The 1153433-nt window shown below is 40.0% G+C and overlaps 14 protein-coding genes across 45 annotated transcripts; 6 read left to right on the forward strand and 8 right to left on the reverse strand.

Moving 5' to 3' along the window:
* Positions 1-1271: 1271 nt before the first annotated feature.
* LOC109637928 (cAMP-dependent protein kinase inhibitor alpha) lies at positions 1272-3580 on the reverse strand. Its single transcript, XM_020100603.2, has 3 exons — positions 3308-3580; positions 2661-2851; positions 1272-1487 (listed from the first exon to the last, which is right to left on the reverse strand). The coding sequence occupies exons 2-3, from the start codon at positions 2821-2823 to the stop codon at positions 1417-1419; spliced, it is 234 nt and encodes a 77-aa protein (XP_019956162.2). The 5' UTR covers positions 2824-2851; positions 3308-3580; the 3' UTR covers positions 1272-1416.
* A 12413-nt stretch (positions 3581-15993) lies between these two features.
* On the forward strand, positions 15994-170782 carry ctnnd2b (catenin (cadherin-associated protein), delta 2b). 12 transcript variants are annotated; one of them, XM_069511174.1, is made up of 26 exons: positions 15994-16289; positions 45619-45755; positions 63596-63708; positions 87785-87819; positions 90573-90689; positions 96683-96834; positions 97184-97357; positions 99662-99807; positions 101560-101804; positions 102407-102538; positions 105314-105626; positions 108265-108321; positions 120120-120252; positions 122313-122526; positions 138476-138662; positions 141845-141874; positions 146907-147024; positions 147716-147898; positions 153684-153857; positions 154560-154710; positions 157187-157445; positions 159547-159631; positions 159769-159895; positions 164349-164477; positions 165668-165744; positions 167958-170782. In XM_069511174.1, the coding sequence occupies exons 2-26, from the start codon at positions 45624-45626 to the stop codon at positions 168219-168221; spliced, it is 3747 nt and encodes a 1248-aa protein (XP_069367275.1). In that variant the 5' UTR covers positions 15994-16289; positions 45619-45623; the 3' UTR covers positions 168222-170782. The 12 variants fall into 12 exon arrangements, with proteins under 12 accessions (XP_069367275.1, XP_069367274.1, XP_019966227.1 ...); XM_069511173.1 differs by having other exon boundaries at positions 15996-16305; positions 101560-101810; XM_020110668.2 differs by having other exon boundaries at positions 15997-16289; positions 101560-101810.
* A 5594-nt stretch (positions 170783-176376) lies between these two features.
* On the reverse strand, positions 176377-186076 carry ankrd33bb (ankyrin repeat domain 33Bb). The gene is made up of 5 exons (XM_020105830.2): positions 184886-186076; positions 182617-182746; positions 178755-178895; positions 178013-178176; positions 176377-177923 (listed from the first exon to the last, which is right to left on the reverse strand). Exons 1-5 carry the CDS (start codon positions 185369-185371, stop codon positions 177267-177269), a joined length of 1578 nt encoding a protein of 525 aa, XP_019961389.2. The 5' UTR covers positions 185372-186076; the 3' UTR covers positions 176377-177266.
* Positions 186077-190546: 4470 nt separating this feature from the next.
* LOC109644717 (E3 ubiquitin-protein ligase MARCHF6-like) lies at positions 190547-206196 on the reverse strand. Its single transcript, XM_020110163.2, has 26 exons — positions 205966-206196; positions 204234-204333; positions 203466-203539; positions 203237-203380; positions 202262-202334; positions 201866-202040; positions 201147-201381; positions 200713-200774; positions 200095-200127; positions 199491-199542; positions 199266-199324; positions 199072-199152; positions 198764-198832; positions 198561-198635; positions 198248-198382; positions 198030-198149; positions 197177-197277; positions 196943-197080; positions 196526-196721; positions 196341-196410; positions 195163-195344; positions 194935-195069; positions 194389-194478; positions 194090-194222; positions 193535-193670; positions 190547-192883 (listed from the first exon to the last, which is right to left on the reverse strand). Exons 1-26 carry the CDS (start codon positions 205982-205984, stop codon positions 192799-192801), a joined length of 2772 nt encoding a protein of 923 aa, XP_019965722.2. The 5' UTR covers positions 205985-206196; the 3' UTR covers positions 190547-192798.
* Positions 206197-207725: 1529 nt separating this feature from the next.
* atpsckmt (fATP synthase c subunit lysine N-methyltransferase) lies at positions 207726-209982 on the reverse strand. Its single transcript, XM_020105422.2, has 4 exons — positions 209460-209982; positions 208531-208668; positions 208326-208376; positions 207726-208089 (listed from the first exon to the last, which is right to left on the reverse strand). Exons 1-4 carry the CDS (start codon positions 209760-209762, stop codon positions 207880-207882), a joined length of 702 nt encoding a protein of 233 aa, XP_019960981.2. The 5' UTR covers positions 209763-209982; the 3' UTR covers positions 207726-207879.
* Positions 209983-211049: 1067 nt separating this feature from the next.
* LOC109641690 (neuropilin and tolloid-like protein 1) lies at positions 211050-219572 on the reverse strand. The gene is made up of 10 exons (XM_069511014.1): positions 219412-219572; positions 218931-218996; positions 217864-217998; positions 217536-217784; positions 214250-214291; positions 213905-214032; positions 213092-213320; positions 212486-212599; positions 212229-212373; positions 211050-211718 (listed from the first exon to the last, which is right to left on the reverse strand). The coding sequence occupies exons 1-10, from the start codon at positions 219437-219439 to the stop codon at positions 211193-211195; spliced, it is 1662 nt and encodes a 553-aa protein (XP_069367115.1). The 5' UTR covers positions 219440-219572; the 3' UTR covers positions 211050-211192.
* Positions 219573-223643: 4071 nt separating this feature from the next.
* LOC109641642 (cysteine-rich secretory protein LCCL domain-containing 1-like) lies at positions 223644-236947 on the forward strand. 2 transcript variants are annotated; one of them, XM_020106164.2, is made up of 15 exons: positions 223644-223897; positions 224863-225168; positions 229374-229492; positions 230599-230731; positions 231311-231426; positions 231912-232012; positions 232174-232338; positions 232450-232510; positions 232689-232755; positions 232970-233100; positions 233239-233282; positions 233385-233457; positions 233876-233945; positions 234325-234458; positions 235135-236947. In XM_020106164.2, exons 2-15 carry the CDS (start codon positions 224902-224904, stop codon positions 235184-235186), a joined length of 1533 nt encoding a protein of 510 aa, XP_019961723.1. In that variant the 5' UTR covers positions 223644-223897; positions 224863-224901; the 3' UTR covers positions 235187-236947. The 2 variants fall into 2 exon arrangements, with proteins under 2 accessions (XP_019961723.1, XP_069367867.1); XM_069511766.1 differs by having other exon boundaries at positions 224866-225168.
* An 11115-nt stretch (positions 236948-248062) lies between these two features.
* On the forward strand, positions 248063-279953 carry LOC109646762 (solute carrier family 12 member 7-like). 3 transcript variants are annotated; one of them, XM_069511330.1, is made up of 27 exons: positions 248063-248825; positions 256535-256626; positions 257026-257157; positions 262714-262860; positions 265652-265706; positions 266377-266507; positions 266602-266726; positions 266810-266914; positions 268265-268446; positions 268605-268772; positions 268883-268981; positions 269752-269809; positions 269996-270170; positions 270533-270651; positions 270825-270923; positions 271026-271145; positions 271511-271615; positions 271946-272114; positions 272390-272585; positions 272923-273092; positions 273220-273351; positions 273505-273612; positions 274188-274289; positions 275302-275471; positions 275916-275930; positions 276521-276654; positions 277346-279953. In XM_069511330.1, the coding sequence occupies exons 1-27, from the start codon at positions 248705-248707 to the stop codon at positions 277435-277437; spliced, it is 3321 nt and encodes a 1106-aa protein (XP_069367431.1). In that variant the 5' UTR covers positions 248063-248704; the 3' UTR covers positions 277438-279953. The 3 variants fall into 3 exon arrangements, with proteins under 3 accessions (XP_069367431.1, XP_069367432.1, XP_069367433.1); XM_069511331.1 differs by lacking the exon at positions 274188-274289; XM_069511332.1 differs by lacking the exons at positions 248063-248825; positions 256535-256626; positions 257026-257157 and adding an exon at positions 260787-260925.
* A 3956-nt stretch (positions 279954-283909) lies between these two features.
* Positions 283910-340944, forward strand: col15a1b (collagen, type XV, alpha 1b). 7 transcript variants are annotated; one of them, XM_069511739.1, is made up of 45 exons: positions 283910-284094; positions 284369-284433; positions 308212-308399; positions 308806-309015; positions 310555-310707; positions 313572-313646; positions 314566-314664; positions 315633-315744; positions 316347-316414; positions 316513-316686; positions 316785-316811; positions 316907-316969; positions 317085-317162; positions 317276-317338; positions 317438-317587; positions 319016-319189; positions 321396-321449; positions 321589-321624; positions 321765-321902; positions 322017-322076; positions 322189-322224; positions 322825-322866; positions 323431-323493; positions 323770-323805; positions 323913-323996; positions 324523-324588; positions 325045-325080; positions 325350-325412; positions 325591-325680; positions 326172-326207; positions 326400-326453; positions 326731-326787; positions 327560-327619; positions 327892-327936; positions 330659-330740; positions 331301-331326; positions 331700-331798; positions 331886-332030; positions 332163-332227; positions 332350-332481; positions 332687-332782; positions 333321-333395; positions 333534-333731; positions 335498-335613; positions 336929-340944. In XM_069511739.1, exons 1-45 carry the CDS (start codon positions 284084-284086, stop codon positions 337149-337151), a joined length of 4023 nt encoding a protein of 1340 aa, XP_069367840.1. In that variant the 5' UTR covers positions 283910-284083; the 3' UTR covers positions 337152-340944. The 7 variants fall into 7 exon arrangements, with proteins under 7 accessions (XP_069367840.1, XP_019967439.2, XP_069367836.1 ...); XM_020111880.2 differs by lacking the exons at positions 283910-284094; positions 284369-284433 and adding an exon at positions 304293-304987; XM_069511735.1 differs by lacking the exons at positions 283910-284094; positions 284369-284433 and adding an exon at positions 304293-304987 and having other exon boundaries at positions 316347-316387.
* Positions 340197-360794, reverse strand: xrn1 (5'-3' exoribonuclease 1). The gene is made up of 41 exons (XM_020108244.2): positions 360571-360794; positions 358812-359044; positions 358144-358241; positions 355825-355934; positions 355611-355721; positions 355414-355499; positions 355211-355298; positions 354912-355080; positions 354583-354650; positions 354191-354328; positions 353913-354082; positions 353436-353525; positions 353035-353191; positions 352636-352755; positions 352359-352528; positions 351998-352115; positions 351663-351758; positions 351104-351207; positions 350479-350613; positions 350079-350241; positions 349567-349680; positions 349135-349233; positions 348907-349022; positions 348596-348742; positions 348351-348440; positions 347920-348055; positions 347754-347810; positions 347459-347591; positions 347278-347347; positions 346980-347175; positions 346742-346831; positions 346524-346607; positions 346116-346166; positions 345766-345846; positions 345209-345346; positions 344770-344902; positions 344501-344664; positions 343839-343952; positions 343179-343284; positions 342764-342945; positions 340197-342675 (listed from the first exon to the last, which is right to left on the reverse strand). The coding sequence occupies exons 1-41, from the start codon at positions 360643-360645 to the stop codon at positions 342322-342324; spliced, it is 5154 nt and encodes a 1717-aa protein (XP_019963803.1). The 5' UTR covers positions 360646-360794; the 3' UTR covers positions 340197-342321.
* A 1566-nt stretch (positions 360795-362360) lies between these two features.
* cop1 (COP1 E3 ubiquitin ligase) lies at positions 362361-377227 on the reverse strand. The gene is made up of 20 exons (XM_020112357.2): positions 376486-377227; positions 376321-376380; positions 375732-375829; positions 374556-374620; positions 374335-374454; positions 372359-372427; positions 372046-372105; positions 371606-371685; positions 371267-371330; positions 370780-370894; positions 370075-370210; positions 369690-369833; positions 367048-367156; positions 366614-366695; positions 366392-366508; positions 364868-364985; positions 364443-364567; positions 364135-364295; positions 363819-363863; positions 362361-363453 (listed from the first exon to the last, which is right to left on the reverse strand). The coding sequence occupies exons 1-20, from the start codon at positions 376836-376838 to the stop codon at positions 363436-363438; spliced, it is 2139 nt and encodes a 712-aa protein (XP_019967916.2). The 5' UTR covers positions 376839-377227; the 3' UTR covers positions 362361-363435.
* Positions 377228-382084: 4857 nt separating this feature from the next.
* Positions 382085-451226, forward strand: pappa2 (pappalysin 2). The gene is made up of 27 exons (XM_020100026.2): positions 382085-384012; positions 388107-388339; positions 388939-389166; positions 389285-389883; positions 396732-396880; positions 399893-400032; positions 400216-400369; positions 401173-401365; positions 401643-401776; positions 410287-410469; positions 411338-411641; positions 416005-416133; positions 416225-416310; positions 420623-420819; positions 422847-422960; positions 425329-425464; positions 425547-425721; positions 426032-426097; positions 426187-426283; positions 426705-426882; positions 428766-428979; positions 430662-430830; positions 431494-431626; positions 432763-432884; positions 436294-436365; positions 445534-445632; positions 449411-451226. Exons 1-27 carry the CDS (start codon positions 383085-383087, stop codon positions 449537-449539), a joined length of 5361 nt encoding a protein of 1786 aa, XP_019955585.2. The 5' UTR covers positions 382085-383084; the 3' UTR covers positions 449540-451226.
* An 864-nt stretch (positions 451227-452090) lies between these two features.
* astn1 (astrotactin 1) lies at positions 452091-841318 on the reverse strand. Of its 12 annotated transcripts, none has more exons than XM_069511745.1 (24): positions 840519-841318; positions 764100-764281; positions 749161-749417; positions 748595-748737; positions 743784-743933; positions 728562-728681; positions 726806-726958; positions 721479-721646; positions 707655-707739; positions 704496-704570; positions 700185-700322; positions 688401-688551; positions 665092-665258; positions 655167-655361; positions 640521-640648; positions 609481-609585; positions 603390-603578; positions 501774-502051; positions 498155-498288; positions 497297-497448; positions 471721-471856; positions 469669-469769; positions 468686-468869; positions 452091-455142 (listed from the first exon to the last, which is right to left on the reverse strand). In XM_069511745.1, exons 1-24 carry the CDS (start codon positions 840829-840831, stop codon positions 454905-454907), a joined length of 3942 nt encoding a protein of 1313 aa, XP_069367846.1. In that variant the 5' UTR covers positions 840832-841318; the 3' UTR covers positions 452091-454904. The 12 variants fall into 12 exon arrangements, with proteins under 12 accessions (XP_069367846.1, XP_069367842.1, XP_069367849.1 ...); XM_069511741.1 differs by having other exon boundaries at positions 728532-728681; XM_069511748.1 differs by having other exon boundaries at positions 726806-726955; positions 728574-728681; positions 840519-841317.
* Positions 841319-878370: 37052 nt separating this feature from the next.
* Positions 878371-1082045, forward strand: brinp2 (bone morphogenetic protein/retinoic acid inducible neural-specific 2). The gene is made up of 9 exons (XM_020099489.2): positions 878371-879194; positions 963953-964417; positions 1000206-1000396; positions 1003568-1003749; positions 1016352-1016457; positions 1031380-1031616; positions 1073092-1073314; positions 1078676-1078982; positions 1079655-1082045. The coding sequence occupies exons 2-9, from the start codon at positions 964020-964022 to the stop codon at positions 1080474-1080476; spliced, it is 2466 nt and encodes an 821-aa protein (XP_019955048.2). The 5' UTR covers positions 878371-879194; positions 963953-964019; the 3' UTR covers positions 1080477-1082045.
* Positions 1082046-1153433: the final 71388 nt, after the last annotated feature.

Raw genomic sequence — 1153433 nt, forward strand, 5'->3', positions numbered from 1 at the left:
ACATGTGTATTCTATTCGTATAGCAGGAGCAGACAGCTGATTGGCTAAGTTTGGCTAACTAGCTTGCCGGCTCATGTGCCATTTCGTCATGAATCAGGACCTGTTTTCTGAAACAAGAAAAACAACAGTAGTGATCCTGTATAATAAGGCTGAATTTCATTAATGGTAAATGGTAAACAAACTTAGCTAATCTGTGGGCTAATTACTGTTCCTTAAAAACACCAGAAAGCCTTCGTTATCCATTCATTACAATTGGAAATCAAATATAAAAAGTCATTAGATAAATTAAGATATGAGTGATTCAAAGACCCAGACCTTTACAGCTTTTATCATAGTTTAGCATAAAGACTGCTGGGGGAAACGACTAGCGTGGCCCCATTCAAATATAACAAATGTGGCTTAGCAGTACCTCTTATTATATCTTATTTGTGTAATTCATTCAAAAGATTTGAATAAACCTGGCTAAACTAAAAATGTGTATGAATTAAACAATCATTTAAATTCTTACAAACTGACACTACATGCTAATTATTTAATTTCAAAGGTACAGATGGATTTCGCTGTCTTGTTGCCCTGTGCTGACTCCAGCTCCATATTTAATTTACTGACATGAGAGTGGTGTCAATCTTCACATCTAAATCTCCACTTTAAGGTTATGATTACAATAGTGTTATTAGACGAGTACAAAAGGATTTTAAAAGATACAGTAATACACCATCATCCATATGTCTCCTTTTCTAACTGTATATGTTTGGTGTCACACCACCTTCCTTCCTACTGATACAGTCTGCTGCTTTCTACAGTATAGGCCAGTGTCACATGCAGTACACATCTGAAAATTGTTCATCAAAAACTTTCAACAAAACCAGCAAACACAGCTACGCCTTTCAGTAACTAGACCTCAGTGTTTTTGTTCGTGGTGTTTTCCAACTCTTACAGCGGAGAAGTTCCATTCCCTCTACAGTTTTGTCAATTTAAAAGAAGCACAAGCCATTAACTGGCAATATAATCTCTATCAGCCTCACAAGCTCTACAAACATGCTACTCCCACTGTGACCCATTACATCAGCACGTCTCAGTGGTCTCACAAATTGCTTACACTATTACAAAACTCACACAGGATCTCTTTCTATTTTCTTTCATTCCAGTCATCCGACCCGTGTGTTTAGTAACTAAGACTGAAGTTCAGCTTTACAGGAGCTACAAAATGTGTCTTTCTTCTTACACCGACTCTGAAAAAACACCCTGAAATCAGTCTGTTATTCTACTGCACAGCAGAGCCACAGGGACATGAGAGTTTGTCAGTGCCCTGCTTATAGGCACCTCAGCAGGGGCTGTGCTAGCCTGTGGCTACCGGCCCACTTTAGACAAACGGATTCATCACACATACGTAGCCACACGCATCACACATGTGGGTTAGCTGTTCCTCTGCTCAGCCTCCCGATGTGCTGAGGAGGAGCTCTGGCTGTCCTCCAGGTCGTCTCCTTCTGCAGGGAAATTAGGAAAAGGAGAACATTTTAACTGACATTAAAGAGACCATATCAGTTTTATTGTTGGCCTTTATATACAAACTTTATTTGTAACTCTATTCATTAGCTTCTTGGACTGATGATTGGACTTTTCAACCAAAAAGTCAAATCATTTCACAATTTGATGGAAATCTGACAATCAGGTCACTGCCATTGAGAATTGAATAGCTCAGCCAGATTTGTAATTTTTAACCCAAACAATATAGTGACCTTACAGCTAAGTAATGACTGAATGATTGTTAGTTCAAAATTTCCATTAGCATTATACATACATAACAATACACAAAACTTCTTACATATTTTATTATCAATTCAGTGTCAGATCTATTTAAACTTGTAAATGATGATAATCTCATTTTGATTTTGATTTGCTTTTTCAACATAGCTCGTTTCAAAAACCAGCAAGGCTGTCTCTCTTTGTGTAGAATGGCATAGAATATATACAATAGAGCCTAACATACAGCAGCCCCACAGTACACCTTTACTCATGCCTGCACACCATCCATAATAAAAACCCAGTAAAATGGCTGTCAATTCCTGTCAATTTGGGAAATCCATCTATTATGAGAATGAAGAAAGTGGGAGTAAATAACAAGCAGCATTGAATGGTATCTTTAAAGAACTTAATCTGCACCTGTAGTTCACAACATAAATACTTTTATTCATTGATGTTGAACTTTCTCAAAGGAAACTTCAAATTTGGCACAATGCAACAGGACAACTCTTACAAAAGTGTGGCTCCTTTTGTTGGACAGTAAAGAACTTGACTCTTGAGTACACATTTTGAGAATTGCAATGAGAGTTCACTAGATGACTTTCATCTCAACTAGGTCCAATCATGAGCCCAAATTTGTTCATCATGACACTTTCAGAATCAGCTGAAATATCTTGTAATCCTTGTAAAGGATCATCATCATAATTCTCATGGACTGGCTTGTATTTGGTGTATAAATGGGGCAGAGTCATGGTAAAATGTATGGTGATGAAACATTGTGTATTAAACAGCCTAGAAAAATAGAAATGCAAACATGAAGAAGATTGTGAAGGATACTAAATTGTTTAAGGTATTGTAGCTGTTCTACTGCCATGTGTGAATACAGTAGTATCTTAGAGTAGAAGACAGTAGTTCACCTCCCCCTCCTGCGTTGATGTGCAGCTGGGACAGAGACAGGGTGAGCGGCAGCTCTCGTCCCTCTGGGTCGGTGGGACTCTGTAGGATGTCATGCATGGCGTTCCTTCGTCCTGTCCTGCCAGAGGCAATGAAATCTGCATACGTGGCCTCAACATCAGACATCGCTCGGGCATCGTTCACACAGCAACACCTGTGAAAAAAACGAAAACAAAACCCACACCTCATGTGGTTGTTTGCCATATGTTTCTAACATGTAAGTGTATTTGCAAATTATTGTCCAAACATAGTGAAGCCAGTGATTTCACAGTAAAATTGGATGAAGCTGCATATCCTGTGACTTTACACACATGTAGATATTTATCATGAGAGTACTAAGACTACATTTTAAACCCTGATTTGATGATTTCTGTCATTTTAAACCTGCAGTGCTTTACACTGCACCAGAACCATCAGCTCTGATTTTCACAATTCTTTTTTGACATCTTTACCACATGAAGTATGTCATGCTAACCCAGGCTGCCATCCCATAATTAGGCCCACAGGTCAGGTATCATGTAAAGCTGGGCCATGACGTCTAAACGCATTGTTACTGTATAATAATGGGATTTGCATTGCATGTAGGGGTCTGGTTTCAGCATCTACTCACCCTCAGTGACAGCTCCACCAGTGCAATAGCCCCGAGCTACATTACCAGGGAGTGACTTCACCGACAATTCAGAGCGACGGGCCCGACATCACATCAGCCGACCTACCGGATATATCCGCACAGTACAACACACGCGCATAGAAGAGCAAACACCGAGAGCGAGCAGCGAGCACAAATCCAACCGCCTCACATGACACAGCGAGTCAGCGCGTCAAACACCGAGAGGCGACATGAATCCCATCAGCAGCTTCGACGAGTCCTCGATCCGCTCTCATGGCCGCCACATCTTCCTCCTCCGCGACCAATCAGCGGCCCGCAAACCGCATCCGAGCGCTGATTGGACAGGAGGCACAAAAGGATGAGAGGAGAGCAGCAGCATCATGATGCCTTCACCGTCATCTCGTAAAATCTGCTTTTCCCTGTGATGGTGGCTGTCTTTTTCCTTAAACTTTATTAATATCAACGTTAAGAACAAGGCAGGTATGTGTCCAAATATGTCTACATACATGTGCAGATGAATAGTAAACAAAACAAAATTAACAATAGGATATAAATAGTGTTTAAGAGAAAGAGGGGAAGAGTATTTTATTTCCACTGTTGTATTCATTGAATAGATTTGTTAATTTTACATTACCTATGAGTTGTGATGTCCTTTATTTACTTCCAATTCAAATAAGAAAGTCGACGATGTGGTGTATTATTTCCCCTGTGTGTAAGTGGAATTGGCCTTAGGATCAGCAAATGTACAATCATCATGTCCAAATGTGTTATGACAGTCATCACTCTGAGTCAATGTCAAGATTAATTCTACATGACATATGATGTTGTCGTTAGCTGCCGGGCTGTCTTCCCACCAGCTAAAACAGACAAAGCTTCAGCAAAGTGTCACCTAATGAATTAAAAGGCAAAAGTCTACACTGTAGTTTTAATGGAACCCGTAGGGTAACATTTGCCTACTGATTCATTTTTGTGTAAAGTTGTGAATATCTGTTGATTAAATGATTAGTCAGTTGATGGAGAATTTATCAGGGACATTTTTTACTGTCAAATAATTGTTTCAGTCAGATTTTGTTCCCAGCTTCTCAAATGTAAGCACTTACTGCTTTTTCCGGTCTAATATTATAGTACATTTAATATGGTTAGAAAAAATTTAATCTGTTGCGTTCACATATGAAACAATTAATCAAGTGATTTATAGAATATTTGACAAAGCTTTTTTAAAGATTTTGGTGTAAAAGTGGAAAGACTTGAAGGGAACATCAAAGTAGACTAACTGCAGTCGTATAATCAATGATCACAGTTTTATGAGTTTATATATTTATATACTTTTTATTGCTACCACAGCTGTTGAATTCACAACCCACTGCACCGTGTGTTGGTGTGGAGGGCAGACCATCTAAGGTACAGCTAAAATATTATTCAGAAAAAGAATGATTTTTATCTAATATGGTGTTTATAAATATGTATTAGTGCGACTCTATATTATACAGTGAGCTTTCAGTATCCAGAGGGAGATAAAATCAAGTTGCTAACCTCTGGATCCTTTAATTAGAAGGAAAAACATATTCTCATTCAACTTCGATGTATACATTTCTCTATAAAGATGTTTCTGGATCGGATGAGATGCTGTGCACTCGGGACACACTGTGCATTAGTGCTAAGGACATTCTCTGCCATGACGTAAAGTTAGACTGGAAACAATCATGTGTGCATTATTCCTTCAGACCACATGGTGGGGCTCTTGTCAGCATGAATGAATGCATCGTTTTGTGACTACTTGTCTTAAAGCCAAACCTAGAGGCTTCACTGCTGTTGTTAGACAATGAGGATATTGTGAGTGTTGTGTGTCGTATGTGTTGTGTTGATTACGAAATCATTTTATAATGTAATACAATAATGTGAGAGTTAGTTCCGTCACATCCAGCAACAACAACAGAGTCGCAATGTGTTTCCTCTTGCAACAGAGGATATGGATCAACTACTCTGACTAAATGTCTGAGTTTAACACCAAATTTCATGTTGTTATAAAAAGTTATTTAACAGCGCTATGCAGGGATGATATGTTTTTATGTATAATTCATCATTGTACTGAAATACCCTTGTATTTTAAAGAGTAAATGAACACCCACTAAAAATCTTTTCTTCTCACTTTGCTGCAATGACGTACACTTGTCCTCCATGACCCAGTGACATCACTGCTGGGTGAGGTTCTAGGCACAAAAGAGACTCGCAAACATTTCAGCCACCAACTTAAAAAAAACAACCTGTGACCGCCTGAAAACGGTATCATACAAAAGATATTGATTTTAGCTAGTTTGAATCACCTATGTGCACATGTTTCAATGTTTTCTGTGATTCTGTAAATTGACTTTCTCCAGTAATGATCTCAGGGGTCATGTGGAACAAAGAAAATTGGAAGGCTGATGACATTTGTATATTTTCATAGTTTTCTTTAAAACCTAACTTTTGATTCTCTGTCAATGTAGATAAAGTATGGTACTTATTATTGTTTTTTTAATTTGATTGGCTCCCAACTCCTAATTCAGGACCAATTCAGCAGAGCCTTCAGATCACGCCCATCAAAACACTGCTTTTCAGCGTTGTGTTAAATTGCACAGTACAACTGCACAACAGCATTTGTGTTTTACACAATGAAAAAGTATGTTGTCAGTCAGTGAGTCAGCATTAGTAGGATCCTTTCAGAGTTATGATTACTAACTTATACTAATGCTAAACTAATAACGAATCATAAAAACAGCAGGTAAAGCTAACAAAAAAACAATGTTATCAATGTTGTAACAGCCACGAGTGCAGCTAGGCACCAGTGTGAGTCTCAGGCTGTGTTGCTGTGGAAACATGTTCTTAACTTTAATACTCGTGGCGCAGGGATTCAGCACAACACATCTGGGCAGTTGTGAAAAGGATTGTGAAAAGGAGCAAATAGTTGAGATCAGATATCTCCCACCGCTTCAGAAGCTGTGTGGAGCCTCTTCACTGTTAGCTGTGTGCTGGTGGCAGGATCCACAGAGGCACAGCTCACTTCACTGGTTCTTTACACTGCTGTGCAGTTCCTCTCTGTAATCCTTTCCAGTTGTTTGCTGTAACTGGCTCCTCCACAAAAAACCTGCAGACCATCCATGATTACTGCATTGAAGTTGCAGCATTTAACAATTTAATTGATATACATATTGTGATTCAAGTCATATCTAGCTGTTTGAGAGCAGTATAAAGTTGCGCCCCCCCTTTCTTCTCTTAGTGGCTGAACTGCGTATGTTCAGTAGGATTCACAGCCTTTCTCTAACCAGTTCTGACAAACCCATTGGCCGAGGACACTCAAAAATACTTTTTTTATGATATAGAGCAGAAATAAAAAATACCTTTTATATAGAGGGGTTTCATGCTCAAGTTTCATCTTTTAGAGGGAAGAACAGTGGTTTCCCATTGAAGGTACAGTAGAATCTAGTGACATCTGAAGTTGAAGTTGCATGTTGCAGCTGAACACCCCTCACCTCACCCTCTCCTTCCAAACAAGTTAAAAAAAACCTGTGGTAGCTTCAGTTTTCATATAAACTCAAAAGGTGTTTAGTTTGTCCAGTCTGGACTAAATTAAAAAGCATGGCAGCCTCTGTAGAGAGGACTTGTCCTGATGTAAATATAAAGTATTTAAATATAAAGGGACCATTCTAGGGTAAGGAAAAATGTGTACAATTTAGATGGAACACACTTGTGAAAACATCTCTACAATTATTTTATATTGAATTTCTGCCAATTCACCTAAAACCTTTTTTTCCTCATTGTATTTGTAGTGAGGCTATTATTTGAAAAGCTTTATTTTTTTAAACATTTTCAGATAAGTAATAGTGCAAGTCAAATTTGTTGGTTGAGAAGACCAACCCTCATTAACCCACAGAATACTTAGAAATGATCACCTGCAAATAGGCACAGTCCACTGTGATACACATAATTAAGAGACTTTAATGTGGAGGGAGATTCATGCACATACTGTATATCAGCATAATCAAGTGCAGACATGAGATTCAGAAGAAAAAACATGTCATGTTTTCCTTAATGGTCACTTAAAAGTGCATCTGTTCCTTGTGAGACAACATTAATATTCTGACCTATCCCATTCAAACTCATTTGTATCTGCAAATACTATGTTTTTGTTTTATAGGAGCATAATGTGCTGTTGTGATTGTTGTGATTGACGCACAAATACCAATCACATCAGTTAACTGCTCTCTGACGTCATCCTTTTTTGTTTTCCATCAGGATTTTTGAGTTTGAAATAATAATGTATCTGTTTCTATCAGGCAGCAACAAGATTGTGGTCTGGTTTAAAACAAAGAAAAAAAATAGACTCACTGTTATGACCCGTCTGATGGTGTAGTGTCTAGGGCCTAACACTGGCAGAGCAGGGTGTGTGGTGTGGCAACACAAGTAAACAAACTAAGGTTTGGGTAAAAGGAATAATAATTTATTATACAAAAGGAAACGCCACAGGGAACAAGGGAACTATGAGCGGTGCCCAAGCAAAGAAATCATAAATCAAAACGTGCAGTCCTAATCTAGTGCAGCAACACTCTGAGCTATCACAGAAACCGAATCCTAAACTACTCTACACATAATAAATACATGGTGTGGCACCTACTCCTTACATAGTGAATTGTAACAGGTGTAAGGCTACTTGGTGGGAATGTAGACCCATGGGTGTCTTCCCTGTTCACCTTTCCCCTGTGCATGAGGCAAAACTGAACAAAAACACTGCACCGAGTACAGACCACCAAACACAGAAACAACACAACTCTGCACTCACACACACCATCCTCCAGCAAACAACACAGAAAACACAGAAAACAAACAACAGCACCTCTCTCCCTCCCTCTCTCCCTCCCTCTCTGCCCCTCAAAAGAGCCTCACACACAAACACAGCACACATATATGGGTGGCGGTGGCGCCCTCTGATTGGCAGACAGGGCCAGTGGGATGATTGGACACAGGTTGGCTTGATTGACTGATCACCTGGGGAGAAAACAGAGGAACAGAACAGAACACACATACACCACACTGACACAAGAGGGGGACGTAACTCACTACGATTATTAGCATTTAACCAAAACCACAATCTTTCACTGAATAGAACCAACATACTTTTATTGCCAAACCACAGAAGGACTCTGGACCCATCATCCAACCCAAGTATGAGCTCAGTGCAGTTTGTTGATACAGCCTTTCACATCGTTTCTGAACATAATACAGACATGATACATTTATCTCAAATGTGGGTAAACTGTATATGAACTGAATTTCTAGGAGACAGTGTTCTGATATCTGATGATGTCAACATTTTTAACTTATCAGTTATGAGTGGTGTGGATTTGGGCTGTATGTTTTCTTTGATCCACTTTTGTCATGTATCTGAATTTTTTAAAGAAGGTTTAGGTTGAAACAAAAGCAAAGAAAGAAAAAAAGTGTAAAAAAAATGCAGAGTGGCATAGATTGTATTATTCCAGCATATATAGTAAAAAAAAGTGAACTTGACACTCTGACATAATGGAAGCTACTATGTAGGGTATTCATAAACCATTTAATGGGCTGTTACCTTTACAGTAAAATCCTGTGATTTTCAATATTAATATTGTTTCATTGCATTTTTTTTATGGATGGATGGCCTGGTTTGGGGTTGATCTCTAATTCCTTTGCTTACGTTTCTGTACATGTCATTAGATGGATGCATGCGTCTTCTCGCAGTATCTTCAGTAAACATTACAGTTTTCACTCTCCCGCTGACAAAGACACGGTGCCCTGAGCTCCTTCCTGTCTCTTTGATTTTTAGATGAAGGTTAACCTTCAGAGGGAGGAATTTCATTACAAGCTGCTCCAACAGAAAAGGACGTGATTCAGTGAACCTCAGTGAAGGCAGTGTCATGTTTTATTCACTACTGAAGATGTGGTTAGCAGTAACCTGAGTGGACCTAAGTCTACAGGAGAATGTGTGGTGGAGCTGCTCCATTGATAGGAAGATATCTGAGCATTCATCTGAATGGTTTTGTCATTCAAGTTTTAATTTAGACCAAGATCTGTATGTTTTTTTATAGAATGTACGTTTACTGGGGATTTTATGAAAGATAAATGTTTTATTAAAGGTAAATCTGACTTAATATAGATAAGAAAATAGCTTTCGCAAAAGTCCACACATTGATATTATATATGCCCCACCCTGTATAATAAAGAGTGCATCCTCCTGTTAGCTTATACTGACAGGATATGCTATCTTTTTTATGGTGTGATGTAGTGGAGTTATAAGGCTTCTTCTGTTCAAAATAGCAGCCAGGAGGAAATTAAAGGTGACTGATGCAAATCAGTCTGCCAAAGTTCAGTTCTTAAAATACCTCTGAAAATCTGATGAAGGCAATAAGTTCTCCTGATATGACTTGTACCATGATGCTGAACAGATTTAGAAAGAATACAAAAAGGATAGATAAAAAAGATAGATGGATAAAACATGCTGATTACATTTTTCTACATATTTTTCTGTCGCAGCCAACAAATGAGAATAACATTTTATTTGATTAGGGTATATTTTCTATGTCTTCACACAGCTTAGCTTCAATGGGTGTGTATTTTACATGTGGAACAAACGTAGATGTTATTATTTTTATAACTTTAGACATATTTGTATAGCTCATAACAAAGCAACAGATTTTTGAATGGCAATAACAATCACAATTGATGTTGGCCCACTGTAATCCCATCACAGCCGGGGTGTAGATGTTCATGCTGGTCAGCCAACTCTTGCTCAGGAAGTGTAGAATGAGCAGCGCACTGACGGAGCAGCAGCAGCTTCAGTCCTCAGTTTATACAGAATGTGTTTAGACACTGCACTGGGTGTTTTGGCAGCACTCATGACCCAACACACAGTCACTGTAGTTACACAAAGATAGAAGATAACAATAACCAAAACATGCAGCTTGGGTTGAGTAGTTGCCTGTGTAGATACCTGGATTGTTAAAAATAGGAGCTATTTTTTTTCCCTCAGACAAATGAGGTGTACGCAGAGAAGCGCTGATGTTAACTATCACTAGTTTTGTGTGTTAGCATGCTAAGATTTGTTGTTAATGTTGGCTGAAAGGTCAGGGGGTAACAAATGTAGCAACGCTAGAAAAAGGAAAGATAAGTAGGCTACCATATGGGCCCATATGGTAGCAGAGAATTGTATCACGGAACAAGGGACTTGCCTTGATTGCTAATAAGTTCAATAAGTCCTCTAACCAAATTTGCAATTTAAGATCCAATCACAGTGCGGGCAAAATTGAGAAAATGAGGATACTTATTAATAACAGGCAATGGCCCAGATATTTTATCCAGATATGGATCACATATTGCTACTAGACTAAATTGGAGTCTATCAATCAAAGTTTAAAATGATGTGTGCCTCTCTCTCTCTCTCTCTCTCTCTCTCTCTCTCTCTCTGTGTGTGTGTGTGTGTGTGTGAGTCCCTTTAAAGTCTATCTCACTCTTTCTGTCTCTCTCTCTCACTCACATAATATCACTAATAAGCACCACTGTAGGTGCTATGTTAGTTTTTGTTGGCAGTTTCAAAAGTCACGGGTTGAAGAAACTACACAGATAACTACAGCATAATCACCACATTGTCTCATGACCACCCTTCTTTTTTCAAACCAACCTTGTGTTAGCATAGATTTAAATGAGCATGTGTTCTTCCCTGTAGCGTTGTGTCTCACGCTCTCACACACACACACACACACACACACCTACGAGCAGCTTCTCATGCAATACAACCACATTTCTTCCTGCCGATGGACACCGAGCAGCTCCACTGGAGCAGACAAGTGCCTGGCTTAAGGGGACTTCAATTTTTAGATTAGGTCAGATGAAACTTTAATGATCCCCGCGGAGATGTCAGGTCATTAGAGCAGCGGAGGAGAGGCGATGGATAAGAATAGCTGAAATGGAGTATAGTGCACGAAACAGCAAAAAGACAGCGTACTGTGGAGTATACAGCAAGTCAAGGAGTTGACACTAAGATTAATAGCAGTTAACATTGTTGCAACACAAATACATATGCTACCATGTGGTGACATTTAAATATTTGGTGTGTATTAAAGTGCTGCCTCTCCTGCTGTATGACATTTTGACTGTGGTGTGTGCAGATAATCAGAACATTCAAAGTAATTTTGTGCGCAGTGAAGCACACAGTGCATGCAAGAACAATGCGTGCAAGATTTTGTTTGCCATTGATGCCATTGACGGTGGCATTTGGAAATAGCTTACAGTTGACTGCACAAAGAAATGTGAGACAAAGAGGGACTGAGAGAAAGAGAGGGAGACAAATATAGATAGATCCACAGATAGAAAGGAGGATGTACAGAGCTCAGATCAACTGGGTTACAAACTCTTTTCTAGTGTCCTCTTGTGATCTGACTCCCTCTTGTAAAGGCTTTGTCCTGGTTTGGCGTGTGCATGTATTATATTCTTGCTTGCCAGTTTTCCTAAAGGGCTATGTCTCGTTTCAGTTGGTAAGGACCCAGAGCAGTGTGGGTGGTGTTGTGAAGGCGGAAATATTGGTTCATTCTGGACACAGAGTGAAACAATGTGCTTGGTTCGAATGGACTTTGAAGGTGATACAAAACAATCTTTAAAGTGTAGCTTAACCCCGAAGTTTTGGCTGAAGGGCCCTTCCCTGGAAAATAAAAAAAATGACTTTAGAATGCACACACAAACAAAGACAATGTGGTTGGTTTCGTTTTGGTATAGATTTGAAAAGGAGCGTGGCTTTCCAAATTCCGGCCACCTTTCTTTTTTCATTTATATCTAAATGTCATGGCGTAGAAACATCCAAATCCGTAAGCCTTAGCCCTGCAATGGTTTGAAACATCAGGTGGCGTTATGAGCAATGTCCAACACATACATTTATATATTTTTTTACAATTATGGTAGTAATTGTGACATTAAAAGTAGTAATGTCTTTCATTAAAACACAAAAAAACCTATTTTAATGTGCAGCAACTCTTTACATTTGCTATCTGCCACAAAGCAGTTAACTTTTCCTCCTGTCTTCAGAGTGCAGGAACACCCAGGGATGAAACCCCCCAAATGTGTGGGCCTTGTTTGGGGTTGCCATATGCAATATGAAGGGTACGCCGCACTCCATGCAACTGTTTAAGTGAGGACTTTTACACTTTTCACAAATGATTCCTGAATTGCAGGCAGCACCTGAACTTACAGCAGTTATGCTGCAACTGGGATTTAAACCCTGGTCAGGCCGGTCCACCCAACTGTGGTGGTTTTATCCCTACTCTGTCCAGAAGCTTCACAACTCAGTGATCATCCCTTCAGTGTAGAAAGCCTGAACTGACACATCCTGTTCAGCTTCTCCTGCTGAGGCTTTCACTTGAAAAGTACAAGATGTACTTTTTCTAATGATTATTGTCTTTCCATTTCTTTCACTTCAACGTTCCTCCTTCACAAGACTCAGACACGCTTTCACAGGGAAACTGTTGTTGGCTGTGAGGAACTGACTGCACTGGCACACACTGTAGTTCGCAGGTAAAAACCAGCTGTCTGCCAACCAAGAGGTTTGGAGTTTAAACTTAAACCAGTATTTATAAAGCACTCTTCACCACCCTTCAGTTTGCAGATGGCTTGACAAGGCTTTCTGAGTGTTACAGTGACCCGTATCCTTCAGAAGCTGGGTGTGAAGTTGAGTCTTCCATTCAGGTTCATATGATCTTACACCACATCTCTCCTTTTACCAGAACTCTTTTATGTTCCTGTAATAACTAATAATTGGTGCACAGCGACAGTGATTGAATCTGACTGAGAATATGTGATTGGACAGAACTAACATCCACAGCAAAAAAGATTTCTGCAGAACATCTCTGGTTTTTACATTATTATCTGGTTTTCCGTGATATAACGGTGGATGACAGACTCCAACATGTAAGGATGGATTTGAGGAGTTTCCATTCAGAATCAGTTATTCTGTGATTTACTCTTAGCTACTAGTCACCTATACTGTTTTCAGTCATGACCTGGGTAAAATCGAATCGGCTATGGCTAAGTTTACCCGCAGTTTGTCTTTCACACATGTACAACACAGCGGGAGGTTTTCTGCACAGACGTGTTCACAACCCCATCACATCCTCACATCATTTAGGCGAGAGGTGGAGCAGCTGAGTGCAGCAGACAGAGGCAGGAAGTGACGTATTAACTCTGCTGCGGAGATCACGTGATCTACTTTCTACTGACTATACTCAGAGGTTAGGCAGAGAAAGTCTGCAGAATCCACAGAGCATCTCCCTCGGACATTTGCTTTCGCACATGCTGGAGTGCTGGTATGTATGAAAGCAGCTTTAGTGTCACAGTTTTGGTTTCAGGACTTTCACACCAGAAAGAAGAGGAGGTTATGTCCACAAATACTGCTCCCCCATAGCAGGCGTCTAGATGTTCGTCCAATCAGAGGCCCCCTAATGAGGCCTTATTAGCATGTATTGACACTTTCAGCCAGAGGTTCACCTGATGATCTAACAGGCATTTTAAGATAAATAGAGACTTTTTGACGGCAGCACTTTTAAGTCACAGTGTACTAAAAGTCATGTGACCTATTTTCAAGTGTAACAGAATATGTGGATGGTGTGTAAGTATGAAATCAAATCCTTAGCATGTGATTGGATCACAAGAAGTGGGTGTGGCTTAGTGAGAGACATAAAGCTGTAATGTTCTGCTATTGCCTCCACACACTTGCGTCACCCATATTGTTTAAACTGGGAAAAAAATGGATACATGAGAAAATAAACCAGACCTCAGCAACATGCACGGAATTGTAACGACAGATGAATGAACATTCAGAGGGACACAGAATTACAACTTAGAAGTTTTCCTTTCACTGTGTGCAGCGAGTCAGAATGCCACTGATTCTCTGTCTGTGTACGCATGACTCATTTGCATATTGCTAATGAAATCATTTTATGTTAAGCTGTATTTGACTAAAGTAGAATTTTTTTACCGCTCCATCTACCACACTGTGGGTGTGATATTGACTTACAGCCAGACACAAGTCTGCCATACAGCACAAAGAAAGCCTCAAAATCTGAACAATATTCCATTAACTTCCAAGCTAATGTTTTCTTGAGGGCACATTTTGTCTGTGCATCTTGATTTGCTGAATGAGAGACCAAAGAAACAACCATAAGGAAGAAGGCAACTACTCAGGTAAAAGATGAGCTGGCCCATTGAACAGCTTAAATGGGACCTATTATTCTTTTCCTTATTTTCTGTCATGTAAGCAAAGGTAACAAAGGTGGAGAGCCATGGGGGCAGAGTAACTTGTGTACCATCCGGACACAGGTTTGGTTCTGATCAGCCCAAGCTGGGTCATCTGGAGAAGGGTGTATGATGTTGAAAGACGCGAAACACCCAATGATGCAGGAACATCACTAAAGATGTGTCCAGAAGTATTAGGAAGATGTATTTATGACTGCTTGAGTAGTATTATTGGCATTTCATGGACTCCAAATAACTGATGGTGCTAGTTTACTATACAGTTGAATAGCATTTCAGTCGCAATATTAGCTTTTGTATTTTCAGACAGCAGATGTTTTCCACTTCACATTTTAGCACATTTCCCTCACATACAAATATTGATGGGGCATACATAGTGAAAAATATTGAAATGCATTGTTGCTGAAAGACTAAATCCTCTTTGTTGCTGCAGATTCAATCCCACACGTGTACAGATGGATTTGAAAAGTTAACAATGAATTATGTTGGTTAAGATACTAGTTACAAAGTTTTACAGTTTGCTTTCAGAACCTCTACAACATTAAGAGGAATACCACCTGGCAGGCTTCTAGATGTTTGGCCAATCGGAAGAAAGTACACTTTTAAGGAGACCTCTTGTGAGGCCTGAGCTAATATCAGACAGAACAGAGATGAATAAGGACTTTTTGGACTGAGTCATGCAAAGCTCCTCTAGTGGAGTCCTTGGATAAACATGTTATGACAGTTGTTGTGGTAGATCTCCACATAAAGAAAATGAAAATGTATGGATTGCTTTCACAGAGTTGGGGACACAACTTGACAATGAGCAGAGGAGCTAAGTGACCTACTTGGGCTGTGAGGGTGGAGCAGGTCAGTGATGTAAGGAGGCGGCTTTTTTGTGCAAGGCCATAAAATGTTGCATGATAGCCATCTCAATCACATTGAAGGCTAAAGAATCATTATATCCCAAAAGTCATGCTTTCTTCTTTCCAATAATAACACAACTCTTGCAACAGAATATGAAAATCACCTCGAGATCATTATTAATCGTCTGGACTTTCATATTTAGGCTACCTGTGATGCCCTGAGGTACCTGATTGACGATGACAGCATGTTTCCCTCTCCAGCTGCTGCTGCCTCTGTGGCATTAATCACATCCCACACCGCACTGCCTCTCATCACCGGTGGGTGTCGCTGCTGCCGATGGTACCCAAGGCCGTGTGTGTTAGAGTCTCTCTGGCGGGGAGGAGGGGGTGGGGGTGTGATGTTGCATCGTAAAATAGAGAGAGAGAGAGAGAGAGAGAGAGAGAGAGAGAGAGAGAGAGAGAGTGAGAGTGTTATCTCTGCCTCTCTCTCCCTCGCCCAGCCTCCTCTCTCTCTCCCGTGCGCAGTGCTCCGGCTCGGCCGCTCCTCTTCCCTCCTCACTTCCTCCTCCTCCTCCTCCTCCTCCACCACAGCTGGCTGGTAGTCTCCTCTCTCCGATGCAGGCTCGCCTCTCTCCCGTCTCACACACACACACACCACCGGACCGATCACATCGGAGGGAGGCATGGAATGACTGACTGCCAGTTTTTTTTTTTTTTTTTTTGCATGGTCTGAATTTCGGGGGGAATTCGCACGTCGGACAGGAGGGGAGTCCAGAGCGAAGACAAAAAGGAGGCTCTCCGTCTCCCCCCACCCCGAGGGAATTTATTTTACAGTAAGCAGGCAGCAATGTCAGTTTCCTCATTCCGCTCGCCTCACAGCCTCCCCCCCCCCCTTCCCCATCCTCATCTGTGCAAAATGCTTGAGAGAGAAAAGATGCTAGAATATGACAGCCTGCAGGGAATGTGGCTGCATGTTGTTTTGTGTGCCAGGTGTGTTTTCTTCTTTTCGCTGTCAGTTTATTCCGAGGCGTGGTGATGGGATGCGTTTATTTATTGTGATGCGCTAAAGGGCTGTGGTGCGCTTGCATTGATCGTGGACTGAAACCAGCATCCATCCTTGGCCGGGGATGTGTGTGGGGGTCGGAGGAGAAAGAGAGGATGGTGTGTGGGGTGGGTGGGGGGTTGGCTGATGCGAAAACGGTATTACTTTCAGATTGACCTAAATATGAGTGATATTCGCAAGATTACCGCGGGTGACAGCGGCTCATCGTGAACGGCCGCGCCGCCTTTGTGCGCGGATTGTTTGCTTCCCGCGCACATCAGCGGGCGTGTGAGCGGATGAAGAGCACCTTGCTGCCCCTGCATGTGCTCCAGCTCCGGCCTGCCCTCCCGCATGTCTGCCTGCTGGAGCAGTCGCACCATGTTGATCACTACCAACCATCACAGTTCGGTTTCTGATCAGCTCTTCCTCCTCCTCCCCATTGTACAGCAATTCATTTCATTCATCACCATGTTGCCTGGACAACTGTGTTCCAAAGGTGATGTTTGCTCGTGTTTGTCTGAGGATTTCTGTCCTGTGACCTGGCAGAAATCATGGCCTGCTGTGCCCTGTAGTGAATTAGTCCTCAAACAGCTTTAACAGCATGGAGGGGCTTACTGACGCCTCCTCTCAACTTCACCCCTGTCTTCCGTCCTGACCTGCAGTGGTATATAGAGCTCAGCTCGCTCCCAAGATGGAGGAGCTCTCTAATAAGAACTTTAATGTGATGGACATTAGGGGGGTTGGGGGAGGCCGAGGAGGGGCTCGTGATTAGGCCGGCAGCACAGATGATGCTTGACAGTGATATATCTTATTAAGTTGTTATCAACAGGCAGCTTTTCTGTGTTGACCTTTTTATTGTGCATGTGCAGTATGTGGGAGCAGATGTTTTCCATTAGGCTTGAGTGGAAAAACTTGACAAGGATCAGTGGATATTGCAGCATTAAAGGTGCCGGTGGTGAGTTCAGATTCATTGCGGCGGCAGTAGGAGAACTGACGCTATAGTGATTCTTTGACCTCTTCTCCTGCCAGTGGACCAATGAGAGGTCCTACATTCTTTATCAGACATTCGAACCAATCACAGCACAATGATGCAGCTGTCTAATTCGAGTAAGATACTTTTCATACGGTTTAGCTGTTATGTTTTCACCATTAGCCCACTGACTTTTCACTGTCTAAATGTGTAGTTTGACATTTCCAGAAATACACTTATTTGTTGTCTTGTCGAGAGTTAGATAAGGAGATCGATACCACTCTCTGGTCTGTACGGTGAATATGAAGCTGCAGATGGCAGCCTGTTGGCGAAGAGACTGCACTAATTAACATGTTAAAACTGGTTTGTTTGATTTGAACTAAAAATGCATTGTATATACATCAATTTGTGGTTTTACTGGGGTTATGAGAAGGACTCCTTCTTGGCTCAATGCACTGACTTTCTGACAAGGTTGGGCAATAAATGAGTAACAATATTTATTGTGATATAGTTTCCAGCAATAGTAATATTAGAAATGTTCAACATATATCTATACAAGTTTAAAATCACTATTCACTTTCTGGTTCCTTAAACTTTCACTCAGTAGCAAAAATCAGTCTTTAATCTTAAAAGAAATAGTTAGATTTTTATGTCATATTAATCGATATATCGACTGACATGAAAATGTTTACTTTGATAACACTATTGGCCTCATTGCCCAGCCCTAGTTTGTGGAATCAAAGCTGTTTGCACCATGAAATGAATGAGACGGCAGCTTCTTCTAACAGATATGAAGTGGTATCATGTTCTCATCCATCCCTCTGCAAGAAAGCAAATATATGTTTTACAAAATATATATACTTGTGACTATTTGAGCTGCATTTATCTGAGCTGTGAGCTATAACCTTCTAAGGTTATTTTAATTTTATAGTTTAACTAGTAAAACTTCAAACATCTCGAGATACTTGAGATGGGTTGTATGTTTGGAACAACTGAACAACCACTCTTGCCCCAAAATAGACATTATCATTGTTTTTATACAAACATTTATTTCATGTAGTGCCTGTCTGTGATATGAACATGGTCACAGTTTGACCTCCTTGTTTCCAGGATTCATTTGGTCTGTGAAAGTGCAAACAGCATGTGTTTACTGACCGCTACAAGCCAGACATGTAACATCTCAGAGCGGAGCTATAAACCCTTAAAAATCACACACAGGTGAAACTGTGAGCCAGAGAGCTTGTCTCAAAACCTTTAACTGATCAGAAAGCTTCTTTCCCCAGCATGTTTTCCCCCATAACATCCTGCACAGCATCACAGGAAGCCATGAGTGTTGAAATTATACACTAAAGACTTACGACGTCCTCTAATTCACCTGCTACTCTGGGGTATAACACAATATCCCACATGTATCATCTTCACCACCACCTCTCACCTAATTGCAGGAAATTCATTGTGGATAGTGGAGTGACCCCATAGCTTCATCCCTGGTGTAAAGTCTGAAAAGTGCTGCTCATGGTTCAGTGAAGTGTTAAGAGCGTGCCATCATCCTTCTCCAAAGACTCGCCTCGGCTGCTGCAGCCTCAACAAGCTACATTAAGTTTTTATATTAAGAAGATGATACATGCGATGTGGCCCAACTCTTAATAACCTCTGAGTTGGACCTATCTGAGATATGATTCACTGCATTCTGCCCAAAACCCAAAATCAAGTTTTATTTGTCTTTCGACTTATAAATATAATGTGGATGCTTCATTTAATTTTCTTCACATGACTACAACATAAAGGACCACAGACAAATTGATATAGACAGCTCATAGAAATATGAAATAATACTTACTGTTTATTACAATGGGTCTTAAATTTGCAGAGCGGGCAATAATTTCAAATAGTTATGATACATTTGTTTCAATGATGTTTCCTGGATCTGGGAACGTAAGAGTTGTGGCAATCAGCATTTTATTGGCTTTTTTATTGGCAGCTAACTCAACATTTCAAGCAGCTAGACAATCTGTGTTTAAACTGCAGGCACGTCTGTCAAAAAACTGCTAAATTAATCAATACCTCAAGGAGCACGGAGCGAGAAAATCAAGGACTAACTCCAGTGAGAGAGAGGAGAACAGCATCCACTATTTTTGAAACTAGCCGCCAGGGATACTACAGATACTGTATATAAAGTATATAGGGGGCTGATAAATACTTAATTAGTATGAAACATCATATGACCCACTTTTGTAGCAGCATTAGCAGGCTTTAGTATTTTCAAAGTTAAAGTTGTTTTTCACAAGTGCTTGTCTTGTGTAACCCCTGTAGACGCTGTGTGAGATTACATGGAGGAAGCAGCAGCTGTATTTAACTTGATGGTGATGGTTTTATTAGTAGCACCGCTAATAATTCTATTATGCAAATACTTAACAGATGTGTGAATGTGTTATAATATGGAATATGTTCATAAATCGCTCTGCTGCTGCTACTGCAGAGTTCAAAAAGTGCTAGTGCTACAATTAGAATTAGTTATCACTAGTCTGTCACTATTAGTAATTGTTTATCTATTTTCTTTTTTTCCCCCCACAAAACAACAATTGTCCTACATGAGATAAAATGACAATCACGGACTGGGTTGGTTTTGCTCCCGCTATAAACACTTGCTACATATGTGATCTAGCCATTCATTGTCCTAACCTGATAATCTCTGCTGATAACCTTGTTCAGAGAGAGAGAGAGAGAGAGAGAGGGAGAGAGAGAGACCATGTGTTGCTGGGTCACTGTATTCCAATCATGGCAGTGTCTGATTCATATCACAGCTGGCGACCCCCCTCCTCCAGTTGAGTAGATGGAGAAGATATGTTGCCCGGTCAACAACAGCTTTACTCCTTGTACCATTCAGAGCAGAAACTCAGTAGGAGATGCAAAAAGTGGTAAAATGATGAAAATGATGATGAAATGAACCAATGTGTTGTGGCCTTTATCAGGGTTACATACTAATGCTAAAGTAATTTAATTCTATTAAAAGAAAATTCTATAAAAGTAATAACAACACAAGAATAGACCAGCTCTTACCAACCAATATAAAACCAGTGAATGTGTAATTATAGTAGGTTTTCCACTCTTATAATTAAATAAGCATATAGTTAAATTATTTCAATCCATACTAGTGCTAGTGCTACATTTTAGAGCTAGGTCGATGCACATTTACTATTATCACCATAGGGATGACTGATGCTGTATAAATGCATTAGCTTTGTTTAACCTTGCTTCTTGACCTCTTCAATGTTATATATATATATGACGCTCGCACCATCGTATTTTATAAACTCTACTGTTGTATGTGGCTGTTTAGCATTGCAGTGTGTGGATACTAGTTATACACTTTCAGATTTTGGATACAATTCTAGATCTGCTCATGTTTTAAATGTCATTTAATCACATTAGCACATCATCATATTTGCAGATGATACTGTGCTCTTTCGTCACTAAGTGAATGGCCTCCCTAACAGAGACATGTAATGACTGTGCTTCAAAACTGTTAATACAGGAAGTAAAATCAGCAGAAAGGTGCAAAGAGTTAACTACATATTGTTCTAAATGTATAATAAATACATGTTTAACTCTCTATACATCGGTCCTTTCCAATGTGCTCCCTCTGAATAAGTCAATTTCTTTTTTAATTGATCGGCTCGTTAATTGGTTTACACACTAAAGGAGATGGCACTTGTGTTCCTATAAAGACAAAAGTTAATTTATAGTTTCAAGGTCTCAAGACTGGTTTGTTGACACTACTTTCAATGTTAGAGCACATTTTATACTCATCCATACTCACCTGACACTTGTTTTTTTAAGTTTCATTGATCACTCATAGCTAACATTTTTAAATAGAAGCAGAAGCAAAAAACAGACTTATGTTCAGAGATTATTAGTTTATTATTATTAGTTGATTAAATATTTATTTATTTAGTTTTTTCTGTACAAACTGCATTTCAAAAGCCATAATTCCTCCCTTTAAACCACCATGTTAACCTTCTACCAATGTAGCCTCAAGCGGCTAGCCTTGCTGAGATGAGGGATGTGAACGTCAGCCATCTTTTTTCCTTCCCCACACCCAGTTTTTATTCATCAAACTGGTCGTCTTCAGAACAAAACAACTCTAAGTTAAGGCAGTTTACTCGAGCAGCTCCCTCTGGAGCATTAGACATCAGCAGATACTTTGTGTCTTCCTTGGAGGAGCTCACTGTGTCACCTTGGGCTCCTGTATGATGTTTGACTCCTGCCTTTAGTCTGCTCTTCAGGAAGTGGAGAGCAGCTCAGTCAGATTGAGACTGGGTTACTGACTCAGCCAGTTGAGGATATTCCACCTCTTCACAGTGAAAAGCTCTTTTGCTGCTTTGGCAGTATGTTTAGGATCGTTGCCCTGCTGAATGATGAAATGTCGTCCAATGAGTTTTGATGCATTTGACTGAATGTGAGTTCACAGAATGCTCCTGTGTACCCCTGCATTCACCCTCTTGCATCTGTCAGTGAAATCATCAATAAATGCCAGTGTGTGCCAGTTCATTTGGCAGCCATCCATGCCCGAGCCACAACCACCACCGCGTTTGACAGATGAGGTGGTGGCTTTGGGGCGTGAGCTTTCCCTTTTTTTTCTCCACATTTTCCACTTTTCATCATTTTGATAGAGGTTGATTGTTGTTTCTTCAGTCCATAGAGCTTGGTTCCAGTGTTTTAGTGTGTTTTTGTGAACTGCAGCCATGGCTTTCCTCTGAGGTTATTGTCATGAGGTTTTCGGATTTCGGATTTTAGACCAGCCAACATCCTGGACAGCACTCTTGACTCTTCACCATGCAAATTAATGTCTGGTTATCCACAAGACTTGTGCTTATCAGTCTCTCAGGTCATTTGCCAGGTTAAAGTCTTCCTGGGTGCAATCAGTTTGTTTTTGCTTGTTTTGGCAAATCAAACCTCCTTTGATATCTATCTAATAGAATTTTGCTTTTCTTTGTAGGTCTCATTATCATCTCCTCCACTTGCACAGGAATCTCTTTACTCCTCATTTAATCGACCCTTCCACCTCAATCTAATTGGCAGCTCTCTGGTCTCAGTCAGCACTGAGCCACGTAGGAGCTCTTTTGTGCATTAACTAACCTTGAAATGACACAAAGCTGTCCAGGAAACATCTAGCAGCCAAGTGTCCAATTACTTTTGAACCCTTGCAATTTGGGCATTGTGTGCTAAAAGGGCTACAGCTCAGACACACTTCTTACTATATTCACATTGAACTTCTCAAAATAAAGTTTAGGCCCATATTTAATTTGAAATTGAATGTGCGGATGCATAGAACCGAATGTGTAAACGTCAATCATGTAAAATTAGACCCGTAAAGTGAAATGATACCTTAAATTATGAAATTATATTTTATTATGATATATTTTGGCAAAGTTACTAGTTTAATACTGATGCTTAGATTTACTTAAAACCACGTTATTTGAGTAACAAGGCACAGATGTAATTACAGAGTCCATGTAAATGGAGCCACTGACAGTGCCGGTGTTGACCTTTGCTGTTTGCACAGTATATTAATACCTGCAGCACCGATCAGGTGCACAACTCAGGTGACCTAACAACCACCAACCATTTCCTGTCTCTGCAACTTCCACTCGTTGGCCTGGCCTGTTCGCTAATGGATGATGGCAAATAACAGCTGCACTTTGCTTCCCTGTCTCAGACACTGAGTGGTTTTCCCTCTTCTCTGTTGCCCTAAGAGGAGAGAGGAGCAAAGCGGGTGCTATGGAGAGGGTAATGGTTGTTTGTCGGACACATCATTTTGTCACTTGAGTTTTGTTCATTTCACTTGATGTTTGAGTGGACAGTTTGCAGCTGGAAAACTCTCCCTGCCAAATCGCTTTGCACCTATATTTAGGATGGCACCCATTTGGTTGAGCTTTATACAGACACTTGAGGGAAAATGTGACCATATTTGTCTCAGCTGAATAGTGTCATTAGTTCATTTGAGTGAAAAAATAGTACATGGAATAAACCTGAACCTGCCCAGCCAAAAGAACTCCACACTGTCTCTTATCACTGCGGTAGCACATTAGTAAATGTATGGGTAATTGATAGATGAGAGGCATGTTTTATCGTTGTGTTAAGCCGAGGTCAGGCCAGGGTTGCCCTCATTGTTGAGTCCACCATCCTCTTAGTGTCTGGCACGTCTCTGGCCCTGCATGTCCCTCTGCATCGAGGGAGACAATAATACTCTGCCTAATCCACCTCTTACTGCATTGCTCACCCAATCAATCCCCCGTGGAGTGGGACGTTGCCAAGTTGTGGTTGCCAAGTTGTGGTTGCCCTGGCAACAGGGACTTGGTTTTGCCGTGATGTCAGCCAGGTGCGGCCTCGCGGTTTGGGCTGTAACAAGGCCGACCCTTGTTGGGAATAATGAGGAAGATTCTACTGTCATGGCGATGACTTTTTTTGGTGTGCGAGGGGAGGTCAGCAAAGGGCGACTCCCAATTAGCTTGGAGTGCGTGAGGGGGAGAGAGTGATTGGGTGGGTGTGAGTGGGAAGATTGTTGCTGTATGTCTGTGTGTGTGCAAATGCTTGTTTCTGTAATATGTGCAGAATACAGTACATTTTCATAAAATGATGGAATGGTGATTGAAGAGGGCTTTCTTTAACAAAAAGGACATTTTCTGTACAGTTTCGCTCAACAGCTGATACTCAATACAGTGTCTTAATGCCGATAGCAAAATTATATTGTTATTGAAACTGTACTTTCTATGTTATATGTAAACCCCCGTTTTAATTCAACAAAATAAACCAATCATCTTAAATTGTAAAAGTTGTCAATTTTTAGAACTTTGATCTAAAATATAAATTTAATTCAAGTTTATTTATATAGAGCCAAAATCCAGCATTCATTATCTCAAGACCTTATGTTATAGAGGGAAACCATACGGCAATTACTTTTTTCTTTTAATTGCATGATGCTAATACACAGAGCAGTATGTAAACTGAATTTTAAGAGATAGATTTGGTGAAGCACCACAAACAATATGTTTTTGCAAACATAAGATTGTGCATTTTACATGAAGCATGTAACTCAGTAATTACACAGAATGTTGACAGCATATTATCATAACCAGAATGGGATAAATGACAAATTTGCCAAAATGGTTTGTAGTAAATAAAGAGTTTGAGAAAAAACATGGTGCAATTATTTAAAGACGTGATTTGGGATGATTTGCAGTTTTTTAACTGTTTACACTTTTGACGCCTCATCCAACCTTGTGTATATTTTAAAGTAGGACTTACTTTTTTTTCCAATCAGTATTTTAAGGGTTAAGAAATCGTTGTATGCTAATTTATCCAATGTGTGACTACATGCCCTTGTTCCTTTGCATGTGTTTGCTGTGTGTGTTTGACTGGGTGGGCGTTGAAGGACTGGCTGCAGCCTGACAGCTGCTCTTTGTTCTTGCGTGCCTTTGGCGTTTATGAACTCTTATGTGCAAGTGGGACTTACATAATTTCAAATGAGTTTCTTTTCCATAGGAGCTGTCGAGAGAAATCCATTCTGTCCAGTGACAGACAGATAGTAGCGGTCAAACATCCATTCATCACTTATCACTGAGATAAGAACGATTCGGACTCTGGTCAATTTCCCTGCCTGTGTTCTTTGGAACTGGCAGAAGATGCATTGATGGTTTTGCAGTGGGTCATTTTTTGCCCTGTTGTTGTGATTTCTTTCAAGCTTTGTTCCTTTTTTGTTTTAACCTCAATAAAACAATACATTTGCACCCCTGAGGTTTGTTCCAACTTATTCCCCAGTGATGAAAATTTGTAAAAGTGTTGTTTTATTTTCTTTGTCCCCAACCACCTCACCTTCCACGATTCCATTGTTTAGTTTTTTACCCTGTCGGTTCTTTCGTGTTTTGTTGACTCAGTGGTTTGCGTGTGGGTCTTTTGGAGGCCACATTGTGTCTATTCCTTTGCTTCAGGCTGTGTCCTTGATTTTTTTCTGACCAAAAACTAAAATTTTTCTAACGCCAACTGCAGCAGGAAAAATGTGTGAAAATGACCACTCAACCAATTTAATATGAAGAGTGTGACAAGCAATAAAAAGCAAAGGGAGGGGGTGCTCTCTGTTTTTTTACTCGAAAGTTTTTATTTCATAAGCATTTTTTAAACTTTAAAGGGCATTTTAGTGCCCCAAACCCTCATTAATTTCTCACCACGTGTACATATTTGCTTGCTTTGCAAGTTTTTCATGAGTGGACTTGTGTGTGCGTGTGTGTACGAACGCATGCAGTAAAGGAAGTGGCGTCTGGCCAGTGTGGGCCAGCTTTGTCTGGCTCTAATGCCTCTTCATTCACTGTAGTCACATCCAGCCAGCAACCTGACAGCAACTAATCTCCTCTTTATCTTAAAGGTTTGCTCAGCACTTTGGTGTCCCATTCAGGCGGGTGCAGACCAAAGATTTCAGGCAGCAACGCTGCACTCCTAGTTGGCCACTTCACTTTGTCCATTAGTTGTCATTGTACTTTGGAGCAGTGAGTGTGGAGCATAATTTAATATCATATTAAAGCAATGGAAGACATGCAAAGATTTTGAAAAGTGATTTTTCTTTATGTTCCATTGGCATACAGGTCTAGAGGAACATATGTCTTTGCATTTGTTATAGCATGTGAACAAGCAAAATTGATTCTGCTGAGCCTGAGATTATGTCCAGTTTGAATGCTTTCAGCCATGCCAGGATTGCAGGTCAGTAGGTCCATCACTTTGGTCCAAACAGAAATGTCTCAAAATCCACTTGATGGATTGCCATGTAATTTTGTAAACAACACATGCTCCCTGGAGGATGCATCCTTGTGACTTTGGTTATTTCATATCTTTTCATCTACGGTCAACATGAGATTGATGAAGTTCTTTTTGATAGATTACTGTGAAACTTGCTAAAGATGGAGTGCAGAAGATGAATCCCCTGTTGTTGACCTCAGTTTAATCTCCAATCTCAGTGGGTGATTTTATTCCAGTATCTGGATCTTCTCTACTTCAGTTTGACATCCCACATTAACGGCCTTAATCTATTTTGAGATGCATATTGATGAGGTGATCACGGAAGAAATAATACTGTGATTTACCCCTATTCACATTTTCTCACCACAGTAGTGAGGATGGGATCATGAGTTTGCAAACATTAGGACCTTTGGTGCTTGGGTAAGATATGAGTCATTACGTTTGTTGATCTACTAGCAGCCACAGCAATTAATGACCTTGCTAATGGCTTTCCGCGCTCACGCTAAACTACCTTTTTTTTTATCCCGGAAAAAGAAAAAAAAGGACATGTTGATTACGTTGCTTTTTCCTGGAAATGTGTCATATTATATGGGGAAACAGTGACAGAAATAATTAGCTGCAAAGGTCTTGTTATGAGATATTTAGACACACGATAAGCAGTGTGCAAATAATGAGTTTCCAGTTACCTTCTGTTAAATTACCCCAGGCTGACAGGGTCCAAGCCTATGCTGTTTGTGCAATGTTTGTGAATTTGGGATTAGCTGTGAAGGAGCACTGGAGTTTGGATTGGGGTTAGACATACAGATGCAATTAATAAAACTCAACGTAACCCATATTTTAATGAATGAGTCCTAATTCAACATTTTATAGCAGTGGTGTTCTTTCATTGTAACATTTACCACTCGATTATATTTAACCCTGATGCCTTGCACAGTTGGAAACCCATTTCCCAATTGCTTCATCTGGAAAATAGAGAAGATTGAGGTATTTTAATCAGCTTTGATGTCAAAAAGAAAACAGGATATTTCACTTGGGAAATAGAACGAGATGGGAGTGAAATGAAATCAAAGATTCTTGGGCTTTTTATATCTGGACTGAATCAGACATCGGACACTGTCTGTCACTTTTGCTGGTGTTTTTTTTTCTCATACCCAGAAATGGCTCCAGCTTTTAGCAGCCGCTAATTAAAATTGTCACACAGCCCCCTCCTTGACTATAGGCCTGGAACACAGAAGGAGCAATCTGAACATAGCTTAAAAGAAACATTTTTTCTCAGACCTTTTGACTTTGACTCACGAGGATTTGTCAGGTTGAGCTGAGCATCTAGCTGATGACTAAGCATTGTGTCTGACTGCGAGATGAGGAGACTTTGCAGTTTGTTGGCTAAGGGTCAAATCCCTCGGAGATTTTCACTCAGCTGTCTAACATGCTGCACTCCATGTGCTTCAGTATCAGAGTTGGGTCTGGGAATTCCTTATATGCACTGCTCTCAGCTGCTCGAGTAAAATAACAGTGTATCCTTACTTATCTTAGCCTTCAGGCCAAATTGATGAATCTCATTGATTTGTTGCAGTAAAATAAAATGGTGTCCTCAGTTAACTTGGTTTTCACCTAATTTATGGTTAATGGGGAACATTGATCAGACAATGATAATTGGATCTATCTGTATCCAGTGTTAGATGAAAGTAGGTGACCCAGGCCTATAGCAGAAAGATCTGATTGCCTTTTACATCAGTTTTCATCACATTTAACGGCCAAACAACTTTTCATGTTTCATCTGTCACTTTCCTTTGTCCTATGATAACATAAATCAATGTATAAACACTGGGGCTGTTCAAACACATTTGACATGACATGCAATTTGTTCATATATTCATATAAATCTGATGCGCTTCTAGACTGTACATGTTGATCAGGTAATTACAGTTCCGTTCTGCTTGCTTTAGCAGAGAAGGTGCGCAGCAGAAGTACTCGGTTCATTGTTGCATTTTGTTCGGAGAGCACAATGTTCCAGAAGCAATATAGTTAATTTAAGAGGTGAAACACTCCTTGTTATACCCTTAGCTTTGAGTTAGCATGTTGGTGTTGCAGCACATTTAATTAGAATTTGGCTATATTTTATTTTTCATATATCAAATGTATTGGACAATATAAGGTCTCCATTCCATTAGATATTTCTGAGACTATGAGAATTATTGATGTGACATGAACTTGATGTGACTTTTCTACTGAAATTGCATTACCAACTAGGTCATAGAGCCTTTGATGCTTGAAATGTGGTTTAGGCTCTTTCTCTCGGGCTGAATTGTAGAGAGGCAAGAAGAGAGGAACACAGAATGCTAGACAGCAGAAAGGAGAGTGAGGAAGTGTAAACGCATACGAAAGGAGGCAAGAAGAGGCTTTATATACGGGGTAAACATTCTTCACCACTGAGCCAGTGACACATGAAATATGAGAGACAGCAGCACTCTTCACTATTTATAGCACTGCAAGAGAGAAAGAGTCAAAGACATAGAAAGTGGCCACACCAAATACACTCCAGGGCAGATAAGGTTTTATTCGCTGAAGAGGAATTGCACCCAGTTTTCAGAATGCACATATGTCGTGTGGAATGACACTGGACAGGCCAGTCAGATTTGTGAACATGTACAAGTGCTTTCCATAGTGTCTGCATCCACGGGCCATCCCTTTCCTTAATTTCCACAGAGCTAAACAGATGCTTGGGGAAAGCGGTGCTACTGGCTTTATGTTATCTCTTTGTGACGACTCAAGCCCATCTGTAGCTCAGTGCAAACTGCTTAAAATGTAGCAGTGCTGTGGGGAAAGCAACAGCATGTCCTGTTCTTCTGGAGATTTTAATGAAAAGACAGCAAGATAAGCCACGGCAAAGATGGTGTACAGCATTAAGAACCTTTTTTTTCTGTTATGTTTAGCTGTGACCTGTGAGAACAAATGTACAAATCTAAAGACTAGAAGTCATAATCTGGTCCTCCTGTAGTGGCCTACCAAGCACCAGAATTCACTAATCACTGCTAAGCTAAATTAATGGGAGTCACAAGGGAAAGTGTGACTATAAGTGGATGGACATTTGGGGACCACTGTGTTGCCTTTGATGGACGATAATTTAGAGTGATGTGACCCAGAATTTCATGACATACCAGCAGTGAGGCCAGAGAAGGATCAAGGAACTTGGATAAAAGATAAAAAGTTACCTGAACTGGAATAAGGACTATTTTATACCTGATGCTAGATAAATGAACAGCCTATTCTGCCTTTGACACTGTGGCACCCATGAGGAAACCAGAGAAAACTATCTCTAAATATTATCTCTAATAAATTGTCCTGACCAGTCAGACACAGAAGAGAAATGTGGGGGAACACAAACACCTTCTTTCTACTCCAGTTTGAATAATACTTAAGAAGCTTGGCTAATATAAGTGTGTGTTGTTGAATTGTGTTTGCTTCTTTATATTTCACAGATTCTTTCTGAACTTGCATCATGTCATCCACCTTTTTATTTGGTTTGCTGCTGCTCTCATACCTGGAGTCAAGCTGTAGCCATGGTCCGAGGCTGAAGCCGAGGGTGGTTGTGCCTCTTTGATGTATTCTTTCTAGAAGCAATCTCCTCAGTGATGTCATTTCTTTTGAGAAAAGCCCCTTCAGAGTCCAGCTGATGTATTATGCATAGATCTACAGTAGCTAGCTACTGTGCTGCTAGTGCGCTGAGGTTTTAACAGTGATGCTCATGGTGCTTAGAATAGTAATGGGATGCCTCTGTGCTGCAGGCTGGCTTCAGTCAATGTATGTTCCGTTTAAGTTATGTATGAGTGCAATGCTATCTTTGTGCAAGAACTGTATAGAGATATAATTGGACTCTTCATACTGATATTTTTTTTATACTCTGCCACACACAACAATTTAGATCTTTATTTTTTAACTTTTATTTAAGATTTCAATATGAATTGTATGTTTCAAGGTATCATAGAAGGATGGAAGAGCCACTTGTACAATGATTTTTTAAAACCCCATAAATGCTTATTTCACCAAGTTAGTTGTGAAACAAATTTGACATAAAGATGCAGCATACTGACTTTATCAATGGGCTAAAGATACAATCTTCTAAATCACCAATTTTTTCATTTTTTTTTCAGATTATTTTCTTCTGTTATATTCTGTGAGTGTGCATGCAAAATTGTTTAAATATTACAGTCCTAGTGTTCAGTTGAAAGTTGATCAAAACATGAGACAGTAAATGAAAAAGCTAAAGAGTTTACTGAATTTGCCATGAGCAAGATCAGGTTGACAGCTAATTATATTGGCAACTGGAAACATTAGTTTAATTGTTAATTGAATTGTTTACAAAGAAAAATCTAATCTGCATTGGCCAAAGTATCAAAAACCGAGGCCATCTGTTTTTGGAAATTGTTAACAACTCTAAAATGTCTTTTTAGCTACGCTACTAGCACAAAACAGACTATTTGATGGATTTACACAAAATGTTGACATTTATTGTGCCCAGAGGCAATAATGACAATGACTATAACTCTTCATCATGAAGTTTGACATTTTCAATTATCATCCCTGATTTTTATTCATGTTTAGATCTACAGTGAAATGTCTCAGTAATGGCTGGATGAGTTGCCATGAACTTTGGTACAGACATCCATGTTCCCCACAGAATGAATTATAATAATTGTATGGTCCATTAGTGTTTCATGAGGGCAAAGATTTTAGTACATTATTACCCCAACTGTACTCATTGTTTAGAGCTTTGACCCAATGTTACCATGCTAACACCATAAACTAAGAGAGTTGATGAACATTACTAGCTAAACATTACCATGTTAACATACTTTGTTAGGCTTTACACCAACAAAGAATTAATTGTACAGCTGTAGACTATATTAGAGGAGCAGTGGACTTATTGGAGCTGACAATTCCAATTCTGAGAAGGTTTTGCTCTACTAATGGCTTTTGAAGAAGCTCACATCAAGGTCATTAGCGGCAATAAAATACAGCTTCTTAAACCATTATTATTTAAGAAATTCTAATAATGGTTTTCTAAGTAAGGGGGAGTAAGGAGCATGAGGTCGTTTTTTGTTTTGCAATACAAATTGACGAGCACAATTTAATTTTGTGAGCCTGATGAAACAAAACAGTTACAGTGAGGAACATTAAAGTGGAGAAAAGAAAAAAATACATTTATTTATTTGTTTGGGGTTAAGTTAATTAGGTTTGAATGGTTGGTTGCCACTGTATATTGGTCCTATGATACAGGAGTGACCTTAACAGTGGGTAACCCGCCTCTAGCTCCCCTTGCAAACCCTCAAAGTGATATACTAGATGTTGGATGGATGGATTTTATTGCTTGTAGGGGAATGTGGGTATAGGTCATCAAAATCAACATGGAGAATTGTGTCATCGAGGGTCACATGGTCGTGCATTGGTCAGCACTGTTGCCACAATCATTCTTGAATTGGATATTTCTATGTCGATGTTCTCCTTTTACCTATGCGGGTTTCCTCTCAGTCGAGACATTCAGCTAATTGGCTAATTGCCCAGAGTTGCAAATGTGAGCATGGATGTTGTTTATCTCTATATGTCAGTCATGTGATAGGCTGACAAGCTTTCGAGTGCTTGCTCGTCCAATGTCGGCTGGGACAGGTTCCAGGCCAAACACCCGCACCCCCACCATCACCTCCCCTCGTCCTTCTGTGACCCTTAAGGATAAGCGGTATAGCTAATGGATTATGGACTTTCATCATACATTTAATAGATTGTGCCATTGTAAAGACTGTTTCTATAGCACTGTAGAATGACGCTGTGTGTCTAAAGCTGACACACATTCAATAGCCTCAGGCTATATTGGTGAGTTCAGAGTCAGTTTGTGTTTCATTGCTGGGATGTTCAGTATCTTGGGGATATGTTCATTGAGACTCAGGAATTGAACCTATGGTTTTACAATAAAAAAAAAACCCTGCCAATATAACCCTGGCCCCTGTGTTTACTTCACTCATGCACATGTAAACCCTCAGGAGTTTAGTTTTAAAAATGCTCTGGCACATTTTTCCCCCAGCTAAACACTGCAGTTTGATAAGCGCACTTAATTGAAGTGTCTCTGCCTTTTACTTTCTTTCCCTAATACTCCTCAGTCACCAACAGCTTTGTCATGATGCATCTATCATCACAGAGATTCCTTTGTGGGTGGAGAAGGATAGTGCAAGTTTTAATTTGTCTTTGCCCTATGTTTATCACCACTGTTGTAACCTCTGTAATTATACCATGCGGTGAAGCCGCTCGCGAACGTAGCTCACCCAAAGGATCTGCGGAAAATGTATAATTCATGGTGTTGATTGTATTTTTAGCCGCTCCAGCTTGTTGTTTGAAGACAGAGATGTTGCGCTAAACAAGGGTTACTTTGTAATGAAGATGAGGATCTACAACTTTTTTCCACCTCTTTTAATTTTCATTCATGTCCATTGGGAGGTTGTGCTAAAAGATGTTTTCTTTTTATTCTCTTTCTCAGGTACCCCGCTCTGTATTTTCAAAGAAAAAGAATCCACGTCAGTGCCTGAGTTAATGTCATTCTTTATTCTTGTTTAATTGATATGTCTCTTTCAAGCTAAAGCAGAGCTTTGAGAACTCTCTGCCATTCTAGTGAGTGCCATTACACGACATAAAACATTTATTACTTTAAGTTCTGACTCGCCCACATTTCCCTGTTCGTTACAGTGACCTAATTTTAATGTTGAGAGCCTTCTTTCATTTTAAATTGAAGAGCACGAGAACATGATATTTGAGCCATGAAACGCTTAAGCACTAACAAGCAGTCTGCTCTCAAACTATTCAGTTTGCTGTGGTAAACTGTACTTGTGAGTAAAAACTGGGCTGGTGTGTGTGTGTGTGAGAGATTCTGATAACGAGTCCAGCATTCTATTGAACTCAGTGAGAAACATGGTCCTGGTGAACTCTCTCCTCCACTCTTAGTGTGTGTGTGTGTGAGTTCATCAATATCAGCACATTGGTGGTGACCTGCAGTATGTGGAGGTCAGCTGTGTTTGAAGGTCTCTCTCTCTCTCTCTGTTTATCTTCCATTAGCTAGCCAGCAAGGGTCTCCCATGGAGATGCTCAGCCAATCACAGTGTGGCTCTATGACTTATTTATGAAACAACAGGGGTTAGGGTTCAAAATTGATGAATGGTATCACACAGCAGGACCACTTATACAGACCATTTATGCAAACTCTCATTCAGTTGACACTGGGGGTTGGTGGTGTTGTGGCTTACATTTCACTCCAGAGTCCAGAGACATAAGAGAGAGACAGAAACCACTTAAAAAGATGGTGGTTGAATGACACATATTCCACCCCCTCCCCCAAATAAGCCAAGTGTCTGGTTTATAAAAGGCAAACCAGAAAACTAGTTGTGTTGCTGCACTGGTGCAAGTGCACATTTAAGGACAGTTTCAAGTAATAACGGCATCACGTATAAAATGGAGCGACACTTGCAGGAAAGTTCAGGCACTCAACTCGAGCTGTGCTGCTTTAATCATGTGACATGCCTCACACTTGACAACCCTCTGTAATACACACCCTCCCAAATTGGGTGTCGATTTAAGCTGCAAAGCTTTCCCATCTCACCCTTTGCTTGTCAATGCCTCTGCTGCCCTGGGACAGTATCGCTCCCTCCTCCACCACCCCAGCACCCATCCGTAGGCTCAGACAGCGGGTTTTTTGGAAGATATTGGGGTGGTAGATCTCGGCTTAGCTTTGGAATTGAAAAGTGATGTTGGGCTTGAAAACGTTATTGACCACTGCTATAACACATACCGTAGGAGCCTACCAGGATCAGGCATGCACATTTGTAGTCATAGTAACAATAACACTACTTGTAGGAATGCTGCATATGTAGCCCAACCCTCGTCATCGTGGTAACAAACATAAATATGGTGGTAAAAGTTGTGGAAGGATCATGGATGTAAGAAACATTATTGCAAAATATGGAGTCTGTGCCATGTGAATGTTATAGGCTCAATATTCCAGGTAACAGATCAGATAACATTATGTACCTCTGTTAGCTTGGCACACTTTTTATTTTTTCAACTCTTTCTCTCCATAGATTTCTTCCAACAATTTTCTGGCAATTTCCACACAATAGAAACTACAGTTTTAAGGCAACTAGAGAACGTTGATTTACTCGAAATATTTATTAACAAACAATTCCCATAATTGTAAAATAAAATTAACTGTGAACTGTCATTGTGGTAATGCAACATGAACCTTCATCTTGTTCCATTACTGGGATGGAAGCAGTAGTTACATGTTGAGAATAAATTATAACTACAGTACATAATGTAACCATCACCCAGGAGAAAGGCTTTAATATGTGCACCATTAAAACAGTTCACACTCGGATCACTGGTTAACGCTAATGTTGTGACGTTGAAGATGTTTTTGACTCACTTCCCGAGAGACTGAGTGAGCTGAGGTGACGCTTTGTTGGCTGCAGTACCACAGTCACTACTACAGAGCGGCGTGTGTGTAAACTGGTATTTAGTATATAACTATTACTATATATTTAGTATAATACTTTAGTGAGAACTTGAAAAGTGATATCTGTATTTACTGTGGTCATAAGCGTGTATCCTGTGCCTGCTTGTAGGCTACATGTTAATAATTACTATATTGTATTACATTAAGAGGGGTTTCAGAATAGTGTGAAATACAGAATGCGATGAAACACAAAGTAAAGGGCTTGATCGGAACCAAACCCACGATTGCTGCGGGGCAAGCATCCATAGTTATGTGTAGGTGTGTGAGGGTCCGAAAATGCTAATGGCGGTAGAGTTTCTATGCTTGTGTTGGATGCATGGAAGTATGTGGGCAGTGAGGGTTACATAGTTTGTTACAGAAATCTCTTTTTGTATGTTAAGGCAGAATAAGTGAGCATTAACACAACATTTGTGGTTGTACTGTAAACGATGGGACTCTCAAAACCTGTGCTGACCAATGATGGACTGATATGCAGACATATTGTCTTGTTACCTCCAAAAGATGATGTTGTGTAGTTGAGTTAGCATTATTACCATTAGGCTAGCAATACCCTGCTATAGCTCAGAAGAAAAAATGTCTATCAAACAAAACAGATTTGGGAAATGTTAGGATGAGTTTTACCATTGACAAATGTACTGGTTTCCATCAAGCTGCTTCATTTCCAAATACTGAAAATGCCCAATAGGCTATAATGATATGAATCCCCTCCACACACACACAATTATTTGTAAATGATGCAAGTAACCCACGTGTGTCTGAGTGATGAGTGATCTGTGAGAGAGAGGGCAGGTAGAAGCGTAGATATCAGGTGTTTGCCAGCCTCTGGAGAGGTGTACACCCTAGCGCCTTCACGAGCAACACTAATTAAAACAGCAGACTTGGATCACTGGATCACAGAGAAGCACTGCTAATTGAATTCCACTGTTGGATGTTTACTGAAGCCCTTGTGTGAAGTTTAAATTTAGCAAAAGTAACCCAGAGCCTTCAACAGCATAACTGTGATGTCATAAAACAAGGTGCAATGTCCATATGGGTTGTACAGTCCAGCCAAATCATTTAAGTGTGGGTGTATTAAATACACAGCTTTTATGGCTTTGTATCAGTTTCAGCCAAAATTGTTTTTTGCTTGGGATTATAAATCTATTTTTACACACTGTTTTAGGATTTGAAGATGTAGCTGAAAAAATAACTTAAAAGGGTATCTTGCTATAAAAAACATGTTACTGATTGAATGTTTCAACAAGTGAGTTGAAAGCCTCCAAAATCACAGCTGATGTGATTCTACATTTCCTGCTTTGATGCTGCCTGACTAGTTCTTATTTCTGAGAGCAATAAAAGCTATGCTGTTGTCTCTGCTCACAGTTTGAAGCTTTTTCCTTCAGATTCTCACTATGGAATGTTTATCTTTTCTCCCTTTGACTTTGGGCTTTTTCAGACGCAGTCAGTAGGGTATTATTTTTACCCCTGTCTGTGTGTGCATGCATACGCTCAAAGTAATTCAAATTTGACCCAAACTTCACCAAACTTAGTTGGGAGAATGTATCCATATGCTTTTGGAGCTGAGAAGTGTGAGGAAAAATATAGCTGAAGTAGAGAACTGTATACTTGTGTGAATCCCGCCTGTTTGCTGAAGACGGTAAAATCTTTATGGATGGCCACTGACATGGGTAGGATTTGTCCTAGTGCTGCTGATGGTCACTATATTGTGACAGATTTACAAGGCAAAAAGCACTGTCCTTTTATTTTTAATGCCATTTGGTTTAAATATTTAATACGTATTTGTACTTTGTTACGTTCCACCTCTGCATTTTATACAGAGTTAAAACCCTTGTCTGGATGAAGATTGTTTTAAAATGTAAAACATATAAGTATGGATGTAGTCCCAGTCACCTGCCGTGGCTGCTACAGGTGTTAATACCTACAACTAGGAAATGGGATGAGAAGCCGCATGACGAAGCCCCCTAATGCAGATACATTGTTTTCTCCTGTTCTCTTGTATTTGCAATTCTCTCTGGTGTTCCTCTTGACTGAGCGTCTCTTCTTTGCACAGCAGTATAGATTAAATGTAGTTCACTTCTGTACTGTTTTGTGCTAATGTGGTTGTCACCAGGTCCAGTCAACCATATTTACTTGTCTTAATGTTGTCAAGAGCCTGAAGGTTTGTTGAACCTTAAAAACCATCACGAAGCCTCATCATTCCTCAGCAGCTGAATTCTTCAATAACACCTCCTGTCACACAACAGTTTACAGCTTCTTTTGTTAGTCACACTGTTTTTCCAAACCCTCCCACCATATTTACACTATATCGTGTGACCATTGCACTTTTATCCCTCTGGGTAATTAGCTGCATGCATGTAAAGCTTGACTGTGCAGAGAACAGAAATGAGAGAAAAAAAATCAAAGCCCAGTGGGCTGTAGTTGAAATTCATCATCACGCCATGGTTATGTTGATTGTGTAACCAGCAGTACATTCTATCACTCACCAACAAACATCAATGAGCATCAGTTAGCCTTTATGCCCGAAATAGATATAGATGTGTGAAATAAAAAAAAAACCCTACTGTCATTCAAACTCAATTGAATTGTGATCCATATTCAGTTAACAGGGCACAGTAGCAGCAGCAGCTCTCTGAAGTGGTTGGCACGCGTTCCCCTTGTACTGCAGCTAGATCAGTGCTGTGATGCTTTTAATAATACATTTTCATTAAATAATATATTTTTATTAGGCCTATTGCCTCTTAATGATTCGTCCTTAGAGCTGCTATCCTTAAGTGACATTCAGAGGAATGCATGCTATATCACAACACTACAGTTGGATTCTGTGTGTGTGAGTGTGCGCTTATCATAAATGCCCAATAGCATCTGGACTTTTACGATGCATAGATTTAGTTGATGGGCGATTAACCCTTAATGATGCTTGTAAAGCCATCTGCCACTGTCTTCCAGCGACAGTTCTCTAGTGAAAAGTCAGCTAATTTTCAATAAGGTATTCCATTTAGTGTTCATATTGAAGGTCTTGTTTTTTGACTAGTCCTTTCAAATAACCAGTTATACTAACCAACGAACAGGGGCTTAATTTGATCGAAGAATCTCAGCAAGTCACCATTATTATTACTTCCACCATGGTGGTTATGTTTTCATCTGCATTTGTTTGTTAGATAGCAGGATTATGCAAAAACTACACAACTGATTTCAATTAAACTTTGTTGAGTGTTTGAGCTTTAAACAAGTGTTTAAATAACAGCTTTATATTTCCTATGTGTGAAACACTTTGCTTCCACTCAATGCAGGCGTGCTTGTAGTGCCTTCCTTTAGATAAGTATTTATTTTGCTAACATTTGTCACCATCTGAGCTAACTTGAGTGTGGCTAACATGTAAACGGTTTTTGGTTGTAAATATAAAGTTTAAATAACTATCAAAGAAATCACAAACTCAAGTAGGCTACAGGGGGCATACGATTACTGTGTAGTAACACGTTATCAATACAAGTTAACAAGTTCTGACCTTGATCTTTAAAATAATCCAAATTATATATAGCCTAAGCTATACAATGAATGCTACTTATCCATTGTCAAAAACTCACCTACATGCATTAAAACAAACAAACAAGAAAACAATAAACTACAATTTTATTGAGCATTAAAATAATGAACGTAAGAAAAGTATTCAAAAAGTATCGGTATCAAAATTCAGGACTTGGTGTTGGTATTGAAACAAAGATGTTAGTATCATGACAACACTAAGATCCAACTAAAAAAATGGATCCAGTGAATTAAAATGTTGTTTCATGAGGGGAGTGTTGGGCCTTGGCGGAAGTACTGTACTTTACTGAATGCCTTTCTAGTTTAAACCTGTGCTTCTCCTACTCTGACATGTTAAAATGTCCTTTGGGAAAAGGCCCTATATCTTAAAATGTGCTCTTGTTAACGCAATTGTATGGTTATTTTAAGGTAAGACAAAGTGCTTGGTTAAAGGAAAGAATATTAAAGCTGAGTTAAAGCATAAGATGGAAATGTGTTGATATTTTCAAGATCTACCATCATTGGTTGGGTTTGGAGAATACAAGAAATGACTTTTTTGGGGGATAGATGTAAAAAAGAAGTGAGCTTTAGCAGATCTCTCTATCTAAGTGTTGATGGCTACACCAGCGGCTTGCGACACAAATCACCACGCTTATTATTTCTGTGTTCTTGCATGTGACATTCTAACAAGCATCATCTTGCATTGATGCTTGCATATCAGCTTTTTACATCTGAATGGAACTGCATATTCCAGCATCATGAGGAGCGACCCCTTTCTCATCACATCTCACCATTTGTTTCATTATCAAACCATTTAAAATTATTTATTAGTGTCGCTGTGAGGATGTTACACTCACTGGAATGAAACAAACACTGCCAGTGAACCTGTGTATTTTTGGTTTCAGAAAAATGACAGAACATATGCCTATTTCTCACTGACTTGGCTAAAAAGCTTAATGAATGCCTTTATTTTCCTAAAAAACATACAAAGCTGATTTTTTATGAATGTTCTAAATCCTTTACTAATTACTAAGTAGCAGTTGTCTTTTCTGGCATATTGTTGTATATCTTGGTGCAAAAATACTCAGTGAGTAATAGTGTGAATCATTGGTACTGTGGACATCTTGTGGCAGACTCACACATGTTTGTATGTGTGTTGTTGTCCCTGTGCAGGAGACAAACAAAACAGACCGTCTCGTAAAAAAAATGCTCCTTAGTACTACAAAAGGTCAGAGGCTCCACAGGATGTTTTTTTAAAAGATTTGCCCCAAAATTGGCACAACACAGTATGTGTTCCTGGCCTTCGTTGTTCTGCAGCATAAACTCTGCTTAACTTAATTCAACTAACATCTCAAAAGGTTTCGTTATACACTTGGAAGAGTTTGTTGTACAGTGAGTTGTTTTCTGTTGTGTTCAGGTGTCAATACCAAACGCAGATCAAAGGATTTTGTAATGTCCATCCCCAAAACCCCATGTTTAATTTAGTAGCTTAATTCACTGTGCTGTTTCAGAAACAAGGCGAATGAAAACCATGCACAGATCACAGAGCTCCTAAAGTAAATCAAAAATTAGAGCCATTTCCCTGCTTTTGATGTTGGGACACAATCAGACACAGACACTCCTAATTGAATTGTTATTGTAAGTGTTAAAGTGTTGTTATCATTAAAATGGTTTGTATTTATATAGCGCAAGTGCAGGGTCTAGACAAAAAGGACACATGACTGGTGAAGCCAAAACCAAACAGTGCAGCAAGTTTTAATGAGACGACAGGGGACTGCCGTCAAACACATACCAAACACTCCCATCCCAGAAGGGCTACACTCACAAATACACACACACACACACACACACAAACATGCTCTAGTGCTCTATGTACACAAACAGGTATACAGCTAAGCAAGTGCACAACACACATGCACTTGCACTACAGGAAAAAAGTATTTCCACGCGGACATTTAGCTGATTTGCTGCTGATCTGTGTTGAATTCTGTCTCCACCAAAACATGCCTGTCTCAGACCTGACTGATGAGCTTAAAGGGTCAAAAGATTAAGCTCCATATTCCCAACGTCAGCCATGTCAATCATAGCACAGCGATCTGCATTTACAACGTTGCAGCAACATCAGAGATTACCGCTTTTGAAATGCAGGGCTAAATACCCCTGCATTACGGCGCTGAAATATAGACCTAAAAATCCAAGATTATACTTCAGTAAAATAAAGCCTTAGGCCTAATCCATATTCAAAGTCTTGTCTCTAGCTGGCTGTGGGCCTCTATAACCTAGTTCTGATGGCTGTTATTGGGGAAAAGCTGCTTTGTACTGGTCAGTTGTGTGATGAGGGCTTGGACACGGTCTGTTAAGTTGACCTATATTTGGCTGTCCGCCCTGTTTGTACAGTCAATACCATAGCTCCCCAAATTGGGAAGTCTTCTTCGTTCCCTGATCTAGTTCTCTGATCAAGTTCAAACCTGAGTTTACTATCATATGAAATATGTCATGCATATGGATGTTTCCAGACAAACTAAAGCGAGACACTGCATACACATTTGACACTAAAGTCGGTCTCTGTGGCCCTCACAGTACTGTAACAAACACAACCAATAATTTAATTTGGACTGATTGAAGTGATTCGTCATCATTCAATGGAAGGCGATAGTCAGAAGTTAGTCAGCAGGTCATGGAAAAGTCGGCATCTGGCAGTTATCAGGGAGTGCAAGTTCAAAATGTGTTTTGGGGGCTTAGCTTTGACGAGAGGGGTTTGATGTAGCGGTTGCATTTTTTTAGTGTAGCCTGTTTAGCTTTTGTAGGATTACCAACCCCAGCTTTAACACAACTCTCAGCCTCTCAGCCAACAATGACAACGCCAACATGCCAATGTTTAGAAGGTATAGTGTCTACCATGTTCATACATTTACTTTTAAGAAAGGTAAAGCCTTCAATCCATCCTTGACATAAATGTCTTTAATAGATTACATGGGAATTTATTATATTTAACACAATGGTGGTATGGTGGCCCTAAATGAAATGTCAGAGGGTCACCATAGGATTCAGCCTCCCAGACCATGGATGTCTTTTCAAGATGTTGTGTCAATCCGTCAAACATTAGTTGAGTTATATCAGTTCACCCCAAGGGTCACGCCAACAGTCAGACAAACCAACACATTGGCAGGGTAATTTTCTAACTGAAGTAGTGACTTCCATCCTCAATAAGCTGACATTCTTCAAATTCAAACATATTGCTCAAAAACAGGCAGTGGATGAATTTGAAATGCCTCTGCTGTCGAAAAAAAGCTTTTCCAAACATATTGCTTTTCGTATTGGGCTTTAATCTAATGCTTCCCACCCACAGTTTCTTTGACCCACTCTACTGAAGTTTAATCTCAGTCTGCGGATTGTGTTACTGCTCCAGAACGCTGACATATAGAAAGTTTTGTTTGGAAAAAAAACAACAATCTACTGACTAGGACTGAAATGCACAAAACAAAAAGTGGTGCTGCTTGTGCAAACATGATTAATACGGCTCTGCAATCAACATTGTAAAGGAATTAAATGAATAAATGGACTTCACGGTAACAATAATGGAATATGTGTTAGTCATCTATATTGTTCAAAGAATGTTTTGTGATCATGTCGTCATTGTGCATGCACCTTAAAATAATAATGCCCCCAGTTCTCAAAGAGGCTTTCCTGAGGGAGATATTGCTGTTTCTCTATTGTCCCTGCTTTTTATATTTTCACAGAACAGTGATGTGGCTGGTGTTAGCAAGGCCTAACATCTCCTCTGCATTAGCACAGTATGCATGAGTGTATGACTCATGCCCAATTGCATGACTCAGTATGGATTACAAAGTCAAGCAGTTTTTTTTTACATGTGTTGGCCTCAGCAGTTAAATTCCCTTTTACTCACATATAATGTCCTTGAAGTTGTGCTGACATTAAGATGATATTAAAGGACAATGTTGCAAATTTGAAAAATACAATTACACAGTCTTCTTCTTATATTTAAGTTAAATTCAAGAGAAATAAATCACACCCTTGCCTTGCAAGTTAAAATTTTTACCAAACACTGATATGACTGTCTTTAGTGGGTTTTGTCTGCCCAGCCTATTGTGCTTATTAGCTTATGTATAATGTAGACATGTTGACCATAGACTCTATTTTAAAGTTGTGTGACATGACTGCCCCTAAAAAGCCAAAATCTCGATTGCCACCTGGTGGCTTGCTGCAGTATAGGTCATACAATTCACCTTCTCCATTTTAGTGGATGTGACTTGGACCAAACTTATTAAGTCAAAGATGGTTTCTGTCAGTTTAGGTATAGTTGTCATCTCACTGATGTAGTTTCAATTGTTCATTTTCCAGTAAGTTTGGATTCAAGTCAGATATCTGATGCTATTAAAATGGGGAGAAATGTCATGATTGACAGTTGAGGCTAACTCACGATTGGTCGAGTGAGTGGATTAGTGGGGCCTCTGCACCGTCCCTTAATTGCGATTGCATAGACCCTGGCTCAGAATGTGCAAGATGGCTGTGTATCCAAGATATTTTGCTTCATTTCCGGATAGTACCAAGACGTGTATGATCCATCTTTATCATTAGCAGTCTCGGATAGTGACAGATATTAGCCCACTGACACAGTGGACTGTTATTAATTTGTGTTGCACTATGATTTATCATGTCACAGATTAAAGTGGTGGTTTCACTGATTTAAAGAAACAACATCTCTCCACACGTGACATTTCTTGCTACCTACTTGTTGGTCCAGTCGTCTCATTTTCACAAACTAATCATAATGTATTCAAGTTTTAGGTTTTAGTTTTAAGAGAAATTGAGAGAGTTTCTAATCTGCAGTTATAAGCAATGGATACAGCTGTACAAAGAGCAACAAATTGAATCACTGGGATTCCCAGGAAAAGGCAAAAATAAAAGTGTATTAGAGGGATTTAGGTGTGTATTCTCTGGAAAGAGAGGGATAAAGATGGATTAGGATGAGTAGAGGTGATAATAAGAGTGATGTGTGTGTGTGATACAGGAAGAGTGAAGAGGGACAGAAGAGAAGATATTTATTTTAGAAGAAGGAGGGAGGTAGATGAAAGAGGAACGTGTAGAGGAAATAAAAGACATGACATCACATTACAATGTTACGCTGTTGTGACCTGGGCAGTAAAAAGAGGAGAGAAAATCGAGATAGCATGATGACTGTGAAGCATGCAGTGGTGTCACGAGGTCAGATAAGCAGCTGAGGTACAGTGCATGCTCGGGGGAGACGAAGTCATGAGGGCTGAGGTGTGCTGTAGTGTCACAGGTTCAAATCCAACCAGTAACCTTCCGCGTCATCTTACTTGTGTCACGCTCCACTGCCTGCTGCCTAATGAAGCAGAAATTTGCAGAAAAGATGAGGAGACACTGAAATAGGTCAAGTGAACAGAAGTGGGCAGGGAGAGAGGGAAGGACAGAGAGGAAGTTTAGAGGCAGAAAGGCAACAAGAGGAAGGAGGGAAAGGAGGATGCAACGGGGAGAGAAGGAATGGGGAGAAACATGGAGAGCGGGAGATAGTGTGAAAAGAATGGTGGGTGGTAATGAGGAATTGTGAGTTCTGAAAATGTGACGAGGGGTTGGTAGGTAAGGAGGAAGAGCCTACACTCCAAAATGGAAGACAAGCAGAACCAGGTCAGCCTAGCATTCGGTGACCAGAGATTGTTGCCTAGCAGCAAGCAGGACTCTTCTCTTCTCTTCTCTTTTAGCCCTCTTTACTCCTAACCCTCACCTCTTCCTCTCCTTTGCCATCTGCATGTTGTCATTTTCCATGCCTCTTTTCATTTCACCTTCTCATCTCTTCCCGCCTTTCCACTCTTATTCCTCCGCTCTGCTCAGAGGCTTCACTTTTACTTTCACCTTGGCTAGGCCGACAGCCAGCCTTTTTTGCGATCTGCACGTCTGTGTGATGATGACAAGTCTTTCATCAGGGTGTAAAAGCTGGCTGATGCAGCTGTTAGACCAGATCTGTGCAGCATAGGATTACATAGCACATGTGAAGCCTGTGTCCTCCCACGCGTGGTCAAATACAGGATGACACATGTCATCAAGCGTGTGTGTGTGTTTGTGTGTGTGTGTGCCAATGGCTTGGACTCTGATACTTCCAGGAAGTAGTTTTTTCCTCTCTTGTTCATAGGATGAGTTTTGCATAATGTATTTGTCTCCATTTTTGTCCCCTGTGCCACAGATCTCCATTGTTATTAAAAACATATTGAAAACATATGATTGAACCACAGTGTTACCCTGTGTGACATGTCTTTTCATTACTAATGAACACTCTGCAGTTTATTTATATAGAGTTAATCCCAAATGCACCATCTTGCTTCTAGAAATACTCAATGCAACATCAAATGCGGATTAATCCACTTCTATAAAGAGTTCCTAACCAATGTACTATAAACTCTTATTAAAGTAACATCTGCTAAACACTTAAGCTGCCAGCTGTTTAGGAACTTGTTAAGCCTTTTTACAAAAGGTATCCTTCTGACTCATTTTAAATAAATAAATCAAATCTTCAGTGGGTGCTAATGGGTTTGGAGCCGAGAGGTGAGATATGGATTAACACGTTGGTCTACAATAAGATGTTGTTACTGGACTGTTTTTTTTATTGCTACACAGCCTCACGTACAAATTACTGTTGCATCGTTTGTTACAAATGTGTCAGAATGTCTTCTCTGTTTTCACCAGGACTGGATATACCTTTGTTGGAAGGAGTATATAATATACTCCTGTTGTCACAAATCTAATGGGTGACACCACTGCCACTTTATATGGTACTATGCTTGTCCTATAATACTGATATTGCTGTGATCAAATAACTACTTCAATAGTCTCTGCTGTCAGTACTACTGCTATCACTTTTATTACTAAACTTCCACCAGTTATTTTCCTCTCAGCGCTGTGAGGTTTGCACTCTTGCATCTCACTGGCCTAGATTTTATGTTACAGAAATGTACCAGTTCACCTGTCGAGGACGTGTCACTGCTCTTTGCCAAATGTGTAATGTGATATGCTCCAGCTCCCCAGGACCCTGAACATGAATAAGTCTATATAAATTATAACAGAAAACCCACTACATTGATGCTATACGTGTGTTTGCAAGAGTGTGCCTCTCTTTACCTCTTCCTTCATCCATATCTGTGCATATGGTTATCCATAAGTACAAGAGTGTAGGTGTGACAGCCACTCAACCTGAACGCTGGCATGTCAGCATGTCTTTAATAATAGTAAAATAGTTCCCTTGTTTTCCAGGAGGTATGCCAGTGCCTGAGGTGGCGTCTGACACTGCCAGCGCTGCCACCATGTTGAGCCCGGTCCTCAATGCCTCCAACGGAGACGGCTCTGAGTCTGAAACCACCTCCGCAATCCTCGCCTCCGTCAAGGAACAGGTTAGAGCTGTGTGTGTGTGTGTGTGTGTGTGTGTGTGTGTGTGTGTGTGTGTTTGTGTGTTTGTGTGTGGTATGACAATTAATGACATTGAATAATGTGTGCATACCCAAAATTGTCCATTACAAGTCTTCCAGTTCTTACAGGCTGACATAAGGCGACGGTAAACACAAATGACAGAATGTCCATCCCAGTTAATGTGGCACAAATTGCACATTGTATCACACCCACCTTTTAAAGACACTGCATAGGATTTCTTATCCAAAGAAAAATGTATTTATGAAATGTATACTTTTAGTTATCTTGGTGCATTACAACCCATTTCCAACGCAAATACTTGATTTAGATCATGATTTAGAACAGTGGTTAAAATTTAACATGCACCAGGCTGTCTGACACTGACACAGTTTCATGCTGCTACAGCACCAACATCAAGATTAACTTAATGCTGATCTGAAAAGCAGCAGTGTTTAACTGGACCCTGTGGTTGAACAGTCTGGTTGGTGGCGGTTGGGACTCTGCCCTGTTGCACCTTTAACGACAGTGTGCACACTCTAGTCCCTCGAATAACAAGATTATCAGCTAGTGTTCACTTGTACTTCAAACACTTTTCGGTGGACTGTTAAATTGTGCATTTGGTAACCATGGTAACACATATGTATGTCCCCACTCCTGATCATGGACAAAGAACAGAGCTGTTTGTCCTGCTCTCTGTATCTTGGTAGTCCATGAAAAAAGAATGAATGAACAGAAGGAACCATAACTCTCCAATGACTGAGTTCATCCTTATGACCCATTCTTAGTCTGGACCATGACTGTATATAAAGATGGACACCTCATGATTGCTCCCTGAAGCCAAAACGTCTCAACAACCCCCTAGAGGCTGGCTGCAGAATAGTTGCTAAATCCCTCTTCCTCCATGTCAGTGGATGGGACATGTCCGTACTAAAAATCAATAATTTTTTTCTCAAAGATGTTTTTTGTAATTTTAGGTTTTAAGTGTTCATTCAATTACCGTAGTTATTTGATGCTATAAAGATGGGGTGAAGCATCGTGATTGATAGCTGAGACTGACTCCTGATTGGTCAAGTGTCTGTTTCGCGGGACCTCAATACTGCGGCTCCATTCCCTAATTGCTACTGCACAGACTTTGGCTCCAAATGTAGAAGAAGGCAACGTTCGTAGATGGTATATTTAGGCTTGATTACTGGATAGTGGGAGGAAGTAGAGACACGTCATCCATCTTTATATACAATTTATGGTCTGGTCCAAATGAAATGAATTACAAGTCTAAAAGTGTACAAAGAATAATTCACTGCTGCACTCTTGTCTAGTAATAGTTGCAGATAGTTTTGCAGATGATTAAATCTTGTACCTTGAAATCGAAGATTTAGTACAATTAAAAGTCTACATCAATGCTAAGAGCCCCTGAGGAGGAATGTTGGCAGGACCGCTTTGTTGAAAACAATCTGTACATTTGTTTGATAGGCTGAGTCAAACTGGTGGGGATCACCTAAGCCATAAGTGTTTAACCACAGAAAACAATTTAAGCCTCTGCCAAATTTAACATTAATCCATCCAAAAGTTGTTTACATATCTTAATCTGGATCAAATTGTTGAACAGATGGATTCTTGCACGGCCATTGCCAACCCCCAGAGCTACACTACTAGTGTAGTTTGAAACTACTTTTACTTAGCTTACGCTCTCACAGAACCAATCACCATTGAGCAAATATATACAATTTTAAATGTGATGTGGGTGAGATCTCATTACCGAAAGGGGAACTTTACACATCAAAGTCTGTTTACATATCTTGGGGGAGGAAGCTACTATGGTGTATGTGCTGAAAAGTTGTCAAAACCCTTGTGTGGCTCCAGAGGGAGCTGTTTGAAATCTGATCAATGTCCTTGAGTCACTTGAGCCAGTGTCAGTTTGGGCTGAAGGCTACAAGTTTGGAAATGAAAAAAAGTGTGTGTGTACTAGTATAAATACAAATAAAATGAGTGTCCTCACTAAGATAGAAGTGCAAGGTTGTGGTTTCTATGTAGAAAGAAGTGATCTCTCACACATCTCTGCTTGAAGCTAGAGGCTACAGACTACATTAGTCCTTACTAACATAACTAATATAACAGTGGCTAAGTTGCATTATGAGTAATGCATGCTTTAGGTTTTGGAGTGTATCTAATGCATGGAGTCATCTACAGCTTCTCAGGTTCTTCTGGATTGATTTTGATTTGGTTTACTTCTATAACAGTGGATAGCACAGTTGGCTCTGTCTGGTGATGTGTAGTTGCATGCAGTTTGTGTGTGTGTTGAGGGGGAGTTGATATGGTGGATACAGCGTGTCCTTGAGTACAATGGGATGTGAAGAAAAGTACTCAGAAGCTAAAGATAGACAGTGAAAATGCTGAGAGTAGAAAAAAAATAATGCATGTTTTAGACTGAAGCCTCACTTTTGAGTAAGTAGAATGTTCGGGAAGACCATTCCTGGTCTAAGTAGGTCATGTAGACATGGACACACACACACACACACACACACACACACAGGTCGTGTGCACATGCTCACTTACAGATGATCTAGGACATGGTAATGGCCTTCTGCAGAGAAGAGAATAAAAGCTGAAGAGGCGAAGACAGGAGTGGAGGGAGTGTCGGCTATGAACAAAGTGTAGGCGAACAGATAGTTGCTCACTCACTCCTCCACCTCCCTCCTTCTTCGTCTATGAGCTGGAGTCGTTCTATTTCATGCTCCTGTGCCACTGTGAAGTTATTATTTCCTAAGTTAGTCGTTTGTCACTTTGTTTCATACTTTTTCAGTGTGTTCTTTTCCAATATGTTCGGGCTGTTGCCAGTGTTTGTTACCAGTCTGCAAAAAAGAGGTAGGGAAGTGTGTTTCTGGACACACACACACACACACACAAACACACACACACAACCTTCCTGTTCATTTTGGTTCACAAAGACAAGGTCAGGCATGAGAGACCAAGAAAAGGCTCCACACACAATTGGATACACAGAAGTACACACACGCAGGCACTCTGCACACAAACACACACACACACACACACACACACACACACACACACACACACACGTACGTGCTGCCACTCAGACGTTTACCTCTGCTGACTCACACCAGGAGATTCCTGCTGCTGCTTATCGTCCATTTCCTTCAACCCACATGAGATTGATTAGCCATTTGACGTTGTATTCATCACATCTGTCAGCTTTTGTCCTCGCATCGTTCATCGTCTCTGCTGTCAACACATCTGCTATTGAAGAGGCACGATCAGGGGAACCGCCATGGATTTTGGGCCCCATGATATCACATTGGTCCCCACCCACCCTAACACCACCACCACCACCACCATGGGCTATGCCAACTCTAAAGTAAAAACACTGTGCAGACATGAATGCAACATTCTGCATGTAGTGGAATCAATCCAAGATATCTCCTATAATAAAAGAGCAGGAGAGACAATCTAAAGCTTATATTTATGATATTATATTCTATTATATATGATAGTTTATGCCAACTGACATGATAAGGAAGTCACAAGGATCATGCAAAGTTTAAAAATATATTTGTCTTGGTATATCTTTGCATCCTATAGGACTATAGACACAACCTTCATCTTATATAGATTTGAAAATAATTTATGATCATATAGTAGGATAATGATGTCATCATGGCTCATAGGGCTTAACATGGTGCAACATCCCATCTAGCCTTAACCCTCAACAAGAGTAAGTAAAAAATCAAATATTTAAACAGGGGAAAAAATTTGGGAAACACCAGAGAGAGCCAGATGTGAGGGAACTCTCTCCCAGGACGGACAGAAGTGCAATAGATGCCACGTGTAACTGAAAACATCAGCACAATGACAGTATTTACAACACTGATTAGAAGAAACAGTCTCCTAATCTACTTTAGAGACTTTCGGGATGACAAGTAAGCTTGAATTCTGGGAGTGCAGTGCTCCTGCTGTATTCTGACATCGGCTCCTTCAGACATTCTGTAGACTTTTTACAAGGCAGCTGGACTCTGCAGAAATTCCAGAGGCATAGATTTATTTCAATGAAGCTGAAAGATGATGCTCCACCCGTGTTTCCAGTGACTCTTTTAAATAGCTCTTTTGCTCTTTCAGTGCCATTTGCACTGTGATTGTTGCAGGGTTGCTGTGCACTTTTAGTGACTCAGTAATAGATTGACGGTGTCTCTTGTATATGTTTCTTTTTGCTAAAACAAGAAAAGAATCTCTTATTGTATTAATACATTGTGCAAATAAAAAATTCTATCAATGATGACATGTCAATAATTGAATGTTCCAGCAACTGAACAGAGCAAAGTGACAGCTCTGACGGAGGTTCCATGTGGCCTATTTGACAAAAATCTGACAAACTGTCTTGTTGAGTGACGGATAAAACAGGTGAAAGTGGCCCAGGGTATTGATGAACTGTCTTTTGCTTTGCAGCCTGGCAACAGTCCCGACAATCCAGTCGGCTGTGAAATATCAAGACGTGAATGTGTATTTAAAGAAAATCCAATAAGCACAAACAAGCACTTCTTGAAAAAGTAATTTAGAAAATCCACGTTTTATCCAAGTAATTTAGAAAATACATGTTTCGTGGGACGGGTGAGAGCCTCCGGAGTTTCTCAGGCTGGCCCCCTGGTATAAAGTCTGCAGAAAATCCAAAGGAGCCGATGTGAGAGCACAGCATGGAGAGAGTGGTGGGGTCGATGACATTTCCAACACATGCAAAAATTTAAATATCAAGAATAAAACAAATATCTCTGGATGGAAAAGCAGAGCCACACACACATAGAAGACGAAGAATAAGATGTCAAGAGGAAAAGGCTACTGGTGATAACAGCAGACACTTGTGTTGATGTGCTGTTAACCAATTCACATGATCTCTGCCGCTGAATTAATACATTACATCCAGCCTCTGCCTGCTGCACCTCCCCCGCACCTGGCTGAGAATTTGTTGCTGTTGTGAACTCATCTAAGCAGAGAATCTACTGCTGCGTTGTGCATGTTTAAAGGAAACCTCAGGAAAAGAGTCTGGACCCAATTCTCTAGAGTTCCTGTCAGAGTTTCATGTCTGAAAACGGCTATAGTCCTGTAGCAAATATTTGTGACCCATTCCAAGTACATATTTTACCATCCCACTGGCATTGAACATCAGACCTGACCTTTAAAATGGGCAGGAACAGATAGATAGGTTGACAATTAACTACGTAATTTAGCCTGATTGAAATTGAGGACAGAGTATTCCTAAGCTACAGCAGCTCTCAGATGCGGTACCTTCATGTGTTTGTCCCACACGAAGTGGCTCACACCAGGTTCCTTCTATACCTGTAATTCAAACTATCAGAGATGAAATGGGAGTTCAGTGATTATCGGTCTCCTGAGATGTGATTGAAGCAGCAGCCAACTCAGTACTTAATTAAGTGGGAGTGACTGAGTTTTAAAATCAGTATCTAGTCAGATGATTATACAATATTGCCGTTTGTCACAGTAAACATTTTGACATGTCGTCTTGTGATCCAGGGCTGGCAAACAGGAGCGGACCGCCCAATTGCCATTATTCCATGCGGTATGTGGGCCAGATGTAGGATATGGGGGATGTGGACCAAATCTAGGCCAAAACTATATTGCTATGATGGTGTGGCATGTTAAAATGCTTGTTGGCATTTAGGCTATAAAATATAAGCTTCAGGATTTCCATATACCCACTTAATAGTTCAATGATCCATAAGAATTTAAGTTAGGGGATGGGGCCAAAGAGAGAAGTCAACCAACTGAAAAAAAAGCACAAAGAAGTAATTTAATTTAAATAAAAAAAAAAGGATTTCCACTGGTTATCACGAGTGAGATTTTAGGCAGGATGTGGTGTATGTGCTGCCTCTCAGCCACCACGGGATAATTAATGTGAATCATGGTCTTCTGTGGAAGTGTTCACTCTAATTGGCACTGCAGCAGAAAGCAGCTTCTCTCTAGTGCAGACTGACCTACAACTCATATGAATCCAAATCAAAAGCAGTTTAGGCTGAGGTAATTGGAGTTCTCTTTCTCTGTACCTCTAATTAAACGAAATTAAACTAAAGTTCTTCTCTTTGTTTGAATTATCATTAAGATTGAACTATTACAAGTGTTGTTTCTTTTAATTTATCACATTTACTTTGTTTTAAAGCACAGGTACTGTAAAATACATACTTTCCATTATTGGTGTCATGACATTGTAAGATGATAAGAAACTCAGGGCTAATAGCTTGTTTAAAAACAATCAACCTTCTGTTAATTGTAGTCACTTGTTGATGTTCTTTTATTGGTGTTTCTTTAAAGCAGCCCTGTGATATTAATGGGTGCTATCAGGCTCAAAGATGCTTGCTTCATTTGTTTCTTAAGGATTAATTAAAATTTCAGTACTGCATTGGATAATGTGTGTAAATGATGAAATATAGTTTTCTGCTAAGTTCACAACTGTGTTATATGTTCATAAGAAGTGTTTTTTAAGTAGTACAGAAAAGTTTAAGGACTCAGGATTGAGAGAGGGATCGTTGGTCGAATTGAACTCATGCATTCGATCTCTTCGGTCCACACAGACTCCGACCAACGTTCAGCCTCAGAACCAACTGTCTTTCCTCCATCAGGTGCCACTGGAGCTGAGAACAGCGGCCAGATAAATTGTCTACACCTGGCTGACTGACAGCAGATTACTGGATATAACTAGTTTTAAAATAGGCTGCACCAGGTTTTATAGGAAGCTAGACAGCACACAGTGACACCAGGAGCCTTAATCAGTGATTATAGATACAGATAATTCAGAGCTGGAGATTTATGTTATTTAATTACTGTATGTGCAATTCAAACCTCACTGAGTGAGACCAGAGGGAAAAATATAGACTCTGGTGACGCACATCTCAGATTCAAGGAGAATTAACACATACGATGAATTGGAAATGCGTGTGTGTGTGTGTGTGTGTGTGTGTGTATTTGTCTTGAGTTCTGGTCTTGCGCTCCTGACCAAAGAGTTCAGCTCTCTCAGTTATATTATGTAGAGACCCGAACAGATGATTAACACTGCAAAGGAAAAGGTATTGCAGTTTATACTTGATGAGCATAACTCTGTTGATTATTTTATTTCTGGCACTGAGGTTATAAAACAGATGCAGCAACGTAGCCAGAGCCAAAGTTTCAGTTGATGCATTAGTGAGCACTGACTTTTTTCCACTCCTTTACCACCTTTTCCAACTTGTCCTTCAACAGATACATTTTTTTTAAACCTTTGATAACTTGACCTTTCAAACAAGCACAGTGCAGTTCCTGCAGATGGCCTTCATCTGTATTTGCTGTAATTAGTTTGATAAAATGAATCATTGTCTTTTATATTCATGTGCCTCGTTATACCTTTATCATGCCCCTTTTTATCCCTTTTTATACCAAGGGTAAATAAAGTGAAGGCCATTGACGAGCAGGTTCTGCTTTTAATTCTATTTTTTTAATCATTTAACATTTACAGTCCAAAAGCCATCTGTCATTTTAATGAATAAGAACAATAATTGATGGTGCTGAACTGTAGTTACTCTCAAGTTATTTCAAATACAGTAATTATAATGGAAAAAAATGGACCAGAAGTCTGACAAATATGCAGATTAAAAAAACATTTCCATTCACAATGCTGCAGTGAACATGCAGGCCACTGAAACCCGCAGCTTAATTTGAATTGGAACATGGTACCAAACAACCAGTCGCAGCAACAGAGCAGAGAGTGTCGGAGCTAAGTGTCGTCCACAAAAGGCATTAAACTCTCTTTAGAACAAGAAGTCAGAATTCCTGCAGAACCAAATCAGTAAGCCTTCCTCTCCCTCACAGCCCCTGCAGTAAAAGTTTATCTCATATATTTTCAAAATGTGCATATTAATAGATGTTCTTGATCAAAGCTGAGCTTCTGTGGTAAACTGACTTCTTTGACATCACTGAAGAAAATGTGCGCACAGAAGGCTCAAGGATGAATCATCTTCCATAGATACACAAACAACACAAACTTACAATGAAAGGACATACGTTGGACTCTCTACCAGTGACAAGCAGTAACAGATTACCTGATGAGATTTTACAGCTTAAATATAAGTAAGTGTATATTGAAACATTAAAGGTGTAGATGGTTAATAACTCCCTTGGAGACATCTTAAAGTTTTTTAAAGGTCCAGTGTGTAAGATTTAGGTGAAAGGGATCTATTGGCAGAAATTTAATGTAGAATAATATTCATGATGTTTTCACTAGTGTGTTTCATCTAATATGAACTGTTGATTGCTTTACCCCAGAAAAGGCCCTTTATATTTAAATACTTTATATGTACATCAAGGGGACCCTCTCTACGGAGGCCGACATGTTTTTTACATTAGTCCAGACTGGACAAACTAAACACCTTTTGAGTTTCTATGAAAACTGAAGCTACCACAGTTTCTTTTTCATGTTTGGGAGGAGAGGGTGAGGTGAGGGGTGTTCAGCTGCAACTTCAACACTAGATAACACACAATTCTACACACTGTACCTTTAAAACCGATGAGAAGAAGAAAGAAGGATAAAAATGTCATAAGTCTGGCTCATATCTTCCACAATCACCTCAGGCTGCTTTTAAGTATAGTCAGGTCATGTTAATTATTGATTAAACTAGTGCAGTTTCTGTTTTAAACCTGCCTGTTTGGAATGAGATGTTTGTTTAATCTGTGGTGAAGCTGTTTTTAGTTTTCTCTCTGAAAATGTAAAAGTGAGCTGCAGTAATTGAGCTGCAGCAGGTAAAGACCAGCTGCTGGAGTCCACAGACCCCTGAAGCTGCACCTATTCAGTGAACCACGACTCTTGAGTTGCAGCTACAGCTGCTGCAAAGAGCTGGTTGCCTTTTTATTCAAAGTTTATGAATATAGAGCACATCCAAACAATACAATACACATGCCAAGTGTGTATTCATAAGATGAACGGTTCTTGATAAATGCGAGCCACATACATACAGACAGAAAGACAGAAAGACAGCCAGAGATTGATTACTTTTGAAGGAGGGACCCCGTTCATTTAAGTACAGCCAAGTGTGCATTTTAAGACAAGACTGTTGAGACCTTGTCCATGTCTTTGGAGTTCTAGTCTAATTTTTTCTTGAATTCATCTAGTGAAACTCTTCATACTCTGGTCAGAGCTGCTCATTTTCTGTCTTTTTTAAACAGCACCAGCAGATACAAAGTGTTTTTGGGCAGGTGGAGTATTTGACAGACTTCCCATCAACTGGCAATAAGACCATAAGGTGTTTCAATGTTATTAACGCAAAACAATCCCTGCAGAACTAGAAGTTTACCTCCTTTTTCCCGGCCTTGAGCATTAAACATCCTTGAGGTTTTCCTGCAGTTTGAATGAGCAACTTTACCTCGATGCTGGCTGAACATTTCCCCAATTCTGCGGCACAATGAGTTTGTTTTACAGTTGCTCATAACTTGCTGTATCTAATCCTGTGCTTAAAACCAGTTTCAGCACTGTTTCAGGTGGTGGTGGAAACGCAAGATTGTAGGAATGAAACCTTGACAAATAAATAAAACAAGTCAAATCGGTCAGGTTCAGGATGAATATTTTGGTTTCGCTATCTGCAGACCGCTAAATCTCCTTGAATCTGTCTTCCCTGGTGCTGCAGTTTTCCTTTAACTCATTTCACCTCTCTCTCTCTATGCTTCACTGATCTCTGTCTTTCTATCGCACCCCACCTTCCAACGTAGGCTTGTTTTCCTCTGCCTCCAGGACGATTTTGTTAGCGACTTGATGTTCTTGATAATTTTCCAGTCGAAAACAACAGCTCCAGACAGCAGTGGTCTTAGTTGTACAGCCACCTTGACATTTTCTCATTGGACAGCTCCCCCTCTTCTAAACCCACCAAATGCCAAGCGAACACTACAGGGCACAATTAGACTGCTTTGCACTGGAGGGGGTGCACACACACACACACACACACACACATGCACACCAACTCTGCTCCGCATGCAGCCCACCACTGTCCTACAGCCATTTATTTTACTTTACTAATTGCTTTAATGGGGTTTTCAAGGGCCAGCCTGTTCCTGTAAGCTAGTGGCGGCACACTAACTCTCTATCTGTCTTCTCCCTGTCTCCATTAATAGGCTCAACAATGGAGCTGAATCTTTACTAATACAATCAGTTGACAAGCTCTTGATGCTCATTAAGACATAGTTAATTGCTGTCCCTTTACTTAATTGCTTATCAAGCTATGATTACTCACACACACAAACACTCACACACACAAACACACATACACACACACATTAAACTTGTCACTGGAGCAGTTAATGCCTACATTTAAAATGTAGATTTACTTGAATGAATGAATTGTCTTTGTTTTGGTTTATTTATTTAAATCTTCCACAATCAAAATTACAAAAACATATTTACTGTGCTAAAATTGTGTTTTTTAAACTTTGCCCTTTGGACAAAGAGAACGAGATTTTCAGTTAATTGTGCTACAAGACAAAAAAAAAGACTTCAATCTGCAGTGGCAGCCCCATGTACGGAGGCTGTATTTCTCCTGCAGTGACGGTAGGTTTGGTTACCACCTGGCCCTTTGCAACATGTCTTCCCCTCTCTCTCTCCTTCCTTCACACTTAACTCTATCTTATTATTCAGTTTGTTACATTCAAGAATTCCTTAAAAAAAAGAAAAGAAAATGACATGAAAACTCCTGACACACACAAGAGTAAATATCAGGATAAAACAAGCTCTGCTGTGATCCACATGTAAACGGATCCGGTCCGAAATTTGAATAAAGAAATGAAGAGAGGGTTTTGCATGCCGTCTGTATTTGCTGTGAGTTGTGAATTGGTTTTATTGGTGGCATTCATAGAGATGGGAAGAGGACAAGTCAGGAGAAAGGAAAGCACAAACAAGTTTTTAGATCTTGTGGAGAATGGCTGAAGGGTGTGATACTTGCTATGAAGTCATGGGTTCGAATTTCGAGTCTGGGTAAGCGATGGTTGTGCATGGCTGTTTTTTCGCTTTGCTTCTCCTTGTTCTCTTTTTTTTAGACATGCATGTGTAGCCTAGAGCACAGTAGCAAATTAAACACAATTACAATATTTAAATGGAAATTCACATTCAATGTAAGTGTAAGATAAAGACTTTCAGGCATGTGGTAAAGTGCTTTAATTAAATATAGTTTTTATTGCCGTCTTTGGGGCTTGTTAGTGAACTACTGGAGCTGTTTCATGATGGCTACCTGGGGACATATCAAGTGAAGTCAATTATATTCATGTAGCCAAAAATTACACATTTCCCACAAAGGCTTTATAGTATGTGCATAGGATCCTCTTTATTTCTATATACTAAGTTTATATAAAAAACATTTTTGGTCAATATAACACAGCAAGCTAGCTGGCTGGCAAGTTTTCTCGTAAGAGCCCTTATTGGTCGCTCAACAGTCTCTCGAGTCTGTTCCTCTTTTGTGGAGCAGATTGTCCAAATGGATTGTAACAATGGATGATGCAAAACATTCAATACACTATTGTCCTGTATTTCATACTCTCCAGGACCTATTGAATTGAACTGACTTTGCTCTTCTTGTTGTTGTAAATCTTTGTAAAGTTTACAACTTTTCAACGTTTGCATTTGTTTTGATTCTACTGTAAGTTAGGCTTTTAGGTAGATAGCACAGTGCTATCAGCTTTTGTACCTTCTTGGTGAAAATTACTGCAGCTGGTCAGTTTTTATTCAGAGGTAGTTTGGGGTTAAATTTGAAGATGTAACACAGATAATATGACAGATTTCTTTTATTCCACTTTGGACTCTGGCTCTTCTTTCTCAGAAGGTAGTGTCAGGACAGCTCAGGTCAGTGGCTCAATTCCTCATGTGAAAGGTCATGAAAGTTGAGCTGCAGCTTTTTGCTTCCATGAGCAAACCAACATTACAGTGCAGATTTAATGAAAAAATGACCAGGCTGAACTGAAAGCTATTTCATATGCTTTCAGATATTCAGTCAGTTCACATAAGAGAGGCTCTGATCTGTCTAAGATGCCACTGCTCTGTGTAGGTTAGGTGTGTATGTGTTTTGGTGTGGAGGTGTAGGTTTGCTTTTAATATTTTATAATGGACTCCAAGGAAGAGCTAAAGTCACAGAGGCTGACAAAGGTTTAAGGTGTAACTTCACACCCAGCTCAGATCCCCACTCCACCCACTGCATCATTTTGAAAAAGTGCTTGAAGCTGAACTGGTGGCTGAGGAGGCAGATGGGGGGCTGTGGGGTGCAAGGAAGGTGGGGCTGCACGTCAGAGTGACTGTCAGTGATGTCCTCAAAATGGAGAGCAACCAGAGTGAAACATGAGCCACCTTTGCCACAGAGGGCTATTTAGAAGTCCAGAACCCCCTGGAGGACGGTGGAGGACGGTGGTGGTCCGGAGCCGCATCACTTCGAGACTTTGGCTTACAGTAATGCACGAAGCTGGAGCTCTCAAGCGGGTGGGGTCTCTGAGTGGTATTGTTAGTCAGAAGGCTAGTTTAATGTGCTGTAAATAAGCTGTAAATGTTTGTAATTCCCATGAATATCTTGACACAAAATGTCCAACAAATTAAGGACATCACACTGCCATCCCTACCATTGATGTCCTTTACTAAGGTGTGGGTGCAGGCACTGCAGTCGCCTGTCTCCCTGAAAGAATATTTGTTGTAGGGAGGTGAATGAACCCACCCATATTTTATTAGATGGTGTTAACTTCAATGTAAATGTCATGATGTGTCAAGGTCCCAAATGGTTGGCTCTATTTCAGCATTAGCCTTGCAAGGTCCAAGATGGTTTGAAATACTGGGTGGCATTTTCATTGTACATTGTGACGCCTGTTTTCACTGTGCACAGGACTACAAAGAATTCATGAGCCATGATCAACCCATGAAATGCCACTTTTAATAAATTGGTTAGAAATGTGCTATTAAAACCAGTAGGATGTGTTAGTCCGAGTAAAGTCATATTTAGTTTACAGCTCAAAAAACATTTAATTGTGCAATACCTCATTTAAAGGTTTATTATAGTCTGACGAACTAGTTTAGAGAGTCTGGTTCTTGATGAAGGACCCAAAAGTCCAATCAGTGCGTGGACGGACAGGGCTGATTTCCAGGGTTCCGGTGTAGATCGGTTGGACAGCAGGACAGGCAGGTTTTGTTTGGATTGAGGCTTCGGGCTGAGCAGACAGACGAGACAAAGCTGGATACAGTGACAAGCAGGAAAGTGATCCTGGAGCTCTGCAGGAAAAGGGGAATTACAGAGGAGCAAGGCAAGCTAACAGGCATTCTGACAGGAGCAAGGATTAACTGGGCAGGCGCTGGCTCTAACAATAAGTCACATAATGTGACTGATCGATCTGGAGAGGACTGGGTGAACAAGCAGGTGCTTACATAGTTGAGCCAGGTGAGTGGTTGATGAAATGATGTAGCACATGGTTCGTAGAGCGGGAGCCAAACTTGAAACCACGAAAATACGCTCAACACATACACACACTGAAAAGACAAAAAACTCAGAGGGAACAGACAGGAGGGGAAACACAGGAGTGCAACAGGAGGGCAATGTCCATCAACCCTTAAACAGTCGACATGAAAGTGAAAGTGTCTGTAGGCATGTGTGTGTGTTTGTACGGAGACATGAGTCTACTGTTTTTAAAGCGTGTGTGAGTCTGCTCCGCATCCATCTTCTGTCTCTTCTGTTCCCGCCCCCTATTCTCCGAAAACCCCTTGTTGCTTTTCAATGATGGTCGGTGGGGGAATGAAGGGGGGGGGGGGGGGGGGGGGTTGCAGATGGTCTGGCCACAGAGAAAGAGAGAGAGGTGGAGAAAGAGAGGCAAAGAGTGACTGGTGAGCAGCGGGCTTTTTTGGCAAGGTCGGCCGGTGGGAGGGCCCATTGTGATGCAACGTTGCATAAATAATGCCATGGGGCTTCTAAATGCTCCGTTGCCATGGGGACCTTTGTGCCTCAGTGAACACAGTGTGTGTGTGTGTGTGTGTGTGTTTCAAGGCCCCTGAGGAGGGACGGAGAAAAAGACATAGACAGGGACACAGAGAGAGAGAGGGGGGCTGAATTGCAGTCAGCTCAAGTGACACTTGTAGTGTGTGTGTCTCTCTCTCTCTCTCTCCCTCTCTCTCTCTGTTGCTCACTGTGTCCTGACCCAGGACAGATGAGTGTTTGGAGGAGGGAGAGAGAGAAGGAGTGCTGAGGCTTTTTGACCAGAGGGGAGTAAAGAAAGGCGGGATACCTTGTGATTTTGTGTCTGTCTGTGAAGATATGGTCCATGTTAAGGTATGTGTGCTCCCTTTTTTTCCTTTCCTAATTTGATTTTATAACTTTTTCCCATGAGAATCCTGCACCAGCACACATTCCACCATGGTCTGTGGCTTCTTCTCTACAGTAACAGGTGTCTGCCTGTCAGCCCTGAATTGGAGGGAGCAGAGATGGAGGGGGGGGGGGGGGGGGTTCGCTTTTGTTTGGCTGTTTTTCGAGGAGCCTTCCAACCATCCAGACTCACAATCCAGCCAGTTAGTCAGCCTGCTTACCCTCTCAGACATGCTCTCAGTTTTAGGAATACATAAAAAAGAGCTTTTCATCTTTTCCTTCATGTGCTGTGGTGATGTTGCCTCAAAGTAGGTTGTTTTTCCTCGGTTTTGCTCTTTTTCTTCAGCTGATGGGGGTGTATTGATTGCAAAAAGTCGGATCACACGGGGGAAAGCATGCGGTTTTCTTGCATGCAGCGCTGTTTGAGATGTAAATAGAGATGTGGCTTCTTAGCAAAGTGGCTGATTTATGTTCGCATCAAAAGACTTTTTGTTTTCTCTTCAAATCAGACTAAACGTGATGAGATCAGAGACTCTGAAATCATCCATGTGCCTTTGATAACTGACTCCATGCTATAGGTTTAGAGAAAGGATTTCGTTTTAACATGGGTATTATTTTTTCTTCATTTTGAAAATTATATAACACTAGCGCAGTAAACAAAGCCAACTCAGCACAGGTGATTTTTTTTCCGTGGAGCAGTGAATATTTTTATCTGAGGCGCATTGTAAACAAGTCCACATACCATCATTATGAAGTTGTGTGAACAGGAAAGAGTGCATGTTTCTCTCACTGTTTAATACTACTCACACTTCACAGCAATGTGTCAGTGTGTGTGTCAGTATTAAAGCATTTTATTAACATCAACAGACTGCCCTGCATTTGAAACATTTTCTACCCCAAAACTGCAAAATTAAGTGTGATTTATAGTTTTACAGCAGAACTGGCAACAGCACAATGCAATTAACTGTGTCATGAAGTCAATTGGAAACTTTACATGAGGCTGTGTACACAGTTAAAACAATGGCTGGTGTATGCCTCTGTGTATGTGTGTGTGTATGTGTAAATAGTTACCACTAAAGTTACCACTAAAGAGAAGATTGTGCCTAATTACAGTGAAATTTGCAATTTGATTTCTTCACTTATTACATTAATGAGTCATTATAATCAAATTGTATCATTATGGTGGAAAGCCTGGATTGGCTTGAAGCATCATCAGCGTCTAAGCTCCCACAGACCAGCACTCTGCTCTCCGTCAGTGCTCATAGGCAGATAATTGTGTGGTTACTATAAATAGCACTCATGTTTGTTTTAAGTGGTACATTTTATGACGTGTTAAGGGAATTTCAAATCTTCAAACCGTTTTAAAATTTCACTATTTTTCTCTGACTGTGTTCGAGCGAACAAAGCAGTCTGACTTTTAATTCACTCTTAATGACATGCATGTGATGTAGCTCTGTCTGGCTGAAAACTGCACGAGGCTGGAGTGTCGGTCTGGCAACAGGCCATTTGTCTTGCACAGCTATTGTTTGAGCAAAATATGCATCACTGGCGCTGGGTTTATCAAAGTGCTGTATTTCTCTCATTAGAAAGACAGATGAAGAAGTTCAAACGATCAGTTTTATTGTCTGAAATCCGAAAACTGTCAGAAGCCAGTTTAAGATACAATCGAACTGCTTCAGTGTGTAAGCACTTTATCTTCTTCACTAATTTGAAACAATCTACAATCCAATTGGAGTAAATTGTCTTTTGCACAAATTGGTGAAATCAGTTACGTTTAATCAGCTTTAATCATTTCAGCAGCAGACACAAATACTATTGTCAGCTGTTGGTTTGTTTGTGTATTGGGTAATGACATAATGAACAACATAAATTAATCATAAAAACAATGCATACTACAAATATGTTTTCATGTATTTATGGAATCACAAGAAATTCAAATATGAACTATTTAAAATGTAAGCATCACAACAAATGTGGAAAAGTCTATGTGTTGAACAAATTCAAATAACAACGACAAAACTACAAGTTTAGAAATGACTCAGAAATCAGTGGGCCTTTCTTACACTAGCAGCACTAATGCAAGTGTCTTGATGTAATTGTAATTGTTTTCTCGTCTTACGTTGTTTAAATAGCAGATATACTTGTGCCCATCTGAGCCCCCACTGGTGTTTTGGTCTTTTCCTTTATGTCTGCAGAGAAGCATTCTCTCTAACTACCTATAGCAATCCTGCAAGGTTTAAAGACAGCTGGCTTCAAAAGAGAATAGGGTGTGGCTAAAACACATTCATTACTTATTAATAACCTTGCATCTTCTTCTCTTGTTTAACTTGTAAAAGTGAATTTAGACAGAACCTAAAGGCACCTGGACCATGCCATCAAGTTGTTCAAATAGAGCTTCAGAACTGCAGCAATCATGAAACCTTCCTCAAATTATCACAAAATAAACATAACTGCCATAGATTCATCATGTTTGAGGTTTGATTGGAGCTCTGTCATCTCATGCCCTCTGCTGCAGTGACTTAAAGGCACTAGACTAGAAAATGAGCACCTGCAGCTGTTTATCTCCATGAACACATTTTCAATAACACGTAACGATAGTGGATGGAAGTGCACATTCATTTGTGAAAACAAAGCTTGTGAGGCCCAGTATTCAGAAGAATTTCATTTATAAATGTACTCAACCACAAAGAATGTAGATTCCATCAAGAGCGATACAACTGGCTCTTGATACAACAACTGGCAGCCTTCAAGGGTTTATTGTTCCTATTCTGAACACTTCCACAATAAAGCACTGTATTGTCCAGAGACCATATTTCATATATTAAGCAGTTCTCAATCAGCTAATCTACATTTTGGAGCTGCGTTATTGCATTTAAATATTCAATACAGCATAGGTAATCAGATTCGTCCAGTAGTGTGGTGACAGCGTTTCTGTAGGAGGCGCTCTACTGCAGCTTCAGATCGGGTCTTTAACTTGGGTGATGAGGCTGACAACCTACTCTCCTCTCATTTATATCTACCGCCACATGTTACCAGAAGGATTCAAATCCATAATGTTTGAGTGTATAGATGATTTGTCAGGCAAGCATTAGACTAATACTTTCATGTGAAGCTGACACTTGGTGTCACAAAAATAACAACATTTCTTCTCCCAAACTTCATCTTCTCCTCCAGTTGTCTCGTCGCAGGATATCAAATGTCACATTGGTGATGACTTTGGTTTGGTGTCGCAGTTCCAGCTCCTCGCAGTGAATATCTGTCAGTGTGTGACTGTGTGTTTTCCCACCACAGACTGCAGAGTCCATTTAACAGCAATTAAAAATGTGTTAGTGACTCCGGAGCCAAAATAATGATGAGGATGGCTGTAAATGTGACAGTAAACAAATAGTCAGATTGTTTTGACACATTATCTCACCCTCTCTGTTCTGCTCTCTGCCCCCCCCCCTCTCTCTTTTACTCTTTCTCTCCAGGAGTTGCAGTTTGAACGTCTGACCAGGGAGCTGGAAGCTGAACGACAGATTGTTGCCAGTCAGCTGGAGAGATGCAAGCTTGGCTCTGAGACTGGAAGCATGACAAGCATCAGGTGTGTGTGTGTGTGTGAGTGTGTGTGTGTGTGTGTGTCTCACACCCGTCCGATCCTCCTCTGTACACTCTGCTTGTGTCTGTGTATGTGTCAGCTGTTCTCATGCAGGGGACTGGCTGTACAGCGGATACACTTCTTGACTTCAGATTTCACCTCCGTGGATCAAACCACAGTTCATGAACACCGGTGTTTTGCTTTTTGAAGTCAGTGGGCACAGTGCTGCTGAATTCTTCTGGTGCACTGGATCGTGTTCCCTCCCCTGTAACTACATACTTACAACAGTAGTTACTCTGCAGTGCTGCCTATACATATATTTATAATGTTGTTTTCTTATTCATTTACACAATGAACAAAGTGGAAGCGATAGATTCACCTGGGAGCTCTTGCTTTTCGTCTGCCTGCGTGGGCAGAGTTGTAGCGTGATCCTTTGTAATCATTTTATGTCTCATTGCTTAGAGTTGAGTTTCAAGTCCATGAGTTTTTTTGAGGATACTCAGGTGCTGTGATGCACTGCGTGTTTAAATGTATCACTGCAATAATCACTGCACCTTTGAGTCATAAATAACAACAAATCAGCAATTAATTAAGTAATTATCAAAAGACCTACCTAATTATAATGAAGTCGTTTTAGAATTAAAGACGTTTCTCTTTGAGCTACCTAGATAGTTGGCCTATCTCACCATTCATTTTAAAGCAGCACAAGTTGTTAACTGCCTAAAACACAAACCATACATACTATTCCTGTTTTTTTTTTTTTAAGTTGCATTACACACAGTCACCTGATTCGTTGGTATTAAAAATAGTTTATACTATATATTTTATTCATGCTTTTAATTCATAAGAAATATTCAGTCTACTTGAAAGTTTTTATAACTTTATAACATAATACATTAGTTGTAAAAGTACAATAAAGACTCGATGAAGATAAGTTGAAACCTTTAAAAAGTTTTTTGTATGTGCAAAGTGTTCCTCAAGAAAAGATATAGATCTGTCCAAAACTCCATCCTGAAGCTATTAACTGCATATTAAGCACCCACACATTTTTAAACACAGAGGAGCATGAGGACTGGATCCTTTTTAAATAGAAGGATTTAATCTTTGAAGTCACTTATTAATCTAGATGTGATGTGAGTATGTGACTGGACTAACAATCAAATTATGTTTCATATAAATCATGGATCCACCAATATAATATAACCTGTATTAGACTGTAAGAGAAGTAGATACATATTTTTATTGCATTTTCCAGACACAAACAGACTTTGACCCTCTGTCATGCTAACATGCATGTTTTACTCTTCGGGTTGACTATTTAAAGTGGCTTCTTTTTTTGTAGTTAAAATGAATTTTGTCTGAGGTCTGATGGGGCAGATGACAAATCCTCATCTTAACTAACATACTATGCTTTACATCATCCATTGAAAGCAGTAATTGCTTCTCACAAAGAATCCAACAATGTGCAGCTGTTCCAGGAGTCCATTATCCTCCTCAGGGCCTTCATCTTTTTGTAAAGAGAGGAAGTAAACTGTACACAATGTGAAGAGACTGTCACATTATCTGCTGTTGATTGAGTTTGGACCTGAGTCTCGTCTCTGCTCTGAGCCCAAAGAGCACATTCTACACATTCAATGCCAGAGCCTGTGTGAAAACAGCACTCCTGACACATTCGTGGTAATGCACTTAGCCTGTCTCTCAGGACAATATAATGCGATTAAATCCTCTGTCTCCCTCTCACACACACACATAAACAGACACACACGCACAATTCATCACCTTTTGAGCAAGTGGGGATTCCATCCATCTCAAACTAATTACTCATGTGCCTGCATTGTAATTCTCACTTCAGCTGGGTTGACCAACAAAGAGAGGGAAGATGGTCTAAAACCGATTCATTCACAAGTCTAATTAACCGCTGTATGCAGTTAGCTCTTCAGCGCTGTCGCAGGCTGCATTTAAAGGGCTCACATTTAAAGCAGCGGCATCATGGGAGATAGAAGAGGTGTAGAGTCCAAAAAAACACATCTTCCACTCCGTCGCCCATCTGCACACAGATGGAATAAAAGCTGCCATCTTGCTAACTCGATGAGATGGGTTTATTATTAAGTGAGGAGCAGAGCGTCTTGTGGATTATACTGCCTTCTTTCGCTTTTTATAGGCCATCCACTATGTTGGACTTAGGGTAATTACTAAACAGACAATTGACAGAACATAAATAAGTCCACAAAGGCAATATGCTTGAGGTTTGTGGTTGTATTCAACGCTGCTTTTCATTGTGAACAAAAGGACAAAACATTTGTATGCAGCTGCAATACACATACAAGATTTCCCGCATGATAGCATTCATGGTGAGGCAATAATGAACACAGTATTTAAGCTAGGAGGTTGAAATATAGTGAAAGTAAAATTGAACTCAGACTTGTATGTTTATATCATGCACTTCTTTTAAAACCATTTATTTTAAAGCATGTTAGCATGGCCTATATACATTTTGACTGCTACAGTATTTTGGTCATGTTACTCTTAGTATTATTTGTTGGCTGGGTTTAATGTTAATGCTGCTAGCTACCAATTCCCACCCGAACATTGAGAAGAAGCTATTTGTACATTTGCTTATCTTTTGTAAGCCAAATTAGCCAAATCATGATGATCAAAGTTAATTAGAAAACACATCGAAAGTATATATTGTGAAGGATGATTCAGATTAAATACAGTTAAAAGTTGCAGCTGTAATATCATAAAGAGGTAAAATCTGGATCTGCTACACGCTCGGAAGCTTCATTAGTTTTTCTTCTTCATAGACAGGCTTATTGTCTGTCCCTAAGGAGCAGCTCTAGTTTCTATGCCCAGACAAACCACAGGTTCATAGACTGAGGTTCAGTAGATATAATATGACCAACGGTTTTATGACCGTGGACAATACAATAGCCGTGTGCTGTTTTCAGACACCCTGGCAGATGATTGTGCTAGATATATACAATAGAGACTGTGTGTCTGTGCTCAGGGTGACTTTTCATGAGCTTGTCCTGTGTTCATTTCAAGGTTGGAAAGTTGAAACATCACGTGAAATCTGTTTTGTATCTTAAAAAGATGAATCTGTGAATGAGCAGTCCATTTTGTGGTTTTGAGTCAAGTCCTTCACTGCTTGTCAAGGTAACTGAAAAAATGGTATTGTGTTTCTAGATAACCAGTTTATAGCACTGAAAGTTGAACTCTGAATGAGTGTTGATTGCAGCTGTGTGGCCTCGGGGTGCTGGAAGTTCAGAAACCTGCTCCTGTTGTTTTATGGAGGATAAAGACTTTCAGAGGTGCTAATGAGTTCTTCAGCTTGGCCTTTGTGTCCAGTCTAAATCAGTCGCCACAGGTCACAGTGTCTGCCGTGACACATGCTGCTGCTTTGTTGCCTTAAAAAGCTTTGCTCGTCAAACTGAAACAATAATGTGTTTGAGGAAAAAAGTGTATTACCTCTTACATGGAACGCACAGATAGAGATACCGTTTTTAGCTCTGGTGGAACTTTGGTTCCTGTTCCACCCCTCTGGCCGAGGGAGAGCCTCCTCCCTGTGGTGGGCTATTTGTCTGCCTCTTTTGGCTTTGCATATTCACATTTGTCCGGTTATCAAATGCACGGTTGTGTGTATGTCTGGCTGCTGAGTGGTGCGTGTGTATCTGTATGTGTACATAAGAATTGGCTGTATACACAGCACCCGGCGAGACCCACCGCAACACGTCTGGCAGGAAAATGCGACCCGCCTTGCGAGCCCAGCAAGCGCCCATTACCCTGAAGCTGTCAGGGCGCTCGGCTGCCAGCTCTTAGCCCGTGTTCCCTCAGCACACATAACAGAGACATCTGCAGAGAGGGGGCAGCTTCACTAGTCGCCTGTTTTCCTTTGTTTTAAATTGAATAACTCTTTTCAAAAATTGAGTGATGTAAAATCTTCTTGAGTTCAATCAACCCAATTAAATGAAGATTTGACCACACAGTGTATTTTGTATAAGTGGTAAAACAATCCCTTCCCATTTATAACAATTAATAGTTTTTTTTTCATTATTTCAATACAAATTCTATAACACCAACATAAATATCAAAATAGCACTAGCATGAATAATTCTCTGCTACTGCATACTCATTACACATGAAAAATTACAGTATATGTGTGGGCTTAACACAGCTATTGCTCATGAGGAAACATACAGTGCAATTTTTCCATAATATGTCCACATTGTCATAGTTGCTTTTGAAAGTAGGTCAATTACTTAGCGGAGAAATTCATTTTGCACCCTTTATGTTTAGCCACTGGTGTTTTCAGATGACATCCCAGAGAAAGAATCTACAGTCAGGATCTGTAGGCTGCACTTTGGTGAGTGTGCACAGAATGCTGAGCTGGATCTTTTAAGGCTTCAATGAAAACAGAGGGAGGGAAAGAGGAAGATTGCCAGAGAGAAGTGGGAGGGAAAGAGAGAAGTTAGAAGAAAGAAGTAAAGAGCTTTGCCATGAATGAGAATCGTAGTTTTATGTCACTATGTGCAGTAATTATGCCGAGGTCATTTTTTTAAAGAGAGCCTGACGTTTAATGGATTATTGCGGAATGTTGGGAAATTAAAAACTACTTACAGATAGTGGAATAATGTCTCGGTTTATTGAGTACAATTAGTAAGTTCCCTATGAATAATAACAGCTGTTAATTGTTTTCTTAACATGGTCTCTTTATTTATTAGTATATTTAATCTTGGAGACCACAGGCCCTCATAAACATCTATGGCATTGTTTTAGCAGCTCAATACCTCAATACCTGACATCCCTTCATTTTATGAGAACTGCTTCTAAACATGACTTTGAGCACATTACTTTTTAATGAGGCTGTTTAAGGGGTCTCAGTGATAATAAACATGATATACTGTATGAACATGATATATTTGATAGGTAACCTATACTTGTACTTGTAATGTACTACCCCAAAGAACACAAACTTTTGGGGGTTCTGAAGTTTTTGTTTGTTTCTGGATCTTATTGACCCTAAACATGAGTTAGAAATGACACATTGGGTTATACAATTATAAATATAACAGCAAGAAGGTTTGGCTTGGGTCTATCTGTATGGAGTTTGCCTGCTCCCTCCGTGTCTGTGTTGGTTTTCTCTGATTTCTTCCAAAGTCCAAAACAAACAGGTTTTCTCTGATTTCTTCCAAAGTCCAAAAACAAACAGAATAGGATTAGGTTCATTAGAGACTCTTAATTGACTGTAGGTGTGAACGTGAGAGCGAATGGTTGCTTGTGTCTGTATTTTTGCTCTGTGATCGACCTGAGACCTGTCCAGTATGTACCCCACCTCTCCACTCACCACTCCAACTACCCCTACTACCCTCAAAAAGATTAGCAGCATAGATAATGGATGGATGTAGAATTAAACTTGTCAAATCAATTTGATTCATATCAAATTTGACATTTATATGGGTTCTACAATGTATAGGCCTACATTGTGAATAGTAACATGATGATGATAGCTGTATATATTTGCTTTCATGGGTCCTGACATTCTCTAATGTAAACTTGATGTGCTGCAGTTAGTGACAGTGTTTTGGACATGGAAAACCAGGTAGCTAGCAGTGCCTGGCTTTGGCTGTTGATCTGCGCTCTCAGTTTGTTTTTGATAATGGTGGTTGCAGTATTAGTTAGAAAACACAAAACACTTCCCACGTGGCTCATAGTCAGACTGAGGTGGAGTTGTCTGTCAATATTTGAAGTTTCTGTGCATAGGCAAACAAACTGTTAGATCGAGTAGTATTGTGGATGAGCAGAAAATAATTTTCATCATGATGAAAAAACATTTTATTATTGCACATTAAGTCGAGACGGCTGTGAGGGTGTAGGCGGACATTCATTGATGAAGACTTGAGACTTCATGACCACAACATTCAAACCTCTGGTGAGGTGCTTGAATATGCAGGTAGATGAAGTAGATAGAGACAGGAACTAAAAACATTTTACAACTTAAACATTTGACCGCCATAGTAAATCATTGTGTTTTCATCCAGCTGTAAAGGGAGCATGCAAACATTGCACCCAATCTCAAAGGTATACACTTATTAGCATTAGTTGTATCAAGTATAAATGGGTTAACTGAATTGGGCCCTGGTCGGGTTTGGTCACAAAATAACACAATGCCTGATGGGTTCAGGTCTGGCTCAGTTAGTCTGCTGTTTAGCTCGGACAGAAAAACGTGGCTGGGGCTGCACTCTAACAGTGACTCACACAATAATGCTTGTAAATTCCTGTCAATGTCAGTGCAGTGTGCTGCAGTGAACCAATTATTGTTACTTTACTGTGTATTTATTCATTTATTTGTGGGTTTATGTTTTTCCTTTGGATGGACATTTTAAACTTGTCTCTATATCTGTGGCCATGAACTGCATCATCTGGAATCCCATTATATGCTCCTTTCTAAATGCCAGTGCTCTGGGTGGGTATGTCACTGTTTCTTTCCTAGATGAAATGCAGACAGACTTTTAGGTAAAGGCCACTACCTATCAGCCAATGTCCCCAAATGTCTTAGACAGTTTGGGTGACCTGTCTGGTATTTTGAAACGTTGTAAAGGCTCAAAAGTTTTTATTAAGCAAAAGGAAAATAATATATATCTTTGCATTTACAAAGGTGTTACACTGGAGCAGTGTGCTTATGTGTGTTAATTACCTGTGAGCTTTAGGGCTCTTTATATCCCTCTAATATCAAAGGGCTGTCATAGTGAATATCATTATTCTTATTTATCCCCTTTTTACTTCACCATTTGGATTTTAATTCCATGTCTTCATTAACAAATACATTTGGAAAAACAGTGAGCTTGATGATAATGAGAAGAAGTTTTGAAAATTCACTGATCAGAGGAGCGACCGGTTGACGCTGACAGTGGCAGATTCGTCTCTGTGCTCTTGCTACTGATCTACGAGAGAGAGGATAAACAGGGAAGAGGCTGCAACTTACATTTTAAACACTACCATTCTGTCTGATCCATACTGCACTCTACGTATTGATCTGATGGAGTGACTGTGGAGAAGGAAGGAGGAGGGCAGAGTCAGTGTGTTGTGACGGGGAAAAAGAAATGCAGTTGAAATGAATCCGTTTCTACTTTTCTATGTTTTCAAAAGGCATTGGCAGCATTATGCAGAAATGCGAGCAGAAGTCTTGCTGTTTGAAAGAAGCTGCTGTTGTATTACTGTACATGAGTCTGGAACAAACAATAGGCTCAGTGCAATTTCACACACTGTGATTTCAGTGGCAATAGTGGAAGTAAATTATTTTTACTGGTTTTTCAATAATGGAGTAGAACTTTTAATGTCATTGGCAATTAAGGGTAGTAGGAGAGTATTGTCACTTCACTTCATGACTGACTAGGCTGGAGTAGCAGCTAGGCATGGTAGTCAAATGTCCACATCCATCGGGATGGTTGTACTAATGTCATAATTCAATTTATAACATATCTATTTGGGAATATGTTGGGAATACTTAACAATATATTATTACCTGTATGGTTTAACTTTCTTTTAAAGCAGCCCTTTCAAAATATAATTTCCTTAACCAAATTACCCCCAACGACAATTGTCACGTCATATTACTCCATTCATGAAAACAATAAATAAAATTAATTATAATTTTTTGTATTCATTTCATCAAGCCAGTGCTATTATAATAATAATAATAGTAACTTTATTCAAAAAAGGTTCTAAATTCATGGGAATATATAAACAACAAAATATAGCATAAAAGAAAACATTAAAAACAAACAACATGAAAAATAAATAGAATAAGAAAAATAAGAAGACATGTGCCCATGTCACAGAGGTTTCATGGGTGAAACTAGGTTTGGGGGCTCTTAAGGGACCTTTACACTTTAACCAGCAAAGTAAAGCTTAACCTAGGATAGTGGACTCCATTTGCAGGCTAAAACATAATTATTGCATTGCAAACTCCATCTACAAAAACCTAGCCTCTTCAATTGCTTCTCCATTTATACATTAGTTTTATTATCAGGTATCATATCTTTATGTGGGGCACCAGATCTGTTCATCATTCTGAATAGATCAGATAATGAGGAGGAAACAACTCAGTGTCCTTGTAGTGAAGACGAGTGGCATTTTCAACCTCAGTCAGTGTGGTCTTATATAATAATATATATAATAGTGTAATAATGCTTACACAGCCCGCAATAATCATGGCAACAGACGAGCTCACTGTAGGTGCATTGCTTCGCATTCTATGCAAAACTAACAGTAGCGGTACTGCAGCAGGCTATTGTATACACTCTATTCCTTTTACCACTTAGAGTTAGGCATCATTTGCTGCTATATTGTGGTGTCCTCTCATTGGCATCCTTATTTCCCAGTCTGTTTGAACACAACAAAAATCATTCCAAAGCTGTCACATATGCGGAGCTGAGGAAGAATCCTGGGGGAGGAAAGCGGAGGAAAAAAGAGGACAGAGGGTTGAAAAGAGGACAGAGAAGAAAACGGGGAGTCAACATGGATGCACAGTGGGGGCGGGTGGAGCGAGGGAATGACAAGATGAGCCAGAAGGCAAGAAGGGATGCAGGCATTCTCATGTTAAGCCCTTTTAACCTTCCGCCCTGCAAACACACACAAACACACAGTGAGTGACCATGAGTCACTCACAGAGCCAGACACTCTTAATAAACCTAATATCTTCCACTGTCGCAGAAAGACCCAGTCTGTAATACACGGCTGTGTGTGTGTGTGTGTGTGTGTGTGTGTGTGTGTGTGTGTGTGCGTGTGTGTGTGGGGCTCTCAGTGTTAGTATAGTCATCTGCGACAATATTATTGATCTGCAAGCTCCACAGACACAGGACTGTCACAGTTTAGCTCCTTCTTAATGGACACACACACACACACACACACACACACACACACACACACACACACACAGAAGTTTTGCACAGACAGACAATCTTGCAATTAACTCAGAGATACATATTTATGCTGACTTGAAAGAAGCCTGTTCTGAAGCACAAAAATGAAGATATAATGTTTTTGGACATGTAGATACTAGTTGCTTTTGCCTTTAATTGTTGCTATAGATACTATTTGCCTTTGGTCAATATTCTACATAAAACAGATATAAAAAGCTTATAAAGATAAAATGCATCATTAAAGTTTACATTTTTGGCCTGCCAGTTCTTAAAAATAGTATTTATTGGTCAGGACTTGGTCAAATATCAGATGAGCTGTTAACAGTCACATCAACAGACTGTTATTTCAAAAGATTTTCAAGGCCAAAAACAGTTAAAAAAAATATGAATCAAAAAGACTGAAAACAGAATTATGTAACTACTTCTACTCTACATTTATTAAAAACACACTTTAAGTTGTAGGTTTTTTTTTTAATGGTGCTATTGGTATTTAATAGAGGAAAAAAAATCTCTTTATATCTTGAATTAATGAACACCAGCTTCTCAGTTAGATGTTAAGACTGCTTGTAATGCAAATTACTGCAGCTTTGTCCTTTCAGTATCCACTAAATCCAAAACCTGTACAATTTGAAATAACTTTGATTTTACTGGACCTCATTAAATCAATTTCCTATCACACACTCCCTCATACAGCCTAAATATTTAGAATTAAACCTGGCAACATGGTTTTACAATACAAAACAGGCCACCTGCCAATTCAATTTGCTTCATTCACACATGGGCAAAAAAATGAAAATTAGACACCGCTCTATGAGATGAACTGCTGATAGCAAAACATGATTAACGTAATTCCTTAAATACAGTTTGACAGTTTGAAAGTGAAGTGCGAAGCACACCTGGGAGTCAGCTGCAGCAGCACAGTGGGACCTAAGATAGATCGTCGGCCATTTTGGCTACAAAGTGATGTTTCCCTTAATTTAACTCTGGGTGTCTGCCATCCAGTAAAGTGGCTTGGCTGGAGCCGATCGATGCTGATAAGGAGACCTGGCACAGGAGACCTGATGGCGTGTGTGTACAGTAGACGTGTGTGTATGTGTTTGTGTCTGTCAGGCTAGTTCAAATTGATTTGACATCTAGCTAGAGAGTGTATGGCCATAGCTTTGGCTTGTCAATCGGAAGTTTGAATAAAAAAAAACAAACGCGGTACACTGCTGCTGTGGCCTTGAAACACTGTGTTTTGGCAGCAGGGCTATGTCACGTATCAGTTCTCGAGGAGAACTTGTCCAGGCAGCATCATTGCGGACACAAAATCCCTGTAGAAAGATTGAAGTAAAGTGTGCAGAGGCCTGGGAAACATTTGCCTCCCTTGAAGTATTGCTTTTTGCTCCTAAAACCAGCAGATGAGAGAGTGTGTCAGCATGTGTTATATGACTGATTTGTCACAAGTTGAAGTAGCCCGTCCATTACAAGACAAAACCGTAACTTCTGCAGGAAAGAAAATACTTCTGTCTTGATGATAAATGTCCTCTGAGCTGCTATCCCAAAGGAAAGTTTTGTCTATTGACAATCACGCTTATTTATAGCTCTTGACAGGCTCAGTATTTCGGCCCTTGATAAGTGGAAAGGAAGGGTGGAGATGTGGAGCGAGCGTTGGCTTACTGAAGTCAGCACACATCAGTTTTTGTTTGTACGGTCCTCGGCTGAAAAAGACGACTGATCGTGCCACTCTGTGAAGTCCTGAAGCTCTGCTCTTGGAGACTCTTTGTAGTCATGCAAAAAGGCTCATTTTTGATTCCGTTCGAAGGAAGGCTTCAACACTCATACAGCACCATAAAAGAGATGTATCACAGCCAATCATTTTTGACATCATGTTTGTCAAAAGATATTTCTATCCACATCTCTTTCGGAGAAATCCTGACATATTGGCTGTGCCCAAGAGTTTTGGCACATGGATTATTCATCTGCCAAGAGAAATACACACGTGGATACCTTCAAGGGATATGATCTGTCTCAAGGCAATTCACAGAGCAGATCTGGAAAGATTGGCTGGTGTCACACAGAGAACCAACATGTCCTCCTCACTTCTCATTTAACTTCTGGCCCAGAGTCAAAATGGCCGCCTCCCACACTGGCAGTCTAGGAAGTCAATCTGACCAATTTACTGGGTCACAGGAGACTTCTGCTTCTCTCTCTTTCTCTCTCTCTACCTAAAAGCATTTGTATGGAGCATGTGGACGGGCTAACAGAAATGGCGAGCTGCGTCTCATCCTGCTGCGCTTTAATCACTCGCTTCAAAGGGCCTAGTGTTTTTCTCTCTCTCTAGATGGCAAGAGGAGGAAAATGAAGCTCTACTCCACCTCGCCTGAATTCCTGTACATCAGACCCAGACGAGACTGATATCTCCCTTCACCTTCGCTGTCCCTGCTCCAATCTGGCAGCTCATGCTGAGCTTTTTTATTAAAAAAGGAGCGGAATTTCACCCAAAAATATTATCAGCTGCAGCCAGACACAGAGCTCTGCATTCAGACAGTGATATTCTCTTTGGAGATTGCAATCTGCTGCAGAACTGCCGGCAATCGGAATTATTTATTTGCATTTGCAACTGCACAAAGTTGAATTTGTATTGCTTCCTCCTGCTTCTCTCTTACCTTAGTGGAGATGTACGGTATGTCCTCAAATAGAAGCTAATCAATCAACAAGAAATCTGACGTGATGGCAGTGGTGCTAACACACACACACACACATGCAGCGCTGACATTTCACCCCATATGTTCCCCTTTGAATAGTAAGTTTCTCCACAACTCTTCTGTTGTACATCGTCTCAGAACAGTGCCAAGTTTTTTCCACTTGTGTCATTTTTGAAATAGATGAGTAAATAGGAAAATAGACATTAATCAGAGATTTAAATTTAAATGTTGCCTCTTTTCACAGTAATTAAAACCACTTGTTAAACCTTTATTGACCAGTGACTTGGCTGTAAAAGGGAGACTGTCGCTGCAAAACGATCCCCACTGCTGCAATGTCATGAATTCAAAATTATCCATTGAAATGATTGAGCACGTTTTGGCAACTGCAGCCTCATTTCTATCCAAGAGGGATGGAGAGAGGGGACAACAATAACAATAAATAGAAGGGAGAGAAAGGTAGATTTTGCTAACATTAACATTAAACATTATATATATTTTTGTCACCTATTGATGATAATTCTGACCTCTGGCATTCTTCGTGACGTGCCTGCACTGGCTGGCGACAGTGACAGCACTGCATAAAGTCTGAAGGTGAATGGATGCCTCATGTTTAGCTTGGACTGCAGCAGTGGGGCCACCTACAAACTTGAATGCCCTTGGCACCATTGGCTGAGCAATTGTGACACTTTTCTCATTGGCCGTTGTTTTTTCAAAATGATTTGGTATGAAGAGTTTTTATTACGTTATGAGGGAATGTGACCAATTGCTGGTGTGATGCTAGATTTTGCGTATGTGCAGAGAACTGCATGCTTGACTCCAGCTTACACAGAGGCTAAAACTTGCATTGAAGAATTTTCTACCATCTCATTGCATTCTGCTCTGTGTGGCCCTTCTCTGAGTCATAATGTTCAACAGTCTCCAGAGGCTGTTGACATTTTCAACCCAATGAGTTCTCTCCTCTCTTGAGATATGAGATACTGCCGAGCTAGATAGTACCTGGACAAAGCAGCAACAGTTTGCTATTGTTCCAGTACAATGTGTAATTAGGTAAAAGTCAGGTGACTGGGCAAGATAAAGCACGTAGTCACTGGGATTCTATGTCTTCCAACTCAGACTGTAATTAAGGATCCACAATAGCCTTTCTGTGATGTGCCTGGGCCATGTCCCCTGACTGGATGATGGGCTGTCTGACTGCCACCTACAGTACAGCAGCAGGATATTCACACTGGAGTTCCATTTTATTAACAGCAGCATCTGTAGACATAGTGTGCATCTTTACTCTTTATTATTGTAGCATGGTGGCCTGTGTTTCTTTCTATTCTCTCAGCATTTACTATGTTAAAAGTCTTAATGCTCTCACTCATCAACCTTCCAAGTGCTGTTCAAGGTCCCCCCTCTCATCTCACATGCTCTGTATGGACTCATTTGTGTCTCCAAGCTGGTAAATCAGCATTCTCATATACTCTATAAGTCTCATGTAACTACTGGCTTTCTCTCCTACGTGTTTCATCATTGAAGTTGCTGCTGTCCACCTACTCTTATTTCATCATGTAGAGTGGGTTGAAGCTTTAAGTGGCTGTAATAATTATTTTTATAAAATGAATGTTTCATTATAAGAATGTATAATAAGTGAAGTCAGACCCACTTAAATGTTCTTTACTGTTACTGTTCCCTTTCACTGCCCTCATAGCCTTGTTTTCCTCTGCAGCCAGCAGCTGCAGAAAAGCTCAGAGAGACAAGTGTAGACTCCCTGTTTAGCAACCAACAATTGATACAGTTGACATTGACGACTTGACAAACATATTAGCATTTAGCAGCTTAAGAGCCAGACATGTACAATACATCAGGAGTTAGAGGAGACTAAAAGTTTAAAGTCTGTGAATGTTATACTTACATTTACATGGTGTCTGTAACACAAGTCTAATAGTTTTACCTGCTGGAAATATAAAGAACCAACTGTTTGCTAACATATTGACTATATAAAGGGTGAACATACATCACTGTTGTGTTGACAACTCAGTTGTTGCAGGTTTTAATCTGTATCACGACCCGATTGCCCCATTATGACCCAACAGTTGCTACCAAGAGCTCACTTGAAGTGAAAGATCTCTGTCTAAGAGTCTTTAATAGTAACAGACAGTGCACCAGCAGCTAATGTTAGTAACGCTTCAAAATAAACTGTACACTTCAAGTATAATACCGGAGGTAGAGCAGGTTGTACATAAACCAGAATGGTGGTGGTTTGATCCCTGGCTCCTCCTGTCTGTATGCCAAAGTGTCCCTGGGCAAGAGACTCATGGCAGAGTAGTGTGTGGTAGGAAAGGCTCTGTTTATAGTGCAATGTGTGTGTGAATAGGTTACTATACTGAAATATTGTTGATAAGACTAGAAACATGCTAACACAGTTAATTTACTGTCATTAATGCTGGTTGTACACACTTGATCTCTTTACAATTTATTATTTCCACATTGTTTACAGTTGATTTCTGGTTTTATGTAACACGAGCGGGAGCACTGTCCAGAGATGTGATGTGAACGCAATCCTGATTGTGAACTATGTGCGCATATATGTTTTTTCTTTTTGATCTAGAGTGCAGCTACTCACATTTCTTTTGGAGGAGGCAAAATGCAATGAACACCAGAGAATGGTAATAGATTGAAGTATATAGCCTGATATCATAAACTGCAAACCTTAAGGCTCAGATGGATATTCAGACTATTATTTTAACTATTTGTTCAATGATAACAAAGAGCTGAAAAATGAATGGACACCTGTCTGTGAACTGTTACAAAGTAAAAGAGTGGTACTGAATGGCTAATTAGTTCAACCCAACTGAGAAAGAATGGGACACAACAACCACTAAACACCCAGGATCACACATGGACGATTTAAGGAGGATATTTGTTGGATGAAGGCCTGGAGAAAAGTTTAGTATCACTTCACACACATCACACTTAATATCCACTGTATGACTTATTTTTTACTGCAGTTTACAGCCAAGCCATGCCGTGTTGTTCCCGCTCCCTCTGGGATCAGCCAGTGAATTATGGGGCTCTTTGAAGTCATGTCAGCTTGCGATACTGCCAGTCTTGTGTTGCATTATATGACAGGCACACACTATCATTCCCATAGTAGAAAACACATTTTGACATTTAGGCCCTGCTCCGTAGCAAACTGGCATCTTACTTTTTCACAGTACTGAGAGTGTATTTTTGGAGAGTACTTCTTAACACAGGGGTTGGGAACGTCCGACCCCCGGGCTGTATGCATTAATCGAATCGAGACCTTGTGAATTAATGGCGATACCCAGCCCTGGTCATGAAAAGATATTATAGGTTTATATTTGCAGTGCTAAAAGGTGCAATGAAAAGTTAGGCACACCAGTGCAACCAATGTAAAATGTTAGTCTGGAGCCTTTCACATCTCTCCTCTTATTCACAGAGTTTTCCTTTAATTTCTCACCCTGTGTCGATCTTCAGTGTGCAGCATTACAATAGCCCAACTGTCTGTCTCACTTAGTGTTACAAAGTAGTATTAGTGTGCTTTTTGGCTGCAGCGGGAGACAGCGCTGCCAAAATGCATGATTATGTGCAAAACAAAGTCAAGCAGCGGTGATTGATGGTCAAAGAAATGAAGGGAATGAATATCGATGAGGCTTTCAGGAACAACAAAGCAACTCCACACTTTCCTTTTTTAATGTCAAAGGGAAAACTTTGAGCAAATGACGCATTTTTATGCAAATTCAGACCTCATTTCGATGACTATAAGCTTTTGAAAAGTGCCGTGTCAGTGGCTGTGGAAAGAGAGTGAGAATCAAATTGCATGAGACACGTATAAAGCAGCTAAAGGTAACTGTGAATATTGTGCAGCTGACAAACAGTGATTGATGTCAAAATGAAATTTATGCATGAAAATAATCTTTGCAAAAGTCATCCGCCTTGTTTTTATTATACAAGCCTTTGGGTTGATGATTTTTTTAAGTCTGCACAATGGTGCTGAGCAAATTAACAACTGCGCTGCTTTCGCTTTTGAATCTAAATTAATGTGGACACAAGCAATGGCTGGCAGTTTTGTTTGATGGTTTCCAAGAGCTTAAAAGGCCTTTGGTTTCCTTTTTTTTTTCTTTTGTTTGTCAGATTCTTTTTTTATTTTCCTTCATGGGTGGCTCTATTATCTAAAAACTCTGTCTACAAGAGGGACAGCCATTGTGGACAGAACTGATAACAGATAATATGCGGGGCACGGAAATAGATGGATTATATGGACTGGGTTCAGACTGTGTTTATTGGCTGGATAAAATGACAGGATTTTCACTGCTATCTCTGGCATTCACACTTTTAAACCTACCTCATTGGATTTAGCAGAGCTCTCTCCTCTCTCTCTCCCCTACTCTTTCTCTCTATCATGTGTTTCCCCTTCCCTCTCTCTGTATTATATTCCTACTTTCATTGTATTCCTCTCCTTAATTCTTTCTCCTGCTGCTTGTGCATCATATTCTTTTTCTCCATCTCTCACTACCTCTTCCTCTCTCCGTCCTTTTCTATTCTTTCCATTTTCCCGGTCCCTTAATGCAGTGCACCAGCCAGTTAGAGAGATGAGGTGTTCAGACAGCAGCGGTCTGATTTGTAACATTACCTGCTTTTCCCTCGGAATACAACAATACCCAAAGAGGCACACGTTAAAGCAGCTGAAAATATCAGGTCAGGGTGTACAAGGCACTTGGTCATTATTTGAAATTATATAACATTATGCTACCCATCTACTTTTTTATCTGACTGAAAATAACAGCTTATTATCAAGTGGTGCTTTAACCTAAAATTGTCATAACTGGGCTCAAGTACTGCAATTTAGAGCTTTTACAGAGCTTGCAATTTACTTTATTTGAATTATAGCTTCTGTTATCTCATTATCTTGACATTTATATTTTGCACAAGATCTGTATCATCGTCCAGAAATGGCTTTGGCCAGTGACAGGTGATAAAACATACCCACTTTTATTAAGTAGCATCAGGGTTTTATTTTATACACCTTTCCGGGGTGGAGATCCAGGAACCTTTGGCTGTGTTTCTGTTCAAACAATGATTAAAAGCTTCTAATGATCTGCTGAGCAATTAAAGGTCAGTGAAGTTTTGTATTACACTTCAGTGTATTTTTCCCCTGTTCCACAGGACTTGTTATCTTGACAATGTGAACCATTACCATGACAGAATCAATCATTCTCAAGTTGTTTCCATGAAGCCCTCCTTCCACACTAGATCATCTTTTAGACATCCACTGAACTCCAGTCAATCTCCTGAAACTTTCCACCGGGGAAGTACTATGTGAGTCCAAGTTAGCTGCGGCAGACATTCTCCTGCCAGCCCCCCAGTAATATCTCTAATCAGAATGAGCCAATGTGAGAACAGACTATCCAGAGGATTCACCATGAGAAAACTGATGACGTTTTCAATACACAATGCAAAAATGAAAATGAAACAAAACAATGTCAAAGAGAATAAGACTTGGTTCAAGGGTTATATTGTTATTCAGTTCTCAAACCGTGATGTTGAAAACATATTCAGAGCTTCTACCAGTTTGATTTTCACAACTGAAGGGAGGTTCCTCTACTGTTTCAATCCAAATTTAGCAAGGTCAGTCTTTGTAGCTTGTAGAACTGGCTTCAGGCATTTTGAGCTAATCCAGTATTGTTGCCAAGCAGTCATGCAGTTACCATCATTTAGCTTCACTTGTGTTTATGTTATTTAGGATTATGTAAAAGCTTTGTGTTTTGTGCATAGCAAAAGCAGCAGAGAAGGAGCACAGTAAAATATGAGATAGTGTTTTTCCATTAATTACTTTTAAAGCCCTTTTATTGCCTCCAGCTTGAACTGTAATGTTCTAGCTTTGTACACTCAAATACAAAAATCAGTATCTCTCGTATGGACACAAACTTAACTACACTCACCCCCTGCCTACATACACTGCATTAAATCATTAGCGGTGATGAAGTGCTGTGCCGTGGCATGACCTGCAGCAGGCGAGTTGATCACGCTGTCAATTAGTTCTCTCTCTGCCCACTAATTATACTGTCACATCCCATTGATGTGCCATAGAGATTCAGTGGGAAAAACACACCAGCTCTCTGTGTTTCCTGAGCCAACAGGTCAATGAGCTGTTTCAGACAGTAAGGTCTGATTAGATGTATCTGGTGGCCAAGAGGAGGAGGACTGGGCCAGAGAGGAGCGGGGGAGAGAGAAGAGAGGAAGAGGAAGTCAGTTGCTTAGGTGGAAGTATAGGTTGGCTGATGAGAACATGGTGGATGGGTCGATCCAATTAATCATTAAAATGCTGTCAAATCAGTGTTTCCAAGAGCCCAAAAGAACATTTCCAAAAAGCTTATTTTGTTCGAATCTGATATTCCAAAATGTCAGTATTCTGTATATCGGTTTTACAAAGGAGCAAATCCTCATCATTGTCAGTGAACAGGAAGAGCAGAAGAACTCATTTTTGAAAAGATTGAAGCAGAAAAAAAGTTTTATCCACACTTGCTATGGCTTCAGGGCAGGGTCAGTAGGTTATCCACTTTCTTTCAGACTGAAATAGCTCAACAACTGTGGGATGTATTTCTCAAGTGCCGCTATGGAGTTGATATTTTTAATTTTGAGTGCAATACCTCAACAAATATTTTTCTCCTGTTAACCTTACTTTGTAAAGTGTTGTGAGATAATGTATGTTAGAATTAGGTGCTATACAAATGAAATTGTATTAAAAAAAAAAGCTTTTTCCAGACAACCTTTGTTGAACAAAACATCTTTCAGACAAGAACACTCAAACGAGAATGCCAGACCAGTGGGTGGCTTTAAAATCGACATCAAAGATCCGTCAAATACCAGACAAGAACACTGTGAGCGTGTCTACTTGCATATAGCAACCAGCTGTTATTGTTTATGGTGCATGCTCATGACACAAAGCAACAGTGGGCTTTGGATGGTTTGTAAAAATCAGTTTAAGTGACTTGAAATGCTGTTGGGTGAGAGAGAGAGAGAGTTTTTTATTAATCCCAAATTGGGAAATTATTGCGTTACAGCAGCATTTCAAGGGCATTGCACACAGCGAACTAGCAATAAAACAGATACGGATAATTAAAATCTCTAAAAATAGAATGTACTAAAAACTGTACATACTCCCTATGTAAATGATACACAATAAAGTACTAGAATACACAGTAAAGTACTGAATACGAGAGATGACAAACTATGAACAAGACTTTGTAACGACCTCAGACACGAAATACTGGTGGACTCAATTGCACGACTCAGGCAGGTAGTGAGTATAACATAAATGTTTATTTTATAGCAAAAAAGGTGCATAACAAAAGGCGCTTTCAATGAGGATCACAAAAGTAAGAAAACAAAACACTAGCAAAAACTATGAATCAAACAAAAGATCGAAAACATGAATACACAAACTTGGTTTGGAAGTAACTCTCGTAACACTTAAGGACAGAACAAGACGAACTGGCACAGGACAAAGGGAGGCGAGGACTATTTATACATGAGGAAGTAGGAAACAGGTGAAACCAATCAGGGGCGGGGAAGACGATCACCAAGGCGGGAAAATCAAACAAAGGGAGGAAGTCAGGGTCTGAAATGAGAGGGAAAAGGTGAGTACCAAAATAAAACAGGAAGTGCGCGACGAGAGTATTAAGTTAAACTTCACTCATGTCTACTAAGTGCTCAAAACACACAAGACTAACATGAACTAAATACACGCATGACATAACTTAAAACATGAATATGAATCAATGCAACATAATTGACGAGACATAACAGACTTGTGCACAAAGTTGCAGTAGTTGTTTGCATTTAAGGACAATGTAATAAAAATATGAATATAAGTGTGCAAATTCAAAGTTATTGCAGGAGTAAGCAACAAGTTTTGGTGTGGACAGAAACTTTACGGCTCAGGGTTGTGAGAGTTCACCTTTTGACAGAGTTGAGGAGTTTCCTGTATCTGTCCTTGTGGCAGCGGAGTTGAACCGGTCTGTTGGAGAAAGTGCTCCGCTGTCTGTCCACTAGGTGGAGAGGGTGCACGTGATTGTCCAAGATGGATAACAGTTTGTTCACAGCCCAAGCACAGAGCTAAAAGCTGTTTTTGTAAAATATCCACATTAGTGTTTAGGATACCTCATTACATCCTGATCAAACTCCTTCCACTCCTTCTCTCCTGAAATCTAAAACCCTGCTGCGCTGTTTGATATTCCAGCTCCTGCCCCTGTCAGTGTTACCACTTGATGATAACGCCACACAGCCTCTTCCCTCACACTGTTCAGCAGGGTTTCTATGTGAGGACTCAGCCTGCATTTAGTTTTACGTACATCACATCCTGGCCACTGGTAAATAACCTACATTTGCCTCCGCTATGGCAATTTCAGGAGCAGAGTGGCAACATTTTCACTCAAGCAAAAGCAGGGAAAGAAATTGAGGAGCAGGGTGTCCTGCCCTTTAAGAAAACATAGACCCAGACTGTGTCTTCAGTACTGGCTGTCTGGACCCAGACTAGTGATAATAATCCTCATCATCCCACTCTGACCAAGATATTCCTCCTGATATAAACACTCCATCCTCCATGACATGGGTGAATGCCTCTGTGTGATTCATTTCTGTTCTTTGTGTAGCAGTGTGTGTGTATGTGTGTTTGGTATACACCTGATGAATGAGGAGTCTGCTTTGCTGACAGAGGGTCCCATTAACATGTGGCGCTTTGCTCTCCCTCACTATCCGTCACACGCACACACACACACACACACACACACACAAAGAGAGAGAAATGGAAGATTTAATAGCACCAACCCTGTGTCTGCAGGGAGTGAATGGCATTCATTGGTAGGTTTAATTATGAAGGCTTTAGCTTTCAGATATGGAGGATTTCACACCAAAATGCCTTTTATTTTGAATCATGCAGCAGTTGGGACAAGAGAATACTGTTACCTAACAATCTATCAGTATTGGAAATGACTGATGATGTAAGCTGTAGCTGTTCTTTTTAGCAAGGTCTTTCAGAGACGGATGTGAAGTGTTTTCTGTAAAATCGATATGTTATAAAATACCAAAAGTAAACTTGCCAAGGGTTGGATGATACCACTTTCTTTTCAGGATGATAATTCTGAGACCAGCAGAAAAGTAGCTTAGCAGTAAGCCTGGAGGAGAGGGTCTAGGTTGTTTGCAAAGTTTAAAAAAAGAATCGACTCTGTGAAATCACAACTTGGGCTTTTTGAGCTTCTGATATATTATAGTAATTAGTGTGTTTCAGAGGAGAGTTTAAACAAACTGTTTCTCTTTGCTATTTAAACTGAGCTCATATGAGTAATCACATTACATGGGTTTTATGCATGTATGTGTGTTTTCCAAAATGTCTCTATCCCTCGATTGCTTCTTTATTTGCTTTCTTTGAGAAAGAAAAATGTCTTTAGCCACAGGTCACACACCATGTTTATTTCATATCATTTATTTTCTATGGCTCACAGATGTAAGATGTTTCCAACTTATGAGTACGGGCATTGCTGATGAAAGATCTTCTTCACAGGTGTCTGATGAAGATGGCTGAATTTCTAATCGGTGTTCTCAGTGGTGAATAAAAGAATCACCCCGATGAGCCTCGGTTGTCCTTACTTGAATATAATAGATTCTTGGTCTAATGTACTAGCTCACAGTCAAACCAAAAAGCTTGAAGTACAACAGAAACATTTCAGTGTTATACCAAAGGGAGGGAGCAAATCACAGTCTTTGTCACGATAAGTCATGACAACATCTGTTATTCTCATGAGATACAGACTCTCAAAGTTTATTTTATCACATCAGCAGAGACAGGATGGCAGCTCCAAACACAAAACATAAACCATCTGATCTAAAGTATTCCTGCAGAGGCTGTGAGACATCATTCAGATCATGCATAATATGAGTCATACACGATTTTAAAGGTATTAGAGTGTGTGTAAGTAACATATTCCTTCACAGGCATCTTATTAAAAAAGTGGTCTATGACACACTGGTTGAGGAGAACGTGGCAGTTAGATGTGTTTAAATGCAGCACTGAGTCCACTTGAGGCTGTTTCATTCAACGAGCCTCAGAAGTGAATGCATCGCTTCCCTGGAAATCAGAAAAATCAATTACCCAACGCTCATTAGAGGAGCTGAAAGCAGCTTAGCGCTGATTGTTTTATCCTGATGCCTCAAATGATTAAGAGCTTATGGTACAGTCACTATACTGGTACTGATCGGTTGTACCAGTTGACAGGTAGTTAGATGTACTACATTGTGCCTATATGTGGTCAGCTGAAATCCTTACTGCTTGGCTGTAACATTAAGGTGAGATTACATGACTTTTCATTAAGTTAATGAAACAATGTTCCTGATAAGTAGCGAATAAGAATTTGAAATCATGTGCGATTAAAAACACCCTTACTAAGTTCAATACACTTCAACACACTAATCATTGCTAATTTTGTGAGCATGTTGCTGTAAATGCTGTTAAGCTAAAGTTAAATCGCTTTTAAGATGTTAACACAAGAAAAACTGAGCCAGCTTTAGACTTGACAACGGCAGGGCTGTTAGCATATTGAGCAGTTCAATAAAACAATTTTTCATATTTGTATATAACTAAGTGTGATTTGCTGTGTGAAAACAAACCCAGAGAGAATCTTAGCAGGTGGGAGAAATGGTTTATTAACTGCCAAGATAAAGTACAAGTCTGATTAAGGTTTGTCTACAAATACAGCCAGGAAAAAGCTATCAGGGATATTTCAGTGATGTTACAGCACACACAAAAATATCTTTTCAGGGATAAAGTCACAAAAATCTGGCAATGTAGTTTAATTTCAATTTGCTAAAGTTTCTACAACTCATTCCCGTATTTTCGCTAGTAGGAATGAACAACCTTTCTTCTGTGTATGTAACTCAATATCATCTTGAATTCTTCCATATACCACAGTTTTCTGCTTGTGCTTTGATAAACTGTTTAGTGAGATATTAAAACGGTCGATAATAAAGTAGAGATAACAAAAAAAAACATCCGACCTGTAATTACCAGTCGGAAGCTGACATGAAGACCTCCTTTGAGGCGGCGCCTTCAGGAAAAGAAAGTCAGGACTGAAAACTGTGTCCACATTTTTCACATCTGCACTGTGAAATCAAAAAGCACACAGCCAATTTTTATTTATTTAAAAGCAATTGATACCCGTCCAGCCGGTCCACACAATGTTTATTGTTGGGGAGATGTTAGAGCTGCTGCCTGCCATAGATCCACTCCTAATTTGATTCTTCTGCCTCAGGCCTTGCAGCTAAAAGTCGTCTTTCATCTGTGTTTTGTCTGTCGACTTCGACTATATCACATTAGCTACAAGGATTTACTCATTTCCTTGATTGACTGACCGCACAGAAACTGGCAGAGTTATCTCCTGTTTATCTCCCAAGCTTACTATTTACAGTCTTATTGGTTTATGTGTGTGTATGGATTTTTCTTTCCTTTTCGCTCCCTGCATTGTTTTGGTATGTGTAACATATTAATGTTGTTGTGAGCAGAATAGAGACTCTGTTCCGAGCTGGTTTGCACTGATGTTTTATCTTTCATAGCAGATCTCACTGCTCTTTAGAAACATGGTTTCTTTATCTTGAACCCTCTTGTGGTCCCTGAAATATTTTCTATGACAGGATAACACTGTTTTAGAGTCTTGATAAGATAAGTCTCTATAATATTTAGGGGGAAAACAGCCTTGTTTTCAGCTTGACAACAATGTGTTTTGGAGGGAATCTAATTGATTCTGAAAAGGGTCTCCAGATCTTGAGGAATTTTCACAACACAGGTCATCTTTTAGCTGAATGTGAAAAACAATTCAACAACTTATGAAACAAATAGATCACAAAAAGCAAAAACAGACAAACAAACAAGGTAATTTGTTCATTAGGGTTAAACCCAACCCCCTGACCCCTAACCCTTGGTTTTTAGGGCTAACTGCATAACAAAAATAAAAAATTGCATCACATTGTAGTTAAATCTATTTAGGATGGATCAACTTCCAAAATCTCTTTGTTGTTGTGCCGTTGCATCTGATTTCTCCGTCTTGATGTTCTGCATCAGTGATGCAGGGGTTACCACCTTTCACTTAAACACAATTGTGCGTCTAGCTAATAAATATGAATAAGTAATGACCTTCTGCAAATGAGAATGAGATTGGAAACAATTGGAAACTGAAAATTCACCAGAATATTAGGAGAGGTTATCATATTACAACCATAAGCCTTGGAAATTGTATCTAAAAGGATAATTTTTGATGAGAAAATAGACAGGTAGTTGCATATGAGGCAGATGGCAATGATGTTACAGTTTCAAATTAGGCTGCTAGTGCACCGACAAACAAGAGTAAAAGCTTGTGTACAGTACTATGTATTTTTTCTCATATTTCTAACACTGTTTTCTCTCTTGTTTGTCTCTTACAGTTCAGCAGATGAAAAATTCCGCTGGAACAACCAAGGTAATATTTCCTCACGCACACTCTCATACATTTTGTCTGGCCGTCCATTGTTTGCATTGTTGACTGTGCTTATCACATTGGCAGCCACTGTAGAAATCCCCCGACACATATTTCCAATTGGTTGATGTAATGCTTTAGATGATCCACGGTGGCTGCTGCAGTTAAAATGCTGATTCCAATTCCCCTCTCTGCTCCAAAACACAAACAGAAAAGGCTTGTTGGAATAAAAAAAACTGTCTCTCAAGCTCCTCGACCAATCCTCAGCCCTTCTGACAGCTGAGTCAAGGTCAAACTGAATTTACAAATACTTCTGAGCATTTAATTTCACCTGTTTGTGGTGCCAGATGGGAAGTGTTTTACAAAAAGGACAACAAGAATCAATGAGTTTGAGGCCTTCGGACAACTAGAAAGTCAGATTGAGACACCTCTCTGGACTTGACAACTTCTTTGACAGCATTTCAGCTGAAAGTACAACGCACAGTCATGTCAATCAGGTCTGTCTGACTCTTTTTCAGTCATGTCGAGATGTATAGGGAGCTGAGAGTAGATTGATCATGTGAGTGCAGGGTTGGCGACCTCTGCCAACAAAGAGGCGTCCAAACACAAGGAAGTTCAGAGGTCTGTGGTCAAAACGCTTCACACTCACAGCTCCCAGAGTCCGCCGTGGTTTTTCAGCCATCTGCTGTGCTCGACCTCGACCGCTCAGCCTCAGAGAGACTAAATTTACTGTCATGAAAAAGGAAAACGTTTGCTTGCTCCAATCAAACCATTTGATCTCGCCATAACTCTGGAATTATTAAAAACCTATCACTTCTGGATCAAACAGGATTAAAAATGAGTTTTGGCTTTTTTCTGTGTGAGGGTGAGAGTAAATCCACCATAATGCCGCAGACTGCACTGGAAATCTTTCACCAGCAGCATCAATATCAGTCTGAAATTGCATCAGTCGAAGTCAATAAAATCAGCCTCCTAAATCCACACACTAAAGCCTCTGCTATTACCATTTCTCTCGGTGAGAGATTAATGCTGCTCCCTAGGCTCTTTTTTTAAGGTTTTACCCTTTGGAAAAACTCCCTCACACTCACTTAAAGGCTCTGGGCATGTTATCGGCCTCTCACTGACACAAATGCCCTGGTAACGAAGAAAATGGCTGCAACCTATAAATCTCACTCCCACAAGATTTGTCGCTGGATTATCACTATTTACAATTATCTCAAGGTTTACCAACACGGAGTAATATTTGCAAACCAAGTGTCAAGGATAAAAACAACCATGAATGAATATGGCCACTTTTTTGCTGCAAATTAGCAGGTGGATGATATTGAATGAACGGACATGTATGAGATAATCAGAAAAAAAATGTGGTGTCTCCTGGGAAACGTCAAAGCACATGTATGAAAAGTTTAACCATTTGAAAGTGGCTGGTCTTGCTTACATAACTCACCCGTTATTTATAACTCTCCCTCTATTCACAGGCTTTCAACATCATGACTAGAAATCATAGGCACTCAGAAAGGCCATGTCAGTGGTACTGATTTTAAACAGAGAAAACATTTCAAGCAATATGAAATTGTTTTTGTGCTTAGATTTTCATCACATAGTAAATAGCTGTATCTGAATAAATAGAAAGACTGCAACAACATTTTAACCCTATTAATGGAACATTTTGAACCCTAGTGCTGTCCAAGTCTGTATCGACCAGGTCAAACAAAAAAGTGGATTTTATTGCTGTTTTTATTTTAGTATTATTTGTTTTTCATACTGTGATGTCTTGAGAGGTCGGGATCTTTCCCTCTTGTAGCTTTTGAGGTGTGGGCGCAGGAAATGAAGACAGACACCTTTGCTTTCCAACTCAAATCCACTGTATTCAGTCTTCTTTTAACAGGTTTAACTTCAACAGTCAGCAGATAAACAACAAAAAAAACCACACACACAAACACTCAAACTCTCGTTCACAGTCTTCCTTGTCAGCCAACAAAAGAACTCCCTTCCCCTCCACCTCAGACAGAGTCTCTTCTTTATCTGCTCTGTTCACTCTCTCAGCCAACCTCCCTGGGGCAATCAGCTAAATATCCTTCAGCTGGGCGACACTCCTGCTGACTCTGGGGTTTGTAGTTCTTTACTGGAGGCCATGATGGGTTGTAGTCCTTGCTGCAGCCACCGGGAGGGAATGTATCTCCCCTCTATGACACCCCCTCTCATGACATCACAATATTTCAAAATTCCACCTTCAGTGGTCAGTGACCAGAGTTAACTTGATTTTTATTCCAAATGGATTGTGGGTGTTTATTTTTGGTGATGCATCGAACAGTTGAAGAAATTGGTGTTACCTCAAATTGATTTAATATACTGGCATTTAGTGATAGATCGTACATGAAGTGTGAAAGGGGGAAAGACAGAGGGGAAGACATTCCGCTAAGGGCCGGGTCAGAACCGGACTGCTGCTGAGGACTCAAGCCTCAGCACACTAATTTAACATACTGTAAACCTGTGGCAGGATAGCCTTATATATATATATATATATATATATATATAGTATGTCTGGTGTGAAATGTACATGATGAGTACTTGAAGGTTAATCTGTAAATTCACAATTGATGTGGAGCAGGAGTCAGTGGGGGCTCATCCAGCCATGAGGCTTAACTCCCATCTCACAGTGCAGGGACATGAAGGAACAGTGTGGAAGAGGCAGAAGAAGCTGTGTCTTTCTTTCCATTCAGGTTTGTTTTCATCTTTTGTCTCTGCACATGCAGATGGACAGAAGGACATAGAGGAAGAGCTGACAACAGGCCTGGAGCTGGTGGACTCGTGCATCCGGTCGCTCCAGGAATCGGGCATCTTGGACTCACAGGACACCTCTACAGGAGACAGTAAGAGCAATTATTGTTATAATGCTTTCTTTTTAAGGATGCGGAAATTATTTCCCATGGCAATTTGATTTCCAGAGACAGCCAAGAAAAATAGCTTTGGAGAGAATAGGTATAAGGCAATTGTAGACCAGTGGGGATAGTTCACAGAACAGCAGTCTCCATGTTTTGGCTAATTAACTTGTTGAATGTTTATGAAATCACCAAGCAAATGTGATTCACAAAGCCAGCCTCCATTAAAATATGAGTGAGTCATATAACCTTTAAAGTAAAAATAAAAACTGAAATAGATACTAAAAGATTTCCTTTTGTTAATTTAATGAGGCCAAACAGATCCATTTCACTCACTTGCTCTTATTAGCACATTCTACAAAAGGGATGAACATTTAGAACAGTATGTCATTTTAAACACTAGAACAAGATACATAGGAGATGGACATTAGATATATACGATTCAACGTTTGTAAGAGTTTCAAAGTGACAGGTGGATTTTTAACATCGATGCAGTGCAATGATGGGGTCCCGGGCTTTATTAATGAGGCCAGTTGGAGTTGGGTCTGGTCTTCTGATGGAAATACTTTGCTATTGAACAGCTAAATTATCAATGTTCATTAACTAGTCACCAACTCTGTCTACCATTTGATGCCGGCTTTGCAGCAGACAGTGGTTTTTTTCAGAGGTTTTCCACAGAAGCTCTTTTCTATAGTCCACCCCATGGGAAAGAAGTAGGTGTCAGGAGACATGCAGAGCCGTGCCAGTAGTTTGATATGCTAATCCATCCTTGCTGAGGTGTCAGCTGGCCTGCTGTTCTCAGTGCAGAGAGGGGAGGCACACACACACACACATACACACATTTATCTTTGTGAGCACACTCGCTGATTTAATGCATCTTAACCTCATCACAATTAAATCTTTAACTTTAGCTTTATTCTTATTCTACGTATCTTAATGAAACCTTAAAATCAATTCTTAACTTTGGAACAGATCTTTAAAGTCTTGAAAAAGGAGGACCAGTCGAGGTCTTCACTTTCCAAAAATGTCCTGATTCCCAAGGAATAAATTTAAACATGTACATGCACAAATAGACATTAATACATATTCTGTGCAACACCACAGACTGGAGTGGAACCACAACATCAAGGTGCCGCTGATACATGCCAATCACAAGTCAGTCTCAGCCATCAATCATTATGTTTCACCCTGTTTTATAGCATCAAATAACAATTTAAAAACAAACTCATAAGAGAACATTTCTCACACTGATAAGAACTACCGAAACAATATTGATGAAAAAATTATTTTACGTCCACTTTGAATTTTTGGTTTGGCTCATGCCACAGAGAAGCTGTTTCCATGGAACTAAAGTCAGCTTGATTAGGATGGAATTGACAGCCATCAATTATGAGCCTGTTTACCGTTGTCTGAAATCTTGGACCTATTGTTTCAAAAAGTTACACATTATTTCATGTGGTAAATCTGCCACCACCTGCCAGCAAATGTGTGATGGGGTTAACAAAAAAACGAATAGGTTAGTCAGTTAAAAATGTTCATCTGGTACACAAGCCCATGTCTGTGATTTAACACTCAGGAAAATGCATACAGACGAGTAAAGAAGCATCACACACGCACACACACACACACACACACACACACACACACACACACATACACCTGCACCCTCTCACTCAAGCTGCAGAGCAGATTAGTGCGACACAGCAGCAGAGTACGCTGAGTGTCTTCATGCTTCATGCCGGGGTTGCTTGCCAGAGAGCATGTTAATCTCTGCATGTGTGGCTGTGCTGGGTGCAGATATTTGCATGGAGCTTTTTCTGCGTGTGTGTGTGTGTATACCAGACTGCACAAGCCTCCAATGGGTTTCTAAAAATAGACAGCTGATGAAATATTAAAATGTGTCAATAGAGAACACTGGTAGCGAAGAAAAGCCACTCTGTCAGTGAAAGAAAGAAATTAATGAGTTTGCGAGGGTCTCTCGGGGTAAGACTCTACACTCATGCAGTCAAGCAGGTCCATACAGCTGTGGAATGTTTTCATGCATGTTACCACTGAGCAGGAGCGCGTGAGTCATGTGTAGGTGTGCACAAAGGAATACCTTCTGTGGCATCCCAATACAAAGAATAATAAGAATAAAAACTCCTTTTTTAGTCCTGCAATGGGGAACTTTGCAATATTATAGCAGCAAAAAGACATCAGCAGTAATAAAGAGAAATATAAAAGAAATATATAGAAACATAGAAAAATATGAATAGAATTAAATGTATATATATATATATATATATTTATATATATAAAGCAAATATGTACATTGAATGGATTGCACATGAATCATTTAAAGAAAATGATTCATGTCTCCTGATCAGATACAGTCTGCTGTCATACACTTAAACACCTTGACCTATACACACCCACGCACATGTACACTTTCCCTCACTATCTCCTCTCAGATGGATTCAATGAAGTCTTCAGTGTTTGCCATCTGAGTGATAATGTGATAAGGCCTTTCACTTCCCTAAAGGCTTTACTACCCATATGAAGAAAACCTAAAGTGGCAAACAAAAAGCGTGGAAAACATCCCCTGGCCTTGCACACACATTGCGCTTGTGTTTGCAATGTGTGTGAATCCATCTGGAGTACAATTTCTCCTGTTGCATTTGTGATTTGAACATTTTGTGAAAATGTGTGTGTGTGTGTGTGTGTCTGTACTCACTCAAGATAAGTCTATATTGGGCATTGAGGACTTGACCTAGTAAACTCACTCTGTACCTTCAGCTTAATATCACATTTTAAATAATGTGCAGTCACCAGCTACACAGCCTACAGGAGCCATTTGTTGCACTCCAAGTGAATTTTCACTTTGCTCCAGCTTTATTCTCTAACTTGCTGATGCAGAGTGACTCTGTTTCCATTAGGTGCTGACTTTCTCTGTGCAGCGGATATTAACCGCTGGCAGTGTATGATCTTCCTGTCTCTTGATTTTAATAATCACAAAAAATCACAACAAGCCGTTCTTGGTTTGATTCTTAAGTCAGTGATGACTTTATGCATTCGCAAATATGTAAATGTCATCATCAGAGGGTGTACGAGAGGCTCAGTGTAGGCAGCTATGTACCCACCAATTGGTTGTGGTTCCAACTGCACGAGATAAAAAAAAAAAACCTGGATGCTTAATTTGAGGCTGTGTGAGGATGTCTGTCACTACCCTCATCTCTACAAATGTGTCCCATTAATTATCTGTGTGCTGTGTGCAGCACTTTTTGCCACGCTCACACTATCCTCTGTAAAGTTTTTACCTTCCACTCAGACAGTCAGACCTATAGTGTTAGCTGCAGTTGTGAATGAATGGAATCTATTGCACGTGAGACTGATGTATGTGCATGTGTATCCCTGATACCAAATGCTGAGAAAAAGCAGCTCTTCCTCTGGCTTGGATGTCGCCATTTTGATTCAAATTGAAGTGCACATGCTCAGACTATAGAGACGCTGATCTACTGTGCTGACATGGAACATGTCCTCAAGGCGGAGTATAATACAAACGTGTGTGTGTGTCTGTGGCGTCTGCAGCTGCCCGTGTACACATCCTCAGTGGAGTATAACTGTGGCGGCAGTAGAGATTAAAGCGACAGCCACTGTTGATGGAGCACAGCTCAAGAACTCCTCTAAGAGCATAAATACTGAGCACCAGCATGCATGCATCTATTCAGAACTGATATAATGCACTTTAGTTATTTTCCAGTGCAGTAGGTGTTTGCCAAAAAAAGGCAAACCGATTTAAAAGTAGCTACTGTTCTGTATGTGCAGAGTTTAGAAGCATGTTTTTGCAAAATATTAGTTTTATTTCTGCAATTAAAGATGTTGATGAAGTACATCATTGCTATCATTAACGAAAGTGAATAAATCAGGAGTGCATCAAAAATTTAACAGGCCTTTAATAAGAGTGATGAGAGAGTATGGGCTCCCCCCCTCCTGTCCCCCTCAAGTCATTCAATTAAATCCACATCAAACTTTAACTAAGCGAGTACACAGTTTACAGTCCACAAAACATTCTGTCAATTTTCCTGTCGTTTTTTTTCCATAATTTTTTCATGACTGCAATCCCAACATTTACAAACTGTTTGAGTCGTGTGCCACAGTCCATGCGTGTTTACGTGTTTACACTAGAATTTAAATGATCCGTTTGCAAATCAAATGACAGCAAATGTTTGGCCAGTGTGACAGAAGCTGTGTGCGTGAAATGAGTGTATCCATGTGTCATCGAGAGTGCAGTCAATCTCCTCTGTGATCACGCTGTTAATGAGCTACAGTGTCAAAGGGAGGGACAAACTGGTAGAATTTACCCAGTAATATATTTCATCAATGTTCACAAACTGATGCTACCGCAAGTCTGACTCACAAACTGGACAGTTACCATCGGCTCATTGACTAATTAGATGGCTGACTAGCTGCTTGCTCGAAAGAAGCTCGGTGTGTGACTGGCCAGCTGGAGTCAGGCCCAGTGATCTTTGGTGGATTTTGGCCTGAAGTTTAAATTTAACTACAGTTAAGCAAGTGGATTAAGTGTAATAAGTCAGGTGGGGGGTCCTATGTCCTTGTATAAACTACAGCAGCGCTCAGTAACTGGGTCAAACCACAGGTCAAAAATCGATGCCAGATCATTTAAATAATTTAGTTTTTTTAAACTTCCTCTTCAGTCCTCAGTTTTCGTAGTAAAAGCACAATATTATTTTTGGTACTGCAATGCTTTATATCCAGCTGAAGTGCAGAGCTTTTATTTTGAAAGGTTGTGAACTTAGGTGTGAAGATTGCGTTGCTTGCTTAGAAGATCTCAGAAATAGTTGACATGCAATGTATGAAGAAAAAATAACAGCAGTTCAACTTATATATCAGCCACACAGATGAACAGTAAAACAGCAAATTCAGTTTCATTTAATTAGAAACACTGACTATAAAATCTTCACTGCAGATAAACCAGGTAGGATGAACCTGCAATGTTTTCTAACTTCACTCTGCACCATAGATTGTTTATCAAACAAAACACCAAAAAGCGACAGTATATTGAAGAACAGTTTGAGAAGGACTCTCTAATGACAAGGAATAACTCTGAAGTAGCTCCAGAGCATTAAAACAGGCGAAGAGAAGAGCTCATTCCAAACAGGAAGGTTTATAACAGGCACTGCTCTAGTTTATCACGGAATAAGAAAACGTAGCATCAAAGGAGTAGTTGAGTTTTTCGTGGCCTTTCCTTTGTTGTAAGACAAACTCACTTGTTTCAAAAAGCTGCTGTAAGTACTGAAGAATAAGTTCATGTATTACTGGCCTAATTCAACCACTCCCTGCACTCCTGCTGAATTATACAGAGAAATATGGAATAGAGAAGGAGAGCGACGGGCAGTAGAAAGCAGTAAAGCAAGTGACGGAGAGAGAGTGAGAAAGGAAGACAGAGGGGGAGTGTGTTTTAAATGGAGGTCAGGCACGGAGTGAGATTTAAGGGTCACAGAGCATTGGAGGAAAAGAGTGGAGAGAGCCTGGAATAACATAGTGGGCAAAAAGCAAATGGGTGTCTGAAAAAAGGAGGACAAGGACTTTGTATTTCCTTATGTTTCTGCTTTTAGTCTTCTCTCTTTATTCTCTTTTCTGCTATTTTCTTCTCTATGTTTCAAGGTTTGTGACTAAGTCAGACCTGTGAGAGATTTTTTCTGTATACACATTCATTCAAACCGGGTTGTAAAAGGCCTTCAAGGCCACTGAGTCTTTACACAAAGACACAAGTGTTACAGAAGCAAAGTTACATCACCCCGACAAGAGTGATACCAAGTCTCACAGCAGCTTTTGAAGATGGTCAAAAGTTTGACTTGTACATTGGTGTAACCTGACTTGACCCCTCTCCAAATTTCACATAGTCAAGACCAGGATTTATGAATTTAAATTCATTGTCTTGTACACTTTGTTGATTCTTCTCTTCTTTTTCTTTGACACATCAGGACAAGGACTCCTGTCCCAAAGCGCTCTGCAGCTCAATAACCAAGATGTCTATGCAGGAGCTGGTTACCATAGTAACCAAGGCCTGGCACTTGGGGAAACAGTCACAGGTCGCGGCGGGCAGGTTGGCGGGGCAGTTCACAGCTATAACCAGGTACACACACAGCCTCGCATATGAATGAATGGGAGGTTTTCTCTGTCTTTGTTTCTTTTTTCTCTTTCTTGTAATTCTCCTTCTTTCTCTCCTTCCCTCCACTCATTTGCTTCTTCATCCATCCTCTCTTTCACACGCGCTCCTCCCCTTTATGCCTCCGTCTCTTGTTTCACCCTGTCTATTCCTTTGTACTATGTTTGTCCCTTCTCTTGTTTCTCATCCCTCTCTTCCCTCTCTCCATTTCCCCCATCCTCTCTCTCATCTACATCCCTTTCTTCTCCTCCCTCGCTGCGTGACCTCTTCCTCACCTCGCCTTTCTCATCTCCTTCCACACTCTGCTTCTCTCCAGGTGACATCCAGCCGTGCAGCTGCCCAGTTCGTGGGGACAGACTCTCCCTCCCAGTCCCAGAGAGACTCATTTGCCCAACAGGCCCATGGCAGCGCCTTTCACATGCCCACCGAGGGAGGACCTGCACCTGCTGGACCGTCCATGTATTACTCTTGTGCCACTTTACCTGCACAGGTACAAATCCCTGAAGAGACTACAGCCAAGCCTCAGCTGTCATTCGATGGAGGCTTTCTCCGTTCCTCTCAGTGGTCCACTATTGGTGGAAGACAAGTGACAAATTAAAGGAAAAACCTGAAAAATGAGTGACAGGGTGATAATGCCCCAATCCACAGAGGTCACTGGATGGTTTGATGAGTATCTGTGAATCACATGCCATATCCCTCTCAGTCACCAGATCTCGAGCTCACTGTACACCCGTGGGAGATTTTAAACCATTGTGTAAGACAGCTCTCTCTATCACCATCATCAAAACACCAATAGAGGGAAAATCTTTTCGTTCTACAGACTTCAATCCATCCTTGAAGTCTGGTGGCTTGTGGTCACTCAACACTGTGATAAGACACATCATGTTGGTTTTTCCTTTAATTTCTCACCTGTCTTCATAATCCTGCCGTCACCGGGTGGAACTGAACAGTGTTTCAGTCACTATTGGCCTTTCCTCTCTCTCCTGTCCATTCTGTTTCATGAACAAAATACTGTGTTCACCCTCTGTGAGCTCACAGTGAGGTTTTAAAAACATTGTAGATTGCTCCTTTGTGGAGGACAACAACTGCAGAATACTTGAATTCATGGCAGTTTCAACAGGTTCCTTTAGCTTCAAAGAAGCAATAAGAGATTTCCACATATTGCTTAGGTGATGTCCAGGAATATTTAGAAGATTAAATTACTTAAATTATTAGATTTTATACCCAGACAATGTCTCTGAATGATTTTGGTGTGGTGAGCTATTATTGCATTGCTTCTTTTAGATTTACTAGCTGTAGTTTTCTGAGTTTTTGCACAAAATTTGCAATTTACTACTAGTTCTAACTTCTTCAAATGAACAGAACTTAATTCTTTATCACAATGCCCTTAATTATCACAGCATCTGATGTTTGTCTAGAAGAGCACTGTGAGTTAGTGGAAATCTTTCGTTTGGTGAATCTGAGAGGAATTGTTATGATGGATCTGTCGTGCGACATTATTCAAAGAATAAACAAAAGAAGGAATATTTATGGATGGCTTGCTTTTAGTCTATTATGTTATTGTTTCCTTCTATTATGATTTTTAGATTTCTTTGCATTAGTTAAAAAATAATCGTATTGGTAAGTTACTAGGGGTGAAAACTGCAACACGGCTTGTTTAACTGTGCTCTTTCAAGTGCTGCAGAGTTCTATTTACCCTTTCGTCATGTCTATCTTCACTTACCCTCTTACCATACAAGTAACAAGCATGGCTGAAAACCAGCCTAGTAACAGCCTTAGGTGTCACTTGACTCTTGTCAACATATTACCCACCTAAGATTGTAGAATTTCCTGCTACCCTGTGAATGCAGCAGGGCATTTATGAAAAAATAAAAAACAGATCAAGAGAGGATTTTTGATCCACCATTCAACCAACTGAGTTTTGGGCCAAAGACTAGGAGTCCACCAGAACTCAGCCAAATTACTTTGTGTAGGTTTGACACATCCTCCTGACAAATATGATATGTTTTTATGCCCTGAAGAAAGAATCTAGGAAGCACTAAACAACAGCTACAATAAAAAGAATGATGTTAATTAAATACTAACTAACATTGTAAAAGAGTTTAACACTTGCATTGGGGTTAGGTGCTGAGTGCCCACTCTTCATCCAACTTTCTCTACTCCAATAGTGGTAGCAACTGATGAAAAAGCTTATTCAACATCTTTCTTATAATTAGTACAAAGGTTTCTGAGCACTTCCTTGTACAAGGTTTGTCAAGAGTGCAGCCACAATGCAGCGAACTTGTATTCAGTCCCGGCCTCTTAAGAGATGATTTACTCTGCTTCTTTTGCTGTGCTGTGATGAATATTATTCATTTCATGTATTGGAAGCATCCTGACTTCAGCACATCTTGACCACGTTCGTCATAATTAATGGAGCTTTAAAATCGGTATCTTTGACTCTGCAACTGCAAGACCCTGCAAATACTTTAACAACTTATTTCCCCATTTTGCACAAAATGTGAGTCTGTGTTTGGAACTCTGAGGGAACTTCATTTGGCGGCCCATTGCTCGCAGTCACATTTCACGTTTATTTGGTTGTAAAAGTTCGGCTTCATCCCCTTTATGTTTGGTCTGATGACTCAAAGCTCTTCATCACAGATGTTATCATGGATTAGACTCTCTGCTCCCTGGCTTTCCAGCTCCAGGGGTACTTGTTCATCTCTCTGAAAATAATGATATGAATAAGAGGAGTGGATGAATATTTAAAGCGAGTGACATTCCCTTTTAATGAAGTACATCTCCTCTCTTACAGCGTGTCAGCTCCCCTCTACAGGTGGTAGGGTCCCCTACCAAGCTGCAGCGCCTGGGATCAGCCTCCTCTGACATGCCCAGCTACGCCACGCTACAGAGGGTGTCCTCGCCCAAACAGTCACCCAGCCGACTCGCCAAGTCCTACAGGTTGGTTCCATTTTGGTCGCTCCAATTGATTTAATAAGGGCTCATTGTTCAGAGCACGTTATTTAAGAATTTTACTGGTGCCAAAGCACAGAAGAATTTATTTGCAGGGGGTTGATTTGGTTATTGATCAATAGCAGTGAGCCAACAATTCCTTCATCTGGTGCTGAGATTACTGGCTTTGAAGATCACTTTCCAGCCTGACCTCTGTTGCTGAACAAAAGCTTTGTGCTTGTATTGGTGATGTTAGATTCCTGGGCTGATGTTTTTATAGGTAGTTTCACAATACACTGCAATACACCTCAGCCTGCTGCATTATGAAGAAGAAGCTGGAAACAACTGCACTTAGTTATGTTGTAACAAGCATTACAGCACATGTACTACTCTTTGCTTGAGTTTATCATGGTTCAATTATTAAAGTCAAGACTTAGAGTTCCAGAGGGTTTCTGAGTAGATTTCTGTCCCATTATTATTTGACTTACACTCTTGTTTTTGTCTATGAATGTTTCAACAATAACTGACTGCTCTACAGGTAGTTACAGGCACTGCATTGTTCTGTGCTTTGACTGGAGGTTGCTACCACAAACTAAAGTTCACCTCTCATGACGAGTATTGCTTAAGCCCCTGGTCCAAAACCCCTACTAACACCTGGCTTTTGTCTGCAATGGGAATAAATACAACCCTTCACTCCCAAATATCGCTGCAGTATAGCCACAGGTTTTTATTGGCTCTGGATCCGGCAGTGATGGAAATGTGACACCCAGGTTAATGAGCTAATTTGGCAAGACAGAAGGTGAGAGAGGAAATTTCAGCAAGTTCATGACGTCAAACAAGATGCACCGGGGAAAAACAGAAAGGCAATAAGAGAGGAGTCAAATACCTTCTCTAAGCAGATTCAACTGCATTTAAGAAACCGCTGTATACCTGCTAATTTTAGTGTAAAAGATTTATTTGATGAAACTCCTGAAGCACCATTTTAACACAAAAAATCCATATCAAACAAATAACAGACTGCAGGTGGGTTGGTCATTAAAAGCTCATGCTGTGTAGCCAAATGTTTTTCAAACCCACATAAGTTTATTTTGAGTTCTTCCAAAGGTCCAAAGTTTAGGAACATTTGTCAGGCTGTATTTTGGGAAAATGTGTATGAAGGGATGCAAATTGAACCAAGCATACATATTTATGATGAATTAATGCAGCCGTTGGATCTTTGGCCACCTGACAGTGCACACACACCCAGACCAGTGGCTCCACTAATCATGATTTAAAAGGTCTGAGGTTGCTTCATGTCTGCTTTTTACACCCGATCAGCCTCTAATATTATGAACAACCTTAAACCTAAGGGGAAACTGCAGCAGAGAATTATTGAAAGAGGTGAAAAGGATTTTTTTACCACAGCTATTTGTAGGGACCTGTAAAAAAGAGTGAAGACTTTTCAAAATAGAAGCAGCAGAGCCAGACATATATTGGCTTTCAGTCCCTAGTACGCTGTGGCCTGCAATTCCCATAATGCATCTTGATATAACCTTTTTGTTTCAACTTTCCCTCGTAAATGCCAATGTCTTTCAAACTCCACTTTCTTGGTTTGACAAGGGGTTGTTTTGTTGAAGTAGTTCAGTTGTACTACTCCAGATGTGTAGTACAAATATGTACGTGTAAACTGGATTTTCAATGCCTAAATGAGTATGATGGTAGAATGGAACTGTTACTTGGAATAGGGAATGATTATTCATTATTCATTTCGTCCCTTCGCAGCACCTCATCGCCCATCAACATGGTAGCATCAGGCGCTGCTGGCTCTTCCTCACCCCTCCCCATGGCTGCCTCCCCAGGAGGCAACCACACCTCGTCGCCCATCCACCAGCTCAGCTCAGTAGTGGGAAGCTACGCCACGCTGTCGCCCACCAAGCGCATGCTGCATCACATCGGACCGGACGGCTACAAGATTTCCCACGAGCTGTACGCCAACGCAACCCTGCAAAGGCCTGGTAGCCTGGCAGGTAGAGGTCAAGACAATTTTATTATTACCTCTTTAAGTGTTAGTGTGTTTGAAATACCATCATGTCATACATTCAGTTTTTGAAAATAACCACTTTAAATTCTTTGAGGTAATTGCTGAAAGTTTAAACTTCTAGGGGGACAGGCCAGAAAAAGTGTGAAAACCACTGGTTTTACCTGTCATCAAAACTCATTGTTGTGTGTTCATGACCAAACACTGAACTGGCTGCTGTACGTCCAAGATAACGTCTAATTTAGAGGTGAACTACTCCTGTAAAATACTGTTTAAATTGCTTATTTTATGCTTATGGTTTATGTAGCTACAGCAAAAGCAATCCGAATTCACTTTGAAGATGCGGATAAATGGCGTCTCATTGCGTTTTAAAGTTTAAAGAGAGCAAAACATGAAAGCATTTCTATAAATGTTTTATGAAGTTAGTCAAAAGACAGCACTCTATCCAGTGGCCTGAAATTATTTGCTTTCATATTTATCTCACTTATTGATCACATTGAAATCCCCAGAGAATACCCCTATTCATACACTCCTTTATAAATCTATCTATGTGTCAATTTATCTAACCTCTGTGTACCTCGTGTTTTCCAGGCTCCAGAGGTTCCTACAGCAGCCAGCACAGTCACCTGGGAGCTGAGCTTCGACCTCTGCAGTCCCCTGAACACCACATTGACCCAATCTATGAAGACAGAGTCTACACCAAACCCAGCCTTAGAGGACAAGGTAAGCAGACATGGGGCTATGGAGGCTAAGGAGAAAAAAAGACATGAGATAGAAGGTTATATGTTTAGGGAGTTAAACCAATATCAACAAGTCCAAAGTCTAAAAAAATGAATCCTGGAGGGATATACAGAGAAGAATATAAAGTAGGTTTTACAGAAAGACAATGAGCAAAAACCAAACACTTAGATCAGCAGTGCCATGCAAGGGGAACATGCAATTTTTTAGATGTGCAACACGGGTGTTAAGGTGAGAAAGGACAATTGAAAAGAAGGTTGCGTGGGAAGAGAAGACTGGGATTGACACAATGAGTGTTACTGGATGATTCCAGTGAGGGCACATCACAGAATTTAGATTAAAGACTTTGACTCAGACTGATCTGCCACTTCCGTCTTTGCATATGGTGAATATAAAGAAAGATGGCAACACTCAAGGACATCAACATTTGGCTAAGGTTAAGACTGAGACAGAAAAAGCTACGATTGGGCATTCATTGTGCAGTGGCACTGACACATCGTACAAATGTGGGTAACTCTGGACCTGGTTACACTGCTTGTCTTCAAACCTCCCATCTCTGTTACTGATCACTTAACCTCTCAAAGACTTGCTACTGCCCCAACCTATTATATGAGTATTGAATCTTGCGTAGGTGTGTTCATTTTTGAGGAGGTTTTCCTGCATCTAGATGGCTAACTAGACAATTTGAATACAAAAAAGCAACTAAGAATTACAAAAACAATGTCATTACAGCCATTCTTTTTTTACTGGAATTAAAGAAAATAATTTCTCTTTCAGTGTAACATTAGGAATAGATCACATTTTGAATAGATCAGAGTGAGACTCTGATGATTCCTAGAATATTCTTCAAACAGTCCAACACCAAGAATAGCTGCAGCATGCCATAAATCACCCAGTGAACCATCTAAATTTAAAAATCAGACTACAGAAAGACATCACATGATGCGCTGAATAAAGTGATGGATCAAAGACACACTTTACATACAGAGAGGCAGCCCAGACACAGCTGGGTCCCACTTTAAAAACTAGGTGTTTGTTAATGGTGTGGTGTTGTATTAAAGGCTGCTACACATAAGAGACTTCCTCCTTCCATCTGATCATGTAGCACTATTTGTGAGATCAGGTAGGCAAATCCAATTGGGGTCTCAATGGCAATTTGTCTCTCAGTCACAGTCTGTTAACTAATTAGTTTCATGCCTGAAAATTAATCTCAATTAATCCCACGGGCGTTAGTTTGGGTGCTTTGAAATCAAAGCAAATCAACCGTGTCCTAAAATGTTTGTGACGTTGTGCCGCAGGTTTGGTCGCCTGAATGTTGAATGTTACTGAAGAAAGAAATACAAAGAGAGAGACACATAAAAGAAAATCTTTTTCCGACAAGGTTTTGTTCAACAGAAGAGACATTCACCTAAATAATTAAAAGGTTTAAGGTCAGTTTTGTCAGACTGCCGCCTAATACACACCGATAGGTCACTTTGAGGCATCAGCTCAGTGTCTGCGCATGTAAATCACGACCCCTCCATTGTCTGTCAAAAATAATACATAGGTTCAGATCTGCTTTTCATATTTCTGTTCCCCTGTGCAACACAAAGCAGCCGCTGAAGCCTGGCAATGTTTCAGGGTCAATTCAAATAGTTTCAGGATGTACAGAGTTGGAAACAAGCAGACAACAGTTCACAGCCTACTTCACATCACAGGTGAATGTCCTCAGGCCTAGTCGAGATCCCTGCAGTGATCTAGTTACACACACAGTGACCCAGGTTGCCTCCCTCAGAGAGAGCTGGTGAATCGTCCCAAATGCTTCCTACGCTGAATTCCTCTCTCTGTTTGAGACTGACATAGGAGGTGTTCTGTGGTTGTTACAGTAAACAACAAACACTCCGGGGAGCGCTGTGTGCCAATTAAAAATGCATGTATCAGCAAAACTGCAAATTTGTTTTAGTAATATACACAATTAAAGAGAATATTTACTGTACACAAACAGAAAGGCTGCTGGCCCTAAAGACATAGTTAGATATTTTAAGGAAATAAAAAATAAATTAGCTCTCTTTTCAAGCACAACAAGATTGATACCTAGCACCCTAACAGAAGATGATCAGTTTAGTTGAGCATCAATACAAGGAGAGGGGGGTTTCAGGAAGGCTGGATAATTCCCTCAATTATTATTTCATACCAATGAATAATCCCCTGATAAACTGATCACTATTAGTAAGTCATACTTTTCAGATGATACCAACTAGATTTCAGCCAAAGCGGCTCCATGAGAAGCCAACAGGCAGAATAGCATTTCAGATGAGACCAAAATATGAAACTCCTGTATGATGTGCACTTGTAGACGTTTGTGTTTATATGGGATATGGGGGCCAACAGTTCATTTTTTTCTTTTCACAAAACTGCCCTGCTCAATGGGAAGTTGTACAATGTTGTATATGTGGCTGGAAGTTTAATGTTTGATCAGTGAAGTGTATTTTTCTTTTAAGTGCATGCATGTTTGATTTGACTGCTTCTGTCTGTTTGTGGTTTTTCATCCAAATGAACAACTCATTTGGAAAGCTCACCTGAAGTCGATGCTGCAGTTTGTCACGTTTATTCACTTTTATTTTTTGCTTCTTCTCTTTCTGCTTTTTGCTTGTGCTGGTGTTGTTGCTTTTTACTCATTGTGTGTTTGTGTGTATGTGCATCCTTGTGTTGGCACTTGTGTTTGGTTATGATTTCTCTGTGCCCCGCTCCCCGCCCTTTCCTCGGTCACATCAAACCCAGTGGTGAACCAGTTGTACCAAGAGGTCCTCAACTATCTGCTCTGTCCCTACGCTCCTCTTCCTGCTTTAGCCCCGCCCTCTCCTGGTGTCGACCCAATCCCCTTGCAGCGAACGGGAAGCCAGAGTGCTACCGGCACCTTTCAGCGAGGCAGCTTCGCCACAGGAGGCGGGGCAGCTGACTACGCCAACCCGTATCGCACACTGCAGTTCTGCCCGTCCACTGAGTCGCCTTACAGCAAGTCAGGCCCTGCCCTCCCCCCTGAGGCTGCCCTGGGCCGCTCTCCATCTGTAGACAGCATCCAGAAGGATCCAAGGTGAGGAAGAACAAAAACTTTTTACCTCAGTTCAGCTTTGGCTTGTAGATGAAGCCCTGTGTTCCGCTCCCTTTCCACTCTCACGACTTACTGAGGGCCAGATTCACCAAACTAAACATATATCATTACCAAAAACCTGGAGAACACTGAGCTTCAACAGTGACAAAGAGAGAGTTCATTCACAATGCACAAAAAAAGAGTCAAACTTGAACGTGTGACATGGTGACACCTAACAGTCCGTTATCTGCTGAGGTGCAACACTTCTGTCAGGATGTGACAGTCAAGTGCAGTTAAAGGATGGCTGAATCTGGGCTTTAGTATGAAGCACACATCACTCCACATCTCTCACTGTCCTCTCTAGTTTCCCTGGTGTTGGGGTTTGTTCACGCTGCCATACGAATGCCTGCACACACCTCTAGGTCCAATTTAAAAAGAAGGCTGTTGCTGTTAGGAGTGAGGTGCCCCTCTGTCAGTGACTATGAGTAAGTAGACACAGTTAATGTGGGAAGACTCGATGAAGTCAAATTGAGAGAGCTCTGTGTATGACTGTGTGAATGTGAGTAGTACTGTGTGTGTGTGAGAGAGAAAGTGACAGACGAAAACCGAGAAGAGACACACACAGAGACAGCGTAATAGCTGTTTTTATCATCTTTTGTCCTAATTAAAATCGGGTTTGAAATATTATTCCAATTGTGTCTTGGATTTCTCTTTCTTCGCCTCTTGTTTCTGACTAATGACTGCACAGTCGAGCTGTCAGAGACAGAAGCAGCAGAAGTAAAGTTGAAGTGTCTCTCTTTGTGGCACTTCAGCTCAGGTGTAAGCAGGACACACATATATTTGGACATTCATAATATTGCTAATGAGGAAGTCGCTTTCTGCTGAATCCCTTTATAATGACTGTGGTTGTTCGCAGCCATTGCTCCTTCCTCCACCCATTGTCCAAGTGTTTCTTTCTCTGTGCACGCTGCACTTACATTGTCTGTTTGTTCACTTTTTTGCTCTGGCATCATTGATGTGTAGCCTCCAGCCTCCACACATATGCACCGCTACGTTTGAAGGACTGACTTGTGATGCATGGCATTGTGCTTTACATTCACGTCACGCACAGTCAGTGCTATCTGAGAAGCTTGTTGTCCGCACAGCGTTAAAGGGAGGGTCCCCCAGGATTTATAAAGATACAGGGATATTCTCGGACTGCTGTTGTCTGGTTTTGCTGGTTACTGCACAGCTGCTGTTCTACAGCTCAAAGAGGGAATTATACCATTATATATATTATACAATATTTTCTATATCAACAAATCCAATAAAAAGAACAAAACCATTTGTTATAGTCAATCTCTTAATACGTCTTAGCTTTCTGAATGCATCTGGGGTACTCAACCCCACACCCATTCGTTTTTTATAAGTTTGCCATTGTAGTTTTTTAGCAAATCTAACTGAACCATGAGGAAATAGCATATATGTTTGGAACATTTTTGAGCTGTGTATAAAACATACATAAACCTAACATGAAATGTTCATTTAAAGTGAGAACAGCATCAGGGAAGTATACGTGGACTACTGTGGCTGTGTTAATTATAATGAAGGCTCAGTGATGGGATTTTAATCGTTTCTAGACAACACTTGATGAATAAGCCAAGCCTAGTTGTTACTACAGAAAATACTTGTTATCAGGTTTAATAATCTGTTCAATATGTTCGGTTTTTGTTTTTGTTGAATTTGCTGACAATAGGGAAACAGTACATAGACGTTTCGTTATTCAAACAAACATACTCAGTGTTTGGGAGACTGGCCAATTGGTCAACATCACTGTTAAGTGCTAACGCCACATTTATTTATACATGCCTCATTAGGCATAATCCATATGTAATCTACCTGTGCAATGTGGGAAAGTAGCAACACATTAAGAAAAATGAACCGTAACTTCAGTTTCTATCTAAATCATTTCAGGTGAGGAACCATTTATTCATCATTTGCCACCACCTCAGTTAAAAATGTAGCTGCTATATTATTCAATTATTATCTTCAAACTAGCCCACATATAACAAGTTTAGCAGCTTAGCAGGTAGCTGGTACTTGTCCTGTATTTTACCTTCAACCACGCAAAAACATTAATTACACATGTATGATGTTGTCATCTATATATATATTATATATACAGTAGGTTATAAACTATACAAAGGTTCTGAATCTTGAAATTCACTGGTAAACACTTGTTTGCAACCTAAAGTAAATCAACTCTTTGTAAGTCCTGGTGAAAGCATATCCAGCCAGATCCTTACTTTGGATGTAGATGATTAGAAATTGCTCCACTCTGCAGCAACTATCAGCTTAATGTCTCGTTTGCTGTAGGAAATGAACAAAACAAACTCCAGTTTGTTTTGTTCATTTGAGACCCTCTCTTTACCTGACATACCCACCATCTTCCCTCCACCTGCTCAGCGTGCATGTTCGTCACCCTGCCCACCTCCTCCACCACTGCCTGATAACCAGATGTTGAGAGAGAAAGACGAGTCTAGTGGCTATATATTGATTTCTATTTACTAATCATCACTCTTATTGGTTATTGAATAATTTGTTGCCAGACAGCCAACATATACCTCTCTCTTGTTTCTCTCTGCCTGTCCCCCCTCGATAGGTACGACCCCGAATTCCTTGTGTGGAATCAAAATCAAGCCGAGCAAAGAATGACAAAGTAATCCAACTATTTATTTTTACATATATACATTCTGTGTATCAATCTTACCTTTGTCTCATTCACTGAATCGCTCCATCTTCTCAATATGACACCAATTGACGCAGATGTTAATGGCAGCATGACAACATTTCACATTTGTATTGTCACCCATGTACACACAGTGCAGCAGTGAACCGGGATCTCCTTTTAGCTATATTTGGATTCTGAATTAGACAATAGCTGTGAATATGGGCTTTCATAATATTAGTATGACATCATTGTCATGTGACCTGAAACCTCTCAGAAGTTCCTAAAATTGTCTAATAATTTCAAAGACAGATGAAACTTAAAGTAATTAATTACTAGTTGATTTATAAAAAGTTACAGTTATATGATGGAAGGAACTGTTTTTTTTAGATTGTAAGTATTCCTCATTCTCTCCTTGGGCTTTCCATCTCTCCATCCATCCCTCACTCCATTTATCTACCTGTTGATTTACTCAGTCACTGTTTGTTTCCGTTGTCCGTCCTGGTGATTTCTGAACGTGCTTTGTGACCGTTGTATTAGTGTGGCTTGCTCCGTGTTGAGTTTAGCCCTCACTCCGGCCAAGTAAAAGTGACTCTATCATTACACCACCATATCCTACTGCAGTTAATGTGATATTTTGGCTTCCCTTTCCATTAATGTCACAATGCTAGTCTGTATAGTAACAGTTTATTTCAGCTCTTTGCTATGTTTTCTGATTTTAACTGGGATTGTGGATACATCAAGTCCTTGGGTCATTCCAATTCTCCTTCCCAAAGGTAACATTACTGCCAGACAGTTAACAATACTTTCCAGAGAACATCACAGACTAAATAAAGATGGACGATTTGTCACCTCCTCCTCCAACTGTCCAGAAATCTTGCCAAAATATCCTTGCTATAGTGATTGTGGTGGAGCCGCAGGTCCAAGGTCCTGCTGATACACATTTTCGACCAATCGCACGTCGGTCTCCCCATTTTTTTAGCATCAAATATTTAGTAAAAACCAAACCACAACCATGATTTAATGCTCTCTGTGATTTATGCCTATGTCAATCACAATGCTTCAGCTTCACTTATGAAGATAGTTTAAGGTAGTTTGAGTCTTGTTTATGTCTTAGGGAACCAAAGGTTGTCTCGTCCACCATACGTTGACCTAAAGAAACCCTCCAAAGTCCCTTATGAAATGAAGGAGGGGATTAGACTATGTAGAGGAATAAAAAGAAAACTAATAAAATCACTAATCTCACTGATGCTCTCTATATCAGCACAGTGATTACATGATAAATCAAAAGGTGTAAGGTCACTAGCACTGTCTGCCCCAGGCTCCCTAATGGTATCTTTATCCTGTCAAAGCTTCAAAGTAATAACACTTAGCTGATTTGTTAAGCCACACACTGGCACCGTCTGGCAAATCTAGGTAGGTTACTGTGGAAACAGCTTCTTATGTTCTCCAACACTTTTCCTCCTTCAGGCTGTCAGTAATTTATGGAAACGTTCCAGCGAACACAAAGACAGGATCTGACCCGATCATAAAAGTGCCTCATTTTATTTCATGCTCGTAAGCACAGTGAGAACCTCTGATCCATATTCAGTCATGGGGTTGAGACGGACCATGTGTGTGTGTGTGTGTGTGTGTGTTTCTCTGCTCTGCATGACATCTCCTGACCTTTCGTTCATCTCTTCCAGCCTCAGTGGGCCAGTCAGTCATCCATACCATCACACACTCAAATTGACACACACACACACACTCTCTCACACGCACACACACACACACATCTGAATGACACAAGTAAACAGACAACGCTCGTTTAGTTTTCATCAGTATTTCTTATAGTTTCTATCCTTTTTTCTCGCCCACTCTGAACTCCTTTCCATGATAGGGTCTATCACCATTATACACACACACACACACACAAACAAACACATAGACACACACACGAATACAGTTCATTGAATACATAATAAATTCCTGTCATATTTCAATCAGATGGCATATTGGAGCAGTGATCTATCGAACCTTAGTCCTTGTTAATAAAAACACCTATGTTGCCCCTCCTATACAATTAAAGCATATTCAGACTAGTATAAAACATTTAAATTCACTGCTTCAAATTGCACACATTCACATACACCACAAAGCTCATAATGTTAAAGTGGAAAATATTTTCCACGATCCCCCCCCGATCCAGATAGGCACCAACATTTAATAGGCTCTTTTCTGGCCTGCACAAAAATCCTCCCACCAAGTTTAATGGTGATCCATCCAGTCGTTTTGCGTAATTCTGCTAAAAACAGAAGAAAACACAACCTCCTTGGCAGAGGTAATAATGTGCAAAATTGCCATCCTTACAGGGAGATATGACTATCTTTGTTCTTATCTAGTATATTAGGAAATATTTTTTTCAAAATATAATGACTGTCTACTCAAATTAGTTTTTTTCTAAAAGAGTTTTCATTTATAATTTTAGTTTTACTTTTTTAGGGTTGCTCTTATACGTCTTCATATATGAGCTAGCCTCTCTTTGTTCAGGCTGTTGTATAAGAGGTTGTAGACAAATATACTCCACTAGACAACAAACCTATATATACCAGTTACTACAGCAATTGTCAGTATACCACCTTAATTACACACTCACTCACTGTTTGGTAAAGAATAGATGACACTTGTGGGTCTGTAGAGAAGGGGTGAGACAGATAGATGAGACCTGATAAAGAAACATTGAAGGTTCATGCTACAACATTATTTGAAGGACATTTACATGAACAACTGAGTCTAACCTGTGTTGTCCATCGTTAATCAGCTACTGTGTTAATTAGTCAGGACACATCCCTGGTGGTCTGAGATCAGTTTCTGCTCAAGTGTATTGTAATGTATTCTAGTTTGCTATAAATACACTGTAATGTGTTTGCTGTTATTCAGCCACCTGAAGGTTTGGTCGATGTCCTGCTGCAAAATGAGTCAGCACCCTTGACTCTTCGTTTTTTAACTTGCATCGCTCTCCCCTCCTTTCTTCTCACGTCACTTTTCTCTGCTGGTTTACCCAACCTGACTGCCTCCGTGTCTGTCTGTATTTCTGTCTCGCCTTTTGGGGGAATGAGTCATCAAGCACATCTCAACCCACTCCCCCCAACACACACACCCACGCACACACACGCACACACACACACACACACACAAACATATCTGACACAAATCACATAGTTCGCTCCCCGGTTTCAAATCGCTCTATTCCACTAAAAAACCCTGACTCGCAGGAAATCCTTTCAGCCAGATATAGCAGAAAGCATTATCTGCCTGCAGCCCTCACATTACAGCACCTCGCCCTGCTTTGTGAATACATAATTCATAGATAGTTTATTTATTTACCAGCTTTAATTGTTGGTTCGCCCGCAGCCTGGCACCTCTTATTGTGCCCTAAATGTTTTGTCTGTAGGAACAGACCCACACACACACACACACACACTCACGCACACACTCACACACCTAGACAAGTGGTAATGTGAGATAGCCCACCTGGTTGGCCAGGAACAAAGAGTAGATTGACAGTTTGTCATTACTTTGCACCAGTCCAATGACTAACCTAATGACTCAGCTCTCGGGGGATTTCAAAGTCCTACACACTTGTACAATAGCCCACATGCACACACACATGCATGTATGCCTATTTTCTGCGAGTAATAAAGCGTCGCTTAAGGACATTTTTCCTCATAACCTTTTTTATAATTATATTCCTTTTTTTAAGAATTGATTTTTGTCCTGGGATTTCTCCATTTAATATGCAAAGGGACAAGTTTATAAAATGAGCGTATTCATAGAAAGCGCAGACAGAGAAAATAAAGGAAGAACTTGAGAAACAAAAGAGGGGACAGGTCAGCAGTTCACAAGTGCCTCAAGTGAAAACATCTGTTTCTGGGTTGAGGTTAAACTTTCTGTCAAAATCAGTTTGAAGAAGTCATGTAGGTGCCATGCTATGCTATTATCGCTTTGTTTTTACAGCCCATTGGGACAAATTCCAGTTTTTAACATTGACTCCAAAGCAGTTTAATTCCTTGTTTAGACTGATATATAACAACAGGCGATAATGATGTTCTGAGGAGGAGGATTCTGGAGGAGAATAATTAGCCTGGCGTAACTCAGAACTGAAGTTTTACTGAATTACTGCACGACACCATGCTGTTCCATGGGTGTAAGTTCCACCGCCGATGGGAGAAACATTTCGAAATCTTGTTGTTGTTCCACCAGCAGCTAAAATCAAAACTAAATTGATTTAAAAACCAATCATATTGTCAACTTAGTTTGCTACAGTAATTACTGTTTGCTTACTGCAGTGTTAAACTTAGTGGTGTGTGCTTTTTGAAAACTTGGATGGAAGGATGCGGTATGGGTTAGGGAAGTTGGATCCAGATGAGCTGAGATTAGTTTTTTCTCCACTCTATTTAACATTTTGAGATGGGCAATTTCTCAAGTAATAATGCAATGAACTTTATGAAAAAAAAATTAAGTGGTAGTATCTATGAATAGATAATGATGTGCACAATCATCCATATTTTGTAAATAAATCAAAATAAAGATATTTAGGGGGGTTGATTTTTATGCAGCTACTATATGTTAACTGTGTACATGGTGATGAAGTGGCCAATCAGCCTTGGATCCAAGGCCTTCTGGTTGTTTTTTATTTACAACTGACAAAATATAATTGTATTATTCTAAAGATAAGATGACACAGTTGAACTCCAATCAAAGGTAAGAAAGCAAAGCACAGTGATGCTTATTATCTCAGTCTCAGTAAATGTAATGTTGTTTGCAGTCTACATAAATAATAATACAGCCATTTAATTGATTTTTTCTTCTTACACTAATGGAACAGCATTTTATTAAATGATAATAAGCTTTTTGTCCTGAAGGTTATGGAACATGGTGGGAGATAAATTCAACTGTTGTCTGGCTCAACGTCTGCATAGGTTAATTGAAAAGCACTTACAATAGCCTTCTTTTTAATTTACTCAAAGTGCAAGAAATTCACAAAGTACAGACTTCAATTCACTATGTATACCGCCTATCCTCTGAGGGTCATGAGGGGAGCTGGAGCCAATCCCAGCCAACATTGGGTGAGAGGCGTGGCACAGCCTAGACAGGTCATAAGTGTATCCAACATTCAGAGACAAACAATCGTTCACACTCACATTTCCACCCACAGTCAATTGAGAATCTAATACCAATCTGCATGTATTTGGACTGTGGGAGGAAGTCTGGAGCAGACACTGGGAGAATATGCAAACTCCACACTTTCACCTCAAGCAGGATTTGTTTGTGCTGTTATGTTCTGTGTCACGGCAGCAGTGCTATCCAAACATCCTGCATATTATTTCCTTAACCCCAACACTAAACCAGTGCAAACAGTCTCTCACTGAACCTTTTTTTTGCCCAAAGTTCACAGATGGCTCAGTAGTATTTGCTCATCCTGCTGTGATGTTGTCACACATTGTTTGGGACTGGGAGCATAATTTCCTCCTGTGTTCCCTATGCTCTGGAACGACACACACACACAAACAGGGATAGAAAGAGCGAGTGAAAGAGAGAATCACTGAGTGAAAAGTAGTACAGCTGCAGGCTAGAGTTAGGGAATGAATGAACCATTACAGCACAGCTTTCTGGGGCAGAATACACACACACACACACACACACACACACACACACACACACACACACACTCTGTCTAGATTCTGACTGTAGGTATATTACTCTAATGTGTACTCTCTGCTCCGGGATGATACATTTTATAGATGTAGCCTGTAGTCTGTGCAGATGTGGTGTTGCTCATCACTTTTACAATATGTTGAAGATGTGCATTTATTTTTGAGTTTGTGTGTGTTTTTGTTTGTATGTGCAGGCATGTGTGTGTGTGTGTGTGTGTGTGTATTTGTGTGTAAGCATGTGTGTGTGCGTGCCTGCAGAGCATCACAGCCTGAGGCCCAGGGTTGAGTTGGATCTGCTGTGATGTGCCACTGTGGGGCTGCAACTATTATAGGCGCTGCTTCTGTCTTGGTACATGTGTGTGTGTACAAGTGCGTGTGAGCATGTACACATTTGTATGTTTGTGTTTGTTTCTCGCATTTTCAACTTTCCTTTCGAATGTGTGACAGTAGCATTTTCCTCATTGTGTTGTTGTCCTGCCCACTTGTACAATTCTTTTTCAGTGTGTGTGGGGGTGCCACATATTCTACCAACAATTAGTCTGTGCCCCTTTATTTATTCCATTCACATTCATTTTGAGTTCACGATCCACTCTCTATTGAATAGAAGTGTGTGTGTGCGTGCGTGTGTGTGCGTTAGCTGGCACACGTGTATGGCCCCTCTCTGACCTCACACTTCAAATAGGAGGGGAATGTGAGAGAGATTTTATAAATGAGAAGACAGAGGGAGTGATTTTATCTAAAATATTTCAGATTCCTGCGTCACTTTCTCCTTCAAGCAGTGTTCAGTCTTCGGTTGCTGATGTGCAGGTAACATCACTGGGTGCTGTTTTGATGAGAGAAATCCCTGAAAAACACAATTCTAACCTCAAATACCCATTTCAGCAGTGACACCTATCTAGAAAAAAGATTGGAGAAACAATGACTGTTGACGGACGTCTCATATGAAAGTTTCCTCTTAAGAGTAAAATGACAAAAGGTCTGAGGTGAGTGAATTACTCTGCATCTCAGATATTTTACTGTCGGCTACCCTGACGTGGTGGGTAATTAAATTTAAAATATCTCAATTGTTCATCCTTAAAGCTCAGATAGAACTTCCGCTGTAGTCATTCATTGTTTTAAGGAATTATTTTCTCGTCTTTTCTTTAATTGCCACAGATGTAAAGGACAGGTTTTGTTAGGGCGTTGTCACGGAAACAGATCTTCGTAACTCCACCTGCAGGGTGGGCCGTGTCTATGAACAGGTACAATCTCCACCGGTGCATCATAAATACAAGAAATGCCCCATAACTCCAGTGACTTCCCTTAATGTGGCGTGATATACAGCATGTACCGGCCGTAAGCATAGAACTCAATGCATGCTGAGAAATGAGTTATTGCTGATTTATCCTGCTGATCAGCGTTGTCTGCAGTTGGAGCAGCAGCCATGGCTGTGACACAGTTTATGAAGGCAATTTAAATTATCTTAAAGCTTCAGCATCCAATAGTCTGACAAACCGTCACAATGGTTGTGAAATCTGAGCACAGATTGAATTTGTAGGTGACAGTGAACGTGTTCTCATGTATTGTCTTTTGCTACTTCTAATGCATTGTCTTTTCTGTCTAATATCTGAGGAGGTGTTCAGATATACTGGCCCATATTTAACTTGGGGACGGTAATCTTGGAAAAGCAAGCAGAAGCAGGGCACGCTACATAAAAATGCATTTTGATACATCCCACCCCCTCCCATCGGCCCTCTCATCAAAGATACACCCCTCAAAACACATGAACGTGCACTGACTGACAACTGCTCGAAGCCGGCTGCTCCGTGACTCTTCGCTTGCTTCTGTGGTGAGAGCACAAAGGCGTTTCAGAAACAAATCACCAACCCTCCTTTCAAGGATAGCTTCACATTGTTCTAATGTCCGTCTGACTTCAATACTCACTGGTCCACATGCACATTGAAGAGGTTGCTGTTGCAGTTGGTCCTCCGCTCCGTACTGGCCACAAGGAGATCGTTTCCTAATTTGATTCCAGTGAAAGAGATATGTTCTGTGTAGAAATGGCGATGAGGCTTTGTCTGGGGATGTGAAATCATTTATATTTACAGTTATTTGATGGCAGATTTCCCTCTTCCTGTTTTTTCCCACACAGTGTTTCCATTCTGAGCCGCAGTGGGAGTGAATTTCACACTGAAAATGACTTTGGAAGATGCCCACTTGATTTGACTTTACTGACTTTGTTATATAAGCTTTGATACAACTTTAAAATGTTTGGGGGTTTTTTCTCCACACAGAACATACACAATTGATTTTGTCTCCTGTCTCTTACATTAGGATTAAGATGGGGTGTCTGCACAGCCAGGAAGGACAGAAAAAAATCATTACAGCTGAAAAAAACGGTTTCAGTTTTCATATGAGAATGTGCTTCAAAAGAAAATAAAATAAAATATGGACCTGTTCTTTAGGATTAAAAGTAGCAGCTGTGGTTGTAAAGTGGCATCAAATGGAAACATGTTATCAAAGTGCAAATATTTTTGCATGAATAACTCCATTGGTGTGCTTCTCTAACACCATTAACCTTTATACAAATGGTTCATATTTATTTTGTTTGTATCAGCTGAGTTAAACCCTTTAAATTAACCAGATGATTACATAAGTAGCCGAATCTTTCAGATTGAGTGTCGCCATCAGGTTAACTGGTTATTAAAGAAGCTTCATGTCAACACATGCCATCGCTTGTGTCCTACGTTCTTTTTATAATGTGAAAAACATCAATAATAACACAAACACATATAGTTAAACACACATCAGAGAGCTTGCTCAGCCATAACTTTAGATGTCTTATCTGTCAATTAACCCAGAAGGTGACCTACACGAGCTTATGTCATCTCTGATCATATTTATGAGGCGCATGCTGCTTATTTGTGCATAACATCATGATTATGTTAATGCTGTGGATATATGTGTGTGTGTTTGTGTAGGGCTGTGCCTGGAGGGGGTCAGGAAAAGAAACACAGAGAGACAACGAGATGTGAGGGTGAAAAAACAAGAATACTGTTAAAGAGAGAGAGATAGAAATAAATAACATTTGAAATTATTCTCTCTCTTTGCTCTGTTTCCCATTTCCCCATTTTTCAAACACTGGTTTTATCCCATTGGCCCATAATGAAACTAACAGATACAAGCTTTCTAATCCTGGCTCCTCTGCACTGCCTGATGGCTGGTGTGTACACAAGTCTCTTCAAACACACACACACACATACACACAAACTCTTTGACTACTATACTAGTGTGCTGGATTGTGTGTGTGCTTTACCGTTATCCAATGCTGCTCTAAGCTGTGTTGTGCTACAGCATTCGGTTGTGTGCGTGCGTGTGCATGTGTGAGATCTAACTGAACTGAAATTATCTCCACGGGGACGTTGGGCTGTCGCTGCATCAAGAATAAGATACATCAAAGGGAAATGGCTGCCACATAAGAAGGGCTTCTAAATGCAGCTCGAACTTCTCTCAACTGTCAAATTACGTCAAAATGGGCAAAAGGATTTTTAAAAGCAGGAGAATGTTTCAAATGAGTTGAACATGCTCGAGCAAAACTGTAGCAAAATTGACACCAAGAACCGTCCCTGCACCTCAGGTGTATAAGTGACAAATAAAACAGAGGGAACAAAGCTCATCTCAGTGGGTCCCTAGAAACCATCGCTGTCAAGGAAATGTGCCACTTATCTTGCCATTGGCTACAGATAATTTACATCAATAAGCCCCGCCCTCTCTACCTTCACCTCTTCCGTCTGATTCCTCTCGACTTCATTTTCTCATGTCACATCTTTCTCACATGAATCCCCCGTGTGTCCTCCTTCACACACATTTTTGGGGTTAGTTGGATTTTTTTTCTGCATGTGGGTGCAGAAAGCACTGGTGGACCCAGGCTACACACTAAAACCAAAGCTGCTGGGGGAAGAAGGGATTCTCCGCTGCAGCAGGGGGAAGCTCTTACAGGGCATCCAAGATGGCTCCTGTAGTTATTCACCTTCCAGTGCCAAAGCAAAGTGAAGCGGCTTCACTCATAAAAAGGTTTTTTTTTACGTTCAGCCCCAAGTGCATATGCCATGTGCCATATGAGCTGAGTAGAAATTGGTGGAGAGCAGCTGACATTTTTCTGTCTGTATTTTATTACTAAATTTACTTTTTATGATGCTGCACATGATCATAGCCAAGAGAAAGCACCTGAATTATTGAAGGGGCATTTTAATGTAAGTGATAGTAGAATTAAATAGGTTGTTTTTCCCATATGTTTTATTTGTGTGCTGTCACTTTACTTTGCTGATGAAACTGCTCGACTGGAGTTCATTTGATAAAACATATATGGTCTTAACATGAGCTGTCTTAGCTCTTTTGGCAGCATGGAAATCTATTATTAATCGCTGGAGATCTTCTATGTACAGAGTACTTCATAGTGGTGAAATACAAACAAACCATCAAACCCTAAACATCAAACCCCAATAGATTGACGTAATTTGGTATTATCCTGTGAATTATTTTTAAGAAAATGTTTACAGGAAACGACCTGAATCTGATTATTAGACCTTATAAACATTTATATACATGTATTTCAATCCATGCTGTATGTTTTTGTTTGAAAGTGATTTCTTCATTGATGGGTTAGCATTGGGTGTGTGATCATTTAAAGGATATGTCTATTATACAGAAAAGTAACATCATGGCAGGTGAAGGTTCTGACAAAACTGCTCACTGCTCACTTTAAAGACAACAACTTTCAGCTTTAATCACCATCTGTAAGTGTCAGTTCAGCCTGCACACCAGATTGAGGATGTCAGGGCTTGACATGAGACATGTTTAGCTGTTGTTACACTGCATGGCCAGAGGTCTATAGATATGATAGAATAAATGATGAGCATTACGTCCATCTCCTTCAAGAGCTACACAGAACTTGACATTGATATTTGGCTACTGCTGTCATGACGTCACATCTCAACTGTCCGGAACTGTTGTAACTCAGTGCAATCTCTCATTTACTTAAAAATAAGACACTTCTTTGAGTTGACCTTTTATTTTCTAAAACACATTTCCATCCTCTACAGCTGCTGTTATAATAAACTGAATCCTTCATTATTTTAAACAAGTTAAACAACAATTATGATGTTGGTGGAAATAAAACACAGAGCCTATGAAAATGTTATAAGCAGAGCAGTTAGGGTATTAACTATGTCATCATAATTTGATCTTATTCATGGCATACAGCTCTCTCTCTAGCACTGGCATCTAAACTTCATATTTCAACTTTCCTGATTTAATCTAAAGCAGCATTCAGTCCTCTGTTCTTCTGTTAACACCAACATGTGCCATAGCACTAACATTTACATTGTTTGGATCTAAAGCATCTATAGCCAAAATCTTAAAAAACTGCCCTAGAATGAAAATACAATACAATTTAGATTTCTATTATATAATGTTCATACAATAATGTCAAATTAAGATTGCTCAATGTTTGTCCTCTGCCACAATCAGGACATGGCATAACGGCATGTTTGACATTGCATTTGCATCATGCTTTGTTTACATTGTGTATCTACATGATGAGCATCGTTACAATGTAATCAGTCACATATGAATATGTGTGGGAACAAATTTAACATACAGAGAAAAATCTGCACATGGAGGTGAAACGTCTTTGATGCATTCTCACTAGTACACCTTCCCCAACTGACAGCAAATTACCATTCAGATTTTGATGTGAGTCCTGAACGCTGTTGTGATCCCAAATGAACAGCTTCTTTAGTTGAAAATATTTAAAACTGAACAGAGAGCAGTGCGAGTACAAATTTGTGTATTTAATCTTTTTTATTATCATTCATCTCCAACCTGCATTTCTGCCTTTCGCTCTCTTTTCCTCTGGTGAGCATTTTAAATCAGGGTCACAGTAGGGAGGCAAGCTGCCTACACACACACACACACACACACACACACACACACACACACACACACACTCACACATACATACACACACACACACACACACACACACACACACACACACCTTTATCTCTGCACACATCAAAACATGCTGTATCCTTTCTCTTTGTGTCTCTGTAGGGAGTTTGGCTGGAGGGATCCAGAGCTGCCAGAGGTAATCCAGATGTTGCAGCATCAGTTCCCATCAGTCCAATCCAACGCTGCTGCCTACCTCCAGCACCTCTGCTTCGGAGACAACAAGATCAAATCTGAGGTACTATTCTCTGCAGAGAAACCACACCAAGAAATTCCATTCTAACAAGTGGACACATTAACATGCAATATTTGGCCCTTATTCAGATTAAATATTAAATAGTGGGTTTAATGAAAACATACACAACATCCTCTCACCCATAAACCCATTTTACTTGTATGCAGATATGATCTGAGCTACGTGCTGAGGTTTTGAGATATCTATTGAACGTGGTTTTTAGCATAGGTTTTATTGCTGTGGAGTTTTTCAAGTGGGATTAAAGATTTCAGGCAATCAAGATACTTAAAGTAAAGTGGGAGAGTGTGAGTGCGTGTGTAACAATATGTTTGTGTTTGCTACCTGTTGCTCCAGCAGGATAATGTCACAATAAGATAGTTTTTGGCAAATTGTTCTTGCGGTACAATGTCTCTGTTACCTTATCAGTGACCTTCCTATAAGATCAACAACTAATTACACATATGTGCTTTATTTTCAAGGGTTGGGCTACAAGCCTGATGTTTATGTATCAGATGTACAGAAAAAATCAAGGCAACAGCTATACAAAATGGCAGTTTGGGTGATTTCACAGTGGGTTGCCACTATGATGAAACACTTTCAGAATTCAAGACGATTAGTATTACCATGTGAAATTGAAATTATTATTAAAACTGGAGGTGATTACCACAGTGTTAATAAATACATTAAATAACATGAAGAACTACAACAAAAACCGTACTGCAATACAGTATATGAAGGTGTTATTGAGTATATATTATCTGTGTGTAACAGCGGATGTTCCAACACACATCTTAATTCAGGCATTAACTCTTCAATATACACACCCAACTCTGAATATCACCTTGCTCCTGTGCTCTATATCCCCCCCGTCCTTTGAGAGCCATCACCACTCTGTGTCTCGGGTAAAAAACGTCTCCGTCTCTCTCCTCAATGTCAACTCAATTCAGCTCGATGCAACTTTATTAATCCCCATGGAGACGATGGATTTAACAGCAAACAAGGTTCTTCAAACAAAGATCCGCCAACGGGCATTTAAAGTAGAGAAGAAAGGTGACTGATGTAGAGAGCGTATAGAGGAATGAAGTATGGTTGTGTTTAGACTATAACAAGGCTGCCAACACTACAGTAGACCTCACTTTTTTGCCCTTGAGAGAGATGTCTGGATGTCGGAGTAATAGAAGAGGTGCGAAGGGCCTGTTCAGTCTCTTAGCTCTGAATACACTGCAACAACTTGTCTGGTGTGTTCAATCCATTGTGTTACTTCTTAATACATCCCCTCTGACAGGATTTGGACACAGTAAGTGGACAATAATTATAATCAATCAATTTAAGCTTTCAATGAATTTATTTGTATTTAAATTATTATCAATCACTTAAAGATGGGAAAGTGTTAGGACTGTAGCCTGTCCAAAAAACATTTTTCTTATTATTGAGTGAATATTTTAGATTTTTAGACAAATGAGCAATACATAATCCTTTTGTTCATGTGTTACAGGTAAACAAAAACATAACTAATCCAAAACATAAGTAAATTATTGGCTAGATATAAGAAAATATATATTTCCAATCCTTGCTAAGACAAATTAAATGTGTTGCATTGTCAAAAGTTAAAGCGAGTTGTAATGTTACAATTTATAATAGTTTTTAGCACAACACATTCATTTCTTTATTACATTATTACGTGAGCAACTAACATCTACATTAGCATCTAGAAAATAATCAAAGCAGTTAGAGTTTTTTATCCACAGTGCTTCAGCTGATAATGTCTTTGCTTTTACTGGGGGCATCAAGGGGATGACATACCAAGCATTTTGTCTCCTTCACTAAAATGTGTCTTTCGATTTTATAAAGGGGAGAAAGTGTGTACGATGTGACAACATAAAATCTGATACAACAACATCAGGGTGTAAAATATTTTTTCCTCAGTGAGGTAAACAAGCCCAAATATCTCCAGCTACTGCATTAATACCAGCAGGCATGGCGGGCAACATATGGAATTACTGCTATAACTTTCCTCTTCTGTTGCAGTATAATAATTCCTTCCTCCGCCCTCTTCTCCTTAGATCCGGCGGCAGGGTGGCATCCAGCTGCTGGTGGACCTGTTGGACCACCGGATGACTGATGTTCACCGCAGCGCCTGCGGAGCCCTGAGGAACCTGGTTTACGGCAAAGCCAATGACGACAACAAGATCGCCCTGAAGAACTGTGGAGGCATACCCGCTCTGGTCCGACTGCTCCGGAAGACCACAGATGTGGAGATACGAGAACTTCTCACAGGTAAAAAAAAAGCACTATTTTCACACATTTTAATTTAACCGAATGAACAAGGGGGGAGGAATTCTCTCGAATATATTGTTCCTTTTCCTCTGAAGAAACACCTAAGATAATGTGCACATGTTTCCTTGTGTGTTTTTGTGCACTTGTGTGCGTTTACTGAATATTTTTATAGAATAGAAGAACTGAAAAAATACATCTTTCTATAGCTAAATAGTTACATTCCAACCATGTAACATTCCATTTCCATTATGTACAACTGGAATTTTAAAGTGCAACGATTTGTCTCGAGCTAACTTACATGCCAACACAGCTACAATGTCTGCAAATAAAACTGTAGTCTGACATAACCATAACTCCTATATAACCAGCATCATGTGCACCAGTTTGGTCAGTGCTATCTGCTACACCAGGACTACTGAAAACCTTTATTTTAAAAACCTTTATTTTACAGAATAAACAATGAATATTCAGTTATTTGAATAAAAGTTATGCTTAAACTGTAAAATATCAAGCCTCAATTACATTCCTTCCTCATAAGGGTTTGATAATGACATCGTAAGGCACAATGATAAGGAATGATAGACAATTATTTATCTGATTAATTTCAAAACGTTTACCCCTGCATATCAGTACCGGCCCTCAGAAATCAGTGACCCATCTTAAACATACCGCAGTATTTTCACTGCAACGTTTGAACTAACACATGCCTTGGACTCCTGCTTGCATGGCTGTAGCTGTCATTGTGGGGATGCTGCTGGATGTGCTGCCTTATTCAGTCAGTTATGAAGCTGATGTCGTTTCCATGGTGCTCAGAAAACATCCCAGTCTGTGGCCTCACTACATCCCTGCTGAGGCCCATTAGCTACCTGTGTCAACCTCCTTATGCTTCTTGTGGTCAGAGGCGGCTGTAGGATGATGGGTGAAGTGGGAGTAGGAAGCACGAGGCTATGGTCTGATCTGTCGAGGAGGGTCTCTTACCGCTCTGCCCACAGCCCCAGTCCACTCTGTCTTGTCACTGCACATATATCAGAGTTTAGAAATTGCATACAATATTAAAGTTCTTGTCTGGTGATAAGTGGTTTGCAAAATCCAAAGTATAATTATGATTTGTCTGATTTTTTTTCTGAAAGCTCTGATGTATTTGTCTTGGCACTTAGTAATATGCTACAGCATTAAAAACCAAACGTATCTGGATGGCTTGTACATGCGAATTTAAAGTCATTTCAATCTCTTTACATGAACAACCCTGCAATCATTCAGCTGTCTCGGGTGTTGGACACTTACAAGTTGTGAACATGTGAATCTTTCCCATCATTGCCTTCCATCTCACCCATCTGTCTTTCAAATCAAATGTCATTTAGGGTGAGAAATCTAAGTTTGGAAAAATGGTCAGTTAAGTGCAGGAAAAAAACTTGATCCCTAATGTGCACATAGTCATTCCTGCATACTAATGTGTAACTGCAAAGATGCAATCCATTCATATTTATATACACACACAGACACGTTGGTTCCACTCATGCACAGCCACACACACACAAAGAACATTTATCATTGACCAATGCACATTTGAGCACAAGCACACATTTACACACACACACACACACACACACACACACACACACACACACACACACACACACACACACACACACACAGACAGGAGAGAATTGTTTACCACTTGCATGTTTCCCAGCCCTCATCAACTGCTGTTGACTTGTCAAACTGAGCTTCTGTGCAAAGGGCTACACTACAGGTTCACCGCCAAAAGAATTAAAGGATTACCAGTGCAGCCACACACTTCTGTTTTTCACAGCTTCAGCTATATACATCTTGGGAGTTCCTTTCTAATCTGTATTCACACAGACAGTCACGGTAAAAGAACTTTCACCTCTGGAGTAAGATGGAGACACGACATGGCTAAAAGAGGAATACTGCTCACGCTCAAACTGATCTACATCCAGCATCCCTGGGGGATTTATTCCATTCCAGGAGCCAGATGAGAAAAATTGATTTTTCTTACCCACGCTCATGAAAACATCTCCACTGTAGGCCTATGAGGAGCATGATTATTCCAATGCTTGACATGTTAGAAAACGAGATTTTGCTTATTACTGCTTTTCAGAACACGTTATTAAGTCTCTCAAATCAAGAAAACAGAAGCAGTGTCTTCGTATGAGAAGCCTGGAGCTACTAGATGACAGGTTTTGACAGCTTTAAGGACTCCTGGCACTTTTGTTCATATTATGCGAGAGTGCCCACCGGTAGCTCAGTTCTGGCAAGCTGTTGTTTTCAAATTGTCAGTGGTCATTTCTGAGAAGGTACACACAAATCTTCATTTTTAAATTATTCAATACTTTGCTCAAGGTACCGAAATACCAGAAGCACATTGTACTTTCAGGTTTAACGGCTGCTAAGAAAGTGATTTCAGTGCAGTGGAAACCCTTAAATTATTTAACAATAACACAATGGGTGTTGACCATCTTGACTTCGACTACATTGAGTGTTCCACAGCTTGAATAAATGGGTCTAAGGAGGCTAACCTCCTGGATAAATGGATTATAGTGGCTGAGAAAGGTTTTAATCTTCGCAATCAAAGAGTTATGTTGTGTTCACTCCAAACACATAGCAATGTTTTGTGTTGCCTTACTCACACGAGTCTGGCCAAAGGATTTTTATTATTTGTTTAACTCGCAAGTAAACACAACCTGCCTGTTCTCTTTTGGAAAAGAGGAGTGGAGGACTACTGGCTTAATTAAATATCAGTTACTGAGTTGTACCTGTTGTGGAAATGGCAGAGCTGTCATGTTTTGGTCCAAAAGATCATCCAGAGGCGCACACAACTCTGGGAATTCCACGATCTTCTCCAGGAGCTGCATCCAGATGACTGCCATTCCCAGTGCTAACTGAGGCTTACCTGTGATCAGTTAGTTGACCTGCTAGTTAAGGTTGGCTGCAGAATCTGAGTTTTATTTTCAACACTGATTGCTGTACATCGCTGTACGCCCTGTGCCAAGGTTCACCGCCAAAGCAGTCTCGTGCCCTTTGTGTAGTGAGGCAGTCAACAATGGCATAGAGGTCAGGGTGATGTGTGGGAGGTTAGCATATCTAACCCTAACCATCCTTCCACACCCACAATCTTAACCTTAAGCATGTGAAGATAAAATGCTCAGACCCGTACAAAGTCATCCTTCCATCAATTCATTATTTATACCTCTTATCCTTCAGGTTGATCCAGGGCGTGTTGTTGGGTAAACACTTTGGGGATGGTTTATGTGCTTTGTTATGCTGCCTGTCCTCGCCATGGGGCTCACACAGGACATCCCAGTCTGTGGCCTCACAACATCCCTGCTGAGGCTCATTAGCTTCCTGTTGTCCACCTCCTTACTGTTCTTGTGGTCAGAGGCTGCTGCAGGATGATGGGTAAAGTGGGATTAGGAAGCACAAGGCTGTGGTCTGATCTGTCGAGGAGGGGCTCTGCCTCTATCTGACTCCGCACATGGTTATATGCAATCGCTTGAAAAAGCAAGTAAATATCCTGATGCCTTCTTGACACCAAAGTCAAAGTAGCTAAGCCCAAATTGAATGACCACAGTGATCCACTCTGCAATCAAACAGCTGTCTCTGGGCATCCAACAATGTGAATATCCACCGGTTACACCATTTCCTTCCATCCTACGTGGTCGTAGGCTTAACCTAGTGTGCCCAACTGAGCTGTTGCCCCCAAATTATTATTCGTCCTTGCAAACTCTCTGAAACCAAACTGTACCTGTGTCCCGCGAAAGCTGCCCTTGAGCTTTTATCCACTCCTAAACGCTCCTAATTATTAGCGGCAACGTTTTCACATCAGGGTGACAGGAGATTACGGGGAGGGACAAACATTGCCAGGGTTATTCGCGGTAAAGGAGACAGCAATAAAATTTAAAAAACAGCTGAACTGTTTCCCTGCACGGGAAAGCCTTATCAGGAAAAGTAAAATAGAGGCGTCTTCGCATTTTCCCACATACAGAGAATGACCAACATGTGCTCTGTGCATTTATGTATATTTATATGTGTGTAGTGAATATTGGAAAGGCTTTAGCTTAGCAGGGATGGAAATAAAAGGTTTTTTGTATGCTGCTGGAGTCTTAAAGAAGATTACCATATAAATTAGAGCAGCAATTCAAGGCACGGAGCACAGAAATCCCCCCTGTCACAAATTAATCAGCTGAACGACCGACCGGACGCAGACAGACTGTGCTCCCCTCTCTCCTCTCTCTCTCTCTCAGGGACCCAGAGGAAATAGCTCTCCCTCTTTCTTTTTCCCAACCTCTCTCACTCCCTCTCTTATCCCTCCGTGGTTTGGTTTTCGTAATTGGTCTCCCCCTTTCTTCCTGTCTCTCTCTCTTTCGCCTGTCCTCTTTGCCTTTCTCTGTCTTCCTTTTCCCCCCTCTTTCTCTTTAACACCTGCCCTCTCCATCTCTCTCTCTCTGGTGAGCATTTTGAATCAGGATCACTGTGGGGTGTCAAGCTGCCTGCCTCGCTAGCCGCAGATTCAGACACACACACACACACACACACACACACACACAATCTCTCATGTGTACTGTTTGCTTAATGGCAAAAGAGTCAAAAACAAGGTTGTTTCCCTCCACTATTAAGTCCCTCTCCCTCTTTATGTTAAACTCATGCAGTGCTTGTTCCAAGCCGCCACTGCCACAGAGCGCTGGTCACCTGTTTATTCAGAGGTTATAAATACTTAATATATATCACGTATATCACATCCAAATTGCACCAAATTCCACACTGCGCCTACTTGGGCCCTTAACAACACTTCTATTTCATCCTTCCCGGATGATAAGATGATTATTTGTAATTCTCCAGCCCAGTTACAGCGTACAACAGGAAAAACACATTCTAAATCATCTTTGAATGTAGCAACATTACATTGGAGATTATTTTGACCTGCTGGTGATGCAGAAGGAGAGTTCATGAGATCACCGCACTCAGTAAGCCTCAGCCGTCAGGGTCAGAACAATATTTAAAGGCAATTCATTAATGTGTTTTTTTTTTTTATTGTGTGAAATATAAATATTTTCATTTTCCATCATCCAAAGTTGTAGTTATTGTACGTAATAATCCTGTGTCGATGGCGTAATTACAGAGAGAGAAAAAGAAAATGTCCTGATTAGTGTCTGAAAGCTGATGAGCTCAGTATACAGTCCTCTGCATATAAGTCCCAATACAGTGAAGTAGGGGTTGGGGAGTGAATGGGACACAGCCTTTAAAACTCTGCTGGAGTCTGATGTTTTGGTGATGGTTCTGGTACTGGAAACACAAGGACCTGCAAAATCCCCTTTCCCTGGCAATCACATAATTTTTTATATATCATTTAGTTTCCTGTCATTATATTCCTGTACATATGTGTGTTTTTATCTCACAGATTCTCTGTGAACTTTCTCTTTAACCGAGGTGAAGAATCTGTCCTCATTGACTCACAGAGCTCTGCATGGGCTTCATTCAGATTCTTCATTCCCCTTTAAAATCCACACGCTGTCGGTAACTGTGGGTCCACTTATCATTATCATGCATTTCTTTCCCTACCCAGTCACAGCAGCACACATCAGCGTCTGTGACAGACCCAGGCTGCTCACTTTTAGTTTCAGCTCATCAGGAGCAAATATGGAAGCTGTCAGACTCATGCTGTGATAGGAACTCTCAGCAGTCACAATTCTAGTCCAGTTCAGGAGAAGCAAATAGATAACAGGGTAAAGTAGAGCTCATATTAAAACAGAAACTCACGTTAAAAGGTTTTGTAAAACAAAATGAAATTAGAAAATTAAAACAGTTCAGGATTTGAGGCAGAAGGTTATCCAGCTTTTATTTCACCATCCTTGTAGAAATATTGCTTTGATTAAAATTAACATACAATACTTTCAAACATTTAGAGAGCATAGGTATCACCGTAAAAAACATACATGTGAAGGGCGATGGTAGTCTATTTCATAAAATCATGTCTGAAGCAAATGAATAAAAAGCAACTCAAGTTGCAAAAAAAGTAGAGTAGACAAAGCTAATAAGCCATGTAAACAAAGTGATTCCACAAACATACAAACAGCTGTGTGCCCTTGAGTTACTCTGCGCTCATTAACTCATTTTTCTGTTCATTTAAACTGAAGTGTTAATGTGTCCCGAGGAAAAAAGGTTTCGAGGCTCAGTCTTCCAAAATGCAGGTGAATAATGTTTCCATCCAATAACACCAGACCTTATGTGCTGTACTTTCTCTCTGTTTTTCTTTGCTGGGTTTTTATTTTCTTTGCAAACTAACTGGTTGATCTCAGAATAATTCTACAGTGTTGGTATTTAGATGGCGGCTTTCGAGAACCTGAAGGATCCTAGTAAACATGACTATACACATTATGACAGAAGCTATAACTGCAATAAAGGGTTACCTAATTTATCAATTGATTGCCAAATAATATTTTAATGAGAAAATAATCAATACAGGACTTGATTAGTAAAAAATGCTGTCACTCGCTTCGCAAAAGTCAGCGTGTCTGCATTTATACATGGTAATCAAATGAACATATTTGGCTCTTGACTGTTGGTCGGAACCAAGACGTTATCTTTGCAGTTGTTCTTGGCATTGTATAGGCTAAACCATTGATTGATTATTTTAAATACTGGCAGATTCCTCACTAATGACAATTTCATTAATATGTAGCTAGAGGCCTGTTAGGACCAAGTAATTACCAGTGATCAATGCTCACCTCATTATGAAAGCAAAGAGCAAAGCTGACACAAAATTTTCTGTAAACTAGGGGAGATTTAATTTGCAACAAGTGCGTTTCTCTCATGTGCTAACAGACTCATCATAGTGCTGAATCCAAGAAAAAGTATGTTAGCCTATGTTTAATTGTGCTTTGTTTCTTTATTTATTATTTAGAACACATCTTCTCCTTTGCTCTGAAAACCTTAAGAATGGTCACATGGACTTAAATGGTAAAATGAATAAATAAATATTATTCAATATTACACACATCTTAAAATAATAGCTTTGGATATTATACAAATCAATCAAAAAATGAACTGACATAAAGATCCTCTAACATTTAAACTAAAATACATATTTATGTAGTCAATAAAAACATAAGCTTGGTATTATGCATTTATACAGCTAGTTTTTAAGCCCCCATCCATCGGGAATTAAAAACAACAACATTAACATATTAAACGATAGATTCAAACTGCCAGGGTTTGTGATGTCACAAACTTAAAAAAAACAATCCTGTCAACTTGTGGGTGGGGCTTAGTAGCTGGACAAGGCTCCTCAGCGGCATGGGGCACTGTGAGGGTGAGGAGACAAGAGCAGGTTTTTAGTAGCGTATTCATAGATCTCAGCCACAAACGTGGGAAAGAAAGAAGGTGTACAGTTTAAGACATTTTATGCCACGAGGGGAATTTTTTTCATGACAAACCTTTTAAATATGTAATTTTGAGTTCAGGGCTGTAATAAGCTGCTGGAGTGGTAATTTAATGACCAATTAAAGACCTTTATACTGTAAGTCACATTCAGTGATTCACACAGTGCTTCTATATTTAGCGCTTCTATATATTCCATTCACACACTGGCATTCACACAAGGGTTTTGGGGGGTTTACCATTTTACCAATGACACTTAAACGTGCAGACTGGAGAAGTGGGGGGTCGACCCATAGACCTTCTGGTGTTTGCCTTTGATTCTGATCTTGTAAGACATGTCCGCATGTTAACAACACAACATGCTGCTTTATGTAACCGTTCACTGTAAACACTGTTCGAAAGTGTCATATCTGTGAGAGAGTGGGGACATTTTCAGCTGCCATGCAGCTGGTTCAGTGTGACACAACTGATATTCAGCTCTGCCCCTACTGAACTCTCATGTCTCTTTTTCCTGCTGAAAATGAGAGCAATTAAAAAGTGAGTGACAGGGTGTCAAGGTCAAACCATCAGTGCAGTCCCCTAGTAAATGCTATGTAAGATGCTTACACTGACTATTGCTAGCTGAGCCTTACAGTAATTACTGTTGTTATAGTTTTTCTGGTAGACGTGATAATTTAGGCTCAAATCATTCATTCTGAGACCTGCCCAACAATTATCTTTTTTTTCTTGAATTGATTCTAATATTATGTAAACTTGTTTTTTTTCATATTCACCTTTTAGCAGGAGTTGGATTGCTTGATGCTCAGGCTCCCACAAAGTATTGCTGAGGTTGTGCTATGAATATCAACGATATAATGTTCTGTATAGACCAGCAGAGATGTTTTTATTTTCATTTTTATAGAATGGAACATAATTCTAGCTTTACTCATTTCTGTTGTGTTATAGTTGTCAAAACTCTCCTTCTGGTGACTACATACCAACCAGTACACAGCTAGTTGCAAGTCCCCCCCCCAACACACACACACAGACACACACAGATACCCACTTACTTTCTCACTTTGTCAATCTGACTGTCCTCGAAAAAGTCTCAAATTCACACAGAGTCCAAACTAATCAAAAACATGCCAGAAGAATTAAAGGCCCAGACAATAAATAAAACAAAAATATGTGCTGCAGTGTTGCAGAGGACAGAAACACGATGGGGGAATGGCAGTACAGTGCAAATGAGAAATGGGAAATGGCTTCAGAGACAAAGAGAGATAGCCAACATATTCATTTCCCCTCCCTCCATATAACAGTGCATTCATAACCTCCTGCTGCCACTCATGATGTAAGGCGGAGGCAATTAACCTCCTTCATCTGTCATACACCCGTCTGTGTGTGTGTATTTGCAAGCCTGTGTGCTCATATTAGCAGGAATTAATGTGAGCGTACCAGTTTGTGTGTATGCGAGTGCGTCTCAGATCAAAGATAAAATCCCACTGCCTTTCACCTCGGGGAGATGATGTCATACTCTGCAGAGCAGGAAAGGGATTCAGGCAAACAGCTGACTTTACTCAAGATAATAATAAAAAATAAAAAAATCATGGTTTTCTTGCAGCTGCAGCATGACATCATGTGTCTGTAATAATCAATGCAACTCGCACATACACTCCTCCACGTTCCCCTTCAAGGTTTCTCTAGCAAACATTAGCTAAATGCAACAAAAGTGTTTGAGATGCCATTTCTCTTTCTAATTGAATGTTTGGTCAATAAGTTAGAGAAGTCTGAGAAACAATAGCATGCATGCTCAGCAGTAGCTATTGTGTGTTCCAGTGATAACAATAAGACGTTAATGCTGTGCTCCGACAATTTAGCCACAAGGCGTCAAATATATGAGTTGTCTTTATTTCGTTTTTTGCAGATTGAGGTTCATTATTTTCATCACAGTAAACTGCTCTTGTGTTTGTGACTAGCATCCAACCAAAATGTTTTTGTAATAACATACATAGCATGAATGGCAACACAATATACTGTGCATTACCATGGTGATTGTTAGCCTATGAATTAAGTCTTTGAGGGATGTTCCTATAGGCTCATGCCATTATTACTGTTGCCTAGCAACAGAGCCCAAGTTGGACACGATGATAAAGTTGTACTGCCCCTTGGTTTTGTAACATGTGGACTGGTAGCTGTTAGTTAAGTTGAAGCGTGATACTTAAGCTTTGGACGTCTCATTGCTTGCTGGCACCATTTACTTCTTTGAAAAACAGTTGGTCACCCAAGCACAATAAATCCTGGGAAAGGTTGGGCCAGGAAGGATCCACCCATTAGAGCGTTCTCAGGAATGGAACAAGGCATTTGTTGGCTATATTTGAAGGAGCCTTCAAAATGGGACAGCCTAGTCGTAATCAGTCTTCATATGCAGCTCTAGAAGGATGTGGCCCCTGAATGGAGACATTATATAAAATAGTTGGTTCATCCAACTTGCAGAACAATGCATTTTCTTATGTTGTCAGTGAAAATGCAATTCTAGTTATAGAATTAACAGTCATGTGACTAAAAACATATTAAAACTACTCTGGATAATCTACAAAACACATGTGTACATAGGAACTACTTTCTGTTAATTGTTCTGTGGATTAGCTGGCATGATTATTTCTTACATTATTTCTGGAGATGGAATTTGTCAAATGAAAATTTTCATTGCAAAAAAATGTATTTCTCTTCCATTCAGAGGGGTTTTTAACAGTTGACAAGGTCTGGGACTAAGTCCAGACCGTCTGGGGCTGAGGTCAGGGTGTGCGTGCATCCAGAGCATGCGCTGGATGTTTTTTTAATGAGCCCTCAGTGTTCCTGTGTAACAAATGAAAATGTGCAGCCTTGAAAACCTCTGTTCAGCTTAACTTGACGGAGGATTCACTGCTTGTGTGCCGGCTGCTTGCCTTTGTCTCATTGGTCTGTAAATAGTGTGTAGGCTTTTGGCAACTTGTGTGTCGATTGTAAAATCAACTGATGGAAGTTTTATGCAGCTGTTACCTTTTCATAATTATCCATATGGTGAATTCAGAACTGTTGTTATCATTATCTCTGGTGCAGATCCAAATAAAAATCCAGATCTAGTGAATTAAAATGTGGTTTCATAAGGGGACTGTTACAGCCTTAGCCGAGGTTTGTGTTGTCTGTACACAAAGTTCTAAATGTATCCTTGTATGGACAAAGGACAAAACTTTTTATTTCCGTTTAATTTGAGTCAAATGTCTCTGAATTACAGTTTCTCTGCTGTGACATTTAAATTAAGAGTTCAAGGGGGCCAAAAGGTGCTAAAGCTGAGAGACGAAGGCCTTTATTATTCCGTCAGCTTTGTTCAAGAATTTGGTCCATCTCATTACGCACAGTATGAATATGACAGCCGTGTGGCACACTCTCCAGCTGAGGAGGAAAACATTGTCTGCTGCTTTGTTCCTTTTGCCTGTATGAGAGAGGAAGCAGCTGCTAACATGTCCCCTGATCACCAGACAGCTGCTTTTTCTGTGTGTGGGTGGTGAAGACTCTTAATGACCAAATAACTTCACAACTTCTGGACTGGCAGCAGTACTTCAACTGCATGCTGTTTTAATCCGTGTTTGAAACTACCGAGGTTTATTTAACATTTAACTTGTAAAACAGACAGTGGTGAAAGAGCACATTTTGATTTGGCTTTTTACATGTGTGGAGTTTGCATGTGTCTTCGTGGGTTTACTCCAGGTACTCTGGTTTCTTCCCACAGACCAAAGACGTACAGATTGGGGTGAGGTTAAACAGGAGGTTCTAAATTGCCCGTAGATGAGAATCTAAGGGCTAATGGTTGATTCTCTCTACATGTCACCCCTGCTATACTTTGGCAACCTGACCTTGGTTCCAGCTCCCTCTGTGACCCTCAAAATATAAGCCGTGTAGATAATGGATGGATGTGTAAAGCTTATAAGCTAATAGATATAAGATGTGTCTGAATTCACTCACTTTTCCACTCATTCATTGCTCCCTATAAAAAAAACAATCAGTAGTTTAAATGAGGGCTAAATTGTGATCTCAGACACTTGTCTTTAATTTGTGCAATCACAGACAATTATACTTTTACTTGTCTGTAAATCTACTAAACATCTGGGAATCTTTAAAATGCCATTAATCCATTGGGCTGTTACCAGAAACTCCAAGCAACTGATAATACTTTTCATCCAACAGACTTTTTCCACAACAGACGTTTCAACTTGTCATAGTAGGAAGGACACAGAGGTTACTGATAACATTAAGGAGTCCTAATGCTGCCAGAGATGATGTTTTCCAGCAAAAATGTCAGAATACTCCAGCAGCAGATATCACAGTAGGACTGGCAAAGCTAGCATAATTCAATAAGTGGTTGTCAGAGGACACAGTTGAGGACATTTGTTTGTATCTTACCTTTTGGGGTACGATGTAGTTCTGAGTATTGAGACTTAGGCAAAAGGTACCTGGGGGCCCGACATTGAACCAAATCAATGCCCTCCCCCCACCCCAAGGAACACTTGATGCCAAACTACATCATTCCATTCTTCAAATTATTCTTTTACGATTCAACCTTATAAATAAAGTCCATACTGTGCATACCCATAAATAATAAAGTCATTTTGTTAGATTACTAACCCCCACCACTACCATAAACACACATTTAGACATTCTAGTCATCAACCCCCCCAAAAAAGAAGATTGTCAAGTCTTTCCGGGGGTTTACAGCTATGGTATCACTGCAGTCTGTACGTCTGCTTTCTCACAAAAAAATCATCATTGCTGTGGACTCGTGTAATCAGTTCCCGAGGGCCCCCTCTCAGCTCGGGGCCCCAGGCAATCTCCTGTTTTGTCTCCCCTGTTGCACAGCCCCTTATGCATTTATTCAATGGCATTATATCTGTTACATATTTTACCTACAGCATGCCTTTAGCTTAAAGTCCGGGCACAGGGGGGAACAGCGAGACAAGCTCCATGACAGCGATCTCCTCCAAAATTAAATCATTAAAATGCTGTATCTTGTGTATGTAGTATTTCTAGAAATAGAAAACAAGTAATTTCCAAGGAGTTGTGGTTATTTATTAGACCTATTTACAGACAACAGTCCTCATGAAGTTTTAAGCTTCACTCACTCATGAATACACAAAACTCAAATGGCTCTCTTTAGAGTTTATGTTTTCCCTTATGGACCTAAACAAAATTTATACTAAATGTCTACGCTTTCAGACATGTCCTGTGGAGGAATTGGGTTTAGACTTTCTCCGCAGTTTATCTTTCACACATGCACAACACAGCTGGAGATCTTCTGTTCAGCAGCGTTCACAACAGCAACAAATTCTCCACAGGATTCAGGTTAGGGGCGGTGCAGCAGGCAGACTCAGGAGGCTCTGACTCAGACATTTGCATTCACAAATACTCGTACTCCGGAGAAACTGTGTGTCTAATTGCAGCTATACATAGATAAAATTAACCTTATATCCTATAGTTAGAAGAAAACAAGCTTTTATGGTAAAATGCGTTCCTTTGAAAAGAAATGACACTTTATATTTTTGCAGCAACTCACTTCTATTACTGGGGGTGGGCTCAGCAGCATTAGCTGACTCACAAATGTGAAAATCAAGGTCAGTTAGAATTATTACGTGACACACTGAATGTTAAGGTTATCGAAAACCCAGCACGCCCTCTCTGAACTCATGAGCAGGAGAAAAGATGAGACGGAGAAAAGACACTTTCGCTGACATGACGGTTCCGGCTAATTATGAAGCCAGAAGCTTGTCATTTAGAAACTCCTCCTGACCGCCATCAGACACTGCTGCCTTTACAGTCCACATAAACACAGTCCAAAGGGCTGACAGGAGTTAGGGCTGATTTGTCGATGGGGCTTGAATGCACACACGCGCGCAGACGCGTGCACAAACACATGTACACACACAAGAACAAATTCATACAAACCCGCAAAGACAGATAACAGAAGCTGTAATTACACAGTCGCTGTTCAGCCAAGGGTGAACAACACTGCACTAAAGAGAGGACGCCTTATTCCAAACACACACACATATGAGGATGGGATGGGATGTTATACCACTACTACAGCTGGAATTACAACAAAGGCGGGGGTAGATAAGTGCAGATATGACTTGGGGTGGACACCCAACACATAATTATATGAGAACATAGATCAGGACATAGACACTCTTCAAGATGAAGGTCAACAAGAATTATGAGATGTTTTGACGATCCTCAAGGTTATTAGCACAGTGTGTTTGTGTGTGTGTGTGTGTGTGTGTGTGTGTGAAACCACTCAAGAAATCAGTGATTTCCAGCAAACTGCAGCGATTTGCCTCTTACCTCCTCCGTCCTTCTCTTGAAAGACGCTCTGAGACGGCCAGTGTGTGTGTTTGTTTGATGAATAGCAAAACCAGTGAACAACATTAGGCAAGAGACGAGTCACTCCATTTTCTGGTTTGGCTGGATTCAGGTGAGGGTTATAAGATCAGGAAAGAGTTGTGGTGGAATTTTGTGTTTTGGGTGCGTCTCCTAATTTGTTGTACCTTGTTATTTATTAGCTGCAGCAGCACAGCTTCGACGTGGAGTGATAAATAAAAGGTTATGTTGGGAAATTTGATAACATTTGACATTTGCGTCGCTCCTGTGTAAGATGCAATGTTCTAATTAGCAGTTGTGTGTATATTCGTGTACTCTGTGTGTAGTGTCTGCCCTTTCGTCTGATTATTTTATCATCATGACTTTGCCCAGATCTGAATTGCTGAGAGTTATTCCACCACCATATCTGGTCCCATGAAAGAGCGACAGCAGATGCCAGTTCAGCCCTCTGTATTATAATTTGGGATGAACACAGTGCTCAGTGTGCTGGAACTTCTTGACTCTGGAGGTTTTAAAAATTAACATGAGACTTATTCAATGTCTGTTTGACTCTGTACTAATGTCATAGCAAGATAATTGAACTAGTTATAACACAGAGTGGAGGCAAGTTAGCGTGAATTGCTTGCTGCTGCTTTCCAACTTATACAAATAAAGCTTTGTTTCCAATTCAGAAACTTTCCACAGGAATTAGAGGCCTTTGCTGGAAGTCTCTGTGTATTCACCACAGGGAGCAGGGTCTAAATTAAGTCCCTTTTTTAAAATCCAAAAAGTCCCTGCTTGGGGAAGTACAAAAAAACTTTGGGGTGGGGCCTGCAGCTTTGAACTTGCCTGATGGGTTGAGTAATCCAGCATTGCATTTATAAATAGCTCTTAATTCTATGTTAAGTCTTTGGTGAATTTGGTGAATTATTTCTGATGCTTGTCTCTTTTCGTTGTCTCAATAATCCCGCTTTCAAAACAGTAAATCACCGTCAACAGCAGCACAATTTGAATCTTCTCCATGTTTACTGTTGTTGTAGTATTGCTTGATTTATATAGTGTCATCATTATTGTATCATCTTCTCCATTACTGCCTCCTAGTGGTCTGGCATGTAACAGCTTACTGTGGCAATAGGCCGTTCTTTTGCCTCATCTGCCCTGGTCTTTGGGTCGTGGTGAAAACATAGGTGAACTACAGTCTGCAGGAACCTTTTAGTTACTTGAAAAACCTTCATGGGACTAACAACTTTAGATACTTTTGATCAAAACTGAGCTTAAAATAGAAACTAACTGTGTGATGGGTCCTGCAAAATGGTAAATGCTGTAAAAGGACATGTTTCTTAAATTATAAATAATAGTCTATAAAGGGGATATATTTATGTTAGTATCCAGTATCAGGATTTCACTTTGTATACTGGTGGGTTCATCAGGGACGCTGCAGAGGCTAATGTGCTTGTTGTCATCCAGCTGTTGCATCCTCTGAATGTACAAGTTGTAGAATTTAGTTTAAGATCAATTGTACAGTGTTGGATAATTACAAAGCATCTATTGACAAAAGCTCCTATATTCAATAGCATGCACATCAGTCCATAAATGTTTCCTGTCGATGTTATTATTATATTTTTCCTTTCCTTAAGCTCAGCTGTATTTTTGTCTCACCACTACCTCAGTGTCAACAAAATGAACCAGGGGTCTTTGGGGTCCCTGTGGCTCCAGGGCCTTGTGTGATTTGCTTGGTTGGTAATCCAGTCTTGGTGTTACTAATCACATTATTGATTGCTGTGTTCTCTTCAAGTTTTCCACTGAGCCAGTGAATCAGCATGCACATTATCAGCAGCCTGAAACTGAAGCAGCTAAATTGAACTCAGCCATCATTAATTACATTATTTACCCCTGTGCTTTTCCTACCGTGACATGTCAAAATGTCCTCCACAGAATAAAGGCCTTTTGTCTCAGTTTGAGAACATGTGTCTGGCTTTGCAGAAAGCTGTGAAGCATCACGATATTGCAGAAAACAACAATCTATCTTGCTGCTCACGAAAACCTACTAAATATTTCAGTGGTTTTTGGCCTGGAGTTGTCTTTGAGCCTGTCTCTCCCCCTGCCTCCAGTCTGCCTTGCACCTCTATTGGTCCTTTTCCTTTGCATTGGTTTTCACCGCCTGTCTCCCTGCTGTCCTCTGCAGGTGTTCTGTGGAACCTGTCATCATGCGATGCCCTGAAGATGCCCATCATCCAGGATGCCCTAGCCGTGCTGACCAACGCTGTGATCATCCCTCACTCGGGCTGGGACACCTCCCCGCATACACAGGAGGACCGCAAACTACACCTACACTCCTCCCAGGTCCTCCGCAATGCCACGGGCTGTCTCCGGTCAGTGTCACTGCCTTTTTCTACCATGTGTCTTCCCATTTTAATGTTAATGTTATTATGCTTCCACGCCGGCGACAACTGTGACCAGAGGCATTGTGTTTTCAGATTGTCCATATTTATGGAACTGAAAACATAATGCCTCCTGCCACAGCTGTATGTTCTACTCTTGTGAACATGATGTCTCAGAAACCCCTTCAGGGAATTTCTTCAAAATTGGCACAAATGTTCACATGAACACAAGGGGGAACTGATTAGTATTTGGTGGTTAAAGGGCAAAGTTAAAGATCACTGTGACGTCACAATTTTTGGCCATAACTCAACTGTAACATGTATCACATGACTCTGGACAGAGATGGACATAAACTACAACTTGGGTGGTTGGTGGAGGCATACAACCACATACAACAGGAATTTTAAGTCACACATTTGCAAAGTCACGTACTATTATCTTGATATTCATTGTGCATCAACTGATGGGTTATTCTACTTCAGCAGAGACACATATTCACTTACTTTGCAGAGGTGTTATGCTGTTCACACATTTTGCAATTAGCAACCACATTCAAACAGATTTAACAGTCTGTATTCAGTGTTATTCTTCCTGTGTACACACAGACAAGTGACAGACTTAGCTGCATCTAAGATGACTCACAGTTTGGCAGCAGAGCTGCAGTGTCTCTGCATTTTGTCACTTGAGACATGATGCTAGTCATACAGTGACTCCACAGTCACATAGTAGACTATGACACTTTTTTTTTGTGATTTGGGTCTGTGCTCCAGCACGATGGATATGGGAAAACAAAACTAGTGGCTTCACAATTTAGGGCTGACTCTGATGTTTTCAATTGGTTTAGATATTATGAATCAAATTAATGCATTGCTTTTATATTTTAATGTAAACCAGGTTTGGGGTCAGGGCCATGAACCTGTTGTGTATATCGATATTTTATAGAGTGTATTGTTTGTTTTTATTTCTTTACATAAACTTAAATCCCATACCCTCACACATTCATCAATGTAACAACATATTTTCAATAATCAGAGTCATTGTATATCACTCTGCTGCCAACAGCTTTGACCAGTAGCATTATGTTTCTCAGGTTGTCCATCCGTACAGCTCAATCTCATAAATGTGAAATTTCTGACAATGTTCCCCACACAACCCCTTTAAATCAGAGATGATCTGATTAGATGTTGGTGGTCAAAGGAAAACATCTCTGCTATGTTCCAGAACAGGTCTTTGAGAAGAACTGAAAGTGATAATAATGACAAACATCTAATTGGATGACCACTTATCAGCCCCATCAATCAGGAACTGATTGTTGGGGGCACCACAAAAAGCTATTAACCCAACAATGACATATTATACCAAACTTATTATGGTGGACATTTTATTTAGCTCCAAATCTAATGTTTTTTTCCTGAGGGAATTGTGTTTATTCTTCTAAATTCCCTACGATGTTCACTACCTTATCACTAACCTGATCTGTGAGGCCAAATCAAAACAGTAAAGTTGTGGATCCTCGAACCACATTAATAAGTTGAGAAATGTAAATACAAGAACTGAAGGGAACAGCAGAGTTGGATGATAATTGTCTGAATATGTCACCACAAATGACCCCCTCATATCGACTACTCGTATTCATTTAATCTATTGTTAATACAGAAATATTTATGATGGCAGCTTTAAATGTAACTTTATCATACTCTCAATTTAACTCATCAGTAGAAACTGAGCTGCATATTGTTTGTGGGCAGAGATTAATTGCATTAATATACAGTGCAGTGTACCCAGTCATTTATTTCCCTTTGCACCAGGATCCCTTGTCCCTTCCTAGCTGAGACATTTAAATATGACTGTTATTAGCTTATTTGTGTTTGTTGATGGATTTAATTGACTTTACTGATTCCTTCAAATTATGGCTATAAGTATAAGACGATAAGAAATAGGGAAAGTGGAGGCATGTTTGATTGTGGCCGTGTCAGACTAACCTCACAAACTAATACATCATCTGCCGTGTGTGTGTGTGTGTGTGTGTGTGTGTGTGTGTGTGTGTGTGTCCCTCATAGCTCTCAATTCTGTAAAATTGAATAAAATCGCTCTGCAGCTCTGATAGCAGTGTATAGAACCATTAGCTTTTGTAATTTTATTTTCAAATTGCTTTCTAGTATTTCATCTGCAGGAATCCATCATAATTCTGTTTTGTTTTCTTGGCTTCTGCCTTAAAGGTGTACCAACACAATTTGTTCTTTTCAGATCCCCTGAACTCTCCACTCTGAAATATCTCTATACAATTCAATGGAAGTTACTCTGGCAGCAATGTATGAAAGTTTCAAATCCTGTTATCAATACACATGTTCTAGTATGTCCAGAAACACAGTGTAAACGTGCTTAGTTTACCTTAAAGGAATAGAGACACAGTGAAAATAATAAGTACTATAATTCTGGCCCCGCTAACACAATTTTGCATTTTAGACCAGTATCAGAATCTCTGTTCATACTACTATCACATGACACTTCACGCACACTAGTCATTCCCATGCTGATGTAAACAGGAAACACATTATTGAACGAGGAACAGCAATAGTGAAAAGTGAGAGCAGGGATTTCTTTGCTTAGACGGATGACGAGGAGGAACTGTCACTGAAAATAAAGGTTATCAATACTTGGAATTCCTTATCCATGTTGCATATCCTTCTGGTAAATGAGTCATGGCAGAGACGATAAATCAGGAAGCAAAACATGGGTGCCATGGTTTCCAAATGTCAAAATTGGACATGTAAAGAATTGTATTCCAAGTGCTGCTGACCAAATGTATAAGCAACTACAATCATAAATGAATCCATCAGTATGATTTAAAGTTCATGTTCACATGTTCATGTAGGACCTCACTGGCTACGTCTACGTCTGCACGAAGGACATGTCATGAAAGTTTACAGTTGCTACTGACTGGTTACATTAAAGAAAAGCCAAAAGTAACAATAACTCATAATAAGAAGCTACTTATAGCTTTCCAGAGCCTTTAAAATAAGATATAACTCATCGTTAGATATTTCTAAACAGGAAATTTGTATTGCTGCAATAGTTTTCAGATGATAAAAATGCTGTGGTCTAGTCTGAGCTCATAAATATTTCTAACAGAGATGTGCTAAATATTTTTTTATTCATTCTTTTTTTATAGATGTGCTATTGGTTCCAATCCATCAAACATGTGAGTGTCAAATAAACAAACATCTGGTAGACAGAACAAAGACAACTTAGCTTGAAACATAACAGCCTGCATGTGGCGCTCACTTGTTATAGTTGTCTTGCATTTACCTTATTATTCCCTCGGACCTACTTGTTGTACATCAGAACAATGTTCAGGATTTGCTTTGATGATGAGGCATCATTGATTTTTTTTCATATGGCATTTGGAATGAGAACAATGCTTGACATTTCCAAATATTTAATATTGCAGACATGGCAAACTTGTAGCACAAGTTGAGTGGAAATAGAATAGGACTGAATCTCTGTCTGCAAGCTCATGTGTGTATGTATGTGTTGGAATACATTTGTTGGCCATTAATCTCAGACACAATATGAATGCTCTCCTGCTCTCAGTGAAAATAACTTACTCATGTTGGCAGCTAACAAAAGATTTAGTTGTTTCTAATCTCTGCCTGTGTGAAAATGCACGGGTCTGGTGCTGCGATGTGTGTCTGTTTTTTGTGTTGTGTTGCAGGTGATAGCTTTGTGTGGATCAGCTCCCTAAACTCGAAGGGCTAATTCATCTTTCTCACGCCTCGTTAGGGAATGCTGGGAGTCTGATTAAAGATTGAATATTTCATGGCGGGTTTGGTACACCGCCGGCCACCTGCTCTTCCTCACTCTCTCTCACTATCTCCCCTTATCCCCCTTACTTTCTCATTTTCCATCTTTTCGCTTTCTTCACTCTCTCCTACCTCGCTCCGTCTCCTTACTACACCTCTTCTCTCTCTCTCAATCATATTATCCCTCCTATGTCATTTTTCTTCATCTGTCTTGCCTTGTCCCTGCCTCACTGTCTCTGACACATTCACATTGTCTCCCTCTGTTTATTCACTGCTTGCTTCCAATGCATGCATGTGTGTACATTGTGATGTCTTGAGAGGTCGGGATCTTTCCCTCTTGTAGCTTTTGAGGTGTGGGCGCAGGAAATGAAGACAGACAGCTTTGCTTTCCAACTCAAATCCACTGCATTCAGTCTTCTTTTAACAGGTTTAACTTCAACAGTCAGCAGATAAACAACAAAAAAAACCACACACACAAACACTCAAACTCTCGTTCACAGTCGTCCTTGTCAACCAACAAAAGAACTCCCTTCCCCTCCACCTCCACCTCAGACAGAGTCTCTTCTTTATCTGCTCTGTTCACTCTCTCAGCCAACCTCCCTGGGGCAATCAGCTAAATATCCTTCAGCTGGGCGACACTCCTGCTGACTATGGGGTTTGTAGTTCTTTAATGGAGGCCATGATGGGTTGTAGTCCCTGCTGCAGCCACCGGGAGGGAATGTATCTCCCCTCTATGACACCCCCTCTCATGACATCGCAACATATACTGTCATCCCAACTAACAGGAAGCCCTGGAGCTGGTGCTGCTAGTCTGCTGAACATTGATTATCGGTATTGAAATGGCAGAATTTACATATTTTGTCTAGTGAAGAGCAGGTTAACCCGGCTGGTTATTTACTGTACTTTACTGCACCATTACCAGCAGGATACACAATTTAAATGGTCCATCTCGCCAAGACTCATATCATTTCCAGTTTCACTAAAACCACAAGAAGAAAGCAGCACCCACACAATCAGCTCTTTATTCAGTAACACAATATAGATGTAGTAGCCTTTATCTGATCCTTCATCAGCTCATCTACTCTGAAGAGTGAGTGGGAGAACATTTGAAAAATGTTTGAGAGTAAGCAGAACTGAAATCTCAATTGACCTGAGGTGGGCTGCGGGTCCATCTTCATTGACTGATCTGTTGATAGATTGATAGAAAACCCTTTATTGATTCCCATGGGGGAAGTTTGGATGTCACAGCAGCCCAGGTACAGAACTAGAAGGGCACTAAGAAACCACATATACCCCCACAAAGCTAATGCCCTATCTTGCCATGTTGAAAAATAAAAGAATCTGGTACCGCTCCAACATTTGATTGGGTTCCTCCAAGTGTCATTGCCCACCCCTCCACAAACTTTAATGGATATCAGATTGGTAGTTTTTGTGTTATCCTGGTAACAAACAAATAAAACAAACGCAGATGAAACCACAACTTCCTTGTCAGGTAATGAATATAGGTTAAAAAGAAAAGGAAACAATTGAACAAAATAGAACTGCATAAGAACAATTACAGAACACAAAATGTACAGTATCATTTTCATAATTACCATTTCGTTCTTACATGCCATATAATAATAAATGTTTCATTCTGAGACATACAGAGAGGACCTGTTTCTGTGTATGCTCAAATATTTTATTCCCAGATACCCCCTTTTCTCTTTGGGAAGCAGGTTTACACTTGATTACATTAGCTTGAGTATCTGCAAAAGATCTTAGAAAATAATAAGATGTTTTAGATTTCATTTTCAAAGCAACTAGCACCTAACAACTGAGCTTCACACCATAGTCTGAGGGCACTTTAACTAGTTAGCCATGAGATCTAGTACAAAATGGCTCGCCTACTGAAAGAAAGAAGAGGTGGATGAATGACGAATGATGCTGGGTGGTAGAAGACAGAAGACTTGTACAGAGACTGGAGGAGGGTGGCAGAGAATAACCAGCCCCAGGGTCATGGAGCCATGGTGACAATTGTTGTCAGAGAGTAAATTGATAGTGTTTTTGTCGTTCTTTCTCTACAGCTCTTGTGTATTTTGTCTAATAAGTGCTACAGCAATTCAACATCAGCTGCCACTCGTCCTCCTCATTATCCATTATGTTCTCCTCAGACCAGGTTTTCTGGCTGGACTGATTCTTTGAATATAACAAAGACAATTCTCAGAATTCAGCCTAACAACACCATACAAGCACTCGTGTGTAGGCATTTAGCAGAAACCTGCAGTTGATTAAAATAAATAGGAGCCTCTTTACTGAGGTTAACTGAATCAAATCCATTGATAGGTAGTAGCCAAAATAAAGGAAACATTAAAGACAGAAAGTGTGTGTGTGTGTGTGTGTGTGTGTACCTTTGGATGTTTATGTGGATTTGTCTATGGTTTAGTTATTACTCATGTTGTGGAGACATAAATCTGTTTACACGGTCATTATGGGGACCTGTCTTCCTAATGAGGATAAAAAGCCCTTATAAGCTTCACTTGCTTTTTATATTTAGGGTAAGGACAATTTCTATAGTATATTTATTGTTTATTTATTTTTTATTTATGCTGTTTTTCAAGGTCAGGTTAAGGGTAGGGTAAGCCTGAAGGTTGGGCAAAGCAGTCGTTATGGTTAAGGTTAGAGAAGGTCACCAAAAAATGCATGTTAGTCAATATAATGTCCTCTGAATTTATGGAGACTTGACTCTGTGTGTGTGCGCGCGCACGTACATGCATGCTTTAATTTGTACTCAGGTGACCTTGCACCAACACTCACATTAAACAGTAAAAGCCAGGAGAGATGCAGACGTGAACACAACAGCCTCTCAGCAACCTGACTGTATAATTAATATATGATGCTCATGTTATTTAATAGATCATGAATCGTCCACTGAGGTTCAGAATGAAACAAGCAGTCTCTTATCTAAAACACGTCACTCCACTCTTAAATACATGTTTTATGCAGTTATGTTAAGGTCAGACACAGGCTGTTACAATACAACACATGACCATTACATTTCTAACTGTCAAACTGGTATAATTTGTACTTGCACTTAGGAAGTAAAGAGTGCACATTATAGTGACAGCAGCACATAGCGAATAGAAGATGCACACTTAACATATGCTGGCCTTATAAATTCAATAAGTTGCCCATTACAGCTACATTAAGACAAAGGGCTTGAGATGTGATGAATTCAAATCACTGTCTTCTGACTTTTAAGCTGCGAAATAAAACACTGTTTCCTCATTTTAAGCCAGTTCCTTGTAAAATGCTGGTTTTACCATCTTCCATTGTCCTTTGAAAGGAATTGTGAAAATCCAGCTTTACTGCTCAAACAACACTGAATTACTATTCATTCAGTCTGACACGTTTCAATTTCTACTCTGAGGTTCGATGATTTGGCATTTGTTTTCTTTGTTATCTAGAAGGATTACTCCAAAAATATAATGGATTTACACATTTTGTGGAGGGGTGGAGTATGACTCAATTAAGAATTAATCTTTGAAGCAGATCTGAGTAAATGGGCAGATCCATGATTTATTACTTTAATTTCTTTAACATGGGAGATAGGGGCTTTGCCTTGGCTGAGGTATGTGTTCTTCAAGTGTCATTGACTAGTTGTTAATGTTATTTTTGTGACGTACAACCAACTTTAAAGCTGCGTCGCTTGTATGTAGCTAGCTATGGATCTATCCCCTAGCTAGGAAAAGGTCACCATTCATAAACCCTTCTTAGAAAGCTGCTATTGATCAGTTCTGTCTTCATTTGAGCAGGACCAGTCTAGACATGCTATCATCACAGACAGTGATTCAGAGGTCTTTTACTACATTAGTACTACACAGCTTATCAGCTTTTCTATTATTTCACAGTCACACAATGTAAATTATAATGTACAGCTGAGCACAGACCATCAGTCATCTTGCTAATGGTTTGGTTTGATTACACTTCTTCCACGCTCTCAAAACTAATGTGGCCATTATATAATGAAGTTGTTGTTGTTTATTTTTGTGATAAAATGTGTTGAAATGTGTCGACTTGAACAAATTTGTCTGAGCAATTTTATTAAGGACCTGGGAAAACAAATGCCACTAATGGGGTTTTGGCAGGTCAGTGCCATTTCTTACCGAGGGTACACGTATCCTCTGTTCATCTTTAATAGTCTGACATTTAAAGGGCATTACACTGGTCTTCTCTCTCCTCTCTGTCACACAGACAAGGAGCGCCTATAGTATCCATATGCTTTAACATTCAAACATACAAACTTCCACTCACTTAAAACTCCTAAGAAACTACTGGATGATTTAAGTTCTGTGAATTACAATGTGAAAACTAATGTAGCAGATCTTTGTTTTTAGTGGGACTGTTCATTGATGTGGTGTATGTGAACCTCTGTGTTTATGTGTTTGACAGGAATGTGAGTTCGGCTGGTGAGGAGGCCCGCAGGAGAATGAGGGAGTGTGAGGGGCTGACAGACGCTCTGCTCTATGTCATCCAGACCGCTCTGGGGAGCAGTGAGATTGACAGCAAGGTAACTCACTCACATACAACACATACAATCTACTGCCATGTACAGTACACACACTCCTAAGGCCTCCAGCCTATGCACAACTAAGTATATTTATAAAATATTGCGTGTTTGTGTGCAAGCCTGCGTGCAAATGTATGCGTTATCATTGTCCAGCATCATACTGTATATTTTTACTTTGTAAACATGCTTCATGATTGTTACAGTGTAAGGATTGGTTGTAATATAATTTTGACATATGGATAGATAACTAATGCAAATATATGTATATGTGCATTCTAATTCACATAACTTGCAGTGGCGGCTAGTACTGAAATTTATAAGAGAGTTTTTTTTTTGCTTGTGCATGTGCTTCCAGTATAAATATTGGTGTATTGAGTGGAGGCTCTTGCAGACGTCAAGATTTTAATCCGCAGAAATCCTTCCCGAGATCAAAGTGTGTGACTGTTGCCTGCATGGCGTCTCGTAACAATAGTATTAGTGTGCGTACATGTGTGTTTGTCTGACTACACTAAGCACACAGCATGTGTATGTATATGTCTATGAATACAGTCTGTACAGTACAGTGTATTTCTATAGTACGTGTGCATGTGTTTACTGTATCTTTTCTGTTCACTTGATTACCATCAGTCCCTCAACATTTTCTCCACACTTCTATCATCTCTCTGTTCTGTCTTTTTCTACCTTCCCTCAGACTGTAGAGAACTGTGTGTGCATCCTGAGGAACTTGTCGTACCGTCTGGCGGCAGAGACATCTCACAGCCAGCAGGGGGGATCGGAGGAGCTGGATGGTCTGTTGTGTGACACCGGCGGGAAGGACGCTGAGAGTTCTGGATGCTGGGGCAAGAAGAAGAAGAAAAAGAAGGGACACGACCAGGTGAGAATTGTGACACTTGGACATACATATACTATGTTCTTCTCCGTGTTTGTGCGCACAGATTAGGCTTGTGTTGTTAGCTTTTTACAACTAGCATATGTCTGTATATCAACCCCGAAAAAAATACTGCAAAATACTCCGACAGAAAGATTTCAGTGTGTTCAGTCTGAATGCAGCCAAATCCACCTGGTATACATAAAATTAGCACGTCACGTTTACATCACTGCTGATCTCAACTGGAGCTGAGAAATATCTGTGACTACAGCAAACATTCATACTGAAGAGAAAAGTCAAATATTAGTGGGTTGTAGTAAGTCTTTTGTCAAGTGAGAAAGTGGTTATACAGACTAAAATGGGATACAATGAGAGTTTAATTCACAGCAGTTCAGGCTTCTCAGTTCTTATGATACATCATACCACCACTGATTGAACTAGAATGACACCCAATAGAGCACATACCTCTGCCAAGAGCCAATAGTCCCTTAAATTCAATCAAATTCCAAAATTTCACACATTCATAGATATCAGTCCCCTAAGTGTGTTTGATTTTTCATCAAGATCCATTAATTATTCCCTGGGAAATCGGTGAAATCTCTAGCTATTTCAAAATGGTAAAAAATGTGATACAAATTCCTGGATCTGATCCACATCCACTTAAATTCAATGGAATCTTTCCTGACTCATACTGCACCCGTCCACCAAGTTTCATTGTAAATGGTTTCAGTATTGCTCACAAGCAAACAAACAAACACAGCGACAGCGGTAGTAAGTAAAGTTGTTGCACATTAAGATATCTGCCCAATCAAAGCTGAGCATGGAAATTACTGTCTCAGTATGTAACAAGCTTGTAAGAGACAAGAAGCATCACAGACTTAGAGTTTGTCGGAACAGTTTCCTCCACCACCCAAAAGAGTGAATTGAGTCATCTAACCTGCTGTAGTACTGTTAGAAGCATTGTGCTCAGTAACATAACTGTCAAGTTGCCAATTCTCTGAAAAAAAATGATTTATGGGCTGAATTTATTGTCAGTCAGATATATTTTACTGGCTCAAGAGACATAAAAGGACTTTTAAATGCAAACTACGTAAACCACTGTTTCAACATCACTCAACAGAAGGAATCTGATGATTTCAAGACAAGGAAAATGAATTATAATTGTCACTTCCCATATGTTGTGTAGCCCCCAACTTACCCATGTGAATCATTTTACAGGAGACACGCTAACAGTTTGAAAGATTGACTGGCAGAACACAAATATGACAAAATAAAATAGATTACCCTACAGCACGCCTCTTGCATATCTATCATAATGCAACAAAAGCCTTTGGAAAGTGGAAGGTATTGAGTCTATGGAGCAGTTTATCAGTGGGGGTGACTGTTTAAATAACTGACTTAAGAGAGAGACCTATTGGATTTTAAATTAAATGCTTTGCTGTATCCGAGTCTTAATGAGAAAATAGATTTCACACCTCAGTTGTTAAGCAGTTTTCTCCTGTCAGCTGCCAGTGTTTGTGTAGAATAAGCATAATTCTGTGAATATTTGTATTATTGGTTTTATTGTTATGATTATAATCAAACACAATCAACTTATTTTCCATGTGGCCACTCACTGTATATTTAATGTATGATGTGCTGGTTCAGCCTTCATGACCACAAGGTCTCTATATAAGATTAACATTTCAGAATCTCCACAATTCACGACCTAGTGTTGGTCGAAATTTAGTGTTTTCCTTTTTTGTAAAATGTTTTTTACTTTGATATAATTAACTACATCTCTTCAGTTGACCAACTTCTCCTCTAGACCAGCTTCCATTCATGCAGATTACTACTTTTAACCCTGAATTCTCAGTAATTCGGTTTTTTGGTTGTTGTTTTTTTGCCTTTGGCTATATTTTATATTGCTTTTGAAAGAAATGAGTGAGTACCAGGGTTGCTCCCCTAGATATTCATTGATGAAATATCGCTTTGTTATCTGACAGTTTGGCTTCCTCTGTAAGGGTAAACTTTGACAGAGAAACAGTGTTTCCGAGAACAATTGAGCCGATCTGCATGAATGGCTTCTCTGCAATGGAGAACACGGGTGGCTGTGGCAGCTGTAGGTGGGCAGGAACAACCGAGTATGAAAATGCAAATTCCTAAACCAAGAAATGTAAATCTACTGTAATACTGTAGAGCAGAAAGAAGTGACAACTGGATGGAAAATGGATGGGAAAACATTAGCAAAACATTCCCTGATGAAAACTAGACTAAAATGTCTTTGACAAATCTAATGAGGAATGTTTGAGAAAAAACAATATATGAAAACAACTAAATCAAAATTAGATGCCAAAATAAACACTGATTTTCTGGTAACAACTAAATAACAAAATATAAATATAGATATTTTCAACCATTTGTATAACTGTGTATGATTCATCATACAGTTTAAAATCTTCCCATCTTTGCTGTATGTTTTAGGTCCTAAGACAATATACCTGTATGATATAAACAAAAACACATATAGCGATATGTGGTTTTTCTTTTATACAAGTGAAAATGAATGTTTATGAATGCACAACATCTTTCTTTAATATTTATGATGTTTGAACCAGAGTTTATTTTCAGCTCCAGACATTCTACCTCCTGGATTATTTGGGGTCACATCCATGATTTACATCAAGAAATGCTTGATGATGTGTCTTGAATAAGATGTTAATCTTTATGACATCATAAATACAGTACATGCTGCAGAGTTATTATATAGCAGCATGGAGAGATTATGGCTTTACCTTTAGATTACACCCATTTTTGATGTTTGTACAGCCACGACCTGTGCGCAGACTCAGATGTACCAGGCTGATTTTCCCTTTCGGGATTTTCGGGGTGTGTCCATCTGTTGCCAACAGGCAGAGTTTCATCCTGTCGTTAGTAAAGAAAATGAGCTCTCTTTTAGTTGAAGAATTGGCAGAAACTAAACAGCTTCCTTGGAGTAGGCCTCTTGTCATGCTAATAAGCAATCAGCATCACATTCTAGTTGAGTGGAAGAGGTCTTTTACAACTTCTAGTGAAGCTGTGGGAATTAAAAACCCAACCCTTCCGGTGGATCAGGGTGAATTACTCATTAGCCCTGCAACCTATTTTTCTCCTTCCTTTCATTTCCAACTAAGACAGAGAATGGATGTTTTAACAAAAATAGTAGCGATGAACCAGGCCTTTAACTTCCATTTGTCACGTAAAGCCTCAACAAACTTCTTGTGTATCCAGGCAGAACCAGAGGGATGAGAGATCTTAACTCTGGGATCAGAAAATAAAGAGACGAATCATAACCTCTCTGTAACGATAATACGTAACCCCACCAACCCTCTCCCCCCTCTATCTGTCTCCACTCCAGTGCAGCTGTGGGTGATTACCATGAAGTAGCGATTGGGGAGCTTTTTGAGCAGAGCAAAACTCTGTCAACCATGGGGTAATTAGAGGAGAGGAGAGGATATATAAAGGGAGAGTAAGGGAAATTGTGTTTAAGTGCAGGATAGAAATTACAAAAGGATGATAGAGGGGAAAGAAGTAGAATAAAGGAAGTTAGTCAAAGGAAGAGGTGTGTTGCAACCTAGAGGCTGCAGCATTCAGAGGCACATTTGAAGACTGATTGTGTCACAGCGGCACAGCTAGTGTCCAATTACAATGGCTCCATCAAATGCATCCTTCTGTTTGGGAATCCAGTGGGTGTGTTCTGGGATTTATTGTGCCAGTTACGAAGCTAGCGATACAAGCAGCCAAACAGTGATGCAGATAGGAACTCCTCTGCAGACCAGTCTACCCAGTTGGACCAAGTCTTATGAAGGATATGAGACAAAGTTAATAAATAGTGCCACCAACAATGTAGTGTGTTTGCATCATTAAAGAACCGTAACAGATGAATTCCTATACTGAAGAAGTGTTGAATAAAAAGTGACAAAAAAAGGGAAGGACATCAAACAACCAATACAAAGGGTTCAGAATAAAGTGTACTGAAATATAGATATATAGCTTAACAAAGACAATAATATGTAAAAAGAAAAGCATGACATAACAGAAACATATAGCTAGTATCTACAGTAAAGCTGGACTCTTGTTTGGAGTTGATCTTTATTAACATTTCTCATTTGTTTTGAAATCCAGGCTTCTAGCCATCAGACTGCCAATTGTTCACTTGAGCTAATGTTATCTTCATCAGGTGGTTGGAAATGTCCTTTCTGGTAAACCTCTCTGGTAGAATCCTGTAGAAGGGTCCGAAATATACTGTACACTTGGCTGCATACTGAGGCCAAGGAAGGAAATGTTTTGTTATAATTTGATATCTGACTGTACATCAGTCTAACATAGCATGTTTCTTAGTTGACTTTTAAGCAAGACAAGGACTAGCTTAATGTTTACCTATTGCTATATTTAGTATGTAAGTATGTTTTTACTTTCATCATTTCCAAAGGTACAAAAAAGGTGCAATGACCTCAGACACGAATACTGGTGGACTCAAATGCACAACTCAGGCAGTTAGTGAGTTTAACAAAAAGGTTTATTTTAAAGTCAAAAAAAGGTGCATGAACAAAAGCCACTCTCACAGAGGAAAACAAAACACGAGCAAAACTATGAATCAAACAAAAGATCGAAAACATGAATAGGCACACAAAGTCGGTTTGGAAGTAACTCTCTTAACGCTTAAGGACAGAACAAGACAAAGTGGCACAGGACAAAGGGAGACGAGGACTATTTATACATGAGGAAGGAGAAAGCAGGTGAAACCAATCAGGGGCGGGGAAGACGATCACGAAGGCGGGAAAATCAAACAAAGGGAGGAAGTCAGGGTCTGAAATGAGAGGGAAAAGGTGAGTACCAAAATAAAACAGGAAGTGCTCGTTGAGACTAGACATGAGTGAAGTTTAACTTAACACCGAGTGCTCCAAACACACATGACTAACATGAACTAAACACAGGCATGACATAACTTAAAACATGAACATGAATAAACTTAGCATAGTTGACGAGACATAACAAAAGGTTATGAGGACAAAGTGTGTCTGACAAGTATTTTTGCTATCAATTTGTAACACATTGTGGAAAATGTATCCTGAATTTTGTATAAAGGTCTAATTAATAATCAGTGATCTACCATCATGCAACTGTTAATAGACACATCATAATAACTTCAGCTTCGACCGAATGAATAATTTCAACCACAGAAATGTGTAAAGTAACATGTTTTCATTAAATGTGATTCCTGTGAAAGTTAATGACAATAATATTGAGTCATTGGCCAGCCAACATAAGTCACTGACCTTATGTTGCTTATGTTGCATTTGAAAGTGCAGAATTGTGGAAGCAAAAACAAGGGGAATGTATTCAAACAAAAAATAATCAATAGTCGTGTGCAAGGAAATAAATAATTATATGTTTCATAATGTATTTACTCATCCACACACTATCATCAGTGATCTGTGTGAATGATATTGCAGGTTCACTGAGAGATCACTTCTATTCAACAGCCAACACAGTTGTTGTTAATGTACAATAGGTGTGTGTGTGTGTGTGTTCCAAATACATCATCAATGCAGGGGAAAATGTCAGATTTAAATTACAGAGGAGATAGAAAAACAACATGCACAAACAGATGAATGCCAGCTTATTTATACACTGTTTATGAATAGTAAATCTTCTCTCCCCTTTCCTGCTCTTGCCTGAGGGGACTGCTGGCATCTCACCACTATCAAACCTCGCCTCACACAGAATTCAAAGTGCTTCTCTGTCTTGAATTATGTCCCATCTTCCGCAGTGGGACGGTGTCGGCCCATTTCCAGACTTGGCGGAGCCCCCGAAAGGCATCCAGATGTTATGGCACCCCACTATTGTCAAGCCCTACCTCACACTGCTGTCTGAGTGCTCCAACCCAGACACCCTGGAGGGAGCAGCTGGGGCCCTGCAGAACCTGGCTGCTGGCAGCTGGAAGGTAAGAGCTCAGGTCTGTGGCTGGATCATTGTGATACTAAAGGGCATGTTTACAAGTGCATTGAAATACCAGTAGGTGCCAGAAGGTGTTTTGAAAAGAGAGATTTCAGTGCACAGCAAAAAGTTGTGTGCTATGTGATAGCAAACCTCACTCACAGGGGCTGCCTCAGCAAACGTAGGTTACATGAGAAAACACTAAACCATAAAAATATCAGCAACAACTAAACCATCTCAACGACAACTGAACAAGTCCATTTGCTGTAAAAGACCACGAGACGTAGCAGTAAACTTCAGAAATACCAAGTAATGTGACCTTATGCTGAGGGTTCTTTTTAATCTGCAGACTGCTGAATCAACCATCAAGTTCATCATGTGTAGTAGGCTATGCAGGGTGTCCAGTGGTTCTTAAAAAGTCCCAAAATAATAATGAAAATAATGAAATTGAATAATCAGACTTATTTAGATATGTTAAAATATTACATAGTAGGTCTAATATTCATTTAGGTCAGTCTTAATCATGTTTACGTTTTTCAAGAAAGCTTTTTAAGAGAAATGTTTTGCATCCATAGGTCTCCATGTGTTGTTCTTTCTCAATGATACAGATATCAGATGATATTTACAATTATTTTTTGTGACACTTTTTCACAATAAGGAAAACAGGAAGGTGCCTGAATAACAGTGCATCTGTGGTCTCCCTCTATAGTGGTCGGTGTATATCCGAGCTGCGGTGCGTAAGGAGAAGGGCCTACCCATCTTAGTGGAGCTGCTGAGGATAGACAATGACCGGGTGGTGTGTGCTGTGGCCACTGCGCTGAGGAACATGGCTCTGGACATCAGGAACAAGGAGCTCATTGGTGAGTAGTTAATTCATAGAAAACAAAAAATCATACAAGGGGTACAGTTGTACAAAGTCTTGATGGAAAGGTAACACAAGAAATAGTCTGCAGGGGAGTTATTGCATAATTTTCAGGAGCAAATTATCTTTATTGGGGCACATTTATAAAGTGTTATTTGTTTGATACTACTGGAGTAATGTGCTTAATTCTGCCTCAATCGAAGGTAATGCCACTGAAAACAAGAGCAATTATCTTGACCCACTTGCAGAATTATTCATATACAAATGGCGCACTAGCAGTGGGTTGGTGGATGTGTCTGTAAAAAAAGAAATGGGACAAATGGCAATTTGATAGGTCGTCTGTATGCAGATAGTTTCTTTCTTTTAGCAGATAGCACTGCTTTTCTGTTGGTCCCCATAGCAACAACCACATGCCTTCCTCCACTGTCTCTGTCTGATGCTTGGGGCTCTGAGCTAAGCTAGGCGTGTGTGTGTGTGTGCGTGTGTGCATGTGTGCGACTGTGTTTGTGCATGCGGTCTGTAAATTAATGCAACCATTCATGTGTGTAGTCTATGTAAGGTTGTAATGTCAGTTATAACAGTATTGCACTGCCACAAGACATGCATGTGCAGTGTAGTTTGACTGGACATGTTGTCTTGGCTTCACTTTTGTTTTGTTAACATGATCAAATTGCATTAGAGACACAGCTTATTATGTAGTTACGTCCTTAGAGCTTTCATCAGATACTAACACTGTCTGCACAGACGGGTCCACTGTGAGGCAGCTGATGTTTATTACAGCAATGTTACAAACTCACTTTCAGAGTTGGTATGTGAATATTGCCAATACTGTGACTCCATCGCCATCGTTAATATAGCTGTTTACGTGGTTCAATTAAGTTTGATAACTTACTGTAATAAGCTAGTTTGAAACACTTTTTTTTATCTGGTGAGAATTGTTTTTATTGCTGAAAAAGAGAAAGTCATTAGAGCTGCTTTCAGACATGTACTGAACTCTCCTGATAATAGCCAGAGGGTTGGTGGTTTGATCCAAGTCTTCCATTCCACATGGAGAAGTGTTCTCTCTCTTCTCAATATCAATGTGTGTGATTGGGTGAATGGCAAAAACTGTACTGGTATTTAAGACTAGAAAAGTGCGACGGATGCAAAAGTTAAACAACTGCAAGAAAACAAATATTCTATGATGAAAAAGAGAAGAAGATTTCAACGTAGAAAGAAAACGAGGATCAAAAGCTTCTGGTGATGCAGGGTGACGCTGGTGTCAATGTGCACAGCAGAATTTATACGTTATGTCCTGCTTCCTGCCCGCTACGACACACCTCACCTCAACACTCCAGGGCTTTTTTCCTCAGATGTTTTGCAACACATCTGCTGTCGTTTTGATGCCGTTAGACCATTTAATTTAGCTCCAACACTCAGAGAAGTAGCTAGTTGTCAACAAATACTGTACATCACTACAACTGCATAGCTACAGCAGAGCGATATCATAGGTTGCTCTTATATAATTACTCTGCAGTAGATGTTTCATACACCAGTGGGATTTTTACAGCAGGGAAACATATGTAGTGTTGATGTGAGGTGTCAGTGTGTCACAGTGTGGCCCAACCCCCACAACCCTAGGGTGATGACCCAATCAGAATGAGGGGCACAGAGCAGAGTAGACAAGATTGCCTGACAGCAGATTTGGGGTGTCATGGGAAATGTGGTCAGTCGGTGCTGGATCACGTGGCCATGTCTCCATCATTTGTCTGACCAGCACTCAGCCAGGCTGTAATTTTACTTCTACAGCAGCATGTGGGTCAGCTTTTTGTTTTATATGAAGGGAGGTATGTCTGTGTTGGAGGTGGGAGCAGGGATAGGTTACTTAACATTTTATTTATATTCTGCATGTTATGTCATACATAAAATCAACCAGTTAGTAGAATCAGTCTGTGAGTTTTTAAACAAGATTTACATGCATTCATTTACCAGCCCACAGTCCCAAACTTCCAAACCTACACTGTATCTGTGTCTGAATTTAGGGGCTGCATCCCTTGGAGGATGCGGTCTACCTGCTCCGTGATGCCAATCATGTCAAGCTCATGATTGGCATCACCAGCTCATCCGACCCTTATTGCTGTTGCCAAGCAACAGAACTGAAGTTGGACATGACAGACTTTTAATGCCCCTTGTTTTTTTAACATCTGTACCGTTGTGTGCGATTAAGATTTAGTAGAAAATAGAACAAACTGTCTTTTCATTTGCCAGAAAAGTAATTGTTAAGTCAATCAGCTTCATGGGCAGACATGTTAGATTAAGTTACTGATAAGACAACACATACCTCAGGTATCAAAATGAGCATAACAAAAGCTACATTTTCTTTCCACATCTTATTTCTGAACCTTCTCCTCCTTTCTTTTTAAAAAACCTTTTAACCTACATTACTCCACCGCCCCACCCCCCTCGCTGACTCTGTCACCCCCGCTTGCCCACAGGTAAATACGCCATGAGGGACCTGGTGCACCGTTTGCCTGGAGGCAGCAACAACAACAACAGCAGCGGCACTGGAGGAGGAGGTGGAGGGGGCGCCAACAACAGCGGCCTGATGGGGAAGACCATGTCGGACGACACCATCACAGCTATCTGCTGCGCGCTGCATGAGGTCATCACCAAGAACATGGAGAACACCAAGGCTCTGAGGGACGCCGGCGGCATCGAGAAGCTCATCGGCATCGCCCGCAGCAAAGGAGACAAGTAAGCTGAGTGGGAAGTTTTTGACAGATGGAAGAACAGAGTGTGTAGAAGGAGGGTGAGAAAATCAGATTGTAGGTAGAGTTATTATGGGATAGCATTTGTCTTTCATTTTGATAATTGAACAAGTTTTAAACTGATATCAGAGTTAACTTGACTCATTTTACCACGTTTGTAAGATGTGACTAAAGACTATATAACCAGTCAACCTCAAAAGACATTGACCAAGAAACGATAGGAGCCGCAGGTTTAACTTACAAAATGCTGCATAAGAGTTGCTGAATTTAGTCAAAACAGAATCAGGATTTAAAATAAAAGTGATTCAGAATGCAACCATCAGAAGTTAAAAGGTCTGTAATTAGATGTAATCATATTTCTAGTTGCACAGATAATACAAAATAAACCTCACACGCCACAGACATTAAATCAAACATAAAAGGTACAAATCAACATCTTCATCCTGTTTTAAACAAACAAAACCCTGAACATCATCTCAAAATCTAGAACTAGACTGAAGATCATGTGCATTTGAATGTCTTCATGCAGAATATTGATAGCAGGATGCACTCCTTTGCATATTAACACGACTCAGGCAGCATGGTGTTCTATAAAGGATACATTAGGTTATAAACACTTAAAAAGCTGGTGGAAGAGGATGTTGCATTGTGTATCATCAGCATTTTTAAGCATGAATACAATGAAGGTCATTCGAGGAATCGGCCAAGGGGAGGATTTAAAGGTTCAGTGTGCAAGATTTAGGTGAAAAGGATTTTTGGCAGAAAATGAATATAAAATAATCCTAGTGATGTTTACACTGGTGTGTTTCATCTAAATTGTATGCATTGTTATTTTCTTTACCATAGACTGGGCCCTTTATATTTAAAAACTTTATATTAACAGGGAGGGGGGGGGGGGGTCCTCTCTGCGTTGGTGATAGAGTGGAGACATCGTGCAGCAGGAGGGTGGAGATAGATGTTGAGAGTAGTGTAGAGAGGCTGAGTGCTTGTTTTAGAGCTGAGTCACCAGTCAAACAGTCAGCAGAAAGTTTGACCGGTTAGTTCCTCTGTGGTTATTTTCACTCTCTGTTTCAGCAAATCTATTCTTTTTAACTTTTGTTTTAACAGTTGAGTGAAGAGTTAGACAGGAGACATAGGGACCGAGCTGGAGTGTTGACTATAACAAGAGATGTGCAGCAAGTTTTAAAGTAGGGACATTGCAGTTCCATAGCATGGAACCATTTTAGCTTGCCTGTTTAAAACCCAATTTTGATTGTTTACAGTCAATAGGAATGAAATGTTTATTTTGTCTGTCTATTGTCTGTACTAATAAAGTTTGAAACCAATGTAATGAATAAATTAGAATTTAATACATTGTAATTTGCGGTTGATATATGAATCCCCATAGTCAAAAAAACGGAAAGATAATAATGATAATAATGCAAAAAGCAATTTTCTTAAAAAGTTATACATTTCAATGGCATAAGGTTTTATATAAGGAAATGCAGGTTTTAACTACATATCTAGAGAAATATATTTTCTACTTCCATCCAGAAGTTGCATCAAATAAGAATTAAATAAATCTCTGTTCTTGTTTAGAGTTGTTTTTAGAGTTGTTTTCAGAGAGCCAAGAAAACATAGATCCATAGATAAACATGTCATTTCTTTTTTTTTTAAATGTTCCAGTTCTTCAAACAACATTTTTAAGTTCCCTGCTTTGCGTCACTGCAAAGGCAGGATTTGCAATCACAGATTGGTAATAATAAAAATAACATTCACCGAAATGACTTGAAGAAATAAAGTTTCATTTCCAAGGTGCTGATAAGGCCATATGAGACAATTAGACCTGTGGCCATTAGTCAGCTGAGTCAAACCTTCAAGCAGGCAGAATGAAATATTGGCAAATCAATCAATCAGCCAAGCAATTATGCAATTTGGTCTGAGAACAATTTGAGTGCCATATCTTCATTTGTCTTTCCACTATGGTGGTTGCAATTATGAATGTTTTATATTCAGGTTTAGAGTTTTGTCTTCATTATTATGCATTGTGATGGACGGTCAAGCTTTATACTGTATGTGTTCTTTCTTTCTCTCTGCTGAATTCCTAGACATAGTCCTAAAGTGGTGAAAGCAGCATCTCAAGTCCTGAACAGCATGTGGCAATACAGAGACCTCCGCAGCCTCTACAAGAAGGTACACATGGCTGAGTGGGATCTGGCTGAATAAACACTGAAAATCTCTTTTTAGTCCATGTTTCAATAGATATTATTGAGTAATTACTACAATTGTGAGGCATGTAAGTACGTCTAACACAGGCTATTCTCTCTCAGGATGGCTACTCTCAGTACCACTTTGTCGGCTCCTCCTCCACGATAGAAAGAGACAGACAGCGACCTTACTCTTCCTCCCGTACTCCGTCCATCTCTCCCGTACGGACCTCACCCAACAATCGATCAGGTGAGTCCGCCTCTCCCTTTGTCCTCCATAATTCTTTCCATCAGTACAAACTACGCCAAGGCAGCTTAAGTCTTCTCTAACCTTCACACTGTGGTAGCTACTGATAAATGATTCAAGTAAAATCCTTGCACCTAAAACAGCTTCATGTCCTTCAGTTGTTGAAATCAAGGTTTGACTAATACAAGTCTTACAAGGCCCCAGTATTTGTGAAGTGATGACAACATCTTTTGTTGTTTGCAGTTGATGTTGTTTTGAACCAGTCTGGGTTTACTGATGTGTTCGATGTCCCTGTGCTTGTGTCCGTGTGTGTCGCTGTAAGCGAGCAAGTGAGAATAAGAGAGGAAACAGGAGGGGGTGAATGAACTTGTGCAACTGTGGTGTAAAAAAAGTATAATTCATAATGTGGTGATCAGTGTTGATATGGTGGCGGTGGCTACAAACAAATCAACGTGTGGACAATGTGTTAAAACTGTAGATGGTCAGAGAGGAGGAATCACTTCAAATGTGGACCAGGACACATTTTACATTAACAATGTGGTCACATGGGTCCGAGAACACATGTGATTGTGATTTCAGTGATCGGATCTCAGGACGCATTCGGGTCCATTCACACCTGTAACTGGCACTGAACACGTGATTGGATCACTTAGACAGATGTGATACCAGCTGAGTGTTTTCTTCAATTCAAATTATTCACTGTCAATAATACAGAATATGAAAACCTTATTTCGCACATGACATCTCACTTAATAACCATCCTGGGTTTGAGAGTTGCTCCCTGGTGCTTCTCACAGTGAATTCTCGAATAAATCAGTTTCATAACTTAATCATTTCTTCTGCTTATTTCATAAAGTCCAGCAGTGCTCAGGCTTTGAATGACAAGATGCTTTGAAAAGTACAGAGCTGGATATTCAACATTTCATCCATGTATTTGGCATGAATGAACATTTAGTGTAGAGAGGGAGTTTTTCAGTGGATGATAATGTAATACATTAGTGACAGTGATCTTAATAACAAGGTTGACCTGATGTGCATATAACTTCTCTCTGCATGTTTTACTTTGTGATGCAGAAGTCTTTACATTAATCAGGCCTAATACAACTATGACAGGTCCACGTTTAACATTTAAAAGCAGAAAAGGAGAATTAAGTTTTCAGGTTTGCTTTGACGCAAAAGTCAGGAACAGGTTGTTGTGTCAGGAAACAAGTGTTTATTCGTACCTGGTGGGTCTACAGCGCTACTATTTGATTTTATGTTATAGGCTTTAAAGAGCTTCTGAGATAATAACATTAACTCATGTCAACACTGTATTCTCTCAGCATCATGGTGACATCTTCAGTCCTGAAGAACACAGCTATAGTGCATACCATCACTATAGAGGTCCCCTAATGAAACCACATTTAAAAACACTAGATCCAGATATCTATCTATCTCCACAAAATTACACACGTAAATACCTGTCCCTTAACTAGAACTGATTTTTATCATCAAGATCCTTGAATTTATTCTCTAAGAAACCAGGAAAATATTGAACAAAACGCCGTGTTCTGGCGATGTTAAAAAAAAGTCTATTAGTGTGTACCCCTCAACCGGTTGTTCAAGCAAAAGCAATGAGGTTTTTCTCACCTCTGTCAGTCATTGTGTTACTGTAAATGTATCTCAGCCCACTCTGCTACCTAATAGTCCTCATTCTATGCACCGTCTTCTATTTCTCACATCATTTGAAATGGAACACACTTATACATATTTCAATAGCTGACTCCATCTCACCAGAGCCACAGTAATATATTGCATAATTAATTCCCAATATTTTGTAGATAGCAGTCAAACCAAATCTTCTTTTCCACCTTGGTTTAATGTTCAGTAACAAAGTGACATGTGTCATATTGATTCTATATTTAAGAGTTGACCTAAAAGAAAGAAAACATTATAATGCCTAGAAAGAGAGGTTTTAGGGTAATCGTATGATCACTTTCTTATTTTTCTCCCAGTTGAAAATATCCCCTGCACTGAGGATACACAAAACATGTAGTCAACCTTCCTATTACTATTTCAGGTGAAATTGGAAAAGCAATCCACAAGAAATGAACAATGAGTGGATTGGTGTTGCCCTCAAGCTCTGTGAACACATTGCTTACTCACTCCTGCGTGAAAGACACTTCAATTAATTATGTGAGGCTCTTTCACCGTTCACTGAGCTGAACCTGACTTTAAGCTTGATAATACACGTTTTCTTGCATGTTTGCATGCAGGTTTAAGATGTGCAGTAAATCTATGTACATTTCTGCTTCTGGGCAGGATGCAGTGACAACAATGATTGCTGTTGTGATGTCCAAGTAAAAGTTCCTCCTCATTAATGTCACAAGATGCATGTCTGAAAGGGGGTTCAGTACCAGTTCTGCAATAAATATATCATCAGACAAGACACTAAATGATCTTTTATGTAAGAGACTACAGCCGTGTTAGTGGCTCAGTGAGAGCTTTGACCTCAATGCTAACCCAGGCATGTCATATGACCACGCTAACATGTGTAATGTTTACCATGTTCACAGTCCTACATTTGCATGTTAACCTTTGTTAATTGTAACACTTGACACAAAGTACAGCTGAATCACATGTTCAGATATTTCAACGTACACTGACAATTGCTGGAAGCCGAGTTTTCAGTGACTAACTTCATCGTGTCTGCTTCAGCGGTGTATGTCTCTCCAGCTTGTGATGCACACTGGGAGCAAGGTCAGGGTGTGCACAGGTAGGCAGGTTGGTTAGTGGCAGAATGGTGCACCAGCCAATCATTTCATTAAGTGCGAATGAAATGATTGTTTATTATGTTATATGTATGTGAGTGCCACAGACACACACATTTTTCCTTTGTTTTCCAGATGAGTTTTTGCTATAGCGACATAAAGATTGTTCCAGAAAACAATCACTCAACCAAAGTTTTGACGTGATGAGTCAGCAGTCATTAAGATTCATCAACTTGAATCCATGAATGATCAAACCCAACTATTTATTGTATCCACGCAGTATTGGCTTTTTGAGAATTTTCTCAAAAAGCCAAAAGTATCGTCCGCCTGGTGACATTAGAAGAAAAATAACTGGATCACTAAATCGATTTGGTTCATCCTCTGCTGACAACGAATGTGAATTAATTCAGTAGTTAGAATATTTCAGTCTGATGGAGAGTGTGGGCTGACCGCAGAGCCAACATTTCCTCCCTCAGAGCCATAAAGCTAGCGTGGCTAAAAGCCCACACTGGAGAGAAGTGGATTTATGATGCTGTCAGCTGACAGTGGCAAAATGATAAATGCTGTAGTTTGGAGGCTAATTTCACTTTTTTTATTTTGTTTCTCAGTTTACAAGTTGGAAAACAGTCACAGATGGTCCACCGAGCCATTTGTTGAATTTCACTGCTGTAGACATTTTTTTGCTCATGGAAAAAAAAAGGGTTCCTTTGTGTGAAAAGTCCTCAGTGTACATATCTACAGCTGTTTTCTGCAGCGGCTGGCAAAGGATAATTGGCCGTGTAGGTGCACATATTACAATAGATGATATTAGCAGAGCAATAATGAGCGTATGGATCCATGCTGACTGTGCTATAATGTACAGGGAACCCGAGACGAAACAAAGAGACAGATGCAGCCTCACAAACAGGCTGGCGGGCTGCTTCGTGGCCAGCAGCTCGGATGTGAAGAGCTGTTGATAATGAGGAAATATTAGAGGAAATGTCACAGAACCATATGGCACTGATACAATAGTCTGGTTTTCCTCCAACATGGCTAACCAGATCTAACTCATTAGCCGTACCACTGATCCCACCACCCTCATATATCATTAAATTCACCCCCAACTGAGGGCGTGCTGTATATTTTACCTATATTTGTCCACGTTTGGTACCAGAGGATTTTTGCATGTATAATAACAACACAGGCAGGCCTTAATAATCCAGTGGGAGTTTAAAATTGAGAAAATACGTAGTAAATACAGGTGGTGGGAAACCTGTGTGCAGTCATGTGAGAAAGAGAAGACAGAGGCAAGATTAAAGCAGATGCGGGGAGGGGTGATGACTCAGTGTTTACCTCTTTCAAATCATACCCCAGTGAAAAAGATAAGGCTTTGTAAAGAATGGCACACACACCCACAGAGTCACAATACTGATGGTTAGAGGAAATAATACACGCAGCAAAGATTCAGGATGCTGTGCCTTTGTTGAGAGTGAAGCAGGTGAATACTCAGAAAGGTGCAATTTTCAAATCAGTCTTGCCGCCTGCTGTTAAAGGACTGAATACTTGTCCTACCTGTTTTCTAGTGTGTGTGTGTGTGTGTGTGTGTGTGTGTGTGTTTGTGCAGTCTAGGTATTACTCATTGTAAGGACCTAAATCTGTTTACAGTTTACAGTGACTCGTCTGCCTTATGTCTCCCTTACTACGTGTGCGTGTTTGTGTGTGTGCAGCAAGCGCGCCCGCTTCCCCAAGGGAGATGATGGTCATGAAGGAGAGGAAGGCAGACTATGAGACGACTGGCAATGCCAGTTACCATGGCAACAAGGGCGAGCACACATCCCGGAAGGATGCCATGACGAGTAGGAATTCCACGCTGCATGTCTGACACCGAATGACACGCTCACATGAATCTGATATTTTCTGCTGACTCGATCGCTTTGGAATAAATTTCAACAAAACACTGGTTTTACAAACATTAAATAATACGAAGAGGTTTGGGGAAATAGGCTAATTTGTTTTCTTGGATTGTCACTGTTTAACACTCACCGCCCCACATGCAAATCTTCTGGTCTGCAGGGGCACCGTCACTGTATCCAAGAAATACAGACAAGCCAGAGAGTGAATAGTAAAATGATGACGGGAGCAGCCACTCTTCTTCCAATCTGACACAGCAGTGTGAGGACAGCTCTGGCTACGTGAGCCTGTATCAGTACAGCAACACTGGTTCTGATGCTGGAGGCAGAGACAGTTAGCTTAGGTGGAATCAGGTGATAACAGTCTGGCTCTGTGCAAATAAAATAGGGTTAATACAGTCAACCTACTAACACATCTTCTACTGAGTTCCAAACATAAAGGAAGCAATAGATTGAATTTTGTAATGTTTGCACAGACCCAGACTAGATATTTCCTCTTGTTTCTGCTCAACTAGCTGCTGGTGGTAGAATGAAAGAAGTGTCAGGTTTGTTTCTGTCAGAACATGGATGTGTTTCCAAAACTCTTTCTTCAAAGTTCACCTTTATCAGTGAAATGAATCAGCAGTACTCTCTAGAGGAAGTTTGTACAATCAATGTTTAAAGTAGAACAAACAAACTAACGGGTTTGAAACCGGTTATCACCTGATCATGTTATTGACTACGCCGTCACACATGTAGGTCAGTGTTCGCCTCATGGTTTCAGTTAAACATTCACTGGGAATTAAATGTGTGTGATCAGAGGTCCCTCACTAATGAAGGAAGGATAGTTGCTGCTGGCAATATAAATAAAGTCCATTATAATGTGACATTCGGATCAATATGCTGCTTTAATGCTGCTTCTGTGGAGGTTTCAGTGTTTCATTGTGTTAATCCTTGTAGACACTTTTATACACTCAACTCACCATGCTGGAAACAATGAATCCAAAGCTCGCCTTAATTATCATTAATCATTATTTCTTCTGTTTTTCTTGTTCTGAAAAATGTGTAGCCGCAGGTACAACACTGAGAGTCTAACCACTCGTGCTTTTACATCTGAATAAGTTGTTCATCTAAAGTCGTCCTCACTGTCTCTGCAGGTCAAATCTCTGGTGGCTCTTCAACACTACACAGAGGAGCGTACGTGTCGCCTACTGATGACCTGAAGTATAATCAGGTATTAATCAAATTTCATGTTTATTTATGTCATTCCAAGCATATCTGTAAAACACAGTGGAACACAAAATGTGTTTCTTAGAGCTTGATGTTCACAAACAAACTTTGAAAAGATGAAGTGTGCCCTCGTCGACAGGTCACAGGCTCAGATCAGATTTCCATCCTGCTTGAAATCTAGACTGAGATGCGGTGATGCGCCCCCTGATTTTTTACTCGGCATATGTGTGTAATCAGGGAAACTCGAGCAGTAACCATTCATGTGGGGGACAGGGTAACAAAAACTCAGTGCAGCTTTTATTAACTGCATCAGAATGTCTGTCGGGTTCGGCTCAGGCTTGGAAAGATTTCTCCCGAGCCGATCTTCATTCTTTCATTCTACCACTGTGATGTCCACTGATGTTTCACCTGCTCCAGCGTGATTTTATGAGCAGGATGACGCAGAAGAGCAGGAGAATCAGTCAAACTCACTGTTTAAGTTCTTGTGTTTGTTCATGATTAAATGTAGTTTGGGGAGCAGTTGGAGGTTTGTCCTTGTGAAAGTTCTTGAAGTGTGTTACCCCCAGTTATATATAGTCCGATGCAAGACTCCCGTTCACGAGAAAAAAGGTTGTGTGGTGTAAACTTTGCTTTGGTGATAACGTAACAAGTTAGAAATGTGTGAGGTGTGCCAGGTTCTCTGAGGGAGAGACACCTGGACACCCACAGCACTGACAGACTAGAAGAAGCTTCTTTCACTCTCTTGCTCTTCTTTGCATTTATCTCTTGATGAAGCTCTTTTCACCTCTTTACGACTCATATAAACGATAAGAGAAGGAACTGCTGTACAGGAACCTCACAGCAGGTGCAGTAGAGATAAAATACCACAGTGAGACTTAAAAGGTCTGATTTGTATTGTATGGTTTTTAATAGTGATGCCATAAAGATACTATTAAGTCTGCAAAGGTCACTATAAACTATAAACTTATATATAGAGCCCCATTTAAACATTATTGGAAGACAGTGGATTTTTCTCAGTGTCTAGCATTGGGTTCTATTTTCTTGCTTGTAAAGGTTTTGGAGGTGGTGTCAGAGATAAGACGACACTTTCATAGCAGTTTAACTGACACTCCACATGACATGAGCGTCAGTCTTGTTGTAAAGCAAAATGCATTGTTGCAAAGACTGTTACGACCTTAGACACGAATACCGGTGGACTCAAATGCACGACTCAGAGCAGGTGATGAATGTAACAAAAAGGTTTATTTCAGGACTAAAAGTGCACAAACAAAAAGCTCTCGTGGAGAATCAAAAAAGTAACAAAACACACAGTCAAACAAAAGAGCAAAAACTTGAAAAGGCAAACAAACTTGATTTAGAAGCGAAACTCTCATAACGCACATGGAATGACCAAGACAAACTGGCACAGGACAAAGGGAGACGAGGACTATTTATACATGAGGGAGGGGAAAACAGGTGAAACCAATCAGGGGCGGGAGAGACGATCACCAAGGCGGGAAAATCACACAAAGGGAGGAAGTCAGGGTCTGAAAAGAGAGGGAAAAGGTGAGTACAAAATAAAACAGGAAGTGCACGACGAGAGTAGACATAAGTGAAGTTTAACTTAACACAAGGTGCTCAAAACACACAAGACTAGACATGAACTAAACTAATCAGGTTTTTTATTATTAATAATCAGTTAGGCACTTTGTCAACAAATTATTAAAAGTAGGGGCACAGTGTCCCGGAGATTAAGATGATGTCCATGACCCTGCAGGTATTTAGTTTCCAATCACAGAAGACTGAGAAAAGTGGTTTAAGATATATGGCTCCTGGTAACTTGTTGTAAAGTGTTCTTAGCTGGCTTGCTTGTGTTAGCCACTCACACGCTTACATTCAGATTTATACAGATATTGTATAGGTGTAGCCACACAGCTGAAGTTGGGACTTTATAGAGAGCTGTGTGCTATGCTAACGTTAGTCTTTAAATCTCTCTAAACTAAGTTTTAGTTTGAGTAAACAGTGTAATAAAGTTTTTATTCCTCATGTGTGAAGAGTCAATTATTCTAGAGTTCAAGTCAGTTTCTCACTGATTTTTCATCACATCTTAAATCGATTGTAATATTGTCTAAATGAAAATGTCTTTAACTTTTTCAGCATGTTGAGCAAACCAGATGTACCTGACTTCATGAGGGCTTAGTGCTTTATTCTCAGTTAAGATTTTTGCTGTGTTTGCAGGTCTCTTGTCAAGGCTTGCCATCAGAGCCCTACCCTCCTTTCCAAAACCCTCCGCCGCCCGACAGCGGCAACTACGAGGACCAGGCCTTCTACGAGAACCAGGTCCACGTAGGAGGGCGCCCCCCGCAGGGTGAACTCAACATGCACCTGCAGGGCCTCAAGTCCACCGGCAACTATGTAGACTTCTACTCAGCCTCGCGGCCCTACAGTGAGCTCAACTACGAGACCAGCCACTATCCAGCCTCACCAGACTCCTGGGTGTGAGGGGGGAGGTGGAGGAGGAGGGGGAGAGAATGGACGAAGGGAAAAAGGACAGTGAATGAGTTTAAAAAGATGGAGGAAACAAGATAAGAGGACAGTCCCTTCTTCCCCATCCTCCTCCATAGTTCCTGAGTAGCATCATACAGTAGGCAGCAGGGCGACAGAGGAGGATGGAGCACAACAAAGGAGATGTGAGGAGAAAATATGGGACATACTCTTTTCAGAAGGAGGGAGAGAGGGACAAAGGAGGACCAGAGGCAAACGGAGGAGCGGCCATGCATGTGCATGCACACCACCAACAAAAACCGACGGACACATTTTCTCTCTGTGTTTAGTTTGTGATCAACAACTGCTGGAGAAGGTTGAGCGGACAGAAAGACCTCATGCACCTGAAGGCCTCTGGATACAGCACGTAAAAGAGATGGACGCGGTGAGAGAGAAAATGAAGGAAAAGCGTAAAAGAAGAAGTGGGAACTACTGTAATATTGAGATGAAGAAGGACGATGGATGATAGAAACGGATGAGTGGACTCAGGGACGGACGGTTTTGGATCGCGAGTGGAATGTGGGAGAAAGCTGTAAATATGTGGTATAGCAACATGGCTTTTAGTAATGTGAAGCACAAGAGGCAGAGCTGTAGGACATGTAGAACGTCTGTCACACAAACCTTTCTTTCTTTCTATGGCTTCAGTGTGATGTTTCCTCCTCTGGGCAAAGAACGCTTCTGGACTTTGTCATTTGAACAGGTTTTTTTTTTTTTGTTGTGTTTCTACTTTTTTAATTCTGGATTCTGGTTGTATAGTATTTGATGTACATTGTACATTTACCAAGATGCATTGTGTTCTGTACATTGCACTATTTTCTGTGTCATGTCAGGCCTTTCGCCACTGGGTCAACCTCACTTCCCTCACCTACTACCCACACACATACACAGTGCACTCATACTGTCTGAACTCATATCACAGACTGATGTCAACACATAAAACGCTGAATATGAATTAGGCAATGAATCATTTCTGGTAGGAAGGATCCAGTATTCCTCTTACTGCCCTGCAGGTAGCGTTCACAGAGTAAAACAGCTGCCAAACACCTGAAGAGTAGCTCAAATTGTTTCCTCGACAAACTCGTGTTTTGTAAGGCTATCTTTGGGGATTTGGCAGCCATCTTCCCACATTAACGCCTCAAATCCCCCATTTTTTGTTCCCATGAGCCGTTCCTTCGAGCAAACTGTGCTCCTCGTGTATATAACCGTGCCAAACATGGGTTATTCCCCCCTCAGCCAAGGGGGAGGAGGTAATGGGTCGAGTTAAAAGGGTCCAAGTTCTGCTGAAGCTTTTAGCGGAACATCCTCATGGTTCTAACAATGCCAGTTTGTAAATGCTTTGGTTTTTCTAAACTGTGTTTTACTGGGATGAAATTGTCTCACCGATGCACCAGGAACGGGGAGAAAAATTCAAATGAAAACTAAAAAACAAAAAAAACCGAAGGAAGAAAAAAAGAAAGAAGATAACTGTAGAGGGACTGTGACTGGACAGAACCTCGCTTCCTCCAAAGTTGTACAAATTAGTTGATTTCTGTGTTGTAAAATAATCAATGTTTGAAGTACAAAAAAAACTTTTCTGAGAGATGGGTGGCCATTCTAACTTCATGGTAGACAAAACTGTTAATAGAGTCTGGATATATATTATATAAATATAAATATATACTTTTTATGTGCAGACGTGGATGTCACTTATAGCAGCAACATTATGGTAAAATACTTGTAAAAAAAAAAAATTACAGCAACATGTAGGAATTTCGTTCACATTTTATTTCCTGGTCAAAACACTAAATTGTCGACTTTGTGTAGTAATGTTGTTGCTATGTGGAGTAGAGTAGACCAGGGCCCAGGGATCCACGTTGTCACTGAAGCAGTCCAACAAGGTGCTATGTCCGCCAGAAGTATTTACAACAAGTAAATACATGTCACATCAAAACTATTGAGGTTTTTTTTTTTTAACACCTCACAGGTGACCGTTTGAAATCACGTCACAGAAGACATTCACGGTTGTTTCCTCTTTAAAGTGTGTTTCCCGTGCATGAAACTCCCTATTCTGAACAATTGGTATCATTATGCTTAAGAGTGAAAAACTGCATCCATGAACGCATGAGTGTTTGTTGTCAGTAAATCTGAAGGTTAATGGTTTCTGTATTTTTTTTGTAAGCGAGAAAGGCTAAATTGCAAAAACAGTGACAACAGACCCTGGTTTTCTTTACCCACTGCTGTTTAGAAGTCTTCTTCTGATGCTTGAAAAACCACTCATGATGCAACTGTCCCCACTGAAACACTGGATGACGAGCAGACGTACTGTATTTGTTAGTGAGCATCTGGAAACTGACAACGTTATGTATGTCCTTGTGATCCTTAGGCAGAAAAACCTGACTGTAAGACCTGTATGAAGATATAACATTGGTAAACTTTTTTGTTGCTAGACCAAACGTGTTTTAAAAAGAGAATTGTGAATCTTTCTATTGCCTCAAACAGATTGCAACTGCTCCAAAAAATATAAACGGGCCATCAAAGAACCTCTGACTGTGAGAGTCGTTTGTTCTCTTGTCGAGATTATTTTTGTTGTTGTTTTCCAGGATTGTGTTGCTCTTAATTAATTTATTTATTTATTGGTTTGTGTGTTAGCAGGATTATGCAAAAACTACTGCATGGATTTCCATGAAACTGGTGGAAGGATATGGTACATGTTTGGAAAGAGACCTTTCAATTTTGGTGCAGATCCTGAAATTTCTTTTCACTTTGTTTTATGTTGTCATTTCTGACATTGTCACTGATTTCCCAGGGAATAATTCATGGATATTTAAGGGAAAGAACAGATTGAATATAAGGGGACCATTGGGTCTTAGCACTCTTCTGAGTTTTGTATGTTTGACCATTAACTTAGCTCAGGCAGGTCGTGTTCCTCTCCTTCAGTACAATATATAAATTCACACACTTGACACAGTTCATCCATCACAGTGAACCATCAGTTCTTCAGTCAAACTCAGGCGGCTGTGGTCCCAAGGAGTGACCATTTTTCAAAGTGGTGCATTCAGGGACACAATTTGATAGATAGTGGTCATCAGTCGTCAAAGAACTGATGAGCTATATGTATGAAATTCTAATCAAAGCGAAAACTTTCTTTTTTATTAATTCGTTCTTCAGAAACCAACTCTCAAAACTCAGATGCAATCAGCAGCACTTAAATTGGCAATGTGGTGTTTTTACTGTGAATAAATACGTTTTGATTCTTCATTACTTGCAAAAACACATGGTGTATGTGCCCTTCAGGTCTGACAGACGTTGTGTGGATTTCATTCCTCAGTCAACATTTGCAAAGCTGATTTTTAAAAAGTATTTTAGATCCAGCATCGTTTCTCTCTAGTTTCTTGGCTTGACTTCTTCTTCCCCACCTTTGTAGGAGCATGGCAGCATACCTGTAGCATTGTAGCTCTTTGGATTTCGAGACGTTTAAAATGTTTGGGGTTTTTTCAGGAAGCAATGTTAACTAAAAGTACATTCCATCCTACAACATTGTGCAGTGGATTTTCTTGAATCTTAAGGGTGGGGCCCTTAAGATTCAAGAAAATCCGTTCAGTAGTTTCTGAGTAATCCTGTTGACTGATAGACGAACAGACAGGGATGAAGACGTAACTTTCTTGTGATATTATTTCCAGAATGTGAGAAAAATGACGATTGTTCTAAAAAGGAAACTATAAAAGCAGCATGTCTTTAAATACTTCACATTTAAGCATAAAGCAACACGTCTAACATGAGATACGTTACCACTGACACACGATGGAAAACAAGCATCACCTAAATACATCTGTAAAGAATTTTGGAAACAGACCATCAGGAACTGCTGCAGGGGCCCAGATCTCTGGGGGCCCTGGAGACCTGTGTGTTTGTTGCCTTTAGGGCGTTTGTTTTCTGACAAATCTGTGTGGGAATTTACACCAGTACAGCATTAACTGATTCCTCCATTATCATATGATCATGAAGCTCCGTGCCCTACAGTTACCTTGTGTCAAAATCTAGTTCTAATACTGTCATTGTTTCAGTTTATGTAGTGCTCAGCAGGTACTTTTTTATGAAGTAAATTACAAATAGCTAAAAAGTAAATGGGGCCTGGTAGTGCTCCAGTTTGGAAGCACTGGTAGATTTGCTCTCAGTGTGGAGTATAATGCAGCGGACCTCTGCAGTGTAGCATGTGCACTGCACCCACCTCGAACATGGAGGCAACACAGGCCTAAATGGCGACTCCTGGAGACCCCGTGGGACCCCAGACCCTCCAGCCGGATGTGAGATCAGCCAGTGATGCTGTGTACAGAGGGCAAAAAGAAAAAGTCACTGGACTCACCGTCAAGACCAAACGCTGATAGACAAGACCAGAAGGAGACTGAGACAAGTCTGAGTCGAAAAAACTCTGAGACCTACTCAGTCTATAGATGAGACACAGGTAGACCAGTCCTGCTTATTCTCTTTCCTTAAATACACATTCAGCTTTAATACCTGGTTGTTAGGGGTTTGTAACAGTGACAACTTGTGAGAAATGATTTGTTCTTATGTTTAAACAATCTCCAGCTGATTTGACACCACAGACAACAGGACACAAATCAAACCATCCGTCTTCAGAAGTTTAAAGCCGGTTTGATCACAGAAGTTATGTTGCTTGTATAATGCATCAGTGTGAAACATCCAATAGTGGGGGAGAGGTGGCCCAGTTTTTAAATCATGAGATGTTAAGATGTTTCTCATGAAGAAGAAATCTTTCCAGCAGCTTCACAAAAGAAGAGACGAGAGGAAGAAGAAAAGAGGATCAGTCCATTTTATATGTAACCATGTCTGAATGTGTGTCTGCACATGCTTATGAACATGTGTGTAGTTCATCTACATGTATTGTCAAGGGACATGAGTGCCCTCTGGTGGTCATTAGAGCAGCTGCAGCACAGGTCAGGGTGGCAGCCATTTTAGTCTCTGAGGCCTGTTCAGCTGAGCTGCTCGCTGCAGATTCATCACCACACCACAGGCACCGATTTTTATCAGAGAGAGCCGGGGTCGGGCCGCTGTGGTTTTCATTTCACGTGCACAGTCGGAGCGCGGAACAAAGCACGGCCGAGGTGTCAGTCACAGCTCCTGTGATGAGAGGCGGGTTAAAGTGCATCTTTCTTCCTTATCTCGGCCACAAATACTTCAGCAGGATGTTTATACAGTTAAAATCACACTCCTGCAGAGTCTAAAGGCCGGACTGATAAATTCCACCTGGAGCTGCCTTCACACAAGCTCTGCTGATAAATAATAAATAAAGTTTGGGACATCTTCCACATCATCATATCTTAGTCCACCAGCCACACTTGAGAAAACAAGTTCCTTGTTATGATTAGTTCAGATTTTCACAGATTCCTCATGGTTGACAGATTTTTCTTTATGTTTCTGTCTGTGCCCAGAGAATCCAGTGGTGACTCTGAGGTTTAACAGTGAGTCTGAACACAACTACACTAGACCTCCTATAGACATGTGCTCCTTGTAAACAATTATAAAGCAGATCACTTATAATCAAAGATCTATCTATCAAGGGGTACACAGGGTTGTTCACCAAAGTTGGTAGTTCGACCCCCAGCTCCTCCAGACTGTTTGCCGATGTGTCATTTTCTGTGACTAATTATTTTTAGGGTAATGATATGTACAATTAAAAAAGTACAGTTGACATTTTAGAATGTGACACATGTGAAGCAGTGGTGGGATCATGTGCTCAGCCCTGAATAGTGTCTGCAGTTAGTCTCCTACTGGACGTTAGGACAGGTGGACACAAGACGAGTGGATCATCTCCTCTCTTGTCTTTTGTTGATTGTGTCAGGATGTGGCAGAACGTCTCTCTCCTAGCTGCTGTTTAGTTGTTTTCCTGTATCTCCTTTGAGTTCAGTTTCCGTGGCTGTCAGGCCACACTCCTCCACATTATCAAGCACACCTGAGATCAATCTGGTTCATCAGCAAACCTGATTCCTGCCGCCCCCGTACTTCACTCGGGTCTCCGTCAATGTCCCCTCCACCCTCAGTTTGGTTGCACATTTTTACAATAAACTGTGCCATGTCACGTTTTACTCTGTGTCTGAGTCCGAGTTGTGCATCTTGGCTCCTGAAATCCAATTAATTCTAACAGATGGTCTCAGCTGTGAGAGGAGGCTGGTTACAGAGACGTCAGTGAGAAAATTCACCTGCAGCTGTATCAGTGAGGGGAACAGAAAAGAGAGAGGGGGGGGGGTGTATCCACTCTCCTCCCTATAGACACCAGCAGTCTGTCTGGTCCAGACCAGCTCAGTCTGAGACAAACAGGTCAGAGCCCATACATCCCTGTGGTTTTCTCTAATTTGTGACTTATCAAAGCAGGTTTTATCAAGAAATATAGAATATTGAGGGGGTATTAAGTATTTTGGGGTTTTCTGCCTCACAGCACCAAATGAACATCAGCTCAATGAAGGGCTCATATCCTCATATCCAAGTTTGCAAACAATTTCCTGTATGTTGCCACCATAGAAGACAAAAACCTCATCACTTTTCATATTTTTCTCACTTATCTTTACTTATTACAGAGCATCTGAATCTTCTAACAGCTCTTCTAACATGCTGGTCCTGTGTTCACAGAGCAGGACATGGATGCAGGACAGGACAGCAGCACCAAAAGTGCACTATCTTATGTGATTATTTAGGAAGTCAGCAAGTCTCCGCTAAGCTGTTTATTTTTGGCTCTGCTTTTGAAATTCTCCACAAAGCCTTTACAAAGCCTGTGTGATCTGACTCCTCAGCTCAGCTCAGCTGGAGCAGAAGCACTGCTCTCCCTCGCAAATACCTGTTGTACTACGTATCAGTGTTAAACAGCTTCCTGGCTTTCTGCTGCATGCTCAGCGATCCTTTCCTGTGGCCCTCTGCCGCTGCAGCCTCTCACAAATCTTCATTTGGACACGCTGTCGCAGCTCCTTTCTCCGTCCTCAGACTGGCTGTCACCCTGCTGCCTGTCTGAGCCCCGATTCTGTCCTTTTAATGCTCATCTACCGTTTGAGTCCACTTTGTTCCACCTTATAAACCTCATTCAGTACAGGTACTTTTTTTACTTAGTTTGGCCTCTTGTCTTGTTGCAGTTTTTTGTTTCCCCTCAGTATTTAACTCTTTCTTTTCAACTTTCTTAAAGATGTAGGATTTCTATACAAATAATATATAAATAAAAACAATAAAAACAAAGACAAATTACATTTTCCGTAGATGTTGCTGATTTAAGTATACAGCTAGTTAAAAATATGTTGATACCAAAAATATTTGAAGAAATATTTGCAGACAACATATTTGTTTTGTACCAGAAATATGTGATCCTGTAGTACAATATCCATTGTGGATGCAGACTACATCCTTATTAAACGTGTTTTAAACTTGTTTTATGGTTCTGTTTATCAATCAAACAAACATTTTGTTTGTATTGCCCATATTCATAAATCACTATTTGTCTCATATAGGCCTTAATAAAGTCGGACATCCTCTGACCCTAATCCTCAACATCCTCAAAAATGTAGAAACCTCTGACAGTCACGTGTGACAAAATAACAATATTTACAACATTCATGAGAAAAGACAGTGTCTGACATAGATGGAGCGGTGAAATCAATGTTAAAAGTATTTGTACATAAGAAAATGTCTGACAGGGATGAAGGGAGCAGCCAGGACAGTTGTAATGTCAGAGGTATGTTATGAAGGCAGGCGTATAGTAAATCTATGTAATCTAGTTGTAACCATCATCTACGATCAGCTGCCACCACCATCACAATCCACTATCTGCTGTGTGGCTGCAGGGGAAGGATTTAAAGGTTCAGTGTGTAGGATTTAATGACATCTAGTGGTGAAGCTGGCAGCCTCTGTGGAGAGGACCCCTTCAATGTAAATATAAAGTATTTAAATACAAAAGGCCCATTCTAGGGTAAAGAAAACAACAATTAGTAGCCTCCCGAACTGAACCTGGGAGATGAATCCACACGAGAGGACCTGGGGACACTGGCTCCTTCTCTACAGACACTCACAGAACCAATGGTTCTGTTTGAACAAAGAAAAAGTTACATTTATTCACATTAAATAAAAACTACTATCCCCAATTTTAACCAAAGCACTTTTATTATAGTTTTACAGCCCAAACTTAAACCTCCACTCTGCTGCTGATGTTGATAAATCAAGCGCTTCTTCATCCAAAACACCCATTTCATCCAGCTCTAGATGTGTATGTGTTAGTTGTATAGAAACCATTCAGAAATGTTGCAGTATTCTCTATCTGTTCTGTTCTTCCCTCCCAATGAAACATCTTTATATTCATTTCATCTTTTTCTCAGTCACTCCGATTTCTCTTAAGGGGGTGACATTTTGTGAGGTTCCAGCTTAGTATCAATACATTTCAAAATACTTCAGCTGCATACATTCCAGCAGAAATGCTACATCAGGCCATTTTTTACCAAAGGTTCCCATAGGTTTTATTTATATGAGGGAAAATGCAGCATGTACTTTTCCAGTTTCAAGGTCATTAGAATAAAACTTCCCTTCACCAGTCTGTAACGTTCTATAATGAGTATGTTTGCAGCTCGGTAGAAAATGTTCTGAGGCTTCACCAGACCACAGGATGGAGACCATCAGCTGAGCTCTTCATTTCTGAAACCCTCACACTTCATTGTCTTTGGTACCTTTTGCCACAGGCCAATGATTTTACCATATATTTGAGCTGCCTGTGCCACTGAGGAACTCATACATACCTACACCGTGGATGTTTTTCCTGAGCACCTGTATCGCTCACATACTGCATCACAAATTGTGCTTTTACAAATATGTATGAACTCAAGTAGAAACAAGGCAACAAATCCAACAATGTCGGCAATCTCAGAAAACAGGCGTGGAAATGATCCGTTATATTCATTACTTTTGCGTACACTGCATCATGTGATCCATTGGATTGCTGTAGTCACTCATCGTGCTCTGTCCTCGTCCCTTCTGTCCTCAACTCCTCCTGGTCAGAGTTAACAGTGTCTGCCTCTCCTGTTCTTGCCTCCTCTCTATTCTCTTCATCTTGTAATCCCACTTGGGAATCTGCAGCTGGTTGTGGTTATTGCTCCGTCTGCATTTCTCCGGTTTAAAGTTCGGAGCCGGGGCCTTGCAGAGCCTCACTTTGGGCACCGTGATGCCCGGCCGCACACTGCTCCTTCTCAGCATATTGAGTGGCAGGAGACTGGCTCGTCTAAAGGCCACCGAGGACGCCATGGCCACTTCACTGAGCAGCTGATTCTGCAGGCTGGCCCTCCGATCCCTCGCCTTGGGAATGAGGAGGACCCGTGAGTTCTGGAATAATCTCTTATAGTTGTTCAGTCTCTCCGGGCCCAAGTGCTTCAGCTGAGCCACACGATGCCTCCTCAGAATCTCCTGCACAGCGTGACGACGCTTCCCGACGCACGGCGGGCTGCCCGGGCACACTGTTCTGCAGGCTGTGGCAATGAGCGGGCAGGAGATACTGGTGGTGATCTGGACCATGTGGTCGAGAACACCCTCATCCAGAGGTTTTACCTTGTTGTTGATGTAAAACCTATAAGGGCAGCAGGAGAGAAAGTTGATCAAACGCCTCCAGCAGGACTTTGGTGCTCGGGCCTGGTCCACCAGCTCCTGCACAAGAGCATCAAACATTGTGGTTTAAAAGAAACGACTTGAAAAAGAACACAATTTAAATTTGAGGTCATAAAGAATGTATTAACCTCCAAAATGGGCCACTCCAGAGAGAAGGAGTCACAGAACTGCTCGGCACAGGGCTTCAACATCAAACGGTCCATCAGGTTGGCTGTCTCATAGCGACCCGTGTACAGAGCCCACTCCCTGGGAGTCAGACTGCGGCTGTTGTCCTGAGCCTGAATATCACTTCCTGGAAACGTGAAGATTTATGGAGATGATCAAGGGAAAGTCTGTGACTGCAGCTGTTCAGTAATCTGTTGAACATGTGCAAAGATTTGGATGTGGCTCAGGAGATTGAGTGGGTCATCCACTAACTGGAAGGTCGATGGTTTGATTCCTGGCTCCTTCAGTGTGCTTTCAGAAGTGTCCTTGGGCAAGATACTGAACCCTTTAATGCCCCTGAAGACTATACCCACAGTGTATGAAAGTATGTAATAAAAAAGTGTTGCATGTAGAGTGAATGGGTGCAGGCAACTTGTGTTGTAAAAACGCTGAGTGGTTAATAAGAAATTCTATAAATACAATATAACTATATATGACATGAATATATAAATACAGTCAATTTACAATTGATTTCAAACATTAAATGTGATTAACTTTATGCATACATTTTCCCTTACATATAAGATTTTATGTAGCCCAATATCACAGACTCACACACTTTCTCCTCATGGGTCAAAACAAATCAGAATATGTAGTTTCTAGAATTTGATGCTCATTTACTCTGCTTGTGTTCTTCTGCATAAGCAGAAATTAAGTTACACTCACCAGCCAGCATGAGAGCCCGGGTACACTCAGCTCGACCCTGCATGGCCGCCTTCATCAGAGCTGTGAAACCGTGACAGTTCCTCCTCTCAATGTCCAACCCAGGGAAGTAGTTCAGCAGATAGTTGCAGATGAACACATGACCTGCAGGACAGAGAGAGACATGGAACGGTCATTTAGACCTGGACATGTCTCTACGTAGCGTCTTCTGACATTGGATTTGCTTTTCTTTCATTCACACAACACAATCGATATTACAAACTCTCGAATCTCACTTTGAACATTTTGAGAGAAACAGTGTGAAAAGTTTGTTTTCTTAATACACAACTCTTATGTATATATATATATATACATGGATGTGGGCCACCTCAGGCAATGATGCAACACTTCTGGCCTTCTTGTGGCTGAACAAAATGGACGTGAGCCACTTGTAAAATAGTGTGCCCAAATATCCCAAAAACAAATATTGGCCAATTAAGCAAGGTGTAATCTGGATGTGAACCTAAAGTGGCCCACATGGTTAAAGATGAATTTGGCCCAAATAGCAAAAAACAACTCAAGTGACCTTTGGCACCTCTGGTTGACATGTGGTATTGCTTACTTGTGGCCTAGATCTGGCAAACAGAAGCGCACCATCCAAGTACCATCATCCCCTGCAGTACGCTGGGCCAAATCTGTGCCAAGACAATTTTGCTATGAGGCCAACAGTGAAAATTGGACCCATACCAGTGGATGTGGCTTAATATTGGTCAGTCAGTCAGTCCACCACTTGTCTAAACTGTCTAAACTGAAATATCTCACACTTGAGCACAATTAATACACACAACAAAGAACATAAAACTCAAGAGCATTAACTAGTGATTTAAAAGCAGTAATTCGTTTTATATTTTCCCAGCAACACTACTACAAAGTGCATTGATTTATTTTTTATTACTTGTCTTATCGTAATGTCTCATCCCCATCAAACTTTCTCTTTGCGTTGTTTTATCAGTATCCTCCCTGTGACTAATGGAACTTGAAGTCAAACTGCAGCTTTTTACCATCCACCACACTTTCTTAAACATTCACTTCATGACTCCCTCGTTGACCTGACAGAATAAAACAGTCTGAACTGCTTCACCGTACCAGACATGAGGGATTTCACACATCCCAGCTACTCAGCCTGTTCACCCTGCTGCTCTTTGCCGTGTACGATAAGTGTCCACTGCCTGATCACCAGACTCTTTCCTCACGCTGCAAGATCACTGATCCACAAAAAACTAAGACTGGATCATTTATTCATTAATTTATACAACTTTGTTGAAAGCAGCATAAAGGGACTACAGCTGTAACTTTCATTACATTGAGTTGCACAGTAATAATTCTTTCAAATCTTGAATGTTAACTCCAGATGTCTCGATATTTTCCTCCTTTAGTAAAGAGCGAGTAAAAGTTTTTCTCCTCTCTCTGATGACCACTTTGCTGCAGGAATCCCAGTCTTGGTCACTGTTCCCCCGAGGTGTTGCAGAGTACTCTGTCATGAAAGGGGATCAATACTTTTTTTAATGGAGCAGAAAATGAAGAGTAGTCTGCAGCTATTCATCACAGGCCACAGTGAGCCATTCATCATCGTTAGCAGATGAGAGGCTGCGTCGCTGTGTCTGATACATGTGGCTGCATCACTATGAAATTACCTTAGCGACGATAATGCTGGCAAATAACAGGGATTCTTGCAGGCACCAGACCTCATAATACGATTGGAGCTTTAGTTTAGACCAATTTTCAAAGTTAATTCTCTGCACTGAAGTTTCTACCACTGTCAATTATGCATTAAAGTTAAAGTAGTGGGGGAGAGAAATGTTTAAAAGGTCAAATGTCTCTTTAGGAGGGATATTGGATATTAGATGTTAGATTACAAGGATGATTACCTGATGTAAAGAAAGGCTTCACTAATGATGGGTTTATAAATGCACACATGTGACACAGATGTGATATGTCAAACATATGTGTGCATCCTAAGTGATCACAGTTGTGTGGGGACGTTAATGTAGAAAGGACCACACTGTGGTAAATGGAGGAGAAAGAATCTCAGTGAGTGCTCTATCTTCTCTGAATAATCTTTGTATGGATCCCTGTCGGTGTGAACATGTCAGCATGACTGTCTCACTCAAATACACTTACTCAAGATGACTCCATTAGTCTCACTGCTGGCAAGAGAGAGGAGATATAAAAACTTCACTTGTGTGCATGAAAAGTACTGTTACAGCTTGGCTCAAAAAAAAAAAAAAAAAAAGTTTAGGTTCTCCCCACAATATGCAGTACTAGGCTACTTACCCCACAACGGGAACCATTAACCACTGAAGAACACTAACCAGAAAAGGGATCGTGTGATTCCCGGACGAGCCCCCACTTGTTACAGCTTGGCTCAAGGTTGTAACAACAGGGAAATCACGCACACACCGATAAGGCCGAAACAACGTGATTTATTCAAATAACCAAAGAAATAAATCCAAACGATGAAGTATGCAAGTATGGTGAGTATCAGCAGTGTAAGGCGTGTGTGCGTGAGGGAAAGTGTAGGTGAGAGTGTTGAAACAAATGTAGAAACAAACCAAACTAAACCAATACAGAGGCCATGATGTCAGGTGGCAGCTGCCCAGGGAGAAAGAGAACAGACTGGGGAAGCAACCCCTTTATGCTTTTTGCTCCTCCCACCTCTCAGATGCAATCAGTTACTCTGACGACCCACCCAGACTCCTTCAAGGAGTAACATGAACAGGAAGTCACTTTGTGGGCCATCACAGTACATTTCAGTTTTCTCTTTTCTTTTTATGTAAGTTTAAGTTTTTCTGTTACAAGTCTATCACATCTTTCCATGTCAGAAAAGAGGGAATCACCAGCTAAAGTGACATTATACTTCTGTTCGAACAGCAGCCACAAATTACAGAAAAAAACTGTTACAGGATCATAGAAATAGTTTGTAGTTTTATTTTTGTTGCATAGATCGTTGCTTGTCTCACCAAGGAAAAGCATTAGAATGGGTGACACAAGTAGAGGGAGATATATGGGGACGCTTTGGGAGACATCTCCAGACTTGGGGGTGACAATTGCTCATGTTACTCTTTAAGTGTTTGTATATTGTTGCACCTTCTGGTCTCCTTGATGCATCAAGTCTACATTTAAATCTTCTGCATAAGACATCAGCTGCTGCCTGAGTTCTCCTCTAACCAGCTTCCAGAAAACTTCCATTACAACATGCTTGATGGCTCAACCTTGGCCTCAGCCTACATGTGTCATCTAATCTGGTTGCTGCTCATGCTTGTTGCTCTGTTGCACAGTTTTTGCAGCATTAGTGATACAACTGATGGCTGCACATACAAGAAGATGAAAGAAAAAGGGAAAACACAATAAACTGCAGATTTTACATTGAGTTGATTTTAAGCTCTTTTTGGAGACCTGACCTGAGATACAACTTTAAATGTGAAGTAACCATGTAGCACAAGGACAGAGTCACTGAGTCAGCATATTGACTCACTGTAATGTCACTAATGCTAACATAGGCTAATATTAGCCACATAAGCCACTGGTCCTAAGCATAAAAAAGTCAACCATTTTAATATACAGGCCAAGATCAAGACAGGGGGGTGAGTCTCAACCAGGCACAGTGTGTACATGCTCCCACAGTCTGAGTGGGAACTGATGAGGCTAATAAGTGATATTTTCCATGCTGGTAGGGGCATCATTAAGAATACTAACACTAACAATGCTGCTGATATTAAGAGATTTGCTTTGATTGTTTCTTGGATTTGTTTTCATCAAATAGAAGTTTAGAAAATGAGACAATCTACATATAGGTGGTCAATTCAAAGGCCCAAAGTGTGTTTACCTGCTTGCGCTGCCGTGATGAGAGCAGTGTTGCCCTCATTATCCTGCCAGTTGACATCCAGATACGGGCACTGAGAGAGGGCGATGACCACATCCACGTAGCCATGGTAACACGCCACAATTAGGCCAGACTGAAACACAAAAACAACAGTGCCTGAGTTTCTTCTTCCTCTTCTCTTTGACTGTGATTGATTTTGGCTTTTAAAAACACCCAATTTTGTTCCTCCCGGCCACAGTGAAACTTTTTTTTACGGTTGCACCACCATATTTCCCCTCAGGAGAAAATCATTGCAGGGACTCTTATAAAAAGAAATAATTCTTGTTGGTCATCCTGCTTGCAAGTAAAGTAAAGGCTGCAAGTTACAGTGTTGGCCAAAACAGATAGTGACACGGTAATAGAATGTTCAGGCACACCACTGGTCTCCAGATGGAGTTGTCATTGACCAAGCATTAAACTGTCCGAATTACTACTGGTTGATTTGCACTTAAAGTAACTGTTATATCATTGTTGATGTTGGGAATTGGGGTAATTCATGATATTTTAATATTTTTTTCCAGAGCAAAAGGGATTGAGTTACATATGGTAAATGGTCTGTTTTTAAACAGCCCTTTTCTAGTCTTGATGACCAGTCAAAGCTCTTTACAGTCCAGTTTAAGATTCACCTATCCATACAGTGTATCTACGTGCAGCACTTTCCTCTATGAGAAGGGACACTTCGGGGTTCGGTATCTACTAATCGACTAATTATGAATAATGCCTTAACCCAATGTAAATATACCATTCCACCTTTGGATAGAGACGAAGTTGATACATACAATTTGAGCATGATTTAAAGGTACAGTGTGTAGAATTGTGTGATATCTAGTGTTGAAATTGCATATTGCAGCTGAACACCCCTCACCTCACCCTCTCCTTCCAAACATGAAAAAGAACCTGTGGTAGCCTTTAGCTGGACTCATGTAAAAAACATGGCAGCCTCCATAGAGAGGGTCCCCTCGATGTAAATATAAAGTATTTAAATATAAAGGACCTTTTCTGGGGTAAATAAAACAACAATTCATACAACTTAGATGAAACGAACTAGTGAAAACATCATGAAGATTATTCTACATTAAATTTCTGCCAATAGTTCCCTTTCACCTCAATCTTACACACTGGACCTTTAAATGCATGAATTCACTTTTCCAAACTTCCCCTGTAGACTGACAAATATGAGATTATCTGCATTGTAAATTAACACAATGATAATTGCAACACACTGGTTCAATGTAGGAGTTGCAATTACACTACAGGTGAACAATTGGAGCACAACAGATAATAGTGCACTCATATAGGCCAGTATAAATATGAGTGCCTTGGTCAATCCCTCTATGTGTTCCAGCTCTATATGCACACATTGTATCTCTCACTCAGGGCTCAGGTCAATGTCTTTGAGAGCCTGTTAAAAGCTGAGCCCTGATGACAAGCTTCTTCTTGACACTGCGACTGTGCACTTTACACTCCCCATCTGTCACTGGAGGCTTAACCAACTGCTCTGAACCCTCCTTCAAGATGTGACCTTTAGTGGCTCCTGGAGCTGCTCCAGGATCTGCTGGCCCGAGGAAAACTGTTCACCCAGGGTCAATGTGTGTCCTATGCTTCATTATACAGTCATGAAACATATTAGAACACCAGATATGTGATTGTATGTATGTACGTATGTATGTATATATATATATATGTATATACATACATATATATATATATATATATATATATATATATATATATGCCTGCAGTGATGAAGGACTAATGCTCCTAGTACACATCAGTTCCTCAGCTGTACATGAACTCCATGAATATTGGACGTCAGCAATCAAAATATATTGGCTTAATCCAACATTTGAAGGATTTGACAAGTGAATGTGTTTCAGCCGTACTTCACTTTACACTTCTGCTGACTATTTTGCAACCAACACTATGTTGGTACAAATTTACATTGGTTGACCTGATCTTTTCCAGATGAATTATTCACGTTGTTACTAAAGTGATCAACATTACATTTAAGAATGAAAAGAAAACAATGCCTGCTTGTTAAAAAGTGAAATATATATGGAACCTGAAGCCCTTCATAATTCATTGGGAAAATAAATATAATTCTTCTAGGACACTATGTAACGCCATGTGGTTTCCAGTGGAGAACATTGAAGTTTCTTTGGTTTCCACTATGATGGTATAGTTTCAAGTGAGTAGAGAAAAACAAACCCTCAGCATGCATTAAACCACCTACTCTTCTGTTCCTATCTGTCTCCCTCACTTCCTCCTCGATCACTCCTTGTCTGATCATGATCTTGGCGATGATGGCGTTGTTGTTGCAGCATGCCTTGAAGAAGGAGATGGACTCAGGGCTTGGTGAGCGGTACATGTCCGACATGACTGAATTGTCTGGGGGATAGAAGGAGTCGTCCGAAGCGATGCTCCGCGTGTCCAAGAGATCTGGCAGAGCCTCGAAGTCCAGCTCCTCAAACTCCTGGTAGATATCGTCCTCATCTTCCCAGTAGTTGCGTGTGTAATCAACCTCACTCTCCTCATGATCGTCCTCTCCTGATACCTCGCTGCCATCCCCATCTTCATCAACCTTAGTGATGGACATGACAGGTGTCTCCATGTCCATTTTATTGTTCCTAAACTCAATCTCGCCAAATCCAGCTGCTCCAGTCGCGCCATTCTCTCGAACCTTTGAACCTTCAATTTGCTCCTGCGTTATTAACACCATTTAAAACCTCCCCCACACACTTTTTAAAATTATTGTGGAGTGCCAGGACACAGGACATCTCTAGGAGGACCTAGAGCTTATGTCCACTGGCCCGCCGTAATACAGCGTCTCATCCCAGACGTCAATTAATCTTGCTAGGATCCTGACCTTAACCCCTTTTCATCTCTAAAAGGTCACAGCTGAGGCATTGGATCATAGCACCGGTTGCTAGTCCTCCATCATCGTCAAATAAATCTTCAGCTTTCCACAGATGTGACAAATCCTCCACGCCACAATGTCACCAACAAATATTTGATCACGTGCATGATCTGAAGTCATCAGTCTATACTAATGAAGTGACCAAACACAGTCAATAGAAATAAAATGTCACACATATTCTTCTTGGATGGGTTCTTCAGCGTCACATTTCCAATTAAATCGAGTTTGACAGGCCCAAGAGCATCCATGGTTTCCAAAGTGCAGCTAAACCTACAAGTCAGCACACAGGCACCACAAGCTATGACCGTCCCATTGTGTAATCATGACGTCGGCACCCAGACAGGCAGTTTGAATCGATTATTTGAAGAGTTGAGTCGACGTTAACGTTGAAGTTGTCCTGTGGAAAGCAGAGGAACAGGTCGTCGTCTTGGTTGGAAACTAATCCTGTGTTTCCCTGTGGAGGAACGCTGGGCTTCTGTGACGATCACCAGCAATGGGATGAGAGACATTTGCTTCAACTGATACATGTTAATCCCTTTAGTCTCTCTCTCTCTCTCTCTCTCTCTCCATCCATCTCCAATTCCCCTGTTGCATTCTTCTAGCCAGCAACAAGAGAGTTTACATGTTTGCTGTTGGTAACAAACTGTAAATATAAATGGCACAAAGAGACTGTCTTAAACTGAACCTCTCTGATATCTATTTACGCAGAGACAACAGAAGAAAACAAGCAAGTTAAAATTATATCTCCACATAAAAACTTAACAGAGAGAATAACGTGTAAAATAAAGAAATCTAGAGATAGAGATATTCCTATTGGATAATTAATGTCAGTGTTAGGGTCAAGCCGACCCTGCCCCCCTCTGCTTTTACTTGTGTTGCTCTTAACGCAGCCAGCTTAAATTGGATTTCTCACCCATGTGGCCTACTTTGTACACAGGGCACAGTTGAAGGACTAGGATCACCTTAAGCCAAGTTTCAAGTCTTGTGTGTCCAAGTCCACGTCATACAGGAAGAGTCAGAGTCGAATCTGAGACGAGTTCAAGTCTGATCTATTAGAGATCTGTTCTGCTGCCTCACATCGTCAAGTTCACAGCAGAGCTCACAAGCATGTGGAGGACATGGGTTTATTTCGCCACGCACTGCACGGTTTTGATATTTCTAAGTTATGGTTCCAGAGAAGATCTCCATCTTCTTTGTGAGTGTGGCTTTAGCCAGACGATAGTGAATGGGTCCAGTCTCTTATTTTGTCGCCTGTCACTTGCCTCTCTCTTGTCCTTGGTCCGAGGACCATTGCTCCCACCATTCACACAGGTCAGACTGAGCCAGTTTCCTCTGTGTCCTTCAGCATGAGGAACCCTGACGTCTTCCCTCACACTCTAATGCCATCAAAGTAATGACCTGCTTTGCTGTGAAGAATCTTGAGGTGCTCACACTACAGAGACTCCTCATCTCAGCTCAACTCATCACTGTAATAAGTCAAAGTCAGGAAATACCAAAAAACAAATGAAGTGATAGAATAAAAGAATAAAATTAGCACCCAGTCATAAATGTATCTTTAAGAGACCAATGCAAGTGTTGACACAGACGACTTTGGTCTCAGCACAGGCCCCATCCTCTCCTTGTTTTCCACTGTCAGCTCCTCCAGTTGTGTTATTGAATCCTGAACTAGTCACTGTGGTGAATGTGCCTTTAACAGCAGATTCACTCTGTTCTTCAGAGGGAGCTTTACCTTTACAATATAATAAAATGATCGAGGCTTAAAGCTCAGAGATAACAGAGAAGGCTAAATACAGCTTTGAATGAAGTGTCTGAATGAATAAAACAGAAGGATTTGAAAATCCTCAAAGGTCACACCACTCACAGAGAACAACACAAACACAGTCAACTCGTTCTGCTGCGATTTCTTATCTAAAGTACAGATAACTCTAATCTTACCATGATACAATCTCCATTTTTTAACCTTTCAAAATAAAAGCAGTGTTGAATGATTTCTGCAGGCATCCACATTTGTAATATTAAAAGCTGTAAGAATAATATATTATCTGTCAGTTTGTAGATGTGACCAGGAATAGTTGGATGGATTTACTGTTTTGTTTTTAGCCTGAAGTCTGGTTTGACAATAGAGAAGCAGAAGAAAGGAAGGTCTTTGTGACGCAGCACTAATCCCCTCAGAGCTCCTTAAGGAGGGACACTTACTCTCTGATTTAATTGCTGTGAAAAGGTTGATCGGAATGTGAAAAATGAAGTGCAGGCTGGAAAAATCTGATTTATCTTGACAGCAGAAATCTTGTCTCAGCTACATATGCTGCTAATCTGTCCTTGGCTTCCAAAACTGTTAAGACTGTGCATTAGCTGACGCGTAATTGGATTCAGCAGAAATAACCCCTGCTTCCTGTTTCCTAAAGCAACGTTTTCTTTCAGTAAGAGACATGATTTCAAATCAGAGCCAGGTTGGTTTAAAACACTCTATGAAGGTTTTTTTCAAAATTATGTCATTTTAATTTAGATTTTCTGTCACATTGTGGTCATCAACTTACTTGCAATAACTAAAAAGTGATCAGTTTACAGATCTACAAATACAAACTTGATGCATATCCTCAACAAGGACTAACAGTTCTCTAAAACACAATCATAAATACCAGTCCTCTTAATAGCATCTAAGTTCCATGTCTGATTCTCTGGGAAATCACAATATATATATAAAAAAAAAAACCTTGAGATGTCAAACAAAGTGGGGAAACAATCCTGGATCCACTCCTAAAGTTAATGGGTTCTTCTTTGGCCTATATCTCACCCCTTCTTCAAGTTTTAAGAAAAGTAGTTCAATAGTGTTTGCGTAACCCTACAAACTGACAAATAGCCCCGAAAACCTCCTTGGCAGAGGTTAGGAGAAAACTAAATTACAGGATAAGTGTCTACACCGAATCTGGTCAGTCACTGAACTCTGTGTCGAGAGCAATTGACAGTGTTTTACAATCTCATACACTGTTACGTACCTGCAAGTTTACTGCTGTCAGAAGAAAACAGAACTGAGGCCTTAAAAGACCAGACACATTCACAGCCACGATTTATGAGACAGCAACTGCTGTTACAATGTGTTGTCTATAAAGTGTAAAGACGTGGTTACACCTCGCTGAAACAACACAGTGCATCCATTTAAATCTCTTTGGTCTTTACTCATTTGAAAGTGTTGAACAGAGCTGAATTCTTGCTATAAAGATTTATTACATTTGTGCTGACAAAATTATCGGAAACCATTTGAGGTGGTGCGGTTTGCTATGAGTTGTCGCGATATTTAAGGCAGATTGTCCTCAGTAAATATGTCAGGTTTCTTGCATACTTTATTCAGCCATTATAAAATGGAGGTTCTTATCCTGTTGTTGGGTATTATTGTGTTCACCACACCCAACAGTGAAAAGAACGTTTTCTGAGGAGTTAAGGATGAAAATATTTCCCAAGCATGGTGAAGGTAAAGGATAGAAGAGCAAATAATATTGATGTAATATTATCAAGATCCTCCCTGCAAAAGGAAAATGATCACCAGAGTGAACTGAGGGACATTTCACGTGGTGGACAAAGAACGTAGGAAAACACCAGCAAAGTACCACAATGCATCATATGTTACTATCTGAGTGAAAGTGTCTTCCCATTTTTACAGATCCACTTTTACAGATTGTTTTCTCAAACGCATTTGGAGACATTACAATGCTGCTGGGAAATGTCCTTTAGACAGATTAGATAAAATGAGCTCCGTTCCCAGAGGAAAAATACAAGGTCTACGAGAGAAGATCCTCCCCACAGTGAAAAGTGGAGGAGGCTCAGTCATGTGAATCAGTGCAGGACACAGTGTACTCAGGAGATTATCGAGGCATCAGACAGTTTTGTCTCCTCCGAACAGGATAATTACCCAAAACATACGTCTGGAAACCATCAACACTGAAAGAAATGGAGCAGCAACTAAAAAAAAAACAAAGAAAAAAAATTAAAATAAGGAATCCCACAGGTTTTTTTTTTTTTTAAACATTCGCAAACGCAAAAATGTTCTCTTAACTTAAACGCAGGTACGTTTTCACACTGATTAGCTTATTCCAGAAGAATAAGCTTGTTGATACTTGGTATGATTGCCTCAAACATGGGCTAAAGGTCCCAATATTTTTTCCAATTCAAGTTTTATTACTTATTACTTCATTACTACTATTATGTATTTAGTCTTTGAAGAAAGTATTACCTCTGATGGGTTAAATATGGTATAGAGAATAGTGGATGCCAATTACTCAGAGAAAATAATAATAAAACAATAAATCTGTTTTGTCTCATGTAGAAACAAAAAGAACTGAGCTGCAGTCATTTTACTTTACAGAGAAACTGATACCAACTCAGACTCATGGGATCCCCCACAAAAGGCAACATGAGCAGGTAAAATACCTCTGCTAAAACGACAGTCACCACAGAACAGGGTGTCTGAACATCTCATTCAAAGTAAATCACTTCATTTAAATGTGCTGAAGTCTCATTATCCAGTTGTTTATAAGGAACTAATGCAAATATTTAAGAAAAGTCTGTTAAAAGATTTGTTTCTGGACTATTCAGTGTCTCCATTACACTTTAAGCAGCTAGGGGGCGCCACAATAGCAATGTAGGGAAGAGTGAGACTTTTTTTAAGGATGGAAGACATGACCACTCCCCTTTAATGAAGCCAAAGCAAATCATTTGCACCCTGGTGCCTGGCTGCAGTGTCGGTCGTAAATGGGACATGGACAAAAGTCTCTGTCAAATAATTTTTTTCTCATGTATTAGCAGGACCTCAGCAAACACTCTGACTCCAAAGGGGCAGCATTCATATCTGAGAGTGGAGACATGTTATCCAACTTTATTTACAGTCTATGGTGGGGAACACCAGTTAAAAAAACAAAAACACGAAGAACATGTTTGAAGAGCATAAAGTCCACAATGTAAATATGAAACTGCACTCAAAAACTCAGTAAAGTGATTTATTATTGTTTCATGTTACTGAACCAACAATGACCTTTAAGTTTATACCTTTGTGTTACAGTACATGCCACTGCTGTTTTGCACATATAAAAATAGAAATCATTTGATTCTAAAAATTGAAATTCAAGACCAAAATGGAAAGTGTCCAGCTCAGTTCAACAAGATACTAAAAGGTCACTTTATAGTGTCATATATAATGTGAGCATTCCACACAGCTATACTATAGCCGTCAGCACTAAAGTTAAAGTCATTCACAATCCCTACCAATAGAAAAGCAGTTTATAGATTTACCAAACTCCAAGTGAAAACACTAACACAGATACAGTGTCAACAACAGACGCTAAACTGAAATCCGTCTCAGATGAGAATCCTGCTGTGCAGAGTCACCACAGTGAAATATTGACACCTCAGTGAAGAAGACACAGACCCTGCAGGGTTGACGCAGTTACACACAGACGGAGAATATTTCTAACAGTGTAATAAAGTGCAGCACATTAACACATTTGCATGAAAACAAAAACATCTTAACCTCTGCTTAAATGTTATTGTCAAAGATAAAAACAAAATTAAAATAATTAAAACGTAAAATCTCCCCATAAAGAATTGCAGGAGCTTGTTTCAGATATTATGATTGATCTAACACATCATCTTTTTTGAAAATTCTTCAACTCAATTGTCATAGTTTTGTCATAGATTTTATAATATACCAAACACTGTACATAATTATATACAGTGTATGTTTATTCTCTTTCTTAATGAGATCACTTGATGAACAGCAGACTCCCTTACATAACACTCGTCGAACGCCAAAGTGACGTTCTTTTACAATTTGTCTTTTTGTGTTTCCAGTTTTTATGCCAAGCTATGCTATGGTGAGCTAACAATCTCCTGGTCCTAAGATGTGGAGAGAGAAGATTAGTGTGGGGAATTTGTGTTGAGACCGATTTCAATTTAATGATGATCAAGTGGGTCAAGTTTGAACTTTAAGAGAGCAGACCAAGCTTCCTCCAGAAAGAGTATCACACAACAAAGGCCAAACATTTAGAAAACTGCTGTCACAACCTGACTGATTAAGCTCAACAGTGGAAATTAAATTTAAAAGAGGAAAAAAAAAAGAAAACCTGAGATTTTTGAAGGTATGAAATGTCAAAGGTAAACAGTGGCCACATCCACCGACTGATCTCCTGATGGGCGAACCTGCATTTGAATCACTTGACTCAGTGTTGTCATTTAGAGTTGCTTTCAGCTGTTGTCTCATAACAGGACACGGGCAAGTCAGAGTCTGAACAGCATTACTTTTCAATTCATTGAAAATAAATATTTACATAAAGCAATCAGTGTCGATCTAAGGGTGTTACTTAAGAACGTAATGCAATTCTGAAAGGCCGCTTTTACTGTTTAAATGTTCTTTGAAGCCTTTTATGTGCTGCACTCCCACATTTTTTTCAGATTCATAAACTCCTCTCCTGTCGCTGGACTTCACTTGTTTTGTAACAAAAGCTCAGGAGGGTCGTACACAACCAGGACTGCTTAACAATTCAAGAGAGTATATAAGGGAACATAAATGTCCTGGGCAGTGTCCAGACTGTGCCTTCAGTTAAAAATGAATCCTTTCTAACAGTTCAATCCAGCAACTAAACACTAAAAATCAATGAAAACACGTCTAATAAAAAAATCTACAAAAAAAATACAATCACATTGCTACATGATGTATTTCCCTCCTTATCACTGACTACCTCATTCTGGTGAAGGGTGTCATCTGAGACAAACTGGAACAGATCCACAAGGGTGTCTCCATTGCCTCCCCCACAACCCTGAAAACATCCTGTTCAGAGACACAGTGTGACCTTAACAATATTTCATAAAAAAAAAAAAAAAAATACTAAGGGATCCACAATCTGAGGTAACAACTCAGCTCAACTGACCCGACTTCATCTAAAACCTTTACCACTTAGAAGGACAGCTGCGTTGAACATGAAAACAGACACATTAGACAGGATTAACATGGTCGTGGTTCTGCTGAGTTTCACTCATGCTGACAGTCTTCACAAAAAATTGCGTTGAAACTGTTGAAGGTCTTTGTCTCCAAACCTGCTGTTGCAGTACTGAGAGTTAGTACTAGAGCTCAGTCATACGTTCAGAGGTCGTGTCTGAAGTACACAGCCAAGTCTCACCACAGAGCTCCCAGTGCTGGACAGAGCGAGGCAGCTCCATTGATCCCACAGCAAGAGTCAGCTCTACGAAGAGCTGCTGTAGGCGGAGCTGGATGTGCTCCTGCCTGTCTTACGTTCATAGTTTACAAGTCTCTGTCCGACCAGGTATCTGTAAGAGACGGGAAAGATAGCTGTTCAGAAATAATTTAAGGATTCACACTCAAACACCTACATTTTACTTTCCAGTAGGGTTGGCTTTACTTTTTCTCATTCTCTGTCACAAAACAGAATGTTTGACGATCTTTCTCGCTTGATCTTCATGTGTCATTCGAACAGCCTTTTTGTGTTGTGTATATTATTTTGTGTTATTAAAAAGTCAATCACATATAACACAGATGCAACACCCAAACAATATATATATAAAATATAAACCATCTGTAATTCTCAGGCCAATCCTGAAGAGTATTTAACCGTGTTTACTACAGATAATAATTGGTACAATATTCTGTTTTCAGCCACAACATAATAAATGATAGGTTACATGACAATTTACATATTGAAAATGCAAAATAAAAAAAACATAAGGGATTTTATCTGTTTCCAACTCCTAGCTGCTTTCTTTACAATGTGTCCGTAGCACCCCCTTACCAACTACAGCACGTATTGGGACGCTGACTGTCAATAGACTGTGTTTTTCTTAAGTAGTGGAATATCTGACCACTGACAGACATTTCTCAAGATGAACCGAAGTAGAATAGAAATATAGCTTGTTTGCCCCCAGGTCTAAGTTCATGCTGAAGACATTTAGTGGTGTACTGACTTGTCATTTTTGATGTGTTCGTATAAGCGTTTGAACTGTCGTATCTGGAAGGATAGAATGGCCAACAGTATGACCACCATCAGCAGGAACGGATAGATCCTCCTCTCCACCAGCGTCTGCATCACTGGTTGTACACCTGCAGCAGCAGGGAGGGAAAGAGAAAACAGTGCATGTCTGTGATTCCATGTCTGTGGGAACTGACACACTGGGGTGGAAAGGAGGGAGCAGGTGGGCTACAGAGAGATGACCACAGCATCGTGTTGAGCTGTTGATTCACACTATGACTAAAATCCTCGTTTCCATAAAGGGCTGGGGACAAGTGTTCTTCCTGCTGCTTTCAGACATGCACTTGACTCTGCGGAGGAGGAGCATGTATGAACGCAAATGTCAGAGTTAGACACTAAGTATCTGCGGTCTTTACACTAGGAGGTCAGGCAGATAAGAGAAACTGGACAAGTGAGGGAAAACGGAGGAGATGAATCTGCTCTTCTCATCCACTACCTTCAAATTTGATACTTGTTATGTTCTGACAAATAACCATTCATAGAGACTTACCAAGCATTGGTGTGATGCCTTTAGAGATGGTGTAAGGCACACAGAGAGACAGCAGCAGGACACAGATGACTGGAGCAGCCAGTCGTCGCAGGATGAAGTAGAGGTCGATGTTTCTGATACCGTTAGCATACACCTACAGCAGCAAGATACTTTTACTTCACTACTCCAACACTATTCCATTTTTAACGGGTGAAATTTACAACAAAATGGGCAATATGTTCCACTGTACTTACATAAAGTGTTATTCCTCTTGATTATGTTTTAATGATCATATGAAGCTGGACAGACGAGTGACTAACCTGTTCGATGACAGTTTTCAGCCACCACTGAGGGCCCATCAGTGTGATGGCAGCGATGATTTTGGCATGAAGCACGCCAAGCGCCCAGTCCTGCCACACAATGGTCAACCAATTAACAACTGCAACACAATGAGCTTTGTCCCAACATTTCTGCATCTGTTCAGCGTCACAAAAACCTGTTTGTGCGACTTTGTGAATGAGACTAAATGTCGGCTGAATTTGTGAAACGAGTGACAGGTGTGCCAAAAATCCCATGTACTTCTCTGAGTAGAAATCAAGAGGACTAGAAAGTCGTTTGATATGAACTTCAACACATCGTTGGAGTCTGCAGCTGTCCATGTCAGCAAGGGAGCATAACTGAGGCCTTACACCCAGGCCACACTGGATGCATGAGTGGCTTGTGTGCAAAGACTTGCTCCCTTTGTGAACAACATACTCGTGCGAGACACAGCGGATCAGCGACCAGTGTGACCCAGGCGTTACAGGGAAACAATTAAGTGCTGTGGATGATGTTATTAGTCCCACATACAAACTCCATGGTCTTACCTGCCAGGGATAGAAGAGTGGCGTCTGGTCCAGTGGGACTCTGAGAGGAGCCACAATGACCAGCTCGAACAGCAGACCCAACAGCAGAGGTATCACTCCAGCTAACAGCACAGCCACCACGACGGTCTTTAGAATCTGTATAAACAAGATAGCACAATGAAACACAAAGGTTCGCCTCAGTAGGAGTTTCATTTTGGTCATTTACTGGGAAGACTACAGACACATTACCATGAGCGTCCACTCGTGGACTTTGAGCATGATGATGCTTCGTCCCTGTGGCATCCAGGACAGCAGCACTGTGGCAGCTCGAATGGACAGCCAGCAGACGTAGAGACCACTGGCTGCTGTGTACAGCTCATGAACCATGGCACTGCCCATCCAGAAAGACATCAGCCAGCGACCCACACACACTGGGGGAAGAGGAGGAGGACAGGTAAGAACTAGAAAATCTCTCCTGCCGAGACATTTTGAATGGGTGCCTTGTGCTCGTCGCCGATGCTCACGCACAGAGAGACATTTCCTTTAAGACGAAGGACAGAGACCCTGAGAGTTGACCAATTTCAGAGAGAGAGAGAGAGAGAGAGTTAGAGACTGTAACAGTTCGAGAGGAAGGAGAGAGACCCTGGGAGAGAGAGTGAGACAGTGAGAGAGAAAGACATGTATAAAAGCTGCATTTTGATCACATGATCCAGAGTGGTGACTGATTGGCTTGACCAATTTCAGAGACAGAGAGAAACCATGTTATAAGGTATAATCACCATCCATGGGATTTCATTTTAAAAATTCAGCCTCCTTCAGGCTTCCTGGGAACATCCTGTAACTATTGTGGGGTTTTATTTTGAAAATCCAGCATCTTTCAGGCTTCCTGGGAACATTCTGTAACTATTTGTGGATTTTATTTTGAAAATCCACTCTTTTTCAGACTCCCTGGGAACATCCTGTAACCATCCGGGGGTTTTATTTTGAAAAACCAGCATCTTTTAGGCTTCCTTGAAACATTCTGTAACGCCCGTTTTCAGCCATTTTTTCCCCACTCGCTCTAATTGGGCGAGAGACCTTGACTGCTCGCTCTAAATGGGCGAGAGACCTTGACTCCCATGCATTTGGTTTTCGGTATTTTTGCAATTTACGAACCGTTTGACGAATGTCTTAGAAAAGTCATAGCACACCGATCGAGAAAAATGCACATGGTTTGATGTACTTTGTGTGAATGTGCGTCAAACTTTGTGGGAGGAGTAGCGGGACGAAAATTTACGGAAGCGGAAGAATAATAAGCCCGAGCAATAATAATATAAGTGCCAATGTATTGCATGGGGCTTCGCACCCATAATTAGAGGTGTGAAGAATGACAGGGCAGAGGAGTAACAGTTAAATGCAGAGAATGACTGCATGTGGCTACAACTTACCTGGTAGTGTCAGGCAGAGCAGACTAGCCAGTAACAGCGTCACACACATGAAGACGACCAATAGAATGATCTGAACAGACAAACAAACAGAAAAAGATAAACATTATTTGCATAGGAAATGTTAAGAGTGGCACAAGGTTCATCAGTGACAATATGACATGAAGAACTGTCATGGCATCAGTCACCTTGAGGGGAAACTGGACAGGCCGGTGGTACGGCTGGAAACCGATGGGACCGCCCTGCTGCAGTATAGCCTGATGGGCAGCGTGAAGCCCCTCCCCCAGGCCTGGGATTCGGTTGTTGTTATGGCGACCGGGAGGATTGTTGAGTGGTTGGTTGTCCTCATCTTCGTGATCTCCGAGCAGGTAGGAGTGGAGGTCACTGTGGGGAGAAACTTGAGGAATTACTTTGTTGTAAAGTCACTTCACGTTTACTTTAAGACAAAGCACGTAAAGAGAAAACTATGACTTGGGGCTTATTTGTAGTCCCAAACACTGTGATCCTTTATTTTACCAAAAAAAGAAAAAGACCATCAACAAATTATATTTCAGCTTTTCTGCCATTTAACAGCGTGTGAGTTTGTTTGTGTGTCTCGCGCTTACAGCATGTATCCAGCTGTGAACGTCCAGGCGTGAACAAGCCGCTTAAGCCACTGGCGAGTGTGACCCTGCTCCAACAGTGCCGGTAGAACAACCTGAAGCAAAAGCAGCTCTAACGATAGCTCGCTCACTGGGGCGTCGCTGCAGTGACAAACCAAACCACAGCTTATAAACATTCATTTTATAAGATAGAACCTTTAACTTGCAGAATGTTAATCTGTGTGTTGTCATGTGTACCTGTAAAGCATGACGTTGTAAGGAAGGAAGGTTGGGAAGAATAGTTTAATGATTCTAATGGGGAGCCAAAGCATCAACAAAACTATGGAACCAAACACCACCTGGAAACACACAGATGTTTTGGTTAGACACAGAGTATCCCTATTCTTTCACAGTGCAACACAAACAGTTACAATGAGCATTTTGGTGCTGAAAACAATGTGTAGTAGATTTAACTTTAACAATTTTTTATTCAGTTCAAACTAATTTCAACTCTAACACCCACTTTTGATTGAACCATGTCTTTTCACAGTTGTTTTTTCCATTACTGCGTAAACCACATCCACACCATCAGATGTTTCAATGGAAAGTAGCTCCCCTGAAAACTTTTTTTCCGTTTTATATTTTCATCTGGGTAAATGAAAACAAAACTTCTTTATAACTTGGTTCGAGAGACTGTTTAAAGCACAAACATTGCTTCTGGAGTTTATATGTACTTTATATTTTGATAAACCTCTTAATTTATGTTAGAGACTGTCCTTTCTCATTAATGTTTAAATATTATTAATTTATTGATGTGCTCTGCTACTTGTGGCATCTAATACACTGTCTGTCCTGGAAGGGGGATCCCTTACATGTGGCTCTCTGAGGTTTCTCTGTTTTTCCCCGTTAATAGGTGTTTTTGGGTAGTTTTTCCTTACTCCTGATGAGGGTCAAGGGCAACGAATGTCACACCTTGTTAAGCCCTATGAGACGAACTGTGATTTGTGAATACGGGCTATACAAATACATTTGATTGATTGATTGAGAAATCTCATGCTGTTATGCCACTGAAGGTTAGTTTTTGTGGAAAAGAGGGGGATGCGCAACTTACCACAGAGAGAATAAACCTCCGCAGATGTCTGTAGATGGGCAGGTGGATCATCTCTTGGACTGGGTTAAAGTCTGGATCGTTCAGGTTCCTCAGGAACCACAGCACACCTGGCCGAAGAACCTGTTCAAACACAAGTGCAGGTCAGATATTTTGGATATTATGAATAGTTTGTGAATTCACAGTATGTTATTGTGACTTGCTGAATTTCTCCACGTTACCTCTCGAAGCAAAAGGATGAAAGAGGCAAAGTAAAAGACGTAGACCATGCCGACCAGCCAGTGGAGGAACATCGTCGTACCAGGAGCCGAGTCAAAACTCTGCTCCCTGTCTTTCAAGGTGGCATCAAACATTTCCTGCAATCGACAAAGGGACAGGGTGTATGGTCAGTGTTTTCCATATAATTTGGGAATATTGTTTTTCAAATAAAACGTTGACCAATTTTCTTCATCAATTGCATTCAGTCTGTTTTGTTTGTCATTAAAGGGTCAGTATGTGAATGTCAGGGTCAGTGGACATGTATAATTGTCTTACCAGTGAGCAAATGTCGAGCCACCAACCACAAATCAGTGGGAACAAGCCTATTTCCATGACAACCAGCAGGGACACCTGTGACAATACAAATCCAATTTAGTGTCTGTTTTCATACTTACTTTCTGTAATCATAATTTCCTACTTGTGGTTTGAATGTTTCTGGATGGTTTTTGGAAATATTCTCATCTTGCATCCTTAATTACCTTGACAACAATGTAGCAGACACCCAGGAGTCGTCTGGACCGCTGGAATTTTACTAATGAAGCTAGTACCTAAAAGGGGCACAGTTAAGGACTGACACACAATGTAAGAAACAATTTGACCACTGGCTTGACCTGTTATGTTACTGCATGACTAGACAACATTTCTTTTAAGACTCAAGTGGTGGCTAAAAAATTAGAGAAATTTGAATTGAAATCAAAAACATAAATTACTGATACAATGTCAGGCAGTGGAAACACAACTGCAATACCTCATACCCATGAGGTGATTTGATCAATAAAGAGGATACATGGCAAACCATGAGAGCTCCTGCTAGGAGGATGTAACCCAGTATGGTGGTGACAAGGCCGTCAAAGTGTGAAGCTTTAATCTGTAACCAAATATATCGAATAAATTCATTCAGTGAATGAGAAAACCCAAATATAGAGCGGGTAGGTAATTTAAACTTTTCAAGTTTCTCATCAGATATCGCTGTGCACTTACATAGTCTTCAAAGCCCAGTCCAACCACAGAGAAATGGCCGATGTGATATGGACAGAAAGCTAAGAGGGGGAAAAAAGAGGTTAAGGTAGAACTTTAGATTATACTGATATACTGTCTTTCCATCACTGAGCTACAATGAAAACAACATGCTTGAATAAAAAAATGCACTGATCACACATCAAAAAAAGACAGTGTGTACATCACTACACTATGGGTTCAACTTACCAAAGACTAGGATGAAGAGTGTATTGAGGGACACCACCCAGAAGACATGCTCCTAGAGAAAACACACAAAAAACACTGCTCTGTCAATGTTCCATAATTTCTAGCTACAGCTACAATGAAGATTATATTTGTATTAACATTGAGGTTGCTTTAGACAAATTCCAGTTAATATCAGACTGGCATATTTCCAATATATGTTGCAGTTGTGACTATGGGTTGTCCATTCAGGGAAACAAGGACTTGTGCACAAAAACACACTTTTACTGTCCTAGACATTTTTCTCCATTTATGCTTTGTACGGCCGTCAAATAATTGGTTGCTTGGATAATTGAATGAATAAGGTGTACAGCATAGATGCCTATATACTTAGTTAACAAAAATGACCATTCCCAGCAACTACTTTCTGTCTTCAATTTGTCAGAGACAAGTGTTTAAAAGTATTCATGTAACAAAACATGTTTACTTGGAAACCTGTAAGAGGCTTACACAACCCTGATGAAAGTTGTTTGCAGAAGCCCAAAGTCAGCATGACCCATAACAGTCACCATGACCACATTAATGTCGAAATATTACAGAATACAAATTAAAAGGTGTTTGCACTTACCAGGAAAACCAGGGAGCCATCCAGTCCCAGCATCTGGGACATAAAGACACCAGTGTCAATTATCACTTACCATTACACATAATTGAACATAATGGGAGGCTGTGGCTGATTGCGTAAAGCAGAACGCCTTACTCGGCGGTTCAATCCCAGTCTTCTGCCTCTGCTTGCCTGGGCAAGAAACTGATCCCCAAATTGCCCCTCATAGAAAAAGTGCTGCTCATAGATGCACTGTATGAACGTGTGTGTGAATGGGTGAATAATAAACTTTACTGTAAAGTGCTTTGAGTGGTCATCAAGACGAGAAAAACTCTATATAAATACAAATCATTTACCATTTAATACTACTGGTCTTAGTAAAACAGCTGCTCCAATTAATAATGAAGAAGAGATGTACTGATCCTACTCCAAGTCAGCAACAAAAAACCTCACTGAAATATCCAAGAATAAGTGTTGCTTAACCAATCTACAGTAAGATGGATGCTTCCTGTCGAGCCCTTTATCTCAAATTCATCTGCAAACAGCCTGACAGCCTCCATTGACTTTGCTGTATTAGCATTATGACATAGCGACATCAAAGCCCTTATTTGAACCAGATATTCATAAAAAAGAGATTCCCACCCTCTCCCAGGTCAGCTCCTCTGCTGCACGGTCCCACTCCAGAGCGTTCCAGTTTAAATCTTCTGCAAAGGAGAATAAGAAACAACAGTAACAGTTATGAACAATATACTGTATAGCATGTATCAAATATTCCCCTGTAGCTCCATTACTATGGTTAGGTTGTGTTTCCTTACTCAGGTTTAGGTTAACACATTTCATTATAGAGAAATTAAAACAGCTCGCAAAAAACAGGTGTTCAATCTTTTGTTTTTACTGCTTTTATGTTGATGTTGTTCAAACAGGGGTACAACAGTTCTAAGGGTAAACCTGCAGCCATAGTTTTATTAGGTTGACAACATACATACACTACTGAAGACGAAGATTAAAAACAAATTGACAAATCAATCACTATTCCAAAGTATATCCCAGTTCTGTGCTTTTATTCTCACACTGACCTTGTCCTCCATTATTGGCATCAGCAGCATCTTCTTCTCTTCCTTCCTCTTCCTCCTCCTCATCTTCGTCTTCCTCCCCATCATCGTCTTCGTCTAGTTCAGCATCATTTCCCTGGTTACCGGCTTCATGTGGGTTGCCAGGAGCCAAACCGCCTTCGGCAGGGTCTGCAGGGTGCTGAGCTGCTGCGGCGTCAGCTGCGGCCTGGGCGTTGAGTGCCGCGTTACCACCTGGCACCTGTATCATAATGAGACGTTTCAGATACCTGAACTCCTACAACGGAGGCTGCACCAGTGACATAAAGTCATTTGAACTCCTATTTGCTCATCAACCTTACAAATATTTTTTGATTTGGTAATTAGCAATGATAAAGTTATGGCATGAGCCAAAAAACCATAGCAACAGCTTTTTCATTTGTTGCTACTGTTACCAATATATTTCTGTCCTAAGGCTTGTTGCTTCAATCAAAGCAAGTGTGTTTCAATCAAACTGTGTGCTTGTGTCATTAAAATAATTCAATTTAAGAAAAAAATACAAAAAGAAGATACACAGATAAAAATGAATGCCTTTAGTCAAAATTAACTCAATTCGTTTTTAGATACAACCTTGTCAGTGTGATATCTTAGTGCACCAGTGGTAAAATTAACTGTGAAACATAATTGATCCTTGGTCAGCTAGAAAAAAGAAACCTTGTACAGTCTTCAGCATAAACTGAGCTCACCTCAGGTGCAGGGCCGTTGGGCTGGTTGGGAACCAGAGGCGGTTGATTCTGCTCCAACCACTGAGGGGGGCCACCATGGACAATCTGCTCTCTGAGCCAAACCAGGCTGATGAAGGCGCACAGTGTGCAAGTGACCACAAAACAACCCTGGAGACAGTCTGCAAGCAGGTTTTGTCTGAGAGAGGAGATGGTGCATCATGGATTAATTCAACTTTACTAAATCTTCAAAGATAACTTTGATACAGTGAACGGAATGGCAGAAAAGAAAAGATGACCTATGAATGGATTCTTCATGGAGTTATTTATATGACTCCAGTGAGAGGGAACATATAGGAGCAAGACAGTGTAAGACAGGAGCAGCAAAACCCAAAGTAAAAGGGAGTGATTCAAACTTACGTTGAAAGCATATCTAACGGGAGGGTGAGGAGTGAGCTCACAGAGCCAGTAAATAAACACTTGTATATGCGACCTGTAAGGAAAGGAAACATATAAAAGGGTTATTACAATAAAAATAACTATATATATATATATATATACTGTATATATAGCTGACATCCTCTGATATACTACAGTTTCACAATGAATTGTGAAAATTAATAATATTTTTTTATACTTCTCAGTGCTCATGTTACTCTCATACCTTGGCCACCACGGAAATCAACACTTATTAGCACGTAAAGATGAAAATGTTTCTTAAATTGATCAAATATTTCTTCACAACACATTTGCACGAGATTCATTCACCCCCTTCCGACTCCTCTTGCTCTTTCGTTGAAACACACAAACACAGGTACATCGGACATGACTCTAAACTAAGACTAGGTGAAAACAACATCATTTGGTCTTTAACGACAGAAATTATGACAAAAATGTATTTATTTGCATATAGAGCTGGCAAGTGAGATATGATCACAAGTGGTCACAGGAGACTTTTTACTGGAATTCAAGTTAACAAGTCAGTTAAAAAGTTATATTCAGACTGTTCTGCAGTTGAGCTACTGACTGTCCTCGCCTCTTGAATGTTTCTCATTACAGCATGCCTTAACTTTCAAAAAGCTTAACGAGCAATATTCTTTGCCAATAAGAACAATGAAAGCTTAGTTCCACTTGAGTAAAAGTGATAATTTGTGGGTTAAAACATCTGAATTAAATTGCTGCTGTAGGCTGGGTTGAATGATTATTTAAGTTTGTTCTTTAAAAGAAGCTCAACCTTTCAGTTCTTTTAAAAATTGACTACTGAAACTTTATTTTCTTCAGTTTTTTTTTGAAACTGTCAGGGGAAGTTGGGGAGTGCATCCAATATGTGGTAACAATAAACTGCTGGTGAAATCTCCTTTTGTTTTGTTTTTACAATGGGATGATGGGACTTACATGCTGTGAGAGGCACAACGCCTAGCCAGGCAAAGGCCACCAGCGTGTAGTGGAACCAGTATCTGATGGCTGTTCCAATACTGGTGACCAGACCTGAAAAGATATCCTGGACAGGCAAGCGAGATGGCATGTCTGGAGAGTAGACTGAAGAAAAGACAGAATTAGTAACTTTAAAGGAGCTTGTGATTAATACATGCTTCATTGATATATTGAAAAACAAACAACTTACTTGGTGTAAATGCAAACCTGTGTTTACATAATTCACAGTATTCTTTTCTGCTGTGTTTTAACCACTGCAGTAGGCTGTGAAAACAAAAAGACAACAAGTGAGTTTTCCATTTTTATCTGATAGAAACTTTAAATCACCTGCACTCTTTTTCTGAAAATCTCAATCTGGGGCCCTGTAGTTAAATCATGCAGTGTTTCCATGACTGTTCATGACGAGAATGTGAGTTCTTCCTTGTCAGAAAATATTACGTTTCAATTGATGTCTCACTGTTAATATTGTGTCTTAATTTGCTAAACTATAACTAGGACTATCTCTTTTCTTTAATCCCTGCTGTTTTCTTCCCCCAAATATTTTTTTTTAACAAATGTAAATTTCAACAATCGATTCTAACCATATCAACATGTGTAAGAGCAAAATATTTTAAAGGGAAGACAGGGACCATCCTCACTTTAACCCTTAAAGATTAAGATTCCTCTTTATGGTCCCACACACAGCATGCAACATGCAAACATGGGGAAATTTGACCTCTGTATTTAACCCATCCGTGGGAACGGAACACAATCCACACAGTGACCACACGGAACAGTGGGCAGCCATGAAGGAGCCCGGGGAGCAATTGGGGGGTTCGGTGCCTTGCTCAAGGGCACCTCGGCAGTGCCCAGGAGGTGAACTGGCACCTCTCTAACTTCTGTCCATGCTGGACATGCATGGAGAGGCAGATAAGTTCATGAAAACATGCATGTTCTAAGATTTGGCCACTGAACCTACCATTCCTGATGGATGAACTTGATGCTGCCAGTGCAGACACAGGGGTGGTAGAGTGGCTTCTCCTGGCTCCCCTCTGACCGACAGACCCGGCAGATGTCAGCTTTACAGAAGGCACAAAGTAGCATAACTTTAAAAAACACATTTTTATGATAAACAGTGGCTTCAGAAAATATTCAGAACCACTACTATTTCCACAATTTACTGTGCAGACAACTGAATTTTGAATTAACATTTTGCCTTAAAAATAAATGTAAATAACATATAAAAACAGACATTTCCCAGTTATGAAAGTACTTCATAGAACCCTCTTTGGCAGCAAGTTATAGCTCCATGTCTTCATGGGTTTGTATCTACAGCACGAGGCCTCCACCACCATGCTGATCTCTGATGGAGCGCTGCTGAGAGTCATCCTTCAGGCAGGTTCTACCATCTCTGAAAGACTTCTAAAGCTCTGTTAACAGCGCCCATGTGGTTCGGGTCACCATCCTGACTAAACAACCACCAACTCTATAGGAGAACCCCAGCTGGTACCTCTGGAAGGACTAACATCTTTTCCCTGTCATTCGCAAATTCAAAATCACTGAACTTCCCAGAGATCTCCTTGGAAGTCATGGTTTGGTTTACATCTTGAGATGCAGTGTGAATCGTGGAGCCTCATATGAGCAGGTGTGTGCCTTTCTAAACTATGACCTGTCAATTCAGACCTCAATCAAACCTGAGACACACTCAATGATCAATAATTGAAGCACAGAGGATGGACTTGACCACAATTAGCAGTGCAAGCAGCACAGGGTCTGATTACTTTTGTTGATTGGAGATTTTAGTTTTTAGTAAAATTATCTTGAAATACTTGATTAAAATGTCCACACCAGGAATATCATGCTAACTGTGGTGTTTTAGGTGAAACATGTGTCTTCATTGAGTAGACGAGGACAGGTCATACACTGACTGGAGGACGAACTGTAATCCTTGGATTACCTATGTCACTGGAGGACCAAAATAAAGTGACTATAATTAGCCCAGGATGCAACAACATGATGCCAGTGAGGATCCACACAGCACTCAGAGCCGGCTGACATAATAAGGGCTGCAAACAACACGTGAATAACAACAATAAACCATTTTGAGACACCTGAACACGACATGACGGTGGAGATTCCTTCCCCCTCAGTGTGAACAGCACTCTGCGTTCAGATGCTGTCAGCTAACGTCACAGCCCGAGAGGAATGATTATTTCATGAGCATATTTCATTGATCCCTAAGTCTTTGTTGAACTCCTGTGTCAGCTTAGCGCTAGCTGGTTAGCGGTGTGTACGTAACGTTATGATAACGGGCTGCTTTCCGTGTATGCAACGCTAACTTTTAACTATGTTATACATCGTGTTGATTCATGGCTTCAATTTGACACGAGCGTCTGCGTCTACCGCCTCACTGGTGTAACGTCAGTGTTAACAAAGTCAAAACAGGAACCTCGCGTTGCTAATTTTATTTACAAAAGCACACGAGCTAATGCTAGTTAGCGAGCAAGCTAATGCTAGTTAGCAAACAAAATATCGCTTATTAGCTAACGGGTTCTCCAATTCCGGCTAAGCTTCGTCAGTTTAATCAGATATTGAATCAGTCATTGTACTTGACAACAGTTAGTTATTAGTTCACATAGTACCGTGTTAGCATGAGCTGTTATTCCGGCTAACGCTAACAATTAGGGCAATCAGGTTTCAACATTAGCTACCTTCCTCTGCGGTGTCCATCTTGACTGGATGCTAAAGCAGCCCTGCTCCACTGCTCAGGCTAGTCAGCCAGCGTGGAAGCGATTACTACATGTAGCACTAGTGTTTATACAGCAGATGCCAGTGTCCAGTTATCTGTGACCATCAGTGTAAAGTATGTTTCAACAGCGACGCTCGCACACATCGTCAGCGAGCAGTCAGCACTTCTTCAATGCAACATGTGACCGTGCAGTAGTTTCACCACACGATGGCGACAGAGAGCAACAGCCCGTTTGTCAATCTGGAGGAGGTGACGTCATAAGAGAAAGTAATGCTCAGAGCTCCATGAAGATCATCACCGCAACTAAACCCAGAAATAAAAGTGATTCTCAGATTGCAGAATACACACAGAAGGATTCCTTCCACTTAAATAGGCTCTACTTTATTTATTTACTCTGATCGTTTGTGGAAGGAAGGACGGTCAATGGAAATAATAGTAATTATTATTATTATTTATAAACTTGAACTGATAAGTTGACCAGTGAGAATACAGCAAGAAGGAATGAGGTGACAGACCTTTTAATCCACTGATCTGGCAACACCTGACATGCAGACAGTTGGGGTCATAATGAACAAGAGTGAGGTGAAATATCTGTCACCTCTAAAGGATTGTTTTTTAGACCCTATTTAATATGAGCAGGTTATGAGTGACATAATAAAAAATATATACATTTAATGCAATTATATTGGATTTGGTTGCAACATTGTTTGCCGATGGAGGGGTAGGTGATGTGTTTGAGTAGATAATAAGTGAATTTTCATTTTTGGGCGACTTTTACCCTTTTTTACGACCTTTTATAAACCTCCTGGAACAGAATGCCTACCATGAATTCTGGTTCCACACACACAGAATCCTGGGTAAAACAGTTTAAATAGGCCCAAAGGCCTCTCTGGTGTGCCTGGTTTCTGAGTTAGATAATACATCATTCACTTTGTAGTTCAATTCTCTAGAATTTAAATTCACTAGATTAAGATTACACATTGCACAAACTCATATATATTTGTCCTCAACGTGCCTGATTCTTTCATCAAGATCCAAGAATTATTGTCTGAGAACAAATAATACCCTATCTGGCAGTGTGAACCGGAAATCCTACATCTAATCCGGATCCACACCAAAATATATTGGTTTCTTTACTGATTCATTACTTGTCCTTCCACTAAGTTTCAGGGTGATTCATCGAGTAGTTTTTCTGGAATTCTGCTAAATGAGAAACTAACCTGACACATTAAAAGGTCCAAAAATGTAATGGGTTCATTGGGTCATGCCTCACCCCTCTACACAATTTCATGGGAATTATTTTAGCAGTTTTTGTGTGATCCTGCTAACAGGCAGACGCACAAACACAGATGAAAACATAACCTTCTTGGCAGAGGTAATAACACAAGCCTAAAAACAGGATGCAGGGCAAGAATTTTCTGTGTGGTACCATTCAAAAATAACGTGGTGAGCAATTTTCCATGAGACCAGCTTGTTACATCATTCAGAATATAAACAGTGCAATTTGCAATACACCGTCTATGACATAATAAAGTTATGTAATGCAATCATTAATCGTCACTGCCACTTTGTCCAACCAGGAAGTTTCTCAAGTCATCACCATTGGATCCCTGGTTTGGTGTTGAGCATCCTGTGTCAAATAATAAATGCATATATACATCTTAACAAGTTTTAGGCAGGCAACTTTCCTACTTTTTATTTTACTAATAAATCTGGTCAAAATTAGTTATTTAAGTGCTTTAATCTTTTCCAGCCATTGCAGCTGTATCCAAGAACAGAAACCTCCTTTGCAAACATGAAAACAGTTCATATGATTACAATTCCCAATGACAGCTTCACAACCAAGTCTAATGGTTTGCACTTGTGTGTGTGCATCTCATGTGTCCTCTTGGGCTGTTGTCATTGTCTCTCCTGTCATTCCTTGTTGCAGTTGTGATTTAAATGTCTTGGCATTGTACACCCATACAGTGTCTATGCCTTCCCCTGCTGTATGTTCAGGGACCCAGGTAGGGAAGGGGAAGCGGCAGGCCACCACCTTGGCTGAGCTCGGCAACTCGCTTGCCAGCTTCAGCTCCAGCTGGTCCATCTGCGAATACAGACAGAAACAAAAGGCATATCACATAAGTAATATTATGACATTCTTTAAACTTACATGGTGTGATTAAACATAATGCTGTCTCACAAGAACTACAAGGTAACTTGGAGCACTTCATAGTAAAATAGTTCAAATGAGCTATATACAAATATTTCCTATTTTCATGAAATAGATTGGCACACATGTCATAAATTATATTATAACAAAATACAATAAGAAAAACTCACCATTTGAGGGACTCCAAAAATAACAACATTGGAGTACTGAGCAAAACTGACCTGGCAAAGTAATCAGAAATAATGGGAATGATAAAGATGTTAAATGTTTTCATTTAAATAAATGTATATTAAATATAAATACATGAAAAACTGAGAGGCATGTGAACTCCAGAATACTTTACTACATCATATACTATTCTCTACTACTACTGACCTTCCACAAATCAGAGATATGGAAGGAGGTGGAGGAGTGAACTCCTTCCCTCCAGGCCTTGTAGCGGGAATACCACACCAGCCAGGGGTTCAGCTCAAAGCCTGATGCCTGAAAGCCATGCTTGGCTGCTGCTATCACCTGCGAGGATAAAGGGAAATGCAATTTATCAGCAACAATGTGTTTACAGCAACTGGAGCCACATTTGGATGCCAAGCATGCTTGTTCAGATTTGGTCTGAAGTAAGAGTTTATTATTCCTGAAGTTTGAATTTGTGTAACTTTCTTTAATCATACATGGATTATGTGAAAACAGTCAAACACAAGTAAAAAGAAATGGGACGTTTTCAAACTAGCATCCATTTGCATTTTCAAAACCTCAAAGAAACTCAGTTTTAGTGGCTAAAAACTGAAACTTAAAAACTTACAAACTTAAGTGCATTGCTCTAATCCCACTCTAATGAATTTGTACTCATTCTATCCTCATTCTGCAGGTATCTCTGACCCAATAGCTGCAGGACTCAGATGTGATGACTATTGTTGTTATTACTGGTGTTGCTATCATTGTTATACATTATTTACCTTCTAACAACCAGTCTAAGGGAGATTAAATATTAATAATAATGTTACACAACTGTTGCTGGGCTATCTCTCTCCCCTGTTTTCCACCCTCCTCTCCTCTCTCTAACCCTCTCCCCATATCTCTCCTAGTTCTCATTATGTTAAGTGTCTTGAGATCCTGTTTGTTGTGATACACAATTAATATGTAAAAATAAAGTCACTCATCACCAGTAAGACCCTGAGAGAACTGATCCTGTCCTCTATGCTAACACGTGCAACTAAAATCAGTATATTTGAAATACCTATGACAGACAAACACTGCACAGTGCACCACACTGTACTTCTTTAACGCTGCTTCTCCTGATCACTTACTATCCTTCCATCTCCGCTCCCTATGTCCACCAGAGAGCCCGATCCGACCCGCAGCACCCGCAGGACATTCTCCACCTGGGCTGTGGTCGCTGGGACGAACGGGAGGCAGATTCTTCTCAGGGCTGGGGCGACAAACGGAGCGACCACAGCGTACAGGGCGACCAGCGAGCCTCCCAGCACCCCCGTGACGATGAGACCCAGGCGGCTTCTGCTCCTGCTCCCTCCCCCGGCTTCACTCGCACCAGGACCCGCCGGCGGTGATTCCAGGAAGAGCTCCTGCTGTGGCATGACGTTGTCGTTCATGATTAAAATGACACGCTATTCACATAAAGCTGAGCCGCTCATCGTGCTCAGATACAGTTTGCTGAAGGACAGTTCACACATCATAACAAATAACACCGAGCGCCCCGATGTCCTTCCATATGTTTACCGATGGAGGACGTGTGCAACGCTGTTAGAAGCCCGAGTGGATGAGGGATTAGCCAACAACAGTTCCGCTCTTCCCTCTTGTCCAAGTCGGAAAGGAAGCAAAAAGGAAAGTTAGTCTAACTTTAATCATACTTCCCTAACCCTCACCTAAACTTAACCTTACCTTAAACCCAATCTTAAAACATTGTCACCTTAAACAGTTATGATGAACATAATGGGGACTCGCTTTTTGACCCCATAATAACAATTGAAACAGATTGAGGTCCCCACAACTTCAGTTAAACCTGGATCACACACACACACGCGCACACACATGCATTGAATAACATGCAGAATAAAGGGGAAAAGAAAAAGAATGTTTAATGACACAAATAAATAGAGAATCCACATAAATAAAGATGGGACGGGACAATGAGTGAGAAACTGACACACATAAATACACATCGGAATACTCCAAAACAAACACAAAATGTACAAATACATAATGCAACCATTCACACAGCAACAGAAAATATGAGCTCCAAGTTTCCCCATCATTTAATAAAATTCAGCCTGATTCCTTCTAAGCTCTCTGGATAAACATGAACAAATATCTGTGTGCTGACTGATATGTTTCCACTATATGCCGTCCTTAAATTAGATCTAGATGCATTTTGATGAAGTTATTTATAAACGTATACAGTGGATTATACCTAACATTTGTGAAGTTACATCCAGGCTGATAGGAAACTGCAATGCATCATTCATCCACAAAATAGTTTTAAATATGATTTACCCAGAGATGAAACTTCAAACTAACAGAAAAAGGAAAACATGTGATGCAATAAAATGGATGAGAGATTTCTTAGTGCGTGCACATATAAATGCTTTGATTCTTGCCTGTGAAATACATCAGTCAACTTCAGGGTCACTACCGAACACAGAGTCTCATCGTCACAGTAATTTTCAACATGTGCAACGGTTGCTCCTACATTCTTTGGCTGAAGGGTATTTTCATTAAAGAAGGTGTGTTTCACACTCTACTCTATTCCTGTTTCATACGATTTAATAATTACATAAACTTAACATCTGTAAACATCTGTTATCTGTAAAGGTCAACTTCATTTGAACAAATAAACTGAAATTGAACATTTTAAAGGGAGATTAAGTGTCAGGGTTTTTTAACCACAAAAAAATTGAAGGTCTCTAATAATCTCTTAAGTTCATCATTACCCCTGTTATTTATCCCTTTCATCAATCTAAGTGCAGTTTCATATGTATTGTGATTATTCTTTTCAATTTCTTCATTTCCATGTTGCCTTTCATTAAAAGTCATTAGACAGTGTACGGTGGACAGTGTGATCCAGCCCTGACATGCCATGGTGGATCTGATGATGGTGCATGTGGTGCTGGCTGGTGGTGGGACCATCATCCATCATCAAATCATCCTCCTCCTCCGGTCGGTACCTATCTGCCCCGTCCTGAGAGTAGCTATGCTTCATCACTAGGATGCTCCGTTGACCTGCAGGGGTGGTGTGGTGGGAGAGGCGCGGTGACTGTTGGCTCGGCATCACCGGCGGCAATGGCGGCACGAGGGCCCCCCCGTCACCGGCAATGTTGGCATCCCTCATGCTTAGGTTGCTGCGGCTTCCGTGTACACTGCCCTGCTGGGAGCCACAGTGGTGGTCACGAATACATTTGCTTGATGAGCGACGGAGCTTGTGGAACTTCTCGAAGTCCTCGGCCAGGGCAGCGTCGGTCAGGTCGCCGGATGGGTCACGGCGCAGAGTACAGAGCTCGTAGTGAGGAGGCTCGAAACCAGGATGGAGGAGGGCAGGGTCAAAGTCATCTCTGAGGATAAGTAGAGGAATGAAGCATATACACAAATGTAAGCATAGAATATAGATTCAGGAAATGCTCAGTAAAGCACAACATAAGGTTGACAATATTAGTGTTCCTCCAAAGGCCTTTTAACCCAAGACTCAATGTACAGTATTTAACCATACAATGACACATACAGGGGATTTATTGAATCGATCAAACTGTTCATTGAATCAAAATCCTCTCTGATCCCTTAGAAATCATTTCGTCACTCCTTTGTGAGGGAGAGATGTATTCTTCAATATTTAGATTAACTGACCTCTTGCATTTACTCACACAACAGACTAGATACACTGGCAGCGCAAGGTTGAGCTCATGCCCCTATCAAATAAGACTTTTACACTGGAAATATCTGGATCTGCTTTGCTGATTTTCTGCCAGCAGGTGATTGATATGTTGGGTATTTTACAATCCGTGGGTATTTCATTCAGAAGAAATGCTGGAAACATGAAATTTCAAAGTGACGTTTAAAGATCTCACCTGCGGATAATGTATTTCTTGCGAGGCTGTTTGACCTGGATGATGACAGAGATGACGAGCAAGATGACAACCAGACCACAGGTTACTGCAATAATGGTGATGTTAGTGTTATCCAGCGTGTCCAGGATGCTGGCTTTCCTCTTCTCTGGTTAGAGAGATACATGTAGAAACAAACGATTTTAGGCTCATCCACAGGAACAGTAGCAAATATATGATAAAGCTGGAGGCGTGTTTCTCAGCCTGTCTGGCCAAGGTACCTTTACAGTGATTTTCATCCCAGGGGTAAACACAGTTCTGGATGCCATTGCAAACCAGTGTGTGGTTGATGCACATGTTGCTATGGCAAAAGAAAGTGTCTCCTTCACACGGAGCTGTAAAACATTTGGTAAGTAATTTAGATTAGATGTATGAACACAGAAAAAAAAAATTCAAACAACCACATTTGAAAAATGTAACTTTGATATATTTGATTTGTGGTCGGTCTTAAGAATGTATTTTGGCGACTTGGGCACTTGACTGCTTCGTTCAAACCAGTCATTGTACTCCTGTGGTCTTTGCTGTTCATTCATTACATCCATTCACACCTTATAAAGTTGTTTTGGGTAAATTTACATTAGCATTAATGTGAAGTAGTTTTTCTGGCCACCTGACAAATGGAACTCCAGTGTTCTCTCTCCTTTTAGTTTTATTATGTCAGCTCCGAGGGTAAATATAACAAACAAGAGAAGCAAACAAAATGTCCTCCTCCCTCTGGAGGGGCTATCTGGTAGTTGTTGTTGTGACTTCCACCAGTCCTCGATAGATGAACCACATTTGCTACAGAGAGCCAGAGAGACAAAACAAACTGTACTGGATGGACTCACGCTCGTGGAAAGTTGTGAAGAGGATCCTGAATTTGCTCTTTCTGCTCCCCTCGTCTGCCCACAGCCTCACCACGCCCACAGAGGACACCAGCATGACATCGTTGGCCACCGTGGAGCAGAACTTATTCTTCAGGTGCTCGACCGAACTGCTGCCGTCGTAGATGGCAACAAAGTTACGCTTGCATTCATTTGAGTTGTGCATCTCGTACTCCAGAAAGCGCATGTAGATCTGTGGGGGAGAAGAATAAGCAGGGTGAGCTGCAGTGAATGAGGAAGGTTTTGAAAGAGTTTCCAATTTTCAACTCGGCTCATCCTTCATGCTAAGAATTATTTTTCTTCTAATGTTCATTAAATTAATTTACCACCTATTTATGCAAACAATTAACTGCTGAATTCCCAGTGATGTTAACAGACACCACAACTTTCCTAGTTAAAACATGAGCATGTTAAGGTTTAGGATTAGAACTTTTTTTTCTGTTCAAATAACAGAAAATAGATACAAAACAATGGCATTCTTGGCACATTTAGATATGGTTGATAAATGAAAATTCACAGTTAAATACTAAATTAAACAAATTACAACAAAACATTAATTTAGTTGTCAAATTGCTGTAAATTGGTAGCAGCTGCAAATCTTAAATGTTATAAAAAATCAATTCAATTTGATTGAAAAAACAACTTTTTGATAAAAGAGTGAATGTAAGATTAATTTGTAAAACAAAACCATATGTTTTTACACTCTTTTGTGTCAAAGGTTGTTGTAGTATTCTGAGAGCACATAATTGTGTTTGGATAACTGATTCAGATCCAGACCTTAGCTCTGGGTGGAGCCTTGATGTGCCACCTGCAGTCCACAGCTTCCGTCTGCTGCACCTGGGCATCCCTCGATATCTGGGCCGACTCTATGAAGCCCTCTGGACCGCTCAGCTCAAAATCACAGTCTGTGGAAGATAATGTGTTAAACTTTGTGTCAAACTATGACATTTCACTGCTTGTAGGAAATAGTGCTCAGAGTTTGGGTAATATTGTCCCTTCAGCAACGACAGAAAAAATTAAGAAAACATGCAATAAATGTAGATAATCAGTAGACCAGTTCTGAAAACTATGAAATTAGTCCGATACATGACAATAACATAAAAATACACTTTCAATACTCACATGGCAGAGCTGGCAGTGCTCCAAGCCCTTTGAACTCGGGATCTAAAAGTACAAAACAGTATTTATTAGAGACAAATCAACATAAGAAACATGTACTCAAGTCTTTCCACATTAAAACTATTATACATTTAGTCTCTATATATGTTTGGACAAAATGCATATCACAATGCTCAAAGAGAAGTGCTAAAATGTGTAACTGTAAATATATCATCTGTCCATCACTATTTTTGCCAGTTACCGTACGTTCAAGTAATATGAACATACTTAATTAATTAAATTAATCATTATTATTAACATTATTATTCATTATCATTGTATGTTTCTAAATCTGTTCTTCGGTTCTTCTCCGCAACTAATTTTATCGCAGAAAGGGGTAGAGATAAAAAAAGAATCTCTGACCTCGGTTTTCTGGGTTAAATACACATAAAAAAATAAAACCAAGCAAAAAAAATAACAATACGTAAAGACATATTGCAAAGCAAAATAAAAACACAGCTGGTCATGGTTTACATAATCTACATCCCTTCTGCCCTCATTCAAACTCTCCCGAAACCCGGCTGCTCTTCATCAAAAAGGAAAATCACACGTGCACACGCACACACACACAAATGCATGCGCACACATCCACGTACATACAGCCTCAGAAAGGGAAAAGAAATTTGTCCTAAACCTTTGTGCTGATGAATTTACTTGCTAGGTGGATTATAAATCCTGATATATCAGCTTAGTTCAGGACAGATTAGGCTCCAGCAGCGAAGACAATCTAGTGATAAAATTGTCACTTCTCTTTTGTTTTCAAAATTCTCCTGCAAGAGCCCAGTTTGACATTTTGTAAAATGAAATTCTGCACATACTAAACATACAAATTACAGTATCATAACGTGTGAAAACAACAGTTTTAGAATTTTGTTTTAAAAGAGGAAATGTGAAATGGAGCTTTAGGGCTTTTTTAAATAAAATCTAATCTAAAAACTATAGAATCTGACATCTTAAAAACATTTTAATGAAGGGTATAATACGGCACACGTGGTCAGGTATGATGTAAGACGAACAGGTGCAGGACTCAACTGAGGCTTAAATCAACAAGGATTCTTATTAATCCTCTCATTTCTTACCAGTTTCTGCTTCGGGCTCGGACAGATTATTCACATTCATCTTCTCTCTGTGGGTGTGTGTGTGTGCTTGTTTTTGTTGCCTATTTAGGACCTTTTCATGCATTACCACTGACCTTGTCGGGAACAGTACGCTTAAGGGAGTAACATTTCTGAGGTTCTGATTATAGTTAGGGATAAAATCTGAATTGTGGGTAGGTTTAGGTAAGGGTTAAGTATGAAGTGGTTAGGGATACGGTTTGAGTTGTACAAAATGAACAGAAGACAATACAAAGTCCAAAAGCGGAAAGCTGAGCGAACTCTGCGTGTGTGTGTGTTGCAACAATGCATTCTCAGACATTAATATTAGTGCTTAAGTATGATCAGTAGGTTGTTAACACTCTGTGGTAAGTTGAGTTGAGTTGTGTTTCCAAAAGAGGGTGGGAAGGACTCACAAGAGTGCTGAGTCTAAAGAATCCATTGAAGAATTAAAATATAATGTAGAGAAGCTCAATCATGAAGGAAAGAAAGAAAGATGGATGATGGATGGACGGATGGACCGATGGATGGCTAGACAGAGGGATGTACTTTAATCTTTGCCTCTCGTCAGTGTAGGTGGCCTATAAAATCTGCTGTTAATAAAGCCTCTGCCTCGGACTCCCTTAAGCTGCTGCTGCGGCTCAGCGCTGACAAGCTGAATTCCCCTGAAAACAAGCTTTCATTAACTCTTGTGACTGAGGAAACGAGCGTGTGTGTGTGTGTGTGTGTGTGTGTGTGTGTGTGTGTGTGTGTGTGTGCACGTGCATGTGTGCATACGTTGGAAGAAATGCTCCCCTCCTCTTCCCTTATCAGTTGCAGCTGGTGTCCCTGCACTACAAATGAAAATGAGAGAACATTCCCAGCAGCGAGCAGCCAGATCATTACTAAAGTTTTGAAATGCAACTTGTGCAAACTAGATGAAATGCATCACATGTTGTACACTGTCCGACATCCTTGTCGCAAAAGGGGTACTACAGGGGTCCTCTGGGGTGCTCATAGTTTACTATAGTGTGTCACTGCAAATGCAAGCGTCCAGTGTGGGGTGCAAAGCTGTGTTAGTGAGCGTTATGTGTAAATGGGGCCAAAGACAGAAAGGGACACACTGTGTAAAAGATGTAGCCGGTTTCCCAATGTGGGAGCCAACAATGTCAAACTCACAACAGGATAGTGGATTAGGAGAGAGTGCCAAGGAAAGAAGTACAAGGCTTAGAGACGTAGTAATACTCTAAACATCCGCAGCCCCAGCCAGACAGAGCAGCAGCTGGTACAAGAATATATGTAGTGGAGCTGGGATGTAAAAATATGAGGGAAAAACTGCAACTGAAAAACTGTTTTTCCTTTCACCAAAACAAACGGACGAGAGAGACTATCCTCTTTAGGATGTTGTTGTGGACCAACAAAGTCTGTGCAGGGATGATGTTTAACTCCACTGTCTATCATCCTCATAACCCAACTGAAATAAACCACAATTAGTTAATTCTATGTAAAGACCGTTTTAAAGTATGCCTCCAGTTTCATTGCTTTATGATCATAATATTCAGGTTTTTCATGAAAATGTTTGAGAGAAATGTTGATTCAACGACATGGTCAGATAATGGACGATGTAGTTAATGGTGGTGTTGTAAAGACGTTGTCTATATGTGTGTATTTTATTCACTCTGTTTGCATGTTATGCATCCTTTGATTCTTCCATCTATCCACACAAAGTACATGTATTTATCCTCCCTGCTCGCAATTTATGCAAACATATGTACGTAATTTGTTCTATACTACGAGGGTCTTTCCATCAGCCAGGGCACGACCACTTTATCTGCACTGTGCCGAGCCAAGCTGTGATGAAATGCATTTCCACTACATCCACACAACAGCAGATTGCCTTGTGTGCTGCTGTCCCTGCTAAGGTAGCAAGACTGACCACATCCAACCTGTGACATCTGCTCTTAATCTGTGCTGGAAATGCACGAGATGCACGTAAAGTCTCTCTGTGGTCAGCTCTCAGTAGTTTTGTAGCTTTGTAGAAAATGTAGCCTCTTTATTCTCCTAACAGCTCAAGTCTCCTTTTTACCTTTTCTTTATAACTGATAGAAAACTGATATTACTAAAGTTCAGAAAGTCAATCAGCTCTAGATTCTTTGACCTTAACTTCCATCACTCACCTTGTGTGAAGTTATACCGGGCAGAGAAACCAGTGGACTCCAGTTCACCATCCGCCACAAACTTGATGTACAGGTACCTTCCACTGGACCGGACATACGCAGGACTTTCCTGCCCACAGTAGCGACCAATGATGGGCGAGAAACCAAAGGGCCCATCTCGTACCTCGATGTGGTCAAACTTACACTCCCAGGAAGGTTCGATGGAATACTTGTCATCGAAGAATAAGTCGATGCACTGTCGAGGAGAGGCTGAGGGAGGAGGAGAGATTGAAAACAGATGAAGAGAGGATTGGAAAGTGAGTAGGGGCTAAAAAAATGGTTATCTCACCTTCTATTATGTAGACACATTCTCTCTCAGGTGGGTATTTCTCAGGGTAGTTGGGTGAGGTGAAATACCCTCCATCAGGCTCCTTTAACCAGGTGCCACACTTCCCAGCTGGGGTCACACCTGAGTTGTTTTTCACTGGAAACAGATGAAAAGTCTCAAATGAAAGGTGTTAAGAAGGTTTTCATCAGTTTCAGTCCGCCAAGCCTCATTTTGTGTACATGTGACATTTGACCTACTGGTGCAGTGCCTGTTGTAAACATTTGGGCTGTTTGTAGTAATCCTGGCTGCAGTTTCCGTTCTGAAACTGTAAAAGTGAGCTGCAGTAATAGAGCTGCGGCAAGTAAAGACCTGCTGCTGGACTCAGTCCACAGAACCCTGAGGCCGGGGAGGCTCGACTCAATACACAGAACCCCAAACTGGGAAATAGGTTGTCATAGCTGTCATGAAGTGATGTTGTTGATCAATGCACCTGAACGTCACTTCATGGGTTCCAGCTCTGCTGCTACAGAGTTAATTCAAAACGTCCACCTTGCACCAAATTAGACACTGCACTTCCTGGGGCCATAACAATACACATGGCAGGTGTGAAGCTAGTAAGATTTGCAAGAACGATTATGGAATTAGTTATGTTAGGATACACTCACACACATATATATGCAAATTACAGAGGTATAATACATAGCTAGAACTAGGACTGCAGTGTATTATGACTGGACAATACTGGGTTATCTCAAGATAAAAAAAAATATTCATATCAGTTGATATCAATAATTATCACAATGCATGTCACAATATCATTCCTCTTACATTTATAGATATTTGCTCCTGACTGAAAGTTGTTGTTTTAATCTCGTCTTTATGAACAGAGAATGATTAAATATCAATATATATTGAACTCGTTATATCGGAATTGATGAACATTGAATTGTCATAGTTATTGATATTTATTTACTCCCCAGTACTACAACTAATAATAAGTGTCTAATCATTAGTTGCACAAGTTGTCTTTAACCTTAAATGACCGGAGATGAGGGATGAACAGTCGAACTGGGAATGTGATGTGATACCTTGAGCTTTTGTTTTGGTAGCTGTGGCACCAGACAGCTGAGGTGAGAACAGGCTTGCTGCTAAAGCTGAGGGAAAAGAAGAGTGTGATCTCTGTCAGATGTGCCTGCACATTGAAAACATTAAATAACAATGATTTATTTAATAGCATCGCCGGTACTCTATCTCCAACACAGCCACTCCGGACAATGTCAGGAGATTATCCGGAGTTCAGTGCATGTTTGAAAACAGCTATAATAACACTATTAACGATAAATATGACAATTAAGTTTCTAAGCTTTTCAAAAGTGCACAGTGTGCATCAACAGCTGACAGTAAACAAGGAAACACTCAAATGTGTACCATACTATCACCCCAACCCCCCCACCCCCGATTTGGAAAAATAACATAAATCCTTAACACAACATGAGCTATGGTTGAGAGATGATTTCAACACAGATGCTATAAGTAGGTTTGGAAACATGCTTCCAGTTGTGAACTCACCGATGTGCAGCAGAAGTTTTCGCACCATTTCTGATTCCTGAGGATGAGCTGCTCCGTCTCAGATATTTCCATGAAACCGTTTTCTTTTCACTTGAACGGTTCAGTCAGTTCGCGCGTCCCACGTTTACATGTGTCGTTCAGTCCATCAGTCCCTCATCCAGTCAAATCCGACAGCGACGAGTTGGACATGTTCATCCCAATGTGTGTGTCTGTCTCCCCGGGAGGTCGGAGGATTACAGTCCGGTCCTCAGACCTCCACAGTCCCTGCTCCACCTTCAGGCTCCACATTAATCCTCTCTCAAGATACAGACCAGACCTCATTGATAAAGCTGCTGTGCATGCGTGTGTGTGTGCGTGTGCGTGTGTGTGCTTCGTGCTCCAGTTTGTGAAAACGCTCCTCAGCTGCAGTTTATTTTGGAAAGTGATTTACATTTATTTAATCGGTATTATTTTTAAGTTTACACTTAATAATATGATAATAATAATCAAATAAATAAATGAGAATGCAGTCTTATTCAGAGCTCCAAACATAGCAAGTAAAAGATCTAAAAAAATACAGCATATCAAAGTGGAAAAGGAAAATATATGAAAAATATCATTACACTAGGACCACACACATCAAAACACATTTAAGAACAGACCTGTGGTGAATTGGCTTTACTCTTACATATTCTGCTCATACGTATTTTATTTTACAACAAGTGATGTTTGACCATCAGTCTTGAAATATTTCTTAATATCTGCAAATATCTGATTCACCTTATATTTATTTGATAGGGACAGTGCTCATTAATCAACACATACAATATTGTAAATGAACCAAAGTTCCCTGTATGAACTAATTTTCATCTGTTTCCCCATAACCAGTTCTGACAAGGCAACCTGGAATAGGATACAATTACCCATTGATGTCCTTACAAATATCTTGCTATGGACAATACATGTGCAATATACACATCATACAAAATAACTGTACAAGAGACCCAAGATTAAAACACTGCTCTCAATGAAAACAGGCAAATACAAACAATGCAACACTGTAATACAACATATGTGAAGTAAATCACAAATAATAATAACTACACACTCAACAAACAGAGTTAATTCATAACAGAGCATTTAATTATAAAAAAAAGAATAAAATGCACAATTAGTGGAATTGGCCATTTGCTATGAGGTAAGTCTCTGTAACAACTACAGACATGACTATGATCCTACATGTCAGGAATACAAAAGAAAATGAAAAACTGAAATTAACTTCTTGAAGAACTATTGTGGGCATGGGTACATTGATTAACCTCTATTTTTATAACAGGTTTATAAAGCAATTTATATTCTTTTGAAAACAGAATATCAGACTCATGCCTCATTCAGACTGGATTTATTTCTCTGGAGGACATGGGAGGATTTTAATAACCCTTGTAGCGGTCAATGATTTTAATCTCATCTGCAAAGTGTATGAGGGTCAATTTTCTCCCACACTCCAGCAATAATTACCTGTTGTTCAGTAATCTCACTGAATGGTGCTCCTGTGATTTAAATCCCCCCCTCTGGGATGTCCTTTTTTGAAGTGGATCTCTCAAGTTTTAACAGTAAGAAGTGCAACTTGTGCTTTTAACTTTTTTCTGTAATGGCTGCAGAAATGGGCACAGACATTTCCAGGGGTGTTTGCTCAAACCGGAAAACAACCTACTCCCATCCACTTGTATGGGAATACACTGCTCTAAGAAATTAAGGAACACGAATGGTCACAGTATAACAATTCAGTTAAACTGATCATAACGTCATTTTGTTCTCAAAAAATTATACAATGTATATCAATAAAGACTTTCTGATGTGTGATTTAAGCATTCCCTTTGTTTGAGCAGTGGTATACTATTAGATTTAACTTTGAGTGGTGGTAACGATATACAAGAACAGTTTTCTGTTGTTTCTATTTGTAACCTCACTGCTAATGGCAAGGCACTGTAACTCTCATATGCACATGTCTGCTGTGGGTGTGTGTGTGTGTGCGTGTGTGTGTGTGTGTGTGTGTGTGTGTGTGTGTGTGTGTGCGTGTGTGTGTGTGTGTGTGTGTGCGTTTCTCTGGTTGTTCTGGTGATATGAACTATTCTCAGTAAAAAGACAAACAGCTCACAAAGATCTAGCCAGCCTCCATTTTAACTGGAACTCCTCTAGTTCTGATTATTTTTTTAGATTGTTTTTTAACTTATAGTATTGGTACCAAAGTGCTAATGTCTGTGTAAATTGTCTTTAAATGAAATGTAGAAAAGTTATGTTTGACACATAATCGATAAGCACTCATCCCAAACACCTCACAGTCTACAGCCTGCACACCACTGATGAATGGGTGGACTGTTGCAGGCTGAAGGTGTTTTTGGCTCTGTCCAAGAGAGGGCAGCACATGCTTAGGAAGAGAGAAAATACGGTTTGCATTGAAAATGTCTGACATTTAAACTAAGTAGAATTCAGTTATTATAACTAAAATTAATATTAACTCTATTTCCATCATTGGCAATTGTATAAATAACAACTACACTGTATACAATAGGATAATGGTCAAATGGACCACCCCCTGTGCAGCTTGTCTGATGCAGGGACACTGTAAATGACCTTTTATGCCCCCATGGTGTCTACATTTATTACACCACTGCTGAAATAAAACTGTTCATTTGTGTGTGTCAACTATACATTTGTATATATGTAGAGAATGTGAGCTGAAACAATTAGTTTGGTAAATGAATTAGCTGATCAACAGAAAAAAGTATTATCCTCATAATTCACTGATCTGTTGTCTTCGTGTCCTTTGTTTTTCAACCAACAATGCAAAACATTCCTACCGTGCTCTCAATTTGCGACATATTTCTTTTTATCTTAGGCTAGTCGACTGTCAAACACAATGAGAAGTCACTGCGAAAAGAGTTGAAAGACTCATTGTAAATAGTAACTTATGTTAACCATCGATTCAAATTAGTGACTGAATCTACACACACAACAGCTGTCAGGTTGCAAGGCTTTGGTCAGTCATATCTTAAATATGCTCTGTTTGATGTGATGCTGTAGCAGCGTCTTGCTGCAGGGATTTATTTTCTGTGTCTGTATTAATATGTTGTCAGACTTAATTTAACTTTGGCTGAGTTTCCATGAGAGCAGTTTATATACTTTAAATACAGAGGTCCACAGAGTTACTGCTCATTTTTGGTAATTAAGTGCTCTCGTGGGATTTTTGGGTGAAATCTGTACTGTGCTCTAACACTTCAACATGATGCCACAGATACAAAATCCAATTCATTACTTCAGCATGGACAGTCTGTGGATTCAACTTATGCTTGTTGTGCTGTATATGCATTTCAGTCATTTTTTCATTAGTATTGTTTTCATATATTTTGTCTCATTTTGCTTATTTATTTTCCACAGTGAACATTTTTAGGAAACTATCTTCTTAGTTCTGATGGACAGTCAGAAAAAAAGCAAGAGAGAGAGAGAGAGAGAGAGGGAGAGAGAGAGAGAGAGAGAGAGAGAGAGAGAAGGGGGTGAGCATTCACACACACACACACACACACACACAGCAGTAGCAGCCAACCCACAAACTCTCACAACTCTTCTAGTGTATGCAAAGGCAGATGAATCAGTGCTTTGTGGTCGTGTCTCTGGGGAATACTGACCACCCTGATGGCTGCTGCCATTCTCACACACACAGTGATGAAAACAGCCTGATATTAGGGAGTTCAGCCCTCAGGAGGAAGGGGAAACACCACTCACAGTTTCTAATGAATGGGATGCTTGATGCATTAGTGCCAATGGCGGATGTATACAATATAGTATGTAGTAAAATAAGTAAATAACCAAGGATACTGAACAAATATGACCCCATATAGAGATATACCACCCTGCACTGCAGAGACAATGAAACAAAGGGAAATGTCATTATAACGGAAACATTATTTTAGTCTTTTCTAACAGTTTTTCCTTTGGGAGCCAACTTTAGTCTCATGTTCATTAAATATCATACTGTAAACAGCCAAATCCTGACATCCTGACATCCACAAGTTTACCCTCACGTCACTTCTTCCTGTGATCTGGTGCTTCCTTTGAATGGATCGACCCCAGGAGATGCAACAAATCCCTCTCCCTGACCTGAGTCTGCAGGGCTGGGGGGGTGGGGGGGTGCAGTGCGAGGGGGCGCGGGGAGGCGTGGTCCCGCTGGTGCGTTGCTAAGCGCAAATTTGGCATATAAGCGCAAAAATGAGCAGCAGCAGTCCCACGCAGCCAGCGGCAGCGCACCGTGGGACCTGAGGAATTCAGCAGGTACCTTCAGACTCCTGTGAGCCCCTCCGTCCTCCAGCCTGGATGTACACAGTCCTCATGTGTGATAGATGGAAGTCACTGCGCCGGAGAACTGTCGCTCTGCAATAAACTCCTCTGGTTCTGGCGTCTGGGAAATTGCACCTGGGAGATATTCTGATCGGTTTGGCGGAAATTAGAGGTAAACCTGGAATACTCTCTTTATGCCTGTCCAATAAAGATCACTATAATGTTTAGACTGTTATAAGTTTTTCATTTATATTTCTCATTCCTTAAATGTGTTATTCTTGTTTTGTGACTTATTCGTATAGTTAAGTGTAAAAGTAATATCAAGATGATTTTATGTCTTGAAGGCAATGTAGAAATAAAACCTCTTTCTTTGTTTAAAAATATACCAAGTGTATTTGTTGTAGGAAAATATTCATTCATTCATTTTGACTCATACTTTAATATTGTTTTTTCCTTGATACCACTACAATATTGTTTGTTTTGTGACTTTTTTAATGTTAGTATAAAACATATCACAAGTATTTATTTCTTGAACGGAATATTGACACAAAAATATTGGTTTTGACTTTAGCAGCTTTATTCTTTATTATTCCTTCAAAGTAAAATTATTTTTTGTCATTTTTAACACTGCAAAAATATCACTTGACTATTTTATTTCATGTGGAAATTGATATTGATATAAATCAAACTGCTTCAAGCCTCCCTGCACATACAGTACAATAACTCAGGCATGCGCACGAAATCCCCTGCTCTGCAACATAACGTGTGAAAAGTCAGTTGACACTAGTCCTACTGTGTGTGGTGATGCAGTGACCTGCAGATGCACTCAGGCTGCTGAAAGCTGTATTAGACTTTCTGTTTGAAGTGAAGGCCACTATAATTATGGCTTTATTAAAAAGAGAGGATAGATTAAATGTGCCTTTGGGCTCTTGTTTTCTAAGGATGCTCTAACAGGGCTAAGCTAAGTGCAATATGATGTAACTACTAATACCCAGAGTTTAAGTTATTTTTCTTTTAAATGGACAAAAGGCCAAAGGAGATGCATGCAAGCTTTGCTCTCACATGCTCCAAGCGAGCAATCGGAAGTAATTCAAGATGGTCAAACTCAACATGCTTTCTCTCCTGTTGTGGAGACAGCAGGACGTATTCTTTATTCTGCAGCATATTTTCCCCATCATGAAGAGTCCCCTTCCATTCCTGTGCTGGGTTAGAGCGGCAAGCTTGTTCTTGTGCTTGACGCAGACCGTCCTAGCCAAGGTTCTCACTAACTCCACACGTCTCGAGTCCGTCCTGGAGAAGTATAGGGACAAAGATGAGGAGTGGTGGGGGGCAAGGCCGAGAGGGAAGAGGGCAATCAGCGAGGGAGACATGCACCTCATTCTGGACCTGCACAACAAGCTGCGTGGTCAGGTCCACCCTCCCGCCTCCAACATGGAGTACATGGTGAGTGCTGCAGACTCAGCTGACTGTTGTACAGCATACTCAAGGTAAATCTTCAATGAAACACAACCTGTCTTTCTGTCCAATTAGCAAATATAACCATGCATGGCAGGCGTGTTGAGCTTTGGAATGCTAAACATGCTCGAGCACTGTGCGTTGGGCTCTAGGAAAAGCGATACTCCACATTCAAAGATTTGAGAGTGCTTTTCTTTTGGTTCCGAAAACCAAAAAGAAAAACATAAGAGGTGGAGTGAACAGTGTGTTTTCTTCTCTCCAACTTTTCTACGACCAACCAGCTTCACAGTAGTAATCCAACGATACATCCACAGACAAAGAACATATCATTAATGCTTTAACATTATCTTCTTGGATCAAACAGGGAAAATAAATCTTGTTAACTACTGGCTCTTCCATTGTGTTGTATAGTCTCATTGAGTGGAAACACATTTGCCAGACACATTGGTTATCCCACATCCTAGAGGCCTTGATGAACAGCTATCCTCTCATCCACACTGGCATAGAACAGCATTAACAGCCACATTTTACTTTTCCCCTTACTTACCAGCTGTAACTACTATATAAGAACAATGCTGTTTCTGTGTTCCCATGTTTTCTTCATAGATAATCTACTAGTGAGGATGCTGACTTTTGCCTGGGACATGCAACTTGCCTAGCCTTATAGCATAATTTTTAGCTTAATCAGCTAGCCATCTGATACATTTTGCCAGTAGCCGTCATCATTTTTGATGGTGACCAGCTAAAAATCTATTTCTTTATGCAGCCCAAAATCTGGGACCACACTGACTCTACACTCTGACTGTGTGGGGCTCAGGTTCAACCACTCCACCTACCCGAATGGAATGTGGGATCAGATACACATGCGTGCAATGCCAGACCCTCATTTTCATACGTATGGAACCATGGTCATGTATCTGTGACTGCAACAAGTATGCACCTCTCAGCAGGCAAAGGACATGGAAAGTATGGTCAACCCTCAGAATAGATTCAACACACAGGAAAGTGACCCTGGCCAAATTTGGTTAGACTGTAAAGTCTCCAGTCTTTTTGAGAGGAAAGCATTTATGTTACTCTGTCAGTGTCTAAAGTCAACTAAAGACAGCAGAGTAGGGAAGGAAAGTCAGCGAGAACAAAATCTGCAAACAAAAGCCATCATCTGGCAAGATCCTGCCTCCTGCTTTCCCAGCCTCGCTGACTCTGGCCCAGATCCAGATTTCACCCCCACAGTGTTGTCCTGCCCTCTACCTCAACCATCCTGCCCTCCCTCCCTTCCTGCCCTTTGCAATTTCTCTCCCCACTGACTCTGTTTTTTCCCTGCCCAGTTCTTTTTGCCTTCCTCATCTTCAGCCTCACAAGCTTTCCCTCAGGCTTTTCTTTGCCCTCCTCCTTTTTCACTCTCTCTCCTCACCTCCTCTCTCCCCATCCATCGCTGCTCCCTCCAACCCTAGCTGAGGCCAATGTTATCTTTTATTTGATCCTCCACGCATCTCATTTTGGGTGCCATAGTGGTGAATCTATTTCAGACATGTCAAGCCCTGTTGTTTGAAGTTCAGGGCATAGTAGTGTAAATGTATGTTATGTACACTAATCCAGTGTTTCTTTAGCAAGGGATACTATTACTGATGATAATGATGTGGTAAGGCAGAGGACTGATGAGGGCCAACTATTTGGTTTTCAGATTGCAAGATCCGGAGGCCAAAAGTCCTACACTTCAATAGTTTTCATACAAATTTCATGCAAAATCAATGGCTACCAGTTTTCTTAATATTTTTCTTTGTAAGGCATCTACTGCTGTAAGAATGCACATCTTGCACTACACACTGTAGCAGACATGGTCCTGGCAGATGGATAGAAACAGGTCTGTACTTTGGGAACTTAATGCTCTTTGGAATGCAAAAGGAGATTGGTAGCTGGGTAGGGCAGCTGGTGGGCAGTCCATCTTCCCCTCTGCTGGGTAATTGAGGGTGAAGAATAACAAGAACATGCAACACGCAATAATGAGCTGACATTCATCATTAGTATCCACTGTGGACTTAGTAGAGGTGCACGTGGAATTGTCAGTTTTGGAAAGTTACAGGGGAATTTCAGAGGTTTGATAAGGAAACACATTTTACTGAGTTCTTGATGAAATTTGATTTGGTTTGCTTAATAATTTGCAGCAAATATTTGAGTGTTTTCAGTCACAAATGGAAACACTTGGTTGGATTATCTCTGGTAAGATCATCCACATAGTTAAAAGAAATCAACATTGACTTTTGGGTCAAGCAAAATATTGAACTTCTTTAAGAAATGCAACGCCCTGATCCTGGCAAAAAAGTGAGATGTAGGTGCTGATATTATCTAATGGAATCTGGCAAATGGGATCCGGCAATACGTTCTGTTTGCCTGGAGAATATGCTCAAGCACACATTCCTGAGATATGACTTTGTGATGTGAATGTGATAGTTTAGCCATTCAATGTCAGATTGTGGAGTACTACAAGCTTTTTCTCCATATCAATTTTAATCCCAGTCCACAAATGTATAATACGTGAGCACTCATGTGCTGGTACGCTGGGCATGCACATGCCAGTGTAAGCAAAAAGACAGCACAACAGCTCTTAGCAAAGAGAACAGTCAACACTCGTAATTGATTGTTAATGTTGCATTCTGAACCAGCGTTCACTGGTAGCCAAGCGTATGCTGGTTGTTTTCATCTAGAAGGGGGCCATGTGATAGGAATCAGCGATGGCTACGGCATTGCCATTGAGTTTAAATACTTTTGAAGCTAAAATGGGGCCAGCAGCGTTTCCAAATTCTCCGTGTTAGCAGCTCCAAAACTGTTATAGTGTGAACGCCAAATGCATCTGCAGTGGAGCTGACACGTTTTCAAACGAAAACACAGTGATGTGAAAGGAGCTTTAGAGAATCCTGCCATCCTCTATTGAAGAAAAACAGACGAGTCAAATTATGAATTATGAGGAACAACTACTACATAATGATATGACCGTGGCTAAAAGCAGTATAGCGTGGCCTCAGTCACAGCTGGAGTGTGGCGTGTCAAAATATCACCTCTCCACCCAAGCCTAAACAGTAAGCACCACCACAGTGAATTGGAGACAGCTAACACTGACGCAGTGTGTTAGCCTCACCAAACATATGGGACGCATTATGGTGGTCAGTCAGGGCAGTTACAACCCCACACTTTAGCATTATCCTATTTGTTTTGACGTGTGATAGCCGTAATGCAACTTAACAGCATGCCAACAGCAGAGCACACTGCACGTATTCTTCTAGCTCCCCAACAGTAAATTAACTTTGCTGTCGTATATGAATTCCTAAGGTCTGCCTTTCTTCCTTTGTTCAAAACAAGAGGTGTGTGAGTAGTTTTCAGGTATTTTCACTTTAATTGAGTTCAGTTTGGTTGAGTTTCTACAGTAAAGATGGCATCAAGCTCCCAAAACAGAGCCTCTCTGTTTCAGTAGCTTTTTTATGCAATGTTTTTTTCTTCACGCTTGTTTCATGAAACCAAAACTTACTGGAAACAAGTTATCAAACAACCACATAGAACAGTAGCACAAAGCTGTAAGTCGATGTGGTAGTGGTGATACCTCTGTTTCCCTTCTCTCTCAGATACGTGTTTGTGTGCTGGAGAGTGAATGTGTGTTTAGGGAGAGGCCTAGTTTTGACTACAGTGTGTTAAATTTGCAGAAGGTGTGCATACAACCACAGCGCTTTAAAGTGAAGAGCAGGTTCATCTGTCAGGTTCAATTTGCCTCCAGTATTTATGGTTACTTTCAGATTACGGGCAATGGAATTTATGGTAGTTTGGTTTATTCAAAGAGAGCGATGACATATCAGAAAATAAAACGTAATGAGTGGCAAACAAAGCCACAACTATAGTAAGGGGCCACTTTGCTCTCTTAAATCAGAAATGTGATGCAGCTTGTAGAGGGCTGCAAACATCTGTCACAGGCAAAGCTGCTCTGACTCAATTTCCAATAGAGCTCTAGAGAAAACCAAACTTCTGCTTCAGCTGCCAGATGAAAGAAAAGCAATTTACCCTCACTGACCGTCAGGGTTGACCCTCCAGAGCCAAACTACTTTTTAACCAAGAAGCTCTCTCTCTCTGTCTCTCTCCCTCTCTTGCTCCGTGTGTGTGTGTGTGTGTGTGTGTGTGTGTGTGTGTGTGTGTGTGTGTGTTCTCCCCAGGTATGGGATTATGAGTTAGAGAGGAGCGCAGAGCACTGGGCACATACCTGCCGCTGGGAGCATGGGCCAAGTCACATGTTGACTCAAATAGGCCAAAACCTTGGAGCACACTGGGGCAGGTGCGTATGAGGCCAATATTATAGCAATAATATGTGTGTGTGTGTGTGTGTGTGTGTGTGTGTGTGGAGGGTTGTGTAAATGTACATGTATCTCAATCTGTGCATAATCAGACTTGTAAATGTGTAAAGGAATCCACAAATGTGTGCTAGGTTTTGTAAATGCCTACATAAATATGTAAATGTATATATAAAGTCTGTGTGTGCATAATCAGATGTGTAAATGTGTCCAAGATTTGCAACTGTATTGAAATTGGTACATGTGTAGACATGTCATCTATAGGCATTTGCAGATTTGTCAACAGATTTGCAAATGTCAGTACACGTTCTTTGATTATTTAGTTTACAAATTTAATTGTGCAGAAACAGAATTTGAATACACATTTGGAGATTCCTGCATGCATGTGCAGATGCATATCTACAAATCAGATTTTGCACACAAGGGTTGATATACAACAAATAAAATTGCTACAATACTGGCCGCATTAGTGTCAGTTTTCCAGCATTTTTCTTGGAAATATGTTTTCATCTGTGGAACCATTTTTCAAACGTCATCATCGACACATCAAACTGCATTTTAATCTGTATTTATTAGTGCTTTATCTATGCTCATTATTTTGGCTGCAGTATTGGTGGAATGCAGTGTTGTACGGGGTCAGCAGTCAGGTTTTATTTGCATGTGATATAAAGTAGGAGGCAGCCATGTGTGATGCCACAGCATTTTTTTAAGTCAGGGGCTGCAGATTTATCAAGGTGTGAATGGCTGCAGGGATTTAATGAATTTAAGGGTTAGGGTTAGGGCTTTTCACATGCAGCTGTGGGATAAAGCAGACACTCAACAAACTGATTTGACAGTTCACCTTCTGGAGCTGCCAATTTAACTGTGTTCAAGTTCAGTGGGATCTATTTAAACACAGTAAACCTGCTCATGGAAACCTCAACAAGAAAGTTTAACCCTCATACAAAGAAATCTAAGGATTATCTAAGGATATATATATGGGTCAGCATTTCTGTCATGACATGTAGTCCATATATGTATTGTATCTTTTAGACATAATTTAAAAATATTTAGATATAGACAGAGGTATAACACTTTTTCTTTGACTTAGGGACCGCCCCCCTACCTACCACGTCCAGGCCTGGTATGATGAGGTGAGACACTACAGCTATCCCTATTCTCAGGAGTGTAACCCACACTGCCCATTCAGATGTTCAGGACCTGTCTGCACTCACTACACTCAGGTAAAAGGACTTTTATATTTATGCTTTTTAAGTGTATTCATCATTCATGATTTGGAGAGGAAATTCTCTACTTTTAAATGTATTATGTATTTTACTGTTCATTTTTAAAACTCTGAATGCTTCCAAATACGTAGCAGACATGTTAGTCCAATATAACAATGCAAGACCTGTTTGATCACTGGGGAGTGGTCTGCAAGTGCATGGTACCAAGGGTAAAATATTAACATGGAGAAGCAGCTTTTAGTCACTATGCCGCACAGCACTGGAACCAACTGCCTGATGATCTCAGGAAAGCTCCATCCATTGCAATTTTTAAAAACAGGTTGAAAATAATCTTATTCACACGTGCTTTTAAGCTGAGTTATTTTATACTGTCACGCCATCATTGTATTTCATTCTATTTTTACTGTATTATTTCACACAGTGGTTTCTGTTTGTATTACTTTCCCCTTTCAACCTATTCTTAGTTTTTAATACAGGTTTATAGATCTTTCTTCTTTTACCCCTCGCCATACAAGTTCCACCACACATGACAGAACCACTGGACTGCTTCAATTTGTCTGTGTATTTCACTTTCAGTTGGTGTGGGCGACTAGTAATCGCATTGGCTGTGCCATCAATGTATGTTACAACATGAATGTGTGGGGAATGATCTGGGCTAAAGCTGTTTATCTGGTCTGCAACTACTCTCCCCCGTAAGTTTACACTTTTGCTCCAATAAGATGCATTTAGCACTTCCTTCAGACAACACATCTCTTCACTAAAACATTGAACATTGCTCTCTATGAATGCTTGATTCTTTTTACATCAATGAAGAACTGATTAAAATCAGCAATTTAATTGTTTACCACAAATTATTTTCAACTTATCAGTTCTTTGTAAGATTTCTGAAGAGACCAGTTGAACCGAAGAATCAATGTTCAGCCTCCACAAGAGATTTTCATGATCACAAACAAATAATGAAACATGGTTCATCAACAGCAAAAGTAACACAGGCTGTGAAGGATATGATGTCGGTTTCACTGATGGAGTTCTTACAATTTCTTACTTACTTTCTTACTTTCGTACTCCTACATACATCAGGATTTCTGCTAAATGTAGTGTCAACTTATAAAAACAGTCACTTCAAAGTTCTGCCCTGTGCACTGTGACAAACTCCATGTTGTGATTGATTTTTCAGGGGTAACTGGTGGGGTCACGCTCCATATAAATATGGAACTCCCTGCTCTGCCTGTCCCGCCAGCTATGCTGGAGGCTGCAGGGACAACCTCTGCTACAAAGGTAAATTAAGGTCAGATTGTTGTTTTTCTGCCATGACATCAACTCCATAACATAATTTGCACTTTAGCAAATTTTTCAGAGACACTGGCAGTTTAAAGGAAAGAGAATGGGCTGCTACATAAAGACAAGATTTCTCGCTAACATTGCATCCACGTTTTCAGACGGAGGTGTGGACAGACGACCGCCTCCTGAGATCGAGGAGAACTACATTGAACCCGAACCCGAACCAGTGAGGGATAGAGAGCCGGAACCCAGGGCCCAGTCACCTGACCCCACACCCGCCGATAACCGAGAGAGAAACCAGGTTGTCAGCACAGAGCAGATGTGTAAGCAGTGCTCCCATGATACTGCATCTCTGAATGAGACAGTCACAGGAAGGTGTTTAATTATCAGAGACATAGGATGAGATTGTGAAATGCTCCTGTTTGTTATTTTAGCCCAACAGGTTGAGTGTGAGACCAAGCTGAGAGATCAGTGCAAGGGAACAACCTGTAACAGGTAAATGCTTATGAACAGACTGACACTACGACTCATCATTGTTCACTGATCATTGTCCAGGATATGCCAGCATTATCTTTGCATTCTAGAAAAATGCATGGAAAAGTCATCTCAATATTATTTGTGTAAAGCTCCTTTCTCAAAATATTGTTGACTTTCCTATCGTTCCTGTTTGTAGGTACGAGTGTCCGCCTGGCTGCTTTCACAGGCCTGGAAAAGTAGTTGGGACTGGATATTTTGACATGGTAAATGATCACTAGCAGCATTCTGTATCTAATATACCAGTACAGTGTCCGATGTAAACCTGGATGTTTGGAATGAGCTGTTTACTTGGCCTGTGTTAATGCTGCAGAGCTCCTTCAGAATTGTTCCCTGTCATTGGTGAAGGTGGTGATGGGGATGTGTTTGATGTTTCCTACACGTTGTACATTCACACTCCTGTCCTTGCCTTTACTGCAGCAGTCCAGCGTGTGTGGAGCTGCGTTACACTCTGGTGTCATTGATGATGATGGAGGATGGCTGGATGTGACCCGACTGGGCAGAAAACAACAGTTCACCAAATCATACAAGAATGGTATTCAATCAATTGGGTAGGAATCAGTCTCTGTATTTAGTTCTTTTTCTTAAAAAGGTGTTTCGTTAATACGGTGTAGATATATACGGGTCCGTTTCCTCCCTGGCTTTTCAGCACAGGGCACCGCTTCATGTTGTTTTCTTTCGTTTCACAGGAAAAACAGAAGTGCAAATTCCTTCAAAGTGGAGACAGTGCCTGGTAAGGTGCATACAATCACTTCTCACTGTAAAGGCACAGATGTGTTGTTATCCATACACAGAAATATAGTAGAATCATTATGCTGTGTCTTTCTTCTCCCAGTCAAGGCGGTAACATGTGACACCACTGTGGCTCTTTTCTGTCCTTTCAAGAAACCTACACGACATTGTCCCAGGTAACTAACACACACATGTACATGTAGAACAGCTGGAGCATATATTATATTTATAATATACTGAAAACTCACTGCTTAGGTACATCAGCTAGATTTTTACATTTGCCATATTTGAAGTTATTTGTGTATGTGACGATTTGCTTTGTCATTCGATATTTTTTGTTTTATTTTAAATCCAAAAACTTGTTGGTTCTTTAACCTCAACTCAACTTGAACCTTTACTCAGATAATTTTAGCAGTGTACGTTTATTCTGCTTTTAAGCAAAGCAGGATGAAGTTATAATATCTACACATCCAAGGAAAATGCTCTGTAATTCTGATTTTAAGATTAAGATTAAGATTTATGAATAACCTTCAGATCCAACATTATACTGGAAATATCTTATGCCCTAACCTCGCCTCTGTTTTTTGTCTTCAGGTTGTATTGTCCCAGGAACTGTTTGCGTGACAATAGAGGACGAGTCGTTGGGACAAAGTATTACTCAGATGTGAGTCATACTCATTCACCATTATAAACAAAGCACAGGGGTCTTTAACATGACAAAGTGCTTGTATACCATCATCATCGGCTTGATAGTATACAAGCTACATGTCAAATCAGTTTTCAATATCAGAGATTTTGAATTTAAAAACCTGAATTAAATGCAGCTTGAATTAGTTTATTTTAATGTAGACTTTCCTATTGTGAAAAAATGATCTGCCATGTATTTTCCATTGCAGACATTTTGACTTGTCATTAATAAAATCAACTATGGAGTCCTGAAACATGGATTTAAGTTTTTATCAAAATCATTTACACTGTGTTTCAAAATCTCTGTAGTGAAAATGTATTTATTTTATTGACTCTTGAAACATGTTTTCATCCAGAAATCAAGCATCTGCAGAGCAGCCATTCATGCTGGAGTGATCCAGAACGAGTCTGGAGGTTACCTTGATGTGATGCCAGTGGACAAAAGGAAGCAGTACAGTGGCAGCTACACGAATGGCATCACTTCAGAGAGGTATGAATGAAACTATGACATACATTTACACGATACGTTCACTATATGGAGAATAATCATGTGTATTTTATAGTATATATTTTGCGAGATGGACAATGACTAAAAATTAAAATTCCTGTCTTGTTAATACAGTATATTGCTCAGTGGAGTATTGGGGGGCAGGAACTTTCCACAGGAACTATAGGAACCTTTGCAGGAACAAAACACAAACTTTCGGGGTGGTGCTTGCAGAAATGAACATGGCTTATTGCTCAGGAATTTCATTTCAGCTGGTCGATCTCCACAAAAACTTGTAAAATGTGTTTCCTTACTATAAGTCCTGAGTTTGGACTTGGAATATGCTTTGTTACCTGCTTGTGTCTCTTTGCCAGTAGTAACTCATTTTAAAAGCAGTTATTCATGATTAACAGCTCCATTTGAATCTACTTCATTTGTACTGTTGAAATATTGCTCAGTCTACATAGCATCATCATCGTGGATTGTTCTCGAAGAAAAGTCTGCAGGAACCTTTTAGTTCCTTGATTTGGTTCCTGGGTCTAAAAGTTTCAGTTTGAAATGTGGCTTTACATTGTAAATCATATTATTCAATATTCAAATACTTAAATCAAGATATATGACTCCTGTGAGAAATAAGTCCTGCGTACATTATGCCGCTCTCTCTCCTCTCTTCTTCCAGCCTTGTGAACCCAACAGGAGGAAAAGCCTTCAGAGTGTTTGCAGTCATCTGAAAAACCGCTCTCACAGGGCAGAGCACCGTCGAACATGGTCACTTCACACGCAACAAACCCACTCATTACTGTCGTACAACCAGTAATTACATTCAGCCCTGCAGTCAATAAGTCAGCGTTTTTATCCCCGGACACTAAAAGTGTAACATGACGTTTATCAAGGCTTCCCTCATAAGTTTGGTCATGATTCCAAATATAGCATAAGATAGAATTCTTGGTGAGTGACGATCTCGGATGACTTTCATCTTACGTCTTCTTAGAGACGGCCATAATGATCACATCAGGCTCCCATGCATCATTACTGACATGATATCATAACATCATGTTTTATAACACTTTAATATTATGATATTATATATTTAGCATCACTCCAGCTGCCTCCCATCATTTCATATAGTGAAGGATGAGCAGGGCCGAACCAGATGTTCAGTAAAATCACAGATAAGTTGATATCTGAGAAACAAATGGTCAGAAATAAATAGATACATAAATCTGTTGTTATGAATTAATTTTAAATAGTTACTGTATGTTTTACTACCAACTCAGCAAATCTTTTTACCCTGTCTGCAAGCATGATTTTTTTTCCCATACTGTTGATTACTTTGCTCTAGTAGGATTGTTTTCTCTTTCTAGCTCCTGCACGGAAAATATTTTTTTAGTGCACAAACTTAGGTATCAAACTCTCCCATATTCATGATTGGCCATGTATTTTATCTCTTCACGAATCAATGCACATCCTGTGTGGGGCTGTTTTAAAATTAGATTGTTCATATAATTAATTATGCCACGCTTTTGTTTAATAATTTAATAATTTTTCAATCTTTCAAGTTCTGCAGGAGTGAGTCCTAAAGCCTGGAAATAAATTAGCCTTTTTTGCAGCAGTTTCATCAACAGCAGACCTTTTTTATTTCTTTGGGTTTTTGTTTAGATCCCTAAAATAAGTTATCTGGGTAACATAAGCTCATGACATTTTTACATTTTCACAAATTACATATTAGTGTCTTATTGTCATTAACAGTGGCTTCTTCACCTTTTTAGCAATGTAGTGTTTGCATCAAACTATTAGTAATATTCTAGAACAAAAGGCTTTTGTAGAAGAGCTACACACAAATTATAGATAAGCTGTCGGTCGGAAGCTTAGTGTTGTTGATTTGAGTCATGTGTGGTGTTGTTTGTTTACAGCCATCAGAGGTTAGTTCATTTGTGATGATTATCCTGCTGAACAAAACATGTCCACATCATAAACCTTCCTTTGTCGTAGAGCTAATTTTCTGCATTAATCCAAAAGAAAAGTAAAATCCCAGTGGCTTTTTGTGGAGGGAATCAAGGTCATGCTAACTTATTGTTTGACCTATAAAAATATATCATCACTGCAGCACTTTTCCTCTTGGTGGTAATATAGCAACAGCAGGCAGTGAAATACAGATTGTATATTTCTGTACATAATAATGTTGTAAATATTGCTGGACACTATATGAAATGCTTTGCTACTGTTGCCTTTTTCATTTATGTTTCTAACACATTATCAGCCATACAAATCAAACAAGCAAAAATATAGCTTCTGCATGATAACTCAAGCTTTGTATTTTATAAAGGCAATTTCCAGTGTCATTCCATTTTATTGATGTCCTTGTAAATATTGTGTATGTAACATTTCCCAGCTTTTGTTAATAGATTCATATAAATGGACCCTGGCTGGCCAGGATTGTGCATGGCAGAATCATCATTAAAATACTTTGGGATAAAACCAAATGTTTTGTGTAATTATTTTTTGAATCTTGTATTAAAGAGTCTATGTCAAACAATCAAAAAACTATCCTGTAAAGTATTTGTGTCTCAGAATATACTAACCTTAAATTCTGCAAACCTCAGCTTACAGGCTTGACTCTGCTCCTCTGTTTACATTGTCTTACATTACACTTGTTTTCATTTTTCGCAGACATATGGTTGCGGACATATGGTTCAGCTGCAGATCAAACTTTCGTGTGAAATGTCTTTTTAGAAAGTTGTGGGTGTTTCCAGGAACTGTGGGGAAGAAAGAGGAAGAGAAATCTGCTTGTTTCAGATCCAGGCAGTAGATTCTATCCACCAGTTGGCTTGAAGCAATGGGCCAAAACATTTGGCAGTCAGAGCAGCAGAAGTCCTTACAGTTTACCAACTGAATTTAACACATACACTATTCATGTCCTTTCAATCCAACTTGAAATTTAATTTTGCTAACCCTAGACCCAAGTGCCCAAAATACCACCACAACTGCTGATTTTGGATTTGAGAAACCCAACATTTTGCTTTCTAAGAAACAAGAAGTCTCAGCAACAACACGTTTTACCTCACACTGTACGAATCAACATGATTCTTCAAGGTATTATAACATTTGTACTGCATCTACTCCTGTAGCTTTTTATATGATGTATAACTCATTTATTTAGAGCAAATAAGGTGTAATCTTAGTTGTGTGAGTAAAATGATTTTAAAGTGCTCAGAGCCGCTCGCTGTGCCAGTGGCTGCATAAACAAAGACCAACTTTGTGTTGTGTTTATCTCATCTCTCGGCTTCCCAGGATGCATTTCCTCTCCTTCCTCTGGACGGCGCACAGATGTGTTGAGGCGCCAGCTGAAAAGTCCTCGTCAGTCACACACAGAGAGCCAACATGCACACACACACACAGTGACATATTAATATCAAGCAGACACACTCGCTGTCCACTTTTGCTTTGCAATTTCTAGACAGAATCATACACTATTATATACATATTTTAAGGTCCTTGACTCTTGACATCTTCAAGAAGCAGCGTTTAACAAAATCATGAAATATAAGCGACAAAGTCAATGGAAAAAGCTGCAATTGGTTAATGTATTAAAAAAACGGTTTTGTTGAATGGTAACATGAAAGGTGGACATTACCCTCTTTTCCTAATTGTAAATCGCATAAAGCAGCTATATTATACCGTATATGTTAACTGGATTTGGGCCAGATCTCCTTGAGAAAAGAGTCAAGCAACGCAGCACTGTCAAAACTCACAGGACCCTGTTGCAACCCTGTCCCATTGGCACGGGACACGTGAGCTCCTAAGTCAGAAACTGTCTGTCAGACACCATGCCAGTCAAACAGCAGTGTATGCAAACTTTAAGAGCAGGCGTGCACAAACTCCATCAGCATGAAAGTCAGCTTGAGTGAGTCATAACACCATCAGCCCGAGAGGCAACTAACTGGTCAGACAGACAGCCACCCACTTAGCTGAGCAGGTCACTGCTACAGGAAAGCAGGTTTCGCAGTCTCTCCACTGAGCTGTCAATCAAACAAAGGCCTGGCTCTCAGGAATCTAGTTTCTCACCCAAAGGAACAGGTCAGCGTTTTAAGATACATGTTTATTCACTGTCTTGCTGAGAGTTAGATGAGAAATCGATACCACTCTCATATATGTCTATAAAATAAGTTGGAGCGGAGGTGTTGTGGTGTCTGGAGAAATGAGGAAACTCTTAAAGGTTCAGTGTGTAGAATTTAGTGGCATCTAGTGGTGAAGTTGCATGTTGCAGCTGCATGCCCCTCACCTCACCCTCCCCTTCCAAACATGAAAGCAACCCTGTGGTAGCCTTCAGTTGTCATAAAAACTCAAAATGACATGTTTGTCCAGTCTGGGCTACTGTAAAAACACGGCAGCCTCCGTAGAGGGGACTTGATCCCAATGTAAATATAAAGTATTTAAATATAAAGGTCCCATTCTAGAGTAAAGAAAACAACAGTTCATACAATTTAGATAAATACACATTAGTGAAAACATCACTACTATTAATTAGTAAGTTCTCCCAACAGACCCCTTTCACCTAAATCTAATACTGGACCTTTAATTTTAAAAAGCATTTAAGCAGCCACCGGTCCAGCAAAGGATAAATGTCATATGTAATAAACAGTGACATGTAATACTACTCTTGCATATTTCATTTTGCATTTTTATTTGTTATTTTCAAGTTTCTGATGCAGATGCAGATTTTGCATCAATTGTCATGGGGCAGTTTGGAAATATTACTGTATGAATATTACAGTTGCAAAAAGGCTTAAATAAATAACTACACTGAATGTTATTAACATAATTTACAAAGTTTTGCTATTAAATAGTGCTCACCGTGGTTGATGTCATCACTTTAAATTGTAATAAAAGAAGTATTACATTACATTACATATTATCTAGCTGACGGTTTTATCCAAAGCAACTACCACTGTGCACTCAACCATGAGGGTACAAACCCAGAACAGCAAGAATCGTTTAAGTACATTAGCTTCAAAAAGGCCAAACTGCAAAGTAGTAAATGCATAAATGCAACTTAACTTATATTTATTTATAGGGCCCTTTAGCAGTCCTATACCTGTGCATAGTGTATTCCCCTCTGTCCAAGAAAAACTAAAACAAAATTGAAGCTCACTGATTTCCAGGTTGTGTCACATTTGTTTAAAACATTCAAGAATCAAAGAGGCAATAAAGACGAGTTGAGGCTTAAGAAATGGTTATGTGCTGAACAGATACTTGGATGGATTCATTGATTGGAGTATTTTGTTTCGTGCTGCTCACATAGCAAAAAAAAAAAAAAAAATGCAACAGCAGTATTCTTCTGATGGACTGGTTACGTGTCCAGGGTGTAACCTGCCTCTCAATCATTGTCAGCTAGGATTGGCTGCTGCGACTGATAAGCAGTACAGATGATGGATGGATGGCTGGGTGGGTGTATTGTGTTGAATGAATGGATGGATGGATATTTCTTGATACAATGTCAGACTTATAATACCAGCTACTTTATACTTTAGAAAAGGTCCCTATAAAATGTCTTCGTATTGAGGCATTTTAATTATCCAGACTTAATATAAAATAATGTTGCTGCAAAATTGTATTCATATAAATATGTAATGTTTTGAACATGACAAACAAAGTTCTTAACTTTCATTGTCAGGGAGTGAAGCCTCATACATTTTTTACAGGAGTCAGGTTTCCATCTAAATTGTGGCATAAACATTTTAAACACATTTTTGAAAACCAGTAGAGAAAATAAAAAGGATGTATTTCCATTAACTACTGAGGTGTGCACATAACAGCTATACAGCAGCACTTGAAGGAGGATTATGAGAATTTCATCCCAATTTAAGAACAAGACGGACACAGCTAACCCTGCTAACTCATGGTGCTAAAAGAAGTAGCCCAACGAGTCTCCTTTACGTGGCTATAGGCTCAGAAAGCAGCCCGGTGCTGTAAACAATGCATAACACTTCTTAAATATTTCGCTGTGCTCAGTTAAACATGGCAGAGTATGCAGTATTTAAAGTGACCCAGGTGCGCTGCAAGGAATTCCAGGCCCCCTGACAAGACAGGAAACTGGCCCCTTGACCTCGGTGTGCTGAACTTAGCACAGTTTGACCTGGCATCTTCGAGAGGGCCCCCGCTGAGTTCAAGGACGTACTCTTCCCTCTGTGAGCCACACTTCTCAGCAAGCCACTGCATACATTGGATGCCTCAGTAAATTTACATCAGGGTCAAAGCCTTCAAAATGTTCACTCACAAACCAAACTAAACTGAGTCACCCTACTTTGCGTCTATATTTTGCACTTATAGTCATAACTGTCATCTCACGATTCTTTAAATACTACTAGTTACAGGCCTGGAACACTTAATCCTTAACATTTAACCGTAAGGGAAAGTATGAGTCTTTTCATAGCCAATGAATAAATAGTCATGGCTGGTATTTGTGTAAGTCTAACAACACACTGCCGTGTTGCCAGTTTTAGCGATAAAACCTTTTTGATTGTGTGTGTTGGTCAGTGAAATACAGAAACGTCAAAGACACGTAGCAATTATGAGGGTTTTTGAGATATGTTTGAAATTTGGACACAGCTGGCCATGCCTGAAACACACAGGTGTGCGTGCATATGCACTGTGTGTGTTTGTGTATGAATACACCTCCACAGCTGGATGTGTCATGCTTTGCATGTATAGAAGTGAGGAACCCTCTAAATATAACTCATGCAATCACTCTCATGCTTTATAGCCGGCTCCTCAGGCGGTTAACTCCTGGGCGGACACACACCGTGCATGTGGGCCAACAATCACTGCAGACGGGACAAGAAGTCATGTGTGTATGTGTGTGTGCTGGTGTTTTAGTGTGTGGTTGGACTTCCTCCATTCAGCCCTCCGCAACTCATAGATTTAGACGTTATTCTTATTTTCACATCGTTAGCAGCTGTGTTTTGGTGGCCAAACATTGTAATCATCTCCCCATTGCTGGGTTTTCTGATGGTTAAGAAGTATTTATAACCGAGGACTGTTTCACTTTACTTTCTCATGACACAATGCAGCGGCCTCTCAAAGTCACAGAATCAGGTTAATCGTAGTTTCACCTGCCCTAATAGAATTATGTGGAATGAGTCATTCTGTTTATTCAAGGACATAAAGACAATAAAAAGTAAAACAAACAAGCCACTTTTTGTTATTGAGATACCAAAGCAATTTGTTGTACTTTTCAATTTCCCAATAAAAATTGTCATGCAGAGAAACCTTGGACACTAAGTCAAATTTATTGTTCTACTTTATTAGTATTCTACTAAATTCAGAGGAGGGTATAAAATGGAGTCGAGCCGTGAGTATGATTTTGTGGTCATCTCACTTTTTGAAAAAATGAAAAGAAATATGGTCCATCCAATCCTGAAAATCCATCAGACACACACTAACATGCACACAAGGACAAAAACTCTCCGGAGCACCTTTGACACATGCATCTGTTCCGAAAATTTACTGATGGACGAGAGCTTCAGAGTCAGTGTGAAAACGGGATTGACACAATGTGTTTGGATGAAAAATACAGACTTGGTGTGAAAAGACTTTAACTGCCAATTGGCAAAACTTTAAGCTCGCTAACATTTACAGTCAAACAAAATGTCAAGCTTCCTGTAATGTAGATAAAATAAATTAGGTGTGTCACCAAGCAGAAAGGTAGTTAAGTTATGCAGAAATGATTCCAGGGGTATGACATCTCAAGAAAGTATACCCTTGCCCGACTTACTATTGAGGTGGGCTGCAGGAGATTTGCCGATAGTCTCTACATAATGCTTTCAGTCTCCTACAGGCATTAGAGGGTTGCAGGATAGAAGAGCCACCAAGTACAACACTGAAGCTGCAGAAAAGACGTTTGGTTGGCTGTGGATGAAGAAGTGTGGACACAAGCTATGATTGCCCGGAAGACCTGTAACAACTTTGGGTAACTAGTCTCATCACCAAACAGTGTTTCAGGAAACTACGCAGCGTAATTTTACCTGTGATTGAGTGTTAAGCAGCTGATTTCACTGGGCAACAACATTCAGACTGTAAAGACAGCTCCTGGCTGAAAACATGAAGGAAGGGGTTGATGTGGCTGACGGACACTGGAACTGAATGGGTTATTTACCAAGCCATCTGCTGTATATTGTCTTTTTCATTTGCTACGGTGTCTGTGTCTATATAAAAGTAGTCTGAGGCACTGATCATGCACTAAGAAAAACTTACTTGCTTTAGTTAAATTAGTATCCAAAACACCAGAAGTGTTTTCATTTTTGCACCTACGGGTGGTACTGACAGGAAACAAGGTTACTGCCAATGCTCTGCCCACTCTGCCAGAGAGAGAGTGGGTGACGACAGGTGACAGAGATATACAGTATCTGAGACAGATATCTCACTCAGCTGCACTGTTTCAACAAACACCCCTGTTGGACTGTGACCATGAGGGATGACAGTTCAAAACAAGATATCGGTAAATCTTACACCACGCCAACTGAGTGGTACAATTTTCCTCCTCCTGTATGTCCTGTCTGAAACCACAACTACCTGGATCCTGTGTTTGGCCTCTATCCTACCATCCTGCACTAAAGACCCTACATTCACTCACTAGGCTGTGATTCCAGATTCAAACGACGACAAACTTCCTCTGCCTCCATCGTTCATTGACTCAGCCAGTGCCCTCTGTCTTTTGTCCTGTATCTCTTCTGCACTTTTTAAGGACATTTTAATTGAATTTAGACAAGGACTTTGGAGAATGTCTGCAAATTTGGGTGTGCAAATTTCTCCAGGTTTACCTTCCACACATGAGGAACACAGCAGGAGATTCTGCAGTCAGACATGTTCACAACAACACAGAACGTTCAGAGTGGCACCGTGGGCAGAGGCAGGACGTAATGTAAGCTGCTCTCTCTCTGGCCAATCTCCTGAGGGGCTGTATGTGAGTCAGTGACCGATTCTGGACTTTCTCTCTAATAACTCTTGCTAGCCCCTTAGTAACAACTCCTAAGTTGGATGTAGAATGTCATAATAAGGTGACAAGAGAATTTTTGGTGATAAGGTCTGACGCCAGTGTTGATGTGCTCATCATGATCAAAAGTGCTTTTGACATCTTGACGTGTGGGGCAACACTTTCTCATCCTGTGATATTTGTATTCTTTTTAAAATGTTTGCGTCTGTTGCGTGTTAGAAACGTCATCAGTTCGCCCACTCAGAGGATTTCCTGCTGAGTTCTCACATCACATCATTTCGACATTCTCTGTAGTTCTCACCAGGAGGCTAATCGAAGACTCTCTGGATAAATTCCAGATCGGTCTTAAGGCAGCTTATGATATTAGTGGATTGGTTTGGATTGTCTTTTTTGCCCAAGAAGCTTTCAGAAAATAAGCTTTTTGCAGTTTGAAAGCATTTTGAGGATGGTGAATTTTGGTCCCACTGGACCTCTACACCTCCCACCCACCAAACACAGTACACACACAAATAGTACTGATCCCAGACTCAAATTATGGCCTTGGCATCTGTCCCTCTCCTCCTGTTTTATTGGTAACCCACATGCAGAGCTCCAGTGCCAGCAGAGTGTGGCAGAGGGTCGCGTTTCGCCACAGTCCCACACGATTCACAGACTTTCTTCTTACCCCCTGATCCTCCACTGTTGGTCCCCCCGTCATAGAAACCCCGTCAAAATTTTCCGCTTGCACCGAAAATAGTTTGTCTGACTGCTGCCCACGCTCGCCTGGTGCCCACCAGTCGCCCATGGCAGGCTGAGTACACATGATGACGATGAGACTGTTTTCATCGTAATAATTATAAAATTCAATACTTTTTCCTCTCCCCAATATAATGAAACAATATCCAGTTTTCATGAGAGGTAGTTTGAGAGAGATTGACGACAACACGGTTGGGGGTTGTGGACATAACTGCATGTAAAGTGGGCATGTTCCTAAAAAAGAAATAGACTAAGGATAGGGATAATACAGGCCCTGTAAGTGTTCTTCAACAGTTTACTTCTTAAAGGATTATGATATATACCCCCACTGACTAATATTGCGGTGAAGTTGCTGTGTTTTATTTTGTATATGTGATGTTTCATACAGTTATTAAAACAAGGTGTATTCGGCAAAAAATAAATACGACTAATAACCTGTAAATGTTGCATGAACACAGAACTTTGCCTGGGTGTTTTTCTCTGGATTAGTTTAGGTCTTCAACTTTTAAAAGTGTCTGTAAAGCAAGATCACCACAGGAATACTTTGCTTAAAACTGAAAAGAATTCACTTAATAAGAATAATCTTTGTGAAAAATTGAATTATTCATATAGACATAATTATTTAATCAAAATGTCTCTCTTTTATAACGGAGCAAAAACTAATAAAGAACCTTATACGGTTCTCGTAAAACCTACAGATGTTCAATATGAAGCGACTTGTTTTTAAGTAAGGCAACCTAACAAAACACTATAGATTTATTTAACAGAATATTGCATTTAATTTCAGAAATTAAGAAATGAGGCCAATTCACTGACTGAATAAAAAACATGAGTGCTTTTGCCCTGATATTGCGTTTTTTGGTCTTACAGCACAGTGAAGGCAGTCAAAATGTATCCCTCATGTGATGACACGAGAGGTCGGCCAAACCCTCCAGTATGTTTGTGCAGCTACCTGGTTTTGAGAGGGGGGGTCAGTAAACAGGTAAAAATGCTACAAATAGACTCTAGCCACTTAAGAATATAGTCTTGAGGGAGGGCAGCCTGTTCCCGGGCCTGCGTCAGCACTGACCTTTTTGCTGTTTGCTAAAGGGATTGGGTTTCACCTCCACCTCTCTCGCTTTCACTTTTTTTCAACACTCACACTTAAGCCATCTGAGGAGGATAAAATGGCAGTTTTGTCCAGGAAGGAGAAGCTATGGTGTTTCAGTCTAGGGCCAAGTGATATGACACCAATGATAAGCTGAGTGCAGCAAGGAAATGTTTTTGTCCAACATGGTTGGACGTTTTGCATCAAGGACCTATATAAGCAAGCCTACCCGCTTGTAATTATACAGAGCATGCGATCACACACTTCATGGTGAAGTCAGGGGTCAAAGCCAGAGCAATGGATTGAGTGCCTTTACGAAGGAAAGAAAAAGTTACCACAAGTCTTTAAACCTCTAAAATGTGTACTTCTGCTCATCACTAACCCTTCTCGTGAACCATTGCTAAAAGCCATTTGCACTCATCCACCATTGGTTCCATACAAACTATAAATATCTTTCCCTGTGAGTTGAACATTGACCTAACACCCCTTCAGGTTTTACTAAAACATAAATGGTTAGCCTACAGCTCCCTCTGCTGGCAATACATGGCCAAATCACACTCATTGCTTTGGAATACCATTAATAATATATATTTTTTAAAGCCTAAAGATCTGGATTACACAAAGGTCTATAACCGTATGAGCCACTTTCACAAAAAATGATTAAAAAAAAGGAGTAAAGCACAAAACGTCAACAAGAGTGAAAACCTCAACTCTTTTCCTGTCTGTAGAGTAAGACTGGTGAGAAACAGAGAAGCAGAAATAATATGCACCTACATGTTCATTATTCACCACTTCCTAAACAAAGCTGAGCAAACAGCAGTTTTCTTTGTGCGCTATCCAGTGTGGTTTTTGTGGCTCGGAGATTATCTGATATCAGGCCAGCTGTAGAACGGGTGTATGCAAGTTAAACATAAGTGGTATGTTCTTACACCACTGTTCCAGTTGGCTCTCCTGTTTATCAATTTGTAGTTTTAATGGCATATTATATTCCATATGAAACTATTACAAGACTCAGCAGTTTTAAAATACAGGTCTGAGAACGAATAACATTCTTAGTCCTCAGAGACAGCATCTGGCCGACAACATCTGGCCGACAACATATAGGCAGCCAGCCGTTTCTGTGTTTGTAAGATCGCCATATTTAAATGGGTTTGGTTTAGGTTATGATACTAAAACTATATAACTATTAACTCTTTCTCACATCTTGAGAAAATAACATAGAAACACAAAAGAACCTGGTGTAGTAAGTAAGAACACACTGAACACTGAGCAAGCACATGCACTTTCACAAGTAGAGACTGGACAAGGCATTGATCACAGTAAATATGTTGCAGTGTAATGTGGTGAAACTAGTTTAGAAATACAAGGCTGAGATGACAAAGAACCAACTGTGTGCATAAATGGGCTCATGTGGACAAACCATTATCTTGTTATTCCTTCTGCAAAAATAAATTGTGGTAATGTCTTGAACAATTTTCATCATTCATAGATATTTGTGATTATACTCAAAAATGTTTGATGGTGCAGTTGAAGTAAAAGAAAAAGTACCACATAACTTTTCTACTTGGGTAAACGTATATAAGTACTTGATTTTAAATCTACTTAAAGCACTGAAATTATAATAACTTTGTTTACTGGTGCTACTGTACTTTTGTTTGATAGAAAAGACTTTGATAGTATAAGACTGTCATTTGATATCTCCATGGATGTTGTTTATATCTAATGGTTGATTTGCAGTGGTGGCCTCTTCAATCCAATTTTTGGTACACTGAAGAAGGCAGGGTCTAATGTTACCTCCCTGATTATTGATTACTTATATTATATTATAATTGCTGATGCTATATGTCAGGACCTAAAAATAAATTTTCTTCGGTAAAAAATGTAATAAAGTCCAGTAACAAAGTAAATATAATTTGTTACATCCCACCACTTGTGATAATCATGTCACCAGTTACTGCTCCACAAAAGACACTATATTAATAACTAAGTTATTCTGTAGCATTTCGGGAATAGTTTAGTTAATCTAGTTTAAAAGAATCTCAGCCAATGAAATAAGCTAAACTAAGCTCTAAAAACAAAACTAATGGCTTAGATAGCCTCAAAGTCTCACTATACAAATATCAAAGCCAAACGTTAAGATAAGGTAATGCAGAACAAGTTAAGTTAAACAAAGATAACAAAATCCAGTTAATGTATCTACCTGGCATTAGGCTAAGGTTCACCACTTAGAAGAAAGGTTGCAGGAGAGAAGCTATTTTTTGATGATACATTAGATACAAGGTAAAACAAAGTGACTATTTCATTCTTTAAGGATCACTGGATCATTTATGCAACAACAACAAATGCATGCTCAAATGGAGTCCAGTCATATTTAATGTAACTGCATTTTAGGTACTCAACTTATAACAGCGATATTATACATTCATACTGCATAGTATGCACACTTCTACTAGGCTACTGAATATGATTTTAAAGACAGAAAGATAAATGTCCTAGCTGTTGCACAGAGGCGACAATAGACTGACCCCTCCCACAAACTAAAAACAATTCTTGTTTACTTGTGTCCATAGTTATTTAAAGCTCACTCTTTACCCCCAGTGACTGTCGATTGTAATCTTCACTGGTGCTCAGAACACAGAGGAAAGTCGTTTTCAAGGTGTTTCCCTTGCTGGAACAATGCGTGTACACATGAGGGTGTGAAGTGCCACTCTGTGCTGAACATCAGCACTTCACTGCTACCCACAATGCACTGTGGGAAAGGTAACACCCTGTAGCAAACCAGACACGGAAACTAGTCCTGAAGGGAGCTCAGAGAATATAACACCAGCCACATAAACTGACGAGAAAAGACTTGAACCTGGATAAATATGAGGCAGCTGATTATTATTTCAGTCCAAGTGGATTTTATTGATCATTTGGATTCTTTCCCACATACTTTGGAGGTTGTTTTTCTACCTTTTGGCACTGCAAAGGTGTGAGTTAGTGAAGTGGGACGGCCAGGGCAGAGGGAGGAGCTGCAGGGCTCTTCATGTGGAATACAGCTCTGTTCATATGGTAAATAGACGGTCACATGGGGCAATAGTCTTGAGGCAGTGTGGGGAAAAGAGAGGGAAAATAACAAGGAGAGAGAGACAGAGACACAGGAGGACTTTGGCCTGCCCCATGTGCAGGAGGCGGCACTTTCACCCTGAGGGTACTGGATCACATTACAGAAAGAAAAGGAAACAACGGACTTGTGCCATGTTGTGGTCAAGCTGAATCTTAAACTATTTCAGCAGGACCCTGATAGGGCTCTATCCTCTACTTCTTCCATTTGACTCAATTATTTCCCCCCCTCTCTGTGGGAGTAAATGTTCAACAGCTTTCAACAGCCACCCCGGGCAGTTGCCCCTTGAGACCTTGTCTTACTATCTGACGGGAAAGTAAACAGCCAAGATGCCCACTAATTTCACTGTAGTGCCAGTGGAGGATGCAAAGGACAGCAGCAACAACGCAGGAGCAGCTGTCAGTCTGGACAAAATCTTTCACGAGGAAGACAATGAGGACAACTTACAAGGTAGGACAAAATACATTCTTAAGCTTATATAAAAGTCTATATCCTCAGGGAGCTAGGTTTAGAACACCTTCTTCTTCCTGTTTGGTGTCGTATGTGAGCTTGATCCTGTCCCAGCATGCAATGGGATAAAGTCAAGGGTTAAAATGTGCAGGTATGATGTGTCATTGTGTAATAACACAAGCACGCTGACACAAATAGTCAGATGCATGTTAGGACAGGCACATACTTCACACAACACAGGAACAAACACACAGTGAGTTTGTAAGTGTGACACGGGTCAACCAGCTGAACTTGCAGTGGTGTCAGGGAGGAGGAACTGCGAGCTGTTGAAATTAGGTCAGTGTAACTCTGATTGATAGTGTAGATCACTGCATCATCAGTGTTGGCTGCCTATTGTAAAAGTATAAAACCCACAATGTGAAACTCAAGATATGTTGTAAAGCCAGCTGCTGAACTGAAAATGTTGATTCTGCACGTTACCTTTAGAAAATTAACAAACTTAACATAATCTGTCATCTGCTTTCCGCTCCATTTACTTGTTTGCCTAAGATACGTATGTTAATTATTTACAGGCCATCTTTATCTTTATCTATGCATATCTCTGTTTTGCTAGTTGTCTGTCTAAATGTAATATTCATAATGAAATCAAGACAATGAATGCATTCAGTGGGTTAAAGTTAATTATTGTTTAGGTTTAGCACCAGTAAAAAGTTGAGACCATAGGTTGCCACTTGGTTGAGACAGAATTTGCTGAGCTAGTTACTCCTGGGAAGAGCCTATCTTGCGGGAAGTCTGCTTTATGAATGGATTTAGCCAGTGCCTCATTTAGTTAAGTAGAATAACGAACTATATGACCAAGATATGCGTTAATGGGTACTTTCTATTTACAGATAAAAACTGAGAACAAATCAAAAAGTAAGTTTATCTTTAGCTGAAACAGGCTGGGGGCAGCTCAGACACTGTAAATGGGGTTGCCAGATTATGACAGAGGCACGTTATATACTTAGATGCTGCCTAGTGTGTGATTTTGGCCATTGATGGCACCTGTTTTACATCATGAGTAATAGAACAGAACAGTAAAGTAGAAATAAAGGGACAACATTTCCGTCATGAACAAGCTGTGTAAAAGGGGCAACCTATTCAAGAAAGACAGGATACCTTTATAAAATGAGTAAAAATGTGTAAATCCTAGGATATAATAATAATAATACAAATAACCAAGTGCAATAAATGCATTTCAGTCAGACAACTCGTGTTCAAATGTTTATTGCAACAGCGATAGTCTCTAGGCTCCGACTTAATCACTCCTGATATAATTACATTGATATGATGGGAGTGAAGAGCAAGTACCCCCCGTCGGAGGATGGAGGGGCTGAAGCAACTGGCAACGAGACTGATGCAGCAGCAGTGGCAAGCAAAGGGAGTGATGGGACATTTTCTCAGCTTAAACAGTCTGCCTATGAGGGTGGGTTTGTGTTATAGATGATTGTGGAGAGTGAGGTATGTCATGTGATGTATGTCACATGATTGAAGCAGCAAAGCTCAAGTTGGCTGCCTGAAATACAAGACAGCGGATGATGGTTAAGGCTGATGAGCTACTGAGATGTAGGAGTCTCAGATGGACGTGGACTCCTTCCTATACCTTTCCTAGTTCTCCTTCCTCAAATGAGGAAGAGGCAAATTAGTTTAGTTTTCTCTGAAGTCTTCTCTTTCACAAGTTTGGTAACCTGTTCTTCTGCCTTTTCCCTCATGGGCAATTTTTCTCTCGAGGGCCTGACTGACCTTCTCCACCACCTTGAGGCAGCTGGTGATTAGTTTCTCCAATCTTGTTTGAAAACCAAGACTTCTCTACTTCAGGTTGATTCAGATGGGTGTCTTTTTGCTGCAACTCACTCAGCTCTCGTCTCCAGGTGTCTTTGGAGCTCACTGGTCAGATATAATAACTTTTTCCAGAGACTTTCTCTCTTTTGTCTCTATCTAGAGCCAGAACATATGTTGCTCTGCAGCCTGGAGGTGAGCATGCAACACCCAGGTGCCTACAGTCTAATGACACGAAAAAGGTCAAACTCCATTGACAACATTTCACACTAAAGCAATATAAAGGTTCAAATTGATTTGTACCAGCTCATTCTTCAGAAAGAATGTTCAATGGCACAGCAGAAACGCCAATAGCACACCTGGAACTCTCCAGACGATGACCTGCTCTTTTTATACTTTGGCTCAGTGAAACGTTACACAGACTTTGTTCTCAGGCTTATGAAGATAAAAGTCTTTATAATGTGCGGTTCAACTGATTCAGACATTTGCGTTCACACATACGGCTCCTCTGGGTAATGTCTAGATAAGTTCACATTTACAGCGCATTAAGCAATCTCTCATAAGATTGTATCTGTTTTACATATAATATGTATTTGAAAAAATAATGAGGCTTCTTCGATATGAATTAGTCAAGCTTTAAGGTTTAAATGTACCTTTTCCAGAGAATAGATTAACTCACCACTGTAGTCTACTTTAGAAAATAGGTAAACAAGGACAAATCTCACCATTCAAGTTATTAACAAGCAGTAAATCAGTGTGCTTGTGTTCAGGCTGTTTACAACCTGCTAGAATGTTGCAGTTCAGGTCAGATGTTGAACTCCAGTGATGAGACGTCTCTTCTCATGGGTTAGATATATGTATTTTCCTTTAGAAGGAAATGATGATGATGTGTTGTAAGATTTATTCTGAATGTGCATACACTTGAAAATGATTAATCTGATGATGTAATGTCTGGTCTTATACCACATCTGTACACCTGTCTGAACACAAGTGAGTTATTGGGGTTTTCACTAAAGTGGACCATTCTCTCTGCCAAAGTTCCTCAAAACAGCACGTGACTGTGGAATACTGTGATCTCAGTGTGTTGGTATCTGGGATTGATCTTCAGTGCTAACTTGAGGAAATTAAAGTGAAAATAAAAGTCAGTCATTTCCAGAATATTTCATACAAGTTTTAAAAGAAAATCATGTAAAATACTCTCAGAAGAGCAAGATTTTGTGAATGTAAAACTTATTTTTTTCTACACTTTCAAAGAGCTGTCTCAGAAGAAGTCATTCTAAAAGCTATTCCTGTTAAGTATAGTAGCATTTAGAATTGCGGTGAGATGTAAAATGGGTACTTTGGTTAAGTAACACTTATTCATGGAGTAGGAGAATTTACAATATAGACCATACAATTCCCATAATGCAACTCAATGGGGTGCTTTTGTTAAAGCTCCTCCATAGTCACAGAACAATTACACAACTGACAGGCTGAGTAGTATTTATATGTTTCATTTAATGTAAAACCAAATAATTCTTGCAGAGAGCTTAATTATTTCCACCACAGTGGTACCTTCCACTCTTTGTCTTTTTTGGTAAAAGCAGAACTCACAGAACATACCGTGCTCAAAAAGGACACATTGAGGACACTTACTGTGCTTAGTAGACAAGATGCCATCAGTATAAACAATAATATCTCAGTACCATCATTTTCTAATTCAATGACCTGTAACGCCTATCATGTTTCATGCTGTCCCACTTTCCGCTTGTACAGTATTATTACTTATCAGGGTTGTTTTTTAGGTTGAGCTAGTCTTGAAAAAAGCTCAGTTTTTTAATTTAATAATAATGATAATAATCAACATCTTGGATTGTGACAGCAGCAACATAATCACAACAATACCTACAACCTCTACCACCACATGGATAGTTTTAGAGAAGAAAAAGTGGGAACATTTTGATTATGATGATTATAATGACCAAAATATTCACAATTATTAATTAATTAATGAATTACTGATACCGTTAGCAATTTTATCAAGTTTTAGACTGACATAATATTTATTATCAATAAAAATGATGTATTTCATTATTTATCGAACAACTTGTTATGTTAAGTGCAGATTTCAGACAAATCTGTCGTGAAAAAATAGCATCAGCATTTAACAGACACGATTTGTTAGCTATGGCCAGAGATAAGTTCTTCCCTGACGCTCCATCTGCCATTTGTGTCAACACTCAAGAAATGCAGTGCTTGCTGCATCTTGAAAACCTGCTGACTTTGGTTGATGCTGGACTGTATCAACCAAATCAACACGGTAATTACAGTAATTAAAGATTAAAGGGTACAATATAATTATCTGGAATTTCACCACTGTATACAGTGAAACCGGTAATAATTTCATCCCTAGATAGTTAGTCCCCCTGAGCGTCTCTGCAGTTAGCACCCTATAGCAGTATAAAGACGTCACTGTGGAAAAATAAGTAACTAATCCTTGAATGGTGTGACAATTGTATTCTGGTGTGTCTGTTAGCATACACACATGTAAAGTCTAGCACAGCTCTCTAATCATAATGTGATCATAATGTGAGACAAACTGCAAATGTCTTGATTGTGTTTGTTCTCAGTGTCGTCGTGTCCTTTGCCCTTGGCTTTCCACTCTGAACACTTCCAGGCATGTCTCACTACTGTAAAGAGGAAAAGGATGTTAATCATTATATATAGCATTGTTTCCATCTTTTTGCCTGCCAGTAGCAGCACTTCTCCTGTGTTCAAAAGGAAGTTTATTTTTAGTTCAATAAAGATCTGTTTACCCAGTTAGTCAATCATGCAAATGCCTCAACAGTCCAGTTTTACACAAGCATTTGTTTCCTTTTAGTTTGCATGGTTAGGGTAATAGCTACAAGTACATTGACTCTGTGGCCTTTGACTTACTTACTTACTTATTATATCTATTAAACCCACTACATGACGTAGGTCTTTTTAAATCTACTGAGTAATTGCCGCAACATAGTCTTGACATTTCACGTCCTACTGTTACCTCTAAATGGCAGCAGTCATTTTTTTACTTCACTACCCCCAAAAAAGCATGAGGCATCCTTGATCAATACAGTGATGTTTACCAACTCAACTGGTCCTACATGTTTTAAGTTATACAAAAGGCACGGAAGATACAAAAGAATCAATAATGACTCATCTCTCTTGAGAAGGAACACACCTACAGGGCTGTTACAATAAATTAAATTCATCATGGCGTTCACTCACATATGTTAATCATTTTTGCTGCGTGCTAAACGTTTTTTTACAGAGTTGTACTTGATGAACCGAGCCTCTGAGACACTGTGCTGTAATACATGATGATATATGGACATCTGCTGGTTATTGTGATTACTGCACAAGAAGCTTTTTGGAATCTTTGCAAGCAAACTGTCTGCGAGATACACTGTAGTCGTCTATCCTACGAGTGTTCCTGTCTCATATTTGAGCTGTGTTCATTTTTTCTATATTTCATACTTTTTCCAAGCAAGAACAAACTTTTGTTGTCCTCATCTGGCAGCTTGGTGTCTTTTCTTATTGCACAGCAATCCTTATTAGGACAACTGCAGACTTAGACCAACTGCAGAAAAGAAGAGAACTAGAACCCTCACAGTACAGATTGATCACAGAGTCATTATAATGTACATGTTAGTGATGCTTTTTCTTGTCATCATTAATGTAGCCCACAAATTTCAGGAATTAATTTTTTTACAGAAATAACATGAGCATAACCTCTTCTGCTGCAATGTGTTAGAGGCTCCTGAATTTGCCTATTCTGATATAAAATGTCTTATTTCAGATCCTCTTGATTACCATGTTTATTTGTGCTGCTTCACCAGAGTGCTCTTTAGGTATAGTTCAGGAAACAGTCAGATGTATTGGTTCAGAACTGAAAAAAATAATTTCAGAGGCAATTGTGACACACTGCAGCGGGACAGGTAGGACAAAAAGGAAAAAAGAAAACAGAGGATTATGTACACTTCAGGGATCACGACTTAAGCTGCCATTTTCCTGACCCTGATCAAACTGAACTTGTTTTTTAAGACTAAATGTACTTGCATCACGCTGTGTCACAAGCTATCTGTGAGATGATGTGTTGAGACAATATGAGTAAATAGTCATCTATGAAAGGAAGGGTTAGGGTATTTCCAGTGTTCTGCCTCTTACGTCATTCATGAGCCCAGAACAATTGAATCAGCAGCTTAGGATGGATGCATAGTGACTGCAGTATGTCGCCAATTACACACTGATTACAGATCTAACACTGACCTTAACCTCGGCACACCAGGTGTCAGAGTTTCCACAAAGATCCGTTGCGCTTGTTTTAAAGTAAAGGCAATCTGCCTTGAATAATCTTTCCTGCTCATCACTGCATGCCACATTTTGTTACTATCTTCTCCATGTCATGTGCATCCACAGTACACTGTTTTTTTATTAAATGCTCTCCACTGATCGCTGAACCACTGTTAGGCCTTGCGTTCTTCAAGGCAATAAAGATGGGCCGACAACAGTGTGATCTAGTGTGATAATATACCATATCTAATAGGCTGAGACCACTGCATGACAACCGGGGGCAAGACAAACCAAACTGAGCAGCGGTTTGAAAGGCGCGTCTTCATGTTACTCTATGATGCTTGTCTTTGTAAGTGCGCACAAGAGCTGGTTTTAGTGAAAGGCTGAACTGTGGGCAGAACCTTGCTTTGTCTGCCAAAAACTGAAACACTTGTCCCTTAGTCTGTGGAGACAGTGTTGGACCCTCTAATGCAAAATTGTTAGAAGAAGTAGCTAAATGAAGTGTCATTTAGATTCCATGCTGATTCTCTTCTGTCAGGTGTGGTCAGGTGTTGGATGAAGGTATGAGTCACATCTCATTTGACAGTACCCATAGTCTGGTGTCTGACATAATTGCAATATAACATAATTCCTATAAACACCTTTGGGAAATCCAATATAGTTTAGGTATTGAACTATGCTGTTAAATGTTTATCTTAATCATTATGAACTACTGTTTACATTTAAATTTACAAAAAACAATCATAAACTCAATTTGTATTTGGCGCAACATTTCTTTCTTAATTATCCGCAAATTTAAATTTATGTCTCACCGAAGCTAACAAGTGTTAGTGATAACAATGTTGATGTTAGCTCATCAGGATAGTGCCAAGCTAACTCTTACCTAGCATTGCTGATAATTACTTATTTAGTCATAACATAACTGAAAATGATCCAACATGATCTACCACTGTTTATAAAGATGGACGATGCATCTTCACTTTGATTTTGGAATTGAGGCGAGGTGTCAAGGTCCTGCCTATATGCCTCCTTGACCAATTGCAAGACGTTTTACCCAGGTTATTAAGTATCATTGTACACTTGAACAATCTGTGTGATAAGAACCCAAAATGACCAAAAAAAACATATTTGAGAAGAATTTACATGGCATGTACTATTTATTTAGCTCCATTTGCTATATACTAACACGGAGGAGACAAGGTTCATGACTTACACTGCAGGAAGCTACCAGGGGGCAATCAAGACCCTTTGGGGACTGTCATGACTGTCATGTCGTCCATCTGCAGTCTATATATGATCAACCATAGCTAAAGTGTGTCATTGACTCAACCCACTTTTTTTCTCACACTTCACTTTCTCACTTTTTGTCAACCACCAGTTAGATAAAAGTACAGTATTGGAGTTTTAAAGGTCTATTGTCTCTAGGGCTAGTACTAAAGCAACAATACAGTACAACTAGTGCTGCTACAGATATGACACAGGAACAGAACTTAATGATCGTGCTGCATGTTCTCTTCATGTTACTCTCATCAGTAATAGATGTCTTATAGTGTGGACGTTTGTTTTGTGTATTTCACTAGGAGATGACAATCAGAGAGAATCCAGTCCATTCATCAGTTCAGACAACGATGGAGAAACCTATTATGAAGGCAAGAACATGGCCCTGTTTGAGGTAAGAAAAAAAACATATTTCACAGAATGTAAATTATAAACAAACATTCAACATTTGATGCATGAATTTTCCACTAGACTGATTTTATAGTAAATTCATGTTGAATATAATGCATTTATTATTGTGTTTTTACTTTAACTATGTGAAGTGGCTTACTCCAAAGTTAGAGTAACAGATGATTATGAAAATATATAGATAATATTAGTACAAGCACAAGTATAATAATTATTATTTTTATGGGGCACTTTTCAATACCCAGGCTATAAAATATTTTGTTCTAGGGAGCATATGTAAATCAACAAACAGTAAAATATTTTTTTAGTAGAAAACCAAACCTACTAATTTAAGGAAGTTTTTACACTTTTAACTTTTCTATGTTTATTCATTGCTTCTTTGCAGGAGGAAATGGACAGTAACCCGATGGTGTCATCTCTGCTCAGCAAGCTGGCCAACTACACCAACCTGACCCAGGGTGTCCGGGAGCACGAGGAGGCAGAGAACGAGGATGGGGTCAGGAGGGTCACTGTCGTGGTACAGATGAATTCTTTTGTATACCAGTGGAAAGTTTGAAGATGTATATGATTTTAAGGGTTAATGATCTTTTTTTAGGGTTTGTTAGCTTTGACTTTTAAGAGCTTGGTGTGACTGCAGGTTTTACACGTCTTTCTCCAGAAATCAAATTTTGCAAATATTAATTTGGTAGACAGACGATAGCTGGGCCCCTCACACTCACACAAAAAAATGTAAGTAAATTAGGCCTGGTTTCCTTTACATACTAATAGCTAGGGGTGGATAACCTCTGGCCAGTTTGAGCCAACCTGTGAGTCCATTCATAAATACAAAATGCAACTCAGAAATGCTAATAAATTATCATTACAGCTTTTTTCGATAAAGGAATAAACCTCAGAAAAGAACAGCTGGCGATTGTCTCAAATGAAGTAGATGCAGAATGGCACACGTTCCAAGAGATATGGACAAATTATTATGTTTTTTGTGGAAGTAAAAGACAAGTCAGTGTGGCTAGTTTGTGTAGATGAGGTTGCAGTGATGAAAGAAGCAAATTTCAAGCGTCAAGCAGCCTGAACAAGACTACATTCTGACTGAAACAACGCTGCACAAGCAAGTTTTGTGGCGAGCGAGCTGATAACTCAGAAGCTGAGACGTCATTCAGAGGCACAATCTGTGAAGAAGCCTTGTTGTTGCTGTGGACCAGCTAGAACCAGACAAAGTAAAATTGTGCATTTTGTGCAAACACTGTGCATTTCCCTACTCTCCAAGAAGAAAAGCCTGCTATGATAAATGAGTATGCTGGTGAGCTTGCAAAACAGTCCTTCAGGCATTTGGCGAGAAGTTTCAGGACATGAAAAGTAAACAAAAGGAACTGTGTTAAGCCGTTTAATGTGGAACCAGCTGATGTGCCTGACAACCTACAACACACAATCATTTAGCTGAGAAATATCATCTAGATCAAACCTTGGGTACAACAACCACCTTCTGCTCGAGTTCTATAAACTGTAGGCACGTCGTAAGGATTTTTCCGTTAGAAGGAGATGTGCACTTACCAATTCGGATTTTTGCAAAGACTCAGTTCCACTCAATTCTGAATGACCTAAACCTGGAGAGCCAGATGCAAGTAGCATCATCACCACTACCATCTGACAACTCACCACAGATAAGCAGTTCCATCCAGCCAACCCTGAGAGAGGTTAGTTTGTATGTGTTCAGTAATGAACATTTTGGTGGCACTTGAAAAAGGCACCGCACCCCTCCATTAAGCCTCTTTTGTCCAACTGCTTCTTTGTTTAAATATTAACTCTTGATTCTTTTATCATCATTCATTATTTGTATAGAAATGAAATAGTTAAACCACTGCAATGTTCCACTGAGTGTTTTACTGCTGTTTTGCTCCGAAGAGTAAAGAAAAAGAGAAAGAACAGAGATAATTTGAGACACAAAGTGAGAGACAAGACATTATGACCTTTAAAAATCTATCCATATTGTATCACTTGAGCTTCATGTGACACAACTGAGAAAGCAGTGTGGGCAGCCCGTTAAAACAAATCCGACTCACCGAAAACAAATGCAGAACACATTAGCAGCTAAACCAAACATACATCAACTGATTACTGACACGCTGTTCTCTGTGGCACCCATAAAACAGCAGTATTGATGTAACTTTACACAAACAAAGTCACAAGCTCAGCTATTGTTTGTTGTGCAAATAGATGGCCTGGCAAAAAAACAGACCTGAAATCTCAACTATTGACTTGTTATATTCTTGTAAGCTCACACTTCCTTTGCTCAAATTCAAAGTGCAGCTGTGAACCAGAAAGATGTATGTAGCAGATACGCTCCCCTTTACCAGTTTGCCTTCACACGCACAGTGGTTGGCCAGATTGAAAAAACAAGGATTTAGTTTGGCCAGCGAACGTCCCCTCAGACTCGGAGATCCAGACACTGAGACGTGTGTGAGATACTGGAGGAGGAGAGTGTTTGAGCGCCAGCTGGAGGCGGAGGGTGGAGGTGGTTCCTGGCGCACCAGATCTCCGGCAGGTTGACAGGGTCAGAAAGTGTGACACTGACGCACAGTGAGAAAGAGTGTATGTGTGTTAATATGTATGAAAGACATTTCAGTTTCTTCGTAACAGTCTGGAATCATATGTGTTACATAGCCACAAATGAATGGCCAAAAACACGTCCATCTTCATCCTTGCAACTTTTTGATAACACAATCCAACTGTTCAATACAATTAAGTTTTGTTTCAGCAAACACATACAGTCTATACAGTGTTTCTCTGTTTCTAAAGGGTAAATACCCCCCCACCCCTTTACAATGAGCAGGCATGCAGATTAGTAACATTTTTAACCTTTTAAAATAATAAAATGTTTCTTTAAACACTTAAAGTAAATGATTTTAACTGAACACACCGATTTGATCAAATAAGCAGGGAATAGGAAGATAACTTTCAGTGCACTGCATTTGCAGAGTATATAATTTTAACGTAATTACCAGAGAGCTTTTATATATCAGTTGTGTCAATTTCACCATTGAAGTCTTTATGTTAAGCTAAGCTAACCTGGTCTTTGTATCTTATGTAGTATTTATCATTCCCCCTGCTCACTATTTTGAGACTTCTATATAGTGAACTCTCATAATGAGCTCCTCTGCAAAATAAAAACCCACTAATGAACTCTTAGTTACATCATTGTTACAAGATTATGAAGTTCAACAACGTTGGCCAGTGCAAAATCCCAAAATACAATTCAAATTTTTTTTTTTTACACTACATAAATATTTTGAATGACCATGTTTAAATGTAGACATGAACTTGTTTGTGCGGCTCTGCTCTTATTACATATTTAACTCGCAGGTTTGTCTCAAGCCTTTCATAAAAATAAAATAAAAACCATGCCATTGGAAAGCGGTGTACACTAAACAAGACTGTTTAAAAACCGGCCTGTGAATATGAACATGTCTTTAAATATTTTTGAAAAGAATAAGGAGTAGAATCTCCAGAGTGAGAAGGCTAAGACATGCTGCCCTCTCTCCTCCTGTCTCTTCGCCATTTTACTCACCATCAACGCCACAAGCACAATGCTGGCAAATGCAAGGCAAATTCACAATCTACTGGTCTATATAGTGATCAGTGAATGATTTCAGACTCAGCTATAGAGTCATTAATTGTATTATTTCCAGACGCTATATTGCAAATCTCAAGCAGTTTGTTGCTTCCTTTTCAAATATTGCAATAGTGTCGTTCATGGTGAAGCCCTATTATATAATGCAGAATATAATGGAATCCATCTGGAGGCCTTTTCATCCTCTCAGAGTGGTGGACACTGAAATCCAACCACCCCCAGAACATTTTAAGTACTCTAATGTAACCGTCCTGGTGGTAGAAACTAAACGTGTGCAACAGTGAGGCAGGCTTTAAATGTCATTGAGAACATGCTTCTGGTAGAACAAACACTTCCCTTCTCTGTCGTTTGTTTGGAAGTGAACAACCAGAGTCTTTGGGTAAAAGACAGTGGGGAGCTTGGACTCTGTGTAGAAGCATTGATGATGTTTCACTAACACCGCCCCCCGGAATGATAGCCGTTTTTTTTTCTGTCTTTAAGAGTGCACAGAGGGATATCTTGAGACTGAAAAGAGCAAAGACAGACAGTGCAGGGAGAGCGAGGGGGAGTAACGCTGAGGCAAGTGGAGAGAGAAGAGAGTAGCAAAAAGGGAGAAGATGTGGGAGATTTGGACATCCACATCAGTGGAGTGCAGCGGAGGTTTTTGTTTATAGAAAAATGGTACGTACACTCTGGTTTTACTATAGGGATGTATTTGTTGTGTGATGCATATTGGTACTATTGCAGAGGGCAACGATAATACTGTTACTTTGGTTACATTTGTGAATATTTGACCTGAGCGATGTCAGGATGGCATTGTTGGTGTATTTTTGGTGTCTTTTTTCTCTCTCTCTCGCTTGCGGAAATTGTTCAAATTGATTTTACAAAAGAGACAGTGGATAGTAACATATTCTGATAAAATGTTAGTACATGACATAATTTAATATCAAAAAAGGTAAAATTATTGTTTCACACTTTATTTACACTAGGAGTGAAATTAAAAGTTGCAGAGAGTCAGGACAGGAAACTCCTGCTGTACAGTTTGTCTGTAAATTAAAATTTCAGTGTAAATTAGCTTTTTTTTCCTTTTCCTTAATTTCAATTTTAAAAGTGAAAATACTAAAATAATTCAAATTGAAAATAATAAACAATTGTTTCCACTCTGAATTAGTTAAAGAACTTTTTGATCTTAACGCCTACAAATCAAATACAAAAAGCGAATCCACAGACTTGTATTTCAGTCTGTACAGTAACAGGAAGTTCAGACTGAGCAGGTTATGCATACGTGACATTTAATTACATAAGTCAAGCCAACATGCAAAATAAGAGCCCTCCACTATTAAATACAAGCTTGTAAAAATTACTTGATAGGAAATAAAAGCTTCTTTGTGGTGTTATTATTACACTTTTAAACTGCTGCGTGTGTCGACCCCCACGTTTTAGATAGTAATAAATATATTAAATATAAAATAGGCCTTTATATAATAATTGCATGAATACATGATTAGAAAAATATATAATCACACCACATAACTCGATCAATACACTGTAAAATGTTCTACATTTAAAGTTTCCCATTTTCATCCTGTATATTCAAAGCGTTATTGCAATTGTTCCTTTTCCCTACACTTTCTGCAGAAAGGTTTGCTCTTTGAAAATTCAGTTTAAGTGACGTGAAACAAAGTGTAGAGCCTCGTTTGTGTTTAAAAACACCCATTCTCATTAAGTCGATGAGGCTCTAACTGTCCAAGTTAAGTGGGTATGTTTTCCTCACTGAGCTTCAGCAGAGGCACAGCAACAAAAAGAGAGAATTTACTAAAAGGATTGTCAATCAATACAAAATTTATATGTAGAATCACAAATCACAATTTGACAGATAGGACTTAACAAGGTGCGACATCCTCTGCCCTCAGCAAGGATCTCTTTCAATTTGATCAGCTGCAATGCTGAAGCCTCATGTAACCTTTGGGTTCCACCTTTGCGCTAAACAAGTTGGCAATCTCCTCATGACCAGTATTTACAAGGGTGTGTACGTTTTAAAAGTTGAAATAATATAAACATATTCTTTCACATGATGATTGTGTGTTTGTTGTCCTGCCCGTCTATACAGTGTGGTTCAATGCACACTGTAACTGTACCATGCTGGTTTTGGATCTAACATTAATATTAGATTAATAAGATCTAATATTCGTGCATGTCCTCTTCCCTCAGCCCATATTCATTCATCCACGCTTTGCTCTGACCTATTCAGTTTTGGCCCATAGTTAAAATGTCACACTGCAGGTCGACACTTATCAAAATCCTCTAAAATCGTTTGTGATGGGATAAGTAAGGACACAGAGGATAGTGTAATTGATGATATTTTGGGCTGTCATTGGAAACCTATCTTCCTCCCACTAACCCATGTCATCCTTTCCTCTTTTCATTTATCCCATTTATGTGCATGTGTGTGTGTTTGTCCACCCTCAGGTCTCCCAAATGGGAACCTTCATTGGAGTTTACCTGCCCTGCATGCAGAACATCCTGGGGGTCATTCTCTTCCTGCGTCTCACCTGGATCGTTGGGACAGCGGGAATCCTGGGCTCCTTCGCCATCGTCTTCATGTGCTGCATCTGTGTGAGTCATTTAAAAAAAATCCAACAACTTAAGACACTGACTTCCTGATGATTAGAAATAAATGTGGTCTAAAAAAAGCTGTTGAAATGAATCGTAATGCGAAAGAACAATGTTTGTTGAAAGACAACAAACAGAGTCCCTCTTGGCTATTCTGTGAATCACCCTATAACTGCTTGAACGGAACAATGACATGTCTGAGGATGAGTCTGCGATTTACGACAGAAAAAAAAAAAAAAAAACTGGAGGCCAGGCCGCGCTCCCTCCTCTGAAGCTGTGGTGTGTTGATAATGACAACATTAATCTCCATTCCTGAGCTCAGGGGAGAGTCCCCAAAACAAGCAAAAAAATAAGTGACTTATTTACAACCCCAATTCATACGTCAGTAGCTCCAGATGGCTAAACAGAGAGCTGACTGTTTGAAAAGTTTGAACTTAAATGCTCAGCACTCATGTGATGCGATGTGCACACAACACCCTTTCACAATATACAGATGGGTGACAAATTAAAGGAAAAACCAACATAAAGTGTCTCAGTAAGGTGTGGAACCATTATCAGCCGTCAAACCAGCTATAATGCACCTTGACATTGATTCTAAAAGACTCTGAACTGAACTGAAGATCGCAGCTCATCTGAAAGATAATCATCATTTGGTGATGATAGTGGTGGAGAGCGCATCACTATAACATCACATCAGTGGAAAATCCCCCACAGGTGTACAGCTGGGTTGAGATCGGGGAACTGTGAAGGTCACAGCAGATAAGAAAATCATTCAAATAATTCAGTGACCCCTTGTTCGTCTTGCACCCTGAGAGGGACCACTCCCATCAGGATACCCCTCCATCAAATGGTCAGTCATTCAAGCCTGTACCATTCTCTCCCTCTTGTTGAGAATATGATGAGGAATGGCCATGTCTCTGCAGACCAGTGCATCTGGTCTGAATGCTCTAAAGTGCATTCATCTTGGTATTGAGAGATTCATGCTTTGCAGCTCCACTGTAACATGCCTCTCTATCTGTCGACAGATTGATCACGTCACATGAGTTTCTGTTCTGGTTTTCCTCACATATCACACTAATGCATAAGCATCAAGATCCTCAACGACCACGTCAACCAGGATTCTCTACCCTGTGAAACCTCAGACCTGAATGCAGAGTTTACACAAATTATGTTTACATGGACAGCAATAATCTTATATTAACCAGATTAAGACAACAGTCTGAATGAGATCAGACATGGCATAAGCAATAATCTTACTAAGCCATGTGGAGTATTATGATTGACATTTTAAGTGTATCATAAAGCCTATGGGAGTTTTCACAGCATTCCGCGGCATCAAAATTTACAGCAGCTACCAACTGCTTGTAGTCATAATCAGATAAGCAACTCATGTAAACATCATGAGCGACAAAAATGTCTTATTCAGGATAAAGTCAAGAATCAGAATATTGTTGGCCATGAATCTTTGTCGTTGTTGCTGTTGAAACACTGCCCAATTGAGCAGCCTTTGTAACTGATGCTCCTGCCGCCTGTGCCTCAACAATAACCTTCTTTCAAAGTTCTAAATACGTTTTCCTCTTGCCCACCTTATACAAAATCTAAATTAACAAGGCCTGTTCAGCATTTGTATATACAAGTCACAGAGCATGATGTGATCTTAATTATATTTTTGTAGGATGTACTGCCTCAGTGTAGAATCATCTGCCTTATCAATTCTTAAAAAATATGGACGCCTTCTCTTTTGTGTTTGTTAGGCATCGAGGTCCAGACTCTAAAACAGGGGTGGTGACATTTTTTTAATATTTACTTTATAATATCCACAAAAGACCCTAATAAATATTTTAACCCCTCTTTAATGCAATGACAACAAATGCTTATCTTTGGTGATATGTCGGATGTCAGATGGTAGTGATGATTATGCTACAGTAGGTCAGTTATTTCTATCAGTGCGTTATTCCTCCCTTGTATCAAACTTAGCAGCAGTCCCTTGCACAAACATGGCAAACATTCCGCACCTACTTTTCCTGCTATGATGCCCGTCAGTGACGACACATAACAGCTACATGTGTTTCGTTACCCTGACGGTGACCCAGCAGATATACAGCCAGAAGGGACCACTCTGAAGGACGGTGGTCTATTTTATGTTGTTTTCTTTTATCACAGAAAAAAATCTCTGCTGTCCCGAGATTTATTTTTTATATTTGAGTTGCTTTTTTGTACTTAAAATTGCCTCGCGGGCTGGACAAAATTGTCTCCACCCCTGGTTTAAAAGGAGGACTTTGTGCACTTGGGAATAAGAATGACTGAGCGGATTGCCATGGGTTGATAATTTGTGACTTTACTTGTATTTCTTTCACCATAGCGTGACCAGCATTAGTCATTTCTCTATATAAAATAATTTGTTTTAAGTTGTTTATTGTTTAACAATACAAATAGTTGGGCCTCTTTTGTGAAATGATAATAGGTGTTTGTAAAAAATAACCAAAACTCTAGTATCTTGTATTAAAAAGATTAATGATTGATTCATTGATTTAATAATTTGATAAAAATGTAATATACCCAGCCCTATACAGTAATGGGTGATACAATTACCCTTGATTAGCGGAATTCCATGTGTTTGATGTTTTAAGCAAGCTTGAATACAGCAGTGAAAGCTTGAAAATACAGTTTATCATCTGAAACACAGGTTTTTATATATATTGTATTAATATTGCATTAATAATCCGACACATCCATCTCTTTTCAGCTGTTTTGGTTCCTGTATGTGACATATATCCTCCATCTCTCTTTGCAGACATTGCTCACAGCCATATCAATGAGTGCCATAGCAACCAATGGAGTTGTCCCAGGTACATGAAATGAAATGTTGCATTTATTATTCAACTTTTAATTTCTCTTTTTAAATAAATGCATTGATTTGGAACTGCTTCTGCAGTTTGGACGGAGACAATCACATCTTAATGTGATTAACAACCTCATCAGCATTTGCATTGGTGGATTATGGTGACTACAATATGACACAACAAAGATACTACACAAATCAAGGCCAGCAGAATTAAATTAAGAACTATAGTTAACCTGTACTATTATTTTTGTTCACAATCAGCCCTTCTGTGGTGAACAAAAATTTAAAAAAAATTGAAATGCTTTGTTTTACGTTTCTGTGATTTCCTAGAATATTTTTTTAAATGATTCAGCAAAAATCTTTAATTCTGCCATAATGAATCAAAAAATGTGGGTAATCTTCTAATGCAATATTATATTATATTTTATAAGAACCCAGAAATTGTAGGTAGTTACAGTGTTGTGTAGAACAGTGGCTCTCCACTCAATTCATAAATCTTAGGGGGTAAAGATGAACAGAGCTTGTGCATGGGCCCTGAGAACTGAGTTCCTTTTCTTTGGACATTTTCAGAAAACTATTTAAAGAAGGTTAAATCAAATAAAGATATAAGTTTAAGTTTAAAATTGAAGAAATCTCTTTGGTAATAATCTAATTGGGAATTAATTTCTCTAAAGCCGGTGGCTCGTACTACATGATCTCCAGATCTTTGGGTCCTGAGTTTGGAGGAGCAGTGGGACTCTGTTTCTATCTGGGCACCACCTTCGCTGGATCCATGTACATACTGGGCACCATAGAGATTCTACTGGTATGTTTCCACCGCCTGAGAGACAATAGGACATTAGTCGTTACCTCTGCTGCACGTCATATTTACTCTCTCACTGTTGTGTCCCCACTGCCAGACGTACATCGTTCCAACAGCAACAGTATTTAAAGAAGGGGAAGACGCAGCAAGGCTCAATAATATGCGAGTGTACGGCACATGCTGCTTGGTCCTAATGGCGCTGGTTGTGTTTGTGGGAGTGAAGTAAGTTTATACACACACACACACACACACACACACACACAAACACGCACACAAACTTATATCTGTTCCCCTCCTCTCTGCAGGTATGTGAACAAACTGGCTCTGGTGTTTTTGTCTTGTGTGATTCTCTCCATCATGGCCACTTATGCAGGAGTCATCAAGACGCTCATCGAACCACCTGAGTTTAGGTGAGTTACTCACAGCAAAATAATACATTTTCATGAAACACGTTTTTCCCCCTCAAGAATGAACTATTCTTATCAACAAAATGCAAAATCAAAGCCATCGCCCAATGTTAGAGTACATTTAGTCCTACTTGCTGCTCAGAGATCAAAGATACAAACACTAGGGCAGTGTTGTTCGGCCTTTATCCAGCAGAATCAATGTCTGGTTTTAAAGAGAGAGCCAGACATGGCGGGACAGATGCTGTTGTGTTACTTGTTGCACTTCTGATTTCTACACGTGGCGTTCTATTACAGTCCCGCACTTGGGCGCCACTCTGCCGGCCTTGTTGGCTGCATTCTAAACAAACAAAGGTGGCATAATGAGGAGTCTTCTTAACGGCAACATTGTGGCAACTGATGCAAAAGGACACATGAGAAGAAATCATTGCTGCTGCCCTTCAATGCGACGTTACCTCACACTTACATAGTTTGTAATTTCAATAACAAGGACTCTACATCCATAATGCTGATACAAAGAACACCCTAATGCATAAAGATACAATTAACTACAAGTCAGGGTCTCGCCTATTTTCTCCTCTCACTGCGCAAAGTTCAGCGAAATAGAAAATGAAAATGATTTCAATGTCTGTTCAATATGTCAGATAAGCTGCTTTCATTCATGGACTGAATGCACTGGAGATCCTCCACAGTTTCACTGGAGGACGTGTAGAGAATTTGATGCGTCTGAGCAGAGAACCTCCCGCTGCGTTGTGCATGTGTTTAGGAAAATTGCTGAGAAAGTCCGGAGCCAATTCTCTATGTCTGAATACAGCTAAATATAAATATTTACAACACTTCCTGTACTTGTTTCAAAGTAAAAGCCCTCCAGAACTCCTGTTGACTGAATCCATGTATTCTTTTTAACAAGGTTTTATTCTTATTGCAGCTTCATACCTGCTGTTTAGGGAGTACATAGGTTACTTTAATTCGAGGAAATACAGTAGTCATACCAGAAACCTAGCAGCTCTGCAGCAGCCTTGCAGCACACTCCCTGTGTGAACAGACCGTACGACATGCAGCGGATCAGCGACTCAGCTACAGACCGCTTCAAACAGTGTGGCCCCGGCATAAAAGCTCGCACAGTTGCTTGAAACAAATTGAATCGAATCTAATGTTAACAGTTCTGACTTGACCTTCTGTCAATATTCATTCAGTTTATGTAAAACACTGCACACGAGGAGTTAAAAGCAGCACTTTAATCTTTAAAGTTGTCTGGTTAATAAAAAAAACCTTCAAAAGAAGCCACAGCATAGACAAAAGCTCCCATTTTATTACACTACACATCTCGGTCTCTCTCTGTCTCTGTCTCCACAGTGTGTGTTTGCTGGGGAACCGCTCACTGAAGAATGAAAAGTTCGAAACATGCACAAAGACGGAGCTCTGGCCGCTCTTCTGTGACAGTGAATACCCCAATGCCACCTGCGACGAATACTTCATCTTGAATAACCTGACAGAATTACAGGCCATACCCGGGCTTCTGAGTGGAGTCATCAAAGGTGAGGAGGGAGACGTGGACAGAGTCTGAGCCCGAGTCCAGTGGTATTTCCTATAGTATAAGAAAGTGCATAAGAAACTGAAAAGTAGTTGCCAGATTCGCCTCAGCTTTGAATCCTAAATGTTCCTCCATCTCTTTCTGCCCGCATCTCTCTGTCAGACAACGTGTGGGGGAACTATGGTCCAACTGGAATGTTGATAGAGAAGCAAACCCAGCCTTCAGTACCGGTCCAGGAAACATCTAACGACATCTCCAAGCATTACGTCTTCAATGACATCACCACTTACTTCACTCTGCTGGTGGGGATATACTTCCCCTCTGTCACAGGTAGATCATTCTACACTGCACTCCTGTCCAAGAGCAAAACATATGATCTGCAATGACCTGTAATGTCTGTAATTTTTACTCTGTGTGTGTGCGTGTGTGTTTGACTTTAGGTATAATGGCTGGCTCTAATAGGTCTGGTGATCTCAGAGATGCCCAGAAGTCGATCCCAATAGGAACAATAATGGCGATTCTCACCACCTCTTTCATCTGTATCCTCTTGTCTAGTATATTCTGTGTGTGTGTGTGTGTGTGTGTGTGTGTGTGTGTGTGTGTGTGTGTGTGTGTGTGTGTTTTAGAGATCAACCCATTTTTAAGCAGTATACACCAATTGCTTGAGTTTCAGTTTGTAACTGAAGTAAGTTGTGCAGTACGAACTATATAATCTTTGAAGTTCGTGTAGTTGGAACTTGGCATAACCGGGATTTCTTCCACAAACCCCAAGTCATCTCTCTCTCTGCTCAACCTCAGCCTGAACGAGCTTTCTAACATGGCGCTTGATATCCTCATTTATATAAAAGCACATGAATCCTGATTGGACATTTTACACATTTGAAAACTGTTCCTCTGAGCCATTAATGATACACATGCTGTGTGAAGTTGAGAAGAACGGTTTGTGAGGTCGACAGAAATTTGTGATATTAGTAGGTCCACGTATTTGTGTTAACCTATCAACTTTTTCCAAATCGTCGACTGGTTAAAACGGAGGCTCTGTACTTTAATTCCCCGTTGCCATGGTGAATTGCGGAATCAGAGCTCTATTGATGATGGCTTTTTTTGTACTCATTCACGAGGCACACGCTTAATTCAGAATAATAATGTCTAAGATGAACAAACCCAGCAAAGTCAGCTGTTTTGGAACCCACATCCACACCAGGGCTCATTTGACTCAGCGCAGGGTGAGGATCTGAATTTGTGACACAGGCCTCAGGCTGTTATTGGAAAGCAAATACAAGTATTTCCATCTTAAAGTCATGCTCAGACATCTCCTGTGTGGTCTTGTTTGGAGCCTGTATTGAAGGAGTGGTACTGAGAGACAAGTAAGTGAGTTTTTAATTGACTGTAACCCAGCAGAAAAACAAGTGGTTCAGATTATTGTAGTTGGTTGTACTGAGATAATCAATGGAACCAGGTATACATTTCGTTATTTAATTTATTAAGTTCTTAATAAGGGGTTACTATAATTAACTAAATGACATAACAGTGTGCATGTTTGTGGGTTTTAGGTTTGGTTACTCTGTAAAGAAGAATCCAGTGATTGGTATTCTGGCCTGGCCGTCACCCTGGGTGATTGTGATAGGCTCCTTTTTCTCCTGCTGTGGGGCAGGACTTCAGAGCCTCACAGGCGCCCCCCGGCTGTTGCAGGCCATCGCTCGGGACGGCATCATCCCATTCTTACAGGTCAGTGCTGCAGAGATTCTTCATATGCTTATATTAGTGGACACTGACAGTCATGACACTGCACATTTCTTTGCTGATTTTCAGACAGCAGGACTTAAAGCCTTATGATGTTAAACTCTTCCTCAGAAAAAATGTAAGAGGAGCAGTCAATGAAGAAGATTTATGATTGGGTTTAATGGGCAGTGATTTATTCTTATAAAGAAATCTCTCCTCACCTCCTCACAAACAGATGCTTTCATCAGGTTCTAAGTCTTACTAATCTTAATAAGACGTATATTCAAAACGTATTTGTGCTTTTAATATTCTGCCATTTCATTTCGCTCTGTACAGACCATCTGCCTCTGTATCTCTGTCCTCCTCAGGTCTTTGGTCATGGGAAGGCCAACGGTGAGCCGACCTGGGCTCTGTTGCTGACAGTGGGGATCTGTGAGATAGGAATCCTCATCGCTTCTCTGGACGCTGTGGCCCCCATCCTCTCCATGTATATAACTCAACACTTAATGAAAAGATGCTACACTTTCTACATTACATGCAAATAGTCTGTTGTTAATTTGTATGTACTTTGTGGTATTTTTTCTGGCCGGTTTCCACCTATAAATATTATGCATGTGGTAATTTTTAAAATCTAATTAATGTGTGCACTCATCCACTCAGGTTCTTCCTCATGTGTTATCTGTTTGTCAACCTGGCCTGTGCGGTACAGACGTTGCTCCGTACACCCAACTGGAGACCTCGGTTCAAGTTCTATCACTGGTGAGAACAACAAACTGTGACTGTGTCCTTCTATGCTCATATGTTTTGGTCACTCAACCAGCAAAAGTGTCTGATTTCTGTACACGTGTGTTTATCTTGTAGGACGCTGTCCTTCTTAGGGATGAGCCTGTGTCTCTCACTAATGTTCATCTCCTCCTGGTACTATGCCCTGGTTGCCATGGTGATAGCGGGATGTATCTACAAGTACATTGAGTACAGAGGGTGAGTCTGAACATTTCAGGTTAAGGGACCAATTCAAAAGTGCTGCTAACTCTCCATTAATGGAGATGACCACAGCCTTGATTTATATATATGGTACATAAGATTTACAGAACTGACACAAAACAAGTGGGGTTTTTATTCGATGTCACAGATGCAGCCACTTTTTGTTGTTAAATATATGCTTTGAAGGATGATCATTGAAGACAAGTTTTTTGTTTTTCATTCCTAAATACTCAAGAGATGAGATTCTCTCTTAATGCTACAAGAAAGTTCAGCAATTCCTGCACCATAACTTCTGTTTAGGAAAATATCCATGTAAAGTTCTGCTGCAGATGGATTTAATGTCAAAAATATTTTTCTTGTAGGGCAGTGAAGGAGTGGGGAGATGGTATTCGAGGCCTGTCCTTAAACGCAGCACGCTACGCTCTTATCAGACTGGAGGAGGCACCACTACACACCAAAAACTGGAGGTGAGCGTGTGTTTGTATAAAACATTCATTTGACACAGATTTTTCATTGTACTTGTTAAAATACCACTTGTACTGATTAGTATGTGTGTGTTGTGACTTTTTGTTAATGTGAATAGTAGCAGCATCAGTTAATCTCTTCATTATTTACCTAGTTAATCAATAGCCTCCACAGTTTAAAGTATAAAATATGAATAAATTCCCAAACAGTTCTAAAACAGTTGATATACGAAAATATGGATCAAATTCACATTCTATTTTCCAAAATGTTCAGCTGTACAATCTACTTCACTTGGTTTAAATGCAATTGGTTCATTTTGTTCTTGTCTTCAGGCCTCAGCTGCTGGTGTTGTGTAAGCTGGACACAGACATGATGGTCAAACACCCTCGTCTCCTGTCCTTCACCACGCAGCTCAAAGCTGGGAAGGGACTGACCATTGTCTGCTCGGTCCTGGAGGGAACTTACATGACGCGGGGCAACCAGGCTAAGTTGGGAGAACGGGTGTGTTCTTTTTTTTCAGTCATCTTAGCTGCCTTTGTCCTCTGGTGTGAAGCGGATGGAAATACTAGAAGAAGCTGAATGTTGAAATTAAGTTGAAGGCAGTGACTTTGTTAAAAAAAAGCTTTTCCATACAGAAGATAAGATTTCAGTTCTTAAGCTTGGAGACACCGGTTGACTCTCCTATAAATATAACACAATTTATCAACTAAACTTTCACTTCTCTTCCACTTTCTCAAACTCTTCCTCCTCCTGCTTGTTTCACTCACTTCCTGTAGAACCTGAAAGCCGCCATGGCTGCAGAGCGAACCAAGGGTTTTTCCCATGTGGTGGTTACGTCCAACCTGCGAGATGGTTTCTCCCTCCTCATCCAGTCAGCAGGACTGGGAGGAATGAAACACAATGCCGTCCTGATGGCCTGGCCAGTGGGCTGGAAACAGGCCCGGGACTCCTCTGCGAGGAGGAATTTTATAGGTAAAAAACAGAGGAGTGCTTCAAAGGAAATTAATAAGAAGATGAGATAATTTGATATTCATTTCTTTAATTCTGTCTCATTTCTGGAATTCAGTTTTTTTCAATGCAGCTCTGTGGCACAAGGCCAAATAAATCACATAACTCCATTACCAATAAAAAGCATTTAAATAAGTCAGAATAATAGTTCTAATAACTTATTCATTCCAAATATTTTTCCCACATTTATCTTAATGTTTTAAGACAATTTGTCCCATATTTAAACAAAAATTACTCTGATTAATGCATTTACTAAAAGTAACAAAAACTAATTAGCCCATTGAACATATCTCTCCCTCAGAAACTGTAAAAGAGACGACGGCAGCACATCAAGCTCTGCTGGTTGCTAAGAACATCGACCACTTCCCTAGTAACCAGGAGCGTCTGAAGCAGGGAACCATTGACGTGTGGTGGATCGTACATGATGGTGGACTGCTCATGCTGCTGCCATTTTTACTGAGTCAACACAAGGTAAATTCTGAACAAATAAAAAAAAACAAGCATAAAATAAAGTATTTATGGCACAAACATAGATTATATAGATGATCCAATAGGTTTAGACAGACTGTAATGATTTACTATCGATAATAATCTGCAGGTATGGAGGAAGTGCAAAATGAGAATCTTCACAGTAGCACAGATGGACGACAACTCCATCCAGATGAAGAAAGATCTCCAGATGTTTCTCTATCATCTTCGACTGGACGCAGTGGTGGAGGTGGTGGAAATGGTCAGTGAGTCTGCAGTTACACCCTCATCCACTCAGTCATGCAGGCTAATTGATGACTTTTAAGTGCTCTAGATAAGATTAACTGTCACAGCAAATCATATTTTTATCTAACTCTGGATAATGAATTTGCAAACATTCTCTCTGTCCCTGCAGCATGAAAGTGATATCTCCGCCTTCACCTACGAGAAGACGCTGGTGATGGAGCAGAGATCTCAGATGCTCAAACAGATGCAGCTGTCTCGCACTGAGAGGGAGAGAGAGGTAGAGCGATGCACATTTCACTCTGTAACCAAGACAAACAGCACACAGGAAAGAAAAAATCTGCAGGGTTCACAATACTGCTCATTTAAAAGAGAATGATGTGATGCATATGATGAGTAATGTTGAAACAGACATTCTACATAAAGGGCTACAAAGAACAATTTAAGCATATTGTCCAAACACTAAAAATATCAGACCAAGGTATAAAAGGCGCTGGCACATTGTAAAGTGTTTAAAGCTATGCCACACTGGAACAGCTGTAATCCACTGTAAAATAATCCAATTAAATTCCACTGTGTAAAATAGAATGATTTGATTTTACCAAAAAAAGTATGGAAACTAATTTCTTGTGAAGAATTTAAAATACAATTGTGTCTGGTTGTTCTGAGGCAGTGAGTTTTCTATTTTTAGTAAATCAAATGTGTTATATTTTACTGTGAACATCCCACTGCAAACAGCACAATGGTAATAAAGATAGAGAAGAAGGTGTAGCATAAACCCCCATGACCTGTTCTGCTCTTGTTGAACTTGAACTCTTCCCCAAACCTGGCGTTGTGATTGGACGACGGGCTCAGATTCAGAGCATCACAGATGTGTCACGCGGCTCCATAAAGAGGAAGACGCCGTCTGGTGTTGGCGCCCCACCCCTCAACACCCTGTGTATACCAGAGGATGAGGTAGCCATGGCAACCGAGCAGCGCCATCGGTCCATCCATTAATCATGACATCCCTCCTCCCCTTCACCATCCTTTCATGACACCTGCAACTCTCCTCCATCCATTGTACTGTACATTCTGCCTTTGAAGAGCCACCGAGACATAAAGCTGCGATTAGAGGAAGATTCTTCACTGAAGAATGCTGCTGCAGGACCACAACCATGTTCACCTCCTCAGAGTTAATCTACCCACTCCTGTCCACAACAATGTGTTAAAAATACGATCTGCCCCATCATATAGGGAAACTGATCATGAACTGATGGAGCATGTTTATAGTTTATAGCAGCGGAGCTTTTTCAGGATCCTGCAGAATCTCCACAAGCCAGCAGATTCTGCTGTACTGTTAAGAAAGAACAATTTGGACTTTCCCTCATGTCAATTTTTTGACTGCAATGTTGCCTGTGTTTTTTGCACCAGAGAACTGGATTGATAACCTTTAAATGGTATGTAAAAGAAGAAATATGCAGGTGACTGGATAGCGCTCATTTGTTTTTGCTGTCATTGGTCGTCTCTAGCTCAGGTTTAACTGTAGCAAAAGCTCCTCACCACAGCCCCCACACCAAGCAGAGGGAAACTTATTTTACAGGACACTCTGTCTGAACTCCAGGTCTAATATTAGATAAGTTGATGTCCTGTGTTCAGCAACATGCATACTTAGTTATGATGGAAATGCTTTTGGTATTAAAACCAAAAGTCTGATCCCTCCGAGTGTTGTCGTGACAGTTGGGGCAGATGTGTTCAGTCCTTTCACACCTTTATTTACATTCATCACCATTAAACTGCCTCTCACCTGACTGCCCTGATAACATCCATCATTCTTTTGTTTTCATGTAAAGCAATGATTTGCACTATCTCCTGCCCAATGTTTGAACCTGAGCTTCAGCTCAAGAAGCTAAGTGTTGCTTTGATTAAAACATGTTCAGGATGATGAGACTAACATGCTGAAAACATCATCTGACCTGTCCTTTAATAGGCCCAGCTGATCCACGACCGCAACACGGCCTCTCACACTACAATGACCGACAAAGCTGCAGGCGCCACACCAGATCGTGTTCACATGACCTGGACCAAAGACAAACTGGTCAACGAGAGGAACAGACAGAGAGAAAGCATGGCGGTTAAAGACTTGTTCAATATGAAACCGTAAGTAGATCCAGCTTAGTTAAAGACACACTCCTGACCTGACTTGTCTGATATGATGAGTTAACTCAAAGGTAGATATTTGTATTTATGTACAACTGTTTGTACAACAATTATAACAGCATTATATATTTCAAATCATGATAATTGAAAAGCTCTTGGCAGCTATAACATTTTTAGAATTCTGAGTACTGCACCTAGTGTAAATGGTCATATCCTATTGTGTTATGGAACTGCTTTTCCCTTAAATGTGTGTTGTAATGTTACTATTTGCCTACATTTGTAATGTAATTTATTGATACTGGTTGATGTCAGATTGTCCCAACAATCTCAACAAAAGTCACTGAAGATCTTGAGATGATATAATTATAAATGTTGCTGACAATCTGAGAGAGGAAGAGCATTTATCTCCTCATTAATGCTTTTGTTGTTCTTGTTCTCTTCTAGTGAGTGGGAGCACCTGTAAGTAACTTTATTTTTCACCTTTTGATTGCCTGTGCATGAACTCACTGTGTGCATGTGCCCATTTAGGTTTGTGAGAATCATTTCTGCTGGTGTGCTTGTGCTCACGAGGAGCCAAAGTCTGTCTCAGCTGTTGATCCTGACAATTCAGCTTTTTTATAGCATCTACTTATTAGAAAATCAACACTTGAACATATATCAGTGTGATGAGAACTACTTAAAATACATTTATTTGACATGTCCTTTGACTTTTAAATGTGTCAAGTCCCATCTGCTAACATGGAGGAGGTGGGGTGTATGACCTATTCTGCAGCCATCCACCAGGGGGCAATCCAGATGTTGCTGGCTTGGAGCTGTCATGTCAATAATTTTTTTAAACAGACAATATGTGAAAGTTGCTCACAGGGTCCATGTCAGTGCTGCATGTGTTTACTCATGTATTTACCCACAGGATCATCAGATTGCTCATACTGTGCACCCCCGGCAGATTTGGGATTTAGAACATTTAACCAAAAACTGACTTTGCTTGATCTGGTGGGATATTTTTCACTTCAGTCAGTGCTGTTACTAATGTCTCTGGTTTAATGCAGCAACCAGTCCAACGTGCGGAGGATGCACACTGCGGTGAAGCTCAATGAGGCGGTTGTCAAGAAATCCCAAAATTCACAGCTGGTTTTGCTCAACATGCCAGGCCCACCGAAGAACATGAAGGGGGACGAGAACTGTATCCTTTGTCCGAAAATTGTTAAAGAACGTGTGGCTACATTTGTGTATCAGTGCAACAGAGAGATGGGAGGATGGGCACTCATGTCTGTCCAATAAATATTAAACTAGAGCCAACTTTAGCTCAAATTGGATTGGCTTTGTAAATAAATAATAACATTTTTCCAGCTCAGTTGGTAAAGAATTTATCAAAGAATTTAATGAGTCAGTGGTTGGAAGTTTTTTTTTTTCTTTATTACATTTGGATGGAGTCAACCAAGGTATTTGTCCAAGCTTGTGGCTTTAGATGTATTCTACTATTTAGACAATTACATTGCTTGACAATGACATTACTTTTTGACCAATAAATTAATAATTATTGTGTAGAAGACATTAATGTTAGTACCGTACAATGTGGCTCCACTGTTAACTTACTTAATAAATAAGAGATTCCAAATGATTAGACTGTATATGCTTGGACCCATGACTTCAGTATTTCTAAAATGATGGCAACAGCCTCAACGTTTTTACCTTGTATAATTGTAATATTTCTACTACTGCAATGATATGTGAGTACAATTTTACAGTGGTAGTTGACCAAGGTAGAGCTAGATTGAACTATTTTTATGTAAAAGCTAAAATTGAGAAGTATTGTTGTGGAGTAAAGAGTACAGTATTGTGCAGGATATCCTTAACCATAACGTGTCTCTCAGATATGGAGTTTCTGGAGGTTCTGATGGAAGGCTTAGATCGCGTCCTGTTGGTTCGTGGAGGAGGTCGGGAGGTCATTACCATCTACTCGTAGCACCAATAATTCCGACCTGTTTAAAAGGACACTGGAGAAAACATGGTTGGACAGTGGGAACGCAGAGGGCAGGGGACCTTTAACAAAGGAGGGCCCGGCTTCAAGCTGGGACATGGACAAAGATGTGTGGCAGAGGACAAACAGTACAAACCCCCTCACTCTGTCAGGAGAGAAGAAGCTTGAGCGCTGCTTGACATTCTGGAGGACTGTGGGAAAGACTGGGGAGTCTTCCTACGACACAGCCTGGGCTCAGTGTGTCGTCTCAGGGCACAGAGGACGCTCCACAACCCTGTCGTCCTGGGGCTGCGTAACGCCTCCACATCTCCGCACTGTGAGGTCATCCTGCTTAGAAGCTCTTTCCTCTGAAAGAGACGCCTTTACAGTTCAGCATGTCATATTTCTTCACCAGACACCTCTCTGGAAGAAAGGACTCCTGACTACAACTTGTTTTGTAGTGTTTTGTGGCTACCAGATTATCCCATTGGTTTCAATGAGGAATGCTGACATTGTTGAGAATGTCTTCATTTCAGTGCCATTGAGGAAAACATTCACCGATGACCGACATTGGAATGAAAAAAATGAGTTGAACATGTTTTTAAGTCATAATATTTTGTAGAAGATCACGTGTGCCCATGTCACTGCACAGGACATTGAAACAAAACTGTCAACTGTGAGGACAGTTTCAGGGTAAATGTGGAGATTGAAAGATTGTTTTAAACACTGCTCACTTGTTTTAATTTGAGCAAAACATTCATGTATATTGTGTTGCTTCATACATTTTTATGTCCCCGTAAATGGGCTAATCATAAAATGTAAAGGGATCAGATGCCAGAACAGAACAATGATTTACAGGCACCTACACGTTTAATGTCTGACAGTAATCATGTGGGAGGTTGCTGACACAGTGATTTGTGGCGGTGAATCCCAAGCCAAATTCTTCCAGAGAGATTGAAATTAACGTTCAGGTTGATCCCTCACTCCATGTAACTGTGACAGCAAATTAACTAGAGCATAATTTTGTGAGGTCAAGGAAAGGAAGACTACTCGTGATTGTTGATTGTCTTCTTGTTGCGCACATCTCACCACAAACTCTCTATCTTCGTCAGTGGATGTGTATGGCTCCGCTTTTTCATCCTGAGAAATTTGTTTTCTTCCAATCCGGATATCCTGCTGTGTTCTCACATTGGATTCTGCTGTGTTAATGCTAGAGGGTGTCAGCAGAAACTCAGAGGCTCTCACTCGGACATACATGTGGGAGAAAGGAGAAACTGTGGAGGATCTCCGGGGTTCAGTGCATGTCTGAAAGCAGCTTTATTGATTTAGTACAAATACTGCTGTTCTCTCCATCGAGTAAATACACGTCTGATGCTCACTCTTTCTACCTTGGTGTCACAATCGGTATTTATCACTATATCATTTCCATTATACTTGGGGAAATCTACTGATAGCTACAAAGGAAAAAAAATAAATTAGATTTACTACATCACATTTACATGTAATTATTATTCAGATGCTGTTATCTAAATTCACTTACACCTTTCAATAAAACAAGAATTACCTGAATGATAAGTATATATAATATATACAAGTTACATCAAAACACTACCTTGGAAAAACACAGACTAATCTCCATGTCTATATTGTTTTGTCCACATATTTCCAGCTTTAGCAAGAGTTCAGAACGAGAGAGGATTCTACACAATGTCCAGCTACAGTATATCAGAGCTGTGGGATCATTTGCCTTTCATATGGATACATTATGACCAAGATCTTCAGATCATCCAAAGGAAAGTGTTGATTCAGACATGAGAAAACGTTTAGAGATAGGAAATGTCAAATCAGGACATACAAAGGAAATGAAGCTGAATGCAGTGTACATTTCTGAATTCCCTCTTCTTATCAACTCTAATTTTCCTTCCTGTTCCTCTGACCCACTTTCAAATGAGAGCCCAGCCCAATTCTAAAAGCTGAATTGATGAGATATCTTTGGGCCTTCCTTGGCTTTTTAGTCTCATAAAGATGTGATAAACAGCCAGTGACTCTGTGACCTGTTGCTTTAAATCTTGAAGGCTGTAGCAGTATGATGTAGTGTCTGTATTTAAACATTTACACTTATGATATGGTTTTATCAAGATAACATGTTTTATTGACTCAAAGATATGACATATAAATTAATATTACACTGAGCCCGGCCACATTTTGATCACATATACATCTGTTGAGTATCCTACGGCAGTGCAACTGTGTACATCTACACTGTTGAAAGTTCAGTATATGATTTTGATGTCGCTCAACATATCACTGTTTTATTAAAAACCCAACTTTATTTGTCCCCGGAGGGCACAGAGCATGTCAAGACAACAAGTAAAAATCAGTGCAATATTATAGAACACGCTCTGCATGGCTGGTGGTTAAGTTAACAAGTCTACATGGAAATCATTTCTGTGAGACCAGGTCCCTGTTCTTTATGTAAGGATAACTGTGTTCAACCAGATTAAACTTTTTTTTTAAACTGCCTTGATTTTTTGATCTTTCAAAGTAATTTAAAAGTGATCAGGACTGAATACAACATTCACTGGTTATATAATTGTTTTTAATAAACAGTGGGGAACTAAATAACCAATGTAGGAACCGGCAGAAAATAAGATGCAACTCCATTAATCTATTTCCCCAGTGAATGCTGGGAGGGCACGGAACACAAGTGCAATTACAAACTTCAGTCAGCACTCACCTTCTTACATTTATTCACTCCACTGTAATTCAAGATCTTTAAACTTTTTTGTTTTTAAAAATAATCCTCCATCTGATATCACAACCTTTAATAATATTTAAAGTAATTTTTTTTAATGTAGCAGAATCCCTGTCTGACACAGATGAAAGGTGAGCTGGTATGTTGTCACTTCTTACATAATAGTCTGAGGCTCAGTTTCCCAAATTCAATTTAATCCTAAAATCATCATTGTCTCCTGGCTCACAAAAGAACAATCTGCAGTAAGAAGCTGTCAGGAAACTTGGCCCAGGATAAATGGCCTCCTGTTTGTCCTGCAGAGCGGCTAGCTGGGTCATCACGCACAGGACAACAACAACAACAACAACCTACCGAGTCTGATGTCTGATCACTGTCTGAGCTACAACTATCTGCTACACTGTGTGATGTCTGTCTGCAGGCCTCACTCTTTGTTACACACAGACTGAGGTTCAGACCCCTATTTGCCAATTTATTGTTTTCTAAATGACAAGCTTGTCTTCTTCCAGGATCCACATAAAAACACAATGGCTAAGTGTCAGTGTATTAAAAAAAACAGAGCTCATGAAAGAGGGGTTTTCATTTAAGTTTAACTGAGGTTGCAGAGACATGCTCTGAAGTTCTGCATGGGAAAAACACTTTATGGTATATGGGATATTTGCGTTTGGTTCTTGTGGAGACAGGTCTCAGTAAGTTTATTCTAAAGCTGTTTTACTAAAAGGGAGACTAAACATAAGACCTGTCATGATCTGTCCTTGGGGTCGTCTTGATATTACATCATCAACATGAGATGAACCTCATGACCAAGCTCTGCACGGAAGCTCATTTCCAAGTGCAGATCTCCTAAAATGTTACCAATGCACAAAAGATTTACTCAATATGTGTAATTTCCGAGATCATATTGACTCTTGTCCATAGTAGCACAATGTATGTTTTGTCACAGGTTAAGTTTCCTACTGGGGGCGCCCACAGGCAATAATTCAACAGCTTCAATGAATAAAAACAGTGCATCCTTGTCTAGAAAAACATTTTTGGTCTAGACTGAACTTAGTCAGCAACTGTTGGAAGGATTGCCATGAAATTGATTCAGAGTTTTATAGTGCAGAGAAAATGAATTATACTGACTTTAATAATAGCTTCTTTTTCTATAACTGCTTATATCCATGGTGACCCGGGAGTAAGAATCACTGTGTACCTCACACCGTCAACCAAGTTTGCACTTATCCTGTGAGTAAGTAAAATCATGTACTGGACAGATTGCCAATAGACCCTGTTTATATCTATGGTCCCCAACCTATCCTTTTCTTTTTACGTTAGCATGACACTCAAGCTGGCATTTGGAGGACTGTGTTTATATGTGCAATAGTATCCAGGTTATGAGGCTTATTCAGGTTTTGATCATATTCAGGAACAGAGTATCCGGTTATTAATTTCCCTCTGTGCATGTTTAAGTATCCCTGTTATTTATACCTGTGTTGTTGGTGAAGGTGCCTGTGATGTTTAATGTTATCATGGTTGCAACAACACTATATGGTGGCTGTTGAAAATAATGTCACTTTGACTTACAGAGGGCTCAGCTCTATTATAAGTACCAGCACTGGGTTGGATTTGGCTTATTGACAGCAATGGGAGACATGAGCGACAGACAATATCAAACATGTCCTCCACTTTGGATTGTGTGGTGATACTTTCAAGCAGCACAGGCCACAAACTCACAAGTTGTTTTTATATAAATAGCCTATTCAAGCACAACACAATACACAGTACTAATGAATTCACGTGAATGCAAAACAGGTTCTGGATGAGCCTGGAGAGATGATGCCGAGGCTGTGAACCTGGTGTGTGTTCATCCGGTCATGAGTTTACTTCCCTTATGTCCTCTGAGCAGGAAACTGTGCTGGTTGCTGTTGCTATGACAACTTTAAAAGCAATTTGTGTTTTTATTTTACAAATTAAATATGCCATCATTCCAAATAAAAAGCACATCAGACATTTTTCTTTTTTTTTTTTTTTACTTAATTTAAATATCACCACAATGTCTTGACCAAATCCAGATTCCTGTCTTCCAAATGTCCAGTATGAAAATTGAGTGGAAAACACCAGATCACAACTAGTTACATAGATTTGTATTCATATTGTTTCCATTTTATATTCATACATTTACACACATTCTGTTTGGTCCATGTATTGTTGGCCCTCGGTTTTCAGCAATCACAGATTCCCATAACAAATAGTATTGTTTGTCGCTGAGGCTGGCCACAGCCATCATCTTCCCACAGCTTCCCCTGACCCTCCAGTTACATCTGAGGCTTTGACTAATTGGCATTTATAGAGAAACGATCTGAGGGCTGAATACGGGAGGAGAGCTGACGAGGGAAAACACAAGTGGATTAGGGAGAGAATGTAGAATGTTGACAGAGAAAGACAGAGGCTGAGGGGGGGGAGAGGAGGAGGAGGAAAGGGAGGGTACCTTTCTTTCTCTTCATCCCATTATCATTCCAGCATCTGCTAATAGTGGGGTGTTAACATCACAACATGGGTAATTTCACTGAGACTCCTTGAGACCTTGTTAAGCCCAGCAGCTTTGTCTCTGTTGGCTTGGGAATGAAAGTCCAGCGCTAAGTGGACAGGGCATTCATCTGATCTTAAATGTAAAAACTAAGATCACTATGGATTTAAAATACTTTTTGTTATTTTGGTGTAAAACACAATATACTTGAGGTAAATTCGATCTGTGTCCCAACAGTTTCTCAGGGTTTGACAATAATTGTTATTCTGTGGAGTTTTTAGTAAGACGTGGGTGAGGAAGGCTAAACATGTAAAACATATAAAAGAGGGAATGTAATGATGGATGGATGGTTGCAGAGCTAGACTGTTAGCTCACTAATGATTCATGTGCTTTTGAGAATGCAGTTAGAGCAGTGGTGTTCCATTGTGTGATGTACATTAATCGTGAATGAAACGTCGTGTGGGTGGGGTTATTTAAATCAACCCTCCAGGTTTTATTGGCTCATGGAGAAGTGGGTGTGGCCTAGTGAATATAGAATTTGTATATAGAGAGTAATATGAAGCTAGATAATTATTAACCAGAATCTAGTTGCATATTAATAGGGGATTTGTGAAGGAGTGCTGTATCAAAATGCATTTAAAGCAAACATCTTTTAAATCTTTAAACTGTTGCCTAAGTTGCACAGTGAAAAAAAACTAAAGGGTGTTGCTGCAACTACAGCAGTTGGCCTGTTATGACAAATAACTCAATGGTGGCTCACAAATGTTATCAAACTCTACAATAATAAATTGTACCAAATACGTTGTATATGGTACTGTTACACTATACTCACCACCATGTAGTACAATGGTGAGTAGTTACTGAGAAGGATAATGCTCCCATATATATATACACATTTATATACATATATATATATATATATATATATATCTTCCCATCTCTCATTAGCCTGATAATAATTGGAAAGACATTTTAGATAGATTCAGAGATTTATTTTAAATGATCGTAATAAATTGATAACTACGTCATAATAGATCATGATTTCATTAATGAAAGGACAGTGACTCAAGGAGCTGCAGGTCAGGAGAGAGGGTCCACTGAGTGAGTGAGGGTAGGGGGGTCTTTTTTTTTTTCTTCCTTTAAGGGAGTCAAATTTCCCAACTCCATGGGCCTAGAGTCACTTCGCTCAGAACTGAGAGAGTCTTTGTACTGAGAGAGAGGGAGAGAGAGAGAGAGAGAGAGAGAGTGAGAGAGAGAGAGAGTGAGGGAGAGAGCAGTGTGATTCAGGTCTGTACAGTCTGGCAGCAGGACCACAGAGTTTGCCCGAATTTCATCACACAGCACTTGGAGTTCACTTCCAAACCTGGATTTTTTTTCACTCACCTGCTGAAATGTTTCAACGGTAAGACCATTTAAATACTGCCTCCTCATTTATTTGTGCTTTGACAGAAAACAGTCTTAAATTGAATTGACTTAACTAAACATTCAGACCATCATAAATCATTCCACCTCAGAGTAAACCTGTGATGTAGCAGCACCGAATTCTCCAAGAAACTTTTGAAACAATAGTTAATTCAAATGAATGTTGTCTACATGCACCAATACACTTTTACAAAAGCTTTTGTCAAAAGTCAGAACTTTTAAGTGCAGCTTCAGTGACGGACATGTCTCCTCAGGTGGTCTCTTGCCCTGCATCTCATCCTGCTGTGCTGGTTGACCGCTGCCCTGCAGGTTATAGAAGGTAACATTCATGCTTCTGCATTTCTTTCAGGACACTGTAAAAAACAAAACAAATACAGTGGAGATGGATCTTTAAGAGGAGAAAGGGAGCACACACTGTTGGGAGAGAGAGTAAAATGTAGTCCTTTCTCATTTTGGTGGAGTTTTGCATTTGAATTATCACAATGTTTAAAAGTGATTTATCTCATTATCTCAGATGAGGCTGATTATTCCCCATGTATCACACTGTGGCCAGTGAAGTTCTTATGTTATGTTAAAGGCTAAATTATTGATCATCATGACAACGAGGAGATCGTCCAGATATTCTTATATTTCAGGGGAATTCGGTGGTTTGCAGATTAAACTTTCTTCAAAGTTCTTTGCATACAAGACACGTTTTTTTCCATGCAATTAATCTGCATGTTATTCATGTTTTTGTCCAGTCAATGCAAGCTTTCACACCAGCCTTTCTGATATTGTGGCTTTTATCTTTGAAGTAAATGTTTTCAGAATGCATGTTGTTGAGGATTTTGTATTAAAATGAGCACAGCTAGGACTCTTTGGGACCTTCCTCAAATTAATTACAAATATAATCTTACCTCAGGCATATGGCTAACCACTGCTGTGGTTCATATTGGCTCTGTGAAATTACTCAGCTGTCACAGCGGTTCTTCAAACTGTCCGATGGACATCCTGAAATACGTCCTGAAGTGGCTGTGGTGCAGCTAAAGCTCCTGACGTAGTGAGACTCACCGAGTTCTTCTCTCTTATTAATATTGGGTGTATCCAGGTATTTCATCTCTTTTTCTTTTAATTCAGCAAAATGACCAAATCATCATCGCTGGGTGTCGATCACACCAATCTTTTCCCGAGGCGCAAATGTTTTTTCCAATTCTTAATCTATTAGCTTTATCGTCTCACGCTTAATGTGAATAGTCAGGCTCGCCAACATTTTCCTCCGAATTAATCGCAATTTCGTGCTGCTTATTCACGTAGCCGTTGACGGGCACAGGCCTTGAGGCTGTCAACACAAAATGTTTCACTCTGTGAGAAACCTTGGCGAAACTCTCGTCTGAACAGTGACTAGCACTGCAACCATATCTCGACATACAGGTCGGCAAGGTGTTGGTGTGAACATTGCTTTAATAATAAGGATACTGAGATTATTGAGTTTGGATGTAATATCCTCCACAAAACCAAATGTAGAAGAGGAGAGGAAACATTTTTGGAGCTTTAAATAGGGTCTACAGCATTTAATTAAGATGTTCTAAATCTTTAGAAGGTTCTTCAGTCAACCAACTCATGGAGATAATGTATAGTAAAATAAAATAATGACTAAAATCATCACCCATCATCTTCATTTGCCACTTTTAAATCCAAATTAATTGCGACTTACAACTCAACCAACAATGCATGTGCACTTCCATCCACCATTGCTATACATCTATTAGGAGGAAGTTCATTCTCCATTTCTATGTCTGATTCTCCATGTGGGTGCCATTAAACCACTGCAAAAAATGGAAATATGGCATCTGTGTTTGTTTTATATGTAATTTTATTGAAGAAGGTGAAGGTCGTTAAAGCCAAACCTTGCCACTCTGCAGCCATTTTGTAACACCCTAACTGCACTTTCAATGGTCTCCAGCTACTCAACTATCTACTTTAACATCACCTGTCAAATATGATTAAAAACACATAAATGTTAAATGACCTTGCTCCAAATTGAGGTTTAAACTCTCCCTTACACAGGTTATACCTCCACTACGAATGCGCAGGGTTGTGTTTACATCAGTGCAACAACACAAGTGGTTTGGGATGTTTCTCGTACGTTTCCTGTTATAAAGCCAATGATTGGCTTATTGGAGTGGTGGGATTGAATATGTATCATACGACCACCAACTTTCTGATCGGGGATTATTTAAGCGATTTCTCTCTCTCTCTGTCTCGCTCTATTACTATATTTCCTGTTGTCACTGCAACATGCACATCTATAGCTTTCATCAATCAGCAATTTTGCAGCTCTCCAGTGGAACAGATGAATTTTACGCTTCAACCAAGTGTACAAAGTATTTTATGATTGTATTGAGAGTTGTTTTATTAAATATGCAGTGAAATAGCATGTGTGAATGGAAGGCTTGACAGAACTGCCAAAGGGGGATGGGACCTTATGAACAATCAGGTGCTGTATTATAGCGATGTTGCTTCTTTTCGCATTATTTTCCATTTCTTAGTTGTTTTCAGAGCTTCTACATCATCGCAGTCTTTAAAGCAAACAGACAGACTCAGTAAAAATCTTTCCCACACCAATAAAGCTCTGCTGACATATTGGATACCTGCACATTTTATTTATGGAGGTGGACCCAACTGAAGTCTCCAGTCACTTTGACTTGACATTAAAGGAGTAGTGAAGTAATTTCATGCTGTACAACAATGTAAAACAAGGCCATAGTGTTTTTGTAAACTAAATACCCACTGCGTTCTTACCCCAAATCTTGTTCGTCAATGATTAGCCTTCAATGACAACAAAATGAGAGGACTTAAATTTCTTTACTTAGCCTTTCTCTGCTCTCCCACACATAATATGGGACAATCCCCCCTTTCAGTGTCCACTTTCACACCTCTGTCTGCTGTTGTGGTTTTCAGTCAGTGACTCCCTGCTGTGAGTCACTTGTCTTCTTATACAGCTCTGTAGGAGATAGATTGTTTGTTTGTTTGGCAGTAGACTGTGCTTCCTCTGCCCTCTTTATCCTCTGTGTGTGTGGGTGGGTGTGGGTGTGTGTGTGCACAATCAAGTTGCTGGAAGTGGCAGACAAGTCAAAGGCTGCACTAGGGTGAGAGATTAAGCGTTGAGTTTGTATGAGGGGGTCACACTGAGCTTTGAAGAGAGATCTGTAGAACACAATTGATTCTGTAACAGCTTCATGCCAGTAGAGCAGCTCTCTAACCTGCACTGGACTCCGGATAATCATCTGAAATTATCAGGAGGGGCTGTATCTGAGAACGGAAATGTCCAAGTCGGTCACTGTGGACATTTTACAGAAGTTCTCCTGCCAGCCCCCAAGTCAAACCTCTAGATAATGTCTGAATAAGCACAAGTGAAAACACAGCACGAGATTATCCAGAGGAATTCATCACGATCCAGTGAGCACGTTGATTAAGTTTCTAACAAGGCAGATACAAAATTGGAAAAAAAATTGAAATATCTAAAAATGAAAAAGACATGTAGACGAAACTAGCAAAGATGTTAACTTGGCAGTGTTAATGTGCTGATAAAAAAAATCTCTGCAACGGAATTTATACATTACGTATTGCTTCCTGCTCCCTGTGTCAGCCCTCACCTGAATACTCCAGAGATCCTTGTGTTGTATTGAACCTGATTCTCCTGCTGTGTTGTTCATGTGTGAAAATCAAACACCTTAGAATGTCCAGAACCCACTGTGCGGAGCATTCTCCAGAGTTTATGTCTGAAAACGGTATGTTTGAGAGGCACTTGACGACCAGAGTGAACCCCACACCATTATATAATCAGGGATTCATGGGTTCTGCGGGATGCTGCACATGCAGACTACCAGAGGCCTGATGGTTAGAGAGAATCACATGTTCTCAAACCAGTTTTGACATGTCTATTATTATCTGTTAACTCTTGAGCAAAACATCAGAGCTTCAGAGTGCTAAAGCGAAGCTGCATCAACATTTTTTTCTTTGTGACATAGTATACAGGGTGACAAAGTCTGTGTCTGGAGGCAGCAGAGCTGGACCGGGTGGGTTGACCCAACACAGGACTTTGACACAGTTGATCGCTTTTCATTTCCCATGTGAAAACATAAGTCATTGTGGTTTCATTTACCCATGAACTTTCTACAACCTGTACCTGAACCCGGTGTTTATTATTGTAGCCACTACGAAGATGGTCCTCTAACCTTTAACCTCAAACATGATCTTCATCCAAACCCTAACCATGTAGTTTGTGGGCCTGTATTTTTATTATTGTTACATTTTTTACTGTTAATCTGATGACACTATAACTTTGCTGCTGAAAACTCTCCAGAGTTACGAAATCTGAAAGCTTCAGCCTTATCTTAAATCTTTTTTTGCAATCATTATGTCATACAAGCTGGGTGCAAGAATCCAGGGCTCTGAGACCCCATGATTGACACTTGAGACCCCCTGAGATCCTCAATAGCAAAATTCCGGGGGGTCTCTATAGAAAATGTAAAAACTACTTTCTACTTACTTAAAAAGTCATTAAAATGTGTTTTTTAAAGTATACCATGTCCAGTATTATGTAGGCAGGTTTTCTGCTACATTTATTTTGAAGCAGTGGCCCGTCACTGCTTCAGGATTGGGACAGACACACATTGGCGTCCTTGTACTGTGCTGAATTACTGTATTACCCTGCTGCATGACCTCCCTCCTCACTCCCCCACTGACCTGCGCTCACTTTACACAGTAAAAAAAAAGACCAACACTAATCAGAAGTTATTAAAATGCGTACAGTACTTAAGGTTTACTTTGTGTTTGTTTGATTTGCTGTAGAGTTTATGAGACATGCACTTAAACACACTTGGTAATGGAGGACCGCCCGATACAAAATTATAGAGAAACTTAGAAGTTACCACAATGAGCAAACACTGTAATGCTTGTGATTCTGGAACGCTAGCATGCTATCTGAAGTCACACATGGACAAGGCAAATTGCGGGATGCATTTGGTTCTCTGTAAACAAGCTAAGCAGACGTAATCAAGGCTCCTCTTAATTTCTTAACTGCAGTGTAGCAGAATCTGTGATTCACATTCAGCACAAATTTAGACCTTTCATGAAGAGCAAATTTCATCATTAATCCTTCATCCTTATACTGAACATTGAGTTCTGTCTTACTGTTTTCTACACTTCAAACTTCTTCCTGTTCCCCCAAAAACACTCCTGCCGCCGGGAACCTTCACTTTTCATTTACTGCTGGTTGAGTAGCTCTGAAAGGGTTCTATGTTTAGCCAATATAAGTGATTGTGAGGTGAGCCCAGTAGGAGTCTGCTTTGGTCGAGGCGCTCGTCTGTACAGTGAAACCTGGTCACGTTATTCTGCAGTTGACCATCTCAGTCCTGTCAGGTTTAAAATCCTCAATAACAGCCATACATTTGTTCTGTCAGTGTCTGAGTCACAGTTTTTTCTGCACTCAAAAACTTTCTCCATTTTATTTACATGCTATCGTCTGTGATGTTTAACTATGTGAAGCTTTACCTCTGAGCCTTTGGATCGTCTCCACTCTTGACCTTATTTGGTTTCTGTTACTGGAATAAAACTCCCACCATGTTCCATTTAGGGTTTTTGAGACTGAAAACCTGGCACGTCATAGAAGTGTATGAAAGGTCTTTACCTAAATCTGACTGCCCTCACTGCAGCGGCATCCTGTCTGAAATGTGCTCATTTGACGCAGCTTGACACAATGGCCTGACTGTAAGAGGTGTCATTGCCATATGTTTAACGGTCGGCTCTGTAGGATTTTAATGGGAAAATGGAAATTTTAAATTAAGAATGGCCGTTGCTTTTAGGGTTTTTCCCACTTTTCTGTTGTGAATGATGTAATGTTTTCCATGATGTTAGTTGATGTAGTTTTCACAGTGTGCAGTTGGGCTCAAAATGAGGAGAGCAAAAGCTGTTGTGTTGTTGCAGAGGATATTAGACCGATATCAGAAGCATTAATAGTCAGACATTATGAGATAAAAACTCAAGATTTACAGCTCTTACGGTCATGGTTTTTTAGAAAGGAAATATTGAACTGTTACTAGGTGGCTGCACTGGCTGGTGTTGTTATTTGGGTACACCGTTTCCATGGTGAATGTTAAAAAAGTAGACTATGAATCATTATCATTGTGTATCTGTTCCATTCTGTCTATGCTTTGGGGCAAGAAACATACAAAGAAAGTCTTTTTACTTGAGGAGAGCATTCAGCGTTGTTTATGTGCAAACGTTACACTTGTTACTTGAGACATTAACAGGGATTTTTATGGCCAGCTCTACATGTGGACATACCGAATATTGATACAAAGTAAAACTTACGCCAAATACTTATGTAATAATCTAGTAACAACTTTAGTATTGAGTGATGATGCTGCACTGAAACGTGGGGATGAACCTGTTGGCCCATTTTCGGGTTATTTATTGGGAGTTGGGTAGTTTTTGTGGAACCCAGCTGCTGACTTAGCAGGTGGTTCAGCCTAGTTACGAATGACACATCACACAGAGGTCCGTGTCTCCTACACATTCATGTGTCTACCCAGCCGCTGTGTCAACTCTGTGGCGTTCTCTTCTGCATCATTCTAAGAAAACTGTTCAAAACTTCCAACATTGTTGAAAAGTGGGTTGTGGTTTGCATTGCTAAATCGTGGGTGTATTTTAGATTAATCAGTACATCTAGGCAATTTAACTGTTCTCAACAGTGTCACAAAAATATAGTCGACTGTGGTTCAGGAGGTAAAGTGGGTCATCCAGTAACCAGAGGTTTGTGGTTCAATCCCTGCTTACATCATCATGCCCAACTGATTTTAGCAAGACATCAAACTGTGCCATGTGTGATAAAATGAGTGAAGGAGAATTGTAGAGTAAATAATTTACTATGACAAAACATGTAACTATTTATGAGATATAATGAACCCAACATTCCAGTTAATATAGTTAATTTAACAATCTAAAGACAGAATAAGGGCTCTAAGTGTTAGCTTACACACACAGAGTGGTGGATGGCGACCTGCCTCTGTGTCTCCCCATGTGAAAACACAGCAGTGGTTTTTCAGTCCACATTCCTCCACAGCATCTAGACCTTCTGCTGATAATGAAAGTAGATAATTGGCCACTGACTGTTTGAAGAGCTAATGAGGTGACGTCATGAAATCCTAGTCATAACCTGTGAGGAACAGGAATTCTCCTGCAGTGTGTCTCAGGACATCAAAGACTGATATTTCACCTCCATGGCTTTTCCCACTTCGATTTGACTTTTTCTGCCTTAATTAGGCATTAATCTCAAATTAAACATGTTTGTGTGAGGTTTAGTTAATAATAATAATAATAATATGGACTTCTGTTCTGTGCGGGTGCACTGCTATGATGTTGATGTTATGTTTGTATTATCAGAACCATAACATGTATTGTGTTTCTGTACATCTCTAAATCAGGTACATGCAGTATCTGCATTCTTAATTTTACAGCAAATGATGTGACATTTAGTTATGGTAAATGTATGACATTAGAGGATTTAAATGTTACATAATATTCATATTATATGTTTAAAAAAGCTCAGATATATTTGTCAAGAATTGACATTGAGGAAAAATAGGATTCTGTTGTTTCATGAAACTTTACCGCTAAAATCTACATCAGAGACCAATATCAAAAATTAACTTCGTAATCCTGCTTCACTCATTACTTCCCTAAACATCAAATACCCTTCAAGACCCTAAGGTGCCAAAATCCTCCTCTCCTCCCTTGTCCCGTCTGTTTGATTTTACGTAACTGCTCCAGCTCCAGCGTGTACAACATCCTGCTCACTTGAAGGTAAAATCTAATAACTGCGTGAGTTTAAAGGGGAAGTTCGAGCACACTGTCTTTCTGTGTGAATGTGTTTATGCGTTTGCATATTTGGGTCTGTGGCTTCTGAAATTCTGAAGCTTGTGCTGTTTGCAGACGGAGAGCTCCTTCACATTCACGGCACGCACTTGATCCCTTTAAGGACAAAACTGTGTAAATTACTAACAACAAACAGCACAAACCCTCACGTGATAACCTTTGACCTCTTTATGTCCTTCTCACAATCTGGCAGCACTATCCATGTAGTATCACCAGTTCATATTCTTTAACACCAAAATGAAAATGTGAAGCTTGTGTTTGTTTAATTTCTGGAAAAGTAATTGAATTTGAAATATGCACTCAACACGCGTGTTCCTGTTTCAAAGTCCTGTGCCACAGCTGCCCCACCATTATTTACCTTTGCATTCGCAGCCTGAATTCTTCCCCTCCACTTCTCCCCTGTCGCTCCCTGAGGCGACATGAATGTTCTGCTGAGTGCCTGCTCCTAATTCTCTGTTTTGGTTGGTAGTGCTCCCAATGAGTAAATCCCAGTAAATCCCAATCACCAAGCTGCATACCTCAGAGAATACTGACAAGATTGTAACACAGAACCATCTTTTATCTGCTTTTGTTAGCACTTTGACAGCACAGACATAGGCAGGTATTGTTATTGGACAATGACATAAATAAACAGTTACCCCACTTTTAATTGCTACTAAATTGGAGGCAACACTGAAAGAAAGATCTATACCACTCCTTTGATTAGCACTCATCAGCACAACACTGGTAACACACCGAAAGTTTGAGTCACGCTGAGCCTGAATATTAAAACTAAACAACCGGTTGTTGTCTTTTTACAGTTTTGTATTTTAGTATAATTTCCCCATTGATTTAACAAATTGGGAATAATCACCAGAAGCAAGGTTTTATACAAATATATCAACAATTGTATGATTAGAATACACAAACAATCCATCTCCCTTTTCAAATTTGACCAAATGAGTTTGATTCACTGTACATTTCAGTATATTATATTAAATTGTGTTTTTTTATATTTTGATATAGTGGTATTGCTGTCGGCCCCATACCTTAATAGAAATACTCAGTGTGCCCACATCTGTTGCAAGGCGTGGGAATGGTTTAACTTTGTGTGCAGAAAAGTGCCATTTGAGCAGTAATATTACTATACTGCATTGATGACTGCACCTGCGCACATGGCGTGCACTGTATTATGAGTATCTCATCAGACAGACTTGCTGAAGAAGGGTGTAGAGAAGAGAAATACCACCACCCTGCAAAACTTTGACTTCTGCAGTTCTGAACAATAGTGAATTTTGTTGTGAGGGTTCAGTGGGTGGACGTCAATGGATGGTATTCTGCCAGAGGGACTGTGGAGGGAACATGAGATAATATTTTCCTGTCGACATTTCACTGAAGGTTGTCTTTCATTCCATGAGGCTCACATGAGATGTCCGTCACAGTACCCAGAGTGGAGCACTTCCAAAATACATCACATCACAGACCTGCAGGACTTCACTGATGCTTATTGTCCAAAACTTCCTACAGTACCATGAATGCGTCCGTTTGTCACATCAGCGGTGCCCAGTGGGTTTCACGCCTCACACCATGATTGTGATGCTGACACTTTGCATGAGCAAAAGAATTCCCCCATCACTGTGCCTCCCTTGTTTTTCATTACCATTCGTATTAGAGGAGGAGATGAGTCGATGTGAGAAGCTCTGCAGGGTTGTTTGCTCTGAGAACAACACTCGCAGCTGAGCAAACACACACACACACACACACACACAGCTTCTCACATTCAGAGCTCTGAAACTTATACATGCATAAGCAGGATGTCAGCGGATGTAAATAGCGTAACAACTCATATCTATGATACCAGATGTTTTTATTGACTGCCGTGGTCGGTCCAATGTAGATGACGTTATCGCAAGTCAAGAATTAAGCTGAGATGAACACAATAACAAATATCTACATTATTTCTTAATCTCTAGAGAAGATGCCTTAAATTGTGAGAATGCATTCACCACACATATGTAATACAAGACAAATATCCTAATTATCTTGATAAGTGCAATATGGTGCTATACATTAAATGTGCACATTAGCAAAGAATGGTTGGTCTTTGTGGGAAATATTATATGCAAATTCTTGATTTGGGATTTCCTCAAACAGGGATTTTGGGACAGTTTTACAAATGAGATGACTATAAAGAGGGAATGGATTTACAGGCACTGAGCATCAAATCAGTCAGCCTGCTGGCCTATCTGTCTGATCTTGTCTTTCTGAATCCAGCTGTCCCAGCTTTCTCAGCAGACACCAACACATGGAAAGTAATAATAATATAAACTGTCAGGGTTTGTGTGGAGAGCAGGTGGACCCTAAGTGCAGGAGTGAGGCAGGAGGCAAGTCCAATTCAAACAACAGAATTCATTAAAAAAAAAAAACACACACACAACAGGGAGCAGGCCTAGCAGGAAACAAAAAGCAAAACTCAAACTGTCCAAGCAAAAACAAAGCAGAATAAAACAACCAGACAACACAACTGACAGAGACAAAGACCAGAACTGAACAGAGGACTCGACCAAGAGAGAACTGAGGACTTAAATACAAACTGAACTGATTACAAACTAGAGACAGGTGGCACAGGACAAACAGGTGAAACACATCAAGACAACACAACTGGAGGGAAACACACAAAGGCAGGAAGTAAATAGACCCGAAACAAGGGAGATCAGAATTTCAAAATAAACAGGAAACAGAGTTAAACACAAATGTAAAGGCAGAATATAACACAAGATGAACACAAATCTTTAAACAAGGAAACACAGGTCAAAGTCAAATAACCAAAAGAGTCCATAATCAAAAACCTCTTTATCCAAGAGTTTAAAAGTCATGACACTAAACATCACTGCTCATTTGATGACGCTGTTGTCCCTCTCTGCTGTGTCCTTCCTCTGCCTTTGTCAGAGTATTTCAGAGGGTGAGGTGAGGGTGAAAGGATAGCAGGGGTTGGACGGACTTGATGTAATGGAAACTGTCCTTCCACAGATGTCCACCTCTGACCTCCCTACGGGTCCTGACAATGCATTCTTTCTTCTGAAACAGGCTGCAGATTTTGCTGTGTAGCATTGAGAGGACTTGTGTGTTTCTCTGTGTAATGTGTGTGTGTGTGTGTCCCAAGTCAGAAGTTCATCAGTAGCTTAGTCAATTGGTTATTGTCTTAATAATCTGTGGATGGACAGGCAGCCTGGAAACCATTAAACCAATCAGTGCAGAGCTTGAGTTCCAATCACATGCCACCAAATCATAACTGATTAACACGACTTCAGTTTACTTTGATGGGATATACCTTTACCCTGGAGCTGCACTAATGTAGTCTAATCATTTTACTGTGTTAATGATAGCTGAAAATTACTTACTGACAAACCACCAGAAAAGTATCAACCAACTTAGCTGTAAGTGTTGTATGTTTGTTTTGCTTTCATGTGAGGGCCCCTTCATGTTTCCAGCAGCAGCAGGAGGCTGCAGACCAGCTTTAGATTGACAGTCTGTTCAGCACAAAGCAGCAAAGTTAGCAACCACAGAGTTTAGCAGCTAGTCAGATATCGTTGGTGTTGGTGGAGACCAAATCAGAGCTAACTGGACTATTGGACTAAGAAAAACACCAAATAGATGCTATTGCTTGATGTATAAATGAGTGGTTGCACATTCATCACAACAAATGTAAAACATAATAGAAATGTCTTTTTTGCCAGGATTATGTAAGTTTTGATAGAGGTTAATAACATCTTCACTTTGTTAAATCCAGGACACTGTTGCTTAATTCAAAACAATCATGTCAAAACTGATTGTCTTTTTTTAATTACAACCCACTGTTGGCTAATGTAAGCAAACTTAAGACCTAGTGATGCCTTGTCATTTGTTCCAAGAGCTGGAAATTCTGGCCGCATGGCAAATGGTTTCTATTTATATAGTGCTTTTCTAGTCTTGATGACCACTCAAGTTTTCCATTCACACAGTACAATCTATTAGCAGCATGTTTTTGTTCTATGAGGGGCAATTTGGGGTTCAGCATCTTGCCCAAGGACACATTGGCATGCAGATGGGGAGGACTGGGGATTGAGCTGTTGACCTTCTGGTTGGAGGACATTCGCTCTACCCCTCAGCCATAGCCGCCCTGCATATTCTAACCGGCAGAAGTTACTTTGTCATAGTTCAAAGCAATGGTATTACTTTTAAGGATTAAGGATTAAGATTCCTTTTTATTGTCCCACACAATCATGCACACACAGCACTACATGCAACATGGGGAAATTTCACGTCTGCATTTAACCCATCCGTGTGAACACAGCACACACGGAACACAATACACACATGAAGGCTCCCGGGGAGCAATTGGGGGGTTCGTTGCCTTGCTCAAGGGCACCTCGGCAGTGCCCAGGAGGTGATGAACCAGCCACCCTCCGGTTCCCAACCTTGTGGAAGGAGGTCAGAGGTCACATTACAGGACGAAACCTTGTGCTTGCTGGGACTCTTGCTAAAAGATTCAGTAGTGGATTCAGTAGTTGACAACACGAGGCCTTTTGAATTCTCGGGTGTTAAGTTAAACCACAGTTTGTCCATGTAGTAAAATTTCGACCACTTAAAATGGAGCTAATCTTTTTATGATACTCAAAGTTAGATAAACTAAATTTACCTTCGCCCACATGCCTGTTTCTGGTTAGTCAAGTGTGTTTCTGTCTTAGGTTGTGTTAGGCCGGCCCCATGACTCCTCTCAGGCAATTGGCTGGATGCCCACCCCGGTCATTATCCAGAACTATCTTGATGTTAGTGATGCTGGCTTTCGTCAAAAGCACACAGGTTTTAAATGGATTTAAGAGTTTAGATGAACAGGGGAGTTGTTAGAGTGTCTTTTCTCTCTCATACCTGTTAGATTAATTTGAATAAGATAGGCCTGCTATGATGTTTGCTACAAGCAGATGAAGTAATACCTCCATTCTTGGACAACGAAAATCTATCTGTCCATGATCTCTCTCTGCCTCATATCCACACACTAAAGGTTTATTGTAATCTGCCATCAGTTATCCCATGACTTGTTGCTTTGAATCAGTTGTGTGTGTTATCATGTTACCCAACATGATTTGTCATTCACCGCGACGCAATCTAGATTATATACTTTCACATGCTCTATTGGCTCAGAAAGTGATCTCTGACTCATAATGGCACACACACATTCTCAGATGATGAACCTCTCCGAAACAAGAGAACACCCTGTCTGGAGAGAAGTCAGGTATACTTTAAGTTTAGGCTCATGTGTTTAGATGTGTAGGTGGGTCAGTTGTTTGGGTTAATCCTACCCTAGGGACAACATCTCTGACTCCCTATTTTTATCCTGTTTTCTTTTCACTATTTTTTTCTTGTCCGTTCTTAAGAGACCCCTTCTTCTATCCCTCCCTTAACGTTCCCATTTGCCCCCTCTTTTCCCTTGCAAAGGATGGGCGTAGGTGTCCTATATAAATTGCTAGCTAGTATTACTACTACCACTGATAATAATAATAATATAATGGTTCTTAAATGGTTCTTCAAAGTCACCTGAACCTTTTTATTTCAATGTTTTAGTTTTTTAACCATATCCATATTAATTTGAATTAAATGCCTAAATGACCATTTAATTTAATTCTATTGAACCAGTTGAGGCTACTAAGAACTTTAAAACTGTATTTTACCTCGAATGTAAAGAAGTGATGGTACCCCACCCACACACACACACACACACACACACACACACACACACACACACACACAAACACAGACACACACACACACACATCATCTTGCCTGCAAGTAGTCCATTTGTCATCACTGAGGATGGAGGTTGAAGCCAGAGGTTCAAAGAGTGCGTGTGCACGTCATTGTGCAGCCTATGTCTCTGTGCGTGCACGTCGGACATCATCTCCAACATTCCGGGCATTCTTTGTGTCCCACCTGCCGTCTCCGGACACAAAAGAGATTCGATCAGACACAGGGATCTTGTCCCGCCGACACAATCACCACTGAACCGCAACCGTGTTCAGAGCCTCAGCCAGAAAGTGTTGCTGCCCCTCTGTGATGTGAAAGTAAATTACAACTTGGATTAACAATTTGTGTCAAAGAAAAAAATGATGCAAAGTGTTTTAGAACATACTTTCATGCAGCAATCAATTAAATGTTCTCAATTCAGCATTTCTGATTCAGGAAAAATATAATGCACTTTTTAGCATCAGTTATAGTTCACAGCCAGTTTATCCTGAAGTTCTGTTCTGTATTTGACCAGTGTGCTTGCTTCATTTTATTGAAGCATATCAGTGACTCTATTGGCTGCATATTTTTAAATAGACTGGATAATGACTCACTCCTCCACTTAATGATTCTTAGTAGCTTAACAACCTTTCTTTCTTTCTTTGACCGGCCTTTCCAACAAGACCTTATAAATGCAGTCCAAACGTTTCCTGAACATGGCCTTGAAATATGAAATGAAAACACACTGTCGGAGTGGAAGAGGGAGGAAGGGAAGGTTAGCAGGGGGAGGTGCATGAGAAAAACAGCTTAGCAACACAGGCTTCATTGACTGCTCGGCTACTGGCTACAACGTGCATGTGTGTGAGAGCATCAGAAAATGTGTTTGTGTGGTATACTGTTACCTGAGAACAGGTCCTCTCTGTTGACGTTAGCAGCCTGCCCACCTGGACCTCTGGTTTTAGGGTTGGTTTAGAGGATGTGTCATTCAAACATATACTGGCACTAGAATAAAATATAGTCACACAAAAGAAACACAAGACAAAAAGCAACTTTGAATTCCACAGATGACTTTGTGCCTGTTTGACCTAACCAGTTTAAATAAAGCTTGAATGGTACAGTTCATCTTTTGAGCTGAATGAATCAGTTTGGCGTTTAGAGCATTAGTCTGTGAAGGATTATTTTATTTAAAAACAGATGGTTCACAACTGTTCTGCCCTGTAAATGAGTACTGTGTTGTTCTGGCACAAAAACACTGACCAGAGAGCCAAAACTTCTTTCGCTCTATTTGGCAGAGTGGACCATCCTGTACACTCACACACAAAATAAGTACACACCCACATGACACTTATTACGTACACACAGAAACAGGACTCAGACCATCATCTTAGAATTGGACAGTGAAGTCTGTTAAAGAAATATTTTCTGTGTTATTGTACTAATCTTTATATTAGTATTTCCCTGCAGGACTATTTTAAACCAGCAAAATACTTGTATTTATGTGTGGTGTATCCTGAGGTCATGGACAGTTGCTCCCAAGCATTTTTTGGGCTCATGTATCACTACAGTTATATTAGCATCTCTTCATATCCATCACATTTTGTGTGGATATCATGTAACTGTATTAACAAAACCTGGGTTCTGTGTAACATTTTTTTTTTTCATGTAAAACTTCCTTAGCTGGTACTTTATTAATTGTTTTGACAGTAAATATACAAAGGATTCGCCTCAGAAACTAATTAGGTATTTCTCATTAATCACAGAAATGAATGACTGATGGTCTGGTATGTAAACTGACATATTCACTTCATGGACCTTCAGACGGACTTCATAATATATATGTGTGTCACTTATTTTGATTGGACAATTTCTGCTGTGTAAATAATATGAATAATAATAAACTTCATTTATACAGCACCTCTCAAAAAGGAAAATAAGATCAAGGAATAAAATAAAACACAGATACAACATTCAAACCATGATAATAAAATCATAAAACAACACGTGTAGCAAATAAAATAGTGTGGTTTGAACAACTCTCACATGTATTTCTGTTTATGGCCACTAGATGGGGGCCACCATTGCACCAACAGGTACTTAGATGTTGTTATTGAAAGAGGCAAATATACAACAAACACTATTTCTTCTTGTAGGGCCTAGCAAGTAAGTAAGTAAGTAAGTAGTAAGTTTACTCTACACAAATAAATATCATTCAATGCAAATACTTTCTGACCTGATTTGATTCGGACATAATTCAGTTTTTAAATGCAACATATATTAATCTCAAAAACATCAAGCAGATGATTGGCTCTTCTTCAGAGTTATACAAGTAGTTCTAGTAGCTGTGTCTTGAAATTATGTGTCAAACGTTTTCAAAGTCTCCCGATCTCATGATTTCTCCTCCTGCAGCCACTTAACTGTTCATTTCTGCGAATAAATCCATGGCATCCCCGTGCGATCGGCTGTGACAGTAAACCAATTAGAGTTTATTGTTGGGGCGGTTGCTAGGTAAGAGCGGGAAGTGAGAGAGAGGTTAGGGGTGAAAGGGTTATTCTTCCTGGAATCCAGAGGCCCTAAACGGGGTCACCCCGAATGGAAAAAAAGGGGTCTGAGAATACTCATAAGAATGTTGCAGCTTTTCACTGCACATGAAAGTGGCTGCTTTCTTTTTATGTGACGGCAAATGCCTGGAAAAAGGGCCATGGCAATGATCCCTTACATCCTTTCATTTGATTTATCCTCAAATATGATGACCACTTGTCCGAGTTTATAGGTGACAGCTTAATGACCTCCTGTTATTGTTCTGTCTCTGACTGGCTGCTGCTGCTGCAGCTTAGAAACAACAGTTTAATATCTGTAAGATTCCTGAAGTTGCTCAAACAGTGATTTAGTTGGAAAACTATGAGATGACAATGTTTCTCCTTAATGAGTTATATAATAAAAAGTAATCTCAGAAAACTCTTGTTTACATTTGTTACTAGTCTTATGGTTTATGTGCAAACATGTAAAACTCTACATTATTATTGTGTATCTTTTCAAACTTAACGAGGATTTCTAAAGCAAAGTGTTACTGTCATGTGGTTGAATTTATTTGCTTCAAGAGACTAATAGAGAGTGTGCTCATATAGTTACATATGTACCCGAGGCAAAATGATGAGGACTAGTCAACCTCGAGGTTGGACAACGCCACCTACAGGTCAGGGTCCCCAGGATGGTTTATAAAGATAAAGTTCTCCACAAATACTTTAGGTAGCCAAGTAGACTAAGAGCATTTTATATTGTGCAACATGTTGATTTTCAATACAGAAAATAATTAACTTTACTATGGAAAGTGAATATTGAATATTGTAGAGTTGTATGGAGGACATTAAAGTCCCTCTCTTTGTCTCACACACACAGACACAGACACATCTGTGTACTCTGGCTAAAAAACACAGAAATTGGTCTTTGTAATCAAATACGTGAAATCTGATCACTCGATACACATTCTAAATACTTGGTTTGCACAGGGCCAATGTAGTGTCGGACCCACAAAGAATAAATAACTAAGTCCACAGTTCAGCTCATTGTCTTGGTTTTATGGCCCTCAACGTTTACTGTTGTGGTTCAGTGTCACTGTCATGATCAACTCAACATATTGCGACCCAGGAGGCAGCATGTTTCAGTTCTGATAAACACACTGTGTATAATGTTAGTTGACACTACTTTCAATGCATATCCTGTTGTAATGATGTCTACAACATCAATTGCTAACCGTTAGTCAGAAACAACCCCCTCTGACCCAGAGAACAGTCAGTAGAATTAGAAGGAAGTAGAAGTGTGTGTGTGTGTGTGTGTGTGTGTGTGTGTGTGTGTGTGTGTGTGTGTGTGTGTGTGTGTGTGTGTGTGTGTGTGTGTGTGTGTGTTACTTTTCCGTGTTTGCAGAAACAATAACACTGACAATTAACAAAGAAATAACTCAGGGTGGACGTGAGGCAGTCAAAGAAAAAAGGTTTATTTCCAATTTAACTGATGGTAGATAACAAAGGTAGGTTTGAAATATGCGGGGGAAGGAGGAACTGTGGGGGTTGTGCCAAACAAAATAAACAAAGGACAACAAAATAGGGCCTAGCTCAACTCTATCTGTAAGAAAGTAAAATAACACAAAAGGCCTGACTATCTTATCTAAAAACGTGTCTGAAACTAATAAAAGTACATCAGTGGCAACAACCCATAACCTAGAGTACATAACAATTTCTTCCTATGTGTGAAAATGTATATGGTACCCCAGCCTTACCTCAGTTCAACCTCCCCACCACAAACCTTGCTTGATAGAAAGCAACAGAGGGAGAACAAAGCAAAAGATCGGCCACTTGGCTGAAGTTTGAGCCATCCACAGATCTTCTGGAGCTGGCAGCCAATCTTCCACTTCTCACCTGCAGGACAAAGGGAGGAGAGAGCAAGGGAGAGAGAGAGAGAGAGAGAGAGACCCCTGCACACACCAACACACTCAATACACGTAACAGTGTGTGTGTGTGTGTTGGTATGACATGCCAGGTCTCCCTGTGGTGAAGCGTCAGGGCTGCCCCCCATGTGTATCTTCCTGACCCCCTCTATCCCCTCCTCACCACCCCCCCATCCGTGGCTAATCCATGACAAATCAAGCGTCTTCCCCTGGGGGGTTTCTCTCTCTCACCTACTCTTTAAATCTTAAGCCCATCATCTGCTCCATTAGAGACCCCCCCCCCTCCATCCTTATTTTCCCACAACTGCTGTGTGGCGTTCTGACCAGCATGGGGCCAGAATATGAGAAAAAAAAAAAAAAAAGGACAAACAGCAGACTACAACTAACAACCCTTCTCCACACAAGTCAGTCAGGGGAAGGAAATGTAGAGTAGAGCAGGAAACATGGCTGAGAACTGTGAGTGCAATGTATGGATGAAAAGGGAATCGATCATTGATTTCAGATGAATTAGCAGATTCAGATTATTATTATTCGATTTTATTTAACGATGATTGAGGTCCCATCAGCATACACGCTCGACTGGAGTCAAAGTTTCACCCCATTTAATAGCATCAAATAACCAATCAAACCAAACATATCCGAAATGTGAACATTTGAAAAAACATCAGTCTGATAAAAACATGTATATATTATACACATGTATATTGTTTTACTCCCATTGCAGATTTATAAGATTTGAACATGTCACTTTGGTTTTTGGGTGCTGGTATTGTGCTCGCTGTCTCTCTAACACACCAGAACCTCATCCATTTGTTCATGTGCTTTTCCTGCTGTTACAAGTCAAAATGGCTGCCCTTTCTTTGCTTGAAACTTTGATATTGATGAAATTGCAAAAACAACGTGCTCCGAAACATACATCGTTTTGACCACACACTGAAAGTATCAGCCTGAACAAACAACTCCACCCACCGCACCATCCTCAGCAACACAGCAGCTCCAGCTCATCCTCTCCAAACATTTAGAGAAGCACAATACAAAAGGACAGACTTCCCTTTGTCATCATCGACATGGGGCCTCGCACCCTCTGCCCCTGATCACTGAGCTGCAACACGTTGTATGTTTCCATGTTTCCATTTAAGCTTTGGTTATTTTGAAACGTCTAAAAATGACCAAAGTCCTCACTAGTTTAGTCAGGTGAATTATGAATTAACACCAACATGATGCCTTATCTGGCATTAATTAAAACTAGGTAAATTAAGGACAAAGTTTCAGTAGCTATGGGTGAAGGTTTTATCATGGGGCTAATGTTGAGGTACAGAGATAAAACTGATAACCAAAATCAAATCAGAAATATAGAATGTTACTTTAGTCCGTAAAACAGTTTTCTTCTGATCCTGCTTATAAATAAATCAGAGATAATTGGGATATTAATTTGGATGGAGGGCAGTACTTTTTTTTCACCAATTATAATTTCTCCCCTCGGTTCAATTATGACAGAAGCGTATTGTATTCACACGACAAAATAAATTCTGCTCTGAACAAGCGAATTTTCTGTTTTCACGATAAATAATATCTGCTCTGTTCTCTGAATCAACAAGAAGCTCTCATCTATTACGACTTTATATTTCCCAAACCAGAATATAACTGGACCAACCGACACAGGTGACAACAAGATATCTATACTTAAAGAGACCTTTATGATCATTTAGATGCATCAGTGTTTGATCTGCTCAACAGTTTGCATCGCTCTGACATTTCAATAAGTTGTGTATTAACACTGTGTTAGGAAAAAGGACGGAGGATGCAGCATTGTGAATGATGCTCTTTGCTCTAAACCAGTGCCTCTGGATGCATCGGAGAGTTTGACAGGCTGCTCATATGTTGCGGAAAGATCTCACACAGAGGGAGAGAGGAAAGGAGGCTGAGGAGTAGGAGGAGGAGGAGGAGTATTAGTGAACTAACTAACTCTCTAATCTGTCTGTCTGAGGGAAGAGGGGAGAGAAAACCAAGTCAACTGTGTGGTGGAGTGCCAAAGGAGGGGGAGTGAGTAATTACACAGGGGGGAGAGGGGGGGAGGCAAAAAGAGAGAGATGTCAGGGAGTTGGAAACAGAGCAAGAGACAGAGACGGACGGAGAGAGCAAGGACTTCTAACGAGAGGGCAGAAGAAGAGAAGAGAAATGTGAAGAAGCAGCGGAGAGGACAGGAAGAGCAGACACTGGATCTCCTGAAGTGCTGAGATTTACTTTTACACATTCTGTAGGCCTGTGCGTGTGCCTCCTCTCACAGCACCTGTCCTGCACATGTGTAGTGTTCTGTGGCCACAGTGGACAGGATCAGCGTGCATCAGTGTGTGTGTGTGTGGGTGTGTGTGACACAGAAAGAGGATGGGAGCCCTTCGCCTCTCTCTTGCTCTCCTCTTCCTCTTCTGCTCTCCTGCACGAGCCCAGTGGTGGAGTTTCATCTGGGCAAACCCCAAAACCAGCTCAGGCTCCTCTCCTCCCTCCGTTCCTCCCTCTTCCACCTCTCCATCCATCACCTCCCCGGGCCTTTCTGACACCCTGTGGACAACAGGGCAAGTGGGAGTGCAGGTGACGAAGGAAAGAGTGGAGGATGGCACTCAGACAGAGGGGTCTGTTCTGGCGCCTACACCCGAGCCTGGAGAGTTCATCTCTGGCCGTATCACTGCAGAACGTGGGGTGCTATCTCCAGAGGAGAATGCAGGTGCAGACAGCAAAACCAGGCCCCAAAACAAACCACTGAAACACTGGAAGAGTGGTGAGTGTTGATGGGGTGTTTTTCAAATGTATTTCCTAAAATCTGTCTCCAGCATAAAAACATAATTACTCTGGGTTGGTTTGCTTCATATTCAGTATTAAAAACTAGAAAGGTTACATTTGTAAAACAGCAAATTGATCATTTTAAACCCTGAAAGACATGAATTGTCACAGGTCCCTAATCACAGGTTGCCAACGAGCAAAGAGGAATGTTTTTTGAATGCTCTATATATGTTATGTTAATATAACTATTATTTACTATCCAGTATTCCACAATAAAAAGCAGAGATTAATGACATGTCAGGAAAATTGACATTATATTTGTACAAGAAATATTTATGTTATGTTAATATTATGTCTTCCTTTTTCTATGTTGTTCATTGTTGAGACCATTCTCTTATATTGGATATAATATACCGTCAAACTTAAAGTGCACTGTTGTTCTTTTTGGCCACTTGGAGGCAGCAGAAACAAGTTGTAAACACAACATTGACATATTTTGTTAATATGGGCAAACAGTTAAACTATGCGACATAAAACCAAAACTGCTGAAAGATGCTACAGTTGTGGAGGTGAATGGTTAATTTCTGTATTAAGCAACCTTAATAAAGAACCCAAGGTATTAAAATATTAATAAGTGCAGCTTTGAGTATGACACTTAACTCAGTATGTAAACTGGAAACAGAGCAAATGCTGCTGGTGAATATCAGTGAAGAAGGTGGAGTCAAGCTGATATATTTTGTGTTAACATGTGATTAAGGTAAAACTGTGTGAGAAGACAAACTGTTTCTCTTTGAATCCAACTTGGGTCAGTAGTCTCTTCACTACACAATCTAATCTTCAAAATATATAGTTTCTGCAACTTAGTACAAAATCATGTCCCTGTGTGTGATGCAGAACAGAAGCTGTGCCTTTTGTTTCTGTGATACGTTGGTATGTGACTCAGAAATATCTGCCTGCGTAAGAAGCTGAGATCAACAAAGGAACAGAAAGCTTTTGTGTGGCTCGTCAGGGTTGAGGTGGATTTAAAAGGTTATATATGGCAGCGTCAAGGGGGTTGTTTAAGTTGGGTTCATAAATCTACACAAGGTGATCAGGCGTCCACGTGGCCACGAGCATGATGGGGATTAGGTTCAGGAGCAGGGAGTCAGAATGGGGAATAAAGGACACAAAATGAAGACGACTGGTTTGAAAACTATGAATGACACTGAAAGAATGATGTGATTTACTGACTGATCTGACGTCTAACTGACACTGGAGTATCTCATCTGTCTGACCATGAATGTATGAATGAACAACTTATAAGGTGAAGATTTAGATCTGGTCATGGCCGTGTTGAATCAGTGGGGAAGGTCTGGAACATGCATTGTGTGAGATATGTGTTTAAAATCTCATCTGATGCCAGCATGAATTATTCTGAAGAATCAGCGATTAAATCCATTTCACATGATGTTCAGTGGAGAGGGATTTGTCTGCAGGCAGGGCTTTGTTAACACGTTACTGTGTGTGTGTGTGTGTGTGTGTGTGTGTGTGTGTGTGTGTGTGTGTGTGTGTGTGTGTGTGTGTGTGTGTGTGTGTGTGTCTAGCCCCTTTTATATAGAGATCCCACCACAACTTACAACGTGAGGACATTTTGGCCAGTCATCACATTGTGACCCACTTTCGGTTTCAGGGTTAAGACTTGGGTTTCAGATTAGGTTTCAGTTTAGGTTAGTGTTAGGCATTTAGTTGTGATTGTTAAAGGGATAGTTCACCGAAAAATGTAAATTATAGGATTATCTACTCTACGTTTTTCGGTGAACTATCCCTTTAGGTTAGGGTAATGGGCTAGGGAATGCATTATGCCTATGAGTGTCCTCACTAAGAGAGTGTGTGTGTTTATGTGTGTGTGTGTGTTTTGTGAGTGCACTTCTGTTGCGAAAATAAATGCGTAAATTAAATGTAAAGAGGACCACAGATGTCGGCCACACACACACACACACACACACACACACACACACTAAACCCTCTAATCAACTGTTTCCAGTTGGTCAGGCTGATGAATTAGAGAGCCCCAAATTTTGCGCTGTCTGGTCTGGAGTTCTTGTGTGTTCATGTGGGTGAGATATGTGTTTGACATGTAAGCAAATGCATTTCTGTGTGTGTGTGAGTGTGTGCGTTTGCGCATGTGTATGTGTGTGTGCGCATAACAGAGATATACGTAGGTATCAGGGGTGAGCCTGGCTGGAATGCGGAGATGAGAGTTTGTCGCTACGGGAGACAGGCTCCAAAGTGGAAGGAATCAAGGGAATGTGAAACCGTCTCATCACGTACAAACTAAATACTCTAATTGGCCACACTTGTGTGCTTGCGTGCATTTCTCTTTGGGAGGATTAAGTGCATGAGAGGCAGGACAACGAGGCGCAGAGAGACTCTGGATCAAATTCAGTCAAATCACAGTCATGTCAGGATGATTCACATGTACCGCTCTTCCTTTCTGTAATGTTGTGAACGACAGTATCTTACAAGTAAAAGACAAAGGGGAAGGAGTTTCAAGAATCAGCCAGAACCACCACTGTACCTTTAACACACACCAGTAGTGGACATTTCAAGTGGATTCAGTTCAGGTATTATACATACAGAAAAAAACAACTGTTCCAACTACAAACAAACACTGTAGAGAGAAAAACTCCCTTTCAACAGGAAGAAAACTCCAACAGAAGCAGACTGGGCAACCGTCTGCCTCAACTGGTTGGGGGAGAAATGGGGAAGAGAGGAGATGTGGGTAGAAAAGAGGGGAGCGAAGAGAGAGGAGAGAGAGACAAGGAACAGTTGTGTAACTGACATATTTAAGCTCTGCCTGACTGGCTGTCACAGTGAAAATAAATATAGTCGTTTGCATGGATATATGATTAATGATAGCAGCACCAGTTAAAAGTAGTAGTTATAATAATGATAATAGCTGAGCAGTGTCAGATCTGGATCCTGCAGCTCTGGAGCCAGAGATACCTGCAGTCAGTCAAGTAATCCTTCTGTCAAGAAAAGAAAAGGAGTGGTGGTAATGTAGTGTAACAGGAAGTGAAAGTATTGGTTGAAACACTGATCTTGGGTGAGATCATATGCTCTTTTTCACTGATACCAACTTTGAGAGTTCTGGATCAAAGTACTATGATTTCTCCCCACCTGTCACTCATTCTTTATTTCCATTTACACATGTTCACGTTGTCTTCTCTCTGTCTCTCTCAGAGCGAGGCTCGGGGGGTCACCTGGACCTGACTGAGTTAATTGGCGTGCCGCTCCCTCCCTCGGTCTCTTTCACTCCTGGATATGAAGGGTTTCCAGCTTACAACTTTGGGCCCGAAGCCAACATCGGCCGGCTCACCAAGACCTTCGTGCCGGGGGCGTTCTACAAAGATTTTGCCATCATCGTCACGGTAACACTACTGAGAGTTGAACTCTCTAACCTTTTAAACCTCATGCAGTGATTAAGGCGTCACCATGGCTTTGAATACAGTGGTCTGGAAACACAAACATGGTGCTTAGCTATTATCAGGTCACAGGAATTTATTTTGATGTAAAACACCTAATGGTTAGCTCGACCCTCTTTGTGCTTCCACCTGGTGGAATTCTGATGATATGGCAACGCTAAAATTCAGGTCCTAATTCGTTCTCCTTGAAATTCCTTAAAACAGTATTATTGCCTTGTTACAATTAATACAGAATGAGTGTATGATTTATATAGGAATGATTTCCATCCTTGTATTTGAGGAACTGCAATATTCATATGATTCATTAAGTTTTATGTGACCTCTGCTGTTTTCTTCCTCATGCTTGCTGCAGGTGCGACCGGCCAGCCAAAGAGGAGGGATGCTCTTTGCCATCACAGACGCCCGGCAACAGGTGGTGGAGCTGGGTTTGGCCCTCACTCCGGTCCGTGGGGGCCTCCAGAGCATCTTATTGTACTACACTGACAGAGAGCAGGTGTCCCACAGCCACAAAGCTGCAGCCTTCAGTGTCCCCGACATGACTGACCAGTGGACACGGTTCACGGTGAGCATCACATCTGGAACAGTTAATGTAATAAATACAAATTATAGGTATTGAACTGATACTGGGTATTAATTAATTACTAAAATGAAGCTGCAAGACTTTAACCAAATGACAAAAATCTCCCTTATCTTTCCCAGCTGCCTGTGTTTTTGAATTGATTTTGAAATGCTGCTCTTGACTTTCAAGAGAATTTAGCACTGAGCTATGTGGTTCAGCAGTCCATAGACAGAGATCTATCAAAACATTCCTGTTAGCTGTCCTTCAGTCAAGGCTGAAGACTATGGGTGATAGGGTATAATTTACCTGTTTCCCATCACTCACTTTTACAGAATACTTTGATTAACTGGCTGATACGCTTCTTTTATTCTTTCCTGTTACCATTACCATTCAAATCGAATCAAATTTATGTCTTTAGCACATTTAAAAACAAGCAGAGTTGACAAAAGTGCTGTCCAATGAAATCACAGTAGAATAAAAGAAGATAAAAACAAAATCCAAGAATAGTAAGAGCCACCCAATAAGCTTAACATTAGTCCACAAATCAACCGTTTGGCACACAAGGCTTAAAACAACTTAGTTCGAGGCAGTCAAAGGAGAGAACACGTGGGTCTTCAGTATAGCTTTAAAAGACAGAGTGGGAACACTTAATTGAAAGAGGTAAACAGTTCCATAGCCTTGGGGCGGCTACAGTGATGGCACAGTCACCCTAACCCCTTAACCTCGACTGAGAGACAGCCAGGAGCTGTTGGTCTGAGGATCGAAGAGATCTGGGGATGGGAAAAGGAGCAGCGGAGCTCTGAGATGGGGTGCTAGGCCATATAAAGCTTTAAAAACTATTAGAAGAACCTTGATCCTGAACGTAACCAGTAGTTAATGCAGAGATGAAAGAACAGGTGAGATACTGTCCCTCTTCTGAGAACCAGTTAGCAGTCTAGCACCAGCATTCTGCACCAGTTGCAAGCAGGACAGAGATGACTGACTAATACCCAAAAGGAAGCATTTCATCATGTTATATTATTTATTCCGATTGATTTGCATAGTTTGTTTCTGCGATTGCCAAAATCTTTGATTGTATGTTTGAAAAAAATTTAAGAGCTGTAACTTATTCTTCTCACTCTCACTTTATTTACTTTGTTTTCTATTAAAAAACTTTGGGAACATTAACTGACATGTTAAACATAAAAAAATAATTTGTACATTCGGTAGGATTTAAGAGTTAAGATGATTTATTTTTAAAATATTCTAAATGTAGAGATAAAGCCTGGTAAATACACTCTTATCATTTACACATTGTCTATAAAACATGTAAAATGTCCATGTGTTGATTTAATTGGCAGCTTTTTCAATTTAAATATCAGCTGACCCCAACCTCCCTGGAAGAGTAGGATTAAAAAGACAATTTCGCTCTCGGAAAGATACGATATGATAATAGATTCAAAGGCCTCATGTCAACTGAAAACCCTGGAGTTGTAAGTACATTTGTAAGTGATACAGGGAAAAAGGGATATTTTTAAAGGGTTTATTTGCTCTGTCTGTCAGGTGGTGGTGGAGCAAGAGGAGGTGCGTCTCTACATGGACTGTGGAGAGGCAGAGAGGGCAACTTTCCATCGCAGGCCGGATAGACTCACGTTTTCTCACAACTCAGGCATCTTTGTCGCTAACGCAGGAAGCACTGGGCTTGACAAGTTTGTGGTAAGTAAATAAACTTTACCTGTGAAAGCATGTCTGAATCCAGAGGAAGAAGTCAAGGAGTTTTTCTGTTCTGAAAGAATATGTCTGGCTGCCTGTGTCTAGTCTGCGCTGTTGGCCTCAGGCTTACATTTGTTTATACGTGTGAGTAGGTGTGTGCATGTGCGTTCCTCTGATTATAATGTCGAAGAGCTGAAATTATTCCGCCCCCAGTCTGTCTCCTCTGGAAACGTCCTAGCATTCAGTTACTCAGTCTGCAGATAGATGGTCAAGCACTTAGCAATTATGACAATTAGAATAAGTTCATATGAAAACCTACTATTAAGAGCTGATTGTAAAATGATGTTAATTGGATTAAAAGTGATTACGTCAGAAATTTGGTAACTCCTGTACCAAATCAGATATAACATGGGTCAAAGTTTACAAAACATGAATTCCACGCAAAGCCATGTTGCAATTTGCCTCGCCGCAGGAAGTCAAAGTTTTATCGTCCTCCTCGCTCGCACGGATTGGAAGTAAACAGGGGGTGAAGGTTCGCCCTTGAAACATTTGTTTATGTGTAACCAGGCACTCAAAACTTTGACAGTGGCATCATTGATGTTGCCAGACAGGCTGGTTTCAGAATGTGTGAAGTTGTCTGGTATTTCCATATACAGCTGTCTGTAGGTTTTACTCAGACTGGTGCAAAAAACTAAAAACTAAAACAGTGAGCAGCAGTTCTGTCGACTGATGGGACTTGTTGCTGAGAGAGTGAGCACAGTGAGCAGAGTCACATTTGATGGCTGGACTCTACAACACTAATCCATCTTTATAACACCACTCTTGGACCTCTCACAGCCAAGTCTAAACAGGGTCAAGATGTCATGGTGGCCTCCCCCTCTAGTCTGCATCCTGTGCTGGCTCTGACATGAAGGGAGGAGAGAACAAAGAGCACGAAGTAGGAAGAGAGAAGGCTGATATGTGGAAGGGAGGAGAGGATGGAGGAGTAAAGCAGTAGCAGATGAGGAAGTCGGAGATATCAACAAGACTGTCAAGGCTTAGTTGTGGTCACATCAAGGCCTTTGCAGCAAGGTCTGTCAAATGTGATAACGTAGTAGGATTTCTGCAATACTCTGATTTGTATGCATGTCATTTAAATAAATACGTGTGAAATGACCAGAGTCTCCTAGGGTGAAAAAAAGATTTGCATATACAACCCAAAAAGTTAACAACTAAAACTTCCTGCACACTCACTGTCAGCCCAACGCTAACAGTCCTCACAAAACATATAAGCTGCTGGTCTGGTCTTGTTGCCACGGTGACTGGATGTGGTCACTCCCACTTCATTCTTCTTTGTTTGGTGTAGCTTGACTTTCTGAGCGGGTTATCTGAAGCGTAGCCACTCAATATGTGCATGCTTAGCAGCAGTCATGTCCAGCCTGAAATATCTGGGTCACTCTGTGTGTGTGTGTGTGTGTGTGTGTGTGTGTGTGTGTGTGTGTGTGTGTGTGTTGTCTTGGGCCTCAAAGGAGAGCAGTCGTGGTATGGGGCCCTTTGGGTTTGTATGTGAATGTTGACCACAGGAGTTAACCTCTTTCTCTGTGTTCTCATAGGAGCCTTATAAACCAGTATTTACGACCATGCAGTGAGTTTGAGTGTGTTTAACATGTTACTGTAGTAATCTGGTCTCCATGGTGACGGTACTGCATTGTGTGTGGTGCTCCTCTACAGGGGAGAGGGAGCAATGTTTGAAGATTATATTCCTTTTTTTGTTTTAGCTAAACTATCTCAGGTAATTACTAAACTCATATTGCAATTTTAATTGTAACGTGTAAGAAATTAGACTGAATATAAAAATGTTGTAGTGAAATTATTTTGAAACATGACGACAATGAATTAATCAAAATATTGTTTTTTCACATCTTGTAAAAATCCACCTTAAAGAATTTTTATTTTGGTCTGTTATAATACATTTTCCATTAACCACAAACATATGCACATAAAAAATTACCACTTTCCCCAGAGCAAAAGAAAATTAAAATTAAAATCTCTTCAGTGTCTGAAGCTTTTCTTCATAACTGAGCTTCATTTAAGATCAACATGAGATTTAGACTATTTCTTTCTACTTCTTACATTTAGCTCCTCAGAAATATCCTTCCCCTACGCTTGCCCTCCACTAATCTTTATATATATGAGATTCTTGAGATAACATTAAGATTAAGAAAACATGTTTGGCTTACACATGAGCCTACACAATATCAGAAATGTGTCTCAGCGATCCAATTCAAATCCAGAGAAGCCAGTGACCACAGCAGAACATCCATGAAAATGTGTCTTGGATGTGTCGAGTCTCTTGCTCCTTATTTCTCCTATAAGGAGGGTTTAGGAGAAGTAGATCAGAATTTAAATTCAAATAAGAACATGATTTATTTCTCATCAGTCAAACGGAATGCGAGCAGCATAATCTTCCTCACAACAATAAGACATGTGGGCCACTGACTGTGGCAAAATCTGTTTATTAAAAAGTGCAAAATAACCCTGGATGTCCTGATTGTCAGAGTTAGAAGATATTTACAAATGTTGTAAATGTCTGTGCAGTTTGTGGAGGTACTTTGTGATCATCTCCATGGTCCCAGCTAATTAATCTAAAGTGAGTCATAGTGACTCATACTTTATATCACAGTGTCTCCATTGATGGTGCTGAGGAACTCCGATATGATGTCACTCATCCTCTCTCTCCACAGGCACAGTGCTAACTTATTTACTGTGAACACCAAGAATCACATCCCAGGAGTCATTTGAAACATTGAAGACAAGCACAGCTCTGTTTCCTGAGTCAGTATATATGGGTTGTTATAAGTTTTAACACTGTTACTGTGTCTCTCCAGGGCTCCATTCAGCAGCTGGTGATAAAAGATGATCCAAGGGCGGCTGAGGAGCAGTGTGAAGATGATGATCCTTATGTGAGACACACACACACAGACACACACACACACACACACACACACACACACACACACACTAGCAGCTTTTTCAGGAGGTTTTTCAAACTGTTTCCCAGTTTATTTAAGATAAGACACAAACCACATATACAAACAATTGGATTAAGAAAATATATGGAGGGAAGACACACATTTAGAGCTAATTGCTGTATTAAAAGATCAGCAGAGAAAAATAAAAACTTACACCGCTGCAATTAAAAAAAACATCCTGGAAGGAAGGAAGGATGAAAGGATGTCATTATGTGTGTAACACACACGCACACACACACACACACACACACACACACCTACTCACACTAACTAGGGGAGCATCTGCCAAGGAGTTGTTCATAAAATTGGGTAAATGCACCAAAAGCAGCCCCTAGTGGTCAGACTACTTGATAGGAAAAGAAAGTTTATAGGTTTTCCACCGGGTGCTAAGAGCAAAGATGTCACAGTCGTACTCTTATGGCTTGAAGAAAAAACTACGAAAAGTTCCTAAAATTAATATAGTTGTTGCGTCTTTGTGGAAAATTTGACATTGTACTCTTTTAATGACCCCAGTGCTTTTTTAAATAGTAGAATAGTAGAATTGTCTTTCACAGTAATGGAGAAAATAGAAAATGTCCACATCCACATGCCACTGCTTAAAAACCACAGGCCTAGATGTCTAGCATGAGATCATCTGTAGATCTACTACACTGACAGGCTGACTGTATCTTACCAGTGAATAAAGTCATTCTTATATAACTTTATACATGATTCATTCAAGGTAATTAAAAATCTAATCAGGTAATTCTGTGTTTGGTTAAATTGGAGCACTACGTCATCTGTGTTTGATGACATCTGTCATCGTGAGTCTGTTTTCTGAATCAAGTGCATGATGTGATCTTTGACAAAGGCCTCGGGATACGCCAGCGGAGATGATGCTCTGGATGACAGAGAGACGGAGGAGGAAATGACCAAGAACAAACAGGAGAGAAAACACGGCATGGCACAAGTAGGCTGGGTTGATGGCATCACTTCATATACATACAGTATCTTTGTGCAGTGTGTGTGTGTGTGTGTGTGTGTGTGTGTGTGTGTGTGTGTGTGTGTGTGTGTGTGTGTGTGTGTGTGTGTGTGTGTGTGTGTGAGTGTGTGTGTTTGTTAGCCTGTTGTATCTGCTGTTGTGTTTGCACCCCCCTTCTTATCACCAGAACCCTAAAACAGCATTCCTTCTGTATATGTGTGTGTATGAGTTTGTATTTCTCTTCCCTGTACTGATGCAAACCTTCATCCTCCCACAAGCAGGAAGTCACTCTGACCCCAAACATCCCATAATCACCACTGACTTTGAAGCTTCAAACAAAACTGTCCTTCAAAAGCTGAATAACTGTTGCCAGCCATTAAAGTCACAGTGAAAGCTTTAGTTTTTCCTTTAGAAAACAGTGATGACAATCGTATGTTGTTTGATATTATCCTGCAGGATAAAGTTTGGTAAATGAAGGCTTTTCATTTTTCTCTAAATGAACCTTTACTGCTGGGTTTTATACATTTCCAACTATTCTATTTTTCTTCTATTGTCTTACAGTTCATTTGTATGGACTGAGTAACCATATATTGATTACTTTTCTTGCTTGTATAAACACTTTCTAGTTTTTAGTTACATTCTTTTAGTGGTTCATCAAACATGAATGAATCCTACAACATATCTATGACTAAGTACTAAAGTACTAATAATTAGTAGCATACCAAAGAATAATCACAATAATTCTGTTCAACCTCTGACTTTCCTCTTGCACCACATCAGATTAAAAAATTAAAAAACATTTGCCAGCCACAGTCACTGTTCCCAGAGGATGCATCCTGACAGACTGTCATGTTTTTATGTTTGAAAGCATTTCAATATTTTAACCTTTGAATTAGAGTTTGGAATTAAAGTTTTCTGTGACCTACTGACCACGTGATCTTCTCCATCGCTCGTAGGAAGAGGACAGCGTTCCAGTCAGAGCTCCTCCCACTGAGGCCCCAGAGGTGGAGCTAGAAGAGTTTTCTGGTCACATGACACCAACAGAGGGCAAAGAAGAAATGACAAGAGGTCAGAATAACATGCTTTGTTCATTTACTTTTTGCTATTTGATTTATTGAAACTTTGTCTTCAATATTTTTTTTTTCTCTTTGTAAATATGACTTCTCTAGAAGTAGCTACAAACTATACTGTGCATCAGTGTCGGCATCACTGCAAAGATCTGAAGTTAATATGTGAAGTCAGTTGAACAGAAATCGAAATATAAGAGAAGCCCACCTGTGAAATGGTGCATCTTAGCATTCCTTTGTTTCCACTGGCGGGGTATCCTTAAGCAAGGCATGTCAGCTCCCAGCCACTTTAGTCTAAACACAGATTAAGAAGCAGTTACTGTTAAAGTATATCCAAAATCAATTGAGACTTGAGATTTGTTTGTAATAGCAGCAACATGAGAATAAAACAAAAATGCCTTTGGATCAATAGATATAGATGTTACAGATGAAGAACTATAATGAAGCCAACATTTAAGCACCAAATGTCAGTAGTTTCATTCAGCAGCACTGACTAACTGTGGCACTAATAGTTCTTTGTGAGAATCTGGTCACTTGAGATGTTTTACTAAAGTTACATCACAGGAGTTGTTCAGTAAAACATGATGGTGTCTTTGTTGACAGAGCCACACCAGACAGAGGAGGCAGGAGAGAGATCCGGAGACGTAAGTTCAGATGTGGACCCAGTCACCGTCAGTCAAAACATTACAACATACATCAATATGTTTTATTACACGTCGTCTACGCCACATTTATAAATAATATGAGAGGATATTATTTTCATTTCCAGGGTCATGTCAGGCCTGGGTTAAAAGGAGAGCGTGGAGATGTCGGACCACCCGGACCACCTGGTCCCCCGGGACCGACCCCACGACCTGGGCAAGTTCAACCTGGACCAAGGGGGCCCCAAGGGCCAGCAGGGACCCCCGGATCCCCTGGACTGCCAGGGAGAGATGGACAGCAGGTGAGTGTTTCCATCCTTTTTTAAACCATTGAGGTCATAAGCTCTATCACTCCTGAATCCTACACTGTTCTTTTTGTGCCCCTTTCTTTACTTCACAGGGAAACAAGGGTGATAAAGGAGACGCAGTGAGTTGTTTTATCTCCTTAGTTCTTCAGTCTTCATCAGTATGTTTTGGTGTTAATGATGATAAATAGACTTTAATAACAATTGTCACCTCCAGGGTCAGAAAGGATCTCCGGGATTTCCAGGTTTGAATGGAGAAGCTGGACCAAGAGGAGACAAGGTGCGACTGAAGCCTCCATGTTGCAACTAAAATCTTAATAATAAATGTGTTTTTATATAAAGTACAGTTTAATTGTATGTGTGACACCAAATGCACTTGGCTTCCCGCTCTACAGGGAGACCCAGGAATTGGTTTACCAGGTCCTCCGGGCCTCCCTGGGCCACCTGGACCCCCAAGATCACGCAGTGTACCTGTGAGTTACACCACTACAACTTGTGATATAATCCAGCACAATGAGTGATGGAGTCAGAGTAAAGGACCAGGTGTCTGAAGCATAACTGAGCTCTCAATGTGTGTGTGTTGTAGTATGGAGCAGATGCTCTGGGTTCTGGCTTTGAAGACTTGGACAGTGACACTGAACTAATCAGGGTAAGATAAAAACAGATAATAAAGTGAGGTGGACGACATAGTCTGATACTTGAATCTACACCGTTGAAAAAAATAATCATATCATTCTCTCTCTCCCAGGGTCCTCCTGGACCACCAGGGCCTCCAGGGCCTCCTGGTCCCTCTGGATCTACCATGTTACCTGACACAGCTGAAGGCCTCCCCTCTGGTCACGGTGGCCCCCTTGGTGTCCCCGGGAGAGACGGGGCCACAGGCAAACCTGGAATACCAGTAAGTCACCTATATGAGAGGATATACAGTGTTAAACTTATAGTGTATTCTGTTTCAAATATGTGGAAGAGGACAAAGTTAAACCTGGAGACAGAAAGTTTATTCTCATTGTGTGCCTCTTTATATAGAGGCACACAGAGGCTGCACACACATTCACACGTCTTCAGTCTGGACTTGCTTTCAACATCTCTGAACTGTGCATACATTGATAAGACAAAAGATTTCTCTGACTGGTTAAGAGTTTTTATTCTTTACTGAACATTGTGACCACAAACTCTGAACTGATTTCACTGGAATACACTCAAAATGTAGTAACACCACAAACTTGACGTCTTATCAAGCAGAGGAGGATTTACTGACACAGACTGAAGACATAGAAATACCAATGCAGAACAAATACACGCTTTTTGAGTTTTCCTGTAAAATGTGTGCTTTCTGTCTTACAATTACATTATGTGTGAAAACCTTTTCTTCCCCCTCATGTTATACTTGTGTCAGTCTATCTTTTGTCTTTGTTATCATAATATTATGTGTCTTTATGCAAGCATATAATTGTATATGCTTTTTTAAAATCTAGATCTAGTGAAATTATTTTAGTTTTCCAGTTAAAATTCACCTTAAAGGGATAGTTCACTGAAAACATACTCATTATCTACACACCACTGTGCTGATAGAGGGGTGGGTGAAGTGTTTCAGTCCACAAAACACTTTTTTTCTTGTTGTTTATTAAATTTGAAAGATTGTTCACCAGCACTGTTTACCCCTGAGACTCTAAAAGTGTTTTGTGAACTCAAACACTTCACCCACCCCTCTATCAGCACAGTGGTGAGTAGATAATGAGGGAAATTTCATTTTTCTGTGAACTTTCCCTTTAAGTTTGCAGGGATGCTGGAGGTAGTAATGTTGAGGGGGGCTGCAGCACCGTCTACTGTATAAATGCTGAAACTGCAATACAAAAACTAAACAGATGAATTAAAATAAAACTTTTATAGAGTAACATAACAGCAGGCCTTACACATTTTCTAATTAAACATTTTTGAAATAATATTTGATTTCATTATAGAACATTGATTTTATTTTCAGTGTAATCAAATCACAAATGTGTAATATGACAAGTCAGGTTTGCTGTATGTTTCAAATTGGTATAACATGTGAAAAATAATATAAACAAAAATTGCCTATCAAATTAGTTTCTTTGACTGTCTCTCAGTATCACCCCCCCCCAACTGTGACTGACATCCAGCGTCCCTGTTTGTCTTTTCTTAAATCACACTTGATAAGTGTTTGTGTGTTTCATGGTCTTTTATTCTCTCTCCACCTCTGTTCCCACTCCTTAATATCCTCACCAATCTTTATCCTGCCCACATCTTGTCCCTTTTTCCATCATCGACTCCCCTCCCACCACCTCGTCCTCCGCTCTCATTTCAGATGATAGAGGATTGGTTTAGTGGTTCTGGGCCCGATGAGTCAGGTTTGAGCTCAGAGTGGTCCTCTGACCTCGGCTCAGACTTCGGCTCCGGTTTCAGTTCTGGGTTCAGCCCTGAATCCAGTTTCGCCTCTGGGTCTGGGCTTGTCTTCGGGTCTGCTTGGGGTTCAGGCGAGGTATACGGTCATGGGTGTAAAACCAGCGAACACTAAAAGGCAGAAATACAGTCAAGAGTCAGTGCATTGAGGCAAAGTGTTAGAAATAAACAATCACGTGTATCAATTACTTTTATCTGATTAAAACAGTGACACCAGTGATTAAGACCACATGCCCCAATGCTCTGCCCATTGACTGTAGATTATCATTCACCATGTTGTCCTAACCGCTGGATGGCAGCTGCTAAACTGAAATTATATTTACCCAGGTGACTGAAGTGTGTGTGTGTGTGTGTGTGTGTGTGTGTGTGTGTGTGTGTGTGTGTGTGTGTGTGTGTGTGTGCGTGCCAGAGATAATTGCTTTCCTTGCTGCTTGATGATCCATCTGGAATCCACAGTTACTGTTTATATATGATCCCACTGGATCTCAGTTAGTTTTGGGTTCATTCACTTCCAGTTCAGATGTTGTCATCACCAAATGAAACATTTCAGCATAAAGTTTCACTTACATGACAAAGTGACTGAACAGTGAGGAACTGACCTGAGACTTTCTGAGCTTATAACCTCAGCATCAGCTGCCTTATGCTCCTTTTCTTCAACATGGTGAAGAAACAAATCTGCCTTTTGCTCTGGTCTGTCATGTTTTGTCTTTTTTACATATTGTTGTATACTGGCTGCTCTCTACCAAGGTACACTGATGTGCTTAGATATTACAACAGTTCCTTACTATGTGTTTTAGTTTTATGAAATGATGAGAATACTTTTGTTATTTAAAAGAAAATATTGGACTACACCAAAGAGTGGCTTCAGAGGGAAACCCATGAAACAGATTATTCCCAGCAGAGCATGAATATGCAGATGCCCTGAGAGACAATACATTTTTTTGACCAGTATAATTCTATTCTATTTTTTTAATCAATTAATTTCATTATTTTATTTAGTTTTTTAATACAAACCATATAATTGCACAATGTCAATATAAAGCCTACACATTACACACATCATAAGATTGCATTTGCTGAGAATAAAATAAATTTGGCATAAAAGTAAAAAATAACAGTAGATCTTAGAAAAACATATAAATGAAATGAAAACATTTGTCAAAAGAATACAAATAAGTAATTTTTAATTTGCCAAAGCTCGAGAGTGCATTACTTTTTTGTTGTAATACACATTTTGGCCACATGAGGCTGCCATTCACCACTCATTAAATCTTAACAGGACTTGAAGCAGTTAAGTTTTCTCAAAGTTGATTTTGAATTTCCTTTAAACACTAGTTATGTGTCAGCAAATTCTGTGTCATTACTGTCCTCTCTTTGTTCTGGCTAGAATTGTGTCGTTCTTGTCATGCATAAAAAAGCTGTTAAAAAAACACTTCTCAGGGCTTCTGCATAAATATCCCCTGCAAATGTTGTAATGTGTAATCTGCACTTTAAAACGAAATGTGGCACTTTTGGCCTAAGACAGGGCGGTAATAAAAAATCTAATTGAAGATCTTCAGTCCTTTTTTTTTTACAAGATCAGGTAGAGATTTGAAGTCACCAAGATGATTGAGATTCACCCTAAAGATTCTCACACACACGCAGACTTATTTAAAATAATCTGTGCATAAATTCATCAGTGTTCCTAAGAATTGAGAGTGAAACTGAAGAAATCTGAGGCATCTGGTACACTGAAGAAACAGAAGCATTGCTGTGCTTTGGTCTGCTACTGCTTGGTTAAAGGAATACACTGATCTTTTCACCTTTCACATTAAGTGATGAGACAATATCATCCTTCCCTCTTCCATTCCTGACGCCACTGCTTCATGCTGCATATCAGCTGAACCAAAATAAGTTCAGTATGGTGTTGATTGCAAAATAAATTCTAATTTAATGGCAATTGAAAAAATGAAATGAGATATATTTACATGCAGCCACTTCTGGTGTTTGTTTTCTGTCAGTTGGTAAAATTGAAAGTTCATAAATGATACAACACTTAAGTCTTAACAGTTGGAGTGTAAGCCTGTTGTACTGTGTTGAGGTGATGCAGAATAGTGTTGGAACGGATGATCTCATCACTTAAAGAAGCTGACTGTATTGCTTTACACTGACATGCTGTCATCTTTGAGTTCAGTGATGGCCAATGAGCAGCTCACTACTATATTGTGCTTTTTTCTGTACTAGCCTATTGTCTGTGAACCGTCACTGGTTTATTAACTTGTGTCTGTCTGTATTTGTGTGTCCAGGGTCCAGCAGGAAAGGATGGGACTCCAGGTCTACAAGGAGCTATGGGAGAGAAGGTATTTTTATCCAGATAGATGGTGTTCTGGCCCGCTTGATGAGCCAATGAGTTGTTGCATCTTTGCTTAATAAAAGTCAGAGGTCTCCAGAAATAATCTGGATCTAATCTAAGTTGTTCTTCCTTCCTTGAATCTTCAGGGTAACCCAGGGTTAACTGGTCCACCTGGGCCAAAGGTAATGTACAAACTCAAAGTAAATAAAAACACCATGTGTATATTATCACAGAGTTTTTCAGCTTAGAACAAATCAAAGGACAATGTTAACTGGGCAGATTTTGCTAATAGTAGTTTGCCCATTTCCCTTTCTCTCTGCAGGGTGAATGTGGCTCTCTGGGCACAGCAGGAGTCCCGGGGCCCCAAGGGCCCAGTGGCCCACAGGGGGAGAGAGGCCCAATAGGTCCCCCAGGACTGCCCGGACCCCCAGGACCTCCAGCAACCAAATTCTTTGTAGAGGTGACACTATTTTTATATCTACCACCTACACATACACATCCCTGCTGCTACACAGACTTTCCCCAATAGAAGAATAGCATCAAAATGTTATATTGATATTCATTTTGTTGTCAGGATATGGAGGGATCAGGGAAGAGTGACATGCTCATTGGAGCTGGAGTCAGAGGGCCACAGGTGAGTGTGTGTGTGTGTGTGTGTGTGTGTGTGTGTGTGTGTGTGTGTGTGTGTGTGTACATGCTATCTGTATTGTATCATTTACAGTAAATGTTTTCTGTTTTTCTCCCAGGGTCCTCCTGGCCTACCTGGCCCACAAGGACCTAAGGTAATCTATTGATGAAGGTTAATTAGAAGTACTCATTAAGCTGTGAGACAGTAGCTAGTATTGTAGTATATTTTAAACAGGTGATAATGCTCTGTGTCTATCTTTCATTCAACATTTTTTGAACAAAGTTGAAGTGTCAAGAAAAAATTCAACTCCTTTTGTCCATTAAACCCAGTTAGAGGTTTGATTGACAGCTGTGTGAGCTGCCAGAGTGGGAGTGCTGGTGTAACCATCAATATCTTTGCATTTGTCCATTAGCAGCTAATTCAGTTCAGCCTCCTTTTCCAAGCTTGTGTGGTTCAATCTTCTAAACAGACGTTGTGCTATACTGATATTACAGAATGTCCTTGTTACTAAAACTGATGCAAAATACAATTTTGCATCAGGCAGGCGTGTTTACTAATGTTAGTTAGTTCTCAACATTTTAACCTTATGCTTGAAAAGGAAAAATAAATACTGTTTATATGTTCCTCTTCTAATTTAGTTTGACTTGTTTTGACATTTGACATTTGAGCTGAATTCGCCAAATGCAAAATTAAATGTCATACACATTTTATTGCTCCTTCTTGTTCGCTGGTTTACTCCTCATGTCTTCTGCAGGGTGAGGACGGAACCCCTGGATCTCCAGGGATCTCTGTCAAGGTCAGTTCACTCTCAACTTGATTTTTTTGTCTCATACAGCATATGATTTCCTCTCATTTCTGTCTTAACTCTTTATGTTTGATCGTCAAGTTTTTTTTATCGTTCGTTATTGTAGGTTTTTTTTAAGTCATTATGATTTTAAGGGTGCACTGATACAAAGGCTGAGGGATTAATACGCATTTGTGAAGGATGCAATAATATTTATATATATATAAATTAACAGATTACATTGCTAAGAAATATCTTTTCACTGCAAACTTTGTGTTACTTCAGTCTCAACTTGTGCTTTTCTTTTATTAACATTAATTTGGGTCACAGAGGAAACCACTAGTTTCTCCATGAGATAATCCACCAATAAAAGTCCAGAAGGTCATTTTAAAAACACTTCAGTCTGGCTGAAAAAAACATTCCATCCACTGCACACAGTGAGGTGCATTTTAACATTTAAAAATAATCATAATTCCATTTGGAGAAACTGAAAATGACCTCTGTGAACCAAATGTTTGCTGATGCCCATGAAGCAAAGACTGAGGTTGCCACTCCTCATGCTGTGTGTGATTTCAGGGTGAACCAGGAGACCCAGGAGCAGACGGTCTTCAGGGTCCTGCTGGACTACCAGGGGCTCGGGTAAGGGAAATTACCAGTCAGTCAATGGTCAACAGCTACAGCCCCGATATGTTACAGTTAAATGTTTGGCAAAGACTTATAGAAATGAGTAAGCTATATTACTGTCTGTGAATAATTAGTACAGTAATGTGAATTTCATTAGATATATTCATCACCAAGACAGAGGAACGACCAATGTTAATGTCCAAAACAGCTTGAATGTGGCAAGGATGTATAAAAATATTAAATAGATTCTCTATTGCATTTAGTTTTTATTTGTCTTTACTTCACAAACAGGGGGTGAAAGGTGAAAGGGGAAATCCAGGACCAAAGGTTTGTTGAACGTATCACACTTTGTTCAACCTTCAGATGCTCAACCCTTTATTTACCGTTTATTTTGATAGACTAAGACTAATGAGTGCCTGTTCTGCCTCCTGAAGGGTGATCGAGGTGCTGACGGACTCAGTATCGCAGGACCACCCGGGCCTCCTGGACTGCCTGGACCTATTTTCAATTTGCAGGATGTATGTGCACACACATGCACACACGGTTAACTTACCAAAAATATGTTTTGTTTGGCACTGGGGTTTGAATTGCCCCTGGGCATCAAAGAGAACAGGTTTTAAGTTTAAATGTTGGTAAATTTGTCTTTAGTTCAACCAACATCTATTTGAATGTAATCTAATGGAAACATTTTTACAATGCAAAATGATCAGTACCTTGATCTTTTCCAAAAAAAATGAGGATGAACCTCAAAGTCCGTTGAGAGGTTGAGTATTATAGGCCAAATTCAAATATATCAGAGGGGGTGTTTTTTTATAGCAATACAGGATAACTGCCCCAGTCTGTGATTGGTGAAGAGTGCAGTCTGGACTCAAGCACCACAGCACATACTGTATTTGGAGTAATGGTCTGCAGTTGCTAATGGATTGTAATCTGATAGATTACAGTAAAATACATCCAAACAAAGTGTAGTGATTTTAAAAATATGGAACTATGTGAAACATGTTCACAGCGCTCCAACTTACTCAGTGTACTTTTTGTCTGCAGCTGCTCATCAACATTACAGATGGAATTTTCAACTTCACAGAGCTCAGAGGACCACCGGGGCCTATGGTGCGTAGAAATAAACTGTTAACTCAAAGTGACAATGTATTTTCAGATGTTTCCCGCTGCCTCGTCCTACAATTTCAGAAGCAAACAGGTAAAAAAAGATAGGAGGAGCATGATGAAAAGATTGTGTCGACCCACATTTGTGAAACTACAGATACATACATGTGCATTTATTAGATTATAATAGAATATACATTCATATAGAGTCATTTCCACTACAGCAGAGCTTGGGGTGAGCTGCTGAATCTTCTCCTTCATTAACTTACTTCACTGTAACATTATCATGTTTGATGCTGGAGCTGCAGTTTTGTTTGATGCTGTTCATTTGAGAATGTGATGTATTTTGGCTGTTGCAAAAATTAATCCAGTTGTGCTGCTTTTGCTTGTATGTTGTGACTGCATGTCTTAACGCATATGAATGTGTGTGTCTGTGTGTTGCATGTGTGTCCGTGATTGCAGGGCCCTGAAGGCTTGGCAGGCAGAGCTGGATTTCCTGTAAGAGCGGCTTGCTACATTACGACTTAAACAGAGCATGTGTATCACCAGTTGAACACTTTTGTACACTATTATTTGCAATGTAATATTGTTTTTTTATTTTATTTTACCTTTGCTCTCAATGGGCTAAACTGGGTAGGTAGCAGAACTACTGTAATGTGTTTTTTTGCCATGGAAAGGAATAATAAAGTTATAATATTGGGCATTCTTTGAAATATTATCACGCTGGTTAAAAGTTTCAACTCTGCCTCACTGTCCTTCCTTTCCAGGGCCCCAGAGGACCAAAGGGAGACATAGGTTATCAGGGTATCCAGGGGCCTTCAGGACTCAAGGTGAGTGATCACTGAGCTGCAAATCAAAATGTGGACCTGGATAAACGTCATGCCATCACGCTGTCTAATAACATTTAGTCTACATAAGAAGAAATACTGAAACCCCTCCATGTAACAAGAAACAATGAGCGTCAGTATATGCAGAAAAATATTGGACAATATTTCTTTGCTCCAACAGGGAGAAAAAGGAGAGCCGGGAGTCACCATTGCTGCTGATGGATCTCTCTTATCTGCACCCAGAAGCCCCCAAGGGCCCAAAGGCATTAAGGTAAACCCATAAACGACTCAACCACTTTACCCCCTTACTGATGATTTTACCCTCACTACAATGGTCAGATTGCTGCACAGTCATTAATTCATTTTATATTCTGGTCCCTCTATCCGTGGTCCCTTTTTCTGAATCCGAACACCACACACATTTTGGAACAATAGGAAAGACTCGAGGTCTGCCTGCACTAACCCTTTACTAACACACAGTTGCAATGCTACAGTAAAAATAATTTCCTTTACTGTTCTTCAACTCACTGTAAATCTTACTATTGAAATATGATGGTAACAGAAACACAAAGATTAGACCACCTCATATCTAAACTCAATGTTGGTCTTAAGTTTCAATAAATACATTGAAGCTCAATCTTCATATACTGAAATGGAGAGCAAATCCATAGTAAAAAAGTATTACGTTAGTTAATCATTGTTGTAAACTTCATACCACATGATCATTCTCATCTCACATCTGTACTGTGTTGTATTTTGTAGGGTGACCGTGGGTTCCCAGGACCAGCTGGAGTTATGGTGAGACATTCATATCTACAAATGATACAACTTAACTAAATAATATAATGATATAATAATATAATATAATAATAGTATAACTAAAATCATTTTATGAACTCTTTAATCCATTGATTCATTTGTCATAAATACTTATATGAGAGAGTGTATTAATGTGTACAGTACACTAATGTGTTATTGTGTTGATTTCAGGGCCCAATAGGACCTACAGGACTAAAAGGAGAATATGGCTTCCCTGGTCGCCCAGTGAGTGGCTACTGTTTATTTGGATGTGTATTGTCAGAGAATAAACAATCCCTCTGCAGTTTATGAGTCTGCTGATGAGCTGTTCCAAAGCCAATGAGAAAAATGAATAGACCCAGTGTGAGGAACAAACAGTGATCTTTCTATTAATTTACTTGTGTGTTTAAAGCGACTTTTAAATTGGGAAACTTTTCTCATTAATGATTTGACTGGTTTTTCAAACGAAGCACTGCATTAATACAGAGAACCAAATCTGATGTCATTCTTTCTCTTCCTGTAGGGGCGAGCTGGTTTGCCTGGGAGGAAAGGGGACAGAGGAGAATCTGTTGGCCTGCAGGTAAGACAAAGCACCGTCAGCCCCACAGACTCTGTGTCCACTACCTGCTCAGCACCTAACAGCACACAGAGTCGGTCAGAGAACAGCCTGAGGAGCTGGAGGAGTTCAGAACAACCAAAAGAGAGGGAAAATTGGATTAAGACTCATCAGATGAACACAAATTTCAAATGAAAAGCATCAAAGGGGACACGCATTGTCCTTGAACATTAACAATATCGTTAGTGATGAATGATTGGTTCATCTCGATAAGCTGTAGATCATGTCTCCAATCCTATTGGTTGCATAAGTTAATGCATGACTACTACCGTCATGGTGACATCATTCCTACCATATGATGACAGATGATTGTATGATCTATATAAGCTTTAGGTCATGTCTCTTGTTCTACTGGATGCAGAGATACCTCGAAAAATGCGTTTTGGAAAATTTGCATGATGTAATTGACTAACTTTATTGTGACTTCTTCTTGATAAACTTATTTTAATATGATATGATGTGGAACAATAGTATGATCAGGTTTAGTAAGCTTTAGATTGTCTCCTTAGTTCAGTTACTGGCAGAGATATCTAAAAAACGGGGTATTGGGCAATATTTTTATTGATTTTGACTGTTGTCCCAAAGCCTTGTTCTTCTTTTTCTCTTCTCTTTTGTTTTGTTTTCTCCATTCTGCCTTTGGTTATGTCTAACTGTATTTGCCTCCCTGTTCGTTAATGCTCGTAAACACAACTTTATAGACCGATAATATATCAGTGTTTTGTTCTCTGTGTCTCAGGGACCACCAGGTCCTCCAGGCCCACCTGGAGTTCCAGGAAGGATTCTTGGCCTCAATGGAGTAAGTATTAACCTTTGTTTGTGGACATTAAAGCCTCTATCTGTACATATACACACTATAACAGTTTGATAGATCCAAAGTAACTTCAGCTATTGGAATCATTTAAAGATGCTGTAATCTTATAACTGGTAAAAAATGTTAGTGATGATAGCACCACTGTCGTTAGATGTTTTTATTTTATCACTGATGTACATCCTGACACTTGACAGGTTCATTCACTATTATTGAAGTTATTTAGTCTGACTGCGCTGCTCTTCTTTGAATCCTTAAAGACAGTTTTCCCGGTGCGCCCCAGACCGCACTGCAAAAAGGGACGAGTAAGTCTAAGTCGGACCACCTGATTGGTCTGCTTCTGTCTGACACTGACCATCAGTGGTTCTGCTGGTGTGGGGGTGTAGCAGCATGGCAGCTCTCTGGTCTGGGCTACAAACAGCACCCCATTCCTCCCCTCCTCTTGTACCTCTGTTCGTTTTCTCCTCCCCTCCCTCTTTGCTCTCCCTGCGTCCTAATGATCATTGGTAAAGTCTCCGTGTTTGTGGGTCTGGTCTCATTTCACCAGGCATTAACATTCGTCCTGTAAGCAGCTTATTCTTCATAATTTGATTTGACCTGCCTGATCTACATGTAAGGTGGATTGTAAGTAGTTGCCAGATATGAGATTAAAGATGCATTAGCTACCTGTTATTGTAATTTGGCGGGTCATCCAGCGCATCTAATGTTTCTCATGAATCCAATAAGATCACTCAGGACAAATGTTAATGCCTCATCCGTCCTTACTCTCCTCATCATCTCCAGGAGGAGGAAGCTGGATGAAACTCTGACAGGGAGGAGAAAAAGAAATTGTTGAATCTAATCCCTGTTGGTGCCAAATCTCTTTCAGTTCAACTGGTTTAAACAGGAAACTTGAGCATGTATTCATAAAAAAATGTTGGCTACAATAAGTTTTAAATTGTTATTTGTTCTTAAGAAAAGCTGGCTTCTAAATCAGTTGTACTGAAAGTGTGAGAAGTCGAACTCCCTTTGCTCGTGGTGTTGGGTTTTCTGGGTTCAGCTGTACAACCTTGTGTCTGACAGTCTTTCCAAATTGCTAAAACACATTTCCTGAAACTTCCTCTCCTTCTCTCAAAACAGTAAACAAAATTCGAGCAACACTCACAAAACCTTTCCAAACAATCCGCGCAAAGCTATTTTATCTTTACCCAAAACCAAACACTGCCATCAAATAAAACACAAAGCCAGATAATGCCACTCATCAATCATCACACACTACATCAAGGCAAAACACTGCAATCTGAGCATGGCAGGGAAAAAAGGCCAGAAAAATTACTGGATATATTTTTGTAGGATATTTGCACATTCCTGCACTGATGAAAACTTTTTAAGGCAGCAAAAGTAAAAAAAAACAAAAAAACACCTGTAACATATGATTTTACAGTAAACATTGTCAATCATTCATTCTGCCTCAGCATCATGTCTGTGGGCCGGGTCAGGCCACAGGACTTCATCTACATCACAGACAATCCTCTCCTTTGCTAAACAAAGGGAAAAGAATCTTTGGCGTGGTGAATCCAGCCTTGAATAGAACCAAATAGAATAGATCCAATAGACCTTATATCATCACACGCTGCACCCACTGATGGAGGAGATTTTCTTGGGTATAGTGGTTTTGGTCAAACACCATGGAGAGAAAGATATTCTATTGGGGTTTAGGAAGGGAGAGTATCGTGGAAGGCAAACACTGAGAAAACGCGATTCTTTGACCACAGTGAAAGCTCATGTTGTCCCATATAACATAAACACGATGCTCTGCATGTTCATGACCTCTGCTCAGGTCTGAACAACTCCTCCCGTAGACATTCGTTTGGCAAAATGGGTGATTCAGATCTGCAAAGTGTGTCTAACCAGAAGAACAGGGTTTTAAGTTTGGCCAACTATGTGATTGATTCAATAAAGTTGTTTTGCCCGCTAACAGTTTTGTTTAGAGAATGGGGTTTAGTGTCTCCTGTGTTTCCCCGGTGATGCTGTTGCGTTTCTGGCTAAATTCAAATCATCTGGACTATTGAGCAGCTGGGAATATGCGCTTGGAACTTGGCTCCAGTTTGGATGTGGTGATTTACAAACCAAAATCATTCATGCATCTTTTGGAGACGTTTTTTCAGATCTCCAGATATGCCTTGTTTTTTTATCGCATAAATAATAGACTTAGAGAAGATTAATCACATAAGAGTGGTTAGCACTGTCACCTCACTACAAGAAGGGGCCTGGTTTGAATCCTGACTTGGATGGGGTCTTTTTCTGTGTGGAATTTGCATGTTGTTCTCTGGGTACTCCAGCTTCCAGAGACATGTAGTTGTGGTTAATTGGAGACAGTAAATTGACCATACGTGTGAGGGAATGGGCGTTTGAGTCTTTATGTGGGATTCGCTGGCGACATGTCCAGGGTGAACCCCGCCTCTCACCCAATATCAGCTGGGATTGGCTCCAGCTAAGCGGATAAACATCATATAACATGAATAGATGGATGGATTGATAGAGATTAGATTTCCTCTACATCAATCTGCCAGGGACATGCAGATGATTTTAGTGTCTGATATAAAAGTGACTATACTGTAGTGGTTGGTCCTTGGGCTGAGTGTTGGCAGCTACTTGGAGTCTCCAGTGTGTGGTTCATCAGGATGTCCAGGATGGTGACTGTATAAACCTTTTACATCCACCATGTGGCTAATAACCCAGCCCTGCTTTAACCTTAATCCCTAACTTTTTACAGACGGGTGGAGGTTGTATACGAGCAGCTGACTATAGCATGCATCCCTTGTATATAATAGGTGTTTTGCAGTGCTGACAACAATGTTTTAATCTTTGAAATTGTTTGCTTTTTATTAAAACCCAAGTTTTACTATTGTATAACACATTCATACAGATGTTTTACTTACAAAATTAATTCAATTTATGTTTTCAGCAGTCTGCAGATTTTTGTACATGTGCACATGTAAAAAGCTGGTATCCATCTGATGTTAGTGACCATGTATGTGTGTGTAGGAGTCAGTGACAAGGGGAGATTCAGTTGGAGCTAAAGGTGACAAAGGAGATGAGGGGATGCCCGGAGAGCCAGGCACAACTGGTAAGAGCTCTGCACCATTAATGTTCCAGTTTGCTCACTCACATGTGTCCTTATGTGATTAACACAAGGATGGTCAACATCCAGTAACTTTACATGAAATAGTAAAGTCAAGTCAAGTCAAGTCAACTTTATTATCAATAATGACATATGTGCAGGACATACAGAGAATTGAAATTGCATTTCCCTCTTATCCCCGGTGCAAACAGCATTAAACATAAAATATAAAAAAAATAAGTAATATATAAACAGGGAGTGGCAAATCTAGATGATTTAAAGAGTAGAAATATGGCAGATATGGCAGTATTAACAGAATTACAGTATAAATATAAATATAAATATGGCAGATAAAAACAGGATTTAGAGTATAGGCAGTGAGGTCTATCAAAAAATAATATGTATACAGTGCAAACAGTGTTGTAAACAGTTGGTGTACAGCAATTGACTGTACACAAGCATATGGGAATTCAAACTATGTGTTTAATTGCATTTGTAATAAACATTTTTTGTAATCATAAATAATTCCACGCATGTATTTTGTGTCATGTTATGTTTCGTCTCAGAGCGTGTATTTCTGGATGGAATTGTGGTGAGTACTAATTTACTCTATAAACATCCAAAAGAGTTTAACCTTGTTCTTTGTGTCAACAATTTATCCAAGAAGCTACACTCATAAATTAGTTTATATAAAAAGGATAATTATGTGAAACAATTGTATATTTAATGTCATGTGAAAGGGGTCATTTGTAGCAATTAATCATAGACTGCTACCCAAAAAAGAAGCCAGGGCCTTGATCGCCAACTGGTGGCTGACTGCAGTAAAGGCTGTATAGTTCATGAATGTATTTTATTTGCTAATATGGGTCATCGATACAGTTGGAGAGAATATAAAGTCATTACTGACCCTTCCATGCCTCTGCTCAGTGGTGCTTTGGTTTGATCTCTGTTGCCTCTGCTGTCAGGGTGCGAGGGGAGATCAGGGGAACAAAGGTGAAAAGGGAGAAAAGGGGGACGCCGGTGTGGCTGGTCCTCCAGGAATGCCTGGCAGGTCAGGATTGGTGGTGAGTTCTGATATTTATAAACTCCGTCCTGACGATAATCTCAGTTGTGAGTTAGAGTTTTTCTGAAGTTAGTATTTTATTTTGTAGGGTCCAAAAGGTGAGTCCATCGTGGGTCCTCAGGGTCCTGTAGGTTCTCCTGGCGTGTCTGGAGCCCCTGGGTTCGGACGACCTGGCCCCCGAGGCCCCCCTGGCCCCGCCGGCCCTCCAGGACCTGCACCTTCATATGGATCTGGTATGTATAAGGAGGAAGATTGAAAGATATTTAATCTCTATAAGGAAAAGTTCTAGATCAAAATCAGTACATATACTGTGTATGAGTAAAAGCTGACTAAGTTGTTATGTAACTCTTATGTGTTGTCATCAGATGTCAACATACCTGGCCCTCCGGGTCCTCCCGGTCCACCAGGATCTTCAGGATCCAACAACCTGGTACAAAAACATGCAACAAGATAATCCTCCTCAAATTTCACCCTGCTGAAATTACCAGTGATTGACAACTTCAGAATGTCATGAAGTTACAGCTCTGATGCTGCAGTGTTGTGTGTGTACAGGTGACCATCTATAAATCAATCCATGCTCTGGTCAGAGAGAGTCAACGGGCTCCAGAGGGAACCCTGGCTTATGTGTCTGAGAGGGGAGGGGAGCTGTACATCAAACGACGGAACAGCTGGCGCAAGATCCAGGTGGGAATATGGTGGGCGGACATGTTCCTGCTTGGTCGGATGTGGGACTCTCCCATTCAGTTTATCAATAGTTTATCATCCACTGACACACATATGTACATAGGTATTTTTATAGAAAATAAAATCAGCAAAATGTATGTTAAGAACCATTCAACTCATTTAAAGTGTATTTGACCAAGAGTCTGTGTGTGCGTCCGTCCTACAGCTCGGAGAGTTGCTCCATTACGGACCTTCCTCCTCAACAGAGACTCAGCTCGGCGTACCTGGAGAATATAGCAGACCACACAGGAGCCACAGCCAGGTTCATGCACACGCACTGGCACGCACACGCACACAATCTTTCTGTCTGTATGTGGAATGTTTATCTCGTGAACCTGTATTGTTAGTGGCCCAGAGAAGTGCAGTGCCAAGTTGGTGTCATGCGTTCAATACTGATAAACTTTGAATAAACTGGCGACCGGCACTTTGTAGCATTAACATCAGTAAATGATTATAAATTATAAAATAAAGCCACACACGTGAACAGAAAAAAAGCTAATTCAGTTATAAATTCATCACTGCAGATTAATCAGGTAGGATGAACACAAAGTTTTCTAACTTCACTCTGCACCATACTATTTGTTAAAAGCGTCCAGCACACAAACACTAAAAAGTGACAGCATATTGTAGAACACAGGACAAGAGAACAGCTCATTCCAAACAGACAGGTTTAGAACGAGCACTTGTCTCTTTTATTCAGCCCTCTAGGCTGAAAGACTGAAATAAACACACACGTTCATCATATAATTCATGTTTACAACTGTGTCTAAAATAATAGATGAATAAATATGTTTGAACAGGAGCTGCAGGAGGGCGGTAGAGGATACCAGCCGAGCTTTAACGTACTACCCCAGACCTTTAATGCTGTTCCTGGGGTGAGTAAACACATGTTCTCCCTTACACACACCTACATGCACGCGCACCGACTTGGCCGAACACCAGCCTCGCTGATGTCAGATTCGTGAAGAATAACGTGTCAGATTTGAACCAAGTGCATTTCTTCTCCATCCCAGCTCCATCTGGTAGCACTGAACACCCCTCTGAAAGGGGATATGCGCGGTATCCGCGGGGCAGACCTCCAGTGCTACCAGCAGGCGCGCTCCGTGGGACTGACGGCCACATACAGGGCCTTCCTGTCCTCACACCTGCAGGACCTGGCGACCATCGTGAGGAAGGCGGACCGCAATGACATGCCAGTGGTTAATCTCAGGGTAAGGACAAACTAAAACAGAACAACTGAATAATTGTCACTGAAGCTTTATATTGAGGCCTGACTTGTTCTTTTAAAATCGAAGTGACTGATGACATCCAAAGCTTCATTTCAGTTGTGCTGTGTTACAAGTTTGAGTTTGTCAACTGCCACAATACAGTTTCACCCTGATGTGTCCACAAGCTTTACCATCATACTGTCTCTGGATTTGTAAAAGCACTGCCACTCCCTAATGCAATATAATATAACCATGCATTGTTCCCAGTTTGAAACACATTCAGCTCACAACACAGCACATAAAGCCTCCACACACACACAAAATAACAATGCCTAAAACATTGACTTGAAGACAAATAAAACTAGGAGGGAGAACACAACAATAGCTGAACAAAAAATGACAAACAAAACCCAGGAGCACATGTGAGAGCTGACGGAGGAAGAGACTGAGCCAGTCGGTTAAATAGGCTGAAGACCAGAGACCCAGGTGAACCTCATCTTCCTGACGACCTCCACTCTGCTGCCACTTCCTGAAAGGGACAGAGCACAACCAAGGGGGGGGGGGGGGGGCGTCTCAATGTAAAGGGGCCTATGTGTGATTTGATTAAATAAATTGAGGGTTTGATATATATATATATTTGCATAAGTATAAACTTCAATAAGTTGATTTCATGAAATCACCCTCAAGTTATTTGATTCATTCAAACTAACTCAACCTGATAGAAAACGATTCATTACTTGTGACTCTTTACATTGAGCTTATGTAGGAAAGCTACATAGACATTTCACATGTCACTGAAATATATAAAAGCCATAATTATTTTTTGAGTGTAAGATTTCTCTTTCTGGCCTACAGCACACTGTTGGTCTGTACAGATTCACTATAATCACATGCAATCGTGAGTGCATACGTGCATGAATTTATGTCTTTGTTTAGTTCTACTTTTTTTCAATAATTTATTCATTTAACTGGTCATTTATTTGAGTTTTAAGGGGTTTTCTCGTTCAGTGGTTTTCTTAACTTTGACCAGCAGAATGCTCCATTGAGCTGTTATTTTAAAAGCTTTATCCTATGAAGCAGTTTTTTTTCTGATTCAACTGGTTTGAAGGTTTATAAAGCTTCACCTCGTCATCACTCGGCCACAGGTTTTCAAAGTGGAAGGGGGCCTTCAATTGTAGGGGGGGGCAGGAACGTGACATTTTTTTACTAAAGGGATATCAAGTTGAATAGTCTCAGTGAGTGGGATGTGATTAAATAAGTTTGGTTCCACGAAATCTTACTGTTTCTTTACCTTTCAAAAACTTAAAATGCCTTAGGACTGACTTTTATGATGCAGTTTGAAGTTTATGTCAAACAGCAACATTAGGCTGCAAGCTATAAACTAATTTATGAGTGTAGCTCAGTTGCTGAATGCTCAAAAAAATCAGTAAATAGGCTTCTGTACATGAAATGAGCAAAACTATGCAAGTAAACTGAATAGGTTGAGGGGGGGGGGGTTGTCTTTTTCCAGACTTTACCTGAGAAGAGGCTCACTGTCTAAGGCTGCACCAGAAAATACATCAACAATATAACAATATAACATGAAACATTTCACTGTGGCGTATCACTGTTTTTTCAGTCATGGTCGTGGGTTCATTATTTTGGGGTGAATACATGTGTTTCTGTGTTTTCCTACAGATTTCAAGTTATAATCATGATAAATGATGTATTTACTGTTGACATCATCTTTTGAGTATTTTCACTTTATTTTCCTCCTCTCCTCTCCTCAGGGTGAAGTGTTGTTCAGTAGTTGGATGTCCATTTTCTCTGGGAATGGAGGAACATTTAATCCATCCACTCCCATTTACTCCTTTGATGGACGCAACGTTATGACTGATTCAGCATGGTAAGTCTGTGTGTGTGTGTGCGCGCATGTATGTGTGTGTGTGTGTGTGTGTGTGTGTGTGTGTGTGTGTGTGCGTGCGTGCGTACATGTGAGCAAAGTATTTGTGTGCATGGAAAAGAAAGATGATCATCCAAACCAATCGTCTTTTCTATCAGACAGGTCATAAATCTCATGTTCACATGAGCAGCAGCTCTCACTGAAAAGAACATTTGTGCAATCAGCAGGAGCTGAAGTATCTTTGAGCATCTCCCAGCATGCATTTGGTCATAGATGATGGGGTAGATGAAGCACTTTAAAGACACATTATTAAATAATTCTGCTTTCATTTCAATTCTGCTCTCACCTGCAAACGTGTGTCATGTGTTGATTGGACATACATGTCTAACTCATAGACTGTATAGACTTTATATAAAGTTGACATCTTGACAGCTCCTAAAAGTGTCTCGATCGCCCCGGGTGACGGGCTGCAGTATGGTTCATAAACCCCACCTCCTCCATGTTGATGGATGGTCAGTGTACCAAAATACACATTGAATAAATTTAAATTAAAGACAATTTCTGTCATTTTAGATAGTTCTCATCACACTGATGTTTGTTCAAGTGTGTGTTTAAAATGTGGTGTTGATTACTTATTTGATAGTATATATATTAATTTAAATTGATATATAAAACTTTGCTAAATCGCTACTTTGAATGACATCTTCAGCCAAGATGGCAGCATTTGTACTCTGAACATTTAGTCTTCATATCTAGATAATGGGATGTTGTCCATCTTTATGCACAGTCTACGGTGTTGCCTTGATAGATGAGCATAAAGCAAAAATAAAGCTTTTAGACTTTTGGGCTTTAGATTGTGTTCTCATTCTGCCTGCGTGGGTTTGCTCCAGGTACTCCGCCCCTCGCTCAATGTCAGCTGGATTTGGGTTTATGGTCTCAGCTTTAGGCCTCATTTAAGAAACAAATTATTTTCCATTCAGCTGACGTGCATGTCTCTGGGCTGGAAGGAAACTGGAGCACTCGGCGAAAGCACATGCAGACACAGGGTGTGAAACTCGAGGTGACCGTGGCCCTGTCACACATCGATGAATGTATCAATGGCCAACCTCGCCTCCTGGTTCACTTCCAATCAGTTCGTGCGAGGAGCAGAATAAAACATTTGCCTCTTAAGCACATCCGCGTAGACTTCAACTTCGGCCCTGTGACATTCGTCTGCATTTATCTGTGTGACTATTAAGTAACTGTTGACCTTTCTTTCTTTGGCACATGTATCCTCCACTCTCTCACCCTCCTCCTCCTCCTCCTCCTCCTCGTCCAGGCCAGAGAAGCTGGTGTGGCATGGCTCCAGCACCGTTGGCATCCGTCTGACCCACAACTACTGCGAGGCGTGGAGGACAGGCGACATGGCGGTGACGGGCCAGGCCGCGCTGCTGCAGACGGGACGACTGCTGGGACAACACACCCGCTCCTGCTCCAACCCCTACATCGTGCTGTGCATAGAGAACACATATGTGGGCAACACACATCTGAGGAGGACCTGAGGAGACACAGGACACACACACACACATTAACACATGAAGAAACACACATGCAGGCATGCTGAAAGTAGAAAATGTGAACACTGTGCACATGAATGGGAAACACACGCAGGCACATACACACATGATGTTATAGGCATGACTCTCGAGTACGGACAAATCTTTTTTTCTAAAAACATTTTGCGACAAAATTATTTTCTCTAATTGTTGAATCACGTTCATATTGAGGAGATTAAAAAAATGAAAATGAACTAAGGCACATTCACCAAGACGCTTAGCTCGCTTTACAAATAGATACAGCACACAGATAATACTGACGGCTTTGACTCATAATCCCAGAGTGGCGCCCCCTGCAGACTCACCACCAGCTTTGTTTACACTGACTCATTTATCTATGATTGTTGATATTTCAAATGTTTTTTCTCCAGTTTTCTGCTGCTTGTAACTTGAACTAGTCTCAACATTAACATCTGTGCTTTAGCGTTAGCATTAGAAGTGAAATCAATGTGTGAATTTCATTAATTTATACTGTAGCGGGACATAGTGTGGAAAAACTAGCAAAGTTCAGATTTTGAAGATGTAACATGTATATATAAATATATATATATATATATATTTGTGTTGTTGTTGACAAATGTTTTAGTTTCATACTCTGTTTAGGTAGGTGCAGAAGGTTTTTCTCTCACTGTGTCGACTGAGACGTAGATCCAGTGTCGTGCCTGTAAAGATGATGTAGGCCTGGTTTTTATTGAAGTGTTCGTTTTTCTGATCTGTGACTATGAAGTTTCTGTTCAAACAAAACTTGAGAGAACATTTGTACTGACTGACTGGTGCTCACGGAAAATAAAATGTCTTATTTTGTGTTTTTTAAGCAGCGCCTCCATTTGCTTCTATGCACACAGGACATTAGCTGGAGGGTGCGTCCTTTAGAGGCTGCATTCGAAAACTGATGATGTCACAGCGACGTGGCTAAACTGTCCCATTTTAAAGGCTCATTCAAATGTGGCCGACACGTACGTCCTTTCATCCCCGAGAAACAAAGGCTCTAATGGGACGATCTATCCCAGGATTCACTGCGCTTCGTTTTTTTGAAGAGGTAATGGCGTCGGCAAGCAACGAGATTTCCAATGCTTGAGTATCACACTTCAACTCAACTGAACAGCTAACAGCAAACATGTTTAAAAAAAAAACCAAGGGGCAAAACTTTCTTGTCGTGTCCAACTTCATCTCTGTTACTAGGCAACAGCCTCTGTAAAAGAAAGCACCTCCTTCAAGTCCTAAATGACCCAAGGAGACGATCTTTGTGGGCCTTGAGACCACGACCTCTGAAGGATGCAGCCTCTGAATCGAGACACAACTATAGACTGTACACAGCTGACCACTCCCGATTAGTGAAGCCAAATCATCTGGATCACCACTTGGCGGCTGGCGGCAGCACAGGTCGTGAGCCCTGCTGCCTCCATGTCAGTTCAAGAGACAAGGACCAAACCAAAAAAAAGCAAAGAACCAGTCAGATAGTCACAACATGATTTGCAGGAATCAGATACCATGTAAAACAATCAGAAAGCACATATTTATCCATAATTGTTGCAAAGGATAAGAACATAATGCTTACATTAACAATAAAATCATCATCCCCGGGGATCACAAGTCTCTGGCACTGTTCTTTTGGGGGTCAGGGATTGAAAGGTAAAAAAAAAACAAATCAAGGACAAATGAATCAATTGAACCAAACTGGAGTTTGAATTTAGAAAACATGAACAAAGGTTAACATGTCATTGTGGTCTTTTAGTTTGTGGGAGGTAAAGGTGTGTATTATATACAACAAGACACTTGTCTTGTTTTGGTGGATTTAACTTTAATGTTTAACAAGGTTATACAACTTTAATATTACAGCACTTTCGCAAATACAGAAGAGTCATCAAGCACATACACAGAATATTTAAATGTTGCTAAAATTAGCTACTGGTCGAACCAGGCCAGTGAAGCTGTGGCAGTAAAACCTGAGTGCAGTGAAGAGAGTAAGGATATGTTTTATTGCTCATGGATTCAATGCTTGATTTGAAGAAGGCAGATTTTGTTGTTACACTTAAATTGTGCAATACTTAAAATGTCACACATCAGAATGTCCCCATAGACGTAATGCATGAGTCTTTTTTCCATGGCGCTGCAGCCAAGTTTACTTTGCTTTTCGTCGGCCCCCCTGGGCCACCAGGACGCCCTCTCACACTCACCTCAAAAAGAATAAAGCACATTTTAACAAGATTCACTTTATTAAATGGATATGTACAGCACATTCCTGGATCAAAACATAAGGTCATTTTCTTCTAAAACTGAGAAATCTTCGATTAGTTTCCAAAAAAAGGAAGAATACAGATATACAACAGGTGTGCTTCAATCTGCAAAACATTTTAAAATATCCTCTTATTGCACCAGAGCCTTTTAGACTTGAGTCCCAGGGTTGGCATTAAGATAGACATCAGCCTGAACAGAAAAATTATGCACAAAATGTCCTACACATCTGCAACCCTCAAAACGAGGACAAAGTAAATATTAGTGATGGTTTCAGCTGCCTCCATCACCGTGGCTGCACCACAAACACTGAAAGAAGAATTTCTCAGATCGCTTAGAAAAGACCCGACGATGTCTATAAAAAAAAAAGTGTATCCATAAAATCAATAGCTTGCAAAAGAAAAAAAAAGGTAATTAAAAGAGAAATTTTATGTTGAACATAAACTGAAAATGTAATTCAGATTAGCATCTCAGAGATTTTAGAATTTAGTGAGAACAAACCCATCAGTACCTGTTATGGACAGGAGTTACAATGCTGTTTGGCTTCATTTACACAAATATAAAAGAACCTATTTTCAAACTTTTAGTATTAAATGCTTTCTCTTAATGTCAATTGTGACTTTTTCTGCCAGTTGAAGATTTACTCAGAGAACCACAACGACAAAAGTATCAGATTGAAACGAAAATGTTTGACACAAACGATTTTTCATAATGCAACATCTGTCACACGTCAGGAATCTTGACACAATCAAAAGATTTTGGCTCAAGTGTTTGTATTTTTATTTAAAATGTCAAGAGTATTGAAAAACATTTTTGTGAACAGTCACATTTACTCTGTTACCTTTTCTGAGTGGAAGCAAGAAAATGGACAAAACAATTCCACCTGTGTAAAATCAGCCACAATCTCTGGACACTTCAGTTAAAAAGAGAAAGATTGGTTTTGTATGAAGTAGCTTTTTTTCAGGTTAAAATGATTTTATAGACTGCAACGATAAAACTCAAGGACTTCGCAGGGTCCACCTCATAGAAATAAAATGGAAATAAAAATTCCTCTGGAGATTTTATGTCTCGCTAAGGAAGGTGAGTCAGACTCTGCTATTGTTAAACAGCTCTGCAGTGACTCTGCACTGTCTGTCAGAATTAAACGGGTAACATTGGAAAAACATAATCAATGTCGCCTGTTTTTATACAAATGGCTTTAATGGTTCATTAAGTGTGAGCGCTATGTACAAGTGTAGCCGTGACAGACGGATGATTTCTCTGCTCAACACTCCCTAAACAAAACAAGGCCCAAACACAGTTCTCTAAACATACAAACATGCAAATATCCACCGGTACTCAGAGAGAGATCGCTGCAGTGCAAATCTGAGGCTGGAGTACGAAGAGAGCGTCTGTCACGACTACAGGTCCCTGAGAACCAAGATCTAAATTTGATCCAAGAGCGTTTCCAAAGCATCACGGACACAGTGTGACCCGGAGCATGATGGATCCCAACAAATCAGCATTCAGATGCGTGTTCTCAGTGTGTGTTGACACATGCCCTGTTCAGACCTGGTATTAAAATGTGTCTCCTGTGGCCACGTGTGATCTGCCTTCACATCCTGCTCTATGTGTAAATAAACCAGAGAGGAGTCCGGAGGGGCTGAATGAATGAATTTGCGCAGCTAAGAGCAAAGATTTAACAATCAATTTAACAAAAGTCATTATGTGGTGGTCAGTAGTGATATTGTGGCACTGGCTACAAACAAAAAAATTCATTTCAACTGTAGCGGGTCAGAAGACGTCAGCTGAGTGGGCGGTCCTTTAAATGAGGCCCGGGACGCGCTTGTGTTCACACAAAAGAAATGTGGCCACATCAGATCACCACCTCATTAGTTTTTTGGAACTGCATCTCAGGACAGATCAGGGTGAGTTCAGACCTGAACTTAGAGCTGACCACTTGTGATCGGATCACACAGGATGGATGTCAATACCAGGTCTGAACGGGGTCATAAGGTCCTTAAATCAACTGCACATCGCAACAATTTGAAGATGGAGAGTGAAATGTGGGGAGGCTGTACAGGATAAGCCACATTCAGTCAAAATGTAGTTATGTCAAAACAGAAATATTGAATATAGGTCTAAGATTATACATCTTCTAATTGCTCAATTCTGATGTTGAGTTTTGGGATTCAACAGTTTTTCCCCCTAAAATGCATATTTAATAAAAATGAGGCACCTTTAAGGCAGTGTTCACTAGATCTTCATTACTGCTGAAAGGTTTAACCAGGCTGAGCTCAATGAGCCAGTGAACATTAGGAGTCTGAAGAATCCACAATGGTAACACTGCACTCATCAAACCTGCTGACACTGTCAAACAAGGCAAGATAATTAATGGGTTTCTGAAACCTTGATGTATTTGGGGGAGAAAACGAATGGTGACGCTATTAATTCCCACATCAGCAGCTTTGGATGTTAACATTGTTTATGTAATGGTACTGGTCGCCTGTTGTTTACAACCAGTGCTTGTATTTGCTTTTCATTGTAGCTGCCATTTTGTCGTGATCCTAAAAGTTTCCTAAATAGGAGCTACAAAAATAGAAGCTGTAATAAATCATTTTTCCTTTAAATATACTGAGAAGAGAACTCGTGTTCTGATTCAGATCCACAAAATTATTTTTATGAAAGACTAAAGGAAAGAAAAGAAGAAAAAAAAAGACGGCAGTAAAAGTGGGAGTAATATGGCTCAACAAATGTCAGTCAAAGTTGGATCTGTCCCTCCGTTTAAACTGAAGCTGCTTTTACGTTAAAATGTTGAGTGAAAAGAAACGTTCTTACTGAGATGCTGAGTCAGGCTTTGAACCAGCAACTTAAAAACACTACACATACACACCCCCGCTCATCACTCTGACACTTTAGCCGCCTCGAAGTTGACAGCCAGCTTCCTGTGCTTCCTCTTGGAGGCGGAGCCAGGGGTGTGACCTGTTGCTGGCGTGTTTTGCCTTGGGGGTGTGTGCGGGGTTGTCGTGGAAACACCATCTGCTAGACTGGTAGTGGACAAAGTGGGGTTGCTGTTGGCAGCATGTTGGTGCGTCTGGTTGACCTGACCGCTCTGTGGTTCACTTTGAAATTGCAACTGGCCGGAGGGCTGGTTATGGACCTTCTGTGATTGGTTCCTGGCCACGGTATGTGCGGCGCTGTAAAACTCTCGAGTTTCCTGGTTCTTCTTGTTGGCTGAGACCCGCTTCTTGGTCACCTGTCAGGGTCAGAGGACAATAAGAACGACAATAAGACAATAAGAACTCCCACAATTATTCTACCTCCCATCGTGTGTATGTGTTTACTTGTAGCGGGATGAACTGGTTGTGTGAGCCGATGGGCAGGGTTGTTGGTGCATGCTGGGGGCGGGCGGCACCAGGGAAGGTTCCTGGGGGTCCATAAAACTGTTGATTCTGGTGGTGCGGAGGCAGCGCCATTCCCCACATAGGGCCAGGACCATAACCCTGCGGGGGCAACAGTATACCCCCTGAAGAAAAAAAAAAAAACATTAGAGAACAACATGTAAAAGTTTCAAATTCATCTAGATGGATAGATCTCAGAAAGTCTCAAGCTACTTCTGAGACAGGAAAACTAAAAAATGTGGAAATAAAGTTCCAAAGGCACAGATGGGTGGTCAACATGATATGGGTTTACCACTCCCTACTCACATGAGATTATGTAACTGTTACTACTGTCTGTAGAGAGATGACGTAGACTGACCTTGCTGGTTAAAGACCCGGGTCATGGGTCCCATGGGTGGAGGTCGTATCTGACCCACTCCTGGATACAGAGCAGGTGGGAGTGGGAAGCCCGATCCCACTGAGTTCTACAGACACACAAGACAGACAGAGAAGCTTTGAATCTCTGTATCTGAAGAATAATATTACCTGTGTTATGATGCATAATTAGTTTGCCTTGTCAAATCATCAGATTATGAGTTGCCCCATGAATCTTTAAATGGCATGCAGAATGATAACTACTAATTGCCAACTTGTTTAACGCCTCATATTTTTGTCTTATTGGAAAATAAACTGCTGCGTCTTTTAAGTTCTGTCACTTCTACAATACGGAGGAAACAAAGTTGCATTTCTTCTCGGTTCTTAATAAAAAGTTACTAATGTGATAAATTAAATTGCTCTAAACAATTTATGAACAACTATCAAGAAAGACCCAAATGCTGCAAGTTATATCCACAGTGGTTCTTGTTTCAGGGTTAAGACCTCAATGAGCTGATCAATGAAATTGAAAAACATATTTTTAGGCAATCATAAGATTTCTGATTGATTTATTTATCCACTGATTATTACATGCACACATTCTCTCATTCACATAAACACAAGTGTGTGTGTGTGTGTGTGTGTGTGTGTGTGTGTGTTGTACCAGTCTTTGGAGGGCAAAAAAGGCAGCTTTCTCCTTGGCATCATTTTCAGACTGGCACTGTGGACCGTGAACCATCAGTCCATTGGATAGTTTCACCTGACACACGACCAGACCCTGTAAAGACAGAGGATAGTTTTATTAAAAATGACCAGGAATTTTTGTCTAAAGATAAAATATAAATGTAGAGGGGCTTCAGAAAATATTCTGACCCTTTGCACATTTTGTGTTATACATTCTGGAAATGCAAACAAACATTGTGTAGTTTATGTCAAGCCTTCCCACCATAACGCTGGATACTTAGTTTGGGCAAATCAAGAATCCTGACGTGTCCAAACTTCTCTTTCACAATTATTCAGTTATTCCACAGTGCTCAATGTAAAGCGCTGCTGGAAACACTCCAAGCTTTCAAAATTGAGGTTCAGTGATTTAGAGAAATCCTTGTATTCCATGATTTGTTTTTTGTACTGACATGAAGTATGAATGCTGGAACCTTACACACACAGCTGAGTGCCTTTCAAACTATGCCAATTCAGTTTGCTACAGAAGGACTCCAGACAATCTATCCATCAATGATACACAAATGTGGTGGTTGAAGGGGTTGGAATACTTACTGAAGCCATTGTGTATATTGTGAAAGACAAAAATAAAATGTGCTGTGTTACCTGTCTGTTGCATATAAAGCTGAAATCGGGTGGTGCCATGCCTAACCCCACACAGACACATGCCAGCTCTGACACCTTACTGTTCAGCACAGTGTTGGAGAGGTTGGTGGAGGCAGCCGATGCAGGAGAAGCTGTGTCACCATGGGGGGAATTCATCTTTGCAGCTTGAGGAAGAGAAACAGAGATGAAATGGAATAAAATGCCTATAAAAACATGGAATACAAGCCTTGGTTTGTAAACATGTAAACTGGTCATGGTGTAGGAGATACCTAGTTTCTTGGATGATCGTCTTCTGTTCTGCTGCTGGCCTCCAGAGGGGGCTGTGTGAGCAGAGTCCTGGAAAGGGGGGCTTCCTGTGCCGGAATCAATCTTCAGCATCTCCTTCAGGACCAGTGTTCCTTTCTAAAAACCACAGCACAAATTACAGTCAATTATCCTGTTGTAGTGACCAGAGATAGAAACACTGAACACAGTGAAAATGACACCAAACCAAGGCGTCAGAACATCACAATTTCCATAAAATCCAAAATCCGTAAAAGGTCAAGGTCACAGCATGGGATAAAAAATATTCTGCCGAATGCAAACATTAAAATGAATTAAACCTGTTGGATTTTGACTTAAGTTGTTATGCAGCCTTCAAGGACTCAGATACACATTTCTATTATAAATGATCAGGATCGGGTGATCAGGAGTGCCTCCAATACTCACCATGGCGAAAGACTGTGGAGACAGTGGGCCATCTGACTGGGTGGTGGGTGCTTGTGGAAGAGCAGGAGGAGGTGGGGTCTGCTGATTACCAGCAGAGATCTTTAGACTCGCGATGAGATCCTCAAACTCAGTCGAAGTCTGAGAGAGAAATAAGAAAACATAGTTGAATTAAAGGTACAGTGTGTAGAATTTTGGAAAATTGCATGTTGCAGCTGAACACCCCTCACCTCACCCTCTCCTTCCAAACATGAAAAATAAACTGTGGTAGCTTTAGTTGTCATAAAAACTTGAAAGGTGTTTAGTTTGTCCAGTCTGGACTAAAGTAAAAAACATGGCGGCCTCTGTAGAGAGGGTCCCCTTGATGTAAATATAAATTATTTAAATATAAAGGGACTTTTCTGAGGTAAAGAAAACTACAATTCATACAATTTAGATGAAATGAACTAGTGAAAACATCATGAGGATTATTCTACATTAAATTTCTGCCAATAGTTCCCTTTCACCTAAATCTTAATAAGGCACACATGGTTGGAGATGTACAGTGTGTGTGTATGTACCTTATTGCCTGTGTTCTGGGCAGGGAGAAGGAAGTCAGGGTCTTCATTTTTCTTCAACAGTCTTATGCCACCAACTGGGGCCTGTAGAGAACAGACACAGACTAACATTATTTTGTATCCCCCACACACACCCACTCACACACCCACACAAACACAATGTTTGTTTGCATTTCCAGAATCCAGAAAGTGCTTAAAGTCAAGGCAAACATTTCTACAGAATGAAGAATCTGATAACAGTATTTTGTAACATGAAAATGTAATTTTAAGAGTTGAAGTGTGTGTGTGTGTGTGTGTGTGTGTGTGTGTGTGTGTGTGTGTGTGTGTGCGTGTGTGTCTGTGTGTCCACTCACAGCTTTGTTGGGGGTTGTGTGCAGGTTCTTCCCCTGTTGGGTGTGTCCTTCCTAGAGTTGACAAAGACACAGTTCTCATTTTAAAATTGTTACTGAAACACACATAAAACATCTTGATGAATGTGTTTGCTCCTCAGTCCTGACCATGCTGCTTTATGTCAAAACTACAGACTGTTGTCTTTTGCTAAGGCCTCCTACATGTCCTGTCACAGAGATAGGCTGGCTCCATTCCTGAGGAAGTTAACGTTCTGTATTGATGTCAACTCTCCTCGTGGTCTTGTTTGTTATCTGTATTTTAGGCAATGCCCAGTGATGTCTTCCACTGTTTTATACTGTTAGTACATTTTAAAAAATAAAAATCACTTTACATTAGCTTTATATTTAGTTCAAACATCCACACACACTTACATGATTCTGCCAGTGAGCAGGAGGTTTATTCGGAGGGCCCATGCTCTGCATTGACTGCCACACATTTCCGTACTCCTCTTTATTCTGGTTGGAGATAAGATGAGAGGATAGTAAAATTCACAATATGTGAGCGTATTTCAACAAACGCCATGTACATGGTGGTCAAATGGTTGCTGAGGTGGAAACAGCTTATAAAAGTGAGACGGTCTTGTACTTACTCTGCCCTGTTGTTTCTGGATGGGACCTCTAGAGGGGGAGTTTCTGTTGCCCTGGGAGGCTGCCTTCCCCACACTGTGTTTGTTGTTATGCTACAGATGAACATTTGAGAGGTGGAACAGAGAGAGGAGAAAGGAAAATGGAATAATTTATAAGGATGGATCAGTTACCTACGACAAATAATTTCCAATTGCGTCATCATTTCAAACTAAACTGTGTGGCTGCATTGTCCCCACGTACCTGTGTGGGCATAAAGGGTGACCTTGGCGAATGGTTGAGGCCGGTCATCTGCCTGTGTGAGTGGAAGTTACCGCCAGATGCGGGCTGAGGTTTGACGATGGCGGTGAGTTTGTGGGAGGTGTGATCCACTCGGGCACCGTGGGAAAGATTGATGAGAGCGCAGGGAGGGAGGCGGTAACCGCGAGGTGATGTACACCTGAGTAAACGGACCGATGCAAAGAAATCTGTCAGAAATCAGTTCGCTAGTGCCGGTGGGGGGGTTTGTTTAATCATGCAGACGTGTAAAAAGTGTGATCACCTGATGTTTAGACCACCAACAAACTCTTCATCAAACAGCACTTCATAGAGAACCTCTGCCTCACGGTCCGCTGGAAATATGAACAGACACAAAACAAACTGTTAGAATTATATGTTCTTTTCTATGAAACGGTTTAAAGACATCACTGGATTAAAGAAATGATGAATGTGTGTGTCCTAACCTCCTTGAATACCGATGACAGTTCCTCTGAGCCCCAGTGGGACAGTGAAGCTCTCCCGGATGTTGACGACTCTGTCAAACAGGCGATATTCTGCGTCTGGGTCTGGAACCACACCTTGCTGCTGCTCCAAAGGCTACACGCAAATATTGGCATTCATCAGTGTTTAATAACATGTAAATACACAGTATGTAACTAAATATGACGCAGCTTGCATTGAATGTATGTGTCATTTCAAATTTTTACTAATGCTCTTAAATCCACACTCCTAATGCTTATTGTGGAATTTCAGACTCACCCTGAAGAGTAGATGAGGTTTAACAGTCACACGGACTTTCCTAGTGCTCTTCTTCACCTGAGAGAACAAGAGGAGAGAGGCTTGTGAATGGAGAACAAATAACAGTACAAACACTATAAAACTGAAAGACTGAAATAGTCAGGTGTCGTGTGTGAGTGAGAGTCACCTTAGTTTTCTCAACTGCATCCTCGATCCTTTCCACGATTGCTGAGTCGAGCACCTGTAGATCACATGACGCCCTGCTGATGGAGCTGACTGGGTGACTTTTCAACCACGAAGTGATTTCAGCCACTCTCTCGGCCCTGTGGAAAAGTCCATCAACATCAGGGATCATTGATAAATACACCACAAGTTCAATTAATTTACAAGATAGAATCCCTTCTGTATGTGCCCTGAAAAAAAGTTCAATAAAATACCAACAAGACAAAGTGTTTATTTTTTTAAACTTTCTACAGACATTGTGATATCGTCAATATTGTGATCGCAATGTCATTTGACTTTTTGACTTTTGACTTTCGAATCTATGCTACAATCAACTGTAAGGGTTGCTCTAGATCAGAAGAGATTAAATACAGGACGTCTCTCTGTGTGTCTTACCCATTCTGGTCTGCTCCAGGCCAGACGTCGTCTTCATAGAAAACATCATCATGACTGTTTCTGGACACTGTGTTGAAAACCTCAGAAAATCTATCAAAATATTAAAAAACATATCGTGTATGTTAAAATGGTGCAACATTTTACTGTATGTATTTTCGACAAATACTTTACTTTTTGTATTAAACAAAAAAAACAACAATTCAACACATTCCAGTGCCTTTTTCTTTTGACGTTTTTTTTTTTACCTGTCCAAGTATTCAGCTAGCAGTTCCTCCACAGCAACAGAGTAGAGCCACTCCTTTTCGGTTCTCTTGGTGTATCCAGGAACCTCCTCGTTCTTCTTGTTGAATTTCAGGTTCAAGCCAACGTTGGCTTTTTGCTCCCCACAAGGACTGGACCAAGAGAAGAGGACAAGATTGGAGCACAGAAGAGAAAGCAGAAACCTTAAGTATTTGTATAAACCAGCAGAACATACAAAAATTATAGATTGAAAGCATTAAATATACAGCCAAATTAACAACTGATGTTTTCAGGATATCTCTATATCTACACTCACTTCTTCTTAGAGCCTCTACCAATAAAGATGCTTCCTGAGAAGCGGGACACGAGGTAGCTGGTGATGCCGAGATGAGATGCCAGAACATATCCAGGACTGTATTTCACACAGTATTTCTAAAAAACAAACAAACAGACAGACTCGGATTGGTACACATATATAGACAAGGCACAAAAATCAACAATTTCTCAGTTAAATGCCCTGACAAATGTGCACATCATCTCTTACATGCTGATTCTGGATCAAAGGCTCAAGCTGTGGCTCATGTGGCACGTTGAAGACAACACGGACTCGACCGTCTTTAATGACGTCACTGGAATCTTGAACCTGTTCAGCCACAAACAAAAAGAGATGGAGATTCAGGAGGACACATTTGAAAAAAACAAAGCTAACACTAACATTTTCAGATGGTAAATGATATATAAAATATTGTTTATCAGAGCTAATATAATTTTTTTATTCTACCAGTTTAAATTCAGTATATATATATATATATATATAATATTTACACAATATGTACCCGGTAAGAGAAGTGTAGGTCAAATAAAATGTTTAAATGGAGGATTTCCCTCCACTTTGCAACTAATTGTCATTAAAATGTCAATCATCCATAATTTCTACAATGATGTGGTTGCTATAGAATTACAGCAGATCACTCACCTCCCCTGTGTTACCGTAGTACGGGTTCCCCACCATGAAGACAGTCGTTGCTTGAGGGAAGAGCTCATCCAAGCTCTTAAAACAAGTCAGAGACGAGTAAAAGGCTTTGATGTCCTGAGAAGACGGAGGGAGAAGCAGAATATGGACGAGTGAGTGACAAGGTGACATCGGTGAGGAAAGAGTGCAAACACGAGTCAAGATGATCAGTTGGTAACATTAGGTTTGTTTAAATGTGTATCTGTATCAGCGGTGTTACAATACTTTCTATAATATCCTTAATTCCACAATGTGTCTATGATAAATGTGTAATGATGTGGGCCAGATTCAGCTGAGTATAAAATCCATTCTTTGGCTTTAAAAAACTGCAACTGTGTGTTTCTGTCAGAGAGATTATGAGCATGCAGTTACCAGCTTCAGACTCACTCCCTAAATATAGCTTAGCAGGTTAGACTATTTGTTTCCATAGGTTTTGTTTATGCATTCCTTCATGTGCTATATATTTAGATGTGTACCTTAACCACGGTCTGGTAGGCGAAAGGGAGAACTTGTTTGGCCCACTGCTTCTCTAGTTCCACAACTCCGTTGGCTTTGGGGACATACTTCCTTCCTGTCAGCAACTGGCCGTACAAAACCACCGATGTGTCGTTCACCATGATGCCTTTTCTTCTCAAGAAACTGAATGAAAAATATCGAATGAAAAGGACTTGTGAATAAAAGCAATAGGCTCGAACTGGTGCTTTACTGGGATTTTAGGTAAGAACAGGGCAGTAGAACCTGGATACAGTGGCTTTAAGGGTCTCATCCACAAATGAGAAGGGTGACAATGCGATTTCAAACCAATACATTATTAAGGAAACAGTGGTATTTTCTCTACTAATTGACAAAAAAAATTTGCTGTTCCATGTGTCTTACTATTCAGTGATTCCCTGAACATCTTTCACCCAATCCTTCTGCTCCTTGTCTGACAGACAGATGACTTTGGTGGGAGGGGGAGTGGAGGAGCGGTCGTACACTCTCTGCACACTTGGAGGTTCCTCCAGACAAAACCTGCAAAACAGGTAAATGATTTGCCTCAAATACTGGGATTCACACAAATACAGAGACAAACTCCCAGCTTCTAAACGAATAGTCCAACTGAGATACTTGTTTACATTTGGTGCATGTTGGTGAGGTCGTTACATCGTCTGAAACTGTGGAGAACTTGTAACTTTGGGGCCACCCAGTGGTTCACAAAAGACACCATAGCAGCCCACATTACATTGTAATGCAGCATTAACATGGTCCCAATTCAAGCGTTTACTCTCAGCAACATAACGATTTGATTTCAGTTGTTTAAGCTCATCACAAAAAGCAGCAAGTTAAAGTCTAATAAAAGGTGAAACAACAAAAAGACTTTCTCTGTGTATGTAGATTCCAAAACAAACACAACCAGCAGGATGACAGAGAGACACTACAGCTACAAATAATGTCACAAATCAATTGTCAGACGCATTTAACTTCACTGTTGGTGAAGACAGTTTCTTGTACTAATTCTTACTTTGTGTCTCCATCTGACACTGCAATGATGCGAGCTTCTTCTAGATGGGGCCAGTTCACGAACACAGACTTCCCCAGTACTTGCACAGAAGCATCATCACATATCTAGAGTCGCAGAGGAAAAATCAAAGAGAGCAGAAGAGGGAAACGAGTTAGTGTGAGTAAAAGGCAGAGATAGAAACCAAATAGGTTCAAAACTAAATAGCAGAAAAAAAGACAAATATGCAGAGAGTAAGACCAGTGCAAACCAGATAACCTTTGTTAATGTCAGTAGTGGTGTTCAAACTCAAAGCTGCTAAAATTGAGTTGGTTCACCAATCAGCAAAAGGAAAAATTTAAAAAAGGGTTTGGTCTGATAAGGAGTCTGAACTTTTAACTCTATCGTCTTGCATAATACAATACTTAGAAAAAGAAAACCCAAAGCTATTTAGACTTAATTTGTAATAAGGAATATAAAAAAAAAACCTGTATTACTATATCCTGTACTATATCCTGCAATAGTTATTTTTAGCAATGATTTTAAGAGCAAAATGAATAAAGTAAAAAAAAAAAAACTTCACCGTTTCTCCTTCCTCACTGGGAAGAATCTGGAGCATCATGTTCTCCCCTCTGCTGCTCTGCTGGAACACGACCACACCGCTCTTCTTCTTAAAGAACTGAAGACGGTTAGAGAGCCGACGAATGAGAGAGAGGGGCAAACAAGACGAAAGAGAGAAAAGAGGGAGCGTTCATTTTTCATACTTCCAATCTCCACAATAGTGACAGGCATGAAAGCAGATCTGAGACTCAAATATGTAGTTTTAGTATTGATATTGTATTTCTCAAAATGTTTAGGGCCATTCAATGCAAGTATATTGCACACGCACACATGCTTGCACGTGGGCACACACCTTACCTTGTGTTTGATGTGTTGCAGAGTTGGGAAGCCACAGAAGTACAGAGACGAGCGATCCAGTCGCCTGCTGACATGGTCCAAAGGCACTTGCCAGGCGTCCATGGGGATGTGTTCTACCCTGTATCAGACAAATACAACACAAGAAAACTGCATTGAAAACCAGCCTGTGGTATCTGACAGCAGACATATAAAAGTATTTTCTGACCAGCAGTAATTAACAGATATTGTAAATATATTGTGCAAATTCATTCTTATCTTATAATTGATAATACAGTGAAGAGGCAGGAAAAGATTTACTATGTGTCACACTCACAAATTAGGATTGTGTAGGGTGAGTGTGGGTCAGTGAGGGTTTTTCTACCTGGAGTGGCAGTGGATGATATCGGGGAACAGCTGAGGAAGGGGGGAGGTGTACGTGCAGTCTATCTCTTTGTCATATGAGTAGACTGCGCACTCTGTGTGGCAGTTCCTGGCTTTCTCCTCTTTAGTCAGCCTGTGATTGCAGGGTTCCATGGCTGCTAGTAAACACCTCTGTTCAATAAACACACAGAAACATGTGGTTATACTGTTAACAAAGCTTTTTCTTTCTGATAACTGCAGCATTCTTTTTCCTCCAGTGTGTGCTTGGATGTGCTTACCTCATCTATGAAAGGGATGAGCACCACAGCCTCCCACTCTTGCTGCTTGCCGTTGAGGTCCGTTTTAAAGTCAAGTGGGTAGTACTCAATAATGGGCGAACTTTCACTGGTCATCAGTTGCTGAAATAATGAAATTAACAGATTATCTTTTGTATTTTTTCACTTTTATATTCTTCAAAATAATATTTTACAATCTGTTATGTTCTGTAATATTCAAACTAGTTTCCCATATGTAGAAAAACAGGTATTGTTGGTGACATGTACCACCATCCACACACTAATATATATATATATATATATATAAGAACATGCAAATAAGTGTGTGTGTGCGCGTGCATGTTTGTGTGTGAGTGCGTGCACGTGTGTGTGTGTTTGTGTGTGTGTGTGCGTGTGTGTTACCCTGTAACACGCAGGCAGCAGCTCCATACTGGCAGCAGGCAGGACGGCCAAAAGCTGCTGGAAGGGCATGAAGGGTTTCCCAATGTCGAAGGTCAGTTTTAACCCAGATATATTCCTGATGTCAGACAGGAAGGGGGCATAGTGGTAGGGGTAGTACCTAGAGAGACACATACACATTATTACAGTGATTTTTAAATGGAACACACTAGACTTTCACTTTAACTGGGGATTAGTGTTTATTGATATGCAAAATCTTCCTCTGTGAACCTACATATGATACATTATTCTGTACTCCGTTATATGTAAAGAGACTTTATTAAATGATCTGACTTTCCCAGGCCACTGGAACTAAAAGAAACAAAGTGTAGAGAGTAAGTGATTCATAATAGAGAAGTCCTTACCAGCTCCAGGACTGAACCCCGTGGTAATAGTAGTGTAGAATCCACTGGATGCCTTCTACATAACACTTGGCCTGATTGGCAAGAAACTCACTGCAAATGGAGGATGAGGAGATATTTAAGAAAAACAAGTAAATTACAAATCATCATCATCAACTTCTGAAAATCAGTTCACAGATTATTTTCAAGTGTGGGTTGGAACTAATTTGCATATTAATGTCATTTATCACACTGACGAATAGATACAATATTGTTTTTACATTAAATTACTTTAGTCAGTTTTAGAAAACTCTGTCTTTACAGGAGACCACCACAAGTGGAGCGATGCTCCTAAGTTTTACTTTAAGTTTGGATACATTAGCAGACATTCACTACAATTTCTTATGCTTACTTACTTGTCCACAAGACCCAGATACAATCAACTTTTATGTGTTAGTGAGATAGTGTTGGTGGATTGTGTGTTTGCTTATAGTTACTCACTCAGACACCACATCCACTCCCATCTTAGTCATGTAGTAGGTGCGTTTGTATTGTCTGAATTCAGTTTCAAACATATCGTCCTCCTCATCGTCATCTTCTGCCGTCTTTACCTTTCGTTCTCTAGCCGCTCCGTCTGATGAGGTCAGAGTTGCCAGACTGACAGAAGATTCCTACTCACACACACACACACACAAACATGATAGGACGTATTAATCAAAGGGAACACAAGAACAGTGAATGAATACTGGCTTTATTTTTAAATCCCTGCATGTCTCTACCTCTGTCTTTTTTGTGTTTTTGCAAGCAGCTTCCTTCTCTGCTGCAAGTCCAGCAGCCTCGTTCAAATACTTGTTACCAACTTTACTCTCAAACCACTTCAAGTCCACAAACACATCGCTAAAATGTTCCCGGTCAAACTGAGGGGGAGGGGGCAGGAGAGAGGAAGAAGAAAGAAAACGTTTACTATTTGCAATAGTGTTTTGTAAAACAGAAGAAATCCTGAAATATGTACAAAAATCTGTAGACAATAAATGAAATGAAATAAAAAAGACCAAATACACAATAAATTACAGCAATTATGACTTCAGAGAAATAATGTTCCAAACTTCCACTCATGTCAATATCACTGGCATTAATAAGACGTTCCACTCAGCTTGGAGAGTGGTCTTACCTCAGCCAACTTTTCCAGGTATTTCTCAAAGGTTCTGAGGTTTAGATGACCGTTCTCATTCAGATAACCTGGGTCAGAAAACAAGTTATTTTTATGGATACAACATACCTGATAGCGGAAATTGTTTCTGTTAATTGACATGTGCAGACTATTTTAGACGCTCATCCACTACAAAGACTACTTGAAACCAAAAACACACGTTTTGAACAAACAAAACAAGACTTCAAGAAAATCAGCCTCTTACACATGCTTCATATTTCCGTGCAACGTTTTAACTTTAATTTAAAAAAGGTATTCTATCATAACAATTGTGGGTGTGCGTGTCTCACCTCCTAAGCTGGGTAGTACACTGATGTAGGTCTTGTACAACAAAGGCAAAGCATCATGATTAATGTGGAGATGAGGGAGGTGAGGGATGAAATCATTTCCCACAAGGAAGCCCATTAGAATCCAGTCGTCTATTATTCGCTCCAAGTCATAATCAGAACCAATCTGATTCTGAAAAAATATATATATAATCAGAATACAGCCAACATACACATAATAAAGTGGAACATATTAAAACAATAAAATACGTGCCTGTTTGTGTGTGTGTGCATGCATGCATGCGTGTGTGTGTGTACCTCACCCTGAGCCCAGAGAACTCATAGTCGATGTACTCCCTCATCAGAGACAAATGAAGTAAGTGAAAAGTTGTCTCCTCTGGAGCCGTTATCCTGGTTGAGATGGAAATAGAAAGCAGGGTGAACAAATGGTAGAGCAGAGTGTGACAGAAACAAGCATGCTAATAATGGGGGGAAACAAGAGAAAAAAGAGAAAAGCATATCGCACCTTTTCTGGGATTTCTTTCCTCCGAAGCGGACCTCTTCTCTTAGCAGGGAGAAGTTTGGCTCGTGGCTGGTTAAACCCAACATTATCTACAACATGGAGTGTAGAGACAGTGTGAGCATCTCTTTTACATCCACACAAGATTTGAGCAGTAACAAACGTATTCATTTGAGTATAAACCACAGGCACACAAACAGTACCAGGTCAGCATCCAGGCCGTATAGGCAGTGTCGGGTGTTGGGGTCGTGACCCGGCCTTGTGTTCTCAGAGCGAATGAACTCCATGATCTTGTGTTCTCCTTCCCCTGGTGTCTGTTAGAGAAACACACTTAGTACAAGTACTACTGACTGCAGCATTAACAAAATCCCAGTAACTTAGAGGAGGCAAGAAGAGCATGGTGCCATGTTCACTCACCTCATGGCCAGACAGGTACACTCTGACTTTCTGCCACAACTTGTCAGTGGAGATTTTGTTGTGTACAAAATATTTCAGCTGCTCCTGAAGTCTTGCCATGAAGTCAGTGCCTGGAGAAAGGATGTGATTAAGAGCGCATTGTTATCTTTCTTAGAACAGACAAATGTACATATGATCTTAGTTCTCATTCTATAAAATGTGACATTAATGGTTGCACACAAACACCTCATAACTTCTTTAAGTATCCGTGGATACATACAAAAAACATTTATGTGAAGTTTTTGTTCTAACGTGGAATAAGCAGAGGCCCATGCCACAGCACTGACAGTGAAAATGACCTCAAACAAGCAGTTAACCATAACCACACACACACTGAAACTGATGTGGTTGCCTGCACATCTAAAATGTGTGTTTCAGTTCATTAAACTCTGATGTGTTTGGTTTAGTTCATTTCAACTACTGGTGTCGACTAAACAGACCAATACTATCAGAAAAGGAAGTCTCTGTTCAGAATGACCAACGACTTCAGTCAGCATGAGTGTGGGTTTTGAGAAATAGTCTGGTTGTTAAGTTCTCTTTTTTAACTTGTGGCCTGAAACTCATTGGAAAAGGTTTAGTGTGGAGTAACAAAGTGGCGTGGATTGCTACTGCGTTAAAATGAGGAACTACAAAAACACAAGGAGCTGGACAGAAGCATAACAGAACTCCAATTTTTCTGCAGCGTAAATCAGGAGCAACACTACTGTGTTATTTTACACCCTAAATGGGTGACAACAACCACGCATTGCAGTGCCAAGTTAATGCACTGCTCAAAAAACATTAAGGACACTTAATCGTCACAGTAGAACAGCAAGTCAGCTAAACTTCAGAGACATCAATCTGTCCATTTAGGAGGCACAGATGATTCTGAATCAATTTCACCTGCTTTGGTGCAAATAAAGTGACAACTGATTGATTCTTCTTAAGTTTTGTGCTCTGCTAGTGTCCTTGTCACTACTGGTAGCATGACGCGATATCTGCAGCACAATCAGGTTGCACAGGTAGTCCAGCTCCTCCAGGAAGGCACATACATACATATGTGCGTACGCAAGAAGGTTTGCTGTGTCTCCCAGCACAATCTCAAGGGCATGGAGGAGATACCAGGAGTCCGGCAGTTACAGAAGGAGAGCTGGACAGGGCTGTAGAAGTGCATCAATGCAGCAGCAGGACTTGTATCTGCTCCTTTGAGTGAGGAGGAACAGGAGGAGCACTGCCAGAGCTCTACAAAATGACCTCCAGCAGAATAGGTGTGCATGTTTCTGACCAAACTGTCAGAAACAGACTCCATGAGGCTGACATGAGGGCCTGACGTCCTCTAGTGGGACCTGTGCTCACAGCCCAGCACTGTGCAGCTCGACTGGCATTTGCCAGAGGACACCAGAATTGGCAGGTCTGCCACTTCTCTCTCTTCACAGAAGAGATCAGGTTCACACTGAGCACATCTGACAGAGTCTGGAGAAGCTGTGGTGAATGTTATGCTGCTGTAACATCATCCAGCACGACCAGTTTGGTGGTGGGTCAGTGATGGTCTGGGGAGGCATATCCGTGGAGGGTCACACAGACTTCCATGTCATAGACAACGGTTCCGTGACTGCTGTTAACTACAAAGGCATTCATGCCATTGACTGGCCCTCACATTCACCTAAATCCAATTGAACACCTATGGGACATTATGTATCAGTGTATCTGACACTGCCAAGTACCTCCACAGACTGTGCAGGAGCTCACTGATGCCCTGATCCAGGTCTGGGAGGAGAACCCCCAGGACACCATCCACCAACTCATCAGGAGCATGTCCAGATTTTGTTTTGAGCATACAGGCAGGCGAAGGCCAAACACAGTACTGAGTCACATTTTGAGTTGCTGTGTATTGACAGTTTTTACATCATTTTGTTCTCAACAAATTATACAATTATACAACCGGTAAAGATTTTCAACTTGAATAATTCATTCATCAAGATCTGATGTGTGATTTAAGTGTTCCCTCATTTTTTTTTTTGGCATTGTATGTTTGTGGCAACCTGGTAATGGCTGTCCAAGTGAAAAGATGGAGAATAAACCTTTTCTAAATCTTAAAAACGCTAGTGATTTTGACTTGATTTATTCGGGGAGTCACATTTATAGTTGTTTAGATTTAGAAAAGTATTGATATAAATAGAATGTTATTATAAACAGATGAACTGAATTTAACAAATATACGTACATAATATGCAGTTAGCTCTCCAGATCCTTCTACTAGTTTAATGTGTAATGTCATTTAAAGCTTGAGTGCATGCTGACCTGGAGTGATACAGTTGGAATCGAAGCGAGCTTCTGTGGGAAGGACCTCTCCTTTATCCAGGGCTTTTTTTATCTTGTCCTCTGCTTCTTTGGCGGACCTTAACAAACACACAGAGGCCCCCCCCCCCAAAAGGTCAAACTCACAGGCTTACGCTGGGTTCCTGCCATCAGCCCAGTTTCCTCCATCTGAGCACTGAACAGTTTGTCTGTTTTGGGGCTCAGTCATACAGACACAGATTTACTGTAGTTCAACAGATCATTATTTGCAAAGCAAAACATTTTCCTGACGGCTTATAAAAATATATTTGTAATCAGAGTTGTCATCCTGATAAGATAAGAAAATAAGAAAGCAGCATTATCTTCAGTGAGGATTCAACATCACAGAGAAACATGCTCATAAAACCTGCTTCTTTATTTTATCACTTCATAAAAGGCTACTCCAACAACCTTACATCTAACAAAAAAATCATTATCAAGTTTCTTTGAGATTAAAAGGAGCACGAGAGTTAAAAACTTAAAACTATTCCATAATAACAATAATATATTATTATTTAAGTAATCTATAACAGGAACTTCTCAGTTATAAGTTGCTTTGGATGAAAGCATCTGCTAAATTAGTATATTCCAGTCTCTCCATTCCGTCTCTTTCAACCCACATCCATGTCTACCTGAATCTCCGTCCCCTCTGCTGGTTCATCTTTGCTCTCGGCGCCACACCATCCACAGCCATGAAGAAGACCTTGCAGGGCTTAATGATCCTGAAGAGGACCTCCAGGTAATGGAAGATGTCGGCAAAAATCTTTTCCTCCGAGATGCGAAAGTGGACATCCTCGTCGTTGGGGTGTGAACACTGGTGGATGATCCCATTCATGTCCAGATAGAGATTGTCAAACTCTGGGATCTGAGGAGAGTAAGAACCAAAAAAATAAAATACAATGACTATGATTAATAAATTGCAGAATACATTCAGCAATATTGACCAACTTGAAAAATCTATATGTGAGATTGTTTTTTGTTTGTTTCTCTGCACTGCACGGCTGGATTTACTGCAGATCACAAACATTGGGTGCCCTAAGTGAAAAGGACACAGGCGGCTGTGGCTCAGGGGATGCTTGTCTTCTAACCAGGTCAGAAGTTCTGTCCCCGTCTTCCATATTTTTCCAATTCTAGCAGAATCCTTCTGCCTAACACAGACGAAGAACCCCAAAACTTTCTCCAGTAACACTGACGACAACGATGAGGTTGAGCAGGAGTAAGGTTTATTATCAGTGTGTTAGCTGGAAAATGTCACAGAGGAGCTTAAAGGTACAGTGTGTAGAATTTTGTAATATCTAGTGTTGAAGTTGCATGTTGCAGCTGAACACCCCTCACCTCATCCTCTCCTTCCAAACATGAAAAATAACCCGTGGTAGCCTTTAATTGTCATTAAAACTCAAAAGGTGTTTGGTTTGTTCAGTCTGGACTAATGTAAAAAACATGGCGGCCTCCGTAGAGAGGACTTCCTCAATGTAAATATAAAGTATTTAAATATAAAGGGGCTTTTTCTAGGGGAAAGAAAACTACAATTCATACAATTAAGATGAAATAAAAAAAAAAAAAGTGGAAAAATCATGAGGATTATTCTACATTGAATTTCTGCCAATAGATCCCTTTCACCTAAATCTTACACACTGGACCTTTAAGTGTCAATAAAGAGGTGAGCTGAACACATTTGCGATACCTAGTTTCGTTTCCTATGAAGTCACAGATCGTCTGCTGACGAGTGTGACACTGAGCCACGTCCAGCTGATGAAACTGCTGCTCCAGCACTGAAACACTATCTCCCTCACTACACAGGGAAACCGGTCAATGAAGTTCATTCCGACCGAAACTGAAAAATCCCCATAAATCGGAGTAATGTGTGGTCAAGTAGAAATGTCTGTTGACTACTGGCTAAATACCAACAGCTATGGAAGCACTTAATTTTGAAATTCGCAGACATCGCAGGTCCCGGTGGCTGTAAATTAGCTGGCATCGACTAGCAGCTGCAGCCTGTATTCACCTGGGTTAAGGTTAAGCTAGCTGACTGTGTGAAGTTTATTGTTGGTCAGAATGTTCTCGCCCAACAAAGACCTTCAAGTTAGATTCAGTCTGACATGTTTACGCTCCAAGTGTTTACACGTAGGACACCGAACAGCAACATGGCGAGCGTCTGTTGTTTTAACGCTGTTTTTCCTTTTATTATTGTGAATGAGTAATGGAGCCGAAAGTATGTTTTCCACAGTGGAGCCGAGCTGTGCGGGGCGAGAACACCGGGACACTACGGGACAGAAAACTTCCCCGGCCCTCTATGCTTAGGTCGGTGGTAGCCAGCAGCTAGCTCAAGCTAACGTTGCGGCTAGCAGTAACAGTGAGTTGAGGAGCTAACGTTAAGAGCTGCTTTCCTACCTGATGTTCCTTCACGACTTCACTGAGACATGGATAGCGCTCTGAAATCCATCGGTAAAATTTCGGGACTCCCATCTTCGCCTCTTCAAAGCTGGTCTACAGACGTTCAGCTACGTAGGTGAATACAGCCGGGGTTTGCTACTTGCTCTCACTAGAGTCTGGTTTTGTTTCCAACGGCGGCTAACTAGCTAGTTGTCCGTGGTCCGTCTGCTAAAACATTCCGCCGCCAGTCGTAAAACAGACGTTCCGTTTTTTTTTTCTGACCATCACGATCAGTTGGTTAAAAATATAATCACAAAAAGAATCATAAAGAAAACATTCTAGAGTTTTAACAATTTAATATTCACGAGATATCAAGTCAACTATGTTACATAGTTCATTACAATGATTCCACTGTTGGTTTTGACATTTATAGTCAAATCATTTTGATTTGATAAATCTTGATTATTAATAAATTAGGACACAACCTCACTCTTATTTTGATTTCCTGCATCAGAAATAAAATGTATATATTTAACTAGATTAAAACTTATGAGGTGGCTTTCTTATCCCATCATTTTGGACTAAATAAATGTATTCTGTTATTTGAATTATGGAAATATAATGTATATGTTCAAAGATTGGGTTGATAGCTAGATTATCACCCAACCTCCATCTTGAGTGTGTTATCCTGACCGTGTAACTTCCCAGAACTGTGCATGTGTGTAAACACTGATTGCCTGTCATATAATCTTATAATGGCTGAGTTCCATTTAGCTGTTTTGATCATTGGGTGAATGTGAATGAATCATCTTTCAGAGTCCCAACTCAATGTCACTCATGTTTTCCTACTATTGTAGAACAGGTCAGATATCTGCTGTGAATAAAGCCTACTTACCTTACAATGAAAAGTTCATCTTTGAAGAGTTTGGTGATCTTACGTAATGACAATTATAGCACCACACATTTCAAACCTGAACAGAGGTCTAATTAGACAATTGAATGTCTAATTATTTTTTAAAAGGCCTGCAGTGATTGATTGATTAATTTAAATACAAGCAATAAGTTGCTTTAACCTAATATATATATATATATAGCACATATCATGAATTAATTGCATATGAGATTCTTGAGATTACATTCTTAAATTTTGAATGTTATTAGACACAATACAAATTCAGCTAATTAATAATTTCAAGGTCTTTATTAATGAGCAAATTGAATACTTAATGAATGTATACAGGCTGCGATCACTGTAAACACATGCACATAAAAAGTCAGTTGTGCGCACACCCGCCTCCCTGTCACTGTAGAGCTGTGATTGTGTGATACCTTACAATTAGCATAGGGCATTTTAAATACGATGGCCTTTTCAAAATTTTGTACTAACTCCCTTAAAAATGTTTCTCTATTAGTAATTTACTTTGCAGAAAGTCGGGGGTCTCAGTCTTTGTGTTGAGACAGTGTTGAGATTGAAGTAGCAAACTGCTTCCCCTTTGTTTAGCCTGTTTTTCATGTCATTACAGAACATGTCATTTCTTGAGTTTACATGGCCACAGTGGACGTTTCCTGCAGATATAGGTTTCACACGACGCAGCCCTGGTGTAAAGACATTTAGTGGCTCTCTGGCGATTTAGCTAATACAGATGTGTTCTGGGAGACCGCAGATTGAACAGATTTACAAGGTTTAAACTCCCCATACGAGACCCATTAGCAGCAGTAAACACATAACTCAGTCATACAAGCACACTCAGGAGAAACTTTAAAATGCCACGAGAATGCAGAGAAAATATGAGCAAACATTACTGAAATTGTTTCGAAATAATTTATTCAGTTATACAAATACAAAACACCTCTCACTCATTTATCATAAAATAGGTAGGTGTTGGCGGTGTTTACTAAATCCCCTCCATGTGTCGACACGGATCACCACTCCACAGAAACCGACGGCAGTTTGCCTGAAGTTACAATGCAGCTCAGCTCAGATGTTTTTTAGCCAACAGTATGTGAAGAGAAATTCCATTGCTACTTAACAAAATATGATTCTGTGAGGTTTTCATTTTTTACAAGCAACAAACAGCTCACATATGAGAAACAAAAAAAAAAATCCATTTTGATGTTGCATTGCAAAACAATGCCTGCAGTTTACATGAGAATCATTGTGATTAAAGGTCAAATTTCATGTTGTTCCGATAGAAACAGAAATATCAGCAGTTTCTCAACATGTCCATAATTCATTGGTCTTCCATACGCTACCTCACATTCTACACTCTTCAGCAAGATGATAAACTGACGATACGCTTGACAGAATGAAATTCAAGTCATATTTATTAAAACGGGTTTCTCCCAATCTGAAAAACAAGAGTACACAGAGGGAAAAACTGGAGATCGACAAACAATAGGGGTTTAAAAGCTCCACATGAAAAAATCATTTTTGCATGTCATTTTGTCTTGTGCTTTGGCCTTTAAAAGGGAAAATGCATCACACGAGTAGAGTTTGGCTGGATGTACCTTCAAAACTGAATTAAAAAAGGTACATGTTTTCATTTGACCTAAAACCATTAAGGTGTTTTATTGTAGCCGGAAAAATGCTTTCTGAAGGCTTCTTGTTCCATTTTGTGCCCAAGCTCCATCCTTGTTTTGTCGCCGTAAAATGACTGCACATCTTCTCCTGCTATAATGATGCACTGGTCCAAAGTCTTTTACTGCTGTCCAAACAAAGCGTAGCTTGTTAAAATAAGAAGGGTACAGTTCATTTCAGCCAGGTTGTGGCAGGGCATCCTAATTCAGCAGGCAGTTTGAGCTCTCCCTGCGTCAGACTGATCCTTTACCGATCAGAGAGAGGCTGATGGTATTTATATCGTCCACAGAAGACACGGTGGATGTTCAGACGAGCTCAAGTACCTGTGTGGAGAGAAAGGACAGACGTGTTGTGTTATCTGTGGTTTAGAATGAGTGCAGTCATTGCTGTGACAGGTAAGGCTGCATCTACTGTATGTTGATAAGGTATCAAGACAGTTCAAAGGGTCACTTTCAACAGGTTAATTTGGAAACAAGTTCTTATTGTATGAGATCAAAAAAAATAAATAAAAAAGATTAAGCCATTGACAGGAAAATAAAACGCTGCTAGTTTATGCCAAACGACAAAATGGTTAAGTCTTAAAAAGGCCTTATGCATTAACTGTAATCTATGACACGGTCTGACATTTCATGCAGGAGGCCTGTGGTTGTTAGTATGATTTATGTACATGTTTGTACAAAATGCAAACCTTGATTGTTCCTTGACTGTTTGCAGCAATCAGCACATTTGATTCCTGAAAAACAAGATATTAAGAAAACACAACATAGTTTAAGTTACTGTTTGAATAGTTAATTACTTGTAGAACAATTAGTATAATTAATGTAATTAATGCAACTGTAAAATTTGCTTTGTGAAACCTAATTGGTCTTTTTTATTGTTCACACACCTTTCAATCTTAATAAAAGCATCAAGATGAAAATGTTTTCTGAGAGTACAGATTTGTTGGTTTAATATTCCATTAATATATCAAAGTCAATAACAGCGTCATAATGAGGAGAACTCACTCCGTCAGGCAGGGCCCTCCAACAGACGGCACTGACGAACTCGTTTGTGTCGTCTTCCTTCTTATCCTTGTCCAGGACACTCTTCACCGTGTCAAACTTGAATGTTAACAAAGTCTTGGAAAGTCCTTTGTAGTAAAGGTAAAGGGAGTTGTTCTCGCTTCCTGTATACACACACACACAAACGCAAAATTAAATTTTTTATTTGCAATTATTTACATATTGATATTTCTTGGTATTTGCTCCTGTAGATAGGGAATGAGTATAAAATCTGGGGGTAGCAAAAATCGGATTCTAAGTAAAATGCTTACCGCAGGCAACATAGTCTCCATTTGAAGCGAGGCCTACAAAGTTTTTCTCATTGATGTGACCCTTGAAGGAGCGCAGACAGTGGGTTTTGTTGACGTTCCACAGCTTCAGCTGACTGTCTGTCGAACTACACATTAAAAGGGCACAAACAAAGTTTAGAGCTAGAGGGCATTTTGTGATGGGAAATGTTGAAACTGCATGTGAGGACTATGAAGTATAACTATCTCTATTGTTTTCCCATCGATACAAGCATTTTTCATGAAATGTGGTTATTTCAAATCAGCAAAGAAAACAATGAGCTTTAAAAAAAATGAACATCTAAATATTAAATAAACTGGAGAAAAACATTTCTGGTCTTATAAATTATGTATATAAAGAAAATTAAACCCCACTGCTTAAAATAACAAATGACGCTTAAATGACTTACGCAGAAACAATTTCCTCTCCGTTGACAAACTTGGCGTAGGACACGGCTTTCCTATGACCTTTGAACACCATGATTGGTTGCTTAGTGTTGCGGAGATCATAGTAGTGGACACAGTGATCTTTGAAGGGGGGGACAAAACCAAAAAAACACTTAGTGTCAGCTATATACAGTATCCATCGAGGCAGGTAGTCATTGCACACATCATCTACTCACCACTATGCCTATGGAGGGGTGGGCAAAGTGTTTGAGTCCACAAAACACTTCTGGAGTCTCAGAAGTAAACTTTGCAGCAGCCGAATTGATGAAGTCAATGGTGAGTCCTTCTTCAGACTCCTCAGACGTAATAAAACAGAAGAAATATAACATGCCTCCATACTGCGGTGGACACATGTGGTGTCATCCAAGTGTCCACAAGCCCCGACATTCATATTCGACAAACAAGGTCATTTACACTGTGTTTTAACCCTAAATGTCCACTGGAAGTGGCTAAACTACCGGATGTAGTGTGTCCGAGGGTCCATGAATGCACCTCGTAGGAATATATCAGCAGACATTTAGGCTTTAAATCAGTTTAAATGACCTTGTTTCCATTCAAATATGAATGTTGGAGCTTGTGGACACTTGGATGACACCAAACGAGCAGTATGGAGGTATGTTTAGTTTTTTTCTGTTGTTTTATTACATCTGAAGTCTCAGTCACCATTGACTTCAATTGTATCGGATTCGGCTGCTACAATGTTCACTTCTGAGACTCCAGAAGTGTTTTATGGACTCAAACACTTCCCCCACCCCTCCATCGGCATAGTGGTTAGCAGATGATGAGTGCATTTTCATTTATCAGCGAACTATCCCTTTAGGTAAAATGACAGAGCCAATGCTTTGTTCACGTCTACTAAAATGTGCGTGTCTAACAAGTTGCGTTCTCCATCTGTTTTGTTGCCTGGTGGCCTTTACTCAAGACAGTAAACCAGCTATTCAAAGTTCAAGTAGGGCCATCCTTTTTCAGACTTTGTGGACTTGGACCACGGAGATGCAGAGAATCTGGTAAATAATCTGGGGCAGTTCACATCTGCTGGGTTCATCCAATATTAAGTTTCTTGAAGAATTGATTCTAGGCACAACAGCATATTTCTAATTCTTATTTCTCCTGTGGGACAGTAATAAATACTTTTTAGAAGTTTGTCTGGACCGCCAGTCTGTGTGACCACAAAAAAATGTTATGGTCTAGAAGGAAATATTACAGTGGTGTGATGTGTGTGGACCAGTGTCAGAATGTAACAATAATGATAGAGAGAAAAATGAGATTTTTTTCCAACTCAGCATCTTTCAACATCTTAATTACACTGTGCTATTGTTAGGCCTGAGTCTGTCCTTGTGCCATAACATGTAAACTTGCTTATACACCATGTTCAAGATTTTTAAATGAATTCCTATATAATGTGTTGTTGATTTGTAGAAAAGAATTTTGTGAAAATACAAAGATGAAAGTAAACCAGACACTAAACCTTAACATACTAATCTTACCTGCACAGCCAAAGGCCAGATGATATCGGGAAGTTGGACTGAATTTAACGCAGCAGACGTTGGCCTTGGCCTCGATGCTGGCCACTGAGTTATCAAGATTGGTTGACCATAGCTTCACTAAAGAAAAAGAATGAAGACAGAAATGAGAAGATAAAAAATCAGACACAATAAAGAGGCTAGAAAGCTGGAAGATGATCGTGTATTCTCATATTCCTCAGTCACCTTTAGCATCATCAGAACCAGAGGCTAAGAGCTTGGGGTCCATCAGATTGAAGTCAACACTCCAACACCTCTTTTCATGTTCCTGAAAGGAAACGGGGGAAACTATGAGAGGGTGTCGCCCCATGAGGCTGCACTGCGTTATCCGTACATGTTATCTTTCTACACAAAAGCATTTTAAACCCTTTTATTTTTTGTAATAAATCTTTTTAAACTTTATAGTTTTTAATCTTCAGAATGTTATTTTTGTGTCTCACTTTCACATATAATTCTCAATCTTTTATAAAAACAGAAACTGAGTGTCCCTAATGCTCTGAGCATATGAGGTCAATAAAAAAAGACAGTGAAGTCTTTCAACCCTTAATTTTTTAACAATAAATTCATTAAAGACAACTCTAATCACCAAAAGGTTATGCTCTTAGAGCTCAGTATAATACCTGATAGACTTTGGACCTCTGGCCGGTGAATCCATCCCACAGGATGACAGTCCCCTCATAGTCACTGCTGGCCAGAAGGTTCTTGTGATAGCTGCTCCAGCTGATACAGCTGCAATAAACAAACAAACAAGCAAAGGCTGCAATCAATTTCACTTCACAGTGACTCACATTCTTCAAAAAAACACTCCATCTGACTCAGGCCTTAGTTTTTAGATTTTAAAGAAGAATGTTTTTACAGATCTTTGCCACAGGAAGAGCGTTTTATGAAATGTGCATTGGAACTATACTGACCTGCACAGCACTACAGCTTAAGCCCAAGTAAAACAGTAATATGGACACATTCCTTTTACTTCTCAGTACTGCTTTGGGCTGTAAAATCATGCACGTGTCGTACAGCTTTTATCACACCATGAATTAATCAAAAGAATTTTATAAGGGGAAATGTGGAAAGCAGTGGGGGAACTTTAGAGAGAACTTTTAGTGAAAACTAAGAGTTTGTTAATCCTGGCATGAGGGTACTCTAGATTTCCTGTAAATGAGATTACTTTAACCAGTTAACTCTTTCTGTGTGAACCCAACCTGATGGCTGACAGGATTTCTTCATCAAACCCTGACTTCTCTGCCTCCTGCCAAGCCTGCAGCAGCTTTTGACATGGTGATTCATTTTTGGATCTATATACACTGCTCAAGAAAATTAAGGGAACACTTATCGTCACAGTATAACAGCAAGTCAGTTAAATTTCAGGGATATCAATCTATCCATTTAGGAAGCACAAGTGACTGTGAATCAGTTTCACCTGCTTTGGTGCAAATTAAAGTGACAACAGGTGCAATGAAGAAGCAAAATCAAGACAACGCCAAAAAGGGAATGGTTTTATATGTGCTGGCCGCAAACAGCTGCTCTCTCTCTTTATCCCTCCTGACTAATTCTTCTCTAGTTTTGTGTTCCGTTAGTGTCCTTGTCACTACTGGTAGCATGAGGCAGTATCTGCAGCACGGTCAGGTTGCACAGGTAGTCCAGCTCTTCCAGGAAGGCACATCCATACGTGCAGAGGCAAGAAGGCTTGTTGTGACTACCAGCACGATCTCAAGAGCATGGAGGAGATACCAGGAGACCGGCAGTTACAGAAGGAGAGCTAGACAGGGCTGTAGAAGCGCATCAACGCAGCAGGACTTGTATCTGCTCCTTTGTGTGAGGAGGAACAGGAGGAGCACTGCCAGAGCTCTACAAAATGACCTCCAGCAGAATACTGGTGTGCATGTTTCTGACCAAACGGTCAGAAACAGACTCCATGAGAGTGACATGAGGGCCCGACGTCCTCTAGTGGGACCTGTGCTCACAGCCCAGCAGCGTGCAGCTCGACTGGCATTTGCCAGAGGACACCAGAATTGGCAGGTCCACCAATAGCGCCCCGTTTCTTCACAGATGAGATCAGGTTTACACTGAACACATGTGACAAAGAGTCTGGAGAAGCTGTGGTGAAGGTGATGCTGCTGTAACATCATCCAGCACGACCAGTTTGTTGGTGGGTCAGTGATGGTCTGGGGAGGCATATATGGGATGAAATCCTCAGAGAGATTGTCAGACCTTGTGCTGGTGCAATGGCCCCGGGTTCCTCCTGGTGCAGGACAATGCCCGGCTTCATGTGGCCAGAGTGTTTATACAGTTCCTGGATGACAAAGGCATTGATGCCATTGACTGGCCCTCACATTCACCTAAATCTAATTGAACACCTATGGGACATTATGTATGGATACATCCAGCGCCGCCAAGTATGGCCACAGACTGTCCAGGAGCTCACTGATGCCCTGACCCAGGTCTGAGAGGAGACCCGCAGGACACCATCTGCAGACTTATCAGGAGCATGTCCAGACATTGTCGGGTGTGCATACAGGCACGTGGGAGCCATACACATTACTGAGTCTGATTTTTTTTTGAGCAGTGTGTATACTCAATATCAAAGCACATTTAACTGTAAAAATTTATGCCAGGAGAGGAGAAGAAGAACCAAAGTCCTGGGTGGGTGTTCATTTGTTACCCAATACCTGTCTCTTCTAACTTTTCCCCTTTAAGTCATCAATGTAAAAAACTACAGGTCATGGCTTCATCCTAAGCCAAGAGTATAATAGTGACATTTACTGTATACTACAGTATGTAATAAAACAAACTGTGCAAAGCCTTAGACAGATACGACTCTGGAAAATAAATAACTGTTAGTTGTATTGTGATTGGTCACACTGATGGAACATGATGATGGATTGTTCTGCGTCTATTATAAAACAATCCCAAAAGACATGTTTTAAAGTTTTAAGACATAATCGATTTTCCACAATCTCCTTCCTTGCTGAAAAATCCAGACTAAAGGTTGAATGTGACTACGAATGGTGTGTCATATTATCAGAGCTCGATTGATGGTGGGTTTTTTTCATTCAGCACTCACACACTTAAATCAGCGTGATCTGCTGTTCTGGGACTGAAAGCTCTGAGTTATATAATCACCTCAGGGTAGACTTTGTTAAACCTGCTTTCTGGAAACCTTCCCACAGGATACAAGATCAGCATACTACAAACACTGCGTAGTGTAGGATCCGAAAGAGGCCTGTACAGGCTCCCTCTTATGGGAAGAGATAATTTCCCTTACCTGATTTTGGAATTGCAGGTCATTTCGTTGACAGGGTAGTGGATGTCGACTGCATCCTGGATCACAGTGCCGTACTCAAATACCTTGATCTTCTTGGTCACACCAGCAATGGCAAAGTAGTCACAGTCACGGTCAAACTCAATACTGAAACAAAATGATAATACAGTCAGAGTTGGTAGGATCACAATAAAAGAACATATACATAAACATATATATATACTGTCAACTACAATGACAAAACTGACACTGCTCCTTTTTTAAGAAGCATTCTGTGACACGGTGATTTGTTATAATTATATAGAACAATACGAATTGTCTTTGGTCTGATCAGTTGTCAGTTTAAAAGTAACATTAACCCGACACTTCAGTCTTTTTCTTTTCATACCTGGAGACAATACTGGAGCCATTATAAAGGTCACTGGCGTAGGAGAGGGTGGCCAGCGGCCGCACAGAGTTGTAACGAGTGAACTTGGACAAACACTCCATGAAATCATCAAGCTGGTTCAGATTCCTGCCCTCATCTGAAAACACCAGAGACACCCTTTATAAATATATGACACTGTCAGCAGTAGCTTCTACATATTTATCTGTGATCACAGACAACTTGTTTTTGCTATTTCTGAGCCTTTTGGATCGGCACAGTTCTTTCGTTTGACACATGATCTAACTGCAGTGGGGTCCAAACATCTGAGATCCCTTTCCCATTCAAGTGCTCTCAAATGTTTGCATCCCACTATATATGCTGTGAAAAAAAAAAGAAAATATACTCATACTAAAAGTTGAATGAACTTCATGCCATGTTTTAACATAAGCAAATACATTCATAAAACAAACAAAACAAAGAGGTTGATTATGAAACAGAAGCCGCACTGTCTGAGTTCTTCCAAACCTAAGAGCTGAGACATCTCACCAGAGAAGCAAGACGTTTTGGTAAAGTGGCCTTCATTTAAAGAAATATGGAAATATACAGTTTTAAGAGCAAAAGTCTTTCTACATGATCTTTACAGGTCATCTCATCATCTGACCAAACTGCATTCTTAGTGTGACCAACTGCTGCAAAGAATGACACCATCCTCTGCAGGATTCATACCTGTGATGCGAGACATTTTGTTGGAGAAGTAGCACTGTTCTAGATCCTCGAAGTGAGCTGTGAGCCTCTTTCTTCTTGACGCCAGGGTGCTGTTATACCAGGTCTGTCGTTTTCCCTGGGGAAAACAAAATCAAGGGGATTATTTCAACAGTCAAATCATGCAAACACGTATTGAATGATAACCCATTTATTCGATTCATAGAGAATATTTGTGATGTTTATTTTCACACAATAATGTTGTTATCTAAAGTTTACAGGCCCTTTGTTTAGTATCCAAAATTGGTGTAAAAAGATTTGTTAAAAATCACAGAGGAACTTTTTCTCATACTCCTTTCAGGTAAAACTAATGGCCTGCATCCAATTAAAAAAAGACACCTTCACAATAAGTGATAAAGACATAAAAAGTTACACAATTTAAAATAAATTTAACAAGATTCTGACTTTTAAATTGTGGTAGAAAATACACTAAAAACAGTAACTGACTTACCTGGGTTGTTCCACCAAATCCTGGAGGTTGGCTGTAATCTGGTGGCTCAATAATACTACTGCAGCTACACAATAAAAAAAAACAAATACACATTTATAAAACGGTACACCATACAATAATACCAAACAACTATACAGTATGTATGTGAATATATTAAGTTATAAAAAAGAGTAGTTATTATAGAACAAAAGGCAAAACATTGTCATCTGTAATTTCACATCTGTGCTTGGAGTTTGTGTTTTAGTTAACAACAGAGGTGAATGTGGTTATTACTACTGTGATGATGATGGATTTACGTCCTTTAAAGATATAATTTGTAAGAACACAGGTCTGCTGTACCTGGGTGCTGGTGAGGGAGCCTCCACATTAGGCACCGTGCACTCTGCCTCCATCATTGGAGAGTACAGGCCACTCATTTCCTGGAAAATGACACAGAAATAACGTTCATCTTTCTCCAGCTGGTATGATGAGTGGCTATTAAATATTTGCATATCCTCACACATTACTGTATATGCCACTATAAACTGTATTATGTATATATAGTGTGTATATATAGTGTATATATCAGACCCACTGTCTGGACATTTTCTGTAATTCATGTCTGAAAACAGCTTGAGTGGGCCAAATCAACAACTAACTTCCCATTGTTTTAAAACACCCACATGTTCCTTTCACATAATGCTTCCGGTATCTTTGACTCACTGTTCTAGTTCCACCTCACAGTTTCAAGGAATTGGGTTTATAATATGCAGATGGGGATGAGTTCTGTGTTTCATTACCTCAACACGCTTTATGTCCTCTTCAAGAAAGTTGAGCTCTTTCTGTAGCTGCTCCAGTTGCTGTTGACAGACCCAGACACACAGATAAGTACACCTGCCTGTTGCACAATTGTTTTTGTTAAATAATGAAATTGTTATTTTACAAGTGATTAAATCCCTGAGGAGGTGGACTTTTCTCCAATGCATTCATACTTATATTTTCACACATTCTTGAAAACTACATCACAATCCCAACAGGCCATACATTGTAGGGTAGCATAAAATCTCCATATGGCTAAGTTTTAATATTATCTATTTAAAAAAACAATGGCACCTCTCTCTTGTTTCTTCTGGCTTCTTTGAGGAACTCCCTAAGGATCTGTCTCTGAGCTGCTTGAGATTCCTATTGGAAGGACAGACAAAGTACATAATCACATGCGACCACAAGCAAAGCCACTGAATACATTTGATTAACCGCCAATGGGATAATAAGATAGGAGAAAATGTTTGGTTCTTAGAGGAAAACCTTTGTGTTCCTTATATTTTTAACATCTTTTTTGCTACAAATAGTAAAATAAAAAGTAAATCAAGAGATGATGATTTCTCAATTCAAATACACACAAACAATCAGTTACTCTGCTTTGTACTTCCACTGCAAAGTAAACTGATATGTAGAAATGGGCAGTAGCATGTTTTACTATATTATATACTATCTTTTACTAGAAATGTGATAAATTGGTAGAAATGAGGACATTCCATCGAGAACCAAACAGCATCACCATGAAATCTGAAAGTTTTTGATAATAGAACAACATGTCACAACTGTGCCTACCTGTAAAAGGAAGAGGAGTCATATTTTGGGCTGATTTTTTAAAACATTGTTTAAATAGAAAAACCAGAAAAGACCAGCTAAAAACAGCTACTGCTGATAGTTCCATGAACGTTGATCATTTTAAGAGTAAGACACAACCTTTCAAGAAAACAAAAGAACTGCTGCACCTAAAAAACAGTAAAAGGGAGGATTGATTGACAGGTTATACCTGCTATTTCATTTTATATACACTTTCTAAAAATACAGCATTATTTTAGAAAGTGTGAATTTGATGCAGCCATTAACTAACATATCAACGTGGGCTCTAAAATTCCTTTTTCCCCATAGTTGTCCATTATATTATACCTGCCTGCTACTATGTAGCATGGGTGTAAATAACCAGGGAGGTCGAAGGTAGTACCAGTAAGAAGTAGTGATACTGGCAATTTAGTGTACAACATAGTCAATGAGAAATTTGACCTTGACCCTTGCTCTAACAAAACAATTATAAAAGCATTTGGAAGTAACTATGAGACAGCTGATAGAAGATCAATTGGCAGTTTAGAAAATGTTGTTTTCCAGATTCTAGACACCAAGGTGAGAAGAAAATTGCCTGACAGCACATTTCTTTTACAACCAATACTGTCTGATAACATAATAGGGATGGGCGATATGACTCCAAATCAATATCACAATTATTTTAAACTTTTACCTAGATTACGATTAATGAGTGATTATTTTATCCCCCCCCACCGGATCGGGTTCTGAGTACAGATTTTAGTTGACTTGTCGCTAAAAACACTCACATGGTATATTTCAGTGGTAGAATGAAGACTGTTGCTGCTGCTAAGAAAACTGACAAGTGAAATAAACACGTTGGTCACCTTTGAATTACAAATGATATAATGGTGACACTTTCTAAATTATCTCAAACTGTTTTTTTGATATTTCACCATATGTAGTGCAACTAAATTTCAAAACTGGAAAGGTTGTGACTACTTCTCTTTTCCTGAGACTTGTTTTCTTATCGTTGCATGAACTGTCAACCACAAGTAAGAAAAGAGGATGTGCCAGGCTGAGTGAGAGCGTGACATGTACTGTGTGCAGCTGTACAGATGTGTGTACTTACTGCATTTATACAGTAAGTGTGTCAGTGTAAACCAGTACCACATTGAGTGGTAATCAAGAGTAGAAAAGAGTTAAATACAGAAAATGTAACATTTATTCTTATGGACATTTTCTGTCACCAAATATGTTATTACTAATGTTATTAATGGTTACGGTACATTTCATAGTTTACCCAAATTAATTTATTTCAATCTTGCATTTGTTGATTGTGTCTATATCTTCTTCCTTCTTCATGGAGTAACAGGTTATGCAATATCTGTGGCTCCAATACTGAATATATTTCTACCTTTGTATAATGGAATTTTGCACAGTAATGGTTAGGACCAATCTACATTAAATACATATGTGATCATCCTCAGCTGTTTACTTACCGCCTCTAGCTGCTTCTTCTTCTGAACCAGCAGTTCCAGCATCAGGTTGACATTCGCCAAGTCCAAGTTCTCTTGGTCAGGACTCAACACATCCTGAAAGACCTGCCACCTAGACCCATTCTGGAAGACAGAGACACTGATCAGTAACCAATTACAGAGTCAAAATCCAGTGTGTGAGTTTGAGGGATTCACAGAAACTGACACTTATGCATTGTACTTACAGGATGATCTAATTTTAGTCTCTTTTCTTCTGACCTTTGCTTCTGTTTGAGGATCAGTTCATTTACTACAGGGGAAGGGGGTAAAAGAGAGAGGTGAAGAAAGCTATGTAAGTACTTGACAGGAACACAATCAGGGTGAAACCATGGAGCGATGACACTCTGGGTGAGACGGTTAAGTTGTTTCACTTGATTTACTTTTGCAAACAGACAGGAATGACACAACTAAAGGTTATTAAACAGACATACGGTACTTCCTTCAAAGTTTATACAATTCACTGGAGTAAGTTCTGAGAACTTAACATTTCACTCTATGATCTTATAGATTCCCATCAGATTCTAGTACAGCCTTTTGTTAAGCTTTTGGTGGATGAAAAATAGAAATGTTTGCAGGGGCAACTTTAATAGGAGATCTGAGCAGCCTAACATGTGTATTTGGTTAAATATTTTTCACAGACATGTTGGCGTCCTCATGACACAAGTGGTGAAGTTTTCCTACTCTTGCAGACCCTTATCTTCATCCTAACTTAATTTAAGTTAACAATTTAATTGTAGTATTAAGTCTTAATGTCAAAAAATGTATTCAAATAATCCCATTATAGGTTTCTTAAATAGAACAATATAATGGATGTGAACCATGAGACTAAACAATGATGTGTTACAGAACTACAATTGGAGCAGTAACTGTTTCCACTGCAGATGTTCTTATATGGTGAACTGAAAGCAGGACAGAGCAAAGTTGAGCCGTTTTTAGACATGAACTCTGGAGTGTGTCCGCAGAATTGGGTCCGGACTTTTAAGTGTGAACAACACTGCAGGAGAATCTCCGCTCAGATATCTTCACTAAAACACAGAAATCTCCGGAGGGATCAGGTGAGGGGTGGTGCTGCTGGCAGGGGCAGGATGTAACATATTAATTCTATTGCAGAGATCATGTGGCTTTGTTTATAGCATCAACGCCAGTGAAGGCCTTTACCACCAAAAACCCTCTTTACATATTTGTCTACATCTTCTACATGTAAGGCTCATATTTTTCATCATTTTCAACACACCCACTAGTGAACCCTCCGCATGATCTCCTACTGTGTTCTCACATGTGCTCATATTTCTAGTTCTTACTATAGTTCTTACTGAAAGCAGCTTTGGTAACTTTTTAATCTTTAGAATTGTAATACCTACCAAGAAAGTTTGGGTAAAGCTGATCTACATTATCCACAATATAGTTACACTTGGGACATCTGTTGCTATCCTCGAGGCTCTGGCGGATACACTTGAAACTGCAGGGAGGAGAAAGAATTAAAAGAATCAAAGCCATTTCTGAGCAACTGCTGACCAGCATTCATGTGAACTTAAACAAAACTGTGCTGAAAAAGCTGACAAGCAAGAGTAAAACCACACAGAGACATGTTGGACTTCTCTATTCTCACACTAAACTGCTTTACACTTTTGTTGGACATTTTCGATACATAGACAGATCAGTCAGTCCCTCCACCTTTTTACACATGCAGTCTCAAATTCACACACCCACATTTTCACTCTACATCATCTGAAAACATCAATTTGCAAAGAGTAGTTTTGAGGGAAACCTATGAAACCTCCTTTTAACAACAGACACTACTTTTAGGAGTTTGCTGGTGGAGGAGAAGAAAGTTGGACTCTCCATCTCTGCCTGCGAGCATCACTGACACACACGATTGAACAGCTCATCCTTGTTCTCACACGAACTTCATGTCATCTAATGGACGGACACAGATCCCTCAACACTCACCAGAAGCTGTGCCCACACTTTGTCATGTGCGCCTCCTCTATCATTTCGAAGCAAATGGGACTGGAACAGCAAAACATAAAAGAAGTTGTGTTAAGTGCAAGTTCAAATCTCAAAACTTTTCCAACAGCAGCTCCTGTGATTTCAACCTCAGGCAGAAAAACTAACCAGACAAAGTCGTTGCTTTTATCCTCGTATGAATTCAGAAGGCCGTTGTATAAAGGTGCTTGGTGGAGGGTTTTCTTTCTGCTGCCCGAGGACGCAGAGGGTCTGGTCAGAGAGGCAAACGCGCCCCGGGACGAAGGCACGGCGGGCAAAGTTGGCACCGACAAGCCGCCCTCACCGGCTGCTGCCAGGGTCCGGGTGGGCACAACATTCCCAGAGTTGTTGCCATTACTTGTGACGGCGTTGTTGCTGCCGCCGCCACCGTTCGTGTTCCCGCTGCCCCCTGTGCTACTGCTGCTGGTGCTGGGCACGGAGCTCGCACCGCCAGCGCTTTGCTGTGGCCGGCCGCTTGACATCACGCAAAGGCCCGACGAGAAACTCCCCGAAATCCGCTGCGTCGCTGCTCAAAGCATCCGGACGTGCGGCTATTTCGCCGCTTTAGCAGGGCTTGACTAGCTAGCTCGCTCGCTGGCTCGCCTGGGTGCTAGCATCCTGGGAGGAAGCAACAGTGCCCGGACATCCAGCGTGTTCCGCGCGTCCCTCTTCTGTCGCTCCTGTCACTGACGGAGTGTTAGAAAGTGTCCGCGGCACTAAAAGCGAACAGACCGGAACAGCCACACGGACAAGCGCAAGCACAACTGCGTTGCTCGGGAGATTAGCCGGTTAGCTTCTGTTAGCCATGGGCAGGAATCGCTTTGACTCTCCTCGATTACCCAGTGTGCGCCCGGCTTTCAATCACTGCCCCCTAGCGAGGAGGAGTTTAACTGTGCCGGTGGAACTACGCAGCAAACTGTTGTCTCCCTCCATTTGTACAAGTCAACTGAATACAATCATGAGCATATGAGTTTATGTTCTTATACCTTTATTTTATTATCCTACAGGAACAAGTGACAAAACATCCTCGAAGGAACTTCCCTTCAGCTTTCAACAACAACCAGATGTTATTAAAAGCTCGGAAAAGACAAAATAATGGACCCTCACAATAACCTTGATTATTCTGTCACAGGAAAATAATAACAAACTACAGCCATACATTCCCACTCCACAACCAACTGAGCAAAATATTGCTGGACAAAAATCATTTAATGTAGCGAGAAGTAAAGGACCATTTAATGTAGAGATGTTGTTTTGTATTTTTCATATTTTTACTGTCTTGGTCACCAAGTGGATAAACTGACAGATCTCGAGTTCCAGGTTCACCATGTGCTTTTTAAACATTTTCCTGAAAATCATGAAAATCCAAAGATGCCTCATATCAGTGATGTTGTGTATAATAAATATCCAATAAATATAAATTTACAAATGTGTCATGAAGCGGATAGAATCATGAGAAGACTAAAGGATAATGTTCAACTGTTACATTTAAATGACAAGTTCCTTTTCATAAATGAACACTATAATTATATCTCAGATTATCATACTGTAAAGTCCACTGAGAGACACACATGTTCTTTTTCGGGATTTCAGTCTGTCAGAGTGTTCCCTCATGTTTGTCCTTTTCATTTCCCTGATGATATTGCCTTCACGTCAAGAAAACAAGCAGCCAGGTCACATCCACAAAGTGCAGTCAGTGACCGTGCCAAGAGAAACAGTGTCGTGTCATTCAAGCATCCACCTGCAGCTCTGCAAATAAAACATACGGAGCACTAACATATTCATGCTCCCAGTTTATGCAGCCTGCTACTTGCTTTTCCATTTTTACCTCCACGTGGGCAAATAAGGGGTTCCTCCATGTCAGCACGCACAACATGGATTTTCCCATGTTTTTGTTTGCGGAAGAAGTTTATATGTATCATTATGGAGCTCCGTTAGGATGTGAAGTAAGGTTTTCAGCTAGAGGAAAACTACTGGATACGTAGAGGACCACCATGTAAAATATGTCTCTCTCTCCATGTGCAGCGAGCATCAGTCATGTCGGGTTAAATTGAAATTGACTTGAAATGAAGTAAAAGTGCGAATACTCAATAATGATACAAAATTTAAATTTGTATTACAATGAAATATATATAAATATGGATCGAAAGATACATTTAAAAGCTAGCAATTGTGATTTTTGTCACATATCTCATCTCCACTTATTTAAACATGACTTCTTTGTTCTATGAAGATAGCATATAAAATAAAGATCTTTGAAAATATAAATGGTAGGTAGGTGCGTGACTTCTTAAAAAACAAATACCCCTCTCTGAATAGGACCCTTTGAGCTAAACACCTGCTGGACTATATACACTGTGTTGCATTCGTCCCCCTCTGCCCCTCCCCATCCCACCCTTCCTCTATTTTATACCAGCAGCACAGAAAAGCTTGCCTTCTTTCTTTTCTCCTTTCTTCCCCTCCTCATTTGTCCTGCACATCAGCCTGGGCACCCCCACTTTTTTTTTTATGATGAACCAGGTTGTGTGTGCTTGTGGAGCCACAGGGGTCAGCAGTGTTATTGCACTGGAGGTTAGCGAGCGGCCAAGAGGTAAAAAGAGAAAGAATGAGTGACACGGTGAAAATAATGAGGGTGTGTGGAGAACCGAATGAGTGAGTGAGTGAGGAAAACGTGTGTGTGAAAGAGAGGGAGCTCCGCAGAGAAGGGAGGACAGAGAGTGGGCCTCAGGGTCGGTGAGGTCAAGACCGACAAGCTCAGATGAAGGATAATCTGTGGAGGTCCCTTACAGTGGGGGGTGAGGCCCCGGTGGAGCACACCCATTCAGACTCCCTCTCTCTGTCCCTCACACACACACACACACACACACACACACACACACACACACACACACACACACACACACACACACCCAAAATTGCTCTCTTCTTCTCTTTCTCTTCTCCTTCATCCTCCTCCCTCCCATTTTTGTTGCTTTCTCTTAAAACCCACCCCTCCTATTTCTTGTTTCCTTTTTTTCCAACACAGTTGCAGCTGGATTTCAAAGGGCACTTTGCCAGCAAAAAAACTGAATGTTTAGCAGGCAGATCCCTCAGTCAGGCAGGCTGGGATTGTGGAATTCCTGCCTCCCACTCTTTAGGAACAGTTTTTTGCCCCTTCGGGGGCCCCTGCCATAACTGCCAGCGGCCTCCTCCTCCATCTCCATCTCCAGCCTCGAGCAAGGGCCCTGTTTGCAAATTGAGCCTGACGAAAACAGTGTGGGAGCAACATTAAAGAAGGTGTGGAACAGCAACAACTGTATATGCCTCCGTTTTTTAAATTATCAGGTGAATAATGACAGATGATGCATCGGGGTAAAATATATATAGGGATTTTTTGGAAAATAATGAGTAAAGCTTAAAAAAATCCACAATTGGTAAAATACAAGTCTTGAAACAGGTGTAGCTCTGAGGTTTGTTTTAGAATTTCCAAAAGCATTACAGAATTTGTTAGGAGTGTCTGGAAACATGTCAGTGAGTGCACCTGTGATTTGAGATCAGACAGTGTGCACAACATTTATTCTTCCTTTTATATATTTCAAGTGTCAAATGACATCAGTCCATGATAAACTGCAAAACCACACGGTTTGCATGTTTTATTATTACTGACAATTCTGCATTGAGTGCAATAGCCAGTGAAATTGCATCCAAACTCTTGAAGTAGCCTACGTCTCCACTGTTTAATAGAAATCTGTTCAGGGTGACAGAGAGTGACTAGAGAGGCTGTTGTCTAATTGTAAGGTGTGAATATTTTCCTATAATGTTTGAAAAAATTCTCACAATTCCTTATTTGATAAAAGAACAATGTTAGTCAGACCTTAGAAAAGTTAGCGTGAGAAAATATGTATTTTTTGTTTGGGAATTTAAAACCACAATTATGCAGTCTAGATGCAAAATCTCTGATATGGCTGAAAGCAGGAAGTGTGTAAGTGGACCTTGAGTTGAGCTTTTCTTTGTTAAACATAACTATTGCTCACTATCCTGCAGAGATCTGTAATGTGCTATTTAAAAATCTTATTGATGGTGTTTGGGGTTTCTGCAGATGTGTATGTGTGTATGCAGGTACATATGTTTTTATATACAGGCAGACATTTACTGTGTGTTGTTTTTGTATTGATTGCCGATATAGGACAATTTTCGCGCTTGTTTATATAGTTACATCAATAAAATAGACTAATAAAACCTCCCGGTTTACAAACATGACATAACATTCCCCCATATGTTTCTCCTGATGCCTCTCCTGCTTCCATTCCTCCCTCTCACCTGATACTTCCTCTCCCTGTTCTCTCAGCCCTGACTCGGCCCACATGGACACAAGAGTTAGCTTCAAAAAAGCAGGTAGCATATTTGGATAAAAAACTCTTTTCATGTGCAAGACAGATGTTGTGGCTGTCCGTGCTGCACTGCTGAGGAGAGCCAGAGCATGAGTGAGTGAGATAGATAGATCAAGAGAAGGGGGAAGAGGGGGGAAAGGGAAGAGGGGGAAAGCAAGAGAGGGAGGGAGAGGGTTTTCAAACCTCACCTCCTTCACTTTGGATTGTGTGTGTGTGTGTGTGTGTGTGATAACATGACAGCTTGTGGAAAAGTAACTTACTATGTTTACTTAAGTAAACTACTATTATAATCTGGATTTCAGCATTTCTATTTTATACCACCGCTATTACTTGAGAAGCCAACATAAGAGGAATATCAAATCTATTTGACCCCTTTGGAAGACATGCTGCTGTGCAAATGTACACACAAAATCAATTATGATCTCATGCAAGACAGATTGAGTACCACAATATATGCAAAATACTTTAAAGTACCTATACCCATTTTCAGGTGCTGATTACACAAAAATGCATCAATGAAAATAATCCCCCCCAAAAAAAGATTATTGCTTTTGATACTTACAACAGTCTGTTCCATGCTAATTTTACACTGTTTACTAAGGTGACATTACTGATGCATTATGCTGAGGAGCTAATTGTATATATTTAATATACTTAATCCGGTACAGTGGGTATTTTGGTTCATGATCTTCAGTAGTGCAACACATTCTACAGGCTTACCACATGTCTTGATTCTGATTAACCTATAACACCTATAACCCTGAAACAGGTTCCTTCTCAGGAAATGTAAAAATTCCCTTCCAAACATGAATGTTTTTCATGTAGCTTGAAACGGAAAAACACGTAACCTCTCTACTTTCTACACTGATGGTAAAGTTTGAACGACTGTAACACGTGTGCAGTCGTTTGTCACTTAACTGTATCTTCTTATCATAATGATGGATGGATCAATGAGGTATAAGGACAGAATTAATAAATAGAAATAGGCTACATGATTAAGTTTTACGCACACACACACACACATCAACACACACACACATACTTTCTCTCTCTCACTCACACACACACACACACACACACACACACACACATACTTTCTCTCTCTCACTCACACACACACACACACACACACACACACACACACACACACCGGATCTCCTTCACCATCACCACCACACTTCCCCTACCGGTGATGTCAGGGCGGGCAGGGGCTCTCTGATGAAAAAAAAAACCTTTGGACTCAGGAGAATAAAGAGAGAGAGAGAGAGAGAGAGAGAGAGAGAGAGAGAGAGAGAGAGAGAGAGAGAGAGAGATGGAGGAGTGAATGGAGGAGGATATTACTACCAGTGCATGGACCGGTGCACAGAGAAGCAGCAAGTCACTCTCTGAAGCGCTCACAGACGCACAACTATTCCAGGAGGAGCCGACACGCGGATTCAGGATATTAATGGACTGATATATATTTTTTATATATATAATTACAATTATCACTCTTTCTGAAGACAAACAAATAGGACATCTTCTGCTCAACAAGTAGGGGGGCTATTTTAGAGCTGGCACTTTGAACTGCACTTCATTTTGCATCTGGAGTTGACTTTTTAATTTTTGATTATTATTACTCTGATTCACCTTGCAGCCATATTTTGGAACAGGACGCGTAAATGATGCCGCAATGGTCAGGTAAAAATAAGAATTAAGAGGCTTTGAGCAAGAGTCAGTGGAATCTAATTTCCACGATTTATTAATTTGCAAACAAGGGAAACGCCATCCACATCTTCAGTGATAAAATAAGTCTGTTTGCTGTGACAAATAAATCAGTGCTGACGTTTAACATCTCCTTTACCTCGTGGGCTTACTTATATGAGGTTTCTTTTCAGCATTATTGTGATTGTTTCTAACTGCAGCAGAGTCGGAGTGCAGGAGGCTGCAGACATTGTGCAGACAGTAAACATGAATGGGAAAGAGGCAAAGCTTTGCTCCTAAAGGTCCGCGCAAAGTGTGGAGATCTGCAGCTGCACCAACAAAATATTTCTGCTCACTTACACAGCCGAAGGTCTGATTGTTCTCTGTGACTCTTCATCCGCATCCTTTCGAACACCAATACACCAAATATATACGGACAACCTTAATGCGCAATAAGTCCATGTGAGATCCAGACATTGAATGTGACGCCCTCTTTTTTTAGTTTGATCCCTTTGGAATGCACTGATAGTTTATATTAGATTATTCTCCTAATTTGTTTACTTTGGAAGGTGGATTGTCAATTCCCAAACAGGCAACCTAAACAGCAGTTTCTTTATTTCTTTCCTTTAATACAATAAAACCTGTAGTAGGCTACCTTCCCTAATCTATTGGACAATGTTGTTGATCAGACTACTGCCTGTCTTCCTCACCCTCATCACGAACACGTGGCTGCTCAGCCCGGTTCGCTCCGACGCACTTAATCGGTACAAACGCTCCATGGCCCGCCGGGCGGACCGCGAGCTCTCCTCGCTAGCAGGTGAACCCTGCACCGCCGCGGGCGCGTGGACGTCCCGGCGGCAGCCTCGCTCCCTCCTCCCGTCCCAACACCGCCCTCCAGCGGCCCGTCCGAGGACGCACACGAGCACACGAGAGCTGTACACTGTCAGGAGCGCGCCTGCGGTTTGTGCAGGAGGGTGTAGGGGTGACACCGGGGTGCACCACCGGGTCGAGGAGAAGGCAGGCTGGGGCGACGCAGAGGGTGTGACAGTGGGAGCGAGGGACGGATATGTTGCGTTGCGCTCCATCGGTGACAGCAGAGAGCCACGTTATGTCAGCGAAGACGCCGCGCAACGGGCCGGGAAGTCTGCGCGTAACGACGGCGGCCAGTCTCCACACGGCTCCATCTCCAGAGTCACTCGCAGCCTCGCCGGGACGGTTCCATACGACGAGGAAGGCAACTCCAGCTGGGACAAAGTTTTCCCAACAGACTCCAGGGGACTCCAGGTGCTCCACGGACTGCAGCAGCGGGGAGATGGAGAGCTGCACTCCGCGACGGGGACTGTGGAGGACAGCACCGAGGACTACTCCGGAGAGGTGGAAGAGGCGGATCCGCCGGCGAGCCTGCCCGTCAGCGGCTCCTCTCCGTGGGGGAGCCCCGTGCCCAGGGTGCCCCCCTCGTGGATGACTGCCCTGCACTTCAGCGGGCGGCGGGAGCAGCTGAAGGTGAAGCCGACAGCGAGGGTGGAGCTGCCGAGGGCCAAGTTCAGCCTAGAGCTGTGGGTGAAGCCTGAGGGAGGGCAGAGCAACCCCGCAGTCATAGCAGGTGGGTGATCACATGCATGTTCATGTCTGTGTATGAAGATGTCCCAAAAAGTTCCTCTTGTCCCATGACCCATACTGTCCTCATGACTTTTTAATACAATCACACTGATCAGTCTGGATTTGAACTCCTGGCCCTCTATCTGTGTGTTCTGCTTCTGTTTCAGGATGTTTCATATCACTCTCTTATTGGTTGACATACTGTATCTGCCTATACAGTCTCAATTAGACTCTTAGATTGCTTTGTGGCTTCTGAGTCTTCAACCTATTTACTGCTTATCCACTATTTCCTCGTTCTCTCTAACTTTAGCCTGTTCAAGTAATTTTCAATCTGATAAAGGTTGGCTAAATTCCTTTTTATGTGTCCGATGTGATTGATTTGAATATCAATTTATATTTCAAAATAAAAGCTGTGTCACCATAGGACAGAATCTGAAATTTAAAATGTTATAGTTGAAATTCCCTTTAAATGTATCAGCTGATGGGTGATTTGTATCTACGTTGTTTTTGATAACATTTCACTTCTCTGGTCAGTTAAAAATATTTTTCAGCTTACCAGCCAGAGGCAGTTGGCCCAAAATGCTGATTTCCTCCTTCTCCACAAACTGTTGCCAGGCAAACATCAGTTACCTTTGACTTATGTCTCCGACTCAAGGGCTTTGCTACATGACTAAAAGCTGTTATCGCAATATCCAATATTCAAATCACAACACACACTGTTACTCAAAAGTTTTCTCGGAAACACAAACATCTATCTTTATCAGGACTTTGCATTGACTTCCATTCATTGTGGACAGCCGAACCAAAACCTTATCCTGAACCTTAACCATGACCAGTTCATGCCTAACCATACCCTTCACCAGGACCTCAGAAATAATATTTTGTCTCATTATGGTGCTTCCTCATGACGTCTACTGGTCCTGAGAATGTCAGTGTTTATGCTCCCCAAGTGTCTCCCACCAACAAGCTCCAGTCTGCCTCCAAACTACAACTAAAAATGCTTTTCATTTCCCACAAGAGCAGCAACACAGTCTTGCACATGGCTCCATTTAAAAGAGGTGCTAAGCCAGGAAGTCAGAAGTGTCACCTGTTCTCAATCTGAGTGATTATGAGGTGGGGCAAAGCTAATGGGAGACGGAGTTCCACTTCCATTTCCACCCATTAAAATTTCCATTTCTGTTTTCCATTTTCCACACATGAATGGCAGTGAGCGGAGCCCAATGAAGGGTCATACATACATAGTTTACAATCCAAAAGAAAATTCTAATTGCATTACCAAATAAAAGACAGAGGAAATATCAAGAGTGCACATTGGCTTACATGCACAGCCCCACCCCAGCTAAACCTGTCAATCTTGGCATTTTTCTTAAGTGAGGCTTTACTCTTCGAACAACAGCAATAATTATAATGACTATTATGGTAATTGTTGATATCTGTTTTTTATTTAATCGTTTACAAAGCATTATTCTGTTCAAGACCCAATGCCTTGAGAAGTGTTCCAAATGTCAATTGAACCAAACACAGGTGATGCATTAAGGTGACTGAGCCTATTACGTCTACAATGGTATTTAGTGAGTTATTTAATTAATAATAATATTGTTTACTTTTTCCCCACAACAAATTAAATGGTATTTTCATCCAAGACACAGACCCTTTATCAATATGTGGTTACATAACGGAGAAAAATCCCAGGATGTGTTTCATTCATTCCCACACATCTGTCTTATGAAACCGTCATTTAACCGAACTCTTCACATCAGGATGAACCTCTCTGCTTTTCCAATAAGCCTGCAACAAGAATGTTATGCTTGAAATGCTGCACATTTGACAGAACAACAGATACATCAGACAAATTGAAGAGGATAAAAGTGCTTTGGTGGAGTACCAGGGCAGCCCAGATAGTGAGCGAGACCACAAACTGTTATGTCTGCTCACATTTACTCTGATCAAAGATCCGACTCCATCACTTACTTACATTACTTTCTTCCACTCATTGCTTCCTTATGCGAGGGCTGCATTTTGTGGCATAGGCCTTTGTCTTTGTAGTGTCCTGAAAGAATCTGAGAATATAGTGAAAAACAAACTCCCATTTTTCAGCCAAACAGGACATTGACATTTGTTTGACTTATAATTATAATGTGAATGTTTGAGAGAGTTTTTAACAGTATGCTAGAGCAGGCTACTGGACAATGTAATGCTTTTCTACATTTCATGCAGTGTTGCATTAATATGATATGTTTTAAATATTGTAACTGTTTTATTGTGTTTTTCAATACATTTGTAGTGATACAAATATGATAGTTTATTCTGAAAATAATAAGCATTAGGTCTGCAAGCAGCATTAAAGGGCCTTTGTACCTTTGTGCACGTTGGGGGGAGGTGTAGATGCAGAAGTGCTGTTATTGTGGAAACACAAATCAGAACATGTTGGTGGTGGACATAGATTCTACTTCAGTAATGATTCTGCCACAACCAAATGCCAAACAAGCTCATCGAATTTCACATTTAATGCCTTTTTATAATTGTTTGCCATATTTGGTGAGTTTTCAAGCATTCAAGGCCCCTCAAAAAACAGCTTCCTGTTTGAAGGTAAATAATGCATTGCCATGGCAATGGCGGCTCTTGAAAAATCAAAAGATTCTCTCCAGTGCATCATCAAGATCTTTGGACATTTCTAACCAGCTTTGAGACACAAATGTTCGTTTCCTGTTACCTGTAAGTGGCGCTATGATGAAGACTGAAATTTGGCATGAACTCTTATCATGCATGTCAAATTTCAGAAAGATCTGATGATGTTTATCTTCATTAAAATTTAATTTAAATAACTACACTGTACTGCACACTGGACAACAAATACAGAGCAGACTTTGGTGTGATCTGTTCAATATTGATAAAAATGAATAAACATGCGACCAGTGTTTTGTAGTAGCTCTGGGCAGCGTTCATTAACGGTCATTCCATAGACCCAGTTCAATCTTCTTCTATGTCCTTGGACTACAGTAGTGTTTGAAAACTGGGTCAAATAGCTGGTCAAAAGTTTCCTGCAAGATCATTTTCATCATTTGATTATTTTTGTTTCACCATATTGGACTGAGACACAGATGGAATACATGGTTCCACTTCCTGTTTGGTCAAATACTAGTCAGCGTTTGTTTAGTTGCTGCAATGCTTTATACTGAGTGGAGTCACAGAGCATTCTGTAAATTGTTCAAGCTTATATATAAGCCAGATGCATGAATATAACATTTATGCAAAAAACTGAATCCAGATGATCATACGTCACTATTACAGTTTCAGAAAGAAAGCTGCAACCAGCATTACACAGGCCAAGCAAACTACCCATTCCAAACAGGCAGGTTTGGAACAGGCACTGCACTAGTTTGTTACCAATACAGAGAGTGATACCATGCATGTGCAATCACATGTGTTACAGTAGCACTAGGCACCATTTACAACATAATCTAATTAACTTTATTATACTGTTAAATAATAACAATATAACTATATATATATATAACTATATATCACTTTATTTTACCATTAGTAACTGAAGCTATAACCTCTTAATCTTTATTATCTTTAACAGAATGAAATGCTGAACCTAAGGTAAAATATCATTGGGGTCTATTTTGCTACCGGTGCCCGCTTTACATACATGTACACAAATGCAGCACTGAGGAGGGTGAAGGGGTTCCCTGACCCCTCGCTGTCCCAGTGTTAGACATCTGGGGTGCAGATGTGGATCTGTGTGTGTCTGTTGCAACAGCAGATGGAAACATCATGGCCTTGCCTTGGCTGAGTGAAATCCCTCCGTCCTCCTTCACCTCTGTGTTCTCTCCTGCTGTTTCTGGCTCTGTCTGTTCTCTCTGTCCCTTACACTCTATCTGTGTGTCAGCCTCTCTGTTCCTCTCTCTCAGTCTCCCTTTGTCCTCAGGACAGCAATCACTTGGATTGATTCTGTGTTTATTTGTTCATTTTCCTTAGGGCAACAACCATTTGTAAATTTCGAGTTGTTTAACGCATACAACAAGGGATTATTCCACCAGTATTCTTTCAAAATAATTTACTTAACTTTTCCCCATCTTCCCTGTGCTATAGGTGTGTTTGACAACTGTTCGCATTCACTGAGTGAGAAGGGCTGGTCAGTAGGTATACGCACTGTGGAACCTGCCGGCACCAAAGACGCAAGGTTCTACTTCACACTGCGGACAGACAGAGCTGTAAAATCTACCACCATCTTTAGTCACCAGCGATACCGTGCCAGTGCCTGGACTCATCTAATGGCCTCTTACAATGGCCACAACATGACCCTGTATGTTGATGGAGCTAAGGTGTGTGGTTACGTGCATGATCAAACTTTCATTGGGTTGGGTTGTGTCCCTCTGCATCACCTCACTACTGTGATAGAATGCGTGACGTCCATACATGGACATAACCTTGTTAACCAACATAGACAAGATTTTAATGTTTTGTGAATAAAATCATTACACCTACGGATCATGACAACTTAAGCCACAGGATGTGACTGAAAGCCTCGCAAACATTTGAGTAAAACTACTACTTCCAAGGTCAAAAATGAACTTTGATAGCTTATCGCTTCATGTTCAAATGTATTAATGCCAGTGTGGAGACAATGGTTGTAGAACAGTGCGAGTGTTTCTCATTGCTCCACTCCTGGCTCTATCAACGATTTAATTTTGGGGTGAAAGATTTTGTGTTTGATCTCAAGGACTTGGTACAGAGGGCCTGATAAGGTGTAGCAGAGTTGACAGCTTTAAAACCTGTGAAACCACACTGACAGCTGTAAAATGGTTACGACTGTTTAAGAGCATAAATCATCAGTTATTTTCACGACATAATGAAAAGAAGATAGATTAGTTTCTGCTCTTCATCTCATCTTGGCTGTTCCCTCTCTGCTTTTCCTCTGTAGGTGGGAGAAAGCAACCTCCAGTCTGGTAATCTATACAGCCCCTTTATGAAAACCTGCAGAACCCTTTTCCTTGGCAGTAACCAATCAGATCAGGGTCACAGCTTCAGGGGCCATATTGGGGGAGTGGCTTTGTGGGGCTACGCTCGCTCTCACAAGGACCTACTGAAGCGGCCACTTGAGACTGACAAGAGCGAGCCGGTCCTGGTGATGTGGGGTGACTTCACTAATGTAACTGCCTATATACTTTTTCTACCATGTTTGCTCTCTCCAGCTGTCATCATATCATAAATTAGAATCAGATTTGAAGATACTGAATACTGCTATTAAATGTTTACTACTATTTTAGGTGGAACAGTTATGGAGTCCATATAAAGCTGGCCTCCATCCGATTGTTATCACCACTCCAGTCCCTGAGCAAGAACTTGTCTCCTCGTTCCTGCCACCCCCCTGCGGTCTGACACCCTGCGACAACATCGACATAATTTTTGGCTACAACAACCACTGGCAGCTCCGTGCCCCCAAGCGAGTTCGCTACAGGATCGTCAACCTGTCCAATGATGATGGTGGAAACCCTACTGTGACAGAAGCCCAGATCCAGCTCCAGCACCAGGCTCTGATTGAGGCCTTTCGCCCCTACAACATCACTCTAGATCTGAGTGTACACACCGTCAGAAACTCCAGCCTCAAAGAGAAGTTCATCCTCAGCAACTGTCGCATTGGAAAGATTGGTAATCGCCAATGTGACCCTGAGTGCGACCATCCAAGAACAGGCCATGATGGAGGGGACTGCCTCCGACTGGGGCCATGCTACAACTGGAAGAGGCAGGATGGGGTTTGCAACATGGAGTGCAACAGTATACACTATGACTACGATGATGGAGACTGCTGTGACCCAGAGATCACAGACGTCCTCAAGACCTGCTTCGATCCCGAGTCCCCTGACAGGTGAAGTGTACTGTTAAATCACTCTCATCTCTCTGCTGTTCTGACTTTGTCTTTTTTAAAAGAAATACTGACTTCAGTCACTAATTATTCCCAAGTGCTACCAAATTGTAGTTTCCTTACGGATTACTGTTAGGCTACAGTCGATTAAACTTAGAACGTTCTGTACAATATTCACTTTAAAAGCCTATCTGGAAAATGGAGAGAATATGCCTTATATCAATTGTGGCTACATATTTTTGTTTGAACAAAACAGGGAGATATAATTGGCTACAATGGATAGACATAAGAGAGAAAGTACCAGGGGGATTGCGTTAACCCAGTGAAGACATCATGGTCATAATTAAGACTACTCAAGCCCAGGGCTGTACAAATGAACAGCACAACATGTTACATGTACAAATTGGCACTCTCACATTCCCCAGTGGTTTTAGAGGGCCCTCTGTGAAGCGGGGATGGTGGGTTAAGAGGCCAAAGAACACACTTATTTTTACTAAACAACTCAAGCGGCAGCCCACTGCTTTCCATTTAGTCTGACAGACAGGCTCATGCAGAGCTCCAAATAGCTTGCATGAAGTCTTGCCATGAGGTCGTCGGCCCAGGTTTTCAAAGACTCTATTCTTAATCCAAATTGTAACCACAGGCTTTAAACTGGGCCACTAAACAGAACATGTGATTTGGACCTTTTTTTAAAAAAATGACATATTTTAGCACTCTTTGGAGTTGACAGACTGTGACAGTTTAACACAAGGAAAGTTAATGTTTTTTTTAAGCGTAGGATAGACATTTGTTTCTCATTTATACTTTTGTCAAATAAATCTCTCCATACCAATATAGAGGATTTGTTACTACAACTCCTTGTGTTACAATGAAAGACTCATAATGATGGAATGCATCTCTGTCTTAATTAACAGTGATCTGAATAATACTGATTCCAAATCTACAAAGGTCGACGTTTTAAATATTTCTACACTGCAAGGAATTGACTTTTGTTGATAAATGACATCCTCGTGTCTTGTATGTGTATGGCACTGCTTTTTAATCCTGAGATATTTGTATTCTTTTGTTTATATATATTATTATTTAACTACATTGTTAGCAGGATTTGGGTAGTGAGCTACTGTCAAAGTTGGCTAGGTAGTAGCAGCAGCAAAAAAGTTAGTGTCAAATTATGCTTTACACCACCTGGATTGTCAAATCTGGCTATGGAAAGCAAAGGACTAACCTGGAGTTGATTGCTTCTTTAAATTCCTTACCTTAAAAACAAGAGCAATACACTCAACATTCAACATTTTCAGTGTTTAAGAAGACAAGCTTTACTTGACAGCTCCCAATGGCCAACAGAAAGAGTCTGTTGTTGAGCTGTGCAGCTCCAAGCTTTGAATTTGTGCAGCTGTTTGAATGTGACACACACTGCTGCTGGAAAGGAACACAGGGATTTGTTGATTTTCCCTGGAAGACACAGGTTAAAGTTAGGTAAAAGTTGAAAAAAAAGTTGGCTTGCATGTGTGTGGTCTCATTGCTTGGCCGCATGCAAGGGCTTCTTTGACTGTGTCATGAGTAAATGTTAATTTATGTTGTCCTGTCACGAGCTTGGTGGGAAATACACAGGAGGACCGACAGGGAAAACTAAATTTGGTGTGGTAGTAGTTACAGTCAGATGTTCCCTGTCTCAGCCTGAGCATACCCTGCAGTGAGCAGATGGGCAGCAGCAATCTACTCCATTGCTTACACAAACTAAATAACAGTTATTAAAGGGTCAATCTTGTAAAATGCTCAGTGATTTAATGTAGATTTAATCAGATTGTTGCTGCAAAAGAATATCCCAAAGAAAATACAGAAACCTTACCTTTGGTTAATAATCCAAATTGGTTTGATTTGGAGATGTGTTGTGTTGATTTTTATATCCCTGGTCTTTAATTTAGTATTGTATTGTATTTTATTTTATTTATGAGAGACTTTCACAAATATTCTGCTGTTCAGGATTTCAAAGCTAAACTCCAGCCTCTCTATGTGTCTGCTTATATGTGATGTAAACCCTGCAGAGCCTCCTTTAAAAACAACATGAATGGCCAACACACAGGAGACCATGGTGTCATAAAAACTGGGCCCAACTGACTAACAGTAGCACAGGTCCTCTGGGAAGGTCCTGACCCCAGCTTATTTACAATGCTTATGTGTGTGAGTGCTGCAACATGCCTGCATGCCTGTTCATTTCCCTACATCCCGATGTGCAACGTGCTGAAGCAGGGGATGTGAGGATGACATTTTGCTGGCATTTGTGGAGCACTGAACCATTTTTATGTTTGTGATCTGGGTTTTTGATCCCTCCCTCCCCCTTCTGTCTAAGTTCTTGGCCAGGTATTCTGATTGTGGGACCACATATGTGTGCAGCTGCTGCTGGACAGTGCAGGGCCAGAGGTTTTTGAAGCCAGCTGCTGTCACGACACAGATTTGTTGTTGAGAGCCAGTTCGAGAGAGATGGGCAGGTACACTATACATTCTGGACGCACAATAAAGAAACCGGAGAGAGGAGGGGAAAAATAGAGAAAGAGAGAGAGAGAGAGACGCAAAGGCTAGAGAGGGGGTGATGGTGTGGCGTGGGACACCACGTCAACTTATGCTGAGACACATGTCCAGGGTCTGCTAACATTTTTTGGTTAGCAAATCCTGGAAGGTGCACTTCCGTGGAAAGGCCTCCAGGCAACTCCTGGAATAGATTAATCCTGTTCCAACCTTGTTTGATGCTTTACATGCAAGTGAATCTCATGCATGATATTGTTATTTCAGATCCAGGTTTATTCTGGTGAGGTTGCTGCATTGTTTCCCTGAATGGTGAATGCAGGTCCACATCTGTCTGCAATTCAGTCCTTCCTCATTACTGATTCTTTGATGTTGCCAGCCTTATGCTTTCTATGACAGTGAGTGTGCAGCACAGCGTACTAGGTCATAGGGACATAATATTTTGATTGATTAGGATTCACATTCATTTCATTTCTCAGATTTCTTTTCTTGCACTTTGGGGTGAAAATGGTGGCAGATATACTGTACCACTCAAGTTAATTTGCTGTAGCTCGCCAAGTATAAAGCTAGCAGCTAGAACTCTACAAGTTGGTTGAAAATATTGTCTCCAACCAACCTTTTTAATGTTTTAGAAGACTTTTTTATAGAAAATAAAATAGAAAAAACAAAAGCTGAAAAGGGTATTTAATTTTTATTTTAAAAATGTGATATCGGCCTGAAAGATTGAGACGAAGTAAGCATCCTTGCTGGTTCATGTGATCTATGTAGACAACACAGAGATAAATCTTGTATTGGAATGTAGTTATTCCTAGTATTTTAAAAGTCCATCCCCCTGCAGTTTAACAACCCCAAAGATCACAGCAACGAACCAATGCCAAGTCAAGATGAACATTAGTGGAGATAGGAATTATGAGAGAAACTAAGGAGGAAGTCAGCGAACCTAAGCATGACTGTTCCATAATATGTTTATGTTTATCATTGTGAGCCCTCCTTACAGTTCTACAATACACTGTCACTTATTATTGTTTGCGTGTGGGACGTTGTGTGCAGTTTATGGTGCAGACACAAAAACTTTGGGTTCATCCTACCTAGTTTATCTACAATGAAAATGTCATAGTCAATGTTTATCATACACTTAAACTGAATTTACTTTATTACTGTTCACATGAGTGGCTGGTATGTATGTTTGAATAATTTACTGAGCTATGTTTTTTTTCCAAACTGCACTTTTTGGGGCAAAATACAATACATATGCCGAATGTAAAGTAAATTAGATGAGCAGTTTGTGAGTTCCACAAACAGACAGACTTTTGTAGAGTTAGCGGTAGATGGCAGTAAAGTCTCGGTTTGCATGCCACGTGGGTTGCAATTTTGGGAGACCCTCCCATAGGTTGTGTTACTTGGGTATCTCCACAAATGACCCATGTTTATTCAGCTACGAGGAAACAAGGTAAGGACAATTGATTCTAGCGTAACCTGATATGTCTGCTTCATACATTCATACAATCATAAAAGTTTGTTTTTACTTTTTCTGTCACAAGAGAAACTTGTGGGTTGTGAGTTGATGGTGAAGCTATCTCAGATGTTGGCTGGGTTTACTGGTGTATAAACTTCCCCAAATCCAATAAAGAGCGAGACATTGCTGATACAGTATCATACTGGGCTGTCTTCCACATATTGAGGATGCAGATGTTCTATTGTGAACAAGTGTTTCCTTTTTTTTGTAACGTCATCTGTCATTTGTTGCATGATACGCTCCTCAGCCTTGGAAGGAATGGATTTACTCACTGTTTGCTGAACACATTGATGATTGCATTGTATAGCAGAGCAGGCCAACACACTGTTTAATCAATTCCATACAGTTTGCTTGCAGTAATAAGTAATAAAAGTGACATTTAACATTATGTGAGTGATGGTATCCTCTGCTAGCACTGTATTCATTAATACCTGAGAAGCAACAGCTTGGATTACATTAAATTCATGTCAACAAATAAGGCAAGACACGGTATGTCATAATATTTGACTGCTGCTTGTGTGATATATTTAGTCTGTCTGCGCTTACTTGAGGGTGGAGAGTAACCTGTCAACAATAATGTTTAAAATGGAAACACATCTTCAGTTGAACATAGTGACAGTGTTAGTGCTGACTCTGCTGTTGATACACACGGCGTTTGACTTGCCCGCAAGTGGTAATTTTGTCAACTCATAACCAGAGGTTTTCATTTCAATCATGTTGAGCCATTTATGTCTCTGCCAGGTTGGCTGTGAACCACCGAGGCATCCTCTAAGTCTCAGAAGTTTCAGAGTCAATCCTCAGTGGTCAACAGTCTGTCAATTGTAATTGCACAGCCTGGGCTGATGGATACTGCACGTAGCCTCAGCTGAACTCTGCTTCAGTCATGTAGGGAGAGCAGGGTTTTCCTGAAGCATCCTAAATCTTAAACCTTATTTAGTCAGGCAACATGCCTGATAAAACACACTCTTATTTACAGTTCTACACATCAGGAAGGGATTGCATCAGGGGGGAGTTACATGCAAAGCTTTTGGCTCATGAGCAACACATTTGCACAAATTTAGAGGTGAAGTGCCTCACTTATTTCTACAATGACAGAAGTGTATGGGTGGACGGGGATTACTTTTTTCATTTTTTTCATCCATAGACTTTTCCCAGCTGAAGCTAAGATCTTACAGTCACATACTCACTTGTCTATTCTTCAAGCTATTGGAACAATCTAAGCAGCACAAAGCCAATGAAACATTTTATGAGTAATCATATAATTTATATCTCTGAAACCAGCACAAGCCTTATTAAGATTCAAGCATGGTTAAGTTCTATTCATACATTTGGACCTACAGCTGTGCTCGATCAAAAGCATAAACTTTTATGTCTTTTTGAAGAAACCAACATAAAACAAATTGTCCAAATACATCAACTAACTGAGGTAAAGATTTAAGTATGGCATAGTAATTTTTATACAGTTAGCTCTACATCTGAAATTGTTCAATCACATAAAACCTTGATTCCATGCTTGAGAAATACACCATGAAACAATAATCCATTACGTTATAATCGTAAACCCAGTTTTTCCTGTGTGGGAGGAAAGAGCAACACTTCACAAACAAAATGATTCATACATTTGAAAAAATACATTTGAACTGAAGGTATGATGGTGCCCCAGTGGAAGACTTGAAGACTTGGCAGTATATATTTATTACCATGTTCTGTTGATAAGGCATAAAATGCATATTCTCATTGACCCATACACACTGGAAGGCAGATATTTCTTTTATAAACCAGCTGTGATGTTCCAGAAAGGAGGCTCAGTTACAATCCTAAACTGTCTGCCATGTGAACTTCATGCAGTCTTTGGGGACCCACTGCAATTCTCTCAGATGCAGCAGGCAATGGAGATGGGTACAACAGTGTTCTAGCTTTGAAAGGAGAAAAATGACCCACGGCATCACTGCAGCTTAGGCAAAACAAAATCGTCTGTGGTTTGAACCCTGACCGATTCAAACAGATTTGAAGTTACAGAGCAGAGACGACAAACTGTGATTCCCCAAATGGAGACTCTCCTGAGTGCATTCCTAATATCACCTTGAAGAGAAATGAGGTTCTTATGCTAAAAAAGACTTGTGCAATCATTTTGCAATATGCACTTTTCGTTTCAAGCGTGCACCGGAGCAGCGTGAGCACGAGGAGAAGAGCTGAACCTGTGTTACAGGAAATGCAGTTAGCCAGGCTAATGCAAGTCCACCTCCCAAGCTGTAATAGTTACACAATGCTTACTCTATTGTTCTTTTACAGCTAACTTGTTAGAAATGTATTTTAAGTTAAACCAGGTTTAAATCAAACAACGTGAACAGCACTTGTAACAGGTGCATTAAAACAAACCGAAGATATTGATCAGTGTAACAGGACTAGAGAAGAGCTTGAATCAGTCACACAAGTGAAAACACCAGGGCAAGTCTTGTTATTGAGTTATAGCTTTGCACAATTTGTGAAAATATTGTTGTAAATACAGAGGAACTGAAATTGATACTTGGCACATTACCGATAAGTTATATAAGTTAAGAGGTGGTACAAAGTTATACATTTGTAACTTAACAATAACATTTGCTGTTTTCCCACGATCAGGTAACATTTAGTATAGTCAGGTGTGCAGCATGGGTGCACGTGTTATGCATCATTTATTATTAGTATTAGTATTTATTATTAGTATTACATTCTTAATCAGTATCAGCCGTTAAGTCTGTGTTTATAGATTAAACTTGGCTTGAATCAAAATGATGAATGCATTGTTTTCTCTTTCTTTTTGTGTCTGCAGGGCCTATATGAGCGTGAAAGAACTGAAGGAGGAGCTTGTCCTGAGCGGAACCGACACACTCAATGTTTTCTTTGCCAGCAACTCAGTGCGTGAAGAACTGGCAGGAGCTGCAACCTGGCCGTGGGCAAAGGAGGCTCTAACCCACCAAGGTGAGTAGATTTACATCACATTATGTGTCAGAATATTCATTCAGGTTTCTTGCTTCTCTCTCTTTTGTTTGTTTAAAGTTTTCTAATTTCCCCCTTCTTCCCCTTTCTTATTTCCTCCATTTTCAAGTTATACCATTCTACTATTCCAATTAATCCGTCTTATTTCCTTATTTAACCATGTGCCTTTTTCTACTTATTTATTTTCTCCTTGCCTTCTTCCCTGTCTTTACCCTCCACCCATTTGTTGTTGGTATCCAAATAAGATGGGGAGAGGTAATTAAGCTGGGAGAGATTTTCCCGGCACATTGCCTCTTTCCATTTCCAACCATTAGGCCCCTTTTCACTGGAGAAGTCTAATCAGCACAACAACAACCAAACAAACAAATGGCAGTGTGGGCTCTGTACCACTGTTGCCACCCATGCCCACTTACCAGCTGTTCTTTATTTATGTGGGCCAATCCACTTTTTCTTCTTGTGCCAATACAAAGAAGTGAATGGACCTCCAGAGGAAGCATTTAGATTTTAAAGAAAATGCTCTGGTGAAAGAATTCCCTGTCCTTTCAAGAAACAAAATAAGTTGATGTAGAGGAACGTGATAATAATGTAACAACAATTTAAAAATAAGGTTAAATACAGTACTGTAGTACAATAGTGGTGTACGTGAGGTACATACAACCCCCCACAACCCTCAACAGAAAAATTGAATTGAAAGATTTGTTAATTGATTTTAAAACTGACAGAGTAAAACATAGTAGCTAGTCAATAATACTTAGCTATTTACATTTCAATAGGATTATTCTGCTTATTTTTAGTTCATATTTCTATATGTGGAATGGAATACAGCTACATGGCTGTTTGATTCAATGAAAATAAATGTTAGCTGTAGCCAAAACAGCAAAACCCAGGTGAAGCTATATGTTAACAATATACCCACCAAATAAGCTTTCACGGATTTATTCCAGGTTTCTTCCAATTACATCTAGTTTCCTAAAAAAAGACTTTGTTTCATTAAGAATAACAATTTTTTAAAACTACAATTGCTGTTTGATTTTATTTTCTGTGCAGATGTTTCCTTAAAAATGAAGCAAACACGTTTTAATGTTTATATATTTGCTCAAGCCACCACTGGAGGAAGTGGACGTCTCAGAAAAGGGTCTTTGTTTATTGTGTCCAGCAGAGGGAGGTACCCTAAGGCCACCAGAGCTTTTTACTCTACAATACAAACATCTGTTGTTGTTGTTCCCTCAGACTGAAAGAAACCTAATAACTTTTTTATTTATTATATTCTGTAGATTTATGGGATAGAGGTAGCTATTAATTCATTCAAACAGTGTTTCACTTTGTTGCTACCAGTTATTTGTCTGAGTAGATGTTTTAAATGACACTCCTGAACTCATTTCTCCACTGAATGTCTCCCACATGACATTTGAGTTTCTTAGCATCTGTGCCTGTTTTAAAACAAGTTAGTGGATGATAGATCATCTCTGGAAGCCCTGTTTAGTGTCTACATATTTAATCTCATCATTTTTCAATGTCCTCACCACTGAAAAACTGTTTCATATTAGAAAACCAATGTGTCGTATCTGTTCTTCATCCTGTGATTATCAACATGGTGCAGAAAACGTATATATCACCACCCAAAGGCCTTATTGTAAGCATTCACCATAATCTACAAACCTTAACTATTTTTAAACTTTAATTATACTTGAATTGTTTAATCAAATTTGTAATTGCTTTTAAAGTACAACATGTTTTTAATCTTAATGAAAACACACTTCAATAATAGAAATATGTCAAAATATATAAGCTTTCCTTGATAAGAAATTATAAATAAAAAAATCACGTCAAAATCCTCAATAAGAAAAGCTGATGAGCTGTTCCATGGTGCATGGACAAACCTTGTGAGATCTTTCTGTAACTGAGACAAATGGACAGAACAACAAACAGGACTGAAAACATAACATCTTTGGCCCGAGCAAAAGGCCTAGAATGCAAACACAATTATGGTGCAGACGAGCTTTTGAGGGCATATGAGTGCACAGACGTATAAATGCACTTCAGAATCATTATCATCATTATTACAAAAGCAATTCTTATGGAAACATAAAAACTGGATTTTTCCAAAGTATTCTTCCATCCAATCTGCCAGTCTGCCAGTTAAATCAATGTTTTCCATGTTGTTGTCAACCAGTCATGATCAGGTAGGAAGTCTGATTCTCCCTCTGATCACTCATTATAATCTGTTCGTATGAATGAGTCATCCACACTGCGCCAATCTCCTAGAATTCATTAATGAGCTTTAACAATATAAAAAGTAAAAGTGGTATTTCTTATAACACAATGCAATTCATGGCCGTGGCTAAGTTACCAGTTATTAGGTATATGACATAAAATAGTAGATACAAGTGAGTTCCACAGAGCACTCATATATTCAAAGCACAAATGTTCCATATCCAAACGTAACCGCCAGACTGGATCCTTTCCTGCTTTTACTTTAAAGTTCTCAAGTTTGTTTCATTGCTCATTAAATTCAATATCACAGTGTTTCGTCTTTTTTATTTGGTCTGTTTCTCTTTTGAAAAATCCCAGCTGTAGTAGACGATGTGGCGGAGTAGTTCACCCCAACTCCAAGTCAGTGTAAGAATGTGGACTTTTACAACAATGCCCCATTTTTCTTGACAATTAGTTTTGTCCAAGAACAAATCTATTCAAAAACAACATGGGTGATAGATCGGAATGTGGTGTGTGGCTGAACCTGGTCTGAATTTACTGTTATTTATTGCATAACCAAAGTGAACTAAATATTTACCTACAAGTCTTCACAAATGGTGAAATCAAATGAGAAGACACTGCAATAAATAATGAAATCTTGATAATACAAGTTGACCGTTGCCTGTTACGTCACAAAGACTCACAGACATTCCTCTTCCGTATTAACTGATTGATTCCTCGAAACAAATACAAAATCTGGATGTAAACAGTAAAATGACCTGGTTTATTTGTTGTTGCCAGGTGGGATGGTGCTGAACCCGGCTTACTTCGGCACTATGGGCCACCACAACACCATGATCCATGAGATGGGACACATCTTCGGCCTGTATCACGTCTTCAAAGGGGTGAGCGAGCGGGACTCCTGTGATGACCCATGTCAGGTAAAATTGTTAAAGTGAACTAGTATCTGCTATTAAGTTTTTAGCTGTTAATTGCCAGTATACAAGAGTGGAATATGCTTTACAATGACCGGAATCTATTTATTTAAGATGACAAGTGGAAATCGCCGGTGTGCTTCTTCATCAGTGTTTATTTGCTAAAATCAGAATCATATGTACTTTCAGGAGACCACCCCGTCCATGGAGACTGGAGATCTATGTGCGGACACTGCCCCGACGCCCAAATCCAAAGCCTGCCACGATCCTGGAGCTGTTAACGATACCTGTGGAGTCACAACGTACCAGGACACACCTTACAGCAACTACATGAGCTACACAGGTACAGAGGATGAACATTCCCAACCTTGCTTACTTGCCTACTTGAAGCGTAGCAACATGTGGAGATGAATTACTGAGCCACAGAAGACGATGCCAATAACATGGCACTGTAGAATGCGAGAACAGTGATGCAACATGTAAGAGACTCGACTTTATTGTGTCTTCTATATAATAAGAAACAGTTTTTTGTTAAAGAGGAAATTCAAACCACATGGTTTTTGATTACAGTAGCAGTTTGTCTTTAATCTCTGCCATTTGTCTTTTAAAATGGGACAGATGTGCACTTACCGAAAAAGTAACAGTTACCTCTCGACATTTCCAATAAACTGCCACACAAATCCTGAGCATGCACAAGATGTAGCTTATACAAATGGACAAATAAATTAGGATCAATGGATTTAAAACACAACAACATCCATTGAAACCTAAAAATAACTTGAACTATAATGCACTTTCCATAATAATAACCATAACATTATAATAGTAATTAACCCAAATAACATTACAACGTATTATATTATTTATCAGTGTTATGTTTCTGTCTTCAACCTTTTCAATTTGGAGCAACATATATTCATAATTGAATAGACCTGCACTGACATTAAATTAAGATTGTTTTAATAATCTCTCTTTAAAAGAACTCTTGAACAGTTGGACCTGACTATCTCCTGGCATAAGGTTTATTTATCATTGCTTCTCAATTCCTCAGTATTTCTAACCATGGGATTAGCTCTGCATTTACTGCTGGAACCTGAACAATGATGATTAAAAGGGATTTCTCTTTCTGTCATTGCATCACATCAGATGACAACTGCACAAACCATTTCACTCCCAACCAAGTGGCGAGGATGCACTGTTATCTTGACCTGGTTTACCAGAAGTGGCTGATGGATCGTCAGCCTGCCCCCATCCCTCTGGCCCCCATAGTGGCTGACCAGAGCCCAGATTCTGTCTCGCTGTATTGGCTGCCACCTATAAGGGGACCGCTTTATCAAAGGTACAATTGCTCGGCTTAATGATGTATGACCATATTTCCAGATATTACAAATTAACAAAGGTTAACTGTCATGGGAATAGCTCCCCAGTGTACAATGCTGTGGCTGAAGGATAATCCATTGATAGAGATGACAAAGGCCTTGTTGGCCTATTGTAACATCATCAGATGAAGTTGTGGCTGCAGCCTTTTCTGGGTTTCCTCTGATTACAAAGCATGTAGGTCCAACACAAATGTAGTTCTCATGCTAAGGGACATATTTGTGTTTTTTTTTTCCTAGCTCCTCATTCCACATGTCTGTTGTCAACTGCGGAGACTGTGAGAAAGACGGCGATTTCCACCAGTACGCCTACGAGGCCACCTCACCTCGTATCTGTGACACATCAGGCTACTGGACACCTGAGGAGGCAGTTGGTCAGTCACAAATTAGTCTTTGTGTGTGTATGTCTGTTTGTGTGTCTTGCTGAACCACTAATACAGATTTTTACTTTACTGATACTGAATGTACCCCTACTCCAAATCTGTGTGAACATAAACCAAACTGAAAAACTGAAAGATTGTTGGAGCTGCACGTAAATCCGCAAGTAAATTATCAACACTTTGAGTTGGATTTTCACTACTGGAATTCATTCAAATAAACCATGGCCAGGTTTAACCTAAAATTGATACTGTACTGGTGAGGAGGGAAATTCTTGTTTTCATTTATCTTTCCTCCTAAAATCTACATTTGACGCAGTTGATTCCCTCCCCTGATACGGTCGGAAATTATTGACAGGGAGGAATGTGGAGGTGTCAGGTTTGAGTGTGTGTCCTTGATTTCAGAGCAGATCGAAACCCCCACCCACCCACCCGCTCTCTCACACACACACACACACGCACGCACGCAAAAACACACACACTCTTCCCTGTAAATTTCAGGTGCGTGCAAGGCTAATGGCTCCTGGAAGAGGAAAAAAGCAGAAAATCATTAAACCATAATTGCCCTCAGCTACAGACCTCTTTCTGTCTCTGTCTTGTTTTAGCCAAGGCGAGAACAAGGATTATTAGGCAAAGTGTCTACTCTGGGTAATGTTTGGGTGCTGTTCAAACACTGAACCTCCGTCATAAACAAAAATGCCAGAAAAAAAGTGTATCCTGTAGTATTGTACTTTGAAGCATTACACTACCATCATTACGCACATGGTCCTTGTTATTCCAATCACATTTCTGGAGAGTTTCCTTTGACGTGACATGTAGGGTGAGGGGAAAAGAACATGAAAGAAAAGAGGAACACAAACATAAAGAAAATACAGGAAGAATGGATAAGTGAATGTACAAACACAACGACACTTTCTTTTTCATCAATGGAAACTCTACCCAAATATGTGGAAATCCTCTGCTGGAATTTATGCTTTGAAAACAAGCAGCGGGAGGAACAGGGGGATTACGGCTCCCTCTCTTTCGCTGCGGGATCATAATGATGATAAAGAGTCAATTACAGTCTTACTCTAAACAGTGGTATGCACATAGCTGAGGAGACAGCCAGTCTGCTGGCTTCCCTGGCTCCTTTTTCACTCTTTCCCACTTCTAAAGACGACGATACACGGGGGTCATTTTATCAGCCAACAGAGATGGGCAATATCGCCTTCAGCAGGGAAAGGAAGAGGGGAATTTAGACAAATTCAATGTGGATATCATAGCTGGCAACAAAAGACAAGGGGTTAATGACAAAACCCTGTTGGCTAAAACCAAAAAATGTCTGTTTACATCTCCTCGAAATGTTGCTTGTGCCAACCATGACTGGTTTGAGTCAGTTTCCAGGCTGAGGGAAAACACCAAACTGTTTCAGGAGTCAGAGCTCCTGTTGAGAGGAATTAAATTGGTTTATGTGCTACACGCAGCCTAAATGCAGGTTATAATTTCAAATGAGAACAGTGAAGGAAGGCTTTTAATTGTGCATCGTGCTGTTCATTGTTCTGCAGAGTGCAGAGAAGGAGAGGATGAAAGGCAGTCAAGTCCATACCTGTATGCATGAAAATCTAATATCATATTTATAAGCTGATTGGTGGATGAAGATGGAAATAATACCTGTGGAAGGGAAGTGGTGGGAATGAGTCGTGGCTGCAGTAAATATAATTATCTATGTAAAGCAAGTAATATAGAGGAAGAAAGTACAAACAAGAGAAATATGAGAATTAAAGCTCATAGAGTTTGTAAAAAAAAAACACCTACTGAGACATTATTTATTTATCATTTTGTTGCAGACAGAGCTGGGTTCATAAATATGCCAGAGTTAATAACTGACACCCATGAATGTCTGTGTTAGTCTGATATGATGAAATAAGAATACTCAAATAAAGATCTGGCTGTGACCTGCGGCTGCTGTAGTTTATCAAAGGGACATAGAAGAGGGCGTGTTCACCTTGGTCTGCAAACTGAAGGCTTGCCTCCACTGACTGCTACAGAGTGCTGGTCATCTTTTTAATCCATTAATATTGAATGTATCACATGTCCAAATCGCACAAAACCCGACACTGCACTGTCTCAGACTATTTACAAAACACATGTCAAGTGTTAAGTCCATTAGATGAATGGTTTCGAGAGATATGCTTTCCGCATACAGACAGACAGACGCTAGTGAAATAGTAAATCGTTTTAACACAGAGAGAGATTTGACACCTGGAAGTTCGGACCAAGGTTCATGTCTTTGTAACATTGTGTACATTTGAGCTGGTAAATTTTGTTTTCACGTTACTTGTAAAATTACCAATAACACAAGACAAGATAATGCTTCTTGCCATGTTACAGCAGCAAAGAAGACAGTCAAAAATGGACACCAGTAAAGTAATTATAAGTAAACATGCAATACTTATAATTATATGGAAATATTTAAAATATAAATAAATATAATGGATAAAAAATAAATGGATTGCAATAAAATGGATTGCACATAAGCTTTTGCATTGCACAGATAAGCATTTATATTGCACAGTTAGTAAAGTTAACCAGAGTTAAAGTGCAGTCCATAATGGTGAATGTAGTTCTACTGGGAGCAGAGCTGGTTGTACAGTCTTACTGCTGCAGGAAGGAAGGACCTGTGATACCTCTCCTTCAGACACCTTGGGTGGATCAGTCTGTTTTCAAAGATCTATTCACAATATTTGATCACTCTATGGAAATGAAGCCATGTGAGGGCAGTGGTACAAGAAAAAAAATACACAGTTATAACCTTCTAAACTGGTTATAGCAAACATGTTAGCAAACAATTCCATTTATACACATGCTGTTACAAAGAGAGCAACATCATCATTCCATTAAAATCACGTTTGTACTTCCAAATTAGACTGATGAGAGCAGGCTGAGGGGCAGGAAAACAAAATTATAATAAAAACTAAATTCCAAAACAGATTAAAGTTTTCTGTGAATTGAAAATACCAATTAGTGTAGCTGTATTTAGAAAACGTGTGACTTTCATGGACAATTTTATGTTTTAACTGCACATTCGCTCAGTAAGAGGTAAATTGATGAGGATGGGCTTTGTACCGGCTACACAAGCCCATATTACAGTGCAGCAATAAGACGTAGCAGGAACTGCCGATCTGTGCCAGTACTTTTATGAACATGTTTTACCAGCCTTCCTTTACAGTTTCACTCCAGTGGTGCCAAATCCCACCTCTGATTTTACTGTATGCCCATGAGCTGTTACAAGCATATTGAATCTGCTCCATGAAGCCAGTACTTTCAGTTCTCTTTCAATATTGGACTTTAAACTGAAGTTTTAATTTGAAAATGATGTCTTATATTTTAATAATGTAAAAAAAAAATTTAAGCAGTTAGAAAATTTAAAGCATATAGTTATGGGTTATTTAAACACCTAGCATTAAGAGGCTAATCACGGCATCATTCGCATGGCATTCTTTTCAGTTATAAAGTTTTCACACGTGCAACACACAATTGTCTGATTGTCTTTGTGACATGCATTCTACCGCACTGGAAATGCATGTTTGGTTTATGCAAGGGGTGGCGCCTGAGCTGCAGGAGAAATGACAAGGACGTCATCAACGCGGACAACAGCACTGTTCACACATCGGCTCAATCGGACATTACACGGCCTTTGTGCAAGGGTGCCGGGCAGTTAAAACTGTTTAATGTCCCGTACAACCGATTCAGACATTAGCGTCCACACATACAGCCTCTCTGGGTGATGTCGAAAAAAGCGTCAGGGTTGCAGTGCATACGTGAGAGAGGCTTTATAGTTTGGCGATCCTCCACAAAGGGCTGTGGGTGTAAAATATGTAACACTTCATCAATATGCTGATTTTATTTAACTTCACCTGGGACACATAAAAACCCAGTGGTGAAAACACTACCTTAATGTGATTCCATTGTGCTAGTCGCCACCACTCTAACAATTAACAACTAATTTTGCCTGGCATAATGGTGTTACAACAGCGTTTTTGAGTGTGGGCCATGCTTTAAGTCAGGGGCAATGACTCGTAACATTTTCAACTGGAACATTCTGCTCTTTGTTTTGCTAATGAGAATGGGTTTTCTAAGGGTTGTTATATGTAATACTGGGAAATGCGGTAATTTAGTCTCTACTGAATGGGAGTTGACAAGACATGTGGCGGACAATGTGGAAAAAATATTTAATTTCAGGCTCAAGGCCTAATTGATTAAGTCAAAAACCAAGCTAAACTGCTCTGTATCCCGCAGCTTCAGTCATCTCAAATTTTGATACATTTTAGCAGGTGCACAAAAATAGTTCCATAGTTCGAGCTGAGCCTAATTCAAACCAGCGAGGACGTCACAGACAAAACCTCAAAAGAAAAAAACAAAAATCCGTCAATTGAAGTGAATGAACTGTCTTAATTTTGGTGGAACTTTGTGAACATTGTGTCTTCATGGACAATCCAATCCCATCATTTATAGAAAGGTGATAAGGTATGTGATGAATATGTTAACAAATGTATCTAGTTTTATGACATACACACAGTGGCGGATTTAGAAATTTGGGGGCCCAAGGCGAACACAGGCATGGGGCCCATATGTTGTTCTCCACCTTTTTTAATCCTTATTTATGTAACTTCTTCCCAACAAAACATATTGACAGTTAAACAAATGCACTCACAGTAAAATCTTATTTTCATAAACAATATGATCTCTACAATAAGAATGAAGCGTATTGTCCATTCACATGGAAGATCGGTCATCTGTAACCTTGGTTTTCAGCGGATTAAGTTGATGATAGGCCTCTGTCTTATATCTTGTTTTAATTAAGTGAGAAGATAACACACAAGGAAAAACTCAGCCAATTATGGAGTTACAGAAATACATATACTTTTAAAAATGATTACCATTTCTCTTTGTCTCTGTCCCTTTCTTCCTCTCCCTTGAATGTTTTTATTTTCATGTCTTTCTCTCAAAAAAATGCTCACTTTTTTAAATAATCACCATAAAGGCCATCATGTGAAAGACAAGGAGTGAGTAAAAATGTGTTTATGTGAGTGTGCGTGCACACAAACAGAGGCTCCGGGGCCCCGCCCCTGCTCACTCGCTCAGAGCGACACACACCGTCAGATCAGAGCTCGTTCACGTGAAGCAGCCAGGTCAGAGACTTTGCTGAAGAACAGTGGAAACATTGAAAACACAGAGATTCTCTGGTCACATCTGCTCGGTGATCAGAGCTGAAGCTGCAGTTGGTTTGTATCGAGCTGCAGTTTCTGTTTCCTCCTCCACTCTGACCTGCTGTCCCTTTAACTAATAAACACTCATCACTAGTTATCAGGACCTGATCAGTACATGAAGTAACTCAGTGTCTGTTTGATTGAGTTTATGAGACTGCGTTTAAACATCGTGAAAATGAGTCATCCACATGTGTGAGCTCAGTACAACATGAGGAGCGACACAGATTCATGATCCGACACCATGGATTAATAACTAACAATTGATCATCATCTAAATATTCCCCAATAAAAAACGGAACGAATGAACGTGAACTTCATTTTCATCTGTATGAACTGAATGACTTAATTTTAAGTGTGAACTGGCTCAACACTCTGTCTACACCCTGAATCACTTCCGTGGACGTGCTCATGGAATATTCCATTCTAGAGGGGGGTTGCAGGGACACGATGCTGTTTTAGGGTATGGGTTTTTAGAAAGAAATGATTAATTAAATCTTAACCATAAGTTTATTAGGTTCTTTATGGGGCCCCCTGATAGTTCGGGGCCCAAGGCAATTGCCGACCTCTGCCTTATGGTTAAGTCCGCCTCTGCATATACAATATTTAGATAGTACGTCTGACTTCTCCTTTAGTCATTGTCAACATCTGAAGATTAATGACAGACTGCCTCACACATTCACACAGCTTCCATCTTTCATCTTCTCAGTTTAACAGCCTGGCTTGGCATGCCTCTGTTTACCTTGCACAAATTCCCACATGCGGAAGAAACACGCAAAAACACACAAGGTGAAAATGACAGACGGTGCTTCAAACCAAGCCAATAGCCCATGAACTCTAGGTGTGTGTCCAACTGAAATTAAATTTCCTTTTTTTGGCTGCTATAGCAGAGATATCTGCTCTACGTAAATCACTTGTCTTGTGTTCTCTTTAGAGACACAAAATTTCTTGAACCAAAGGGGAGAAATATATTTCATGATGACCCCCCCTAGTTTTTTGATGGAGACACAGACTGCATTTGGTTACAGCCAATGACATCTTGCATAAAGCAGTAACGCCAGCATTCAATGATAAGCTGAGTGGCCACAGTGAGCCAGACAGCAGGCTGCCACACAACAAGAGCCACAGACTGTGAATAACAGCCAACATTAGCCCTCCTGCCAAAGTCTCCCTCTTATCTAACTTCCAAAAATGAGCACATCTTGTCCTGCACCTAAGTTTTTTGGAAAGGGCAATTCATTCACCAGTGAAAAATGCACCGCTAACCTCAGTTTGCAGGATACATAGCCAATTAGCTGCGCAGCTGCAGCACATTAAAAAGCATATAAACATACCTGTAAATGTCACTTCAGTAAATACTGTTGGGTCCTACTCTTCAACACCACAAACAACATGTGAGCAATCTACCATTGGAATATAGCGTTAACACCAGCCATAACTCAATGTTAACCTTTAATTATCTAGACGGTGGTGGCCGGCCTTATTCAAATCCTCTGAAACATTTGACCCTTCTCGTAATAACATAACTAAGTTTGAGATCTCTAACTTTGCCCCATTCCTGCATTTTATGTGCTATAATTGCAGGTCTATTTACAGCATGCTCCCTCGAGCGCTCGTGCTATTGTCCATAAAGTTGTTACCGTTCATGCAGGCAGTCATATTCTCAGCTGCAGTTGTGAACATACCCGCAGCTTGCATGCAAAGGCCCTATAACACTGGCACAATCAGCTCCTTTCAACCAGGCACCCCCTCTTAGGAAAAAAGAGCATTTCTGATATTTCCCCCAGGACTCTTTTTCTTCTTGTTAATAATACAAAAGGATTAACAGTGTTCACAGGGCTCTATCTTCCTACAGGAGCAAAAGCAGCACTAAATGGTTTTTCTCTGGTGGAAGTCTAGTGTGTGCTCCTGTTTGGTCATTTCCTCGTTTGCTACCAAATGAATGTGTTTGCCTTTATATGGGACAGAGGTGCGGTTTGGCCTGTGTTTATGGTTATTTGGCAGCTCAGTGTGATTTTATTGCTCATTTTTGCACAAAATTGTGTGTTTGACGCAGGCATGTTATGTCACAGCACACACACACACACACACACACACACACACACACACACACACACATTGTTCTATGTCTTTCTAAACCTCACTGAGAGGCTTTGACAGATACAGTAAAATAATCTGGAGTATAGTGGTCAACCTCAGCTCCATTAGGTCTGTCTGGATATTCTAATTAAAAGGGAAAGTCAAAAATCACATGTGAAAATAATTATTAGCCACTGTTTTCCATTTTGCTTCTTGCAGTCATGTACAAATCTTGTGGCCGTTCTGGCTCATACTCAGAAGCAGAACCATGTAATAAGTAACACCACAAAAACGATTCATCCTGTTTGCCGCACACAAATATCGACACATTTTGTTGACTTTATTAATCCCAACAGACCACAGCAGAATCTGGTACAGGTCTAGTTTACAAACTGTACGTGTCCAGACCATGCAAACATGACATAATGTGAAATAACCTGCAATATCATGGATTTTATTTTCACAGCAGAAACAGCTGCTGCAGCTTTGATGCTTTTATTTTCCATTTAAATTTCTAAAACTGCTTTTGATATGTGTTTGTTTAAATGGCCTAATAAGAGTTGCCTCATTTTTTCCCCTCAAACATGTATAAAGAGTTATACCACAGAATTGAAATTAATTTGCCTGTAATCTGTTACACCACCATAACTGTAATAGTAGTGTAGCAGGTAGGCATACAGGCCTTCTGCAGCTGCCTGTTAATTCTACTGAATATTTTGGAAGATTTTGATCCGTTTTTGTGGTTTTATGTGTTTATGTTGGAACATTTTGTTCTCTCCTTTAGAAACCTCCCTACCTCCAATGCTTCTTTTAAAGGGATAAGAAGAGCTCATGGGGTCCGTCCCTATTGAAGTTGGCCGTGACTCCCCCTGAATCAGTTTCCCTTCAACTAATATTGTATTGAGCTTCTCCAAAAGGGGACAATTGAATATGATAACAGTTTTCCTTTACGGCTGAGCAAGTATCAAATCTATTGGACCAATAGGGATTGAAGGCCTTGCTCAACAGAACAACAGTAGTTGATAAATAAAGAGAGAATCTAAACTGAACTTATCTCATCATTCCAGCTGAATCATGGGAGTGATGGTAGTGAATGTCTGTGTTCCCTGTTGCTTTAGGTCAGAGGCCTCACCACCATTAATGCAAACATTTGTCTGTTTATGTGATGTCACTTAACCCCAGGTCCACCTGATGTGGAGCAGCCCTGTGATCCCAGTCTCCAGGCGTGGAGTCCTGTGCTCAGCCTCTATGACACTAATGTGACGTCACCTTGCCCTGACACGGAGGGTTGCACCCTCACACTGCGATTCCTCCACCCTGTTGTTCCACACACACTCACCCTCTGGGTCACCTACGTCTCCTCCAGTAAGTCTAACACACAATAACCGAACATTATTCCAACAAGATTCCTATCCATATTTTCTCGGAGAAATAAAAGCACAATAAATACATTTTCCAGTGATTATGATAAACTGGACTATAACAAAACCATTTCAATAAGTGGCCTTTTTAACCAACTCAAATTTAGTCTGAATAAAATACTCAATGTGCGCAAACATAACCCAACAAAAAAAGATTGCGGTAAAAGCAACGAAGCGATGCGCGCACTGCAGTGACGGAATTCTCTGCACCCAAGAGGCTCCCCTTTAAAAACAGCTGAGGAAAGCTGAGTTGGCAACTGTTGAGCCCACAACAGTTGTCTGAGGATCCCACTGCATGATAGCGATGCCTCCTGTCAGATCCACAAAATCAGCTTCTCAGCTCTTTCAGCCAAATATTGACAGATTACATATTATTCATATGTAAACGGTGATAGATATATTTGCTCAAACACAAAAACAGATTGTTACACTAATCCCAAGGTCATCATGGAAGCAATCTTCACCCATCCATTATAAGTCAAGAAGGGTCCCCAGGTTTTGAGATAAATATTTTTTATAGTAATAAGTACATCAAATTTTGAATGGAGGTGTGTGAGTACAATCCAATGCCCTTTAGTTCATTGTCTGTCATCCAGTTTAATAAAATGCATTTACTCACAAAGATCTGATACACCAAGTGATACGGAAAATCAACACAGAGCTGTGATCAACTTTAACTTTGAAACACTGAGCACTTGTACAAATCTTCACAATAATTATTTGAGGAATTTAGCAAAAATATGAAGTTAAAATTCACAGAATTATGCTAACATCAAGTATTTATGTAATCCTTCTTTAATTGTATTTTCTAGAGAACCCAGTCATAGCCAACATTGAGCTGATAACAGATATGGGGAAAAGCATTAACCTTGGACAGCAGCATGTCTTCTGCGATATGCCCCTCACCTTGCGCCTAAACACCCACAATGCTGCCATCGGCGCCATAAAACTCTGCACCTTTGACGAGAAGATGGAGATCGATGCAGCCATGTTGTCGTCAGGCCCCGGCAGCCCCCTGTGCTCTGGCTGCCTGCCTCTGTTGTACTGGATTCAGCGGCAGCCGCCCTTCAACGGCAAATCCCCACCACCTCAGACTCAGCAGACATTCACTGACAGGTAAATGGCCAGGTGTTGGTAAGGACAAAAAAACAAACAGAAGTACTTACTTCATTAAGTTAAGATTACTTTGGAGTCATGCTTTCAGTGCTACTTTGCAGCGAAAGCACATTTCATAGACCAATGTTGTATCAACCCAAAATGTGGTTATATCCATAAATCAGGCAAGGGTTTGCTCTGCAGGAGGCGACCACAATGCATAACGGGAATTGACAGGCGTTTTTTTCTGCCCTAACCACTCAGACATACTCAGGACTCTATGACCGGCAAGTTCCAGAGTCTGGTTTTACTCTCAGGTGTAGATGAATATTTACATCACGGTTACGATGCCAACTACTAATGCTGGATACCGACACACGCACGCGCGCACACACACACACACACACACACACAGCAGGTCAGAAGAAATTAAATCCAGGGTCTGTGTGTGTGTGTGTGTGTGAACTCAGATCTGCTAATTAACAGATATCTTTCTCAAGTGTTAGGGGATGGAACACAAATATTTCCAGCATGATGATGCTGAGCAGTGGCTACTGATCCAAATCTGTTAAAAAAGCATATTACACTCAGTATGCAGATGTTTTTGAAAGTTGAACCAGTCTGTATCCTGTCCCGTGTTGTGGGGTGTCCAAATGATTACCAGTTTCCAAATGTAAAGCCACAAGCCAGTTTATCTCACCAAATATCAGCCCTCACCACAATCCCTTCAATCGCTCTACTCTAACCCCTCTTATACAACTTCTGCACAAAAGCTGATAAGAACCTGCCAGGATATGTCAGCTTCGTCACATGATTGCAGATCATTCAAGGCTGATTTCAAACGCTGTGGCACTCTGAATTTCTGAGAAGCTGTTGCTGTTTTACAGAGCGGGGCAGATGTTAGTGGACACAGCTTCAAAAAACAGTTTATTTTTCAGGGAACACGTCTCCTATGTTACACAAGCTCAAAGTGTCTAAGTGCAAAAAGATGTAAGAGCCGAAGGGAATTAAGTTATGTGGGACTGAGGAGGGCAGAGAGGGGTTGATGTAAGGAGAAGCGAGTGTTGGAGAGCAATGAGTTTAAAGGAGGTGGGAGAGAGAGCAAGGGAGGGTGAGATAATGGAGGGAAGAGAAGCACAAAACAGAGGTGTGGGAGGAAAAGAGGTTTAAAGAAAGAAAATGAAACTTAAAGTGGAGGATAAATAGGTGAGGGAAGGAGATGTGAGGGCTAAGGAAAGGTGCGGGGAAGAGGAGACGGCAACACAGCAGAGGTGAGGCAAAATAAGCAGAAGCAAAAGAGTTTTTTTCCCTATGTTGTGAAAAGGAACCAAATGTGAGCAGCAGAGGCCATAAACACCAGTAACTGCTTGGATCAGGTCCTCAGTCATTTCCTCCTGCTGAACCTGCACCATGGTCAGTGCAGGCTGAGGGGAATACAGACAGGGAAAGATGAGTAAAGACAACAAGTAGGAACCATCAATCAATCAGGAGTCTTTACAACCTAATGTCATGTTAAAGACTACAGTTATTAATACACTTTTCATATATTTTTATCATTCAGGTAATCTCTTTTTTGATCTACAGGATTAAAGGAAATCCTTAAAATGTTCAAACTAATTATAAACCAATTGTTCTCCATACTGAGGTGGAGGGAGACATCATTGACAGAGTTTGTTTTCTCACTGATTCCCTTACCCCAAATCAAAAGTTACTTTACCAATAACCCAATCCAGTTGGGTTCTGCAGTTTTTGACCAGAACCCCAAACAGCAGCCATCTTAGATCATTTGATATTTAGAAAACAGCGCACATTTTCAGTCAGTCCCTCCTGGAAGACATTCATGGTGTTGCATAAATAGGTAAAAAAAAGGATCAAGTGAACAGACTTCAAACCTCTGCACAGCACAGTTTGCCAATTACTGAGAGAAGAGGGTGTGAATGTCAGATTGACACTCTTTAGTTTACAAAGTTACGTAAGCTTGAAGCCATTTGACCTTCTGACAAACACTTCAAATTATCTCTGTAATCTAAAGGGGTTGGTTCAAATAAAATGAGTGTCAGATGGCTAAACTGCACATGAAACCATCTCGGCCACCTTTCTGCCACTGACTAGCATTAGTACTTGATTCAGCATTAAAGGGGAATATCTGTATTTTTCAACCTGGGCCCAATGTTTTTAAAATCTGAGTGTGTAAAGGAATACCTTTACACACTCAGATTTTAGAAAAACCTTAGGATTATAACATTTCGGCCAATAGATCCATTTCGTCTAAATCTTACAAACTTAACCTTTCATTCACATATTCCACATTAGAAAGAAATTCTGTCACAATAGTCTCTCAGTAAAATCCAACTCTCACTCATGTTTCCACTGTCCCGGAATAACAAGTCTCAAACAAGTCCTTGTGGCAGTAGACCACGCCTCGGGGCTCTCACCACGACAGCCAGCGACGAACCAGTCACACCATTTGTGGCTCAGCAACATCTTTTTATTAATGCAAACAGAAACTCACAAAAACACTCAACTTAAGTGGCTAGCACTTTCTGCTGTCCGTCTAGCTTCGCAGCCCAGTCTCTTCTGCAGTGTGTGTCGAGGCAGCTCAGCTTTTCAAGCATGAGGATCACTCAGCTGACAGCTCTCACCTGCGCTGACTGATCCTCTGTGGTGCAGGTGAAGGTGCTCTCCCAGCCCCTTCACCTCCACAGTCCTTTATTGATGAAAAAACCTTTGGTAGACATTTCACGAACTGTTGCAGTTGCCCCACAAGATTACATTGTAGCCACCGCTAACATATTGCAGCTAACTGCGGAGATACTAGACCAACTTCAAAAGGTTTTTCTAAGTACCATTCATTTATACAACCACATGCACAAACATGGAGAGGAGACAGTATACTTCTGTTGAACTTCTAACTGAAGCTCTCTTTTTCATGCAGTCTTATAATAATAATAATTTACTCTATCACACACTCTTTTGGTTTGTGTGTGTGTGAGTTCAACACTATGAATGTGTTTGAAGAAAGGCATGTCTCAAAGTGTGTGCCATTATACCCATTTTTAGATTTGTAGATGTCCATCTTGTTCATTTCTTTGACAGCCCCCCTTAAGCTCTGGCATTTTGGAACAGCTATAAAAACCCTTCAGATGTGGTTGCACAAGATTTTGTATGAACTTGCTTGTTACCTGGCCTTGAGATATTATTTGTGTTGCCTTGTTGCCAAAGCATATTTTTTTTCTTTGGATGCACGCCACATAAACTGGTTCTTAACTATTTATTCTTTACAGATTATGAAGATAAAATGAAAAGTTAATTGCATTTATGCGGCTCTTCTGGAAACAATTCAAATTTTGTTTATAGTTGAAGAGGAAATTAGACATGGAATTAAGAAGCGCAAGTATAAGGTACAGTCTGGGAGAGCCGAGAGGGAGAGAGAAAAGGAACTAAAGAAAACAGCCTAATATAGATACAGTATCCATATCTGTGGATACTGAGTGATTTATACTTCTCACGATTAAAGTTGTCACCAGGTGGATACAAGAAGCAGTAGCTCTGTGCTGAGAAAACAGAGAGGGTATTCTTTTTTTTAGACACAACCCACCAAAACAGATCAATAGTCCTGACACAGGAGCAAAGGTATCCTTACACACACTTCCTGTGGTGGGGCTTTAAGGTCACTGGATGCTGCAAGGTTACAGATAGAAGACACTGTGAGTAAAAGTGCCACTTTATTTGCTCGATCCAAAGAGCTGTTATTTGTAGAAACCAGTAGGATTACTGTTAATCCTGTTATTAAATGCAATGCTTCAACAGTCAATGGACTAAGAAAGTGATGTTGCTTTCAAATTAGTTTAAATTAGTTAAGGGTCCAGTGTGTAAGACTTAGGTGAAAAGGATCTATTAACAGAAATTGAATGTAAAATAATCCTAGTGATGATTTCACTAGTGTGTTTCATCTAAATTAATTCTTTACCCTAGACTGGGCCCTTTATATTTAAATACTTTACATTTACATCTGGAGCGGGTCCTCTCTATGGAGACTGCCTTTTTTTTTTTTTTTTACAGTAGCCCAGACTGAACAAACTAAACACCTTTTGAGATTTTCTGACAACTGAAGCTACCACAGTTTCTCTTTCAGGTTTGGAAGGAGAGGGTGAGGTGAGAGGTGTTCAGCTGCAACATGCACCTTCACCACTAGATGCCACTAAATTATACACACTGAACCTTTAACACACTTAACCACAATAATTCTTAGTTTGTCATGTTTTGAATGAGTGACTTGTATTGCTCAATAAGCTTCTAAAGATTGTATGATATGTTTGTACTACAGAGCAGTTTACTACTCTTTTTAAGACCATAATGAACTTTGGACTCCTCTCCTCTCCAGCACTGTACGGCCAGGAGTCAAGTACCAGTACACAATCCAGGTGGAAGCAGAAGGTCTTCTCAGCGATACCTCCCCACCTCTCCTCTACACCCATGGGCAGTCCTACTGTGGAGACGGTCTCATACAGGGGTCTGTGGATATATTAACATGACGAATGACCAACAATTATACCTTTAAAACAGACTATTGGATATCGGTGTTGATGATGTTCTTCTTCTAGGACAGAAGAGTGTGATGACCGTAATCTCCTGGATGGGGATGGCTGCTCTAAGAAATGTCACAAGGAGATGGGCTTCAAATGTAATGGTAAATGAATTTCATTAACTGCAAGGGGAAAAGTCTTCTAGCTTGTTGGCTTTTCTTTCTACACAATGGTGACAATGGTTTTGTTTTGTCATACATCAAATCCACCAAATCACTTTCTTACATGTAAACTATGAACACCATTTAAACTTTTAGTGTAAAAGCGAAGTTACTAAATGGCCATGATGCACACGAAGCAGCATTAGAAAAAAAATCGAACAAATCAAATTTAATTTACAAGACATAAAAGCTTCTGGCTTGAACTGATTCCACAAACCAGTAATGTAACATCACAGCAGCATAAGAGAAAACAGATGATGAGAATGGTAAAAAGTGAGTTTTTGGTGAGCTATGTCTTGTTCAGAAATGTGAAGTATTTTGACATTAAGCTGGCAGAGAAACACCAGAGAAAAAAATATTTTCAACTATAAAGTACACAACTGAGTCTCAAAACATATGCCAGACATGTTTCTTTAATTGAATAAGCTTCGGAAGGAATCGATAGTGATCTTGGGAATATTGATAAGTGAAGTTGATTGATTTTTTATCGAAGATCATGTTGTGGTTTGAGATTGGATGCTGTGAGCTCACAATAACGGTTGTATTTTAGACGCTGTTGCCATTTTTCATTTTGTTGATATCTAAAGTAAATAATATTTTTCATTATAATCAAATCAAATCTGCAACAACTGGCCAGGTCTCCCCAGCGAGAAAGATTATATCCAACTGTAAAAGCCTCTGCTTTAAAATACTATCCTACAGTGACCCCCACAGTTATACAGACAACATGTGAACCAGGGAGTGTGAACTTTCTCCTTTTTAAATTGCCAATAATGGTAAACAACACCACTGAGCATGGATAGACTATGAGTAAAAAACTGGCAAGCTATCTTACACTGACATAAGAAATACAGCCCTTTTTCCTTTGTTCAGTGCTGCGAGCGTATGTTTGCTAACTAACCATAAAAAGTATAGTCTCACATATCCAGACCTTTCTGCACACTTTGTTTTAGTGCTTTATCCTTCTAGCATCCAATACCAGTTTAGTCTCAGATACAGTTTATAGTAAAATAATAATAACAATGTAATTTCAGTGAACTATCATCTATCACCTTGATGCCAGTCAATCAAACAAAGTCTCTGTTTTGGTTGAGGGTGAGAATGTTCGCTAGCACCTTCTTTCATTGGCAATACATTAATAGGAAGGGTTTTCTCTTGTTACTTCAAGTTCTTTAAAGTGATTGGAGGTTGTCTTTTATTTCTGATGAGTCCGATCATTCAAGCGAAATGGGGTTGGTAAAGAGCTGGCCTAAGTTAACCTTGGTGAGGTTTAGTCACAAATGTATGATTTGTTGTTGGAATTATATAAAGATAAGTAAGATGAAGAATCATTTCATTTGTTTTTCAGTGAGTTTCAGGTTATATTTTATGTGAGGTTTTTGCTTCTAGATAAACAAGAGGCGTATGCAGGGGACCTGTCCCTGGATCAAAGCTGACAGATACAGTTTGGGGGTTTTCAAACTTATTAACTGTCCATTTTCTTTGCTCGCTTTCCTACGAGTATACAAAACAAGTAACTCCTATGTAAGGCAGTTAACATTTAAAATCATCAAAATGATCATGTTGCTTTTTATATTATTCAGATATATATACTTCTCACCCGTAAGACAAGGGTTGAATGTTGTTCTGCTGACCCTCCAGCAAAATCACGCAACATAACATGGCAGATGACAAACACAGACGCCACAGAGAGTGCACGAATCGTTGTGATTCCACCACAGGACAACAATTTATTGTGTCTGCATCCTTCCTCAGTCTCAAGCATTCAGGCAGGCCACAACAGAAGACTCACAACACAACATGGAAGGGAATTTACCCAAAGTACAGCACTGTAAGCAGAAGGCAGAAGACTCTGCCTCTGTCAACATGTGTTTTTGGATCTTAATATGAGGTAGACACGTTTAAATATGCAATGTGGTGGAGCAAAGCCAGACAGAGAGCATTGAGAGCATAAAGCTCATGCATTATTTCACAATATCACATATCGCTGTTTACTCATGAATGCTTGCTCACGATTTTTACTGTCAGTGACATACATTGGAGATTGCATTTTATTGTGATGGTGGCTAGGCTGATACTGGCACTTCCATCCAAGTCCTCAAATGTCTCTGTTTCTCATTGAGAGATTTGGACCAGATGAGAGCCGGCAGTAGCCACATTGACACAAGGAATCCGCTCTGCTGTTGTCGTACGTGGTGTTCTTCCACAGCCTTAAAATCCATCCCCCATTTAAAGGAATGTTTGCCCAAAAAGCTCCTCAGTTGCTAGAAGCTAAGTCGAAGTTTGGCTTCGATAATATCCAACTTTTTAATGATTTTATTAAAAAGTCCATAATATTGCTAAAAGATTTGCCAAGTCCGTTGATATAAAGTGGTACATTACTTTGATTTGCCTCCCTTTTCTGTGACTTTTAGGCCAACGGCAGCTGGGTGGTAGTCATTCATGTTTGGTGTAAAAGTTTGTGTTACGAGAGTTTGTGGCAAGAAAATGTCAATTTATTTGTCAGGGCGAGCCATGCTGAAGCTATTACATCTCTTTTTTTACAATGAAAAACATCATGACTAGGAGATAAACAATTTAGCACAGAATAATTTTTTACAAATTGGGACTCTTAAAACCAATTATTCAGTTGTAGTTGTAGCTCTTCTTGCCATGTTTGCTTAACCCCTTTAGCTAACTAACTCACTGAACTGCCTTGCTCTTGATTTTGTTGGGCGTATAGTAGTTTATAATTGTTTACTATTGTTCTGCAGTAACAGAACAGATATATTTTTACAGTCATCTTGCCATGGCACAGCCATCAACAAGCTGCATTGGTTGTTAAGAAATCCAGCTTTCACCTTGTTTTTTTAAAGATTATACAGATTTCCAAGTAAAACTATTTTACTGCCTGATTAAATGAAGGTTAAATTGCACAACATGATTAAAGCATGCAGACCTTTTATAAAAAACAGATGGCCCTGATATTTAAGTCAAAGTTAATCAGTGGGACCACTTCTGTAAAAAAAAGCTTAAACAAAAAATGGAATTAAAAGGACTTAATTATTTTCACAGGTGTTGTCAAAGCAGGGGTGGGGTATTTGGAGAGTTCACTTCATCTAGTATTGCCAAATGAACTTAGTATGACAATATGGCGTCTCTGCTTCATTTGCTTTTTACCAGAAACACGTTGCCGTTAACTAATTGAAGCCAATCGTGCAGCATTTACTCTGTGACACAGCTCGGTTTCTGACTAACTTCTGCAGCTGTTCACATTTTCATGAGGCCAAACTGAAGTGTTTTCCACCCTTTTCATGAAGAGCTGCTGCTTTACAAGATGTTGATCAAGCTTATGATGCCCACTCCACTCTAACACATTATGTCAAATACCTGTTTGAGCATCGATTTAATCTATTGCACATATACAGCTCAGGTACGACTGTGTTGGAGGAAGAATAATCTGATTTACATTAATTACAACCTGAATATAGCTTGTGAAATTCAACATATTTTGGTTTTGAAATACAAATGAGCACATCTTTGGGGCATGCGTTTACGTATCGGTATGAAACTCACTGCATATACTCATCATTTGTCATTCTCTATTGTTTACTCTATTACAAAAAGTCAAAGTGTATGGTGCTGCTATGTTGTTGTTATTCTGGTCCTGATCTCAGCTCTCCTAGGTGATGACTTTGTTTTGTTTTACCCCTTGCTTCATCTTGAGAGTTGATAAATTCTAGATTTATTAGCAGACACAATAATATTTAAACCAATATTCTTCTGTCTGTAGTTATGTTTTCTATCAGACATGAAATTAGTTTGGAGCATTGCTTTGACAGTTCTTAATTAATACAAAGTGCTGCTGTTGTCACCTGGTGACATATAGTGTAGACATACATGGCCCATCAAGGAGCTTTTGGGATCAAACTAGTTGCCAAGACACATTTGAGGTTCTCTTTGGTTCTCTCTCTGCCTATTGAGATTACAAAATTGCTGTGATCTTAAATAATTAATCAAGTCAGAGTTCATTTCTTTCTATTATTTACAGCGTGTTGACAGCCCAGAGAGACAGATACGGTTGAGTTGATGTGGCTAACATTAAAAGTGGCCAATGAAAATACAGAATAGACTTGCTCTGGTTTGGTTCACTGACAAATATATTTGGATGGGAGTCTAACAGTGGGGGATGAGTGTGTATGCTGCCAGATTAAGAAACCAGGCTTTATATTCTTTCATAAATCCTCCTCTCTCGTTCTCCTCTCCATCTGCCAAGGTGAACCCAGTCAGTGTTATGTGTTTGATGGTGACGGGGTATGTGAGGAGTTTGAGCGGGGCTCCAGTGTTCAGGACTGCGGTTACTTCACACCCCTGGGCTACACGGACCAATGGGCCTCCACTGCTACTGCCTCTCACCAGGACCCCAACCACTGTCCTGCCCATGCTGCCACCGGGGAGCCATCACTTAACAAGGTATTACAAAGGTCTCAAGTATAACCCAAAGGGAACATTAAAGACCAAGATGATGATGAACTCCTTTTGGAGACAAAGGTGCAAATCATCAACTCAAAGTTTACAGCTGGATTCATTTCTACAGAGCTTTGACTTAATCCCTGTAAATTCTCCAATTCTTGACCAACTGGCTAAATCCTCACAGAAGGCAATTCACAGAACACACACTGCACAGAATTGATTCAGTCGATGGCCAGTGGTGCATGTGCATGGGCACGAAGGTCATGCTCACAGGCAACCGATTCCTAGTGACATTTGCACAGACTGAAGAGTAAAAGATAAGTGCTTGCATGAAAAATAGAGAGGCAATAAAGCTATGAGGTCTGACTGTCCATTTGGACGGTACCAATAATGCAGTAGCTTCTGACAGTATGATTCTGACTGGCTATTCATGTGAAGCATCCTTATTAATATGCATCAGTTCACATTATCGTCAGGTGTGTATGTAATAAAAAGAGATATGTTAACATCAATTCAACCCAGAACAAATATGCCTAATTTCCTCATCACTACTCACTGGAGATTTTCGTATTATTTTCTGTGCCTCCACTTGTGGCTGGAAGCAGTATCATACCAGTCAAATCAATTCTGTTCAGCCTGTAATTACATAAACACTTCCTTGAAATATATACGAGTATGTCTTCATCGATTGGTCGTTCACTGTGGTTAGTCTGAGATTTCATGTCCAATTTCAGATGGACTGGACTCAAACCAGATCTTTTCACAACAGTAACTTGAAGATCTCTGCTCATTTAGTGGCAAGTTTGTACTGAACTAGTTTGACTAATCTTTTACATGATGCAAAACCTTTCTATTAGAGAGGTGCAATCCATCAGATCCCATTGACATATATAAAAGACCTGAAGCAGAGGATTGTAATGAGCTGGATAATTATTAACTGTAAAAGCATTTCTGTTTTGCAAGAACCACAGTTGAGCAGTGACTGGTAAAGACAAGCCCCAAGAAGAAGGGCTCTGCACATAACTTTGGAGGAGATTTTGGCAGAACTTACCATGACAGCAAAGCAACTTTGAACATGGCATCGCTCCCATCTCTCTTTTTACAACTTTAGCACAAAATACACCAATAATTTTCCAGCTCTGACATCTCCCATAAAATTTCTGCAATCATATGAGGCCTCTCAGGCCCGTCATTGCTGATGTTCCAAATTATGTCACAGTTCTAGAAACGGCCTCAAGTCAACCTTGCTCCTCTAGAGGATAGGTCACATGCAAGTGATGCAGGGTGAAGTAAGTTCTGCTCAGTCGGGCAAAGAACATGATTCACTTCCATGGGAGGACTGCTGGTGTCAAACACACTCAGAACTGGCACATCTCCTGGGATTTTTCATGCTACAGTGTCTGTATGAGGAAAAGTGCAGTAAACAAAACAAATCAAAGTGTCGTGAATAAATTCAGCATGGCCAATTAAATGCCTCACTAGCAGAGAATTTGGGCTCTTCCCAAGGCACTAAATAGTCTAATAGAATTTATTAAATTAGCACAGGATTCTGAAAAACTTTTATTGCTTCACAATAAACTAAACATTGTGATGACACAGCAGATTAGATCATTAAGATTTTAGTCACATTTAAAGGTCAGGGAAAGTTTTGAAATGTAACGTCTGCATTGCGATTGTGTTAAAATGAAAACTGGAAGGGATATACCCTGCTCATATGCTGTATATACCCTCATAATGGAAAAAATACCTTAACCCTAAGTAAGAGCTAACACACACACACACACACACTATGCCGTTGGGCATTGGTGAAATGTTCTGGTAAGGATTTACACGGAAAACATGTTGGTAGGAAAATAGAACATCGATCATCTGAGCTGAATGGAAATGTTCATGTTGTTCACTTTTTAGAGACAAACCATACTACCTTATACTGGATGGACGTGTCTAAAGAAGTAATTCACGACTACATGAATTATTACTAATTGTTGCACAATAAGCATCAAGAATCCATTTGTTTCTGTGTGAAGCTCTGCAGGTATCACCACCTAGAGATGCGTGAGACACTGTCCACAGATGCCTGGTTCCCTTGCACAGCCCAGTCTGACACAAATAATGACCTGGAACATTCATTTTGGCTGAAGGTCAGTGTGTGTGTGTGTGTGTGTGTGTGTGTGTGTGTTCTGTATCTGTTCTCCCCTTCACTGAATGAGTGTGGGTGGCTACTTTTCAACAGCTTCCAGTACTTTCCAAAACTTTTTTTAAATGGGGTTGAAGGGCTGCTCGCAGATGGCTGGCTCCAACCTACACACACACAACTTTTTTAAGAATTACATTATTCATTCAATGCATTGGTTGTATGTGTGTATAATTATTCATTTTCCAGGTCAACTGTGAACTATGAGTTCTAATGATGTGAAGATAATTACGATCATGACTAACACTGCATATTCTGTATCTGCAGTTTTATTTTTGACTGCGAGGGAACAAATCTCGAAAATCCTTCAATAATGATCATTACGAGTTTATTAATAGTGGTGTGTTGTATTATTAGGTCATGATTCATATTTCAACAAGTTATTCATATTCTGGCATCTGAAGAAAAAATTCAAATTTTCTAAACATAAATAGATCTTTTAGTTGTCATGGATGCATGATTTATAATTATAACTGAGTATGGCTCCAAAGAAAAAATGGGAACAACATCTCGATCATTTGAAAATGATTCTTGAACAATTCAAATCATTAACTAATTGTTTATTATAAGATTAAAAATCTGTTTTAAAATTGATGACACTTGTATTTGTTGTCGAATCCTGTGTTGACAGAGAATTACAATAGTGACTGCATTAAAAGTGGTTTATTTGAATAGTTTCCCTGCTTATCTTTGCAGCTGCAACATACTCTAGTCAACCGTGCTTCACGTAGATGTCCTGGTTTGTGTACCGCACTGTATTTGGACGTGGCTTTCCATTCCAGACCTGTGTCTGGTTCTCATATTTAGTAGTTTTGTATTATTTAATCTTTCCACAGCCCCAGTTCCCACAGTTGACTCTGCGGGTTAGACTGAACGTAGGCTAGCTGTTGATTTGACTGATAGTTTCGTACTCTTGTCTGTCATTCTCCGGATTATAAAGCCCTTTGCAGTCAGGAGCTTGCCTCTTTCCCTCCGTGCACATACTCATTCATTTTACTTCTTCTCCTCTCATCATTTCCACTTCTTTGTTGAATGACTCATCTTTCCATCCCCTGCTTCTTTTCTGAATGCCCTTTTTATCAAACACTTCTCTGCAGCCTCTCTGTAAGGCCGCCTTCGCCCTCGACTCTTTCACTGACTCTTTCAAAGCCTTCATTATAACACCCATATCTGTCAGCTCTCCCCGAAACACCTAATTTTTCCTTGACGTGTTTTTTCTGTCTCCGAAAGTGCCTCCCTCGCTTAAATAGCTTGTCTTGCTCGATCTGAAAAGCGTTTCTCAAACCTTTCTATCATACCCATCTCTGCCAGCTCACAAAAAGCATCTCAAAAAGCATCTCATTCAACAGTTGCACATTTTCATTTGGAAGAACCTTTTCATTCTTTAAAAGGATGTCTAAACATTTATTTTACCCCAAAAATGGATCTGTTGATTATGAAACGCTCACAGTCTGTAGGTTTGGCGGGTGCTGTGACAAGTTCTGTAACAGAGAACAGAGAGCGTAAACTTGGAATCATCGCAGTTACATGGGGTTCCAGTCACAACATGGTTACAGTACTTCTGAAGTACACAAGCAAGTGCTTTGGTGAGGACACAATCTTCTGTTCCAATGGTCAGAGGCATTCAGTGGGCCCTCATACACTTGGCGTCTTTGTGTTGTTCTTGTATTTCTTTGTGTTACGTTGGAGAGGGCAGTAGACATGCAGCTTGCAGTTTTTGCAGTTTCACCGTCACTGTGTCTGCAACTGAGAGCAGCCAGAAGTTTCTTTGCTATCAAACCGTAAAAGACAAGCAACAACAACCCTTAGGTGACATCCAAGTGTACTGGTAAATGGTCTTTATATAGTCTTGATGACCACTCAAAGCACTTGGCGGTATAGTTTTGCCATTCACCCATTCACACACATTCATTCAGTGCATCTATGTGCAGCACTCTGTCATATGTCACCCATACAGTGCTGGAATAGATGTCAGGGGCAATTTGAGGTTTGGTGCCCAGCAGAATGGGGGAGACTTGGACTGAACCACTGATTCTCTCGGCCTGTTCCACCTTTTTGAAATGCACGACCAAGTTGGACCAGGAATCCAATATTTAAAGCCTGAATGCTGATGAAAACACCTTGTGTACAAAGATGTTATATAACAATTCCTATATTTGAACATACAGCAATCACACATTAATGGCATTGTATGCATTTATCAAATGTTTTCACAGTTATAAAGTATGTTTCTTGCTAGCAAAAATTTAAATGTTCTCAATTTCGCCTCAATTTTTTCTTTTTTTAAACTGTCATCACTTTCACCATTGATCCAGGTGGGATTTGTCCATCCTGGAGTGGCAGCCTCTGTCATGGTGTACATAGCATCAGACGGGTCATTGTCTGGGGATCACTGCCGGAGGACCGCCACTATCATCCTGTCTGATACTACTGGCAAAAACCACTCACTAGGTACTTTTGTAGTCATTTCTATGTTTTTGATAATCTATAAAGCAAAATAAAATAATTTAAATACTAATACGTATCTGCACAGGGACACATAACCTCTCGTGCCATCGGAACCCGTTAGTGGTGAATGTGACCCACGACCTCTCGCGTCCCTTCTTCCTCACGGCCTCCGTTATCCTCCTCTTTTCCTCCCCCTCGGTGGCAGTGGGAGGCGTGGCTTTGAGGACCTCCTGTCACTTCAGCACCTTCGCCCTGACCGGGTGCGCATCAGAGGGTGGGCTCTCCCACAGCTACCTACTTAACACACACATGCCTTCACACGTAGCATGCCAGTTACACACTGAGCTTAAAAAGTAGGGGAACGGCAACTGTAAAACTGCAGACAGTGGGCATACGTCTCATGATATTGAATTCAGATCATTGGAATAAATGTTTACTGTGTACGTTTAGAGTATTGGAAAGAGTACTTGTACAAAAGATTGTAGAGTACTCCACCAATTGCACACCCCTCTTATTCCTCTCCTTCTTCTTCTCCCTCCTCGTCTCCCCCCACCTCCATCCCTGCAATAGCTGTTTGCGGCAGCCGTGTCAGTTGGACAGCTGCAACCCGCCTCAGTTAGAGCACGCCTCTGTCAGGTAAGCCCTCTACAACGAAACACTGAACAATCAGAGAGATGAAACCACAGACAAAAGAACTTTGTATATATATCAGTGTGTCTGTGTAGGTGTACAGGAGGAGGAGAGACCTCTCACTGCTCTGTTCAGTGTCACCGTGGTTTCAGTATCACCGTCCTCAACGGCAGGGGAATCCCACGCCATCAGGTAAACCTGGATGTTATAGTATGTGTTACACCACTAAAATAAGTTATCTTATATTTTCTATGCATGCATATTTACAATTTATGGTAGAAACATTGACTGTGATGGGGATTTGAGTATTTCCTACTTCTAGAGTGGTACAACAGGAACTTTTTAGATGATATGGAACATCTTTTTTTTCTATTTTCCGCTCTCAACATCTGTGGTTGCCTCCTCTTTTACCTCAAAAATCTGACATCTCCTGCGAATGATGAGGAACCCAAACAGATTGTATGCCTTGCGTGTTCCATTTAATAAACTGCACGTCAAAGTCCAAGAAAGTGTCTGCAGAATTCAAAGACAGAATCTCAGGAATGTTACAGGTAAAGGTGTAAACTCAGCTCTGTCTCTCATCTTTTGTCTTCTTCCCCTTGCTCGTCTTCAGAGAAAGGCAGAGCTGGAGTGTTTTCATGGTTCATGGGATCGTATAGTTAGCTGTCAGCCAGTAGACTGTGGCCTTCCCGATGAGTCTCACATCTACCACGCCATATTCAGCTGCACCTGGGGAACCACCTTTGGCAAACAATGCTCCTTCACCTGCGGATCACCGTCCATACTACAAGGTTAGAGCTGGCTTTGTCTGCTCTGTGGTGGCAGAGCTGGCTGAGTCTGGTTGCACTTACAAATAAATAAAGGTACAAGTCTCATCTGCAAACCATTTGGCTGTAAATTAATCTAACAAGAAAATAGACGGTTGTTTCAGTCTCATAAAGAAACTCAGGTAAGTTAAGGGGCACAATCTTGATAAAACTTACAAAAGTCATTTTAAATTCCACAATTATCAATAAAGATACTTCTCTAGGTTCACCAAAGCTTCACATATTGTAAGTGTGTTAGACCCTCTGTCTGAACATTACAGCCCCATTTAGTGAACAGACAAACCGCAGCAAGATGCTTCTACAAGCTACAGCTCATAAAATGAATTGGACATTACATTTATAGCTGATAACCAGATGCCTGTTTTTTACAGGGTGCATTCCACTGTTGTTAAAGACAGTGTTTATTTAAACAAATTAGTTTGAAAAGACAAGGGGAACTAATAGACAGGATTGTAGTAAAATCACAGTGGAAAGGCCATTTACATAAAAAACAACTATGTATTCTCTTAATTGTACTTCTCTATGCTAAATGCCCTTAAGATGTTAATATGTACACACACGCACAAATACAAGAGCTTTACTCCCCTTTTGGTCAGTTACGCAATGCACTCCATGCTTCTTGAAGTGATTAGATGGAACAAGCGTGATGTCCACACAACTTGTGTTTGTGGTCAGAAAACCACAGCAAGTATGAATCATGTATCCATGATCAAAATACAGATTGTTCAGAAATAATTCTATTTGTCGCTTTTGGTTCTGTGAAATATGTTTGAGGTCCATTGTGTATCACTCAGCAGGAATATATTGAGCGGACACCAGTACAGCTGTCATGGATAAAGACAACACCAGCGCAATGTTTAAAAAGCTTTAAAAAATTGTGGAAGGGTTTGGGTGTTATGATTCTTCACCAAATGCCAACACTCCTGCTTCATGTGGGGCCGTACAAACATAGAAAATATTAGCTTTGGGCAAAGTAGAAGCCATAGTCTCCTTTTCCTCATAACTCAACCAGACAGAGCCATGCAACAAAACCAGAATGTTCAGTGCAACAGAAATGGATTCATGATGTCGACCTACTTGTACTTCTCGCACATACTTTGTCTTTTATTTGTGACGTGCAGACTATTTTACTCGTGTTTATGTGTGTTTTAAAGCACACCCATGCATGAAGAAACTAAATCTTCAATTTCTAATTGGGGACTATTAGGCAAAGGTATGAGCTCGACTGAGTGCCATAGTTTCAAATGAAAAACTCAGAATGGTGAATTCAAGCAATTTGGAGGTTTTGCTGCTCCAGCCTCATTTTATTTCTTATGACCAGTTGCTCAGAGGATAATAAACGTATTACTTTGTCACTGGCATCAATTTTTTGAGCGTATGACTTTTCTCTACCTCTGCTGTGGCTACACTCTCACAGGTAAACATGGCAAGGGTTTAAATGTCAAAGAAAACAGGAAGTTAACACATCTCTGATGTTGTTTCCTGCTAGTACTCTCACTTTCACATCAGTGTCTTAGGAATTAAGTCATTAAAAAACATCTCAAGAAACAGGGACACTGTTTTGCAAAAATGTCATAGTGTCTAATTCAATATGCAGTAACAAAATGCTCTAGAAACACATATTGTGAAAAAAATAACTAGTCAAGTTTCTTTTTCTATTTTCTAATGATCGTTAACCTCATCATTCACCAATGGGTTTGGTTCAAATGTTTATACGGGTTTAGAAAAAGTTGGATGCAAAGAGGAAAAAGAGAGAACATTGTTTGTCCTATGTCTTTAGTCATAACTAGTCATAACACTTCCCTGTCTCTGTCCGACTGTACTCCCCCATCTACCTCCCTCCCCAGGTGACAGTGACAGGTTGGTGTGTTTGGATGATGGACTGTGGTCTTTCCCAGAGGCCTATTGCAAGATAGAGTGTCCAGAGGTCCCAAAAATACCCAATTCCAAGCTGCTCACAGCAGACTGTCAGGCCTCAGGTCATGACGTTGGCTCTGTCTGCCGTTACAAATGTAACCCAGGCTTCTATGTAACAGGGAGCCTCCAAAAGAAGACACCGAGGTGAGCTGCCAACTGCTGCTGCCAGGGTTTGGTGAGGCAGCCACACTAGCATCACTATATATGGAGTTTCTTTTCAGTGCGCTCTGTGTTCTGACTGACACCTTTAATTATCAATCATATCAATTATTCCAGGCATATTATTCTCGTCTTCTTCTACCTTCTTGGATAAACTACAACAGCGATCGGAAACTAGATCAAACTGTGGGTCAACTTTGATAATTTGATTGATTTGATTTCACCATGTCAAACTAAGACACAGATGGACTGACCCTCGATCGGTGCTGATCTCCTTCATGGCAACAAACATTCACAGAATCACTTCTTATTTGGCAATTTCTCTTCAAAGTAAAAGCACGTTTGTTTTGTCGCTCCCTTGCTTTATATACCAAGCTGAATTATATAGCTTTTATTTTGAAAAAGTGTGAACTTGGGTCTGAAGATTGTTGCTGAAGAGACCTCAGAAATAGCCAGCATGACATGTAAAAAAACAACAGCACTCTAGTAAATCATTGAATCATAATTGGGAAAATATTGACTATAACATTTTTATAGCAGATAAATATATAGGATGAACACAAAGTTTCTATACATAATCCTGCACCATAGATTGTGCATAAACAAACTAGTAATACTGAGTCTTAGTACAGCAGAGCAAAGACAATGCAGTGTATTATAACACATGCCTCCCTGCGTAATTCAGGAAATTCCAACTTTTCCTTAATTTTACAAGATTCTCAGTACGCACTGCTATTAAATTAGGACCTTCGATTCAGATATTTTATGCAACAGTATAAAAGTGAATCACATGGACACCCAGAGCCCAGGTGCAAAGTTTTAAATATCAATGGCTGCAGTCGAAAGTTCATCGTCGGTAAAACAACATTCTGCCTCGGAACAAGCTGACATTAGGGTCCAATAAAACTTACACTGCTGCTAACTGGGCCTCGTCATTACTTCGCCTGTTGTAATTCATTGGGTAACAGCTCGTTACTGAACTAAGCTGTTGTTAATGAGATGAGGGTGGAGAGACAACCTCTGGTGAGGATCTTATCCTGCTTCAGACAGAGTCATCTTTCTATCTTCACACTTTTCAGTCTGTATTACTAGTGATCGAGTTGTTGAGTTATGCTCCATGTATATTTTTTCCTAGCTTCTTCACTTGCCAATTTATGAAATGTCTTAACAGGCTTGGTTTTACTATCATATAAGGCCAGGAAGAATATACATTTTATAGTTTTGCATTACATTATATTTCCATGTAAAATGGCGTAAAAATATTTTTATGTAAAATCCACTTGCAGCTGGGAAACTTTACTAGTAATGATGTCGCTAATGTGTGTAAACATGTTAATAACCATTGTTGCTTTATTAGTCCAACATGTCAAAGTGAAGGACAGCAGCTTTTGGAGAGCTTTAAATTAGCTTTTTTCTTTTTACCTTTGACACGGGTACCCATATACATTTATATATGAACACATATGGCTGCATTTACACACCATTTGCATCACAGTGGAGATCATTGTTACTGTAGAACGGGCGGGGGCAGAGTAGCTAAGGAGAAAAGCGCACGTGGTTCTGGAGAAAAAGAAAAAAAATCAAGCAATTATACTGTGAAAAACATTGTATTACCATGAATAAAGATAATTTATTGTTATGTTTGTATTTGTTCATGTTTTCTTTAGGAAGTACTTTAAGTTGGAGTGCCATAAGAGGGGTCAGTGGGAGGAAACAAGTTGTGAGCCAATATCCTGCCCAGCCCTGCCTGACGTTTTTCAGGGCATGTTCACCTGCACCAACAGCCTGTTCTATGACACCCGCTGCACCCTGCAGTGCCCGGACGCAACAGAAAATGTGAGATGTTCAGCTGTTGTCTATTCTCCAGGGCAAATAGAAGTTTTACAGGCTGAGAGCACTTTCACACTTTGTTCAGTCCAGACTCTCCAGTTTAGTCTGAATCATAATATCAGGTGTGAATGGTGCCTCAGACCAACTGACTAAATTTTCATGCGACCAAAAGAGGCGTTCTAAATTCAGATCAAACTGACCTATGGTTTGGTTCATTTGCAGTGTAAAAACACTTTCTGGTAGTTTTAACTTTTGGACCAAGTACAGGAAATTGAGGCAGCATTGAACAATTGATATAATTGATATAACGTTCATTCTACTGGTAGTATATGATATTACAAAGGCAACGAAACTAACAAAGGGAACCATTTGAACCATTCAAATGGAAAGACTACTTTTGTGTATATATGTACTTTATTTGAAAAGTTGTCAATAACTGAATTGACAACACGCCAACATTAGAGGCACCACTCAAGGTCAAGCATAGGTGGACGCAGCCCTCGTAGGTGATGCAACAGGAAGAACGTTTGTCATACAAAAGTCTTCATCCAAATTGATTAAATTATTTTTGTGGAGTTGTGGAAAGACAGTGCAGCAGTAGTGAGTGTAAACTGCACGTAGTCCCTTGATGACCAAAACAAAAAATTCAGAATTCGTATTTGCTTCCAGAGTGAGATTCGCTGCAAAAAGGATGGTGAGTGGACAGCTGAGTTCACCATGTGCTCCAGGCTCCAGGGATCCTGCACCCCCCCTCCTAATCTCAACTCTGTGGAGCACAGCTGTGACCAGGGGATGAATGTTGGTGAGCATAAACTTCTTTCTGGGATAATAGTTTTAATCCATCAAATAAACAGCCCTGATTATATTTGCTTCCCTCTGTCAAACAAAGTAAAGCCATACACAGTAGCCTGCTGGTCTCTGGCTTGTCTCGTTACTCACGACTCGGCTGAACAGACAAAACAGTCATGGCAGTAGAGCATATTTTGTCAACATTTACATGTTATTCTCCTTTTCTCACACCCAATACACATACTTGACAGCATTCTTTGATCAAGTATAAATGCCCAATCACAGCACACCGCTGTTTCCTCCAGTAGACATATCCCATGACTGTCTATCTTGTATGTTTTGATGCAGATCCAAAACCAGATGCAAATAAATCCGTCTCCCACTCTGAGTGTGCTGCACTGTATAAATAAAGGGAGACATTTTTCTGCCTCTTACAGTACTGACCCAAAGCAAATATACAGAGAAAAACAACCTCCGCTCACTTATAGTGCTGCAGGAGGTCTAGAGCCATTGTCTCTATTTGAATTCCAGGTTTGATCATGAATCACTTCTCACTTATGAATAATATTTGTTGAGCATTACATGGTATAGTGGTTTGGCGACTTAAAATGGAATAAATACTGACATCACACACTGGCTAAAAGACAACATATATATTTAACAGATGAGTTTGTCAGGTAATTGTTAGAATATGGTAGAAATACATGTTATTGAATAGAATACCAGGAGGAAACTCGTAAGAAATTGAACCTACACACACACATATACATTCTTGTACTTCTATCTTAGTGAGGATACCAATTAGCATAATGCTTTCCCCAGCCCCTAACCTTAAAATCAAGTCTTAACCCTCACCTCAGGTAAAGTGAGCACAGGCCAAAATGTCCCCACTTTCTAAAAATGTCCTCACTCTGTTAGGTTTATGCTCAAAATGGTCCTCACAAATATATAAGTATGCACAAACACGCACGCACACTCCCTTCTTGGTTGCGAAGAGTGCAGACCACAGATGACAGATGACCATATCGCCTGCAGCAATGTGGTCTGTTTTTTTCCTCAGTGTTTGCACATGAATACATTTAACAGATGCTAATCGGGGTTAGAGGTAAGTGTTATTTGATTCGTATGTTTTCTTCCTTTTCCTCACAGGTGCTCTGTGCTACCCAACATGCATTATGGCTCTGGACATGGATCTGCGTGACCCAGTGGTTTTGCCCAATGGCACCTCAGCTGACTCACTAAAGCACTGGATGCTGCCCAGCAAAGTCCAGGTGAGGTGGGGTGGGGTGGGGTGTCACAGGGTGTCAGGTCACTTTGTCTTCTTTCGTACTCTCTGATGATATATCTCAAAATTAACAAAATCCACCATTGGCAGTGTAAGTGCAATTCTAAATGCAGTCTTAGCGTTGAAAAAAAAAAAAGGTTCAAAAAACCTTTTTACTAAATATATGAAGTTACAGTTATAGACTGCAAATGAATGTCCATCGGACCCAGTTCAGTCAAATTCAGAGCTCGGATAAGAGATGTTACTTATCAGCCTGCAAAACAGTTTGCACCTGTTTCCAAACTGTTTCATGCTGCATGATGAAGCATCGTGTGGTGAAAAATGAGATGGCTCGATTGGTTTAAATAACCACAACTGAGACAGCGATTGTGGTCCTGCTACCATTTGCAAATTCTTGGCAGGTTTTATGAAACAGTTATTGTTTTGCTTGCTCGCTGCCATGCGACCAGTTCAGAGCGCAGTGAAAGTCGATCCGTTCACAAACAGTGGTGAGATTTTTACACAAAAACACCCATTGGATTGAATAATGCATCCAAACATCTGGAGGTCTGAACAACAACATGGAGTGAACTGAGCTACTGCTCCAGCCTGACTCACACAAAGTCATGTAAACACAGAGTGAAGTTCACTCACAGTTGAAGACATGAACAACTCATTTAACATAAAACAAACATAGCAGATTTGTTACCATACATATTGGACCTCAAATCTCCTCAATATGATATCTGATATTTCATTAATGCCAAAATAAATCATCTTTTTCTGGTGCTTGATTGTGAATCTTTTAAAGTGCTTTGATACTTAGAGCCTGGATCGGAAAGATCCAATACGATTCCCCTTTCAGACGAAACCAAATAATGTCATACGTCTGTTAATGGCTTTTGATAATATTAATGGTTTAAGTTATTTTCCTGTGGGTTATAACCAGAGCACCACTTTAAAAGGCTAGTTTTAAATTGTGATATTTTATATCAAGTTAATAAATGCATGGATGTAAAACAGCTGTTACTATGGAAAAACTGGTTTAGAGCTAATGGTGGGCGATCAGATAGATAGGGGATGAGATACATTTTTTTTAGCTTATGTTGAAATAAACTACACTTTTGCAACACAAGTCATCCCAATAGATTCACGCCCCTCTCATGCCTCTTTATAATAGAGTTGCATTGTTATAACACTCACATTTTCAACGAGTCATTTAACCATGAGTCTTAAATAAATGTAAAAACTGTCAAGAGACTATTTCCAACTATTCTTTAATAAACCAGAATTGTGTCACCACAATTAAAGAATAAAAATGATAAACTCTTCATATCAGAGATTTGACTAAGTTACTAGCAAGTTTAGAGTTTACTAGGAAAACATCTTCAATTCTGGAGATAATCCAGAGCCCCAGATAATCACACACTATCATACAACAAAATCCACCTTGTGTGTATGTGAGTTCATTTGTTATCACTGAAGTGTTGTTGTATTACTGGAAATCTCAAGCAGATACCAAGAGTAAAGGTCCCAGTTGACGTCAAGCCTTTTAGGAAACACACAAAAATCTTTCACACACAGCGTACCCAGGTCACCATGGACAAACTTGTAGGGATGCCAGATTTTAGGTCTACGCAAGAGTGCTGCTTTAAAGGTCGGCCATGTTACCCAATATCATATCTCAGGAATTGCTTCTACGTTAATGTTGTCGCCCACGCTGCTCCAGTTTCGTCTTTCTTTTGGGTGGTCAGTTGGCCAGCCAGCCAGCCAGTTAAGCCACCCCTGCCAAGTTCAAATAGTTGGACGCAGGTCTGGTTACTTGCGCCATATTGAGGCATTGTCTTATCTCAAATACTTCAGAATCAGGTCTCCCTCGCTGGGTCAGGCTGCACAGGAAATCACAGGGGAGGATCCACTTTCTCTGTCCATATTTATTAGTCAATCAGCTATCTGCTCACCCCCTTTATTTTTTATCAATTTCAGTTGTATAAAACTATTATTTTTCTTCCACAATAAACAACAGAACGCCAGCACAAGCTTGTAATTGCACTGGATAGGTCTTTGAAAGCAACAGGATATCTGCACAGAACAAATTCTTTTTAAAAAGCAGTTTATTGTAAGGTAGTCTAGATGCTACTGCATTATTGGAAAAAAATGTGCCTGCCACTGTAGACACTCGACAGAGTTAGGAACTTAATATATTGTTTTGTCATCAAGATACTAAATGGTAAGCATATGAGGGGCACAGTTGACATAAGTGGTAAACATGCTGCTTACAATAGTGGTAATGTTGTTTGTAGCTATTGTTAAATCTTAATCTTGAGATTAAGATCAAATTTCCATGTCAGCCAAATTGTTTTAGTCAGCTATAGTCTTTTATTTTAAGTCTGTCTTCGGTCAAATAAAATAAAGAAAAGATAAAGAATTTTGCTAAATTGCCTTCAAATAAGTTTTTCTCAAACTGATTAGCGGTTAAAAGAAAAGAGAGAACATCTGGTCTGATGTTAATAATTGAATCAATACATTTAGACATGTAAAACCATTAAAGAATGCATTATAAAGGTGGAGCAACAATCTTACAATCTAAGTTTTGCTATAGGAGTCAGCCATTGTTATGATCTTGACTTAAGTCGTATAACAGCCTTAAATCGCCGCAAAAAATCCCACCCCTATAAGGCTTAACTCTTTTTGGACTGTGTCAAAAAGGAAAGCTGATTATATTCTGAAATATTGTAGGGCTAAGTGGTAGTGGTAGGTTATAAATAACCATTTAAAGAAATTATTTGGAACCTCTCAAAATATAAGTATTAGGTGGCTAACTGCTGCCCACTGGGTATTTTATCAACTTTTAGATGCTCTTATCTAGATGCATGGATACATTCACAATCACAATCAACCCCACGCCAAAACCGCATGTGAGCTTTCTAAATTTACTGATGTTTAATCAAGGCTATCCTCACTTCTGCAAACAATGTAATGTCATGTCTACATTCTGGTAAATCTCATGAGCTTAGCCCTAGTTGTTTTGTGTTGTTCATGCTGCCAAAAATTGCCTCTTTAGATTTAAGCCACACTCACTCTTTTCACTGATTCTGAACTAAACAATAAACATTGAGAAGAAGTGGTAAAACAATCTCCCCACTAGATCCAATAGTTCTTCTTAGACCACGAAAAACAACAATTGGCAAAAAAGTCTCATCACCCATAAGGTTCACAAGGTTTACAAAAAAAACATAACTTCACAAATCTTGAATCAGAATGCTATGATTTACTTCTAGAGCATCCATTCAAAATATAATCTATGGTCTGCCTCCACTGGTCCCACTTTAATATTGTTTTCCATGGCAAACACAGTGATCACCCTTTTTCTACGACTGCATGAATCAACCATTGTTATGTCCTTTGTTTTCCAGAGCATTGTCTGTACAGGGATCATGACGTGGTACCCCGACCCTCAGCACATCCATTGCATCCAGTCATGTGAGGTAGGAGTCAAAACAGCCAAGCAGCCCGGCATCAAACACAGGAGTATATTTTTCTCCAGTGTGCTTTCTTGGATGAAGGATATTGTGAACGCCAACAAAGCATACTCTTCCATCCACATCCAGGGTTATCAGTGTTTGACTGCAGTGGGGGGTCCGGGGGTCATTTGGTCTGTAGGGGTTGCAGGTTTGGGAAGGGGTATTGCATCATTCACGGTGAATAGAATGAGTAAAGTTTATGACACCTTTTCTATGCTGGATATTTTCACTTATTTCACGAAGCAGCCATCCTGTTGGGGGTGGTGAGGTTCCACTGACCTTCCCAGTCAAAATTCTGACCGATTCCAGTGGCAACTTTTGACTCTGTGGTCGGTAATTCCAAGCTCAGAGGTATAATGGAACGTGGCAAATGTTGACCTTTGGTATTCATTCAACTGAGCACCAAGATACTTTCTGAAAACACAGCTTGCCGAACCAACTGGTGACTTCTCTGTCACATACATTAGGTGTAAGTATAATCTCTTCTCACATAACATGTCTCGTATGCACTTGAGTTCAAGAGGATCTCAGTTTGGCTCGTCAGATATTATCAAAGCTGTTTTATTAACACTGAGATAGAAAATACTTAATCCTTAAAACAATTACACAATTTCTGGGCATAACCACATTAAATTCACTGCCCTTGCCAGACGTCTCCAACAATATTAAACATGATGTTGTATCCCTGTTGTCATCACTACTCAAGATACCAGAGCCAGTGTGCAATGTGCTTCACATATCATAATGACAAATCTCGAGCAGAAATTGATATCCCACGTTTTTAACTTCAAAAGAATCCTTTTCAAATAGGTCCAAAGAAGATTTTTTTCAGGGATCCAAGCGTTGCCAAACATTGTTATGCCTGCCAACAGTAATGGATTATCTGATAAAGGGAAATGAATTAATCACTGGATTATGTTAGATTTAGATTAATCATTCAGGCTGACACAAGGCTTTTAAATCATTCTGCCTAGTTTGAAAACAGTCTACCGAGCGAGAGCTCCTGAGAGAGCACGATACCCTTTTCAGTTTATTCAAAAGTTGACAATGTCGGGAATTAATGATTTAATTTTTATTGGAAACAACAGCAGGATACTTTCAGGAGTCCCTCAGTCGTTAACCGAGAGTTCAGTGATTCGATCCTCCTGACTGCATGCCCTTGGGCAAGAAGATGACTGACATGGAATGTGTGAATGTTATGAATGAATTATGGAGAAGCTATTCATATATAAAAGTACACAAGAAAAGCCAAAAAAAAACTGTTGCTCTCTGCTCTGGTCTTAATCATGAAACCTAGATCTTTATCAATCACACTTCTATAGTTTCATAATTGTGTCTCTTATTCCCTCACTATATGAAAAGTTGGATAATTGTGTTCTTGGAAAATGCCCGATCAGTTAAATCCAACAAGTGAATAACACCCTAAGAGAATGCATTTCTACTTTAGTTAGATTACATTTAATTTTTAAACCACTGGTATGATGGTCAAAGGATGATGCCGGCATACCCATAGGTCCTTCACAAAATATCTACAAATTTATAAGCCAGTTGCTTTACTATTTGGGTTACATCCCCACTGCTACGTTTTAGTTTTAAACACCTCACTATGTCCACACTTACTTTTCAAGCACCTAAAATTAAGAACTTTGGAAATCTGCTAGTTTGAAAACTCCAGCCTGAGGCATTTGAAAAAATGACAGTCAGCTTTGTATTCTTCTCAATCACAACTCGACAATCACCACTAACTTCCTTTTACAAAAACGTTGTTTCTGCTCATCCAACACTTGGGTAAAGAGCAAAATATTATCTGCTAGTTCTTGCAGTTTGGTAAGAATATACACAAAACACCCCTCCAAGGTCAAAATGTCCCTCTTACTAGTACTATAATAAGACTGATGTTTATAACAAAAGATTGAAACTTACTTAAAATTCCATGAAATAGTCTGATGTTGAGAGTCCATGCAAGGTCAACTTAGTTTTCCGTTATGTCCCAGACTTCATTAGCAACAAGACTTTTGATCACTTGCTCCAGAATCCTGAGCAGTTGACCTGTGATGGTCGTGTATTATGAGGAGATCATCACTCCCTCAAAAACACTCTTTGGACAAGTCTCTGCATCTCTGCAACAACTGAGCAAACTCCATCCACTGATGGAGGCTTCAAGATGTTGATGTTACGGACAGTTAGAAAAGTTGTAATTAGTCTGTTAAACAACAACCAAGATAAAAGAAAAAAGAATATTGTCATGTGTGTTTAGACGAACCTGTGATCAGTGAGATTCTCAAGATATACTCCCCATTATTCTGATCACCATTTCTGAAACAGTAAAAATAATAGTAGTAAAAATGGTCAAGACCTTTGTATTGAGAATTATACTAAATATTGCAGGCTTTAGGGGCCGCTGTAGCTCGCGTTCAATTGCGTAGGATTTTGTGTGCTCTGCACTTTGCATCATAAATGAAGGTTAGTTTAATCAGCAATTTAACGTCCATCTCGGCTCAGTAATAGTTTAGCAGTGACAGTCAATCCTCTAACATCATAAACCTAGACCATTTTTATTTGGCATTCATTTGTTGGGTTCAGCAAAGGCTGGAACTACTGATGGAACACATAAACTGTTGATGTCTCATGGTATTAAAATATTCTTCCTACCTGCCAGCACTACATTTTCCCCTTCCACCTTCCCGTGAATGTTGCTAGGCAAAACAGTTGCTTATAACTCGCTCCTCCATGACAACACTGTAAATTATACCGGACCACATGTGCTGCATGTGCGCTTTGCCAGATCTCATCCAGATGCCATTGCTACCTCTGTTTCTCTTTCCTTCTTTTCTCTCACTTACTCTACCTCTGTTTTCTTTCTTTCTTTAAAACCAATTTGACAAAAAGTGTACAATACGCAACAAATCATCCCTGGTACAATTGTCAGGCTGAAACTATTCTGTATTTTTTTTTTATCGAACTTTAGAGTTGTAAAAAATAGCATCACCCCTGCTGTGTCTTTCTAAAACTGATATATTGTTTTCACAGCATTATTAAAATGTTTGCTGGAGCAGTAAGAACAAAAATATGATAAGGGTGTGACACCAAGCCAATTACACTCATTGACTCATGCATAACTTCATATGAGGCATTTCGAGAAAAAAAGAACTATTTTAACTATTTGAATGGTGCATGGAAGCATATCTGATTCTAACCTGTCACACACATCTCAAACTGGCTGAATGTCTGTCATCACCTGCTGTTATTAAATTTGCAAAACAACCTAAAGACTTTAGCCAAAAAATATTGTTTGGGATATGCAGCAAGTTCTTCTAGTTTACTCTGAAACACATGCTGGAGTTGTTCAATTGAAGACAAAAAGAAATATAGCAAATTAATCAAATGATTCTCTGCAGACGAAAGGCAGTCTGAAGATGATAGATACTTAGCTCAGATGACATTTGACTTTAAGCTTTGAACAACATAATTACATTTTTTATAAATGTATCATTTAGTCATTCGGCGTTCTCTGTTCTTTGTCCTAGCTTGAATGGAGACAAGACATTTGCATGACGGACACACAAACAAATTTAGAGGGTAATTCCAAACAGAAGAAGCACTCTGAATAACCAAGACAATAGCAAAAGACGATATCTTGCACTGAAAAGAGGGGTTACTTCTTTTGCATTTTGTTTTGGAATGAAAATATGACAATGACCAGAAAATGGTACTTCCCAACTGTCAAACAATCCACTCAACAGACTCAAACACCAATAACCTCTTTTAACGCCTACACAAGAAACATATCAAATAGTATGGAACAAAAATCGAGGTTGATAGCCACTTACATCTGCAAAGACATGGCCTCAATTTACAGAGAAAATGTAACAAGTTATGAAATGTATCATTATGTGGATTAAAATGACCTCTATCGCCACAAGAGGTTTTTTTTCACATCTTCATATCAAACAGCTCTAATTGTAAGCATACAATCTGATTTTGCCATTAATGAGATGACTGATATATGGCTATGGCAATAGTTAGATTAGTTTTTTGACTTCTTGTGGCTGTGGTGAGTATGAGAAGAAAAGGAGAAGGTTAGATGAGGTGTTAAGTAGAATATCCATTGTAGGGTGGACGGATGGGTTAAAAATTCATTGGAGACTGATGTTTATTAATTGTTCCTTACATGCTTGACTTTTTACAACCGAATTGTAATCACAGGGTAGGGACAGGTTGGAGGACATTTTTGACCATTTCCTTTATTTAAGCCTTTATATGTAGCCTGACTTATTTTACTTCTCCCTGTATTGTGAGCATGTGAGTACAGTTTCCTGTTGTTTCCTGACTAATTTGTTGTGACAGACCAGACAACACCCATGGCCAAAGGCAAAATGTTTTTGGGTTGTCTGTCCCATTCTCTTGAACTCACTATCTGAGGAACACCTTGAGGCAATTTCTTCAACATTGGCACAGACCTCTTTACTTGGGCTGAAGGACAAGCTGATTAGATTTTGGTGGTCAAAACGCTGTCCCATTTCTGTCTATGAGATATATCACTAACATCTGGACAGAATTTTATGACATCTGGCACAAATGTTGATTTTGGCTCAAGGATGAAATGATCAATCGTTGGTGGTCACAGGTCAAGGTCACTGTGACCTCATAGATCACATAACTCAAGAAATCATAATGATGTTTCATCCCTTTAATAAATTAATTCAGTCTTCACCACATATACTTTATGAGTCTGGATGGATATGGAAGAACCGCAACTTGACCGGTTGCAGAGACATACAACCTCAAGATGGTAAATTTCGTTGAATGATTTGGATGAATTCATTTCCACCCATCCAACCATCCATTCTAATAATTTATCAAGGTCCACTTTGTGGTAGCAACAGACTAAACAGAGTAGGCCAAACTTATGTTGCCCAAACCACATCTTCCAGTTGTTCCAGGGAATCCCACCCTGTTTGTACGATACTCTGGAGATATTATCTCACATGTGGACCAGCATGCTCTAGGTCTTCCCTCAAGTCTTTCTCGAATCTTCAAGTTGAAATTTCCTGGAATACATCTAGAGGGAGTTAGTCAAGAGGTACACACTGGGACTATTCGCAGTTTCACTCTGAACTTCATCTGCCCTCCCTTCCATGGAAGATGGGGCTCACTGGCTTACAAAGTCCAGAACCTTCAACTCTGATTCCTGCTCTCTGGAGGATGAACTGTATTTCCTGCAACTGTTTTGCCTTTTCCAGGTGTTTGCACAAACAATTGTTTTGAGGGATTATATTGTGAGCCATAAACTTAACTGACTGGTTCCGTGAATTTTGCAGGAAGTCCTTAGTCACATTTAGTGTAATTTTCATTGTGACGACATTTTCTCACAACAAAATGGATCAATTAACTTTGTGTTTACAGATTTGATTTGTTTTGGGAGTTTAAGGATCATCTTTACCGCAATAGTCAATGATCTTACAGCACAGAACAAGGAGTTAGCTGTTGGAAGTCTGTAACCACGGTGTCATCACTTCTCAATGAAAATTTTTTTTATATTATATTTTAAAAACTCCACCTGAGCTGTAGATAAATGTGAGGTGTGCACACTCGACTGAGAGACTGACAGAGAAAGGAGATTACACAGGTGACCTTGTTGCATAAAACGTTAACACAACCAGTAAAAGTTGTCAGGCAGCTGGCAGTGAGAGACATCTTAAAGTGCAGGCACTGTGAACTTAAATCATCTGTTTATTGACAGATTTTGGCAAAAACATGCTTTCTAAAAACTTGATTTCTTTTAAAAAAGTTCAGTGGATTCTGAAAATACAGTAAACACTGCACGGTTTGTGAAACCTGCTTGTTTGCTTGCCCAGGTGTACGGACAATCTGGCTTTTCATGCATATGCATCACGTCTGATCAAAACAAGAAGCTAACGACACTGGAAACCACAACCATTTTGTAAACTGGTTTCCACAGAAAGTAGTAAACTCAAACACAGCAAAAACTTTGCTCCCAGTGCTCGTCCTCTTACTGTCTTCAGGCTCTCAAGCAATAAATATATACATACTCTAAAAGAAGTTTTTACTTCTCATAAAACTTCTATTACACACACACACACACACACACACACACACACACACACAAACACACACATACATGCACATGCACACACACACACACACACACACACACATATATATATATATATACACACATGTAGTATATGTACAGATTTCCCTTGAACTTGCTGAACTGTCTCCTGTCAAGAGGAAAAACACATTAAGTCACAAGGAGTTAAGAGACAGGCTAACCTCACACTCCCCTAGCTGTTTCAGAAGGATGAACTCGGTAAAGAAGGGGGAGATGATAAAATGAGTGCTATTAAAAGAATGATACAGATACTTGGTAGGAAATAAAAAATAAATATATTGCTGCTTGACAGAAGAGCGCTCACTTGAATTCATACCTATATTTAATAATGTTCCGATGAAGAGCTTGGCAGGTGCTGATGACAGCACATGCTGCCCTAAAAAAGCCGATGGTAAGAGGTGGAATATTTATGTCAGCAAGGTGTGGGGTTCACTCTGCTGTTTTCTGTGTTTCAGAATAAAGGTAATACACAAACCAGCTGACCTTTTTATCACCCACAGGGGACAAAGGTGCACAGCCAACTCTTTCTAATTCAATACTCGTCATGGGAATGTGCATTTCTGTTGAGGGTAAGGTTTATGCTGCTTAGAAGGAAAAATGTTGATACTAATTAACCTCAGTATGAGCTCTGATCGTGAAATTAACCTCATATTGGCAAAGTGTGGGGTCTGCATTTCCCAGCCAGGAAAGATGTGCACGTAGAGTCTAGATCAAACTATCGATAAAGCTCAGCTATATTTTAGAATTCCCAAAAAACTTGACATCAGATTCAGCAAGTCAGTATTATGCATGGCTGTCTTAGACTATAGGTATTTCAAAGATTCACACACTATAGTCACTTGGGTGAGGCATCTGGTACAATTGCTGCTAAAGTATTTACTCCGAAACAGAACGATTAAATAGATTTATTTATGCCACGGCAGTTTAGTTGGGAAAGGCAAAGGGATTCGTCAAGTAGGGAGTTCTTTGAAGTGAAGAGAAAACTGCAGAAATCTTCTCAGCAGCTGTTCTCTCCCCCTGCGCAGGTTAGGTGGAGGCCTAAGTCTTTGAAATGACTCCATCAGCCTACCATAGAAAGCCAAAAGTATCTTTGGCATTCAGCACTTATTTTCATTTTGTTGGCACTTCAGAAAAGCCCTCAAGGTTTAGTGGAAAACTTTAAAAAAGTATTTCATTGTGACTTGTTTGAGATTTTATTTAACTTAAATTCCACTAATTTGCCACTCCAGTCTTCACCATGAGGACTCCCACACTGGCCAGAACACTAACACAAACAAGTTGAAGAATTGTCATGAACAGGTGCTCTAAAGTGAAGCATCTATTTACTACAGTATATTAGTAAGTTAAATGAGGTTGAATCTCAGTTTAGTTTCATTGTTTATCATGGAATTCCAAAAGATATATTTTAACTCTAATCCTCGCAAAGGCCATTTCTACTGGTGCAGCTGGTCTCATGTATAAGGTTTCTTATCAGTTCACTCTAAGGATTGTAGCATTCACCTCTGCAATGAACCAATTCACACAGCATGTTCACCACGTTCTTAACTACTTTGGCGTTCAAGGTGAACGACTGAGGATTAGGGGTTTATCAGATGGGGTTATTCTTCCTGTGACGTTTTGCTGAGTTTGGCCAACACCTGGACAAGGTTCAGTAAAGTGATCCCATCACTGTCCCCAAAGGCCTGGGTACCTTGTAGCGTGCCATGTTACCCTGTCACATGTCCTCCACTGCTGACCTGAGCTGACTTTACACGTTAACAATAAGAACCATCACTCATCAGAAGTGAGGAGCTTACTTTATGCTTCTTTAATTCGCTCTATAGTTTATGAGACAAGTATTTAAACACATTGAAAAAAAGTCCAACATTTAGTGTGCAAACAGTTCACCAGCACACACAACAAGAGACGTAACGTGACGCGCACAGCCAGGACATCATCAGGGTTATGACCAGAATGTTCTGGATTCATGATCCGACACCATTGATAAATAACTAAATAAAGAGCGAGAGAAGAGACACACACATGCAGGCCTGCCCTAGCGTATGCTATCAATAAAATAGCCGAACACATCATAATATGTATACAACACATGACCTGTTTAATGCGGGCCTAAGCTAATGAGATATTTGGTAGATCTTTGGATACCTTGGATAGTTTTACACCTCTACCTCGTCTAGAACCAATCACATGGTTATAATGGCAGACTCAATGCATCTCATCGGGAGAGTGGTGCTAAGTAAGGCACATATTTCTACCATGGCCCAACAGTCCCTTCATATTCAATCAAGCCTTATAGCTAAACCAACAAAACAATGCAGATTATCTCCATTGTAGAAAATGATAGATTATTTGATCAAGATCTGGGATCTGCCCTATTGTCCAGACTCTTACCAAAGTGGAATGGATTCTTTCTTATCCCGATTTCTGTGGAAATCTGAGTTTCCGCATAATCCTACAGACAAACAAACAAACTGACCAACAAACTAATGGACAGGGCTGAAAACACAACCAGAAGTCACAAGCACTTCTGTCCCAGGCTTGACATCCACAACAGAGACTGAGCGTAGTGATGGATCACAAATCTGTCACTGACAATTCAAAAAAACAACAGCTTTTATGCATCAGTAAAGATTACATGGGGTGAATTTCTTTATGTTTTGCAACAGGCAATCATTGTGGTCCGGTCGCAATCATTGCAGCTTAATGAAGCAAGCAGTGTCAAGTGTTCACTCCTGTTTGGGGAAGTTTTGCTGTGAACCACATGAAATTAGTGTCAACCATGTGCTTAATAAATCCCTAAGGTTTGCTTGCAAGTATGTAACCGACTCTGCACAATCGATATTGGACTTGCAGAACTTTTTTTCTGCTTTGAAACAATATAACTGAATAAAAAATTATTGGAAATCTGTTTTCTTTTGGCCTTTCATGCTGTGTGAGTGTGTAATTTCTCGGTTCCTAACACCACTGACAGTTTCTTGTTTGTAACTTGTGCGCAGCCTTTTGGAGGGGACGGCTGGTGCGACACCACCAACAACCGGGCCTACTGCCAGTACGATGGAGGAGACTGCTGCCCGTCCACCCTCTCAACTAGAAAGGTACACAAACAGACATTTCCAGCGCTCCACTTCCTGCCCTGCTGTATTTTTACGCATCAACAAAAAGATTGACTTTCATCACAACACTGTTTATTTGATTTAAATAATAAAAACACAATTAGTCCATGATACAACTTATGATTTCTATCCACTTTGTTTTGAATAGGGGTCAAGTGTTGTTTGGCTTGCTTCGGCAATCTTGCAATCAAGCCCGTGCTTAGAAGCTGAAGCTGGTTTCCAAAGCCAGATTCTTCCTGTTTACAGTAGTAGAAATCCGTCTCTTTTGGCCCGAGCGCTGTGCCGCTACGAAAAAGATTTCTACTAAACAAACAAACACAGATCCCTGCCACTTTCCACTTTCTCCTGTTAACAACTGCACCTATTTAGTCTCCCTCATCTTTACTTACAACAACAGAGGAGACTTGTTCCCTCTGGCTTTTTCACTCAAATGGGTAAATAAGCAGGTTTTCCCTACCCCATGCTGCGAAACACTTTCTCACCTCTCATATTTAGCGGTAGCTCCACTGCAGAAGGAACTAGTCAGTTTTAAGGACAGAACACAGTTGGATATAGTGGTAAAATACAAGTGTGATGTCCACCTATTACACTATAGCAGTTTTCAGACATGAACCCTGGAGAATTAGGCACATTTGGGCCCGGATTGCTCCAGAGTTTGCCTTTCATGTGAGATACACAAACATTTCCAGAGCTTTCAGGTGAGGGGGGCACAGCAGGCCGAGGCAGCACGTAACTTTTAAATTCTGCAGTGGGGATTACTTGTTTTTCGGCCCTTATCAGCAAAAACTGTCTTGATATGTTTGTATTCTTTTTTGTGTTTTGCTTTTTTTTTTGTTTTGTGTCTGTCGCGTGTTAGAATCATCATCAACACACCCACTCGTTCACAGTAAATCCTCTGGAGAAACCAGGGGGCTGGCTGGAGAAATTTCAGAGAATGCCCGGACGCTCTCACTCGGACATTTGTGTTCTAATATACAGCCCCTCCAGAGTTCAGTTCATGTCTGAAAGCACATAACCGATTTACCAGATGAGAGTAACAATCCCACTCTATTATTTTGGTGGTGGTCCCAAAAGAACCCACTTATATAAAACCTTCTTCAGATGAGATAGATACAGATATTTAAGTTTGATGCCCATAAGCTAATCTAATCAGTTTGAGGAATATGTTGGATATCTTTGTGTATATCCGAACAAACTCTCCACGGGGATAAATTGTTCGTGCTTGCAACAAGATGCAAATATATCACATTTCATTATTTGCTCTAAACGATTGCTGTATATATTGGGTGGGTCGGAGGAATGGTATAAATAATAATGACAGGTTGGTCCAGTGGTGAAAACCAGCCACTCATTCCCTCAACTGCTTTTACATTAACACGTCTTTTTTTCTATTTTTCTTTGCCTGCACTAAAACGTCTCTCCCATGTGGACCGTTAAGAATTAACTCACCCCACCTCCTTCCTACTATACCCTATTTGGCTACTGTACAGCCACATAGTCATGACAGTTATTCAGGGGGCCCTGCCTATTAACTCCTATGGCCTACAGTTGGCCGAGCCTCGGCTGTCTCCTTCATGTCCGTGGCACGCCATGACTCACTGGCAGCTCCTTCCTAAACGCAGGAGTTCAGTGAGTGTGTGGCTGCCGTCATAATAAATGAGCTGCCAGATTGCCACTAACTGCTCTTTTACAGGGGAACGGGTAGGTAGGGGGTATAAGGGTGGGAGCGGCGAGGTGTTTGAAGGTCTGCGGTTTACTCGGCCACTGTAAAACAGCAGCTGGGCGTGCAGGGGTCGTTCTTAGGAAGTGAACTAAATGGCCGCGAGAGTCTGCATCCTGAGTGCCACCGTGGGCTCCAGCTGAGTGATGGAGCGGAGGGCGGTAATGAGGGGGTGGATGGTGGGGTTGTTTACAGTACCCTCTGTTTCTATGTGGTATGATGTATGCAGGTGTAGGAAATTACAGGTCTTTACCACACCATAAGCTACTTAACACAATTTCTGACGCTACATTAGAAAAAGTTGAGAGTTTGAACATTAAATGTCAATTTGCTACAGTTTCAATACTTACCACTATAAACACATGCTGATTCCAGTAAGACTTTTTACATTATTCTGCAAGAATCAAGACCACTACAGAGATTTTTCCTGGCAATGTACACCACTTGAATCTGAACTACATCAGATTATCTGAAAGTTCATATCTGTTTGGGTCTGGATGAGGACAGGACCACACAGCATTTGTTTTAGCAGCAGTGACAGGAGGGAGGGATACACAAGAGATGATTCAGGTGTGAATTCAGTCATTGGTCAACAGGGCAAAGTTCCAGAGGAAAAGATGAACAGACACACAACCTCCCTCTGATTTGTGAACTTGGGTCTGTTTTATTCCAACAAAAGGCCAAAACATTAAAAGCAGCAAGAGTGAACAGAAGGAAGACAAAAAGAACGTGATTTTTCTTATGTTTTGATTGTTTGCAAGGTTGAATTCATTACTTTGAATTTTTTCTCCCACATGATTTCTGTTCATGAATAAGTTTCAGTAAACAACATGGAGGCAACTGATCCAAACACTCAGCAACAGCCAAAAGATTTTTGTTTCCGTGGCTAAAGCAAAAACAAGCCGTTTAGCTCCTTCCAAAGGTTGTCAGATGGCATCGGAGGTGGAGTGCTGCTCGGGGTGTTATGTGACTGAGGAAACATTTAATGGAAGCTCAGTTTATCTTAAAAGGGACTGGAAGAAGTATAGGTGAAGCTCGGCCCGTCGAGAGACCTCAGTGAAACCCTCACCCTGCCCTTAAAGAAAAGCGCGTGCAACCAGCAGCGAAGGCCGACAAGCTGCTACCTCCCACTCTCACGCTCACCTCCCTTGCCATCATCCTTATTTTCTTTTTCTGCCTCCCACCCGGCTCTCTCCCTCTCCCTTCCTTTCTCTCAATCTACCTCTCACTCCTTCTCTCCAGGAGCAAATGTTTACATTTCTTGCAACAGACTGCTTCGCGGGGCACCAGAGTTTATTTTGCAACCTGTGGTGATGGCTCGCTTCCTAGACAAGAGCTGGAAGCCTCTTGTTGTTGATTCTTAACATGTGTTCATCCGTTCACCTCCACGGCGGTGTGTTCCTCCCTCCTTCTCCCTCAGACCCTCAAGGTTTCTCGCCATTCAGAGGCCACGTTGAACCATTTGACATCGTGCACTTTATCAGCCTCCAGGGGGCTGTAAGAGTTCTCTTTGAAACTGGGAGGAAACACAACAAATCTAAGACCACTCTCAGGTTACTAAGCGGTACTTAGCTTTCAGCACAAAACTGTTCTCTAGCTGCTCGGCCAGTTCAAGCAAATTTAGTTTTTATTGTCTGTTTTTGCCATTCAAGGTTGTACTCTTTGGTACAGTTGAAATGTAACAACACGCTTGGGAAGCCTCCTCAACTCGTGCATTTTTTAGTGACTCTACTTGTGTTGAAAGGCCTGATGTAATATTTCCTTTTGCCGTGCTGCTTTTCATACTCCTGTTCTTTTCTGCTCCTCTTTAATTCCACGGGAAATAGAAGCAGAATTTTATCAGACTGATCTTAGTTTATCTCAAACAGGGAAACCAACCAAATGCAATGTTGGTTTTGTCAGTTTAGTCAAACATTAGAAGTGACATCTGCGCTAGACAGGCCTGAAAAGTCACATCGCGTTTGAATCCAGCAGCAGATTGAAAGATCTGTAGCGACTCTGGGAAGCCGAGCTCTAAATGTTGTGCTTGTTTACTCATAGGTCATTCAGTTTGGGGCGGACTGCAATCAGGATGAGTGCACTTGCCGTGATCCGGATGCCGAGGAGAATAAGAGCAAAGCCAAGAAGTCGGGAGGAGGAGGAGGTGGAGCTGGAGGAGGAATGCAGTGAGATGAAGGGATAAAAGAAGCTGAACTTGTGTCAAACACAGTCAAACCACAGACTTTGCACCACAACAAATAGACAAACTATTCATTTTTTAGCTTTTCATAATTTGAAGAATGTGATTGAAGTTAGACTTTATGCAGTGAAAGGCCATTTTCATTTTACGTGATAAAAAGCATCACATATGAGTCATGTTGGTTTAAAGTTTCGTGTTCAGTGCAGCCAAACATCTACACATCTACACGTGGATTGTTTTCCTTTCCCATTAAGAAGTTAAGGGTTATCCTGACTGCTGGATTTATGTGAGGGCAGAAAATGATGTTTTGAAAAACGGGAGCCCAACTAAAAAAACACTGAGGTCCAGTTCAAATAGGGTTAAGAGGCAGTTTATCCACTTCTGTACGAATCAAGTCATGATAATTGGATCAAATCACAGTTGTAAATGGATTCAACTCTTTTTCTGAACTTGATTAGCCTTGGGACAAGGAAAGCAAAAGAACTGGATGTGCCTGATAAGTGTTCAGTACATGCACGGCCATTAGAGTAAGGAGCTACTGCTATTAAATGTTTTTACTGTAGCATCCACTTGGGAGAGTGCGACCAAGTATAAGGGCCACTTAAAGGGAAACAATTTGTCTCAGATCTTGTGAATAAAGTCGTAATATTATGAGAAAAAAGTCGCAATATTCCGAGAATAAAGTCATTTTAGCCTATGTGTTATTTTAGAATGGGAATATAAGAAGATCAGCCTATCGTCTGCATTAAAACAAGGAATGTTGAGAATCTTAAGTTATACTTCAGTATAAGTTGAACATTTAACAAAATACTTAATCTGCTGCTAATTTACCAAAGAATGTTTTTTCTTTATATAATTTTTTTTCTCATTAAATTACATCTTTCTTCTTAAAATATAACAATGTTATGCTCATAATATTACAACATTATTGTCTGAATATTTTTTTCTCCATGAGACCCTAACACTGCATCACAGAAGACATCTGAATCCAAAATACAGACTGAACAACGGTAAATGGGCAAAGAAAAAAACATGGCTAAGCTCGGTTTCACTACACAGAAAAATTCATGACAGACCTCCTGGATACTGACAATACATATAATCTTCATCATCGTGCATCAGATCCCTCTACAAACCAGCTCCCCCTGACATGTAGCTGTAAGAGGATGCATTTCTGTACAGACTAATATATTTGGATCACCTAACATATTTACTAGATCACACATTAGTAACAGAAGTCAACACTCTATTTATATCACAAACCCAGTAACACAAACATGTATTTGTACCGCACAGCATGTGCACAGGGCTTGCCAAGTGTCATGCTTTTTTTTTTGCTTTTTTTTAATCGTACTTTAACAAAAAAAAAATCTTGTTGGATGAGTTGTGTAATCAATCCCTGAAGTCGATGTAGGATTTGGAAATAAATAAATATAATGAGCAGGGTCAAACATAAGCCGCAGAGTGTGAACACTATTATCATACTTTTGAGAAAAACCCTGTCATATTTTTTGTCTTCAGTTGCAGTTGTGAAGTTGACAGACATCACCTTTCTCAGAAAAAATGTTGAAGTACCCTGTCCAAATATTGTATCTGTATAATCATGTTATTTGTGATATTTTACTGTTCTTTATACTCGATATAAAATAAATAGCAACTTTATACCGATCCGTACAATGTGTTTCTTGGTGGTTTATGATCATTGACAGAGGACGTTATCTGTGTGTGTACACTGGCTTTAGAGGTAATACACTTCTTCAGCTTACAGTGAAACATTACTCTGAGCTGTCGCTGATCTTGTCACTGTGAACATAATGCTTCATCACATGTAACAACATATTAGATTTTATTAGACTTATTTCTGCTTGGTCTTCTTTTCCAAAGCACTGACTCAACTGGTCTCTGTGTGGTTAAATACTGTGTAATATCCAAACATGGATCAAGTAAAAAAATCTCATGGCAAAAGAGCAAATAATACATGAAGTACATGTGCTAGGCTCACAACTTATGATCTGTCTGTTAGTAGGATTATGCAAAGCCAATTTTTGTATATGAAGGGTATTTATACAGCTTCTTTTCCAGTCTTAACTACTCAAAGCGTTTTACAGGACCAGTGCATTCACCCCTTCACCCACACTTTCATACAGCACTCCTCTATACGCTACTATTTTTCTATTACACATCATTCATACAGCCGTCAGGGGCAAATTGGGGTTCAGTATCTTGCCCAAGGACACTCAGAATGCAGGATGGAGGTCCCTGGGATCGAACCACCAACTTCAGAAATTGCAGCCGCACACACGTCACTTCAGGATCTTTGACCAGGTGAGTTTTAAAGGGTGAGTTCACAGCATGGCCCATGTGGAGGGCGAGGACAAATTGAATTAAAATCTATCATCTTAAGATAAGCTTCAGTGAGTTCAGTAACAGTGCTACTAGGATGTTCATATTTTAGGGTCACGTGAACTAAAAGGATTCCTCTGGAAACATGACAAGAGAAAAAAGTTTCCGTGAGGTTTAGAAGAATCACAAACAGCCACATTCCATAATATATTCTTTATTGTTCTTTGAAGTAGCAAAGATCAAAGTGAAAAAGTTAAGGTCATGATGCCACATTCAGTATAGACAGAATAATATCATGCAGATAGTAGAGGGTTGCTTTCCATTTCTTTTAAAGGTCAGGAGGTCTCCATGTAATCACTTCAAGTTCAGTTGAAGGCTAATTGATCATTTAACTAGTTTGTTAAATAAAATGTCATCATGTTCGTCATGTGTTTTCATCAACCAATAACAGTTTAGAACTAACAAATCCAGTGTCGAGCATCTTTAGATCACAGACGAGAGAAAGTAAAAACCTCCTGCTCTTCACTTTATAACTGGAATCAGTGGATTGATCTGATTACAAAGACTAAGCTACACAGCAGATATTACAGTACAATACTAAAGCACACATAAAGTAACTGTTGTAAAACACCACCTGTTGTACATGTATATACAACAGGTGTATATAAAACACCTGCTTCAAAACACAGTACTGTGCTAGAATGCAACGCTTTTATGAAATACTTTACTGCCTATACAAAAATCTACAAGCCTTTATTTTAGTATTCACATATGAGGTTTGTTAAAAAAAATCAACAGCTATTGAGTGTTTGCATTTCTTTGACATTAATCTCCAACATGGCCACAGCACAGCAATAAAACAACCGAGAGTAACATAACAGATGGAGTTAAACCAAATAAAATATACTAATATACTCACAATAAACACAATAGTAATGGAGATGTCAAAAAGATCTTTCTAACTAATGTAAATGCATGAAGTTTAAACATAGAGAAGCAGACGAAAACATTAAGACACTTAATTTGCAGGTTCAATACAGAATTATGACTTTTAATAGTTCATTGGTTGGATTAGTTATGATGTGAAATCTGTCAAATTAAAAACCAAAATATCGGCAAATAAATGAAATTGTTATTCAAGAATTAAAAAGTATTGTGATTATGAACTGTACTGTTGTTTAGTAGAACTCATAACAGCTTCCTTTACAAATGCAAATCAATACTACATTCAGCAGGGTATATCAATAAAAGTGTAGAATAACAATAAAGCGAAGGGTTATTTTGAATGTCTGTGCTAATAAAGTTACTCCCCTCCTCTGTTGTCTACATAGCTTTTTCTTTATTTCACCATCTTCAGCCTAGACTGCTAAGATGCTACCTCACCATTGTCATGGTAACCTTGTAAAATACTGGTTTTGTTCATACTGGTTTTGATCTTGCTGTCTCAACATTACAATTCCTTATATACAGTTTCTTTCTCTGTTAGCGTTTGTGACAAAAACCACAAAACCCGGTTTGTAATTCACAGTTCAAGGGAAGTGATGGTGGAAAACTAAACGTCTTCATGTCCAAGTGACCCCACACAACAAAGCAGCGCACAGCAGAATAAAAACAACGGCTTCAAGCATCAATCTGAAATGGGTTTTTAGCCCACGTGTTGGCTGGCTCCGCCTGTTGCAGTATTCACAATAAACGCATACAACGAGCACCAGAAGCTGTGAATCACTAAGATACTTAATAGTGGTTGGAATGTACAGGTGAAGACGCAGTTATGATGAGTTATAACTGTAAAATCTTTTACAGCATTCCGTCTCCCCTGTGTCCATCACTCATATAAATGATCAAAGAAACAAAAGAGCTGATTTTAGATCATGAGACAGGTCCAAGAAGCAGCTAACTCTATCCAGGCTGTACAGGTGGATGGGCCCCACATCAGGAAGTCACCATCACTATCAATCAGTTTGATATCAAAAGTTTCCTTTTCATTTTACAGTATATCTAATGATGTGACAGAGTTATACAGGCACACATGTGCTAATGTGTAACCCTTTATGTCTCAACCTTATTTTACCTGACGACGAACAAGCCAACAAAAGTATGATTAAATCTAATCTACACAATGTAAATGTCACGTTTTCTCAACAAATGGTAAAAAAGAAAAGCTTCAAAACGTGTTCTCCCTCAGTATCAAGGATCAGGATAGAGAATCCAGCAAAGAAACAAAGTGAAGCAGAATGCATGTCATCTCAGGTTCCACTGAGATATGTGCATTTAAGGGCAAATAAAACAGAAGGTAAAATGATTTTTTTCAAATATGTGAATAACTTTCTATTTTGAGTATTGTGTATTTTTCATGCAACATCACTGTCAAATTGTAGACACAGGAAAAATGTAAAGTTGTCTGAGGGCTGGAGTTGTGCTGCAAAGAATAGCTTCAAGTTTTATTGATCAAAGTCTTGAAACCAACTGCTCCTGCAGCAACACTGAATTTCAATTCGATCTGAGGTTTCCATTTGCCCTTTGCAAAGTTGCACGCTAAATGCTATTTTGATGTTATGTAAAGTATTGCACTAATGATAATTTTAAGCTACTGAATGCCTAAATGTCCTTCAGGGTGAATAAATTCTCTATTGATTGAATAATACTCATATCTATACAGAGTCTAGGCTTTTACTAGGCTTCACAGATAACGCTTTTTAATTGCTTCACTTCTCTCTCAGACTCCCAGTGGTTCTCAAGTCCACACAATTTGATGCATGGCAAAGAGTGTATGTGTCATTTTAATGCAAGCGGTGTTAAACAGCAGGAAAGACCAATAAGAAACGAAGAGGAAATTGAAACAAAGGCTTTAATTGTGAAGCGTCGGCAGGAGTAGGTAGTCAAATAATGATTTTTATGAAACATGTATCTCATAGAAACATGAGTGAAACCTGCATTTTATTTGTTTCTTTGTTGGGTTTGACAGATCTCCTGGATTCCTGTGCACATCCTAACAGAACCCTCACAATACCTTTACAGCTCCTTTGGCTCACCGTAGTCATTATACATGACAGTGAGCGTCTGCTCGTCGCAGGCCTTGTGAACGTCGTGGCCCATGTCCGACCAGTTCAGCCCGAAAGCCTTGGTGTCGGTGTAGCGGCAGGACAGGAATTTGAGAGACATCCTGCGGAGGCCGATCTTTGGCTCCTGGAGAAGACCCTTACACCAGTGGGAAAGCTCTTCTAGCTGGGAGAGGATGAGGCTGGCCTTCCTGTTGGAACAAGAAGTACACAGGATTAATGTGGGCTTGCTTTTATGACTTCCACAAATAAGGTGAAGAGAAAAGCAATAATCATTCAAAACCAGTGCAACAGAAACCAGAATAAGAAAAACAACCTTTTCACCTTATTGCATGAACATGTATTGAAATCAGATTTATACACTATGTACACAGGAGTGTTCTGCAAACTGCTCACAGGCAATATATACATTCCAATATAGCTGAAATAACGGGATCAAGATTTAAATCCTGATTTAAAAACTAGAACCACCTGTGACCTGGTCTGACGAGGTGGCTGCTGCGTGTAGACTGTTCTTCTCTGCAACAAAACTACAGTGAGCACCTGCATTTCTCCTGCAGCTCCTCTGATGTTTTTTTCTTTGCATCAGAATGCTTTGTACAAAGCCGACCTCTCCCAGTCCACGCATCCCTCACACAAGTCAACCAGCCCGTCAGCAACTAGCAAATGCAGTGCAGTGTGGGAAACGTTCGCTGCCAAAGCGCCTGAAGGAAGGCAGACTCTCTCAGTGTTGATGCACATCAGCCGTCAGATACAGTCGACTGTCCGCAGTCCATAAATCACACCGTTGATTCAGAATGACATCACTGCTCGACAGAACCTAGAACCTGGCTGTCCACCACTGCTTCCTGTCTGAAGGAGCTCGCAGGGTTAGGTGTAGTGTTACTGACACATTCCAACTTTAACCCAAAGCACACAAAGGCCGCTGGAGGTCCGGGCAGCAATGATGAAAGTAAAAACAGTGGAAAATATGAATGAATGAAAAAAAAAAATGAATGGGTTTGTCCTGTGGAGGAAAACAAGCTAATGGGGCGACTGGAATACTGCGGTGAACCTGTCGTTTGGCCAAACCAGGCCAGCTGAACAATCATCTCCATTAGTAACATGATGCACAGAGTTCACATAAATACATCTCATAGGGACACGGAGCGCAATAAATAACCACTGAGCCTGATGCAGCCTGTTTGGCCCTCGGAGTGAAACCGTGTAAAATGTTTGTCTGAAGTCAGAAAGTGGCAGCAGGGGGGAGATTTCATTCATTCCACATACACTTTGTCCTCATTCTGCAGCCAAACCTGCACTTTTTACTGCACCGCGTTCCCATTCTGACAAACCACCAGTCTGCTGGACGCACCGGAGCCACCACATCCACAGCTCATCATCACACTGATGAACTGATGACACATCAATATGCACCGGTGAAAGGAAATGAATGAACACACTGGCTGAAAAAAAACAACATTTGTCTACTCACAAATGTTTTACCATTTTCTTCAGTTTCATTTTTCAGCACACTCAGTTTAAGACGCCAAATGTGCAGGTGAAAGCAAAACATGTTCAATGAGTCATCTTAGTCTCTCACCTGGTTGTCATGAGGTTAGACCTGATGCTGGCGTGGTGACAGGCAGGCGGAAACGCGGAAAAACAAAGATGGCTGTGAAAAGGGAGATGATGGCAGGGGAGGCAATGGAGCTGGTGAAGTCACTGGTGAAAATGATGACGAACGAAGACTGATGATGATGAAGATAAATGTAACAAGTAGTTTCAATGCCAGGTGCAAGTATGGATGCCAAGACTTAACTTAAGACTTGATATAGACTTAATAGATAATATGATATGTTTAAAAGCTTGACAAAAGCTACCAGGCTGACTTCATGATGACATATTTTACTTCACTGCTGCTTGGGGTGTTGAACATTTGAAGCTATATCATACTTAGTTTGCAGTTTGTTGCTGACAAATGCATCCTTCCATCCCCAAGAAACAAAGGCTTCAACGGGTGGATGGGGGTGGCCCAGCCTCAACTTTCAAATGGCACCGGCGAGCAACGATATGTCCAATGCTTGAGTATCACTCTTCAACTCAGTTGTTAAAACGTTCTTGTTGTTCTCAACTTCAACTCTGTTGCTAGGCAGCAGAAATAAGGGTGAGCTGGTGATACCGATCGTGAGTTGTCATGTTGGTTCGGCCTTCATGGTCTACGCAGTCCATGAATGTGTCCCCCTGAATTGAGACGCAGCTTATATATAGATAGATGTGTCTCCACTTCTTCTTCTATACAGAATTGAAGCCAAAACATCCCGGATATGGACGCTGTTCTCGTGCGCATTTGTAGCCAGAGCACAGTAGTGGTCTGGGATTGAGGCAAGATAGCGAGTTCCTGCCTAAACTCAAGCTCAACCCATCATCATCATCACTAATAACTGATTAATAATTAATTAAGAACTTTTTAAATCTAAACTTATAGGATGCGCTATTGGACATATACTCAATGTGATAACAACTACATAAAATTATCCAATACATCTGTTGTTATCAATGTTGTCTACTTTGACCTTTTAGTTTGGTGGATGTCCTACTAACATGTAGATGTATTAAAGGTACAGTGTGTAAGGTTAGTGACATCTAGTGGTGAAATTGCATGTGGCAGCTGAATACCCCTCACCTCACCCTCCCCTTCCAAACATGACAGAAAACCTGTAGAAGCCTTCAGTTGTCATAAAAACTCAAAAGGTGTTAAGTGTTTACCAGTAATGTAAAAAACATGGCGGCCTCCGTAGAGTGGACCCCCTCGATGTAAATATAAAGTATTTAAATACAAAGTGCCCATTCTCAGGTATAGAAAACAACAATTCATAAAATTTTGATGAAACACACAAGTGAAAACCTCACTAGGGTTATTTTATATTCAATTTGTGCCAATAGATTATTTTCTCCTAAATCTTACACACTGAACCTTTAATTACTTATTAATTACTGCAGCCAGCCACCAGGGGGCAATCAAGATAATTTGGCTTCACTTTGGGGGAGCTGTCTGAGCAGAGGTGGATGGAGTTTTGTTTTTGAGGTTCACAGCACTCATACAATTATATTTCACAAACATAACAGCGACTTTCTCTCAAAAAATGGTCACTGTTACTTTGGATGATCAACTGTCAACCGCTCTCATTGGAAAATACTTATTGGCTGTTTTTTATCAATAAGGGAAATCTTACAACTGCCTTCTGAGGTTTTGTGCGTGCTGTGAGGCTATGTCATCTCTCTTGTCTTTTATGTATGTATATGATTTTATTCATTTTTGACTTGCAGTTTGCTCTGGATCTGCACCTCCATCTAAAATAAAACCAGCCAATAAAAACAGACAAGAAAATCTGTTCTGTATTTGTAACTTGTGTGTTCCAGTCTCTGTGGCAAGGTAATATCCTCTTGTCAAACTCTCATTCAAAAGATAACCCACAAGCCCTTTTGATTCTTGATTTTGTCAAAGTCTTTTGGTGTTTTCATTTCAAACTTGGCACCGACTGACACTCTGCAATAATACAGACGCTGCGGCCTGTAGATTCCTCTCCAGTATTTTCACCTCTTGTCTTATACGGACTCCAAATCAACTGCTGCTCTGTAAATACTCTGTACGCTGAACTGAATTTCCTGCAATGTGTTTTACGTGCGCGTGTTATTCTGCAAAAAGAATGTAGCCTGTGCTCAGCAAAAGACCACGGTTCCTTTAAAATCAGCAAAACACGTTGCGTCAAACATATTCCTGCGTTATTGTTGTTGGCGTAATTTGCAAACTATCTCACATATAGAAATACTCGAGAAGCAACATCCTCCTTGAGGTTTCCTGGCTAATAAGTGCTTTGCATATGTTAGCGGATTGTCTTTGGAATCTGAGCGTGTTTTGACTGTCATATGTACATATGGACACTCAGCAGGACATCCCCTTTGGCAAATACATGTGGGCACAACCATAACAACTTCAGCAGCCTCAGAGATGTTTTCTGCTCTGGAAACTAGAATGGTTGAAATGATGTCAGTCTGTGTTGATACTGTTAGTGCTCTGCCACGCTGTCATTCAGATCATTTTTCTGAAACCTCCTCGTGTATCCACCATTTTGCCACAGATGTTTCAGTGGTTTCAGGAAATAATGATATTTATTTGGTTAAAATAGAATAAAAAATGTGGTTTGTTATTCTTCAACATTCCCCTGGTTCCAAGAAGCAACGGTTGTCACCATGAATCCATCGGAGTGGAAAATAGCCTCACACAGAAGATTTGAGCGGCTGTTTAGAGAGACCATCACCCCAAACCTCTGTGTGTTGACTGTGCACATAAAAGCAGGCATGTAGATACAGGAGCATAATCACATGTAAGAAACATGCACATGTTGCATTAATAAGTGAGCACACACACACATACACACGCAAATATTATTTGAGTCAAAAAATGACATGTTTTTATATGACACTGGAAAATGGAGATACTGTTTCTCAATTGTGGTGAAATTTAAGAAACTAAAAGTCTTGAGGTTCCCTCTATTGACAGTTTGTGGCTTTGGTTGAACGTAGAAACAAATCAGTCCTGTCAGGTGATGTTTTTAATAGTCAACTGAGACCACCATCTTTGCTTTACTTTCACCAAGTGCTCTGAGTGTAACTATACAAATGTTGTATCACTAGTTATTTAGTTGTATATACAAATAATGCATGTTTCATATACACAATGATAGTCTTTGGGGATAATCACACACACACACACACACATGCACACACACACACACACACACACACGCACAATGGACTATCCATCAGCAGCAGTGTGCCAGCAAACGATAGGGAGTAAGATCTCAGGCCAGCAAATGTGAAAATGAACAGCAAAGGCTCAGCTTTCCCTATATAAATGGGCCGAATACACCTAGGTGCATTTTGCTGATAATAAATTCAGTTACTATCCCCAACCTTCCCCAAGGTTCAGGCATCCCCATCTCTTGTGTTTCAAAGTTGGTCTTTCTATCATCCAGCACACTTTCAGGGATGTATGTATTGTTACAGAAGAAGGATAACAATATTACTGACCTGTGGTTTTCTGTTTCTTTAGTCTCTTTAAAGTAATGTGTCCACATTGATTATTACATTTATAGTAGAATTTACTGTTTATTTTGAACCCCAGTGAATGGCTACACCTGGACAGCAGCACAGCAGACGCAAGACTGATTCTTTGTTATTGTTACAAAATCAATGCAGCTGATTTTGTTCAAGGCCTTTATCCTTTGTGTGGGTAAGTATTTATATATAATCTGTAACTGAATTATATGTATGGAGATATTTAAGGTTAAATTACAGGAAACACTAAATAATACATTTTCCCATAGAATAACAATATTAACTGAATTAATTATTCAATGTGTTGTTGCTAATTTGCAGTATATGAATGTCATCGTTGGAATACCAATATGGCATACCAACGATGACATATATATATTTATATAATATGTAAGCTGGAGAACAGAGTGGAGTAATACGTAATCATAATCATCATCAGCACTCACAATGTTAAACTGAAAGAATCTTATTCCTCAATTCTATTGTTGTTAACAGCAGACAGTAACGTGTGCCAGTAGTGATGTGTGTATTTTAAACCTCATCATTTCCAGTAATACTATAATAATCCACTTTTAGACTCTATTGTTTATCCGTTTCCTAGCTCAGTTTTGCAACGAAAAAGAAGAATCATTGAGTCAAAGCCGCAGTGTCTCCTAGTGAGGGCAGATGAGGTAATTTCAATAGTTAAGTAACATCATAACAATGTATTACTGATACTGATAATGGGAGATGTTTCCTGGAAATTTAAACAAAAGTATGTAATACTATTCAGGATCACACAAACCAATAAATCACTGCTGGAAGAGCGGCTGAAGGGCACGTCTTTTTTTTTAAACTGTGTATTTTTGTCGTCCTTTTAACTAAAAAAAGTCAGAGAGCAAGGTAAACAGTCTGCTGCGATTATGACTATGATTTCCTGAGAGAAATTCCAACCATAACAATACTTATTATTGCAAGCTCTCCTCTGATTAGAAAGACTGTCATGTAAAAACAAAAAGAAAATCAAAAAAAAATTGAATTATTTTCAGTTCATCAAAGGGCACAGATTCCAATCAAGGACACGGTCAGGATCGCGACGGCCAGGATCGAGGATTTTCCTTCAGCCAAAACATCTCGCGTTTCTGAGTCAACAGCCACGCGACATGCCTTACATGATGAGTGCTCCCTGGGAGAAGACAAGGTCTGGCCCCTCCGGTGAAACAGTGTCAGGTCTTGGAGGGACACCCTTGTGGTACGTTCATGGTTTGAATCAAAACATCACGGAATGGCTGCATGTACAAAAAAAAGTTCTACGGGTGGGTGCCAACCGGTCTCGTCGGGGAGATTCAATAAGTTTCTTAAAACATCAGATCTGAATATCTGCTGCTGGAGAAAGATAAAGCCACATTTGTCCGTTCATTTGTTTCCCGATGTTGCTTACTTGGCCGATATGAGTTTACATTGAGTCAGAGCCGGTGCAGAGTTCTTGTTATCTGTATTTTGACTGGCTAATGAAAATCTGCTTTGTTCAGCCCTCAGTGTTTGTGGCAGAAAAACTGGGGAATTCTCCTCATAACAAGTTAAGCTGATCCAGGAAGATGAAACTGTGTGTGTGTGTGTGTTTGTGGTCTGTAACTATGTGTGTGAGACAGTTTGTGTCTGTTCAGTTGTTTGTTGTTGGCGGCACCACAGACTGGATCTGTTTGTGTAGGAGAGGTATATTCACTCTCAAGCAGCCAACATAATTATGATTTAAGAAAAATGCCACAAACAAAATGGACTTGTTGAGGAACTGTCATGAAGAACAAAGGCTGGCTAGACTCGTGGATGGTTTTTAAATGCTTTGTGATGTGAATAAATTGCATCAGTGCTGTAACAGTTAAGTTAAAAAAGGGGGAAATTACATGTTTGCTGTGGAAAATTTGGGGTTTGAATTTAAAATCATAATCAGGTGCAGGGAGGTGGTGGAAGGGACAAGAAATCGATCATTAGCTGATTGCTCATTAAAGCGATCTTGAACGTGTTGTTTGAGCTGTAAACTAAATATAGACTGTTCTTTATTAATGCCCATTAATGCTGGGTAATTTACACCTTCTCAGACCTTGCAGAGCCGATGCTTGCATACAGGCTACTGCTGTCGTCTCCCATACGTCATGACATTTGTAAATATTTGCAAAGGTTAACACCCTCTGGCCACCAGCGCCTGCTCATGAGTGGGAATCTCGAAAGCTGGGCTCATTTTCAGATCTATGATGACACCAAATCCCTAAGCCACCACATCATCAACAACCATTCAGTAAAGTCCTCCATCCTTTCCTCTCTCTCAGTTGCCTTTACCATCAGTTCTAAAACGCAGACACAGTTTAGCCCTGGCTGCCACAGCACCGGCCACCTGTACCGACGTTTCAAATGGTATCGGACAACCAACCGTGGTCTTGGCCGTTAGAAAACTCTGTAGGCAAGAAGCCCCTACGATATCAGTCGCAGAAACGTGCTGCTACTTGAGACCTACAGAATCGAAATAACTTAGCTTGTTATTTATGTGTTTGTGTGGGGGTGTGTAGGCGTATCTGAGCCCTGCCTCTCAGCACGGTGTTCAAAAAGCCTTTTTGGAAATTTTCAGGGAAAGACAATGGTCACAGTTCTGTGAAGACAAAGATGTAAAAACAAAATAATGATATTCAGTTTAAACGTTGCTCTGGATCTGATATATGCAGTATAATGGTGGATGTGGTCTTAGGACACTGAATACTGTCATGCAATCAAAGCAGTACTCAACTTCATATGATCACATTTTAATGTGTAATGAAATTTGCTTTGCTGAGTTAGAAATAACTTTCTGGCATTTCCCTTTCTGTTAATCTGATTTTACATTCTGACTTGCACTGGAAATACATCACAGACAATCATTTCTGACTGTTTCTGCCCATTTAGAGCCACTATCTGATGAGCCGTGTTAGGTTTCCTGATTATTTGACTCTGCATTAAGGGTTTGTGGCTTGTTTTGTCTGATCTGAACCTCACCCACAAACTGATCGGAGTAGATCAGCCGAAACTACTAAAAAGTAAATAGAATGTAAAAAATAACATTTGACCCATTGTAAGAGATGTTCCATGTAGACACAGACTTAAGGAAAACAGGAGGAGAATTTTCCAAAAATCCCTAACAGAAATTGCAGAAAGTTCTTGACTCTGAAACATTCTCATAAATTCAAGATTAAACCTGCAGAGAAACCTCCTGCTCACTGTCTCTCTTTCAATCATTCATTTGTGAAGTTTTGGTGCGAGACCATCATGAAAAACAAGCACCGAGGAGTTGCATATAAATCACAGCAAGCAAGACGGTGTCTCACATCACCTAATACATGTGCAAAGGATTTTTCTGCTCTGAAATAAGTTCATAATTGTCAATGTATGTTTCCTCTGACCAATACATTTAAGGGAACCTTGTGTAACGGAGCATTTAGGAAAACTGATTTATAGTTAAAATTGCATCTCCTTAATTCTTCTCTTTTTAATATTTATTTGGCCTGAAAAGTGTTCAAACATGTGCTTTCTGACTTTGAATTGTTTTTGTCTCTGTGTTGGGTTTAATGCCCCGGTACAGCTCTATGTATCTGTGTATGAAATGTGCTTTACAAATATAACATCCTTGCCTGAATGTAAAATACACTGCCATAGCTACCCCAGTGCAAACTCCTAGCCTGGCACTGCTGTAAGGATTCAGATATGTCTGGGCTGTCTGGTTTGTGAGGCGATTAGGTAAGAAGAAAATGAAGAAATGCAGAAACAACAACAAACAGGAGAAGACACTGACTAATCACAGCAGCAAAAACAACGAAAACAAATGTTTCATCAATAAATTCCTGAACCCTGAGGAATTACGTGGGTCAATGAAATAGTAGCAAGTCTGCAGATGCTTGCGGTTTGTCAAGCTGACTATGCCGTGAGACTTTATACCAACAAACTATTGGCTTAGGTGCCTTCACAAAACCTGGCCAACATCAATACTTAATACTTGAGAAGTCAGAAAACTTTGCATTCCCAATTTTTTTGGTACAAAATTATATCAGTAGTGTTCTGTCTTGGCTTCAGTGCAACCATTTACTGTATCTGCTGCATTTGTTTTTCCCAGTGGTTGGATAACGTCAGAGAAACAAAGTGTCTGACGCTGCAGGAAAGTTGTCAACGCTGATTCGCAGCCATGGAGCCGTGAGGCCATTAACCCCTCTGTCTGCCCGCTCCCTTGGTAACAATAGACAGCACACAACTCAGGTTCGTCACACCAAACCAGATACATAGGAAAGTCTAATGTTCATTTGATGACTTGGCTAAACACACCATGTTTATACTTCCTTCCCCTGTTGCTAGGCCTCACCTTGAATGCACTTCTCTGCTGCTTTTCCAGCTCCGAGGTGCCTTTATTAACATTAATCACCCCTCCCTTTAACCAAATTGGGGGGCTGTTAATCTAAGTGTATTTTAATGGAACACTTCAGAAGCAACTCCCTCAATTACATCAACTCTTTCCAGCGTGGTCTTATTAAAAACAACCTTTCATTTAGAGGGTGGGGGGGGGACACGCACAGACAGAGCGAGAAACAGAGAGAATTAAGGGAGCCTCGGCTAATCAGTTTCACCTGCCAAAGTGAAAGCGTACACCACAGACTGCTGTTTAAAAGTATATTTTATATCGGACACATGGCTCTATTTATAAAACATTAGGCTACAATTTAACATTATGGGCGCTTATCCTGTGTTTGGGGGAAAACTCAGGGGCCTCCCTGGCTGTGCGTTGCTAAGTGACCTCGTTGAAGTCGCGGAGGTTAAGCTCACTCAGCCTCTCAGTCTGTTTGAATGAATTTCCTCACAACGACTCACAGAAACAACCGCCCACAATCAAAGACAGCGCTTCAGAAGCCGGGTAGCCTGCACATCTGCCCACCTTTGAGAGTCTAAACAAGAGTTGGACACCGCCGGAGCTTTGAATGAGCTGATACCATGGAGATCTGGCTGCGTGTAGGATGTATTTGTAATTGTGCTGGAGGAAGAAAAACATAAAGGCGATTTGGAAGAAATCTCAGCTCTCTTTGAAAAAAAAAAAAAATGTGTGAAGGAAATTCTCTGGAGAGATAGGATTACCTTTGTTTTGGTTTTGTGTGGAGAGAAGAATAAAAAGAAGAATAAAAATGCAGCTCTCTATCATGTGTATCATTCTCAGCGGCACACAACAGCCAGACACAGTTAAAGACGAGCGAACACAGTGGAGCATTCAGCAGCTAGAGGTGTCAGAGGTTGGTGGCTCCGTTACTGCTGTTTGTGTAAATAAGAGAGTACTTGTGAACAGGTCATCTTAAAAGCTAAGGATGCATTAGTGTTGTGTTGAGAAAGCAGCGTTTGACAGCAATGGCCACATTACGGCACCTTTCACACATTGCTTGTAACGCAGGGCCAGTGTACGGTTGTTGAGATGTGACGTTCTGGAAAGAGAAGTAATAAGTCTGGTAGCTTTTTAGAGAGTTAACGGTGGAGTTAACAGCTGATTCTAATCCAATACACTTTTTTTCCAGTTCAGTAGCTGTCTGTTCTTTGTGTGTTGTTAAAAAAAAACAAAAAACCTGGTGTTTACGCACAGCCCTGGCTTTGTAAACGGGAAACAGAAAAAGTGGCTTGGACTGAGCCACCTAACACTGTTCAAGCCAATCAACCGAGATGGTGAATCTGGCCCATGCAAACAGAGAGTACCAGTTTAAGGATGTGTGGAGTTCAGAATGACTGGAAGGGACCGGCAGCGATGTGCATAGAAAGGAAGTCGACCTTTGGAGGCTTGAGGGCGCGTATACTGCGTCAAAGAGAGCTGAGGAAGAGCCAGCCAAAGAGAAGAGGAAAATGGAAAAGAAGGAACTACTATAGGCCAGAATTTGACATTAGTTTTGGGGCCTCCCTGGCTGTGCGTTGCTTAACAGCCTGGCTGATGTCGGTGAGGTGAAGCTCACTCAGGTTTGACTCCATCATCCCTTTTGCTGCACATCATTTTATTTCTCTTCCCTAACTTTCCTGCCTCACTCCCCTTTCCTTACCATAATAAAAGCAACAAACCCCAATAGGTTTTGTCCAGTTTGCTAATGTTAAGTGATGGTTAACACCAAATTGTTAGTTAGCAAGCAGGCGCAGGTGCATGTGTCTGTAACATGGAATTACTTCCCCATGTGTTTTCATTTCTAGTCAGTGGTGGTTTTTGTCTAGTACTTCCCCCCCGTTACTGTTTCGAATTATAAAAGTAATAGGAAAGAAGTAATTGTCTTTCAGTAGTTCGCTGCTGATGCTCGGCCAAACAAAGCAATAGTAACATTATTGTGTCTCAGTTAAACAGCAACATTAAAGTAAGAGGAACAGTGAGAGTCAGGCAGTGGTGTGCAGGTGTGCTCCGTATCAGATAGCGCTGTGCTACTTCACACAGTAGTTCAGGATAACTCTGGTGATATTCTATCCTTTTGCTATGGAAAATGAAACCCAGCCATCTCTCCGTACCTTCTGACCCGTCTGTAGCACTCAGCCTTGAGCCCATTCATTCCTACTGAAGACATAAATCTTTTGAAATGGGTCACAAATAGATACTTTCATTTTTTAATTGATTTCCTTTTGGAAACACATGTAAGACGGAGTAATGTTGCTGTTTTCACCGGATTTATTGAATAAGAGAAAAATGTAGAAAATGCTTTATACTTCAACCTCAACAGGCAGTTTTAATGATTTACCGAGTTATGAATTGATCGGCACAATTGATTATATGTCTGTGACAAACAGCTGGACTCTGAGTGAGGTCTGTAAATCATTGTTAGTATTGGAGCAGTTGGTCACAGGCAGTAGGGGGTAAGTAGTCACTAATGGAGCGTATCTGTAACCTCCGTCCCGTCCAAATCTGCCATATGTTTAATTTTTATGAAGTGCAAACAGCTTAATCAGTGTCTGGGCTTTCCAACATATTTGAAATTGCAGGGGACTATTTCAGTTTTTTTTAAGGACCATTTGCTGAAACTCGAAAGTGTTGTTCACACTAAACTGTGATCCAACCCAGGCTCTTGTTGCCACTTAAATCTCGAAGCCAGGCTGTGATGTTATTGTCTGTGAACGTTTAGACAGATTGCATTTTGTTAGTGGGAGGGCGGCTCATGAACTGCAAACACGTCTCTGCAGTCTTAAGGTATTGTGTATCATGTATTATGTAAAAGTCTGATTCAGGACAGACCTACACGGTTCGATACGATGTTGCATCCATCTGATAAATTGCTCATCAAGCTACAGTTGATGAGCAATTTGCTTGAAGGAATGCACATTTCTGATTTGAGCTTAGACATCAGGAATGTGGGTATTGTTGTTTGACAGACTCACTGTATTTGTCATTTTCCTTTCTCATCTACAGCAGCATCAAACAAAGGGGCCTGTTGCTAAGGTGCACAACAAAACCGTTTACAGAAAATGAGGGTTCTTTTATTGATTTGCTTTAAAAACTCTGACGCCCTGTCGACAGTAATACAGATACTCTGCAAAACTTTTCCCTCTGAGTTTGAGTCCACGTACAAACAATGTTTTAAGTCACTCAAACGGAGATTTTTTACAAACCTCTTCCAAAAGCTGTGAAACTGTTTTTGGGAAATGATTACGTCACAGCTTTCTTCGCCCATGCCCACTATTGCTTTGTGTAGTGAGCTTGCACCAGAAACAACACTGGTGGAGATGTAGTTGCTAAAATGTGACGTGTGATGTTTCCCGTCTGTCTGCGTCTCTTTCCGGGTCCAAGCTCTGGTATTTACAAGATGGCACAGTGCTGTGTCCCTTGCTGTAATTGTAGATCTCAAGGAGATTTAAAGGTTCAGTGTGTAGAATGAAGAGACATCTAGAGGTGACATTGCATGTTGCAGCTGAATACTCTTTATCTCACTCTCCCCTTCCAAACAAGAAAAAGAACCTGTGGTGACTCAAAAGGTTTTAGTTTGTCCGGTTTGGACGACAGCAAAAAACATGGCGGCCTCCACAGAGAGGACCCCCCCTCTGTATAAATATAAAGTTTTTAAATATAAAGGGCCATTCTAGGGTAAAAAAAACCAACACTTCATACAATTTAGTTCAAACACACTAATGAAAACATCACTAGGATTATTTTATATTCAATTTCTGCCCAAAAATCCCTTTCACCTAGATCTTACACACTGAACCTTTAATGGGATGTGAAGTTAGTTTGTCATTTGGATGGCACAATAAGTCTAGCGAGGTGTGCTCCTGATTGGCTGCAAAAAACGACTTCTTCTGTACTTTGTTTTACCCTTATCGTGAAAAAGATGTGATGTTTAATAAAATCACATTGTTGTTTGCTTGCAACTTGAAGGTTTGGGTCCGTTACGAACATTACATAACAAGCGACATCACACTTCACAATTAGATGTACCAGTTGACCGGAGAATAAGCTGAATAAACAAGTTCACAATGTCTCTGGTATTTGATGGACTGCTGATGTAGACTTTATCGCCACCTCTGGCCTGGCATGCTTGTTTGAGTGTTTGATGTCATTTTTGTGTTCTCGTCTAAACAGAGATTTTCTTTTTGTCAAGTTTTTGTCAAATCTGAGCAGAAAATGGAGTTGAATGATAACTGTACCTGGGTCCCAGCTCATCCTCGCACCTCCAGGTGAATTCTCCGAAACTCTCGTAGCGCTGGTTGTAGTGGTAGAGCACGCGGTGCAGCGTGGGGGCGCCCAGGTCCATCAGAGTGTTGTAGGCCGTCTGCTGCTCCTTCCCGCTGGTGTAGCCGTTGAACAGGTTATAGATCTTGTCGGCTATTTCTGGAAGAATAAAGATAATCAGAGGTCAGCGACTTAAAGCATAGCTTACTTCCTCACGGAAGCTGCAGATGACAGTGCGTATGAAGTAATGTTGGATGTCAGTAAACAGCTTACTCATATTTAACCAAACTGGTCTGTTTGTGCTACTTGATACCAAACAATCCTCCAGGGAAGAGGAAGGAAGAACATCTGATGTTGGTGACTCAGCTTTCTTTGGACAGGACAATACTTTGCTGCTATTTTGGAGACGCTGTTTAGACTTGATGTGCTTCTTCCCCTGGGTGGAGAATGTTTCTGTCCACTAATACTCTGCATCATAATTTCTGTCCATAAATAGTGTAAATCATCCCTGTAGCCAGAGAACACATAGTTCCCTGATGGGCATCTGGTTTTCTTAGCCCATGTTTTTGCAATAAATAAGAAAAGGGAGAATAATAGAAATATTGTCAATCTGAGGAAAAAACTCTTTTGTAAAAGGGACTTGCATACACTTACTGTAAAAACTGTTTGTCCTTGAGGTTGCAGTGCACAGCTCTAGCAATATTGTAGTTGGTTATTTATCACATTAAGAAATTCAAATAACCAATTATATTTTCCTTAAGAAATAAATCCCATGAAGAAACATGGAAACATATTTGTCACGCATGTAAGTAGTTGTGGCGCATGTAAAAAAAATGTCTTTTCTGTATCAGTATCACCTCAATGTTCCATGTTGAAAAGTGAATCTCTGTGAGCCACCTGCGACCAGGACTGGCAGATGAGTCACCTCTCTGACTTTAGTCTGCGTCTCCTTCCTCACCTTGTGCTTTGACGTCATCCACAGTTGGACACGGAGTTTTGATGGTGACCTCACTTGGACTGGAACGGCGCCCTGTGTTGTCTACTGCCCACAGCCGGAACCTGCACACATTAACACACAGATACACACACACACACACACGGCTGAGTTTTATCAGATGTAAATCAAATCCACTGCGGATCGTGAGTGATAAAGTGTTTTTCAGTAAGAATTTCTCTTGAAAGCGAAACCCAGTCACTTGTTTGTGCAGTGATGGAGTTTGATGAATCTGCTGAAGCAACATTACATCAGCAGCAGCAGACATCTGACAGCTGCCTGTGGTTCCTGCTGCTGTGAATTCAATTTGAAGAGTCCCCTCGGTGCAGATGAGAGCCTGCGTTATCAATACAGAGCTTTCACTGACAGGACCATCTTCACAGAGCTCAGCTGTCATTTCACTGAAGGGATATCCCCACCTAGTGGCCACACAGGAACTTGCAGTGTCCTGCAGCATCAAGGAATGAGGCAGCCACTCATTCGGTGGTGAGAGAACACTTCAGTGACAAGAAAGACGTTCAAGCTACAAACTTTAAAACATTTGAACCTTTTCAAACTAAACTGATGTGAACTATATTAATTTTTAATCTATTCTATCTATCGATTTATATATTAATCTGTCTAATTTATTATAGCTTTTGAAGAAATGTAGTATTTTTAAAGAAATTGCACTTTTAGTGTTTGTCATGCAAATATTGTATTGTCTTGTTTTGCATTGTTTTTGTATTGTATTGAATACACTGTATTGCATTGTAACACATCTTGAAAGGCTTCACCTAGATGCAAATGTAGACTATGGGTTTCATGTTTTGTTAGCAAATTAGCACATGTGACACTATCCCTACAGAATACATTTAAATCTCAAGCTTAATACGGGCTCTGTGTTGTGTAGAAAATAAAAGGGCTGTGCACTGCTCTGCAGGGAGAGATGAGGCCTCAGCTCACAGAGATGAATGGGCTGCCATGCAGGATAGAGAGAGCAGAAGCCCCAGTGATACTGGGATTAAAAGGGCATGTGTAGCCACTCACTCAGCCCACATACATCAAAACTGTTTGGAGAGGCTCTATCCTCGGGCCGCTTGCCCCCTTTTTTAATATTTGCTTCATACACTCTCTGTGCCTCGCTCTTGATCTTTCTCTTCCCTCCTTTTCTTTTCTTTGTCTCTTCCAAACTTTCTTTAGCTGTCTTCTGCTTTTCTTTCTCCACGCTACCTTTCTCTTCCTCCTCTCCGCTCGAGCTTCACTTCTGGCAAGCTGTAGGTGAGATAAGTGTCTGCATGTGTATGAGAGCATCCGGTGTGTGCGTGCATGTGTGTGTGGGCTTGAACTGCGTCTTGTTCACTGAATCACATTGTTAAACTTATTTTCTCTGCAGACTCATACACAGAACTATTTGGATGTAGCAGGGACTGAAACCTACCTTTTTCTAGTTTTATTTTTATGTCATCGTAAGGACCAAACCTTATTCTAGAGTAAAATTATTATTTCAGCCACGATCTATATAAGAAAAATTCTCCAGTATCTAAACACAAATGACTCTTCACTTTATACTAGACCAAAAACTGACCTTCACTGTAACTCCTACTATTTCTGTACTTATGGAAGAGATGAACTAACAGCGTACAGGTTTCTGACAGGAGATGAAATGTGTGCAACGTGAGACATCAGTTAACCTGTGACTTTGAAATTATATTTAAACTTCGCAAGGAGAAAATCAAGTTTAAAAAAACATAATTTTCAAGCTGTGAAGAGCTCCTTCATTTTATTTGTGCATTGCATTGTGGGATGAAAGCATCCATTGAAAGTACATTCAAAAGTTCTATGAATAACTTTTCCACAGTGAACAGATATTAGTATGTATTGTGAAAATGGGACAACATTTCTGACTGCACCAACACAAACATGGCAACAGTACAGAAACGTCTATTCGTAGAGATTTGGACTGATGTCCAGTAGCTGGTTGAATTATCAGGTTGTTTAGTTTTCATGTTCATGGAGAAAAACAAAGTAACTTACATGTACGTGGTGTCAGGTTCCAGGCAGCGAATGATCATACTGACTGAAGAGGACAGCAGGTTGGGGATGTCCCCTAACATCACACATGGAGACCTGGCCCCAGACAAGATGTCGTCCACAAAGCTCAGCAAGGTTTCTGCAGCAGAGAAAATAACAGTGGGACGCTCCCATTGAGAAGGTACAAATAATATAACATAATTGTTCATTTATATTTCAAGAAAATGCAACTGGAGGTTAATGAAATCAAAAGTTCAGGGTTGTAAAACAATCATAATTTTTATTATGATAAAATAAATAGTGATTTGACCTTGCATGGACTGTTTTCAGTGTTTTCTAAAGAGGAACTTTACACTGATAAAAAATGCCATTTGAATCAGGCTTCTGCTGTTTACCAAATCAGACGGTTGGGCAACTGTTCTGAAAAAACAAACAGACATTTTAACAAATTCAAAGTTAAGCTTTTAAACTACTCTGAACTAAGGTGAGTATAGTTGCTCTAAACTTCACCCGCGGGAGCTGAAGTATGTAAAGCACAGGCACATGTCTGTTATTTGAAAGGGCTGATAAAAATAACATTAGTTATGGCTCTGTGCTCCGTAAACAGACATCTCACCAAAATGCAAAACAGATGAGCATTGCTTTGCTCTACCACAAAACACACTAAGTACATTACATGTACGGCCTGTCCATGAAACATCAACTGCTGTTTTAATGAGTTCCGGTGGTGACGTTGAAACGTAAATAGATCTTATTATTCTCTTTCTTGAGGAAGACAGTCAGTCAGTGTGTCAACCATTAGCAAAGAAATGTCTCCCTGATGTGCCACAATGAGTTTTATTGATAAACTGATCAGATGCCGGTGTTAGACATCCGGTTCTGGATCAGACCTGCTCAGAGAAAAAAAAAATACCAGGGCTGAACTTCATTCTGAGCGAGGTAAAAAGAACAGTGTGTTTCTGCGTCACACTGATGCAGTTCTACACATGCTGTCCATTCACAGTCTTCAACTTTACTGTGGATGTTGAAGGGCACCTTGGCAGTACATGCTAAGGAAGAAGAATTCTCTGTCTACACACCTTTCGCAGGAGATTTACAACAGATCTCCCCCACTTGGTTTATCTCTCCCCATTTTAGCACAATTCTTGTCTGTACTGACCAAAATAATCCTGATGTCATTTCTAGAGTTGTACATATAACACACAATTCCTCACATTAGGCGGCTGTCAAAACCTAACAAACCAAATAAAATAAGAGGGAACAGATACTCCTTTGAAGAATAAAATCCCAATTTGCTATTTTTAGTTTCCAATTGGAACATGATTATAAAAAAAATCTTGGAAGGAGAATTGATAGGATTATATTTCTTCCAGCATTATCAGCACATGACAAAATAAATCATTCGTGCAATTATAAATGGTAAATGGACTATTTATATAGCACTTTTTTTGTCTTATCAACTTTCTTTCTTTCAGTGTTAACATACATAGCATCGAATGAAAAACAGAAACATACAGAAAAAACCAAACAAACCAATAAAAAGCTAGAAGGGCACTCAGTAGAGCGCATACTTCCACCAACAGCCCCGTTATGAAACCACATATAAATTCACTAGATCAGAAGTTTTATTCAGATCTGCACTAAATTCCACACACTCATAAATATCAGTCTCTGAAACAAAATCCATGAATCATTCTCTGAGAAATCAAAGAAAATTTAGCAAATCTCACAGTATTAAAGAAAGTGAAGGGGAAAAAAAACCCGGATCCGCCCCCTCACCCAGGTCAGCACCAAAATTGAATGAGCTATTCCCTGACCCACACCACATCGGTCCATCAAGTTTCGTGATTATCCGTCCGGTAGTTTTTGTGTCATCATGCTAAAAATCTGACAAAATGAAAACATAACTTTCTTGGCAGAGGTAAAATCAGCAGAAAGAGACGTCTACAGTCACATGAATACAATTTTGCTACCTACCTGACAAAAGTACCAGGTACACAAAGACTTTTTTCCACCCCATATAATTTTTTATCTAAGCATGAAAAACTGAGGTTCGCTTTTTATAGTCTGTAGCCACATTCTGGATTTGCCAGTGGATTCACCTGAGCCTCTCACATGAAAGAGAAGAAACCCTGTGACCTCCCCCTGCTCTGGGCTCCCTTCCTGCAGCTCAGGCTGGTGGTGACACATGCAGTTAGTTATGTTTTCCCAGCTGGCACTGCGTACGTCAAAAGGGCATTTGGCCACCGGGGTGTGTGTTTCACTGTGAAGAGGAAAAACCCTCCGATTGGAAAAGTCAAGACTGTGTGTGTGTATGCAAAGGTGTGCGAAGTGATGGCTGCTCTGAGGTGGTCATCTGTGACCCTCCTCTGCACAAGTGGTGCCTGTCCCTGTGTATTTACACTGTGTGTGTGAAGTGATGGATGCTCTGCTGAGATCACCTGTACCTTTCTTCTACAAGAGCTCTGCCTGTGTGTGTGTGTGTGTGTGTGTGTGTAAATATGCATATGTGTGAATGACGGGTGCTCTAAGGTGGTCATCTGCGTCTTCCCTGTCAACCCCAGCTTGTGTCACCATCTGCTAAACTGCAGGCCAAGTGCCACTGAAGATGCCTGAGGATGAAAAAAAGGTGTGTAGAAGCTGTCAGAGGGAGGTGTTTACCCAGCGCAGAGGCTGACATACGAGTGAAAGATATAAACAGAGCTGGAGACGCAAATGAAAAGTGACATTGTGAGGCTTTGCACTTAGCATATTAATTGCAAAGCTGGTTGGAATATCTGTCTTGTGTGTAAAGAGGCATATAAAAAGGAAACAGTGTTTGAAATCTCAGTGGAGCGGAGAGGTTAAAAGCACTGTATGTTGAGTAATTCTCTGAATATCTGAGCAACTTGAGTTCTACATGGGAAAATGCACCCAGCATCAATTTTAAAATGCCCTTAAGGTCTGTCCCAGCATTCCTACATTAGAAATGGAGTGGTAGTGAATATATTAACAACTTTAAAATGCACCAAAACATGTTTCCCACAACTGTGTAGTAATGCAGACCCTCGTGAGGCTAAGCAAAACATATTTAAATACTTTAAACAGTGTGGATGTGATAGGGATTGATGTTTGCTCATTTTCAACCTTTCATGGCACAAGTCCACTCTGTGACTCTCCCTTGGAGAAAAAACAGCATGGGAGCAATTTGTTTTCCTTTTCCTTTCATTTTCAGCAGCAGGAGAAAGCGAGAAAACGCAGGAAAAACTTCCTCTTTTGGATGACATTTTATATTGAGGCAGTTTCTCTGAAGTTCACCATAAATGCATATTCTTGGTGTTGACTAAAACAAAATGCTCACAACATTTTTCAAATATCTGATGACCAAAGATAATAAAAGATTATCATTGATTTATACAAGTATAAAATGTCCATGTGGCAGTAATAAAATACAAAAAATCGAATGAAGGGGATAGAAGGATCTAGTTCAAAATGCAAAACATCTATTGCCAATGGCACAAAAAGTATCTGTCCATGTCCAAACAGTCATTCAACTTGAGGATCAATGCCACTGTGTGTTTTGTGAGGAAAGTCTCACAGTGTAAGATTTCAGATGAAAGGACCATTGGGGTTTAATTAAAGGTCTTATGGGTTGGTATGTATGTTACAGTGGTTGTTTCTGAAACACTTTATTTTGTTTGTTGAAATCTTACGTCCTGGCATACAACAATAAATAATGTCCATTAAGAAAAAGAAAAGAAAACTGAAGCTGTGTCTGTTGACTTGGCAGGATTGTCATGAATAAATAAGCATGCATTCACTGTGCATTCGGCTATCTTCAGCTGGAGAGACATATAACGCTGAAGCAGGAATGATGTAAGAAGTTAGCGAGTAAATCATAGAAAATTCCACTTCTAGCACGTTTGTAAGGCCGTAGCTTTGATGTAGGGCTGATGGGAGGTGATAGGATGTAATGTTTGCATATTTTAAAAGGGGAGCCTGCTCTTGCAATCATTACAAGGATTACCAACCCCAGCTTCAAAGGTACAGTGTGTAGAATTTAGTAACATCTAGTGGTGAAATTGCATGTTGCAGCTGAATGCCCCTTACCTCACCCTCCCCTTTGAAACATGAAAAAGAACCAGTGGTAGCTTCAGTTGTCATAAAAACTCAAAAGGTGTTTAGTTTGTCTAGTCTGAACTACTGTAAAAAACAGCCTCCATAGAGAGGTAAATATAAAGTATTTAAATATAAAGGTCCCATTCTAGGGTTAAGAAAACAGCAATTCATACAATTAAGATGACACATTAGTGAAAACATCACAAGGATTATTTTACATTCAGTTTCAGCCAATAGATCCCGTTCACCTAAATCTTACACACTGGACCTTTAATATACAGTCGACCTATCAAGCTACTTGCTGGAACGACCAATCTCTATCCAAAGCAATGGTGCTAGAGACAACATGCAGCCGTCAGACTATCAGAAAGGATATAAATAAATCCTGGTGTTAGAATGTCTTTTGGAGAAGAAAGCAAAGGCAAAAGGTCAAATTACCACCCAAACAGATATTGTAAACATCAATCACAGTCAGAGCCTGAATCTTCTGCTTCAACTTTGATCGTCTACTTGACCTAGATATGCGCAAACGGTTTTCCATGCAGTGATGGATTATTGCAGACAAATAATGTGCACTTCTCTAAATGAAGTGGTTTACACATTTCGGATAAACTGTTGGCTTGTTACAATCTGGCCGATCATCTAACTGCTCGTATTTGAAGCGAAGTTGATGTGTTCCCAGATCGCTAACAATTTTCTGAGCAAAGTCTACCAGAATGATTTCCAAAACCCAAAGCACGAGACCCCATCTAGTGATAAACAGGAACTTTCCTTCAGAAAATCTGTCCAGAAAAAAACATTATATTGCTCTCTTGAACCATATTGCACATTTGGCTTCACCACAATCACTGATGTCAAGGCACATACTTTGCCTTTGGCAGTGTCAAATGGACTGTGATTAGAAAATTGTTAGCCAAGTACAGATGGATGATCCATTCTCACACTTTCACATCCGTTTCAGCTCTCACTCTCGAACTGCCTTTCTCATATAAAGTTGTGCAGAAGGAGGAGGAGGCTGGCTGGAAATGTTCATGAACGCTTTAATAAGACCTTGCTCAAAAACAACGAAATAAGCCCATTAAAACACAGCACTGGTGCAGATACAAGTGTCTGAAAACAGGAATATAACTTTGAACCGTCTGAGGTGGACTTAGACACATAACATTATTTCTTTGTGGGTTCAGGTGCTCACATCATTTTTTTTATCTATCCAATCTTTCCTACCAGTCTTCTCAATAAACCGCCTAAAGCCCTGCAGCACACAGCCTGTAAAAAATAGTTCGAGGAACCCCGCTATACACTGTCATGCCGAGAGGAATGCTTGATGTGGGTGGCCTGCTGGCCAGCAGCACAGAGAGCACACCTAATTCCACTATAACAAATATCTCAGTCAAAGGAGACGTTTAACACTGAACGCTGTGTGCTGCCATGGCCTTTATGGACATGACTCAACACCACGGAAATAAGAAAAAAAGCGCATAGACAAAATGTTTTTCTAGTGTGCTGATTGCTGACAGACAGCTAAAAAAACTTCTGGAAGAGAATGATAAGTGCACCCTTGATGGCTGCTGACTTGGCCAGTTTGTGAGGGTTACCGTGTACTAAATTCTTAAGAAAACAGTATGTGAAGAATTCTGACCTTTCTGATTTTTATGTATTTTTATCACCTGATTATTTCATCTGCAGCTTTATTTCTGAGACATTTTGTCATTATGAATCTCTGCCCAGGTTGAAAACGCATCCCCCGCCGATTTATTATGATTCCACATCCATTTGATAGTTTCATAAACCTTCTGAAATGCTACAATTTTAAACGAGCAAGGATACCCTTGATTTACTGTGAGACACAGTACATAATGAAAAGTCATTTTTCCCTCATAGCATTGTTTATAATGCAATTATCAGTCAAAATCCCCATAATCTACACTGATTAACATTTATTCAGTATGAATAGAGAAATATGACTTTAATATAGTTAAGGGATTACAGATTGTGGCAAAGCGGTAGCCAAATGACATTTTGAATCAAAAAGAAAATTAACGTTTGATGATTTATACCATCCTGGAAGTGACAACTGTTGGCAATAAAAATGAGCACCCTTTGAGAGGCTCAGATTTTTCAAAAAGTACTAAAATACATTTTCTGTCAGTTGGTGTAACAGGCTGTTCTCCCAACCATCTGAGGAACATGATCCTGCATTTCATTTCTACAGCCCTGGCCAGCCGACTTATCCTGAGATGACATTGGTAGACTTTGAAAGGTTCCACTGGGAAATGCTGTAAATCTCTCGATTTAGAAAAATCAGTACATTTGGCTGCTGCAGGATATTCTATCCTGATAGTGGATGGGCATCAAAGATCTCCGGCAGCCACCATGGGAGATACTGTGGACATGGAACTTAAAGCATGAAATTGAAATAAAATGTTGCTTATTCTAAAATTTATGGTTAAAGGCAAAGATCTGTTTGTAAGTGCAGGCTGTCAAATCAATTGAAAATCAGAACAACATCCATAAAATTTCACTTTCTTGCATGCCAGTCAGACTTAGAATTTCCAATTCATGCCTTTGATGTGGATCAGCAGTTGAGTGCTCTGGACTGCCTCCAATTGGCTGCGGGTGACATATATTGAAAAAATGATGAATAATAACGGCAAGAGTAATTTGTTTATTAAAGCCAACAACCAAACAGCATGATTGCCCAATCATAGCCTAGCAACCAAAGCTCTGCACGTCAAAGCATTATGAATGACACTTTAACAAGAACAATTCTTTTTATATGAAGAGTTGAGAGAGTTGTGTCTATTTTTTTTTCAAATTTACAAAACCAAAACCACCAGAGCAAAAACGGAGCGAATGGATTAAACTGCATCTTTGTTTGCTTTATTGTAAAATGCAAACATCAGCATGTTAGCTAACTAGCTTGCCACCTACAATAATAACCAAGGGTTTTCTGGCAATGGGGATTTAATTCTGTAAGTACATTACATCACAGACTGAATGTAAGGATGGATAACAAGACAGCTCCACAAAAGTGGTTTTGATCAGTATAGGTAATAAACCCTGCCTCTTCCATGTGTGTAGATGGGACCTGCGCTGAACTAAAAAGTAAATTTACACAAATACATTTTTCTCAAATATTTTTTTCTCAAAGTAGTTACACTGATGTATGTTCAAGTATACATTTTTCCAGATCGTTTGGTTTTGATCACTGAGTGACCAATTCCTTGCAATGCTGTTCATGTCTCTTGCACCAACTCTTTGGTCATTCTATTTTAACCCTGCACTGGCATGATATCATATATGTTAGTCCTTTTTAAAAAAAAACGTAAACAAGGTTGTGGAAATTTGTTATCTCAGCTTATGGAAACCTTTTTTGCCAGCTAGAAATCAGAATCCAGCTTCTGTTTACTTTCCTGCACTACTGGTTTATAGAGTACTTTGTTGGTTTTATATCTGTCTCCTTTCCCCAGCTGGCTCATTTGCGTTGTGAGCGCATTTCCCTTAATGTCCCACTTTGAGCCTCTGCTAAACAAAGTTCCACTTTCATTTTGAGTTTGTTTTCCCAACTTCATTCACTTTCTATGGGCCTCTGGCTGAAACATGTCCTCTCGGTCTCTGGTCAGCAGAATGAGATTTTGCTGCTGTGTTTGTGACATCCTCAGATTGTCTGGAGAGCTGCACATCTGTCTGGAATACTTGTTGAGAGGCTGTGTATTGGTTGTTTGGCCTCTTAAGTTCCCGGCCTGCCTCCCTGGTGAGACTGCTCCCCTGTCCTCACTGGCTGTATGTTCAGTAGACTGTATTTTTCTAGCCCCAGTGGACCATGGAGGTGGTATTGTTTTGTCCCAGTGCTGCGTTCGGCTGAAATTTCAATGTTTCCACTCGTGTTTTTTTCATGCTCAGAAAAACACCAGGATGGAAATGCAATTAGTGAGTGTTACCTACACTGACCCAACACCAACTAAGCCCACAGGCATGACCAAATTATTTGTCTTTCACAAAAATGGATTGATACTACGCCAAGTAAATCCAAGTCCCATATGCAGAGAAATAAGATGACACACACCACACAGATTGTGGAGATCCAATTTTAGAGTGGGAGAGCCACAACGCTGAGGAACTTGTCATTCAGCTGGAGTTGTTTACCCTCAACATTCTTAACGTATGATTGGTTGGAAAAATCAAGGATTGCCAGGAGACTGATGTGAGTTATGGGATGTCTCACCTTTTGAAGCTCTGCCTGCTGTTGTCAGTTCAGTTGTGCAAGCTGGGTCCCTTAGTGTGCCTGTGAGTGTGTGTGTGTGTTTGCACGCATGTGTGAGTCTTCTAGCCAATCCACTGCTGTTTTTCTTAGCTTCTTAATGGAAAGGACAGGTGTTTTAATGATGACAATGATTTTACTGTGGATTCTTAATGCCTATCAGACATTACACATTAGATATAGTCTACTGTAGAAATACATTTATGTTTCCTTTTACCGCAGATTTCTATAGATGACAACATACTTAAAATTACATAACAACACAATAAAAATAGACCATTTTGGACAAAGCCAGCTGTAGTAGCTGCTCCAGTCTTTAAGCTTAGCTAGGCCTATCACATCCTTATTCCAGCTCTCTACTGGGTGATGTCAGTGTTCTTATCCAACCCTTAGAATGTAAGCAAATAAGCATATTTACTTTAAATGCTATTTTAATAGCACTAGCAAAAAGCTAGTGTGACTGGTATTTCAATGCCTTTAATAAAGTTGATATAGTTGTGTGACTCTTGCTTGACCTTTGGAAAACATGGAATATAAATGGCACGTGAGTCCTGGAGCCGTGGAAGCAATTTGTATCACTCAAAACTACAATGAAAATGCTGTACAAAACTACAGTCAGTGGCCAAATGTATAGTCAAGGTAAGACAAAATGGCAACTAGGTTGTATTTTAAATATGTAAAGATACTAAGTTGTCCAAAATATAGATACAAACTGCAACCTAATTATTCTTATGCTATGATTCCACCATATCTCCCAATGAAAGCACTCTTCCACTAAACAGTCAGGTTTAGAGAGGAGAATATCATGAACTTGATGAACCGAGAGAGAGAGATAGAGAGAGGGAGCAAATGGTTTACAGTGCAACACCACACACATAGACAAACCAGTGCTGCATACAAAGGTAAACCCTTGAGCTTAAACGCTTCGCCTCTCTTCATCCTACAGCAGGTTTCACTACGGGTTTCCTGGGAATTCATCCACTTCGGTTAAAGTAGACAGCTTCCTTGTAACTAGCTGTAATTGGCAGTCACGCACACACATGCACACACACACACACAAACACATGAACACAAAATTGGCAGTGAAACCTTTCACAAACAACATCTGGGATTGGTTGTCTACCTTCCCATTGAATAAAGAGACCAGCAACACAGCAACAGCAACAGATCACCCACAAACCCTTCACTGTTCATTCTTGGCACTTAAACACTGGTCACAACCACTACCAGATCATGACGACTGGCCACATGGAGAGGGCTGACTCTAATCTCTTAGAAGCAGCACCCCATTGGATGTGAGGAAGTAATTGTTGAACAGCAGGAACAGGAGGTGAAAGATAAGGATGATGAGTTGGAAAGAAGAGGGTGGGATTGCCCAAAGGTATCATTTTAAAAAATGGCCTCGTGTGAAAGAGATGGAGGAACAACCCTCTAATCTGTGCGTGTTTTCACCCAATTTGGGTTTGATATGCATGCTGCTCAGCTGCCATTTGCGTCACGGCAGCATAATTCATAGAACATTACATCTTCACGGGGGCGAGAAATTGTTTTATAATTTGATAGAAATGCATCTGACCAAATGGATAGCAATTGCCACGAGAGAGCTTTGCACGCCAACCGTAAATTTAGCCAAATACGTCAGTGAAAGAATGAAACACCTTGGACAAAATGGAGATACAGCGGTCAACAACACACACTGAAGTCTGAAGGCGTCATACCTTGTAACCAAGTGTATAGTTAGAAAATAATATCATAAAAATACAAATCTGCATGTCAACATACCACTGCTTTATTTGTGGATTGTATGGGGAAAGTCAAGATTTTGGCTTCTCTCAACATTTCCACTTTCTTACTTTCTTTTCCCTCTCACTTTCTCTTAATCTGTCATTCCCCCTCTAAATTGAGCAATACACAATTCACAATGACAACATTTTTAAGTGCTTCTGGAGGCTTTAGCCTGTCTATCAGCCGTTTGTCTCACGCATGTCTGCAACTGTGTCTTTTCACACCAACTGGCTCCAAATAAAAATGTTTTTTCTGAGTGTACTTACTGAAGCACAATCCCCAGTGTGTCATTCAAATTAGGCAGATTTTCCAGTTTCTATGAACTTGTGAACTGACACTGTGGGCCTTGATGAATTGTTGTAGATTTAGTTCTCAAGTAGAAAATATAGGGAAACATAGCAGGAATACCAAAACTAAAAAAAAGGGATTATTACGGTCGGAAGATGATGGTGAAGACCGCTTGGCCAGTCACTTCTTTGAGCATGACAGGATATATAATGATAGAATGACGGCTAATCTCGTGGATATTGATTCATTTAACAGAGGATGGCGTTTACATAAAGGTTTGTTGCTGATTATACCCCTTTGTTTCTTACTGTTAACAACCCATTCTTTCTTTCTGTTAGGGACAACTTGAAAACCTCTGGACTCCAGATCTCTTGGATCTCTCTCCTTGATTTTTCGCTGACCAGTAATCACTGTACGATGAAAGATAGTTCTCTCTTTACTTGCATTTTTGTACTATTACTTGTCATGTAATAGAGCACAGACGCAGTGCAACTCTTTCCACATTTAGCCATCTTAAAATGACTATCGGCATGTCAAAGGGTTTAGTGCGCCAATATACATCAAAGTCTGTTTACAGGGTGTAGGAAGTTCAGCATATATAAACGCATTGTGGACAGCCTTTTGGTGCTTTATACATTAGAGCTGTGCAATATCTGCTAATGTAATATCTGGCAACGTTGGGTGGATCAAAGGACAACAAATAAGAAAATGAAAGAAATATGGTTCATGGAGCAAAATAGAAATCCTCTTACTAGACCTCTGTGACCCGCTCCTTATCTCTCCTTGAGGCTAGCAGCTATAATCACCACTGGTCCTTTGCTTTGTAGGTTTATCAATTTTGTTTTGAAATCCAGTGTCTCGTTCTACTGTCAGGGATTGCTTTTCAATCCACACCAGTGGGAGCCCATGCATTGCTGTCCTTGCTGTTGTAAAATGGTATTTCCATTTGTTTGTTTCAAGTTCAGACTATGATTATTTCAGATCAAAAGTTTACAGCAAGACCAGCAGCTTTTGCGGTTGTGCTGCACAATAATGTTTTGAGCTCAATATTATGTCAGCTCATCTCATACAATGTCAGCAAAGTATTGGATTGGACAGATGGAAGTGCAAACCTGATAATAGTTAAAGTCAAGGGATTACCAAAATTATCACCATTCATCATTTATCCTTGAATCTGTGCAGAATGTCAAATTACTTTGTTCCGGACCAAAGTAGTGGAACGCCTGAGTGACATCCTACTACAAGTCTTTGGTCATTGTTTTTAATGTTTTATCCAATGTTTGCTCAAATATTCTATAAAATCTAATCTTATAAACTCATATTTGTATTTGAGCAATATTTTGTATGACTCAAAATTTGTGCACTTATGCATTCAGTGAAAATACAGAAGTCAGTGTCAGCAGCAGTTGCAAGGTAGCCTAGTAGCTCACCATTCTCACACACTATTGGAACACCTGGTTTATATTGCAGCACTGACAACAATGAAAGTGCTTCAGCATCCGTTCTTCATAGACTGGATCATTGGTAATGTATAAAATAAAATTGGTTGCAATTGGTTTTGAGGTTGTGAGGACTTAACACTGCAACAGTTATAGCTCAGTAACTAGGCTCCATTCATATACTGTAGCAACTGAGAGCAAATGCAACAAAAAGACTAATTTATCAGAACAATCACAGTGCTCTCTACTGTCCATTTGCATGTACTGTAAGTGGGTGTTCTGCATAGGGCAACAGACAGTGTTGCATGTGGTATTAACAAGAAGGATAACCGCTCAAAATAGAGAAGAAGAGGGAGCAGGCTGGGTATGAATCAGAAATGTTAGTGCTGAAGTGTTAACCAATTATTCCCTGACAGCATTCCAGACAGACTGCACTTTAGCCTCTGACATAAACAAAAAACATTTATCTTCTTCAACTTGGTTTTAGCCTAATGGCCCCTCTGTAATGGGCAGTTCAAAGCTGCCATCGGAAATGACTGTAGATTCTAATTTGTGTATTGTATCGATGAATAAACATTCAAATGTTAAGTTAGTATAATTTATATTATTTAGTAAATTATAAATGTGATTAACTTTCTAAGTAAAGTAATTAAGACGTAAATCACCTAAAACATTTAAAAAAAGATGGCTTGAAAAAGATGTGACATATGTAAATCATACTGTACAATACAGTGTAGGCATCTTTGAGTTGATGAAGTCTACACACAAAAGAAACAAATAACCCTGTATCAAAATTTCCCGTCATGTAATATCATTACTAGTTTCCTACAGCGCTGTGTTGAGAGAAACAACCTGTGGTTGAGTCTGTCATGGTAAATTAGTGCCTGGTCACAGAGACAAACGTAGTGAGGTTGCTTGCAGGTGAAAGTTGGCAGAAGCATTTTGGTTATTGGACTAAATCCCGACTATTTGAAACATGGAATGTTTTTCCTGGGAAAGGAGCATGTGCATTTCTGACCTCATACTGTCAGGACACCTGTAAGCATGGCACTGGTTCTGGACTGGTCCTGAACTCCATGATAGGCACAGTGGTTTCTTTATGGATTTATGGATTTGTCCAAGGACACCATGTGGTGAGAGAATTATCAGACTGGCTATATGATATACTGATTTTTACAGTCAAGTACAAGAGGAAAGATCACCCCCAGCAATACCTGTGGCAGACAGGAAAGTTTGGATTCCCAGCTGTTTATGTACTGAACAACTTTCCAAGAAGCCAGCCTTCTTGGAAACCCTTGGTGGGGTTCTGGAGAGCACTCCAATTTGAAACTTCACAGGGAGACATCAATGCTCCTGTCTGTAGAGATCGAGAAACCTGGATCTGTCTGGCATCTTAAAATCTAGTGGTATTTTCTTATTGAACTGCACTATGATGTGCTAACCAACATGTTTCGTGAGTGTAGCAGTAGAACACCAGGCCAAACATTGATGATGATGATGATGATGACCACGTTTGCAGTCATAATAAAACATCTGGAGTATCTGTATCTTGGACACTTGTGTAAAGAGAAATGCAGAGCTGTCAACTTCTGACCACCTTTGGTAAGTTGGATGAGCAGTAGAGATGGTCCTAATGACTACTTAACCTATTGATTTTAGTAAAATTGGATATCAGACTCCTTGACTTCAAAATCTGTGAAAACTGCACAGTTGAACTGATATACAGTAAATACTGTAAATATTTACAGTAAATATTGCAAGTCAATGTCCACATGCCTGTGCTGAATTGTGGTTATATGCCAGTTTAGACACGGCCAGCATGCAAGCTCATTCTCATTTTATAGAACAAAATAACTGGTGGTTTCCAAGGGATGCCATCTGTCCCACTGTTTACCATGTTTGCTTACAACAAGGCGGAATTAAGGCGGAAAGAGAAGGGCTGAATAACTAACATCTCACATACGACAGTTGGTCAGCATTCTACATTTATAGAATATTAATAATTAGTTTACTCAATAAGTATGTCAGGTTTTAATCAATCATTGAGTATCATAAACAAAACTGAGTCAAAATTAACTGGGTCTCAATTCAGAGGTTCCATACAGTACTTGCATGGCGGGACAAGTTTGGTATATGCAGTAGTCGGGAGGGTCAGCACCTCCAAGTCTGAGGCCATTGTACGGTTCGTGTAAAATTGTGGACTAACACCACTGTGTTGAAAGTAAGTTGCAACCCTGTGGGAATGATTGACTACGAGACAGCTTCAATTTTCCAGAGTTCTGTCAATGTTGTGTAAGGTTGATCCTGAAAGTCTCTCCTACAATTACAACCATAGGGTTGAATAAATAAGCTCGTGAGTACAGAGGTTCTAGGAGCACCTTTAGCAGGGGCCATCTGGACATTCTGGAGAATCACAGAGCGGCTGGTGGTCGCAACGCATGCATCATCATAATTTCCGATAGTTGCACTGACATGTAGACCTTCCTGGATACTTCAAAACATGCTGGGGGGGTGTTCAGGATTTGACAAGTGGAGCGGGTGAGTCTAGTTCCAGGATCCTCTCCATTGTTGCTTTGTTTGCAACCTGGACCCAGAAAATTAGGGGAAAGTGGTGTGGTGAGTGATGTGATCCAAACATCACTAATATAGGTAAAACAAATTAAATGCTGTTGGCAATTTTTTTATTCAAGTTTATTTTCACGGGCTTTTTTATAGCCTGTATTGGATAGAACCAAGATGACATACTGTAGTGTTGTGCTCACTACAGTAAAGAGGAAGCAGGTGGGGAGGGTCATGCAGTGGCAACTCAGAGGAAGTGACTGGTCCTGAGAGGAAGCTCAGCCTGGTTTAGGTTTGGGGGGACACACACATTTCGGTCACCCTTGGTGTCGGTGTGCGTGATGTAGATAGGTGAGTAATGTGTTTATTGATTGGATCCCTTGTTCCACTGACCCTTGAGCAAACCTTGCCCTCGCCAGGTGATTAAAGCTGTTACATCATTGTATTGCTCACAGCTCAAGGGATGTTTGTTTTCACAGTGAGTCTGGTCCAGCCGAGTGGTGGCCTGACTTAAAGCAGACTTCCTATTCATGAAGCTTCCACACATCTGCTGGGGACTGCGCATATGCGTGTGTGTATGTGTGCGCTAACAGTATGATCTCACCTTGTGTGCCTGAAGCTTGTTAAGGAAGAGATTACTACACAAACAAGCTGTTGTCAGCTCCAGATCTAAGCTGGATGCCATAATCATCAGCTGTATGTACTGTATGTTGTTACATCTAACATTACATAACCACACACATAAGAGATGCAGCCGTTAATGAATATGATATTCTATATTTATATATATTCTCTGTACATTAATAAAAAAAGGTTGTTTGGTAGAAATTGGAATATTCTAACATCTGTTTCTGATGAGCCTTCAGAGAAAGTAAAGGGCAGATATTTGTACTTCTTTTTTTTTCATTTCTTCACAGATGATCAGTCATGTCTGTTCAGATCTTTTCCCGTAAATAGATGATCTGGTTTCACTGTCCTCCTGGAATTTATCATGCAAGCCATTTGGGGATTAAATACCGGGAAGAAATATTAATTTAGATATTGACGTAGCATCAAACAGTTTCCGATAGCAGCGGTACAGGTGTAAAAACTAATAATTTAATCTGGGTTACCGTGCAAATCCTAGAGAGAACAATTAGTTAAAATTGAATGAGAAGATTCTACCTTCATTTAGCAGTCTTTAGAAATGTAACTTTCTTCTTTCCCCTCTACCACCCACAGCAGCCATGTGTGTGGTAGAGGAGCAGGAAGGATAATATCACTAACATTGGACTCACATGTATGCAATAAATGTGTCACACAAAACTCTGCTCATTCACTTTCAATGGGAGCGATGTCATGCATTGCAGAGCTGCATTGTGATTCCGTTGCGTTGCTGAATTATTTTCAAACAAACAGTCAAGCGCAGACACTGGCCAATCAAAGCACATTAGTGTGAGAGCAGAGGCAGAGGCAGCTGGCGAACCCGGTGAATTAATCTGGTTGTGGATAAACACAGAGAGCACCTCCACCTGTACCAGAGGATTGATCAGTGCGGCTGAGGTCTGTTTGCTGATTGATCCTCTGGTTCAAAAGGCAGCAGCACATGGGAGGAACACAGAGAGACGTGGAAAGAGACTGGACAGAGCCAAGCTGCAAAGCTAGAAACCAGCAGAAATTGCTGGCAATTTAAGTTAAGAGTTTTGGGAATTTATGTTAGAGATAATAAAGATGCTGAAAAGGGATCTGTTTGTCTCTGGCTGTGTTTGGAAGAACCTGGTGGCATCCACTTCTCTCTCGAGCATTTTATTGATAGCTATGATGGCATGTTAGCTTAAAAGTTGGCCATGTGTACTAGAGGTGTGGAAATATCTTGAGTCTTAGATGCATCCTGATGTGGACTTGGACGACTGACTGAACATAATTGATTCATGTTTTCCGCTATGTTCATTGTCTTAGGGATCCCCCCGCTGCTGCATAATTATAACCAGCACTGCTTCAGGATCAGACAGACGGACATATGGTCATCCTGTGTTAGAGTCTGTTTCCTCCTACCTCCCCCCGACCTGTGCTCACTTTACACTTTGGCAATAAACACCATCATTCGCTCAAGAGTTTATGAGACACATGTAACGTAACGCAGTGCACAAAGTCAGGACATCAGTGTAAAAGTGAGCAGAACGTTCTGGAGATTTTGAGACACAGCACAGTGATTTAGCTTCTTTGTTGCAGAAGAAGCGATGCCCCGTTTATCCAGGAACATGAATATGACTTCAGCAGGCTTTTTAAAAGATCACTTCTTAGAGGGATGATTCGGAAACAGGAGCAGAGTCATTTGATGACCTGCAGAGTACTTGATTGTGGTTGTTGGGTTTGTTCCCTCACAAACTCATTGTAAGACACTTTGGATAAAAGCCTCAGCTAAATATAATGTAATATAAGGCGCCTCAATGCAGTGGCGCTGCTAAGGGGGGCCAGGTGAAGCCACCTTGATACAATAAAGGCTATAATTAGAGTTTTAAGTCTTAGGAGTAGCACACGATGTCAAATCAGTGTGGAGAGCACTGACCACTGTCTTAGACTTACTGTCTGATATTTGAATTGAAAACATTATTTTGTAAATTATGGCACAATTGCAATAACAATCACAGTCTAGAATACTTTCTAAAGCCCTTTCTAAATAAAAATGAAGTTCATGTTTGACTGATTGTATTAAGTAATGAAAAAGCAGCCATGTGCAGTAAAAGAAAATTATGATTGTGATACATTGAAATGCATCGAGAGGCATCCTTGTGAATCGAATCGTTGACTGCTCAATCGTAATTGAATCGTGAGGCTAGTGAAGCAGCACACCTCTAGTCTAAGCATGAAACTGCCATGCTTTAATCTAACGGAAGAACCATAGAAGATCTCCATTATTTATCCCAGTGACAGACGCATTGGATAATGAAGAAAACAAGTCTATAGCCATTTAGGACACTACCTGCTAGTCTGGAGAATTGGGTCCAGAGATTACCCAGAGTTTGCCTTTCACACAGCAGGAGGTTTTCTGCACAGACACGTTCACAACAGCAGCAAATTCTCTGCATTATTCAGACGAGAGGTGGAGCAGACGGGTGCAACAGCAGGAAGTGACGTAGTCGCTCTGCTCCAGAGATCATGTAATTTTCCTTACAACACACAGAAACTGGCATCAGCTATTATCACCACAAATTCTCTAAATATCTTTGTCTGTGTCTTCTACGTGTGTCACCACTTTTTCACCGGGAGGTATTTGTTTTCTTCTTATCTTTTTTTTCTTTTTGCGTCTGTCAGGCCTGGTTTTCTGCCTGGAGGCCAGGAGGAGAAAGTCAGCAGATAATCCGGAAAAAAAAAATACTGAGGAACTGCCGAGTCCAGTGCACGTCTGAAAGCAGCTTTGGCTGCTCTCACTGATCATTTTCTTGTCACTTGAACTACATTACACAGTTACATCAATGCTAATTAAAGTATCATTAAAAATGGTGTGAAGGTCCTGCAATACAGCCATCATTCATGACTCCTGATTTATTATCCGGCAAAATATAATGTCTGCATACATCCTGTACATATTGAGAGTGAGGGGGCGGCATCTTCCTTTTGTTGTAAGAAGATGCATCGAAAAACAACTTAAATGGCCTCAGAACTCCTGCATAAGCATTACATGGTGTTATTTATGCAGATAAAATTGCCGGAACATTATTAGATATTTTCACTGACTGGATAGTCTCTACAGAATACAACATAGTTTAACCTATGTTTTACCCTATTGTGATGCCTTTAGGTGTAAACAGGAGAACATTTGAAAGAGGAGAAGATTAAAACAGGAAGAATGCAAGAGAGAGGGAGCATGTGGTACCAAAAGAAAAAAAGAGAGGAGGCCATTGTGGGGGCAAATCTGAAGAAAAGAGCACAGAAGACAGGAGGAGGAGAGGCAGGGATAAGAACAGAGGAGAGATGGTCAGAAATGGTTTGAGGAGAGAAGATGAGGGAGTGGTGAAGAAAAAGCAAGAGGAGGAAGAGTGGAAGAGGCCAAGGGGAGAACTGTGCACCAGCTCATGTGAGATTAGCTCTCTGAGGTTACAGAAGACTTGACAGCTAAAATCAAAACCAAACAACATGAGCAGCTTTCTAGATCTTTCCATCTTTTTCTGCCCTGTTCCTGTCTTTCTGTTTCCCCATGTCTCTGTCTTCCTCCCCTCCCTCCTCCTCTTTCCTTGGTGGTCCTTTCCCCCCCACTTTCCTTCTCCCGCCTCCTCTCTCGTAACTCAACAGAACATCCAAGCCTAACCACCTTTGCCGTGTGTGTGCACATGATCAGGGTGTTTTCTCCGAAGTAATCAATCACCTCGCTTAAGACAAGGTTAGCTCTTACAGCATCGTGAACACTGTAGGTTGCATTATGTGTGTGTGTGTTTCTACATTTCTTTGAAAGCAGCATAGCCACACTGACTCTCTCTCAGTGTAATTAGAGCTGTGGCTGGCAATTTCACACATCGGAGCATCTAAATGGCAGCAAATGGGAGCTGTTTAAAGTTTTGACAATTTCAACACTCATAAGTTATGGAATGTGATCTTGGTAAGTTGTGTCACCTATATGTTATCTCCTTTGTGTCACGTGGGTGTAAAAAAAAGATGAAGGGGTTCAACTGTAGTCTGTTTGAGAGTCTGGTTTCCTCTGGATGTACAGCTCTCGCTTCTTACTCTATAGGAGAGTGCACTCCTTTACTCTTGAGGGTTAATGTGACTGAATGAGTGTCTGAATGAGTGTGGATTTATTCTCTTCCCTTGCAGCTATACTTTATTTTTCAAACTCTGAACTGTTAAACAGTTTCCAGTAGTAGCAGTATGTATGAAAACTAAAAAAATCCTAATTGGTTAACATGCACATCCTGGTGATATCATGGATCTTTAATCTGCACAAAATATATCTTATATCTTGGCATGCCCTTAACTTTACCAATACATCACAAACAAATTGGCTATTTAGAGGTTGTAGCCTACATGGTCAGTGTCAAAGCAACACAAGTGTCAAACTACATTAACACAAATCTTGTTTGACATTCCTAAACTCCGACAGTGAGACAGTGAAGGCCCCTTTCAATAATTGTGTTGTTGAGCTCGTCAAAACAATGTTTATTTAATGCAATTTCATGGATTTTTTTGGAAGTGGGGCTGCCAATTTTTCTAAAAACAAATTTGACAGGACACAATCCATTCAAATGCAGTCAGACAGGGTTGAAAACTTCCTCCTCAGCTGCTGCTAACACATCTGTTATCAGGCATTTTCATAGTACAAAAATGACAAACAGCCTCACCTTTGATTGTTATTTTGCCATGAACGGGGGGTTACAGGACCAGGTTAGGGTCAAGCTTACAGTGAGGGCCTGTCTAATGCTCTTCTACTGCATATTTTCAATTCAATTGGGTCATTATAGTTTGAATGCAAACTTTCCCCCCCACGTTTGACTGACTGTCTGAATTTTGTGTAAGAGTGACTGAACTATAACTTTATTCCTCACATAAAATATTGCTTCCGATTGGAGACACTTTGATTTACTACCTACTCTCTCTCAAAGTAACAGCAAGATATCGAACATCTCAGTACGGTTATAAAGTCAGAACAGCTGCCCCACACTTTAAACAGGCTTGAACTGATGTGAAGCTCTCACTTGCCAGCATCAGTGTGTTGCAGGAACAGGCACAGGCTCTTTGTCATGACTGGACCAGATGCTAATCTCTTCTTTTGTTCGGAGAGAAACAGCACCAAAGTTTTTTGTAAAGAAATCTGTAACTAGTTCAACTTTTGATCATTTCTCAAATAAAAAAAACAATGACCCTCAAGCTTGAGATTTTTAAGCCCATTACAAAATGTATTCTTACTTCAGGGGCTTTCAAAGATGGAGACTGTGGACCTCCTCACAGACAAAGAAGAAAATAAGTGCTCCCTCACCCCATATTAGATTAATTCCTTAGTTCTAACTTCTTTGATGCCTGTGCTACAATGATGATGTTATATGATCCCAATGGCCCCTCCACAGTTGCACAAAGAAAGCCCAATATTGCTGTTTGACATGATGCGAGTCCACAGTAAATACATAAAGTCTGTCTTAAGGCCGTTATTAGACTGAGACTCAGGGAAAGTGGGAAATCTCTGAACTCTCTCTTTAAACAGATCATGCACATTAAACCTATTCTACATGACTTCCTTTAGATAACTACTGCAATACCCTGGTTAGTATTCCTTTCACATTCTATTACTGGGCCTCCCCTGAAACTGTTAGGAGTCCCCCTGGGGAGGCCCACCTTGGAAACATCTGCTCTAAATCATAAAGATGAAGATACTGTATTTATTATCACTGTAAGCTGTGTAATACCTGAGGATGGGAGCATTTCAGAAACTTGCTGATCAAAGCATCACACTTACTTGGCAGAGGGTAGCAAACACACCCACACATATTGTCTGTGCACTGTCATGTATTTCTTGTGACAGAATGGAAATAATGGGGCTTTAGGCAAGAGCCTGATGAAATCATCCTCTACTCACATTCTGCAGTGATGGATTATACCTCCCAGGCAAGTGTTGCCTCTGAGAGTCTGTTTTGAGGCAATTAACGTACAGACCGGGGTCTGTTTTTGCGATGAAAGCACAACATAATATCTGCATATACAGTAAGGGCCCAGGGACGAGCTTGGTGATTAGGTATGAAACTGGCTGGAAAATTTCAAGAAATGATCCTTGTGGAGCAAGAAGAGCTGAGGAGATAGTAAAAATGTCCCCTTGCGCGAGAAAGTAATCTCCGTTAGTTTAATGAGGATGGCTGAAGTGCATGACACCATGGAAACAAGCAATGCCTTATTTAGAATCTGTGAACTGGAAAGGCTCAGCATGACAGTAACAGTTGAGAGTGGAATATTCCTGTGACGCAGTTTCTGTGGGTCTCTCCAAGTACCATTGCTAATTTCCATAAAAACATCGCCACAAATTCAATGATAGCCGCGGTATCTTATCTCAGATACAAGACCGTAGGTTGTAGGTCTGTTTATCTGATTGGAATATTCATCTATGTGTCCTCTAAAGCTGCATGCATGTATCAACCACCAACTGATAGCATCAGCGGGTTACTTTAGCAGTAATGTCTTAATCTGTGTTTCAGATTGCAGCAGTTCCTGTTGCATCAAAAAACTAAATATTGATTAGCTCTTTCCAAAAAACTTAAAACTTTGATCATGAAGTACTAGTACTATTCTGATGCCTGAGAGATTGACTTTGAGGCACGATAAGAAGTTTGTTTAAACTACGTTAACATTACATCAAGGCACCACAACTCCAAAATATTTCTCTCAACCACAGAGAGTCATACCGGATGGTGGAGCGGCCACCATCTCCATCTTCTCTGTTTATCCCTCTGACAGCACAGATTAGAGGATCGGGACAAACATTTGTTTTGTAAGGCTCTGGAACACAGTGGTAATTGTGGGCTGACACAGGCGATGTGCTCAAAGGGCACTGCGAGAAAATAATGTTCCAAAACTTCAAAACAGAAACTGAAAGGTCACTTTGGCCATGAAAGCAATATTTCATTGTTCCAAGTCAAAATGCCTCCCCAGCATTAAAGATTCATTTGTGCTGCTGCAGTTCCACTGCTCTTTCCATTATAGACATTATAGATTCCCACCCAGGGAAATTTGAAAACTTAACCCAAAGCGAGAGGATTCATGTGGGAATCTTGGTAGGAAATATCGGAATTTGTACACGTAAAGCAGTGTAGTAACTGATATGATAAGTTCATGTGGGGTGGCTTTTTTTGATTTCTCATCTTGAAGGTTAATATCAAGTTTAAGATGATATTGTTACTGTGATAACAGGATGTTCACAAATCAATTTGCATTAAATCAAATAAGCACACAGATTTCACTGCAGTAAGTGTATGTAATATGCTAGAATATGAAAACTAAGAGCAAAGAGACGTAGGATCATGGTCCAAAAAGAAAACAAGGTCCAGCCACGTTGTGTCATAATGAATAATGATGATTACTAACATGCGCCACTACAGTAAAGCAGCACAAAACTTACACAGGCTTTCAATTCAAAAATGCCTCTAAAGAACATATGAACTATTCACTATCCCGATCAAATAGGGAATATTTACCAGTTTTAATTAATAATTTTGTGTTTTGGTAAATGAAAACATTTCATATAGAATCTGAATAGCAGATGATGTCCACATTATGTTTTACTGTTGTAGGTTTCCAATCAATGCATCTTAGCTTGAGGCTTTAATGACTCTCTCCAGATTGATTCAGATAAAAAGTTAAACTTTTTTTTTCACACAAAAATAACTGGTACATTGATACGCAGGGACAAAAATGAAAAGAGTGTGTTCGGTAGAGAGGTCAAAAAAGCTGTGTGGCTCCACTCTCTGACTGACTGACTGGCAACCACAACCACCGAGCCACGAATCAATTCCATAGTTACTAGGAAACCACAGTCATAGTAACATACTCCCCAAAAATTGCAAATGTAATATTAATATAAATTCCACACCATTATCTATCCACACATGTTTCAAGAACAAATGATCAAAATGGATCTTATTTCTTACTGAAAGTCTGAACAACAGTCATCATTTCAACCTATAAATAGCCCTTTGTGATTCTTTTAAATAAATAACTGTGTTCTTACAGCTGCATGTCAGCACAGTCGAATTCAGATAAAATGAGGCAGAAAACAGAAAATATCCTTTGATCATGGATCATCAAAGTCATATGCTTCATTAAAAAATGTACTTGTAATACAAGAGGGGAGGAGAGTGAGAGACAAGCTGTATATTTTTACACAGTAAAGCACTATTTTAAACCTTTCCTTATCAAGAAAGGTTAGCAGTGTGTTAAGTCTGCAGCTGAAGCTTTGAATTACTGACTGATGATGTAAATAAATGGTCCAACTAATGGTACAAGTTCTTTTTAAACAAATAGACTCCCTCACAGCCATAACACTGCATGACTTATTATAGCAAAATAACAGTAATAAAGGAAACACTCTCCTGCTCCTCTCCTCTGAATGTGCTGCATTGATTAATGGTCGCCACTATTCTGACTAACACAGTTTATGCTCTCATTAAGCTACAACAAACTTTGGTACTCACAGGGAGCTGCAACAGTCCCCATTATGGATTGGATCATTACTGCTAAAACAAACTGCCCTTGTTTTGCCAGCTCTGGCTCATATATGCAGGTCGGGCCAAATAAGCTGGACGCTCTGTTATGGATGACAGTGCTGCACACGCCCCTGCTGCTCCTGTTGCTTCTTCTCTGTGTCCTTCATTATACTCAAGACATGAGAGGAAACACATCTGAAGTCTATCCCTCCATCCACTCATCATTAAGGCCTGGGACCTCATCACTGTTAAAAATGGCAGGGCCTCCATCTCTGTCTACCTGCAGTGTGTCTCTCTTCCTCTGTTTGTGTGTGTGTAGTGGAGTCAGGTGTTTAGGAGTCAGACCACGAGCTGCCATCATCACCATCATCTTGCTCACATACAAATACCTGGTTCCTCCCTCAACACTCTGCCGGATCGTACACTGTTTGCTCAGTCAGTTGCATTTCCAACCATTCTATAAAAGATACTGTTCCTTGCTCTTGCCAGCCAGTCATTTTCTCTCTGTAGCTTCAGTTCCTCTGTCTGACTCCGGCACTCAATTTTCTGCACTAACACCGTCTCAACAGTCTCCCAGTCCATCTGACGCTTGCAAATTTTAATAAAGCCTGAATCAGTCTCTGTGTTCTGCTCTCGTGTTATTCAACTGTTACTGTGAAATTGGAACTCTCCCTGGCCAATAATGGTCACACTGTACAAATGCTCATATCTACTGTTCACTATATACAGAACTTTTAGTAGTGTTTTGCATTTATATTCTTATATTTAGGCTAATCACATGCCACAACAAATTCCCTGTATGCGTAAACCTACTTGGCAATAAAACCTGATTCTGATATGGATTTAATTTAATAGTAAAATAGAGTCATTTTCAAAAAAAGTTTGTAACACTTTTCTGTTGATTCTGATCAAATGTGCTGCTTTTAAAAGAAAGGAATTACTAAATAGCATCATCACTGATTAGTCATGACCAGTGCTACAATATACAACTTATTTCCAGCAACACTCATAGCAAGAACAGTACCTACAGGAGATAAAATGTTTATTTATAATAAAATAAAAACATCAGCTCATTATGTTGGTTTTCAGTATAATCAACAAACCAAATCCTACAATTTAATATGCCAGTATTATTATTACTGGTGTACACCATCTTGTGGAGGTCTTGAAAACTACAAGTGAAATAGGCCTGCGGTAATCCCAGTGATGTTTTTAGAATGTTCAGAAAGATGCAGTAAATCTCAAATATCTTTTTTCCATTCTCATTTTCTCAGGTGCTTGGGATGAGATGAGGTGGAGGGTGATTTAAGGGAGGCTGGAGAGGAGGAGCTCTCTCTCTCTGCCTCTGTCATCGTGGCACAGTTCTTATTGTTTCTTTCTTTCTTTCGTTTAAGTCCCAGATCTTCCCAGGCCTCCACCAAACCCATTGTGTAATATAATGACTCTTTTTTCCGTTGATAAAATATTTTGTCTTAACCACAAGTATCCTTTTGAGGTTGTGGCCACAACAGCTTGTTACTTAATTTCTGTAAAACTCCAAAACTAAAGTGTAAAATGTCAACGATAAAAATTCACAAATGCTTTTACAGCATTATAGTGGGGTTGATGCCAGGTGGTAAACTTTAGTGTAAACTGTGCAGCTACAGATTGATGAAATCCCTTCTCTCTCACCCCTAAGCCAGGATTCCTTCCAGGTGGTCGACTAGATAAAACAAATTAGGCTTTTGTGGCCACATGGTGCAGACAAATTAGCAAATTGAGCCAGCATAAATAATGAACACCGGCCAACAGCTGCCCATACAAACACCGCCAACTGATTTACTCATTACCCCTGTCGAAGTGCTCCACAAAATCATCAACAGAGCCTCGTGCAGGATTAGAAAGTGTTCGGGTTAGGAACAACATTAACCCATTCACAGTTTTCCACTAACTGGATCTTGTTTGTCATAAATTGCCAAACTCATGATATGGGGGATTCTGGGCCCACGCACCTGTCTCAACTTTGGAGTGGTCGGTCCTCTCTGTCACCTTCTCCTGGCTGATGAGGTAATCAACGATGCGGACACCGATTGGTGGCTCCGTGTGGTTCCACTCCAGGATGACCAATGAGCTGCTGGGCTCGTAGGTGTACGACAGCTTCAGCCTGGCAACAGAGCGACGGAGATGTAAAGCCTTGACGCTGAGTGAAAGATGTTGTCAGCAGACTGGTCTCATTACTGTTACTGCTACTACTCAAATCACAAACAACTCTGTCAACAGAAAATATAGCCACTTCCTCCGATATGTTATGTCCGACAGTGGACAGATCATCCGCAGCAGCTACGTGGCTTTGGAGCCCATTTGTACAGCTTTCATTCCAAACAATCAATACAGTGGCTAATTTCATTGATTAGCACACCACCAACTGGACAGGAGGAATTTATCAGTGACTGGTGTAACGATGTTGACACATGAACCAACCCCTGTGGTTGCTTGGTTTCTCTGTTGATGTTTTTCATTTCTTTATGGTTGTTCTCTATCTCTTTGCTGCTGTTTTACATGTACTTGAATTTGATTTGCATGTCTTTGTGCTTATTTTTGCCATTTTTTCAGACAGAAATGAAAGCAGTCACTCTCATCCGGTGGCCCCCTGATCCTCGAACAGGTCCACTCAGTAAGTCCACTCCATCCACAGCTGTTCTACTTGGTTGGAACACAACTCAGTGTGAACATGCATCCCGGTGGCACATTACTCAAGACCACTGCAGCGGGAGATAGAGTTCTGCCAGTGAAATGATGGATGGTATTTACCTCAACCCATTTGAGAGTAATGTGTTTGGAGGGAGGTAATGTTATTCTAAGTTACTTACATAGGTTGGGGAAGTGGGGCACAGGTGGGCAGTCCGTCTGTGCCAAAAGCGCTGGAATCACAGCGACACCAGTCATCGATAACGTTGCCCTTCCCTGAACACCACAGCATGCTCATCATTGCCTCCTGAAGAGACTGTGCAGGGAGACAGAAAAAGGAAAATCTACATTTACATGCTTTACATAGCTTGTATATTATAAAGGAACATGTGAGGATGTAGGGATAGAAAGAGATGAAGGGGAACCACATGCAATATAGTTGTATTTCCCTACAACTCTGAGTATAGTGATTTTCAAATCACACGCACAGCTAAATTGATACACAACCACCAATTCAAATAACATTGAAAACAGATACAGGTGTTTCTGTGCCTCCTGTGTGTGTGTGTGTGTGTCAGATTGCACCCTATCTGAAATGTTTGTACTCCTTTTTAGTTTTTAAAATTCAAAGACTGTATTTAAAAAAAAATTTCATTACATATTTTAATTAAGTACTTGAAATGAAAGTGTTTTTAACATTTATGTGGAAAGTACTGGGTACTTACAAGGAATTGTTTTATTTTTTCACAGGTTCAATAAAATCTTTCTCCATGAAGCTCAAACACCAAAACCCTGCATATTTAAAATCTATGCACATCTTGCACATGTTCACACACAACAGTAAACGTGTTTAATGAACATTGTAAACCGATAACATAACAATGAATTGCTGTAAATTAGACTGACATTTGCTACATTCTGTTACTGTACATCTACTGTTTAACCTTTGTGTCGTGTTCGTTTCTCCCCCCTTACTTTGGTGCTCCCGGTCAAATTTGACCGGCCTGTTTTAACTGCCCTTACATTAACACAAAAACCATTGATCGTCACCAAATTGTATTTAACTCCCTTTTAACCTGTAAACAATGTCTCAGACTACTGGTTACATGAATAACTGCAGTGAATAGACACAGAAATTGAAAGTTGTATTCCAAAATTAACATTTATTGTAGAAAAATCAAAACAGAGACCAAATTCACAGAACATCAGAACATCAACATGAACACATTGTGGTCGTGTAGCTCTGTCATCAAATCTGATAATTCTTGAGAGGACATGAAACTGTTGCAGGGACATAGTTGACCAGAATATAGGCCTCCCTGACTCTGCATCCCACAGACTTTTTGTAGCCTCATTGTTGGACCGATGTACTCCTGCTAGAATCAACAGACCCATGTAGGCCTGGAGGTCTACCTGGTCCAAGGCCTTCCATGTGTCCGCAAACACACGCCCCCCTTCCAGGTTTGTCATCGCCAGTATAATTTCCACAATGGACTCTGGTAAAAAGAGTTGGAAGCTGGACTTGATGTCATCCACATGAGATGTTGCATACCGTGTTGGCCCTGGTGACATCCTAATGATATTTTCCCCTCTTGTTCTGCCTCCTCTGTCCTGGGGGGATGAATACCAGAGCAAGTTGCCATCCTTGGACTGGAATGTCACCTCAGGTGTGTCTTCCACAGGGGCCTCTTCCCCAGGTGCCTCTTCCTCAGGGGCCTCTTCCTCGCCATATGTTGACTGTTCGGTCTCATGATGGTCTGGATCAAAATCAGGATCGTTGTCTTCTATTTCTGAAACATCCTCCTCTATTTCTGGTTCAACTCCAATCCCGTCTTCATCAGTTTGAAAAAAAAGGTCAAGAGCCTCTCTGACAGAAAAACGTCTGATCGGGCGCCGACTCATTGTGTTCAGAGTAAAATAAGAGCAATGCACAAGCAAGCTATATATAGGGGATCTGTGAGAAGATATCATACGTTTTGTATCGAAAGTGTGGTTCACGTGGGGGGATGGACACATTAGTCCGGGAAAGAGCCAGGTTCCCATAACAAACACCTAATTGGTAACTTTGAAGTGTTACACGTTTAGTCTGGAAGGTGTGGTTCACGTAGGGGGACAGGCACATAAGCACGGGAAAGAGAGGACACATGGTCAGTCTGAAAGGGGTTCACGTGGGGTGGAGTGTGTGTGTGTGTGCGTGCGTGTATGTGCGTGCGTGCGTGTGTGTGTGTAGGTGTGTGTGTGTGCGTTTAGGTGTGTTTGTGTGTGTGTGTGTGTGTGTGTGTGCGTGTAGGTGTGTTTGTGTGTGCGTGTGGTGGTGGTGGTGGATTTGTGGTTGTGTACTATCTGATGAATGAACACAATCTAGGGTCAACCCATTCATTTCCTATGGCGGTCATTTTTGACCGGGAACACCACAGGTGTTACAAAGTTGACTAAACAACTCAAAATTCAATGAAAGTAGTGATCAGCAATTGTAAATGTTCAAATGCCTAGTGTGGAGGATATCATAAGCCCTTGAGACAATAAAATGTAAAACACAATATTTATGATTGATCGAAATGGAAATCGGTCAGATTTGACCCGAACACGACACAAAGGTTAAAGGTCATGTGCTCTTGGTGACAAAGTGACACCGTTGTAAGTTGTTGAGATGTTATTGAGAATACCAGGTATTTGTCCCCATTAAGACAATAGTCTGAATATATATTGAATTCCAACGTACTGTTGGAGATTTCACAGAATATGTTCAATAGCGAAATATTGGTGTTCTACATAATGATTATTCTGGCACCGGAGGTGACTCTCAGATGTATCAAGTGTTTTACTTGTTTTCGTATATTTTGGAAGTCAGATCATCTGTTGTGCTGAACTGCATGTTGGCAGTTCTTTTTTTTTTTTGCATGTAATTTTTGATAATGCGTTTAGCGTGCATTTTGATTTGCCAGAGACATACACTGTACATGCACACCCCTTGTAGTTGTGGTCCTGGTATGCGCAGACCAGTTAATTCAAAATGTTGCCTGTGCATCATGTGGACACAAGTAGCTGCACAGTTAAGCAGCAGCAACCTCCAAACAACTCCCGTCAATAACAGCGGCTGTATTTGTCTGCCTGTGCTTCACGATGAAAGCCTGGCACCCTGGGGGGGTGGGGTGTGTGGACGGCCTAGTATCGACCTCTCTTCTGGAGGACTAGAAGCAGCTTCGACAAACAGTATCGATAAAGTCAAATAAGCCTCAGCATACTACAGCAGATTAAGGCACAGCATGCTGCCGGCAGAGGAGGGTTTTATATTGGATAAGACAAAAACCTCCCTGTATAAATCCCTGGTTTCTGTAACCAGTTGTGAGAAAGAAATATGACATGAGGCTATCAGGCCTGATGGATCCTTCTCTGTCTGTACAGCCACAAGCCACATGGAGTGTTTCCTTGCAGGATGTCTATTGACGGACTATGGTTCCATGATCACATCCCTATAAACACGCCTGGGTTGATTTTTTTGCCGTTATAAACTGTCCTCACACATTAAGGTATGTCAGATGAAAAAATGGGGGAAAAGTTTACCTTGTCTAAAAAGTGGAACTTGAATTTACTGAACAAAGGGTGACCAAGGACATAGGATAGTAAGAGCTTCCTTTAACACATGAAAGGTTTAGTGAGATCATCCCTTCAAGAGGATGAGACAAGATGTAGCACATTTTTGTGGTTGTGACAGAAAGATTATATAACGTGAGCAGTAAGGACTGTTTTTCCAAACATTAGACAGTCCGAGCTCGTATGTGCCTAAACCACAGTACGCACCTGGTATGTCTCATTGTTGGACACTAATTCATAGATGGGCGCAGCCTTCGTAATCTGCAGCAGAACGGGCTCAGACTGCTGCCGCCCCTGTGCCGCCCTCGGGCTCATGTGGCAGAGGTGGCACGAGCGGGGGCATTGGCCCTGGCTGGTACAGTCCATCCGGACACCGGCTGCCATGCGCTTTGCACCCGTGTCAAGCAGGCTGGCGACATACGCAGGATAGGTCAGCGTCCTGGGCTCCTTGTCACGCTCTTCTGACTCCTCTGAAGGTGAGTTCCCTGAAAGGACAGATGGTGAGGGAACCGGTTAGGTAAAAATCATTGAATACATTTTGAAAAACTAAATGAGAAGTCTAAAAATTATTTATTTTCTTCATAGTAAAGTCCACAGGAACACATGAAAGTGGTGTGTTGAACCCCAATGTATGTACACTAAACACTGAGGTCACATGCTGCCACTAATGAGATAAGGGAGCATAGGAATGAAAACAGCTGAACCAACAAAATACTTCTTTCCCCTTTAGCAACACGGCGAAACTACAAAGCATTACTGCGTTCCCACATCCCTCTTCTGGAGTCTTTTTAACTTTTCGACATCACAGGCAGAATGCACGAGCAAGCGTGTAAATATCTGGGCCACGGCTCCGAAAAGCCATTTGCTCTCCAGCAAACACAGTGAACTGGAGGGATCTCTACTCAACAATGAAACATTATAATAATGTGACTTTGGTCATTATTGCCTCGATGATTCTTCTTGGCTGCATGTTGTGATACTTAAATAATACTGATAAAAGACAAGTAAAAGAACCAAGGAAGAGAACACATAGTCGGTCAATAGAAAAAAAAGCACTTTTTTTTCCAGCGTTTAATTTTTTTTATTAAGGTTATTTCATGCACAACTGGTGGACAAGTGCATAGGAAAGTTAAGTCATGTAAAATAAAAGGTTGACTTCCTGCACATTAAAACAGTCATGGAATTGTGTCAGGCCTCTGTGAGCAGGAATTCAACCTTTTGTTCACTTTTTTAAGCAAAAGATAGATGCTCTATTAATTCCCTCGTTGTGTTTCCCCATTTAGCAGCAGCGGCAGGTCAGCAGAAACTATGGAATGTTGAACATAATGGTCCGTAAAATACCGATTTAACAGTATAATCTTAACCAGTTACATAATGAAATACTGCTTATATGTTGACACATCATTTCTTTGAATAGCAGTATTTCTTTAAAGGTACAGTGTGTAGAATTTTGTGACATCTAGTGTTGAAGTTGCAAAAGGTCTTTAGTTTGTCCAGTCTGGAAAAACATGGCAGCCTCCGTAAAGAGGGTCCTCTCGATGTAAATATAAAGTATGTAAATATAAAGGGTCTTTTCTGGGGTAAATAAAACTACAATTCATACAATTTAGATGAAATGAACTATTGAAAACATAATGAGGATTATTCTACATTAAATATCTGCCAATAGTTCCCTTTCACCTAAATCTTACACACTGGACCTTTAAACATCTTTTGCTCATATAGCTAAGTCAAGAACACTTTTAGTGGCAGCGCTATCTGACGTTGGGGATCTAGAATAATAAACCACCCTTCTAGTGTGACACAGATGGGCTCCCTTTGACTTAATGAAGAGTGAGATCTACAGGTTGTATAAGGCTGTCAGAGGTTTGCTACAAGGAATAACCATATTTTAGTCCTTTGACAAAAATTACAATGAAAAGACTATAAAAAGAAACAAATCTAACAGTTTTCACAGCAGTGAAAGGCCTAAATGTCTTAATGACTTTAATAAGAGAATAATATCTAGGATTAAACCTTGTGGGACATAAATTAGTGATGACCTGTGCTATTCTGAAATGACATACAAATGATAACAGCAAAACTTAAAGTGCAGACACAGTAAGGTGTTTAAATTCTGAGTTGCTTTGTTCTGGAGCACATTGTCTGTTTGCCATTTGAATGCTTGTTACCTCCAGATTTGTATCATTAGACGCCAGACAGCTCATCAAGATGAGTGACAAGTGGTGGGGCATAAAGCTTGATTGGTGATTACACAGAGTTTTGTGTGCAGCAGACCCATTAAAAGTTTACTTTTTCAAGTTTGTTATATTTAACTTATGTATTATGTAAATATGTGAATCAATTATTCCCCATAAAATGTTATGTTGTCTCCTACGGAGTAACTTTTTTATTTCCAAGTGAAGCCAGGGACACTTAATGCTTAATGCAGAACTTTGGATTCATTTTTCTTCTCATTTTTTTTTTTTTTAAAGGAGGTGGGGGGTGGGTGGGGGGGGTGTTCAGATTACCATTTTGGGAGACTTCTTGGCTGTGAGCAAACACAGGCAATTTAAAAGCTCAAGCACCAATTAGGGAATAGGCTTGTTGTGCAAGCTGCCTGTGATGGAACACAATTCAGGTTTGTGAGCCTTGGGATGATGGGAAAAAGATTGCACGCGTGCTCAGGGACTGCCACACGTGCAAAATAATGATGGCAAAGTCAATTTTCTTCTAATATGTCTAAAGCTACTGCCTCTTCTGCATTACTGTTTTCTTTTAATGTAACTTGTGGTGTGTGAAATTAGTCGTTCTCCTCTTCAAATGTATTCTCTTGTTGCTCAGTGTAACAGATGTATGTGTGCATGTTCAATGTGTTATTTGATTCACATCCCATCAAAAGCAGATGAATCTAAATAAAGATTATTCTATTTATGACAACAGTAGGATGGACAATCATCTCTATCTGACTTAGAAAATAACTTAACAATAAAACTATTTGCAGCAAATACAGAAGCCAGTCAGACAGCAGCTGAGTGGACTGCCGCAGTTTCTCTGTTTGAATATGTACATGCATACACATTTGTGTGTGTGTGTGTGTGTGTGTGTGTGTGTGTGTAAGTGTTACTGACTTCTCATTAAAAAGAGATTAAGAACGCAAGTGGCGTAGTCACAATATTGGCGTTAGCATTTGTGTGGGTGTGAAATTATCACCTTGTTGATTATACCTCATCTCCCACACATCCCTAAAATATTCACACACACTCTTCATTTTGTCTAACTCCTCTTCACTCATTTAATATCACAGCTTTTCCAAGTATAAGATTGACAAGTAACAGAGGATGATAAAGTTTTTATGAAAAGCAAAAAAGAGATTGTTTGGGACTAAATTAATGGAAAAAAATCCAGCCAAGACCTTGTTTTTTTAAAAATCACAAAGTCATTCAATCCATTAATCATCTATACTGCTTAAACATTTCAGGGCTGCGGGGGGAGCTGGAGCCAATCCCAGCTGACATTTGGTGAGAGGTGTGGCACACCCTTGAAAATGTCACCAGCATATTGCCTGGAGAAAACCCACGCACACACTGGGAGAACATGCAAACACACAAAGACCCCAGGCGAACCCGGATTCAACCTTCAGGGACATCTCGCTTTGAGGCAACAATGCCAACCACTACACAACCAAAATCACACAGTCAATAACAGTGTACAAAGACAAATGAAAACTAATCTGGGAAACACAACTGTCAGATGAAGGGATGTCCTGAATTTAAATCCCCTTTGATGTCAAAACTCCTTACAGTAAAAGTACTGGTACTTTAAAGTACTGTAAACCAAACAAATACACATACATGTGTAACCATAGACCGTATCTGGTATTTACCACAAAATCAGTACACTCCTGGTTCAAAAACATTGCTCATATGCAATCTCCATGTTAGATGTGGGTCTCTTTTCATGTGTAAGGACATCTAGTCTGAACATGCCCTTGACAATGTTAGCATTAAGCCTCAAGGCCTTGAGATCACTGTGGGTGTCACTGAGACCATTGCACAGATAACTCTGTACCAGGGAGAGGTATGTGTAGGTAAATGAGGTCTAATCGAGGGCACAGACACATCAAGGGAGAGTGAAACTAAGCTCTATCCATTCATGCATTTTGACCCTTGAGAGGCGATTAACAAAATGTCTATGCAGGGGCACTCTGCAGCCACAGCATCATGTGCTCAAAAACAGGCAATAAAGGCTCAAGCTTTTGTTTGTAGTGTGTGGGTGGGTCGAAGTAAATCAATGAGATGTAGAGAGATAAAGACAAAAAAGGTTTTAAAGGTCTGGTGTGAGGTTTAGGTGAATTGGAGCTACTGGCAGAAACTGAACATAAAATAATCCTAGTGTGTTTCAATTCAACTGTTTGAATGCTGTTTTCTTTACCCTAGAATAGAACTTTATATTGAAACACTCTACATCGGTAGTGGGTCCTCTCTATGGAGGCCGCCATGTTTTTTAAAAGTCGTCGTTCTTCATTATGCCATGGACTTTTGTGTGAAGCACTTTGTAACCTCGTTTAGATAAGTGCTATACCAATAAAGTTAATATTATCATTATTATTATGTCACTAACTTCTACACCTAAACCTTTAGGAAAATATCTTGGAGGCAGTTGGTTGATCACGTGGGTGTGTCCATGCATGTTCACAAAACATTTATATTCTTAGACTTATCCATCTGAATGTTGCCAAGCATGTCATTGCCCCCACACCCAGCCAGAGTTTAATCTATCCTTATCAGACTGACTCACTTCCCACTGATCACCGCTCATCATTCTAACTTCACTTGCCACCTCCTGGCAGATGGAAATTATATGTGGCAGTCATATTAGGACAGCTGGGTGCCTTTTAGGGCAAAGGAGATTGGCAGTGATTAGTGTAGTTGAGTTTTGTTTTAGTTCGGCAGCGTTCAGTGTCAGCTGGGACCACAGGGGACATTAAACTGAGCAAACAGCCCTAAAGACACCTGATGGCCCTGAAGACACCTGGTGGCCAGACATACACAGCATATTATAGCATTATGTCCTCTGCAATTAACTTCAAATTATATCTGTTACTCTAAGGGCTACGTGCAGAATAAAGCTTACACTTGTGGCAATTGTTGATGTCGCCGGGGTCTTCCCAATAGCAACCAAAGACAACAGCCACCAACATAAGATCAAACAACTTAAAGGGATAGTTCACTGAAAAATGAAAATTCACTCATCATCCACTCGACACTATGCCGATAGGGGGGTGGGAGTTTCAAAGGTAAACTTTGTTGCAACCGAATCCGATACAATTGAAGTCAATGGTGACTGAGACTTCAGACGTAATAAAACAACAGAAAAAAAACAACATGCCTCCATACTGCCTGTGTGATGTTATCCAAGTGTCCGTAAGCCTTGACATTCATATTCAACTCCAAACAACATAATGCACACCATGTTTTAAGTCTAAACATCCGCTGATATCTTCCTACAAAGTGCATTCACGGACCCTCGGTCACACCATCGTGTGACTTCGTCCACTAGCTGAGCCGCTTCCAGTGGACTTTTGGCTTAAACTCTGTGTAAATGACATTCATATTATTGTTGCTGTATTTTTCATAAATTGACACAGCTACTGTTATTTTGCAAACACCGACTGTTGTACCCTTCAACATAGAGCGGAAACGGACCCCAGAAGATTCAATGAACAGCTTCTGTGCCACTTAGTGAGTCACTGACATCAAGACTCACTTTAGACCCTTCCTGAAGAGCTCCTGAGGTCAGTTTCTGCTGAATGAGTGTTTACTTGTTTCCTGACAGGCTAATTCACAAAACCATCACATGATAAGTGGCCTGTGGCTGTTTAACTGGCTCAGTGTTCTTCACAAGTGTGCAGAAACGCTCATGCACAAATCTTGTACATGAAGCCTAATGTGATGCACTGAAGGGCGAAGCTGTGTATGGATGTCTCTAAATCATGTATCTTCCCAAGGTGAATTATGGGTTCTAATATTCAAGCTACATGTCACGAAAACAAGAGAGCAATACACTCATCTTTTAACCTCACCTAACATTTTTCTCCTTTTGTCATATTGCACCTTTTATACCTGTTTATGCTGTTTTTTTGTTTCCTATTCATACTATGGACTTTAAGGATTGCTGCAAAATTTTGTTGTACACTGCATGCAGATACATTTGTGGAAGGTGGAAAGCTTGCTCTCTAATAAAACAAGCCAAACCCATCTCTTTTCTCCCATATTTTCTGACACTGCCTTTGCATTCTCTATACCACTAACTCCTGCTCCTCACATTTTCATTTCTCCATCTTCTGTCTGTCTTTAGCTATAATCATCCAGTATTGCAGAAAGTGAGATTTCTGTGTCTCCTTTTATTATAAAACAGGTTTACAGTAGGTGCTAAATTCTTATTCCACAGACACGATTCAGAAAGTGTGCCCCGTCACTGCCCTCAGCCATGACCCCCAGCCCGGCCCTCCAGGATCCCAGCTTTTTTATTTGCTGTTTTAATGATCCCATCCCTGAGCTATAAAGCTACAGGACAGAAAAATGCTGGGAAACATTGGGTGTCAGGTCAGGAAGCCAAAACAGAGTATCAGTGCACAACTTTCCCGAGGATAATGATATTGGAGACAAGTGGTTTTTTTTATTCCTGAAAAAAACAGATCATTTTAGACCAGATTTCTGCATCTGTTTAATTCAGAGCTGCCTGACCATCAGCATTTGCCTTTACCTGTGAGTTGATTCAAGCTGCTGTTGGCCTGGTTGTGTATCGCTCAGAAACCAGCTCAGAAAAGAGGCTTATTAGATAGACACAACACAACCTGTTCTTCCTCTGAGATATAAAACCATATTACGATTGAGTAAACCACAGATATTTCTTTTTGGATATTACATCTTCCAATAAAACACCACAGAAGTGTAGCATACAGGACTTTAACAGTCTGAGAGGTGCATTCACACGCCTATCATTTAAAGCATTTAAACTGCTGTCCACTTCAACCCATCTGTGTTTAGGGAAGTCTAATTACCAGCAGTATATTGCTTTGAAGATAATACATTTTAAGGAAATGGGGCATGCACATGCAAGCACATACACTCCCAAAGCTCATTAAATGTAATTGGAGTTTGACAGTTAGACACTTCACAAAGGGAAGTGATGACGGTACAAAATAAGGAAAAAGAAGCACTATATCCTCCTCTCTGCTTCCTCCTTCCAAAAATAACATGTCTGATTTAATATTTGCTTCCTAATTTGATTCATTTCTGACCACAAGGATTAGACCTGAAAAGATTATCGTCCTGAGCCTATGTGCTTGTGAGGGGGTGATCATTTTATGCTTATGTAAACATTTTCATGAAGTGCTGGAAAGCATTTGGGTAAGTCCTTATTTCTTCAAAGTGTTGATTTATGGTTAAATCATAGGTTTAGCCTTAAAGCAAGCTTATGGTTTAAGTAAAGATTAATACTCCATTATTCAATATTTATGTATTTTTCACATTTTGTGCCATTATGTCGAATGTGTCATTGGAGTGTCCTCACATTTGCAGTTCTGTTCAGCCTTATTGAGCTTTTGGATCTAATTTGCTAATGCTAATTGTTTCGGCATTACAGTCTGCGAACCTTGTTCTTATCAACCTCTTTTCAGCAGCAGTAACTTAAAGTAAGCAAACCGCCAAACACCAAAGAGCAGGAAGACAAAGTTAGCATAAAGGCTTTAAAAGAAGTCAGAATATTGAATGTAGATTCGTCAAATATTCCACAGTTCATCAGTCATTTAACTGCATGCAAATTAATGTTAACATTGCTTATTGTCTTTATCCAGTAAACTCCTTGCTAACGTGTGAGCCTTAGCAAATTTAAGACAATATAATTTTAGAATAGCATGGTTTGATTTTAACTCCTGGAGTGATATAATAATAACAATTGGAATTAACCATTATTTTTTAAATAAATAATACATCTTGAAAACGTTTGTGGCTCCAGGCGAAGTTGTTAAGGTCTTGGCTCTATTGTGATGACACCTGAGTCAGTGTTGCTTGTTGGGGCAGAAGTCTGCAAGTTAGAAAATAAATAAAACCGGGTGTGAATGTAGAAATAGCTGATTATACTCTAAAATATGTCTTGAGGTTATTAGCTCAGGACCCAAAAAGCAGCTTCTGGTATAACACACACACATTTTAGCAAGAGCTTTCAGCAGTCGAGTTGCATGGTGGGTAATGAGGCACCAGGTCAAGAAAGAATTAATTTAAAAAAAGTCTCTGTTTATTATCGTGAATCGGACAATGGCACGCTTTCCAGTGTGGGGACCGTTATCGTTTTAAAATATTTCTCCCAACATAAGGCTCAGGCATGATCTATAGAAACCAATCTTTACTACACCCTCTCTATCCGCTCTAGGCTGGACTAAATTGTAGACATAGGACAGATGCATGATGTGATGGAAAATTTTCTGTATGAGCATGTTTAAGTATGTGAGTTTATCCCTCTGTGTGTGTGTGTGTGTGTGTGTGTGTGTGTGTGTGTGTGTGTCTGTGTTTGAGGCTGGGGGATTTGGGGCTGCTTTGACCCAAGCTTTACCAAGTGAAATGACTCATCATCTCTTTAATACACAACAGATGGAACTCTGAGCTGTTCAGGATCATACGATACATCTACATCCACCCGTTCCTCCCACTCTCTCCAGTGAGAGATAGCGCTGCCACTTCTACTCTTTACAAAACTCTATTTTCAAGTCTATAAATGATCATGGATGATAAGAGATGAGAAGAAAGAGAGACATGGGGACTTAAGCATGAAATCTTCAGATATTGTTGGTGTTAAAATATCACAGTAATTTCCTGCTCTTATAGACCGGCAGATCTCCGACATTATGACTCTTTCATCAGACTTCTTTGTGAACACGTGACTCATTAAATCATTTCATCTTCTAAGTGCATGGTTTTAGCCCCTAACACAATCAGCACCATTTTTTAAAAGATGCTTTTAAACTGAATGCCAGACTTGACACCTCTTTGGCTCCCGTGTTTCTCAGCATGAATTCCCCCTCTCTTCCATCCTGTCTGCGATAAAAGGTTGTATCACTTCTGACTCCACTTACTCCAGCAATTTACAAGTACCCTTAATAGCCACTAGATGGTGCTCTTGGATCAATGACATGGCTGCTGCAAGCGTTAACATTGTACATGCTCCGCTGTTCAGAATACAAAGGCAGGAAAAACCATACCTAACCTTTAAAATGTGCTTGGCCGAGATGAACATTACATGCTTATGGAATGCAATCATTAGCTCCTGCTGATCTGAGGGTGTTGGAAATCTAAGCAGGCAGTTGCTTAGCAAATAGGAAAGCATCGAGATGGAAAACTGCATTAAAAAAAGGGGGCGTTGAAGAGGGATTGCGCCTGTTGTGTCTACATGAGAAAAATTATAAACTGAATTAGAGGCAGCAAAGAGGAAACGGAATGAGACATACATAAACACAACTCTGGGTGTGCTGTATGTCTGTCTCTGTGATACAGTCTAAACTCTAAACCTGCAAAATGGAACACATCAGGGCGCTTAAACAAATCTGTGTGACGGGCAAATCTCCTCAGATGTGCCGTGCAGTGTTTCTCTGCACATGTGCATACATGCGTGCATGTTTGAAATGACACCTTCCTCAGCATCCTCAGTTTGCACCTGATAATTTGTGGCAGCAGGGCGCCACTCGGTCCCTATCCAGCTAAAGCAAATTCTATAAAGAAAAGAAGAGTGCATCTTTCCCTTGGCTGAAAAGTCACACTGCAATCTGGTGTGACTGCTTCTGTGTGGAGCATATGTGCAGAAACACAAGGCAAAGGGAAGAGGGTTTTTTTTTGTGTGTGTGTGTTTGTGTGTAAAGCAGTGAGGAAGTGGGAAGTTGAAAAGACTGACAGAGAAGTGTGTGTGTGTGTCTGTAGTGGGGGAGGATATGCATTACCATATGTACACTCTAAAGTGTACCAACACTTAAACTCCCCTGTGGATCTGTGTCAGTAGCACCATCAACTACTTCAACGTGACAATCAGCATCATCTCCCAGTAAACTCAATGCACTCATGAAATAAGTGTATGCAGCTGCCTGGAATTTACCTTTTACATCCACTTCTTACACTGTGATAAAAACAACTGGTGATTAGACAGGTTGTCATTCACTACGCAGCCATCATTCAATCCCCCTGTGCTGACTGGCTGACCTGCTCTTCAACCCACAGGGCAAAACACATTTCCCTGCAATATCAATTTACTAATTGCTAATTTACTATTGCAACTGCTCATTAACCTGAAATGTATCACGAACCTCTAATTAAGGACTTCGTAATGGGAAAAGAATGAAGCAGAATAAAGAGATTATAGTAATTTGCTCAATCATTTACTCTTAATTACTCATCTGTTTACTAGAGAAGACTGTATACTTTGCATTGAATAGCAGTTATAAAATGCACCTGTCTTAAAACCTTTACAGCTGTCTTATTCATGTGCTGAGAAAACTCATGTCGCTATTTATTGAAATTAATGGGTTGCAGATGGATGTGTTACTGATGCTCTCAGACAAGTTAAGTAACTATGTAGACACGGTGCATGTAGTGTTAAATTCCATGTTCGGGCTCTGCAGAAAGTGGAGGCTTCTTGTGTGAATGTTGCAGAATGATGTGTCTCACACCATCAGGAGATCCAAGGAGTTTTCTGCAGGCCTCATATGCTAAATGATCCCTGAGCTTAGCTCTGTGCCACCTGTACTGGTAACGCAGCTCTCATTTTCCTTAATTTTCCGCTTATGACTTATGAGCAGTGCGAATGAGTTTTCTTTCAAAGTTTGAACAAGTTATTCAGCAACATTTTATTCAAAGTGTGATGTGTTTTGGTATTTTTTACTTATGTTGTCAGGCCACTGTCATTAAAACGTTTATATACATAGTGTAAGTATTTAGTGTTGAAGTCTTAATACATAATATGTAAAGAGATACTTATATCCACCAGAGCACCCCAAAAGACATTTTAGTCCACCATTACATTATATTTTCTATTACTACAGAAACAAATTATCGGTGTCATGACAATTTATTTGCTTCTTTGGACTGATCAGACATGTCTCCCACTTATACGACCAGTATGATCCCTAAACTGTACTAAAAAATGTGTCAAGAACAATTTGTAAGAGGCTTAAATCTACATTAACATCTACATGGGATAAAATAATACCTTATACATAAGTTTTTACAGAGCCTCAGAAGTCCAATTGGATGACATTTTTCTATCTTGTGGCTTTTCAGGCCGCCCCCAACATCCTGAGAAAACATGATAAAGATAATTTAATTAGATGACAAGAGTTTACTCATACAGTGCACCTGGTAGACTGTAAGCGCCTGTGAGCCTTCAGTAGAAATTGTTTTCAAATTGTATTTGGTTAATTGACTTTTTTTAATCTAATGTTATTGGTCGACCCTCAACGCTGTCACAGGAGGCTCTGTTTCAATCCACCGACACCGAGCTACTTCCGCTGCGAGCTCCGCATATTGTATTTCTTCCTTGTTGCTGTGTGAATGTGGTTGCTCTCATTACAGTTTCCTAGAGGAAAATTCTATTTTTGGAACAACACTACACCTTTCAAATGTCCCTTTCAGATACAAGTTTAACTGTAGAGGCGGTGGTGTCCTATTTTCTAAGTGGTGTTGAATAAATACTATATTGTTTTGCTATAACTGTGTCCCTCCACCTGCTTTCATTACTTCTTTAATATCTACAGAAGAACTGAAAACAATTGCCAAAGTTATATGATCAGATATATCACATTTTTCCAACAGCCGTCTGGCATATTTCCAAAAAAAGATGTGATAAAAGCTGATACAGTGGATTTTTTAAATGAATGTGCTAAGAGTGAGATTTTGAGACCCATTTTACCATGCATGAGTGAATAGGTTGCAGACAAAAAAATATTCCCCTTACTCAGCCATGGATCAGAGGATAAGGAAGATGGAAAATATCCAGGAAACTGCACAACCTAAAGTTCAACATTGCTTTCATGTGACAATACATCTGCAGCATTCCCCTGCCCCTCTATCCTGTTTACCCTTGCAGGCTTTGAGATTTAAGCCTGCTGGGTAAGGCCCTTCATTCCACTTTATCCTGCTGCATCCAACCCACCGGCATAACCAGACATGCAAACACACACACATGCGCTATCTGCAGCTGTATCTGACAAAGCTCTGTAAGCTTGGATGGAAGCTTTATGTTTAAAGCAGTATGTGGTGCATGGCAGACTGTGAGCAGACGCTGTTTGTCTGAGTGCTGATTAGGACCGCAGACCGCAGCCTGACAGGCCCATTAGTTACGTCTCGTTCATGGACGCTGAAGGGCTCAGTAATGCTGTCTGTCTGTCAGCGTGTTCCTCTACATGTTCTCTGTACGTGTTCATCAGCGTCACTCTCACTTAAAGGGACTGTTTTCGCCTTCTTCATGCACGTTTTTCGTGGCAAGGTTTGCTGTACACCAACATCCCCTAAATGCCACAAGCCATGTTTCCATACAAGAGACCAGCAAATTGAATGCAGACTTTTGAAATGTCACAAAAATGGCAAATAAGACAAGTTTCCCTCAACCAGCTTGAATAAGCTAGGCTGTGTGACGTCGTGAGAGAGTGGTGGGATAGGCTACATTAATATGGTCTAACTCCCTTTAAGGGAAAGTTCAGTGTTTTTGTAATTTCCACCATGTTTTTAGCCTAAATGTCGGCTTTTATCCTCCTCTGGAGCTGCGTTCACACATGGATCACAGCAGACATTTATGTTAAAACATGGGATAATAATTAGTCAAATTGATTGTCGGGGATTATGGGTGACACCACTGTTCACACGTGAAACTCCAAAAGTGTTTTTTGGACTCAAACACTTCACCCACCCTGGGTGAACTATATATAGTTATAGTAGAGGTCACGGACTGGAAAACAAAATTTGTTGTTTGCCCAATCGTAAAATTTAAAGAAGAAGCAAGTGTAAAAAATGTTCACTCAAAGAAGCACGGCTATATTGTCAAGTGTTATTTTAAGGCATGGAAACACAACTTCCACTGCCAATTACCTTCAATAACCAATATGAGATTCAGAAATATGGTTCCTGGAATTTTCTGCTATAAACTTATCATATTATCTTGATTTTCACCATCAGATTAAGCTGAATTTAAAATATTTACTTTCTGGAAAATAAGAAAGTTGGAAAAGCATCAGACATCTTGGGCTATTAATGGTATTCCTAGAATCTTGTAACTGTCAGCAATGGAAAAAAAGGTCGAGAAACCACAGTTACAAGTCTGAACAACTTTCACAGCAGACATGAGAATTTAAATGGTACAATGTCAAATAACCCATCATGAGAATTGTGTTAATTGGTTGGTTTAGGGGAAGTTTGACTGTGCTCCTCTTAAATCTCAAACATATGGCCATGATTCTGTGACTTTGGAGTCCAATATGCAACTTTAACAGCTTTTGTGAGGAGGTCCAGAGTTTGTCCAGAGTTTTCCTTCCACTTATGAAGAAGGCAGCAGGAAATTCTCCGCTCAGACGCGTGCACAACAACAGAGACATCTCTGAAGTGGTGCAGCAGGCAGAGGCAGGAAGAAAAGTATTCACTCTGCTGCGGAGATAAAATGTGTTTGTTTACGGCACATTAACACCAGCACTGGCCCGTATCATCAAAAGTTCTGGATCTATCTATGCCACGCTCTTTTTCATCCTGAGATACGAGTCCTGAAAGCAGCTGAGGTAACTGACTTCATGACTTTTTGTGCAGAGTATTTGTATGAGCCTTGAGTACTGGAGGGTTTTTTAAAGTTATTGGACAAGTTATGCAACTAAAACACTTGGATAAAGTTAAAGGATCATATGCTTCAGGGTTTGGGGTCAGCTATGGAAACACAAATGCTGTGTGACGCATGTCAAAACACTAAATGTTTTTTTTAATGCAACCCCACACAAGCAATATTCCTCACTCCTCAGGTAATTCAAATCGTATTTCCTGCTATCTTCTTACATAATCTCTATAGAAAAGCTTTTGTTTCATCACAGTAATGACAGTCTGTATAGCATGTTCAACGTGTGCGGTGGCTGCTGATTATCACAACTCTACATGTGCCACAGCCAAGCTTTCTGCTGCATAGAGGGAAAACCTGCTCTTGCATTTGTACGAAAAGTTGGCAGTGGATGTAAGTCATGTCCTTCAGAGTTGTCCAAAATAAACCTCCTTTCAAAGGATGCTGGGCTGCGTGGATATATGACTATTTGGAAGTGAAGGCGCACACATATCATAAATATTACTGAGTCTTGTAAAGGCTTTAATAAAATCCGAGCCAGTATCCATCATATTCTAAGAATGCAAAACGAACCACTTTGTCTAATTTCTTTCCTGTTTTTTTTCCTCCCCCCTCATTTCTTCTTTCTGTCTTTGTCTCTTCTACCGTTTTTTCTAGCCATCCCATCTGTTGTTCAACCTACAGCACAATGAGTTTGTTGAGAGATCTTAGCCAAGAGCGATTTATCGCTTCCTCCTCTTGCATGCCTCACAGTAGCAAAAATACACCACTGTCTCTTTTCTCTCAACGGTCTGTGAATTGTTGCCGGCTATAATGTTGAGCAGTGTGAACTGGCCTGGTGCTAAAGACCAGAGTAATGTAGTGCAGCAAAATGTTTCTCAGCTGATGCTGGTCTCATGTCTGTGTCTGTTGTATCGCTGTATGATAGCAGCTCTAGGAGACTTAAATGAGCCTTAGACCCAGAACAGAGACGAGTGAATAAGGTGGAATGATGTTAGAAAACTGCTGGTGGCTGAGAAATAACAAGAAGATTGAGTGGAAAATGATAGGGTTTGCATCAATGAGGCAGCACTGCCTCAGGCCTCACAAGCCTGAGTACCTGTCACACTGAGAAGACAGTCGTCTTTGTCTGATTATCTTTTCTGTCATTTTACTTTCATACATGATGGACACTCGAGACTATATGTCTGGGATTTAATCCAAGATTTGTAATCATGTAATATGTTTGTGTTGACATTTAGAAAATTGTATTTCTATACAGAGAGAACACAACCTTTGCCTTTTCATTCCAAGAGACTCGTATTATGCTCATATTTATGTTCATAGTTTTAATTTAGTAATTTTGATAATACTTGATAAGGTTTACATACTCTCCTCTGTCCAGCGCTGTCTTAAATTTAGTTTTAGCTCCTGCCTCTTTAAAGCACCTCTCGTGATACTGTCTGCTGTGATTGGTCAGCAGAACCAGTCTGTGGTGATTGGTCAGCACGTATAAACCATGACGGCCTCCAGTCTTTACCTCGCTTTGTTATTAAACTGGCCGCTAGACATAACGCAAATGTTGGCCACTGTGATGTCATCACAATGGTGTGCAGGTATTGGCTACACTACTGATGAGGAGTTTCAAAAGCTTCAGGAGCTGTGTCTTCTGTGGGGGAACACAAACTTTTACGTTTTTTAAAATTTGAAGATTAGATATTTTACATTCACAAAAGCATATGTCTCCTCTAATTTAAAATGCTATATGAGCATAGCTCCCATGTTTGTTTTTCCAGGATATGAAAAAGACTTTCACTAGTTTCCTCCTGAATTTATTTTCTAATTCTTGCATAGGTCAGTGGAAGACAAAGAGAATGTTATTAGTTTGACATAAATATGCATAATTATAACGCAAAGCAGGAAAGCAATGCAATATTAAAACCAATTATCATAAACAAGTCATTAGTATAGATTTTAATTTCCCCTGACTTATCAAAAAACTGAGAAAAGATGAAAGGTCAGAGCTATTGCTTTGAAAATTGCTTCTGAAATAAATATTTAGTTCATGTGGACACCAAAACTCAAAAAGTGGCATATTTAGATGAATGAAAAAGAGCTACTGCTAATGTCAAATAAATATATGAACCTCTAACTTAATGCAGCAGGGGCAAAAAAAGTAATAAAAAGGATTTAATACAACATTAACATTGGATTTGTTTTAGTTGTACAAGCATGGATTTGTCAAACTAACGCCCGCTCCACACTGGATGGTGTTTTGCTTTTCATTTCGGTTCGAATTTGATCATGCTGGAGAAGCGGGCCTTCTGCATGTGAGACGCACTGCTTCTATTGGTGTCTCGTGTATTGTCTCTTCATCAGTTAAAATTATTTTTCCCCTCAAAAACATTTCTGTTGACTGAATCTATTCATTAGTTTTAACACGTTTTTAATTGTGGAATACTTGCAGGTCCGGAGGATGTACTACATTCATTCATGTAGGATTCCACACGCTGGAACACTACACACTTACATGGAAATACAGCAGTCATACTTCATGAGGCAGCTCTGCAGCAGACATGCTCCCAATGTAAACAACAGCCCAGGCGTAACAGGTAAATGACACTTCCCGTGAACAAGGCATTTTCTCAATTACCATTTTGAAATTTCTACGTCATCATAGTCAGGATGTGGGTATGTGAGTCTTCTGAACTAATGGAGAGCCTGTTCCAAGCCCTGCTGTTGGTATGTTGGCACTATCACCTCAGGAGCTTTCCAGTCTGTCTTCATTAAAACTGTCAACACTCTCCTATCACACAGCACCAGAACGCTGCATTCTCACTTTGCACAAACACGCTGCTCTAACAAGGCTGTGTTTGCCAGACTGTTGTGTGAAAGTAAAGGGAGACGGAACAAATAGGACAAAACTGAAACATGAAAATGATGTGGTGGTGGTGTAAAACAGAGCATAACTGTGCAGACATTTACAAAGTGTAATTTCCAGAATGACTACATTCATGACGGTCACTTAATACAGGTTCTGATCCTCTCAGCCACTCTTAAAGGGATCATTTCCCTTTTACATTTCTAGGGCAGTATACTCTGAAAACCCATCAAGTGACAAGAGTGAGACGAGAGAAATACAATAAAGTCAAGAGCCAATGTGGCTTTTGGGGAAGAAAAGATATGATGACATTAAAAAAGGATTAAAACTTTAGGAAGAGTCAAATATTAATACTCTATACGTGTATGTCAGTCGGAAGTTGTCTTTCTGTGCTGATGAGGAGGATGAACCGTCGAGGTCCTCAACACATTAGTTTTAAAGCTGGATTAGACGTCTGAGGACTTTATCACTCCACAGTAAGACATGTAGCCCTTGGAACTTAAAGCTGCATAAATCCAAAATGTTTTCTATCAACAATGGATCTTAATGGGAAACCCATAATGAAACCACATAGAACTGTTTTAGATCCATTTTGCTTGTTGTTTTGGTTTTATGGCCTAATAACAACTCCCTTCAATCCATATAATATAATTTATGAAATTCTACTTTCTTCCACTTTCCAGCAATGTAGGACTTTTGCTTTTGTCCATGTCCCATCCACTAACATTGCGTTGGCTGGGTATATGACCTATACTACAGCAAGCCACCAGGGGGCAATTGAATCACTTAGGCTTCACTTTTGGGGAGCAGTCATGTCGTCCATCTTTGCTTCAACCTCAATTCCAAAAAGTATGATAGATACAGATATTTTTGGCAGATTAAATGTCAGATATTTCCTTGAGGAGTTGCTTGAGAAAAAAAAGGAGAGTGATAATTGCAGGAGTCACTGTGATCTGTGAGTCCTGTGTGTCTCTGCTAGAACTATGTGCCTGTCATGTCCTCTGTGTTTTCTGTTCAGTGACCTCACCCAGCACCATTACAAATAAAGGTAGAGGGAGACAGTATATGCTTTCTATTCCACTACTATTTCCTCTATTATGTAGAAATGATGACATTATTAAAAACTTATTACTGACTGAAAACCAAATAGTAGAAAAAGGATCAACAGTATTTAATGCTCAGTAGTTTTTGTCCTGTGTGTACCACTGCAGCGTATCAGTGTTATATGAATATGACAGTGTTGTAAGTGCATGTAGAGGTGAAGAGTCGGCATGAATCAGCTGTGAAAGAAATGCTGCTCCCACTCTCCAGCAGTTTGTCAACAGTTTGCAACTTCTTCTTCTAAGCAGCAAGAAACTCACTGCAGAGAAAACTTACTTATGTTAATGGCAGATTTTAGGAGGCACACAAGTCTGATGCAACTCTGGTATGAGATGGAGTTTTGATTCAAAAAAGAAATCTCATTCCCTTCCTATCTAACAACAACTCCAGGTCTATCACCTTGGACATGCTTACTACAGTGGCTGCTCCAGCAATTACTCTCCATCAGGATGGTTGGCGTGTCTGCTGGAGTATCCACTTGCAGGGGACACACAAACACACACATATAAGAACACACACACATACACACACAAGAAAAAAAATTCAACAATGAAAGGTGAGGACCATAAAGGTCGACGATGCCATGGGGAATTTCTTTTCTTCACACCGATAAAGATCAATTTGAGCGTCTGAGGCTGTTGGTAATAAGATATAAGATGGTTGTAGGGGGACTTGTCTGCCAAAAATCTATAGCAGAGGCCATTCATTTTACCCTGCCAACAGGGAGTTACAGTGAAGCCCCGACAGCAGCACACACACACACACATACACACACAGAAAGAGAGAGTGAGTGCCACAATATATTACAATGACTCATACGTGCTATTGCTTTCTCTGTGGGATCTGCCAGTGTGGAGCTGTGTGTGTGGGTATTTTTATTTCCAACTTTTTTAAATGTTTTCTCAATTTTTACATATTTATTCTCTCACTCTTTCCTGCTGCGTGTGGCCAGGCAGGTGCATTCAGGGCCCGGCCCTTATCTCTCCAAATGAAGCTGGCAGCTGGCATTTTCTTCACACAGAGATTACAGAGAGGACGATGGAAGGGAAAGTTTTCTTTCCACTACTTTTATCGGACGCGGCGCTGACCTTCACGGCAGGGTCCAACACTAAACTCTCGCCTCGTCCAGACAAGCTGAGTGAGAAATTGAAAAGCTATGAAAAAGGCATCTGAAGGTTATGCAACGTGGCGCCAACCTTAAAAAAATCATCTGCATAAAAACCGTTAATATTTGACAAAACCAACATGATTTTCAAGCTATTTGAACAGTTAACTATCAATATATACACAAAATGATCTAGTCAGATATATTCTGAGTATGAATTGGATTATTTGATATTGAAAATGCAGGTGTTTTTATTTAATTTGACTTATATATTACTTAAAGTTATTTTTTAGTTATTACATGGTATATGGTCTAACTCCAATTTTAAGCTCTTCAATATATGACAAAAAAATCTAATTTCAGGTTTTAGTCTCTTGGCTTGCATAGTGGTAAAGTCTTTACTTGTTCAAAGGGTAAGATAATTAATTACAGCACTGCATTATATACATTACAAAAAAACTACTCTCAGAATTATCTTTAGATCTAACACCTGTCTCTGATAATAATAAATAATATTAACCAGAGTAACACATAATGTATTTTGTGTAGAGCACTGTGTGGCAAGTTTCTTTATTCCAAGCAAAGATTATGCTCATATATATAAAATGTTTCCACTTTAATTTCATAGGGCGTTTTTGCAGTGTGAATGGGAGGCATTGGACGAGTGGGCAGGGGGTTAAACAATTGAATTATCGAGTGTGTCATCTGCTGGCGTACACAGAGAAAACCTGTGCAAAGTTCACAGCAGCAAAAAAAGGCGAGTCACTTTTATCCACGGTGTGTTTCAATCACTTCTCATTACAGAGGCTCAGAGGCAGAGGTGCGCTGAAGGCTGTTGACAAGCTATAGGGTTTAACATAAAGTCTCTGGTTGTGTAGGTAGAATCAAAGAAATGAGTAAACACACGTCCCTGGGGAGCCTGCTTCTCCAGCAATTACCCTTCAACAGCTCCTGTCACCTCACATATCGTACCAATTTAGAATAACAGGTTCTCCGTCTGTCACTGTTAATTTGTGAAAAGCTGCTGCACAGAGAATCAAATCGATTTTTATAGTTTGATGCCACATGTAATTCATAGTTTCACACATGTGCGAATAATATATGCACCTGGATCTCAGTTTGTTCACTTTTGCTGCATGTATTTGATCATTGGGTTTTCTGTCACAAGTTTGAAGTTCTTTGTTCGTTATTTTTCTTTAATTACCTATCGTGTGTAAGACTCTGTATATGAGGATGCTGTGCACACTCAAAAAGTCAATTCATCATGGATTTTCATAGCAGTTCTATTGATCAGACACATTAAAAGTTGTACAGTATGATATATCTGGTGCTTTGGCTGCTAAATTGTCAGAATAAGCTTAATAAATGTTTTATAGAAGAAAACATGTTGTATTTATGCCTCAATGTGGCTTTAAATCACAAATGTGAAAACTGAGCTGCCAATAATAGACGGAACACACACAGTCACACAATCCAAACATTAGCACCCCAGCCCCCACAATAGATCCATAGTTCTATAGAGTGTATGCAATCTGTTAACTGTATCTGTGCAGCTCTTTTCCATTTTAACCTTCAGGATGGCAATATTTTCAGAATTGTTAATGATTGACATAACAAAAAAGAATAAATGGAAGGAATGAAGCAACAACTGATGAAGAGATGGATGGGGAAAAAAAGAAGTATATTGTAAAAGCCCATTATTTTTAATCACAGTGTTTTCATGCAAAACATTTTCACCCATAGTTTCTAAATACTGAAAACCAAATGATAATTATTTAACAAAAACATCAGAGAATTCTGAGAAATTATAAAAAAGAAAACAAAAATCGTAAAAGCTGGATTTCTAATAATCAAATGGTGGTGGTTGACTTCATGAAAAAGTAAGGAGAAAAATAATGAAGAAGAAGTGAGGGAGGAAAGCAGAGAAGAGGTATGATGACACCAGAGAAGAAAACATTTCCCCAACAGAACAGTTACCAATATCTAGAGTATTAAACTGATCCATGTTGTGGCCAGGGTGGAAATGGTTGTTTATTAATCAGAGCTTTGCAGGGAGGATCACGAATGAGGATTATTATTGTCACAGAGCTAGAAAATAATCACGGAAAACTTAAAGTGAAAGAAAAATGGTGACAAAGATGAGCTCAATAAAAAACTGAAAAGCTGCTGCTAGTAATATCAGACCATGAATGTTATCAAACCATTACACTTGTTTTCACGGAAATGTGTTTTCCCTCCCAACATGGACATGATGATACTACTGCAGATATTTTCTCCTTCATTAAAAAAAACAGAATCTCCCATCTACACGACCTCCGTTCTACAAAATATCTTCTCCGTCCAGACAAAAACACAATATTGACTGCAAACACTCAAACAATCATGCATGGGCAATAGGTGGCGATAAAGGATCCGTCCAATAGAATGCTGTCGTCCAAGTGATAATGGACGAGGCAGATGCCTGTGGATGTCGGTAATGTTGTTCAGTGATGCTAAATTTAGCTGTTAACTTCTAATTACACCTAGCAGTGCTAAACAAACGGGAAACCGGTGTATAGTGGTCATTGTTGTTTTTTCGGACACAAAGCATCATAATGAGGTAATCTGTGATGTCATTGTTTCCCAAATGCTCCATTTTACATGTACACAACTTTAAACTTAAACCAGAGCTTTTGAAAATCTGCACTTTGCAAGGCGTTTGTAAAAATGTCCATTTTAGTAACTTAATTTTTTTGCATGGGGACAGGGGCTCAAATCAGGAAAATAAATCTGTATTTTTGTGGACAGGAAGAAAGGATGGAAGGGAGGGTTGCACACTGTTGATGAAATTTAGTAGAGATCGAGGAATTTAAAAGATGTAAAGGGCAACACAGATTTCCACGCCTCTGTCTCTGTCACACACCCACACACATGCAGCACAGTGGCTCTATTCTCAGCGCCTCTCCTCCACTTCGGTTTCCCTCCTCTCGCTGGTCAACAAATTCTCTTCCTCTCTTTCCTGCTCTGTGTCACCCTCTCCCTCCACCCCTTCCTTGTGATTATAAATAGCCTATGAAAGACATTTCAAAGAGCACAGCCTTCGTGCAGGAGCCGTCCCAGCAAATGGAACAACTAACACCCCCCACCCTCCCTTGGTGCTGCGGGTCCAATCAGTGCAGTAGGAAATATCAGTAATTAGGCAGAGAGAAGAGCCTCCCTGCAATTACTGCCTGATATTGGAGACACTTGTTAAGCTTGTTAGTGGGGACTGCTACAGCTTCATTAGGAGAGGAGTGGGTGGTAGCAACAGCAATGAAGTTGATTTATATCCACAATGCTGGTGACCTTTGTCACATATCAGCCTCCATCATCTTCTTGTCGTGTTTCCATCTGTTCTGTCTTCAAATGACATTTTTACGTGGACATTGAAATTAACGCAATTTTCAGAAAAAAAGAAAAACTGTTGTGTCTTTGGTGGGAGGAAACACTGAGTGAAAGGAGATGTCGAGCTTAATGTGATGATATCTGTCCTGTGAATAATGGTATGCCATTGTTCAGTGACAACTGTGTATATCTAAAATCAACTTTTCAGAAAATGAAAAGAGAAGAAAAACTTGCTTAAGCTTTGTGATTGGATTTTGAATAGAAGCTTTTTAGTAGAGGAGTATGCCTCAAATGAGCATCTAATACTAACATTATAAAGTCTGAGAATTCAAGTGATATAGCTAAGAAATGGAAATATCTGCCTTTCATTTAATAGATTTGTTACCATTACTGCCATATTATTAGACAATTGAGATGGTTTTGTATTTTTTTATTTTATTTGTGTTTTTTGGAATTCTTGATATTTGGAACATCTGCTCGCTGAATATCAGATACAAGATACAAACAGCAAGACGGAAAAAGTGTAATTTATTCCGATTCATTTAATTGCTTATGTCAACTGAAAATCGAGTTAATAAACTCTATTTAATGTAATGCATTCAGTGAATCAGTCTGTTTTTTGCAATACGACTTTGTGGTGCATGCTGAGCAAAGCAAAAATACTGTGATATGAAAATTTAATTAAATAAGTCATGAATAAAAATAAAAAGATAAATAAAAAGCCAGAAAACGAACGTGTTTTTACTCCAGTGTCCAGCTGAGGCAGAGGAACCCAGTGTAACAGTGACTGTGACGGTCTCTGTGAGTCAGCGGAGGACAGTGTTTTTAAACAAAGCCTGTAGTGAACAGTCAGGACACAGGGCCTTTTAAATGGCTGCCATCTTCCAGCACTGATAAGTCTTTCAGACACCTGATCTTCAGCTGGAGGTTACTGGAATGAAAGTTCACAAAAATTGAGGTGGTTACAGGACACACTTTGATTTTGCTCTGTTTTAGATTTTTTAAAATCCAGCGTAACCGAAAATAACTATCGAAGGGTTAAAGATTGTGGATAATGTCAGTGAAGATAACGATTTAGAAAAATAGTTCACTAATCGTGTGTGACCAATGCAGTATGAATGAGTCTGGTAGTTTAATGCCTCACTGGACAAATCATTTCATAGAGTTCCGATCCTGCAGACGTACAACTGCTGTTCAATTCTCCATTATGCAGATATCATCTGAAATATAACACACTATTGTTCTGTAATATGCAGTTGCTTTAGGTTTGATCCCATGTCTGGCAAATTAGACACTGAATGAATCTCAACATGGTTTTTGCAAAAGAAAAAGACAGCTACAGTTCCCGACAGGTCTAAAAGGAGTGTACCCCCTTTCTCTAAGAAACTTCCAGCTTCTTTCTCACTAATTGTGTTAAGAAAAGCACACACTGCTCCAAACTGTGCCAACACCTCCACTTGTTTATGAGCCCACGGCGTCACATGTTGGAACTGTGAAACTGTGACTAACAGTCAATCCTCCATTAAATCCAGAGTCCTACTGAAGCACCTGGTGACTTATTCAAGGTATTTTCTGAAGCATCTGACTCATCCACAGTGATTTACAACAAAAGACAAACCATCATGTCCTAAAAACTTATCTGGGCTTAAAGACTGTGGAAGTGCCCTTTAAAAAGGATTCTCTGCCATTGGACTGTGCCTGGATAACTGTCGGCTCTTGTCGGATGAGACCTTTTGTCTGTTTCTCCTCCACGGTGATAGATTTTTTGTTTCAGGGGTGAGGATCCCACTGCAGTTTTTGACTTTGTGTCACAGTAAACAGTCGACTGATTCCTCTGTGTCCCAGCTCTTTGTCAAACACGGTGTACAGTGACTGTAACAAGGAGCAAACACGTTGCCGAAGCTCCGACAGCGCCTCTCAAATATTTCGCGAGCAAACACTGCTGGAGGGCTCGGCACACGAATGCAAAACAGAGCACGCACACGCACGCACACACACACGCACACACACACACACACACACACACACACACACACACACGCACACACACATCAACCATGAGCGTATCGCCGTGTGCTCACTGTTGTACAACTAATTTGTCAACGATAATGTACAGATGCAGTAGTTAATATGCAGAGGGCCTGGCAGCCATGTTAGAACAGTCAGATTACATCACCATACAAACACAAGCACATCTGTGCATCAGTGTGGTTGTATAGCTGTATAGAGTCTGAGCTAATCAAGTGTATATTCCTACTTGAGTCCACAAACATCTGTTGGTCTGTCTGCATGTGGAACAAGTATCCTGCAAGCAGATCGACTCATCGGGTTCACACTTGGCATGTCTCTTGTTAATGGCTGGGGGGGGGGGGGGGGGCAGTGCTAATTTGGTGCTATTTGGACACAAGATACGTTCAATATTAATAAAAACTGTATAAACAACTTATTTTTCTTTTTAATGTCATTTTACATGTTTTATTTTCTTAAAATCAGTTCTTTTCTTACTTTCTATTTTCATCTATAATGTATGTAAAGCACTTGAGCTGAATTTATTGTATGAAAGGTGCTCTACAAATACTAATGGTTTTATTATTGTTATTATTATTCACTCCATAGACTGTTAATAAAAACTTACAAACACACAACGTACAGCAAACAAACAATACAAAGTGACAGCATATTCTAGAACTGGAATAATTCAAGAGAAGAGAGCAGCCCATTCCAAACAGGCAGATTTAGAATGGATACTGTGTCAGTATAAATTCATGTTTTTTCTGAGTTTCTAAAAGAAAGTCTAAAGTCTAACTTTAACTTAATTGCTGCTTTAAAAGATATACTCATGATTGCTTTAGTCATTCCCTCAGAATTTTACAACAAAGCCCACAGTTCCTTTTCTGTGTTAAAATACCTTTCAGGATAAAAACATTTATTTGTCTGAATAAAATGATCTCTGTTTTTTGAGTGTTTACTTGCTGAGCTGCAGTGGAAAGATTGTCCCAACCACAATACCCATCACAGCTTTTTTATTTTATTTTTTATTATTGGGAATTTTTATACTTTATTTGTCAAGCTAACCGTAAACACTGAGGTGTAAATTGTCTTTTAAGGCTTCTGATGACATCAGAAAAGCTTTTCTCTTCATTCACCAAGTTTCAATTGCATTTTAACATAGGAGCATACAATAATGAACAATAAAATAAGAAATAAAATGGAAAGCTTTGTCCTCAGTGTCCATTTCAGTTGATTACAGATGAGTGCGGCCTCGGCATGCCTCACACAACACACTACACACATTACATTTTCAGTAACAAGCAAAGTCTTATTTTACATAGGGTAAATTATTGGTGCTTTATATATTGGCTGATACGCGAGAAGTGGTTGAGTCCCTCTCTGGAAACTATCTGTAAAGTAGTACTTCATGTCATTACGCTACAATAAAAAAGTCAGACCACATCTGAGAGAGATAAAGGAGATACAGGTCATTTTTCAACTGCTTGTCCACATCATATTTTTGGAAACCATTGATGCCGCTGATAATAATGGAAGTATGTTTCGGGTCCGTATGTAGGGTGATTTAATCCTGCACTTTGGGAAAAATTGTGAAATTTCACCTAAATATGACCAAAAAAGCTCATTTATGTCTGATTATGAAAATACTTCCATGTCAGACAAGCTTTAATTGTTTCCTTTTGGCAGAGTCCATTTCATTTGTGAATATATTCAGCCTTCATTTCTGCATCTGCGTCAATAGCAGCTATCACAGAGGGATGGTGTTAAATATTAGGGTGTCAAATCACTGCTTTTAAATATACAAATATAAAAACATTCTTCATCACACAATTTCAATAGAGATTTATGTGCAGTCTGCCTGACACTCAAGTAAAAAAAAAAACACTGAACCTCTCACTTTCTGCATAATTAAATGCAAATTTGAAAATGTGTTATTTAATGATATTTATCTAGTAGCTAAAGTGATTCATCTTTCAGATTTTTGGCAAATAAAATGATTTTGTTCATTCCTTTCAGTTTGCAGACAGCTCACTGACGCCAAGAGTCTATCAATGTTTATCCACCTACATGTTGCACTCAGTGTTCCCATATCTGTTTTTTATTGGCATATACATTATCTTGAAGGTCATGTTCTATCGTTCCATGACATCATTGGAACAAGGGGAACAATCTCGGTGAACAGAACTTCATACAATCGAGTAGAGAAATTATAAAAAGTAAGTAAAATTGTCTCTTGTGTAATCAATGTTTGACTCTTTGGCTTCAGGGACATCACTTCTTCCCTTGTAGATTTTCATGGCAGGGTTGGCAGACTCACTCCTATGTGATCCTGAGTGCAGTGGCTGTTACAGACGGCGAGATGTGGGATGGGTCAGATATAGTTTGACCTTTGTTTCAACTTTACTGTGTTTGAGGTGATTCAACTGACAGGAGTAGGCATGTCTACGTTGTAAAGCAATGGTGTCAAACTCAATCACAGAGAGGGCCAAATTTAAAACTGGGCCAAACAGGGTCAATATTTTTAAAACAGGATAGACAGGATATTGGATAAAGTGCAAAACGAAAACATAGCTAGGTCGGCTACGTTCTTCTTTTATGTACATCTTTTCTTGGCTGTCAGTTCATTAATGTTTGTGGTCAAGTTCTGTGCTGTGGAAACCCTCAAGATGGAGTGAAGGTGTGCATCAGTGAGACGACTCTTGGTCGTCTGGTTTTTGTTCATCTTCATCGCAGAGAAAAACGTGTGGGGGAACTTGACGGTGCACAGACAGCAGCACACAGTCACTGGGATCTCTGGAACACAGGGAAAATGATTTACTGACACCAAATACTCGGCAGGTGAGGAGGGGCTCTCGTTCCGTGTGCGTCTAGCCTGGCATTGCGCACCGTGGCTCGGCGAGTGGAGCTTCTGCACTCTGACTGGCTCTCTGGCCAGAGCGAGATGGAGAGAGAAAGACGGGAGGAAAAAGAGAGAAAAATAAGCCTGAGAGACACGGGGAACTTGACAGGGCAGGTACTGGGATCTCTGGAGCGCACTGTGGCTCGGCCTATGGAGCCAACTGGCTCCCACTCGGTGAGTGGAGAGTAGGGCTCACTCGCTCGTGTGCGTCTAGTCAGGCTTTGCGCACCGCAGCTTGGCCTGTGGAGCCCGTGGACGCCGCCTTGCTGCCACTTGGCGAGTGGAGAGGAGGGCTCGCTCCGTGTGCGTCTAGCCGGGCATTTTGCACGGGCGCGCCAGTTAGGATAGACATATGATATTTTATCACGGGCCGGATATAATTGTACCACGGGCTGGAAGCGACCCGAGTACCTTAAGTTTGACATCTCTGTTGTAAAGGATGTTTTCAGCGATGATTGTAAAACTGTAGGGGTGATTCTGAGTAGACGTTCCATTCCAGTGTATTGCTGAATATGTATGACAGGAAATGAAAATATCAGACTCTCTGATAGCTGTGATTTAAGTGAGAGAAGAAAAGAAACAGCCGTTCGGACGTGTGGAGGGAGAAGTGAGACTGAAGAAAGCAGCAGTTGCAGCACACTTTTCTCACAGCTTTGGGCTGCATCGCTTCAATCTGAAGTAATAATCCAGGGCAAGAAATGTGCATGGTGATATAAAAGCACAGCCTCAAACCAAAACCCATGCTTATTGTTGGAACAGTTGAGATACAGTAACACAACTTCACAGGGAGAAGCATTTTTGAAAAAAGGAGCCACAAATTTAGGAAAATCCTGCAATAAATTCAAATTTACACTTAAATATTTACATTTGTATGACAGGTCAGGCTGTTGCTGCTGCCCTCGCTCCTCTCGTCACCGCAAGCACAATGCATGATGGTATATATTGCTCAGTTAGTGCATTATGGGAAACAATGAGTGCACTATAAAGGGTATAACATTTTTTAGTAAACTTTCCACTTTCGAGTGGACAATATCGTGATCGGTGAGACAGCCATGGTTGATAATGATGATGAATCATTCTAAGTGATCATAGGGTCAACAGCCTTATTCTAATGCTTTAATCAGTCCTGCCACTGAACGCTCTTAGCTCTTTGTCTCTTATCAATACAGTACTTCAGTGTGTAGTGCCAAGAGATTAACTCAGCTCACTGATTCATTTTCACTTACATCTCCGTTCAAACAACGTAATCGACTCGCCGCACTGAAATCATTTGAATTATGCAAAGCTCATCTTTCGCCCGTTCTGATTTTCACTGAAACCTGCGGTTCCCAGTATAGTAAAAGTTTTTCCAAATAGCCTCCCTCCCGCAGCAAGACACCGAACTGTAACCCAGCCGGTTTTGACAAGAGTAGGGCACAAATTGGACAGACCGGTCACAGTTTTAGAAACACTTCCACATGGGTGACACAAGCAAACCAAGCAGAAATGTAGAAATAACAGCAGCAAAGAAACAAATTCTGTTGAATTTATTCTGTTTCTTGAAGGACATAAATATACGGAGTCAAAAAAACTACACTGAGGATGATGGTGCCAATGGTATCTCCACTTTTTGGCCCTTCATGAAAAATGATATTTATGATTCTGTTAATCTTTATGTGCCAGCTAAATGAAGCAGCTAAACTGCATTTCACACACAAATTCGCACATGAAAGAAAGAGTATGATCAGGTCTTGGGTTAGGGTTAGGTAAGTCATAAAGCGAACTATAATCATGTTTTAATAACTGATTCTTATGCCCTCAAAATCACCAATGTGAGCAAATACCTCGCAGGGCAAAGCATACAACAGATGAACTTGCCAGGGAAACCAAGGGCTAAAACTGAAATACCTGCAATGACACTTTGTATTTCAAGATCCATGAATTACATAAAATTCAATGTGATCCATACCACATCCATTCACAAACTTTTGTAGCTCTTATGTCATCTTGCTTACGAACCCACAAACAATCCAACCAACAAAAGGATTGAAAACATAAGCTCCTTGGTGGAGGGAGAAGTCTGTTTTTCACTGCTGCCATGTGTGAATTTCATGAGGAGAATTTGGCATTAATGGGAGGTTAACTATGCATGCACGCTCTGCAACCCCTGTCTTGATATTCACCTGTGTACTTGAAGAAAACCAGAATCCATCATACCACTAATAGCTGTCGAAGTGGCCTCTTGAGAAAACCTGTGGTGACTCGGTTGAATTTCCTCTTAAAAGCTTTCCTTGCTTCCGTCCGCATGGCCGGGTGAGCCCATGAGTGGGTTCCATGAACATGACAGTCAAATCAGCTTATTTCTGTGGCCCATCCAGTCACAAGACACGAATCCGAGAGTTTCTGCGCGAGATGAGATGGAAAAGAGGTGACTCCAAAAAAGACGCACTAAAAGCCGGGCTGGCTGGAGAAGTGGGGAGCACCTGAATATACACGGGGCTAACATCCCTGTGAAGAGCTGCTGAACCCGACGAAAGTCTGTGCCTCAACTTACAAAAGCTGCCCTGCTGGCAAAACAGGATGAAACTCAACAATGGTTGTTTTCTGTTGCGTCTACATGTCGTCATATTTCATCATACACCGACATCTGTGTTTATTCTATATATTTCCCAGGACTAGCTGTCAAACTTTTATCAAATTCCATGTTTTCCCCTCTGCACTATATCTATTTTTCAAGGTGTCCACTTTTGTGATGCGTGAAATTTCCTTGCTGTCACTATCAGCTGTAAACAACTGTAGGCTGGCACAGGAGCAAGAGGCTCTAGGGTTATCTTGAGCACACACACACACACACCCACACACACCCACACACACCCACACACACATTTACACACACATGGTTGGCAGCCAGGCCTGGAGTGAGTGACTATAGCTGTTATCTCAGACATATCTCCAGACAGCGGTTATCCAAATCTGTGCTCTCGGCTTGGCACGGCACCCCGACCTGCACATTTTAGACATAGTGGTCAGGACAGATGGATAGGAGAGAGAGAGACAGATAGAGGGAGAGAGAGAAAGAGTGGTTGGGGTGGGGGCAAATGAGAGAGGGAGAGTCAGTTTAGATGCATTACCAAGGAGAGATGGATGGAACGAAGGCGGAGGGCGAGAAATTGTAAAGGAGAGAGGTGATGGGAGAGCGAGAGAGAGGGAGATGCGAGCCATTTAGATGTGCCACGATGGAGAGAGGAGGAGAGCCAGGACAAATGAGAGGAAATAGACTGATGTGGGTGATGGAGGAGCGGATAGAGAGCGAGCAGAGAGCAGCAGAGAGATGATGCCTTGTCCGTATTAAGCTGCTCTGTGTCAGGAAATTGGCCACTGACCCACTGCTCGCTGACAACCCAAGAAACTGTCTGTCATGACGTCCAACCTAACAAGTCATTTACACTGGTGCAGTCTTGAAACACTAATTCACTGGATCTAACAACAGTGAAAAAATGAATGTAGATTTCTAAATTAAAGGTTCCACAGGCATTTGTTCCAATGCACTTTATTTTATTCATAAAGGTATTAGCCACGGGACTCCTCCTGTGTTTGTTATAAAAGCACTGAGGTCCAGGAGTGAGTGAGAAAATTGTTTGTTTTCCCTGAATTACCTATGTGCCTATTAAATAGAAAATTCTTTAAAAAAGGTTTCTTTGAATTAACTGTCAAGCAGTAATGTGTGAGAATCAGGTTAAATGTTGCAATTAAATCAAGCCTGTAGTTTCCATAGTAATTACCAGAGAACACGCATCTCAGTAGTGATTTCACCTTTGTTGTTTGAATGTGATCAGGTCAATCAAATAAACTGCTCGGAAGAATTATTTGAAAGTTATTTGCATTGCAGGTTGAAGTATTTCTGCTGTACAGGCCATTTCTTTCCTCTTTTTTCAGAAAAGACTCAAAGCCTCTGAACTCCATCTTTTCCTCTTTAAAAAATAAAATGCATTTACCCAACGCCACAAAATGCTGCTTTAAAAGAGCCATGCTCCACAGGGATATTTCAAATCACAGAAGGAATTTTTTTCCAAACCTTTAAACACAGCGTACCACAGGAGCTGTGCAAATCTCCCGTCTGTCTCACATGCTAACACTGTGTTGCATTAACACATCTAATATCAATTCCAAATGGCACTCAGTGGAGCGTATCCCTCCACCAAGGCCCCTTAAAATCCAATCAGGCTGCACCAAATTGCACACACTTATAGAAATCAATCCCATGAATATGTTTTCATTTTCTTTTATCAAGATCCCAGCATTTTACTCTGGGAAAGAGATGAAAATGTTCAATCAAAACCAATGTTAAAAAGAGTGGTCAAATACATTTACAGGATACACCCCTTTGTGCAGACAAATGAAAAATGTAACCGATTTAATTTAATCTTTCAAGGCCCATGTCCCATCCTCCCAACTAGTTTTTTTTGTATAATCCTACTGGTAAACCAACCAACCAACCAGTGAACCAATAAATGCACAGTGGCAAAACAAAAGCTCCTCTTGGTAATAAGCAAGCTGCACGAAAAGCTCATCATTTCTGTCTCGGCCTGTACAACATTACAGCACAGTTGATGTGTATATATGGTACGTGGTCAGGTAGCAGGTGGTTGCAGCAGTGAAATATCTAGATTCCATCCATCTTGCTACGAGCAGCTGTCATATTCAATATAGCGATGCAGTGCTATAGCTACAAGAAGGAAGCGTAAGATCTAATAGTCGGCCCAAACAATATTATAGGGAATCCAAACACTGGCACAACAGCAAGCGGCTGAGAAAACTTGATGTGCGTTTTGCATAAATCTTCTGCATATTTCTGAAATGCGCTGCAGCTGTCAGTGCAGATGGGGGAACACATGTGGTTCATTACAAATAGATGTACTTCTAGCTTACATAGTTGGTGTGGACATGGTGCGAGAGGGGGGAGGACACGATGAGAGAGCAAAGACTGGCTACTGATCTGGTTTTACTGAAGGTTTTACGACTCTTGGACAAGAGTCAGCTCCAGCCTCAGACGCTCCTGTTCGGTTACTGCAGCTAGGCTACATTAAACATTTTAACTCTGCCAATGAAGCTATGTTTTAACTCCTGTTTGTATGTTGTTTGTAAGCAAGAGTACAGAAAAACAACCAAACAGATTTCTGCAAAATTTATGAAAGGATGTGGAATGGGTCAGGGTGCGGATCTGGGTCAGGGGACGGATCCAGCTGCATAAATACATCTGTCTTGACTTGAAGTAGTACAATTATAGAAAGTCTTCCTCTGGTGAGGGCTGGGACCCACAATGTCCAGCTGGTATGAATTAATATACATTTCTGAGGGGCATGATCTCTCCAGTATCTGTTGTCTGTCCATTTTCTTCCATTTTCCAAAAGAGCCAAGACCCCTTGCAAAGTGTGTTGTTCCAAAAGTCCATGAAATGGTCAGTTCACTCTCTGCAGCACATTTTTCTGGCCAACTCTTACAAGTTTACTATTTAATCCACTCATTCTCTTCACATTTTGTCAAACTATTATCTTTTTGCTTATGTCTCTCTGTCATTAGCTTGACTCACTTTCATTCCTTTTTCTTTCAGAGAACCATACCTTCTTTTCACTTCTTTGTTTTCCTTTCCATCTCCTCTGCATCCTTTCACAATCCTTCTCTTCTCACTGTGTTATTTACTTTTCTCAACCATAATTTTACCCCTCTCTCTCTCTCTCTCTCTCTCTCTCTCTCTCTCTCTCTCTCTCTCTCTCTCTCACTTGCAGACATGAAAGCCACAAAGCAAGAGATCTATAATACATGTGGAGGAGTTGCGCAGAAACTTTCCACTTTGTCAAGGCACAGCAGATGGACGCTGGCATGGTAACGACTACACACACCTGCTCACACACATGCTGACAATATGGTGCGCGCACATACATATATACGTGTGAGTGGAGCGTGTCGTCAAGCTAAGGCGCCCCACACACATGCACACTTCCCATACTAGTAATGAGGGGGCTGTCATTTTGGTTCAGTGTGAAAGGAGAGGGGGTAGCTGGTTGACAGACACTCTTCAGAGCCCTGTTGGAGATAGCCCTGCAGCCTGTGTGTGTGTGTGTGTGTGTGTATGTTTGAGGTAAAGAAACAAGGTAGGAAGGGAACGAACAGAGTTGGAGAAACAAACAAAGCAATCCTGCCCATGCAGTATGTGCATATACAGTATAAATTAAACACTAGGCCTATATGCCTGGTTGTGTGTGTGTGTGTGTTTGTGTGTTAGAGAGTTTGAGACAGACAAAGGAAAAAAGATTCAGAGAAACAAACCCAGCAATCCTGTGCATATGTCTAAAAATATTTTTGCACCTGAACACTATACGGTGTGAGTGCATGTACATGTTTTGTGTGTGTGTGGATAGACCGACAAATACTATGCTTTCTTTCACTACACTGTCTTATCACCCCAGGACTTCGCCTCCCATTGTCAGGGTAGATAGACAGTAGAGATCCGAGTCAAAAAACAGCATGCACGCGCGCACACACACAGACACACACACAAACACAGATCGGGCAGAAACCTGTGCGTGGTGTATATGCTTGAACTTTTGAAATCCATTTTCGGGTTTCATCTACTTCTCCTGCCCGTCATCTATCTGTCCTGTCCATCCTGTCACCATCACTCACTGAAACTCCCCTCACGGTTCTTCTCCACAGTCCCCACGGGACTGAACATATATGTGTGTGTGTGTGTGTGTCTATGAGTATATTTGAGGATGAGAAATGGATTTCTGTGGACGTGTGCGGGGGAGTAGGTGTAAGAGTAAGAAAGAGAAAGACAATCCTCTCTGTGCAAATGATCTGTGTGTGTATCTGCGGTGCCAACATCCTTCTGTATGCATGTATGTACCTGTATGTGTGTGTGTGTGTGTATCTTTGAAGGACTTCAGATGAAAGGTAAACTTCAGATACCAGTAGCTGCACATGACAAGGTGCTGACATCTCTTGCTGTCAGACATGTCGGGTTTGATGAAATGAATTCTGGGTTGTTTAACAGTTGCTTTCTGACCAGTCTGAGTCACAGCATTGCGTGCTAGTGATCCAGACTGCAGACACATTCACTGCAAACCCTCATGTGTAAATGGGGTTTTTCTGTGTGACAGTTGAAGCCTCGACTTCACACAGTCTACTTACACGTCGAGCCTCTAACTACTTGTCCCAACTCAAAAAAGCTTCATGAAGAGAACTAGCATCAAATGTGCAGATAAATGATAAACGCTCTGTATTTATATGCTGCTTTTCTTCTCTTGATGACCACTCATAGCTCTTTACAATAGATTTGCCATACTTCAACACTTACACCCACATTCATACAGTGCATCTATGTTCAGCATACATCGCTCACACACTAGCAAGCACAGCCGTCAGGACGCTGGGGCTGGAGATCGAACCACCGACATTCTGGTTAATAGACCCGCGCACAAGAAAACAAACACACCCTTTCCTGTTTCCCCAAAGGTCAAACATAGAAGCCAGGGTGATTGTCCTATTAGTATATTTACAGTATGTACAGTACTTTCTGTCACTGAGGTCTAAAATACTGTATTGAGCTGTTGACTATCTGTTGGCTATCTCATGCACGGTCACACATGAATACAGGTGACACTCTAGTGACTTCACACTATTCTGCTGATCAACAAGTGGAGGTGACGCGCCAAGATACGCTGCACTGTGCCAACAGATACAGGCCTAGCATGGCTGCTGTGCTAGACTGTCTAAATGATACCAACAGTTGGATGGCACAAAACTATTTGCAACTCAACAACTCAAAGTCAGAAATAATTTTATTCAAGCCACCTAACCCCATCACTCAGATTGAGCGCAGCCTTGGTCAATTAATGTGAAGCATGTTGCCAGAAACCTAGGAGATCTGTTTGACCAGTCACTTTCAAACCACAAATTAGAAAAAGTAGTCCAGTCCTGCTTCCTACAAATCAGAACTATCTCCAAAATCAAACCCATACTTTCACACCCAGACTTGCAAAAGGTAATTCACACACTAGTCTTCTCTAGACTGGACTGTAGCTCCCTCCTCTCTGGCATCAGCCAAACGTCACTCTCCTACCTCCAACTGCTTCAGAACACTGCAGCTTGGATTCTCGCTGGTCAACACACATCACACTCATATCACCCCGATCCTTGCTTCTCTCCACTGGCTCCCTGTCTGTTTTAGAATTGATTTTAAGATTTTACTGATCACTTTTAAAGCACTCCAGGGTCTGGCCATGAGCTAAACCACAGAATTACTGACCCCCTATGAGCCTGCAGGCAGCATTAGATCCTAGAGTAGAGCCCTGCTTGCTGTTCCAAAGTCGAGGTGGAAAAAGAAAGGTGACCGTGTATTTGCCATCAAGGCCCCTCGGCTTTGGAACGGCCGAACTGAGGAGATAAGGCTGGCAGAGTCAGTGACTTCTTTTAAATCACTTCTTAATACCCACTTTTATAGACTTGCTTTTATGTGACACTGATTTTATCGTTTTCTTTTCACCTTTTACTTTACCTGTTCACTTATTTTTATTGTCATTTTACTGCTTTTACTTGTTCAAGTTTTAATTAACTTATCTTGCTTTGTTGTCAAGGCACTTTGTCAACTCTGTTTTTAAGAATTGCTATATAAATAAATACATTTTATTTGCTAGAGCTCAAGGACACGCACAATGAGTTTTAGTGAAAAACACTGTATGTCAAAACACTTTTGTAGAGAACTCCACAGGGCATTTTTAATACAGCTGAAGTAAGTGAAAAACACCATAGAAAACTACCCTAACAGCCATTATATTATTATACAACAGCCAATGTGTGATCTGAAACTCATGAAATTATGCGACCAAATCCTTTGTGCAAGTTACTGCTGGAGTTTGAGTAACTAGGGATAAATTAAGATTAGTTAATTTGAGGGATTCTTTAAAACAAATTATTTCATACTGCTGCTATTTTCCCTAAGGGTGCTTTCAGACATGAACTGGAGAGCCTCTGGAGTTTCTCCGGACGATGTATATGTGTGAAAGGAAATGTCTGAGGGAGAGCCTCCGAAGTTTCTTTGGACTTTCTCTGCCTGGCCCCCCGAGTATAAAGTCCACAGAAAGTCCTGAGAAGCTGATGTAAGAACACACAATGAGATCCCCACTATATGCCTGAGGGTTTGTGACACTTCTGACATGCTACAGACACACACAAAAAAAAAAAAGAAACCAGAGCCATAGATGTGTAGAAGACAAAACAGAAAAGATTTTAAAAGAGTTGACAGCAGTGTTGATGCTGCGTCTTAACAGTGAACCTCCTGTTGCTTTGTGCATGTGTGTAAGGCAAACTGTGGAGAAACTCCGGACCCAAGTTTCTGGAGTTTCTCCTCAGGTCATGTCTGAAAAGGACTTTACTGTAGCCTGAGCTGATATTGTTCTCAATCGTATGCTAACAAGAGATAATTCTAATTAGACTGCACACACTGAATTTAGCATAGGAATTTAATAATAAGTCTCATTCAGAGAAGGTCACATCATTCATTCATACAGATTTTTGCTGGCTGTTTTGATGTTTGCTGTGGGTGTCATATTTTAAAGTGGCAAATAGGATTTTAAATAAACCCAAGGTGTTGATTCAACTCTGCTATAAACTGAAACCCCTGAGTGACTGAGCTAAGTACACCATTTATAGATGGTTATAGCTTGCGCCCACAGTAATGATATCTCGGCGGCAGTGTGGAACTGACAGTACCTCTGGGGCTCAGAGATAAGCTCCTGGGTGTATGAGAGATCATCAGCCTCAAAGGTTAACCAGGAGGGTTATAAAAGCTTTGTTATTTGGGTCATGCAGGGAGGGCAGCAACCACCACGGAGCGGTCAGCCGCAGAGCTGCAGCTCTTACAGGGTGACTCGAGACAGGAGAGGGGTACCAGCTGTTTTCTTGAATGGCTGATAAAGAGCGATAACTTCATGTTGAGAATATTTGAACTGTTTCCCTCTGTACAATTATTTAAGTATTATTCCATTAGTTGTGGCACGATTGCTCATGAGGCACCGCTGCACTAAGCAGGTCTTGGCTGTGATTCACTCCACAGGTCTTTTCTCACCATGCTTTATCCTTCCATCATCAGTAAAAGGAATTAAAGTAGATGGAGGGGGACATTTTGTTTGAAGAGGTCAGCCTTTAAAGCCAGTGCTGATAATATATATTTATTGAGAAAAATCCACCAGGTGAATGATTCCAGGCTAGTCAACTTGCATCGGTTTTTTTTTTCCATCACTTCCATTATTTACAGTATGATAATATTCTAAAGATACTCTCTAACTCTTCAACAGAGTAAAATAGCCTCCAGGGAAGCAAGAAAAACAACATTTTAGCTAGATTATCCAAGTTACTTTAGTTTAAAGTTAATCCAGTAGTCATAATGTATCTGCAGCTATTTTAAAACTCAATCTAACACATCTTTTAAACAAATATAGCAAAGATTCACTTGTAACACTTTCTTCAAATAGATATTTTTCAGTTTTTCTTTCTTCATAGTGTAAACTCAATATTTCCAAACTGTAGGTGTAGCAATTGACATCAAAACACACACACACAGCCAGTCGTTATACTTTCAAACATTCACTTCCAGATCAAACTAGTTTGTTAGCAATTTCTTTTGAATAAAGGCCAACGTCAACACTGGTCTTTCTGAGATTATATTCAACATTTGATGGACCCACAACGTGATATGTAGAGAATGAGTGAAACCTATAACTTACACCTGATAGCTTGGTCATATGTTATTTTACATATTATTGAGTCATGCATATCCGCAACACTTTGAAGTGAAGTGTTTGTGATGATTAGTGATGTGTCAATTCAAGCCTATTTGTTTCTCGGACAAGGAATCATGTTAAATATAACATTTGTAAAACAAAAACAACTGTAGAATAATCAACCACTTATCTTAACTTTAGAGTTGTTACCAACCATTTTTTATTCTACCTTTCACTTTGTTTTCTCTTTTAAATCACACATAAGAGAAAAGGACTTGTTGGGTATGATACTACAGTATATTTAGATAAGAAAACAATGGTCAAAATTGAAGGTTCCTTTTATATTTAATGTTTTAGAACAAAAGAAAAAGAATATTGAATGCTGGGTAATTACATTAGTAGTCCTTTGTGCTTGTTGAACTTTTAATGTTACTGTTAATGCCACACACACACACAGTTTTAGTTGCTATACGTAGTTCTCCGTTGGTTGTTTTATGAATCACTGTTCTCCATGTGCACAGAGGCAAAGCTAATTATTTAAAAAAAAATGTTGACATATTTTTGAAAATCTTTTTTTAATAAAAGCCCAGCATTAATCTCTGCTCTCATAAATGCACGCCCTCTTTCTCCATAACCAGTAAAGGTCACAGCCATCTAACTAAACAACACTTACACTCGGCAAAGGTCACATATTTGCTGTGTACATAACTGCATAATTAAAGGTCCCTGATTTGAACGTATTAGAATTTTCTTTTGGATAGATGAGCCCAGGGAAGGTTATTACCACAGCAACCATGTCATGTAGCATTCATGGCTCCTTTGCAAATGCCAGAGCTAACAGTTCTGACAACTTATTCCAGGGCATTTCCGTCAGTGGGAGTTAGCCCGTCTCCCACAACCCCTGCGGTTCACGCTTTTCGTTCCAGACCTTTTGAAGTGTGAAAATTGACTAACGCCTCATGGTGTCAAAAAGGATCCTAGTGCCACCCACTTATGTACTAAATGCTCAACAGATTTTAAGAGGACAGGATACACAGGATTTTTTTAAATATAATTCCGTCGTAACCTTTCATCCACCCAGAGAAGTGTGACTGAGCAGTCGTGCTGTGTTTCAACAGCCCCTCTATTCACACCTATTCGCAGGTGGGAGCTCACCATTACTCCCTCCATCTTCTACCGCTGGACAAAGCAATTGGACGGTAATTGCTTCACTTGAAGGTGCAGCACTATTTCTAAAGGGAAGGTCATTTTAGCAGGTTCCAATTTAAACTCCAGCCTCTTACTGTGTAACGATTAGTGGGTTTGAATGGGAGACTTAGATAAACCAAAAAAACCATCAGTGAGCAATGGGATGCAGACTGTGATCTTCCTTGATTTCGGTGGCTGGAAAGTGACTCTTGAAAAGTTCTTGCTGATCATTTAAACCACGGAATGATTTGTGTTATTAGAGCAAGTATGGGTGAGAGGTGTCGATAATGGTCTGTGAATATAATACAACTTCAACTGATAGTTCAAGTATGCAATATATTATTGCCGGCAAGCAAGCTAAACTGTCTTTGTTAGTCTTAATTCTTGAGCTGGAAAGAAAGAAAAGCTCAGGAAATAATTATACTTCTTACTTCTTTCTACCACTTAAAAAAAGAATGAATCAGATCTCAAATTCAAATTTATACATATATGAAACTGAGACATGGTGCCTGATGAAGCTTAAACATACTGTGGTTCTCACCCGCTGCCCGCCTGTGTGAATTTATATAAATATATATATTTACCCATTACACAACTTTACCCACAGGTACCTGACATGATGCAGGACTCAAACAAAGTGACTTATGTGATTGTCAGCGAAAACACACTTCACTGCGTCTTTGAGTGTCTCAGAAACTGATCAAACGTGACTTCAGAGCAAAACAAACATGGAGGCAGACTGCAGTTATCTCCTGCAGTGCGCTTGTGTGTGCCATGTTTTGCACAAAAAACTGAAATACAAGAAAACAAAAAATAACTCTGGATGAGGTAGTGACTGAGAAGAGGGAATCAGCGGCTTGTAGTACATTTTACAGCATGAGCTGGAGATTGCTGGAGTTGAAAATAAAGTTTAATTGCTATTCTCAAATGTGGCAAGCACAAGCTGTGGCAGCAAGCTAATGTTATTGTTATTTGTACACTGGTGGAGTCGACATGACACCTCAGGTCATTAGATATGAAGTCATTTCTACACATCCTCTGACCTTCCAGAGCCCAGAGATGCTGTTACATATTAATGTCACGGTTCTCTGTCCTCTGGTTGGTGATGTTTCAACAACATTTCAAATGGGGCAGACTCCGATTCAGGCAGTAACCTTACGATATTGTCTGCAAACCCTGCATGCCACAGGATTATTTTGGCTAATAATCAAGGCCTCTAAAAAAGGAACCCCCCCAACAACTGTCAGCAGAGCTAATCAAAACTAAAATCTGTCCAATTATCATCCAGCGTGGAGCTGGCTCTATCCAATGTATAGAAATGAGCATTCCACCTTGAAAAGAACCATAAATGTTTGAGTAGACATATCAAAGTGAGATCAGGTAAAGCACTGCTTCCGCAGGTATCAAACTTCCACATTCCCTCGGTCTGGGCAACAAGGTGCATAATTCACCGCAGGGCAAAGAAAGAAATGAAGCATGCCACCTCGCGGCGTTTCATTCCCCTCACAACCCCCTGTCTTGTGTGCCTTAAGATACCTTATCTGTCAAGTAGCATAAATCAGCAATGCGAGGCTGTGGCTGTGCTTTAATGTACATTTTGCTGTCAAGTTGGGATGAAGAACTACAGTGTGAAAGACCGGTGGAATAACAAAGTAGGAACGGGGGTGGGAAAAGAGCGTGAAAAGAGAGGGAGCAGGACAGGGGAGGAGGTGAAATGTCACAGAGTGCAGAAATGAGAGAGGGGGGCATTTGACAGGAGGGGAGGTGAGGGGGAGAAGTGTGGAACAGAGGTGATGCATGGGTGAGAGGACAAGGGAATCAAAAGCAGGTTTCCAAAACTGGAACAAAAAAAAAAAAAAAAGTGAGGAGGAAGCCACAAGACAACGGGCAGAGAGAGAGAGAAGAGAAAGAAGATGAATATGGAGAAGAGGAGGGAGGAGGGGGGGAAGGGGAAGGCAGTGTCTCCCAAAAGCAGGCCAGTGTGTAAGTGTGGCAGACTGAGTTACCCCGGGGCTTCCTCCGCTCTCCTGCCTCCCCAGAGAAGCAATTAACAAAGAAATTATGGCGGAACAATTCACCCAAAGGCTCCGGGTGTCTCTCATAGCGTTTAAGTGAACTAATCACTTTTTCCATTACAGTATGGAGGGGGGAGAGAGAGGGAGAGAGAGAGAGGTGGAAAGACAGATAAAGATTGTGATGGAAAAAGACCGGTGGTGCATTTATAGTGACGGCACAAAGCCCTAATGAAGTAGCACTACATTTAATGTGGCCTCAGCTTAATAGATGATCAGCAGCTGTGCAGCACATTCAGTTGAGGTTATTTAGCTCGTGCAGCTGTTAGAAACTCTTCTTTGGCGCTCACATGTTGTATCTCAGGTGGACAGCACACTACTGTACAGTTCAGGCTGAGTGGTGCTCAGTTAGATCAGACTGATCGTGAAGACACCATAAGCCAGACAACACGGTATAGTAATAATGATCCATATACGCTATCTATCAGAATGTCAGCACGTGATATCATAAAACTGGAGGTTATGCTTAATATTCACTGAGAGAGGGAAACAAGGCAAGACTCACAATATATTTTTGTCAACGCATGTCAAGGCCAATGAGTTTGTTGCAGGCAAGTGAAGCCGCCACTGCACAGTCTTATCTCCTTAAGGTGGGATAGATCCCGAACTGAGGGCATCACTACAAGGCTGGTTCCTGCTTTGCACTTTTTTAGCTTGCTAATTAGCTGCATCACACCAAATCCTTTTAGCATGTTGCATAAGAAAGCAGGACTTGCTAATCCCAAATCTTGTGGGCACTGCTGCTCGCTTCGAAAATTGACCATGGAAAAATATGTTGTGTCCCTGTCCTGTTCCGCAGCCAGAAACCTCACCTCAGATTCACCAGGCCTCACACACACTGATGTGACTTTTATATGGATTATTCAAATGGAGACTTCATCAATTTTGGACATTTAAGGATGCTCGAAGGTCTTTTTTTTTCTAAAGACTTTTTTGCCTTTATTTGACAAATGTCCTCAAGTGATGTCACTTGAGTCAACATCAGTCCGGGCTAAAGACTTGTTTTAAAATGAAACAAAATGTCTGGGGGTGAGGAAAGAGAAAGACGTGAGCTCTTCAGACTGCTGTAGCCTCATCTCTGCTTAAGGGTAGCGCGACCTGCCACATTAGCCAGAATAACAAGCAATACGTTTTGACAAGGATAAAGAATGCATGGAATAAAAAGTGTTCTGCAGCGACAAAGAATCGTAGGTATAGGATTAAAATGCTAAATATGTGGAATATTCCATTTATAAATAAAATACAAATAGACCTAAATGTTAAATGTGTTATTGATTGTTATATTTCTCTGTCGTGAAAACAGTATGAGATATGTTGCATTATTGAACAGGGCTGGAGGAGAAATGTATGGTGGAGTAAAAAATGCAGACAAACACTCACTATAAAACTGATATTTCTCTGACATTTCACTATCTATATATAATATAATGGCATGGAAAATGTTCTCTTTCAGCTCAAATGTGAGTCTATGATGTGTTTTTACTCAGTATAATTGTATAGAAACGATAATTCTGTGCTTAGTTTACATAGAATATCCGAATGGAAGTGATTTGCCAATCAACTGGAGATTCAATTCCATCAACTTTAGCCAAACCATAATTAAGCAAATAAACTTTCTAGACTTTTGGCCAGGTTGAGTGAGATAAGATGCTTTTGGGATGGGATTACTAGTTTCAATCTTCAATTGTGTTTTGGTTTGTTAAATGACACCATATCACTATTTTATTTGGTTATGAGTTGAAAACATCAGAGAGTATGTGTGGATGTCCATAATATCAATCACGTGAAGAAATAAATATATGTCTCCTCTTGTTAAACAGATTTTATTTTATTTTATTCAATCGATAACTGAAATGGACAAATCAGTGCAATGCTGGAAACCTTAATGGAACATTTCATCTATCTGGATAGACTGTTTAATATTGATGCTTGTGCTCAGCTGAGAGAATCAATGCTTTCTTCTTTACTTGGACTTAGTCTCTAGCACTGTCTGTTGTTAAAGCGACTAATTACACCTCCACTGATGACAGCCATGGACGCAGATGTACACATACGTGACCGCTCCTTCAAATTTGGCAAACCTTCTCTTGGACTCAAGGTGAAAGGTCACAGAGTCTGTGACCTCACAAAATAAAGTTTTGGCCATGACTCAAGCATTGATATGCTTTTTATTATAACATGTGCTAAACGCCTTTTATCAAATGTATTCACAGTCTATACTATATGAGTCTGGAAAGACATGGGTGTGAATTGCAACCTGACTTTATATATTCATCAAGTGAATGGACTAAACTCCAGATAATTACCTGAACTTATCAGAAGGACTGTATGTGAGAAAACAAATGTTGCAGAGGACTTTCTGATGATGATAATGTCTGAATGAGCTCATATGAGAAAACAGCAAAACCGACTGCATGCTAATGGGCGTGTTGATGACGTTTCCAGCACTTGCCATAAAGGTAGAGGGCACAGACGAAGATGTCTTGGAAAGACAAGATTGAAATGAATTTGGTGTTACGGGTGGACACAGGTGTCGATGTACTGAGATTCCTGCTCTTGTTGTGCAAACATTCAGAGTTCATGTCTGAAAACGGCACAACTTACTTTCCTTTTTGTTATTCAAAGTGAATATTTCAAAAGATTTCAAGACACTTTCTTTACCCCTTAAGGGACAAAAACAATTCTCATTTACACATAAAAACAACCCATCAGTGGCTGAAATATACACAGCTGACCAACACTATCAAACCCCCACAAAGTTACAGTCATGGAATTGGAAAGAGGAAACACAGCAATGCAAAACACGAATACTTCACAGCAGCCGCTCCTGATTATATCTATCTCAGTACAAGATGAGGAAGCATTTCTCATCTCACCAATACTTTTACTGATACACTCCTCTATAACAAATGTCTGCATTCTAATTAAACCCGATCAAAACACGCACATCTAACATTATCTCTAACTGCGGCGCTATAAATAAAATGGATCTCTTCTAATTTAGGCATTGAGGCATGAAAGGCTCCGCGCCACAGCCTGAACTCTCTCCCACCTTGCTCGTAGAAACAAACAAATTAGCAAACTTATATTAAAGCGCGCCTGCTGTGCACGACAGGTAGCTATTTTCAGGTTGAATCTTTGTCTCAGATCTAAAGCCGAGGGTTTGGCATCTTTCAAAGAATGCAGGCATTTTATTTGGGTGTTGAAGTTTTTGGTGTACTCGTATAATTCCTCTGAAGAAGTTTGATCCGAGGTATGAAATAAGTTTCTGTCTTCAAAATGTAGATTTGGGTTGTCAGAACTTAAAAGTTTGTATCAACATGTTGCTGAGTCATTTTCAGTCTAGGATGCTGGTTTCAAAGGAGCCGGCTGTTCAGCAGTGGAATAAGAGAAAGAGATATAAACAGGATTTAATCTATTTGTCACAAGTTCTTTTCATGAATATTGATGAGTGGGAGGCTTTTCTTTTTTCTTTTTGTGGCCACAAGAAATGACACAGGATCAACATCTTATCTCTTGGTGTTACTGAAACATGCTTCACACAACAAAGTTGTGATAAAATCTCAGGTTCGCATTTGTGTTCATGAACTGCAGGCGTGTGGGAGGTTTTTCTTTTTGTTTGTTCTTCCCCCGGGAGGCTTGAGGAGTGTGAAATGGCTGAACGAAGCTTGGCGGACACCACTGCTGAGACAGATATGAAGACAAGCTTGTGTGCTGACACAATTAGACATTCTATAGCACGAGCACAAAATATCTTTAGACATTATTTGGCCAAAACATAGTTGAGAGTGTGAAATGAATGTAAAAACCAGCTCCAACTGATCATTGCACTGTGGGTAGATTGGAGGGCTTCATGGGATAATTTTGACCTTTATTTTCACTTCTGAGAAAACACAGCAGCAGTGGAGAAAATTAGCAATTTCATTTCATGTAGTCCAAGCTACATTTGACAGCAGTCTTTCGAGAGCAATTCTGCTATTAATGATTGTAACATTTGTTTACTGACGAACAGGCTAAACTGTCTCAAACATACTTCAGATCTGACAGAGAGAAGATACATCAGTGTAATTGGCTTGTTTATCTGCTGCTGTTGCCTCTTAACATTTAAAAGACTGTGGGATTACTTATTCTAATTACGAGTAGACTTTCCATCCTGTGCATGTGTATGATAATTAAGGTTTTCTGTTTTTGCAAAAATTAAGTTCGAACAAATCTGACATGATCCACGACTCATGTCCACGCATGGCTTACTAGCATTTTCCATTTTCATAGCAAAACAATGTTTTACCGATTTACTTTACTGTCAAGCTGGCAGTGATCGCCCTCTGCTGGATCCGGAGAGAACCAATCCTATACTTTAGCACTTCTAGACTCATTTGAATGGGTCATTACATGCCAAACACCAGCCCAAATAACAATCCTTGCTAAATATCTGATCTCAGAAGAATGGAAGCTGAGTCAGGGACAGCTTGACAAGGACATTAGTATCTGCTCGCAATAGTCAGTCACCTGTCAGACATCACACATCTGATCTTCACTTGACAAACCTCAGACTTAGTCAACAGAGCATCGTCACATCTTCAGAAATCCTGACAGATGCAACAGCTGGAACTTGAGCTAGCTTTCATAGACAATAACCTGCTGCAGTACATTTCAATTTTTGAGACAAATCACTTCTACGCTGGTGTCATCTAAAATCATCTAAATCATGTATATATTTAGCTATAACAGGTCATGCACTGTTGACTTTGCTCGCCCTGATGGTGATGGTAAGCCACTATGTATATATCCATGTATTTGTCTATGACACAGTGATTTAGGGCTGAGCAGATCAATGCCCTGTGCACAGCTCTGAAGTATGTGGCTGCTAAATCAACATATGGGAAACCGTGAGAAGTGTAAAAATGTTTTGGTTCACAATGAAAAGCCATATGCGTCCCAGACCACCTCTGAATGTGGTCTGGGACAGATCTCAATGCGTCCTCAATGGGTCACCCACTACTATTGCACTTAGAGATGTTCGTTTGTGATTGGAGCAGAGAACAGAGCAGTCGCCCTGCCGCAGGAAGGCTCTGAAGCAAATCCTGAAAACACAGTTTAAAAGTATTTCCTGTAAATGCATGTTGGTGCATTGTGTCCAAATCACTTGTGGCCATTTCAAATAGGACACTTGCTTGATCCTGATGTTAAATGCCACCATTAACCAATAAGATTTGGTGCTAATGTGATTCTGGTTTCCATCGCTTCTTAATTAATCCAGTGTAATCCAATAAATCTGAATGACTGAGGACTGTACCATGTTCATTTAGAGCAATTAGAGCAACTGCTTAGACTTGTTGGTTCACTTCTAAACTGATGAACTGCAGATACTTAAGCTGTTATTTATTAACCCTTCTGTTCTTTCATTATCTATAGTTAAATCACATTTTAGAAATTCTTAGTTTCTCTGAAGCTTCATGTCGAACAAGTCAATACATTGGATTTTTTTCTTGTATTTTATAACCCTAGGATTGAGAAAGTAGTCTGTTCCCTCAAGGGCACGATGCTCTACAAGTGCAATTTCATTGTAAACGTACAAAACCTTTCAAACCTTAATTCTAGCCTCAGCTCAGGATTGACCAGTTAAATCACAAGTCTTTATACCACGACTTCTTTTATTGAAGCGGTCGTTTCCAAACGAGAGCTGAGACCATTCTTGCCTCTGTCCGCCTTGTCCATCCATCCTCGTTACAAAAACCCCCTCATGCCGCCGCCGGCGTCCCGCGCCTCAACACTGCTCCACTCCTGAAACCAGCTTGTATTAAGACTGACTCTTCAATCCCAGACGATCGATGCCGTCACTTACCAATGGAGTCACACCACTGATTACAGCGTCCCTCAATTTACAGCGCTGTTGGAGGAAGTGGAGGAGGAGAGGAAGGAGGGAAAGGGGTGGTGAACTGCTAGATGAGCCGGACTCCCTGCTGGGACGGTGTGGGTATAATACGGCTCTGCTGCCCCCAGGTGCAGTTAGTTGTAGGGAAAATAAGTTCAAAATTATTGCTCACAGTTGACGCTTGAATTATTATTTTTTCAATCATTTTATTAGATGACTTGGAAAATAACCCTGCCAGGAGGGCTTCACAGTCTGCTGCTCTGCTGGAAACCAGCTGACACTGTGTGAGCTGAAATTTGTGTTGCAAAGTGAGAAAACATCATGGTCAGTGTCCTGCTGGCTGATAATTACAAACACACATGTGCATTCATGCTCATACACTCATTTAAAAAATGAAAAATAGATTTGTTTATTAAATAAAATACTAAAAACAAGTGATTCACGGAAAGAAGAACTGCTGCTGTTCCCGAAGTCTCTCTCTCTCTCAAATACAAACGGTCTAATACCTGCTGTCAAGCTTCCGTTTAAAGAAAATCAAACCAAATTTTGCAGAGAATATCAGTCAACACGTTTCCTCTGATTGCACATTAATAGGTGGGAGGCTGGGGAGGTTTAGAGACAAAGAGCAGCCATTTCCTGACACTTCTCTTGTTGGATGAGAGAGCCAACACAATGCCAGAACTTCAACAGCGCAAAACACAATGCAACTCATTCTGTGCACTGCCTGACATGAATTCTGTGAAAACATGAAAAACGGGAGTGGGAAGAAAAGATATTAAAATGAGAGCATTTCACATCTCTCACTCGCACACAGCTCTGTGTGATGTTCAACACAAATAACAACACGCTAGGGTGAAGGAGAGAAAGCTCAATAACCAAGCTGTTGTTCAGTTTATCATCAAATATACCGACTGTCTGTCTGTTATCTGTCTGCCTATGTGTTTATCTGTGTGTGTCTATGTGTGTACGGATCTTCCACTAGAGCTGCCTGCCCTCCAGCTGTTTTATTGTCTGGGCTGATCTTCATCAGCCATCTTAATGAGTTCCATTGGAGCTCATTTGAGGCTGTGATTAGGTCCCTGCTAATAAATTATGTGTGTTCTCAGCAGGTTGCTATACTGGTGTGGGCCACCACTCAGCATGTATGTGTATGAGTGTCTTTTCATGATTTAATGTGTGTGTTTGTACACTGGGATAGATGTAATCAAATCCTGTAAATGCCTGGATTATCCCTTCCTGTTAATTGTACATGTTTGAGAATGTGTGTGTGTGTGTGTGTGTGTGTGTGTGTGTGTTGATGCCTCAGGTTACCTGACAGATGCTGTCATATACAGGACATCTGGTGTCTTCTTGGTATTGTTTGAAGAAGCAGTGTGTTATTGGATAATGTTAGAAGATATGATAAAAATAAAAAAATACAGTATCATCAATCACCTACTCAAGATACAGGCATAATCTGCCTTTTCCCATTGCAACTATGATTGAGATATATGTCTGTTTCCTATTTCATAACCATGATATAGCCCAGACACCTTGTACTTATATCAATACTTGATAGTATGGCTACAATATATGATCAATTCTCTATCTATCTTAACGTTACACAGAACAGGGTTGGTCCAAACTGAGGATAGACTCCAACCTTTGGATGTGAGCCACAAAATAGCGGATAAGTGGCTAAAAAAAACAAAAAAGACAATCTACAAACCTCAGTAAATAATCAAGACTTGTGATTCAGATAGAGTACGTGATAGTCCAGGGAGTTAATTATCTCTTGTTGTTTTATGGCCAACGATTTCACTGATAGTCTAAAGTAGCTTGTCCATCAGTAATAGAAAATATTATTCTAGTATTCTTTGTCATAAACATGGAAATATGATCCTCTCTTGCCAGACTTAAGGCTTTGTTAAAAGCCATCTTGACTTCTTTGTATATCTCATAGTGGCGTGCGAATCTGGTTTTTCTCCATTTTTTTCTCAGCTGTCTGACAGATCCTCTTAATCTCATTAACACTGTTTATGTTGAAAAAAGCAGGGATTCTGCCAGTCGACCTTTTTTAACCTTTAGTGTGGCAGCAGTAATTAAAGCATCTGACAAGGTGTTGTTGAGATTTTCCACCAGGCTATTTAAAGAGCTGTGTGGCTCAAACAATCAGCCTTTCTATCAAGGAATCGCTTCTGACCCCAAATTCCTCTCCTAGTGTTAGTTACGATGAGGTTGTTGTTATTTTGGTGTCCTTCTACCTTATGAGAAGCAATACAGTTTTTAAAAAAAAGATTTCAGAGCTGCAGTGTTAGAAGAAGAGGGCGTTCCTCAAAGACACAACTGCAATTTACCAATCACATTCGCCGAGTAGCCAATGTGTCACTTAACTTTTTGCTATCGCACAGGCAAAGAACAAGTTCAAAGGAAGTAAACCTGCTTCCTTCAAAAAGAGGGGGAGAGAAAAGGTTCTGAGAATAAATGCCATCGTATTGGAAAAGTGCACATGAACGCAGCACTGGGACCAGGATGCTCAAGGCTGGGACCCAGTTTTATTCAAACATCAAAGAAACATAAAAGAAATCAAACACACACATACACACATTGTCCTACTCAGTTGCTGAATCCCATCATACAGTTCCTGACTAAACCTGAGAACCTCAGAATACTTACTTAGCATACAATACCCTAAAAAACCAAAAGACATGACAGTACTGCGTGGTCCACACTTCTGCCTGTTTGAAGTACTTACAAAGGACACATTTAAAATGTCCACTACAAAATGGTCACTGACTGCATTATCAAAGGAAGTGAAAGGACAGGTGCTGCTGAGCTTCTGTATAAGCATGGACACAGTAGTTATACACTTTTATATTGACAATAGAAAACTCTGCAACAAAAAAAGCAAGCAGCAAGAAGAGTGAAAATAGATAGGACTGAAAGTTTAGTTTGAACAGTTGTGAGTAAGAGTGGAATGGTGCTGAAAACATCCATGTTCTCATGTCAGAGGCTTCACACCTAGAGCTGTGTGATATGACAATATATACTGTGTGAAGATAGAAAAACAATTATTGTTTCATGGTATTTTGTATCATTTATTACATCTTCCTACTGTCACTGTCTTTGCAAGTATGTAACACAAACAAACATGGAGGAGAGTGAACACAGACTGACACAGAAGAAGGTGCTTGTGTCCTAAATATGAATGACTTCTGTTGCATGGTGGTTTGGGTATGAAAAGTCTGATATGGCCAGAAAACCGAGCACATCTTGAAAATGGTCTCTAAAAGAAGATATAAAACATCTTTAACTTCACCACTAAAGTACAGCTGAGCACTTAAACAAAAAAAATGGCTGCTGTTGCAACCTGAAACCTGCAAATGCACAGCACATTACAGTTTTGCCCTTCACCGAATCACACACACATTCATATACTGCATCTATGTGCAGCACTTTCTCTATCACACGGTCAGGAGCAATTTGGGGTTTAGTATTTTGACCAAGGACACTTCGGCACGTGGAATTGAAGAGACTGGGATTTAACTGCCAACCCCTCTGATTAGTGGACAACCCGTTCTATCTCCTGGGCCACAGCCATGCATGTATCATGTTTGAAATTGCGTCTATCGGGATATTACATTTGGGTCATATCGCGCACGTCTCCCACCACCACAGGTGCAACACAATGAGCCAGTGATTCCTCCACAGTGCCGCAACAATAGCCTATACATGATATAATGATGTAATATATTATGATATAATACAGCATATACCTTTCAACTCATGCTCATCTACATCTCTCCTTCAAGACTCAAGTAATGGAGAGAATCACAGCTTTCAATTCAAGAGAGAAAAGAGACTCAGGTTTTAAAGACTGAGTGAAAGCACAGAGAGAATAAAGTGAGAGTTGATCATTAACTTAGATTGATAATCAAGTAAAAGTATAAGGCAGCAGAGATGTTGTGATGTAGTACGCTTGTTTTCAGTAAATAATTCAATGCCATCTCATTGTTTATTAGCCCATATTCGTATCCCCTGCTTCCAAAATCTCCAAGCATTCCCTGTGGTGATGAGCACATTAGATTCATGCACATATCACCACCATCAATATTTGATACCTGCAGAGACCACTGCACAGCTGCTGAGGAAGTAACCGGAATGAGGCTCCACAGGGTTTGACACAGTATGAGCATCTATTTAGTGCACTGATTTCTTTATTTCAAAATGACTAGAACTATTTTCATAAACTAGACAGTAAGTGACACAAAAATGAAACATAGTGCTGCGTGTTATATAAACTGTGAGACATATTCATGGGTATCGCCACATCACAATGGGCCTATTCTTCTGAGCCACTTAGAAGCTCCACATATCATGTTCAGTCTCCAACACTGACACAGGCTACAGTATAATGGAGGGTAACATAATATTCCTTTATATAACATCTACTGTTTGTGCCATATTGCTCACTCATCTACTCTACTATACACATTTAATGAAAAACCTGGTGAAATTGGCCTCATGATGACCTTGTTTTAAGTCTAATACATGTATGTACATTATGTATCTCAACCATGCGTCATATTGTACAGCCACAGAGAATATTAGATATTATTAACACTTAGTTTTGTATGTAAAATTGAATGGACCATACTTAGTACTTAGTGTATTAAGGAATAACAACTATTTTTGTGGTACTACTATTTAATGAGGCCTAAACTAACCAAAAAAAAAAAACTAACCATAATTACTCAAAAAAACTTTCCTACTGTCTATTAATGACCAACAATGATGAGGTTACTGAGGACAAACTTTGACTTAATGACATAGTGGTTGTAAAATATGGTCATGCAGAATATAATATTGATGGCTACTTCAAAATGTGTATTAAAGAGGCAATATGCTGCTAATAAGCAACTATATAATAAAAAGCTTTAACTTTTACTTTACAATATGCCAAAGTTTAAGTTCTGCCATGATGGTGATGCTCCCAAGAGTTGCACTCTTTAATGATGTCAAAGAAGCTGTTTGTGACATATCATTTTCAAGGAGCCACGGCCAATGGGAAACATATACAGGCACCCCCGAGACATAGCCTCTGGGCGTCATCCAATGATTACATTGCCACAACATAATCCGGGGAGCAGTGTACTAGCTCAACTTAGTTGTATTCTAACCGTTTCATGATAATGCCACATGAGTGAACTGTGCCAGTTCTTGAGACTGATCGCAAACAGGAAGTATGTTTTCATGATTAGTATTTTTCACAGCGAATTTCAAAATTTGTCATCAAACTTTCATGCTGCAGATTAACACAAACAGCAGGAGCTCTGCAGGCTTTGAAGTACAGAATATCATTGTTCAAATGTAAAATCAGTCACGTGTGAACGAATAGCTCATGTTTTTCTGTCTTGTTGACAGTGAGTAGAAGCCAGATAATAAATCTAATGATTTTAATGGATGAAGCGGGAGATAAGATTTATCATCCATTACAATAAAGGGACTTGTTGGGTGTTATCTCCTCCATGTTGCATATGGTTGTACATACACATCAATTTGTGAGGAACAAAGAGACTGTGTGACACATGAAAACCGTCCATTAAGCTTCCCTTTGCTCGGCTGTGTTTGATCCCTTTTCTAACAACACAGCTCACAACAGATACATTATTTAACAATTACACACCATGGTGAGCAAAGATTGTAGCGGATACTTATTTACTGTACAACACACAGATCTCTTCTCTGGTGTTTCCTGTCTTCGTTGTCGCTGTGGACACCCAATTAGAGAGCATGAAACAAGGCGTCTTGTTCATTATGAGTTGTCAGCGGAGAGAAGGGCAAAAAAAAACATTGTTCGTGTCACTCTGAACTTTTCAGAAAAGTAAAGCCATTCTCTGAACTCTGTGAAAGTGCACTGCTGTTCCACAAAATGACCAGACGCAGCTGTTTTTCTGGAGAGCGGTCTGCTTCCGTGCTCCCCGCGGCAGCTCTCCATTTATTTTAGAGAAGAAAATGGCAATTTGGACAAAAAGAAAAGATTGGATCAAGGCAGAGGTCTGGTTACTTGTTGCTTGAGTTTACGGCGATGATTACTGATGCTGCTGTTATTATCTTTACTGCTACACTTATCCTTGAGCTCAGCTGCTTCCTATAGTGACTGCTTGAGCTGTATATTTCTCCATCCATCTTATTATGCAGAGTACACACACACACACACACACACACACACACACACACGCGCATGCACACACAAACACACACACACACGCTCAATTAATCAATTCTTAAGGCATTTGCTTCCCCCCTGACAGGTTTTGCTGAAAATGATCACTCACACAAATGTAAACAAGAGCAGAGTCTCACAGCTGAAAGTCACAACGAACTTTATGATCAATTTATACACGAGCACATACATCGACATGCGCGCACACACAGGCCAACGGTTCCCATGCGATTGTCAAAATCAGCTGTCAAAATCATTAATCACGATGTGCTAATCAGGTCTGTTTGTGTTTGCCCGCGTCTCCCTCGGAGAATCATGCTGTTTCTAACAAATTAATGCCCCCAATGGGCTGTGTGTTTGTGTATGTGTAAATAAACCAAATGTTCGATGTTTTGCGAGCTGTTGCTCTATGTGATTACTGCAAACTCTTACATTTTGACAACATGCCAGTATTTTGCGATTGAACGTCGTCACACAGTGTCTCTGAGAAAGTTTTCAGAGGGCAACAAACCTGTCCCTGTGTCAGGAAACGTGACATGAAGCATGAAGCATAGTTTGAAATGTAGCCAATATATTGAAATGATTTAATCCACTTTTTTATTTCTATACCATCCAACTTTTTCAGACAGCCTTCCTGTAAACAACACTTCCCTTTACATATCACCTGTTGTGTGAAGCCAAATTACCCAGGCACAAATATAGAGCTTACAATGTGTGTAAGTATAAAAAAACTCCCCCTCCGCTGCATGACTGTGTGCAGTGGGCTGTACTGACGCATGGACTCATTTGTTCATGATTGTAATGAGCAAATAAAATGATCTTGCAGCACTTACGATGACATTTTGTTTTATTTTACTGACTCTACATTGGTGAGAAGAAAAACATTTTTGTGTCAGTGGAAAGTAACACCCACACATTTATACACTGCATCAAATGTTTACTTTAAAAGTAGTTTGATTATTTACTTCCACCACCAAAACAAGGTGTTAAAGGATAATACGCACCTAAATTCTGCTTGAAGTCAGTCTTCTAGTATATTTTTAGTAGAAGTTTAAAGCTGTTTTCAGACCTGCACTGAACTCCTGATAATCTCCTGACAGAGTGAGGGGCTCTGGGGTTTCTCTGACCAGCCCCACAGCAAGAACTCCAGAGAATTTCTTGACTACCCCATGTGAGAGGCAACTGTGAGCAAGTGGGCGTGTCGAGTACTTTTCTAACCACACACCTTCAAGACACACTCAGAGAGAGATTCTAGTGCTGAAATGAAACATCTGCTCTCTGCAGCCATATATAAAAACGTTAGGTCCTGCCTCCTCCATGCTGCGTTACCTGCGTTAATCTCCCGCTGGGTTGTTCATGTGTGAAACGCAGCATCCGGAGAAAGTCAGTTCAGGTCTGAAAATGGCTTATGAGGCGTGGCCGCACTGTGTGAGGGAATCGTCGGGACACGGCACACTGACCATCGCTCAGTGTAGTTCGGATATAAGGATGCAGAGCCGTCATGCCACCCAGCCATAAGAGGCTGCTGCAGAGCATAACCAGTCATCTTATTACAGCACTTAGATAGAGTCACTGTGCTGGATACCTGTGTTGCAGCTGAGCCAGCAGCCCTCCCTATGAAGGTTTTCTGATGAGTGTCAATGGGGGAATGTCCCTAACTGCAGACATATCCCTGCTGTTCATCGCAAATAACGTTACTGTATATCTGTATATCTTATTAAGCCGCGAAGCCGTGAATACGCCACAGTCAACGGTCAGCGAATGTGCTGTGTTTACTGCCACTGCAGAGGCATAAATCTTGCTCATACACAGCTTTTATTGGGCCTGCTAATGCTAACGTCAGCAGCTCTGTGTGAGAGGCACAAAGTGAGGCAACAGTTAGCCTCTGTTGTGGTTATCACAAGCAGGAGGGTCAGTGTACAAAATAGACCTCAAAGTCTCGCCTGTTACGTCATGGGGAGGGGCAAGAGTATGGAGCTAATGAAAGAGAACAGCCGTGAGCACGCAGAAGCTGCTGATGTTGAAATAACATGAACAAGGATTAATGTGGAGAGGGAACCTGTGTCCACTTCAGCAAGTTAGGCCAAATACCTTCTACTTTGCAACTAGATTAGAAACTTACAAACTTGGGTCCACTCAAATGCTGTAAATGGACAGCTGCTTCAACAGCTGATGCTATATAAACTCATCAAAAAGGCACAAAATACCTTGTGTAAACATTTGCATTCTGTTCAGTAGCATTTTCTGGCAGGTCTCTCAGCTGCCACTCAGCTCATGTCATGAGAAAAATGTCTGCCCTGAGGCTTGAGGCTTACATACAATAACTTAATGTCCATATCTAAGTATCATGGTGAGTTATATTTCTTTACATAAAAATTGTGATGAATTCAGCTTCAACCCATTTCCTAACAGAATTAACTGCTGTGTAGATGAGCACAGCTGTCTGATGAAAAAACAAAGTCCCTATGAGCCTCTATCTACCGCTTCAAAAAACAAGTCTGGGTATGATGCTCGTAACGAAATTGCTTTAATTCATCATGACTGATAGGAAGACAAATTATATTAAACAGTTCATATAAATATCAGGCTCCTGCAAACCAGTGGACACATTTTTTCGAACCCACGGGTGCTGGTGCTGATATGCAGTAGTTTAAGAGACGGGGTTGTTTGCGATAACATGTCGGTTTGGTTCTGCTTTCCTGCAGATACAATCTATGATGCTTAGGTTGCTGTATGAAGGATTTTGGTCAGCTTATACAGTACTTGCAAATGCATGATGTCAGCATTTGGAAAGGGTTTGGAGAGTTTTAATGTGTAATGCCATGAGTACATGAACTATGTGCACATGCATTTAATGTGTCTTAGTGAGTGTTTCAGAGGTGCAGGACATAGTTTGCAGACAAACATACTGCAGATGAGAGAGGAAACACTGCTCAAATATTGTATCCTGATTATAGTGACATAAGTGATCCTGGTTATCAGTATTGTTGAAATATGCTGAAAAAGAACTGATACACAGACTGAAGTAGCTTTACAAAGTTTGATATTAAATTATATATTGATATATAATGAGAATAAAACTAATAACATAGAGCCAACACATATCAAATGTGCAACATTAATTTCGAATAAGGAAAGCTTTAGCTCACTAAAGAAGCTTTTTGTTTTACAATATAAACTTCCCCTGATGCAGGTGTAAGTTAAAATGTGCATATAAAAACAACAAAACCATTTCTAACAAAGTATGTGCATGAAATAACAATGCAACCGTGCGTAAACAAATAGGATGTCTGATGTGGAGTGAAGCTGGAGCACAGGAGAAAAGTTCATTGCAGATTTCGACCCCAAATATCTGAGAATCAAGACAAAATATCTCATGCAATTTGGCAACAGTGGATGCTTGCAGTTCCTGTCTATGGCAAGAGCACTAAATGGTCATGCTGTTCCAGTACCAACCAAATCACCATAGTCATCATAGTAATTCAAGATTGAAACGGTACAACTTCAGGAATTTCACCACAGTATACTGTCAAACTTCAGATACTTGGGAGAAACAGGGCAAAGAACGTGTGTTCAAAAGATCTGAGATATTGTCGCTGTTTTAAATATTTTCTTCTTCTGTACAACAACACAAATATCATGTGCACTGTGCAAATACTGTTTCATTAATTCTGCTGCTGAACCTCAGGTACAAATGGCAAGATGAAAGCCAAAGTCTTTGCTATCAGAATATTACAAAGAATGTTAATTCTGATTTCTTTCTTTAGTTTAAGAGTTAAACTTTGAATCAGTGATGCTGAAAGACGCTTGATTAGGAGAGGAATAAGTCAAACAATGTTCAGTTTTTGTGTCCACATGATGATTTACTGTCTCACCGGAATAATGTGAGTTACCAAACGATCAGATTTAGTTTAGTTTGATATTAAAATTAAGGTCAAACGTTGATTCAGTGTGGCAGTTCTAAGAATATTCTGTAGCATTCTGTATAAAAGGTTTAGTTTATTGTAATATATGAAGTTTGGTTGCGTTGCTTGACATAAAGTAAACTGTGAATTTAACATGAGATCAGGTTGATGCATCGGTTACCAGGGCTATTTATTTACCCTGAGCAGAACAAAACAAAAAAAGGTCACAGAGGTTCTGTGATTTTTCTGTGTGAGAATGATAAGTACTGTAAGTACTTGCAGATTTGACTGTGAAACTACAGTCTGTGCAGCCTGTGGCGGTAACCTCTATACTGCAGGCCAGCTGACCCTCCAGCTCCTGCTCGATTTCACAGGTTTCTATTTTCACTTTTACTTTAGCTCTGATTGCTTATCAAAACGCTGCCTGCTGCCAATTACAGCTTTTCTGATTAAATCATTCCACATACATTTATCTGATGTGGGATGAAGGATTTGCAGAAGAATTAGAAAATGCTGAAATGATTTGGTTTGTTTCTCTTGCTGCATCTTATGAATGAAAGAGAACAAACGATATATAATTCATGAGCATTCAAACCCTGATCTTAGACCTGTGTGACACAGAGTTCCATTAATGTCCAAACATTAATACAAACAGGTCACTGAAAAGGCATGAATAAGGGACATTTTTGGTTCTGTCTTTTCGTGTTATTTGTTGACAGCAGGAAAAATGTGATTCATTTTTAATTATCTATCTGTTTTATTTTAATATGTGTTAAGGTTCCAATTTACAGTGAGTTAATAGCATTTGGCGAAATCATAAATTGAGTGGTTGTGATTTGACTGACTTTACTGTTTAGTCTACAAACAGAGCAACTCATGAGGAAGTTTTTACTTTCTAACAATAAGAGGAGGCTGTTTGATCGAAAGACTGATGGTATGTTTTTCGCACAGTGAGATTACAGACATAGACAGTGCATGAGCCACTTGCTCCAAGAGATGCGAATGCAACAAAGTGATAGAAGTGACATCGCAAAAGCCAATCAGCGTTGAGAATGAAACTCACAGGTGACAGCGACACAAGCTAACCGGTCAACAAACTGGCCACTGGTCAGACTTGGTAGTGCTGGAAACAGCAGTGATCCAGATAGAAGACGGTGGAATTCCCTGATACTAAACAGTGATTAGTTACTGTAGCTAGCAGTCCTTTTTTTTTCCTGAAGAAAAGGAGCAAATATTCCAGATTGTGTTTACTCCCACTGCTTGCGCCATTACTGCGGGTAAACACAAATGATCCTGGAAGCAAGACTTGCATGAGAAACGTGACGTGAATATTCATGTGTGATGTAGACGCAGCTTAAGACCAGAGTTTACAACCAAGCCAATAGCAGCGTGAGGCTGTGATTTGATTCAAATAGTAAAGTCAGCATGTTCACCTGCCTCCAATGGCAACTATTGATTAGCATCATTTAACATTAAAATCCCCCTTTTTAAGTATAAAGTGTATCCCATGCTCACTAAGTATTAGACACCTTTGAATTAAACTTAAGGAAAGTTATTAGGAATTCATCCTTTGAGGACCATGAATGGCAAGGGTTCCTTAAGCTTTGCCTATTTATCTGTGTCAATAGACAGTAAATAAGAAAAAAATTAAGTGTACGGTTTCCCTTTGAGGGCAACATACAGTAACATCTGTTCTTATTATGCATAAGAGTTCATGGAGAAGAGCCCGCCCTTCAGAGACACAATGTTGAGAATTGAGTGATAATTACAGAGAGATTGACAGCGTATTTGAAGTAATTAAGCAGAAAAGGCTCATAAAATTCCCCCAGGTGGGCAGGGAGGAAGAGGAGGCAGGCAGGAAGTGCTCTCGAGTCTCGAATTAAACATGATTATTGGGGGCTTGGTGAGAAAGAAGGAAGAGAGAGAGAGAGAGAGAGGTGACAGAGAGAGATGCCTGCAAGTTTCTCGCTCAATTATTTGTCATGCCTATTTACTCCCATGTCGGTGCTGCGTGCGCGACCTCGGAGCGGCGTCACCCTCGTCAGCTCCGCCTCTTTATGATGCTATAACAGTTATCCATGACAATATGCATCCAATTAACAGGCTTTATGCGATTAGTAAGCCTATCCATTCATCTAATGTGATTCGCCTCATTACCGGATGACTTCATAAGAAAGACGATCTGACGGCGCACACACACTAACAAAGACAAGCAGGAGGGAGGTGTGAAGGAGATAATGAAAGCTCATTTAATCAGACAGACAGATCCATATGATGAGGGAACCAGTGTTTTCCTCCTCGGAGTGATAATGATTTCAAAAGAAAACCATCTGGACTGAATATGCAGAATGTGTAAAATCATCCCGTTTATCGTGTAGGATATTTAATACTGTGAGTTCAGGTAAGGATCGACTGCTACAGTAGAGACCCCCCCCCACCGAGCAATAACACCTGGATATGAACATCCATTTCAGCTTTTAGGTAGCTTTTAGGATTGACAGGTGAAAGTAAGGCAGCAGCAGTACATGGATTAAAGAACTGTGAAAATGTGAATGACTTCAGACTACACTGAAGTCACAGGGTCATTGACAGCTTTCCCATACTTTACTCAGTGATTTTTTTTTTAATAGAATGTGATAAAGAAGGTGCTTTTATGCTCCGTCAGTGCTCCCTGGACACATTCAACCAACATCTATCATATCTTGTACAAAAAAGGGTTTTGAAAAGAATTTACAAATCTACTCAGCAAGCTGCTGCTGTCTGAAGAATGAAACCTATTGACGGGCTACCTGCTAATACCACAAACATAGGAAAAGCAGGTCAAAATAGCCACCTGATCATTCTGATAACTTGAATATTTGATTTTAGCAAATAAGACTGACACAGACGTTCACAGGTGCTAATGTCCGTTATGGCAGCAAAACTCAAGGGATTCTCATCCTCTTTAGCAAGTTGTCCTCAAACTAAAGCTCAATGTTGATGTTTTTTTGCTGTAGTGCTTTAAACTAATATTTGTATTTTGTGATCACACGCATGAACACGAATAAAGCAAAGTCAGTTTCATTTTATGAAAAACATCTTCATTGCAGATAAACCAGGTAGGTTGAACACAAAGTTTTCTAACTTCACTCTGCAGTGTTTAAAAAAAGCTATTGCTGAATTTTACAGTGGCTGAAACAAAAGAGCTAATATCACTGGCCACTGACATTCAACCCAAATATCAGGCTCTGTTGAGATAAGGGTTTTTTTTTGAGCTGCAGCTGTAGCATTTTTTTTAGTTTATCTGTCCTAGGAAATACATTTAATGTAAATACAATATAAAAAAGTTATTGTATAACTCTACAGTATATATAAATATAGAATAGTAAGTGTCAGAGATGGAAGAGCGGTTTGTGTGAGCTCCGGTTCTGTTCATCTTGCCATGTGCAGCTCGATCCTGCTAATTAATGCAAGGACACACCCCTGGGATACTGCTGAGGAAAAATACAACAAAACATCCCTGGGCAAGGTGAAAGTAATAAACACACACACAAACACATAAATGCATGGGCGACGCTATGAGACATTCAGCGCCGTCAGCTCGAGCCTGTATCTATTCATCCAGTAGTGTGATAGTAGCAGGGTAAAGCCTGTGGATGTGTTAACAGAGCTCAACCCTCAGCCACTCTCTCGCTCGTCCTCTGTCTGTCTCCTTCTCTTGTCTTCTTCCTCTCTGAATCTTCTGCACCTCTGTCCTGCTGTGTCTCTTTTCCATATCTCCCTCTTTCTATCCTCCTCCCTTCCCACAGCCTTTGGGTGGGTCTATGTGCCAGTCATTGGAAGACATTTTCTGATAAATATTCATTCACCGCCCCCTGCCCCTACCACGCCAGCCCTCATCCCCTCCACCCCTGCAGCCTACTGTGTCTGTTTGAATGCTAATCAATTTCTCAGAAATTTCCATTGGCCTACTTATGGATTGAGAGCTGCTGCTCTCTCCTCTAAACTCATCTAGTCCTTTACCTTCCTTTCCTTATTGTCCCTTTATTTTCCCTCTCATTTCCTTTCCTACTCATTCCTCCCCTCATCTATACGATTTAACTTATCTCCTGTCTTTCCTCCTTGTCTTTATTCCCCTTTCCTCACTTTTTCTTTGCTCATCTCCTCCTCTCTCGTTCCCATTCCTTATCTCTACAACTTTCCCATTTCCATCTATTCCCTTTTCTTTCACATTTTATATTTTATTTTTATTTTTCTGCTCTCCTTTCACCATCTTCCTCATCTTTTTCTATCCCTACTCCCATCCTGTTCTTCTCCTTACCCTAGGTATTATCTTACATTTTCTCCTCACTTTCTCTTTTTCTCTGTGCTACAGCTCCATGTTTTTTTCTTGTTGGCCATATTTTCTGCTCCCATCCTCCTCAGTTTTCTTCTCCTTGCTCCACAGCACCCTCCTTTCCTCTGCTCTCATCTCCTCTGCTCTGCTCCCCTCTCTCCTCTATTCTTTGGTGAACCAGTGCGAACTTGCCTGTACGCAGGTGAAGGTAGACCTAATCCTCTACCTTTCTCACACTCTCCCTCTCTCTCATGCCCATGGCATACAGATGTAATCACTCAGTGGACAGGAGCAGGAGGGAGAAGGGCCAGTGTGTGTGTGTGTGCGTTTGTGTGGATGTTGGAGCGCCTTCAAAAACCTTCCATGGGAGCTTAAGCAGAATGAAGAATGGAAGGAAGGTGAGAGGATCGAGGAGTAAAGCCTTTGGTGAGAATCAATGGTATGGAATAGTTTTCGTTCACACTCTAAGTAGAAACTGCTGAGCGTCTCATCATTTCCTCCGGGCTCCTGAGGCCCTGAGATACAGTATGTTCACTTGGGAAATGGCAGCATATGGAGTATGTGTCCATAAGGACAAGAAGCAGGGATCAATGAGAGATAGATTGAATTCAGAAAGGAGGCAACAAATACAGCAGAGACGGAGGACAAGAGGTGACAGAGGGATGGAAGTGGAAGTCAGTGGAGGGATAGGTACTTTAATGAAATATTAACAGTAAGACGTGGGCATATCAAAAAATCGAACACACCTGGGACATGCAAATATGGACAGAAGAGAGAAGGAAGGAGGGAGCAGGGGATGGATGGAAGATGGAAGCCTGCAGGATGGAGGAAAATGGGAAATAAGAGATTAAAGCCTTGGAGGGAATCAACAGTGTCTGGTTGTGTGTAGAAAGAAAAGATCTCTGTGGGAGCTCCACAGTTGATTCTTGAGTGCCTATTTGGGGTCAATGTAAGTAGGATATGCAAATGTGGGGAGATGGGTAAAGAGGGTTAGAGGGAAGGATTGATGGTGTGAGGGGGAAATAAGAAGGGAGGGAATTTGTGGAAACGAGTAGCATGGGATTGAGGAGGGAATTTTATGGCCTAACCTGCGGAGAGAAGCGCTCTAATAAACTCGCAGTGAAGCAGTGCCAACTGCTTTCTGTAAACGATAGCTACCAGCCACTTCTCAGGTGGCTGTGTAGCGATAAGGATGGAATGCTACTTTTACCAAGAATGTGATAAGGAAAGAGCTTTAGGTGCACTGAGATGGCATCTGTTGGACAGGATAGAACCGTTGGCAAGACTTAAATTCTAACCTGCTCATTTATTCAAAGCTTTTCAATGAGATGTGTGTTAAACTGCTGCTATAAGGACAGAGGTGCATGGACACATGGTAAGCAGGGACTGCAGCTACAGGAGTTGGTTGTTTGCAGTCTTGAAAGACGAATGTTTTTGCTGAACAGCAGTGGCTGTGGCCATGACTGGCAGTAACAGGATAATGGTGCATTGACGTTTCCCTAATTTCCCAAGATTCTCTTGAGTGAGCTGATTTAAAAGCATCATTATTTCACAAATTGAAAGAGCAAAGGGAACAGGACCGCAAGCAGAAAGTGACAAATACGTCTGCTTGTGAGATAAGGTTTGCTAACTTAAGTGTTTTACCTTGGGGATAAAACCACAGACGTGTTCATCTGTGACATGAATGAAGATTGCAAGTATCACATGCAAATGGACCGGACATGCATCAGGAACAATTTGGGGTTGTGTATCTTGCCCAAGGACACTTGGGAATGCAGAGTGAAAGTGCAGGGGCTCGAACACTGTCCTTCTGATTCGGGGATGACCCTCTCTACCTCCTGATTCGTAGTGCAAAGTAAAATTCTAAAGCTGTCAAACATCATCCACCATAATTGCGAGGCTATTGAAGCAAAACATCTGAATTAACAAAGTCAGTTATAAATATGAATTCAACTTTTCATTCGTAGGTGTAATAAAATGTTCTTGTGACACACTACAGTACCAGTATTAAGACAAGACTGTTTGACATTTCAGTTCTGTGGGAGCAGCTTGACCTAAAGATGGTTTTGTGTCATTCGTACCACAAAGGAAACACTGAACACTGTGCTCATCTTTTGTAAAGACATGAGCAGGGGAAAAAGAAATCTGCAGAGTAGAAATAACACTGAATTTTACAGAAGATGCGGGGTCCCAACAGACTCTTTGAAATACCCTAAAATTCAAGGGAGTATGAAACTGACAAAGATAATATAGAAGTAGAGATACACAGCCAGATAATTCATAAGAATAGATAGGATAGAAATGTTTGGGAAATGTAGTTCTGAGTCGCTATGACCTCTTTCCGCAGTCATCATCTTACTATGAGCATTACAGTCCTGAGTGAATTTCCAGCCAAGTCTTAAACAATTCTGGTTGTTGAACTAATTCGATTTCTGAATTTAGCTTTTTCTGCCTGTCTCTAATTATTGTTGAGCAAAAGTGATGTCACATACATTTGTGCACCAATAAAAAAAGGTAACATGTGAAAACTGATGATGAGATCGTTAGCTGATATTGCCGGACGACTGTCAATCAAACTGAGTGAGTCCACACCCACACAGCCAGGGTGAAGCAAACAAGCAAAGGTTTTTAGTGTTAAACTCTTAAATAATGCATATATTTTTTTTTTTTCCTGAACTTTGTCTATTTAGTCATGAATGTTTAATACAGATGGACATATGTTTGAATCATATTCCAGTTTTCAGGCTCTTTATGGTGAAAACTGGGGAAATCACCATACAGAGTGACCTGATCAATGCTGATTCTCTCTGAGATCGTAGAATCATGTTTAATAACAACTGTGGTTTGTACGGTTGTTGCTTTCATTCATCTATATTAACCACAGTTTTATTTACAAGTGACAATACATTCTAACACAGTATCCAGCCTGTTTTGGTCCATTAAAGATATTTTTCAGTTTTGCAAAGGCTTAATCCAACAACAGAACAGTGCATTAGTGTGGATCTCTTATATTCTGGGCAGTTTTACAAAGAAGCTAATGTAGCTTTTACTTTCATGGGCAAACACTGGGGTCTATGGCTCCTTTGTATGCAATACTCAAGAGGATCAAAAGTCTATTTGTAAGCTACTGACCTTGCGAAGCACCTTATGAGTACATGATTATATTCATCAGTGTTATTTCATGTATCTTGGAAATACATTAAATATGAATCCCTGCTCATTTACATACCTGATAATTCATCTCAATTATTCAACACCCAACGCCCTCTGACTTCCTGCGTATCTCACTGCAGACTGTGTTGCCTACAGCATTTTCAGAGGTCATTAGGCACCAGCCTTGCACTGTTTACTCATACAAATTATATCACAATGCACAGAGATGAACAATATATGCTAACCAAGAAAAGAGGTTTATATCGGAGTCTGGTCAAGAAACTAGATCCTAGCCTTGATTGTTTTAATGAAAAGGGAGAAAAAAATGGTCACAAGGAGAAATCAAGATAAATATTCAGAGTGAAAAGAAGATGTCATAGATGCAGTTTGAACTATGGGGAAGTGAGAGGAAAGCAGGAGGATTATTTCTTACCCAAGGGAAAAGAAAGAAAAAAACTATCTACATAAATATCTGTTCATGCATTGAAATAACTATGATCTCAACCATGCAACCTAACTAGTAAGCTGTTCACACTCAGGCAAATTTACAATTAATATTGTATATCGCTTTTTATGTTTTCCATCCCACTGTCAGGATAGAAGGTAGGCAGCAGAGCTGGCTGTCACTCTGAGCATTATCATTCTCATCTACCTTCTAGCGGCGTTTGTCCAATCTCTGGCACTGTAGTTGTGAGCTGATTCAGAAGCTGGCACAGCGGTGCGAGACAGCAATTAATCAGACCTGTTAATAGGCGAGATGTGTCAGATGAACACAAGGTGTAGGTGTTTATGTTACACCCACAGACTGTTAGATGGTTCAAGCGTTAGATGTACTATCTTGTGCTGGGGGTGAGATTCGCACCTGTGAAGGCCTGTCGCTAAGAGAACATTCATCCCAGACTGGAGACATCTTTCTTTTCTTGTGGTGGATGCGTTGCCTTAACTTGCTGGTTGCTGTGAAAGAGTGGGGTAATATAGTCATAAATGCTTTCATCAAAACAAAGATGGAAAAATAAACACTGCTCTGTTTGCCTGGGAACAAGTGTAGAAAGTTTACTTTTGCTGTACTACACAGTGACGACAGAGCTCCAATGAGCGTGATACAACGTTTTCCTACAGTTAACCTATATAAAAGGAGCATGGTGCTTCTGAGAGACTGACTCTGGGTGAAGTGGCTGAAAGCTTGGAAGTCCAGAATGCAGGAGTTTCATATGAACACAATTTCTTGAAGAAATTTAGTCCTGCAAGGTATTGGTACAGGAATGTCCGAATGTATGTGAAGATTCTCGGCCCTGATGGTATCTTGAGTTGGGGTGTACATAGGGAACTGGACTTGCTTGTGTGTCATGAAGAAGTTTCACCTCTTGTCCAAGAGTTCAATCTCAATCGGCCAATCATGTCATTGCTGTTAAACTTAAAATCTGTTCTCCACTTGCTTTCATTTGTCATTTCATCCTCTTCCTCCCCGGTCACCTCCAGCTTCCATATTCAGTGCCCTGGTGAAGCCAAGCTGGCTCCATGAATCATATCTCATTCAGATCCTCAACATTTTCTCATCCTACCACCACCATGGTCCACTTTCAACCATGATGACATCTCAAGTGCCAACAGACTCTCATTTATATCACTTTCTCTTCTTGTTATGCAGCACTAGAAAAACTTTGGTTCATTTTTCAATTGAAGTGTCTCCTGACTGAAGTCATTTATCTCATTGTTGGCTGAACTGCAGCACCAAGGCCAGCTCTAGAATCATCAATGTCCATGAGCGTCAGACTGAGTCGTACACCATTGGTCAACTGGCCAAGTGTTGCCCTTTCCTTTGGCTATTTCTCTTTCAAACATTTTGTAAGTTTCTGCTTCATCATCAGGGGGGCATTTACAGGAACAGTTGCTTTTTTGACTGTTAAGACGACTCTATCCAAAACGCACCTAGCAAAACATTAAACAGATTTTTGGAATGAGCTCTTCTGCTTTCCATAAAGGAGAATCATCAGTATTGCTCCAGGAGCACAAGGTCGGAGTTTCTCTCGGCAGGCACACTTCTATGAGTTTTATTTAATTGTCTGCACGGCTGACATATATGCAAATGATCCTCAAAATCAGTATTGTGGCAGAGCAGATCAGCAGCTGAGAAAAGGACTGCTGGTTAATATGTTCTGAATAAGGTAACTTGTTCATGCCCATGTCACTAGATTTCAAATTTCAAACAGAAACAGCAGATCATGTGCATGAGAGATGTGGATGTATGTATGTGTTACGTTGTGTCCAATATTATATCGTATATCATATCAACTACCAGCAGACATAGAGAAAACAGCCCACACACCAACATGCCAACTATTCTTAAGCTTTCACAATGAGATCTTGCACGAAGTGTAGAGGGCACAGATGCACTATGAAACTTGATGTTGTAAATAAATAACTTCATGAATAAAAAATAAAGAGCAGGGGTATATTGTGTCAAACCAACCGTCACCGTGTGTACAGCACAACTCATCAATACCTCGGTGTCACTGATCACGGAACAGCAGGAAGATGCACAAAGGCCAAAGTCTGGCAAAACTACAAAACTTCAAATTCAGATCTGAGGTCAACTCTTGGTCTTAGTTTAGGACAATTCCAAAGTACATACTTGTGTCATCCATAAGAGGAAGCTGGAATGAGGATTTGAGTGAATGGATGAATCAGAAATGGTGCAGGAGGAAAGGCAAAACAAACTGACATGTAAAAAATAATAATTTCAATACAGCCATAATATGGCAAACAAGAAGTACCATCAAGCAATAATATCATTGTGAAAGACCATTGGTCAGCAAGATGCTAAATAATGTGTCAAGAAGATAACATCCAAATTCTTAAAAACACCAGGAGAGCTCCAAATCTCACACCCAGCAGCATTCACAGGTTTGATTCCGACCTGGCCCTTTGCTGCACGTCTCCCGAACTCTCTCTCCCCCTTTGACATTTAACCCCATTTCATCAATAAACATGTAACACCTCAAAAAACAGCCACTAATGAGCATGTGGTTAGACATACTTGACCTAAAAAAAGTGTGATGGAAATGTGTTCACTGGAGTTTCACTTTGTTGAGCTATGTGAGCCCTGCTCTCTGTTTTCAATGCTTCTGTATTCATATTTATATTTGCCACATGCTTGGTCAACCACACTGGGTACACTGGGATCCAGATCAAGGCATGACGAACTGTTATTGGCAGCTGTCATGTTTTCTGTGGTGTGACCAACTGCTGCCACAGTCCACTTGCTGTGCAAGATTGTGACTGACATTTATAGTCCTTCTGCTCTTTTTGAGTATTCAAACTCCCACATGGATGCCGTCTGGATGCTACTCTGCTATGCAATTTTGCCCTGTAGGGAGCATTTGGTGAATGTGCTGACCCACCAGAAAAATGCTAACCCCTGTTCAGTGTTGTGGGAGAGATGAGAGACAAAGATCCTGTGTGATGTGAGAGGGACAGATGCATGGCGGTATTCCGAAGAACAACAGGAAGTCAGTTATTGTGGTTTGGCAAACTGATTTGGCCTGCGTAACAACACAGTCAGCAGCTGGAGCTGCAGCAGTGCCCGGGATCCACAACTCACGGTGGCAATAAAACCCTGTTTGCCTGATTGATGCTACTGGCATCAAAATCACAATCCTACTCAAAGTCTGACTTTAGTGAAGGCTCGACAGACAAACGTGAGAAACATATTTTGTATTTTCAGTATGACCTATATTTTCTGAGGATATCATTATTTCTGATGTCCGTCGGGATTAACACTCATAGATCTGCCTAGAATTAATGATTCTCATTTCTGTAAATAATCCAATTTTCAGCATCAGAATAATCCAATAATAGTTGTCTGCACAAACAAGAACTGCTAATGTCTAATTCCGTTTATTTTCAATGTTGCAAATTTGCATACATTCAAACAGTTATAGGCTAAAAATGCAGAGATAAAGCTGTAAAGTACAATGTTGCCTTGAAGTTAACTCGCTGAGTTCAAGGCAACATTGTACTTTCTCATGTTTACATCCCCCTAAGCATTGAAGGAACTTTTTTGGCCAAACTTTAGAACATGATGATCCCTTGAATAATGCCTCTGTTTTGTCCAAAGTTGTGATGCCAAGATGAGTTAAAAGGGACAAATCAAGTATCAAAAAACCAATTCACATTAAAAAAGCTTGTGAACATGCACCCAATTGTTGTGGCATCATCTGATCCTGTTCCCATCACATTGATGCTTGAGCAAACACCCACACATGCACATATGGTGTCTGAGAATGTTGGGACATGCCACTTTGCATGATCCCTTCACTCCACTGAGATCCACATGTCTCCGAACTGCTGCATACACATGAGGCGGTTTGATCTTCATGGTGAAACTGAGGCCCGAGGACCTCCACTGCTCAGCACAATTCTGATGGTGGAGAATAAAAGAATAAAATATGTATGCCTGTGTTGTTGATGTGGCACAGGAACCCTCAGAAATCTCAGCCAGAGTCACACTATCAAACAAATGAGTGTAGTGGTATGGACCGATGCCTCTGGAGGCTTGTGTACTTCACTCCACTCTGCTCCACTGCCGTATTTATGAGGGTGTTAAGTTCTGCTGTGTGTGTATGGATGCCTGCTGAAACTGATCTGAATGCAAGGACATTTCTGTACACAATGCACATTTCACACTGGGACTTATTTACTGCTCAAACCTCAACTCCTGACTAATTACCCCTGGTTTACATTATTCATTACATACATTAGCTACATGACAGGCATTAATTACTGCATTCTATCCATGGTACATGCTTCTATGTTGTTGAATTTCTATAATTTCTATCTCGTCAATTTCCTGCTAATGCTCGATGTTGTCAGAGAGCATATATAAAAAAGGTGCTTTCAGATGACATTTATCATACAGAGGTGAGATGTTTTTAAATAGTACATGAAGTTTGTCTTTGGATCATATAATTGCTATACTGACTGTCTGCATGTGCAGCGTTAAGCAGCTTTCTTTTTTAAATCACACCTCCTCCCTCTCATTCTCTCGTTATGGCTCCGCAAAGACTGTCCAAACAGTGTTGTTAATTCAGTTTGGTGATTGTGACATATAATAGCAATAACAAATTCTGGTCCCCAACTGCAGCGTCTCGATGCTCTGGCAGTGTTTAGAACAAATAAACTTTTCCTTCACTTTCTCGTGCAGTTCAATGCAATGTCAGAGCCCATCTGCTATCAACTGATGACAAATTACGCACCGGGGGCAACAGTCGATAATTTGGGGCTTCCGGTGTAGACAACAGATATGCAGGCCAGGACTCTATCTCTGTTTGCTGTAAACCATTTATAGTCTGACTTGTTTCTTTCATCACACGAGTCAAACTTTTATTCACTCAACAAATAAAGTGATACTTTTTGTAGAGTGTTTTAGGTTCAGATGACATTTGGACTGATCTCTTTATTTATTACTATTAATAATAATAAACTGTATTTGTGTAGCACCTTTCATACAAGACACGCAGCTCAAATTACTTACATACAATATAGATACAAATAAAAACATGTATTTCAAAATAAGAGAAAAGATTTTAAGAAATACAAGAACATGTTAAAATGACTTTTAAAAGAAAAGGACACTGACCTAGCTCCTCTGATATTTAGCAGAAGTATATTCCATAGCATTGGAGCGTAATTTACAAAAGCAGCTCTGATTTTCTTTAAGCTGTTATTGGGAGCCTCTGATAGTCTTTCTGCAGATGATGTAAGTGTTCTAGAGGGAACACAGTTAACTAGGGCGTCAGCTATATAACTCGGTCTGAGCCCATTCACAGCCTTGTATGCAGGGAGAAGTCAATCCTCTGTGTTACCAGTGACCAGTGCAGAGCAGCTAGAACTGGACTCATGTGAGCATTACAGTAATCCAATCAGCTAGAAATGAAGACATGAATCATCTTTTCAGCATCTATCTGATTTATAAATGACTGAACCTTTGCTAAGTTGCTAATGTGGGCCTTGAAACTCAGATCTGGGTCTGAGGTAACACCTAGATGCGTCATCTCTTATTATCCAAGGAGTAAAGTGACACAGAATATTTTGTAGCGTTTCTCTTTTTGATTTTGGGCTGACTAAAAGGATTTCCGTTATCTCATTAAGCTCAATGAAATGATTGCTCATCCATGTATTTATTGCTAAATAATAAATCAAAAAGCAGATAGCCAATGCATTTCAATGTGTTCTGTCTCTTCTGTTCTTCACACAGACTGCAGGCAACCAAAGCCTGCTCAAACATGATTGGTCAAAGTGGAAACGCAAACCATTGGGTCTGTTTGGAGAATAGTTTAAAAGTGGCAAACACGCACATCTGTCTTAAATATACATTAAAAAGCTGAGGAACTCCTTTTTGTTATTGTGCAAAATATGTGTACAGACAAACCAACCAAACCACCTTCAGCAGATTCTCCTTGCGTCTATATATAAAACTCTCATGTCCGCACTTCCATGAGAAGTGTTCTGTACCTTCAGAGGCCTTGAACACCACATAACATAGTCTGTACACATACAATGTGAAGAAACATCTAACACATCAGTGAGGAATTCATCTTGTGAATTTGAAGTCACATCAAAAGTTACCCCACATCCCACTACTCCATACAGCCAACGCACAGATAAGACGAGCCACACTAGAAAAAACCTTTTTGCAGTGTAGATAAAGGAAGTTTCAGTGAAATACAAAAATCAGAGTAAAAGGCTTTGATGAATGTGCATTTTGTTACAAGGACAGACGCAGTCAAGTTGACAAGAGGAGTTTGATTTCATCACTGCAGGTGCTTCTTTAATCTCACTAAAACCCACAGACCTATTTGTCATAGTTGACAGCAGTTTCTCTCACTGAAGGTTGGTGTGCGTCTGAAAAAAAAAACACAATGCACCACAGCTTGATTAAGAGAAAAAAAAAAGAGAGACTTTTCTATTTGCTGCCTATTTTTACATCAAATTGCCTTCTCCAGCTCCTACGGGAAAACAAGGCTCCTTTGGATAAGAGTTTGATTTTGACCTAATCCATCTCTGTGTTCAAACAGCCGCAGGCGAGAAGCTTTCAGGCTCTTTTCTTTTGATTATGCTGATCACTGCCAAGGAGAGGAAGAGGAAGTACCTCCCCACGAGTCTGAGTCAATGACAAACTAAATCAAAACACAACTCACACCTACCTGCCCACACACACATGCATACATCCCAGGTGGCACTGGCATGTCAGCTCAAAGTTAGAGTATTGTGTCCAAGGCCCGAAAGCTTGTTGGAATTCAGGTGGACTCTAATATAAAAAAGAGAGAGATTGAGGCCTGCTGATAGAAAGGTAGAAAACATTTTAAATGTAGTCATATATATTATGAGCCAAAATACACAGAAAGTGCAGAATAACAAAAAAATAGCTATTTCTCTTCATATCATAAAGTAAATTTAGCTTATTTTTATTATTCGAAAATACTGTCTACATGTCAAATGTAATTCTGATCAAATCAGACCAAACAAAATATTTGGTAAAATATCAAGTAAAAAAAGATAGACCACACATTGGTAGAATATCTATGAGATATTTCCATTCAAAAAGATATCAACTTGTGCAATTGTGTCATATAATTGGATTGTGTAGTCAAATAACATAATGCTGCAGCAGTTCTGTTGCACTTATATAAATTGTCAAAATCTAGTTAAGAAAGCAATTATGTGACCTTTTGTGAGAAAGTGTTGCACATCTCAATTACATGCTACAAGAATGATCATTAAATTACCGCCCTTGCCAACTGGGCTATAACAGTGTCAGTTTAGTCACAGAGGTCACTCGAAGAATGTGTTTTGTGTTGACGCGGTTCATGTGGTGCATAGCTTCCATCCACATTTGTTAAATTTCACTCGCTAAGGACACACTTCACAGATTCATCTTTCTCAAAATAAGCTCCATGATGGGTTAGAGGGTTATGATCCTTCCCATTGGAGAAACCAAAACTGCAAAAACTGTGTGGCTCCTCCTACTTAGCGCTTACATTGGAAGAGTAAATAACACAAGATAATTGTCTGTTGTGTGGCTGTATGTAAGAGGATTGCCTAAAATTAAGTAAATAGTTGGAAATTAAGGAAAACTGCAAAACATTTATTTTTTTAATAAAGCAGATTAACCTAAATTAAATTGATTTATTCACATTAAGTCCATATATATATTATACCGCTTATCGTTTGAGGTTCTTGGGGGAGCTCTAACCAATCCCAGAGTACATCCTGGACAAGTTGCCCCCGTATAGCAGAGACAACCATTTATTGTCACATTCACATTTATATGGACAATTAAGAGTCTCCAATTCAACGAACCCCAATCTGCAAGTCTTTGGACTGTGGAAGGAAACCGTAGTATCTGCAAACCACACATGTTAATAAACTGGGATTCAAACCAAGAACCCTTCTTTGTTTCTGAAAGATAAATGCTATATATAGTCAATCATCGGAGGATCATAAGAATTCCGTGTCTGTGATGTTCAAAGTGGATGTCAGTGAAATAACTGCTATGTCCGAGTGTGTGTTTCATACATCTCTGTTTGTTTTCCCTCAGTGAGCAAACCATTGCATCAGATCCTGTTTTCAAACAGCCATGTTTTGCTGTGCGCAGCATGTGGTAGAGGTCCATTCTGAATCAGTCAGCTGTACATTTATAAAGCTGAATTGCAACAATCTTCTGAGATTGTCTAAATTACTTAATACCAGATTTCATAAGATAGCAGATAGCCATCAAACATACCGGGGGGAGGGGGCAAAGTGCTGCTTCAGAGTTATGTTTCAGCAGATGACTGTCTTCCATTTTTGATGAACTCAGGCTATTGAATAGACTGCATGTCATAGGCATGTGGTATATCTGGGTATGGACTTAGAGTTGGTCTCTGAATGGCCCATACAAGCCTCTGCTAGACATTCAAACATGAAACGAGTCCTATTCTCCATCTGTGTATAGCTACGTGTAATAGCTGCCTTGGTGCATGAAACAGTCACAAGAACAAGCAGACAGGACAGTGATGATTCACATTTTTGATTCAATGGGGACAAAAGAAAAAGCTGCTTGTTTAAATGAAAATTCTTGTTTCAACTCTTACCTTCAGTCTATCATTCTGCTCTTAGATCCATAACTGGGATAGCTTTAGAATAAATAACAGTGTTTACTATGGAATAGTTGCATTTTATCTATTTATCTACATATATTTTAACTATAAATCAGCTTCACGCTGCAATAGTGTTGCAACATTCATCAAGTTAATATTGAGATTGGGAAACTATCTTTTCAATGTGCTCCACACAAGTGGAAAGATCTGCCGAAGCTTGTAAGACTAGACAAACAAATCCCTTTTAATCAATTTAAATCCCTTTTCTGTGTGAGATAAAGGAGTATGAATGCACAGGTGTTCTCTGAATTGTTCTCTCTTATGTTGATGTCCTTGTCCCGTTTGTTGTATAATTGTCATGATCATGAACCACAGTGGATGGGAATTCATTCCTGTGAAAAAACGACCCAAAAATAAAAAATCAGTGAGGACCACAGTACCTTGGCTGTAAATAATAGACAGGCAGGAACTTTGAACCATGCAGTTCATCTTATGGGATGGTTTGGTTAGGTTAGGCACTTTCCTTAGAGTGTGTTTATTATCGTGGTTACTAATAAAGAGGTTGTGGATGGTCAGGGATAAAAGCAAACAAGACATTCTCCCGTCATTCTACATTCTCCTGTGTGCAAGTCCTGCATATTGTTGACCGATCCGTCTTTCCCAAACTCCTCCAAATGCTGATTCCTCATACTACATCAAGTGACATGACATGACTTGTCATAATTACTAAAGCAGCTAGTGGCCACATTACAATAAAACATCACTATGGGCCGTTATATGCTGCTGCAGTGCTGATCTACAGAGTCTTTGTTTTACAAGAGGACAGTCTAGAGGTCCAGTAAGTTGAAACTTTAACCTCCAGTCAGTGACCATAATGTATCACAGGTACCAACATATCAATCACAAGTTCACCCCACTTAAAGGACTCTGTTTCACTTGGCCTGGCTTGGTGGCGCAGCAGTTATGGATCTTGACCATCATTAAAATACAGAACAAATACCCCACTTTCTCATCAAACTCGCTGACTTCTGGCTATTCTGTCTGAATGAAATGGTTGGTCTCGTTTATTAAGGTACTGTGAGGGTCACTTGTTTCTTTATCTATTGATGGCTATCTCATCACATGAGATAAAAAGTGTTTCTGAAATAACTTACCGATCATAACTTTAGGTTGACCGACTATATTTCTCAATTCTTTGGTTGACACTTGCAGTCCACCATTGCTCTAGCTCGATGCACGTGTCTCCAAAGTGGCTACACGCTTTATGGTGGGGTGCAGAAACATGGCTATCCTAATTGCATATACTTCTGCGGCTATGGCAACATGCTGGTACTTACGGCACACCAGATTGCCTACAGCAGTCCTCCGGCTGCTTGAAATTTACTTCAGGGGGTACATTTCTTCAGTTTAGCAGCAATGGGCAGATTGACAAAAATGTTAATTTTGGACCCTGGACACAGGTATAATTGAGGGAAGTGAGTCTGCAGTACAGTGACAAATTACATTATCCAATAAGATTGATACGGTAACAGGAGAACCAGCTCATGCTTGTTTCAGCCTGACAGAGTGTGCTACATGCAAAACGGAAAGCCCGGGAAGTCACAAGTCCTCTGCTTTAGACGAGTGTTTATTCTCCCCTCTTCTTCCACATCTTCAGACGTAATTAAACAAAAAGAAGCGAACAAGTGTCTCTGGCTCTCACTGCCTTCTGCAAGGATAATTAGACGTGAGACTAAACTAAGGGGACTGATACAGTTCAGTTAGCAAACAAAAGGAGGGAGGGATGAAGGGTATGGGGAGGTCTCAGGCTCCTACAGTATTTAATATTCATAATTCCATTGAAAAGGATTTGGCTGAGCCCCCCCTCCAGGCTCTGTTAGAGTGCATTCAGTCAAACTGCAGAGACTCACTCACACCTCTTCTCCCACCAAAGGTGCTGTGGCTGCTTTGGCCTGTAGGGGGCAATTTAGTAGCGTGACAGCATTTGTAGTAAAGGTGCACATTTTCCAAGAGTGTGTTTGTTCCATGGTAACGAGGCTGTGTGGGAAAGTGAGACCTGTGCTTCAATTTAAAATCAATTCGGTTTAAGTTGATTTCCTGCAGAATCAAGATACTGAACAGCGTTTGGCAGGGAGAGGTTGACACATCCAACTTAACAAGAAATAATTAAAGATGAATGCTTTTTCATTTACACATTAATTGCCTCAATTTACATTTGGAAGTGAAAGTTAATTTACCCTTGTTTGCATGTGTGTGTGTGTGCGCATGCTTTGATGAAAAAGAAATATGGGATTTACTATATGAGAGGGAGTGCAGCATCTCAGTGGCAATACTGGCGCAGCTGCAGGAACAAAGAAGCAATGATGAAATGTAACTGTAGTCAAACAGATTTTATCATCACTCTAGCTGTATCCCACCGGGGAGCTTTGGGCTTTTCTGGCTTGCATGCTCATGTGTGGTAAAGATGAACTAACAGAATTATGTATACACTTTACCTAGAAAACAAGCCTGAAGCTCAGGACATTAAGTTTGCTAAGATATGTTAATCAAGATGTTATGCTTCCACACGCTGGCAGAACCAGCTACCTTAGACGGAGTGCTGATAAGTGGAACTGAGAGAAATGATATTGTGCTGGTCGGGCACAGTCTTCTGCTCGTCTTACTATGTTTTCGCTGCATCATTATTGTTATTAGTGGTATTTTAACTCACGGTTATAGGGCACTAAACAAACTGAGGTAATTTCCCATTTCAATTATTTCACAGATCTCAGAGCTTATCTCACTTGAAGAGAAGGTGAAACGAGTGATTTGTCATTTAACAACAACAACAAACACAGAAACGACTGTAACAACTGCCAGGTTTTCATAAATCCCTTCAAGACATTCCCAACATTTACATATAGCACTGCACCAATGCATGATGCAACTTGATCAGCTGTCAACACACGAGCCAGTCATGACAGCTGTGATGCTGATATCTGTAAAGGTGTGTTCGCAGCAGTATGGTTATTTGTTCAAACGGATGAAGCTCTACAAATGAACACCGTGACTACATTCAAGCTTTTGACGACATCTCCCTCACTTATACATTTATAATAAGCCACAAATCATAGAATGCAGCTCTGTGTCTTCTACAGACCAATATCCATTATGGGTGAAACACTTCACATTAGCACCAGCATGGACTTGACAGTGCCTTTTTTTTCCAAGTGGACATTAGAGCAGGATTTTCTCATGGCTGGCTCCATCCAGCAAACTATCCTGCTAAAGACCAAAGAGAAACACTGCTAAGTGAACTAAGGTGCCTTTACAAACATGCATTAAAGGAACACTAAGTAGTTTTTATACCTTAAAATAACAGCTTGTAAATAAAATCGATTGTACACAAACCTATAACCTGGTGTACCGAACTGGAACATTACAGCATTCATCACATGCCAACAACCAGAGATAGCTGCTATCTATGAGACAACGATGGTGGCTCGTCTAAGAGTCGCTTGTTAATCACACTGGTTAAGGTGGTTCGGCTCAGACTGCAACTCGTATTTACCGCAGTCAATTAAGCCTGAAGGGGTGTCCGAGTGTAGCAGAGCGCAAATTTTGCAGTGTTGCTTTGAAAACATGCTTAATGTGTAACTTTATTTAGAGGTAAATTCAGAACACCCAAACTTTTTTTTTTACAACAGCTGTAGGAAAGGCAGGGTTGTGTCAATAGCATTAAAGCTGCTTCATTTTCAGGGTGCTGGTGTTGTGCATTCTGACTCACGGTCAGACAGTCGTCCTCCACAGGGACGATGGTGAAAATGCAAAGGCAGATCAACTGTGCTGATGATACATAGCAGCCATATGCTCAGTAAATACTTTACTTTTGGATATATCTTTCCCTCCCCCCCAAAATAAAAAAAAAATTGGCACTGGAGCGTGGGCTTACATTATGAATATATTTGAATATATTTGTAAAGTGTGTGTGCGTGCTGAACATAAAGAGTTACCCCTTCAGTTCCATCTGGTTCATAAGCACACACCTGACATCAGCAGCTTATCTTACAAAGCAGCACAGGGTGGGATAAAACTGGTTGTATGTGAACATGTGTGTTGGTGTGTGTGTATGTTAGGCAAGCTGCAGTTATGGTGAGCTTGTCACTTTGAGGCTCTGAAGTTTTACTGTGCTATTTGCACATACACGCATGAAGGCACACACACACACACACACACAGTCCCTGAGGCAGAAAGCTAATTCTTCCATTTCATTCAATAATGCAGGAAGTGGAGGAGGAGACAGATTTTGTCTCTGATTTTGAGGAAACCGGAGCCTATTGACTTCCAGCACTGGTGAAAAGAGACAACAACTAGACTCAGGCCCAATTTTGATAAAGTTTGTTTTCTTTTTTTGATGGAACATGTCTACTTTCTGTGTTTGAAGACACAAAGAAGAGAGACCAATGAGTGAAAAGCTATTAATGATGGAGTGTTAGAATAATGATGGGACTGGCGTAAAGCAACCACACACACAGACACACACACACACTCACAAACTCCAAACGGATGGGCCAAAATGTCCTCACAAGGATAGTATTAAACCAAAATTGCCAACCAACCTCATAACTAAAGAAAGACATGCGCTCACACAATGATGGAACCTCCTGAGTAGCACATTGTCATCACTCTTCATTTGTTCTATGCATTACCATGTCCCACTGCGCACACACAAACACAGTGAGGCAAACACACACAGCTGCAGACACACACACACACACACACATCATTGTAACCTACTATCTCATCATATTTCCATCTGACTCATCCATTATACTACGTTCTCTTGCTTCAGCAATTTCTCATCCGTGACCATCTCAATCTTCAGCAACAAAAACGCTGCTGGAGCGTGAAGTCTTCCCCATATGAGCGGTAATTAAAATACTTAAAGAACCAATCTGCAGCTCCAAACTTTGTTAAAATGCGGGTAAAAAGGTTTCACTCTCTCCTTAATTAGCAGGGCCCTCTGGAACAAAGATAAAGTTTTGACTGCTTGGTTTGACTTTACAATCTTTTCGCCTGATCTTTAACTAGTTGACCAGGGAGCAGAATTAGGACTCATCATTTTATTGAAGTTACACATATGTTTGTTCCTAATGGGAAAAATGGTAACAACTTGCATTTAGACTTAGGAAGCTAATATAAAGACATCCTTATTCATATGAGAAACACGCTCTTTAATATAGGAAGGACAATGAGTTCTCCACAGTTGCAGGAGTTGCAGGAAATGAGAATCAGAAGTTTAGAACTTCCCCACTAAAATTTAACAAGAGGTGTCATGTTATATGTAGTGCATATTTCTTTTATATACATATAATAACCGTTCAGAAGATTTACAAAGACTATGGTACAGAATCGCTAAGTATCAGAGGCAGTTACAAGCCTTCCATTCAATCTGTGCACCAGTAATTAACATCCGATTTACTGTGGCAGCATGCAATTACACAGTCTGTGACTGAGACTGTCTGGCAGGTACATACATTAACACAAGACAGACTCTGAACAGCCAAGCTCGCAGCTGCAGGATTACATTTCCATCCATATGTTGTTATGCACATCTTCAAGCAGAATGCCAGAAGTTAGATCCTTGTCAGTCATGGTGAAGTCGATTGGAAAATGCTAATGATTCTAACAGTATTAAGACACTGTTGTATAACAGGTAAACATTATCTAACCTCGTCTCCTAGAAGTTACCTTCTGAACTACTTTCCCAAATTATACTGAGGTGGCAACATAATTACGGGCTAGATTTTGTCGAGTGATTGAGTGAATGAAGCACTACATTTATTAATAGCAGTGGAGTTGCGAGGGCAGTAGTTGGGGTGGATGGGGAGGAGTACAACATGCACACCATAGACTGGAGTCCTAGGGTTAGGTTTGGGCGACTGAAAGCCTTTTGGTTAAGTTTAGGGAAAGAAGATTGGATTTGTTTCAATGTAAATAAACTTTTTCTGTAGCCTGACATTTTCCTAACCTAAACCAAGCACTGTGAGGGTCCAAACAGAGATACTAATTTTACTAATACTACTAATACTAATTTCAATTTCAATTTCCCTATGGGGATTAATAAAGTACTTCTGATTCTGATTCTAACAGCTAATTAATTTGAGTCGATGCTGGACTGTGAGATTGGATATAGTGGGTCCTCTCTTATGGAGGCCGCCATGTTTTTACAGTAGTCCAAACTGGACAAACAAGATTTTATGACAGCTGGAGTCTACCACAGGTTCTGTGGTCATGTTTAGAAAGGAGAGGGTGAAGTGAGGAGTATTCAGCTGCAACGTGTAACTTCACCACTAGATGCCACTACATTCTACACACTGAACCTTTAAAATCCTTGCTCATTAGGAGCTGAGAAAACATCAGGTTCATTTTCAAGTTTAAGGACACAGCTCCAAGTTCCTGTCCATCTTTTGTGTTGGATCCATTTGGCACATCCCTTCAGCGGCAATTATGTTTCTATAGGGAAGCAACTAATTAAAATTGCTCATCTTTAGCACAGCTTTCTTTTAGTAAAACTTCACATATCTGCCTCCTGCTCTTAGACAATATCTACTTGAGAATTCTCCACAGGCAACACACAGAAAAGATTTAAGAGAATATGGGGACCTGCTTTGGCACAGTGGAATATATCTTACATCCACAGCAACTCTGACCCAGCTGGCCTCCTCAGTTGATGTAGTATGTTACTCTGTTCACCTGTTCATGTTACTTGGCCTTATCTCCCAGATAACTCTGCGAGAACATTTCCATATATGTAATTGAGTAATCTGTCTGACAGCATTTTTTGGGGGGTGGGGGGTTTGTTTTGCTTGTTGCTAGGTTTTACAACTGTCTTTGTATTTTATGTCCCGTCAACACTTTATGTATCTAAACATTGTAAATAAAGAGGAGAATTTCCCACACAAAACTGACTTTTATTATATTATATTTGTCTTATTTATGCAACCCTCCCATAAATACAGGGTATACTGTATCTGCACATTATGTCTAATCAAAAATGATCAACTGTGGGCTGAAACTCAGACACTTTAAAGATAGAACAAACTGACTTCATTTTTCTTCCCTGTTTGATAGAGTGAAATTAAATGACAGATTGTAGCTTAAGCACAAGGCCAGACTAGACGTGCTGAGTGTGGGCAGAGCCCTGACTTGGCAATATTTTCAACTATGAAACACACCAAGTGCTGATTATGAAAAGAGCTGCAAAAATCTAATTATATTATGCAAAATGGACAGAGAAGGCTGAGAAATGATGTTGTTATACAGTTTAAGTGTGACAGCTGATTTGATAAATCAGCCTGAAGAATGCTCTTCTAGATGCAGTAGTTAACAAATAAATATTTCTCCACTGGTATAATGTGAAGATTCTTTATCAAGGTATGGACTCTGAGTTACAGCAGAGCAATATGTCTCTCAGTACCAGTCTCCTCGTTAATCACTTACCGGCTCCACTTGTTAACCACCACATTCTGACAGTCATGCTCAAACTAACTCAGTCCTCAGGGTTTCGAATCAGACAGAAGCTAGTGTCCCCTGGCAACCGCTCTGATAAGCAACGTCTCCAATCAACATGCAGAATGTGGAACACAGTCTAATTAATTTCTGTTCACAATTTGTCTGCATTTCATTGTGTATGTGAGGTCTTCTGTCTAATCACTGCCGGGTTTAAAGCCTTAAGTGAGGAATGTGCTGAACAACGGGTCAAGGTCCTCATGCATACTGTGTACTGAGAGGGGGATGAATGCTAAAACTTAACCTCAGCTACATGCAAATAAGTGTCTCAATCACTCACTGGAGAAACCTTTTACATTTGAATTGATTCATTGTAAAGTTCAGATATGACCTCCAGAGGATGTCTGGACTTTCTCCAGAGTTTGCCCTATCACACATTAACAACTCAACAGCAGATTCTCCACTAAGAGGCGTTCACAACAACACAAGAATCTCAGAGATCTCATGTTTTTGTTCAGGGCACACGCCGGCTCGCTTGCGGTGAATCCTCTTGAGGACCTCTTGATGTGTTCTTACATAGGCTCATTCGGACACTGCTTATTTTTTACAAAGGGGGGTTACCAACGTAACTTTGTCTGAAACACTAAAGCAGCACCATAGATAAATATGTTCTTTGCATCAAATGGCAATTTGTCATTGGTAAATCATATTGAAGGACTCACTGTTCTGACCAACACTTCAATCATCAAGTTCAATAATCTGATGAATTCATTATGTTAATGTCTCTGGGGCATTTAAATATCCAACAATCTGCAGAGGCCTCTGTTCTTCTATTCGGTGACATGTATTAGTATATTATAATGTTAAGGAATTGAAACGTTGGATTTCACTCTTTAGCACAAACATTGTGTTTGTGACACTGTTGTTCAAGATAAGGTCACTTTTTTTCACTTAAACACTTGAAAACTTTTCAATCCATGTCATTCCCATTCGGTGTGTTCTTATTATTTTCATATATTCATTTCTTTTGAAATGGGAGCGTTACCTCTCCAACATCAGAGGGTTAGGCTAGAGGGTCTGAATGGGAAGGGTTCAGGGATTCAAAGTCCTATGCATATCTCTCAATGCTGCTCCCCTATTTTATTTCGGTGACAGGGAATTGGCCTGCACAATATCCCATCATTATGAACACTGTATCTGACATCGCTGAGTGTAAAATATGCTATGGTTTGGTATTGTCCTGTGTATTTATTTGTGTTTTTGTATTGCTTTTCTGTTCTGTTTTGTTATTGTCTTCTTTGTTGGTTTTTGCTGGTCTGTATCCCTCAAACACAGTTGAAGTTTCTATATTTTCCATAATGCAAGTTTCTACATTTATATTGCTGGTTGTCCTATAACCAGATATTTGTCATATGTATGCTTGTAAAGTGCTATATTTGAAAATGCCAATAAAATGTTAATCATAAGAAAAAAAAAAAAAAAAAAAAAAAAATATATATATATATATATATATATAAAATTCTTTTATCTCATCTCTAACAAAGCAGAAACTAAATGTTAAACTAAGCTGGTGTCACAAAGTGTTTACTATCTGACTGCTTGCTTTGCCAAATTCACTTCTTGGAAAAAAGGGTATATTGCTAATAACTTTAAAGTACATCTAAAATCACAATTATTTTCTGTTTTACCATCAAAAAGCAGGTCAAGGTGATTTTAACAAAGCTTTTGAAGCTTCTGAGTGCCACTGTCTGAGTCTGATCGACAGCTAAGCCAAGAAAGTCAACAGATACAATAAGAATCTCTCTCACGATCATCACCTGGTTGCTGGCTTCAGTAAAGGTCCTAAACACGCCTCCTCCATATTAGTGGATGGGACATGGGCCAAACTAAGAAGTAAATTTTTTCAAATATGGCTTCTGTCATTTTAGGTAGTTAGGAATGATTTTATTTATTTATATTTCCAGTTTGGTCTAAAATAGTTATACGTTATTAAAAATCAAAGGTGAAAAATCATGATTGACAGCGGAGATTGGTCGAGTGTGTGTATCGGCGGGGCCTCGCATACTCTCCACTTCATAATCACTACTGTGCAGACTGGATCCAACTGTATCAATGGTGCAAGATGGCAGCGTTTGTGTCCAGGATATTCAGAATTAATTTCTGGGTAACAGGAGGAAGCAGAGTACCTTCATCAATCTTCATATAAAGTCTGTGGACTGAACAGTGACCTCACTGATTCATGGAAAATTAAGATTTAAACTGAATAAAGTCATTGGCTTGACACAAATCCATGGTGTACCAAATGATTTATGGACAGACAAAGAGCTCCATCATGGAGACAAAAATAATTATAATTATATATGGTTACTGATTATTTTACAAATGAGAACAGAGCATATGTTATTTATAGTTTTATAAAAAAACAACAACATAGAAAATCTAATTTGAGTTGGATTTTGACGCTCAACTATATAACAGTGGTCATTGTATATGAAAGCTTGTAAACCTAATTACAAATGTTTAAAACTGGGGTACCAGTAGCAAGCTTTTGATATGTGATCATCATCACAATGAGAAGCAATGATATGAACAGGATTCACTTGTGCACTGATACACACAAATTAGAAAGGCACATTTTGCAACATCAAACCACACACACACACACACACACACACACACACACACATACACACACACACACACACACACACAGCTCAGTAATGTGCCTTGATTACAAATTAAAATGGACTCACATCAGCTTTGTAATCTGCTGCCTGAGCTGCTGCTTTTAGACATTCGTGAAGACACTGGGGATGGTGATAGATATTCCACTAACACCCGCGCCACACTGGCTGAGGTTGCACCTGTGTGTGTGTGTATGTAAAAGAGAGAGAGGGAGGGAGAGAGAGGGAGAGAGAGAGAGAGAGAGAGAGAGAGAGAGACGACGAGAGAGAGAGAAAAAGAAGACTACCCATCACCTGAAGTTATTTACGTCTTAACTTTTAAAATAACTACAGCCTTTGTGAGGTTTCTGGTATTACTACTGTATTTCCTTGCATAAAGGTAGTCCTCAAATACCAATACTATACAGTATGAAGTCATACATCTTTCGCTCCTGCAAATATTTCAAAACCTTTTAGATGAATGGATTCAGTCAACAGAAACGCTGGATGCTTTTATTTGATAAAAGATAGGCTTTAGAAAGTGTTGCAAATTTTAATGTGTGTGTTATATTCCACAGATAGACATCAAAACTCTGCTGAAAGATCATTTTCACAGTCTATTCTGCTGTAGACTGCCGTTCTGCGGCGCAACCTCCGCCTGTGGCCCAGGCATTGGACATCCCACCTGCCTTTACAGATATTTTCTCCAGATGTCCTCGATATCTCTCGCTCACTCTCTCTCTCTGCATTTCTCTACCCCTTGCTATTTGTCTCTCTGCAGGAAAGATATTTCTGTCACACGTCCTCATTAAATCATAGACCAGCTAAACTGCAAGTTGGGAAAATGCCTTCAAAGCGCACGCACACACACCCACACACACACACACACACACACACACACACACACAATCGTAAATTAACGAACATTCTACCCAGCACACAGACAAGGCTTTCACCTAATCCCTAGTTAATGAAAGGAAGAAAAAGCTGCGTCCAAAAAACTCTTTCAGTTCGCCAGCATCTATTATAAATCCACTGTGAAAATAATACTAACTCTAAAAAAGAAATACCTATTGTATATTAAAACTGTTTTTTCTGATCTACATCACACACATTTACTTTTAAATGCTGCGAAAACTCAGCAAGGGCACAAGTACGGTTTAGTTTTTCAAGTGAACTCAATGAACTGTCATTCAGGTCTGAAAGGCCTGTTTCCATCTGTGACTGGAGCAATAAAACATAGAAAACCCCATGGATTTGATTTTCCCCTTTGCTCATTAGTTGCCCTGTAAATATACATGACAGTGCTAAGACACACACACACACACACACACACACACACACACACACACACACACAGTGGTTTATAAATAGCAAAAGAAGTGATAAATACTGCAGATTAAAGCTGAGAGCAGCAGAAGGACAAGCTGGAGAGGACAAATGGTCCGTCCGCTCATTAGTGTCAACACGTTGGACTGTCCTGGAGAAAGTTGGTGGTCGACTGGTCGAGAAAATTGGGCTGACAGATAGGACGGGGTGTGGCACCGTGGGATGGAGGTGGGAACAGAGCGACTGACAAAGTTTAATTCAGCAGCAAGGTAAGTCCACAGAGTAGCAGTTTAAAATTTAATTTAAATACTCAGGAGTACTCAGGAGAGGGCTGATATATGATGCATAGATTCCTGAAGAATATTTTAATCTACTGTATAAATATTAGGAATTATTTTTACACTGTTACTTTGTATGTGAAACTCATACTGACTTCCTATGTTTCCATTTGGAGTTTTTTTTCTGTTTTCTCTGCTTGTTCTCGCCTCCTCTCTTGTTCTCATTCCTCACTGACTTGCTAATGAAATTTCCCTTCTCTCTCAATGGAGGTAAACAAAGATTCGATAAGTATATGAATAAATAAAGGCGTGTTATTCCTCAGTGACAATGCATCTGTCTCCAGTGCTTCACTGAACAAGGTAACAGAAGCCTAACTGCACCTTGTAAGTTTGACCCAAAGTAACATAGTGGGTTTGTTAAAAAGTCTCCCAGTGTGTGAGAAAAGTCACTTTAGTCACTTGTGGCTGTTAATGAAAGAAAGCTGGGACAAGAGCTAAGCTAACCCGACTTGGACCTAAGACAGTGGCAGAAGAGATGCATCGTCATTATCGTCTGATGATGAATTTGGGGCAACGGCCAATATTTTGGGCCTTTGGTGTAGACAGCAGAAATCCAGGCCCAGACTCTGTCCTCTCTTTTGCGTACACTCCTTTCAGTCCATCTAGATTCTTTCATCGTATGAGTCAAATACTTCTCCGCAAAAAGCACAAACAGTGATTTTTGTGTTTTAGGTCTAAACGACATTTAACTAATCTCTACTAACTATATTGGTTATGTGTATATGAATGCAGATAAGACAAAAGCCAATGCATTTCTGTCGATGCAACATTTGCTCACAGACTGTGGACATGGGGCGACAAAAGCCTGCACAAACAGGATTAGTCCGGCCCCAAAATCTTGCATATTCACATGCAGAGTCTGTTTATAGAGATTACACCGAATCTAACTGGCCTGGATGATTCACCAAGGTGCTTGATAGATGATTGATTGTTGGGTTGGATTGTTTTTTCTTGAGATAGCAACATTAGACATTGAGGGTCAACCAAAAAAACCTAGAAACCTAGTCTTTCAATATATCTTGTGTGCCCGAAAGATTTAAGTGTTTACTTATTTCACCGATTCTGACTGACACCATTTATTTCACTTGACAAAGTATAAGTTTACTCACATTTGGTGTATATCTTAACTCCGTGTGTATGTGTGCACAGTTCTCGCCACTGTTATTGGAATTCCATTATCTCAGCCAGTGAAAGGGCCTTTACTTCAAACCTTTACTCTTCATTTGTGTCACAACAGTAACAACAGCATAGAACATTTTGTCAAGGTTACTGTCACACTTTCAGGGTTTGAAAATGTTTAGCCATTGAGAAGTTTGGGTTCGATACCAATTAATTAACTTTTTCAAATGTTCTTAACTATTAAATGTCAACTGTGTCCCCACTGTCTCATCACCCCTACCAGGGAGGTTATTGCTGTTTGTTTGTCTGTCTATCTGTCAATAGGATTACTGAAAAACAACTGGACCAATTTCTATGAAAATTCAAAGAGTGGTGAGGTGGATTCATTTTTTTTCCCACTTTCTTTAACATGGTTAGATAGGTCATTAACCTGTCCAAGTTCCATTCTAGTTTTTGTGTCTAGTGCTATTGAGTGTCTCTCATAAATTATCTTACTACATTAATGTATATCAAATATCGAACATATATGTATGAAATCAGATCTGAATATTAAGATCACACTTCATAAAAGAGCAATTGTTGCCAGAATGCCTCAAAGTTTGCTGCTCCATCTGCAAAAAAAGTTTTTAAAAAACCCAACACGGCTCAGGTCGGAATACAAATCACTTTGGCTGCAGACAGACAGTAGACATTACTGTCTAATCTGTCATGACCAACAGATAGAAAGAGAAAAATATTGAAACAGGTAGACAAAAGATCCTAGAAAAATGCTGGAGGGTGGGAAAAAAATGCAAGATTGAGAACATTTAACAGTGAATTCCCTGCAGGGATCGCTTAAAGAGGGAGGGAGGAAAGATGAGAGAATGAAAAGAGAGGAAAGAAATAGCAAAAAGCACAGAAAAAAAAAGCAAACAGTTCAAAACACTTGCTTTTTTCTTGCCAGAGCAAAAACCGAGAATAACAAGAGAGACACTGTTGGAAGAAGGTAAAACGATTGCGATGCCTGGCCGGCTGCCCCTCAACTCCTCCATCTACTCCTCCACATCTTCCCGTCAAGGAGAATAAAATGTTTAAATTTCTTTTGTGGGACGACCTTGACTGCCTCGGAGTGGAATTACATTTCTGTGGAGAAGGGAGGATATTCAAGTGGCTCGACCACAACACGTCGTGTAGGACATGATTGGAAAATAATGAATGACACAAGGGGGTCTCCAGTACATAATGAATCACAACAGGCTTGCAGTCAAGTAAGCACTGTATTTAAGATAAGAGGTGAAGGTGAAGGGTAGTCGCACTTTGTCTCAGTGGGCAATTTGCTCAATTTTAAGTAAGCATGTGAAGCTCCATTTATAGATGATTATATAGTAAGTAAAACAACAATGAAAAACAGATAACAGTGGAATTTGAGCTTATTTAACTGTTTACTGGAGTTCAGAGTAAGATCAGCACAAGCAACATTGCAACAAACAGTGCTTTTCTTTACTGATCATAGCTTCAGTCTTTCCAATGGCACCAACGTTTTGTGAAAATCATCAGAAATTCTTATACTGCAGTGCATTGTGAGTCAGTGTCCTTGTACACCTTTGGCTCTGAACTAGAATTTGAGTTGATGACTCATCTTCAAACTATCACATCACAAACAACACAGGTTTAAAAACTCTACAAACGTACACAACAAATTGTGTGTTTAAAAAAAAACAAAAAACGATTCAACATTATGATATTGAAGCAATAACCTGTCACCATGATGTTAATGATTCATGTGAGTGGTTCAGGTTTGACGATAGATTTAGGACTTCACAAATATACTGCTGCAGAAAATATGTATTGAAGAATACTTAATCACTGGGTTCAAACTAGTACTGCACTAGTGCCACATATACTTCTTAAAGAATGAAGCACACATGAAAACTTTAAAAATGACCTGCAGTAAAGACTTAGTCCACAGAACCCTGAGAGCTGATCACCTGTTGATCAAAGTTCAGTGAGGCTTGACTCAGTATGCAGAACCAATGCACCTGTTGTTGTGAACACGCTGTTTATTAATGTCGAACATGCTGTGTGACCAAATCGCTTAAAATTTGACGCCTCTCTACCTTCGGTCATGAACACGACACATGTCAAGTGTGAAGCCGATAAGTTGAAGGGATCTCCTCCGTAGTAAAGTCACAGGCTTTATTGGTCCGAGCCCACACACTGATCTTATCCCAATGGTTTCTGGTGCTGTAGCAGTGATATGAAACGTCTGCCTTTTGCTATGAAAACCGCGCAGAGAGGCAGTTTGCATGGCAACGCGACATCCTGGTAACCATTTGAACAAACAACCAGTGCTGTTATTTTCTTCTAGTGAGGGTTTTCTCATTGAATGCCTGAGATATAAAAAAGTGTGACTGACACTAATGTAAATCATGTCCGCAGTCGTTTTGTTGTTTTTTAACCAGACCTTGATGTATGAAAAAGCTTTAATTAAAACAAAGCTGTGATGTATTACTGTTTCATATGACATATACCATAGACGACAATGTAATCCATCACAGTGTTCAGTATTCAGCTTTCTACTCACCATACCCTTTCCTTTAAAACTTAAAAGGCCCCAAGTTATCACACACTGAGCTGACTCAGACAGGCGATTCATTCCCTATGATATTGTTTCAGCTCTCACTTTAGATGGAATTAAACTGACTAAACTGGCTGTTTTTGCTGAGCAAGCAGGATGGCTCACAGCTGTCTGGTAGATAGCAGATTTAAAGCTGCCTGCCTCTCATTTCCATGCTTCTCTCTGTGTACATGCACACGTCTGCGTGCCCACACGAGCATGTTGGGTAAATATCCCTGCTTGTCTGACGTGACTGAGAATACCTCATGTGGATTTCACAATCTGAATGAAACATTTTGTGGCATTTCAATAAAGTTTTTGCTGCGACTCGAGATATTAATTTGGTAACATAATGAAAAGGTAGATATGGTAGAGGATTAGGGCCACTGTGGAAAAAAAAGTGAGTTCTGACTTTAAACTCAGAATTTAAAGTTTAAAGTCAGAAGTATGGGTGCCTGTAACGAACAAACTTCGGGGCGCACTTGAGTGGAGGGGAGAGCTACTATACATCATATCAGCAGCCATTTCTTCGTTTTTACAAACACCAAACCAACAAATATCTTCTTCACTCACCTTCTGCTCTTCCATGAATGAAATGGCTTCCTCGGGGACCTTCGAGCACGCAAAAACTCACTGAAGTCCGACATTTTTGGTCTCTCTCCTCCCCTCCACTCTAGTGTGCCCCCGAAGTTGGTTCCCTACAGGCACCCATACTTCTGACTTCAAACTCAGAATTGTGAGAAAAAAGTCAGAATTCTGATATTAAAGTCAAAATTCTGAGAAAAAAGTCAGAACTTACTTTCTTTTTCCACATTGGCCCTAATCCTCTTCCGTAGGTAGATACCAGACTCAAATTTAAAATGTATTTATCAAAAAAAAAGAGTCTTTAAGGATTCTGTGATTTGTTCATTAGGATTCTGCTTTGAGGAGCCATACATATTGAAATAGACATGTTTGTCTGCAGCACTCAGACCTGAGGGGGGAGACTCAATTACTGAAGAGCAAACACAATTAATTACTTTCATTTTTTCTCATTTGTTTAGCCCTGTTTTCTGAGTGCCCTACAGTGACATTTTGCATATTTCTGCTCCTAATGATCGGCGTCTTCGTGTGCGTGAGTTTACTCTGAGGAATATTCCACGTATACGTAAGAAAATCACATTCTGTTTGTCAGTCGTGTAAATGACATCGTTGACACAGTGCATATAATAAAGTTAAACAAGGAAATCCATGCAGGCTGTGGTATTGTCTTTTTGAATGCAGTGCTTGGGAAACACGATCATATTTATCTTGCATCCATGCTTGGCTCTACACAAGTACAAACTGAATGTATGCAACAGTAAATAATAAGACAATTAATTGAGGATGACTCATTAAATCAGTTAATGAAGCTGCTACTGTCTTATTATCTGGTTATTATGTTGCTGTGGCTTACAACTATGACTTAGTATTTTATAAACATCTGCATCTTATAGATGTGAGATACAAATCTGACGGTTATGAAAAAGGCAACACATGGTCTGCAACATTCACCTTGATTCCTCATTCATTATAACACTTAAACTAAAGCCTGATAGATTTATCAGTTGGCCAATAATATTGGCTGATATGAGCCTTTTGCAGATGTATCAGTGAATATGTAAGCCAATATTCAATGAGATCAAAACCAATATAAAATATGTTTATTTTCTGAATTTAGGTTCTATATACAACTGCTAAAAAAAATGAAGGGAATGCCTAATCGTCACAGTGGAACAGTTAAATTTCAGGGATATCGATCTGTCCATTTAGGAAGCACAAGTGATTGTGAATCAATTTCTCCTGCTTTGGTGCAAATTAAATTGACAGGTGCAAAGGAGACGCAAAAAAGCAAAACAACCCCCGTTAGTGTCCTTGTCCCTTCTGGTAGCATGAGGCGGTATCTGCAGCCCAATCAGGTCGCACAGCTCCATACATGTGGTCTCAAGAAGGTTTGTTGTGTCTCCCAGCACGATCTCAAGAGCATGGAGGAGATACCAGCAGACGGGCAGTTACACAAGAAGAGCAACAGGACATCAACGCAACAGCAGGACTGGTATCTGCTCCTTTGTGTGAGGAGGAACAGGAGGAGCACTGCCAGAGCTCTACAAAATGACCTCCAGCAGAATACTAGACTCCATGAGAGTGACATGAGGGCCTGACGTCCTCTAGTGGGACCTGTGCTCACAGCCCGGCACTGTGCAGCTCGATTGGCATTTGCCAGAGGACACCAGAATTGGCAGGTCCGCCAATAGCGCCCCGTTTCTTCACAGAAGAGATCAGGTTCACACAGAGCACATGTGACAAAGAGTCTGGAGAAGCTGTGGTGAACGTTATGCTGCTGTAACATCATCCAGCACGACCAGTTCGGTGGTTTTCATTTCTGAATATTCATATCGTCACAAACAGACACTGGTGCAGTAGAAGTATATAGAAGTATATATGAGATGCTCAAGACAGAGATATTTAAAAATGCATGTGAGTACACAGACACCTGCAGTAAAGCAGAATCTGCTACATGTACAGTAATTGTCTGGTATCTGAACAAGCTGAACATTTATCACCTTGCCTCCTCCTCCTCCTCCTCCTCCTCAGAGAGGCAGATGACATCTTCTCCACACCTCCGTCCACACCTCCTCAGTGTCTTTTCTGTATCGTAGCTGCTCCACTGTTCATCTCCTTCCCACAAAATTCCTTTGTTCCTCCTCCTCCTCGTCATAATCAGTCCTTGCTCTTTATAATCTGCTCCTTTTTTAAACTCCTATTCACTTCTGAATGTCTCACCAACCTCCTACTAATCCCTATTTTGAGAAATCTCCTCTCTCTTCCTGCAGCTCTTCAGTCCATCTTTTGTTTAATCCCGTCAACATTTTTCTCACCTCTTTCGCTTATTGTCTGCCCTCCACACTCACATCATTTTTTTTCTCCTGAAGGGTGGAATGGACTCCTGCTTCCTGTCACTCCTTGACCTAACTTGTCTCTGACGCCTACGGGTTTGTCGAAAGAGAAGAAATAGGTCAGAAAAGAAAGATATTGAGCAGAGCTACTTATGTGTTCCCAGATAAACTTGTCAAAAAAAAAAAGCAGAGCGGTGAACGGTGCCAAAGCTTTAAGAAGAATTTGCCTCACAATGCCCTGTAACAGATTTGTTGTTGGTTGAGTATTTTATTGCATAAATCGCTATATATCAGTGAAGAGAGAGAAACATCAATAAAATATTCATTGTTATTCATTCTGTAAATGTAAAATTCAAATGAGAAACTTATAAGTGTGAAATTTCAAAATCAAAGTTCAAAATTTTTAACTATTAACTAATGTTATTTTTTAATGATGGAATCTATCCATGTCCAATTGTTATTATTGATTAGTGCTGAAGTCTCCTATTTCTATACATTTCACAAATAAATGTTGATCAGTCAGTATCCTCTTTTAAAAACAAATTTTTATAAAATGGCTTTTAAATGTTGCTTTATTATGTCAATTATCTTGAATTAACTTGTTTAAACTGCATGTATTTTCTGTTTTTGTCTGTGAAACACTTTGTTAATGATTCTTTTGAAAAGTGCCATCTAAGTAAAGTTTAATATAATTATTATATTATGATTACTATATTTTCAAATCCTTAAATTGCAATATTGCAAGATACAAAAACTCAATTACAAGTCCAGCATTTAAAGTTTCACTTCTTATTTTTATATCAATGTGTTTAAAATTTTAAAGCCCAGTTAACATATAAGCTACACATTAAATGGTCTACAACATTATAATGTTGACTACCTAATGAAGGCTTCCTATTGGGCAGTTTAATGTTAAATGTTTCCTCATATTATGCCCACCAATATATATTTTGTATCTCAAATCTTAACACACTAATGCAGTACACACTAAAATATTATACTATATAGTGTAGTTATTTAAGTAAAGTACCTTGGTTGAATAAATGAGCTAAATGAATCATCTCTGGCCCGTAGAGCAGTTCATTGTAGGGGAGGAAACATTGAATAGTGTAATGTTGATCTGCTCCCCTTAGAAACAAGTACAATAACTCAAGCCTTATTCTTACAGTGATGAGGAAACTTCCAAATAACTCTGAGCATCTAGTCCAAACTTATAATTTGCTTTGGACAAAATTGAAAAGTTATGGAATTACTTCACTTAGAGCTACATCACCTTTTAGTTCAGGGAGATTAAGAGCTACTACTATATTGGCAGTGATTGATGAAGTATTACAGCAAGTTATAAACTGTGCAGTGCAAATGAACATGGCCAAAGAAAAGCACTCAAATAAGATATCAGGTAATGGTCTTATAGAACCAGCAAAACCCTGACCTATTGCACCTGCAGAATATCTATAGAATACTGTATAGCCTCAGGCTAAAGAGCTGCTGGATGACATTCATACTTTGTGAGTGTCTGTCTTGATAATGGATTAGTGAATATGTGGAGGTAACAAATGGAGCCACACACTAGAAGAATGTCAATGAATGTACAGTATGTTGGAGGAGTATTCATTTGGTAATCCTGAGTCTACTTCATCAATAGGTTCAGACAGGGCTGGACTGGGAGAACAAAACTGCCCGGGCATTTTTTGGCTCAGACCGGCCCACATAATTAGCGGAGCACATCTGCCATTAAACTGACGTAACTTATGTCTTCTAAATGTACAAACGTTCTGGCCTAGTGGAAAAGGTGCACAATTTAACTAAAAAAACTCTCTTTCAGGTACCAAAAAAACACCAGGAAATGTGCAGTGACTTCACACTCAATTGTTTATTTAAAATGAATCTATAAATTTGTCATGATTGCTGGCAGAAAACCTTGACGTTGAGAGAAGAGAGCCCCTGGCAGCTGCCGATGAACTGGCCTTATCTGCTCTCTTCAGTGGACAGAGAGAGAGAGAGGGGGGCACATACCCACTCTGATGTTAGGCACATACAACATCAGATTTATAACGCACAGATCTTCATGTTATTTCTTGATGGAAGTAGTCAAGACAAGCAGATTCTACGGACTTTGGGTCCTTGAAAAGCGCATTATAAAATAAAGGTAATATTATTATTATTTATTATTAGATGGCGCACTTGTGCACTTGTCTTCAGCAGGCACAGTTTCAGTGCGTATGGCGGCGTATTGGTTAGGTTACCCACCGAATAGTGCCGAAGTGACATCTGAGACACAAATTTAGTACCCCCCCCCCCCCCACATGCATGGGCCGAGGGCCGTCAACATGACATCGTGGGCCGCCGGTCAGTTTTAAAAACCGGGGGCGGCCGTCGGCCCTCGAGGGAAGTCGGCCCACCGGGAAAATGCCTGGTATGCCAGATTGCCAGTCCAGCCCTGGGTTCAGAGAAAAAGAACAGCTGGATATCAAACTTGTGAATTGTAATATGTGCATCCGGATTACTATGGATTTTACTGTAACTCTCTACGCACACTGAACACAGCCATAATGTAACCAGTAACTGATATAACATTTCATCAATTTGATAACCAACACTATCAACCTCTTGTTGACCTAAATTTAGTGTCTGTGCAGTTTGTATATTATATCCCCAATCCCATATCACTAAAACAAGAATAGCTGCAACAATCATTAACTGCAGCTCAAATCCAGTCAGATCAAAATATATCACTTGGTTTCTAACCTCTTAATTGCTCCCTGCATCAAACATGATAATTCCAACAGCTCTGATGATTTGATCATTGATCGTTGTTTCCCCTGCAGGAAACATTACCCAGACAACCTGAGCTTTTCATGTGGAATTAACAATGTCAACTTCCTCCGCAAATCAGGAAAATGGCAAAGAAATGCTTCCATAAAATGGTGAGATGCATGTTTTAGGTCAATACACAGATCTTTCAGACTTTCTTTTTGAGCGTATTGTTCACACCTGTTATTTTAGTAGTTCTTGTTTGGCAGATTTTCTCCCTGGTTCATGTGTGAAGTAAAAAACTACTCTCCCTAAAGACCACTGTTTCCATCTATTAAAAAGAGATAAATGTGATGTTTAAGCCATACATTCTTCTAAACTATGCAAATATACATTTAAACCCCTTCACACAATTCTTTTTTTTCTTTCTACAGTTAATGATGGTACTCTAGTATTTATGATATATGTACTGTGTAATATAATAGGTACAGGTATCATACAACTGTCTGTGGAGTTTTGTGTACATTAGTTTCTGACAGTTTTATTTTATTTCAGTCTGAATCATTGCTTAGTTGTACCATATATATACAAATATAGATTGGTACTATGTTAAATATATATTCATATACTGAGCATTTTTGTAAAGAAAAAGTTTTATTACATTAAATAGTGTTTTAGTGGTCCCAAAAAAATACTTCACATGTTAAGTACTGCAGTACAACAAAGGAATTATTATGAGCTTTTACATGTGGATGGAGATGTATGTAATAACATAATGGATACAGATTTTAGACTATAAGGTTGAACCATGTGTGGACTTGAAGTAGAGAAACTACAACAATGCTGGTAAAAACAGTGAGCACTGTGTCATTACCAGCAGGGCAGCAGGTGCTGATCTGAGGTGTGTGTGGGTGTGAAGGGGGTCACGGAGGTCAGGGTCAGCTGTGAATAAATTCTGCCATGTCTTTCTTGCGGCTCTCCTTCCCCCTTCTCCTCGTCTCCTTTATCTGGCCCCCGTAGTGAGACTTCCTCTGCTGCTTCTTTGTTCAAATGACAGGCCCTAATAGAATAAATAAGGCACCTATTTTTACCTTGCTGCCAGCAAGGCGATCACACTACCAGTGCCCTGCTCTGGAGCTCGGTAAAGAGCCGACACCTGAGGTTGAGGAAGGAGGTCATGTAATTGAGAGAGAATTTAACGAGGACGGCTGAGTCCGTGACAGTGAGAGAAAATATAGATGAGGAGGAGACAGACAAAGAGAAGTAGACTGATGGAGGACGCAATAGCACGATATTAAATTTGCAGCAACACTATTTGCGGTCGGTTTGCTGCAGACACACCTTTCCTTGAGTCTGACATTACTCTTCTGTGTAAGCTATTTTCAATTTCATCTGACATTCCGCAATTTAACAAGCTCCGTAATGTCACCTTTAAGGGCGTTTGAAGCAAGTTTGAATTTTCAGCGCTGTTGGAATGTTTTGACAGAAACTCCAAAGCATCTAATTATTTTCAAGCAAACTGGACTTCACACATTTTTCATGTGCCAGGTCACTAAGTGAAGGAGATACGAACGGAGCTCAATAACGCACATTTTATTCACATCCAGCTTGTATATTTTCTGAAGGCATTTTCAAACAACTGTGGTACTGGCCCTGTTTTATGAATTTCAAAATGTATAGTTCAGAGGCAGCTCTTTAAAGATATTTGATATGAGCCATCAAATACTGTGCGAAAAGATTTTCTATACTTGCTAGTAAGGTACAGCCTCTTCCCAATAACAAACAGTTAGTTAGTAGAATGGATGAAACTTCGAAGAGAATATCAATGGTAGGTTGTGAATTTGTTCCTCGGAAAGTCAACGGGGCACCATTCTTCTGATCTGGTGACTGCCAAGGCCACAGAATCAGAATTATTTGCTGAAAATAATCAGTCACCTCTTGTGTGCTCAATGAAAATGTGTATAACTTGAATACTTTTCCTCCCATTGAATCAATGCTTCCCTTGAATTCATCAGTGACTGTAAAGTCATGGTTCATTAGTTTCATGAGGTCCTGGTATCGGCCTCCACAGCCTGCTGAGAAGCTCAACTCCTGGAGATCAGGACATTTTGAAGTAGCTGAGTTACTCTGAACAAAAATCTCAGAGCAGGGCAACATTAGAATGTATTTAAAGTCCATTATTTACTCTCTATACCCCTGCTTTAGTTTCCACCAACTTAAGTGCCTCTTCAGCAGCTAAATTCAACTATGTTCAGTAGCTAGTTGCAAACTCTGTTTCTGCTCATTGCTAAATAGGCTGTGAACAGCAAATTTATCAAGGCTCTTTGTTGAAGCTGCTGCCTGCAGCTGCAAAGAAAAAACAAAGAGGTGAGAGTAAAGTAAAAACAGTAACTTTGTCAAATAGAAAACCAAATGAATGCAACTTTAAAATATAATTTACTGACAGTCCTGCAAATGTGGTTGATAATTCTTCGTGGGCTCATCAGTTCTTTAAGAACAATTCTTTTCTCATTGTCTATAGATTTATATTACTGAGGCAAAAATATTAGTGCAGCTTTAAATAATTCAGTTTCAGTCAAGCACACAGAAACTCCAATTCCATTCTGTTTATGCTGCTGTACTTTTTATCTCAGCTCTTTAGCAGTACTACTGTACATGTGGCTCCAGAGGGAGCTGGACGAAGTCTGATAAATTCCCTCAAGTGACGTTTTTGAGTCTTCATCAGTTAGGGCAGAAAAACTCCAATTTAAACCAGGCACAAAGTGTCACAGTGCATAAATTATTTATTCTGCCAAGGTTCCTTTGAAGGTGCTTTGTAGTTTTGTTCTGTTTTTTATGTCAAAACTTATGTTGCACTATTTTTTCCAATTTGCGTGAAAAGATATTAGAGTTAAGATGAGATAAGATGAGATAAGATCACCAGTATACTTACTAAGAGTATGAATGACAGTAAAAGGTGACTTTGAAACTCGTTCAGTTGCATTATCAAGATATATGCCCATAAAGGTAAGTGCACAACACATACGGCAGCTCGCACGCTATCACTTTACAAAGCAGAAGATAACTAAAGCCACTTCCAACAGTCTTTTAAGGTCTTTAACTTTCCAATCAAATGCATTTTCCCAGTATAATAAAGCGCTGCAACATGAGCAGCGGCGGCGGCGGCTCTCTCGCTGCTCTTGTCTGATCTGTGGCGTGGTAATTGAGGTCATGTGTCTGACAATAGGAAACTCATATCACAAGCTAGTGCTGCGAAGAAAGTGCTATTAATCACCCGGACAAGGGATCATGCCCAAGCACGCACACCCACACGCACGCATAGAGAGAGAGAGAGAGAGAGAGAAAGCATTTATAAGGCTATGGCCACATCTTAAAAAAATTGCAGATAGTTAGGCATGTGTAAATATATCCAAAAGTGTGTGTGTGTGTGTGTGTGTGTGTGTGTGTGCTGTTTCCGAGCTGCTGGCTCATTCAGAAACAATTGGCCTCACTCAATTACTTTACAGACTGCAGCGTACCGTGTGCTTCTCTCACCCGAGCTGCAGTCTGCTGTGTATTCGATGAACTATTTGCCACAAAACATCACAGTTCCTGCAACAGCTTTTATTGATTTTGTATAAAGGTGAAAATATAACCTAGCGAATTGGTTGTTTTAGACGGCGGTCCAATTATAATACTTATGACAAGTTACAAACGCTGTTTGCGTTTCAGCCCACACAGTAGTTGACTGGGTGAATGAATCTGGAATCATATAATCCAGGTAACTGTAATTCATACGCATGAAAGGATTGTGTGAGTACTGGAAGGACATTTAGGATCCGTTCTTTTCGTTTTTTTCTATTCTGTTTACGTTTGATTAATCATATACATGAATGAGCTTTCAAAGAGCTTACAGCAGCTTTGCCCCAGCAACTAAGATGCAGAAAATGATCAGCTCAGCTCCTCACTGAATATAGAGGGAGGCTGCAGTGGGGCACATCTTGTATTTGGAGCAAAGGCTGAGGACATGGATCATTAAACTCTCCTGTGAGCTCATTACTCCCTCCAAAAGGCCAGGACGTTTCCAAGAAGCCAGGAAGAGATTAAGAAAGATGACTCTGATTTTCAAGTTTTTTTGCCAGTGGAATCTATTTATTTTCTGAGTAACTGATGGTGCTGTTCTAGTTGAAACAGTTGCCCACTTAGATTGGATCATTTCACATTTTCACTGCACCAACGTAATCACCACGCTCTCCGTTTGATGAGGAGAAATAAATCTCAGTTTGATTTCGCACCAGTTTCAGAGTCAGATTTTAAGCCCCACAATGTTTTTATCGTTGCTTCAACGTGGGCACGGATATCCAGTGGTGGGTGGTAACGCATTACATTTACTCTGTTACATTGAGTAGTTTTTTTTCAATGAAATGTACTTCTGGGAGTAGTTGTATTGCAGAACACTTTTACTTAGTTACATTTATGGTGAAAATAATTACACACCACTGCGGATAACAACAGGAATGCATAGGCTGCAGACGAAATGTTCTTCTGCTGCTGTTCACATCAAGAGGCAAGTGAAAAGATGTAGTAGTTATCATGAGAATATGGAAGTAAAAGGGGAGACAGTCTTAGTGTCTGAGATTCATCATTAAAAATAACCACTTTGATTTCTACCTTGAGAAATAAATATAAAAACACTTTGTATTGCAACTTTCTCGGCTTCTTTCCCTTTTCTCTATTATGACTTTTCCTCTCAGTTACACAACGACGCTTCGGTAACACAAGTAACTGTAAGTAGGCTCCTGACTGAAACATGCACTATGAGCTACTTAGTTCTCACACAGTTTGTGCCAAATCATTACCATGTATTTATTTCATGTAGCTGTCTTGCTGTGCAGGCTGCACTTGTAATTAAAGGGAACTTATCAATTGGCAGTTTACCAATTGAATTTTTTTTTTTTTCTGGAAGCTCACAACAAACTATTGGGCCTGCAAAATGATGTTCTATTGGAAATTGTTCATGTTTTTTTAAATGTGTCCAAATAACATGCAGTGTGATGTAAATTGTTTTACAATGTATATACAGATAAATTAGTGTGTGATAAATTTATTTTTGAGCATTTCATTTTCATGCTTTTCCAGACATATTAATCAGAACAGAATTTGAAACTGATCAACTGTCATTATTGTTTGTGTATTTGTTACGATGTATAAGTGAACTTCAACATATGCCCAAGAACTGCTGAAAAGTTAGAAAGTGCAGGTGAACTGACACCAATCACATAAAAAAGAACAATAAAAGTACATTGCCTAGTTGTTGGGGGAAAAAAACTTCATGGTTTACAAAGAAGCAGCTGAAAAGAAGAAGCGTGGCATTTTTTTTGATTGTATTGAGAATCATTTAACGGTTCGTGCAACCAGTGTGTCAGAAGCTGAAAATGAAGAGAAATGCACTTTTCATAAGAGCATGAAAACTCAGTCAACTAATGCCATCTGTCAGCGAAGCGGTAACTGGGAGCAAACAGTGCAGCACAGCAGGGGGTGTCATCGGACAAAGCGGGTGAAGAGAAGAAAAGTGGCAGAGGCAAAAAGGTAATGACTGTGGGCAGTTTGGAGGCACTGAGGTGAAATGGTGGTGAGAGACAGGCTATTACTTATCTCTGGTGTGACTTACTCAGAAAACAAGCACAGGTAACAGAAAGATGGACGGCTGACACATGCTGGCATTTTTGAGGACGTAACAAAAGAGCAAAGACATTGGTTCTTTGATTGTTCATTTAAATAGAAGTGTTGTGTTTGAAAAGTGTGTACATGCAGTGGTAGTATTCAGATGTTCCACTTTAGTAAAAGTGGATAAACTGCAGTGATCAAATATTGTTCAAAGTAAGAATGCTAATGCAGAGTATTAATAATTAATACATTGCATTAATTAATGGTAGGTAAATGTGATGATTTAAAAACTTAATTGTGCTTAAAAGCTAGGAATAGTAGAGTAAAAAGTAAAACATGAAATAAAGTGAGTAAATATGTTATATAACAGGACAGTACTCAAGTATATTATGCATACCTCAAAACTGCATTAAAGATTGTTAACTATTGTTTTTAGTACCAAGATCAAAACAATATAATTATATATTTTATCGAAACAGAAGCAGCTGTCCGTGAACTTTAACTGAAATCAGTGGCACTGGAGTGTGGTGCCACAGCACAGTAGGGAGCCCTATGAAGGGTCAAGGGTTTTGCATAATTTCCTCCTTTCTTCCTCTTTTTTTCAGTACATTTGTAACAAACTCAAATAAAAATTGGTTATATAAACCAACCAAGCACAGTTTTAACTCACTCCAGACATTTGATAGTAGCTTTTGGAATGAGACAATCTTTGATATGGTTGTTTGTGTTCTTTGTTATGTTGCCCAGAGTAACAACCCACTCCCCAACCAAAACGATTAAAAAGGCATACTTCCGTAAAAGATGGATAAGGAATAAAAAGTGAAGGTTGAAACATTGGCCTCGAGAGGATATCTAAAAGGCTTCCACCCCAGGAGCCCATTACTTTCCTCTAAAACAGGGCACAACTAAGAAAAGAAGAAGAGAAGAGCTTTGTGAAAAGAGGCCCCATGTGAGGTACAAGTATTTCTCCTGACAAGCATTAACTCTTTTTAATATAATCATCCAGTTTGCCCAACACACACATCCAGCATCACAAGCCAAGTATTGTATGGTGGTGGTAGTGTATGAATTGGTACAGTCAGTGGGTGCATAACAAACTGCCTGAATTAAACTGTTCACTTTATCTTTGAAGCTCAGGCCATTTCCTTCATTAATAAATAAAATCCTTCATCATATGCGTCCTACCTTTGCTAATATCCTGGTACTCCAGCCACAGCTGTCTCTGGACCTGCTTGTTGGGGTACCAGATGGTACAGGACTCCTGGAAGCCGTACACTGCCTCCTGGACGTAGTGGTTCCCAAACTCCCTGAGGATGGAGACAAAGTCACCCCGCTGCGTCGCCCCATCGAGAGAATGGATGGCCGAGCTGAAGGCTGGGAAGACGGAAGAAAAAATAATGAAACAAATAACCTGGATGAGATTCATGAGAGTTTCAAATTACAGGGAAAATCTAAATCTGATTTCTGTTTGTTTAGTCACTGCTTATTTTCCTCAATATTCTAAAAATGTCTGATTTGCTTTACAGCCCACAAAGCTGCAGCATCTCACAGACTTTGCATGGAACACAGATAAAGAGTGGCAGTGGTTTGTGACAGTCTACACGCCAACTTAAACTACGTTCATATCAGCATGCTACAATGCTCACAATGAGTATTCTAGCATGCTGAAATTTGGCACGTGTCATGTTAACCAGATTAACCATATCCGTTTAGTGTATTTATATGGCAACCTTGGCTTAATGGTGTTGAACACAACAGCTGAGGCGGATGGGAATGTCGGTACTTTACTATACTATAAAAAAATCACATAACATTCGGACAGCACTACAGAATGGCAAATGGATTATACAGTGATTAGTGAGTGATTTTGGACAGCCAGTTGTATATGTTAGCGAGGCTTAAGCGAGCTAACACCATTAGTTTGACAGGTATTTGGAAAAAAAATTCACTGGACAGATGAAAACCTAACTGCTTGTGGTATTAATGGATCAAGTCAGGGATCGCTAAAGTCTCTATGGAATATTTTAATAAATCAAGTGGATATAAATGTAACAGTTAAAGAGATGTTTCAGTCTGGATCAAAGCAGTAGTCTGACTACCCGACAACCATCTCTAGAGCCATGTCACTGTCATGAGTCAGAGGCACCATAAATTAGAAAATGTAATCGAATGACACATGAATATGACATGCTTGAATTAAAAAAAACAGCACAGTCCCAATACCTTTCTGGGGGAATCAGAAACCTGATGCTGACAAAGTTCGGTATGAATAAATAAAATCAGCCTGGGAGGCCTGGAACACTGAGGAGTTTTGTTGTGTAGTTTCAAACAGAATACAGAAACTTTCATGTTTACACTTTGCTTCTTTTCTACTGCAACTTTAATCTTCTTGTCAGCATTTTTCCCTTTTCTCTATTATGAGTTTTCTTTTCTTCACAGTTTAGTGGGTGCTATGTTTTGGACTGGACCACTTGACCACAGGCAAGCCAGAGATGATGGTCAAGGTAAATGCTGCACTGGAATATAACTGGTATCGCAACAAACAGACCAGTCCTGGATTCAGTACTGACTCAGTAAGGTCATACATGTTATACAACAACCCTTTGGTGATGTAATCCACAATAAGTACTGAACTGTGTAAGGGTGGATTTACTGTGTGTGAATTTCACCTTTCATTTTTCAGATGAGGATGAGATCTGGCCACTTTCATATAAAAATGACAAAATTAATTCAGTTGAAGGGTCTAAAGCTCTGCGGCAAGCTAGTAAGTGAATTAAATTGTTCTGATAGCTGCTGTTTCCAAGGTCAAGAATCGACTGTAGTGATCAACGTCTGAATTACTGTATATTGTGTACTGAGTCAATGTCAGTTTCATCATTGATGTTTCCATGGCAACTGAGCAAATCAATCTGTTGAAGAGGACGGTGTGATGTGGTTGAAAGCTCCAGAACCAAGAGGACTTTGACTTGATAATGTCTTTGCCCACTGTTTTGACCATCTTAAGAATCAGCTGTCAAGCTCAAATATATAATCAGTTTTCTTACCGTTATTATCATCTTGCAATTTAACAAGCGTCATACTTTAACTACTTCTAAAAAAACAAAGATACCAGGTGGTTCAGATATTGTTTTTTTGTTTAGTTTTTTTAAGTTTGCCTTGATCTGAATTGTGTCCCATGAGGAACCAGAGCTGAAATGACTGTTTTCACCCACACCAGTGGAATCAAAGGTATTTAAACTAATGAGACTAATTCTGTCCACACAAATTGAGTTATTTTTCAAATTGTAATGACACATTGAACACGAAATTATGAATATTAATTGAATTCTAGTATATTCACTGACTGGGCTGCAGAGCGACAAAATAAAGTGCACTTGAAAGCATGTTTGACATGATACGCTGACCACAGTGTAACAAAATGACTGCGTGCTCACTGGGATTCTCTCTTGGCAAACACCGGAAAGCAAAAGTGCAATAGCAGTTTATCATTATCATTTCCAGGAGAAGCAGTATTAATATCTCAGCACTCACGCTCCACTTGCTCTTACTTCTCCTCTAAAATTAAATTAGGAGGCCACTGAAGTGAGAGACAGAGAGCGCAGTGAGGATGAGCGATGGGCTTTGCTATCAGATGTAAAAATCAGTGGCCTCCCCCCTCTGGTGGCTGTTGAAAAATGATGAGCTAAAGTGGGAAATAGGAGGAAAGAAAAAAAAAAGACGGAGGCTGCCGAGTCTCTTCTGAGTGAAGAGAAAATAGAAACCGTATCCTCAGCAGACATGGCAGCCACTTTCAAACCGCAGCAGCGCCACTGGAAATGCATTAGAGGTGTCATGGCTGTATTTACAGTAGGGGTGGCTGCACTCATCAGAATGAAAACTATTTATGATGCGTTTCTGAATAATGCATGCGCATAAAACAGGACCAAAAAAAAAAAAAAAAAATCTAAATTCATAAACAACGCACTTCTCCAAGCCAAGGAGAATGATCGAGTGCAGTATTTCAACGAGTTTTACATTATCCCGAAGTACTGCCAACAGAAGACGTTATGTAGCGCGGCAAATGAAAAGAAAGAAGTCAGACATATTTCTTTATATAACAATACATTTAGTAGGGAGAAAGCCATCAGAAAATATTCAGTATAATCCCTGATGTGTCAGCAGCCAGGAGCAGCCTTCAGAAGAAGTGCTGCTTGACTAATACCTATCCACAGTTATCTTATTCTGTGAAGTTTCCATGGCAGGCGCTGTCAGATTGCCTTGGTCTTGCTATGGATACAAAGCTTGTGATATGTGACAGGCTATCACAGAGACAAAGACGAAGGCAAGGGAAATAAAACGAGATACACATTTATGTATGCTGACCTCCTTTCTATCTATCCATCAAGATAAGTATCTGTCATCATATTTGCATGTGACATCCACTTTTTATCTCGAAAATGCTCCTATTTAAGCAAAAGGCTCCTGTGAATGAGATTTAAAAGAAAAGAAATAGCTGACGTGAATATCAACGGTATCAAGGCTGCTCTGTATGCCTGCTGCCAAAACCACTGGTGTCACATTCTACCATTCATAATAAATATATCGTCTTAACCAGTATGTCTTAGAAACAAGCTCAATGACATCAACGAGTAAACAACACATTTAAAAGAAAACATGATTTACAACAATCATGCAACCATCTGTGCAGAAATAAATGGTAATGAAATTGTCTATATTTATAAAGTGCTTTGCTAGTCTTGATGACCACTCAAAGCGTGTACATTTATAAAAGGCAGTACTTGCAAAACTTTTAAAGTAATGTCAGTTGGACCATGACTTTGGTACATGAAGAAAGTTTCTAATCAGAAATTTCAAAGGGATTTGTACAGACATCTGTGGCCCTCAGACAGTTTCTTTCTCTTACTCTCCCTTTCACTAGCATCTCCTGTGGACTGATATTGTGGAATATCATTTTTATTAATTTATTGATTTTTATTTTTTGTACAAAAGCACCATCATCATAGTTGTTACCCTTCCAGACATCAAATTGATGGACCTTGACACAAACAACCCTAATGATTCTGGTTCTCCCTTCACTCTTCGTCCAGCACCATCATGAGTCAGAAAGTGTGAAATATCACAACAAGCAGGTTGAGTTCCATCGAATTCAGGACCATCACCAGGTCAGACCACCCGCAAAACAAGTTACAATCCCATCAGCCTCAGCTGTACTTTGTGTTTAGTGCTCAACGCCATGCTGTTGGTTAAACTGTGAGTGCTAATGCTAAACCAAATAATTTGATGGTCAACATGATAAATATTATACTTGCTAAACAGCAGCAGTTTAAAAAAAAAAGAGACATCATGTAACTGGATGAAGCTGAAATTTATAATTGTGGCTGACTCTCTTTGTTATAAACTGAAAGCCCATTCCATTAGACATTAGCTGTTACAACCATGTTTACACTCAATCTGGTTTGGACACACTTAACTTAACTATGCCATTTTTAAGGCCCCGAGTTTAGGTGCTCCCAACAAAAGCCACCTCCTTGTGAAAACCTGGTTTCTATCGTGTTTGGATACATTTGTCTTTCTGAGCACCCTGATGAAGGGTGCCTCTGGACACAAGTGGATATTCAAAGATATGATGACTTGTCAACAGTCAACGTAGGAGTCAAGGTTGCATTTAAAAGACCCAGTGTGTGCTTCATGTTACAGCTCTGTGTCCCTCTTGTTAAGCTGTGCTTGTTTGAGCAGCTTTTCAGCTCGTGCCCTTTAGAAGTGGCATTTTGCTCATTTGTGATTAAAGGGAAGTTGACTCTCAGCCATTTATCGCCCTGCAGGGTTCCCTCCAAGCACCACAGCCGAAGTACCACCAACGTCAGTCGATAGTCGACGGCTTCAACTTGAGTTTAATTGGATACAATGGACCCAACTCAAACCATTTAGCACTACTGCACAAAACTGGCAGCAATGTGCCCTGTGGTGATGGGCTTTACATGTTCAAGGGTTGTTTTAGCATAAAACTGCCTCTGTTGCTACTAAAAAAAAGATTTACAAATGTGCGTTTATTTTTTCTGCAGGCAGTGCACATGTTAGACTTTATTTTGTTCCTCTGTATGCATAAAGTATTGCATTCTATATACCTTTACATCAATTACATCTCATCAATGTAATGATTCAGTTCATTTTATAATAAATCATGAGCACACTTCAATCAGATATTCCATGATTGTAAGGCGGAGGCCAGAGTTAAGACCCACTGAGAGGGGTATTATTGGCAATTGGCTCTTTCAATCATTCTATCTTAATCCATTTAGACCAGGTGCAACATCTGCTTGTCTATACCTTTAAAATCAGGTGCGACGTTTGCATGCTCCTCCCTTTGCATGTCATCTTTTAAAAACTGTGAGTGATGAAATACTGTGTGATTCGCTGAAACACTCCAGAGAAAGTCCAAATAAATTATGGGAAATGTAGTTTCTTTATTTGTTGGCACTCTTAGCCTGCAAATACATCGTTCAGTAGGTAAGAGACATGTTTGAGGAGTTTAGGGAATCGACAGTGATTTCAAATAAAAGTTAAATGTTGAAGTTTTCAACAGTTTTTTTCTTTTAATGTGTCTATCTGCTTCAGAGGCTGAGCTATTAAAGCTTTTGTAAATTTGGCACCTTGGGTCTTAATGGGTTTATGGCAGCCATTTGACTGGTATTGTTTTTGTGACACCAGTGACACCACAAAGTAAAATGCTCATAGTTGTCTAATGGTCAGACATGGGGGCATGAAGTGCTTTTGACTAGACGAAGAAAGAATGCGGTAGTTTTGTATAGTTCTCTCAAAAAGTGTGTTTCATAGTTACGAAATATGATGTGTATAAAAATATTACTTTGTGTCATCTGATGTTGCCTAGGTAGTCCCATGCTCAACAAGCACATTTGCAGAAGATATTCAATGATGAATTTCAGCCTTTCAGTTCTTGGGTAATAGGTTTTGTCACTGTGGTGTATCAAACGGGTGAATTTTATATTTAAAAGTGTGGATTTTAAGATGTTAATCACAGAAAATACTAACTTAAACACTAAGTCCTCGAGCTGTCACTATGAGCTGCCAACTTTGACATGTCATAGTAATTATAACGTTATAAATAATTGATGGCCAGAGCTGTTTTTTTCTCCTCAGTAAACATGAGAGATTCTAAGCTACAGAGACCAGGGCAGAGTCTCCTCCGGCATAAATAAACAATCAGCAATGACAAATGATATATATAATTGATTTCCAGAAGCTCAGGCTGATTTACCTTGAGAGAGGACCCACTGATTGAGTTTGACGTGGTAGAGCACAGAGCGGAGACTCCAGTGCTGCACAAGGGGGTAGCCAGACACCTCGCTGTAGTTCACCATACCTGCATAAACAAACACGGGTTTATTAACATGAATTCCGTCCTTGGTGCCAGATGAAATCATGGCTCAGGGTTCTTCCACAGCTCACATCTGAAAAACATACAGACACATATTAATGCAATATTGACTCCTCCATGGTGAAGAGGAGATTACAGTGAGATCAAAGTTAGTTTTACCTGAAGAATCAGAAAGAATATTCAGCGAACATTAACATCATATTAAATGGCAGTAGAGAGAAGCAAGGGGAAGTCTCCTATGTAAGATCAAAGTGGAGCCTGCACTTCAGCTCAACCCCACCAGAAACATGAATACACAGGAAATGGTAACATTAATGTAAAATGTGTTCACAGACAGTGATGTAGTAGAAGGTCGGCTGTTGAAAGTGAATGCTAGTATGGATATACAGCACGGTCATATTAAACAGGAATATGTTTATATTAATCACACACATATACCGCCAACTGTTCCCTCAAATACAGATTTTCATACATTCTCTCTTTACAGCACAATGTTTTTGCATTACACTGAGAATTTAGATGATAGAAATGTATGACAAACAAATGCTGAACTCAGTGTTGTTCTTCATGTCTAATAAAGACTAGAGAATAAAAAACTATGTATCCATGACCCTGAGTGTATCATTATAATTTAAATTAGACTCCAGTAATTGTATTTATTTACTTCACAAATAAAAAACAATATCAGCCTTAACAGAAAAAAACATTTACAAATCACCACCAGAACAATACGACAACCTCTCACAGAAAATATGCAATATTAAATTATGAAATGTCCAAGTTCAAGATTCATGTATTATTATGATTTCCCTTAAGAGAAGTAAAGCGATTTAACAAAATTATTATTATTATTTTAGTTAAAGAAGTTAGTTAAAATTGTTGGTTAGTAGATATCCGTCAGTCTTGGTACATGTTGAATCTCAATTCGATATTTGAGTTTTGCACATTTTCAGCTGCAGTTGTAAACGTGGAACTTTAACAGAAATTGATCCGATGTTACAATAGTTTCAATATAACGAGTCAATATCCAATCTGGAGACCAATTAAGATTCTGTTTCTGAGTCACTATAAATCTGTATTCTGCAAACACCAGTTTAACACTTCAGTGCAGCTGGAGAATATACTGCCACCATATCTTTTTTTATGTGACTTTAAAGCAGTGTTCCTTTACAGCTCAGTATATAATCTATATTGATTTTGTCTCATTTACCAAACCTTTCCCTGCTGAAATCAATACCAGCAGAAGTGAACCATGTACAAATGTTTCTCATGTTGATTCACAGCATGGTCCATCAGACGTCATGCACGACATCTTATGTACGGTGGCTAACAGTCAGTGGCACATAAAGTGTCACGTACATGTAAATGAAACAGCAATGAGACACATGGAAGAGGAAATACATTTATCATTCACCGCAGGGGGAGAGGCTCTCTGCTGTTCTGAGTCAAGTGTGAAAGGACCCATGAGCTTCTTTTTTAACAGCATGTCGCGTTAGCAGATTCTTCGTGCTCACAGAAAGTGAATAAACTCTCAATCCTTTCTCTTTTCACATATTATAATTAAGTATTTTATTGAAACAAACCTCTTTTTATTTAAGTATGATTATAAAGATTTATTCATTGTTATAACATCTGTCTGTAATATTCAAATCAGTGGCACGACCTCTCTATTTTCTAGCGAGCAGGATCAGGCTTTAACATTAACATCACTTATTTTTTTCCATCGCCGAGGTGCAGAATATAAATCATCTCATCTCCCATGGCAACTCAGAGCCGTGTCATGCTGCACCGGTGGGATTACAGCCATACATCAATGTGACTGCTCCCACTGTGTTCACAAGCACATCCAGAAGGTATCAGGATAAGGCTGGTGACTGAGACGCGTTTCCTGCAGCCGCAGACGTGGAAGAGAGGAAAGAGAAAGGGAGACGGGAGCGAGGGAAATGAGAGGAAACGTGTGGGAGAAAGCGAGCGGCTGGAGATTTGGGTTTTAGTGAGTGAGAGATACATTGAGGCATGAGAGGGAGACAATATGAAAGGCGAGGGCAGCAGAGGTGTATCTGCTGTATGAATGAGGGAAGGGGGGGGGCAGCAATAGAATATGGATTAAGGAAAGCATCAATGTCATCTCCAGTGGAGGGCGGTGGTTCGGATGTATTGTGCAGCTATGAGGAAATAAACATATGTGACTCAGAATTGAAGATTGCCTGGGACGCTGTCTATCACACTCCAGTGTAACATTAAAATGTTTTTATATATCGTTTACTCAGTTGTGTTGTGGTGGCAATGTAATCTCCGGCTGGATTACGTTCAGATATTAAGGGCAACATTTATAAACTGCACCAGTGTGAAGTGCATGACTGTCACACCAGATTCTGTGGTTTTCCATCAGTCAAAGTATTTGTGATTAAGGTCAGGGAGAGATGGTTGGTTTTGGTTAAATGTTCATGTTGTCGGTGAAAAGTTGAATTTAAAGTTGGTCTCAAGTTACTGTGCTTTTTTTTTTTTTCCTGTGTAAGACACAGTCACAGCCTTTCCCCATCTTTAACTCAGGATTTAACACAACCATACAATATTAAAATTATGTCTATTAACATATTTGTGACTGGTCAAATATGCAATTTATATTCGTATAATGTAATCTGGTCACATCAAGTTATGTTTTCTTCAAATTTTCTGAATTTACTATTATTTGTTGTGGGTCTGTGGGATTTTTTTATGTTGTCAAAGGATAAAGTTCATTCATGTTTTTAGTTGTCAATGAATCAATTTCTGGATTATTTGAACAAATGATCTTTTACATCTGATTCAATGTTTTCTTTTCCATGAGCACTTCAACCTGCATGCTGTACGTCTCCATTCAGGACTCATTTTGAATTATTTCATGCAGGGTGCTTTGTCACGACATGTGATGGACAAGACGATGGTGTGAAAAGTATTGGAAAAGGAAATGAAACAATGACATAGATATTGATTAACTTGTAATTTAAAAACTTTATTACAGTTACTTCGTTTTTTAGGTGTGGATGGGGGGGTTATGGGTATACATTAGGATGTGACGCTGTGTCTGTGTATTTGAATATTAATTACAAAAGCCGAAGGAAGCCATGTTAGAATAAACATGTTACTCTTTGAGCACATTGTTCACAGTTGTAATCAAACACTACTTGAAACACTATATTGTGGTTACATATTATATATTGTGGTTTTTGTGTGATTATGGTAAAATTGATGCTATAAACTAGCCCAGAAACATTTGTATAACATCTCTAAAAACCCCATACAATCAAAAAGTGCTGCAAACTAGCAAAGACTCAGTAAATCTTTGTGTTATTCATAAAGTAAGTTAAAACATTTATTATTTCCTATGGTTACTTTGTCTCAAAATGCTGTATAGGCCCCTTAAATATGGATTGTAGACTATAGTTAATAAATATATATTCTTCCTCACATGTAATGTGGGGCCTCAACACTAAAGTGCATTATTTGCGACCTGGCACACACGACCAGAGAGGGTCCCCTGTCCTTCTCACTGCAGCAGCACAATGCTGTGACACAGCTGTGAGTTAGAGAACAATGAGAATTACTGAATGGTTTTTGGACTTTTACATCTCTTACTCAATAACAAAAAGCCATCCCTCTCTTGTCCGACCAACTCAGATAACTTCATACATTCCCACATTCATCTCATAATTTATTCAAAGGAATTAAAGAAAATACTTCATTTTTCAGCTTACAGTGCAATCAGAGTTCAGTCTGAATTGCTCAAGTGTGTTGTCAGACATTCACACTTTAGGAAGCTGATTTGAATAAAAGTTGGAAATCTAACAAGACTCTTTTCTGAAGATGACTAATCCAGACTCGTGCTTTGTTGATAGAGTTATGGAAATTGGTTGTACCCAGTGACACTGCTGCTGTGACTTCTAAAAGTGACTCATTTAGAAGCTCATTTAGACATGAAACAGACGTGTTAAATCCGGATATCATTTATGTACCAAGGTGCATGTCTGAAAGCTGCTTCAGACAAGGCACACAACATCAAAACAAAAACAAACATGAAGCTTCAGGTACAGACAGGCTGTTACAGTCTGCAAAAGCCATGTTTACCATTTAGTTTTAACTAAGACGAGGTTTGGATAGAGTTGGGCCTGATCCAAATAAACGCAGCTTTGAAAAATTATTTTAAAACATTATTAAAGCCAAGGAAAAAACGCAGCCCTGCATCGTCTATTCAAGGCACTAAAATGTAGACACAAATTAGATATGAAGTATGACGAGTGTTGAGACGCGTGCGAGGCCTTTTTCCTTTACGAGCCTCCTGCAAAAATGCAACATTTGGCAGCGGCCTGACACCCACTATGAACTTGACGAATAAGCCACTAAATGTGATGTTCCTGCATTGTCCTCACCTTCAGCTGCATCCATTTATCCCCTCTTATGGGAAATGGCTCCCCGGAACGATAGATATATTCCCCGGCACCAAGAGAGAGCGAGAGCACACCACTACATAACCACCCCCATCCCCAGCCACCCCCGTCTCTCATGGTGAAAATGAATAACAAGCTCAAAAACATATATAGTAGTGCAGCGTATTCTTCTTCTCGCTGAAAGGCCTTGTCTCCCTTTTAGCCCTGGGGTGCTCTGCTCTCATTGTCGGACAGAATGATTAATTTGAGTGAACTTCACTTTGCAAACATCCCAAGTTCACAGTCTCTCTCCGCGCGGGCTGTGCCAGAAGCTTTTCAGAGCAGCAGCTCGGTCAGGGCTGTGCCGCCGCTGATTCCCTTTGTATGAATGCAAGGTGTAAAGACGTCTCTCATAACAAAACCACTCCTCAGAAGACATGCTTTGAAAAGCCACCAAATGAATAAATATTACTGGCTTTACAGCACATGAGCACATGGTGTTTGGGAAATAAGGCTGTTCTTTACAAAAACTGCCCTGACTGTATTTGTGTGCAGCTTTGCTGAGGACTCATAGATCGGATGTTAAAATCAACTGAATACATTTGCTCAAGTACTGCCCCTAAGTATACTGTTCACATACTTGTTCTGTATTTGAGAGCTTCACATATCACACATGGTGATGTGTGACGGCTACACCATTGCATTTTATATATTCCACTTATTCCAGATGGAAATAATAGTGACAAACTGCAACATAAAATACACTCATAAATTTAATGCACTGTTTGACTTGAAAGACTGAGCTCCCTTCATGGATTTAGAAAATGCATTCAAACATTAATCACCAAAGGCTCCATGTATTAGCTTGTTTGTATTAGACATACTATTACTACTTCTACTACTAATCCTGACGGATAAGTGGCTCCCAATCTCTCCATACAAATAAACTGTCCACGCTGATGACTGTTGATTTCCTTTATCTCTTTGTTGGGAGGTGGGGGTGTGTATGGACGATACCTTGGAGCTTCACTGAATTTCCTTTTTTTCCTCTCCTTCTTTTTTTGGGACCATAATGGATAAATAATATTTAAAAAAAACAACTTATCAAAAATTCATAAAGTGACCTCAAGTGACTACTTCAGTTGTGTTGCTGGTGCATCTCATGGTGTGGACTGAAATACAATCAGACTGTCATTTGTTAAATAATTTGTCAAGTGCGTCTACATACTGTTGGTGTAAAATATGGAAATATAATGCAACAGTATAAAGGGTGAATATGAATTGATTTAAAATCCTTTAGTGTTACTGCTGTTTTCATTGAGCTATTGCTTTTTTCTTCACCCGCTGTGGCTCATTTTTTTAGGACAGCGATAATTTCACACATACAAATGAAAAGGCTGAATATAGATGGAGTTTTAAAAACACTCGAAAAACGTTTGAAAACCCCAGCATCTACTGATTTAAACAGACCACCAAAAAACAACGCAGCTGCATTTTTAGTGCATGTGAAAAACTATGTAAATAGAACTCCTGATTCATTCTTAAGTGATGAAGTTGCAGGTTTACAACCAATCCTGGGCTTTGAACATTTTTATTTCAAATGAATCACACTGTGCTCTGTTTTTGTGCGTTTTGGTTTTGCATGTAGATATTGTTCATGAAAAGCTTTATTTTTTATGTTGATATTAAAACATGTTTGTTATTATATCCCAAAATGCATTTGCACAATAGTTGATGTAACTAAACTAGGAGATCTTGTTTTTAAAGAATCCTGCTTGTAATTCCTTTTGCATCGTTCAGGAAACCTACAAAAAATTGACAAGAAATATGTGCAGATGTGACATGAAGTGTTGCAAAATCCAGAAATTAAACAAACAAAAAGAGCTAGAAAGACTGGAAACTCCAAACCTGGTATTTTACCTTTAAACTTCACATTAAATTAAGTTTTTGTTACTCCCTCAATTACTGCTCCCCATCCCTCTCGCTTGTTCCCATCAGCACATTTACACAGGTCCTCTGATAAATACAGAACTTTACAAGAAATCTCTGTCCCTCTTTCTGATTCTAAGTATTGTTTTGTGATTAAAGATGTTCTCAATCACCGGAGTGATATCTGCCTTCGGAAGAACCGACCACAAGACCAGGACCTGCAGCTGCGGAACTATCTAGACACAGTTTGCTTGAGCCTGTGGAAAAAGTTCCTGCTGTGTTAATGAGCTGACCTTCAGATAGAGCAAATTAAATCATGTCACACTGACTTATTGGTCCATGATTGCTTCAACCTTTTCCAATTATAAGTTTCTGTTGTCAATGTTCATGTTGAGTGGACATGCACATGATGCTATAATACAATTGTGATATAATTCTATGAGAAAAAGCTTGCAGTGTAAATACATGAGCTGCTCCTGCAGCCATTTTAGTTTTCTACCGTAACTCCAACACAACATTTAAAGCCCAATTAAAATTCAATTTTGTATGCAGACCTTCAGTGGTAATCAGGTGGAGGAAGGGTTTTAAATTATTCCTCGACGCTGATTAATTGAGTGGAATAGCTCCCGCCATTTCCTGGGTTAAACGTCAGTTAATTACAGTGGCTGACAACAATAATAAATACAGCTGCGGGTCAGAGCCTGGAGCTGTGGGAGGCTGGAATGGGGGGTGCGGCGAGGGCTGTTGATCCTGCTGATACAGACCTGCCTGTCTTGTAACCAGTTTGAGGTTCGAGTCGGAAAATGTTCCAAGAAAGGGCTCCAGGTTTTTAACATGTGAAAAATCATTTCTTTGTTGTGCTACAGGTCGATACAGGGAAAAATGATGAATGACCCCTGTGATCATCAGAGGCTACAGCAGAGGTGCCGCTTTTTACGATTATCGTTACTATAGAAGGAAAAAGACACAACAAGCCATATATAGCTAGTAATATAGCTAATGAACCAAAATACAGTAATATATATCATCAACTTTCTCCTGTTAGATTTTAGAGTATAAAGTTTGGCTATTTAAAGTAATTTATTATGGTTAATAGGAAGGGGGGGAGGGTTATATGCAAAAATGTGTGATACAAAGAGGCAAACCTTGCATGAATAAAAATTGGGCCTTTGCCTGATATGAATGATTCTGCATTTTTTAGAGGTTAACAAAACTAAAAGCTTCAAGACTAAAGACTTTAAGTAACACTAGTTGCTATTTTGACATTTTGACTTATATTTATAGTGTCAGAATTTATAAGTTATGGTGGTGTTGATGCTGCACTGTCAGAATTCAAGATAAATACAGGAAGAGTGTCTCTTCATTGACCACTATGGGTTCTATCCTTTATATACATGGCTGATGGCCCAAAATGGTGCCGAGGGCCATGCAAGTGTCTTTCCAGTTTCAGACCACTGTTGTCATTTTTCCTCCGGCCACCCGCTGTCGCCGGTGTGACAGCCAGTGGGCATAATGTATTTGGCTTCTCCTTCCGTCCCATTCCTATGAACACGACATCTTAAGGTCATGGTGGCCTCAAAAAAACATAGGTAGACGATTACTTTATTGATCCCGAGGGAAGTTAAGGCATCCAGTACATGATTTTGGCCTCTTGAATGTGTTGTCTCAAGATTGCTTGGGGGAATTTCTTTCAACTTTTTACCAGTTCTCACTTCAACAATGATTTTTAGAAAAATGTTTCAGTCGTCAAAGTCATAGTGATTATATTTGAATCTGGGAAAAAAATGATTGTTGTTGCATTGCTACGTTGAGACAGCAGCGTGTGATTGACCAACACAAACCTGATCTGAAGTCAATGTGCTTCACTGTTCACTGTTATTTTAAGTGCACATTAGCAGGATATTAATATTCACCTGCATCAGTGCATGAAGCACATACTTATGCCCGTTACACGTTCACACACACACACACACACACACACACACACACACACACACACACACGGTCGGCTGGAGCTCTTTTACTTCACACACAAGCAGATCTGTTTCCTCTGCAGAGACGCGTTCTTGCTCACAATCTGGCCAATCCACTGTTAAAATAGCAATCTGCCAAATTGAAAGTACACCTGGCTTTTCAATCAGGCCTTTATATTAGAGTAACTAGACAAGAAGCTACATTGAGGCATATGACAGCCTGCTCAGAGTTTGCCAAACGGCATTTAAAGGACTCTCAGAGCATGAAGGGAAAGATTCTCTGTTCTGATGAGGCAAACATTTAACTCTTTGGGCAGAACTCCAAATACTCTATCTGGCAAACGCCAGGCACTGCTCATCACCTGGCTAATACCATCCTTATGATGAAGCATGCTGATGGCAGCATCGTACTATGGAGCAGCAAGGACAGGAAGACTGGTAACAAGTGAAGGGAGAGTATGTGCAGCCAAATATCGGTCCTTAGGAAGATAACAGGCTCGAGAGTACATAACAAACTGAGAATGGGCTGAAGATTCACCATTCAGCCAAACAATGACCAAAAGCAGAAAGCCAACGCTACACCAGAGTGGCTTTGAGACATGTCTCGGACTGCACTTAAGTTGCACAGCCAATCTGATGGTGCCTGACAGGAAGAATATAATAAAATGCCCAAATCCAAGTTTTCAAAGCTTATCGAGATTTACACCCTCCACACTGGGTCCGTGTGAGGCACATGACGGCTGCGTCCCACATCTGCGGCGTTCCGTGCACATCTGTTGTTCAGCAGGCACGCTCCTGTGTACTCAACTAAATGCAGGGACAAAATGGTATTGTCATGAATCCAAATATTTCAAAATAAAAACCTTACAAACACAAAATGAATGGATTCAGTCAACGCGATAGTACTCGTACTTTGAAACAGGGACAGGAAGTGCCTCAAAGTTTGCTTGTGACATATATAGATATCAATACTATGCTGAAAGATCATTTCTACTGTTTTTTTTTTTTTTTTGCTGCAGACTACGTGTGGCACACTGAGAAAATATGACAGACCAGAATTTACCTAGCAGAGAGTCACGTGGGCCACTCTAACCTGAACTAAAAGAAAAGAAAAAAGAAAGATGTTCCGCAATGCAAAGACACTGCTCACACTGAGTACAGTCCAAATTATAATTCTACTGGATTAAAGGATTGAATAACACTTTTTTAACACAAGTGAGAAGAATACCTGAGCAAAATGTATGTATGTATATGTTTATGTCATGTGTATGGGAAGACCCAAACTGAACACTGTAAGCAATCTCCTTGTTTTCAACAGTATTTGGATTGGAAATATTTTGTCCCAAGCTTTTGGATCCTTGTACATGGTTGATCCTGGTTAGTGTTTTCACACTTTCAAAACCGTGGGTAAGTTTAAAATGGACTTTGTGAAACGCTTCAGTGGTTCGGCTTAGAACAGAGCTGGCTGGGGTCAGTGGCATCATTAATTTCTTTCCATTTACTCACACCAGTAAATGTTCTATACTTCCACATTTTAATTAGGGCCTCGAAAAGGGTGTAAATGAAGCAAACTGTGGTGTCAGCCGTCTGTTTGACACATGCATCAGGAGGAGTTTATTTTTAGAAAGGGGGAGACCTGTGTGGGCAGTGTTGAAATCCAGTGGAACGAGGCTTTCGAGGCAGGCAGAGTGGCAATGATTCATAGTTCAACCCAGAGTCCCTCTCTCCCCAAGTCCCTCATAATTAAAGCTGAAGCATATGGCCCTGTGTCCGTGCAAGCACAGAGGTATCTGCTCAACATTTCTGGCATCTTATTTTCACCGATGCGGGCGACAACGGCCCCTTCAGTCTTCCCTCAGCGCAGCAGAAATAAAAGGCCTGTCACCTTGAGCTGTCAAAGCGGCACATGTGCCACCCTAATTACCACATGGTTGAGACTCATTGATAAAGTGTTTGGCAGCACAGTTTGTAGCGTTGGATACTTGTCAGCTAGAAAATGGCGTTATGGACAACGCCACAACAGCTGTACTGTCAGGGATCAGCCTCCAAACTGGTGATTCAGGGCCACACTGTGTTTTTGTTTTGATTCATCGCTGAATCTGCTTATCAAACGTCCAAAGACCAGGCTCAGTAGATAATTTCAAAATTATCTGAAATGACATGGTGAGGTTGGTCAAAAGGCACCATGAGGAATAATTGAATGGTCAGCTACATCAGCAGTGCTGTGACTAAAGTGCAAATGCCAGCGAAGCAAAATGCTCGAAATGAAAATGCTTACATGCTGATGACTAGCAGGTACAGCAGTGTTCGTCAGAATCTCTTACTATAATGAGCACCAAACACAAAGCTGAGCTGAGGCTGATGGAAATCTGGGAGAATGAGATGTAGAGCACAGGGTTATAGTAAAAGCTTTTAATGAGGTGCAGCAACAAACATAAAACATTTCCTCATCAGGGTAAGAGGAGGCAGTAAATCTGCCAATAAAATGTTTAATATAACCATTTATTATAAAGAAATGACTGGAGGAAATATTCTGCTACACCGACCAAACCCTACTTACAATAACACGTTTTTCCTATCATGATCATTTTTTTAGAGATAAAATCGTTTAAACTCTATAATATTTATCGTACCTGATATTTTGGTCTTTGCTCTACTCTGGGGTAAAGTCCAGTTAGCAGATTTTGTTTTATACTCGTACGTCAATTACAGTGGAAAACTTGCTCACTGGCAGGTTTTCTTCATCCGAAAGACGAAATCACTCTCGGAGCACATTCATCTGCCAAGGTTTAGGCCAGGAAAAATCCCACTGACATAAACGAAACCTGTCTTTTTTAACATTACCTCTTTTATGATCAATCAATGATCAAAATCATATGTAAGAAGAGGGGCAGTGATCTTTTTTAACGTTCATTCAATACAAATCATGGCTTCATCCTCGGCAGAGAGTAAAATCTATTCACTGTCCATCTTCATAACACCGTGATTCAACTGGATGGATTTCAATCAGTTCCCTTGCACTGAGCCACTTACCATACATTACGTTACTAATGACTGTGGGTATAAATTAATCAATTAATTGAAATAATTTGTGTGAAGCTTTACACAAATGAATAATTATCCCTGATGGTGTGATAGGTCGCACTGATGGGACATTCCTATTAGAGTTGTCACATTGTGAATATCTATTCACATCTGAATATTTCTGAGCAAGCATGGAGAGATGAGACAGACAAGATTTTAAACCAAATTGACTTTACAAGTATATTTTTGAATGGAGGCTGCATGTAGTCATACTTGTGTGTTTTTATAAATTTACTACATGAAAAATAGTCCACAAAATATGCTCTCAAGCACGATTTTTATGAAATGTAAAATATATTAGGCTTAATGTGTACTAGATACTATTTCAAATGAAAATCACCAAAAAGTCAGATCATAGGTTTATAAATAAACACGTTTCTGCAGGTTACATTTAAATTTTTGATGTAACAAACAGTGGGATTCAGGCTCCATCATCCATTACGTTTTTTCCTTTAAATAATCAGTGGACTATAGTGTGGTCAAATTGACAGAGCTACAGAATCTCAAGTGCCATTAAAAAATGGCTCACAGTAGACAGCTGGTTGAACCTACAGGCTTTCAGAACATTGTGTTCTTGTTCTTGTGTTATAAATGGGTTCCACATTAGGGTTACATAAGTAAATGTTGAGGGTATTACCTCAGAGATATTATCAATCAAAGTATACACTGCTTACTAAATGCCCCGTAAATCTTCAACCTGAAATTTGGTAGAATTGAGTGTTGGAGCCAGGAAACATAAAATCTAATTGTGTATTCAATGTAATTTGAAGATAATACTGTATGTAATTTATGATAACAAATTAATGATGTAGTTTTCTTTGACATAATCTGTGGTTCTGTGATGTTAATAACAGATGTTATTCATCTTTAGAGGTATGTAGTTGTTATAAAAAGTGTGTTAACAGTTAACATTGCACCACTCTCTAAGTGATGAGGAAATCTTTTCAGTACAAACTTATTTCAAGGTAGAAGCCGATCCAGGATATTTATTTACATAATGGCATGCATCTGCACACTCAGGGTTCTTTGAGCAAATAGCAATCACATTTGTCGGCTGTTGAGTGTGGCAGAATTACATTGGGCCACAGTATGCAATAGACTTTAGTAAAAATATGTTTTGGGAGTAACTGCAGTTTATAAATGAAAGAATTGTGAGTACTGGTAGATTTAACAGTTAAAGAATCAGAAGATTAATATTTAGGAGCCATTCATCTCGTAAATAAAGTATGTCATTAATAGTAACCAAGGCATTTCACTTTGAATGAAGAATTAACAAGCTGTTGGATCGGGATTAAATAAAAATAACTATTTATTTAGAAACTATTTAAGGTCAATCTGTTAAATGCAGAGTGTAATATTTTCACTGGTTCAAAATTTGACTTGCTGGTGGAAAAAGAAATGACAAGAAGGTGAACTGACTCATGATACGTCCGCACCTAAAAAGAACATTACCACATAGTTTACAATCCTCTGGACAAACTGGATAATATCGCTGGTACCACTTAACAGTATGAGTTTAGATCCATTATCACTTGATTGGTATTTGATGGGTTTAAGAATGGCATAAAATGGCCACAGGAAAGCAGGTTGTAAGCGTCAAACGGACCACACTGCCAAAAGGAATAAGAGGCTTCAAAGGACATAGTTCACAGCAACACTAATTTTGACATTGGTCATGGTCTAAATTTTTCTTTAGAGATCACCAAGGATTTTTTCCAGTTGAACAAGATCCCCAGGAACTTTCACATTAAGGGATTAACATAAGCATTTGTTGGAGAATACCTGCATGAAAGGAGACGAGCCAAGTGGTACGTGGGTATGTGTTATGATAATTCTTCACAGTAATCTGTCTATGCTTGGAATTAAGGAAAGAATTTGGCCTAGGCTCTAACCCAGCCACCCCATTGAATCCGCTCATCGTTTCTGAGGCCAGCATTTTGTTCCAGCAATTATTGTTTTTCCTTATCACAGTCATCTGGGGAAAAAAATCAGAGCTGTGCTGTATTACATTTAGTTTCCCATTAGATTAGAGAATGGGCTTGCTGGAATACTCCCACTGCCAAGCAGCCCCCCACACCTGCCCCAACTTCTTTACTTCTTACTCCTCATTCACTCTACCCCCTCTCTCCCCACTAAATCATTCATTGCCAGACTTATCCGAGAGTGAAATGGAGCACAGGCCAGGCTAGTTAATGGGGTTCTATGAGCCATAAGATTACTTTCCTACCTGAGCTCGTTCCTATGAATCTTCCTTAGAGAAGCGATACAATAACAAACCTTTTTCGGTCATACGCAGTGTTGGGAGAGTTACTTGAAAAATCTATTCCATGCTCTTTAGTGTAATTTGTGAATTTTCTATTTGGATTTTTAAAAACCATTTGGACTATTTCAACATTTTCTAACAATATGTTATACTGTGAATTGTCAGTTGTTACCTAAACCCAAGAGTTGTTTTCTTTCAGTCAGCCAACTACATTACATATTCTACTACTATAAGATTTCTGAGTAATACTACAGACTTCATGCAGCCCCTTTAATTTCAGTTATTGATTCAATGTATATGTATTCTGATTACCACCTAGTTGAACTACAGCTAGTATTTTGTTTTGTATTCTAAATACATTATTCTGTCATGCCAACCCACTCTCTTTCTGGGAGCACCAACCCAGTCTCTTTCTGGGAGAGCCAAATTCCACCACTTTGTCATGCCCCTTGTCGTCTCCTACAGAATATATCAAATATCAAGTAAAGCCTTACTAGTAATGGCAGTGCTTTTAGTCAATTTATGTTCAGAGAAAGAAAAGCTGTTGCTTCAATTCAGCTATTTTTTAGAGCTATCTTATGCAGCTTGACACAAATAAGAAACCCACTACATTTATTCGTCCTGTTCACAAAATTGGGTTGTAAATAGACCCTACAACAACATCCACTGACTACATGAAAAATTGTGCAGCAAAACAAAAACACTGCATTCAGATGTATCTGGATACTGCAAATATTACATGGCTGTACTTGGCAAAATAGCTTTTTTTATTATTTGGTTGGCTGACAGTTGAAGGGCTAAAACCGAATCAAGCCCATCCATGTCAGACAACCCCAAACAGTGGTCAAACGAGTCCACCTACATGTCATTTCGATGTAGTCACATATGGGGTTTCTGGCACATGGAGTCTGGTAAAACAGCAACGAAACAGTAATGTAGGTATCCTCCTAAAAAATAAAAACAGCCATATAGCAAGAAATAACTATAGTTTTGGATAGTAGCCTCCATGCCTACCAAAACAAAAGGGCTGGACCAATGATTACAATATTTAGGTATCACATGAAATGACGCATACAACTGTTGTCATCATTAAACAGCACAATTGGCCCAATGGATTTGTTAAGCAGGAAACACTAGCATGCTATTCTAACAATCAAGTCAATTGTGAACAGCAGGCCTCCTCCTCCTCCAGCAAATATAAAACCATCAATGCCAGCAACGTACTTAAACATAACACAGAAGGAAATTAGCAAAATTCGAAATATTTTGTCTTTGTTTAATTTTTAAATGGGTAGAAGGGGTCCCTAATGACCATGACTTCACTTGGGCATTCCAAATGATACACTTTGGGGATACCATCGTTTTTCATTCCTTTATAGGCCTACTTTTGGATTATAAATATAAATGGGAAATTCAGGTTGGTTGGGGAACATAAATCAGTACTTTATTTAAAGAATAAGACAGTGAATTGACGACCAGAGCAGTTACTCTGACCATTGAAATTAAATTAAATGTGTTAATTGAAAACACTGTGTCTCTTTTAAACTTGTGTCTATAGAAGACACCAAGGATTGTGACTAAATGGCAGAATTTAACACACAATTTTGTGACTTCCCAAACACAGGTCATTAGTTTGTGGCGAATTGCTGGGTGTTTGGATAAACTGTGGTTCCCATCAGCCCTGTGCTCTTGCTGTTGAGCGTTAGCGAGCCCTGCACTTGTCAGGTTAGATATTCTCTGCCCTGTTTACCACTGCGAAGCAGTCACAGATGTTAACAAGAGAACTCAATTTACATTCCCCAAGCAATCAAATTACAGCTGGAACAAAGACGACAGAAGTTTATTTTCCCTTTTTCTCAATGGAAATCACGAGTGGTGTTGCATGATATTTTCTCTTTCTAGAAACTCTGCTATTTATAATGTGCTCTGGGTTTTGGGAATAGTAAGTCCCATTACCTGTTCTGCTCATGTAATATGACAGACTGCACTGTCTATTTCTCTATGACCATGTTGTTAGCTGAAAAGCCACATGAGACGGCCTGGCCACTGAAGCTTGGGCTGACACATGAACTCTATTTTTATTTCACTTAGTGACATTTTTTCAAAGCACAAGTCCAAGTTTAATCCTACAATTCTACAAGACGTAGCTAAGCTAGCAGACGTTAAAATGTCTGTGAGTCCCTAAACACACAACGTTGGAAGATATCAGCGGACCTTCAGGCGTAAAACACAGTGTAAATGACCTTGTTTCGAGTCAAATATGAATGTCGGGGCTTGTGGACACTTGGATGACACCACAAGAGCAGTATGGAGGCATGTTATGTTTTCTTCAGACCAAGAAGAAAGATCCATTTTCCACCAACCAACATCTTGTCATGTCCTGTCGGCTTTAATTTGGTTAACTCTGAACCAAACAAACCAGCGAAATAATGTCCTTTCAGTCACATAAATGGGTCTGACTTATACCATTCAGAACAATTTTCATCTACTCTAACACTGGTCAGGCCAATCACAACAGTTGATCTATGAATTGACACATTCATTAAAAACAAGATGTCTGTCTCTGATGTCCAGACATCTGTAAAATACACTATTGAGGCACAATATAACTCATGGACTACATATTTTCTCTAATATACTAAAATTATTCATTGGATGCAAGGTCGTCCTGCGAACATTGAGGCCCCTTGAAAGAGAACTGATGTTTCAAACTAATTTGCAAAATTGGCCTGGCAAAGTCCGGTTTTAACTTGGGTGCTTAAGGTAAAAAAATACCACACATACAAAAACACTCCATTACCAACATGTACTGTCAGGGGTTGGAATTGACTGTACATTTATTTTGATGAATCCATCAAGTTAAACTTGAGGAGAGATTTATGCTAAGGGGCCTCGTCCTTACTGGCAGAAGAAAGTCATTTAATGTGACAATCAGGTACGTTGAAAGAACAATGGACCTTTGTGTAGCTTAACAAGGGTGTTTTATCCTTCTATTTGGACAATGAAAAAGCAGACAGGCTAACGAAGATGGATCACATAGCAAAAACAACAACAGCAGTTGGGAATTGAACTCTGGTCCTCATTGGGGGCTTCATAGCAGGACTGTAGAGTTTACTTCCCACTGGGCTACTTCACACAGTCCCTCACAGAGCTGGAATATTGATCTGATCTTACTTTGATTTATGTAACTGCTACACACGCCTGGCGTGTGCCACCTATGAGAGCTTACAATATCAAACTTGAGGCGAGAAACCTTATTTATTAGCGAAGCTTCCTGCTCACTTGTTGTGATCACTAAAAACACCTGATATCATCTCTGAGAACACAAATAAATTCAGATCAGATAAATGAAATGAATCATTGGCTTTCACTTACCCTGCAGTACCAATCTAACTGCTGAGTAGTTACACTACAACTTAATAACTCATTTAAAACCGAACAGTACCCATGATTTTCACCCTGCGTTATGCTGAATGGGATTTTCTTTTGTGACTCACAACTTTTTCCACAGCTGCACAGGAACAGCAGGGGACAAGGCAAGTGCTTTTCACATGCACCTATCTGCCAGTAACTAATAAGAGCTGCTCAGACCTTGTAAGTTTTTTCGAAGACTTATTTTTGATAGAGCCTAGCTGAGGAATAATTTAGGCCCTGATTTCTAAATTTAGTCTATTCTAGTCCACCTTGAAGTCCTGATCAAGACTTGGCAAGTGGCGTATGGGTTTTGTCACTGTTCTCTACATCAGCCATTTTTGCTGTCCTAATTGGTTCTATTTCTGTGCAGAGATCCTTGGCATAAAAACTCCAGCCCTGTTTAACAGCTTTCCTTAAGCTCACTGAGCACTTTTCTTTTCTTTTCACATCATAGTGGCTGTTACTACTCTTAAATCTGTGAAAATACACTCATTGAAGGAAAGAACACTGCCTTTAAATTCCATTTTCCACTTGTGTATAACACACAGCTCTATGAGATGTATTTATAATATTCCCATTAGTCATACAGTTAGCAAATCCTCCAAGCATTACATCTATGTAAGTGCAGCTATGACCAGGATAATATCTATTAAATTCAATTCTATCAATGAAAACTTTTTCAAAACAGCTTTTTCCCCCAGATAAATATGAAACAAATACATATCTGTGATATTTTCAGTTGGAGTTGAAGTGTATAACCATGTAAACAAAACTGAGGGTGCTATTCATGCCACTCTTATCTAGATAGATAGCATGTACATTCATTTGAAAGATATGTTATGTGCCATAAACAGCTGAAAAATGCTGTAGAAAATATGTCACACAGAGTAGTAAACCTTAGCCGGCTTATGTAAATGGCTTATATATAAATATAAATATATATTTATATTCATATATAAGCCATTTACTTTTTTATATTTGATCAAGACCCTGATCTTTCCTTTAACTTAACTGATGTGTACTACTACATCTAAAATACCTTGACTGAAACTATTTGGAGGGGGTTGTGGCTCAGGAGGTTGAAAAGGCCGTGCACTAACCAAGAAGGTCGGCGATTGAATCCCCGGCTCCTTCAGCCTTGTGGCAAGATACTGAACATCAAATTGCCGCTGATGGCTGTGGCGACTGAAAGGATGGTGATGGAACAAGCGCTGTGTAGAATTGCTGTATGATTGTGTGCTTGAATAGGTGAATGTGACTTACTGTAAAGTACTTTGAGTGGTCGATAAGACTGGAAAGGTTCTGTATAAATACACTCCGTTTGACCAAAGGGACTTTATGGTCCTGCTTTTATCTTGAGATTTCATTCTGGGAACAATTTGGTCCAAAACGGGCTAATTACCCCTGAAGCTCGGTAAAGAATTACAGCATTTGACCATCCAGAAAAAAAGTGACTCATGCAGAATATTCCATTGTGAGGATTTTGAAAATCTACATAAAAACAATAATTGTTGTTATATCTTCAGCAGTTTGGCTCTCTGTGAAAAACATGGATTCATCTTACTTTTGCCATCTTAAAGTGAGTATTTGATAGTATTTGATACATTCTAGGATAATATGAGAGTTTTGCTTCTGTGCACTCTGTCCATTTATGAATATTTTGTCATGATGATGTTGGCTGAATGCTGTGCAACAACGTCACAGTGAAGAAACCCTAACCCGGACTGACAGAGAAAAAGCAGGAGTGAAAGACTGAGAAGCACTTAGGAGGAGAGACCCATGGAGACTGACAAAGCATAAAACTAGTCCAGTGTACAAAGCGAGGTGACAGGAAGTGTTCCATCGCTTGGTCCCCCTTGGCAGGCAAGTGTGGCTGAAGTGCACTGCCATCAACGGGTCAGAGCACAGAGCAGTCAAGGTGCGCTAACCACAGTTGTTTGTAGTGATTTCGCATTTGTGCCTTTGTGTGAAATAAAGCGTGCATGTTTGTGCTCATGTCCGCCACTGCTGTTTGCATGTAACGCTGACCGATCACTCAGAAGATGAAGGTACAGGGGCTACTGTGTCAGCATTAACTGCTGCTACTACTTTTGGTTTATCCCCCGGGGGAGGGAGGGAAGGGGAGTGGAAGGAGGTGATGGCAACGCCGGAGAAATGATGGCGTGCAGATGCCCTTCAGCGACCTCTGAAGATGAACAGCTCTGACCAGGAGCTGTTGATAAAGAGCCGTGTTCTACAGGATCAGAATGGTATTTTATTGTTTGTCCTCCATCTGCCCTGAATCAGTACTGCAGGTGTCACTGGTGGTTACTTTTTTTGTCTGTACAAACACTAACTTACAAAAAATCCATGTCTCTTAAAGTAGTGGCACACAGGGCACACAGGACACACACACACACACACACACACACATTCTGATCACTTAAATTAACAGCCAGGAAAATGGCTCTATGTGCTACAGGAGGTAAATTGCATGAGTGATTCCAAGATGGAGTTGAACCCAATCTCTTTAATAAAAGGCAAGGGCTTGACCCATTCATCCACTAAATCTTCTTCCCAATCTTAGCTGCTAAAAGTGCCATTTTACAGGTGTTTGATGGTGGCAGACCCTAATAATGCCACCCAAAGTATGGCACTTATCAAACTGGGCTCAGGGAACTACTGGCCGTTCACCACGGGTGTGAATAGTTGAATAACTGCCATGTGAATATTCTTGAGCGAATAGACACAAAATCCTAATCACTACAACTCAATCCATCCATCATGTGTGGACTGAAAGAGGGAACCGGTAAAATCCCACGCAGACACAGGGAGAACGTGCAAACTCCACACTGAAAAACCCCAGTCGAGCCTGTATATGAATCAGGAGACTGTGTCCTACAGAAGCAGTTTTAGACTCACACAGTATACACAACATTGGCAGATGTTTTTTATAGTGTATGTTTCTGTTTTTTGTGTTTTAGGTATCAGTGGTTACCATAATTAGAAAATAAAGTTGATTGGAAGTTGAACTGAACTGAAATTGAAAATACCAGTGTGTCAGACTGTGACTTCATTTTATTAAGTCTTTTTCCAATCTTTGTTAAATCTGCATGCAGCAATAAGCAGCTAATGAGAAACATCTTCAAATTAAATATCACTGCATTCAAATGGATGATTAGCCAAATGATTTGATCTGATTACGCAAAGAAATGTATGATTTGCAACTATAATGGGATAATAGATGGGTGAAACTGATAAACTGGCATCATGAATGAGAAAAGGAGAGAGCCGCAAAACAATCTATGGGGCCACCCGATATAGACCCCAAGCAAAAAAATAGAGACTGTCCCTTTCGTTCTTCTTCTTGTGAAGAAAAATGCTTTTGAAAGATGACAGATCTGTTGCAGTGAGCATGTCCACCACCTCACACACAACAAAAATGATAAAAGTTGTGCTGTTTACCATTTCTCTTCCCACAAAAGTAAAACCGTGAACACATATTTTTTTTAAATAATAAATTGGATGCCTCCTGGAACACTTTTCACATTTGATCTCACAAAATGTATAAACAATTTTCAGAATTCTGACACAAAATCAGCCCTAAGAGACATGACTGTTGTTGCGTTGAAGAATTAATTCCAAAATGTGTCTCTGTGCTGAATATATTATGGCCCCCGCATGTTTTCAAAGTACATACGTGCTGAATAATTGCTGCGCTCCAGCACACGCTCTAGCTCCAGCCCCCTTAAACCAGCGACACCACACTCACTGCCTCATCTGCCTCATCGTGTCCAATCCACATCTTGACTAGAGGGCTGCTCTTTGAGGATTTTGCCTTAAAAACCAAAAGGGGGGGTTGAGGGCCCTTGAAGGCATGACCTTCCCTCACTGCCACCAATTATATCAAGGCCTTATAAAATATAGATTATGTGCCATCTCAGTGCTGACATATTGAAAGGCTCATAGCATGGGGAGTGCGCGGAGGGGGCATGGGCAGACCTCAAGGAGAAGCCAGGTTGAGTATGACTAGATGAGGGGAATACAGTAACACAAAGGATGACCTTGATCAAGCCACAGCTAAGAAGAGAGAAGGAAATAAATTAAGAGGCTTATTTCCACAGGAGCGTGTGATCAATTCAAATCTAATCAAGGCTCTAAATATTAAAATACACTGATTGCAGAGATATTCATTACTCTAAACTGCAAGCTGGACCAATAACCATGTATCATTAATGAACGGGAGCCGAGATCTGAAAAAAACAAACTGGCATTTAACTTTGTGTTAAATGCCAGTTTCAGCATAAATGTCAAGTCAAATTCTAATAGAAAAAAGTTTCAAGTTCATCCAACAAGTGATTTCATACATTTCAGCTCAAATGAATTTCTGGGCCCTCGTGCAGCCCACTCTCCAAAGGTGGTCTCAGACTCACTGTATATTTAAAGGCAGAGACGTGGCGTGAAAGACGAACAGTGCTGATAGAAAAACTATGAAAGTCTTGCACGTCTCGCCTTCACTTTGTCTCAGACTCACACAACTGAATAACAAACACTGTGGACTGTGAGAAAAAACGTTTCTGTGGCAAGAAGCTCCTGCCATGTGAAGAGTGGCCAGTGGACAAATGGTGTCAGTAAAAAACAGCCTTACTTCAGGGAATTAAATTTTTCCTTAATCACACGTGAGGTTCTGTTATCAACATGTAGGTCATACATGCTTATGGGGGGGGGGGCATCAGGGGTATTAAAGGTCTTCACATTATCCTTAAAAATGAATAGTGATAGCAATAAAAATACTTTTCTTATTGTTATACAATGGTTATATAGTATATGTAGTATAGCAATTATGATTAAGGTTCGGGATATGTTATGATTATTCATTTTGTATTGAAATGTATTTGCTTTCTCTGTTTTTATATGGACATTGTTAAAAAACTATATACAATTATTAGTATTATTATTATTACAGTTAATAAAGAGATCTTAGAGCAGGACTTTGGACACGCCTACTCAGTCACAGCCCCAGCTTCACTTATGGGCCCACAGTCACAGCAGGTCCCAGGTTTTCCTTCTAACATTAATAATGGCTCTGTTTCATACCTGTGCTTTCCTACTGTGATAAGTCAAAATGTCTCGCAGTAATTTGACCATTGTAGCACAAATGACTTTGAAGTGTGAACAAAGTGTGAGGGCAATATCAGCTGACAAATTATAAGGTACTAGGGTGGCTGCCTCACTGCAGAGCCTTTCTGGAGTTCTCCTCATAGCTGCTTTCAGACATGCACTGAACTCCGGAGAAGGTGCATGTGCGAACAAATGTCCGAGTTAGAGACTCTGGATTTTCTGCTCCGCCTGGTATAAAGTCCGCAGAGACTCCAGGGGAGTTTAACCGTAACCCTAACTATCCTCTGCAGGGTTCACCGTGCTTCTAAAACATGACAAAAGCAAAAAACAAAAGGAAAACAAATATCTCCACATAAAGAAGCAAAGCCATGCATGTAGAAGACATCAACAAAGATTTCAAAAGAGTTCCTGCCTATAACAGGCAAAGCTGGTGTCAATGTGCAAAACAAAAACAAGAGACCTTTGCAGCATCAGAGTTAATATGTTACATCCTAACTACACCTCCTGTACCCCCCCCTCACCTGAATCCTCCGGAGGATTTGTTGCTGTTGTGAAAGTGCAGAGAATCTCCTGCTGCGTTATTCATATGAAAGCAAAGCAAACCTGGAGGACGTGTCTGAAAACAGCTTGTAAGTCAGCCCTGTGAGGGACCGGCAACCTGTGCCAGGTGTAATCGCTCCAACTGCCACCTGCGTTGACCCCGTAAAGATAAACAGTACTACGGATGGATGGATGGATGGATGTTGTTGTAACTCATGATACAAACAAAAATGCAGAAATTACCTCAGGGCCTTTTTCATTATTTCAGCTTTTACCGTGAAGACAGTGAGCCTCTTTGAAGGTGACTCACGGTTGGATCCTGTGTCACTTTTACAAAGTCATATAGAGACCTTACACTTTATCACTTCTTACAGGAAATCTCTCTCTCAAAAAAAAAGTCCTCGGCAGCACTCTCTAGTTCAGCCTTCTCTTTTGAAACCTCTCTTCTGAACACCTAAACTCTTGCGTCAGCTTTTTCTCCAAACCTCGAAGCATAAATCTGCGGCTTTGAAGACGAACGACAGGGGAACGGCTGCAGAGCCAGGGGGGGCTATTTCACCTTTGGCATTCTGTGTTGTGTTACATCCATCTGAATGCACAGCAATGACATACAGTGGGGTCCAAATGTCACTACTTACCAGTTGAATGGCTCTTAGACCCTGCTGCAGGTATGATGTGTGTGTAGCAGAGAGCAGAGGTGGTGTCGTTATATTGCTGCTATATAACTGGCCTTTTGACCTCCACAAATGAATGCCTTCATACCAGCACTGCTCTATCGCTGCATGGAGAAAAAAGTGTCTGTTGTTCACTTACTTTTGCTCTTCTCCTTCTATCTTTCTTCTAAATTATCATTGTCTTTCTTCCCATTATCTTTGACTTATCTCTTCGTTTATCCATCTCTTATCTTTACTCTATTGTCTTGTTTTCTGCTTATTTTTTTCTCTCTCTATAATCTTTCTTTTGCACCGTTATCTCCCAACTTTCATCTTGGGGTAAATCTGCTTAGCAGCCTTGAGCATACTTGATTTCCAATTAAATCAAGATGTATTTGCCTTTCAAAAACCTCCCCTTTCCTCACTCTTTCTCCCATCGGAATAATTGATGGAGGTCCCCGGCCTCATGATGAATGGCTTTCAAGCCAGTAGATGAATAGGAAGATGAATGATTTCACCCCAGCGAGGGCCAGAATAGGCTGGAACAAGGAATGCTGACATTGTGACAAATACTCTGACCATAGCAACCGTACCCAGCTACATTAGCAAGGGACAGAGGGGTAGCATGCCTTCATCGCAGCTCAACAGACGTTCCGCTGGCCACCGCCGCCTCTGCACGTCTGTCTTCCCCACGGACAATTACCTGAGCCTCGCAATTAACTGCAGGCACAGCAATATTGCTGAAGACCTGCCAGGAGATGGGGGGAAGTGGCCTTATGCCAGCTAGCTGGTGCAGAAGATCGCTGTGTCGGGACGCTTGTGTTTGTGCACTATGGAAATGTAGAGGCCAAGAGAACAGGTGCAGTAAGGTGAGAAGATGCCCCAGGTGACTTTGTGGGGATGGTGCCATCACGTTCTCGGCCAAAATTTCTAAGCTGAAACAAGTTTTTCCTTCGCCTTCACTCATCTCGCTGTCATGCAGCAGAGAGGTAGCAAATGAAAGAGCAGATTCAATGGGCGATGATGGGACAGCAGTTTTAAAGGGACGATGAGTAAGATTGTTACTGCCCTGCAGAACATAATAGCCATAACACATCCGGGTAGGGGGTGACAAGATTGTTGGCAAGTACCAGAAATGGAATGATGATTCTACCAGCTGGTGAATTGTTGGCATTCAAAACGTTTGGGACAAAAACGTGTGCTTTCCCATCTAACGTGCCAAAACTGATACTTTGGATGATAAGAGACTTTTACCAATATATTTATAAATGACTCTGTATGGAGATCTATTGCAACTCCTTCCTATTGCTATGAAAAAAATTGCATAACTCATATATTACTTTGTACTCTGTTAAATGAGTAAAATAAAATCCTAAAGTATTAGTTTTCAGCTTTCATTTCGCCCAATAGTTAATTAAAAGTAGGTGTCTCCCAGCTCTTTACTGTTTAAAGACATTCACATCTTAATTCTGTAATTACAATGGGGCAGACTATGCTCTTAAACCTGCATTTGATTACTTTTTGGCCACTTGGTGGCAGCAGAAAAAAACTGCGAGCACAACACTGACAGATTATCATCTCTTAATTCTTAATGGCAACAAACATATCCTTATTTAGCTACCAGTGTAAATGGAGAAACATTTTTGATTCCATTGGAGTCTTTTTAGATGTCAAATGCTCCTTAAAGTAGGGTTTGATACAGATTTAAATGTCCAATTTTAAACATCTTAAAGGCAGTAGCACAAAACAACAATGGCAGACAGATAGGGAGTCGCAGCTGATTAGATCTCTTCCTGACATCAAGAGGGAAACAACATCCAAGTTTGCACAAACTTCAATGAATGACTGAGCAAAAGAAAAGAGGGAGTAAAGTCTGTTTTTAAAGTTTGAGTGTCTGTAGACAAACCAGGGAGACTACTGATGTCGACACGATGTATGGATGTTTATTCTGCATAATATGTCCCCTTAAGGCCATTTATTTAAATTTCCATGTTTTGCAGCTGTAAGAGGGAAAACATGTCTTTTTATTTTATTTAGATCAGCCTGTTTTAATAAAAGTGCTTATCACTAAATCTAATAAATTTGGTTTGGTTGAGCTTACAATAAACACTATTAAATGAATAAACAGGATCAAAGTAAAAACCATGTTGTTGTAAGGATGCCAAACATTTATCATGTCAGGAGGCTGAGTTAAGTGCTTGTTGTTCTAGCTTTGTATTTAGCATGAGAACATGAGGGGTAATAACATTCAACAAACTATTTGTTTCATAAAGACATACATTTCCACATGACCAAGACCTCTGCAAGTTGAAAGTTAGTAGATTGACAGACTGAGGTCAGTTGTCGAATGTGTTGATTTAATACGGCTGAATCTACAGCCAGAGGAGGGGAATGTGACTGGCTACTATAAATATTGGATGAATGATTAGAATAATGTCCAGTGCTGCTGCTCTGGAAAGAAAATTACGAGAGCTTCAGTTTTTGTTTTTTTTTGCTTTCATTTGAATGAGAGAGTGAAGAGTGAGGGAGTCAGGCTGCTTTCAGACATGCTTTGAATTCAGGATATTCTCCTGACATGACCCTGATGGGCTGCATGTGAGGAAACGAGTCCGAGTGAGAGTCTCTGGACATTCTCTGGAGTTTCTCTGGAGGACAAAATAGACGCCACCTACTAAGATGCCAACTTAGAAAGACAATGAGATCGGAGAGTTTTTTGGTGATACGGGCTGATGCCAGTGCTGATGTAAACAAAAACACATGCTCTCTGCAGCAAAAGTCATTACATCCTGCCTCTGCCTGCTGCACCCCCTCATCACCAGAATGCTCTGGAGATTTCTGTGTTGTTTCGAACCTGTTTCACTGGAGAATCTCATGCTGTGCTGTTCATATGTTAAAGGAAAACTCCGATTGTTTGGATGTTCTTCTGAGTTCATGTCAGAAAGTGGCTTGGGGCTTAGTAAATGGTCAGCTGGCCAGTAGTCAAACCAGGGACCTGCTGCTCAAGACACGTCGTACACACCCCAACCATTTTGCTATCAGGTCACTCCCTGCGTTCTAGTTTTTTGGAACCAATAGAGATTTTAACTTTTAATATTACGTGCTGCTGTACTAATTCATCTTAGAATATGGACAGTGCACTCCAGACAAGTTTCAGGAGCAGACAGAATCTTGCGGAGCAGAGACTAACCCAGATGTGATGTCAGGACTTTACTTCTTTGTCTGATGGATTTTCCTCTTTGTTCCAAATCCCTATCTCTAGACGACTACATTGTACTTTCCATGCAACTTCCAGCATCACGCTTCAGTTCTCTTCCAACATCGGTTGGATACAGTGTGAGAAGAAAACTGCACCACTGAGCCCCAGAGCACTATGTGTGATTCTATGGCGCCCAGCTGGATGCTTTGAAATGATATCTCATTTCATGATATTACTTTTCGTTAAAGCCCACGGCTGCAGCAGCAGAGGCCCAGCCCTGAGCCACGAGAGGAGAAGTGCTGCAGTGCCGGGCTCTGTTCTGGCCCGTGTGAACTGAGAGCCCAGGGGCGATGTACGGATAAAAAGGTTTGAGCTGTGCATGCAGAGGGGAGACAGAGAGGGGGGAGGGGGGACATTGGTGGGCAGCAGGAGCTCCGTGACGTGACAGCAGAAGATCCATTTAGATTAGGCAGTTTTAATATCCTCTGAACTTTCCAATAAACGGCAGTTGGAGCCACTGCCGTTCTGCTGTCGTTTGATTGTCCATCACCTTTGACGTTTTGAATTGCTGCCAAGACTGTGTGATGGTTTAATTGCTTGTTGTTGACATAACAGCAGAGATACAAAGCCAATCTGCTCCCGTCTACTGTAAGGCAATTCAGAGACAATTACACAAGCGTGCGGAATAAGCATCGCCAGCAGGTAACATGAATGAAACATTTCCAGGAAATATGCTGAAATATAATTATTAATTATCTACCCTCTATTATTGCAATGTGCTTGAGACATAAATAAAAAAAGGTCATTTCCCTCGCTGGTCGAGCTGGAGGGTCTCCTCCCCATTACGGGCCCTTTATTAAATTCCAGCATGTTCTACAACTTAAATACCAGCGCTGAGAAATAATGAGAAAAATTTCAGCTTCTGTCAGAATGGGTCTGTTCCTTACACAAAACTTTTCTATCCAACTGATTTCTTTCCTATTCAGCGAGTCAATCAGAGAGCCAGACCCATGACTAGTCGAAATAATTTCAAACATTTAGGGTATAAAAGAGTGGAACTAAGAAAAAGCAAAGTTCAGTCAAACTCAGTAGATAATGATGCATCCAGATGGACGATACACATCTTTGGCATTCTGGAGTCGCTTGATTTACAGCAAGGATTTGTCTTCCTCTTTCCTCTCACTGTGTCTGTGTTAATGGCAGCTGTTTCTCACTTTAAGGCTTTTTGCTGTTCAAATATCGCTGAGCTTAAACATCGGCCGCACCGGTAATGAAGAGAGCAACCAGGTGGCTTCTGATGAGTCCACACCTTTATGCAGCAAAATACACTTGGGGGGGGATTGATTTAGTAAACAAGTCTCATCTTGGTTCGCTGTTTTTCCGAACTAGCCCACGGCCTCCAACCATGTGCCATGAGTGTGTAAACAGAACCATCAGAAAATCCTGATCATGCTTTATATGCTACACGCAGAGTTCACATTGGAAAAGCAGATACTGGAGGCAAAAAAGACCATTTGCAGTCAGTTGATGATAAATATATAAGATTAGTATTAGCATGTAGCTGTTAGGGGCCTCTGTTATATCCTTACTTCAATGATAGTTCATAAAGTCAAACATGTAAAGGGAAACAAAGTACAATATTGCAAATGTGAAATAAATGATATGTGATATTTGTTTCAAATTGTGTGCACTGACAATGTAGACCACAAGACGGCAGACATCTTTAGTTTGTAGTTACAGTGAAGAAGATACTTTGCTAGCAGGGGGAAGATTGTAACAATGCAATGCCATACGTTGGTCCGTGTAATGACATGCAGTTGTTCAGTAAAAGTCAGAGACGTGATGTTCCCCCACAGCCTCACTTATGAAACTCTCCGTCGGGGCCATATCGCACGTTTACATCCCTTAGGTGCCGTCAGTTCAGGCAGTGCTTCACTAAAAATAGACACCAGTAAGACGATGCTAAAGTGGAAGCGACATCTCTTTCTTGCCTCTGATCTCAGAGCAGTGTTTATTCAAAATGAACTGCCCACTTGTGATGGCAGCAGGCTGGTGCCTCTGGAAGCTAGACCTTGTAGCTGACAATGTTACTTATCATTTTTGACCTTTTTATGGGTGTGACCATGGGGCATAGTAGCTGAGTCAAGCTGCCCTGGACTCACTCCACTGCTCTGAGATCAGGTTTCTTGCACGCATTATTCTACACATGCATAATTCGGGAACTAATTGCAATTTAGAAAATTACTTCAACAGTCTTGTTATGCTGGCAGCCGCCTGTAGCGGCTTTAAAGGACTGGCCATGCAAGGTAAGAGGGTGGATGTGTGAGGGTGAGTCCAGTCACTGTAGCAAAAAGTAAGAATATAGCAGTATAGCTAAAAGTGGAATGTATGTGCCGATTACACTGATGGTAAATAAATGCTCCAACTCCTCAAGAACCAAGACAAGAGAACTCCCCTCACTGATCCCATGTGCCCTGGCTAGCAGAGATAACGCTACATATCCTGAAACCCATCTACGACTGCTGTCAGATACAGCTATGACAACATGGCAGTAAATTACAGTGTCATTAACCAATTACTACACACAACACACACACACACACACACACACACACCAATCAAAGTGAAAATGTGCCCACTTGTGTGAGCCTCGTATTCTACCCCCAACCCTCACCCAATTAACCACAAATGGTCAATCCCTCATGAATACTGATAAACATTGTTATGGAGGAGGATGCATTCAACTCTGAACACCATCAATGGCATGGACTGAGGCACTGAGGCACAGGGGCACCAGATCTCACCTCTTGGCGTTTGTTATGTGCACAGACACATAAATAAAGACACCACATTTTGAGTGAAACAACACTGATTAAAACCATATTTAACTGGATCAAACAGGCGTCCTCTTCACAGTGGATGAGGGCAGGTGTTGGAGAGGTGTCTGGTGAGATGCTGGAGAAGGCACACTGTCTCTGTGTGGCTTCACAGTGCCACTGACAACACAGTCATGTTTGCACTCAGGCAGTTTTTGAACAAAACAATCAAAATGAATGAATAAATGAATGAATGAATAGTAATTAAACTCAGTGTTGGTGAAATATTCACAACACTAGATTTTGGTATAAAGCTAACAATGCTTTGTTCTCCAGTTGTATAAGGATATTTGATGCAGTTTGATGATATTTAAATATCATAGGGATGAAAATAAATCAGTTGTAATATTGGGCGAACTTCATTCATGGAATACATTTCCACTACGAGGTAGTAGATAGTGGTATCGGCTCCACTTTACATCTAAATGCTTTGACTGTTCACTTACGCTCTGTGTTTTCGCCTGCCTCAGGTAACAACCATTTGTGGTTTTAATGTTATTAACAATTAAACAAGTGATCATTTAGTCACGTGCTAGCAAACTAGACAAACATTATATGTTGGAAACTCACTAAGTGGTAAATGGTCTGTATTTATATACAGCATCTATGAGCAGCACTTTTTTATAAGGAAATCATACAGGCAACTCAGGGTTCAGTATATTGCTCAAGGACACCTTGGCATGCAGAAGGCCGTGCTCGAACTGCCAAACTCTTGATTAGAGGTCAAACCACTCTACCCCCTGATCCACAGCCGCCCAGACACATTGTATAATTTCACAGCTTAATATTAATCACTTAGTAATACTATTGACAGTCTGTTCTGCTCATTCAGTGCTCACTGACCATTTGCATTTTCTAATGAGTTTTACCAAGCAACAGCAGCAGCTTACAATCTGTTACCTGTGGTTGGATTGGCTATGTGTCACTCAGAGCAGAGTCAGCCAATCACGAGAGACAGACAGACAAAATGGCCCAGACTAAAGAGAGGAGGTGTAAAACTACTTAAAACCACAAATATATATCTTCATATGGATGTCACATCTTCACATGAATGATCAGAAAGGGACCTTTAAAACAGAGATGCTCATGAAATCCATATATACAACTGAAGGCCTGAGTGTAGATGAAGTGACATGAAACCGTTATTAAATCTGGCTTTTACCCAAAATTCTCCATATGAAAAAAACCTTTCAATTCCTGAGTCCTTTGATAAAATACATTTACTTACTGTAATGGCCCTGCCCTTTAAAACAGATTTTGTGGTTATAAGTATAGAAACACTTTGCATTGCAAAAACACATTTTGATGATTTTAACACACTCAGAGCTTCTAGCAAGACACAAAACCCCACCACAACCTTGTTATACTCAATACAGTTTTCTTAATTTTTGGTTTAAAGTGATGAGGACTTTTTAGCAGGTCAGTGATGGAGAGCGAGTGCACAGCTGTGAACTTACGCACTGAGCTATGAAATACTGTTTCATACCTGTGAGGTATTCTGGGTCGGGCACGGGGTCTGACAGCTCCTCGTGGCACTGAACCTCAGTTGGCACCGATGCCACCACCATGCCGTCTGGGAGCTGCTGCTCGATGCCTCGGGCAAAGTTCTTCTGCCTGATGTGAGGAGAGACACAACAGGAGGTCCTGTTTAGAGACACGAGCACTCAGACGCTAACGTTTGAGGAGAGAGAGGAGGGCGGTGGAGGGATTTAAGAATGGGAGGAAATAGAGCGTAATGCAACAAAGGAAAAAGAGGTTGATGAAGCAAAGGTACGGAGCTAAAACAGCAGCACACATGATACAGTCAGTCGAGTTTATTCCATGTTTCCTTTTGGTGGTTTTGATGTGAATAAAGCTGTTAGTCAATCAAAGTGAAATGTTCACATCTAATACAAACACAGACGTCATCCACAAAATGATGTTTTAGGGCCAATTAGACACAGTTAAACCGCCACTGTAAAGGCCATAGCTCCAATTAAAAAAACAAAAAAACATTTAAGATCAAATTCCATGATTTAAAATGTCATTAACTCTGTTCAGACCTCAGGCCAGATGTAAAAAATAATAATTTATCATTTCAGCAAGTGTACAGTGAGAATATGAGTACCTCAAGCTTTTATCAAAATAAAATGGAGTAATATTTGTTCTAGTATACAATATTTTCTTATTATCTTTCATATGCAGTTTAGGGGAACAGTTATAAAATGAATTTTCTATTTACTCTGAGGTGTAATTTCATTTCCTTCTGTGTGTTATTGTTCTGTTACAGTGGAGCACTGTAAATGCTAAATCTCTGATTATCTTTCTATAGTGTAAAGATGATGATGTGTGGGATACCATCACCACTGAAGATCTGTATGTGATTGTGATAATTAACTGACAGTTGTTTAAATTGTCTTGCATTCCCATTACTAGCGCAATGTCTCCTCTAAATATCTATATAGGCCTGTTAAGCAATCGACAATCTTCAGACCCAAGTTCACAACTTTTCAAAATAAAAGCCGTGTTATTCTGCCTGACTTAAAGTACTGTAACTACTTTGTAGATACAGGAGAAGAGGAGAAGAGATTCTATGAATGTTGCTGCCATGACAGAGATCAGCACCTTCACCACCCATAAATGTCTGTGTCAGTCTGAAATGGTGAAAGAGATTAAACTAAAATGATCTGGGGGAGCTGCTTGCTGACCACTACTGTAATTAATTCATGTAGGACATTTTCAAGCCCAAGATCACATTTTAATTCCAGATGTAAGCCAAGTTCTACCACCCCGATATCCTCCAAAAACATACATAGGAGGATCAGATTTATTATCTTTGCAATTTCTGTTAAAGGCTCAATGTGTGAGTTTGCATACACACAAAGAAAAGCAGTTACAAAACTTTATCTATTGAAAATATCTGTTCGATTCAATCCATTCACAAGTACAGCATCTGTTCAATGCACAATATTTAGGTTCTCAGTCCAACAGTATGAAGCCTTGCATCTTCCGCTGCCTGCAAACATTTGTTTGGGACATTCAACAAACATGCATATTTGCAACATTTCCTGTACCCGTTTCAAAGTAAAAGCAATCCAGCGTTACTGTTGACTAAATCTATTACAGTTTTCTCACAGCCATTATGCGGCACAACCGCAGCCTGTGTCTCCCGAGCGTTTAGGGGATCGAGCTTCTGAAAATCCCATGATTTGATGGGAACTTTTAAAGGTATAGATGACGTTCTTTGGAAATGCTGATAAAGCCGCCTGTAGCATTTTGTGTCTGAAAAATATTATTATTTTAACATCCTTATTAAAAGCAGTCAGGTGAAGGAGTCAGGAGAAAATGAAGCCAGGGTGAAGGATGAAGTAGATCAAAGTTGGATAGGTAACTGTTTCTCATGAGAGGCAGATTCCAGAAATATACTGTTTGGCAGATCATTAATGGAAGATCAATACAGCAGACCAATTATGGAGGACTGTGAACAGACAAAATCTCACATTAACCACATCATTTTTCATTTTGTTGATTGCACTGCTGCAATGTGACTCATCTTCAGTCTGAGTGCTGGCATCCCTCATTTGTCTGTTGTTGCCGGTGACTCCTGTTTGAACTCATTTTGTCCACTCCAACGCTCGTTGTCTCAGCGGCAGCGAGGTTCACAAGAGTCCACAACCCAGTGACTTCCATAAATCAGTAACTCAAGTCATTCAGGAGTCTTGGGACCAAAGTTGACGAGAATATATCTTCTCATCCCCTCATTATGAAGACTCCAGCCTCGTGATATACTGGATAATCGTACAAATAGATTCTCACATACTACTTTGAACCACACTTTGTACTAGAAGACATTAGTGCCAGTGTGTGTGTTTGTGTGCAAAATGAATATAGCAGAACCCCGACAGTTCGTGAATGCACACACTGGGGAAAGTATGAACCGACATCAGCAAGTTTAAGTCAGTTCGAGGTTATAAATGTCTGTTAATACATTTTGGTTTAATTGACCAGCCCTAATAGATCATTTTTCAGTAGTTCTGGACATCTGTTTATGGCAAATTTTCTCTCACCAACGTATATTGTCTAGAAATGAAGCTTCACAACCCTGACATGGCTGATCAGCTGGAAACAAACCATTAGACGAGTTAAGACAGATTGTTTAAATAAAACATATATATAAATATATATAATACATATATTCTATGGACAAATATCTACAATCTTGTATCCAGGCCAGCTAGGGTTTTTCTTTAAAAACGTTTGATGCACCGAGGGATTTTTTTCCCCCTGGCCTGTCTTCTGTCTCAGTTCGCCCCTGACACCAAGTTTACCAGCACATATCTCCGTTTTGGGCGTTTTCGATTTTGATCCTGACCTCTCCTCTGCTACTGCTCTGATTGATTTGTCTGCCTGTTCAACTGACAGCATGTGTACAAAACCAATCTTTGCACACATTAGTTTCGAAGCCATTGACTGTTTTCTGAGTTAAGCACATGATTTTCTCATCCCTGCATTTTTCCAGTTCCCACACACAGTCTAGACATATATGGATGACTCATGTGCTGCTGTTTATTTTGCTATCAAATTTCAAGTACCACTTCCTGTATGCTGAGAATATTTCCCTCCAGTAATGGTAACTGACACCAGTTATTAAATTAAGCATAAAAGATCTACAGCATCTCACTTAGACTGTATGGATGTTCTTTACAGTTAAAGTCCCATTAAAGATAAAAAGCCTTGCACTTTTAAGAAGTGTCCATTAAAAACATGGCATCTTTATGTTTCAAACTTGTGACAGATTTTCTCTTAACATACACAGCACGTAGTTTAAAATTTGATCTTCATGGTGCTCTGGATCTGAGCTGTGCAGAAAAAAATAAGCTTGAATATTTACAAATCACAAATTGTTGCCATTGGGAAAGTCACAGCTTGAGAATGACAAAAGCCACTGGCTGGAGCAGAAACATTGTAGAGTGGCTGCGTCAAACGGCAGAATTCAAATGACAAATTATTTGCATGGTCATGGCGTGGCCAGGGGAGGGATAAGCAATTAGGAAGAAAATCAGGCTCATAAAAACAACGCAAGGTTAGCTGCCGGTGATGAGAAAAACAGCCGCGGCGCAGTGATGTGGCTGGATGGTCGGGCACTTAAACGCTGTAACACTTCTCCATGCATCTTGAGGCTCTGGAGTGGAATAATGATGAAGAATGATGCAAGAACAAAGTGGAATTTATGGTAACACTGTTCATTGGGTTACACACATCATCAACTTCTACTGAAACTTACTTCATTCTACATTTGCAGCTCAAGACAATAAAACAAGGTTGGTGTTGACACTGAAGTTGAACATCTTTCAGTTTCTGCTGAAAGCAATTATACTTGTCTTCAGCTGTCAGCTTAACAAAGCACACTGACTGAGTGAATCTCTTGTCTGCTGCATACAGATGTTTTTTTTTGTGTTTTTTTTTTAGATGCATGCTAACTGGGATGTGGGGGGAGTTTTTATTGCTGCATTCATGTCTGACAATCTTCATTGTTAATTTTGTTAGATGATGACATGTAAAATTGAACAGCCATCTGGCAGAGTGAGGATGTCATCATTTTCTTGGAAGGAATTCTCTTCAAGTGTGAGGAGCTGCCAAAACTTACTAAAGCTAAGATAGTTTTATCTTGTTTTATCCAGCACATTTTTTCTATGTCAGTTTTAAGTTATATAGGCCATATGAATTGTCAGCTAGAGCAGTTGTTTCGTCCTTGCAGTCGTCCTTCTGATCATGGATTATTTAAAACGCTTTCCAGAATATTCTCTTCTCCTCTAGTAGGAGAAGAGGTGAATTATTGAAACGAGACAAAACAACAAAAGGATGCTTTCGATTAACAACAACAACCCTTCGACTCATTGACTGGGGCTCGATCCATGCATTTTTGTTTGAAAGCAATGTTTTTCCAACGATTTCAACACCAGCATATTAATAAATATCTATTTTAGCAGGTAGTACAATCTGTTCAGTTCGATAGTTAAGTTACTTCATAGACACATTCCTGGAGTGTGATAAAAAATTGTATTTGATACAGTGTTTCTGTTGTGAAGATATCTCAGATACTGTGATGTGTATACTAATCTATTTTTGCACTTTTCTAAACTAATTCGAATAAAGCTACCATTGTGGAATCACTAGCTAAATCTTGTGTGATTATTTCTTCTCGTCCTTCAGGGGCGTAACAAAAACACATGTCCTGTGACCATTCATGTACAGTGGGCTTGTGTGTGCCAAAAAAAGACCCAGTCACCAAGCGGCTCACACTAAAAAGGGGCCAGCAGTGTTGGAGAAGTAAGGACTCCAGGCGTATCTGTAGAGTTGATGCATTTTCAAACAAATGTAGCCTGAGTATAAACTCACAGCTTTCAATGAGAATCAGTGAAGGCCACCATCCACCTTTTCACATCCTGTCCACTCCATCAGTTTAATTAAAAGAGTCAATGAAGGTTTGGCTCCTGAGGGGGGATTCGGAGGGTGGGGTACAGTAGAGGGAGGTGAGCCAAAAAAAATGGAGAGGGAGAAAAAAAAAAAAATACCCACACAAAGTAGTGTGTGTGTGTGTGTGTGTGTGTGTTGGGGAGGGGGTTCAGGTGGGAATGTGGCCTTAATTATTGATCCCAAGCAGCCACCAGAATGAGAACAAAGGGCACTAAAATATTCATTAAAACCTGCTCGGAGCTTGTCGTGTGAAAGAGGAATAGTGAGGGGAAGGAGGATAGTGTTAGGAGTAATGAGAGGAGGTTAGCTATTTAACATCTCATTACTGGACTCCACTGGCTCCCACAGAGAGAGTGTGAGTTAGAGACCTCCGTCACCGCGCTCTGTTATATTAACCCAGATCATATCAAGCCCGATGTTCCCAAGATGTCACTGTGACCTCCTTCCTGGGCACGGATCTCATATGTCATGTTGCTTTGCGACCAAAATGACATTACGCTCCGCCGGCCTGCTGCCAATGACGACGAATCAAGTTATTTTTTTTTACCTCTGAGGAAATCTAATAAATAAAGCCTATACGGTTTTGAAATGATAATAACAAGAGTGCCTCTGAAGCTGGGGGGGGGGGGGGGGGGGGGCCTTCCTGCACCGTGACAGAGGGGTGCATTTCCTTTCTGAACAACATGAGAAGCATTTCAGGGCTGGTGAGCTTGAAAGACAAACCATGAGGGAGGCATGCTGGGTGGAGAGAATCCAACCAGCTCTGTGTGTGTGATGACGCTCTCTGGAGATGGAGCTGAAAGGGCTTGGCTGTCCAGTATAGATGGGGAGTCTGCACACCCACTGTGTCCATGTGTGTACGTGTAAAAGTGAGAGAGGACGCGCATTTTGTGTTCTGAACGCCCTGGATAGTTCCCTATGCATGTGATGCTACAGTGGGCACCTGCTCACACCACTTGCTGCTTTCCTTTTATTCCCCTTCCTTCCTGCTGTTGCGTCCAACAGTGTAAATAGAAAAACCTTGCAGGGGCCACGGAGCAGGTTCATTTCACCCCTGTATGGGCCTTTTTTTGATAAATAAAACATAAGGCCGTCAAAAGTTAACCCTGGGGGAAGTACATTTTTTGATTTCCTGTATGCATGTGGGAGATTTTGTATGAAGTAGCACACAGATAAAAAAGAGTATAAGTTAAAGGTCCAGTGTGTAAGATTTAGGTGAAAGGGAACTATTGGCAGAAATTGAATGTAGAATAATCCTCTTGATGTTTTCACTAGTTCATTTCATCTAAATTGTATGAATTGTAGTTTTCTTTACCCCAGAAAATATCCTTTATATTTAAATACTTTATTTTTACATCAAGGGGGTCCTCTCTACGGAGGCTGCCATGTTTTTTACATTAGTCCAGACTGGACAAACTAAACACCTTTTGAGTTGTATGATAACTGAAGGAGACCAGAGGTTGTTTTTCATGTTTGGAAGGAGAGGGTGAGGTGAGGGGTGTTCAGCTGCAACATGCAACTTCAACACTAGATATCACAAAATTATGTAAGTTGAAAGGAAAAATCAAGTTCTGCAAGAATGAAAGCAACAATGCCAAGATTACGCAACGTGTTTGGAGAAAGAGGGAAAAATACAAACCACTGATGATTAAACAATATTAAAATCCGACTTCTTCTTTTCATGGAATGACACAGATGCTTTGTGCCACTCCAACACAGTGGGGTGGAAGCTTTTGAAGAAGTGCCAGCGAGCACCACATAAAGATTTCCTCGCACCATCCCTCTTTCTTTCCGTTTCTTTTCTGCTCGCTTTTTTCTCAAGGGCAAAGAATAAGCCTGACGTGCTTACAGGAGAACACTGTCCTGTTTCACTTGCAAGTTTTTCCTGACCAGTGACTTAAATCAATGGTAGACTCGAGTGGCTGTGAGAAATGACAGATTTTCTTAAGTTTGAATGGTTTCTCTGGCTAGAGGTAATTTAACACAGTTAGCTGCACACTGGTTGTCAGTGTTACCGTCTAGCGGGAGTTCTGGGAGTAATGAAGAGACTCAGCCGGTCCAGTTGTTAGGAGAGCATTTCAAATCTGCAGTTATTTCCTTAAAAGAATTACCTTTGTGCCAGTGAAGCTACTGTATGACACAGCATGAGAAGAAAGGAAAGAACATTTCCCACCTGCTGCTTTCATCTGAACACAGGGAACTGGAACTCTAGCGTTTTTAGCTGATGGCTTTTCCAAGAGACTTAAAGAGAGATTAAAAGAGACGGTGATAGTGACACAAAAGGACCAGAATGTGTTAGTGTAGGTCAAGGACCCTCCAAAAGATGCTGGCTTTTAGATTCCATCAGTTAGGGCAGAATCCTTAGAGTTATATTTCCATTTCAGATGTAATTCTCATTCTCTTATCAAATTCTTTCTAAGCAATAAATTGAGCAAATCTCCAGGTAATAAGCAGACTTTTGCCTTAAGCAACAGCATCCGTCTTGAATAAATAAAAACTTTTTACAAAACTTTCAAATGGAGATTACAATAGGCAAGATAAAGACCAATAAAACAGTTCATGTAATTAAAATGAACAAATTGCGCCGATTAATTCAGTAAAAGGTTTCCAGTAAAAGTACGTTTTAAGAAGGGACGGTTAAAGAGACAAACATTCCTCAAATCCGATCGTATGAGCCAAAGCCAAATAACAATTGAGCTGGTGCATGCATGGCTTAATTAATGGACATTGCCTGGTTTGGTCATTCGGGACTGTAGTCCCTAACTTCTTTTTCCTAAGCCTCAGTCGCCACTTTCATCGGTTCATCAACTGAACATCAACCAGCGGTGAATGCAAAGCGTTGCTGAAACGTACTGTCCCACCTGGTCACCAATACGTGTGATGTCTGCAGCGCCACTGACACGTTACATCCTGTCTCTGGCTTCTCTGCAACTCTTCACCTGAAAACTCTGAAAGACAAACTCTGGACCCCATTGTGTCTGAAAACAGCTCTAACTTTTCACCATCGTCATTTTTCATTCATAGTATTTTTTGTTACTAAGCAACCAATTGCAGCATAGATTATCTGTTTTATGTTCACGCTGACCCAGTGTACGCACATGCTCACACTGCTATGGTTTCTGGGAGGACATTTCTACACCTAAATACACCTGCCACTGATAAAAATATAGACTAGTTAAATGTAGTTAAAGTTTTAAAGTAAAAGTTTGATCATTAATACTGAAGCAGTTACATAAAGAGCAGGTGAAGCTAGAGAAAACTACTTTAACTAATGTCCCTTTATATAAAACTGTTTATATATTACGAGGCCTTGTTTCGTTCTTTGATTTGTGGTGAGGAAACACATCATTAGAGCAGTTGAGAACTTCAGAGGGAAAAAGCTTTTAACAACTCAGACATCTGAAATAACTAAATTGCTTTTTCAGAAGTCGAAAATGTTCAAAACCACTGGTTTAATCTTCAATGTGTTTTAACAGCCTGTTATACTATCTATTATCAAGGGGTTTTAAACAACATTATTATTTTTTGCAAGTATCTAAATTCTGTGTAACTGACAATGCTGCCTGTTTGTCCCAGATAGATTTGACATGAATTGAATGGGCAAATATGTTAATATGAGAGATGGACCCCCACGAGTATTTCTTGTTGGGAGGTCAAATCCAATCAAGAGACAAAAAAAACTGCTTTCACTGTATGTAGGGGGGGTGGGGACCTTTTGCATGTCTGTGCCTAAGATCCCAATGTGTCATAATCCCTCCATGAGCTGATCTTATCAATTACACCTATCAGATCTCACTGTCCATTCCAATGAACGGATCCAACTTGTCAATTTTATAATCTAGATTTAGTTCTTCAGACAATTGAGAAAGACGATTGAGACAAGTGAAATTTTAAGAGTAAAGTCAGTGGTGTTTTAGAAGAAAAAGGCTCAGACCAACGTAATTACATGTTAATATCTTGTGCCGTTGATCCAGGTTGTGATTTGAGTGCTCACTAAAACTGTATTTCTGCAAGAGGTGAATACAAAGGTGTTTGTTTGTTAAACTGTTGATTAACCTTTGGTTATTACCTTTGCAGAGGAGGTTATTTTTTCACTCCTATCATTTTGTTTGTAGGAAAAATAACATAAAACCTATTGAATGGATTAGCACAAACACACAGCTGCTTGAACAGATCGGTCAGTTGAGTTGATCGTACCTATGATGAGTAAACTGACATCTCCAATGAATAGAGTGCCCCTTCCAAAATAATTCCACTTAACATGTGACATATTCTATATACTGCAATATAATAGAATCTGCCTTACGTTTAAAATACAGTATACAAATTAAATAATGACTTCATTTTTCATCTGGCCATCCTTTCGATACTGACCACAAGTGCAGTCACTCCTGCTTTGCAACAATAAAATTTACATATAGTTTTCTTGGAGACAGATTTACCACCTCAGGACAGATGTTTATTGCCAGAGGCCGACTTTCATAATGCACGTCACAAGCTGTAATTTACGTCATCTAAGCTGACTGCTCCACTGACTTCAAACCCCTAATCTTCAGTGTCCAGATGCAAAGCTCTCTCCCCCTAACTTTTGTTCATTTCACATTCAAATGTTCATCTCGTCCAATTAGGTTAAATTTCAGCACATGGGCTTGTGGTCAGTTTTAATTCATTTGCTGCCATCACTTATAATTAGGCCTTGCATTTAGCGCGCCTCCCAAAAGAGTCTGCCTTCCTCTCCCACCACCGCATCTGCGCAGGAAGCATTTGGTCTGCCACAGAACCGCGCTCTTTGTTCACAAGAACTTTCAAATGAGATCAGAGCATTTGAGATTTGGATTCTTGATGATGTTAACTTCCCTGCTTCACCCGTTCCTCCCTTTCTGCAGCTCCAGTGGGGAATCCCCAAATGGCTGAGTTGCCTCCGGGCAGCGGAATAGATGCACGGCCCAAATTAAATTCCTGGGCCGCAGATGACTTCACTGACCCTCTGGCTTCCTGAGTTCAATGGAAATGATTGCAGCATGTGGACAGTGATAATTAACAAAATTCAAAGTGCCCCACTGTCCAAATCAAACCCTGTACAAGTTACTAAAGGGACAAAGCCCATATTTGAACCTGTCTTACTCTACACAGACAGTGGGTGTTTATATTGTATTTCTGCTCCTTGGGGTATTTGCCTGAGATTAGGAGAAATGTCTCAAGTTTTATTGGGGACAATCCCTGACAGTGCCGCGCTTTACTATCACTATCATTTTTTATTGGGAGGGAATTGACATAAAAAATGTACCATAAAATCCTGCCCCATCATGAAATAACCTTTAAATATATTGATTCAATCCGATATGCTTTTACAACCTGTGAGGACCAATCTACCTCCTGATTAGATTTGCTCTCCAACTGTTTCCACTGTGTGATTTCAATCATGAAGTGAGGACACCGCTCATTTTCATCCTGAATAGCACTTGGTGACAAACGGTGGGTTTTGATTAAAGTTCTGCAGGCTCTCCGGGGCCATTAAGTGACCTTATCACCTTTTTACGATAAACCTCTCAGACATGCTTGGGTGTTTCCATATGAACTTCTCAACCTATAATAAAGGCATCAAAAGTAACTTACAGCAGTCCTGGCACTATCATCTTCAACCCGGAGAGGCTGATATTTTAATTTAATAATACAATTAATGATAGATCAAACTGGGTTTTCAACCTTGTCTGGACAAGAATCAACCATTGAAAAGAGATCAATTCTTACTTCATCAAACTGGAGAAAGTTTTTTTCAAAGGGAATATATTTTGTTCATAAAAGTTAGCACTTATCAAAAAACTCTGAGACTCCTAAATTGTTTTTATGGACTCAGACACTTCACCCAACCATCCATCGATGTAGTGGTGAGTAGATAATGGGAGAATATCCATTTTTTGGTGAACTATCAACTTTAGTTTCCACAAGGGTTAAAGCCAGGGTTGGTAATCCTGGAAAAGCTGGCAAAAGCAGGCTACAAAAAATGCCATCGATACATCCAACCCCCTCCCGTCCAAGCTGCACGCCCAAAAAACATGAGCAAACTGCTTGACAGCTGGTAGAAACCGACTTTTCCGTGACCCACTCGCTAACATCGTCTCATGTGCAGTACAAGCAGGGACGCAGGCAGGTTCGTTAGTGACAGACAGCTATGCCAGTAAATTATTTCCTTTGGTCAGAATAAAATGATTGATCATGTTTATTACAGCCCTGTGAGAGCCACACTGATGTAAAGAGGATTTCAAAAAATAAGATTATTATTTTTGAATATAAGCTACGCCAGTTTGATTTGATTTTAGGAGGAATGTCATCAAAGGGGAAAAAAACACACCTCATTAAATAAACTACTAAACTATACTTTACTATTTTAGTTGTCTGGCCCAGCAAGTTAAATACTCTCAAGACTGTTTACGAAGTCTCAGAGTTTATCCAACACCAACAGACCAAGAAGCCTGCAGAGAGAAACTGCATCTCTGAAAGCTTTCCTGCGTGCAGTAACCCTTGTCAGCCTAAACATCTGATCCATCAGCTGGAACGAGGCTGCCATTCAGCAGCCCTGCTTTCAGAGACTTGTTTCTTGACAACCGCTGCGTCCCGAGGAGTGCCAGTTCACTTGGGAGCTGTGAGAGGAGTCAGCATCGAACCACTTTGGATACAACCAGAAAGAGGCCAGCTCCAACCCGACGCCATGAAGTAGGCTAAACCTCACTTCTGCTGTCCATGATAAGAGTTGATGTTGGATTGCGCTCTAAATTATTAATGTAATTAGTCCTAGATAAATTATTCAACCCCATATAGTTTGGTTCTCTGATTATTCTTATTCACACAATTACATTTAGTATCATCAACTAAAGTGAGCAGTTCTTATCTTTCAAAGTATGGCTGTAGACTCCCAGTCAAATGGATGATAGGGCGACAAGTGCTACAACAATGGGTCTCCAGGATTAATCCAATATTTTCAGCAACAGGACAGATGGACCATAAAGCTGTAAAAAACAGGGATGAGTTTAGAACGCACTCTTCAAATGGGGAAACTAGAAATGGTTGTACATTCTTAAAGACAACATTGTAGGTGGGGGATCACTGATGGTGATGAGACATCATTGTTTGCATATATCCCAACTGGAGGTGGTGGAAAACACAAGGTAACAAGTACTGCACACCTTTCAGGAGAGAACTAAATACAACCAAGACCTGACATTTGAACTCCTGGATCTCTACCTAAACAATTCCCTCTTTTCAGTACAATGACAATATAAGCTTTGCAGTTTTATGGACTCATCACTATCTCTTTTAATAGAAGTAGAAACCAGGATGCTGAATTCCTTTTGAGAAACTGAATATTAAAGTTGAATATGTGGATGACACGTGGGTCAAAATTTAAACCCAACACAACAGAAACATCATGTTCACACAGGAGAAAATAATCTTTTTTGGACTGTGCCATACACACTGAAGAAGACAGAATACTTCCACATTGGATGATGCATGAAACCCACACACAGACATGCTCTTTGACTCACAAGTTGGAAACCTAAACTCAAACTTTGTGAAAACCGCAACACTGTGAGTTGTGAAGAAATGATGAATTAGCAAAATTGCCATCACATTATTACACCACTGCTTCAAAAGCAGCAACAAACCAAGAAAAACAACTGAACATCCAAAACGCTGCCCACCCAGGAAAGCAATATACTGTATGCAGTTGTAATACAGTGCACTTGAAGTACAGACCTAAATATCACTGACCATCACTACCATTAAAAAAATGCATAGGTCAACTCATGAGGGTCAAATCCTGAGGTTATGAGTCAGCGAACATCAAAAGGATAAGTGGTATAGACGAAGGATGGATGGAGGGAGGGAGGGAGGGAGGAAAAGTGGTTTGAAAGGAGTGAAGGGGGCCATCCATGTCAAAGACGAGAAACCATCACTCAACCTATCCTCCTCCTATAATGCATTCAGTCAAGTCCTTCCTTCCCAGGAGACATAGCGAACATTCCCACCTCATGTGACTCCAATGACTCCATCGACTATCGCTACAACAGCCAGGAGCACTAATGAACTTAGTCACATCAATGGCCTTGTAAAAACCCCACAGATATTATATACTGTATATACGTAGGTCCTTCCACAAGTCAGTCAGAAGTGAAGAAGCATCTCTCTATGATGAGGTGATCCAACTTCAAAAGTCTATAACCAAGTCAAGATGCCCTTGTTTGAAGTAGTTGTTGTAATAACCATGACCTGGTTCAATGAAAACCTTCAGACATCTTAGTTGAAGAAAGCAGTGGTGTTAAGATTAAGATTCCTTTATTGTCCCACAACTACAAGCAACATGGGGGGAAATTCAGTCTCTGCCTTTAATCCGTCCTGTGTGAGCAGTGAGCACACGGAGCAGTGGGCAGCTACTGAGAGTGCCCGGGGAGCAGATGTAAGGTGGGAGTTATGTGCCTTGCTCAGGGGCACCTCGACAGTGGTGTCTGACCTCTAAGTCCCAATTCATGCTTCTGCCTTGAAGCTACGCAGTGGGTATGCATGTAGCCTATGCACGAATGATTTCCGGTTTCTGGTCGGCTTGTATACAAGTTCTCTAGCGTTCTCAAGCGTCTACTTCAGAACACTGGCAATCGTTACTAAGGCGATTATGTTAGAGTTGGACCTTATAGATCAGACATGTCAAACCTGCGGCCACTTCCGGTCCCTGGTACAATTACATCCGGCCCAATATGAAATATCATATCCACAGGCCGAGCCAAGGTGCACAATGCCTGGCTAGATGCACATGGAGCGAGTGCCCCTCCTCACCTGCCGAGTATTTGATGTTATTAAATCATTTTTCCAGTGTTCCAGAGATCCCAGTGCCTGTGTGCTGCTGTCTGTGCCCCGTCAAGTTCTCTCACATGTTTTCTTCTCTGTGATGAAGATGAACAAAAACCAACACAGGAGTCGTCTCACTGATGCACACCTTCACTCCATCTTGAGGGTTTCCACAGCACAGATCCTAACCACGATCATTAATGAACTGGCAGCCAAGAAAAGATGCCAAACATTTGGCTCTGGCACATGCAAATAAAAGAAGAATGTAGCTGACCTAGATATATATATTTTTTTGCACTTTATCCAATATCCTGTTATAGATGTTCCTTCAATTCAATTCCTTCAACTCAATAATGGCAGTGAGTCTGATAGAAATGCGTTGCTACCAAGCGGGTCAATCACAGCTCTTGGTCTGCGTCACGTCACGGTACAAATTGGGCTTTACTGAGATAGCACAAGATTTCAACATGTTTGGTGGAATGTCCTCGGACAAACAGGGCCCATGCTGTATTCACACCTGGCTGATTATAAATCTTAAAAGTACTAAACAATCAACCCATTTACATTTTGATTGTGATATGTTCTATGTGTATTAAATGTACGGGTCAGAGATTTAGATATAGGTAACATATTCAAACCAGGTATAGGATCTCTGTCTGTGCTTACAACTGTAATTCAAAAACCTGTCCAGATTTAACTTTTGGTCACAAGAAAAGTGACTGGTTTATTTGGGATAGAAAAACTGCCCACGCCAAATCCCCAAATGCTGCCAAAAGCTTTTTCTGCTGAGATACAAACGGTACAACGTTCCACTTCACAAACAGCTTGTGTTCACCTGAACGTGGCCTTGAGGATCTGTCCGGAAGTGCTCTCTTTGGTGTGGTTGTTGTATCCGTAGAAAAGATCTCCAAACACTGTCTGGTTAGCGGGAATGTCCAGCGCTTCCCCACAGTCGATTCCCTCAGTGCAGGCCTCAGACAGTGGCAGGCAAGACCTTCCATCTGGACCACGCTTGTAGTCCTCGATGCACCTGGAGTGATACAAGTCTCAGTCACTTCATTCATTCATATACAGTATTGCTTCACCTCCAACCTTTTTTCCTGAGAATTGTGATATACAGTAAATTTACCCACTCTTACTTAAGTGTTGATTTGCTTGTTGGATTATTTGCTCTTCCATCTTCTAAATTCCTTTTACTGAAGTTTTAAGGGTAAGAAAATTCTTGAAATACCAAAAGTACAGCTAAGCATTACATTTTCTTTTCATAACAATGGACTTGTCAAACTGCAAATTAAGAGAAAAAATGTTACACTCTCATTTAAACAATCAACTGTATGACAGGGAACTGTTCTCTCTTGGTGAGTAGAAAATGATTATGGGGGATTACATAGCAGATTAAATGAACAATAGGACACCTTCCCTGATCTGAACACTCCTCTTTCACAAAGTGAAATAAATATATATTGGGAAGTGTATAACTAAAAATTAAAATGTGTTATATGAATCATGGGCATGTTTTTTTTGTTGTAATACTCCATGCTGACTTCTGATTAATAGTGATTCCAGAGTAAAACCCATTTTGAATATCTGTTTCTTCAAATTCTCATTTTAAAAGCATGCCCTGTTTCTTATAATCAAGCATTAACAATTCTAAGCTGTAACAAAAGTGTTGAATGCATTTTTATGTTTTTCATAAAACATTTGCCAAGCCTGTATTGTTTGCACGTTTACAGCATTTTCCCTTCCATTGGTGGTTTATTGCATCATATCTTGGTAAGTTACGGCCATCGATCGAACAGTGGTACTGTGTAAAACCATTGGCTGAGCTGCATGTGCATTGCATCACTTTTGTTCATGTGCTGAGAGAATGAGGGCAGAGATGTTAACACCAAGTAGGCCTGAATAATTTAGGGGAGCCTATATGTTCTTCCTTGTTATCAGGGTGTCGAATGTCCATATTAAATGTGGCCGAAGTTTCAAATAATGAGGTAACTGAATGTGAATCCTTGAGAAATGAAATATCTATTTGTAGTTGCCAATTAGTCTTAATTCAAAAGCCCTGTAAGGATTTTGGGAACACACTAATAATGTGTTTTTAAAGACTTCCTGTTACACATAAAAACTCACACACATTATTCTTGCACAAATCTCAAAAGTATGTGCTTATCAATCTGGGGATGATTTTATGGAATAGACAGATAAGAAATGAAACAAGTGAAAATCTCAAGGCAGTGATGTAGTGGACGGATGGACACTAGGGGGAGAGTGGAGTTGCATTTGTAATTTTCATTTGATTTTGTGAAGAATAAAAAAATCAAGAAGCATGTGTCTTTTTCCTACTCCTTTTCAGAAAATGAAAAAAAAAAAAACATTATAAATGTTTGAAATGAAGTGAACTAATTTATGGGGCAGTGCTCACAAACATTGGATGTGCTGCCCCTTGACCTGGCTTCCGGATGTGCCGATCAGAATAGTGAGCTTTCAGGGAGCTGGGGCTGGAGAGTCTGGAGCTCACTTTTTGCCCACTTTCTGTCTGAGGCTCTGCATAACAGGCAGCTCGAGTGTTTTCAGCTGTGCTGGAAATGAGCATAATAAGACTCCTTTAATTTCTTTTATATCCAAATTGAACACCCAAAATAATGCAATATTCAATGGTAAGTGCTGCAATTTTAAGTGCAAATTACAAGTGTGTCTTAAAAGGCTGTGACAAGTGATAATTCAAACCGACAAGCGAGGATTTCATCAGCTCCAACAAATTAACTCAATTGTAGTTTATTACATTTCATCAACATCAGTGAGATATTGAGATAAATAAAGGAAACTCACTCTCACTCTGATCTCTCTCTGTACTCAAAAAATGAAACACTGCTCTGTCTATCTATAAGTTCCCTTCATCTGTTTGATAGCTTGGCAGTTGTTGCGGGTAAATAACAGACAACTGGTGAACAGAGTTCTCTAAATCTGTGAAACTTTTAATCACGTCATAAAATGTAATGCTCACCACCCTCGAAGTCCTGAGGAAGGTAATCGGAGATATAAAAGCTGTGAAGCAGCTCGTCTTTGAGGCAGTCTGTAAAACTAACACGACGTGAGCTCCGACAGTGCAGAGCCAACAGCAGTGTCATTCAATATTGTTGGGTCGATATAAAACATTGTTAGATGTGCCACACCACATGATTGATGTCAAGTATAGAGGCAACATCACATAAACTTGGGCTAATTTCTTTTGTTTTAATACTTTCTTGTCACAGCATAGCCTATTGCTGATTCCTCAAGCTCCTATCACATGACCCTCCTCCATGACCCTACATGCATGTCATTCATATTCTCAGGACGATGATTAAAACTGATACGTAGCCAAAACACTTGTGTGTCCAGAGATCCTTTCTGTATAAAAGCTTTTAAACGAAAACAGAATTGTAAGGATTCAGCTAAGTAGACGTTACAGCTGAAGGGACCTTGCAGTGCCTTAGGGACCCGATTGGAGCGACATCCAGTCCAGTTCTCCAATCAGGAGCATAGATCAAGACAGCAACCCCCTTCAGAGCGGATCAGCTCGTCATTCGGGGCAACTTGCCAGCAGGCTTCATGTGCCAATCCCTCTGTCCAAACTTTGTGTAGTGAACTTTGAAATAGTAAAAAAAACACTTTGAGAATCTAAGTGGAGACTGGGGCAGGTTTAGTTTTTAGCAACCGATTCCGCACTCACAGCTTTTGGATACATTTCTGTATAGACTAGTAACAGGAGTGCAGTTTTGGATGCACTTCTGTGCCATTAGTAGAATCATTAGGTTTTGTTTCACTCAGACTTTATTTAAAGAGAGGGTCAATTTGTAACTCTGGTTTTATAGTCCTTTTTCGTTCTATTTATTCATTTGTTTTCAACAACATTCAGCTGCCCTGTTCCCCTTCAGATATCTCATGTGTGCTTGATTATTTACACCTTCGTGATAATTCACTTTTATTTTAACCAACTACATCTAGTTTTTTGTTGCTTCCCTTACCCCTCACAAGCTGGGTTGTAACAGTAGACCACAAATACAGGTATTGGAGGGAGAAATTGCAGTTTAATTTACAGAATGGGAATACTGGACACAATGCTTCTCCTCGTATCATTCAGTCCCAACTCTAAGCATTAAGTACCAATCCGTTGTGATACACATGGGTGATATAAAATATGTTTGTGAGCAAACTGGTGGAAATATTGATTTAACCATGAGAGTTAGTTATTTTAAGACATTGTCTACAACATTTTTCCTGGATCTAAAATATGCACAGCTCAGGCATCACACAGCTCTGTACTGAATAATCAGCTACATTTAATTCAACTCAAGTGGCACAAAATCCCCCATCTCAGAAAAAGGGGTTAGAATCTAAACACAGAGTTCTCTCAAGACTCTTTCATATTGATGATGTTTTGACATCTTGCTGTATAATGTAGTCACCGGAATGAATCAAAGGCAGATAAAGCAAGAGAGAGTAAAATGGGAGACGGGGGGGTTAAAGAGCGAAAGATAATCTGTCAAGGATTCACACGCATAGAAGCTCTCTCCTGGATGCCAAATGTCGCAAAGCTAATGTGAGTCTCCAGTGGGGAGAGAGGAGGGTGAGCCACATCTGCACAATGGAAAGTGACATCAAAACGCTGCTGTTGAGAATTAGATTCAACAGCAGTTTGTATTACCCCTTTCTGCAAACTTGACGTGAAATTTTGTGTTCATAACATGATGTTCATTGTAAAGGGGATGGGAGAAAAACAATGGTTTGTTGCATTAGAGAGCAGCGTGTGGTCTCTTTGGTGGATTCCACCGTGGAGAAAAGGACAACTCTTTGGCACATCGATAAATCCAGCACCTTCGAGCAGTTTTCACAGAGATGAAAATGCTCTGCAGGTATTCTCTTTATTCAAGTTGACACACCTCTGCTATGATTGACTTTGGGTGACACTATCACTCCATTTACACCTGCCATTAAACGCACCTTGTATCCAAATGTGATTTTAACCTGATACAGTATTAATACAGTAGGTGTCTCAGATTCATGTGGTAACAGGTGAAACACAACCAATGGCAAAGTGTCTCCATCAATCAGTAGAGGCTTATACTCGCCCGACTGCTCTGCGGAGAATGGTAAGTTACTCCCATTTATAATAAGTGTATGTTGTGAAAGTGGCTGTGGCTCAGGATGCGGAGCGGATCGTCCACTAACCAGAAGGCTGGCAGTTTGATCTGCGTCTCCTCCAGTCCACATCCTAAAGTGTCACTGGGCAAGAACCCCAAATTGCCTCTGACAGCTGTGATGTGTAATAGAGAAAGTGCTGCACATAAATGCACTGTATGACTCTCTGACTCCAGAGCTGCAGGACCAGATGACAACAACAAGTATTATTATTATTATTATTATTAATATAATTTACATTGTTATATTAACAGGTGCTGCTACCATTATTAACATCTTTACATCTATAATTATCACTTTTACTCTCTTAAGTCGCCAAAGCCTTTGCTCATTGTGGCAATTGTTGGGATTTTAGTTTAATATGTAAAGTGCCTTGAGATAATGCATATTATGATTTGCCGCTAAACAAATAAATCTGGATTGAATGTGTGTGTGTGTGAGAATGGTTAAACTGTTATGGAAAAGGTCTGCACCGATAATGTGCCATCTATGGTCAATTTGTACATATTCTTCCATGCTATACAGAACATATGCTGTAGTTATGATTTGAATATTAATGAATACTTGGGCTGATAATTTGATTTTTATCTGTTTTACACACTTATTTTATTAAGTAAACAATTACACTTTTCCTTCATTAAGACTCTTACGGTGGAGACAGCAGATATCACACTGTCTTCCATTCTCCACAGAGTTTACAATCTGAAGAGTTTCTTTTATACTTTATTTTTATGAATACATTTGTCAAATTTCCGTATTTTTCTCTCCACACAGACTGTTCCCCTGCGGCCAACCAAAGCCTGCCCAATCATGATTGGTCTAAATAGAAACAGAAACCATAAGGCTTTCAATAACAAAATATTTCCCCTCGTATCCAGATTCTGCAGATTTACATGCAGAATATGAGATTATTGTGTGTTCACTAACTGAAATGTAAAGGGATGAGAAATCAACACAATATATTGTGACCCATGAGAAATGTATGTTAGAAAACCTTGAGTATACAGTATTATTGTTCACAATATGTTCTCAGGATTTCAGGTTGCTTCTAAGATTATAGATTTATTCAGACTAATCCAGAAATTTAGGCGGAAGTAAAACCTTCCTTAGTGCTGCAGTATTTCTATTGAGCTCTTTTTAAATAATGTATAGGTAAAAATTTGTATGGAAGAGATCTGGGTGTTATTGGTATATAATCATCAAAATGTAAATAGCCATTTGTAAGCAGGCAAATGTAACCTCGTTTGCAGATACTTCTACATTTGATTCCACCTGCTTACATAGATTCTCATTCTCATGAAATAAGGATAAGGTACTATATTTTAATTTATCCCATATGGAATAACTTTCAGAAGCTTCTTCTCCATGGTTTATTTCATCTGCTTCTAATGGAAAATACAGACAGTTGGTTTATAAAATGATTTCCTTGGAAAATAACCTTCACCTGGGCCAAGTTAATACACAGTAATTTCACATGCGCCCGTCTAAAGGGCATACATGCATCCAATGTCTGCCAGGAGAGCATTATTATCTTTCACAGTGTGAAATTTCAAATCGTCCTCAGTATGCCAATACCTGTAGCAGAATATTAAAATAATATTAAAAAAATATTTTTACTGCACACAGCAACAGTGTGAACACAGAACTTTTAGCAGCCCTGCACTTAGCCAAAACTAACAGTAAAAATAACCTTCAATTGTGCAGGGTGCAAACAAAGCTTTTACTGATACCTTTGCACAGGCAGTTAAAACTCTCAGTGTGCACTCAGCATTTTAACTTTTGCCCAAGTATTCAGGGCTGCCCTGCAAATTTTAAACTTGTCAAGGCCTACCATGCAAACACTGAGGAGAAGTATTCAGATATGCAGGTACAAAGAAAAAAAAAACTTCTACTTCAAGTTTTACAGACTTTTTGGACTCACTGCTCCAATTTATAAGACAAAGTCCTAAATGGTCAATATATAAACAAACAACTAAAAAACCACGCAGGTCTGACAACATCATGATCTCATTCTCCTTAGGGACATCTTCAGGTTGTTGCCCACGCTGCAGAGTGAGTGACTCACTGTCAATTATCCTCCACGAAGGAGACACCAGATGTAAAGAAATACAGCAAGTCGCCCACAGGCGCTCACTTCCTCTGAAAAAACTTTCCTCAAAAACATATCAGACACGTCAGTTCCAGCCAAGAACACCAACCGCTGCTGAATCCTCCCGACTCCAACTCTCCCTATAGTGTTTCTCACTAATCGTCTGTTTGCTTTAGCCTAACCACTGAGAAACTCACTGTTTATCTGGCTTTAAATTGGACCGTTTGTGCTGGACTTTGCCCCAAACAAGCAAATGAACTGCATTCATTTGTGAAGAATTCAGTGTATAAATAGAAACACAATTTCCACATTATATGGACATCTGCAATAAGCAATGAGGAGGGATTGATTTCACCACTGATGAAGCACCAGATATGTACAGCATATGCAGGAGCACTGTGGAATTCTGGATACTAGCTTTATACTGGAATTTCCAGTTTGACCAAATGATGACACTAAAGACTCTATGAACTAATAACATTTGCACACCACTACTTGCAAAACATGGCATGTTAAGAACAGAATGATGGTAAATTTGGTGCATTTCTGCAGTAACCATATTGAAACATATGTAGAAACTCCCAGCAAAATAGATGCAATGAAATTACCTAAATAGAGCTAATTGTAATTCCTGCTAAAGGCCTGTTTTTAGTTTTCAGTGAGAAACACAAGCTCCAGAATGATTATATTTGGAATTATGGATTAAGGATGAAGACTGGTGGCATTTAGGGCAAAGGAGAGGAAGACCGAGGCTTCTTTATAGTCGAACTCCATATTACACTATTAAGCAGTATGTTGACACTTTTTGAAGTATTTTGCTTTGAGTTTTACAGTGTGATCTAAGGATGCAGAGGCAGAAGATGTGTCAACTATGCAACAAGATGTTATTGTAAGTAATTGGCAATGCAATAGAACTATGGGGGATTTGGGGCAGAGTGCTGGCAGACAATAATCACTTTTGGGAATGTGAATACAGTCAGCACAGTGACATTTACCAGAGTCCTAGAGAAACCGTAATAAGGAAGATGCAGTTGTACACTGTAGGGCTGTCAAAACTGCTCCAAAAGGGTTAGGGTTCTAACCATTCGAATACATGCACAATGCGCATTATGTCAATAACAGGAGGACAAACTAAAACAATGAGACATAACTACTTGTATAGGTATTTTTATTTCAGTTTTAACATAAAACATACCTACACATTACAAAATAAGTAAATGAACTAACCGTAAAACTTAGACCGTAAAAAAAGACTTCTCCGCCGCTCGCCCCCCTCTCTCTCTCTCTCTGCGCATACTGATTTAAATAAACTATTTGTTAATAACGGTTGGTAATAACGGGTCTCTGTGGCTGACGTGAGCTGAAGGTAGTGGGAGTGTATGCTGCGAGTTTAGGGGGCACGTCAGCCAGAGCTGTAGTGAGTGTGTATGTGAGTGAGACTGCTGCCTGCTGAACAGAGGGTCGCAGGAAGAAGGATCTGAAGTGCCCGTGTTTCGGCTACAAAATTCCGCCGAACCGATCCGAAACCAGCCCAAATTTGTATCCACCCGCCGGAACACCCTGGTCGTGTCTCACTTTCAGCAGTGAGTGACGCTGTGCAAGTGCAACTCCTGTGGCCTGTCCCTGACCCGTCATGCAGTGCGCCCACTTGCTAAGCAGCCGCTGATGTGTTTTTTTACACAGTCGAATATTAATTTTCACAATCGAATCTCCGTTTTTTAAAATATTCGAATATATATTCGAATTTAGAATATTCGTTGACAGCCCTAGTACACTGTTCCTTTGAGAGCAGGTGATAGAAGGTAAAGTACTGTAAAACTGGGGATGTACTGTATTTCAGAGAGTAATGCAGACAGACGACTGACAAACTACACATACATGAATCTCTGTGGATTATTCTGAATTAAACCACAGACGAGCTAGCATCACAATGTGTGCAGAACTGTCCAATGATGATTTATTACAACAAAAAGAACTTATAGTCACGTAAAAAAAAACAAAGAGGGAAGTTTCTGTTCTGGACGACCTGCTTAATCGACTTCTCTGTCAGCAGAGGAGAGAAGTCGAGGGGCAAGAGAGTTTGGGAGAGTTTCGCATTCCAGTGCTTTGCTGCATTAGCACACTGGTTTGCTGCACAACCCAGGATGACAGTTACCATGAACCCTGTAGAGGATCTCACAAACAGAGGTGGATTTGTGACTATAATGTATGTGGCCAGATGTCCTACTGGATACTACTTCTTAAAATGAAGAGGAGGTCAACTGGAATCATCAAAATGTTGTTAATGTTTTGTTTTTACCCTGATTTAATGATTTTAGATTGTTAGTTAATTGCTGTATTCAAACTAAAATATGTATATGGATAATGACTTGCATATTTTGTTTACTTATTATTATTTCAGCCAATAAATCAAAAGTATGTTAATGAAAGAAAGACAAGTCTAACATCATTCAAACTTAAAGAAACCTTCAGATCTGTGTGTAATGAGTGACAGTGAATGCTCTCTGACTGAGAATAAGTTTCATGGTCAAACTAGCTCATTTTGAGACATGACAGGTTTAGTGCAGGGCAATGTTTTCTTTGAAAAAGGACATGACAGGACATCTGCAGACGACGAGTTAGTGTGATGTGAATGACAAAGTCATCCACAGCAAACATCAGATGGTATACACTCTATATGGCAGACGGGTAAAGAAAATCCCAATTAGTGGTACAAAGAGAAGTCCGCAATACTGAGGGAGCACAACATAGTTACTGCAACTGTCTCCATCCTGCTGCGTTAAAGAAGAAAAGAAGTCATTTTAAACTCAATTCAAACCTAGGAGGCTGACGTTCTCACAAATGTGCACTCTCATGGAATAAATTAAACATTAACAATGAGATGGACTTTCTAAAAGTCCTCAGTTCTACTTTAAAAATGTTTATAAATAAACGCTGGAGACCAAACCAATTCATCCTCACTCAACCACCAAACAGTTGAACGGTCTGTTGCCATTTCAATATGCAAGAGACTGTAATGAGCGATTACTGTGCTGATTAATTGGGGTTTTGTAGATCTCAGTCTATGAGAAGTTTCAACAGCCTGTATGTAAGACCACTCATGTAATCAATGGTGAGGTCTTCAAGGATTAGTTCACATACTGGCAGAAAGCACCATTTCAAAGTAGTGAGGTATCTTCGACATTACTGACTGCAATATCCAACAAGTGGGTAACAAATTAAAGAGTGAAAAACCATCCAACCATGCTCTGTGTAAATGCACAATAAAATACTGAGCATGTCCTAATGACAACAGTTAACAGAAAATATATATGGGTGATGTCACAGTTAAAGTAAATGAACTGAGCCGTACACACTAAGAAGTAACTCATGTCTGCCGATTGTAAACCTTTATCAGAGCCACATCAAATCAAACTCTGGTCACTGACAGCAGGTCAACACCACTGTAATGTGTGTAATTATGAATTATTATTGCAAATCTGCTCTTCCTTACCCACAGAACATCTGGATGTTGTAAAGGGTCGGGTCATCCTCCAGAGGGGCCAGCTGCTGGAGACACAGCTGCTCACAGCCGCCATTGAAACCGTCAGAGCAGTCGATGCCGATGTGGTGGTCGTAGCACCCGGTCCCATCCTTCATAGGACTCAACCCCGGAGGGCACTGTGGAGAGAATGTTTTTAGATGAATAATGTTAGTAAGGACACTTTTTTTTTGCTTTTTTCAGGGATGCTTTCTTAGAGCTGCCACATTAACACGAATTCCAGATGGGGCAGGTAAACAGACACGATAACATCTGTGCCACAGAATGCTAACTGCCAGATTTCTGTTCCCATTAGTGTGGCTTGTATGAGCACTGAGCTTAATGTGTGTAAAAGCTGCACGAGACAAGCCGTTTCACATTAAATTCTCATATTATCAGCCTAAATAATAGCACGAGACAACATCGGAGGGCTTCGAACACTTAGAAACACTTAACATTTAGTAAATCAGAGGCCGGCACATAAAGGGGCCATGTACGTTACTATATTTGGAGGAGACTCAAGTCCCATAGTGGAGTTATAAAGAATCCCTATGTCGCCACCTCAAGTATTATTTGATATGCTGCTTTGAACTGTGACAGCAAACAGTTTCATCCAATACTTCACCTCTAAAATCAAACCCAAGCTGGCTACATCAAAAGAAAATGCATCAAAAGACTCATTGCATAGATGACACATAGATGTGTTGTGTGGTAAAGGTCGGGTCAAATCTGCTTTCTGAGAAACGAACACCCAGTCGACACATGTGCAACCCACAGAGTAAAGCTCTCAGACTGAACTGTTATGTCACTGAATTTCATCTTACGAGCTGCAGCATTAACAACAAGACTGTCTTCAACTGTGCAAGTGGCTCTGTAAGGATGTGTTCAACAGTGTTATAAGCCATATGGTAATTAAGCTAACTTAGCCGGCCAATTTTAGTGCAATTGATTCTGTTTCAGAAAGTCAATCTCTACCAAGGATTTTTCACTTAAAACCATAAATGAATGATGATGGTGCTTTGTCATACAATGAGATTACATACAAAGTCATTGCAAAGACGCAATTAGACGCAAAGTTGCCGTCACTCGTGTCACTTGCACAAATTTTATCGCAGGAGTGCGCTACAATTTGTGCAAGTAACACCAAAGCAGCATAAATATTTTGATTTTGTCCAACAGTTATTTATATAAACAGGTAATGTATAATAAGATTCACCATCTGAGGACTAAAGGTCAGTACAAAAGGCCATGGCAACACGTCCAGTATTTATTGACATAAATCAGTTCGGACAAAAGGGTTGGGCCGACTGTCAGTGGATCCACATTCCAATTTCTTGAGCCATAGAAGGACAATAAAAACAGTGTTTGGAATATAAACTGGCTGATTAGTATCAAAAATCATCAAGAATTATGATATCACTTGAAAGAAATGTGGTATTGCTCTGCTTCGATAGAAGAAAAGTGCATTTCCCCTGGTTGACTCATTCAACAGCCACAGAAGGTAAATGTTTCACTGCATAATCGGTTCATGGGTTTCACAGAGGGGGTTTTAAACTTTTCTCTTGTATACATTACAGAGCGAAAGAGCTATCTCAAAGCACGCCCACTTGATTATTTACTGTGGCGCCAAGAATGACAAGAACAGTGATGAAATGGCAGAACACCAGGCACCTTTTTTTAAAGGATTATTGTTCTGTTGAGGGAGATGAGGCAATACTGCGGTTTAACATTTAGATTCCCAGACAATTCAGACAGCGCTAGATGTATGTTTGAAGAGTGAAATGAAATCCTTTAGTTTTGAAAAATGCCAAACAATGGATGTCACAGATAAACTTAATAAAAGAAAAGTTTTATCGAGCGGTTGACGACTTAATTAAAATGCAGATAATGGGTGATGTACAAGCGAGGTGTGAGACCTGATTCCACCTCAGCTCCCTCCTTCTACAGCCGTGTTCAATATTTCCCTAGACTTTTTTCCCCCAGGGACCTGTCAACTCAAATTCACATTATGTTTTCTGTCAGCCATTACTTCAAAGGGGACTTTGATGGAGTGCGTTTTAACAAGGCGCTGCTACCTTCAGAACAGCGACTAGTCAGTTACTCTCCTCTGAGCACAGACACATCAGCAACTGCTTTTATTATTTAGTCCGACGCTCTTCATCAGCAGGTCCAGGTGGCTCATTTGGCTAATAAACGTCTCACGCTTGTTATGGCTTCCAGTCTATACGACACCTTTTGTGGAAGTACAATGTACATTTTTACGCATTTTTTTTTTCTAGTAGGGTTTAGTGTGTTCTATTAAATTCATTATAGATAAAAGAGTAACAGTGGCAGCTTTATAAAAAAAAAAAAAAAGCTCTAAAAACTTAAACTTATTGGAGAGCTGAACAATTTAATGAAGCCTACCAAAGCCTGGAGAGAGAGGACATGGAATAACTGTACAAACGGTGCATCTCAGAAGGTTTCTGAGTTGTGAAGTATTTGTTTCAACTTTGGCTACGATTAAGAGCCAAGTGTAAAATTGTGTCGATTGGTTTATGGGTATTGATGTCAGCAACTCACCACCTTGTGTACACACATTTTTACTTTCCAAGTTCACATGAATTTTCCTAGTCGGTAACTCATATTTCTGATTATTTCGACACCCCCTGAATGCACTATAACATAATGAGACCCTTCCTATGATCCAGAAAATTAAATGCTCTAGTGGGTGTGACCCACACATATGTTTAATTTGTACATTTATATGTGAGTTACTTAACAAATAAATGCTTACTTTATAAGTATGATGTGTATGAAGTTCTTTATCCACTTTTTACCAATCACACAAATTAACATGTACATATTCATAGTTGATATCGCTGCATAGGGAAGTTATCTGAACTTCTATCGTATGTCTCAGAGGATATATGAACAAAAGCCAATCAAAACATGAGAGGAAAATGAGGCCTTTACATTCTGAATATTTTTAGCTTTACTTATTGAGAATGAGACGGGACTCTGGGGTTAGCAACTTTATATTTTAGATGTTTCAAGCTCTACAGTACATTGATGGCAGAGTTTAGAAAGAAAGGGAGGAGTACAAGAAAATTATTTTAACTAGTGAGATAACAAATTCAATATTTGAGACTGTTACCAATACCCAGGCAACAAAACCAAGCAGCAAACAGAGTCTGGTAAAGACAGGCATGGTTCACATATAAGTTGGCAACATGGACAGGAGGGGGATACTCACAGGCAGGAATGGGAAGTAACGGCTTGACAGCTATGGTTAAGTAAGCAACATAGATCATTTGGCCAGATAGATGGGTAAGAGAGCAAGTGTGTATACGAGAGGAGGAAATGAGGAGCAGGTGTGCAGGGGGTTGTGGTGATCAGGTGACAGGAAAAGGTGGGGACACGCTGAGGACACCCGGTGGGAAGACCGGGAAGGAGAGTTCACAGAGTGAAGCTAAAAGGGAAAAGAAAGGAAACAGGACAGGTGTCCGCATTCTATTGTTAGTGATTGTTAGTTTGGACTACAGGGTTTGAGGAAATGAGAATACAAAATACCACCCTTCACACTGATTGTTGAGTCTTGGTAGTTTCCAGCCAACCTGATTGTGACAAACTCAGATTTGCTACTTTTCAGAGTTAGAGGTTTGGATTCTTTATAGAATGACTCTGAAGTTGGTTTATTATGTTTATATATTTAACAATCACAACAATATGTATATACTCTTGTTTAATTGTAAATACATCATCAGCACTGCTTATCATTTGAGGGTCATGGGGGGGAGCTGCAGCCAATCCCAGCTGACATTGGGGCTGGGTACACCCTGGACTGGTCACCAGTGTACCACAGGGACGAGCTACAAAGACAAATGACCATTCACACTCACATTCACACATACAGTTAACCCTAACCCTCATTCACCAATTTAAGAAGATATGTTTTATTTTCTGGGATTTGTTCTTATGTAAGAACAGAATCTATCACAATGAGTTGCACTCTTACGCAGACTTGACAACATAAATGCTTGTGTAAAATAATCAGTTTGTGTTTTGACTTTAAATTATAATTTGGTCTTTACTGCAAAAGATAACACTTTTTAAACTCATGAAGATGTTGAAGAGGAGAACATTAAGTCACGAAAATAGTCACCCATCTTTAGGTTTTCCTTACTAAATGTGTGACATGTTCCATAGTTTAACTGCAACAATCTTTGGTTAAAATGTTTAATCCAAGTGTAGCCTGTTAATTCTGAAAAAGAAGTTTATTTCTGAGATGAGGGATGGCTCAGGAGAAAACATTTTGTCTGAACCTGGCTCCCAGCAGGCTCAGGTCGAGCATCCACAGATGCTCAGCTGAAGGTTCACCTGCGGTGCTGTGTTTCTAGTGATGTTCCAGCTCAGATAACTTTTCGTTTCCCTTCCCCTTCTGTCTTCTGTGTTTGACAATATTTAATTTGATTTCAGAACTGATATCAAACAATTTTTTTACTTCAATAATGTGATTTTCTCCCAACACGGCTGTCTCTGAACATGTAACTGCAGACCTTCTATTGCTTTTTTGTGGTATTTTTTATGTTTGAATCGGTTTGAATCAGGTGCGGCGCCATCTTTAGATTTCCATTCAATCATTTCTGGCTTCTTAAATTTTCTTTTCAGTTTCTGTGATTTCTGTTTGTGCACATGAAACTGCAGTCTCATGCCCTTATATGGGCATTGATGGGGCATATACCTATGGTAATTAGGAAAATCTGACACGGGCTTTCAACTTATGCAAACAAGGCATTCATCAATATAAAAACACAAATGCGAACAATTCTGCAGTTAAAAAACGGCAATTGAAAAATAATGAAGCCTAGAACCAGGTATGGACGAGCCTCTGACACAGGAGTCGTTCCCTGGACCTCAGAATACTCTGACTATGTACGTACAAGTATTAAATTAACTACATGATATCTAGACTAAGACCTGTTGCTGTTATATTGTTGAATCTTTTACTTTACGAAGCACTTTGGTCACCCAAGTTGTTTGAATTGTGCTGTATAAATAAAACTGACATTGACATCGCAGTTTAAGAACGTGTCATGAATCTGACGTAGAGTTTTCATACAGTTTTTACAAATTAAAGAAAATTCTTATTAAGATATTAGTGAATGAGGCCCAATTAACCTAATTCCCATCTACATGTTTTTGGACAGTGGGAAGAAGCTGACAAACACATTCCACACCAGTACCTTCTTGCTGTGAGGCGACAGTACCAACCTCCGCACCTGTGTGTTGTCCCTCTTCCCTGTTGCTCTTACCAGAAATGTTACAAACACACATTTCATTTGTTATACCACTAGCTGCATCCATGAATAAACTGTTATATGCCAATTACAACAATTGTTTTAAAACATAATGGGATAAGAGTACTGGAGGATCGTTAGTCTAATGTATAACTGCTTCAGTGTATCAAGCCAGCCACATAAAGACCATTTAACAGTCATATAGACTAGAGTATGATGTAGTACGTGTAGTAGTAGCTGCACAGAATGGGGCCACATGTTGAATGAGTGGTCCCTGGCCTTGCTCCCTTGGTAAACTGATATTGATTTTGTCAACCTGCGAGGGGCCGTTGTGACAAATGATTTATTACTTGTAATGCAAAGAGCACATGAAACATTGAATCTCCTCACACATCTGTGGCACCGAGTCTTTTAAATCACAGCAACTCAGCGCGATCAATGGATGTGTGGATATGTGGTGCAGGCTGAGAGGAATTGGTATTGATGGGTCACTGCGCTGTAGCTTGCCAACCACAGATAGCTCTGGTTATTGACTGCCATAATAGGCTTCCGACACACCGGAATGGTGATAACTCTGAGCCATTTTCCAGCTGTCGAAGGATAATAATCATTAAGAATACGCGCCTGCCAGAGTGTTTGTCTGTGGATTGTTATCACTTGAGATTTGCTCAAATCTGCTCTATAATCCTGGGTAAATCATCAATAATCCTCTGAATAACATCACTCCCTAAGTGAACAGTCCCTGGATCCTACACAATTTTATCTGATTAAAAACGTATTATTGCTGTTATGTTTAAAAAAAAAAAAAGGTTCAATACTTTAATGACTCAGCATGACTGGCATAATACAAACTTAATCCTGATAACAGTTCTCAACATCTTAGGTGAAGAAAGCAAATACAAATACCATCTAAAATATATTCTCAGTTACCTATTCACACAAAATAATAACATGTTTTTATTTATTCAGGTGTCTTATATCACGCAGTCTTCTCTAAAATTATTTGACACCCATATGACATTTCACAGTAAAACAGATAATTAGCTCTTACTTGGAATATGATGTCTAACAGCATTTTACGACATTTGAAAAGGTTGGGTAAGTCGCTAATGGACGTCACTACTTCGATTCAATCAATTCAGGTTAGGAAAAATATGAACTTTTAAATTCGGCCAACATTTAACATCATACATTAGTTACTTACTTGATATGAAACCCATATGACATTTCTGAGAGAAGATAATTAGCTCTCATGTGGAATTTGGTGTTTTGCAGTGTTTTGCGACATTTGAAAAGGTTGAAAACCTTACTATGGATTTTACTATGATTTAAACCATAGAGGTTAATAAAAATATTGTAATTCAACCATTATTACATACTTTTCAAAAATATTTCAAAAGCTCTATTGGCTCTAAAATATAATCAACTTGAAATAAAACTCAAACAGTGGGGAAAGTGGTGTTGGACTTTTGGATCCTGTAAACAAAGCTACACAAAGAACCAAGCACTGACGGTTCAATTCTGGCACAAATCAGCTTCCTTTAAAACCGGCAGGCTTCTTTATTGCTGCAGGTCAAAGAATAATTGAGCACAGTTCTGAATGGTTGCTGTGAAGAAGTATGAACGCAGAAAGGTGCACAGGTCCTTGACCCCAGCAGGAAACTCCATAGAGCTCAACTGTGGACCTTCGGCCAATAATCTCAGGTTAGAAATATTATAAAGCTTTAAAGCAACAGTCAGTGTTCTGGAAGGTGAAAGAGGAGCCACTTTCCACAGAGGAGTCTGGTGTTTTTGGTAAACCCAAAGTTTAGAGTTAAGGGGTAAAGGGTCAAAGCGGTTCAGCAGCTTCACACATAGTTTCCTTCTTTAGATTGCAAATTACAAGTCACACAAGTTTTAACAAGAAGGGATGACTCTATATATTGGGTATCGGTTAAACCCTACAATCCACAGTGAAAAGAACTGGAGCTGCATCAATCCTGTGTGGCATTTATATACCTGCAACTAACAGCACATGTTTCATCTCCAAATGAAGCAGGCTATTATAATGTCCATTCACTGATAAAATACAACGTAATCCCTCGTTATCTCAGAGCATTTAACGAGTGGACAGTGAGTGAGAGTGTGGTTTGCGTTGCTGTGTAGAAGGAACTAGCCGTACCCAGTCTGCTCTGGGAAGCCCTTGAACCACCATGCCTTTTAATCCTGTTTCTAATGGAGATAAATTCCTGCAGTGCTTTTGAGGCTTAAAGGAATCAGTGCTGTGCTACTGCCAAACAACAACAAATCCCTGCAAGAGGAGTTGGATGAGCGGTGCACTTTTCAAATTCATCTGTTAGGTACATCAATGGATATGTGCAGTGATTGAAGACTTGAACAGCAAGGCAATGCATAAATAGGAGCGTATTGATCATTCTTAAAAGGGTCATATCATTCTTACAAGTTCCAAAGGACCTATATTAATTCTGTCTTCATGGTTTAGTCTACTCATATCAATATATTTACCTCAGGGTCCCTGACTGTAAAGCCAGAATATACACATTGAAATCATCCACAAACCAGTTCATAATGTTTCAGTATCTTCATTTTCATTGGTGGGAGAAGCAGCTGGTTCTTAAAGATTTGTCTCCCATTCTGTAATCCAATGTATATATCTTTTTATATTTAATGCTTTATGTTTCTAAATCTTACACTGTCAAATAATTGACCAGTTTTTAAAACCTGGTCTGGTTTGTTTTGGAGAGATGGAGACCTACTGAAAAGGATTCTAGCTGTTGTTAGGCAGTGTGGGTTTATGTGTTTTGTGGGTGTAGCTTTGTCGAGTGGGCTGATGCATTGATATTTCAGTGTAGCCTGTATCCAGGATTACCAAACCTAGCTTTAACGGCTCATGTGGCAGAAATTATAATTCGGTGATTGGATGTTTCTTGATGAAAGGCACTTTGAGAGCTATAGTAAATGTTATGTATGTATAAGTATGGACCCTCAGAGACGTGAGTCGTTGGGACTGTTGGTTTAAATGAGCGAGTTAGTAGCAGTGCTCAAGCCGTGGGTGGCATGACCTTTGACTTTTACTTCTGGAAGCAGAAACACCCAAAACTGCTTCTCCCACTTCACACCTCTATTTATTAAAGAGGTGTAAGATTATATGCACAAAACACTGGCACAGCGTTCCTCTTATTCTCTCAACAGGAAGTGCAACAGTAAAATTAATTTGTTTTGTCATCTCTGGCTGTGCATTATATCTGTGCAGTGAAAAGGTCATATTAAAAGTAGCTGTGGGGGTTTTCAATGCATCACAGGGCCTTATTATATTCCCATGTCTGTGCCTTCGAGGCTTTGACAGTTCATGTTGTTGTTTTTATTTCAGTTAGAGACTGTTCTCACCATAAAAATGACAGCACTGGTTATGTGTTCAATGCCTAAAGTAACTTGTGTTCATGGTGACCTAACAGGACATCTTTGGGCAGTGCAGATAATCACTGTTTTCTCTCAGAAGAAAACAGAGAAGGGGTACAGCGCTGCTACGGCCTAAGTGAACTCAGTCACAGCTCGTACCTGTCTGTCCACGTGTAAAGGCAAAAGTTCTAATAGCTGTTCTGAATAATCACACATGAGGGCAAGGTTAAAACTCTGTGATCAGATCACTTTTCTTTTTTTCCCAGCTTCATGCTGAATCATACAAATGGGGGTTAAGGTGCAAACTTTCAGCCCGTCTGTTTCTGAAGGCATTCAAATTGTTGCAATGACTTGTACAAAGTGTTGGACATAGTCTGCTGTTTTAGAAAGAAACTAAATTGTTGGATACTGCCCCTTCCCCATTTTGTCATGTGAAAGGTGGTTTCAAATGCAGTCAGACACTATGACACACACTTCATCTGAAGGATATGAGGCATCACTTAAAGGTGGCACTGAGGCCCAAACAGAGCAGTTTGTAGTTGCTCGTATTCCAGAATCCTTGTCAGGTTGCTGGTTTTGGACAGTGGTCGCCAACCTGTCAATCGCGATCTTGACCGGTCGATCACTGTTTTCACTGTCAATCCCAGTAGCACACCAGCTGTGTGTCGGTTGCCTGTTGTTCAAATGGGCAGCATGTCCACTGCTAGCGGTGGAGCTGCTGGTTTATCTCCTGCATTTCCTTCAATATAAGTTGGGTATGTACTAAACTAAATGCCAGGACACTATGGTATGAAGAGGTGCATCTTCCAGACTGTCGATAACAATCAAAGCCCTGTTAGAACAAATGAATGGATTCAGAAAGTGAATCACTGGAGTGCTTTTACTGTGAAACAGATTTGGGAAGTGTTGGAAATACATTTGTGACATAGATAAACATTGTGGTTCACAGCAGAATAAACTGAAATTATCTTCCACCTGAGTTTCAATGTTTATCTGATGAACTGATGTCACAAGCATTAATTGTTGCAACACTTCCTGCATATCAAAATAAAAAAACAATCAAATCCCCCAAAAAAGTGGTTTTATTGTGAAATATTTGCAGGAGCCGAAGATGCACGGCTTCATACTGTATAGTACTGGTATTTATTTGAGTATACAGGACTACTATTATTCAAGGAAATTAGCAGCCACTGGGAACTGAGACACTAAATAGTGTGCATTGAACAGATGTTGTAAATATGAATTGAAATTAATAAGAATATTGTGTATTGAATAGATAAAGATGAAAAAAGTTCTGTTCTTTGTGTATATTTATGCTTGTACATTGAGCATTTAACAGAAATTGGAAAAAAAAAAATATTTACCCTACTAAGTATTTTTTTGGAATATATCAGCCAACGTTTGTAATTAAAAAGTGATGTTGGGCTTGAAAAAGTTGGTGACAACTGTCCTAAAAGGTTTTTCCAGGCACAGTTTGACCATCAAAGTGTGTCACTGGAACATGACGTGACATGAGTGCTGTGTGCATCCCATTTCTTGCCAACTGTCATTAATCGTTTCGTTTAGCCATTCAGTATAACTGTCGTTTGTAATGACTTTGCAAGACACTGACAAACAATACCATTGTGCTGATGGAAATGTCATATCAAAAAACGGATATATCAGTCACCGAGGAGAGCGATGACAAATTATAGTGTCCTTTAGTTTGAAGGCTGCTGTATTATTTAACAAAACTGGTCATTAAAATGTGCAAATCCAGAATAACAAATATTCTCAATGTTGCCCTTTAGCAGAAATGTGATTATGCAAAGTTATGTGGTATCAAAACTAAACCAAAAACAGGATATTCCTTGAACTTAAATAAGCTTTATTTTGATTTATGTTCATCATGTTAACACGTTGATGTTTTTTCTTTCAAAGGTCTATGCATCAATATTGACGGATCTATCACAAAGAGAACCAATACAATATATTTGCTGCAAACCTGAAATATGTTTTTTCGCACTGCAGAGAGAGAGAAGCCCCCAGGAGCATCTGTGTCAACTTCACAGAGAAACATATCTGTACTATGAGCAGCGTTTAAGAAATCACTCTCTGCGATTTCAACATATTCCAACATTTTAACTTTCCTTTCATGTTTCTTAATAGAGAAAATTGTCTTGAGATAGTTTTTTTCCACAGACCAGAGAGATAAGCAGCGAGTGCCAAAGGCCAACTCATCCCAGAGCGCTTGGCTTTTCAGCCTGGTCTCCTGTGGATGTCATGGGTAGGAAGTTCAGTGCAGAGTAACTTGGCGTAACCCTCCTCGCATCCTTTACTGCAAAGGGAGGGCGCTTCAGGTCAAATGGACACTGTGCAAAGATCATATCATCTGACCCTGGGTCATTTCATTTACTGTTGCCATAGTGTACTGTCAGTATCCATAAACCGGACACTTATCACCTAAAAACTGATATGATCCATTGTCTGCTTCCAAGTCTTCAGCTGCTACCAATGCTGCATTTCAACTTCAAGCAATGGAAATTATTCAGGGAACTTTGTGGAGTTACGGTTTTCACTTGGTAATGAAGAGGTAAAAACTTAAACCTCGTCACTGTGAGCTGAGAACCTAACAAAAGGAAGTTACATATCACTTTTAAAAGACAAGCATTATTTATACCATGTGGCAAGTGCAGGCCTACTCACATCTGAGCTGGAGTTTCCAAATAAGATGGTGATGTTTTTTTTCTGCTGTGGCTTCCAGACACATTTTGGTCCACAAGGAACCAGACTTTTTACCAGGAGTACTTGAGGTTACAAAGTTGAGGTCAAACACAAGTCAGGCAAAGCTACATCAGACACACAACCACCCTGGTGGGCGCTGACAAAATAATCTCACATCGTCTTGATGCATAATTCAGGTAGCAACTGTAAATATGCTGTATTTGGATTATTTCCTTGTTTTACATGACACACAGATGTGTGCCCTGTCTGTTCCGCCATTTTACACTTCACTAAATGATGAATGAAAGTGTATTTTCTGCTCAGTTTAGAAGAGGGAGCTTTGACCTTGTTGGATTTAATTTTAAGAACATGTTAAATTGAGCACAATTTGAGACACTTCTGTTTGTTCTGCTACATTAATATTTCTGAAAATACATTTTACTCTTGTAACATTACCACAGGGATTCTTCAATTCAAATGGTTCTATTATACTTTAAGCATTTGTATACATTATACATATGTACAAGATTAAAAATGATGGATGTATAACAAAACATGTGACATGATTTATTTTATAAACTGCTGTAATATTGATGTATTTACCCTTGTTTCCTTAAAATGAACCTTTCATTAATTTAACAAATTAAAACATGAAATAAATACAAATAAAGACTCTAAAACCTAAGCATTGTTTGAAAACAACCACCTAAAGCCTGAGGGTTTTCTGAAGAGCTGACAGAATTCCCAATGTAGATATGCAGATAGACCTGAAATTCAAAACAAAGAAATAGCTTGAATCATTTAGCTTTCTTAGTAAAAGCCCCGAGATCAAAGCAGAGATCCACTTTTCTTCCTTCTCAAACACGTCTCTTACCGACCAATCATTGGTCAGCAGGTCAGCAGGAACATCCTCTGGGTCTAAATCATCTTCATTATGTTCAATGTTGTCAGCCCCCTTCCTCAGATCATCAGCCCTTGTTGGAGACGCTACTTTAAAATCTTAAATTGTGCAGAAAATAAACAAACTCATACGCATTTCACCTCCCCTGCAGGCACTTTAACGAATCAGGTTGCTTTTCATCAGTTACATGTTTTTAAAACTATGAAATCGGATATAACATGCACACATCTCATTTAGCTGTAAAGGGAGAAACAAGCAAACTCTGTACGTATTCCTGAACGTAGTGAATACGCATATTTCAAATCAGATCTGAGTGGGTTCATTTTCTGCTTTTACAGTGTAACTTTTAAGTGCAAATCAATAATAATGCATTAAAATAGATAAGAGAGAAAAGCAGCTGCTGGTTCAATGGGTGGTTGGATTAGCATTTGTTGTTTCAGGCTGCAATAATTTCTGGAATCAACAAATGCTTCACGTTGCTGGTGAAAATGCTCTGACCTCCCCGTCAGCTGAGCGTCACGCTGCTGCTGTTCCACACGTCCAACCAGCTCGTCAAACTAATATAACTAACTTGTCATTGTCACTCATGGTCTTGTTGACCCTTTCAACTCCCCCCCGGCATCTGTGCCTCACATTTCTCCCTCTGCATCCCCCTTCAACTCTCCCGCTCCCCTTTGGTGAGGTGCACCACACAGAATAAAATCCTCTGAGGTAGAGCAGCCTCCCTCCTGTCTGACAAACACAACCTTGGGCAAAAAGCCTATAAATCACTCAGTGCTCCTTCTACAGCCTAATTGCTGAGAACAAATGGTAATAATTGAGAGTGACTCAGATAAGGGTACAGACATTTTTATTACTCTTCTACTGTCGGGATATTACCAGTTGGAAAAACTGTTTATGGGAATTTTATGAAGTACATCAAACTGAAACTGTAAACATGAGCTACACAGAAAATGTGATTTTGGAACGCGAGGAGGACATGTTCCTGCCACTGAATAAGCATGATTTGTGTCAATGCCTGAACCATTTTCCTGTAGTGTTCCTCTTCTCTTTTTTAGAAAACCTCTTCAAATATGAATATTAATATAAATACTTTATGTTCTGTTCAACAATTAACACAGTAATTGTACCGTTCCTGTACAGTAAGCCTACACTCTCTTCGGCATATGCTTACATCAACCTTCTGAGCCTAAAAACACACCCCACATAAATCTTATGACCCTTGAAGAAAAAACATCTGTGGTGACAATCTAATGTGCTCCTATTCCTCCTCAGGGCTCAGGTCCAGCTATATCTCTGCCAAGTATTGACTCCACTCAACACTGCTTAGTGTCCCAAGATTGTTTTTTGCTGCCTTGGGGGAACTGCACCAATACAAAGTGGAGAGAAGAAGTGCTTTAGCCAGCAGCATACAGTGTGTTGCTGTCCAGAATTATTATTAAAAAATCTCCTGGCTGCTAAAAAAAGGTATAGAGCACAGGGGCCTTTGCTGCCACAAGTGCTAACTAAAGGACGCTGGTGCATGACATCCTGCTGCACTCCAAATCCAGGCAGTTAATGGTAGGGTTGTTTTTGAAACCTGTTTTTATAAAATCTGTTGAAATCCTGATAGCCATCAATAAAGAAGAGAAAAGATAAAAAGCCGGTGTTTGTGGCCCTCATAGGACTCTAATAAACATGACCAATCAAGTTCGGTGGGATGTATCAGTTGTATTTTCAAAGTGTAGCCTGTTCTTTTGAGCTTTTCCAGGATTACCAACCCTCGCTTTAAGGGAACAGAAAGCAGCTTACCCCTTTGAAGCTAAAAGCTCCTGTACAGAAACAAAGCCTATCAATCTCTCAACCCTTAGGGCACCTCTGGGACATTTTTGGCTGTTTCAGTTTACTTTTTTGATAATTCTGGCTGTGCTAAAGTATATGGCATGACATTTTCCAAAGGTGTATATTTTTTGTGTATTTTTTTTTTTTTTTGAATTTCAACCTTTTCCTATGACATGTCTTTTTTTATCCCTCTGCCTCGAGAACATTAAATCATGCAGTCCGTGTTTTTAAGCTTTCATTCTCAGGTCCTGGCGTCAAATTTATATTGTTGTCATATTGACCCATTTTCTCATATTTGGCATAAAGGTAAAATACATACTGTTTTCTGGTTTCCTGTTGTGGTACTATTTCTATATAATGGAACCCATAAACCTAATGTTTGCAACTGAAATGATGTGTGTGTGATGATATTGACTTCAGAAAGTCAGATGAGTAAAAAAGAAGGTGTGTGTGTGTCTGTGTGTGTATGTGTGCAGGTTAGTATTATGTGAATACAATTATATTTTTAAAGGATTAAAATACAGAAAATGAATGGATTATTCATATATTTTTTTTAAATAGAACTTAAGTCTTTTATAAGGGAAAAAAAACATATATATTGCATTTTTATATCAGATTTGGCTAGGGGGCATATTTGTCCTTCCCATAACGGGATTATTCTTTCTTTTTTTCTTTTTTCTTCTTTTTTTTAAAAAATAAATCTCATTTTAATGTCGCATGTGGAAATAATACTTTTTTGCGGTATTATGAACACAAACTGGTATTTGAAAGGGTTGAAATAATGAAAATGAGTGACTATTTGGTATTTATGATCAGAACTGACTTAATTTAAGTCAGTCAGTCATGATGTCTCATCTTTTATAGCAATAAATACGTAATTAAAACCAAACTAATTTGATTATCCTTACCTTCACAATGGGACCCCTTTGGGATATGTGCATGTTTTATGAATGTTGTGGTTGGTGTGTTCTTGCTCCAACAGCTATCGGAGGTTTTGGTTACTTGCCCTGCTGAGAATTCTTAGCATGACCACAGTCAGTCTAACCACAATGGGTACATTGTGATTTCAGCATTAATATGCTTTAACATGTTAGTTATTACAGTTTCCAATGAAATACACACAGAGATGAAGATTGCAGTTTTCAATATAAAGTGCACTGTGCCAATAGTTTAGAAATAATTCCTGTGGAAAGCCAGTGTTCATGTTAAGTAATTTGACCTATCAGGCCCTGCAGTGAGCATCAGGCTGTAGCGTCATGAATCTGCTGAGTACAAAGGTTACATCACTCTCTAACCCTGACTTAAACCAGTAAACTGCCTTTGTATCATACTCCCACCTGAGCAAGGGGCAGACACCAGACAGCTTGACCCAGTCTCATGTCTATGTATCTGCCTAGACTAACCTACACGGGTTGGCCCCACTGGTTATACATATGATATGCAGGTTCATGATCCAGTGATCGAGCAATGATCCCTGCTCATCTACAGTAGCTAGAGTTATAGATAGCCACTCGTATCATGCACAGCCATTCTCACTGCTCATGTTTCTAAAAATGATTATTCATATGTCGTTGATTATCTTACCTCCTGATTTTGAATGAACTAGTCTTACTCTCAATCGGAAATCTGTAAATTTGGAAATATTAACAACAATTATGCAATGTGTCTGGTAGCCGGTTAACTGGAAAGTCAATTGTAAGCGTATGTGCACTGGAGGCTGGTTTCTACATCTCACTTCTATAAGAGACATGTTGGACCTTGATTTGTCTCCGAACGAGTTCTGAAGGTGAGCACAGAGAAACTTTTCTTCTTCAGCAGGTGCAGAAACTAGTGACAGTGTTTGTCTAGTGTCAAACTCATGTCACTTACAGTGCATCATTCTGCACAGTCAAGGTCAGACATCAAGGAAGGATGGTTTTTGAATGAGTGGGCCCTTTAAGCTACAGTGCATGACAAACGTGAGCAACAAACGGGACCTTCCTCTGAACAAACATGTAAAGAAATGCCATTCTGTCTTTACTCTCCCATGCTCTTTAATGTATTCCTTTTTAAGTAGAACCTCCCAACAATCGCACTGAAGCTGAATGTTTGAAACTTAAAAGCGGCCTCAGCTCCCTTCAGCCGACGTGTTTTTATCAGCTGTCACCCAGAACACCTTAAAAGTTTCAGCTCGTAGAAAACAACAGAGCAGCACTTTTCTGCCCTTTGTAATGAATGGGGCAAAAATAAAACACGTGGATACGCGCACATTCAGAACAGTGAAAGCTCCTCTGTGTGGAGCGACCTGTCCTTTCCAACCTATCAGGGGGAGAACAAGTAGTAATTTATCATTACTTAGAACAGACTGCATCGGAGCGATTAAATACAAGGGTGGAAATCTGACTAATATGAGGGCGCACTGCACCATCACAGCACACGCACACACAACAATGCTACAAAGCAAATAGCACATACATCTGTAAAACGCAACACAACAGCACTAATGATCAACTGCAGACAGCGCCCAGCTAATCTTTTCATTCTGTCCTGTTGGCAATCTGCTCTGTCAACAACAGCCTTGTTTTCCACCATTTTGCAGAGTGAGATAGGTGACAAGACAGAGCTAATTAATCTCGCCCTCATCCTGTGATTATTACAGTCTCACTTCCACAGGCGCCACACGCTGCCTCTCCCCAGGAGTGCTACATATCAGCAGGTCGGTCAGCGCGGACCGCCGGCATCAGCCGACTCTCACGCAAGGAAAGATATTAAACGCAGACAGGAGAACTACTGGCGGTAGCGGATTCAGACAAGGTGTTAACTGATCAGGGAGGAATCAGAGTGCTGGGGCCCTGCCAGTTTACCATCTTTATTAGATGGATGAGAGGCTCGTTTATAAGCTCAACAGTCACAAGATAATTACAAACACACACACACACACACTAATGTATGCAACGGCAGCCAGGAGCAGTGGTGATAGACAGTGCTGGGAAGTGTGTGTGTGTGTGTCGTGAGCAATGGCTTTGCTCACTTGCAAATTACATTAATGGAATTCACACCTTATGCGAAGCAACTTTTTCTAAGAAAAACACGTCAAGTTACACCATGCAAAAGTTTGCTTTGCATTAGCTGTGAAAACAGCATAAGATGGATTTTAAAAGATTAACAACACGCCTCCCTTAAATTAAATACCAAAACATTTAGCAAACTTTAAGCTACTTTCAAAAGTTTAGGAAATTAGTTAAATCAGACAATATTGAACTACCATGGACATCTACTAGTTACTCTGCAATGCATCAAAATCTAAGTTGTCTCAAAAGCTTAAAGAACAAATTTAGCCTTAACTAAGCAGCTTCTTCCTACGTCTCCTCTGTAATTGATGATTGTGTACATTCAGGGCAAGATTTACATAGATAAAAGTGCAGGGCAGATTTACGCTGCCTCTTTCATTCAATTTGTGCTCAGCAATCTGTGTGTAATGAGTGGCTGATTTACTGAGACAGCAGCAGCAGTGCCTGGGACTGACCACGAGGTAAATTCAGTAAACGAAGGAGAGCTCAGAAAAAGAAAGAAGTAGTTCAAGAGCAGGATGAGATCGCCAACGCTTTAAATTAATGAGGAAATGCTTACTGGACCTGCACACTTCAGCTCAATGTTATCACTCAATATTGCAATATCTGTCGACTAATTCCAGAAATCACTGTCTGTGTGAGGAACATATCTCGAGAACCATTCATCTTATTAGCTTGTCAGAAGTGCAGTGTCGAATTTAGCATGACAACGGATTATGTGGTGGTTTAAGGATTCTGTGGACCGAGTCCAGCAGCAGGTTTTTACTCGCCGCAGCTTAATTACTGCAAGTCTCGACCAGCATCACCACAGACCAAGCAAACAGCCCATTCCAAGAAGGCAGATTTAGAACGAGCATCTACTCTTGTCAGCCTATGCAATGAGATTCATTAACCGGGGAGTAACACATGGGACTCAAACACAGGCAATAACAATGATATAGCAGTAGTATGACAAAAACAAACAGTGAAAGTAAGAGTTTTCATAGAATACAGAGGTAACTGCAGTCAAAAGCAACAGATGCTCGACCAAAAAAAAATATCAGACTACCGGCCTATTTTCGTAAATCCTATTTCGTTCCCTCTCATTGATATTGCTCAGGTCAATTTTGTTACCAAAATCTTTTGGCTGGGAAAAAATGAGACAAGAAGAAAAAGGCTGAAAATACCACTGGTAAATCACCCTCAGTTATCAGCCTGCAGCAAGTGGAGCAACGAGTGCTTTACAGACTAGTTTTTCCTGGGTTTACCCTCACAGGCTACACATCCTGCACTACTGTACATATTAGTTGAGATTAATGACCTGAAGATACTACCCGGAGCAGACAAAAGTACTTATAATATATTAATATTCTCATAAAACATACCAGAGTGGAAAGTAAATCAAAGATAAGGCTGAGACGCTGAGGTAGTTTATCTGTAGTCAAAATGCAAATACAACAATATCAGTCTCTATCAAGGAAACTAAACACGAGTAAGTAGGTTTAGTGCATTGACATCACAGCAGAGGTTTACATTTATTTACTGCCATTATCATAGAAAGCACTGTAGCCAATTTCATCATCAAAACATACAGTGGAAGAGGATTGATTTGTAGTTTATAGCAGTGATTCTAAACGGGTCACGGGTCGGATATCGGGTTACAAAATAATTTCTAGGGGTCAACAGATGGATACTATAATATGGCCAAAATTACATATTTTATACTAGGAATTGTTTTGCATTTAATTATCTGTACCAGAGATAAGATCCAGCGTGTGTGTGTGCTTGTGGGTGATGTGTGTGATGCGAATAAACACAACCTGGGAATATTCATCTGTTTTCCTCCAGAAAAGGACCGGAGGAGAGAGGCTGGTACATGCATATACTGCGTAGTATATGCATATACTGTGTAGTATATGCTGGGTATATGTTGTGGAATTGCTAAAGAAGCCACCACTGTTGTGTGTGGGTCCAGAAGAGCACACAGCTCAGGGAATTGTATCGGCTCTTCTAGGATCTGTGTCTGCACGACTGTCGTTTCCTCCACTGACTGGCTTTTGCAACATCATGTAACACAAAATTTTAGCTCGAGTTCAAATATTTCAACTCGAGCAACAGACGCAAATTACATTTTTGCATTGACTTTGAGTGGAATCTCATAGCGCGAGAAAATGGTCGTGTTTGGTGTAAACTTACATCAGAATTGGTGTAATCGAGTGTGTTTGTGAGACTCAAAGTCTGTGTGCACATTAGGTGCTTAGAAAAAAAAAAGAAAATTCATTTATTTTGTGAAATTGCCTCTAAGGTCTCCATGTTCCTTACGTCTCATTTGCTTTCAGAATATAATACAACACAAACACTCTGAACTGTCAAAGTTAAGCACAATTTAATCACGAGGTAAAAGATTGGGACATGACAGACTAAAGTGCAGAGCAATACATCTCGAAGTGGAACTAAAACAGGCTGAGAACCATTATTTCGAAGTTTATAGTACCCGCATTCCTTTGAATCCAAACGTTCAACTTTGATGGTGCACTCAGGATCACAAACAAATTGGTAAATCGGTGGGCCTCTTTGGAGTAACATGCATGAATGCAAATGGGGAATATGACATGAACAAGACACACAAATCCTAGTTAGACTGGCTGCTAGTTTCTATAATAATTCAACTTCCTAATGATTTGAATGTAAGCCATAACCTCTCTCTCACATTAGTGTGTGGAACTCACTGAACAGGTGATTTGGTCAGATCTGTTTTTATGGTGTTGTTACTCTGCAGTTGCATGTTTTTACATCAGCAAACAGACGTACCTTGATCTAAGATGTTCCATCAATCAAAGCTTCTCCGTACAGACGTCAAAACTAAATGTGTTTTATATCTTTTTGTTCAGAGATGGTTTTCTGTCATGATCCTAAGCCCTGTGCTTTTATGCACTATGACTAAAGATAAACAAATTCCAAATTGAACATAAATGTTTCCATTAATATGAATGTAAGCTGGTATCTTTTTTCTGTGTCTAGATGTTTGCATGTAATAAAGCTTGACAGAAAAATTGACAGTGAAATGTAAAATGTAAAAGTCCTGTCCAAGCTCGTCTGAAAACCCTTCACGTTCTATATATTTTGTCTTAAATATTCATACAGCTCCTTCTCCATGGGGCTCTTATTTAAGTGGTATTCATTTCTGTTTCATTTACACCAGTTAGAGTGGAGATTAGTGAGAATTCACTTGATGAGAAAACAGAAGAAAATAAGGCTAAATACTGTCACTGTGCAAGCGTAAGTGAATTTTCCTTTGTTCTATTTCTCTCCAAAGGTTCGTAAAAATAAAATAAAAATATCACAGTATTCTTCAACATGCTTGTAGGGATAGAAATATAAAAGGCCAATGAATCATTAATCTAAAAACAAAAGTCTCATGACACCTCTAAGTGCTGGCATGAAATCTTTTCGCTGCTTGTCTTTGAATCCATGAAAGACTAATTCCAGGAAGAAGGAATTGGATTTCTTTTTTTTCCTCAATGCTTTTGGCAAGGATTTGCAACAAAGTGCAACATACAGAAGCAGCCTTCCCGATGCTGGTGAATACAAGCTGTTGTTTAAAAGAATCCAGTCATTGTTTTAAAAGGAATCGCATCACGACAAAATATCAGGACTTTTCTTTTGTTGTGCTTTCTCAAATCCAAAGGAAACGGATCCTTTTTTTAATGACTAAAACATGATCAAATGCCCATGAGACTTCAAAGCCCTGCTGGAAATCTCCGCTCTGTCATCTCTCGGTACAAAATGAAAATTGGGTGGATATTTTGGTCTCTGACATTCCAGTGCAATGTTGCTGCAACTCAGATGACTCCTCTCACAGTGTATGGGGGCATTTCAGGTAGTGGACAGTCACAAGTTCAACTAACAACTGAGGTATTTGTGATAAGTTGGAAAAATAGAGGCCAGAAAAACACATTAATGGTCCCATTAAAGTCCTGGTATTAACATCTGCCCTTAGAGAACTCATCATTAGAGGTTAGAATGTGTGCTCACATACAAATGTGTCCTGAATGTGTCTCCTGTGACCACTTGTGATTAAAATGTCTTCCCCGCTCCATTTGCAAAACACATACGTCAATTGTGTTCGCAAAGACACAATGATGTTGCTTTCGCCCAGTCTGTGATTACAGATGTGTGTGATGTAACTGTGCGTGTGTGTATGTGTGTGTGTGTGTGTGTGTGTGTGTGTGTCAGTGTATGTTTTGTGTATCGATGAGAGGAAGCAATAGAGAGAGAGGGGCTGAAGTAAGATTTCAGAAAAGTATCAATGTTGATATTGTGGCTGTGGCCACAATCAAATTAGTGTGTGGACACTGAGGACGTCACATGCGTCCCCGACAACCAAGTGATTTTTTTGTGATTGGATCTCAGTGCACAGAAGCAATTGGTTCACACCTGAGCTCACCACATGTTAATACCAGGTCTGAACAGGAATGAACGGGTATGTGACGAGAACCAGCAGTGAATGGTCGGGACACTCACAGGGAGAAGTAATGCATTCACAGGGGAATCTAATTGTTAAGGCTTTGATTGAATTAGCTGTGTGCTGATGGATAATATGTGAAATACATCTATTTCTGTTTCTACTGACAAAACAAATAAATCCTAAAATGTCAGAATTAATTTTTGACTACGCTAGCTGAGGGGACGAAGCATAACTACAGCCTCGCAGAGAAGCTGGTGAGGCTGTAGAGTCTTGTGTTGCACTCACAACTTATTCTGGATGCGGGTGGTTGAGTCTGCAATGACATCAGATCATCAGTAGAACGAAGAGTAAAACAATAGTCTTTAATTAGAAACAAAGAGTGTTTTTTCTCCCACTGGGAAAAGTTTAATCGTGATTATAACTTAATGATTATAATGTAACATTTCACCTTTAAACAAATGAATCGTGCATCATTCTACTATCTTATTTAAGAAAAGAAGCCAGATAAAATGGCACTGCAGGAATTGAGGTGAGATTAATTTGTGTTACATCTTGTTGCAGCAGAGGATACAGAGGATACTGTGCACGCCACAGACTTCCAATTCAGAAATTTTGAATCTAAAATGTATGAACCTGAAATCCACTTTCTTCCTCCCGGAGCACATTTACAGCCTGAGACTTAGTGATTAAAGTCCGATGATGAAAGAGCAGAAGGGCGATCAATAATCACACTGCAGCATGTGCTTTACATGCCTGTCCTCTGGACAAATGAATATATACTGCTCCGTGCTAAACAGCACTGAGAAGTACCTTAAATGAAAACACTGATTGATACTGTTTTTACATATGCTCTAATCTATAAATGTTTTCCCAGTGCAAACACCTCACAAACTATTTCCCTCTTCTTGAGATACAATTATAAGAGATAAGAAGGAGCATGCAGTGTTGCATAAATAGCACTTCCCACCCTACCTGAAAGTCTGAGCTCCAGCGCATCAAAGTACTTGAAATTAAATTGTTAGGGGGAGTTGCTGCAGACAGCTTATCAATAGAAGTGTGTGGGGGTGGGGGGGTGGGGGGGTTAGGGGGAAGCAAAACACTAGCAGACGGTGCTAAGATTCTGCAAATAACAAGAACAAAATTGCTGGAGTTCCCAACAGATGCAGAAGAGAACAAACCTGCCTGCTGCATCGCTAGGTTGCTAAGCACCAACTGGAGGTAATGAATGGGTTGTCAGCCTCTGAGGCATATGAGACAAGAAGCAAAGTCAAACTGTCTACTCAGACACATTACATGGAACAGGTCCACTGATTGTCCTTGATATGGGTCATTTTGGTCAGCAGATACGCTCATGAATATTTATACAGGCAGACGGACTTAAACACAGACGACCACAGCAGGATATTCATACAATATTAGAATATGAACTAGTAGTAAAGAGGCTATAAAAGTGGGCAGCGGGTTAAAGGTCCCTCGGGCTTAGATCTGTGGAGTGTTGGGAGGTAAAAGCATTCAGCCCTGTGTTTTAATATTGTATCCATCATAAAAGGACTAGCAAAGAATATATAACACTGTGAAGTACTTTGAATCTGATTCATATAGAAACCAGAAGGAAAGGTCACATTCTGAAGTTAATGTAGGGCAGCTCCCAGCCAGAGTGTTATAACAGAACGGTGACTCACCACACATCCAGTGGAGTCCAGCTTTCTGTCAGATATGCAGCGGAAGTTGCGGCTGCAGCCTCCATTGTCTTTGGTGCAGTCTCTGACAGGTCCGAACGAGTCCAGGAGAACCTCCAACGAATCAAAGGATGAACTGATCATCAACTCCTCCCTGGAAAGTAAAAAGAGCAGAAGAAAGCAGTTGTTAGCAGTGTGCGTCGTGTTGACGACTAATTCAAGATTTCAGCACGCAGCAGCAAACTACTTGATCTTGCTGTGTGAAAAAATGAACGCGTTCACCAATCCCTCCACTTTGAGGGTCGTGTGTTGCACACCTCTGACCCTGTAACCACACCCAACATGTACGTCAGCGTCGACCTACTCATCGTTCAGTACATTTCTACATCCCTGCATTGACGTGACAAGTGAAACCACCAGAGATCGTCAACAATCCTTCCAGCTTCTGTTACGTTGAGCTTTTAAAACACGTTCACTCTTGAGGCCAGATCTAACCAGCATTGATGAAAAGAGAGCTTGAAGAAACATAAGCTGCTTTTGTACATGTCTGGAGGGACTGCATGTGAGAATACAAATGTCTCAGTCTATTGCTCTGGACATTTTCTGTAACTTTTCCTGCAGGGTCCCAAGTAAAGCATCCGGAAAATGTGTAGCCAATGTGAGTGAGTGGACATTGGGACGACCCCTGTTGTCAGAGAGTGGTATCTGTGGGTCACCTCAGATTGTGGTTTGTAATTAGCACCTGGGACTTTTGCTCTCAAATCTAGGTCTTTTCATTTTCTCTCTCTCACTTTCTCTCTCTCTTGCTTTCTCTCTCTCTCTCCCTTCCCTGACAGACGTCCTCTCCATTGATGTGGCTGCCGTAGTTTTACAGCTTTTTGTGAACTTAGACATAAAAACCAACAGACAGGCTGCTGTCCAACTGATGGACAGCAAGCTCTCTTGACAAGTACCCGCCTTTGAGAGAACAGAGGAGAATCCAAACTCTTAAAAAAGGAATATTGGCTCATATTAGCTGTGCTATACTGTACAAATATAAATAAAACCATCTCTGCCGGGGTACAAACTGTGTTTCATTAACTGTGAAATGTCTGATTAGCTGAGCTTATTACAACTCATACATTAGCTTGGTTAGCTAATTCCTCCTGTCAGTGAAGTCAGCAATCAATATTATTAGTTAATATAATTTAAAAAAAAGGTTAGTGACTTTGACTAAAATCGAGATCATTTAATTACCTTGCTGTCAGTAATATGGAATTTTTAAAATGAATTACTTTAGATCATATTTTCACATTACTGGTGGAAAAACAGGGTTTGGTCAAAGTGGTGCGTCAGAACTCTGCTTTGTAAGAGGTTCTGTTACACCTTCCTCTCTATCAAACTTACTGGAGAGATATGTATAATCACAAAATACAAACACTGGCATGTTTAATTCATCCTGTCTTATCGTCATGGGAAAAGCTATGACTTTTCACTGCATAGCTAATGTCCAAAGCCGCAGGCCCGAAAGATGAACTGCACCTTTGATTCATTGTGGGAACCTTGCTCTGAGCAGTCAATTTGTGTTTCTGAGATTTTTTTGTTTTTGTTGCTCAATGCAAGGTCAATACGCAAATCAAGCAGCTGAGCAGCATCAGTATAAGTATTTGAGATTGATGGAGAAGAAGAACCAAGCAGAGCGGAGGACCTGATTGTTTTCTCACATAATCTGAATTACAGAGCTATTTCTGAGTACCGGTGATGATAAACAACAACTTGTGTAATAGTGCTGCCATGAAGTTGCCTTGTGAAGAAAATTATGACCTCTGAGGCACTCACAAGATATGTTTTTTAACCAACTCCTCGAACTCTCCTGCGTTCCCTTAGAGAAAAGACAGTGAGCTTCCTTCACTTCGATGTTATCTTACAAACCAATTTTTCAGTTATAATTGCCCATTGCTTTGTTGTCATTTATTCATAGGGGACCTATGGAACTGAGTCTTTGCAGATGATGAAACTCAAAGCAAGTGTGAAAGCTAAATTATTTGGGGGCTCCAATTATAATCAGGAAACACAAGTTTCCATTAAATGTCACACGACACCATGTTTAAAGTCATGTTGATGAATCTTTCAGGCTATATCCATTACCAAAGAGTGGTACTAAAATAACCACCATCATAGTCTCAGGAAAATCTAAACTATGTATTCATTTAGCAGCATTACTGTGCTCGGAAAATGCCATGGAAATCTGCCAGTATTTTTAATATTCATATTCAAAGGGTAAATTCTCCCTGGAGCATGTAACTCATGTGTACAACTAAATGCTGTCCTAATGAAATGGTTAGTCAGCAGAAACTGTGATTATCCAGAGCAAGATTCATAGAAATGCTGCAACTAGTGCAAATATCTTGGCTTTGAAAAGAATACTCAAGGGGAAGAACATGGCCTCATGGTGCCAGTTAATGAATATTTCATTTCCATTTCTTACTAACTTGTGCATGTTGATACCTTATCCAGGTCAAATCTGTAATGGAAAGCCTTCCCTCCATCTGCATAAAGCGATTACCTCACCAAACAAATTAGATAGGAGGGGCTGGCAGCCATGTTAACAAACACACATAGCAAATAAAGGCTCTGCTTACTTCTACTTTGAAGAGGAAGCACAGATTCTATTAGGCCAAGTTCAGATAGCATGGATGGGACAGAGTTAGATAAGTTGAATCTATGAATTTCTGCCTGTCGGTTCACGACGCTACTTTTCTGTTGCCTGCCTCATCTGACCAAATAGATAATGACACACAAAAAAGGTTGCTGGCTTGAGGATGTTGCACTTCATGCTCTGCCTATAACCCCTTGTCCTTTGCATCTCATAATGCTATACTAATTGTGTACTAGTACTTAATGCACCTGAGCAATGGTGCTTCATGCACTCATGCTTTAAAGGGATACTTCACCCAAAAATGTAGGCTTAAAACCTGGTGTTAATGACCTTTTTTGTGGCCTCAGACACTTCACCCACCCCTCCATCGGCATAGGTGCGAGTAGATAATGAGTGGATTTTCATTTTTTGGGTGAACTATCCCTTTAACTGCTCGGAACCAGTATGTCACTGACTAAAAGTCCTTCACTGTTGTTGTGCTTCTTCTTCTACACAACCTGTGTAGAAAGCTGTTCCACCAGCAATTGGATGTGTATTTTCTTATTTGGATGAAATATCTGGACAGTGGGCCCATGCTGACACTGCTGATCCTCTATACAGTAACTGAAATAAAAAAAAGTTCCATAAAAGTTAAGAGAACTCAGACAGTCCTGATAATGCAGCTTTTTGAGTATTACAGCTTATCGCGCTTAGTTGTTGAGAAAAGTTTACTGTTGTAGAAACAAATTGTTTTAAGATTTAAGGCCACGTTTTCAAGTTTTCAAATTTGCTAATTCTTACAAACAATTGACTGCAGCACTGGATCCTAATTTACTCATCTAATTAAAATTACAATTCAGATGTTGGTCTGACCGAACCGAGGCTGCAATCAGTACACAAGAGTAGGCAATTGCTTCATTAACCCACAAGAATGAGTAATCTTATTTAAATTGCCCAAATGGATAAGCTACATTAATATGTATTTGCAGTGCTAAAATGTAGTTAATTATATCGTGTTACAGATATTAAAGCTGAGCTACATATAAGAAGAGATAAGTTCTTTGTTACATTACAAATGCATTTGATTTAAAACTGAAAAAAAAAAAAAAGGAGCACGCATACTTTTGACAACCTACTTCATATACAGGACAACCGTACAATGAACAGCCAATGAGCACTACCTGCAACACGTTTAACATTTTGTCCATGACAGCTGTCTGCACTTGAAAGACGCAATACATATAAGCCTCAATTATGGGCCCCATTAACATGGATAGCTGAACAATGGGAGGGCTTCACATCAAAACAAACCGTTTAAAGGACCATTCATTCAGCCCACTTACCACTGAAAAGTGCAACTTAAAGTTTAAATGCCAAGTTATGCCCTACAATTTACTTGCATTAGTTAGTTATTCAGTTCAGACAGAGAAATGAAAATTACCACAAACAATGTAAAAAAAAGTATGATTTGAATATAGAGGTATTTCTGAAAATAACAGCTTTAATGTGTTTGATTATAGAAGATGTAAAAGACAGAGTTGGAGCAACGCTACACTGAGAAAACATTTGTTATACAAGAAACACACAAATAATATGCACGTCGGACACCAACATCACCTCTTCAGTACAAGTTGAAGGCAATGCTGCAAAAGAAAAACTGAGGCTGAGTCCTCATGAAGTCGTAACACAGAGTCAACTCATCATGAGCGGGAAGATCAGGGAACGTCGCTATTTAACCATCTGCTCGGGATCAAGGCGAAGTGACAAATATTCATGAAACGTGGTGGAAACGCAGCTCGAGAGCGGAGGGAATCAGCAGCTTCAAGCAGGTGTTAGCTGTGTTTCCCTGTGGTCCCCAGGGAGATGGAGTTCATATGTCACATCAGAGGGAAATCAGTTATTTACAGTGTCTTGAAAAAAGCTGTCAAATGAAAATCTAAATTTGAAAAAAGAACGAGGAACTGAAATGTGTGAGCATGGAGGCCAGGGGGTTGAAGAACTGAATATATTTACAGTATATGAAACACGGTAAGTGAAACAAATTGAGCTGCAGTTGAGTGGGATATCGACTGGAATTGCTCTTTTATTGCTACTGGTCACATTATAGAAGTACATCATTTTCAGATCAATAAACAAATGAGACAATAACTGAGATATTAGCTAAGATGGGACTGTTACATCAGTATCAAACTCCAACTGGCCCCTCCTCATCAGAGGAATAATAATGATGTTTACATTTTCTGAGTTGTCTCCAGTCGCTGCTATTTTCTAGTGAAATATATTTTTATCTCTCTAGATCTCTAAAAAATCCCTTTCTTTGCTTTTACTGACGCGACAGGTAAACATCTACTAACCAATTCCCTGCACCTCACTGACTTATATTTGGTCTTATAAAAAAATGTTAAGGTAATTCATTTTTTTTTTTCGTTTTCCCTCTGCTGGTTTACTCACTCATAACTCAAATGTCAGAAAAGTAGTATTCCTTTAATATATTTGTTGTCATTATAGAAGCGCTGATAACTAAAAAACCTTCAGAATCAATAACAAGTGGACCCAGATAAAAACGGTGACAGAGAATAAAATAAAACCCCTTGAATATGGCATAATTTCAAACTTTTCTTTCTATTATCATTACCTGTGGCAAACATGGTATCGTTATCAGTCTCTCCATCCATCCATTATCTATACTGCTTGTTTTTTGAAGGTTACAGGGGGAGCTAGAGAAAATCCTCACTGATTGGGTGAAACACTGGGTACACCCTGGGCAGGTTGACAACATATCGCAGAGTTGACATACAGAGACAGACAACCATTCTTTTAAACACTCACATTCACACCTACGGACAATTAAGAGTCACCAATTAACACAACCCTAATCTGCATGCGGACTTTGGGAGGAAGCTGGAGAACCTGAAGAAAACCCCACAGACACAGGGAGACTCTGCACACTCCACACAGAAAGAAACAACCTGAACTGGGATTCAAATCACGGGACCTATGAGAAGACACTACAAAGCACTGCACCGCTGTGCAATGAACATCGACTGAGCAGAACAAGATACTGAATGCTTTTTTAGCTTCTCATTATGTTGCATCATCTTTTTCATTCATTCTTATCAGAAGCTATTGACACGAAAAAGCTGATTGCACCTACTGTACATCACCTGGGCAACTTGACCCCTGACAATTCAATTGGAGATTTGGCGATCTCACTACCAGCAGCTGATGCTCACTTCTCTCTAACCCTACAGCCCTAGTTTTTTTATTTGTATTTCTTTGAGTCTTGCCGTCTCCAGCCCTAACAAACCTAAGTGACAAGAGACTTTGACATCGCTCCCTCTGGATCCAAAAAGGGCTTTGTACAACTTTGTCTCACATACGCAGCAGTACTCCCCGATTCCTGTAAACACACTTTGATGTGTAAAATCTCAGAGAGTTCCTCTCTGAGATTCAGGAAAGATTGTGACAGTGGCAAATATACGAGTGTTACCGCTGAGTTACTGGGCTGTAAACACAGATGACACTGTAAGTTGTTGTGGTCCTTGAAACAAGAATGATAAATCATTCTCAATGGATTTCAGGGTTCTATTTTAAAACACACAGTAAACATTCAGCCACAGTCCGTGTCAATACATAGCCATCCATGCAACAAGATGGTTACGACTGCTGATGCACAGGACGTGACTCAGGATCTATTCACGGCAACAGAAAATACAATACTTTATGGGAGGCACATGCTGTTCATTTCTGGTATGGAAATATTTTTAAGCAGCTGTGGCTCACACATCTCTTTCACTCAAATAATTAGCAGTGATTTACGCCCAGCAACAAGCTCACATATTTCCTTCTGAGAAAGCAGCCTTTTCTTTTTTCTGTTTTGATCCCACAGTCACTGAGGTCATATTTGATGAAAGATTGTACAGTTTCTCTCTGAGCTTTTCCTGAACTCAGTTGAGCTGAGAGAGAAGAGTCAAATGGTTAGTAGAGTATTTAAAAGGAATCACTGATTTGATTTATGAAAGTCAATCAACCTCTTTGGGAGAAAAGTCAATCTATAAATGTCTCTGATGGTTCACATTGGTTGGTACTGATTTCATCCTTCAGCAATGTTTTTTTTTTATTTCATGGGCATACTTTCAAATTACCTCCAGTTTACATACTTATGCAAAATACAGAAAACATGATGTCAATTTTCCATGAACTGTGACTGCACATATCACAATCTGTCAATAATGGTTGGTGGGGGTGCCTTGATCTCAAGTCTGCTTCTAATGCAAGTACAAAAACTTGCTGTTTTCACTTAATCTCCATTTATTGCAGTACCATGTTAGTTGAGAAACTGATATTCTGATAAGTATATTAACAAATCCTGTCATACCACTTGACCTCATGTCACAGACTGTAAACATGGACAACGTGTCTCCACTCACTTTGACTGTCCAGACATTAAACTGAAACATCACAGATACGAACACCATCTTACCCATTTGGAGCAAGAGTCAGTCTTAGCAACTGCATGCATGAGTACTGGCCTTGGCACCAATCATCATACTGCTCACATAATCGATACAAGATTAATGTCAAATAGATGGACTTGATTAATCTGCACAGTCAACAAGTGTGTCCAAAGTGATAACAGGATGCTGAAATAACAGTCTTTTCATATTTTTCCGAAGCAGCCGCATGTTTCGTGCATTTTTTGGCTTTTAACTGTGTGTGTGTGTGTGTGTGTGTGTGTGTGTGTGTGTGTGTGTGTGAAATGGAGTACACTGATTAACAAGCAGATATGAGGGGTCTGAATGTGAAATAGAGGATGAGCAGTTTAGAGAATTTGATTAACATGATGCCAGTTAATCAAATTCTTTTCAAAACAAATAACTTAATCTTAACATTTGTTGTTTTCTTGGAGGGACTTAGCAGCTTGAAACTACAGTTGTTTGCAAAGCCTACGTTTAGAACCTCGGGCCTGTTTGTCACAAAGAGCATGGAGTGTTAAAGCCTGAGAGATGTAAAAATAATAAAACCATGCAATTTGATTAAATATATATATATATATATATAATATATAACAAAAACAAATCAAATGTGTCACCCTCAGGAGATTGGTCTCTCATCTCATTCAGTGTGGTATGGTGAATCTTAAACATGATTGAAATATATTTCAATCTGTTATGATTTTTCCAGAATAAAAATGAGAGCTTTGAGACTGTTTGTTAATTATAAGGGACACACTGACAGCATGTTTAAAGAAGGCTGGGACATTGCCATGTGGCGTCAGTGACGTAGTGGATGATGTCTGAGTCATCAAATGTTCATTCTGAGGGCCTAAGAACGTTATGTATGTTTGTACTCCCTTTCCAGGAGTTCAACCGACTTACTTACAGTACTTTTGCTACATTATGTGCTGAGGACAAGGTATTTTATGGAATTTGCTCTAAGCATTGACAAAGGTACCACAGAAACAGCCAAAAACATACCCAATAAAAAGCAATGTGACATACTTTATAATACTAAAATACATTTTGCTATGCTATTTGTGGAGCTCTGTGAATGTAAATTCCTGTCTGTAGGTCTACCACAGAGAAATCTCAGCAATTATCTGATGGATTGGCATTAAACTTTATAGACGCTTAATTGTAAAGTGTAGGAGAAGAGGCAACTTGCAAAGATACTGAGATGTTCATAAAACCAAACAACACTGAGTTAGTTGCATTTTGGCCACTAGATGTGTTCCACTTAACAGTTTGCACCTCTGGCAATGGCAGAGTTTTAAAGCCCTCAGTCTCCAGTTGCCATGATTTGCATCAAAACGCCCACTCAAGAGTCACAATTTGGTCAAATGTAAACTTGCATACATAACATGCATGTTTTTTATTTGTATTTCAGTGACTTACAATTCCTTTGGAGATAATTCACTCTGGATAATTCATCAAAATACAAAATATGCTTAGTAGACCATGAGGAAAAAAAAACATATATATATATATATACATATATATTTTAAAAGTTTTATTCAGTATCACAGTATAGTTAGATGCAGACTCATGGGTGCTTCATGAAATTATCAGCTAAGATTTAATTCAGTTCACTTGTAACGATGCCGACACCAAAATAAACTAATATAGGCAAAAACAAATCAGCCCACAGCTAAGTGACTCAATACGTGGGGACACTGTACTTCCTGTTTACATCCTTAAAGCCCCAGAGTACTGGGAATATAAATCCAAAATTTAGAGTGATTTCTTCTGATGGGGGCCTCACAGTGTTACACCATGAAAAACCCTATTGCAACTATGAGATTTGCATTCACATTACCTGTGTTTTTGTAAAACGTCTCAACAACTGCTTTTTGGCAGGAGTTGCATAAGAATCATCAGGTGAGCAAAACCCTTCATATGTGCTTCATCAATTTAAGCCAACTACATCACCAAAGGGCTCAGCTGTGAAATGTTGTGTCTCCGCTGCTCCCCCTCCATACTTGACTGTCACAGTTTAAATTTAAAGCCCAACTGAGCGCTCGCTTCTTCATCCATTCTCACTGGCAGCTTTGTGGAAACAGTACCAACACTACATAGATGAATTAAAAAAATGCATCCCGCCACTGGGTCATTTGTTTGCATTACTGTCAGACGATACATTATGAAATAAGAAATGACAGCCATGAATACAGTGACAAGTGAAGGTGCATCTATCAACTACCTACACAGCTTTTCCGGGAGCTGGAGCGAAGTCGCACTGACCATGGACAGGTCACCAACGTGTCAGTGCTGTCAAACAACAATTTAGACTCTCCGACTAAACTAAAGTGAGGAACACGGGAGGGAGCCGCAGTGTCAACGCAGACATGCAAAGGCGGCAGTGCACTGCATCACCCAGCTACATTAGTGACACTGTGATTTTCCAAATTGAATGTTCTGATTTGGGAATCTCTGTTAAAGTTTTCAAACAAAGTAATACTGCAAATTCAGCTCACAGTGTTTCCATAAAAAAAAAAAAAATGTGTGTCATAGGCCTTGCACTCTCCCTTTCATAATTACCTGCACAATAAAAAAGGAGGCATTAGTTAGGGTCAGTTCTGTTGTATGGTATTCCTGCTGCAGGACTTAAATTAACTACTGACTGACATAACTTGAGCTCCAACATGCTAATGAGAGGAAATGATGAGGATATGCATTTGAGCGAGACTAATTGTACCTGACAGAATTTTCACAGGGCAAATAACCATTGGTAACTACAGGGCAGGATCTGACACGGTTGTGCACATTAACGTGTTGACAGGGCATGCTCCAGGTACAAGACAATTCCCACCACTAATTACATTAACATACCTCTTCTCTGAAAAGTGATCCTGTTCACACTGACTTTATTATGCTGTCAACACAACTGCAGTCACCTTAACTCTCTGGGCAAGTCATGATGCCGCTGCCCAATGAGAAAAGAAGGTTTATGGGGTCTGTCCTTCACAAAAACATGGGTAGATCCTAGTTTGATAGCACGCCTAGCAAAACAAGGCAGAAAGGCAGGGATCACACTTTACAGTAAATCTTACTGAAGCAATATTGGCCCCTGCTCTGCTTTGAGCTTCCACAGTAACGTTTGTTGATGGAGATTGATTTTCTAAATAGAACAAAATCATAATTAAACTGTTGTCTTAGTAGTCAAAGGTCAAATCTGAAATCAATATACTAATGATATCTAAAGGAATCATTCACTATCTCTGCTGTCTATGCCAGAATCAGATATCTGTAAGGATTTTTTAGGCAGCTCTGATATGGAGAGTCTAGAATAAATCAACTACTGTAATGTGAGCATCATGGCATTGTTATTAGTTGCTTAAATATGAAGAATCTAGCAGTGAAACTTCAAACTTGACCACTGCATACTGTAGCTAAAGATAGACAATGCTTCTCCACCTCCTCCAACCATCCAGAAAAGAGCACATAATATCCCAGGTACAAATGCTGCCATCTGTGTCAATGACGTCATGGAGCCAAAGTCTAATGGTAAAGAAGTCCACTGACACAGGTGCCTGACCAGTCGCGACCAGTCAGTGTCAGCTGTCAGTCATGATGTTCCACCCTGTTATTATGGTGTCAAATAGTTAATAGACAACAAATAAGCACTTGGTCATTCAGCGTTACAATTAGAACTATCGCAAATGACAGAATCCATCTCTGACATAATACATCTTAGGTATAATCTGACTTTTTAGTTTTGCCCATGTCCCATCCTATAACTTGGAGGCTGGATTTAGACAGCCACTAGGGGGCAGTCAAAACACTATGGCTTCACTTTTCAGGAGCCATGATGTCATCTTTTTTTTTTTATTATAGTCTATGTTCTGGACTGAGAAACATCATCAATCAAAATTTGTTATTTTTGGTTCTTTATATTTTTCTGTTACTGATCAACTGAGTCCAGTTTAATACAGCAGCATTGTTTCAGGATCATTTATGGATCTCTGCAGCGCACGCACAACCACAGTCTCTGCACACAGAGCAGATTGTCTTTGAACGAGTTACGAACCATTTAACAATCAAAATGCTCTTTATGGCTTTGTATCGCAAAGTGATTACTTCTTCTTATTCTTTTTTTTTACTCTGGTTTTCTTCCTCTTCATAATTGATTATGTGTTAGATGTTTTATTACCCTTTGAATAATGACTGCCAAGACCTCTGCATCAACCTCACAGGGATGCTTAAGACTCCCCGCAACAATAATAAATAAAAAAACAAATTCTCATTAAGTGTGAAGACAAACAGTGAGACGTGTTCAGAGAGTTAACAGCAGCTGTATTCTGCAAGTGGTGGTTTTGGGGGGTGGGTAGTAGTAGAAGTATCAGTAGTATTGTACCTTTTGAAATATTTTATTTCTTTAGCTGGGCTTTCTATTTGTAACATTTCTATAGTTTCATAGAGTTTGACAGGCCTCTTTTATATTTCCAGCTGATATTCCCTGATATTGATATAAAATATTTGTTCCATGATGTAATAATTAATGGGATCTCTCTTCCACTTCACCGTTAAAGAAGTTACTGGCCGCGAGGGTCCAATTTCAGGTCAACCAGCTTGCCCTAGATAAACTTTTACTGGTCCCAAGCCACTGGGCCATCGGTTATGCCGGGCCCTGATCATTGACTGAAAAGGGTCCCAGGAAATATTATCACTCACCGTACGTCCACCGCGTCCTCCATGACCGTCATGTCCGTCTTGCACTTGGCTGAGGGGTTGATGGCAAGCTCAGCAGGGGGGATGACGAAGCTTTTACTCAATGGCAGCCACATTCCCTCTCCTAAGGTGTATGTGAACCTGCCCGGGACAACAAGGGTGCATGAGACAAGAAGGTTTACAGGTTTATACTTTTCAAATAAAAAAAAACATGTTCAAATCAGTGGAATGCAGATGGAAACAAGAGCGAAATAATATTGTGGGTATTCACAGTGCAGTACAGAATATAATATTAACTGGGTTTCTTCCAAAACAAAACTGTTGACAAAAAACAAAGACCAAATGTCCACACAGTTGAATTGAACTGTTATTAATATTGATTAATACAGAGCAAAAATTGACATTATAATATTGTATGAGGTAGCAGTCACAGTAGACTTTTGGTCCCTAGTGTATGGGTCAATCTCTAGAAACCATGGATTAAAACCAATTATGTCCCTTTTGAATGCATCATGTGTTAATGATGCAGCCTCTCAGCTCAAAATGTCCCCAAACCAAAATAAAGATAAACTTCATGACATCATCAGGATTTTTTCCTCAAACTTAAGAAAGCCACAGGAACCAGAGACAATCTCTACACAAACTTCACGTGTTAAATAAGTGAAGTTAGCGCCACATCAGTGTTCATTCTTCCTCGTGTAAAAAAAAACAACCACTAAGTCTTGTCACACCAGCTACTTTTCAAAGATAAATGTTTCCGCTGCATCAGTGACTCTGAATAATGGCATCAAGCTGGTTATTTATTTTAGCTTTCAGCAAACTTATCCTTTTTGCATAACTCTTCCTTGAGCAGGAGGATTCTGTGAGCTAATGGACACAATGCATACCAAATGAGGTACCCTGACAAAAAAGAGCCAATAAGAGTTTCCCCTGAGGCAAAACAGGGCTATAAATCTGTAAACAATGTCTGGGACGAGGGCTTTAAAACAATTCTTTATTTGTGAGTCAATGAATATCATCATGCGGTCTGCACATGAAACGTAATACTTACAATTTTAAGTTAAAAAGTCCACACTGATTTACATCAAATGCATTATTAGCGCTGATTAATTATACATGCATACTTGTGGCACAGAAGAAAGGAACTTGTTGATTAAATGGTTAACATCCATTTTTATGCAGACTAAACACATTTCCTCATTCAAAATTTGCATTTAGAAAAATGCTAACTTAGCATAAGTAAAAGGGCAGTGAATCATGGAGGCTGCACGCATTACCAGTCACTTTAAGAACAGAATGATTAAACCACAGTGTAAGCAGAACACTTAATTACATCCACCCAATTACTCCCTTTGTTTCAAAGTCAAGTTTTCAGTGGATCAAAGTGCAGCCGATCTCCCACTTTGTGTAAAAGTTGTGGTTCTTATTAGACTCTATTTAAATGGTGATATTACCACATCATTTGTTTCTTCCTGGAAGCTGCTTCCATCTCTCTCATAAGACATCTCACCATTTCTTAAGGGACCGTGTACAGGAGAACAGAAATTCCCTCTGATGCAGTGTGACGTATATTGGTGGCCACGGGACAAATTAGCACCCACTTAACGAGGACTGCTTTACTGGCAACTGGGACGAGCTGCTATGTGACTTATTTGGTTCACACTGGAGGTAGAAAACACTAAGAGATCCCATGCGGGAACAGTTGTTGAGTGGAAAACATGTTTGCAGTCCTCGAAGGAGCGCCTGGCAGTTAATACTGTGCAAATGACAAACGCCATGTGTTTGAATGCCAACCCTGAGGAGAATATTGCATGCATCCTTGACTTTGCTTTGTTTCATCTCACTCTCTATACCACTGTGTTTATAATTGCCTCATTTGCTGCGTTGTTTAATGGTAATATCTGCTTAAGTAAACACAATGGCGGCTGCACGGCTCTCAGAGCGCTGGGTGACATTCAAGGTCCTTTTTTTTTTTTTTCCACCGTGTGGAGCCTACAGGGTTGTTTGGTGAAGTTCAAAGCTAGAGACCGAAACGTTTAAATTAGGATGGATGGCTGGGTGGGAGCAGTCTGAGGAGAAAGCAATTTTAAACTTCACAGCTGGACAGAATGAGAAGGAAAAGGCTTCTTGCAGGAAACCAGAAAACATGCTGGCAGGGAGGACTATGTGTCAAAGCACTTCCTACAATCCATCAACTACTTTACTTGTCACCATAGGACAATTAATTGTGCAGCTGTGAAAGAAAAGATACAACCCAAGGCATATGGATGCAATACAAACACAAATGGAAGATATTTTAAATTTTAATTACAGTTAGGTAGAAAGTAAGTAAAAAGCCGGTACATGGAATGAGATTTTAAAAGTGTTAGTTTGGGTAATGGAACATGAAATAGGGGGTGTGAACTTGGATGTCCTTGTCTTTGTCCTTGTCCAGAAAAAGCCAATAATAATCTGTGCTGATATATCAGGAATATTACTATATATAATATATACTTTTACGGGCTATTAAAGGTTCTGTATTGATGCTACCAAACCCAGGCACCAATCAGCAGGTACAGTTAGCAAATAGCTGGTGACCACAGTGGAGCATTTAGCAGCTACAAATTCAAATATAGTGAATAAAGAGTGGTAACCATCACCACCAAATGAAAGCTAATGCTGCGTCTCGTCTGCTCGATATAAGCAAACACATTGGCCTTTACAACTCAATGACAATATACCCGCTTTGCTTTTACAACAAATAAACAATCTGCAGATATTCTGGCCACTTGGGGGCAGTGGAGAAATGTTGTGTACACATTGATTAGTTCAGGAGTAGCATTAGCATTTAACTGACGTGTTTCTGGTCACATTCATAAGTTCAAAATTCACTTTTTTATCTTTAACAGAGATCTGACTGAGTGAAATATCTCAGTCTGCAGTTGCTAAGAGCTCCCCCCTATGTTCACCTGCTACGCACTCTTTGTTGGCTGTTTGATGCTGTGCATGTAGTGTACAGAGGATTTTTAGAGCTTATTTACTGAAAACAGCAGCTGGTTGAGGCTAAAGACGGTGGTATGAGAGCTGAGAGAGTGAAGCAGTGGGCTGGACAAATAAACAATGAGCTGAAACTCACATATAAAGCTGTGTGAAGCTGAGGAAAGGTTCAGCTTCAGGTGATAATTCTCTGTAGGTTCATCAGAGAGAGTGATTCCTTTCATACTGTGAAACTTTTTTTTGCACTGATAATATTAATCTATTAATTAATGTCACTTCAAAGATTTATGCCTTCAGTGAATAGGCATGGGACTGAGTGTCAGCACACACTGAGTGAAGATGAATGTATTTATGGAGACAACTTTATCCTTTAATGAAATGACAAAGATAAATATAGAGTTGTCACATGTGATCTTATTAGAAAGTCTTACACCACTGCAAAGCCGTTTTCAGGCATTAACTCCGGAGAATGTCTGCAGAATTTGGTCCAGAGTTTCTCCAGAGTTTGCCTTTCACACATGAACAATGTAGCAAGAGATTCTTCACTCAGACACTCAAACACTGGAATATCTGGAGCGTTCAGGTGAGGGGTGGTGCTGCATGCAGAGGGAGGACGTAATATATACATTCTGCTGTGGATATCACATTTTTCTTTACAGCAGGTGATTTTATCATTCAAAGCTCTCTCGGCATCTTCATCTATGTCTTTTTCATCCTGACATATTTGTATTCTTTTTGTTCTTTGCAGTTTCTGTCACACATTAGAAACATCATCAACATGCCCACTCGTTGGCGGTGAATCCGGCGGAGGATCTCCTGCTGTGTTCTCACATGGACTCGCTCAGACAGAGAAACTCTAGAGGAGGTGTCACTCTCTCAATCAGACATTTGATGTCTCACATGCAGCCCCTCAGGAGAATATCTGGAGTTCAGTCCATCTCTGAAAGCAGCCCAAGTGAGATATTGCAATACTGCAAAAGGACATATTTTCATGTGGTCACACTTTTACAAGAAATTTTAACATATATGAACTGCTGCCTTGCTGAACTGCATTTCTCTCCTAACTAAACGGTGTATTAAAACTTGAGTCTGCATGTGCACCAGTGCACCGATATGAACAGAGAGATAATGAGCACCTTTAGAAAGTGAAACACCGCTACAGGAGGCCGGAGCTCAGCCAGAGCTCAGCATCCTAATAATCATGAGGAACAAAGATAATCAAAGCTGGTGTACTAGGATTATAACAACTAATCTGATGACACAATCTTCTGTGAAGAGTTCTGCAGCTCCATGGAAATAGCAGTCGTATAAAACAAAGTTTTGTGAAGTTCCTCTCACCTGAAAATGCGATCAGAGGGTTGTTCTCCCATCACAAGATCAAAACCGCGTTGGAAGATAGTGTAAGGCCAGGGACTGGCATGGAAAAAAAGAAAAGATCAGAGAAAGAGACAAAAAAGAGGAGAGAGAATAAAATTGTATTAAAATCAAAGCAAGCGAAGCGTTAAATTTTTCAGTGTATCCATCCCCCTAATCTAAACCTCCTGAAATCACAAGCCATATTTCAGTGTCGAACTTTGTGTCATCCCCCTCTTCCAAAGCCCCCACAAATCACAAGCAGCATTACGATGTGTGCTATGTGTAAACATGCTGATTGAAAAATGTGTTCTCCGGCACATGACATGCAGTGGGACTTCGGCTCATATCCATTTATCAGGGGGAGGGGATAAGAGAGGATGACAGGGTGAGACAGAGTGGGAGAAAGAGACGGAGGGTGACGGAGCGAGCAGACGATGGAAAAAAGAGAGACAGGGAGAGCGGGAGAGATAGAGGAACGCCGAGGGGATGAGACAGATGCCAGGAGGCAGAAGTGAGAGAGGGAGAATGATGGAGATTAATGGGGAGTGGCAGCTCGGGGACTAAACAGTCTGCAAAGTGAGAGTGTAAGGAGGAGAAGTGACAGGGGCCCAATGTCATTCTGAGCAAACTCCTACACCACTGTAAGCAAAAAGAACATCAAGGGAGAGGGGGGCGGCTTCCATGCCACAGGCTGCGGTCATTAAACATTTAAGTCACCCCAGAGGGCTCATGTGACAGAGACACAGGGAGGACACCAGGGGAATGAGATACAGGGGTGCACAGGGCTGAGGGGAAAATTGGGATGTCTAAAGAAATGTAGACCAAAAAAATCCACATTTTGAACATGCACCAAGGCTGACGAGGGATAGAGTGAAAAATAAAGGGAATATAGCACGATCAGTCTGCTGCAAGCCGCTCACTAGTGGTTTTAAAGGCTGAGCTTTTCGCCCTTCATAATAAATTCAGTCTCAGTGTGTGATGAAATTATTTTTGCTTAGGAAAACCCAGCGCCAGTCCACAAAACATCCCAAAAAAATCAAAGTAGGGAATTTATTTATTCTTGGCATTTCTTAAGAGGCGCTCTGTGGAATTTTGACCATAAGTAACGCTGTGGAGGATGTTTTTTATGAATGAGTCCCTGCTTTTTTTCATGTTGTGCACAAGGCTGTGCATGCTGGAGTGTCATTGTGCAGGTGACCCCGGGCTTGTTGCTGTGGAAGGTTTCATCCTGATGCCCTGATTTAGAGTTGCTGGGAGTAACATGTCCATATAAATACAGCAATGTGCAACTAAGGCTGCAAACAAGGGAAATGGAACATAAACAATGCACAATATTGTATGCGAAAAATGAATTTGCAAATTTTTTATGGGAAAGGAAATGCACACTATATGTTTTGTAAAGTAAAAGTAACTTTTTGTTTATAAGAAAATACTGAAGGGCTTATTTAATCCAATTACTTGAACACACACACAATGCATCTTCCTATATATTTAAGTTTAGGTGATAAAGCATGATCACAAATCTGTCTGTAAATAGATCTAGTACATGTAGTACATTTCCTTTTCTATTGGTCAAACTTATTCTGAAGGGAGGTTAATTATTCATTTAAAAAAAAGACTATATATTTTTTAGAAACAACAGATGCTAGATCATTTTGATGGTTCACTGACTTTGAATAGAGAGAATGTTTCCCCTTTCCACGCCCCACCCATAGCTCCTGTTCTTGCTTTATGTAACTTTAGTGAGTGGGTACAATTTCTTGTGGAACTGACTGATAGTTGCAACCTCAAGTGAAGTCATTAAAATCCAGCGCTTATCTCCAATATTCATAGAGGACACTTTAAACATGAAGAATTCTAAAAAGACTTTTTTATGTGTTCGTTAAAGTAGCAGCTCTTCTTGTACAGGAAGCCAGGGACTACATGAAAACAACTTCATCGCTACAACGCGGAGCCTGCAATAATTAATCACCGTGAGGGGCTGCAGAGGGCGCTGTTATTCTTTAAGAGCTACGTAGTGTTGCTTTAAATAGCACAAAACATATATGGAGCCTTGAGTGAGCCACCGGAAAAATAATAAGCTCTTACTGTGTTTCTTATAAGCAATATTTACTTTATTTAAAAAGTTGATTCATTTCAGAATGTTAATAGGTTAAATTTCAGTTGAACACTATGAGGTGACTTGTTCTGTTCAGGAGAATAACTGCTAATACAGGAAACCCAGTGTTTGGCACTGTGGAGGTGGTGTTCGCCAAATGTCAAGGACTTTTTAACAAGAAACCGTGAACCCAATTAGACATTTATATGACTTCCTGTGCCACAGTCTGAAACAGCTATTTTCAAAGCCAAAATATATATTAAGTCATCACTTGGAATCATTATATTGATAAAGAAGCGGTTTTACACCCATAGAGATGAGCAAAACAAAATAACATGATAAAACACAAATAATTTCTCTGACAACGATTGGCTGAAAAGTGATATATTGATAGTGCTAGCATTCATACAACTGTCTTGTTAGGCTGTGTGGGATTTTAGATTTTGAGGCACTCCAACAATTTTACATAAAGATCAATACACCCCATGAGGAGTAGCTTTGCAGCCATTAAAAACAAGCTGTGGCTGCAGAGCAGCCCTGTCGAACCAACAAGAAACTACAACTGAATATATCACAGTGATGGGATCATAGAACTTGGAAGCTGGGAGTTTTTAACAAAAAGTCCACATTAGAAAGATACGGAGGGGGTTTAATAAATGAATATACCATCAGTTGGATTAAGTGTTTGGGGATTTCTGATTTAATTTAATTCAATTAAACACTGTTTACAATCCTGTTATGTTTGCCTTTTGTAATATATCAAGTGAAAATTGAATTAGCCCTGGCTACAGTAAATAACTGTATTGTCTGTATCCAGATAATTAGTTGCTTATGAATCTATAGTTTAGTTGTTCCTTTAGTTTGGTCTGATAATTGGCTTTGACAACATCACAGCCCCTTTCTCATTTATCCATCCCAGAAAATGAATGGCCTTGTTTGATACATGGGAGAATTTCCATTGTAGTAAATTATTTATCCACCATTTCTTCTGGGCCTGATAATGAAAAGCCATTATTCCTCATCGGGTGATAATAGTAACTTACCCCTGGTTGGGCCCCCACTCGCTGCGGATGCAGAGGTGCTTGTGGACTGGGTCCTTCATGTAGCCGTCCAGGCAGAGGCAGTCTCCTGCAAACAGAGAAACAGAGATTCAATCATGTGTTCATTACAGTTGAGCCTCTTTTCACTCAGTGGAGAACTCCCTTTGCTCCTGTCCTTTTATTTTTCTCCATGAGAGCTATCGCAAAGACAATCCTCCTCAGGAAGATAAAGCACTTTTTATCATCGCTTATGTTTTAATGATGTAGTCAGTTTTCCTTCAGCCATCCAACCCGTAGCTTTGTCTAAATTCTACAGCAAAAGCGCAGAAAGTTTTCCGGCAGGAGCACTTTTAATGGATAATGGGAATGACAGCCCTCATGTTGCATAATGAGTTTTTTTTTAGCTTGGGCACAATTAGCATGAAAATAACTTGTTTATTTGGGAAACATACAAAGCAAAGAGCTCCTCTAATGAATGCTTATACACATGAGCCTCATACAAGCACAATGCATAACAGTGTCTTTGAATTACTACAATACAGGCAGCTGACAGATTAGTTCAACCAACAATACAGGGTCCATAGGCATCAATGCATTCATGATACTTAATACAAATCATATATTGAGAAAAATAAACAAAGGTAGGAGTAAAATAAACTGCTACTGTAATTTTAAGTCGAACTAACTTTGTAACTTCCTAGATCATTCACTAAGGGAGAGGAGCCAGTCACAAAGACTGTATATAAAGATAGATATAGATGTCACCCACAGGTTGGTGGTGACAATCAGTGCGGGCTGTTTGGCCATCGCCACCGTGGCTCCTGGTTCGACAGTGGGCAAGAATGTGGATCAAGGATGCTGCTTAAGTGTGATGAAGATGAAACCTGGTTAAAGACATCCCCACCGTAGCTATGGCAAAGAAACTGGGGTAAGAAGCTGGGCTACTTTACATTACTAGCCTTCTATTGCCCAAATAGCACAAAACAAATTTGGGCCACCTTTGGTCGACATGCGGTGTTGCCACGGCGCACTTGTGACCCAGATCTGAAGAATGGGAGCGGGCCGCCCAAGTGCCATCATTCCATGTGGTATGTGGTCGGGATATGGGATGTACAGCTCATCTGGGCCAAAACAATCTTTCTATGTGGGTAGAAACTCAAAACTCAACATATTCATCAGCCAATTCATGTGTGATAGTAGCTATTTAGTGTTCTCACCATAAACTTTTAGATGCTGGCTTGTATAGCCATGATTAGTACGAAGCTTTGTCTGGTCGTTTACACTGCTGGTGTAAATTGTACGCATATTTATGATGCTGATTACCTTCGCTACGACTGCTCCGTTAGACATGTACTTCTATCTGTCACAAGATGTTCATTTCTTTCAGTACATCAGTACTTTTTGAGGTCATGGCTACCTGTGATGCTTCCACTTGCTGCATATAACATAAACTCTTAGTACCAGTCTCAGCTACCTTTCACAGATGCCATGACATACAGTATTGAGTATTATGTAAAAACTCATCGATGTTTTCATGTGTTTCTTTCTTGTTCTTTTTCATCCAGTAGATGTATCATGACAGGCTGTCTGATAGAAAGTGGCCTTTTTCAGTGAACTTTATATTTTTCATTACCTAAAGCCTTTATTACACTCATTTATGTCCCTCCCATCATCACAGTGTGGAGCGTTGGTGACAGCTATGTACGGCGTTCTGCCTATAGAAGATTCAGAGACATAAAAAAACACCTATATCGTGCTGTTTGTGTGTTGAGTTGGAGAACTGAACAAAGCCTGGCTTTTTTTGACCCCTTCTTTTCAAGCCCCCTGCGAGGAGGAGTAGTACCCGATGTCCGCCTCATCCATTGTGGAAGCAGTAACATGTGGGAGAAGTATCATGTTTTTTTGTTTCTTTCAACCAAAGGTGCTGTTATTATTTTGAATTCGGCCTTTTGGTGCCATTTTGTGAGGACTGTTTGTCATGCATATTGTTGAGCATATTTTTATGTTCATTATTGTAACAAAAATATACATGGGAAGCCACAACACTGCTCTTCTTCATCCCTACAACCCCACCCATATTCCATTTTCCTCCTATCACCGCAGGGACACTGCAGCACCGAGCCTGAAGAGGACAGATCCATAACCACTTGCACCAGCCAGTCTGTTGATTTTTATTCGAGTTAATGTGTTTAATTTAACTGTCAATTCTTACAGTCCACATTTTGGTGTTTTATGTAATTTGATTTAAAATAACGCTTTGTGAGTAAATGTGCAATTTTCACATTTCAGTAAATTATATTTTTATTTATTTAATATTCATATTTATATTTTTATCCTAAGTTCTGAGTGTACGGAAAGGATCAGCAGAGATACAGAAGTGCAGTTTTTGTGGAAAATGAAAATATTTGCACATAATCTTACTATCTCCTGAGGTTTTTTAAAGATGTCTTGAAATGTCTTAAAGGTCCAGTGTGTAAGATTTAGGTGAAAGGGAACTATTGGCAGATATTTAATGTAGAATAATCCTCATGATGTTTTCACTAGTTCATTTCATCTAAATTGTATGAATTGTAGTTTTCTTTACCCCAGAAAAGGCCCTTTATATTTAAATACTTTATATTTACATCGAGGGGACCCTCTCTACGGAGGCCGCCATGTTTTTTACATTAGTCCAGACTGGACAAACTAAACACCTTCTGAGTTTTTATGACAACTGAAGCTACCACAGTTTCTTTTTCATGTTTGGAAGGAGAGGGTGGGGTGAGGGGTGTTCAGCTGCAACATGCAACTTCAGCACTAGATATCATAAAATTCTACACACTGAACCTTTAACACGATGTTGGCAAATAATTATGCAGCTTCTACGTCTGCGTTTTGTGGGATTTTTTACATTTCTACCTTTTTTGAGAGTCTTTTGTTAGTCAACTTTAAACACCAGTGGGTCAGATCCCGGACAAAAGTGTTTAAGGTAAAAACAACTAATTTCTGGCACACTGAATAGTTTTGAGCCCCCCAACGAGGTATCAATTATTAGTGAAGATGCCACTTCTGAGAAGGTGTTGTGTGTATTTCACAGGAATTGCGGGGCGTATATAGTGAGAAAATACAAACAGGATTAGCATTCTATTAGCTGATTGTGTGAGTGGGTTTTTTTTTGCCTTACTGTATAAGAAATTCTTAAAGGTCACATAACAACTATATATATATCTCCAGGAGACATCAACACTTTTCAGAGTGCAGGTAATTATTTGTTTTTCACTTTGGATTCTCAGTGAATGTATATGTCATTAAAAAAAGATCTATGCACATATTGGTACATGTTAACAAATTAAATTGCCTCCTAATGTTATTTACAACTATAACCTATTATATTTAAAAATTATATTTTAGCAGCTACCACTATTTTAATTCAGATCACCACAATATACCCAATTGTGGTTATATGTGAAACTGATGAATGGCAGCTTTTTTAAATGTGCTTTTACACAGGATTATTCATTATAAATACAAAATGACTAATTACATGTACAAGTCAAATATTGCATCATAGAAACAGTAATAGTAATTTTATAGTAGCATAGTAGTAGAAGTAATGTAACTTAAATACACAAAACAAAAGGAAAGATGTGTAACAGTTGTAACACTCATTATGATAATATAATCGACGTGTCCTGATTTGTTCTACTTTGTCCTTGGATAAAGAGAAGAATGTTCTGCACAGTGGTGTCTTTTGGACATTTCCTTCCCAAATAAAAGTGACAAGACACAACAAATATCACATAATAGCAGAGTTATTAGCGGTTAATTATTAATATGTTTGAGAGTTTAGATTTTTAAGTTTTGCAGATTTAATATAGTTTTTAATACATTATGTCATCATGTTTTGGTATTGGGGTATATTGTTTCATCAGCAAGAGTATGAGTGATATAATTATATTTTGTTTCACCATACACAAAAACAACTTCTCAAATCAAATGGTCACTTTTAAATCTTTACTGTCTCTAAAACACAGTGGAAACAAAAATAACTTTGTGTTTCTCAGTACTTTCTAACTTTTGGCACAATGGGAAAAGGCTGCCAGACATCCTGAAAGTCAATACTAGACTTAACTTTTAATCATTACTTTAAATGTGTAGATTTAATGGACTCAGTTTATATTCTTTTTTTTTTCCTCTGTTATCTGACTGGTTCCAGTGACTGAATAACCTGTACCTAAGTAGTGATGTGAGGCGATTAGATCATTGATTAGTCTAATAAATAGACAATTAACACTGTCATTATTCAGTATAGTAAAGCCTGGCTGGCACGGCAATGTCCGAAAATCTGAAATTTTGGGGCAACTGTTGACAGGCAACAGTGTGCTGCTTAATGATTGGAGAACTTTGGTCATTTTAAACTGTTTCTTAACCCTGGGTTCAGGATCCTATATGTTTAACAGATCCTTGATAACTGAAGATTTCTGCTTATCTACTGCTATCTGTTTGACAAATCAAAAAAGAAAAAAAACTCTATTTATCTACATATCTCACCAGGGTGAGCGGTGGAGGGATTTGGATTTGTTCCACACTCTCTGCTGGCATGCTCTTGATAAGTGAAGCCTTTTAGCGAAGAACAGTGAAGCATCAGCTTTTTGTTCGGCTGTCAGCTCCCAGGAGAAATGTCGGCCTTGACTTTGTTCAGAATGATTGATGGGGTCTCACCTTTGGTTTAGAGGGTTACTCAGAAGTAACATGTACAACATGCTCTGCTCATGCTCAATGGGAGGTAAGTGAAGGGCACGGCCCCAAGGCTATATTCACCACTGGTAATGGAAAAGGTCGACTGTCAATACCTGCCAGGCTACAGTATATCATACCCACAGATTCACAAAAGGAAATGACTCAAGGTTTTTGTGCTTTTGAGTCTACTTATATTTGATAGCGTACTACGTAATATATTCTGGAGCATCACTGTGTGCTCTTGAGTTAATCCTACATCACTTCTAAGACTGGGTCCAGTTAAGCTCAAACTCAAAGAGTCTTTGAATGAGAGACAAGGAAAAAAAACTGAATCCTACTCAAGACGAAGACACAAGGAAATGTGAACACATTGTGCCAATAAGTAATCCCTCTGAAACACTGCATATCCATCTGTATAGGTCTATAAATATTCAGCATCCACTTGCTTTGCTTTTTGGACTGAACAATGCAGAAAGAAATGTAAGTGCTTCATTTTTTTTATATATATGTGCCCAATTGAAGTGAAGGACAATCAGAAAGAAAACTGCATTTTGTTTACACTGCTGCTGACATTAAGACCAGAATTCAAAAAAAGACAAGGCTCAGATAAGTTCAGGAAAGAGAGATGGTCTGAGATAACTCTTCTGCCCTGGTCATAATCATGACATTATACTCATTATACTCATCAAGGTAAAAAAAAAAGTACTAATCGTTAAAATGATCACGTTTTAATCGACCCAATAATTTAGCCAGATTATTAAAACTAATAATTTTCAATGGATGGTTATATGGGCATAATAGAAAAGATGAGACAAATGTGTCTTTTGGTGGAGTGGATCCCATTGTGATGTCTGGACACTGATGTTGTGGGAAGCCCCATGGATGCTGGCTGTGGTGAAAACTCTGGGTGGTGGAGAGTTGCATCATGCTGACCTGCACTGAGATGACCGCTGATGATGCAACAACATGATGGCCATGGCTAAATCTGATTGGTTTAACTGGAAGGGCCCCATTTTACAGCAATGCAATGCACAATGCAAATGTATTTACTAGTTTTCCTGCCCATTCCCATCTTATTAAAGTAGCAAATGTGTTGGTCTTAAAGTGGGGTCAAGTTTACTATTGTATTTATATCTATTTGTATTTGTATTGTAACTGGCTAAAGTGGATTTGGATGCACTGTGAATGCACTTGCACTTCACACTGTTAAAAAAAGAGCACAAACGGCAACCACCCTCAGTCAAGAGATTGAGCAATAAAAAAAGAGAAGGGAGATAAAGAACTGAATGGAGCAATGGAAATGCTACAACCTGAATGTTGTGACCTTTCACTACTATCCTCGTGGTATTGTGAGGCTCATAGTGAGACAAAAAGAAACAGAAGGAGCTCATCAAATGTATCTGTGGCAAATACGTGTATTCTATTAGCCAATTCTGTGTGGTGTTTTTTGGTCTCACTATATATGGCTCACTGAACCTGCAAAAGAACGTCTTAAAGGTCATGTCACCAATGTTTTCTAGCAGTGCAGATAATTATTTTCCTGATTGTTTCTCAGTGAATGTTCAGTATTTTTCTTAAAGTAAAAACATCACACAACATCAGCTTTTCTTTTTTTCTTACTTTTTGCAAAGGTCTACAGAACATATGCTAAGTGTTAACAAATATATATCCTCTTAATATCATCTATAACTAGAAGGGCGCTCACGAAGAGTGTTCTTCTGCCAAGGCTAATCCATTGCTATGTAAAAGCACAGTTTCCCATGAAACCACAAGGATCCCAAACATTTGTATATGAATGATAATAAAATAAGAAACTCTGATTTGGTGTTTTACTCTGTTGCTGCTATGTATAGCAGTGTGCAGTCCTATTCGCTATTTTACGTGATCACGGTCGATGCACCATCCTCAACATTTTTACGGTCCATGCAGACCTCATACTTAGCTGCAGTTGTGCTCGTACACTTCAAGTGCAATGCAATGCAGTTCTCTCTCTTGAACTTGCCTCTCACTCTTTAGTGTGTTTACCCGTCACTCCGATCTACCACTGACTGAATGAATTTCACGGGAAACGGTGAAAACAAAGAAAATCCCTGCATCTACCCATTTGTTTTATTTACATCCAATAGTTTTTGTGTAATCCTGCTAAAAAACAGACAAACAAAATACAAAAAGTTACATTGTTGTAGGAAACTGATGAATGACAGCTTTTATTAATGTCTTTTTTTACTCAGGTTTATTTAGTCCATTTATCCTCAGGACTTAAAAAAACGAATCCTGGTAGGAAGTGAAAACCGCCTCCTCATTCACTCTTGCTGCTGCTGAACAATCATTCATCTTCCTTTCATTAGTGTTTCTGAAGCCACAGCACTGAACTCAAAGTTTTTTTACACTCATGAGGTGTTACATTCCAAGTGCTCAATATACAGGCAAGACAGTTTCACACTTTATTCTCCACATATCCCACCCTGCTGATTGTCACCTTTTAAAACCCATGACAATACTATATTTAGGGCAACTAGATAAAAAAAAAAATGTATAGAGTTCTCCAAACAACCACACGATCTCTTGGGCATCAACGAGAGCAGCACTGGAAAAGTGTGTTTTTCTGCATTTAACTTTAACTTTATCACTTGTGCTGAAAACTATTCGCTTCATCAAGCAGATATCTGCACACCGATCCATCTGGCAGTCACACTAATCAAGCCAGTAAGTTATGATATGGGAACGTGTGTCTCCAGAGGCACCACATGTCCACAGACTCTCACACACACACACAAACAAACACACACACAGAGCAGACAGAGCAGAGGAAAGCAGGTGAGGAAAACAACCTGCAAACATCAGAACCCAAACCGTCCAGGTTTCGGGCTCCTGCAGGAAGGGAAGCGCCGTTCGTTACATCGTCTTCCATCTTTTTGAATGTTTTGCTGGAGTAGCGCAGATATTGTCGCAACCCATCTCTGTTTTCATCAGTATCTCCTCCAGCAGAACAGAGGGTTGGATTTAAGCTATGTATAGCCCCTCTGCAATCTCCTACTACAGACACTTTCACTCACTCTCATGTGCACATTGTCACAATGACACACACAGACATATGCATGAGGGGTTCATTACGCATGAAAAATACAATACAATTACTGAAGCCTTGCTGTCAGTGCTGCTGGTCCATATATCATTTTACATAGTGGACAGAGTGTGTGTTTGGGTGTATGGGCGAGTCTAAAAAATGACTCTAACAAAGGCAGGCATGAGTCACACACACTGATCCAGCTTTTTGATTCATTGAAAGGTCTCAGAACTCACTCTGTATTGCCCTGGGGAAAGTTGGGCTGCTGAATAATAGATGTAAAACAAGGAAGACAGTTTCTCTGCTTTAAATGTGAAATTCCTTCCTGCATTCATAACTGTAGTGACGCACTGGCACAGACTTTCCAAGAAACTGGGCATGAATAAAATGATTCATTCTGTCCATTTTGTTTCATCTCCATTAGGGGTATACACAACTACCAATACATGATTCAGATATAGACTGAAGTGCGTTGATTTAATCTTCCTGTACCCACTGACCTATCACATCACTTAGTAAAGTAATTACTAAAATCAAACTACAGTGCAGTGCAGAGAAAATAAACTTTTGGCAACAAATAACTGATTAAAACCAAACAAAAAAATGAACACTTGGATACCAGCGTGTTAAGAAGTACCTAAAACAACAGAAAGCATCTTTGGACGTATTAGAGCAAAAATATCCAAACCACATGAAAGTAACTATGGTGACACGCTACAACAGGTTCACCACATGTTCAGGGAGAACCGCTGTTCCAATAATATTTTGACAAATCGGTATTAGCCAAAAGGGGTGAGAGCTAATGTTGGTTAGGATTGGGGTAAACCTAACCACAACACCAGCAATCAATTACTATATATGACATATCCTATATCTCAAAGCCCATTCAGTAAGTCATACTTTGCATGTCATCCATGCCAACATGTCATCGTTACATCAAGTTTCTTGGATAAGAAGTATTACTTTGTGATGAGGGCACTCCTCAGGGGAACTTTGTCCCAGTTTCATTTGTACTTTTAATACAGCATTAATACAGCATTAATACTGCCCTGTGAAATTTAAACAGTGTTTGTACAGCACTGGAGCCAAATCCAATACAATTGAAGTAAATGGTGATCACTTCTTTTTAGTAAAAAAACTGTTCTGGGGAGAACCCGTGGGTATCGCCAGAACAAATGTGCTTTGTGGACACTTCACCCGCCCCTCCATCGGCATAGTGGTGAGTAGATAATGAGTGAATTTTCATATTTGGGTGAACTATCCATTTAAGACTCTGGTAATGCACAGTGAGTACACAGGCAGCGTGTGTGTAAGGGCTGAAGGGTAGAGCGGTCGAATCACAGTCCATGCCGTAGTGTCCTTGGGCAAGATGCTGGACCTGTCATAGATGTTGAAGGCACTAATGGGAATCAGCAGTGTAGGCAGGCAGGTCAGTTAGTGACAGGTACGCTAGACAATTATTTAATTTGGTCTGAATGAAATGATTGGTCATGTTTAATACAGATCTGTGAAGATAACAGAAATGTTTTCTTTTCTTTTTTTTCTTTGACGAGAAAAATGTACCAATCCTATATTTTAATTCCTAAATGTTAACACTAGAAAACATCAATATGCTTTGTTTTGAGGGGGCAACTGTCAGGTAGCAATATTTAGAGGGTTAAGTCACAGGCCTAAATTGGCACAGATCAGATCAGGGACCCAGAGTAATGTCACAGCACCAACCCTTGATGTCACATTCGCCTTGTTTTCCTTTTCTCCTGCCACACACCCGCCCTCCTGTCATCCACTCCCATCTGCACTGCACTAACTTCTCTGTTCCTGCCATCCGTCATCGCCTCACCTTGGCTGCAAACTTACTCACAAAATGCAAATCACAAATGCTAATCAGTGACAAAAAATAGAATGATAACACACTTGCATCCAGCTTTGCTGAATCGAAGCGTGCAGCAATATCCACCACACAAAGGTCGAAGAATGTTGCCAAGGCGACCAGAGCAGCCACCCGACTTCTCGCGACCGACCTCCACCCACCACGACTTAGTTAGTAACACTGTGCTGTCCCTGTGCAACTAGATAGAAAGGAATGTGTATTTTTTTTTTTCGTCTAAAATTTGTCTAATATATTAAAACAACAAGATGTATTAAAATATTCTGTTTTACAGTCTCATGCTTCCTCCATGGTGAATTTCAGAGGCAGGCAGAATGGAAATGTATTCACTGGCAGAGCGAGTGATGAAGAGCTTGTTAAACAACAAAATGTTCTACAATTCTGTTTTATCAGCAAACTGTTCTCATCATTTGGAATCTGAATGTGGTCTGTGGCTTGAATAAAACATTAGGTACAGTCGATGCACATGGTAGAGACACACACTATGCCTCAAGTGTGGCTAAAAAAACAATCTCTGTGCATTATTTTCACATTGTTTCATATGAAATGTTTCGTCTTGACATTTTATAATTGTTGCTTTTGTCCATATGTCAGGAAATGTTCAGTCCTAGCGACTGAGCAAAATGGATTCCCCCGTGCACTTTAAATCAGATCAGAGTCTTTGCATGCATCATGTATTACATCCCTCAATCTAGAGTCGTGATATTACAGCCGAGGAGCTGCTTTCAAAATCCCAGCTGCATTTTTACATCAATGTCTTGTTTTGGTATTCAGCTGACAGCCTCCGCAAGCAATTTTCCAAACAACTGCAAAGATGTAAATTGTGAGAAAGTGAGAGTTGTGTGATCGCAGAGAGACCAGTGGAGATTAAATTAAAGAACAATATTCTGCTACGCTGACGTTTACTTTTTACTCTGTTCTCTTCCAATGTTCCGTTTTTGGGCCACAAACAGAATTTATATTATGCACATCAGTCAGCTATCGACATGATGCTTTTCCTCAACACAACATTGAAGGCGTACCATTGAGCTTACATCCATCACTTCGACCCATTTCACATCCATCTGTCAACACCGTGGTGGTTGCAACCATCCCCATGCTAAACAAAACAAACATATATGCAATGCAGCAGAAGAGGAGAAAGAATTACATTTATGAAAATAAGATAAAATTGTCTATATTTCTATTTCAGTCTTGAATCCATAGCCATGATATCTGCCTCACAGCGTGAGGAGGTGTAACCAGCAGAGGTGGCAGCCGGGGACAGGGCCAGTGAGATAAGACAACACAACGCTGCTCTACAACACAATGCTGCTCTACCTTGTGGCTGTGAGGTGTTTTTGTTCTCTAGCTTCTTTCATTTAACTTTGTACAAGCGTCTAGATATTCACCAAAAGGGATATTATGATATAACTACAACAGACGCCATATTGACAAAGAAGAATTATTATCTAATATTACTAGAAGTGAGTCACTTTTATGAGATAATTGTCGTAATTTTGGCCTGGATGTTATTTTACAGAGGGAATATTGAAAGATCAGCATGCAGCCGGCGTTAAAAAGAGGAGTGTGGATCATCTTGTTAACTTGTACTATAGTAAATGTTTCACCAACAACAAAATACTCATCTGCACCACATTATCATAAGTATCAGGGGATACTGATACAAGAACTTGTAGGGATTTAGAATGTAGAAAGAGTGGAACTCATTGAATCACAACTGTATTCACATGATATAATGATTTAATTTCTTATAATATTGCAACTTTTATCTCAAAATCTAAGATTATTTTTTAATTTCCTTAATATTGGCCTAATACTAAGCATTTGACATACGAAAATCATTTAAAGCTACAGTGTGTAGAATTTTGTGAGACAGTATTTAATGTTGAAATTGCATGTTGCAGCTGAACACCCCTCACCTCACCCTCCAAAAATGAAAAAGAACCTGTGGTAGTCTTTAATTGTCATAAAAACTCAAAAGGTGTTTAGTTTGTCCAGTCTGGACTAATGTAAAAAACATGGCAGCCTCCGTAGAGAGGGTCCCCACGATGTAAATATAAAGTATTTAAATATAAAGGGGCTTTTCTGGGGTAAAGAAAACTACAATTCATACAATTTAGATGAAACAAACTAGTGAAAAGATCATGAGGATTATTCTACATTAAATGTCTGCCAGTAGATCCCTTTCACCTAAATCTTACACACTGGACCTTTAAGCTTAGATAATGTATATACAATCCCATCAGGGCACATGTCACAGGTTGTAATACATTTTCATAAACTTCTTTTCATTCCATTCCATTAATAGTTTCTTAATAGTATTTATTTATCTATTTACTTTTTTCATCTAGTTTTAAAATGGATGCTGGACACAGTCTCTCTGCATTTTACCTGGAGCTCCACACACGGCTCCCCTGGAGAAAACCAGGTCAGGTGCTGCAGGCAATCTATTTTCCATTTCTGGCCCTGCAGCCCGATCGAGTCCAGTCACAACTGTAAACACACAAAAAAGGCTCCTTCCTTCCACAGACGAGTAACAGCCAGTGAGTTCTGGGCTCTCAGACAATAGTCACTGGTGAGAAGCCAATACTGACGGATGCATTCAGACACTGCAGTGGCAAATACCTGGAGCGACCTCCTGCTATGACAAGTTGACAAGTCAGTGCTCCATAATACTACTGAGGCCAAAAGAACAAATACATGGTGACACACCCGTGTTCAAAATGTTTGGTTTTTTTATTTTCTTGCCGCTAACATTTAAACTGAAACACATCCAGCATGTTTCTTTGTTCTTTTCCTGTCTTTTGAGTTTTAAGGAAACACGTCCATTAACTAGGAAAAGATGATCCGTGGGCATCAGTGTTGTGGCTTTTTCAGAATACTTCTGACAGGAAGGACGTGCCTGCAGTAGTGGGGGTGTAATCACTCGATGCTTGATGGTTAATAGCTTGACGCAAGACATTTTTGCTTGGTTACACGCACTGCCTGCGTGAGCTGCACATCTCAGGCATGGCTCCTGCGTGTAATCCACGCTGCTCTTCTAAAGAGTCGAGGTCTGGACTATTTTCTCTGCGTTTCACAGCAAAAATGATCTTATCTTCACAAATGTAAATATTTGCAACACTTCCTGTACTCGTTTCAGAGTAAAAGCACTCTAGCGTCAACGACTGAATTCATTCATTTGTTTTAACAAGGTTTATATTGTTATTGCACCTGAAGATGCACAGCTTCATACCAGTCATGACATTTAGTTATAGGCTATTTTTATTTAAGGAAATACAGTAGTCACCTCATGCTTTTATCTCAACCATTGCCATGCTAAAGAGAATTTAAATAATACGAAAGCATTTTAAGAAAGAGGTACTTCACACTTACACTTGTTTTATGAGCTGTAAAGTAAATGATATGATTCTCTCCAATCAGATCGTTTTGACTGCTGTTGAAACACCACCAGACTGCATTCATTCCCTTCAGACCTTCGTATAGCTCGTCAGTTACTGTAGATGGTAACACAGGCCCTGTATTTTCTATCTGATCACACTGACGTCTGCTTTAAAGGCTCCTGGAGGGGAGAAGTCCTCCAGCTCCAAAGTGCCCTCTAACACAGGTGCCTTGCAATTGTGCGTTCCTCTCCACTTCCCTTCAATTAATCAGTTGAATCCAATCATACAATATAGTGTGTAGTGACGCAACACTCACAGGGCTACTCTTCAGAATTAAGGAGCAGCCTCATTTTGCCTTTGACACTTAAAGTGCATTTGCTGACATTTGAAAAGCATGACTTTTTCTTGCTGTAGTCAGTCTGGTGTGTTTGTTTCATTTTAGCAGTTGTGTGAGTTATGAATCTTGCAGGTTATGAAACAGTAGGGGGAAAGGGCTTTTATTCCCTTGTTAAGACAAATACATCCAACCAGATTTACTGCAGCTTTAGTGCTGGCTTTAAATAAGTCACTGCCTTAAAGTCAGAGGATGAATTGTTCTGTGTAGTTAGCACCGTATCGTACACTAGACTGTTAAGTTGATTGACATGTTTAATGGGTACTTCTACTCTGTATCTCTGCATAGGCTCCATTAAACATCTGGTTTCTTTGGTAACAGATCCCGTTACCGTGCAGAACTGATGCGTGTTTATTCCATGCTCTCGGCTTACCAGTGTCTTGATCACACTGGTGCTCACAGGGGTCCAGGAGGCGTCGTCCACACAGCTCGTTGACCCAGGGCCCGCTGGCATTCTGCTGGTAGTACAACAAGATCTGGGCAGGGTTCAGCCAGTCTGAGGCGTCCAACTGGCTCCCCTGCAGCAAAATGAACCTCGAACCTGAGGAGGAGAGGAGGGGGAGGGACGTATAGACAGAGCATGAGGAATGGAGATGCAGAGGCAGGAAATGAGGGTCAGATGGAGGGTAGAAGAGGAGGAATGGAAAAGAAGTAGAGGGATGTGGGTGGAGAGGGTGGAGAGGGTGACAGGGTGAAAAGGAGGAGAGAACGAGTTGAGATGCATACCTCAGCCAAGCAGTCCAGATATGACACCACATTTTAATTCAATTGATCCTGATTTATATTTATTAGGATCTGCACTAAAACTCTTATAGGTATCACCTGCCTAATTTTTCTCATCAAAATCCATTAGTTATACTTTGAGAAATCAACAACAATGTTGAAAAATGACCTGATCTCACAATGTTAAAGAAAGTGAAAAAAAATAATCCTGGACCCTGCCCCTGATCTGGACCCCTGATCTGGACTCAAAGTGCATCTCTCAAGTTCCGTGGTAATCTGTCCTGTAGTTGTTGTATAATCCTGCGGACTAACAAACAGACAAACACACAGAAATGTTTTTCACCTTGGTGGAAGTCAAAATATGAAAGCAAATGACTGCAAGATACATACTCAGCTTGAAATTAAAGTTTAACATTTGAGAATGTTCCTTGATTTTGTTTACAATAATTAAAAACATGAAAACACACAGACATTAAATATTTTGAACCTTCCTACTAAAATATTGTCAGCCACATTTAAGACGCCGAATAGACTCAACACTGAAATGGAAAATGACAACCCTGAGCGTTAGAGAATCTTCCCAACAAGAAAAAATGATTATTAGAATTAGAATAGAAGCATTTTACATGTATTCCAATAAAGTGCAAAACTGCAAAACTCATATGTAAAAATATGCAAATTGTCAGAACCATTTAAATGAAGCAGTGCCAGTAATAAGGATAACTTGTTTCTTATTGTAATTATCAGTAACCACAGGCAGCCAGATGAGGAATCTTTATTTTACTTTTTCTCTGCCCTGCAGCGAAACACATGCACCAAGAGGTGGAGGGTAACTGTGACGAGAGTAGGGGTGTGAATCCTGTGCAGACACAGTTTTTCATGCTTTTGGAACAAAGATCTTGATCAGATAAAATGTTGAAGATTCAGACAAGATAACTAGATTACAAATAATAGTTTCCACTGGATGATTTTGGTTGAAAAAACGTTTTTTTTTTTGTAATTCCCATTGGTGCACTGTAACAATAGAAAGTTTCAGACTTGATAGAGAACATTTAATTATTATTATGGCTCTCACAGATAATATAAGATGTGATAATTTGATTGTATCTGGATAGAAACTCGGTTAAAGCGTTGGTTATATATATAAAATTTCCCTATAAAACTCCCTTCGCCATCAATAAAGTCGTCTAGAAAAAAAGAAAATCCAGTGTGTGTTTGTCTCACAGGACAGAAAGAAACACAAGCAACCATCACCCACACTGTATGAAATGATTGGTCGGTCACTAATCGACCTGCCTGCCTGCCCGTGCTCTCGCTGCACGGGAGTCTTCAGCCAGAGAGTCATCCATCGCAGAAGCAGAGATGATCGTCAGATGATGGTGAGAGAGTCACAGCATGTTCAGGAGTTTTTGGGGGCGTAGCTCTGACAAGAGGGCTGATGGGAGTGGGTGGGAGGTGTCATTGTAAAGTGTGGCCTGCGCTTACTCGCTTTTCAAGGATTACCAACCCAAGCTTTAAAGCTTAAAGGGCTAGTTTACCGAAACATTTAAATTGGAGTCCAATATGAATGTCGGGGCTTGCGGACACTTGGATGACACCACAAGAAGAGGAATGAAGGCATGTTATGTTTTTTTCTCTGTTGTTTTATTACATCTGAAGAAAGGGTTCCATTTACTTCAACTGTATTGCATTTGGCTGCAACACTGTTTAACCCTGAGACTCCAGAAGCGTTTTGTGGACTCAAACACTCCACCCACCCTTCCATAGGCACAGTGCTGAGTAGATAACCAGTGAATTTCCATTTGTCGGTGAGTTATCACTTTAAAGTCTCTGGGAATTAACTTTTTTAAGCAAATTATTATGTGGAATTAGCAGCTATCAGTAAACACTCTCTCAGGGGTTCTTACTTTTGCACCCCCCCAGGTACCCGCAGTGACACTTCTCTGACGTTATTTTCACGTGTGTATAATTAGTGACATAAATAGAGGGAAACAATGGGGTCCTTCTTCATTTTGGCATCAGATAAACACCCTCTCTGAGGTGTTTTCAGCAGGCCTGTTTATTTATGCTGTTTATTTTTGTTTATTTTGTGCAAGGGAAATTCAAGTTTGTACACGTGGATTCAGTTTTTTGTAAATGGAGGTAACACAAATGCAATTTGAATCATTATGGGAAATTAAACACATTATCACTTCTTTGACAGTCCAATGACGAAATGTCAAGTTGTCCAATCAGAGGGCTGGTGGTTTTGTTGCCTTCTTCTCCTCTGCAGGTCCTAAGTTATTGTAGTTTTTTGAAATTTATGACAGTAACTTTTTAATGTGCTGTGGTCGTGTAAAGAACATAGAATAGTGTGGAGGTGTAGGCTTCATCTAGAATGTGAGGACAGTAGCTCAAGTTTGACGCATTGTTTTCTGTTTTCTTTCTGGACATAAATGTTTAAGTACTAAGTGTCTTAACTTTTACGAATGCAGATCTTTTCCAGAGGTTGATTTACACATTTTTTGAATCATTTGTGAGGAATTCCTTCACAAGCTCAAAATCATTTTGACCCTTTTTTGAGCCCATACATATGGCATTATTGTTGAAAGGTGCAACAATAAAATCCCCTTCAAAATATGTGATTGATGAGTTCCGCTGAATAGACCAAGGGTTGATATCTGGAATGCGGTTGTGTGAGTAGACATCTGTCAGTAATTCTTTACTTTACTCAAGCCAGTGAAAAGCAGGTTGATGCGCTTGACGTTTCTTTGCTTGTTTGCAACAGCCTGGAGAAAGCTACCGAGTCGTCGGCTGTGTGATCTCTGTATATTAGCAGCTAGACACATTGACCAAAGCCCCGTCCATTTGCAAAGATGGAATGCACTGGGCATTTGCTAACCCAGACAACTTTAATGAATTCTTGGCCAGCTCTGTGTGCCCCAGTTAGTGCCATCCCCTTTGATGATCCCTTTAAAACCACAGCACACTCTGCAAATGGCTGGACGTATCGTGTTTGCTTAATTGCGGAGAGTTCTTAAATAACTTGGAAAAACTCCCAGATGTAAAACACCTATAAGATGCTTCAATGTTTTTATGAAACATTTTATGCCCAGTCTGATGTCTTTGGCAATCATGAACATGCAGATTTCTGTTTCTTCATCATGAAGTGGATTCTAATAATAAACATACATGCTTTACGGTTGTGTGTGAAAATGTATCCACTAACTGACCTCTAACTGAATTAAACCTATTTAGCAAAGTATCAAACATGACTTGATTACAGAAATTCATCACCACCTGAAGTGTGAATCTCACGGGAGACCATGAATGCCTGGAAAGTAATGAATGGAAGCAGATAATGTTTCAGAAAATTGTAATACAAAGAACATTCAAGCAATACAATTATATATTATTGATTTTTTTTTTTTTTTTCTGGCTTGTATAATTGATTTATTTATTCACTTGGAGGCTCATGCAATTTGCTATGGGAAGAGTGTTGAGAATAGAAGCACTGACTAGCAGACAATCTCCTAAGTGCATTTTCTGGTGAGAAATAACAGAAGGAAGGAGCAAAGTAACACAAAAATATAATTTACTCTAAGCAAAAAATTATCTTCATTTAAACTGGCACATGAAAAAATGACAGATGGAGCAGGGTTTCTTACTCAGCTGTGACTATGGTGCCACCACAGCAGCAATGTGCTCAGTGCTGTCACCGGTGGCTAGAACATATTATATAGCTGTATGTGCAGGACACTCTCAAAATTGTAAAGGCCAATGGGTGACTGCAATGTCCAGTCTCCAGCAGATGGCCATTCAGGATGGTAAAGTGTCCTAGACCATGATAGGTGGCAAAGATCTCTCTCCAGCTGCTATTAGTACAATCACATTATGCTGTGTAGACCACTCGGCCAAAGGGGCATCCCCAGAAATAGTTTTCTCAATTTTGATATGTCTCAGACGGAGATGTTAGTAGAAAACCCACTTCCACATAATCCAATCTGAGATCATATCCGTTTGCCACATTTCTATTTGAGACTATCTCTAAGTTTGATGGAAGAAAGTTTCTCCTGTCTTGTGTTATGTATCTAGAATTGCAGCAGATATAGTTATCCTGTGTAAGCACACAACAAACTCTCAATGATAACTTTCCCTGATGTGAAAGGCAGGAAGAAAGGTGTTACTCCACATCTCTGTGCTTTCCTCCACAGTATTTGAAGGTAGACACATGCGCAGCTGGTGGCATTAATAGCTTCTTTCCCCTGTGGGAGAATCCAGATTTTCATCTGATTCACCATGACATGAAATCAAGTCTGATGAGATTGTGGAGACATTTATGGAAACATGCTAAATCGATCCCAGTTTTGTAATTCAACAGGCGAATTTGCCATCTTTCATCTCTCCTCTTCAAAGTTACCACCACGGACGCCTCCCTGGAATTTTAATATCTCCTTGGCAGGCCAGCGCATACCACCGGAAAGCAGCAGCGCGCCGAATCAAATCAGACCTACAGATGATAGATGAGTGGGCCTGGTCACAGTCTATAATACATCTGGACTGCCAGCTCACTCCTGTGACAGCTGAAAAATGCCAATGAGCCAGTGCTCGGCCCCTGCGGTGGTGGTTTTTTCTGCAGGTGCTACATTGAAATTCATTAGTGAGGTGGTTGAACATCTCAGAAAGTACAAGGGGAAGAGTGATGGAGGGTTTGCTGCAGGTGGTCACAGCTACCTGGCCTCAATGTGCTGCGATGCTTCGAGGGCACATCTGTCGTGTGGTCTCGCTCGGGGGGAAACCTGGGGAGGGGGTGGTCAAGCTGACATTTACCTTTGTCTTTCAGAGAGCAGAGCAAATATAACTCGACCACAAAGCGCAGGCACTCGCTCTGAGAAATGGAGCACACTGAATTCCCTGGTCGGTGGCGGAAAAAAAAGAGCAGTTGAGACGCAAGGGGCTTTGAACGCCCCTGAGAGGTGTGTGGTTGGAATGTCTTACCATCAGCGATGAGGTGCTCCGGCACATGTAGGATTACTCGGACTGAGAGGCTGCAGGAGAGGTGAGAGGAGTAAACCAAGCCAATGACACAGCTAATGACACTGATCAGAGTCAGGGTGGTCTTATTGATGGGGCTCCGTGGGGAACCTGCTGCTGGGAAACAAAAAGAAACGCACAGGGAGGGAGTGGGGGAGGTGGGAACAACAGACGGAGGAGATACATGAAGCAACTCTATTCCCCATGACCCCACAGTTCAATAAACATGCACACAGCCACACAAACATATACATACACAGCCTACACAGGCTTTACAAACAAGCCAAAAAATAGGCTTAGCGCCCATGAAAAGGACCTTTGGATGAAAAACAGCAAGCCTTTGGGAGGTTTAGCCCGGACATGGCTCAGTGGCACAGAAATAAGGTTTACTTTTGAAAGGTATTAAAATCCACCCTGGGATGTGATGGAAAAAAAGAGAGTTGGGCAGAAACAACAAAAAAAAAAAACAGTTCAGAGGTTGTTGTGCAACCTTCCCTCGTTTCTCTACTCGTCTTCCCTCCTATAGATCGAGAACACTTCCCTTATCTCTTTTACTGCAGGGTGCAAAACAGAAAGTGTTAAACGTGACCTCGTACCCACAGGGGCATGCATGCATTCACATTCTCTCACACACACAAAATCACACAGTGAACTTGAATATACACAACTCGCACTTTGTCTTAAGTGGTTATTTCTCTAACTAGCAGAATAACCCCAGGAGAAACTGACATTTCAAATCATATATGAATCTGGTATTTTACCCAGAAAGACAATGCAGGGCATACTCCCCCCACTCTTTGATTCACACTTTGTATTTTTTATTTGTTATAACACTAAAATAATCATCCAGGAATACAGGGAAATAAAACATATTTGAATATTGCCATGCTTTGCTCATAATTCCACTGATTTGAAGAAATACTTTTGTCATCCCTCATGAATGAGCCTTTCCTCTGGATCTAAACAACACAGTGAGGGCAGTGTTGCAGCCACTCTTTTCTTAACCCTCTCATTAAAGGTGTTGGCCACACTTCTGGAGGGTTTGCCGTGTTTGTGACACCTGTGCACATGACAGTGGAATAATTGGCTCAGAGGCATTGTAAAAGCTTGTAACGCCTTCTGACAGCAGCTATTATTTTAAGGGCTTGGTCTCTATTTTTTCCTTATTCTTTTTTCTTTATTTTTGCTTCCTCTCTTCCATACTCCAGAAGTGCACATTAAATTTGCAAGGACATGACATGCTGACAGATACAAAAAAAAGAAAACGTGCTTTGACACTTCACTTTCTTCGGCAGCCTTCTGTGCAGGATCCCCCTCAGAAATAATATTTCTGTATATTATTTCAAATTGCGGTGATCTCCAAGTCATGAGATGCAATTGATCTCAACATATTTTCACGGAGAACCTCTGATCTCATCATCTTGTTTGATTTCAGGGAACAAGATTGTGCGATGATGCGCTGAGATCAGTTTCACATGCTCACAAACACTGGACACGAATATGTATACACGCAGCATAACAACAAATTGTAGGCATTTCCTTTAGGAGTCAAAGTCACGAGCAAACACACAACACTGGAACTATCCATCTGCTATGATGCACTGTAAAGGTTACTTGTCATGCGTCATGGTGATGGTAATACCATCAGACGGCGAGATAAACTGTCTGTAGGTGTATGAGTCCTCCTTACCCCCTGAGCCCCACGCGCTGTTGGCATTACCATTTCTCATACCTCGACTCCGGCGGCGACTGCGGTTTGGGTCGGTGTAAAAGGCCAGCTGAGGCTCGCTGTCTGCCTCCGTCCCAGAGTCCCCGTCTGGGTTCAAGAAAGTTGAACCCGCTGTTGGATTCACACAAAACAAATACACCTCCAATGAAAAGAAGCTGTGGAACCGCGGTGGGGAGTTTGGCCTCAAGTTGGCCTCACAGACATGGCAGGGAGGGAGCAGCGAGAACGGATGAACCCACGGCTGGATTCAGTGTGGAAACAGATCAGTGCATGAGAAGTTTTCTCTAATCAATACTTGAAATGTGGCCTAGAAATTTCTCACTGTGAAGAAAAGCTTAGAAATCCCTTTTTTCTTTTTTCTATCAACATACCCGTCGAACGTTGCTGATAACTTTTGTTTTAACCATTTTGTTTATTATTCCATCAAGATAATACACAATTAGTAGCGACTCTATTCAATTAAACTCAAACTTGCAAGAAATGGAAGCCATGACAAAACTCCCCAGATGTGGGTGCATGTGAAGTGAGCAGGATGCAGCGTCTTCACTTTGATCGGATATATTTTTAGTCGAATGTGTTTGTCCTTGGGGAAACGCATTAGAGCAAATCACACCTCACCTTGAGTTGTTGATTAAAACCCTGCAAGGTTCACCAGAATGAACCTTACATGAAGAATACTATAAATATCCTCTAGTGAAGGTCTGCAACATCATGGTGTCTAACTAGCGTTATCATTCAGTGCAATATAAACTGTTATTATATAAACATTATATGTATCAATGTCTAGTGTAGTAAACCACTTACTGTCAAATCAAAGAAAGCATCACAATCATAAATGCAGTATTTACAATATTTGTTAATCAAATAATATTCATTTAGTCAATTTTTACAATGAACTTGATTAAGATTATAGCACTTGCCAGACTAGCACTGAACTACTGTATTATTGTACTACTGCTTCTAGATACAGCCACATTATAGACTTCTCCACAAAAGACAACAACAGTCTTGAGTAAAGAGTTCATGGTTTATTTGCTTTGCCTTTGACCAACTCAATTTAATTGTTCCATCTGAGCTTCCAATTAGCACTTGCGGGCATAATTGGGAAATGTGTGTAAATCCTCAGTTTATTAATTTAGGGGCTTATTTTGATGTTTCCTTTAACACATTTCAAACAGCCCTGCATGACAGGAGCGGCTTCAGAAACAGAAAATACGCAACAGGAGATGAAAAGGTTTCCAATTTCATAATGAATTTCCCCATGTTTGGTCTAACTGTGGAGGAGTACCGACAACATGGTCACAGTGATTTCAAAATGCTGCTTCATCGAAACTTCAAAGTTAAATTAATCTTTGACTTGTACCTATTGGATTGAACACAGCGCCTGAGTCAATTAGAATAACACAATCTGTTTTATGAAATTAACAATGCACTGGGAAGCAGTAACACTGCTGTTGGGGCTTGTTTCTGGAGTTTTTTTCTTTACAGTCCCTGAAATATTCAATCACTGATGAAGCGATAATTAAGAAAGGTGTAGTACATATAGCATTTGTTAGTGTCTACCAATCTGTACTGTATATAGCTTTCTCTCTTTCTCAATGTGTTACTGTGACTAAGTCCTACTGCTTAAATCAAGCTACACTGCACTTTATACAGCACGGTTTCCGTTGCCCTGATAGTAACATGAACAATACTAAGATGACCACATGTTATGTATGAGTTTTTTCACTGTAACCAGAGTGTCGGTAGTTCGATCCCAGTTTCGCCCAATTTCAAATGCCAAAGTGTCCTTGGGCAAGATACCAAAATCCAAATTGGCCCCTCTCATAGAGAAAAGTACAGCACATAGATGCACTGTATGGATGTGTGTGTGGATGTAAAACCTGCACTGTAAAGTGCTTTGAGTGGCCGGCAAGACTAGAAAAGTGCCATATATAAATACAGACCATTTAACATTTATACACATAACATGTATATACATAGTGTATATTGTATGAGCTGCAGTTTATTACATTTTATATTCAGTATAGATTCCGCTATTGATTACTTTTCAACTCCTCAATCATTTAGTGCATAACATGTCAGAGAACAGGGAAGACTGAGTCCATGGAGATGATTCATTCATTATTCATGATTGTAAAGCATTTATCTGCTTGATCAGAAGTCTGAAACCTGAGAGTATCTCACGTACAATGACCTTAAACTGAGATTTAAAAAGGCTTTTATCATTCAAAACATTTTCCATAGAATGAACACAGTCTCCGAATGTAAAACACAATGTACCAAACAATGTGACAGCATGATGGAGTTTGGTTTGGATAACAAGTTGCCGTCACTGATCTTATACTTTGTCGGTAATAATCATGTCGGTGACATTGTGCCAAAATAAGTTCATTAAAAAAAAATAATATGGACTTCAATCTATGATACAAAAATAAAAGTGAGATGGAAAAGATTGAAGACTAAATGGCTAAATACACAACACTTATATGGATAGGGTATCTTACAGGACAGTGCCAACACGGCTGTAGGTTTTTAACGCCTTTATTTCTGTTAAACTTTTTCATTTGGTGTTTCATGTAAAGTGCTTTTCCACACGCAAGGTTGAGTGCAGGATACAAATGCAAAAAAAAAAAAAAAAATGGTAGAATCCACAGCTTTAGCAAAATAATCCCATTTATACTCCTCACCGATTTTTCATTTTGCATTCCAGTGAGATAGTAAATGTCCCTCTCTTCAGCAGTGAATGTAGCCCCACTGATCTGTCATTTAGAGCTACATTATGCTCTTAAGGACCGGGACTGATACAAAGAGAGGGCAAAACAATTGGATAAACAAACCGCTCTTATGATACAATGCATTTCAGCTGAGTGTGTTTTAGCAAAAGGCATTAGCTATATTTAGAGGGCATGTATTGAAGCTTGCATTACAAGTGTTAGCAGGACGCGAACCACAAAGTGACGGGGAAAATCCATCAAAGCAGCAAAGATTTGCAGCCTCAGCGGGATGTATGTGATTCAAAATAAAATTCATGCTAACATTGTTCAGTGACAAGAGCTTTAAAAATCCCCAACCAAGACAAAGCTCTTGATTAAACTGGAGAAGATCCCTCCGAAACAATGGAGGAATGAAAACACTGTTGGCAGCAATGTCGAAGTGACAAACTGAGAAGGACTTTTTCATGACAGAAGCTCCATCAGTTTTTCATACTGTTGGTTTTGGAACAATATGCACTGAAGATATGAATGTGTCGTGTAAATATTATTGGCAGCCATGACTATCTGACAGCACAGATGTTGGTGTTGCTTTACTTCACAAGTGGGACAGAGTTTTTGATGACACCAGTGTTTCAGTCGCATTTTGCGCGACTGATTTAATAATAAAGCAATATTCAGCTTACCCTTTCCCGCTAGAAATACTGGCAGGGAACAAAGTGACTCACAACATAATTCAGTGCACTTATCAAAACTCTGCAGTGAAACAGTGAAGTGAAGACAAATACAATCTCTTTGCACCAAGCTTTGGATCAAGGAGGTCTTTCTTTCAGAAAAACATATTCTTCAGTAGATACAAATGATAGCTAGACTTAAGGTAAACACATATAAAGCAAGCACAGTAAGAATATTCTGCATTTCCCTTTTGATTTGAACTTTTACGTATTTGTGACAGCAAATTTCTAGCTGTTTAATGTCCGTACCACATCTTCTGCCAGTCTTTCAAATAATTGCCGAGAAATATTGACTTCATGGTGGTGGTGCTTGGAGAAAAGTAAGTGGGTTAACAGAGTCATCAGGCTTCATCCTCTGGGGACAATGAGAGTCTGTACAAAAGTAATTTATCATCAACTCTGTAGTTGTGGGGGGCTGAACAACCAACCTTGCTATCCCCCAAGAGATGCTGGTAACATGACTTCATAAAAACAATGTCATTTTTAGCAGAAAATGATCCGCTGGGGTTTCAAGCTGTATTTTTACAAACTCCAACAATGTGTGCATATGCAATGTATATTGTTTTTGAATAGTTTCAGAGCAGGCAACGATCGAGTCACTTAGATTTAAAGCTGCAGTCCCATCTCAAAGTCATGGTTTATACTGTGTTTCCTGAAGGGCTTCTATCTGTAACATGCTGGGTTGAAGGATAAAGACAAACGTGTAAGCACAAGTCTGGATGTTCTACAATCTTTGTAAATCAAGTCTACTTTAACTTTTCTCTTGCTGCTGTAGCACAGAGCGACAAAATACATCTTTTCTGTCTGTGGTTCAAGGGCTTTCCCTGAAAGTTGGAAAAGTAAGAGGAGATGAACAGGAGATGTTTCTCCATCTGTTTTTTGTTGTGTCTGATTTAATTCTGATAGTACCAAGTTGTAGAATGAGACCTGAGAGCTTACAGAGATGCTCAACTCTCTACATGTGCGTTTTAGTCCTGCCGACACATTCATGGTCATATATTGAAATATAATAACAAAAAAGACATGCTCAAGGTTGTCATGCACTTTGGTGATGTAGACAATCAATATGTAGCCTTCAGAGGACAGAAATCTAATGGGCTACACTTTCTTAAAAGAGAATAAGAATAATGTTGTGTCCTCCTCAAGCTCTATGGCTGAAAGGTTCAGAGTTTACGAGCAGTGAGTCAGCCTCAAATAGTCAATAGAATTGTAAATAGAGGAGCCAGATCCAGAAAGCTACATGGTAACTGATACTTTAGAGTGGGACAGTGTTTGGATATCTTCATTGATCAAATGCAGACTTAAAAATAGGTCGCAACGATTCGGGAAACAGATGATGTAAGAGTGTGTCTCCAAAACTGAGGTGCCGTGAGAGTACAGACTAAGTTAAAGCTAAAGAAATCTAAGACGGAAAATGTCAGGGCATGGATATCAAATCAACCAGTATTGAGAAACAGTCCCATCCAGGCAGGATCAGTGACGGGAGCTCAGACACACTATTTATAAAACTGGCACAGCTTTGTGGAGAATGAAGGCAAACAAAACACTGACAACAAGTTTTCACTCCAATTAGGTTAGAGCATGAAATCCTTCTGAACAATGACACAATATTTAATTAAAGAAAGACAATGCTTAATGGCTTTTAGGTTTTTTGGGGGCCCATAATTGCCATATTTGCAAGTGTGATGTGTATTCTCTGTAGTCAAAGTGGGCTGAAATAAATTAAAATATCCATTATTGATTTATCTATTAACATTTGTTTGGATTATTGAATTGTTTAATCAAGAAAATGTCAAAACATACTGGAAACCAGTAGTGACATCTTCAGAGCGTTGCGTCCGTCCCACCAACAGTGACACAAAAGGTACACTGGAGCTAGCAAGTAGCATGCTTGGTTTTTCCATTTTGTCTCGACCCCCTCTTCGACTTGCTTTCCTGTGGTGTATGTATTTATTTGTGGCCTTTTTCAGATCTGCTTGGTGAGTGTTGGTTTTGTGTCTGTTTGTTTCCAATCCCTCTTAGCCTTCTCTCTCTTCTCTCTCTCTCTCCTTCAGCACACTTGCCCTTTCTCGCAAATCAACACCCGTGCACGTTATCAAGCCATCCCCACCTCACTACACGAACCCCGCCGCTAGTCCCAGCCATATTGTTGTGCAATCCATTGGTTTGTCTATGTGCCACGCCTCAAACTTCTCCACCAGAATAACAGACACTAGTACCTCTGTCAGACAGCTCGCCAGGCTGCCTGCCTGCCCGTCTTACACCTGCTCTCTGTGTCTTCAGGATCATCTGCCTGCCTGTCCACCTTGCCAGTCTGCCAAGCTCACAAGCCAGTTCCCTGCCTCGGGGTACTCTCTGCCAAGCATCCTCCTGGATACCGCCCCCTCATCTCGGCCCCAAGCCTCAGCCTGCCACCATCTCTTCATTACTGCCTGAGTTAAAGTTAAAAAAAAAAATCACTTTGCCAGATTGTCCAGTATCTTCCTTTGGGTTCAGCCTTAAGCCATGATATGTTTAGCTCAAAGCACCTCTGTGCCTAAATAAACTGCCAATGTACTTCATCAGAGATGCATCTCAGATGGCCTCCCCCAAAACCATTCAAACTGTGTCCAGTCATTTCTGTAACTACCAAACTGTTTATGTAACATGGCCACCACAAGCCATGCATTTTCCCTGAAGCTCTAGTTTTTCATTTGTTACACAACTATTGGTGGCACATGTCAACAACCAACTGCAGCACTCTGAATGCTTCCAGGAGCATAGATTTTGAAAGGTTATTTTAAGGTTTTTTATGAGGATTTTCAGTTTCACAAGTGCAGCAAATGAAGCTTTTACTGTAAGTAGCTCTCTAAACACCTGAATAGAACGATGCTGCCCTTAACAGCTCTGAGGCTGCACAGTTCCCAGTGAGGACATAAAAGAAATGCTGTCCACAACATAATAGATCCACACTGGAGGAACTTAATGTGGCTCAAATTGCAACAGCATTCTGCGGTGGTGCACAAGAAGAAAGGCATTTTCACATAGAGTGAAGAGAAAATATAGCTAACAGCTTCTGAGGGGAGCGCACACTGACCTATCAGACATTTGTAGTGTAATGTCTGTCCATAATCATCATTACCTCATCTTCACATCACTGCTAGTCCTATATATCTAGTCCAAGTCCCTTCCCCGCCAGCCTGGGTTTGAATCCCTTGCTTGCATGTCATCCCTTAACTTCCCTGTTATCTCCATCGTTGCTATCATTAGGTCAAAATATCCAAACATCATGAGAATAATTCTACTTAAATGAATCAAATACATGCAAAAATCACTTCATTTCTAGCAGGCCTATTAATTAATTTGCAGGCATAAATAAAAATAATTGAATGCTCTACAATCTTTAACATATGTTGAACAAAAGTAAAAAGATAACAAGGTTTGATAATTGAACTGGGGAAAGATGAAGTATATTGTACCCACATTGCCTGAAACTAACACCAATGTTTAATCTGATAACTTGATATTATTGTGAAGAAATACATTCATTGTTTGGGCACCTAGAAAACACTGCTACTATCACAACAGTGTCACCCTCCTTTTTGCAGCAGCCATAATGACCCAGAACTTTGTGTAGAGTATCAGTGTGAGTGCTAGTGTGAGAGTTGGTTTGTGTTTTAAAGTAATACATAGTGACAGCTGCCATGGACAATCTATTCTAAATGTGTTGCTTGGATTTCATGTAGCGTTGTTATAATTTTGGACAAGAGGTACCTGGATATATTCAGAATTTTGAAAACCACTGTGTTATTCTTCCATAACATGTATTATTTATGTGACAATTCCATAGTTCAAGTAAATGTCTAATCCATTAAATACTTCAAAAGCATGAACAAGTCATATGTAAATTTATTAGTACACCTAGGTTTGTTTTGTTTCTTCCCCATGACACGTGCCAGTGTAAGAGTCAAACAATTGTGATTGCTCAACAAATGCAGATGCCAGTATTGCTCATGCATCAATAACCCGCCTGCAGTGTCATGTAGTAACTGTATAAAATGTTTGATAATGAGGATAAATTATGGCTGTAACTGCAATTTGTTGGGCAATATAACAAATACAAATGACTACCCACTGCTTTAACAACCTGAGAGTCAAAGCAGATTTCCTTTTGGCTCTGGTTAAACAAAGAGCCATTAAGGGTAAAACTGAGGCTTGTGCACAGCACATCTTAAGTTTAAAGACGCAGTTGAAAATCTGAGGAGCAAGAGAGTCCAACTAAAACTTTAAGTGTGCGAGTCACCAAAAGTTTGTCAAACAATGATATCGCAGCTTCCACCGCCGTTTGTTCTAATTAACTTTCGTTAGTGTGGAAAGATTCTACAGTTCAACAGTTGACAGGGCCTTTTTTTAAATTAGGGACCAAAGAACTGTGGGTTCCTGCTTTAACAAGAGTGGATCCAGACAGCAACAACAATGCTCTGCTACCAGAGGCATGGAATGCTACAATGGTGCATATTTATCAAACTGTAACTTTAAGTGAAACAACGGGTTTTTAAACAAAACTATGACCTGAACCTGACGTTGCAATGGCCCATTTGATGAGCTATCACAGGGCCTAGCTTCTCTTGTTGCTTTAATTATTTCTCTATATGTTAGAGTTGAAAAAATAAGAAAGCAGTAATTCTACTTTGAGATAAAGGGATGTCACTCCAGACAGGATTCAAATTACAGTCGGACCATTGAGTTCACCAAAGAACTTCAGGTAATTGAGGCTGTAATTATTACTGCGGAGTGGAGGTGAAAAATTACCCAGAGGATTATTCCGGACAGGATTTAAATCATTGACTAACACAGATAATGTTAAAATCACCCCATTTCCACTGTAGACACACCCATACCACCAGTTTAAACTGGGTTTAAATAAGTTCACGACAGCCCTAAAGTACTTCTAATTCTACCTTTTTCTGCGTAAACTGAAAGACACCACATGCCACACACTACTCTTCCTAAGATCCCAATTCATACCACACATCGCAGGGCATCTCTTATTCTGGCTGTGTTTTACAGGGCATGACCCTGAAACCATTTGGAGGCAAGAAGGTGAGACCAAATGGCCCCACTGTGAAGTAATGGGACAGAATGTATGTCCAAAAGAGCCCAGGATCACAGGCTGTGAGGAAACAGACATGGCAAGGTTGTAGTGCAAGCCATGGCTGACCAGCACCTGACGCCAAAAGCCATCCCTCTCCTCAGCCCAAACTCTAAAAGGCACAACGGGTTACCATTAAACAACCTGAAATAATAGAAATTTGCTCACAGCGGCAGGACAACAGATCCAGTAATGGGCCTGCCATCATGAGCTGAATTGATGTGGTGGCCGGCGCGCACACACACACACACACACACACACACACACACACACACACAAAGACTTTCATCTTTCATCCAACATAGGAGAAAGCATCTATTTTCATTCTGTCTTTGATTTCTTGAGTTTTGTTCGTAGTAATATCACAAAGACAATTTTCTATAGATTTCTTGCTACTCTGCTCAGATACTGTACATGTGCAACAAAATTCATCTTGGAGCACACCAAGAGGAATTTGTCCATTTGTGTTATTACACCTGTCACTACAAAGCCATCTTGGTGGACAAATAATGAATCTGCTTACGTTTAATCATTAATATAAATATAATATTTCTCTTAACATTCCAACACAACAGAGCTAGTTACTTACATTTGTGATGTAGGTGATGAAGGCAACCTTTGTGACGTATGCAGAAGTAATGGAACAATGTAACATGACTAAACTTGTTCACTACTTTAGACATCATTAACGTCATTGTTGTTTGGTGCACAATTCAAAATCAATAATACACCTGCTCAGCAATCATAATCATGAAATAGTGATTGGGCCTGCAGGTGTGGGGCCGTACCAGTCCATCTCTCTGACGTTCCCTATTCCCATTTGGCATCTTTGGTAAGTTTAGTTGCTTTAGAAGTAACTCTGGAGTCCATTTAAAGTGCTGACATATGGAGGGAAGAGAGGCACTCGGGCATCTTCAGCAAAAAAGGGGAAGAGTCATTACCTTACCTGCCAGTAATGGCCGCCTTGCACATGCACAAAAGTTGTCCACTGAGGACAACAAAAGTTCTGTTTGTGCATATTTTATGACAAAGATGAAATTCATTGACAGGAAATTTCCAACAACAGCGATGCAAAAATGCATGCCACTGATCTAATTACCTGCTTAGAAAGCCTCATTCCTATGCTGCAAAGTTTGGAGGATACCATCCTGTACCTGGAAGCACTGAGATTTTAAAGTTGTGCATGTGTTTCTGTTTGTTCAGTGCAGTAGAAGGCATGTTCATACACCAAGCTTACACAACACATATACCCAGTATATTAATACACAGGGATTTCCCTTCTTTCTTCACACTTTTTTTCTTGCTCTCCAAATATACAAAATATTACTAAATTAATTTTGATGACATCTTTCTTTTCTTTTTCTGAGCATGAAGCTTAAGTTTCATTTGTTCGGATGGCTTGAGGACAAGGGGCAGAACTAGGACTTTGGCAAACTCTCATTAATGCAGCCAGAGGATGAGAGGGCAGTAAAGAAAGAAGGAATACTCAAGAGCAAAGCATCTGACCAAAGAGTTGCTGGACAAAGTTGCTGCAGGACTGCAAGAGACTGGCTCTCCAGCATTAGTTTGTCTTCTTTGAATATCAATTGTTGACACTGCAACTCAGTTTTCCATGATTTTTGTGGAGGGGAATATTACTATAAGTACTTTATTGCTGCAAATGAGAATCTAAAATCATCAACCTGTGACAGAAATGTACGAACCTAAAAGGACCAGACCACACCCAAAGTTGTGCCTTTGTCTTTAAATTCAAACATGGGTATTTGCAAACTCCATGTTGCTAAAGGCTGGATAAAAAAACAGACTAACTTCAGGGCTAGTTGGTCTCGGGCTCATCAAGTAGTGTGGTGGGTAACCACTGATATGCCAGCCACCATATGAATACTAGTTACAAAAGCTCTCTGTCCTTACCAGCTTGTCCATTTTTCTCCGCTCACCCCAACCAGTCGAGGCAGATGTCCAAACACACTGAGTCTGGTTTTAATGGAAAAGTTTCTTGCAGTAAAAAGGGAGTTTTCTTTGTTATTGAGCCTTCACACCCAATACAGAATTGAGTGACAGTTGGGATGTTGCTACAGGTAAGAAGTAGAAAATCAGTCTAAGAACACTTGGAACAATACATCTATTAAATCAAGACTTCATAATAACAATTAAAACTGTATAGTAATGCATAATACACCAAATTGTCTAATCTAAACATAACTGGATCCTAAAATTACCCATCTGGTTCCACTATCAGCATAAATCTCACTAAATGGTGCAGACAGTTTTATAACAATATCATGACTAAAGTTACCCATGAACCTTACATACCTTTTTTATTCACTGTTTTAATTAAAAGTTAGAATTTGGCGAGGTTTTAAGCGGTGACCAACCGTGTTTTATACTGAGATACAGTTGCTAATGTTAGCTTATTAACTGTACAGTGGTTGATTGTCTGTACAGTGGAAGCAGGAAGGGGTTAATGGTTTTGATGGAGTGACCAGATGATAGGAGTGTTGTGATTAATGTAAGCATTTAGAAATCTCTCTTTTTGAATTATATTGTTGTTTTTTATTTCATTCTATTCATATACAGTGGATTAGACCTTTCTAAATGAAAGTTTACTTTTACTACCTCGTAAAGTGCCGGAAACTACTATGATGTGCAGCAGAGAATATATTTATCTCGGGCCAATTAAAAGTCTCAACCACAATCCAGAGCCCCTGTGTCCAGTGTTCTCTCAGTGCCTATATATATATTGTTGTGACATGTTTGGATCAGGTTCAAGAAACTATATATACGATCCTTGTTGAAAGAAATCAGTATTGGCTGTCCGTAGAAGACAGTGCAGACTAGCTTTGCTTTTACATCTCAGAGATACAAATCACTGTGTGCATGGAAACAAATGGTTGTTTTTAAGAGGTATATAGACACAGCTTGTTTTAAATTTCAAATATATCATGCATGTTGTCACTTTTCAAGAGACGATCAAGATTTAGGAACTCACATTACACAAAGTTGTCATGGCAGGATGATTTTTTCTAAGACAGTACACCCACGTCTCAAAGTAATCTATAAAGCCTCCCCTGCTAGCAGGAGAGGTAAATATCACTGTGTTGTTTGCAGTTCACCGATGTTACAGAGAATTGGGGCGCTTAAGTTTTTAATATTCCAAGACCGCCATTTGGAGCTGCCGACAGTGTCAAGTGCTGCTTTCTGTGAGGTGTTCGGGGCATTCACTCTTTGTTCTCAGCCTCTATTATTGATAAAAGGGTTTGGTGAATGTTGTTTTCCTCTGCTCTGTTTCTGTGTTTCAAGCATTCATCAGTGCCATGGTGGTTGCAGGTATGCAATGAACCAGTGAAGGTCAGAGAGCATGACAGAGAGAAAGCACTATGTTCTGGGAATCATGTCGCCATTCTACCAATCATTAATGAGATAGAATTATAATAAATGAATGGTAGAATACACAGCTTCTGTTCCTGTTGGCAGTTTTATCACAATCCTATTAACTTCTTTGTTGACAGTGTAGACCTGAGACACGTCGAATGTGCACAATGTTCTCTCTCTCTCTCTCTCTCTCTCTCCATCTCTTCATCTGCTAGAAAAGTTTACTTCTGCAGTTTCTCCACAGCCACTAGAGCTATAGAACTGTTTTTAATTGGGCTGAAAATAAAGCACCCATGCAACCAAGTGTAGAGGAAAGTGAATTATGGTCCGAGGTCAACAAAAGATTTCCAAAATGACATTTTGGAAATGTCGCCGGCTTCTTTTTCTTGTGTTTATCATGATGGGCTATTTTCCTCCATTTCATGAAGAGTAAACTCTCTCTTTTATTGTCCTTTGTTCCAAAGTCTCCGATCGCACGTTACAACTCCTCCACTATCACAATGTGAGTTCAGCGGCAGGGAGTACAAATAAATTCAAGAACAAAAAGTACTTTAGGATCAGGGGTGTAGTGGGGGGTTAACGCATACATGCCTTTTCAAGTATAAAATTGTGTTTATGCTCGGTGGTTTTTACTGCGGTTTACTCACTTATTTTACCGATTTTTTAAAGTTTGAGTCAACCCCCCCTCTCCTGTCTCATTAGCGTACAGCATACACTCGCTGCTTGCACATTTTAAAAATCCAGTCTCTCTTGAAAACTGACTGCTGCATCACATGGAACCATTCATACAGCATGAAAGGAACCACAGCAGCTCATCAAAACGGGACACAATTTCTCTTTTAACAGCCAAACACAGATGTTCTTCTGATGTGAAACACTGTAACCTTTAGCGCCAGAGTCATTAAAGATTTAGTGCAGAAGCATTGACTGCACAGCGACAGGGATGAAGTTTCCTTCACTTTTGAACATTCTAGGTCACAAATGGTAAAGGGTGGTTGCTTGTTTATCAGTTAGTAAGATTGGCAACATGCCTGTATGAAGTTTGATCAGCTCAATCAGGCTTAATTTGTGAGATGTTGTTAGCAGCCACATTAATCTATCGAAACGTATGCTAACATTACTTTTTAAACTTAATTCAAACTTAACTTTCCAATGATGCTGGCTAGATATTAACTTGGCCATCTTCACAGTGAAGGCACTCTGTATACTACGTGTTATGATTATACATGCATTAATGTAAAATCTGGATTTTATTGTTGTCTCTTGTGTTTTCTATGCAATAATCTTAATTTGTAAAGTAGTTAGCAACTATAGCTAGATAGAAAATAACAATGGAGTTAAAAGTACATTTACCTCTGAGATCTAATGGAGTAGATGTATAAAGTAACATGAAATTGCAACGCTCAAGTTATGTAGTCCCTCAAATGTGTGTACAGTAATCGAGTAAATGTACTTAATTACATGGCATCATTGTTTACGCTGCACCAATGCAAATAAACAACAACAATAATAATAATTAAAAGCTAATTTGTTGGACTATATGTCCACCTTTTTAATAACAGTGTAAGGTAGAGGTGCCATACAGCCCTGTTCAGAATGATTAACTGATGACGTTCACTCCACATTCACACTATGCTCTTTTGGGTTACTGTGGATTATAACACAGGGTTAATCATCAGAATGCTGCAAAGACCTTGTGTATCCTGAACAAAGTTTATTATACAACTTTGTGATCTTTATTGTATTATTGATAACTTTTGTCCAATAAGTGTACAGAAAGGCCCAAGCTCCTTGGGAGTTTCCCAAAGGGCATTCATAATATTGTCAATGATTAAACCTGTGTGGTGGGATTCAGTGACTCACCGTGTCTTCGTTATAGAGTGATGTGAGATAAATATTTGGTGATAAAAATATGCTGGGCATCGATCAATGTCGCTGCAAGAGGAACCTAATAATTTGATGACTCATTTTTATTAAATGAAAAAAAAGTATATAGGGCTCTATATAGTGAGCACGAGTTATATGTGTGTGAGTGTACCGTGGACTGAATTGGCACCAAGTCTTCGAGGCAATGGCCATAGAAAACTAAAAGTCAAAGTGGGTTTCAAATTCTAATCCTAATTACCAAAAATTACAAAGTTTGATTTTATTTATCCTGTTTTTCTTTAGGAGGACCAAACAGTATGATACCATTTAAATTCCAACAGCCTCACAGGCACTTTTGAACAAGCTACCACCAGAACTGGTTGGGGGGGGGGCTGATGTTGTCAACAGCTGTCAACCCCTTTCTATGATTTCAGTACTCGATTTACCCATTTAATAATAATTATTATTATTATTATGGCTTGAATTTATACAGCGCCTTTCACAGGACTCAAGGACGCTTTGCAAAAGTTTGGGAGGACAAGACAGAAGAGAAAAGAAAAATGAGTTATACAAAACAGGATCAAATTTAGAAGCATGGTGGAGCATTAACTGAGAACAAAGGCCTTAGTGAAGAGGTGGAGCTTGTTGACTTATTTGAAGATTTGGACAGATTCATTGTTGCGTATTTCGGCAGGGAGAGAGTTCCAGAGGGTGGGGGCTGCGACACTGAAGGCTCTGTCTCCAAAAGATCGTAGCCTTCTGAGCGGAGTGTAGGTTTGGATGAGGACATGGGGCTAGGACATGGAGGGTTTTGTAAGAGTAGTTTGTGGTTGATAAGTCGGGGTGATGTGCTAACATTGTCTGGTCTTAAATCACACCATGCAAATAGTGTTTGGTATCATTTTAAGTGTTGGCTGGCTGCAGCAGATCTCTAAAGGTCAAAACACCCGCCCCCTCTATGTTGGCAGATGGGAAATGTGCCAAACTAAAAAAAGTATTATTTTTATAATTCAGGTGGTTCTTATCACACTGAAGTCTCCATGTTTCTCATAACTTTGGTATTGAATAATCATTCGATGTTGTAAAAACAGGATGAAACATCATTGGCTCCAAATGGCGTCATCAACAAGATTCTGGCTTCATTCGGGAACAGTGGGAGGAAGTAGAGACTCGTCATCTATGTTTAAATAGAGTCTGCAGGTGTAACCGCCCTTTACCTGGCAGTCAGCAATGCAGTTAGATGTAAAAAAAAAAAAAAAACAGAGAACAATGCAACGACGCAAGGCACTGCATGTTGCTGCTGGTATCGACAGACTCATGGCTCGGTGGTGTTAAATGTGATCTATTTTCTTCTTTTCTCTGTCAGAGGGTAAATCTGTGGGAGGGAGTGACTCACCGCGGGTGTTGCTGGAAAGACGTTTGCGCTGGCTGGTGGAGGTGTTGTGTGGAAGCAAGGTGTTCTGCTGGTGGTTGGTGTCGATGGGACTCGTGGCGATGATGTTGTCCTTGTATTTGTTCATCAGAGCCAGCTTGGTGTTATCGCTCACTGTGGAAGAAGAGGAATTTAATTAGAAACACTAGAAAATAAAAAAAGATATCGGAACACTAGTAAAGACACAAACTTTGCTGACTGAAAGCTTTCTCTCAAAATTGACACAGCAGCCACTTAGGGAGCAAATGTCTTGTTCTTGGCTTGATGTAAGAGGTTTTATAACCTCAGCGTAGCAAGCATAGAGTACAGTAATGCTACGGAAAGCAATCCAGCATGTTGTTTACGGGGGAAGTCAAACAGCCAAAATTAAAGAGTGAGAAAAGCTGGCATGAAATTAAAAGTCATAAAGGGAATATTCAGAAAGCCTTTAAGTCTCACTGGATGAAATCATTGCTTTTTAATATTAAGAGATGACGTTACACAGAGAATCAAAAAAAAAAAAAAAACAGGATTCTTGTAATGAACTCCTTACACCCTACTCATTTTAGTCTGCAGGTATTTTGTAAGGGAGAGGATTCATTGCCTTGAAAATTCAGCAAAGTGGGGGACATTGTAAGATACAATAAGACAATGAGATACTATAAGACTAAAACACCACAGCAAAAACTGCAAACAGAGTTAAAAGATTCACAATGAGCTAATTGTTAATGTTAATTAACATAAGTCCTGCTACCGTCATGGATGTATTGGCCTATAGGTGAAGCCTGTCATACAGTATAACAGATTTTGTCAGAATAATAATTATTAGTTCATAAATCGATGCAGAACACTTACTAAACACAATTATTTAGATTTGTATGCTGTAAATTATAAATTACTGAAGGAAACATAGCTAGTGGGTCCACCTTCCCCCCTTCTGTCACACAACCTACAACATAGTAACCAACGTCTGTCGCACATCTCTCTGCATCCAGACCATTATTGTGGATGCATTAGGCCATAAAAAGGACAGTATATACTGAGACCTACAGGGTCACCGTTGTGATGTGATGGATGCATTGAGTGATGGATGTGTGTGTGCGTGGGAGAGAGCGCTGCTGGTTGTTGAACATGTATTCTTGGTGGTTGGGTGGTGTGAGTGATCAACAATCAGCACGTAACTCACATAAAGCTTTCAGCATCATTTTTCCATAAACATTTTTCGCCTCTCGCTGACGTCACACTTGTGCATATTACTGTCCAAAGTAAATGCGTATCAAGGCTGTTCTTTTTCCTCTCATGCTCTCAGATCACATATTAGCTTCACAGTCACTTCGCTTTGAATTTGCTTCCTAACAGGTCAATGTGTGTGAGAGAAAGAGAATGTTTGTGTGTGTGACAGTTATCTTCTCCCCATATTAATCATTGTTTGTCTGAAAAAGCTAAAAACAACCACTAACCTGTAATTTATTTATGATTCAGTGCTGTTCGTGCTGTTAGTGTCTGTACGCCCCTGATGCATTTGATGACGCCTGATAATGTATTTATTGATCGACCATGCAGCAACCTATAAAGGTCATTGTTAACATTAGTTTGAGAGTAGACATCCCATGTCTCTCTCTCCGATCTCTGTCTTTGTAGTCTGGAGAATTTCTCATTAGGACACATTACATTGACTGGGTGATAATAAATGCAGGCATGTTGTGATGATTTGACTGATGAAGAGAATGAATGAAAGCTGACTTTGTTGATGCACTGACCTTTTCATCTAGCACCATCACTAGACTGACACTCTTTTTGTTAAGTTATTTTGACATCTTTGGTGGATATCTATGATCCCCAGAGGATGAACCCTCACATCTCTTGTAGGGCCACCATGAAGTCCATTTAAATGGTTTCACGTCGTATTGATAAGATGGCCGTGAAATTTTGCACAAACATTTATGTTTTACTGTGATTACTGCAATCATGTTATTAGTCTAAGCTCATTTAGAGCATGCTGACAAAGTGAATTTCCTCTTAAGACTTAATCTGTTGTTGAAAAAAATTAAATAAAAATCTTTGATACTGTCAGATAATATTTTAGCTTTTTCTGGCCTTATGTCTATTTCCCTTACTTGCATAGTGACCTCTTTACTCCTCACTTTCACTGACATCTCCAGCTCGGTGCAACTTTCAGCTCTCAATCAACTCAGCACCAATTATAAGTTTTTCCGTACATGAACTTGCACTGAAACAACACAGCCCCCTGAGATACAGTTTGAAGCGTGGGTCAAACTACTTATGAATCACTAAACCTTGGGCTCTTTGTGTTAAATACATGTGTATCTCCCACAGAATTCTCTTTAGATTTGTGTAAAAAATATTCAAATAGAAGCTGAGACATGGCGATGTAATGCCTGGTGCACACTAAAGGATTTTCAACTCAAAACCAATTTTAAAAATGGACATATTTACAGAATTAAATTACAGATGTTACCTATTTTGTATATTATAATGATCAGAATGCACACACTATGATTTGGCCAGAATGTAAAACCTCAAACTGGCCATTTGTAGTAAACAATTTCACAGTGGTGACTCCAGAGACTTGGGATCTTCTTTTTCTTCCTCTGTGTTTTAATGGTTGGATAACAACTTTTAGGTACCGCCATCTCCTGAGCTGAAGTGTGGAAAATGTGCATGAGTAAACATGACTTAAGAAGTAAAAAATAAAATGGAGGACGACCGACATCCGTTTTGCAGCATCTGAATTGGTTTATAAATTTTGCAGCACGTCCTGGAGGTGAGGTGGAAATTTGTTCAAAAGTCCAAGCAAGTGAAAACAGGCATGAGTTAATATATTATATTTTAGGTAATCTTAAAGGTCCAGTGTGTAAGATTTAGGTGAAAGGAATCTATTGGCATAAATTGAATGTAGAATAATCCTCATGATGTTTTCACTAGTTTGTTTCATCTAAATTGTATGAATTGTAGTTTTCTTTACCTCAGGAAAGCCCCTTTATATTTAAATACTTTATATTTACATCGAGGGGACCCTCTCTATGGAGGCTGCCATGTTTTTACATTAGTCCAGACTAGACAAACTAAACACCTTTTGAGTTTTTATGACAATTAAAGGCTACCACATGTTCTCTTTCATTTTTGGAAGGGGAGGGTGAGGTGAGGGGTGTTCAGCTGCAACATGCAATTTCACTAGATATCACTAAATTCTACACTGTACCTTTAAAGAAGAAGGGTGACAGCAACAATTCCCTGATTTATATGTTATTTTGTGTAAATTCCATTTTCTGAGTGACCTCATCAACTGTTTGATATTCTGTGCAGGGCCTGCTACCAGCATTGTCTGTTCCTCTTGTCTATCCCAATAAACATCTTAAATGCAAAATGCACAGGATATATCTGCTTCCATCACATCTGGGGAGGGGCTGTTTGGGTTTTCTAAGAGCACTGTGTGACAGGGCTGTCACCATAACCTATCTCTTGGTAAACCGGAGCATAGAATGTGTTGCTATTAAGATTTCAGGCAGTAAACCTGAATCAAAAATGTTGTTCTTCATTGGGCAAATCCACATGGGTGTGGTGCTCAACTTTGAAGTCCACTCATTTTGAAAAATATCTTCTCTGAAACATAATTCTTGGCCAGCATGTGCAACCTTTTGATTATTTCAAGTGTTGTGAATAAACTCCATGAAAGAATAACTACAGTTTGGATATTTGCACTGTGGAAAAAAGGTGAACAGACCATAATTTGTAATTTGTGTTTATTTTTAGAGGGATAGCACTTTAGTCTTATCACTGCGTCTACATCCATTCACTCCTCACCTATATGAGAAGAAAAAACATGTTCTTATTAAATTTCCAATTAGTTTTCAGAGTTTCATGCTGATTATTAAAATCATTGCAGTTGTGTCAGTGTAATTATATAGTTTTCTTCTAAATATGTTTTCTTATATTCTAATGTAAATGTAACCTTTGGACAAACTGTCTTATTACTGAGTTTTTATTAAGAAATGTTATAGCTGCCAAGGAGGGAAAAAAACAATATGCATATGAATTACATAAACTGAAGCTTCTGCCACACAGTCAAGTTAGTTTCTAATTTAAAATGATCAGAAAAGTTTAATGGGCACAATAACAGAGGCACTTAATGTTGCTGAATCCTAACCTACAAGTGGCCTATTGTAAGTTAGAGGGGTAACAACTAAACAAACATTTAGCAAATGATGCATTTAGCCATATTTGTATCTATAATTAAATCATCTCTCAGACTGACAACATACAAATGGCTTTAATCACATTACTGATGTGTCTGTATCAAGACACTCTGGGTTAAAATATAATAAATTTGGTCATTCAGCCTCATTGTGGAGTTTGTTATTGTGTTGGCTACACAGAACAGTGGTGAGAGGAAGAAAAGTAGACAGCTGACTGAGGATATAAGGGAGGCAATTGTTAAGCATGGTGAGGGTAAAGATTAGCAGAGCATCTGTGAGCAGCATGATGTTCCTCTGACCACAGCTGCTGATATTATTAAGATCCTCCCTCCCTGGACGTGGATTCAAGAGGAAAATGAACACCGGATTGAACAGGACAGTTTGGATGGTGACAAAGGAACAAAGGAAAACAAAATCAAAGTGTGTTCGGTCCCACCACAAGGCTACAATCACAGAAAAGAAAACGGAAGGTGAAACCTAGTATTCATCTAAAAAATATTGTTCAATTGAGCTTTAAGGTTGTGTTTAATGTTTTTCATGTGTACGTTTTCTGACCTTACTGTACATTAGTCAACTCACCAGGTGTAAGGTCCATATTGTTCTTGTCATTACAGCCCTGGAGGGAGTCCAGGGTGCGGGTTACTTGGCTGGCAAATTCCTCACCACCGTTCATGCATTCCCGCTGCAGATGGTGACGTAGGTCAGTGATGTCGTACTCATACCTACGGATGAGGTAGATATCAATTATTGTCATATCATTTTGACTCATCTAAATCAGAAAAAAGCTCACAAATAGCTAATGTGCTTGATGGGGCATTCAACATTCAAATTTGGGACAGAATGTACTGAGCAGAACAAGCGCTAGCATTGGCGTCGCTTCCCTCTGCTGAACATGCAGCTTCTGCCAGATGTTGAGTGGTTCTGTATTGCATAGCAAAACAATACTTTAAGTATTTTTAAGCCTCAGTTAACTCCATATTACTACATTATAATAGCAGTAAAATACTTTCTGGATATTGGATTTTACACATAAAATTTGAAACAACTTCCACCGGTTATTCATCTAACAATCTGGTTACGTCAAGGTACTTTGTGTGCTCTTTCAGTTTAACCATTTCACATTCATTCATCCACTCAAACCCTACTTGTACCCATCGAGAATCGGTGTCTCCCGGATGCTGAGAGTGCCGCTGGAGTTTGGCCCCTGACCCCGGGAGTTCCTCAAGCTTTCCCGGGCCTGGCCTCCCATGAGCACTGAGGGGATGTAGTGGATCTCATTAGCTGCCTCAGCACTGGCACTCTTCTGGGGCTGAGGGATGCGGCGGCGTTTACACCAGCGCCTGCGGGTGTAGAGGATCAGGACCAGACACAGGATGGACAGCAGAAGGGCGATCATCCCGCCCTGAGGGAAGGAGGGTGGCATTTGAAGCAGACACAGAGAGAGAGAGAGATAGAGAAAAAGGAGAGAGCTTCAAAGGCGAGAACAGAGTCAGAGACTCATGCCAAGTAGAATGCGAATCAAAGTCACAGTCATGATGGCGGCAGTATCATTTGAAAAACATTTCAGATGCAATTTAGTGAATAACACCTACAGTGTTTTTAAATGACAGTCGCTGCCATGCTCCTGTGCAGCCATTTAACCTTGAAGCAAAGCACAGGGAAGTGCAAAATATAGCTGTTGATTGATTGCTAGTAATTTAGGCAATGGGGAGTGTGTGCAAGGGCCAACAGCCATAGCAAGCTACACATGCCCTGTGATTAGCTATCATTAAACAAAATGTATCCACACTAACAGTGATGACATCAATGTCAAATCGTAGAAGTAGAACTTCTCAACTCTGGGACAATTTGTGCAGTTTGGTGTAGAGGTTGTTTTGTTTGATTTTCCACATAATCTGCACCCACTTTGGGAACCCCCTCGTTGTTGGTGATTATGATTACATTTTGGCAGTATTTGCTGAAATTTGGGGACACATGGCTCAGGTAAAAAGAAAGAAACAGTACAACAAAAAGATTGTAAAGAAGCAAACAGATTACCTCATCAAATGAATAATTTCTAATGACAAATAAAGTAGGTGAAAGTTACACACTGCCCTTTAGAAATCACATTTTGAAGTCATTTTACCAATCACATTTATCTTCTCCTCCAAATAAGTAACCTGTATCAATTCCTTACGTACTGTTTACTTCTATGGTTGACAGTAAAGACGGACAAGGCAATGTGATATCTTATAAAGATCTTGTATCCTATATAAAAACAGCACATGGACATATTAACAATGATGAAAACTTGATTTTAATCAATGTCCTTGCTTTGACTGTGACTACTATGTCAGTGGTCGGTGCTCTTATCAAGATACAGTATGTTTGATAATCTGGCTTTCACAACTCCCAGTGCTTAGCTGTTGCGGTTTTATGCTTGTGTGCTTTGTGTATGCTTGCTATCAGATCAACGCCTACTTAGTGAGTCAATAACAAGATCAGCAATTGCTGTTTTATTATCATTGTTTCGGTAAATATGGCTTTCTGAGCCACTGCCAAGCCACTGTTATGTTTGTGTAGCCTAAACAATTGTGTATTATGTCTTTACAACAAAGTATACAACTTATTACCATACTAATGCAAGAAAACATGGAACCAAAGTACATTTTATAGCATGTATCATTCATACGGATCTATTTCTAATGAGAAATGAGGGTATCAACCCCACCACCTTCATATTGTCTACTGGTGTTGGCGGAGTGTCTGGTGTGGGGACAGCGAGAGAAAGTCTTGTGGTATTAATCCTTTGAACCCTGCAGGTGGAGCTGCCGGGATCACTGAAGGAGCTGCCCAGTGCTGTCAGAGTAGAAGAGGACTTGGCCATCTCTCCCTCCACCTCCACTGTATCCAGGGGGCATTGCAGGACAGAGTCTGCCCTCTTGACCATTTCAATCAGTCTTTTCCTGTCTGCTGTTGAGATACCGCAGCCCCAACAGACCACTCCATAACAAATGGCTGGTGTCACCACAGAGTCATAAAAGGTCTTAAGGAGAGTCGCCCCACAACCCGACAGACCTGCGCTTCCTCAGCAGATGAAGTCTGCTCTGGCCTTTCTAGTATTGTGTATCATAACTGTCTGTCCAGTTTACAGTCTCAATGTCCTCACCCTGAATGTTTACTGGTGTGGGTGGGTGGTGTTTGGTGTCCTGCAGGAATCTATCAACAGCTCATTGGTTTGTTCCATTGTTTACTTGGAGGCAGTTCCACTGACACCAGCCCACAAAGCCCTGGGTTAGTCTTGCATACTCCTGTGTGAGAAACGTGTCCTCTCTAAACATCTGAGGAGATTTCATTTAAACATGTTTAAGCCCAAAGAGGCACAACTCTGCAATATTTGACCAAAATTCTCAACTCTTAACAGCCCTTGCTTTTCCTTCCCCCATTCGACATTAGCAAAATCACCACGTTTTTAGATAACTAATGAACTTGGTGAGTTGTAATGACTAGCAAAACTAAGTCAAAAGTTGCTATGAACTGGATGTATCATTTAGAAAGTGGTGGGTGTCCCTCCACAGAGCTTTAAGGCTAAATCCACACTACTAAATTAATTCCACTACGGATACGCCTGCCATCCATCCATTTTTAGTTTCTGAGATTTTTGTCAACAGAGATGTAAACACTTGCAACCACTTGCTGATTGGGTTTTTCATAACGTAGGCTTTGCTGATTAGTCAGGCTCCTATCACATGACCCCTTTCCAGAAGAAAACAATTGACATTAGCCACGGCTACCAGTGTAGAACGCAACATGGATAATCAATTACAAGCATCGCTGACCCGTTCAATTCTGCTTTTTACAATACAGCTGCTTACATGTGCAGGAGACGAGCTATCTGAACAATCTGTGACAATTCTGCAACAAACAACCAAATGCTTGATGTGTTCATGGAAACATAACACCATATGACTGGGTTACTTCCCATGACCACTTTCATTTTACTCATTCCCTTTCAGATGTTTATGACATGTGAGGCGGATTATGGGAGCTGAAGGATGCAGTAGCATCCACACCACCACCAGCACCCGCGGGCGTAAAGGACTGGGCACGGGCATAAGATGGACAGATGAAGGGCACTGAGCCTGCCCTGAGGACAGGGTTAGCAGGGGGACAGAGACAGAATCAAACAGGAAGTGGAGAAAAAGACAGCGAGATGGAGAAAGTCAAAGACACAGTGGAAAAGGCGAGAGCAAACTCAGAGAATCTGACCGAGGAGCAAATGGATCAAAACCAAGGCAAGTCAAAGCACAGTCTGAAGAGACACAGGAAAGAGACAGTTATTGTCAGTTTGATATCTGACCACATCTCTTTAATGTATAAAAGCAACAGAGCAGATTTCTGGACGGTTTGATTTAAGTCATTCTTTTTCTAATGCCATTATTTGCATTATCACAGAATGTGATAATTTACAGAAAGTGACAGGGGAGATGAGATTTAATGTTGCATGTACAGCATCCATGCTCCTGCCTAATCGGATGCTACCCAGATGAGAACTGAATTCAAAATCAGATACTCTGTGCAATTGAAAATATGTCAAAAGGAGTTATGAAAATGTCAAGGTGACAGCTCAAAGAGAGGAAGTCTGCAGCAATTTGCCACCGGAGATGAATCCATCTCATTCAGACGATTACAAGTCCATTTAAAATTAGAGCAGAAAGAACTGGGTAATGTCTCCTCGCAGCCTGACGGAGACAGATGTTTTTGTCTTTACTGACTGTACAACACTCACCCTTGAAGTGATCAAATACTTCATTTATGTTTTGCTTACACCATATCCTTACAACAAAATGACGAACCTTACAAAAATCATAATACCAAGGGTTGAGTAAAACCTGCAAAGAAGAATGTATATCAGTCAAACAAGAAGGGTTGTGAAAAGATGCTAAGTAAACGTGATTCAATGAAATGTGTATTCAAATCTGTAATTTTTTTTTTTTTTTTTTTTTTTTAAATCCCTTTGCAAATATGTTAGGAGCCTGAATAAAACAAGGGGGTTTCAGTCGATCAATTTAAATTTTGGCAAAAGTGGCCCTCTATTTGCATAGTTTGTTTGCCTAATCTGCATAATCAAGGACATTAACAGATGACACCGTGATGCAGGCCACTTATGCAGGAACTCTTCATGCACGAGACCACAGTAATTTGCCCTGTAATGATTACATTTGCTGCACCTTGAAAGTCATTGTTGAGGTCCACAGTGTATGCTCCTCACTTCTTATAAAAGGCAACCAATTGAACAAAGTGAATATTTCACTGGATGTTTTACTCTACACCACTGTGACAAATGGAGAGCCCTGAAACTTGACACTTGACAACTCTACAAAGCATTTTAGGCTCTTTGAGCTTATTGAACTAGGATTTTGCTGCCTTCATTGTAAAAGGTAACTCTGCTGTATGCTATCTGCTAGGTATTAAGAGGCAGAGAGAAGTGATTCATTTCCTTTTATAAATACTTTTAAAACATGTATACATTTCTTATTTCCTTTCAATGTAGTAAATATTTTGTTGATGTGCTCTGTCACACTGCTGTCCGTCCTGGGAGACGGATCACTCACTTTCTCTCTGAGGTTTCTTTGTTTCCCCCCCCCAGCTAAAATAGATTTCCTCCTCACTTTTCGTTGAGGTTTAAGAACAGAGGGTGTCACATTTTGTCAAGCCTGAAGAGGCAAATTGTGATTTTTGAATATGGGCTATACACATGATATTTGATTGATGGATTGAGGTTGCCAGAGCATTTTAACTTGGTAAATTTAGTAAATGAAACTCACAACAATCAACAATTCTTGTCATACAAGGTGACATTCACTCCTAACATTCACTCCAGACAAGGCCCCTCTTCTGATGTCTGATGTTTTTGATCATCTCAAATGATGGTTGCATCAAAAGGTGGTCGCCCACAGTCCGCAGAACCATAGCTCTGTGTTTTAAGTTGTAATTTGACGAGAGCTTCAAAGCACACAACCAGCAGTAGATGAGTTGCAGTGGTGTGATTGAAACACGGTACACAGTGTTGATTCAAAAAGGTCTAAAAAAATGTGTTGGAAACACATCGGATGTAGACAGACAGGGTGGATATGGGAGAGGCAGGATTCTTGTGCAATTTAAAGTTGTGTAAGTCAAGATGCTATTTGATTTTCTCAAAATATTCCCACATTTATTTGTCATGTTTTAAAAACAAATATTTGTGTTGTTAGAAAAGAGGTTTAATGTGGTCGAATAAAGAGCAGCTTCATGGGAATTTTCTTATTTGATAACTGAGCATGAATATATAAATATAACTGTTAAAGTGCAGATGTAAGGCTTAGTGCCACCATTATTCAACACTGAGTAAACTAGAATAAGATGTCAAACGTCAAGTACTTCAAATGGTTCTCAATCAAATCTACCTCAGTGACAGATGTAATTCAAACCCATCAACCTGCATTAGGGCCCATGTATAGACAGGGTAGTATAGAAGATATGGAAAAAAACACAGTTTAATGCCAGGCATTACTTGGAGTCAAAGTGAGGACTAAGTGGACTGTGTCCTCTTATCGAGCCGATAAAACCAAACCACATATCAAAGCATGCCAGCTCTCCAGGCCCATAATCCACTTACTAACGGATGAGGATGATGTTATAATGGCTCCAGTGCTCCTTATGACTTACACTCCTGTCCTGCAAGTTCTGAATGAGGAGAGATGAAGCGGCCTTCTTCAGTTTGACACAACAGGCATGGTATTAGAACTGAACTATCAATCTGTCACTTAAGAGGCATTAGGACGCAAGAAGGCGGAAAGATCTCGACTATCTTACAGCTACAAGATAACAAAAGGAAGTCCCTATCTTTGAATATAATAAAACCTTATCATAGCCAAGGGGCCACTGATTGGATTCAATATCAAAACACAATATTAATGATGGAAATTGACAGTATTCATGCACTGAATCCTCTCATGCACAGGTTATTATGCTTATTCCTGAATCCAGGGTTCACGTTTTTCTCATTCAAGATATTGAATATCTTGAATTTCAAAATTACTTTCCTTTTTCTGCTAGGACTATATGTAGCATATCATGTTCTTCTCATGTGTTTTTATTGAAGCTAATTTCCATAAGTGGGTAATACATTGAGCTCTAATTCTTGTGAAAATTGCAATACTTGTGTAATGCAATTTTAAGGAACATGATTTGTCATTATGCAATATCATACAATATTCTGCAATACTATACACTATGCTGTCTGTACTCTAATGGCCCCCACATGTGATTTAAAATATTTCCCAATTATTCCTCATTAATAGCAGTTATGTTTAATCATTGTCTCTTTCATACTGAATTACCTCCTTTCAAATCTAACTTCACTTTAATGATGCACTGCCTGTCTACATGCATAATGCCCTAGATGCAGCTGGTTCCTGCATATGTATGTGCACTTTTCATATTGTGAATCTCTATCGGCACAAATGTTTTACTGCTCAAGTGACTTTCATTCCCAAAGTTTCACTGCACGAATCCAAAACTCATTTTTTCGCTTGTTCAGACGTGACTAATTCATTTGGTAGCGGTGAATGAGAGGTGGCAAATCGCAGCGTATCAACAAATACTGTGAAAATTAGAAATATACGGTAGAATGCAAGGAAAATAATGGCTTAGGTGTTCTGCACAAAACCTTCGAATATTCAATTACGATTAGTCGGGGAATCGGGATGATTATTGACTCTTCTGGTTCAGATGCCTTGTCCTGAGGAGCAGAATGTCATGCAATCTAATCAGACTTTAAATACATTTCACTCACTGGAAAAACACATAACTTACACTACTTTACCATCTTTTTTTCAATCTTCAAATCTCAAATAAAAAAAGGAGAAATGTATTTTCTTTTATAGGACCCCTACCCTGCAGAACTAGGACTAGTTTATTTCGCTTTCTAAGATGCAATTGAATTATAAAATATGAGCAAGGCTGATGCTTTCAATCTCAACATTTATGAATTTAATAAAAGTTGCAGCACAAACATGTCCCTTTATTTCTCAGTGGTGTGTGCAGCCATGAAGAAAATTATTACCAAGCAGGTATGGCAGCAGCTTGAACATGAATGAAAGTACAAGTAACATTGGCACTGACACACCCGCCACAGCTGCCTCTGCATTTTGTGTTTTTATTATTTCATTTTTCTCCAGCCCTTTCAGTCAGGCTTGTCTGTAAAGGAAATTAAATTGAGGCTAAAAGTCCATGGTTCTTTTTTAGTCTGGGTGATGGCAGTGTGGTGGCCTGTACATTTGCAAAGGGACAATAAATCAGCCAAGCGGCATGTAACATTACAGCCCCTGTGCAAGTCTGATTTATTAAAAGCATGCCGTCGCCTTTATAAGACACTGGCCTTCTCGCTAAAATCCCAACACGGAGCGGAAATTATTTGATGCTGATGCCATATCGTGTCTGACTGGCTTCTCCTGTGCGCTCACTGAGACTCAGCTTGAGGCACAAAACAGACACAAGAGTGAAAAGAAAAAGGATTAAAAATTAAAGAAAACACAAACATACTGGCAGTTTAGTCCTGCGACTTCCTGGTTATCCAACCCTGCTCTATCCACAACATTTAACAATTAGGATGACAGCATAACTGTTGTTATTTTCAAGTAGACTGTCTAATATCTGTTCCAGGTTGCTGCAGGTAAAAGAAAGGTGCTGTCAGAGCAGAGGTAACCTTTAGTTTGCTCAATTAACAGGGAAGCTCCCATACATCATCCTGTGAAAGAAAAGGAAACAGGAGTAAAAAACAGCTGTAAGCAGTCCAGTCACTTAGAGTTATGTTTCCAGCCAACAAACATTAAACTATGTTTTATATCCACCCTTGTTGATGCTCTAATGTAAACCAACTCGCAAGCTGCTGTAATGGCCATTGAAAGCTTTTGTGGTCCTGCTCAGGTCCACGACAAGCAAGCTCCATTTTAATAATTGAGCCCATTGGAATCTATTTTGGCCAGAAGGAGAAAAGAGTCAACGAATGAGAGCTTTGCATGTGCATTTAAAAATACTGACCCACGTAGCTCACCTAAAGCCTGCTCCCTCTTACTTTTTGCCATTCACTGTGATGTGGATCAGATATTTTGGTGAGCTCGGCCTGTCATGATTGCTTCCTGTTTTCAAACGTTTCATTTGTGACCCCTGTTGTTGAGGTGCCAAATAACATGTAACTCATGATGTCCTATCCTCCTTTTTGCTGCTATTGCCTGACTCTTTTGGACATGTTGGACCTCATTGCAGAATGAATAATCTATTCAGTACATTTCACATACTATGATAGAAACACATTTTATCCACAAATGCTAATTGTCTAAGGCTACATCCATATTAATACATTTTGCTTTAAAATGGTGTTTGAAGTCCACTTGAGTATTTTAGCTCCATATCGGTGAACAGTCTAAACTAAGATGATGGATTTCCTGTCTTGGACTGACACACAGGAACTGTTACTGACAGTGAGAGCATATGATTGACTAATAAAATGTTAATAATATTTAATCCCCGCTGCTCTCTTGTGATTTGTATATAATTGTATATAATGTTCTTACTATTATGTACTGTTGATGTTTTCCCTTTAAAGGTACAGAAGGTGTGTAGAATTTTGTGATATCTATTGTTGAAATGTCATGTTGCAGCTGAACACCCCTCACCTCACCCTCTCCTCCCAAACATGAAAAAGAACCTGTGGTAGCTTCAGTTGTCATAAAAACTCAGAAGGTGTTTAGTTTGTCCAGTCTGGACTAATGTAAAAAACATGGCAGCCTCTGTAGAGAGGGTCCCCTCAATGTCAATATAAAGTATTTAAATATAAAGGATCTTTTCTGGGGTAAAGAAAACTACAATTCATACAATTTAGATGAAACGAACTAGTGAAAACATCATGAGGATTATTCTACATTAGATTTCTGCCAATAGTTCCCTCTCACCTAAATCTTACACACTGGACCTTTAAAAAGATTGCTTGATAAATGGTTTGTGTAATACATGAATCTTGTATATTCTTTATACTTTTAAAATTGAAAAATAAATGGCATCAGAAATGATGATCTTGAATGCAATCAATAGAGCAATAAAAGTTATAAGTCAATTTGTGGATGTTAAATCTAACTTCTCTTTCACCAGGTAAGACTGACCCTAAATGCTCACACAGCTTCGGTGTCAGTTGAAGATTACACATTCCTTGTGTAATTGGATCCATTGCTGGTATGAGTGCAGTTTTTAAAGAAAGAAAACATTTTTCTATTGAAACAGGGATCTTCATTTTGTTGTTTTGTTTTTGTTGAAAAACCAACCCGCGGTGCTGTGTTGTCAGGATCAGAGATTCAGCAGCACAACAAACAGGCGAGGCGTTTGGGCTGTGTGCCTTCCTCTCAGCCCATAGGGAAGCTATGGATTGGTGTGTCTCGCTCGGCAGGCTTTTCAAAAACACGCCATGCTGTGATGCTCAGACAGCAGCTCCGGAGGCTGGGACTGAGCCGAGGCTACAGCTTTACAAGTGGTCAGGGCCGCATTGATTTAAGATTTATACAACCAAACCTATCAATGCAGGTTTTAGACGGGTCAACATATGAATGTCAATATACCACAAACAGAGATGTGTCCAGTTGACCATCTCCTCCAATAGACAGAGGCTATTGTGTGTGTGTGTGTGTGTGTGTGTGTGTGTGTGTGTGTGTGTGTGTGTGTGTGTGTGTGTGTTGTGCGTGTGTGCTTGCAAGAGAGAGCAAGAAAGACAGTCATGATTTAAAAAAGAGAATTATCAATTTTTAGTCTTCAAAGGGCTTTAATGGGACCATGTGGAGAAAGATGTCAAAATATCCTGAACAGATTTTGGATTAAATCTTTTTATATGGTATTTCCAGTTGTATTTGATAGCATATAGTTTGGATGTTAGTTGCAATATTGATGTATGAAAGAAAGTAACTAGTACAATCTTTCTCTCAAAATAAAGTAAGGTATTTAATTTTTTCTACATGGGTTTTTGTAACACACGGCTTTGAAATAGCCTCGCAAGGGAGATACTGACAGACAATATAAGTGAAGGATTAACTAAAGAAAAATGCTCAATTTTTCTTAGAGGATTTGCACCACTGGGACTTTGTGTACGTCCTCAAGTGATCAAAATAAATCTTGTTATACTGTTTTATCAAGACAAACGTTACTTTAAAGTTGTTTAAAGGGACGTGAAGTGTTTACCACAATCACAGAAGTAGTGCTCTGAGACAAATGAATCTGGGAGCTGTCGTTTAATTAAATAAAGACCATTGGTGTATTTCCTTTTTTATTTAAAAACCTGCACATTTTCAAATATTTGTAAGGCCCAAAGAGAACAGAAAACCCTGTTTGTTTGCAATTGTGCAAAATGAGGCACACCTCCTCATCCTATAGTGTGAATGCTGTTTCAAAACGTTTCTACACTGCAAGGACAATGTAGCATCAAATGTAACTTGTTATCTGTTTCAAAATGTGTTTTTTGTTCTAAATCATACTGTGCGTATCTATAAATGTATTAAGTAATAACCCCAACACCACAACCCTCCTCCTGGAGTCCACTGCCCCACCTCTGTCAGATTGTTCCTACAGTGTTCCTCTCTCTACTTATCCAAATCCCCTTTTCACAATTTTTAAGGTCAAATGTAAAGAATAACTTGAGCATCTCCGCAGAAAGAAAATATGATTTTGACAAAATAACGTCTGAACACTATAAAATGGGATCAGGAACAATGGTGTGAGAAACTTCACCATTCATGTAATTCACAAACCCAAATAAGTGGAATCATTGTGTATTGTTTCTATTCAACCCCCAGTACTGAATGTCTGCCAGCACAAAGCAGACTAAAACAAAGGAGCTGCCTGGCGGTATCTGCTTCTGTTAACATCCAACACCATACGGCTCTCCCAGACTCGACTGCTCCTCACCTTTCCGGTTGAGTGGGCACAGGGAGGGGCTACTTTCACACTACTGATCCACAACAAACCAAATCTGGTCATCTTGGCCAATATGTACATCATTCAGCCAAATACAGAGTGACAGAAGTGATGTGGTCAAAACCTGGAACTATTTTGGATTTTGCGCTTTTTTTTGCATCATCAATGTAAACAATATTTATTGGATTGTTTATTAGAATTATTATTGTTTTTCATACATTTGAGTTGGATGATCCAGTGTGTAAGATTTAGGTGAAAGGGAACTATTGTGAGAAATTTAATGTAGAATAATCCTCATGATGTTTTCACAAGTTTGCTTCTTCTAAATTGCATGAATTGTAGTTTACTTTACCCCAGAAAAGGCCCTTTATATTTAAATACTTTATATTTAAATACTTTATATTTACATCAAGGGGACCCTCTCTGCGGAGGCCGCCATGTTTTTTACATTAGTCCAGACTGGACAAACTAAACACCTTTTGAGTTTTTATGACAACTGAAGCTACCACAGGTTCTTTTCCATGTTTGGAAGGGGAGGATGAGGTGAGGGGTGTTCAGCTGCAACATGCAACTTCACTAGATATCACAAAATTCTACACACTGTACCTTGAACTGTGACGTTGGGTCAAATTAAAAAAAATGTACTCAATGATCTCTGGGGAAAGAAGGAATGCAGCTTGAAGAGGGAAACATAAAATCCTAAGCCATGTCTGAAAACTAGATCACTCTTTAATATCATGTAATTGACTGGGGTTGGTGTTAAAGTCCCTGTACTGCATGTGATGACTGATCCATTGAAGCCCTGCAGCAAAACAGCAACTGATGAAAATTGGTGAAATTAAAAAGGTGAAAACAATGACACACTGGAGCTTTAGACTCGGAACAAACCAATCAGGCCACTTAATATGTGAAACTCTCTTAACTACACAGTGGTTTTATTTGTCTTACATTGCCGTGTTGGGATTTACTTTTAGTTTAGTGGCCTTTGGGGCTCAAGCTGAAGTTTGAACTGTCAGTGTCTCACCTGGTGTCGGTACAGACATACACAAGGTTAGTCATCTATTATGGATGTCCAGTGGAGGACACTACTGTCACCTTGTTGAATGTGAAAGTGTGGGGAGGAACCTTTACCTAGAACAGTGCACATCAAAAAGTGGACGATAACAGTTTAAAATGTCTCAGCGAATAGATGGATATCATCTTCCATCAAAAACTGAGCAGAATATCTAAGTTCTTGGGTCAGATTACATGTTGGCTTTTCCTAGAGACAAAAAAATCCCTTTTCTGGCTTCAGACCCCAGTTTTGGTGCAGTTCACTGAACCTGATTTCCCTGTAGGTTCAGGCCCATGATAAGTCTGGCTTGTCTTCAAGCCTAAAAATACTGCAGTCCCAACTCATCCATTAGGCATAAACTGACTTGTGGGGAGCACTGTGGCCAGGCAACGAACTGCGGCAGATTAGATGTTCTGCTTCCTGGCCTATGGTCAACATGTGCAGACCTGGGGACAGTTCAATTTGTGGGTTTGATAAAAAGAGGGCTGCAGCGCTGAACAAGAAAACTCTTAACACAAATTTCAAAAGCAAACAAGGACGTCCTAATAACACTTACTGGCTGTACACTTACTTCTGTGAACAGAATGTAAATATAGTGGATTTTGAGGTAAAACAATTCATCAGATTATCAATAAATTAGTCAATTGTCAACAGAAAATGAAATGCCAACTTTCTTGTTCTTGTTCTTCGCTTGGTTCATTGGTGGGTGGCAACCAATCCATCATATGAGTGATTCAATATCATACTTCTTCTTCTTGCTCCACTGATTCCTCCATTTGGCAGTGATCACATAATCCTGTTGGATGTCTGTTTATTAAGTGTATTATGAGTCTAGTACGTCCTATACTCTACCTAGTCAAGAAGTTATCCTCTTTGATCCTTTTTATTGTCCTCACTGTGCTCATTTCCTGCTGTACTGCATAAAGGTGTCTACCTTGTGAGTTGCATCCCATTCTCTTCTTTGTTCGGTCTATTGGTGGGTGGCAACCAACAGCAAGGTGCATTACCTCCATCTACTGTCTTATTTTTCCTCCCCCAATTTATTCGGCCACTTTTGAGTTTTTATGACAATTGACGGCTCCCACAGGTTCTCTGTCATGTTTGGAAGGGGAAGGAGAAGTGAGGGGTATTCAGCTGCAACATGCAACTTCACCACTAGATGGCACTACATTTTACACACTGAATCTTTAAAGCCCACTCACACAGTTTTTGGAAGATTCTGACATTCACCATTGTTTTTTTATCTGAGATTTATGCTTATGTAAGAACATAATCTAGGCATACTAAAGAGCACTCTTACACACACTTGACAAAAGAAATGCTTGTGTAAAACAAAACATAAATATTACATAATTTGTGCTATTCCTGAAAAAGGTTTGTGGGATGATGTGTCATTGTTGTCGCTCACTGTTGTAACAATGGTGCCAATGGTGCAGTTACTTTGAGCAGAATTTTATTATGTTTAATAGATATAATTGTCAAAGCCAAAGTTGAACCAAAGACAGATTTGTAATGTTCCTACATAATGTCCCTCACTGCTGTTAATGACATAGGCATATACAGATTATATGCTTTTATACCATTACTGTTTCCAAAGATTTTAATGAGATCTAAAACAATTAAGACATCCAAAAGTGTATACCACTGCTTCTTTATCCACACTTTGACCTGTGCTGACGGCTTCTGCCCTGCAGCCTCCTGTGATACACAAAGGAAAGAGGTCCAGTGACAGGTGTTGGCTCAGTCTAAAAAAAACCTGTAACACAGCCTTCACGGGACCCCTTTTTGTATCCACAAGGAGCTGAATAAGTGACATGGCTTTGGATTTATAGGTCAGGGCCTCCAGCAGGGTGGCAAGCTGCAGCAGGGCCTGGTGATCACAGTGGCAACACTGCTTCCATCTGTTGTCACGGTCTGCTTATATCTGCATGCTAATCCCTCTGTACCAACACCTTAATGAAAATAGCCTGGTGGCAGGGCTGCTGCCACAGCTCTTTCAGGATGAGGAATTAGCAGAGCAGCGAGCACAAAGACCCGAACCTGAAGTTGATGGGATGTGAAATGCAGATAGAGCAGGAAGGAAAAAAGGGAGATTAGAGGAAAATCAAAGAGGTAAGAAGCTGAACCGCCACACTGGCTACCTTGTTTCCACATAGAAATGTTGTCACCGATTGAACCTGCATGTCCCGTAGATCGCATTGAAGTTTGCTAATTCATGCAAAACATGCAGGGGATAGTCAAGGTCAGGTATTTGTTATTTTTACAAGGTCTAAAGGTCGTTGGCATTCAGCGGGCATCGATGTGCGCCTCCCTGCCTCCGTTCAGCAGATGTAGCTGCAGGCAAAAGTCTGGAGCTGACTAATCATTTGTGTATGCAGCTATAATATGCTTTCAATGTCTGAAAATACATATCATCCATCAAAGCACGATTGTAATGTCTTTGGGCTGGAAAAGGGCACAGGGAGTAGGTGTGGCATATCTAAGATCTAATAAATATACATTTCCTCAGGCAAGAGGAGGAAGCTGTGAGATCTAAGGATTCATTTCCCACTCTGCCGACATAGCAGATAAGGTTTGATACAGTGCAGGCATGCAAAAAATATACATGCTGAAACGGAAATATCAAACTTTATAAATATATCATATTCCACACAGACGTACAACATGTTTTTACTGCTTATAGACTGCAGTTTCTGGATGGCCTAAAAAAAGGAAGAATCTCCATCTATTTTTATGTAAGTACTGTGTAACATATACAAATACTTCATTTTGCACATGTCCATACCCTGTCATACAGGGTGCAGGACATGTAATATAAAGGGAAACAAAACAAGAGGGCGGGATGTGTTATATCAAAGACGATATCCCTGAGGTTGTTTATAATTTCATGTATTCATTGAATTGAATTTATTTGTTAATGAAATGGTAATGCAGTCAACCTTTGCTTTTTGATTTATACGATTTTCAGGAATTACCTTTTTTCTTTTGTGAGTTATGTCAAGAGAAAATTGAATTTTACTTCAGAACAGTTTTAACAGAAGCAGGAATTGTTACCATGACGGAGATGTGCAGGATGCGGAGCTCCTCCTTGGCAGAGTCATTGGCGGGGTCTTCTGTTGGTTCTGGGAGGTTCAGGCTGCCGTCCTGGTGGTGGATGTGGAAGAGCAGAGTGCCATTCTCCAGCCACTGCTGCCTCCAGCGTACCAGAGGGATGTCTTCTGAGTTCCCAGAGATTTCTGCAAGTAAATACAGAGGGGACTGAATGAGAAGCTTTGCAGTTTCAATGCACATTTCCTAGCAACCGTTGCCAACATCACAACAAAAACCCACTGGGACAGAGAAATGTATTGAATCAGAGACATGTCATGGTGTGGGTTCAATAACTAATAGCCGGATAATGAATGCGATGTGTCAATGTTAATTAGTTTCATCCAGTTTCAAACTGTTTTGATGAGACAGGGGAATGTACACCAGATGAAATGTCTCAACTATAGGATGAATTTTCATGACCATCAGAACAGATATGCATTATTTCCAGAATGATTATTCCTAAACCTCTTGCTTTGTATGTACAGCGTACCTCATAAGGTAAAATAACTGTCTTCAACACAAATACCTGCACAACTACTAGTTTTCCCACCAGCCTCAGGTGTACTTTCTGTGTAGTGATAATTAGCAAACATTAGCATGCTAACGCGGTTTGGGAGAACAAAAAAAGTGAAGAAATGATTAAACTCGAATGATAAAGATGAGTAAACTGGGATTTTCTGGAAGCAGTGGAACAGAAGAAACACTGCGCTTTGTGTCACACCTCAGTTCCTCAGACAATACATTCCACTCCGAGCTGTTTGAAGTATTAGGGATGCCAAAACACACACACCCAGGGCAGGAATGGAACAGATTATAAATGCATGACGGAGCTTTATGGGTGATTTTGCATTATGTAAGTGTGAAGAGTCGCAAAGATGCATCAGGCTCATAAGTCATGAGAAGTAGGAGTGCTGAGTGGAAGACAAATGAAAATAGATCACGGGAAGTCCGACCAGGACTCTGCACTGAATCCTTCAGCCATCTCTACCGTCAAACTGCTGCTGAACATAAAAATTCTTAATGTACTTGAGCAGGTTTATGGATTTTATATCATTTTCACAGATGATGTGCAGTTATGTTATAACAATGATACAGTGATTTGCAGGTAAAGAAAAGTGTAGAATTCTATGTACAAATGACTAATTGACAATTGACAATTGACACTGAACCAATTGCCAAATTCTATTTACATTCAATTGTTTCATCTGTTTTAGATATCAAACATTTCATGGATGCATAAAGCTTCTTACTTTTTTCACTCACTCTCCACAAACATCTAATTTCTTATCTGGGAATATCCCTTTAAAAAAAAAAAAGGAATTAAGAGCAATTTCAATGCACAATTTTGCAGAATGAGAATGTTATGAAGGTGTATTAGGTTGTAGAGGAGCTGGCAAACACTAAACACTAAAGTTTACAGGAAAATTTACAAGATAAAAGTGACAAACTAATTAAGGAGAAATTTGTTTTTTGTTTGCCAAGAAACCTGCTACAGTGGACGACAAAAATGAGTGGGTTACATTTCGCAATTTGATTTAGCAATGAGAAAATGCTTCATTATAGCCCAGACTCTGTTGGGTGTATGGATAAAACTAATTTCAATGCAGAACACAAGTGATAAAGTGAAGTTATACTGGGGAAATGAGGCTTTAGGTAGATGAAAGCTGAGGGTTAAGAGAGAATGGTATTTCGAAAGTCAGAGCTTAGCTGGACCTGCATGGCTGCGAGCAGGGTTGGATGACTGGAAGACTGGATGAAAGAAGTATGATGAAGTGCACTGTTTATTGGGCACGACAGAGAGAAAGACAACCACACAGAAAGGCAAACCCAAGTCATGGGTGACAGACAGACAGGTGGTCCGGAAGCTCAAATGTGTGACTTAAATTCAAGATCTTTTTTTTTTTTGTAATGATGACCTTAATGAAATCCTCCCTTTTTAATCTGTACAATGTTGTGTAACATAGCTTTCTACGCTAATACATATCTCTATATAACCCAGTTCACATTTATCAAAATGATTATTTCTACTTAGACATAGAATGAGACATAAACGTATAGTGTGGAGAGGGGAAACCTCAAATTATCATTCAAAGCTCATTCAGGAGCATCACATTCAAGAGGTTAACAAATAGTTTTCTTTTAAATGTTTCTGTCTCAAGAAGAGTACTAAGTCTACAGTCTATATGTCTTCAAGTTATGTGCATGCATGCAAAAGCAATTCAGCAGAGAAAAACTGTGAGAAAATGAACAAGGGATGGCAGACATAAAACTAAAGTGATCAATACACAATTCACACCTATAAAGCATTTAAGTGCTATAACTTCCTACATTATTGTCTCATAAAACAAGTATATTCTCTCTAGAATATTTTGGGTAATCACTAATCAGCCTATTTGCATTCTGTAAACACTTTTTTTATAGTTCCCATTGTTGTTAGCAGGGGCCATTAATCCCTTCCAAAATTCTAATTAGGCATTTGCACATCGCATCCTGTTTAATGCTGCCATTTAAAGTATGGTGCACAGTGTACAATCTTATACTGTTTATGGATTACTTTGAACACTGCCCCTGCGAAAGACCATTACACTAATTGCTAGCATGACCCTGTGCAGTACACAAATCTGTTGCCCAAATATATCACGCTAGATCTACAAGCCATTAAATAATATAAAGCTCATTTTACACACAGATGTCACAATGAACCAAACAGAGAAAGATAAGCACAAAGCAGAGCAGAAAGGGATGGCGGGGGTGCACTGAAGGGACACAGTCCATTAGCGAATATTACATAATTGATCAAAGTCGATACGACTCTGCTGTATGTAGTGGTTTATCCGTGTTGCAGTGCAGCACGGCACAGCGTCGGTTGGAGGGGGTAAATAATAATGAGGTTTAGACCTGATCAAAGGAAAAGCCTAGAACTGAGTGACATGAGCACTTCGCTGAGGCTTTGAGGAGATGAGAATTAGGACGGAGAGCACAGCCTGGGAGAGGCCAACGAGCAGTGCAGAGGTGAAGCACTAACGCTCTTCACTTCCTTCCATCGCGCAAAACAAAACCTACTTATCACTGTAAGCCTTGAAAACACACATCAATCCCATGCTGCATTGGACCATTACACTGATTGCTCCTTGTGATGTAGCTTCTAGCAAGTTTTTCCTGCTGATTGCAAGCTTTAACACAACGTGTTCAAACTTTCAGGAACATGCATCACATTGCAGCACATTGGCACCAGTTTAATGTGGCACTCAAGTGATTCAGGGCTCTAAGTCCTTGTTCTGCTTTGTCTGCGTCATCTGTGCCTGTGATTCACAACCGTATAGGATAATGAAGGATCAAAAATCAAACCCTTGCAGTTAGTATACCATCGTATTGGGCTAGTTAATGAGGAGGAGTCAATTTTACACATTAATTGCATATTAAACAGTAAAAGTGCTGATCAGTAGAGAAAAGCATGTTATATGGCATGAGAAACGTGATGATGTCATTAGACTTAGCTTTGAAACACTTAATAACACAAAGGTCGAAACTAAAACAGAAGTCTGTCCTGAGCTGCTTTCAGAAAAGCACTGAACTCCAGATGATCTCCTAACATTATCCGCAGGGTTGGTCTGAAGAACACAAATGTCTGAGAACACAGCAGTAGGTTATTGGGAGGATGTTGATGAGACTTCTAACACGTTATGGATGGATTTATTAAAAACTAAACTACAGGAATGCAACCATCTCAGGATGAAAAAGAGGAGCCACACACAAAGATGAGATTCTAAAGTGTCTGGTTATTTGTGTTGTAAGTCAAAAAATATGTGATTTCTGCAGTAGGATGTATGTCCTGCCTCCTACATGCTGAACCATCGCTCATCTGAATGCTCTGGAGACTTTTGTGTTGTTGTGAATGCGTCTGACTGAAAAATCTCATGCTGGGTTTGTCATATGTAACAGAGAAACCCGAAGGTCCAGGACAATTCCCAGTGTTCATGTCACAAATGTGGTGCAAATTCCAATTCTGTAGCAACAAAGCATCAAACCAAAAGAAGTTCAATGTCAGTTGTGATTGCAAGAGCACAATAGTCTCATCCAAACAATACGAGATTCAAGATTGAAGGGGATTCATTGTCACTCCAAAACATGAGGTACATGAGGGGGAGCAGAACTAAGTACTGAGGTCCCAGTAAGCAGCAGTGAAATAACACTAGAATAAAAACTAAGCAGAAGTACCAAATAAATACAATGAATACACTGTCATAACTTTGAACACAATTATACTCTTGCAGCCAGCACACTTCTTTGTTGAAAAACTATGTCTATTGTGGTACTGGAAATGTGGAAGTCATTAAATTGCGGCTCATTAGAGAGATGCAAGCCTTGGGCAGATGTGATGGACAGGCAACCACCAGTTAGCTCTCTGTTACTGCTTCAACCACCTCTGTGGGAGGAGCTGCGAACCCTGAAAGGAATGGTGCAGACCATTCAACAGTCAACGTGATGATTATGGCTCATTCATTTGAGTAATGAAGGGAAAATGTTTTTTCAGGGGAATCACAAAGCATGTACTGAAATATGAAGATATGTGGATGAGCATTGAGAGCTATTGCTTTTGTGGGGAAAAATGAGGGGCACAAAGATTTTTTCAAACTGTTGTGAGGCGGAGTCAGAGGTTAAAGTTACCTATAGCCTTTTTCAGACTTGACCCGCGGGTTAAGTCAAATAAATTGGGTCTGGATTCTACCCAGACTTTGCCTTTAACACGTGCACAACACAAGAGCAACAAATCCTCCACATAAGCCAGAGGTGGAGCAGCCGGGTGCAGCAGACAGAGGCAGGAAGTGACGCATTAACACATGATCTGTGGAGATCATGTGATTTTGTTGAGAGCACTACAACACTGTTGACAGCTCTTATCACCACAAACTCTCTTGACATTTTTCTTCTCTGTCTGTTATGTGTGTGGCTTCCTTTTATTCACCAGGAGATATTAGTTTTGTTATTGTTTTCTTAGATTTTCATTTTTGCATCTCTCACGTGTCAGCAATCTCCTCAAAATGCAATAAACATTGTTTCAAGGAAGTATTAAATGTCCTCATCCACAGATCAAGTTAGACGAGTTAATTAAGGAAATAAAATACCAGAATTCCTTTTCTAATTATTCGTAATACTTAAATAGTTATCTATATATTCATTGGATGATTTGATTGAACTTTAAATCATGTAAATTATGTATAATAGTTTTTACCATTTATTAGCATTATTTTAACAGTACTTTTACTTTGTAAAAAAAAAAAAAAAGATACTTAATGGTTAGTATATGTATGATATATGATTTGCCTTGTGTAATTTAAGAAAAATCCAAAAACCATTTAAGAATGATTAGTACTTTCAAATGTGCAACAAAAATATCAGTATTGTATTGAATAAAAAAAAAATAGACATCACATACATTAGGGACATATGTCATCATGCTAACACAAAACTTATGAGAATTATATACATACACATGCTAAAGTCTTTAGTCTTGAAGTCTTATGCTATTCAGATCATGTTAGCACGCCTATCTGGTTCAAAGCTGTCGTGACTAAGGGCAGCCACTCGAGTAGATGGAGACTTGCAGACGTGTTATCATGATAAAGAGCTTTTATAATTTCATGTCCTGCATGGGCTTTCTTGAAGTAGCATGCTCCCTAATGTTTCATATGTAAATTTCCAATTCACCTTCTATGCACCATCTATGTTCGCACTTACCTGGCCTTAAGTATTCATGATAAGAGTAGGCATCATTAATATTTTGTGCACACATTGTACATGCAAGCGATTACCGAGCAGTACCTACTGGCACTTCACGCTGTGCGAGTGTACCGCACCGTCTTTGTCAGACAGCACATTATTCTGATTACTGCAAAGGAAACACTTGCATGCTGGATAATGGCCATAACCCTTATATAAATTATAACCTGTTTACAAACCGGAACACTTAATGCATTTTCTGTGACACAGCAGTGTGTGTGTGTGTGTGTGTGTGTTTGTACACGTGTGCATCTGCATGTGTTTGTAATTGTTATAACTGAAGCTCTCATGCTGCAGTGAAGATAGAGTTCCCTCTGCCCGTAAATAAGATTTAAGAGTCCTGACTGGTTTTAACCTAAATGCAAATGATGTGCCTGAGTGTGACAGGGCACTTTTTAAAAAGTGTGCTTTCTTTCCCCCCGGGGACTACTTTGCCATGAGAGTGGGATTAATGAGACTGCCTTTCTCACTGCATGGGACCAGGTACAGTACCACCAAGCACAGAGGGAGCAGAGAGGAAGCAGAGAGAAGGAAAGAAAGAAAGTGGCCACCCAACAGCATTAAAGTGGATCAAAGTAATAAGATTACGCCACGTTATTAGTGTTGCTCCTCTGAAAACAGATTCACTGAACCATTTAGTTTAAAGGACTCTCAGTTCCTTTAGAATTAAATTGACATAGCGTTTGCCTTCAGCATTTTAAAATCTTTAATCCGAGCATAAACAAATGGCCAGTGCCCCCACACACACTTTGCCATTCCCTAATTGATTGACAGACACTGCCACAATGTAATTGATCACCCAGAATTCAGAGAGTATGCTCTGGCTTTATATACAGGTCAAATGTACTTTGCATTAAAATGAGGACACATTCAGTAAAATCTTGTTCTCCCTCTCTAAGTCACGAATCTCAAAGACCTCTGCTTATCCAAGCAAAACTGATGGAATTAGAAAATCCTCAGAGGGGATTTTAGAATTAAACAACAGAATAAATGAATCTGTTGGAAGACAAATGCATCAGGATGGAAATAAACAAGTTACAGTAAAGTGGTCTGTCTGGTACAATTGAAGGGACGTGCAGGGCACTTTTTGGGAGAATTTGGCAGCGTAACACTGTCGGATTTTAGTACCCAGTGGGGAGGTTTTGTTCTGTCTCTGGCAATAACATCACAGTGAAGTGTCAACAGTGGATTAAAATAATTGATCTTATTGGAGAGCATTTCTGGATAAGATGAGGGACTCTGTGCTACACTGGGGCTGCAACAGATTCATACACTCCCTCTGGGACTTTGCGCTACGGCTAACTGCTGACAATGACACGACGCTGTCTTTATGCCTACTGTCACTATAATAATAAATTAAATGGTTAGTTCACCAAGATACAAAAAAGACAATTTAAATTGTAACCATGTAGATAATTTGAGTTTTATCTGTCCTGTTTAAGAAATTCATATTTCTGATCTTTCCTGCCCACATCCTAAAGAAATAATAGTGAATGAACAGATGGACATAGTCCTGCCAGTGCCTTTGTGCTAGCTCCAGCTCCACATGCTGCTGCAACTGAGAAGTCTTTCATTGAGGGTTTTTAATCACTTCCTGTGACAGAGCTAAATCTCTTCCTGGATTACTGACCATATTCTTAGATCAATGTGTCCCTACTATAATACTTGAAGATAGATTATGACCCAGTTGTGATTTATCAAAGTTAAAGAATGTAAGACAATTTAAAAACGTCCAAGGATCATTTCCAGAGAACAGGTGCTGATATACAGTATGAGGCAGGGAAAAGTAATTATTGTGGCAAACACAACCAGTTTTAAGTATCAGCTATAAAGTCTCAAGTTGTGACCATGCCTTGACTTCAGCTTTGTACTTAACACACTGATAATAGGCTTATATCGAAAATGCTTTGTGGATGTACTTTTAAAATGAATGATGAATGCTTAAAAACGAGTGGTGCAACGATTCTGAAACCGTACTATGATGTGATGCTGGGAATGATGGGTGCATGACAGCTCCCTTACTGTGAGACCAAATAATATGATGGCCCCCTGGTGGCTGGCTGCAGTACAGGTCATGAACTTTGCCTCCTCCAAGTTAATGGATAGGACAGGTAACAAACACAGGGTGAAACATCACTGCTGACGGGTGGGAGTGCATCACAGTTCGCCGAGCACGTCGAAGCAGGGCTGGAATACCACAGCACCCCCTCCACGATCAACTACTGCACAAACTCCAAGCTCCAGATGACAAAAGCACAAGCTGGCAGCACCAATATCCAGGAGGCTTCAGCTTCAATTTTCAAAAGGGAGGAAAGGGAGACTGGTCATCCATTTTTATAAGCAGTCAATGATTACAAGAGACACAACTGACTTTAGCATTGAATAGAAACTAGAACTTTAGATAAAGAGACATTTAGATGTATGAAAAAATTGGCTGGTTTCACTACATCAACAGATGGAGGAAAACAAGAAAAAAGGGAATAATACATCTTTAAAATATTTACTTGTCTCATTGTTAGGTTGACAGTGTCATTTCAAAATTGTCTCACTGATGTCAAACAGCACATAGAGGCAAAGTGTGGTAATTTCTTCTACCTGTAAATTAGGATTTATTGTATAATGTGAAATTGAAATAGGACACAGCTTCATTTTATTTGCTCCAAAAAATATTCTTTAATAACCATATATATTTAAGTATTCACCTACTATATCACATTCTGAATAATCTCATATCCTGTTCATAAGAATCTCAAATATAAAAGATGAGATGCACTGATCAAACAATATATGCTATATTGTGGCCTCCTTCTCTGAGTGATCTATTTAGGCCTGGTTTCCATGCTGATGTTCATATTATTCTATTCATACCAAATATAAAAACGAACAAGCACGATAGGGATACACAATTCACAGAGAAAGCATTTTGCAAATCAGGCGTTGGCCACATCTCAGCTTCTTTGAAACTCCAAACTATCACAAAGTTGACAAAACATATTAAAATAATCACATATTAAAAATGTATAAAACATTCTCCCCGCTATAGTGTAGTCAGAGGACGGCCTTGAAAGACAACCTGTATGTGTTTGCAAAGGAATAATATTCTGGAAATTAGTACCCCGTCTCTCCTTCATGCACTTCCCCTGTGAACGGCCGGGCTCTCAGCTGGAGAATGTTGTGTTCTCTTTAACAGTTGTTTATTATGACTCAGTTATGGGAATTCAGAATCCACAGCGCCAAAGTAATTCCTGCTTATCGCCATGCCCTCTGGTGACCACGCAATGTGATGATTGTTATCGTCATCTCAGTGGAAAAGAAATTTAGAGAGGATACACTCGTGGCATTACAACTTCAGGGAGAGTCAGCTAAAACTAAAGCAGCATTTATGTGTAATATTTTGGGATTTAGAGTTTTTTAATACTGTAGGTATTTTTGTGGCTTGTGCATTATGTCTTTAAACACATATTTATGTTTGTGGATTTATTATATTATCTGTAATTGCTAGACATTGGTCTTGTTCACAGGAAAGTCTGTGGATCATCCATAGCCGTGAGAGTGTTTATTGCAGACAGATTTTATTTTATTTTTCTTTTATATACATTTTCAATTCTGTCGGCACTGCAAAATAAATAGAGCTACAGTGAAGGTTATTTTTCATGAGAGAGAAAATATTGAAAATCACGCTCACATTTGAAGTCATGCAAATTCCTGAAAACCTTGCCCTGGACCATTACCTTGCTTACCGGTAATGTTTTTATGGTCAAATTTTTCTGGACAGGTGCAGGATTTTTTATTTTACAAACTGTGCCAAGAGGAGCGCACTCATGTATGTCTTTGCTTGTCTCTGTCCCTATACACGCTCTTCATTAGTTCTCAGTCAATGCTGTCGGATCATGAATCTGGAATTGCTTCGGTCCCTGATGTCCTTGCTGTGCGCGTCACGTTACAACTCGTTATTTTCAATGTGTTCAAATATGAGTCTCATAAACTCCAGAGTGGACCAAACAAAGACAAAGCAAACCCTAAGCACTTCTCGCGTACCAAGAATCTCTGACCAGTGAAGGTGTCCACCGTCAATGTGCAAAGTTAGCGCAGGTCAGCGGGGGAGCGAGGAGAGAGGACACGCGACAGGGTAATATGGCACAAGAAGAGTGCTAAAACTAGCTCATACGAAGCCATCAATCATGTTGTGAGATATCTGAGCGTAGGCATTATTTTAGTTTTTTTTAATGCAGTTGTTATAACACTGACATCACTTTTATTTTAATTCTTTCTCATGGTTTTCTATATCTCTATGTTTTTGCAGATTGGAGCCAGTGTTGAGACCTTCCTTGTGAGTTTGGAACTGGAAAACCCCTTCCTGCTGTGTGTTGGTGAACTGAAGAACAATACCCAACAGTTCTGGCTTTGTCAGCATTCGGAATGTCACCATGGTTTTTATCGGGGAAAGACATTACATTTGACACTGGTTCAACAAATACTATGGACAATGTGGACACTCAAAGAAAAAGGGATGAACCATCAAGTTCTCAGTCATACTATTGACAAGCAGCATGTGTTAAACATGTGTGGTTCTGCTGCACTGCAGTTACAAGCATCGGGTGTTGCTCAAAGAACTCTCTAAGCAGTGGTAGGGTCCATGGAAGAGCTTGTAAATGATATTCATAGACAAGCATGAGATGAAGACTTCAGAGATTCAAGGCACAGATTTCTTGTTCTTTGAGGAAAAGTGGGAAATTGAACCTGAGTACGTTCTTGGGGGAGCGATTTGATGAACGCAGAGATTGAACAATCAGATACCTGTAACGGATACATTTGTGTATGTACCCTTATTGGGAACCCTGAAGTCTATGTTTAAGAACAGGTAACTATGTGAACAACTTGAAGAAGGTACTTATAAAGATATATGTTATGGTTCATGCACCTGCCCTTATTATGCTGTATAGTCAAGCCATCTTTGACTCATTCATCTTCTCACGTGGTCATCACATAAACCAAGCAGCCCACTTGATGTTTTTAAAATACAAAAGTTCTCAGTTTGTTTGTTTTGATTCGAATCAGTACAGTTGGGTCTGAATATTACTCTAACGCGACTGCATATGGTTCAAGGTATTTCACGATGAATCATTACTCTACCTTGCACAGAAATCAGTTTCCCTGTCTGTACACGCTGGTCAGAGCCACAACACACTGTGCTGTCAATTCTAATTTAGGCCAATCTGCCTCTAGGTTCTTCTTTTATTCTCCTCATATAAGGTTGAAAATGTCAATATGTGTATGATATGAACTGTGCAGCATGGGAAATTATCTCCATTGTCATTTCATAAAACCTAGCAGCTTTGGTTTTTTAAATTACATCTTTCTTCTTTGACATTTTGTTTTCTGTATTTACAGATGCCAGCACATTATGCAGACACTAGCTCTAATTTGCTTGTTGCCTTCAAAGGAACATCATGTTTGATGACATAAGAAAATGAAAATGTCTCCCATAGATACATGTAAACACGCAATACTTAACACATACTAATCAAAAGTTTACCATCCACTTAGAATTAGTGCCAAACATCCACCCTTGCTGGAATGTATTCTAAACAAATCTGTTTCATGGATGGCGGCCAAAAGCACGTACACTAAACCCATTATGTGTTTGTGCCAGTGCACTCATCTTCACTGTGAATCTATGCAATTGGATGCTTGAGTCTTCGCTGATATATTTTTTTTTACTCAATTCATGAAAGCAAGGCTGAAGCACTTGACACATTATTTTGCCTGCAAATGAAAAGTTTAAGTAACATGTAACAGTTTCTATCGACGTGTAGTGGAATTTATCACTTTAGTGGCTTCATGACTCTTCTTTATGTCGCTACTGTTTTTCAATGTCAGTGGATGAAATATTAAGTGCAAAATTGAAAGATCAGGTTGGTATTATTCTTTATTTTCATATCCAGGCTGGGAGCTATACAGTTTTCCATCTATTAATCATTATTCATCAGTCGCACTATTGAATTCTATATTGTTATTTGCAAACCAGACAAAATGAGTATCTCAGTAGCTGTGTAATAACACTGTCCATGTTAATGATGTAAAATAATGATGCCACAATGTGTGTATGTAGCTCACTGGTGTTCTTTTAATGGAATTTAGACAACAGTGAAGTTTTTTGCACAAAAGACTAATATCTCTGAGATTCATACCAGTTTTATCATTTAGCAGTGAAAACATCAAACCTGACGTCACACATCTAATGTGTATTCTCGTCTAAACTATAACAGAAGCAAAAAAGATTAGTTCTGATTAGTCCAGCTTTCTCTGAAGAGTTTATTCTCTTTGTAATTCTACTCGTAAAATGCTCCTGGTAGACCGTAAGTGCCTGTGAGCATTCCATATAAGTTGTGGATTCGAATGTGGTTCTTTTTAGCAACCACGGGACCTGAGGCTGCTCTTTAATTGGTTGTTGCTCTCTGTGCCCTGGACACTTTCGCTGTCTCAGGTACATCCGGCCATCACTGAGTTACGTCCGCTGCGAGCTTATCGGCTTAAGGGTAACTGCAGCAAACCTGGTCATGTCTTTACAAAAACACCCCAACAAGAACAAAAGACGATAAATGAGCTTGGTCCGGACCGACCCGATGCACAGATTCAGCAGCCTGGGCTTCTCCCGCTCTCGTTATGATAAACAGAGGTTACTAACTGCAGGTGGTGTAAGTAATGCATTTTATTGCTTCACCTGTTTGTTGTTTCAAAGAGTCTGCACGGAGGTACTGTGGACAGGACGGGGTGCGAGACATAAAACATCTCTCTGAAAAATGCAAACAGTATGAAAGTCACTTAGACACAATGAGGCTACATTTTTGCGGCAGGCTTAAAATTGCACAGGAGCTCAGAGAAGGCTGGTTTTTTTTTTTAAGTCTGACTTCAGTTTGTTTACCCCCCAAAAAACATGGGCCAGGTATATTTTACAAAACATCATATTTTCTGTTTAAGGCATGCAGGCATTGTGTCTTATTAAAACAGTATACAACATATGTTGACAGCGAACACAAGAGGCAATGACCATAGGGTACACATCTGTTTCAAATCTTTGCAAACCTGAATGGCTGAGAGTTGAATGTGAAGATATCAATAGGGGCATTCAGAAATAATGAGACAGGCAAACAGTTCTGTTAAAGGAGGGGGGGGGGTGTGCTTGGACTGGGATTTACAGCAGCAGCAGGAGTGTGTGTGTGTGTGTGTGTGTGTGTTTGCTCGTGCAGTGGTAACAAGGGGTGATAGCTGAACCTATTCTGCTCACATCCTCATGCGGTGTCAGGGGAAGCTGCCCTCTCTTACCTCTTCTCTCACAGTCATAGCTTGTTAGAGTGAGGATGGGAGATAGTGAAGAGGGGTGATGGTGGTGGAGGGCATTAAAATCGAAGGTGTAATGGGATGAGTGGATGGGGAAAGTGGTGGAGTAGAGGTCTGATGGGATGAAGAGGCAGAGAGAAAGAATAACATGAGGAAGATGCTGAGGTGGGATTTTGATCAGAGGTCTAATCCCAATTCAAACATCGGGATGCACAACCCGCCACTCCTGCTAAAACCCAGCCCACATGTACACAAGTTTCCAAACTGTGAACTACGCAAGCATGTGTAAGCAGCAGCCCAAATATGTCTCCAATCCTTATCAAACACCTCTCTTCCACCACCATCCCCCCCACCCAAAATACTCTCAGCAAAGACAGATGTGCAGATACAAAATCGCATGGGGGGAAAACCTTTGCAGCTATTTCAGCAGCATGACTGGATATCTCCTAGAAACCAGTGAGCAAACACCAAGACTGGAGAGTAACTTTGATGCCTGTGCTAAAAGGATCCTGAGTTTCATGAATAAAACAATAGTGTGTGACACCAAAAAACAGTTAACAAAGATTTAAAGAGTAAACACGATACCACTTAGCATACTCTGCATGGTGTTTGTCTAGTACCACCATGACTGGAGCGCTGTATATTTCGTTGCAACATATCCACCACTGTACTTACGGATTGGAAAAGTTAAAAGCCGGAGTTGAATGAATTCTGTTGTCTGCAATCACAGACAGAAATCAACACTCCTGTGTCCCCAGGGAACACTTCTGGGCCTGCTTTAAGGTGTTCGTCATCGGGCCTTGCCAATTTTCTACATGAATGAGAATTGGAAGCACCGCAATCAATCAAAGTCGTTCCCTTTCCTAACAACCGACCCAACATGGATCTCCACATATTAATCAAGACAGCCGGCAAATGGTAATTTGAGGTGCTTTGAGAACTTTTGACTTAAGAACTTAAAATTTCATGCCAGATGATTATGTGTGGAACACAAACCGCAGAGGACAGGGTGAACAGTCCACTTCAAGGTGAGCCGAGATCACAGGAGGTTCTGCCAGCCGCTCCTGTTAACTACAATGAGTACCCGGTCTGATGAGATTCAACAAGAAGGACTCCACTTGGCTGCGATTAGAAATTCCACTTGCGGAAAGTCACACACCCTGCAGTTTCTGCGAATGTGATCACAGATTAGGCCGATTAAAAGCGAGGCAGATCAGATGGATCGTATTGTTGCCAAGACTGGAAGTTTCAAAAATGCTTTCGACAGGTTGCTAAGCAGTTTAAATGAAAGGCATCGAGGGGTAATGCATCACTTTATCGAGAGGCAGACAAAATAAAGCTAGCACTGCTAACTCTGCAGCTATAGCTTTGTTTGGCACTTTTAAGCAGAAGACTTTTAAGCAGAAGCTACAGAGTGGAATAAGTAGTTACTTACAATTACAAAGAGTCCACTGATGTGTACAGGTAGAATTAAACATGCTTTTTTGAGGAGACTAGAGTAAATATCTTATTTGTTCTCTGCTCTATATGTCTAACAAATTCTGTTTGAAGAGAAATATTTTATTTGATATACATTGCACGAATCAGAATAATATGTCTTCTTATTGTTCTGTTGCAGGCTGCAAGAGGCCTTTCTCACAGCAGACATTTTGACTTGTGCTTGCAGGAGAGCTGTTACGATGGAGGGGTGGGTGAAGTCAATTGTATCGGATCCGGCTGCTACAAAGTTTACTTCTGAGACTCCCAAAGTGTTTTGTGGACACATCACCCACCCCTCCATCTGCATAGTGGTAAGTAGATGATGAGTGCATTTCCATTCTTCAGTGAACTATCCCTTTAACGTGAATGAGAGTTGCTTTCGAGGAGCGTAGAATGACTGTGACGGAGAGACAGCATGCGATCCTAGGACCCTGAAAATGAAGCAGCATAATGGAATTCATCCATCATTTACAACTGTGCTTTTCCTCCTGTGACATGTTAAATGTGTACTATTCTAAGAGGAGTTCTAATCAGTTCATCACAAGTGTATAAGCCTCACTTAACTCTTCTTTGGCAAGAGATTTGACAAATATCATTGAGCCTGCTGAGTGCACCCAGCAGCCGCTGTAGTCTTGTCCTCTGTGACACCACAGGGTTCCTACACTCTTCTTCCTCACCACCCAGTGGATGTATGAGTGTTGACTCAACAGTAGTGAGCGTTAGCAGGCCAGCAAAGTTAACAGCTTTGGAGTTATCACCAAACTCTTTTAGGGTTTCAGATCACGATCCAGGGTGGTGGGGGTGGCATAAAATAATCGTTCAATATTTGCAAACGTGATATTGATTTGAAGTCATATTGCCCAGCCCTGGTGTGTACCCAGCTTTAGGGTTTTCAAAATACCCTTCTCAACTGGAAACAATGACAACAACTTCAGAGCAATAAACACTGAAAATAAAAGTTTGGATTAAAGTCAACATATTCCTTTTATGGCTTTTTGAAGTGTTTTTTTGCAGAAGAAAAAGCCATTTTAACAACATTGTTTTTCTCCCCATGTGCAAATGTTTGTCCACAAGTTCTCCTGTCACTATTCTGGAGTGGCACCGTCATTGCATCCTGGGTTTAGTGCCACCCAAGACGATTGTGTGAAGTGCAAACAAGACAGAACATATTTTTTAACTATCCCCATAACAGAATAATGACGTGTGCAGCCAAACCTTTTTCCCGCACTGACACAGCACTGTACAGATGGGAGGGGTTGGCTTTTCTCATGTCTAGCACCTGGGGATGCTGGGCCCAAGTTACATAAACTTCTCCTTCTGTCTGTCTCTCTCACCATCATCACTTACCACTCTGCTCTGTTCTTTTCTCTTCTTTGGCCTCACAACACCTCCTTAAACAGAACACCACATTCACCACAGACTCTCAGACACCACACAGTCATTAGTCACTTAACTTTGGCCTTAGGTTGAAATTAAATATTTAATGTACTTGAAGTCCTCGGTGGTCTCCCTCATCTCCGGCTCACTGAATGTGGACTCTTCTTATTTAGTATGGTTACTTTCTTTTAAAACTCTCAGATATTGATAGCCTGACAACAATAATAAGTTGTATAAATAATTGAATAATAAGCTCAATTTGTAATCACTTGCACTCCTTGTTACTGAAAAGTCATATTGCTGTGACACAGCGCTTATATTTTGTCGGGCAGATTGACTTAGTTGCCAAGGTTACGATAGACATCACAAGCGTTGGCAGCATAAAACAGGTTTCTGTAGATTTTTCTTTTGTTTTTCAATTCTGTGAATGAAACAAACAAACCTCCACGTGCCCCCAGTCAACTGGGGTGGAGGCACAAATCCCTGAGAAACACACTGTGTATAATTCAGATGAAGGAACCATTTAAGTGACTATGACAAGAAAGACAATCATGCAACATTGTTTTGCCAAATGTAGGATGCCGTTGCCATGAAAACAGTACATACGCTTTTCCTTCCAACAAAGAACCATCAACCTGTAGCACAAATGCAAGTGTTGCCTCTATGTAGAATGCGATTAACGACGCAGGCATTATAACACGACCACCGCTCTCCTGTAATGCAGTCGTCTCATCTACATGTTGCCTTAATTCAACATGCACTTGCCGTGCAGCAGACCAAACGTACACCAAAGCCATTTGCCATCCTGAGACGAATAGCAATTAGGATTTCTGCTGTGTCGCATTGGTTAACCCATTTGTTCTTCTGCAGAGCCACAGATAGGGACCAGCTTAATCTGCATGTATAAGAGATGGAGAAATGTATGCTGATGTATCCCCATTTCACCCACAGCCTCGCACAATCAGCTTTCATACATTGCCCATACCTCATGCATTCAATTGCACTCTGCCAGATGTAACATTCTTTGAAGCTCTTTTCTTTTTCCACTCAATTGCATCAAGAAAATAGTTAAAAAATGAGCTTTTCTGTGTCATATTGCAGTAAGTGTGCACAAGTACAGAGTTCCTTTTACGGCTCTACTTTGCTACATTTTAAAACATCTACTTCTTAAAAGAAATATTTTACAGCAGCCATTTTCCCTCTCCTTTTTTTCATCAGGCCCAATCACAAGTGCCCTGTATGTCTACTTGGGGAGGAAAGGAGTTTAATGGCTGGGAGAGAACAGTTAAAGTGACCTTGCTATTGAAGTCACCTTGACTCTTTTAGCATGGTGTTCCATTGGGATTGCTTTACACTCCCGAAGAGCAATTCAGCGCGCCTGCCAAGTAACACAAGTTCCTCCACACTGCTTGAATGGATTGTTGTTTCTCATCATGTTGCCTGTATAATGTGAGCAAAGCGACTTACAATAAGTGCATTCAACCATGAGGGTACAAAGCCAGAACAGGAAAAAGCATGACGGTACAATTAAGTCTTCAAAAAAGCCAAACTACAAGTGCTACATATAAGTGCGGTAAGTGCAATTAAACTTAATATTTTGCGTTCTACCTAAAAATTAAAGAGCAACAGCAACTATCTACAGTCCTTGAGCCAGCACACATCTCTTCTTGTACAATGTCCAGATTAATCGGTAACACCAGTGTTATTACCCTGTGGGAAAACCACACCATGACTTCCCTAGACCATGTAAATCTGAAATCTGTGGACAAATGATATCAGTGGTTACACAAAGATACTGAAGCTACAAATGTTGACATTGTTTTCACATCTGAATCTGACTGAATGAATCCAAACCAGGTAAATGAGGCTGCGAGACACCGTTAAAGCGTTCAAATTGTTCACTGACAATAAACCGACAACAGAATTGAGTGATTCCACTTAGCTCCGATAAAGTTCAATACTAAACTGAAGTCAAACAGAATCTGTGACCCTTGTGCTGGTGCATTTTTTCTAACCACTGAGCTCCACGGTCTCTCCACTCTGTGTTATCCCATTTCAGTAAAAAGCTAAGATATGAGGAAAGCTTTGCAATTTGTATAATCCATGACTCTGGAGTCAACTGAGCCTCCTCCCTGCAGTTTGGCAAGACCATTCATTGGAAGGTTTGCTTCAGACAAAACATCAATGTTGTGTGGATCGAATAACAATGTAAGCTGTTGAGTGTGACGGGCTACACACTCAAAAATAAAGGCATTCCGAATACCAATAAAAAAAACTGTGCAGCCTTTAACACATATTGACAGCGTTATATAAAAGAAAGTGGCAGTATGTACTACATTCACAGTCAAAGCTTATTGCATTTTCACAGCAGGTGAAAAACAATATTTTTTGCCCATCACTCATTTGGGTGAAGTGGAATGTGCACTGGGCTCCTTTCCTCAACATTCAGTAGAATCTCTTCTGAGAAAAGCTGGTTCAGGGACTCATAACATTTCACTTGCAAGAGATAAAATCATTGCAGCCAAGCCTTTTTTTGGACTAGACATTATCTGGGTTCTGAATCTGAATCTTTTCTCTATGGTCACTAGCTCGCCACCACCAGTTACCAACACATGAGGATCAGTGGAATAGCTGCAAATATGAGAAAATAAGTGGATTAATCCAAGAAGGAATCAGGACTTTTTTGATGATCAATCCCGTATTTCTTTTCTTTCGCTAAAAATGCCAAACATTATCTTTTTCAGGCGATAAAAGTGTGAGTGTTCATTGAATCTCTGTCTAATGAAATGCTAATCGACCTTTGGGATTTTAATTGCTGCTCAGACAAAGCAAACCATCTGAATACTTCAGGTTATAAGATGTCAAATTGATATATTTTACTTTTTTTTGACATTTTACTAAATCAAATCATTGATGGGTCGACAGCCTTCTGTTGCAGCCATACAGGAATTGCGTCACCTGTCTGCATTACCTAAAACAAAAGGGGGGGAGCCACATGTGAAAAAAGTCAAAATCTCCAAAGGGTACCTTTAATTCTATGTGCAAATGGAGCTTTATTTCTTGATCTGAATTGGGCTCCAAAAATCCCATATTTCCCATTGAACAGTATCCTTCCTGAGACCCTCCATACTTTGCAAATGCCAAGTCTTTTGAACTACATGCCGACAATGTGTAATGCAGGCTATGTTACATCAGGCTGAGATAATCATTGAAGCTATTTTTCTCAGGCTTCTCCAAAGTCAAGGAATACATTACGCATTTTGTAGTAGGCTGAGTAATACTAGCCATAACAAAGCCCAGTAACTTTGCTTGTAAAAGCAGTGAAGGGCAGTTTGCTTGTGAGTACTTACAAGTACTTGAGCAACAGTTGTTTAGAAAGCAGCCTTTCTCATCGACTGTCCCTCCCCTGACTTTCCAATCCACAGGAGGATTCCAACTGCCACTTCTCTGGTCATATAAAGTTGTTTTCAGGGTGGATGAACACAGCTTGTGTGACTTTTATAATGCTGTGTCAATACAGTGCGCAGTCAGCCTCTTTTGAGCATCCAAGCAGCGTGTTAAATGTAAAAACCCTGTTTGCCTGTGTAATCAGGTTGGTAAATTAGCACTAAACACCCCGAGAGGTGGGAATGACAATCTGTCAGAACAGTAGTGTGACCAGCTGTAACTGCCTTACAACTGGGGCCGACGTTGCCGGTGTTGCGGCGGCTGTGGCGAACTCCTGACATGCTGGAGCTTATCAGGAGCACACAGGAGGCACAACAATGAACTTATCACCATCCAGCTACTTGGCGGGATGTAGCTGCAACCCCGCTGCGTGGCTCTGACCACAAGCCGGCTCCGGTTCATTGATCATACACACCAGCAGAACCTAATCTGGGGACAGTGAGCCTTTCAAACCGCAGGCTACAGCTATGGACAGAGAAAACGGCAGGAAAAAAGAGAAGTTAGTATAGAAGGTAATATAAAATGCCGCTGTAGAAGAAAAAAAACCTTGAGAAGTTCAATAACTTTGCAGGGACCTCAACACACTGCATGTCAACTAGCTTCCAGGAGTTTGATTGAAGCTCTGCAGAAGCCCGCAGCAGGGCTTTTCTATTCCTTCCTTTTTTCTTTGTTGCTGAATCGGTCACAGTGCCACAAGAATACATAAAAGTTTTAGTAGGAGGATTCCATTGAGGGTCAGAGAGAAAAAAAATCTCTTTCTGGGAAAAGTCTAATACAAACAAAGCTGGTTCTCAGTCTATTTGCTGGCTGTGACGCTTTGAAAGCGGCAACAAAAATGAGGTGTCAGAGTGAAAATGAAGAGGCGCCATCCCAAACAGGCAATTTCTAAAGCATGCAATGTGATTTTAGGGACAGAATAACAAATCAGGTGGGTTATCTTAATACCCCAAAAGACACATTTCGCTCTGACACGGTTACGATCACTGATATTAGATATTTCACGGCCACAGCAGACAGTAGAGAAATCATTTGGGCTGTATCTAAGAAACACCACAGCCTTTAAAACATGATGTAACCCCCACTCCCCACCCACTGTGCCTGTGTCTCTAAAATCAAATAAGCTATGTAAGCAGTCCTAGTCTGAATCATGGCATGTATACTTGCATACATACAACCCCCTGGTCATGTTCCATTTTCAAAGATAGCTCTAATATCTTTGCCTTATGCACTTCCCCTCTGACTGATGGTTTTTTCTCCCCCCATCACGCCCGACTCCCTCTGTCCTGTCTAGAGGTAGGATCGGAGCGATCATCACTTCAAATGGAACACGGCAGCTTGCCCCTCGCAATCTTGATATCTGGAGCAAATTGAAGGTGATTTTCAATAACTCTGCTGACGAGCGGAAATAGGCAGATCAGAGTCATTCTCTCCACCTGACAGGCGCTTACAAGAGAGGCGATCTGACGTTCTCTGTGTTAAAGTGGATCATAGCTCGGTTTAAGCCGTCTGCTTGAAGAGCATTTTTACAGGCCTTGACGTGATGGTGCGTGTGTGAAATGTGTCCTGATAGGCATCTTGTTTGCATTTAATTTCAGACTGAATGTGAGCCCTGTGAGAATTTGGATTCAAGTCAGGAGAAATCCTTTACTTTTCCACCAAACAATCAAAAGTTATTAAGTAATTAAAACAAATGATCTAATTTCTTTTGACTTAAAAATATCTCCTGCTTGTTTGGCTCCTAAATGGCTAATTAGATTGGGTGCTGCTCTGTAATGACGTTCTCAGAGAAAACGAGCAGCAAGGATTCTGCTGGAAGAACTAATCCTCCTCAACAAACACATACAGTACGTGAACATTATGTATCTGTTAAATTGACATCAACAAAGCCACAAAAGGAGGAGGTAGGGGTGGTGGGGAGAGCTGCAGCCACAAACCGCTTTGCAATTAAGAATAAGCAGAATGAAAGAGACCTGTCAGGTAGTAATGGCTCCCCCCTCTGCATCTGCATGAATATGATTGAAAGCTATTAGTCATGCCGAACATTAATGATCCCTGAAGATGTGGAATTTTCAAAACAAGGCTCAGCAAATCCCTCAAACAGCTGGAGGTTTTCAGCAAATGTTAGTGGAAAGGTAGAAATGCAGAACAATTCACATGAGGTACTCTCCAGTTTCAAACAGTGTGTTCAGCATGACTGATGGAACATGGCATCTACTACAATGACGTGGCTTTGGAAACTGGCAAAGCACTTGTTCGTAATAGTTCAACTAAATTGTAGATATCCTCTGCATCATCTGTGTTTTCCTCCCCCATCTCTCCTCTGTTTTCTCCAGAGAGGCGTGGTCACTTGAGCTGCACAAGGCACGGCATTGGTGGGTTTTCTGCCCCCACCTCTTGTGTTGATGTTGCCATGCATTATAACATTATAACTCAATTATGAAATGAGTTGCAAACCGTTTTTAGAATAATTATAATCGATTAAATTGATTACTTGCAGTCCCCCGCACACAGTGCCACCTTTGTGAAAGACATCTCATTAAGCTTTGTGGTTAATAGGTTTTTAAATCTGCAAACTGACCTTTCTTTATGCCATTTCTCAATCATCATTACTTCAGGATGTCTAAAGCTGTTACAGATTGTAAAACCCTCTGGAACATGGGGCTTCATAAATACAGTATTTGTTATATTTCATTTTGTTCATGTTAGAAAGTGGCAACAAAATATAATTCCATTAGTCACCAGAGTAAATTACACCTTTGGGGTTCTCAGAATTGTAGTTTTCTCTGGAAAACACTGTTTCACCTTCCCCTGTAGACCAACTCACTAGGAGAAATGTGTTATGGCCAAGGCCGTTGTAAAATAACCATAAAATTCACAAAATAGCACCGTGGATTGATCAGAAATGGGATCTGACATCGTCATAATCTTCATCTGGCTCTCCCAATCCCTGCGTTCTGATACCTCTAAAACTATTCCAGGGCCTAATCTAAATGAAGCATATGACCAATTGTGTCTGAACTAATCCCCCAGCTTCATAATAATCTGTACTGTGTTTCACATTCAGTATGGAGCCACCATGTCTAAACATATTATGCAAACATCTAAATCACGCGCAAAGCTCCACTCCATGACAAATTGCCAAAAAGCTTGCATTTGGTGTTTGCCTTCTGTTTCGCTTAATTGGTGTTGGCCAGAGGTACGGTGCTAACAAAGGCTGCATGGCAGGATGCTGTTACAATAATATCTTGCACACAGATACCACCCACTGTGTCAAAGTCACACACTTAGACACACAAAACACCGAACAGTGATTAGAATACTAAGAAAAGCATTTTGTCATTGTTATATTATAAGACCTGCAAACACCACATGCACTGAACTAAGAGAATGGATTAAATAAATCCAATCAGTTTTTCGTTAATTGTATTTAATGAAAGTAGTTCCTACAAATACAAAATTACAGGAATTGTCCATGCATCTAAGGAGCTACATTTAAATAAAAATTGGCTTAGTTGTCAGAAAAGTTTCTTATTTTTTTACTAATTAATCTTGCAGAAGTGCAATTATAATCATATATCATTTTATACATCTATTTTTAGTCTTTGGTTTCTCTATAGTGACAAAGACCCACACTTTGCACTGCATGTGTCTCAGTAGAAACACCTGCACATTTTCTACAAAAGCAGTGTAGCTGGTAAAGCTAACAACTTATTCATACACATATAGTAAAGCTATTTGTTGCAAGAAATCAACACTCCAACAGAGTCAGTATATGGCTTAAATCCACATTTGGACAATCAGTCTCCTCTGCTTGAGGAGCAAAACTTTGGAAGTGTCAAGCTACTGAGCTGAAACTACTGCACAGTTTTAATGTTTTTAATCAAATCATGGCTGAAAGACAAACAACACTGTTCTCACATATAATATTCCTGTAAATCTACATCTATAATCAATGGTACTGTATTTTCTGTCAGTATTGTATATTTATTTCTACACTGTGTGTGTGTTTCGGTTTTTCTCTCTTTTTTCTGTCCTCTCTCTTCATTTTAATACTCCAACTATTAAATTTGTTCTTAAAAAGCCTGCTGTGCACGTGTGTGGGAAATTAGCATTTCGCTACAAACAAGAAGTGCTTCTGTTGTCTGTGCATTAGATTGATAGATAGATAGATACTTTATTGATCCCGAAGGAAATTCAAGCATCCAGTGGCAGTAACATACGTTGAACATACATTAGACTTGACTTATGCAGTTAACTTATAACACAGTAACCATAAGTAGAAATTGGCCTGAGATGAATGTAAATTTAAATGTGTACAGAGGAATTAAAGAAATTACATTAAACAATTGAAGCAAAATAAAACTTTTACAGAGAAATTAAACATTTGCATAGGATTTCAATCTATACAGAGGAATTAAAAATGTGCAGGAATATTAAATATTTGTAGAGAATGTGCATAGAAAATAAATATAGAACTGTGTTAAGTTAACCCGTGCTAATCGTCTATACAAAAACTAGAAGGTAACTATAGAAATAAAAATGTTGTATACAACTATAAACTATATTAAAAATATAAAGTGACTGTAGAAGATTGGGAGAAATGGGGATAAAGGACTGTGTGCAATTAAATTAGGCTGTAAACAGATGAATGAAATGAATGAATGAATAAAAGTCACAGTCACAGTTATTATACGTTGCAGCTCCAATGCTATTGTCATGTCCATGTCAAATAAAATAAACTCACTAACTTTATACAAACACATGAATAAAAGACTTGTATTTAACTTTAACTCCCTCACCCATACAGATCACCCTCACCCACAGCTGCCACTAAAGCCTGAACCTTTAACCCTGTGTGTGATGACATGCTATCTGTATGCAAATACGTTCTTTGAATAATGACATCTGATAACAGGCCATGGTGGCATCAAGCGGTAATGAGCATTGTGTTGATCTTTAATCACAACGTAATGCAATCTCAGTAGACTTGTCAAGAAACATCTCAGGTCAATGCAGCAGTACTAACATGTAAGGCAATGGTCACATGAGAGTTGGAAAAAGCTAAAGACATCAGTAGGCTGCTCTTGACTTGTACGCTCGCCAGCTGCATCTGTTTGTTAGTCTACACAGTTTACTTGATCATTTTCAATAAGCTCTGCTCTATTTTAATGATGAAAAAAAACCTTGTATTCATGACAACTCATGAAACACTGTCAAATATTCAGCAAATGGTTCAGCAGATTGGATCAGCACCGTCTCAGAAGCCTGCGATGCCTGTTTTATAGATTCCTGCCGTCCTCTCAGTCTCACTGCGACAGTTTAAGAAAGCCTTGCAAAACATTTCATGTGACCCCCTTTCTTTTAAGTACCCTGAGATTACAAAGATGTAAAGTCAGGTGAAAGTGTCACATGTGCTGTTTTTGTGTGTGTGTGTGGCCAAACTACACATTTGGCACCCACACCTCACCACACACTCACTGTATGGGTCGGATGTGTTCAGCCTGATCTTATAGAATTCAAACTGATGTGTATTTACACCTGCATTAACATGTTTCTTTCTTCCCGTCAGACGTTTTTCTTTATCTGTCTCTAGAAAGACACCCTCTGTACTGAAGCTCAGTCACTTGGGAAAAAAAGACTTCATTGCACTAAAACTACACTGTATATCAAGAGGGAAATGTATGCTTTATGTAGTGGAACATATACATGTAGCCATTATGCCAGAGATCCAGATTTGCATTCTGTATGCAGGGCGGCATTTTGCCCTTAGACGTTGTTTAATAAAGTTGGTTTTATAATGCAAATGCCGTCCCTTTACTGTGTACATGTGGACAGATTTACTCGTACCCAATGATTACCTTAATCCATCCACAATACAAGCTGCAGATGAATTATGCAAATACTACATCTGTTTCTGCACAAACGAATCTCTGTGGAGAATGGCTCTGTCACTGGAACGTATGAACCACACACAGATGTCAGTGACAGACGAGTGCTGATAAAACCCACTCTTTGTTGTAGGAGCAGCCATGGTGGAGAGCCATTAACTGTATGTTGGGTCCCTCTGCACCACAGCAGAACCTCAGGATGTAAAACAAGACCAGTGGTCTTTAAGTATAATTTGAGCAAAGATGATCCAACATTCAAATACCAGTTTGGAGTGATTAAGAGTGTGAATACTTATTTCATTTTATTCAACAAAAAATTCTTCAGAACGTGTTTTCATTTTGTCATTATGGATTATTTTATGTCATCCATTATCAATTTAAAAGATATGATGGGGGTCTAAATACGCTCTGTAGCATCATTTAAAAGAAGGAAATGCTTGTGTTTAGGACACATTTTATTTTATTTTACCAGCATTTGCCAGTGTGATTTCTTGTGATGATAACTTGCTGTATGGTTGTGATGCAAAAATAAAGGATGTTGTGGGGGGAAAAAAACGAGAGGAAAAGGGGAAGGCGATATGATCGTCAGGGCAAGACAAAAAAAAGACAGATTGGTATAATCCGTTTTGCTGGAAGGAAAAACAAAAACAAATCTTGAAGTAAAGCGTCTTTGTGCATATTCCCAGATTTCATGTTTTCTCAGTGTCATGTCCTGCAGAGGGTCAAAGGAGGGGGAGCAGATTTCTAGCAGTGCCGGGAAGATTATGTTAATAATTGTGAATAGTTTAAAGTCGCACAAACAATAGTGTCAAATGCTGCAACACTCCGTCATTGTATTGTATTACTGACTTGTTCTAACAAATCATCCCTCCATTTTTTAAGCCATAATCTATACCTACACTACATCTCATAGCAGTTTAGTCTTTTACTCTTATGTTTAGATGGATGGTCCCTCAAGTATATTTAAGCATAAAAGGTCACAAGTGGACGACTCAGGATGTGGACTCAGGTCACCAGTAATGTATTCTGTATGCCACCTGAATCACCTTCACAAGATATCTGTGTAGAGGAGTGGAGCACTTTGTTGACTAGACAAATTGTTGCCAGTGGATGTAATCAGGCAGAAACTAAATTTCCTGTTTGGCAGTAAATAAACATTGTAGATTTAAACTCTTACCAAAGTCATCAAAACCCCCAAATTCCTAGAAACTATTTGAGGAAACAACACTTCTCCCAGCTGCACAACTTTGGCTTCAGTTTGGTCCTCACTGGTTGAGTCTTCTCCATATATTCTATTGGCATTTTCTGTAGTTTCATTTTAAAATCAAAGTCAAGGAAGAGCACGGATCACCTCTTCCATTATCCTTTCCAGAAGATGCAGAGATCTACAACCAATGTCCTGGATCAGCCTGGCTGCAGTCTTCCATCACCCTGCTGACCTCAGACCCGCCAGTTCCGTCAGCCCTGCTGTTGTGAGAATTTTCTACACACTAACAAAGCTGAACATTCTGCTTTTTATCAATGGATTATTGAAGAAAGGTTTGCCATATGATTGCAGTCTCTCTTAGTCTTCAGCTCAGTACTCCAGACTCAAAGGACATATTGGTAAAAGCAGGAGGTTTGTGAGATGTCCATCCCATTTAGATTCAGGAGAAACAGGTGCTATCATACGACCAATTCTGGAAAGCTGTTAACAAACTGCAAAGGTCGATCAGTCCCTGTCCCGGCTCTGACTCAGGCAAGAGCACTATCCTCCCCAGGAAAAGTTAACCAGTCTTTTCTGTATGTCTTTTATGTTGGCATCAGGAGGTTCTGCAACTGTTGCCAGAGCATGGAGGCAATCAGGTTGTTGATTACCAACCCTTCCCCTGTAAGATAACTGGGGCTGAACCAATGTCCATTGAGACAATTGGACAATGATTTTTTCAGGTAAACCCTCCCAGTCCTATTTCATCCCTTCTCTGGTCCACTGCAGCCATGCTAGTAATATCGGTTGGTCTTTATTATGCCATACTCCAAGAATTAGATTGTCACATTTTGAGCAGTTGACAGTTGCAGAAGAAGCCTGTTAATATGATGCTAATTTCTGTTCAAGAATCTAAACGTCACTCTGTTTAGTTATGAAAACTCTAATGTCATCAGCATAAGCTGACAAGCTAATTGTGTTTGTATTCTCTTCTGCAAAGGTCAACACTGTGAGGCCTTGTCTAAGTTGATTTAGTAGAGGCTCAATAGCCAAAGCATACAATGGGGACATCCCTGTCTGATGCCACTCTGAACACGGACTGGTCAGCTGAGCCCCCCCCCCCACCTTTAGCAGAACAGTAGCTCCTGAATATAATTATTTCGTTTTTAAACAAATAAGAAGGATCAACTCTAGCAAAAGCTTTTTCTTGGTCAATAGAAAATAATCTAATGTCAACATCCTGTAGTTTGATTGAATCAATAATGTCACTAATCAGAAACAAGTTCTCCATTATGGTGTGTTCAGGAACACAGTATTTTTGGCTGAACAATCATGTCCATATTCTCCTTGAGTTTGTTTGACAGAGTTTGTGCTCTTATTTTGTGCAACTCAATGGTAATATACCAGAGTCCAGACTTTTTAAAAATGTCTTGTTGGATCATACAATCTTTTATCAAACTAAATTCATCAGATTCATCACTTCCAGAGGACAGCCAACAGCTGAGCTGTAGACATCTCTTTAAAAGGGATTGGGGGACTCAAGTGAGGCATTCTCTGCATTAACCAGTGGAGGCAGCCCCTCCAATATCTCCAACTTAAAGAAAACATCCATATCTTTAATATTTTATGTTTAGTCATCATAAGGGCACCTTTGGCTTTTTAATGTAGAAATATACATAAATATTTTCTCTTGTTATCCCAACTCTTATTATTATTATCTATATATCTGTACCATGAATTAATCTATCTTCTAAACCTTGAGTTCCCTCTACATTTCTTCATACCAGTTCCTTACTCTTGCTGTGTGTGTTATGTACACAAATTATTTTAATTTGTACGCTTCCCACCATTGAGCAAAAAATGTAAATAAGGGGAAGAGTGCACCAGCAAAGAAATTTCTGATTTGACTAAATGATGGTTAAAGGTAAAATGTCTGATTTAGTTTGTCTGTTGTTATAGTATGTATTCATATAAATCGTATCTAACCTTGCTGCCCTTACAGTGCTCTCAGTAAATGTCACCCTTGTATCCTGTCTGGTCGATGGGCGAAGTTTCTGTGAAACATCAGTGTGGTTATTTTCTACAATCAGAGTAGACAGGCAAGAGGCTGATGGTGGATGAGGCTGTCTTGTACTTCAGTCAACAGTCAGATGTGTGATACAGTGCCAGTCTTCCCCTAACACAATTATTGAGTAGTTATTGAATTGTTGTAGTGTGCCATATAATTTGAAATGGTCATTACCAGAATTAAGGGTATATACATTTATAAACACAGAAGTAATGTCTTTAATTGTTGCCTGCACTATATTTGAATTCTCCCCTTTTCAACTTGCCAAACCATTGTTTAAATGTGGGTGCTGTGAAAACAAAACTGCCACACCTGCACTGAGGTCGGTGCCATGACTCAGAGTCAAAGCTGCCTTCTCCAACTCATCCCCCAGTCTATTTCATTGTCTATGTTTCATGTAACAGAAGCACATCTATACCTTTAGTCCTGCTTAGCTCTGTCAACATTATTCTCTTCTCCCTATCCCTTATGTTCTTCTCCTTAAAGAGTAAATATAGAATGGAAAGGTAGGGCAGTGAAACATTTCCAAGAGACCACCTTCAGTGCATGACTCATTGTTGATTATTAGTTTATACATTAAGAAGACCTTTTTCTTGCTTTTCTTTCCTAAGTTTTGTAAAAAGGTTCTCCAGACTAAACATTTTCTGTTTACATACCCGACTACTCTCCTGAACTTTTGAACGGCCTTTCTAGATCTCTTTATATCAGAGAAAAAGTCTTATTTCAAAATCTTTTCTTCCATATGTTTCATCAAGGAAATTGTCGATTTCCTGTCTGAGTATGACCGTTGTATCTGAGCTTTGTGACACAGAATCATCCTCCAACATGTTTTTCTTCTCCTTTATCAATGTTTATACCACGAAAAAAAACAGCCCAAGCGACGCACCCCTTCTGGTGCCATCAGCCTGCGACGCACCCTGACCAGTGCCGGCAGCCCAGGACTCAGCTTCACCAGCGTCTGACGCCTGCGGTGCACCCTCATTGGTGCTAGTAGCCTGTGATCAGCAGCCTGCTCTTTGTGCGGGCAGGATGAAGGTTTATGGCCGACATCTACTCACTCAAAGCACTTCATACTAACTGCGCTTGCATACACAGTACAGAAGCCATTATCATGTTTAACTTTAAAAGGCCAACTCAAAAGTTTGCTTCGGATGATTCAGGTGCATCATTATCACATTGCAAACTTTCCAAAGTGGGCCAGTTTTCTCTCCAATAGCTCATTCTGGATGAACGGGGGGGGGGGACACCTGACACAGTGATCCGCATCTTTGGCAACAACAGAGGTGATGCATTAACAAAGAGATCATCTGCAGGCCTCTCTCAAGTAATGGATAAACCATTTGCTCGTCCCTGGGAAAAGCCACAACTGACCTACTCATCCGAGAGTGACAGGTTATGTTTTCATGGCCTACCTGGTCACCTACGGTCAACACAACCTGCTTCATCGTGTAGTGCAGAGCAGCCATGGCTCTAACCCCATGTTTGATAGAGGGGGCAAACTCTCACCAGGGAGGGATGCCATGACTTTGAAGGATAAAAAATCTACTTCCTACTGAGTGAATCCACAAATCAGTGAATTATTGTGACCCTAGGTTTCCATGAAAGCAGCCTGAAAAGGTCGAAAAGTAAACAAACCCAAACGTCCCAAACTCACTCAGCAGCACCTCGCTATCTGCAATCACTCACACACTCAGTCTCTAACTCCCAGCATGCAGGAGAGAAGAGAGGAGGATTAGTTTGCATTATGGACACAGGTGAGAGAAGCAAATCCTATAAACCAGAACCTTTTTGCACTCACTTGATAATGACAACATAATGATGACAACAGGCTCCATGAAGGTGTAAACAATAAAAGCCAGCAATGTATGATAATCATTTACTCAAGGGGAAACAGTCCTGCAGCTTTACTTCTAAATTGCACAGTGAAGTTACTGCAAATGTTCTCCTTTGAGGAGTACACGATGAGACACTGAGTGGGAAATGAAAAACATTTGGAAGATCCATCTTGATACAAAGACAGCAAGAGAGTAGTTATTCCACATGTCCTGATTGTTTTCTTCTTTCTAGAGGTGGACCTTACTGCACACAAGGGCCACCATGCCAGGGGGAAACTGTCGGTCGGAGTTAGGGTTGGTGATCATAAGGTAATACAGCATCTCAAGGTATTTAAACACATCTTCAGTGTCTGTTGCATCACCGTATTGAACAACATTAAAATCTGCTGGACTTTTATTTAGTTCAGCTGAAGGTAAGAGTCCAGACCTTCATATAAATCGAGCAAACTAAATTGATCTGAGCTCACTCTCTACCAGAGGTACCTGCATTGAATAGCATAAAAGAGGGGAGGACAAAAGCACTGAAAGAAGGAGGACAGAGGACTGGATGCTGATTCATGACGGTCGTCTTCACTCCCTAAACTTCACCCAGGGATAATACGTTCATTTTTAATTTTCCAGTTCATTGTTCTTTACAATAATCCACCGTGTACATGTTAACAATCAGGTAGAACAACTTATTGAAATATCCAATAGTTAAGATCAGTGTATATGATGAAATAGTGGCATTACAATGTGTCAGAGGACACCATATTTGGGCTGGGGGGGTCATACCCCCATAACCCCCACAGCTTTTCCCCACTGGCATACCCCTGTGGAAAGTCCTGCTCAAACGTAACAGATATTTCCCCTGCTTGTTACTGTCCACATGTTAGGCCTGAAGAGTCTTTCTGGTACATATAAAAATACAAAGACACACAAAACAAAAATCCCAGCAGGGCACAGAAACAGATTTCCGCATGTGCACAGATGGAACAAACAAACATTTTCGGCTACACTGCTACAACTCCATCCTCGGGGAGACACTAAGTCATGCTGCATGTTTCTTAAGCAACTTTCTTTCCTGCTTCTCTTCCCAAAAAAGTTATTTGAGTGAACTTGTTTTTATTTCTACTCCACTTCTACCCCATCAGAGAACTTTCTAAAAATCGGTAAAGAGAAAATGAGGTTTCATCCAGGATCATCCAGGGTAATCTAATTTGTCACCTTTTCATCCTCGTTCCATTTTCCGATCAGCTACATGCATGCGGACACCTCCTGACTCTGTGCTTCATACATCCCTGACATTAATATTACTTTGAACTAAATGTCAGGTTAATCCATGCAGGGCATGACCCTCACTGAGGGGCCAAGGTGAATGTTAATTATAATAGGAGCAAACTGACTTTCAAGTGCAGAGGTTGTTTTAATCAAAACAATGGCAGAGGAAATTGCATAAGCATAAACTATGCCACAGATCCACCCTGTGAATCCAAGCACATTCCCACAAGACCTTTGAACATGTGCCATGACACCACTGGGACAAAGGTGCAGGAAATTCAAAGTATGATAAAGTATGATTCAAACAAAGATTGAACATCTAGACCCCTTACATTATACTTAACTCTTTATGTTAATGTAATAGTGTTTAGTGAGTTTTAAATAAAAGCTATCAAAGCTGCCATGAATTAATAAATTCCGTAAATTACACATTTGTCCACGTAGATAACTGAATAATAATAAAAGCAGTCTGCGTCTGCTGCTAGGTAGGGTTGGGTATCACTTGGAATTGTTCTGATACTTGTGCCTAAACAATACTAGAATAAATACTTTTTTTTTTCCTTAAAAACAACACAAAACAGCGTTCCACAATAAGTATAGCATTCTCCCCATTCAACCCTACTGGTACGTTGGTAACCCAAGTCGATCTTTAATTACACTGTCATAATGTTGGTTTGTCCAGTGCTTTGCTTTATAGCCCAGCAACCTCGCCTGTGTGTTTAGTGCTAACCACCAAAAGTTTGCATGCAAACGTGCTAAACTGAAATGACTGAGAACATAGTTAATATAAAACCTTCTAAACATCTGTATGCTAGTACAGACAGTTTCGGCATGTAGTTCAAAGTGCTGTTGTGCCTGAGCACAGTTTAAGACCATGGCTGTATAGGGTTAATCTTGTTTTAAATTTTTATTTTTAAGGTTGCTGATTATTTTTCTACACTCTACCTGTTGCTCCACTTAGTCTGTCAGAAAGATATTGTACATGTATCTATTTAAAATAAAAGTTCAACATTTTGGGAAATGGACTTTCAGTCACTTTTTAAATATAATGTTATCTAATTTAATTAAAATGCTCAAACCTCTGTTCTATAGACACATTTGACCACATTTAATGCATCTCTTCTGTATCAAAGCTTTCTCAAAATTACAATAAAAAACAAAAACAATATTCATTGCATCATTTCAAGAAGAGCACATTTTTCTACAAGACATTATTCTCAAAATATACTTTTTTCTGTGCCTATTTTTAACCACGTGCAAAAATAAGCAAAATGAGCAGCAATATTTCCTTGCTCCAAGATATTATGGGGGCCCAGGCTTGGAGGCTGAAATGGTAAGCCTGGTTTGAAGATGCTGTAGTGAACAAGCAATTGAGGTAATAGATCCGTGCAACCTGTCCTCTGCATCAGACAGTAAATCCTCCCAGCTCCTAAATCTGTTCCCTGCCAGCATGCTGGCACTCTGCTGTAAAAGTCATCCAAGAGGAGTGAGCAAGAAAACGGAAACACTGAAGCACCTCGCTGCGACTTTGAGGTTGAATTTACCATCAGGGCCAACCGAACTAAAATGTATGCAATTACAACACTAGAGCTGTCCAACTAAAGGTGATGCCCACTGACTGCAACATGGAAGTCAGTGTAGTGTGCACTATTCAGAACTGATGCTAAAAATCCAATAAGACAAACCATTTCATGCAGTTTAAGTTCCCTAAGTGATGATGAACGTTCTGTGATATATGTCCAGCAAATAGAGGGAAGTATATCACAGAAAGGTTTGTACTCTTTGGTCTGATCACGAGTGTTGTCGAAGGAGTGGACAGTGAATCAAACTCGAATCATTTAAATTACTACATTACCAGCAGCAGTTGTTTAGTCTGGCTTAACTAGATTTCACCAGAGCCTTTGGAGAACATGGTCCCAGCTCAGTTACAAATTCTGGAGCTTGTGTTGGGAACATGATCTGACTGGGATCTGATCTCACTCTAAGGTGTACCTGGACGCTGGTGAGCAAAATCAGCAGCTCCTTACCTCTCCCTCATTTTTCTCCTCCCAACCGGTCCAGGCAGATGGCCGCTCACATTAACTCTTACTTTTTTTCTCTTCACAGTTGGCAAATGTTTGCTCATGTGAGAACTCTTGGGTTCAAAGGTTCAAAGGTTTTATTTGTCATCTGCACAACAGATACAGCGTACATGTTGGCAATGAAAATCTTAAATCCCAGGCACTTCAAGCAAGGGTTTCTCTATAGTAGTGTGAAGTTTTGACCTTACTATGTAAAGTGCCTTGAAATAATGTGTGTTGAGATTTGACCCCAAAGAAAATTAATTGGAATTTAATTGAACAGAGCGCTTCATTGGTTATTGCACCTTAAATATTCTGGTGTAAACTCAGCAAAACAGTGGTCCCTCTGAATAGAATATTATAACTATGAGTTTTGATGGATGTGTTTTTTGTAACTGGGCAAATATAAATGTGATCATCTATTTCCTCAGACGTTTTAATGTTATTTTTATTCAATCACTATCAATTCAAAATAGATGAAATAAAGTAAAGACAGAACAGCTTGATTTGGGGACAGTTCACATGATTATGTGATATCATAATATTATTCATGGTTTGCATTCTCCCTCCTGCCCTAAGCACATCCAAACACAGAGCGGAGTGAATGTTGGGACTTGACTTTCAATGATGTTTTTGAGGGAGGTTTTTTTGTGTAAGAAATAAAAATCGAACCAAGGTGAAACGTGCAGGAATTCATCCACTGATTCAGACCAGATCAAATAACTCTAGGTTTGAAAATGGCCTTCGACTGTCTCTATCCTCTGTCAGACTTTGGAACTGAGCATAAAATGCTTTGTCCATAACTCACAAGAACCTACAAGAAAAGGGCTTTTTTTAACATAACTCAGCTATCAATCATGACTTTTAGCCTTGGATTGTTTCGTGAATATGACCTTAACAAAAAATGTAACGTTTTCATTTCCTATCATTTTCTTTCATACACCCTATTGTACCCTTAGCCTTACCACTTGGTCCTACCACTTTGTTTTGCATTTCCATTTCTCTATGTGATGTAGGGGTAGTGGCCATCCAGCCATTTAACCCCCGTCAATCCTAATGTATTCAGGATCCCCTTCAATTGAAGGGGGAGACGGATAAACAAATCAACATTATGAAATCTTGAAAAATAACCATGAAAGTTTCTATGGTCAGGACTGACGTCACATTAAAATAACTGATGTAAACACACTGACTGTCCTGCAGCTGTCCGATGTGTCAGTATTCTAATGTTGGTTGATAACGGTTGTTAATGTTAGTTGATATTGTTCGTCACTGTAATAAAGTTGGTGGCTGCTGATGATGTAGTGAATGGTGTCCCTTTTCCAAAAGGAAAGATTTTCCAGCCCTCTCCCATGTGGCTCCGTGAAGAAAGGGCTAGGGAGAGGAATTGGGACAGGGCCTTAGATTTTTAATTGGTCTGCGGATTGTCAGTCTCTGAAAAACACCTTCAGTGACAGATTTTTAAGTTGTTTTCAAAGTGATTTAAAACCATTCGAATGGTTCAATCTTAATCACTGCTTTATTTCACAATTTTACAGTAAAGGAGCTATACAGACAGGTCAGCTATAGTTTAGGGTCAGGATGTGTTAGGTTTGTACTGTAGTGTGAGTGAGTGGCGTGTGTAGATAATATAGAACACACCCGCTATTAAAAACAATGATTTCATTCTCTCATTTTTGAAACACATTTGTTGTGTTGTGTGTGAAAGCTAAAGCCATCTCAAAGGTAATTTCACGCCTGTGCTATTAGCACTGTGCTGTGTAAGCCCACATTCAATTATAATACATATGCAAATGCAAATTACAGATTGGTTAACAGCGCTAATCAGCAAAGTCATTATGATAAACAAAACAGAAGATGAGGGAGATAAAAAGTGGAACTTTCTGACTAAAAGTAAAAAGAGACAAGGTAAAAAAAAAAAAGTAACAATCAGGTTTAAGGCATTTACTTATTTGAACTCACATGGCATCAGATTTTATTTGAAAACTAAATTGTTCAGCATAACCTCAAAATTCATTTTTATTCAATTCCATGCAACAGAGGATGTCATAGTTTCCACTTTGAATCTGAGTCTGTAGTTTAATGTGATGAGTCACAATTACTTTATTTAGGGTGAAGTGAGGTTGACGGAGCCCTGAGCCTGCTGTAGGTATTTTTTTCCATTGATGAATCATGTTTTTCTACGCCCTCAGAAGCTCTTTACTTCATTACAATACAACAAAACTATATTTGACTAAAAATGGCCTGAAGCAGCATTATTTTTCGGCTTTATTCAAAACTATTTGCAGCCCATCATGAAATTGCAGAAACACCAAGAGAGAACCATCCTTTGGTTGTATTTCTGGAACTGGAGTTTTTCTCCTTCTATTACCAATTTTTTCTGTATGACATGATTTAGTAATTTTCACAAAAAAGGAGAGGCAGAATAAAATGTGAAGTATAAAAATGTATTTTCTATTTCTTCTCATTCTTCATTTTATTAATTACATTATGACCCTTCACATTTATCTTGTGAGCCCCTCAGGTGGTCCTGAGCCACAGGTTATATATAAACCCACATGTGACCATCTCTATGAAACGTGGTGCAACTGAATGTTTGACTTTTATCAGACCTGCAGCCTAAAATCTGAGACGTGCACACGAAGTGGTGGATGAAGAGTATTTTCTCCCCTGACAAAGAAAGCCTGAGTAAGGAAGTCATGATATTCTCCAATAACGTCTCTCTACATTTTACAACAGAATTAACACATACAATAAAACTGATAGACAAACTTTTACAGCGAGAGCTGAGAATCCAAACTGGGTAGTAAAGTTAAAGAGACAGTTTTACCATTATTGTAAGAAACCACAGTGTATCAATGTGGTGGCAGATTTAACATTGGTTTCATGGGCTGAATGAAAAGGTTTGTCTCATCAACTGTGAATGGCTCCTTGAAAAACAAAGGAGGGAGATTCCAAAGAAAATACTTTTGACATTTATGACAATGTTCACTTGTAAGACCTGGCCTGTGTACCTTACCTTTGCCATAAACATCTATTATTTGTTACAGAGAAAAAAAAAAACCTATTGAATGTGTTATCTTGTGTTTCCGGCATCACCTTGAGCCGTAGAACATCCATAGATCCATAATCAATACAGCTTACCCTTTAAGGGTCACAAGTGGGGTGGAGTTAATCCCAGTAGACCCAGAAGGCAAGAGGCAAGAGGCAAAGCACACCGTGGACATGTTGCCAGTGTATCGAAGGCTGACATAGCAGACAAACAACCATTCACACTCGCATTCACACCTACAGGCAATTCAGAGCACTGTGGAAGGAACCTGGAGAAAAGCAATGCAGATACTTTACTTTAAAAGGAAAAAAGTGAAATTCTACCGCAGTGTCAGGTGATTGGCAGGTGAGTAATATTACAGTCAAAGGGTCTCAGGATGAGAGCTAAATAGAAACAATACAAACAATAGAGAGGGAGAGACAATGGGACAGAAATATCCAGGTCATGACCACAATAGAAGACCTGGACCATGATTCAAGATCAGAACACCTCTCCCGATGTGAGGATGTGAAAGTTGTCCCAGTGAAAGAGTTGCACATGTACAAGATCAATTCCCCTGACATCAAAGCCCGGAGCCCTAATTTACTTTTCAGTTTTCAATTGCAGGGGAAAGACAGAGTAGTAGCCCTCAGGGTAATGAAATGTCATAACCAATTATGCTTATGACAATGGAGCCATGAGTCATCTGCTTTAATGAAAAAACATCTTTCAGACCTTCAAGAAATGCGTGTGCGACCACTTTTTAAAATTAATTTACAAGATTTTCTTCACAGATATAATGCATTTATCTGATCTCCATTGATAGCTTAATTGGTAAACAATAAGTTGACGGAATTTCTTCTATCCAGGGAAACACTGAAGAACTGCGTGTTATGTCAACAGACCTCCGTCCCTCCCTGTTATCAGGTCTGTTTCCTAATTTGCTGAATGACCACTTTAAGCAGGATGGAGACGATATGAAGAGCGAATGGCAAGTGGCTGATTTAAAATTGACTTGGGCTGAAAGTGGATAATTAAGAACCTGTCAGAGACCAACATCATACGTTTACTGGCTCTCTGACAATCTGACCGTTTATAGACTGGTTACACATCAGCAACTGAAGTCTGAATACAATATAGTCACAATAATGAGCACAGGATGAGGATCCATATGGACTGTGTTCATCTAAATTAGTAGCTAGGATTTAATGAAGGTCAAATTCCCCATGCACCCCAACCTAAAACACACAAACACCAAAACAAGTCCATACAACTATCAAATTATATTTTATGTAAGACGATAAACTTCTCAGATTTAATTCTGAGGAGAATACACTAAATTAAATTTTTAACTTTTTTACCATTTCAGTATTTTTACTGACCCTAGAAATATAAGAATCTGACTTAAACACTAAAAATACATTTAGAGCTGTGAAGATATGGATTTCTTCTCACAGCAGTAATAAAGTAACATATAACTGCGCTTTATTTACAGGATTGTCCTACCTGTAAATTAAGGATATTTGTTTTAAATGGCTGCCACAATATCAACTAAAATGAGTAAAATCTTTCTTCCGAGCTGTGCACACTCCACTCGCTCTCTTCCTTTCTCACGCTGACACGCAGAAGGCCAGACATAAGCACTCACACACAAACAGTGTCATCGGACACATGTGTAAACTCAGACTGGGTAAAAAACAATAACAGAATTTGTGAACATGATGAATTGAGAGCCGGAGGACATGCACAGTATTGTCTTCAGTCTGACATTCCAGTAATGCACTGCAAGTCCGAGGACAAGACAAGATAAGATGACCTGAAGTGCCTGCCACCACCAAAGTACTGTTGTTGCAATCAAAGTGTTGACAAAGTGCATGGCTCAGTGTTATAATGTGTGGCCCCTCTCATGTAAATTCACTTTCTTCATTTTCACATCTCACATAAATCCACAGCATTGGCTTTGATCTTAACTCATTAGTTGCTAACAACTCCATCCACCAGTTATGGTAATCCAAGTCTTCCCACTTATTCTTCTTGATCAATACTAAGCCACCTTTTATGGCCCAATACTGAGTGCTCACATTAACATGATTCCTAGATATGTGTGTAAAAAGGAAATGTTTACATCGAAGTGATGAATCTTGTAATGGGAGAAATAATGATGACGGTAGGGAAGGAGGAAATTGCTTGGTATTGTTATAGAGTCACAAAACCTTTGCTGAAGCATAGTGTTAAGTTTCCAGTTTCACAGTCATTGTTAGTTTTTTTAAAGCATGCACTTGCTCCATATAATTAACTTTGTTATTATTATTATAACTTTGACAACAAACGTCTGCTCATATTAGCTCGATACTTATTCAAGCTTATATAAGTGATGATCCAAATTATCCACCAGTGTAACACTAGTCTGAGAACAGACCTGTGTCTCCAACATCTCATCTCAGCAGAAATACCAAAGAGAGTTTTACTAAACAACAGATCCAACAGCTCTCTCTACACTGCCAACTCTTCACAGACTTTATTTATAACATCTCTATACTTCCATGCCCTGTGCACTACACTGAACACCAAAGTAATAAAGCGATAGACAACGATTTCCATGTTATAACATCCCAACATGTCCCTTGGATGTGGATCCACATGAGGTATTATATCTGAACATACGTAATGAAGTCGTATTACTGAACTGTCTTGAGAGCTTCATGACTTGTTCGTCCTTCACTTGTGTTCCTCTGTCGCCTCACCAGTCCACATCTCCTTCCCTCGGCTGAGTGACAGGAAGCTGAACCGGATTCCTCCTAGCTGCACAACCCAGTCATCCTGTCTTGTTGAATTAAAGGAAAGCTAATCTTAATTGATGTTAATAGAAGTCAATGAAGACTGAGGAACAAGTGCCAATGTGCTTGAGCAATTAACCTAATATTTACTGGCTGTGACTCTCGGGAGGTGCTAGCTTGCATCTGTCTCCTCACTTCCTCTGCTCTGACATGATGTCCTGCTGCTCTCAGTCACGGAAAGAAAAAAAAAGCGGACGATCGCAGATTAATTAGGATCAGGGTGCCGAGAGAGAATCAGAGAAGAGGGTAATGTTGGTAAGAACAAAATAATTGAAAGTGAGACTCATTAAGTCTCCTAAGTCAAAAATGATGCTGACAGTGGACTTCCCAAGCTATACCCAGGAGTTGCTTTGACAAGTTTAAAAGCTGTTAATTATTAAATACTGACTCCATTATCTATACCACTTATCCTTTGAGGATCACAAGGGGGCAAGAGCCAATTCCTGCTGACAATGGGTGAGACACGGGTACATCCTGGACCAGCATATATCACGGGGTTGACATATGGAGACAAACAACCATTTGCATGCATAAGAGTGTTTAATGAATTTAACTTGCATGTCTTTGGAGTGTGGGAGGAAGCATACTCCTTTGAACTTAGAACCTTGTTGGGAGGCAACAATGCTAACCGCTGCTGCACTGTGCCACCTTCAATCTTTTGGAGTTCTGAGCTATTTTGGTCATTTTTTTATTTAACTGCATTAAAAATGTTTGGTATCTTTTTTTTCGCAAAACATTGACTTTATGACCGACATTTTTTTTCACTTTGGCATCGTATGTCAATAAATTGGAACCAAGAATACACAAACCACATTATATCAGATATGATACATGCAAAGATATAATTGTATAACTGATATAAGATTAATATGTACCTATTTGAAATACAAGCAGGTGTAGTCACAGACATTTTTTCATTATAGCTGTGTAACTCAAATTCAAAATATTTTATCTACTCAATTATACAAAAACATGCATCACTGACTTCGTATTCCCAGAGTGAGGGGAGTTCCCAAAAAGGACAAAAACAACAAAGTCAAACACTTTGCATTCATTTTTTGTCCACTTGTTGGAAACAGAAACTATCACAATCTCTGTGCACTTCTCTCTCATTTACCTCTCTCTACCTCACCCCTCTTGAATATTCAGCCTATGGAGGAACATTTGCAGATTCATGTGTTGTTTTTTTTTCATTTCTCAATATGACAATAAATGACTGAAATATCGGGTTCAATACAACGGCGGCTTCATCCTATCTTGCATATGTTTACTCACTTGTTTACAATTTGTTTAGATCAAATTTATATCATCACATCTCCTTTTATACTTTGTCTATCAACATCAAACAAAACTAGTGCTACGTTCAAGTCAGAACTTTTGACTGAGGTGGAAAGCAGCGCCCCATGCAAGTCTCTTTAAACGCTGTGACATCTTTAACCAGACCTAGTAAAGTCCTTTAATTAATTATTTCCCTGATACTTTACACCTTTTATCTATTGTGCTACATACATGTGAAGGGGAAAACACTTAACTCTCAAATGTACTACAGCTCTCCACACGAGTGAGGAGCCTCTTCTGATCTTGTCAAGTTCACATTTTTACAGCAGGAATTCATGCGACCTTAACAAGCCGACTGTGTGGCTCTAAGTTGTCAGACTTGTCAATAGCGGCAGTGCTGGGGTTAAAAAAAATGAATGGCTCATACAAGCAAGAGCGAAAGCAGCAAAAACAAATATTGCCGGCCTAACTTCTAAACATCTGTGGTAAGACAGATGTGGGAGCAAACATTGCTGACATGGGTTCAACAACCCTTCACCCCAACGCTGTAATGAAAAATAGAAAATAACAATATGGAACAACACAGTAACAGAAAAAAATCCTGTAAGGGAAACAAATAGATTTATCTCCCTGACAGATAGAATCAAACAATATGAAACAGTCAAAAAGTCAAAGAAAGATGCTCAATACATAACTTCAGCAAACGTAACTATTACAACTTACATTACAAATCAACGTAACTATAATACAGTGATGAATTGATGCAAAGTTGTTGGATAACACATCTTTCCAAAGAGAGCATGGATTGTATATAAAGTTGGACGACATGACAGTTACTGAAAAGTGTAGTCGAAGTCTCTTGATTGCCCCATGGTGGCTGGCTGTAGTGTAGGTCATAAACCTCGCCTACGGTATGTTAGTGGATGGGACATGGACCAAAATAAAAAGCCAGCTCCACTTATTTATTTAATTAATATTAAAATGGGGAGAAATGACAAGATTGACAGCTAAGACTGATCGGTAAAGTGCATGTATTGGCAGAACCAGCTCCATCCAAAGATTGCTATTATGCTCATATATGGGGTCTTTTCGTTTAATATCTGTAAAGTATACAGTGCAGAGAAATATTCATTCTTCATTACCAGAGAATTAGCAGCATTGGCCAGACTATTATCTCAGTGTTTTGACATTTCTTTCAAACATCAAGCTTGCTACTGTGCTGCTCAGAATACCAGACTCATTTACATTGCAGTTTTTTTTTTTATCTATGTTAAACTTCTGCTGATGAAACATCACATTTTCCTGAATGTATTTCAAATTAAAAAAACATTCAGCGCCTCAGACTGCATAATCGCCTTCTTTGCTGTCATGCTTTTAATTTGAAATGCACAAAATTGCTGTGATTAACAGTGTTTAAAAAAATAAAGCCAAGTGGAATCAGCTGGAATGAACAAACAAATGAAAACAGCATTTCTTTTCGGGAGTGAAACTCAAATGGGAACAGTTTAAACAGCTGTGGTACTGATGTAATTCCCAAAGGGAAAAGGTACATTATACAAAGATTTCAATGATAAGTATTGTCATTCTTACTACTGTATATGATTATGCTAACGCTTCCTGCAAAGCTGTTTTACAAGCCAGTCTCACTTTCTTGGTGGGTGTCTAATGTGAAACATCTGCATGAGGCGACAATAGATTAACAATGATGGGAAAAAAATAGCAAAGTAACAGCGAGTGCAAATTGAAACATTTGCAGAAGTGCAATGTTTCATCAACAATGATTTAAAAGCTATTTAAAACAAGAGCCAAGCTGAATATTTAAATACTGGTAACAACCAGCATTATACCTTTATCTGTTCAGTTTTATTTGAGAAGTTATGGGGTGATGTTAATGAAAGACATGACAAACAGCGAGTCAAATTATATAAACGCCATGAAATGAAGAGATATGTGTCATGTGTGGCGGATATCAAATGATGGATAATTAAAAAATACTACTGAAAGATGTGGCTCCCTGATGGGATAGAAAACAAAAGGAAAAGGGAAAAGGGTTTTAAGTAGCCCCCTGTGCTTCCACTTAATTGCATTAGGTCTGACGTTATATGTGACAAAGTTTCCCAACATAAAACTTTATTAGTGCAGATAACAGGGCTGGATACAAACAGCAACAGCAGTCATTAAGTGTCACCTGTGACAATTAAACCACTGAAGCTACCGAGTGACTTATTACATGCATGAGAGAATTCAGATAGTGATCAGTCAAAATCTCCATTTAATAAGCTGCATGGAAATGGTGAAATAAAAACAGCAGCACACTGCAAATAAACTGCAGCAGTATGCAGAGCTCAAATGAAAAAAATATCCTGACCGGTGCCGGTTTATCACTGACGTGTTCACACTTTAAATTAACTAGATCACGTTTAGAGTTCATGATTAAAAATTTGGGATTATGGTTCACAGTCCCAAGAATTAACTAGTTCCCATTCATATCTCACGTTTATTAACGTCTTGAATCCCACCTGGTCACCTGTAGACATTCCCCGACAGCCACGAGGTATCATATCCAAAATAACGTTCTGTCAATATGGACTTGCAATACCTCGTATACGCCAATAACAGCTATTCTCACCGAAACCAAACACCAAAAACAACATTCAAACACCAAGCAACTCAATCAGCATGTTGACGTCCACAAAGCTGGTATCGCTGATCATGCTACTTCATGCTAACAACACAAGCCAATTTATCAATTTTATCATTCTACAAGCAACACTCACTGAACAAGAGAAAAAATCAAATCAAAGAAACAAATAAATGACGTCTAACATCTGTGTTCTGTCACCATAAGTTTTGTTTCAGTCCATAACTCCAATGTCTCTGTGTCACAGCTCTTAAGTGCATGTCCCAACCTATTATTGTTCACTTGAATGGTCCTAACCAAAAGCTCTTTAACTTAACTCTGCTTCATTTTAGTAGAATAAAAGGTGAATAAAATGGATCACTAAAGGTTTTGGGCGACAACTATATGATTTCAGTGCAGATACAAGTTCACTTTGGCAAGTCGCTGATGTTCAGCAGTTGCAGACTGATCCATTCAGCTCTCCGCTCATCAAGAATATGAGTGTGTTCAATTAACGGCGTTAATGCATAACACTGTACTATTTCTCTAATATTCTGCAGCCTCTTTTATAATATTTTACTTTTGCCATAGTTCTTTTTTATATATACCCAACACTGGGATTAGAATTCATGTCCATGAACACACTGACTTTACGCCCAGGGCACACTGGACAGGGAACAGCATCGGTGCATCTATTGCCAGCCCTGCTATGTTTTTACATAGAGTTTCCCTTGAAAATGGGCACAACTAACTGAATTTTTACTATGTTGTCCCTATAAATCAAGATTTTGCCTCGAGACTACTGCCCATCACCTGAAGTTCTTTACGTGAACTTTTAATATAACTTCAGTCCTTGTGAGGTTTCTGGTGTGATCGCTGTATTTTCGAAGTAGTTCTATGCACTCAAATAAATATCGGTGCTTTACCGTATGAAGCCGTGCACCCTCTGCTTGCTTGTGCAAATATATCAAAATAGAATGTAAAATAAATGAATGGATTACGTCAACAGAAACGCAGGAGTACTTTTGCTTTGAAAACAGATATAGGAAGTGTTGCAAACATTTACAATCGGGACATATTCATCAGATAATAGAGATGTCATGTGACAGATAATTTCTCTATCCTCTAGAAGAGCAGCTCTGCTTCCGTGACTGAACCGTGGCTGAGCAGCGCCGCATCAGCAGCAGGTGTGCCAGCTCTAATCTGTTAACATGGAGGCGTGGAAAAGAAAACCAAGCCATTCCGCTGCGGTTACTGTTATTCATCAAGTCTCAAAGCTGAAGCTGCTTTAGGACAGATTGGTATTTTTGTTGACCTGTTTATGTTTCATAGACGGAATCTACAGTTAAAATGCTTTTTCTGCATTACTTACTGGACGTCAAATGTTCCTTTGTTAAACAGTTTCTAAAGAGCTGGCCCAGCTATGACAAACATGCGTCTGCTGACTGCAGGGCTTCAGTTTGAGGCCTCTGAAGCCAGTGGGAATCATTTAAGGTCAACACAGCTGCAGCCTCCCAGTGTTAGTCAAATATGATCTATGCATTTGGAAGATTTCAATCTGCTTAATTAAAAAAGACACTAATGACTTGGGCTAATGAACACACACACACACACACACACACTGTCACAGACCTCCCAGTTAATTCTGGTTCATTAAGGTTTTATTTGATATCCTAATTGAATTCTGACATTTAACATGTCAGTGTTGGTTATGTACAAAATGGAAAATAGTGTTTTGCAACTATAGTGTGCCTCGCGTTGTGACAATAATATGCATTGTGAAAAGATCATTTAGATGTTAAATGTTGAGCAGCAAAGCATTAACCCTGATGCAGCACTTCAGTGCAGTGAAACAAAAGCTGAAGACTGATGATACAAACTCATTCAGCTCAAGATCACAAAGTTAATTTTGATTCAATTTGAATTATAGTCAATTCCCAGATATTCGCTCATCTCAATTTCTTCTGCATTCAACAAGTTAGCAAACATATTTGTACAAATATCATTATTAGTAGTATTATTACTGCATAACTCTCTGTCAGGGCTGCCCCCCCCCCCATCTTTTCATCCAATTCCTACCCTTCAACACTCCTCTCCCCCAGTGACCCAACATTAACTCTTACTGAAGCATCTTCTTACTGTTTTCGAGTGCAATGGCTTTTGTCTTGCAATAAAAAAAATTGGAGATGTATATTTTTTTAAGGTCTATATACACAAAAACAGTTGAGCAAGACTTTCAAAGTGGTGTCAGAAAGTTAATTTGATCACAAATGAATCTGCACTGTTTGCGTTGACAGGATGTCAGCGTGATATCTTCAGACAGCCGCTAACTACTGTTAGCTTTCGGCAGGGACTGAAAAAATAGAATCCCACATCCTCTTCAGTTAACTTCCATGGCCTCATCCCTCCGGCCAAAGATTAGCGTCTCAGTCATTCAGGGATTTTTATCTTTGTTTATCCCTCTTATGAATGCGGTCTTGTTGATCTGACAGGATTGCAAGTGTCAGTGAAGTGATTGCCGTGCCTCAGGTTAGCTCATAGAGACACCTGCCATCTGCATGACTTCTTCACTTAATTTCTTTTTTTAAGTGTTGTAACAACCGAAAGAAAAACTTCCACAATAAACAAGCAACAGCAAGACCCTATATAACAGAATCTAAGTATCAGGTTTCAAGATTCAATTTAAATATCAAATATGCAACACAGGATTGCACAATAATCTCCTGTTGTGTTCAGGACTCAGCATTGTGTAACACTTCAGGCTCAGGGCTGGCTTGTTAGTCTTAAAAGTAATTATGTCAGTATGAAAGTCGGCCATGTGTACCCTGTGTTGCAAGAAATGCAATGTAGCCAATGGGCTTCATTATCACCAGATGATAGTAAGCAAAACTATAACCGCAATAATATAGAGTGAAACAAATACCTGTGCAATGTAGCACAATGCAAATACAACATATACCCAGTGTTTCCAATTAATTATCTAGACTGTGACAGCCCCTCTGTATTCTAGTTTGTCCTGCAACAGTTTCATAATGAAGCAAAATGTATTGTACACCTCTCTCAAAAGGGTTAACGTAAGGGGTCTCTAACTTGGTGTTTGCAGGACTACGTGCCACATTGTTCCCTTGCGCTATCACACGCATACTCCACAGTCCATATCATGTCTACTGTCCACGCAGACAGTCTGACCTCATGGATTCAGCTGCAGTTGTGGCATGCGATGCAATTCTTCCTGTAAGTGTGTGTACTTGTCTCTGAATCTGTTTCATGTGAGAGTGACATTTGTGCCCCCCTTATCGACATAGACTGAATTCATTCCGTGGGAAACGCTGATATGCCATTCATCTTGCTGTTCAGTGGCCAGTGGTGAACTGATTGCATATGGTGCAAATGATAACCACAACCTCAGATTAGTTAGAAATAAATATCATCATTGTATAACATTATACATGGGATTCTTAGGATGTATCGCTTTACAAGTTTTAAAAAAAAATCTAATCTCTCTCTGCTTAGCTATTGCAAAGTGCAACATGGTTTATCTTCATGTAGACTTTGAATCCACGTCCTGAGCTGCTCATCATACATTAGTTATGCAAGAAATCTATAAGTACATAAGAAAGTAAGTGCTTCTACTTCACATGGGTTTAACAATACGTTTGAATTGCGTGATGTCTACATTGTAATGTTTTTTTTTACTTCAAGAGGAAGACCTTTGAACAGTGTACATTACAGTAAGACAATCGTTTTCTAATAGCTTGTGTCTGGTTGCTTGTCCCTGAATAATTCCCTGTTTTTCTTTCTGGTACTTTATGTACTTGGACAGATTTCCACTCAAACTCTGCCTACTGTTCCCTACAGCAGAGCTCGCCGGCCTTAATATTTCACTGACATCATCGGGGAAGCTGCTCTTCCTACTGTGAGGTCCTGCGAGCAAGAATGCCATTATTTCAGGCAATTATAGTTGTTCCAAACAGGAGCAGTATGACTAATAGGTTGGTAAATAATTTGAATTTAGACAAGCTGCTGGCGTCCTCTTTGCTCATTAGGAGGGAACGGCAGACAATCATGATCAGCGACTTTATTCAAAAAGAACAGAGAAAAAATGTGAACAAAATCGCCTCTCATTTGTTAATTGGTGGCATCTTTGAGGTAGCTTTGTAGACTTTAAGATCAAGTGGACACTTAAATGACTACTTTCATCAAAACATGCCGATCTTTCCTGATCTTGCACAGTGATAGACGACATGACAGCTGACAAAAGCGAGCCAAAAACATTTGGACGGCCCCCTGGTGGTTGACTGCAGTACAGGTCAAAAACCCTGCCTTTGCCATGTTAGCATTTGGTCAAATCACATCAAATAATTTTCCCCAAAGAGGGTTTCTGTCGTTGTTGGCTCTTGTTATCACACTGATGTACGTTAGATGAGTGTTTATGTTTCTGGTGTGTTTGGTTTTAAAGTTATTTGATGCTATAATAAATTTGCATGAGTGTGACCATGATACTGCAGCTCCACACCACCATCAAGACTCTGGCTCTGACTAATGTCACCAGCACAAGAGGGCAGCACCCGTATCTGGGATTTGGGCATTATTTGTTTTATAGGGGGAGGACGTGGAAACGCCTCCTTTATTTACTGTCAATGATCTCATCCTGCATGGGAAACAGAATCCAAAGGAAATGCAAGTGTACACGTATATTTTGTAGTAAACAGTTGTGATCTAACATTAATATCATAAGCTACATGAGATCAATCTTACTCCCTCTGATACATGCCATGCACTGCCTTAATTGAGATGTTTCATCGCCTGACAGCTCTGCTAAGCGCCATGGAAAATGGAACAATAGAGAATAACTTACTTTGTGAGAGTCACAATGACTAAGCTTCGACATTTTGCGGCAATTCTGAAAGTGCAGTCATTACAGAGCCATACATTCACATGTAGTGACTCACAACGAGCGTCTGGCAGAGCTGAGAGACAACAGTGGCACGGTGCCTTCAGCAAACAGCCTCATTTTCAATTGTATTTTTTTTTTGGGCGATTTCTAAGGAACAACATGCACTGCCAGCTAGAGCTTAATACCAATGAAAATGTGTTTATGCATTTTCCATTTGTAGTTTGCATCGCGGTGGCACAGGTTACGACGGCGCCCATAAACAAAATATGAAATTATATTTTGTTTGCTTATCCTCACTCAAATAACTCATCCTCTCCTCTAACCCGGGGGCAAAAGCACGGCTCAGTGAGATATGATGATTACCATGCTACACACAATGCTTTTCTCCTGCGTTACTGTGACAGCCCGAGCCCAACCGACTCCACATCAATCTTAATTATGTCCAATATTTTATCATACCGCACATGTGAGTTCTCATTTGTCTGAGGCCCGGCCCCTGTGTTAAGGATGCCGTGCCAGAACCACTTGTAACTGGCCTCCTGATACGAATCACAGCACACAATGCTTCTCTGATGAGGCGAGATGTTTCAAAACAGCAGAAGAGGGGGGAAGCGTCAGAAGGGTGTGAATGACTTTTAATGTCATTGTATAATCGGCCAGCTGTAATAGAGAGAATAAGGCTGCAGTTACAGTTGTTAGATGTAAAAATAAATACGTCGATGAACTTACGTAGCTCCCGTTTGAACCTCTTCCTGAAAACTCGGCTTAATTGTTCAAGCAAAAAAAAAAAAAATGTTTCTTTTCAGTGCATCTTGCCAAGCTTTAATCAAATGTCAATTTCAGAGCGCTTGGCCTTGTTGCTCCCTCGCTTTTTGTTTCACAGCTGATTTCTAATTTTACTCCAGTCCTGCTGGATTACCTTCATCTACTTAATGGCTTCCTGATTGCGTGTCGAGTTCTTCTGTTGCCTTTATTAAAATTTCATCTGCAGTAATTAAGGAAAGCGGCACTTCTTTTCTTGAGGGCTGCTTGGGCTGCTGAATTGTAGGCACATTAATTAAATGTGATGGTTTTGTAAATAAAGCAAGCCATGGTTTATTGCAATCCTGGCATAGTGTCCGGAAAGAATGCTGGAAGATTATTGCATATTAATAGAGCACAGTAGGTCTTTCTTCTTTTTTTTTTTGTATTGATAATTCCTTCATTGCATCCAGGAGCAATATTCGCTTTGACAATGTGTGGCAATGTGTGGCTAGCTTTGATTTCGATTACTTCGGAATCGGAAATGAAGGCGTATCTCTTCGGCCGGCAGTTGGCTTACTTTAAAAAAAACCCAAAAAAAACAACTTAAAATGTTCCTTCTCTTCCTAAAAACAAGCCTCTGAACAGAAAGGGAGAGAAAGCCATTGTTATGATGCAGGCAGCTGGAGCGAAAAGTGCGGTGCAGAATGCAAATGTGGGAGCTGCTGCCGCCACCAGCAAAAAGAAAAAAACAAAACAATATCTCAGCCTCAGTTGCAAAGACAGGTCGTCTGTCTTCCTCCTCTGGGCCAAGACGATAACATCTGTTAGCACATATGGCACATCAGAAAAGAGTAGGTTTGTAAATCTAACAGCAACAATGACAACAAGGATTGTGAGCCGAGGACAAAAATCATATGCTGATTACAACCAGGCCCATACATCTTGTGTGCTGTCACTGCACACATGCATGTATATGTAGATGCATCGGTGTGAACTGAATCCCACGTACCCCGCTGCTGCTTAAACATGTAGCTTCTCCTCTAAGATTAGATTAGATAACAGATAATGAGTCTGATTGAATTAAAAATCTCTTTCCTTCCTGTTTCATGTTACTCTCAAGTACGGATTTGCTTCACATGAGCCTACAAATTAAAGCAAGATTAGAACCAGGAGAAAAATACACAGGGACTCTAGAACCAATCTATATGGAAACAAAGACGCCTCGTCCGTGTGAAAGTTGATTTAATCACCGCCGCTCCTTGTAGCATTTTTTATTCATTCGGTGGTCAGGGTGTGTTATAGAGCTCTGCTAGATAAACAGAGACAGCCTCACACAGCCTAATATCCATATGTTTGACCTCACCTGACCTTCTACCCACGAGCCACAGTCACAGACAAATACCTCATGTAGAGCCACGCACCTTCATAGAAATACTTTCTGGAATGGCAAAGGTACCACAAAGGAAATGTATTAGACATCTGATAAAATACTTGCTCGGTTATCTGAATCATGACCACTGAACTATTTGGCAACCCTCCTACAAATGATGTCAAGGCAGTCGAGACCTTACAATATCGTAGAGACCCAACAGTTCCCACAACGAGCAAGCAGTTGTTCACATTTTATTGAAAATAAATAAGTCAGCTTAGCGGGGTATTGTTCATGTCCATTGGTAATTTACTCACAGTAAGTTGTGGTTAGAAGTTTTCATATCCATTAAGCATGTGATTTGGTTTTCTATTTAGTTTAGCTCTCCCTCAATCGACAGCTGCAGCCAATATGGCTCACACTCAAAAACCGTTACTGAGGCAAGCTGTACCTTGTTAAATGTCACTGTGCAAGTTGGATGAAGAGAAAAGTGGACCCTGAGAACACAACGAAATATGGTTTCATTTAAATTAACGGTTGATGTGATTTGAGTGATGTGGTGATCTATAGCGAGGGGATTTTGATGCACTTTTTGAAACAGTGGGAGCCAATGACTTCTGGGATGTCTCAAGAAGTGCAGACGGAACGTTTAGTGGGTGTAGAATTCCAAGACAGGAAAGTAAGTGATTTTATTCTTCTGCTCAGTTTGGACGACAATAACTTCAGTCTGTTTTACTCTGAAATGCCTTCCACTGATGATCAGAGGAGACAGAGTGATCGTGTGAAACTGTCTGTGAGTGTGAATGTGTCAAAGTGAAAGGATGCTAAAAAGAGAGGTGTAGCTCCTCTGGCAACATCGTGTTGATGCGTTGTTAATTTCTCTTCTTGTTGTGTCAGCATGTGTTTTGTTTAAGGGCAGGTAATTTCATTTTTGTTTGTGCATGAGGCCTTGTTGTGGGTCTGCTGCCTTGTTTGCCTGCAACAAATAACCATCACTTCCAGCCTTCTTACCATATATTGACTTCTGAGCAACAAGGAAGAGAAGCTTACACATATGCATCCCAGAAAATCAATGACATTATTTTTTTTTCCTTTCTCATAGGAACATCCATACATATTGGCTTATACTCCACAAAGAGGTTGTGTCATAGTTTGCTTTAGATTGCATGGTTACACTATGCACACTTAAAGCATCTAACTGCTACTGCTATATTTTTACATATTAGAGTGTAAAACATTAATATCCACACTTCTTCCTGCTACTGTGCTTTCCTTGATATATATAAAACAGGCCAGTCAATGAAATGATTTCCTTGCATTCAACTTTGATGAACATGTTTAATTTAAAGGTACAGTGTGTAAAATTTAGTTACATCTAGTTGAAATATCATGTTGTAGCTGAACACCCCTCATCTGAACCTGTGGTAGCTTCAGTTGTCATAAAAACTCAGTTGTTTAGTTTGTCCAGTCTGGACTAATGTAAAAAAACATGGCGGCCTACGTAGAGAGGACTTCCTCAATGTAAAAATAAAGTATTTAAATATAAAGGGCCTTTTCTGGGGTAAAGAAAACTACAATTCATACAATTTAGATGAAACAAACTAGTGAAAACATAATGAGGATTATTGTAAATCATTTCTAAATAATTAATTTTCTTAAATAAACTAATAGTCGAGGAACACTGACATGAGCAAAATATACAATCAAACTTCACAATGTCCCAAATATAAAGTGTGATATCGCTGTGATCATAGATTAATAATAAAGAAATGTACCCACCGTGGTGCCAAAGACATTGGATGTTTGTAGATGTCCCTGGATTAGCTCAGGTCAAATAAACCAGCAGTCCACTGTCAAGCTCACTTACTTCCTGTTTACTGACAACTTCCTGTTACTAACATCAAGAGATTCTTAAAGGAACCACAATGAATATTTACTCTAGAAAACAAAAGGTTACATTCACTTTGATTATCTATTCTATAAGATAAGGTGAACATAAAATACTTCTATCAATTTATATTATATATAAAAAACAATATGTAGAGCTTTCAGATCTGTTGTAGGGCCTGCAGCTTCATTCCTGCTCATTTCAGATTGGTCATGAAAAGCAAGTGCAGCTTTGCAAAGAACTGGGTCAAACATGAACATGTTTATGTTTACCCAGAGCTCAATTATGATCGACTATATAATTACCAAAGCTTGAACTCAAACACTTAAAGCAAATACTGGTCAATTACTGAAAACGCAGGTGATTGCTTCTTTAAATAATTGTATTATTCAATCAGATTTGATTTTCAGGAAATAATGCTCACATACCTTTTGAAGTTAAATGAGACAAGAACATACCTTTGTTTGTACATTAATAAGAAACTGCAGCCAGCAGTTGGTTAGTTTAATTTAGCATGATCAGAACAGTGCTCTGTTTGATTTGATTTGTCATCAGTGCATTACAGAGCACAGGACATATAACAGTGGAAAAACAACCTGTTCAACAGTGTATCAATAGTGAGCAAATTAAACTGGCTAAACTTGACAATTAAATCACAATATTGCAAAAGTATCCAGCATGGTCTGAGAACTGTAGGCCTCTGTCAGTTAATGCTTTCTAGTGAGATAATGCTTCTTTCCAAAAACACTCCTCCTGGTACTCTGGACAATTTACAAAAGTCACTGTTTAATTGTAACAATTTATCATTTCCAGTCCATCTTTGCATCCTTATCTTTCAATGAAGCCATGTGGGAGATGATTAACATTCTAATGATGTTTTCTCACTGGCTACTGTCAGAGGAGATGGAAGAAATTAAGAGAGAATTAGTTTTAAAAAAAAATCCAGCCGCTGCCAAAGTGTGCCAGCACTTGGCTGGTGGCTGGTGTGAATTTCCCATCTCGAGGGGATGGATGCCTTCTGCCAGCGGAGGCCTGCAGAGAACAAATCAAAACACAGAATCACTCCGGAGGTGAACAGAAACTGTAAGAGGAGGAGGCTGCTTAACTAAGAGAGAATTAGAAATGAGCCCAGGGCCACCACAAAGCACCGACATCATCCAAGCCTCTGACAGTTTGACTTGGTAGGCCTTGCTAATACAGCAAGATTAAATGCGGCGCATCCATTGTGTATCTATAGGAAACAGTCATTCAACTTTTTGAAAGGTCAGCACAGTCTTGTAGTGCAAAAATAATTTGTGCAATGCAGCTGAGAGTATAATGCTTCAGTCAAATGGTTTCTCTCAAAGTGCAAGAAGCCTTCGTGCACACATTTCACCAGCAGACAGCTGCTTAATGCTTTGCTTTGGTATTTCTGCTCATGGACACGGCGGCAGTAAATAAGAAATGTTTCGGCATTTAGTTACTGAAAACGACTGTATCTTATAGTTAATTGCATTACTGTAGAGCAAACAAAGCCAAGCTTCATCAGCAGCGGCTCCTGGGCCCACGACTCCCTGACAATTATAGCCACTTATCAAACGGATCGACAGGCTCATCTTCTCGCTCTGTCTGCTCATCTCCGATTCCCCTCCCAACACAGATCTGTCCCCCCTCCCTAACTCATTGCCATCTGTCCGGTTGACCTTGTCTTTCTATCCACAATCTTTTCCAGTTTTCACTTTCCTCTTTCTCCTTCACCCGCTCCTCTCACATCAGCATACATTTGCCACCTCGCTTGGTTGTCTCTTGCTTCCCTCACCTGCCACCCTTGAGGGCTTTAATCGTCAGCTTAATGTCACACACTATTTAAGGAATACCTGAAAAAAACACACACATACAGCCACCACCAGCTCCCTGCTGGGTCGTGATGTTACACTTCCAGCTAAGTGGTGAGCAAGTTGAAGGGTATGCTTGACAAGATGGAGCCCTCCCACTTGCAGCCTGCTGAGCTCTCTTAGCATATGTTGACTTGCGTTGCTTATACCCTTGATTTGTGATATGTGACAAACATATTTTTGAGTACACATCTGCTTGGGCTGCCACGATCACTTGGGTGAGAATAAGTCGCAGAAAGATGCAAAGCTGATGCTTAACTTGTATTTTGGGACATCAGAGGAATGCAGCTCTGCTATTGGTTTGAGCAGGGGACTGACAAAAGAATGGAGATAGCAGAGCTCAAAGGAGGTCTCGTCAGAGGTGCCTCGGAGGAAGATAAAGATCATCCTAATTTGTAAATCTTATTCGGGGGAGCCAAAGATAAGATTGATTTCAAAGCACAAATTAGTTTAAGTGCAAAATGTATTTGGACGAGTAAAAAAGTATTTTGATCAAACCTCTGCAGGATCTTTGCACTCACCACACCCCATCCAGTAGGAAAGATGCTACTTTAAGTTTCCAAATGAAAATGTTTTGCTGTGATTAAAGCCAAGACCTCCTCCTGCAGCCTTGATAGTTACAGGTAACCAAAGAAAAATTTGGCCAAGAATGCCCTTGAATTTGAGACTGCAGAAGCAAATACAAAAATAAAAGACTTGAAAAGCAGCCACTGTAGCTACAACTGTAGCTTTTCCCAAAATTTGCCTTTAATTAGTTGATTTAAAAACGTCCTTATTAGGTGACCAAGAAGAACAACTTTTTTTCTTCCTTAAGTCATAAAATAATTTCAATGTTTATCCCTAAAATAAAAATAACCAATATAACAAGTAAAAAAAGCTTAATAAATTATCCTAATATCCTAAAATGACCTGACAAGGTTATAATTGACATTGTAAAGTTGCAGCAACAAAACCTAACACCCCTATTTGAGCAATGGGGGGGGGGGGGGGGGGGGGGGGCATAGTCAGACTGCAGAAGCTTGCCATGTCAGTGGGCTGGCAGTCTGTCAAAAGAATCCATAAGGTTTTTACCATCCTTGGACCTCGGCTCAACATCAGTAGCTTCCTCTTCAACTTGGCAGGTGGATCTCGGCAGGCAGGTAGACCTCTGCATAAGACCTGCCCTCTCTGCAGTCTGTCATTCGGGTGCTAATGAGAACTTGAGAGCTTCTTCCCTGGGCGATCACACTCATCAAGCAATAGAAGTCTTTTTCCAGCTTTAAGAATTGTCAAGTGAGGAAAGAAAAACATTTATCAAATCCATTAAATCCAATAAATCCAGAGGATATGTTTATTTACATTCAGCAGGAATTAAAAAATAAAAATTTCACAAAAGTCCCTTTAATTGGCATAATAATAACTGCCTGTTTGCAGCATGAATACATTTTTTGAAAATCAGCTTTTAATCTGTGTTTTAACTGCTATAATGTGACATTGTTATTGTTATTTACCACTGTAAGTGCCTTTGGGTACATTTTAAAAGCCCTATGCAAATAAAATGTATCATTATTATTAGTATTATTTGTATGAGCACCAGCATCAGCTGTAGCAATATCCTGCTAAATAGTTTTCAAAACAAATACATTTGTATCTACTGCATATGAGTATGGAAGTCATCAAACAAAAAATTTAAGAAAAGAAATGCAAACTTGGCAGAAAATGCAGTACTTCATTGTGGTGTATAATCAAAACCCTGTTAAACTCTTTGTCCCCAAACCCCGTGTCATTGTCCATTTAATAATAAACAGCCTCTACTTTGAGCACCTGTATGGTTTATGGCCGATGAGCTCCCCAAGGGAGCAATCGCTGACAAATGTAGAATTGACGACCATGTAAATATTTCACTGACATGGCACGACTGGCATGCCCTCCACATTTACAGCTGTCTGGCACAGCCCTAGTACCAGCCTCAGGCCAATCTTGACATTGTGTAAAGGATAGTTCCCCATTAATCCACTTGGTTTAAACTTTCCTGATGCTATATCTGCCTATGACGCAGTCAGCTAGGGGATGACTTCTCACTGAAAATGTGTAGTACCTGGCAAAATGAAAAAAATGTGGAGTGCAATTCCCCTTTTGCTGATCTCTTTTGTTTGCTACTCCAGTGGCTTTCACAGAGAGAAATTGAGAAGAAAGAGGCTTTCCGTGAAAGGTGCAAAGCACTTTCTATCTGATACCTTGTGCCACAGCGTATCGAATAGGGAGGACAGACGGAAACAGAAGAGGAGCGAACTATTTGGTTCAGCCTCACTCACATTGAGGTTGAGCCCTCCAAGAATATTCCAAAACTGTCTCCTCTTATTTTGCCTATGTTTCCATCAATTTTTATCATACACTGACTTTCATGAGGCAACCTGCCAAGAACTGAAGCATATACAAACTGCTCTTGCACAAATAAGCTATAACCTTTAAGCTAGTTTCTATGCAGCCGTGGACCGGGGCATGTTGTCCATATATCCCGCCATCCCGGTTAAAGGTCAAAAGGTAATCGTGACCTTGCAAAAAAGGGATAACAAAATTAGGTAATGAAATTTCAAATATTCAAATGGAAACAGCTCTATTTTATTATGACATCATAATGTTCTGCAAAGTCACTTTCTTTTCTGGACATTATTCAAAGCCACGACTCGAGCAGAAGGGGAGATTGGAGGCATACAACCATGAGGCGGTAATTCTGGTTGATCTGATTATGAGGGAACAGAAGGGAGACAGCTCTTTATCAGAACGTCTCTCATGCATGACTGATCATGTGTTAATTTGTTAACCCTGAATACATATGATAATGTGATGGCCTAAGTAGTCTATGTCATTTAGTTGACAATTAGGCAAGGGTCCCAATCAATGCTACATAAAGGGAATGATAATGTTCAAAGTACGAGTACTTAGGAATGCAGGCCATTTTGTAAAATGAGTTGTTGGCAGTGGCAGAGTGCAGGACAGCCCTGCCAAAAAGCTTCATAAAAGACTGACATTAGTTTATATACGAAATGCAATTCACCCAATGAGAGGCTGACAATAATGTGTCAGTTCACATTTAGAGAGGATTGTCCATTGCATTTGTTTTCAACACAATATTGCTGTTCTTGTTATTAAAAACTACAACTGCTAAACTAAATCTGGCCTGATAAAGCCATGAATCAGACGAATCAGCTCAACCTCCACTTCAGTCAAAGACAATGTCTGGTCTGACGTATCAAGGCCACAGCAACATGGAAAAAAATGCTCATTTTTGACATTCACACATGACCCAGGTTCTGACAAACATAACTTATCTTTTTTAAAACTGTGTTGAGAACCAACAGGAGAACTGTTTGCCCTATTTTAGATTCTGACTGATTGATCTTGAGCGACCATATTTCCCCGGGTTCAGACTGAGACTGACATAACAAGGTCAGGAGATGCCAAGGGGAGACTGAGATGTGCCAGTAGGTAGCTGCAAATATCAAGCAAGTAAACTATGACTCAAAAATGTATAAACCTGTAATTTATTACACTTTGAATGTATGGGTAAAATGAAAGAATGAAGTTTATCCATTTGTTAATCAAATAAAAACACAGGTCTGATATTGGATATTAGGCAGATATCACATACAAACATATGATGCCTCCTGTAGCTGCAAATTAATTGTTGCATGTTTTTAACATTAAATCTCAGTTTGGTTGAGACACCTTTTGACTCAAAAGTAGAATCAAAACAGTCTGTACAGAGTTAAATCAAGTAAAAACTAACCAGGCGTCTGGAATGACAGGTAAAACGTTGTATTGCCTTTGAACCGATGTCCTTCTTGTCTGTATGACCTCTCTTCAAGGTGGAGAAAGTGACAGATCGAGGCCAGCCTGTGATGACAGTGGCAAATTAAGACGTATTGCTTTTACAGGATGATGAAATCAGGACATCACAGAGGGAAACCCAGAAACTAGTTCTCCATGTGCTTCCTTTAACGGAAGCAAATCTAAAATTCTCTGGGGAATTTGTTTTCCAATTCTTCTCCATGTGAGTGAATTTCCACATGCCTGTGTGTGCACGCAATGACAAGATCATCCAATCTTTCAATGTATTTGCTTTAAGAACTCTCAGAGGTGGTGTGTTCATGGGGCGCCATAAATTACAACACCCTAATCTTAAAACAAGGATGAAAAATATTTCTCACCGGTGTCTGACTGTTTGCCCAGCTCCTAACCCTCTCCCACTGGCCTCTGTGAGCATGCATACAGATTCAGTTTCTGTCTGCCTTGATCTGCCCTCTGCCTGACAGCCTAATAAAACACACGTAGGCAGCAGGGCCATTTTTGAAAACTATATCAACAAGCTGCAAGGGAGCTGGCTATGAGTTTGAGTGTGCCTTTATGTTGTTATCATTCTCTGATTTATTTGTTTGCATGTCTCACGAAGCTGAATTTTTTGGGAAAAAAGATTTATATTAGAAATATCCCCCCTTTTTTTCACAGTGGCAGTGCTGCTAAGCTGTAGACAAATCTATAATACTCTACAATGAATTACTAGGGCTGGTTATTGAATTTTTTGATATTGAATAAAATGTGTTCATAACAATGAATTTCGAAAAAACTGTCAAACATCAAAAACTGAAATAATTCACACAGTTCAAGATTATTTTCAAGTTCTTGTTTGTCTGCTCGTGTTTCATATTTCACAGATTTAGTTGGTAGTCAGATAAAAGTGAGATTAAAGTCTACATTTTGCTGAATTCAGGTCTTGCACATCAGTAAATCTCAATAATATTATGAACCAGTTACTTGTATTGATACAAATAAAGTAAAACTAAGGAATGGATATTGTTTGATATTTTTTTTTACCTTATTTACGTTTTAGTATCAACGCCCCCAATGACCTGTTCAATTTTTTATTTCACTTTTATCACATTTACCACTCTTTGTTTTGTTTTTTATAAACAAAGACAGATCAGCCCACTGCTGCTTTTACTAGTTAAAATGATAAATTGCAACAGTGGTAGATTCAGTTTTTTATGATTCCATAACAGCTAAATCCAAAGTAAGGGCTAAGTTATAGACTCATTAATAGGATCTTTCCGTGAGCTGAAAGAAGCACCCCTGTGTAAAGCCACTCTACAGTCATGAGTGAACAGCATGGGGGTGACTCTTGGAGAAATGACTGATCAGATTACCTCCCGTCAGTTTCAGGAGAGTAAGCCTGAAGTCATTCATGAATTTCACATCTGTATTTGAAGCATGTAAGAAAAGTGAAAACTAAGGTGTTGAAGTAAGGAAGCTACACTTGTTATTTTAATGTGTCTGACACAATTTCATCAACATTTCATGTCTGATGCTGTGTGCATCATTTTCAGGTTGTAGCAACAAGTTGTGGAAATTAATTAGGCTGCCACTCAAAGCCGCTCCCCCGTTCTCATTCACATAATGTTGACTGTACAGATCTTTGAGCTTTTTGCTATTAATAACTTTAGACACCTACCAGAAAAAAAACATTCAGACTAAAAATAAAGGGATTCTGATTCAATTGTTGGATTAAACGCTATATTCAGATTTAATAAAATATTGGTATCAAAACATAGTTCTATACATATATACATTTTGGAAAAATAAAACTGTTGTCTATGCAAAAAAGACATACATTTAAAATATCGTCTGAACAGACTACACAAGAGGTCTGCCCACATAAACTTGGCAAATTAATGATAAAGATTATTTTATTTATTTTTATTATTATATATATGTATTAAATGATTGTGTTATCACACAATAGATTATAAAAGTATCTAAAAATGAGCAGACTTCACTGAGCTACAGAAGTATTATGGCGATTTCCACTTAAGTATTTAGGTACAAAAACCAGCCCTGTAATAATAATATTAAAAAAGAGAAACCAAGGCTGACTGTGTTGCAAAAACAACTACAGTCAACTTTTGGATATAAGCCTAATACAGTTTTTTTTTAAATATAATTGCGTAAAAAACTCAAACTGAAGAATTGTAACAGTAACAGAAATCCTATTGGCAATCAAAAGGCGTAAAAGCAGATGCCATTTGTGTAATAGCATGGTTTCTGTAGCACTGAGTCCATTCTGACATTATAGAGAGAAACAACACAGCAGGAATGAAGGTGAAAGGCTGTAAGTGAAATTAAGTTGGCCCTGAGCGGAACAACATTTGATGATTTGATGTCTGATACCATAATGTTCTGTGGTGGTAATCACTATTCTGATTCTCAGAGTGTTCGGTGGTAAAGGTGCTGCCTCAAATGTCTCTCCTCCCTTCCTGTCTTCTCCTGCTGCGGCGATAAAAATGCCACCTTTCTTTAGAACTCCTGTCTAAGCACCCGATCATGTTGCCATGGCAACCATCCACGAGCAGCTGTATGCTGTACAGTCTCTCTTCCTCTCTCTCTCTCTCTCTCTACATCTTTCAGCTCTCCTTCGGTCTAATTCCTCCTGTTGTGCTCTCCTCCAGTTCTCCGTCCTTGGCTTGCCTTGATCTCGGCTTGATATTAATCACTGATTTACCCTCAACACGAGGGCATTGGAGGAAGTGAGGATTCTGTTGTGGTGAATCAAGCACATCGCCCGCGCAAATCATTGAGCATACTGAGCTGGAGGAGAGGGAACTTTGGTGAACTGGATAAGATAAAACGCGGCACAGGACCAGAAAGGATGAGCAGTCCTGGAAGGGAGGGAACATTGACGCCCGAGTGCCAGTCAAGACCAAGTATTCAGATAAGTTGTCGTAAAATGAAAATGTGAATTAAACAATTCAGTTAAATGGTGCCACAAACCGAAGTTACTTTAACTTTATGATAACAAACACAAATGGGTCTCATAGAAATCCAGATGTAAAGCTATAAGCTACATTTAGTTTGTCAACCTCTCTAATGCCTGATGTGCAGGTCAATCATCAGATCAGATATTCAGCATTTTCATAATCGTCAGAATCGATCATTTTTATCCTTTTATGCTGCTGATATATTAAATTCATTTAATTACGGAATACACTTTGAATAATATCTGATTGGTTACACGTCAAGAGTAATTACCGAAGTAACAGCCGAGTAATTAATGGTATAATAGCGAACTCTGAAGGCTACTGTGTACACAGACGGACACTCGAGGAATGCATTTGCTGACGGGTGCTAATGTTGAGCGAGTGAAGCTGTGTGTCGAAGGTAGGGCTCATCAGTATCGTAACACTCCTCTGCTGAAGTGGCAAAAACAGCACATTCCCGGACACACCGAGCAAGCTTTTGTGTTACACCTCTGATTAAATTGAGGTGTTGTGTTATACCTCACGGCACGCTATTTAAAAATCACATCATGCTGGGTTTATTTCCAAACAGAGCAGCAGGGGCCCTCATGTTTTACAGACAATTGGCCTGCACAGGCTGGAGCAGGGTCAGAGCCGCTTTAGATCTGTGAGGGCTCAAGGGATCAACTCTGGAGAGTCAAAATCCATTCCAATGGGCAAGGACATGCCATTTATCACAGCCAGCCCTGCTTCCAGTACGAACAAATAAAGGAAGAAAGGTTTAATAATCCCAACAGAAGTTCTAGATGAGGACGCAGACAGGATATTGGGATCGGGCAGTCGTGATGCAAAGAGGTAAGAGAACTCAGAACGTAATGTCCAGCAATTCTCTACATCTGCCAACAGTGGAATTGAAAAGGTAAAATATATGAATAATCTTTATGTTTTATTTAATGCGTTGAAAAACACTGTGCATTGCAAGACATGATAGGTATGAGTCAATCGAAGTTGGAGAAAGACGGAAAGTTTAGCACAGACATCTGTTGAGTACAGCTGTAACAAAAATTAAAATTTGAAATACTAACCAGAATTTGCAACGTGTTGTTACCGGAAATTATTTGTGTATCGAGTAAAATTGGGATCGTTTCACAACTTGAGAGCATGCTTGTTAAGAATCTGAGCACAGTCTAATATTGTTGCCTTTATCACATAAAAAGGCATATTTTTGACGGGCATATACAAGTTTCTTATACGTTTATGCCAACGTGACACAGTAACAAACATCAAGGTCTGCGGACTCACAGTTTATGGTAATTGTACCCATTTGTTATGCACCCTAACCAATTGGCTACCAGGTCGCAACCACAAACATGAGGGATTTTGTGTAAATTTCAAATGTTAATGCACCTAATGAGAGATGAAAATAACCAAAACACGTGAAGTAACTGAGCTGGTCCAAGCAGAGGGAATGAACAACTACAGCTCAACTGCTGATTAGCTTTCACTCACGTTCGATCCCTTGTTGGTCTTACAGCTTCAAATAGATGACATCTGTGCACTGTTGTTCTACTACTCAGTTACATAGGCTCGTTTAAAGCTGTAAACACTTGAAACAGCAGTTTGTTGACCAGCCTGCTAATGAGCACCTGCAATGTCCAGGTTAAACGTCTCCAACCCTTCAACTACCAACGTCCTTAATGACCCAACATTACAGAATGTGCTGATCAGTAAATGAGACGCTGTAATCAACTTTTAAGTGAGCGTGTGCTTTTAAGTACATGTTAAACTCTCGGTATTATAATAGGGGATTGGATTGGATTTGGTGTTTGCAGTAATTCAGCAAAGTGGACACATAGCGATTATTAAAATCACAAACTTAATCCCTTTGTGTTTCCTCATTGTGAATGCAAGGGCTGCAGTCAGCAGAATTATAACAAAAGTTAATGGGACCTTTATGCAAACCTTTTCATTCAATGCAGGTTTGACTTCCTGTAATGTCACCATGGCCCCACAGTGCTACATTTATCATTCTGACATCAAGAAATGAATTTGAGACATTAATGTAAAAGTAACTTAGTCGCTGACAGCTTGGACCTTCTCTACCTCACTCCACAGCAGGGATTGATATTGTTTTTAGCTGAATACACTCATTTCCAGATTTCAAATTATTCAGCTATCCAATTGAAAATATGGAAAAGGTAGGTTTATAAAGAAAACAACACAATGAGTATGAGTATTTCTTTTGCATCTGATGACTGGTGTTATTTCAGCGACTAGTAATGGAGGTCCCACCTTCTTGGTTTGACAATATTGTTGTACGATATTATCTATTTTTAATAACATCAGGCAACATTTGGTGTTTCAGTGCAGAAAACAATACATTACTTGACAGAATTTCAGAATTTGAATTTGAATATATAAGGATTTTCTGAGACCAGATTTTCTTCCAGCATCACACACTTTTCCCATGTCTTACAAAACCATGTTTTATATCAAAGTTCTAACATCCACTGTCAGTATTATTCTGGATGTCTTGTATGGCTGTCACTTTCTATTTAAAATCTGAGCAATGCTTCAAACGTGGAAATAAAATCTGAAATGGTAAAGACCGGTTTTAATTCAAAATTTAGTCTACATGCACATCAAACCGTTTCAAGTGGTTTGCCTTGTGCTCCAGCCGAGGATATTTAAAAAATTCATCACCAGTTGGAGGTGGGTGGGGGGGGGGTGTGCATATGGATTTTAAATACATTATATGGATTGTGTTCAAATTAGTTTGAATGATTTTTGTGCCACTTTGAATTTGTTCAAACTTGAAAATGTGAAAGTACACCCTAATGTAGTGAAATGCAACATGGCAAAGACTGACTTTCAATTATATGCACATCACGTGTGTCGGAGGTCACAGGAAAACAGCGACACTGGAGTTGTAGAGGTGCAGGGGGAGAGCCAAAAGCTATGTCTCAATTCGGCTGCTGCATCCTGCAGAAGTCCCGGTCAGACGTCGGCGACAGATGGCAGTCGGCTGAACCAAAATGAGACAGTCTGGTCTTCCTATTGCGTCACCAGCTTGTCCTGCCCTTACAGTCACCACCTAGCAACAAAGCTTCGGACGTACATGTTCTTGGGATGATTTAAAAATTTGAAAAGGTGTTTTTTTAACATGTGTACCATTAGCTGTTCGGTTGAGGACTTACATTTCAAAATAAATTACCCTGATGTTTTCGTCTATCTTTTTGCCACCAGTATCTCCTTGAAAGACAGTTTGTCACTGAAGCGCACTGCATCATGGGATATGTTGGCCCAGGAAGAATCCTACCGGTGGAGTCTCCGTTGCTAGGGGGTTGAAGGACACATTTGACGCATTTGGCTGAGAATTGGAATTGGGACAGCCTAGTTACGCCGCTGTGATGTAATTGGTCTATAAATGCGGCTTCAGAAGGGATGCGCCCCCCCGATTGAGACACAGCTAAAGATACTGCATGAGGTGAAAGGGACAGACTCTGCGTTAAAAAAAGAATAGGACATTAGTTATTGTAGTTTTGGCCTGTTTTCAGCCCACTTCTCAGCACAGCAGTTGGAGCTGCGGCGACGGCTGTGACACGCACCTCAAGCTCACGAGCCAATTAAGATACATAAAAACTCTGTTGGTGGATGATTGCCACAATTTGCATTGAATGTCGTTACGTTATTACTTCTCTGAGTTATAACTCAGTCAAATCTGAACATTCAGACTTGATGCACATTTTTAGATTTAGCGTGACTGATACATTCCTGAGGCTATCATTATCACAGATGTCCATGGCGAATGCATTTCCATAAATTCACTTAGACATCTTCAGGGGGAAAAAACCCTCTTTATAACTCTAGAACTTATTCGAGAATCATTGTGTTTTAAGTTTTCAAAGCGAATCAGTAATAGTTGTCTGTACACCAGTGCTTAAACACAAACAGGAACTGCTAATACATATGGTGCCATCGTAACAAAAAAGAAACAAATAGCGGCTATAACAACTTGTAGGTCACAGCTAACAAGATTGGCAGTGTTGTCTGGACTGGACTGGTATAATGGCTACAGATCCTGTGAACCATACTCCCAACACCACAGACAAAATAAATAAAATGAGAACAAGAGGCCTGTCTTCTTTTCAGCAATTTTTATCCATCCAGCCAAACAAATGTTATTTGCAATGGTGCCATGTCTAATTTGTTGTTGCAAGGTGTCTTGTTTTGTCTGACCACCATTCCAAATCAAACACACATTCTGCTTTCAATGTCCATAAAACAGAAGAACTGATATCCTCCCGTTTGAGAAGCTGGAAAAACATTAACTTTATTTTTAAACCTTTTTGGGGGTTTTTTTTACTACTCTTGTCAAAATAGAGTGTGATTAATAAAATAACAATGATCTCTTTACTATCCTCATTTCCCCAACACTAAAGCAATATATTTAACAAGCTGAGTCTTATTTTTGTCACAGCTCAGGTTGTTTTTCCTATTTTCTGTGTTCCTCCGCACAGTCTCCGCTCCTGGCACCTGACGCTACTTCCACTCCTGGTCACAATCGCCTAATCATCTGCTCTACAAGAACCCCGGTCTCCTCTCCACTCATCGCCAGACTCTCTTGGCCGCTTTGAACTACGAGTGAAAAGTTTATTCGTATGCTTCTTGTGAATCATCTCACGTTATTCTTCTCCTTTGCTTCAGGATCGCCGGAGCCAACTCGCCTGCCTCATGTCCAGCTCACTGGATCTCATGCACACCCTCAGCCAGCCACCAACCTGTCATCTGCCTCCCTCCGCTCAACATTAAAAGCTCTTATCATTCACACCAATCCCTCTCTCACTCTGTTTTCAGGTCCCGTTCAAAACCAGAACCTTGCAATTTGTGTAGTTTTTGGCCATTGCTAAATATGATAACATGCTCCATGCTCACTTATCCAACTATAAACTTTTTTGAATGATTTCAGTCTGGTTTCATCATCTATTTACTTCCTCTTGGCTATCTTCAATAAATTTGACATCAATTTCCATTGCTATGCTGATGACACCCATCTCTACCTGTCCAACAAACCTATCTCCATCCTCCTGCCTACCCTCACTGATTGCCTCCAGGAAATAAAATCCTGGTTTTCCTGCAACTTTCTCTAACTCAACAGTGATAAAACTGAGTCTCTCATTATTGGCCCCAGATCCACCATAACAAAATCACACAGTTTCTCCTTCACCATTGTTGGGACCTACTATTTGTGAACAATACCTGGGCCTACATTTGTCGCCAAAAGCCTGACCACATGTCTTCTTTGTTCTGGAGACAAAGTAGAGCTTCCAGAACTCAGGGTGCTTCATCTTCCCACAGGTGTTAAAACCGCTCCTGGCTCAACTCTCAACCAATATTGGTCACTGTGTGCTCCATGACCCATGAGGTCACAAGGCCAATAAAAGCAGAGCCTCCCCTCTCTTCTTTTTCTTTTCTACTGATCTCCCCCCCGGAGGTCAGTAGAACTGCACCCTAACCAAGCTCACGTCTCCTGGAGGAGAGGTGAAGTTAGAGCCTGCCTAACTTCAGCACAACTGGCCACGACACAAGGTCGGACCAGCGGATGAACAACAGGAGCCACAAACCAGCAAGACCACCTCACTGGACGTCAAACAGCACCTCCAAAAGGACGTCTCCCTCTTTTCATGAACTGGTAACACAACTGGGTTTTGTAATGACACTAGGCTAAGCAAAGGACTTTAATTCTATCTGATGTGATGTTTCTAAGTTTGATTTGTGTTGCTGTGATATTGTGGTAATTCATTATTTGAAAGCTAATGTTAGTTCTGTTATGCTCTTCACTGCATGCAACTAACTACTTTCTCCATCCTGGCACCAACACCTCACACACACACACATCTCCCCAAACTCAACACATACGTGTGACATCAACCAGATGATGTAACCATTCCATGTGCTCTTTTGTTTCATCGTGACCAGCTGCCATTTTGAAAGCACGCTCACTTACACAAATGCATCCTCACATACACATCTGCACATCTGTATATAATAAGTAAACCTTTAGTTAGTTTGTGTGTTTCTACTATTATTATACTACTTTATTAATTTCATAATAAATGTTTTTCATAAACGCACATCTTATCTTCATTAATGTTGCATAAGTGTGACTTTTGCCAACCTCTACACTGTGAAGAACTCCATATACTTCAAATATGCTATTGGCGTGGTCATTTTGATAGTTTGTACTTTCAGGAGACTTAATCAATAAATTGTCTACCTTTACCCTTCCTTTGAATATTGGTGCCCTGAGGTAGCTTTAGTCAATTAAAGTTACTATTTAACTAACTTATCTAACCTTTCTAACCCTAATATTTAATATTTTTCTGATAGCCAAATTTAATGAATGCCCAAAAGCACACGATTTAATATTGTCACGCTTAAGGTAGAATAAGCACGACACCATTGATAGTTCCTTAGTTTCTCCCTCCCCCCAGGTTAAGAGTCTGGGAGTCATCCTTGACAGCACGCCATCTTTCCAAGCTCACATCAATTATGTTGCTCGGTCCGCATACTTCCATCACGTAACATTAATCGCCTCTGCCTGTCCCTCACACCCAACGGCAACGCCATTCTCATTCACACCCTGGTTACATCTCGTATCTATTACTGTACCTCCCTTCTTTTTGGTCTCCCTCACAAATTCCTTCATAAACTTTAACTACTTCAGGACTCTGCTGTTCGCATCATTACCAGAACCCCCTCCGTTAATCACATCACTCCTGTCCTTCAGCAGCTTTATTGGCTCTTGGTCCAATACTGCCTTGTTTTTAAGATTCTGCCATAATCTCACTCCTCTGTACCTTTCCAAACTCGACACACCCTCCCGCACTCTCAAGGCTTCTTCTTCCATCCACCTCACTGTACCACCTGCCCGCTTGACCACCATGGGATCTAGAGCCTTCAGCCGCTCTGCTCCTGACCTCTGGAACTCCCTCCCACCAGACATTGACACTCTCTCAAAACACATCTTTTAAAACTGGCATATACAGTCTGATTCTTTTCCATTTGGCCAACCTACATAATGTTTTATTCACTGTTTATTTGATTGATCTTTTCGTTACATGGCTTTTTATGTTCTGTTTTTGTTTATGCCTTGTAAGGTGACCGTGAATGCTGCGAAAGGCGCCTATAAATAAAATGTATTAGTATAAATATTAACATCACTGATGTTCTCTGACTTTGTCTCTGGTGATGTTGCTGCATTCATTAAACTCACCAAGAAATGTTTTGAATAAAGTATTTTTGCTGGTGGCCAAAAATAAAACCCTGCTTGTGAACACAATTGTTCCTCTACGCAAGACACGCTGACCAGTGAACTGTTCATGGGCTGGTCATAACCTTTAGTAAAGGAGCTGTGCGCTCACCAACCAGTTTCTGAAACCCGACAGATACAGTGATCGTTTCCTCCAGACGTCATGAATATGTCTCATTACAGGAAGATATGTTTTCCAGTTTTCATTGTTTCGGGGAATTCAACTCAAACCTTGGTTCTGAATTCACACCAGGGTCCCACCCCATGCTGAAATTTCTTCTCGAAAGTAGAAACTGTCTTAGAGAATTGTGGAATTCCTCCCAACAATTCTTGATAATAAGTTTCCACCCAAAATCTCCTACAGAACCGCAGCATAAAGGCTGTCTTAAATTTGTTTTCACAGAGCAAAGCTTCAACAGAATATGGGTTAAGGGGATTGTGATGAATAAGCCTGGTATGGATTACAGCTACTGCAGTAGTGTTATACTGTTTGTGAGTAAAGCTTGTTTTCACATTGGGAAATTCAAAGTAATGCGTACAACTGCACAAGAAGTTAAAAAGCAGTACACAACATTCTTTTCTATGATGGTATTTGGTTCAGCAAGAGGCCAGAGAGCATCTGGTTAGTATTCATTAAGGCAGGAAAGGCAGAGTGTGGAGGAGGCTTCATGCTGATGCTGTTGTGATGAACATTGTCATTCAAAGTGAAACTCATAATGCTTTTAAATTAATGACTGGTTTCTCTATCCATCAACATGCTTGACTGTGGGAAAACATTATGTGTTGTTGAAGTCCTTAATCTGCTATCAACCATTGATAGAGCAGATGTTATGAAAGTCAATTAATATGTTTTTTAAATGACAGAAAAGCTAAAGCCCTGTATTCACAAATGTAAGGATCTTTGCTGTTCTTTGTTTATAACATAACATATATACATATATAAAACTCAAAAAACCTTGCATACATGCCAGAATCTTTAATTGATTTTAAATGCAGAGTTATGCAGTTGAGCAAATTATTTTCTCAATTTCTAATCTGAACTCTCAGTCAACTAAAACAACTCTCAACAAGTACAGTCAGTGAATGTAGAATTTATACCAGGCAAAAGTTTGTTTTGTATAATTAAGATATTTAAAAACAGATAGATGGTAGACTCTTTATGACGTTTAATAAAAACACCACACGAGTGTGAGTGATTTTCTAGGTTATACAGTCCACACAGTTGCTTTCAGCCATGCAATGAACTCCAGAGGATCTGCTGATATAGAGGCTATATGTGAGAATGCAAATATTCTGAGTGACAAGTCCATTAGTAAAAATTCTGGAGAATGTCCAAATGATGTCCAATGTTAGAACACAGCATGAGATCATCCAGAGGAAACAAAGCGAGCTAGTCGGTGTGTTGATGATGTTTTGAACACGTGACAGATGCAAAAATGAAAAAACATGAAGGATACAAATATCTCAAGATGAAAAGGAGGAGCCATACACAATGAAGACACAGACGAAGATGGTAAGAAAGCTGTAAACAAACGCATGTTAGAATTAATAGTTTAGGTCCGGCCTCTGTCTGCTGCTACACCTCTCACCTGAATCCTCTGGAGATTTCTGTGTTGGTGCGATCGTGTCTGAGCAGAGAACCTCCTGCTGTGATGTTCATATGGGAAACTCTAGAAATGTCTGAACAATTGGGTCCAGACTTTCTGCAGAGTGTCTGAAAACAGGTTTTGATTGCATCATGCTATTTTCCAACAGGGAGAAGTTTTTTCCAATAACAACTGTCAAAAAGTGAGAAAGTAGTTAGAATAGCCCTGTAAACTTTTACAGTATCCTTTTTTGGACACTGAGAAACTAAAACTATGACATTTTTCACAAAGTTTCAACAATTAAAAGGCTCAATGGCTCAATTATTGCTAAAATATCAAAAACTACAAATAAACAAACAATAAGAATAAGTGCAGTTGTAGCAAAAGCATAATTTAGGTTTGTCAGGACGCATATTTTACTTGACAACATCATCATAGAACAATGTCATCACATGAGGAGCTAATATATTTTTATCCACATTACAGGCGGGTTGGATTAGATGTTCACTGCAAGCCAATAACAACAACAAGGTGAAACTACTTGCAGCAGCGGATGTCCTGTCAGCTTTGTAAATCTGACAAGAAGATTTAGGAAGGACATACTGCACTCAGGACTCGTGTAAAGCACAAGCACCACTGGGGTTTAGTGCCCATTTCACTGGCAGCAATATAAAACTTTCTGTGGCATGGACCTGAGTTGAACCAGCCAAATTATTGTTCCAGAAAGCTGAGGAAGCTTGAATGGGCAGCAGTTAAGCGCTGACTTCCCTCCAAGCCTCTGGCCCAGATGTGCAAATCACTGCCAGAGCAAATACAGTTTGAGTCTCTCCCAGAGGGCAACTTTATTACCTCACCTCCCACACAATTTATCACACAACACCAAAAGGGTAAATTTCTAACAGCATATCCGGTTTTCTCTGACACTAACGAGTGGCTGCAGTCCTGCAGCCGAAATTTACTGTCAGTCACAGAATCCCCTCTTTTCAAATTGCTTCATAGATGCTTACACAGGGAGGCAATTTGGCAAGACAAATATGAGCCATTGTAAAAGTGGATATAAATTGCACCCAAACTATCGCACACAAGAGTGCATTTAAAAGCTGATGCTTTTATTTCAAATGCAGGCCTCAACACAAGATTCATTTTTTTCTGTTCCAAAAATGAGCCACAAAGCTTTGAGACTGTCCCTTAAAGTTTCTCGTCTCTACCTTTGTGGGGTCTTCAAAAGCTCCGATAATTACAGAGGGTTGGCTCGTGATAAGATGATCTGATGAGACACTGAGGGGGATGGGGGACTGCATCCACCAGCAGGACACAGCTGCTGGTCAGAGGGAGACTGTGTGACAAGCTGCAGCATGGTACTGCAGCATTGTTTAGTATAACTTATTGAAGTGGTGTCACTATCTGACCTGTAGGCTTGAAAGGTGGCTTTACTTATGTCACATACAGTGTACTTCAGTGGGGATATACAGTATACATATATATCTGCACACACAACACATGTGTTGTATAATATAACCAAATAGGTTTGGTTGGTTATCAAATTCCTATTCAGTTAGCTGAATTAGCTTGTCCAATACGTTGTATGGTGTGTTTCAGGCCTGAATCCTAAAAGCATTAAGGATAATAATAATAGAATTATTACGCTGGTTGCCCTGATCACATCTCTAAAAAGGTGGGAAATGTAAAGTTAGATAAGGCAGGTTCGAGGAAAATTATTTTCTGTTAAATGGCAATATTTTTAAAATCACTGTGTAAAAACAGTATGGGTCTGATGGACAGTGCTAAATTGCGTGTGCATTACAAAGAACAACCGATGATATTGAGAGATGGCAGGACATAAGAAGAAGAACAAAAGAAAAAATACCTCATGATAAAACTTCGGCACATAAAACAGCTGGGGGGCTGTCTTCTTCTATGCTGTCTCCTCCTCACCACAATACCTGCAGCCATCTGTGCATAACTCTGTGTCAATTAGCACCTACCTTTCAAATGTATTAAATATAGGCACAATCAAAACCAACACAATTATTTTCAGGCTTTGTAAATCACATTGCGCAATATTTTGTGCACTCGGGTTTGCACTTAATAATAATATTTGGTTTAATCAATTCGAAACAAAATGAGCTACAGTTCTGAAGGAGGGAATGTATCCACTGATTCACTTACACTTGAAAAATGTCAGTTAACCTCATGAAGATACATGTGTGTGTGTGTGTGTGTGTGTGTGTGTGTGTGTGAGTTAAATGGGAATATTACTTTGAAGGTTATCTTCTATGATGAACTTTTGGCACTGAAAGTGAAAGTATATTCATCATGGTATAAGTCGTGTCGTTGTTAAATGGTATCCTATGGTAGAAAGTAGCATTGCCTGACTGAGGTGCATGCAGTGTTTGTGCATGGTGTGTATTACCCCTCTAATGTTTTTATTGATGCTTGGTTGGCCTTTACTGTGTGTTTGCACAGAGAAGCAGAGACTCTGGCACCTGTCCTGTATGTCCTGCACACCATGTACTGTAGTGAAGGGACAATAAACCACGCTGATTGGAGTCACTAATCATAAAGATGATATGTCAGATTCAAACAACCATAAAGTGGTCAAGTGGATCCTTGACACCAAAACCTCATAAGAGTAATGAGCTTACACAAGCAACATTCAGCAGGCACCTTATCACAGTGCTGCTGGAATGCTGGTATAAATATAATTACTGCATCTCATCAAAACAGCCAAACTGTGTTAATGTAAATGTCTTTTATTTTCCTGAGAAGACATCAACACAAAAGTTCTGGTTTTGTAATTCAAAGCTGGGACCCTTTACTTTCACAAAGAAGCTTTTGTTAAAACACCAAAGGAAATCAAGTAATGAACAAAAGGAAAAAAAAAAAAGAACAAATAATTAAATAAGAAGCTGCAGCTGCTCTGGGGTTTATATTTGGGTTGGAGGGAAACTGGTTGCACCACCAATGTGAATTTGTGTCGGGCTCCCCAGTGCGAGTCTTCATTAAAAGTTTTCTGCAGCAGAATGCATACGCAAGAAAATGTCAGACACAAGTTCAGACTCATTAATATGCACCACCGGTCCTGAGATATCTATTGTGCCGTGCATTTGCCTTCACTTATTTCCCTCCACTCCGTAACAAATTAACTGCTGTCGAAATTAGGCCCTTAAATGAACTATTCTAACTATTCAAAGAGACACCCTGGTCTCATGGTGTAAACACTCTGCAAACTTCATTAGGGACCTTTACAGGGCTATTCCCAGTATCCATATGTCTGTTAATTAAAATAGACATAGAAATGATATTGTCATAGTATACACAGTATTATGGTGCTGAGGTACTGAAAAATACAGTTGACTCAATCTATTGTGACGCTGGGTCTCCAGAGCACTGCACAACTACTGCCGGGTCAAAGTAAAAGAACAGTAATTCACAATCTCAAGGCACTGAGTAAGTTTTACTTCTCCACTGTTAAAAAACTCCAGAACACTTATATTTAATCCTCCGTTGCCCTGCCTGATTTTAATCTGACATTTTTTTCAGGACTGGGTATGGAACATTTATACTTTTAGACCACTAACTACACAAAACTAAACTTTCAGCAGCATCAAGTAGGAAAACGTTTCATTTATTGACAGCTGGAATTCTAGTAGATTAGTAATGATTCAGAAAATGAGTTATTATTTTGTTGGTTGATTATTGTTTAATTTATTTAGCTAAAGCTGCAATGATCTGTCCAATAATTAGTGAATTGACGGGAAAAGATTAATTTTTCAAGCAGAAATGCTGAATATTCTTTGGTTCCAGGTTCTTATTTTTGAACAATGCTACTTTTGGATTTTTAATGTGACAGCAAATTAATTATCTTCAGATTTTTGACTGTTGGTCAGATGAACATGGCAAATTTCAAAAACAAGCACTCTGGATTTAAGAAAAATGTTGCAGACACGTCCTTTTTTTCTTAATTATTCATCAGTTATTGTTTTTGATCAAGAAATAACTTTCGACATAATGAAAATCATTGTTGCATCTATGTTTTACATTATGTTCAAGTGAACATGTTTGATTTTTCGATATAAAAAAACAATATGAAGCTCGTAATAGAGTGTGATAGTCATTTTTCACTATTTTCTAACAGCTCAGAGAGAAATAAAAAACTGCAGTTTTGCTGATAATACTGAAATCATTACTAAGTTAATAGCTGTAAATGTAACGCTTGTTCAAATTCTTTGTTGTGTTTGTTCCTCTATTTTAATTCCTCAATCCAAATGCTTGAGCTAAATCAGCAACTTGTCAATATTTGTGCTATATATACTTTAGAATAATGTACTTAAAAACAGTTAGGGATATTTATACAATATACAAACAGAGGTATTAAATTGATAATAACACAGAAAACTTTCAAACAACACTCATATGGCTTTCTCACAACTTGAATTAGTTCAAGCGATGCTTCATAATGTTTTCAATTTTCTCTTCACATATACTGTATACATTCTCTAAAGTTATGCTGTTGGAGTATTTAAGGTGTCATGTGTTGTAGCTGGTAAAGATGAATAAAGCCCTGAATGCTACTGATTTGAAGATATGCAAATTAAACAAAGGAATACTTGTGATTACTGTGAACGTGCTGTGGTCTAGTAGTTCAAGAGTTGCACATGTAATCAGTTTATTTCCAAAGAGAGACATTTTTGTATCTTACCCACTTCTCCTGCCCTGTAAGCCTGTGTGCAGTCCATTGCATAGAAGCAGCAGATTGAATAATGTTAGCAGTTGAGTGTTATTATTTCTGAATCTGAAGGATTTTTTTAGAATACAGGACAATATGGTGGATGTCCCTTGTACGTTTGAAGGTCTTCTGCACAATTTTAAATTACCAAGATGCTAGCAGGTGTTAGCAGCCACCAGCAGATGTCAGGGACATAACCTCAGTTGTATTCCTTAGCGTCATCAAGTGTTTTGGCCTTTTAATCAATGACGCATACCGAACTTGAGGCTAAAGGTAAATCTGACGGGCTACTTGCTTGTATGGCAGTACTATGAAAGCCATGTGGCTGCTCAGGAGATAAGACATCATTACCTCAATGCCTTTTTAAACTGAACAATGTCCCCTTTTAGAACATAGGACAAGATGGAGAATATCCCTTGTATGTTCTACTAATTTCCACCAGTTGATGTTATCAGATGTTTGTAACCACCAGGGGATGTTAGGGACATGTCTTCAGTTGTGTACCTTAGCGTCATCATGTGTTTCGGCCTAATAATCACAAGACTGATCAGACCTGGGTGCACGTCCCTATCATCTTGAAGCCAAGTTGGGATCTTTCCTCTCAATCCAGAGCCTCAATGTATACACTGTTTATCTTTTGTATGTGACAACATTCAGCCACTCGGTGCAAACTCTAAATGAAAGCTACTACAACTGAGAATGCTAAAAGGGACACGTCAAAGTGGTTATTCTACTACAAGGACAAAAACCAGTCCTACTCTCAAACAGATCCCATGCCGATTGCTGCCCAGGCTCAACAGAACAGAAAACAATTGCAGAAACAGAGCCCAGAGCTACAAACATGACTCCCACACCCTCGCACACAACAACAGAGTCCCAACGCTGACCGTCGATGTGGCACTGGAGACAAACTCACAGAGCTGCTCGGTGTCTCAGCGCTCTCACAACAACCGAGGCAGCTCCTGCAGGAACTCCTCCTGAGGACGTCCAGCACCATGGACAGATGCCAGCCAAACTTCCACAATGCAAAGCGCGTCACTTCGAGCCGAACTCACACGAGCCTCACGTCCTGACACTTCAGAGTAAAGCTGATTTAATCAAGCAGGAGAACTGACAGGGGGATTAAAGCGTGGCCGTTTGGATCAGATGTAAAAAACACACAGGATAAAGCAGCGCACAACAACAACCGCAGCAGCAGCAGGACGTGAGGCTAAAAGTTGGAGAAAAGTGAGAGGAGTTTGGTTGCTACTCTGAACCAGCAAGTATATTCCTTCACATGTCCTTCCACACGGGTGTATGCTAGTCGTAAAACACAACATGCCAGTCCAGAAAATAGATTTATCACTTTATTTAATTCAATAGAAAACAATACGCTGCAGGTTTGTTAGCATTAGGATGCTATGCGGCCTATTTTTGCAATAATAAACAGTGTTGATTTAGCCACAGTGTCAGGAGTGAGAGGAGCTAAGCTAATTATCAACAGCTTACCGACATAAAACACATATTTATATGCGATGACACATGACAGCGGCTCGTTGTGTTGCTCAGGTTGTGTGCTGCGGTTGTTACCGAGGCGCTGGTGTTTTTAAAAACAATGAAATCATGGTGTGTAGCCAGGCCTCAGCTAATAGACGCTCCGGTGTGATCAGAACAAGTGAGGCGGCTGTGATGCGCCTGATGTGCGGCTAAGGAGCCGCTCAGACCCGGTCGGGACTCAAACACTCACCCAGCACGAAGAAGGGCAGCTCGGTGTTCTCCAGGTCGTCCACCACCACGACGTCCCCGGGAAAATCGTTCCTCACGGAGAACAGCAGCTTGGGCTCGGAGGCCGACGGACTGTGCATGATGCTCAGGTCGTTCTCCCGCAGGAAAGGCAGCGCCGACACGGTCACGCTCTTCATCTTGCACTCGGTGTCCTGGTTCTGGTCCTCGTCGCCGTTCAGACACCGGACGCTGGCCGTGTGGACGGCCAGGAGCAGCCACAGCAGCCCCGGCAGCAGCATCTGCGGTCTCTGCCTCATGTTGGTGATGCTCGCCATCTCCGTCGCTCCGCGTTCCTCTTCCCCTCCGCGCTGCTTGATTCGCCGAGCAGCGTCTCAGGCCGGCGGATGAGAGAGCAGCTCAGTGAGCGAGGGTGAGAGGGGTGTGTGTGTGTGTGTGTGTGTGTGTGTGTGTGTGTGTGTGTGTGTGTGTGTGTTTGGGAAACAAAACGCCTCGTGTTTCCTCACACAGCATCGACCACAGAGATGTTAACATGAGCTGTGATGGCTGCTGAGTGTTTTCATGCTGTTGACCCCTCCACTGTAATTGATTGATGATCCGTCCAAATGACTGTGCATAGATTACAGACAGGACATGCACCCACTGTAGGCTGGAGGGGCCATCACCAAAACCATCACTGCTGGTCATTTAATGGAGCCCCCTCATATACATTTGCATATGATCTATAACACCACTGAGCATCATTACTAGACTTCCTGATCTCTGTGATTGGCTGAACGCTTTCAGGCTGTGTCTGAAATCATGCCCTTCCATTACACCTCAGAGCTTGGAATTTACGAATTGCTAAAAGAAACCTCACCACCCCTGACTTCAAAATCCAAGATGGCCAATCTGTACACATGGTACTGTCCAATTTTCTGTTTGTGGAAGTCTAACAATGGTTTGAGTGTGCACAAAATGCCATGTAAACCCTAATTATGATTTGGTTTTGCTAACAATGGCTTGTACGTGAACGTAAACGTTGGTCCTGTGCAACTGGAACGCATCAACTCAGGTTTTTCAGGTGTGAAGTAATTCCCAGGTATAACGGATTGCGGCATCACTCACTGACCACTATCCAGTTTCTATCTACCTGCAAAAAATGTCTGTCTATATGTGGAAAGCATATCTTGCATACTGTTCATCTTACCAGCTTCACACTTGTGTATTGTAAATTCCCAGTGGAAGTGCTGTGCAGTGTTTGGTGCGATACATTCAATTTCCATCACTATTGAACAAACGCTCTGTAGCAGTCCGTAGGGGTGCTGCAGTGTGCTAACAGTCTGTGGACTGAGTTGAACACGTCCTCTTCTGTGTTCTCAGATATACTACAGTAACCTTGGGTCAAAATACCAACCAGATCATTTTGATGATTGGATCATTTTTATTTCGCTTTATCGGACACATAGATATTTACTGGAGTTGCAGGTACTGATCTCCATCAACAAGTTCGGCGATTATTTCCTTAAAGTAAAAGCGCAATGTTTTTTTGTGCAATTCTTTGGAATTAATTGAATTAAAGACCCTTTATTTTGAAAAGATGTGAACTTGTGTCTGAAGAGCGTGTAGGTTGTAGACATCTGAAATGGCCGACATGCAAAGAATTTCAGTACATTTGATATAAATACTTCAAGCTTATCAAGCTTATATAAAAGACACATACGTGAATGAATATAAAGAGAATTCAGTTACAGTTCATGAAAACTAATGACAATAAAATCTTCATTGCACACAAACACGATATGATGAACACAACATTTTTCTAACTTCATCATGCATTGCGCTTGTGGCGGAGAGCCGAGAGGTGAGAGGGCAGCAAGAAAAGCCCAACCTGTCATTTTTTTCTTGTTTTCCCGATGAGCTCAGTATATAATTTTCTACATAGAGCTTCCTATACAGTGAAGTAGAGTGAGTGGGTGATTTCAGACACAGCCAAAGGCAAAAGAAAAAAAATGCTTTAGGACACTGCTCAGCACATTTTCTCTGGGCAGTTAACCACGTCATTGATTATGATGTACAATAACACTGTTGGACGGTGTAAAATCCCACAATCATTTTTAAATGTTTATTTTGCACTTAGTATAAATTGGTTGTGCACTACTTCTTATGTTGCATTGTAGGAAACAATGAGTCCACTATATAGGGTTTAACAAACTTGATTAAAGCCTAAATAGAACACAACCCGTGTTTAGTGACACTGTCAAAATGGCTGCTGTGAAAAACATCTATCATCACACAAGTATTCTCATTTTCAGCTCTATGTTTTCATCCTGGGATTCCACTAGAGCAGCTTTGCATAATTCACGCTTCAATAGAACAATATATAATATATAAAACAAGTCCTTGTTTATCTCAAAAGTCTGTTTAGCAGTGCCTCAGTTGATCCTCTGACTGAAACAGGGAATATTAGCTCAGGCCTTCTTCAGCCCGCTGACTTTTGATTGACCTGGAAATCTGCTGAGGAATAGGCAAAGTGTAAAACTGAGGAATTACTAGTGGCAGTTTAAGAACAGGAAAACAGGAATCTAGGGAGTGGACAGCACAAACATCCAAAGCATCTATTTTCATATAATATTGAGTTTGTTACCTGCTGGTGGTATGATGTAATAACCCTTGTTGAGAGTTGTATAGGTGGAAAATGTCCTGAAGTGCTGTCTGCTGTCAGAAAGTAAACTGCTCCTAAAATGTTATTCTGCTGTCATTAAAGAACTGTTCATTTAACCAGCACTATTTTGTTTCAGTGCTGGAGTTCAGTTAATATAACCCCACTCTAATGAGCTGTGTTTGGAGCAGTCCAGATATCAAGGGAGGAAAAGGTTTTGAAATGAGGAGACTTGCAAGTAGATAATAAAGACAACTGTTGGAAAGAGGTTGTGAACAATAATCTGGATTTACCTGCTCAATATGCTTATGTTGAGCTGGATAATACAAAGCTTTCAAGCACCATCACAAACAAAACATGAATCTGAGGTTCTGCTGCAGACAGTCACAAATTATCCATGTGCAGACATGCACACATGAGTTAACACATCATTTACAGCTGAACAGTCCCCCCCCTCCACAGTTTGACATGACTGAGTCACTCACTCACTAGAGTATGCAACGATGCACACCACCACTATTACCTACACCTATGAGCTGATGGCTCAAAAAAGGAATCATACTTGATTACTATACAATTCACTGACATTGTGCGATAAAAACTACATAACAAGTGTAAATTAAGACACTGATGTGCTCATGTAAATATCAGACTTTAATTATGTATCACATTTGCAAAAAAGAAATTGTAACAAAAAGTATTATATACAACCCTTCCTCCCCAAGTACACACACATACTAACAAACACACATTAGCACACATACAGAGCAAGTGCTTGAAAGAACACTAAGAAAACAATTAATACATAAATTAATATAAAAAGACATTCAGTAAAAACAGGAACTAAGGAAAGGCTATCTCGCCGATCTTCAGGACCTGGACAAGTGCCCATAGGTAAGTGCACTTGCCCTGTCCCCCAAAGACGTCCCTTCTCCCAGCTGACCAGTGGGGGGGTTCCAGACCTATAGTCTAACCTTTGTTACTACACCATCAGCTAGAACAATCAGAAGAATACCAAACTGACATTAGTTATATTGAATTGAAACATAACTTAATTATGTGAGGTAACTTTACACTTTACACCCAAATTCAGGGGCCACATCCTGGAAGGACCAAGTAGACTGCGAAGGCCAAACAGAAATGAGATGGTCTATAGAGGATTTCCTATTGGCATCGCCATGTTGTCCCACCATTACCATTGTTTTTTAGCCACTCAGAGGCAACTCATGATATTCGTCACCAGCGTGCAATGAATCCTTGTATATATGTTGCCCCGAGAGGGATCCACCCATTTCATCCTCTGTGGCTCCAAATGAAACAATTTCTCGGCTGCATCCATTTGAAGAAGCATTCAAAATGGGACAGCCTCTTTGGGCCACTTTGACACCTTCTGATTTAGGACCCTTTTTTTTCTGGATGACAACAACAAGGCAGATAAAAGGTGTAGAACTTGGGCAGACCAGGAGCAGGAGGACATTGAAGTAAGGGACAGGATAAGGACATTTAGTGAGTGGATAGCACAGAGACTATGGTTGTGTCCAAAATCCCCCACTCACTCATTATTCCCTACATCACTCTAAAGCAGAGATGTCAAACTCAAGGCCAAGGGTCACTTCTAGCCCGTGGTACAATTATATCCGGCCCGCGATAAAATATCATATGTCTAACTGGCCCACCGGTGTCCGGCTAGACACACACAGAGCGAGTGCTCCTCTCCACTCGCTGGCAGAGTATTTGATGATATTAAATTATTTTTCCAGCGTTCCAGAGATCCCAGTGCTTGCCCCTGTCAAGTTCCCCGTGTCTCTCAGACTTATTTCTCTTTCTTTTTCCTTCCGTCTTTCTCTCTCCATCTCGCTCTGGCCAGAGAGCTAGGCGGAGTGCACAGGCCGCACACAGAATGGGCGCAGCTTGTCACCTGCCAAGTATTTGGTGTTAGTAAATTATTTTCCCAGTGTTCCAGAGATTCCAGCGCCTTTGTGGTGCTGTCTGTACCCCGTCAAATTCACTTACATGCTTTTCTCTGCGATGAAGATGAACAAAAACCCACACAGGAGTCCTGTTTAATAAATGTAGACCCTGTTTGGCCCTCAACCTAGTCCCTGTTTTTAATTTTGGCCCTCTCTGTGATTGAGTTTGACACCACTGCTCTAAAGTGACTATACACAGGAATAAACGTGTTTCTTCACTTTGTGCTGTGATGCACTGCTCTGCTCGTATTTACATTTATAAGACAGGTCATGTTGTTTCTGCTGCCCTCGCTCCTCTCGTCTCTCCGCCACGAGTACAATGCATGATGGTGTATATTGCTCGGTTAGTGACCATTGGTTGTGCACTACTTTTCACAATGCATTGTGGTAAATAATGAGTGCACTATATAGGATCAAATAAACTTCACTAAACAACCCAGATTTCATCCAGGAGAAAAGGGAAGCAACACAGCACCGATGGTGTCTGGCAACACAGCCTTTTTATTATTAAATGCTAAATGTGTTACATAAACCACAATAAAAGTAAACACAAATTCAGGCACTACGGGCGGATGGTGATGCCAACTCATAAAAAAAACTAAACCCATCCCTCTTCCTAATCATGGTCCCTACTCCCCTTAGTCACAGTTTCACACAAAGAAAAACTCATAAATATAAATACATTTCGGCCATCAACCATAAGGCCTAGTGAAATAATAGAAATACACTGGGTGAAGTGCACAATGGGATAAAGAAAATTACAAACAAACCTATAGCCCAACAGAAAACCCTGTAGTCAGAGAACAAATGTTTCACTTACTAAGGTTCACAAAAATAAGAGCAAACCAATACACACTTATCACCAGTCCTACACCATGACAAAATACATCCAGGAGCACTGATCACACAAAAATCGGCTGCCACGGTCAACCTCCCACAGGGCTTCTTGTATTCTTGCCCACGAGGACAACGAAGCCAGATTGGTTGCCGTAGCAAATGGGGGGAGGAGACAGCCACAACAGGGGACCACAGGAATCTGGGCGGTGCTTTACCTGTGAGGAGATAAGACACCACCGAGGCCCCTAACAGACACATTAGGTTGTTGCTTAGCAGCAGTGAACAACTTAACCACCTGAACGTCAAGCACAGTGTGTGCATATATTCCCATGTCGTAACCATGAGGTCACATGTTCCATTTGAAGATAACAGTAGTCGAGGGCTTTTAGAAACAATTATGGAGTGGTGCAACTGTTATGTCTGTCATGTCTCTAATTAGTATAAAGTGTCTGTCACTGCCCTGCCCCTTCAATGCATGAGAAATACATATATATAGATCTCAAGACACCATCTGATTTAAAAATGCTCCAGTACGAATAGAGACAAACTCATTGACATCCACATTATATCATGCATTAAGCAATGCTACATACAGGCTTTGTTTGTAGCACCCATAAAGTACCAGATCCACAACTGGTGACACAACTTTGTGTTCATAATCACTGTGGTAAGCTACTGTCGAGTGACAACAGCAGATATTTTATGAGAAGTCAGGACCGATGGTAGCTGAGTTGTGATGTGATCATCAATGCTGAATTAAGACATGCTGGAGGGGATCGCTGTGGATAACGCCAAGTCACATACAGATATATGGTTGGATATAAAGCTGAGCTTTTTAAAATTGATATTGGCCCAATCTATTTTCTCTCTGTGTCTCTGTCGTAACTCATGTTGAGTGCTGTGGTCATTTAAATGTCTGAGAGTAACAACCACAGCTCAAATCATGCAATCTTCATATCACATACAGAAGACATGGTAACTTTATCTTCCAACTTCCTTTTTCTGTGTGAGCTTTACGTTGTAAATGCTCATCCCGACCTTGGAATATTGATTTATGCCACAATTTCCTAAATTTGATATCATACATGAGAAAAGAGTCTCCAGTAGTTTGCAGACATGGGAATAAATCGCCTTATAAAAGTAGGTGTGAGGCACATTCTTAACATTTTCTCAACATTTTAGCACATTCAACATTTAGGTTCTGACTAAAGTTGGCATCTCCTTTATGAAACTTTTGTCTTTGCTTTCTCGCTGTCCTCTCGTTTCTCGCCTCTGCTGACAAACTGCTGCATCTGTGTGAGGACTCTCAGACTCATCCAGGTCAGGACACGTGGTTTTTCTTTTCACCTCAAATCTAAGAGGCTTCTTCAGTTCTTAAGGTGTTTTCAAACATGTCCTCTGGAGGATCTTTGGAGAATTGGGTCTGGACTTGTCTAGACAGTTTTCCTTTCACACATTCAACACAGCTGGAGGTTCTCTGCTCAAAGTTGTTCACAACAACAACAAATCCTCGGGTGAATTCAGGTGAGAGGTGTTGAATCAGGCAGCGGCAGGATGGAACATCTGTGATTTAGTTTACAGCACATCAACACCAGCTTTGGCTCTTCTCTGCTTTTTCTTTACTTTTCTGCGTTTTATTTTTAGATGCGTCATCAACCTCCCCACTCATTCATGGAAGAAATCCTGTGGAGGATTACCAGCTGTTCATCATCAGCTCCTCTGGTGTTTCTGCGGATTTATACCTGGGTGTCACATAGAGGAAGTCCGCAGAAACTCTGCATTCACACATGCACGTCCTCCGGGGAAAGTCCTGAAGGTCTCCGGAGTTCAGTGCATGTCTGAAAGCTGTAAATAGGAGGTTTCAGGTGTTTAAACTCTGTAGGTCTTTACCATCCAGAGTGTCATCATTTTAAACAAGCACGTCATTCATACCCCTGGCCAACACTTGGGGTCTTCTGGGTCAAGATGTGAATGGCTGTTGATATCTGTAAGATGTAAACCCACCCTGCTATTCCTTGGGTCATCAGGGTCACATGAGATGGGGTATGGTTGGGTATTTAACTGTCTTTACATGGGAACCATGTGAAACCAGGACAGGACTGCGGTCACGATCATCCAAGCATGTGTGTCCTTATACACATGCAGAAGATGCTACTACAAAATGAGGACCTATACTCCTTGCTCTTGAGCACTACATGTGGCCAGAACTGTGCAGGATATGGCAAACATGCGGAAAGATTTTTCCATTTGCTCCTTCAGCAAACAGAGAACCACCTTAGAAGTTATTTAGGTTTGTATTATCTGTCCATCTGGTGAACGTCAGTCCAATATCCACTCTCCATTTGGTTTTTGTTTTGTTGCTGAAATGTTGCTCCTATGTTCATCGGTAGGTTCCTAACTTTGTCCAAAACAATAAGCTTAAAGATACTAAAATATAGTTGATGGAAACTGCACAGTAATAATAATAATAATAACTTTAATCGTATAGAACTTATCTTAACAAGGTTACAAAGTGCTTCACATAAAACAATCTAAATGAGAATGAATTATAATAAAAGGTTTTCAGTTCAGTTAAATTTTAAGAGGTCAAGACCTTCAATTTATAGAGAGACCCAACAGTAAAGTGGGTTCATCACCATAACAGCATTAAATAGCCACTTTAAAAACTTCTACCAAACTGGAGTTCCTGTGTATTTTTTTTCATGTGACATTTATGACTTTAACAGCAGTGACAGGACAACCACGACAATAAAATGAACTACAAACACAGAGATCAGGACTCCATTGAAATAGCACTCAGACTAACATTTGCGGAGGGCTTTCAGACTCTAAATCCCTCGACTGTTTTGTTGACAATTGCCATTTAGATTTGGATGCAAAGCCGAAGAAAAGAAGATTGTGTTTTTCTGTGTCACCACTGTCCATCCATTTAATATTTAAGCAGCTCTGTGGGCTCCCATTGACCACCAACCCTCTCTCTTTCTGATCCGTCGGAAACTGTTTTAAAGTCCAAAATAGGGCAAGGTTTGGGATGGAAGCTTAAAAAAAACTGCGGGCGAATTGGACTGACCTCGGCTTCGTGAAATATTAACAAGCTAACAGTGATTGAAGAAAATGAGTGGAATAAACAGAGCCTAGATTATCATACATTCATTATTGATGGTGGACTGGTGGTTCGTCAAGACATTGGGTGAAAGTAAATTCATTGGTATTCAAATGAGATTGTTTTTTTTTTTTTTTATATTGCTTCTGGGTGTGTTTGCCCTTTTGGTTAGTTTCAGACTTCTCTACTGTTGGACAGTCCAGAGGAAATAAGTGACAGCAAAGATAAGGACCGAGTGAAACTTTTCTAGTACATTGCCTTAAGGCCCCCGGAGAAACTTTTAAATGATCATTTGGAGGATCTTCAGACACTGTGTCAGTGTCAAACTTAGGAGGATAGGGCTGGCAATTTTGTATATTTTCCCTCCATGTCTACAAATCCCATGAAAAGTCACAAAACCAACAAAGATTTAATCCCGCAGAGGATTTCACTTGAATTCAAAGCTTGATTCATCTTATTCCTCTGTACACCCACAATATAACTTATTTTGACTCTCTCCTGCTGCCCTGCCACTGCAAACACTCACTGGGAGATCCAAATATATATTAATCCACAAGTAAAAATAGTCCCTGTGAGGAAGCTGGGAGACTCTGACTGGACAAGTGAGCCACAGCATTTGTATATCCTAGTCTTTCTTTGAAATAATTCTTCAGTGATTATCATAGATGTCTTATCTAGGTAGTTATAATTCTCAGAGTATAATTACCTTATTGTAATTAACACATAGAGCATTTGTTGGGATATTTATCTGCTCTCATTCAGCTTTATTCAACTGTACTGACTGGGGTCCAAGAGACGGTGGCTGACCTGGTTTGGATATAGTTCTGTTATTGCCAAGTTTTCTGTTTCTGTTGAAGTGCTTATATAATGTATTCTTTAATTTATTATATTAAAGTTGTTTTCATAGCCTACAGAATATTTTGTACAAATATATCAAATACTTATTTGTTGTCACAGCTGTGCAAAGTTTGGAGCTTCCCTTAACAGAATCTGCAGACTGAGATTTCAGCAATATTAAAAGCTTATGAAATTCAAACTGTGCGACATGGATTTAATAGACATCGAGTTTGATGTATGTTGAATGAGCGATGATGATACCTCCTGAATCACAGATGGAAGTCAATATACAGATAAAAGCATCTATCTGGCTACCTTAAGTTATAAACAATGGAGCTCGGCCAGAATGACGTTTGTGTTTGGCATCAGTGTTGTGTTATTCAATGCCTCATTTCATGCTGCATTAAAGTTGATTGGTAAGATGTAGGTCGTAGCAGTGACAGATGATAGTCCTGAATTTGGTTTGAACTTCACAACAGGATATCTTCTCCCTCACAGCAGGACCACTGCTTTTGAAACCACACTATCGCTATGATACTTGTTATTGGTAATTTCCTCTGGGACCGCCTCAAATCACGCAGTGATTGATTTCACTGTAACAACTAAAAAGTTCTGTTAAAATAGAGCTCTGAAAACCTGTTCAGACTAATACCAGTCATTGTAATCCACCTGCGGAGGTCTGGCAGCAGATACACTCTCAGGCTCCGGTGAGAAGAAAATGAAGTTGTCAAGGCTGAAGGTGGAACAAAGAAAGCACCATGGCCTTAGTGTGGGGAACTGGACAGGGAGGTTGTGATAGGCGGTAAGATGGGCGGATATAAGGACTTTCCTGTCAGCTGTACCTTATATTCTTTTCTATAAATGACTTAGATTTAACTAAGACTCACAATTCAGATTCTAAATTCATCCATTGTACAAAGCTGTGTCATTCTGGCTGAATCTTAAGCAGGACTAATTTGCAAGAATTTATTCTGTAGTATAGATGCAGATTTTTATATTTTCCTAACTGATCGAAATAATAATAATACTAATATGTACACAAAAAATGTTGACTTTCTGTATTTCAAATTCAAGTTCTGTGTAACCTCATTACATAGGTTAAATAGTCAATTAGTGTGAGTAAGTGTGAATAAATCAAACAACTTGAGAGTGATTTGGTTCAATCGCAGGGCAGGGTGCACACAGACAGGCAGGTTGGTTAGTGACAGACAGTCATCACAGTCATTCAGTCCAAATGAAAACAGTTGTTGTGTTTATTACAGTCCTGTGATGACCCACAGACCCTGACTTTGTTCTTCCACAGACACATTTATTTATGAAACACACAGAAATAGGATTTCAACAATAATGAAGCATGTTTTAGAAACAACTTACCAACCTGCTTATACATTAACCTTGCTTACATTATATAAATATGTTATGATCTTTCCCTAATTTCAAACCTGTGTTTTAGTTGCCAAACGTTAAGGCATAGCTTTTGCTTGTTTGTCTCCTTTTACTATTTTGATACAAGATCTATTTCTAACCTTCATGAGGTGGTGCCAACACACAAATATTGTCACTGAATATATTAAGAATTCTAATGAGGAAGCGGCAAATATTTTGGGGTCACACAGTGTGAGTTCCACGGTAGCTGGGAAAGTCAGAGAACCATCATTGGTTTGGGTCATTTGAATTGGAATTGGTTGACAGACTGAAAAATGTAAAATAATGCCGTAGCATAGCATTCAAATTATTTATATATGCAGGCAGTGAGGTGTCTGCTTGTAAGCAAACTGTCCTTCAATTTGAGGGTCAGGGTTAAAACCCTGGTGATGCAAAGTGTCCATCCTTCTGCAGTGTCCTTGAATTTCAACCTGCTCTGCTCTGCACCTCACGGTGACCTCTGATCTCGTTTTGAGAAAGCGCAAGCTGCCGAGAATTTAACCTGACATACAATTTTACTTTTCTCCAACTACTTCAGAGTCATTTAGCACTCACCTGAAACCTCTATGATTCAGTGTGAATGGCTTTAACTCTGCTGTGCAAATGGAAAGTGTCTCTGCCATGTATTATCCAGTGATAAACAGATACAATGAGTGAGCAGCTTGAGTTTAGTCTGGATTATGCAGAGTTCCATTATTTCATGATTAAATGGTAGAGGGAAAGACTTGAAGAGAGAATGACAAAATAGGTTTCTGTGTGCGTGCGTGCGCGCGCGTGTGTGTGTGTGTGTGCAGAGACAGATAGAAACCGGTGCATGAATACATGTGTGAAGAGATTGTGAGACTGTGCACGTGTGAAAGTGATTGCAAGCGAAGCAAAGATGAAATTCCGATAGATTTGCTCGCATGAGTTCTGGGCCGCTGCCGATAATCAAAAGCAACGAAAAGGGTAGAGGGTTGGGAGGAGGGGAGCAGAAGAAAGACAGTCAGTGAAAGTTGAGAGAGAGAGACAGCGAGAGGGAGAGAGGGAGGGGAAGAAGAGAGCACATACATCAGTGGCTGTGACTAGCAGGTGCAGGGATGGCAGGCCGGGGGTCTGATCAAGAGAAAGATCTCACTGTTTAATCTTGAGACTCTTCCCATTGCCAAATGAGCAAGGCTTTGGCCCGCTGTATGGCTTGTTCTGTGATCAGGAGCAAACAGATTCATCTTTTCAGCTCGCTCGCCCCTCAGCCTCTGCGTGGGCTGCAAAGTTGATTACAGACCTAGAAAAGACCTTTGTCGTCACACAGTCAGAGCTCCAACAACTGGTTCAAATCATCCTGCAGCAGTTACAGTCGCAGCCTCTTCACATGCTTGGTGTGCGATACAAACGAAACTCTTCAGAAATATTGGTCCGGATTATGCAGAGCCTTTTAGCCCACTTCATGTGTATACATGTGTGTATGCCACAATGCACGCATGTGTTATTTTGATTCAAAATGTTTGTGTTGGTCAAAAATTGTTTTTTTTTAAATATATATACTCATATGGCCATTTTCCCAAACAGAATCTGATTAAAAGCTCAAGATACAGGTTTATTTCTCTATCTATCTACTAATTCCACAAATGTCTTTCTGTCTGTAAGTGCAACACATATTTCACAAATCGTGAAATCTAACTTATCGACTCCACACCTGGCATGTGTGTGCCAAGTTTGGTGTGATTCGAACACAGGATACGTTTAATATTAATGCAATTTAAATAAATAGTCGCTCTGTAGCAGTTGGCGGGGGCGGGGCAGTGTGCCTTCAATAACCTAAAGTGGGAATCCAACAGCCCCTGGGTCAAAAATCAATTCAATTTTACTTGTTTTATCTCAGCATAAGAGAGGCACATATGTTGATCTCCATCACGGCAGTAACATTTAAAGCATCACTTCCTCTAAATCAATTTGTCTGAGAAATAAAGGCTCATGGTAGTTTTTCGCTGTAATGCTTTATATCAAACTGAATGACAGAGCTCTAATTTTGAAAATTTGTGAACTTGGGTCTGAAAAAATGAAATAGACAAAATGCTACATAAGAAAAAACTACACAGGACATCATTGAGATTTATACATAAACCACATGTTGACAGTAATACAGCAAATTCAGTTTCATTATTTATGGAAAACACTATAAAAAACTATTTTTAAATTCTAAAATCAGTACAAAAATCTGAATTTGGTTGATCATAAGTCACTTTTACAGTTTCAAGGCCAAGTGAACAACATTTTTTTAAGTCGACACCGCACTAGTTTTTCTAATCCTCAGCAATCATCTGTGTGCTTATTGACAAAGCACATATATCCTCTTATATAAAATACCCTAAGAGAGTGCAGCACATAGATGATGCAACATAACCAATCATATAGTGGGATAATGTACAGCAGCATCTGTGCCGAGTATGGATTACAAGTCCCCATGTCCTGATGGACACAAAATGTCTGAGATCCCGTTGGACAGACAAGCAGCCGCTGGCTAACCAACCAGTCATAGTGGTGTTTGACGAGGAGCAGAAGAGGACAGATAGATGTGGCAAAACCAGCTGACAGCGACTACAGGAAGAAGGAGCACAAGAGGAAGGGGCCAAGGGAATGATTGGAACAGATGCGGGAGTCCCAAGTAGTCCCCATGGTAACAGGAGCAGTGGGAGCCTCAAAACAGTAGGAGTGGCTCCAGCTGTTTCCAGGTACAACATCTGAGGTTTCTGTGTGGTGGCCCTGAGAGCTCAAAGCACTGCAACTTCAGAAACACTCACATAATGGCTGCCGATTAATATGCTCATGATCTGCAAGTACACACAACGTAACTTATTAAAAACTGGTTTAAAGGTAATAAAAGAGTGTGTACAAAACAAAGACGAAGTTGTCCTATTGTTACTTTTGACTGAGTGTGGAAACCAGTATGAGATACACATCTAAAAAATAAAAAATACCGACACAAAGTTTGGCATTTTGTATCCTAGTTTGGTGCAGTTGGCTGAACTGCTTTATGTATGGGTAATCCCATTTTACAGATGTGAGAACAGGTCTGCCCACCCGCTGAGTGTTTCTGCCTGACACCCTCACTGATGCTTCCATCCTTTAATCCATCTCGAGATGATAGAGCAGCACTACCGCCCCGTGCAGTCAGCCCTGTGGCATCCTACAGCTTTCACAACACCTTGTTCTTTCTTTGGAACCAGAAGTTCCCTTGTTCTGCCTCCTCCACCCCCTTCACGAGACTTCAAGGAACAGCTGGGTGGAAACTCAAGTGTAGCCTCTGCAACCATCATTTAGTCGACAGTTATACACCCTGTAATCCAGCCTGTGGGCAGGATTACTTTCCCTTTCCCCTCCTCCTCTCAAAGGCGACTTCCATTCCATCTACCCATCAGCCACAATGATCATCCTAGTAGAGGGGGACCAGAGCACAAGATCTGAGATTAAAGACGTTTTTGGACACTCTCCCATTGACATGGCTTATTAGGCTTTCCCTGCTGTTATGATGAATACAAACTCACCAATTCAACAACTAATTCATGACAATAAGACAACATGGTATAAAAGATATAAAAAAACCATCACACCATATACTTACTGCCTCTTGGCATTTGGAGGGGAAGGAGAGAGAAGAGCAAACCACAGTGACTGACGCCCACATCCACGTCTATAGCTTCATCAGTGCCATATCCATTATTTTATGGTAAATATGACATTTAGCAATTCTTTTAAAAAAAAACCTGCGCACCTAGTATACTATAAAGTACCAAAATAAAACTGCCTGCTTTTTATTGACATTGAACTAGAGCTTTGTGATGTTGGAATTAGTCTCCAGTCAGCAGATCTTTCAGAATTAGGTCTGAATGTGACCCTGTAGATAAATAAGTTATTGCTGCGCTCTGCAGTTTTGCAAAAGCTCAGAATCATTGGAGCTGGTTTTAACATGAGTCTCTGGATGGATGTGTCCGACCAGCAGCTCTAACAAGGAGAGACAAGTTGTTGTCCGTCCACTTCGTTGCAATGTGGAGTTTTCCATTCTTATAAATGAATGTGTCCAGTCTTTGTGCTGCTTTATCACATTAGATCCATTACTCACTTCTTAGTGCACATGTACTGTTGTGGAAGTTATACACGGTGTCAGATGATCACTGTTAGCTCAAGTTCCCCCATCAAGCCATGTCTGCTGAGTGAGTGATTGCCATGGTAACCGCGCGGACTGGTTGACTGGAGGAATTACCATAAGAAACAGATACTGTGTAAACCCCTGGCTAGGGAAATATTTGGAGAGCTTTTCCTCGCAATGACACACTTTAAGTATTCATGCAGAAAAAGCACTTGCAGCCTCAGCAGCGGTGATGCTGTCGATCCGGTTACTCTGCCACAGCCGAGCCTCCCTCTCCATCGATAGTCCTTCTTTTGTAACAGCATCACCTTGCACTGAATGAGTGTGTAGCGAAGCCGAGCCTGAAAGGTGAACCAGTGGTACCCAGCAGCAGATGCTTTATCACTCACAGGCATATTTTAGCCGGCCATGCCAAGCCAGGGCTTCTGTATTATAGGATTAAGCAAAATGATAACAGTACTGACTGCTCTCTTACTTACACTGTCAAAAGGACAATTTCAAGGAGTTATGTTTTATTTTAATTCTCTCCCTTTTTACTACTATTCAGGATGAAAAGAAAAAAAACTCACCCTACTTCTTTGCATCAGATGATTAAAATTGGTCTTGGTTTTTCCAAGCTATTAAGCCTGTTTTAGCCGGATCAGAAACAAGTCTGAAAAGAGGATTGCATGGTAAAAGTACAAGATATAGTTTGTCTTTTAAATCTGACAAATATTAAGCTCTATAAGACAAACCACACTTAAAATATGATTTATCTTTTGAAAATGTAGTTGAATTTGTTAAAAGAAGTGTGACTCTGTCAGTTCTACTGCACATTTTCCCCCAAAGAACATTGACAACGTTTGCAGTGCGGACGACACTCACTCTCACTGGAAACTGATGTACAATAATGAGTGGATGGATTATATTAGATTAACTCACTTCACTATCATCAGTGCACAATGAAATTGTGACTTTGCAGTAAGTATCACTACATGTTTGATGGATGGAGTAAATTACAATTTTTACAATTACTCACTGCAGAAAACCCACAGATTTTTTCTTTAAAGAAGTGGTGATATACACTAGGTCTGCTGTTTCTAATTGTAAACCATTATCAGTAAAAAGGTTTTACAAACAAATCACATTGTTATACAGTAATTCAATGTCTATTAAGGCAGATTCTTCAGTTTGATGGACCATTGTTACATCGTAATGACCTACTTTTAATGTGTAGGGGACACAGGAAGTTGTGTAAAAAGAGAAGGCTAAATACACTTGTTAATCATGAGAATTTATTTGCAGAAAAATGTTTAGGAAATACATTTTACAGATATTAGATTTAACCAAAAAAAAATCTACAACTGCAACTGAAAGACCAAAATGACAAATAAAAAAAACAACGCTATCTAAAATAATACCCAAAGAGAGTACTGAATGTTTTAGAGAAAAAAAGAACAACATCATCATCTTCTGTCTGACCACTAAACCCCACAAAAACCATTATCACAGAGCTAAGAAAACCAGAAAGAAAACCGAGCTCAGCCACAGCACCAGTCCATCAAACAATTCTCTCACAGGTAAAGAGAGAAGAAATGGAGGAGCACTGCAGCTCTGTGGGAGGTTTATATGCTCCAGCATCCACCTAATGCTATCAGGAGTATGTGAGGCTGGCTTTCAGAAGGGGTGTGGCAGACCTGAAACACACACACACAGAGCGACGGAGAGAGAGAGAGCAAAAGGTCAGAGGTCAGGTGACGTAATACATTCTTCTTCTTTAACTGACTACCAACTGTCTCCTGTCGATTGAAGGCAACACTCAAAATATCATGCAGACACTGAATGGCATTGGACTGTCTGCACTGGAACACACAAATGTGATGTGACCATAACAAGTGGGTATCAGGGTTTCTTTATGTTATCTGGCTTTTTAACCCAAAATATCTGGTAGTTGATGGACTTAAAGCACACGACTGGATTCGAATGAAAAAACTCAATCTTTGTGTTTTGCTGTATGTGACTATTTTCTCCTCATGAGTTGGCTACTAAAATAACATTAAGTACAAAATAAATTGTTTTTCACTTTCCTTCAGACAGGATTGAAACCCAATATGTGGGAGAGTACTGAAAATATGAGCTTTCCCTTTGCCATGTTTGCTCAGCTTTTTATGTTGACTTTCTAAAGTCTTCTTTTGGAGGTTTAAGACCATGAAGTGTTTTGTACTGGCTCGATTTTTATCGCAGGCTTAAGAAATAAATTAAAAAAGTTTAATCCACCGGCAAGGGTTAGTTTTGGTATTTTCAGGTTTCTCAAGATTACATTATATCTGGCTGTTTTGACAAAAGGGTTCATTGTGCAGTGTGGTAATCATAAAACAGATTTGCTGGCCTCTTAATCAAACCTTGAGTACTATAGTGAAATGAAACGAGGTAGATGTCAGTATGTCGATGAATGTGATACAGTTCAGTATTACTGATAATAACCTGACTTTTACCACATTGAACAAGACACACCAATCCACTGGAGCTCCATTTCCAGAAAATGCCATTTGCTCTTTGCAGGAAACGTATGGCTGTGACAAGACAAGGTCAATTGGATGAAAGTGAATTCTATATTTGAAAGGGGGATTTCTTTCATGAAAAGTCTTTATCATTAAGGAGATAAAACAGTGCAAAATGTCCTGTGTCAACAAAACTGCTTTAAACGGTTTTGTGGAGGACTCTGTGTCTGAGGCCTCACAGAACAGCAGAGAACAAAGAACTCGGTGCGAACGTCCACACTCAGCATGCAGAGCCAGAGAAGTCTTACAAAGGACAACAAGGTTGAAAACAACATGCAAGACATGCCAGGGTCCTCACTAAGGCATCCCTATGCATGTCTAGTAGTGCTCTCTGTTTTTATGCTGGTAATCATCCCGGAGGAACACACAGAACTTTGTAGTAACATGTTGTACCTGGTGAAAAAGATAATATACATAATAAAAAAAGTCTATCTAAGTTCATCCTGCACCCAAATTAACAAATAAGCTCAGGGGGACAAAAGACACCTCCCTAAACTCGCACACACGGTGGAGGAGGTGAGATCTTTTGATGATATGAAAATTTATGCCAGTGGGTGATTTGAATTGATGCAGCTGAACATGCAGGGAACAGTTTGATGATGTCATGCAAAGCGAAGAAATTACTCCACAGGAGCTGATGGCATGGACATTGCTAATAGAGTTATCACAGTTGAACACAGCCTTTTCATTAACAGGAACCACTTGGAGTGGTCCACCCGCTGGACACCCCTGGGGAATGAAGGTAAGCTTGTTTTGTCCAACTGAGAGAAGACGCTGAGTCGTGCCTAAAACACACCAGATGGATTTAAGGAATGTCTTGTGATTCCTAAGGACGAGTTGTCTGTTAACACTCAAACTTGGACAGAGATAAGCTGCTGTGTTAGGGGCGGCATGGTGCTTCTAGGTCCCACTGTGAGGAGGTCGGGGTCTTTTTGTGTGACGTTCTCCTCATTTCTGAATAGTTTTGGCTTCTTCCCACTGGCCATAGACATGCAGACTTGGGGTTCGGTTGACTGTAGACTAAATTGACCAAAGGTGTGAATTTGAAAACATGAAATTACTTTTCTTTTGAAAGCGCATCAATACCGATATGGATGCACCTGGCGTCTACACTACTCCAAGTCCAATTTAGCTTTAGTCTGAATAGACAGAAAGGGAGACGTTTGGAGGGGGGTGTTATATGACGTAGGCACTGACACCACCACTTGTTGATCAGGTCTTTTCAGTGATGACATAGCCTTCACTGAATTGTCAGGCTCCTATGACTCCATTCCAACAATTAGCCTTAGCTACCACCATCAGAAGCATAATGGATAATCAGTCACTTTAAGCATTGCTCATCCAGCCCCCCAGTGAACCACAAAGAATCAGTGGTATAGATAATAGATGGATGGATGTTTTAAGCTACATCTTGATATGTATGATACAGTTTGTGTATACAGAGGGTTTGAATTACACAGTGTCTTTTTGGGCAACCCTATTTTCCGGTGCGCACCAGTCCAGTCGTATACATACAAGTACGCGCAGTGCAGTCAGGGTTACTGTGAAAATCATCCTACTGTCGTTACTACAGGCAGTTAATACTGTCAGCAACATTTCAAACAGGCTAAATAACAACTACATGAGGAATACATGTTACTGCCTTATCAGAGCAAACAAACAAAGCAATACACACCCCATCAAGAACAACGAGTCCTCACAAGAACAAATGCTGAGCAGTATTTCACAAACTTGCTCTTAACTGCAACGAAATAAAACCATGTCTGCAGGTTGAAGCTCCCTCTGTCCCTCTCTGTCGCTGACTGTCTCTGTCCCTTCACTTTCCTGATGTTTCACTCTATCTATCTGGGAATTGCAACAAAACATTGAAAAGAGCAAAGAGAAGAGTGAAGAGTATGTATTCCTGTTTTTCCACTCACTACTTTGCTTTCTTGTCCAATTGAAAGGCAGTGATGCATCACCAGGTCGAGACCCAGGTTTGCTGCCGCAGGTGGGGACATTGGTGTCTGTCCACCACAGAGCTGTCACTGTCCAGAGGACTCAGTAGCAGCGCTGAGCTAGCTGTAGTCGGGGCACTTTTGTCATCACTCTTTGTCTTTAGTGAGTGGAAAATGGTTTTGAAATTTGGACATATACGCAAACTGCCCAAAATACTGAATAAATAAAACATTGCTCATTTTACAATCAATTCAAATATCGCGCACCAACTCAATGATGAGAAGTTCAGGTGACCATGTAAACTAGTGATATGAGTAGATAAACACACAACATTGACCTATTTAAAAAAAAATTTAATTTACAGAAACAAATTATAATCTGTGACACAAATTATTATTTTTTTAAATCTGTGTATTTGAACCCTGTTTATTTCTGCCCACTGAATTACTCGAGTCCTCAAATGACTGTTTGACCGTAACAGCAACAAGGCTTCCAGCTTTTTAAGCTCCATTTCTATTTTCCTCTCACCAAACAAAACGTATGACTTCCACTGTTCCACTTATTAAAGAGGATTTAGATACTAAAGGAGAAAACAAACTTCCATCAGCATAAATGAAAGAAGGGATGAAAAGAGCTTGTTGGACTTGTGCACCGCCTGCTCTCCACACCCTGTTAATTTGCTTCTCAACCCTAAAACCATGGACTGTTGTGCAAACATACAACTGGTAATCCTCTTCTCTGGTAAGCAGCATTTGCTTTGAAGCTTTGATCTGACAGGCCAATTAAATATGTTTTCAAATTATTTACAGATAACCATGATGCACAGTAGTCTCCTGTTGTTCGGCAGCTGTCGCTCGGCCATCGACGAGGATCTCTTTGAGGAGACACACTTTTTACTGAAATCACGTCTTGTGCTTTGTTGCTCAGGCAAGCGGGGTAATGAGCAAAAAGCATCCAATGGAGTGTGGAAGGTGGTTGATACATTTTTAAACAAATTCGGGTGATGGATAATTTGCTAAGGCCTTTAATAATTCATCAACACATGTAATAAGGCTTCCTCGCTCGGAGCATGATTATATCACCATGGTGTGTAGAGACTGTGTGTGCCAGGGAGGGTTGCGGCTACAGTGTGGTAACGGCTGTGTGGTGCCACACTGCCAAACATTCTGTGAGGTTTGAGAGCTACTTGAGCTTCTTTACGATGGAGCGTCTTTTTTTGTCAAAACATGTAAATGCAAAACGAAGAAAAAGAATGGAAAACAGGACACCTGGGGAGTCAGCTTCTGGTATTGAGGATGATTGTTAGCCTGGATTTAGACTGCATTCAGGGGTTTCACAATTTCTTTTTCTCATATGCACTTAATGGAAATGATTTTCAAAATCCAGTAGGTAGGAAATGTTATACCAGAAAAGAAATAAAACACTCACAATTAAGTTCAGTGTATAATTACCTTGAACTAAGAACTGTTGTGTTACCTTAGAGTGAGTCCTTCATATTTAAATGAAGGAACCGGTCCTCTTCACAGAGCCATGTTCCTTATAGTGGCCCAGAACCGACAAACTCAATATGAGCTATAGAGATAGACATTCAAGTTTTGATGTTACTTCAACGCCACTGTCTCAGGGTTAGAGGATTCCGTTGTGTGTAATATGCTAATTCACCACCTAATCCTACACACTGATCATTTTAAAACAGTATTAGCCAATACTGATAGTTGGACAGGTAATCCATCCAAAAACAAAACACAGTTCCATTTAAATAGCTGCTTAACAGCAACTGAAACTCTGTTGTCCATTTTGGTGATAAATTACTTTGAAGAGTTTTAAACGTGTGAAGTATTTGTACCTGTACAGCAGGAAATGTATTTTCCTCCTGATAACTGTTGAGGTAACACAAATTATATATGATGGCACAACACAACACAAAATATATTTAACTACATAAATCATAAAGGAGCTTGAAATTTGTTGTCCGATATGTCGTCAAGAAAATAACTTTGGAAACATAGCTGCAGGTGAACATAGTGGTTGGAGACACCTCGCTTCATGTAGGAGCCTCAGATGAGCAGATGCACAAACTGAAAATGTACCCAAAGGATAAAAAAGGGTGAAGAGAATATAACACAAGTGAAAACATTCCCTTTGCAAATATCAAAAAGGAGAGATCCCCTGCATCATGTCAACTCACACATCCATCCAATATTAAAGTGTCACATTTTGCTGACATATTTTTGGTAAAAAACTGAAGTTGCACTTTCAGTAGATAAATCATTCACCTATCAATCTGGTGTGATACTGAAACACTGTCTCTGAGCTGACGGACGGAGTGTGCACTCTTGTTTTCGACCTTTCCACTGAGTCTGGCAACCCCCACAAATCTCTTTACCTCCCCTGTACTGTTTTGCCCTCTATCAAAACCTGCTCACTCCCAGAAGAAACATTTTCCCATCTAATAGAGGCAGGAAGAACAAATAGCTAGGTTGAACTAATTACTGCAGGAAAACAGCCAACACATCTCTGGCTCTACCTTGCTCTCTGTCTCTGAGTTTCTGTGCGTACAGACACACACTCTACACAAACACTTTTTCTTTGCATTCACTTCCCTCCCGCCTCTCCCTTCCCCCCCTCTCCTGAGATGTGACCGCAGGGTGTGTTTCTATATGTCAGCTTCGCAAGACGGATGGCCCACATCTGCCACAAAGCCTCGCCGGACATATTACCTGAGACACCAAACAATAACCTCTACGCACACACACGGAAAACACACGGAAGCAGAGGCCTGGCTGGCCTTACCCGGGCCTGCCAAGACCTGACCTTCTAGTTACGACCATGATCACCCCCATGAGAACGAGTGGCATCTGGCTAGGTAATCTGCGCGTGTGTTTGTGTGCACTGCGTGTGGTTAGCATCGCGTGTTCCAGCTTCCCTGCATGTCAGTGCTGGTTTGCGTGTTTTGCATGTGTTCATCTGTGTCCCTCTGTGCATATGTGTGTGTGTGTATTGTTGGCATGAAGAGCAGTGCCGCAAGGAGCCTGGGCAGCATCAGAAGAGCCCGCGTGCCCCCAGAGTTTGACCATCTGTGCGTTATAGGTTGTCATTAAGGTTTCTAATTCGAAGGTGTCTCGGGGATTAGCCAAACGAGGGCAGGAAATGTCGTTACGCTGTTCGTCCCGCTGAGCTGCCATGACCATATTTACATATTTATACACCTTAATTGTCTTTGCCTTGCTGGCGTGACATTGAGGCAGACAAAGTTTAGTGCGAGAGATGGAAGAGCAGAGAGAGAGTGGGGAGGGCAGAATGGAAGACAGAGAGTTACAGGCAGTACCCTCAAATTTAGCTGTAGAGTGGATTCACTGTAAATGATTCAAATGATAAATCAGAAAGAAGAGGAAAAGAAGATATGATATTTTTCTAAATGCTCCAGAACGGTCATAGTGATACCAGCTTTAATAATGATTGTTCTAATTAGTGGCTAATTAGCAGGCGACCTGTCCAGAGTTCCAGCCCCCGCAACAGCTCTCAAAGGACAAGTGGTACATATGATGGAAACAATGGATGTGTTTAAGCTGCACTGGTTAGCAATGATCTTGGTTTCACTACACTTCCCAGTAGCTTTTTGAAGCATGGGCATTTTCAAACGAGACAACAACCATGTGTGATGTCATCCACTCTGTCACAGCAGGACAAGACTCTTAAGCTGTTTTCAGACATGATCTGCTGAGGATCTCCGGAGTATTCGTTCCAGAATATTTTTTGTTTTTTTAATTTTTACATCTGTCGCTTGTTTGAAGCCTCAACCCCCCCCCCCCATCGACTTTCTGCGGACTTTATACTCGGGGTGTTCATACACACACGACCTCCGAGGAAACTGCGAAGGATCTCCAGAGTTCATTATATATCTGAAGGCAGCTTATACTCACGTTCCCTCAGTTTGAAGGCTGCAACACCAACAGGAGAAAGGACCCTACACCTGCTGATTCTACTTCACACGTTACTTTTGCATATTTGTATATTCATTTCCTTCTTTTTAATTGTTTGATAGTAGTTTTAACCTTTTTCCTCATAAGCAACCACTTTCTTTAATGCATGTTGTGCAATTGGAATGAACAAGTCGCAGTAGACGTTTCATTTTTTTCTTGCAATGACTTCAGGTTATCAATATTATGTTGGGACACCTTTTTTATAATGTATTCCATATTCAGTCCGATAACTGACACTAAAACATGGCACAGTTGACCACATAGAGGAACAGATGAGAGGTTTGTGACTGTGTACTGGAGAACAGCTTGGGCTGCAATATTTTGAAAATGAACCAATCCCGACCTGAACCTGACCAATGGGGTATGTGGATACCTGTGGGGGGGGGTTGGGTTGGGTATCTACTGTGTGCAACTCACGCTGTTGCAGCAGCTTATGAACTACATTTGACATTTGAACCCACAATTAATGCACCCGGCCATTTCTTCCTCCTCATTAGCATGTGTGTAAATGAGAGCAGCTCGTCAGTTTGACTTCATTAAAATGCGGTGGTAGGGAGGCCAGGAGGACAGAGCAGAGGTTTAACAGGCTGAGGATTAGTCGAGTACCAGGCTGTGTGTGACATGACTGATCTGAAAATGTGCAGGGTGCGTTCAATGTATAATGGTTCATGAGCTGCTTTTCTCTGCTGTTTTGTGCACCTATGCAGAATTATTATGTGGGGATACAGCGGCCCGCAAACCTCCTCCCAGAGCTTTCACTTCAGCAGCCTCTCGTCATTTCTGTCTTCAATATAAACATCTATATCCTGCAAAATCATCATGAAACTACAGAGAGATCTAAATTTTGTCTCTACAAAAGTGGCAACCTTTATATTTGTCATTTCATTATTTGAATTTAGAGACACAATTAAGTTCCTTGCTGTGCAGGATGCTGACAGGTCTTCATGACAGATTTATCCATGGCCTCTGAAAAATATACACATGCATGTGATCACCAACCTTTTCAAGCCCAAGATCACTTACATATGCAAAGATCTACCACCCTGATATCTTCCAAAACACTTACTCAGAAGGGTCATATTTAATAATTATCACAATTTCTGTTAAAGGCTCACTGTGCGAGAAACATACACAAAGAAAGGCAGTTATGCAGCTTTATCTATTCAATGCAAAATATTCACATTAATATCAATTCATATTTACAGCATCTGTTCAATGCACAATATTAAGCTTCTCGCTTCAACAATATGTTCTGCAGAGGAGCTGCTACTTCAGCACAATGTTTTTACATATGGCCATAAATATGACTTGTATAATCGTAGTCCTGTGTACTAGTACTATACAGTATGAAGCCAGGCATATATTTCACTGCAAATATTTGCAACCATTTATGTTTGAGATATAAGTTCAACTACAATGTTTATCTGTCACAAATGTATTTTCAACACTTCCCGAACCTGTTTCAAAGTTAAACCACTCCAGCACTTCATACCCTAGAGTCCTGGTATTTAGTTACATCAATTCAGTACATAATCCGACTTGTATTGAATAGCCAACCAAACAAACAGTCACTACCATAGAAAAAACCCCCAAAAAACAAAATAATACTTAAACAAAACCACGGAGAAAAAAGAAAATAATAATAATATTAATACATTTATAAATAAAAATACATACATCTATCTACATACATACAAACATATACTTACACATATGTTAACCTTCAAATGCAACACAGTACAACCTCAAAGTGGCAATTGGTGTATGAACAAAAGAAACAAAAAGGATCGATGAATAATAAGTTAAGTACAAACCTCAGAGATAAGGTTAAGGTATAGACAATGACAGTATTATTTATAACAGGAATAACCATCGTAAGGTAAGAAGACAGGGTATGTTTAAACATAGCTGGTGAAGACATGGATCTCATATCAGCCAGTAAATTAGTCCAGTCTGCTGGGGCTGCAGACATAAAAGCTTGTTTACCAATTACTTTCTCGGTGCGGGGGAACAGAGAAATGTAGCTGGACAGAATGCCTTATTTGATAAATTGATGTTAGCTGAACAAGATACTGTTTAAATGGGGCAGATAATTAAAATAGTGTCAGTTTAAAGCGTTGTTTTTTGGTTTATTTAGAAACTATGGTGGTCTGCCACAATCTAGATAATTATTTGGGAACACTGTTTAGACATGGTGAGAGTGGGCATTAGCCTTGGCGGAGGTATGCACTCCCAGAGCGCCCGTCTAGTGTCACACTTGCATATTTGTTTGAAATAAACAGTTTCAGCCATTAAACTCCTGTTTACCTTCTTGTCATCGCTGACAGAGCAAAGGAAGACTTTTAACCGGGGGAAAAGAGAGAGAGTCGTTTGACATGGATGTGATCTGTGCCTCGACCGCCAGACAGCCTGTTAGTTCGTCCATTTTATTACTCAGGATTATTGCAGATACTGAAGAAAATCATGAGGCAAGTTCTAAAGTGTCTTCTTTTCTTTGACTTCTAGGCAGATTTATGGAGGACGAATATCAGAGATAATGAGGTTCTCAAGAAGTGTGTGTTTTACTGACTCTAAAATGTTGTGCTTTATTTCTGTGTGTTCACTTGTTGACTGAGTTACGACTCTGTAGGACTGAGTAGAATGTTTTGCACCAAATTCACCTCAGACTGTATCTGTACCTTCCCCTCAGCCCTCGAGCGGGGGAGGCTTTGGGCTTTGTCTTTTGCCCTTGTACTGAATAGCCAGGTCTCTCATTTAGCTGTGCTTAAAATGCCACATAGAATAATGATTTGAATTAAAGTGGAGCACATTGAATATTTAATTCCCCACCTCCCCCTGTAAGGTTAATCCTGCCTGAATAGGTCTTCAATCTACCTTGAAAGTATAAGTCTTTTCATGAATGCTATTGTATAGCCTGTGGAGCGGAAGTGTCATTAATGGACAGAATCCAGTCCCTGAAATAAACTCTCTGGTAAACTGTTTGTGACATTAAAGAGTAATCTGTATCATGAAATTATGTTTCTTGGAAATTAACATTGATATCAATAATAGGTTTTGAAAGCTCATTCGTCATTTCTTGCTCTGTGGGCCCTTAAGTTCTTTATGGACTGCTGCCTTTAGAGCAGAGAGAATAGCAGGTGCTCCATCATGTTCTATTCCTGGTGTAATTAGAGGAGAAATGGCTTCAGTGCCTTTACAGGATATTCACTGTTGTCACGCTTGTAATGTGTTGACACTCCGACGAGAGCCCAGAGAGGTGGCTGTGAAGACGAGCCATTACAGCCGCTCAGCAGTTTAACACACTCATTACACCACGCAGGTGATTATCACACACTACAGTTTTTTTCCTCACAACAATTGTTAATTTTGGATGGAAATTGATAATCCTGACACACAATGGAAACAAATGTACATTCTGTAGTTCATCCAGGAGCCTGGAGCGGATAACTGCTTCTATTTCTGTGTTTTGTGCTGCCAGGGTGCTGAAGCATCTTGCTGTCAGATTAGTATGTAATGCAAGGGCCTGTAGTCAGCTCCACCAATCTAAATTGATGGAAAACTGCCTACTAATCACCATTAATAAAGTATTAGCCTGTAGCCAGCACAACCAATGGGAGGGAATGTAGGAGGGTCCTTAACTCAGTGAACTAACGGAAAACTGTCCTGTTGTTGGTGCCGTTAATCAGAGACAATAAAACACTGGTTGAGACTATAGACTCTATGTAAATATGGATGACATGAAAAATATATTTCATAAACCACACTTGCTTTAAGATGTAAAAAAACAAAGTACAACTTAAATAAAGTTTTCCCAAAGATGGTTCCTGTGATTTTTAAGCAGTTTTTGTTGATCTGATTTGTGTCAGAAGTGTTTATGTTTCTGCTTTGGAAGTTTGGTATTAATTATTTAACCCTATGAAAACAGGGTGAAACAGCTTAAACTGATACAATTGGTTGAGTCCATCATCACAACTCTGGCTCTAAATGAAAAGCGTAAGATACCAGCACCTGCATGCAGAAAACAGTTTTGAGTCATTTTTGTAAAGTGGGAGGAAGTGGAGATGCGTCCTCCTTCTTTATTTACAGTCTAAGGTTGAAACACAGAGGAAGCCACTGTAATCCAGCTGCTAGTTTCTGTAAATTGTGCTGGGTCTGTTTGTGCACAATACTTGCGAGCAATTTTGAATGTATTCACACTGACAAATATTGCAACATGCAGTGCACTATAAATACCCAGACAGAGGGAAGAAGAAGCAGAAGTGCTCAGTGCATGGCGGGAGCCTCCCCAGCAGTCTAGACCTAAAACTAAGGGATGGTTCAGGGCTCACCCGAGGCAGCCCCGACAATAGGAACCTTTAAGAGATGGTGTCTGAAAGCTCACATAGAAATAGAAATGATAGAAATGTTGATCTACACAAACAATGCATCAAATGGAACAAATAACATTTATTTAACAACATAAAATGGGAAAATGTAATAATAGTAATAAACCAATAATAGACACGCGTCATTAAGCTATCTTGTCGAGGTGGATGTTAAGGAAGGATCTAAAAGTTGCAGTTTGCAGATATCACACTGAGTGGGAGGCTGTTCCAGAGACTTGGGGCTGAAAACATGTGGTTCACGTCTGGTTTTCAGTTTGTTGCTCGGGTAAAAGTTTTCCATCAGCTGATCTTAGAGTCGTGGTCGGACTGTAAGCAGTTTAATGCTCTTTAATATATTCTGGGGCCAGGCCATGGATGGCCTTGTAGGAAATTAATAAAACTTTAAAATGTGTTCAAAATTTAATGGGCAGCCAATGCAGTGATGCTAAAACTGGGGTTATGTGACAAGACCTCCTGGATATAGTTAATAATGTGGCTGCGGAGCTCTGGATAAGTTGCATTTGAAAGACTGAGTGGGAATTAAAGCAGGTACAAAGAGAGTTACAGTCGTCCATGCAGGATCAGTTGTCTGATTTTGGCGATATGTCTGAATCGATAAGAACAGGATTGGATGATGTTTCTTTTTCTGCTCTGAACCAAGGGAACCAAGGGAGGACTGAACCTGTAATTGCAATTATGACAAGTGTGACTAAATTGTGCAGCTCCTGTGGCTTCAGATGACAGCATTGGTCCAGCATTAAATAATATAGTAGAGAAATTATAAAATGAATCATCTATTTGACATGTCTGTTTGACTGCCTCAAAGTTGTCAGAGTTTACATTGAGTGATATTTCACAGCTTGCAGGCCCAGAATGTAAAAGGGACTTAACAGCTCTGCAATCACAGCCCCGGGGTGGAAGATGCTTTGCCTCCGGCTCGAAGATTCACAGACAAAATGAAGATAATGAAGCATATTGCATGTCCCTGTTGGGGTGTTAGAGGAGTCAGGAGAGGAGGTGCCCTTACACACTATGACTATTATGTCATTGTAATTTTAGGGTGATCAGTTCATCACAGCAAGCATCCCGAACCAAATCTACTGCAACCCAAGTAAAATCATCATCACAATACACACACACACACACACACACACACACACACACACACACACAAAGTAAAGCCACAAGCCTGGTGGCTGGCTGCAGTATAGGTCCATCAACCCCACCTCCTCCATGTCAATCCAATTTTCCTCAAAGATGGTTCTTATCCCACTGATGCATGTTCATTATTCCTGTAAGTTTAGTTTTCACAGCTGAGACGTTGTCAGGTGTGTGTATTGGTGGGACCTTGGTTAATGCAGCTCCATTTGCTTGTGTGAGGGCTCTGGCTCTGGCTTCCTCAACATATGATACCAAATACCATAAGATATGAATCGCTTACATTTGTTTTCTACAAGGTTATAGGATAATGGAAAGTAATTAAATCAAGTAAACAGTAATTACATCAAGTAAACACTTAATTAAATTTATGAAAATGTTTACAAGTGAGAGAATAGTAATTTACAGAAGAAAAAAAGAACTTTAACAGTAAACTGGAAACAGTTTGGTTTGGACTTCCATTTTTGAATGTCAGACCAAGGTTACTGAGCTGAGTGTCCTGTCAGTCACAGCCAACAACTTTGACTTGCCTAAAAAAAATAAAAACTAACCAGAAAACAAACCAGTCTGGCAGCTACAGTAATACTCTGAGATTGGTGTGGATGGTGTCACTTGACTAGCTACTACATGTTGCTACAGTGTCCAACTGTGTTCCTTTTATATATTTCTGTGTACAACACTATACAACTTATCAACAGCTATAGAAGAAAGTTAAAAATAGCAACTGGCACAATTAAATTCAGCTATATTAGAACATACTGCTTTGATACCATTTCCGTACAGTATTTAACTTTGTAATCATTCGAATCATCCAATATGGTCATAGAATGATTTAATTGCTTCATTGGTTCATTTGGCTCCTAGATTTAATTCATAAGGAAAAAAAAATATTATTGACTTGAAATACATCTAATATTATTTAATTGAATATTCTATTTTGTACTATAATGTAAAAACAAATGAATTGATATGATTTGATATAATTAAAATAAATAAGGTTTAGATTTAATTTCTGAACTGCTACACATCTTCCAATAGCTCTCAGTCATTTTCAGATTCCATTAACCTGTAAAAATTGCACTTATATGACTGTGTGTCCCACGATCTGCATTTTGATTCAGCTTTGGCGATTTGGCATTCAGTCAAATATAGAAACATCCCATGTATGACACAGTATGGAGACAAGACATGTTTATCTGTTGGCCTTGATTAGTATTTGATGCATCCAGTATTTAACATAATGGTACACAGAAGAGAAATGGCAAATAATAAGAAAAAATGAGATGAAGCTGAGCTACTGAGTGGGTGTTGTAGTGTCTAAGCCACCGAAACAAAAGGAGTACATATCCTGTGGATTTCAGTGAGCTGCTGTCATCCACTTGCTCCTTTCCCATCAAAGTCTTCTGTGCAAGATGTCTCCGCTCTAATCCCTCATTTGTTTCAAGAGGGGGGAGGAATGGAGGTGTGACAAGAGCAGGAGTAAGTGATCTCTCACTGAACATTCTGATGAGGACACATTAAAGAAAGCACACTTGGCTTTCACGATACAAAATATAACGGTTGAGCAACAAAAATGCTCATCCTGCCAATATAGTGGTTCTCTATAGCTGAGTGTGATGAGGGCTTGGCTCCACATGTCCATAAAATGAGGTGAGAAATGTACTTTTAAAATTCTATTTGCATCGTCAAATTTATATTCAAAGGTCCTATATTTTACACCTTTGCTGTGTTTCATTAGAAGTTTTCATATCCATAAAAATATATATATTTGTGGTTTTAGCACCAAAACCCATCTCCATATAGTTTTACATCCTCAAGTTGTTTCTCGGAGATTCATGCAAGAACAGTGCACTTTTCTGATTGGCTCACTATTTGACGATACCTTCCCCTTTAATCAGTGTCTCCGCCGAGATGAATACGACAAAAAAGCCAGAAAAAGACAAAGATGATTAAACGCAAACAGCCGCAGCTCATTTCCCCCAGGAGCACTGCAGACTTCTTTGGCTTGACAAACCGGTAGCAAGGTTTTTTCCATAGTTTCCTGCAGAAGGTCTCAACGTACATACTAACAGTCTCTGTAATCTCCCTCCAGTAGCCACCTGTGAATCCCCAACATTAATATGTATTGGAAGGCTGCAAGGTCGCATTAGTTTCCTGATATTCAACAGTTTTGTGCAGCATTTCCCTGACATCTTTTTCTGTCTTTTAGCTTGCTACTCCGTGACACAATGACCGCGTGGTGTTGAGATGTTATTAAATGTAAATGATGGCCTGCTGCCACATTCCTGCCAACATGAATCTAGGCTTGTCTCTCAGACATATCTACACGGATGAAGCAACACCGCCAACTAAACCCTTCTAAGACTGAACTCCTCATCGTCCCAGCCTGTCACTCTCTCCAGCACAACATGAAATCACCTTTTCATCTCTCATGCCAGCCAGGGTCACCAGAAACTTGGGTGTCATGACTCGCTATCCTTCTCAGATATGTTTCATCTGTCTCCCGGTTTTGCTGCTTTCTCACTTTACAACATGAGTAAATCAGACCTTAACTGAGTCATGTGACAGCTCTTGGCACAGGCAATGGTCAACGACTGCAATGCTCATCTGGCAGGACTCGCTTCATGCACAGTGCAACCCTTAAACATGGTCCAAGATGCAACAGTGCATGTGGTCTTCAATCAGTCTTCAATCAGGGCACATGTCACCCCACTGCTCATCAACCTGCACTGACTACCAATGGTCAGCCAGGAACAAAGCACTAATGCTTTCCTACAGAGCATTTTCTTGGTCTGCAGCCATCTGTTTGAACTCAGTCATACAGCTTTATGCTCCTAAAGGCCAAAGACATCATCTTGCTTTGCCACCCCTACACACAGCTCATGCACAGTCCAGATTATTCTCGTTTGTTGTTCCCTGATGCTGGTTTGAGCTTCCAAATACTATCAGAGCAGCGGTGCCCCTCTTTATCTTCAAGAACCTCTTGCAGTCTCATCTCTTTGGAGAGCAACTCTTCTCCTGACACCTCCCAACATGTCTAACTAACACTTAAACTGTACTTTCAGTGGATATCTGTTGTCTAATGGAATAGATTTAGCACCTAGTACTTACTTCAAGGCCTCCTCTTATACCCAAGCTTTAGTGTTCACCCTCAGGTGTTTGTTGTTTCTGATGAAATTTCTACAAAATGTAAAACTTATTTTAAAAACATTTTGCAGAATTCACTCTAAAGCTTGTGCATGTGCACCTACCTTTTTATTTGTCTTTCTTTGAGCGGTGAATATTTTGACGGAGACAAAATTGAAATTTACATTAGAGACACTACTCAGCATCCCACAGATGTCTGCATCCCTCTGAAGCTACACACGTATGGGTATATGCTGTATCCATTTATTGTCTGTGCCAAACTGGCCTTGACTGCTCCTCTGATGTTAGTTGTGAAACCCTTCCTCTGAATTTGCATTTGTAGGTCACCCATGGATGGAGGCGCTTGTCAATTGGCAGGGATTGGCCCTAGAGAATATGGTCTGTATTTCTACAGCACATTTCAAGTCTTGATGACCACTCAAAGCTTTAATGCAGTTTAGTTTTTTTCTATTCATCCATTATGCTCCCATTTACGCTCACATTAATACAGTGCATCTACATGCAGCACTTTCTCTGTATGAAAGGTCAATTTGGACTTAGGTATCTTACCTAAAGACACTTCAGCATACATACTGAAAGGACTGGGATCAAACTGCTGACCTTCCAGTTAGACAATGACCACTCTACCCCCTGATCCTCTCTAAGCACTCAGAGTGGTTTAGCAAAGGCATGCATTCCTCACAGACGCTGATTTACTGTTTCACAGTTTGTAATAATTTGTATAAATGGCTTAAGTGAACTCAGTCTCTATATCAAACTTCCCTTCTGCTGGTCAAATGGATTTAAGTCTTACTCACCAGTATGAAAGTTACAGAAAATGTCATGCCAAATAAAAATGAAATGCTTTACATTTAAGAGATGAAGTATTGCCTCAAAGGTCATGAAAGGTCATGTCTTGTCATAATTTTAAGACTTGATTGTAATGACATGCGATCAGAACACTCCTGTACCTGAATTCCCACCATGCACATGTAAGATTCCAACTTGATAGTTTACAGAAATTAAGGCCATGGCCAGTTTTCAAGGAATTACCCTTATACATCCATTCATTTTCCTCTTCTTATCCGAGTCAGGGTGTGAAGGCAGGCAGCTACACAGGGTGTTCCAGACATCCCTCTCCCCAGCTCCTCCAGGGAGATTCTTATACATGCAAATATTTTTCCGCCCCCTGTTAGACGAAGTCATCCATCATAATGACCATGATTCTTGGGGCAAAGCTGAGTGATGAATCCAAGCAAATGTAACAAATTTTTGTTTGGTAACACTTGTATTAGGGTTTGTATTTTTAGTAAAATAAAAGCAAAGATCTGCGAGCACAAAAAACAAAGAAAGCAGTATAAAGTAATATTAAAAGGGAAGCGGAACAACAACAAAAAAACTATTAAAGCAGCGAGAGGGAAGCAGGGGGTCCAGAGTTTGACAAGATCCAGTTCAGAGTGATTTCAGAGTGCTCAGGGATTAGAGTGTCTGAGGGGCTGGCTGAGCGAGGAAGAATGGCTGGGAGCAAGCCTGAGTAGAAAGAAAGAGACCACACCCAGCCAGCAGCAACACACTGTCACCATGAGAAGACACACAAACAGGCTGATGATGGAATCCAAATAACAGAAGTCCAGATAATCTCCTAAAATTATCTGGCAGGGCTATATAGAAGAACAAAAGTGTCAGAATTTGAGACATCGGACAAAATCTGGAGTTGTTTCTTCTAGCCCCATTGTTTAAACTCCAGATAATGTCTGAATAAGACGATGTGAATATACGGCATGGGATTATCCATGAGTTAGTGTGTGCATTGATTTCATATCTGACACATGATGGACATACACAAGCTGCCAATGTGGAAATACGAGGAGATTGAAAAAATTTTGGTGATAAAGGCTGTCATGTGATCTCTGCAGCAGAATTGATATGTTGCGTCCTGTCTCCTTCATGCTGCCCCACCGTGAGTGCTCCAGACAATTTACTGTCGATGTGAGCACGTCTGACTGGACAATGTCCTGCCACATTCTTCTTAGATGGAAGGAAAAGTCCAGGCTCCATTGTGTTGGCATTTCAGGCCTGTCTGAAAACAGCTCAAGTGTCCAACATGCTTCAGTTTAAAGGGACCATATTGTACACCTTTCTTTATATGATATTAGTACCCCCAAGATGATATATCAGTGGTTTAAAGTCAAAAACTGCTGCAACGTGTATTTCCATGTCATCTCTTCTGCCTCTCTCTGGCGCTGCAGTCAGAACAGGCTGTTTACGCCTGCCTCATTAATTATTTATGAGCCCCTTCTCTGATTGGCCGACACTTTGAGTGACAAGCAACCAGGGTGTGTCAGTACAGTTACAGACCCGAGTTAGAGTACGGAGTGTCAATACAGTTACAGACCCGAGTTAGAGTACCGGAGTAACGCTACATCAATGCTGCATGTGAAAGCTCAGTTCATGCAACAAAACGCTTATTTAGAAAACACTGTATTTGATATGACACCAGTTGCTTTATAAGGTTGAAAACACGAGGCGGATTTCATTGTAAATAATTGTGTGGTTACGTAATTAGCGTTTTCCTTTTATTGTAATCACGTACGCATGACAATGCAGCTCATGCAGCTATTTCACTAGAAATGATGCTTTTTCCTCTACAGGTGCAGCTGTGGTGCAATGATGACAACAGAGAATGTGCTGCAGGGAGACACACAAGGTAGATTATCAAATCATCTTCACTGTAGATAATCAAATCATCTTCACTGTAGCCAAAGTCTTTACGTTGTGGTACCAAAGAGTCTTATTTTTTTGTGCTCATCAGGTTTTTTTGAGAATGAAGCAGCTTCAGTCCCCCACAAACTACACGACAGAGCATCCTGGCCTGGAAACTGTGTGCTTGACCGTCCCCTCTCTTCAAAATGATCACATGTATTGGGCTGACTATGGGCCTTTGAGGCTCAGACTATACCGCTAAACTAGCAGTGATTTCATTAGATAATAATACAACTCAATTAGTATTGAAATTGACATGCATATTTACAATACAATGAATACATCAACTGGTTATTAGATATGTTGATTTCAATTTATGAAATTAAACACTTGAGGCACTTGTAGAAAATTCCTTTATTACAGAAAACAAACTATAACAGAGCAACCTGCAACAATCACACATTGTGGTGTTTAGAAAAGACTGTGATCTAAATAAAAGTATTTCACTCAAAAATGAAAGTGACCTGTCTGTGAGGTCAGAGCTTCATCTGTTGCTGGGGCCATCTGGTGAGGAAAGGTGAGGTTTGTAATTCCCTCATGTGAAGTCCTTCCCATACGCCAGGAGTTCGCTGATGATGGCGGCAGTTAAGTTGACTCCAGACCGCTCCTAGACTGAAACGCTTGACACAGCCAGCGAGGACCTCTTCTTTTGGTAGTCTTTCGTACTGAGAGGACAGCAGCTCCTCAGCAGATAAAATATTTCATTTATGTATATATTTTTTTATTATTATTATTTTTCACTGGTGGCGGTGCCCCTTCTGATAGTTGAATTTATAGATGGGCTTCTCTGAAGAGCTGGTTGCTTCAGGGTGCTCAGCATTTTCATTGAAGTGCACTGCTGGCAAGTACAACCTGAAAAACAAAGAAATCTGTGTAAATTACCAAACTGAGACTTTGCACAGCAGTTCAACCCAACACAGGGCACATGAGGAGCAAATCAACTCATTACAAACAGAAAGGGATCTTACACCGTGTGAATAAAAGGGAAGATGACATTCTTTGAGGCAAACATAGGACAACACCTCTCCACATCTTTCAGGACCCTCTACTTTGAAGTGATGTGGAACTTGATTTTTCAGTCAAAAAAGAACGGAAAAATTATTTCCTTGATATGTTTTATTAGCCTGTTACAGAGCCCTGTGCATTATTATTATTACTTTACTATTATTATTGAAGGGGGGGATTATTATAGGGAGTTATTCTAACAACAATAAATGAGAGCCACTGTTCCTGTTTCCTTTACGATGCTGCCTACATACATTAAACATGCACATTCACAGGCTGTTACTGGCCGAGTGATTGAAGTCCCAATCAATGTGAACGCTGTGCAGTCACAACACAAACGTGATCCTCATGAACTGTGTTACAGCGTCATGTAAACAGCAGTAAAGTACAATGTTAAGAAAGAACAACAGTGATTAACAACAACGTGATGGTGCAGAACTTTGAAGTGTGTTATTCCTGAGGTTCACTACATGTTCAGAGTGAAGCTGCTCTGTGTTCTAACAATGCCAACAGTTAGCAACGTTCTTGCGTTAGCAACGAATAAAGAGTGTATTGTCCACTGCTTCCTTCTTTGTGAAATACGACACATCATTCATTCGTTTACTTATGTTGATGATCTTGAACCAGGTAGCACAGTGTGGGGAGGCTGTATCCTCGAGGTGTTGTAGGTTTAGAGTTAGGGGTGAAATGAGCCGAGCACACTCCGTCACACTCTTCCTGAAATGAAGCGGCACATCAGATAAAATAAAGCGTAACCACTGGTGCCGCGTTCGGGCAGGAGGGGTGGTGTGGGTTGGAGGGTTCCGAGGCTGGACTGGTACCGGCTGGGTTGGGCTGAGAGAAAAGTGCAGGAGTAGCTGACGTCATACTACCCCGGAAGTAGGTAACAAGTCAAGATATATTTATTTTAAAGGGCTGACTGAAAAAGTCTCTAGATTTGACAGATTGATCTTGTTGGGCTTTCCAATTATTACCATTTAACATCCTCTATCCATAGACCACTGAAACCCACATCCTGTCAATCTGTGGTGGACTCGGACATTTGTTCACATGATCGTTAAAACATCCACAAACAGACAGTTGCTGCTCCTGTGAAGATGTCTCTCAGGTACCTTTCTAAATCAAATGCTGCCAACCTCACAGCGAGCGCCTCACTCCAGCGTGGCAGCCAGTGATGAATGCCTCCTGTGGCTCTGAGTTAACCAAGTTCATACTGAAACACTCCCCAGAGCGTTTCCATCAATCACAGCCTCTCCCGGGAGCTGTCAAGAGATTTTTGTCGACCCTCTCCCTTCTGCCAATGTGCGGTTGAGCCACAACAATATCCGGCCCACCTCATTTGCTCCCATTACAGAGGCGGCTCATGCTGTTACTTATTTCCCTCCCGACGCCCCTCGGCAGTATATTCAGCATGCACTTCACTCTCCAGCCTCCCTTCAACCACTTACTTATTCATTACAGACTCAAGAAAGCCGCTCTGCTGACAGACACCAGATTTTATAAAGAGAGGGAGGCGGAAAGACGGACAGAAAGAAGTGTATGACTCCGCTGCGTAATGGGGGGACACTGTCAGTATGAATTTAGTGTTGCCGGGAGTCAAAGCGGATTTGCAGACAAATTTGGCTAAAGCGCTGTGAATGAATGAGAAAAGAGGAGGGAAGCATTTTCACTTTCATTAGCCAGCCCTCCCCTTTGGGCTCAAACACATAGAGCTCAGTGCCTCACACGCACGCACACGCACGCACACACACGCACGCACACACACACACACACACACACACACACACACACAGTTTCAGTTATCCTCCTTTCCTGGCACACGCTGTCTCTCCACGTTTTTCTCTCCATCCTCTCCTCTTCAAGATCTCTCATCCTTCTATCCATTCTTCCCATCTTCTCGTCCTCCCCCCATCCCTTCTCCCCTGTGCTCATCATCATCATCGCAGCCTCACCTCCTCCTCCTCTGCTGCTTTCCGCCAATCGCAGCCGAGCGAGGTGTGGTTTCACCACAGGAGGATGGACAGATCTCGCAGAGGAAAGGAGAGAGAGCGGGAGCGAGGAGGAGAGCGCTGGTGGACAGAGACGCTCTTCCTGAGCCACTTGGATTGGCAACGCCAGGCTTTGACACCGTGAGTGATGAACGAGGCGCACAGAGATCCGGAATAATAAGACGTTTCAGAAAATAAATTAAAACTGCGGATCAGAGAGGAGGGGAGGTTCGCTCAGTCTGTGGATACCTGTGCGTATCTGCTCCGGCAGCAGGTGCACCACAGTCCTCTGAGGAGAGAGTTTTCTTTTTGTCCGGATCGGGAAGTGAGAGAAGAAGAAATCTTCCTGGGATTACCTCCCTCTTTTCTCGCCCGATCTCATCTGTTTCTCAGCCACTTTGAGAGCAAACTTTCTCTGCAGCCAGGGTCCAACTACTGCTCTGACTAAAACAATATCGTAAGGAGCTTTTTCTTTTTTAATTCGTGTACTGTTCACTCAGACTGTTTCCAAACGCGGAGTACCGGGGGCACCATCTCCAACCAGAGCGCAGAACCCATCCGAACTGTAAACTTGTGAGTTGTGGCACGAATCGGAGTCCGTGTTTAATTTGAATGTGTTGAAGAAGAGGACAATGTCTGGATTATTACAGCCGCTGCTCAGCCTGCCTCGAGGAAGAGGCAGGGACTGAGGGAAGAAGAGAGAGAAACAGAGAGAGAGGAGGGGAAGAGGAGAAGAAGGAGGGAAGTCGGTGGCGTACGGCTGCCGTCCTCTAGTTCCTTTGCGCCTTTGCCGCACGGGTTTCTTCCTCATCTTTTTACTGGATACAGGGACACAAATCTAGAGGCGCACGGGAAGGAGCTGCGTTCACACCCTGGGTGAGTTTGGCGTGTGTGTGTGTATATGTGCTTGTGTGTTTCCTCTCTTGGGGGAAGAACACGTCGCCGTGCGTTTTCGTGCCAGGCGCGTTTTTACGCGCAGCGCACAAGACGGTAAAGCGGGTTCGGGTGGTCAGTTGCAGCTTGAGTTGAGATCAAGTCGTGACGCATGATGGATCAGCAGAGAGTAAGGAAAGGGGGAGAAGAAGGGGGAGTTCAAATTGAGTTGAGTCAGACGGGAGGCTCGTTTAGCTCGTTTCCACACTGGCAGGGACCGCCAGTAGCAATCTGTTCCTTGTCGACAATATTTGTGCAAAAAAAATGAATGTTGTGCAAAAGAGTTGCGCACAACCGAATACGGATCAGAGGTGGGTCTTTCCACACGTTGTCTGTTTGTGTGATTGTGTCTGTTTGAATGTTTGAAACCTGTAAAGACGGAGTGAAGCTCCACATCCAGACCAAGCTGTGGAAATATGTGCGTTCCTGTGCGCGAGTTCTGAATTGTGTTGTTTTTGCGTAACTACAACTTTGTAGCATCCCTCCTGTGCGTATAAGACTGTGATCCTGTGCGCAACGTAATCCAGCCCTGTCACATCATTTTACATACAAACTAAAGCCGACCTGTCCTTCATCCTCTGCTTTGCGTCGTCTCATCAACGTGCGTGTTTGCGTGTGCGCTCTTGCTCTCACTGAATACCTTTCTGCCTCTCTCCCCTGTCTCTCTCTCTCTCTCTGCGCCCGTGCATGTGTGCGTGATATTGTTGCTCCGTCAGTCACCACGAATGCCTGCCACGCACCGTGCAATTTCTCACAAATTCTCTGAACCGTGTAAGCACAACATTTACCTGTCAGCTACTTTGTCGAGACTCGGCTGCTGTGTATGTGGCCGCGAGAAATCCTCGGAGAAGAAGGAGAGGCGCTGCTGCCTCAGATTTCACACTGAACGCCCACTGCCGCTGCCAGAGACCCGAGGTGGGGAAGAGATCCTGTCAAACAAATAATGGAGGAGAGAGGAGAGAGAAACTAAGTCAGAACCCAACTCCTCGAGCTGGAAAGCGGAGGAAGAAAGACAACAGGCATATTTTAACTCTAAATATATGGAAGTCAAATAAAGCCACCTTCACCAGGTACATGTCAGCAGCTTCAGTTCCCTTCACATCCAACATCAGAATGGACAAAACGTTGACAGTGGCATGATTGCTGTTGTTGAGTATTCATGAAACTCCTGATCTTTCACACCCTCTGGAGTTTTTACTCCAGACACTGGTAAGTGAAACAAAAGAGTGAGCTGCAGTTCTGCAAAACGGGAAAACCTTGACGAAGAGATGGGTCAGAGGAGAAAGGCTACGGTACAACCTCTTTACAACTGGGGTGAGCAGAAAACGTCTCTCAGAATGAACAACAAATCCAACATTGATAGGCTTCAGCTTCCACTCCCGACGGCCAAGAACAGAAAATGTGAGGCTGCTGTTGACAGGGGTGGTGGTGTAATGGTGTGGACGAACGTCCAAGCCAACCCATTGTGTGAACATGACGATTCAAGTTGAGAGAACTTCCGCCTCCTCCCTAGTCACCCGGATGTGAAACAAACAGTTGCATTGGTGTCATGACTGTATTTAAGTGGGGGTGGGATGTTCTTAGTGGACCTTGTTGTGATGTACTGTGGCACTGAGAGTGAGCGTGACACTCAATGATCTAATGACATGTTGCTGCTGACATCACGACCGGATGGAAAAGGAGTATTGAACACTCGATGACTGTCATCAGTGACATCTGGAGCTGAAGGGGGAGCACAGACAGAGTGTCCATTACCGTATCTGTTCAGGTGGGAGGGAAAAATAACGAGTGTTTTTCCCCCCGCGAGCCTCCAGAACAGTGTCAATACGAATCATCTCTGGAACTCTGCTGTAGAGAACAACAGCATTCTTTTCGAATCCTTGCTCGGTTTATTTTACTGTCGGCTAAATCAGATAGAAGGTGGGCAGTTGGATTGAGATCTCGCTATTCAGTGGATCCGTTCCATGAAAACACCTGGAAGCGTTTGTGATGTTTTATTTTTAATTTGTCAGCTGCTTGCATGTGTGGATTGTGAAGCAGCGGCTCCCAGGGCACAGACGCGTGAACGCCCTCCCACTCCCTCTATACATGAGTGCACCCAGACCGAAAGTGACACCAAACAACGCAGCGAGCCGGATTGTGTCTCTTTCTAATTGCTTCGTTTTTTCTCTGTGACATCTCATTGTGGCCAAAGGGATCCTGGGTGTGCACCCATGAGGGCAGCTCAGTTATTCATCCATGTTCGTACATTGAACCCGAGTGGCTTCTTCGACGAAAAGGCTTGTGCAAATACATGAAATTATTTTGAGGAAGTCGGAAACATCCTCAAAATCCTTCCATACGACTGAGAAAAAGCAAACGGGCATCTTTTATCTTTCAGTAGTGTATCACAATATGCAAATTTACATATGAAGTAATCCAACTGTGCATTACATCATAAAAATACTGCGCATTTAAAAAGTAAAAGAAACTTGGAATGACTCATTTTGTTTTAAACTCATTATTATTAATTACTTGTTAATAATTAATTAGCTTGAAATCCCTGATTTGGACATTAGAGAATCGCACACAACTCTCAGTGTAAGCAGATGCAGTGAAGGATAATGAACGCTGGCACTTCATCCTGGGTCAAACGCTCCAGAGTAGTCCACCCATAAAGAATAGCAAGGAGGGATTGCATTGAACAATTGAAAGAGTATTTATTATATTGTTAGAAAATATTTTTCTGAGGGCTGTTCATGGAATGAAACCATTGTACCTGAATCAACATGACATGTTGAGATACACCCAGAATGAAAGTTGGAGGATAAGCACCTGAAACCTGAAACGTCTATCCATTATTAAAAATATCCACAAAACATTTGCAGGTGCTTCACTTACAAGAAGAGAGGTTTTATAATCATGTTTAAATATGAAAATACCTATTTTACACTCTTGGTAGAAAGTATATTCAAGAAAAAAAAGTCCAGGATGTTGTACGCTGAGGAAATCATTCTTCACTATCCCCATTTCATTGTGCCTATACCGACCTTGGCTACAGAAATATATCTCAATGCACTCACATTATATGTGGCTGGTTTTTTCAAGTTAAATGACATCTTTACATTACACAAAAACAAGACATTCTCGTGTGGCTTGCTGTTTGTTGTCTCGGTTTAGATTCACAAAACAGGCAATTTCTAGGGTGATGGCCACAGTAGGCGGAAGGAGCCCTATGACTCACCAGTTATCTTCATGCTTTCCCTGAGTGTTGAAACATTTCTGCAAAGCAATAAAATAAGAGCAAAATTAAACTCCTTCTCAGGAGGACCCTGGTGGAATCCGTTCATCGGCCCCTGATGGTCCCAGCTCCGTACTCTTTTTAAAAGTATATTACTCTGTATGGAAATTTGTTTATCGTGTCCCTCAGTCGTAATAGACAGGTCTCAACAGATGCATTCCACAGCTCACAACTTCGAATCCAATCCCTCAGATATTTTTATACTCTGCGTATTTCTGTATTTTCCCCTTAAAAATCTTTTCTTAGCAAGCTGGAATTTGTGTTTTGCTTTCCCAAGATCAAGACATCAAGGTTTAATTAATTTGTCCCTGGAAAACATTCGGATTGTGTACAATTGCAAAGTTCCAGTGAAAGCACATTCAGGGACGGAACAGATTAAATCTCCTCTCACCTATTGTCCTTCTCTAAACAAAAAATAAATCCATTTGACCTCTTGTTTTTTTCAATTATTTTCCCTCACATTTCTCTCTTACATATTCACCCAAGGTTGCATATTTTTAGGACGCTCTCCACCTGTCTCTGACCTTTGCTCTGCCTCATAAGACATCTAAAAAAAAATCGGAGCTGGATCTACCGTCGCTATCTCGCCGGGAGCCACTCTGCAGAAAAGCGCATCTGCTAAATGCGCGTATATAAATGTAAATGCGTGTGTTTGCTCTTCAAAAATCGACTAGTGCATACGACGCTGCTGTGTCCTTCAAACAGCAAGGACACAGAGATATTGAAAATGCAGGCATTTCAACGATTGATACATAATAGCAGGCTTTCAGATTTGCTACCGGTCTCATCCCTCCCAATTGTGCGGTGTCCTTCATAGATAAGTGGCATATGGGTTTTTAAAGTTCATGTCATGCTGTGCACACAAGGCAGCCTCTCAGTAACTGCTGCATCACTGTTCTTTGGACTGATGAGTATTTTAAGTAAATTAGAAAATGATGGGTCAGTTAATGTATTCTTCCGAAAATATATTGACGATTTGAATTATCCAAAGACATTGATTGACATTTGATTAAAATAAACATTTGCTTCCTAGGTAGGAGTTACTTTTATTTATTTATCATTTTGAATAGATTAAACATTAAGTGTTGATCAGTGAAGAGGTGTTAGATATATTTTGTTACTTATAGGCAGAGCCAGGTTTGCTGCTTCTAATTGAGTTATTGAAACCTATCACCTTATCAGACACTGTCTCCTTCCAAATAAAAATTACATTTGCATTCGAATGGAGCGAACCCTGCCAGCTAGTTCAGGCGGCTAACTCGAGCTGCGCTGCTCCAATCATGTGACACACATCATCATTACTTCTTTTTTCTTTACTTTTTGGCAATGCTTTCATCATGTGGCTGCTCATGATGCACTTCCATGTGCTGATATAGGTCTGTGGTGTTGACCTGTGACTTGGAGACTGCTCCACATCAGGCCTTGCTCATGAACATCTTTTGCTGATCTGTACTTCCTGTGCAACCAAACGTGTGGTTGTTGGGGGGCATACAGTCGTCTTGGGTCACATGATTGGCAAACATGACTAGAACGTGAGACACAGCTCATGAACAAACAACAGATTAAACCCTGGTCCAGACACGCCACAAAACATATCTCCTAAATGACAGCCGTTGCGATTTGCTGATTGCAATGTTTCAAAGTGTGACTTGAAATCGATTAGTCAATGTAAATCCAGGTACAAGACACAATACAAACAATTTAAATCCTGCAAATAAGGGATTTGCATAAGTCTTTGAAATCACACGGATGCTGCTTTAATGATTTTTTCCCCACTCTGGAGACCTCAACGTTTTCTTCCAGGTGTGAGACGCTCATACATTCTGAAACTGGTTGTGCACTGAACCTAATCCAACAGCTCTGAAATAAATTCCTCCCTCGTGGGGGTTGCAACTGTTTCAGACAGGTGTGTGGTGTATCTCTGCTCTACTGTGTTTACCTCGAAGTGTTTTTTATATACCTGCATATATATATATATATAAATATATATTATATATATTTGGCACATCTCATATTTTATGTGCAGAATGTATGTGGTGGTGAAATTAAGCAATGTTCTGAAGCTGCATATATATAGTTCCTCTGCGAGGAGTAATTGATTATTGATTGATGGAGGTACAGCTTCGTTGTATCTCCGTACCGTAAAAGCCGGTGAAGATATCAATGACAATAGTGATGCTGTGAGATATAAGCAGAAGCAGTGGGCTGTATTTTTACCTCAGCTGTGTTGTGACCCAACTTGCTGCAGGTCGTGACGCAGTGTAAGTGAGAGGCGTGACTGTCGTGCAGTGACAAGAACTAACGCACTGAAGCTCGTCAGGTTTTCACTTTCAGCCATCAGCATGAAGATTAATCGAATCATTTCATTGTCACAAATAATTAGTAGTGCAGGGTGTAAGCAGGTATACGGTGCATATACTCAATTATTTTTCTATCAGCGTAGTGTATACTCACTTCTAAAAATAGCCTCTGGTGTGCGTCATTCATTTGTGTCATGCAAGCCAAGTTTTCCCTACGACAGCAAAAGCATCACCCAGCTTAGTCTGCGTCTTACTGGTTAGTTAGGATAAGAATATCAGAGTAAGCCAATCAGAGGCAGAATAGGTTTGTCTTCCCTTTACCTGATCTCCTGATTAAGATAAATCAATAAAAATGCAACTAAACTCGGCCTCTTAGGAAATTCAAACATGAAGCAAACTACTCAAACAAAATGTCAGCAGACGTTTCAGGGCGCTCTGCCTCTCTGCTGCTCGCCAGAGGCTCAGGTAGTGATGGTCGATCAGCTAAATCTGCATCACTGGCAATTTGTCCATTTCTGAGTGAACTAAGTATGCAAGAGTGGTTTTACGTGTCACTGTCACAACACACGGTTTATCCTTTGCTGGATGGGCTGAAAAAAATGAATCAGAGTCTCCAGGCCCCACTACACCACTGCTTTTATAGACAAGGCTTTCATTTAAACTGATTGAGTCTCATCATATTTCAAAGACATCTGTCAAAACAAACTTACTAAGAAAAGTTTATTGGTGGAAATGTTTGGGTTTGCTTGTTCAGATTTTCAGATATTCATCTCTTATATTTCTGCCTGACATCAGTACAGTGGAGGTGAATGAAACTTAATTAAAAAATCACCAGTGACATCTGCTTCAACATTCAGCGTCCCAGTTTCTCTGGATAAGCCTCATACATCAACTTTCTGCTGCAACAGCCCTTTTACTGAAGAAATAATCCGTATGAAACCTGTGGCTAAATAAAACGAAAACCATCCAGTTATTGCTCAAAAAATAAATTGATAAAAAAAAAGCAATTTTTGGACGCCACACAGGTCATTCCTCTCCTCTGGGAGCCATCTAAATTTAGCTTTGAATCAGTCTGCAAAGTACCTGGTGGCAATCGGGGATCCCCCTACCTAGTACTCCAGTGTGTGTGTGTCTGCTGCTCTTTACACAAAATGACCATCACATGCATTTAGTTATTAATCGATGATGTCGGATCATGCTCCGCATCGTTCCGGTCAATTAAACTCCTGGCTGTGCATGTCATGACTTTTTTTTCAATTTCAGTTTAAATACGTTTCTCATAAACTTGGCAGTGAATCAAACCAACACAAAGTAAACTTCAGCACTGTGGAGTTCCTCATAACTTCTGATTAGTGGTGTTTATTGTTGAAGTGTAATATAAGTGCAGAGGTAGTGAGGGGGGAGGACATGCTGCAGGGAACAAAGATATCGGACCTGTGATGTGAGTCTGCCTCAATCCTGAAGTGAATACACTGTAAAAAACATTTTAATGACAATTAAAAGTGATGAATCATTTTTATCATTTTTATTTTCCAGAGACCCCCCCCCCCCCCCCAGAATTCTGCTGTTGAAGCTTTCAGGGGGTCTCAAGTGTCAATCAAGGGGTCTTGAGACCCTTGTGCACAATGCATGATGGGAGATCAATATTGACTGATGTTCATAGTGGTAAAATAAGGTTCACTGAATGTGTGAATAAAACTACCTGGATAGATACCCAAATATACAGATGCTATTAGACTGAGATCTTGTTTCCAAAACTGCATTTGAAATGTTTTTATAGCAGCTTCTGGTTTCAGGCTTTCCACCACAATAGTGTTCGTCTACCTTTGTTGTGTGGTGTGGAATGATGGGATGGCCATTGTTTCAGTTAATCATAAAGGTGTTAGATAGGCTTGAGGTGAGGGTTTGTCAATTTCTTCACATAAACCTTGGATAATTATTTTATGGACCTAGCTTTTTGTCATATTGAAACAGGCACATACCAAACACTCTGTTGTATTGTAGTATTGTTTGATGCTGCAGTAGAAAGACTTCACATGTTTCAAACCTTATCATCTAGTCATAAAAATACTTAAAAGCCAATATTAGCAACGTTTTTGACCATACCGTGTAAAACCTTTTTTATTACTGTTTTTAGTGTAGATATTGGTCTCTGGGATGTTGTCATGGCTATTTTAATATATAACCAGTGCAAGTGACCAACTATAAGTATGTTCCGTTTGTTAAAAAGAAAGTGAATCATGTTCCCAGATCTTGAGACAACATTGCTTATATTTGTCTAAAACATGACAGACACTCTTGTGTATTCAAATTGGAATCATACTCAAATAGAGACAATCATTATGAGAATGGAAACAGATAAAATTGGCATTCTTGCCTGTTAAATGACCCAAACACTTAATCCATGACGACAAGTGATTATCAGTTATCCATACCGATCACCTACTAATTGGCTCACCATGCCATCCCTATTCGTCGATAAAAAATCAGAAGGGCCTCCAATCATACTGCCGGTATGTTTAGCTGTGTCAACCTGTAAATGATGACAGCCGGTATACCGAGCTCTCTGAATCCCTTATCCAACATTGAGATTCGCCTTTATCTTCCCTTGTTTTTGTGCCAGTCATTAGAAACGGTATCTCTGGGGGAAGACAGAAAAGGAAAGATGAAACAATGGCCCTAACCACCACCCTCACCACTGCTGCTCCAATCTGTAGCGCTGACATGCCTCTGGTGGCAAACCCTGGAGATGTGTCTGTCTTCAGTTGCTTGTTTAAAGGCAAAACAGGGGGGAGCGTCCGAGTGAATGGGAAGGAGGGAGGTACATGAAAGGCAGTTAAACTCTCTCTTTCTCTCTCCTCTTTGGCCCCTTCTCCTCTCTGCACACATCAAAGTGCTCCTCTCTTCCAAGGAGAAGCCTCACGCATCCCACGGCAGCTGTAGTGGGAGGGGATGAGGAGAGTGGGCCTGAATGAGCAGAACGCTCCATTGTTTCCTGTATGTACATTAATCCTGAACTGGGCTCCAACATGGACTGTGGTGCTGCAAAGACTCATCCTACACAGGAGATGTGTGAGAGTGACTGGGCATTTGTGTGTGTTGATTGTTCATGTGGGTGGGGTGTGTTTAATACTGTTTTTACCACTACATAGTGAAAAACACAGCTTTCTGTTTTACTTAATCCACTGAGGATTTTTTTAAAGCCGATTCCAAATGCTCTTATGGACTAAACAGTTGAGTTGTGTGGGAAAATGTCTTGTCTCATTAATACATTTTTCTTGAGCGATCGGTCCATCGTTCCCATAAGGCTTTGGGGAAATTGTTTTGCTGATGCTCATTTTAGGAAGGTCAAGCACAAGATGAAGTCTTAAAACGTATATAAATACTACCGTTCAACTTCCCCATCACATTAGGACAATATTTGATTTGTAGTGCAAGTTGTTTATCAAATTTGATGTATTCATGTGCAAATGGTACGTTATCAAATTGAATATGCAGCTTCAGCATTTCAATACATTTCCAACAGAAATGTGATACTTTGTTACAAGTCAGATTAAAAAGAATTCTTCAAATATGGTTATTTCTAAATTTGCTGACATAGTGGAGGTAAATATGTTTAAAACAGGGATTTGAACATCTCTTTTTTATCACCCTATACATAAGAAATTTATTTCAAAAGCCCTAAAGCATCTTATATATATATACACACCATGTTTGGATATAAGAACTGTGGAATGCTAACTTTCAGTGAATTTAGGACAAATCTACAGAGGCAAATGGACAAAATGTAAAAGTCAGATAGAAGATGTTGTTCCGCTTGTATTGTCCTGCCTATGTCTCTTTAATTTAAGCAAAAAGCTTGATTTGTTGAACAAACTTTTAATATCCATTACCTAACGGATCACATGACTAAATTTAATTAGAATACGTGTTAACACATTTTGTCATCTTTTCCGTCTCTGGATAAAATCTGCACTAAATTAAATCACTGATGCAATTTTCCTTTAGCCTTCATCAGCTGCTTTGTCTTTTTGTGTTTGTTGTGTGCATTTTCAATAGCTGGCTCTTTTACCTCCTCCAGTTATTCTTTTCAACACCAACAAATTAAAGGTCCAGTGTGTAAGATTTAGGTGAAGGGGAACTATTGGCAGAGATTTAATGTAGAATAATCCTCATGATGTTTTCTCAAGTTCATTTCATCTAAATTGTATGAATTGTAGTTTTCTTTACCTCAGAAAATATATATTATATCTAAATACTTTATATTTACATCGAGGAGACCCTCTCTACGGAGGCCTCCATGTTTTTCACATTAGTCCAGACTGAACAAACTAAACACCTTTTGAGTTTTTATGACAACTGAAGCTACCACAGTTTCTTTTTCATGTTTGGAAGGAGAGGGTGAGGTGAGGGGTGTTCAGCTGCAACATGCAATTTCAACACTCGATATCACTCAATTCTACAGTTCTTCTTCCTGTTGCTCCTAAACACAAAGAGGCTTCAACATTCTGTGGGCAACAGCGGTTGTACAATAACAAAAACCACAAGGACTGCATTAGTGTTTTCCTTCTTATTAATTATTGAGAAAAAATACAATTTGCATTACACATGCAGCACATTGTTACTAAAATAAATGTATACACGAAATGTTAAACCATAAAACTTCCAGGTCCAAAGAAGAAGAATCATACACGAGCCTTAAACTCTCCTGGCGCAGAGGCAGTGCATTATTCATGATTTATCCAGCATCTCCTCCTCTCCCCTCCCTCTCCTCCACCCTCTGACAATGATAAGGAAAGACATTTAGTGGTGAGAAATACAATGATTATAAGTTGCAGCATTGATCTGTGTATTGACCTATATCATCCTGAGTCAATGGCTCTGACATCCAAACTCCTCCCATTGATTTTTACCAGTGCCACCCTCCCTCCCTCTCACTAACACACACACACACACACACACACACAAACACACACACACACACACACACACACACACACACACACACACACACACACACACACACACACACACACACACACACACACACACACAACCAGACTAAAGCCAAACAGGTTATGCTGCAGAAATGTACCAAGTGTTCTTTCCTGACCTGCCATGAGCGTCAGTGCAGGGACTTTGATTCACAACTGACTCTTAGCAGAGAGGGGTAAGTAAGAGACAGTACTTACACATAACTTTATATTCATGGTGTTTTACCTCAGGCATGTAGAGTGAAGAATTTCCCAACCAAGCAGATAAAAAAAATGTAAGTGAAACAGCGTGGCGTCACCTTGTCTCTTGCATCAGAATGATACTCGTTTTGCCACCGAAACACATTTCACGGCCAAACGTTGGCCAAGCTCCCTTCAGTTTGAGCGGGTTGCTTCAAAGTGAAGCAAATGAAGTGGAATGGCTGGGTGCGCTTATTAAAAACAAATCAGGGGGCTGCATCGGCCCAACACACTTCACCGAGAACATCTGGAGGGACGTGATAATGGCCTTCCTGCTCGCTCAGACATGTCCCTGTGGGAAGTGTCTGTCACGGGGGGTGAGGAGGTGGTGAGTGAGAGTGGAGATGTGGAACTTCACAGGATAAAAGCATAGTTGATACTACAGGACTACTTTCATTGATTTTATGTTATAGACACGCCAACGGGAGAAAGACAAGACGTACAGAATGAGTCAAACATTCTCGTGAGGAAGGACGCTGTGAATATTCAACTTTTCAAACTTTGAAAAGCATGTTTTATGGCACACTCCTCCCATCAAAGCCATTTTCAGTAGACAGGGTAAGCTAGCATCTAGCTGCTCATTAGCTGTGAGGCAAGATGAACAGCAGCTTAGGACCAAATATTTTATTCTCTTTCGGGCAACGGTCCCTGAGTCTCTGCTCTGCTAACATGTTAACTGAAACAATTTCATTACAGGTCTCGTTTTGGTTCGCTGATGTTCCACCAGTTGTAATGCTGCCGTTGTGTCCTTTCATGTGTCTCTCTGGAAAAAGTGAAACACATTTCTGAGGTTTACCATAGGGTCTCCAATTTACATGGGGTGACGGGTTTAAAAATGTTGTTTCGGCACATACATAACCCTGAGGTACAGAGTCTTATCACATGGCGAGAGGAGAGTTGACCGAGGATGATGAGTGTTAAAAGGCAGTATATGTTTTGAAGGTCCATGGGCTCACAGAGGGAGAGAGAGAGCGTGCAGGAGTGCTGAACGCTTAATGGAGCAACAGATGACAAAACTTATCTAAAATCTTTGATGTTATTATCAGAAAGAGATTCTCACAGTAGGTTATTAAAGACAAACACTGTACAAAACTTCAAGTGCAAGAGTGAAGCAGCCCTCAGTGAATTCTAACACTCTTCTCTTTCTATATATCCGGGGAAATCAGTATCATGGGTGTTCTCAAGAGTTTATTACCCAAGTAGGAAAATCACCACATCCCTGTTTTACCATCTGTATTCTTTGGTGTGGTCTGGCGTGGAGATCCTCTGCCCCTAGTGGCCAAATAATCTTTTAAGACATCATGAATATCAAAGGCCTCATCAGCCATGGGACATCAGCAACTCCTCTAATTTGTGGAGATGGTGTTCAAAGAAACGGCTATTAATTGTCAACAAGATCAATCTTTCTTGAAAAAAAATATATTACGAGGCCACACATCACATGCAGTAATATTTGATTAATTCAGTGCAAAGTGCATAAAAATAACGCTGTCATTACAGCTTTTCAATGCAAATTTTGAATTTGTCCACAAAATCTAACTATTCCATTTTTAAAGCTAGAATGTATTTGGATCACAGTGATTATAAGTAAAGACAGACAATAGTTTGTGTTGCATTTATCATAATTGCTTATCAGCAAATCAGCAACGGTTTATTAGCCTCTCTTTTGTTGTTAGAGGGAAATGTGACACTAAAAGTCTTCCCAGTGAAAGGAAGAAAATGATTTCCAAAAAAGTGGGGCCTCTAATAATGCTAATTTATTCGTTGAAGGGGGGGGGGTTCTTTCTTTATTTGACTTGGTTTCAGCAAAGTTAAAACTGTGGAATTTGCCTGGCTCCGTTTGCATGCCTGATTACATATTTAATTCATGAGGAGACATCCCAAAATGTGGGCAACCCGCCCCCCCGCCCCCTTCCTGCTGTGTTTTGACTAACCCAACGCACGGCTTTGAACCTACTCATGCATGTGGTTTTGGGAAAGCGCTCATGTGAATCTGACTTCACATCTGACAATACCAAAGGCGAACACATGGATTTTCATTCCGGGGATGAATGTTATGAAATGAAATGCTTGAGAGGGTGGTATTTTGTGTTGTGTGTGTTTGTGTGCGTGTGTGTGTGAGTGGTATCTTTGAAGGGTGAGGGAAGTAAGAGGGCTTTTGATCGCAATCAATATTTATAAATAATAAAGCAGTTAGGGGAAGAAATACAGGCCGATACTTCAAATGCGATGAGTTCAAAATGAGAGCAGCTTCAGAACAAGAGAGCAGAGCAGGGTTTAAGGCAGAATGTTGAATTTCAACATAACATAGCTCTCACCTCAAGTGTAATTATGCAAACTGTAATATAGAATACATGCAATACACAAAGCAATGTGGCGGATAAGCAGTATAAAGCTTTGTGTCCCGATGGGAAGTGCATTCAATGAATCTGTGTTCATGTCCGTTCACTCTGCTTTGTCGCTTACTGATCAGCTGCCAAAATGCAGATGTCTGAAGGTGATTCAAATCTTGAGTTGAAGTCTTGTGTACCCTGTGATTGGTGGCGCAGGTTGTGGCTGTTTTTTGTTTCCAGTACTTTGGGTATTTCAGGTCAGCCATTGTTCTCTAGCTGTCCGGATGTTGATAGATTTGTTTATGCTTTCACTGTAAGTTATTACCACTTTCTCAAGTTGCGATAAGTTTGATGAAATATTATTTTTTAAATAAAATAACCGTGCATTTTTCTCCCAGGATGAGAGCGAGATGATTAAGTGAAACCAAACCTGTGCCCTTGAAATGATCAAATAAAGAAGCTCAAACATTTTCCCAGCTCCTGCTTCTCCAGTGTGAGATTCTGCAGCATTAATCTTGTCTCTCGAAAAGTTATTCGTCCATTTATTATCTATACCGCTTATCCCGCCCAGGCCGCCAGCACATGGCAGGGCTGACATATAGAGACAAACAACCCTTCACACTCACAACCACACTCATGGAAAAATGTGGTGTCGCCAATCGAACTAAGCTGCATGTCTTTGGACCGTGGGAGGAAGCCGGAGTACCCGGAGATGCAGGGGAGAACGTGCAAACTCCACACAGGAAGGCCTTGGCTGAACCAGGATTCAAATTCAGATCCTTCTTCTTGTGTGCACTGCACCTTCCCTCTGGAAATTAATTTATCTGAGCAAATAGGCAAACGATAGAACTCATGCACACATTTACAGGCTAAACAATAAGGGATAATACAATATATTCATTGTTTGCAGCCATAGAGTCGATATATTCTACTCAAAACTCCTGTAAGTGACACAGGGAATTACGTTTTCTACCAAACAAAGGTCCTTTCATTTTACTCAAGATGTTTGCTGGTCCAAACCCTGACTCCATGCTTAAAAGTGTCCTTGAGCAACACACTGAACTGTTCCCAACGTTTGTGCATTGAAAAATATAAGCTGCTTTGTACAGAAGCATTTACCAAAAGCATTATTTAGTCAATGCTTAGATTAAGATAATCCCTCATTGAGCTTCATGGGAGAAATTTGGGTATATATATATATATATATAGCAATCCAAAATAGAAAACAGAATTAAAGTAAAATAGATAAAATGGAACTATATAGGAACAATGAGACACAAAACTCAGCGACAAATCAAGGCCATCTGTACATACACTAGTAATGTGCTTGGTTGTGTAAACAAAGTGGCATTATAATGATGATCAAAGTATATTGTTTTTATCATCATAAATGAAGTATATTCTATAGTAAGCGATTTAATTGAATCTAATTTAATTATTGTCTTATCGGACAAATTCAGGTTGATGGTGTTATTACTGTGTGATTGTAGGTAAACATAACGCCTGTGTTCTGTGCTTGAGGTCAATCCAAGTTTGACGCGTCACTTTCAGCCCGGTGTCTCCCACTGATCCCTCAGTCATCCGTGATGTGCCAGCTCCTCGGAACAGCTCTAACAGGATTGGACCTCTGTCTCCACGGTGACGCACTAAGCCCGTCAAGGTCACTAACGGCATCACATAAAAGAAGACATCAGTTCTTAATGAAGTCATACATCACGTAAAGCATATGGTTCAATTAAAGGCTTCATAGAGATTATTGAGATTATATTATCCCAGCGCATCCATTAGTTAAGCTCCAATAGTCGCCCATCTGATTAAAAGCTGTGAGGGGATTTGGTGCTGTTGACTGGGACGGATCCAAGCAGTGGAGGGACATGGAGTCGCTGCCGGTGCAGGAGATGTAGCGTACATGTTCCGGTGTGTGTTTAACTACGTGGATGTTTGGCTTTTTATGTAATTACATTTGTAGGTGTACACGTATTTACATCTCTAAGGACATTAAGCTCATGGTGTTTATGAACACTATGTGTGGCTACATGTGGCATACGCACTGGCCACAGTTTGAAAACTTTGTTAATCCTACCTGGTTTATCTGCAATGAGGATTCTATAGTCAATGCTTTTCATAAAATGAAACTGAATTTGCTTAATTTCTTTGCATGTGCTATACTGAACTACTGTTATTTTTCATACATTGCATGTCGACTATTTCAGAGGTCTGTTAAGAAAGCGACACCTTCTACAGACCCAAGTTCACAACTTTTCACAATAAAAGTTCTTCGACTGGGCTCGATGTGAAGCTTTGCAGTAGCAATATTGTGGTTTTACTTTGAAGACTAAATCCTGAAGAGAAAGTAATTCTTTGAATGTGGGGGATCAGTTCCCTTGACTAATATGGTGGAAAAAAAAAATCTAATTAATCCGACCAACGTTTTTCTGAGGATGTAGAGGAAGACAAGTTCAACTTGACTGCAGAGCACTGGTCGCCTGTTTATTTCATATTTATTAAATCCTAAAACATATCCTGGGTCTAAATTTCACCAAACTCAGCACTTCCCTTTCTCACGTGTGAAGCTGATGAGATGAACAGTTTGTGAGCTATTTGTGCCACATACAGACAGATGGAATTAGTGGGTAGATATGTTTTCTTCACAGAGACACGCTGTGCTTTTCTATTATTGTGTCTTTATAATGGAAGGTTTTTTTCACTGCTGGCCTGGCTTTTCATTCCAGTTTATGAACCATGATAGATTTTTCTATTTCTGTGGTATTACTCAGCCCCACAGATTACGTTTATCTTGATGGTATATCTTAGAATAGGTTTTCACCAATTCCACATACTACAACTTTTATAGACCAAGGTGATTTGCATACGTCCCTCAGTGTACTTTTTATTCAAAAACACACAGAAGAACATTCACAACAACACAAAACAATGATAAAATAAAAACTAGAGACTGTGTCTACCGTCTGATTTCACTCAGATCTGTGTCCGATGGAAGACTTCTGAAAGGACACGTTAAAACTCCCCAGAGACTTTTTGCCTGAGGTTTCACCAAGACACTAATCGCCATCTGTCTGTACCTGTGGGCCCAGTTTGAGTCCAGCTTTAGTTTCTCTCTCATTTATAGCTGCGACACCAGATGCAGTCAACTACTGTTGCTGACAATCAACAAAAATCCATTTAAGGAAAAAAGGAATATAGTGGAGGGAAAATGCTGATCTGCATAAAGCACAGTAAGCATAATAAGCAGCTCTGTGACTGATGTGTGGACATCTATAATGTTTTGAGACACCTGCAATATATATGTCCTATTCTGTGCCATCAGGGGGAATTAATTAAATGCCATTATCCTGTCTGTGTCTGCCTGTCCACAATATAAAAGTGTTATGACAGTCATTGTAAGTGATCCTCATTGTGTCTGACAGCAAAATTTATTTATATTCATCAAAACAATAAAGTAGGATCCTGTGAAAATACACTGTAGTGATGTAAAAGGGTCAGTTCACCCAAATTAGGAAAATCTACTTTCACCTTTTGTTACGACCTGAGCTTGTTGAGGGAACAGGAAGCACATACACCAGAGTGGAATTGGCAGTTAAATTAAAGTTATTTATTTATAGAGTTCTTACAGGATGATTTGCATCAAAAAGACCAGTAACCATTACTTGCGAGTGATGTTCTAACAAATAAAGATAACAAAAGGAGCACTTAGACCTTAGGACCTAGAGCTAAGGATGCTACGTAACAAAACCACAGATGGAAAAATAAACTTCTCAGCTAGTAAACTTCAACACAAAACAACCCACACTCACTAGAGGACATACAAAACCTGCAAAGTTGTTTAATCAAACATATCTCTAACAAACAATTTCCTATTCTAATAAAACTCCAGAATTAGTCAAAAACATGACAAGACACAAGTATCTCTAAGGCTTGCTGCTAGCTGCTGTCTGGTGATTGGTAAGGCGGCCTGGGGATCCACCAATCGGAAGGAGGGGGAAGAGATGACGGCAGGTGCTGCTGAGTGAAGGCTTCCATCTGTGGGAGCCAATCCTGCACCGGGGGCCGCACAGCCTATTTACATAAACACACAGAACTACAAGGCAGACAGCTGTAACAACTCAAATTTTGTATTTCTGCAAAATATCAGTGATCACTATATCCGGTTTCCAGGGCTGCACCCCTCCGACAGTGTCGAACAGTACACAACCCTAGTACACATTCTCATTGGAACCCTCCTCTAGAATTATATATAATTGGTTGTTAGGATCCCTTTGGTTAAAGGTTAAGAATCCAGCAGCAGTTCACCTTCTGACCTTCACCTTAAACTCTTTTCCAACATGTCAGTCATGATTTCCTGTAGAGTAATTCTTATCTTCACATTTTTAATTAGAAAACCAGGCGGGACTGTCTCGACACTCTCAGGGGAGAAGTGAGGTGACCGAGAACATGACAGGAGCAGAGGGCTGAGCCTGGGCCGGCTGCTCCCTCTGTTAGATCTGAAGACCCTCTGCTGTAGGTCTAGACTTCCCTGAAAATGCTGTAAAATGACAACTAATCTCGGTGGAATGGATGTGGTGGGATGTGTAAATCTGTTTTCATCTGTGTGATTGCACTGCGCTGTGGGTGTCCCACTTTCGAGCACGCACACACACACACACATACAGTATGTACAATAAATCACGTCTGACTCCACTCACCATGAGTCCCGCTCTATCCCGGGGTCATCTCAAAATCACCATTTAATGTTTAACGGCGAAGCTGGCTCTGATATCAGCAGCAGATAAAGTGGAATTTCTTGATTGCTTTGGTCAAAGAGGCTCCGCTCGCTGAGAAAATGATTTATAGAACACGGGGAAGTCGGCGGAGATCAAATGAGACACACCAACCACTGATTCACACCACAGGCTCCGAGTGGGCCAGGACATGTCCAGTCACTCGCACCAGCGGGGCCACCATACCATCGCTGTGGCTGCTTTTTAATTGGCCGCTGGGAGAGAGACATAGAGGGAGAGAGAGAGGGGTGATGATGTGGGAAGGGGGAGGCATAGGTTACCTGAGAGCTGCAGGCTGGAGCCCATTACTCAGGTTGCAGATAGAGAGGGTCACTCATGGGGAAGAGACAGGGAAGGGTCAGCCTGGGTGGTGGGTCGCTGATTATACTGCGGAGAGAGAGTTCCCATTGAAGTGAACAGAGATTACATTGCGGCCCCGGCTCCTCATTCAGAAAGAGGGCGATGGGATTGGTGTGGAGGAACTGCGGAAGTTGCTGTGCAGAAGGGCGAGAGAATTAAATGCCTGAAAAATGGTGCGGTACTGATATTCTACAAGAGAGAAGATTTGCTCCCAAGATTGAGAGCAATATCACATTAAACCCTGTTGCCGGCCCAGAAAAAGAAAATAAAGCCAGTGAATCAACTCTCTCCCCCTCCTGTTTTTTTATTTTTAATAACTTCCAGCCTGAAGTGCAGCACTGGAGAATTACAGCTCGTGAGACAATTGGAAAAACACCAGCATGCGAATGCCTGGTTATTGGAAGGAATGTGCATCATTCATTAGGTGGTGAGCAGATATTGGTACAAAGAGAAATGAGGCTGTAAAAAAAAATTTTAAATTTAAAAAGCTGACATTTTCAGTAAGTTGTCATCGTAATGCAAAATGCAAAATCAATGAGGGTCCATTACACATTTACCCTGAACGAAATCTACATAGAACATGTATCTTTTGGCATGATTTATGGCATGAGGGTATTTCAGAGGCAAAAAACTTTGCATCTGCACTTTTCCAGTCCAAATAGCTTCTTTTTTTTTTTCACTGATGCATACAGCCAGGGATGCAGGGCTGCTGCCCGACATGATGTGTTCTGTCATTATAAGCCATAAATACAGGTAAAGTTACAAACAAACAGCATTCCATTTACATTTTGCATACATTTTATTGCGTTATAATCATAATTGTAAAACAACTCATTTTATTTTTAGGTTAGGTTTCCTGCAGTGTTCATTGTTCAGAGGTCTCCTCCTTTTCAAACCAAACACACCATGAGATTAACTGTGATAAAAACACTGCAGCTTCATGTTGAAATCAGGCTTTCTTTGATGGTTTTGGTGAACAAAGGACGTCAGGAGGGGCTTAGAGAAGGGCTCACCTCCTCTCTCTGGTAACTTAAGATCCAGTCACCCGACGACTAAAATCCTCCGTCCCGTTAAAGGTTAGAGTCACAAGTTAGTAAAGTTATAAAACAAATGGTGACTTAACAGTGATAAAGAAGTCGGATGGTAATGTCCGGCCATCTGGACGACAGCCAGCTCGCATGCAAAACCTAGAAATAAGGTAAACAGAGCTGTAACATAGTCCATCAATTCCCGGCTGAACGTGTTGATGGTTTTCAGATTATGTACCAGGAGGATGCAGCTGTTAACAGTTTGGAGCAGAACTAATGGGGGAGATACAAAGTGGGGTCCAAACATCAGAGACCACTTTCCCATTCAAGTGAATGCTCTGATTTGCATTGGCAGCTGTGAGACTTGTATACACAGATGTGTGCCTTTCCAAATCCCATCTAATCAATTGAATTTACCAGATGCTCTACAGGCAACGTAGAGGAATAGCTCAAAGTTAGAAATAATAGAAATAGGAGGCGCTGGAGTCTGAATACTGGACTACTGCTTACTCAAACTCAGTCAGTGGGATATTTTAGTTTTCCCTTTTTTGATAAATTTAAAGGAATTTCTTTGATATCGTTTTTGTCTTTTCATTATGAGGTATTGATTGTAGACTTATTCTTTATACTATCTTATATCAAGTAGTGGGGTCTATCACTTTAAGAGCAGGGCTTTTTTACATTCTGATTTTGTAATGCTCGCACTCAAAACCCTGTGCTTGCACTCAAACAAACCCTGCTTATTTTTCCTGCAGCTTCAGCTCTTCTCCTCGTGAAACATCTGCTCTCGGATTCTAGCAACTATAAAAACTAGACGGATGCCATCCTGTTTCTTTTCCTCTTGTTTTTTTTTTGGGAACAGTGCCAAAGGTCCCAAACTGGGGCGGGGCAATTTACTGCTCTCAAACTGAAAGACCTGGCTATTGAATAAAGATAGGAAAAAATACATATATAATAATGAAGTGCTGCAAGAAAATGAAATGTTTAAAAAAAGAAAAAAGTTGTCTATATACTTTTCATATATATAAATATATACTGTATGTTTATGTGCAATGGAGTCAGTTCAAAAGAATGTGAACATGGTTTGTCTCCTTATATAAACGTTCACAGTAAAATTGAGCAGAAAGAAAGTAATTTATAATTTCTCTTTAGTTTTGCATCATTATCAATGTGCTTTTTTGTCTCATTACAGAGTGAAAAATAATGAAAACCCATATCGGACAGACATTAGCAGCGCAAAGTGGTGTAGGATATTTACTGCAGCTAAACCACACCACCCATAATATTAACTCTACTCTGTGTACTGAAACTAATGCACCGAAAGATTTTGTTTGCATATTCTCTCCATGCCGGATTTTTATGCAGTGCACTGACTGAGAGGGAGAAAAAGACAGCAGAGAAATGGGAGAAAAATGGAGATTTATGGCTTATGCTTAATTAAAATCTCTGGAAGCTAATGGTGGGAAAATTGAAATGTTCCTTATAGATTAAATTCCCCACTACTGCGAGGTTTCATAGTACAGTTAAGCAGACTGTGACCATCTCGTGATCTCTGTGTATAATAGAGTTTCCTACATGTAATTGGAAAGTGGGAGCCGTCCAAAAGTTTTCAGCTGCTGATGCATAGTCCCTCAACAGCTTGGGAAGAGTCTGACTGATCCATTTCTGATGCAGTCTTCAGTATTTACGTTTATTTCTTTACACATGAACCTGCACTGATTCCCCAAAAAATATTTCAATTTTGAGATAACGCCAACACTGGCAGCTTCATGGTGGACCATCAATAACAAGCTGTGGTCGGAGAGGGTTTTTGCTGCACTGCACAGTTCAAACGTTCTTTCTCAACAAGCTTTTCTGCTCCAATGATTATGGCACCAGACCTGAGACCCCACGCTGAAGAGTGGGACCCTACTGGGACCAAATTACTCTCATGTACTCTCATATCATGTGGACCCTGTTTGACCTACGTCCCTGGTTTGGTCACATCTACAGGGTAACCATCATTGTAGCCAGGCCTGCCCATAACTTGGCCCTCCTAGGAGAATTCAGCATCATTGGTTTCCTTTACATATATTTGTATTTTCTTATGATTTTTTTTTTCTTCTATTCAACCATGTTGTACATGTTGTCTCAATAGTCTACTGTAGAACGCTGATGACCTTCTACCACTCCATAATAGAGAGCTTCCTATTGTACGGCATCACAACCGCAAGCTCTGCTGGCAATAAAAAAGCTCTACAGAGGGTCAACAACACAGCACAAAATATTATCGGCAGCCCTCTCCCTTCATTACAACATATTGCAGACCAGCGCTCCAGAGATAAAAACATTGTGAAGGACTGTTCGAATTTTATTCTAGATTGAAAAATAGAAAGAACTGGCTCCGTCTCAGAAAACATGGTTAAAATGCACCTTCTACTAGTGATTCATGGAGCCGGTTTTGAGTTGATGTTAAGTGGCATCAACTTTGAAAGTAAACATGATGTTTTACTGCAGACAGCAGCTTGGGGAGCATAATTTTAGTAGAAGTAGTCGTTCTTGGTTCACCAACAAGAAGAGCTCTCCAAATTGTGATGGGCCCTCAGCAGCTGCTACAGCCACACCACAAGGTTTAGCCACTTCCAACAGGGAAATAAACATTTGCCTTTAGCTGTCTGATTTGAGACAAAGCACTTGAAATGAAGACAGTATCAGTCTCTAAATCAAGGCAATTACCTCTAAAATTCAGTCCAAGAGACAGCAGAGGTATCACAATCACGGCAAAAATCACAAGGAGAATCAGAAGTCATCGGAACTATACTAACAAAGGACTGAAACACTAAACTCATGAGTCAAAACAAACTGACAAAACTGCTAAAAATCAATGACACACGTGAGACACATTAGAACGGGGATAGGGTCCTCAGGATCGCAGGAAACACAGAATGAAAGGGTAACCTTACGAAAGGGGCGATGTTACAATATTAAACATATGTGAAAGAGTAGAATAAAATATCCCAGGAACTGGCTGCACATGGCAAGTGTGAAGCTGATAAGATGAACAGATATGCTGTCCACATACAGACAGACCCACATACAGACAGACGTTTGTGAAATTAGCAGGTAGATTCGAGGCTACAGTGTCAGGTCATTGGACTAAACTAAACTTTATGTGTCATTATAATATACAGTGAATAAATGTATCATTTCATAGTTCCAACATTTTTGTGATATCATTGACATCATTGAATACCCAGCCAATGAATTTCCTACAGCCAACAAAGTATTTCTTAAAGTAGTTTCAATTGAAAGAAATACCATAACTCACTGTGGTTCACTTATTTGTCATGTATCCTCTTGTGGTACTGTTACAATCCATCCGACGTTGATTTACTGATCCATCAAAATACAATTTATGACACAATTACGGTTGCAGTGTTTCCCACTGCAAACAAAGAGGAAAATACTGAGAGAACCTGAGCACAGCTGGGCCGCTTGTCTAAGGAGGCAGCTGGAATTGGCAGCTTGTAACACGCACCACATCACAACATATCATGGACCCGGGAGGTTTTCTTATCCACACATGTGCCCCCCCCTTCCACCTGCATTTCAAGATGGATGATTGTCATTATCATGTCCCTCTGCCGACTCGCTGGGGTCCACTGACCTTTTCCAGGGGTCACTACCATCAAGGATTACCTATTGATCAAATTCTTAGACACAGGGAGCTTCTTGAAAATGTGTGTGTACAGTTCGTGTGTCTTCTACAGACATGAGGTCTGTCATCTACACAATAAGGCTGTGTGATCAGGCCAGAGTCGTAGTAAAGGTGTGTGCATCTCCTTGACCGGGAAAAAAAATTAGCCCATCAAAAGTGAATGTGCGTGCGTCTCCTTGACCTTGGTGATGGGTATATCAACTCAAAGAAGGTATAAAAGTTGATGAGGTGATATAAAGCAAGCAATATGACCAATGGACTGAACAATGGGCCTGTGAGGACACAAATACACACCACCATGCACTCTCTCCATCTCTCTCTCCCTCACACACACACAATTTTAATGAGGACACAACTATGAACTTATGTCCCATCTCTGGTACGTGCCCTGCGTCAGGTCGTTACTCTTTTCCTTATATTGAGCCGCCGTTGTATCTCTGCGGGGTCAATCGCAGGCCCGGCAGGATCGTTTGGAGAACCCAGCGTGGTGAATGATGAATGATGAGCTCGCCACGCCGTTTGTCATGGAGTTAAGCAGCAGTGCTGAAAGTGTAGCGGAGATGGGGCGTCCACAATTGCTCCCATCGATACACAAATCTTCCCTCCGCAACCCTTGAGATGAAATATGGACTTATATATTTGCCATAACAATTCACAATATGGTGTCATCTGTGTCATGCAGACATCTGGCTCGGGCGCGGCATGCGTTCTGCAATTGAAGCAGCTGTCTACAGCACTTTCCTGTGCTGCAGTGTCTCTCTATTGCTTATCAATAAAACACAATAGTGATTCAACCTCCAGCTTGTGAGATATCTTAAACCCTCTGCTAACACACTTCTGCACAGAAGGTGATGCATTTCAATTGTGAGGCAGAAGGCCCAACAGCCTTGGAACGTTTTTGTCTATTCTCAAGAGGCATGGACGCCTCGGAGAAATGCTGCAGTTGGGATTTTTTGGGGATGAGATGGGACCTACTGCTGCCTTCTGGCACTACTGCATAAATGTAAAGACCTGGAGGCCGTATGAGACGAAGTTCTGTGTGGTTTATGATATAAGAGGTTAGTTAGCAGGACAAACACAGTAGGTGGGTTTTTCTCAGGCACAACCAATGTCATCTTCATGTTAAAAAGCCAATGTGGACGATAAATAATTGCAATGCCCAACACTATATTAACATCAGCCCAGTGGCAACACATCTCCATACTTTAGAGCTGTCGGTAGGCAGACTTTAAAACTACCATGCAGAAGGGGAGATATAGGCTCTTAAAACGAGAACTTTTCATAGATCTACACAATTGGCAGTCCAGCCCTTAAAGGTTGAAAGAAGTTTAGTTTGACTTCCTCTATCATGAGCCGGTATGTTCTCTCATGTTTTCTCTAGATATATCTGTACATCCGCATACAGTACTATCCTGACTCTCGCTATTCCAATATATCACGAAACAGACAATGTTAATATTCATGCCTAAAAATGTGAGAATTTCGGGCACAGGAGTCTTTTACTAAAATTAAACATCTATCCAGTCACTTAATTTATATTGAACTTAAAATCAGCATTGGAGTGTGAACCTAGGATCTTTTTAGATGTGTTAACAGAGTAATAGTGGAGCTGCTCAGCTGCTGGATTCTGCCTCTGTTCCCTCTCCAGCCTTGTGGTCACAGTGTAATTGATTTTTGTATTCGTCGAATCAGGCAGCGCATGAGGCCAATTTCATACACCCCCCTGTTGTCCATGCTGAAGGCTCACCGAGCTGAGCTGACTTCAAATGTAAGCAATTTAAGTAAGCCGGCTTTGCTTTGAGATTCTAATAGCCGAGACAGTTTTCTGACTCAATTTGGTGAAAATGTACTTGATAACTAGAATCATGATGAGTGAACTTGTCTTCACCTCTCTTCAGTTTGACCTGTTCTCTCCTGTACCTCAGGTCAAGGCTCTCAAAAGAAAGATATTCATTCTAAAGTATTTTAACAGGATATTTTTTGCAATAATTGTTTGTTTTGGTATTAATATAACATATTATTTGTACTATGTGCCGTTGTGAATATTATGTTATACTTCACAGCTCCAAATTTACCCGTTTAAATCTGTAGATACAATGATAGATATTTTTTACTGCAGATCTGCAAAGGATGATTCATCTTTTTTTTATTTTAATAAAGTGTTATTTTAAAATTCACTATAATATAACATTTAGTTAACAAGGTGTTACCTGTTATCACACTGTCAAACTAACCTGTGTTATTTGTGGTGCTAACATGCTGCAGTAAGCATATTGTCCCACCTCACGTTGCCGGAGTTACTAGTAGCATTTCTTGTTGCGTTTCAGCTACTTTATCTCTAATTATAGCTGCTAACCTAAAAAGTGTATAGTTAAACCTCTGCTCAATCACTCGTAGCTCTCACATTCTTTTAGCAACTTTCTCATTAATCCTGCTGTAGTTTGCATGCTGTTCTTATCCATGAGTTTCTTTAGCTTGCCACCGACAGAACTCTGCTCATGATCCAAGACACAAGCTACAAAACTGCCCAACAATGTCACGTAGCAGAGATTAGGGCTGCACAGTTGATGTAATGATATGATAATGTGAGAGGTGAACCCTCAGTAGTTGATTGTGGATTAAAACTCAAAATCTTTACTTTCCCTTTTCTGGTGGGATCCGGCCTTCACTGATCTGTTCTGTGATAGTTTGATGACGATCCCAGAATCCCCTGTGAGAATGAAGACTCATTTTATAACCCTAATCTTATAATAATGATTTAGATATACTTTGTGACATTAAAATGCAATTTTGTAATTTCTTGGTCATTGAATTTCACCCTGGCTCTCCAAAGGAAAGTTAAGGCGATAAGTCCTCATCCTCGTCCATTTTTCTCAGGCAACACTCAGAGGTAGTTTCCACAATCCCACCCTCTTGATTGGTTCTCTACCCCTGTCTCCCCGGCTATCAGTCACCCTCGCACTTCTCACCACGCTCTCTCAGCCCTCTCACCTCTCCCCCTCCATCTCCCTCTCCATCTCCCTCTGTCGCTCCTCATGGGATGTGTCTCACAGACGGTGGGTCTGTTTTGACGGCTTTGCATTCTGCCAGCGAGGCGTCAACTTCGACTTTCCCTCCCGTCCATCACTCGCCGGCTGCCGCACCTATGCATTAAATATCAAGCCCTTGTGGAAGGAGTCGCCGGATAGCATGCTGTGGTTTGAGCTCCGTTGGCAGGTCTGAGGGGAATCTCTCCTCGCAGTTGGTGAAGCTGGAAGAAGTAGTTGTGGAGTAGCTTTTAATATTTCCCTGATGTGAAAGCACCATGGGAGCGTTTGAATATTGCATTAAAGCACGCTGACTTTGGCGCGCACACAAGCATATTGAAGCATGCATCCCTCTGTACTTGCATGCACACACACAAAAAACTGCTCTCCACAGCAAGGACAAGCACAAACCCAAACTAATTTGTGCACACAGACAAGCTAATGAGATTAGCATTCTGATGTTTTTGGAAAATTGGCAGATTGAGCAAGTAGAGGGGGAAAAAAAGAGAATCCTGTTGAAATTGAGCTGATGCAGCAGCGATGGCCCAATTTTCAGGCAGAGGAGAACTGAACACTGAACTTCATCATACTCAAACCTCTTAATTTGTTGAAATGTCCATGTTTTTATCAGAGGTGGGAAGTAACAAAGTACAAATCTAAATGTACTCAAGTAGATTTTTCAGGTGTCTATACATTTCCACCCTAGAATTTAACAAGAAAAGCCATAATTTATATCTCATACATTTTCAAAACAGGTTCTTTACTTTGGTTGTAATGCACAAGAGAGAAGGTAGTGAGCAGTAAAAGAACATGCTGTTTAACACTAATCAGCCAAGAGCTTGTTACCAAGTAGACTGGTGGAACAGTGTGGAGGAGGATGGCAGGAGACCCAGGGTATTTGTACTGCTGGGTTGATGAGCAGATGGAATACAGGTGTGCAGATAGACCAGGTGAAACACACACACACACACACACACTCACACACACACAGGGAGAACACATGAAACTCTGAGGTCACAGCTGGAGCCGTGATACATTTGAGGGGAGTTGGACAATTTTTATTTTTATTTTGCATCATCAAACACCGGCTTCCCAACATCAAGACAGATTTCAACCACATGGACAGAAAAATAATTCCTTGTTGTGAATCTATCAGTGAGATCATGCACAACATACATAACATGGCGTAAAAGAGGCATTGAGACAAAATTGAAAAGAGAGCGGCGCATATGTTTTTGATTAGGGTTGTCACTTTCTATTTGAACATAATATCGAACATGGTCATCAGAGCATCCAAAAAGTTTGTCTCCTGATCCAGCAGAGGGCGATCACTATCTGTTCCACCTATTGCACGCCCTCTTGACATATCAGTGAGGTTAGCTAGTGGCGAGTGGAGGTTTTTTGGGTTCCACCCAGTAGATGGTAAAGTAACGATCAGAGGTGAGGTTGTCGTTTTTTTACAATTGCCATATGACAAATGCTCACCTGTTAGCTGTAGCTGAGGAAGCACTACAGATGAGCAAAGCAACGTCAAATGGTGGGGTGTTCCAATATACTAGGACAAATTGTGTCACGTCAAATTCATTCGCTTGTCTTTTAGAAAAACAGCCAAACGTATCTGTGACAAGGTGCAACAACATGGACGAAAGAAAGAATCAGTCCACATGACTGACAAGTTGATGACATTCTTCATCCCTGGCTTTATTTAAATCAAGGATACTTAATTCAATACATTGTGCACTTTCCTCCAGGACAATTTTTCATTGCCAAAAACCTTTTCTTGCTAAAACCTCTGCTCTTAGTATATTGCTTTTATTTTTATTTAATTTAAAGTTAAAGTGGCTTAAGTAGAATAGTCTTGGAACTGTAATAATGTGGCATGAGTCTCAGTTTGCTTTGCACAGATACAGTCGGTAGATGTATCCTTCAGATGGCGACTTTTTACATTTATACTTTAAATACATCTCAGAGCCTCTACTTTAACCAACTAATACTTTTCCTTTGAGGACATTTTAAGTATCTGTCTTGTTACTCGAGTAAAGAATGTTTTGCCACCTCTGGTTCTGATGATGTGAAAGGGGAAGTAGCTGGAAGTCAGTTTGGCTTGATAATAGAGCTGTCAAGTTGATTTTCATCCATACAGGCTTATGCAACAGGCTGCTTAGCTGATGACCCCTCTGTATATCTCCCCCTCCATCATGCTGTCACTTTGTTATGCTCCCACTGTATCCTGCCAGTGCCTCGTGTCTCCAAAAAAGCAAGTTTTCAGCCATTCATAAATAGACTTTCCCTGACAGTTTTATAATACATATTCAGTAGTTGGGTTGATCCCAGGATCGTAAAGTGATACCTGGGGGGACAATGTCACCTGTCTAACTGAGCGAGGGCGGGGATGGAAAATGGAAATATGAGGGGGTGAGCAGTATAATGGCAGCTGTGTGTGAAATTACATGCTATACTTCAACAGATATTTGCATTAGTTCCACTTTTACTTGTTTAAGTGTCAGTTGATAAAGTTTCACTTTTTTCTTTCCAAGAGTGGGGAGGGGCAGAGATGGCAGAGATGGATCCACCCCTGTCAGATCATCATATTTTGTTGTTCTCCATACTGACTAGAATCTATCTGGTTACAACATGGATATGCCAAAAAATAATTTGTCTTGGCAGAGTAAATGCTGCCAAATTGTCTTTTTTATAGGGGCAACCTGTTGGTCTATGGATTTATGGTGCCGACCATGAACTGCCCTGTTTTCTCTTCATTCTCTTCATTTAAGAGCAAAACATGAACTAAAATTTGAAAGCCAAGTCAAATTAGGAGGCTGCCCTATAAATCAATGGGCTCATATAATCAGCTGCAACTAGCTAATTACCGAAATCATTTTAGCAAAGGCTTTTGACTATAGTTTCTGTGTTGCTCCTCTGCACCAGAGTCAAGGAGAAGAACACAACGGCAGAAAGAAACTGGTTGTGAACTGAGAAACAACGACAGCACAAGCAAGACAGTGAGGTAATACAGGATGGAGCAGACTTTGTACAAGTGGCTTTGGTGCCATTTTACAGCACTGAACCAACAGAGAAGAAATGGATATGTGTTTTCCATCAGTGATACAAGGTGACAGAACAGAGACTGTTTCCGGGCTGCAGACGTGGAGTTCGGATGTGACAGCTGGTTTGTGTAAAACAACAGCAGTCTCTCCGTCGTGCTTTCGGAAGATGAGTTTCTTTGAAAACCACAGGGACTTGGTTTATTTTCAACAACAATCAATCCCTCTACCTACGACGGAAGTATTGTAAACTTCATGTGACCCACAAAGACTGAAAATAAACTCTGGGAACATTTTTAAAAAGTGCCAATAGCAAAATACAGTACACTATGCTTACTAGTAGTGCTATAGTTAGCGGATAAATAATCTGAGATACAACATCTTACATAAAACATAGTTAATTCAATTTAGAGGCATGATCCATCCACCTTCATGCTTTTTGAAAATTACATTTCAATTTGTATATTTGGCAATTAAACGTTGATTGCTGTACCATTCTGATTCAAACCTTTCATCGTCATTTTCACACTGCAGCTAGACAGCAGAGGCCCAGCTTGATTTCTATTATCTTCAAACCAGGGGTGTCATGTTCGCTTTTGAGACTGTCTGCTGAGGAAGATCAAGAGCACGTCGGCGGGTTCAAGGAGCTCAAATATTTGACACTTCAGTCAAACATTTTATTCAGGTCTGTCAAAGAGACGTTTGCTCTGAAGAGATTTGTCATTCGGTGTCCTTGTCATCACAGCCAGACACAAGGCTGCGACTGCTGTCTGCACACACAACATGATAGGTGGGGGAGAGCGTATTTCTCTTGTTATAATACAATCAACTCTACAATATATGTTTTCTCATTTTATTTCTATTATTCTTTTTTTTTTTTTTTTTCTTTCTCATCATTAGCAGCACCCCCACAATCCCAATGTTACTCCCAGTTATCTTCAATGTTCTTGTAATTGGAAACTAGAATGTTCTCACCTAGTATGAAATTGTATTAGGGTCTAAGTGCATTTTATTATCATGACGCACTTGGCGCTGATATTAAAATGTAATGGAAAAATCATCTGGCTGCTATAATTGTGCTTCAAGCAATTATTGTGACATTATTTTCTTATAAATCTGTGTATTATCATCTAATGCAAGACAGATAACTATCTTATGTATTGTGTTCAGCTCACTGTGTCGGTTGGTTGTCCTTACTGCCTTTGGGTATGTCATCTGAGGTGAAGATGACATAGAATATAGCTATTAAAATACAACAGAACATTAGATTGTCTTGTGTATATGCAAAGTAAAGTAAACAAGAACAAAACTATGACTTCCCACTGTAGGGAAATGACAAGGATGAGTGTTAAAATGTCTATAACTGCCTGCAAAGGTTTTTACAAAATACTAAACCCAATAACTAGTTTAAATGTTGTGGCTGATTGGTGAACTATGTCATCTGACTTCCTGCTTTGCCCCTGTCATAACTGCTACAACCACTAGAGGCCTCAAACAATAAAACACAACGACAGTGACTAGGATCAGTGGACTTTAGGAATAAGAACTCCATGGAGCTGACAATAATTCAACCAGCTCTCATTAAATCCATTGTTTATAAAAGAACACTGATGAGGGCAGCTTTGAGGTTATAGGGAAAGACTGTGTTCAGCCTGTGTTGCTAGGAAACTTAATGAGAGCATGGTCTCCTTTGTCGGAATTTGTTGATCCAGGTGCTGACCCACGCTGACCTCCATGCTAGGATTCGCGCCACTAAATCATCTCTCCACACCAACAAGCCACAGTTCTTCCTGTCAGTCAGGATGCAGGATAAGAACATTTTCGGAAGCAGTTTTCCAAATGCAATGACTAACTCCTTATTTGGAATGCTTGTTGCAGTGGCTGTATTGCAGGTTACATGTATGAAGACACTGGCAAAAGTTGAGGACGTCCACTCTGAGCTGTAATACACTGTAGTGGCAGTGCAGTATGTAATAATACAGCTTAAGCCCTCGACATGCCCACAGACTTTACAGATCCGCTCGGCACATTTCTCTCCCCTTGTCTATTTCCTCCCTCTCCTTGACCCTCTCTCATTCTGTGTTCTGATCTGTCATCTCTCCACCCTTTCTCTTTTTCTCTGTCTCAGCCTCTTCCCCACTTATCTCCCGTCTCCCTCTTTTCTCTTTATCCCCTTCTCCCTCTCCCTCTCACGGCTTGGCAGTGGCCCCGAGGCCCCTCATTACTTTGTCGCTGTGCAGTGGCCACTCCTTTCAACCTGATGCCACTGTGGGATTAGCGTTATCTCCATCTATGTCACTTGCTTATCTATTTTCTAGACTCTGGAAATATAGCTCGGCCAGACGTGTGATGTACTTCAGATTACCAGAGGCGGGAGGCAGGTATGGAAATCCCCCTCCGATCTGATGCCCTTACTCAGTCTGAGGGAGATGTGCACAGACATTTAGAAACTTGAAATTCAAAGTGTTGAGCAGGCGAGGTCAGAATTTTTCTTGTACCAGAAAAAAGGGCATCAATGACACACATTGAACTTTAAAAAAGTGTTTTTATAGTGAAATAAAACCATGAACAATATCAGTGTTGGTTTAAAACTCTAAAGCATAGAAGATAGAAAGATATTTTTCTTTTACATTCAAATGAGTCATTCTGTATGTCCCTTAATCAAAGAAACAAGTAAACAAGCTATTAAACAAAGAGAAGACATACATATTCAAGCAGCAAATATGCAGCATCCAGAATACAAAAAGAAATATCCAACAAAAATGTCTTTGATTTGGTTTGATAAAAAATGTGAATTACATTTATAAATAATTTACTTTTTCAGTATCTGTCATTAAGTCTTGCAAAATGAAAAGTATTAGGAACATTTTCCAAAGGCATTCCACCTATGTTTATTTAATACCAGGCAATGACTGGATTCATTTGTCAACTGAGAAATGCACTTTTATTTTATTGAAATGTTACTTTTTAAGTATTATTTCCAATATATAAAGTCCATCATTCGGCCTCCTCATATTTGAAAAGGGAACAAGGCAATGTATGAAGTCTAACAATAATTAACATCACAGCACTTCTTTCCACCTGTGGAGACAGACATAGCAAGTGAAGAAATTCAGTTCGATCAACTCATCTCTGCTAGCTAGTTGAGTATCCAGCTATTAACTGCAAATGTTGGCTATGTAGAAACAGCTAAACTTGTAGAATCTGTAAACAAGTTTGAGTAAATGACAACAACACTGTGTTCACACTGCAAGCCTTGGTGCTCAATTTCGATTTCTTTAACCAGCTGTTCACATTATCTTTTAAAATGTGGCCAATGTCAGACTTGGCCCTGATGTGACCTGCATTGTGCAGAAGAGCAACAAGACGTCACGCACAGCATGTTGTGTACAGAAGTAAACAAGGAGAAGAAGTCTGTCATAAACATTGAGGCCACAGATGTGAGCGTTACGGTTTCATTCTCTTGATGCTTTCAAACACAGACCGGTTACGTTAAGACCCCTTCAAGTTTTGCGTAAAGACGTTTCACGGCAAGTGAAGTCTAATACCTCCCTGTCCCCCCACAGAACACCTCCGTCGCAGCTGTCTTCCATGTTTGTGTTCGCTCCTGCCCACCCCTTCTGCTGCGCACATTTATTTGGAATGTTGATCTAGAGAGACGTAAAGGACATGTCTGTTCAAATTGAGGTCGCATTTCAAAATATCTTTTATATTTAGAACCACATATGAAAGTGGCTGGAATCTGATTTGAAAAGATCAGATTCCATTTGATTTGTTCACACTGTCATTAACCAGATCTGGATCACATAGGTGGGGGAAAAAAATCTGATTTGGGCCACTTAGGCAGTAGTGCAAACAAATAACAGATATTAAGTATTGAAAGTTAAAGGTGATATAAATTTGAGCAACAGAAAGTAGTGTTGTAATGAACTCAAGTCATGTTTTAAAAAAGGAAATTCACTCATTATCTACTCAGCACTATGCCGATAGAGGGGTGGGTCAAGTAGTTGAGTCCACAAAACACTTCTGCAGTTTCAGGGGTAAACAGCGTTGCAGCCAAATCCAATTCGATTAATGTAAATGCTGACCACTTATTCAAATGTAAAAAAAACAACAGAAATAAACACAACATGGCTCCATACTGCTCGTGTGGTGTCATCCAAGTGTCCAAGCTCTGATATTCAAATTCGACTCGAAACGACATCATTTACTCCATCTACATCATGTTTTTAGCCCAAAAGTCAGCTGATTGATTCCTCTGGAGCCGCGTTCATGCTTGGATCACAGAGGACATTTAGGCCAAGAACATGGTCGTTCAAACACATTGCTGGAAAGTCGGAACCATCTGAAAAAATGTTTTGCACTACAAGCAAACCTAGACCAAGACTTTCTCTTGCAATCTGACAAAAATGTGTCTGTCGGTCCGGACCATGGTCTGATGCAAGTATGAGCATTTAACAGAAACCGCACAATTGGATGGTTTTCTAATGGCTCCACATTACATTTGACACCTTTCACATTGCACATCAGTTTGCAGATATATGAACCTACTTGAATATTCAGTTTGACTCCTATTATCTGTTGACTGATTAGCTGATTGATTTTATGTTAGACCCTGATTGAGTTGAGGATTCTCTGTTGCATTATTACTAAGAGCAAAATGTTTCATTTTGCAAATAGTCTGGATATTTTAAATCTGCAGCTTTAGGGCCAACACAACAGTTGTATAATATTTTATTATTTCATTCACTCGTATCACGCGGCAGAGGAACCATACAGAATAAGTAATAAGTGACAGAAGAGGGAAATGTCACAGAAGCCAATGTGGTTGAATTGCTGCTTATCTTGAAATGCTGACATGTGGTGACAGTGGTAGATAGGATATGGCCTATCTTGACTTGATGCTGCGTGTCAACACACAGAACAAGAGCTGTGGGTCGTCTTCATGTGCAGAGAAGTTCTGTATATTATTTTTCACTCAACTATGAAGCTTATTATTTATCAGTTTGTGGCATTTAGAAAAAAAAAGATTATTGATTGATTATGCGTTTGTTCTTACTCATTCTTTGGAGCAGCTGTAATTGACCTAAAGTACAGAATAACTTTCACACAGCTACAGGGCTGATGATGGTGATTATGACCATGTATTAGTATCCAAAAGAGAAGTGCAACGGAGAACAAGGCAATGAATGGATCTTGAAAAAAGGCCAGTCACCAGTAGTCTGCTCTGTATTTATTTCTTTCCTTGCAGATTTACTTTTAATCCACCCCCATACTTATATATAAAGCCAATAGCTGGTTATTATGTATAAACAACTGCAGGTTATTGGCAGTGTCAATGACACACTGATGCTGTTCTTTCTGCTTCACAGTATTTAACAGCAGACTGGCTGAGCTCCACCGAGCCATAGCTGCAGCAATCACTTTTACTCCACATAGCAAACTCTCGGTAAACCTGATTACTGCAGTCTGATGTCAGGTATTTTCATGTGAAAAAAAGCCAGGACACTGTGTGCTGCCTACTTCTTTACAGAACACAGCTGTCACCTAATGCTGATTTCATACCGAAGGTATTTACCGGACTGTACGGCAAGTTTTCCTCCGTACTATTGAAAGGTTTTGGTGGATAGTGAAAGATCCCATTGTGGTTTGTATAGAATCTTGGTCCTGATATAATTTATAGATTAAGCACTGGTTCAGTCTGCAGCAAATTAATCAGAAATAAATTAATAGCTTGTTGTTCATGTAAAAACAGCGTGTAGTTGTGTGAGCTGTTTTTCTTTATGAATTTAACCTGATATAGGTCTGAGGAACAGAACGTCATAAGTTATTGATTTTGCGTAGAAAGGTTTTTACCCTGCAGATACAACCTATCAAAGTAATTTTCTTGACCTTGAATCTTGCTCGGACAACCTTTTGGCATTTCGTTGCATTATGCACAGCGTTATGTGCATGGGGCACATTTGGGGTATAACTAATGAGTTTATAACAAAAGAGGCTGATAGAGTCTCAGACATTGTTCTAGATACATGCCTCAGAACCAGGTCACATTCTGGTACAAAGTCACCTGCTGGTAATTTGAGGATCTTGTCAACAAGGGCGAACTAAACATCTGGAGCAAATGCACAGCGACTGTGGTATTATACTGAAAAACATAAATTAAAAATGAATAGAATTGCACAAGCAGTAGACATGTTTAGTAATAAAAAGCAAGATGTCAGCAGTAAAGCAGTCATTTAGGGAAGGCATGATTTTCACAGTATCTGTTTGCATATACAGTATTTTGCTGCAGTGGAGTGGATGAAAGTCTTCCCTCAGTAAGAGTCAGACCCTGCAGCCATCTGAAGGCAGCAGGGCACATATTTGTCATAAATCATCAGCCTCCAACTTGAGAAGTGTCAGTCCGCGAGGCATCTTAGAATCTAAATGGCAGTTCCTCTTGGAGTTCGCTGCACAGAGTGTGCACCCAGCTTTGCACTGGTTGTTAAGCTTGGACCATTATTGTTGTATCAGCAGATGTTTTGCCGTTCACATACGTGCAATTTATGCACTTGAATGGGTTTTTATGGTCTTTTCATTTGTGAAGGCATGTAGCGTGGTGGTCAGAATCAATAGGAATTACTACAGTGGCATTAAGGAGAAGCACAAATGTGTCCTGAAAAATATATTTGAGCATAATTGTTTGAAGATTTTCCCATTTGCCCCACGTCATCATGTTAAAGGCACATGTTGGGAACAGGTGTCCAGCCTCTTCTGTACTCTCTTCCTCCCTAGCCCCTGGGCTAATTTATGAGCAGACCTGCATTGCCTCTCCTAAAGTCCGAGGAAGGATTTATACCTGCTTTTTTATGTTGCCGACGATAGCTAGCAAAGGCGGTGCGGTAAGACTGTAGAAAAAAGGAGAGACCATGAAAATGACAATGACAGAGTGTGTGAGAGAAGTGACAGAAGGGGTCAGTATCTGAATTTAGGGCTGACCGTATCCAATGCCCACTCACACAACGTTTGTGTCTGTGCACACAATTCACACCGGGACAAAAATATCGAGTTATATTTCCATCTGCAGGAGGATGATATGTTTCTCTGAGTGTTCTTTCTGTTGTTTTCCCACTTTCCTCCTCTTTCTGCATGACTCACCATCTCCTTGTCCTGCCTCACCTAAAGGCACACATCTGCCAGGCTGGGATTAAGCAGAAACGGAAGCGCGATTAAACGGCTTTGGCAACTGTCTTCTCATACATCTTAATAGAATTCAAAAGTCTGTTTAGGGTGAAATCCAGCTCCACTTTTGGGTTTTTTATTTTTTCTCTTTCATTTATCTGAAGTGAGGGCCCTCTTTGAGTCGACAACTGGCTTAATGCGCTCATGGGCAGGGCAGAGCAGATTAGTCAATTAAATGAAGCCGTGGAGGAAAAAGGGCTCAGTTTATGCTCATCCTTAAGCCCCTATTCTGTTCGTCTAAAGAAGCCGCTGAGGGAAATCAAATGACCAGATTGTTGGGGGAAAGTGAAGAAAACAAATGCAGTGTGCAGACACGCTCCAACAAACTCTCTGTAATGCCACAAATTGAAAGATAAGAACTTTTGGCAGACAGCAGCTCAAAAACATGGTATATTAAAGAAAGTGCAAGAATGTCACTGGTGGAAAGTAATAGAGTGCATTTACTAAAGTGGTAACCATATCTGAATACTATAAACTGTGTTCTGCTTATTTATATTTATGATGCGTCAGTACTAAATGAATTATGTGTCACTTAGGGAATTCACTTTTCCACTTTCTTGCCCAGCGTTTGATGACGACATTGAGATCATGTTGTCATGTCTGTACAAGAAGTATGAAGCTACAGACAACTGCCAGCTAGCTTAGCACAAAAATGGGCCTGGCACATAAGGTGCAGAAAATAAGTTAGTTGGACTCTACCCAAAATTAACAAAATCTATAAGGGCAGCTCCAATGCATTCAAATTAATAACAGCGTTTTTACTATTATGGTTTTGTAACATTTGGACAAACAAACTATAATATTTGATCTGTAAACTACATTATATGATTGCTCTTTGATGAAATACATTAACTCTGATTTAAAATTACATTTACTTTCAAAAGTATAATTATGTTACTTATATAGAGGGATCAAACATAAGTGGAAATCTGAAACTGCTCATTTTCAAATCTATAGCTGTACGAACCAAAGTCACCTGTGTCAGCAGTTCACACAGTTTAGGACGGCCGTAGTTTTGACTGTAAGGACACTCTGGAGGCTCTGCCACTGAAGTAATCGCTCATAGCTAAACAACCTAGATTACTTTATCTAAATCATAAATTAGTACGTCGTATATGTGTGGGGGTGTGGTAGAAGGGCCTGTCTCAACCTGGCCCACCAGCACTGCATTTAAAAGGCATCTTTTAAATTTCCAGGGACAGACACAGACCTCAAGGGTGAAATTACACTTGTATGATGGAAGGCACATTTTGTTACCGTCATATCGAGCCATGTTGCTTTGTTAACTGGACTTTAACGTTTGGCTTTTAACAATTTGATAATTTCATAAATAATAGTATGAAATACACCAGGGGTATTTCACCAGTACATTTACTATTGATATTAAGTGTATATTTTGCTGATAATGTATCAGTTTTTACTTAATTTCAGATTCTAGAGTCTATTTAAAAAAATGCTGTGTTGTTATTTTTACTCCAGTAAAAAAGTCTTAGTAGTTTTTTTTCTGGCACTGAAGAGCAAACACACAAACACACGTTGAATAGTTAAAGAGCAAACTCTCCACAACCCTGCACCATTAAGAATAATCCTTTGAAAATGATAAAAAAATGCAACGCTACAATTCAGCCGAAATAGAGTTTGAAGCTTTTTCTATTTATCTGAAGTCAGGTCTATATAGATTATTTACAAACAGGAATAAATTATATATTCAAATAAGTGGATAAAGAATCATTTTCAATCTTAAAATGTCCACGACCAGAGAATAGTAAAAAGAGCAAGAGGCTCAATGATAATAGAGAAGATGATTGCAGCCCTCTCTATCTGCAGCCAGGATAAAGCGGCATTGTTGCGGCAAAGATCCTTAACTATCCGCATGTCTGCGACAGACGCGCTTAAAGGTCAGGCCATTGTGTGAAATTAGCAAAGACAGAAAGGTCATTGAGATTGTTCCCGGCTAATAGATAAGCCCCGAGGCCTTAATGGGTTCATGTTTTCTCCTTTTTTATCAAGGGTGGATAATGCACATGAGCTGGCCCTTTGTGTCTTATGGACTTCAGCACACACACACACACACACACACACACACACACACACACACACACACACACACACACACACACCGAAAGGAACACTCAAGTGCTGGTGCTGCAGACACAGAAAAATATAGCCACGTGAAGCCAGGGTGATGTAGAAGTTGAGTCAGTTACTAAATAAGAAATGAAATATAAATTATTATACAATGGTTTGCATCTGCACTTTTAAACAGTGTGGGGGAGCATTTTCTGGGCTTCAAGCAGGGAAAGATGGAGGAGGTGCTTTCAGGAAGCCGTGCCGAGTTCCACAGCAGCCAGAGTGCATGCAAGCTTATGAATCATGTCTTTTCGAACCTCATAACCACCTCTTAAAGAAAACACAAAGATTCATCTTAACATCAGGACAGAAAAGAGAACGATAATTGGATAATTCTATTGGGATCGCTTCCACTTGCAAAAGAGAATTAGGAAAGGTGGTTTTGTCGACTTGCTATTTGTATTTCCAGCAGCTGCTTTAAAAGGGAAAAAGGTTGAAAACTGCTCACTTTTTCTCTGGCACATTCTGTTCTCTTGCTGATTGTGGTTGTGCTTTATCTATTGCATAAAAGCCTGGATGAAAAGGTTGAAGTGGTGTCCAAAAAAACAGCACAATATCTAACTTTAATCAGTTTCCTTTATAATTCAATTATTTCTGTTGATTTATGATCAGTTTCTGACTCAGCTGGAAAATAAAACATCATTTAAATAGCAATGGAACAATATAGTTTTCCTCAACAGGCAAAAGTTAAATGTATACTGCTTATGCTTATGCATTGCACGAGCATGGTGAGAGGTAAAGTTTTGATTTGTGAAATGTTTTGCACTTCTATAATTTGATGCCCTTAAAGAACAAGTTGAGTTTATAACCAGGTTTTCTTTATATTTAAATTGGTCTCACTGAAATAACTGAAGGACGTCTCTGTGGTTATTAGGTTTACATTGTTGGAATGTGATTGGGTTCTGTTTGTTCTCAACCGCACCGGCACACAAAGCAAATCCTATTCTAACTACTCTTCCTCCCTCATCTTCTTCACCTCCTCTCTTTCTTTTTCTCTCACTTCTCATTTTCCTCCCCAAAGCTGAGGTTTTTTTGATGTCGTCTTTTTTTATTTTCATCTGTGTCAGGGAAGAAAGTAAACATAGGTTCTGTTTGCATTTATATGCAAATATTCTCCACTGGGAGGTTCAATTCAATATAAGAGTGTATAGGAGGCACCTCATTTTAACATGTATTTCAACCCTTAACACAAACTGAATTGAAAGAAAAGTATTTTAACTTGTGTTGAAAGTTTGCTAGTCTGACATTGGATGGATTCAATTACTGTCAGCTGGTTATAGTATTATAGATAAATAGTAAATTCAATCTGGTAAAACAAATATAACCGGGAAAATGTAATTTTTACAAAATAGTAGCATGAAAGTAAATATAGTAAGAAATAAAATAAAAAATAATAACTCAATAACTTAATTAAAATAGAAATATTAAACATTAAATGCAATTTAAACATTTGGATTCATTCAATCCATATGGAATACATCACAAAAATACAGACCATTCATGTACATTTATGTCCCTTAAATCCACATCACTTTTATTATAATAAGAATATAATTATTATATCAATATACAACAATCATTCAGTGTATTTTTAGTGTAGTGCAGTCTGATGGCATGAAAGTTTGAGGGCTGCAACTGTAACAGTGCAGCTGCACAGGAGCTGATGTCCGGACATGACACACATGTAGCTACAGCAGTCCGCTAGTGAAATTCTAGTTAGCTCAGTTATGCTTCTGCACATTCAGGTGCCTGCTCGGCTGTTGTTGTGTTGTTGACACAATCATGGATCCACGGTGTTGAGTAGGATTTTGCAGTATGAGACAAGCGTAACGATAAGAGCCTTCACTCCACCCACACACACAGACACACGAAAGACAGCAGCGATGCACATGATCTGATGATAAAGTCATCCTGACATTGCACAATATCTTTGCAGAGCTGATGCAGTTATTTTACTGTTAGTTAAACATGTAATTACTTCACAACATTTACAATAGAAAATACTGACGTAGGGTCCTGAGCACGAGGAGGCTGTGTATAGTGAAAAACCGCTGTGTAAACATTACCGGTATCAGAGTCTCATTATATCACCTCTTTTATGTTACTTCCCTACTTTTCCGAGCCTGTAATAGAGAGGGAAGATGCTGAGGCTGTCAGTTAAATGGATCCATGGCAGTTATTACAGCAGTATCTGGTTCACACCTCAGCTCTCAGCTGCTTTTTGGAAAGAAGGACCAATATATTGCACAGCTATATTACAGGAAATAACTTTTACCTGGTGTTGTAATACCTGACAAAAATGCCTTGTCACTATGACACAGCAAATCAAGTTATTTATAGAGCTGTTTGCACAAGGAGATGTTTTGTGTATCTCTGGCGGTAAGAAACAATACTCATTACTCATTAATGCCTCTAATATGAAGACAATGTTAGGCAGTATTTTTTACACATCTCATGATAACATCAGAGATCTCGAACTTGGTGTGTATGCAGCACTGTTTGACACATGCTCGCTGAAACTGTTGCTCCACCGTGTGCTCTCGCGACTGCGTGCGACTGCAAGCTGCTGTATGCTCAGCCTTTGGTCCACACTGGGACCATGACGTTTTTACCATCCACGCAGACATCATCATAATTTCAGCTGCAACTTTGGCAAAGATACATTTCTTTGGCTCGCATGAGATCTTGTCTTTAACCCTCTAATGTGTGGAGCTGTCTTGCACCTGTATTTTGTGGGTAACACTGGAACAGATTAGAATAGAATTGTTGGTTCAGTTATGAAGATGATAAATATAAAGGCTCAGTCTGTAACTTAATGATACATTTACATATTCGTACCTCGAGGTGTTACATTTTAAGTCGGTTACAGGTGTAAACCTTCGCCTGTTTCCCTACCTTTAAACCTCCAGCAGCATTAAAAAGGTGAACAAAATAAAGTGTGTAGGGTGAAACAGTCACAGCTCAAAAAGGCGTACAGTGTATTTATTGCTGTATTTTACAGCTCAGGTGTAATTTCAGGATTTCTTCCAGTTTCTTGTTAATCTTCTTGGCCGTGACACAGCCTGTAGTGATGACGTCAGGCAGAGACAAATCCTCGAGCCGCTCCACAGACTGTGAATAATGCTGCAACTCCTGGGAAACACTTGACAGCCAGCGTCGTGATTAGGCTGGGATATGGGACAATGTCTGACTCACAGCTGGAAACCCAACATTCACGTAGAACTTATTTTTTTGCCAAAACAAACAATGTTTATTTTGGTGCGCCACCTCAGACGGCCAGATGTTTTCAATGTGTGACATATATCATTAGTAATATTTAAGTCTGCATACTTAATAAAGGTCTCAGCTCGTTGTGCCACCAGTGTCCCTGCTTCAGTAGGGAGCAGCTGAGCAGCTCCTCAGGGTGTCCTTGCCCTCTGTTTCTCACAGAAGGCTCACAGCGGGACGGAAAACAAAGGCAGTCAAAAGTAGTCAGTCCGCAGGGAATTCCGTAGTGCCTGAGTTAAAATAGAGACACACAAGCACACACAGGAAGACACAAACACATGTCAACTTTGATTTAGGCGCATTGATCGTGACACATGCTAACACAAATATATCTTGATTACTTGGGTTTTGATTGTTGAACGGGGAAGTAATCAGGGATGTATTCAAGTTTTCAGCAGTGTTGATGTTATGATCCGGTTTCCCTCTTTCTGAAGTTCTAAGTTCATCTGTTAAAGTTTTTGAAAGCACTAGGACACTTGTGACCACAGTGGGGGGAAGAAAATTAAATACAGCCCTGATTTACCATCCAATTCGACTTGTCTTGTTTCACCATTCATGTTCTTTACTTGTGCTCAAGTAGTAATTGCTGCCACACAATCACTTTTGCTGTGCATAGTTTTGGCTGCTTTTTAGTTTAGATATGGTTCATATCAAGTGTGCATTCATTTTCTCATATTCTCCCCAAGTTTTGAAAAATGTTATTTATATGGTTATATTTTTAACATTATATTTATATGTTCATTAATACACCTCTCCACCTTCTCCTATTGTTGTTGTGTGTATATCTTACTGTGTGCAAAGGCATCAAGTGTAGCAGTTGATAACAATACACCTTCAAAGCTGAATAGCTTCAGTAGCTTATTAACCACGTGTCCAGTAAACACAGAGTTTGTTAATACCCATTTTATAAAATAATCAAGAGTCTCCGGCAATAAAAAAAGTTTTACAGCTTTGTTGTTTTAATAGTTCTGGTCATAGTTTGTACCTGTTCTGAGCTTAGAGTACGTAGCACAATCAATGTCAGGGAGGATAGCAACATTTCTAGCTTAACCCAAAATCTAAAGGGGCTTGAACCAAGCATGTCGATGATATTCACAATTTGCACAGGAACACAAACAACTACAGAAAGTGTGATGCATTGTGGAACAAAGAAGTTGACCTGAAATAAATTAAAACTCCTAAATCTGAACCCTTAAATATGCTACACTATATGTACTGTATGTCTCCTGGAGCTCTTTAGAAACTGTTAGCATACTCACAGGTTCTGTGAGGAAGAGCTGCCAGCATCATTGCCACGGATAGCAACTGCCCTGACAACATTGATTTGATGCTTATTTGATTTACAGCATGTGGCGCTTCTTTTTGCACCTGTAAGTTACCAAAGAATGTGACAAAACATGTCAATCAGATATGCAAGAGTCAAATTATTATTTGAATTGTGCTTTTCTAAACACAATTATGTGGTTGTAAATAAAAAAAATCATTTTAGTGTTGAATATTTGTTGGGATTTTGGACACCCAACTTGACAATGGGACAATCCTGGACAAACAGGGACATGTGGTTGCTGAATATAAAATGTTTTGTGTCATGACAGCATGACATCTCATTAAATCTGGAAGAAAGCTGATGGCCAAAGATGAATAACGTCATTATGAGCTGAACCTTTAAGGCTTGCTTTAAACACACTGTAGCTTTAATGCTCAATTACTCTAACAGAGGCCTCACAGACGACTGTGGTGTCCTGACAGCTCCCAGGTGGTCATCAGTATGTGTGATAAAGGCATGCTAGAGGAAGGAGCAAGTGTCTCAGTGCGGGTGTCTTTAATAAATGATGGCGAACACATGTAAACACACACACACACACACACCTACTCTTCATCAGCCAGCCTCACCCTGTGCTCCCTGCATGTACACATCAGTGCCCTGGAAGCTTCTCTTCAGCACTTTCAGCTTCCTTAATTAAACCAACCATCGCTCCTCCAATTTTGCCCCATTAAGGAGCTGTAAATCTTGCAAGCTGCTCCAACTAACAGCAATTTATCCACACAATGATGCAACTGTCTTAGATTGGCCTTGCAGCCTAATCAGCCCCCATGAATAAATCAGTTGGTGGGAGGAGAAGGGGCAGAGGTGGTGATGCGTGTGCATGTATGTGACTGCGCATTTCGACATGTGCGCTGACATTTACTTTCATGGTCTGTTTTCTGGGCTGTGTACTGGATGAGGGTACACGTCGGAGGAAGCATAGACACGGGAGCATGTCAGCTCAGGCCGAACAGATGGAAGACGAGGGAGTGCGAACAGAAGGTGTCAAACATGGAAGAACTTATTGTTTTGCTCATTGTTTGCCTGCAGTTTTTTTTTTTATTGTTTAAAATCTGTCAGTTTTGGCTGGGAGCAAACTCCGCCATGTGCATTGTACAAGATGGTCTGTTTACCAAAGACCAGCCAGAGAGGATGAGAATCTGCTTCGGGAGGAGAGACAGGCAGCCATGAGTGAACGCCCCGTGCTCAACATGCACCAGACTGTCTTTTGTGAGTTTCCTTGCAGAGAACTACTCTTCTCTGTGCTCTTGTCGTTGGCGCTGTCATTTTCTATTGCCATTTTCTGCCTTTGCTTTGTCTGAATAACATGAATTTTAAAAAATCTTTTGTGCGGCAGTCAAAAGAACTTTGATATTCAACAAAAGAGGACAGGAATGGAAAATGCACATGTATGCAATCATAACAACAGATACCAAAATATATCCTGTATATGTATACGGGATAATGTATACATATACACAACTGTAATGTATAAATACATTACAGTTGTATTAGTAGGTAGGACACCAATTTATGCTTAAAAAACATTTTAAAGGATATATATGTATGAGTATATACAAAACCAGTACTGGTGCCCAAACACTTCCAGAACCAATATTTTTTCTTTAAAAAACACAAAACCTTGTTCAACAATAAGAGCAGCTTCTTATTGTTTCTGCAAATTGGAAGTATAAATTTAGTGTATTTTCTGTTTAAAGTATACTTAACCTAAATATACAAATACAAATAAGTGTATAAAAAAACCAAACCTAACCTAACTACAATAATTTAACACTTAAACCTTCCAGTGCCTTAAACAGTATACTGCAGCTCCCAAATCCTCATGGTTTCTCTCCCCACACTGCCGGCTGATGTGCTCGACATGAGGTCAAACAGTTCAACACGGTGCATCCCTTCGCTTTGAAATCGTCATCGCCACGTGCTTCACTAAGTTTATCACGTTCCTCTCTTTCTTCTTATTCTCTCAGTTTACTGGAAGATCACAAACAAGATAGATAACAGCAACAACTCTACAAGCAGCTGCCAGGCTCCTGCTCCTGCTCTTGGTTGTCGCTTGTACATTTGCTGCACGTCCTGGTGTCGAAAATCTTCCTTGTGAAATACAGCCACACTTCCAACCTGTGAGCTTTAGGCATTTTGAGAAAATGTTTCAATAACGTGCTGTGAGGATTATCCTGCCTGTAAGTACCCAACACACCCAATCCTGCATATGTTAAGAAGAACACTTGTAAATAATGTAATAAGATCAGTTTTACTGCGATCATAATAACAGAACTTGTGAGCGCTCAGCCTCCTCAGCTGTGGCCTGGCGTGTGTCGAACCCAGCACTGCCCCCCACATGGGTTCTACCTAGAACAAGTGATAAACCGGATTGTGACGCTCCATAAAGAATAAACATTGGCGAGGATACAAGAGGCCACTGAGCTGAAACAAATCTGAAGGTCAGGATCTATAGAATCTGCTGAATAACCAATAATTGAAAAAAAACACCAACTGCAACAAATAAGAAATAAAACTAAATAATCAATATCACATTTCTATGCCCTATCATCCCTGCAGTGAAAACTACAAGTCTGTGTCCAAACCAACATGAAATGAAGCATCACTTTAGTTCATGCAGGACACAGAGTCATGTGCTCAGCTGTCAGCCACCCACCATCATAGCTCAAGCGGTCCCTTAAAATATGACCTCATCCTCACTGATCCCTGCTCAGCTGCACTGCCACCCACGCCCTGCTGCTGGCAACTTGCCTCCACCACTCCAGCCTCCACCTTTTAGCACCGAGTCCAAACACGGTCATGGTAAAAGATATTCATCCTAAACAAAGGCACATTGCCTCCAACAATCAACAGGGGGTTCTGCACGTTCCCTGTTTTATCTTAGCACTCTGCTCGGCTAATCCAGGGAACATCCAAGGAATGGAGCCCTCAACGCCAATCATATCTGTATCCCCATTTACAACAAATGGGTAAATCATGACAAAGTGTTCCTGACTAAAAGGTTATGTGAAATTAATACTGTATCAATATAGGTAATTAGTCATTTAATTCCCCCCCGATGAGTCACTTCAAAGAGTGAACATTATGCAGACATGATATTTTGTTTTCTCTCCACAAAAAATCGATTAATAATAACAAAGAAGAAGAATATAATGTTTCTTTCCTGTGTGCTGAAATGTCAGCAGAGAGGATGCAGTGTGCTGTTTTGTAAATTTCCCTCCTATCAATAAATCTGGAATGACTGAGCTATTCTTATTTTTTAGGGTAACATATTGACTTCAAGTTTGAAGGAGTAAAATCATTCATCACTGCAAGTCTTGTGCTGTTCTTGGGTAAAAAGCCAAAAGGGTGTGGCTAGTGTCACTGCAGTCATCTGTCTCGTTTCTCATCATGAATGGTGACTGCTGTCATCTATCAAATTTCCCACAATACAACCTGGGAATCCATATATATGAATATGCATGCATCACATGTAATATGTGTATATGTACACTGCTTTCTATGTGTGTGTGTGTGTGTGCATGTTTGTGCAGGGGGCAGTTGATGCGCTGAGCTCTATGTGTTTGAGCACTAAGTGATGGGCTGGTTAATAACAGTGAAAATCTGTTTGTGTGTGTGAATAACTCTGTATACATATCTGCCTTTAAAATGATATATGCAAGATAACATCGAGAGAAGCACCTTTGAGAACTGCGTTTAAGATAAGAAAAGGATAAGACAGTTCTATAATGCACCGTCACACACTCTGGCTGGGTGTATTCTGCATACTGCTGCATTATTTGCGGCGAAGACACAGACTGCCTGAATCCTTGTGGGCCAAGATGATAGAAGAACTACTTTGACATTTTCCACAAACATTCTGTAGTTACCCGATGGTCGCAAAACAGACTTCTACTATTTTATCGTTTATTAAAACAATGCCGAACCCTGGCTGGATTTATGTCTAATTCATCGCTCTTGGTAAAACCCGGAGCAGAAAATGTAAGACTTAATACTGAGATAGCACTTGAAAAATGTGCGGGTAGATGACAATACAATTTGTTGTGTCGCACTGGCCACCTCACGCAATATATAATAACAGGAGCTCTTCCAATGAGCCAGCAAGTATGATTCACTGTGTGAAGGTGAAGCTCTTCTTTGCCATTTGAGTCACTTAAGAGATGTGGAAGCATCATTAAAATTAACTACCGCTCCAGGCACATATGACATAATGTTGCACTGTATGCTTATGGAATGGATGGGCTTTGCTGGCTTATATACATGCAGCATTTCATACTTGTTAAATGAACATTAGTTTCCAATACAACCAAGCACACATGAATTAAACACATATAAAAAACATTTACCATTCACATCTTACATGAGGAAGTTTGACATGTAACACATTACATATACATATGTAACTGATTAGAGATCACTGATATGATGAAGCATAGATAATTTGTATATGAGAAAGGGGTAGATCAACATGTCTTTGAATTCTTCAAAGTTTCTTTGTTATCTGTTGTTATATCTTTTTATGTAGACATGGTCAAATAATAATAATGTAAAGATAACTTTCCATATTTGAAAAAGGAGAAGCAGATTTTAAATACAGCAAATAAGTGGTATTCCAGTAACGATGTGGCACTCTCTGGAAAGGCAAAAACATTTCACATTGCATAAGAAGACATATTTTACTTTATAGAGCACTGACAACTGTATAAGATAGACAAAACTGTAAAACATGGCTCATTATAGAACAACAAAACAGCAAATTAGAAATCATTTAGTTTCCACGTGCATTTGAAATTTAAACTTAGCAATTACACTGGATTTAATGTGCAACAGAAATATATTAATCCAATGAATTACTGTATATATTATTTGCTGTAACAAATTAGAAAGGAATTTCCATTTAAATGTTCTAAAAACAGACTGTGACAGCGAGTCCCATAAGAAATGAAATGTAGTCAGTTAATGGAAAGAAATCATTGCACTGATCCATGTCGCTATGCTGCAATAGAAAAGTGAAAACAAAAGGATTTTTTTGGAACTGAGGAGGCCATTACTGCAAAACACTTCCAACATTTCTTCTGTTTCCTCATCTTGAAGCACTTAACATGCTGTGCTGCAGTGCACAGTAAGCTCACCGGGGATGATACATAAACCCCAAAAAGCTACAAACCTTTTTCTTCTTTCCACAATGATCAATATGTCTAATGTTACAAAGCTTGAACCTATTTGCTTTCCCTCTACTTCCCTCCATGTCTGTGCTCTCATGTCAGTGCATGGTAATAAAATACCATAAAGATAATCAATACGTTCAATTGGCATCCTGAGAGATATGCTGGCCTCATGTTTCTTCTGCTGCATTTCCTTTGTTATTTCTGGTTGTTTTCTTATCTACAAGGAAGTAGCTATTTACACTAGGGAATTGTCATTTACGAGAAACAAAGATGGTAAAGTTAGTTGATAGAATTTGCATTTGTCAGAAATGTATAATGAAGTTAAATGTAGCTGTGTAATTTTGCACACAAGTATAGCTATAATAAAAAGCCCATCCATGAATATAATTATTATTTGAAAAAAAAACAATATTCTTCATCCACTGAGTAATAAATTCACAATGTGGTGTTCCTGTACATAAAAAAAGACACGTTCTAGTCCTTCGATATGTTTTGTCCAGCCTGATGCCCCATAACTCCAAACAATCCTTCCCGTGTCAGAGCCGTGCCGCCTGAAGCAAAAGAAATACTTTAGCTGTCACACAGGACACCTGGGAAGGATAGGCTACAGTGGCAGCTGCTGCTGTAGTGCACGACGAATGGGTTACAGGGGACCTACTAACCCTCCAGTTTTGAGCACCACCCTGAGTCCATGTGACGGCCTGAATAAACACTTGCCAGATCTCCGTCTTGTATTTATTTCACCTTGACATCCAATCTGGCTACAACTCCCCGCTGGACCCTGGGCAGGAAAAGCAAACACAGTGGCTGCTCCTACAAATAAAAAACTCACTGCCCCTTGATGAATCTTTCATTTGAACATAATTTCCACAGCAACTCTGTCTCCACATCGTAAAAATGGACAAAGACATTCTGTCAGTGGATGAGTTAGTGTTGTTGAGGAAGGTGTATTTCAGACAGACATGTCTCGATTGAAAGGTAATAAGATATATTCCAAACACTGCAACAGAGCTTTGATGCGGATTTACAGTATTTGCATTGCCTAATATATCACACACGTGATAAGATACATCATCATTTCTCAGAAAAGTCCGCGAAGAGTGTCACATTGTGTTAATTATAAAGCGATCTCCACTGTCGTCCAGCCAAAATTGCAAGTCACAAGCTATTTCTGGCGGAAGCTTTGTCAGCAGCCCCACACTGAAAACGCTCCCTGATGAGCCAGGTTATGCTGCTGATACCCAATTCCACTGGAAATGACTATCCAAATGTGATCATTACGCTGCTTTGCTAAGGGCCTCCTAAAATATTCAACATCCTTTTGGAAACATATTAGCCTATCGGCTTTAAGTAGCATGGAAATGTAATGTGGCTGCAGGGCCGTGCAGATACAGCAGGTCTGTGACAGGCTCAGGCGTGGATTTATTATGGGAGCAGGCTGCTGTGTGCCAAGATGGCAGATATGTACAAAAGTTCAGACGGTGCATTAGTCTTTCTCGAGCTGAGACGGCTTACTGTCTGCACATGAATTAATATGTTCATAATTATCTTTCAATGTGTGTGATGCTCCACAGCACTATTGGGATATTGATTTAGGGATTTCTCCGTAGACCTGAACAACAATATGGATAAATACCCAAGCATCAATATCTTGGAATTTTTAATTCACCATGTTTTTCCCTGATGTTTTTTCTGATATAGACAGAGTCAAATGTATACTCTAAGGTTCACCAATGCCTCAGGGAGGGAATCGGTTATCAGTGCTTTACCCTCAATACGTGTTTTACTTTTTTATTAGAGGGTTTATATCAGATGCTGAACTTGCATTGTTAAATTGAGAGAATGGATGAATGATAAATGATATAGGGCCTGAAATTTGATTCATTTTTAACCAGAAAACAAAACAGTCTGAAAGTTTAATCTTTTCTTATCTTAAATATTTTTTTGTACATCATTGCAGTTATTTGCTTTGGAAAAGAACTGTAAACTGGCATATCGTTAAAGGCCCAAGGAAGTTTAGTGTCATGAAATACATTGAATATTAATAAACTTTGAATAAACAGGTGAGCACTGCTCTGCGGCAGCAGCGGCTTGGACTGATCAACGTAAGGGGCATTGTGGATCACATTAACAGAGCCTTCGCGACAATGGCAACACCTGATACTCCAGTTGGGGGTCCTGTTTACCGAGTTGAGTTTCATTTAACTTTGAATAAACAGGTGAACAGCTCTCTGTGCAGAAGCGCTGGTGCAGCTTCAGGGTCTTGCAGATTGAGTCCAGGAGCATGTCTTTACTTGCCGTGGTTCAACTACTGCAGGTCACTTACAGCTTTAGAAAGAAAACTGCAACCAGCATCACCACAGGACAAACAAACAGTCCATTACAGACAGGCAGGTTTGGAACCGACACTGGAAATAAAACAACACGGACAAGCAATGCAGTAAATGGATAAGGCCCCCTCTAATACTTTATACAAAAAAAAAATTATTTAATAGACTATTTATATGCGAGAATGCTGAAGTGGAATGTATTTACAACTAAAGATGATGTTTTCACTTGCTGCATGAAACAACAAGACACAGCAGTGACGATGAGAGAATCCGATGGTGCTAATCTCACTGCTCTGTGCCGTTCCTGTTGTTTTATTTTATTTGTGGGCTCACCTGTTACAGGAGGAAGAACTATGATGCTGGGATTGTTAATTGGTTTTGCTGTAAACTGGTTTCCCCTCCAGAGCCAGTTCATCTAAAGTGAGCACCTGCAGCCAGATGGCCTAGAATAACAGCAGGTTTGTTTCCCCCTCCTTTTAGTTCTGCAGTATTGATATGCACAACTAAGAGATTCAATAAAAAAGGTTCAGTCTCTATAATCAGTTCATATGATTTTGATCATTTGCAAGACTAAGAATCGCTTGGTTTGTGTTACTGTTTTTACTAATTATTTCCAGTTTTAAAATGATTTTGTTTTATATGATTATGTTGAAATGAATCTAATGGTCTGTTTCTCTCTACATTTGTACCATCACGTGCCATGAAAAGTAAATGAAACACTAATTGGTCAAATTCAATTAATAAAACAAGTAACTGGGATAAACAGTAAAGAAAGAGTGTGTCTGTCAGCTGCATTTTGTTGGTAGCTTCTAAATTGACCTGCAAAATACTGCTATTTAAGTAATGTCATGGACCTATAACTGTAATAATAATAACTGTAATAATAATAATAATAATAATGATATAATATCTGTGTTATTTGATGAGCAGGACAAACGATGATCAGGCAGGACAGACAGACTGACAGGGTGGTGGCTTATACCTGAAGCAGGCAGAAACACATAGAATGAGAGAGTGGAAAACACATCGAGAACAGATTGCAAAATACTGAGCATACACTGGGACATTACCGCACAGTTGGACAATATAATCTGGTGACGGGTGAAGGGATGAGCAGGATCTTTATGTTGCTGGACATGATTAGTGGAATGAGCTGAGGGTGCAGCAGGAAACCTGCAGATGAGTCATACCCACACCCAAACCTGCCATGCCAATCACACACACACACACACACATACACACACATACACACACATACACACACGAGCGTGCGTGATGGAGGAGCAGCTAGGATGCAGACCATGACAGAATCTTGTAGTTGTCAGATGGATGGATGTTGCGTGTGGTAACAACAGTAACAACCCATCTCATTGAGTCAGACGACATTGGAAAAAGTATTTGAAATAATTCAAATATAATAAAATAAAAACAACATCTGACAGTACGGTTTGTTCTCGGAACCTGATTTGAATAATTATTTTAACTGATTCATCCTCGAGAAGCACTCAGTTCCAGCTAAAACCATTTTGATTTATGGACCAAAGTGGTGGAGCAACCAGCCGTTACTCTGCCATTGCTCTGCGTTGTGTGCTACACGGTGACTCATGCTGCTCACATAGCACATAGACCCAATTGTGCGACTTTTGCTGTTACAATACATAACAATGGTTCATGATGAGAGGTTCTGACTTTCTAAACTTCCTCACAGAAAGAAACAAAATGCTTTCACACAGGTTAAATTGCACATTTGAGCATTTGACAAACTAACTAATGCCCGAATTGCTGTGATAATGACACTCTGTCCACTGTGCTGTGATGTTCCTTGCCAACAAGTAAGTGACTTTGAAATTGATGAACAGTGTCTGATCCTTCCACCTCAACGACGACCCTGTTCAGACCTGCTATTAACATTCTTCCGGAGAAAACACATCGGGAGGTGGTCCGCATTCTTTTCACTTTCGTGTCAAAGCAAATGCATCCTGAACCTGGAAATATTCATTCATAGCACATCTGCACACAGAAGCATTGGAATCAGACTAGGTAATAACATCATTTTGTGCTTGAAAACACCAGGAATGTTAAAATGGGTAAATGAAATCTGATCACAAGTGGTCTCATGAGAGTCTTACAGGACACATTTAAATGCCAGGTGTGAGCAGCAGAACGTCAAGATGTCCACTTGTGGTCATATCGCTCAGGGCGGACGTTGGTGGTCACGTTGAAACTCCCACCGACTCCAAACAACGTTGAAGCCCTTGCACAGCTACCACTATGACACTGGCTATGATGCGTTTCGCTCATCTTCCTATCTGTCCAAACAAAACCACATTACTGTGATTTACCGGTGCCTTTAGGGCTTCTCAGATAGATAACCATAGTTAATCCCTCACAGGTTCACACAGAACCTTCAGGCTGCACGTCAACATGTTAGACGCGGTATCACTGCTGATGTGAAAGTGCTGCTTCATGCTGGCAAAGCGAAACACACATATCCCCATCAGTGAGGTGGGAAGGTTAAGACTGTTTTTTTTAGCCAACTAGTCATTACATTAAGCTGCACAAAGGCTCGAGCTGTACGTTCATGTTCAGGCCGTTTGAACATGTAGGCGGCATAGTAAATGTTCTGAGCAGCGTTTCTCCCTTCGCTTCCACTTTCTGCTTTTTTATTTTTTATTTTTTATAAATGGTGATAAGAGAAGCAGGCAGATGAAGCTAAGAGGCTGAATAGGAAAATAATGCGGCTCCTCATTTCTGCGAAGCTGAAAAAGGATTCTGAAAATGCCCGTGGATATAGATTTGCAGGGAGAGAGGAAAAGTGAGAACGAGAGGCCAGAACCAGACGGAATAGAGTTATAAACGGGAAATAAGAGAAATACAAAGAGAGTAAGTGAGAGCGAGGCAATTTGACAGTGAAGACTGGATGCGGCTGCCGTCTCCATTATCTCCTGATACATTTTTTTTAAGAAACTTCTGGAAATTTCAAAACTAATTTCAAACTTCTTGCCTCTGGGGCTACACTAAACGGTGCCTTAGTTACAGAAAAAAGCAGCAAGGCGATTCCTCTGCCCTTAACATCCACGTCTAACTCTGGTGGAAAGCAATCATGTTATCTATACTGCCGGAGCCGGAGAGCAACAGCTTTCATTAAAGGACACTTTACTAATCACTGCAGCCATTATAGCTCAGTGAGCCAACCGTTTTACTCATGAGGTAAAGCCTTCTACCTTTTAAAGAGGCCAGTCTTTCAGCATTTCTATAATTTATACTTCATAGAAATCAGGAATATACTAGGAAGTTTACTGGGATTGAAAGCTTTTAAAAACCTTGTCTGTTTAAAAATGGATTTGTTTTGATTCTTTGACGTTTAAGTAGATAAGACCAAATGTGTTTTTCTGCACAGTTCTCATGTCGGCTATGTGTGAGGCACAGACCAACATCTTGCCCATTCATCACTTGATTTGCACCAACTGATTTTATGCCCGGTCCTGATGAGGTGATAATAACTTTGCATTAGATAAGCCTTTTAGACTCAAGCCTTTGACCTCCTCCAAGAAGGTTATGTTTTTACCTCTGTTTGAAAGCAAGATTACTCAAAAACAACTCAATGGATTTCCACAAAAACTTGGTGGTAGGGTATGGGTCAAGGAAGAACCTGTTTTCGAAGCTGATCCGGATCAGGGGGCAGAGCCGAGGCATAGATCTCGATCACATAAATCCGATAGGTGTAGGGATAGGACTAAGATCTATGAGTGTGTGAAATTTGCTGCAGCCTGATTTAATTTAAAGTGACTGTTGGGCCTTGGCGGAGGTATGTGCTCTACTGAGTGTCATTCTAGTTCTCACATAATAAATATTACAGCTGGTCTTGAGCAGTCGTTAAGTCAGAATCTAAGCCAATAAAAGTAGTTGAAGTAGTTAAGTAGTAGACTACTTTGCGGCTTGTAAAAAAAGTTGCCTACAGCTTGAGGCTTTCTCTGTTTCATTGACTGTCCCCTTGTTTCAGAAGTCATAAAGTTTTATTGTAATTATATATTTGAAGGGATGTTCTGTCCGTGTGTCTATGATCTCTTCTGCTCCATTTCTGTATCAGCAGACATCTACACGTAACCTCGCAATCAGTGTGGCATTTTGTGTGTGTGTCGGTACGTGCTTCTGTGTGAGGGTGTGTCAAGAGTTGGCTTTATGTGAGAAACTGTAAACCAAGCAAATTTAATTTAATATCTATTAGTAAGATGCGACTAGTAGTGAAATGAACAACAAATGTTTCATAAATCAATGGGAAAGAAGACAAATCCCCTTCACACTGATCGCTCTGACCATCGTCACACACAGGGATCATTGGCACAAATATGAGCGTACAGGTGCAGCGCTAAGACCAGACGTGGTGGAGATCAGTTTTTAGTAAAGGTCAGTTTGTGTAACCGGCCCCTGAGCATTATTGTCACCTTTCCCCCCCACCTCTTCTCTCTACAGGCATAATAACGACATTACATAACTCAGAAAGCAACAAATGCTCCAGGAAACAAATGCAGAATTTGAGTAATAAAGAATTTCTTCACATTGGCAACCAAAAAAGTCTTCTCACATATCTCGCCTGCCTGTACCCTACAGACTTTATATAAGGATGATATAGCACACATTCAAACATACTTTTCTAGGCTCAGGGAACATTTTACAGAACATATAGCCTTCGAGGAACAGAAATGAATAATTCAGTGAGAAATGATGGTGTTTGCAGTTGGAGGTGTTTTACATTTACACTCTTTTACAGCAAGTGGCTAGTGAGAGATGGCACTTGATTAATACATCTTGCATGTGGGCACGTTTACTTGTCTAAAGGGCAAAAGGGCAAATTGGCATTCATATTGAGTTGTGCTGCTGGCCATGTGAAAGACAATGTAGTTCTGCTTTGGTCTCATCCCTCTCCAGAGAAAAGTATAAGCTGCTGTTACAATGAGAGCAGATGCTGCTGCTGATTTGTTTGGTGCTCCATTACTATTATAAAAATATTCATTTGGGATCATAAAAAATAGCATGATATGATATATATCTTTAATTTTAGTTTTAAACCATCTTATAAGACTATCTTTACTTTTGGAAAACCAAAGTATTTCATCAAACTGTCTATCTGGTGCTTTAAACGTCTTGTCTTTCTTTTAGAGAGACCCTGAGGAGAGTTAACTTGTTTTGCACTCTGGCTCGCACACACTCATCGCTCACACACAGCACACCTGACGTTTTTTGTCTTTGCCAAAATAAAGAACGATTGCAGCTAACAACACTACAGCTGCAGTGGGCCAGCTGTTTCTGAGGCCTACTGCTTTTAAGAGACAGCAACCCAAAGATTAAACTCCCCATCTCTGTTTGCTCTCACTTCATCCCCCCGTGCATCTTTCTCCCTCTCTCTCTCATTGAGCATCAACAACAGAGAGGTGTTTGTTTCTCGTTAGCTTTTGGCTGCATCCTCCCAGGGGGACTCGGGCTGTTTTGTAGCAATGCAGGACACATGATTGGAGTTGGCATGGCTGCGTTGCCAGGGGCACTGTGCCTCCAGCATCACAGCCCCATGCCTACACTGAGGGAAGTGATGGTGGCCAAAAAAAGCTCAGCATTTCCACCTCAGATTCCCCCTGGCTGTAATTTAAATAATTACCTCCTCTCAGGTCCACTTGCTCCATTTTGTTTTCTTTGCATATTTTTATTTTCTGTAAATATAGTATGAGGCACGTGGTGACTCAGTATTGCGACTGACCTCTCCTCTTAGCCTGTGTCTTCCTCTATTGTCTTTTCTCTCCTGTCTTCCCCTGAGTGCCAGGAGCTGGTTTGAAAATGTAGCCCTGCACCTGATTCACTCCAAGGTTCAGCACCAAACTCACCTGCTCATGATTATTTAACACCGCAGTTGGACAAAGCTGGAAATCTTGCACACCGAAGCACCAGAAACATCCAAAATGCATTTGTGCTTGTAAGAGTCTGCGATCAGTCATGAAGGTACTATGCTTTATGTAACATTGATAAACATCGTGAACTACTTTCTTCTTTTGTCTCTTTACTTTAATGAATAACGAGTGAATGTATACTCAAGAGAGATCATGTGAAGAAAGCAGCAGAAGAGACAGAAAATATAACATAACAAAGAAAAACAACCAGGAGTGTTCTTTTATGATTCATATTTTATTGGTTTTTGCAGTCGTAATAAACCTCTGACAGACATAGAGGAAACAATAATTATAACCGCCTACAACTGTATAGCCACATAGTAACACATATGTATGGATACATGTGTGTTTATACACACAAACATGCCAACACCTGTTGAAATACTGTCATAACCTTAAATTACTAGAGAATAACATAAAAAAGGAGTGTTATTTATCAAGTTCTTTTGAAAACCCATATGACGTAGTTCACAAAAACATTCTAAAGCAAAAAGAAAATAAAGCTGAAAGACCACTTCATGTTTGTCGATTGTATTTCCCCACTCTCATTTATAGAATATTATTCAGACTTAATGTGCTGCACCTGCATTTTGGTATTATGTGAAAGCTCTAGGAATTACTTTTAATTTTTTTTTAGCCTAAAAAGATGGACAATTATGTTACACAGTTGCCATATTAAATCTCAAAAAAAGGACATGGATACTCATTTTTATTCAAGTCGAATCAAAAAGAAAACATTAAGATTTTGTGCAGTAGAATGTTTGACTCTGACTTGGAGTTCTTGTACAAGTAAGCAAACACCCAGGTTTAAAATGTTTTTGCTTCCTTTGTAAAACCCCCAAAATCAAGTTTTGGCAATTCCACAGGTATGAATATCAGTATTGTATGCACATAAAAGGAGATGATACAGAAATTGAACATCGGTAGATACTGTTGTCAGCTTCATAACTGAGCTGGATCGGTTTTATTTGTCCAGTACAGTCTGACTGACGTGATTTTACTCATGTCCCCTCTCTTCAACACTGCATTCATTTTAGATATGAGGCAATCACAGGGCTCAATGTGGCCCAATCTATTTTCCCATCTCATCTAAGTTCAGCTCGGCTCAGCTCGGTGTTATTAGACTGGGATGAAATCCCATGAACACAGCCACTTTACAACCACATCACTTGGAGAAAATGATTTATCAAATGGCCTCAGCATTTGCAAAGAGCCTGGGGAGAGGTTTGGATGTTTGCATAGTGGGAAATAAGCAACTATGACCGCCCCTCCCGCCACCCACCCCTTAAAGCTGCTTAAATCTGAGGCCTGGGAATACTTTAGGTGATCAATTTCTCACTTCCTCTTGTCCGCAATGCAGAAAAACAGCTTCTTACCGATTTCTGAAAGTGGCCCCATGAGCAGCCACGCAATAGTTTTTCCTTTAAAATGTGCTGAGAGGAAAAGCGCATTTTTCACAACTTTCCGCTGCACAAAGACAGCAGAGCGCAAAGAGTGTTTCACTCTCCACAAACACAATCTGTCCATAAGATCCCACAGTCCTGGCAGGCAGTATCAAGGAACTTTTACCAGCCACAGAAATAAATGACTTCCCTAAGGAAGCGTTTCAGGTATCCGGATCTTTACTGCAGGACTCAGGTGAGTCATGCATGCTAGTCTCTGAGTAATTAATTCACCCAGCAAAGCTATTGTTATATCGACCCACAAAGTGCTAAACTCCAGTAGAAAAGCCAATACATGTGTTATTGATTGAAAAGAAATGCTGTGGGACCTGATAACGCCTGATACATACTGCTAAAGCTAAAGAGACAGGCAGAGTGTAGTAATACTCTATTAGTGACTCTCACTGTATTCCTTACTGCAACTGAATGAAACCAAACTGACCCTGTCATTTTTAAACGCACTGTTTAGCACCCATGGAAACCGGGACCCTAGTTATGGGCGGTCGATGGCGGGCTCTGGTGGCTTGTAAATCGTTTCAATCTTCCTGACTGATAATTTCTCTGTATTTTCACATTAATATCTTAGCAGTGTGAATTGGTTGAATTTGTCATGGCAATCACTGATTGTAGTCTAAATGCTAATACTTGATCTTTAGTTTTGTCAAGCGTATTTCGTTTTTTTTTCCTTCTAACATTAGTTACCATAGCTGTGTTTCAATTCAAGGGTCCCCTCCTTTAGGATTGCGGTCTACCCGGATCAGGGAGGAGGGGGAGACTGCCGAAGCCGAACCCAAATGAGACCATCTGGTCTACTCAGGATATCTGTGATCACTGTCACCAGCTCATCCCCACCTTATTGCTGTTGCATAGCAACGGACCTGAAGTTGAACATGATGAGCAAGTTTTAATGCACCTTGGTTTTTCAACGTGCTGAAGTGTGATACTCAAAAGCATTGGACGCCTCGTTGCTTACCTCTTTGAAAAATAGTTTGTCACTTAGGTTCATCCTGGGATAGGTTGGGCCGGGAAGGATCCACCTGTTAGACCCTTTGTATCTCTGGGATGGAATTATGCATTTGTCAGCCATATTTGGAGGAACCTTTGAAATGGGACAGCCTAGTCACCACGCTGTGACGTAATCAGTCTTTAAATGCCTCTGAAGGATGCAGCCCCTAAATGGAGCTCATGACACAATGGACGACCTGTCCGTCCAAGAGAACTGCTGTGTCATTGTTGAAAAGAAGCAGGAACAGAACAATGGGGGTTAGATACCCCAAAGTGTTTCTGAAACCACCCCTTAGGGATGGTAGTAATCACTCAAACCACCTATATTGTACCTCCTAGGAGGTCTATATACAATGCAACAGCAAATATATTTTGTTGGGAATGTAGTTGTTACTAAATTGCAATTTACCTTTCTCTTTCCTGCAAAGTATATTAGCTATAGCAGGCTAGTTTAAAATAAAAATTGTTGGTAGGAGATTAAGTTCATACATATGCCACATAAACCCACATACAGCACACAAGGAACAATTTTATACATATGTATTTGCTGATTCTGCTACTTTTGTTTTTGTAACACTATACACTATATATTTTTACACCTATAATATATATGATGGAGACAGAAGCAATACAAGTCTTACAATTTCATTGTACCTGCGAATAATGACAATACAGATCTTAAATCTTAAATATTGAATAAACTTGATATTACCTCTATTGTGAAATAAATAAGTTTCCTCTAACCCTGCAGAGAAACTTTCCCATCTTCCCAGTAGGTATAAATAGACTAAATTAGAAATTAGAGCAGTTTTCATGTGATGTGGACCATTAAAGAAATTCGAACATTTCCGTGTCACACATTTCCTCCTTCTCCTGGCAGCACTATAATCAGCAACAGAGCGGTAATGTGTAAGTAATGTGTTTTACAAATGGGCTTCATCATCAAGGTGAACTCGTAATAAGTAAAGTCTTGCGTTATAAATGTGCTTGCTATAAAATTGGTTTGACCAGTAATGTTCTTTTGCTCTGAATGATTGATGAGGTTAAAAAACAAGATAATAATAAAGGAGCAATATGAAGTTGGCTACAGAGAGAGAAAATGAAGAGACATAAAAATACTGCCTTCGACACAGGAGATGGAAACATCAAATGTCATCAGTGTCACAGAAATTTAGCAGAGCTAAATATGTCTTGTGTGTAGCAGACAGTGTACAGACAGAAAGTATGTCTCAGTATTCCACGGCTCTGTAACAACTTTTTAATGTGTTTTTTATGGGTAATTGGGTTTTATGAAGCTAAATCACAAATTAAACTCACAACAGAGCAAAACATCACTTTCCTACTAATTGAGACACTGTGGATTCAGCCAGTTTAACCCAAAGGAAATTCTGGAGTGAGAATAATTTGCTTTCAGATAATCTTGGGTCTTAAAATTTCCGTCTATGACTTGAAAGAAAAGTTTGACGCAATTAAGAAATACACTTTGTTGTTTGTTGTTCTTGCTGTTGCTGAGAGTTGACTTGAATATAACCACTGCTCTCCCTTGTCCAATTTCTCACCTGTTTTTAAAAACACCACGTTATAACTAGTTAGTATTTGTTCTTTGTCACATCCAACGACAGAAAGAGAGTAGCTGCTTCTAATCTTAGAGCAAATCCAAAGTGAACAGAGTTTATCTCCTGCACATATCTTGTTAAAGTTTGGGCACAAAAGCAACATTATTTTTGAAATCCTTCATCTTATTAGCTATTCGTGCAAGAACCCCATGAGAAAATAACCTTTTGTCCAATTGGTCATCGTGCTTGACATTTCAAAACCAAGAAAAACATTTTGGTTACCTTGGAAACCCATCTGTAAAGTAAATGAAAAAACAAATCAGGAATAATATCAGTGTGAAATAGCCTACTGTTCAACCATTTATCTGAACTGACCATGGACAAGACAACAGAGGAAAAAGTCTGATAATAACTTGGCCACAGCATTTCTGAGACATTTACAATCTTAACCACAATAATCGGTGAACCGCCCTGAGAATATCAAACACTTTTGATATCGACAGGGTCCTGGTCTGTCCTGTAGTGTGTAGAGGATTACAAAGGCTGCAGGCGAGAGAGGCTAGCTCCCATTCATTCGTCTGATTGGAATCGCATCGCAAAGGAGATTTCATGAAATTGGAACCCCTGGTGTCAGTGGCATATGTTGAAAAAGAAAAAACTGACACCGGAGCTTGAGAATGTTTTTAAAAAGTGAAAAAAATCATATGAATCACACAAATTTGTTTGATTTCTCAATAATACAGTCAACAAAATCAAAGATACCCAGACTATGACCTTTAGTAATAATCCTAAAAACAAGCCATTTAATGCACTTCATTTTTGTTTTATCCTCTCTTTACAGTCTTCCTGCCTGTGCTGCATTCAGTTTATTTATCCTACCACACAACAGAATCACAGGACACTTATTCATGTCGGAAACAAAAGTCAGATAGATATTTAAAAAATTTGACTAAGCATCCAATCATTTAACTGAGGCCAATTAATTTTTAAGATTTAAAACACAATTATAAAATAACAAGAACAGCAATACGCCTGTCAAAGTAGAAGTGTAAGAAGTAGTAATTTGTGGTAGTGCAAAGTCGATGGGTTAGATGGTATTTGAGAAAGGTGATAACATAAACACATGGACAGAGATTCCTTTCCTTATAGTAAGATTCCAAAATGAAATCATTATGTAGGTGTTAGAATCTCCATTTAATCTCATTTGCTTATAACCTAAGATGCTCCCTCAGTGTGTGTGTGTGTGTGAGAGAGACAGTGAGTGAGAGAATGTTAGAACGACAGATGTGAAAAGGAAAAAAAAATACCTTTAACAGACCTCGGAAACATCCTCATCTGCAGAAGCAGCAGGATTGAGTGGATGCACATTGTAACCTGAGGGCCGAGAGGAATAAGACCGTAACAATAGCTTGTATACACACACACACACACACCTCATTGGAACTCGCGCCGCAGACACGTACAGCATAGAAGCGAGGCAGCCCCACTGAATGGATAAAGGAGAACTTGCTTGCATGTCAGTTTCTAAAGTGCTCGTAGGAATAAGAGCTCAAATTTGTGCAAGATTAATGGAAATCTCAGTGCCCCCTCGTTCCCCCTCTCTTTGTACCATTAGCTTTGAGACCGGGAGCAAAGAAGGGGCGTACTTTTGCAAACTCTGCCTGTGTTGTTGGTGCAACGTGACAGAAAAGCTGTGGTTCAGACTCGCGAGGCCTCATTTTGTACCGTCAGCAGGGAAAAAGGTTAGATAAGGTGCTCTTCTTTTTGATAACAGATGTCTTGTGTTGATGGTGTCTCGACTTGCTTTGGGCTAATTTCTCTGAGCTTGAAAAGTTCTGAGCATTCAACTGGAGAATTATTTACCATGCTTTAACACAATACTTCTGATGTTTCTGAAGCTTAATAAGTAGAAAATGAAGGAAAATATTGTATAAAATTTTAGTTATTTGCTTTGTTGAGGACATTACATTAATTGTGACCATGAAGTGGCATAATGCCCTGCTTTTATGAATGAAATTGCTCTCTTTCTGGGTAAAATATTCTCTTTGTTACCTTTGGATTGAGCTGGAGCTTTTGCTTTCATCCCTCATGACCTGCCTCTTAAGATTTGAATGCAAGTTATGAACTTATTTTTCAAATCATGTCTAGCTCTTCTGAATCCCTCCACTAAGCCCGTCTGTTGCCTTTGCACTGAATCCCTCTAGTTTAGCAGTTTGGCCTCATCTGATTCTGAATCCGAGTTGTTTCTGTGAAGTGCTGTCGGCCAGTTAGGGTCCAGCATTGAGGTTGTTATCCCTGTGGCAATACAGTCAATAGTTTAGTGTTATTGAATCTAATTTAACAGCTTGCAATTATTTGTGTGTGAGGGGATGTAAGGGGGCAAGAGGGTGTGACAGACATGACATGATAGAGCCCACTCTCATGTCTGTGTGAGAAGCACGGAGCTGGAGTTAGGACTCGATGTACAGGCAGCATCTCTTCTAAATTACAGGTTGCCAACATGACTGTGAAACGCAGACCGTACAACCAGCTGCTATTTACTGAGTTAAAACCTAATAATTAAGTGTCTCTGTCTCTGAGTTCTTACACACACTCATGGAAAGGCCACAAAAGGACATGAAATTCATAAATGAACTTAGGTGTTTAAAATGGAATCATGCATAAAATTAAATAAAGTGGATATGCGTTGAAATTAAACAATTGGGGTATCTAAAAAAAACCAAACAAATGGATTAAAAAATCCAACTGAAAAAGAAACTGTATCAGATTGTTCAAGAGGTTAATTGCAAAGAGATTGTTATTGTTGCCGTGTAATTTTAATCCATTTAGCAGCTAAATGAATTCATGTTGAAAGGAGAGATTGGAAGCTGTTCCATCAAATGAGAGCTAAATGTGACAGAGAAAAAATATAAAATAAACCATGTTGTACACTGCAATGTTGATATTGCTCAGGAGCAGATAAGGATATTAATAACACCATCGCAATTCAATGTTCGAGTTTTACCCAAGTGAATTGAAGTAAGAAATTTCATCATAATGAAAAGACGAGATACTGGGCTGCCCTGGTTTAACCTCAGTAGTGAAGAAAGAACAATACCTATGTGGTTTTTTTTTTACTTTACAATTAGAATATTACTTTGCTTAAAAGTAAAACATGTAGTTTTTACAAATGGTTGCTTCATGTCTCTTATTTTGAAGACAAGGCAACAACCGTGTCCAGTCCTGGGATCATTTGCATGTGTTGTGACATAGATGTTGCGTAAAAGATAACATCTAACGGTGGATGTGCTGAACTAAAGTGCCCTTTGTGTAGTATGAGTGGCTGTGCTGACACTTTATGTCTGTGGGATGTCAATGTATTGACTGTGCTAACCCAGATACCGGACTAAATGCTCCATTAAACAGAATGTTTGATAAGTGGTGGGGGAACTCTCGGAGGACGGGCCGCACCGATTGCAAACGTACACGCGTTCATTTACACTTACAAGAGTAAAAAGTCAAAGTACAGTTTTTTGAGTATGTTGTGATTTTTAAAAAATTGGCTGAACACTGGATTTGCTTCAAGATGCGTCAGCAGATGTATTCCTATTGATCCCAGTCTCTTAACCTTTACCTCTCACCCACCCATCCTCCCACCTTGCACCATCAAAATCTCATACACATGAGAGCCATGAAAGAGTGCACTTTACACAATAGCTGCGTGTGTTGGTAATATTTTATAACAAGTCTCTGAAGTTGTTGAGTTTCATTGCGAAGCAGTTTGAAAATCCATATATACGACTTGGAGCTGCAGCCTGATCGTCTGATGTGCAGCTCTGAAAAGACTGACAGGCTTCCCGGTTCTTTCTCTCATGGTTGTTATGTTGCAATATTCCTGTGTCTAACCTTTGTCATCATCGCCGCTTGAAGCGCAGTAATGAACACCTCGGGTGTCATGTCTCTCGGGTGCCATTGCATTAAAAGTTCTGCGAGACAATCCGAGGCAATGCGCACATGACTGGTGAAATTATGGGAAAGAAATCACATAGACAGGAAAGGTTGTTTAGAAATATGCCCTTTTATGCCATTCAGTGGTATGGAGTATATGATTTAAATTTCACGCAACACTTGTTGTAAGGCTTGACGGTATTTCACGGTTGCTTGGTTATTTAGCAAATGGTTCAGCGGATGCAGTTTCCATATAAGCTATTTGGCTTGGTTCACTTAGGATGGTGTGAAAGCTGTCAGTTGCAAGTGGGTCTTGTGAGTGGGTCCGACCTCTCCCTCAGTAGATATTGTTTTTTAAATTTCTGCTTGATAAATGTTCATCATACAATATAGCCAGTGTATGTGAATAAAGCAGTATATATGGTATCTGTCTTCCTCCTCTCTCCTCATTCTCTCTCCTCTCACTATCAGCTGGTGGAGGCAGATGGCCGCCCACACCGACGCTGCTTCTGTCGCTGGATTCTTCATTGCCCCTTAGTGTTTACTCATTGTGATAACTGCTGAGTTTCATTGTAAAGTCTTGACCTCACTCTGCAAAGTGCCTTGAGGTAATGCACGTTAAGCCTTGGCGCTATACAGATTAAAAAATAAATAAAAAATGGTTTGAATTTGACTGGAAAAGCTATTAAATTCACAATCCACTGCTGTTGTTAGCCCGAGAGCGTTTCAAGATCCGGCAGGTTATGTTTACAACACTGCTCCAACTGCTTTTGGTCACGGGATGCAAGTAAATTTAGTCTGGCAGCTTTGGGTCTGAGTCCAGCTTTGGACATTTTACACCGAGATGTCTGGCATCTCTTTGAAAAACCCTGTATATTATGTATGATTTGAGTGGTTGACACAGCTTCAAAGAAAAGAACCGTTGAGTAGCTGAATGATGAACCGATACAGGAATTAACTGTTCATTACCAATCCGTCTATCAGACTCGACACTGCGCTGAGTGTCACATCCTCCTCTGGGACACCAGCAGAGATGTACAAGAGTTCTTTATTAATGCTTAAAGTCATATGTGCGCTAATTCCTCAAATCTCTGTTTGTTTGTCTGTCTGTGTGTGGACTGGAATCCTGAAAACAATGTTAATTATGTTGGCTTCACACTTGTTCAGTGTTGAATTGGCTGTGATTTTGGAAATGCGATAGGTTCAATGCTTGTAAAATCTGAATAAACAGGAACACAGCGCCTTGCAGTCAGTGGGGACGGGGCCTTGAACGTGTCGTCTTCTACATACAGCAGTGGGCGGGAGATTGTGTGCCGGATAATTAAATAATGATCCATGTTTTTTAATTTCACCATATGGGACTAATGCACACATTCACAGGTGTTGTGGGTGTTGGTCTCTGTCATGGCAACAATATTCATAGAATCACTTCCTCTTTAGCCATTTGTAACAAAGTAAAAGCACATTTGTTGTATTCATGCTAATTACACCATTTTTAAAAATGTGAAAAAGAGAAACTCTTTAGAAAATTGATTCATGTGTCTTGCAACACACTCGTAACATGTTACTGGAAAAACAAACCAAACCGTGACTGTGGTCCTGACAGAATTTCAGGACTCATGATCACAAATCTTCTGTCTGAGGGCTAATGTGGCTGCCAAACTGAAAAGCACATTTCCACGGTCTGTTTGATGGTAGTTCATTTCGATCACGCATTGTACAACATTTATACTCTGAGTTTTGTGCTGCTATTTCTTGGGGTCACGTGTTTCTCTTCCGCTGATAACACAGGTCTCCTCGGTGTTTCTGCTGTCACCGGGGCTCAGTGTTAATCTAACCATGCTTGAAGAACAGACCAGTGCTGCTAAACGGCTTACTGTAGATTCTCCTCACGGGAAAGATTTGCAGAAAAGATAGTGCTCCATATTCACAAGGGCCAAGTCGAATGATTGTCTGCAATAAAAGATAATAAACTGTGTCAAATCGGGCCTGGAGTGAATCGCTATGTTTGAAGAATGACGTATGACTATGGAATTATGTACGCCCATCAACTCTGATATTGTCAATAATGACCTAACACGTGTAGTTCACACTTTCTTTTTACTGTAGTTGCTGAGCACTGGGGAAACACTGACTGACATTTTCAGTGTTTCAGTAAGGCTAATTAGATTTATGCGATTTAGTGACCGGAAAGGTTAAAGTGATGGTGACAGTAGTTTGGAGGGAGGTTAAATACAGCACAGGAAGCGTGATGGGCCATTTTTATGATGCAACTGCTGCAGTTTCTGCTCTGCAAAATGAAGCGTTACCACTCCGGCCTGGTGAAGCAATTACAAGACCTCTACAGGCTTTATTTCGTTGCAGTGCTGCTAATGAAATGGTTTTCAATGGGAATCCCAAGGGAAAAGATCATTAAGAAATGACTCTAAATCTAACTGTGATGCATCGGGAGATATACTCCCTGTGGTTGGATGTGTGTGTGAGTGTGTGTCTTTGGTATACAGACGCACTGTGACCCAGGAGACTGTAGTACATCCGTTACAGATGAAGGCACCTCTTAAACCCATTTCAATGAAGTGACTATCAGCAGCTAATGTGCTCCTGTAATAGAGGCAGGTTGCTGCTGATGATGTTGGGAGGGGAAATGAGCCTTCAATCATTCCTCTTTCACTAATCTCAGAAATTCAAATTCCACTACTTAGACTAACTACATTCAATTTGATTTGAATGATTTGATCAAGGAGAAGAAAAACAACAAACGTCCCCCAGAGACATTTCTGCAGATCTTCCTTTGCAAATGGTCCAAGGTTGTACATTTTTTATGTTTTAATTTTTTTAAAACCAGCTGATTGCATTACAGCTGAGGTGCTGAGGACAAAGTGCGAGTGACACGTGTTGAAATTGCACTGCCTGCTGGGAAAGGGGAGGAGATTGCTTTGCAATTGGCCTTGATTAAGCATCCCAACTAAAAGCAGGACAGGTACAGTGAGGAAAATATTTCTGTGATGACAGGGTCACAATACACCCACCCTATCATACTCATCCCTGTGGTAATGGCGCAAATAGCATGATGCTTGCCCCCCATAACTGTCATGGCCCACACAGAATTCAAACAAATAGAACAGGCTGCCCACACACACTCACACACACCGGCGCTTGTGCCCTATTCTTTCTTAAACTATGTGCCGGGACCTACAATATTTCATTGCCCCACCTCTGCTGGAGTTGCCACATGGTACTAGCGCAGTGAATAATGAGGCTGCATGGGACCCAGGGGATGGGATTACATTTTTCATTTTGTTTCAGGACAGATATAAGTTTTAGGTCCCCTGAATTATGCAGTGGATGCAACACTGTTTATCAAAAGCTCTCAGATATAGAGGTTATTTGAGAGGACAAAGAGATGTATTGAGATTCAACATCAAACTTTTTCCCCCTAATGATAAAAGAACCACGAGGAGTAGAACGGATGCTATCTGTCCCATAAGGGTGCAATGAACAGAGCAGGTATTTGTCCGGCGATATGAAACTAGAATCGAGCAAATATGAAATATCATCACAAAATATCAGAGTGATGACAGCAGAATGTGATTTTTAGCCACGGTGACTGCTCTGGTTCTACACGATTGGTACGTCAGAAATTGTCTGAGCCGAGAAAATATAAGAGACATTGATTCAAATCAAAGCTGGGATTTGTGCCTGTGTTATGACTGCAAGACGAAGAGGGATAAAGACAGTAAGCAATATGCCATCTGTGGTTTCACGCAGCCTTACCAATGAGAAAACATAGAAAGTATGAATTTATCAAAACAACTGACTGTTTGCAAAACCATTCCACGAAGATTGACTGCCATAACTTAGCATCCGTAACCAGGCAAAACAGGCCTATAGAGCATGAGATTTACTTATATGGTGAATCTGTGTGCATGGATCAAAGAGCGATCTGCATAGTTAGGACTTTTCTACTCAGTGTTTGCATGTTTGACTCACTCACTCACTTACAAACTATATATATTTAAATGAAAGTGTTGAGTCTGGAGTAGGCTAATGTTAGTGGACCTGTCCAGCTCTATGTTGCATTTGGGGGAAGTTAGCAATCCAGCCAAATGTGGTATCCAAGATATATATTACGTTAGCTAAAAGGAATACCTCATCCTGAAAACTTTTTTGTAACAAAAGTGAGATACTTTTTCAAAATGAAAATATACATAAACCGTAGTGAATTGAATGGAGTATGAAAAATACCCTTTATTGTCTTTATTATATCTGTCTTGACACTATTATCTACAAACTGTGGCTTAAGTAGGCGAACAAACCTTGTACATTTAGTTGTTTACGCAAGTATGGTGATGTTGGTGCTGCTGGTTGAAATGGAGGAACATAAACCAGCTAAGTTCTCTTTAGAGAAGTGCACAGTGGTCAGTTTAGTAACTGAGTCATGCTGGCATTAATTTGTGCTCTCCAGCACTTTGTTGTCAATGTCAGCCTTGGGAATCCTCTTTTTTGTTTATTCAGTCTATTATTCACTTGTGGTTTTGCACTCCTCTGAAAATCCTAATCAGCATTTAATGAGTTGGATTTTGTTCAGGCAGCCATATTGGGTAGTCAGATACTGTCAATGCTGACTCTCTACCTTGTGTCTCCCAGTCTCCACTGTTTCTATATCTGCTTGTTTTTGCTCATGATTTGTGTCTTTTCTTGCTTTATCCTAAAGGAATGCCACAGCATATTTGGGAATGATATGTTTTCACAACGGATGCAGTGTAAAGTACATGTTTGGAGATTCAGGTTTTCTTCAGTTCGGGGTTCTAACAGAAACTGGTGCACTGATGTAGACTGAACACTGCACTCCCCTCTATTGTCCCTCATGAGCACTACAAGGAGTGGTCTCTTATGTAAGTAAAGCTATGGAGGTTGCTGTGGTGGCTTGGCTGCCGACGGGAATAGACTGAGAGATCAGGTCTGACAATAAAAAATATTTAAAAGTTACTTTTATTTCAAGGCATAACCAGCAGTAACCAAATGTAATAGTTTTAGAGGAACAATATGAGTGACCGGTTAATGTGGGTGCCTACATTCACCCGAGATACATGTAATAATTTGTAGCTTCACATCAAAACAAGAAATACTCATTTGGATTTATGTTTACTCATTTAGTAGATGCCTTTATCCAAGACCACTTAAAACAGAGTGACATCATTAAAGCTTTACATTAGTAAGAGACCTTGAAGTAGAAGTGCTAAAAGTGTTTAAACATTAATAAAGAGAAGGTAAAAGAGTGTTTTCAGAAGTCCTTAAACAAACCTTAACAACTTATTTGCCATTACCTTATCACACAGATTGTAGAAGTAAATAAAAGCATTAACATTGTCATGATTTGTTTGTAGAGAAATATACTCAGTCCCTATTGTTAAAGAGACATTTTCAATTTACCTTATCCAAAGGGCTGTTATATTTGGGTAAAGCCAGGATGAGTGTGTGGCTTCACAATTTGACATGTCAAAGAATCTTACGTTGGATATTAAGTCAAGATTTAAATTCATAAGCTGTGGAATTATTTGCAGTATGGACCTTAAATCAGTTCATACGTCTATTCGAATGAAGTCATGATCAGATCGCTATGCAGTGCTTTGTAACTCTGTGCCATAAAAGACAATTAAGCTTATTTAACTTCATGAAAAGACAAGAGCACAGCTTAACGTTATGATGTTATTAACCTTCTCTGTGACTGGCCGTCATTTCATAGGTCAAGCAAAGAAACTTCTGTATGATTAAACTCTGGCTGAGCAGCTGTGTGGGTGAGCGCTGAATGAGCATAGCTTTAGAACAACGCTTGCCTCCACTGCCAATGGCTCTCAACCTGCCTTCTCACTACTTACTGAAGATGAATGACTTCTAAGTGGCCATTACTTACCATGTGAAATGGCCTTAAAAGGAATGGCATCGCCCTTGTACACATAAATGTGACCAAACACCATAAAGTCGTCCTCACTTAAAAAGGAATCCATTATATGTAACGAAATATGAGCTCAAAATGAACTTCTGATCTAGCGGCAAATTAAAAAGCAGGTTTATGTTACACAGTTTGGCATTTTAAAGGTCAGAATGCAAATCAATTATGTAGAGTAACGACATAGAAAAATAAGAAATTGAGTTTCTTGCAATTACATTAAATCATAAATAAATCCAAAATGTAAAACTGAAATGTATTGTCCAATATACTCAGTGGATGACAAAATAGAACTTATAAAAGTTTCCCTAATAAAAATATTTTCTCAAATATTATTAGCGAAATGTACTGAAAGGTGACCTATTATACTTTTAATTAATTTTAGGTTATTTAAACTGTTGGCTCAGTAGCATCCCATGAGATAAGTTACAGTGCATGTAATTACTCTATAGGTTTCCTGGCCATGGTTCACCTATTACTGACCTTGGGTTTAGTGTGATGTCATGGTAACATGCCCTACATGATCTACAGCAGGGATCATGGGAATATCATCCGATTTAGAGGTATTTGGTCATAAACCAATCTGTAGGACAAATTAAGATGCTGACCATATGACGGTATCTTAATCTTGTTAGAATTCCTCTCGAGGAAAACATCATCAAATCAAAAATGATAATGCATCCCACAGTTTAACTAAAAAAACAAAAATGTCATATTAGTTCTAAAGGAAAGAGATCACCCAAACCACAAGAAGACATCCTCTTGTAACCATGAATACCTGGAGACAAAGTTAAAAAAAGTATGTATCAGGACAACTTATATTATCATATGCACTTTTTACATGTGTTTCAATTGCTGCTGGCAAAACATTTTAGCTACTTTAATTGTACTTTCACAATTTGATAGGTCAATATAAAAATAATAATCTATAAACTGATCATCAATTCTTTGTTAAATCCTAAACTACGAAGTAACTAAGAAATCAAAGTAACAAAGTGAAATATTTCATCCTGACATATGTGCAGTTAAGTATCTTAAATTGGTGCTCCAGCAGTATATACAACAGTTCTTGTAATATGGCTCTTTATTGATTCTGTCCTTTTTCTCTAAAAATCTTGCGAATCTCCCAAACTTCATTCTTATTCACTTCAAGTATTGGTTCATGTGTCCAGCATCTGGTCACAAACCTACAATTATTTATTTCCTTAAAAATGTTGCCAGCTTTTCTGGAGGATTGATACAGTATGTGTTTGATATTGGAATCAGTCCATCTTTGTCCATGCTATTGTTTTTCTATGTAGATCGGAACCGTATATCACAATATCAGTGGAGTCATTCTAACACTATGGTTGGCCTGTTAGGTCACATAATGGCCTCTCTGGAAATGCTCTGATAAATGACACATGCTTATACCAGCTCAAATAAGAGCAAAAGGTTTATTCTAATAGTCTTATTGATTGTAACATTAGTAATCATTGTATTAAGAGACAAAGGATATTGTTGATGCACAGTGCTTTGGCAGCCTTTAGTTGTGGCTGGCCTGAAAAATAAGAAACCAAGATAGCAATTACTCTGCAGTTCCATTTGAGTATCATCACTTATTGGCTAAAGGACTGCCAGAGGACCTTTATTCTATTTCATAGTCTGGAATGAGTGCATGTGTGTACCAGAGCACGAGCTGTGTGTGTAGCAGGCCATTCAGCACATTAGTCTTTCCTCTGGTCATGGCTTGAACTTGTCCTTCATGTCTGTCACACACTTAGGCAGCTTTGGATTGCTGTAAGTGACCCTATCCAGGAGTAAATGACCTGCTTTTTGTTTGTCTATAGATTAGCTTTAAAAAGTGGTTTGCCCTCGGCCATGGCTAATTCCTCCCATTTATAGTTGTTATTGTCAACTTAGTGGTATTGACAGATGGCAGAACTGACTACACAGCTGATTAATGGATGCTGCAGGGTCAACGCTGTGGCTGCTGCCTCTTGTCACGGCAGTATCTGAGCCATTACAAATGTTATTAGAGTGACAATGTCACTGTGGCTTCTGGAACAACACAAAGGGATCGACATTAATAGCAATTTGAAACACCTCTCAAATCAATCAGCCTTCAAACTAACATGGAACATGTCATTATCTATTGCCAGCATAATAAGAAAAAGCAAATAATTGCACAAAATCAATCAGCAAATTCATCTATGAATGAAAATCACTTCACACTGAACTGGCGTTTAACTGAAGATTTCAGAATGTGTCTATTCATATTTCCCTAAGAGACTCCGCTGTACAACTAGAATCTGTAGTCACTCAAACAGCTGTACACAAAAGCTATAAGCTCGTTAATGGATGTGTTTTGTAGACTGTGGCTCTGAGTATATTCTGAATTAGCTCGCCCAGGATAATGTGTGTTAGTCCAGTATTTATCATAATGACATTGTGGCTAGTTAGTGGTTTCGGTCAAAGCCCTTTTGTCTGTGTAATAGTGGGAATGATTACTACAGCTACATTTGGACCAGTACTAATTGCATGGCTGCCCTATTAGCCTACGTGGCCAGACTGGTAAGCATATGATGGCTCACAAGGGGCCTGATGCTCACTCAATTATCTGCCAACAGTATGTATATGTAAAGACTTTGGATGCTTTCTCCTTAAGGCTTGTTACCATTGTCGCTGAACTCACTGTCTGTTGTGTGGATGCAGGCAACATCGATTATATTTAGCATCCACTTGGGGTAATCCAGTAATTAGCAACTATGATACCACCATGTTTGACATTTCAATTTTGCCTTATTATTTCTTCCCCTAAGCTCGTAGGGTAGCTTCGGTCCAACTCGAAGCTACCCAGGCAGCGAACCTGAAGGTAGCTGTCAGACGTGGCTTGCTTACGTTTGGCACGATGGAGAGTTTAAATGAGGCGTGAAAACAAGGGCAAATGGTCTGACAAGCTTTTTTTGATTGGTTTGTGCAAATACTAAATGTTTCCAGCTGCATTGACAGATCTATCCCCAGCCATATTAAGGAAGGGACACGAGTTACAAACCTCAAAAATGGCTATTTAGTGGACATTTAGCAGCGTTGCAATTATATCAGTATCAATATCTGACTCGTCAACAAATGTTCCCTCTCCTCTTAGTTCCAGTTTCCACCAAGTCTCGGTAAAAATATCTCTTTAGTCTCTGTAGCTTAGCTAAATAGTGCAGCCCGTTCATTAGTGAGCCACCAACTTTGTCTGTGTGCCATCCAGTGCTGGGCAAGCTGCCTGCTGTGTTTACAGTACATTATGCTCTTTTGACAACCGCTTTTGTTCTCAGCGATTTCACAAGTGCAGTAAAAGTCAAAAGCAAAGTTTGTTGACTGCAAAGCCAAAAGAGTGGAGATATGCTAAAGGGTCTCAAATGCAAAATGCAACTGCAAAACTCAGCGGTAATTCTTTTGGGCTCGGTTATTACAAGCAAAACCTCTCACATTACACAGTCACCTGACACTTGTGATTTCAAAGTAATTACTGAAACTCTCAGAAATAATTCCATTCAAACCTTAATATATTCTTTGCTTTAGTTTTAAATATTTGCAGTTTTTCATTATCCTACTTATTTTTCCTCCAGGCAATATCCCCCTGAGTGACCACTCAGCATCATTACCATGACTCTAGGAAGCAGACTGTTTGTGCACACGGGTACATTGGCATAAATGAATCTGATGTATATTCTAAACATATAGCCTCAGGTACACCTTCTGTATATTGCTGTGTAGTTTGGTGTAATTGGAGCTCCCCAGCCCACACGGCTCTTTCAATTACCGGAATTTGCTTTCTGCTGTTGCTGGCAGAATATCAGCTGAGGCCTGGTTGATTCTGTGTGGACCTATTTGGGAAAGGATTAAGCTAGCTAGCAACTAATAAAGGAGATGTTGCAGTATGCATATAGGGACTTTATGGGGCTGCTTGACTCAGTAGTGAGCAGCTTGTGTAATTATCAGGAGAAGGGATGGGAGCTAATGAGGGAGGGAGAAAAATGCTGCGGTGAAAGAGGGGGGGAGGGGATAATGGATGGGTGACAGACTTGGAGACAGAAATGGTGGGTTGGTCTAATATGGAGCTTTATAAAGAAGAATAATGTCCAATGAATTACACTAAATGATTATATTCAGAAATAAGAAATTACTCACAATATGCTTCTGCACTGGTTAAACTCCTTAAAATTTGGAGGCAAGGTGTTTTTGCTTGTCTTTCAAACAGAATTGAAACCATTTTCTGAAAAAAAACAGGAAGAGATTTATTATTTTCTTATTCTTCAAAACAAAAAGAAAGAACATATCCGCAGGACTGTAACGCTGCAGTACCATTTGCGGGCAGGTAATCAGAAACTTGCAAATGATTGCAATTTTAAGCTCCCTGCAGACCAGATTTTCATTATTTATTGAAGCTTTATGAGACTGAGAATGAGACTGTAACATGGCAGCCTCCGAGATTTACAGGCTGCTGGGGAATTCTTGTCTGTGTGTTTGTACCTCCTCCTTTATTGCTAAGACTTATAGTGTTTTCAGATGGAATCTTTGGGAGACATATTAGAGGAGGATTTACCTGAATGCTAGTCAGTCCAATAAAGGGAAAATATCAATTTTCTTATGTTTATTATATCTTTAAAGATAACGTGGATTACAACTGATGATTGTTTTATACCGTGGGAGCAGCGTTGTTGCCAATGTCTCGAAAAGGCAAAACAAAGTCACCCAAAAAGTATTTTCCTTCAGGCCATGTAGCTGGGAGTCTTAATTCATAAGAACATGTAGAAAAAGAAGAGAGAAATGCTCCAGCCAGTTTGAATAGGAGTTGATCAGTTTCAATGATACAATGCTACAAGCACAATGCAGCATCAAAAGAATGGGATTTATCAGTGTATCAGCCACAGAGGCCATTTTCCTGCTCGGGTACTCATTGCAGTTCTCAATTAATAGTGGTGAAACTGTTGGATAACACAGACACTACATCCTTGAGACTGTATTTTTCCTTTCTCATCTCTTGTTATTATTGCAGTAAAAGTCAGTTTATAGATATATATTCTTCCAAAACTGATCTTTTACACAATGTGCACCATACACTCTACAGTATTTATTAATATAAGTTACAATGATGAACATGAATGTGTTTTTAACAGCGACTTGTCATGATATGTTAAAACTAACAATTTAACCAAGGTACCATTCATTTTATGTCCTAACAGCACTGATGTGTTGGGTTAATATGACTTTCAGCAGAGAGAGCTGCTGACAGGCCGTTGTTTTCTTAATCATCAGCTGGTAAAGATGTTAACAGAGGTATTGATGGGCCCTAATTGACCATATGGCTGTTTGTTTGTCTAGCTGGAGTAGGGCCAGAGAATGTACTGATAAGCCACACACACACACACACACACACTAACGCAGATGGATGCAACATGTACTGCACACGCATGCAAACACAAACACACACACATATTCTTGTACTTCTCTCCTAGTGAGGACACATAATGCATTTGCCAGCCCCTTCCCCTTCCCTATAACTTAATTCTAACCCTAATAGTCAAAGAAGACTTAACCCTCAAACAAGCCTTTGAAAAATGGTCCTCTACTTCTAAAAGTACACAAACACACGCACACACGTACTGTGAGCCAGCTCAGCATATAATTTGCAGGGGTTCTAGTTTCCAAACACAGCCCTTCAGAGTGTGTCTTCCAACATTATCGGCATTATGCTGTGCGCTGACATTATTGCTGGCTCTGCTGCTTCTTAATCCAGTTGTGCTTGTGTGTGTTGTACATGTGTTTCTAAGGGGGGGGGGGGATTTTTACCACCTGCCTGTTCAAAGGCTCAGCCTTTAGGCACTGCAGGTCCAAGGAGAAAGACGTGTAATTGTGTCTCTCTCTTCGTCTTTCTAATCAGATGCACCTTCGTGGCCCTTTTTGTCACACTTTTAATTGCTTCACATTTATTTTAATCTGTATTCACTCTGATTTCCCTGGAAGGTTGTTTTTCCTGCACAGCTCATAAAGCGAAAGTGAAGCCAACTCTGTAGGTGGAGCTTCCTTATCATCTCTACCTCATAAAATATTGATAGCAACATAATAATCTGGAATGTGACATTTTACTCCTTTCTTTGGGTTGACATCAAGTTGCCTTATAAAAATCAAGCTGGAGTTAGAGACTCAGATCAGTTGAAGTTACTTAATTTGATGCACACAGATTGCAGAGGTCTATAAAGAGGCATCCAGGGTTGTTACATTGGGCCCAGTCTGCTTCTGTTCGCCTTCGGTGAGTGGGCAGAGTTTGTGTTCCATTTAAACTTGTTAAGGTTCAGAACATTCAAATTCAAATGTTCTCCCCAAACTGACTGAATAATGAGACCCGTTAAACCAGATCATAAATTTTGGTTGATTATTGAATAAATTCTGCTGAAGACCTGAAAGTGCGAGAGGCTTTTCACCACAGAATAATCAAATATTACCCTCTGCAAAGAAAGATGTTGCTGTTCCTGAAAGTTGTAAATATGGTAAAGTTCAGCAAAGAGTAAAAGTTCAGCAAAGAAGTCAGACATTAAAAGAAAACCAAGAAAAATAAAATGTCCCCTACTTATTAAAAGACACACACACACACACACACACACACACACACACACACACACACAGAGGTGAATCATGTCTATCTGTGTTCTGCCTGAATAGGTCAACATGCATCAGACCAGCCCCTTAATCTGTCCCCATAGACACGTTGTTTTAATAGTTTTGGTGTTTTGTTTTTTTATTGCAAATCATTTCATATTGGAACACTTTGTTCAGACAGAAGGCCAAATTAAATATAAGACATCAATCTCAAGAGTGAACTTGAAGTTCTATATTTATATATATATATACAGTATATACATACAGAGTAGCATCTATGATAGAGATAACAAACTGAGATTTAAGGCACCCTGTACAGTTTGTGAGCACTTGGATCATTATAGAGCGATCTTTTTAAGAGTAGGTCACTGTTTGTTAGCATTTCAGTACCCAGGCACATGAGCATGTGGGTGACTTGTGACCCAGTCATGCTCCCAGTTTGATGCCAATAATGTGCACATTTATAAGTAGTAAAATGTAATAAAAACAACAAATAACATTGCTAGCAAGTAAACAAGGATGTAACTTTATATATAAAACTCTTTTCAAATGTTTTATGAGGAACGGAATTCGTGGAGCAGGTTTTATAGGCAGGTTTATTGTGACGCACACAATGGGTGTTGGACAATAGCACTGAATGTAAGTATAGCTTAAAAAGACAAGTGTCTTGCGATGTGAAGAAAGTGAAAACATAACCCTGGATCCACCTGTGTAACAGGATCTGCGCCAAAATTATATAGATTTTTCATCGGGTCATGCCCCAACCCCTCTGAGTGACAGAGAAACAGATGAAAATGAAATCACCCCGTCCTTCACACGTAATAAACATAGAAAACTCTAAGGTACCTTTAACTTGTGGCTGCTGTCTCATATAAATCAATGTTGGTGGAAACAATGATGCAGTATTTCAAGGCGGTACCCTGTTCTGTCCAATCACAGCTGATTTTTACATTTTATTCATTCCAATGGCTCAAATTAAAATTATTCCCACATTACCCAGTGCTTTTGTGGGCGTTTGTTCTGTAGACCAGAGGTGGCAAAAGTAGTCACATCCTTTACTTAAGTAAAAGTACACGTACTTGTGTAGAAAAAGACTCTGGTAAAAGAAGAAGTACTGATTCAACTCCTTTACTCAAGTAGAAGTAAGAAAGTACAGGCTCTGAAATGTACAAAAGTAAAAATGAATTTTTAACTTCAATAATACACGATGCCTCTTTTGATAACTTAAAATTAAAAAAGTTCTCCCGAGGCAGGGGGCACACGAGTGAGCGAGAGGTGCTCCGTGTTTAAAAAGCGTAAAATCAAGTAACGATCCAGTTTTGAGAATGTACGAAATAGAAAGTACAGATATTTGTGTTCAAATGTAGGGAGTAAAAGTAAAAAGTCGTCAGGAAAATAGATACTCAAGTAAAGTACAGATACCTGAAAAATCTACTTAAGTACAGTTACTAAGCATTTGTACTTTGTTGCTTCCCACCTCTGTTGTAGACCCATGTTATCTTTATCTCCCATGTGAATGTTTGTGTTCCATTCTCTGAAGCGATCTCGTCAATGCACAAAGTAAATATATTTAGATATTGAAAATCTTAAAAGTTAAGTAGTAAAGACAAAAAAACTTTCTCCTGTGTGTTTTTAATGAGCCACCCGCTCATATAGAGCTTCTTCTCTTTTCTGTTGTCCCTTTCACCACATCAAACCTTTGAGAAAAGGTGTGGCGTCCACACTTGCCTCCAGCCAGCCTTTGCTATTCACACCCCAACCCTAGCACACATCTAAATGTGGATCTGACTCTCTGCCATTCCCTCGTCTCTTTGGTGTCTCCCTCTGGATGCACCTGTCTCTCCTCCTGTCGCTCCCTCTTAACCTCCCTGTTTGTCTCTCTTTGACTGTCGTCCCGTTCTGTTAGCATCAATCCTCCACTTCAAGCTTTCGTCCACCTCTCAGTTGTCTCCACTCTGGCATCCCCCCACAACCTGTTTGTGGTGGACCTGAATCGCAAGAGTGTGGGGAATGGCGAGGGGTAGTGGTGGTGGGGGGGCTCGGAGCAGGTTTGCACCTGGCCTCGCTATTGCTGCTGACTCGCATAAGCGCTGAAAGTTGAGTGGTGAGCTGCTGGTGCTGTGGAGTGCAGCTGGCCTCTAATGCTGATGGACCTCCACCTGCTCTAATGTTTGCCAATTGCCCGGCCAGGTGCACACACATACACACACACACACAGATTTGTAGATCTGCAGCTACAAGCCGACATAAGGTTCATGCTGTATGTGAGTCAGACCCAACAAGGATTCCCAGCTGCAGTAATTGCAGTGCACAGATATTGAGCTGATGAATTCTGGAGCAGGTTTATGAGCTGTATGCTGCTGGAAAATGAAAAGAAAAATTGTATTTTTTCTTTGGAGTAGAAAGAAATAGGACAGCAGCTTACCCTCATAATTCTCTGCCTTTCCAACTTGAGCACAAATTACTTTGGGAAGTCAGGAGGTCGAAACCTCTGCCTTTGGCTCGGCCACTCTGCCGCTGGGTGGGAAGTTTGAGGAGGAAGCTCTACAGGGGATGAACTGCACATTTTCAAGAGCCATTTTCTCTGCTCGCTCACCGTCTGTCTCTGCTTGTTTTCCCCCTCTCGTTTCCTCCGTCACCGCTGATGTTTCTCATTTCCCTCTTGTCTTCCCCCTTTTTGTGCAAACACAGTAAAACAACTTGTGCCTTACTCACAAAGCCCAGTGAAGGCGACGGGAGAAAAAAAATCCAATAAACATAAGCCCTGGCTCCCCCCTTGACTCTACTGTCGTCTCCGAGATGTTACTTAAGTGCGACACATGGTCGATTTCTTCCATTCCACCTGGAAGACCTCAGCTCCCCTCCTCCTCTTCCTCCACATCTCCAATATGATTTGAAATGTTCGTGCCATTATGCCTTACCTCCTTCTCCCCTAAGATGGGGAGCGAGAAGGGTAAATACTCAAAGGCTGTGTGAATAATGCAATGCGAACATTAAATGTCAGGGCTAAAAATTCCCAATTTCTCTCTTTTGTCTCGCTGGCATTCGCTGGCATGTTTTATGCATTTAATAATTAGTAGGGAGGAGGCCTGGCAGCTATAGGGATTCCTTATTTCTGCGAGAGATGGCGTTTCAAGGAGTTACAGAACTTCATCTGAAAGGCAAATTTCACCATACAGAAAAGGAATTTATCTCTGAATCGGTATCAGGCATACCATGAATGTTACATGTTTAGCTGTGTATATGCATATATAAACATTTATATATGTATATGGCATGCACTCAAGGTCTTTGCTTTTATTTTTAAACCAACTGGCTGAATAATGACGATTGCCTGTGAGGAGCAAAGGTAGAAGGTTGTTACATTAATGCAAACTCTTGTGCGGGTACAGGTCAGGGTGGTTGATTAGGCATCATCCATCCATCCTTCCATCCGTCCATCCATCTATTCACACTTTTTATGGCCGAAGGGGGAGCTGGAGCTAATCCCAGCTGACATCGGGGGAGAGGTAGGGATCATCCTGGGCAGGTCGCCAGTCCATCCTGGCAATGTCAATGTGCCATTTAACTTAACCTGCATGTCTTCGGAGAGACTAAATATGAAATCAAATAAAGATAGAAACATATCAGTAATAGTGACAGTCTGGCATTAGACAAACAGAGTGTGTTGAAGTTTTTACTTTTAGCATTAAAAATGTTTAGCTCTAAAAATTTAAAAAAATTGTAATTGCAAAGTAGGTAATTTAGAGGTGAAAATTAATTGATAATTAAATGGCCTAAAATTGTTCAACTTTACACAGCCTTTTTCAGTCACCCTTAACACAACTTAATTAGTGATTTACGCAGTTTTTGGAAAAGTCATGATCTTTTCTTGTTGTTTTATTCGTGTTAACCTTGGCCTGGAATGTGTAGCAGTCTTAGAATATGTTTTGATTTCCTGCCAGGACATAATAAAAAGTGAAAATAGGTATTTTTTAATTTTCATCAGCTTAATACAGTGCTTGCAACAGCCACTGCATACCCTCACATTCATCAAAGCTTTCTTCCTGCCCTTAGTTGCATAAATACATTCGTTTGACGGATGACTTTTACTAATTGCCTTCTTAAACTGCAGCGTTCTCCTGGTGCAGCGAGTGAAAATGAAAAAAAGCAGTGCTCTGAGTATTGTTTTTTCATGTCTGAGCCTGCATTTATCCACCTGAAATTAATTCTCTAATTTGTGTGTAAGATAAACAGGGAATACTTAGCTTCCCAGCCCACTTAAAGCATCTTCTCCACTGCTTTACATATCCACTCTGAAATGCTGATTTTTTCCCTGAAGACTCCACCCAGCAGTCCTGCTAGTCATTAACAGGGAAGTCAAGTGTGCCTCCACTTTTTTTTTTCTAGGGCACTGTAAAGTCTTTTTCAAAGTGTCACTTTAGAAAAAAATCTTGCTGCAGTGTGCGTGTTCACCTGCTCTGCATGGCTGAATGAAGGCAATGTTCTGTGGAGTTTGCTTTGAGACGCAGCTCCTCACACAGGCCGCTAACACCGCTTGTCTGTATAGAGGCAGGTGATGACAAGTTTCACCAATTACACACGGTATCAAGGAAAACTATTACACATTCTCCACTCAGAGCTTCCTGCAGGGGACTGTCAGTCATTCACAAACTTTTAATAAGATCATTTCACATTTGACCTTTGAGAGATGGTGAAGCTGAGCTGTGATCACCTCCATTCTGACTGCTGTGTCATTTTGCCACATGACAAGAACATTTGTCTCAGGGTCAGTGATCGTACTTTATGAAGTATGAAGATGCTCTTTTGTTTGATTCATGGACCGATCAACAAAGCTTTTCATTTGATGTGAAATTTGATTTTAGCCATTAATAAAACACAATTTACAAAGCCGTCGAATGAACATACGGTGTGTGAGGAAAACTTCAGCAGCACTTTTATAGAAATAGCTTTGTCAGTGAATGGTACGTTTCTGGCTCAATTTTGTATAATTTCGCTGTGTATAAACTATATAAAGAAGAAGTTCACATCACTTTCAAAGTTGTGGGATCACTAGTTCACATGACATGACTTGCTGTCCATATACCACTGCCTTTTCAAACCGTAATGATCTTTGGCTCCATATCAGTTTTAAACGCATATCAAATAACCATTCTAGAGCAATGTGGACGACAGGCTCTGTAGCAGGGTTAGTGCTAGATTTGACCTTTGAGTCATTTGCAGTTCAAACTACATGGCCGATTAGTGGCGTGGGCTCACACACACAGTCTTTCTCCAGGAGGAAGAGGAGGGGGTGAAATGCTTCTGTGGAAAACAGTTGGAAAGAGTAGAGAATTCTGTTGGAGCACGACAAGCATTCAATGTGCAAACCTGACTTGAGCACAAAGCAGTTAATGTAAGCTGCAGTGAGTTTGTGTCACTCTGTCCCTCACACTCAGCGTTATTCCCAAATACGGGTGTGCAGTGTAAAATAATCAGGGCACACCTCACCACTACATGTACCTTCACCTCGTCCTGCGCTCTGATTGGATGGAGTTGCTGTCAGCTCCGACTAAATTTCCTGCAGGTTGGAAATCAGATCTCTCGAATCGCATCTGTAAAGAGTTCACACACAGCGATCAGCGATTGAGAGTCTATTGGGGACTTTGGTCAGCTACTTGCAAAACTCATCTGCAACTGACTAATCAGGCTGAAAATCGTTCAGTGGGAACTGAGCTTTAATGATCTTTTGTTCTTCTTCAGCAGATCATAATGTGAGAATAAGACTCTGGTAATGACATTGCGTTTGTGTTCATTTACGCCGTTAACACCCCTCTTCCCAGTAACGGCTGTGAGTAGTTGTTGTGTGGTAATGTCTCTGGTCTTTTCCCTCCCACATGCATCATCAAAATCATAATTCTCAGTTCAGACTGTGAATCCAGTTATTTATTTGTAATTTAATTAGTAATTTGTTTATCATTCAACTATCTATTGATGGATTGAAATTCAATTTGTAAATTTGATTTCATAATGTATCTTTTGGTTGACCATTATAAAATCAAATAATGAAATACTTTTGTATTTATACAATAACATATTTTGTGAACTAGTTTATTAATGCCTGTTTATTATTGCATTTTTTTTATTACCAATGAAAGGCTTTATCATCATTTTATTTTATTTTATCATTAAATGTACCCTTATTACAAATAGCTAGCATCTTCACATGCAAAAATCATGGAGAAGCTTGATCAATAACTAATTTATAAATCACCTGATGAATGTAACGTTCACTCAATTTTTGCAGTTTTGGGTTGTTACCATCTGCAGGAAAAAATATGTGTCTTTGTTTGCTAGATGCTCCACCATGTTCACCAGCTAGTTAACGGTGCCTGTCTGCTGTGTGCTGCTCAGCAGGTGGTGAACAGGGAAGCTGTGAGCTGAGCAGTGAAATAATCAGCTGCAGGTCACTCAGGGGGCTCCAGGCTCAGGAAGTCAGCCTCTGCTGGTTCATCATTGGTTCACCACTATTAGCGACCTCTGTCACATTAAGACATTATCGTTTGATAATCTCTTCAGGCATAAAGAGTTCAAATCAAGCTAATGAGGAAACTAGTTTGCTTGTTGGTGCATGTATGAGCAATTACTGTCAGTTTGATATTCATGAGTGATCGACCACAGCGTATGACCGACATACAGCTCGTGTGCTCGCACTTCATGTTTTACGTGCCACTTAAGAAAGTGAATTAATTGAAATGTATGTTTGACAGTCACTCACAGTTGGTGTTGGTGGTGTTGGTAGTGCTGCATGAAAGAAGGAGTAGATGCATTTGAGGGGCAGTTAGTGTCGAAGGTAGATGTCAACACATCTTATCACATAACAGAAAAAGCAGTGAATTTGTGGTAATTTCATGAAGGACCTTTTATTAAGAATCCAAAGCATGTAAGCATTTGATATTAAGAATTGATTCAGACACAGGGAACAACAATTGCACTGGTTTATTGTGCTTTAGTGGTGCACATTACCCAACAGATTTATTTTGCAATAAATATAAATCACCTCCATGTGTCCCTCACTGGGGAGTAATGCCAACCATGATTTGTAGGCTTGACTAGCAAAGACGCTGACAGAGATACTGTTGAACAGCATCAGATTTATCTCCTGATCTGAGACATCTGCCATGTAAAAGTGCAAATAGTTCCCAGGGTTTCAACCAAAAGCAGTGAGCTCATCAGTGGGATAAATATTGAATGCAATCAGAAGAGAAACAAGCAATGTCCCCCTGATTTCTGCATTTAATTAATGCTCATGGTTTTATAACGTGTCCATGATATGCAGAGGAAATTCCCATGTGTCAGAACAGACAAGAAGTCATACTGCTGTGATTGAATTCAAGTAGATAAATATAGTTCTGAACTGAAAACACAATGTGTAGACAGATGGGTCTGTCAATCATAACAAACTGTGATCAAGACAGAAAAAAATGTTTTTTCAAGAATGGCACTTAGGAAAATAAGCTGCACCAAATTGCAGACACTGAACTCCCTAAATATGTCTGACATTTGTCATCAATATCTGGGATTTTCATCCAGGGAAATAATCCGTCCAGTGGTTTTGGGGTAATCTTGCGTACAAACATGTGGATAGGTGTGAAAAAATAAAAAAATAAATTCTAAAATAAGTGTTTCAATCTCTTATCATCACCGTTCTTGTAATTAAAGCCAAATGTTTCTGTGTTTGGTTTTTCAGGCCAGTGGGAGGTGACTGTCAGAAGAAATGCCGGTCCCAGGTGCCCTAGTACATCACCACCGGGACCATGGCAACTCCTTGGCCAATGAGAAGAGAGAGGTGCTCCCATGGCTCTGCCTGCCTTGCTAGATGGTCAGCGTCCTCCTTGATGCTCCTATGGTTGCCTTGGGTGTTGCTATGGCAGCCATGGCCCACCCGAGCTGAACAAGTGGGCGGCGGGGGACACAGCGGGAAGCCAATCCATAGTTCGCTAACGTCTGCCTCATCCTCATCATCCTCCTCGTCCTCGTCCTCTTCCTCCTCGTCCCCCTCCAGCACCTCATCGTGGGGGTTCAGCACGAGGCAGAGTGGGGGGCAGCTGGACTGGCTGCTGTCAGAGAAGGGACCTTTCCACAGATGTCCGGAGTACACAGAGTTCAGAGAGCGGTTCCAGCAGGGATTTTCTACCAGATACAAGATTTACAGGTAAGACAGTTCTGCACCTTCATGTGTGAGCGCTCTGAAAACAAATATTGTGGCTTAAAAACAAAAGACAAAGGGAAAAAAAGGAAAAACTGCTTGTACTGTATTATAGTGAAACTAACCCAGGGCATAATATAAGGTGAATAACTTTTTTCCCACCTTTAAAAATATTATTTATTACCACATAATTGTCAGCTTATAACATTTTAGTTTCCTCTAAATGGCTTGACTTAGACACAGAGCTTTCCCTGCTGCTTTAAACTCGTGAACTTAGCTTGCATCACAAGTTAAAAGTTGCATAGTACATATTTAAGATGTAAAACAGCTTATGAAGCGTATGATATGAGGATGAATCTGGTGATTAATGCGGAAAAAGTCAGATCTGCCTTTTTTAAAACATTTTTACACTCAAAAAAAATCAGAGCCACTTCATACCAGAGTCGGAATACACATATATATTTATATACATATCTTCACATCAGCCCTGCGTTATGATATTTGAATCTGAATCTGAAATTAAATTCTATTTTTTTCCATCCAGTTACAATAAGTAAGGAACACTCTTGTCATTATTAAACCATTTATTCCATGAAATACAGTTAAGCTTGGTGCTGATGGCTCCACTTGTGGAAGGCTCTCTTAAACAACCCATTGCAAACTTAAACATTTAAAAAAAACGCTGGAGCCTGGTTATGTCTGTATAAAGGTGCAGCAGTGTGAGGTGAGGAGGGCGTCATATTTAAAATGAGGTGACAATGAATAGGTGGGTGAAGTATTGGACCACAATCAGCTGATTACAGCTGGGTTATATGACTTCTGTGTCCTACCTGAATTTACACAACACAAACAAATACTGCAATTTTGCACCTTGTCTCTTTTGTCGTATTTAACTTTTTGTTCTTTACTCTTTGTGAATGCCCTTGACCTGCTGCTCTGATACAACAATTTCCCAATTGGGATCAATAAAGTACATTTATCTATCTATCTATCTATCTATCTATCTATCTATCTATCTATAGCAGTGTAAAAGTACATGAGGCACGTTTTGGGGATGTCACCCTTCATTTCTTTAATTTGAAGGGCTCCTTCGAGTTCCTTTATTACCGTATGGAACACATGTAAATGTAGGTTTGAGTGTTAACAGTTAAGCTGCATAAATGTCCTTTTCTTCACCGCTTCAGAATAATGTTCAGAGAGGAGTTATTTTAGTCGAGCATTTAATATTTTTACACACACACACAGGAAATTCAACCAAATGATGAGTAGTGATTATACGCCCACACCCAGAGTACTGGACAGATATGCTGCAGTGCCTGGTGAGCAGTTTGGGGGCTTAAGTACCTTTCTCAAGTGTTTATTCACTTCTCCCCCATCCATCATTCTCACTGCCATCCAGGGATTTGAACATGTGACTTCTTGGCCACAACTCCCACCCAGTACCAGTTCTAAATAACTTTAGTCACAGTTTTTAAAATCAAGAAACTACCGACCACCAAAATATCAACTTCAAAATAAACAAAATGATTCTTGCACTGAATTCATTTTAAATAATGCAGCAGTAAATCCTGACTTGTGCATGAGAGCATGTAATGGAATGCTGCTCTCTGTTACTTTTACTAAAAAACACTTATTGTCAAACATAGCTCTTTGTGTCAAAATTTGCCGGATGGGTGAAATTTAATTTCCATCGCTAGTGCTAGCAAAACTGTGTGACAGCAGTGTCTCCTTTCTGCTGATAACGGACTGTGTGCTGTGTGTGAAGCTAAAGGAGACTTTAGATTGAATTTCATGAATCCCAGCAGCTTTTAGTGTGTCCCCTCTTCTTCGACTGGCCCGTTTGGACATTTCATTAGCTAATTAATTGAAAACGAGCTGTTTTGGATGTTCTGTCTTTATCCCCGCTGTGAATTCGTTTTCCAGTAAGCTTGCTCTGCTGCTGGGATTCATGCAGACTCTTTTCAATCAATAAAATAAAACAATGTTCTGAGGTGGATTCTTTAAAGATCAGGGATCAGAGGTAATGGTGAATGTATCACGTCTGGCAGATTAAAGCAGAACTTTTGAACCTGCCTTCATGTAATCTGTGAATAGATACAACATTTTTTTGTACATTTTTGAGTTACAGAACAAGGCAACGCATTTTGCTTCAATAACTTTTTTGCTGAATCTTTCTCTTCTGAATCATGAGCTCAGCAGGACCAGTGTAAAATGTAATGCAGGCCTTAACTAGTTTAAGGAGCAGTAATTACAACCTGTAATATAAATAATATATAGCAAAGGTTCTTATAGTCATAGAGACACAACTGTCTTTCAGAGGCCGTCCAATTTGAAGATGTGATGGGATTACTTCTTTCATGACAGCTCGTAACTCCAAACTTATAAAACAAATTTTAAATTTTAAAAATTCACCTTCTGCAGAGCTGTTGCGTGTACAGGGTGGAGTCCAACACAGTGCTTTCATGTCTTTTATAATCCTGAGACATCAATACATTAACCAAGACTCTGAAATTTGTTTTATCTTGAAGCTTCAAAAACAATAGAATTCATGTAGAGACGACAGAATTCAGACAGTCTCCTCATGATTACATGCAACACTGTTGAACACATACATCTAAGCAGGATATCATTTACTGGTATAATAGGATAAGTAGGGTGAGGAGAATATTTTCAGCAGGATACAAGGTACAGAGAGAGCTGCCTCTGTGATGACTGTAAATAATTCATTAGTCATTGTTCATTTTAAAATGTTAACACTAGCACTTATTATCTTTACTAATTGTCAGTGGTCATAGTTGAATCATTTAAAAAAGTGTTAAATGTTGTGAGTCTATGCTCGTGTTTGTAAGATATATTTATGTATCCATGTTTTCAAAACTAACAGTAAATGTGACCAAGCTCATAAATATTACCACCTAATAGCCACATAGTTATTCCCTCATCAATGTCCGAGACGTTGGTCAAGACGTTGGTAAACCACTGCAAATTGATCCGGCGACATGAAGATGAACACAGCATCATGACAGCACTGCTTTATCAGCATTTATGATGAGAGAATTGTATGTATTCGTGTCTCCATTGGTGGGGAGATGGTTGCCAGTGGCGCGGGGCAGACGTGTGCCACCTGTGTGAGAGCTCTCCTGTTTGGTACAGCTGCTGTGCCACGCCATGATGCTCTCCACTGCACACCTGGACAATGCCTAAACAGTCTTTGGATTGAGTGCATCTTCCGTCAGCCTCCTCAGGGAATAGAGGCTCTGGTTCACCCTTTTCACAGTGAGATGAGATGTTTTGTGGTCTAGTAAAGGCTGTAGGTGATGTACATATGGAAGCCGGAAACAGATGGAACAAGTTGTTTTAATGTGACGGAAGCAAAGGTGAACTAAACCATCATTGTGTGTACATTACTTTCAGTTAGGACTGAAAAAAAACAACATGCACTCGGATTCTTTTTCTTTTTAATCGACCAAAAATTATCTATTCATTTAATATATCTTTTTTTCGTTTCACAAGTATAAAGAAGAGATCTCCAACGATACATCTAGATCATTTTCTAAATAGTCCTACAATTCTTAGGGTCCACGCTTTGGACAGTGTGTGCAGAAACAGGGGGTTTGTGCCTGCGGCCAGAGGCTGTTAGATGTGCGGTCTGTACATGATGCAGTGGAGTCCCTATCATTATTGCTAATTGAATACCAAATGTGATTGATTTACACTCTATCCACCTACGGCTGCAGTTTGAATTTCCATTTTCTCAACTTGGACATATGTATCCTTCCCTTACTCAGTTCATTAGCACTTTAAAATACGAAATATTATGTTAGAGCATAACTTGAATGCTGTCACATGCATTTGTTCTGTCATAAACATAGAGTTTCCTTATATATTGTAATTATCTGTGGCTTCTTTTCCTTGGATGTTCTAGGAGTGGACTGTTTCAAAAGACTTCTCAAACATTTCCATATAGAACCTTTTGAAGTGAGTCACACAGACTCTGGCTCACTTCTTCTCTCTTCCTGCCTATTTTTTTCATCAATAGAAAAGTCAGCTGAATATATGTGACAGGCTGGTTTGCATTTATTCCACCGCTCTCAGCTGGTGCCTGTTTCAGTTCTCTGCTGTGTCTCTGGTCACTGGGACAGCAGGAGGTGAGACATATCTCCTTCAAAGCTGCAATCAGTCCCTCATCCATCAGTTTCTTCAGCTGACTATCTTCGTGTGCAAAGTCTCAGGTGTTTTTACTTTTACAAATACAGAGCGACAAGTCTTTTCCTGTCTCCCTCCTTCTTCCTCCCTCTCTGCTGCCTTCCCTTCCTCTCACTCTCCCTCTGCCTCCACTTGAATGAAATGGAAATGACAGCATCACTTACAGATGAAGGGAAAGTGAAGTGTGAAATGACAGGTGAAGTTTCCATAAGTGGGGCAGATTGTCATATGACTCTGCTTTTAGCTGCAGGACACTTTCATTGAACCATGAGAAGGCAACATGGCAAACTCCTCCTGATGTGTGCCACTTTCTCCCAGAGAGAAATACTAACTTTTCTGACTTCTTATTTTTGGCTATTTTTTCGCACTCTTCCTGTTGTCAACCTCCTAGACATTTATTTTGTAACGGTTATTTGAAAAGTCCAAAGGTCAGGACCAAACAATGAAGGTGTGAAAGACCTCCAGTTTAGTCCAAACTGAAGAAAAAGTGCAAAAGATCAAATTAGGTCCGGCCTAAAGAGGCGATCTCAGTTAAACTCAACCATGGTTCATTTTGATGTAGTGTGAAAACATTTTATTGGATAGTTCAGACTTTCAGAAAGATTGCAGCATTGTTTAACAATAAAAGAAGTGGAGGAAGCTCACAGGATTGCTTGCAGTGATACAATAATGACATTTCAGAGACACAAAGGGAGCATATTTTCTCCATTCACACAGAAAGACTCCTTTTTTGTATCCACTTTATTCCAAAAAGCTGGTGAATACTTGCCAAATTGTCAGACACAGGTCCATCAACAAACGATGTCAAGGAAAAGTGGACACAGGTGATAAAAGGACATACATATATCTACTAAAGTCTGTAGTCTGGCTCCTTCGTTTGCAATGTGAGATCAAAATGATCCTGCTTTGGACCATGGTCCAGATTTTCAGGTGTGAAAATGCCCTGACGCTCTGGGAGTGTCTGCAGCATATGACAGCTGCCTCACTGATCTGCTGCATCTCAAACGCATCTGTTATTGTTCCAGGGAGTGTGTCTGCTGCTGAGCTGCGACATGAGGTTTGACTACCCTATTTCCTCAGGTATAAGAAGGGCTATGTAGTCAAAAAGATGTCAGGACCCGATGGAATAAAGCCGCGCATCTCCTGGTCCTGCAACAACAATGAAAACCTTGTTAACAAATGAATTGAATCAGGCAACAGAAACGCTTGAAACAGGTACAGGAAGTGTTGCAAATGTTTATGTTTGTGACATATTCAACAGAAACTGTGAAGAAAGATTATTTTCTCTGTCTATTTTCCTGTGAACCAAATGCAGTACACTGGAAAAATAGGCAGTATAGCTCACACGCAGGCACCTGAGAGGTGTCTCATGCTCCCAACTGACAACAGGCGCTGAAATGAAAAGCCTGTTCTGTGACATACACACAATGCCCGAGGAGCCAGTGTGGTATGAGCAGTTCATCTCCTGGAAGGCAAATCCCCATCTTTACTTGTTTGTTTAGGTTGAGTAACTATTTGGAGCAACTCCCTGTTTAATCGGAGCATCTTTGTACCTTATTAATTATGTTATTATCTATATATATCACTTAATTGTTTCCCAATTGGTGCTAATGAACATGATCCTTGTAAATGTGAAGTTTTTAATGAATGAATGCAGCAGCTCATTCATTTACAATATCTAAATGCAGAGAGTTGGTCTGGCTGGATGGTGAATGTCCAAAATACAAGACTTGAACCTTTGTGTTATTTTGTGTGGCTCGTTTCACAACAAAGTCAGTTTGGTTTCAATCAATCAAATTTTATTTGTATAGTCCATATTCACAAATCACAATTTGTCTCATAGGGCTTAATCCTTTTAATAGTGAATAAAAACTATCAAACAAACCTTTTACAGGGGAAACAATGTAGAAATCTCAGAGAGAGACACATGTAAGGGGGGCCCTCTCCAAGCAAATAACAGTATTTACAACATTGATTTGAAGAAACAGTTTGTAACATAATGGAAAGTAAATGGATGGAGGAGTTACTGACAGTAGAGTATGTGAGTTTGGTCTGAGGTTACCGAAACGCTCATGGTCTTGTGCTGTAGTCAGTACAAGCAGATGTTTAATTGCAAAATCAGATAGTCCAGCGAAAAGCAAATGACATGCGTTGTATGTTGTTAATTACACTTCCTGCAAAGCCAATTTGCTTTTGCGAATGAGCTCTGTTGACTGTTACTGTGTAAACCGTCAAACGACTTCTGAACGACATGGAGATGATGATTATCTTCCCTTTCAGCCGCTGTTTCCCGTTTGACACAAAGTGGTTGTCAGTTACTAAGTAACCAGTACAACATCCTGTCCCTCCAGCTCATCCTCAATCAATTCCCTCATCACTTCAGGAAGCTCTAAAAATCAGGACGTGCCCTTATTCCAGATCCAATCCAGCCATGACTCACTCATATGTAACTGCAGTTATGTCAGAATTGAGTGCTGCCTCTCGTCTCTGCTCTGCGCCATCACAGATTCATTGCCTCCGTGTTTGCGTAGTGTGTGCCTCCAAAGTGTGTGCCCTAAATTTCTGAGATTGTTTTTTTCCCTTGTTGGTTTGATTGCTGCATCTCCTGCTACCCACAACAACAAAGCACTCGTATATTTCAGCCAAAGCATCCCACTTCGTGCTCCTCAAGACCACTGGCGCACTTCCTCTCAGTCTGTATGAAAACAATGACAGTGGCAGAGAAACAAGGCCGGTGGGGGCCTGACAACATGAGTTCCAAGGCAACAGTGCCAAACTCGAGTGAAAATGGCGACTTTTTCCCCTATGAGGGAAAAACAACACTAATCTTAGCTCAGGATCATGAACATTTTCTATATTATTACTATTTCTATTCTATTATCTTGTCATTTAAATCAGTTTATTGTTTTCATAGCTTTACACTTAAATAAATAAGCCTTGTGAAATATTGATCCTTGGCTGTGCAGTGATGAAAATGTTAATGAATGTAATTCTGAGTGGAGTCATGTGGAACATCATTCCATAAGCCTGATCAGTGATGGTGGAGATAATGTGCATGACAGGACAGTGGGTAGATGAATGAAAAGACTGACAGCCCTGATCAAACTCACAGTTCTGTAATTAGATCATGATTAGAATTATATGCGCTGGCACCTAGTTATTTCACATGCGTCATGGAACAGGAAGCCAGCAGTAAGTAAACACTAAAGAGAAAAAAAGCTCTTGTGTTTCGTACTGTACTCCTGTGACATTTACTAATGCTAATACGCTATCTGATTATCATTTAGGAAGCCGGCGGGCTTCTCTCTGCATTAACTCTCCACAGAGCCAGAGCAAAATTGGCTGCTCTCATTAGCTTTTAATAAGGGGTAATGGAGATGGGAATCCATGTTGGCTACATTTTCCTGGGCTAACCCTAATCCGTTAAATCCTTTAATCTCATCATCGCACTAGTTACATCAGCTGCTGAAGCCTACAACAAGCTCGAAAACTATCAATGGATGAGGTCGCGATCGCTGCACTTTCCTGAGTGTTGGCCATCCTCGCTCTGGTGGTGTCTGTTGTCTGAGGAGAAATCCCACTCTGACTCCACATGAGAGGCTGTTTGGAGTCATTCCATTCGTGGCAATCACATATCTAATTAACAATCACATACTTTATTCACATGTTTTTTTTTTATTTCCATGTGAGCTTGTAGATAATGACCTCATCTCCTCCATGGAGGATACTGTAGTGGTAGTAAAAGTAATTCCGCACACTTTTGAGGTGTACAATTTTTTTTATGATTTATCTTTGATGAAATACATTAAGGCTTTTAATCAGATCAGATTTCTTACCAATTAAAAAAAAGTGCTACATTAATGAGTTGAACACGGCTCATAATGCCAACTAGTGTTTCAAACATTCTCAAACGTTGCAGGTCCAATGCATAGTTGGAGTCTCAGGTGTTTTTACTTTTACAAATACAGAATGACAAGTCTAGTCTAGTTGCCACTAGTGACTGCTCAAAATAAATCTGCCCAAACCCTAAAGACCACATTGTCTATTATTCAGAGACCTCCCCCATCATCTCCATCCCCTCGGCCACTGCCCTTCACAGACAGGGTTTACTTTCTCAGCACCGGTCGTCTGACCTGATGGTTTGAACGTCTCGGGACGATGTGGCTTTGGCTGTCGCAAAAGTGTGTGTGCTGCAACTGTAGTAGTAGCTCAAAGCTAGACAATCTACATAACTTAGCTTTTGCAAGCTAATTTGTATGTTGTATGTCCACCGGTGGTTGTAGGTAGGAGTGGGTGGGTGTGGGTAGGCCTTACCCCTGCCTCCCAGCACTGAGTTCTAAAGGTATTTAATTTCCATATCCATGGAGAGACACTTTAACAGGACTTTCTCTTATTAACTATTAGTGTTAAGGTGCCAAGATTCATTAGTCATTAGTCAGATTTCCACTTGTACCATCAGAGGTGAGGACTCTTGTCAGATTTAACTCTGATGCTCGAGAATGGACACAAAAATAAGACCTGAAACTCATCTTGGAGTGCTCACACAGTGATGGTGTTGGCTTGAATGGTGCGCTAAGGCTCAGCATACAGACAGATACAGATAATAGACAACTGTTACATTTACTCAACAGATAGATCAGAAAAACAAACAAACTCAGCCCAGCTTAGCTACTTGATCTGTTTTTCGAGGAGAGAGATCCATTAGAAAAACAGTCGGGCACGGAGAACAGATGTTGATGTGTATAAACACTTAAATGTTATGATAGTGCTGAATGTTCCTTTGCTTCTGTGTTAATTACAGTAATATAAATGTGCAACAGTGCATATAAACATGGCAATGGCCTATACAGTTACCTACCATACATCTTCTCAGTGATCTCTGCTTTTTTGTTGCCAGCTGACATACTGGACCAGTGGAGCTGGAAGAGGCTAATATTGTTGTAATGGTCACTTGAAGTGTGAGGCGTAATAAGAAGAACCTGAATCTCAATGTGTCCTCAATGTGTCCCCCTCGTATTGGCACCACAAATATTAGAAATAAGTTAATTTCTTATAATAGTGGAAAATAATCGCTGTTTGTGACTAGACTGACTAGTTTGAAGGTTTCTCTAGAATTAACACAAAGTTTGATTTGTTTGAGGAAAGATAGTACAAAAATAGACAATAAGTATATTTTTGCATTATATGAAGTAATATCCAATGGTTAAAAACGACTTAATTTCCTAATCATGATTAAGTAGTCTTGCAGAGTCGGAATTAAGCTTCAGGGCTGGTGGGGCACCACATGTGACGCCATTGACTTTAACTCACAGTTCTTCTGTGGTTCAAAACATCACACAGAGAGCTTAACGTGGACAGAGCAGTGCGGCAGAAACAAGCCTGTGGCTCCGTGATGGAAACAGTCAGGAGGCAGCGCTTGTCTGTTGAACACACTGTGTGGTGTCTGTGTGTGTGTACACGGACCAACACTGGCCCAAATTAATCCTGTGAAACACAAATGTGGGTCACACCACCTCGCCACACAAACACACAGGGTCTTTGCAGTCTGTTTGAGGTGTTAACCTCTCTGTTTCATGAAGGGATGAAACAAAAGAAGCGCAGACAGCCGCGTACATTACCACCGGTCTTAACACAATGCGGGTTCACACAGAGACAGAGAGGCAGGGAGGCAGGGGGAAAGATGAAGAGGGCACAGACGAAAAACACAAACAGTGTGACACAGAGGGAGACATGCATACATTCAAGTGAAAGCACAAAGCTAACAGGCTGGACAGTATCTTTGAAAGTACAACACTGCATTTCAATCACATGCTGGCTGCCAGGGCACAGCGGACAACAAACAACTCACTTATACACACAGTGATGATTAGTTTGTCTTTTTTCTTACAGGGTCAAAGGTTTCAGTCCAGAACCAACAACCTGTCTCTGTCTGCCAATATCTTCTGACTCCAATCATTTCCATTAAAGATGTATATCTTTTAAAAAAGACATGTCATAAAGTTTTATTTTTTCACTGTTTTAATTTCAAAAGCTGGGCAATCTGTTTTTTAGTAATGCTTGTCAACTATTTTGTCTCTTCTTGGCATCATCTTTGGGAAAAGTATTTGATTATTATCATACATTTATTACAATTATTATTGACGTCTGTGGCAAAACAGGAATAAGCTTTATCAGCCTCATGATTAGACATGAAATATAAGGTCAAGTCATGTTTCAGCATAATAAAGTGCAACTACAATAATATTACTCTTGCTTTGTGCTTTGTTACCAGTTAACTTCACTGGTGAACATTAATTAAACAATGAACTAAGATCGTCAGTATTTTTAAATTGACATTATTATTGTGTCAGATAATAATGTGCAATAACAATAAGTTTATACTTTTAATTCCTTGCTGTCTCAATCACTTTATTACTAGTTCCACTGTGTTCGATTTACAGTCTTCTGTGCAGTACATTAAAGATGACAAGAACACCAACAATTAACCTCCCTGATAATCAGCTTTTGAATTCAACCAATAAAGAAAAACGGGGCTATATCAGAGAGTAGTGTGAGGAAGAGATCTACTGCACTCCCAGAGAAAGCCATAATGACGGATGTGTTGCCTGTTCAAAGAGGAGACTGCATGTGAAATAAAGTGTCTGCAAAGCAGCAGGTGAATATATAGAGACCTTGTCCTCAGACAGTGAATAAGCAAAAGAATTATGCTGCAAGCTTTCACTTTAACCTCCAATATGAGCTGTTTGCCATCAGAGAGAGGTTTGGCTATTACCAATGCAAAGCAGTGCAATATCTGCCAAAACAAAACAAAAACGACAGGGCAAAAGTGTGTTTGTTGTGTGTGTGTGTGTGTGAATAAAATAACCAACAGAAAAAGCTTTCACTAAATTACCTTGAGCTTTCCCAGCTCTGGTTCACATAGAACTCCAAATTGACAGGAGTGCACTGATGTTAATCTATTTTTCATTGAAATGTCACCCCCTGGAGGCTCGAAGGAAGGACTAGCGCCTCGTTTGACTGTCAGTTGTCCCTGGGAGCGTCGCTGTGTGTTAGTAGGGCCAGTACTTAACCTCCTATAACTCAGTAGGCTGTTATAAAACACTTCATTTCGTCATGGTTACAGTACTAAAAGGAGTTGTTGGTTAAAATAGCTACTAACTAAATAAAAACACTGATGGACAGAGAAACAAACTATTTATTAGATTTGTGTTTTATGTTTTTTTTTTACATACAACATTACTACTGTCACTTGACTTTTCTGCTGTCATACTTAATGTGGTCACTAGAGGCCGCCTATCTATATTTCATGGGCTGTAGTCATAGATTGCAAATGAAGATGAATGACAGGTCTTCACTTCCTCCAAATAACCCAAAAATGAAGCCAAAATATCCCAAATTCACTTCTGGGGAGCTGCCATGTCGTTCATCTTTGTACACAGTTGGTTGTTGTAATGGCTGTTTGGTCGTTTTCAATTGAAGGCAGTGTTGATGAGGGCTGCCTCCTGGCCAACTCGTAGCTGCTGTGAACCTCATCTGAAGCATGGCTACGGGGGAAATGACAACTGATGATAGCCTTTTGTAGCGTGATAAAAATAATTGTGGCTGCTCTTAAAAGTGCATCGCCTCCCCGCTCAGATGAGGGGTGTCATAGTAATGAAAATGGATTCCAGTGGCATCAAAATATCGCAAACTTCTCAAACAACTTCTCCTGTTTGTTTTCACTTTGTTCCAACCTTTCTTTAATTTATTCACATTAAGGCTAAATACATCACTTGTGTCTCAGTAATTGCTTTGCTGATATATTTTCCATAGTGATTTATTAAAAACAATTACTTGGCAATGAAGACGTGTATGCTATTTTTAAATACCCTACACACTTACACTACCTTAGTCTCCTAGTTTTGACGTATTAGATTCCCTCGAGGATCTAGTGCGAAATGTGGAGTCTTACTTTACCAAGTCCCTTTGAGAACAATCATGGCACGCATTCACACACACACACAGAATGCACATTTACACCCTTAGCCTCCTGCTGCGAGTGTGTATACGTGAGTGTGTGTGTGCCTGAGTGAGGGATAGGGAGAGGTAGAGGAGAAAAGAGAACTCAGCTACGCAGAGACAATAAAACATCAAAAAGAGCTTTTCCGTCAAAGAAGATTACGTTAGATGCAACACTGATGGGATGGAAATCCGGGCAACATTTCCCTCTTTTTTCATCATCAAAAGATTATGTTTTCTGAATAAAACACTCTACAACTCTCGCCCCACCCTGCCTGCCTCCCCCACCCCACACACACACACATTTATCCAGCGCAGAGTGCTTGTGCCTCTCGCGCCGCATCTTTTTCTAACAAACACATGGAGTGTGAGAGCTGATGAGTTCAGGGGATCAGACATTTTGATGTGAGTTGGGATTTGATTAGCAAGTAGCTGAGGTTCATGTTGATTCAGGCTTTCTGCTGTTGTGATTTAATTTAGTCTCTGGGGGGGACACATGAAAACATCAGGAAATTGGACTCCTGCTAATGCTCATCGTCTTTTTCGTATTTCTGTTTGTGCAAAAAGAAGATGCTGCTCCCAGAGGTTTAAAACTGAGGATCTCGTATGACATAGATTTATCTCAGGACCTGTATTATCAAGCACCTCCAAATCAAACTGGTCCAAGAAAATCTGATGCATATTCTTTGGGAATAAAAGCATTTTATGATATTTATCAACTTGTCTCTGAGCTACAGAGGTCTTTCAACTTTTTTGCCAGGAGTTGCCAGGCGATGGCGTTCAGCCGCAGATATTCTGTGAGACGAGTGGAGAGAGGATGTTTTGTGAACGCTTGATTTTCTAAAAATTGAATGGGACACATGGGAGGACAAATGCTGTCCCAGCTAAAAAAAATGTCCACACAAGGTTCGACTCAATTAACTATAATGAGGGAAATGCATCCGTGAAGCATCTAATAGAATCAACAACCTCAGCTGGCAGGAATCAGACTTTGATCACACATCATAATTACAACGTGCACAATGAGCATTAGGCTACGTTCACACTACAACTGGGAGTAAAGTCGTCAGGTGAGACTAAATCAGAAAGAGAGTGTGGGTATCTCCACCATATTGTTTTTGAAACTCCATTTCTACCTCTCTAGAGAAATAAACTAAACTAGTTTTCAAACTAAATAAACTAAACAAAAGTCTTCATTTTAGAATGCTAGATAATAGAAAAGCTGAATGTATTAGTGTGGATGTTATGTGATTGTTGTCATCAGTCATGTCTGTCGATGCTTTTTGTTGGTGTGTGGGAAATGCCCTGTGATTATTGCTGCAAACCAATTTCCCTACGAGGACAAATAAAGAATCTATCAATCAGTTGTTTGAGCTCGGCTGTACCGACCTTGGCTGGATGTCAATGGCCTGATGAGGGTCAGTATCCAACAAGTTGTACGTATCTTGATTGGATAAGATGCACAGACCTTGATTGTTAAATTAGCCACTGCTTCTTCTCTAATTATCAGTGAGAATGTAGATAGATGCAGTGCAAAGAGGAGAACCAGCAACTTCAGTTAACATTATTACTGACACAAAGAGAAGTTACTGAATGCAAAGTGCTTCTAATTAAAAGGCAAACAGACTTCATTATCTGAACAAGACACGTTTTGGACAGTGGAGGTTGATGGATCAGGAGCTGGGCTACAGTGTGTGAGCATTAAAACAGTATTTATTCCTTTCTCCATCCATTTGTCCTCCTTTCACTTTTCTTTATTTTTGTTGTGGAAACAACTGATTTTTTTCTTCATTCTCATTTTCATTTTTTTTTTTATATACATCATGAAGAATTGGTCAATGAATATTATTTATGAGTTTTCTGGTTTGAACTCAAAGAGCAACTTTGTTTGGCTGCATCAGCGTTCAGGTTCTAAACAAAAGTTTAAATACCTGGAAAATAGACTGTGGTAAAAATACAGCCTGGCTGCATCTAATTAGGTGAACAAAGAACCTGCTGATTGGAACCATCCAGTGAGTGTAAGGCTTTGGAAAGGTTGTTTAACCAAAGGAAAGCTCCCTCGTGATTTTTTTAAATTGAGGGAAGTAGCCAAAGGTATCGTGGACGGAAGCCAAGAGTTAGAAGTGAGGTGGCGTAATGAGTGTTGCTGATTTACCTTTTTGCTAAGATCCATTTATCTGTACAAATGTTCAACTCTTTCCAGTTGAGGTACAGTATTTTAGAATCCGACAGGAATGCTACAATCCATCAGTAATGTATGCATTAAAATCAGTGACATGCAATGAGGCTTTGGTAAATACCATTACCAGGCCTGTCAGCTGATACAAATAACTGGGCTTTTTGAGCTGCTGAGATGATCCTTCACAGAAATTCCACTGCAGAGTAAAAGTCAAGATGAAGAGTACAGGCCTCAGTGTGCTTGTACATTGCACAGTTCAATGTTAAACCATAAAGCCTCGTAAAAGAAAGAGGGGATCAGAGAAGCAAGCTCAGCTTTGATAGCCGGCTTTTCACCTTAGCTTCCACTGAAGCCATTTGCAACAGTTTTTACCTTCAGATGTGGTCAGGTGATAGTATGATAGAGATGGGCGCCAAGACACAGATCTTGGTATCCGTATCTGATTAGTCTGAACCCTATTACCGATAATCAAATATGCGTATTAGCAGTGTGTTTTCTTAGCAAAGTGGTGACTGCATTTCTGGCACTGCAGCAGGTAAACGTCCCGCTTTGAATGACAAGGCAAACATCTCTGATGAAAAGAAGAACATGAAAAACCGACCTCCATTCAAAGGCCCCTTTCTCGTTATACTGCCATTAAAAATTTTGATTTCACCCATTAAGACACCATTTGTGTGCTTCTCCCTTTACAGCTGGTTGAGAAGTGTGCATCATTGTTTTCAAAATATGTGACTCATTACATTAATTGTGATCCATTGAAATACTTGCTGAAAAGGCAAAATGCATTAAGAGAAACATAGCTTCTTTGCGTTAGTGCTCTTAGCCTGCAAAGAAGCATTTTTAGACAATGGTTGATAATCTAAGACAGGGGAGAGACATTGAAGCAGCACAGGGTTTTATTGACGAAAACAACAACATTCAGACCCACATGATGTTCCTGCTGACCCGCTGATGAAGGCTCAATCGGGGACATATTTGAGGAGGAGGAGGTAGAGGGGATCTTGGTGAGTTTGCCAGCTATATTGTTTTTTTTAATTTTCAGGGAAGTTAACAAAGTTACATGTTTCCTAAATGTGTGTGTCCGCTTCAGAGGCTGAGAAATTAAAGCTTTTGTAAACCTTGGCAATTCTGTCAGCTGGTTTTAGAGTGTGTTTTCATTTTGCCTCTAAGGTCTTAATGGGTGAAATTGATTGCAGGTTTTCTGGAATCCGAAGCATGACGTAGCACAACAGCATCTGTCCTGCACACAAACAATCTTGCTTTGTGATGACCCCCACTTCTGACATACAGAGATAACAGCAATGCCCCTCCATCCCATGTTTGTACTTTTCATACGGAACAGCAAGGTGGAACGAAGGTGCACAATTCCTGCCTGTGTAAATTGGGTTGTAGTCAAACCTGCAGCTGTTCACATTTGATATCCATAAAATCCTAATGATAGAGATTCCTATTGTATGGCCTGGTTGGATCAAAGGCTAGTGAAATATGAGGTAGCTGAAGGCATCTGTTCAACTCACATTTGAGCACAGTAAAAGAGCATTCACTGTAAGTTTCTCCTCATCACTGCTCTACGAGTTTTTATAGTTTCCTGAGAAAGCCGCAGTTGATCTCGTTCCATGAAATTCAAGATCGGCTGTTCCGTCCGCTGCTTCTTAGTCATAGGTGGAACAGTGGATGAGTTCATGTTGTGTCTGTACACATCATTACCACAAAGGTTTTCAACAAACTTTTCTTCTGTTTGCAATCATGTGAAGTTTTCCTCATTGTCTGAACTCACACACTTTGTGGAACACCCACAGGGCATGTGTGAGCGGAATGAGTCAGCCATAGTCTTTTAACAAAATATTTCAAATTGGCATCTAAAGCAGGTTGACAGCTCTTTGCTCCCTGCTGCATCTTCAGCAGGATGGCTGCCAGCGAATGCCAAATATATCAAGGCAACGTTCCAGCGATTCCATCAGTTTTTACACCAGGTCTTAAAGTTTGTTGCCAGTTTAGGCCAGGAAAAACAAATGATAATGATTAATTACACCATAATTAATCAAGCATGTAGAACAACTTTGGGTCAGGAACTCATGTATACACTTTAATTATCTTTTATCTAAGGCTACTCCGGAAACAAGCGGTGTTTGCCTTCACTATCCAGAAACTGAATGGCTTTAACGTGTTGCTAAAATCATGCATTTGATGCAGCGTGTTTGGTTTGTTCAGACTTATCCTTTGCCTTCATGATCAACTGGGTGCAGGAAATAGGCAGCAACAGTCAAACGGCTTACTTAGCAAATGGTTGCAGAACAGCACACAAAGACAGTTCCCCAAAAGGCAAAAAGAAAGAGGCCACAGAAGAGCTGAGTGTGAGCGAATAATACCTGGGTAAAACAGAGAGAGGGAGATGAGGAGCCAGGGAGGGGAAGGGGGGAACGACAGAAAAACCGGAGAATATGATGAAATGGGATGGTTAAAAAAAGAGTATGTTTCTGGAAAGGGTTAGAGGATGGAAGGTGTGTATGTGTGTGTGTGTTCTCATTTGTTTTCCCTACAGTGTGAGAGTGGAAGACAAATTGACCGAATGGATAAGAGCAGACGGTGCCCAGGTTGTGCTAAGAACCAGTTAGTTCTACCACATTGTGCAGTTTGGAAGTAAGCCTAATGTTTAGCACACTGGGAACTGGCAAACTGAGCGAAACAAGCAAACTACCACACTGTCAGATCTTTTAGGGCTTCGAGGATGGTGCAAGGTGCATTCTGGTCGACTGCAGTCTCGTACAGCCACCTGTTTCCAGAGTGCTCTGTACAGTGCTGTTCTTTAGCCCATCACATCATTTTAGGGCACTAAGCCCATGATACAGCGATGGTTGTCCTGCAAAAGTGTTAGTTATGGAACATTTTTATGTGGGGTGGTGATTATTATTGAAACATTAATTAAAATGTCAAATTTAATCACGCACTCTCCGTAAGAATGTAACTGGTCCAACAAAAGAAGTCCCTGCTCACCATTGCTTTTCCTCTCGTGGTGTTTGCTGCAACAATGCCACCAACTAAGCAACAGATAATCTGCTTCCTGTTTACAACAGCACCTCTTTTCCACACACATGCCCAACGTGTGGAGCAGATGATAATGTGCCACTGTTGTGTTCACAGTTCGTCCCACAGCCACAAAGTGTCTTGAGTGCTGAGTGTGGCCTCATCATAAATGATGGAACTCACCGAATGAGATTCTTCTGCAGGGTCCTATTGCATCAATTCTGCAATTTTGAGAACAAGACAATTGCAGTTATGACGAAGGTTGTACAGTCGCCTTTCGCTTTTATATATTTGATACATTTGTGAAGCCGGGGGAAGCATAGTATGTCTCATATCATTTTCTGAGACACTCTCTGTAACTGAAGACTAGTATTGATTGTAGCTCACTATACTATTGTACTGATATCCAAGGAGGCAGGTTGGTAACGCAGTGTTGTGGAAAATCTTCTGATCAATGGTCAACTCATCAGTGAAGAAAGCGTTCAGGAGCCCTTTGACGTCTTATGCTGAAATATTTATTGAAACTTGGCCGAGGAGAAAATCAGAATCCATCAATACAACAACTGTGCATGATGCTCTCTCATATAATGAAGTCTCATCTCCTGTGGTCACACTTAAAACCCCTACAGATCACTCAGTCTATTGGTCTGCTAGTTCCTAAACAATGAAATGTATTTTCAAGATCTAGAGACTGCTTAGTCTCATATCTGTGATGTCTAGGGAGTGAAGCCTTTGGCCTTCCCCAAGCTCTTGCACTTCCCAAACACAACAGCCTGTTGCACTCTGCCCCAGAGAGGACAAGAGACAGTGTCTATGAAAATTCCATAACACGCAGAACATGAAAAATTCCAGTAAACAGTATTTTGCCTGCAGATAATTTAGCGTCCCCAACACTTTGCATTAGACATCAATTAACATATATAAACAACAATAGTTCCTAATATCCTAATATCAAGAAAGAAGATACAAAATAAACAACAAATAATATATCTGTTTAACCACTTGTAACGATACCAAACAAAGAATGCATTAGTTGTTTTGGAAACATATATTCATGAACAAAATATACCTTTACCAATATTCTAACAGTCAAAATACTTTTTCCAGAAGAAAATCATGAACTCATCTCTAACCAGTGTGCAGCCTACACGCAAGGAAACACACACCTAGACTCAATGTCCTTGTTAAAATAGTCTCAATCATAAACAAGGACCTAACTTATTACAAAATGCACAATATGAGATGATTTCACAAATTTGTGGATTTAGGAACAGGATCAGGTATTCTCCCCTCTGTTTTGAAAAAAATGTCGCTCTATATAGTCTTTGTTTTATAAATATCTAAGTCCAGACGTGAACAGAAAAATGTCTTAGACAAACATGTTTGGTGGCAACAAAGTCTACATCAACGATCTGTCAAACACCAGATAAGAACACTTGTAGGAGATGGTGAGAGCCATATATTGGATGAGAGCCATATTTTGAAAACATTTCTGCAAAGTATCACCATTAGTTTGGACAGGGCACCTCTTGGTTGGGGGAAAATCACACATATCAGGACTTTGAGAAAATGTAGGCCCGTTTTTTAGTTTTAAATTAATTGGTGTCATAATTTTTCGCATTGGAAAAAAATAAACTGCTGAGCGAGCTTGTTGATGAGACTAGAGAGGCTGTTGAAGGCAATGTGCCCTCTGGATGTGCGCTCCAGTGGCCGGTTGATGAGAATCAGTGGTGTGACACCAAGTCCACACACAGTAATTACACACTGGGCCACAAAGCAACATATGGAAGCCGTCCATGAGTAATGATAAGCACAACCACACAGGTCCGGATCAGCCATGTTGCGTTACATTACTGTTGAAGCTTTAGGTAGCTGTTGTTTATCAGCCAAGACATTGTTACCACCCAAACAAGTCTTATCAGGAGAGATGAGGAAACAATGTAATATGCTTCAGCATGATATCAACAGCCTTTTAAGAAAAACACATTCTATTTGCACTGTTATGGAGAATTACCCACGATTCTCAGGTGTAATAGTAGCAGCTGATAATCGAATGAAAATCGTGCCGGCTATGAACGGATTCACCCTTAACAGAGAGCACCCAGGGTTTCTGCTTCCATCATGTTGCATTTTTTCAGAGATAGGCAAAGCAAATAACTATTTTAAAATTCAAAGAAGAAGAACTGGAATGGATTGGAAATATAGATCATCTGCAATGGTTTATAGCTGCTCGACCTGGTTCCCTGGTTTAACACCCTTTTTACAGCCACTTCAGCTGTGGCTGAGGGTGTAAAGCGGTCGTTCCCATACCAACCAGTCTTCCCTCTCTACATCCTTAAGTGTCCTTGGGCAAGATACTGAACCCCAAATTGCCTCTCATTGAAAAAGCACTGCCCGTAGAAGCACTGCATGAATGTGTGTGTGAATGGGTGAATGGGTGAATGGCAAGCAACTGTAAAGTGCTTTGAGCGGTCGTCAAGTCTAGGAAAGCTCTGTATGAATGCAGACCATTTACCATTTTCATGAAACTTAAATGAAGGAAACAAATGGGGAATTTACTTCTGTAACCAGAGCAGTTCTAGTGTGGGCGGTCACTGTTGAGCTCGATTTATCAAAAGCTAAAGCTGGCTGCTGCATAGTTTGCACAAGCCATTCCACTGCATATATTCTCAAGCTGGATATATATATTCTGCTTTTTTTACACTCTATATATTAGTTTTTATTCCATTTATATATTTTTTAATTATTTACAATTATAATTATAAGTATTGCATGCTTATTTACTTTTTTTTGACTGCCCTCTAGCAAATCTCGTATCTTATCTCAGAACACTGGTTCATTTACACCATACATTTATTTATTTTATGTTGCCAAATATATACTGAGGTCGCACTAAACCTGATGGCTCACTTTAAAATAAATAGCTGTCAACACTGGTTCAGATCGGGGCGTTGAATTTGTCAGCGCTGCCAGCATTTTCTTCTAATAAGTGTCATATTGCTGAGTCCAGGGGCAGCAGGCAATCTTCGCCTGGTACGAGAGCACCGGAATTGGATTGTAATTGGTCCTCGTACTCACATGTGTGCACATGTCTGCATGCAGTTCATGACCGTGCCCTGTGAAATAACATCACACCAGGGCACGGACAGCTCACTGTGATAATAAGTGTCACCAGATCTGTGTATAAACACGTACTGATTCAATTAATTCATCCCAGCTGGAAAAGTTTTTCAGTCTGTAGAATTTCTGTGGGGGAAATGGCTCCGGGGCGATACAAAGGGAAACGGAGTAACCTGCATTTGTATGCTTGATACTTGTGTGCGCTCTCTCCTTTAATTTAGAAAGAGTCAATTTGAATAATATCTCTAAGGTTCAGTCTGTATTTGCTAAGTGGAGAGTGGGAGTTGGTGAGTTGGTTCACGATCCTCTGCTGTGACTGACAATACCTGATCTCATTTGGTTGAAGCTGTGCATATAACAAAATACCTGCCTCCTTTTTTTTCCTTCTGTCCTCAGGCAGAATTATTTCATTTTCTGATAAAGCAATTGAAGTTTTCTGACAGGGTATATTTAAGTGGCACAGTGGAAGAAGAGAGAAAGGAAGACTTGGGGACACAGAGAAAATTACATGTTGTACACAACTGCAGAATTATACAGTATTTGGATATGAACAAATGCAGTTTCAGAAGATACAAACTTCATCCAGTTCAGCGTACAAGAAGAATGTCACATAAACCTCTGACACACTGCATTTAAGACTCAGTTTGGATTTGACAACGCCACCTACCTCAACCATCCCTTTCTCACCTGAACAAATCCACACAACACAATCCAACCTCTCCTGCTGAGAGACAAGCTCCAGAATAGGCTGCTACATGTCTCCCGGATTACTGTGAACAACTTATTTCTCTTAATGGAGCCAAGATCGAGGACATTGTGGTGGCAGACTTCAGGAGAACTCGTAGAGAGAGCAGATTCTGTACGGTAGGCAGCAAGATGTTGCAGATGCTGTGGCCTGTGCAATGCTTTTTATGCAGTTTGATGTGGGCAGCAGGGTCATCGCACCACCGACAGCAACAACTGGCTGCTGTTGCGCCGCAGAACGGTTCTTACGCCTTCCGTTCTACAGAAGAGCTGCAACAGCCAGAGCTTTGTTATTACATCGGTTTTGTCTTGAAAATGGTGATTATTGTCAAAAAAGGATGCATCCACTTCTTTGTCCGGATCTTCTACAAACTTTATTGGGTTCCTGAATGGAGAGAGACATATCTGCATTTTCAGTGGTCACCAACATAAAAACGTAAAGATTCACCGCTCGAATCTGATAAAAGAAAAGGCAACACCAACATCTTTTCAGGGATAAATTCAGAGCACCATGATGTGATGATACCATCTGCTCACCAGAGCTGTGTAAATATGTTTCGATATCACCTGGGAATACCAGGAGCTCTCTTTCATGCTCATTCAAAGTCCTTCATTCACTGCTGCCATCGGTTGAACCTGTTGTCAGGCCCGGATCTAGACTGCTTAGATTTTGGGGGGGGGGGGGGCAACTCGAAATTTGGGTTGGGCACCTTCTCCCAAAGTGGGCTTAGTGTTGAAGTTTTAAAGAACACATCACAATAGGAAATTCAACCAAGCTGTAGTATAAAAATAATACAAATAAGAGAGGTGACTATGACTATAAGAACAGAGCCTGATGTAGAGTTCAAAAATAGTTCAAATGTTAAATACAAATACAATCATTTTAAGAAAAACAAGCTTTAATAAGAAGAATAATACTAATAAGAATACTTCTAGGCTTCCACTGTCACATAAGACTAGAATACAGATGTTCTGCAGGAAGAATGACAACGGGGAACTGTGTGTTTCATACTGTCCAATTAGGGCTAGGTATCGCCCAAATAAATTTGACTCTGATTCACAAGGTCTCGATTCAATTCAAATGAAATTATTGTGATAAATTATATTTGCTCCCCCATGCACAGACTAGCAGAGCAAAACTTTTTTACGCTTGCGCTGTAACACACGCAGTTCCAGTAAGGAAGCTGTGAACGGACGATTCTGCAATTAAACACAACACTGAAGATTATTTTTAATGATCATCTCATTTTTTAATTATTAAAACATTAAAATGTTAAAAACATGTTCAACAGCCTGGTTTAGTCGATGAACAAACTGTGAACACCTGGAGACTTTGGCCTGGTTGCCTTCTGTGTAATGTTTTGGGTTTTGATAGCACATGAAGGCAGCACCAAAAACAAAACTGTGTGAGTGTGTGAGCACTCCGCCTCAAGACACAGCTGCCTGTTGTAAACCTCAACTGTGCACTTAACAACACAATTCTGCTGAGAGGGGTGGAACATGTGTCATACAACCACTAACTTTGGTATTTTGGAGTATTTATCTTGTAATATGTGGAGGAATATAATTATAAGCTAAAACTAATTGAACACAGATAATAAAGCAGCATCCAGGCAGTCTTCATGCTGCTTTATAGACAGTAGACACTGCCTATAAATATCTAAGGATCTCCCCCTGTTTCAGGAAGACTTATGAATAATGCAATTGCCCATGAAGCTGTGCATTTTTTAGTTTGTTTGAATCTCCGTTTCGAACAGTTATTCAGCCTGAGGAACAATCAAACGGACGCCTGCTCATGCTGAGGGGACAGACCTTGTCTCTCTTGTAGAGGAAAGACGTGGATACAAGTATTATAAATAAACTCAAAACCCAAACCCTGTTTAGTTTCAATGAAAAATAGGACACATGAGCTCACCATCATAGACACACCTACATACAGTTTGAAAACAGTCACACAGAGGGTTGAGGGGGAGGTTAGGGAATGGGTATATCTTAAAATAGCTCAAGAGAAATTTAACAGTGGAAGTGAGACATTCAGCTGCTTGATTTCTCCACTATGACACTAATAGACAGAGGCAGGTGGTTGGTGAGGAAATTCAGAGCAAGTACTGCTTCCTCAGGCTTAAAAAAAAAATCCTCCCTTACAAAATGTGTTGTTGAGGAAAGCCTCTCTTAAAGCAATTAGCCTGATGCTGTTGGATCAACACCATGTCGGGAATCTACACGTGAAGTACAATTGTTGAAGGTTTGTGACAGTGCCGCTGCAGCTGCTGCTCCCGTTCTGTTCAGCTCTTTGGACAAAATTGGCTTTTCAGCAGTTGTGAGAGGGGTGGTGCTCTTGCATTCAGATGCCTGAGAGGACGTTTTGCAATGAGAAAGAATGCACATGGAAATATTGTGGACATGCAGTTATTCTAATACGCTATCTGGAGCACTCATCTATCTCGTCCTTGCCTTCCACATATAGTAGAGATGAATGAGTGAATGTTCAACCTGTATGTATATTCCCCGGAGAAGTTCTGTGTAAACATTTTAACATTTCACATTCAACATGAATATTTACTTGCTTGTGAATATTTTAAAATCGTGCTTTACATACATGATTATATTAAAGGAACTATTTGTGCTTATTGGTTATTTATACCTTAACCTGTGAGTCTGATCTGGTAAAGAGCTCAGTGCATCACATAATATATCAATGAAAATCTAATTTTAATGGTGAAAGGAGTAGCTACCATTTTCAGCAAAGTGGCATATGTACAAAGCACTATTTATGTTGGCCTATAACTTTTTATTTATTATATCATTGAATTTAAGTTATTGATCCTTTAAGATGTAAAAAGTATTGTTACCTTGTAGTGGTTAGACTATCAGCTTGTAAAATCAGATCACCCAATGAGCCCATATGTCGTCTATTAATTATGACAAGAGCAAAGATGGGAGTTAGGTGATTAAGGTAGATTTAAGAGGTTGTGGAAGAGGTCTCAGTGAGTACATGTACACACAAAACTCCTGTCTCCCATGTGGAATCAGTAATGACATTTTATCCCTCACTCTTCCACAAACTTAAACATGTGTTAAAGTAGTACCTATTTAATAGCTATTAAGGTATGGTCATATCATATTTTTGTATTGATGACGAAAAAGGTAATCTAAGCCTAAATCTTACCCCCTAACCCGAACTTTAACCCGAAAGCGTTTTCATTCAACAGAGGCAAATATATAAATATATATATGTATATAAATATATATAAATATGTCCCTGTGCGTACTTGACAGCTGCATGTGTCGGACTCTATTGTCCGCGAACCTAACCTGCTTAAAGAAATACTCATCTTAACCTAAGCCACAACCGTTTCCTGAACTTTACTAAGTCATGACAATTCCACAGCCTCGACAGCAGTTTTGCTATTGTAGCCATGACAACAAAGGTCTGTTGCTACAGGTTGCATGACTGTTGGATAGATTTAATTTGTTTTTTTAGCTTCCACAGTGTAACAGGCGTAAAAACAACTGATCTGTCATCAGTCATAAAGTTACTAGGAGACTCTTTGCTATCAACACGTGCAGCAGACACAGAGAAATGTTAGCATTCGTGTGGAGTCATGATTCAAGCTGTATCTTCACTGAAGAGACTATTTGGCAATACATTTGAGGCATAACTTCAATGTGGGGAATCATTGCTTTTCTTTGTCATAAAAAATATGTTTGCATATTGGATTGTTGGTTGGACCAAACAAGAAGTTTCAAAGAAACCCTGATGGGCGTCTCTACAAAACCGACATTTTGACTAATCCGTTATTCAAGTGAAATGAGTGGATTCATACACATTTACTACCACAAACCTGCCACAGCCTTGGTTCAATTCCATGTGTTTTACATAAACCCCAGTCAACATTTTCTTAAAGTTAAAAGTAGTCATCATTTTTGCAAAATGGCCTGTACTATTTGTATATATCATATTGAAAATTGATAAAATGACTAATGATGCCAAACATGTATGTGGCATGATAATATAGGTGTTTTAAATGGAGGTGATGTAATCCTTTAATTCCTAGTTTTGTGCAGTTTTTATCCTGTAAAGTATTTAAGTGCTATGCAACTGAATGATGCTCTGGAATGACGCTGAAAAGGATAATTATAAATTACACTGAAACTCGTTTGCCCTGTTTGTTGACGTTAAACTGCCTCACACACCTTCACATGTTGCACCTCTTGAAGTGCAGAACTAAAAATGGCTCCTGCAATTTACTGCAATCATGTCAAATCTCAGCAGTGTCATAGCATATCGCACACGCTTCCATGTCTCACACCAGCAACATTCCGCTGGAGCATGATGAATTTTAAAAATAGCTGACAGAGACACTCAACCTAGATACGCCAGCCTCACAAGTAGGCAGGTGATGTCTTGTACAGATTCAGGACACGCGCAATTTAACATTACCCCACATTAAATAGCTTTGACTTCCCCTTCGTATTAAAAAACTCCAAATCCCAGTCTGCTACATACTTGAAACTTACTGAACAAACTTTATGGTGCACAACTTAAAGTCCCACTGAATCAGTCATAAATCTTCTGCAGTTTTATGTAGTTTTGTCCTCATGTCACAGCTCCACCTCAGTGTCATGGTAGGAATGCTGTTTCAGGTCCCTTGCAGTGCAGCTTCCAGATTAATTCCTTTCAGGGGATGTATAATGACTCTGACGGGACCAACTGGGATATCATTAAAAAATCTTCCACTGGCTTCCACTCTCCTCCACGGGTGGAGGGTCTATTTCTAGTGGGCTCCCATAAGACAGGACAGAGTTTTAATGAACTTGGATCCTATGACAGGACGGTGGACTTGGGTTTGACTCTCAGGCTAGAAAAGTACAACTTTGGTGCAGGGGTGTAAAACTCTATTTAGAAATGTTTGGCAGCAACTCTTAGGGGTCATATTCTTGACAGGGTTTTATTTCTAACTTTCTGATGTGAAAGAAACTAATAAGTCATTTTAACCCAGCTGCTACATCCTGGAAAACTGGGACGTCACTCAGAACAAATCTAGGACTGACCTTACAGAAGCTGCTCTTGGTAATGTGGTGATCTGGCTTAAATGAGTGCTGTTTTTAAATTGCAAATCAAAGATGTATTTTTGCAATGACAGAAGGATTCCTCATCAACAAGGACTGCGTGTCATCCATTGCAACAAAAGAACCCCACACTTTAACCTCTTTAACTCAGACACAATTTATTCTCTAGTACCTACATAAGAATTTTTATGTCCTTTCTCTACTGATCCCAACCTAAGTCAGTAAGTAAACCATAGTAAATTCTAACATTACTGAAATTAAGTTTTAAATTCAAAATAATATACTGATCTAAATTATTAACAGAAAAACATGAATAAAATATTTCTTAAATCCCCATTAGTTATTTAAACTACATACATTTCTAACTTTTGTGACAAACCCATTTTTCTCTGCTCCTCTTGCAAAAGCAATCCTCATTTCACCTCACGTTGTCATCGTGAGCTCATGACTTGAGGTAGCAGAAAGAGACTTTCTGTAAAACATAACTGCTTTAACTATAATGGTTTTAAAGATCAGTTTGAACAAGATCATGCAAACATCAATTTCCCGTTAGGATGAAACTTTCAGAGGCCAAGGATTCAGTATGCAGCAAGGTGTTTGTACAAAAGAAGACATAATTCAGTCGAAGAGACAGCACACATATCAAAACCTTCAAAAAAGAAGAATCAGAGGTCATACATGTAGGAACTATACTGAATAAAGTGCTGGAACGCTGAACTCATCTGTGTCAACGCAGAACTGCAGAGAAACTCAGAGACTAAAAAAGGAGGAGACAATGAGACACAGGTGAGACACATTAGAGAAGCTGTGGGTCATCAGGAGAGCAGGACGTGAATTGACCTTGGACAGGACAAGATCTGAGCTTCAAAATAAAACAGGAAACAAGGCAAAATGCAGAATTAAAAGCAAACTTAACTCAAGCAGGGTTGAATGTTTTTTTTTCTGAACATTTTGAAATATGATTCACAGTTTTACATTTCGTTGATACATCTTATTTTACCAGTAGAAGCACTAAAGCCAGTGCTCAGTGAAATGCCAAGTTATAAATGCAAAATGAGAAACTGCTGCAAACCTACAGTTTGTGCTCAATAGAGGGAGTAAACCCAACGGAAAAGTCTTTAAAGTGTCCTTCAGTCTTGTGTTGTTTTGGAGAAATGTGCTCAGATCATTGTGGGTTTTAAAAAACATTTGTGTCAGTGTTCAGCTTTCTAGTAGTGTCCTTGTCAACTTGTTTTCCCTTCTTTCCTCTTCTTCCCAACAGCAAGCAAGTTTACCTGAATATAATAAATCACATTTTGAAGTAAATTGTTGAAAAATATCACCCCTCTCTCATGGATCAAGGCCCATTTGCATGGCCGATTTGTTGCGAGCAGTGAAGCACAACTTTTCCTGGAGGAAACTGAGAGTGTTGCCCTCCACCAGCCACCGGCTCCAGCAGTTGTATGTGGGTCACTTTGGGTTAGACTTCACCTGACTCAGGTGAAACTGCTCATTATAAAGTTTCAGTTCTGCTCACTTTCACACCACAAACCTCTCATCATCACTCAAAACGTGGAACAAATGGGTTTGTGGTGTTCCGTGGAACAAAATGCAGAAGTGCATACAGCAAACTGAACTCGCAAGTTTCTCTTCTTAGCCTTTCTCTCACCTTCTCTCTGACTTTTACTTTGGAACTTATTTTTCTGCCCACTTGAAAACATCAAGATATCAGGTGTCAATGATGTTTGGTTTCTCAATTGTTCAGTCAATCAAATTTAACAATAATACTAATCTTTATCATCATCATCACTGCAGTTGGCATCAGTCTTGACTGTTGAATCCAAACCCATTCTCACCCAATACTGATGCTTAGTCAAACCCAATAAGGCCTTTACAAGGATATTTTTCTGGATGCCTAACCAGTCTCATCCAAATGTATGATAGCAGATTAACTGTAATGAGATTAATCGTAACAGAGCTGAAAATAACATTTAAATCTGCCTGGCTATTTATGAATTGGTTTCCATGATTTCCGATGCTAAGGTATTTAAAGCCCAGCACAAATGGTTTAAGCTCATAGCCATCATGGAAACTCATTGTATCTCCTTTGTTCTTCTGTTAAGGAATGATGAGGATAATCATTAAAAAAAAACTGGAATTACACCGAATCCCTGCACTGGCTGCCTGTCAGCCTCAGAGTTGATTGTAAAATCCTTTTATTGGTTTACAAAGCTGTTAATTGTCTGGGTCCTTTTCTATTTATCAAGCTTGGTTTCACCCTGAACCCTCCAGAAGCCTCAGGTCTTCTGGTTTAATTACATCCAAAGTCGGGACAAAAACCAACAGTGAGGCATCTTTTCATTACTATGGTCCATGTCTCTGGAACGGTCTCCCTGAAGACCTGAGGGCGGCAGAGGACGCAGATATTTCTAAAGCAAACTCAAGATCTGCCTCTTTGATCTGACTTTTATTTGATTTGATTCTGTCATCTTAGAATGCTTTGCTCGTGTATCATTTTATTCTATTTTTATTTTCCTTGATTGTGTCTTTATATCCTACTTTTAGTATTTTATCTTGTCCTTTTCTTTATCTTTTTATCTTCCTGCCTATGGTGTTTCCTAAATGCATGATAGTTCCATTTATTGTTGTTTTGCTCTGTGCATGGATGTGGCTGGAGGGGGTGGTGTTTGTATTGCATCTGTTCGGTTATTCTACTTGTATACTTTTTATTCTGTAAAGCAAAAAAACTAGTTTGATTGATTGACTGATTGAATTTCCAGTGGAGAAAAAAAATACTTTGGCAGAAAATCTTTGCCATGCCTAAACTCTCCAATCAGGATGTCAGGTCTCAATGCATTCAATATTCTGGTGGATGGGTTTACATTGGCATTCACTGACAGCTGGAGTGGTGTCTCTTATGCTGTGGGTGAGGTCAGCTGAAAATCCTGTGTGTCAATATACACACCAGTATAGATGTCGAAGGGTTCCATGTTGGTCAGTCAAACAACAAGGTTTGATAAAGCGTCAGCATTTAAAGAGCAGGGAGTGATAACAGTTTGGAATCCACACCTACGACACATGCTGAAGTGAAAACAGAAGAAGCTGAAAAAGATAGATAGAATATAAAAGAAAGGAAACCTCGGTTGGCTGTGTAAATAGGTATTTCTAAAGTGACACTGAAAGCCTGGTTGTCAGTAACTACGAGCAAGAAGAGTAAATGAATGCATGTGGTGGATAACTCACAGAGAAGTGATGATGGATGTTTTCTGATGAATGAACAGACAGCTGCAGCACTGGGAGCTTCCCGATACGGATATAAGACATCAAGGTCTGCTTCAACATTTCCACTGCTTCTGAAGGCCTGAATTAATACTCCTCTTTATGCTATTACCCACGCTGTCATCTGCACTAGTAAGACATTTTAAATATTGATGTTTTCAAGAGCAAATTCAGACGAATAAGCACAAAAATGAAAACTAGACAATGAGATACAGTCATGGGCGGCTTGTGAAAATTGATTTTGAGGTAAGTGCTATCATGTGATTGTCAACATGCTGATGACAGGAGAATGCACAGCTGTGGCTCATGGGAACATTCATTCATTTTTAGTATTTCAGTCAAAAAGTATTTGACGAATGGACATTTGGACACAATGAAGGCGCTGGGTGAAAACGGGAACACATTTCATGGTAATCCATCCAGTTGTTTTAGAGACATTTCATTTAAAACCAAACCAAATCAAACTCATTGTGGAACAGAAAGAAGAAGAGACAACCACAGTCAGCAAGTAATTTACAGACGTTGTTTATAGGGGTGGAAGTACAATGGCAAAAAACTCAGGAACTGTTGGAATATTCAGTTTTACTGACTCAACTCACCATGAACCTCAACAACAGCTGTATGAATGGTATTAATAGAAATGGTCTTCTTTAAAATTTAGAAATACCTTCTTTTAGTGTGTTGGGGGGGGCAGTGCTGTGGTTTGTAGGTTAGCACTGTAACAACGCCGTTGTTGACCTGTGCTTCATGCCAGATGTCAGCTGGGATTGGCTCCTGGCCTCTGACACCCTCATAGGATTAGTGTATCACATGATAATAATATAATAAAGCCTTAACAATAATTGGACACACACACACACTTGTGGTGCTGGTTTCACAGAAATCCATATGTTATTTTCCAACATGTTAATGAATATCCAAGGGAAGCCTTTGCATGGGCAGAGCTTGATTCAGTTTTCTCCTATTAAAAATAAATAAATAAATAAAACTCCAGAAACCAAGCACAAGAGCCGGAGTGCAATCAGCGCTGTGCTAAAATCTTTTAATTAACACCATCTATCATCATTAGCCAAACAGTCAGCCAACAGACTCAACGTTTTAGAGAGCGGAGCATTGGAGAAAAGTAAATGATGCACCTCTCTTCTTATTTTGCCTTTTTGACCGTGTTGCCATCAGCCCTGCTTCCCTGTGCTCAGTCACTGTGGAGCAGCACAAAAAAAACCCACATCAGTCTAAATCAGCCCCAGTTAATCTGTGTGCAACCACTGGCTGCCGTCCTGTGACTGGCTGGTCTAAATACTGAGCTAAAACTAATGCCTGCTGATGCGTGTGATAGCTGAAGACTAATTTTGTCGCCTTCAAATGAGATTGACCTTTGGGTTGGGATATTTGTCATGTAACCACTGCTGGAATCACAAGAGCTGTATTTTTCCTTAGCACTTATTTTCTGAACAGACCAAACGCACGCAGTGTTCAGGCAGTGCCACACACCTGCCATTAAGGGATCACAGACCATTACATTTTCTGGAAGAGAAGTAGGACAGTTAATAATGAAAATGTCTCTTAACAACAGATGGAGTAGGTGGACAATGGTGCAGTGCTTTGCAGTGGATTTTTTACAGGGGATCAACACGGTCATGAATTTGTGATCAAACTGTCACATTTCTTTAAATAAAATAATTCAAATTAATTATAGCTTAAATTAAAATGCATGCTATTATGTTTGTATTGAAATATACTAAGGGCCTGATTTACAAAGGTCCCACATAAAGAGTGATAAATTGCGTGCGCATTATAACAGATTGCATGGGTAACAGGTGCAAACATGGTAGTAGAAGCAGTAGTATTTAAATTAGTGTTTTGCATGTGTTACTGGTTTCCGCCATGGAGCATTATGGAGGGCAGAGTGACTGCAAGCGACCTCAAAGAAACACGATATGGGAGAGTATCTGCGAGAAAGTAAATGCTGTGGGTAAAACAAAAACAATGAAATAAAGAGAAGATGGCAGGACACAAGAAGAAGAACAAAGCAAAATAGCTCATATATATATATATATATACTGCCTATTAAATTGTTGTAATTACGTTTTAATACAGTCCAGTTCAACAAAGCCAAAACTTTCCACCAAACATTTCGTCATAAGCGCAGGAGGAGCTTCACAGGGACAGCCGTTCTTGACTCGTTGGTGTTGGATTGTAACAGATTGCGTTAGATCATAATACTTTACCTCCTATTGTGTCCAGCCTTGGTAACATAAGTAAGGGCAGTTTGAAAAAAACAGCCAAGCATATGTTTGCAGCAACCAACTTGAAAGAGGCCGTGTGTATGGCAGAAAGTAAGGAATTGTTTTATTTTTACCCAATAAGGCACGGAACAATGTTGTGTTCATGAGCAATCAAAGCAAATGGAGAACAAAAGACTGTTGATAGATATATATATATATATATATATATATATATTATAAATGAAGCAAGACACTCCTGTTATTTAGCTCTCATGTGTTTTGGTTGTTATTTTGTCAGCATATGAATTAGATAAAACAGGGCCATAAAATAAAATGTGCCACTTGAAATGACCGCATTATCTGCATCATCCCAAATGTGAAATAGTGTGGAGTTAGATTAATGGGTGATCTGCTTCAGGGTGTGGACGGCTTACAAACATGTAGAGTTCGAAGGAAACCTACAGCGGGAAATCCACCCAGACAGAGCTTTATTATTAAATAATGTTTCCCTTGCAATTCATCCACTTTAGCGCCATGTTTCAGGCCATAATGATCCAAAAATATATTTTTAATTTCCAGTGGAAAGTGGAACATCCCACATGCATGTATGTGTTTCGTTCACCCTCAGTGTGACCTGACACACATGCAGCGAGAAGCGACCATCCTAAAGCAAATGTTACTCTACTATTTTACGTTATTTATAGATCAAATTGTCTTGCGGGCCATGAGCAGCCCAGAAGCCTGAGCTTAGCCATAACCAGGCTACATGCTGAGAAGGAGCAAACAAATAAGTGTGAGGAAGCAAAAGTTGCTCTCGTCTTTTTTGTTTGTGCCTGCAGTTCTGTACTATACCCTCAGTCTGCGCTCCCCTGAGTTGCCCTACTTTAATAAGAGAAGAATGTGGCCAGAGTTAATGATATCTTGTATTAATTGCACTGTGACTGTGGCCAGGCTGCAGACATTAATTGGAACATTATGTGAGAATGAAGCATCTAATGATGCACTGGTTTGACCATATGCTCGCGGGTCCAATCCCTCTATGGTAAGCTTTGTCACAGTGCTAAATGGTTACAAATCTGAGCTCTCCATTGAGAACTAATATGCATAGCAGTGACTCAAGTCTTATTACAGTCCCTCGCTGCCATACGACCATTTGAGTGACCCTATGCATATTCATTTTATATTATTAAAGGAAAAAAGGCTATTGTATGTTTTCCCAGTATAGGCACAATGCTGTCAACGGTATAATTACACCATGATGTTGTATGTAATAGTAAACTATTGACCTCAAAAAGGCAGCTAGTAGGAAACTAAGACAGTGATACAGTGTATGTACCTCCCTCTGTGCATAGTCCACTCTGTGCGTGTGTGTATGTGTGAGAGAGAGAGCGCGCGAGAGAGAAGCAGAATGAGATTACTCTTGGGGAAACAGAGGGACACTCCTGGTATTTTGTTTGGAGGAAATAATGTGCTAGTATTCAGCGCCCCTTGTTTTGCAGTAAATGTATGCAGAAGTGGTAGATCTGTACTTCTCTGCTGGTATTTCCATAATCTTCACACAGCTCTGTGTGCTGCTGTGTGCAGGAGTGAGGTGATGAAATGATTATCAGGCTCTAGTCGTTTCACTAGTTGTCACTTTCTTCTGTTGACCAGCGGAGCAGAAACTGTTTTTTTTTGCTACGGCCTGGCATTTGCCTGGACAGCTAAAGAACATGGACGTTTTTGAAATGTTGGAATTAAATGTCACCCAGTCCCAAAGTCTCCTAGATACTGTGGCCAGGATCAGCCAGGTCAGAGGGGTTCCTGAGAGGATGAGTCTGACATTAGTCTATATATTCCTTCCTCTCAGCAACACAGATGTGAGGCATTTTTAACTACTCTGACATTTTCACTTGTCAGTGTTGAATGGAACAGACTGCACTTCAGTTATTTAGCTCCTATGTGTTTTGGTTATACATTGGATTTTTATTTTCACCATATGAATTAGATAAAACCATAAAATAAAATGAACCATTTGAAATGACTGCATTATCTGCATCATCCCAAATGTGAAGCAGTGTGGAGTTACATTGATGGGGGGCTGCTGATCTGGATCACTGTGTGTACAGCTTACCAACATGAACCAACAATGACCCTAAAAACTGAAGGAAACCTACAACAGGATGACTCCAGAGAACCATTGCATATTATTATATTAAGCCTGTAAAAGCCAACTAAAGATAAAAATTATACATATTTTTTACCTGCAGATGTTGTAGTGGAGGCCTTTGATGCAGAAATAATGGGTTTTCTACTTTTTAGTAAGTTTTTAATCAATTATAATATTGCAATATTAATCCTCATTGGGAGCAGCATTTCTGTATTTGCACCCACACTTTCTGAACAAACATGCAGAAATATGGGCTAAAATACTATTCACAAATCTGTGTTATCTGATTTCATTTCAAAATCATTTGTGAGTAATCGTCATGATTGCGTTTGATTTCTTGCTACTTTGGGTTAGCATGGAAATCGGCAAACACAATATACATTATTATTATCTCATGAATGCATGCATTGAGCAACATTCACAGTCTTCAGAGCCATGCTTCTAGCCACCTGTCAAATGTAAATCCAGTATTCACTCTGCATTTAACTGGTTTTTTTAGTCTCTGTCAACTCCGATGCTTTATTTTCCTGAAAAGAGCTGCCTTCTGTTGGAAAACATTAAAGTTGTGAGCTGTCAACCAAACCAAACTGCTTTGAGACATTACAATGCTCTGCAGATCTGAGGGGAACTGCAGAGTCAGGTGATTATTCTCTGTGGGCTTGCCAGTGCGAGTTTTGCCTGTTCAACGCAGCTTTTATAAGCCCTTAACCTGAACTGAGTCTAATTTAGAATTGTGCTGATTGTATGAAATAGCGATTTATCCATTTAAGGATCCTAAGTGTTGAGACAAAATACTGTAGTTCACCTGCATGCAAAGGCAATCCACAAACATGCTGAGTGGTTAGTCCCAGAGATAAATATATATATATATATATATTTTATTAGCATTATATTAATTTCTGAGGTGTAAATTCGATAAATAGGAATAAGCAATAACAACTAACAAAACTGGGAGAGAGACATCTGGTTAGGTGAGATAACTCAATATGCAAGATAATGGCATATTAGGCTTCTTCACCTTATACTGAATAATGGGCTACTGTAAGTAACGATCTGACTCCGATATTCCATCACATCTGTCTTGCTTGACATAGGTCTTATATTTCTTTCATTCTGGTCTTGAAGAAGTAAAACATCTTAAAGTAACTTGTTAAAACTTGCAGACACCCTGCTTACACATTGGATAGCTACAAGTTATCCGGAAAAAAAAGCCAACTTAAAGTCAACCTGCCACCTCACAGATGGTTTGAACCAAATATTGTCCATATGTCCTGAAGGGATCCTTTCTGTGTTGCTTGTTTCATTAACAGCACTAATGTTGGCTCTTATCACCAACAAGCTCTAGAATCTCGTCTTCATTGATGACCTCTACCTGTATGGCTCCTCCTCTGTCGCCTGTCAGAAATGTCATCAACGCACCCACTCGCTTGCAGTGACTCCTCCTGTTGTATTATCGCATGGGTTTTTACCAAGGGGCTGCCAGGATAAACTTGGACAACAGAGAATGTGTGCAGCACCCGACTTTGACATTTCTGTGTAATTGCAGGAGATTATTGCAGCAGTTGAAGACAAATCTATGATTTGGGCTGTGAAATCCAATCTGGCTTTCCTTGACTTTGCTACCATTTTTTCAAAAAATACTTGGTCTTTCTTTTTGTTGGAAGAGTCAATTCAGTTTGACTTTCTAGCAGTACCTTTAACCTCCTTTTTATTCTCAAAACGTACTGAGGTACCTGCTCAGCCTCTGTTGTGTGCGTGTGTTTGTACCCTCTCCGTGTTTAAAGAGTGTTGAACCTTCGAATGTGTTTATAATTTCAGGGAGTTCAGCCACTGGAAGGTGAATAGCCTGGCCACGGAGAAGAGAGATTTCCTCAAAGCTCCGTTGCCCTTAGCACCAGAGTTCCTGCGCAACCTCCGGTTACTGGGGCGACGACCAACCCTGCAGCAAATCCACGAAAACCTCATCAAGAAGTATGGGACCCACTTCCTAGTTTCTGCTACCCTGGGAGGTAAGGAAGGACTGCAGGTGTCACCTTTATTCTCATGTAAGGAGGTGTCGGGACACACCAGAAATAGAGCCTCAGAGGAGTTATGGCGTTTGTTAGAGAAGTGCTGGTGGAAGCACAGGATGTATTGCTTCTCTTTCCTTTCAAGGAAAAATGAGAGAAAAGCAACAATTGCAAAAACGCCATACCTTGCACCCCCAGCATTCAACCAAGGTTGTTTTCCTCAGATTTTTCCTCTCATCTTTCCCTCTGATGAACATTGTGCACAGTGGCAAGAGCCTCACAAAGCAGAGAAGACATTTAATTGACCCATTTCTTGGTATGTGTCTCTCCCTTTATTGGATTTCTTTTTATTCGGGATCTCAGAGGAGAGAAGTTACTCACAAAACAGAATTGCCAGCGGTATCGATTGCGTGCTCCTTGTGTTGTGTTCAAAGCGTCGGCGTCATGACACTGACCCACTGCTGATCCTGGTCCTCACCCAGCAGCACAGATTCTGTAACATGTGTTCACATCTTTACAAATTTAAAGTGTAGAAAATTGATAGTGAGTCAGAGGGAGATTTGCAAGCCAAGGGTACCAAGGCCAATTAATGATGCCACTTATGATAGTCTGTGAATACGTATGATATTCGGGGGATACGTAACTACAAGAGATATAATAGACTTTAATTTGACAAAAGACTACCTTTTAATTCTGAAATTCCCTTCACACCTTCACCTAGCAGTTCTGTCAGACACTGGACCACCAGTAACTGAAAACACCACCAATTTGATTTCACACCAAATCTTGTCTCTCCCTTGAATCTCTCTGATATTTTGTGTTTGCATCCGCAGACACGTACATTTGTGCCACTTATCACTGGGTATCTGCACTAGCGTATCAGCCTGGGAGATAAAGCAGAGATTAATGCATTGGCAGACTTATATTTAGACTCTATATGTAATTAACAGCCTCAAGTAAATGGGCTTAGTCAGTCTGCATACTGATTAGACTTTAGTTGAGAAAATGCCCACATCCCAGAGCTCAATTTTTACAGTTTTCATCTTAGTCTTTTTCTTCTTCTTTTAGTTTGCTCCACTATGGTCACATGAAACTGCTATTTTTGTGTAAAAAAAAGTAACAGTTTACAAAAGGAAAATATATAAAAATGTTAAGAATCATCTGGTTGTTCTTTTGATCAGCTGTTAGCTTGTGTTACTTGCTTTTCTGAGGTGCTGTCACATTACACCCGTGTTCTCGCTTTCACCACTGTCTACAAAGCACTGGCTATAACAAGTAAATTCGGATTTGGGACATTCCAGCATTACATTGTGGGATTGAGACTGTAACAAGAAACAAGAAAGCCATTCTGGAAACATCCTGGTTTAAATCCCTGCTAATGTTGCTCTTTCAATTTCTCTGTGATTCCCTGAATGGCTTTAAAGCCTTGCTCTCTTTGCCCTAACTGTGATTATAATATATTATATTACTTATCAGTGAGCTGATGCTGTTATCCAAAGTGACTTCCAATAAGTGCATTCAACCATAACAGAAAACCCAGAACAGCAACAATCATGTAAGTACATTAGCGTCAAAGCAAAACTGCATATATATATAAGTACGACTTAAAGGTCCAGTGTGTAAGATTTAGGTGAAAGGGAACTATTGGCAGATATTTAATGTAGGATATTCTTCATGATGTTTTCATTAGTTTGTTTCATCTAAATTGTATGAATTTTAGTTTTCTTTACCCCAGAAAAGACCCTTTATATTTAAATACTTTATATTTACATGGAGGGGACCCTCTCTACGGAGACCACCATGTTTTTTACATTAGTCCAGACTGGACAAACTAAACACCTTTTCAGTTTTTATGACGACTGAAGCTACCACAGTTTCTTTTTCATGTTTGGAAGGGGAGGGTGAGGTGAGGGGTGTTCAGCTGCAACATGCAACTTCAACACTAGATATCACAAAATTCTACACACTGAACCTTTAACATTTTAAATTTGAATTTGAATTTTTACATTGTATTGTATCATCTTCTTAGCCAAGGTGTAGTCGGAAGAGATGTGTCTTTAGCCAGTGGCGGAAGCTAGTTGCTTGTGCTAAATAATAAAATGTGTATTCTTCCTACACATATATAAATAATCTGCCCCATGTGTTTGAGAAGAGTGCAGGTTATCTACTGCAGAGGAGGGAATTCAGAGAACGTCCACTAAATACACAGAGCTTCGACCTTTCAGAAAGTTTGAAATGTCACCAACCATTTAGGTAACAGCTTGTGACGATCAGCAACGCTTCCTGATACCCCAATGTGTTACTCATTGTTCATTTAAATGAGTGTAAGCCTATCTGACAGAAGATTTGATTACATTAGATATTTAAAAATAAAAAAATACTTTCTAGACTCAGTAACAGTATCTGTGTGAGCTGTTTGGTCTGTGGTCGATTGTGTTTTTCTTCGGTTAATTGGCTTTAGTGTTAATGGTTTTATAATTGTCTGATGAAAGGGAGTGAAGCAAAGGAAAGTGTATTATCTCCTGCGCAGCAGACAAGCAGTGAGAAAGTGACAGCCCACCAAAGAAATGTCAAATTAAAAAGCAGAATCTAGTTTCAGTTCTTCTGAGGATAACATCAGCCTGTTCTTCTGACACGGTGAAATATTATAATGAAAGTAGTTTGACTACACTGATCCAGACTCTGGATACAAGTCTGCCAATGGATGCCCAATTTAATTTAGCATTCTACTCCTCCCCACTTTTCTACAGGAAACAATAACAACCTCCTCAGAGCTAGTAACCTTCATTCTGACAATGGAAAGTTTGGATGAAGATATAGATCTTGCAATTACACAGTCGATATGTCTTCTACTGTTTTCTTGGCCTTTTCTTTAGCAGGAAATCAGCCAATTTAATGACAATGTTCCACCAGAAGAAGATCCCCTCAACGCTTTGTTTTTTGCAAGGGCACCGTCACTGCATCCTGGGCTTTGGGCCAACCAAAGACGATTGTGACTGGTTTAAAGAAAGACGTGTCTGGCAAAAAAAACTGGAAAATGCCAAATAAAAAAGCCAAAACATTTTATTCACGAGAGTCTTCTCTGTGGAAACCTTTGGTTATGTAAACTGTAACAGAAATAGAGAGATTCCTTGAAAGAAAGACTGACTAGAATTATTGATTGATCCACAGGAGAGGAATCTTTGACCATTTTCCTGGACAAGCAGAAGCTGAACAAGAAGTCAGAAGGCAACAGCAACAGTTCAGTGGTGTCCCTGGAGCTGCTGCATCAGTTGGCGGCTTCCTACTTCACAGATCGAGAGAGCACCCTGAGGCGCCTGCACCACCTCCAGATCGCCACCTCTGCCATCAAGGTACCGTACACATGCACACAGCGAGTGACTTGGATTCCTCGCAGTGTACAGATGCGTATTCTTTGCTTTGAAAAATGTCTTTTTAGATATACGGCACGAAAACACACTGTTTGCAGTTTGAAGACTTGTGTTTGCAGTGCTGCAGATTCACAAACAACCCCCCCATCAAGCTCGACGCGCAAACATTAACCCTCCTCTGAAACTGTCCCTCTGGGATATATTTGCCAGTGCTGCAACTATGACAAATAGCTCAGCTTTTTGTCATCTTATGCACACAAACAATCCTTTTCAAAGATTATTTCCAAGGTGCATCATTGCTCAAAAGCTGGGGGAGAGACGGAAGAGAGCGCACAAGGACGTGACATTTTTCTTTTCTTTTTAAAGCGGCAGGCTGGATTAAAAGCTCCAATAGCAGAGAGAGGCTCCATAAGCATGGCAGATGTCTCAATGCGAACACATTCTTTCATTCTTACTCTTCTCTACTGTATTCCATCTGGAATGGGTTCCAGGGCGTGTGTGCTTCCCTGTAGGAGTGTGTGCATCACATGAGACCTAAAAACATTTGGAAATTCTCATCACCTTTGTAAATAAAAAAAAGCTGTTGGACACCAGCAAGAAGTCTCTCATATGATGGAGTATTAGGGCCACATTAAAGAAAACAATATGAGACTTTGAGAATAATAATAAAATATAGTTCAGTCAGACAACTCACGCTCGGATTTGCTCCTGATACCTGCATTAAAATGAGGGACATGGAGCAACTTGTTAAGTTATACTTCAGAAGCCTATAGATCTCACAAATAACACAGTACTTAATATTTGGCTTATCAGCAGCACAAGGATCAAGACTTTGAAAAGATTGTGTAACAAAACTGTGTCTATACTAAAGAGAGAGCCGCACAAACTAGAAGGAAATTATGTGGAGGAGGAAATGTTTGGTGGTGGGACGACTGTGAGGTTATCACTGGTTCTGTGTTATGTTCAAAGGGTTTTATAGTTTCACAAGGAACATGAGGGAAACTCTGGCAAGCATTAAATACATTTTCTCTCAATATGACTTTATTATTCAAATAGTACAATTTATTCTCATAATATTAAGACTTTATTCTCATAATGTTACAATTTTATTTTAAATTACAACTTTATTCTCATATTATTACAAATTTATTCTGGTATCTGGTATTTTTTAAGACAACTTCAACATAGCCCTTATATTTTGTCGTAGTCACTAGAAATGCTTGCACATCATTTCATGTCACATAAACAGGTGCTTTCCTTCATTTTATTTACTTGCATACCGAACACTCAACTCCCCTTGAAGTGGTGTAATGTCATCTATCCAAAAATTCACCACCAGCCATTAACTGGCTCTTTTCACCATTAATTGCAACTGGTCCTTTTTTAAAAATCACTCTGGGAACAGATAAAAAATAGTTTCTATTATCTCTTCATCCTGGCTGCGAACGCCCCTACCCACACACACACACACACACACACACACACACACACACACACACACACCCTGACGACTGCAAGCAAAACATAACCAAGCGATACATTATTCACATCAGAACAGATCTGTTGGCTTTCGAGCGGGGACAGCAGGTGTGTGGGTGGATGGGCCTTGCTTTCATGCTTCAACTTAAATAGCAAATGTGGTTTAACCACGTGATTGCAAGGTGTAAACTTTGAAAGAAGCTGGCTTATTTCAAAGTGCCGTAGCTGAAAATGTGCCGTGCAGTAAGGAACGCAGAGGAGAGGCTCTCATTTCAGTTAGATGCTGAAGCTGCTGTTTGCTTGAAGATGTTGCCCTGAATGAGTTCTACATGAGAAATACCTCCTCCACTCAGCGCATCCTCCTTTAACCATGAGAGAAAAGTTGGATTATTATGAGAACATGAAAGTGAATTTTAATGCCTAATAAAAAAAAGGGGAATGTTTGCTGCGTGTAGATTCAGGGAATGTAAGGGAAAACCGCATCAAGTCAAACTTTGCTTGAGTCTTAAAAAGAAAAAAAAAAAGAAATGAGATAATCCTGGCATACACAGAGCCATGCATGTTTTTATTGACAAGCTTTATCTCAGCAATACACAACTTTAATATGTGAGCAAAAATAATTAACATAATTGTCATGCCTATTGAAGTATGCTGAGAACATGAATGCTGCATCTCAGCCGTAATACATTATCTGGTGAGCCTGAATGAGTTGATAATTGTGTCTGTGGGGGGAGCCTAATGAGCGACTGCTGCCCTAAAACAATTTGTCCTCTGCATTCATCACAACAATAGCAGATAAATAAGTAATCGACCAGAACCAAGATCTTTTTTCCACTTTAGTTAATCTGTTTTCAGTCAGAGTGCACAAAGTGCACTTTGAACAAACACAACTGCTTGTCTGTTAAACAGCATGTCTGCAGTAACATCAAGTCTCTGACAGTCAGACTGGCTCATTGTTTTAAGTGGAGTTTCGTAAGATAAAGAAAAATTATGTTTAATATCCAAGGTTGCTTCGTTTGATGTGGCAAGTGATTTCAAGAACAGTGGAAATTTGTTAAATCTTCGTTTTTATTGCACATTTTAAATTAATGTGATTTTAATTTCAGGTTTTAGTATAATGAGTCTGGAGAGGAACCATTACAAACCAGGATAACGTTCCAAATTAGGTTCATAGCCTCGAGGGCCCCCAAGGTTCACTGTGAACATTAGTTGTACCTATTAATTCACTGCACATTCTTTTGGGAATTTGCACCACATAAATACCATTTCAATTAACACACGTCCAGCATTGTTAACCTTGTGGAGCTGTTTTGTACACGGGTCACATTTCAAATCTAGACGTGGGATCTCGTTAAAGAGCAGCTCACCTATAGCTACAGTGTTGTAGAAGTGTGTGTAAGTCAGTACGTTGTGACATGAGCGTGATGGCACATTCTAACTATGGCGGTTATTTAGTATTTATTTATTTTGCAGGTGCAAAACCATACTCTTGAGGGAGCACCTCTACTCTGGATGTTTGTAAGCTTCCACGAACTGTACATGTGTTCCAGAAAATGAAGGGAGAGAGGGTTGGAAGATTGAAGAGGGCGGGAGAGGAGTGTTCAGAGTGACCAACGTCCTAAAATTCAACTGGAAGGCAGTGTTGAGCAGCGGCCCTGTTCTCATGGTTCTGCAGTTGTGCATGAGGAGCACAGTTGCTCATGGGTACTGTTCTGTGGCCTCACGTCAAATCCAGGGACGTGGTTTTTAAATGCTCAAAATTTAGACTAAATGAATGTCAATATAACTGCCAAATTCAGAAAAGACTGGTCAATGTCTTTATTACTGTTAACATCTATGTTCTTTCCACCTCTTAGATGTATTAATACTTATTGTATATGTACTATTCATGCAGGACGAATACATGCAACCAGACATGAAATTGATGCCCCAAGTTTTTGTCTCTTAATTTGGTTCAGTTTAGTTCATGTTCACTTACTTTTCCTCGACTCGCTGCTGTTAGTTGATGTTATTCAGAATCAGCAGCTAAAGGACATTTGGATTACTTTTCAAAACTTTTCTAAAGAGTAGAAAGGCCTCCTGTCCGCCTACCTCACACAGTTTTGTGATGGGAAAAGCTTCAGTAAAAGTAACATCAAAATGGTAGGGAGCCAGATGCAACGGCATAATAGTAAGAAGAGAAACGATGCTGCCACAGAGATATCGCACACCCGCGGAGAAAGGTGTAAAAAAAAAGGTCTGAAGATAAAGAGAACCATGAAGTAGCTTGCCTGTATATTGAACATATGGACGACGTATGTTCTACAACCCCCGGGTTAAGTACAGTGCCATTCCTTCACTATCTTTCTACTGCATCCTCTCATCCTGAGACAAAACAATACCTCAAACTCAGAAGAAATGTGTAATGTGACTCTTCTGTTTATTGTTCAGCATTTCAAGCTTTCAAGGCCTTGCAAACAAATATCACATATCAGAATTTTACTACAAGAGATGGAGTCAGAGGTTGAAGTAATATTACATAAGGTGTTTTCCTCCATACTTGTCTCTGTTGTCAGAAACTCTTCAGTTTAGCAATTTGAATCAAAACATGATAATAGAAACTGTGCAAAATTATAACTTAACCTATGTGATGGACAACAGGCATCCAATAAAACCCTCTCGGATCACGATGTACCAATTAAGGTAAATCGGTTTTAGAAAACATTTTACTATCTGCATTCAGTGATGAAGTACAACAATCAGCACAAATGGAAGGGTCCTAACCTGTTTTAAGTAATCAAGGCTGTATTTACCATCCTTCCAAAGCATCCTTTCAGAGCTGCTATATTGAATATACTGTATCCAAAAGTGGATGTCCTAAAAGTAAATGAAACGTTTGGCTGTTTGCCATTAAATCCTGGAGCCGTTGCTTCCATCATCCTCTGTATGATTCTCTAAGCTCTGCTTTAGAGACAGAGAGACTCCCAGAGATTAATCCTCTGCTAAATTTAATTTATTCAGAAAAACCTTGATTTCATTTTGTTGCACCTTGTTCTCTGAAGTATGTAACTCTCTGTGATATTCCCCTAAATCTCTCTGAGCTGTGAGTCAACGGAAATAATTAAAGCCATCAGGAGACAAAGACCCCCAACCGTGCTTGTCAAATGGGCCGTTGTAGTGTCAGGTCCTGGCAGGTAGTATCATTCAATTTGAGCCTTTATTTGTTTACATTTTGAGGATTTGGTGCCACAAATATGTAGAATTAGCTTTTAGCAGATCCTGTATGCAGTCTAACTGTGGATGTAAAGAAAGCTATCACCAGTGCACTTTGGTACTGAGGAGAATGCTAATTTGCAAAAAAAAAGTTCCAAGTGTCTTTTTTTTCTGGTAATTTTTAAATGGATTAAAAGACATTTGTTAAGCTTAATATTGGAGATAATAATAGCCTTGTAGGAAGGTTACATTAAATTACATCACTTTGTGTTTAATGTCTGGGGGAGGAATATGATGCTCAAGGCAAATTAACCTTCTACAAAATCATTGCTTCAAATTCAACTCACTGGTGCACCCCCTATTTTTCATATGGGCTGTTCCCTGCTGCATGTTGATGTCTATTATAGAATACATCCTGGGATTTCACGACGGTAAGAATGCCATCCGGAATGATATGTTACAGAGATGCACAATAAATATTTTATTCCCCACCTCTACCTGGAATCTTAATCCCATCCAAATGGGGTTTCAGAATCCACTGTTAAATAATACTACCAATATATCAGAAAAGGTCAAATGTATTTATCTATTAAGTTTAAAATATATATGCCAGATCAACCTTTATTTATTTGGCACCTTTCATGCAGGTTAGTGCAGTTCAAAGTGGTTCATGTATGATTGAAAATATGATAACACAGACATAAGAAACAACAAGAGGAGAGGAAAGAAAAAACAAGAGAAAAGAAAAGATAATAATCAATAAATATTCAATATTAAGTCATTGAAAACAATTGAAAACAATTTGAGACTAATGCACACAATAAAATGGAGATGAAATAAATGAGTAAATGAATAAAAGATGAATACAATATAATTAAAAGGCTGATAAATGAAATCACTATTTGGGTTATTGCATATTCAGCCCTTTGTGACAAAACATTAATGAGAAGTGCCTTTATTTGAGAAATGAACATATCCTCTCAGAAAACCAAAAAGCTTGTTGTGTGGTGGTTAGTTCTGTTGCCAAATTGTTCTCGGTTTGAGTCTCGGCTCAGCCAGGGGTCCCAGTGTCTGAATGGGTTTGTCAGCTGGGATTGGCTCCAGCCCCCCCCCCATGACCCTCAAAGGATAAGTGATATAATGGATGGATGGGTGGATGGATTAAGCCAGGGGTTGGCAACCCGCGGCCCCTCTGTAGTGGCCCTCTGTACAGTGTTGTGCATAAACGCGTTTATATTTTTCGTGACCGATGAATGTGAACCTGAGTGACGTTCACTCCAGCGAGAGTTAAATCATCTCCCAGACAGCGCCCAGTGAGATCAGAGCTCGTTCACGTGAAGCAGCCGGTCAGAGACTTTGTTGAAGAACAGTGGAAACATTGAAAACACAGAGATTCTCTGGTCACATCTGCTCAGTGATCAGAGCTGAAGCTGCAGGTGGTTTGCATCGAGCTGCAGTTTCTGTTTCGTCCTCCACTCTGACCTGCTGTCCCTTTAACTAATAAACACTCATCACTAGTTATCAGGACCCGATCAGTACATGAAGTAACTTTGCATTTGTTTGATTCGCTCCAGAGTTTAAATATCATGAAAATGAGTCGACGTAAAGTGAATAGCAAGACTCAGTGTTAAAGTGACTGGAGCCTCACTATACGTAGTATAACTTTATATTAAAGACAAAACTGATTTGATGGTGGAGGAGGCAAAATGGCTCTTTTGATAGTAAAGGTTGCTGAGCCCTGGATTAAGCTCAAGACAGGAAAGTAATATCTCTGGTTCATACATGTTATAATTGTATTGTATACCTTCTTTGTGTCTTTAATAATAGGAAAATAATACTTTTGTCTTCTGCTGGTGAACTATTGACCTCAATAAATTCATGCAACTCAAATTAGAATTCTCCCGATAATCATTTCTCAGCAATAGAGAAATCTACTTGACATATAGCCTTGATGGTGACTGTGGAGCTGGATGTGTTGTTCGCAGAGCCTGAACAATGTGCTGAGATTAATATAGGCACAGGTACTTAAGTGTCTTCTGGACTTCATACTGGGAATTGGACTTACACTTATATAAATCAATAGCTATCATACATCAGACATTACATTTCTTAGACTCCTATTCCTCCTTTTTTTCAGCTTTATTCACATGCTCAAGAAATATCTCTTTGTTTGCTGCTGCATCATTGGAACGAAGTTTCCAGGGTTATGACTTTTTTCTCAGACTACTTTATACAAGTCTATAATGCTGCTGTCAGGTTGTTAATTGGTGTTTAATTACAGAGAGCTGCAGAAATGCTCTCATGGACAATATCTCACTGCAACTGTCAGTTCAGTGTCAGTGTCAGTGCATCAAATCAACACTAAAAGGTTTTTGTTTCATACTTAAATTGAATCCTCATTTAGTCAGAAATATAGACAAAACATTTAAATATTATTTTGTGTATTATTCATATCTCCTATAAATCCATTCCTGCTGCTTTAGTGAGTCCGAGTCACAGCAGCCAGCTAAATGAGCAATCCACAACCTCTGGCTTCTCCCGAGGGACCCTCCGGCATCCCTAAGCCCCGTGAAATATCCACCGTAATCCCAGTCCGCTGGTTTACCCCAAGGTCTCCAAGTAGTTGGGAGAACCTAAAACAAGTAGTTAGTGGACATCCCATTCAGGACTTCAGGACCCATTCTGTCTATGGCTCAAAGGATAATACTCCCACATATAATTTACAATATCAGAGTAAACAATGTGACCCTGTCATAAAGCAGAACATGTTTGCTGATCACTCGGACATTCAGGATCTTGGATTTGTTTAATCTTTATATTCACACCTTGAACACGAATGGTTGTTTGTCTCTAAGCACCTATAATCTCGAAGGACAAACTGTATAGATAATGGATGGATGCATACTCATGTGCTTTAACCAGTTCCTCCTTTATTTGCAGAAACTACCTACTTTTTTAGTGAATAAGAAAAGTGGAACATACACACATGATTAGTCATTCTAATTTGCACTAATGCTGTAATAACAGTCAAATAATAATAATAATATTAAAAAACCCAGAGACTAAAGGTCCTTAAATTAACTGGTTTACGTGTCTTTGATGAGTACAGCTATCAGGCTGACAGACAGGTAAACAGACCCTTCCGTCATAAACAGCCAACACCCAGAGACTTTGCAGATCTGCCCACACAAACACACTTTGAGCAGCGCAAACACGCAACAAACACAAACACAATCTACTCCCACTTGGCGAGGCGCATCCTCTGCCTGTTTCTGCTAAATGAGGATATCAGGTATGCAAGCCACCTGCTGTGCCGTGGTCTGCCAGATCAACTCATCACCCGAGGGGAAGAGACACTGAGTGGGGTGTACTTGACCTGTGTCCATGTACGCCTCTGGGCTCTGTGTCGCTATAGCACCTAGTAGGAGGTGGGAGCAAAATACATTATCTTTATCTCCAGCAATGGAGTGGACCTCAGTCATCTACTTTAGTCTACAGCTCTCTGTGAGACAAATAAAGACCTTCTGTAACATCTGTGTGAAATCTGCTTGGTTGGAAACGAGTGAGGAACCGGCTCAGTGTGACGCAGAGGAAGGAAAAGTATTTTTACCACAGCGCTGTGGTCGTTGAGAGCCAAAATCAGCAGGGACACCACACAGAGACACTTTGCTCCTCTATAATTTTTTTTGCAGTTATTCAAATGACCATAAAAGAACTGCTGTGCAGTGAATGTGGTGCTTTTAGGGACTTTGGAAGTCTGACGCCTGCATGGTTATCTAGCTTTAACCATAAAGCATTGTTTTTTTTGTGCCATTTAAATCCAGTTTTTAAATCCACTTAAGGGCTGGACAAGTGCAAAAAAATAGAAATAGAATAATGGTAAAGCAGAAATAGAAACAGTGTTGCATCACTTTACTCGGTTGTGGTATTGAATTAATGAATAACTGTAAGTGATGTACATGTTTCTTTTCTTTTCTTTGATTTAAGTGTGTAAGATTATTTACCCAGCAGCTAGATATTAGTAAGAGAGACATCTTGGGGTCCGAGCCTGAACCCTTTCATTGGTCTTTCTGTGAGATTTGAATCAGTAAGGGAAATACTGTATGCGGCAGATGTATTGAAAATGCACTCACATCTTTGCATGGAGCTAAAACGCAACGTGCTCCCTCTAAAATGACCTGCACATTAAGTCTGAGCACACTTTAACGGGCTGAATTTAATTTGAGCTAAATTGATCTCAGTGTAAAAACAAGAACATTTCTGTGCCTCAAATGTGATCAAGGGTTAGAAGGATGAATGGAGGGAAGGAGAGAAATTAATTAATTGAAAATCACCAAATAGCAGTAGAAAAATTCTGGGTTACAAAACTGTGCAAACAAAAAAGGAAAGTGCAGAGTGGTTCTCGTAAAGTCCTTGAGTCAATCGAAGCCACGCTTTGTTGTAGCCAAGCTACTCTGGTCGTTCAAGATGCCAAACACATTGCCCAGTGAGCTTTAGACTATACAATGGATGTCACAGCCATCATCCAGATGGATGATGGCTGTGACTCATACCACGACCCATTACAGACCAAAACACAATCATGTCTAAATGGAAAATCCTCACATTTAAAGTCCAAAATATATTATCTACTCACACTGTTCTCAACTGGAAACCAAAGTCTGGTAATTGAATCCAAGTCTGAATTCATCAGACACATTTGGTTCCTTTTGGCTGTGAACATTGCAAGAACATGAGTGTTTGTATATAAGTACACAGTCATGCTCTATCAGTTAGATTTGTTTTATCTGATTTTGATTTTGTCTTTAAGAACTGTAAGCCTTGGGATTTTTTCCGTCGTCATTACAAAAACCTTAATGAGATGCAACAGTTTCCTTTCATTCTTAAAGCAGAGATAATCCTTGACCACATCTGTGTCTTGAACACCAACCCAAATCACTAATCCTCCTTCGTTCCTCACTTTCTAATCTTTAAATCCATCTTTGCAAGATGTTATTCGAGAGATGTTCGAGATGCGTATCTTCCAAAGTGCCTTGAAGGTAACGTTTCTTTTGATAATAGATGCGATCTTAATGCAAGAGCGAGTGTGAAGATGTGAGGAGGAACGAGGCTGTTTTAACGACGGCAAATTCAGGCTGCTTTATTTGCTGTAAAGAGTGATTTCGCTGTAGAATGGCTTTGCCGGAGGCCACATCCATCTTCTAGTGCTAATTGTCCTATCTTGATAACTCATTCCGAATTTGCTGTAATCCTTGCTAATTTAGTTAGTTTTACTTTTTTTGTTTGTTCAGTGTTGAGTTTTATCTTAGAAAGTGTTGTCTCTCCCTGTATCGTTTGTCTCCTTATACACTTGACTTTTCACTCTCGTCTGCCCCCACAAACTGCAGCTCTAAAGCAGCTTTAAAGCAAAGCATCAACCACAGCATACAGGGTATTGATAAAGTATCATATTTTCCATGACATGCATGGTATCTCAGCTGCACCATTATCCGGGTCAGATTGTTGATAATGAATATTTCATTGACCTTGAAAGTAGACATTTCAGGGGTATTCTCTCCAGCTTACAGAGTAACTCAGTGTTTTTGTAACTTGCTGAACTTACTGAGGGAGAAAGTAAGAGCCTCAGCACATTCGCCAAAGTTTCTCTTGTGAGAGCACAGCAGGAGATTATCCGAGTGGGTGTGCTGATGACGCTTCGCAGACGCGACCGAAGCACAAATGAAAAAAACAAAAAGAATAGAAATATCTCCGGCTGAAAAAGTGATGCCACACACATTGAAAATACCCACAAAGAGGTCAAGGGAGCTTTTGATAAGGGCCAACACTGGTGTATATATATATATTGATGCAATATAGGTGAGGTTCTGTCCTCTTTAAAAGATTTGTCAATGCTGCTTTTTAATACAAAAGACATTAAGTCTGTTTTCTGTTCTGCCTCCAGAACATTTTCTTCAAAGGAAGAATATCTAGTGATGTTATTTGAGACATAGAAGGAATTTGACTTCATCTTGATCAGTAGTAGTTGAGATACATAACATTGTAATATCAAAGTGAGATGATGGAGCAGGGATGGTGTTGGTTGTGGGGTTACACAATACTTTACCGAAAACAAAATAACATGCAATCTGGTGAAAGGAAAAACACATCTGCATGTATTTGTGAGGTAAAGAGGCAAAGGAGTCATGTTGGCATCTAGTATTCGCTTCAAATGAAAATATCATTTAGTCTACAAACAACAATATAGATATTACATGAAGGCGTCCCCTTCAAGTCATCATTCAGTTTATACAGCGTTGAAGTAAGTTTCATCCATGGTCAGGTCTGTGTCATGTGAGCGATAATAAAAAGCACATGTGGTGTACTGCAGACGTTAGGATCTGAACCTAAATGACATTTTGGACTTTCTGAAAGTCTGTGTTTGGACTTGAAACAGTAGTATGGACCCCTAACTTGTTTTTTCATGTTTTACCTTTAAATGACTTAGCTTGTATGTATTTTGTTTGTGTAACTTCCTGTATTCGTCAGTTTTTCAGCCCCGCCCTCCTGCATTTCACCCGTGTTCAATTATCTCTGCCTCCAATGTGTATTATGTCTCTGCGCTCTGCAGTCATCTGTATCCGTTTGTTCCCTGCTGCTTCCTCATGTGTCGGTTTATTTATTTATTTGTTCATGTTGCTTTATTTTTGCCTGTTTTGTTTCTTTGAGTTTGAGTTTTATTTCTCCCAAGTTTCTTTTTGCCTTCTTCCACCAACAGAGACTTTTTTGTCTGACGTCTGCTCTTGGAGATCTGTGAACAACACATGCTTACAGAGGATTAGTGTGTGTGCAGATTCTGAAAAGTGTTTGAACAAGGTCAATCCTTCCAAGAGGAACAATGGTATCATCTGTATCGCAAAATGACTTCAACATTTTCAATCTGATAATCAAACCAAGATAATGCCTGATTCTGTAAAAGTGATTGTAATTATCATTTTTTTGGGGTGAAACATTGTGAAAATATGATTACCCTTTAACTGCAGCCTCCCTCAGCTCTACAGAACTTTACAGAAAGCTTTTCAGCACATTTTAGCTGTGCAGCCCACCGTCTTGAAGAAGCTCTTAAAACCTATAATACACTAACTGTAACAGGAAACAGCAGACACGCAGTTAGTGAGAACAGCTGGTGAACAAAGTAACACGTTTAGCCGTGAAACTTTCCAGATATATTTCCCTCTGGATTTGGAATAGAGCTAAAGGAAAGTCAAGGCTGGACTTAAATCAACCAGCTGACTGGAAACATGACTGGAATTTACTGATCATGATATGCAATTGGTGGATAAGCGAGGAAGCAATTTTTGTAAAACGTGACTATACTGTACATAAGTTGATTTCACAGGTTATTTCCTTCTTAGGTCAATACTATTGCAGAAAATAAAATAAAAATGAGTTACACTTGCTGTCTTCTACGTTAGTGATCAGACAAAATAATTCAGCAAATCCTCATGCTGTGTCAAAAGCCATGTAGCATTGTGATCATGCAGAGCAAATATCAAACGTCGTGATTCCTGACTGATGCACCCACCAGTCTACTTTAGTCCTCATGCACATGTAATCATGGTCATTATCAGACCTCTATTACAGCACAGAACTGCTAAAAGGCATTCGACTCAATGCAACTCTGTCCGCAATTTGGTTGCTTCATCTTTTACAGACACCTGCACTTGTTCTCTTTCTCACATGTCTCTCTCGCTTCTTCTTACCATCATCCATGAGACAGCCGGCTCACTTCAGGCAGCTGTGGGTGAGGGAATGGAACTAAAATAATGTTTTTTTCTGCAGTCAGGGGGCATCCTTGGACATTCTCTACTAATGTGGCATTGTAAAAAAAATGTGTATACACTCTGTACCTAATCTGTCCTTCCTCTGTTTCCCAGGTAACTGAAACAAGGACGGGTCCTCTCGGCTGCAGTAACTACGACAGCTTGGATTCAGTTAGCTCTGTGTTGGTACACAGCCCAGAAAATAAGATCCACCTAAAGGGTAAGCTGGATAACACACACAAACACACACACACACACACACACACACACACATCAGTCTGTCATGTATATTCATCTTAAAGTAATGCAGACCCACACTCACAAACACACAAGTCACAGCATTGAAGAAAAGGTCCACACACACACACACACACAAACACACAAGCCGCTCACCTCCTGTGTGTGGAAGCTGGGCAGGATGACCCTTTATTTTACGCTGCAGTAGTTTATATGTCTGTTCTGCCTGACTGGCTCTCACTCTCCTGGGGAATCTGTTATCTTACCAGGCTGTAGATGGACCGTGTCTCAGCACAGTGACCCCAACCCAACCCCTCCTATACCACACCTGGAACACTCAGTGCACAAGTAAAGCTCAAATGCTAAACCTTGGACAAGCCTTGTTGCTTGCAGTATATCGGCAGAATAAGAGGGGAAGGGACAGACTATTAACAAGAATCTACTCTTGTCTATAGTAACCTGGTGACAAACAGGCTACTTTTACAAATGTGTAATGAAAATGATCCCCACGCTAATGTCTAAGTCTTTGGGTGGAGGCAGAGTGGGGTGATATCGTTTTAAGGCTAATTCTTATTTTGTATGCAGTCAGAAATGAAACTGGTTAAATCAGCCGTTGAAGGAGAAACGTTTTCAAGATGACAGTGTTCCTCATTAGAAGACAAAGTAAACATCGTCCGTGTGGAGACTAACGTATATCAACCTGCTTTCAGACATGACCTAAACTGTAAAGGAAGTGTATGTGTGAGCGCAAATTGCCGAGTGAGGGTCTCCAGACTTTCTACGGACTTTCTCTGCCAAGCTCTGCAATAGAAAGTCCATAGAAAATCTGCACAAGTCGATGTGAGCGAACAGCAGGGGAATAAAAAAAAGAAAGTAAAGAAAAGAAATATCTCCGGGTGAAAAGGCGATGACACGCCAAGAGAGTTTGTGGTGATAAGAGCCGACGCAGTTGTCAATGTTTTGTAAACAAAATCATGTGATCGCCGCAGCAGAATTATATGTCACATCCTGCCTCTGACTGCTGCATTACCTGAATGCCTGCTGAGAATTTGTTGTTGGGATTGCATCTGAGCAGAGAACCCGCCGCTGCATTGTGCATGTGTGAAACAAAATCGCAGGAGAAAGTCTGAACCCAATTCTGATGAGATCCTCAACAGGACGTGTCTAAAAACGGCTGCAGTAATGATTTGTGATGAGTTTTAAGTCAATATGAGCTGATGTACTCCTGCAGGGGCAAGCTACTCTGCATACCCACGGCATAATTAGGTTACTTAAATTGTGTTAGGTGGAGCAATTTGAATGCAGCATTCTTTTACTCACTCTTGATTCATTTTTTAGAGAAAACATTTCTTCTACTCCATAAAAAGGGGATGCATTTGTTGAACTACCTCATCCTTTACTCATTTATACACATACTGTGATCACACTGTGGTCACAGCCAGGATAACTCTGTTCCTGGTAGGTCACTGTCTTCAATGGGAGATTTCAGACAAAGCATCCATTGTCAGTACACGGCTTTCAACAAATGAGCTGTTTTGTGCACTAATCTGAGTCAAGTGCATGGTATCGCTTGACTGACATTCAGCTGACAGTGAGCACTGTGTCTGTTGTGTAAAGGCTAAAAGGTTTAGATTTATATGTACACACATGCTAGTAACAGTAAATAGTTAAACAGTGCTATTTTTATGTAGCCTGATGAGATGATCTTTCTCAGGTAAAAACAAAGGGGTATGGGAGGAGTATAACGCCGAGCTCTATCTGCCTTCTAAAGGCTGTGAGATTTCCCTGTTAACAGTCAAAGTCAATATCTACCAACTTTATGCTGAATCTATATATATATATTTATATATAGACAAATAAAAAACATTTTAACCTCTGTTTCCATAGTGTCATCATCAGAAATCTCCAGTTAATCAATTATAGGGTTTTGTCTTTGTTGTCTTTGTTTTTTTTAGCTAGGTGGCAGGCTGTCTTATGAAAAACAAATGATTTAAAGAGCATAAATAAAAAAAAAAAGAATATCAAATTACCATTATTCTCCATTGCTACATGGCTCAGTTCTTTCTTTATAGAACTATCACAGGAGGAATAGTCCCTATAGCTCTGACCTGTAGCCTCTACTAAACAGGAGACAAAGAGGGACCAAACTTTCTTGTCACAGAGGTTCGTCCTTGAGACTGTACCTTATCCCAGGAGAGTGAAGCGACGCTATTGAGACACTACTTCACAGTGGGCACTTCAGAGTTCCCCAAAGCTGAAGTATAATTCGCTTTTCTATTGTTAATGCAAAGGCAATAGTGTTGGGATGCAGTCTGTGTGCCCTGTGCTTCTGAGGTGATGAGTGTTATCAGCACGTGGCTGCAGTATGGCATCCATGAGAGAAAGAAAATAGCCTGGCTGCAGAAGAATTATGTATTGAGAGGCATTTTCATAACATGTATGAATATATTGTTGTAACATGTATCTGCAGGTATTAATACTGTACATTCAAAAACACTGAATTAGGAACAAATGTATTTAATGTTACTTAATGAAAGTTGTCACATGTAGAGACAAACCCATAGAGAAACACAACCAACTCTATTGTCTTTCAGCTCCTTGTTGGGTTCTTCTCATCAACCTTATTTTTAGCAGCAGAGTATAGCTCCAGTAAACCCAGTTCACGCTATCTGCCCTACCTAAGACATCCAGACAGTGGGTAGCATGCTAGAACATTTTTCACTTTTTCAAATCGCTCAGTTCCACCTTGTGAATGTCACATGTGAAAATTAGGCAACTCAAGGCCAAATCTGTCCTCAGACGTTATTTCTGTTTGCATTATTCCTAATGTGAGCAATTAGGTTGTAAACCTGGTGGAGCATTTAACTATTTGCTAATTCATTTGACGCATCTACTTAACATGAGCGTGTTTTCAACTGGCCCGATTGCTTCTCCCTGCAAAAAACCCCAAATAGATTAATGTTGCTTTGAAGTTCAGAAAATAAAAAAGAATTACTTGTAAATTACCAAGAGTTTAATCATCAAAACTCAGCTAATGAGCTTCATGAGGATTGTGAGTTACCAGCCCAAGCTGATTTTAGTCAGTAATACATGTGAACAACTGATGATTGCAATTAGATTCTGATTATATTTCAGAAAAAAATACTTAAGCATTTTTCAACACCCACGGTCAAGTCAGGGGAGAGGAGCAAAGAAAAAAGGCAATAATTCTGACAACTCTCAAGGTGAACAACTGTGTGGGGAAGATAGATTTTAGAATACTGGACTAGATGGTGAATATCTCTTGTATGGTTGAAGGTCTTCTGCACAATTTAAGTTACCTACTAACAGAAGATGTTATTAGGTGTTAGCAGCCACCAGCAGACGTTAGGGACATAATCACAGTTGTGTGCCTTAGCGTCATCAAGTGTTTTGGCCTTGAAATCAATACGACAGTTTTACGAATGAATCAGTCTGTAATTTAAAAAAAAATGTACAAAGAAATGAGTTTAGACATTTCATTTGACAGGTCCAGAGAGGTTGTGTTGGTGAATCCATTGAGGTGAATGTGTCTTTGCCAAAATCAAATTTCTCTGCAATATGGACCCCATACACTTTGCCAACGGCAGTTTGCCTCTGTCAGAACAGTACTAATGGTGTAATATGTACGGTGTGTATATTTTATGATCTTTTTTTTTATGGAAATGGAGAAAGTGCAACCACAGCAATGTCCAAGGGTAAACTCTTCTAATTCCATCCAATTAGCTTGATGGGTTTTCATTTAACTGGAATTTCAGAGGTTTTCCTGGGAGCCCAACACAAATTAGCTCATGCAAGTTGTTTTTTTCATTATAATCATAGGGATCAATCTCTGTAATTCCTACATTCCTCCCATTGATTTGTATAGACCTCAGTATTGGAACAGGATAAACAATTCTACATACATAGCCTTTGTATCTGAACCTGTGAATCACTGATAATAAAAAGAAACAGTAGAGTTGTAGGACAGAAGTGGTACTTTGTACTTTCTATTCCTCACATGGTTCAACACTCTGCTGTTCTTACTCTTTCTGATCTGTCTCTAATTGCATGCCCCTGTGTACCTTTAGGCTTTACTGTGTCTGTATGTGTGTGTGTGTGTGTGTGTGTGTGTGTGTGTGTGTGTGTGTGTGTGTGTGTGTGTGTGCATATATGCTTCTGTTCAATCAAGACCATTGCTTAAGTGCTGAAAGAGTCTACCATCTCCCATCATTAGCGGTTGACAAAAACAGTGTGGCTTTAGCCTTGAGTCAGAGCGGTGCTTTGAAGTGGAATTGTGAAATTATTATTATCTTTATTGAGTGTTTGGTGAAGCTTTTTGCCTTCAAAATTAAACTCTTCATTTTAAATCGTGCAGCTCCATTGAGCATATGAACGTGTTCATGTGCGTTGTGTGTGTGGGTGGTGTATTTGAGCAGGACTGCATCGACAACACATCAAGAGTCCAGGAAAAACAACCCTGACACAAACTACATGGAGAGCTGTGTGGGGAGACACATACCATTGAAACCAGTGCATTAGTTGTCTTGGGCAGGCTCGGGCAGCTATTAGCCTACATAATCTCGAGTGACAAAATCTGCACTCACACCACAATGTGAGAGTGTACACAAGTAATAGGACTTGGAGAGTTCTGGACAAAAAAAGTTTCTACACTGGTGCACAGCCAATTCCGAAGTGGTTGGCAACAGCAGACTGGTGCATTAGAAAGGTGCTCACTGGTATGGACTTGGAATGTTTGGTTCTCAAACATGTCAGAATCTGCTTCTTTTATGACCAGACTTGTATTTTCTTTACCCGCAACAACAGGAGAGCAGCTTGTTACTGCTGCTTCGATACATTTTTTTTAGATTTCCCGTGGGAGCTCCTCCTTTAGTCACTGGCATCAATTGTTCCAACTTTTGGACCAGAACTTCTGCGGAGGTGTAGCATCCATGCCAGCTACTAGAATATCGTTTTTCTTTCTTTTATGCATTGAGTCTTTTCTCGATTAGGCACGAGCACCACATCAGTTGCCAAAGACAAAGGACTACTGGATCCCCGTCAATAGACTGCTGCTATCACTCTCAACACTGAACGATGCCTGAGGTATTATGTTCTCCAGAGAACTGTACTGCATGTATGCTGCTGGTCGTGGATGAATTATGCAGCTACGCTAATTGTCAACATTAAAACCTAGAAGAAATAAGACTGTCACTACACATAACAAGGTTTTCAAATCCTGTCACGCAAGAGCTGCACGTTGTTTACTTTTGTACTTCTCGTATCCACCCTTATGGCTGGATCAGTGTGTGCTGTACTGTGCACCTGTTAGTTGCCATGACTCTGAGAATAAGCACACACTGATGCAGTGTCCTTTTTCTGTGGGGTGGTTTATGTACTTTGCGTCAGTGTCTTCCCAATCATCAAGCTGACGGCTGTCTGCCTTTGACCAAAAACTGAAAACACAGATTTATTTTTCTGTAAGTCACTCACTAAACTGTGGTTGGGTTAGAAAAAGGATGACATCATCCCCCTGCAGTGTAGTGCAGTGTTTGCAGGTTTTGTCTCTTTAATGTAATTTAGTTGCACCAGACAATGAAGGAGCTAGGTGTTGTTTTTCCACAGTTAATTAGTGATATTACTAAAAATCCTAACTGCTGCTACTTGTAACAATCAAAACTGTTATGTTAGTCACAATAGCTGTATGTGGGCTCTGAATGTAAAAAAAGGAGTCCACAACATTTGCACAGTGTTTCAGTAAAGAGTATGCTCTCTAAATGTGTTTATTGGAGGAACATGTTTGCCGAGTAGTTGGATTCAAACTTTAGACCCTCTTGATTTGAAGTAATAGTACTAACCACTGATCCACCTGTGCCACAGTTGAGACTTTTGTAAACCACCAAGGTCTCATGCCAATTATTTGGTCCAAACTGTAGAGGACCTAGCAGAAATAGCTAGACATTATCAAAATGTTATCCTCGGACCAAACTGTCAAACATTTTTGTCAACAGTAATTATAATGTCTGAACTCAGCTCAATATAATTCTCAATAACAGCATTTTCAGTCAAGGTTCCAAAGAAAACCTGTCAAATTTGCCCTGAGAAATGACTGAAGTTGCTTTTCCATCAAAAGTTACAGGAACTTATAATTTCCCAATAACTAATATCACAAACATTCCCAAAGCTAAATGTTGTCCTTACACATTATGATTCATGTACCTGTTACCTTTCACATCCTTTGTTTCATTGGTTCATAGTTCAAGTGATAGATCCTGTAGACCTACATTAGCATAACTAGTGTATTGAAGCAATCATAACTCTCAGCCTCATTACAAAAGTTCCTTTACCTTCAAAAGTGCATGCCATCTGAAAATATCTCCCTGGAACCTAATTTAGATCCTAGCTCTTCTGATGGAAACATTGTGTTTCTCGATACAGTAGCTTATCCCCAATTGATCAACAACCTCCAAAAAAAAAAAATAAACAAATACAATCCGTGTGGAATGCACAGTGACAGCTATTTTCAGTTGCACTACAAGCAAGGCTTCTCCTATTCTATCAAAGTCTTTTCAGGAACCCAGCAGCAGTGATAGTTTTCTCTGAAACACAATATAGGCTTGGCCCAATGTCAAAGAGGCAGCCAAAGTAGTTTCTCAGTGTATTGGCCTTCGCAGAGGGACTCCAGGAAAACCTCTTAGAGATCATCCCCCAAAGCGCCCCAAACATGCCTTTAGAACTCTGCTGGAATTCCATCAATAGCAGGAGCAGAGCCCAGGGACAGATGCTGTGCGACAATTGTGAGTTCCTGCAAGGTCAGAGATTTATCAAGTGCTTCCTCTGCTGAGGCCTTAGACTGGACAGTCACTGAAACAAAGTCTCAACACACCATCTGTCACTGGGAAACAAGGCACATATATTCTTTGTCAAATGACTTATTTGTCCCTCCTCTGATATCACAGCCCTGAGTGGCAGTCTCAATGTAACTGTGTTTGAAGAGGGAGATACCTACATAAAGGTAGAGGGGGTGGGCCAGGTGAAACATCCACCCATTTTGCACTTGCCACGATGGACGCAATTTGTCCTCCTAACTGGAAGACCAGTTAACCACTTAACACTAAAAACCTTATCTATTCCCAACCTCAATGCCCTGCATGTTTAATCCACTAGCTGAGAATACAGTTGATATTAAAAAATAATCCAGCAAAGTACAGTGTGCATTTTTCATTCTTTGCAACAGAGAGTCCAACTTGACATGTCATGAGACAGAAACAGATATGCAGGCATGAAGATAAGCTTAAAGGGAGCCACAGAGAGTGGGACACAGTAGCATCTGTAACAGACTGTATGAAATGTAAAGTTTATGAAGCTCGGTCACTGCCAGAGTTGAACAAGCTGAGAGCAGGAGCACAGTCCAAAAGTACCAGCACCACCATCTGCTGTGCAGCCATGAGCACATTCCTGTGTAGAGGACCAAGTGCTTTCGGAAGCAAAGGTGTAGAGAGAACACACACACACACACACACACACACACACACACACACGTGCACACATGCACAAACACTCAGACACACACTGATAACAGAGGGGTGGTGATCATGGGGGAAGCTTAAGAGCTTCAAATTGCACAAAATGGAAAGTGTGGTCCCTGCTGGAGACTGAGATAGACAGAAATGGAACCATGGGTCTGCTATTCCTGGTCTTTTGGAGTGATATAAATCTGCGGCTGAATGGAAGCAGAGCTTTATGGGTAATGACCCGAAAAGCCCCCATCAGAAGGAGATACCCACTGTCTTTTTTTCCCCTGGAATTCATTGTAGGTAGCTGAAAACAGATGTCTAGAAAAGATAAAAGTAAAGACAAAAAAACAAGTACGAGTTTTTTTAATAACTGTGCCAAGGAAATAATAACAATAATGTATAATCAAGTCAAGTCTGCTGGAGCCTTTAATCCATAAGCTCAGACATCTCTTTTTAAATCATCAGAAGGCAGTCCAAAGTTTAACACAGTATTAAAATGACCTCAGAACAGGATTCAACTAGAATACATTACATTATTTATATTTCAGAATAAGATAAAAAAAAATATATAAATTAATAAAAAGGTGGCAAAATGGTGGCATAGATGTTGACATAGGGAGAATGTGTGGTTATTGCCATGTCCTCTATAACTCTCGCAGCTAAAAACAGTAAGGCCTTGATCTACTTGTACTCAAGGTGCACAACTGAGGTTATGTCCCTAACATCTACTGGTAGTTGGTAAATTAAATTATGCAGAAGACCTTGACACGTACAAGGGATATTCACCATCTTGTCCTATTACATAAAATTGAGTGGAGAAAAAAAAAGACAAAATCTCAACATGTTGCAAAAAGGTTTTTGCATTTGACTGGGAAAGGTTATATTGATAGAAACAAGTGGAACAAAGCTTGTGTTCACTGAACAGACTGTAGTGACTGTTGTGTTTCACATGTCACATGTTGGCTGCTGCCAGATATACAGTATTGGATTTGTACTATCTCCTCTGGTTGACCAGTAAACCATATGTTGGTATGGGGATTATGCAGGTAGAAAGAAAAAGTGTCAGGCTAGCCTCTGTAAGTGCATACAATATATCAGTCACCATTCTGTCTTTTGCAGAGACCGAGACAGATGAGTCAGAACCTCCCTACGTTCAACAACAGTTACTTTGTGAGTTTTTGCAAAACTCCTGCTTATTGCGTCATCGATACTTCGATTCATCCCTTTTCATGGTATTCTGCAATGTTCTTGTTAAAGTTCATTCTATCTTATTAGCTGTAGTCTCTGCTGTCTAAAAGCTTTTAAACCATTCACTATGCTCTATCGCTCTGACCACAACCCCTGAACTCATTTATCAACTAAATATGACAATGGGCACAGCTTGCAAATTATTATTTTTTTATTTAGAGTAGATAAACAAAAGTAAAACTCTGAGTTGCGATCACATAAAATAATGTGAACCTCATACCTATTAGTTATCCATCCATCTATTATGTATACACATTTTCCTTTGAGGGTTAACAAGTTAACAGAGTCAAAAAGTTGGATCAAATCAAAGTCTACTACTTTATTTAAATCCATGTTGCCTTTTAAATATTGAGTTCTATCATCTTTTTTGTGTTTTACAGTGAAGTGGTCTAAGAAGTCGACATGGTTTGTCAAACCTGAATGAACATTTTATAGACAGAAAGGGTGTGAATCCACTAAATATATATCCACAATAATTATTCTTTTCTATATCCAGACAAAAAAGTGACCATTGTCCCTAGATGTACTCTTTTAGGTGTTACTGTCATTTTAATATTAAAATATAATTTTAATTTAAACAAAAAGTACCCACAGCTTTAAAAACAAGGCCCTTCAGGTAAAGTTGTAAAGTTGAATGAAGGAGAAAACTTTTCAACCAGCGATGTGCTCCCTTGTTTGCTTGGCTGGTAAAAAGACATTTCATTTTAACTTCCATTTAAATGCTCCTTTTCAGCTAATCCCCTTCTCAGTGTGTGTGTGTGTGTATGTGTGTGTGTATCCCAGCAGTTCAGGAAGAGTCACGTTGAAGGCCTCTTTCAAACCAAAATACGCCTGCCATATCATTCCCACCTCAGCAGCATGCACACTGACTTAATTGCATCGCTGGGGCCTGCGTGGCTTCAAATTATGTAAAATGCCAAATAGGGGTTATTAGTCACCTCAGACACGTGTGACACACTGAGGTGTGAGTTTTTTATTCATTCTGGAACTGCAGATGAGAGCTGCATGAGGAATACGATGAGCAATTCTCAAGAGTAGGAATGTGCTGCTGCAAGAGCAACACGCGAAAAAGCTGCAAATTGAGATGGGGAGGAGTCACTGACAAGTTCATGTCTGTATAACCTCATTTCTGCAATATATGAAAATGGTATAGTGACTACTTGGGATTATCACAATGTTTCACTTTCATTACATTTTTATTGTAACTCCACAATGGTTGTTTGTCCCTACCAATGGAAGGACCTCTTGAAATATTGCACCTTCAGAGACAGCTATACTGCACTGTCATTACCATGGTTCAGATTAAAAATACATTTTATGTCAAGTTTGTGGAACAATTGTGGAAGTTTTTCAGATTGTGAACAAAGACTCTTCGGGTACGTTAAAAATAGGCTTTTCCAGCCTGACTGTCGTAAATCACTGCTCTGACCTCGCAGGTAATCCATCCCAAAAAATACTGTTAATAATAATATACTGTACATTAATAATAAGCAATGGGATTAAGCAGTGCATTACTTTTCAACGAGGGTATTGTAAAAGCACTACAAATTTCAGACCTTGTGCTGAGATATTTTTTTGTAAATTGGATATATTTAGATAAATTATGCAAGTTGACTTAAATCAAAATAAAAGATCATTATTTTTCATTGAGCTTAACACAGTGTCTACATTTTACTGCTCTGCCTTCGCTTGATGAAACATTTAAATCTATTGCACCCACATCTGCACAAGTTTGGAGCTAAACCATGTTTTTAGGCCAGGATTTACAGTGATGGATAGAAAGAAATGTAAGGACCAATGGTTCAAAATGAAGTGTGGTAAAGACAGAATGGTGTGACACTCAATACCAAGGTTCTTCAGAAACATCAGGACTACTGCTATTACTGCTGCAGTTTAAACCCAGAGTTAAATGAAAATATGATGGAAAGAAGAAACAAACAGGGCAGAAGAGCGAGATTGTGGGACATTGACTGTTGATAGGGAGACTGTTTAGCTGTCTTTGGCTGTCTGCAACTAAAACATATAACACACACACACACACACTACCTGCCACAGCATGGGAGAAGAAACATATGACTAATTACATCTCTTTCCAAGCCACTGAAAGAGTAAATGCCAAAGAAGAGACACACATATTCATAACAGGGCACAGTGGGGTTGCCTCGGATGTTGAAAATGATCCAGAATGTGACTGGGGAGAAAGGGGAAATTGATGAGCATTAGATAGACAGACAGATTCTAGAGTCTTATAAAAGCTGCCTGCTGGTTTCTCGCAGATGATGCATTTTTGAAATCACACAGCAACTCTCAATTGAGTGTAATACACTGTGCAGTCATGAAACGTTGGCACGGTAATTAGCATATGACTGTTTTTTGAATATGATTCAAAGCATGAAAGTGGTGAAATTGAAACTGTGATGTTTCCCTGCTGCGAAGACACGAAGACGGAGCGCGATTCCCACAGCAGGAGCATTTATTAGTGGCTTTGGAACCAGTAGGTTGGGTCCCAAATTTAATTTTGTAACTATATAAGAAAGTTAATCCATTTTAAAGTGTGTGTAGTGAATCCCTTTTTAAATTGTGCTGCATACTTAAAGGACTGTACAAACTTATGTAACCTGACATTGAGAGATTCTGGACTGGTAGCAAGGGATGCAAAGGCTGAGAATAAAGTGAGGATGAAGAGGAGATCAGAGTTTGTCTTGGCCAAGCCAGTGATTGTTTATTGCTTAACACTCACAGTATTTCACATTCTCACATAACTCAGTCACATACAGGATACCTTATTACAAACATATAGCTCAAACAATTCCTCAGAAATATTTATTTAAAAAACTATCGTGGGCACATTGAGATTAGATAGACATTTCATCAAATTAAATGAATCTATTACCCAATACTCACAAACACCAACATTTTCCAAATAAATGTACAAAATATACACACATTTTCCACTTTACATTTGTACCCATAGTTACCTGCATTACACATGCACTCATGCTCTTACTACACTTCTACATGCTGTCTGACACAGCCTTTCTCTGTCTCAAGTCAAATGTGACAGTGGGCCAGCATGGCACTAACAGGACCTCGAAACTAAAGCAGCTAAATGGATTTCAACCATCCTTATTTAATGATCTACATCTTCACTTTGCTTACTCTGGCTTCTCAAAACACATTCTGTAAAAATGGCTGCTTCATTAGATTGTTAAATTCACTCAAAAGGTTTAATCCAGTGCATTTTTCAGTGCTAAGTTGGTCATGTATGCTGGGATGGCACACTGCACTCTGAAAGCTGGCTGCCTTTTTATTGATTCAATATTAGAGTTTGTCCCATTTTGGGTCTGAGCCAGGTGAAGTCTGTTGTTAAAGTTTTGAAAAGAAAAAGATTGTGCTGAGAGTTCTACTGAGACACTTCTGAATGCAGCACAGTGGAATATATTCTGTTCCAGAGTTAAGGTAACACAGAAACAGAGGTTTCCTATTCACTGTTATTTTAATAAGGGAGTCAAGGGAACTAAACTAGGAGGTAAAATAAAGTAGTGTGTTTATACTTACACTTATACTTAGTTGGGAACAAAGCCTCAACAAAGTACCTTTACTAGAAGAAAAACATACCTCTCAATTGCATTGCTATAATTTTCTCTATGTCTTGGGACAAAGAGAAGTTAGCTACAGCTGTTAGTTTTTGCTCTTGTCTTTAGACTCAAATCTTCATGAAAAAGAAAAGAAGTTCCAGTGGATTGTTCCTATTTTCCAGTTTATCTCCAGTTTCCTCTTATTTTATTAAGCATCCTCATCAGAATGTTCCTGCCCCCCGCCCATGCACTTGAGAAAGTTATTTTTCTGTTAACAATATTTCTGGGTTGGGGCAAATCATTTAATGGGAAAAGTTGTCCTCTTGTGTTGATGGTTTTAAATCCACCCTTCCCATAATTATTATAGGCAATGCTTTAAAAAAACAAAAAGAAAGTGGACCACATTTAATTGCACCTCTATTGTAAAAAGAAAAAGCCATCATAATTCTTTGAGTTTCTCTATTAAGAAGAGGGAAGAGGTAATAAATAGGAAACAACCTGGGGCCTCATTTATAGAACAGTGTGTAGGATTCATATTAAAAGTGTACGTGTGCACAAAGGCTAAAAACTGCTCACCTGAATCTCACTCCACCTGGAAACGTCTCAAAGTACGCCCTCTACACGCCCACATTCAACCATAAATGGTCATGCAATCAGCTCATGAATATTAAATTATTGTGCTAAACAATCATGGTCTGTTTGTTAGGGAGGTGGAGGTGAAGACAGAAAGAAAACATACTGAGACACTGCTGCTGCAAATAATACAGTGAGTGAATACGAAAAAACCTAATTCAAAGGTGGAGGCAAACAAAACACTTCGGAGTCAGAATATAAGGGAACTTGTTGTATCGCCTGTTCGTATTTGAAAAATCCCAATATGCAGGATTATTACATTCAGAAACAGCTGTGATGTCCCCAATCTATAAATTATATTTTTTTAAACGATTAAAAAAAGGATTTACATAGAAAGGTTAATATTAGACAGTGCTAATCATAGCACAGGTATGCACCTGTCGGCTGATAAACCAGAGAGAACTTGTGTTTGCACTGGGATGGTTCGGTTCTGTCAGGTCGATCTGTGTAATGCTGGACTCAGTTCAGCACAAAGATCCAGGATCACAGATCTATAGAATCTATATCAGCTGATCAGTCATTGCTGAACACTCGTTTCCTCCTCATCCTTCCTCTCGTGTGCATTCGTCACGCAGCATTAGGCACGAGTGTCACCGCAGTATTTATATATTCAGAGCAATCGGACCGAATACTTCACTCATCAGTGGATCCTAACCTCCACCTTGGGATATTATTTGGAAATGGCAATTTGAAACTGAAGTTTTTTTAGTTTTTTGTAAGTGATCTCCAGTGCACTCTGTGCGCCTGATGGCACAGTCACCTTCACTGCAGCGATTTTACACGCACACACACACACACACACACACTCAATGAAAACTCAAGTCGTACTTCATGATAGAAGATATTATCAAAAACTATTGATGACTCGTCTCTTCAACTCTGCTGTTTAATGATATCTCAAAGTCATTTTCTGTAAGTTGGTTTATACCTTTTTTCAATTGAAGATTCCTATGGAACAGTTGTGTTGTACGAGCACTAATAACGCTGTTGGTTATAATGATGAAGTGGATCAATAATCTGGCATCAGTTCACGTCTGTATCGTCATTTTACCATCTCCAAAATGTTCGTACCCATGTCCCAGAGTTGGCGTACAATTGCATACATTCTACTGTCAAGTTTTTTTTATACATCCCAACATTTGCGTTAGAAGTAGTGTCCTCATCTTTCGGGCCCAGTTTTGTGTGTACGCAATGGTTATAAATGAGGCCTCTAGGGCAGCAGGTTGTTTTTGGTGACTTCACAGTTTCTAGCTCTGAATTTGCTAAACCGTGCCTGTGGCCAGGCTTCAAACCTCATTGTATATGAACACACACCCTGTAGCAAGAGCTGCCACTGAAACATATGAGGAGACGAATGTTTCTATTTCTATTCTGTTCTCTTGTCTCTGTAATAATAGCATGGCAACTGCAGCTGAGGCTTCTCCACCAATCAGCTACAAACAGTGAACCATTTGAAACGTGGTCAAGTGACCCCCCCTCAACACACACATATGCGGGTGCGCAAATAGACCGAGCCAGTTGATGAGCCGTTGTCTTTAAACATGTCATTGCTATCGGCCTCAGACGCGATAAGACAGGTTATTAGTGTCAGTATCACAATATTCAATAATGATAGTATGCACACTGCGGGCGCAGATAGGCATTTCAATAGCTGTGTATAGTAGAGCTTGAATTAGAGCTGTCACTTTGGTTTCATAGACTGACTACATGGCATTGAATATCATGTTACATGTTCAAAAATGTACATCCACTTTATTTACTCTAATATCAAGAAATTCCTTTTTCTGCAGTGCAGCATTCTCAACACTTCCCCTTTCAGCCCTTACAAAAATATCATGTTGAACCAGCTTGCAAAAGAAATGAAATAAATAAACTTAACTCTGAAAATGAAGGAAACCTCACCATGTATTTATTTTATTTTTATTTTCACAGGCTTGCAAGATGTCCTTCCAGAGTTCCTGCGTGGGCGATTTGTGGAGGCAGCCCTCAGCTATGTGGCCTGCAACTCAGAGGGTGAGTTGCTCTGCCGCAACAACGACTGCTGGTGCCGGTGCTCTTCCCGCTTCCCAGAATGCAACTGTCCCTTCGCGGACATCAAGGTCATGGAGGAGAACCTGGAGAAGAGCAAGGAGGCCTGGAGCGGCTTTAACCAAGAGTTCATGGAATCAGGTATGGGCTGTGATGGTTTGCACGAGACATGTTGCGCTGCTTACAATGAGCTCGTGGTGAATCAGGTTCTAGTTTGGTGACAAAGGACAGTCTGTTTATTTTCTGGATTGACTTATCACAACAGTGATGTGTTAGGGATCAATGGGGTTTTTGGCTTTAAAATTTAACTTAACCCATATTTAACCATTCCATGGAGAGTATATGTTGTCATGGCGATTGTGGCTATTTTGTGGCACTTTTGGATACTTAAATATGATGAAATGAAGCTGTATGCATAGAAATGTTCTAATAACTTTAAGTTTGGAATGGCAGCCCACCTATCTACATTGTTTAGCTATGAGCACTCCAGTAGCCGCACACACACTTCTGTGACAGATATGTTGCATGAAGTAGAGGCTTCGTCGTCCTGAGCCGTTCAGCACAGGCAGCTTTACTGAGACAGCTGAGGCTAAAGCAACCATGTCTGAGACAGCCGGCGCTCCCAAGCTGTTTGAACTACTGGCACTGGCAGCCGTGCTCTTGGCCACCTGGAAACTCTGGAGGAGAGAAGCCCTGTACTTAACACGACAAGCCGAGGCTAAAGAGGCTGTGGATATGGAGGGGCAGGTGAGGTTGGGGGACGTCTCTGATGGACTGGTTTTGGGATTTGGTTTGAGCATAGATTTGAAAATGAGCTCAGTTTTCCAGTTTCTTACTCAGGAGCAGTTGCTGGTGTCGCGGGCAATCTTTGATTAGAGAGTTCTGACTGCAAGGTCCAAGACATGGTGAATGTAGATTTTTCTAATAAATGTGATATTGAAACCAGCTTCAATGTAGTGTCACACAGAACAGTCATATAACTTGGTTTACAGCTAAGTATGCAAACATGAGTTTTTTTGGAATATCTATTCTTCTTTTTTTAATGTGCACATAATAATGTGTGGATGATAAATAAATCATCAAATATTTTAAACTTAAAAAGAACATTTTTTATTGAAGTAAAATGGTGAGTGAGCCTATGGCCCACCAACGATTCCTTCTGCTGCAGATTCACATCAAAAGCTTCTAACCGACAAACCAAAAGTTATATTTATGAAGTTAAACATTGAGTTTACAGTGTCATTATCGTTACTGTGTCATGTCGACAGGCTGGACACCTCCATCTGCTCATGGTGGATACCAACCTTTTCACGTTATCCTGCCATTCACAGACTCATGTCAAGTGCAGCATAACATTCACATTGAAGTTGCTCACAAAATGATTGAAAAAGGTCTTTTATTGACTGACTTTTTTATTAAAATTTCAATAGTTTTTTTTGTGACCTGAAGTATTAAAGTGCAAATGATGTAACTCACCAGTAACTTCAAGTGTTAAATTGACCAAGACTGAAATTATGCATACATAAAATACTCAGTGCAAGTGCTCCGTTATTATGACATTTTGATTCTGCGTCAGGCTGAGGAGGTAGTGAAGGTGTCACAGTGAAGCTTTGACAGCTGGACTGAGATTGTGTTGCATAATAATGTTCCAGTCCCACATGCAGCAGGTAGGATGGTGATGATTTATTCTCAATAACACTCAATTTCTGCACTGTGTACCTGTGAAGTGTTCAAACTGTGCTCGTAATCACTTGTGATATCGACAAACACAGCTTAGTCATGGAGGATGTTCAATAATCTATTGGATAACAGTTCAGCCCCTGCTCATTTTCTTCATTAAGACAAACATGTTATATAGAAGCCTCATGTGTGAGCTTCTATAACTTCAGTATGCTGCATATTACCTGCTGTGTCTGAGGGTGAGTTAGTGTTACATGGATAATACTCGCACAAACAGAACTGATGCAGCAAAGGAAGAACAGGTTTTATCTACATTTTTAATTGATGGGGTGAAGGGATGTTGTCTGACAAGTCTTTGTAGGACTTATGATGTGCTATTTCTTCTTTTAAGAGAAAAAAATCATTTCAATTAAAGGGAAATTTTATTTAAGTTCTCTTGGGTCTAAATCTAATACCTTTAACTACAGCTGTAAATAAATCGTAATAACTTCACTAAATGATTTGCTGATGTCATCTGGAGCCAGAGTCTTCAGGGTAGTGAGAACGATGTGAGAACATCTGTAGAATAAGAAATAACTGAAGGGACAGAAGAAGCCATCTTGGGGAAAAATATTTGCTTGTGATTTAACTTTTTAGTTTGGTACATGGAGTCAGGGATATAGTCCATCTTACTGACAAACCCTCAGAGATGTTTTCTGGATCAGTCTTTGCTGATTTAGTTTTTTCAGATGTTTTACCTTCAGTATTATTGACTTGAGTTTTTGGACTGATCATGGTTCTAGCCCTTCTGGACTTCACTGTCACATTGTTTTCAATGCTCCAGTTTAGCCCCAGACGTTGCTTATTTTATCATTTGTTAACTTGTTGGGGGAATTAAACCTTTAAATACAATATCAACTGAGCTGTGTTGTCATAAGGCAGAATCATTATTTAAGAGCTCATATCAACTGACTGATAGCAGCATGGCACTTAGGATCTGAAGGATTAGTAATGGTAGTAATAGTTGTAACATATTAACTGTAGAAGAGAGTTAAGAGGGAGCACCAGTTGTAACTTTGTTATTAATACTTAAAAGTTAAGAATAAAGCATCTGAAGATATGAGGACATGTGTGTAGATCGGTTCCCCCTCATCTGAAATCTAGAACACAGCTTCAGCACAGTGGGACTCATTTACAGCTAAACTATATTAAGATGCTCGATAATTAAAGAAAACTTGGATTTAAAATTCTCTCAACTCAAGAGATTATCTTTGTTTGATTTACTGTTCGAAGCTGCTACATTGTTAAAAACCAAATAGTAATGCATGACAATGTTTTGAAACCTGTAAGTGTGAAAGCAGTGTCTTGGCACGCTGGGCCGCAGTGATGCAGACCCCATCAGGTGTATAATCCTATTCTCCTGAAATCCATTTTCAGCAAACTGCTTCTTGGAAACTATTCATCACAGAGAGTGAGACACGGGTGTCATCCACTGCCGCAATGATAAATAACCAGACATAAGGCCATTCTCTAAGTAGCTTTTTGTTTTTGTTTTATTATATATCTCTCAACTTATCACCAACTCACTTCTTAATGACTTGAAAAGTTGAGGCAGATTTAATTAGAGGCAAACGTGTGTGTGTGTGTGTAGGTTTAACTTGTAGTGGAGTCCAAGATTAATTAACACGCACAAGAAGACTTGTTATACTCATGGCAACAAAATACAAGCAACATTTTAAGGCAAAAACCTGGTTTAAGGTCAGGGTAAGGTAAGGTTATGTTAGGGTTAGCAGAGTATTGGCTATGGTTAAAGGGGACCTATTGTGCATTTTCTTATTTTCAGAGGTACAGCTTACAATGTTGGATTTTCATATTAAACGTGGTTAGAGTTTCAAAACATTGGCTAGATGCATGTAAGCCACAAGGAGCAGGACTTTTTTTTTTTGTTAACATCTGGTTTCCAACGGTTTTTGTCACACTGGGAATTCTGAGATTACCTTGAACTTCAATATTTGGATATAACCACGCCCACTCAGCAGAAGGACACACCTACCTGCTCAGTCTGCAAATGCTCTACTCAGGAGTGGTCTAATAGGGAGGTGGGCCTTGAAGACGCAGGAGCTAAATCCAGCCGTTTCAGTGAAGACCGGGAACTGCAGGATCCATAGAGGGCCAGTATAAGATATATAGAGGGGTTTTGAACTGTAAATAGTGTTAAAATACTCTAGTGGAGTTCAAGAATAAATCAAAGAGGACTGGAAATGAGCAGAACAGGTCCACTTTAAGGTCGGAGTACGTCTTCAGGAAAGTTAATGTAAGTTAGTGTAATGTCCTCATGAGCTGTCGAGTCTCGTCTTTCCACGTTGCCATCTATGTGTGCTTCTTCTACATGCATGGCCTCTTTTTCATTCTGAGGTATACCAGTTCTTTATTTTCAGCGCCCGCCTTGCGCGTACTGAATTCCGTGGATAATCAGCAACTGACTATTCGTTCTCACATACAGCCCCTCTGGATAATTTCAGGAAATGATCCTAAATTCAGCACATCTGAAGGCAGTTATGGAGACACGACTGTGTGTGTATAAGTTGGAAAAAAAGAGATGGCTAGCTGTTACTGATATTGTGGGGACCTAAATCTGTCACATTCTAGGAACTTGTACGTTTGGTGACAAAATCTGGTAAATCACTACATTTTTAAAACATAAAAATTGTTTGATTCTCAACGCTTCAGCCCATGAATTTGCAAGGTTGTGTTTTTGTATTTTTTGCTGCATATGAAATCTTTGTAAAGATGCACTGACAGTCTCACAGAGGAGGAAGACAAATATTTGTCAGGCTTTTCTTGTTCTGCTGATGTTGTGGTTTTTTTTTTCTCTAGCTTACCTTTTCCACTGTTTGTCACAGCCAGCAAGGCCTTTATGTACTTTTAGAGACTATGTTTGGGTAACGAGCTAAGAATATCACAAAAGGCTTCCTGGTTTGTTGCGCGCACATGAGGACAGACGGCGCAGACATGCACATACAGTGCACCCGCAGGCATTTATCCAGGGGATCATCAAAGTTTTATCTAATTTGAGGGAAGGCACAATCCACTCACACATGCAGTCGCCTCATGCAGAGGCAGGTTGGGGTGAAAAGTGAATGCAGGGTGTTGGCAGGAGGGCAATCTGCATGGCAAATAATGTTTGACTTTCAGTACTCTATTGTAAGTCAGTATTCATTGTCTCTGTACTTTTTATCTCCCCCCCACTCCTCTCTCTCTCTCTCACACACACAATTACAGTGACAGATTGTTAACATGGAGAACTTTGTTTATATCATGTTACTTACAGGATATTAAACATTTTGCTAATAAAGTGAATGGTTAAGTCAAGTTTGAAAACATGTGTTCATCCTGTCTGGCTTATCTGCAGTGAAGATTGTATTGTATATCAAGTATATAGAATAGTTTTCATAAAACTGCTTTATCACTGTTCATGCAAGATTGAATGATTTACTTTATTTTTACATACATTGCAGTGAGCTGTTAAGCAAATGACACAATCCTCACACCCAAGTTCACACATTTCAAAATAAAAGCTCAGTAATTCAGCTCGATATAAAGCATTGCAGTAACAAAATGCACGTTCTTTTACTTTGGAGACTTTGCTAAACTGATTCTATGAATGTTGTTGTCATGATCTGCACCGGCGACACCAGTGAATGTCTGTGTCAGTCCAATATGGTGAAAGAAAAATATTCAAATTATCAAAATGATGTGGCAGGACAGATATTATTTAGTTGCCTCCCACTGCTGCAGTTTACCCAAGGACATAGAAGAAGACATGTTCAGTTTGGTCCACAGACTGAAGTCACACTGCCCTGCCCCCACTGACTGCTACAGAGCTGTGGCCGCCTGTCAAATCAAAGTGTATTAATATTGAACATATCATGTGTCCAAATCGCAACAAATTCGGCACTGCACTTCCTCAGGCGATGTACAATCCACATGCAAAGTGTGCCGGTAAGATGAAGGGTTCGCGAGATATGCATTCCACATATGATCAAATCATATCTTATGCATCATACACATCATAATATAATATTTTTCATTTTGTAAAAAAACTCCAATGATTTGTCCAAACTAATCATGCAATAAACAACATAAACTGATTGGAAGTTGGAAAAAAAATTGTACTTGTTGGGGACTATTTCCAGCTGTGGATTAACACACATTTCAGACACTACTGGGTATTTGCAACGGCACATATATCTACGACTGAGTAATTGTCATATTGAGTGCCTGACTTTTTATTTCAAGTAAGAAACGAGTGAGTTACATGAAGTGAAGATGAAGCCAGGTGGTGTGAGCAGTGAGGTCTCTGCCACTGTGCATGTTGCAGGGAGTGAGGACAGGGTGTAACTCACTTATGAGGTCACCTCTCATATAAGAAACATAAGATGGAGCCTCTCTGTAATTGGGATTCAATTCCCTGTTCCAAGGGTAACAACGAGGCTGCGTTATATTGTCCCATGAGAGAGAGCGATGGAGAGAAGAGGAAAACTCCTCATTTTTATTAAGAGAAAGACTTCTCTTCTTACATCATCTGCTGGATCTAGTGGATGTTGGTCAGAGGAGGGATTTATATCAGAATAATGTTGGATCTCCTCAGTTGGTAAATCAGTTCTTTAGATAACTGTTGGAAGCAAGTGATCAGGATGTAGATGTGACATTTTAGAAGTTGCAGTCCTGGTTGATTCAGCAACACCTTGGTCTTTACAGCACCTGTGGTATTCTACAGGAAACAGAATAGTGGAGGCAGCAAAACCAGCTGTTGTCATTTTAATAAAGATGTCAGTCAATAATTCCATTTCCATTATTCTGTGAGCAACAGTAATCTGATTTCCTGCTGCAGATGTCTGTCAACCCCTTGACACAGAGTTGGTTACCTGGCAGAGAAGTTGGAGATGTTTGGCCTGTTGCCTACAGCTCTTCAGCTCCCTGTGGCCCAAATTAAATTCCCAGTGTCTTCATGGGCGGTAGATAGTAGCTTGACATTTATGTTTCTAATTGAAGATCTCTGAGATTGCTAAATTCTAACTAAATTCCCTGATTGCCACTATTAAGCCATTTTTCAGACGTGTCCTGCAGAAGATCTCTGGAGAATCCAGACTTTCTCCTCAGTTATCCTTTAAAACATGCACAATGCAATGGGTGATTCTCCACTCTGACACTTTTACAACAGTAACACATTCTCTGCAGTATTCAGGTTGGGGGTTAGTGCGGCAGACGGAGACTGGACATACCGCTTCAATTCCGCTTCAGTGATCACATGATTTCTATTACAGAACACTGACTCCAGAGTAGGCTCTTATCACCTAAAGCTGTCTTGACACGTTTGTGTCTTCTACGTGTATGATGCTGCTTTCTCACCCACAGCTATTTGTTTTGGTTTTTTTTGTCTGTTCTTTGTTTGCATGCTAACATTGCCACTGACCACATTAGCATTACATGACATTCCATATCAGCATTTGCTTTTACGACTGGCTCATGAACAGAACCATAACTTCTGACTTTCTTATCCTTCTTTTTTTTTTTGTTTCAATGAGCAATACAGAATTTCAGCTGAGGAGCCATTCTACGTGCTGCATCACAATGCTCAACACCAGTCACACTGTTAATTGGATGGGCTTGGCTTGCTGATCCAATTTTTAACATTCATGTGTGAAGGAACAGGTTGGTAATGTTACCATTAGATGGCCAGTCAGATCGTGAGGCAAAGTACATTAAGTTGAATAACAACAACAAGAGCAACCAAGACAAGGTTGTCATTGAGTCAGTATGAACGCTGCAAAGCACAGCTTCTCTCCACTTAAGTACAAATCAGCAGGGTAAGTTTTCATTCTGATCCATAGCCCTTCAACAACAATAGAAGGACATGTTTAAGTTCATCAGTAAAATGAAGGTACCCATAAATCCCTTATTTAATTAAAAATGTGACCCGTTTTCTCCCCATTAGTTCACCCATAAAGTTTCTCCAAAATTCCTTAACACGCAAGTTTCCTGTATGGCAATGTCATCTTAATACTATGATATTAACCTGTCCACTTTCATTAATTCCCTCATTAAATTCCTTTCCCCATTAATCTACAACATATCTTTTCTGATTGATAAAGACATGATTAAAATGGGGTGGTGCAGCAGATCATGTTCACAGTTGATATAAAGATTGTCTTATAGTGTTTTTTCCAATCTCAAATGTTTACCGCTTCCTCCTTGATTACATATTTGTACAGCACCATGCATATCTTTGGCCTTTGATCAAGACTTGCTGAGCTGCCATGGGTCTAAGGGCTGAGTGCAATACATTTCCCTTAGATTTACATTTGAGGATCATCAATGCTAAGTCTCTATCCATCATAGTAATCACTGGTCTCTCATCCTCTCAAATGAAAAAAAAAACACAAATTGCAATAGTAATGCTTTCCAAGTTATTTTGTGCATATATCATGCTCTTTTTAGAAGTAAAAATGGAAATTTAAATAATGCCATGATATAAAGGCTCTTGTGCATCTAGTGATGAGAGATGAGCGTGCCGCACTGTAATGAAGCCCTTAATCCACAGTGTAACACATGCTTATGTTTCCATATACACTCAAAGTACGACTGTAACAAAAGCATTTCTGGAAGAAAGATTTGGTTCGGGATTCCTACTGTAGAAAAAAAAAAAGGAAGAAAGGCAGAAATCGAGCCTGGATAACAACTGAGTAAAAAGACAATGGGAAAAAAAACGAAGGAAATATGGAGGAAGCGGAGCGCTGCCTGTGCCAGACATGGTCCTCTTGTGAAATTAGAGAATGAAATTAAATGAGAAGGATGAGATTGCCAAATCTTGATTGGAGGCTAAATGTATCAGTGGGACTAAAATAATGCTTCCTTCTTTTGTTGTCTTGATATTTCCAGGAAGTGCATACATCTGCACACTGAGACGGCATGCTTTATGACGGCAATAAAGGAGGAAATGGGCAGAGATTTAAAGCGGTGATGTTCTGATAGCGTTGAGTGGAATCCATGCCAGGACTATTTGTAGGTGGTACCGAGTATCAAACAGATTTGTGTTTGCTTTCAAGGAGGCTTTTTAATCAACATAATGGAGGAAGAGAGACAATTAGAAGACGTACTGCATTGTAAAAATACACGAGGAAGACTACATCAGAAAGATCGAAGATGAAGAAAACATTAGTAGATGTGTAATGAGATAGAGAGAGGACGCTGTAAACATTTATGATCTGGATTTATGGATTCATCTATGATATATGGCTGCGAGTTATAACAAGAAGATTATGGTTAAGTAGTGCTGCCTGTCACTGATGTGGAATTACCCAGCAAGGTAAATATTTATGGGCAAAATATGGATTTTGTCTTTATCACAAAAGGTAGATTGTTCAGAAAGATTAGGGTCAACAAATTAACCAGAGAGAAAGAAACCAGTGTTTGTTGCCCCGTCCATCAACCGTGGCCTCATCCACACTTCTACACTTTTGTCTGAAAACCTATCAACTCTGCGAATTTGAGAAATGCTGCTGGCCCCATTTTAGTATGAGAAGAATGGTGAAGAAACTCCCAACCGCTTGCTTTCTGGATGTTTTCGGTCACGAAGTAGCCTTCACTGATTCATAAGGCTCCTATCACATGACCCCCTTCGGGTAGAAAACAACTGGCATTAGCCTCACTTCATGAATAATCAAGTACAAGCATCACAGGTCCTGTTGCCTCTGCCAACAGCTGCTGTGCAGTGAAATTCTGCATTTAATAACGATACTGTGTAGTGAGACGTGCTGTTATTCAAGCAATTTGCAACAATTCTGCAACTAACAACCAAATGCTTCCTGTGTACAGCGATACGTACATGCTCAGTGTCCATTTGGAACACATGACATGCGTTGTAGTATAATCCTAGGTTCCTCTCAGGTAAATGTACCCTAGGGCTAGCTTTGTAAATGCTAACCACTGAACAATAGGAGAGAGAAGTAATCCTCCTCCATAGTGTGCCACAGACAGAGCTCCTAATGAGATGATGAATTCCCAGTAGAAGCTGTTGAGTTTGTGCCGTCACAGGGCTTTTGTAAGTTAAATGGAATTGTAAACTGACTTGGATTGGGGCATCTCTGTAAATGACGTCTCCATAATGTAGAAATGATAATCCTACAATCTCCCCCCCCAACATCTCAATGGACCTCTTTCTAAAAAAATAAGCTGCTGTAATTATGAGGTCCTCAGCGATACAGTACATTACATTTTTTTTTAGAGCTGGTTGATGTGTATACCAAGAGAGGTGGTTTTTTGTCAAAGTATAAGGTAGTATCATCTGCATAAAAGATGTATTGCTAGTTATTCCTACAAAAGGAAAGGGTTCTAATTTGCGAATTTGGACATTTTTTAACATTAAAGAATGACCACCAGCATCACTCTATAATAATGAAAGCACTTTCTTTGTTCATGTCCAAACATGTAATTTAATTTGTTAAAAGCTAAGGTAACACAATCTCCTCTGAAAGCATCATTTTACCACTCCCTTTTATGTCCAAGTTTATATTTAATTTTTACGTACAATAAGGTTCCAAAAAACAATTATATATATATATAATTGTTAATGTTGTGTATTTATTCTCTCTATTGTCTTCCTCCTGTGGTCTTCCTTGCATCGCAGCGCTGCATTGAAATCATAAGTTGTTACAAGTATGCTAAGTTGGTGCACGATATTTGAATAGACTGTAACGCAGTGTTTTATTCAGTATTTGTGGCGGTTTGTGGATAAGTCAAAATGTGTCCTCACCTGCAGCAGCAAACCTGGGTCAGAACCTGGTGATGCATCACTACCTTTCAATAGGAGAAGGAAGCAATGGAGTGAGGTGAAAAACAGGAATACATGGATCTTCACTCTTGGCTCTTTCCTATCTTTTCTTATTATTTTTCTATTTTACAATTCATAGACAGAAATGAAACGTCAGGAAAGTAAAGGGAGAGTGAGAGTCAACAACAGAGGGTGAGAGACCTGCAGACAATAGGCAATAAAATGTATTTCTTGAATCTTATGTTATTTAGCCTGTTGGAAATGTTATTGACAGTATTAACTGCCTGTAAAAGTAACAGTAGGATGATTTTCACTGTAATCCTGACTGCACTGCACACACTTGTATGTATGCATGTGACATGTTACTGCAACAGTATACTCTCTGGTCCCACAAACAAACTCCAGTATGTCCAGACCTCTGCTGTCCACCTACTTACCAGTACCCACTCAATTCGCTACACCCCAGTCCTCCATGATCTCCACTGGCTCCCAATAAAATACAGGATAGACTTCAAGATTCTACTCACCACGTACAAGACCCTCAACAACCTGGCTCCCCCCTACTTCTCCAACCTGGCACACCCCCGACCGACACCTCAGATCTGCTGATGCCAACCTCCCTCAGGTCCCTGGGACCAAGCACTGAACCTGGGGTGGCAGGGCATTTTCAGTCGCCACCCTGTCTGTGTGAAAGTCATTGCCATCTCACTTTAAAAATGCCCCCACACTGTTATTATTCAAAAAGGCCTTCAAAACCCACCTCTTCAGACGTGCCTTTCCCAGCTAAGGGCTATTCCAGCATTCACTGGATGTTATGCAGGTTCCACCTCAAGGAGTGTTAAGACCAGTTGTTACCGATTTATTATTCTAGTAACAACATCTGCAAGCACTAAGCTTGTAACATGTTGGGATTTACAGAACACAGTGGAAGAAAGATGATAAAAGGTAAACAGCTCTGCACATGATTAAAGTGGCATTTTTCATGTGTATGAGTCTCATCTCAACTCAAAAATGGGATTATTGGATGGGATTATGGGATTATACATTCCTCCCATTACAGTTCACATCACATGCCAACTTTTGGCACTAATACAGAAAACAGTGTGCCATTTATATGTACACACTCAATGTAAGTGTGTGGAGGCAAGGATATTAGATTGGTCTATAGCATGATTGACTCTCATGCAGGAGACTGGAGTTTGTGCCCTGTCAATAACCTGCAATCAACAACAACCATTTCTTTCTTGAACCATTACCCAGTGTGGGTGGCACAGCTCTTTAAACCAAGCCAAACTTTAATGAGCCAATGGCTCATTAGCCATGAATATGTCGCTTACATGTTAACTATGTTCTCAAACCTAAAAGAATATTGGAAAAGATGGTGAATATCTCGTCCTATATTACGTAGTTACCTATAATAACATAAATCATCTCTAATGGATTTCATGGAGCCCTAAGTGAAGGTCACCCCCCACCATCATGATGTTATTCAGAAACTGAGTGGTAACAGATTGAGTGTCTTCTACTGCCAGGCTTGAGCGACTAGACAATCACATCAGAGATCACAAAAGAACACTGGCCATTACTGCCTGAAAGAGAAAAACCCTGCTGAATGGGAGTATTATTTAATGTCCTGGGTTTTAGCCATGATAATGAAAAGAAGGTATTCATTTTTCTTTAGGAAAAATAAAACAGCATACTGGGTTTGAATCTGTATGATAAGCCATGCACCTTTACTTTAAAGTCTTCTTGCTGCATGTCAGGTGTTTGGTGGGTTAATGTTTTCTCCTTTTCCCACAATTCATCAGCTCTTGTCTAGTGGACAGGGCAGTGTCACTCCAAAGTCACCACTTACTTACACTTGGTCAGGAGTCAGGATCAGATGTCATCTTTTCAATGCACAGGGTAGCAACACTCTCTGGGTTAAAAGTTGATGCATGAATGAAGTGGATCGCAGCACATGGTCTGCGAACTCATATCTGACCAAACTTTTACCAGAACTCATTGATCAATATTTGAGGGTGTCCAACTAACTGTGTCTGCACACTGGTGCTGAGCAGGAAGTATACGGTGAAGCAGCTGCTTGCTGTGGCTGAAAATAAGACTGAGAGCGGTCAGAGTGAAATGAAGCAGTTGCAGGCAGGACAGCTAAACAACGAGCTGAGATTCACTATAAATCTCTGTAAACCTGAGGCGAGCTGCGGATTCAGGTGATAATTCTCAGAAGGGTTTATTGCTATGAGTCACCCTTTTCACATTGTCACATTGTTTTCACATCATTTGATGCATTGGTGTCATAAAAGAACAAATTATAGCTGCTTTAAGGGTTAGGTCTCACTTCTCTTGGCCATCATCCCCATCTGTATTATACTGGCTGGGTTTAATACTGAGGGGAAACCAATAAAAGTATAGTCTCATAAGATCACAAAGTGCAGTGTAACTGGTTCATTTTCAAGAAAAACTAATAAATAAATACATTTTAAAAAAAACTGTGGGATTGCTGAAGTGTTTAGGAGCTGAAAATACAGAGAACCTGGAATAGTGTAATACAATACATTTACATTATGAGGTACAAGAGATGTTAGCTAAGAAACACCCTCACCTCTCCTCTAGTGCCACCATCAGGCCCAACCTTGCAGTTGTTCTTGATATGAATATCAACATTTTACAGCCATCAATATTTCCCATGACATCCTCTGAACATGCTGACTCCCCAGGGGATGGACCATTTCCATGTTCATATTTGGACCACAGCCCATTGCAGTGTACCTTTGCAGCTGCTACACAATCTCTTGTCTAAAAGCCTGATGCTCATCTAATTAGGCCTGCAAGTACAAAACAGGTATATCTGAGAAGAACATACAATCAGTGTGTGTTCTTTTTTTTTAGCTTATTAATTTGTGCAACACACACCTCGTGAGATCTTAACTGGTTACATACTATTGGTTTTTGTTGTGCTGTCTGGATTTTTGGATGAGTGTGATCTCAGTCCAAAACAATGGGCTTAGAGAAGGAGCAGCTTGTTTGCTGCTTCTCTACCTTTCCTCTCTGGATCACTTGCTTTGTTTTTCTGCAAAGTCCTGCAAAGAGAAGTATTTAGCTACTGGTCACTTCTGGTGTGTCATGATGGGAATCAGCAGGGGAACGAAAGCATTTACAGGACCTGGGCAATGGAGGATTATAGGGTGTGTGTGTGTGTTTGTGTGCATGCTTGTTTGCAGAGGCACACACATACACACAGATAAGCACCATTTTCCAGCATTGCACAAATCTGTGTAGGAATTTTTTATGGAGCAATTAAATAATAGTGCATGACTTAATGCTATGAAAATATATATCCATAAGAAACTGGATGTTAATGAAGGTCATTAGATGCAAAATTATACAATTGTTGCAAGTACTAGACTGATGAATCCAAATGTGAGACACAGAAGGAAAGGTGTAAAAGTGATTTGTTTTAAAAAGATCAAGAGTCCAAGTGGGGGGAGTAGGCTGGAGACACAGGGCTGGTGCTGGAGTTAGTCAGTGAGGCAGATACTGTATGTGGCTGAAGGCTGGGCTTGACGTGGTGGCATGAGTGATGCTGAACACAGAGAAAATGATTAAGCACGAGGAGAGAACAAACTTCATCAGAAACTACTTTAAGCAAAAACTAAAAATATCCTTACTGCTACCGGGTAGATAATAACAATAATCTGAGAAGAGTGGTTGAAGATCCGGGGTTTAAACAAAGCAGGGAGACGTGTGATTGGCTGACAGGCGAGCTCATCAGGGAGGAGTGATTGCCAGATTGAAGCCGGGTGTGCAGAGTCTCGGAGCCACGCCCACAGAGGCTGTGTCTGAAATCACCCACTCAATAACCCCGACTTCACTTTGTTGGGACTTTAATGTAGAGCGCTATATAGTGAGCTCATTCAACAACATGCACTGGTGGGAAATCCCACAATAAATTCAGAATGTTTACACTTATTATTAATACCTTAAGGTAAAAAAAAAATGACCACGTTTAAATGGAGACATAAAGTTGTTTGCTGCAGTTTGTGCTGTGATGCTCTGCCCTGCTCGTATTCACATTTGCACATCAGGTCAGGCTGTTCCTGCTTCCCCTTCTCCTCTCTCGCCACAAGCACAATGCATGATGGTATATATTGCTTTGTTAGTTACCATCGGTTGTACACTACTTCGCAATGCCTTGTGGGGAATAATGAGTGCTCTATATAGGGTATAAACCATTTCACCAGACATTCAGACTGCACTATAAAATGGCAAACTCACAATATAGGGGACTTTATAGTGATTAGTGAGTGACAGAAGGGAGGGGGAAGTGAAAAGAGACACAAGGAAAGATCACAAGACGCTGAAGTGGCCGAAACCAGCACCACAATAGCATGAGATGTGTTTCAACTAAAAAATTACCATTATGTTTGAAGAGATTTAATGAGTTATTGATCTTTTACATCTTAGTGTGAGAGACGTTCACATCTTGTGTCAGTGAAACACTATGATAGAGCAGATCATTTGGTGCCATTACAATTACCTGAACAATATCTCCCTCCTGACAACATAGAAAAAGGCTCCACCCACAAATGGGCAAACGTAGACATCACACAGTGTATTTTGGATTATATGCCAGGGAAATAAAAGGAATAGTTAAGCAGAAATCAATGTGAGCACAAACACGTCATGCATGACAAACACTTTGTATATGCTGCTGCTGCAGTTTTTATTTTTTGGGCTATTTTGTTTTGAGACAGGCTGCCTGAATCTGATCCAAACCCTCAAGAGATCAACAAGCCCTACTACTTACAGCAGAACATTACTTAAAACATATATAGGAAACCCTCTGAAAAGAATCGTGTTGCTGAAGCTGAAGTCAACAAAGGTCCTCAGTTCTTACAGTGACTTCTCATACATTGTATAACACCTTGCAGTGGATGCTCTAAATGTCAATATAGTCTCACTGTAGCCCAGTGCCCCATCAGTAAAGTCTGCAAATACAGCATAGTAGAAAAATATAGTCCTGGCTTTCTGGTGAATTTATACAAAATCAGTTTAGCACAAGACTTAACATATACAGAAAACATCTATAAAAACAAGTGTAAAAAAACAGGTATGTCTTGTTTTTCCTTTTGTTAGAATATTGGTATTTTAGTAACAAGCCTCAATGACTAAAAAAGCATAAGATTGAAAACGGTGAAAACAAAGATAAATGGATTTCCAGCACCATAACTCTCTTTCAGGAGCTTTGCTGTTCGATATTTGTGTGTAAAGGAAAAACAAATTCTCACCTTGTCGGGGTGGAACTTGAAGAGTTTCACAAACTGTTCCAGCAGCTTTGTCTGGAAGATGGAGAATTTCAAGCTGATATCTGAGTGGACGAAAACCAGTTGGAGCTCGTCACATGACCTGCGGTGGGCTTTCTGCATAGATTTTTCTATCTTGCACCGTAGGCATGCCTCAGTAAACATCAAAGTACCAAACAAATCTGTGCCGCAATGACTTCGCTGCTGGTTGTGAAAGCACTTCATGCAAATCTCCATTGAAGGTTTAAAGTTGCTCCATCGGAACAGCCCCCTTTCACCAAATGCAGCAGTGCACACATTGTATTTTTGATCTTATCAGAATCTGAAGTATTTTCTCATAGCTCAAACTATAACTCACATATTAATTCATCATCTCTCCCTGACTCCAGTGGTCTGGGGTTGTGTCTGTATTCAGCCTCTTGCCTCACCTATCCAACCTGCCAGCTTTCTCACTTCTTATTAACTCTTCATTACGGCATATGACACTGCGACATTCATGCATGGAAGCAGAAAGACTGAAACAGAGTGAGGAGGACAGACAGCCTGGAGAGGAACATTCTTTTTCTGTGTGTCATGATGGAAAAACATGATCTCCCAAAACACTTGACCGCTGGCATCAGCAAACCAGCAGGATGTCTCTGGAGGAGGTTTTGGCAGGAGGGAATGAAGAAGGCGGTGGATCAGACCATTAAAAAAAACAAGAAACAGAGACAGACAGAAACTTCGGAGCGACAAATCAACTCAAATGGACAGGTGCAGTTTGATTCTTGACAGAGACAAATGAGCCTGAGGCGGAGTGAGAGGGGACGAGGCAAGAACAGGAGCTCATCAGTGATGCTCAATATGCTATTTGCCTTCCTTGCGCTTACTTATACCACATCCAGGCCCATAAACAGCCCAAGGGCATGAGCCCCAAGCTGACAAAAAGGCAGGCGGCAGCAGTTTATCTCAGGATGTTGCTCTGGGTGAGAGGAGGTGACGCCGAGGCTCTACAAGGCACAACCTAGTAGCTATTAATCCTTCAACACATGTACAGGAGGAAAAAGGTGAGGTGGACGAGGGGAGGAGAGTAAATCAAGGGAGAGGGAAGTGCAGAGGAGAAGAGGGGAGGACACGAAAGAGGGGAGGACACGAAAGCCGAGTGAAAGAGATGAGATTATAGACAGACAGACGAAGAGAATGGAGAGGGGTGACTGAGAGACGATATGAAGGGAGGAGAGGAGGGTCGATTTGGAAACGAGCAGAGAGGAGGAGAGAAGAAATGAGCAGTTTCCAGCAAAAAATTATATTCACTTAATGGAAAGAGAGAAGTATTTAAAGTAAGGAAAGGAAATGATTGGACTGATTAAACAAAGGAAATACAATCAGGGGAATGTTTTTATCCCCAATGGTTCCCTCTTTTAGATTTTATGATGGAGCTGCACTTTTGGTTAGATTTGTTTTAAATATATGAAATACACACAATTCAAGGTACTGTACAGGGAATTTGAATACAATCTTCAATAAAAGGAAAAAAAAATCTCTATTCAATTTTACTGGAGATAAAAGCATGAATCATTCTTGTGCTGTCATGAGGTCCCTGACATTGGATGACAAAAAATGCAGATTTCAGATTTTTATATTAAAAGCTAGGTCAGAATCTATTAAAACACCAAGGATCCAACATGCTCTTTTAAAGTATATTGAGAGACTTTCTACTTCCCAGTAAAGGATGATTGATTCTATGCTGTAGGACAAACACTCAGCTTCTGCCTTTTCACTCTTGGTCCCTTACTTCTATTTCTCCCCCATAACTGGAGGAAAACCTCCCCCTTACCCCTTAGTTCCCTGAAGATAGGAGATAAGCGGAGAAGGGGGAGGTGCCTCTGGTTCCCTCTGGGGGAGTCGTTTAATGAAGGCTCCTATCGCTTCGCCCGCCTCGCTTCCTCGGACACGAAGACGACCTCGGTGAAGCGTAACTAAGTTGGGAGGATAGAGGTGCTATGAGGATACATCATTTACCAGGTAACCGCTGCAGCTGGGGAGTTGATGATTGGATGATGTGAGTTGAAATCTGGCATCACCACACAGAAGCACGGATGCGATGAACTAGGCAGGCGGACAGAGATTTAAACCCAGGAGAGTTTATCATGAGGTTGATAATTGGAGGAATTGCAATTCAAACATGACACGGGAGTTGATTTCATGTTGCCATGTGGCACAGTGTATAAAATCCCCAAAAAGCATATTGTTACGACCACCTGCTGGTCTCAGACAAATGTTACTTAGATAAAACTATACAACGGAAATAATGGAACTGAATTAAAAGTTAACAACCTGCCTGCAAGAACAAAAACTTGAAAAAAAAAAATGTAATGGCCCCCCAAGCTGTAGAATTAAAAATAAATGGCGCACGAACAACTGAGATTGTTTTAGTATTTCTAGTATACTTGGGCACATACATGCACCATTGCCTTTAACATTCAAGTTTTCTCAAACATTTTGTAATAACAATGGGTCAAATGATTGTGCTCAAGATCAACGGGGGTTGCTTGTTGGTTTTTTAAGCCTCTGATCTCATTTTGTTTTCTCCAGATATAAATGCTTTGATGAACCTATAACAATAAAGTCAGGAACTAATTAGAAACCTCAGAGAGAGTCACATGTGAGGGATCCCTCTCCCAGGAAGGACAGAAGTGCAATAGATGTCAGGTGTAGCAGAGCACATCAACAAAATAACTATATTTACAACACTGATGAGAAAAGACAGTGTGTAAAAAAATGTAAAGTTTTAATGTTTAGAGTATTTGTACATGAGAAAATGTCTGACAGAGACAGAGGAGCAGCAATGATAGGAGTAAGAGTAATATGTGTGAGTAGGCATACTGTATATCTATTCTATAGCTAAGTAATAATCCTTGATCAGCTGCAGTCAGTAGTAAGATGCATCACTCCAAATTATTATTAAATAAAAGGATGGATTGATAATGGATGGATGCTTTGTGAGTAACATCTTGATGTATTCATGTTTAAGACGTTTACATCAAAATGACCCACATAAAATACATAAATCAACCATGTTTAACACGCCCACTGCTGTAAATCTAACATACTGACTATGAACAGGAACAATAGATTCATTTAACAACAATAAGCAATTGTTTAATGTCTAATTCTAACAAGATATGTGATGAAGTATTCCAGGCTAAAATTGACAGATTGACCTAGCAGTGAAGGCATACAACGTAAACTTTGAATGACTTTGTTTGGTCAGAATAAACAGATGATAAAATGCTTCCAGTTCTGTTGAAAAGTTTATATTGTACCAAGAGTGTTAGTACCACTCTCTCGTTGTTGTGTTTACAGCTGCTGGCCTGAGTGGCTGGACCGAGGCCCTCCTGGTGCCAAGTGCCATCACGACTCTCCAGAGACTCAATTAGAACACAGACACACAAACTATCAAATGTCCTCACTGCATGTGTGTGTGTGTGTGTGTGTGTGTGTGTGTGTGTGTGTGTGTGTGTGTGTGTGTGTGTGTGTGTGTGGTTGTGTGTGTGTGTGTCACAGCTGCATATGACCATGACAGGCCTTCTAGTTAATGAGGTACTCATTAACAAGCTTCTACAGCCAAAGACAGATTTTTTTTTCAGGTCCTTGTAAAGTTCAGCCTCTGTGGAATGAACTTTATATATGAACAGTTTGATAGTCAGACTGGACACACAGCAATAGACATATTTGAAACTGATTTATTCAGACTCTGATATATGTATTGATAATATAATACAATAATACAACCAAAAAGTTTGAAATTATTCCATGTAATGTTACATTCAGAGTCAATGTAAAGACACGGCCAATGTAACATTTGCACCTGACCCTCAATGAAAAAAAAGTTGCATGCTGTCAATTGGCCATTGGTCAGCCTCACAGTTTGCTTCACATTGTGAACGTACCATAAGAATTGTCATTCTCTCCATGTTTCTGCAACTTTAATCAGTATGAACCTGTCCCATGTTATTGTTGCATTTCTATACGTTCTTACATGTATTTTGAAAATACAGAAATGCGGACCCGAAACACTGTGAGATTGCACTCAGCTTGAAGAAGACTACACGTCCTCCCGCGCTATCACAAAATGTGGCTACTTGATTTGAAAATTGCTTTCACCTCATTTATATGTCTGGTCTCAAGGAAGCAAATCATTTTCTATTCATGATAATGGGTTCTGCTCCTATTTGCAGAACCTGGCTTCAAGGATAAAAGCTAAATAATCAATCTGAGCATAAAAATAAGTAATGTATAAATAATAAATATATATAATATAAAATTGTTATTTTTGTAGCTCAAGGATCTGTGTGTGTTTCAATAATGACTTGTAATATGTCGTGCAACTGCACACTGGAGCTTTTACCAATTATTACTTTTGTTTTGCAAATGACGCAGATAACACAAACAATTAAGATACTTTGTATTTATATATATATATATATATATATATATATATATATATATATATCCCCGCCCTCAGCCGTCATCCCTCTTAATAATCCCCCAACCATGCTCTCCAGGGTCTCCTACAGACTGCTTAGCCATATCTCATTGAGAAAGCTATGATGTATGGTGTTCCCCTTATCGTGTCCCATGGAGGATTTGCACCGCTGCCTTTGACCACATCTCCAAGGTGGAGGAGTTTGCCTTATTCATTTGTGCAGTGAAAAGCTCCAGTGGCTCCACGTCATGAAAACGTGTCCTGTGTTTTGTTTGTGTTAAAACCTCCCAGTAACAACCTGCTCTGTCTTTTATCCAGTTCACAGAATAATTGTTGAGAAGCCGCAAAAATGTATTACTCAGTATCCCTTCCCTGATTAATTCAGATCAAACTTTGTTTCAGACATTGGGGGTTGTGTATACAGAGGGTCACTCCCAGTAAATTGAGTTCACACATGTTACGTATTTGTCTCTTTATTTGTGTCATATGAAACCTGGTGACAGCTTTTAGGTTCAAAAGTCTGAGACCACTTTCACATCTCAGTGAAAAGCAACTACTAATAAAGTGGTTTGACTGGTAGAATTAATGGGCAATATTAGGAGGATTTCGGCTCTGTGACAAGTTTGTCAAACACGTACAAGCTTTGTCTGCCAACCCCATCAGCTGTGGTTAGAACAAAATTGACTAAACTCTAATCCTTTCCCAATTTTCATTGTCCAAGATAAGTTCTATATCAACCTTTGTAGATTCACATTAACCTGTCAGACAAGCTCTCCGCTGTACTTGTAGACCACAAACATCAGTCAGGGTATAAAATCAATTGGATTATGTGATGCTGTTGAACGAGGTGCTTTTGAGCACAGTGAAGATCTATTGAGAAAAAAAAAAAACCTTCTCTCGACATTTGGAGATCGGAAAACTGTATCTGCAATTAGAGTTGAGGATCTGTTGAGAATTCATTTTAAAAATAAAATGGCTTTTCTGTTGGGTTATTGGGATTTAATTGATAACATAGTTGATAAATATATGCAGAATAATGTTCATTCTAAACTCCAGTTATCAGTATTACACAGTAAAGTTCTAGGTGGACTTTTTGAAATCTACCATTGAACTTTGCCACGTTCTGGCTTATGTGAATAGAGTAAGAAATGCTGTTTGGTCTCATGGAGATCTTTAAAGGAACATTCAATTCACCCCAGGAAACTGCATGTTACATTATGGACAAATTCTAGCCACACATTTCAGAGCTTTAGAACCAAATTGGAATGCAACCAATGTCATTATTACTTCATGTGACTTTAAATTAATATTTTAATCGGTAATTAAATGGCTGTTCTACTTACAAGTCAGGTCAGCACATAAATCACATTATGTTAGGGGCTATGCTTCACTTTAACCTTTTTGATGGACTGGATGAACTCTGTGTTATTAATATACTCCTGGGCAACAGAAGAAGCTACACTATCTACAGTGCAGAGCGTGAAAGAGCGACTCTGGGAAAATATGTTGGAAAATACCTTCTTCTCCCATAAAAGCCCAAACAACCAACTTATCTGTTTCCAGTAACTGGTTTCATTGTTGTAGCTGATCGGTGTGTCAGTATCTGTTCCATCAGAGCTTGTATCCTTTTATTTCCCCCTTGCTCAGCTCTTTTTCCTCTTTCTCCGCTCACTTTCAACTGCGCAGTTTATTCTTTGGACACTAGTTGAACCCTAACCCGCTGACCGCTGTGTTGATGTCTGTGTCTGATAGGCAGTGCATGTTAAATTGTGCTTTTGAGGGAAGTTGTCCTGGTCACACAAACTTTGTTGGCACCTAAACAAAAGAATCAAATCTTCAAAAAGTCATCTACATTCTCTGTCTGTTATGAAGACAGCTTGAACAGTTTGTATCTCAATCACCCTGTAAACTGGGATTTCATTAATGAAGCGACTAATTCATTAACCAGATTATATCTGTTGACATGAGTCAGCAATTCAGTCATTATGACGGCATGTTCACCTTTCATATCATACAGAATGACATTGGATATTTATAGCCCCTCATTACTCAGCAGTGACATCTTATTGGTCGGAGATAATTGGAACCAAATTTGCAATCCATAAAATCACAATGGTCTCATCACTGGGATTTTTAATTAGCTCCCTCTATGTAAAAGGTTAAATATTTGTCAGCACACGTTAAGCTTATGACTGACCAGGGCTGACATGCCAAATCCCTTACAGTGATCTCTATGTTCCTCTCTCTCTTTTAATCTGACCCTCCTCCACCTGACCCTCCACAGGAAACAAAGAGATTCACATTGCCTCAGTTCAGAAAGCTCAGTGCAGTTTAAGTCTCTTGTAAACACCACCCACCTGCCCATTGCCCTGGGCCCTGAATATCTGAGACCTCTTGCAGGACGGACTCAAACGCTTCTCTACTCCTTTGCACCCCGAAAAAACAAAGATGTATAGCTCACTACAAGTGCTTCATCACAGGGAGACGTTTTCACCTGCGGTTGTTGACACGCTTGCCACAGGACATGGTCTGGTCGGCAGCACCAAGGCTGGCGCTGCTGAAAGTAAACGTCCTTTGATCGATTAATAGAGGCTAAATTTGGCATCTCAACAGAGCATGGACTGGATGGCATGTGCGCATCCAAGCTATTGACATTTTAGTCGTCATATCTGTTATCATCAAGGGTAAAGAGGATGATTTATGTTCCCAGGAAGTCTTTCACAGAGACAAACTGTGTGCATTTGTCTTTTATTACCCAATTGTCTTTGAGCGGGGGGGGTGAGCTGAGAATTCCTGTGGACATTTAGTAAAAGCCTTGTTATCACACACTCAGTAAGAGGTTAATAAAGAAAGAAAACACATCAAATGGCCCATAAACTGTAAAGATGTAGCCAGTGAGTGCTCTCACCTCTCGTGTTCAAAGAAGTAGTTATTTAAAAGCACACTTTGTAGGAACCACAAGGTGAACGCCCTCAAGGATAGAAAACAAAACGTCTGACTTCAGGCTGAAAGAGGAGAAAATCATGTCCTTCAGCCCATACTTCAATGAGACAGTTCAGGAGGATGGTGCTTCAGAGGACTTGAATCGCACGTGAAAGAAGAAGAAACATAAGACTAACTGACGGTTGAAGTGGCAGCACATTTAGCTCAGTAAAACTTCTGACAATATCAGCACCATCAGGAAGTGTTGAGTTTCGTTCATGGGAGCTCAGCTTCAGAGAAAAGGCAGCGAGACATGAGTCATGCTGCTTTTATAGAGTTGTCGGGGAAATGGAGGAACATGGAGGAAGTGTTAATAGAGGTGGAAGGAAGTGGAAGTGAATTAGAAGTACAGGCCTGTAACAGTCAGTAAAGGCCGGTGGTAAATAAAGGCCTGAATTGTTCCAATGCTATCTGACCTTCATGGATTTCAGAATAATTCCCATTTAAATGCAGTTAAAATGTCAAAAATGTACTTGTTACGTATCACCAGTGTAAATAATTTTATCTTGCTGACCTTTCTGCTTCACAGTTAGCCTACGTACCAATTTGGCTTTTTAACCTTCACACGTGAATAAACTTGGTGATAATACTAAAGGTGTAAAAACATAAACAGATCGCGGCTATAACTTGGGGATTGTTTGCAGCTTGAGTGGGTGGGCCGTTAAAACCCATCTGTCCGCAGACAAATGCAGCCCTGGCCCATCTGGGTTCCTTTTGCTATCTGAGACCTTGGGAGCATTTAGGAATAATTTATTAGGTACAGCTATCAGACCCCAGAATGGCTTCCTCTCAATCTATGAGGTCTGCATGTCAAGGAATGGCTTACACTGGCTAAGTGGAGGTTCTTTGTGGTTCACCATCATGCATCTGTCCTCCATTTATCCTGTATTCATAATGGGGGAAGCTGCTGTAGGCTCCCTCACATGCTGATGAGTGAAAGCAAAGAGATATTAAAATGTGGTGTTGACCTGCTGTACAGATTTTTCAAATTTAATTACAATTTACTCATGTACAATGCATGCTGTGAAAAATGTAACCGACCACTAAGACTCTATTAGATATTGAAAACCGCATTAGATGTCAAATTTAATTAATTTATACTTTTAGAGTCAGGGCTTTTTGTTGAATTCCTCACCTCGATTTACAGCATGTTAATGATGTCATTAAAAAAAAAATGTTTTTCAGTGTTTTATATGTTTTACTACTCAACCAGTGTTGGACATTAATCCATTACATAATGTTAATTTTGGTAAACTGAGGTTTTCATGTAACTATAGCTAATTCAATTCAATTCAATGCTATTTGTATAGCGACAAATCATAATATACATTATCTCAAGGCACTTTACATAGAGGGTCAAGACCTTAAAATCTTATTAATATAGAGAAACCAATTCTTCCCACAATGAGCAGCACTTTGGTTGACTGTGGAGAGAAAATCTCCCTCATCAACAGGGAGAAACCTTGAGGAGAACCAGGCTAAGTGAGTGCCAGCTTAGTGGTCAAGAGGTGGTGTTGACCAACTACATTATATATATTGTTAATATATAATGTTAATAAATGTCTTATTGCATGTCTCCTATTTGTGGGATAGAATTAGGTAGAGCAACAACTAGAAAGTTCAATCCCTTGCTCCTCCAGTCCACTTGTGCAGACAGTATCAAAATGGTGTGTAAAAGAAGAAAAGCAGTGTATAGTATCGCTGCATGAATGCGTGAGGGAATGTGTGAGGGAATGTGGCTTGTAGCATAGTGTGCTTTGAGTGGTTGACCAGAAAAACATTCAATAGATTCAATCAACTACTATTTTGTATTAGCAATGATGGCTGCAGCGGGCATTCTGTTTACATTATATTACATTAGTTAATTACGACTCTGTCACAATTGCACTGAAAGTTCAGTCTGTGGAGAAAAGACACATCACTATGCAACATCCCTCTATGGCTGCCAGTAACTGTTTCTGTAATCCAGCAGAATGGCAACTGTTCTCTGGACGAATATATTTATTAATATTTTAAAGTCAATAACCACAAAGTTGTGAATCTGCATCTCAATTCAAGTAGTTTTTAAAAATCCGGCATATGTGTATTAATGTATAAGTGTGTCTTGTTGGATTTTCTTTTGTGCAAGAAACCCTCACCCATTTGATTTTATTGTCAGGAGGGGGATTTTAAACATTGAGACAAACAGGCATTTTTTGTAGCACACTGGGACCTTAATAACTTGAGCCTTTGAGAAATCAGTTTTCGTTTGTAATTCTGTATTAATCAGATTAAATGTCTTAAGGAACTTCCAGTATGTGACAACACATCCATACTGTAAGTTTTTTCACCATCTTGTCTCTAAACAGAGAGGCAAATAAATGAGTTGCGAGAAGAACAACTGCATTTAAATTACCCTCGGTTTTTCACTGGGGAAATTATTTTTTAGCTTTTTTCCAAGTTTGTAAAATATGTTAAACCTTGCTTTACACAAAATACATCTCTTATAAAACATAGTAAAAGTGGGGGATATTAAGTAGCAGAGTAGATCAATGAAAATGCAAGAACATAATAGCTCTCACTCACACACATCCATGTAATATCAACAGCGGACTTCTATTTCTCATTCTTCACCAAATGGTTCGCTATTGCAGGTAATTTTGTTAAAACAAGAATAGAATATAACATTTACATCCATGGTCTTTTCTCATAATATTACTGGGAAATGTAATTGCCACAGGGATCCTGAGCAATGTCTGTCAATGAGGTGACCTCCATATACAATAGAGGGAGTGTCTGTTCCCTTTGTTTCATCCAATGAGTTAATTGAGACGATGTGTGTCCTGCAGACAGACTAGTGGGCCCATTTAAAGCCACACACACACACACACACACACACACACACACACACACCTCCGTGACAATGAGACAATGATTTCCCACATCCTTTTTTCAAATACCCTTCATTTTCTTTCCCTCAGTGGTACCCTACAATCTACAGGCAGTAAAACCCTGCAGTGCCACATCTTCAATATCCTTGAGCTGCCTTCACCCACTGACAGAAAACTGTGTTTTTACCGGGCGGCCCCCCAGCAGCCGACCGAGCGAGGCTGCCGTGTCCCGGGCAGCTCCCCAATGTGTGTAACCGTGCGAGTGCGAAGCAGAACATTGCTGAAAAGAGCACATGTGTTCTGTCAACCCTCCATAGATACATGGGGAGAAATGAGTGAGAGGTTTCCCCCGCAGGTGGAAGCAGCTTGAAAATAGCTCGCTGGATATAATGACTGACCCCGCCTCAACACCCTCTCGTGTTCAGAAGGTAGTCTATCTTCAAACAGATTTGCTAAAAGGTGCGCTAGGTGTTTGTCTCAGCCAGGGGAGGCCACGTTCCACCTGCAGGATAATGCAGAACCACAGTGAGGAGGAAGCACAATGAGTTTCTCCAGTAGACATGATGTAGCCTTTAGGATCCCTGTGGCTTTTTGACTCCACTGTAAGGTCGGCAAAGCCTAGCAAGGTTACTGAATGGGGCCGAGGCTGAAAACAACCATTGAGTGTCAACACTTTTGCCAAAGATCTGATATAATTATAATTATGGTATTTTGTTTACTTCTTTATGAGTTACATTAGTGACAACAAGCAGGATGGATTCTCACCTGTGAGAATTCCAAAACCGTCATGAGGGAGGAACCATTGTCAGCTGCAGGGGAAAAATCACGTGAACAGTGGGAACAACAACTCGGAAAGTGAGCAAAATTTTAGGTACACGAGTTGTCGGCACTTTAAAGTACTTTTTAATGTGAACTCAAATGTTACACATTTGTCTTAAAGAATTTCTGTGCATCTCTCACAAGAGCCGAACACCACTTTTTAAATACATGTTTTTATGATGAACTCGTACAATTCAAATGATTTATATGCCTGTCACACCTTTTTCTTTGCACTTCATTATAATCCAAATATTGGAAAGAGTTGTCAAGCTGCTGTTTAAACGCTCCAAACACATCAATACAACACATTTCTAAGAGCGTCTAATTTTTTCTAAGTACATGATCAAACCAAAGTCTGAACGATTACTTCCAAACTTTGGAAACTACCTTGCGAAGAGCATGTGAGTGCACAGTAAGGCATGACAATAGTGAAAAGGAATACTATGTCATCATTTATGTCAGAACAGAGAGTGTTTTCCCTGAAAGTCGAGCAAAGAACGGCTCTGAAGGCTTTTCTCAACGGAAGATATGTTTTGGCTCTTCTCCTGACTTGACTTTGTCTAATGTGAAAGACGACTGGTTCATCTGATCACCTGTCAAGCATTTCTTTTTTTAAAGCATCTGCCCTTTTTCAGTTTCCAATGACATCTTCCCTGATGGTTGTGTGAAACGAACCATCCGTCACATCAGGTTATGGTTGACAGCCTATGTATGTAACATTTGGAATGTTTAACGGTTGACATGTCTCACGCTCGCTGAATTTTGATATGAAACAGAAAATGAGAAAATGATAACACCACGTATCATCCAACACTGTTAACACTTGCACGGCAGTTGTGTTCAGGAATTGTCGAGACCCCAGCACAGAGACAGAACACAGAACGAGTCAGAATGCAACGTTCAGTGGAGTTTATTGTCTGATCAACAAAGGTGGCACGAGGATGAGGCGAGGAACTGCAGAGCGACTGATTGGCAGGAGGACTGATACCTGAAGGAGAAGCACTGTGACTATGGGGTGTAATAACACGGGGGCAAAACTCTGATTTGACTAAACAGAGCGGCCGAGAACAAATAACTACCACAGTTGTTTCGAGGACGAACTGGTGATCGCTGGGAGCACGACCGGGGTAGATTTACTGCAGATGATAATGGATGAGCTGCAGGCGATGTTGTGAGCTGTCCCTGGCTGCAGAGTCATCAGAGGGAGATGGCACACACCTGTGGAGAGGAGAAAACACTGGGGGAACAATAGCATCTCATATTATCTAATACTGACGTGAAAGAATGCGTTGTATTGTATTTGAACATGTGTGTTTGTTCATGTTACTGGCATGTGATTAGTTTCTGTACTTCAGTCAAGTAGATTGCTTTTTAGACTTTCTTTCCTTTTCCAGAGATTGTGAAATAAGCCTCTCAGTCAGTGAGGATCTTTAATGTTCTCTATATACAGGCTGTCAGGCTCTTTTAATTACATCCCGGGACACGTCCGTCAAGCTTTGTGTTCACTTTGTCAACATGTGCACCGCCATATGTACAAATCAGCCAATCCTCAACAAAGAACTGCCATATTCAGCCTGGTAGAGGATTCTACAAACACAACAATGTCATGCTGGCTGTGTCATAGTCTCTCTGGCTTTCACACCTCTAGGGCAGAGGTGTGAAAGCCTTATTTCTAAGTCTCTATTGGCCCGACAAGTCAAAACACAGGAGATATAGGCTTCACACCAACCTTGAATGAGAAGCAAAATGGTGCTAATAATTAAGATTGATTCTGTGTGACTTGGCGGAGGCTGAAGGTACGATACTGAGTTTTTTTTTTTATTTTCACGTTACAATCACCCACAAGAGTCCAATAAGCGCACTCCCAGTTGTATTTCTTCCCTGACACGTTATGCCTTTGCGGATATTGGCCTCCCAGACAGAAATGCCACCCATTTCTCACAATGGCTGTGAAAAGGAACGCCAGCAAGTATGAATAAGATGTTCGCTGTAAATCTGTGGCTATGTTTGGATTTATGTATGAGTTACCATGTTGGGCTTAACAGAAATACCCTTCACTTTCACTCATGCCAGTGCAATTTTGGAGGTTTTAATAGCACTAGGTTACAATTCCCACACCTTGAAAACCCGGGCGTCCCCTGCAGCAAAGCCTGGCATGGAGGGAATTGGTCTGTCATTTGGTAAATTTGTATTCCACTGAAAGCTGGAGCTTAGAGACTCAGGTGAAGAATTTGAATGAGAGCTGTTGGTACGCGGTGTCCTGTCTGCTCATCAGGGGGACTGACACAGCAGAATAGCTTGCAGGGTTGGAAAAGGTTATCTCAGCTAAGCATATTTCAATTACACATCCTGGTGGCAAGAGTTTTTGCTTGAAGGAACATTGCTGTCTGCTTTTGGGTTTCTTTTTGAACTGCTGAAATTGTAAGTCCTCCACACAGACATTTAGAGAAATACTGTATTGCACTACAACGACCTTGTTGGACTCATTATGGAAAGTTAAAATAGAGAATCAAAATTGACGCAGCAAAGCCAGACTTACATACCCAAATTGATCTTCCTTTTAGCCACCAATCTGATGACTGAAGACAAAATAATAACAAGGCTTGCACCCTGACTTTTCCTGAAGTGGAATTTGTAGCATTTTGAGTTGTAATTGCAGCATACCTCTGAAATATTAAAAGTGACAATCAAAAAGAAACCTGACTAAAAGTGAATATACTTTTACCAGCAGAGAGACGAGAGATTTTGTTCACATCACAACATTTGGATCCACTGATTATGCTGTTGGCAGCAAAATAAAAACCTTTAACAGGATAATGTTCAGTTTCTAGTAAGCAAATTATATTTTTGATTGTGTCACAGAAGTAGAATTTCAACATACACTGGTGTTTTGATGTAATTGATCCAAAAGTAAGCAGTTTTTCCTAAGATTAAATCTGTTTCTCTCCAAGATGATGATTTTTCTCTTTTTCTCTTTTCAAGTTTGCTCATCATATAAACATAAATTCCCCATAACAACGTGCAACCCTGTCTGTTTTGTATTCGGCGAGTTGGAAAATCAGTAAAAAGGTTCACATACAACGTGTGTTTTCCTACCAAATATCGGATCTAGCAGCACAAAGGTTTTTTTATTAATCACTCACACCTCTTGATTAAAGTGAGGGAAAATTTGGGTTGGTTAAATAAAAAAAAAGTGCATTGTGTATATCTTGGTGTGAGACTGGATGCAAATCTCTGGGGGAACAGTTGTGAGCTTTTCTTGTGTAGACCGCCCACCCATGCACATCCTGGTATCTTTAGTAAATATGGCTGTTCTGTAGGAAGTGTAAGCTTTCCCCCCCGCTGCTTTCCTCCGACAGCCCTATCAACGTCCTTTAGTGTTCTCCATGTAAATGCAACTGCCTGTATTTCCCATTCGGAGTGTGGTGGTGTTCTAAAAATATGATTCTCAAATTCAGGTCAGTGCTTGATCTATGACTGATGAAAAAAACATTGAATCAGGCCGGTTCTTCACTGTAAATAAGCATTTGACCTGAAACAAATATAAACCAAAGTAAATTTAATGACTTGTTAATTAATGAATGACATTAAACTTCATTAAATTAAAATCAGATTTGACTTGAAGAATTGGTTTCATAATTCCCACACAAGTCACTTTCTGTATCACTGAATGTGTAATAACATATACTTTATGAGGATCATATATGTTCACTTTTAAGTGTACATGATAAAACACAGCTGTATTGTGTTTGTCAGATTCCCAAAGCCTTCAGCCCTTTATGTGCAGAGATGAATGCAACTTTAATTACTCTTCTCAGGGTTGAGTATGTGACTTCAGCTGAAGTTAAGTACAGAGATGTGCTCTTGTCTTTTTGAAGGATTTTCTACTTATGGAAGACGTGTCTGGGAAAAAAAAAAAGACTTTAGGGGATTACAGGCTATTCAGAAAACAAAAGGCTTACTTTGCTAAGAAGCAAATGTAATTAGAGCGTATCATAATGAATCACTCACTGAGACCAGTTTTCTGCTCAGTTTTCCTCTCTACATTTCTGACACCACTTCTTGCAACAAATATGCAACAGTAGGCACTTGAGACACTTATCATAGCTGGTAATGTATCAGAGCACTATCAGAGCATGGACAGCCAAATGAACATTTAGATTATGCACACACTGTATGTGTCATAGGGTCTGCAATAAACTAAAGTTAGTGCTTTCTGCCCTGGGAATGCAAGTTTTTCTCTTTCTTCCCATTAACAGTGATGACTACTGCTCTCCCCTGTGTTTTGGTGCTTTATTTGCATTACCATTTCCTGTATATATACGATCAAAAGTTATGTTGGAGGTAAATAAAGTGTTTTCATTGAGGCACTTTTTTTAATCAACACACTGAGCAGTGACGGATCTTCCTTAAAAAAAAGTACATCAGAGTAGTTTTTACTACAGACGATCCATGGAGATCGCCAGACATAAAATCCTCCCTCCTAAGTATTGTGTGAGCAGTCTCAGCGATGCGTGCTGGATGGCATCTTCAATGTGTTACAGACACTTTGAAGTAATGGAGATAGCAGCTGAGCTCTGCTCGACAGCTCTGGACCCACTGTTTTCCACCCCGTCTCTCTCAGCCAGCGTCAGTGCAGAAGAAAAGAGGAATAGCGCTGCTGCATACGCCGGAAGACATCCCAACTCCAACCTCATTTTCTGTCATGTTTGTAACTGAATTAAAAGCACAGAGGGAGAAGGATGATTATTGAAGTTGTTGTTGCGAGAAATCATGTGGGATTTAATGAGAGAATCTTCACTTAGATATAACTGACAGGCAGGGGCACTGCACAGGGAAAAAGAAGACATCTTAAGAAAAAGAAGATGTTCCAGACACCAGTGTTCGCTGCTACATATGACAGGTAGCTCAAAACCCATCGATTCTAATTCCAGCTGTGACAGAGATGCAGTGACAGCGAGTATATACAGAGGTTGGAGCTGATTGATGTACATGTGCTTGTAATTATGCACAGCGTCACAAAGTAGGCTGTATGTAACTGAAACTGCAGAAGAAATTTACACTTCAAACAAAAGATGCAAACAATTGGAGGATAATGTCAGAGTGACAACGATCCGTGAAGTTATATATCCTGCAGCATGAAAAGGCATTCGTACAATATGACTGTCTGTCAACCCTGAGAACTGTTCATCTTCACACGTGTCATGTGTATTGTTAAGGGCCAAAGGAAGAACACTGTTGATTTTGGACATGTGATGTGTTTAATATTAAGACCAGCGCTCTGTAGCAGCAGTGGCTGGGACTCATCTATGTAAGGGACACAACGCTTTAATGACAACGGGTGTGTTCAGGACAATTGATCCTCCAATTCTGGGTTCTGCAAACTAAGTCGAGCTTCACTGAACTTTGATAAAAGCGAGTGAACCGCTCTTTGTGCAGAAGCTGGGGCGTGGCAGCAGGGTTCTGCAGACTCAGGTTTGCTCACCTCAGTTCAATTTCTCCAGGGCGCTTTGGCAGTTTCAGACAGAAACCACAGGCCAAATAAACAACCCATTCCAGACAGGCATCTTTAGACCACGTACTGCAGTAGTAATCTTGAGTAGAAACATCAGTCAGAAAACCAAAGAAGCACCACAGAGGACGGTAAAGATTATTTCATTTGGAATAACATGGAATTTATCCCACGCTGTACCTGACATAATTTGCTCTACCTAATCCACATCAACCAGACCTTCTGACTCCCAGGGTTCATGCTGCATGAGAACCACAGAGGGAGAAAATAGCGTTTGTATAAAGTATAACTGATTCATTATCCCACTCAACATAGCTCTATTTGCATAATGTGAAAATAAAAAGTAGTCAGTGAAAAAGAGGATCTTGATCAGTCTATAGTAGTTAATTTGTTCACAATCTACATTTAATGGAGGATTTGTGTTTTTCGTGTAACTGCCAACGACAGTCCTCCAAATGAAACGTTTTGTCGTGTCAAATATTTAGTTTTATGATTTCATAATTGGTTTAGGCACTGATGGTTTCTGGAATCTTTGCTCTCATGGTGACTATAAGCAGGATGTGGTTCGAATTATTCAGGACATTAACCAAAGTATTGCAGAATTTATTGACCAGACAATGCCTTCAGATTCAAATTGAGATGAAGTTCTACTCTTTGACCTATATTGGACATGTCAGTACCATTTTTTTATGTGAATCCATCAAATCATTGTCAACATGTCTCACACAAACCTACAAATGTCAACTGACTGACATTGTCAACATAGAGCCAGTGTACTGTATATGGCTGTTTGTGCTCTTCAAATCCTGGCTCTGGCTTTTTTATAATCATGTGTCCTTGTAGGGGTTGAGAACAGGCCTTTGCCAGCCAGTCACTTAGCTGTCATCTCTGCCTGATGATGTCATGAATCACTAACTCAGCCCAGGGATGGGGATATCGGGCCCGACGCGGTCAGCCATCATGAAAACAACCCCCCTCCGGCGTCTTTATCGGTGGGATTTTGAGTGAGCCAAATTGTCCATAAATTTGGAACATGGAGTCATAAATGTCAGGAAAAGGGAGGAAAACAGACGGACAAATTCCTCCTGCATGATGGCAGTGCCAATGATTACTACCGAGAGTGTGTGAGAAGGGAGCGAGAGCCAGAGAGAGAGAGAGGCTGGGCTGAAGTGATGCTTAAGGAGTGTTGAAGACAGAGTGAGAGCGGGACTATAGGAAAATGAAATGAAAGAATAAAGAACTCTAAGGTGAGGCAGTTGGGTATGAGGGAGAAAACATAAATGTGCCACTGTGTGCAACACACCTGGAAATAACAAGGCTCTTAGGTGAATTCACCCATTACACGCATTACTATTGGGTGTGAACTCTTCAAAGATGTGAAAAGAGAGACTCGATGTTGTAGATTTCCAGCAGGCTGGTTCATCAACAAGTCCAGGGGGTTGGAAATTAAGTCAGTCTGCACCAACTCCAGCCAGTTGGGTTGCAGGGCCTATTAAAGTGATGAGGTGACCGCTGATTATTTTACTCTGCACATGTACTTTGAGGGAAGTCAGGCAATAATCCAAAACACAAACTCAGTTAAACTTATATTAATGGCATAATGCTCGAGTCTGGTTTGGACAGTCTGCTTCGGTTTGGGTTTGGCTCAATTAGTTTTGTCTTTCGGCCCTGGATGCATTTGACAGTAAAAGGCGGGTCCAAGCTGCTCTATATTCTTTACCACTGATGTCCCCTCAAGCCCCTTCACTTCTCATCCAGCTTGATGTGTCATCAGGTTCACTCAGACTCACTGTGTCTCTTCTCACGTGTGTTTTCGGGGTTTCCTCTTCGGATCCTCCGCCGCCAGCCAGTTGTGTAGTATGAACTCACGACTGCAAGATCACAACACGTGGTGTGAACTGCACAGTCATCTGACAAATTTGAAAGTAGTCTAGCGTGAACGGGGCTTAACAGGAAATATACACTTCTTAGCTTTCTCAATTTGCAGCTTTGTCCAAAATGTCTGAACGCTTTGAAAAGGCCACTGTCTTATATGAGTGTGTAATATAAATCAAACGTCTTAAGATTGGATATCCATGCAGCACACCTGGGAATAAACCTAGTCTTATTTAGATGTCTTTGTCTTCTGTTCATTTCCTGTACTGTAATGAGCAAAATCTGTTAATAGAGGGCTCTTTTATGGGATAATGGTCCTTCTAGGTAGCCATATTAGAGTCTGTCAGACAGAAGCTGTGGTATTTATAGAAATAGAAGGTACAGCTGACCCCACCATCCAAATTTAAGTTGTTGAATTGTCCAAAACAGTTTCCAAAACTTTTTCCCCAAAGTTTCCAAAGATATCATGTAAGATTGATCTTAGGAAAACTGCTGCGTAAATGTGTACAGTTTCTATTTGACTTAAACATTTCACCTCATTTAAGCACTATATGACTTGATTAGAATAAGCAGACACAGGTGGAAACATTAGTTAACAAAACAAATCTGAATCATGAAAATCTCCAAATCGAACCAACCTGTGTAAAAGTCTTCCTTAAATACCTTGTGACTTTATTCTGGTAATATGGTGACTGTATTCTCACAATATTATGACTTTATTCTTGTAGTATTATTCATGTCTTTATTCTTGAAATCTCTTTTTTCCCTTTCAGGTTGCCCTAATTCTCTGTTATAGTATCTAGATATGATTTTAAGATGATTACATTTACACTTGGTATTAATATCTCATTACTCGGTCATGCTCATGTCATAAGCCTCCTTGTTTGCACAGTTCCGAAAAATTCAGATGGAGAATAACTGACATGTTAGCCATCTGTGACACTGCATTATTCTGTTAGCTCTTACATTGGCCCCCGATTTAACAGTTGTCTTGAATAATGTGAGGACTGAGGAGAGGACTGCTTTGTGTGGTTGGCTGGTCAACAGCTGCTTGCTGCAATGTGTTCAAAATGCATCTCTGACCATTTCTGAAGGGGATTCGGCCGACTGAATAACACTGAGGATGGGCCTGCAAGTGGTCAAGCACTGTCCCATTACAATTCAATCACAGAAAAACACATTTTGATAACAGGTGTAAAAAGGGTCTCGATATATTCTACCAAAGGAGTAGCTCTGCACATCACCACCAGAATAGAAGAATGGAATACGCCATTTTGCAATAGCTCACACATGGGGATAACAATACAGCAGTTATCTAGTAGCTCATCTGCACACTGTCACTGATGCACCTGGTCTTGATAATAAATACTTGATTCCCTCAATATTTTCCACAAAACCAGAGGTTTACAGTTGGAGAGGTGCAGATGGAGAGATATTATGCAGAGATACTGTGTGAGGGGAAAGAGACAGGTGCACAAAGCTGCTCTAAAAACACCAGAGAGTGAGTTATTGTAGTTTGTCCTGTTGAATTTCAATGTGGTCAGCAGAACAGGCTGTGACACGGAACTCATGGATGCAATTAAGATATTTTTAAACCCCTCAGCACCTGATTACATCACCATTTGTTCTACTTCTCCAAGTTTTCACGGAGCCAAATCTGAACACACAGACAGTCTTTATAGATCCAGATCTTCAGGGAAGCCTTCAGTCATCCAGTGATAGTTATCTATAGATTCATAGATTCATAGCAAAGAGAAACAGCTGATAGTTAATTCAGTAGTCAGTAAAAATTATAGATGAATTAAAGCTGAATAATACAGATCTCACAATAAAATAGTGAATAGATGTTGACAACCATACTGAAATCAGTCTAGAAATGTTTAAAAATTAAATGTGTCCCACTCTTAAACTTTGTGACAACTTTCAACCTCAGTACTGTCATGAATGTATTTATCTTCACTGTCAGGACGCCAATCTTCCTAAATTCATTATCCCCTTCCTTTGTATAACAGTTGTGACTGGTTGTCTGAGGCTTGTCTATTTATCTTTTTTTTTAAATATCTCATATTTTGCCCTTTGTTTTTTAAAAGAAATCTCTGTTTTGTTTTTGAAAATGTTTTTATCCAGACGAGAACACAAAAATGATAACAGACACTTAAAGACACAGACACAAAGGTGGAGATAAAGTCTAGATCAATGATTTGTGATATTTCAGAGAAAAACACAGTGGTTCAAGTAATATTGTGAGAGGCAGTGAATGTTAATGTAGCACAGTGATGTTGATTTTAGCTGTTAAATTGTAATTAGACCTACCAGTGCAAACCAAACGAAGAAACCAGTATGGAACCTCCAGATAGTTGTTGTTGGTTCTGACACATGCTTATTACACAAAACAACAGTGGGCATGTGCAACGTGAGCTGTAATGTCATTTCCAAAAAGCTCCAGACAGAGACAGAGAAAATAATTTTTGAAAATCTGTGTTTGTTTTAGTGACTTAAAAATCTGCATGTGGACGAGAGGCTTAAAATAATAAAAATAAAAGTTTGTTTTGCTAAATACTGTGGACATTAGTGTGGACAGGGTGTAAATCAGTTATTTATTCCAAAATGAGAAACATAAAAAACGACTTGTTTATCTTCCAGTTTTCAGAAACAGTTCCCCCCAGTCCCACTTTTATCCTGTCCCAGGTGAGACTGGACGTGAGGTTTAGTCGTATCAGTGCTACATTCAAAGCATAGTTTGTCTGTAAAAACAGCTGAGATTAAAAAAAAATCATGCATATCAATATGAGACATTTTGATCTCCATTTGTGTCTCATGCACTCTGTCTTTTTTGTCCTTTGCACATTCAGCTCTGTGTAGCCTTTAATGCTTCAGTGAACAACAGTAGTGGTGAAACAATCTCTAAAAACAGACCGGCTGAGCAAACGGAGTGATAACAAAGTTAATGTTGCCCTTCTAATTCAGCCTCGTGTCAGTAAAGACAGGAGACGAGAGAAGGAGATGAGGGAGGTGGGAGTAACCAGAGATGCAGAAAAAGACAGACAGGAACACATGGAGACACACAAAACCCGAGAGAGAGCGTACGAGACAACCCCCGACTCACTAGTCCAGAAGAAAAAGATCACACAGAGAGAAAGCAGCAGACACAGGAAGAGAAGGATGGAGAGAGACGGACCATTGTGTCATCTGGGATCACTGAGCGCTGTAATAGGCTCCAGTCTTGTCAGTTGGGCTCAGCTCAGGTCGGCTTGGCTACAGGCCTCCTTGCTGTCTCTCTGCCAACAACAGCACAAGGGAATACCATTCTCCAGCAGACCAACAATCCTAAAAGGTCTCCCTGAGCAGGCTTTGGAAGGAAAATAAATAATAGGTTTAAGTTTCCCAGAGGGTTCACACTGGCATAATATTTGCCCATTGGTTCATAATGGATCTAAAATGATCTTCACAACGGAGCGCTCCTGGTGAACCCGACGCAGTGTACAAGCTGTGTCTTCTGTGCCAACAGTATTCTCAGTGTAATGTATTATATAGTTTCTTGTCTTTTTCACTGTTACACATACACACTTGTGTGAAATGATAACCACACTATTTGAGTTTCTCTCCTCATTTTGGCTGGGGTAGTAACACATCTCCACGTGTCTGGTACAACAAAAGAGGAACTGTTCTGACTAAAGTACCCATCAGGGAAAACTCGTCTGTTTCTGAAATTGTATTCATAATAGCGTGAGGCAAGTAAAGCCAGGCACGTCTTCTTGAATTATAGCTCGTGGCTCTTTTGATAATTCCAGGGAGTTTACACTTGTATTGAAAGCTAGTGCTGAAAGTATGCAAAGCGGCAAAACAATAACCATATGTTTAAATTATTCTTAAGTGTCCTTTTCTTATTGTTGTTCATCCTGATTCAGTCAGAAACAAAGAAAAGCCTGGTGCAGGCACAAGATGCCCGAAGTGTAATGACATAAAAGCTAGACTCTGTTGTTCTATGTGTTTTTTGATAAAGCAGAAATTACGCCAGCATCCTTTTACCAAGTGTCAAGTTACAAAAAGTTGATTTAATTCATATATAAACCTTATTCTTGTTCAGTTCAATATACTGCTACAGCCTTGGTTTCAGCCCATGGACTAAAACTAATCCATGGGCTAGCCCCAACTAGGGCCTCCCCCCAAAAGTGAAGCCCTCAAGCATCACAATCACCCCCTGGTGGCTGGCAGCAGTATAGGTCATTAACCTACCTCTATGTTAGTGGATGAGAAGTGGACCAAACCAAAAGCCAAAGTACTTCAAATCGTTTATTTTCTCAGAGACGATTTCTGCCATTCCAGTCAGTCTCACACTGATATATGTTCAGGTATTACATTTGTATTTAATGGATGCTATCAAAATGGTGATTGACAGCTGACTTGACTCTGATTGGGCCTTGATACTGCGGCTCTGTCCCCCATTCTAGTGCACAGACTCTGGCTCCAAATGCAGCGCTCTGGATAATTTGGCTTCATTGCTGGATAGCAGGAGGGAGTGGAGACATGTCGTCCATTTTCATATACAGTCTATGCTTCAGCCTTAAACTTTGGAGCTGCTCCACCTGCACTTTGGGCGAACGACATCTACAATCATTACAGCAGAATGTTTCCTTTCACCTGTAGTTAAGCATATGGGTGAAATGACCAACAGCATGCTTGAGTTGAAAGAAAAATTCTGTCCCTTTTAAAATAGCTAACATATGACACAATGTGTTTTTTAATCAATCAATACTCAATCAGTTATTCATTGATTTATTGTGCTGTACCTTAACTCTTCTTTGAAGTAAAAAAACAAGCATCTTCTTATAAAAAGAGATAATGCTGATGCCAATACTTAAATATTTCCAAGTTTCTGTTACAGCCACAATTCAGTTCTAAAGGTGAAACGTTCATCCGGCTCTCTTGCCACCCTGTAGGAGGGGCAGCTGTAGGAGCGACAATGACCCACAACTTACCCCACTGTGTTCAACCTCACCCTTACATGGCTGTCAAAGCAGGCTGTAGAAAGCACTCTTCCATTCTAATGAATGGGGACATGAGAAAGAATTGAATCCCAGTGTATCTGTGGCTACTGACATGAGAGAATCTTATTACCTGATGGTTTGTTACGCAGAACCGCCAGGGAAGTTGTCCTTGGAAACTGCCTGGAAAAGGACAGGCAGTGGATGAGACCTCTGTCTGTAACGACCTTATTTGAAAAAAATCATATTGCCTGTCACTTTCCTCACCACAGACTGTCATCGTACTCGTAGCAGAGTAGTTGCACTGATTGGTCAATTTAGTTCGACCACAAACTCAAAATTTTAAGCCTGGCAAGATGGACTCTCACATGATTGTGTGATCTCATTATATAAAGAGAATCCAGGTACATCACGAGGTAAAATATCTCATAATTTAGGCCACTGAAAGATATATAGGTTATATTGTATGTATATATTATAGATGGAGTGGGCGGTGCGCGTGAAAACAAACACATGATAAGTTTGGCTCTGGAGTTAAGGAGCTTTCTCAAATACCCTGATCTGCTTCATCTCAAAGTGGTGCACATTTGTAACAGAAACCCTGCATGGAGTCTGAAGATGTGGACATTTGCCAGGCAGGAACAGTCTAATGACAAAATGCTAGAGGCTACAGGCATCAGGAACAAGCATAGGAAATGTAACATCCGGCACTATGCAAACAGTCAGCAGAATGGGTACGGACAGAAACCCAACATCCATTATTTTAACTTGGCAGCATTCTTACATCATCCTAAGAAGGGTCGCTCCACTTGTAAGTGTGCAGCTACTCCTGATAAACAGAGTGGCTTCTGTGGTTGTGTAGCTGTTCAATCCCAAGAGACACTAAATATGAAGAAATGTTTTAATCTCAATGAACTGTTGGACAAGTCGGCGGCTGACTATAAGACTTTTCCAGTAAATACAGGTTTTACGATATGACCACCTCATGTGATGTGACTTTAAAGGCACATTTCCTCTATATGTTTCATGCAACTCTCCTTACTTTATGGAAATATAACTTTAATTTTTATCTTTAACTATTTTTAGTGTAATTATCAATATCTTACTTACAAGCAAACAGTTTGACTTCAACTGGCAAAGAATCGAACATGCTGAGATATTATTGTCTGACTTTTTGTGTTTTTAACAAAACACACACAGATTTAACAGTTTATTTTTCTCTGACAAAACGTATTGAACTTAAAAAAACGTTATGTCCATACTTAAAGTGAATACCACAGAAGATTCTTTCAGATTCCAATGCTTTAAGGGCCTTGACATGGTTTTATTAATGTTGGCATTAAATGGAACAGCTGAAATTATAAATTAAGCCTATCAAATCTGTCTCATTCATTGTCATCATCACGAATAATTAACCATTCATTGTACAATTACAATTAATAGTGAGTAATTATCAAATTATTGAATCCTGTGAAATTGTTGATGTTAGGATGTAGTTATAATTCCATTACAACCGCTGATTTACACCATCGATGAAATAACAATATAGCGACAGCGATGGGGTGTATCAGTGCATATAGAAGCGGAAACAGACAGGACAACTGTATGTTCCACAGAAAACATTTATAAAACCGTTAACTGCAATATAATGAGCAGCCATCATTACTGAACAGCAGTGTGAGAATGAAGATGATGATGATAATGATGTGAGGAAGTGAGGCTGTAGTATTCAGACAGAAAGCGAGAGGAGCGTATGCGAGGATGTGAAAGGTGCTTGAGTGCGTGCATGCACTGAGGAGAGGAAAAGGAGAGAAGCGTTTTACAACATGCTTTTATTGGTCTCTTTAACTTGTGATTATGGTTTTCCACATAACTTATTTGGCCTTGTAAAAGAAAGAATTACAATATAAATGAAAATGAGCATCTGTATACGTGACACCACGGCGTCAATTGTCAGATGGCGAGAGTGGCTAAGTAGCAATGTTGCAAATGACGCCAATGCGAATATGATGAGCTTCTAATGGTGAGGTGAGTATAACGGCAGATTGAGGCACAGGTGTTTTCTTTGCGATTGCAATTCATTTGAACATAACAGCTTTTTGTCTCTATTCTAATTACACATGAAACTCCCCCAGTTCCTCAGTCATTATCCACGCGTGCCACCAGGGATAAAATAGCATGTGGTGAATAAGTTTGCAATGCTCAAAAGGGCATAGTTAACATTTAAATTACTTGATAGCATCTAATTTTGTTCTTTTTTCTCCTCTTTCTCCACTGTCCCTCTCCCTATGCCTATTAAACTCCCTGCAGATGAGTTCAAAGCCTTCCTGAAGCGCCTGCCCACCGACCGGTTCATGAACGTGTCCATGATTGCCAAGCTCTGGTCGGCTGACTTGTCCCTGCAGAAGCGCTACGCCCAGCTGGAGTCCAGCACAGCCCTGGTCCTGGGAAAGGCTCAGAAGATCATCAGGAAACTGTTCACCCTGAGCAAACGCTGCCCCAAGCAACCTCGCATCAGCCTGCCCCGAGAGAGGTAGCCCACTGGGACACACTGACAGAAAACAAACCAATGAAGGAGGCGTAATTAGTCATTACTGGAAGTTTAGCTGGCTGCTCTGTGTGGATTCTCCACAGCTGCAGGCTCTCTAACAGTTTGCCTTAAGTGGGGCACGCTAGGAAAAGCCCACAGCTACTGTCTGGAAAGAGCCCAGCTTCACATTTAACAAAAGTTATATATATACTGTATATATACAAGACGGTGGGAAACACAAGGCTCCACACTTGCACTGTGAATTCAGCTGTTTCAGCTTTAGCTTGTCTCTGCTGTCAACACACCAAACAATTATCTTGATGTGTAAAAAATGAGAAGACATCATGACAAAGCAATACGACGAGTTACCTCAGCTGTATCCTGCATGTACCATGCACACTTGTATCAATGACCCACAACTTACCCTGATGTATTGTCAGTGATGTGGCGTAACAACAACTGAGTTAAAGAGAAATGATGATGAAGATTTTTTTTTTTTTATGAAAAACTGTTTGAACCACATTAGCTAAATTTCATCCTGATCACAGAATGACACGTGAGGGTGGGGGAGGAGGAAGAGTGGAGAGTGGCTCAGGACACCTTAAAAGACAACAGTTAAACACACACACACTCACAGGGCAAAACACTATCATAAATAACGCCATGACACTTTAAGAGGAAGTCCAAAAAGAAATGAGAAAGTATATAAAGATAAAATCACAGATAAAATAATAAAACACAAAAGTCTGATGATCTTTTGAAGTATAAATATAGCCAGAAATAAAAGTGGGAAATTAAATGAGATGCAATAAAACATTTTTTTATTAAATTACAGCCAGACTAAAAAAGTAGGTCTTTGGTTTGCTTTTGAAAATATCCCCTGCCGCCCTCAGGTCGTCAGGGAGACTGTGTCAGAGTCGTGGACCATAGCAATAAAAAGATGCCTCTCTGCGGGTTTTTGTTCTGACTTTGGATGTAATTAAAAGGCCACTACCAGAAGACCTGAGGCTTCTGGGAGGTTCACAGGGTAAAAGCATCTGATAAAAAGGAAGGACCCAGACCATTAAGAGCTTTATAAAGCAATAAAAGGATTTTAAAATCAATCGTGAAGCAGACAGGCAGCCGAGCGCATAGACTTGAAACTCAGTGTAATGTGTGATCCATGTCTGGTCTCGGTCAACACGTGAGCAGCTGAGTTTCTACGTGATATGCACAGACATGTTCAAATCATGAAGGTGAGGGACCATCTGAAAAGGGCACGTTAATGGGCCAAGGAAGGTTTTCAGTCAGTTTCTCTCTACCTGTTATTAAAAACATCAGATCAACCAAAAGGAATTATGTATCAAGCCTAAATGAAATACATTTCAGTTCAGCTTTATTTAGGTTTACTTTGTTTGATTCATTAGTTATCACATTGAAAGAAGATATTATTGTGTTTGCTCACTTAAATATGTGTATAAACAATGAGTATCGATTGTAAAACATTAATGCAGAAAATGGGCTTCTGCTATTACAACTGTATTTCCTTGAATAAAGTAGGTGTTGGTATACAACTAAATGCCAGGACTCTACAGGATGAAGCCATGCATCTTCCTGTCAATACAATACAAACCTTGTTATAACTAATGAATGGAGTCAGTCAACAGAAACACTAGAGTGATTTTATTTAGAAACAGGTAAAGGAAGTGTTGCAAATATTTATGCACATCATTTTCACTGTCTATATTGTTGTAAACCGCATGTGGCTCACTGAGAATATAGAAGAGACCCTGACTCTAAAAGATAGCTGCACTGTTTGTGTGAGCTAAGGTTGCATCTCACATTAAAGCAGTGTTTCTGCGGTAACACTTTATATAAGGGAACACACAAAGTGAACATATGCAAGCACTTGATTGTAATTCATGTACAACAACGTCCTTACCTACCATCAATAGGCAGTAATTAGGAGGTTATTAAGGGAAAACTGTTAATCAAGGGAGTAGTTGCAGAATAAGGTCATTAAGAAAAAAGCATTAATAAGTGCTTTATAATGACTAATAAAGAGCCAATGTGCCTCTTATATCCATGCTAATAAGCAACTAGTTAATGGTTAGTGTTACTGTTTCTGCATTAAGTGGATAATATGGGCACTGATGTGAAAAGCGAGATGTTCCACCACTCACACATCCAAAGTGGGCCAGGCCACAGTTATGTTTCTTTTAACACAAACAAAAACATTTATTTAGTCTCAAGAAACCGTAACGTGATCGTTCAGACAAACCCCCCAGGTTGACCAGACTTATTAAGAAGAGATAGAAAATGTTTCATCCGAGCTGTCCACTGCAAATATCAATCACAGCTTACAGACTGAGCTCTAAGTTCAGATTTTACCTTCACCAATGGGGAAGGAAATGCTCCAGAATGTGGTAAACAGATTAGAGATGGGATGACATGATGGTGATATAGAGAGAGAACAGGGAGATGAAGGCTCTTGTTACTGGTGGTGGAGGCCATTGTGGGGTGAGGGACGTGCTATTGTGGCACGCTGTAATCAAGTCCTTCCCTGGACTGACAGCTCGGCACTTGTTTACAGAGTACTTTAATTTCCCTGACAGTCCTCTTCCTCTTCCCATCACTCCATCTTCCCCCTTCTTGCACTCTCCTGCGCTTTCGGTCTTTATTTCTCGCCCTCAGCTACCTCTGTGTCACTTTGCTCTCTCTCTGTGTCTCACCCGTCAGTCAGAAGCTTAACCCCCTGCACACCAGCTACAGCGAGTTATCAGGGGCTGCTCAGCTATGAAAACTTTCTTCTGCACAAACCAATTTGTTTTTATCAGCATTCATTTTGGTCCATTTACACAGGCCTGGGGAGGTGAAGGGACTTGTTGGAGTATTTGGGTAATGTAGTGTGAGGATTCTTGAACGTAGCCCTGGGATAGAATCTCTGCAGAGCCAATTTTTAATCTGAACTTGTTGCTGTTGTTGCTGTTGCTGCACCAAAGTGGATGGTAATTTATGTATTTCTGCAGTTTCATCTCTATTGCAGTCAAACCAAACAGCCACTCTATAAAATGGTGTCAAATTTCCATCGGTAAATAATCCCATTTATATTTGAAGCAGGCTGTAAATTTGATTTTCACCCATGAAAATAGGATGCATAAAAAAGAATGCAGCAGTTTTGGGCTGACTTTGTTTTCAAGTCCTTGAACACCCACCCTTAAATATAACCTTTTAACTATGAGAATATTTTAAAAGGAGAGATTTCCTCAGCTGTTCAAGTGAAAGAGAAAATACTTATATACAACATTGTCACTTTAAGCTGCAAAAAATATTTGAGTTGGGAACAAATCTCAGTGTTTTGTGAGGCAAGGGTTAGGGAGCAGGTGGACCCAAAAGGCAGAACAAAAGGTTTCCAACAACAAGTGTCCTTTAATGAATAATCAACAGTAAACTCAAAATGCTCTTAGGCAAAAACAGGGGAGACACAAGGAAACACTACAGACTTACTGGAAACAACGACAAGTGGTGAAACGACACAGGGACATGGACAAAACAACGAACTGACAAAGACAGAGGGAAGCACAAAGACTTAAATACACACTGTACTAATGAGAAACTAGAGACAGGTGACACAGGACAGACAGGTGAACCTGATGACAGGGGGAAAACACACAAGGAAGAGAGACTACAAAATAAAACAGGAAACAGATGAACACTGAGGAACACTGAGAGGAACACAGAGAGTGACAGAGTGGGACACAGAAAGGAACAGAGTGGGACACAGGGAGCAACACCTAAAACACAATTCCAAACATAAGAAAACTTAGTCCACAATAGAAATGAATACTCTCTTTTGTATAGGAGGACTAAAAACACAGGAGATGTGACACTCAGGCTTATATAAAATGCAAAGATAAAAGCAGATAAAACACAAGTGAAACATAGTTTCATTCATTTTTATTTGTATAGCAACAAATCACAACATATATGATCTCATAGTTAGGTAAGATCTAACACAATTATGGAGAAACCCAGAAGTTTCCAAAATGAGCAAACTCTTTGGACTTGAAAACTGGAAGAAACCTCCAGAAGAAGAAGGGAGGCAACTGCCATATTTAAACTGTGTCAAACTGATGTTAAAATGAAAATACAGAGTTATACTTTAGATTAGATGATATAAGTAATGGTAGCAGCACCAGTCAATAATAATAATAGTTGAGAAGTGTTATATCTGCTATATAGCTCTGAAGTCAGAGATTCCTACAGAACACATATATGTTATATATGTCTATCATGTGTATGTGTTCACTTTGTCAAAATGTTAAGATGTGAATTTTACATGACATTAAAATGAAATCACACTACAGACACAAAATATGTAGAGGTGAATTGCCTTTCAGTGTTTTCCAGCTGTCAGCAGCACAGACATGCCAATACTGAAAGGCTAGATCAATGAAGAAACACAGGGAAGCTTATTATTATTTTACATGGAGATGCATGGTTGCTGCCAAAATGGAAAAACAATCAACTCTTCATTTACAACGTGGAGGTAGAACATGCACTGTCAATAGCTAAAGAGAATTCAGCCAATTCAGAGGGTCCCTCTGTTTGTTTGTGGAGCCTCCTGAGGCACCGTCCACCACTTAAAGCTGCAGCCAGTCCATTGTAGTTGAAACTAAATGTTTAACCCATGGCATCCGACCGGCTATCCAACAATAAACTGTGTAAGACGCTGTCTGGCATGGCTGCCATCAACTCGTGTCAGGCTGTGATAAGCTCCACCCGCAGCTCCAACCCTAGCTGACTGAACAGCTGGTTGTTCATTTTAGCAGGGATATCGTGTCTCCATCTAAATAATTGGAACCTCTTTGTCCATTTATAATTCACTTTATTTCTTTGTTTGATTTGTTTATCATTTTAAAAGTCAGCATCCAAGATTGAAGAAAATTAAATCAATAAATTCTGATTAATTTCTCAACCTAAACTGTCTAACCTGATTTTCTCCAATGCCACAAAATAATAAGGTCTCATTAACTTTCCAATCACTGTAAATTGATGCATCGCACTTAGAAATGACTTTCTTTTCTTCCTGATCTCCTGTACAGTGTTCCCTAAAGTCTTAAATCATAAGTAGTTTTATTATAAAATATATACAATGTATGTACTCCACAACAATATTTGTTATTCATATACGCTTATACATGTTTGACCCACCTGAAGCTACATGCATAAGTCTGTGTCCACACTCAACTGCACACAGTGGTCTGGACTCTATCAGACTTTAAACACTGTGTTTCAGTGGTGTTACGTTACTTGTTACCTACATGTATTAGTATTTGACCTGATACATAGCTGCATTATTGTTTTTTTCTGTCTCCTCCACAGGTCCACTGGGTATTGGCTGAACAGGGCCCAGTCTCTGCTGTACTGCAATGAGCATGGAGTGCTGGGCTCCTTCTCTGAGGAGTCGAAGAGCTGTAGCTGCCCTGTGGAGCAGCCCACCTGCCAGGAAGTCATTCCCTGCATCGTGGGCACCTCACCCACCTCCTGCTCCTCCTGTGCCACTGATAATGCGACCCGCTGTGGAGCCTGTCACCATGGCAACTTCCTCCATCTTGGCTCCTGCCACCCGAGTATTGCCGCATCCCTGGACCACTATCTGAACTTGGACCTGGACATGCCTGATGCTGAGGTTCCCAAAGTTTTTCATATCTGTATTCCATTGGTCCTCAAAGCTCTGTGGTCCACATGATGCATTACCTAATTACCCTAAAGATCATGGGAAAAAGTTTAATAACTGTTTGTACTCTAGTTGAACATGGATGCTAGAATACTGCAAAAGTTTCGCATTCTCTGACAAAGACCAACATGAAATATGGCTTTTTAAATTGAGCCTATAAATCAAAAGTATTTACAGTAGTTATCCCTTTCTATTATTATTTCACAGCTCAGACTCATACTGAGCACAAGTTAATAATAAAAGCCAGATGCGTACAATGTACACAACAGAGCGAGTTCAGTGAGGCAAACACAGAATACATTTTACTGTGTGTGCATTGTGCGTGAAAGAAGCTTCTTCCAAAGCAAGGTTGAAGCAAACAAATATGGATTTAATACATTTCATTACATTTCTCTTTTCTGATTTTTATTAAGTCCTGAAGAAAAATGTTTATTACTTCCACACAGTTTATTCTCAGACATTAAAAAAGTCGTAAAATAATTTTTATAGCTTTCATTAAATATGAAAAGCAATCTTAGCTTGACTCCGAAGACAGAAAAAAAAAAGTATTATATCAAAATGTGCAGGACATGAGAAATACTGTATTGTAATCTTACCTGTGGGTCTGTATTTATCTCTCTTCAGGTGAAGTACCTGCTTCAGCGACTGGACAGCAGAATAGAGGTCCATGCCATCTACATCAGCAATGATGTCCGCCTGGGAAGCTGGTTCAATCCTGCCTGGAGGAAGAGGATGTTGTTGACACTCAAGAGCAACAAAAATAAGTCCAATCTCATTCACATGCTGATGGGCATTTCTTTCCAGATATGCTCGACTAAGAATTCTACGCTGGAGCCCGTGCCTGCGATTTACGTGAATCCTTTTGGTGGGAGTCACTCAGAGAGCTGGTTCATGCCCGTGAACCAGCCTGACTTCCCTGACTGGGAGAGAACTCGACTGGATGCCGTTGTCACGGCACAGTGTTACAACTGGACACTGTCTCTGGGCAGCACATGGAAGTCCTTCTTTGAAACGGTTCACATCTACCTGCGAAGCCGCATTGTCACAGATGATCCAACAGTGAATGAAACTCTCTTCTATGAACCGTTGGACTTGGATGACCAGACGTCCAACCTGGGGTACATGAAGATCAACACGCTGAAGGTGTTTGGATACAGCCTGCACTTTGACCCTGAGGGCATCAAGGATCTGATTCTCCAGCTGGACTACCCCTACACGCAGGGTACACAGGATGCTGCCTTCCTGATGTTGTTGGAGATGAGAGATCGGATTAACCGACTTTCTCCACCAGCACCGCAGCCACTAGACCTGTTTTCCTGCCTGTTGCGCCACCGGCTCAAGATGTCGGCCGGCGAGGTGGTTCGCATCAAGGACGCTCTGCAGATCTTCAACTCCAAGCTTCCCAATGCTTCTCCCGAACCTGAGCTGGTCCAGCTGTGCAGCTAGCTATCTCGCTTCTAAGAAAATTCAAGTTCAGGAGTGATACTACAAACTGAGTTGCTGCTTCAGGGGCGAACCCAAACTGAGCAGAGGAGGTCCCACCATGTTGGCTTTTTGGACCCACATCCTCTGGATTAACACCCGACTCTGAGGGCAGACTTGGCTTTTCCTGTGGTCACATTTTTATTAGTCATTTTTTGGGAGAACAGCTGATGCGTGGAGGTTTACGTTTTGCAGTGACTGCCCTGCTTTTGGTTACCTGAGCGACTGATTGAAGAGACTCTCAAACGTTGGCAGGCTATGTCGATTGGAACCTCTGAGAGCTGATGTCATTACATATACCTTAGACCTTTGCCTTTCAAAGATGAAGTTGATTTTCATATACAGAGAGGAACTCAAAAGGGGTCAATGGAAAAGGATTTCCCCTTTTCTACGCCTATTTTCTTTGGCTACTGAACAATCTTGGGGAAGGGAAAATGGAATAATATTATATATGTGTTGAATGAGTTATGTTATGCTTAACAGTTTAAAATTTGATAATTCTGAACCCTGTTACTGTCTTTGAATATTTCTTTTTAATCCCTGCTTTCCATTTTATCTGGCATTTGAGAACTCATAATTGACTTGAGTGAGAAGCCAGTTAGTGATGTTCTGTCCTTGGTGGCGTATCTGTACCAAAAGAAGGTGAACACATCAGCAAACTGAATGGCAAAGTATCCTAAATGATGGGGTCTTTTTTTTTTTTAGCTAAAAATCTTCTCAAAATCTTCTGATGTGATAAAAAGGTTGGCAGATACAACGCTGTAAATAACGCTCCATCTAACCCTGAGTGTGGACAAGTGCACATTGCTTTTTAGATAACTGAGTGCAAAGACCAAAAAAATGTTTATAACAAATTCATGCCTTATATGGAAATTCAATGTTACGATAAGAAGCACATCTGGGTTTTGTGTTTGGTTCTCTGCGGAGGCTGTATTGCTTTTTATATCTCAGTATTCCTACCAAGACAGAGCAGCAGACACGTTCTCCAGGATATGTGGTAATGTAACTTTTCCATGTAAATTCTGCAGATACTTGTTATGATTTGGTGTTGTGAAACTTCTTGAGTCACTATCACACAGTGCACACCAGTACTTACAATAACTGTAATTGTTCTGCTAAATCCTTCTATCTCCAATTAGACAAAATTTCAGTGACTGATTTTAAAAAGTAAAATTGTTTGGTTTAGTCTCAGGTCAATTATTTTCGGTTTTCTTTTCATGCGTTGGTCCGTTGTCAGCTGCCAGTTACCACAGCGACTGGACTTACTATGATTTCTGCAGGGCAGTGATTGTAGGCCTGTACCCTTGAGCTCAAGAACTTGATATGATTTTACATTAACTTCACTAATTTCTCACTGAGAGTCAGTAAACCTTGTCAATGTCATTTTCAGCTGTTCTTCTGTGCTCAGCTTGCTTAAGTAAATACACAGTGGTTTACCTAACTGGCATCCTTCTCCTTGTTTCAATGCTAGCTTTCAGTTCTCCTTGTAACATGTACATTGCAATAACATGTTGATAAATATATTACAGCACAGGTTGTCTTTGACGTGTTGATGTTCCACCCAGCCTAACATAAATGGCTTTCCTCTTTCCCCACTCTCAAGTGTAACCAGTGCCACGTAGATTTTTGCAGTCCAACGAATTATTTATTTTTACAAATCCTTTGCAAACCAAAATGTCAGGAAGAGCACAGTCAAAATAGCAAACAAAACAATCTATGATAGCAAACTAACGTCCCTACTTCAGAAAGAGATGAAGAGAAAATACAGGGATCTTACCTGCCCACCTAACCAACAACAGGAGGAAAGGCTCGAAAAAACAAAAAGGCTTCTCTTCCCTACAACTAATCAGGACTAGGCCAAACATCAATCAAAGGGTAGTAAACAGAAAACACTTTAAAAATATATATCGGACTGGATTTACAACAAAGCTACGGTCACATCGGGAGCCGGGAAGAAGAACAGAGGCTCCATCAGGCCATCCTCCAATCCCCTGCCGGACCTGAAACACAGGAAACAACACCACCCCCAGGCAGGGAGGGAGAACAACACATAAACACACACACACACACACACACACACACACACACACACACAGTATGACTCAGAGCAGATTTTCAGAGCAGAACAGTTTCAATCCATTGTCTTTGCCATGCGAGACATCACTACACACTGATTTACTGACAAAATGGTGCAGCACGAAGGTTCACAGGAGGCAGAGGTGCTGATGAACTGAGGGAAATACAGAAGAAATGTTCTAATCAACAGCAAAATTATCGAGTTCAAATTCACTTTTAATGATTCCAAAATCACAAAAAACACTCCAGGCCCAGAATGTGATGTTAGTTAACATTAACTGTCTCTCTTTTCACACACATTTATTTTCAGTCAAAATTTCTGTCACAGCAAAGTAAAAGATGACCTGATTTCCAAAAGTTTAGATCTAGTTTTATGTTTTGAGGAAGGTTTCCATTTTGCAACATTTTTTTTAACAATTTCAACTTGTAATAAAAAAAAAAAGGAAAAGGCCCCAACAGACATTTGTAGGCATTATGTATGACCATGTATCATGTTGTAAGTAGTTGAATCAAAAGAACATTACTTACTCTAGTTACAATCAGTATCTTGTTTATTGAGTTCACCTTGCTAAACCTAATGCAGACACTTCTGAGGCTACTGACTTGTTTTGTGTTATACAGAGTATAAAGTTAAATCTACAAATATAGACTTCATGAAGGTAAGACCGTTGAATGTGACTGATAATTTTAGTTTGGTGTATTGAATAAACTGGCCAGTTAACTCTCTCTATGTACTCTATTGGTGGACATGTAGAGTGTCATGACCCATCGTATTATCAACACGCCTCTCACTAATTTTTGCCCACCTTTAAAAGCTCTTATTGTTCAAGCTTGATTTCCCTAAGAAAATGGGAAACTGTACCTTGGATGATGATTCTTAAGCTGACATGATCACAAGTTACAACTCTACAACAGCCTAATAACTGCATGTCAGCTAGACTGAAAAGCTCCACCTCTCACACATAAACAGCAGATTACTAGATGTTGCTGGTTGAACTTGTACAAGTATTTTATTTTGCATATATTTTCCATCGTCACTCACGAAGACAAAATGCTTGAAAATTGAAAACTTGAAAATTAACACATACAAATAGACATGTCATGTTTTCCGTTATTTCCTTTTTGATTGGGGTTTGATAGGGGGAGAGAGCAGGAAAGCAAGGGGCCAGGTTGGAACTAAACCTCCGGCAGTTGAACATACATTTGCGGGATAAGATTGGAGTATCTTAAATGACTGAAATCACTAATTTGATATGTGGTCTGACAATTTAATTTCACCCATGTCCCTTTTGCTAACATGGAGGAAGCTGGGTTTCAGTTCTATTCTGCAGCCAGACACCAGGGGGTGATCCAGATGATTTTGCTTCACTTTTGGCAGCTGACACGTCGTCCATCTGCAATCTTTGTGTGACAGTTTTAAGAGTAGCTGGTCAATACAGTGCTATTAGGGAAACCTTCCTTCAGGAGTTGACAGGGAAACAACAGAGCTGAAAGAGAGCGAATAAATCTGTCATAACCCTGCTCATGGTTCAAGACAAAAAACCGTGCAATTTTCCAGGAAAGACTATATTTATATTGAGCAAAACTATGAATTGAACATAACAATAAGAATGGGAGGTGTTAGATCATCAGTGGTGTACATGTGGGTGTGTGAATGATGTAAGGTGCAATGTTGTGGAGTAATAGTAAAGTAAAGCCACACAGAACCCGTCTCGTGGGGTGGTCACATAACTCAATCTAACATTCATCAGCCCAAAACATTATTTGTATTCATACACAATTGTTTTTTAATAAGTTTGACATTTCAAAATTCTCTGCACTGCCCCTGAGTGGCTAAAACTGAGGAACCTAACAAAATACATAATAAATCAGTGCTGCCCTTCTTTCTTTCTCTTCTTTTCGTCCAGTGATTATTTGCTGTTCCCCCTTAAAAGCATTTGTAATACAGAGAGAGTTGCACTTTGCAAACATCTGCTAAATTACATTAAAACTTCCGAGTGCACTATAGTTTCATACTTACAGCATGTGCCTGGAACAGAATGTACTACTGAAAAACACTCAGCAAAAGCCTTAGTAAATCCAGCCCCACGTACATTGCCATAAAATGAAAGCATAAACTTCCAATTACCCTCTGCCCCTCATAATAAGATGAATGCCCTCTAATATCCGGAGTGCAGTGTTTTTTTGTAAGATGAAAAGCCAATTTCCTGGGTTGTCAGGGGGCAAAAAAAAAAGAACCAAATGCAAACTGTCACATTACATCAGGCTGCTGGTTTATCTGCTGGAGAAAGCAAGAGAGCAATGGAGGAGGAGACAGGAGGAGTGGCAGAGTCGGGGAGATGCAAGGAGAGAGAGAGCGACGGTGACCAGCTGGAGCTGCCTGCATGGTATTTTTTTTCCTACCCCATAATGAGGTAGAGAAGGAGTCACTCTGCATCGGGTTAATAAACAGTTATTCATCTTCAGCATGGCACCCAGGAAACAGGAGTGTGTTTGCCCTTGGGCTAATCTTCAAGCCTATAGGTGACAGCCAATTCATCAGAGTACTATTTAAACTGCATACTACAAACTTTCAGGGCCCCCCCCCACTTCCCCACCCAAGGAAGCAAGTGGAAGAGAGAAAACCAGATTGATTGAAAAGGGAGTAGATGACATAGAGGGAGAGATGGAGGGAAGATAAGGTCGAGAGAAGTGGAGGGTAGGGAGAAAGGTGAGAGGGGTTGGGCTGCGAGTCCTGCAGTGATTTATGATGTTTAGAAAGTCAAGACTTTGAATTAATGAGGTTGAATTGGTGAAGTCGGCCGGCATGTGCGATCACGTGCCTGTGCGGGCTGCGCACGTGTACTTGCAAGTCATTTGACATAGTCATCAATAACAAGGGTGGATTTCAGGGTTTGAAATTACTTTCAAACTACACCATTACAAATGCATCCAGAGAAATCATTCATGTTTGCAGACGCAGCGAGAGGGAGGCGGACATTTTAATACAAAGTTAGGGATTGGTTGACCTTGACAGAGAGGCAGGAGCAAATTGAGTTGTTCTTATCATAAGGTGGTTGATTATGATGCCACTTCTGATACGCTGGCATCATGGCTGACAAATCTGACCGTCAGGATTTATCGGGCTCGTCAGTTTTCACGACAGCTTGGAAGGAAAAAAAAAAATCAGAAAATAATTTGTTCCCCGTATTGCTTTCCAGGACTCACGAGGCAAACCCATTCATTACCTATGACCGGCACAGACAAGGTCACAATACAAATTCACGAGTATTGCAGTAGACATTTTTTCTTCTTTGCCAGCAATGTGTAGACGTAGCAGAGTGAGAAACTGCTTGTTAGCCCTGGCAGTATTACAGCATGTCCTAACATCCTGCCTCTATTTAATGAAAGACTGCAAAATAAATCGCATCAGCAGCTTTTCCCCATATGTAACACTAGGTATTCAGAGGTTGTGCTCACTTTATCTTATATGTAACATTTCAGTTTTAGCACCACCAAAAAAACAAGACAAGCAAGGTTAGAACTCAATCAGCTATTTGATGCTACATATAAACAATATTTGGTCAGACGAGTATATCACTCGTTCAAAATGAAAGCAAGTATCAAGGATATTTTGGATATTCTAAAACATAATTCAACCACCTAACATTGGAGGACAAAGAACCTGTGCAGGAACTTTTATTTACAGGTGAGGATGTTTTAAGTCGATATTTGTCTGTTTTTAATACACATCAATGTTTATAGGTCTTCTTGTACATCTCTGCAACCTTACTGAAACAAAGGGACTTCAATGAAACCTCATCACCTTTCTTTGTGCTCTGGAGCTCATCCTCTAACTCCCATTTCAACACCCTTCATCCATCACCTTTATATTGCCCCCTTAATTCATTTTGCTCTTATTTCACGTCCCTCTGCTTCATACAACTACCGCAACTTCAGCCAAAGTTAAGCCATTACTGATGTTTAGCTCCCAGCTACATATGAAGCAATACAGTTCAGCCATCTATAGAGCAATTCAGCCGGCAATCTCATCACAGTCTCTGAAGAAATTGCATTTGCTAGTTGACAATGAACTAATGAGCGGCAGAGCCAGACTCAGTCCTCGCTGACTTTAAAAATGGTTTTACACAAAGTTTCCAATCACTACGTTTAAATGAAAGTAGAAAGATTATGTTAGCTCATTCCAGGTGCACTTGGAGAGAACGAAGTGGGAAATGAAAATCTGTTATTCTGTTCTTTTTTTTAATCCATTTTAAAAAGTGTTCTTTCAGAATCCAATCAGTTCCAGGTGGCTCCTGTGGATTCACGATTTTTCTTATTTCATGTCACCACTGATCAGAGACAAATGTATTAAAGGTGAAACAATACTAATAACACATTGTATTTATATAGCACCTTTAAGACTGAAAAAAAAAATTGAACCTACAAAACATTATCAGGGCTTGTATAAAAATATAACAATATGTAAAAAAGGTTTAAGTCCCATTCAGACCCCAAGTCCTACAGCATGTTTATAAGGATGTGTTTCTTAAAGGGATTTTAAAGAAGACAAGGAATTCACGAGACAGAACTCATCGTGGAGGTTGTGCCACAATGTCCTGAGCCGCACAGAATAGGCCTGGTCACCTTTGTCTCTCAGCAGCATGCTGAACCCCCATGGAATCAGGAAGGGTATCACACGGTCAACACTTCTGCAGGAATATTTACATAAACACCAATTGCAAGCACCACAGACCCCGGACTGTGACCAGTGTGCCAAATACCCAGTGGTATCAGCCCCCCACCTAGTGCTCCAGTGTTATAAAGTTAAAACTTCAGTACTGTTCAGGTCCTCATAACTTCTGATTAGTGATTATTGTTGATGTTTAGGGGGCACAGGTCAGAAGAGGAGTGAGGACGGAGGACATGATGCAGGGTACAAGGATACTGGACATACAATATGTGTCTGCCCCGATCCTGAAGCAGCGACGGGCTGCCGCTGCAAAATAAATGGAGCAGAAACCCTGCCTACGTGATATTAGACATAGTTCATCTTCAAGAGAAATTTTAATGACAGTTAGAAGTGACACATGATCTTTAAAAGATTTTTTACAGAGACCTCATAGAATTTTGATCAATCAATTATATTTCACAACCAGACAGTGACACTTGTAGCTAATGACTTTACCAGAAGAAAGCTCTAACTTCTTTCACCCCTTGTATGTCATTCATTTCTCTGTAGTTTCAGAACCATCTCACAGATTGTTTGGACCCTTAAGGTAAACATTTCCTTATATTTAAGTGGAATACCAACAACTTTACAAATCCAACTCACATGCTGGGCAGTACTGCTGCACATATGAAAGAAGTTGTGTGCCATACCTCATTCTCCACAATCATCTATTATACACACCCACCTTATTAGGCAGCCTATTTAAGCAGAGAGAAATGTCCCATCAACCCCTTTGCTCACACTGCTGCTGCGGTATCGCTACCAGTTGCTTCAGTCCCTTCACCACCCCAGAAGCCACCTGTAGGCTCTGGGGGGGTTACAAGTATTTGCTCGTCACTCCCATCATATCTGTGTAATCATATTGGGGGAGAGATTAAGTCAAAGCCTAGATGCCAAACACAAACCTGTTCTACTGCTGCAATAAATGTATGAACGTGAGTTGTCTGACTGAAATATAAACATTTGACATAAAGTGTACAAATGAACATGAATAAATAATGAGTGGCACAAAAATACTACCGGCATACCTTTGTGCTCTTGTTAAATTAGTGCAGTCAAAAGCAATTCAAACAAGAATTTAAACAAAAAACATCCACTTGTATTTTTCCATGAAAACCAAATGTAGATGATAGATGCTTCCTCTAAGCCATGACACTACAGGCAGTGCAGATATCTCCCTCCTCTGATAAAATCACTTGTCAGCAGTACATAAAGTCAAAGGGTCAAAGCAGAGACAAAGGATGTCAGTGTGCCATTTATACAGCAACCCAGGATTGAGAGTGATTACAGGTCAAGAAGACTGAGGGAGCTTTTACTGAAAATCTGCAAAATCTGAGTTTGATAGAAGTTTGTTAGAGTACAGAAGATTGATTAAACTGTAAATTAGAATGAACTGTGGCTGTAGTTCAATGTAATCAATACATGGAGGGTTAGGAACTCGACTGCAAGGCTAAATTTTTCACCTAAACCAAACATTTCAAACACAGCAATTAAATCAGTATGTCAAAAAAATATATATATACATGTCCACAAAGCAAATGAGTCAATAACAGTGGTACCTCATGCTTACAACACAACCCTGACTCCACAGGTTCCAACGCTATCTGTCTGCACCAGCAGCAGAAAATAGTTCACATCAACATTACATTTTCTTCCAACATCTCTGTCACTTTGAAACTCCAAGGTGCATCCCTCCACCTACTGTTCTTCTCTCGGTTTACTGGTGGACCCAAGTAACAGCTCTCTAACTTCACTCTGCTTCACTTGACTAGAATAAAATACTACAGACAATGTTCAGATGTTGTGCTGTGGATTGTTAGAGGATCACATTCACATTCAGAAGTTGCAAACTGATCTGTTCAGTTCATCAAAAAGCACATTCAATGAACATTCAGCTTAGGTCTACCCCTAACAGGAGGATCATGAGTTATCTTTTATGGTCTATGTTATATCAAACTGTGACAAAATGTAGATTTGAAGTTTTCTGTAAGCTCTGGAGGGACAGGGGGAGAAAGAGGGATTTTAACTTCTTATACTAATGGGAAAAGCTTCAGTGTGTGTGTGCAGCCACCACTAAACTGCTCAGCTAGCAGCAGAGTCAGAAAGGATGTGCAGACTGTGGAGAACTTTAAAGACTTAATTAATTTTCAGTTCACAGATACTAATGGAGTCTTTGAGGACACTATAGACAATGTTTGGCCAAGGCACAAGGGCAGACTGAGAGAAATAGATTCTTTCTCTTCAGCTTTGGTGGCAGATACCCTCATATTCTGAAAGGCCACAGACCTGGCAGAAATGAGGAGGAATGCTTTTATTTGACTTTACACTCAATTGTAAGGAGGATGTTGACAGGGACTGTGCTGTCCAGCTGCTTCACGACAGGCCTCATCTGATCTCTGAGCAGCTGGTTTGCACTCCTCTTGCAGGAGGTCACCACAGTCATTAAGCTGCTAGTGTCTGACCAGGCTCCTTGAATCAGCAGACTGACCTGTGACCTGACCAGGGCTGGGGAAACTTGAGTGTTGTGTCTCTGTAATAGCTTGTACACATGTGGATCTTTTTCTTCTGTTACTCTGGTAAACTTAGAAACTTGAGGAGACAAAAAAAGAGAAACAACTTTACCATCCATGAAGAACACTTTAACAGTGTGTAAAACAATTACAATATTTTGAGGATATTTGTTAAGACAGAGCATAATCCTACATGGACACCAGTTTCATATCAGTATAGGTGTCTCAGTTTGAAGACACATTGACAAGTAGAAAGCTGAAAGTCAACCAGCTCGACGACATAAAGTCTTGGACATGCAGTACATGTCCTCAATTGACTTGACTGAAGTACGAGGAAGCAAGCAAAGGCTTTTTCAAATGCTGAGTGAGCGCATTGACATCACCCTTAAGCATGTAGGATAGATGCTGTACCTTTAAGTAAAAAAATGACCGCAGGACTTTTTTTTCGAGATTAGACACAGAATATTGAAGGTTCAGAATATAGATGGGATTTTGGAGGCATTTTTGCCCTAAACTTTATAGAGCAAATATGTAAGGGGGGAAGAGAGAGGGGGGTAGACTCACAGCAAAGGGCAACAAGTCGGAATTGAACCTGAGGCGATGTGGAGGACCAAAGCCTCAGTACATGGGGTGCAGACAGGACTTTCTCTTTGTAAGAGTGTCAGGAGCCCCTTCATTACTAAATCCACTGAAACTGAATTTCTGTACTGCAGCTCCAATGATGCTATGATCATTTTGGATGGAATTAATTATTAATCAACAATCAGTTGACAGTTACAGTTAAGTATTAATACATCTTTTTATTTTATAATGTAGTTACCTGTGTGTGTTGGCTCCCCAGGCTGAGAGCGTACAACATACCTGGGGCAACCGTGAGCTATACTATTTTAAATAGGGCAAAACTGTCTCTAGTGAAGTATAACCAAATCTTTGAATGTTTAGTTCTCTGATGTCTGTGTGTGATTATGAAAATGGGAATAGGTTATTTTTAAACTGCTACACTACCAAGAGCACAACCGATGATGTCAGCTCATTGATACTGTTGTCTTTAATAATTTAGTGCCTGAATTTTTTAGACTGTTTAATATCAAGTTTCAGTGGCATCCCTAGAGAAGGTGGCCGTAACACTTGAAGACATGTTAAGCTCTTTGCTGCTTTTGTTTATGGTATTGATGATGTTTGCCTTTTCCAACCATGTGACCATTGCAGCCAGATAAACTCATAGAGAAGCTGAGTATCTGAGTTAATGAAGTTGTACACCTCTTGACCAGTAGCCAACAAACAGAGCAGAGAGAAATATTCTTGAGGCGAGATCTGCTTATCATGTCAAGAACAATAAATAACACTGTTTATGATATAAGCCAACAAAACTTAGCATAATTAACTGTGTCACATTGTTGACCCTTTTCCTTATTTTACGACGTATTGTATATGCATAGTAGGATTGGAGTAGATGGGTGGTAACAGCCCATGCAGGGGAGGTGGCAGCTAACACCAGTTCAAAATGCAGACCCTCAATGATCCATCGGCAATGTGCAGTTAATTGACTGTAAACAAAGATTTACCTTTGGGCTGGTGACATCATTTGGAGCCAGAATCTGCACAGTAGTGATGGAGCCACATTATTGAAGTCCCATTCTCAGCCACCAATCATGAATGTTTTTATAGCACATAATAAGTAATTCAAAGGAAACTTATCGGAAAATCATATGAATACACATCAATGTGATAAGACATATGTAACATGACAAAAATCATGTTTGGAGAAATGTTGTACAATCCACTAACATGGAGAAGGCAAGGTGTACGACCTACACTGCAGCCAGCTACCAGGGGTGTTCCAGATGATTTCGTTTCACTTTTATGATAAAAGAACACAACTCCAAGCATGTGGTAAAAAATGTTCTACAGTATTGAAGGCTGGGAGGTTATTCCGGAAGAACCATTTTGTTCATTAACCTTACAAACACCACTATAAACAGTTTCTCCACCTACACTGAAAACATTTGTCTCAATGCTTTCATTCAAGAATTTCTCTTTTTCCCCCCGTCTTTGGCCCGTCGTGCTCCTCACAGCTGATCATGTTCATCCACCATAAAGTGAGGAAGTGAGTGACAGACAGAGTGTGTGAGGGTAGAATTAAAGAGAGAGAGAACAAGACAATAAAAGGATGACAAATTGAGACAGGGAAAGAGGCAGACAGGCTGGCTGACATGCAAATATTCCCCAGCGGAAGTAGCTGTCCCTTGTGATAGTGATCCTGTCATCTGAGCAAGAGCCTGAACAGGAGCGGATGGCACACAACAGAAGAGGACAGTTTATCCTTTTGGGCAAAGTAGAGGGGACTGCTGCCACAAATCTGAGACAAACAGACCCAGACACAGTAATAGAGAGTCTGCGTCGACATCAGTTAGCTCATACAGATTCTATTGTATCACTTAATGCCTCCATAAAATACTGCCCTTTACTTTTGGGTGAACATACCTAAGTGAAGTTAGTCAACAGACAGGAAATTGACAGGTCTGTTAACTGGATGTTTGTTTTAGTCATTTATTAGGCAAGAAATGTGTCACCTTGTTTTGTTTTTTGGGGTGGATATTTCATACGTGTAGTGATGAATCACTAATTTAAAAAAAACTGTTGCATTCCTTTTTTTAATAGTACTACGCAAGCCATTGTTTTTGGTCAATATCTAACTGAGGTTTGAAGTAAAATTCAACCATTAACATCATTTTCATGCTGTTCAACACCTCTGATAGCTGCACCACATTAGTGATGATCCAATTCAATTTGGGTTTAACCCTCTCGTGTAATTTATTCTGTAGCCAAAAGGATCTTACTCCTTGTTGCCAACGAGCACAATGGCCATTTTGGAGTTGGAATGTTGGCAGGAATTGAGTAACCAGGTCTTTGAATGACTGAACTGTCCCTCCAGTTGAAACAAGTACAGATTTCTGGTTTCACTTCTGACAACGTTGGAAAAGTCAGAGATAAGGCATCAGTTGTTTTACTCTCCCCGCTAAAATGGAGAACGTTTCTGAAGTGTTCTAATTCAATGACACTTTTCAGCCAATCAGCAATAAAGGTGCTTCAGTCAAACAACTCACATTTGTAAATCAACCGGCAGCAATACTGACGCAGCAGCAGGGGGCAAGCAAAGGGAGTGATGGGAAATTAATCTTAAATAGACTGCCAAATAGGGAGAGTGTGTATTATTGAGGATTGTAGAGAGTGAAGCAGCAGATCACATGATAGGTGCACTGCAGCTTGAGTTGGCTGCCTGCTCTCAAGCTTCAATCCATTCTCGCTCATGCACAGAACAGAGGGGGTTGAAGGGGCGGTGGAAGCGAACCAGAAACCGCATTTCATTAAGAATCGTCATATTCCAGGTATGCTAATCTCCTTTATTTTATAAGACATGTGGAAACAACACCTGTTACATTTCAAATGAGATTATGTAATCTCTCCTCTGCTCTCTACTATAAAAGGGAGAACATTAAGAACCGGAAGTGACGTCAGATAACATACGCCAGCTCTACTGTATCAGTCTGCAAAAAATCACAAAGCACATTTAAAAACAACCAGAGTTGGCTGACCAGTATAAAAGGGGAGATGCAAATCTAAATCTAAGAAGAGTAAAAGCCACCTGATAAGCTTAAAATGACCCCTAGGCATACAAATCTAAAAAGCTAGAACACACACATACACATACATAGTAAATTACAAAGTCTCAACAGAGCGGGAATGCTTAATTGAAAGATATAAATGGTTCCAAAGCTTTGGGGCGGCTACAGCGGGTGCGCGATCACCCTTAACCTATAGCCTTGACCGAGGGACAGCCATGAGCCTCACAGCAGTTGGTCTTAGGATCTAAGAGATCTGGGCATGGAGGAGAAGCTCTGAGATGTACTGGTGCACCAGGCCATGTCATGATTTAAAACCAATAAGAAGAACCTTGAAATCTGTGTCGTACCTCACTGGTAGCCAATGCAGAGATGAAAGAGCAGGTGAGATGCCTTAAGATGCTGAACCACCACAGACTTAAGCTTACCTTGTAGATAACGATAGGGCAAAGACCATCGTGAACATAGTTGAGGTGTCTCAACAGTGGAGGGACCACAAAGAGATGGGAGAGGGGATGAAAAGGGAGATGGAGAGGATTATGCTTGACAGGTGGGTAACATTTTTCTTAACTATTGGATCACAGAACTATTTGTTGTCCCATTTTTTTATGTTTAACAATGCACGCATGAATATGGGGGGGGGGGGTTTGTTTGGGTCTCATGTTCAAATATTAACAGTCTTTCCCCACAATCACTTACCCCAGCTTTAAATGTCTAGGTTGAAATGCATCATTTATATAATTCACTGTACTGTAAAATGTACAGGAGGGACAACAACAGTGACTTATGTACATAAAATAGTTTTACCACAGCATTTATGCTATAATGTCTCAGTACAGGTAAATGTGAAGGGGGTATGATTCCTTATTAACTGCATTAAAATGCTAATAGTGAACAGTACATCCCCCGGGTTTTTACTGCTCTACTGAATAGAACTACTGTAATATAATGTGTCACTTTGTTTCATGGCTAATTGGTTGTAAATGAGCGATTCTCATTAACAGTCTTCTTGAAGGAAACTAAATCAAGAGGGAAAACGTGTTAAATTTCATTGCCAATGGCACGTACAGTAGCTCCTACAAAGAATTGAAAAAAACATTAGTTCAGACAGGCCACAAGATCGAGCACTGTCCCCAACCCAGAACAGTTCATTCTCATCCACATCTTAACTGTTGAATATTCAGTGTGCAATTTAAGCTGCATCAACCTACGACCCCTTTCTGCTTAAAACAGATTTGCAACCTGCTTCCACCCAAGCTCCTCCTTTTCATTTGGAATTGATTTGTTCAATGTTGTCATTGATACCTGCTCTGTTCGGACGCCTCGAGTCAGAGCCCTTTGCTGCTGCTCTCCCTGTCTCAAGGCTAATTCATGCTTCTGTATCAAAGCTATGCAGTAGCCTATGTGTAGATGTGTATCCTATACAGAACCCTACGCTGTAACCTGATGTGCACCTCCCCACAAATGTATCTACGCGTCAAGGCGACTCAGACAACAAGGGCTGTGATTGGTCCGCTTGGTAGCATCGCATATCTGGCCAGCCATTTTTGAATTGAGATGAAGGAACAAACACTGATGACATCTTTCTTTTCCTTTTCCTTATCTTTAAGAAAAATCCATCAGCTCCAACTCCAACATGATCCGCTAATAGATGCTCGTCACTGTTCTGTAGCAAACAGAGATGCTAGATAGTTTGCATTTCTGCACACCTCTACATATATTTCGGATATTATTGTGTATATATTTTTAGTTACTCAGAGATAATTGGAGAAGCATTGTTATAAGCAATTTAACTAATGAAATAGTCTTCAATTTAACTAAACATCTTCATTCAACACTTTAAGTGCGTAGTACAGTATGTCTGTTTAGCTGTCACTTCGTGTAGAGCCACATACACAGGGGATATACTGTATATATATATATATATATATATATATATATATATAATGTATATATACACACATATACATATAAATAATTGAGGTTTGACACACAGTTATGGCTCAAGCATTCAGTATTGCACCTTTGATGCATATTTTGATCTGCGAAGTGATCCAAATGGGTTTTTACTTTAAAAAGAAACACATTGCTTGGTCAAGTTTTAGAAACTAACAACTAAGTAAGTATTTTTTATTCAAATCAATCAAAATAACAAATTGCTATTACATTTGTATAGAGTTGTGAATTTTCCCTCCATTACATTTTTTCCCCCCACACTTGAAAAATGATTTTAGAGCTAAGTTGGTGCCTTTGTCAAATGTAACACCCGAGGCATATTAAAGAATCTCCCAGCACTATACATGTCCTGATATCATCTCTTTCTGTCATGATATCACCTCTCTCTTTTAACTCTCACATGGGGAACACCAAGGCATCATGTGTGAAAATGTGTAAAACAATATATGAAAATTACGTGATGGTTACCATGCAAACTCTAATAATCTAATAAAGTAACCAGTATGCACATAAAGTGAGTTCCTGTCTTCTGTGCTTTTATGCTGCAACAACCTAATTTGTGGGAAAAAGCTGAAAAAGGTTTAACAGCTCTTTCAGAAGACCAACATCATCAAAACAGACGTTTGAGAAAGTCCAGATTCTGCTGGATCCTGATATGATGGCTGTGACTGCATGAGTCTGGATAAGGGCAGGATGATAAATTCTGTGTTTGGCTGAAGTGTTTAAGACCCCCTGACCTATAAACTGTAGGAGTGGAGCGCTAAATCTGACAAACGCTTGACTCAGTGGTATTGAACTCAGAGGTAAATCTGTCAAGAGGGTTGATAACAATGTAAACAAACTGAAAAGTTAAATCAGTTCACTACAGAAAAACACTGTTGCTTCTACTTGTTCCTCAACTCTCAGTCAAGTACAGTTACAATTTAACCGAGTACTCTCGGGTGAATGGTTCCACCTGTACATAACAGAGCTCCTGTACAGCCCACAAAACTAACTACAAGGTAAAGAGAATCTGAATGACAGAAAAGAAAGTGAACTGCGACTTTGTGATGATAGAGTGTTCAACACCTTATACTTATATCAATCAGTTACTGGTCCTAATGTTGTGACTGATCATTCAAGAACCATGTAAACAAATATACCCATTCTGTGCAAGTGTTTTGCTCACAGTCACCACTAAAAATAGATGTTTGTGAGCAGTAAACCACAGGTATTTTATATGTTTGGAAGGAGAGGGTGAGGTGAGGGGTGTTCAGCTACAACATGAAACTTTGAACACTAGATGTCACTAAATTCTACATACTGTAGCTTTAAAAGTGTAAATTAACTTTCCCTTGACAAATTTTCACTGAACAGTCACAACCACTTTTCTAACAATTTCATCACAGCAGTACAACAGCTTTACTTTTCTCTGACTTCATTCTTCCCCTACTTGCTCTCCCTCACTCAGCGACACAGAATGCTCATCATTGGCTGAGTGGTGTCACGTGAGATTAATTGCAATGCATACCACTGGTTCCTGTTTCCTGGGCTCCTAACTCAGCACGAGTAAGTCAATCAATCAATGGAATTTTTTTTGTATCGCCCATATTAACAAATCACAATGTATCTCATAGGGCTTAACAAGGTGCGACGTCCTCTGTCCTTAATCTACAACAAGAGTAAGGAAAAAACAACTTTAAAAAGAGAAAGGAAAGAGAGAGAGCCACATGTGAGGGATCCCTCTGTCACAAATTGAAAGCAGGAGGACCCAAATGACAGAACCAGGTTAAGGTGAAACAACAAAAATCTCCTCTAATGAAGGCTGATTAAGAAAACACAAGTAACCAGGAAAAAACTGAAAAGCATAACCAATGGAAACAGAAAACAACATGAACAAGGTTACAGCAACATCAACTGAGGAAACACGATGAACCACAGAAAGACGACAACCTGACAAAGAGGTAGAGAAACATGAAGACTTGTAAACACAAGGGAGGCAGAAGCTATGAGAAGGTCTTTGTGACCTTTAGGCTGTCTACATGCTGTAATGAGCTTCAAACCCTGACTGTCTTCATATACATTACTTTTCTGGTTACACAGCTGATTGGTTACAACTTTCTCAAGGATTGTAGACATAATGGGGAGGTTGGTCTGTATCTGACTAAAACCTCCTGGTCCAGAGTGTTTTTTTTAAGAATGGGTTTAATCACAGTTAGCTTAAAAGATTGTGGTACATATCCTGATGCTAATGATTTATTGTATTCAGTAAAGTAATATGTATTAGGGGCAGAAAGTCTGTAAAGGTACAGTGTGTAGAATTTTGTGATATCTAGTGTTGAAATTGCATGCAGCTGAACACTCCTCACCTCACCCTCCCCTTACAAATGTGAAAAAGAAACTGTGGTAGCCTTTAATTGTCATAAAAACTCAAAAGGTGTTTAGTTTGTCTTGTCTGGACTAATGCAAAAAACATGGCGGCCTCCATAGAGAGGGTCCCCTTGATGTAAATATAAAGTATTTAAATATAAAGGGGCTTTCCCGGGGTAAAGAAAACTATAATTCATACAATTTAGATGAAATGACCTAGTGAAAACATCATTAGGATTATTCCATGTTAAATTTCTGCCAACAGTTCCCTTTCACTTAAATCTCACACACTGGACCTTTAAGTAACTTTGTAGGTTTAGATGATGAGATAATTGAGGTCAGCTAATCAAGGATGATCAGAGAGAAGCGGTCTAAATAATTGGTAGGATTCTCAGCTATTCCAGAGATTTCTGTACTTGATGATGGATGTATTTTAGTGTTAATTGAGGGCAGGATATTGTTTTTATTTGTAAAATAATTTCAAATAGTTCGAATTTGATTGTTAAAGAAGTTCATAAAGACATTGCTATTCAGGGATGGTGGAATACTGTATTCAATCGAGCTGTGACTCTCTGTCAGCCTGGCAGTATTGAAGAGAAACCTGGGGTTGTTTTTATTTTCTTCTATTAATGTGGAGTAGTAGACAGCCCCTTGCTATGTGGAGGGCCTTTTTAGGTACTTTAAGACTCTTTCCAGGATAGGTTATGTTCAACACAGTTGTTGGAGCGCCACATCCTTTCTAGATTTCATAAAGCTTTTCTTTCAATTCACATGTTTTTGGAATAATACCAGGGAGCTAATTTACACACTTCTTTGTTAAAGGTGCTATGCAGTCTGCGAAGGTATTGACGATATGGTCAATCTCAGTGGAAGTATCAGTTACAAGAGAAGAGATTCATATTGGCCCCGGATCTCTCTCCAGGCAGACTGCAGTGCTGTTATTGATGCTGAACCTTTTATAATAAACTTTTTATACAATCAAGACGGTGTCATCAGAGATTTCTTCCTCATCTTCACATCATCACTACCCCAATATATAACAATGGCATGTAGTCTGGTAATAAGAAATTGAAGGCTATTAAATTATGGTCTGATAGAATAGGATTAGGTGGAAGTACTATTAGATGTTACATTTTGACAACATATGTTAGTACAAGGTCAGGTCTGTGGTTACAACAATGCGTGGGTTTGTATACACACTGACTGAAACCAATATGAGTCCTATATTGAAAAGAATGCAACATGAATATTAGATACACTGACAAGAATTATTGTATCTGTTTTAAGGAATAGGCGTGATAAAAACTCACGGTAAACTATAAATAGGATTGCTGTTGTGTTTTCTTGGGTGGGTGTGGCAGACTAAGAAAAACACATTCAAATGTGTTATAGTTGAATAGTAATTGATAAACTAGAGGTAAAAATAGCTGGAACTCCACCTCCTCAGCCCTAGTCATGAGGAATGTGAGTGTTAATATGACTGGGGGGAGTAGATTCATTAAGGGATATTAAGACATATTCAGGGTGCATTCAGGTCTTAGTGAGAGATAGTAAATCAATAGTCAAACAGCCTTTAATTGTAATTATTTTGATTATCTTGCTGTGTTTTTGTAGAGGTTGTGTAAATTTGAATTACGTTTTTGTTTGGAATTCTCCCTGAGTTAAATTTTGATTTAAATAATTTAAATGGGCTGGCGCAGACAGTCTCAATGGATTGGTTGTGTGACTGATCTAAAGGGAGTGCAGAGAAATGTGTAGGACTGCGGCTCTGCATCCTGTTTCTAACTCTGGGTTGTCATTTTGGATTTATAAGACAAGTTATATTCCTAGATAAGAGAGCCGCTCCATCCAAACGCCATCTCTCCTCAAAAGACCAGGTTTTCTAATTGTCTACAAGGCTCACACCATTTACAGGACACCACCTTGACTGCCAGCGATTAAATGGCAACATGTGGCTAAACATGTCATCACTGGTCATATTCAGGTAGAGGTCCAGAGAAAACTACACAGTTCGACATCATTTTGGCAAATGCAAGAACTGTTTCCACATTCATTTTAGTGACTTTTGACATATGAAGCCAGGAGTCACTGCTGCCAACGTGCATTACAATCTTACTGTTTTTATATTTAGCTTTTTACATTTAGCCAGCAGCTTCAGTTTGGGCTCGATGTCACCTGCACTGCCCCTTGGTATGCAATTGACTTTGAGAACCACAGCTTTTAGAGCAGGACCAAACACCTGGTTTGTTCTCCATCAACACCAAACTGTGAACTATTGAAATCAGTTGGAGCCTTCTGTGTCACAGCCCCCACACTTTGGAACTTTCTCAAAGCTGAATGCTGCATAGCTTCAAAAAAACTCCTCTATGACCACCTGTTCACTTGTGTGAAGTACTTTTTTTCTTTGTGTTTCAAGTGACATTGGGTCTCTTGAAAATAAATTCAGTATATAACTAGGGCTGGGAGCAGCACTGAGCGGGCCCGAGTACTCGCAACTCGGAACCTGTATTTTACTTACGTGTTCTTGGCGTGTTGCCAAGAGCGCCGGACTTCGGCAGCAGCAGCATACATGCGATATAGAAGTATAAGGGATAATGACATGACTATCAAGATGACAACATCATTCACATGTATGTAATAGAATAAAACAGAAAGTTAAATGTATGTGTTTGACCCCCAACAGAAGGCTCGGAATTTGCAGCCCACAGAGACATCCACCACAGCTGTGCCAGGTAATGTTATGTCTACTGTCAGTTGTGTAACAGCAGTTAGTTCATTGAAGCGGGCACGGGAACACCCGTAAAACGTCACAAAGAATAATAATAATAACTCAATAGGTCCCTCCGAGGTTTCACAGCGATCGGGCCCTAAATATATATAAATTCAAGTTTTTATTATTATTATGGTCGCTGGTGTGGCTAACTGTTTATCAAGACTGAATCGCCAATGACCAGAGTTTCATTAAGCCTCTCCTCATACGTTGCCAATTTACTACCTTTATTACATGTACGATTATTGTTAAAGGAGGCAGAGGAGTAACTGAACATTAGACACTTTGAGTATGAGGAAGGGAGAGAAGCCATTGCTATTAGATTAGCCTCTTAGCTCAAAAAGAAAAGTCCTGTGAAACGCATATGGAAATACACAAAGTCGCTTCAGCAGCAGAGAACAGAATGATATCCGAGTGTAAACTGTAGATCTGCAATTAGCCGTAGTAATATAGAAATTACCAGAGTTAGCAGAGGATATATTTCAGAGACGGTGATCACCACCAGTAGGAAAACTGGAAATGATGCAATATGCTTACTGTAGCATGTCTGACCAATCTGCTGGAAAAGTTGCTCTGTCAAAATGTACGATTGTCAATGATTTATTGGATGCAGGTTTGGGTCAAGATAGGATAGCACGTCGGCCACAGTTCACCTACTAGTGATCTCTGTAATTATGCCGTATATTGTGGGCTGTGATCTGAAGCTTTACCATGATGTTCATACTGTTTATGAATTTAATATATTTTAAAGCAGTTTAGTTTGCTTCTTTACGACTCCTCATGTCCCTTCATCAAGAAAAAAACTAATTTATTTAATTCTTAATGCCCTTCTACATATTTCAACTTGATAGCAGACACGCATCTTGGCAAAGCATTACGTGTCAAGCCCTGCTATTCAGTTGAAGTAACACTTGTCTGACAGTGTCAACAAAATCATTAAGCCAAGGTTTATTCCACCAGAATTAGCTGATATTGATTTGGATTGAGCCCATTATACTCTGAGGGTGTTCCAACTATTGTGTCATCACTGTAAACCTCCCACTGCCATTCAAAGTGGCAGCCACATGTGAACCCCCAAAATGAACAACTATATTTTGATGTTACAACTTCATCAGGTAATTTCAGGCAGGATGTAACCAAATTATGTGAAAAAATACAAATACTTTGCAACACCCCTATCCCATAGATAAGTAATTGAATATTAATCAGTTGGATGAAACTGTTGAGGTTGGGTTCAGAACCTAAGAGCAGAACTGAGTCAGGATACTAGCAGGTTAACAGTATTTCAGTCAGGAACACTTTGTCATGATTTACCCATTTATTGCACAATGGGTTGATTCTCTTGATGTTCCCTGGATTAGCCGAGCAGTGTGCTAATATAAAACAGGGAACATGTGCTGACCACAACCATATTTGGACTCAGTGCTAAAAGGTGGAGGCTGGGGTGGGGAGGCAAGTTGCCAGCAGCAGGTCATGAGTGGAAGTGCAGCTGAGAAGGGATCAGTGAGGATGAGGTTGTATTTACAGGGACCGCTTTGGTGAAAGAATGGGTTGTGATTGGTGGGTGACTGACAGTAGCTGACAGCTGAGCACATGACTCCTTGTCCTGCATGAACTAACGGGATGCTTCATTTATTAAAACTTTGAAAGCGTCAGATGGACTGGGAGACTGTTGAGACGGTTTTAGTGCAGAGGAGATCAGGGGCTTGATGTGGTGAGGACGAGGCTTAGCTTGGATCTGATCCAGAGCGGTGTGGTGATTTGGAGAGTTTAGTGTGATGGCTGGATCCCTGGTGATGATTGGCAGCTGGTGGTCTGACTCCTGAACAGCTGACTCCACTCCTGTAATCAACACACACACACACACACACACACACACACACAGAGGAGGAGGGGAGAGACACTCTGCAGCTAGCCAGAGGTGGAGACCCTGACAGAACGAATAAATCTGTGGCAACAAAAGTACATTAACACATCAAAGTCCATGTGTATTTGATCCTGATCTGGGATCTGCCAGTTGCGAGTTAAATCTTAACCTTATATATTTATACCTTTTGTTATTTTTTTAAAATATTTGTGTATATGTTTTACTTGGATAACATGATTTCTAAAACTGATGTCATGCAATAATTAAGAAAGAAAGAAGTTGAATCTGTTTTTAGAACTACAGAAACACCCCTGTCCTTTTGCAGTTGTACAGAGGCATTATGGAGTGGAGCCTCTTCCCTCACAAGAGTTTTTTTGCAGAGAGCAGATAAACCTTTCAATGACAAGTTTCATTGTGGCCTGCTGGATTAAAAACGAGAAGCTGCTACCTGAGTGCATAGTTTGGTGAGTTTGAGTCTGTTCAAGCCGTCAAAAATGCGTTGAATTTGCCTGAATAAAGAAAGTAAAAGCAATAGTGTGAGGGCCCTCAATCTTGCTCTGAGAGTGGTGAGAGAATCAACTCACTGCAATCAGGTGTGTGTGGCACTGATGGCGCTGATTGAGCCCAGGTGTTGGGAGCCTTCATATACCCTGAGTCTCCAGCACCCTGTGCTGACTCATTGTCTCACCTTCAGAGGCAGTGAGAGCTTCTCCCCGGTGTCAGTGTGTCTGAAAACACACCACTAAGAATTTTGCCTGTAGTTTTCTCTGTGAATAAGTTGGTGCTGAAGAGTTTGCTGTGATTCCAGCCTTTGCCTTTCATTTAGAGTTTTCTGGGTCTCCTGGACAATTTTAGTTTTTAGTTAGCTGCTTGGCAGTGGTGGTTTTATTAATCATTTGTGGTGCATTGTATCTTTAAGGAAGCCTGTAGTGGCTCTATACAATTTTGGTGTTTTGTTTTTCCCCCCATCTCCAATCTATTGCTACTGTGATTTTTGTGGTTATCCCCCTGGGATAGCTTAGAGACACCCCTGGGTCTGGACCTGTGTCCCACTCCCCCCAAATAGGGCCTTTGCACTGTTGGTCCTCGGGCCCTCATTATAATTAGCCATTGACCAAATGGACATAGGTATCCTAGGTGTGCCTTATGACTGCATACTGTGTTCTATGTTTTGGATACTTAAAATGCTGCATACTTACATTTGCTGTTTTGCTTACTTATATGGGATCAGAGAGAAACAGCATTCAATCCTGTCTATGTCCTGTACATATGGCAGAATTGACAATAAAGTTGACTTTGAAAAAAAAAGATGATCAGAAGTTACAAAAAGCAAGTGTAGCAACTGTCTCAGTGAAATATCCTAACCCTTTGTGAAGAGACCTGCAAAGGAGATTTATATCATGTTATATGTAGTGTTTTTCAATGCACGTGATAGAATATTGACATGTTTATAAACTGGTAGAAAACCAAACATTCTAAAGAGACAGCAGAAAAGTCAGAATCAGAAGCTTCTGACTTTAACTGCACTTTATTCCATTTTTGCTAGTGATGCCCCAACGGTCCAGATGTCACAGTTCATCTCTGCCTCACCACTCTGCACCAGCCTGCTTCAATCTGCCACACCCCTCTCATCAAGCCAATCCCACTCACCTGTGCTCTCTGCTCTGGCTGCATTTAAGCCCCAGCTCCACTCTCACTCATTGCCAGATTGTTCTCGATGCTTGCACCAGACTCTCCAGCGTTTCTCTGCCTGATCTCCCGGTTTCGACCCTGCTTATCTCCGACCATCCTGCCTGACCGATCTCCTGGTAATCAACTCAGCCTTCCGTCCCTGACCACGATCCTCGCCTGTCCCTTTCAGGATTCTGCCTGTCTGCTCCCGTGGCTATCCGGTGATTACCTGACTCTGCTCTGCATAGAGAGTGTCACTCTCGTCTCCTCTGTGGCATCCTGCAGTTCTGTGGCTCTAACAATAAAGTTTGTTACCAACGATACCCGCCTGTCCTTGTGCTGCTATTGGGTCCAAACCACACCCTTTACACCAGATCCAGAACGCAGCTTACATCTCATCAAGTGATGAGTGTGCAGCAGCTGTTATCAAAACATTCAGTCAGTTAAATCATCATCATAATTTCAGTGTGCCCATGTTTAGACTCACGTAGCTTCTTTAGCTGTAAACTCATATTATACTGTATATATCTTTACTGGTGCAGGGGAGGAAACCATCAGTTTTGATAACAGAATTGAACTGTAACGGCTATGCGTGTAATATTTTTCTTACTTTTGAATAGCTCTTCCTGTGTAATCATCATATCTTTGATGTCCAAATGTCAGAGTTGTTGAAGCCTAGGGGTTAGTTTGGAACAATCATTTTCCCATATGAAATCGCAGACATGAAAGGAAAATGAGAGAGAATAATGAGTGGAAACAAAATGCCCTTCCATTCTGAATATCAGCCACTGTTTTCCCTGAGCCATGATCACTTTCTTAAAACCACAGACACGCTGCTTTTTTTTATTCATAGTCTAAAGGGCTATAGTTCTTGTCACAGTGAAATAAAGTTTAGAATGGATTATTTACCCTCCCTGCCAAAACTACTTAGAGCTAACAAACAAGCATGCGAGAGAGAAGGGTGTGGAAAGACAGAGAGTGCAGGAAAAAACCGAGAGAAATTGTTGTGCAAGCATTTGGTCAGGCAAAAGATCAGTGGATCGATCAGCTGATGGAGGGCTGACAGAATGACAGCTCCATGCCGATCGCTGAAAGACATCTGAGAAAAGCAGGAGCGTCGGAGGGAAAGGAAGGGAAAGAGAGATCGAAGGAAGCAGAGTATTAGCAGAGGTGTGAGAGAAAGACAGAGTGAGAAAGGGTGACAGGCTGCAGTAATGAATGATAATTGTTCATCAAGTAGACATGCTCAGTATGTGGAGGTGAACATGCACCCCTGTCACTTCTTCAGCTTTCTACCACATCAGCATAACATCCGTCAGTGCAAACACACACACACACACACACACAGCCATCATGTTCAAATACACTGTAATGAATGCTATCGTGCAAAATAAATTATTTAGGGGATAGTTACTCCTTAAATGTTGAGTTTGAAAGTTTATTTCAGAACAATCGAAACATTTGTTTATATATTTTTTTCACTATTCATACAAAATAAAGTTTGAAGAAATATAATGCAAATTTTCCTTTCCCATTTAAAAAAGGCCTTTGTCCTACATATCACCTGCAAATGTATTTTAATACATATAATCGCATGGTACTATGCTGTCTACCACTTTGACCTCTTTTACTTTGCACTGCATTAATTATGCCACTTATGCCATTAGCACCCTAATGTTGCTCCTGAATTGAGACGGCTAATGTAAACTGTATAGGAATACACACCGGCTGAGCACTTTACTGAGTACACCTTGCTAATACCGGGTTCTACCTCCCATTGCTCTCAAACAGCCTCAGTTTTTGTGACATTGGATACTCAAGTTGACATACAACCCAGCAAACCAGCCCGTCAGTCAACCACAGTCAGAGTCACTGAGATCACATCTTGTTCTTCAGACTGATGTTTGATGTGACTGAAGCTAGTAAACTGTACCTGCAGGATTTCATACATGGCACTGCTGCCGTGTGATTGACTGATAAGAAGTACCATGTACATGTTCCTAAAAAAAAGTGCTCAGTGAGTGTAGAACATAACAAGTAGATTAGGCCTCTGAATGCCCTCTTGATCACTTGAACCTGGCCTCCACATTAGAGGAATGGTGTTTAATCACATTCACATACAGTGCATCTATTCTGTCTTGCCCTAGGACGCTTTGGCATGTAAAATGGAGAAGAATGAGATCAAACTGCTGACTTTCTGGTTTGAGGACGATCACTCTACCCCCTCAGCCGCCCCAAGGACAAAAGGAATTCATGCTGGTTGGTTGGGGCGTATGTATTAGGGTGATGGTGGAATCTGGGCCGGCCCACACTGGAATGCATGAGCCGCCTGCTACAGGCAAATAAACAATGAAAATGATCTTTCACCACAAAAAAACTGCACAGATTGATTGTCATTATTCTCTCCATAGATTCTCTTCTATAGATGTTTGATTCTTGAAATTGTGCATGTTGCACAAACCTGAAATGCTGGTGTTTAGGTTGAATGTGTATATGTACATCCACTACCCGGACCAACATTCATTCTTTCTTCATACAGTTTGTCCTGCTTTGTTTCTATTACAGCCTAAATTACTGAATGTTTCTTTGATTGATCAAGTTTTAAACTTTTGTTGTTAAGCTTCCCTTTAGGGCACTGTGTATTTATCATGTTAATACACCCACCCTGTCTTGCCAAACGCAGGGCAGCTGTGTATTAATATAACTTAGAGGAGACAGAATTTTTTTATTATTTATATCTAGGATGGAAATGACTCCGTCTCACTTGTACATGTGGTGTCTGAAATGCTATGAGTTGTCTTCCCTTTAAAGGAAGTCTATCCTTGGGTTTGAGGCCCCCAGCTCCTAAGAAAATCTGAAGAATTTTAGGTTGTTTGAGAACAACTGAATGTATACATTAGAGCATTAGACCACGGCTCTAACTGACACCCTAAATTTAAGCTGGTGCTATTCCTTTCCTGACACCGGACAATCTGGAGGAAAGCCAGATGCATTTTCTTTAGGTTCACGCAAACAACTCTCCTATATAACGAGGAGTTGAAGTTGCCTCGAGAGAAGAGATTCACATTGGCTCCGAATCTCTCTCCAGGCAGGAGAAGATTCACATTGGCCCCGAATCTCTCTCCAGGCAGATTGCTTTGCTTGTATTGATACTGAACTTTTTGTAATAAACCTTTATATACAATCAAGACGGTGTCATCGGAGATTCCTTCATCATCTTCACATCATCGCAACCCCAATATACGACATACATTTATTTTTTAACTGCAGGAGCTGTGACCCACAGTTTATTGAGGTAATTAGGGTACTTTAAAGTCTTAATTTGCTCCCTCTCTGAGTCATAACTCAAATCTGAACACGGTGCACAGGTTTGCAAACAAGAATATCAGTACGACTGTAAATCGGGGGGGGGGGTATACATTTTTTTTTTAATTGGGGAGGCAACAGTCTCAGTCATTGAAAACCCCCTGATAGGAAAGAAAAATCAAATTTCTCATGTGAGTAGCTGAATGAAAATAAGTTCTGGTTCTCCCTAAAATATCATTCATCATCCATACTAGGACGTCCCTGACCCAAATCAAAAAGCTGCCAAAACTTTTATTGTGTTCTCAGTTCACTTTCTTCAGCTTTATTGTCCCTTTGTTGAGGTTCCACTTACATTCACCACACTCGATACGGATGATTGAAATACCCAAACAAAACCATTTTTTCCCTGCTGAACGTAATAAAAGAAACTAAAGAAACAACAACAAGACATAGTCACCACATACTGAAAGACAAGAATACAGATATAAAAAGTCTGGAGCACATATTGTATACAGCTGAACAAAGACACTCATACCATTGGCCTTTAGAGGACAGACTGTCCCAGATTATTCAATTGCTGGTTGCAATATATTGATAGAATGTCCCTTGGTCTTATAAAAAGTACAGTACATCAGTTTCTCTAAAGGTAGTACTCATAACACCTCTTCATACCGATCTTCAAAATAAAGCCCATCAGAAGAGATCCAGGTTCACATTGAATATTGAAAGATAAATAAATGAGACAAGCAATGGGTTCACATGAAAAGGATGTAACGAAAAAAAAAAAAATGGAATGGAGAGAGAAAACAAAGCTGTATGGGAGGAAGAGTGTATCGAGTTGCAGAGGGAACTCACTTCAGACAGAGAATGTAGATAAAGACTGAACAGCAATACAAGGAGCTTCTCCTTCAGAAACAAGGGAACAAGCAGAGAAAGTGCAAAGGGAACTGACTCACCACCATCATAACCTGAGGACAGGGAGTGGAGCTTGTAGCTCGTACAAGCTGTCTTGAAAATAATGAAATAAAACGTGCGAGAGTGCGAGCTGACCTGACTTGATCTCCACAGTCTGCTTCAGGCTATTGCACACGGAGGACCATCAATGAGACTTGTGCGAGTGGGTATGTGGCTCATTTGGAGGCTCAGAAGTAAAGATCCGGAAATCTTTGAGGAGCCTCTGAGGAATCTTAAGTATGTGGAAGTGTAAAACAGTTGTACCCATGACAGAGTGTTTGCTTAATGTTTGATGGCGCACAGTCTGGGGATGGCTTTATCAAAGCCTGGCAACAAGATGTAAGGTTACGAAACATGCCATTACACAGATTATTACAACTGTCATCCACCTCGTGCAAGTATTAAAAAATTGTGAAATATCTGCATTAATTAACAACAGTTTCAGCATTTCTCAAGAGAATCTCTGGAGCCTTGCCTCCACCATCACCTAATATAGGTTAGAAATGATTAATTTTCAGGGTACTGTTGCCCATGGGTCCAACGAGGTGGAGAGAGACTGCCCCTCTTTGATTGAATACGAGGTATCCAATAAACCTTACAGTGAAAGAGAGGAGGTTGAGGTTCTGGGACTGACACAAACTCCAGTGTTGTTTAAACCTAATTAAGGTATGACATACCGCTTAGTCATTCTTCCACATCTGCCAATTTAATATACATACAATATTTCAGGTTTACCATGGTACATGTAATACATGTGGTTCATATACTCCGCATCACTTACTCTGACTATCATTATTATTATGTTATGACAACCAGTCTGTCATGACAGTTACACAACTGTTCCTGGCCTCTCCCCCATGTGACACCTTCAATGCCAACCTGTTTTCATAGCATCAAATAACTAAATCAAACTTGACATGACACATAGCCGATATCAGTGTTATTAGAACTACCTTAGGGCTGCTGTAAGAGGGTAATCGTCCCGATTTTAGATGAACAGCAAGTGTAAGGTCTGAAATTCTGGCCAAATCGTCTAGAGATGTTAGCTGATTCGATACATGTGTCTGGGAGGCTCACATACTGTACATACATACATACATGAGTGCGCAATGTGATATCACCCTTATCTTGCAAACCTCCATTACCTTTCACTCAAGTTCTGGGACTACTATACAGAAGCTACACAATTCGGTTAGAGTAATCAACTGTGAATAATGATCAATTTTATCCCAGAAAATGAATTTTTTAGTTTGGTCCATGTACCATATGCTAACATGGATGAGAACCAGCAAACGGGGCGAGCTTGACCTTTGTGGGGCTGTCATCTCCTCCATCTTTGTACACAGTCTGGGCTCGACCCTGAAACTGCACCTGTGCTTTTCTTACTGGCACGTCACAACAAAAGGCCCACTGGTCCATTGTCATACTCCACCCACCCACCAGACTTCCCCAGACTTTCTGTCAGTTTCCAGATCCACCTGCTCCCCTGGTTTCCATTTCCAATCTTTGGAACCTCTCCACCTATCTAGGCACCTGTTCATCAGTTCCCTCATCTGCTCCCCATTATTCATATCATCCTTTTTCCATATTCAGTTGCCAGATTTGCAAATGTCTCTTCGTATTTTCCTTTTAGCTGCTACCTCTATGTAATTACCTGCCTGCCTATCCATTCATCCATCCATCCATCTATTCATCTGTTGGTCTGGTCCCCGTCACTTAATCCATGCCCTGTGTGTCTGTGTGGGTCCTCCCTGCCTGAGCCCCTACCACCAGGCGTGACAGTGTAATACAATACACTCCAAACCCTCAGGCCAGCAATAAATCTGAGAAAAGAGTTTATTCAAATCTATGATAATTTGAAGTGTACCGTTTTTGCCATGGCATGAAATTGCATTGTAGTGAAACGGAAACTAAACTTAAAATCTGTGCTGAAAACAATATATGGGAGATGTGCAGCCAGACATAAACAGCCGATGTGATGATAGAGTATGACTGAAAACATAATACATTTTATATTTGAAAACATTTCCTGCTCTTAGCCTTGTTGAGTGTGTCTCACTCCAATTGTGTGATATGTTTTATACAATATGTATTTATACAATACAATCCATCTGATCATATTTATACCTAATATTTTTTGTCTGTGAAGGAAACCAAGAACAAAATAAACCTTCCAACCTAAAATAGTCATTAAAATTATTTTTAAGACTGAATCGAAGGAAGGGGTGGATTGTCTAAACTATCCTTACAAAGGTTAAAACACCTAAAAGAGGAAATGAAAGCTCATTTTCTGAGACGTACTTTTGGTATCTGCAGAATTGTTGATATTGTTAAACAGTGTTTTACTTTGCCCATTCAAAACGTCTACAAAGCCGCTCTAGAAGGTTCCTTATTGTATTGGTTGACAAGTACCAAACAAAACAGATTGGATTCATTTTAAATTTTTCTCACAGTGTCAGACATTTGTCTTTATTATTCCATCTGCAAGCCCAGTAGAGATTATCTGTATTATCTGATAGTTCAGTTGGAACCACAGCAGAATGACTATGCATCAACCCTTATTTTATCCCAAAAATTGATTACAATAAGTTTGAGATGTGAGAGGACGCATCAGCAACACAACCCTATGGACACCTTCTAAAAAAAGACTCCTTGGTAAACAGCACATGCAGCTGAAGGTTACCAGCAGGGAATTGGCTGGCATATGGCAGGTTGGTCCACTACAGACGCTCGTGGTCAGCAATCAGCAGTGTGGCCAAAGTCCTGCTGTTGATGGGGGGGAGGAATAAAATCTTCATGCATACACAGCATGTTCAAATTAATCAGTCTGTCCCTGAAAAATTGTGCTTGATGTGTGACTGGAGGTTCAGAACATGTTATCTGTGAAGAAACTAATCGTATAAAATAAAATATAAAATATGCCAGTATTGTGCTGTACATTTTTAAATTGCCAAATTCAACCCAAAATATCTAATTCTATGGTTTGCTACAGGATTGAAGTCAAATCAATCACGTTATTGTGTATAATCAGTCTGTGGTGTGTTCACTGATGAAATGCCACAAACCAGAGCCATAGAGAAACAGAGTTGCATCCATGGACAGTGATGGATGCACCTTCGAAGTAGTTCCAAACAAGATTTAGATTCATGTTGTTTCGGGCCTGTCCCAATTCACTGGAGAATGAGGACAAACATGATTTGCCAGCAAACACTATGTACAGTAACATTCTATGCAAACAAACCCATGTTAAATGTATTTCAACTTTTATATATTAGATTCAGATGAGAAATTAGGCTTTCTTATGAAGTATATAAATAGGACTCCACAATTCTTTTGAGTAGTTGAGGTGGCTATCCCTTTAACTTAAAGGTCCAGTGTGTAAGATTTAGGTGAAAGGGATTTTTGGCAGAAATTGAATATGAAATAATCCAAGTGATGTTTTCACTGGTGTGTTTCATTTAAATTGTATGAATTGTTGTTTTATTTACCATAGAATGGACCATTTATATTTAAATACTTTATATTTACATGGAGGGGGGGTCCTCTCTGTGTCGTCCAAACTGGACAAACTAAAACCTTTTGAGTTTTCATCACAACTGAAGCTCACCACATGTTTTCTGTCATGTTCGGAAGGGGAGGGTGAAATGAGGAGTATTCAGCTGCAACATGAAACTTCACCTCTAGATGTCACCAAGTTCTACACACTGAACCTTTAATTAGAAGATCAAAAATACCTCATCATGAAAAGCATTTAAAATATTGATCAAATTGATCGTGGTAAAATGAGTTGGGATTAACACCATCTGGTGGGAAAACATCTTTGTAAATATAACACCATTATTCAAAATTAACTAAAACAGTACATTCAGTCAATGACTCATTTGGTGAAATGAGCTGGATGTTTTTAAAGAACATTTTTAAACACATTTATATCAGTGGTTATCTGCTCTGAGTGAAAACGAGTACCTGACAGAAAGAGCAGCCTTTCATTTGAGGTATATTTACCTCTCATCTGGTTCTTATCTGAGCTGGCTGTCTTTAAAGCCAATCTGTGTTCTCCCCAGCAGTCAGAGATACACAGCAAGGCAGACGGGTGAGTGAGAGGGACGCAGAGGAAAGAGAGAGGCATTAAGAAGTGACAGAGCTTAGACTGAAGATAAATCAGTGATGTGTGAAAGCATATTCTACAATCAGGGCCGTGCTTTGTGAGGAGACAGCAGAGGGGAGAGCAAAAGAGCAGAGCGTGTGAGTGATTTTCTGAAAGTATGGAAAGCATCTGAGAGCTCCTCCAAGGTCAGATATGTTTCTCCTGAGCTACTGTGGAAGTCACAGCTTGATGTTTCATAGGGCTCTTTGTACTGCCACTTGGCTTCTGACAAACGTGGGCGTGCTGTGCGTGTGTGTGTGTGTGTGTGTGCATGTGTTATTGTGCAGTGAGGTGGCATCTAAAGACAGTAGACACATTTCTAAGGCAAAGCACAAAGAGATGCACTTTGCAAACTTCAAATATGAAAGCGTTCAAAATGTGAATATACAGTTACCGATAAGAAAACAACCTCAGAATATAAAGTTCATCTCCAATGTAAATATCCAGTGCAAATGCCAAACCAGAAGTTTTCTGACTGGCAGAAAAACTATGTGATGCACCTGGATAGAGATGTACAATTAAGATCCACTGCCATAGGATGCTAGAGGCTGCACTGTAGCTTTTCAATTGGCAGACTAGCCACTGCAGGAAAGACATAATGGACATAAAGACTGGTCGACTCTAGGAATCATGGCAAACTTCAAATAAGTGACCTGAAAGTTTTGGACAATACATAGGCCAAATATTTACCCACATTTTTAATGTGAGTAAATACTGAAGCTGTTTTTACTATTAATAGGACACAGCACAGACAAAGCAAGTCTTCTTATCACCATCACTCTAACCAACAAGCACACACTGAACGTGCACTGTGATTTACAGCAGTCCACATGGCTGACTGCAGCGAAGTTGCCGGTGCCGCCAACACCTTCCACAATTGGCGTCTTGTAGGCCTGATCGCTAAGTCAATTCAAATAAAATCATCTGTCCACTGAGGACAACTTTAAAGTTATATTTCAGAGTAAAAAATGAATAAATTGTAATATTTATTTAGCATTTCAGATTTTGCACTGTTTATAATGACATAATGTGCTACTTAGTGAACCAGTCAACAATACAAATAAGCTAGTTTCCCAAACATTTCTCTCACCAACACAAACCATGCATATGCAGAATGTGTGTTGGAGTGACAGGCTAGGTCTTGATAGATTGGATAAGGGTCAGAGGTGGAGGGATGAATGACGGTTGGGTACAGCGGCATGGAACAGGGTTGAGTTGTTGAGATGGAGGTCGAATTCAATAAAAGTTGCAGGAGGGGGATGTTGCATGCAAGAGATCTGTCTGCTTCCAGGAGGTTCGCACATCTGAGCAGAAAAAAACTCAATCCATCCATCGTCTACAACTACTTATTTTTTGGGGGTTAATAGGGGGCTGAAGCTGATCCCAGCGAACACTGGGAGAGAGGACGGGTGCACCCAGGACAAGTCACCAGCGTATTGCAGGGCCAACATATAAGCACAAACGACTGATCACACCTACACCACCGTGACCAACATAACATAACAATGATAATAACTCTATTTGTAGAGCACTTTTAAATAAAAGTAACAACGTGCTTTACAACCAACAATGTAAAATTTTCCAAATAAAAATCAAGGTCAAAGTGCTGGATGTGAAACCAAAGACGATTATATTGGATTTAGGTTTATTTGGATAATAATAATAAAACTAAACATAATATAATACAAGCTATATTTTATTCCCTTTGCCATTCAGACACTGAACAAAGAGTAACTGGATCAGGGACATTCACTGTTCTGTTACCTGTCCAATGCACTATTGTTTATCGTGTATATGTGTCATGTATGTACTTGTGCTTTGTTTTGGAGAATCCAAAGGCAATGTGCTTCCACTTCAATCTCATTTTTTTCATTACAGTAAAAATGTCAGCTTTCAGCTCCCAGTCTTCGGCCCTGAAGAAAGTGATGGTCTTTTAAATAGTAGAAAAAGCATTCTGGTATTTTGAACCCCTGTGAAGGGGTGAGAAAAAGAGAGAGCGTGGAGGAACGCAGTATCAGGACACTAACATATATGTGAATGTAATTGCAGCAAACACCTGAATAAGCGAGGGGGTGAATAAAACATTTACATTTACACCATAGTCTCAACCAATAGCAATGTTTGTGTGGTTGAGCCTACTTGGCCGTCATTGGCTGTAGTTTTCATAGTGAGACCAAATGGAGGAGCCCCTAAAACGGACTGCAGACAACTAATTTCCGTGCTCGACACCCAGCAAGGATGATAAGTATTCCGCCTCGACTGGCAATTACCATTCATCTGCCGAGGTGAGTTTCCCCATGTTCAGAATCGATGGTGTGGTGAAAGGTTCCCACTTTAGTGATAAATTAGAGTAATTTCATGTTATTTTCTCTGATGGACAAAACAGACAAATGTTAATCAGAGGGGGGGAACCTTATCGTTGTAATAATAATTATAACCATGTTTTGCCTGTTTGCACCCATTTACCTTGTGTCCAGTTTTCAGTTAGTTGGTTGAGTTTTTTTCTGTTCCACATCAGTGTAATAGTTTAATTGTAGGAGGTTTGGTTCATAAACAAGCTGAATGTCCCCACTATCAACTCTTTAATGGCTTGGAGGCCGAGCATGTCCGATTAAAACAGTTTTACTGTTGCCTGGCGACACTTTGGCATATGGCACTTTGGTGCATCGTTGATTCTGCTTTTGGAGACAGTTGGATGATTTGGTGTGTAGTTTAAAAGAAATTGGTCAAATTGTGCCCAGTTGTCAGTGATTGCATGAAGGTTACATACTGTATGTTCAGAGTCAGCAGCAAATACAAAAGCGATGAAGAAGATATGGCCAATTGGCGTGATGTAGTCTGTAGGCCAGATATTGCTTTCAACTACCCTGACCTCTCTTCTCAGATATGTTCCACATGCTCTACCGACTTAATGGTTCAGGCCCCAGAAAGTACGATTTCAGATTAAATGAACACATGAGGTTAGCTGCTTGATGCTCTATATACATTTAGATAGATACACTTGTCTATAGAGCTTGGCGAGCTGCATCTCACATGTAGTAGCTGTCACAAACAGAAAGCTATGACCTCTACACATTTCTTAGTGTGTTTCAACTCTTTCTCAGAAGCATGTTTACAATGAACTTTCCTCATTGGGAAGCAAGATTTTTATCACTTTTTAAATGTCTATAATCTGTGTACTAAACAGCTATCCAGTGATGACCAGAGACCAGATCTTGTTTGTGTTATAATAACTGTTTCTCAGTTTTAGTTGATTTCTCCTGTGAGGTTTACGGGTAATGTTAGGGTCACACCATAAAAGGTTCAGGGGGAAATGGAGAATAAAATAAAACTGAAAGATAAAAAAGAACAAAATGTCTTCTTAATATTCTGACAACTCTGAGATCTGCTGTGGGAAAATGATCTTTGGTGAGACGTTTTTGTGCCTGTTTCACCCTCTGATCTCCCTCAGTGTGCCTGACACAGTTCAATGCTTTTGTGCAGACTTCAAGGTCTCCTATCGTACTGCTGCTTGTCACACTGCTGCTCTTCTTAGTTCTTCTAATAAAATAACTTTTATCTCTTGCAAAGTTGATGATCCTTCACCCTTTTTTTCTGTATGTTCTTTCTTTGGGGAATATGGACAATGCTTCAACTATTCAGTTGGACAATAAATTCACGAATAACAAATCAACATGGGAATGAAGATCCAGACGATAAACTGCACATTAATCAGACTTTGTCCCAGCTCTGGCTCCACCAACCCTCAAAGGATAAGCGGTATACACAATTGATGGACGAATGGATGTCCCAACTGACAGGATCCACTACATAAAGTATAGCACCACAGCTTCAGTGTCCAGGAAAACAACCTGAGTACATTATATTGACTCTTTGCTGTGACAGGTGTGATGACCCTTTCTGTTTCATTGCTCTGCTTGGCCTGCCCTGCTTGTTCTTGTCTCCACCCCTTTCAGGAAGCAGCCAAGCAGACTGGAGGTCATCAGGGATGAGGTTCACCCGAGCTGTGAGGCTGGGGAAGGTTCAAAAGCCAGTGTGCTCAGAAGCTCTCTCTTTTTCTCTGACACACACACAAATAAATAAATAAATACATGTCTTTCATTTTGGTTCTCCTCCTCTTTTTTTTTTTAACTAGAGCCAGTTCATGAAAAAACTTGAGGCCTCGTCCATGCAGCGAACGTATCAGCTTTTCATTGAACGAGGCTTGTCTTTCAGCTCTTTGGTAGATTGGATTATCATGTCTTGGTAGCGTGGTCACATCATTATTTGCCATCTAGTTAGCCCTTGTTCAGAGTCTTTCCTCCACAGGTTTGGGAGACCATGGTCTGTCTTTTATGTCGCAATGAAAGCGAGCACAGCTGTATGCTTGGGCTCACTTCCTGGGGTAGTGCTTCATAGCAGGTGATTTCCATAGTTTTTGTTGTAATTCAGGATCCTCTGCCATTAGCAGCCTGAATACTAAGGTATAATTGGGCATTTTCTTGTTTTCTTAGTAAGTGGGGGGTTTGACTACATTCAACTGGACTATTTAACTGGACCTTTTTCTGTATTTGTAAAGAGACTTTTAGACTGGCATGTCCCCAGTCATATTATTATGGTTATTATCTCTTATTATTGTAGCTGTGGAGGTGAGTATATGGGGGGTATATGGGGGGGGTGACAACTGCTCATGTTACTCAACTTACAGCATATTGTTCCACCTTCTGGTCTCCTTGATGCATCAAGTCTACATTCAAATCTTCTGCATAACTGTGGGCATAAAAGTTGGTAGCGAGTATATGCATGGAGGGCCCAGCCTGTCTCCACTGTTCTCTGTGTAAGTTATCCTTTTTTATATTTCAATTTCAATTGGTTAGACTAAAAATGTTTTTTGAATTTATGATTTCTAATTAATTGTACAGTACATTGATCACCAATTACTTCATCTTTGCATGAGAGGTGAAGAGATTAGGCTACTTGAATGCTTAGATGTCCTGTCCTTCGGAAAGGCGATGGGTCATTGAACATTTATTGAGATTCTGTTTCATTTTTTAATCCAGTTCCTCTCTTTTGTCTTTGTATGACCACTAGTCCATGTGCCTAGTTGAGTGTATAAAGCAAGAAATAAGACCTACCATCTTCAGCCCCACCTTATCCAAGGGTTCAAGGGGGGACAGGAAAGGGCATCCAGTATGTTGGAAAAGTCCCACAGTGACACCTGCAGCCTAAAAGTTTTGGATTTATGGAGTGCACCCTTAATGAATAAACACACAAAGGGTGATGACCCACTGTCATTCTGTCAAAACCAACCTGGCAGGCTGAAATAGCTACCAGGTACACCTTAGTAGTTTTCTTTCTCAACAGGGTCCTGTAAAAATGTCAGATTTACTGCAACAGAACACTTAGATGGAATAGTTTGTGGCACCAGCTTTCAAACACATGTCCATCCTTGCTGTTGAGGCTCTGGTACATTGAACAGTGTCAAAAACACCCCACTCTAGTCAGAGTTGGAGGAATGAGAGCCATCGGGGGAACCGCATAAAAAGGGGTCTTTGGCCACTGCATCCACCAAATAACTACTGTGTGGCAGGTGTATGCTTAACTAAGTTTAGGTTTGTTGTTTAGGTTACATGAAAACACATCACATGATCGTTAGTGTACACTGGACATGTTCACTCTGCTTGTAACAGGAAGCAGACTGTCTACCCTGCTGTTTGTTCCATAGTTATAGAAAATTCCATTAAGGGAAACAGCTATGGTGAAAAGTAAATACAGGGATTTCTATTCTTCAAAAACAAGGTCGAACTGTAATTGACAGTAAGTGTGAGCAGCACTTTACCTCTGGTTATCAAGTTTCAACTGATGAGATCCAAGAAGGAAAGGCATGTGGGTGTCTGCTTTACCTTTTTATAATGTCCAGAGTTTTCAAAATGAAACAGGGCCAGCAGCCAGATGCTCACAAACTTTAAAAAATCATTTTAAAATGAAATGTAGTGATGTGGGTGTGTGGCCTTATTGTATGCTGTGTGGGCAGAGGACAGAGAGAACACTCGCTTCACTCTACATCCCGTTGACCCTATGAGGATGAAAATAAAATAATTCAGGATGAGAAGTTTGCTTCAAAATGGTGGGACCAGAACTGTATAGCTACCCACAGAGCAGCCCACTGTTCAAATCTAAAGCTTAAATTATCCCTAATCATATCACATGATTAATAAAGTCATGGAGAAGTCACAATAAGCCAGAAAATTATGTTCTGCATAGTTGATTATTTTACTGAGCTATCCCTGCAGCCTATAGGACTATAAACACAACCTAAAGCTGATATAGTAGTGTATATATATAGAAATTTGCCTTATATAGTAGTAATACAGTAATTATTGCACCCAATATGATTGGACATACATTCTATAGCTTATTTAAATTAACAAATCATTTGTTTTCTTATGGTAAATTGTGCCATAATATCATTATTAAATGGAATTTATAACAGTATAGAAATTAGACATTGTATAACTGGGGTATACAGCAATTAGGCATTGTATAACTTGGGTATACAGCAAACGTGTTGGGTACCTCAATGTTGCTTTCCAGTCCTTGTGTACCCATATTCAGAATAACAGTTTTTTGGTTTCTAAACAGTTCCAACTGTGTAGAAATGGATACCAAAAAACTCCTAACGAAAGAAACTTCCAAGACTGCTTTAAAATGATTCATTGCTTTCATGCATATCTGCATGGACAAATTCAATTGGTTCTACGTAGCACTAGCTATAGCACTAAAAACAAATATTAGCAGAGACTACTGGTACAATCCTGCAGAAGCAAAAACACTGCAATAAAAAAGCTGCAGTCACAAACTGACATCTGTCTTAAAAGAATACCAAACATCATCCTCTGAAGCCTGGGGGGTCTTATGCAGTGTGTGATACAGTTTGTTTGCTTTTAGATCTTTTTCAGGTGACTGTTGACAGATTGACTTTTTCTAGGATTTCTATTCAAGAGATGCATCTTCAGTTCAAAAGTTCAAAGTGTTTTATTTGTCATACAGTCCTGTACAATTAAAATCTTAGTTGGCCTTCTGCTACAAATACTGTGCTTTAAGTTATAAAAAGTAAAAAATAAAAATATATCAAAGTAAGAAAAATATAAATATGTGCAATGAAACATCTGTGCAATAGACAGTAATGCACAGTAGGACATGCTCTTATCCTTGGTCTATTACTAACTTACACTGTTATTTATAAGTAACTTCCTGCTGAGTGCAGATCACATGATTTGATAAGTCTTGGGCTGCAGCCCAGCCAAGGTTTTGACTCATCTTCCAATTATGATTTCTTAATCGTAAAGTTAAATCACAGCCTTTAACGCTAAAAAGTATAATTCCAAATTAAAAGTGTAAATGGCAACCAGGATACTGTGAATCAAACAAATCTTTTTGAATTCAAATGCACTTTAAGGTTCAAATTCAAGACTTCCCTCTATTTCAAAACACGTATGGATTCCTGTATAGAATCCAAGGCTATCCGTCTCCATTCAAACATACAACTATTGTGCAACCCACCTTCCTGTCTGTCCTTGACTGTGAGGATATGTTGTACTCATCAATGTCTGTTGACCAGTGTCGGATTATCTTCAATACAGACACCAAAAAACATATATCCACGATTATCATCTATACCTCTGTGTTGAATATTCCAAATTATGTCACATCTCTTTAAGCACCATGTACAATATAAACAATGTATATAAAATTGTGCACTAACTACTTCTACTATATCTTCATGAAACGGTCCTCAAACTAGTCTTTCATTTCCCTTTAAGATTTAGTCGTGTCTTAGTTCTCTCAAGAGACGGATCTTACTGATTAAATAAAGATTAAAATAAAACAATCATGCAGGAAAAAAAAACAATTTGAGAGAGAATTCTGTGCATTGGTTTTATTTCATTGTCACAGTTCATTATCAGTCATCTTGCATTTTTCCTTATTGCATATTAGAAATCAGTCAATGAATACACTCTTACACTTACTCATAAGTCCTCTTTGTCCTTCTTCTGACTCCTATCACTCCTTCCCACCATGAATCTCTTTCATCATGTTGATGGGTTTTCTGAGGTAGCACCCAACATCCAGCCTGATGACATGTCAGGGGAGTGGAGAAGGTTGACAGAAAGGTGGTTGGATCTGGACAAGGAAAGACACATTATGGTCAACACGCCCTTTCCTGAGGGAGGAAATGAAACAGGGAGTGTTGACAGAGGAAGAGCCGCAGGAGAGAATTGTGGAACATCCTACTTTCTGCTACTTACGTTCAAAATTGTTCAGTTATATTTATTTACTTATACAACAAAATACAGAATTCAAGTATACACTCTAACTTACAGTTTGTCCCAGTAAACCTGGCTCAATTTATTTTGTTTTCCTCAACATTAAATATTCATGACAAAAATAAGCAACAACCAAAGTTTTAGTTTTTGCAAAAGACAGTCTCATGTATTATGTATCACAAAACTTTGCAGGGCTTTGTAATTATTTTCCTCGCCCATCTCACTGGAAACTGACAATCCAAACATGAACTGTTACTGTCATTGTTTTATACATGATATCACAGTGTTAACAACATTGGCATTGTCTACTGCAGATATGGACAGCTTGGAAATGTCAGTGCTACACTTACTTAAAAACATATCTAGCTGCATATGATGTTTCAAATATATACTTTCATAAAATCCTGCATTCAAAAAATGGCAAAGAAAAAAATATAAGTACAAGACAATTAAACAAAGAGGACACTAATCCCTTTGTGAAGCAGAACAGAGAGATTGAAGTAAGTGGAGAGAGAGGAGAACAGAGGACTGCCATGAGCTTAAGATGCAATAAATATGATAATAAAAAAGGCGCTACAGTCAATAAATTAATCATGATAATATTGAAACTTCATTTATTACTTATGATGGAAGTGGAGTTTGTTTTTGTTTTGTTTTTTTGCAACCATGTGCCAAAAGGAGGGAACATAAATCTCTGCCCCACCTCTTTGCAGGCATCTCAATCTGTCAGTAGTCAGTGACACTCACTGCCCACCAGTGAACACTGACAACCCTGAAAGTGCTGTCTCCAGTTACTGAGGGAACTGGAATATTGAATAAAAGTCTGAATACATGAAATAAAACCTGAAAATCCTGATTGAACAACCTATCGTGTACTTCTATTTAAATGAGGTGACTGACAATGATTAACAATTATTTTTAAAGCTGCACCATTTGGTTTGCAAACCCAAATGACTGGATTTGACTTGTTGATGCTAATCCAACACAGCCATCCAGAAAAATGATCCTGCACTTTTAAAACAAGCTGGAGGCCGAAAAATGTTGTGATGTTTTCCACTTAATGATGCTCAGCCCTGAGTAATGTCTGCAGGTATTCATTTCAGGATGCATACAGCCCCAACAACCCTCACCAATTAAGTAGCGAGTATCAGACAGAAAACTGGCGAGTAGATTCGGTAATGGTCCTTATTGTGCTGTGACTTTTTAATGTCCAATATTTAAAATGGACAGTCACAGCAGGTATGACTTCTAATGTATTCTCCTGGGGCTCGCTTCAATTTTGTATTCTAAAGTTCTTCTCTGCAATTACTTTCAAGGTGAGAGCTCAGCATGAGACAAAGGTTCATTCCTTTCATGTAGTTTAACTTTGACATATCCAAGAGGGGGAAAGTGGATGGTCAGTAATTATTCTGTTCCTCCGGTCATTAGCTGGAAAATTTCTCAAAAAGCAAAAAAATGTACCTGCCCAGAGTGTCATTATAAACACTAACGCCATAACATTGTAGATCTCATACTGCATTATGCATAAAGTGTAACATCAATCCAATCCATTTCTGTGCACAACAAATAATAAAAAAAAGTCTGTCCCACATTAATTGCCAAAGAAGCCGCTCCAGGGTTTGTTTACTGATGCTGTTACCGAGAGGTTTTTGGCTTTGGGAGAGACTTGTTTGTGCTCAGCAATATTGATCAAACTGTCTAAGATCAGGGGAACTGTATGGATCCAGTGTTTGGTGAGAAAAGTAATAATTTATGATCCAACAGATCTCAAATCCAACAGATTCAGTGGGAAAGAAAGGTGCATTATAAGACCCTTTCACTTTTTGCACATTTAATTGTGTGGTGATATAAATTGCCAGTCATAATCAGAAATTGAAAACATGTTTTTACAAAATATTGCTTTTTCCCTAGATGTTTCTAGAACTTGATGGGAATTCACATGTAAACTGAATTGATTCAATATAAATTTAGAAAAGTGCCAACCTATGCATTGGTTTTTCACTGCAGGTCATTTAGTGCTGTCCGAATGTTTTCTGAATTTTTGTATTCTTTATATTGTGCATTCATGTTTTCCCATAATGCATCATGAAAAATATTGTAAAACTGTCATTAAATTAAAGATGTATAACATCATGCATTGCCCTCTCAGTGGGGAGAGGGGGCAGCAGAGACAGAGAAGAGACATAATATGCAGGATATGCAAAGGCATGATGACAGAACAAAAACAGATGGATTACCATATCATGGATGAGTGGCTATTGGTGGTATTTGTGGAGCTAATTATACATGGTGGTTAGACAGCTAAATGGGTCTTTGGATGAAGCTGTCCAACAAGCTGGTTGGGCCAGAGAACTTTCAATGTGGACAAGAGGCCAAGTAACTGCTCTTTAACCAGAAGAGCACAGGACTCAAGAAGGCGTTAAAGATGCACCACCTCACAGAGTACTAGTTTTCTGACTAAAAGCACTGATTGGTGTTAATAAGAAGGGATGATGACTGGTTTAAAGCTTTCATCAAAATATCCATCTGATACTCAACTAAGTCTAAACACCTACGTGAAGCTACAGGAAGACTCAAAAAGAAAATGTGACATATGTACTTTTTTAAATTGACAGAAATGTGGCTCCAAATTGATGCTAATGTTGTGTGTGCTCATTGTGCAAACCAGGATTTATTCATTCACCCGAAAGTTCATTAATGTTTCAAAGTGATAGGAAAGCTACATGTGAGTGTAATTAAGCTGAGCAAAGAGGGCAGATGGACTAAAGACACTTCAGAAAGTAATTAAAATCTATCTCCATTTCAAATATAAGATCAGTTTATATTATGCATGTCTTTTTCTATAATTTTCTAATCAGGATGAAATTATCTGCAAATGCAAAAAGACATCATGAATAACATGAAACCAAAACCCAGCTGTCATATTCAAAGAAGTTATTCTTTCAGTGAGTCCTTATTAAAATAGTCCAACTCATTTGCACCAGTTCACTCTCTGGTTCTGGTATGTACTCAGGTTGCAGTCTGCTGGGATACACACTGCTTCCAGGAAATTAGCCTCTTACTGAGTCCAGCAATATTGCTGTCCTCCACCAACTGCTGGCTTCTGTACAAGACTTTATTTTCTGAGAGTGATTATGAAAAATAATTTCAACTACTGCAAGTCATACATGTGAATTGTTATCAACAGAACATATATCTGCATTGTTAATTTGTCCTGCAACGTGAACCACACTCTTTTAACTTCTCGTAAAGACAATAGATTTCTAACTTGGTGTGTGCAGCGATATTTACCGCGTGCTCGCACTACCACAAGCTAATGCATGCTCGCACTATGCTCCAAGATTTTTACCATCCACGCAGAAACTAAGACCTCAGTTTCAACAGCAATTGCACCATGCAATGCAGTTCTTTCTCTCACCTGACAGCTTCTCTTTCACTCAGTCTGTGTACCTGTCGCTCGGAATCTGTTGCACATGAGAGTGACCTTCGTACGCCCCCATTTGATAGATTGAATCAATTCTGTTGGAAAAGCTGTATCCGTGTGTATTTGGATTCAACTATATCAAAGTTGCCAGCTGTCCATCAGGATTATGTCACTGACAACACTCTTAAACAAACAGCAGAGTTTCTGTTTCACACAGGACTAACTTTTAGTGGAGGTGGTTAGGCTCAGAGCTCAGCCTGTTAGAGTGCCATGAGCTGGAGCTATAGCTGCCCTCAGTAGGGTTTTGTCTGATGATCTGTCTTTCCACAGTATTGGAGGTGCTACCTGCTGTGTTTTGCTTTAGGTGATACTAGGGGCTATTTACATGAGGCGTGTGTGAAATTAGTCTCCAAGGGTATTGCTTTTGCTCGTGGGCAGCAATGCAGAAGGTTGTTAAACAATATAAAATGAAGTGTTGCTCTTTGATTGTCTTCAGAGGGATTGACTTTCATGTTGCTATGGGCAACATTCCATTTAAAATATCAAGCATCAGTGTTTTCCTTCTTCTTAGGTGGTGATTTGGCAAAAAAAGTTATTGATTAAACTACATGCCACCTTGGCATGCATAGCTTATATACACTTGTCTTTATTGGTTTAACTTGTAAAGATAAAACATATATATAAAGTCTTATAGTGAGTTCAGCATCAAACTTCATTCCTCTACTCACCATCATGTGTCTCTAGCAATAGCTTAACTTTTTTATGCGTCGTCTTTTCTTGTTTTAATTCCATCATTCAACACGAGCAAGTCCAGTTGCCTATTTAGAGATGTACAGCTCTTGAAGTTTCCACAGTCCCTCATGTACTTTGTCTCAGATGTACTGAAAAAGAGGAGCACTGCTCATCTCCTGCGTCTTGCCTTGTGCTTCTGTTCAGTTTTGGAGTTTGAACTTCCTGTTTTCCTCCCTACCTGCCAAATGAAGTCATCCATAAGTTTATTCACATGAAATTATCTGCATTGCCCCCATCTGCGTTTGTAAAGTATCTGCATTTTGGGTCCTGAAGCCCTTAGCCCATTAACAATTTTATAATAAATGTCAAAGGCTACTTTCCGAAATGTTAAGGAAGAAAATACATTGCACTATGAAAACCAGACATGAACATTCCTTAGTCATTTTTATTTTATTTGTAAAAGCTTTGTTTTTTGATTAAATTAAATTTAGTGCCATATCACAGCATGCATTATCTCAAGGCACTTTACAGAACCAGCTTTCAGACACACACTGAACTATGCATAGCTTCTCTTACCGGGCCCTAGCAGACGCCAGTGTGATGTGCTGACGTCAACAACTCATGATCTCTGCAGTGATATCTAGAATTTACGTCCTGCGTCCTGCATGCTGTGTCACCCCTTGCTTTAAAACATTTTTTGTTGTTGTGAATGTGTCTGACCATAAAAACCTGCTGCGTTGTTAATACTTGTAAGGCAAACTCCAGGAAAAGTCCAGACCCAATTTTACGGACATTCTCCAGAGGTCATGTCTGAACACAACTATAAGGTCGAGACCTTGCAACGTTATAGAGAAACCCAACAGTTCACACAACGAGCTAACACTTGGTGACTGTGGAGAGGAAAATAACTGGACTCTGCCTTGATTGGTTGTGGCGAGAGGAGAGATAGGTTGGACAGGGGAAAGGTAGCGGGGGCGGGGGGTGGGGAAGAGTGATGAGGAGAAGAAAAAGTTTGCTGCAACCAAGGTTTGGAGGGTAATGGTTAATAAGGAGGTGTAGCTCGGTCCTGAGATACACCTTTGAGCCAGTGGAGATGCTGGGACAGGGGAGGATGATGTCTGTCTTCTCTGAACCAGCAGTGAGACTGTACAACCAGCTCTGCTCCCAGTAGAACTACATTCACCATTATGGACTGCACTCTAACTCTGGTTTAACTCCCTTAACTGTGCAATATTCTTTCTGTCTGTGCAATACAATGGTTCATGTGCAATCCATACACTGGACATATTCTCACACTGTACATATTTTTCTTGTTTTTACACTTACATATATTAGTTTTTATTCCATTCATATTTTTCTTTATTTCTTATATTTCCTTACCTTTAAGTATTATTATCCTTACCCCTTATTTACCAATGTCTATTTTTGACTCTTCTTTTTTGACTGCTCCTGTAATATTGCAAACTTCCATGTGGTGGGACTAATAAAGGATTATCTTGCTGTCTACCTGAGTCCTCTATGATTTCGGATTATCTTGCTGTCTACTTGAGTCCCCTATGATTTAGGCTTGAGTAAGTACCATGATTCATGATCTAATTGACTGAATACTCCAGTACAAAGATTCAATTACATTTTGAATTTTATTTGTATAGCACCAAATCATAATATATATTATCTCAAAGCACTTTTACACAGAAGGTCAAGACCTTAAAAATTATAGAACAGTTCCCACGATGAGCAGCTCTTTGGCGACTGTGGGGAGGAAAAACTCCCTCATTAACAGGGACAAACCTCAAGAACCAGACTCAATGTGAGACAGGTGTCCTTTCCAGAGAGAGCTTCCCTTTCTGTGGTGAAACATGTATAGAGCAGAGCAGCTTCCGTTGTCTCCATAAAGAAGGAAGTGCATATGGAGGGGGAAAACAATATTTTATTCATTACCACTGGGAGGTGGATGGGCTCTTTTAAGTTCTGTTATGGCCCCGTTTCTGCCCTAAGGGGACCTGGTAACCAATCTTTTACTAGCATTGTCTGAATGGAAAGAAGAGCAATGAATTCAGATGATTCTGCTCAGAGCTGTAACCACCAGAGCTGCTGCTGGTGGTAACAATGTTGATAGTTTAATTATTCAATCAAAATGAAAATGTAATGCCCAACTCCTACAGTGCATCAGGCTTTATTCACCTCTGTCAGAGTAACAACTTATATACAAGTTCTTATACAGTCAGTTAATTGCATATATACAATTAACTGATCCATCATGTGACCAAAATGTGTATACTGTATAAATATAACAGTATATTCACATGAAGAGGATTTCAGAAATAACTTACCAACCCTACCTTTAACTTGATTCAACATTAAAATAAAGTATGGAGGAAAACTTGCAATAGACCGAAGTCTTTTATCAGGTCCTGCTGAACAAAAAACTTTTTAATAACAACTTTACGATATAACACCCACAATCCTCAGGGCTTGGGAATGTCTGATGTCACTTCAAAGTCAGCAGAGAGTTTGATCTCACAGTGCATGTGCCAAAGTGTGTGTTCAACAAAGCTCACAGACACTTATGCCGATCATTTATTTAAAGAAAATGGACTTTGAACTCATTTTGCCAGGTTGCAAATATACATCTGACAAAGCCTGTCGCTGCCAGTAAAGAATAGAAGATCAAATATTTAGTGTACTCAGCTGTATCATCAAGAGGACGGGTTTAAATTTGACATTTACTGACAGTCTTGAGTATTCATTTGCTTAGCCTGCATGTCTGGATTGTGGGAGGACACGACAGCTGCTGGAGGAAGACATTTTTTCATTGATTTTCTCTGATGCTCAATGGAAACATATGATGAAACCACAACATTTCACAAGCGCACATTTAAAAAAAAACACAACAGAACACAAAGGTGAGTGATAGATATATGTACAGCTGCTTATCAGAGGTGCGCTTATCTGTTGCTCACATCCATGCAGCTACTGTATCTCACAAGCCGAGCTGAGATGAAAGTAACTGCCCTTCGTCGTCTGCAATTTGCAATCCGTCTCAGACTGGCTTATTTTGCCATTTTCCAAAAGTATAAGATCAGCACTTAACCCTTATGTTATGTTAAGGGTCAATTTGACCCATTTCAATTTTTGTGTTGACCAAAGTGTAGGTTATCCTTATTTTTTTTTCATGAAATTTTATGACTTTTCCTCATCTAGGGTCATGAACTGCTGTGTAAAATCTGGACACTTAGATGTGTTGCGGAGTGTCTGCACAGAGTTTGTATACAAAGATGATGTTGCGGGTCATTTTGACCCGGACACAAAGTAGCTGTTAAAATCCAAAATAAACATGTCTCTTTGATAAACTTTAATTTGATTGCCTCTGAATAGCCATTCAGAACCAGGTGTGTGTGGAAGAGGGACTTTCTCTCCCCTTTCCTTGTCACTGTTTCCATGCCCTTTCTTTGAGAACTACAACAAAAATGAGCTCCAGACGATTTACAGCTGAAGAAGTTTTACCGCAGCTTATGAACTGGGAAAGTGATGTAGAGGAAGAGATTTCAGAGACAGAGGACAATGCCAATGATGATCCAGATTGTCAATTTTCCCACGATGAGGAGGATTCAGAGGAGGATTATGCCGGTGTCCCTTCATCACATGAAAACCAAGAAACGCAACAATTGTCATCCACAGAGGGGACATGTACATGTAAAGATGGTAAAATAAAATGATCAACATCACCACACCAAAGCAGAGACAGATTGTCATCTTCTAATGTCATCAAAATGACTCCTGGTCCGACAAGATTTGCTGTCGCAAGAGTTGATGATATTGAATCAGCATTTCAGCTCTACATATCCAAACCCATAGAGAAGATAATCCATGACAAAACAACACTTGTTTCTTACTACCCAAAGAGAAACAAGAATGTTCTTGTGATGAGCACAATGCACAAAGATGCATCTCTGAGCACAAGAGAGGACATGAAGCAGCAAATTATCCTGGATTACAACTCCAATTGGTTACAACAATTGAGTTGACAATCTTGACAAAGTCACAGCAACAGCAGTGGAATGCCAGCAAACTGTACCGACGTCAACTTTTCCTGGAAGAACTAGGCAAAGCACTCATCACTCCCAAGATCCAGAACCGGGCCAGGCCAGCTCAATACCCAGCAGCTGCAGCTGTCACCGCAAAGGTCCAGGGCAGGGCATCTGACCAACCCACAATGGATCCTTTGGATACAGGTGCAAAGAAACGCAAAAGATGCCAAGTCTGTCCCTCCCGAGATGACAGTAAAACAAGTACCTGTTGTGTGAGGTGCAAGTGGTACATCTGCATAAAGCACATAGTCACATTCTGTCCATCATGTGGGGAACACTGAAAATGTTGAACATTGAAAATCGGGAAATAATGGGGCAAGTTAAATGAAAAGTGAAGAGGGAATAATTGAAATCAGGAGCTCTTTAATATATTGTTGGAATTGTATATCTCTTCTTTTCATCTCTTATAAATGTTTGTTTAATCTAAAATTAAGTTCTTATTGGTTTAACTTCATTTTTGACTGTTTTGAGTGGATTTACACAATACGGGTCAAAATGACCCGCAACATAATAAATGTAATTTTTTCTCAACATAATACAAGGGATATAAGAGTCTAACTTCACAGATAATGTAAACACTGCAGTAGAAGGAGAAGTCAGAGTGCGGCCATATCCAGTTTTATCGTGATGCAGCACCATCGAAAAGCTAAATTGGAAAATTATTTTTCTGTGTCTCCCTTTCTTGAAAATGAAACCAATATTGAGGCAATCTGACCTTTTCTTGTCGATAGAAACATAAAGCATCCATCCTATAAAGTCTAGATTTAATTGAGAAAATAATGAAAAAACAATAAGTCATAACCTGGCTCAAGCAATGCCATAAATGAGGATGAGAGCTTTTTATTTGAGATATAGATTTAGGGGTCCAGGGAAAAAATGCATAACTGCAAAACAAACATGTTCAGCTCATATTTCATGAAGCTAGAATTACAACTGTATGAGTCAGTTACAAATGCTGCACAGTCCAAATGAATGAAACACTTGCATTTATCAGCCACCATAACCTCTTTTCATCTCTATAAATTCCCCTTTTATTATAGTTAACTGTCCCTGTTGACATCAGTTCCTAATACATGAGCTGTCTGTGCACGTTATTGTCCCTGTGAGGGACTTTTTTTGGATTTGCCTTTTTCAGATTCATAACTTGTGTCATTTGTGGCCCTCTGCTCAGTAATGCGTGTAATATACTGTGCTGTTTATGGCTGCATAGTAAAACAGAAAATGAAAGAATAGTCAGTTGGATTACTGCTGGCCCAGAACACAAAGCAGACACTGTTCCACCCTCGCTCACTCTGAGAACACAATATTGTCATTTTTATGACTTTTCTCTCTGTCTCTCTCCCCCACGATAAACAGAAAGAAATATGACATTTCCAGAGGATCTGTGCTTCAATTTCCTCACAAGAGATTGTAGTGTGAAAGAATAAGAGTATGACAATTTCCTGACGGAGTGGGCTGCTAAACTGACTGTGAAATGGAAAATTCGGAGCAAATTTCTGTCCGGCAATTTCTGTGTAAGAAAAGCAGGAGTGGGCAGCACATCTAAAAGCCACCTAAGATCTTAACATCAACCCTGGAGTCAAGTGTCCTCAGCTCAGCCGCAATCTAGCTGTCAATCCACCGCCGGCGTCTCGTCTCTTTCTTTCTCATTCTTGAGTGCTGTAATGGCTATATATATATATATATATATATATATATATATAAATAATGTGTTATCGCTTTATCTCTACCTGTTTGATATGTCCGGAACCCCAAGAGAATTGTGGGAACATAATTAGATTGTGCCCTAATGCTGCAGCGCTACCGCTTCACAAAAGCAGAACTCTTTAGTGCTGAAGAAGAAGGAAAAAAAAATAAAAACAATCAACCACCAGGCAGAAAGAAAATCCCTCACAGAGGCGCCGCTTTGCACTGCATGGGGTCAAGTGAACCAAGTGGTCAGAAACGGCAAAGGATATCAGTGAGGAAATTACTTCTGGGCATGAAGAAAGGGGGAGAAACCAGACAGAGAGTGTGAGGGAAGGAAGGGGTGAGAGGGAGGGATCAATAAAGTAATCTTTAGTCATAGGCAGAGCATGGGCCCCTGTGCTCAGGATTACTCAGTATGGGGCCATTACATGGAGAGGCCGGCGAAGCAATTATGAGTCTAGGGAGGAATTGACAACAAGATCCCCATGGGGAGAAAGGATAGCAGCTAAAAAGGTGTGGAAGGGAGCGATGTCGTGCGTAAGTGTGAGCCAGTGTGCGAGCATGAAGGAGGGAAGAAATATCATTAACTCGCCCTCCTGCCCTCCACACCACAAATGCCCGACCCCCAGTCCTCCCGCTCAGCTTCTCATGCTGTCTCCTCACATGACGTAACATGGAAATGTGGTCGAAAGTTCCACTTGGTGTTCACAGAGAGAATAGAAAGCACTTCATCTGCCTCTCAGAGCGCTCTCTCTCTCCCTGTGTCCCTCGCTCCATACATCTTTGTTTCCGTGAGTGAGATTGAGCGGCTGCTGCGCCGCAGGGAGCCCTTCACAAATACATTCACACCCACTGGCTCAAGTCATGAAAACCAACATTTTTACAAGTGAAATGTCCCGATTGCTTTTACCTCACTTGACATTTGTTGAAAGTTTTGCTTACTGCGGTCCACACACACCTCAGCAAACTATTTGAGTAATGCTGATAGTGTGTCTTCAAGTCAAGTTCATCTGAAAGTCCATCCATCCATCATTCATACCACTTATCCTTTGCTGAAAGTAAAAACATGTTTTCTAACTACCCAAGGGGCAGAAGTTTCCTTTTTTCTTTCCTTTGTTTTGTTATTTGTGTAGCGATGTTACCAACCAGAGTTTTTTAGATCCTCTCCAAACAAGCGTCTAATTCTGCTTTATCTGAGATAAAAGATCCATTGATTATGGGATGTATGGCTGCAATCCTGGGACCTCACACGCACCTGAAGCACAGTACTGTTTCTCATTAGTGTAAGCTCTTCTCTGTTCCTCTGTATTGCTTTCTCGCCTTTTTGAGGTTGCTCTCACAGCCGTCCCCTCTCTTATCTCTTTTCTACTTTCTGCTTTTGTGTTCCCACCACAATTATTTGACTATCCCTCATTGTTGTTATTAAAATATCTTTTTCCTTTCCTCCCCTTCACTGTCATGCTCCTTTTTTACAGCATGTTCCATTAACTTTACATGCTTACACTGTCTGTACGGCTCTTTCAGCCCTTTCGCACTGAAAGTCCATCCCTCTCTTTTAAGACGGCATTATCTACCTGCAAATTCTTGTGTTGTTTCTCTCCATCACACACTTCATGTCTTAGCTGTCACACGCTCTTTATTATTCCTTCCTCGCTTGCAATCTCGTTTCCACGTTTTTATTCTTTTCCTTCTTTCCCCCTTCTATTGTCACTTTCTCTCGATCTGCAACGATTTTCTCTCCCTCCTTGTTTCCTCTCTCCTTCCATCATATCAATGGAGCAGCTCTTTTGTGATCCTGCCCTCCTCCTACTTTACAGTCAGTGTGTGTGTGTGTGTCTGTCTGTGTCAATTCCAACCAAAGTGCGGCATTTCTGGACATTTTGGGAATCTTTACATCCACTGCTGCCTCATTTCAATCAAAATGATTGTAAAAATCACAGGTTAGTTTAGTTCAACTCAACTTTATTCAGTTCCTAGGTTTTTCTGTTTCCAGCTGACATGCTGTCATAACAATCACTGTATGAAAGGCAAAGTCTTGTGACCACATTCCATTTGTGTGAAGGAGCATAGCAGCATGCACTAGGACACAAATGCTTTAAAGGGTGAGTGCGATAGCGTGATTCTTCTGCCTGATCCATCTAGTAGCGCACCAGACAACCATCCAGCTCATCCATGCCTAAAACCATTCCTGTGATCGACTCTTATCTTGCTCCGTTTTAGACCAAAGCAGCTTGTGTCCTCTACTTCCTCTCTTCCAGGCTCCTAAAGACCCTCATACAACATACATAGCTGTGTATATGTGTGTCCACCACTGTGACTCAAACCTGTTTGATGTAATCTTTGGAAATTGCCACAGAGAAATAGCAGGAATGCACAGAATGTGTGTCATTTGGAGGTCACGTTAGAAAGTCACCATGGGAGATGGATCGCTGGGGCAACGCAGACACACTCAACCAGCAGATCTATACTCACTCACAAGGGAGAGCTGTAACATGTTGGGAACACCGCGGCTAGTGCAGAATAACAATGGTTAACTTACATATCTCAGGAGGCGTACATGATGCATGCAGCTCACACACACACTGAACAGGGGTGATCCTTCTCCGCTGTGTGTTTGTGTAATATATTCTGCTGCTGTTAGGCGGTGTGAGTGTATACATTTGGGTTATTGCATTCTCCTTCTGTTGCCTGCTCCCTACAGGGAAGACTGGTGGTAAAGAAAAATAGCTTTTAGGAATTATGCATGACTAACGTTTTAAGAAGCATTAAATGCAAGTCCCACACTGCAAAGTTGTTCTTGCTAAATTGAAGATACTGTATCCCTTGAATTGTATAAATGTCCTACTTGCTTATCTGCATAGATTTAAAACATGGGATGTGGCTCTGAATGTTAAAGTGATCAGTAAGGGCCCCACGTTTTTTTGAGTTCTTCACACAACTCAAACTTCTCAAATGATTTGATTGGAAATGATTAAAGTGTCACATCCCATTAAAGCTATTTTTAATTGCAGTCTTTCATGCAGTCAAATACATTTGGTTAAAATCTCAGAGGAGGAATTATTTTCAGTTCTTTTGTAGTAGCAGGCCGCAGACTAATTTTATTCTCCCCTAGACTTTTTTCCATCTGAGCTTCTGAAAGCTACGACGGCCGAGACGTCTCACACAGACTTATGCAAAATTGACAACACAACAGCACAACCCTATGATTGTGTTTTCATTAAGTCTCTTGATGTTGCCTTGTGGCTTTTACATGAGTTTTCCATTCATGCACGTGTGGGACGTCTCAACCACAGGGATAGCTCCTGAAAAGTCAAACACACTGAGTAGTTGGTATAAATACAAACATTGGAGCTCATCCTCCTACTCCATGCCACCTATTTCATCAAGAAGCTTTTCATTGAAACTAGGCCTATTTTGTCCCAGGGATTTATTCCAAATGGAACAACTGATAATACCTCAACGACATCCATTCCTCAGCAGGCAGACACTGAGCAGCACACTGTAATTACCCACTCAGCCTGACTCGGTAGGGGGTATATGGGTCAGAACGTTGCCCCAGGCACACTATTATGCATGTGTACAGCGTTTTTTCGGTAGTGGGGGGTCAGGACCTGACGCGGCATCAAATTATTCTAAAAATATTGGTATCATGAGCTGCTGGCTGTAAAAAGTGGCTGAAGCCGCAAACAGGTCCCTGTATTAGCTGAATCTGGGCAACAGACCAGTTAAAGCCTCAATAAGTGATGAATAAAAACATGAGAAGCACTTTATCTTGCCGGTGAGAAATCTACTTTATCAGGTAGCTGGTGTGTGTGAAGATGAAGCAGCTTTTTAACTTCATTAGGACACAGTCAGTTGCTGTCAACACTGAGCCTGTGGCAGCCAATGAGCTGCTGTGGTCATTTAAAAACAACTGTCATGGTATTCAGTTATCAGCCCCCAGTCTACCACTAACAAGACAAAGTTAAATCTGTTTTAAGGTCCTACAAGGAACTTTTCATTTCTGTGGATTTTGGGGCCTATGTGGACAAAAGCGATAGTTTCCACTTGCACTTGTCGTAAAAACCAAGGTCCGGACAGCATGTGCCTTTTTTTTGGAAGCAGTAAAAGAATAGACACACAGTGAGTTCAGGACACACACCAAGAAAACTCTCTCTTTATATTGGTTTTGCTGTAATGATAGAATGTGAAACAAGGACTGCATCAGTTTACATCCTCCTCTCAGACCATGGTCTCCCTCAGCTCCAGATGCAGACTCCTCAGTCTGCAGGTGGAGTTAAAGGTTGGAAACTTTTTGCTTCTCGTGGCATCAGTGAGATAGGAACAACGGCCGATCTCGCGCTGTTTGCTTTTTTTCATTTTTGAACAAAGAATACAATGAACAACAAAGTTGACTGAGAACTTTGTTTCAGCTAAAAAAATAAAACTGTAGTGTAAAGTCAATAATATGGAAATTCATTACATTCTTTTTGTAGATAAAAAGTAAGAGGTTTTTTTCCTTTTTTTATGAATCAGAATCACATTGGAAATACAAAATAAGGCACACATGTAATAACATAACAGCAACAAAGAGAAACCAACAGATTGGTGATTATATAAAGTAAACAGTTATTCCTGTAGTGGACATTTTCAGGTACAAAAAGAGGGTTTGGCTTTTAACACCTTACATCTATGAATGGAGGGGAACACCTGCACGGTCTGACTGCAGCCGGCTTGCTCCCAGGATGTTTAGATAACTTTCAAAGCTCAAGGTGGGCTAGCCCCTACTTACATATCACAGCTCCCTACAATCCCAGTTGCGACCTGAGATCAGCCAGCCTGTCCTTGTTAGCTGTCCCTGTAAGTCAAGACTGACTACTAAGGGTGACCAGGCTTTTTCTGTCAGGGCCCTGAGCATCTGGAACTCCTGCCTGAGGAACTCACCACCTGTCTTCAAATCACTGCTCAGAACATATTTTTATAGGAAAGCATTTTTAAGATGCAATTTGTAACTCTGGTACTGCCGTGTTGTTATAACTCCCTTTATTCCTTTTTATCTTACTTTTATTGCAACAACATTTTATGTAGTTTCTTAAATTGGACAGCTTTTTACTCTGCCGCCTATGAGAAAAGGTGTTAAGTTTAAATGGTATAAAGGTAATGATGTCTGATTTACTGCCATACAAGTCAGTAACCAGTCAGATTTACCTTCAGCCTCAGCGTGCCCTCAGGTTTGACTTTCTCAAAGATCAAAATAATCAACATATTCATATAAAGATACATGAGATATGAATCCATTTGCCTGTAAAAACAGTGTTTATGTTAAAGTACTGAGTACTAAATACATTTATATTATAAAATCCATACTTCCCCCTCCTTTTGTGGTCAGACGAGACAGCCCAGCTAAGACAATACCTAGTCACCCAATGTACAGGGGCTTAACGTTGGCTGGATTATCAAACCACCCAATATCCCACAGGACAGGCCTGATTACCAGTGACAATGAGATGGCGTACAGAGAGGAGGTCAGAGCCCTGACATCTTGGTGCCAGGAGAACAACCTCCATCTCATGTCAGCATAATGAAGGATAATCAACGGGCTCAGTGACGACCTGACGGTCAGACAACGGCTCTTCTTCCTCTACAGGCTGCGGAGGCTCAACTTGGATTCTCTGCAACTTTTACAGGTGCACCATAGAGTGTATCCTGACTGGCTGCATCAACGCCTGGTATGGCAGCTGCACCTGAAATGTAAGGCTCTACAGAGGGTGGTGAAGTCTGCTCAGCACAATGCTCAGCGGTGTTGGAAGAAGAGCAACCGGATCATTAAAGACCCCAATCACCCCAGCCATGAATTGTTCTGCCTGCTGCCATCTGACGGACGGTGCTGCAGCATCCTGGCCCGCGCCACCAGGCTCAGAGACAGTTTCATCCCCCAGGCCATAAGACTTTTAAACTCCTCCAATCTGCCATAATAGTAATAGTTTAAAAGGGTATATTTAGGTGTTTATTTTATTTTAATACTTTATTTTAGTTTATATTCTATTTTTCATATTTATAATTTTTTGGGATTGTGCAATATTTTTGAGCATGGCTTGAAGAGAGCCTTTGAGCCGAGCATTTCATTGCCAGCGATTACTGCATGTAATTGTTGTGCACATGATAAATAAAGTCTTGTAGCTTGAATCTGTTTACAGGATGCATAGCGATGAGCTAATGTATCATAATTCTCATTCTGATCTCATCCATCTTGTTTGTTAGAGACCTTGAGTTGGCGAGGAACAGACTTGGGAGTGTGCGTCTGTGCATGTTAGCCTTCAGCCTAGTACGTAGCCCGGCTCACTCCTCGCTTCTGTTCCCTCTCCCATCGCCTAAACGTGGGCTTTTCCGGTCTGACTGCTGTAAATCCTTACTCTGACTTTGAAGGTAATCCAACCCGACCACAGACATTGAGTAGAGAAAAAGCCAACAGGCTGAGTGGGTGTGTTCGTGTTCAGTTTGACTCTCTGGTAAGACTGTGAGACATTTGCATCCAGAGCTTCCTGATATTTACTGCAATCCATTCTTTCCTCTACATCTTTAGGTGGTGTTTCCAGTCTCAACTGGCAAGGTGTTCTTTTCATGAAGGGCTGCGCTTTTTGTCTGTGAGGAGATCGCGACAAGAGAATGCATTTTATCTTCATCTGCCTGTAGCACTTGTTTCTTCTTCTTAAACATCTCTGGCTTATCCAGATGTTTCCTTGTACACTTTGTTGTGGTTACTGCCAAAGAATTTATACATCTACCTGCACTGTTTCTTATTCAACAACAATCCATTGTTTTTTAGTTTTGATATCCAGTGTCTGTGAGCATTTCGATTTTGTTCCCTGTTTTGTTGTGCTTTTATAGACTTCTGCCTGTAAACATGGTTGCAAACAGCTACGACAGAACGCTCAATACTTACTGATGCAGCTGTCCAGGCAAAGTAAATCTCAGCTGCTTCCAGCTGCGAGAACCCAAGCATCTCTTTGCAACCTGCTGTTGCTCCTGTGACCGGAGCCTCCATGATCACTGCAGCCTGTCCACACAAATGACTGATCTTTGAAAAGACCTGGGCTGCTTCACTCTCATGTGGACACTTGGGATGTGTCTAAAATCACTCATCAATGTATAGTCCATTGCACAGTGAGTTCACCGTTTTGTAGAGCTGACCAATTGTTTAGTGAAATATAGTAGACTCATTGTTTACAATTGATGGTCACTAACCAAGCAATATGTACCATCATGCATAGCACTAACAGCAGCGAGAAAGCGAGAAGTGTCAAATGATTTGTAATTTATTACGGGATGTTCCACTGGCTGACATTGCTTTTGCACCACATCATAAACCTGCAACAATGACATAATTACCAAAACAGAAAAATGCCCTGAGCAGTGTCAGAAAGCATTTTTTTCTTTTGCTGAGGATCTCACTATAAAGGTCCTAGAAGTCCCTATCAAAGTGAAGTAGGGGTTAATGAGTCAGTTAGTGATGTCACACACAGCCTTCATCCAAATCCTGTTGAGTCTTAGTATTTAATCCAAATGTCAAGAGAGCTCAGCATCTTGACACAAACTGCCTTGTTTACATCAACACACAGCATCCTATAATACACAGACTAACAAGAATGGCACTCAGCAGAGTGCATACCTCCACCAAGGCCCAAAATAAATTTTAATGAATTGCACACTCTCATAAATATCAGTCCCTAAACTTGGATTTTTTTAGCCATCAAGATCCAGGAATTATACTCTGAGAAATCCACAGAAATGTTTGAAGATGCCCTATCTCAGGATATTAAAGAACATCTGGATCCACACCCAACTTTAATAGGTTTTGCACCACTTGTCTGCACAATTTCACGGAAATCAGTTGAGTAGTTCTTGTGTATTCCAGGAAACTAACAAACAAATTCATGGAAACATAACTTCCTTGGCAACATAACTTCCTTGGCAACATAACTTCCTTGGCAGAGTTAAAAATGCCAAATCAAATCTTTTTTTATTTACATAACTTCATCATCCAACAATATTCTTCGAATTGTATTTCCTTTTATTCTTGCAAAGAAGGGAGGAGAGGTAACAGCTCTGTCTACTCCAAAAGGTAGACATGTTAACCATGGAGCTTTTTCTGCTTTGACTATCATGTCATTATGAAATGTCAGTTGCTACTTTTTAGCTATAAAACGCATTCATTCCACTTTTCAAATGTAATTCTCTGTATGCCTCTTGTAAAATAGTTTTGCTCTACAGTAAAGGGTTGTTTTAAATATACCCTACATCCTCATGTAACAACATTTAAATACATATTCAATATGTAAAACAGTCTCGGACAAATTAGTGGCACTGCTGAATTTAAAGAACATACTTCAGAATATCTTAAGAACTAAATGCAAATGGTCCAATTTTATAGAACCTGAATAATTTTAATAGAAATTACATCATGGTGAAATTATACAAAAACAAAATTTACATCCGACAATATTGTATCATTTTAATGACTTTTAAATTGTCCCTAATTCAAAGATGGCAACGAAAAGAGCAGAGCATTAGAAATGCTAGGAAAGCTACAAGGGAATCAAAATCCTTATTTCAGGGAATACTGTTTTCAAAAGTTTCTAAAAACTGTGCAGAATGTTGTGCGATTGACAAACCCAACGAGAGAGGTTGGTGGGAAGAAGCCCCACCACACAAAACATCTAAAGAGCTTCAGTTTGACCAGGAGCAATATGGAGTCGTGTCAGTCCACACCATTCACACTAGGGCTCTGTGAGCAATGGACAGGGAGACCACTACTGAAAGAAAGACTCAACTGATGTTTGCACAAAGTTTCCAAGTTAAGAAATGGTCTCAGATGAAATGAAAGAAGAGAAGTTTCAGAAAGCAAGTGCATTAGTTTGTTTATAGGTGGGAAACAAAGCCCATGAGTAAATCATGGAGGGGGTTCGATCTTAGTGCAGAGCTGCTTTTCTGCCTCTGGTACCGGAGGCATTGAATGTCTGGAAAAATCATGACCATTGAATTGAAGGGAGACAGATGGATTGCAGAGTGAAGATGGAGCCAAAATACAATCGCATAATGTTGGAGTAAACAACCTTTTAAATCTGATAAATACTAAATACTAAGCAAACCAAACTGCTCTTTCAAATGACTGACACCCCGTTAGAAACTGTCCCTAAATGTCAAGAGTTTATTACGTTTTTCAGAGAAAGGACAGATATCATCCGATTTAATATATAACACAGTAGCACACAATAGCCTTGCAATTGTGTTCTATACTAAACTCCTAAAAGAAATTGTTAAATTCATCACCAGAGAAAGTGTTGATCACGTGGGTATTTTCCCAATACAATCACTTCCGCTAAGATGTTGTTTTCGTTAGTTTGTAGGATTACACAAAAAATACCGGATGGTACGAAGACCACGAAGACTGTGATTTGGGTCAGCAAGGAATTCCAAAAATATGTGGATTTGAATCAGGGGATGGATGCAGCCTTTTTTTCCTCACTTTCTTTAACATTTTGAGAAAGGATTTTAACTTTATCCCATAAAATAATCAATGGAACTCAATGAAAAAATATATATATGTGACTAATTTTTATATGTTTGTTTAATTTGCACTTTGATTGAATTTACGGGGAGTGTTAGGCCTTGGTGGAGGTACTGTCATTCTACTTTAAGACTCAAGAGAATCAAAGTCAAAACAAATATCATGTTCTGGTAATGTCAACTGTTTCTTGATCAGGGCTGAATAAATCATTCAAATCTCATGTCCTGACAGAGTCATTGCATATCATAATGATACATCTGTACTCGTTCATACACCGTTTTTGCCTGTGCAAGGTGGGAACATGTCTTTTTTAAATGTTTAAAACAAGAACTGCAGGGACTGAATTCACCTTTCTCATGCAAATGTGATATTCAGAGGCTTGTAAGAGCTGTGCAGGTGTTAGCAACAGCTAGTAGCAGTGTAAGCACAGACCATGTGTTGATTTTGATTGTGTATGTTCTTTGTTACAGAACAGTTTCATCACTAATGGCAAACAGAGAGCGTATACCTCAGATCAAGGTCCATTCATGATACCACATTAGAATTCACTAGAGTCAGCTTTGTATCTGGATCTGCACACACATCTGCACACACTCAAAAATTTTCTCACAATGTAAAGTGTCCAGCCTCTGATCCGTATCCGCACCAAATTGAATGTGTTCTTCCCTGACCATACCTCATTCTTTTCCTCATTCCTCCTGTTATTTCCCACCACTCTCCTTTTCCTCTCTCTTCCTGAATCACTACATTTATGAACTGTAGTCAAGAAATCTCAGCATCAATCCGATTTACTTATTTGATCAAGTTGATTCGATTGTCTCCACTGACTCATAAGCGACCATGCTGTCCCTGAATAAGTCGTATGATCTTGAAATATGACTTTAAATCATCACTCAGTATTCTTCAGGCTGATAAATCAAGGTTGTACACACGCACAAAACCAATCTGCAACAGTGTGTATACAGTGTTCACAGACACATAAATCACAGTTCTGATCTAAAAATGCTTCTGTGAAAGAGGTTGTTACACCTGCTCTCTAAAATATTTATTTCCTCTCTGACTCATCTCTAGGAAGTGTCATATAAGCTTTAACCTCTTTTAGATTCACATTCTGTACATTACTCCGATGGATCGTATTTTAAATAAAGGGTTTCGTGCCTGAGCAGGTTCATTTTTTAAAACAGCTTGAACAGTGGGGTTAGTCACCTTTTCCTCGTGCATTTATGAACTCCTGAGTACTAGTCCAAAGTAATGATGTGCCTGAGACAGAATGCATGGTTTAAAACCAGTGAGTGTAAAATTCTGGTGTAAAGTGGATTCAAGTGTAAGAATGATATAATTAGGTGCCGAGCAGAAACATTTTAAATGTTCAGACTTGGTGTCAGTTCCCAAATTATTTACGATATCTTCAGAGATCGCTTAAGGCAGTTCAGTCATGTGGAAAAGATTATTATGCAAATGTGGACTATGGACAGAATTAATGTCTGAAGTCCAGGTTCTGACCTCTTTGCTGCCCACAAGGAAACATCAAGCTCAAGCCAGCACAGAGGGGAGCAGCCGTACAAACGCCCCCTTATGGGTAAATTAGATTCAGAGCCCACAGGTGGATGCTGGGGTGGAGGTGAGGCTTTTGAAACGCTCACAGCCACTGTGGCAGCAGCGGCGCAGCGAGCAGTGTGAGCAGGCATGCAACAGAAGAATAAGCAGAGCGCACTGACAGCTTAAGTACACCATGTAGGATACGTGTTGCTGTGAAACAGCGGCCTCAAGTTGAGCTGCCTGAACTATAGCCCGCATGGCCTCGTGTGTGCTCTGCCTCTCTGTATGTAACCCTGCTCCAGCCGGTCATTCCAAAACAGACGGTAGAGGATTCAGCAGATAAATAAATATATGTTAATATTGATTATAACCAAGATGTGACTGCATGGATACAATGGCAGGTTTGCACTCAACGACCCAATGTTCACATCAACCATCTGTACTTCAGACAAGAAATGAAATAGAAGTAAAATCTTTTTACATTCGACTCAAAAGAGAAAAGACATACATATGTAGTTAATAAAATAAAGACCTTTATATATAAATATATAATATAATCACTACTGTGTTATTGCCATATTGTGCTCTGACATATGTTTCTGAGATGTCAGATACACCACTGCCTGGAAGGCAACACATTCATGGTTCACAGAACAATAAACTAGAGTGACTTTGTTGATTCAACTCTCTTTTCTTCAAACGCCACCATGATGCTGACATTTGGAGTTTGAAGTGACACATTCTGGATGAATTCTTGATGAGTTGTAAGAACTTTGATCCCTGGCTCTTTTGCACTGAGCTCAGCGAAGTGCGACTTAAACTTATGAGTCAACTAATTCTCAGATAATTAGTTGACTCATAAGTCTGTTATGGAAATGCATCCACTTTTATCACGATGTGTCCCCATTTTTTAACAACTGTGTAGATACCGAGTTATTAATTTAATCCAAGAGGGCACCGACACTGTTCCACTTAGTGGAAGATAAATGCACGTAAATGATTGTATCCCTTATTTTAAATACAAAATACATGTATTTAGTCTACTGCTGAAAAGCGACCATAGTTTCAAACTCTCAGAAACTGAGCATATATTAAATCCATGCACATATTCATCAGTGAATTATTTATGAGTCACTCATGATACGTTTTGAATTGTGACTGAAATGTCAGATTCTGTGCTTGCAACATCCAGGGGGAATTTATCGTGCATGCAAACATGTCTTATAAGAACCGCAGCTTGCTTCACTGGAGGACATTTTTTCGGCACACAGCACCAGATTTGTCGGAGCCCATGGGTGCATTACTCTGCCTATAATGTTGGAACTGCACCTCCTAGTGTTAAAGGACACGAAACTTTCACATGTAGCTCTAAATAAAACCTAAATACAACTTTCCGCATTGGAAAAAAAAAATCCTGGTCGAGTCTGGAGTTACGACAAAAGAAACTTTATTTCCTCTGGGCATTATTTTTTTTCCTCACATGAAGCATAATGCATGTAGGTCAATGTAAACTGCACCAGGAAGATAGAGTAGGTTCCACTGAACCATATGATACATAAGACTGAATGAATATGTTTAGAATTGAAAAAATTTATAGAAAACCGCAAAAGTTTGAAACCATTATTTTCTGTGACTCCATAATCCTATAGTGTTTCTGAGCTTGTTCCAAATCAAGAATGTAGCACCTCCTGCTGATCTGTGTATACTCTGCTGCACCTCTGGAGCTGCATGCTCTCTGTCTCTCATACCACAATCAAATAAAGCTTCTTCAGTCCTATAGGCACATTGAGCCAAAATACACTTCATCCACGCAATATGATGCGGATTACGATATTGTAATAAGATAAATTAGTCTGGGTACAGCAGAGCAAACTTCCCAGTCTTCTTTCATATTGTATTACATGGTGAGGAAAGTACTGGCTGAAAAAAAAAATCAAGGCCCGGCAGAGTGGAGTAATCTCTGATGTTCCTGCACACTTTAGAAAATATTTCCTTCCAGTTTAGTTTAGAGAGGAGAATATTTACCGAAGCACTGACAGAGATGACGACATCTGTGCCTGCGGGGCACGAGTCTGCAGGAAGATCCACACAGGGGTAACTTCTGTGTGAAATGTAAAATCCGAACAGCGTTCTCTTCTAATGAACACAGTATTATACACAGCTAACCACATGACACCGCCTAGCAGTCTGCTTCCTGCGGTGTATCCAGTTCACAACATGTCTGTAGAAGGGGCATTTTGGGTAAAGTAATTATGCAAAAAGTCAAAAATATCTTCTACAGCTATTTTGTGGTCGTTTTCATTCTAATCAATCATTACCACTGTTAGTTTTTAGGCTCTGATATGATTATAAACAAGCAAGGACATAGACAACAAGGTTTACAGCCATTCACCAGCCACGAGAAAGTGTTTTAGATGCACTTAGACACAAATCAGTGTATTTTACTCCTTACAACACCTGGGCCACATTGAATGTGTTAGCAGCACATGTGCATCTCTTTAATTTTGGAACCTGGTTAGAGCACTTTGCTCTTCTAGAGAGTTGGGGTCTCGCCTATTTTTCCGTGTGCCACGCTCGGTTCACTGCAAAACAGTGAAAACTATCTTTCACCACACTTTCAATATCTGTTGAATATGTCAAAAAACTAATATTTGCAACACTTCCTGTACCTGTTTAAAGTACAGGCACTCCAGCGGTTCAGATTAGTGTTGTGACATTTGCAAACAAACCCAACTTTTTTCCATTTCCATTCTTTTTATCAGCGAGCCCAAATTTCATCCACCGACTGCCCTGAATGAAGAAAATCCACACCAGTGACACAACTCCCCTTTGCGTGAACAGTGAGAAGATTCCCCTCTTCACAGTAACCACACTCAACTCACTATAGGAGACAGCAAATTTGAACTTATGTTTAATACCCACATATTTCATTTACTTGCTTAATACCCACATATTCCATTTATTTGCCTTCTATCTGCAGAGATCACGAGCCAGATCAAGGGCTTCATGCCTCAACCCAGGACAAATCATCACACGCTGTGAAGCACTGTTGCACACTGCGGTAAATATCCACATCTTAATCCATGCAGCCATTTATTTCTCTGTTTCGTCTGTATTTGACCCTTTTCCTCTTTCAATTAATCTTGCCCTGCGGCTTGAAACAAAATGCCTGCATGGCTGTAGAGGAGAGTATTATTCATAATGGGCCTCTCACAGATAAACACATTCTTAGAAATATGGAGACAATGCTTTTTTCCCCCTCCATGTTTGTCTGGCTGCGATTGAATATGAAATTTGAATTCGATGAAATGAGCAGTAAGGAAACCCCACTGTGTTTGTGTTTCACAAAAATGTCTTGGTAACGTTCAAATATTGCATGATCACATTCTCTTTGTTTGATACTCATCAGATTCTTGCGTTGGCAGCTGATTTTGAACATCTGCCAAGCAGTATTATGCATGTTGGCAGTAGAGGGCAGCTGTGGACTTCTGTGGTTTGGAGCTGCCTCTAATCCTTCAACTAATTATGGTTAGCCATAATGAAGCGTCTCATGTTTTTGGTTTTATGTTAACACCATGTCGCCATGACACAGCACTGTAACAGGTCACGTCCACAAATCTTATGAGATTCTCTGAGTGATTGTTTTTTCTTGCTGATGTTAACATATTATTATTTTAGAGCTATACTGGTTCTCACACTGGATAACATTGAGTGATCAGGTTGGTTATACAATAGTACTTTCATGGCTTAATGCTGAAAAGATTCTTAATCAGTAGAAACCTTCTAATTCCATTACCAACAGTAAAATCAATGACTTTACATTAATACACTGATTGACATATGTCAGGTGAAGTTTGAACTAGCTCATATATATGCACATGGCGCTCACAGAATATGTTTTTTTATATAGCCAATTAAATATAGCCATGTATCTTGAAATCTAATCTCATGTCATAATGTTGAAAAGTCCAAATAAGAGCTGTAAGTGTCCTGTGAGTCATGTGAGGGGTGGTGCAGCAGACAGAGGCAGGATGTAATGTCCAACTTACGTTGCGGAGATCATGTCTTTTTGTTTACAGCACATTGCAATGTGCACCGATTTATTCTCTTTGTCATTCAGGAGGAATCATAAATCTTATGTCTTAGTAAATACATGAGACAACAGTGGTTAGTAACGGCTGACTGGCTGTTCTGACCCTGCAAGGACACCAAATGTTAATCAGCAACTTGAACTAATAACATGCAGTGACATTTGCATTGAAAAGACCAAACAGACATTCAATCAAAGGGGAAGTTTGGAAAACAAGGCTAACTTCAGGTAAAGTTATGCCTTGGAAGACACACAAGTGATATCGGCTCATGCATTGCAAGTATCAATTATACAGCAAATATCAAAAATGTTTTATAAAGTCTTGAGAGCAGATGGCAGCAATTTAAGATTGGAATGTTTGTCCGGTGACCATTAACACCAACTGACAGACTGGAAGAGAAACACTCCAACTTTGATGAGTCATCACACTCAAATCATATTCCCAATCTGTTTGGAGTCACAAAGTGCCTGTGCATAACCAGGCAGCTGATTGGAGAAAGATATCAATATTTGAATCAAATGCTGAGTTATTCCTTTAAGGTGGAATCTCACAGGTCTTTGTAGTAGATAAGAGCAATTACAAATAAAGGTAATTTACACAATTGAATCAGTAAACAACACTTATTACAAGTTAACACCTGACTCCAAGGACGCAATGCCCCTCAGTTGTGAGCTGCTTTGAATAAAAGCATCAAAGCATCAAGCAGCATTGCACCAACACATCTACATAACATTTACTAACATCTCTGTTATGCTCAAGAAATAATCCCCCACATAAAAAATAAAATCCTGTGAGAGAAGCAGTATTTAATGGTTCTAACATTTATATACAAAAGTCCTGCTTTCCCGAAGGGATCTTACATAATCCAACACATAGCTCTAATTAGACGGAACCTTTTATATAGACCCTGTGAGCTATCCCTCTAAACACTGTTTGCATTTTGATATATCTGCTTTACAGTAAGTGACTGACTTTGTTACTGTTATACTAACAAAAAAGTCTGAACTGGATCAGTATGCGTCAGGATCTGAAGTTACAGCACATGTTTTATTCTACAGTATGATTTCTGGGATAAGGACCTATGCAGAGTGAGTCTGACTTCATTATACCAGTGTGTGTGTACAATGTGTGTGTGTGTTGACTGAGTTATGACTCTGGGAACAAGTGGTATGATATGTTTTGGGTGACAGATCAGTACCAGAGCTGAAACAAACAAAAGAACAGCTGCAAAAATTGGAGTCATATTTTTCAGAGCATGTTATGTGCCAATTTGCAAAGAATGTGTTCATATTTGTTCACATGCCATGAAAAAATGAAAAATGCTGCTGTACACCTCCATGCACTTTTTTTTCCTTCCTTCCTTACTTACTTCCATCCTCATTTTTCTCTTATTTCTTTCTTTCCGTCCTTCTACCCTTTGTCCTTTCCCTCTACCCCACCCCCCCTTCTCCTCTCTTAATCTTCCCGGCCCGTTTCTTCATCTGTAGACTGTAACCCCAGGTCTACAGCCGAGGAGAAAGAGAACATAGTGCTATGCTCTATTGGGTGCCAAATTCTGATTGATTGAAGAGCGAAGAGCTGGCGGCAGGTACGCCGCCGACAAATGGGCAAGGCCTCGGAGATGGAAGTTAAACCTGGTGCTAACAGATAGCCAGATACCACGGCTGAATGAACAGAGAAGCTGCCAATGTGCTCACCGAAGAGACAACTTCAAGATTTGCAGGAAATTCCAACTTTCTCTTGTATATATGGTGTAAAACAGTGTCTCCTCAGTCATGTGGATCACTTTGAATCTTTCTCCATTGTGCTCTGCATGGTTTAAAAACTCAGATTTAAACATGCTCTATATGGACACTTCAAAATTTGCTAAAAATCAAATAGTTTTACTGCGTTGTAATAACAATTTTAAATCTGAAGTTGGCTTCTGATTTCCCATAAAGTATCTGAACCATTTAACCTCTTATTTTTCTCCTCAGATAGAAAATAGAAGATCAGAGCATTTTCACTAACAACCTGTGATGAGTGGAGTGACAGTGAAAAAAAGTCCTCAAGCTGCATGCCACAAAAACAATGGGCTGAAAGATGCTCAACAACAGAGATGGGTGATAATTGTCTGTGGGAGCTTTACCACGAGAGCCATTTTATTACCAGTAGTGCAGCTTGAATTGGAAATACTTTAAAAAAAACATGCACGCATGTTTAATAGAACAATTGAAATTTAATTGTAACGTTTATGATTGTTACATGTAAAATGAAAAATGACAAACAGTTGGTAGAAAGCGGACAGACCAAATGCACTAGGTGTCCTAAAAAGTCTTATTCAGGATCTAACCCGGTGGTGAGGAGAACAGATGCTGACATTACAACCCTTGCTGTCGTCCTGTATCTGAGGATCATGTATTTGTGTATAGCTTTAAAATAATCAGCTCATCACTTCAAAAAAAAAGTGTTGTGTACTTTAGCTATTTTCCTTTATACTGTGTGTAGAGTAGATACAATATATGATAATAATATATAGATATAATGATACAGGATTCATTAATATCATATATTCTCTAGTTCTAAATAGAGTGTTGGCCGAGGACTCATTGGGGAATGCAATGCCTGCTACACTTACCTATTGCACCACCCCACAAACTGATGTAGTATGGAAATCATTTTTCTCAATAGTGATAACAAAAATAAAAAATGTAATAATAGATAAATGGTATGTTTGATTCCACAGGATATATAGACTGAAAATGTAAAGAAATTATAGTCATCTATGTCTGAGGAAAATAAAACACCAGAAACCTGACAAGGTCCACAGGTTCACACAGAATGATTAACTACAATTTCCAGGAGCACTTTAACCTCGCCTGCTGCTCTCGTAGATGGAGCATGTCCACGGTCATCCTGCCTATCGATCTGCCATTGTTTTCCAATATTCCTCCATCTGCAGGGTGGACATCTTGCACCGTGACACATGTCAGATACAAACATCTCTCTGGGATTCACAGACAGGTTCATTTACTCTCACACTGACACACAAATCCACACTCTTACACACCACATGCTGCACCTCTTCTCCTGATGAATTATCACAGGACACGTGCGCAAACTCTGAAATCAGAAGCACCAAAACACTCTGGCTCTGAATCAAAATAAATTGAATCAACACACAAATTTCGAAAAGTCTACTGATCAATTAGAAAACATTTTAACAACGAAACATAGGAAAAAAAAGATTATTTTCAGTCCAGGTAATGTTCCTCGCAATGGATAAAACGTTTACTTCCCTTCAAGAGAAGAAAAGGAGAAGAACTCATGTTTGACATGTTTGAAAAGGGCTTTTGTCAAATCAGACGTCTATGCTTTGAGATTTGGCGCATGTTCAAGTTCTGTCTTTAATTGAAATCGGTACAGTGCAGCACATTATGCAAAAAGACCTTTATTGATAACAAAATGCAACTGATGCAAACATACACATTCCTGCAGAGCCTGAAGATTTGCTACATGTCACTGCAGTGTTTCCCTGAGGATGGAGTCGCAGCAGCGGAGGTAAAGCACACCACAACATGACCTTACTTGTCTTCCTTGATGTGAAAACATCAATCACATCCTCAAATGCCTGTAGGGGTAACAGTGCACTGAGAAACACAAGTATCAATGAATGCACAACATATTGTGCTTTAGTCTCAGGTAGATTCTGCACATAATGAAAGAAAATACATGAATTGTGAACAGAGATTTGACAACCTGCAAATCATGCAATGTACTGTATAATATATCAAATAATGTACATATTTTATGTAAATATGTATACAAAACACGTACATTTCAAATTCTAAATTCCGTGCACTGTCTTGACATTATAATTATACAATTATATAAACAATACTCTCATTTTACTATACACGTTTAAGTAAATAAGTCAGTTTTACACATGAAATACACAGCATAAAAGGTTACAGATGCAGATGCACATATCAAGATTGTTATTTTTAACACTAGGGAAAAAAAGCTCTAGGTGGACTCTAGACATTATGCACCTGATGTACAAGCACAAGGAAACACACAGATCATTTCAGTGGATAAATGTCGGGGTCCAGAATGAGCAGTATGCACATTTGGATAAATCCTATCACTGGGAAAAGTGTCAAATATTTTGATTGGATGCCTCGAATTCGCCCATTAAAAAGACTGAAAGATGCACAGAGCAGGACCTGTTAACATGCATCAAACATCCAAAGATTATTTATTATTTATTAAGATTATATGTTTAAGTTATGGTTAAAAATGAAGCGTTCGGTAAAGACTTGATGTTGGCCTATTGATGAAGATCTCTTCACATGGAGACTACACACAACTAGTGCCAAGTTTACTCCTGTAAGTCGCCAGCTTTTTCTTCCCTCAGTTCCCCTGTTTCTTTCCTCCTTTGGTTCTCCTGAGATACATGATCAAATCTCTGCTGCTCACTGGAGGCTCTAAGATCTATTCTCTACCTGTTCCTTACCCAAGAGAAAGAAAAACTGGGTTTAGGTTTTTTTCTAATGCAGCCACAGCTGACAAATTCATTCTTATCTTCACTAAAGTTGATCCGACGAGCTTAAGGTTCCTCATATTGATCTTTAAATGGATGATGAAAAAGGCCAGTGTCGGTTGGTGAGTTCTCCAGCCTTTGCTCTATTGGAAGTGTCCACTCTGATTTCCGTCCATGGTCCGGAAATGTAATCCACTTTTGGTGGCACTTGTCAGCAGGAGCGGTGATGCAGTGTTAGAATATAACAGAGTTCTGCCAATTTTAAAGCAACTACAGAACATGACACACTTTTTCATGGAGACAATTTGTTAAAATCTAAAATGAAAAGTGCTTTCATAATCCTTTTTGCAATGTATCAATCCCATGGCAGTTTGTCGAGTGAAGTGAAAAAATCTTTTAACATGCTCTTCCTCTTGATTCTTGTAAGATGTCAGTATATTTCCAGGAAAGACTCATTTGTCACATGTTTTATCTGGATATACTTTAACACTTGCTTCGATTGTCAAGTTGAAGTATTGAATGTGCAAAATGTTTGGTGATCATTCCTATGGAAGCCCAGTATTCATGTTTAACCATGTTCTGATGTATCACTACCCCTGCACATGCGTGTGCATCATGGGATATATCAACAATCAGCAGTTGATTGGCTGACAGTGGTCTGAGCATATTGCCGAACCCCAATCTGGAGGTAATTAGCATTCAAACTTTGTTTTTCCATAGATTTCCATAGATTCATGCGTTCACTGTAGAGATGGTGCCGTACTGTAAACTAGGTTTTTGTACAGACTCACAGCCTGTGATAGAGGCAGCCCATATGGGTACCCAAGAAACTGCTTGGGGGGCACTGTGGCTCCATAAGATTTTGTGTGGAGTGGAAAGCAAAATATTTAATAGTTCCTCCACTACTACTGGCTTTGTTGTGCCCAGCGGCAGCAACAGTAACCTGAGAGTTGTGCATCCCAGTAAAGTTAAGTTGAGCCATATTCTTTGAGTCTACAGGCCTGAACCTGGCACCCAAAGTTTAATACAATATTTAAAGTGCATTAAGGATTTGAACATATTTGTCCTTATCCAAATGAGCGATCGAGTTATAGACTGCATATATAAACCAGCTGCTAACGCAGCCTGTCAGCAGAGACCTCTTTCACATGATGTGGTCTGATAAGTGTATCAACTACCTTAAAACCAGAACCCAAAACCAAAGATTGCTAAAGCAGAAATTAGAATTGGAAATAATGAAGTTGCATCCTGTTTTGTTGCATGAATACTGTACATTCTCTTTCTCATATCTTTATTAAACGTTATTTGTAACTTAATGTTTCAAGGTACAGCCTTTGGATGTGACAAATAGCACAAGGGTAATACACATGTATGTCAGTACGATATTTCTATTATGTTTAAGGTTTATGCAGCAGAATATAAGTGAGGCACTGAAAAGTTTCTTCGCGTTGCTTCTTTACAGGCTTGCTAATTACCTCCTTTCTATTTTGGGGATGCTAATAGCACATACTCTATACTGCAGAAACAACAACATGCAGCAGTGTTCATTAGCAAATAATATATTGAGTGGTTATTTATTCTGAGTACTTGACCTGGCAGTACATAATGTGCTACATTACACTTAGATCACTCTGGGGAGGAGAGGATTATGTTTCAGCATTCAGTACAGGCACTAACATGGACAAAGGTTCCAAGTGTATATATTCAAGACTCAAGATGTTTATTTGTCATATACACAATAACAGACACAATGGTTATCTTAAGTAAGAACTATGCTTATTAATATAGAAAGAAATACATGTAAAAAACGAAATATGTGTATATAGTACAATCACTCAAGTTGATTTTGTCCATGTGGTTGGTAACAATAACAATGAGATGGCTCACGCCCTCACACATTCTCCCTGTCTCTGTTGGAGACTGTGTACTGTATAGCAGGCCAGCTTGACTTGAATGTTGTAATTGACTGGTTCTCCACCGGCTAAATCACACTAGAGCTTTCACTCTCAGGTCTTACTTACTTCCCATTGAGCAGATCAATGGAACAGAATAGAAAATAATAAGCAGCTTTGTGTCCCACCACTTATCCTGAAAAAGAAAACTTCTTCTTGTACCTTTGGGGATTTAAGATTACACAAAGCACAAAACAACAATAGAAAAGAAAAAGGGGAACATACTGTGCACTAAAGCAGCAGTGAGATGAAACAGGCAGCAGTTAAAGGCACCCATTTGGTCTACATTGCTATTATTGCTTAAAGGTGCTTTACTGCCCCTAATATCATGGCCCTCTTCTGCTTTGTTCAGTGATTCAAATCGGTTTGGTGTTGTGCTCGATTATGTGAAAGCTGGATATACATTATCTTCCTGTACCAGTGCCAGACCAAGGAAGGATAGAAAAAGTGTATAAATATGTGATGCCCACGACCAGCAGACCTGCTAGAATCTACACAGGCCTTTGTTGTCCAATACTCCGCAGACTATTCATCTTTTCAGGGTTATAGGAACATTAAGTTAGTAGATTGATGAAGTTGATGTGTTTTTAATGATGGGGGATGATTCAAATTAAGTTTTGAATCAGGGGCTTAAAGGTCCAGTGAGTAAGATTTAGGTGAAAGGGATCTATTGACAGAAATTTAATGTAGAATAATCCTCATGATGTTTTCAGTAGTTCATTTCATCTAAATTGTATGAATTGTAGTTTTCTTTACCTCAGAAAAGCCCTTTATATTTAAATACTTTATATTTACATCGAGGGGACCCTCTCTACGGAGGCCGCCATGTTTTTTACATTAGTCCAGACTGAACAAACTAAACACCTTCTGAGTTGTTATGACAACTGAAGGTTTAGAAGAAGAGGGTGAGGTGAGGGGTGTTCAGCTGCAACATGCAAGTCCAACACTAGATATCACAAAATTCTACACACTGTACCTTTAAGTTTTTCTATCTGAGCAGGGAAACTATAATGTTGTTTTTCAGTCGAACTTGCGACAGCATACACATCTTTGAGAATCTTTCTCCAGTTCTCACAGCTCTTCACAAA

The sequence above is a fragment of the Paralichthys olivaceus genome, chromosome 16 (genome assembly GCF_024713975.1).
Source record: "Paralichthys olivaceus isolate ysfri-2021 chromosome 16, ASM2471397v2, whole genome shotgun sequence".
Classification (NCBI taxonomy): domain Eukaryota; kingdom Metazoa; phylum Chordata; class Actinopteri; order Pleuronectiformes; family Paralichthyidae; genus Paralichthys; species Paralichthys olivaceus.

Excerpts from the sequence above, each read along its gene's own strand:
- LOC109637928 (XM_020100603.2), bottom strand. The coding sequence starts at position 2,823 with ATGTCTGATGTTGAGGCCACGTATGCAGATTTCATTGCCTCTGGCAGG. Across the intron at positions 1,488-2,660 it reads CATCAACGCAGGAGGGGGAG|AAGGAGACGACCTGGAGGAC; the intron begins GTGAACTACTGT and ends ATTTCCCTGCAG.
- ctnnd2b (XM_069511173.1), top strand. The coding sequence starts at position 45,624 with ATGCCAGTGCCTGAGGTGGCGTCTGACACTGCCAGCGCTGCCACCATG. Across the intron at positions 105,627-108,264 it reads AGCATCCAGAAGGATCCAAG|GTACGACCCCGAATTCCTTG; the intron begins GTGAGGAAGAAC and ends CCCCCTCGATAG. Across the intron at positions 147,025-147,715 it reads GCAGTGAGATTGACAGCAAG|ACTGTAGAGAACTGTGTGTG; the intron begins GTAACTCACTCA and ends ACCTTCCCTCAG.
- ankrd33bb (XM_020105830.2), bottom strand. The coding sequence starts at position 185,371 with ATGGTGTTAATAACGCAGGAGCAAATTGAAGGTTCAAAGGTTCGAGAG. Across the intron at positions 182,747-184,885 it reads AGACAGATAGGAACAGAAGA|TCTGGCCTAATTGTGGCGTG; the intron begins GTAGGTGGTTTA and ends TTTGTGTTTCAG. Across the intron at positions 177,924-178,012 it reads TGGAGTGGCCCATTTTGGAG|GAGCTGGTGGACCAGGCCCG; the intron begins GTTAATACATTC and ends GCTCTTGTGCAG.
- LOC109644717 (XM_020110163.2), bottom strand. Across the intron at positions 203,381-203,465 it reads CAGGTTTGCATTTACACCAA|TCTACTCTCCAGACATGCCA; the intron begins GTAAGTTGTTTG and ends TCTTTTCTTCAG. Across the intron at positions 199,325-199,490 it reads ACTCTTCATCCTAGTCTTTG|CTTTCTGTCCATATCACATC; the intron begins GTAAGTTGAACC and ends TCCCCCTCTTAG.
- atpsckmt (XM_020105422.2), bottom strand. The coding sequence starts at position 209,762 with ATGAACGACAACGTCATGCCACAGCAGGAGCTCTTCCTGGAATCACCG. Across the intron at positions 208,377-208,530 it reads ATATCTCTGATTTGTGGAAG|GTCAGTTTTGCTCAGTACTC; the intron begins GTCAGTAGTAGT and ends TTACTTTGCCAG. Across the intron at positions 208,090-208,325 it reads TTTTTGGAGTCCCTCAAATG|ATGGACCAGCTGGAGCTGAA; the intron begins GTGAGTTTTTCT and ends CTGTATTCGCAG.
- LOC109641690 (XM_069511014.1), bottom strand. The coding sequence starts at position 219,439 with ATGGTGCGAAAACTTCTGCTGCACATCG. Across the intron at positions 214,033-214,249 it reads AGCACTGCCAGCTCTGCCAT|ACTGTGATTTTGAGCTGAGC; the intron begins GTGAGTATTGAA and ends TATCTTCCACAG. Across the intron at positions 211,719-212,228 it reads AAGAAATACATTATCCGCAG|AGATGACTTTGACCCTGCCC; the intron begins GTGAGATCTTTA and ends ACTTATCCTCAG.
- LOC109641642 (XM_020106164.2), top strand. The coding sequence starts at position 224,902 with ATGAAGAGTCCCCTTCCATTCCTGTGCTGGGTTAGAGCGGCAAGCTTG. Across the intron at positions 225,169-229,373 it reads CCTCCAACATGGAGTACATG|GTATGGGATTATGAGTTAGA; the intron begins GTGAGTGCTGCA and ends TGTTCTCCCCAG. Across the intron at positions 232,339-232,449 it reads TGTCAGCACAGAGCAGATGT|CCCAACAGGTTGAGTGTGAG; the intron begins GTAAGCAGTGCT and ends TTGTTATTTTAG.
- LOC109646762 (XM_069511330.1), top strand. The coding sequence starts at position 248,705 with ATGCCCACTAATTTCACTGTAGTGCCAGTGGAGGATGCAAAGGACAGC. Across the intron at positions 268,773-268,882 it reads ATACTTCCCCTCTGTCACAG|GTATAATGGCTGGCTCTAAT; the intron begins GTAGATCATTCT and ends GTTTGACTTTAG. Across the intron at positions 268,982-269,751 it reads TCTCACCACCTCTTTCATCT|ACATCTCCTGTGTGGTCTTG; the intron begins GTATCCTCTTGT and ends AGTCATGCTCAG.
- col15a1b (XM_020111880.2), top strand. The coding sequence starts at position 304,597 with ATGGGAGCCCTTCGCCTCTCTCTTGCTCTCCTCTTCCTCTTCTGCTCT. Across the intron at positions 315,745-316,346 it reads CAAAGAAGAAATGACAAGAG|AGCCACACCAGACAGAGGAG; the intron begins GTCAGAATAACA and ends CTTTGTTGACAG. Across the intron at positions 325,413-325,590 it reads AGGGGCCTTCAGGACTCAAG|GGAGAAAAAGGAGAGCCGGG; the intron begins GTGAGTGATCAC and ends TTGCTCCAACAG.
- xrn1 (XM_020108244.2), bottom strand. The coding sequence starts at position 360,645 with ATGGGAGTCCCGAAATTTTACCGATGGATTTCAGAGCGCTATCCATGT. Across the intron at positions 347,348-347,458 it reads TGTCATCGGTATTCAAGGAG|CGGACCGTGAGGCAGAGGTT; the intron begins GTTAGGACACAC and ends TCATATTTCCAG. Across the intron at positions 345,847-346,115 it reads ACACAACCCCCAACAAAGCT|GCCCCAGTTGGTGGCATAAG; the intron begins GTGAGTGGACAC and ends TGTTCTCTACAG.
- cop1 (XM_020112357.2), bottom strand. The coding sequence starts at position 376,838 with ATGTCAAGCGGCCGGCCACAGCAAAGCGCTGGCGGTGCGAGCTCCGTG. Across the intron at positions 372,106-372,358 it reads CCAGAAGAAACAAGAGAGAG|CAACTGGAGCAGCTACAGAA; the intron begins GTGCCATTGTTT and ends GTCTGTCAACAG. Across the intron at positions 364,986-366,391 it reads TCTGGCCTTTGGCTGTGCAG|ATCACTGTGTCCACTACTAT; the intron begins GTAAGATTAGTA and ends CCCCCTTCAAAG.
- pappa2 (XM_020100026.2), top strand. The coding sequence starts at position 383,085 with ATGTTGTTGATCAGACTACTGCCTGTCTTCCTCACCCTCATCACGAAC. Across the intron at positions 410,470-411,337 it reads GGTCACCTACGTCTCCTCCA|AGAACCCAGTCATAGCCAAC; the intron begins GTAAGTCTAACA and ends TGTATTTTCTAG. Across the intron at positions 425,465-425,546 it reads TGGCAAAAACCACTCACTAG|GGACACATAACCTCTCGTGC; the intron begins GTACTTTTGTAG and ends GTATCTGCACAG.
- astn1 (XM_069511741.1), bottom strand. The coding sequence starts at position 840,831 with ATGGCGAGCATCACCAACATGAGGCAGAGACCGCAGATGCTGCTGCCG. Across the intron at positions 749,418-764,099 it reads TCCTGCACATCTCCGTCATG|GGCGGGATGATCGCCCTTCT; the intron begins GTAACAATTCCT and ends TCCTTCCCTCAG. Across the intron at positions 700,323-704,495 it reads CCCTCTGATCGCATTTTCAG|GTTCACATACACCTTAGGAG; the intron begins GTGAGAGGAACT and ends TGTCCCGGGCAG.
- brinp2 (XM_020099489.2), top strand. The coding sequence starts at position 964,020 with ATGGCAACTCCTTGGCCAATGAGAAGAGAGAGGTGCTCCCATGGCTCT. Across the intron at positions 1,016,458-1,031,379 it reads AAATAAGATCCACCTAAAGG|GCTTGCAAGATGTCCTTCCA; the intron begins GTAAGCTGGATA and ends TTATTTTCACAG. Across the intron at positions 1,031,617-1,073,091 it reads CCAAGAGTTCATGGAATCAG|ATGAGTTCAAAGCCTTCCTG; the intron begins GTATGGGCTGTG and ends AACTCCCTGCAG.